At 41.9% G+C, this 1,153,433-nt stretch overlaps 9 protein-coding genes, 1 long non-coding RNA gene, 1 other non-coding gene and 6 pseudogenes across 24 annotated transcripts; 8 read left to right on the top strand and 9 right to left on the bottom strand.

The window, feature by feature from the left end:
• Positions 1-21,060: 21,060 nt before the first annotated feature.
• KBTBD12 (kelch repeat and BTB domain containing 12) lies at positions 21,061-133,589 on the top strand. Of its 6 annotated transcripts, none has more exons than XM_053670274.1 (7): positions 21,061-21,147; positions 38,866-40,039; positions 43,695-43,965; positions 46,058-46,208; positions 86,665-86,862; positions 123,330-123,512; positions 131,822-133,589. In XM_053670274.1, exons 2-6 carry the CDS (start codon positions 38,970-38,972, stop codon positions 123,509-123,511), a joined length of 1,872 nt encoding a protein of 623 aa, XP_053526249.1. In that variant the 5' UTR covers positions 21,061-21,147; positions 38,866-38,969; the 3' UTR covers position 123,512; positions 131,822-133,589. The 6 variants fall into 6 exon arrangements, with proteins under 6 accessions (XP_053526249.1, XP_053526248.1, XP_036986689.1 ...); XM_053670273.1 differs by having other exon boundaries at positions 130,080-133,589; XM_037130794.2 differs by lacking the exon at positions 131,822-133,589 and adding an exon at positions 124,882-125,432.
• A 3,036-nt stretch (positions 133,590-136,625) lies between these two features.
• LOC119038338 (zinc finger protein 134-like) lies at positions 136,626-138,154 on the bottom strand. Its single transcript, XM_037130802.2, has one exon. It carries the CDS (start codon positions 138,152-138,154, stop codon positions 136,955-136,957), a length of 1,200 nt encoding a protein of 399 aa, XP_036986697.2. The 3' UTR covers positions 136,626-136,954.
• Positions 138,155-183,572: 45,418 nt separating this feature from the next.
• Positions 183,573-200,853, top strand: SEC61A1 (SEC61 translocon subunit alpha 1). The gene is made up of 12 exons (XM_037139646.2): positions 183,573-183,746; positions 183,989-184,056; positions 187,023-187,088; positions 187,181-187,259; positions 188,428-188,559; positions 191,770-191,879; positions 192,168-192,321; positions 195,342-195,502; positions 196,992-197,189; positions 197,457-197,648; positions 198,027-198,103; positions 198,759-200,853. Exons 1-12 carry the CDS (start codon positions 183,740-183,742, stop codon positions 198,943-198,945), a joined length of 1,431 nt encoding a protein of 476 aa, XP_036995541.1. The 5' UTR covers positions 183,573-183,739; the 3' UTR covers positions 198,946-200,853.
• LOC119045034 (chromobox protein homolog 1-like) lies at positions 188,575-189,892 on the top strand (annotated as a pseudogene).
• Positions 200,854-224,275: 23,422 nt separating the features above from the next.
• On the bottom strand, positions 224,276-228,251 carry LOC119045032 (probable ATP-dependent RNA helicase DDX47; annotated as a pseudogene).
• A 5,165-nt stretch (positions 228,252-233,416) lies between these two features.
• On the bottom strand, positions 233,417-327,630 carry RUVBL1 (RuvB like AAA ATPase 1). Of its 3 annotated transcripts, XM_037139651.2 has the most exons (12): positions 327,399-327,630; positions 302,881-303,045; positions 298,663-298,749; positions 281,381-281,513; positions 266,340-266,491; positions 257,983-258,072; positions 257,082-257,231; positions 254,615-254,678; positions 252,598-252,796; positions 239,176-239,278; positions 234,833-234,924; positions 233,417-233,793 (listed from the first exon to the last, which is right to left on the bottom strand). In XM_037139651.2, exons 2-12 carry the CDS (start codon positions 303,019-303,021, stop codon positions 233,634-233,636), a joined length of 1,371 nt encoding a protein of 456 aa, XP_036995546.1. In that variant the 5' UTR covers positions 303,022-303,045; positions 327,399-327,630; the 3' UTR covers positions 233,417-233,633. The 3 variants fall into 3 exon arrangements, with proteins under 3 accessions (XP_036995546.1, XP_036995545.1, XP_053526277.1); XM_037139650.2 differs by lacking the exon at positions 327,399-327,630 and having other exon boundaries at positions 302,881-303,145; XM_053670302.1 differs by lacking the exons at positions 298,663-298,749; positions 327,399-327,630 and having other exon boundaries at positions 302,881-303,146.
• Positions 303,304-310,443, top strand: LOC128628168 (uncharacterized). The gene is made up of 3 exons (XR_008392495.1): positions 303,304-303,368; positions 304,326-304,492; positions 309,371-310,443. It is a non-coding gene; the product is annotated as an uncharacterized LOC128628168 (long non-coding RNA).
• A 68-nt stretch (positions 327,631-327,698) lies between the features above and the next one.
• EEFSEC (eukaryotic elongation factor, selenocysteine-tRNA specific) lies at positions 327,699-798,647 on the top strand. 4 transcript variants are annotated; one of them, XM_053670299.1, is made up of 8 exons: positions 327,699-328,065; positions 478,691-478,898; positions 526,958-527,075; positions 528,921-529,085; positions 641,421-642,077; positions 658,956-659,112; positions 793,692-793,782; positions 796,214-798,647. In XM_053670299.1, the coding sequence occupies exons 1-7, from the start codon at positions 327,750-327,752 to the stop codon at positions 793,733-793,735; spliced, it is 1,665 nt and encodes a 554-aa protein (XP_053526274.1). In that variant the 5' UTR covers positions 327,699-327,749; the 3' UTR covers positions 793,736-793,782; positions 796,214-798,647. The 4 variants fall into 4 exon arrangements, with proteins under 4 accessions (XP_053526274.1, XP_036995543.2, XP_036995542.2 ...); XM_037139648.2 differs by lacking the exons at positions 793,692-793,782; positions 796,214-798,647 and adding an exon at positions 706,809-707,335 and having other exon boundaries at positions 526,958-527,054; XM_037139647.2 differs by lacking the exons at positions 793,692-793,782; positions 796,214-798,647 and adding an exon at positions 706,809-707,335.
• Positions 341,982-342,392, bottom strand: LOC119045039 (histone H3.3A-like; annotated as a pseudogene).
• LOC119045037 (farnesyl pyrophosphate synthase-like) lies at positions 370,272-375,182 on the top strand (annotated as a pseudogene).
• LOC119045031 (40S ribosomal protein S4, X isoform-like) lies at positions 393,070-393,817 on the bottom strand. Its single transcript, XM_053670278.1, is given in 2 exon segments — positions 393,070-393,165; positions 393,167-393,817. Coding segments are annotated over 2 exon segments (747 nt in total).
• Positions 784,840-785,541, bottom strand: DNAJB8 (DnaJ heat shock protein family (Hsp40) member B8). Its single transcript, XM_037139653.2, has one exon. It carries the CDS (start codon positions 785,539-785,541, stop codon positions 784,840-784,842), a length of 702 nt encoding a protein of 233 aa, XP_036995548.2.
• A 3,000-nt stretch (positions 798,648-801,647) lies between the features above and the next one.
• Positions 801,648-815,429, bottom strand: GATA2 (GATA binding protein 2). 3 transcript variants are annotated; one of them, XM_037139656.2, is made up of 6 exons: positions 815,162-815,429; positions 809,198-809,471; positions 808,158-808,799; positions 805,987-806,132; positions 803,944-804,069; positions 801,648-803,507 (listed from the first exon to the last, which is right to left on the bottom strand). In XM_037139656.2, the coding sequence occupies exons 2-6, from the start codon at positions 809,424-809,426 to the stop codon at positions 803,208-803,210; spliced, it is 1,443 nt and encodes a 480-aa protein (XP_036995551.1). In that variant the 5' UTR covers positions 809,427-809,471; positions 815,162-815,429; the 3' UTR covers positions 801,648-803,207. The 3 variants fall into 3 exon arrangements, with proteins under 3 accessions (XP_036995551.1, XP_036995552.1, XP_036995549.1); XM_037139657.2 differs by lacking the exon at positions 815,162-815,429 and adding an exon at positions 814,306-814,387; XM_037139654.2 differs by lacking the exon at positions 815,162-815,429 and adding an exon at positions 810,115-810,473.
• A 116,014-nt stretch (positions 815,430-931,443) lies between these two features.
• LOC119056587 (nucleoporin NUP35-like) lies at positions 931,444-932,376 on the bottom strand (annotated as a pseudogene).
• A 21,850-nt stretch (positions 932,377-954,226) lies between these two features.
• LOC119034593 (keratin, type I cytoskeletal 19-like) lies at positions 954,227-955,425 on the top strand (annotated as a pseudogene).
• A 146,565-nt stretch (positions 955,426-1,101,990) lies between these two features.
• RPN1 (ribophorin I) lies at positions 1,101,991-1,148,065 on the bottom strand. 2 transcript variants are annotated; one of them, XM_037131660.2, is made up of 10 exons: positions 1,147,749-1,148,064; positions 1,139,413-1,139,477; positions 1,131,098-1,131,404; positions 1,117,918-1,118,127; positions 1,114,869-1,115,061; positions 1,108,730-1,108,829; positions 1,107,291-1,107,429; positions 1,106,928-1,107,047; positions 1,104,004-1,104,249; positions 1,101,993-1,102,417 (listed from the first exon to the last, which is right to left on the bottom strand). In XM_037131660.2, the coding sequence occupies exons 1-10, from the start codon at positions 1,148,007-1,148,009 to the stop codon at positions 1,102,235-1,102,237; spliced, it is 1,824 nt and encodes a 607-aa protein (XP_036987555.2). In that variant the 5' UTR covers positions 1,148,010-1,148,064; the 3' UTR covers positions 1,101,993-1,102,234. The 2 variants fall into 2 exon arrangements, with proteins under 2 accessions (XP_053526261.1, XP_036987555.2); XM_053670286.1 differs by lacking the exon at positions 1,117,918-1,118,127 and having other exon boundaries at positions 1,101,991-1,102,417; positions 1,147,749-1,148,065.
• LOC119039039 (U6 spliceosomal RNA) lies at positions 1,117,177-1,117,283 on the top strand. The gene has a single exon (XR_005080531.2). It is a non-coding gene; the product is annotated as a U6 spliceosomal RNA (small nuclear RNA).
• Positions 1,148,066-1,153,433: the final 5,368 nt, after the last annotated feature.

The raw sequence follows: 1,153,433 nt of genomic DNA, 5'->3' as shown, positions 1-1,153,433 counted from the left end.
ATACCATATGATCTCCCCTTTAACAGGAACCTGAACAACAAAACAAGCAAACAAGGAAAATGTTACCAAAAACACTGAAATAGAGAAAAGGCTGACCAGAGGAGATAGGGGAGGAAATTTTAGGGGAAAGGGGGAAGGGTTTATGGAAACAAGTATAAGGGACACATGGACAAAAACTAGGGGTATTGGAAATGGGAGGGAGGTGGGAGGATTGGGAGGTGGGCTGGGATGAAAGTAAAAGATAGAAAACTTTAACTGAATAACAATTAAAATTTAAAGAAAAGCCAGGGTAGCAGTGCTTATATCAGACAAAATATATGTGAAAAGAAGAGCCATAAAAAGTAATCCAGAAGGGTCACTTTGGAAGATCTTCCAAACAAAATATCAACAAAAACACTGCATTGAACATTGCTCTAGATCAAATGGACTTAATGATATATACAGAGCCTTTCTTCCCAAAGAAGCTAAATACACATTCTTTTCAAATGTACATGGAATATTTTCAAAGATAGACCACAGACAGGACACAAATCAAACCTCAACAAACTCAAGAAAATTGAAATCATATCAAGCATTTTCTCCAACCACAAGGAAAAAATCTCAAAACACTCAAAACCATGGAGATTGAATATCATGCTATTAAAAAATGACTTGGTCAAGAATAAAATTAGGGAAGTAATCAAATGTTTCTGGAAAAAAATGAAAATCAACTCACAACAACCCAAAACTTATGGGACACAATGAAGGCCGTCCTGAGGGGGAAGTTCATAGCAATAGATGCCTACCTAAAAAAGATAAAAACATTTCAATAAACAACTTAACCCTACTCCTACAAGAACTTAAGAAACAACAACAAAAACAGCCCAGAGCAAGTAGAAGGAAGGAAATAACCACAATTAGAGCAGAATTGAACAGCATAGAGATTAAAAGCACAATTCCAAGGATCAATAAATCCAGGAACTGTTTCTTTGAAAAATTAAACAAAATAAACCAGGCATTAGGCAGACATATCAAGGAAAAAAAGAGACAGGACCCAAATAAAAGCAACAGGAATGAAAGAGAAGAGATTACAACTGATACCACAGAAATACAAAGGAATGTAAGAAATTACTATGAAGAACTATATGCCAAGAAATTTAAAAACCTAGGTGAAATGGACAAATTTCTGGAAAAATATGATCTTCCAAAATTTAATGGAGATGCAGCAGAAACCCAGAACAGACCAATAACAGCACATGAAATTTAAGCAGTAATCAAAAAGCTTCCAACCCACAAAAGCGCTGGACTGGAAGGTTTCAAGGGAGAATTTTATAAAACATTTCATGAAGAGCTAATCCCTATCATTCACAGCCTATTCTAAAAAATCCTGGAAGACAAAAGACTCCCAAACTCTTTTTATGAAGCCAGCATCATCCTAATCCCAAAACCAGATAAAGACAACAAAGAAAGAAAACTTCAGGCCAATATCACTGATGAACATAGATGCCAAAATCCTCAACAAAATATTGCCAACTGCATCTAGCAATGATATAGGGTGCGGCCAGGGGGGCCCCTAAAAAAGATTTGGAATGGTGTCCAGAATTCAAAGTGTATAGGAATATTGGAGAGACATATAAGATGTCCTCACCGCCCCCCCCAGGGGGGAGGGACAATGGAGCAAGGCCACTGAGAACTGTTTTGTATAGGAATAGTTTTGCAGCTAACCTCTGGAATGATTATTTAACATATCTATAACCTTTAACTGGTTTCATAGATATGTTAAATAGTAGTGGCCAAGTTTGGAGCTGGGAAGAAGGGAGTAGCTAGGACTCAGGATGTGATGAGGGGCTGCGCTCATGAGTGAGAAGGCCTGTGTGAGAGCTTGGAAAAGACTGGCTCCGGGACATGAGGCAATAACTGCCCAGGTGAAAGGCAAAAACCACGCAGCTTTGCCAGAATGGAGATCCCTGCAGCCAGGTGAAGAAGAAAGCCACATGCTTTTGGTAGAGTGAGAAACCCCTGTAGCTTTGGTAGAAGAGGCCCACACAGCTTTGGGGTGCCCCCTTTGGCCACATGGCCTGGAAAGCAAGAGAGACTTTGACTGGAACTGGGTACAAAGAACTCTTGCCAGTGGACCATGAGAAGGTGCCACATGACTGGATTAACTCAAGAGATCCTGCCTACATGGTGATACAGCTGACGGTGCCAGCAGCCTGAAACACAGACATGTGTTCCTTTCCTGATTTACGGTACCTGGAGTTGGGACAGTGGGAGAAGGGAGCGCTGTGTGGGTATAGGTGTATACCGTAAAGGACTTTGATATTTTAGTGGAGGCGTTAGGCCTGAATAGCATTAAATAAACCTTTTGTTTCCTTTTCACAAATCTCTGGCATTGAGAGATGTCTTTCCAATTGGCGGCGGACAGAAGAGCCCAGTAGGTATTAGTACTCTGTCCTTGGGAGGGGCCCCTGTTGTGTAGCAATATTTGGCATCCCTAGGTGGGCCAAATATTGTAATGCCCATCCCTCGGACCTCTTGTTCGGTAACAGCAATACGTTTAAAAAATCATACACCATGACCAAGTGGGATTCATCCTAGGGATGCAAGGAAGGTACAATATTCACAAATCAATAAATGTAATAAATCACATAAACAAAAGCAAAAAAGTACATGATCATATCAATAGGTACATAAAAGCATTTGATAAGGTACAGCACCCATTTATGATAAATCACTAAGCAAAATAGGAATAGAGGAAGCATTCCTTAACATAATAAAGATTATATATGAGAGACCTACAGCAAACACCACACCTTTGATCAATGGACAAAAACTAAAATCTTTTCCACTAACATCAGGAACAAGACAAGGTTGTCTACTTTCACCACTTCTATTCAACATAGTATTGGAAGTTTTAGCTACACACAGTGGTCAGACAAGAAAAGGAAATAAAAGGCATCCACATCTGAAAGGAGGAAGCAATACTGTCATGGTTTGCAGATGACATGATAATGTACATAGAAAATCCTACAGACTCCACTAAAAAAACAGCTCAACATAATAAGTGAATTTAGAAAAACAGTGGGATACAAAGTCAATATTCAGAAATCAAAGGCATTGTTGTACACCAACAATGAAATATGAAACAGAGAAATCGGGGGGGGGGGGAATTCCATTTGACATAGCAACAAGAAAAATAAAATACCTAGGAATAAACCTAACTAAAGAGGTAAAAAGACCTGTATTAAGAAATGGAGTAAAAATACCCTCTTCAACAAATGGTGTTGGGAGAACTGGACACACACATGCAAAAAACTGAAACTTGAGCACCAAATTACACTATACACACAAAAAAAATTCAAGGTCAATAAAAGATTTAAATATAAGTCATTACTCCATTAAATTCCTAAAGCAGCAGATAGGCAGGAAAATTTCAAGTATTTCAAGTAGGAGACAGATTTAATGCGAATTATTTCCCCCGGCTCATGTGAGAGACCAGTAAGTAGCAAGCATTATGGGATCTATAGCAGTCCTAAATAAAAACAAGGGGGGAGATGTAGGAAACTGTTCTGCATGGTGTGAGCCCAGCTCCCACTTGGAGATGCACAGGACCCATGCCCACGAATAGGTCTTGCTTTCGCTAAAAACTCTCTCACCCAAATTTGTGGCAAACATATACTGCAAAATAACTTCCTAAAATCCATGCTAAATCTTCCCAGGACCAGTGTAACCAGCCCAGCCACTTTTCTCTTTTCATTTGCAAATATCCCTCTTCTGTGATGTGATTAGTGGCACTGGCTCCTTTGTTTTATCTAAAAGGTAACCACCTAAAGCAACCTGTGCATAGTAAATGAGGACCATCATGTAATATGTGGAGAAACCCAATAAAGGCTGGTCATGGCAAGGGCCCAGGCTTTTGCTCCCCTTGAGAGAAAAGCCATGCTGTCCCTTTTCCTCTACCAGTCAGCAGTCCATGTGAATATCTCATTTCATCCATAATGATGTGGACACTGCGGGCCAGAGTCCGCATCAATTTCACAAAGCAACATTTTCACTGATATGTTCCCCACAGCAAGGAATATAAAGAAAAGAATAAACAAATGGGATCTCATCAAAATAAAACGCTTCTGCATGGCTATAGAAAACAGTATTAAAAATGAAAGAGTAAGAGGACAGAGTATTCCGCCAAGATGGAGGCATAGATGGATGTGCCCTGCCTTCTCACACAACAAGTTTAGAGACTACTAAATATTAGCAACAGAAAATACAGCCAGAACACAGAAAATTGAACTTTTCAGAAGTCTGTTAACAACAAATTCTTCAGCCTGACCGGTAAGGGGCAAAACCAGTGGCTGGTGAAGCGGGGTTGCACAGGAGGACTCGGTCAGATGGACTCAGGCGCGCGGAATCCAGACATGCGGAATCCAGGCGCGCGGAATCCAGGCGCAGGGTTGGACCTAGTGAGCAACCGAGCGAGCGACCAGGCGAGCAACCACGGGGGAGACAGCAGGGGAGCAGGGCTGCGTGTTGACTGTGGTCGCACATTGGTGAGCTGATAGACAAGCGAGGGAGTGGGCGATTGGACCGGGACCCAGCGGGTCCCCACAGCAAGCGGCAGGGAGGGCGCTGCCATTTCCCTGCTCTGACCCCACCTCCACATACAGCGTCATAACCCAGCTACTCTGAGTGGCCCGGCCCAGGTGAACCACCTAAGCCTCTGCTCCTCACCCAGCTGTGAGAAACAGCAGAGGGGGTCGCCATTTCCCTGCTCTGACCCCGCCCCCACATACAGCGTCACAACCCAAAGACCTGGGAGTCCAAGGCACTGCTTCTCATACTTAAAGGGCACGAACAGACCAAAAATGGCCCAGGAAGATCTCAAAGCCCCAGAGCCTATAGATCTAAGCGATAAAGAAATAGCAAAACTCTCAGATGCACAGTTTAAAACACTGGTCATCAGGATCCTCACAGAACTGGTTGATTATAGCCACAAATTAGACAAATATATGAAGGCGAAACTAATTGAAATTAATGGAATTGCACAGGAAACCAATAGCAATGAAAAGGAAACTGGGACTCAAATCAATGGAGTGGACCAGAAGAAAGCAAATAATGGCCAAACAGAAAAGAGTGAAGAAGCAAGAATTCAAAGAAATGAGGAGAGTCTTAGGAACCTCCAGGACATCTTTAAACGCTCCAACATCCGAATTATAAGGGTCCAGAAGGGGGAAAGGCATGGGTACCAGAACGGGGAAAGGCACAGCCACCAGTGGAAAACTTATTTGAACAAATAATAAAGGAGAATTTCCCCAATCTGGCAAAGGAAATAGACTTCCAGGAAATCCAGGAAGCTCAGAGAGTCCCAAAGAAGTTGGACCCAAGAAGGAACACACCAAGGCACATCATCATTACATTAGCCAAGATTAAAATGAAGGAGAGAATCCTAGAAGCAGCAAGAGCTACGGGGACAGTCACCTACAAAGGAGTCCCATCAGACTGTCAGCAGATTTCTCAAAAGAGATCTTACAGGCAAGAAGGGGCTGGAAAGAGGTATTCCAAGTCATGAAATCCAAAGACCTACAACCAAGATTGCTCTATCCAGCCAAACTTTCATTTAGAATGGAAGGACAGATAAAGTGCTTCTCAAATAAGATCAAATTCAAGGAGTTCATCATCACCAAGCCCTTATTATATGAAATGTTAAAGGGACTTATCTAAGAAAAAGAAGTTAAAGAAACATGAACAGTGAAAGGACAACAAACTCACAGTTATTAACAACCACACCTAAAACAAAAGCAAACTAAAAGGACAGCTAGATCAGGAGTGGAAACATAGAAATGAAGATCTCAAGGAGGGTTAGCAACAGGGGAGTGGGAGGAGGAGAAGGGGGGGAGAAGGTACAGAAAATAAGTAGCATAGACAGTAGATAGAAAATAGATGGTGGGGGCAAGAATAGCATGGGAAATATAGAATCTAAAGGACTTGAAACACATGGTCATAAACTAAAGGGGGGGTACTGGGGGGTAGGGTGGAGGGGAATGAAGGGGGGAATAGAACAACTGTAACAGCATAATCAATAAAAAAATTTTAAAAAAAAGAAAGAGTAACTAACTGTATGAGAAAATATATATGCCAATAATACATCACACAAGGGTTTAATCTTTTAAATACATAAAGAACTCACATGACCACAATCAGAGAAGACAAGCAACCCAATTAAAAAATGGGGGAAGGACTTTAACAGACATTTCTCAAAGGAGGACATACACAAGGTCCAGAGACACGTGAAAAGATGCTCAGTATTGCTAGCTATCAGAGAGATACAAATTAAAACGGCAATGAGATATGACCTCACACCAGTCAGAATGGCCATCATAAACAAAGCAAAAAACAAGTATTGGAGAGGTTGTGGAGAAAAGGGGACCCTAGTTCGCTGTTGGTGGGATTGCAAACTGTTACAACCACTATGGAACAAAATGGGATTTTCTCAGAAAACTAAAAATGGATCTGCCTTTTGACCCAGCAGTTCCACTGCTAGGATTATATCCTAAGAACCCTGAAACACCAATCCAAAAGAACCAATGCACCCCAATGTTCATAGCAGCACAATTTAAAATAGCCAAGTGCTGGAAGTAACCTAAGTGCCCATCAGTAAGTGAGTGAATTCAAAAACTATGCAATATTTACACAGTGTAATTCTATGCAGTAGAAAGAAAGAAGAAGCTCCTGCCCTTTGTGACAGCATTATGCTAAGGGAAACGAGCCAGGTGTTGAAAGACAAACATCATACAATCTCACCTTTAACAGGAACCTAATCAAACAAATGAGCAAAATATAACCAAAGACACTGAAATTGAGAACTGGCTGACAGTGATGAGAAGGGATATGGGAGGGAATTTCAGGTGAAAAAGGTGATGGGTTTGCAGGAACAATTAAAAAGAACACATGGACAATAATGGGGGTCATGGAACCAGAGGAGGCAGGTGGGGTGAGCTAGGGCGTTGGGCTGGTGTTGGAGGAAAAAGCAGAAAACTGTACTTGAACAGCAATAAAAAAATATTATTAACAGAAATCAGGAAAAACATTTCATTTCCTGTAGCAACAAGAAAAATAACGTATGTAGTAATAAACTTAATCAAGGAAGTAAAAAACCTGTACTCACAAAACTATACAACACTGAAGAAAGAAACCAAGGAAGACACAAACAAATGGAAGCATGTACCATGTTCATGGATTGGAAGAGTTAACATCATCAAAATGGGCATACTACCCATAGCAATTTATATATTCAACACAATCCTTATTAAAGTACCAATGACATATTTTACAGATATAGAATAAACACTTCAAAAAATGTGTGGAGCCATAAATGACCTAGAATAGCTGCAACAATTTTGAGAAAGAAGAGCAAAGTAGGAAGAATTACAATACCTAATATCAAACTATATTACAAGGCCACTGTAATCAAAACAACCTGGTATTGGCATAAGAACAAACACATAGACCAATGAAACAGAACAGAGAGCCCAGAAATAAACCCAAGTCTATATGGTAAATTAATGTTTGAGAAGGGGGAAGAAGCATGAAATGGAGTAAAAATAGCCTGCCCCTTCAACAAATGGTGATAGGTGACCTACACATCTACATGCAAAAAAAAATGAAACTCAATGATCAACTTACACCATACACAAAAATAAATTCAAGGTTGATAAAAGACTTAAATATAAGTCATGACAGCATAAAAATCCTATAAGAAAACACAGGCAGGAAAATCTCAGACATTCCACACAGCAACATCTTCACTTATATATCTCCTAAAGCAAGGGACATAAAGGAAAGAATAAACAAATAGCACCTCATCAAATTGAAAACCTTCTGCATGGCTAAAGAAAACAGAATTAAAGTGAAAAGAGAACCAACCATATGGGAAAACATATTTGCCAATGATACCTCAGACAAGGGTTTAATCTCCAAAATATATAAAGAATTTCCACTCTAAGAAGACAAGCAACCCAATTAAAAAATGGGCAAAGGACTTGAACAGACACTTCTCCAAGGAGGACATACAGAGGATCCAGAGACACATGAAAGATGTTCAGTATCACTAGCTATCAGAGAGATTTAAATTAAAACCACAGTGAGATACTACTGCACATTGGTCAGAATGGCCATCATAACAAAGCAACAAACAAGTGTTGGAGAGGTTGTAGAGAAAAAAGAACCCTAGTGCACTGTTGGTGGCATTGGAGACTGGTACAACCACTATGGAAAACAGTATGGAATTGTCTAACAAAATTAAAATTACATCTGCCTTTTGATCCAGCAATTTCTCTGCTGTAGGGGACCAGTTTGTTTTAGTCTGGCAAATGTGACTCAGCTCTGTATGGAAAACCTATAGAAGTGAAGTGGTGGGCAGGAGCCAGACCTTCAAACTGAGTTTTCCCATGGGAATCAAGCCTAGAAAATGCATACAGACTGTTATGGCTTTTTCTTGCTAAAACTCCATCACCCTGGTCTAAAACAACATATGTGTAATGTCTATCTTCAAGGTAATATCCAAAGCTTATGTGAGTTTGCCCAAGGACAGAGCCAATAAACTTGCTACCATTCCCCTTTGCATGTTATTTTCATTTCCTTGATTGTACCTAAAATGGAGACAATAATATTCTATGTAATAGGTAATAAATCTTTCTCTGATGTAAGACCTGAGGAAAACAATAAAAGCTTGTCTAGGCAAGGATCGAGGCACTCTCCTCTTGAGGGAGTGGCCAAGGCATCCACAGACACTCTCCCCTTGACAGAGTAGCCATGCTGTTCCCTTTTTCTCCACAGAATTGTTGTCACCTGTGCATTTATTCTCATCATCAGCCACAATAGTGGACTCTGCTGGCTGGAGTCCACCACACACTGCTAGGGTTATATCCTAAGAACACTGAAACACCAATCCAATAGAACCTATGCACCCCAATGTTCATAGCAGCACAATTTACAATAGCCAACTGCTGGAAGCAACCTAGGTGCCCATCAGTAAATGAATGGATCAAAAAACTATGGTACATTTACAAAATGGAATTCTATGCAGCAGAAAGAAAGAAGGAGCTCCTATCCTTTGCAACAGCATGGATGGAACTGGCAAGCATTATGCTAAGGGAAATAAGCTAGGTGGCAAAAGAAAAATACCATGTGATCTCACCTGTAACAGGAACCTGAACAACAAAACAAGCAAACAAGGAAAATAGTACCAAATACACTGAAAGAGAGAACAGGCTGACCAGTGGGGAGGGAGAGGGAATTTCAGGGGAAAAGAGGAAGGGTTTACAGGAACCAGTATAAAGGACACATGGACAAAAGTTAAGTGGGGTGGAAATGGGAGGGAAGTGAGGAGGGATAGGGGAGGTTGGCTGGGATGGGAGTAAAAGACAGAAAACTGTACTCGAACAATTAAATAAAAAGTAAAAAATAAATAAATGAGAATGAATTAAATGCTCCAATCAAAAGGTATATGGATAACAAATCAAGACCCTTACATATGCCATCTACAAGAGACTTACTGAAAGAATACACACAAACTGAGAGTACAGAGGTGGAAAATAATATTTCATGAAAATGAAAAGGAAAAAAAGTCTAGGGTAGCAATACTTATACAAGACAGGTATCTCATTGTGGTTTTAACTGGCACCTCTCTGATGGCTAGTTATGATGAGCATCCTTTCATATGTCTCTGCTCCCTCTGTATGTCTTCCTTGGAAAAGAGTCTGTTCAAGTCCTATATCCGTTTCTTCATTCAGTTGTTTGACTTCCTGGACTGGAGTCATGTGAGTTCTTTATATTTTTGGAGATCAAACCCTTGTCTGAGGTACCATTTGCAAATATATTTTCCCATATGGTTCATTCTCTTTTCATTGTGATGATGTTTTCTTTAGCCATGTGGAACCTTTTTAATTTGATGTAGGCCCATTTACTTAAACTTTGCTTTATATCCCTTGCTCTAGGGGACATACCAGTGAAAATATTAGTGCATAAAGTATCAGATATGTTTCTTTCTGTTTTCTTATAGGACTTTCAGGCTGCCTTTTAAACTTTTATATTTAAGTGTTATATCCATCTTGAGTTTATTTTACATATGATGTAAGTTAGTAGTCAAATTTCATTTTTGTGTATACACTGTCCTAATCTCCCAACATTATTAATTTAAAAGGCTACTCTTACTTCATTTTATGTTTTTGCTCCCTTTGTAAAATATCAATTGACCATAGAGAACGGGGTTTATTTCTGAGCTCTCTATTTTCTTCCATTAATCTTTGTGTCTATTCTTATGCCAATACCAGACCGTTTTGATTATAGTGGCCTTGTAAGATAGTTTGATATCAGGTATTTTGATCCCTCATACTTTGTTCTTCCTCAAAATGACAGAGGCTTTTCAGGATTGTTTATGGTTCCACATAAATTTTTGAAATGTTTGTTATATATCTGTGAAATATGTCACTGGTATTTTGATAGAGATTGCATTAAATCTATAAATTCATTTGAGTAGTATGGACATTTTGATGATATTAATTCTTCCAGTCCATTAACATGGCATATTCTTCTATTTACTTTTGTCTTCCTTAATTTTGTTTTGTGTTTTGTAGTTTTCTGAGTAAATATCTTTTATTTCCTTGGTTAGGGTTATTCCTAGGTACTTTATTGCTCTTGTTGCTATCATAAACAAGATTTTCCCCCCAATTTCTGTTTCACTGTTGGGATATGAAAATGCATTCAATTTCTGAATATTGACTTTGTATACTGCCATTTTGCCAAATTCATTTGTTAGGTCAAGTAGTTTTTAGGTGAAGTCTGCAGGATTTTTTATATACACTATCATGTTATTGCCAGACAGTGACAGTTTTACTTCCTCCTTTCCAATTGGGATGCTTTTTATTTCTTTTTCTTGTCTCACTGCTGTGGCTAGAACTTCCAATACTATGTTGAATAGAGGTAGTGAAAGTGGACATCCTTGTATTGTTCCTCGTGTATTGGGAAAGCTTTTAATTTTTGCCTGTTGAATATGATATTAACTGTAGGTTTCTCATATATGGCCTTTATCATGTTGAGATATGCTACCTAGACTCCCACTTTGCTGAGTGTTTTTATCACAGATGGGTGCTGTACCTTATCAAATTCTTTTCCACATCTACTGATATGATCGTGTAATTTTTGCCTATTATATTTAGTGATTGTGAATATTGTACCATCCTTGTATGGCCCTGGGATGAATCCCACTTGATCAAGGTATATGATCTTTTTCATATATTGCTGGATGTCATTTGCCAATATTTTGTTGAGGACATTAGTGTCTGTGTTTCTCAGTGATATTGGCTTGTAGTTTTATTTCTTTGTTGTGTTTTGTCTAGTTTTGGGATTAGGATGATTCTAGCTTCATAAAAGGAGTCTGGGAGTCTTCTCTCTTCTTGGATTTTTTGGAACAGTCTGTGAAGCCTAGAGATTAACTCTTCCTTAATTAGTTTTGTAACATTGTCCTCTGTGAAGCATAGATGTTAACTCTCCCATAAGTTTTTTACTTGATTTCCAACAATTATAAGACAAAAAAACCTGGAGATATGAGAAGACCAAACACAGATCTAGAAAAAAATCAAAAGGCTAACACCAACAGCTGAGACAAATTTCACTTTGCCATCCTGCAGAACTTGCATTTTATTTTTATATTTTGGGGGCCTTTATTTTTTTTTATTTCCCTTCTTTCTATTTTGCTAATTTTTTTTTGGTTTTGTTTGTTAGACTTCTTTGTGTGATTGATTCCCTTTACTCTTTTCATATAGCATTTTAATTTTTCTTCTTTCCCTTTACTCATATTCCACACTACTCTTAACCTTTTACATTTTTCATCCTTTTATTCAGATTATATATTTCTATACATATTATTGTCATTCCAAATCCCACACAACATTCTACCCTGTTCTGAATTCATTTCACCATCTTCCTGAGCTTTATTACTGTTGTGTTTAACTTTATTCTCTTATACACTGTGCCAAGTGTTCATTCCCTGCTCTCATTATATCTCACCATTCAACTTGCATAAGCACTCTACTTTCTAAAGTCAGCTCACATTCTTTCTCCCTTCTAATTAGAGTCTTATCTATTTTTTATCTTTTATAAAAAGTGACTTATTGGGTAAAATATTACATTAATTGCTGTACTTCTCCAAAGGACCTCCTGTTTTCTATTTATAAGTACTTTATTTTTAAAATATATTTTATTTATTATGCCATTAAAGTTGTTCTATTTCCCCCTTTCATTCCCCTCCACCCTGCACACCCCCTCCCCCACCATTCCCCCCCTTTAGTTTATAACCACATGTCTCAAGTTCTTTAGATTCTATATTTCCCATACTATTCTTGCTCTCCCCCCTATCTATTTTCTACCTACCATCTATGCCACTTATTTTCTGTACCTTCTCCCCCCTTCTCCTTCTCCCACTCCCCTGTTGCTAACCCTCCATGTGATCTTCATTTCTATGGTTCTGCTCCTGATCTAGCTGTCCTCTTAGTCTGCTTTTGTTTTAGGTGTGGTTGTTAATAACTGTGAATTTGCTGTCCTTTCACTGTTCATCTTTTTTATCTTCTTTTTCTTAGGTAAGTCCCTTTAACATTTCATACAATAAGGGCTTGGTGATGATGAACTTTTTGAATTTGATCTTATCTGAGAAGCACTTTATCTGTCCTTTCATTCTAAATGAAAGCTTTTCTGGATAGAGCAATTTTGGTTGTAGGTCTTTGGATTTCATGACTTGGAATACTTCTTTCCAGCCCCTTCTTGCCTGTAGGGTCTCTTTTGAGAAATCCGCTGACAGTCTCATGGGAAACTGCTTTGTAGGTGACTGTCCCCTTATCTCTTGCTGTTTCTAGAATTCTCTCCTTCATTTTAATCTTGGCTAATATAATTATGATGTGCCTTGGTGTGTTCCTTCTTGGGTCCAACTTCTTTGGGACTCTCTGAGCTTCCTGGATTTCTATTTCCTTTGCCAGACTGGGGAAATTCCCCTTTATTATTTGTTCAAACAAGTTTTCCACTGGTGGCTGTTCCTCCTCCCCTTCTGATACCCCTATAATTCAGATGTTGGAATGTTTAAAGGTGTCCTGAAGGTTCCTAAGACTCTCCTCATTTGTTTGAATTCTTGTTTCTTCATAGTTTTCTGTTTGGTCATTGTTTTCTTTCTTCTGGTCCACTCACTTGATTTGAATCCCAGTTTTTTTTCCATCCCTATTGGTTTCCTGTGCATTTGCATTCATTTCAATTAGTTTAGCTTTCATATGTTCCTCTAATTTGTGACTAAAATCAACCAGTTCTGTGAGCATCCTGATCACCAGTGTTTTGAACTGTGCATCTGAAAGTTTGGCTATTTCTTCATCACTTGGATTTATTGGCTCTGGGGCTCTGAGTTGTTCTTGAGCCATGTTTTGATCTGTTCGTGCTCATTAATTAGGAGGAGCGGAGCCTTAGTTGTTCACCAGGGTGGGGCCACCCAGGTCGCTTGTTTGTGATAGTGTATGTGGGGGCAGGGTCAGAGAGGGACAATGGTGGCCGCCTCTGCTGCTTCACGCCACTGCCGCTGGGGTCTGCAGCTTCCTGTCACTGCCACTGGGGCCTGCACAGTCTGTCTCACCACTCGCTCCTTCACCAGTTTATCTGCGTGCGAATGTGTGACTATGGTAAGCCCTCAGTGAGTCCACTGCCTTGCGCCCTCAGTGGGTCCGCCAGCTACTCCACACCTGGGATCCGCCCACAGCTGCCAGCGTGCCTGGGTTGCATGCCCTGGTTGGTCCGGTGGATCTTTTCTGCCAGACCCCGCTCTGCTGCTGACTCTGCCCCTCTTACCAGTTTGGCTGAAGGGTTCGGTGTTGTCAGGCTTCCGTATAGTTCAATTTTCTGTGGTTTGGCTGCGTTTTTGTTGATACAACTTTGTTGTTTTTAAACTTGGTTGTGTGAGAAGGTACAGTGCTTCCACCTATGCCTCCATCTTGGCAGAAGTCTATTTATAAGTACTTTAAATCCTATAGAATACTCTCCCTTGTCTTATCCATTTCACCTGCCCTTGATTACATACAAGGCAAGGCAGGAGTTGTGAGTACCAGTAAACCTGCTAGAGGGGAGAACCCATCAACAAAGGGGCCACTAACAGATACACAGCAAGTACCAAAAGAGAACACACAAAAATTCAACAAAGGGTAACCCTAGTACATCCAGATAAAACAAAACAGAATGCACCACTGAGTCCCACAGAATTCCTACCATAGAAGTTCACCTTACAATGACAGCTAGTGAAGCAGAGCATCGGGAATCACAGAAACAAACAAAAAGAGTCACCTAAAATGGGGAGAAAAAGAAAGAACCTGCAACAGAAAGGAATAAAAGACTCCCTAGTAAGAAGCTAAATTAAATGGAGGCAAGCAAACAATCAGATGTAGAATTTAAAATAATGGTAATAAGGATGCTCAAGAAACTCACAATCAACTACAAGGAACTGAGTGGGAACTGCAATAGCATAAAAAGAAAATAGAAACTACAAAAAAGAACCAGGAGGAAATGAAGAATACAATTTCAGAAATAAAAATATATACACTAGAAGGAATCACAAGCAGGCTGGATGAAGCAAACAACCAAATTTGTGAGCTGGAAGACAAGGTAGAAAGAAATACCTAGGTTACACAGCCTCATGGAAAAAGACTAAAAAAATATGACAATAGCTTAAGGGAACTGGAAGACAATATGAAACACACCTTTCAAATCATAGGAATACCTTCAGGGGAAGAAAAGCAGTAAGGGATACAAATTCTGTTTGAAAAAATAATGACAGAAAACTTCCTTAGCTTGGAGAGAGGAAAAGCCATGTAAATTCAGGAAGCACAAAGTGTCCTAAACAAGAAGAACCCAAAGAGACCAACTCCAAGTCACAACATAATTAAAATGCCAAATTTTAAAGAAAAGAGAATATAAAAAAACAGCAAGGAGAAACAATAAGTAACATATAAGGGAACTCTGATAAGGCAGCACCTGATTTCTCAACAGAAACACTACAAGCAAGAAGGGAATGGCAATAAATATTTCAAATAATGAAAAGCAAAGGCCTGCAACCAAGAATACTCTACCCAGCAAGACTCTCAATTAAAATGGAAGGGAAAATAAGGAGTTTCCCAGACAAAAGTAGACTCAAAGAATACATCTCCATGAATCCACCACTGCAAGATATGCTAAAGGGACTGTTTAAGAAGAGTAACAAAAAGAGTAAGAGAGAGAGAAAGAGAGAGAGAGCAACACAGGTACAAGGGAGGGGGAGGAAATGAATAGGTACCCATCAGTAATAACCTTCAATGTTAATGGGTTACAATACTTCAATCAAAAGACATAGGGTAGTTTATGGGTAATAAAATATGACTGGCACAAATGCTGCCTATAAGAGACCCACCCCAGAACAAAAAAACTTACACAGACTGAAAGTAAATGTTTAGAAAAAATATTCCAAGCAAAGAGGTAGAAAGAAAAGCTGGGGTAGCAATACTTATATCACACAAAATACATTTCAAAACAAAGGCCATAAAAAGAGACCCAGGAGGACATTTCACAACACTCAAGAATTTACTAAGAATATATAAACATTCTCACATATATATACACAAAATAGGAGCAACCAAATAAGTAAGGAAAGTAGTAGGGCTTCAAGAAAGATATTGACAGCAACACAATTATAGTAGGGGATTTTAACACCCCACTATCAAAAATGGACAGATCTTCCAAACAGAATATCAAACAGGATACTACAGCACTGAACAATGCCCTAAATCAAAAGGACTTAACTGATACGTATATATTATAATCTTTCATCCCAAAGAAGCAAAATAAAAATGGAACATTTTTAGATAGACCATATAATAGGACACAAAAAAGCCTCAACAAATCCAAGCAAATTGAAAGAATCAAGCATTTTCTCTGAGCACAAGGGACTGAAACTAGAAACCAACATCAAGGAAAAAAATAAAAAACACTCAAACTCATGAAGATTGAATAACATGCTATTAAATAGTGAATTGGTCAAGATTAAGATCAAAGAAGAAATCAAAAAGTATCTGGAAACAAATGAAAATGAACACACAACAGTTCAACACTTATGGGACACGGCAAAGGCAGTCCTGAGAAGGAAGTTCATAGTGATACAGCCCTACCTTAAAAAAATAGAAACATTTGAAATATGAAACCTAATTCTACATCTACAAAAACTGGAGGAACAGCAAAAAATCCCAGAGTGATTAGAAGGAAGGAAATAACAAAGATTACACCATAATTAAATGACATACATACTAAAAGCACAATCCCAAGGATCAATAAATCCAGGAGCTGACTCTTCCAAAAGAAACAAATTTGACAAGCCTTTAAGCAGACTCATCAAGAAAGCAAGAGAAAGGACTCAAATAAACACAACCAGAAATGCAAGAGGAGAGCTCACAACTGATACCATATGGATACAAATGATTGTAAGAAATTACTACAAACAGACTTCTGGACAAGATGGAGGCGTAGGTGGAAACATTGTGCCTCCTCTCAAAACCAAGTTTAAAGACAACAAAGTTTTAGTAACAAAAAACGCAACTAAAACACAGAAAATTGAACTGTACAGAAGTCTGACAACAAAGAACCATTCAGCCTGACTGGCAAGAGGGGCAGAGTCAGCAGCTGGCGGAGTAGGTCAGGTAAAAGCCGCAGGACTGACCCAGGAGTGCAGGCGGTGGTTGGCGGATCCCAGGCATGGGGTGGCAACAGGCAGACGCAGTGAGGGCGTAAGGTGGCTGGCTGACCGCGGTCACACATTTGTGAGCAGATAAACCAGGCAGAAGAATGATCATGCAGTGAGACAGACCATGCAGGCTAGCTCCCCAGTGACAAGAATTCAAGCCTAAAAGTACCTATTGGAAAACTCTCGGGGTCTAGGTGCCAGAAGAAGCTCCCAGGCTCACAGAGAGTTTGTTGGAGAGACCCACAGAGTCCTGGTGGGTGCACAGGCCCACACACCTGGGAGCCGGTACCATGAGGCCCAATTTGCTTGTAGGAAGCAGCAGAGGGGTCCAAGGTCCGAGAGAGAGCAGAACAAAAGCCATTGCCCCTCTCTGACCCCACCCCCACATTCAGCATCACAACCCAGGGACTGGGTTATCCCACCCTGTTGAACATATAAGGCTCTGCCCCTCATATGTAACAGACATGAAGAGACCAAAACATTTTGGCTCAAGAAGAACACCTTAAAGCCCCAGAGCCTATACTTCTAAGTGACCAAGAGATAGCTAACCTATCAGATGCACAGTTCAAAACACTGGAAGCCCTGGCTGGTGTAGCTCAGTGGATTGAGCACGGGCCTGCAAACCACATGATCGAGGTTCAATTCCCAGTCAGGGCACATGCCTGAGTTGCAGGCCAGTTCCCAGCAGGGGACTCACGTGAGGCAACCATATATTGATATTTCTCTCCTTCTCTCCTTCACTTCCTCTCTAAAAATAAATAAATAAAATCTTTAAAAAAAAACTGGTGATCAGGAAGCTCACAGAACTAGTTGATATTGGTCACAAATTAGAGGAACAAATCAAGGCTAAAAGAAATTAAAGAAAATGCACAGGGAACCAATAGTGATGGAAAGGAAACTGGGACTCAAATCAAAGGAGTGGACCAGAAAGAGAAAAAAATGACCAAACAGAAAAGTATGAAGAAACAAGAATTCAAAAAAAATGAGGAGAGGCTTAGGAACATCAAGGACATCTTTAAATGTTCCAACATCTGAATTATAGAGGTACCAGAAGGGGAAGAGAAAGAGCAACAAGTGGAAAATTTTTCTGAACAAATAATAAAGGAGAACTTCCCCAGTCTGGCAAAGGAAATAGACTTCCAGGAAGTCCAGGAACCTTAGAGAGTCCCAAAGAAGATGAACCCAAGAAAGAACACACCAAAGCACATCATAATTGTATTACCCAAGATAAAAATGAAGGAGAGAATCCTAGAAGCAGCAAGAGATAAGGGAACAGTCACCTACAAAGGAGTTCCCATTAGACTGTCAGCTGATTTCTCAAAAGAGACCCTACAGGCAAGAAGGGGCTGGAAAGAGGTATTCCAAGTCATGAAATCCAAAGACCTACATCCAAAATTTCTCTATCCAGCAAAGCTTTCATTCAGAATGGAAGGGCAGATAAAGTGCTTCTCAGATAAGATCAAATTCAAGGAGTTCATCATCACCAAGCCCTTATTATATGAAATGTTAAAGGGACTTACCTAAGAAAAAGAAGATAAAAAAAGATGAACAGTGAAAGGACAGCAAACTCAGTTATTAACAACCACACCTAAAACAAAAGCAGACTAAGAGGACAGCTATATCAGGAGCAGAACCATAGAAATGAAGATCACATGGAGGGTTATCAACAGGGGAATGGGAGGAGGAGAAGGAGGGAGAAGGTACAGAGAATAAGTAGAATAGATGGTAGGTAGAAAATAGATGGGGGGGCAAGAATAGTGTGGGAAATATAGAACCTAAAGAACTTGTGACACATGGACATAAACTAAAGTGGGGGGAATAGTGGGGGAGGGAGTGTGCAGGGTGGAGGGGAATGAAGAGGGGAAATGGGACAACTTTAGTGGCATAATCAATAAAATATATTTTAAAAAAGAAATTACTACAAACAACTATATGCCAAGAAATTTGAAAACCTGGGTGCAATGGACAAATTTTAGAAAAAATATATCCTCTCACAACTGAAAGAAGAAGCAGCAGAAAGCCTGAACAGACAAGTAGCAGATGATAAAATCAAAGCACTATTCAAAAAACTCCCAGCACACAATGGCATTGGATGAGATGATTTAAGAAATCAAGAAAAAAATCCCATTTGATATAGCAACAAGAAAAATAAAATACCTAGGAATAAACCCAATCAAGGAGGTAAAAAACCTGTATTCAGAAAACTACACAACACTGAAGGAAGAAATCAAGGACAACACAAACAAATGAAAACATACAGTGTTCATGGATTGGAAGAATTAACATCATCAAAATGTCCATGCTACCCAAAGCAATTTGCAGATTGAATGCAATCCCTATTAAAGTACCAATGGCATATTTCACAGACATAGAACACATACTTCAAAAATTTATATGGAACCATAAGTGACCCCAAATAGGTGCTGCAATTTAAAAAAAAAAGTACGAAGTAGGAAGGATCACAATACCTGATACCAGACTGTATTACAAGGCCACTATGATCAAAACAGCCTGGTACTGGCATAAAAACAGGCACATGGACCAGTGGAACAGAACAGTGAGCCCAGAAATAAACCCAAGTCTCTATGGTCAATTAAAATATTAAAAAATGTGACAGCAACATGAAACGGAGTAAAAATAGCCTCTTCAACAAACAGTGTTGGGAGAGCTGGACACACACATGCAAAAAAATGAAACTTGACCACCAACTTACACCATACACCAAAATAAATTCAAGGTGGAGAAAAGATTTAAATATAAGCTGTGACACCATTAAAATCCTAGAGAAGAACATTGGCAGGAAAATCTCAGATATTTCACGCAGCAACATTTTCTAGGGGACTGATATGACCCCTAGAGCAAGAGTCATAGGAAAGAATAAACAAATGGGATCTCATCAAAATAAAAACCTTCTGCACAGCTAAAGAAAACAGAATTAAAATAAAAAGAGAGCCAACAGTATGGGAAAACATATTTGCCAGTGATACCTCAGACAAGGGCTTAATCTCCAAAATATATAAAGAACTTACACGACTCCACTCTAAGAAGACAAGCTACCCAATTAAAAAGTGGGCTAAGGACTTGAACAGACACTTCTCCAAGGAAGACATACAGAGGATCCAGAGACACATGAAAAGATGCTCAGTATCACTAACTATCAGAGAGATGCAAATTAAACCCACAATGAGGCACCCCTTCACACCAGTCAGAATCATAAATAAAGCAACAAATTAGTGTTGGAGAAGTTGTGGAGAAAAGGGAACACTAGTGCACTGTTGGTGGGATTGCAGACAGGTAAAGCCACTATGGAAAACAGTATGGAATTTTCTCAGAAAACTAAAAATGCAACTGCCATTAGATCCAGCAATTCCACTGCTAGGATTATATCATAAGAACCCTGGAATATCAATCCAAAAGAACCTATGCACCCCAATGTTCATAGCAGCACAATTTACAATAGCCAACTGCTGGAAGCAACCTAGGTGCCCATCAGTAAATGAATGGATCAAAAAACAATAGTACATTTACACAATGAAATTCTATGCAGCAGAAAGAAAGAAGGAGCTCCTACCCTTTGCAACAGTGTGGATGGAACTAGAAAGCATTATGCTGAGTGAAATAAGCCAGACCATGAAAGACAAATACCATGTGATTTCACCTGTAACAGGAACCTGAACAACAAAACAAGCAAACAAGAAAAATAGTACCAAAGACATTGTAATAGAGAACAGGCTGACCAGAGGGGAGAAGGGAGGGAATTTCAGGGGAAAAGGGCAAGGGTTTACAGGAACAAGTATAAAGGACACATGGACAAAAACTAGGCGGTTTGGAAATGGGAGGGAGGTGGGGAAAACTGGGGAGGTGGGCTGGGATGGGAGTAAAAAACAGAAAACTGTACTTGAACTACAATTAAAATAAAATTTCATTTAAAAAAAAGAAGATTAAATGGATAGGATTTGTCATTTAACAAAATGCGCCCCCCCCCCATCTTCAGTCGTCCTGGCACGCTGTCAACTGGCGCAGGTGCAGAGTGTCTTTTGGAGCTGGTGAGTCTGTCTGGCACCAGCCGGGAAGGCGTTGGTCGGCGCAGACAGGTTCCCAGTGCTTGGAGGGCGTGGCTTCTCGCTGCCCGGGCTGTGAGGGCCAGTAGATGTCACCTCAGAGGACCTTCCAGCACCCTCCCTCCTCCTCTACCCTCTGCGGGGCACGGACCTTGCCCATATTAGGCAGTGCGGGTCAATCAGGCCCCTTGCCAGCCAGCCAGCCGACAGCTGCCTGCTCGCCCCACGCCCTCTGGACTCCAGAATGTCCTTGACAGCCACCAGGCCTGGCGGTCCCTCTCAACAGAAAGGCGCCCTATCTCAAGCCGGGACAGCACTCCTGTAAGTACAGAGTGGCCGGGAAATGTGGGGTGTCCAAAGTCTTGTCTTCATGTAGTGCTTCCCTTGAGTCACCCTGGGGTCAGCTCTTGCCAGCAGGGCTCAGCTTACAGTTGTCTCCTGATAGAGACCATCTCTACCCAGCTAAGACTCTCTGCCTCTCACTCTGTGACATTATTCAGTTTAGTAACCATCATGGTGCTCTTATTCTCAGAACGACTTGATCATTTGCCTCCCTACTAGAATGTAAGCTCCAGAAAGGTAGAAGTATGCCATTTCTCTGTTTTGAGTTGTCTTCCTAGAACCTTGCATAGTTCCTAGCACTTTAAATTTATTTTTTAAGATTTCATTTATTTATCTTTAGATGGGAATGGAAGGAGAGAGGGAGAGAAATATCAATATATGGTTGCTTCTTGTGTGTCCCCTGCCGGGAAGTGGCCTACAACCCAGGCACGTACCAATCCTTTGGTTTGCAGGCCCGTGCCCAATCCACTGAGCTACACCAGCCAGGGTGCCTAGCACTTTAAAAAGCTTGAATAAACATGGAATGTATCCCCAGGCAACTCTCTTAACTTTATTTTTTAATTTCATTTATTTATTTTTAGAGAGAGAGGGAGGGACGGAGAAGGAAAGGGAGAGAAACATGGATGAGAGAGAGAAATATCAATTGGTTATAAGCACCCCCACTGGGGACCTGGATGCCCAACCAACTGAGTGAGCCACAAGTGTCAGGGCAACTCTTTTAAATTTAAAGCCAGGAATGTAATTGCCCTGAATATTCCTCCCCCTCCACAAAACTAATAACCTACAATGCATCTTAAAGCTCTTTGCAAAGTGTAAATCATGGTGAAGCGCAAAACACTGTGAACTCAAAGGAAAGAAAAAAGAAGCATGTCTTATTAGCTTCATCATCTATATACCTGGCCATTATTGTCTAGTGTGAGGGATGATTATAGTTTAATAGTTTAAACTATTTAATAGTTTAAATGAATCAGGCATCTGTCCATACTAATGGGAGACTCAAAGTACATTTTAGGATGGTGCCTGTGTTCTGAGCCATTTTCTACCGGTGTCTGCACAAGATGGTAATGCTGAAACAAATTAGGGTATGGGGATGCAATGGTAAAAACCAGGTTTCACAAACTTAAATGACTATAGGATAATTAAAGAAGCAGTGGTGAGAAATGCAACAGCATAGGGAAAATTATAAATGATAACTGTGGGCTGGGGAATATGAGAATAGATGTGCCATCTGAGAGGTGGCATCTGGCTACTCAAGTCCTGCACATTGTTGTCACCGTGGGAATTAAGGGCTCACTGTTACCATATTGTTCATTAGTTTCAATAGATGCTGGAATATATTAACTTTGCTTGTTGACAACTATTAATAACTTACAAAAATAGAAAAAGAAGTCTGTGAGTAGCCAATTTGTGATCTCTGGCTTCAGTTATTCTCTAAGAATGGTAACCAAATTCCTAAAAGCACATGGTGACTGGGAATTAATTTTAAGAGTAGGAGTGAGAAGTGGGTACCACAATGCATCAAGCTATAGGCAAGGAAATCAAGTTAATGATTCTGGGTGATTTATAACTTTTATATGTAGGAAAAAATCTCCAAGAGAGTGGTTTATTAACATCTACAAAATGTAAAAGAAAAAAGTTATTATAAACTTGTAATTTAGGACTAAGCAAAGCATTCATTTAATTGCAGAAACCATATTGAACAATGTTAATGTGCCAAGCATCATTACAGACAGGTATTAAGAATACAGAGATGATTAAGACATGAGCATCCTACACTCAGAAATGGGGGGGGGGCAGGCATATGCATAAATAAATTGTAGCAACAACAGTACAATCATTATGGCCAAGGTGCAGCAAGGAAAGGCAGAGAAGTATTCAGTGAGGAAGTGATATGTGAGCTGAATATTGAAGAGTCAGTTACATTTTTGGGGGTGTAAAGGCATGCATGCATCATTAGTGGTTCACGACTACTAAGAGATTAAAAAAGGAAGAAAGGAAGGAAGGAAGGAAAGGAGGGAGGAAGGGAAGGAGGGGCAGGAAAGGTCAGGAGGTGCCAGATTGTGAAGGGCTTCATAATTTCTGAATGTGGTGTAGTGTTCATGAAAATAGGCTCAGGATAATTTTTTAAAATAAGGGGTAGTGATTTTATACTTAAAAGTGGCAACCGATGTCCGTCAATGCCAATAGGAATCCCTAATTTAGTGCAAAAGAGCTCAACTGTGATAAGCACAGCTCTGAGGCAGCCCTGAGGGCAGGCCCCTCTTTAGCCAGAGAGCTAGACAGCTCTGTACCTCAATCGTCTGCTCTCCTCTGCTTCTTTTTTTAAAATTTTATTTAGTTATTTTTCAAGTACAGTTTTTTGTCTATTTCTCCCATCCCAGCCCCCCCTGCCCCGTCTCCCCACTTCCCTCCCATCCCCACCCCCCCAGTCCTCATCCCTGTGTCTTTCATTCTTGTTCATCAAAATCCCTCCCCATTTTTCCCCTTGAATTCCCTTCCCTCTCCCCTCTGGTCACTGCCCACTTGTTCTCTATTTCAGTGTCTTTGTTTTTATTCTGTTTGCTTGTTTGTTTCGTTGTTTAGCTTCCTGTTAAAGGTGAGATCAATTCCACTGCTAGGATTATATCCCAAGAATCCTAAAATATCAATTTCAAAGAACCTATGCACCACAATGTTCATAGCAGCACAATTTACAATAGCCAAGAGTTGGAAGCAACCTAGGTGGCCGTCAGTAAATGAATGGATCAAAAAATTGTGGTACATATACACAATGGAATTCTATGCAGCAGAGAGAAAGAAGGATCTACTACCCTTTGCAACAACATGGATGGAACTGGAAAGCATTATGCTGAGTGAAATAGGCCAGGCATTGAAAGACAAATACCATATGATCTCCTCTGCTTCTTGATGATCTACTTTTCACTGCTGCTGGTCTGCTCCATTCTGTGCCAGTCTGCTCTGGCCTGTGCTGTTCTGCTTCACTCTACTGCTGCAAGAGGTCTTCAGTGTTTCAGCTTAGCCAAGGAAATGAAATGTTCAGTCTGTAGTGGAAAAGGAAAGTGAACTCTCAGAGCCATGTGGGAGCGGGTTTATAAGGACAAAAGACACCCATCCCTCCCACCCATCCCAGATTAGTCTGTCCTAACACAAATAATTTTCAGTTTGATTGGTCCAAAATACACTGTCCTGATTGGTTAGAATAGAGCTGTTCTGGTTGGTCAGAGCTGTGCAGCTCCAATTGGATGGGGAAAGCTTCAGTCCTATTGGTTGAAATAAGATTCCAGGAACTCCTGTGTAAGGGCTCGTTCAGATAGTGGACACAGTACAGACAGACAATTCAGTTTAGAGGCAGGCAGTTCAATGCAGGCCTCTCTGTGAAGTGGGGTTTGCATGAGAGGCCCCTGTGTAAAAAGGGCTGCTATGCTCCAGTTTTGTTTTGTTTTGTTTGCCCAGTTAACCACCAGGAGGCCTTCTTAGCAGGTATCTTCTTTCTCAGGGTTTACAATAGTCACTAACTTACAGAAGGATTTTGTTTAAACATTGGAACTGGGACATGATTTTCTGATATGTCGACCTTCCTCAGATTGCCAACCAAAGTCTGTGGAAGGGAGTTTTAGACAGATTAGAATTTATGACCCTGTACAGGTCATTTCTCAGGTCCTCAATTTTCTCATTGATAAAATTCAAAGCTTTATTGTTGATAAACTATCATTTCATATTATAACCTATCACCACACGGAACATTTTGATGAGGAAATTAACACACTAATTCAGGAATCCAGTAACTTCTTTTACCACCAAAGCAGGAGCAGGAAGGAATTATTTCTGCTTCTCCCCTAAAACAGTTCTCATTCAGACTAGGTAAGTAGGTTGTAAGCTTTTGTGTTTTCCAAACACATACATTGAACTACATACACCTTTACAACTTAAAAGGAAAGTTTATTATGTAGCCCTCTGTGTGTATGTGTGTGTGTATACGTACATGTACATACACATAGTCATGGTTACAATGTGGGTTAGGTTTTCAAAAAATATAAGGTACCCTGATGTTAATAATTTTTTTGTTTTAAACTCAGTTTACACAATATTTAAGACATGCAAAATGGCATAAAGAATAATTATGTATTGTGTACCCACCATACAACTGGTGAAGTTAAAATTGAGTATGCAGTTAAAATTCCTTGTCACCCTTCTGCAATTGCACCCCCCTCCTTCCTTGCCTCTTGATAGGCAACCACTATCTTTAATTTTCATTTCTTTACCCTTCATTTTCTTATATTCCACTACAGTTGTGTGTATCTTTAAATCTATACTTTTTTGTGTGTAATCTATACTTTTTTGACTTTTTATTATGATATAATTTCAAGTTCACAAAAAAGTTCTAAGAATCATATAAAAAATTCCCATATACTCTTGGCCAGATTTACCAATTGTGTCTATTTACTTTGTCAGGATTTATCATCTACATTAGAATATATAATATTGTTTCACATATTTAAAACATGGTATCAATGGTATGCAGCAACTATCCCTCTACATTTTTTCACACATTATTATGTTTGTGAAATTCACCCATGTTGATACATGTAGCAGTGGCTAATTAATTTTTATGCTGAGTAGTATTCTTTTGAGTAAATACACTATAGTCTGTCTGTTCTATTAATGGCTATTTAGGTTATTTCCAAATTTTTGCTTTTGCAAGCAGTCCTGCTATGAATTTAAACTACTTTTGATTTTAGCAAAACATGGAGGCATGGTCATATATCAATTGTTTTTTAGAAAAAGTAGTAATTTTAAAGATAATGTAAAGATTATAAAATTAAACATTGTAAAGGCAAAACATTGGCAGTTTAAGTAAATGCCACATTAAAATTTATAGCAGTGCATTTCTCAAAACTAACTATACTGGACACAAGCATAACTGCATTTTGGATTTGCAAAGTAATTAGGCCCTATTCTTGTGATTCATATTGGTCTTTGCTACTCATTTTTCTCTACTATTATGGGTAGTATTACTATAAATGTACCAGTTCAGTCCTTTATAAAGTGGAACAGAAAATAACTACCCATTGATACCATTGAAAACATTTACACAATTTGTTTTGCTGATGAAAGGAGAATGCCCTCTATGCCCCCATTAAAGAAAAAGTTACTGTCAGTTCTCTTCTATTTATAAGCTGTCTCTACCCATAAGCAATTTGTATATGGACCCAAACATTATTATTATTTGAAAATTATTTGTATAGGTATCCTGCCTCAACTTTATCAAGCAAATTTTACCAAGCAAGTTACATATTGTGTACATGCATGGCCAGCTTTAATTCTCTCAATTATTCTTATATAATTAATAAAACTAATCTTAGGTGAGAAAAACTGAAGAGACTAAGACACTTGGACATGTTACCAGATAGTAGAGAAAGGATTCAAATTCAGGCCTCAGTAACCCAAGCAAAAGCCTATGTATCTTTTAAAAAATATTTTATTTATTTATTTTTAGAGAGAGGGGAAGAGAAGGAGAAAGAGAGGGAGAGAAACATCAGTGTATGGTTGCTTCTCACATCCTCCCTACTGGGGACCTGGTGGCAATCCAGTCATGTGATCTGACTGGGAATCAAAATGGCCACCCTTTGGATTGCAGGCCTAGGCTCAATCCACTGAGCCACACCAGCCAGGGCCAAAGCCTATGTTTCTAATTTCTGTTCTACACTATTCTATACCATTGTAAACTTACAATAATTTCTGTTGGACACTCAATCTAACTAGTTTAGTTATATATATTATCCCTCTTTTACAGATGATGAAACCAAGTTTTGGAAAGGTTAAGTAATTTTAAGATTACAGCAAGTAAGTGCCTAAACTGAGATTCAAACCCAGAACTATCTCACATCCAAGCCACCATCTGCAATACCAATATCTTTTTTGTACCTTATTTATATAAACAACAATGCTGAAAATGTTTTTTAAGTATGGTGGCTAATTTAATTGCCCAAATAATTTTCAGGATTTTCATGAGTAAATTCATTTGGTCTATAAGTCCATTTCAATTAGGGTGGCTTTCAGGAGTTGTATAAAAGGCAATTGGAGGAAAGGGATAATTAAAATAGCTATACACATATCTTTAAAAATTCATAAATATTTCCTCAGAATGTTTGAAACACTTATTTCTTTTTTAAGTATTTTTGTTGTTGAAGCCAATGTTGGGGTCATAGAAGCTACATTCAAATAAAGTATTTAAGAAATTGATTATTTGGGAAATTTGGAGACAACCAGATGATCTTTTTTTTGAAATATGCCTTAGTATATTTTTTTATTTTTTTAATTGATTATGCTGTTACATTTGTTCTATTCCCCCCTTCATTCCCCTCCACCCTACCCCTCTTCCCCACCATTACCCCCCCTTTAGTTTATGACCATGTGTCTCAAGTCCTTTAGATTCTATATTTCCCATACTATTCTTGCCCCCCCATCTATTTTCTATCTACTGTCTATGCTACTTATTTTCTGTACCTTCTTCCCCCTTCTCCTCCTCCCACTCCCCCATTGCTAACCCTCCTTGAGATCTTCATTTCTATGTTTCCACTCCTGATCTAGCTGTCCTTTTAGTTTGCTTTTGTTTTAGGTGTGGTTCTTAATAACTGTGAGTTTGTTGTCCTTTCACTGTTCATGTTTTTTTAACTTCTTTTTCTTAGATAAGTCCCTTTAACATTTCATATAATAAGGGCCTGGTGATGATGAACTCCTTGAATTTGATCTTATCTGAGAAGCACTTTATCTGTCCTTCCATTATAAATGAAAGTTTTGCTGGATAGAGCAATCTTGGTTGTAGGTCTTTGGTTTTCATGACTTGGAATCTTCTTCCCAGGCCCTTCTTGCCTGTAAGGTCTCTTTTGAGAAATCAGCTGACAGTCTGATGGGAACTCCTTTGTAGGTGACTGTCCCCTTATCTCTTGCTGCTTTTAGAATTCTCTCCTTTATTTTAATCTTGGGTAATGTAATTGTGATATGCCTTGGTGTGTTCCTCCTTGGGCCCAACTTCTTTGGGACTCTCTGAGCTTCCGGGACTTCCTGGAAGTCTATTTCCTTTGCCAGACTGGGGAAATTCTCCTTTATTATTTGTTCAAATAAGTTTTCCACTGGTGGCTGTGCCTTTCCTCCTTCTGGTACCCCTATAATTCGGATGTTGGAGCGTTTAAAGATGTCCTGGAGGTTCCTAAGACTCTCCTCATTTCTTTGAATTCTTGCTTCTTCACTCTTTTCTGTTTGGCCATTATTTGCTTTCTTCTGGTCCACTCCATTGATTTGAGTCCCAGTTTCCTTTTCATTGCTATTGGTTTCCTGTGCAATTCCATTAATTTCAATTAGTTTCGCCTTCATATATTTGTCTAATTTGTAGCTATAATCAACCAGTTCTGTGAGGATCCTGATCACCAGTGTTTTAAACTGTGCGTCTGAGAGTTTTGCTATTTCTTCATCGCTTAGATTTATAGGCTCTGGGGCTTTGAGACCTTCTTGAGCCATTTTTGGTCTGTTCGTGCCCTTTAAGTGTGAGAAGCGGCGCCTTGGACTCCCAGGTCTCTGGGTTGTGACTCTGTATGTGGAGGCGTGGTCAGAGCGGGGAAATGGCGGCCCCCTCTGCTGTTTCTCACAGCTGGATGAAGAGCAGAGCCTTAGGTTGTTCACCGGGGTAGGGCCACTTAGGTCGCTGGATTATGATGCTGTATGTGGAGGCGGGGTTAGAGCGGAGAAATGGCGGCGCCCTCCACCGCAACTTGCCACTGGGGCTGCTGGCTCTCATCCAATCGCCCACTCCCTTGCTTGTCTATCCACACACGAATGCACGACTACAGTCAACCCGCAGCCCTGCTCCCTTGCTGTTTCCCCACAATTGCTTGCTGAGTTGCCCACCAGATCCAACCCTGCGCCTGGATTCCACGCACCTGAGTCTGTCTGATCGAGTTTTCCTGTGCTACCCCGCTTTGCCAGCTGCTAGTTTCTCCCCTCTTACCGATCAGGCTGAAGAATTTGTTGTTATCAGACTTCCGAAAAGTTCAACTTTCTGTGTTCTGGCTGTGTTTTCTGTTGCTATTTTTAGTTGTCTCTAAACTTGGTTGTGTGAGGAAGCACGGCGTCTCCACATATGCCTCCATCTTGGCGGAAGTCTCCAGATGATCTTTTTAAAATAGAAATCCAGCCATTCTTCTTCTTGAAACTCTTAAGCTGTATTGAAGCAGATAAGTGGTGATTAGGCACCCAGAGAGGATACTCATAATCTAGAAAACGGATTTATTTATAATAGTAGAACAGAAATAGTTGACCTGCTGCTTGCTTTTATATATAGTCCATGAATTATGAATGAAATTTATAATTTTCAATGACTTTTTTAAATGAAAGAATAATATTTCATAAAACCAAAATATATAACATTAAAGTTTCAATATCCATAAAACATTAAATTGACATACAGCCATGCTCTTTTGTTTATTTACTGTCTATGGCTACTTTTGCAATGTAATTAAGAAGTTGAGTTGTTACTATAGAATCTGTATGGCCTACAAAGCTCTAGTTTCTTGACACTTTCACTAGAGAAAATAGTTAATAAGAGTACAGACTTTGGAGTTGGACAGAACTTGGTTAAAGACTCAGTTCTTGCATCTGTATAATGTGGCTATTTGATGAGAAAAAGTGAACTCAAAAGTGTACCTTAGTGAATGTTGCCTTTTGCCAAGAAGAAATGAGGATAAATAGAGGTTTCTATGGCTCTTTTACTTGACAGTATAATAATAGAAAATATAAGAATATAACAAAAGTGCAATTTTATAAAATATATAGTTGCAATTACCATGGGCAACTTTTTCTCAATATATTTTACATATGCTACATTTACTCATAAGGACTCTCAAGTACCAATAACAACAACCTCAATTAAAACTAGTTTAAACAATAAAAGGAATGGTTCGTCCTTCAAAACTAAAAAATACAAATAAAAGGCATGTTTCAAACTCCATTGCTCTGGATTCCCTGCTTGTTCTTTATATTGCTCTCATACTGTCTTATGGACACATTGCTGCAGCAGTTCCAGACTCCTCATCTATATAACACATGGACAACCCCAACCATTGAACCAGAAACCTGAGCTTCACTCTAATTAGGGTAATATCAGGTCTCACACCTATCCCTGAACCCGTCACAGTAGTGAGGGGGATGAGACTCAGTCCCATCCAAATTTCACCAAATGAAGGTGGGTTGGAAACCCAACATTGTCTACTATAAAGTGCTTTATAAGATTTTGCATATGATGTTTTTATAAGAAAACAAACAAAATATACTAGTTATGATTCAGTTTTAACCTCTCTTTGAAACTAATGTCACCTGAATATTTTTAAACTTGACACTCCAAAATTCTAGCATTTTTGTCATGACATTCGAGTCCTCAGCATCTCATATCTTTCCTAGCAACATCAAGATCAGTGTTTTAGAAACTAATGAGTCTGAACTACCTGCATTGTGTTAGATCTAGTGATTGTATCTGAAAGCTGCACTTGGCCTTCCAGCATTATTAGTACTGATTTCCTTTGAGGAATTCTTGTATATCAGTGTAATACTAAAATTTAAAAAATTTTTATTGCATAAGTATTTCTTATAAAAGAAAGTTTTTATGCTTTTCTACTTAAAGTAACAATTGTCATCTGTAAAGTTGATTGAGGTGTTTTTATGTAAAATATAACCTACATAATATGATTTGGGCTAGTCACAAGGTATTGTAGGAAAATTCAGAAATATAATGATCTCTTAGCCCATAATTAAATTCTCTTTGTGAAAATCTTTTTTAAAAAAGCAAAGGTTCACTTTTAACCTGTAAATCCTTACAAAGAAAGCTTTAGGCTTTCATAGAAATAAAACTGAGCTATTAATGCCAGAAAATCTGGCAAGGAGGGTTTTATTCCTAGTGTAACTTTACATATTCTCAAAATCACATGATCATATCAATAGATGCAGAAAAAGCATTTGATAAGGTACAGCACCCACTTATGATAAAAACACTCAGCAAAGTTAGAATAGAGGGAGCATTCCTCAACATAATAAATGCCATATATGAGAGACTTACAGCCAACATCATACTCAACGGGCAAGAACTAAAAACTTTCCCACTAAGATCGGGAACAAGACAAGGTTGTCCACTTTCACCACTTTTATTCAACGTAGTTTTGGAAGTCCTAGCCACAGCAAAGAGACAAGAAAAAGAAATAAAAGGCATCCAAATTGGAAAAGAGGAAACAAAACTGTCATTATTTGCAGATAACACGATACTGTACATAGACAACCCTATAGAATCCATCAAAAAATTGCTCAACCTAATAAATGAATATGGCGAAACAGAAGGATACAAAGTCAATATCCAGAAATCAAAGGCATTTTTTGTATACCAACAATGAAATACCAGAAACAGAAATCAGGAAAAAAATCCCACTTGATATAGCAATAAGAAAAATAAAATACCTAGGAATAAACCTAATTAAGGATGTAAAAGACCTGTATGCAGAAAACTACACAACACTGAAGGAAGAAATCAAGGACGACACAAACAAATGGAAACATACACAGTGTTCATGGATTGGAAGAATTAACATCATCAAAATGTCCATACTACTCAAAGCAAATTGCAGATTCAATGCAATACCTATTAAAGTACCAATGGCATATTTCACAGATATAGAACAAACACTTCAGAAATTTATATGGAACCATAAGCAACCCCAAATAGGTACTGAAATTTCGAGAAAGAAGAGCAGTATAGGAGGAATCACAGTACCTGATATCAAACTGTATTACAAGGTCACTATAATCAAAACAGCCTGGTACTGGCATAAGAACAGAAACATGGACCACTGGAACAGAATAGAGAGCCCATAAATAAACCCAAGTCTATATGGTCAATTAATATTTAACAAAGGGGGCAGCAGCATAAAATGGAGCAATAATAGCCTCTTGAACAAATGGTGTTGGGAGAGCTGGACACCTACATGCAAAACAATGAGACTTGAGCACCAGCTTACACATACACCAAAATAAATTCAAGGTGGGTAAAAGATTGAAATATAAGTCATGACACCATTAAAGTCCTAGAGGAGAGCATAGGCAGGGAAATCTCAGATAATCCATGCAGCAATATTTTCTAGGGGACTGATATGTCTCCTAGAGCAAGGGACATAAAGGAAAGAATAAACAAGTGGGATCTCATCCAAATAAAAACCTTCTGCACAGCTAAAAAAAAACAACAACATTAAAATAAAAAGGGAACCAACCGCATGGGAAAACGTACTTGTCAATGATACCTCAGACAAGGGTTTGATCTCCAAAATATATAAAGAACTCACATGACTCCACTCTAAGAAGACAAGCAACCCAATTAAAAAGTGGGCAAAGGACTTGAACAGATACTTCTCCCAGAACATACAGAGGGTCCAGGGACATATGAAAGGCTGCTCAGCATCACTAGCCATCAGAGAGGTGTAAATTAAAACCACAATGAGATACCACTTCACGCTGGTCAGGATGGCCATCATAAACAAAGCAACCAACAACAAGAAAAGGGAACTCTAGTGCACTGTTGGTGGGATTGCAGACTGGTGCAACCACTATGGAAAACAGTATGGAATTTTCTCAGAAAACTAAAAATGGAACTGCCTTTTGACCCAGCAATTCCACTGCTAGGATTATAACCTAAGAACACTGAAATAACACTCCAAAAGAACCTATGCACCCCAATGTTTATAGCAGCACAATTTATAATAGCCAAGTGCTGGAAGCAACCTAACTGCCCATCAGTAAATGAGCAGATCCATAACCAGTGGTACATTTACACAATGGAATTTGATGCAGCAGAGAAAACGAGGGACCTCCTACCCTTTGCAACAGCATGGAGGGAACTGGAGAGCATTATATTAAATGAAATAAGACAGGCAATGAAAGACAAATACCATATGATCTCACCTTTAACAGGAACCTAATCAACAAAATGAACAAGCAAGCAAAGTATAGCCAAAGACATTGAAATTGAGAACAGGCTGACAGTGATCAGAAGAAAGAGGGGAGGGAAGAATGTGGGGAAAGGGTGAAGAGTTTACAGGAACAATTATAAAGGACATATGGAGGACTTCCGCCAAGATGGAGGCATAGGTGGAGATGCCGTGCTTTCTCCCACAACCAAGTTTAGAGACAACAAAATATTAGCAACAGAAAACACAGCCAGAACACAGAAAATTGAACTTTTCCAAAGTCTGATAACAACAAATTCTTCAGGCTGACCAATAAGAGGGGCGAAGCCAGCAGCTGGCGGAGCGGGGTTGCACAGGAAAATTCGGTCAGACGGACTCAGGCGGGCAGATCCCAGGTGTGGGGTTGCAATGGGTGGGCCCAGTGAGCGACCCAGGGAGCGACACACTGAACGACCAGTGTACCCAGTGAGGGTGCAGGGCAGCGGGTTGACTGTGATCTCGCATTTGTGCACAGATAGACCAGCAAGAAAGTGGGTGGTAAGACGGACAGAACAGGCCCCAGCAACAAGAGGCAGCAGAGGGGGTCAACATTTGCCTGCTCTGACCCCGCCCCCACATACAGCATCACAACCCAGTGACCTGGGTGGCCCCACCCTGGTAAACACCTAAGGCTCCGTTCCTCCTAATTAATGAGCACGAACAGACGAAAAATGGATCAAGAAGATCTCAAAGCCCCAGAGCCCATAAATCTAAGCGATGAAGAAAGAGCAAAATTTTCAGATGCACAGTTCAAAACACTGGTGATCAGGATCCTCACAGAACTGGTTGATTTTAGTCATAAATTAGAGGAACATATGAAGGCTAAACTAATTGAAATGAAGGGAATTGCACAGGAAACCAATAGTGAAGAAGAGGAAACTGGGACTCAAATCAAGGGAGCAGGCCAGAAGGAAGAAAATAATGGTCAAACAGGAAAATATGAAGGAACAAGAATTCTAAAAAATGAGAAGAGATGTAGGAACCTCCAGGACATCTTTAAACATTCCAACATCCAAATTATACGGGTACCAGAGGGGGAAAGGAATAGCCACCAGTGGAAAACTTATTTGAACAAATAATAAAGGAGAATTTCCCCAATCTGGCAAAGGCAATAGACTTCCAGGAACTCCAGGAAGCTCAGAGAGTACCAAAGAAGTTGGACCCAAGAAGGAACACACCAAGGCACATCATCATTACATTACCCAAGATTAAAATGAAGGAGAGAATCCTAGAAGCAGCAAGAGATAAGGGGACTGTCACCTACAAAGCAGCTCCCATCAGACTGTCAGTGGATTTCTCAAAAGAGACCTTACAGGCAAGAAGGGGCTGGAAAGAGGTATACCAAGTCATGAAATCCAAAGACCTACAACCAAGATTACTCTATCCAGCAAAACTTTCATTTATAATGGAAGGACAGATAAAGTGCTTCTCAGATAAGATCAAATTCAAGGAGTTCATCATCACCAAGCCCTTATTGTATGAAATGTTAAAGGGACTTATCTAAGAAAAAAAAGATAAAAAATATGAACAATGAAAGGACAGCAAACTCAGTTATTAAGAACCACACCCAAAACAAAAGCAAACTAAAAGGACAGCTAGATCAGGAGCGGAAACAGAAATGAATATCTCATGGAGGGTTAGCAATAAGGGAGTGGGAGGAGAAGAAGGGGGGAGAAGGTACAGAAAATAAGTAGCATAGATAGTAGACAGAAAATAGGGGGGAGGGTAAGAATAGTATGGGAAATATAGAATCTAAAGAACTCGAGACATGTAGTCATTAACTAAAGGGGGAGGGAATGGTTAGGGAGGGGTGTGCAGGGTGAAAGGGAATGAAGGGGGAATAGAACAACTGTAATGGCATAATCAATAAATTTTTTTTAAAAAAGGACATATGAACAATAACAAGGGGGATGGAAATGGGTGAGGGAGGTGGGGAGGGCTGGGATGGTGTGAAGGGGTGGGGAAAAGGAAGAAAGCTGTACTCAAACAACAATAAATTCTTTTAAGTAAACGTATTCTCTGATTGGCTAGTCTCACTGCCTAAGCCAGACAGTGATAGAAAAATACCATATGATCTCACCTTTAACAGGAAGCTAAACAAAACAAACAAGCAAGCAGAATAAAAACAAAGACAATGAAATAGAGAACAAGGGGACAGTGACCAGAGGGGAGAGGGAAGGGAATTTAAGGGGAAAGAAAGGGGAGGGATTTAGAGGAACAAGTATGAAGAACACAGGGACAAGAACTAAGGGGGGTGGAAATGGGAGGGAGGTGGGGAGCATGGGGCGGGGTGGGCTGGTATGGGAGAAATAGACAGAAAACTGTACTTGAAAAATAACTAAATAAAATTTTTTTAAAAGAGGAACCTCTTGAACAAAACCATCAAATGAGCAAAACAGAACCAGAGGCATGGAACAAGGAACAGACTGACAGCTATCAGAGGGAAGGAGGAAGGAGGTTAAGAGGGGAAAGAAAGGAAGAGGGTCTAATCAACAGACAGGTATAAATGACACATGGACATTGACAACAGGGTGGGGATTGACTGTGGGAGGAGGGTGGGGCAAGGAAGAGCAACAGTAATAGAACAAGAATTTAAAAAAAAGAAATTATATAATCTTTACAGCTGACAAATTTTGTTTTTACATTTTTGAAATTACACCTCTCCTTCTTTCTTAACCTCCTAGTACTGACTTTTCTACTATCAATATTTATCCTTACTGCATGCAACTTATAGCCAAGTAGAAAGAGTGGCAGAGGCTTGAAATCTCCTCCTCACATTAAGGTTTCTAACTCTAGGAATGTCTTTCATTAAATCAAAACAACTAATTAACTTCCTTGAAACAGCCTGTTTCCATTACTCTAGGGAAGGTGAAGATGAGATATCTAGCTTAAAGAGACTTTTAACTAGACTAGTGCTTTTTAAGTCAAGAAGCCATACAGTCGGACTTCCGCCAAGATGGAGGCATAGGTGGAAACACTTTGCTTCCTCGCACAACCAAATCTAAAAACAACAAAGTTTAACAATAATAAGTGCAACCAAACCACACAGAAAATTGAACAATACGGAGTCCGAAAATAACAAACCGCTCAGCTAAACCAGTGAGAGGGGCAAAGCCAGCAGCCAAGTGGGTCGGGCAAAAATGATCCCCCAACCTGGGCGGTGTGCAAGCAGCCAAGGGCATGGATCCCAGATGCAGGGTAGCTACAGGCGGACCCAGGGAAGACGTGGCGTGGCTGGCTGTCTGCAGTCAGATAAACCAGTGAAGAGACGAGTATTGAGACAGACCGCGCAGGCCCCAGCACAGGGCAGCAGGCTCACACATTTGTGCTCAGATAAACAGGCAGGAGCCAGCAGTGAGGCAGAGCAGGGGAGCTGAGAGGACCGCCATTGCTCCCTCTCTGACCCCACCCCCACATACACTATCACAAACAAGCGACCTGGGTAGCCCCGCCCTAGTGAACAACTAAGGCGCCTCTCCTCATATGTAACAGGCACAAACAGATAAAAACACGGCTCAAGAACAACTCAGGGCCCCAGAGCCGATAAATCTAAGTGATCAACTAATAGCCAAACTTTCAGATGTACAGTTCAAAACACTGGTGATCAGGATGCTCACAGAATTGGTTGATTTTAGTCACAAATTAGAGGAACATATGAAGGCTAAACTAATTGAAATTAAGGGAATTGCACAGGAAACCAATACTGATGGAAAGGAAACTGGGACTCAAATCAAGGGAGCAGACCAGAAGGAAGAAAAAAATGACCAAAAAGAAAAATATGAAGAAACAAGAATTCAAAAAAATGAGGAGAGGCTTAGGAACCTCCAGGACATCTTTAAACGCTCCAACATCCGAATTATAGGAGTACCAGAAGGAGAAGAGGAACAGTCACCAGTGGAAACCTTATTTGAACAAATAATAAAAGAGAACTTCCCCATTCTGGCAAAGAAAATAGACTTCCAGGAAATCCAGGAAGCTCAGAGAGTCCCAAAGAAGTTGGACCCAAGAAGGAACACACCAAGGCACATCATCATTATATTAGCCAATATTAAAATGAAGGAGAGAATCCTAGAAGCAGCAAGAGATAAGGGGACAGTCACCTACAAAGCAGTTCACATCAGACTGTCAGTGGATTTCTCAAAAGAAACATTACAGGCAAGAGGGGGCTGGAAAGAAGTATTCCAACTCATGAAATCCAAAGACCTACAACCAAGATTGCTCTATCCAGAAAAGCTTTCATTTAGAATGAAAGGACAGATAAAGTGCTTCTCAGATAAGATCAAATTCAAGGAGTTCATCATCACCAAGCCCTTATTATATGAAATGTGAAAGGGACTTACCTGAAATAAAGAAGCTAAAAAAGATGAACAGTGAAAGGACAGCAAACTCACAGTTCTCAACAACCACACCTAAAACAAAAGCAAACTAAGAGGACAGCTAGATCAGGAGTGAACCATAGAAATGGAGATCACATGGAGGGTTAGCAACAGGGGAGTGGGAGAAGGAGTAGGGGGGAGAAGTTACAGAAAATAAGTAGCATAGACAGTAGATAGAAAATAGATAGGGGGAGGGTAAGAATAGTATGGGAAATATAGAATCTAAAGAACTTGAGACACATGGTCATGAACTAAAGGGGAGGAAAGGTGGGGGAGGAGTGTGCAGGGTGGAGGGGAATTAAGGGGGGAAATAGAACAAAGGTAATGGCATAATCAATAAAATAAAAAATATATTAAAAAAAAGAAAAAAGTACCTGAACATGAGGGAGAGGATTCAGAAAAACTGAAAAATATCAATGTTTCATGCATTGTTCTTTCTGCAAATCTGGCCTGGTGCTCTAAAGATTAATATAGCAAAAAGCTAGCAGAAACTTTTCTTTATCACTATGCAAATATTCAATTTATAAAAAAAAGTTATATTGTCTGCCTGCATATTAAGAATAAAAATCACCAGTTTTTTTTAAAAAAAAAGAAGCCATACAGTCTCTGACACTATGAAATAGGGAAAAAGAGAAGCTGATTAAGGAAGGAGGAGAGTGAAACCAAATGACTTTTGTGTATTTTCTAAGTTTAGGCTGATTTAATTGGAAGTTCCAAATATCGTGAAGCCCCAGGTCAGCAGACATTGGGTTGTGCTTTACAGAGCATCGGTTTTGAATTATTTGCCCCAGAGCAAAGTTTGAGAAAAATTTTAAGGCATTTTTCACACATACTACATGGCCCATGGTTGTGATTTTGTGAATTGGCCATTTTAACATTTGGGTGCATTTTGGGGGAGGTGACCATAGCCTTTTATGTTATGTTGCATCTCTTCAGAGGAAATGTTACCTAATTCCTACGTACCCTCTATCTGCAGGACAGCTGTATTTGATAACAAGAAGTGGAATTACAAAATATGTTCATCTTATCACTTCTGTTTCATTCACTGTTGGAGGGAGGACTTTCCAGCGCCCTAGAAAGACCTCTGCAGCTGATTAAGAAAATAACAATTTAGTATTTATACAATTGATGTTATTTTAAAATATGAAAAAGTAGTTACCTTGAAGTTAAACTATTCTGTTTGGAATGAATAATATTTTATAAATACTTCATAGAACTAATGCTGCATTTTAAATGTTATAGAGAAATTTTTCTTAGAGAAAAACTGCTTCTTTTCTTTCCCTCAGGATTGTTATATCTCTTGTTGTTTTGTGAGTAATCTAATATGCAAATAGTCCTTGAAGAATCAAGCTAAATTTGAAGACAACTTAGAAAGATTGAAGAGTCTATCATGGAGTACAAAATTGATGGGAAAGAAAAATACCAACATAGCTTGAATTTACTGAATAAAATTAAGAACATGAAAGAATTGGCAGAGATGATTGATGTAGTAGTCATAGTAGAAGGAGAGAAATTTCCTTGCCACAGACTGATCCTGTCTGCTTTTAGTCCTTATTTCAAAGCCATGTTCACCTGTGGACTACTTGAATGTACTCAAAGAGAAGTCATACTTTATGACATCACAGCAGAAAGTGTGTCAGTTTTATTAAATTACATGTACAGTGCAGTTTTGGAGATCAACAATGCCAATGTACAGACTGTAGCTATGGCTGCCTATTTTATGCAGATGGAAGAAGTCTTCCGTGTGTGTCAAAAATATATGATGGACCATATGGATGCCTTCAACTGTGTGGGTATCTATTATTTTGCAAAGCAGATTGGAGCTGAAGATTTATCTGATCAGTCGAAGAAATATTTATATCAGCACTTTGCTGAGGTGAGCTTACATGAAGAAATACTAGAAACTGAAGTGCACCAGTTTCTGACACTTATTAAATCAGATGACCTTAACATATCCAGAGAGGAGAGCATTTTGGACTTAGTTCTGAGATGGGTAAATCATAACCAGGAATTGCGCAAAGAGCATCTTGTTGAGCTTTTGAAGCAAGTAAGATTGGAACTTATAAGTCCTTCTTTTTTAAGACAAGTCCTGAAAAAAAACACAATGCTTCTATGTGATGCAAATTGCATTGACATAATTCAAAACACTTTCAAAACCTTCAAGAAACCACAACAGCATCCTCTAAATCTTCGTTATGGCATGGAGACTACTAGTCTTTTGCTTTGCATTGGCAATAATTCTTCAGGAATCAGGTCAAGACATAGGAATTATGGGGATGCCAGTTTTTGTTATGATCCTGCATCACGGAAGACCTACTTTATCTCATCTCCCAAGTATGGGGAGGGTTTAGGATCTGTGTGTACTGGTGTTGTCATGGAAAACAATGCTATAATTGTGGCTGGAGAAGCAAGTGCCTCGAAACTCTCTAGACAAAAGAACAAGAATGTTGAAATATATAGGTTTGTATCTAGCATGGTATTTATGTTTGTTTTAATTACCTTGCTTTGACATTAGCAACAGTAGAAAAAATACTACTGAAAGAGTGATCACATCTTAAATTATATGTAGTCAATCCTGTAATATGTAAAATTCATAATTAAATCACCCATACTTAAAAACCTTTCTTTCCCTTTGTTAAGGACATATCATTGAATTTACATAAGCTAAATATATGTGTGTTTTGTTTCCATTGTGTATCTTTTCATTCTTTCCTTATCAATATACTTTGTTTTTGAAAAGCTTGATATAACTTTTAACTGGAAGAAAAATGTATTACCACTGACTCATTTGAACTTATTTATTTTAGTTCCTACTCCAAAGTAGTAATTTTTTCTCAAATAAAAATTACTAATTATCTGTCACATTTCATTCTGTATCCTTAATGTGTGCATCTTCCCTAAACCTCCAATAGTATAAAATGTTTGTAGCCTAGTAAGAGTGCTTCACTCCTGGAAATGTAAGAGAAAAAAGAGTGTCTGCTAAGAAGTAGCTTATCACCTAGGTCTTGTATGTGAGGACGCATACATTTGTTTACTATTTATTCAGCAAGTATTCAGCTCTTAGATCTACCTGGCTAAATAATAAATATATACATGAAATACATAATAAATAGTAAAGCTCTCCTTCAATATCTTTCTCCCCTCAGTTCCCTCTTACCAGAGTTCATTATGAATTTTCAGTCAAAAAGCAATTTTTGTGAACAGTGATGTTAGGTTAAAGAAATAATTAAGAGATCTACTGTCTTTCTGTCATCTCCTAGTATCCCATTATCTGTTTCAAGCTATAGGCCTGTCCCTTTTTCACATTCATCCTTTGGATACATGCTTCATCTTCCCTAGTAGAGAGAAGGGAGGGAATGTAGAGCCCTAGATAAGTGACCTGGACCTATGCCCATTGTGGCAGAGCATGTCACTGAGTAGAAGGAGCAATCTTCTTCAGAATTACCATGATTTCAATTTTTTTTCTTTTGGGTTATCAAATCTTAAAGGAAGAGGAAGCTTTGGCTTCCCCAGCATTGTTCTTATAGGTCCATGCCACTTGTTTATTTGGTCCCGGGCTTTTTGGCCCTTCTTTCCATTTGAGAACCTCTTGTTACAAGTACCCTAGGTTCTTTAAATAGTTCTTTTTCTTTCTGATCAAATATAGTCTACAAAACTGCCACCAGAATTTATTTTTAATAAATGTCCAATCCTGTCAAAATTTGTTTCTATTTTGATCCCCAAACATTTTAAAACTTTTTTGAAAGTCTGCATCCCTTTCTTACAGCATATGTCTGACTGCATACCCTGATTTATCTTGAGTCAACCAGGTTCCCATCACCAACCAGCTCCTCCACATTGGTCAGAATTAGGGTAAAAGTATCAGTTTCCCTCCTCATTTTCTCTAATAATGAAATTGTCAGCAAGGCAAATAATGAAATAATCAGAAGCATTGCTTTGGGGTTAAATGAGACTTCCAAAAGATATCTGGAGAGTTAAAAATCTTATGTCAAGCACTACTGAAGATCACTTTAGTGCCAATTTTGTGGTATGTGTGAGAAATCATCATTATCTTGTGGTATATTCCTACTATATTACTTTTGTTTCTAAACCCTTTTGTTTTTACCTAGACACTCTTCAGTTTCCTTCTATTCTGTAGCTAATATATTTTCATGCAGATACATTTCTTTTTGACTTAAAAAAGGGACTTTAGTCCCTTTTAAGATACATTAGTTTGACTTAAACTAATACTCTAGTTGGTCATTTTTTTTCTAAAATGTAGACCTATCTCCTTTACTTATCTCCCATACTTTGATATGCAAATGGCCGAGGATATGTGTTGTTTTTAAATTATCAGCCTCTGAGAACATTGAATGATTTTGTCACTATTATTTTCTTTTTTATGACATACCCATTTTTCTTAATAAATTTTAGTTTTTTTTAAATTATGAGTTTACTTGAGCCAAAACAAGTAAAAATTGCCAGTTTTAGAAGCAAGATCTCAAATGCTCCCAAGTTTTATCTGGGCATTTTTTTCTCCATGTTTTCAGTTCAAACTGTTAAAACAAAAATCAGATTATCAAGTTGCCCAGTGAACATGTACATCCCAACCTTCATGGGATGCATTTCATTCTTGGCCTGTTTTCTTGAATCATGTCTCAGTAAATCAAACCATTTTTTTAGTTATTTGTATATATTCATTCATTGGCTTTACTTTAGTAGCTCTTACCTATATTTAGATACCTAATCCTCCTTTCTCTTCTGAAATTCAGTACTATTAAACATAGTGGTAGAAATATCACCTGTGATTCTAGAGACTCTGATTTCCTACCTAAAATTACCTAGAAGACACCTATCATAAGGTTTCATAAATTTCTGCATTCAATGTGTGACAAGCCAGGCATGCCCTATACAAAAGAAGCATAATCTTCTAACTTACCTGTCAAGAATGGGAAAGAATGAAAGAGTTAACCTAAAACATTTAAGAAAAACTCCTATAAATGTGATCAACTGTCAATGTTTGATGCAAAATAAGTAGTCTGTACTTTAAAATTATACTCGGTAGGGAACACACATATATAATTTCTACATTTGTTTCCAAACAGAACAATTTTTTTACTTCCCTGGCTTTTTTGTTCTGTTTTGTTTTGTTTTAGTTTTGAGTTCCATACACATTCTGGATTTTCTAGGAGAAATCTAATATTATATTTTGTACCACTGTCCCCATAAGTACTTTTGTCCTTCTCAGACTATGTCCCAAGTCATGACTGACTTAACCACTATCAAGAAGCAAGACAAAGGATAGCCACAAACTCATGTATTTAGTGACTATATAATGCTATGCATGCACAGATAATCAGTTATGTATGTATTGGACTTCTGGAGGTATTAAGAGATCTTATATCCTAGTGTCTCTGTCTCCTGGGATTCTTCTCAGACTGACATAATTACTCATGGAAGAAATTACTAAAATTACCATATCTATGGGATTAAAATAAATGTTAAATGCCTGACAAACATCTGCAGGTAGATTTTTATAACACCCACAAGTGCTCTTGATGTTGACCTAAGCCAATTAGAACTAAAAGAACAATTCTTAAAAGGCTACCCATATATCATCCCATTAGAAGTCTCTGAATTGAGATATTTTTAAATTCTCTGCTCTAAAATTTACTTCTTTAATTAGTATTAAGGTGAAACTTCTAGTCCACAGAATTAGACTTTTTAAATTTTTTTTTGTTTTCACTTATTATTCTCTCATGGTAAAATTACAAATGATTTGCTAAAAGAAAATCTGTTCTATCTTTGATATTTGTTCTTGATTTTCCTCCCCAGAATTAGGAAATGAAGGCTAGTCCTGGATAATCTGTACTTTTTCAATATACTATTTTTCCAAAAATTCTGCAAGTAGGTGTGGATAATAGCTTTTATATGCATTATATTTTTTCATCAGGCCTTTCAAAAAATAAAAAAATCTTGAAAACCTGTATCAGTGTCTTATAGTGATGTTTACTTCCTCTCAAGTTAGAAGAACTAAATTGTATTGTTTTTAGTTGGAAAAAAAGCTTAAGTGTGTTTCTTGGGTAAATTGTTTTCATGTTAACTCTAATCCTGAATTCTTTCTGCTATTTTACAGGTATCATGGTAGAGGAAACCAGTTTTGGGAAAAGTTATGCAGTGCTGAATTTAGAGAGCTCTATGCTTTGGGCAGTGTTCATGATGACCTCTATGTTATAGGAGGACAGATGAAAATTAAAAACCAGTATCTCATTACAAACTGTGTTGATAAGTACTCTGTAGAACAGGATAATTGGAAAACAGTGTCTCCCCTTCCACTACAATTGGCATGTCATGCTGTAGTGACAGTAAATAATAAACTCTATGTGATTGGAGGATGGACCCCTCAGGTTAAGAAATTTCCTATATACCTAACTGGCATGGCTATGCTGAGTCTCGCTGCTATGTTGAAAATGTTGTAGTTGTTCAATACTAAAAGAGTATGACTTGCATTTTGATTTTAAAATTATTTTATAAAATATTAAACTTAAATGTTAAAGTGTGAAATCAGTTTAGGAGAATAAAATTGTAAATTGTGTCATTCATAGCATGACTTCATTCAGTATTCAACTGTATTATTCATAATCCTTCCCATTTTACTAATTGTGAAAGATGCATATGCTGGTGGATTATCTGTAGGGAACATCTAAGGAGGAGGCAGAGAAGCTGGGTCTTCATCCCAGAACTGTCTGCATAACAGCTGTATGAGGTGAGGCAACTAACTCTTAGGTCCTTTCCACATTTAAAATTCTTACTCTAGGAAACCAAATAATACTCATCCTGTGTTGGCACAATTATTTCCACAACAGCGTATTGTGATTTTAAACACTTTATGTTTTTGCTGGGCATCCACACACAGAGAAACCAGAATACTGTTTGTACTGAAGCCCCATGAAATGTTGGAAAGTCAAAATTGAAAACTTAATAGAGTGTGACCACAGTGGTCCTTCCTCTTCTCGTGGGTGTTCCTCTCAGCATCTTGGAGTTCTCACAGTAGTATCTCCATGTGTCTTTTGCCCTGGCCATGTAGTCTTCCTAAGAGAAATTAATCTTACTAGCTCCTTGTCAACCCATATGACATAAAGTAAATTTATTTTTGCCTATATAATTTCTTGACTTTCCATATTTACTTCATGATACAATTGATGCGTTTGCATTTACTTCATAAGCTTGCACTTTGCCATCTATATAGCATACCACACCGGTTTTAAAAACTTAAACTTCACATTTAATACATTTTAAATTTGTGCTATGTATCAAAAAGTATAGATTTAATCCCAGCTAGTAGCTGATACCTGACAAATTATTTGTAATTAAGTTTTTTCATAATTATTCATTACATAGTTAATTTTGTATGAATAAGCTCTAAAGACAGCTTAGAAGCTTTTCTTTACTTTTTTTCAGTACATTGGAGATTAAATACTTACATTAGAAGAAAATATATTAGGAGGAAAATTGAAACAATAAAGATAATATTTATTAATTTATATTGTCTTTGAACTGATGACACGTGAACATTTACTGCATAAGAAAAGCTTTAGCTAGTCTTTGTCTAATGCTATGCATTAAATTGTAAAGTAACATGGGGTTGTGATTGCAATCATAGTGATAACTCTTAATGCATTTAAAATAATTAACTAAAATTAATTACACACAACTTTTGGAACTATGGTATTTATTTCTGTGTTGAACATCTGCATCCAAAACCAAAATGAAAACACACTTAAGCATCCTTAACCTGAAGTCATAAAAGTACCTGACGCATTGTAAAAAAGAGTTGCTTCACCTGAAGTTTATGAATAGGAGAAGCCAAATACATCTGTGTAAGAATACACAATAATTCAATTTGTACTATATCTAGTCATTTAAATATATATATAAGTAAAATAAATACATAAAATAACTGAATAATTTATATTAATTCATATATTTTGAAAATTGAATTCATACAATTCTTATAATTATGGGGTAAAAATAATTACTAGAACACTATAATATTTGTAATTTTGTTTTATTTGTGTTAGAAAATTACTATAAATATAAATGCCTTATAAATTTCTTCTACAAATATTAGAATCCACCACTATAATATTTGACAAAATAAAATTATACTTTAAATACTATTCTGTTATAGAAAGCATGGTTTCATTTTTAGGGCATTGCACCTGCTTCATTTTTTAAAAGATGCTGTGTTGTCTTACTGCTAAGATCACAGATTATCTGCTGTAACCCAACACCTTAGCCTCATTATTACAGAATATAAATTTCTCTGATATGAACAGTGGATTTATAACCCCGAATTATGGGATTTGTGGGTTTGTGAGTTCAAGTCACTATAGTTAACCTCTATTTGCTTGGCTACATGCTTTGGCTAATTGCATTTATGTATCCACAGAGGTTTTAAATGATGTATTATTATATTGGTTGTCATATTTCATGCAGATGGATCTTCCTGCTGAAGAACCTGATCGATTAAGCAACAAACTGTTGCAGTATGACCCTAGACAAGACCAATGGATAGAGCGGGCACCCATGAAGTATTCTAAGTACCGATTCAGTACTGCTGTAGTCAACAGTGAGATTTATGTTTTGGGTAAGAAGAAGCAAATTGCTAAAAGAGTATAACTACTTTTATTTTTCTCAGAAGTTTGCCTCAGTAAAAATGAAATATTCTTCCTCTTGCATTCTAGTTCAAATATATACATAATTAGCCATTTTTTTACTTGTATTTCTTGTTCTCTGGAGCACAGTAATAATATTAAATAAAAGTCCATTAACTTATTAAAAACAAAATTATCCTTATGGAATTTCCAAGTCCCTTTGAATATGAGAACAGTAGTGTTACATCCTAATATATGCTATCAAGAAAATTTTTCAAATGGGAATAAGAATTTGTTTACTTTTAATCAATGAAATGTGGGCTTTTGCAACAAAATATGATTATCTGTGCTAATAGAAGAGAAAGGCACCATAGGAGAGACAAAGCCACAGATCATGCCAATCCTCTTCATTATGCCTCTCCCACCTAATTTCTTTAGAGATGTTAACAAATAACTTTTATCTGAATGCATTTTTTTCTTATCAGTTAAATATGTGTGGTCTTATACTAGCCTGTAGGGGTTGGTGAAAGATTGCTTCATTCCCATAAAAAACCCTAGAACATCAATATACAGGGTCCAGCACAAATAACACTTCTGTTTACTACAAAATCATAAGTATGTAATTCTGTAACAACAATATCACACTCAAGCACAGCATATGGCATTTTAGATGAAATATTCAAATTAAAAATAAACATTATTACACTCATTACCCTACCAACCACATTGAAGCAGGCCATATTTTCCCTATTCTTTCTCTCTGTTTTTGCCTTTTATTATTAAGCCCTTTGCTCTTCTAAGCACATTCCATTTCCCTAACATCATCTTCTCTTTTTCTTAGTTTTTTCATTGCTTTTATTTTTTAAAATAAATATTTTATTGTTGTTCTATTGCAAGTATCCCGATTTTTCCCCTTAGCTCTCCTTCACCCATCCCACCCCCCACTCCCACAGACAATCCCCACCCTGTTATCCATGTCCATAGATTATCCATATATGTTACTTGACTAGTCCCTTCCCCTTTATTCCACCCTGATCCCACTTCCCCCTATCCTCTGGTGGCTGTCAATCTGTTCCTTGCTTCCATGCCTCTGCTTCTATTTTGCTCATTTGTTTTATTCATTGGGTTCCTTTATAAAATATATTTTATTGATTATGCTATTACAGTTGTCCTATTTTCCCCCTTTATTCCCTTCCATCCTTTACCCCTCTCCCAATAGCATTCCTCCCCCCTTATTCATGTCCATGGGGCATACACATAAGTTCCTTGGTTTCTTCACTTATCCCACACTATTCTTAACCTTCCCCTGTCTATTTTGTACCTATCATTTATACTTCTTATTTGCTGTACCTTTAACCCCATTTCCCACCCTCCCATACTCCACTGATAAGCTTCTATGTGATTTCCATTTTTGTAAATCTGTTCTTGTTCTAGTTGTTTGCTCAGTTCATGGTTGTTTCTGGTTTTTTGTTTGTTTGGGGTTTTTTTAGGTTCTGTTGTTGATAGTTGTGAGATTGTTGTCATTTTACACTTCATATTTTTTATTTTCTTCTTTTTCTTAAATAAATACCTTTAACATTCCATATAATAAGGGCTTGATGTTGATGAACTCCATTAACTTGACCTTATCTGAGAAGCTCTTTATCTGCCTTTCCATTCTAAATGAAAGCTTTACTGAATAATCTTGGATGTAGGTCTTTGCCTTTCATGACTTGGAATATTTCTTTCCATCCCCTTCTTGCCTGCAGGGTTTCTTTTGAGAAATCAGTTGATAGTCTTATGGGAACTTCTTTGTAGGTAACAGTCTCCTTTTCTCTTGTTGCTTTTAAGATTCTCTCATTGTCTTTAATCTTGAATAATGTAATTATGATGTGCTTTGGTGTGTGCTTCCTTGGATCCAACTTGTTTGGGACTCTCTGAGCTTCCTGGACTTCCTGGAAGTCTATATTCTTTGCCAGATTGGGTAAGTTCTCCTTCTTTATTTTTTCAAATAAGTTTTCAGTTTCTTACTTTTTCTCTTCTTCTGGTGAACCTATGATTTGGATGTTGGAATGTTTAAAGTTATCCCAAAGGTTCCTAAGCCTTTTGTCTTCTTGAATTCATCTTTCTTCATTGTGTCACGGTTGAATGTTTATTTCTTCTTTTTGTGCCAAATCATTGATTTGAGTTTTAGTTTTCTTCTTGTCACTTTTGGTTCTCTGTACATTTTCTTTTATTTCACTTTGCATAGCCTTCACTTTTTCATCTACTTTACAAACATACTCAACTATTTCTGCATGTGATAGGTTGGCTATCTCTTCATTGCTTAATTCTGTTTTTGGAGTTTTGATCTGTTCTTTCATTTGGGTCATATTTTTTTTTGTCAACACACCTGTTACATTGTAAGGGGTGGAGCCTTAGTTATTCACCAGGGTGGGGCAACCCACATAGCTGAGTTGAGGCCCTGTATGTGGGGAAAGGGACAGAGAGAGAACTATGTTGCTTGCTCAGCTCTCAACCGGCTTTCAGTCACTTCCCTTGCTACCCACAGGCAAACCAGTCCCTTCTGGTGCTGATTTTCTGATGTGTGGGTTTGTGTATGTCATGGTGGGCCATTCCAAAGAACTTTCCTGTGAGATTGGAGTTTCTCCCACCACCATAACCCCCACAAGTTTTTGCAGCCAGAGGTTTTTAGGCTTTCTTTTCCTGCACTAGAACCCTGGGTTGTTCGGTCTGTCTCCATCCCCAGTTGTTCCTCCAAGTTTATCCACATGCAAATATGGTACTGCCCAGTCTGCAAGTTGCTACCTCACCCTCCTGGTCTTCCAAACATGTGTCCTGCCTTGCCACACATCCTCTCTGCCCCAGCTACCCAACTCCACCCATCCTACCAGTCTGAATGAATGTTTCTTCTTTAACTCCTCAAATGTCAGACTTCTACACAGTTTGATTTTCTAGCAGTTCTGGGGTTTTTTTTAATTTTTTTATTTTCTTTCTTTTGGTTGTAGAAGAAGGTATAGTATATCTACCTACACCTCCATCTTACCTGAAAGTCTAAATGGCAGTGTTTCAATCAAGAAAAAAATAGGTGAGCCCTGGATGTTGTAGCTCAGTGGATTGAGCATGGGCCTGTGAACCAAAAGATCGAGGTTTGATTCCCCATCAGGGCACATGCCTGGGTTGCAGGCCAGCTCCCAGCAGGGGCCAGTTCCCAGGAGGGAATGCACTAGAAGCAACCATACATTGATGTTTCTCTCCTTCTCTCCTTCCCTTCCCTTCTAAAGATAAATAAATAAATTTTTTTAAAAATAGGTGAAACAGAAATGTAAGTGAATAAACCAAGTAGAAAGCCTTTTTCAGTAGTGTAGAATTTAATTTATGGATATTGAGAACTGAGGAAGCAAATAAATTTTACCATGTTTTAAGATTCTATCCAAAAAAAGTTAACTTCCCCAACATTTTATATGCAATTTTCAAATGTATTTATAAGCTTTGAAATTGAATGAAGTTCATTTTTTAGGTATTTTTGTGGTAGTCTTAGTTCAGATTTAGTGTTCATTGAATGTATAATTTGGGTAATTGGAACTTGGGCAAATATCACATAGAAACCTAGAAACTTATCAGTACCCTTTCAATGGTACCTTACAGTCACTTGTTAATTGTCTTAGCAAAAGCTCTGTCTGCTTTTGGGAATCTATGTGAGCCTCATTGTGACTGGGATCACTGTCAGTTAGTATAATAAGTGCTCTCCCTAATACCTATAATGGACTTAATTTCTTACTAACTGCTAGGTTGTCTACAGGCTACCCCAAAAGAGCAGCCACTGAAATCTTCACAATATAATCAGTACGGTAAAGTGAGGAAGATACTGTTACCAAACAAAAAACAGAAGTTCAACTGCCTTCTGCCACAAAAGCCAAATTCATAAGGCAGGTGCTGATGAAAAAGGAAAGATGTTTATTCAGGTGTCACACAACCTGGAACAATGATGGACTCCTAGCTCAAAGACCATCTCATCTTCCTGTTCAAGCTCACAGTTCTATATAGGGATAGGGAGGGGAAGGATTTTTTTCAGAACTCAATTATCTTTCTAGCTTTGGGGGTATTTGGGACCCTAATTATTTATCTTTCTACTTTTCTATGTGCTCTCAAGCCCTATCCATTCATATTTCTAGCTTTTGGAGTATTTGGTGTAAGAAGCTTCCCCTGCCACCATCTTGGCCAATGGATGGAGTCTCCCCTGGCACTCTGGATGACTGTTTTATGGTAACAATTCCCTCTTCAAAATTCTGGACCCTTATAATCTTACAGCTTAAATAGTTGAAGGTCTTATTCTTCTGTAGCTACTTTCTGCTAACAAAGAGCATAGTCTTACCTATCTCTGGGTCCAGAAATTCTTACCATATAACAAAGGAAGAGGGAGGGTATCAGGAATGGAAAGAAGCTTTTAAGTGAAGGAGAAGGATTGCTGTCTTTGACAGCACTACATGCATTGTTTAGAAGATGGCATAGCTGAACAAGTGAAGCTGGTGGACTGCTTCATGTTTCAAGAGACAATGTTGCAGATGGATTTTTAAAGTGACACCTACTGCACAGACAATCAGTCGAGAGTTTAGTGAAGTGTCATAAACTGGAGAGACTAAAAGATCCCATGATTTTACCCTGAGCAGGGTTTGGGTGGCATACCCAATGGCAGAATAAATTTCCAGGGAGCCACTGTCTGGGAAATGCAGAATAAAATAAAAAATAACATTGCCACTTAGCTTTGGAACATGCTATGCCTCTCCAAAAGGGGAATTTTAAATCTCTTTAAAGGAGAGCAAGTCCAGGGTTCCCTTTCAGTATGAATAGCAGCAACAAGATCTGAGTCCTCCTCAGGTGGTGCCCACTTTATTTATGTGTGGTGGATCCAAGGCTTGATTCCCATGAGCTTTATGAACAGGTCTGTTGTCAGAAGGATGTCATAGAGACTGATCCATTGCTCAGCCAACTGCTGTTCAGCACCTTGAGTCTTCCTGGTCTTTAGTAAGACTGGGTCTTCCAGCTGGAACAGGTGTAAGGGCTGGTCAGATGGGTAGATAAACCTGCAATGAACAAACTTATGCAAACTTGTGCCCTAAATGTTGTACATATTGTTTGATTTTTTTATTCATATTCTAAGCCTAAACAGGGTATTTCTGAAATAAAAACTTGGAATGGTGTCCCATAAACTATTTCAAAAGGGCTTAATTTAATCCCACTTCCGAGCACTACTCTAATCTGGAGCAAGACAATAAGGGAGTACCTGGTCCTATTTCAAATGTGTTTTCTGACATATTTTCAGCAGGATATTCTTTATTGTGTGCTTGTTTTTTCTCACTCATTTCTATTAGATTGAGGTCTTCAGGATGGACATAGTTTCTATTGAATCTGTAGTTCCTGTCCTGTCTTCTGGGAGATTTCTGAAGTGAATGATGGTCCATTGTCACTTTGAATGCTGTGAGGAAGCTCAAACCTAGGGATTATTTATTGAGTAGAAGTGTTGCTACCTCAGCTGCTTTTTCTCTTTTTTTAAGTATTTTCTATTAATTATACTATTACAGTTTTTCCAATTTTTCCCCTTATATCTCCACTCCACCCTGCTCCACCAACCCTCTGGCATTTCCCCACTTTAGTTCATATCTATGGGTTGTACATATAAGTTTTTCGGTCCTGTTTCCCATACCATTTTTATCTCTTCCCATCTATTTTATGTCTACTAATTATGCTTCTTCTTCCCTGTACATCTCCCCCCCTATTTATCACTTCACCCTTTCCACTGAAATCCCTCTGTGTGATGTCCATTTTGCTGATTTTGTTCCTGTTCTGGTTGTTTGCTTAGTTTTGGTTTTCATTGTTTTTCTTTTCTTTTAGGTTCATTTATTGATAGTTGTAAGTTTATTGTCATTTTACACTTCATATTTTTGATCTTCTTTTTCTTGGATAAGTCCCTTTAACATTTCATATAATAAGGGCTTAGTGATGATGAACTTCTTCAACTTGACCTTACCTGAGAAGCATTTTATCTGCCCTTCCATTCTAAACAAAAGCTTTGAGAGCAATCTTGGATGTAGGTCCTTGTCTTTCATGAGTTGGAATACTTCTTTCCAGCCCCTTCTTGCCTGTAAGGTCTTTTTTGAGAAATCAGCTGACAGTCTGATGGGAAGTCCTTTGTAGGTGACTGTCCCCTTAGCTCTTGCTGCTTCTAGGATTCTCTCCTTCATTTTAATTTTGGCTAATGCAATGATGATGTGCCTTGGTGTGTTCCTTCTTGGGTCCAACTTCTTTGGTACTCTCTGAGCTTCCTGGATTTCCTGGAAGTCTATTTCCTTTGCCAGATTGGGGAAATTCTCCTTTATTATTTGTTCAAATAAGTTTTCCACTGGTGGCTGTGCCTTTCCCCCTTCTGGTACCCCTATAATTTGGATGTTGGAGCATTTAAAGATGTCCTGGAGGTTCCTAAGACTCTCCTCATTTCTTTGAATTCTTGCTTCTTGACTCTTTTCTGTTTGGCCATTATTTGCTTTCTTCTGGTCCACTCCATTGATTTGAGTCCCAGTTTCCTTTTCGTTGCTATTGGTTTCCTGTGCAATTCCATTCATTTCAATTAGTTTCACCTTCATATATTTGTCTAATTTGTGGCTATAATCAACCAGTTCTGTGAGGATCCTGATGACCAGTGTTTTAAACTGTGCATCTGAGAGTTTTGCTATTTCTTCATCGCTTAGATCTATAGGTTCTGGGGCTTTGAGATCTTCCTGCACCATTTTTGGTCTGTTCGTGCCCTTTAAATGTGAGAAGCGGCGCCTTGGACTCCCAGGTCTCTGGGTTGTGACTCTGTATGTGGAGGCGTGGTCAGAGCGGGGAAATGGCGACCCCCTCTGCTGTTTCTCACAGCTGGGTGAGGAGCAGAGGCTTAGGTGGTTCACCTGGGCCAGGCCACTCAGAGTAGCTGGGTTATGACGCTGTATGTGGAGGTGGAGTCAGACCAGGGAAATGGCGGCGCCCTCCACTGCCGCTTGCCTCCGGGACCCACCAGGCCCAGGTCCAACCGCCCACTCCCTCGCCTGTCCACCGGCACACAAATGCGCGACCACAGTCAAAACGCAGCCCCGCTCCCCCACTGTCTCCCCCACGGTCGCTCGCCTGGTCGCTCGCTCGGTTGCTCACTAGGTCCAACCCTGCGCCTGGATTCCGCATGTCTGGATTCCGTGCGCCTGAGTCCATCTGACCGAGTCCTCCTGTGCAACCCCGCTTCACCAGCCGCAGGTTTTGCCCCTTACCGGTCAAGCTGAAGAATTTGTTGTTAACAGACTTCCGAAAAGTTCAATTTTCTGTGTTCTGGCTGTGTTTTCTGTTGCTAATATTTAGTTATCTCTAAACCTGGTTGTGTGAGAAGGCACGGCACATCCACCTATGCCTCCATCTTGGCGGAAGTCCCATTTTTTTGAATTCTTGTTTCTTTCTTTTCTTCTTGATGGATGTTTCTTTCTTTCTTTTGTTCCAAATCATTGCTTTGAATCTGGTTTCCTGCCTGTCACTGTTAGTTCCGTTTTGCTTTATTTCACTTTTGGTATCCTTCATTTGTTTTTTTCATTTTTCCACCAAGCTCAATAAGATCTGTTAGCATTTTGATCACCAGGACTTTAAATTCTTCATTAGGTAGGTTGGCAATCTCCTCCTCACTTCTCTTTGTGAGGTTTTGCTCTCTCCTTTCTTTTTTTTTTTTTCAATTTTATTTTATTTTAATTGTAGTTCAAGTACAGTTTCCTGCCTTTTACTCCCATTCTAACCCACCCCCTCAGGGCTCCCCACCTCCCTCCCATTTCCACCCCCCTTAGTTTTTGTCCATATGTCCTTTATACTTGTTCCTATAAACCCTTCCCCTTTTTCCCTGAAATTCCCTCTCCTCCTCCCTCTGGCTACTGTCAGCCTGTTCTCTATTTCAGTGTTTTTTGGTTATATTGTGCTTGTTAATTTGTTTTGTTGGTTAGGTTCCTGTTAAAAGTGAGATCACATGGTATTTGTCTTATTTCGCTTAACATAATGCTTTCCAGTTCCATCCATGCAGAAATCAAAGGCATTTTTGTATACCAACAATGAAAAATCAGAAGCAGAAATCAAGAAAAAAATCCCACTTGATATAGCAAAAAGAAAAATAAAATACCTAGGAATAAACCTAACCAAGGAAGTAAAAGACCTGTATGCAGAAAACTACACAACAATGAAGAAAGAAATCAAGGAAGACACAGACAAATAGAAACATATATGGTGCTCTGTTCTTTCATTTGGGCCATATTTCTTTGTCTTGGCACAACTGATAGGTAGTAAGGGGGAGGGGCCTTAGGTATTCACCTGGGCAGGGCAACCCTCTTTGCTGCACTGTGGTGCTGCCTGTTGGGGAGAGGCCAGAAAGAGAACAGTGCAGCTCACCTGTTCATCTCTGGCACACTTTTCAATGAACTCTCTCATGTGAGACTGGAAGTATCTCTCACCACAGCAACTCCAGCCTTAGCCCACAGTCAGCTCTGAGTCTCAGTTTTCTCCTCAAGTCAGGTCCTCCCGCACAGCCTGCAGGAGATAGGCAGCCAGCCCCACCCGCAAGGCTGCTGCATCACAACAGTTTTTCTAAGTTGGCCCACAGGGTCCATTGCCTTACCAATTTGGTTGTTCTGGTTGATTATTTTCTTTAATTCCTTGGTTTTCAGAGTTCCATGTGATTAGATTTTCTGGTGCTTTTGGTTATTTATTAATTTTTTATTGTTTGTTATCCTCCTTTTGGTTGTGTGAGGAAGTGAAGGGTTTCTACCTACTTCATCTGGGCCAGAACCTCATCTGCTTTCTCAGTTCTCGTGGGGTATGCCTCTACCCATCTAGAAAAAGTGTCTACAAAAACTAATAAAAATTTAGTTTCCTATGATTTTATACATCTATGTAAGTCAACTTGCCAGTCCTCAAATGGATCTCTTTATATTCAATCTCCTTTCCTGTTAAAGAACATTCTGTCTTTGGATTGTTTTGGGTGCATGTCCAACAGGCTTGGAATATCTTCTGAATGAAGACCCTTCAAATATGGTCTAATGAGGTCCATTATAGCATACCTTCCAGAATGGGTCTCTTCATGTAGGTATATGAAAGTGGAACACACTGGAGCTTTAGAGAGTCAGATCATATCATGATCATATTGGTCTTCCATATAGAATTAGGATCAGTGTTAGAGAATCCCTATTCATGGGTCCATTCCTCATCTTATTCTGTGTAATGGGCTTTAAATTTTGGCAAGTCAAGGTAAAAAATTAAAGCCCCAGGTTGTGCGGCCGTTGGGGGGTTTGGGGAGTTTGTTTTGCTGTGTTATCAGCAGTCTGGTTTCCTGGCTTGTTTGGGTACTATCCTTATGGTGTCCTGGAAAGTACATTGTGGCAATCTGTGTCAGTAGATTCAACTACCTCTAGGAACTATAAAATTTCTTGTGTATGTTTGATGTCCTTATTCCCTGAGGTTAAGAACCCTTTTTCTTTCCATATTGACACATGGGCATGGACTAACATGAAAGCATATTTAGAGTCAATGTAGGTATTAACATTCTTACCCTGGGAAAATTCTAAAGTCTTAGTGAGGGCTATCAGTTTAACCTTTTATGCAGAGGTTCCTATAGTAAGGGCTGAGGGTTCTATTGATACTGCATACCTAACTCATCATTGACTGTTCTTATTGAAGCTGCTCCTATCTGTATATAATTCCCTGTTAGGTTCTGTCAATGTCTGGTCCAATAAATCCAGCCTGTTAAAATAAACTTTGTGAATGATTTTTAAGCAATCATGTTGGTGATCTGAACTTCCTTCTGAGTTTTGGGTTAGGGTGGCCAGGTTTAAGGTAGTAGAGGTTTGTAAGGTAACATTTAGGCTGTCTAATAAAATGGCTGATATTTTCCCATGTGCTCTGTCATTACGAATACCCTTCTTTCTATTCTAATAGGGTTAGGACCTGGTGTGGCACAAATACCATAGTAGATTGCCTCAGAGTAAATTTCTCTACTTCCTGTAAGATATCACAGGTAGCTGCTATTACCTGGAGCCATTCTTTTGTTGTGTGATCTAATTTCTTTGAAAGATAGGCTATGGTTTGAGGTATTTCTCAGTGTCTTGGTTAATACCACAAGTTCAAATCCTTTCCTTTTATGAATGTATAATTTGAAAGTTTTCTGTAAATCAGGAAATCTTAGTGCAGGGTTTTGTAACTAGTTTTTCCTTCAAGGTGTCAAATGCCACCAGATAGTCTCTGTATATTCATGGAGTGTGGAGTCTAGTTCTTCCAAAATATTATACACTGGTTTCACTATAAGGCCAAAGTTCAGCATCCAAATTTGGCAAAGCTGTATAATCCCTAAGAATCCATGAAGCTACCTCTGGTTGTCTGGGATTTTATTATATCAGTAGCTTGCTTTTTATTGGTATTTACTTTCCTAGTGTCCTGTTTCATTTGGAGTCCCAGGTATGCCATCTCCTATTTGCAAATTAGGACCTTGTGAGGTGAATTTATACCATCTTTTTGCCAAATTATTTAGGACTGTGATGGTGTTGAGCAAACAGTCTTCATAACTATTGCTAGCTATTAGTAAGTCATCTATGTATTGTAAAATAATTCCTGGTTTCAGTTGAATATCTCTTAAATTTTTTGCTAATATTTCCCAAAATATGGTTGGAAAAATCTTAAATCCTTGTGGCAACACGTTCCAACAGTATCAAAGCATAGCTTTAGATTCTGAGTCCTGTCATTCAAAGGCAAATAATAGTTGAGACTGTTCATCTATTAAAATGCAGAAACCAGCATCCTTCAAGTTGAGGACTGAAAACAATTTGCTATCCCCAGGCACAGCAGTCCTCAAAGCATGAGGGTTGGGCACCATAGGATAAATGTCTTAGATAATGTCATTTATGGCCCTAAGGTATTGTACAAATTAATATTCATCAGAGTGAGGCTTTTTCACTGGCAAAATGAGGGTGTTTTAGGGAGACCAGAATGGCCAAATTAATCCTGATTTTAAGAATTTCCATACTATGGGTTGAATTCCCTCTAAAGCCTCATTTTAAAGGAGGTATTTTTTTTCATATGATCTGTGTCCCTTCTTCTAAATTAATTTATGTAGCTTGGATATTAACAGATCTTACCTGGGGTTCTGTCAGCACAAATGGCTTGATCAATTCTCAGGTGGGAAGAGTTCAACTCTGGGTTTTTCTAGGCAAATTTGGAGCACCTAAAACTGAAGAATATTTTCACACATGACTCCTAACCATAATTTCTGCTCAGAGAAAAACATTTATGTATGCAATTCTCAAAGTAAATCTTGGCCCAACTGTGGAATGAGGCAGTCTGGTATGTAGAGAAAACTATGTATAAGTTTTAGATTCATAAGCTTGCATTCTAGAGGTTGAAGAAAAGCATGTTTTGTAATTGTCTGGTCATTCTACAACTGAAATTTTCTTGGTTAGTTTTGTATTTAGCACTGAGTATATAGCTCATGAAACTCTGAGAAAGTCTATTAACTTTTTTTCTCACCATCGTTGTACCTGGAGCTCCTGTAGGGAAATAGTAATAGGTCAGGAGGTGTCTAGATGAGCCACCTGGGCCTCTTCATTTATCATCAGAGTCATCATTTCTTTTAACATTTCTTGAAGAGGATGAATTTATCTATCTATCTACCTATTTATTTATTCTAGGAAGACTTTCTGCAATGGCAAATCATTATGTTGTACACCTGAAACTAATCTAAAATGTCAATTATGCCTCAATAAAAAATAAATTTAAAATAAAAAATTTAAAGACTCTTACTCTTTAGAGACTGAAGCAAGTGAGGTCTCTGCTTCTTTTTCTTTTTCTTTTTTTATTGTTACTTCAAATTCTTATTATTTCTTTTTTCAAATTTCATTTTTAAGTATATTTTATTGATTATGCTATTAGAGTTTTCTCATTTCCCTCCTTCACTCCCCTCTACCCTGCACACCCCTCCCACCCACATTCCCTGCCTTTAGTTCATGTCCATGGGTCATACATATAAGTTCTTTGGCTTCTATATTTCCCATACTATTCTTACCTTCCCCCTGTCTATTTTCTATCTACCATCTATACTACTTATTCTCTGTACCATTTTTCCCCTCTCTCCTCCTTCCACTCCCCTGTTGCTAAGCCTCCACCTGATCTCCATTTCTGTGGTTCTGATCCTGTTTTACTTGTTTGCTTAGTTTGTTTTGTTTTAGGTGAGGTTGTTAGTAATTGTGAATTTGCTGTCATTTTACTATACATGTTTTTTATGTTCTTTTTCTTAGCTAGGTCCCTTTAACATTTAATATAATACGACGGGCTTGGTGATGATGAACTTCTTTAACTTGTCCTTATTGGGAAGCACATTATCTGCCCTTCCATTCTAAATGAAAGCTTTGGTGGATAGAACAATCCTGGATGTAGGTCCTTGCATTTCATGACTTGGAATACTTCTTTCCAGCCCCTTCTTGCCTGGAAGGTCTCTTTTGAGAAATCCACTGACAGTCTGATGGGAACTCCTTTGTAGGTGACTGTCCCCTTATCTCTTGCTGCTTCTAGAATTCTCTCCTTCATTTTAATCTTGGGTAATGTAATTATGATGTGCCTTAGTCTGTTCTTGCTTGGGTCCAACCTCTTTGGGACTCTCTGAGCTTCCTGGACTTCCTGGAAGTCTATTTCCTTTGCCAGGTTGGGGAAGTTCTCCTTTATTATTTGTTCAAATCACTTTTTCACTTGTTGCCCTTCCTCTTCCCCTTCTGGTACCCCTATAATTAGGATGTTGAAACATTTAAAGTCATCCTGGAGGTTCCTAAGCCTCTCCTCATTTTTTTTTTGAATTCTTGTTTCTTCATTCTTTTCTAATTGGATGTTTTTTTCTTCCATTTGGTCCACTCCATTGATTTGAGTCCCAGTTTCCTTCCCATCACTATTGGTTCCCTGTACATTTTCCTTTATTTCACTTAGCATAGCCTTCATTTTTCATCTAATTTGCAATTAAATTCAACAAATTCCGTGAGCATCCTAATTACCAGCGTTTTGAACTGTACATCTGGTGGATTGGTTATCTCTTCATTGCTTAGTTGTATTTTTTCTGGAGTTTTGATATGTTCTTTGTTTGGGCCTTTTTTTTTTTTTTTGGTATCAACATGTCTCTTATGTAGTGAGGGGTGGAGCTTTAGGTATTCACCAGGGTGGGGTAACCCTTGTTGCTGTGTTGTGACCCTGTATGTGGGGCAGGAATCTGAGAGGGAGCAATGGTGTTTGCTCCACTCTCTGCCAGATTTCAATCACTCCCCCCACTTCCCTCCAGCAAAGTGGGCCCTTCTGGTGCTGATTCCTGTTGTGGGTGACTTTGTGTACATTCTAGGACCATGTGGATCTCTCCAGCAAGCTCTCTTGTGAGGCTGAGAGTTCTCCCAGCACCTCAAGCACCACAGCTATTTTCAGTTGATGGGTTTTTTTTTGTAAACAGATTGGCTTTATTGTTCCATTTATAGAGCACAGACAGAGTAGATTTATCATAACTCACTTTTTCATTTTTCTAATTTTGTTTGTCAATTAAAATTCACATTCAGAATTATTTTGTATTAGTTTCAGTTGTATGGCATAGTGGTTAGACAAATACTTCACAAGGTGTTTGCTCTGATATTTCAAGTACCTACCTGGCACTAGACATAGTTATTATAATATTTTTGTTATTATTATTTGTATTTTCTTCTTTTCAATTATAGTTTATTTATAATTTTATATTAGTTTCAAGTGGGTTGAAACCACTATGCTATCCTGTGGTTAGACAATCATATACTTTACAAAGTGTTCCCCTAGATATTTCCACTACCCACTTGGCACTATACACAGCTATCACAATATTATTGACTATGATATTCCCTATACTGTACTTTACATCTCTGGGACTGTTTTGTAACTGCCAATTTTTTTAAATTTATTTTTTTATTGATTATGCCATTACAGTTGTTCTATTCCCCCCTTCATTCCCCTCCACCCTACCCCCAATCCACACCATTACCCCCCCTTTAGTTTATGACCATGTGTCTCAAGTTCTTTAGATTCTATATTTCCCGTGCTATTCTTGCCCCCCCATCTATTTTCTATCTACTGTCTATGCTACTTATTTTCTGTACCTTCTCCCCCCTTCTCCTCCTCCCACTCCCCTGTTGCTAACCCTCCATGTGATCTTCATTTCTAGGGTTTACTCCTAATCTAGCTGTCCTCTTAATTTGCTTTTGTTTTAGGTGTGGTTGTTGATAACTGTGAGTTTGCTGTCCTTTCACTGTTCATCTTTTTTAGCTTCTTTTTTTCAGGTAAGTCCCTTTCACATTTCATATAATAAGGGCTTGGTGATGATGAACTCCTTGAATTTGATCTTATCTGAGAAGCACTTTATCTGTCCTTCCATTCTAAATGAAAGTTTTGCTGGATAGAGCAATCTTGGTTGTAGGTCTTTGGTTTTCATGACTTGGAATACCTCTTTCCAGCCCCTTCTTGCCTGTGAGATCTCCTTTGAGAAATCAGCTGACAGTCTGACAGGAACTCCTTTGTAGGTGACTGTCCCCTTATCTCTTGCTGCTTCTAGGATTCTCTCCTTCATTTTAATCTTGGCTAATGTAATTATGATGTGTCTTGGTGTGTTCCTTCTTGGGTCCAACTTATTTGGGACTCTCTGAGCTTCCTGGATTTCCTGGAAGTCTATTGCCTTTGTCAGAATGGAGAAGTTCTCTTTTATTATTTGTTTAAATAAGGTTTCCACTGGTGACTGTTCCTCTTCCCCTTCTGGTACCCCTATAATTCAAATGTTGGAACGTTTAAAGATGTCATGGAGGTTCCTAAGCCTTTCCTCATTTTTTTTGAATTCTTATTTCTTCATTCTTTTCTGTTTGATCATTTTTTCCTTCCTTCTGCTCTACTTCCTTGATCTGAGTCCCAATCTCCTTTCCATTGCTATTGGTTTCCTGTGCATTACCATTCATTTCAATTAATTTAGCCTTCATATGTTCCTGTAATTTGTGACTAAAATCAACCAGTTCTGAGGATCCTGATCACCAGTGTTTTGAACTGTGCATCTGAAAGTTTGGCTATTTCTTCATCGCTTAGATTTATTGGCTCTGGGGCTTTGCGTTTTTCTTGAGCCATGTTTTTAACTGTGCCTGTCATGTATGAGGAGCGGAGCCTTAGTTGTTTACCAGGGCAGGGCCACCCAGGTCGCTGGTTTGTGATAGTGTATGTGGGGGTGGGATCAGAGAGGGAGCAATGGTGGTGCTCTCTGCTAGCCCAGTCCATCCCACCACTCACCCCGCCTGTGTATCTGAGTGGAAATGTGGGAGCCCACCACCCTGCGCTCTGTGGTCTCAATGCTCACCTCTTCACTGGTTTATCTTCATGCAAATGCTCTACTGACCTCAGACAGCCAGCTGTGCCTCTTCCCTGTGTCTGTCCATAGCTAGCTCAAACCTGGGATTTGCAATTTCGGCTGCCTGTGCACTACCCCGGTCGGGGATCTTTTTGGCCAACCCACTCCGCTGCTGGCTTCGCCCCTCTTACCAGTTTAGCTGAGCATTTCATTGTTTTCAGACTCCATATTTTCAATTTTCTGTGTGGTTTCCTTATGTTTATTATTGTTAAAACTTTATTATTTTTAGATGTGGTTGTGTGTGGACACAAGGTGTTTCCACCTACACCCCCATCTTGGCGGAAGTCTCAGTTGATGTTTTGCAGTTTTATTTCCTCGAGCTTGGACCCAGGGTTGTGCCATCTGTCCCACTACCCAGTTTTGCCTGGTTTATTTGTGCTCGAATGTGGGAACTCCCAGTCCACCAGCTGCCTTGCACACTGCACTTCATTCTACAATCTGCCACCTTGCAGGGTCCACCCACTGCCTCCTTGTGTTCCCAAGGTCCCCCAGCTGCTGCCTTGCACACCCAGACTTCGCCAGCCACTGCTTTTTTGAGACCCCTCTCTGCTTGGCCACCCAATTCCGCTCCTCATACTGGTCTGGATGAATGTGTCTACTGTAATTCCTTGGTTGTCAGACTTCCATACAGTTCAATTTTCTGTCTGTACTGATTGGTTTTTTTTTGTTTCTAAATTGTTGTCCTTACTGCAGTTCTGTGAGGAGACACAGTGTGTCTACCTACACCTCCAATCTTGGCTGGAAGTCCTCTTAATTTGCATCTCTTTGATGGCTAGTGATGCTAAGTATCCTTTTGTATGTCTCTGAAAACAGGCAAAATTTAACTAACATTGATATCAGATAGATTAATAATTTCCATTGGAGAGATCATTTAATTTATTAACATACTGTCATTTAATTCAGCAAATTCTTTTTGTAGCATTGTTATGCCAGAACCCAGTCTGGATGCCCAAGACCCAGAGAAGGAAGACACACTCTATACTCAGAAGAAACTCAGTGACTAGGACAGGACATAGGCAGATCAAGTTTGCATACAGTTAAGTGCACACCGATGAGGACATAGTGAAGGATCAACTAACTCACCTTACAGGCAGGACTTAGTCAAATGAAGAGAAAGGAAATGGATATACATGGCACCAGGAACAGTGTAAGTCAAAGCATGGTAGAGAAAAATTAGGTAAAGTAAATTGAGTTACTTTAATATCTCTGTGAGTAAATATTAATTTAGTCTGTCTCAATTAAATGCTAATTTTTAATTGTTGTTAAAGGATCACACCAGCACTCAGTATCTAAAATCAAAAGGCTGAATTTACTGCTACTTAAGTGCCAGAATGATTTGCTGGTCAGAGATGTTCTGATTGAGCAAAGCTGACTGGCAATCTTATATAGAATTTTCAGGAGAAGTTTATTTTGGATTAGAATTGTTACACAGGTGGGAGTGTATTACTGTCAACCTTAGAAGTGTGGTATTACTGTCAAACTTAGAAGTGTGGTTTAATTTCATTACAGAGGCAGGGGTAGATCAGTTTTCACAGAGGATCAATGGGGTTAGTCAGCCACTGGTTGGCTGCTTTTCAGAGTATGAGGTTCCATCTGACTTGTGGGTTCCAGAGGCATGTTTGCTTAAGCAAGTTTGCTTAAGAGGCATGGATTGATTAATCAGGTTGAAAGCCAGTTCTCATACTGACTTGTTACCATGACTATAGAATAGTTAGCCTTTTCCTAGAGGTATGGAATTTTTATATATTCTCACTCTTCTATTTTAGTTTTCTATCAGCCAAAGCAATGGGGTTTCAGGGGTGTCCAGGTGTTCTACATAGTTGATTCTTCTTGAAGACAAGGTTTATCCCTAGCTCTCATTTTCAGTGTGCATATTAATCAGCATGAATTCATTCTATTTTTGTCTTTAAATAATTTTTTTGAAAATCTTGTTAGGACAGCGGCTATGTAGATTTAAGACTCTGGATAAATGAATCAAACTGTGTAATATACAACAAAGCATTACAAGAAGGGTTTGAAGGGCACTCTAATGATATGATCTGAATTTTTCCAGGTCTAACCATGAAAACAAGTTCCCACAATTCCCTAAGTCTTCCTTAATAGTCAGTTTGCCTTTTATTTTTGCATAAATAGAAAATGTTCTACATCCTCTGTGGTACTAAATGAAGGTACTAAATGAAGTTTAGTAGAAACTAAATGTTCTACACAGAAAATATTCTACATCCTCTGTGGTACTAAATCAAGGTACTAAATGAAGTTTTAGCAATGAATGGCATACTGTCTCCAGTTAGCAATGGAAAATCCAAAGCCATGCTAATTTCCATAACTATTTGGGAAAAGACATTTTAATTGGTTGGTTTACTATTTTCTGTATCAGCCAATGTGAGGGACAAATTTTTGAGGATCATTTGAGTTGAATAGCACCTATGATAAAACTGTTATCCATAGGAATCTGTCCCACTATACCACTGTCACTTATATCACTCAGGAAGGGTTTAATCCCTCAGACCCTTTATAAGAAGACATATTGCCCTCTGAGAGTACTAGAGAGTTATATACTTGAAAGATCTGACTAAGCACGTTATAGAACAATCAGCCTTGGTCCTGAATCACAAAGAATCTGAATTCAGGAGCTGAATTAGATATGTGATCAGCTTCAGTGGAGCTCTATGTATATTGTCTTTGGATTCATAATAACCAGCCACTATTAAATCTTGAGAAAAATTTTATCCCCCTCTCTCAGTGCAAAGACTTTTTTTTTTCATTTTTTTTAACTGAGTGTGGCAGGCATTTTATTAAAAATGAAAAGAAGGAGGCCTGGCTGGTATGGCTCAGTGGTTGAGTGCTGGCCTGCGAATCAAAGGGTCTCTGGTCATTCGTAGTCTGGGGCACATATCTGCGTTTTAGGCCAGGTCCCTAGTGGAGGGGCATGCGAGAAACAACCACGCATTGATGTTTTTCTTCCTCTTTTTCCCCATCCCTTGCCCTCTTTTAAAAATAAATAAATGAAAATGAAAAGAAGGAGAATAGCTAGAAATGTGCACTTAGGATCCTTGAATTTCATTCTCAACAAACTAGAAAAAGATAGTTAGCCATGGCTGGTGTAGCTCAGTGGATTGAACGCAGGCCTGCAAACCAAAAGGTCATGGTTCAGTTCCCAGTCAGAGCACATGCCTGGGTTGCAGGCCAGTTCCCAGCAGGGGATTCACGAGAGGCAACCATACATTGATATTTCTCTCCCTCTCTCCTTCCCTTCCCCTCTAAAGATAAATAAATAAAATATTTTTTAAAAAAGATAGCTAAACTATTACCAACAAGGAAGTATAGAGCACAGATCTCAAAGAATCCGTTGATCTTCTTGGGAAAAATAAAGGGTAAATGTTGTATTGATCAAACATAAAAATAGTTCATTTTTGTATTATTGGTAATGTTAGTATAACATAGTTTTTATACCATAATTCAAATTTGCTGCTCAACCAATAGTTTGAAAGAGCCAAATTATAAAGTTAAGATGGTCATCATGCTTTAGTAAACCAGTAAAGAGAACAAATATGATGAAAGGAATAAAGAATAAAAATACACAAAGAGTATGACAATTGTTTCAGCAGAATCTGTTTGCATGGCCTTAGGTAGAAACGTTTTAGGCAGTAGTGTCCTTAGTCCAAAGATTGTCTATTAACCAAAATTTCTGGGAATTATCTGGAGAATGTGAATTTAAGATCCGTAATGAGTGTGTGTCCAATTCTGTTTACTTTCTAAAGCTCTTTGAAAATGTTCAATCTATGTTCAATCCATATTATCTAAATCAGGGGTATCAAACTCATTTTCACCAGGGGCCACATCAGACTCACAGTTGCCTTTAAAGGGCCAAAATAATTTTATAATTGTATAAATGTAACTACTCCTTAACTGTTAAAGGAGTTGAAATTACATTCGGCCCTTCGAAGGCAACCTCAAGGCTGATGTGGTTCCCAGTGAAAATGAGTTTGACACCTCTGGTCTAAATCAACAATTTTCTATTTTGATTTATTTTTTCTGAGACTTCTATTTCAGGTTTGAGTATATTTACAAAAAAATAACACAAGGCTTACTTTAACTTAGCTATTGGGTGTACTCCAGAAAATTGCTTGAAACTCTCCTAAAGTCTATTTTTTCCTTATTGATTCTATTTTATTGTGTTTACAATTTTGAATCTTTGTGTAACCATTACTTAGTCAGCACTATTTAGATAATTACACAGAAAAGGCCCCTGTCCACAAAAAGCTTATCTTACTTATGGGGTAAAACATATCTTTAAGTAGATAATCCATCTTGATAGTCTGAATTCTGAATTTAAAAAAAAAAAAACTGTTCTCCTGGCATTGGAAAATGAAAGCTTCTGTATAGGTACATTTAACAAGTAAATTGATGCCAGCACCTTTAAGTGCCGAAATTGGATAATATTTTTAAGTAGGAAAAAATATTTTAAGTTGTTACAGTCTTTTCTGCCTCATGAAAAGGAAAGTAGTATTTATCAAGAACTACTCAATGCTAGGTGTTTTACATGTATTATCTTAATTCTTAAAATATACTATAAAGATAGGCTCTTTTTTTATTTTATAACCAAATAGTGTGATTATATCCAGGATTAAATCCCAAATCTATCCCATTTCAAAGTTAAAATAACTTCTAAAAAAATCATTGCAAGCATCAAAAACTGTGCTTCTCTTATGTGAGTGCTGTACACTTGCTATTGAATTATGTAGGACCACTTTCTACTTAAGCTTCTAGTTAGCCATGGGAAGAAAGGAGTTCCTACCCTTTGCAACAGCATAGATGGAACTGGAGAGCATTATGCTAAGTGAAATAAGCCAAGTGGTGAAAGAGAAATACTATATGATCTCACCTTTAAGTGGAACTTAATCAACAAAATAAACAAGCAAGCAAAATATAACCAGAGACATTGAAATAAAGAACAAACTGACAGTAACCAGAGGGGAGAGAGGAGATGGATAATGGAGGAAGATAGGGGTAGGGCCATCAAGGAACATGTATAACAAATATGTGGACAAAGCCAAAGGGGGGGTAGGTTTGGGTGTGGGAGGTGGGTATGGCTGGGGAGAGGGAGTGGTGGGGGAAAATAAAGACAACTGTACTTGAACAATAATAAAAAATTATTAAAATAAAATAAAATATATGAAAAAAGAAAGCAAATTTTAAGCATGCTTGTTTTCATGCAGGCTAATGTATAGAACCATCTATATATCTATGACATATTCTGAGAACAAATCATGTTATTCCTGAATCCTTAATAAAATGTTAAATTATATTTGGTATCTAAGGCAGAAAATAATGTAATATATTTTAAAATATTAAAAAGTTGAAACAAATGTTGATGCCTTAAAGAATATCAAAGATCACAAACTCATTTTTAATAAAATGTATTATTTTTTATTAGTTTATCTAATTCATGTTATCATTTTTTAATTATGGTCTTCCTCCACCAGTTACTATGCACACATGGAAATGAGCACAAATTATCACTCTCTATAAATCATCTTATTTACATACAAGATAATTATTCCAAAAACTTATTATAATCTTTTTAATAGTTATTAAGCAAATATTATCAACATTTTTTTTAGAAAAAACATATTATGCTTGGTACCTTGGAAAATATAATGACTCATGCCTTGCCTTTAAAGACATATATATCTTGTATGCCTGTATTTTTAAACTGTGAAATTTATTTGATTAATAGTTTTCTCAGGGTCACTTCAGAGAAGTATTAATAGAAACTTGTCTTGTATCCTATTAGGTAGCCCAGGTTAAGAGAAGTTAATGATCACTTCTTGGACTTCTGGCTAAGATCAAATGAAGGGAAGTTAATGATGCTTTAGACAGGCAGACATGGGGGAAAACTACTGACCAGCCTAATAATATCTCTCCTGTGTCTTGCAGAACAGGTAACTAAATCATCTTGTTATTACCTGATAGGTGGTTGCCAGGTTTAAATGCTACAGATAAATCACCTTCTTTAAGGCCAACCTGCCCCACTTTTTCTTGGACTATGGAACTTCTATCTACCACATTGAAAGGGGATCCATGAACAGCAGATTTTTGCAGTTAACCAAAGTGAGCATGTCCACTCCTTAGAAGCACTGATGCTCAAACGTGGCACTACAAGGGCCTAAATTATTTACCTAGCCAGATAAGAGAGAAAGTAGCTAAAAGCTGCCTGAGTTTACAACCTCAGTTGTGGAGGGGCTCTGCCCTCAGGACGCTCCCCACCCTGGCCGCCATGGATGAGAATAAGTCTACCAAGACCTAATCTGCTTGGGGAGGAAAGGTGGCCCATCTCTCAAAGGAAAGGGGCCAGGAGCCTTTTCCTCAATGGGCTTTTATTTGGTTTGTTTTACACAAGAATACAAGTAAAGCTCATTAGTCATTATCAGGCAGTAAGGATCAAACAATAGATAACATACGAAGAACTATGAGGGCCTATTTTGAGACAGGGTCAGATAGCTAAAGAGCCAGAAAACTTTGAGGAACCAACTCACTTCTTGCTTGGACCCTTATCATTTAATTGAGAGCATTCTAAACAAAGCAGATTTCACAGGATTTTTTTTTATTCTTTTTTTTATAATTAATTCTATTTAGTTATTTTTCAAGTACAGTTTTTTGTCTATTTTTCCCATCCCAGCCTCCCCCGCCCTTGCTCCCCACCTCCCTCCCATTTCCACCCCCCTTAGTTCTCGTCCCTTTGTCCTTCCTATTTGTTCCTCCAAATCCCTCCCCCTTTTTCCCCTTGACTTCCCTTCCTTCTCCCCTCTGGTCACTATCACCTTGTTCTCTATTTCAGTGTCTTTGTTTTTTTTTTTCTGCTTGCTTGTTTGTTTTGTTGTTTAGCTTCCTGTTAAAGGTGAGATCATATGGTATTTGTCTTTCAGCACCTGGCCTATTTCACTCAGCATAATGCTTTCCAGTTTCATCCATGTTGTTGCAAAAGGTAGTAGCTCCTTTTTTCTCTCTGCAGCATAGAATTCCATTGTGTTTATGTACCAGAATTTTTGGATCCATTCATTTACTGATGGACACCTAGGTTGCTTCCAGCTCTTGGCTACTGTAAATTGTGCTACTATGAACATTGTGGTGCACAGGTTCTTTGATGTTGATGTTTTAGGATTCTTAGGATCTAATCCCAGCAGTGGAATTGCTGGGTCAAAAGGCAGGTCGATTTTTATTTTTCTGAGAAAATTCCATACTGTTTTCCATAATGGTTGTACCAGGCTGCAATCCCACAGACAGTGAACTGAGGACCGCTTTTCCCCACAACCTCTCCAACATTGGTTGTTTGTTGCTTTGTTTATGATAGCCATCCTGACTGGTGTAAAGTGGTATCTCATTGTGGTTTTAATTTGCATCTCTCTGATAGCTAATGATATTGAGCATCTCTTCATGTGTCTCTGAATGTTCTGTATGTCCTCCTTGGAGAGGTGTTTGTTCAAGTCCTTTTCCCATTTTTTAATTGGGTTGGGTGTCTTCTTAGAGTGGAGTCATGTAAGTTCTTTGTATATTTTGGAGATTAAACCTTTGTCTGAGGTATCATTGGCAAATATGTTTTCCAATACAGTTGGTTGTCTTGCTAATTTAATACTGTTTTCTTTAGCTGTGCAGAAGCTTTTTGTTTTGATGAGATTCCCATTTGTTTATTCTTTCCTTTACATTCCTTGCTCTAGGGGACATATCAGTAAAGAAGTTGCTGCGTGAAATATCTGAGATTTTCTTGCCAATGTTTTCCTCTAGGACTTTAATGGTATCACGACTTACATTTAAGTCTTTTATCCACCTTGAATTTATTTTGGTGTATGGTGTAAGTCTGTGCTCAAGTTTCATTTTTTTGCACGTAGCTGTCCAGTTCTCCCAACACCATTTGTTGAAGAGGCTATCTTTACTCCATTTTATGTTACTGCCCCCTTTCTCGAATATTAATTGACTGTAAAGAGTTGGGTTGATTCTTGGGCTCTCCGTTGTGTTCCACTGGTCTATGTGCCTGTGTTTATGCCAGTACCAGGCTGTTTTGATTACAGTGGCCTTGTAATACAGTTTGACATCAGGTATTGTGATCCCCCCCTACTTTGTTCTTCTTTCTCAAAAGTGCAGCTGCTATTCGGGCTCGTTTATGGTTCCATATAAATTTTTGAAGTGTTTGTTCTATGTCTGTGAAATATGCCATTGGTACTTTAATAGGTATTGCACTGAATGTGTATATTGCTTTGGGTAGTATGGACATTTTGATGATGTTAATTCTTCCAATCCATGAACAAGGTATATGTTTCCATTTGTTTGTGTCTTCCTTGATTTCTTTCTTCAGGGCTGTGTAGTTTTCTGCATACAGGTGTTTTACCTCCTTAGTTAGATTTATTCCCAGATATTTTATTTTTCTTTTTGCTATATCGAATGGGATTTTTTCCTTCATTTCTGCTTCTGCTGATTCACTGTTGGTATACAAAAATGCCTTTGATTTCTGGATATTGACTTTGTAACCAGCTGTTTTGCCAAACTCATTAATTAGTTCCAGCAGTTTTGGGGTAGAGTCTATAGGATTTTCCATGTACACTATCATGTCATCTGCAAACGGTGGCAGTTTTGCTTCCTCCTGTCCTGTTTGGATGCCTTTTATTTCCTTTCCTTGCCCGATTGCTGTAGCTAAAACTTCCAATACTATATTGAATAGAAGTGGTGAAAGTGGACATCCTTGTCTTGTTCCTGAACTTAGTGGAAAAGCTTTTAGTTTTTGCCCATTGAGTATGATGTTTGCTGTAGGTCTCTCATATATGGCCTTTATTATATTGAGGAATTCTTCCTCTATTCCCACTTTGCTGAGTTTTTATCACAAATGGGTGTTGTACCTCATCAAAGGCTTTTTCCGTGTCTATTGGTAGGATCATGTGGTTTTTGTCTTTGCTTTTGTTTATGTGATGTATTACATTTACTGATTTGCGAATATTGAACCATCCTTGCATCCCTGGGATGAATCCCACTTGGTCATGGTGTATGATCTTTTTAATATATTGTTGGATGCGATTTGCCAATATTTTGTTGAGGATTTTAGCCTCTATGTTCATCAGCAATATTGGCCTGAAGTTTTCTTTCTTTGTTGTATCTCTATCTGGTTTTGGAATTAGCATGATCCTGGCTTCATAAAAAGAATTTGGGAGTTTTCTATCCTTCTGGATTTTTTGGAATAGAGTGTGGAGAATAGGGGTTAGCTCTTCCTTAAATGCTTTGTAGAATTCTCCTGTGAACCCATCTGGTCCAGGGCTTTTGTGTGATGGGAGTTTTTTGATTACCGCTTCAATTTCTTTTGCTGTTATTGGTGTATTGAGATTTTCTGCTTCTTTTTCACTGAGTTTTGGAAGATTGTATTTTGCTAGAAATGTGTCCATTTCCCCTAAGTTTTCAAATTTCTTGGCATACAGTTCTTCATAGTAATTTCTTACAATCCCTTCTATCTGTGTGGTATCAGTTGTAATCTCTCCTCTTTCATTTCTGATTGTGTTTATTTGTGTCCTCTCTCTTCTTTTCTTGATGAGCCTACTTAAAGGCTTGTCTATTTTGTTTATCTTCTCAAAGAACCAACTCCTGGATTCACTGATCCTTAAAACTGTGCTTTTAGTTTCTATGTCATTTAATTCTGCTCTAATCTTGGTTATTTCCTTCCTCTGCTTGCTCTGGCTGTCTTTGTTGTTGTTCCTCGAGTTCTTGCAGGCATAGGGTTAGGTTGTTTGTTTGAAATGTTTCTATCTTCTTTAGGTAGGCCTGTATTGCTATAAACTTCCCTCTCAGGACTGACTTCGCTGTGTCCCATAAGTTTTGGGTTGTTGTGAGATCATTTTCATTTGTTTCCAGAAACTTTCTGATTTCTTCCCTAATTTCATTCTTGACCCATTCATTGTTTAATAGCATACCATTCAGTCTCCATCATTTTGGGTGCTTTGGGTTTTTTTCTTTGGGGTTGGTTTCTAATTTCAATCCCTTGTGGTCAGAGAAGATGCTTGGTATGATTTCAGTTTTCTTGAATTTTCTGAGGCTGGTTTTGTGTCCTATCATGTGGTCTATCTTTGAAAATGTTCCATGTGCATTTGAAAAGAATGTGTATTTAGCTTTCTGGGGATGAAGGGCTCTATATATATCAGTTAAGTCCATTTCATCTAAGGTGTTGTATAATGCCACAATATCTTTGTTGATAATTTGTTTGGAAGATCTGTCCATTTTTGATAGTGGGGTGTTCAAATCCCCTACTATAATTGTGTTGCTGTCAATATCTTTCTTGAAGTCCTCTAAGATTTTCTTGATATATTTGGGTGCCCCTATGTTTGGTGCATATATGTTTATGATGTTTATGTCTTCTTGGTGGATTCTTCCCTTGAGTATAATGAAGTGACCTTCTGGGTCTCTCTTTATGGCCTTTTTGTTGAAGTCTATTTTGTCTGATATGAGAATTGCTACCCCAGCTTTTTTTTCTTGTCCGTTTGCTTGGAAAACTTGTTTCCAGCCTTTCACTTTTAGTCTGTGATGGTCTTTTGCCCTGAGGTATGTCTCTTGTAGGCAGCATATGTGTGGGTCATGCTTCCTTATCCATTGAGCTATTCTGTGTCTTTTGATTGGAGCATTTAATCCATTTACGTTTAAGGTTATTATTGAAAGGTACTTATTCATTGCCATTTTTGTACCTGTGTTCCTCTCTGTCTCCCTCTTTTCCTTCCTTTCCTTAAAGCACTCCTTTTAGTATTTCTTGTAGAGCTGGTTTGGTGGAGGCGTATTCTTTTAGACTTCATTTGTCTTGGAGGCTCTTTATTTGACTTTCTATCTTGATTGAGAGCCTTGCTGGGTAAAGTAGCCTTGGTTGTAGGCCTCTGGTTCTCATTACTTGGAACATTTCTTGCCATTCTCTTCTTGCTTGGAGTGTTTCCATTGAGAAGTCAGTAGCTAACATTATTGAGGCTCCCTTGTATGTTACTTCTTTTTTCTCCCTTGCTGCCTTTAAGATTCTCCCTTTGTCTTAGAATTTTGCCATTTTGATGATGATGTGTCTTGAAGTGGGCCTCCTTGGGTTCCTCTTGATTGGGACTCTCTGTGATTCCTGGATCTGTGAGACTTTTTCTCTCATGAAATTAGGGAAATTTTCTCTCATTACTCATTCAAATACGTTTTCTATCCCTTCTTCTTCTTCTCCTTCTGGTATTCCTATTATTCGGATATTATTACGTTTCATATTGTCTTGCATTTCTCTTAATCCCTCTTCCTTCTTTCTGAGCCTCTTTTCATTTTCTTGCTCTTTCTGTGAGATGCTTTCTACCTTGTCCTCCAACTCACTAATCCTATCCTCCGCTTCATCTATCCTACTTTGGAAACTTTCTACTGTGTTCTTCAATTCAGAAATTGTATTCTTCATTTCCTCTTGTCTCTTACTGATAGTTTCCATTTTCTTTTTGATGTTGCTGTAGTTTGCAGAGAGATCATTATAATTTCCCTGTAGTTTCTGGTAGCTCACTGTGAGCTCTTTGAGCTCTTTGAACTTCGTAATAACCAGTGCTTTGAATTCACTGTCTGATAGTTGATCAGCGTCTATTTCATCTAACATTCTTTCTGAAGTTTCTGCTTTTTCTTTCATTTGGGGATTGTTTCTTTGTCTTCCCATTGTTTGAGACTCTTCTTGTTAGTCTCTGCTTCCAAAATTGATCTGTTCTGAAACACTGGTTTTATGGTGTAAACTTCTGTGGTATGTTCCTTGTGAAGTTCAGTGGTACAGACTCCTTGAAGTTTCTTGATGTTCTTCGTCTCCACCTACACTCACGCTGGTCCTCGCACTGGTCCCTGCGTTTGTCGCCTACCACTGCTGAATGTCCCGGCTCTAGTAGCCGCCTCCTCAAGCACCCAGGCCCGTTACTAGGGCAGTGGCACAGAGGCTGGGAATGTCCTGGCTCCCGTATCTGGCTCTCTCTGCCGCCCAGGGCCATCTCAGGGGTTTGGAGTGTCCTGGTTTCCGTACCTGACTCCCCGCGTCTAGTCCTGTCTCTATGGCAGTGGCACAGAGGCTTAGAATGTCCCAACTCCCGTACCTGATTCCCCAGTGTCCAGTCCCGTCGCTATGTCAGCGGCACAGGGTCTGAGAACGTCCTGGTTCCTGTAGCGGGCTCCTCTGCCACCCAGGGCCATCACAGGGATTTGGAGTGTCCCAGCTCCCATACCTGACTCCCCGGCGTCCAGCCCAGTCGCTATGGCAGTGGCACAGGGGCTGAGGACATCCTGGCTCCTGTAGCTGCCTCCTCAGGGCCCAGGCCTGTCTCTATGGTGGTGGCACAGGGGTCTTTGGTGTCCCAGCTCCTGCAACTGTCCCTTCCATTGCCCAGGCCGGTAGCTATGGCATCGGCACAAGGGCCGAGAATGTCCCCACTCCGGTTCCTGACTCCTCTGTCTCCCAGGACCATCACAGGGGCTTGGAGTGTCCAGCTTCCGTACCTGACTCCCCGGCTCCCAGGCCTGTTGCTCTGGTGGCAGCACAGGGGCTGCGTGAGACCCAGGTCCAGTAGCTCACTCTGCTGCCGTCTGGTGTGTCAGCGTCGGTCACAACCTCTGGTCTTTTAATTTCATAAATGCTGGGTAACTGATGGTTTATTGTGCTGTTTCTCTATAGATCTGCCAGGATTTTCACCCATGAGTACAGGAGCTAGCATCAGCTCCATCTTACTCCGTCGCCATCTTCCCAGCATCCTTTCACAGGATTTTATATATTCTTTCTTAGAATGATCTCCCCCGGAAACCCGCCCTTTCCAGCACAGGGCAACACCCACTACCAGCATTCCTTCTGGCTTAAGGCATTGTTTCAGGCTTAAGTCAAGTAGGGGAAGCAAAGCAGCCAAGAGATTAGGAGACTTCTTGCAGACAGAATGAGGACTCAGGCTATGTCAAAGCCAAGGTGTGAGGGTCCATCACCCCCCTTTTGCTATAGCTCCCCAAGTCCTTCCTTGGGGCCTCCCTATGATCATGTCTGCCTTAGGTTGTTCCCCTCTTGGGAGATATTACCTGTCATTGGCTAACTGATCAAGCATTGGGGCCCAGTTATGAATGAAGTAAAAGAAGCAGAAGCAGTGCCCCTGCCAGGGAGATAAGCTTTGTCTCCTTATTGGCTTATGGTCTGAAGGTCACTCACTCAGCTTTAGCCATGGGGGGTTGGGGGCGTTACAGCTCCTGAAACCAGGCAAGGCAGTTCCCAACACTCAGTCCCTAGATTAATGCAAGAAACAGGCCAGGATCCTTCAGCAAAGGAAAAAAAAAAAGCCTTCCTCTAAAGTCCTCTTCCATCACCTCTTACACCTGGCATATGTCCCAACCATGTTTAAAAATGAGCTGTTCCCATCAGTCTTGGGTTCATTGAGTACTGTGTGTCAGGCATTCTGAAATAAATTTAAAATATGTAAAAAGTGGCCTTTGCCCTGAATAAGGTTATAATACATCCACTTGAACAAACTCAGAAAGCATAGGAAAACTTAAATATCTCATTCACTCATTCCAGACACACATGTCAAGTACTATACTAGTTACTGAGCATGCAGTTCTGAAGGTTGAAAAACAGATGATAATGCAAAGAACCATCTGACTGGTGCAATGGTAGGCAAAAGATGTTAAATAACAGTGATGTTCAGTAAATGTCATGAGATCAGAGAAGTTATTAGTTTTGGTTGTGATATTGCTATAAACAATACAGCCAAGCACCAATCAATACTCCACAAATGCAATGACTCTTCTACTGCCCACTCTACAGTAAAGAGAGTTGGTTTACCTGAGACTAGCACTTTAAAATCCTTTTGATTGATTGTACAGATCAGGGTTATCAGGTTGGGTGTGAATGAAATAAGGTCACTGATGAGGAGTGTCTGAAAGTACAAGAGTCTCTCTCCTTCAGTTGAATTCACCTTAGTCTCAGTAGCCATATTTCAGGTTAGGAGATATGGCCCTGATATTAAAAACATTCATTGTGGTACTTTGTAAGAGAGAACAAAAAACATCACTTAAAAACCTTGTGTTTATTATTATAGTCAATTGGAAGTTCTTACTCAATTACTTTTCTTTTCAACAGTTGTACTTAAAGTCATAATATATAAAAGATATTTCTATTACTTGTTACAGTCTCTGGATTTCTGGGTCTAATTTGTATCTCTTTTAAGGTACTGTCATAATCTCCTTCACTTATTTGCATACGTGGTTCTTTCTATCCCTTAACTTCTTTTTTTAAAAATTCTTTATTTTGATTGTTGTTCAAGTACAGTTCTCTGTCTTTTACTCCCATTCCATCCCACCCCACTCCCCCAGGGCTCCCCACCTCCCTTCCATTTCCACCCCCCTTAGTTTTTATCGGTTTGTCCTTTATAACTGTTCCTAATTACCCTTCAACCTTTCCCCCATATTATTCCCTCCCCTCTTCCCTCTGGTCACTGTCAAACTGTCCTCTATTTCAGTGTCTTTGGTTATAGTTTGCTTGCTTGTTTGTTTTGTTGTTTAGGTTCCTGTTAAAGGGGAGATCATATGGTATTTGTCCTTCACCACCTGGCTTATTTCACTCAGCATAATGCTTTCCATTTCCATCCATGCTGTTGTGAAGGGTAGGAGCTCCTTCCTTCTTTCTGCTGCATAGAATTCCATTGTGTAAATGTAACATTGTTTTTTGGATCCACTCATTTACTGATGGGCACCTAAGTTGCTTCCAACACTTGGCTATTGTAAATGGTGCTGCTATGAACATTGGGGTGCATAGGTTCTTTTGGATTCGATTTTCAGGATTCTTAGGATATAATCATAGCAGTGGAATTGCTGGATAAAAAGCAGATCCATTTTTAGTTTTCTTAGAAAATTCCATACTGTTTTCCACAGTGGTTGTACCAGTTTGCAATCCCACCAACAGTGAACTAAGGACCCGTTTTCTCCACAACCTCTCCTACACTTGTTCTTTGTTGCTTTGCTTATGATGGCCATTCTGATGGGTATAAAGTGGTATCTCACTGTGGTTTTAATTTGCATCTCTCTGATAGCTAGCAATATCGTGCATCTTTTCATGTGCTCTGGATACTCTGTATGTCCTCCTTGGAGAAATATCTGTTCAAGTCCTTTGCCCACTTTTTAATTGGGTTGCTTGTCTTCTTAGAGTGGAGTCATGTGAGTTCTATGTATATTTTGGACATTAAGTGTTTATCTGAGATATCATTGACAATATGTTTTCCCATACAGTTGGTTCTCTTTTTATTTTAATACTCTTTTCTTTAGCCGAGCCTTTTATTTTGATGAGATCCCATTCGTTTATTCTTTTCTTTATATCCCTTGCCCTAGGGGACATAACAGTAAAAATGTTGCTGCTTGAAATAAATGAGATTTTCCTGCCAAACTTCTCCTCTAGGATTTTAATGGTGTCACAGCTTATACTTAAGTCTTTTATCAACCTTGACTTTACCTTGGTGTATGCCATAAGTCTGTGCTAAAGTTTCATTTTGTGCATATATGCTGTTCAGTTCTCCCAACACCATTTGTTGAAGAGGCTATTTTTACTTCATGTTGCTGCTTTCTTTGTCAAATATTAATTCACTATAGATATTTGAGTTTATTTCTGGGCTCTCTGTTCTGTTCCATTGGTCTGTGTGCCTGTTTTTAAGCCAGTACCAGGATGCTTTGATTACAGTGGCCTTGTAATACAGTTTGGTATCAGGTATTGTGATCCCTCCTACTTTGTTCTTCTTTCTCAAAATTGCAGCTGCTACTTGTGGTCATTTATGATTCCATATAAATTTTTGAAATATTTGTCCTATGTCTGTGAAATATGCTATTGGTACTTTAATAGATATTGCATTGAATCTGTACATTGCTTTGGGTAGTACAGACATTTTCTTTTTTTAAAATTTTTTTATTATTTTTTTATTAATTATGCCATTACAGTTGTTCTATTCTCCCCTTCATTCCCCTCCACCGTACCCCCCCATCCACACCATTACCCCCCTTTAGTTTATGACCATGTGTCTCAAGTTCTTTAGTTTCTATATTTCCCATGCTATTCTTGCCCCCCATCCATTTTCTATCTACTGTCTATGCTACTTATTTTCTGTACCTTCTCCCCCCATCTCCTCCTCCCACTCCCCTGTTGCTAACCCTCCTTGAGATCTTCATTTCTGTTTCCACTCCTGATCTAGCTGTCCTTTTAGTTTGCTTTTGTTTTAAGTGTGGTTGTTAATAACTGTGAGTCTGCTGTCCTTTCACTGTTCATCTTTTTTATCTTCTTTTTCTTAGGTAAGCCCCTTTAACATTTCATATAATAAGGGCTTGGTGATGATGAACTCCTTGAATTTGATCTTATCTGAGAAGCACCTTATCTGTCCTTCCATTATAAATGAAAGTTTTGCTGGATAGAGCAATCTTGGTTGTAGGTCTTTGGATTTCATGACTTGGAATACCTCTTTCCAGCCCCTTCTTGCCTGGAAGGTCTCTTTTGAGAAATCAGCTGACAGTCTGATGGAAACTCCTTTGTAGATGACTGTCCCCTTATCTCTTGCTGCTTCTAGGATTCTCTCCTTCATTTCAATCTTGGCTAATGTAATGATCATGTGCCTTGGTGTGTTTCTTCTTGGGTCCAACTTCTTTGGGACTCTCTGAGCTTCCTGGATTTCCTGGAAGTCTATTTCCTTTGCCAGATTGGGGAAATTCTCCTTTATTATTTGTTCAAATAATTTTTCCACTGGCGGCTTTTCCTTTCCCCCTTCTGGTACCCCTATAATTTGGATGTTGGAGCATTTAAAGATGTCCTGGAGGTTCCTAAGACTCTCATTTCTTGGAATTCTTGCTTCTTGACTCTTTTCTGTTTGGCCATTATTTGCTTTCTTCTAGTCCACTCCATTGATTTGAGTCCCAGTTTCCTTTTCATTGCTATTGGTTTCCTGTGCAATACCATTCATTTCCATTAGTTTTGCCTTCATATGTTTCTCTAATTTGTGGCTATAATCAACCAGTTCTGTGAGGATCCTGATCACCAGTGTTTTAAACTGTGCGTCTGAGAGTTTTGCTATTTCTTCATCGCTTAGATTTATAGGTTCTGAGGCTTTGAGATCTTCTTGCCCCATTTTTGGTCTGTTTGCGCCCATTAAGTATGAGGAGCAGAGCCTTGGACTCCCAGGTCTCTGGGTTGTGATGCTGTATGTGGGGGTGTGGTCAGAGCGGGGAAATGGCAGCTCCCTCTGCTGTTTTGCACAGCTGGGTGAGGAGCAGAGCCTTAGATGGTTCACCAGGGCAGGACCACTTAGGTCACGGGGTTATGATGCTGTATGTGGACGCGGGGTCAGAGCAGGGAAATGGCGGAGCCCTCTGCTGCCGCCTGCCACTGTGGCCTACTGGCTCCCATCCAGTAGCCCACTCCCTCGCTTGTCTATCTACGCACAAATGGGCGACCACAGTCAACATGCAGCTGTGCTCCCTCGCTGTTTCCCCAGGTCACTCACTGGGTCGCTCACTAAGTCACTCACTAGGTCCAACCCTGTGCCTGGATTCACACACCTGAGTCCGTCTGACCAAGTATTCCTGTGCAACCCCGCTCTGCCAGCTGCTGATTTCACCTCTCTTACCAGTCAGGGTGAAGAATTTGTTGTTCTCAGACTTCCAAAAAGTTCAATTTTCTGTGTTCTGACTATGTTTTCTGTTGCTAATATTTAGTTGTCTCTAAACTTGGTTGTGTGAGAAAGCACGGTGTCTCCACCTATGCCTTCATCTTGGCGGAAGTCAAAGGTAACTCCCGGACATTTTCATGATGTTAATTCTTCCAATCCATGAACAAGGTATGTTTCCATTTGTTTGTGTCTTCCTTGATTTCTTTCTTCAGTGTTGTGTAGTTTTCTGTATACAGGTGTTTTACCTCCTTGGATAGGTTTGTTCCTAGGTATTTTATTTTTCTTGTTACTATATCCAATGGGATTTTTTTTTCTTGATTTCTGCTTCCACTGTTTCATTGTTGGTATACAAAAATTCCTTTGATTTCTGGATATTGACTTTGTATCCCACTGTTTTGCCAAATTTATTTGTTAGGTTGAGCAGTTTTGGGGTACAGTCTATAGAATTTTTCATGTACACTATCGTGTCATCTGCAAACAGTGACAGTTTTCTTTTGTTCTTTCTGATTTTGATGCCTTTTATTTCCTTTTCTTGTCTAATCGCTGTGGCTAAAAAATCCAATAATATATTGAATAGAAGTTGTGAAAGTGGACAACCTTGTCGTCTTCCTGATCTTAGTGGGAAAGATTTTTGTTTTTGACCATTGAGTATGATGTTGGCTGCAGGTCTGTCATATACGGTCTTTATTATGTTGAGGAATGCTCCCTCTATTCCCACTTTGCTGAGTGTTTTTATCATAAATGGGTGCTGTACCTTATCAAATGCTTTTTCCGCAGTATCTATTGATATAATCATGTGTTTTTTGTCTCTCCTTTTGCTTATATGATGTACTACATTTATTGATTTGCGAATATTGAACCATCCTTGCATCCCTGGGATGAATCCCACTTGGTCATGGTATATGATCTTTTTAATGTATTGATGGATGTGGCTTACCAATATTTTGTTGAGGATCTTAGCGTCTATATTCATCAGCAATATTGGCCTGAAGTTTTCTTTCATTGTTGTGTCTTTATCTGGTTTTGGTATACTGCTGGCTTCATAAAAAGAGTCTGGGAGTCTTCCATCATTTTGGATTTTTTGGAATAGTCTGTGAGGGATAGAGGTTAGCTCTTCCTTAAATGCTTTGTAGAATTCTCCTGTGATACCATCTGGTCCAGGGCTTTTGTTTCTTGACAGTTTTTTGAATTACTGCTTCAATTTCATCTGCTGTTGTTGGTCTATTCAGGCATTCTGCTTCTTCTTCATTGATTTTTGGAAGATTATATTTTCCTAGAAATTTGTCCATTTCACCTAGGTTTTCAATTTTTTTTTTTGGCATAGAGTTCTTTATAGTAATTTTTCACAATCCTTTGTATATCTGTGGTATCAGTTGTAATCTCTCCTGTTTCACTTCTCACTGTCTTTATTTGGGTCCTCTCTCTTTTTTTAATGATGAGCCTGCTTAAAGGCTTGTCAATTTGTTTATCTTTTCAAAGAACCAACTTCTGGATTCATTGACCCTTAGAATTGTGCTTTTCATCTCAATGTCATTTAATTCTGCGATGATCTTGGATATTCTTCTTTGTACCTGCTCTGGGCTGTCTTTGTTGTTGTTCCTCAAGTTCTTGTAGGTGTAGGGTTACACTGTTTGCTTGAAATGTTTCCTATCTTTTTTAGGTAGGCCTGTATTGCTATGAACTTCCCTCTCAGGACTGCCTTCACTGTGTCATAAGTTTCGGGTTGTCATGAGTTCATTTTGTTTCCAGAAACTTTTGATTTCTTCCCTAATTTCATTCCTGACCCATGTTTTAAAATATTTTTTACATATTTTTTCTTTTAGATTTAATTTATTTATCTTTAAAGGGGAAGGGAGGGAGAGAAATATCAATGTATGGTTGCCTCTCATGAGTTTCCTTCTTGGAACTGGCCTGCAACCCAAGTACGTGCCCTGACTGGGTATCGAACCACAATCATTTGGTTCTCAGGCTGGTGCTCAATCCACTGAGCTACACCAGCCAGGGCCCATTTGTTTTTTAATAACATACTATTCGATCTCCATGACTTTGAGTGTTTTGGGTTTTTTTATTTGGGGTTGGATTCCTCTTTCAGTCCCTTGTGGTTGGAGAAAATGCTTGATATGATTTCAATTTTTTTAAAGATTTTATTTATTTATCTTTAGAGGGGAAGGGAAGGAGAGGGAGAGAAAAATATCTGTCTACAGTTGCCCCTCATGGGTCCCCCACTGGGAACTGGCCTGCAACCCAGGCATGTGCCCTGACTGGGAATCAAACCATGATCCTGTGGTTCACAGGCCCATGCTCAATCCACTGAGCTACACCACCCAGGGCTGATTTCAATTTTCTTGAATTTGTTGAGGCTTGTTTTGTGTCCTATCATGTGCTCTATCTTTGAAAATGTGCTGTGTGCATTTGAAAAGAATGTGTATTTAGCTTCTTTGAGGTGGAGGGCTCTATATATATCAGTTAAGTACATTTCATCTAGGGCATTGTTCAATGCCACAATATCTTTGTTGATATTTTGTTTAGAAAATTTGTCTATTTTTTACAGTGGGGTGTTAAAATCCCCTACTATAATTGTGTTGCTGTCACTATCTTTCTTGAAATCCTCTAATATTTTCTTTATGTATTTGGGTGCTCCTATGTTGGGTGCATGTATGTTTACAATGTTTATGTCTTCTTGGTGGATTCTTCCATTGAGTATTATGAAGTGACCCTCTGGGTCTCTTTTTATGGCCCTTTTATTGAAGTCTATTTTGTCTGATATTGCTACCCCAGCTTTTATTCCCTGTCTGTTTCCTTGGAAAAATTGTTTCCAGCCCTTCACTTTTAGTCTGTGTAGGTCTTCTGTCCTGAGGTGGGTCTCTTGTAGGCAGCATATGTGTGGGTCATGCTTTCTTATCTATTCAGCTATTCTATGTCTTTTGATTGGAGCATTTAATCTATTTACTTTTAAGGTTAGTATTGATAGGTACTTATTCATTGCCATTTTTGTACTTGTGTTCCTCCCTCTCTCTCTCTCTCTCTCTCTCTCTTTTCCTTCCTTTTCTCAGAGCAGTCCCTTTAGCATGTCTTGAAGAGCTGGTTTGGTGGAGGTGTATTCTTTTGGACTTCTTTTGTCTTGGAGACTGTATTTGGCCTTCTATCTTGATTGAGAGCCTTTCTAGTTAAAGTAGCCTTGGTTGCAGGCCTCTGGTTCTCATTACTTGGAATATTTCTTGCCATTCTCTTCTTGCTTGGAGCATTTCCATTGAGAAGTCAGCTCCTAACCTTATTGGGACTCCCTTGTATGTTACTTCCTGTTTCTCCCATGCTGCCTTTAAAATTCTCTCTTTGTCAGAAGTTTGCCATTTCAATGATGGTGTGTCTTGAAATGGGCCCCTTTGGGTTCCTCTTGATTGGGACTCTCTGTGATTCCTGGATTTGTGTGACTTTTTCTCTCACCAGATTAGGGAAGTTATCCATTATTACTTTTTCCAATAGGTTTTCTGTTCATTTTTCTTGTTCTTCACCTTCTGGTATCCCTATTATTCGAATATTACTATGTTTCATATTGTCTCGCATTTCTCTTAATCCCTCTTCATCCTTTCTGAGTCTCTTTTCCTTTTCTTGCTCTTTCTGGGTGTTTTTTTCTCCTTTGTCCTCCAACTCACTGATCTGATCTTCTGCTTCATCAGTCCTGCTGTTGATTTCTTGCACTGTGTTCTTCGATTCAGAAATTGTATACTTTATTTCCTCTTGGCCCTTGTTGATTTTCTTTTATTTTCTTTTTCATGTTGATATAGTTTACAGTGAGTTTGTTGTAGTTCCCTGTAGTTTCTGGTAGCTCATTGTGAGCTTGTTAAACTTCTTGATAACCAGTGCTTTGAATTCAATATCTGATAGCTGACTTGCCTCTATTTCACCTAGCATTCTTCCTGAGACTTCCTTCTTTCCTTTAATCTGTGGATTGGTTCTTCATATTTTCATTTTTTGTGAGACTCTTCTTCTCAGCTTCAGCTTCTTAAATTGATTTGTTCTGTCTCCCTGGGTTTTTGCTGTGAGCCTCTGTGGTATAATACCTGTGAGAGTCAGTGGTGGAGTCTCCTTGATCTCCCAAGCTCACAGGTCTTGGGCTGTCCTTTAAGTTGGCTCTGTGTTTGTCTTTGGGTTTTGATTGCTGTTGGGTCTTTCTTTAGTGGGTCCTTCCCACCAGCTGGTTAACTGATGGTTCCTCTATCCACCCCCTTTTTTAATTTGTTGTACTGGTGAGGGCAGTTTGTGGTGAATCTAGTTCTTCTGTGTGTACAAGGTTTTGATGATTCTCTTTTGCTTTTGTTCAGTTGTTTGTACTGGGTAGTTCCTCCACTATTTAGCTGTATTTCCAGATAGGTCTTGGATTGAGGTTTGTGTGGTTTCCACTCCCTCCTTCATCTTCTTCTGTTCTTATCTGTTGGTGGTTCCTTTGTTGTTGGGTTTCCTCTTCCAGTGGGTATCCTGCTGTTCACCACTTCCATCTACTCTTTTTTGTGATCAGTTGGAGGGGAAGGCAAAATGGTTTATGACAGCAGGAGTGTATTCTATGATATTTAAAGTACCATCCAGTAGAGAAGATACAGGAGACCCTTTGGCTATGTATAGTGTTAACTGTAATCTTCAGCCCAACTAGCCACTTCTAAGAAAAAATGGAAAGAACATAAGACTCTTGTTGGGGAGGAAAGGCTCGTGAGTTGGATCTAGAAAGCAGTGAGGTTGTTGGAGGTCAGATTCTGAGATAAAGTGAGAGTAAAGAATAGTAAATAGGTGTGTGTGAGAGAATAGAGTTAACCACTACAGTAATAGAGTTCAGGAAACTGTCAAGTGGGCTAAGATCCGGGAGGGGTGTTGTGAAGTATTTACAATTGTATGGAACAGCTATTATTTACAATAATATTAGAGCAACAATGATATGACAGAGTCTATGTGATCTGGATAACAAGAATGGGGGTATAGAACTTTGAGTAGTTTGCTAAAGGAACACAAGTGATGTGAAGGACAGTAAATTAGCAATACACTGTGGAAGAGAGAACAGGGGAAACCTGTCAAATGATACAATACAACCAGCCAAGCAAAGACTATACAGAAAGAAGAGGAATACAAAAATACATTAAAATAATAGCTGTAAGTATAATGACACATAACAGTAGTACAAATATGCAGTAACTTGTTGTTTCTCTGCAATAGCGAAGTGAGATTTGTCTCTCTGTCTCTGCTGTTGGGATTCCCTCTCTTTGGTCCTTTCACAGTTCCAAGTTTTTTGTCTCACTTGTGGGTTAAAAAAACGGCAGGAGAAGGGAGGAAGAAGAGATAAGATTGGAAAGAAAGGAAGAAGGAATAAAACAAGAAAAGAAGGAAAGAGAGGGAAAAGGTATTGAAAGATAAAACAATAATAAAGTTTTAAAAATAAAAGATTACTTAAAAACAAAACAAAAACAATCCTCTCTTTGGTTTCAAACTGGCCAAACCAGTTTTTCTGGTCTTGCTGGCTGCAACAGGCTGAGGGGCAATTGGTGTGGCCTTTCTTCCTTCCCAATGTGTACTCAGCCAGTCTTGCAAGCACTTTCCCAAGAGCTAGTCTGGTACCTCTCTCTAGCAGCCCAAACCAGGGATTCAGCTCCTCTTCATAGCACTTTTTCCCCAGGGGTCATTGCCATGGGCTATGGTGCAGGGGCAGGTGCCAGGCCAGGCTGCCTTGGTCTCTGGGTTTGTGTGCGAACCCTTCCCAGTGGTATGGGAAAATGCAGGGCCTTTTGCCTAGCTGTGTGTGTGTGTGGGGGGGGAGTAGGCAGAGCGGCTCTCACAGGAAAATCCCTCAAACAGTTTTACTTTTTGAGAAATTTCTCCTACTCAAGCCTGCCGTTCAGTACAGCCCAATTCTCCAGCCAGACCGTTGACTACTGGGGTCAGAATTTCACACTGCAAGACTCTCAACTCTCCCAAGCCAGTGACCACAGATTCTGAGGGTGATCACAGCCCTTGTGTGTTTGCCTCTTTGTCCTTATTTCCCTCTCTGCAACTTCAAGCAACCAGGTCTCTCCTAGTTCTGCTCAAACCATGCTTGCCTGGGGGGGAGGGAGCAGTTGACCCAGCTCTCTCCCAAGGACTCTGTGGCAGGCCTGCCACTCCCAAGGAGTCTGTGGTAGACCCAGCACCAGGCACAGAGCTGAGGCTGCCACTGCTGCCCCTGTCCCTGCCCTGGTCTCTGGGACCTTATTGTCCTGCAGCCATCTTCTTACCATCTAGTTTTTCAGTGTCTGTTATAATTTTTGTTCTCTTATTTTCAAATATGCTGGGGTACTGTTGGCTGTTTGCTCTGTTCCTCTGTAGTTTGGCCAGGTTTTTCTCCCATGTGTAGGGGGGAGTGGAATCTACTCCATCGCCATCTTCCCAATCTAATCTACCCCTTAACTTCTTTTTTAATTTCATTTAATTTTTTATTTTTCGAGAGAGGGGAAGGGAAGGAGAAAGAGTGGGAGAGAAACATCAATGTGTGGTTGCCTCTCGTGAGTCCCCTGCTGGGAACTGGCCTGCAACCCAGGCATGTGCCCTGACTGGGAATCGAACCTCGATACTCTGGTTCGCAGGCCCGCGCTCAATCCACTGAGCTACACCAGCCAGGGCTACCCCTTAACTTCTTAATGGCTAGAAATATGCCTTATCCATCTTTCTAAATTCCCTTTATCACTTAGCACATTGCCTTGCATATATTAGGTAATCAATGACTATTTATTGAATTAACTGTATCATCCAAACATGGAAGATGCACTAGACATTTAGATTTGAGGGCCTTCCTTTGACCCTCAAACCTTAAATTTACCAAAGAACTGTCCTTCCCTAATGGGGAAAATTTATGCAAAACAAGAAGAGAGAAAAAGACAGGCTTTCAATGATGAGGAATGGAGAGAACACATCTCTAGCTAGCAAGATCAGTGAAATCATTGTGAATTATCAACAGGAAGGCAGATGTCAGAGTCAAGTTACTCTCATATTCAAAGCTGGAGTGCTTATTCTAAAGGGAGTACTCATTGTGTCAACCAGTGTTGGATATTATATAGAATATAAAGCCTGCAGTGGAATCAGCATCACGCATAAGAACAAGCAGATGGAACACTGTGAGTTGAAGTGACATTAAATTAGATTATGAAGTATCTAGTAGACATCACTATTGCTTAGAAGTAGCACCCGGCAACAAAGAGAAAGGTCAGAAGGCCTAGAAACATCTGATAAAAACCATAGCAGTAAAGGGGCTATCTACAATGAAGTGTCTGTTCTTATCATTCTCTGTAGGTGGAATTGGCTGCATAGGTCGAGACAAGGGCCAGATTAGAAAGTGCCTGGATGTGGTAGAGATCTATAACCCTGATGGAGACTTCTGGAGAGAGGGCCCACCTATGCCAAGTTCCCTGCTCTCTCTTCGAACCAATTCTACCAATGCAGGAGCAGTGGATGGGAAGCTGTATGTGTGTGGAGGATTCCATGGAGCAGGTATTGATCCATTTAAAAATGTTTTATACCTTTGGTGTTGATTTGACTTCCCTTAACTAACCCAGTACAAAAAAATAAGCCTGAGAACAGCATGAGGACTGGCAAAAGCATGAATTTTAGTGTTCAGTGATCTTGAGCAACTCACCAAACCTTTGAACTTGAGTTACCACATCCACAAAATGGAACTACTACCTCCAAAGGATACCATAAGAATAAAATGAGATCTACTTTATAATGTGAATATGAGGAGACAACAGAGAGGGAAGGCCTGATTGTAGGACTGAATAATAAATATTTTTTATTTTTAATTAGACATTTAATATTCTTTTATATTAGTTTAAAATATACAACATAATGGTTAGACATTTATATAATTTATGAAGTGATCCCCCAATAAGTCTAATACCCACCTGGAACCATATATAATTATTACAATATTGACTATAATCCCTGTGCTGTACTTTTCACCCTCATGACTATTTTGTAACTACCAATTTGTACTTAATCCCTTCACATTTTTGACCCAGCTCCTCCAAAGCCTTCTAATCTAGCAACCCTCAATTTGTCCTCTGCATGTTTTAGTTGGTATGTTTTTGTTCATTTTTGTTCTTTAGAATCTACATGTAAGTGAAATCATATGGTACTTGCCTTTCTCTGTCTGACTTACAGCACTTAGCAGAACACCCTACGGAGCCATCTGTTTTCTTGTAAATGTTAACATTACATTCTTTATTATGGCCAGTCCATTGTATATATGCTCCACTTCTATTTATGGGCAGTTTAGATGGCTTCCATATCTTGACTATTGTAAATAATGCTGAATTAAATGTAGGAGTATACATGCCTTTTCTAATTAGTGTTTTGCATTTCTTTGGATAAATACCCAGAAGTGGAATTGCTGTGTCATATGCTACTACTATTTTTCACTTTTTGAGGAAACATCATACTGTTTTCCATAATGGCTACACCAATTTGCAATCCCACCAACAATGCATGAGGATTCTCTTTTCTCTGTATCCTTGTTAATACTTGTTGTTTGCTGATTAATTGATGATAGCCATCCTGACAGGCATGAAGTTATATCTAATTATGATTTTAATTTGCATTTTGCTGATATTAGTGAACTTGAGCATCTTTTATTATGTCTATTGGCCATCTTCTTTTTTTTTCTCTTTGGAAAAATGTCTGTTCAGGACCTCTGACCATTTCTTAATTAGATTGTTTGCTTCAGGAGGTTTAAGTTGTATAACTTAATAAATTTTGGATATTAATCCCTTATCAGATGTATCATTGGCAAATACCTTGTCCTATTCAATAGGCTGTCCTTTTGTTTGATTAATGGCTTCCTTTTCTGTGCAAAAACTCTTTAGTTTGATGTAGTCTCATTTACTTATTTTTTTCTTTTATTTCCTTGCTCAAGGAGACATATCCGCAAAAAATATTACTAAGAGCAAGATTGGAGAGTTTACTACCTATGTTTTCTTTCAGGAGTTTTATGGTCTCATGTCTTACATTTAAGTCATTAATCCATTTTGAGTTTATTCTTGGTATTGTACAAAGAGGAGTCTAGTTTAATTTTTATGTATCTGTCCAATTTTCCCAATACCATTTATTGAATAAACTCTATTGTATCTTTGACCATATATTAATTGACTATATAGATGTGGGTTTATTTCTGGGCTCTTTGTTATGTTTCACTGATCTATGTGTCTGTTTTCATGCCTGTATCATGATGTTTTGATGACTATAGCCTCATAGTAAAGTTTGATATCAGGTAGCATGATACCTCCAACTTTGTGCTTTCTGGGTCATTTTTAGTTCTTAAATTTTAGGATTATTTGTTCTAGCTCTGTGAAATGTGCCATGGTATTTTCATAGGTATGGCATTGAATGAATATATATAAATAAATATTCATGTCTTGGGGAGTATGGACATTTTAACAATATTAATTCTTCCTAACCATGAGCATGATATACTCTTCCATTTATTTGTATCTTCTTCAACTTATTACTTCAATGTCTTATAATATTCAGAGTATAGGTCTTTTACCTATTGGGTAAAATTTATTTCTATGTATTTTTTAAACCTCACTCAGACATGTTTCCATTGATTTTGAAAGAAAGAGGAAGGGAGAGAAAAAAGAGAGAGAGAGAGATGTGAGAAAGTAGCATTGATCTGTTGCTTCTCATATGTACCCCAACCAGGGATTGAACCCACAAACTAGGCATGTGTGTCCTGACCACGAATTGAACTGGCAACCTTTCAGTGCTTGGAATGATACTTCAACCCACTGAACCACATGGCCAGAGCCCTAGGTATTTTTTTCCATTTTTTAAATTTTATTGTCATTCAGGTACAATTGTCTGCCTTTTCCCTCCATCTCCCCCCACAACCCCAGCCGTCCCCATCTCCCTGCCCTGATTCCATTTCCCCTTGGTTTTGTCTATGTTTCCCTTACAGTTGTTCCTGAAAACCCTTCACCATTTCCCCCCATTATCCCTTCCCATCTACCTTCTGGTTACTGTTCATTTGTTCTTAATTTCAATGTCTCTGGTAAAAATTTGTTTCCTTCTTTGTTTTATTGCTTAGGTTTATGTTAAAGGTGAGATCATATGGTATCTGTCTTTCACAGTCTGGCTTCTTTCACTTAACATAATGCTCTCCAGTTCCATCCATGCTATTGCAAAATGTAGGAGCTCCTTCTTTCTTTCTGCTGTGTACTATTCCATTGTGTAAATGTACCATAGTTGTTTGATCCATTCATTTACTGATGGGCACTTAGGTTGCTTCCAACACTTGGCTATTGTAAATTGTGCTGCTATGAACATTGGGGTACATAGGTTCTTTTGGATTGGTGTTTCAAAGTTCTCAGGACATAACCTATCTGTGGAATTGGTGGTAAAAAGGAAACTCCATATTTAATTTTCTGAGGGAATTTCATATTGTTTTCCACAATGGCTGCACCAGTCTGCAATCCCAATCACTAAAGTCCCCTTATCTCCACATCCTCTCCAACATTTACTGTTTGTTGCTTTGTTTATGATGGCCATTCTGACTGGTGTGAAATGGTATATCATTGTGCTTTTAATAAGCATCTCTCTGATGGCTAGTGATGACGAACATCTTTTCATATGTCTGTGGAACTTTTGTATGTCCTCCTTGGTCTAGTGTCTGTTCAAGTCCTTTGCCCATTTTTTAATTGTTTTTTTTTTGTTTGTTTTCCTAGAATGGAGTTGTGTGCATTCTTTATATATTTTGGAGATCAAACCCTTGCCTGAGGTATCATTGGCAAATATGTTTTCCCACACAGTTGTTCTTTTTTCACTTTAATGTTCTTTTCTTTAGCTGCGAAGAAGCTTTTTATTTTGATGAGATCCCACTTATTTATTCTTTCTGTCATGTTCCTTGATTTAGAAGACATATCAGTGAAAATATTGCTGCATGGAATATCTGAGATTTTCCTGCCTATGTTCTCCAGAAGGACTTTTGTGCTGTCACAACTTATATTTAAGTCTTTTATCCATCTTAATATTATTTCAGTGTATGGTGTAAGTTGGTGGGCAAGTTTCATTTTTTTTTGCTTGTAGCTGTCCAGATATCCCAACACCATTTGTTGAAGAGGCTATTTGTACTCCATTTTATGCTTCTTCCCCCTTTGTCAAATATTAATTGACCATAGAGACTTGGGTTTATTTCTGGGCTCTCTGTTCTGTTCCATTAGTCTATGTGTCTGTTCTTACACCAGTACCAAGCTGTTTTGATTACAGTGGCCTTGTAATATAGTTTGGTATCAAGTTCTGTGATCCCTCTTACTTTGTTCTTCTTTCTCAAAATTTCTGTAGCTATTCACTGCCATTCATGATTCCATATAAATTTTTGAAGTGTTTGCTCTATATCTGTGAAGTATGCCATTGGTAATTTAATAGGTATTGCATTGAATCTATAAATTGCTTTGGGTAGTATGGACATTTTGATGATGTTAATTCTTCTGATCTATGAACACGGTATATGTTTCCACTTGTTTGTGTTTTCCTTAATTTCCTTCTTCAGTGTTGTATACTTTTCTGCATACAGGTCTTTTACCTCCTTGATTGGGTTTATTCCTAGGTATTTTATTTTTCTTGTTGCTATAAGATGATATTTTTTCCTCTGATTTCTGTTTCTGATGTTTCATTGCTGGTATACAGAAATGCCCTTGATTTCTGAATATTGACTTTGTATCCAGTGTTTTGCCCAATTCATTTATTAGGTCAAGCTGTATTTTGGTGTAGTCTATAGGATTTTCCATGTACACTATTATGCCATCTACAAACAATGACAGTTTTGTTTCCTCTTTTCCAATTTGGATGCCTTTCATTTCCTTTTCTTGTCTGATTGCTGTGGCTAAAACTTCCTACACCATGTTGAATAGAAGTGGTGAAAGTGGACAATTTTGTCTTTTCCTGATCTTAGTGGGAAAGTTTTTACTTTTTGCCCATTGTGTATGATGATGCCTGTATGTCTCTCATATATGCTCTTTATTATGTTGAGGAATGGTCCCTCTATTCCCGCTTTGCTGAGTGTTTCTATCATAAATGGGTGCTGTACCTTATCAAATGCTTTTTCCTCATCTACTCATATGCTCATGTGATTTTTGTCTTCACTTTTTATTATGTGATGTATTACATTTATTGATTTGTGAATACTGTACATTCCTTGCATCATTGGGATGAATCCCACTTGGTCGTCATGTGTGATCTTTTTAATGTAGTGCTGGATGCAGTTTGCCAATATTTTGTTGAGGATTTTAGCATCTATGTTCATCAGTGATATTGGCCTGAAGTTTTCTTTCTTGGTTGTGTCTTTATCTGGTTTGGGGATTAGGGTGATGCTGGCTTCATAAAACAAGTTTGGGAGTTTTCCAGCTTCTAGGACTTTTTAGAATAGTCTGTGAAAGATAGGGGTTAGCTCTTCTTAAATGCTTTGTAAAATTCTCCTGTGAAACTCACTGTCCAGGGCTTTTTGTGTTAGAAGTTTTTTTATTACTGCTTCAATTTTGTCAGCTGTTACTGTTCTGTTCAGGGTTCGTGCTGCTTCTTCATTAAGTTTGGACAATTATATATTTTTTGAAATTTGTCTATTTCACCTAGGTCTTCAAATTTCTTGGCATACTGTTCTTTTTTTGGCTTAAATATGTATCTTTATTTTTTTAATTTTATTTAGTTATTTTTCAAGCACAGTTTCTTGTCTATTTCTCCCATCCCAGCCCCCCCTGCCCCATCTCCCCACCTCCGTCCCATTTCCTCCCCCCTAGTCCTCATCCCTGTGTCTTTCATACTTGTTCCTCAAAATCCCTCCCCTTTTTCCCCCTTAAATTCCCTTCCCTATCCCCACTGGTCACTGCCCACTTGTTCTCTATTTCAATGTCTGTTTTTATTCTGCTTGCTTGTTTGTTTTGTTGTTTAGCTTCCTGTTAAAGGTGAGATCATATGGTATTTGTCTTTCAATGCCTGGCCTATTTCACTCAGCATAATGCTGAGTGTTCCATCAGTTCCATTCATGTTGTTGCAAAGGGTAGTAGCTTCTTCTTTCTCTCTGCTGCATAGAATTCCATTGTGTATATGTACCACAATTTTTTGATCCATTCTTCACAGTAATTTCTTACAACCCTTTGTATTCCTCTGGTATCAGTTGTAATCTCTCCTCTTTCATTCCTGTTGTTTTTATTTGGGTTCTCTCTCTCTCTCTCTCTCTCTCTCTCTCTCTCTCTCTCTCTTTTGATGAGTCTGCTTCTAAAGGTCTGTCAATTTTTTTTCTCTTTTCAAAGAAACAGCTCCTAGATTTATTGATCCTTCGAATTGTGCTTTTAGTCTCTATGTCCTTTAATTCTGCTCTGATCTTCGTAATTTTCTTCCTTCTACTTGCTCTGTGCTGTCTTTGTTGTTTTTCTTCAAGTTCTTGTAGGCATAGGGTTAGGTTGTTTTTATGAAATGTTTATATCTTTTTTAGGTAGATCTCTTATCACTATAAACTTCCCTCTAGGACTGCCTTCGCTGTGTCCAATGAGTTTTGGATTGTTGTGAGTTCATTTTCATTTGTTTCCGGAAACTTTTTGATTTCTTCCTTGATCTCATTTTTGACCCATTTATGGTTCAATATCATGCTATTCAATCTCCATGCCTTTTGCATTCTTGAGTTTTTTCCTTGAGGTTGGTTTCTAGTTTCAGTCCCTTGTGGTCAGATAAAATGCTTGCTATTCAATTTTCTTCAATTTGTTGCAGCTTGTTTTGTGTCCTATCCTGTGATCTATCTTTGAAAATGTTCCATGCTCATTTGAAAGGAATGTGTATTTTGTGTCTTTGGTATGAAAGATTTGAGATATATATATTCCCTTTGATCGAGAGCGTCATTCAGTGCCATGATATTCTTGTTGATACCTTATTTGAAAGAACTATCCATTGTTGATAAATGGGTGTTAAAATTCCCTACTATAATTTTGTTGCTGTCAATATTTTTCTCAAAGTCCTACAAGATTTTCTGTATATATTTGGCTGTTCCCATGTTGGGTGCATATATGTTTATGTTTATATCTTCTTGATGGATTCTTCCCTTGAGTATTATGAAGTGTCCTTTTGGGCCCCTTTTTATGGGCTTGTTTTGAAGTCTATTTTGTCTGATATGAGTATTGCTACCCCAGCTTTTCTTTCCTGTCCATTTACTTACAACATTTTTTTTCCAACTTTTAACTTTCAGTCTGTGCAGGTCTTTTTTTTTGGGGGGGGTAGGTCTTTTGTAAGCAGCATATGTGTGGGTCATGCTTTCTTATCCATTCAGCTAATCTATGTCTTTTGATTGGAGCATTTAATCCACTTACATTTAAGGTTATTATTGATAGGTACTTATTTATTACCATTTTACTTCCTTCTTAGCTGTGTTCCTCTCTCTTCCTTTTCTTAATGCAATCTATTTAGTATATCTTCTAGTACTAGTGTGTTGGAGGTGTATTTTTTGAGCCTTCTTTTGTCTGAAAAATTCCTTATTTCACCTTCTATTTTACAAGAGAGCCTTGCTGGGTAGAGTACTCTTGGTTGTAGACCTTTGCCTTTCATCACTTGGAATATTTCTTTCCATTCCCTTCTGGCTTATGGTATTTCCATTGATAAGTCAGCTGCTAACCCTATAAGGGCTCCCTTCTATGATACTTCCTGTTTCTCCCTTGCTGCCTTTAAGATTCTCTCTTTGTCTTGGAATTTTGCCACTTTGATTATGATGTGCCTTGGAGTGAGCCTCTTTGGATTTCTCTTGATGGGACCTTCTGTGCTTCCTGGATTTGTGTGACTTTTTCTCTCATCAATTTGGAGAAGTTTCCCATCATTACTTTTTCAAAGAGTTTTTCCATCCCTTGTTCTTCTTCTTCCTCTTCTGGTATCCCTATTATACAGATATTATTACATTTCATGTTGTCCTGAAGTTCCCTTAACACTTCTTCATTCTTTCTGAGTCACTTTTCCTTTTCTTGCTCTTTCAGAGTGTTTTTCTCTACCTTGTCCTTCAGCTCACTAATCCAATCCTCTGCTTCATTTAGCCTGATTTTCATTCTTCATACTGTGTTCTTCAATTCAGAAATTTATCCTCATTTCCTCTCAGCCCTTGGTGATACTTTCTATTTCCTTTTTCATGTTGTTTTAGTTTGCAGAGAGTTCATCATAGTTTCCCTATAGTTTTTGATACTTCTCAGTGAGATCATTGAACTTCCTTGTAACCACTGCTTTGAACTCAATATCTAAAAGTTGACTTGCTTGTTTCATTTATCCTTCTTTCTGAAGTTTCCTCCTTTCCTTTAATTTGGTGTTTATTTTTTAATATATTATATTGATTATACTATTATAGTTGTCCTGTTCCCCCCCTTCACTCCTCTCCACCCTGCACACCCTCTCCCACCCACATATCCCCACTTTAGTTTATGTCCATGTGTCATACATATAAGTTCTTTGGCTTCCACATTTCCCATACTATTCTTACCCTCACCCCATCTATTTTCTACCTATCATCTATGCTACTTATTCTCTGTCCCTTATTCCCCCCTCTCCTCCTCTCACTCCCCTGTTGCTAATCATCCATTAGCAACAGGTAATCATCCATTCCTCTGCTTCCTCTGATCACTTGGTAATCATCCATTACCAAGTGATCTCCATTTTTGTGGTTCTATTCCTGTTCTACTTGTTTGCTCAGTTTGCTTTTTGTTTTACGTGTGATTGTTAATAATTGTGAGTTTGTTGTCATTTTACTATACATGTTTTTTTATCTTCTTTTTCTTAGATAAGTCCATTTAAGATATAAGGGCTTAGTGATGATGAACTCCTTTAAATTGCCCTTATCTGGGAAGCACTTTATCTGCCCTTCCATTCTAAATGAAAGCTTTACTGGATAGAGCAATCTTGGATGTAGGTCCTTGCCTTTCATGACTTGGAATACTTCTTTCCAGCCCCTTCTTGCCTGTAAGGTCTCTTTTGAGAAATCAGCTGACAGTCTGGTGGGCACTCCTTTGTAAGTAACTGCCTCCTTATCTCTTGCTGCTTCTAGAATTTTCTCCTTAATTTTAATCTTGGGTAATATAATTATGATGCGCCTTAGTATATTCCTGCTTGGGTCCAACCTCTTTGGGAGTCTATGAGCTTCCTGGACTTCCTGAAAGTCTATTTCCTTCGCCAGATTGAGGAAGTTCTCCTTTATCATTTGTTCAAATAACTTTTCCACTTGTTGCTCTTCCTCTTCCCTTTCTGGTACCCCTATAATTAAGATGTTGGAACATGTAAAGATGCCCAGGAGGTTCCTATGCCTTTCCTCATGTTTTTGAATTCTTGTTTCTTCATTCTTTTCTGATTGAATGTTTCTTTCTTCCTTCTGGTCCATTCCATTGATCTGATTCCCAATTTCCTTCCCATCACTATTGGTTTTATGTACATTTTCCTTTACTTCACTTAGCATAGCCTTCATTTTTTTATCTAGTTTGTGACCAAATTCAACCAATTCTGTGAGCATCCTGATCACCAGTGCTTTGAACTGTGCATCTGATAGGTTAGCTATCTCTTTGTCACTTAGTTTTATTTGCTCTGGAGATTTTTTCTTTTTTTATTGATTATGCCATTACATTTGTTCTATTCCACACCCGTTCCCCTCCACCCAAAACACGCCTCCCGCACCATTCCCCCACTTTAGTTCATAAACACGTGTCTCAAGTTCTTTAGATTCTGTATTTCCTCTACTATTCTTACCCTCCCCCCTGTCTATTTTCTATCTACTGTCTATGCTACTTATTTTCTGTACCTTCTTCCCCCTTCTCCTTCTCCTACTCCCCTGTTGCTAATCCTCCATGTGATCTTCATTTCTATGATTCACTCCTGATCTAGCTGTCCTCTTAATTTGCATTTGTTTTAGGCATGGTTGTTAATAACTGTGAGTTTGCTGTCCTTTCACTGTTCATCTTTTTTAGCTTCTTTTTTTTAGGTAAGTTCCTTTAACATTTCATATAATAAGGGCTTGGTGATGATGAACTCCTTGAACTTGATCTTATCTGAGAAGCACTTTATCTGCCCTTCCATTCTAAATGAAAGCTTTTCTGGATAGAGCAATCTTGGTTGTAGGTCTTTGGATTTCATGACTTGGAATACTTCTTTCCAGCCCCTTCTTGCCTGTAAGGTCTCTTTTGAGAAATCCGCTGACAGTCTGATGGGAACTCCTTTGTAGGTGACTGTCCCCTTATCTCTTGCTGCTTCTAGGATTCTCTCCTTCATTTTAATCTTGGCTAATGTAATTATGATGTGTGTTGGTGTGTTCCTTCTTGGGTCCAACTTCTTTGGAACTCTCTGAGCTTCCTGGATTTCCTGGAAGTCTATTTCCTTTGCCAGATTGGGGAAATTCTCCTTTATTATTTGTTCAAATAAGGGTTCCACTCGTCACTGTTCCTCTTCCCTTTCTGGTACTCCTATAATTCGAATGTTGGAGCATTTAAATATGTCCTGGAAGTTCCTAAGCCTCTCCTTTTTTTTTTTTTTTGGAATTCTTGTTTCTTTATTCTTTTCTGTTTGATCATTTTTTCTTTCCTTCTACTCCCTTGATTTGAATCCCAGTTTCCTTTCCATTACTATTGGTTTCCTGTGCATTTCCCTTCATTTCAATTAGTTTAGCCTTTGTATGTTCCTCTAATTTGTGACTAAAATCAACCAGTTCTGTGAGCAACCTGATCACCAGTGTTTTGAACTGTGCATCTGAAAGTTTTGCTATTTTTTGGTCACTTAGATTTATCGCTTCTGGGGCTCTGAGTTGTTCTTGAGCCATGTTTTTATCTGTTTGTGCCTATTATGTATGGGGAGCGGAGCCTTAGTTATTTACCAGGGTGGGGCCACTCAGTTCGCTGGTTTGTGATAGTGTATATGGGGGCTGGGTCAGAGAGGGAGCAATGGTGGTCCTCTCTGCTCGCCCAGTCCAACCCACCGCTTGCCCCTGCCTGTTCATCCCAGCAGAAATGTGCGAGCCTGCCGCCCTGTGCTGTGCGGTCTCAATGCTCAGCTCTTCACTGGTTTATCTGCACGCAAATGCTCAACCAACCGCAGACAGCCAGCTGTGCCTCTTCCCTGTGTCCACCTGTAGCTAGCCCGCACCTCGGATCCATGCCTTCGGCTGCTTGCGCACCACCCCAGTCGGGGATCTTTTTGGCCAACCCACTCCTCTGCTGGCTTTGCCCCTCTTACCGGTTTAGCTGAGCATTTTGTTGTTTTTGGACTCTGTATTGTAGATTTTCTGTTTGGTTTGGTTGCATTTATTGTTGTTAAAACTTTATTGTTTTTAGATTTGGTTGTGCGTGAATGCAAGGTGTTTCCACCTACACCTCCATCTTGACGGAAGTCTCCTGCTCTGGAGTTTTTATCTGTTCTTTTGTTTGGGCCATTTTTTGTCTTGACACACCTGTTATATAGTGAGATTTAGAACCTTAGGTGTTCGCCCAGGTAGGTTAACCCAGTAGCTGTGCTGTGATACTGTGTGGCAGGGAGGGATCTGAGAGGAAACAATGGCCCTTGCTCCTCTCTCTGCCAGATTTCTGTCTCTTCTTCCACTTCCCCCAAGCAAACTGGGCCTTCTGGTGGTAATTCCCATGTAGGTGGGCTTGTGTACATTCTAGCATCCTGTGGGTCTCTCCAACAAACTCTCCTGTGATGCTGGGTTGTTTCTCCCGCACCTCAACCCTTACAGGTGTTTTCGGTTGGTGTTTTGAGCCTTTATTTCCCTGCACTGTGACCCAGGGTAGTGCATTCTGTCTTGTTCCCCAGTTTTGCCTGGTTTATCTGTGCATAAATGTGGGACCACATGGTTTGCCAGCTGCCTTGCACCTGCAACCCTCACAATCCCCAAGGTTTCTGGGTCCACCTGTTGCCATCTTGCACACCTGGGGTCTGCCATCCTCTGCCTTGCCATGAGCCCTCTCTGTCCTGGCTGCCCAACTTCACCCATCCTAGTTGTTTGGATTAATTTGTCTATTTTAACACCTTGGTTGTCAGACTTTCATAAAGTTACATGTTCTGTCAATACTTGTTTTTTTGTTTGTAAATTGTCCTTATTTTGGTTCTGCAAGTAGGCACAGTGTGTCTTCCTATGCCTCTGAGGTTTGTTTCTTTGTCTTCCCAATGTTTATAAGACACTACTTGTTAGGCTCTGCTTCTTAAAATAATCTGTTCTCACTCCCTGAGTTTGTGGTATGAACTTCTATGGTAGGAGACCCTTGAGATTCAGTGGTGCAGTCTCCTTGATCTCCTGAACTCGCTGCTCTTGGGATGCCATTTGTGTTGGCTCTCTGGATGTATTTTGGTTTTGGTTGTTTTTGGATCATTCTTTGGTGGGTCCTTCCCTCCAGATGGTTTACTGAGGGTCACTCTCCACTCCACATCTTGCATGCTGTTGTGCAGGTGCTGCCAGAAGAAACCTACAAAATCCAGGGAACAAACCCACATCCACAAAAATATTTCCCACCACAATCTCATTATCAACAACAAATGAACCAGTATTAATAATGGTATAAAGAGACTAAGACTTTTATAAGAAAGGAGAGAGATAAACTATAATATAAATTCTAGTGACTTAATCCGCACAAACTTGCTAGACAAGAAATGAATGTTAAAAAGCTATGCAGGAAAGAAAATATCACTAATCATGGAGAAGACTACAGTGGATTTTGTCTTGGTAGCCTCTAGTATTTACCAGTGTTTTTTTTTTCTTTCTGGATCTGCTTCTGTTGGTGTCAGACACTGACCCCATCTGACCTTAAGCAGCCCGCTCTGAGACTGCCAGACCGTTGGTGTCTCCAGCTGTCTCCTTCAGTTGTTAATTAGTCACTTTGCACTGAGTATTCTTAAGCCCCATAGGGTGGGACAGAAATCTTCCTGGGGTTGGGGCTATTATTTCCCCTCAGGTTGCTGCTGCCCAGAGGGGAGTGATGTGCCTGAGCAGATTGGCTGCTGCAGTATGGGAGATGACTCAGCACTGGGGGCCCAGCAGCCACCCTCTTGGTTCTCACCCCTAAACCTCCATCTCCAGACTCCCCTCAAGTGTCTAATCCACTCTGCCTTGCCTTTGCCAGAGATTTACGTCTGTGGATGTCTCCTTTAGTTATTAATCTAGTCTCTTTGTGTTCAGCAGTCAGGCTTAAGCACCACAGAGCCAGGGCAGAGTCTTTCTTGGGGCTGGGGCTGTTGTTTCTCCTCAGGCTGCTGCTGCTTGGAGGGGAATGGTCTGCCTGTGCATGAAAGCTGCCACTGTTTGGGGGATGACTCAGCACTGGGTTCCCTGTGGCTACCGTCTCTGCGCTCTCCCCAAAACTTCCATCCCCAGCCTCTCCTGAGGTGTCTCCAGCCCATTCTGCTCCTGCCTTTGCTGGAACCCCAAGTAAGTGATAGCAAATTAATATTAGTGTGTTGGCCCTTTAAATAGCTCTTTGCATCTCCAGCCATCCATCTCTGGCAGAGAGCAACCCTGCCACTTTTCACCACTGGTTGTTAACTGTGTACTTTTGGGACTCTTGTGTTATAGTCTGGGGTCCCAGTTTAGGATTTAGGCACCATTCTTCTCAGGGAAGTCTAACCTGTAGCTTAATTATTTCTCCAGTGCTGCTACCTGTGGTCACCCATCCAGCACTCTCGAGTCTCCACTATACTCCTTACCAAACAGGTTGTGCTAAAACTGGTTATTCTGTCTGTATGAGGTTATAAGGCTTCTCTCTCACTTGCCTCGGCCCGCGAGGCAGTCAACGGGGTCCGCCGATATACCTGTAATGGATGAAGGGGGATGGGACAGGAGGCGCGAAGAATGGCAGCAAGACAAAGGATTCTGATCAAGCTGCAAATTTATTTCAAAATGGAGGGAGTTATATAGAGGAGGGCAGTGGAGGAAGCGCAGTGGATAGGTGGCTTCAAGGCGTGCTCTAGCCTGCGATTGGCCGGGGGATGCATGGCGGGCGTGTGATCAAGGCACTGATTGGTGTGCCACCCGCATGTCCAGGAGGGGGAGTTTCTATGGCTCCTGACTGCAACATCCTGTTATTCAGGCGCAACCTTCAGGTCGGATTGTATCAGCCTGTTTCAGGCTTATCCCAGCCCCCAACACTCACTATTGTTCAGTTGTTAACAAACAGTTTAGTTAACAACTAAACTAGGTGATTTTTCCAGTTTAGTTGTAATTCCAGATTGGTCCCAGGAGGAGGTTAGTGTGGCTTCCACTCACTACTCTGCCATCTTGCCACTTCCAAATCCACCACTTATTACTGGAGAAAATGTAACTATTAACTTTGGCAATAGCTTGAAAGCAATATCATGAGTAAATCTTGTTCTCGTCCCACAAACTTGCAGCAATGCAGCAGTTGTGATTGTGTCTCCTTTCTAACAAATCCTAAAGGGCAGCCATCTTGCTTCCTTCTCCCTCTCCTTCTATTTGTGACATGTTTCTCCTCATTTCAGCTCTCTCTCTCTGTTTGTTTCTATGCATTAGGTAGATCTGCTATGACTCCCAAACCTGTCAGGCTGGGCTTATGTAGTTAAGTGTTTTTAGGTACCCAAAGCCCATAAATGGGCTTCATGATCACCTGAGCTGGGTGCTCCATCAGTGTCCCTTGTGTTGGTTGTATGTACCCTTCTGTTGCTGGTTGTGTTTACCCTCCTGTTGTAGTTGAGCACTGATTATTCTTGACATATCAGTGTGTGAGACTGACACTTAGACTGACTAAGTGAGGATTGGCCATGACCACAGGATACAAACTGCTGTGTGGGTGAACACCACACAAAACAGGATTTTCCCATGTGGGCTCTGGTGTCTGCCAAGACCACCCTTTGGATATGCACCTTGTGGAACTAATCAGGTAGTGTTCTTTTGTCATCTCAAGCCAGCCATTTGGTGTTTTGTCCAGTGCAGGCCAATGTTGGCTACTACCTGTGACTGGCTCTGAAGATTTACAGAGCAATCTTCATTTGGTTAGCTCCATATGATGGACCTGGAGGCATATGGGAAAGACCACACTGGTACTGGCAGTTACCAGTACCTGGCCTGGTACAGTCATTGAAAGGTGCAGGTCACCTGCTGGCTGCTCATGAGGAGCCTCAGGTAGTATAAGATTGGGATGAAGCAGGATCCCAGGGAATCACCAGTGTGGGGCAAGTGGTGTTCACCTGGTTAATGCAGATTCAGATTTAGCACCATTACTGTGCCTGTGGCCACTGAGCAAAAGGCAAAGGGTACAACAAGGCCAGCCACCAGCCACCTGGGACCACGGACCTTTGAGAATGTTTCAACAAATACTGCAACACAAAGCTAAGGCCAGCTCCCTGTTGCTGAAAGACCCTGTAGGATTACATGGTTTGGGCAGGGCCCCATGGAGTCATCAGGGTGGAGTTAGTGGCATTCATAGGGCCAATTAATGCAGATTTATATTTGGTTGTGCCAGTGGGGGCTCAACACAGGAAAGATTGTGCTTACCTGCCAGTTTTGTTGGCAAAGGGCTCAACACAGGAACAATGGCAACTGTTTCTCCAGCACTTGCCCTGAAGCCATACAATTCAGTTTTTTATTGTATGTCCCTAGTAACTCCCAAGTAACTTGGGCTTCACTGAAGCCCAAGATGAGTGCATGCGAGTGAGCATATCTATGTGAAGGCCCCTTAATAGGACACCGGGATTTCCAGCAGCCTTCCCTATCTCCTGGACAGATAGTATCTCCACTGGTTTTCATAGCCATATGTCATGGGGGCTACTCTTCCCAGCACTGTGCTCTGAGCTGGGGACCCCAGTGTGGGACTGGGGCCTCTCATTCCTCAGGGGAAACTCTGCAGCTGAGATACCACTCCTGCCTGATTTTTAACTATCAAACCTGGGTGTGACACCAGGCTATTTCATGCCTATCAGGCTCAACTTTGCTTCTTCTTTACATCCTTTTGTCCAGCTAGTCTTCAGATGGTCCTCCAGGTTGATTGTTCAACAATGTAGTTTCATTTTGATGTGGTCATGGGAGATGGCAAGCACAGCTTTTACCTACTCCACCTTTTTTATCAGAGCTCTAAAGGAGAAATTTCAAAATGTACAAACTGGTAGAAATAGAATATCCAAAAGCCTTAGGTTTTATCTCTGTCTTTATTGGTCAAGTGAACTTGCTCCCAGAAAACCCTCTTATCCCTTCTCCACTACTACTACTTAAAATAAATTACCTGAAGGAATTTCTAAAATAATACCTAATGTATATATTTATTACTAAACCTAGTTTCCACATAGCTAATCATAGCATCATTGCAATCTATACTGTGGATTTATAATTTTTATTTTAACTGGTACATTTTATGCACAAACCTAATATGCAACTCTATCCATAGTCTGATAGTTGTATCAGTAAACAGGGCAGAATGCAGTTATATTCAAAATGACTATTTAATTCTAACCTCAATAATAGAAGCATTAGGCTAATACATAATCAATGTATAATATGCCTCAAGAGCACTTAAAATTTTGGAAGTCTGCCAGATTAAAATAAAGCTAATGAAACTGCAGGAAAGTAAAACCTTTTATAAAACTACCTTCATTTTTAAAGCACATAAGTTAAAACACACACAAAAAAAGTTTTTCACTGCAAAATAAAGGAGACTTAGGAAATATGTGAACCAAATGCAAACAATGAGCCCTATTTGACTCTTGATTCAAACAAATTTTTTGTAAAAAGGTATTTTTCTGGGAAATTTGAATATAGACTCAAGTGTTAAATGATCATGAGAAATTGTTCATTTCATTAGGTTATGATAATATTGGCATTGTAGTTTTAAATGAAAGAAAAGAAAAAAATATTCTTTTTTTTTAGAATCCATGTCTTTTTTTAAAAATTATTTATTTATTTATTTATCTGTAGAGGAAAAGGGAAAGAGGGAGAGAAATATCAATGTATGGTTGCCTCTCATGCATCCCCCATCAGAAACTGGCCTGCAACCCAGGCATGTGCCCTGACTGGGAATTGAACCATGATCCTCTGGTTCGCAGGCCTGTGCTCAACCCACTGAGCTACACCACTCAGGGCCCATGTCTTTTTTTTTTAATTTAATTATCATTCAAGTACAGTTTTCTGTCTTTCACTCCCATAAAATATTTTTAACAGTTAGAACTTATCTAGAAACATTTGTGAATGAAATGATATGATATCTGAAATCTGCTTTACTCCAGCAAATGTTTTTTTAAGTGAATGGGGTAGGAGTAACCTCAAAAAATTAAAATAGATCTGCCTTTCACCCAGCAGTCTCACTTCTGGGAATATATCCAAAGGAACCCAAAACACTAATTTGGAAGAAAAGAAGCACCCCTGTGTTCACTGCAGCATTATTTACAATTGCCAAGACATAGAAAGAGCCTAAATATCCATCAATAGATGATTGTCTAAAAAAGCTATGAGACATTTACACAATGGATTCCCTCACTTTTTTTTAAGATTCTATTTATTTATCTTTAGAGGGGAAGGGAAGGAGAGAGGGAGAGAAACGTCGATGTAGGGTTGCCTTTTGTGCATCCCCTGCTGGGAACTGGCCTGCAGGGAATCGGCCTGCAACCCAGGCATGTGCCCTGACTGGGAATCGAACCGCAATTGTCTGGTTCGCAGGCCCGCGCTCAATCCACTGAGCTACACCAGCCAGGGCTGAGACATTTACACAATGGAATACTTCTCAGCCATAAAAAAGAAAATTTTATCCTTTGCAACAGTATGGGTGAGCCTGAAGAACATTATGCTAAGTGAAATAAAGCAGTCAGAGAAAGAAAAATCCCATATTATTTTACTCATATGTGGAATATAATCAACAAACTGAACTAATAAGCAAAACAGAAATAAGTTCATAGATGGAGAGCAGATGACAGCTACTGGGGGAGTGGAGCTTAGTGGTAAAGGGATCAAGTAAAAAGGAAAAAGTATTCATGGACATGGACAACAGTGTGATGATTGCTGGGGGGAGGTTAGTATAAGGGAGCTAAATAGTAATGGAAAAAAACAATAAAGATTAAATCAAAAAATAAAATAAAGTGAACAGGGTAGGAGGTCTGAGAATAGATTTTCCAACATAGGCAAATGTTGAAAATTATTAAAGCTGGACAATGAGTACATGGGGATGTGTACGAGGTCCAGCAGAAGTAACACCTACTTGATGTGATATGTAGCATATTACTATGAATGTAATAATTTATTTGAACAATTTACCTAAAATGACATATGGTATGCCTGAATATGATATTGTTGTTACAGAATTACATGCTTATGATTTGTAATAAAAGATTTTCTAATAAAAAATGGGTGTTTTGCTTACTGTCAACAATAGATAGATCTTCCAAAAAAAATATCAACAAGGATATTGTGGAATTGAATGATGAACTATATCAAATGGACTTAACTGCTATATATGGAAACATTCATCCCAAAGAAGCAAAATACACATTTTTTCCTAATGCACATGGAACATTTTCAAAGATAGACCACATGATGGTACACAAAACGAGCCTTAACAAATTCAAGAGAATTGAAAGCATATCAAGCTTTTTCTTGGGTCACAATGGCTTGAAACTAGAAACTAACTTCAATGAAAAAAATCAAACACATTCAAGTGCATGGAAACTGAATACTATGCTATTAAACAATGATAAGATAGTAATGAAATCAAGGAAGAAATCAAAAAGGTTCTGGAAATGAGACCAATGGAACAGAACAGAGAGCCCAGAAATCAACCCAACTCTCTACAGTCAATTAATATTTGACAAAGGGGGCAGTAACATAAAATGGAGTAAAGATAGCCTCTTCAGCAAATGGTGTTGGGAGAACTGGACAGCTATGTGCAAAAAAATGAAACTTGAGCACCAACTTACACCATACACCAAAATAAATTCAAGGTGGATAAAAGAGTTAAATATAAGGTGTGACACCATTAAAGTCCTAGAGGAGAACATTGGCAACAAAATATCAGATATTCCATGCAGCCACATTTTTACTGATATGTCCCCTACAGCAAGGAATATAAAGGAAAGAATAAACATATGGGACCTCATCAAAATAAAAAGCTTCTGCATGGCTAAACAAAACAGTATTAAATTAAAAAGACAACCAACTGTATGGGAAAACATATTTGCCAATGATACCTCAGACAAAGGTTTAATCTCCAAAATATACAAAGAACTTACACGACTCCACTCTAGGAAGACATCGAACCCAATTAAAAAATGGGAAAAGGACTTGAACAGACACTTCTCTAAAGAGGACATACAGAATATCCAGAGACACATGAAGAGATGCTCAATATCGTTAGCTATCAGAGAGATGCAAATTAAAACCACAATGAGATACCACTTTACACCAGTCAGGATGGCTATAATAAACAAAGCAACAAACAACAAATGTTGGAGAGGTTGTGGGGAAAAGGGGACCTTAGTTCACTGTTGGTGGGATTGCAGACTGGTACAACCATTATGGAAAACAGTATGGAATTTTCTCAGAAAAATAAAAATCGACCTGCCTTTTGACCCAGCAATTCCCCTGCTAGGATTATATCCCAAGAATCCTAAAACATCAATTCCAAAGAACCTATGCACCTCAATGTTCATAGCAGCACAATTTACAATAGCCAAGAGATGGAAGCAACCTAGGTGCCCATCAGTAAACGAATGGATCAAAAAATTGTGGTACATATACACAATGGAATTCTATGCAGCAGAGAGAAAGAAGGAGCTCCTACCCTTTGCAACAACATGGATGAAACTGGAAAGCATTATGCTGAGTGAAATAGGCCAGGCATTGAAGGACAAATACAATATGATGTCACCTTTGACAGGAAGCTAAACAACAAAACAAACAAGCAAGCAGAATAAAAACAGACACTGAAATAGAGAACAAGTGCACAGCGACCAGAGGGGAGAGGGAAGGGAATTTAAGGGGGAAAATGGGGAGGGATTTTGAGGAACAAGTATGAAAGACACAGGGATGAGGACTGGGGGGGGGAATGGGAGGGAGGGGGGAGATGGGGCAGGGGGGTGGGATGGGAGAAGTAGATAAAAAAATGTACTTGAAAAATAACTAAATAAAATTTATTTTTAAAAAAGTTTCTGGAAAAATGAAAATGAACACAAAGAACCCAAAGCCTATGGGACACAGCAAAGGCAGTTCTAAGAAGCAACTTCATACCAACACAGGCCTACATAATAAATATAGAAATATTTCAAATACACAATCTAACCCTACAAAAACTGTAGGAACAACAACAAATAAAGCCCAACACTAGTAGAAGGAGGGAAATAATCAGGATCACAGCAGAACTGAATGACATAAAGACTAAAAGAATTGTTCAAAGGATCAATGAATCCAGGGTCCGATTCTTTGAAAAGATGAAAACAAAACTGACAAACACTTAACCAGACTCATCAAGAGGAAAAGAGAGAAACCAAAATAAATAAAATCAGGGGAAAAACACAACTGAACCAAAGAAATACAAAGGGTTGTAAGAAATTAATACAAACAATTATATTCCAAGAAATTAAAAAACCTGGGTGAAATGGAAAAATTTCTAGAAAACTATAATCTTCCAAAACTGAATGAAGAGGAAGCAGAAAGCCTGAACAGGCTGATAACTTCTAGTAAAATTTAAGCAGTAATCAAAAACTTCCATCACACAACAGCCCTGGACAGGATGGGTTCACAGGAGAATTCTCAGACTATTCTAAAAAATCCAAGAAGGGGGAAGACTCCCAAACCCTTTTTTGAGGCCAGTATCATCCTAGTCTCCAAACCAAATAAAGACACAACAAAGAAAACTACAGACCAATATCACACATGAACATAGATGTTAAAATCCTCAACAAAATATTGCCAAATCTCATCCAGCAATACATTAAAAACATCATACACCACAATAAAGTAGGATTCATCCCAGGGATGCAAGGATGGTATGATATTTGCAAATCAATAAACGTAATACATTACATAAACAAGAATGAAGACAAAAATCACATGATATATTAATATGCAGAAAAAGGATTTCATTAGATACATCATCCATTTATGATAAAAATATTCAGCAAAGTGGGACTAGAGAGAGCATACCTCAACATAATAAAGGCCACATATGAAAATCTACAGCCAGCATCATACTGAACAGGCAAAAACTAAAAGCTTTCCCACTAAGATCAAGAACAAGACAAGGGTGTCTGCTTTCACCAGTTCTATTCAACATAGTATAAAAAGTTCTAGCCACACCAAACAAACAAGAAAAAGAAAAAAAGCATCCACATTAGAAAGGAGGAATTAAAACTGTCATTGTTTATGGATGACATCATAGTGTACATAGAAAACCCTATAAACACCACCAAAACACTACTCAACCTAAATAGTAAATTAGACGAAACAGCAGGATATGAAGTTAATATTTAGAAATTAAAAGTATTTTTATACATCAACAATGAAGTATCAGAGTAAGAGATCAGGGGGAAAATCCCATTTCCTATAGCAACAAGAAAAATAAAGTACTTAGGAATAAACCTAACCAAGGAGGTAAAAGACCAGTACTCAGAAAACTAGACAATGCTGAAAAAAGAAATTAAGGAAGATGCAAACAAATGGAAGCATATACTGTGTTCATAGATTGGAATAATTAACATCATTAAAATGTTCATATTACCCAAAGCCATTTATAGATTCAATGCAATACCTATTAAAGTGCCAATGACATATTTCACAGATATAGAACGAACACTTCAAAAATTTATATGGAACCATAAACTACCCCAAATCGCCTCAGCCATTTGGAAGAAGCAAAACAAAGTAGGAGGGATACAACATCTGATTCATATATCATTGTAACTTTGTTACAAGGCCACTGTAATCAAAACAGTCTGGTACTAGCATAAGAACAGACACATAGACCAGTGGAACAGAATAGAGAGCCCAGAAATAAACCCATGCCAATGTGGTCAGTTAATATTTGACAAAGGGGGCAGAAGCATAAAATGGAGCAAAAATAACCCCTTCAACAAATAATGTTGGAAAATCTGGACAGCTACATTCAAAAAAATGAAATTGACCACCAACTTATATCATACACAAAAATAAACTCAGGATGGATAAAAGGCAAATATAAGTCATGACACCATGAAAGTCTTAGAGAATAACAAAGGCAGGAAAATTTCAGGTGTTCCATGCACCAATATTTTTACCGATATGTCTCCTAGAGCAAGGTACTTAAAGGAAAGAATAAACAAATGGGATTTCATCAAAATAAAAAGCTTCTGCAGGCCTAAAGAAAACTTAAGCAAAATTGAAAGAGATCCAGCCTTATGGGAAAATATATTTGTTGATGATATCTCAGACAAAGTTGTGATCTCCAAAATATATAAGGAACTCACATGAGTCCAATCCAGGAAGACAAACAATCCAATTAAAAAATGTGCAAAGAATCTGAAATGGACACTTCTCCAAGGAGGACATAGAGAGGGCTCAGAAACATATGAAAGGATGCTCAGCATCACTACCATCAGAGAGATGCAAATTAAAACCACAATAAGATACCACTTCACACCAGTCAGAATGGCCATCATAAACAAATCAACAAACAGTAAGTGCTGGTGAGGTTGTGGAGAAAAGGGAACCCTAATACATTGTTAGTGGGAATGAAGACTGACACAACTGCTGTGGGGAACTCTATGAAATTTCCTTGAAAAACTAAAAATAGAATTGCCTTTTGGCATAGCAATTCTATTGCAGGAATTACATCCCTGTGTATTTCTCATCATTTCACTTTGTATAGCCTTGACTTCTTCTTTTATTTGCAGTCCTATGCAATCATTTCTCTGAGCACCCTGATCATCAGGGCCTTGAACTCTGCATCTGATATGTTGGCTATCTCTATATCACTTAGCTCTTTTCCTGGAGTTTTGTTCTGTCCCTTCATTTGGGCCTTATCTCCCTGTCTCTTCATTCTGGCAGCCTTCCTATGTTTCTGGGTATTAGGTAGAGCTACTTTTTAAGTATATTTTATTGATTATGCTATTACAGTTGTCCCAATTTTCTTCTCTCCTTTATCCACCTCCTCCCTGCACCTGCCCATCCTCCTGCACCATCCCCTTAGTTCATGTCCATGGGTGGAACATACAAAGTCTTTGGCTTCTCTATTTCCTATGCTATTCTTCACTCTCCCCCTGTCTATTTTGTACCTACCATTTATGGTTCTCATTCCTTGTACTTTTTCCCCATTCTCCTCTCTCCCCCTCCATGCTGATAATGCTCCATGTGATCTCCATTTCTGTGGTTCTGTTCCTGTCCTAGTTATTTACTTAGCTTGCTTTTGTTTTTATTTTTGCTTTTGTTTTCAGTTTCAGTTGTCGATAGTTATGAGTTTGTTGTCATTTTACTGTTCATATTTTTTATCGTCTTCCTTTTCTTAGATAAATTTTTTTAACATTCATAATAAGGGCTCAGTGATGATGAACTTCTTTAGCTTTACCTTATCTGGAAAGCACTTTATCTACTCTTCCATTGTAAATGAAAGCTTTGCTGGATAGAGTACTCTTTAATGTAGGTCCTTGCTTTAAATGACTTCAAAAACGTATTTCCAACCACTTCTTGCCTATGTTTTCTTTTGAGAAATCAGCTGATAGTCTTATGGGCACTCCTCTGTAACTGTCTCCTTTTCTCTTGCTGCTTTTAAGATTCTCTCCTTATATTTAACCTTGGGTTATCATGTGTGTTGGTGTGTTTCTTCTTGGATTTAATTTTTTTGGAACTCTCTGAGCTTCCTAGACTTCCCATAACTCTATTTCCTTCACCAGATTGGGGCAGTTTTCCTTCATTATTTGTTCAGATAAGTTTTCCATTTCTTGCTCTTCCTCTTCTCTTTATGGCACTCCTATGATTTAGATGTTTGAATGTTTAAAGTTGTCCCAGAGGTTCCTCAGCCTCTCTCTCTTTTTTTTTTAAAGATTTTATTTATCTTTACAGGGGAGGGGAAGGAGAGAGGGATAGAAATATCAATGTATGGTTACCTCTTGTGTGTCCCCTGCTGGGAACTGGCCTGCAACCCAGGCATGTGCCCTGACTGGAAATCGAACTGTGGTTGCTTGGTTCCCAGGCCTGCGCTCAATCCACTGAGCTGCACCAGCCAGGGCCTTCTTTTTTTCTTTTTCTTTTTTAATTCTTGTTTCTTCATTCTGTTCCTGTTGGATGTTTATCTCTTCTTTTTGTTCTAAATCATTGGTTTGAGTGCCTGTTCCCTTCCCTCCACTGTTGGTTCCCTATATATTTTACCCTAGTTCACTTTGTATAGCCTTCATTTTGTTTCTGAATCAAACAATTCTGTGACCATCCTGATTACCGGTGTTTTGAACTCTGCATCTGATAGGTTGGCAACCTCATTGCTTAGTCCTTCTTCTGAAGTTTTGATACTTTTTTTTAATTTGGGCCACATTTCTTTGTCTTGGCACATGTTGTGTTATAAAGGGTGAAAATTTAGGTATTTGACAGGGCAGGGAAATGCCCTTTGCTGTGTTGTGGCGCTGTCTGTGGAGGAGGGGTCAGAAAGGGTACAATAGTTCTTGCTCAGTTCTTGCCCCACATTTCATCACTTCCTTCACTTCCTACAAGTGGACCCTGCCCTTTCAGGTGCTGATTCCCAGGTAGGCGGGTTTGTGTATGTTCTAGAACCTCGTGGGCCTCTCAAGACACTCTCCTGTGAGACTGAGAGTTTCTCCTGCTAACACAACCCCACAGGTTTTTACAGCCAGAGGTTTTGGAGTTTTATTCTCCCATTAATGGAACCCTGGGCTGTGTAGTCAGGCCTTGGGCTGGGATCACTCTCCCCAGTTGTCCCTGCCAGTTTTTATCCACCATACATTAATATGAGACCACTCATTCTGCAGGCTGCCATCACAGGTGCCTTGCCACCACTGCCACCTGCCACCGCCTCACTACATCACACCACATCCTCTCTGCCCCTCCTATCCATCTGAATCAAAGTTTCTTCTTTATATCCTTGGTTGTTGGACTTCCATACAGTTCAATTTTCTGGCCGTTCTGGTGATTTTTGGATTGGTTGTTATCCTTCTTATGGTTGTGTGAGGAGGCAAAGTGAGTCTACCTACACCTCCGTCTTGGCCAGCCATTTTTATAATATGTTCTTTTTTTTTTTTTTGTCTCTCTTCTTCGTAAAGAAGTCTGTTACATTTTTTTAATACTAGTTAGGTAGAAATTAACTCCTTTTGCTTTTTCTTTCCAGGAATTTTTTTTAGTTCTCCTTTGATTTTAAATAATAGATTTGCCTGGTAGAATAGTTTTTGTTGTAGGTCCTTGCTTTTCATCACTTTGAATATTTTCTGACAATCCTGGCTTAAAATGTTTTTGTTGAGATATCAGCTGACAGTCTTACAGGAGCTCACTTGTAGGTAACTGTCTTTCTCTTGCTGCTTTTAAGATACTTTTATTGTCTTTAACTCTCGCCTTTAATTATGTTGTGTCTTGGTGTTGGCCTCTTTGGGTTTGTCCTGTTTGAGATTCTCTGTACTTCCTGGTCTATTCCCCTCACCAAGTAAGGAAAGTTTTCCATCACTAATTTTTCAAATAAGTTTTGAAAGCTTTGCTCTCTTTCTTCTCTGGTACCCCTGTAATGCAAATGTTGTTATTCTTCATGTTGTCCCAGAGATCTCTTAAACTATCCTCATTTTATATATATGCTCTGATTGCATGTTTTCTGCTACTTTGTCTTCTAAATGGCTGATTTTGTCCTCTGCTTTTTATTTACTCTCCTGTTGATTTCATTAGTGTATTCTTTATTTCAGATATGGCATTCTTTATTTCTGACTGGATCTTTTTATTGTTTCTATGTCCTTTTTTATGCTTGCTATCTGTTTGTTAAAGTTTTCACTGTTTCTTGAATATACCTATAACCATTGTATTGAAGATCTAGATCTGGTATATTGCTTGCACGATTTCATTTAGTTTGTTTTCTGCAGATTTCTCCAGTTTTTTATATGTAATGTGCTTCTTTGTCTCATCATTTTGGCTGCCTCTCTGTATTTGTTATCTGTATTGTGTTATAAAGGGTGAAAATTTAGGTATTTGACAGGGCAGGGCAATGCCCTTTGCTGTGTTGTGGCGCTGTCTGTGGAGGAGGGGTCAGAAAGGGTACAATAGTTCTTGCTCAGTTCTTGCCCCACATTTCATCACTTCCTTCACTTCCTACAAGTGGACTCTGCCCTTTCAGGTACTGATTCCCAGGTAGGCGGGTTTATTAGGTATACACAGCCTTCCTGTGTATTAGGAAGATCTGCTGTCTCCCAGTCTTGGTGGGTTGGCCTATATGAGGCCAAGACATTTACTATATAAGTAGACGTCTTGTGGGGTTCAGTGGTTCATTCTCCCTTATCACTGGAGCTAGGTGCTCCAGGAATGCTCCTTGTGTAGCTTATGTGAGTTCTCCTGTTGTACTTAAGTCTTGACTGCTGTTGGTGCATTTGTGGTTGATGTTGATCCTATAGCTATTTGATTATATGGATGCCCCTGACCACAGTGTATGAGCTGCTGTACTAGGGCTGACCTCATAAAGCAGAATTTACCTCAGCAGCACCTGGTGTCTACTGATATCTCCCTTTGGTTATGCTGCTTGTGGATCTACTTGAGTCATGTTCTAGTGTAGTCTGAAGCCTGCCACCAGATATATTTGTTCTGGGGCCTCTTGGGAGCATCTCTGGTGCAGGTTAATGACAGATACTGCCTTTAATGGGTCCTGAAATACCTTTTTGGAGCTACAAAGCAATCCATAGTTTGTAGCTGCCTCTACAGGGCCTGAGTGTGCATTGGAGAGGCCAAGCTGTGCACTAAGGCTGGCTTCTACCCACAGTGAGCCAGGGAAGGTCAACTAAATACCCAAGATTTCCCAAATCTGCCAGCCGCCTATTAGGCTCAATCACTAAAAGAGCCTCTAGAGGTACACAAGTTGCATGAGGTAGGTCCTCAGTTAGTAACCAGGTAGTGGCAAAGTGGTGTTCATCAGGCTGATATAGATTTAAAGTATGTGACACTTCTGAGTCTGAGGCCACTCCGCCAAAGTTCCACGGTACACCAATGCTAGGCACCACCTGCCAGGTGCCTGGTTACCTTTGTACTGGGGTAGGGTCTTAAGGAATCATCAGGATGAGGCCAGCAGTTTGTCAGGCTTTAACGGACCCAGATTTGGCTATGTGAAAGGAGCGCTCTGCACAAGAACTATGGTACCAGTTTGGCATGTGAGGAAAAAAATGGCCCCCTCCCTAAAGCCATACAACTCAGTCTCTCCCCAGTTCTGCTTGGCTGTCCTAAATAACCTTTCTAGAAAGTCCACCCTGTGGGTCTAGGGTGGCCACAGCCAGCTGTTGGTGTTGGGAAGGTGGGGCTAGTACATTTCCTTAGTTTGATGCCTATGAATAGGAGTGTGCTACCCAGGAAATGTGGTACCTGTTGGCAGTGTGGGAGAGGGAATTAGCACAGGAGCCCTGGTGGCTGTCCCTTTGGCTTTCTTTCCAGAGCCACAATATACCCCATCTCTCTTCCCATAATTCCAGTCCAGTCTGAGCCACACTCCCTCAGTTAGAACTTAGGGTAAGTAGCTGTGAATGAGACTTTGTGTGCTAGCCCTTTAAAAGGGCACCTGGTTTTCCAATAGACTCTAGTCTTTCTCTGATGGACAGACTCCCTGCTGATTTTCATAGCCAAATGTTACATTTATTCCTCTTCCTGGCTCTTGTGTTCCTGACTTAAGAGCCTGGTGTAGGCTGAGAAGGGACCTTTGCAGCTGAGATATCTCTCTTGATTTTCAACCACCATACCTGTTTGTGGTGCAAGCCCTTTTTGTTTCTCCACTCTTCCTATCAGTCTCAATGTAACTTCTTGTATAAATCCTGGGTTATGAGACTTCTGTTCAGCTAGTCTTCTTTAATTGGTTATTCAGATCAATTGTCCTATAATTTAGTTATAATTACAGTTTTGTACTTGGAAGAGGTGCATGTAACTTCTACCTACTCTGCCACCATCTTGGATCCCTGATAAGTTTATAAATGATAAAATTTATATTTACCTAATAACAGACTCAAAACTGTACACTAAAACTTGACAGAACTAAAAGGAGAAAAAGACAAATTCATAATCTCAGTGGAAAATTTTAACATAGCTCTCTCAGTAACTAACAGACAGAACTAGCCCACAAAAATAGGTGAATATGTAGAAGAGTTGAATAACATGACCTAATTAACATTTATGTAATACTGAACCCAACAATTACAAAATGTATATCCTTTATAAGCACACATAAGCCATTTTCTTTTTTTATTTTAAAAGTTTTATTTATTTATTTTTAGAGAGAAGAGAAGGGAAGGAGAAAGGGAAAGAAGCATCATTGTTGTGGTTGCTTCTCATGCACCCCCTACTGGGGACCTGGCCTGCAACCCAGGCATGTGCCCTGACTGGGAATTGAACTGGTGACCCTTTGGTTCCCAGCCTGTGTTCAATCCACTGAGCTACACCAGCCAGGGCACCATTTTCTAATATTAAATTTTATATGTCAGTATTAGGCAATTTTTCATAATCTTCCCTAATCATAACACAATTGTGAAAAAAAACAGCTGGCCTAGGAATCTTTCATTTGCTCCTTCAGAATCACCCTGTCCCTTCTCTCATGCTCCATGTCCTACAAACCTAACTTGTATGGGTTGCCTTCATGGCTCCTTTCCTCTCTGGCTTCTGATTAGGTTCAGCCAACTGGAGGCAAGAGCATAAATTGTTGAGTGAGAGGAGGGTAGAGGTAGTTTGTTTATTCTCTCTACCCTCTCTCTGAAGGATTGCTGAGGATGGCTGCATCTATCCTCCCTACCAACGTCTGCTTCTGCCAGGCAGGACTCACCAGACAGCTGCCCTCTGCAAGTTCTAGTACCCATTCTTTCCCTGCTGCTTTTCAGGTGCTAAAGACCCTTGCTATTATTAGTCCTGGGGTACTGTGCCATCCATTGTGGGTCTTCCCAAACCCTGCCCACACTCTTTCAACAGTCCCTTTGTAAACTCTTCAAATCATCCAGATAGAGTGTCCCACATTTCTTCCTACAAGGACCCTGGCTGTGTATTAGCATCTCTGTCTTCATTTAAGAAAACATAAGCTCAGGGATATCAGCAACTCTCACAGGTCATATGACTCTGGCTATGCTTCCTTTCACCAGTGTAGAAAGTAGACAGTTTCACCTCTTGCCCACATTATTAATAAATCATTAACATAACACTGGAACATCCTTTCAACTTTACACAATAGTGTGCCCTGTAAATAGGTATGTCTTAAATTTTGAATGTGAGTTGTAACATGGCCTTTCTTAGTTTTCTAAATGTCAGGAACACTTTGTCTTCAATTTAAAGTAACTTGACGGGACTGGACACCAGGGAGTCAGGTACAGGAGCCGGGACACTGGAGGCCCCTGTGCTGCTGCCATACAGATGGGCCTGGGCGCCAGGGAGGCGGCTATGTGAGCCAGACACCCCAATCCCCTGAGACAGACCTGGGCACCAGAGGAGTCAGTTACGGGAGCTGGGACACTCTCGGCCCCTGTGCCGCTGCCATTGTAACAGGACTGGGTGCTGGAGGAGTTGGCTACTGGAGCCGGGACACTCAGCAGTGGTAGGCAACCAGCACAGGGACCAGCATGAAAGTAGGTGGAGACGGAGAACATCAAGATACCTAAAGGAATCTGCACCACTGAACTTCACAGGTATTATACCACACAACTTCACACCATAAACCCAGGGTGTCAGAACCGATCAATTTTAGAAGCTGAGACTAACAAGAATAGTCTCAAACAGTGGGAAGATAAAGAAACAATCCCCAAATGAAAGAAAAACCAGAAACTTCAAAAAGAATGTTAGATGAAATAGAGGCTAATCAACTATCAGATAGTGAATTCAAAGCACTGGTTATTACGAAGTTCAAAGAGCTCACAATGAGCTATCAAAAACTACAGGGGAACTACAATGATCTCTCTGCAAACTACATCAACATGAAAAAGAAAACAGAAAATATCAGCAAGGGACAAAAGGAAATGAAGAATACAATTTCCAAATTGAAGAACACAGTAGAAAGTTTCAAAAGCAGGATCGATGAGGTGGAGGATAGGATTAGTGAGTTGGAGGACAAAGTAGAAAGCATCTCACAGAAAGAGCAAGAAAATGAAAAAAGAGGCTCAGAAAGAATTAAGAGGGATTAAGAGAAATGCAAGACAATATGAAATGTAATAATATACGAATAATAGGAATACCAGAAGGAGAAGAAGAAGAACAAGGGATAGAAAACATATTTGAAAGAGTAGTGAGAGAAAATTTCCCTAATTTGATGAGAGAAAAAGACACACAAATCCAGGAATCACAGAGAGTCCCAATCAAGAGGAACCAAAGGAGGTCCACTTCAAGACACACCATCATCAAAATGGCAAAAATTCCAAGACAAAGAGAGAATCTTAAAGGCAGCAAGGGAGAAAAAAGAAGTAACATACAAGGGAGCCGCAATAAGGTTAGCTACTGACTTCTCAATGGAAACACTCCAAGCAAGAAGAGAATGGCAAGAAATATTCCAAGTAATGAGAACCAGAGGCCTACAACCAAGGCTACTTTACCCAGCAAGGCTCTCAATCAAGATAGAAGGACAAATAATGAGCTTCCAAGACAAAAGAAGTCTAAAATAATACACCTTCACCAAACCAGCTCTACAAGAAATACTAGACTTCCGCCAAGATGGAGGCATAGGTGGATGTACCGTGCCTTCTCACAACCAAGTTTAGAGACAACTAAATATTAGCAATAGAAAGCACAGCCAGAACACGGACAATTGAACTTTCCGGAACCGTTAACAACAAATTCATCAGCCTGACCGGTAAGGGGCAAAACCAGCGGCTGGTGAAGCGTGATTGCACAGGAGGTCTCGGTCAGCCTGACTCAGGCACGGAATCCAGACCCTCGGAATCCAGATGCTCGGATTCCAGGCGCAGGGTTGGACCTAGTGAGCGACTCAGCGAGCCACCAGGCGAGCAACCGCGGGGGAGACAGCGGGGGAGTGGTGCTGCATGTTGACTGTAGTCGCACATTGGTGCGCGGGCAGACAGGCAAGGGAGTGGGAGGTTGGACCCGGGCCCGGCGGGTCCCAGCGAGCGGCAGTGGAGGACGCTGCCATTTCCCTGCTCTGACCCCACCTCCACATACAGCATCATAACCAAGCGACTTTGAGTGGCCGGCCCAGGTGAACCACCTAAGACGCTAATCCTCACCCAGCTGTGAGAAACAGTAGAGGGGGTCGCCATTTCCCTGCTCTGACCGCGCCCCCACATTCAGGGTCACAACCCAGCAACCTGGGAGTCCAAGGCACCGCCTCTCACACTTAAAGGGCCAGAAAAGACCAAAAATGTCGGAAGATCTCAAAGTCCCAGAGCCCATACATCTAAGCGATGAAGAAATAGCAAAACTCTCAGACGCACAGTTTGAAACACTGGTCATCAGGATCCTCACAGAACTGGTTCATTATAGCCACAAATTAGACAAATATATGAAGGCGAAACTAATTGAAATGAATGGAATTGCACAGGACACCAATAGCAATGAAAAGGAACCTGGGACTCAAATCAATGGAGTGGACCAGAAGAAAGCAAATAATGGCCAAACAGAAAAGAGTCAAGAAGCAAGAATTCAAAGAAATGAGAAGAGTCTTAGGAACCTCCAGGACATCTTCAAACGCTCCAACATCCGAATTATAGGGGTACCAGAAGGGGGAAAGGCACAGCCACCAGTGGAAAACTAATTTGAACAAATAATAAAGGAGAATTTCCCCAATCTGGCAAAGGAAATAGACTTCCAAGAAATCCAGGAAGCTCAGAGGTCTCAAAGAAGTTGGACCCAAGAAGGAACACACCAAGGCACATCATCATTACATTAGCCAAAATTAAAATGAAGGAGAGAATCCTAGAAGCAGCAAGAGCTAAGGGGACAGTCACCTACAAAGGAGTCCCCATCAGACTGTCAGCTGATTTCTCAAAAGAGACCTTACAGGCAAGAAGGGGCTGGAAAGAGGTATTCCAAGTCATGAAATCCAAAGACCTACAACCAAGATTGCTCTATCCAGCAAAACTTTCATTTATAATGGAAGGACAGATAAAGTGCTTCTCAGATAAGATCAAATTCAAGGAGTTCATCATCACCAAGCCCTTATTATATTAAATGTTAAAGGGACTTATGTAAGAAAAAGAAGTTAAAGAAACATGAACAATGAAAGGACAACAAACTCACAGTTATTAACAACCACACTTAAAACAAAAGCAAACTAAAAGGACAGCTAGATCAGGAGTGGAAACATAGAAATGAAGATCTCAAGGAGGGTTAGCAACAGGGGCGTGAGAGGAGGAGAAGGGGGGAGAAGGTACAGAAAATAAGTAGCATAGACAGTAGATAGAAAATAGATGGGGGGGCAAGAATAGCATGGGAAATATAGAATCTAAAGGACTTGAGACACATGGTTATAAATTGAAGGGGGGGTAATGGTGGGGATGGGGGGTAGGGTGGAGGGGAATGAAGCGGGGAATAGAACAACTGTAACAGCATAATCAATAAAAATATTTAAAAAAAAGAAATACTAAAAGGACTGCTTTAAGGAAAGGAAGAAAAAGAGGGAAACAGACAGGAATACAGGTACAAAAATGGCAATGAATAAGTACCTATCAATAATAACCTTAAACATAAATGGATTAAATGCTCCAATCAAACGACACAGAGTAGCTCAATGGATAAGAAAGCATGACCCACACATATGCTGCCTACAAGAGACCCACCTCAGGACAAAAGACCATCACCTACTAAAAGTGAAAGGCTGAAAACAAGTTTTCCAAGCAAACGGACAAGAAACAAAAGCTGGGGTAGCAATTCTCATATCAGACAAAATAAACTTCAAGAAAAGGGTCATAAAGAAAGATGCAGAAGGTCACTTCATTATACTTAAGGGAAGAATCCGCCAAGAAGACATAAACATCATAAACATATATGCACCAAACATAGGGGCACCCAAATATATCAAGAAAATCTTAGAGGACTTCAAGAAAGATATTGACAGCAACACAATTATAGTAGGGGATTTGAACACCCCACTATCAAAAATGGCCAGATCTTCCAAACAAAATATCAACAAAGATATTATGGCATTAAACAACACCCTAGAAAAAATGGACTTAGCTGATACATATAGAGCCCTTCATCCCAAAGAAGCTAAATACACATTCTTTTCAAATGCACATAGAACATTTTCAAAGATAGACCACATGATAGGACACAAAATGAGACTCAACAAATTCAAGAATATTGCAATCATACCAAGTATTTTCTCTGACCACAAGGGACTGAAACTGGAAACCAACCCCAAAGGAAAAAACCCAAAAGACCCAAAATCATGGAGACTGAATGGTATGCTATTAAACAATGAATGGGTCAAGAATGAAATTAGGGAAGAAATCAAAACATTCCCGGAAGCAAATGAAAATGATCTCACAACAACCCAAAACTTATGGGACACAGAGAAGGCAGTCCTGAGAAGGCAGTTTATAGCAATACAGGCCTACCTAAAGAAGATAGAAACATTTCAAATAAACAACCGAACCCTATTCCTGCAAGAATTTGAGGAAAAACAACAAAGACAGCCCAGAGCAAGCAGAAGGAAGGAAATAACCAAGATTAGAGCAGAATTAAATGACATAGAAACTAAAAGCACAATTATAAGCATCAATGAATCCAGGAGTTGGTTCTTTGAGAAGATAAACAAAATACACAAGCCTTTAAGTAGGCTCATCAAGAAAAGAAGAGAGAGGACACAAATAAACATAATCAGAAATGAAAGAGGAGAGATTACAACTGATACCACAGAAATAGAAGGGATTGTAAGAAATTACTATGAAGAACTGTATGCCAAGAAATTTGAAAACCTAGGGGAAATGGACACATTTCTAGCAAAATACCATCTTCCAAAACTCAATGAAAAAGAAGCAGAAAATCTCAATACACCAATAACAGCAAAAGAAATTGAAGCAGTAATCAAAAAACTCCCATCACACAAAAGCCCTGGACCAGATGGTTCACAGGAGAATTCTACAAAGCATTTAAGGAAGAGCTAACCCCTATTTTCCACAGACTATTCCAAAAAATCCAGAAGGATGGAAAACTCCCAAATTCTTTATGAAGCCAGCATCATCCTAATTCCAAAACCAGATAGAGATACAACAAAGAAAGAAAACTTCAGGCCAATATCACTGATGAACATAGATGCTAAAATCCTCAACAAAATATTGGCAAATCACATCCAACAATATAACAAAAAGATCATACACCATGACCAAGTGGGATTCATCCCAGGAATGAAAGGATGGTTCAATATTCGCAAATCAGTAAATGTAATACATCACATAAATAAAAGCAAAGACAAAAAATACATGATCATATCAATAGATATGGAAAAAGCTTTTGATAAGGTACAATACCCATTTATAATAAAAACACTCAGCAAAGTGGAAATAGAGGGAGCATTCCTCAATATAATAAAGGCCATATATGAGAGACCTAGAGCCAACATCATACTCAATGGGCAAAAACTAAAAACTTTTCCACTATGATCAGGAACAAGACAAGGATGTCCACTTTCACCACTTGTATTCAATATACTATTGGAAGTTTTAGCCACAGCAATCAGGCAAGAAAAGGAAATAAAAGGCATCCAAATTGGAAATGAGGAAGAAAAACTGTCACTGTTTGCAGATGACATGATAGTGTACATGGAAAATTCTATAGACTCCACCCAAAAACTGCTCGAACTGGTTAATAAATTTGGCAAAACAGCGGGCTACAAAGTCAATATCCAGAAATCAAAGGCATTTTTGTATACCAACAATGAATCAGCAGATGCAGAAATCAAGGAAAAAATCTCATTCCATATAGCAAAAAGAAAAATAAAATATCTGGGAATAAACCTAACTAAAAAGGTAAAAAACCTGTGTGCAGAAAACTACACAGCCCGGAAGAAAGAAATCAAGGAAGACACAAACAAATGAAAACATATGCCTTTTTCATGGATTGGAAGAATTAACATCATCAAAATGCCCATACTACCCAAAGCAGTTTACAGATTCAATGCAATACCTATTAAAGTAACAATGGCATATTTCACAGACATAGAATAAACACTTCAAAAATTTTTATGGAACCATAAATGACCCAGAATAGCAGCTGCACTTTTGAGAAAGAAGAACAAAGTAGGAGGGATCACAATACCTGATATCAAACTGTGTTACAAGGCCACTGTAATCAAAACAGCCTGGTACTGGCATAAAAACAGGCACATAGACCAATGGATTAGAATGGAGAGCCCAGAAATCAACCCAACTCTCTACAGTCAATTAATATTCGACAAAGGGGGCAGTAACATAAAATGGAGTAAAGATAGCCTCTTCAACAAATGGTGTTGGGAGAACTGGACAGCTATGTGCAAAAAAATGAAACTTGAGCACCAACTTACACCATATAGCAAAATAAATTCAAGGTGGATAAAAGAGTTAAATATAAGGTGTGACACCATTAAAGTCCTAGAGGAGAACATTGGCAAGAAAATCTCAGATATTTCACGCAGCTACATTTTACTGATATGTCCCCTAGAGCAAGGAATATAAAGGAAAGAATAAACAAATGGGATCTCATCAAAATATAAAGCTTCTACATGGCTAAACAAAACAGTATTAAATTAAAAAGACAACCAACTGTATGGGAAAACATATTTGCCAATGATACCTCAGACAAAGGTTTAATCTCCAAAATATACAAAGAACTTACACGACTCCACTCTAAGAAGACAAGCAACACATTAGAAAGTGGGCAAAGGACTTGAACAGACATTTTTCCAAGGACATACAGAAGATCCAGTGACACATGAAAACACACTCAATATCACTAGCTAATTAAAACCACAAATTGAAACCACAATGAAATACCACTTTACACCGGTCAGGATGGCTATAATAAACAAAGCAACAAACAACAAATGTTGGAGAGGGTGTGGGGAAAAAGGGACCTTAGTTCACTGTTGGTGGGATTGCAGACTGGTACAACCATTATGGAAAACAGTATGGAATTTTCTCAGAAAAATAAAAATCGACCTGCCTTTTGACCCAGCAATTCCGCTGCTAGGATTATATCCCAAGAATCCTAAAACATCAATTCCAAAGAACCTATGCACCTCAATGTTCATAGCAGCACAATTTACAATAGCCAAGAGTTGGAAGCAACCTAGGTGCCCATCAGTAAATGAATGGATCAAAAAATTGTGGTACATATACACAATGGAATTCTATGCAGCAGAGAGAAAGAAGGAGCTCCTACCCTTTGCAACAACATGGATGGAACTGAAAAGCATTATGCTGAGTGAAATAGGCCAGGTGCTGAAAGACAAATACCATATGATCTCATCTTTAACAGGAAGCTAAACAACAAAACAAACAAGCAAGCAGAATAAAAGCAAAGACCCTGAAATAGAGAACAAGGAGACAGTGACCAGAGGGGAGAGGGAAGGGAATTTAAGGGGAAAAGGGGGGAGGGATTTGGAAGAACAAATAGGAAGAACACAGGGATGAGAACTAAGGGGGTTTGGAAATGGGAGGGAGGTGGGGGACGCGGGGCAGGGGAGGCTGAGATGGGAGAAATAGACAAAAAACTGTACTTGAAAAATAACTAAATAAAATTTTTAAAAGGTAAATAAATAAAGTAACTTGATTTGTTTTTTTGTTAGTTTTTGGTCTCTTGGAGAAAGTTATTCAATACTGTGATTATGACCTCTGAGTTTAATACCCCTGTGATGTTTTTGTCTTCCTTTTTTGCTGTTTTCCAGATCGCCAAGAGGTTATCTCCAAAAAAATATTGGAGTTGGACCCATGGGAAAATCAGTGGAATGTTATAGCTATCGATGTCCTCATGCATGACAGCTATGATGTCTGCTTGGTTGCCAGGATGAATCCTCGAGATCTCATCCCCCCACCTTCAGATTTGGTGGAAGAAGGCAAGGAGCACTGAGGTCAGAATTGCTACAGAACCTCCTGTTGTGTCTGCAAAGGAGGAATTAGAAATGGAGAGAGATCTTGGGCATCCATACATGTGCTTTGAATGTGTACTAGCCCATGTGCAGAGCAGCAAGGACTGGTCACTACAAGGGGTGTGTACAGAGCCCACCCTCAGGAACCTCCACTTGCTTAGGGTGGACAAGGAACAACCAGGCAGAATGTAGTGATGGCACAGGAGGAATACAGGGTGAATTTCACACTGCTGTGGACTTAAGAATATCATTGCCAAGAAGCAGGCCTTCTATTAGGGCCTCAGAGGATGAAAGGAAAGCAGACCCATGTGTGCAATTGATAGTGAGATCGTGGATTTCCATGATCTGAATAGCTGAATGAAGGCCAGAGGTGGACCAGTTGGCCTGGGCCAATGCCTTTGGTATAAAAGCTAGAAAAGTAGGTTATAGCTACATGACCAACATTTGGAAGACCAAGGACTTTGGAACTAGTCTCTGAGAAAGGTCATGATCTCAAAATTGTAGTGTAAAGGAAGACTTTGTGCTCTCTTCAAGCTTCAGTCTTATAAAGACCATCTATTCTCATGCAGAATACTCTTCTGCTGCAACAATATTATTCAAAACAGTGCTAGCAGTGGGCTACAAGTTCATAACATCCCTGCCACTCAAGCCCAACCACAGTGAGCAGAGAGATTCTGCCCTTGGCTGGGACTGTGTCAGCAAAGGAGATGCAGGGTTCTGTAGCCATGGTCCTCTCTTGGGTTGTTACAGAGGGTCCTGGATTGAACTTACACAGGCTGCCCTTGACTAGCTCTGAAACACACATGGACTTTTACAGGCTGGTCCTGGATGAACACAACTTAACTACACCACTCAACCCAGACACAGCCAGGCTCTGTAGTAAATAAGAGAGAAAGCATGCCACTTTGGTGGCCAGCCACCCTCTTATATAATCTTTGTAATATCTTTCTCAAGGTTGAAGAAGAAGAATGTAAATTCCTTCTTCAGCCCACAGTTGAACATAATCAGAAAACAGCCACTCCCAAAATATATTTTAGAAATTACACCTGGGAACCCTGGCCAGGTGGTTTGGTTTATTGGAGCATTGTCCCATACACCAAAAGGTTATGGGTTCAATTCTCAGTTGGGGCATATACCTAGGTTGCATGTTCAATCACCAATTGGGGTGTGTATGTGAGCAACTTGTCAATGTTTCTCTTTAATATCAATGCCTCTCTCCCTCTCCCTCCCTCTCTCCCTTCTCTCTATTCTCTCACCTCTCTCCTCTTCTCTCCCTCTCTCCCTTCTCTCCTCTCTCCCCCCCTCTCTCTCCCTCTTTCTCTCCCTTTCTCATCAATAAATATAACCTTAGGTGAGGATAAAAAATCACCTGGGAAATTCATCTGTTTTACTTACCATCGATACCTCTGGAAGCACAGTGAATTCGAAGAATGCATTTTGATAGATGATATTCAACAATTTCTCAAGACTTTCACCATACACAAGTCTCTGTTTTAAGCAGGAGTGGTTGGTAAATCCCCTAGAACTTTACCAGAAGGAGACATTCCTGGATCAAGACAGCTTTTCCTTGGTATACAGTTGTGTGACTGTGGTGACCACTACTCCATATCTCCAGGTTCTAGCTGCTAACCCAGGCTGGAGAGACATGTCCATGGAAACAAGCCAGTTGTAAATCTGCTTCTGCCACCATGAAGGGGGTCTAGTTAGACCCAAGGTAATTTGTCCCCTAGTAGGCTAGACATGGTAGGAGTCATGTCTATCTCTCTGCAGTTATACCAACCTGCCTTCTGCAATTCCTGGCATGTATGAGTCTTTGAATGGCCAGTACAGGGTAGCATTTCTTAATCTGAGTTCTTGGTTTCTGAGCATGCCAGGAATCTCAATTAAAATAAGTTAACTCTTCTCCCTGGTGAAGGGTCCTAATCTGTGGGTTCTTTTTCTTGCTGCAAAAGCAGAGTAGTTCCTTTCAGCAGATGTATTAGCTGGTGGTGTCCATGTTGAGGGGAACCACCACAGGTCTCTGTTTGACTGACCTCCTTTTAATGGAACCCCTACATCTGCTCCACCTATCTGAATATAAAAGCTGTCACATTTCCCTGGATTAGAGAGGCATTGCTAGCATGTCAGGACACTTTTCTGGATGCATTAGATTTCAGATCTTGGCTTTAGTCCCAGGTCTGCTACTTAGCTGTGTGATCTTGGGCAAAATAACCTTTCTAAAGCCTTATTTTGTTGATATACAGAATGGGAAGAAAAATTCTTTATAAGTTTGGTGTGAGGGTTGAATGAGAAAATGGTAGCAGAGTGCCTGTATGGCACTAAAACAGTAAATATTTATTAGCTGCTAGTAGTAGTAGTAGTAGTACACTCAGCATTTCTCAAAGCATAGTGCCCAGAATAACCCAGTGCTTGAGTGCAATCTCTTGAAATTCTAGGGAGAAACATACATATAGTTTGAGATAGTTCTTTTTTTAGTAAACTCTTTTTCTTTTTAACTTTTCTTTATGTATGGTTTGAGAAAGAGAGATTTGTTGTTCCATTTATTTATGCATTCATTGGTTTGTACTTCTATGTGCTCTGACTGGGGATCAAACTCACAACCTTGGCATATTGGGACAATGTTCTAACCAACTGAGCTACATGGCCAGGACTGAGGTAGCTCTTAATTTTCCAGACCCAGCCTCTTGGCTCCTCTAGTTGGTGTGTTTAGACAAGCAATGGTTTGATTTAGTGTTTTTTTTTAAGCCCTTGTGCTTCTTTTCTGACTTTCATACTTGCAGCTCAAAACTAGGCACTTCTGCCCTCCTGTTGTTAGTGTTAGAGATTCAGCTTTGAGATGGCATTTTTCTTTCAATCCATTTTTCACTTTAATATTGCAATGGAGGACTCTTATAAACCTTTGGCTATTTGTTAGCTCTCTTTGTGAAGCAGGATGGTTTGACACTGAACAATAGAACACAAAAGAAAAGTGATTTGGATGCTGGGGCTAATAGAAGAATACAGCTGTCAAATATACCTAGGTTCAGTTTGTGTTCTTCAAGAAAGCATTATTGTTCTCACTGGTTGATTATAATGAGCAAATACTTTGAATTTGAACTTATTAAATTTTACTAATGAAAGATCACTTTTGTTTTGTTTTCCATATTGCAATTCAGTGTCAGTTTCATTTGAAGAAGGGGTTCCTATGCCCAGGAAGTGCTGAGTGCCACCAGTGGGGTTGGGGCTGGGGGGCATGACCAGCCATAAGATTATCAGGAGTAAGGCTCAGAGGTCAGAATGTATCAGGCAGGTGAGGAACAGGAGGTGGACCCATTTGCAGGGTGGTTGAAGCACAGGAGGATGCAGGAAAAGGAGATGAGGCCAATCGCAGAAGCCCTCAGATAACACACCAAGGAATTGGTCTTCATGCCCCATCAACATGGCTTAAGGCAAGGAAGCCCTTTAAGAACACCTTTCCACAGCCCTGTGTAGATCACTAGAGTGAGAGTAGGCATACGTAGATGAGCAGGAGGCCTTATAGGAACCCAGGTCACAAAAGCTGACAACCTAGTAACAGGGAACAATGAGAGTCCAGTGCAGCTAAAAATGGAGGGTGTCAACAGTTTGCTTGCCAATTCAGAGCCAGGGAGATGCCAGGAGTTTAACCACAAGGGAATCAAATTTTTCAATCAAAACCAGAAACCAAAAAAATTTTCAAGGGTTCCTACCCCCTTCATCTTAAAGTGTTTCTTAATCTTGTTACTGTCCAGATGGATGCAGCTGTTCTTCCTGAGCCTGGGATCACCAAGAGAGATGTATCAGGGTATAGAATCAAGTCACCCCATTTATTTGCCAACTCTAGCATACCCAGCTGGATGTTCCCCATAGGCATCTCCCTATTCTTCTTGTATACAGCAACCAGACCCCAACCCAGCTTACTGGTAAATCCTGCTTTGAATGAACTAGTTGTAGCAATATCATTTCCTTCCCCACAGTTAGTTTAACTCAGCCATGTGGCACAATCCTGGCCAAGAAGACATACAGAAATATCTACAAAGGGGCTTTGGGAAAGGTTTTCTCTTTTAAAAAGCTGTAGAGAAAAAGATGGGCTCTTTCTCTGCTGAGTCTTTTCAAGTCTGCATGCCCCCCTAGAACTTCAGTAACTGTCTTGCAGTGATGACAGATTGGGACGAGACTGCTGAGGTTGATCCACAGGGGAAAAGACCCAGGTCCTAGACCCATGGGTTCTGTGGATTGGTATATGATACTAAATGAATCAGCCCTGGACTTTTTGCTAGATGCTAATTGTTGCAACAAATGTCCCTTCTTGTTCAGGTTCCCTTCAGTTACTTGCAGCCCAAGACTTCCTAATTGATGCTCTAAACTTCCTCCACCAAAGCCCCTTTCTCTTGAGATCAAATTGATAGCTCTGCTACAGGAAAGGACTCAAATATTTCTGGACCTTGGAATATCTAAGTATTCTAAGTGAGAAAGGATTTAGTTCATTGCAGTGAGGGAAGTTTTACATGTCTGGCAAGTGACTATGGTTTACAATCCCAAGTTACTCCTTAATTATTTCCTGCATATTTTTCTCTACAAGCTTCAACATTTTTGTTTACTACAAACTCCACCCACCAAATGTTTTTGTAAATAGTGTTTTATTGACACACAGTCACAATCATCACTTATAGATTGCCTGTGATACTTTCACACAGTAACAGCAGAGCTGAGGGGCAAAAGAGATCTTTAGTCCACAGAGTCTAGAATATTTACTAGCCAGCCATTCACAGGAATCATTTGCCAACTTCTGGTATATTCCATCAAGTTTTCTTTCTTTTTTTTAAATTTTATTTTAAATTGATTATGCCATTACATTTGTTCTATTTCCCCTCCTCCATTCCCCTCCACCCTGCACAACCCTCCCCCACCATTCTCCCCCCTTTAGTTCATAAACACGTGTCTCAGGTTCTTTAGATTCTATATTTCCCATACTGTTCTTGCCCTCCCCCCTATCTATTTTCTACCTACCATTGATGCTACTTATTTTCTGGACCTTCTCCCCCCCCCCCACCGTTGCAAACCCTCCATGTGATCTTCATTTCTATGGTTTACTCATGATCTAGCTGTCCTCTTAATTTGCTTTTGTTTTAGGTGTGGTTGTTAATAACTGTGAGTTTGCTGTCCTTTCACTGTTCATCTTTTTTATCTTCTTTTTCTTGGGTAAGTCCCTTTAATATTTCATATAATAAGGGCTTGGTAAGAATGAACTCCTTGAATCTGATCTTATCTGAGAAGCACTTTATCTGTCCTTCTATTCTAAATGAAAACTTTGCTGGATAGAGTAATCTTGGTTGTAGGTCTTTGGTTTTCATGACTTGGAATACTTCTTTCCAACCCCTTCTTGCCTGTAAGGTCTCTTTTGAGAAATCCACTGACAGTCTGATGGGAATTCCTTTGTAAGTGACTGTCCCCTTATCTCTTGCTGCTTCTAGAATTCTCTCCTTCATTTTAATCTTGGCTAATGTAATGATGATGTGCCTTGGTGTGTTCTTTCTTGGGTCGAACTTCTTTGGGACTCTCTCAGCTTCCTGGATTTCCTGGAAGTCTATTTCCTTTGCCAGATTGGGGAAGTTCTCCTTTATTATTTGTTCAAATAAGTGTTCCACTTGTGGGTGTTCCTCTTCCCCTCTGGTACCCCTATAATTTGGATGTTGGAGCATTTAAAGATGTCCTGGAGGTTCCTAAGCCTCTCCTCATTTTTTTGAATTCTTGTTTCTTCATCCTTTTCTGTTTGGTCATTTTTTTCCTCTTTCTGGTCCACTGCTTTGATGTGAGTCCCAGTTTCCTTTCCATTGCTATTGGTTTCCTGTACATTTCCATTCATTTCAACTAGTTTAACCTTCATATGTTGCTCTAAATTGTGACTAATATCTACCAGTTCTGTGAGGATCCTGATCACCAGTGTTTTGAACTGTGCATCTGAAAGTTTTGCTATTTCTTGGTCGCTTAGATTTATTGGCTCTGGGGCTCTGAGTTGTTCTTGAGCCATGTTTTTATCTGTTTGTGCCTGTTACATAGGAGGAGAGGCGCCTTGGTGTTTATAGGGATGGGGCCACCCAGGTCGCAGGTTTGTGACACTGTATGTGGGGGCAGGGTCAGAGAGCGAGCAATGGCGGTCCTCTCCACTTGCCCAGTCTGCCTCACTGCTCGCCCCCACCTGCTTATCTGAGTGCAAATGTGCGAGTCTGCCACCCTGCGCCAGTCACTGGGGCCTGAGAGATCTGTTTCAACACTCACCTCTTCACTGGTTTATCTGCGTTCAAATGCAGGACCGACTGCAGACAGCCAGCAGTGCCTCTTCCCTGGGTTCCGCCTGTAGCTAGGCCGCACCTGGGATCTGTGCCCCTGGCTGCCTGTGCACCACCCGGATCTTTTTTGCCCGACTGGCACCGCTGCTGGTTTCGCTCCTCTCACTGGTTTAGCTGAGTGGTCCATTGTTTCTGGACTCCGTATTTGATTTTTTGTGTGGTTTGGTTATGTTTATTATTGTTAAAACTTTATTATTTTTAGATTTGGTTGTGCGAGGACAAAAAGTGTTCCCACCTACACCTCCATCTTGGCAGAAGTCCCACCAAGTTTTCTTGAAGAAAAATACTGAGCAAAGTGAATATATAAAGATATGTATTTGCATATTCTTTTTTTACATATATAACTCGACTTTAATCCATTCTTCTTTTATTCAACAATATATCTAAAACAGAAGTGTAGTATTTCATCATATATGTAGCATAATTTCTTAAACAAATCACCAAAAAATGGACATTTTGGTTGGTTACTCCAGCATTTTTCAAAGGGGAGGGATTTGACTTTCCACTCTACTGATCTGGGATCTGGCACCTGGGTGGTGATTGTTTAGAATATGGGCTTTGCCTTGCACTGAAAGTCTCTGTGAGAGGTTGGGAGCATTAGATGCAGATGCAGAAGCCTGCCTACTTGTGGTGGACATTGCCCCAAGCTACTTAGAGGCATTTGGGCTTATTGAGAGACATTGTGGATAACAGCCAAGTTAGGAAACAGATTTGTCTCATGCAAAGATTTGCCTGGGCTGAGCAGAGGACCTCTGTGAGATAGCAGTCAGCTGTCATTGAAAGGACAGCTGGACAATGCAGGCATAGTCTCCGCATCCTGTGGGAGGTCATGCCCATCCTGCAGCATTGAGAATCTCAACAGTAGATGATCTCCACTGGCATGGAGCACAGGAAAAATACATGGGTCAGGAAGAATAGCTGAATCTTCAGGTTCCAGAGAAACACAAGGCTTTTCACCAGCAAAAACACTTCCTTCAGATCAGAGTCATGACTTAAGGCCCAGAAGCCCTGCTGAAACTTATTTCTCTACCTTCCCAATACTGTGAATTTTTGGAGCAATATTATCACAGGGAAGTGTGCCAGTATTGGATCTTCTTCATCTGAGGGGGCATGCCATGAGAGGGTGGACCTGGAACAGTGCAGAGGTGGAAAGTGTTCCCTGTGGCACAGATATGAGAGCCCCTGGCTCCAGACAAAACCCACTCTCTCCCCCTTTCTCTATTTCTACTCAACACATATGGCTGCTCAGCCCTCAACTGGGCACTACCAAAATATCTAGAATAAAGCTAGAGAATACTTTGCCATTCCTCAGAGACAAGACACACTCAAAGAAAATCACATGTTTTGAGCACTTTTTTTGAGCCAAGCACTGTTATGGGAAAAGAAACACAATGCAACTCCAAGTTCTAAACAAGTTCGCATTCTGGAGGAGAGAAGAGATGTGCAAATACAGTGACATGATCTCTTCTGAGAGGTTAGAGTCTAAATCCACACCAGGTGAAAATGCAGTATAATTATCCCTACATTCATTTCCAATTGCAGCTGAAAAAAATCAGTATACATTTACTGGCTTAAGTTGCAGTATGAATTTATTATATTATACTTCTATAATTCAGAAATCTAAAACAGATCTCTGTGAGCTAAAATTGGAGTGTCTTCAGGGCTATAGTCCTTTTGAGGCTCTGGGGAACAATCCATGTCCTTGCCTTCTTCAGCCTTGGGGGGCTGCTGGCACTTCTCGGTTTGTAGATTCTTCCTTTGTCTTCAAAGTCAACACTTATATTGCCCTGCCTTGCTCCTATTGTCACACCTCCCTCTCTGACTCCCTCTCCCACTTTTTATGAGCCTGTGATTACACTGAGCCCACCAAAATATTCAGGATATTTTTCCAATCTTAAAGTAGGCTGATTAGCAACCTAATTCCCCTATGCCATTAAATTTTAGATCGCTGTCCCTTGGTATCTATGGTGACTGGATCCAGGACCTAACCAATTCCCAAGTATGCTGATGCTCAAGTCCTCTTATATAAAATGGCATAGTATCTGCCTATAACCTATGAACACCTCTCATTTACTTTGAAATCAACTCCAGATTATTTACAATACCTAGTATAATGTAAACACTATGAAAATAGTTGTGAGACTTCCCCCAAGATGGAGGCATAGGTGGAAGCACTGCGCCTTCTCCCACAACTAAGTTTAAAAACAACAAAGTTTTAGCAACAAAAACGCAGCCAAACTACAGAAAATTGAACTACATGGAAGTCCGACAACAACGAACCCTTCGGCCAAACCAGTAAGAGGAGAAGAGCCAGCAGCAGATCGGGGTTGGGCAGGAAATCCACTGGACCAACCCGGGCACCCAACCCGGGTGCACCAGCAGCCATGGGCAGATCCCAGGTGTGAAGAATCAGGCAGACTCACTGAGGGCACAAGGCAGTGAACCCACTGAGGGCTGATCGAGGTTACACATGCACGCTCAGATAAACTGGTGAAGGAGCTAGCAGTGAGATGGACCACGCAGGCCCCAGTGGCAGGAAGCAGCAGAGGGAACTGCCATTGTCCCTCTCTGACCCCACCCCCACATACAGTATCACAAACCAGCGACTTGGGTGACCCCACCCTGGTAAACAACTAATGCTCCGCTCCTCATACATAACAGGCACAAACAGATAAAACACGGCTCAAGAACAACTCAGAGCCCCAGAGCCAATAAATCTAAGTGATCAAGAAATAGCCAAACTTTCAGATGCACAGTTCAAAACACTGGTGATCAGGATGCTCACAGAACTGGTTGATTTTAGTCACAAATTAGAGGAACATACAAAGGCTAAACTAATTGAAATGAATGGAAATACACAGGAAACCAATAGTAATGGAAAGGAAACTGGGACTCAAATCAATGGAGTGGACCAGAAGGAGGAAAAAAATGACCAAACAGGAAAATATGAAGAAACAAGAATTCAAAAAATGAGGAGAGGCTTAGGAACCTCCAGGACATCTTTAAATGCTCCAACATCTGAATTATAGGGGTACCAGAAGGGGAAAAGGAACAGCCATGAGTGGAAAGCTTATTTCAACAAATAATAAAACAGAACTTCCCCAATCTGGCAAAGGCAATAGACTTCCAGAAAATTCAGGAAGCTCAGAGAGTCCCAAAGAAGTTGGACCCAAGAAGGAACACACCAAGACACATCATAATTACATTAGCCAAGATTAAAATGAAGGAGAGAATTCTAGAAGCAGCAAGAGATAAGGGGACAGTCACCTACAAAGGAGTTCCCATCAGACTGTCAGCGGACTTCTCAAAAGAGGCCTTACAGGCAAGAAGGGGTTGGAAAGAAGTATTCCAAGTCATGAAATCCAAATACCTACATCCAATATTGATCTATCCAGCAAAGCTTTAATTTAGAATGGAAGGGCAGAGAAAGTGCTTCTCCGACAAGATCAGATTCAAGGAGTTCATCATCACCAAGCCCTTATTATATGAAATATTACAGGGACTTATATAAGAAAAAGAAGATTAAAAAGATGAACAGTGAAAGGACAGCAAACTCACAGTTATTAACAACTGCACCTAAAACAAAAGCAAACTAAGAGAACAGCTGGGTCAGGAGGCGAACCATAGAAATGAAGATCTCATGGATGGACAGCAACAGGGGAGTGGGATAAGGAGAAGGGGGGAGAAGGTACAGAAAATAAGTAGCATAGACAGTAGGTAGAAAATAGATAGGGGGAGGGCAAGAATAGTATGGGAAATTAGAATCTAAAGAACTTGAGACATGTGGTCATAAACTAAAGGGGGAATGGTGGGGGAGGGGGTGTGCAGGGTGGAGGGAAATGAAGGGGGGAATAGAACAACCATAATGGCATAATTAATAAAATATATTTAAAAAATAATTGTTATACTGTACTGTTTAGGGGATAATGACAATATAAATATTTGTACCTGTTCAGTACAGACACAACCATCATATTCCTAATTACATAGTACATATCAGTAAAAACAAAACATTTTTTCCTGAATATTAATCTATAGTTGGTTGAATCCATGGATGCAGAACCTATAAATATGGAAAACCAACTGTGTATTACAGGTTCCATGGATATGGATATACAGTTTGGGGAAACCATTATCTTGCCTACCACATCATCTAATGCCTAAGACTGCCCGTGAAGTTCATCTGTACACAGCCTGTGTAGGACTTCATGTGAACACCAAAGTTTGGGCACTACCACAGAAAACAATGGCAAGTGTAAATGTAGGTTCATAATCAGTAACAGCTGAAGTTCCAGAGACCTCTGTGGTATCCCTGAGGGGAAGAGTGAGGAGGAAAGGCTCCTAGCTGTGGGATTACTTCCATCTTCCTTTAACATGAAGACTTTCACACATCTCACAGGAGTCAAAGAAGTGTAGTAACAGCTAAACACAAATTATCACATAAGTTAAATGGCTCTCTGGTACAAACAAAATGACCCAAACAGGTGAAGGGCATGGAAGGGACACCATAGCTTTAAGTAGTCCTGGGAGGGAGACTCCTCTCACAAACAGGTGACTAGGGTCTTGGGTGTGTTAGATAGACAAGAAAGAGTAAGGGCATTCCAGGAGCAGGGGCAGCCTGTACAAAGGCCCTACCATAGAAAAGGCTCAATTGTGCAGGTATGGACAGAAACTTTGTACAGGCAGTACAAGGGCAGGTGGCTGGAATGGCAGACTGAGCCAGGTGGAATTGGCCCTGGGTGTGAACTCTCAGAAGCCAGCATGGAATTTTATGAAAATCACATTGGTGGCCACACCTTGGTGTGAACAGGAACAGGCAACCTGAGAGGAAGCTGTTGGCAGAGCCCAGCTAAGTATGGTGGAGGCCATTTAAGTTTGTGAGAGGAACAAAGAGAATGAACTATACTCCAGGCCAGTGTTGGAGTGGAGTGGAATGGATGGGACTTAGGACTCCAACTCCCTGCTGCCTACCTGTGTGGATTGGACAGGTTGTTTTACTACTGCATCTACATTTGTTCACCTGTACCATCTCCCTGCAGTAGGAAGATGAGGTGAGATCATCTACTGGAGCTCCTAGACAGCATCAGGCACAAAGAAGTGCTCCGAAGCATTACATGCTGTGGCTATTAGGCACAAGGTGAGGGGAATCATCATGGCCCCAGTCTTCTGTCTGATAGCTTCCCACTGTGTCCTGAGAGCTTTTCGCATACCCTAGATGATGAAGGTGAGCCCCCTGAGGTCCCATAATTGTCCCTTTGTTTCCCAGGGTCACTACATTAGAAATTTCTTTCTTTTGAAAGATAGGGGTTGAGGACCAGACTGAATTTTATTTCTCACTTTGTAAAAGAAAAACTATCAGGGGAAAAAAAACAGAAATCTCTTCGCTTTTGCTTATAAGCAAAAGTGGAGGGAGAAGATGGCAGCCAAGTAGGTGGAAGCTGAGTCCACTTGCTCTTGCTACCAGCTCGGATTCTTGGCTGATCTTCCAACAAATATCCTAAACAGTCAATGGAATCATAGCTGATATGAACTTTGGAAGCAAAGGAATACAGAAGACACTTCACAATAGCCAGTAAGGAGATTTTATAGTATGAAGGAGAAATAACCCATGCAAGGGGCCTGCAATCTCAGAAAGTCTAGACAGAAATCACACATTTGTGGCTCCCTCCCAGGGCAGGGAACCCCCAGACCCAGGCCAGGGGTAACTTGGGGGGATATACAAAGTCAGGGAAATCTAGGCTACACACACACAGTGGGCAGCACACCCATAGCTACAGCACCAAATACCAACTAGGAGAGTGCCAGAGAGGGAGAGACTCTATCTGCCCCTGGGTCAGACAGCTAGTTCATCAGAAACTATATATTATTGGAAATAAGCTAGAACAGACCAATACAGGTGGCACAGGGGCAAGGGAACATAACCCACAGATTTCCCAGAAGACTGAACAGTTCCTCGTAGGGGAGACCCAGTCATCCCACCTTCTGAATTTCAATGAAAGCCCCATCTAGAGGCAGGCGAATGTTATATATGCTGTGCTGCCAGAAGATGGAGGACCCATACGTGGGCTTTGAGCTAATAAAAAGCCAGAGGTGCTTGGGTGGTGTATCTCAGTGGATTGAGCATGGGCCTGTAAACCAAAGGGTCACCAGTTCAATTCCCAGTCAGGGCACATACCTGTGTTGCAGGCCAGGTTCCCAGTAGGGAATGCACAAGAGGCAACCACACATCGATCTTTTTCTCCCTCCCTTTCCTTCTCTCTATAAAAATCTTAAAAAAAAAAAAAAAGAAGAAGAAGGCCAGAGGTGGATCCAGAAGGAGAAGACAGAAGGCAAACACCAAAGTCTTCTGAGATAAGTTCCACCTCATTTTTCTTCAGAATTTGTGTTATTTTTTTCTCTCACAGAATCTTTTAATATTTCTTCTTTTTCTTCAATTGTATTACAACTAATTCATTATTTTTGTCTTTTATTTTTATTCTTTTTGTTTATAGTTTGTTTGTTTGTTTGTTTGTTTGGCTCAAATAATATCTTTATTATCACACAAATCAGAGCAACATGAGGCAAGTAGTTCTTCAGGCTGAGTAGCTTGGAAGTCTGGAAAAATCCATCAACACTATCATGAGACAAACAATGTCCATGAGGGAAATAAACCCTTTCATGCTACCAGAACATAACTCAGGTCCTCTTAGCTAAACACAGGTCATTTCCACACCTTTACTAGTCAGCAAGGAGAAAATGAGTCCCCCCCCCTCACTTAACTCAGGTTTATTCTAATTCCCCCAGAGATTGGAGACAGTAACAAAGTTCTGCCTTCTCTGAGGATATCAGGACAACTTAGTTGATAGAGCTGAAATGTTTTCCACCAGACACTGACACTCAGAAATCTGGCAAGGAGCCTGAGCGGGTCTGAAAGTGCAATATAGCCTCTGAAAACTTTCCTTGTACCCATCAGTTATATAGTATCTCCCCAATGTTAATGTTCAGATATATGAAGATCAACATCTGACTAAAGTCTTCCTCTCAAAGAGAAATCACAGAGCCCCTTTCCAAATGAGTGCTGTTCTGTTGACAGCATTCCTAAAGCCTTCCTGCAGTGTGAACTTTCTGGTGCTGAATGAGGTGGGAGCTTAAGCTATAAGATTTCCCACATTCATTGCACTCATATGACCTTTCTCCAGTATGAACATTTTGGTGCCAAACAAGATGGGAGGTTCTTATGAAATCTTTCCCGCATTTGCTGCACACAAAAGGCCTTTCACCAGTGTGCACTCTCTGGTGTGAAATAAAGTCAGAGCTTCGACTAAAAAATTTCCCACATTCAATGCACTCAAACGGCCTTGTCTCAGTGTGAATTCTCTGGTGTTTAATGAGGGTGTACTTGTGGCCAAAGGATTTTCCACAATCACTGCAAACATACAGATTTTCTCCAGTATGGATGCTCTCATGCTGAACAAGTGTAGATTTGTGTCTGAAGACTTTCCCACAATCATTGCACTTATAAGGCCTTGCTCCATTGTGAACTCTCTGGTGCACAATCAGATTGGAACGATGGCTAAAATATTTTCCACATTCACCACACTTATAAGGCATTTCCCCAGTGTGAATTCTTTTGTGCTCTGTAAGGTTGTCTTTGCGGCTAAAGGATTTCCCACACTCACTACACTTGTAAGGCTTTTCTCCAGTGTGGATTCTCTGGTGCTGAACAAGTGTGTCTTTACAGCTGAAGGCTTTCCCACATTCGCTGCAGCTATAAGGCATCTGTCCAATGTGAAAGGCCTCCCCACCCTCATTGCCACTTGTCTTCCTCTTGCTGTGGGTTGCCTTTTGCTGGTGACTTCCCAAACAGGCCTGGAAGTTTTTCTGTTCTTCCTCACATGTATATGATTTCTCTGACAGATGAGGTTCTTCACAAACTCTGCAGTTCTTTACAAATGAGGTCTTGCCTTTGTCTCTCCTTAAGGATCTCTCTACATTGTACTGCTTCTGGTGCTGAAGGAAGTTTGTACCAAATGAGAACCATCTCCCGCATGCCTCACATGTGTAAGGTTTCAGTCCATAGTGTGTTTCCTGGTGTTCATGCAGGCACAAAACATCTTTCAAGATAGGGCCACATATATTACAAGGATGAGCCATCTGGACTGATGAACCTGCCTTGGAAGTATTATGAAGATGTGACACTTCCACAGACTTGCTCTGCTCTGATGCTGCCTCCTCATCCTTCACTCCAAGCCAACAACCAGGGCCCATCCAAGCCCCCTCTGCTGTGGCTAGAGTCATGACCTCTCAGTCGGGTACTCAAGAGTTCTTTCCCTGGCTACTATTCAGCAACCACAGATGATCTAGGCTGGGCCCATCCACTGCAGCTGCCACCATCACGGCCTAGACAGCGCAGAGCCATGAGGATTCTGAGTCCTGACACAGATCTCCGTGGTCCCTGCCACCTCAGAGCCTCTTCCTAGCGACAACAGGGTCTTTCCCCGCTTTCGTCAACCGAACTGTAGCTTGCTGACCATGCCATCCTAGAGCCAAAAGATGTCCCTTTTTGTTTATTGTTTTATATTTTTATTTCAAATCTCACAGTGAAGGTTAGAAGCCCTGCTGAAGGGTTATTACCCTTCCTTTGTCTTCATTTTTCTTCTTTCTGCTTTTCCTTATTTTCATTTAAAATTTTTTTTTAAAGTATGTTTTTTTGGTTTTTTTTTTTTAAAGATTTTATTTCTTTATCTTTAGGGGGGAAGGGAAGGAGAGAGGGAAAGAAACATCAATGTATGGTTGCCTTTCTTGCGTCCCCTGCTGGTAATTGGCCTGCAAGGAACCGGCCTGCAACCCCAGTATGTGCCCTGACTGGGAATTGAACCGTGATTGTCTGGTTCGCAGGCCCGCGCTCAATCCACTGAGCTATGCCAGCCAGGGCTCATTTTAAATTTTATTTTCCCCTTTATGTCTTGTTCTTATTCTTTACTCTATTTCTCCTCCCTCTACCTTCTCAAAATCATATTTATTTTCTTATTCAGCTCACATTCTTTTTCCCTTCTTTACATATCACATTATTTTTCCCTTCTTTATAGTATTCTTATTTTCTCCCTATTTTTAAGATCATTGCTTGTTTGGCATGGATGCCGTGCCGTGGTTATGGCTGTTTTTCTTCAACTATTCCTATTCACTATTTTTTATTTCAAACCTCATAGGTTACTCTACCCCTATCTTACCACATTTTTCCTTCCTCCTACCCCTGTATATTTGAGTTTGGATTTTTTTTCCCCTCTCTTAGCTTGGATTCCTATAGTCTTTTTAGTCTTATTATTGCTTTTTTCCTCTATCCACTCAAAATCATTTTTTTAATGCAGACAACTGTAATTAAAGAACAATAAAGTAAAAAAAAACACATTAAAGCCTTTTGATTCACTATAGCTATTATCTTTATTATGCTGAAAATGTCCCATATATAAAAGTTTTAACCCTTTGTGATAAAAGTTGCAAATATTTTCTGTTTGTCATATATCCTTACTTTCTTAAGATAAAGTTTTCAGTGCAAAATAAAATATACTTTTGTGAAATAAAAAAATCATTTTTCTTTACTGTAGAAATCTCATATTCTCCTTTTTCTTTCTTATAATATTCTTATTCTCTTTCTAACATTAGGAATATTTACTTACCATTCATTGTTATTGACCCTATTGTGGTTTTTTAATTTCATTCATATTGGTTAACTATTTTTTATTTTATTTTTAAATTTTATTTGATTTTATTGATTATGCCATTGCAGTTGTTCTATTCCCCCTTTGTTCCCCTCCACCCTGAACACCCCACCCCCACGATCCCCCCTTTAGTTTATGACCACGTGTCTCAAGTTCTTTAGATTCTATATTTCCCATACTATTCCTACCCTCTCCCTATCTATTTTCTACCTACCGTCTATGCTACTTATTTTCTGTACCTTTTCCCCCTTCTTCTCCCACTCCCCTGTTGCTAACCCTCCATGAGATCTTTATTTCTATGGTTCTGTTCCTGATCAAGCTGTCCTCTTAGTTTGCTTTTGTTTTAAGTGTGGTTGTTAATAACTGTGAGTTTGCTGTCCTTTCACTGTTCATCTTTTTTAGCTTCTTTTTCTTAGATAAGTCCCTGTGATATTTCATATAATAAGGGCTTGGTGATGATGAACTCCTTGAATCTGATCTTATCTGAGAAGCACTTTATCTGCCCTTCCATTCTAAATGAAAGCTTTGTGGATAGAGCAATCTTGGTTGTAAGTCTTTGGATTTCATGACTTGGAATATCTCTTTCCATCCCCTTCTTGCCTGTAAGGTCTCTTTTGAGAAATCCACTGACAGTCTGATGGGAACTCCTTTGTAGGTGACTGTCCCATTATCTCTTGCTGCTTCTAGAATTCTCTCCTTCATTTTAATCTTGGCTAATGTAATTATGATGTGTCTTGGTGTGTTCCTTCTTGGGTCTGCCTTCTTTGGGACTCTCTGAGCTTCCTTGATTTCCTGGAAGTCTATTTCCTTTGCCAGATTGGGGAAATTCTCCTTTATTATTTGTTCAAATAAGTTTTCCACTGGTGGCTCTTCCTCTTCCCCTTCTGGTACCCCTATAATTCGGATGTTGGAGTGTTTAAAGATGTCCTGGAGGTTCATAAGCCGCTCCTCATTTTTTTGAATTCTTGTTTCTTAATATTTTTCTGTTTGGTCATTTTTTTTCCTTCTGGTCCACTCCATTGATTTGAATCCCAGTTTCCTTTACATCACTATTGGTTTCCAGTACATTTCCCTTCATTTCAATTAGTTTAGCCTTTGTATGTTCCTCTAATTTGTGACTAAAATCAACCAGTTCTGTGAGCATCCTGATCACCAGTGTTTTGAATTGTGCATCTGAAAGTTTTGCTATTTCTTCATCGCTTAGAGTTATTGGCTCTGGGACTTTAAGTTCTTCTTGAACCATGTTTTCGTGTGTTTCTGCCTGTTATGCATGAGGAGCGGAGCCTTTGGTGTTCACCAGGGCAGGGCCACCCAGGTAACTGGGTTGTGATACTGTATGTGGGGGTGGGGTCAGAGCAGGGCAATAGTGGTCCCCTCTGCTGCTTCCCCTGCTGGGGCCTGTGAGGTCTGTCTCACTGCTCATTTCTTCACTGGTTTATCTGCAGGCAAATGTGTGACCGAGGTCAGCCTGCTGCCTTTTCGCCCTCATTGGGTCTGCCCATTGCAACCCCACACCTGGGATCTGCCAACTGCTCCCTGTCCATGTGCCTGAGTCTGTCTGTGCACCTGAGTTCCTCTGACCGAGTTTTCCTGTGCAACCCTGCTCTTCCAGCTGCTGGTTTCACCCCTCTTACCGGTTTGGTTGAAGAATTTGTTGTTATCAGGCTTCCGAAAAGTTCAATTTTCTGTGTTTTGGCTGTGTTTTCTGTTGCTAAAATTTTGTTTTCTTTAAACTTGGTTGTGTGAGAAGGCACAGTGCTTCCACCTATGCCTCCATCTTGGCAGAAGTCTACTACTATTTTTTATTTTTTTACACCTCACATTATAGCCTTCCCTTCTCTTACTCTATTTTGCCACCACCCTTCTCAGTTTTACTTACATTTTACATGTAATTTTCTCCCCTTCTTTGCTTTGTTTCTATTTCCTACTCTTATTTTTTCTCTTTCTTCCCTCCCAAAAGCATTTTACTCTTTTTCAGTTATCTCATATTCTTTTTTCCTCCCTTATAATATTTTTATCTCTTCCCAACTTATTAATCTTTCCTCAGTTTCTGTTGATATTGCTGATGTGGGAGGGGACATTTTTTTGTCACATAAGTTGGGTTTTCTGGATAGTTCTGCTTTGTTTTGCCAGCACATGTACAACAGCATACAAGGTATTGTGAAGTTTGTGATTCTCAGCCAGCCAGAGAGGAGAACCCATCATCAAATGAGCCATCAATAATCAAAGCCCAAATACAACAAGAGAGCTCACATAAACTAAATAAAGGGCATCACTAGAGCATCAAGGTCAAGAGATCAAAGGAACTTTGTCACTGAGTCTCACAGAACTCCTACCACATAAGGCTAACTAACCCACAGAGACAGGCAGTCAAAGCAGAGAAATCTGAGATGCAGAAACAAACAAACAAACAAAAGTCTCCTAAGATGGGGACACAAAGAAATAAATGCCAATAGAAAGAAAAGGAATCCCCAGGAAAAAAAAAGGATAAATTAATTTGAGGCAAGCAATCTATCAGACATAGAGTTCAAAATAGTAATTATAAGGATGTCAAAGAAATTCAGTGAGAACTATAAGGGACTTTATAAGAGCTACAAGAAACTTAGTGAGAACTTCAACAGCATGAAAAGGACATATTCACTATGTTGATAACTTGGAGAAAATTAAGAATACAATATTGGAAATGAAGAACACACTAGAAGGAATGAAAAGCAGGCAAATTGAAGCAGAGGACTGAATCAGTGAGCTGAAGTGCAAGGTATAAATAAAACACAGAGAAACAAAATGAAAAAAGATTCCAAAACAGTGAGTATAATTTAAGGGGCTTCAGGACAACATGACACATACCAACATTTGCATCATAGGATTATTAGAAGGGGAAGAAAAGGAGCCATGGATAGAAAACCTGTTTGAAAAAATAATGACAAACAACTTCCCTAACTTGGTGAGGGAAAAAGTCATGCAAGTTCAGGAAGCACAGAGAGTCCCAATCAAGATGAATCCAAAGAGGCACACACCAAGATAAATCATAAATAAAATGGCAAAATTTAAAGTCAAAGGGATAATATTTAAGGAAGCAAGAGGGAAACAGCTAGCAACATACAAGGGAGCTCTGATAGGGCTACCAACTGTTTTCTCAACAGAAATGTTACAAGCCAGTGGGAACTGGCACAAAATATTCCAAGTAATAAAAAGCAAGGAACTATAATCAAGACTACTCTATCCAGCAAGGCTCTCATGGAAGACAAAATAAAGAGCTTCCCAGACAAAAGAAAGCTAAAAGAGTATATCTCCACCAAACAAGCACTTCAAGAGGTGCTAAAAGGAACTGCTTTAAGATGAAGAAAGAAAGGGAGGAAGAATAACGGTATAATGGAAAAAATAGTAATGAACAATTATTTATCATTAATAACCTTAAATATAAATGGCTTAAGTGCTACGATCAAAAGGCATTATGTGGCTGAAAGGATAAGAAAACATAATCCTTCAATGCTGCCTACAAGAGTCCTACCTCAGAACAAAAGATATATACAGGCTGAAATTGAAGGGATGGAAAAAATATTTGAAGCAAACAGACATGAAAAAATGCCGAGGTATCAACACTTATGTCAAAGAAAATAGACTTCAAAACAAAGGCCATAACAAGAGACAAAGAAGATCACTACATAATACTTAGGAAGTAGTCAAACAAGAGGATATAATCCTTGCAAACAAATATGTACCCATTATAGGAGCACATAAACATAAGGATAATCTTGAAGGACTTTAAGAAGGACATTGTCAGCAATACAGTCATTGTAGGGGATTTTAACACCCACAGTCAACAATAAATAAATATTCCAAACAAAAAATCAACAATATTTTGAAAATGAATGACACTCTAGATCAAATAGAATGACACTCTAGATCAAATAATTGATGTACACATAACATTTCACCACAAAAAGGCAAAGTATACATTCTATTCAAACACACATGGATCATTTTCAAAGACCGACAACATGGTAGGATGTAAAACAAGCCTTAACACACTCAGAATAATTGAAATAATATCAAACATCTCAGATCACAATGCCTTGAAATAAAAAATCAACCAAAGGGAAAAACTCAAAAACATTCAAATACATGGAGACTGAATAACATATTATTAAATAATAAATGTGTTGACAATGAGGTAAAAAATGAAATCAGCCCTGGCTGGTGTGGCTCAGTGGACTGAGCACAGGCTGTGAAAAAAAAGGTCACTGGCTTGATACCCAGTCAGGGCACATGCCAGGGCTGTGGGTCAGGTCTCTGGTGTGGGGCATGTGAAAGACAACCATACATTGATGTTCCTCTCCCTCTCTTTCTCCCTCCCTTCCCCTCTCTCTAAAAATAAATAAATAAAACCTTTAAAAGAGAAATCAAATAGTATATGGAAACAAATGAAAATCAACACACAAGAACCCAAAACCTATGAAACACAATTAATGCAGTTCTGAGAGAGAAGTTCATAGCAATGTAGGCCTACATAAGAAGATAGGGGAAAAGAGCTCAAATAAACAACCTGCTCCTACATCTAAAAAAACTAGAGGAAAAACAAACAAAGCCCAGAGTGAGTAGAAAAAGGAAATAAACAAGATCAGAGAAGATTTAAATAACATAGAGACTAAAAAACAATTCAAAGAATCAATGAATCCAGAAGCTTCTTTGAATCCAGTTTCTTTGAAAAGATAAACAAAATTGACAAGTATTTAAGGAGACTCATCAAAAAGAAAACAGAGCCCTGGCTGGTGTACCTCAGTGGATTAAGCACAGGCCTGTGAACCAGAGAATCGCAGTTTGATTCCCAGTCAGGGTACATTCCTGGGTTGCAGGCCAGTTCCCAGAAGGGAATGCATGAGAGGCAACCATACACTGATATTTCTCTCCCTCTCTCCTTCCCTTCCCCACTAAAGATAAATAAAATCTAAAAAAAAATAAGCTTCTCTTTTTTTCTTTAAAAAAAAAGAAGAAGAAAAGAGAAAGGACCCCCAAAAATAAAATCAGAAATGAAAGAGTAGAGATTGCAACTGATACCACAGAAATACAATAATCATACAAAGGATTGTCAGAAATTACTGCGAACAACTATATGCCAAGGAACTAGACAACTAGGCAAAATGCTAAAATTTCTGGAAACACAAAATCTCCCACAATTGATTGAAGAAGAAGAAGAAAGCCTGAACAAACTGATAATTTGCAAGATTGTAGCAGTAATTTTTTTTTTAAAAAACTGGCATAGAAAACCCCCTGGACCAGATGGCTTCACAGGAGAATTTTACCAAATATTCAAAGAACTAACACCTATCCTCAAACTATTCCAAAATATCACAAAGAGGAAAGAACCCTAAACTCTTTGAATGAGTCAAGTATTATCCTAATCCAAAACCAGGTAAAGACACAAGAAAGAAAGAAAGAAAAATACAGGACAATATCTATGATAAACATAGAGGCTAAAATCCTCAACAAAATATTGGCAATCCAAATCCAGTGATACAGCGACCTGGGTGGCCCGCCCTGGTGAATACCTAAGGTGCCTCTCCTCAAATGTAACAGTCCTAACAGATCAAAACATGGCTCAATAAGAACTCAGAGCCCCAGAGCCAATAAATCTAAGTGATCAAGAAATTGCCAACCTATCAGAGGCACAATTCAAAACACTGGTGATCAAGATGTTCACAGAACTGGTTGATTTTAGTCACAAATTAGAGGAACATATGAAGGCTAAACTAATTAAAATGAAGGCAAATGCACAGGAAACCAATAGGGATGGAAAGGAAACTGGGAACCAAATCAAGGGAGCAGACCACAAGGAAGGAAAAAATAACCAAACAGAAAAGAATGAAGAAAAAAGAATTCAAAAAAATGAGGAGAGGCTAAGGAACCTCCAGAACATCTTTAAATGCTCCAACATCCAAATTATAGGGGTACCAGAAGGGGAAGAGCAACAGTCATGAGCAGAAACCTTATTTGAACAAATAATAAAGGAGAACTTCCCCAATCTGGCAAAGGAAATAGACTTCCAGGAAATCCAGGAAGCTCAGAGAGTCCCAAAGAAGTTGGACCCAACAAGGAACACACCAAGGTACATCATCATTACATTACCCAAGATTTAAATGAAGGAGAGAATCCTAGAAGCAGCAAGAGCTAAGGGGAGAGTCACCTACAAAGGAATTCCCATCAGACTGTCAGTGGATTTCTCAAAGGAGACCTTATAGGCAAGAAGGGCCTGGGAAGAAGATTCCAAGTCATGAAAACCAAAGACCTACAACCAAGATTGCTCTATCCAGCAAAGCTTTCATTTAGAATGGAAGGACAGATAAAGTGCTTCTCAGATAAGATCAAATTCAAGGAGTTCATCATCACCAAGCCCTTATTAAATGAAATGTTAAAGGGACTTATCTAAGAAAAAAAAGATAAAAATATGAACAGTAAAATGACAGCAAACTCACAGTTATTAACAACCACACCTAAAACAAAAGCAAACTAAGAGGACAGCTAGATCAGGAGTGAACCATAGAAATGAAGATCACATGGAGATGGGTTAGCAACAGGGGAGTGGGAGAAGGGGGGAGAAGGTACAGAAAAAATAAGTAGCATAGAAAATAGATAGGGGAGAGGGTAAGAATAGTAGGGGAAAGACTTCCGCCAAGATGGAGGTATAGGTGGATGTGCCGTGCCTTCTCACACAACCAAGTTTAGGGACAACTAAATATTAGCATCAGAAAACACAACCAGAACACGGAAAATTGAACTTTCCGGAAGTCCGTTAACAACAAACTCTTCAGCCCGACCGGTAAGGGGCGAAACCGGCGTCTGGTGAGGGGTTGCACAGGAGGACTCGGTCGGACGGACCCAGGTGCGGAATCCAGACGCGCGAATCCAGACACACGGGTTCCAAACCCAGGATTGGACCTAGTGAGCGACCAAGCAACCCACAGGGTGAGAGACTGCTGAGGAGACAGTGGGGAGGCGGTGCTGCGTGTTGACTGCGGTTGCCTACCTGCGGGCGAGCGGACAGGCGAGGGAGTGGGCGGTTGGACCAGGGCCCGGCGGTCCCCGTGGCATGCGGCAGTAGAGGGCGCCACCATTTCCCCGCTCTGACCACGCCCCCACATACAGCATCACAACCCAGCGACCTGGGAGTCCAAGGCGCTGCTTCTCACATTTAAAGGGCCAGAACAGACCAAAAATGTCGCAGGAAGACCTCAAAGCCCCAGAGATAAATCTAAGCGACGAAGATATAGCAAAACTCTCAGACGCACAGTTTAAAACACTGGTCATCAGCTTCCTCACAGATCTGGTTGATTATAGCCACAAATTAGAGAAACATATGAAGGCTAAATTAAGGGAAATGAATGGAATTCCACAGGAAAACCATAGAGATGAAAAGGAAACTGGGACTCAAATCAATGGAGTGGACCAGAAGAAAGCAAATAATGGCCAAACAGAAAAGAGTCAAGAAGCAAGAATTCGAAGAAATGAGGAGAGTCTTAGGAACCTCCAGGACATCTTTAAATGCTCCAATATCCGAATTATAGGGGTACCAGAAGGGGGAAAGACACAACCACCAGTGGAAAAATTATTTGAACAAATAATAAAAGAAAATTTCCCCAATCTGGCAAAGGAAATAGACTTCCAAGAAATCCAAGAAGCCCAGAGAGTACCAAAAAAGTTGGACTCAAGAAGAAACACACCAAGGCATATCATAATTACATTAGCCAAAATTAAAATGAAGGAGAGAATCCTAGAAGCAGCAAGAGCTAAGGGGACAGTCACCTACAAAGGAGTCCCCATCAGACTGTCAGCAGATTTCTCAAAAGAGACCTTACAGGCAAGAAGGGGCTGGAAAGAAATATTCCAAGTCATGAAATCTAAAGACCTACAACCAAGATTGCTCTATCCAGCAAAACTTTCATTTAGAATGGAAGGACAGATAAGGTGCTTCTCAGATAAGATCAAATTCAAGGAGTTCATCATCACGAAGCCCTTATTATATGAAATGTTAAAGGGACTTATCTAAGAAAAAGAAGTTAAAGAAACATGAACAGTGAAAGAACAACAAGCTCACAGTTATTAACAACCACACCTAAAACGAAAGCAAACTAAAAGAACAGCTAGCTCAGGAGTGGAAATATAGAAATTAAGATCTCAAGGAGGGTTAGCAACAGGGGAGTGGGAGGAGGGGATGGGGGGAGAAGGTACAGAAAATAAGTAGCATAGACAGTAGATAGAAAATAGATGGGGGGGCAAGAATAGCATGGGAAATATAGAACCTAAAGGACTTGAGACACATGGACATAAACTAAAGGGGGGTAATGGTGGGGATGGGGGGGGCAGGATGGAGGGGAATGAAGGGGGGAATAGAACAACTGTAACAGCATAATCAATTAAAAAAATAAATTAAAAAAATAAAAAAAAGAATAGTAGGGGAAATATAGAATCTAAAGAACTTGAGACACGTGTTCATGAACTAAAGGGGAGGATAGTGGGGTAGGGGTGTGCAGGGTGGAGGGGAATGAAGGGGGGCAATAGAACAAATGTAATGGCATAATCAATAAAATAAAAAATATGTTAAAAAAACAAATCCAGTGACACATTAAAAAGATCATATACCACAGATGCAAGGGTAGCATAACATCCATAAATCAATAAATTCAACATATCATATAAACAAAATTAAAGACAAAAATCACATGATCCAATCAAAAGATGCTGAAAAAGCATTTTATAAAATCCATCATCCATTATGATTTTTAAAAACCAGTAATATCTACATTATATGGGTACCAGAAGGAAAAGAGAGCTATCAAGAAATTAAAAACATGTTTGAAGAAATAATGGCAGAAAGCTTTCCTCACCCGGTGAAGGAAAAAGTCACACAAGTTCAGGAAGCACAGATAACCCAAGTCAAGATGAACCCAAAGAGACCCACATCAAGACACATCATAATAAAAAGGACAAAGGATAAAGATGATGAGGGAAAGTTAAAGGCAGCAAGAGAGAGACAGTTGGTTACCTGCAAGGGAGTTCCCATAAGACTATCAGCTGATGTCTCAACAGAAAAACATCAGGCCAAAAGGAGTTGGCATAATGTATTTAAACTGATGAAAAATAGAAGGCCACTGGGCCCAGATGGTTCTTGAAAGCACTCAAGGATAAGTTGTCCAGTGATATCTCTGCTGTATCACTACCCTGGGCCAATGAAATCATGCTCCTTAAATAAGAAAAAGCTCAGTCAATGGAGGGCATCTGCAATGTTTCACCACAGCATCCTGTTCTTCCCTGATCTATGATTTCACTTGAGTGAATGAATCTCTGACAAGATTATTTATTCCAGAGAGAAAACCAGAGACAGATCCAGAAAGAAGTCAGAAAGCAAACAGTAACAGGTGAGACAAATTTCACCTGGCTCCTCATCAGAACTTCAAATAAGACAAGGCAGGAGTTGTGACTACAAGTAAGCTCACTGGAAGGGAGAACCCACCAACAAAGAAATTACCAACAAGTAGAGCCTAAGTACAACAACAAACCCACACGAATGAAAAAAAGGGCAACCCTACAGCATCCACACAAGGAGATAAAATATACTGCACCAGTGAGTCAAACAGAATTCCTACTACAGAAGTCCACTCCACAAAAATGGCTTGCAAAGCAAGCATCTTGACATTAAGAAACAAACAAAAAGAGTTTCCTAAAATGGAGAAACAAAGAAAAAACCCCAATCAAAAGGAATGGAGGAATCCCCACTAAAATAGCTAAAGTTAATGGAGGTAAGCAAACAATCAGACACAGAATTCAAAAGAATGGTTATAAGGATGCTCAAGAAACTCAGTGACAACTATAAGAAAGTGAGTGGGAACTACAACAGAATGAAAAAGGAAATAGAAACTATAAACAACAGGAAGAAACAGGAAGATATGAAGAATACAATATCTTAAATAAAAATACAACAGAAGGAATTACATGCAGGCTAGATGAAGCAAAGGACAAAATTAGTGACCAGGAAGACAAGGTATACAGAAATATCTAGGTAGAGCAGCAACACAAAAAAAAGATTTAAAAAAATATGAGGATAGCTTAAGGGAACTGTAGGATAACATGAAATGCAACAACATTTGAATCATAGGAATACCAGAAGGAGAAGAAAAGAGCAAGGGATAGAAAACCTGTTTGAAAAAAATAATGACAGCAAACTTTCTTAGCTTGGAGAGGGGAATAGCCATGCAAGTTTAGGAAGCACAGAAGGTCCCAATCAAGATGAACCAAAGAGACTACTCCAAGACACATCATAATTAAAATGCCAAATTTTAAAGACAAAGAGTGAATTTTAAAGGCAGGATGGGAGAAATAGGAAGTACCATACAAGAGAGACCTGATAAGGCCAGCAGCTGACTTCTTAACAGAAATAAGACAAGCCAAAAGGGAACGGCAAGAAATAAATTCCAAGTAATTTATTCCAAGTAATAAAAAAGCAAAGGCCTGCAGCCAAGACTACTCTACCCAGCAAGGCTCTCTTTTAAAATGAAAAATGAAATAAGGAGTTTCCCAGACAAAAGAAGGCTAAAAGAATATACCCCCCACCAAACCAGCATTGCAAGATATGCTAAAGGCACTGCTTTAAGAAGATGGAGAAACAAAATTAGAGAGAGTAAAACAGATACAAAGAAGTAAAATGGCAATGAGTAAGTACCTATCTATAAAAACCTTAAATGGATTAAATGCTCTAATCAAAACTCATAGGATAGCTGAATGGATAAGAAAATATGCCCCACACATATGTTGCCTACAAGAGACCCGCCTCAGAACAAAAGATCTACACAGACTGAAAGTGAAGGGTTGGAAAATATTCCAAGCAAATGGACAGGGGGAAAAAAGCTGCAGTAGCAATACTTATATCAGACAAAATAGACTTCAAAACAAATCCCATAAAAATAGACACAGAAGGACAATTCATAATACTCAAGGGAAGAATCCATCAAGAAGACATAGATATTGTAAACAAACATGCACCCAACAAAGGAGCACCCAAATATATTTCAAAATCTTGGAGGACTTCAAGAAAGATGTAGATAGCAACACAATTATAGTAGGAGATTTGAACACCTCAAGTCAAAAATGGAAAGATCTTACAAACAAAATATCAACAAGGATATTGTAGCACTGAGGGATGCACTAGATCAAATGGACTTAACTAATATGTATATAAAACCTTTTATCCCAAAGAAGCAAAGTACACATTCTTTTCAAATGCACATGGAATATTTTCAAAGATAGACCACATGATAGGTCACAAACTAAGCATCAACAAATTCAAGAAAATTGAAATTATATCAAACATTTTCTTTGTCCACAGGGGCTTGACTAAAAACAACGTCAAGGAAAAAACTCAAAAACTTTCAAATTAATTGACAACGAATAGCATGTTATTAAACAATGAGTGGCTTAATAATGAGATCGAGGAAGAAATTAAAAAAGCTTCTGGACACAAATGCAAATGAGCACACAACAGTCCAAAAAATATGGGACACAGGGGAGGCAGTTCTGAGAGGAAAGTCCATAGAAATACTGGCCTACCCAAAAGAAGATAAAAACATTTTCAAATAAACAACCTAACCCCACATCTACAGGAACTGGAGGAAAACAATAAACAAAGCCCAGAGCAAGTGAAAGAAAGGAAATAACCAAGATCAGAGCAAAACTAAATGACAGAGACAATTCAAAGGATCAATAAATCCAGGAGCTGGATCTTTGAAAAGATAAAATTGAAAAGGCTTTAACCAGACACATCAAGAAAAAAAGAGAGAGGACCAAATTAAATAAAATCAGAAATGAAAGAGGAGAGATTATAAGTAATACCGCAGAAATACAAAGAATTGTAAGAAATTACTATGAAGAACTACACGCCAAGAAATTTGAAAACCTGGATGAAATGGACACATTTCTAGAAACATACAATATTCCAACACTGAATCAAGAAAAAGCATATGAAAGGGTGCTCAGCATCACTAGCCATCAGAGAGATGCAAATTAAAAGCACAATGAAAAAAATTAAAATAAATGAAAAAAAGCACAATGAGATACTACTTCACATTAGTAAGAATGGCCATCATAAACAATTCAACAAACAACAAGTCCTGGAGAGGTTGTGGAGAAAAGGGGACCCTAATATACTGTTGGTGAGAATGCAGACTGTGTAGACACTGTGGAAAACATTGTGGAATTTCCTCAAAAACCTAAAAATAGAACCGCTTTTTCACACAGCAATAACACTGCTGGGTTATTGCATCCTGAAATACCAATTCAAAAGAACCTATGCATCCCAATGTTCACAGCAGCACAATTCACAATAGCCAAGTGTTGCAGCCTAAGTGCCCATTAGTAAATGACTGGATCAAAAAACTATGGTACATTTACACAATGGAATACTATGCAGCAGAAAGAAAGAAGGAGCTCCTACCCTTCAGGACAATGAAGAGAGCATTATGGAACTGGAGAGCATTATGCTAAGTGAAATAAGCCAGGCAGTGAAATACAAATACTATATGATCTCACCTATAAGTGGAACCTAATAAACAAGATAAACAAGCAAGCAAAATAGAACCAGAGACATTGGAATACAGAACAAACTGACAGTGACTAGAGAAAAGGAGGGAGAGAGATAATGAGGGAGAATAGGAGACAGTCCATCAAGGAACATGTATAAAGGACACATGGACAAAGACAAAGGGGGTAGATCTGAGGGTGGGAGGAAGGAATGGTTGGGGTGGAGGCCATGATGGGTGAAAATAGAGACAACCGTACTTGAACAATGATAAAAAACAATGGAAGCCCTCAAGAAAACATAAATTAAGTATTTAACATATCATAATACTCAATAAATATGTTTGAATGAAAAAAGCAGTAGAAAGCCTGAATAGACTAAAGACAACTAGTGAAACTGAATCAGTAATAAAAAAAACCTCCCAGCACACAAAAGCTTTGGACTGGACAGTTTCACAGCTGAATTTCATAAAACATTTTAAAGAAGAACTAACTCCTATCATTCTCAAACTATTCCAAAAAATTCAAAAAGAGGGAAGATTCCCAAACACTTTTTATGAGTCCAGTATCATCCTAATCCCAAAACTAAGTAAAGATACAACAAAGAAAGAACACTACAGGCCTATATCTCTAATGAATATAGCTGTAAAAATCTCAACAAAATATTGGCAATCCAGATCCAGAAATATGTTAAAAAGATCATATACCACGATCAATTGGGATTCATCACAGGGATGTAAGGATGGTACAATATTGACAAATCAATAAACTTAATATACCACATAAAAAAGAAGAACAAAAATCACATGATTATATCAATAGATGTTGAAAAAGCATTTGGTAAAGTCTAGCATATATTTGATAAAAACACTCAGCAAGTGTGAATAGAGGGGACATGCCTTAACATAATAAACACCATATATCAGAAACACACAGCCAACATTATACTCAATGTGCTAAAATTAATAGCTTTCCCCTTAAGATCAGGCACAAGACAAGGGTGTCTGTTTTCACCACTCTTATTCAACATAGTACTGGAAGTTCTAGCCACAGCAATCAGACAAGAAAAAGAAATAAAAGGCATGCAAAGAGGAAAAGAGGAAGTAAAATTGGCATTATTAACAGGTGACATGATAATAGCCATAGAAAGCCCTATAGTCACTACCAAATAACTACTCAACCTAATAACTGAATTGGAGGGGGAAAAAGCAGGACACTATGCCAATATGCAGAAATCAATGGCATTTTAGTCCACCAATAATGAAATATCAAAAAAATAAATTAGGGTTAAAAAATCCCATTTACTGTAGCAATAAGAAAAATAAGGAACACAGAATTAAATTTAACCAAAGTGGTAAAAGACCTGGACTTGGAAAACTATAGAACACTGAAGAAGGAAAGTAAGGATGATACAAATAAATGGAAGCTTATACCATGCTCATGGATAGAGAAAACTATGGGATAATTAAAATATCCATACTACAAAAAGCAATCTATATAGTCAACACAATTCCTAGTAAAGTACCAATGGAACATTTATGGAACTATATCAAATATTTCAAAAATTTATATATAAGAAACAAACAAAAAAAAAGACCCCAAATAGCCTCAGCAATCTTGAGGAAAAAAAAAAACAAAGTAGGAGGGATCATAAGACCTGTTATCAATCTATACTACAAGGCCATTGTAATCAAAACTGTCTTGTACTGACATAAAAACAGACACATAGTTCAATGGAACACAATATAAAGCCCAGGAATAAAACCATGTCTCTATGGTCAATTAATATTTGACAAAAGAGGTGTACAATGGAGTAAAAATAATAATTGGTGTTTGGAGAACTAGACAGCTACGTGCAAAAAAAAAAAAAATGAAACTAGACCTCCAAACACCAAAGTACCAGAATACTTATACCATACACCAGAATAAACTCAAAATGGATAAAACAATTAAATATAAATTGTGACACCATAACAGTTCTAGAGGAGAACATGGGCAGGAAAATTTCATATAACCCACATAGCAATAGCTTTGCAGTGTATCTCCTAGGGCATAGAAAATATAGGGAAAAATAAAGAAATGGGACTACAACCAATTAAAAAGCTTCTGCACTGGACTTCCGCCAAGATGGAGGCATAGGTGGATGTGCTGTGCCTTCTCACACAACCAAGTTTAGAGACAACAGAAAACACAGCCAGAACATGGAAAATTGAACTTTTCGGAAGTCCGTTAACAACAAATTCTTCAGCCTGACTGGTAAGGGGTGAAACCAGTGGCTGGTGAAGTGGGATTTCACAGGAGGACTCGGTCAGACGGACTCAGGCGCGGAATCCAGATGCCTGGAATCCAGGGGCGGAATCCAGGCGCAGGGTTGGACCTAGTGAGCGACCCAGCGAGCAACTAGGCGAGCGACTGCGGGGGAGACAGCGGGGCAGCGGGGCTGCGTGTTGACTGTGGTCGCGCATTTGTGCACTGGTGGACAGGCGAGGAAGTGGGCGGTTGGACCCGGGCCCGGCGGGTCCCCGCGGCAAGCAACAGTGGAGGGCGCCGCCATTTCCCTGCTCTGACCCCACCTCCACATACAGTGTCATAACCGAGCAACTTTGAGTGGCCCAGCCCAGGTTAACCACCTAAGGCGCTGCTCCTCACTCAGCTGTGAGAAACAGCAGAGGGTGCTGCCATTTCCCTGCTCTGACCACGCCCCCACATACAGTGTCACAACCCAGTGACCTGGGAGTCCAAGGCGCCACTTCTCACACTTAAAGGGCCAGAACAGACCAAAAATGGGGCAAGAAGATCTCAAAGCCCCAGAGCCTATAGATCTAAGCGATGAAGAAATAGCAAAACTCTCAGATGCACAGTTTAAAACATTGGTGATCAGGATCCTCACAGAACTGGTTCATTATAGCCACAAATTAGACAAATATATGAAGGCAAAACTAATTGAAATGAATGGAATTGCACAGGACACCAATAGCAATGAAAAGGAAACTGGGACTCAAATCAATGGAGTGGACCAGAAGAAAGCAAATAATGGCCAAACAGAAAAGAGTCAAGAAGCAAGAATTCAAAGAAATGAGGAGGGTCTTAGGAACCTCCAGGACATCTTTAAATGCTTCAACATCCGAATTATAGGGGTACCAGAAGGGGAAGAGGAACAGTCATGACTAGAAACCTTATTCCAACAAATAATAAAGGAGAATTTCCCCAATCTGGCAAAGGAAATAGACTTCCAGGAAATCCAGGAAGTTCAGAGAGTCCCAAAGAAGTTGGACCCAAGAAGAAACACACCAAGGCACATCATCATTACATTAGCCAAAATTAAAATGAAGGAGAGAATCCTAGAAGCAGCAAGAGCTAAGGGGACAGTCACCTACAAAGGAGTCCCCATCGGACTGTCAGCAGATTTCTCAAAAGAGACCTTACAGGCAAGAAGGGGCTGGAAAGAGGTATTCCAAGTCATGAAATCTAAAGACCTACAACCAAGATTGCTCTATCCAGCAAAACTTTCATTTAGAATGGAAGGACAGATAAGGTGCTTCTCAGATAAGATCAAATTCAAGGAATTCATCATCACCAAGCCCTTATTATGTGAAATGTTAAAGGGACTTATCTAAGAAAAAGAAGTTAAAGAAACATGAACAATGAAAGGACAACAAACTCACAGTTATTAACAACCACACTTAAAACAAAAGCAAACTAAAAGGACAGCTAGATCAGGAGTGGAAACATAGAAATGAAGATCTCAAGGAGGGTTAGCAATGGGGGAGTGGGAGGAGGAGAAGGGGGAAGAAGGTACAGAAAATAAGTAGCATAGACAGTAGATTGAAAATAGATGGGGGGGCAAGAATAGCATGGGAAATATAGAATCTAAAGAACTTGAGACACATGGTCATAAACTAAAGGGGGGGGTAATGGTAGGGATAGGGGGGTAGGGTGGAGGGGAATGAAAGGGGGAATAGAACAACTGTAACAGCATAATCAATAAAAATTTTTTTTTAAAATTTTTAAAAAAAGCTTCTGCCCTGCTAAAAAAAAATCAGCAAAATGAAAAAGAAACCAACCATATAGGAAAACATATTTGCCAATGATACCTCAGACAAGGGTTTGATCTCTGAAATATATAAAGTACTCATATGATTCAACACCAGAAAGACAAAAAATCTAATTAAAAAATGGGCAAAGGACCTGAACAGACACTTCTCCAAGGAGGACATACAAATAGCCCATAGATATATGAAAAAATGCTGAACATCACTGGCCATCATAGATATGCAAATTAAAACCACAATGAGCTATCACCTTACACTGGTCACAGTGGCCCTCATTAATAAATCAACCAACAAGTGCTGGTAAGGATGCAGATAAAAGGTAACTCTAGCATACTATTGGTGGAAATGCAGGCTTGTGCAGCCACTATGGAAAACAGTATGGAGACAACTCAGAAAATAAAAATAGAACTGCCTTTTGATTCAGCAATTCCACTGCTGAGAATATACCCTCATAATCTCAAAATACCAAATCAAAAGAACTTATACACCCCTATGTTCATAGCAGCACTATTTAGAATGGCCAAGTGCTGGAAATAGCCCAAGTGCCCATCAGTAGATGAGTGGGTCAAAAAACTATGGTACATTTACACAATGGAATACTATGCAGCAGAAAGAAGGAACTTTTATCTTTTGCTAAATCATGAATGGAATTGGAGAATATTATGCTAAGTGAAAAGAGACAGTTAGTGAAAGACAAGTGCCATATGATCTCACCTATAAGAGGAATCTAATGAATAAAATAAACAACAAACAAAATAGAACCACAGATATGGAAACAGGGAACAGGCTTACAGTGACCAGAGGGGAAGTGGAAGAGGGATAATGTTTGAAAAATGGGGAAATTACTAGTCGAAGAACATGTATGAGTGACCCATGGACATGGATGACAGTGTTGGAATTGCCTGTGGGAGCAGAGGTGGCGTCCTGGGCTGGGTGGAGAAGGGCAAAAGGGAAAATATTGGGACACCTGTAATAGAATAACAATTAAAAAATAATAATAGGACTTCCGCCAAGATGGAGGCATAGGTGGAAACACTGTGTCTCTTCGCACAACCAAGTTTAAAGACAACAAAGTTTTAGTAACAAAAATGCAACCAAAACACAGAAAATTGAACTATACGGAAGTCCAACAATAACAAACCATTCAGCCAGACTGGTAAGAGGGGTGGAACCAGCAGCAGAGCAGGTTGGGCAAGAAATCCCCTGACCCAGGCACGCAGGCAGCTGTGGGTGGATCCCAGGTATGGGGAGGCAAAGGGCAGACCCAGTGAGGGCGCAAGGCAGCAGGCTGACTGCAGCCACACATTTGTGCACAGATAAACCAGGCAAAGGAGCAAGCAGTAACATGAACCAGGCAGGCCCCAGCAGCAAAAAGCAGCAGAGGGGACCACTATTGCCCCTCTTTGACCCCGCCCCCACATACAGTATCACAAACCAGTAACTGAGTTGCCCCACCCTGCTGAACACCTTGGGCTCCCCTCCACATACCTAATAGGCGCAAACAGACCAAAACATGGCTCAAGAAGAACTCAAAGCCCCAGAGCCGATAACTCTAAGCGATGAAGAAATAGCAAAACTTTCAGATGCACAGTTCAAAACACTGGTGATCAGGATGCTCACAGAACTGGTTGATTTTAGTCACAAATTAGAGGAACATATGAAGGCTAAACTAATTGAAACGAAGGGAAATGCACAAGAAACCAATAGTGATGGAAAGGAAACTGGAACTCAAATCAATGGAGAGGACCAGAGGAATAAAAAAATGACCAAACAGAAAAATATGAAAAAACAAGAATTCAAAAAAATGAGGAGAGGCTTAGAAACCTCCAGGACATCTTTAAATGTCTTGCTCATACTCAAGTAGCCTGTGTTTGCCAGCTCCTCTGCTGTATGGCTGTGCCCACACGATCTTCTGCAGGCACTAACGTGTCACTGACTACCCAACCCTCTAACCTTTGGCATTACCCACCACTCTAATATTTGTCAGAGGATGATTGTAAAATGATGCTTCCCTGTTATTTTTTATTTTCATTTTGCTAATATCTAATCAGTTTCAGCTGAGCTACATTTAAAAGAATTTTTCCAACCTAAATGAGCATCAAAAATAGATTAGCTAAATAAATTATGTTGCAACTCTTAATGAAGTAGTATAGAGCAGTTCAAAAAAAAAGGAGAAAAAGAATGAAGTCCATGTGCAAAGCCAACTAAGAGAAATCATTAAGTGGGTAAATCAAGGTACAGAACAGAACAAACACAGAGGTACCCTGACCCAGGAGTAAAGAGACAACTGCGCATGTGCAGAATGTCCCTGGCTGCTAGAGTTACCATACTGCAGGAGTTATATTATAGGGCATTTTGCACTTACTAGTCCTATGCCTGAGTGGTTTCCATTCATTATGTGCACAGCTTTTAAATCAGAATAAAGAAATTATGACATAGCACATACACTCTGTAATTACCAGTGCTCCACTAAAAAAAAAAAAGTTTTCTGTCTCAAAAACAGGCCCACCCTAGTACCACCTCCTGCCCAATCTCACTCTGGCCCCCCAGTTCAGTAAACTGGCTCACACAGAGGGGCCTGAGGACTTCTAGTAGCCATTCTCCCTGCCTGAGGCTGGAATTGCAACCCAGCAGGGAGCTCTGCTCTGAGGCAGAGGCAAATCAGGCAGGTCTGAGTGAGCAGGGTCTTTGGGTCACCAGTTCCCATCCCAGACCCCCAGACCCCAGCTGTGTAGCCTTGGGCACTTCTCCTCCCCTCTCCCAGTCTTGGAGTCCTTAGCTGGACAGTGACTAATAATTTCTACTTCATTTGCAAGGATATTAGAAAATTGAATGAGAGAATTGAACATGGACCTCCCCTTGGGGGATAGCATTCCCCAACATGCTGGAGTGAACCTGAGGGCTGATCCCATTAGCAGCAGGGGCTCTTTCTGCCCACAACCCTCTGGGGCCACATCCAGTACCACCTCCACTCTGCCAGTAACTCACTATGAGACTCAAAACTTCTCTGTGCTTCAATTTCCCCATCTGCAAAAAAGGGATTAGAATAATATCTTTTTCATAGGATTTTTGTGAAGATCAAATGTGTTTAGAGCTATGAAGAGATCAGAACACCACCTAGCATATTTTATTACTCTGATTTCTCTAGCTCTCCATTCACAACACCAAGATTTTTTTATTCTTGCAACATATACTTTTTCAGTATTTATCAGTGCAGGCACTACCCTCTTTAGTCATTTCAGAACATGGGAAGCTAAGCAAAATGAAAATATAAAAATGAGAAGAAGAAAAAGAGGAGGAAGAAATTATTAACTGCAGAGAAAATAAACTTAATAAGAGAGAAAAAATAACAATAGGTTACTACATGGCTCAGCTATAACTGGTGTTTGCATCAGTTTACAATAATATGAACCCTGAGCCAGAATTAATAACCTAAAAGAGAGGATGAAAGAGGGGAGGACAAAGACATGAGTGAGGATAACAAAAACATACATATGCCCTCCATATGTCATAACACTGAAGGAGATTCAGGGTGGGACCCAGGTTCCCAGGAGCTAATGGGAAGGCATATCTGGGGACACCTAAACCAGCAAACCTTAAAGATAGCTTTGACATACCACAAGCCCAACTCCCTCAACCACCAGAAGGGGCAACCCAGGCCAGAGAGGAGCTCACTCCAAGAGCTAGTGGCCAAACCAGACACAATGGTCCAGTGTTCTTTCCTTTGGCCTTCCTCACTCATTCCCCTGGATGAGGCTGATTAAATGTCATGGTAAACACACAGAGTGGAAAACCTTGGCTTGCTCCCTATAGACAATAAAGCAGCACTAGTTGTGTGGCTTTGGGCTTCTTGGGCCCCTGTTGCTCCATCTGTAAAACTGGGATATAGTAGTACAGCAATCCCTCACCTACCACAGGAGTTACGTTCCAGAGAACCTCGTGATAGGTGAAAATCTGCAAAGTAGCAGCATTATATTTGTTATTATTTATATATATTTTCAGGCTTTATAAACCCTTCCCACACTCCTGTAAACCTTTCCCACTCTCTTATTAACCTTTCCCACACTCTTATAAGGACTTCATATGCTCTTAAACACTTTCTACACTCAAACCTACGTAATTTTAACAACATATAAAATTCTATATGGGTACTCACCAATGAAGTATACAGTTGTCCCTTGCTATATCTTGGTTCACTTATTACGGCTTCACTGTATCTCAGGTTTTAAAAACTCGTGAGAGACTACTGTACATATCTCTTAGGACTGTACATACCTCTTAGGGATAAGAATGTGAGGATTAAATACATTAATATGGATAAATTGCTTAGGTGAGTAGTGGCCCACAAAATGTTAGGGGTCTGCATTACCATTATCTTCCCCTCTACTGAAGAGAGACAACCTACGTAGTATGTCAAATGAAAAAGGCAAGATACAGAATTAAGTACATAAAAGGTTCTATTTGTGGAATGTAGACAAGATTATCAAATCCCCCTCAACACACACTATGTACATATATGTATATACTCATACACATGTATGTCCATGAATGTATGTATGTAAGAGAGTATATGACTATATGTGTAAATATATAGATGTATATAGGTGCATGTATGTATATATGAATGTGTGTATAGGTATGTTTCTATGTATTTGAATGTATATAAGTATGTGTATGTGGTGTTCATGTGTGTGTGTGCACATTGTAATGTGTGTTATACAAACCTATTTTTTTAAGTTCAGGTTTATTTTGTATAAGCATCAAAATATCTGTATAAGACAGGTTCTTGTTCTTTTTATTTTTTTTATTTAATTGTTGTTCAAGTACAGTTTTTTGTCTTTTACTCCCATCCCATACAAATCTAGTTTTAAAAATGGAAAATTCTTTGGTGCAAAAATAATAATAATACCTTCTTTCCATTTTAGTATTTCCTTTTGAAAAATTGAAATTTGAAATGCTATCTCTGTTTCATTGAGTTGTATATAAATCATTTTTAAAAGCTAACTGAGCTTCTTGACAGTTTTGGATCCCAAGACTGGCTTCTTCAGAGGCCAAGGACCCTTCTCTAAAACATCAACATCCAAAAGAGTAACACCCATCTTCTGTCTTCTCAGGGGTTTAAAGCCCAGGTCCCAAGATGCCACTTCCTGCTTGTCAATACAAGTTTCATTTTTCCTTGGAATAACAACAACTAGCATGTGTGAAGTAGATTGTGTCTGCCAGGCCATATAAAAGGATAAGCTTTCTTGTTTTTCTTTTTTTTAATATATTTTATTAATTATGCCATTAAAGTTGTTCCATTCCCCCTTTCATTCCCCTCCACCCTGCACACTCCCTTCCCCACCATTCCCCCCTTTAGTTTATGACCATGTGTCTCAAGTTCTTTAGATTCTATATTTCCCCTACTATTCTTGCCCTCCCCCCTATCTATTTTCTACCTACCATCTATGCTACTTATTTTCTGTACCTTCTCCTTATCCCACTCCCCTGTTGCTAACCCTCCATGTGGTCTTTATTTCTATGGTTCTGCTCCTGATCTAGCTGTCCTCTTAGTTTGCTTTTGTTTTAGGTGTGGTTGTTAATAACTGTTAGTTTGCTGTCCTTTCACTGTTCATCTTTTTTATCTTCTTTTTCTTAGGTAAATCACTTTAATATTTCATATAATAAGGGCTTGGTGATGATGAACTCTTGTTTTTCTTTACAATCTTGTTAGCTTATTGCTTGTGATGCTCACTGTAGTCTGGTTAAATGTTTATTTAATCACAAAACTTTTTTCTCTTGTACCTTTATGAAGAGGTTTTCTGGGTTGGCAGGAGGTTTTAATTTTTTAACAATATACGTGTATATGTGTATATGAGTGTCTGCATATACGTAAGTATGTATATGTGTGGGTGTGTTGGGGTGGAGGGAAGGTGGCAAGATTCCTAAAAAGCTAATACAGTGCAACCCTCCTTGACTTTTGGAACTAGGAGATCATTTTTTTTTCTGTATACTCTGTGTAGTGAGTGAACTAAGTATATATATTGTCTTAAAGAAAAATACATAATTCAGGTGACTTTGTTCTATTTTTTGGAGGTTTTTCTCTATGTGATGAATAATTACCACATTTCCAGACCACCCGTGGCTGGCTCCCAGTAGATCTACAGCTCTCCACCCAATGCCTTAGCTCTCTCTGTTCAGAGCCACCAAACCAGACTTTCCATGCCTAGGGTTTCAAGCAACCCGGCTCCCCAGATTTGGGCCCAGCTGAGTACACCAGCAGTAGCTGCAGCTTAGACAGGAATCAGCAGCCAGTAGGATGTGAAATTTACTGAAGTAAGGACTCCAGAGCTAAGAACATCCCTCCCCTGGGGAGGGAGGTCATGATGCCAGGATTACTCTTTCACTCATTTAAAATCAGGAAGAATAAAGAATGACAGTGTATTGAGCAGGAAAGCCTAAGAGCTTCAGTGAAGAAGCTCCTCCCCCTCATGGCTGGACCTGGCAGCAAATCTTGCAGTGAAGTGGTGGCCCAGCCCTGACACCAAGGGCCTTTTGCCATCTTAACAATATTAAGTCAGTTTGAGGATGTTAATTCTCCCAATCCATGAACACAGTATATGTTTCCATTTGTTTGTGTCTTCCTTGATTTCTTTCTTCAGTGTTGTGTAGTTTTCTGCATACAGGTCTTTTACCTCCTTGGTTAGGATTATTCCTAGGTATTTTATTTTTCATGTTACTATATCCAATGGGATTTTTTTTCTTGATTTCTGCTTCTGCTGTTTCATTGGTATACAAAAACACCTTTGAGTTCTAGATATTGACTTTGTACCCCACTGTTTTCCCAAATTCATTTCTAGGTCGAGCAGTTTTTCGGCAGAGTCTATATGATTTTCCATGTACACTTTCATGTCATCTAGGAAAGAATAAAAAAATGGGATCTCATTTAAATAAAATGCTTCTCCATGGCTGAAGAAAACAGTATTAAAATAAAAAGAGAACCAACCATATAGAAAAACATATTTGCCAATGATACCTCAGATAAGGGTTTAATCTCCAAAATATACAAAGAACTTACACTACTCCACTCTAAGAAGACAAGAAACACAATTAAAAAGTGGGCAAAGGACTTGAACAGACATTTCTCAAAGGAGGACATACAGAAGATCCAGAGACACAAGAAAAGATGCTCAGTATCGCTAGCTATCAGAGAGATGCAAATTAAAACTACAATGAGATATCACTTCACACCAGTCAGAATGGCCATCATAAACAAAGCAAAAAACAAGTGTTGGAGAGGTTATGGAGAAAAGGGGATCCTAATCCATTGTTGGTAGGATTGCAGACTGGTACAACCACTATGGAAAACAGTATGGAATTTTCTCAGAAACCTAAAAATGGATCTGCCTTTTGACCCAGCAATTCCACTGCTAGGATTACATCCTAAGAATCCTGAAACACCAATCCAAAAGAACCTATGCACCAATGTTCACAGCAGCACAATTTACAATAGCCAAGTCTGAAAACAACCTTGGTACCCATCAGTAAATGAATGGATCCCAAAACTATGGTACATATACACAATGGAATTCTATGCAGCAAAAAGAAGGAGATCCTACCTTTCGCAACAGCATGGGTGGAAATGGAAAGCATTATGCTGAGTGAAATAAGCCAGGCAGTGAAAGACAAATACCATATGATCTCACCTTTAACAGGAACCTAAACAACAAAACAAATAAGCAAGCAAAATATAACCAAAGACACTGAAATAGAGAACAGACTGACAGGGACCAGAGGGAAGAAGGGAGGGAATTCCAGGGGAAAAGGGTAAGTAAGGGTTTACAGGGACAAGTATAAAGGACACATGGACAAAAACTAAGGGGAGTGGAAATGGGAGGGAATGGGGGAGCAGTGGGGGGATAGGTTGGGATGGGAGTCAGAAAGACAGAAAACTGTACTTGAACAACAATTAAAATAAATAAAACTTTTTTAAAAAGTAGAAAAGACAACCCTCTAGTGAGAAAATATTTATAAATTATATGTTTGTTAAGGAACTTGTATTCAGAATATGTTTTTAAAAAAACTCTCGCATTCAACAATAAAAAGATCATTCAAAATGGGCAAAGAATTTGCCCTGGCTGCTGTGTCTCAGTGGACTAAGCGCTGGCCTGTGAACCCAAAGGTCTTTTCCATCAGCACCCACGCCTGAGTTGCAGTCCTGGTAGTGTGAGAGGCAACCAACCATGTTTCTCTCCCGTGCTGATATTTCTCTCCTTCTCTTTCTCCCTCCCCTCACCTCTAATAAATAAATAAATAAATAAATAAATAAGGGCAAATAATTTGAATAGACAAGGACTTCCACCAAGATGGAGGCATAGGTGGAAGCACTGTACCTTCTCACACAACCAAGTTAAAAAACAACAAAGTTTTAGCAACAAAAATGCAGCCAAACCACAGAAAATTGAACTATACGAAAGTCTGACAACAACGAATCCTTCACCAAACTAGTAAAAGGGGCAGAGCCAGCAGCAGATCGGGGTCAGGCAGGAAAGATCCACTGGACCGACCCGGGCACGTGACCCAATTGTACCAGCAGCCATGGGCGGATCCCAGGTGTGGAGTAGCGGGTAGATCCACTGAAGGCGCAAGGTGGTAGACTCACTGAGGGCTTACCACGGTGACACATTCGCATGCAGATAAACAGGCGAAGGAGCGAGCGGTGAGACACACCGCACAGGTCCCAGTGGCAGTGGTGTGAAGCAGCAGAGGGGACTGCTATTGTCCCTCTCTGACCCCGCCCCCACACACAGCATCCCAAAACAGCTACCTGGTGGCTCCATCCTGGTGAACACCTAAGGCTCCGCTCCTCATACATAACAGGCACAAACAGATAAAAACATGGCTCAAGAACAACTCAGAGCCCCAGAGCCAATAAATCTAAGTGATGAAGAAATAGCAACACTCTCAGATGCATAGTTCAAAACACTGGTGATCAGGATGCTCACAGAACTGGTTGATTTTAGTCACAAATTAGAGGAACATATGAAGGCTAAACTAATTGGAATGAATGGAAATGCACAGGAAACCAATAGTAATGGAAAGGAAATGAACTCAAATCAAAGGAGTGGACCAGAGAGGAAAAAAATGACCAAACAGAAAAATACGAAAAAACAAGAATTCAAAAAAATGAGGAGAGGCTTAGGAACCTCCAGGATATCTTTAAATGTTCCAACATCCAAATTATATGGATACCAGAAGGGGAAGAGGAACAGCCACGAGTGGAAAACTTATTTGGACAAATAACAAAGAAGAACGTCCCCAATCTGGCAAAGGAAACAGACTTCCAGGAAATACAGGAAGCTCAGAGAGTCCCAAAGAAGTGGGACCCAAGAAGGAACACACCAAGGCACATCATAATTATATTAGTCAAGATTAAAGTGAAGGAGAGAATCCTAGAAGCAGCAAGAGATAAGGGGACAGTCACCTACAAAGGAGTTCCCACCATACTGTCAGTGGATTTCTCAAAAGAGACCTTACAGGCAAGAAGGGGCTAGAAAGAATTATTCCAAGTCATGAAATCTGAAGACCTACATCCAAGATTGATCTGTCCAGCAAAGCTTTCATTTAGAATGGAAGGGCAGATTAAGTGCTTCTCAGATAAGATCAAATTCAAGGAGTTCATCATCACTAAACCCTTATTATATGAAATGTTAAAGGGACTTACCTAAAAAAAAGAAGGTTAAAAAGATGAACAGTGAAAGGACAGCAAACTCACAGTTATCAACAACCACGCCTAAAACAAAAGCAAACTAAGAGGACAGCTAGATCAGGAGCAAAACCGTAGAAATGAAGATCACATGGAGGATTAGCAACAGGGGAGTGGGAGTAGGAGAAGGGGGGAGAAGGTACAGAAAATAAGTAGCATTGACCATAGATAGAAAATCTAGAATAGTAGGGGAGGGCAAGAATAGTAGGGGAAATATAGAATCTAAAGAACTTGAGAAGATGGCGATGGAGTAAGATGGAGCTGATGCTAGCTCCTATACTCATGGGTGAAAATCCTGGCAGATCTATAGAGAAACAGCACAATAAACCATCAGTTACCCAGCATTTATGAAATTAAAAGACCAGAGACCGTGACCGACACTGAAACACCAGACGGCGGCAGAGTCAGCTACTGGACCTAGGTCTCATGCGGCCCCTGTGCTGCCGCCAGAGCAATAGGCCTGGGAGCCGGGGAGTCAGGTACAGGAGTGGGACACTCCAAGCCCCTGTGAGGGTCCTGGGAGACAGAGAAGTCAAGAACCGGAGCTGGGACACTCTCGGCCCCTGTGCTGATGCCATAGCTACCGGCCTGGGCAACAAAAGGGTCAGTTGTAGGAACTGGGACACCAGAGGCCCCTGTGATGCCGCCATAGAGATGGGCCTGGGCACCGGGGAGCCAAACACAGGAGCAGGGAGGTTCTCAGCCCCTGTGCTACTGCCATAGTGACTGGACTGGACGTCGGGGAGTCAGGAATGGGACACTCCAAACCCCTAAGACGGCCTTGGGTGGCAGAGGAGCCAGCTACGTGAGCCAGGACCTTCTCAGCCCCTGTGCCGCTGCCATAGCGACGGGACTGGACACTGGGGAGTCAGGTACGGGAGTTAGGACATTCTAAGCCTCTGTGCCACTACCACAGAGACAGGACTAGAAGCCTGGGAATCAGGTACAGGAGCCGGGACATTCCCAGCCCCTGTGCCGCTGCCGTAGTAATGGGCCTGAGTGCTTGAGGCGGCTACTAGAGCCGGGACATTCAGCAGTGGTAGGCGACCAACGCAGAAACCAGTGCGAGGACCAGTGTGAGAGTAGGTGGAGACGAAGAACATCAAGAAACTTCAAGGAGTCTACACCACTGAACTTCACAAGGATCATACCACAGCAGTTCACACCATAAAACCAGGGTTTCAGAACAGATCAATTTTAGAAGCAGAGACTAACAAGAAGAGTCTCAAACAATGGAAAGACAAAGAAACAATCCCCAAATGAAAGAAAAACCAGAAACTTCAGAAAGAATGTTAGATGAAATAAAGGCTGATCAACTATCAGATAGTGAATTCAAAGCACTGGTTATTACGAAGTTCAAAGAGCTCACAGTGAACTACCAGAAACTACAGGGGAACTACAATGATCTCTCTGCAAACTACAGCAACATTAAAAAGGAAATGGAAACTATCAGCAAGGGACAAGAGGAAATGAAGAATACAATTTCCGAATTGAAGAACACAGTAGAAAGTTTCAAAAGTAGGATAGATGAAGCGGGAGATAGGATTAGTGAGTTGGAGGACAAGGTAGAAAGCATCTCACAGAAAGAGCAAGAAAATGAAAAGAGGCTCAGAAAGAATGAAGAGGGATTAAGAGAAATGCAAGACAATATGAAATGTAATAATATCCGAATAATAGGAATACCAGAAGGAGAAGAAGAAGAACAAGGGATAGAAAACGTATTTGAACGAGTAATGAGAGAAAATTTCCCTAATTTCATGAGAGAAAAAGTCTCACAGATCCAGGAATCACAGAGAGTCCCAATCAAGAGGAACCCAAGGAGGCCCACTTCAAGACACATCATCATCAAAATGCCAAAATTCCAAGACAAGGAGAGAATCTTAAAGGCAGCAAGGGAGAAAAAAATAACATACAAGGGAGCCCCAATAAGGTTAGCCACTGACTTCTCAATTAAAACACTCCAAGCAAGAAGAGAATGGCAAGAAACATAGACCGATGGAACAGAACAGAGAGCCCAGAAATCAACCCAACTCTCTACAGTCAATTAATATTCGAGAAAGGGGGCAGTAACATAAAATGGAGTAAAGATAGCCTCTTCAACAAATGGTGTTGGGAGAACTGGACAGCTATGTGCAAAAAAATGAAACGTGAGCACAGCCTTACACCATACACCAAAATAAATTCAAGGTGGATAAAAGACTTAAATGTAAGCCGTGACACCATTAAAGTCCTAGAGGAGAACACTGGCAAGAAAATCTCATATATTTCATGCAGCAACATTTTTACTGATATGTCCCCTAGAGCAAGGAATGTAAAGGAAAGAATAAACAAATGGGATCTCATCAAAATAAAAAGCTTCTGCATGGCTAAAGAAAACAGTATTAAATTAAAAGACAACCAACTGTATGGGAAAACATATTTGCCAATGATACCTCAGACAAAGGTTTAATCTCCAAAATATACAAAGAACTTACATGACTCCACTCTAAGAAGACACCCAACCCAATTAAAAAATGGGAAAAGGACTTGAACAGACACTTCTCCAAGGAGGATATACAGAATATCCAGAGACACATGAAGAGATGCTCAATATCATTAGCTATCAGAGAGATGCAAATTAAAACCACAATGAGATACCACTTTACACCAGTCAGGATGGCTATCATAAACAAAGCAACAAACAACAAATGTTGGAGAGGTTGTGGGGAAAAGGGGTCCTTAGTCCACTGTTGGTGGGAGTGCAGACTGGTACAGCCATTATGGAAAACAGTATGGAATTTTCTCAGAAAAATAAAAATCGACCTGCCTTTTTACCCAGCAATTCCACTGCTGGGATTAGATCCTAAGAATCCTAAAACATCAATATCAAAGAACCTATGTACCACAATGTTCATAGCAGCACAATTTACAATAGCCAAGAGTTGGAAGCAACCTAGGTGCCCATCAGTAAATGAATGGATCAAAAAATGGTGGTACATATACACAATGGAATTCTATGCCACAGAGAGAAAGAAGGAGCTACTACCTTTTGCAACAACATGGATGGAACTGGAAAGCATTATGCTGAGTGAAATAGGCCAGGTGCTGAAAGACAAATACCATATGCTCTCACCTTTAACAGGAAGCTAAACAACAAAACAAACAAGCAAGCAGAAAAAAAAAAACAAAGACACTGAAATAGAGAACAAGGGGATAGTGAACAGAGGGGAGAAGGAAGGGAAGTTAAGGGGAAAAAGGGGGAGGGATTTGGAGGAACAAATAGGAAGGACAAAGGGACGAGAACTAAGGGGGGTGGAAATGGGAGGGAGGTGGGGAGCAAGGGGCGGGGGAGGCTGGGATGGGAAAAATAGACAAAAAACTGTACTTGAAAAATAGCTAAATAAAATTAATTAAAAATTAAAAAAAGAAAAGAAAATATTAAACATTATAGTTTAAAAAAATAAAAAATCAAAGTCAATGAACATAAAAAAAAGAACTTGAGACACGTGGTCATAAACTAAAGGGGGGAATGGTGGGGGAGGGGGTGAGCGGGTATGCAGGGTGGAGGGCAATGAAGGGGGGAAGTAGAACAACTGTAATGGCATAATCAATAAAATATATTTAAAAAGACAAAAAAATAAACTCACACAAAAAGAAAATTCTCAAAATCATTAAAGGTACTTAATCAGCAGCCATCAGAGAAATAGACATCAAAACCAAGTGACATACTAGTTTGTACCCACTAAAATGATTATAATAAAAAAACAGACAATAACAAGTACTAGTTATTGGAGAAATTAGATGTGGAGAAATTGAAACTAATGTACATTGTTGCTAGGAATGTTAAATGGTACAGATGATTTGGAACACAACTTGGCAGTTCCTCAAATGTTAAACATAGAGACACCATGTGACTTAGCAATGCCACACTGACGTATATATATCCAAGAAAACTAAAAACAAATATTCACACAGAATCTATACATGAATATTCATAGTCATGACAAAGTACAAGCAACCTAATGTCCACCAACTCACAAAAAGGTGAGTAAAACACTGCTAAACATTTCATACAATGGAATAAGATTCAGCCATAAAAAGAAAGGAAATTCTGACACATGCTACTCCATGGATGAACCTTGAAGACACTATGCTAAGTGAAATAAGCCAGTAACAAAAGACCAGATATTATATAATTCCATTTATATGAAATAACCAGAATATGCAAAGCTATAAAGACAGAATTAATGGTTGCCAGTAGCTGGAAGTTGGTCAGGGGTGAGGGTAGATTGACAGCTAATGATATGGGGTTTCTGTTTGGGATGAAGAAAATGTTCTAAAGTTAGATAGTCATAATGTTTTGACAGACATGTAAATATACTAAAAGCCTCTGAATTGTACAGTTAAGTTGGTGAATTTTATGGTATTTGAATTCAGAAATCTCACAAAACAAGCAACATATACACACGACTGTACATCTATAAAAGCAAGTGTGTTCTGAAATTATTCTTTTTTAAAAAAGATTTTATTTATTTATCTTTAGAGGGGAAGGGAAGGAGAGAGGGAGAGAAACATCAATGTATGGTTGCCTTTGGTGTATCCCCTGCTGGGGACTGGCCTGCAGGGAACTGGCCTGCAACCCAGGAATGTGCCCTGACTGGGAATTGAACCGCGATTGTCTTGTTTGCAGGCCCGCGCTCAATCCACTGAGCTACACCAGCCAGGGCTTGAAATTATTCTTTAATAGTTAACACTAGGGCAGTTATCATGTCAACCTTGTGGTCTCCTGTGACTTACTAACCTCAGCTGTACTCTTGATAGCTGCAGTTGTCACTAAGTGAGTTGAACAAGTGAGGAGTCACAGTGAATATTTTGTAAGAATAATGAGTATCACACACAGCCTGCTGGCCTGAATCTGACATAGTGACAGTGGATTCTTTTCTAAATCTCAGTGTTGAAGACCACAGATAGCTACTGCAAATTTGGGCAAAATCTGTCATGAAAGCCTATCAAATAGAAAAGTTGGTTTATTTGTGAATTATAAAATATTTTCTTTAAAGTATCTGAAATTCATTATTTTGAAGTAAACAACTTTGTTAGGACTCTTGTGGCCTTTAGAGAGGTATTGCAACATAATCAAAATATCCTACAGCAAAAGAAAGAAGACAACTAACTCAATGTGAGGCCAAGGTAGTTGGAGTAGAAGTTCTTGAATTTCCTTCCAGAAGTATGTTTATTTTCACATGAAAAATCCAGGAAACTGCCCCCATCTGACCTTGACAGGACCCAGAAGAACCTTCTGCTACCACATTCAGACTTTATCTATCAAGTAAAGAAATAAATCACATCAATAAATATAACAAGATTTTCCAATCTTTGGAAATCTGATGTTATATTTGCTTCAAATTATTTGGAAGAGGTAGAAGATACCCCAGACTGCTTATGTTTTTGTCTCTTTCCTAGATGCTAAGGATAGTAAATGAGACAGCTGACAGTATTCTTAGCTCCAGGATTCTATGCCCCCATCCCCACAGGAAGGCTATAGTAATTCTGTATCTTGAGATCAGTTACTTTTATTTTTATTTTGTTTGAGGAATGGATATATTTTTTAAATATTTTATTTATTTATTTTTAGAAGGGAAGGGAAGGAGAAGAGAGAAACATCAATGTGTGGTTGCCTCTTGTGCTCCCCCTGCTGGGGACCCAGCTTGCAACCCAGGGATGTGCCCTAGACTGGGAATCAAACCATGACCCTTTGGTTCACAGGTCCGTGCTCAATCCACTGTGCTACACTAGCCAGGGGAAGATCAGTGATTTTGAAACACACCACAGTTAAGTGTCCCTGATGTGTGTGGCTTTGATTTGTTCATCATTTGATGCTTAAATAACCTTGGGAAAATTCCTTAACCTAAGTTACAAAGTTCTTTGTTAAATGGGATTAATAGTACTTTCATCATAGTGTCCATGTGAGGACTGAATTAGTACATGTCAAACAGGACTGCTGCACTGCTACCCCTAGGTGGCAACATCCTCATTATATTCTGTGTGATTCCCTTAGAGTGGAGCTGTGCAGCAGCACAGTCTGAATAGCTAGCCGTACCAGACAGTCCTACTTAACAACACATATGGCACACAGCAAACACTCAATAAATGGAAGCTAGTGTAGTAATAATTATTATTATGGTAACTTTTTCTTAAAAGAAAGGCAAATTTGCCTTTGGATGTTTCAAAAAGGCTTGGTTTAATAACAAAAAGGAAATTATCAAATATTACACTTTCCAAAACAGAAATTTTTCTAGGTGTTTTCATCTGCATTATTTCACTTAATCTTCACCACAATGCCATATTATCACCTCTCCTTGACTGATTAAGAAATGAAGACTCAGAGATTTTTAAAAATAGATTTTATGGATTATGCTGTTACAATTGTCCAAATTTTTTCCCTTTGCCCCGCCCGACAGGCACACCCCCCTCCAGCAATCTCCCCACTTTAGTTCATGTCCATGGATTATGCATCTAAATTCTTTTGGTTTATCTACCTCTTATATTATTTTTAACACCCCCCTGTCTATTTTGTAACTACCAATTATACTTCTTAATCCCTGCACCTTTTCCCCCATTCTCTCCCTTCCCCTTCCCCTCTGGTAACCCTCCAAAATCTATTCCAGACTAATAGATTACTCCCCATCTACAATTCTGTTCCTGTTATGGTGGTTTGCTTAATTTGTTTTTTTTTTATTCAGTTGTTAATAGTTGTGAATTTGTTCCCATTTTAATGTTCATAGTTTTGATCTTTTTCTTAAGTAAGTCCCTTTAATATTTTATAAAATAAAGGCTTGGTAATGATGAACTCCTTTAACTTGACCTTATCAGGGAAGCACTTTATCTGCCCTTCCATTCTGAATAATAGCTTTACTGGATAGAGTAATCTTGGATGTAGGTCCTTTCTTTTCATCTCTTTGAATACTTCTTTCCAGTCCCTTATTGCCTATAGGTTTCTTTTGAGAAATCAGCTGACACTCTTATGGGAACTCCTTTGTAGGTAACTCTCTGCTTTTCTCTTGCTGCTTTTAAGATTCTCTGCCTTGAACTTCGACATCTTGATTATTATGTGTCTTCATATGGGCCTCTTCGAGTTCAACTTGTTTGGGACTCTGTGTTTCCTGGACTTGTATGTCTATTTCAACACCAAATTAGGGAAGTGTTATTTTATTATTTTGTCAAATAAGTTTTCAATTTCTTGCTCTTCCTCTTCTCCTTCTGGCACCCCTATAATTTGGATGTTGGTACGTTTAGAGATATTCTAGAAGTTCTTTATACTATCCTCGTTTTTTTTTAATATTTTTCTTCTTGTTCTAGTTGAATGCTTATTTCTTCCTTATATTCCAAATCGTTGATTTGAATCTCAGCTTCATCCACTCCATTATTGGTTCCCTGTAGATTTTTCTTTATTTCACTTAATGTAATCTTCATTTCTTCCTTGATGTTTTTTATGTTGTTGCTATATTCAGTAAGTTCTTTGAGCATCCAAATAACCAGTGTTTTGAACTCTGCATATGATAGGTTGGTCATCTCCATTTCATTTAGTTCTTTTTCTGGGGTTTTGTTCTGCTCTTTCATTTGGGCCATATTTCTTTGTTTCCTCAATTTGGCACCCTCCCTGTTTGTTTCTGTGTATTAGGTAGAGATGATTTGAGTCCCTGTCTTAGTAGTGTGGCCTACTGTAAAAAAAAAAAAGGCACCTGTAAACTATTTGGGGTGGAACCTCAGGTAATCACCAGGACCAGGCAATCTGCTTCACCATTTTGTGGCTCTGTGTTGGGGGAGGGCACAGAGAGGACAATGCCACTGCCTAGCTTCCAAAGGTTTGCCCAGCACTTGCCCTGTTTTTAGTCACTTCACTTAACATATTTTGCCATGTATAATGCACAGGGCGGGGGTTGCCAAAATTTTTTAGGGAAAAATAAAGATGCACGTTATCCCTAGGTATAATTCCATACCATGGGTACAATAATGGGTATAATGATCCCATGTATAATATGCACAAAAATATGAGTGCACATTGTGCATAGGAGTGTATTAAACATGGCAAAATATAGTACTTCCTGTATGTGTCTGGTGCCCTTCCAGCTGTTGCCCTGGCGCTGAATCCTAGAGTAGGTAGGTCTGCATAAGTTCTAAGTCCCTGCAGGCCCTTTAAGCAGAGTCTCCTGCAAATCTGGCAGTTTCTTCTCCTGCCCCAACCCCCACTGGTTTTTATAGCCAGAAGTTATGGGGATTTATCTTCCTGGCTCTGGAACCCTGGGCTGTGTGGTCTGGCCTGGAGTTAAGATTCCTCACCTATAAGGTATCCCTCCCAATTGTTATCCAGCGCACATGAATGTGGGACCAGATGTTCCAATGCCTATCCATGCCACACCATGTCTCCATGCCTCTCCGCCCATCTCCATATCTCTGACCCTCCTACCCATTTAGACAAAATGTGGCTTCTTTAAACCCTTGGTTGTCAGACTTCTATCCAGCTCAGTTTTCTAATGGGTCTGGGTGTTGTTGCAAGATCTAGTTGTAAATTTTCCTGTAGTTGTGCAAGGAGATGAAGCATGTTTACATTCACCTCATTCTTTACTGGAAGTTCTCAAACTCAGGAATTTTTACATAAATTACATGACCATTAAATATTTGAGCTAGAATGGAAACAGAATGGAGAATGTCAATCTGTTGGACTCTATTTCCAATGCTCTTTCCACAGTGGCAAGCAGCAGAAAGGTGGCAGCAGTGAGTGAGATGGAGGGAAGATGGTGCATTGTATTTTGCCCACCCAGCATTTACTCTTCCTTCTTCTGGCAATAGCACCAATTTTCCATGATAGATAGAACTTTCCCTCTGACATTCTCAATCAATGTGATTTGGATAACACTAATGGCCAGTCAGTTTATTCTGTATTATATGGTCAGTGATGGTTCAGGGAACATTTGGTCCAAGTCAGTTTGATTAAACTCAATCCCAGGATTTTTGTAAGGACTGTGGGAAGGATTTTTATAAGGACTGTGGGAATCTCTCCTGCTAGATTTTAAACTATGAAGACTGGGACTTTAGAGGGTCACTCTGAGGAGGGGTGCTATATTCAAAAGACAGCAGAAAATAGATGAAGAGAATTTGGGTCTGACATATTCTAAGCCTTTAGATCAATCTCTGTTTAGATCTACGTGAGCTAAATAATTCCAGTATTTTTTCTCAAACCTATTCAAACTGTTGTGTTGTTTTGTTGTCATTGTTTTGGGTTATTTTTTATTTTTGTCATGTACAATGAGAGAATCCTGATGGATTGAGAGAAGTGAAAAAATTAATACAGGGAGTTTTTTTTTCTTTTTTAATTTTTTATTGATTATGCTGTTACAGTTGTTCTATTCCCCCTCTTCATTCCTCTCCACCCTACCCCCATCCCTACCATTACTCCCCCTTTAGTTTATGTCCATGTGTCTCAAGTTCTTTAGATTCTATATTTCCCATGCTATTCTTGCCCCCCCATCTATTTTCTATCTACTGTCTATGCTACTTATTTTCTGTACCTTCTCCCCCCTTCTCCTCCTCCCACTCCCCTGTTGCTAACCCTCCTTGAGATCTTCATTTCTGTTTCCACTCCTGATCTAGCTGTCCTTTTAGTTTGCTTTTGTTTTAAGTGTGGTTGTTAATAACTGTGAGTTTGTTGTCCTTTCACTGTTCATGTTTCTTTAACTTCTTTTTCTTAGATAAGTCCCTTTAACATTTCATATAATAAGAGCTTGGTGATGATGAACTCCTTGAATTTGATCTTATCTGAGAAGCACTTTATCTGTCCTTCCATTCTAAATGAAAGCTTTGCTGGATAGAGCAATCTTGGTTGTAGGTCTTTGGATTTCATGACTTGGAATACCTCTTTCCAGCCCCTTTTGCCTGTAAGGTCTCTTTTGAGAAATCTGCTGACAGTCTGATGGGGACTCCTTTGTAGGTGACTGTCCCCTTAGCTCTTGCTGCTTCTAGGATTCTCTCCTTCATTTTAATTTTGGCTAATGCAATGATGATGTGCCTTGGTGTGTTCCTTTTTGGGTCCAACTTCTTTGGTACTCTCTGAGCTTCCTGGATTTCCTGAAAGTCTATTTCCTTTGCCAGATTGGGGAAATTCTCCTTTATTATTTGTTCAAATAAGTTTTCCACTGGTGTCTGTGCCTTTCCCCCTTCTGGTACCCCTATAATTCGGATGTTGGAGCATTTAAAGATGTCCTGGAGGTTCCTAAGACCCTCCTCATTTCTTTTGAATTTTTGCTTCTTGACTCTTTTCTGTTTGGCCATTATTTGCTTTCTTCTGGTCCACTCCATTGATTTGAGTCCCAGTTTCCTTTTCATTGCTATTGGTGTCCTGTGCAATTCCATTCATTTCAATTAGTTTTGCCTTCATATATTTGTCTAATTTGTGGCTATAATCAACCAGTTCTGTGAGGATCCTGATCACCCGTGTTTTAAACTGTGCGTCTGAGAGTTTTGCTATTTCTTCATCGCTTAGATTTATAGGCTCTGGGGCTTTGAGATCTTCTTGAGCCATTTTTGTTCTGTTCACACAGTTAAATATGAGGAGCGGAGCCTTTGACTCCCAGGTCACTGGGTTGTGACACTGTATGTGGGGGCTTGGTCAGAGCGGGGAAATGGTGGCTCCCTCTGCTGTTTCCCACCGCTGGGTGAGGACCAGAGGCTTAGGTGGTTCACCTGGGCGGGGTCACTCAGAGTCGCTGAGTTATGAGGCTGTATGTGGAGGTGGGGTCAGAGCAGGAAAATGGCGGTGCCCTCCACTGTTGCTTGCTGCGGGGACCCGCCGGCCCAGGTCCAATCACCCACTCCCTTGCTTGTCTATCCGTGCACCAACGTGCGACCACAGTCAACCCACAGCCCTGCTCCCTCGCTATTTCCCTGCAGTTGCTGGCTTCGTCGCTCGCTCACTCAGTCGCTCACTAGGTCCAACCCTGCGCCTGGATTCTGCGCACCTGAGTCCATCTGACCGAGTTTTCCTGTGCAACCCGGCTCCACCAGCTGCTGGTTTGGCCCCTTACCGGTCAGGCTGAAGAATTTGTTGTTAACAGACTTCCAAAAAGTTCAATTTTCTGTGTTCTGACTGTGTTTTCTGTTGCTAATATTTAGTTGTCTCTAAACTTGGTTGTGTGAGAAGGCAGGGCATATCCACCTATGCCTCCATCTTAGCGGAAGTCCTCACAGGGAGTTCTTAATACATTTAGGCACCTTGTCTCTAAGAGATCTGTTAACAATGTTACTGCTGGGTAGTAAGAATAAAGATTTTGTTCTTATAATCTTTATGTGCTTTTTTATTTAACTTGACTAATAGATCAGAAGAGGTAAGAAAATTTCATTAAAATATTTTTTAAATAAAAAGAACAAGTTCTCACACAGAAAAAGAATGGAAATTTTAAAATATATTTTTATTGAATATGCTATTACAGTTGTCCTATTTTCCTCCCCTGTATTCCCCTCCATCCTGTACACCACCTACCAGCATCTCCCCCCACCCCCCATGCCTTAGTTCGTGTGTATGGGGCATAAATATGTTATTTGGCTTCTCCATTTCCTGTACTATTCTTAACTTCCCCCTGTCTATTTTGTACCTATCATTTATGCTTCTTATTCTCTGTACCTTTTCCCATTCTCCTCCTTCCCCCTCCACGCCGATAAGCCTCCATGTGGTCTCCATTTCTGTGATTTTATTCCCGATCTAGTTATTTGCTTAGTTTGTTTTTGTTTGTTTTAGGTTCAGTTGTAGATAACTGTTGTCATTTTACTGCTCTTGGTGCTGAAGTTCTGATCTTCTTCTTTTTCTTAGATAAGCCCCTTAAACATTGTACATAATACAGGCTTGATGATCATGAACTCCTTTAACTTGATTTTATGTGGGAAGCACTTTATCTGCCCTTCCTTTCTAAATAACAGCTTTGCTTGATAGAGTAATCTTGGATGCTGGTCCTTGCCTTTCATAACTTTGAATACTTCTTTCCAGCTCCTTCTTACCTGTTTCTTTTGTGAAATCAGCTGATAGTCTAATGGGAACTCCTTTGTGGTAACTGCCTTCTTTTCTCTTTCTGCTTTTAAGATTCTCTCCTTGTCTTTAACCTTGGGTAATATAATTATGATGTGCCTTGGTGTGTGTTTCCACGGATTCAACTTCTTTGGGACTCTCTCAGCTTTCTGGACTTCCTTTAAGTCTATTAGAATGAAAATTTTTTTGGTCCCTCTGCAATCCAGAACCTAATTTCTAGATTTGTATCTGGTGGTAATTCCCATGTTAACATCCTATGCCCAGGCTTTTGAATTTGGACTAAGCAGTGTAATGGTGAGTTTTATGTGTCAATCAGGTTTAGCCAGAGTACTCAAGTTATTCAATCAAACACTCGTCTAGGTGTTGCTGTGAAGGTATTTTGTAGATGTAATTAACATCTACAAGCAGTTACTTTAATTAAAAAAGATTATCCTCAATAATGTAAGTGGGCCTCATTTAATCAGTTGAAGGCCCTAAGAGGAAAACCAATATTTCCCTGTGGGAGTATAAACAGTTTTTGTGGGTTGCCTCCTTGCTCCTGCCCAAGAGTTTCTGGCCTGCTTGACTACCTTATAGAATTCACATTTGCACAGCCAGACTCCACAATCATATAAACTAATTCCTTGAAATGATATTTGTGTGTATGTGTGTGTCTCTCTCTCAATAGTTAGATGATAGATGGATGGACAGATAGACAGACAGATATCCCACTGGTTCTGCTAGAACCCTGGCTACTCTGAGCAGTCATGGTTTGGGTGTCTCTTGTGTACTCTCTGATTTCTCCCAAAGAGATCAAAGTTGGAGAATCACTTTGGGGATCAGAGATCAAAGGAGGATCTCCTCCTCCTGTGTGCCTTCCTTTTCCTAACTTCCTTCCCTTCCTTCTGAAGAGCTTCTGCCTCAAAAACACAGAATGTCTATATCTGCTGAGAGAACCACTTTAAAATGGAGCCACAGCTGCCATGCCAGAGGAACTGACTTATGTATCTCATACATCAAATCATTGGAATGTTTTTAACAGAGGGTCAAAATAACCTTTGGATTGGACCTAAACAACCTGGTGTCTTGCAAAAAAAAAAATCTGTTTACAAAGATAACAGAAAAGAAAATATTACAACTACCAGACTAATACTACTGGACTGAAAATTTAAAACATTTAGAATGAATATTACTGTTAATTTATTTGCACCAATAGAAATGCCTTCCTTCTGTTGATGTAATTGTTCCCCTTTCCTTTCTCATAAATATCCAATGCCTTTGTCTTTTAATCACACTATTTGGGCTTCTGCCTGAATCACTGTACTCGAATAGTTACTCTTATTGATCTAAATAAATGCTGTTTTCCTCTCACTTTGAAAGAGCTTTTATTTTTAGGTTAACAATATTAACAACCATGATGAAGCCTGGTTTCTTCAATTACAGCTCCACTCCTAGCCTTACTCTTCATCTGTGCCCAATTTCAGAAGTTTACCATATTTCCTCTTCTTCCTTCTCACAGCCGCATTTCTCTTCATCAGCTGTCTCCCAATATCCCTTCTTTTCTTCCAATGGCAATTTTTATTTTTAACCAACATGTTACTTTCCAGGATCAAACTACATTTCTCAGCCTCCTTTTCAAATGTGTAGACATAGACAAGGTTATGGCCAATGAATAGTATGTCAACAGAATGGTATGTTCAACTTACAGGTTCTGCATTAAAAGGAAAGGCATGACAAAATGTAGAAAGGTGATGAGCCATACTGAATTTTGTGGACCACAGCACCACCACTAGGGGAGCGGAGCAATAAAATATATTGTCACTTGGACTTCATCTGGTTTATACTAATTTCTGGAATCTCTACAGCAAAGTATAAATTTTCAACCTAGCCAGTATACCCCAAAGTTCACCAAAAGAATAACCCACTTCACTCAACCATCTCTTTTTTGAACCAGAGTGTCCTGACTGCTTCTCTTCCTTTCTGCACTTAAACATGGGTGCCTCCCTCACTCTTAGGGTCTTTCCTTATATTTTCTCCCTTGGAAATCACATCCATCCTTATAGAAGATGACTTCACACTCCTCTAAACCTAACTCATCTCTAAGCACCAGTTCTGCTTATGTGACCTCTCTTGTCTGATCAATTGCTAGCACATCAAACTCTGTATATTTAAAATCAAACTCACAATTATGCCTCTGCCTCTCTCTACCTTTCTCTCATGCATACACACACACACACACACACACACACACACCATAGGGGTCAGAGTAGACCACCTACTCTCATCCTGATTTCCCTGGTTTAGTAAATGGAATAAATGACACAACCATCCTGCCAGGAGTCCACCATGTTCAAAACTCTAAGGCAGGGGCCACAATCAAAATGCTTATAGAAACTAGGCACCATGTGAAGGCACAAGAAGACAGTAATCTGCAACCCGTAAGGTTCTCACCATAACCAAACCCTGCTGGCTTTCAGTCTCCAGAACTGTTAGAAATAAATTTGTTTATAAATCACCCACTCTGTGGCATTGTTATAAGCACCTAAAGAAACTACAACAGTTTACATATGTTCAATCATTTTATAGTGCATCGAAATAATGAGCTCTAATAAACATTTTTTGCAAACCCTAAAATAAGTATTGACATTTCCATTAAAACATCATTTATAAAGGATAAAACTCTTGAAAACATTTTTCAAAATGGCTAACCATTCCATTTCTGTTTCTATTAAGTGGAACATATAGAACTTACTGATTCTCAAACTGCTTGTGCAGCTCTGGCACTTCAAGCTGTCCATCAAGGTTCACTTTTTATTACATAATTTGCAGTTCTTCTATGTATAATAGCAAATAGTTTATTGAGGAAAATATGAATTACTTGACTTAGGTCTTATATTGCTTTATCCAAAATTAATTAAATTTGATAAGTTAGTGCCAAATTCAGACATCCAAATTTTCTTCTAAACTTTTGGCTTTAACTCAAGACTCTCTAGAATTAACACTGGCACTTTTTGTATAAAATCCAATGTCTTTTTTTAAATTGTTGTAAAATATCCCAATGACATTTTTATGGAAATATTTTTCAATTATAGTTTTGGCCCACCAACAAAAGTTCAATACATTATATTAAATGTGGTTTTAAGTGCCATAAGATCAACAAAAACTCTTATCTTCAAAATCTTGAAATTTGTACTTTAAGCAAATGACTTTTTATTTAATATTTTTATTTTTTCAATTATAGTCTATGTTCCATATTACTTTGTATTAGTTTCAGATGCACAGTATATTAGGCAATCATCCATTTTACAAAGCGCTTTCCCCGCTATTTCCAGTACTGACCTGGTACCATACAGTTATTACAATAGCATTGACTATGTATACCCTATGCTGTACTTTACATCCACATGACTATTTCGTATTACCAATTTGTACTAAAGGTGAAGGGTTAATCCCTTCATCTTTTCACCCATAGTCCCCAAACCCCCTCCGCTCTGGCAACTGTCAGTCTGTACTCTGTACCTGAGTCTGTTTCTATTTTATTTGTTCAATTTTGTTCTTTAGACTTCACATATAAGTGAAATCATATGGTTCAATATTTGTCTTTCTGACTTACTTCACTTACCATAATACCCTCTAGGTTCATCCATGCTGTTGCAAATGGTAAGATTAAGCAAAATACTAAAACTTTTTTTCTTCAAAGACTTAATTTATTTACTCATAGAGACAGGGGAAGGAAGGGAGAAAGAGGGAGAAACATTGATGTGAGAGAAACATCAGTCAGTTGCCTCCTGCACATTTCCCAACCGGGAACCAAACCCACAACCCAGGCATGTGCCCTGACTGGAAATTGAACCAGCAACCCTCCACCTTCCAGAACATCACACCCATCAGGGTGAAAACACTTTTATGTGAAATAAATGAAGCATCTTTGAGGTTGATTTAAAATGTATTGCCTTGATTATGTTTTCCAAAAAGTTTTCTCATTGAGGTGCATTTGTTCTGTGACAAGTAGGACCATAGTACCCATGTCCATAATTAATCCTTTAGAAGTTCTAGTGAGTATTTTTGTGGAAATACTTACTTATACTTATTTATATATCCCAATAATACCCTTTTTATTGCTTTATTCTCACTTTAATAACATTTTGGGGAGTTTTAAGTTTTCAAATACTTATATGAAATTGTTTTAAATTTCTTCCAATTTACTAAAATATTGTAATAATTTATTTTCCTAAAGCAATTAGTGTTATTTAACACATGCAACTTAGCCAGAGTCCCTAAAGTGACACACACCAAACTATGGCATGTTTCTCAAATGTCACTACAACAGGAGGCCCATTTTCTGTGGTACTATATCCTAAAACTGTCAGTACAAACCAGTGAGTTTATATTAAAATTTAATTTTAAAGAGAAAAGAAGGGGAAAAAAAGATCTTTTTAACCTTAAAAAGAGAGAGGGAGGCTTCTTGCCCTACCAAAATCCTGAAAAGGGATTTACAAATCTTGGCTACCTACTAGAAATGGAAGTTAAAGAAAGTAGAAAAAGCAATCCCCAAATTATTATTGCAAAAAAGCATCTTGACACATCTGCATCTCCAACTTCTACCGGTCCAGGGCAGGATTTAGCTCCATAAAATCTTCCCTAATCCCCAGTTCGTAGAGCCCCACCACCTCCTCCTCCTCCTCTAATGTTCACAGCATTAAGTTCCTTTCTTTTAAATATATTATTTACATATTACTCTGGATTATAGGTACATCAAAAATAAATCCAAACTGTCCATCCATCTAGCATCCCTTGACTCTTATCCACTGTTCCGCCAACACTAAATCTTACTGTTCTTTTTTACATAACTTTTGCCTCAAACAGGCCTTCTTTATCCATAGTCCTTAAGATGTCATACCACCATATCGCCCTCACTACGGTTTCCTTAACCTACAGCACCACCCTTCCTCATTTCTTCTCCCCGGAATCAGTCTGGGTTTGGGACAAAAGTAACCGAACTACTCCAGAAAGCCTTCCGGGATTGCCTAACGGCCCGACCATTTCCTTAGCTGATCCGGCTCTTCTCTCCGTGCACTCATCCCATTGGTCCTCAGTGGGCAGGGGCTCGGCAGGAGTTATTTCCGGGACCCAGGACAGGCTGAATAACTCGACTCACGCTTGTGTAGGCCGTATCAGCCAAGCGCCTAATAGGTACGGCTACCGTGGTAGACGCTGGAACAAAGCCTGCTCAAAGGAGCTTACAGTCTATGCAATATTGTAAGTGCAGTAAAAGGAATGAAAGTGACCCGGGACTCTGCCTCGCTCGCAGAGCGAAAAGCGCAGGCATCGTCTACCATTTGTGTCCTTTTTTCCACCAGCCAGCACTGCTTCCACCTCCTGAGATGCAAAAAGCCCCTAGCGCTCTTGCGTTACCTAGTTGGCTCAGCCACACACATTCCCAGTCGCAGCTACACCGCCCTATCCGCTGAGGTCCTTCTTAAGGAGAGGCCGTGGGAGGCCCTCTGCATGCCGGGAGTTGTGGTCTCTACGGCGGCAGTGTGGCACTAAGCTAGCTTTCAGCGCGTGGCAGGAAGCGGAAGCGGCCTACGGCGTGCCCCAGTCAGGCTTCCGCCGCGCCCCGCCCCGCTCACCTCACCCCAGCGCTGTTACTGACGTGTCTCTCTGTGGAGGTGCTGCGCCCCTTTGCAAGCTGGGCCAAGGCCATCGTCGCCTCACGCGGAGTGCAGTGGAGCAGAAGCAGGACCCGGAGCCCAATCAGCCACCGCCATGGCGAGTGAGTTCCTCGGTGCAGTCCCTGCTCCACCGGAGTGGATCACATTCCCCTTTCCCCTCACCGGGCCGGGCAGGTGTTCGCTCGCCAGGCCTGCTTGGGTCCCAGACCCTCCTCGGGATCCCCAAGCGTACTCTGTCTGCTCCCCTGCCCCTTGCCCTATTACAATCTGGGCGGAAGGGCTTGCCTGGGTAGAGCGAAAGGTTCTCCCATCTCTAATTCTCCTTTTGTTTCTCCCATCAAAGTCAAATTTCTGGAAGTCATCAAGCCCTTCTGTGTCATCCTGCCTGAAATTCAGAAGCCGGAAAGAAAGGTGAGTTCCCCAAATGGCCCATAAAGGAGGCTTTGTGAAACTGTGGGCGCTCGATGTTTACAATACAATTAAAAATGGCTTCAACACTCCAATGGAAACTCTTCCTTCTTTTAACCCTAGAGTGCAGTTGTGTGTACTCCTGAGCTTTGTAGAAAGGTGACCTTCTTGTGTGGGAATTTCCACCTAAATCATCTTGCTGTACTCAGAGCATCTTTTGTGGATTGTTCACCCAGTGAACAAAGCCTTGAGTTTGCCTTGTCCCCTAAAATTTATTATGGCAGTGAATGAGTAAGGCCTCAAAAGCCTCAGGATACTCAATTGAGTTACCAGTCCATTTTCACCTTCACCAGGAACAAATCATGAGTTGGATTTTTATAGAAGATGCTCTTTGTATCACCAGGAACAAATCATGAGTTGGATTTTTATAGAAGATGCTCTTTGTAGCCAGCTGCTAAAAGGAGCAAAAGGCACTTTATTCTGTACAAATGAGCTCATTCTATAAATGAGCTTTGTGTAGGCTGCCAAATTAGCTGAGAGTAAAGGCATTTTGTGAACCCTGCTTTTTACAGCAGGCACATTAAAACACGGAAAAATAGAAATGTAAACTTACATTGAATCTTTGTCACAATTTCTGCTGCTATGTAGCTACAGGCCAAGATAGTGAGTGATGCCAAAATAACTAAAGCTGTCAGACAATGAAGAAAAGTCTCACTAGGTTCTTTTATTTTTAAGATTTTGTTTATTTATTTTTTAGAGAGGGGAAGGGAGGGAGAAAGAAAGGCAGAGAAACATCAGTGTGTGGCTGCCTCTGGCATGCCCCCAACTGGGGACCTGGCCTGCAACCCAGGTATGTGCCCTAGAGGTGACCCTTTGATTCCCAGGAGGGCACTCAACCACTGAGCCACACCAGCCAGGGCTCACTGGGTTCTTAAAGAATAGTAATATATTTTGATTTCACATTCTTCTCAGAGTATTGTTTATGCATTCATATATATGTACTTGACATCAACATGGACACTTGGGTTCTTGGAGCATTCTTTTCTTTTTTTGGATGTAAAACTTTTATATTGTATAAATAACCCACATATGTACTGCCTTTGATGGGCTAATATGCAAAGCTCTTCCCCCTGCAGAAAGAGCATGTATGGCTCTGGAGGCTGACAAACCGGGGACCTACCCTTTACTCAGCCTTTTACTAGCTGTGACATTGGCCTTGTAACTTAAGTGAGATAGATGGAGCAGTGAAAATATGTGCAGAGTATAGCAGTGGTTTCAGAAGGGATTAACTTTGGAAGATGTGATGTCTGATGATGGTTTTGAAGGAAGAATAGAAATTTCCTTGAAGTAAGGGAAAGGAACTCCAGGCATAAGGAATATATAATGTGCAAAGCCACTGAAGACAAGCAGACCGGAGATGTTAGGTATAGTTCAGAATTGAGAAGAACATAAAGAATAGGTAGAGAACAATTAGCTAAACATATTAGAAAAATTGCTTTGGAATTAGGATAGAGGATTGGAATGGTTTAGAGGCTTTTGCATTAGAGGGTGAACTATGGGAGTGGGCTAGGAGATAAGGATGGATTTAAGGGATCGTTAAAAGGCAGAGTTAGAAAAGACTTAGATACAACTTTTGATGTTTTGCTGTTGAATTTGGCCTTATACAGGAGAATTTGGCCTTATAGGTTATTAACAAATGAGTCTTATAAAAATTGTCCACTCTTTTTTCCTATGAAGAATTATTTCAGTACAAGCCTGTTATGTTACTGGTTAGTCTTCCCTTGGTCTACTAATTCCTTGCTGTGATGTGATGGCAGGTGAAAAGGGGAGCATTCTCAAGAGGAGGAAAAGTTCTGTGAATTCACTGAACTTCACATGGAGTATCTGGATATGGAATTAACATCACTTTTGTATGGTTGTATTATCATGGCCTAAAGTGGTAGACAGAGACTAGAACTTCTATTCTGACCAGAGAGCCAGGACTCTGACTTGGTGCTTGCTTAGACTTCTCTTCCCCTCATATTAAAAAGTATTTTAAGAACACAATTTTGTTCACTTAATACTGCCACTCTAAAGGCATTTCCACATAAAAATCTTTAGTCTTCACAATTTAAAGGGTGTTTATTAAGCCCTTTAAAGCTATTCTTGCAGTGTAGGTAGCAAGTACTAATGGAGATGCTGAGTTTTAGAGGCAGGAGAATTCCCACTCTACTGCTTGGTACCAGAGGAGATTTGAACAGGGCATCTACACTTCTAATAATTCTTATTAGTCATCTGTAAAATGATTCTGAAGTGTAACCTATCCTATTTACATACCTGAAAAGATGTGAAAAGTCTTAGACAGATGCTATTAGTGAGTAGATTAAATTTGCAACTCTCCCTGCCCTCCCACCCCACATTGTTTATTATTGTACATTGTTTTACCCTTAATTCATAGAAAATATATTACATATTAAGCAATCACAAATTCCAAATTAGTTGGGTCCAGATTAAGATTTTGTCAGTTACAAAATCCTTTCAAATGAATGGTGATAACTCATATGTTGTAAGGATTTATCTGGTTTAAGAATCCCTTTCTAGCACAATATTCTGTGATCTTGGATCTGATCCTAAACTGTTAATGCTAGTGGTTAAGAGCACACACTTTGGACTCAAATTCACTTCATCTGTGGGATTTGGGACAAATTACTTGTCTCTTCTAAGGTTCAGACGAATTACTTGTCTCATTATAAAATAAAAATAATAATGCTATGTTGTGCAAGGATCAAATGAGATGATGTATTTCAGGGTCTTTGCATATGTGCCTTATACATAGAAAGCCTGCAGTGAATGTTCTTTTATTTTGGTACTTATATTTTGAAGTGTTCAAGACTTTTCTGGTGATCAGGCAAAGGGTCTGATCTGAGTCCGTTTCTATTAATTTGCTTATGAAAATAACTTGTTAACTTAATCCATTCTTTTCTACATAGATTCAGTTTAAGGAGAAAGTGCTGTGGACTGCTATCACTCTCTTTATTTTCTTGGTATGCTGCCAGGTAAGCCCAGGTTTCCTATTCTCATGTGAAAGTGGGGGTCAGAAAGGGCTGAAGAAAGTGTGCTGATTTCTTTTCTCTCTGCTTTTTTCCAGATCCCCCTGTTTGGTATCATGTCTTCAGATTCTGCGGACCCTTTCTATTGGATAAGAGTGATTCTAGCCTCTAACAGAGGTATAACTCTGGCTTTCTGCACCTCTTTCTGTACAATGTGGGCTTGACTCACCTCCTTTAGTTACTTTACAGGCTTTGGCTTTATGTGGAATTCAGAGAGTGTTCAGGAAGAATGTTAGTGTGCTGTACTGAATAGCCTTAGTAAATGCTAAATTCAGCACCAAGGCATAGAATATTCAGAATTGCATGTGAAAGCAGTACAAAGCCTGTAATAACAAGATTACCGTAAGTCTACGTCATAGAGAATAAAAAACCAGAAAAACTAGAATACTTTCTTAAACAATGAAATCATAATATTTCTACCTATCTTTTATTGTGCTTTGATAACCTTTAGAATATGTAATTTGTTTCTCAGCTGCATTTTTTTAATATTTCTAGGTTACCCATATGTGTCAAAAATATATAACAGAATGTTTCATATGCTCTAATTACCTTGGGGAGGATTTTGAATGTTTGTATCAGTACTGCTTTTGATTAACTTATGTTTTAAATACAATTCGAGTTAAGTTTCAAATCAGTTGGAAGTATGTTAGCATAATGAAAGTAGTTTATTCAAAACTAGATATAATTATACAGGCTTCTTTTTCAAACTCTGGAAAATATTTGAATGTTAGCCTTTTTATTAACTGATGAAGAGACTAACTTTTCTTATTTCTATAAAACCAGAATGAATCTGTTTATGGTGAATTTAAATGCAGCTATCTGTTTAAAAGCCATATAATATCCAAAACAATTAAAATGTGGCCTGGCAGACTGAACAGAATGAAATAAATTATATTGTAATCACTGATATTTTGGGATTAGTCTCTAAATTAAATGCTGCTAACAAACTGGAGCACACTGGATTTATATAAGAAGTACACAGTCAGCCCTGGCTGGTGTGGTCCAGTGAATTGAGTGCCAGCCTGTGAACCAAAGGATAGCCAGTTCGATTCCCAGTCAGGACATGCCTGGGTTGTGGACCAAGTCCTCAGTGTGTATGGTGTGCAAGAGGCAACCACACATTGATGTTTCTCTCCCTCTCTTTCTCCCTCCCTTCCCATCTGTCTAAAAATGAATAAATAAAATCTTAAAAAAATACACAGTCAGATTTTGTTCATTTATTTTCTTAATAATGTGTTGCTTTTCCAAGATAATATGGGCTATATTTTGCCTCCCCTGTCCTCAGGCACATTGATGGAACTGGGTATCTCTCCCATTGTCACCTCTGGCCTCATCATGCAGCTCTTAGCTGGTGCCAAAATAATTGAAGTTGGTGACACCCCAAAAGACCGAGCCCTCTTCAATGGAGCCCAAAAGTGTAAGTGAGATTTTGAATGATGTTTGAATTTCTGTAGTTGAAAAATTTGAATTCACTGTAAAGTTTGGAGATTCAGAACAGTTTTTTCTTTGTACAGTGTAACTCCTTTGGCCCATCAATCCTGCAGGTGCTCCTAGGCCTATGTTAGCAACAGAGTACTTCTCAGGGGGAGGGCTCTAAGGGCCTGTGGTATACCATTTCAGTGAGGGGCTTGACTGTGGTCACATGGCCTATTGTTTTTCTGGGAGCCACTCTTCCATCCTACCTATGAAACATGCCAGTAGCATGGCAGCAATTCCTCTCATGCTCTTGGACACTGCTCTGAGTAGCACCCTCTTTTTATGCCAGAAGACTGGTGGGAACTATGGAGGAAAAAAAACAAGAAGGAAGTGGAGTAGTTGCTAAAAAATAAAGGAGAGGAATATGTGGTGGGAAAAGTTCTCAACCATGGAGTGGTAAAGAGCAAAGTGGAGTAATTCCTAAAGTGGAAGGTGTTCTCAGATGAGAACAACATATGGGAACCAGAAGATAACCTGGATTATCCTGACCTTATTGCTGAGTTTCTACAGTCACAAAAAATAGCACATAAGATTGATAAATCAGAGGGAGGCAAGTGCAAAGCTGAAGATAGGAAGAGGAGAGCAAACGAAAGAAAAAGTCAGAACAGCCATGAGGCTTTGCCCAGAGTTTGGAGCTGGGATGGATTATTGGAGGTACAGAATCCAGTGGAGAATTCGTGTTCCTGATGAAATGGAAAAACTTTGATGAGGCTGACCTGGTCCCTGACAAGGAAGCCAGCATTAAATGCTCCCATGTTTTCATATCCTTATGTGAGGAATGGCTCACATGGCATTGCTACCCTCAGAAGATGATAAAAAAGATGACATGGATTAACTCTTCTGGTACCAGCCCCTGTCTCATCTGACTGTGGGTTTCAGGTGGGGAGGGGAAGGAGTTCTACTTGTCTGGACACAATAGACGTAGCTTGAGAAAGGTGTCCTTTGAAGAACCAGTATAGTTTCTGTGCCCTAAAACAGTCCAAATGCTTTAAAGCTCTTCCATGTAGTATAGTTTACACACCCATCCCAATGGAGGAGAGGGAGGATAAGTGTCTCAAGCAACTCATTCTCTGGGGGCCTCCTAAGGGTTGTAGGAGAGCAAAAAGATATTGTAGAGCATCTCCACAACCCACAGCCTTCTTCCCAATAATATTAACTGCCTTTTAACAGCATAGCATGGATGCATGTTTTGGGTTCTTACTATATTATTTCAGGGTGGGAGGGATGAGGTGGCAAGGGAGATGGGTGGGATTGGTTGTTTTTTTTTTTTATAATTTGGACCTTGGTTGGGGAAATGGTGAAATAATGGAAAGAACAAAAGTAATGATTTGGTTCTGTGCCCAGATTATTTTATCTTTACCAAAAACATTACTAGCAATTTAAATGAGCACTGTGAGAGACTGTTTAAAAGTTATGAACGCTGGAAACTTACAAGCCAAGGTGTTCCCTGCCTGAGCTTAATGCTGTTCCCAGCAAAGAATTAAGCCAGCTGATTAAGTTACCAAAGCTGCTGTTTTGGATGTCAGAACTGGTTGAGAAGGGAAAGTCTATTATTGGAGCATATACATAGGTAGATTATTCTGTTTTAGAGGTGCTAATTCTTGAAATTAAAAAGCCGTTTTCCCAATTATGAATTTATAAATACTAGAAAGAGAGAGAAAACTTTTGGAAGAGCCTTGGTACTTGGATAGGCTGGACAAGGCAGCAGGGAGTATGTCCCTTGTTCCAAAGGCTCCATGATCACATGGAAGGAGCAGGTCTTGGAGGTCTTCCACCACCAGCCACATGCCCTTAACTGATTAGGAGGAAATGGTGTGTACTTCAGAGGTGTTATAAGAATTCAGTGGAATCACATTTGTAAAGAATCTGTCAGTCCTGGCACATAATAGGGATTGGGCAGGTAATGTTTTTCTTCTGGGAGTTTAAAAAGATTCAACTTTGGGGAAAGGTGATTCTCTCAACCCAGCTTTAGTATTTACTAGCTTTGTGACTCTGGACAATTTAGATGACAGCTCTTACATCTCAGTTTCTTCATTTTTAAAAGTGGGAATAATAATATTTGCCTCATAGCAAATAACTGTCACTAGTAACAGTGACCAGCCATCAAAATGATTCATGTTCAGCCTCTGACTGAACTAAAATATATTAATTAGGATGTGATTGAGTTTTCTACCCAGCATGTGGAAGAAATCTATTTAAGTTAGTAGGTTGAATAATTGAGCAAAAAAATTAATTTAAACTTGTAAGTTTCAGATATAAATCAGGGTTTTAAAATATATACATGAATTATTTTTCAAAAGCACAAATTGCCTGGGATTTTTTTCTATTCTTGACAGCTTTTTTAATTTCTTCTGCTTTGAGAATTCAATGTCATTGAGCAGTTTTTTTCAAAGTCAGATAGGGACAACATTTCATGGGCACTCTGGAGTAAATTTCTATTTTTCTAATCAGGTTTGACAAACTAAACAGAAAAGCCAGTCATGAAGCCCAAGCTCATACTTAGAAATTCACTAGTATTGTGGAACTAGTAAAAATGTGTCAGTTCCATTGTGCCTAACAATGAAGTACTGAATATAATGATATAAAAAACAAAAAGTCTACAAAAAGAAAAGCTTCTGAAAATGGGACAAGTGACTATATTTGATGCCATCTTGAATTTTTTTTTTTTCCTTAAAAGAATATTACATATGAACTGAGAAGAGATCCCTTTCCTCCAGAGTTAAACATTTGTGTTCTGGACTTAGCCTGTAGAGGTGGCCCAAGACTGTAGTTAAAACTCAGGAGCTCTCCAGAATCCAAGCAACTTGATCTGAGTTTGTCTTCAGTAGATATTGGTCCATGACTTGTTTTCCATAAAAACTAATTTGTCATATTCCAACTCTTTTCCTCTTTCCATCACTGAAAGGAAAGTACATTTAGGAGTGAAATTAAGGAGTTCACCTTGTGTTAACAGGCATTTGAGTTATTGTGTACTTTGACTATTGGGTGTTTCTTGGACCAAGTTCCTTGGAGGCACTATTAGTATTCTTCATTTTTATTCTTCTTGGTGCCTTGCACAGAGTAGTTGTTCAGTAACTGTTTCCTCCATGACTGTGTAATGTCCCACTTTGAGAACATAGTTTTTTTTGTTGTTGTTTTTTCTGATTTCTAGTATTTGGCATGATCATTACCATTGGCCAGTCTATTGTGTATGTGATGACAGGAATGTACGGGGACCCTTCTGAAATGGGTGCTGGAATCTGCCTGTTAATCACCATTCAGGTAATTGTTATGCTTACATTTACCCCTTCTGAATAGCTCCTCATACTCACTTAGACTCTCCAAATAACAAACCTGAACCGTGCATAAAAGAAACTTTTACTTAGAAGGAGCTAAACCACCTGTGTTGGCTCCTCTAAACTCACCAGAAGAGGGCATTACTGTGTGTTGTCCACTCAGTCTTTAGCATTTATATCAGAGAAGCCCCTTACTAACAAAGGGATGAGTCGTGCCTGTAGGGAGAGGGAATAAAGTCTACTTGGGTTTCTTTTATTTTTTTAATTTTTACAGCTCTTTGTTGCTGGCTTAATTGTCCTACTCTTGGATGAACTTCTGCAGAAAGGATACGGCCTGGGCTCTGGTATCTCCCTTTTTATTGCCACTAACATCTGTGAGACCATTGTGTGGAAAGCATTCAGCCCCACCACTGTCAACACTGGTCGAGGTAAGGGCCCTGGGCTTTCCTGGGGACAGGAGATGAAAAAAGTACTGACATATGCAAAGCAGAAAATGAAGGTTCCCCCATCCGAGGAAAACTCTCCATTTTAGGTACATTACTTCTGTTGTTTCTGTGTGCATCAGCAAAATTTTCTTAAACACAGGTAGGCTTCTGCTCATATTAACTTACATATTCCATGTCAGAGTATTTCACAGATATTTGCCGTGCCAGAATACAGAATCCTGCCTCATTTTTCCTAGTATGGTATGGACGTTATGGCAAGGATTAAGTATTTATTTAATAAGTCTTATGATGTACTTGTAGGACATTTCTAGTTTCAGTTGTTACTACAAAACAGTGAACAGCCTCATACATTCATGATTATGTATTTTGGCAGTAGCTCTCAGTGAATATGTTTCTAAAAATGAAATCACTGAACCAATGTCCTTGGTCGTGCAAGGGGCAACTATGTGAGAGATGCCTGAACTTGGGAGTTCACCTCCTGGCTGTTTCTATTAGTAGTATATATATGGCTTTGGGCAAATCTCTCTACTGCTGAGCCTCATTTGCTAGATGCAATGAGAAATAATGTGAAGTGACATGACACTAGGCCTATAGTAGATACCTATAAAATGTTAGCATTCTATGCTATACCCACAAAAAGTACCAAGGACATCTTGTTTCAGAGATGTTTTTAATAATTTCTAAACATACAGAGAAGTATGACTTCTTAGGAAAGGCAGTCAGCATTCTTCATTAAATATGTTATTTACTTGTAAGAATCCTTTGAGCAATAAATATTAATACACGTTTGAGTGGTCACAGTACTTGGCTCCAGAGACCATATAATCTCAGACTCAAACTAGGTCCCTGGGCACATCCAAGACCACAAGTGCCAAACAGATTACAAAGAAAAGAGGGAATGTCAGAGAAGCGTGGGCAAGATGAGATTTGATTCCTCCCTGGGCACTTCCTGGAATTGTAGGAAATCCAAGGCAAATGGGGAGACTAGAGGCCAGAAAGCAGGGCTTTTATGGAATGAGTGGAAAGGCAGGAGGATAAAGGGTAGGAGTTCAGGTATATGGCAAGATCATACTACAACTGGTGTGGGGACATCCTGAATTAGGAGGAAGTGATGCCAGGATGGAGCCAAGCAGCCACTTCTGTTTAGGAGGAGGTTAGTGAAGCAGGGGAACTGGAGTCTGGATGGAAGAATTCGGCCCAGATTGGACTGGAAGATAGAGAATGCAGTGTTACGATGTGAACTGGCAATGTTTGAGAACTGCCTGGAGAGAAGGTACCACCAGGAAGGGTGATCCTACAGCCATATGAAGTAAAACTAACACTTAGAAGCCCTGTATTATTGTCAGAGATTCTGCAAATAGTGAATTTCAAGAAATTTTGTTAAAATGAGGAAAACCAGAGCCTAAACCTGGCGTTGCCTTTCATTCAGCAAATATTTATCAGGTGCCTGTTAAGGGCCAGGCACTGGAAATACAAGGTGAATGAGCCATGTGTTATGTGTGAGTCGAGTGTTATTGCAGGTACCAAGGAGAACAAAGCAGAGGAAGAAGATAGGAATACCAAAAGTGTTGTACAGACCTAGTCTGGGTAATTGAAATCCTGAAGAGGGAAGGGAGCCCTATTACTGGGAGAAGAATGTTTCATTTGGGGGAACCAGCAGGTATAAGGCCCTGAAGTAGGAATATACCTGGTGTGTTCAAGGTCAGTGTATGTGGCTGTGACAGAATGAATGAGCAGTCAGCTGAGATCACAGGTAATATGGGAATGTTGAGAATTGGCAGAGCATGAACAAGTTCCTCTTCCTTTCCGGGAAACCCAGGTGTCATCCTCAATGAAATAAGGCTTTATCCTGGCTTCAGCTTTAAGATACCTGAGTTCTGTCCATTGGTTATAAACAGGCCAGTGCTGTCACCTGATGAAAAGGAAGAGAGGATGGGAATTGAGGAAGTGCTGGTAATTAGGAAAGAGTGCTTCCTCATGCCAGAGACTTCAAAAGAAATCAGCACTGATGCCAGTATCTCCAAATGGTCCAGTAACAGCCCAGGGGAGAAGCACCAGGTAGTTCCACTGTCATGTGTTAGAAACTTGAGGAAAGTGCCCTCACAGGGCAGTAGTACATAGGTGCATTTTACAGTACTGATACCAAGACGTCGCACCTGCCCACAGAACATAGCTCTGGACATAGCACTGGTTCCCTGTATGTGCCCAAACTTTTGTTGTGGGATAGTTACACTGTACTGGAAGGACATGAAGTAATACAGTGCTCCTGTTTCTTACTTGAGCTAAGGCTTGGGGGATAATTTTTTTAACTTCAATAAATTTGTTGAAAATTTATAAGACTTCTAGGCTTTATGAATGCCATGTGCTCCCAGCTTCTTCTCATTTGCTCTCTACCGCCTAATCCTCAGGTCTGGCACCCACTCTTGTTCTTGATTCCTTCAGTCCCTCAGTAAGCTGCTCTGCTTCCTGGCCATGTTTTCCTGGCTGTGTTCAGGACTGTTTCATAGGGGTGTGGATCAGGCCTTGTGGTGGGCATGCATGTTATCCTTTCTCCTTGATCATCAGTGAAAGAAGCAGAGAGGTCAGGCCCTGTCTTGTCAGAGGCAGCCTGCACATCAGAGCTGGGATGCTCTACTGCCCGGGGGTTTTCCGGGAAAATGAATGGAACAGCTCCAAGCCTGCTCTTCAGTGTATGACTCCTTCAGCTGGAGTTAAGCAGATCCTGCTTTTATGATTTTATAATTGATGATCATTCTACCTATCTGATGGCCATTGACATACATGCCAGCAAAATGAGATAACTCAAAAAGCTAGAACCTGTTTCTGCAGGTTGAAATCTCTACAGGAGAAATAGAAATGAAGGATGAGAAAATACCACTGTACCCCTGTGGTTATAGGAGTAGACACTGTGAATCTTAAAAATAATTCTGTTTTTCACTCTCCCTGGCCACTAAGAAGCTGTTTGTCTCTTTACCACATATGTCCCCCTCCTTCACCAACAGGGATGGAATTTGAAGGTGCCATCATTGCACTGTTTCATCTGCTGGCCACACGTACTGACAAGGTTCGAGCCCTTCGAGAGGCTTTCTACCGCCAGAACCTACCCAACCTCATGAATCTGATTGCCACGATCTTTGTCTTTGCCGTGGTCATCTATTTCCAGGTGCGTCCAGACCCACCATGGTGAGCTCTGATGATCCACATTTAATTTTTAGAATGCCTTGGTGTGTACACCCCCACCCACACCCCAGGGGTGGTGTACATCATCATATAGTAATGAAGTGGTGGGATGGCATTTGAAAGGAGCAAGTTTCCATGGGAACTGGATAAGTGTGTTCCGTTGAGTCATGGGGACCTGCCTAAACTAAACAAAACTAAGGCAGATACGTTTCTGAAATTATGCTCCTTTGGGTTGGGCCTAGCAGCAGATAAAGAAGATTCATCTTTAAGTTCTTCGTTCAAGAGAAGTGAAAACTCTCTGCCCCAGCTGATGTGGCTCAGTGGATTGAGTGCCAGCCAATGAACCAAAGGGTTGCTGGTTTGATTCCTCGTCAGGGAACATTCTCAGGTTACAGACCAGGTCCCCAGTAGGGAGTGCACAAGAGACAACCACACATTGATGTTTCTCTCCTCTTTTGCCCTCCCTCCCCCTCTCTCTAAAAATAAGTAAAATCTTTAATAAAAGAGAAAAGTGAAAATCTTAAGCTTTAAAGCCTCATCACCATCTTACCCAAAATTTACAGAGTCTTTATAGGTAGTGCCTTCTTAAAAAAGGCTCTTCCTCTTCAGAGCTCTTACCTTTCAAATTTATTAGTTTGTGTCTCTTCTGAATAAGAGATCTGACCTGTCAGTTGCTTTTCTGTAGTTGCATTAGTCTTTGTATTTTTTTCATCAGCCACTTTTTATTCTGATATTTATCAAAAAGAAGGAATAGAAGTGAAGACAGTTTAGTGCTGTGGAAAGGTACTGTATAACAGCCAAATGCTTTTTTAAAGGCAAGACAGGTCTGTTTCTTCAGCTGAAACTTTTAGTCAGATGCCTAATTAATAAACTTTAGTGCCACAATAAGCTTGGTGGGTATTTGTGGTTAGATCATCAAAAATTTATTTTAAATCCTCTATATTCTGGGTCCTGTTCTAGGCACTGCAAGTTTGTAAAAATAAAAGAAAACCTTTCTATTCTCCAAAGATTTCAGAGGGAGAGGCTGTATTCATACAAAAGCTTAGCTTCTCTGTTTATGATTTAACACATTGTAAAGAGCTCTTCTGGGGTGTGAGGTAGAGACATGGTGTCCTTGTCTGGGGGCCACTGTAAAAGTATAGGAGAGGAACTACCAAAGAGAACCACTGTTAAGACTTACTTGGGCATGTGTCCTTCAGGCTTTTGGATATTCCACATTGATGCATATTTAATGTGGTGGACTTTGTTTGATAAAAACGGGATTATTTCAATATGCAGGGCTTTGGTGCATTTTTTTAAGCCTGTCTTTATTGGGAACCCTTTGTTAAAGTGACCCCAAGCACAGTGATGGGTCAGGAAGGGGCATAAGAGCTGTGGAATCAATGTAGGCCTGGCTGTCCCCAGCTGGGTTGTTGTCTGTGCAGACACTGCAATAAAGTACTAAGGGAGCCCTGCTCTGTTTGGCTTCTCAGGGCTTCAGAGTGGACCTGCCTATCAAGTCAGCTCGTTACCGAGGCCAGTACAACACCTACCCTATTAAGCTCTTCTACACCTCCAACATTCCCATCATTCTGCAGTCTGCCTTGGTGTCCAACCTGTATGTCATCTCTCAGATGTTGTCAGCCCGCTTCAGTGGCAACCTGCTGGTCAGCCTACTGGGCACTTGGTCTGTAAGTATGGCTGCTTGAAGAAATCAGTTTTGATTCTGTGGCTGGTTGCAGTGGTGTGTTTCCATATGTCTTGCTTGTGACCAAACATTTTACTTTTTAATCATGTCTTTTACAAATTCAGCACATTAAATATTCTTTTCAGTAAAAAACTGTACTACAGATAGTTGAGTAAAATTGTATTTCTTTTCATCCTCTCAGAACTACTTTTGTCCTTATGCTAAGGTATAATGAAACAGCATTCACAGGCTTTCTGTGTATTCTTCCCAGGATACGTCTTCTGGGGGTCCAGCACGTGCTTATCCAGTTGGTGGCCTTTGCTATTACCTGTCCCCTCCAGAATCTTTTGGCTCCGTGTTAGAAGACCCTGTCCATGCTGTTGTGTACATAGTATTCATGCTGGGCTCATGTGCCTTCTTCTCCAAAACATGGATAGAGGTCTCAGGCTCCTCTGCCAAAGATGTAAGTATAAATTACAATTTAATTAAACCAGGAAACAGTAGTTCTCACCTGTCACTGGTGTAAGGAGTCTCCACTTTTCACCGCTTCCTAAAAAAGTGGTCTGTGAACACACACAGCTGTTTCCTTCTCATTGGGCCAAAGTGTGTATGTCCATAAATGGAGTCTAACAGTAATTAGTGTTTGCCTTGGGAGCTGGAGCCAAACTAAAACTAGACTTTGTCATGTGATTTCTTTGCAGCAGTTTTTAAGTTATCTATATAAATATTGTTAGTATGCTAAAAAAAAGAGAACCTGTGAGTGTTTAGTGCCACCATAAAATGTCTACCTGGCTTTCAGTTTCCAACTTAAAATTGAGCATTGTCATCTCCTCTGGCACAGGTTGCAAAGCAGCTGAAGGAGCAGCAGATGGTGATGAGGGGCCACCGAGAGACTTCCATGGTCCATGAACTCAACCGGTGAGTGCTGGCCCTAGGTCCCACTGATTTTCTTGTGTTTATGGTTTTCTTACACTTTAAGCATCTTGATAGGGCTTACAGGTTTCTGGTTAATAAATGTTATCCTTGGTTACAAGATAGAAAAGATTCCTGTATCCATAAGAAAATCAGCATTGTAAATTTCAGGTTGTTTTTCCTATCCCTAGCAGGGGCATGAGGCAATTTTGATCATTCTTCTGAGGATTTGCTGAAGCCTCTAGATTCAGGAGAAATAAAATGCAAACCACATATGAAATCCTAAATTTTCAAATAGTCACATTAAAAAAGTAAACATTTGTAATTAATATAAGAAAGACCATGAGATATTTTATGTTCTTGTCTTCAGAATCTCATGTGGCATCTTTAATATCTCATCTTGGACTAGGAACATTTCACCAGCCACATGTGGCTTGTATGGCCACTTAATGGACAGTAGCCCTAGTCTGGACCATTAAGGTGTGTGAGTAGGTGGAGTTTCAAGGAGATAGTGGAGTGACCTCTACAGGAGTTAGGTTCCTAAATCAGTGGTAAGCATGTCAGAGTACCCAGTCCTACAGACAGGTGGCCTAAGTGAAGGGGGGCCATGCTGGAGGTATCGGCATGGTGGCACCTTACTGACCACTCTTCCACTCCCCAGGTACATCCCTACTGCCGCTGCCTTCGGGGGGCTATGTATTGGGGCCCTCTCCGTCCTGGCTGACTTCCTGGGTGCCATCGGGTCTGGAACTGGGATCCTGCTAGCAGTCACAATCATCTACCAGTACTTTGAAATCTTTGTAAAAGAACAGAGTGAGGTCGGCAGCATGGGGGCCCTTCTGTTCTGAGCCATGTCTCTCCTGGACCACAAAGAGCCATGCTCTGGAATTGCCAAGGAAGGAGGAATAACATCCATCATGGGGTGCTGCTGTGGCATGTGGACCTTTATTTTTTTTAATTTCATATTATTTCATTCCACTTTGTAAAGTGCTAGAAATTTCCAGTTTGAAATTTTCCTTTTTATTCTGGCATTGGCAATCTAACCGTAGAAGTGAAGTTTTATTCAGCTGATGGTCAGGGGTAAGAAGGATAAATGACTGTTCTCATGTGTCCATGTAACATTTGTTTTAACCTTTGCTTCTTCTCAGTGCCATAGGTGGCTGTAGTGATCCCACCTGTTCCCCAACAAGGGAGTGTCTTATTGGTTAGAAGCACAAACGTTGAAAGGACTAGGTTTCATTGTACTGGCAGGGTGTGAGGCTGGGAGTAGACCACATGTTTTCTGGTAGATGTGGGTGACTCACTAGCATGTCGCCTCATGGTCAGGGGTAGGAACAACTGTTTATAATTTGTTCTCTGGAAGATACAATTGTCTTACCTTTTTAAAGTAGTTTTTTAGGACAGAGCTACTTTTAAAAGAGAGGGATGAATTTCCTCACAGACAGACACTCATGGTCTGTCTGCTCCTTTTCTGCTGGTGAGGTTGGGATTCTTCAGCTTTATAAAATTATGCCTGGCCAAACTAGGCAAACATGTGGAAGACCCCTGAAGTGATGTCTATCTGTCCAGTTATCAGTAGACCTGGTCCTATGTAGTTCCTTGACTCCTCACTCAGCCCTAGCAAAAGGAGGCACTGTGGCAGGTGCTCAGACGTGAAAAGACAGTGACTTACTTGGTATGCACAGGCCACCACTACCCTCTAGACTGAAAACATCCCACTTGCATTTTTTTAGAAGAGATAGCAGAATGACCTCTACAGGAGTTATTTTTATTGTGCTTAGGTCTAAATGCAAGTATGGTAAAAGACAAGATGCCACTGATCTCATCTCAACTTCCCCAGAAGAGAAGGGTGCAGGCCCTAGAGCTGTGATGCAGTCAGAACCAGAGAGCTTGTGTTTTTCTTAAGCTGTTCTAATGTTTGATATAAAAAGACTCACAATTATGTGTAAAATAAGTTCTGTTTGAAAGAACAGGTGGTGTAGATCTGAGGAATTAGAATCTTAGTTCTAAGGCCTTTGGGAGGTCCCTTTTAGGGGACAGGAACCTGGTAGTGCTTGGCAGCAGGGGCAGCAGATTTGAGCACTGCGAACCTGAAGAATTCTTGGTAGAGGGTGCCCCAGTGCTAAGAAGGGAGCACCGTGGATGAGTGCAGCCCTGTTGGAGAGAGATGTCCCACCAATAGCAGGTACACAGTGGCCTCCAAAGTGCAGAGACATGGTCATAATTTGGTAGAAGTGGCAAGCTTGACACCTGGTCAGGAGGGCTCCCAGGAGTCCTCATTGGTAGTGTTACAGAAAGCAGACTGACCAAGGAACAAGAAGCAACTTATTTAAAACCACTCAATAAATCAGCTACATAACCAGGATGGGCCTGGCTGGTCTGTCCACCCCAAGTCCAGAGTGTACAACCATATCACACGTGGCCTTGTCAGACCCAGTCCTGAGCCGAGACCTGATGCCGCCTCTGTACTTAATCTGCTCAGCTCTACCCATGGGAATGCTGCAGCTTCTGGCAGGCAGGACAGCAGTCCCCAGGCTTATGGGCTGTGATCTGGAGAGCGCTAGGCCTCATCAGGACCCCCAGAGCCCTGCCTGCAACCTGTGGGGCCTGTGAGGCTCGTGCTCATGCTCTGTGGTTAATGACCACAGTGGATGGGGACTGACTGTAGCTTCCAGGGACTATCACTGTGGACGCCAAAATGGCATAACTGAGATAAGGTGAAAATGTAACAAATAAAGCCAACTTTTTACAAGCCATTTGCACATGTTCTTTTGGTTTTTCATTCCCAAGAAGGCCATTAAGAGAAGACACTGAGGCTTGATTTAGTACTGATTTTGTACAAGATCCTAAGGTCTCCCTAGGTGCAAGTTCCTCCTCAGAAATACATTTTGCCTGAAAAACATCCTTCTGGTGGTAGTTAACTACACACTCAGGCTTTTGGTAATTTGAAACACAAGTGTTTGAGCAGAAGCCCTGGTACTGGGCTGGTGTGCAGGCTGCTTGAATCCCTCCTAGGACCTTGGGTGTGGACCAGTGTGTCCTATGAGGTGCAGAATCTTCCCAACAGAAGCCTATAGCCCTATGCCTCACAGCCCTTTAAGTCCAAGCTAAAGGATCTTGTTGCCCCTGGCTATGACAATAGGGCATTAGTACCCTTCCAGTCACTGATCATGAGGCTGGCTTGGCCAGAATTGTAGGTAAACCAGGAAAGTCTCCACTGCACCCTAGAACACAGCATCATATGGACAGCAGTGGCAGGCATGGTGGCTGCTTTCCTGAATGTGCCATACAGGAAAGTCTTCTAACAGCTTTTACTCGGAGCCAAATTAAAGAGTATGTATCTAGGGTAAAGTAAGGGAAAAAAAACTTCCTACTCACCCAGATTTCAAAGCTGACATGCTTGTCCTAAACAAAGCCTTACCCCAAGCCCTCCATCCCTACTCCCTACCTGGTGCTCAGTGACCCATAATGGAGACACAGATAGGAGCCTAGCTAAGGGGGAAGGTCCTGCGCACCTGTCATTATGGCTCACTGAGATAGTGTTGGCTAGGGTAGAATGTCCCTCTGGGGCCACATGAGGGACCATGTTGAGGCATGACCCTACCGAAGCCATACATCAGCAATGTGCTCTGAGATTGCACCATGACAAGATGAGCAGCCAGTCTGTCCTATAGTCCCTTTACACTTGCCAGCCAAAGGGATGGGCTCGGAGATGCAGAACAGGAACCAGCAAGCAAGCTCTGCAAAATGTGGAGACAGGCAGGGTGCTCTGGTCCTCCAAAAAACTCAGAAAACCTGTACTAAGGAGCACTAGACCTTCTCTTGTTGCCTCTGCCTACGGCCAGACCAACCTCATCTGGGAGTAAAGCCAAAGGAGCCCACATTTGAGGTGACATATGGTTTGGGTGTGAGGCCCAGCCTTGGCTCATTGTGAGGCCAGGCTGATCCCTCTGCACCTCACTTCCCAATGTGCATTAGAAGTTGAGCAGTGCCTCCCACTCATAATGGGAGTAACACTCTTTTTCTTGTGGGGGCAGACACTATGGTAGCCACCTACACATGATCTCATCTACCACCCCCTAGCTACTAGAGGGCATGGGAAGAAACTGACCTCATTTTAGAGGTGCAGAAATATAGTGTGGCCAGAAGTCACACAGCCTCTAGGAGCAGAGCCAGGACAAAATGCTCAAGGTCCTCTTCCTACTTCAAGATCCTGTTTGACTGCTGGGCCTGTCTGCAGGCATCTCTGATGGAGGCCTAGTTGGGAAAGGAATGAGGGGCTCAGGGAAACCACTTACGCCAAACAGCCTCACCATATTACCTGTTGCTGGGTCCCTATGCCATTCCCCATCCTGCTCATGCTGAAAGCCCTAAATGGCCTGCAGTTCACTGGGAAGAAGTCCTCCTCAGGAAGCTCATGTGCAGTGGGGGAAATGGTTGAGCCTCCCACCTATGCCCAGAGAAGAGTGTGTCTTTTTGACATGAGGGCCAGGGTAGGTAGGTATGTGACAACACCTGAGGGTCAGCAACAGTCCCAGTGCAAAAAAAAACTTCAATACCCACCACTGTCTGGTTCTGGAGAGTCATAGTGATACCCCCTTAGTGGCAGTGCCCAACTAATTCCCTGGCCTCAAACCCTCTGGGATACCGCATTACTCTGCCCCAGAGCCTTTTGGCAGCACACTCACACAATCACCAACTCCTTTCCATTCAATACATATTATGGAGCTACTGGGAGTAAATGGGTCAGGAGATAACTGCTGCTCTCAGAAACCTATGTCCCTGCAACGGGGGTTCTGCAGGATCCACCAAGAATCTGGACCTTCCCAGTTTCCCTACTGTGTCCTGCAAAGCTCAGCTCAGTGAGGCTAGGAACATAAATCTCCACCAGAAGAAAGCTGGCTAAATTACAGCACCTCCCTACTTTGGAAAGGAACTAGTAGGACATTCTTTATATGCTGAGTTAGCAGAATCTCCAAAATGTGATGTTGAGGAAAAATTTAAAAGGCAAGAAGCAGAAGGGCATATACTACTATTTGTGTTTTAAAATAGACTGCAGTAGAGATTAAAAAAAAAAAAGACTGCATTAGGAAAAGATTTAACAATTTCTCATGAAACTAAACATACCCACCCTAGAGAAATTTTTAAATGTTCATTGCAGCTTATTCATAATAGTTGAGAAGTGGGAAAAACATGTGAATGGATGATTAAAGTGGTGGTCACCCATACAATCACCTCATAGCTAATTTCAAAAAGAACAAGCAAGATACACACCAGCATGCGTGATCTTGAGAGCATGAATCTCACTGTCCAAAGTGGATTGAAAGAAATCACAACAAAGTACATACACACCACATGATTTAATTTAATGACATTCTAGAGCAGGCACAGCTAATGTATAGTGAGAAAAACCAGAATACTGTTCCATCTAGTGTGGTAAAGATTGGAAAGAGGCATGAGGAAACTTTCTGGGGTGACAGTTACATCCTTGAAAGGTTTGGGATTCACCGGTCAAAACTCACTTAAGATTAGTGGACTTGACTGTGTATAATTTTAACATTAAAAAACAAACAAACAAAAAAAACCAAGTCTTGGTTGGTGTGGCTCAGTGAATTAAGTGCCAGCCTGTGAAACTAAGGGTTGCCAGTTCAAGTCGGAGTCTAGGGTACATGCCTGTGATTCGGGCCAGTCCCTAGTAGGTGGCGCACGAGAGGCAACCACACATTGATGTTTCTCTCCGCTTCTTTCTCCCCCTCTCTAAAAATAAATAAATAAAGTTTAAAAAAATTAAAAACGAAAAAAACCATACAGGCTCTCCCATGTGCATCCAGGCCCAGCACCTGTAGCTATCAAACCCAGATTGCTTTGTAACACCTAACAGATAGCCCCAGGCCAGTAACAGGCAGCATCTGACATTGACCCACACTGGAGTTCATTCCAAGAGGCCTCAAAACCAATATACCAGGTGGGTGACTTCAGACCATAACAAAGCACCACCAAATTTTCTCCACAAGTTGACCATGCAAAGAGAGGTCTTGGCAGATACCAGTCCCCAGTGGAAGAATCCCACTGTGTGGGGTTAGTCCCAGCAAAGCTTATACACTGTGGTCATGGCCAACCCTCACAGCCAGTCAGCCTAAAGTCAATCCCACCCACTGATGTGCCAATAGCAACCAAGGCTCAGCTACAACAGGAGGGCACACACAACCCACACAGGGACACTCTTGGAGCACCTGGCTGAGGTAACCAGGTATACTATGCCACAGAGTATCACAGGACATCTACTACATAAGGCCATGCTGCCAAGACTGGGAGACATAGCAGATCTACCTCGCATGGAAACAAAGAGAAAAGTGGCCAAAATGAAGAGAGGAACATGCCCCAAATTAAAGAACAGGAGAAATCTCCAGAAAAAAATAAATGAAGGCAAGCAATCCACCAAATACAGTGTGGATTGCTTGAGGAACTTCAAAACACCAGTTACCACAATGCTTGAGGAACTTAAGGGAAAAATAGATAACGAAGTAAGAATTTGAACAAAAAGATAGTAAACCTGAAAAAAAGGACATAGGACCCATAAAAAAGAATTATTCAGAAATGAAGAGTACACTAGGACTTCCGCCAAGATGGAGGTGTAAGTGGAACACTGCCTTCTCGCACAACCAAGTTTAAAGATAACAAAGATTTAGTAACCAAAAACACAGCCAAAACACAGAAAATTGAACTATACGGAAGTCCGACAACAACAAACCATTCAGCCAGACTGGTAAGAGGGACAGAGCCAGCAGCAGAGTGGGGTTGGGCAGGAAAGATCCCCTGGTCCAACCCAGGCGCCCAGGCAGCCATTGGTGGATCCCAGGTGTGGGGAGTGGCAACAAACGGACCCAGTGAGGGCACGAGGTGGCAGGCTGACCATGGTCACACATTGGTGTGCACAGATAAACCAGCGAAGGAGTGAGCAGTAACACGAACCAAGAAGGCCCCAATAGCAAGAAGCAGCAGAGGGGACCACTATTGCCCCTCTTTGACCCTGCCCCCACATACAGCATCACAACCCAGCTACCTGAATGGCCCTGCCCTGGTGAACACCGAAAGGCTCCGCTCCTCATACATAACAGGCACGAACAGACCAAAACATGGCTCAAGAAGAACTCAAAGCCCCAGAGCCCATAACTCTAAGCGACCAAGAGATAGACAAACTTTAGATGCACAATTCAAAACACTGGTGATCAGGATGCTGACAGAACTGGTTGATTATAGTCACAAATTAGAGGAACAAATGAAAGCTAAACTAATTGAAATGAAGGGAAATGTACTGGAAACCAATAATGATGTACAGGAAACTGGGACTCAAATCAAGGGAGTGGACCAGAAGGAAGAAAAAAAAGACCAAACAGAAAAATATGAAGAAACAAGAATTCAAAAAAATTACCTGGCTGGTGTAGCTCAGTGGATTGAGCGTGGGCATGCGAACCAGAGGATCAAGGTTCAATTCCCAGTCAGGGCACATGCCTGGGTTGCAGGCCAGTTCCCAGCAGGGACCCACAAGAGGAAACCATACATTGATATTCTCTCCCTGTCTCCTTCCCTTCCCCCTCCTAAAGATAAACTTTTTTTAATCTTAAAAAAAAAAAATGAGGAGAGGCTTAGGAACCTCCAGGACATCTTTAAATGCTCCAACATTCGAATTATAGGGGTACCAGAGGGGGAGCAACAAGTGGAAAACTTATTTGAACAAATAAGAAAGAAGCACTTTCCCAGTCTGGCAAAGGAAATAGACTTCCAGGAAATCCAAGAAGCTCAGAGAGTCCCAAAGAAGTTGGACCCAAGAAGAAACATACCAAGGCACACCATAATTACATTACCCAAGATTAAAATGAAGGACGGAATTCTAGAAGCAGCAAGAGATAAGGACACAGTCACCTACAAAGGAGTTCCCATCAAACTGTCAGCTGATTTCTCAAAAGAGACCTTACAGGCAAGAAGGGGCTGGAAAGAATTATTCCAAGTCATGAAATCCAAAGACCTACAATCAATATTGCTCTATCCAGCAAAACTTTCATTTAGAATGGAAGGACAGATAAAGTGCTTCTCAGATAAGATCAAATTCAAGGAGGTCATCATCACCAAGTCCTTATTATATGAAACATTAAAGGGACTTATCTAAGAAAAAGAAGATAAAAATAGGAACAGTGAAAGGACAGCAAAGTCACAGTTATTAAGAACCACACCTAAAAAAAAGCAAACTAAGAGGACAACTAGATCAGGAGTGAACCATCGAAATGAAGATCACATGGAGGGTTAGCAACAGGGGAGTGGTAGGAGGAGAAGGGGGAAGAAGGTACAGAAAATAAGTAGCATAGATGGTAGGTAGAAAATAGATAGGGGGGAGGGCAAGAATAGTATGGGAAATATAGAATGTAAAGAACTTGAGACACGTGGTCATAAACTAAATGGGGGGAATGGTGGGGGAGGAAGTGTGCAGGGTGGAGGGGAATGAAGGGGGAAATGGAACAACTGTAATGGTATAATCAATAAAATATATTTTTAAAAAAAGAAATGAAGAGTACACTAGAAAGAATCAACAGCAGATTAGATGGAGCAGAGGACTGAATCAGTGATTTGGAAGACAAGGTAAAAGAGCCAATTAGAATAGCAAAAAGAAAAAAGAATTTTAAAAAATAAAGATTTTTAAGGGACTTCCAGGATATCAACAGTAGTAACATTTACCTCACAAGAGTATGAGAAGAAGAGAGCAAGGGATCAAGAACCTATTTGAAAAAATAATGACTAAAAAAATTTCTTAATAGGGTAAAGGAAAAAGAAATAAAGTCCAGGAAGGGCAGAGAGTTTCAAAAAAGATGAAGCCAAAAAAGCCCACATCAAGACATATCGTAGTCAAAATAAGAAAGGTTAACCACAAAGAATCTTAAAAGCTGTAAGAGAAAGACAATTAGTTGCCTACAGGGAGCTCCCATAGATTGCCAACTTATTTCACAACAAAAACTTATCAGGACAGAAGGGATTCCATCCTGATATATTCAACGTGATTAAAAACAAAATATTCAATGTGATGAAAAACAAGGAACTTCAATCAAGGTTACTCTACCCAGCACGGCTACCATTAAAATTGAACGAGAAATAAAGAGCTTCCCAGACAAGAGAGAACTGAAGGAATCCATCAACACCAAACCAGTACTACAAGAAATGTTAAAGAATCTTTAACAAGAAGGGGAAAAACCATAAATATGAAAAATAAAATGGCAATAACTAGCTAAAAATAATCATTTTATATAAATGAATTAAATGCTCCAATCAAAGCAAAGGGTAGCCTTAACCAGGTAGCACACTTGGTTGGAGCATTAATCCATACACTGAAAAGTTGCGGGTTTGATCCCTGATCAGGGCACATACGTAGGTTGCAGGTTCAACCCCTGGTCAGTGCACATACCTAGGTTGTGGGTTTGATCCCAGGATGGGGCATGTATAGGACACAACCAGGCAATGTTTTAATGTTTTTTTACTCTCATCAATGTTTCTCTCTCTCTCTTCTTCTTCTCCTTCTTCCTCTCTCTGTCTCTCTTTCTCCACCCTCTGTTGAAAATTAATAAACATATCCTTAGGTGAGGATTAAATTAAAAAGACAGGTGAATGGATAAGAAAATAAGACCCATACATATGGCTATAAAAGATCCTATTCAGATCAAGAGAAAACAAAAACTATAAGTAAATGGATGGAAGAAGATATTTCATTCAAACGGAAATGAAAAAGAAAAGCTGAAATACTTACGTTAGACGAATAGACTTTAAAGTCTATAATAAAAGACAAGGATATTACATACTGATAAGAAGTCAATTCAACAAAAGGCTATGACCTTTGTAAACATTTATGCACCCAACATAGGAGCACCTAAATATGTAAGGCAGATATTCATGGATATAAAGGGAGAGATCAACAGTAATACAGTAGTAGCAAAAAAAGCTTTAACATTCCATTGACATCAATGGGTAGATCCTCCAGACAGAAAATCAGTGGAAACAGCAGTCTTAAATGACACATCAGGCCAGATGGATTTAACCGATATTTTTATATACCACATTTTGTTTATTCATCAGTCAGAACTTGATGTTTACTTGAATTGTTTCCACCTCTTAGATATTGTGAACAACAGGATTCAGAACAGGTCTTCTCAAGATGTGCCAATTTTTGTTTAAGATTTGTTTTTAGAAAGTGAGGAGGGAAAAGAGAAAGATATCCATGTTCCAGAGAAACATTTGTCGGTTGCCTCTTGCACACCCCGAACTGGGGACTTGGCCTGCAACCCGCACATGTGCCCCAACCAGGAATTGAAGTAACCTTTCAGTTACCAGGCGGGAGCTCACTCCATTGAGCCACAACATCCAGGGCAATCGATATTTTTAGAGCATTGCACTCCAAAGCAGCAAAATATACTCTACTTTCAAGTTCACATGAAACATTTTCCAGGATAGACAACATATTAGACCAAAAACTCAAGTCACAATAAAGTTAAGAAGATTGAAATCATATCCAGTATCTTATTTGACCATAACAGTATGAAACCAGAAATAAATTAGAAGAAAACTGAAAAAACACAAACACATGGAGACTAATAGTATATTACTAAACAATGGATGGGTTAACAATTAAATAAAGGAGAAAATCAGAATATACCTTCCGTATAGCTTAGTTGGCTGAGCATTGTCCCATGAACCCAAAGGTCATGGTATCAAGTCCTAGTCAGGGCACATGCCTGGGTTGCATGGTTGGTTCTGGTCGGGGTGTGTACAGAGGCAACAATATTCTTCTCCTTTCTCTCCCTCCCTTACCCTCTCAGAAATGAAAAAAAAATTTTTTTAAGAGATACCTTCAGAAAAATTACAATGAAAACACAACAACCCAAATCTATTGGATATAATGAAAGCAGTCCTTACAGAGAAGTTCAGAGCAATACAGGCATAGAAAAAAAATCTAACCTTAAACCTAAAGGAATTTAAAAAGAACAACAGCCTTGGCTGGTGTGACTCAGGAGATTGAGTGCTGGCCTGTGAACCAAAGCATTGATACTTCAATTCCCAGTCAGGGCACATGCCTGTGTTGCAGCCAGGTCTTCAGTAGGGGGCACTTGAGAGGCAACCACACATTCATGTTTCTCACTCTCTTTCTTCCTTCCTTCCTTGCTCAAAAAATAAATAAATAAAATATTTTAAGAAAAGAAAAGTTAGTCTTAAAAAAGTGAGAATAAGGAAATAATAAATATCAGAGCAAAATTAAATCGAATAGTCTTTACAAATATAAAAGATCAATGAAAACAAGAGCTGGTTTTTCAAAAAATAAAAAATAAACAAGACTGATTAAGTTTCTAACCAGTCCTATCATGAAAAGAACATTAAGGACCCAAATAAATAAAATCAGATATAATAGAGAAGAAGTAATAATTGATACCACATTAATACCAAGGATTGTAAGAAAATATTATAAAGAATTTATATGCAAACCAATTGGACAACCTGGAAGAAATGGATAAATACCTAGAAACATACACTATTCCAAGACTGAGTAAAGAAGAAAGAGAAAATCTGAAAAGAATGATTACTAACAACAGAATTGAATCAATAATAAAAAAACTTACCCCAAAATTCCTGGACCAGAGGACTTCACAAGTGAATTTTACCAAACATTAAAAGAAGAATTAACACCAATCCTTCTTGAGCTAGATCAAAAACTTCAAAAGAAGGGAAGATTCTCAAGCTCAATATATGAGGCCACCATTATCCACTTTTCTTTTTTTAATATAGTTTATTGATTATGCTATTACACTTGTCTCATTCCCCCTCCCTTTATTCCCCTCTGCCTTGCACACCCCTCCCAACCACATTCCCCTTTTACAGTTCATGTCCATGGGTCATACATATAAGTTCTTTGGCTTCTACATTTCCTATACTATTCTTAACTGTCCCCTGTCTATTTTCTACCTACCAAATATGCTACTTATTCTCTGTACCTTTTCACCCTCTCTCCTCCTCCCACTCCCCTGTTGCTAACCCTCCATGAGATCACCATTTCTGTGGTTTTGTTCCTGTTCTAGTTCTTTGCTTTGTTTCTGTTTTTATTTTGGTGTTGTTGTTAATAGCTGTGAGTTTGCTATCATTTTAATGTACATGCTTTTATCTTCTTTTTCTTAGATAAGTCCCTTTAACGTTTCATATAATAAGCACTTGGTGATGATGAACTCCTTTAACTTGACCTTATGTGACAAGCACTTTATCTGCCCTTCAATTCTAAATGAAAGCTTTGCTGGGTAGAGCAATCTTGGATGTAGGCCCTTGCCTTTCATGACTTGGAATACTTCTTTCCAGCCCCTTCTTGCCTGTAAGGTCTCTTGTGGGAAATCAGCTGACAGTCTGATGGGAACGCCTTTGTAGGTGACTGTCTCCTTATCTCTTGCTGCTTCTAGAATTCCGTCCTTCATTTTAATCTTGGCTAATGTAATTATGATGTGCCTTGGTGTGTTCCTTCTTGGGTCCACCTTCTTTGGGACTCTCTGAGCTTCCTGGACTTCCTGGAAGTCTACTTCCTTTGCCAGATTTGGAAAGTTCATCTTTCTTATTTGTTTAAATAAATTTTCCACTTGTTGCTCTTCCTCTTCTTCTGGCACCCCTACGATTCAGATGCTGGAATGTTTAAAGATGTCTTGGAGGTACCTATGCCTCTCCTCACTTTTTTCAGTTCTTGTTTCTTCATTCTTCTCTGGTTGAATGTTTCTTTCTTACATCTCGTTCACAGTTGAGCAGAGGCCCAGTTTCCTTCCCATCACTGTTGGTTCCCTGTACATTTTCCTTTATTTCACTTAGTGTAGCCTTCATTTTTTCATCTAATTTGCAACTAAATTTAACTAATCCTCTGAGCATTCTGATTGCCAATGTTTTAAACTGTGCGCTCATAGGTGGACTATCTCTTCATCACTTAGTTATATTTTTTCTGGAGCTTTGATCTGTTCTTCCATTTGGGAAATTTTTTTGTCTCAATGTGCCTGCTACTTATAATGGGCAGAGCCTTAGGTGTTCACCAGGGTGGGGCAATCCACGTGGCTGCTTTGTGCTGTTGTATACAGGGAAGGGGTTGAGGGGGAACTATGGTGCTTGCTTCGCTCTCTGCCAGATTTCAGTCACTTCCCCTGCTACCAACAAGCAAAGTGGGTCCTTCTGGTGCTGATTCCTGGGTGGGTGGGGTTGTGTACATTCTAGGACCCTGTGGGTCTCTCAAAGGACCTCTCGTGTGAGGCTGGGAGTTTCTCCCAGCAACTCAACCCCCACAGGTGTTTTTAGTTGATGTTTTGAGGCTTTATTTCCCCTCATTGGACCCCCGGGTTGTGTGGTCGGTCTTGCTCCCCAGGTGTTCCTCCTAGTTTATCCACACATGAATGTGGGACCACTGACACCTTGCTGGTCCACCAGCTGCTGTCTTGCAGCCAGCTGCAGCCTTGCCCACCCTGCTCCACAATCCACTGCTTTGCTGGGTCCACAAGCCACCACCTTGCTTGCACTGGTCCTCCACTGCCACTTTGACAAGAGTCCTCTCTGCCCGGGTGCCTGTCTCCACCCCTCCTACTGGTCTGGATGTATTTTTCTCTTTTAACTCCTTGGTTGTTGGACTTCCATACAGTTCGATTTTTCTGACAGTTGTTTGTTTTTTAAATTGTTGTTGTCCTTCTTTTAGTTGTGTGAGGAGGCAGAGTGTGTCTACCTATGCCTCCATCATAGAAGGGATGTTCCATTATCCATCTTTTTGTGATGTCTCCCTAACCCAAAACCATATGAAGATATCACAACAAAATTGCATGCCATTATCCATGATGAACATAGATGCAATAATCCTCAATAAAATATTACCAAACTAAATTCAGCAATATGTTAAGAGGATTAACTGGGACTTATTTATTCCTATGATTCAAGGTTGTTCAACATCTGCAAAACAATTAATGTGATACACCATGTAAATAAAATGAAGGATAAAAATCATATGATCATTCAATAGGTACAGAAGAAGCATTCATTTATGATAAAATGGCCCCAGGTGGGAATAGAGGGAGCACACCTCAACATAATAAAGGCCACATATGTGACAGCTAACATCATACTCAATGGAGGAAAGCTAAAACCATTTTATTTATTATTTTACTTTGTATTTTTATTAAGTATATTTTATTGATTATGTTATACAGTTGTTCCATTTTCCTCCCTTCTGCCGAGTACCCCTATTCCCTCCAGCAATGTGCTCCTGTAGTTCATGTCCATGGGACGTACATACGACTTCTCCAGTTCCTATACTATTCTTAACATTTCTCCATCTATTTTGTACCTATTGATTATCCTTCTTATTACCTGTACCTTTCCCCCAATTCTCTCCTTCCTCCTCCTGCCTGATAACCCTCCATGTGATCTCCATTTCTATGATTCTGCTCCTGTTCTAGTAGTTTGCTGTTTGTTTTATTGTTTTAGATTCTGTTGATAGTTGTGAGTTCATTGTCATTTTACTGTTCATAGTTTTCATCGCCCTCTTTTTCTTAGATCTAAGTCCCTTTAACATTCCAAATAATAAAGGTTTGGTGATGATGAACTCCTTTAGCTTTACCTGTTCTGGAAAGCACTTTATCTACCCTTCCATTCTAAATAATAGGTTTGCCGGATAGAGCAATCTTGGATGTAGGTTCTTTCTTTTCATCTCTTTGAATACTTCCTTCCATCCCCTTCTTGCCTGCAAGATTTCTTTTGAAAAATCAGCCAACAGTCTTATGGGAACTCCTTTGTAGCTAACTCTCTTCTTTTCTCTTGCTGCTTTTAAGATTCTCTCTTTATCTTTAACCTTTGGCATTTTAATTATGATGTGTCTTGGTGTGTTCCTCTTTGCATCAACTTCGTTGGGACTCCCTGAGCTTCCAGGAATTGTATATCTATTTCCTTCTTTCATTATTTTTTCAAATAAGCTTTGAATTTCTTGCTCTTCCTCTTTTCCTTACAGCATCCCTATGATTCAGATGTTGGTACGTTTAGTGTTTTCCAAGAGATTCCTAATCCTCTCCTTGTTTTTTATTTTTTTATTCTTGTTTCTTCTTTATGTTCTGGTTGGCTGTATATTTCTTCCTTTTGTTCCATGTCATTGATTTGAATCCTGGCTATCTTCCCTTCATTGTTGGTTCCCTGTATATTTTGATTTCATTTTGAATAGCCTTCCCTTCTCCCTTTATTTTGTGGCCATATTCAATCATTTATCTGAGCATCCCCATCACCAGTTTTGAACTCAGAATCTGATAGGTTGGTAAGCTCCATGTCACTTAGTTCTTTTTCTGGAGTTTTGGACTGTTCCTTCATTGGGCCATATTTCTTTGCGTCCTCAATTTGGCAGCCTCCCCATGTTTCTGTGTATTAGGTAGAGCTACTTTGAATCCCCATGTCCGTGCACCTGTTACATTGTAAGGGGGAGAGACTTAAGTATTCACCACTGCAGTACAACCCACTTTGCCATTTGTAGGCACTGTATGTGGGATATGGGTGGGGGAGGGAACAATGCCTCTTCCTTGGCTCTTGCCCCATTTCCAGTCACTTCCCCCTCTTTCTGTAAGTGACTGGCAACCTTCTAGCTGCTAACCTGGTTCTGATCCCAAGAATGGTGGGTTTGTGTATGTTCTAGGACCGTGGGCCCTTTAAATAAACTGTCCAGAGAGACCAACAGTTTATTCTAACATCCCACCCCCTACTCGTCTTTATAGCCACACTTTATGACTCTTAATTTTCCCAGCACTGGAACTCTGGGCTACGCAGTTTTGCATGGAGCTCGGATCACTCACTCCCCAAATGTCTTTTCCCAGTTTTTATTTATTGTATATGAATGTTGGCCTACCCATCCAGTTGGATGCCCATGCCTCTCCATCACTGCCTGGCTCCTGCCTTGCTGTGCCACACTACATCCTCTCCACCTCTACTACCCATCTGGATGAAGGTTTCCTCTTTAAATACTTGGTTGTTGGACATCCATACATTTTCATATTCTGGCAGTCTGGTTGTATTTTGTTTTTAGATTGGTTGTTATCCTTCTTATGGTTGTGCAAGGAGGAAAAGCAAGTCTACCTACACCTTCCCCTTTGGCTGGAGGTTAAAAACATTTTCTTTAAGATCAGGAATCAGAGTTGTTCACCTAATTACTTTTATTATGCATAGTATAGGAAGTCCTAACTATGGCAATCAGACAGGAAAAAGAAAAAGCATCCAAATTGGAAAGAAAAAAGTGAAACTGTGATTACTTGCACATGACATAATACTATGTAAACAGAATCCTAAATATTCCATTAAAAATTTTTTAGAACTAACAAATGACTCCAGTAAAGTAGCAGAAAACAAAATGAATATCCAGAAATTGCTTGCATTTTTATATATCAGAAATGAACTATGAAAAAAGAAATAAAATAATCTCATTTACAATTGTATCAAAAACTACCGGAAATAAATTGAACCAAGGAAGTAAAACACCTGTTCTCTGGAAATGTTGACTCTGAAGAAAGAGAGGATGCTGGGAAGATGGGGACAGAGTAGGACAGAGCAGATTCTAGCTCCCGTACTTGTGGCTGAAAATCCTGGCAGATCTATAGAGAAACAGCACAATAAACCATCGGTTACCCAGCATTTATGAAATTAAAAGACCACAGATGGTGACCGACGCTGAAACACCAGACAGTGGCCGAGAAAGCTACGGGAGCTGGGATATACGTGGCCTGTGTGCTGCCACCATACCAACAGGCCTGGGAGCCGGGGAGTCAGGTACAGGAGCCAGGACATTGTTGGCCCCTGTGCCACTGCTACAGCTATGGGCCTGGGAGCCAGAGGAGTCAGCTACAGCAGCTGGGACACTGGAGGACACTGTGCTGCTGACAGAGATGGGCCTGGGAGCCAGGGAGTCAGATACAGGAGCTGGGACACTCTTGGGCCCTGTGCCAATGCCATAGCGATGGACTGGGCACTGGAGGAGTCAGCTACTGGAGCCGGGACACTCAGCAATGGTAGGCGACCAGCATGGGGAACAGCATGAGGACCAGCATGAGGACCAGCGTGAGAGTAGGTTGAGACAGAGAACATCAAGATATTTCAAGAAGTCTGAACCAATAAACTTCACAGGTATCATACCACAGAAACCAAGGGTGTCAGAACCAATCAATTTTAGAAGCTGAGATTAACAAGAAGAGTCTCAAACAATGGGAAGACAAAGAAACAATCCCCAAATGAAAGAAAAACCAGAAACTTCAGAAAGAATGTTAGATGAAAAAGAGGCTAATCAACTATCAGATAGTGAATTCAAAGCACTGGTTATTACGAAGTTCAAAGAGCTCACAGTGAACTACAAGAAACTACAGGGGAACTACAATGATCTCTCTGCAAACTACAGCAACATCAAAAAGGAAATGGAAACTATCAGCAAGAGACAAGAGGAAATGAAGAATACAATTTCCGAATTGAAGAACAAAGTAGAAAGTTTCAAAAGTAGCATAGATGAAGCGGAGGATAGGATTAGTGAGTTGGAGGACAAGGTGGAAAGCATCTCACAGAAAGAGCAAGAAAATGAAAAGAGGCTCAGAAAGAATGAAGAGGGATTAAGAGAAATGCAAGACAACATGAAACGTAATAATATCCGAATAATAGGAATAACAGAAGGAGAAGAAGAACATGAGATAGAAAACGTATTTGAAAAAGTAATGAGAGAAAATTTACCTAATTTAATAAGAGAAATAGTCACATAAATCCAGGAATCAAAGAGAGTCCCAATCAAGAGGAACCCAAGGAGGCCCACTTCAAGACACATCATCATCAAAATGCCAAAATTCCAAGACAAAGAGAGAATCTTAAAGGCAGCAAGGGAGAAAAAAGAAATAACATACAAGGGAGCCCCAATAAGGTTAGCTACTGACTTCTCACTGGAAACACTCCAAGCAAGAAGAGAATGGCAAGAAATGTTCCAAGTAATGAGAAACAGAGGCCTACAACCAAGGTTACTTTAACCAGCAAGGCTCTCAATCAAGATAGATGACCAAATAAAGAGCTTCCAAGACAAAAGAAGTCTAAAAGAATATGCCTCCACCAAACCAGCTCTACAAGAAATACTAAAAGGACTGCTTTAAGGAAAGGAAGAAAAAGAGGGAAACAGACAGGAACACAGGTACAAAAATGGCAATGAATAAGTACCTATCAATAATAACCTTAAACGTAAATGGATTAAATGCTCCAATCAAAAGACACAGAATAGCTCAATGGATAAGAAAGCATGACCCACACATATGCTGCCTACAAGAAACCCATCTCAGGACAAAACACCATCACACACTAAAAGTGAAAGGTTGGAAACAAGTTTTCCAAGCAAATGGACAAGAAAAAAAAGCTGGGGTAGCAATTCTCATATTGGACAAAATAGACTTCAAAAATAGGGCCATAAAGAGAGACCAAGAAGGCGACTTCATTATACTCAAGGGAAGAATTCACCAAGAAGACATTAACATTGTAACCATATATGCATAAAATATAGGGGCACCCAAATATATCAAGAAAATCTTAGAGGACTTCAAGAAAGATATTGACAGCAACACAATTATAGTAGGGGATTTTAACACCACACAATCATAAATGGACAAATCTTCCAAACAAATTACCAACAAAGACATTGTGGCATTAAACAACACCCTAGATGAAATGGACTTAACTGATATATATATATATATATGGCCTTTCACTCCAAAGAAGTTAAATACACATTGTTTTCAAACACACATGGAACATTTTCAAAGATAGACCACATGATAGGACACAAAACAAGCCTCAAAAAATTCAAGAAAATTGAAATCATACCAAACATCTTCTCTGACCACACGAGACTGAAATTGGAAACCAACACCAAAGAAAAATAACCAAAGCACCCAAAATCATGGAGACTGAATGGTATGCTATTAAACAATGAATGGGTCAAGAATGAAATTAGGGAAGAAATCTAAACATTTCTAGAAACAAATGAAAATGATCTCATGGCAAACAAAAACTTATGGGACACAGCCAAGGCAGTCCTGAGAGGGAAGTTCATAGCAATACAGGCCTACCTAAAGAAGATAGAAACATTTCAAACAAACAACCTTACTATACGCCGGCAAGAACTCGAGGAACAAGAACAAAGACAGCCCAGAGCAAGCAGAAGGAAGGAAATAAGCAAGATTAGAGCAGAATTAAATGACATAGAAACTAAAAGCACAATTTTAAGGATCAATGAATCCAGGAGTTGGTTCTTTGAGAAGATAAACAAAATAGACAAGCCTTTAACTAGGCTCATCAAGAAAAGAAGAGAGAGGACACAAATAAACACAATCAGAAATGAGACAGGAGATATTACAACTGATACCACACAGATAGAAGGGATTGTAAGAAATTACTATGAAGAACTGTATGCCAAGAAATTTGAAAACCTAGGGGAAATGGACACATTTCTAGCAAAATACCATCTTCCAAAACTCAATGAAAAAGAAGCATAAAATCTAAATACACCAATAAAAGAAATTGAAGCAGTAATCAAAAAACTCCCATCACACAAAAGCCCTGGACCAGATGGTTTCACAGGAGAATTCTACAAAGCATTTAAGGAAGAGCTAACCCCTATTCTCCACAGACTATTCCAAAAAGTCCAGAAGGATGGAAAACTCCCAAATTCTTTCTATGAAGCCGGCATCACCTTAATACCAAAACCAGATAGAGACACAACAAAGAAAGAAAACTTCAGGCCAATATCACTGATGAACATAGATGCTAAAATCCTCAACAAGATGGTATAGTCGGACTTCCGCCAAGATGGAGGTTTAAGGTGGATGTGCCTGCCTTCTCACACAACCAAGTTTAGGGACAACTAAATATTAGCATCAGAAAACACAACCAGAACACGGAAAACTGAACTTTTCGGAAGTCCGCTAACAACAAATTCTTCGGCCCGACCGGTAAGGGGCGAAACCGGCGTCCGGTGAGGAGTTACAAAGGAGTCGACCCGGGCGCGGAATCCAGACGCGCGAATCCAGTCGCACGGGTTCCAAACCCAGGATTGGACCTAGTGAGCAACCGAGCGGCCCACCGGGTGAGCGACTACGGAGGAGTCAGTGGGGAGGCGGTGGCAGCGAGTTGACTGAGGTTGCATGGTTGCACGCGGGTGAGGGAGTGAGCGCTTGGACCGGCGGCGGCGGGGGCGCCATTTCCCCGCTCTGACCACGCCCCCACATACAGTGTCACAACCCAGCGACCTGGGAATCCAAGGCGCCGCTCCTCCCACTTAAAGGGCCAGAACAGACCAAAAATGTCGCAGGAAGACCTCAAAGCCCCACAGATAAATCTAAGTGACGAAGAAATAGCAAATCTCTCAGACGCACATTTTAAAACACTGGTCATCAGCTTCCTCACAGATCTGGTAGACTATAGCCACAAATTAGAGAAACATATGAAGGCTAAATTAAGGGAAATGAATGGAATTCCACAGGAAAACCATAGAGATGAAAAAAAAACTGGGACTCAAATCAATGGAGTGGACCAGAAGGAAGAAGAAAAAAATCATCAAACAGAAAGGAATGAAGAAATAAGAATTCAGAAAAATGAGGAGAAGCTTAGGAACCTCCAGGACATCTATAAATGCTCCAATATCCGAATTATAGGGGTACCAGAAGGGGGAAAGACACAACCACCAGTGGAAAAACTATTTGAACAAATAATAAAAGAAAATTTCCCCCAATCTGGCAAAGGAAATAGACTTCCAAGAAATCCAAGAAGCTCAGAGAGTACCAAAAAAGTTGGACTCAAGAAGAAACACACCAAGGCATATCATAATTACATTAGCCAAAATTAAAATGAAAGAAAGAATCCTGGAAGCAGCAAGAGGTAAGGGGACAATCACCTACAAAGGAGTCCCCATCAGGTTGTCAGCAGATTTCTCAAAAGAGACCTTACAGGCAAGAAGGGGCTGGAAAGAAGTATCCCAAGTCATGAAAGCTGAGGACCTACAACCAAGATTGCTCTACCCAGCAAAACTTTCATTTAGAATGGAAGGACAGATAAGGTGCTTCTCAGATAAGACCAAATTCAAGGAGTTCATCATCACCAAGCCCTTATTATATGAAATGTTAAAGGGACTTATCTAAGAAAAAGAAGTTAAAGAAACATGAACAGTGAAAGGACAACAAACTCACAGTTATTAACAACCACACCTAAAACGAAAGCAAACTAAAAGGACAGCTAGATCAGGAGTGGAAACATAGAAATGAAGATCTCAAGGAGGGTTAGCAACAGGGGAGTGGGAGGAGGAGACAGGGGGAGAAGGTACAGAAAACAAGTAGCATAGACAGTAGATAGAAAATAGATGGGGGGGGCAAGAATAGTATGGGAAATATAGAACCTAAAGGACTTGAGACACATGGACATAAACTAAAGGGGGTAATGGTGGGGTTGGGGGGCAGGGGTGGAGGGGAATGAAGGGGGGAATAGAACAACTGTAACAGCATAATTAATTCAAAAAAAATAAATAAATTTATTTAAAAAAAAAGAAAAAAAAATCCTCAACAAAATATTGGCAAATCACATCCAACAAAATATCAAAAAGATCATACACTAAGACCAAGTGGGATTCATCCTAGGTATGCAAGGATGATTCAATATGCGCAAATCAGTAAATGTAATACATCACATAAACAAAAGCAAAGACAAAAACCACATGATCATATCAATAGATGCAGAAAAAGCTTTTGATAAGGTACAACACCCATTTATAATAAAAACAGTCAGCAAAGTGGGAATACAGGGAGCATTTCTCAAAATAATAAAGGCCATATATGAGAGACCTACAGTCAATATCATACTCAATGTGAAAAAAACTAAAAGCTTTTCCACTAAGATCAGGAACAAGACAAGGGTGTCCACTTTCACCACTTCTACTCAATGTAGTATTGGAAGTTTTAGCCACAGCGATCAGGCAAGAAAAGGAAACAAAAGGCATCCAAATAGGAAAGGAGGAAGCAAAACTGTCACTGTTTGCAGATGACATGGTAGTGTACATGGAAAATCCTATAGACTCCACCCAAAAACTGCTCGAACTAATTAATGAATTTGGCAAAACAGCTGGTACAAAGTCAATATGCAGAAATCAAAGGCATTTTTTGTATACTAACAGTGACTCAGCAGAAGCAGAAATCAAGGAAAAAATCCCATTTGATATAGCAAAAAGAAAAATAAAATATCTGGGAATAAACCTAACTAAGGAAGTAAAAAACTTGTACGCAGAAAACTACAAAGCCCTGAAGAAAGAAATCAAGGAAGACACAAACAAATGGAAACATATACTGTGTTCATGGATTGGAAGAATTAACATCATCAAAATGTCCATACTACCCAAAGCAATATACAGATTCAATGCAATACCTATTAAAGTACCAATGGCATATTTCACAGACATGGAACAAACACTCTAAAAATTTATATGGAATCATAAATGACCACAAGTAGCAGCTGCAATTTTGAGAAAGAAGAACAAAGTAGGAGGGATCACAATTCCTGATATCAATCTGTATTACAAGGCCACTGTAATCAAAACAGCCTGGTACTGGCATAAAAACAGGCACATAGACCAATGGAACAGAACAGAGAGCCCAGAAATCAAACCAACTCTCTACAGCCAATTAATATTTTGACAACCAACTGTATGGAAAGCATGTTTGCCTATGGTACCTCAGACATGGGTTTAATCTCCAAAATATATAAAGAACTTACATGACTCCACTCTAAGAAGACACCCAACCCAATTAAAAAGTGGGTAAAGGACTTGAACAGACATTTCTCAAAGAAGGACATACAGAACATCCAGAGACACTTGAAGAGATGCTCAATATCGTTAGCTATCAGAGAGATGCAAATTAAAACCACAATGAGATGCCACTTTACACCAGTCAGAATGGCTATCATAAACAAAGCAACAAACAACAAATTTTGGAGAGGTTGTGGGGAAAAGGGGTCCTTAGTTCACTGTTGGTGGGATTGCAGACTGGTACAACCATTATTGAAAACTGTATGGAATTTTCTCAGAAAAATAAATATCGACCTGCCTTTTGACCCAGCAATTCCACTGCTAGGATTATATCCTAAGAATCCTAAAACATCAATTTCAAAGAACCTATGCACCACAATGTTCATAGCAGCACACTTTACAATAGCCAAGAGTTGGAAGCAACCTAGGTGCCCATCAGTAAACGAATGGATCAAAAAATTTTGGTACATATACACAATGGAATTCTATGCAGCAGAGAAAGAAGGAGCTCCTACCCTTTGCAACAATATGGATGGAACTGGAAAGCATTATGCTGAGTGAAATAGGCCAGGTGTTGAAAGACCAATACCATAAGATCTCGCCTTTAACAGGAAGCTAAACAATGAAACAAACAAGTAAGCAAAATAAAAACAAAGACACTGAAATAGAGAGCAGGGGGACAGTGACCAGAGGGGAAAGGGAAGGGAATTTCAGGGGGAAAATAGGAAGGATTTACAGGAAGTAGTATAAAGGATACATGGACAACAACTAAGGTGGGTGAAAATGAGAAGGAGGTGGGGAGCACTGGGGGGTGGGGTGGGCCGGGATGGGATTAAAAACCAGAAAACTGTACTTGAACAAAAATTTTTTAAAAAGTAAAAAAAAAAAATGTTATTGATTATGCTATTACAGTTGCCCCATTTCACCCCCTTCACTCCCCTCCATACTGCACACCCCCTCTCTCCCATATTCCCCCTTACTAGTTTCTGTTCATGTGCTATATTTACAATTTCTTTAGTTTCTACATTTCCCATACTGTTTACCCTCCCCGTCTATACTTTATCTACCATGTATGCTAATTATTCTCCGTACCTTTTTCCCCTGCTCTATTCCTCCCACTCCCCTGTTGCTAACCCTCCATGTGATCTCCACTTCTGTTCCTGTTCTACCTGTTTGTTTAGTTTGCTTTAGATTAAATTTTAGGTGTACTTGTTAATAATTGTGTTTGCTGTCATTTTAATATATGTTTTTTTACCTTCTTTTTCTTAGACAAGTCCCTTTAAGATTTCATATAATAAGGGCTTAGTGATGATGAACTTCTTGAACTTGACTTTACCTGAGAAGCACTTTATCTGCCTTTCCATTCTAAATGAAAACTTTGCTGGATAGAACAATCTTGGATGTAGGCCCTTGCCTTTCATGACTTGGAATACTTCTTTCCAGCCCCTTCTTGCCTGAAAGGTGTCTTTTGAGAAATCAGGTGACAGTCTGATGGAAACTTCTTTGTAGGTTACTGTCTCCTTTTCTCTCGCTGCTTCTAGAATTCTTTCCCTCATTTTAATCTTGGCTAATGTAATGATGATGTGCCTTGGTGTGTTCCTTCTTGGGTCCACCTTCTTTTGGAGTTTCTGAGCTTCCTAGACTTCCTGAAAATCTATTTCCTTTGTCAGTTTGGGGAAGTTGTCCGTTATTATTTGTTCAAAGAACTTTTCCACTTGTTGCTCTTCCCCTTCCCCATCTGGTACCCCTATGATCCAGATGTTGGAACATTTTAAAATGTCCCGGATGTTTCTAAGCCTCTCCTCACATTTTTTAAATTCTTGTTTCTTCATTATTTTCTGGTTGGATGTTTCTTTCTTCCTTCTGGTCTAGTTCATTGATTTGAGTCAGTTTCCTTCCTATCACTATTGGTTCCCTGTACTTTTTCCTTTATTTCACTTAGTGTAGCCTTCACTTTTTCATCTAATTTGTGATCAAATTCAACCAATTCTGTGAGCATCCTGACTACCAGTATTTTGAACTGTGCATTTAATGGGCTGGCTATCTCTTCATCACTTACTTGTATTTTTTCTGGAGCTTTGATCTGTTCTTTCATGTTGTCCATTTTTTTTTTATCTTGACATGCCTGTTATGTAATGTGGAGTGGAGCCTTAGTTGTTCACTCGGGTGGGTCAACCCAGTCACTGAGTGGTATGTGGGGCAGGGGCATGAGAGGGTACCATGGTGCTTGCTCCACTCCCTGCTAGATTTCAGTCACTTCCCTTCCTTCCCACAAACAAATTGGGAGCTTCTGGTGCTGATTCCCAGGTGGGAAGTTTTGTGTACGTCCTAGGATTCTGTGGGTGTCTCCAATGAACTCTCCTATGAGGCTGGGAGTTTCTCTCAGCATGTGAAGCCCCACAGGTGTTTTCAATTGGTGTTTTGAGGCTTTATTTCTTCATGCTGGGATCCTGGGTTAAAAGCTCTGTCCGGCTCCCCAGTTTCGCCTGGATTATCTACATGCAAATGTAGAACCGCCTCGTCTGCCAGCTGCCTTGTGTGCAGCACCCCACCACAATCCGCTGCCTCACTGGGTCCGCCTGCTACCACTTTGTGTTGAGCCCTCTATGCCCAGCTGCCCTATTCTACCCCTCATACTGGTCTGGATGAATATGTCTACTTTAACTCCTTGGTTGTTGGACTTCCATACAGTTCAATTTTCTGTCAGTACTGGTTGTTTTTTGCTTCTAAATTGTTGTTGTCCTTATTTTGATTGTGCGAGGAGGTAGTGTGTCTACCTATGCCTCCATCTTGGCCGGAGTCCCAATGGCATTTTTCACAAGAACAAATAATCCAAACATTTATATAGAACCACAAAAGCCTCCAAACAGTCATAAGCAATGGTGAGAAAAAAAACAAATTTGGAGGTATTATGCCACCTTATGTTAATCTATACTACAAGGCTATAGTAATCAAGAAAGCATGGTACTGGTGTGAAAAGAGACACAGAGATCAATGGAACAAAATAGAGAGTCCAGGAATAAAACCGTGTCATAACTCAATTAATATTTGACAAAGAAGGCAAGAAGATAGAATTGAGTAAAGATAAGGTCTTCAGTAAATGGCGTTGGGAAAATTGGACAGATACATGCAAAAAAAAGAAACTAGATCACCTTCTTATACTGTACACAAGAATAAACTAAAAATGGTTTGAAGACTTCAATGTAAGACTTGAAATCATAAAATTCCTAGAAGAAAACATAGGCAGTAAACTGTTTGACATTGCTCTTAATAATATTTTTTTGTGATATAGCTCCTAGGGAAAGGGAAACAAAAGAAAAAATAAACAAATGAGACTACATCAAACTAAAAAGGTTTTGTATGGCAAAGGAAACCATCAACGAAACAAAAATACAACCTACTCAGAAGGAAAAGCATATTCACCAATGATACATCTGATGAAGGGTTAATATCCAAAATTTATAAAGAACTCATACAATTGAACACCAAAGAAATGAACAATCCTATTTTTAAAATAGAGGACCTGAATAGTGCAAGATGCAATTTTTTATTTTAAAAATAATACTTTCTATTTCACATTAGGTGTAACAAAGGACAAGCTGAAATTGCTTAAGTATCACCATTTTATAAACGTAGGGCTTCTTTACAATTACAGGTCAAGTGCTTCATCAACTTGGTCCTTGACTTGAAACTGAAAAAAGCAAAAGGTGTGTGAAGTGACAGAATATATCCTCCTCACATCACAAGCAAGAACCAAAGCTGAAAAACAGTAGTAACCTGCTATCAGCACTGTGAACAACATTCTGCAGTACTGCCACTCCAACATGTAGAAAGGGAAATAACTACTGAATTAGCTGAACAGATTCAGATATAATTCTGACAAATTTCAGTGTGAAGAACTCTGCTGGAGGCTTCTTTCTGTTCTTCAATCCCTTTTTACAAAATGGACCAGAAATGAAGTCTTTATAAAAGAGATTAATGGCCTTTCCGTTTCTTCATTCTTCCTCCAACCACCTTGTTCCTGACACCAATGGTACCTCCGTATCATCATTGTCCCCAGCATCCTCCTGTGTATGTTTCTTCTTTTCTCCATGCTCCCTTAGCTCCATTCTGTCAAATCTTTGGGCTTCAGTCACACATTCTGTCAGCATCATAACCTCGTCATCCGTGTTGGAAAGACAGGCAGTTTCTTCCCAATTAGGCATTCTATGCGCTGTAAGAGCTCTGCATCATATTGGGTGACAAAGGTAATAGCCCTTCCAGAGCGCCCAGTCTCAAGCTGTTCGACCTATTTGATGGATGTAATTTTTGGAATGGGTAGGAATGTTAAAGTTGACCATTATTACATCCACAAGAGGTATGTCCAAACCTTGGCTTGCAACATCAGTGGCTAGAAGAATGGAACAAGCCTTTGCCTTAAACTTGTTGAGGGATCTGAGATGTTTGCTCTGACTCATCTGTCTGTGGAGGGGGATGGCAGTAAATCCAAGATTTCAGAGTAGCAAGGCTGTTCTCTGAGTATTGTTACAGGTGCTGCAGATATAATAAAGGAGTTTCCAGCCAATTCATTTAGAATATAAACCAGGTAGGTATCCTTGAATTTAGAAGGAATAAAAATATAATATTGCTGTAATTTCTCAACTGTCTGGTATGTAGAGGAAACAACACATTTCACAGGATTCTTCAGTGCTACTTGCTGAAGTTTTTGCACCTTCTTGGTCATGGTAGCAGAAAAAAGAAATGTTTTCCAATCTTGAGGAATCACTTTGAGAATCTTGTCGACCTCCATCTCAAAATCCATATTCAGCCCTGGCTGGTGTGGCTCAGTGGATTGAGCGCGGGCCTGGGAACCAAGCAACCACGGTTCGATTCCCAGTCAGGGCACATGCCTGGGTTGCAGGCCAGTTCTCTCCCTCTCTCCTTCCTTTCCCCTCTAAAGATAAATAAATAAAATCTTTAAAAAAAAATCCATATTCAATAATCTGTCTGCTTCATCCATGACCAAGTATTTGAGAGCTCTTAAGTTGAAACCTTTTGTATTTTCCAAGTGGTCAATTAGTCAACTAGGAGTTGCTATGATTATATGTAGCATTTTTTTTGTGTTTTTTTGCCAGGGCCAGAGATTGGGACATTAAATCAATTCCACCTACAATCACAGCACTCTGCACTCCAATAGAAGACCCCGGGGCTTCAAACTGCTCAGAAATCTGAAAGGCCAGTTCTCGGGTGGGAGTGAGAACTAAAGCAAATAAACACTGAATAGGCATTTCTCTAAAGAGGCCATATAGATGGCCATTAGAAATATGAAAATATGTTCAAGGTCACTAATTGTTAGAGAAATGCAAATTAAAACCACCTCACACCTGTGAGAATGGCTATCAAATATAAATCAACAAACAAGTGTTGGCAAGGATGTAGAGAACTGGGAACACTTGTGCACTACTGGTGGAATTCCAAATTGGTGCAGCCATTGTAAAAAATAGAATGGAGGTTCCTCAATAAATTAAAAGTAGAACTACCTTATGACCCAGCAATTCCACTTCTGGGTATATATCTGAAGAAATCCAAAAGATGGTTGAGATATTTGGACTCCTATTGTCATTGAAGTACTATATTTTGGGTTGGCCAAAAACTTTGTTTTCGTCCATACAATGGCTCTAGTAGCGTTTAGTTGTCTATAAATTCATTCAAAACAATTTTGTTACATTGCACAGTGACAGTCATCATCATATCAGCATATATATTTTTAAAACTTACCAAATTAGTGAATATTTGTGCAGCCATTTTAATATCAAAGATGGAAAAAAATGTGCAACATTTTTGGCATATTATGCTTTCCTATTTCAAGAAAGGTTAAAATGCAACTGAAATGCAAAAAAAGATTTGTACAATGTATAGAGAAGGTGCTGTGACTGATTGAAGGTGTCAAAAGTGGTTTGCAAAGTTTCGTGTTGGAAATTTCTCGCTGGACAATGCTCCATGATCAGGTAGATAAGTTGTAGTTGATCGTGATCAAATGGAGACACTGAGAACAATTCAAAATTATACCATGCAGGTGATAGCCAACATACTTAAAATATCCAGATCAATAAAGTTATTGGTGAAAATGAAAAATGTGTCATTTATTTTACAGAAAAAACTAAATGGACTTTTTGGCCAGCCCAATACAATATCCAAGATATGGAAACAACCCAAGTGCCCATCGAAAGACAATTGGATAAGGAGTGGTACAAATATATTCAACAGAATATTACTCAGCCATAAAAAACGTGAACTCTCACATTTGCGACAACATGGATGGACCTAGACAGTATTATGTTAAGTGAAATAAGTCAAAGACAAATAACCTATGATTTCACTTATATGTAGAATTTAAAGAGCAAAACAAAAACAGAAAACCTCATAGGTATAGAGAACAATCTGAGCATTCCCAGATGAGAGGAGGGTTGAGGTCTTGGGTGAAAAAAGTGAAGGGATTGAGAAGTACTAATTACAAAATAGTTATGGGGATATAAAGTCAATATACTATAGGTAACATAGTCAATAATATTGTAATAACTATGTATGGTGCCAGGTGGGTGTTAGAATTTGGGAGGGGATCAGTGTAAATTATGTAACTGTCTAACCATTATGATGTACAACTGAAACTAATATAAAATTATATTTGTAATCAAACAATATTTTTAAAAGATTTTATTTATTTATCTTTAGAGGGGAAGGAAAGCAGAGAAATATCAATGTATGGTTGCCTCTCGTGTGTCCCCTGCTGGGAACTGGCCCAAAACCCAGGCACGTGCCCTGATTGGGAATCGAACCATGATCCTCTGGTTTGCAGGCCCATGCTCAATCCACTGAGCTACGCCAGCTAAGGCTGTAATAAAACAATATTTTTAAATGCCACAAATAGTGAGCTCTAGATAATTGTATATATGCTAAAATATTTAGAGATGTAGTGTATTATCATCTGCAACTCTGAAATGAAAAAAGACAGTTGTATAAAAATAGATGGAAAGGAAGGATGGATAGTTCTGGGTAATAGGTATACAGATTGTTCCTGTGCAATTCCTGTAACTTCTGTTACTTTTGAAAATTTTCATAAATCTTGGGAATGTTTGTGTATTGGCATGCATATTCACAGGACATCCCTGGAGAGGTACACCTGCAGTATAATGCAGCTTGCTTCTGGAGAGGGGAACGAGATGAAGATGAGGGAGTCTTCACTGTACTTTTATGTTTTGAACCATGATGTAATTTATTCACAACATATATTTTTTTAAGTTTTAAATTAAAACCCCAGCACAGGAAGCATTCCCAGACTGTTTTCCTACAGTCACTTTGGGGCACGTTGGCTCCCTCCCTACCCTAGGTGGCCTCAGCATTGATCCACAGCTGTGGCAAGGTCAAGGATTGCACTCCAGGTTTGGCCATGCCCCCAGGGCAGGAAGGTGTGGCTGGGTGGGTCCAAGGACCCCTGGTAGGGCTCCAACTGAGCGCCTCTTTCAGCATGGGGAGGCTGTGGTCTCGCAATCACCCCAGCTGCTGGGCTAGCAGTAGGGACAAGGGGGAGGGCAGCGGGGGATCAGTAAAGAGAGAGGCTGCCAGAGACCTCCCAATTGGAACAGTAGGAGTGGCACAGGAGTGGGCCCGGCTCCTGCAGAGCATCTTCTTTGATACCAATGGCCCACTGCTTAGGCCTAGCCTTGCTCCTCACCCCTCCCTCCATCTGCACTGTGACCCATCAACCGGTCCTGCAACAGCTGGCCATCTCTGGGATCCTCTAACCTACTCTGGCAAGTTTTCTTGGGCCTCTCCTTTATCACCTGGCGCAGGTCTTCAGTGGTAGGGCTGGAGGCTGGCTCTTTTTCCAAGGAGAGGCCTGGGAGAGCGGGTCACTTCAGTGGGCGTTTGTGTGCTTTACACCCATCATCTCTTCTTCGCAGTGCCTGGTCTGGTGTGGCATGAACCAGGTAGGCATGTAAGTGTGAGAGCCTGGGTGACTGGGACTGTGAAACACACCCCTTAGAGCCTTGCTATCTGTCCACTGAGCCGTAGGATCCTAGGAAAGGGATTTGGGTAGGGGCCTGAGTCAGATGGAGGTTCTGCAAAGATGGCTGGGACTGTGGGGAGAGGGCCTGCAACTGGCGAGCATAAGCCAGGGCTTCTGGGGTCAGAGTAGGGAGATCACATTAGCTGTTCCCCCACCCTAGCGGCTGACTGTTCACAGTCAGTCGAAGTCAGACTCTTGGTGACTGCGCACTAACGCCCGACACACCTTAGTGACACTTCTGTACATGCTGTTCAATCCCATGACCCAGCCCCTGCGCCTAAGTCCTGGATACTGCGATGGCTCCGTGCAGAAGCACTGTAAGCGTGTGCCCCAGACCTGCACTGGCCACCCTGTGTTCCTTGTGCCTAGCAGACTTACATCTGCTGCAGGCCAGTACGCACTTTACAGTGCTGGACCCTCCCCATCCCTCCGGTGTGGGGTCTGCGTGCCTGAGCCCTCCCACTGTTTGCCTGCGACCCCATTAATCACGCGGAGTAGACAGCGCCGATCTGCACCTTGGCGGACTGTCGGTGATGGCAGGTGACGGAGCGGGCAATCAGCGGGCATGCATCCGCCCACCTTATCACGCTGGCCCAGCTGCTGCCTGCTGTGTGCTGCTCATTGATCGCATCGGACATGGGCCGAGGGTCACCATGGGCTGGGCCAGCCTGACAAGCCACATTCATTGCTGCCTAGACATGTGCTGATGGCGGAACAGGCAGAGGCCCGGCCATTAATTACAGCACTTGCCTGCCGAATGACAGGGAGGGGCAACAAGGTCAGTTAGCTGCCAGCTTACAGTCAGCACCGGTGGTTGACCCATTCCTCCCCCACTCATGGGTCCAGTGAGGCTCTCTGGACCCCTCACCACCAGAGGCTCAGTCACCCTGACCAGGCCTACCCCTTGTCCCCAGGAATAAATGGAAGAGGGAGTAGCTCCGTACTGTAGGAGAGAAGGGTGGGGAATAGAAGGATAATCAGCGGGTGGCCTGAGGGGGACAGTTTTGCCTCTCAGTAGCCCTCTTTTCCAAAGATCAAAAGCTTGGCTGGGAGGAAGCACCAGCCCATGCCTTTGCAAGTTTCTCTCCTCTTTGCTCCTGAGCCTGTGTGTCCCCAAGCCTGCCTGTCCCTTGGCCTAACAGGGAATGGTCCAGCTAATGGCCTTTTCTAAACCTTTGCAAGGGCCGACTGTCTGGGATGAGGAAGGATGGAGCCAGCCAGTTTCTGTCTTCTGTTGGACAAATAGTGACCTCTTCTCCCCAGAGGGATAGGGATTGGGAATTCTTCATTGGATTTCAGTATCTTGAGTACCCAATACAGCCACATGTCACCTCACCATGTCCTCCATGGATCTATGGGATATGACTGCGTTCATCTTATGGATGAGGAAAGGAAGGCTCAGGACCAGAAGGGACTAGGCTCAGGACCAAGGACCAGTCAAAATCACATCACTAACTGCCATGTCCCTGGAACCTGGTTTCTCCCCTTTCCCACCTGTACCTTCTGCCTAGGACCCCCACAAGATCAAGAACTGTTCAGGTCCCTCCAGGCTGGCCCTGGTAGGGAATGAGGGATGCCGGATGATGCACATCTGCTTTCCTGGCAGTAAAAAGCCTTTTGGCCCTGGGGTCTGAGACAAGGAGGCCAACAGAGAGTGTGACTTCCACAATTGTGCAGCTCTGTTTTCATTAGAAAAATGGTTGAGAAAGTTTTACTAATCAAGAAGTCACTAGAATTCTGGTTATGACACCATCATCTGTTTAGTTCTAAAAAACAAAATATCCTATGAACCCATACAGAGGGTATAACAAAGGAGGGGTGGCAGTGAGAAGGTATTTGGGCTGAGAAAATAAAGGGAGGATAAGGTGGATTCTCAGCAAGGGCCAGGGACAGTCTTTCAAAAACCTTCCTGCTCTCATGGTGAGGCCATTAGCACAGGAACAGGGAGCTGGGATTTACATGCAAATACTCTGTTCTCCAGGCCATTCAATCAGTTTGTGGATAGGCAATGGAGAACATGCGCCCAGAGCTTGGAATATCAGCCATTTCCCATGACCGACTTTCACCCTGCCTCGCTTTCATATTATAGCAATTTTTCACACCAGAGCTGAAATAGTACAAAAAATGGGCCTGCTATAATTGTTGGTAGATTGTGTGTCAGCTAGATAAGATGTAACAAATATTTTCCTCCCTTCAGGGTCTGTTTCCCTTTTGGTAATGGATGGAAAAACTTCTCATAGTCAGTGAGGGGACTGGTTGTAAAAACTTCATCTAGAAGATTAATGTTATAATTACAGGACTTGCTGGAAAAAATAGGAAAATTAAAATAACCTTACCTTCCCAGAACCATCTTTTTCACTTACGTGAGACAAATGAGGTGGGTCATATCCCTGAACACGAAGGAGCAGAACTCCTGAAGACCAGGGGGCTGTGACCACACTCACTGCCCTCCTCACCAGAACTCCTCTAGACATCAGGGGTCCCTGAGCAGCTGCAAAAGTCTCTGTCCCAAACTGTACTGAGAGGTTTGCCATCACCACTGCTTCTCTACTGCTCCTCAAACACTCTGAAAGGTTTGGGGGCTGGAAGAGGTCCAGGTGAGCAGAGTCTGGTTCTCCTCTGGGATATCACCTTAGCGAACTCACTTTCCTCATACCTGCCCTTGCTTGCCTCACCTGCCTGGAATGGAGGTCAGATCTTGAAGTTCTCCCCTGGCCCCCAACAACTCAGCACCCTGAGGAAGGTATTATACAAACAGATTCCAACCACTCTGATTCCAAATCTTCTGGTTCCATCTCTTACCAGCTGCACAAGAGACCTAACTGGCACCAATATCATAGGGGTGCTGTGTTAATGTGAAAGGAAATATGAAGCATTAACACAGGCTCTCGCCCACAATCAGCTCTTGCTACATTGGTATCAGAGGTACCACTATTCTGTTTTTCTAATGTTGCTTATGTTGGGAGGCCAGAGACACAGGATATGAGTAGCCAGGACAAACCAGAGCTCAGCCCTGACTTTAGGAAGTGTCCCACCCCCATGCTGAGACTTCCTTCAGGTGCCAGGCCAGAAGAATATCCATTCTGGCATCAGGGACTAGCTGGGCCCTCCTCAGGGCCTGAGGACTCTGAGAAGGCTGAATGGACTCCCACAGCATTATCTCAGCCTTCCTGTCCTGCAGTCTCCTGGACACGCTCAGATGATCATCACTAATGAGAGAACAGTTGTACTTGCCCCCCAAGGACCTCATGGTTAACTTGGATTAGAACAACTACTGGATGAAAATGGCTGTCTTGGTCAGTCCCTTTTTTTGCACAAATAAAAAGAGTATGGAGATCCTGCCCATGAGGGCAAAGAACCAAAACAACCAGCTTGTACCAAGGTACTACTTTTGTGGCTAAGCCCTGCCTCAGGCAGCACAGAGCTAGCAGACAGGAGACAGCCTGATAGAAAGAACATGGTGTTCATCCTACCAGGTGAGAATGTTTCAGTATGGCATCTGTCAGACACTGTCATTTCTTTTTCCTCTCAAATGGCTGAAAGCCCCACTTCATTGAACTCACAAAGAAATGTAGTACCAGTGATGGAGTCATGTTGAGGTACACAGAAACCAACTGAAAGAACCCTCAATGGTCAAAGCTGGACAAATTTGAGCAGCAAAATAATGTGTCACTGGATTATAACCCAAAGTATATTATAAATATCCTTGAGTCCATACAGAGATAAATGAATAAACAAATGGCAAGAAAAGACAATCTCCTGTGTAGATAAATTCCAAATAATTAATGTAGATGCTCAGCCCTTAAGGAGGCAGAGAAAAACTCCCCACCTCTTAAGTGTGGACTATGCTCAGTGACTTCTTCCAAAGAGGACAGTATGAGAAGAGGGAAAAGAGTAACTTTACAGTGGAGAAACCTGACAAACACCTCAGCCAGGTCATTAAGGTCAACTTTAATAGTGATGAGTCATGTTGATATGTGATAAAAATTGCACTTTACCTGTATGGACTTACTCCCAATAACCCACGATCCTGGTTTAATCATGAGAAAAACAGCTAATATACCCCACTGAGGAATATTAGACAGAACACCTGACCAGTGTTCCTCAGAACTTGAAGGTCATCAAAAACAACAGCCACAAGGAGTTGAAAGAGAAATGACAACTAAAGGTAATGTAGGAACCTGGGACAGAAAATATGAAGTATAATAATGTATCACTGTTGGTTCATCAACTGTGACAAATGTACTACATACTACTAATAAGATATTAACAACAGAGAAGCTGGGTGTGAGGTATGTGGGAATGCCCTGTACAATCTTCACAACATCTAAAACTGTTCTAAAACACAAAGTTTATTTGTTTTAATTAAAAGAAGAAAGAGAAAGAGATGCCACCAAAATATCCTATAATGATTTATTAGAAAACATGCCAGGTGAGGCAGGGCTCCTTCAAAGGAACCACAGGAGAAATTATGATAATTTAAAACACTTAGCACACTGAACTTGCTGCTAACCATGCCCAAGTTGGAACAGAATCTGAAGGCCAGGAGTTAACCTTGTATCTGCAGGCTGTATCCAGGCCCAGACATGCCAGGGAGTCCCTCTTTGCAGAAAGACTCACTTCATGTACTTATCCTGATGGTCAGCCAGGATTTTGGCTGATGACTTGGCATCATAGAAGAGCTCACTGATCTCTTCAACATGCTCTTTCTCGATGCTGTCCTTCCCGTTGATCTTAGCAAGCAAGCTGGCCGGGGTCAGCAGTTGCACTGAGTACCTAAAGGGAACAGGGGCCAGGGCAGGAGTGAAACAGTGGCCACAGATAGGAGCCCCATCCCAGACCAGCAGGAGCACTGACACCTGGGGCTAAGCCCAATGCTGGGCTTGCGCTAGATGTTGTGGACACAGCAAACGAGAAGATATGAGAATTGTCCTTACTCAGAGAGTTGCAGTCATGACCTCATTGGAGAGGTCAGAAGTCCTGAACATAGCCAAGTCCTACTCCCCAAATCTTTGTCACAATCTAAAAATTCTCTGACAGGAGGTAATTCCACTGCTGCTTGAAAGGAACTACAAATTTTGTCACAGGCAATGCCAAGGTTCAGATCAGGACATTGAACATGGCAGGGAAATGAACAGACAGCCTGAAAGCACATGCTCCAACCAAAGGCGTGAAGATCCAGTTTTTAAAAGCACCACTCCACCCAAACAAAAAAGCTTACAATTCTGCTTCAACTTCAGGAGTGAGGGAATTAGTGACAAGGAAGTAATGATTTCACAAGAAGCCAGAACACTGAGGACAGACATCCCGAATAGGCAACAGCTTCAAGCCATTATCAGGAAAGCAGTCTATGTCTGCAATAGTTCCTCACATTCACCTACACCCACCATTCCTATCTAAGACACACCAGAAGAACAGAGCCAGCATGGGTGAGGGGGTAAGGTGGCAAGGCAGGGCCCACCTAATGAACTCCTTGCTCTGGACCCTGGTCTCCGGTTCTGTCCATTTCCTCTACCAAGGGGAATGGCCCGGGGTCAGAGCCAGCTCTCTATCACAGGAGTGCATCTACTACAGGACAAGGGAACTTAACCTGTTAATCTAACTTTTAGAACACAATCAATCTAAATATTCTGCACTCTAAATCAGTGTCCTTGGATAAGACCCATACCACTAATAGCAGACATAGTCCTATGCCCTGAGAAGGGGGCCTTTACGTTCTAACAGAACTTTACGTCCCCACAGACTTTGCTGAGAAGGCACCATGGGGTCTGGAGCAGCACCAGGCAGACACTGGTCCAGGGGACAACTGGCTCACCTCAAAGTGCTCTTGGTACCGATCTCTCCCAGGTGGTTCAGTGCCTCCTCACTGATGTTGATTCCCTCTGTCTGGGCACGGATTTTAATAATCTTTTGGAGGAGAAAAACCATGATTAACAGTGACCAATCTTAAGTATCTCATTTATAAAGTGCTTTAAAAACAATCTTGTTCAGTGTTTCTAGTCCCCATCATTACAGCAGCAGAGGCCCAATCTTGGGCTGGTGAGGCAAAGAGCTGACCCCTACCCAGGACTGCACACACATACCCATCGGGTGTCAGCTGCACTGTGAATAGCTTTAAAGCCAGAGTATTCCATTCATACTGACTAGAAAGCAGCTGGTATCCCTGGAGGTGTGTACCAGGATGGCTCAGCTCCTGCCTCCCAGCCCAGGCCACTCAATTTCCAGAGCAAGAAAACTGAAGCTCCTCCAAAATCTGCCCAGGCTCCCACACAGCCTCTAACCTTCCTCTCCAGTACAGACACCACCACCTTTAAGACTCAGACAAGAACAAAGATTCTTTATTTGCTTAATAAATAAAATAGTTAAGTAAATTTTTTAAAAGTTACTTTTACAGATTTACCAGCCCTCATAACATCACCCAAAGATAGCTAATCTATCAAGAAGAAGCCAATGTTTGTTAGTTTGCAGATCCTAGTAAAGATGGATGGAAAACAAGCTGGCAGTGTGGATGCAGTAACCCAAGTGGCACCAGGATCCTGCAGGCACGCCAGCACTGAGTGATAAGGGGCAGCTGGGATAATGATGTTGTGTATTGTGAAACTGAGATAACGTGAAGACTTTGAGCCTCAAATAATATAGGAATTTTTCACTTTGGCAGCTTCATAAACATATCAAGAAGCCCTTGTTTAAATTAAAGTCATAAAAACACACCCAGGTAGAGGCTTAGGAAGTGGGAAAGACTAAGCCCCCCAGCTAAAGCTTTACAAGGGAAAGAGAGAGACCAGAGTTTTAGGACATACGCACTTTAAAGCTGGCCTTTCAGCTCTCAGAAAGAGACCATGAGAGCAGGAGCTGTAGAGTGAGGGAGTTTAGTGTCTAGTGACTTTCATAAGGGGCCAGCCTGCTATGAATCAGAAAGGTCTTCCTCAGTAAGAAAGACAGGCTCAGGATCAGGGCCAGGGCTGGAAGGCCAGATACTAGCAAGAAAGTCTTTTATTCTGTCAAAAAGACTCGGAACTCAGATTTTGTATGAAATGTCCTGATTTCTAAATGTCAATTTGCTGAAATATTTCACACTGCACCAGCCACATAAAACATTATCTGTTTAGCCAGTGCTGCTAAGGTATGACCTCTGTACAAAGTATCTTAGCTTGTACATGAGGGGTTCCCTGGGGTCCCAAATCACCATAAATGCAGCTGAGCACAGAAGGTCCTTAGTGGACATGAGGAAGACAGAAATGGAACAGGAAGGAAGATCCCCGCTCCCAGCTCCCTCCACAGGACTCCCCACCGACCATAACAGTCAGAGCCATACAGGTTTTGCTCAATATAAAAAGGAATTCTCCACTGCTAGCTGGGGACAAAGGAAACCTCCAGGTCCTGTCAAGAAAAATGTCACCTAGGACGTTCAGAAACTTTACGAGATGCAAATATTTAATCCTTGAGCCTGGTTAAGGGCAAAGTTTCAGCCCTGAGCATTTCATCTTTAGCGAGCTGCACTGAATTGGAAGTTGGGCTTCAGAAATGTCAGGGACACTCCTCTCACTCTCTCTAAAGCAAGTCAGAGCAATCCCAAGAGCTCCTGTTTCAGACTGTTTGGAAATGGATAGTTCATAAATTAGATCTTTAATCATTTAATAACCTGCAGGGATAGTTTATGAGAGTGTCGGCACTGATGGCAGAATACATGTTACATTTACTCTGTTTTTTAAAGACCTGTGCCAGGCTCCAGTAAAAATGCCGAGGTTATTCCTTGAACCCATCAGAACAAAAAACAGTGTGCATAATGGCAGTCTGTCCTCTGCTAACCCAAGAGGAGGCCTGGCTAAGCAAATGTAACCAGGCCAGGAGCTGGCCGGTAGTCACTGCTCTGGAAGGCACAGTTGTAGAACATTCCAGGGGAGAACATATCACGTGGTCCAGGGTCAAATGGAGTAAACATGTGAACTGGCTCTGAGTACAGTCCTAGCTCTGCAGCTTATTCTCTGTGACCATGGGGCCCTTGTTTTTTTCAAGTCGCAAACCCTGGTTATTGAAAGCTGTTGTGAGGATCCCAGTGGATATCTACAACTGCAAGCTGTTAATATCAGTAATAACTGCAGTAGGAAGGGACAGCTGATCCTATCCATTTACTGTCATTATCTCACTTAGTCCTCATGACAACCTTGAGAGAAGGGAACAGATCTTGCAGTGAATCAGGAAGGCTCACAGAGACACAAGAAGTGATCTGAGTGTGTAGGGCTGCCTTTCCCAGTAGGCTCTAGTCTCAAAGCTAAGGATGGGAAAGGGACCAATTTATCCTTTGCTTTTGCTTCCACTTTCTATTCAATGAATGCTTTGACTTCAACCTAGCATTCATCCAAGAGCAAAAGACCATTAGCTGGTGATAAGGCCCCCAGACATGGACATTATCTCCTAATAATGCACAGTTGCTGCCATGAACTACAATTATTTCAATATTCTATCAATGCTGGTTATGAAGGGAGACCTCCAACTCCATGCTCACCCCAGCACTCCTGGGTAGTGGTCAACAAGAAACGTTGACAGGACCAGGCAGATAGGCTACACATGAGTAAGGGGACAGCCAAGAAAATCCTAGGAGAGGCCTTCAGAGCTCCAAAAGGAAAGGCCTTGCCAACAAATTGCCAGAGCGACTCCACCTGAACTTGTTATTTCTAGCAGGTAGGAGGCTGGTACCATAGCACTTAGGAACATGGGCTTCAGGATCAGATAGCCTGGATTCCTGTTAGCCCTATCACATACTTGCCACTGACCAGCTTTATGAACTTAGACATTTAGTTAGCCTAAGTCTTTGTGTCCTCATCTTTAAGAATCACGACAATAACAGTTTTCCCTGTCTCGTGGTTACTGGAAATCAAATGGAATCATGCTGGCTACGCACGTCCATAAATTTAGCGCAATGTCCAACAAACAGTGCCTGTGCCCTGGTGAGGGGAGAGGGTCCAGGCAGAGCCTATTAAGATGTCAGTGAAGCCCTGGTCCACTCCACGTCCCCGGCCTTGGCCATATGTGGACCTCAAAGTGAAAGACCTACATCCTGGAAGTGAGACCATCATCTGAAGCATGGGTGGACAGAGCAGGGAAAAGAACACAGCCTGTACTGCTCCAATGGGTCAGCAACCTAGAGCACAATCTACCACTGAGCAGATGGCCTGGGCTCTGTATGGAACTGTCTGGCTTTGCATCCTGGACTTGCCACTCTGCAACTCAGCCATCAAAAAGAAAAGAGATTATGACTGTAACAACTACCAAAGTACCCTAGTACCAATTAGGGAACTAGAAATTCTAAGTGTGCAGTGCCTAGGCATTATTTAGCACACAACTGGTGTTCCAGCTCCAGATCAAGCAAGAGGCAATTCCTGCAAGAACTGGGGCTGTACCCCTTGGGATAGGGCCCAATCTCATAGGGCCCTGTCACCTCCACCCTAAATTCAGCTAACATGGAATTCTGGCATGCACTCTACGCAGCAATTGAGCTAGATGCTTCCATGTACATCTCCTTCAAGCCTCTCATTGTAAGGTTAGTTTCATGACCTCCATTCCAGGTGCCTCTCTGAGATGTGTGACCCTGTTTACTATCATCTCTATAACCAAGGCAGCAGCCCCAGGCACAGCCTCCAAAGTCCCTGAGAAACCCATTGGTCATGATGTATACAGCTCTGCTAGGACTCGAGTGCTCACCCCCTATAGCTTCTGCATCCTGCTAAAGCGAGCCTGCTGTGGGTTCTATTGGGACAGAGTACCTGGCTTTGCCCACTGAGCAAAAAAATCCTCAAACAGGGTCTGGCGTAGGCACCAAGAGGCTATTGCTAAATCATTTCATGCCCTTTTCCTAGAACTTCCTTTTTCAGTGACCCCCCTAATGGCTGTCATCAAGTCAATATTTTTCACCATCTCTTTCCTAAAGTTTATCAGGAGGGATGTAGGCAACTAAGGTTTTGTGACACTTTAGGCAGTATCTAATTGGCCCATCCATCCCTCAGATGGGAAGACTGAGGCTCAGAGTATTGTGACTTATACAAGGATGCAGCATAGTGATGGGACAGTGGTGGGAGCCAGTCGTTCCTACATGGCATCAAGGAACACTAGCAGCAATTAAGAAGGGAACAGAGAGAGGAAGGGAGAGGGTAGGCTCACCTGTTTCATTTCCTGCGGAGTATATAACATGGTCCGGATGATCATCACTCGGTCCAGAAGGTCGAGAGGGATACCATGAGGAGAGGTGATATCCTCAGTGCCCCTGCAAGACCCAGAATGACCATATCACCCTGGGCAATTTGAGACCAGACTCTGGACATTAAAAACATGACTGAGAAACTCACAATAACAAAACAGTTAGTACATGTCCTGAGAGTCAGAGGCAGTGTAAACAGACTACCATTCAGGTGTCACCAAAAACAATTTCATTATTTTAGCAAATATCAGTACCATAGAAAATTTGGGAAAGGGACAAATAGGCCACCAAAAACCGTATCTGCCAAATTTTCATGTAAACATTTTTAAACTAAATTAACTATGTAGATTTTTTTCTTTGCTTTTGTCCATGTTGCTTTATTCTTAACTCATCAGGTATTTTATAAAACCCAAATTGCTGGGCATTTAGGTAGTTTCCAATTGTTGCTATTTTTATTAATGATACTTTAATAAAGAATTTTATGCATATAAAATGAACATTTATTTCCTCAGCAACTGTAGTAGTGTCTGACACAATCCTGACTATCTACTCAAATGGATGACTGAATATCCTAATTTACACAGGTACACAAGTGATCTGATCTCACTGCATTATAGCCAGCACTGGGCATTCTAATCTTCAAATATTTTGTTGCTTCGATGGTTTAGAAAATGAATGGGTAACACCTTGTTTGAATTTGCATTTCCTTGACTCATTTGAATGCTTTCCCTTGTGTGCACTAGTTATTTTATTTCTTTTGGAAAACTGTCCAGTTATGTCTTTTCCTATTTTTCTCTTGGGCTCTTAGCCAAGCCAAGGGAAGAACAGCTCAGGGGAGGAGCCCTGTTAAATCCACCAGGCCCTGAAGTACCAGTTGCCTGCCTGACAGGATGTGTGTTGCACAGACCTGGAAGCCCCCAGGGCCAGGCTTCAACTACAGCATCTAGAAGCCTCAGCCTTTGAGAGTCACAGCAGCAGAAGGTCTACATCAGCACCGTTTCTGGTGACAGATTAAGAGTCTATGGTCATAACTTATCACTATAATAAAGAACAAGGACAGGACATTTGGATTTAATTGTTAGTATAAAAATATTTGGTTTCCAATCATTGCAGAAATAAAACTTCAGTTAGAAAAAAAATCATTCTGGCCCTGTCTGGTATGGCTCAGTGGCTTGAATGCCAGCCTGCGAGCCAGAGGGTCGCCAGTATGATTCCCAGTCAGGGCACATGCCTGGGTTGAGGGCTGGGTCCCCAGTAGGGGGCACGTGAGAGGCGGCCACACACTGATGTTTCTCTCCCTCCCTTCTCCTCTCTCTAAAAATAAATAAAAATAAAATCTTAAAAAAATTTATTCTGCTGAAACTGTATCCAGTCAGTTGAAGTGTAAATGTATATTTATTATTGCGAGAATAAAATGTTCTGATACAGGCTACAACAGGATGGACCTTGAAAATCTTATGCTAAGTGAAAGAAGCCAGTTACAGCCCTCACTGGTGGGTGTGGATCAGTTAGTTGGGCATCATACAGTAAAGCAAAAGTTTGATTCCTGCTCAGGGCACATGCCTGTGTTATGAACTCGGTCCCCTCTCTCTAAAAACAAACAAACAAACAAACAATTTTTTTTAAAGAAAGAAGCCACTTATAAAACAGCAAATATCGTATGATTCTACTTATAGAAAAGGCAAATTGGTAAAGACAGAACAGAAGAGAGGATACCAGGTAGAGGGAGAAGGGGAAAATGACACTTACTGCTTAAGGGGTAGACTTTCTCTGTGGGGTGATAGTAAAGCTTTGGAGGTAGATAATGGTGATAGTTATAAACCACTGTGAATGTAATTAATACCACTAAACTGTACAGCTAAATGGCAAATTCTGTGTTACATATGTTTTACCACAATAAAAACAATTCAAAAAATAAAATGCTACATTAATGAACTGTTAAATATAAAAAGTTAAGACCTTTCGAAACAAATGGGGAAATACAACAGAAAATATAAACATTAATATAACTATAGAGAAAATAAATCTCTTTTAGAAACAAATAATTCTAAAAACACTTACAAGGAAAAATTGTCAAAATTAAATTCTGTCAGGCCCTGGCTGGTGTGGCTCAGTGGTTGACTTCCAGCCTGTGAATCAGAGGGTAGCTTATTTGATTTCCAGTTAGGGCACATGCCTGGGTTGCAGGCCAGGTCCCCAGTGAGGGGTGCGAGAGAGGCACCCACACACTGATGTTTCTCTCCCTCTCTTTCTCTCTCTCTTGCCCTCTCTAAAAAATAAAATAAATAAAATCTTTAAAAGAAAATGTTTATAAATGGGGGGCGTGGAAACAGGAGGAAAGCGGGAGGGCTTGGGGTGGGTTGGGGTGGAGGGAAAGGCAGAAAACTGTACTTGAACAATTAAAATCAAATAAAAATGTTTATGAAAAATAAATAAATTCGACCATAATTTAAATATTGGTGTTTGGTTTGCCTAAAATCTTCACATTAAACAAAATAACTTTTAATAACTACATTTAATTTCAGTCATTAAATTATATCTAAGCCATACGTTTAAGGTTTCTCTCTTTTTTAATGATTTTATTTATTTATTTACTTATTTTTAGAGAAAGGGAGGGAGAAAAACATCAATGTGTGGTTGCCTCTCACATGCCCCTAACTGAGGACCCAGCCTGCAACCCAGACATGTGCCTAGGGAATCAAACCGGTGACCCTTTGGTTCATAGGCTGGTGCTCAATCCACTGACCCACACCAGCCAGGGCAAGTTTAAGATTTCTTAAGTCCCACTTCGGAATCCTCTTGAAAATTTTTTTTTCTTTAAAGATTTTATTTATTTATTTTTAGAGAAAGTGGAAGGGAGGGATAAAAAGAGAGAGAGAAACTTTAATGTGAGAGAAACATTGATCAATAGTTGCCTCTTGCATGTACCCCAACAGGGACCAAACCTGAAACCCAGGCATGAACCCTGACCAGAAATCGAACCTGTGACCCTTCACCTTGCGAGATAGCACCCAGTTAACTGAGCCACACTCATCAGGGCTCTCTTGAGAATTCTTGAAAAAAATTTAAAAGATCTCATCTTTACCCTGTTAAAATATCCCAAATTCTGTAGCACTCATGATAAATTATCTTCAATTCTGACATAATAACAAGTATAATTTTAAAGAAGAAATGGTTAAAGGAAAATGAAGTACTTCCTAATCAAATTTCAAAATAATAGAATTTACAAGCATGCATTAAGAAAACTTCTGACTTCCGCCAAAATGGAGGCATAGGTGGATAAGCCGTGCCTTCTCACACAACCAAGTTTAGAGACAACTAAATATTAGCAACAGAAAACACAGCCAGAACAAAGAAAATTGAACTTTTCGGAAGTCTGTTAACAACAAATTCTTCAGCCTGACCCGTAAGGGGCCAAACCAGCAGCTGGTGGAGCGGGGTTGCTCAGGAAAACTCCGTCAGCGCGGAATCCAGGCGCAAGGTTGGACCTAGTGAGCGACCAAGCGAGCGACCAAGCAAGCGAACTCAGGGAAACAGTGAGGGAGCAGGGCTGCAGGTTGACTGTCGTTGCGCATTTGTGCGCAGATAGACAAGCGAGGGAGTGGGCGATTGGACCGGGACCCAGTGGGTCCCGTGGCAAGCGGCAGCGGAAGGCATCGCCATTTCCCCGCTCTGACCCCACCTCCACATACAGCGTCATAACCCAGCGACTCTGGAGGACTTCCGCCAAGATGGAGACGTAGGTGGAGGAACCACCTTGCCTCTGTGCACAACCAAATCTAAGAACAACTATTTTTAACAGCAGTCACAACCAAGCCACACGGAAAATCAACAATACGGAGTCCAAAGGACAACTAGATACTCAGCTGGACCGGTACGAGGAGCGAAGCCAGCAGCGGAGCAGGTTAGCAAGAAAAAATTCCCAGGTGGTGCGCGGTGCCCGCGCAAGCAGCCAAAGGCGCTGATCGCGAGCGAGCTAGCAAAGGGAGTGCACAAGGAAGAGGCGCGGCAGGTCGGTCCCGCATTTACGTGCAGAGAAACCAGTGAGAAGGGAAGCCTGCGCGGGGCAGCAGCCTCGCACAATTCCGATCGGATAAACAAGCCCGAGGCCTGTGGTGTGACTGGACGGGCTGGGCTAGCAGAGAGGACCGCCTTTGCTCCCTCTCTGACCACGCCCCCATACACAGCGTCACAAACCAGCAACCTGGGTCTCCCCGTCCTGGTAAACAACTAAGGCTTCGCTCCGCTTACTTAACAGCACGAATAGACCAAAAATGGCTCTAGGACAACTCAGAGCCCCAGAACCAATAGATCTAAGCAATGAAGAAATAGCTGGTCTTTCAGATGCACAGTTGAAAACACTGGTTATCAGGATCCTTACAGAACTGGTTGATTTTAGTCACAAATTAGAGAAACATATGGAAGCTAAACTAATTGAAATGAATGGTAATACAAAGGAAACCAATAGTAATGGAAAGAAAATTGGGACTCAAATCAAGGGAGTGGACTACAAGGAAGAAAAAAATGATCAAACAGAAAAGAATGAAGAAATAAGAATTCAGAAAAATGAGGAGAGTCTTAGGAACCTCCAGGACATCTTTAAATGTTCCAACATCCAAATTATAGGGGTACCAGAAGGGGGAAAGGCACAGCCACCAGTGGAAAAATTATTTGAACAAATAATAAAGGAGAATTTCCCCAATCTGGCAAAGGAAATAGACTTCCAAGAAATCCAGGAAGCTCAGAGAGTCCCAAAGAAGTTGGACCCAAGAAGGAACATACCAAGGCACATCATCATTACATTAGCCAAGATTAAAATGAAGGAGAGAATCCTAGAAGCAGCAAGAGCTAAGGGGACAGTCACCTACAAAGGAGTTCCCATCAGACTGTCAGCTGATTTCTCAAAAGAGACCTTACAGGCAAGAAGGGGCTGGAAAGAGGTATTCCAAGTCATGAAAACCAAAGATCTACAACCAAGATTGCTCTACCCAGCAAAGTTTTCATTTAGAATGGAAGGACAGATAAAGTGCTTCTCAGATAAGATCAAATTCAAGGAGTTCATCATCGCCAAGCCCTTATTATATGAAATGTTAAAGGGACTTACCTAAGAAAAAGAAGATAAAAAAGATGACCAGTGAAAGGACAGCAAACTCACAGTTATTAAGAACCACACCTAAAACAAAAGCAAATTAAGAGGACAGCTAGATCAGGAGTGAACCATAGAAATGAAGATCACGTGGAGGGTTAGCAACAGGGGAGTGGGAGGAGGGGAAGGGGGGAGAAGGTACAGAAAATAAGTAGCATAGACAATAGATAGAAAATAGATAGGGGGGAGGGTAAGAATAGTAGGGGAAATACAGAACCTAAAGAATCTGAGACACGTGTTCATGAACTAAAAGGGGGAAATGGTGGGGGAGGGGTATGCAGGGTGGAGGGGAATGGAGGGGGGGAATAGAGCAAATGTAATGGCATAATCAATAAAAAAAGTAAAAAAAAAAAGAAACAACCAATGAATGCAAAAATAAGTGGGATAACAAGTTGATGTGTTATGACTCTGTTTCCCTTCCTCCCTCTCTCTGAAAAAAAATTAAATCAATAAAAAATGAAAAAAAAAAATAAATAACCCAGCGACTCTGAGTGGCCCGGCCCAGGTGAACCACCTAAGGCTTTGCTACTCACCCAGCGGCATGAAACAGCAGAGGTTACATTTCCCCGCTCTGACCAAGCCCCCACATAAACGTCACAACCCAGTGACCTGGGAGTCCAAGGCTCTGCTCCTCACACTTAAAGGGCGCAAACAGACCAAAAATGGCTCAAGAAGATCTCAAAGCCCCAGAGCCTATAAATCTAAGCAATGAAGAAATAGCAAAACTCTCAGATGCACAGTTTAAAACACTGATGATCAGGATCCTCACAGAACTGGTTCATTATAGCCACAAATTAGACAAATATATGAAGGTGAAACTAACTGAAATGAATGGAATTGCACAGGAAACCAATAGCAATGAAAAGGAAACTGGGACTCAAATCAATGGAGTGGACCAGAAGAAAGCAAATAATGGCCAAACAGAAAAGAGTCAAGAAGCAAGAATTCGAAGAAATGAGGAGAGTCTTAGGAACCTCCAGGACATCTTTAAACGCTCCAACATCCGAATTATAGGGGTACCAGAAGGGGGGAAAGGCACAGCCACCAGTGGAAAAATTATTTGAACAAATAATAAAGGAGAATTTCCCCAATCTGGCAAAGGAAATAGACTTCCAAGAAATCCAGGAAGCTCAGAGAGTCCCAAAGAAGTTGGACCCAAGAAGGAACACACCAAGGTACATCATAATTATAATAGCCAAAATTAAAATGAAGGAGAGAATCCTAGAAGCAGCAAGAGCTAAGGGGACAGTCACCTACAAAGGAGTCCCCATCAGACTGTAAGCTGATTTCTCAAAAGAGACCTTGCAGGCAAGAAGGGGCTGGAAAGAAGTATTCCAACTCATGAAATCCAAAGACCTATATCCAAGATTGCTCTATTCAGCAAAACTTTCATTTAGAATGGAAGGGCAGATAAAGTGCTTCTCAAATAAGATGAAATTCAAGGAATTCATCATCACCAAGCCCTTATTATATGAAATGTTAAAGGGACTTACCTAAGAAAAAGAAGATAAAAAAGATGAATAGTGAAAGGACAGCAAACTCACAGTTATTAAGAACCACACCTAAAACAAAAGCAAACTAAGAGGACAGCTAGATCAGGAGCAGAACCATAGAAATGGAGATCACATGGAGAGTTAGCAACAGGGGAGTGGGAGGAGAAGGGGGGAGAAGGTATAGAAAATAAGTAGCATAGACAGTAGATAGAAAATAGATGGGGGGCAAGAATAGTATGGGAAATATAGAATCCAAAAAACTTGAGACACATGGTCATAAACTAAAGGGGGGTAATGGTGGGGATGGGGAGGTAGGGTGGAAGGGAATGAAGGGGGGAATAGAACAACTGTAATGGCATAATCAATAAAAAAATAAATTTAAAAAAAAGAAAACTTCTTATAGTTTTGAGTTCCTAAAATTAAAAATTTAAACCAAAGAACTGCTTAAAGACTACTACACATTTTTCTGCAATTAAAGACAAAACATTTTAAAATTTATGCAAGCTATGAACCTTAAGAGCAGTTTCTTTTAGAAAACATATTAGTGAAAAATGGTGTCTGGAATTCTATTCTGCGAGGCACAAAAAGCCCTATTTACCAGTACTCCTGCACAGAGCAGTAACTCTAGGAGAGAACTCTCAATGTGGAGCAGTCATTGTTTGACAACGCAGCCATAAAAGCATATTACATTATACAACTGCTAACAATAAACTGCAATGATTGCATTTTGGCTAAAACTGCAGATTTATTCTTGTACCTGAAAGTTTATTTCTGACTTTGGCTTCCGCCTAATATTGATTTCATTATTATGGCATTTGACAACTCCTTAAACTATGTTAATTGTGTGCTTCTTCCAGATGTACAGTTTTGGGTTGTAAGACCACATGTGGGATTCTTCTAGGATTCCACTATGGTACAATGTATCTGGAGGAACACAGTAGTAGCTGGAATTTAGAAATTTATCCTATAGATAGACCTATATGTTTGCAAATTTTTTAATGTAGGGTTCCTCCACTGTGGCATGTTAATATTTTGAGCCACATAATTTTTCTGTAGAAGACTATCCTTTGCATGTAGGATGTTCAGCAGCATCCCTGGCCTTTACCCACAAAATGCCAGTAGTACCTCAAGACATGACAAAAATTTCCCTGGCCCAGAATCACCGCCTGATATTCTTTATATAATCCTGTAACTATAGTGACACAGATAACACAAAGCTTAAAGCTTCTATGAGGACAGGAGGTACAGTAAAGAACACTTCATTGGGTAACAGGAAGGAGAACTCTCATAAATCCACTAAGCTGTAAGAAGAAAGCCATTTGATTTTTTGATGAGGCTGCCATGACAATTCAATAAAGTAACAATAGTCTTTTCAACAAATGGTCCTGGAACAATTGCGTATCCATATGCAAAGGGATGAAGTTGGATGACCTATTCCTTATGCCATACAAAAAAATTAAATCTAAGTGATAAGAAACCCAAATGTCAGAGCTACAACTAGAAAACTCTTAAAAGAAATCATAGGCGTAATTCTTTGTTTCCTTAGATTATGCAGTAACTTTTCTTAAAATTTTACTTACTTTTAGAGAGAGGAGTAGAGAGGGGGAGAGAGGGGGAGAGAGGGGGAGAGAGGGGGAGAGAAATATCCATGCGCTAGAGATACATCGATCAGTTGCCCCTCACATGCCAATCCAGATGAGGACCTTGCCTGCAACCCAGGTATGTGCCCTGACCAGGAATCAAACCAGCAACCTTTTGGTTTGCAGGCAAGTGAACAATCCACTGAGCCATACCAACCAGAGCAAATTCTTTTTCTTACATATGAAACCCAAAACACAGGCAAACAAGAGAAAAACAAATAAACTGGACTTTATCAAAATTTAAAACTTGTATGTCAAAGAGACAATCAAGACACTGACAACCTACAGAATATGAGAAAAATATCTGCAAATAATCCATCTATGGGAGTCTGGTATCCCTAGAATACATAAAGAATTTCTACAACCTAACAATAAAAAGACAAATAACCTGTAGAAAATGGGCAAAGTATCATAAACAGATAACTCTCCTAAGAAGATAGACAAATGACCAACAGGCACATGAGAAGATGCTTAGCATCATTAGCCATCAGGAAAATGCAAATCAACAGCACAATGAGATACCACTTCATACCCATTAGGATGGCTAAAATCAAAAAGACAGATGATACCAAGAGTTGTTGAGGATGTGGAGAAATTGGAATCCTCACACACTGTTAGTGAGAGTGGTGCAGCCACTGTGGAAAAAATGTCTGGCAGAATCCTAAAAGGTGAAGCACAGCTACCATTTGACCCAGCAATTCTACTCCTTAGGTATTCCAATGTCCATCGAATGATGAATGGGAAAACTTGCTATTAAATATTCCATACTTTGATATACTATTTAGCCTTAAAAACAAGTACTGATGTGTGCTATATAACATGAGTGAACACTGACATTACATTAAGCAAAAGAAGGCAGACAAGAAAACCACCACAGATTGTATGGTGTCATTTGTATGAAATGTCCAGAAAAGGCATTAAATACGTAAAGGTAGAAAGTAGGTGAATGGTTACCAGGGTCTGCAGAGAGGAACTATGGAAAAAAATAGGGGTGTGAGGGGGCGGGGTACATGTGCAGATGGCAGGGTACCTGTTGACAGGTATAGAATTTCTTTCAGGGGTGATGAAAATGTTCTAACACACACTGTGGAGATGATTACACAACTTGGTGAATATGTTTTTAAAAAACCTGAATTTTTACACTTTAGCTGGGTGAATTGTATAAGGTGTGAATTTTATCTCTATAAAGCACTTGGGGTATTCTGCCACAGGGTTACAGGGAATTGAAACCACACTGTTTCTTAAGTCTCCATGCTTTAGTGCAACAGTGACTTATGGAGAAAAACTGCTACAAAGACCCCTTAATTCAGGGAGCTAATCTCCACAGGAAAAGAAGACCTTCCAAAATGTTTATAGCTGGGATCAGAGCCAGGCTCTCCTTTCACATCTGAGGTTCCTGCTGTGTGAAACGAAAAGGACTTCTCCAGGTAACAAGTATAGACATAGTCAGTGCAGCTTCACCTCTTACTGTAGCCATGAACACTGTTAATTTCCACAGGAGAGTAAAGCACCCATGGAAGAAACATAGGGCCAAGTGCTCTTCCAGTAATGGTTCCCTCATCCCCCAATGCACAAGGGCAGGTGGACTAGAGCTAGAGGACTTGGGGGCTGTCTGCTTTTTCAGAGGCACTTAACACTATTAGTCACAGTGGCTCTCCACACAACCACCATCAACTCAAAACTCAATCCCCATTCACTGACCAGGCAATTCCAGAAAGCAGTGCAGGACAGCAGGAATGACATGAGTCAGATGTCAAGCTTGAGGCCTACGGTGGTCACCTCACGGGTGAAATCTGGAGATAACATCACCTGCCTAGAAGGTAGTTAGGGTGCCTTGAGATTACATGCGATGACCCATAGTACTTTGGACAGTGTCTGGCACAGAGGAAGTCCTCAGTGGCTGCGAGTTTCCTTCCTCTCCCCTTTCCTTTCAAGCTCTGGAGGTCAGATATGGGTCTGAAGTGAGGAAGGAAGCTAAATAGCTCCTAAATATAGGAGTAGAATCTGATGGGCAGCAAGTCAGATGTGGACAAAACTATGTATATGTTCTAGAAATTCCATCATTTCACATTTAAGCCAAATTTTATACACAGCATGAGCTGTGAAGTTCAGTGCTCTGGTCAAATCCCAGTCTTGCCTCTGAGCTGTGTGACCTTGGCCAAGTGTCCACTCCTGGTGCAGCCTCAGTGTCCTCATTTGAACAATGAGAACAGCCGTCCCTCACACTAAGTTAAGGTGAGAGCAACAATGTGCCTGGTACACAGAAAGAGCTCCTTAATACGTGCTGGCTATTATTTTTAACACTGATATTTTGACATTATTATCACTACTCAACAAATTTCCTTCTAGGTCTTGGCACCAAAATCCTCCTGAAGAGCACACACCCCAATTTTGGTTACTTAATTGGGCCTACACAAGATCCACACATTGAACATCTTACCTTTATTTGGGTGACTGCAGTCTGACAGCCATGAGCAGTCACAGCCTCAAGGAGCCCTGAACAAGTCAGTCAGAAAGAGGCTGGGTCATGTCTCCCTGATTGCAGGCTGACCAGAGCTCTGTCCCCTTTGGGCAATTCTGAGATCAAAGCCACCTTCCTATGTACCTTTTTCCTGGAAGGAATGGGACTGAAAGAAAATACTCAGAGGCCTAAGATATCTTGTTCCTGCCATCTTCCTGTACTGGCATCTGCTGGGCTGAGTTATCCACTGTGAGAGAAGGGAACCTGGTAGCAGAGCTCTACAGCAGGGCTGCCACCTGTCCAGGCTGAGCCCTTTCATTAGCAGCCCAAATGAAGCCAGGTCTAACCAAAGAAAAAGCAAGCACGGCAAATCTATGCAACAGAGACACCAGGGTCACTGGGTACCAAGCCATATATCTGATTTCCAGAAGCTGCCTAGGGAGCCAGGATCCTCTCGCCAAAGGTTGTCCTGGACCTGGTACAAGCTGCCTTCTCTCAAATATTGAAGGAAAAAACATGTAGCAATATTATCAGCACAGCATTACAAAGATTCAAGGAGTGACTACAAGATTCTGCTACATAAATTTGAATCATGACTACAAGTCCTAATTCCTAGTTAACTGAGAGGAAATCTGAGGAGTTTACTCCCCAGCACCAACAGAACAGCTTCTAGATAACTATAACTATAATGGACATACTGCCACCCCCACCACCCCCAGAAAATGGGGAGGGTTTGAGTTGCACATCTGTGACTAGAGACTTTGCCCCATTACTAAACTTGGCAGCTAGAAGAGGGAAAAACCCAAATAAGGCCAACACTGGCCCTCATTGGTTGGAAAGCTGGACACTCCCACTGGCTTTTGGCACACATGGGATTCTGGGAAAGGACTTCTGAAATGGATTGTGCCAAAAAGCAAAAAGTCAGTTAGTTTTTTTCCCCTCCCCCAATGGGGGGGGGCGGGGCGGCTTGCCAGTAGTCGCCTATGGGCCTGCTAACAGTGGCCTGTGCAGGCCTGGGGACACAGACTCCAAAAGATGCCTGAAGCTGGAGAGCAACTGGAAACCAGCTAAGCCACCTATGTTTATGATACTTTTGGGCGGGAGAAGAGGTTCCTGGTGCAACCATGAACTGATCTGACAGAGAGTGACGGTGATTTTTCTCTGGGCGTCTTAGAGGGAACAGGCTTTGAAGCAGAAACTTGCCATTATTTCCAAAGATCTTTGTGATAAGTCAGCACTGTGAAGAGATTTTTGTTCTTGCATTATTTTCAGTTCTTGAACCTATGTAGTAGTTGTAATGACAAATATTTAAGTAGCTATTTTTGATGTCATACTCTTGACTTTTCTTTTCCCCTTACTTTTGTTACCAGATATTTTGGACATAAACTTGCCATTAAATAAAAGATTCTTTTCCATTGAACTTCATCAATCTTTGGAGATCTGCCTGGCAGGTGGCGAGCAGTAGGACCCCCCATATCCACAACTGGTTGGGTTCAGTAACATAACCTCAGTGGAGACAAAACTACTTCATGGAGCCAGTTAAACTACTCATTGAGTAACTTAACTCATTAAATTACTCAAAGAGTAATGCATATTATTCATTGTCATTCAAGAGGCAAGTGCAGGTGGGTCAGAAATCCAAATTCCTAATTCAGTGTGGCTCTGGCTCTGTGTTAATATTCACGGGCCCTGGGGTCTCTTTCTGGATTCCTAGCACCCTTCTGCCAAGAGCATGCAGTCTCCAGAGCTCTGTTGCCCTCACTACTTTGTTGCAGACTTAAAAGGGCTTCTTACCATTCCCCTTCATTCCACTAGCAATGCTAGAATGTGGCCCCAATTTTCAAACAGGAGCATAAAAAAAACAAAAGGCAAAAAAAGTACCAAGTATGAGGTGCTGACACTCAGGCTTATAAGCTGGGAAGATGATGTGTTCTCTGTGGCTCACAGGCCTACAGAATACTTAGGAGAAAAAAAAAATCTCAGCCAGTCCCCTGTCCCAGCTCTGAGCCCATCCTGGCAGGGTGAGCATTATATAGCACTTGACTTCCAGATGTCAACACCTCCCTCTCCAAAAGCACACCTAAGGGAGTAGGGGTAGTGGAGGTACTGTGTGGCTCTAAGGAACAGACAGACATTTCTGGGTTTGTTACTGGATTCACTATTAGAAAGACCTGGATTCTCACTCTACCTTTGTGACTAGGAGAAAGATATGCTGCCACTCTGTTTCCTCATCTGAAAAATGAAACCAAAAATATTTACCTCCTAGAGCTAGTATAATCAAAGATGTTAACATATATAATGTCACCCAGATGAGCCTATCCAATCTTAACCTTTGCCCACTCCAACTGAATGGCCAAATCATACCGTAAACCCAGGAGTCCCTCATATTCAGTAATAGGATGGGAGTTGCCTTTGGTGACCATGATGGATTAAGGCTGACACATGAACTACCTTTGAAAGCAAGCCACTTTGGCAAGTTTCTCTCAAAATGAATATGACTTCCTTTCTTTCCCATCCTTACTCATGACATAATAATGAGTTTAATCCTAACTCGTGACATAATAAGGGTTTAAAGTGATCCTGGAGAACAAATGAACCCAGATGGAAGGTGGAAAATCCTCATGGTTGGCAGACAGCCACCCTACCTGATGACACAGTTGCCTCGGTTAGATGCAAAGATGACAATGGGGGCGATAGAAGATTCCAGGGCCCGGTGAAGGTAGGTGAAGCACTCAATGTCCAGCATGTGGACCTCATCAACAAATAACACGCCTGGAACCAGCTCAGCAATGCCCTGATCAATGTACTTGTTCACCACCTTGTTAATCTCCCCTCGAAGTTTGTCTAGGAGACAGCAAGAGTAGACATGCAAGGTCAGCACTAGATGGAGAAAACTGTCACCTTTTCTCTTCTCTCCCCATCTGAATTCAACCCAAACCCAAGTTTGGAGCCTGGTTTTACTGACAGCTATGTGACCTCAGGTAAATTGTTCACATGTCCCTACTCCAGACTCCAGTTTCATCATCTGAAAGTAGGAATGATTACACTAGAAATCACAAAACTGGCAGCTTCCCCTGAAGATGTCTTTTTAAAGTCACACTCTCCACCAGGCATTATTACTCATACCCACCCAAACTCAGCTCCCTGCCTGATCCCAAAGACACTGAGTTTGGGGCCTCTGGATTAAATGAGTTTCCATAAGCAAATTTGTTCTGCACTGGTAAATAACCCTATCTTTGGCCCTGTATCTCAAAACTTAGGTTAATTAACTTTCTGTTGAGTTCCTGGACAAAGGAATGAATAAAAGGCATGTATAGAATCCTATCTGGAAGAAAACATGTGAGGAATGAAAGGTTCTGAGAAGAGGTCCAATCTCAGAGTTCTAAGAGGGTAAGTCTCTCAAAAGTTAAAAAACCCACCCTGGCTGATACAGCTCATTGGTTTGAGCAATGGCCTAGACACCAAAAGGTTGCTGGTTCAATTCCTTGTCAGGACACACGCCTGGGTGGCAGGCCAGGTTCCCAGTTAAAGGCGTGCAAGAGGCAACCAGTCTGTTTCTCTTCCTCTTTCTCCCTCCCTCCCCTCTAAAAATAAGTAAGTAAAATCTAAAAAAAAAAAAAAAAAAAAAGTTAAAGAACCCATTTAAGGTCACAGTTCTTATTTTCCCAGGCGGCTCCTATGCTATCAAGAAGGAGTGACTCACAAACACAGAACATGAAGATTTGATACAGCATCTCCCACCAAAGCCATGAGGCAGGGATGGTCAAAAGAGGATGCATGGTCAAAAGAGGATGCATGGTTAAAATCATGTTAAAATATAGAAACTGTTCATGTCGAGTATAATAGGAAGACCTCAAATCACTCCACTGGCTTAAACTTTAAAAAACAAACAACAACAAAAAAACACACCCTTTTTTTTTTGCAAGGGTGTCCAACCTGCAGCTCACGGGCTGCATATTATGGTCCAAGATGGCTATGAATGTGCCCTACACAAAACTATAAATTTACCTAAAATCTTTTTTGCTCATCAGTTTTTATTAGTGTATCTGTATTTAATGTGTGGCCCAGAGATGCCTAAAGGTTGAACACCCCTGCAAATGTTTACCATTTTAAGGTGATAAAGCTGTAAGTAGTAAATAGTAAAAGAGGGACATGTCTGGAAGAAAAGCAGAGTATACTAAAGGTCTACAAGGAAGCAGAAACATTCCTGCCAACGTGGGAAGTGCCAGGAAGCTGAGCAGGGTGGAATGGAAACTCCTGGCAGGGGAGAGGAATCTAGTACCAGGCAGCGAAGCTCAGTGCTTATGTGTGCTCTGGCAGGAGCTACCCTGCAGAGCTGGGCAAACACAATCCACATTTCTAGGATCTCAAGGGGACCAGAGACTGTGAAGGCTTCAATTTACAAAGATGAGTGTAAGGATATTGAATTCAGTTAAGAGGATGTGCTAATACACAGTGCCAAAGTGCACTGGGTGTGCTTTTGGCTGTTTAAATCAGCCATAGACTATTAGCATAGAGTCAAGGCTCTGAAAAAAAGAGGAAGAAAGAACCTGTCCTGAGGCACTTTCTCATTTTAGGGAGGAATCATTCATAGAGCCTCACACACGAATCCAGGGCCCTCCAGTTCTGCTTCTGGTTCACCAATTTTGCTATTTCTCTTACCTGTGATTTCTGTCTTCTTTGGCTTCATTAACTGGCCCATCATAGACAGAATGTCTTGTCCTCCCTGTGTAAGAGAAGACTTGTCAGTCAGTCCTGCTTTCTAAGGCAGGTGCAAAAGCCTCACTCCCCTCCCCATCCCACAGGTTCCCAGTGTCAACTTGACAGGATCCTGAGGTGGACAGACCCTGTAGGGTAAGTGGAGGCAGTCTGGCTTCCTCACCCAGGTGTCTGGGTAACTAAGGGGCACAGTGTTCCCATAGCCTTGGAGGAGCATGATAACCGGTGTTCTCACAGCCTTGAAACCGGGTCTGGTAAACTGTTACCAGAACATGAAGTGGGCTTGCATGCACAGAATTATGTTACATTATGTAATGTTCTGGCAGTTTTCTGGCTTTGTTCCCCTCTATATTTAAACAGGTAGGGACTCCCTCCTGGGGGAGATGATGATGAGACATGCAAGGGGACAGATAGATATGCACCTTGCAGCATGCATGGCTCTCCCACCCATGAATAAAGGCATGCCAGACATCCCAATGGCTCTGTATTTTTCTTTCTGCACGAATACCATGAACCTGTGTGGGCTTGAAGGGTGGCAATGCAGACCCTATTAGCTCAACTGGAAAATTGAAGGAGCTTCTAAACACAGGAGTTCATAAGAGGTTCCCCCTGACTCATAAGATTCAAATTCAATCCTTTCATGAAAAGTATAAGATCTGTGGAATCGGCCTCAGCCTCCAACTCCAGTAACCTTTTTCCAATTCCACATTGCTTGATCAGCCACACAGGACTCCTAACTGTCCCCTGAACACTCAAGCTCTTTTATGACTCAGTGCTTTTGCATATTCTAGTCTATCTGCTAGGAACTGCATTCCTTTTCCCAGGCAGCTCCCAGTCATCCATTAAAGTTCAGGTCAAGGGTCCTATGTGGGGCATCTGAGTCCCTATCTCTTCTAATGCTCCAACTCCACTGGGGACAAATGGACTGTCAAAGTAGGAATAAAGAAGTACACCTAATTATGTTCCAATTATGTTCACATGTTTCCTCCCACTAAACGTAGCTATACAGTCACATTAACCTAGTCCTGACCCAGAGCTGCTCAGTGTCTCCTGTTAGCCCATCCCTGCTGACTCCTAATAGGCTTGCTCCCTGCCTGCACTCTCTCCACTAGCTCCTCAGAGCTCAGTCAACAAGAAAAAGCTGTTGTTTTGTCATTTACCCAGCAATCTGTGATCACCTGTTGGTTCCAGACCCTGGAGCACAGGTGTGCTCACTAAATGTTCAACAGTAAAAAGTAGCAAATGTTTCCTGAGTACTTACAACATCTTATCCTCAAAACAGCCCTGCAGACAGGAACTATTATATCCTTTGCACAGAAGAAGAAACTCAAAATCAGAGAGCCTTAAGTCACAGAAAACCTAGAGACCCAAATTGACTAATTAGCTGAGCTCTTTAGTGTCACAGAAACACAACCCCTGAATTCCAATTCTCAGCCTAGCAATCTCTCCAAGTCGAAGGCTCCCAGGAGGATGGTTTGGGGACAGCCATTCCACAAGAAAAGGGGACCTACTGGTTCAAGATGATTGATTCTTCAGCAATCTCTTGGCCAAGGCTCCAAGGGCTAAAACACCCAAGAATCCAATTTCAGATAAGAAAGCCTATTCCTTGCTAGTGAAAAGGTGGCCTCTCTTAGGATGAAGACAAAACCAAACTGAAAGACTACCAGGAGGGAAGAGTTAGGTTTTTAAAATCACACATTTCACCCTGGCTAGTGTGGTTCAGTTGGTTGGAACATCATTCTATATACCAAAAGGTTGGAGGTTCAATTCTCAGTCAGGGTACACACCTAGGTTACAGGTTCTATCCCCGGTTGGGGTGCGTATGGGAGGCAACCAATTAGTGTATCTTACATCAATGTTTCTCTCTCTGCCCCCCCCAAAACCAATAAACACATTTATAAAATAAAAATAAAAAAATTAACTCATACATTACCATAAAGTCATACTGTATTTTCCCATAAAGTATCCATTTTCTACTTAGCATGAGGAGCAGATACAGTTCCCACTAAGGCTACAAAACTGGATTTTGCTAAGCAGAAAGAAAGACACAACTTTGTCAGGCTTTCTGAATACCTGCAAAAGGCTTCAAGAACACTCCTGTCCTTCTGCCATTAACACTTAGAGAATCCCAGGTGTGAGCCCACTGCTGGAGAGAAGCCACAGTCAGGGCCGGAGGTGTGGCTGGGATAAGGAACAATACATGTGAAATCATCTGTGACTTCACCATTTGAGATGGAACAACTCAAATAGTTGTAGTAGCTCATGCCGCTGTTAATCGCTAAATACTACAAACAGAAAAGAACCTGCTGCCCTAAGAAAGGGCAGTAAGCCTCTGACAATTCACTCCCAGAGCTTCCTCAAACATGTGAAAGGGCTCATGTGCCAGGTCATGCCTAGGTGAAGACATTACCTGGGGCCGGGCATTGGCTACATCCAAGTCATGCAAGGTCACATCCTGGATGATTTCTTTCTTCTTGTGCACATCCCCCTTTGGCAAGGGGACATACTCTTCAGCTTCAAGGTCGAATTCTGTGGCATAGGTATCACACCTGCCTTGCCTCTGGCAAAAGGAGAGAAACATGAGTGCCTGGTGAGTTTTCACTGCCAAATCCCCAAAAGGCACATTGCTAAGTGAGATGAAGTCTCGGTTGCCAAGTGTGGGCTTGACAGTTTACTTGACTAACTCCAAATATAACCCACTCCCCTGGCTGCCAAGAGAAGGAAACTATCTGCTTATCACTAGGCTTCAAAAACTCAGTTGAAAAACACCCAATATTTTCTCAAACAATATTTTTCCTCCTCTCTTTTAACTATATGCAATTCCTGATAAAGGGCAAATCCAGTAGATTAACTTGAGCCAGAGGGAGCTGTTCAGACTCTTGTAGGTGGGTGATTTATTGTATGATATGAAGTATTATGCTCATCCATTAAACAGTGAGGAACACTGTACAGGACAATGAAAATCAGATATAAAAAGAACGCCAACTAATTCAGCATTCCTTTCCACATGCATATATCTTGAGAAGAAAATACCAAACAGATAAAAGATTAAATACGCTGTACATTTCAATTTGCAAAAATGACTATAGTCTTGCTTTCTCACCCTGTACTCCCCCTCTAAACAGGTTTAGGTATTTTTCTAACTGACTTTTTAGAATGAACATAAAGGGAAAGCAAACTTTATTAAACATAAAGGGGCAACTGCCTACCTTTCATCAACACTGTAGAAGACACCCCATACCCCCACCCCCGTATATAAAGCAACTTCCTGGTCATCTAAGTGTCCCCATGGCAAACAAATCACACATTACCTTCACAGCTCCACTGTTGGCTTCAATGTAAATCACATCTCCAGCCTCTACTCGTTCTTTCTGCAAACTTTCAAAAATGCTGGGGTCCAGCTTAAAATTTTTAAAAAATATGTGAATCAAAGAACTATAATACATATATTTACTTCTGACATATTGTAAAGTATCTTTCCATAACAGATTTAAGATAGTTAATGAGTGGAGACAATATCTGTGTGTGCACATGCATGTGTGCATGTGTATGTATAAGGATGTGTGAGGCTGGCTTTGAGGGATTGAGTGTCCTAAAGAGAAAGCAGGAGAGTGAGCATACCTGTATGCCAGACAGAGAGGATCATAAGGAGAAACCTAGTCTCTTTTTCCCCTTTACTCCTAAGACTTAAACTGACAAATATGGCTCTGACTGCTTTTAGGTAACCCGAACTGTCCTTGGGACCATAGGTACCAACACCTCTTAAAAAATTGCTGTCCCTACGTCAATCCTTTGCTTTCCTCACCACAGGTACTAATAGAACTTTCCACAGCTGAAGCCACATAGTGCTTACTCTTTGTGGCTAGCATGTTATGGGCCCATGCTTTGAATCAAAGCTATCAGTTTCCTCTCATCTATAAAACAGCACCCAGATGTGATCACAGATGTGTAAAATTGAAAGGGAAACATAACCCAGGATACTTCTCAAGCCTTCTGACTCAAATTCCAGGGTCTGCTCCCTATTTGCCTACTTATTTATATAAATCTCCAGGCAGTAGCACATTCTAGGAACTCTTGCTTTTTTCCAGGTCATCCACATTCAGGCTATCCTCAGTGATCAAAACTCTAGGACATCTTTTATAAGGAGGTAATATTTAGAAATAAATTTCTCTCAGCTAAACTTCATTTTATAATGTGAAAAAAACTTGGGCTTTGTCTCATACAAAATTAAAGAGCAAAAACCCAGGATTTAGTGAAAGAAGCCAGACATGAAAGAACATGTAATGTATGATTCCATTTGTATGAAATGTTCAGAAAAGGTAAATAGTATGTAGAAACAGAAAATAGATTAGTGGCTGCAAGGGGCTATGGGTGAGAATGGGAAGGTATTGTAACCAGCCATGAGGTTTCTTTTGGGGTGATAAAAATGTTCTAAAACTGTGATGGTTGTACAACTCTGTAAATAGATGGCTGCACAACTCAAATTCCTTAAGCTGTACACTTAAAATGGGTGGGTTTTATTAAAATTATATCTCAATAAAGTTGTTGCAAAATAGTTACCACAAAAACAAAGCTCTGCCTCTCTGGCTGGGTGGGGCCTAATGTCCTGCTGGAACATTGTTATGGGTAGGAGGGACAGTGGTTGATAAGCCTCTGACACAGCATAGGGTAAGGGAGGGAACTGATACTGATTTGAAGTATGGTTTTCTCCTTCACACTTAAATAACCAGTGGGTATTTATGCTCCATCTATCCAATTACTATATTTTGCCATGTATAATGTGCACCCATGTTTTTGTGCCCATTAAACATGGGATTAGCCCTGGCTGGTATAGCTCAGTGGATTGAGCATAGGCCTGAGAACAGAAGAGTCAACGGTTTGATTTCTAGTCAGTGCACAAGTCTGGGTTGTGAGCCAGGTCCCCAAGTAGGAGACACACAAGAGGCAACCACACGTTGATGTTTCTCTCCCTCTTGTTCTCCCTCTCCCTTCCCTGCTCTCTAAAAATACATTTTAAAAATCTTAAAAACAAAAAACCATGGGATTATTATACCCACGTATAATGTACATCTTTATTTTTCCCTAAAAAATTTTGATAAAAAAGTGCACATTATACGTGGCAAAATACAGGTATACTGTACATATGTTCAAAGTACCTAGTAGAACTCATTTTAGAAGAAATAATTAACCTCTCCCTTATATTATTTTCTTTTTTTAAGATTTATTTATTTTTAAAGAGGGGAAAGGAGGGAGAAAGAGAGGGAGAGAAATATCAATGTATGGTTGCCTCTAGCAAATCCCATACTGGGGATATGGTCTGCAACCCAGGCATGTGTGCTGACTGGGAATCAAACCAGCAATATTTTGGTTCGCGGGCCTGTGCTCAATCCACTGAGACACATCAGCCAGGGCCACCTACATTATTTTCTTAAACTGTCCAAAGCAGCCTTATGGATAGGTAAAATCTAAACTGCATGCCTTACTTTAGCTATCATATATTGGAAAGTATATACTTTTTTTTTTGCTTCAAGCATATTTATATTGGCTTATATAATTTCCCAAATGAACCAACTAAAGACATAATTACTGGAAATATATGATATCCTGATAAGAAATCCAAATAATACAGAATGGGAGAGATGAGAGGCAGATTTAGAAGAGATATTTGCAGAGGCATGCTCCTAAGATGGAAAACCTTTCAGGAAAAAGAAAAATGGCCCTTTGAAGAAGAGATATTTTCATGATCTCCATAAAGCAATGACCAAAAATCCACCTCACAGAATCAGAGAACCAAATGACAACAGGGAGCAAAGATGGAGAAATTATACTGCAAATTCTAATAAATCTACCACAGTTTACAGATGGGAAAATGGAGGCCCAGGGAGCTCAACTGACTTCAGAAGGTCACATAGCAAGTTGGAGACTGCTCTACCACTGAACTGGTTATATGATCCAAAGATAACTGCTTAATCTCTTCATCAGCCCCAACTCTTTTATCTGTGGGAAATTGCCCACACTTATAAATGATAATAAATATTTCTTGAACCACTTAGCTCAGGGCCTGGCACATAAAATAAGTAAGAGCTATGATAAAAAATGTTTTAGGCCCTGGCTGGTGTAGCTCAGTGGATTGAGCATGGGCCTGGGAACCAAGCACGGTTCGATTCCCAGTCAGGGCACATGCCTGGGTTGCAGGCCAGTTCCCATCAGGGTACTAACAAGGGACAAATATAAAATATACATTGATATTTCTCTCCCTCTCTCCTTCCCTTCCCCCCTAAAGATAAATAAATTAAAAATCTTTAAAAAAATGTTTTATTATTAGTAGTAATAAAGCAAAGCCTATCATCTAGATTGCTCCATTTCTCTAACTGAAGGCTCTGAATAATATCAAAAGTTACCACTTCTAGACTTCTGACCAAGATGGAGGCATAGGTAGACACACTGTGCCTCCTCACACAACCAAAAGAAAGACAACAATTTAAAAACAAAAAACAATCACAACTGACAGAAAATCAAACTGTATGGAAGTCCGACAACCAAGGAGTTAAAGAACACACTCATCCAGACCAGTAGGAGGGGTGGAGACAGGTGCCTGGAGAGGATGTGAGGCAAAGCAGACACGAGGCAAAGCGACAGAGGAGGACCAGGACAGGTAAGGCTGTGGCTGGCAAGGTGGCAGCACTGCCTGGTGGAGTGGGTAGTCCCACATTTCGGCACGGATAAACCCGGAGGAACAATTGGGGAGTGAGACAGACCTTGCAACCCAGAGCTCCAGTGCAGGGAAATAAAGCCTCAAACCTCTGATTGAAAACACCAGTAGGAGTTGAGGCAGCAGGAGAAATTCTCAGACTCACAGGAGAATTCCTTGGAGAGACTCACAAGGTCCTAGAATGTACACGAGTCCACCCACCCCGGAACCAGCACTAGAAAGGTCCAATTTGCTTGGGTGAAGTGGCATAAGTGACTGAAAGCAGAGAGCAGAGCAAGCATCAGTGTTCCCTCTCGGACCCCTCCCCCACATACAGTTGCCACACAGCACCCAAGTGAATACCTAAGGCTCCGCCCTGCCCTGGTGATACCTAAGGCTCTGCCCTTCACCATGTAACAAGACAAAAAAAATATGGCCCAAACAAAAGAAGAGATCAAAGCTCCAGAAAAAATACAATTAAGTGATGAACAGATAGCCAACCTATCAGATGTACAATTCAAAGTACTGGTGGTGATCAGGATACTCACAGAACTGGTTGAATTTGGTCACAAATTAGATGGAAAAGAAAACAGAAAACAAAAACGAACTTCCGCCAAGATGGAGGCGCAGGTAGAAACACTCTGCCTCCTCACACAACTAAATCTAAAAACAACAAAGTTTTAACAACAATAAACGCAGCCAAGCCACATAAAAATCGAAAAATACGGGGTCGGAAAACAATGAACCGCTCAGCTAAACCGGTGAGAGGGGCAGAGCCACCAAAGGAGTGGGTGGGGCAAAAAAGATCCCCGACCCAGGCAGCGCACAGACAGCCGAGGGTGAGGATCCCAGGTGCAGTGTAGATATGGGCAGACCCAGGGAAGGCGCAGGGCAGCTGGATGACTGCGGTCATGCATGTGCACACAGATAAACAGGTGGGGGGCAACCCATGAGGTGGACAGGACAGGAGAGAGCGGAGAGCACCACCATTCTTCCCTCTCTGACCACGCCCCCACATTCAGGGTCACAAAACAGCGACCTGGGTGGTCCTGCCCTGGTGAACACTTAAGGCTCCTCTCCTCATACATAACAAGCGCGAACAGATCAAAACATGGCTCAAGAAGAACTCAGAGCTCCACAGCCGATAAATCTAAGCGATCAAGAAATTGCCAACCTATCAGAGGCACAATTCAAAACACTGGTGATGTGGATGCTCACAGAACTGGTTGATTTTAGTCACAAATTAGAGGAACATATGAAGGCTAAACTAATTGAAATGAAGGCAAATGCACAGGAAACCAATAGTAATGGAAAGGAGACTGGCACTCAAATCAAGGAAGTGGACCAGAAGGAAGGAAAAAATGACCAAACAGAAAAATATGAAGAAACAAGAATTCAAAAAAATGAGGAGGGAATAAGGAACCTCCAGGACATCTTTTTTTCCCTCTTTTTATTTATTTATTTAACATTTTTTATTGATTATGCCATTACATTTGTTCTATTCCCTCCTCCATTCCCCTCCACCCTGCACACCCTTCCCCCACCATTCCCCCCCTTTAGTTCATGAACACATGCCTCAAGTTCTTTAGATTCTGTATTTCCCCTACTATTCTTACTCTCCCCCATCTACTTTCTATCTACTATCTATGCTTTCTGTACCTTCTCCCCCCTTCTCTTTCTCCCACTCCCCTGTTGCTAACCTTCCACGTGATCTTCATTTCTATGGTTCACTCCTGATCTAGCTGTCCTCTTAGTTTGCTTTTGTTTTAGGTGTGCTTGTTGAGAACTGTGAGTTTGCTGTCCTTTCACTGTTCCTCTTATTTTATCTTCTTTTTCTTAGGTAAGTCCCTTTAACATTTCATATAATAAGGGCTTGGTGATGATGAACTCCTTGAATTTGATCTTATCTGAGAAGCACTTTATCTGCCCTTCCATTCTAAATGAAAGCTTTGCTGGATAGAGCAATCTTGGTTGTAGGTCTTTGGATTTCATGACTTGGAATACCTCTTTCCAGCCCCTTCTTGCCTGTAAGGTCTCTTTTGAGAAATCCGCTGACAATCTGATGGGAACTCCTTTGTAGGTAACTGTCTCCTTATCTCTTGCTGCTTCTAGGATTCTCTCCTTCATTTTAATCTTGGCTAATGTAATGATGTGCCTTGGTGTGTTCCTTCTTGGGTCCAACTTCTTTGGGACTCTCTGAGCTTCCTGGAGTTCCTGGAAGTCTATTTCCTTTGCCAGAATGGGGAAGTTCTCTTTCATTATTTGTTCAAATAAGGTTTCCAGTCATGACTGTTCCTCTTCCCCTTCTGGTACCCCTATAATTCGAAGGTTGGAACGTTTAAAGATCTCCTGGAGGTTCCTAAGCCTCTCCTCATTTTTCTGAATTCCTGTTTCTTCATATTTTTCTGTTTGGTCATTTTTTCCTTCCTTCTGGTCTACTCCCTTGATTTGAGTCTCAGTCTCCTTTCCATTACTATTGGTTTCCTGTGCATTAAATTACCATTCATTTCAATTAGTTTAGCCTTCATATAATCCTCTAATTTGTGACTAAAATCAACCAGTTCCGTGAGCATCCTGATCACCAGTGTTTTAAACTGTGCGTCTGAGAGTTTTGCTATTTCTTCATCGCTTAGATTTATCGGCTCTGGAGCTCTGAATTGTTCTTGAGCCATGTTTTTATCTGTTTGTGCCTGTTATGTATGAGGAGCAGAGCCTTAGTTGTTTACCAGGGTGGGGCCACCCAGGTCGCTGGTTTGTGATAGTGTATGTGGGGGCAAGGTCAGAGAGGGAGCAATGGTGATCCTCTTCGCCCGCCTACTCCGTCCCACCACTTGCCCTGGCCTGTTTATCTGAGCGGAAATGTGCGAGCCCGCCACCCTGCGCTGTGCGGTCTCAATGCTCGCCTCTTCACTGGTTTATCTGCACGCACATGCTTGACCAACCGCAGACAGCCAGCCACACCTCTTCCCTGTGTCCACCCGAAGCTAGCCCACGCCTGGGATCCCCACCTTCAGCTGCTTGCACACCACCCCAGTCTGGGATCTTTGTGGCCAACCCGCTCCTCTGCTGGCTTCACCCATCTTACCGGTTTAGCTGAGCATTTCGTTGTTTTCGGACTCCGTATTGTCGATTTTCTGTGTGGTTTGGTTGCATTTATTTGTTAAAACTTTGTTGTTTTTAGATTTGGTTGTGAGCAGATGCAAGGTGTTTCCACCTACGCCTCCATCTTGGCGGAAGTCGTCCAGGACATCTTTAAGTGTTCCAACATCCGAATTATATAGGGGTACCAGAAGGGGAAGAGGAACAGTCACCAGTGGAAAACTTATTTGAACAAATAATAAAGGAAAACTTCCCCAATCTGGCATAGGAAATAGACTTCCAGGAAATCCAGGAAGCTCAGAGAGTCCCAAAGAAGCTGGACCCAAGAAGGAACACACCAAGGCACATCATTATTACATTAGCCAAGATTAAAATGAAGGAGAGAATCCTAGAAGCAGCAAGAGATAAGGAGACAGTTACCTAGAATGGAGTTCCTATTAGATTGTCAGCTGATTTCTCAAAAGAGACCTTACAGGCAAGAAGGGACCTACAAGTGAAAGAACTATTCCAAGTCATGAAAGGCAAGGACCCACATCCAAGATAGCTCTATTCAGCAAAGCTTTCATTTAGAATGGAAGGGCAGATAAAGTGCTTCTCACATAAGGTCAAGTTAAAGGAGTTCATCATCACTAAGCCCTTATTATATGAAATGTTAAAGGGACTTGAAGATAAAAAACATGTTCAGTAAAATGACAGCAAACTCACAATTATTCACAACCACACCTAAAATAAAAGCAAAAGGAAACTAAGCAAACAAGTAGAACAGGAACAGAACCACAGAAATGGAGATCATATGGAGGGTTAGCAACAGGGGAGTAGGAGGGGGAGAGAGGGGGAAAAGTTACAGAGAATAAGTAGCATAGATGGTAGGTAGAAAATAGACAGGGGGAGGGTAAGAATAGTATGGGAAATGTAGAAGCTAAAGAACTTATATGTATGAGACATGGACATGAACTAAAGGAGAGTAATGTGGGTCAGAGGGATGTGCATGGTGGAGGGGAATGAAGGGGGGAAATGGGACAACTGTAACAGCATAATCAATAAAATATATATTAAAGAAAAAGTTACCACTTCTTAGGTAACTACAATAGGTGCCACATCCAAAGCCACAACTTTGACCCTTAAAAGAGCTCTGTGAGATAGACAATTTTTTTCCCAATTAACAGATAAAGTCATTTCCCAAAGGCCACACTGCTATCAATAGCAGAGTCAGGATTCCCTTACAAGCTCCAAAATCCATGCTCTTCTCCCCAAGTGCCCCTGTTGCCAGCATTTTCAATGTCTATAGGACAGGGGTCTGAAGAGGGTCTTCTAGGGCTTTCCACAGTGCCAGCACTATGCCTTTGCAGGGGCAAAGCCCTGCTCTAAGCAGAACCAATCACTAAAATTACTCCAGGTTTCTAGGTTCTGACACATACAAGGCGCTGAGTCAGGAGGTGTACTTGGTCTCTCTTAAACCAATCTCATCCATTCTACAGCTCTTACCAGATTACTTAATGGCATTGATTTCTGTAAGCCTGAGCATCATAACTGAAAAACTGACACCCAGGTTCAGAGAGAGAGAGGCCTAAGGCCTCTGAGAAATGGTCCTAACATGGGATATGGGATGACAGAAAGTATACTCAACTAAACACACAGCTCATGTTTTAACTAACAAACATAATTTCCAGGGGTAAAAATAAAGCTACCTTTTTTGAGCCCTTCTGTGTATTGGCTCTATACCTGTTACTCCTTTATACATATAACATCTTCAAATGGCCCTGGGACCATCACCCACAGGGCATATACAAGGAAACCAGGACACGGGTTATACAACTTATCCAAGGCCACCCAGTACTGATTATGAGACAAGAGAAAAGAGTCCACAGACATACTCACTTTCAATTGTTTGGTTCCTTTGGCTGTTTTAAGTCCTATGATGACATGGCTAATGGTTTTACCATACCCCCCCATAGGGTTCTCTGTCTCACACGGAGTTAGCTCTGTGACTTCGCCTTCATAAACCTCCTTGGTTTCCTTTATCCGCAGCCCTGGAAGAGAAGGCGGATGAGTCCTGATCAGAAATACAATTTTATTTCTTCTTTAAAAAAAAATTCTTACCTGAGGATGTTTATTGATTTTACAAAGACAGGGGAGAGATGGATTGCGGGAGAAATAGAAAGAGAGAGAAACCACCATGTGAAAGAGAAACATCAATCAGTTGCTTTCTATATGTGCCTCAACTGGGGATTGAACCGAGAACCCAGGTATGTGCCCTGACTAAGAATTGAACCCACAACCTTCTGGTGTATGGGCCTATCAACACTCCAACCAACTGAGCCACTCGGCCAGGGAAGGAATAAGTAAAATTTTCTTATTGGTTGACAACTTTTTTTTGCCACAAAACTTCCATGTCACAAGAACTGACAAGTCAGCCTTACTGATGTACATTCAAGAGTGTCATCCTGGGTAGAAAAGTACTACAAACACAAATATAATTAAAGGAGCTATTCAGAATGCAGAAAAACAATTTTATTTCAGCTTTTCAAAGGGACTTCCTAGATTTAAATCTAGAACTAGACAGACAAACTATAATTCTCAAAATTGTTTCAGATATCTGCTATTAGCTTTATCTGATCTGCCTTTGAACCCAAACCACCTACCCCACAACAGCAGCAATTACATGTGCCTCGCTATACCCCTTCTGACACTATCAGGCCTGAGTAAGGTAACTATGTTAATCAGAGCTCCATGCCAACAGCAGATGATACCTCACCCTGCCAGGTGTCCTGGGCCTCCAGCTAACCCTCACCGCACACCCCAAGAAATACCCAGTATCATTCACTATTTCAAGTTTTCTAAGGCCACAACAATTCCTGAAGCAACTCCCAATAGTAAAGCATTTACAGTTTTTAGAATATCGTAAATGAAGCTCTCTCCTTGTTTTAAATATCATCCACATTAGCTGTTCAATAAATGTTAGTTGTCAAACAACTAAGAATTGTTGCCAAACAAATTTTTAGAACATGACCTCAGTGCCTTTTTATACAATATTTTTGCTTCCTAAAGCAACCTTCCCTGCTTTTTGGCCCTGCCAACTCCTTGCAGACTCTCAGACCTGACACACCTTTCTTCCTCATCCTCCGGGTCACTCCACAGTCACCTGCACTCCCATTAGGCACCCACATACATGGGACAAGGGCTTGAAGACATGACTACACCCCTGTTGAATTGTCAACACTTCAGCAAAGGGCTTAGCACATTGCAGAAACAGAGGAATGGATAAGGAAAGAAGTCACTTAAGGTTGAGGGGGTGTCATCAGGTAGACAATCCAATCAATAGCCAAGAAATTTGCCTGCAGATACTTCAGCACATTCTATGTAAAGCCCAAGATTTCTAATAAAGTTGCCACATGATGCAATAGCACAAATCACCATAATACCCCCAACCTCAGCACTAAAACCAAGGTTTAGCCTATATCAAACCTATGTTCCTCCAAAATAAATATGGGCATGTCTCTGTCCCCTGGTTCAGTAGAAGACAGAAGAGTAACTAGAGGAAGCATAAGGAGCTTCTGAAGCTCTAACAAGGTCTGTTTCTTGTTGGGGGCGGGGTGTGGTGGTAACATGAGTGTGTTGACTTTACAAAAACTCACTTCGGTATATACTTATAATTATGTTTCTGTGTGTGTGTGTGTTGTGTATCTATCTATCTATCTATCTATCTATCATCTATCTATCTAATGCCTCAATAACATTTATACCAAAAAAACTCAATTTTTCTAACAAAGCAATGACAATCATTAGTAAATGGTTTTCTTAAAATGGGAAAACAAATACACATCACTAAACACAGCTTCTCTCAAAACACAAACAGACATATACACGTGTGTGCACACACACATACACAAACTCTCTCTCTTTCCAATTTCCTAAGTCTGGGTTAAGGGATACAGATGACTTTCTCTGAAACCACAGCATGGCTCAGGTAAGTTAACAGTTAAATCCTTTTTCAGAAGATTCTAAAAACAACAAAAAAGCCATTCTAACTTGTTGTGCCTGCCATCAACTCAAAGGCAAGGAGGGAAACATCCTTGGGCAAAACTAGTTGAAGATACGTACAGAAGGGGTCCTTAAATTGAGGTAAAAGCTGCCAAACCACACCAATAGGAATAAACTACAAATCTATGACTCACATATAGAGCAGCCTTCCCAGTCAATCTATTCCTTACATGTTACTACCTCATTTGATCCTGCCCTCTAATAACAGACAATAGGAAGTGCCATCAGATCTCATTCAACCTAACCCTGTGAAAAAGCCAAGGTAAGTACTCTTTCTCTTCATTTTATTGATGGAATGTCAGCTCCAAGAGGTGAAGCCAACAGAATTTGCCTCCTTATGGTAGACCTAGGACTGGAGTCCAAGTTTTCAGGTTCTGGGACCAGTTTCTTACTACCATACATAGCACAGGATCAAAACTTACTGACAGCCAAATTTTCTACAATACTTGCTCTGTCCTTTCTCCCTCATAGTTAACATGTGCCATTGACCTCATCCTTCCCTTTCTGCCTGCCCTTGGGTATAATGCTAGTCTCCATCTAATTTATATTTTGCCCAAAGGAAAAAATAGAAATGTAAGTAAAACCCATAGATGAAAAAGATACTGGGCTGGCCAAAAAGTTTTAGTTTTTTTCTGTACAATGGCTCTAGTAGTGCTTAGCTGTCTTTAACTTCATTCAAAGCAATTTTGTTAGATTGTGTTGTGACAGCTGTCATATCAGCACGCACTTAAAAAAACCTATCAAAATTGGTAAATTTTTGTGCAGCCATTTTAATATTGAAGATGGAAAAAGACAACATTTTCAGCATATTATGCTTTATTATTTCAAGAAAGTAAAAATGCAAACACAAAGAAACAATCTGCGCAGAAGGTGCTATGACTGATTGAACATTGTCAAAAGTGGTTTGCAAAGTTTCTTGGTACTACTGACATTTTGGCCAAGTAGTTCTTTGCTGTGGGGCTGTCTCATGCATTAGAAGATGTTCAGCAGCAGCTCTGGCCTCTACCCACTAGAAGCCAACAGCAAGAGTTAGCTGACATCAAAATATCCAAATCAATACAGTTATTGGTGACAATGAAAACTGTATCTTTTACTTTCTAGAAAAACTAAATGGACTTTTTGGCCAACCCAATATTAAGAAACATATAGTGCCATTCCTGCAGCTAGAGGGGGTAGCACTAACTAAATACTCATGGAGGACTATTGCGCCCATCCGGAGGCCGATTAAGGGAGTCCCAGGAGGCAGTGGGCATCGGTACTTTTTAAAAGCTCCCCGGGTGATAGTAGAGTACCTCCCGTTGGAGAAGAACCCAGGTGAACCAAAGTGACCTGCCCAGAGACAAGCTTATGTGGGTGTGGACAGCGTTGGAGAACTGAGCCCCCGTGGCCCTTTGTAGAGGTCGCTGCGAAGGGTCCAGCCTAGTTGGGAATTTAAAAATGTGATTCTGCGCCGGGGACGGGCCGGACTCTCACGGGTTTCAGAAAAACTGCCTGGTAATGAATAAGTTCTTGAAAGAAAGAATGTGGGCAACTATAAGGAGAATCAGTCAGATATCCCTCTAGAAGTCCCTAGTGTTTCCTTCCCTGTACATGGATCATCATGGAAGATGGTTGTATTAATGAGGAGACCTCACACAGACCTCTAAACTGGAAGAGCCCTGGAGCCAGGTTATCCACTACTGCTGCTCCTAGTCTTTCCCACATGGAATTGCTACACAGAAGCTAGCTCTTTGCTTCAGGCCTCCGCCTAGTCCACCCTGCTGCTGATTCCCAGGCCACTGTGCAGACTGGCTTGGTCCTTCAAGGTGCCACGTCGACCCTCCTTCCTAGATCCACTCAGTCCCCCATGTGCTGGATTTCCCAGCTTGCTGCTCTTAGTACTTCTGTCTTTTTGTCTTAAACAGATATGTTCTAAAGTGCCACATGTTCCAGGTTTGCTGGATCAAGACAAAATGGTGGTTTTAAAATATGCCACAAATTCTTTGATACCCCTTCCTTCAAGAGATGAATTACATCTCTTCCCCCTGAACCTGGTCAGATCTTTGTGATGGAAGGCTAAATGGCTTCCAGGACTAGGTTTAGAAAGGCTGTGCAGGTTCTGTAGGTTCTCCTGAGGCACTTGTCAGGTGCTATGTAAGAAATCAGGCGTCTCCAAGTAACCATGTTGAGAGCCCTTGTGGAGAGCCCATGCAGAGAAAGGTCTGAAGAGTCCCAGCCGAGTCCTCCCAACCCAGCAACCAGACCCATGAGTAAAGAAGCCTTAGAGATGACCCTTGCCCCAGCCCTGTCTGACAGCGACTGCATGAGAGATTGGAAGTATTCTCCAGCTATGCTCCGTCCTCCCCGAAATACAGAAGCAAAATAATAAACCATTGTTATTGAAATGACAAAAAAAAAAGAAACATATAAACCAATCTATCATTGAGACCAATTTATATCCTGATTCAAACAATAATACTATTTAAAAAACATGTTATGACACTTGAGAGACATATAGAAATCTGAACATTAGATATTTGATGGTATTAAGGAATTGTTCATTTTGTTTAGTTATGATAACGGCATTATGATTTTTTTAAACGATTTTATTTATTTATCTTTAGAGGGAAAGGGAAGGAGCGAGGAGAGAAATATCAATGTTTGGTTGCCTCTCATGTGTCCCCTGCTGGGAACTGGCCTGCAACCCAGGCACGTGCCCTGATTAGGAATCGAATTGTGATCCTTTGGTTCATAGGCCCACGCTCAATCCACTGAGCTACACCAGCCGGGGCTTATGGTTTTTTTTTTTAAGTCCTTATTTTTCAGAGATACATACTAAAATACTTATGAATTTAAAAAGATCTACAATTAACTTCAAAATAATCTGGGAGGGAATAATAGGGGCTACAAGTGAATCAAGATTAACTATGAGTTGAAGTCTGGTAATAGGACATTAGGAGAGGACCATCATACCACTTGACTACTGTTTGCACTTTGTAAAATTTCCAAAAGTTTTTCTTTTTTTAAAGGAAAAAGTAATAACAATGAAATACTACTCTACAACTTCCAGAATCACTAAAATTAAAGATTGATAATACCAAGGATTTGTGAGGATGCAGAACAGGAAGGTTACACTGCTGGTGGGAATATAAACTGGTATAAATACTTTAAGAATATGGTATACATGAATATCCTATGGATTCTCCAGCTCAACTCCTAAGTGTAAACCAAGGGACACAGCCAGTAATAGCTTTATATAAGTACTGTTCTTAATTGCCAAACACCAAGAAAACTCCACTGTCAACAGCAAAAGGGGCAACTGAATTGTGGTTTATTCATACAAAAGAATAGCAGTGCAATGAAAAATGATTATGACAGATTCAACAATATGAATGAATCTCACAAATTTGTGGGATAGAAGCCAAACACTGCAGAATATATACATAAAATTACACTTATTTGAGGTTCAAAAACAGGTACAACTACACTATAAAGTTAGAATAAAGACAGTCATTAATTTGGCAAAGGAATGAAGGATGGAGAGTGGCTAAACACAAAATACTTTAGGTTACTGATAATATGTTTTCTAGACTGGGTGCTGGTTTCATGGGTTTTGAATTTATGATGGTCCACTGAGCTACATATTTATAATCCATGTACTTTTCTGTATATATGCACAAAATCACCAAGTCACCTTAAAAAGAGATATTTAAATAAATACTAGTGGGACCTAAAAAGAACACTAATGGCTTTAGTGAACACTGCTCTAAACCTTAGCTAAAGTATAAAGTCACCATTCTTACTTTTTTATCCCCCCTCACTCAAGGACACGCTCACTTATTTCAGAGAGAGAGGAAGAGAGGAAGAGAAAAAGAGAGAGGGGGAGAGAAACATCAAAGAAACATCAATCGGTTACCTCACCCATGCGCCCAACTGGGGACCAACCCATGTCCTAGGCAGGCACCCTAACCAGGAATTAAACCTCCGACCTTTCAGCTTGCGGGAGGATGAGCCAACCAACTGAGACACACAGGCCACAGCCCTTTTTAAAATGAAATAGATAGATAGGAAAGGAAAGGAAAGGAAAAAAGGAAGAAAGAAAGAAAGAAAGAACTCTTTGAGGAGGCTTTTTTTTTTTTTTTTTAAGAGAGAAACATCCATCGATTGCATCCCACACACACTCTGACCAGGGTTCAAACCACAACCCAGGCTGGAAAATCGAACCTGCAGCCTTCTAGTGTATGAGACAATGCTCCAACAAACTAAGCCACCAGGCCAGGGTCATGGTCCTTACCTTTTAGAATCACCTGATGCTTCTACAATTCCTCATGTCTTGCCCACTTACCTATGAATCTCAGGGATTGGGAGCCTGCCATCATTATTAGTCTAAAGCTCCCCAGATAATCACAATGTATAGACACAGCTGAGAACCACTCATCTAAAGAATAATGAACTCCGTTCATCTCACAATGTGAAGACATAAACTACTGACAGCAGGAAGCCCAGAGATGATTTTGGTGTCCTCATGATCAAGCCACCTCTGTTCTGATACTGGAAATACCCCAATGGCAATAAGAAACACTGCCAATAGTGTCGATCACTTTCCACTTTTAAATGTAGTCATTATCATTGAGTCGGTTCATTTCTTTCCCCAGAAACCCAATTTGGACAAAGACTATCTCAGATATTAAAGTTAAGGAAAGTTTTGTTCTACCTTCACTCAATCTGATAGTTTACAAATGGAAGTTTTGGAATGACCCCAAAACAGAGGTTACATTTCATTTTTGCCCTACAAATCCTTAGTTCCTGAAAATCAAGGCAAAAATTTTCAAAACAGATGTATCAGATTTTTGACAAACTTAGAAAATTCTGTACTTTTCAAATAAACTGATTATTAAATCAAAACTTTTATATCCCAGAGATACATTTCTTCAAATGGAATGTTTCCCTGTATTTGCTGTTAGACAGCTATGACATGAATTCCTCAACTGGGTAGAAAAAGGCATTCCTATCTCTCACTAGTCCATTTTTGTTTAGAAGTTGTTTTGTAGTGACACGCAAGTAGAGGATGTAGTTGACAGACAATGAATGAAATAGGCTGTTAGCCAGGAAAGAGGCTGACCTGGCTCTATTTCTGGCAAGGACAATGCAAATGACACAGGTTTCATCTGCTGGCTCAGGTTTCTAAATCCCTGACAGGGACTTTCATCATATCAAGGAAACAGCACAGACTCCTTCCTATTTCTGACTCCTTGCTTTTTATTTCTGGTCAGCTTACCCATTTCTACCCTCCCCCACCAACTTCAAAGGAATTCAAAGGCAGAGAAAGATTTGTACAGTTCCTTTTTAAGATTGTCAGTGACCTCCCTTTTTATTCTATAGCAGGGTCAAGAAATTTCTCTTTGCATGGCTATGATCAAAAGAACTGCACTACTCCCTCTAGCAAAAAAGAAACAAATAGCAAATTACAAAATTTATGCCTAGAAAATTTACCTCTCTTTTTTCAAATGTTAAAATATTTAAGGTACCTTTAAGCAACCTTAACACATGCACTCATGTAAAGGTCAGTTTTGTCAGATTTTATCAATGTCAAAAATTTTTTTAAAATAAATAAGAATGCCTTTTAAGAAATACCCATAACTCTAAGCAACGAAGAAATAGCCAAACTTTCAGATGCACAGTTCAAAACACTGGTGATCAGGATGCTCACAGAACTGGTTGATTTTAGTCACAAATTAGAGGAACATATGAAAGCTAAACTAATTGAAATGAATGCAAATGCACAGGAAACCAATAGGGATGGAAAAAAAAACTGGGATTCAAATCAAGTGAGTGGACCAGAAGAAAGAAAACAATGACCAAACAGAAAACTATGAAGAAACAAGAATTCACAAATATGACAAGAGGCTTGGGAACCTTCAGGAAATCTTTAAACGCTCCAACATCTGAATTATAGGGGTACCAGAAGGGGAAGAGGAAGAGCATGTGGAAAACATATGAACAAATAATGAAGGAGAACTTCTCCAATCTGGCAAAGGAAATAGATTTCCAGTAAATCCAGGAAGCTCAGAGAGTCCCAAAGAAGTTGGACCCAAGAAGAAACACATCAAGGCACATCATCATTACATTAGCCAAGATTAAAATGAAGGAGAGAACCCTAGAAGCAGCAAGAGATAAGGGGACAGTCAACTACAAAGGAGTTCTCATCAGACTGTCAGGGGATCTCTCAAAAGAGACCTTACAGGCAAGAAGGGGCTGGAAAGAAGTATTCCAAGTCATGAAATCCGAAGACATACAACCAAGATTGCTCTATCCAGCAAAGCTTTCATTTAGAATGGAAGGACAGATAAAGGGCTTCTCAGATAAGATCAAATTCAAGGAGTTCATCACCACCAAGTCCTTATTATATTAAATGTTAAATAGACTTATCTAAGAAAAAAAAGATAAAAATATGAACAGTGAAAGGACCACAAACTCGCAGTTATTAATAACCACACCTAAAACAAAAGAAAACTAAGAGGACAGCTAGATCAGGAGCAGAACCATAGAAATCAAGATCACATTGAGAGTTAGCAACAGGGGAGTGAGAGGAGAAGGTACAGAAAATAAGTAGCATAGATGGTAGGTAGAAAGTAGATAGGAGGGAGGGTAAGAATAGTAGGGGAAATATAGAATCTAAAGAACTTGAGACACGTGGTCATAAACTAAAGGGGGAAAATGGTGGGGGAAGGGGTGTGCAGGGTGCAGGGGAATGAAGGGGGGAATAGAACAACTGTAATGGCATAATCAATAAAATATAATAAAAGATGAGGGCACCCTACTTTTAAGGAACTTGCATGCTAATGACAGCAAATGGACAATAAACCATGAGCAGATTTAAAAAAGTAAAATAAATATAAAAAAATAAAATTAAAATTAAAAATACTTTAAAGATAATGAAGGAAAACTCCCCCAATCTGATGAAGGAACTAGACATGCCAAGCTCAAGATGCTGGGAAGGTCCCAAAGTAGTTGGATCCAAGAAGAAACACAGCAAGACACATCATAATTAAGTTCCCTAAGATTAAAGATAAGAAGAGAATCCTAGAAGCAACAAGAGAAAAGGAGAGAGTGACCTACAAAGGAGTTCCCATAAGACTGTCAGCTGATTTCTCAAAAGACCTCTTACAGGCAAGAAGGGACTGGAAAGAAGTTTTGGAAGTCATGAAAGGCAAGGACCTATATCCAAGATTACTCTATCCAGGAAAGCTGTCATTTAGAATAGAAGGACAGATAAAGTGCTTCCCAGATAAGGCCAAGTTAAAGGAGTTCATCATCACTAAGCCCTTACCATATGAAATGTTAAAGGGACTTATCTAAGAAAAAGATGATCAAAACTATGAGCAGTAAAATGACAACAAACTCACAACTATCAGTAACTGAACCTAAAAAACAAAAACTAAGCAAACAACTAGAACAGGGACAGAATCAGAGAAATGAGTTTCATATGGGGGGATTATCAGTGGGGAGGGGGAGAATGGGGGAAGAGGTACAGGGAATAAGAAGGGTAATTGGTAGACACAAAATAGATGGTGGGGGTGGGGGTGTGAAGAATAGTAGGAAATGGAGAAACCAAGGAACTTATATGTACAACCCTTGGACATGAACCAAAAGGCAGGGGAATGCTGAAGGGAGGGGTGGTGCAGGGCAGAGGGGGATAAAGGAGAGGAAAAAAATGGGACAACTGTAATAGCATAATGAGTAAAATATACTTAAGAAAAGATTTTAATTTTTTCTTCCTAGCTGGTGTTGCTCAGTGAATTGAGTGCAGGCCTGAAAATCAAAGGGTTGCCAGTTTGATTGCCAGCCTAGGGCACATGCCTTGTTTTAAGCGAGGTCCCCAGTAGGTGGCACAAGAGAGGAAACCACACATTGATGTTTCTCTCCCTCTTTCTCTTCCTCCCTCCCCCTCTCTAAAAAATAAATCTTTAAAAAAGATTTTAATTTTTTATTTACTGGTCTTAGAGAGAAACAGACAGAAAGAGAAACATCAATCTGTTGTTCTACCCATCCATGCATTCATTGGTTGATTCCTGTATGTGCCCTGACTAGGGATCAAACCTGCAACCTAGGTGTATCAGGATGACATTCCAAGAAACTAAACTACCTGGCCAGGGCTAAAAATGCATTTTAGAAGTACACATATTTGAACCAGTTGTAACATATTACAAAGTACCTCATTAATTAATGAATTATATTAAATATATGGCACATGTTCACTGAATTCTTTAAAAGTTCTCAGAAGATGTAAAACCCTGAAGAGGATTTCCTGTGAGCCATTTCCACTGTGTTTCTAGATAATGATGTAAAATCCAAAGAAAATACTTCACGCAATAACACAAGCTGAACCTTACAAATCCAAATGTTGCTAACAAAGTAAGACACACCTAGAGTAGGTTCCATTTAAAGTTTAAAGGGGTAAAATTCAACCACACTGCCTAGGGATACACACAAGGATATACAGGGTTATGATGACCACAGAAGCCACTGCCATACAACTGTGGCACTCTGCAGGTACACATGGGAGTTGTGAGGGGCTATGACCAGAGGATATGAGTGACATCTGCAGTGCTGGCTGTGCTCTATGTCATGAGATGAGTGCTGATTCCATAAGCATTTACTTCATAATTAATTGTTAAATTGCAGGTATGTCTTACATACTTTTCTATATGTATATTATATTTCAGTTTAAAATAAGCACCAAAACTCCAATGTTTCATGGTAAAAAAAATTTTTCCAGCATGAAATGATTTGCAGTTTAAAAAGTCATTATTCTAAGTAACACAAAACTGCCTACAGACACAGTTCAGTGTCTCTGGTCTAAAGCAAGAGTCCCAAACCCCAGTGCTTACCAGATCCTAGCAAGGAATATCAAAAAGCAGAGCAAGTCTCACAGATTAGGGCAAGCAAAAGTACAAGCCTGCTCTGAAAAAGGATAGCACTCATTTAGTGTAGACAGACAGCAGCAACTGGTATGTGTGGAAATGGAAGCTTCTTTCAAGAAGACAGAAAGAATGGCTTTTCCCCTTTTTAAGTATATTTTATTGATTACGCTACTACAATTCTCCCATTTTTTCTCCCCTCCATCCTGCACACCCCTCCCTCCAGCATTCCCCCCCTTAGTTCATGGCCGTGGGTTGCACATATAATTTCTTTGGCTTCTCCATTTCCTATACTTTCCTTTTTTCTTTAAGATTTACTTTTAGACAGAACGGAGAAAGAGAGACAGAAAAACATCAATGTGAGAGAGAAATATCAATGAGGTGCCTCTCAGCCTACAATCTAGGCATGTGCCCTAACTTGGGAATCAAACCAGCAACCCTTTGGTTCACAGGCCAGTGCTCAATCCACTCAGCCACACCAGCCAGGGCTCATATATATACTTTTCTTAACTCACCTCCCCATCTATGTTGGGCCTACTAATTATGCTTATTCCCTGTACTTTTTCCCCCCATCCTCCCCCTCCCCACTGATAATCCCCCCATATGAAACTCATTTCTCTGATTCTGTCCCTGTTCTAGTTGTTTGCTTAGTTTTTGTTTTTTAGGTTCAGTTACTGATAGTTGTGAGTTTGTTGTCATTTTACTGCTCATAGTTTTGATCATCTTTTTCTTAGATAAGTCCCTTTAACATTTCGTATGGTAAGGGCTTAGTGATGATGAACTCCTTTAACTTGGCCTTATCTGGGAAGCACTTTATCTGTCCTTCTATTCTAAATGACAGCTTTCCTGGATAGAGTAATCTTGGATATAGGTCCTTGCCTTTCATGATTTCCAAAACTTCTTTCCAGTCCCTTCTTGCCTGTAAGAGGTCTTTTGAGAAATCAGCTGACAGTCTTATGGGAACTCCTTTGTAGGTCACTCTCTCCTTTTCTCTTGTTGCTTCTAGGATTCTCTTCTTATCTTTAATCTTAGGGAACTTAATTATGATGTGTCTTGCTGTGTTTCTTCTTGGATCCAACTACTTTGGGACCCTCCCAGCATCTTGAGCTTGGCATGTCTAGTTCCTTCATCAGATTGGGGAAGTTTTCCTTCATTATTTGTTCAAGTATTTCTTGCCCTTCTTCTTCACCTTCTGGCATCCCTATGATTCTGATGCTGGAACACTTAAAGTTGTCTCAGAGGTTCCTTAGTCTCTCCTCATTTTTTGGAATTCTTTTTTCTTCATTCTGTTCCAGCTGGATGTTTATTTCTTCCTTTTGTTCCAAATCATTGATTTGAGTCCTGGTTTCCTTCCCTTCACTGTTGATTACCTGTGTATTTTCCTTTATTTTTCTTTGTATAGCCTTCATTTCTTCCTTTATTTTTCAACCATACCCAACCATTTCTGTGAGCATCCCGATTACCAATGTTTTGAACTGTGTACCTGATAGGTTGTCTATCTCCTTGTCACTTAGTTATTTTTCTAGAATTTTGATCTGTTCTTTCACTTCAACTGTATTTCTTTGTCCCAGCATACCTGTTACACTGTAAGAGGCGGAGCCTTAGATATTCACCAGGGCCAGGCAACCCACTTCGCTGCATCATGGCACATGTTGGGGAGGGGTCTGAGAGAGAACAATTCCTCTTGTTCAGCTCTGGACCCACTTTCTGTCACTTCCCTTACTTCCTACAAGTGGATTGAGCCCTTGCAGGTGCTGATTCCCAGGTGAATGCATTTGTATACATTCTAGGATCCCATGGGCCTCTCCAATGGACTCTCCGTGGGACTGGGAGTTTCTCCCACCTCTGCAACCCCCACAGAGTTTTACAGCCAGAAGTTTTGAGCTTTAGTTCCCCACACTAGAACCCTGGGTTGCATGGTTTGTTTCACTCCCCAGTTGTTTCTCCGAGCTTATCTGCACACAAATGTGACAATGCCCAGTCCCCAGCGGCTGCCTCGTCACACATCCTCTCTGTCTGGGTTCCCATTCTGCCCTTCCTACCAGTCTAGATAAATGTTTCTTCTTTAACTCCTTGGTTGTTGGACTTACATAGTTTGATTTTCTGACAGTTCTGGTTGTTTTTGTTTTTAAATTGGTTGTTATCCTTCTTTTGGTTATGTCAGGAAGAAAAGAGTATCTACCTATGCTTCCATCTTGGCTGGTCCAGAAGGAATGGCTTTTATATGACATCTCCTAAACTCTAATCACTGGCAACTATATAATTCAAATTTTATTTTAAAAAACACTGTGTAAATCAAACAAAATATGTCCACTGCCAGAAAAAGACCAAGGGCTATCTTACTATACCTAAAGGCTTCTGTTTCTTCTTTGCTTTGAAGTCCATGCCTTAAAGTCCACCCCCTTCTCTCATTCAGAAAAACTTCACTGAGCACCTATTATGTGCCAGCAACTAGGGCAACGAAGATAAAAACTGCCCCCTATATCCACTGTACACTTTTAATGAATATCCAATCTGCTCCTTCCTATACCTTCCCATCTCCCCAAAATGACAAAACCTGGGAGAGTAGGCTAATATATTTGTTTCTTCTCTTTCTTTCAACCCCCATATCTAATCCTTTAGAAAATTCCGTCAGCTCTGTCATCCAACTATATCCAGAATCCAACCATTTATCAACTCTACCACACCACCCTGGGCAAAGCTATCGCTTTCTCTTACTCAGACACTCCTCATAATCTCCCTACTTGTACCCTCGCCCTCCTTACTGTCCACTCTCCATACCCTCACCAGAGAGATTCTTATAAAACCAAAACTATTCTCCAATTACCACTCCTTTTCACTCAATGAAAAAGGCAAAGCTCTAACCATAGCCTAAGGCCCTATAGTATCTAACCTCTCAACTAGACTTTAGCTGTCCTGAGACAAGGATCTGTGCTAAACAAATCTATTATTTGTTAAACTTTAATAATTTCCTTGAAGTTTTTTAGTAAAATTCCTTCTTCAGAATATCTATCTTTGACAATCAAAGGGACTAGTAAATGGTTCAGGTACTGACAAGAGTTCATAACCCCTGACTCAGCAACTATATTCTAGAGATAAACTAGCACATGTGCAGAGACACAAACATTTCTTAACAGCTAAAGAGGAATAAATTATTTCTACACCTAGATGTGAGGAAAGCTGAGATTTTTTCCAAAGCTAGGCCAGCAGAAATGAAGCCAGAAGTCTGCCCCACAAGTCCTTGCTCACAGGAGGGAAATGCTCAAGAGAGAGACCATTTTCTCTTCACAGCAGACCTTCAATGCATGGGCTCTAAAATCTGAAAATTAGGTAAAATTACACTATTACTTACTGGATGGGTCACTGCAGGCAAATTATTAAACTTTTTGAGTCTGTTTTATAAGATGTTAAATGAGACTTGAGAGCATCCCCTTAGTGGATGGAAAGGCTATAATTAATGCAAGGGCCTAGCACATAATAAACACTCAATGTGGTAGTTCCAAGGTATATGAGGCTGGCACCACTAGCCTCAAAGCTCTGCCTGTGACCAAAGAGTATCCCCACTCTCTGACAAGCCATAGTTCTTCTGGCTCAACATTCAGAACCAGAGGCACTCTGGCAGCATGACACATAATGCTTTTGGCTTAAGACCAAAACCTTTTCAATGGACAGTCATGTCTAAAAGCATAAAAAGGCTGTCAGGACAATCTGACTTGTTTTTTAAAAATCACTTTATAGACACTTGTAATTTGTTAGGTTAAGAACACCAGTCCCATAGCTGGAGCCTACATTTGGTGATTGTTAAAGCACCTGAATTAGCAAAGCTGGGTTTTTGTTCTGTTTGCAAAGTTAACGCTAACGGTGCCAAAAGAAAAAGAGCAGTGCAACAAATACAAATCATCAAGCCATTTTCACAACCATGAGGCTTCAGTATACCATTCAAATGAGAAGCCTTCCTCCCACAAACACGATACTCACCAATGGCCCTGCGGAAGTTCTCCATCAGCACTTCGGTCTTCTTGATCTCCGTCGAGTAAACTTCACTCCCCACCATGGGACAGAAAGGCACCTTACTACCCAGCTCCTGAGCAATAGCCAGAGCTAGAGCTGTCTACAGAAAACAAAGAAAATGAACTTGTTTTACATTCTTGAAAATATGATCACTCAGAGATATATGCTTCCAAAAAAAAAAGATTAATCCGGAACAACTGAAAATCTAGTCCTTTTAGTTTAAATATCATTTGGCACGTTTTACACAATAAACATTTGATGACTCTTATAGATCTATAACTTAAATGGCATTTTTAACCACCCTTGTAATTAGAAGTTATTTACTGAGACATAGTACAGACCTAACTCTAAATGCTTCACATGAGCTGCCCACTCACCCTATGAATTAGATACTACTAATACTCTCACCTCTTTATAAATGATGAAACTGAGACACAGAAAGATTAAATAACACATTCTAGGTGCAACACTAAAAAAGTTATAGAGATCATATTCCTATCATAATTAGTACAGGTTTCCAAAACTATTCCCTCTGTATCAAAACAGGATCCTTAACCTAATTACTCAGAACACCACTATTGGATCTTTGTGATAATTGCTTTCTGTTTATACAGGTACAAGAAGATAACCCACTGGAAATCAGTAAGTAATGTGCAGTTCACTTTATATAAAGCGACCTACACATAATGAATACATGAGATAGAATTCTGAAGCTATGTACTAGTCTTCACTTGAACATGCAAGTATAGTCAAACTACAAGTTGATTTTTAGTAAAATAACTATAGATGTCAGATACTAAAGAGAACCCCATATAATATATGCATGGTCAAATAACAGGTATGAAAGCCAGTCCTTCAAAGCTGGTACAAGAGTAAAAAATGCCATTTCCCATGCCATTTTAATGCCATTAAATGCCATTGGCTCCCCTGGAGAAAGAAAGAAGCCGTGCTGTCCCTTTTCCTCTCCTGGACTCGGTAGTCTATGTGAATGTCTCATTTTATGCATAATGACTTGGACACTGCGGGCCAGTGTCCACATCAGGTGTTTACCTCATTCAGGATGAAACATCCTCAAAGAAAAATATTTTGCCAGTGTGGAAGAAATGAAATAAAAAACTACAGAAGCACAAAAAGGCATCAAAATAGATGAGTTCAAACACTGTTTTGAGCAACAGAAAAAATGACTCAATAGGTGTATTGCATCCCATGGAGAGTACTTTGAAGGTTACTGAAGTTTAAACATAACAGTGCCTACATGTAGAAGGCTCTCAGTAAGTATTGGTTGAATAAATAAATGAATAAAGACTTCCTGCCATAGAAAATAGAAGTATGAGAGGATGCTGGGAAGATGGTGACGGAGTACAACAGAGCGGATTCTAGCTGCCGTACTCGTGGGTAAAAATCATGGCAGATCTAAACAGAGGGAATAGTTTTGGAAGCCTGTACTATACAGAAACAGCACAATAAACCATTGGTTACCCAGCATTAATGAAATTAAAAGACCAGAGATTGTGACCGACGCTGAAACACCAGACAACAACAGAGGCAGCCACGGGAGCCAGACAAAGGCGGACCCTGTGCCGCTGCCACAGCACAGGACTGGGCGCCAGGGAATAAGGTACGGGAGGTGGGATACTCGAGGCCCCTATGCTGCTGCCATAGTGACGGGCCTGGGTGCCGGGGAGTCAGCTACGGGAGCCAGACACTCGTGTCCCTGTGATGGGCCTGGGCACCAGAGGAGTCAGCTATGGGAGCCAGGACACTTGAGGCCCCTGTGCCGCTGCCATAGAGAGGGGCCTGGTCACCAGGGAGTCAGCTACAGGAGAGGAGACACTCGCGGCACCTGTGCTGCTGCCGTAGCAATGGGCCTGGGCGCCAGAGAAGTTGGCTATGGGAGCCAGGACACTCAGCAGTGGTAGGCGACCAGTGTGGGGACCAGCGAGAGAGTAGTTGGAGACAGAGAACATCAAGATACCTGAAGGAATCTCCACCACTGAAATTCACAGGTATTATACCACAGAAGTTCACACCATAAACCCAGGGAGTCAGAACAGATCACTTTTAGAAGCAGAGACTAACAAGAAGAGTCTCAAACAATGGGAAGAAGAGCACGGGGTGGTATAGCTCAGTGGATTGAGCGCAGGCCTGCAAAACAGAGTATTGCGGTTCAATTCCCAGTCAGGGCACATGCCTGAGTTGCAGGTCAGTTCCCGATAGGGGAAGCATGAGAAGCAACCATACATTGATATTTCTCTCCCTCTCTCCTTCCCTTCCCCTCTAAAGATAAATAAATAAATTCTTAAAAAAAAAAAAAAAAACCAATGGGAAGAAGAAACAATCCACAAATTAAAGAAAAAGCAGAAACATCAGTAAGAATGTTAGATGAAATAGAGGCTAATAAACTATCAGATAGTGAATTCAAAGCACTGGTTATTACGAAGTTCAAAGAGCTCACAATGAGCTATCAGAAACTATAGGGGAACTATAATTATCTGTCCGCAAACTACATCAAAATGAAAAAAGGAAATAGAAACCAAAAGCAAAGCATAAGAAGAAAGGAAGAATACAATTTCTGAATTGAAGAACACAGTAGAAAGTTGCAAAAGTAGGATCGATGAGGCAGAGGATAGGATTAGCGAGTTGGAGGACAGAGTAGAAAGCATCTCACAGAAAGAGCAAGAAAATGAAAAAAGAGGCTCAGAAAGAATGAAGAGAGATTAAGAGAAATGCAAGACAATATGAAACATAATAATATCTGAATAATAGGAATACCAGAAGGAGAAGAAGAACAAGGGATAGAAAACATATTCGAAGGAAGTATTGAGAGAAAATTACCTTAATTTGATGAGAGAAAAAGTCACAAAAATCCAGGAATCACATAGAGTCCCAATCAAGAGGAACCCAAGGAGGCCCAATTCAAGACACACCATCATCAAAATGGCAAAATTCCAAGACAGAGAGAGAATCTTAAAGTCAGCAAGGGAGAAAAAAGAAATAACATACAAGAGAGCCCCAATAAGGTTAGCTACTGACTTCTCAATGGAAACACTTCAAGCAAGAAGAGAATGGCAAGAAATATTCCAAGTAATGAGAACCAGAGGCCTACAACCAAGGCTACTTTACCCAGCAAGGCTCTCAATCAAGATAGAAGGCCAAATAAAGAGCTTCCGAGACAAACGAAGTCTACAAGAATACACCTCCACGAAACCAGCTATACAAGAAATATTAAAGGACTTCTTTAAGGAAAGGAAATGAAAGAAAAGAGGGAGACAGAGAGGAACACAGGTACAAAAGTGGCAATGAATAAGTACCTATCAATAATAACCTTAAACGTAAATGGATTACATGTTCCAATCAAAAGACACAGAATAGCTCAATGGATAAGAAAGCATGACCCACACATATGCTGCCTACAACAGACCCACCTCAGGACAAAGGACCATAACAGACTAAAGTGAAAGGCTGGAAACAGGTTTTCCAAGCAAACAGACAAGAAAAAAAAGCTGGGGTAGCAATTCTCATATTGGACAAAATAGACTTCAAAAAAAGGTCCATAAAGAGACACCCAGAAGGTCACTTCATAATATTCCAGGGAAGAATCCACCAAGAAGACATTAATATCATAAATATATATGCACCAAATGTAGGGGCACCCAAATATATCAAGAAAATCTTAGAGGACCTCAAAAAAGATATTGTCAGCAACACAATTATAGTAGGGGATTTTAACACCCCACTGTCAAAAATGGACAGATCTTCCAAACAAATTATCAACAAAGATATTGCAACATTAAACAACACCCTAGATGAAATGGACTTAACTGATATATATAGAGCCATTCATCCCAAAGAAGCTAAATACACATTCGTTTCAAATGTACATGGAACATTTTCAAAGATAGACCACATGATAGGACACAAAACCAGCCTCAACAAATTCAAGAAAATTGAAATCATACCAAGCATCTTCTCTGACCACAAGGGACTGAAATTGGAAACCAACCCCAAAGGAAAAAACCCAAAGCACCCAAAATCACGGAGACTGAAAGCTATGCTATTAAACAACGAATGGGTCAAGAATGAAATCTCAGGGAAGAAAGCAAAACATTTCTGGAAACAAATGAAAACAATCTCACGACGACCCAAAACTTATGGGACACTGCAAAGGCAGTCCTGAGAGGGAAGTTTATAGCAATATAGGCCTATCTAAAAAAGACAGAAACATTTCAAACAAACAACCTAACCCTATGCCTGCAAGAACTCGAGGAACGACAACAAAGACAGCTCAGAGAAAGCAGAAGGAAGAAAATAACCAAGATTAGAGCAGAATTAAATGACATAGAAACTAAAAGCACAATTCTAAGCATCAATGAATCCAGGAGTTGGTTCCTCGAGAAGATAAACAAAATAGACAAGCCTTTAAGTACGCTCATCAAGAAAAGAACAGAGAGGACACAAACACAATCAGAAATGAAACAGGAGATATTACAACTGATACCACAGAAATAGAAAGGATTGTAAGAAATTACTATGAAGAAGTGTATGCTAAGAAATTTGAGAACCTAGGGGAAATGGACACATTTCTAGAAACATACCATCTTCCAAAACTCAATGAAAAAGAAGCAGAAAATCTGAGGACACCAATAACAGCAAAAGAAATTGAAGCAGTAATCAAAAAACTCCCATCACACAAAAGCCCTGGACCAGATAGTTTCACAGGAGAATTCTACAAAGCATTTAAGGAACAGCTAACCCCTATCCTCCCCAGACTATTCCAAAAAATCCAGGATAGAAAACTCCCAAATTCTTTTTATGAAGCCAGGATCATCCTAATTCCAAAACCAGATAGAGACACAACAAAGAAAGAAAACTTCAGGCCAATATTGCTGATGAACATAGATGCTAAAATCCTCAACAAAATATTGGCAAATCACATCCAACAATATATCAAAAAGATCATACACCATGACCAAGTGGGATTCATCCCAGGGATGCAAGGATGGTTCAATATTCGCAAATCAGTAAATGTAATACATCACATAAACAAAAGCAAAGACAAAAACCACGTGATCATATCAAGAGACACGGAAAAAGCTTTTGATAAGGTACAACAACCATTTATGATAAAAACACTCAGCAAAGTGGGAATAGAGGGAGCATTCCTTAACATAATAAAGGCCATATATGAGAGACCTACAGCCAACATCATACTCAATGGGAAAAAACTAAAAGCTTTTCCACTAAGTTCAGGAACAAGACAAAGATGTCCACTTTCAGCACTTCTATTCAATATAGTATTGGAAGTTTTAGCCACAGCGATCAGGCAAGAAAAGGAAATAAAAGGCATCCAAATATGAATGGAGAAAGCAAAACTGTCACTGTTTGCAGATGACATGATAGTGTACATGGAAAATCCTATAGACTCTACCAAAAAACTGCTCGAACTAAGTAATGAATTTGGCAAAGCAGCTGGTTACAAAGTCAATATCCAGAAATCAAAGGCATTGTTGTATACCAACAATGAATCACCCCAAGCAGAAATCAAGGAAAAAGTCCCATTTGATATAGCAAAAAGAAAAATAAAATATCTGGGAATAAACCTAACCAAAGAGGTAAAAGACCTGTATGCAGAAAATTACACAGCACTGAAGAAAGAAATCAAGGAAGACACAAACAAATGGAAACATATACCTTGTTCATGGATTGGAAGAATTAACATCATCAAAATGTCCATACTACCCAAAGCAATATACAGATTCAATGCAATACCTATTGAAGTACCAACGGCATATTTCACAAACATAGAAACACTTCAAAAATTTGTATGGAACCATAAAGGAGCCTGACTAGCATCTGCTATTTTGAGAAAGAAGAACAAAGTAGGAGGTATCACAATACCTGATATCAAACTGTATTACAAGGCCACTGTAATCAAAACAGTCTGGTACTGGCATAAAAACAGGAACATAGACCAATGGAATAGAACAGAGAACCCAGAAATAAACCCCACTCCCTACAGTCAATTAATATTCAACAAAGGGGGCAATAACATAAAATGGAGTAAAGATAGCCTCTTCAACAAATGGTGTTAGAACTGGACAGCTACGTGCAAAAAATTGAAACTTGAGCACCAACTTACACCATACACCAAAATAAATTCAAGGTGGATAAAAGACTTAAATATAAGCCTTGAAACCATTAAAGTCCTAGAGGAGAACACTGGCAGGAAAATCTCGAGATATTTCACGCAGCAACATTTTTACTTATATGTCCCCTAGAGCAAGGAAGATAAAGGAAAGAATAAACAAATGGGATCTCAACAAAATAAAAAGCTTCTGCATAGCTAAAGAAAACAGTATTAAATTTAAAAGACAACGAACTGTATGGGAAAACATATTTGCCAATGATACCTCAGACAAAGGTTTAATCTCCAAAATATACAAAGAACTTACACGAATCCACTCTAAGAAGACAACCGACCCAATTAAAAAATGGGAAAAGGACTTGAACAGACACTTCCCCAAGGAGGACATACAGAAGATCCAGAGACACATGAAGAAATAGATGCTCAATATCGCTAGCTATCAGAGAGATGCATATTAAAACCACAATAAGATTAACACTTTACACTGGTCAGGATGGCTATCATAAACAAAGCAACAAACAACAAATGTTGGAGAGGTTATGGGGAAAAGGGGACCTTATTCCATTATTCCCTGTTCACTGTTGGTGGGATTGCAGACTGGTACAACCATTATGGAAAACAGTATGGAATTTTCTCAGAAAAATAAAAATCGACCTGCCTTTTGATCCAGCAATTCCACTGCTAGGATTATATCCTAAGAACCCCAAAAGGTCAATTTCAAAGAATCTATGTACCACAATGTTCATAGCAGCAGAATTTATAATAGCCAAGAGATGGAAGTAACCTAAGTGCCCGTCAGTGAATGAATGGATCAAAAAATTGTGGGACATATACACAATGGAATTCTATGCAGCAGAGAGAAAGAAGGAGCTCCTACCCTTTGCAACAACATGGATGGAACTGGAAAGCATTATGCTGAGTGAAATAGGCCAGGAGTTGAAAGACAAATACCATACAATCTCACCTTTAACAGGAAGCTAAACAACAAAGCAGACAAGGAAGCAAACTAAAAACAAATACACTGAAATAGAGAACAGGGGTACAACGACCAGAGGGGAGAGGGGAGGGAATTTAAGGGGAAAAAATGGGAGGGATTTAGAGGAACAAGTATAAAGGACACAGGGATAATAACTAAGGTAGGTAGAAATAGGAGGGAGGTGGGGTGCATGGGGGCAGGGTGGGCTGGCATGGGAGAAATAAACGTAAAACTGTACTTGAAAAATAAGTAAATTAAACAAATAAATAAATAATTTTTTTTAAAAAATGCCATTTTCATATTTCTTTAACAAGAGTCTGAGTAAGGTCAGTTCCCAAGGTATATGGGCTAAGGAAGAAAACAAGCTTGCTACTGAAGAACACCACAGTGGCCCTCTGACAGTGTTTATTTTATTTTCATTAAAAATAATAATAAATCCAGCCCTGGCTGGTATAGCTCAATGTATTGAGCGCAGGCCTGTGAAGCAAAGGGTCATTGGTTCCATTCCCAGTCAGCGCACATGCCTGGGTTGCAGGCCAGGTCCCCAGTGGGGGACACATGAGAGGCAACCACTCACTGATGTTTTTCTCCTACTCTTTCTCCTTCCCTTTCCCCTCTAAAAATAAATAAATAAAATATTAAAAAAAATAAACCCTGTTTATTTCATCTGTTAAACCTTGATTAAATTTTAAAGACTAAATACAATTTTAAAATATCATTTTATTTATTGATTTGAGAGAGAGAGATCAAGGGGTGAGGTGGGAGAAAGTGAGAGAAGGGGAAAGAGAGGAGGAGAGAGAGACACACGCTTATTTGTTGTTCTACTTATTTTTGTATTCTTTGGTTGATTCTTGCATGTACTCTGACTGGGGATTGAGCCAGAAACTTGGGGTATTGAGATGATGCTATAACCAACTGAGCTACCAGGCCAAGGCTGAGACTATTTTAAGATTGGCCCAGTAAAGGTTCTGCTTAGAATTTCTTTTCAATGCTTCTTTGATGACAGTTTTTGAGACATAAAATCCTCTAGAAATCAGCATACAGCATAGCACAAAAAGCACTGGCTCAAAAGGCAGAAACTGGGCCTTTATCCTGGTTCTGCCCCTAATTTTCAGTGTGACCCTGGACACAGCACAAATCTCTGGTGCCCAATTTCCTCATCTGGCAAATGAAAATCCACTTTTAGATTACAAACTGCTTATGTTTTGCCTGGAACAGTCTCATGTTTTTTTTTTTGTTGTTTTGTTTTGTTTTGCTTTTTATTTATTTATTTTTAGAGACAGGGGACAGGAAGAAGAAAGAATGGGAGAGAAACATCAATGTGTGGTTGCCTCTCATGCGTTCCCTACTGGGGAACTGGCCTGCAACCCAGGCATGTGCCCTGACTAGGAATCAAACCGGCAACCCTTTGCTTCACAGGCCTGCCGCTCAATCCACTGAGCTACACCAGCCAGGGCTCATGTGTGTTTTTAAACTCAATTTGTAGCTACCTTTTGAATGGTGGAATCTTTCGAATAAAAATCCAGCTTTTAGCAGGCATACCTCAGAAATATTGCAAGTGCTATTCCAGACCACTGCAATAAAGTGAATATTACAATAAAGTTGTAATTTTTTTTGCTGGTGGAGGGTTTTGCCTTCAGTTTGTAAAAACACAGTATCCTTAAAGGACAATAAAACAAATTATGCCTAGTCACAGTCTTCTGAGAAACTTAGGTCTGGCTACAATCAGTCCTCATTGCCATGTGGCAGAACCTGGCGTGAACCCCAAGAGCAGCTGCCTCCTTTAGATAGAGACTGCTGTTCTGGCCCATCATAGCTGCACTGCTTCCTGGAGCTTGCTTGCACCCAAGTGCTTTACACATCCCCACTGCTTGCCTAAGTAGACATCTCAATTTGTGATCTCGAGGCTGATACCTCTAAAACTGTTATGTTCTAGTATTCTAACACTGAAGAAAAAAATTTCTGGAGCAAGAAAAAGCATAGTGAGAGAAGTGGCACTCTAACATCAGGCCTCCCAATGGGATCCACAGGCTGGCCACATGCACCTTACATCTAAATCTTGCCACCTTCTCATGCATTCCTTTATTATCCAGGTGTCTCTGCAGGCTCCATTCCCTACCCACAGCCACAAATCTAAAAGATAGTGATTGTATCTGATTCTGTGGCATCCCCCCATCGCTACTTAATACAAAAAAGATGATCAATATACTTCCAATGAAGTGTGATAAATGCATGATTAAGAAATGCTTCAGCCCTGGATTGAGCGCGGGCCTGTGAACCAGAGTATCGCGGTTCGATTCCCAGTCAGGGCACATGCCTGGGTTACAGGGTCAGTTCCCAGCAGGGGACACATGAGAGGCAACCATACACTGATATTTCTCTCCCTCTCTCCTTCCCTTCCTCTCTAAAGATAAAGAAATAAAATCTTTAAAAAATGCTTCAGGTGTGTCTAGCTTCCACCAGTTAAAGGCTCCCAGCCCTGGCTGGGCTGGCTCAGTGGACTGAGCACTGGCCTGTGAACCAAAAGGTCACCATTTAAATTCCCAGTCAGGGCACATGCTTCGGTTGTGGGCCAGGTTCCAGTTTGAGGCATTCAAGAGGCAACCAATCAATATGTCTCTTACGCATTGATGTTTCTCTCTCTTTCTCCCTCTCTACAAAAATAAATCAATAAAATCTTTAAAAAAAATAAAGGCTCCCAGAGGCAGGTACATGATATGGCTACATTACCATAGCTACATCTTCTATAGATAGTGCTAGGTCAGTTGCATGAGAGATCTCATTGAATCCTCACAACTAGCTGAACTTAATAATCTAGCTGACTTTTTATAATTTTAGAAACTGAAACTTAAAAGTTACTAACTCACCCAAGTCTAAACAGTTAGCAGGCAGCAGAGCCAAGATGCAAACCCCAATACCCAAACACATTATTTCTTTTTGTATTTCCTAACTTTTATTTTACTTTTTTAAACATATTTTTTATTTTATTGATTATGCCATTACATTTGTTCTATTCCCCCCCCTCCATTCTCCTCCACCCTGCACACCCCTCCCGATCATTCCCCCCCTTTAGTTCATGAACGCATGTCTCAAGTTCTTTAGATTCTATATTTCCCCTACTATTCTTACCCTCCCCCCTATCTATTTTCTATCTACTGTCTATGCTACTTATTTTCTGTACCTTCTCCCCCCTTCTCCTCCCACTCCCCTGTTGCTAACCCTCCATGTGATCTTCATTTCTATGATTCTGCTCCTGATCTAGCCGTCCTCTTAATTTGTTTTTGTTTTAGGTGTGGTTGTTGATAACTGTGAGTTTGCTGTCCTTTCACTGTTCATCTTTTTATCTTCTCTTTCTTAGGTAAGTCCCTTTAACATTTCATATAATAAAGGCTTGGTGATGAGGAACTCCTTGAATTTGACCTTATCTGAGAAGCACTTTATCTGCCCTTCCATTCTAAATGAAAGTTTTGCTGAATAGAGCAATCTTGGTTGTAGGTCTTTGGTTTTCATGACTTGGAATACTTCTTTCCAGCCCCTTCTTGCCTGTAAGGTCTCTTGTGAGAAATCATCTGACAATGTGATGGGAACTCCTTTGTAGTTGACTGTCCCCTTATCTCTTGCTGCTTCTAGAATTCTCTCCTTCATTTTAATCTTAGGTAATGTAATGATGGTGTGCCTTGGTGTGTTTCTTCTTGGGTTCAACTTCTTTGGGACTCTCTGAGCTTCCTGGATTTCCTGGAGGTCTATTGCCTTTGCCAGAATGGGGAAGTTCTCTTTCATTATTTGTTCAAATAAGGTTTCCACTCATGACTGTTCCTCTTCCCCTTCTGGTACCCCTATAATTCGGATGTTGGAACACTTAAAGATGTCCTGGAGGTTCCTTAGCCTCTCATTTTTTTGAATTCTTATTCCTTCATATTTTTGTTTGGTCGTTTTTTCCTTCCTTCTGGTCTACTCCCTTGATTTGAGTCCCAGTTTCCTTTCCATCCCTATTGGTTTCCTGTGCATTTGCCTTCATTTCCATTAGTTTAGCCTTCATATGTTCCTCTAATTTGTGACTAAAATCAACCAGTTCTGTGAGCAACCTGATCACCAGTTTTTTGAACTGTACATCTGAAAGTTTGGCTATTTCTTCATTGCTTAGATTTATTGGCTCTGGGGCTCTGAGTTGTTCTTGAGCCATGTTTTTATCTGTTTGTGCCTGTTATGTATGAGGAGAGGCGTCATAGGTATTCACCAGGGCGGGGCCACCCAGGCCACTGGTTTGTGATGCTGTATGTGGGGGTGGGGTCAGAGAGGGAGCAATGGTGGTCCTCTCCGCTTGCCCAGTCCGTCACACTGCTGGCCCTGCCTGTATGTCTGAGTGCAAATGTGTGCAGACAGCCAGCTGCACCTCTTTCCTGTGTCCACCCATCGCTAGCTCACACCTGGGATCTGTGCCCTCGGCTGTGTGCGCACCTCCCGGGTCGGGGGATCTTTTTTGCCCAACCCGCTCTGCTGCTGGCTTTGCCCCTCTCACTGGTTTAGCTGAGTGGTTCGTTATATTCAGACTCCGTATTGTCGATTTTCTGTGTGGTTTGGTTGTGTTTATTGTTGTTAAAACTTTGTTGTTTTTAGATTTGGTTGTGCGAGGACCACCTAGCACCCATCTTGTTTCCACCTACGCCCCCATCTTGGCAGAAGTCCCAAACACATTATTTCTTTGTGCTTACCTCCACCCCTCACCCATGCAAATGGCATACAAAAAAGAGATGGTTGCCAAAAGAAGATTAATCTATTTTATTTTCAACCTCATCTGAATACCTTTTTCTAAAATCCAAACACACTGCCCTGTTATTAAAGTTTTGAGATCCTCAAAAAGGGAACATCTATATGAAACATTTATTTTCATTTCTAAATAAGCACTATATTCTCCTGCCTGTCACTCAGTTAAGTTGCCTAAATTTGGGGGCCCATCAGAATACTAAAAGTGTTACCACATGCCTTCCTAAACATTAAAAGGAACTGGGTAAACCTGTAAGTGCTAAGAAGTTCTCACATTTTCTAGGAGAAAAATAGTATATTACAAGAGAAACAAAGAACTTATGCTTCCAGCAATATGGCACACTAGAGCCATTAAAAATCCTTCCTGTTACAAAATACCTAAAAATAAATAAATAATAACAACAAACCCAAAGTAATAAACCTACATTACCTCAAAAGTCTGAAGGGTGATTGACAGATACCAGAACCCCAGCAAGGTGTAGTGTTAAGGCAGAAACCCTTCAATAAAAAGGACCCTTAAAGGGCCATGAAGGTAGACAATAAAAAAAAACCTCCTTGAGGTACAAGGTATAAACTTGTCAGTCTTGTCTTTGCTCTGGGTGAGGAGAGAAAGTCTCCCCAGCATTCTCTCAAACAGATTTAGTTTTGGTCTTTACACTACCTGATGGCCAGAAAATGCAAGACAAAAACTTCACACTAAGTGCCCAGGATCTGTACATAGCAAGGCTATCACACATCCTCTAAGAAAGCACTCAGTCCTAACTTTATATTAGAGAAGCTTCACAGATTTGGTATGATTGAACTGTGATTTGTAATCACAATTGAACATGCTTTCAAAAGCAGATACGGAATACAAAAAATTGTTTCATGAACGAGAAACAAGAGACTATCAAAAATAGCTAAATTTTGAAGGAAAGAAAAGTAATATAACTTTGGGGGGTGCTTCATCTTTACAAAAACAAATGAACAAAAAAGCAAGCTAAAATATGTAGAAAAAAACATTTTGAAAATCACTGTTTTCTACTATCAGTAAGACAAGAAATAACAAGTGTTGAAGAAGATGTGGAGAAAAGGGAACTCTCGTACAAACTGGTAGTAATATAAATTGGTGCAACCACTATGAAAAACAAAATGGAGGTTCCTCAAAAAATTACCAAGAGCCCTGGCTGGTGTGGATTAGTGGTTTGAACACTGGCCTGCAAACCAAAGGGTCGCCAGTTCGATTCCCAGTCAGAGTACACTCCTGGGTTGCAGGCCAGGTCCCCAGTTGGTGGCACATGAGAGGCAACCACATATTGACATTTCTATCCCTCTCTTTCTCCCTCCCTTCCCCTCTCTAAAAATAAAAAAATAAAATATTTTAAAAAATAAAAAGAATTTTAAAAAATCTTTAAAAATTTTAAGAATAGAGCTACCATATGACCCAGCAATCCCTTTTCTGGGTATCTACTTGAAAAATTTGAAAACACTTATTTATAAAGTTATAGATGTATACCTATGTTCACTGCAGCATTATTCACAATAGCCAAGACATAGAAATGAATGACTGGATAAAGACATGATATACATATAAAAAATGAAATACTACTCAGCCATAAAAAAGATGAAATAATGCCATTTGCAACCACATAGGTGGCTCTTGAGAGCATGATGCTTAAATTAAATAAGTCAGATAGAAACAAAACAAGAACCATACGAATTCACTCATATGTGGGATATAAAACAAAAATCAACAAACATACAAAATAAATAAATTTAGAAAACCAAACTAATACATACAGACAACAGAATCGTGGTTACCAGAGAAGGGGAATAAGAGGAGGATAAAGAGGGTAGAGGGGATCAAATACATAGTGACGGAAGGAGACTAGACATCAGGTAGTGGCCAAACAATAGCGTATACAGAAGTCATATTATGTAAGTTGTACACCTGAAAAGTATATAATAAATATTATTAAACAATGTCATCCAATAAATTTAACAATAAAAACAACTTCATTTTTGCAACCATCAATGTGATGACTGATAAGCAATGACTGTCAATGAATGCTACACCCACAGGAGGAAAGAATATTCAAAATATCTCAACATGTCACTTCACAGATTATAAAGGAAACCAGTACCTTCACAGAATTCGGCATCAGCCTTCTGTTGTAAAGCAACGGAAGGACACAACATCACCTGTGCAACATTGTGCCAGTGTTTAATATTTAACAAAATCACTGTAGAATAGCTGTAGGATATTCTACAAAACAACTGTCCCGGACTCTTCAAAAATGTCAATGTCATAAAAGAAAATAAAACAATTTCTGGGGAGGGTAATTGTTCTAGATAAAGACAAACTAGAGACATAACAATGAATGCAATGTGAGATCTTTGTTATCTTTGAAATTTAAAAATATTAAAAAATGAAACAAACACTGGAACAATTCACAGAAATTTTACCATAAATTAGACATCTACTAACAGTGTTAACAACATTAAATTTCTTGGGTGTAATGACAGTATCCTGGTAATGTAGGAAAATGTCCTTGTATTTACTTTCAAATGGTTTAGAATTAAGTAGACAAAAAGCAAATGCCACAAAATATTTACAATTAGTCATTCATTTATGTGTAGGGAATACAGAGGATCATCATACTGTTCTTTCTATTCCTTTGTAGGTTTCAAAATATTCAAAATGAAAAATAAAAAATATTCAATGAATTGGATTAAATAGCAGTTTAGTGATAGCTTACCAGACAATTAAATTGGAACCAAGGTCTAAAGAAACTACAGCAAAATAAAATGCGATAAAGTAAAAAAGATAAGAAATATGAAAAAGAGGTCGAAAGACAAGACAAAATGAAAAGTTCTAGCCCAGGGTTTCCCAATCTGGCCACTACTAACATTCTGAGCCAAATAATTCCGTGTTGTAGGGACTACCGTGTGCATATTGTAGGATATTTAGCAGTACCCATGGTCTCCACCTATGAGATGCCTATAGCACCGCCCATATGACAAAGTTGTGACAACCAAAACTGTCTCTAGACACTGTCTCTACACAAATGTCCCTTGGCAGGCAGGTTTAAAGGGGTGGGGTAGGGTGGTGGCAAAACAACCCCAGGTTGAAAACCTTTGCAGTAAAACTTAGCAACACACTGAATTTCTAGGAGGGAAGAATTAAGAGAACAGGGCAAGGCAATTTCTGAAGAAATAAAGGCTAACAATTTCCCAAGATTCATTAGAGACATAATAGTCAGACTCAAAAAGAACAATTAATATTAAGCCCAATAAATTCACTGTTCAACGTGTCACAGTCAAACCCTGAAACCAAAAATATCTTAAAACATTCAAGAAAGAAAAAACAAAAACCCTCAAAATTAAGCTTCTCAAAAGCAAAAATAGAAGGCAACAGGTAGCAGATACCATTGAGAGAAGAAGTACCGAGGAAAAATTAGCTGTCAACTGAACTATTATTCCAACATAACTAACTTTCAAAACAAGGGGAACTTAACAAATACAACCCTTACTTTGTCACTAGTAAACTTTTAGAAGAAACTTCTAAATGTTATACTTTAGGAACAAGAAACGTGGAGTGTTAGGGTCTAAGACATAAGAATAGAAAGCAAATAAATGGTAAATTCATTAGACAAGCTAATATTACTTGCAGAGATAATGAAAGTTCATTTATATGGCACCTTAAAATTTAAAAAAACTTTTCCACAAACACAGCACTTCTTTATAAGACACCAATATAAGAGACACCATCGACTCAATTTATGATTTCAAATAATAATTAAAGTCTTTACCTCACGACTGACCAGTTTATATCTGCCTGAAATAGGGCATGTACCACTATATCAGAAAGGGTAAGGGACCTTTCTCAGGTTTCCTGGAAAGTCAGCAACAGTGCTGGAATTTAAAGCCTATTTCTTTATACCAAGTCTCTTTGGTAAAAGTCCAACCATTGTTAATATGAGAATGGTTTGAGAGACATCGATGTAACCTTATAGCTAAGGCAAGTGGGCTAGAATGTGCATGCATGAACAATGATGATTTGACTTTACTAGTCAGTGGGGGCAGTAGAAACCATTGAGTGAGCATGTGTATTGTGTTGCTGTTGCATTCAAAATAACTGAGTGAGTGGAGCAAGAATCTGCATCAAATTTTGCATTAAGTTTGAATATTCCTCCACGGAAGCTATTCGGATGATTCAGAAGACCGCAGCTATAGGCAACTGGTAATTGGCAGCTTCATCACGACAATGTGCCCGCTCATGCATCATGTTTGGAGCAGAGTTTTTTGACAAGACATCAAATCACCCAGGTGACTCATCCCCCTTACAGCCCACATATGGCATCCTGGGACTTCTGGCTTTTCCCCAAACTAAAACCACCTTTGAAAGGGAAGAGATTTCAGACCATCAGTGAGATTCAGGAAAATATGATGGAGCAGCTGATGGTGACTGGGAGGATTGTGTGAGGTCCCCAGGTGCCTATTTTGAAGGGGTCTGAAGTGTCACTGTCATGCATATACTGTTTTTTCTAATGTCTTTTATTTTTCATATTACATGGCTAGATACCTTCTGAACAAACCTCATAAACATAATCCCAAGCTGCAACTCTCTCCTGTACCATGTGGCCCTTTTGAAAAAGAAGCAGGGCTCAGACTGGGGACTTAGGCCATTTCAAGTATCCAGCCACTCCGCTAATGAATCCCTCGTGCAAGGCCCTTTTCTTCCCTGCAAAGCCAACTCTTCTCCCTATTCTGCAGGACAAATGTCAAGAATCAACCTGTCCAGCTTTGCCAATGCTTAGTGTGCCTCCTGCTCTATTTCCAACTGCATTTAGGATCAGTGTTCAACTAAAGCATTTTTGGGCTGTCAAAGTTTCCTCTTTCTGTCCTGAAAGCCCCTTGAAGATAAAAACCATATCTGCAATTCCTTCCATCTTCCTTTTTTTCTCCATTTCTCACACAGTCAGAATAGTGCTGGATAAAGTTAGCATTCAGAAAAATGCTTGCTGATTGGTTTTCTTCCCCACTCCAGATGTCACTCTGAAGATTTTATGCAGCCCTAGACAAACAGAAATGTATTTCCAGAGCAAACCAGACTTGAAAGAGATATAAGTCAAATTCTAAAGACAATGAGATCACTCCAAGGACTTCATTCTCTCTTCTCAGGAGGTCGTCATCCAGGATAATCTGGATTTCAGAAGCATTGGATTTTAGATACTCAGTTGTGTTATTGCACATTAGCTTTAAAAACGTAAATATAACCAATTTAGATAAACAAAGACTAGTTAAGACACAAATTTAATGTGGCTTAGACATGAAGATCATTCTTTTGGGTAGATTAAAAAAAAAAGAAGAGAAAATTAGTACCTTGCCAGTTCCAGGAGGCCCAGCCAACAAGACAGCTCTTCCAGCCATTTTCTTGCTTTTGATTAATTCTACTATCACACCACATGCCTAGACACCACAATGGAAATAATAAATTAGTATTAAAGTGTTTCACAAGGGGAAAAGGTCCAGTCTCTGGTCCAAACAATTCACATAGTGATTCAACTAATATTGCACTGCCAATATACTGCAGGCACTGTTCTAGGTGCCGGAGGCAGTGGAGGGCAAGACAGAAAAGGCTTGTGCTTACAGAGCACCTATCCCTGTGGAGGAGACAATCACAAAGATATTGTACAAGATCACTACCATAAAGAACAAAGGGTAATGATATAGTGAATGCTTGGGGCAGAGGTTACTCTAGAAAGAGTGATCTGGGAAGACCTCTCTGATGACAATATATTTGATATGCAAAGCTCTGAGCAAGGCAGAGTTAGAATTGCATTCAACGGAAAGAGCAAATTCAAAATACAGAAATGAGCTTAGTGTGTGTAAGGGACAGAAAGACTATATACAGTGACCAAGGTACAGTGAACAAAGAGAATGGAAAGATGATGTTGAAAGACAGGCAGAGGACAGAACTCAGAACAGAATGTTAAGAGTCCACATTAAAGTTTGGATTTTATTATACATGTGATGGGAAGCTAATAAAAGGTATTAGGGTATGTGTCATGTTACGATGATTTGTTTCTAAAAGATCTTGTCCTGGCTGGTGTGGTTGATGGACTGAGTGCCAGCCTGCGAACCAAAAGGTTATAGGTTCAGTTCCCAGTCAGGGCACACGCCTAGGTTGCAGGCCAGACCCCTAGTTGGGGATGTGAGAGCAACCCATCATTTCTCTCACACATTGATGTTTCTGTCCCTCTTTTTCCGTCCCTTCCCCTCTCTCTAAAAATAAATAAAATCTTTTTAAAAAGATCTTGATGGCTACTGTGTAGACAGTAGAAATACAAATGAGGGCAGTGACTTTTAGTCTGGGGACCAGATATAGACTATAGGAGGCCACATACTTCCTAAAAATGGAAATTAAATTGGAAGCAAAAGCACATGCATAAGCACATGCATATGTTTACATGTGCATTTTTTGATTCACAGCTTTTATCAGATTCCCAAATTAACTTATTAAGGTTTAAGAATCAGTGACATACAATACTAGTTGACCATCAGTTAAGTGTCCCAGAATGCTGCACATGAGGTTAAACTTGTGGCACAAGATTCACTGAATGCCTTTCAAATATTCAAGATCAATTTCTTGCCTTAGCTCTTCTCTCTGGGCAGTTGTGACATTGTACCCTATTGGCAGGGTGTTGTGAATACACCTTATCTCCTCTATTACCACTATTGGTATCACACATAAGACAGCCTCTCAAAAACTGTGGGATCAAGGAACGCATGTAGACGTGCTCTATTCCATTTCTGGCTCAGCTGGAAAAGCACAGTGCCCTTCATAGAGCCTATAAGCTATTCTTCAGATGCTGCATGCCTAAAAAGATGGAGCCACCATGGTCTTTTCATTGAACCCCAGGATATCATAATCCTCAGCACTAAAAGTCTTTGGGAAACTCAAAGGAGGTGCAAGAGATTTTCTAAACCTTGGATATGTACTCTTATTCACACACTAGAACCTCTTCCATTTAATCTTCCTCAGTTTAAGCTCCAACTTCTCTCCAATGAGCTATGTTCAGTGAATACTAAAATGCAGAAAGTAAAAACTGGAAAGGTCTTTCAAAGATCACTTAGTCCAACTCGTTTTTCAGATGAAGATATTAAACACCAGTAAGACAGCTAATATGACCAGTCGCACATTACACATGACTAGATCATACAAGGATCTGGTAGCTGAGCTGGGATGCCTATTAATTCAATAAATACTGAGCCCCTATAATGAGTTAGATTCTGGGTGTTTAATATTATCTTGTTTCTATCCTCATAGTCAAACAAAGGCATACAGCATCACAGTTCAGAGCATGGATTCTAGATTCAATAGACCAGGGTTTAAATCCTGGCTCTACCATTACCACCTGAGCAACCTTGGACCTACCTACTTAACCTCTGTGAGCTACAGTTTCATTATCTGACAACTGAATTTATGACAGTGGCATACACGTTAAGGTTTAAGGGTAAAATGTACTACTGTTTGCAACTTAATTTAAAATGTGAAAATGGATTTAATTTGGTAGATTGATAAATGAACAGATAGATATATGATAGAGCAACAGAGTAATATGTTAATTGTAGAATTTAGGCACACAAGTTTTCACTACACAAGCCTTACAAGTTTTCACTACACAAGCCTTACAACTTTTCTGTATGCCTGAAATGTGTCATAATAAAATGGGATAGACACCTATTAGAGGTGAAAACAAGACATACAGGAGATAAAGCTGCTTAGTACAGTGCTTGGCACATAACAAGCATTCAACTAATGTTAGCTATCTGCAGTAATAGGTCCTTGGTAAGCAGAAGCTATATAAAGAGAAATGTGAAAGCCACCATGACTATGTCAATATTGCCTTTTTGAAAAGATGATGGTCTAAATGGAAGCCAGAGGCTTTTTTTTGGGGGGGGGCCCTTTCTATTAGCACATGCCATGGGGCCACATTTACCCAGACTTACTATGGCAGCCAGATAAAGCTAGAAGAATACAAGAATGTTGGCAGGTGTAACCAACTGTGGGAGGAGTTGGAAATGGGGCTGCAGAGGAAGACTGGTGCTGGGATTTAAACCCAGGCATGGCAGCCATGCCAGGGCAGGACTACATGGCTTTTGAAGGGAAAACCCCATGCTTTGGGGTGCTCCCTTTTGCCACGTGGCTTAGGAAGCAGGAGAGACTTTGCCTAGAAGAAAAGGGGTGAAAGGGTTCTTGCTGGTGGGCCAAGAGAAGGTGCCATATGGCTTTGGATTAACTAGGGATTGTGGCAGTGACCCAGTTGATGGTGCCAGGAGCCCGAACCACCATCTCTTTCTTTTCCTGAAATATGGTACCCCAGACTAGGGCACAGGAAGAAGGAAGGACTTTGTGTGTCTATGGACTTAAGTCTAAAGGGCTTAAGTATTTTAATGGAGATGTTAAGTTACTACCTAGATGTTTAAGTCTAGGAGTAAACAGTCTTAATTCACATTAAGGTTTCTGTAGTTGCTAAAGCACACACAACAAGGTCTCCCTAGCTGGTGTGGTTCCATGGATTGAGAACCAGCCTGCAAACAAAAAGGCTGTAAGTCTGATTCCCACTCAGGGCTCATGCCTGAGTTGTATAGGCCAGGTCCCCAGCTAGGGGTCCTGAAGAAACCACGGTAAGGCCAAGAGGCATAAATCTGACCTGAGAACACAGCAACTGACAGGTGGCTCTGAGATCATAGAGAGCACTAAACTGGGAGTCAGAATTACACCTGCATACAAATCCCAGCATTACCATTACTAAACTGAGTGGGAAGTGGGTAGGTGAAGTGACATCTCCCACCCTCAAATTTTTAATATGCAAGAAATAATACCACAAAAAAGCTCAAATAGTTTTGTCATTATAATGTAGATGAAAAAAAACTTGGCACTATTACCACCTAACAAGAGTGGGTAGAATTGGAATTGTCAAAAGGATGCTGAAAGTATGGATAGACTGTTCCTCCCTGTAACTCACTTCCTTTTTTGTTCCCAGGCTCGGAATCACAGTGAACTTTTTAAGGCTGATCACTGCCATACTTTAAAACTCCCAGTCTCCCACACCACTGACAAAAAATCCAAATTCCTTATCTTAGCCATTAAAGCCCCGCAGGAAGTGGCCCCCAGCAACAAATAATTATTGTCCTTACAGGTTTAAAAATTTACCGTCTGCCTTTCACCATACTAGAATGTAAGCCCCATTAGGAGCAGGGACCTAACTAATCTTGTTCTCTGCTGGAACTCAGCCTCGCGAACAGAGCACTAGAAGGAGTTGGGCGGGAGGACTCACTCAAGATATACTGTCAATGAGATGAAGCAAGCAGTCACGACTCCCGTTGGGTCGTCACCTGCTCTTCCGGAACGGCCTCACTCCCAGTCCCAGTGAGGCGCCTCCTCGCCTCACAGGCAATTTTCACTGACCTGAAAAAACTTAAGCGGGACACTCTAGCGCATACCCGGCTCTGAACCCGCACCTTAGCGGCTCTTTGCAGCAGCAGCCCTGCTCAACCGCCCAATCCCCAAACCCACCAGCGAGGCAGCCCTACCTCTCGCGCGTTCTCCTGGCCCACCAGCCCGGAGGCTGCCTGCTTGGCCAAGCCGCTCTCGTCCAGCCCCAGCCCCTTCACGTGGCTGTGGGAGGCAATGCGCTGAGTCTTCGTGGTGCTCTTCACCTCCTCTATCTTCATCTTCTGGACGTCAGGAACCAAGATCTGCGAGGAAAACCAGGAGTGAGTAATTCACAAACAGTAGCACCGTTACCATGAGGCCCTAACTAGAGCAGTTTATCAGGAACCACCTTGGCCCCCCTATTGGCGGAAAAAGAAACACCTCACTCCCCATTGGCTAATGGCTGCGCCCTTCGCGGTGTTAGTGGAGGCTCCGCCTACCCACATCCGGTGCGTCTACCGGTAATATCCCCCACTGGGCCCCACCCCCACCCTCCCAGCCTAAGTCGGCTTTTCTTCCGAGAGGTGGAGGGCTGTGGCAACAAAGGAGTGCTTGTGGTAACATAGGAGCAGCTGGCCAAGCCCAGGTTTAATTTAGGGCTGGCTGCTGCCAGGAAGGGGGGTGGGGGTGGGGGTGGGGGGGTGTTTATTTTTTTAAATTAATTTATTTTTTAAATTAATTAATTTTTTAAATAGTTTATTTATTTATTTTTAGAGAGAGGTAAAGGGAAGGAGAAAGAGTGGGAGAGAAACATCGATGTATGGTTGCCTGTCACCTGTCTCCCACTGGGGACCTGGCCTGTAACCCAGGCATGTGCCCTGACTGGCAATCAAACCTCGATCGTGTGGTTCGCAGGCCCGCGCTCAATCCACTGAGCTACACCAGCCAGGGCATATTTTTTTTAATTTATTGATTATGCTATTATAGTTGTCCCATGTTTTCCTCCCCTTTATTCCCCTCCATCCTGTACCCACCCTTCCACCATCATTCCCACACCTTAGTTCATGTCCATGGGTCATACATGTACATTCCTTGGCTTTTCCATTTCTCCTACTATTCTAAACCTCCCACTGTTTTGTACTTACTATTTATGCTTTTTATTCCCTGTATCCTTTACCCCATTCTCTCCCTCCCACTCCCCTGTTGCTAACCCTCCATGTGATCTCCATTTCTGTGAATCTGTTCCTGTTCTAGTTGTTTGCTTAGTTTTTGTTTTTGTTTTTTGGGGGTTAGTTGTTGATAGTTGTGAGGTTATTGTCATTTTACAGTTCATAGGTTTTGATCTTCTTTTTCTTAGATAAGTGTAACAGGATGGAGCCAAGAGGGGGGCCTCAAATAGGGATTTGTAATGGGATCCAGAACTCAAGGTGTCCAGGAAATATTAGAAATATATATATAGAATGTTCCCACTCCCACAAGTCTGAGCTGAGGGATGGGACACATGGAGCAGGGCCATTCAGAGCTGTGTTATATAGCAATAGCTTTGCATTTAACCTCTGGCATGGTCATTTAACATATCTATAACCTTTAACTGGTTTTATAGATATGTTAAACAGCTGTAGCCCTTTGAGCTAAGGGGATGGAAGTGACTTCCACCTTAGATGTCTCTGGGAGGCAACTCCCCCTGGTTACAAAGCCTGCATGACAGCTTGGAGAAGATTGGCTCCATGCCATGGGACCACACTTGCCCAGACTTACTATGGCAGCCAGGTAAAGCTAGAAGAATACAGGAATGTTGGCAGGTGTAACCAACTGTGGGAGGAGTTGGAAATGGGGCTGCAGAGGAAGACGTGCTGGGATTTAAACCCAGGCATGGCAGCCATGCCAGGGCAGGACTACATGGCTTTTGAAGGGAAAACCCCATGCTTTGGGGTGCTCCCTTTTGTCACGTGGCTTAGGAAGCAGGAGAGACTTTGCCTAGAAGAAAAGGGGTGAATGGGTTCTTGCTGGTGGGCCAAGATAAGGTGCTATATGGCTTTGGATTAACTAGGGATTGTGGCAGTGACCCAGTTGATGGTGCCAGGAGCCCGAACCACCATCTCTTTCTTTTCCTGAAATATGGTACCCCAGACTAGGGCATAGGGAGAAGGAAGGACTTTGTGTGTCTATGGGTATTCTAAAGGACTTAAGTATTTTAATAGAGATGTTAAGTTACTACTTTAAGTCTGTATAGCTTTTAAATAAATTATTTTCACAAATCTCTGGCATTGAGAGACGTCTTTCCTCTGGCAGCAGGCATAGCAAATCTAGTGGGGGTGGGACCCCTGGAGGAAAAAAAAGGTGGGGGGGTCTTTTCAATAATAGTATATCATATACCCCCCTCGGGGCTGTCCTGTAACATAAGTACCTTTAATGTTTCATATAATAAGGGCTTGATGATGATGAACTCCTTTACTTGATTTTATCTGGTAAGCACTTATCTGCCCTACATTCTAAATGATAGCTTTGCTGGATAGAGCAATCTTGGATGTAGGTCTTTGCCTTTCATGTCTTCCAATACTTCTTTCCAGCCCCTTCTTGCCTGTAAGGTCTCTTTGAAAAATCAGCTGACAGTCTTATGGGAAGTCTTTTGTAGCTAACTGTCTCCTTTTCTCTTGTTGCTTTTAAGATTCTCTCCTTATTTTTAATCTTGGGTAATATAATTATAATGTGCTTTAGTGTGTGCTTCCTTGAGTCCAACTTTTTTCAGACTCTCTTTGAGCTTCCAGGACTTCTGGAGGTCTATTCCTTTGCCAGATTAGGGAAGCTCTCCATTATTTGTTCAAATAAGTTTACAATTTCTTGGTCTTCCTCTTTTTCTGGCACTCCTATGATTCGGATGTTGGAATGTTTAAAGTTGTCCCAGAGGTCCCTGAGCCTCTCACCTGATATTTCTGGAATTTTTGTTTCTTCATTCTGTTCTGGTTGAATGTTTACTTTTTCCTTCTGCTCCAAATTGTTGATTTGAGACCTGGTTTCCTTCCCTTCACTGTTGGTTCCTTGTACATTTTCCTTTGTTTCACTTTTCATAGCCTGCACTTTTGCTTCTATTTTGTTACCATTCTCAACCATTTCTGTGTGCATCCTGATTACCAGTGTTTTGAACTCTGCATCTGATAGGTTTGCTATGTCTTAATTGCTTGTATTTTTTCTGGAGATTTGCTCTGTTCTTTCATTTGGGCCATAGTTTTTGTCTCAGAACACGTATTACTTGTAAAGGGCAGAACCTTAGGTATTTACCAGGGCAGGGCAACCCACTTGGCTGCTCTCTGGCACTGTATGTGGGGGAGGGGGTCTGAGAGGGAACAATGCTGCTTGCTCAGTTCTTTGAGGGCTTTCAGTCACCTCCTCTGCTACCCATAAGCAAATTGGGCCCTTATGGTGCTGATTTCTAGGTGGGTGGTTTTGTGTATGTTCTAGGACCCTGTGAGTTTCTCCAACGAATTCTCCTGTGAAGCTGGGAGTTTGTCCTGCCACCTCAACCCTCCACAGATTTTTTCATTCAGAGGTTTTGCAGCTTTATTTCCCTGCACTGGAACCCTGGGTTGCGCAGTTTGTCTTGCTCCTCTGTTATTCCTCCCAGTTTATCCTCACGCAAACATGCAACTGCCTGCTCTACAAGCTGCTGCCTCACCTGATCTGCCAGCTGCCACCCTGCCCGCCCTGGTCCTCCAGCCACTACTTTATCACAAGTCCTCTCCTCCCCAGCTGCCCATCTCCGCTCCTCCTACCAGTCTGGATGAATGTTTCTTTAACTCCTTGGTTGTCACACTTCCATGCAGTTTGATTTTTCAGGCAGTTCTGGTTATTTTTTGTTTTTAAATATGTTGCCCTTCTTTTGGTTGTTCAAGGAGGCAAAGTGTATCTACCTACTCTTCCATCTTGGCTGGAAGTCCCCAGATGTGGGTTTTCTTGTGCCATCCTATACATCTTGCACTGGAGCATCTTATTCTTCAGCAAAGTTCAAGTTATCACCTCCATTTTGGAGATGGAGAGACAGAGTTAGAGCTTAAGCCTGGACTTTTGCTTACTCAGTTTTCTGACTCCTAAGCCTTGTTTCTCCTTGGGGAGGCCCAGCTCATCCAGCCAATCACTGCTGCAGGGAACTGCCTTCCTCTGGTTCTCCTCCCCTCCACCTGCTCCTTTGCTTAAATTAAGTTGACTGTAAATAACATTTTTTGTTTCCCAAACTCTACAACCCTGTAAGGTAGTATAATTCCTAATACAAATAAATACAGAGGCTAAAAGTGGTTCAATAACCTACCCAAAAATGCACAGTAAATAATCAGAACTGGAACATCAGCTGAGCACTTAATGGCTTCACAGCCTATATGATTCTCACCCAATCTTATGACCTCAGATGAGACAATTAGCCAGCAAACGTGTTATGTCAGGTTTCATAATGATATTAACACTCCATATTCCACAGTGTACTCTCCCTATCCATCCAGTCATTCAGCAAATATTTGTTAGCACCTGCTATGAGCCAGATACTATAATGCACTAGGAACACAGAGATAAAATACAAACTCCAGCCTTGAGAGCTTAGCCTTTAATTGGGAAATTTGCAACATGAAATGTGCAGGAACAGGTACATCCACTTGTACCTGTAAGCTCAGAGCAAGGCCATCTGGAATAGCCTAGAATGCCAAGGAATGCATCATGAGGTGAAAATGCCTAGGTCAAATCTTGATAAGTGGGTAAGAGTTCCTCAGAAGCACATGTTATGTCACCATGTTACAGATGAGTTAACTGAGGTGCAGATAAAGGGAAGGACTTGCCCAGAGCTTAGGACAACCTGCATTAGGGTTAAGACAGATCTTCCTGACTTCGAATCTAGCTAGTAGTTCCTGACTCGCATCTCCTTGTACTTCTCCATCATAACTTTTGAATCTAAGTTTCTAATTATTTGCAAGATTATTGGGTCAATGTTTGTCACTCCCACTAAACTACAGGCATTATGAGAGTGTAGATCAATTTGTGTTTTTCATAATTTTATAAACATTTATTAAAAATTTTATTTGATTTTAGAGAGAAAGGGAAACATTGATATTTGTTGTCCCACTTATGCATTCATTGGTTGATCCTGACCTGGGATTGAACTTGCAACCTTGGGGTATCAGGACAATGCTCTGACCAACTGAGCTACCCTGCTAGGTTTGTTTGTCATTTTAACCCAAGTACCTGGCACACGGCATGGCTCACAAGGCATCTTATGAATTCAAATAATTTTCTAGAACCCCACATGCACATTTGAAATCATGCAGTTTTGCTGCATATATTTTACACACTGGGTTTTTGTGACTTGGTAATGGTTTCTGTCTGTGAATGGAAACTTTTGGCATTTTATGAGCTTGAAAAAGAAGCAAGGCATTAGAAAACTATGGTTGTTACTTGTGGCCTATTATCCATCAATCCTATGGTTATAACTTTTGAGTCACTCCAGAGGATTGCATCTCTTTGACTTATTGCTGGTCATACCCATAGGTGAGGAGCAATTCCTTTCACCCTGTGGATGAGGGAGCCTTTCTTCCAACTAATAGTCAAAGCGAGGCACTCTATGGAACTACTTTGTGTATTAGTTTGGAGAGAAAACCACTTTTACATTCCTTATTTTAAGCCCCCAAACATTGGAACAAAGTAGAGAGAGATTTCCTTCCATCCTAATATGGAGGTGGGAAGATAAAGACAGTCTCAGAGGAATCCCTTGGAGGACTTGGTCCAGTGGTTTTCAAACTACATTCCCTGGAGTTGTAGAATTAATTCATTCATTGCTAGTATGAGTGGGGAAGGGGAGGGCTGAGAATACAGGATATCAGTTCCATTCCCTACATCCCCTTCCACCAAAGCTGTTCTTTTTTTTTTTTAATCCTCACAGGAAAAAACATTTTTTATCACTTTTAGAGGAAGAGGAAGAAAGAGAGAAACATTGATGTGAGGGAGAAGCATTGCCTGGACCAGGGATAAAACCCGCAAATGTAGTTATGTGCCCTGACTAGGTATTGAACCTGCAACCTTTACAAGAGCATTCCAAACAACTGAGTCACATCAGCCAGAGTAAAGCTGTTCCATTATTTTACAGCTAAAGAACAATTCAAAAATCACTAATCTGGCTTAGCATTCTCATTTTACATGTAAGGAAATTGGGGCCCTAAAGAGGATAGAATTTGTCCAGTGTGACAAATTGATCAATTGAGTGACAGAGTCCCAGACCCCAGATCTGGTGTGCAAAGAAGCTGGACCTGGTTACAGAACCAGACAATACTTTTTATTTAGACAGAAGTCTATATGGTTGGCCAGTGTCTGAAATACACAGGTGGATGAAGGGCAGGTGAGGCCCACAGTAGCAGATGTGTGTTATTTTGCCTACCCAGAATCCAACCAACTTCCTCTGGCTCTCATCACTCTAATTTTCTTTAGAGAACCACCATTCCCCCACTTTGAGTCCAGGTGGTTTGAATGGGTTGATCCCACCCCAGCATTGTTTCAGGTATGGATCAAGAACCTGGCCTAGCCTATCAAAGTATCCCATCCTCCTGGACATGGAGATTGGTTTGGGAATGTGAGTGGAGAGTCCAAGAACAGTCCTGGTACTTTTATATTTTCCAGGTCATCTTTGCCTACTTCATGGGAAGACTCTGCCTGAGAATGAAGCCAATACAGCAGAGAAAAGCTGACAGAAATTCCTGATAAAATCTTTTACATTCCCTGATCCAGCCCTGCCCTACTAGCAATGTAATATGGCACTGACATTGGGACTTAAAATGGTTTGATTTAGGTTTTTATCTGTGGGTTATGAAAATCCTTATCAATATAATGATACAAATGCAGGTAATTGTGTGGACTGCTACATTTCACAATCATGCTGTGTGAAAACCCCAGGACTGCGAACTCTTTCATTCTCTCACTCCTATGACCCTGGCTCTTTCACCTCTAGTCCATTCCCTCTTTTCTCCAGTACAAGTAAGCTCATCTCAGTCACTTGATTTCCAACCATTTGCTCCCTCCTGGACTTGACTTCTTTCATACCTGACCTTTGAACCCACAAGCCCAGGTCAAGCCTACCTCTGCCTTCTACACTGGCTAATGAAGGCTGCTATATATGTTAGCAGATAATTATTCAGTGGTTCCATGGAACTATTTCATGGTTATGGTTTTCAGCTTCAGCTGAGCACTCAGAGCTGCCCAACTATTATTTTATTAGTTAGGATATTAACTTGGCTGCAGCCACAGAGAGATACAAAGTAATAGTTAACAAATAGGATAGAAGTTACTTTTTCTCACATAAGGTCCAAGCAGGTATTCTACCTGGTGAGTGTTGAGATCTGGGAAATTGAGAACATAGCCTGACCACAGCAAAACAGGAAGAAGGAACAGCATGCAAACAAAGGCTGAGCAGACATCCTGCAGTATGTAAGTGTTCCACTCAGAGCAAAACAGGCTGATTGTAATCTGCTTAGCTTTGAATTTTGAAACCCCACCCTGTTCCCATGCGAGGTCTCTGTCAGCAAACAGCTAACTGCCACGTCTGCTTCTGTTCAACGCTTGCTTGCTCGCCCCTATATAAGGACTTAGCTGTAAGTGCTCGGCGCGACTCCCATCTGCAGCCCTCTGGGCACCGTGTCTCAGGACACTCCGAGAGTTCGCCCCTGCGCAGGTTAAGCTTGGCCAATAAAATAAGATCAAAACCCTGAAAGGTCTTCGAAAGTTATTCTTGCATCTGGTGGATATAACAGTGAGCTCTATAATTATTAAAGATCTCTCTTCCTCTGTCTTGTTACTGTGCCATTCTCACACACACCTTATATCCCATTGTCCAAGATGGTTGCTCAAGCTCCCCCTAAAAGGTGTGTTTGAAGCAGCAAGAAGAAAAGGGAGGGTATGCTCCTTTCCTTGAACCTTGACCTCAAGTTGCACCACCATTTCTATTCATGTCCCAATGGTCAGACTTGATCAAATACCTGCAAGGGATGCTGGGAAATGTGGTCTTTTTTTTTTTTTAATTTTTTAAAAATATTTTATTATTTATCTTTAGAGGGGAAGGGGGGGAAGGAGAGAGGGAGAGAAACATCAATGTATGGTTGCCTTTTGTGCATCCCCTGCTGGGAACTGGCCTGCAGGGAACCGGCCTGCAACCCAGGCACGTGCCCTGACTGGGAATTGAACCGTGATCGTGTGGTTCGCAGGCCCCGCGCTCAATCCACTGAGCTACACCAGCCAGAGCGGAAATGTGGTCTTGAACTGGAAAGATATGTGCCTCACTAAAAATTCTATTCCTGTGTGAAAAGGGGGAGTAGATACATTGGGAAACAACTCTTACTCCTTGTTTTGAGCTTCTGTCTGCCAACCACTGCTGGCTTATCCTTGTTTCCTGACTCAAAAGCAGACATGAAATTCCCCCTAGTTAAACTAACCCTACTAAGTGGGTTTCAGATAACAATCTGGGGTCTATTCCATCTCAGAGACCTCATTCTACCCATTATCCTACTTTTCCTGAATTTCCATCTATTCTCCTTGATCATTTTCCATATTTCTATTCTCCCTGATAATTCCCCATATGATATAAACATACTCAATCTTTTCTGTGGGGGCGACTTCCTCACGAGTCCCCCCGAGTGCCACGGATAAGAATGAATATGGCCGAGACATGATGTGATCTGCCTGGGGAGGAGAAGTGAGCAGTGGCCAGTTTCTCGGGGAAAAAGGCCAGCTGCGGCCAGTTTCTCTGAGGAGAAAAAAGGCCACAAGCACCCTCCTCCAGAGCCTTTTATTAGGTTCTAATACAGAGGAATACAGGGTGGCAAGGATTAAACAGTAGATAACATTTCAAAGAAATCTGAGGGCTTAGTATGAGTCAGAGTCTGTTAGAAACAATTTTAGGGTTTCCTGCTCAAACCCTTAACATATGAATGAAAGCACTCTTAGCAGAGCAGATTTCATGGGTTTATCAGGAAGTCTTTGTGATGCCAGATTTTCCCCCAGGACACACTCAATCAAGGCAAGGAGCTGCACCTCTCCCCAACAGGTATTCAGGCTTAAGGGAATTAGAGCCAAGAAGCACTTCTCCCAGAGGATGTGGGGACTCAGGCTATGTCAAAGCCAGGGGGCAAGAGTCCATTGCTCTTTGTTGCAGTCCCCCAAACTCCTTCCATGATGGCCTCCCAAGTGGTCAAGTCTGGCTTAGGTTGCCCCCCCCCCCGTGAGGGGTCTTACCTGTCATTGACTTCTGACCAAGCTTTGGGGGCAGGGAGAGGAAACTGAGACAGCGTTTGCTACTAGAGACAAGCTTTATCTCCTGCAGCTGGCACTCCCAAAGGTCGTCCCTTGCCCTTAGCCACAAAGTGTCCAGACACAATTCCTAGAACCATGGCAGAGCGGTCTACAACACTTTTTCATATTAAAACACATTATATTTAATGATGAAAGACTGAAATTTTTTACCCTAAAATCAGGAACAAGATAAGGGTGCCTGTTTTTGGCACTTCTATTCAACATAGTACTGGAAGTTCTATCCAGAACAATTAGGCAAGAAAAATAAATAAAAGACACCCAAAATGAAAAGGAATAAAGGCTAGCTCTATTCTTAGATAACCTACTTCAATATATAGAAAACCCTAAAGAATACACACACACACAAACTGTTAGGGCCAAGTTGTTGAGTACAAAATTAACACAAAAACCAGGATATAAATAAATACAATCTTTCCCATTTTAAAATGTACACTGCTGGTGTTGGCAGAAATGGACAAACCCATCCTAAAATTCATATGAAATATCAAAAGACACCAAAAAGCCAAACAATCTTGTAAAAGAAAAACAAAGTTGGCAGCCTCCTACTTCATGATTTCAAAACTTACTATAAATCTACAGTAATCAAAACAGTGTAGTACTAACATAAGGATAGGGATACAGGTCAAAAGAATGGAATACACAGCCCAGAAATTAACTCTCACATACTTTCAAGGGTGTCAAGACCCTTGAAATGGCGAGAGGACAGTGTCTTCAACAAATAGTCTTGGAAAACTGAATATTCTTACGCAAAAGGAAGAAGTTAGACCTTTATTTTGTACAACATACAAAATTAGATGGATCAAAAACCTGCTTTTGAGCCCTTAACCTATAAAAACCTTAAGAGAAAACATAGGGGTAAATCATTATAACCTTGGGTTTGGCAATAGTTTCTTAAATATGACACCAAAAGCACTGACAACAAGAAAAAAATAGGTAAGTTGGACTTCGTCAAAATTAAAAACTTTTGTGCATCAAAGGACAGTATCTCTCAAGAGATTGTAAGGATAATCCACAGAATGAGAGAAAATATTTGCAAATTATACATCTGATGAGGCTTTGATATATAGAATATATAAAGAATTGCTACATTTAAACAAAAAAGAACAACCCAGTTTACAAATGAGCACAGGACTTGTTAGACATTTCTCTAAAGAAGATATGCAAATAGCCAATAAGTACATGAAGAGATGCTCAACATCATTGACCTTAAAGAAATGCAAATCAAGCCCTGGCTAGTGTAGCTCAATGGATTGAGCGCAGGCCTGCAAACCACACCATGGCTGTTCAATTCCCAGTCAGGGCACATGCCTGGATTGCAGGCCAGTTCCCAGTGGGGGACTCACGAGAGGCAACCATACATTGATGTTTCTCTCCTTCCCTTCCTCTCTAAAGATAAATAAATAAAACCTTTTAAAAAACTATTAAAAAAAACTTCAATGTATAATATATGTAATTGCTTTGAAGACTGTGGACTCAGGAGGCAGACTGGCTTTAAAAAAAAAAAAGAAAGAAATGCAAATCAAAACTACAATGAGCCCTGACCAGTGTATCTCAGTTTGTGGGCCTCTTCCTGAAAACGGAAGAGTCATGGGTGTGATTCCTGGCCAGGGCACATGCCTATGTTGCAGGTTTGGTTCCCCACTGGGGTGCATATGCAAGGCGGCCAATCGGTGTTTCTCACATCAAGGTTTCTCTCCTCTTTCTCTTTCCCTTTCCCCCTCTCTGAAATCAGTCAGCATAGCCTCAGGTGAGGATAAAGAAGAATGACATATATTTCATACTTATTCATATGGTTATAATTTAAAAAAGAAAAGAAATACTGAGAAGGATATGGAGATATTGGACCCCTGAGTATTGCTGGTAGGAATGTAAAGGAGTGCAGCTACTGTGGAAAATAGTTTCTTCGATCCTCAGTAAGTTAAACACAGATTTACCATATAACCCAGCAATTTCAAATCTAGATATACTCCAAAGAACTAAAACCAGGGACTCAGATATTTGTATACCAATGTTCCTAGCAGCATTATTCACAGTAGCTATGATATTATAATTTATAATAAGAAATATGTATGTGTTTTTTGTCTCTGTTTCTGGCTCCTAAAACCTACTTGGAATTTTCTAAGTGATGAGATCTGTAAAGGTATTTCTTATTATATTAATGTTGTCGCTTTTAGATCAATACATAAGGATGGATCTAGTTGCCCAGATAAACCACCATGTAATTAAAGGGTTGGAACTTTCAGTCCCCATCTGCACCTGGGACTTCCAGGGAAGGGAGAGAGGTTGGAGGTTGGGTTATTAATTACCAGTGGTCAATCATTTAATCAATCAAGCCTGTGTAATGAAGCCTTCATAAATACCCAAAAGGATGGGGTTCAGAGAGCTTTATACATTGGTAACACATGGAGATTTGGGGAGAGTAGCATGCTCAGAGAACATGAAAGCTCCAGAATCTTTCTTCTTTTGTTGACCTATGTATCTCTTCATCTGGATGTTGGTTCATATCTTTTAATATCCTTTGTAATGTTAAACAAAATTCAAGTAAATTTTAAAGATCTTACTGGCTTTATTCAATGATTCATGAATTAAGCAACATCCAATTAGCAGATAGAAAGGAGCTGTATAAAATAAAAGACTTTTATACAAAGAAGGAAGAAGGAACCAGGAAGTTATACTGAGCAAAAAAGCAAATTGGTTATTGCAAGGTCACTTTCTTTTAGGAGATTGCAAGGGGTGTATCAAGCCAATTACCTAATTAGTGCTTATCAGTCGATTTCTGATTGACTGGTTTATGGTTCCATTTTTGGAAAAACCAAAAACTGTAATTAGGTTAAGTCTTGCCCTGACTGGTGTGGCGTAGTTGGTTGAAGGTTGTCCCCCAAAGTGAAAGGTCCCCAGTTCAATGCCTGGTCATGCCACATGCCTAGGTCCGAGGTCCTAGGTTGGGGTGCTTTAGGGAGGTAATTGATCAATGTTTCTCTCTCACATGAATGTTTCTCTCCCTCTCTTTCTTCCCCCCTTCCCCTCTCTCTAAAATAAGTTAATTATTTAAAAAATTTTTAAAGTTAAGTCTCTGGTGACTTGGGGCTTAGTGTAAGTGACTCACTTTTGGAAGTGTTGTCTTATTTTTCATAATTGTCCCTCCTCATCTGCCTTTAAATCAGACTCTCAGCCTGAGAGATGTGATCAAAATTTAAGGCACTAGCATTACTTCCAGCTATCGCTTTGAAGTTTTCACAGTTTTTTTGCTGAATCCCCATGTGGTATTTACAGGTCATGGTAACATTTTGCTGAATCTCTGGTATTCACAAGTCAGGACATTGGGGTCACATTTTTTGAGTTGGTCTTTGTCTTTGTTCCTTTTCTGATGTTCTAGCCTTAGGAAGATCATTTGCTTGGTGGTTGCTGGATGCAAATATGTATTTCAAACTTTCGAGAGAATACAGGGCACCAGGGATACTACTGTGATTATTATAACAGGATAATTCCCAATGTCTGGAGTGCACTTCAGAACAATGGTCCCCAAGATGCAAACAAATCAGAATCAAATAAGCCAAAGAAAGATTTCTTTTAAAGGAGTCACTTTTTAAAGCTAACTGGCTTATTCAGTGACCTTGTGTTCCCATATCCTCACTGTCAGGATGGGTGGGGTAGGACAAAATGCAGCTGAACTACAACCCTGAAAATATGGCTGACATCAGACCAGAGGGCCGAAGGGCGGGCTTTGCCAAAGCGGATATCTGCATAGCAACCTGAGCCACCAATGATATATTGCCGCTTTGTTCAATGGGGACAATCCCCATTTCCCACAAAGAGAACCAACCAAAATAAAACCCCGCCATATTCCCTGCTTGGGGGCAACTTCCCCGGCCCCACTCTGTGGACCAGAGAACCTTGCCCAGGTGTGCAAACCCCAGTAAAGCTCTATACTGCCTAACTTTGTGGCTGATTGGTATTTTCTTCCAAGGCAGAGCCTAAGAAAACCTTTCACTCACCAGCTCTGATTATCCACCTCTCTGGTTATTGCCAACCAAACTGTCATGCTTGTTACATTAACCCTAGGCTGATTTCTGAGAACAGATGATTTTGCTGGCACCTTAGAGTTGGCACAAAGACATAAAATTGAATAACATTGATCCACATAGAACATTACTGCCTTTTTACTTCTCTTTCAGAAACTATTAGGGGGTGGAGTACAACTTTACTCCCTTTCTAACACTTGCTAATCTTCTTTTTGGGGGGGTAACCTTCTTTATTAAAGACTCTAAAATTGAGGTTATTGTGGTTTCTGGCTGCTTATGGCGTGATAATGTTTTTCTACATATTAGGTAAATATTTTGAGTCAAAAAGCTGGTCAATTTAAAGAAAAATAGTAAGTCATAGGTGATACCTGGATAGTACATAAATTGTAAAGATGGTTTATCATTGGGTTTGAGAAAACCTAACATAAAACAAGGATCAGCTGGCAGGGAATGAATGGGCCCTGTGCTTCAGGCAGCATGGAAGTCTCCTATTTCTGCACAGACTACATGAATTCAAATGTGACCTTTTCTGAGCAGTTATCTCTGCAGGTTCATATCCTTCTGCTATAAAACAGCAGTCACAACAACCACTTATGGGATTATTAAGAGAATTAAATGAGACCCTTTACAAGGAGCTCTAGCACTGGGAGGGCCACAGAAAATGGTATTAGAGCTTTGGGGTATAAAGATATGAACTTCCTCCCTTAATACTTGCCCTCTGTGTATATATCCTGGCATTAGGGGTTAATTTTGTCATGGCTTTTAAACGGAAACAGGGCACTTCCAGGAACTCCAAAGAAGGCTCTAGGGGAGAATCCATTGTTTTTCCTTTTTTAGGTTCAACAGGTACATTCCTGGGTTCATGACCTTTCATCTTCAAAGAGAGTAATGGGTGGTAGAGTCTTTCTCTTTGCTTCTGACCCTTCTGCCTCCCTCTAATAAAAATACTTGTGATTATATCTGGCCTACAGGATTGTCCAGGATAATCTCCCTATCTTAAGAGCCTTCACTAAATCATACCTGCAAAGTCCCTCTTACCATTGTAGGGTAACATGCTCACAGGTTCCAGGACATGGACATCTTCGAAGGGCCATTATTCTGACATGGACAGGCTCCCTTTTTGGGTTCCCATCACAGCCCAAACGGATTTACCAGATCCAGTATCAGAGGGCACATTTTTGTATTGTTTGTCCTGGACAAAATTCCAGGTTTTTCTCTGATTGTGCTAACTTGGATCACATGCTCACTAACAAACAAATTTCAAAGGCAAGGGTGAACCTGAGACTTAAATCTCAGGTTCATCCCTGGAGCTAGAGTGGAGTCAACACCCAAAGCGACCAATAGGAAAGGAAGTGAGATGGACTTGGAGATGGGCAATTCTCCAAGGAGAATTGAGGAGTCTTACAGAAGAAGAGGGAATGGATACTGACCATTATAGACCATAACGATCTTGTACAATATCTACATTCAGATGGAAGAAATGGTGAGTCACACAGTCACCATGAAGTAGGGCCATGATTTGAACTTTCATGGGATCAGTTCTTGCCAGGACATCATCTTTCTCATCCTGTGGCTAAGATGGCACGAGTAGATCTGTTTAATGCTGGAAATGCCATGAAGCATGGCTGGTGGCCTGGGTGACAATCCTATCCGAGGTTAGTATGGGACATATGGAGGAAGGTACATGGTTAACAATCACTGGCAAGGTAGATATCCTCAGAGAAAAGAGAAATTTCCATTTCACACCTAAAAGGATCTTTAGAGCCAAAACTCAAATCAAAGAGCAAAGTATAATAACTACCTCTGGGCAAATTTATAATTAATCCTAGATTAATTGGCTTTAATGAAGTTGAATTAATTACTAGCTATTTGTAAAGGACTTTGAACTACATGAAAATGGCATTAAAGAAATAGAAAGGAACCAGCATCCCATTAAGAACAAATCCCAAATAATCACACTTCTGCAGACAGTTTCCTGTCAATCATTTTTCAGGGACCATGCACAACCTGTGGGATTATGGGACCCAGGAGTCTGCTGCAGAGGAGCTATTTGTGGGCTGGAGGTTTGGGGGTGAGTTCACTTAAAAAAAAGTTATGGAGTATTTGCATGTTCTAGTCCCCAGGCAATCAAAGATGTATAAGGCATTCTTAACCTAGGCTAGGAGAAAGCACCAGAGCACTAGCCTGGTATAAAGCAAATTTAACTCAGTGTGATACATGCCGGGGTAGAGACAAAAGATACAATGGAGGGGAGTCATGTGACCTGGATTTTGCTGGCAACAGTACTCTAGTTTCTATAGGGAGTCCCTCCCCTCCCTCGTACTTTCCTTCTGGCACTCAGAGTGAGTTTATGACTTATTCCTGGCTAGGAAGAGCATGTAGTGTATTTCTTTGCTTGGTTGGGTGGGGGGGAGGGCACACAACTTCATCAAAGACAATGACTTAAAGTGGGGATTATGTACAGTTGCTGAGGTTGTAAACTTGGAGGTGCTGGTATCTCTCATCACCATGAGGAGAGAGCCTGCCTGGGAATGAAAGCAACCTAGAGGAAGGAGGAACATAGATATGAAGAGAAACAAAGTTGGTGCCAAAGTTGTGTCATCATCTGAGCCCTGGATGAGGCTCTGAGAGTAATTATCTCTTCTCCTGGACTTTTTAGTTAGGTTTATTTATTTAAGTTAACAAACACTGATATAGCACTTTCCGTACACCAGGTATCGTTCTAAGTGTTACACAAAGATCAGTTCATTTAATACTTGCAACCATGTGTGTTAGGAACTATGATGTTTTTCTACTCTACAAATGAAACTGAAGCACAAAAGGTTTTTACAACTTGCTCAAAATTATATAGTTTTCAGATGGTGGAGGCAGGATTTAAGCACAAGCAGTCTGCTGCCAGAGTCTGTGCTTTTAACTGTATCATGGGCCAGTGTGTTTCCTTTTTTGCTTAGTCAGTATAATGTTGGATTTCTGTCATTTACCCTAAAAAAATTGTGACTAATGTAGGATATGACATGAAAGAATCTTCTAGGAGGCATGCCAGGCAAAGGGGGAGCTAGTGGGCAAGTATAAGGCAGGGTAGATCAGCACTATCTACTTGCAGGGTTACACTGGTTCAGGGTGGCTCAAGAAGAGAGTGATGGTGTGGACTGCAGTGAGAAATCTATTCACAGGCAACAGCAAGAAAAGAATTTATGATTTTCCCACCAGGGCTTAAAAACTAATGGATCTTAGTCCCACTAATGCCTTTAGGACATTTTTTAAATGCAAAAATACCAATGTGTTTCAAGTAAAATGTCTTCTTCTCTCCCTTCAGCCTACTAGTTCCCCTCATGGAGATATTTATTTAGTGCCACCTATGTGCACTGTATGAGACAGTAGACTGACAGTGGTCTTAGGGTACTTCAGTATCCCAAGTTTAAACACCTGGAGGGGAGACAGTAAGTAATGAGCATAAGAAGGGACTAAATGATAAAGTATGTTAAAGGCTGATATGTGCAAAGGAAAAAATGAGCAGATAAGGGAGATGGAGAATACTCCAGGCTGTGTTGGTCCATACTTGATGGTTTTCAGTAACAGCAAGGAGAACAGTGGAGCTGGAGTCAGGAGAAAGTAGGAGATAGTTCAGAGAGAGAATATGGTGGGTGAGGACTGCAAGGCCCTGTAAATGCTATGACTGCTGTGACCACAGTGAGGACTTTGGCTCTTACTCTGGTTGACATTGTTACCAGACAGGGACAGGCCAGAGTGGGTCTGCTTTAGGCCAGCCTACACTGTGTGGGTTCTTGACTTGATGCAGGAGAAACTTCAAAATACTAGTCCATATGATTTTGAGAGTATGTTTATTAAAGTTTGGGATTGTAAAATGAAGGACCTAGGGTAGAAGAAGTAACAGGAGAGAGCCTAGGCAGTGCTCTGTTTTGGCTCTCTAGAAACATTATAGAAAGAAGTGAGCCTGGGCAGGGCTTCTGTCAGCTCACTGTGAAGTCTGAGAAAAAGGAGGCCTTGGAGACAGGAACAGGGGTTAAGCTAGGACAAGCTGCCACTGCCCACTGCTCCCCTGGTTGCAAGTCTCACAGGGGCCCTTAGAGCTTAGGAGAAAATAAAAAGTTCATGCCCAAGAAGGGTCATGGGCATGCTCTAGGGAGCCCACATCTGGTCTCTGTCTTGGGGGTTTTATCTCTCTTCTGTGGGTGAGAATCTTGGGGGAGGGTTTCAACAGAATAGTCATCAGCTTTCCAGGTACATTTTTAATATACTGATACATTAGAATAAGCATATATGGAATTTGGGATTATTCTTTGGTCTGCTTTACTGTTTTAATTATATCTTGGGTCTGTCTGGCTGAATTAGGTCTTTGTTATTTGTTCCCCTGACTTTAACTGTCCTTGGGTTTAGCTGGCACAAATAGCATTAATTTGGTCTCTGTTCTGTATCTCCCTGACCAAGGTGATTTAAGCTCATATTCTCTGGCTAAAGAGAAGAGGTATGTACTCTTAAGTGTCCATGGTAAGGGAAGATAAGGTCTTTCGATTCACTAGCTGGCTATAAGTTGTTCAAATTGCTTGGCCTTGTTTAACTATCTTGCCTCAGTTTTCCCATTCCACTTGCCTAGAAATTTTCCTAGCTTCTCCTGCCTCAAGATAGGGAGATAGTGGAGGGTTTTGAGAAGCATAACATGGTATAATGTATGTGTGAAAAGCACTGCTCTGGTTTTTATGTGGAGAACAGGCTGCAGGAAAGCAAGAACGGATGTAGAAAACTGATTTCAGTAAATCAAAATATCACTGAGCTACCACTACACACCTATTAGAAAGGTTAAAGTTAAAACAAAACAACACTCAAATATTGCTGGGAAATGGAAAATGGAACAGGCATTCTGAAAAACAGTTTAGTGGCTTCTTATAAAGTTAAAATATACTTATCATATGACCCAGCAATCCTACTCCTAGGTATTGACCCAAGTAATATGAAGACATGTTCACAGAGAAACCAATATTTAAGTGTTTAGAGCAGCTTTATCTGTGATAGCCAAAAAACTGGAAACAACCCAAATGTCCTTCAGCAGGTGAAGGCATAAAGCAATGATGATCTATCCATACAACAGACCAATAAACAGTGGTAAAAAGGAGCATGCACTGTAGTTATATGCAACGGTATGGATGAATCTCAAATGCATTATACTAAGTGAAAGAAGATGGACCCTCCCTGGCTGGTGTGGCTCAGTGGACTGAGTGCCCGCCTGTGAACCAAATTGTCAGCAGTTCAATTTCTGGTAGAGGTACATGCCTGGGTGGTAGGCCAGGTCCCCAGTGGGGAGCACTCAAGAGAGAACCACACATTGATGGTTCTCTCCCTTTTTCTCCCTCCCTTCCCCTCTCTAAAAATAAAATAAATAAAATAAATAAAAAAGAAGATGGACTTAAAAGGCTATCCACTATGTGCTTCCATTTACATGATGTTCTAGGGAAGGGTTGTGGAACTGTTTTGTGTCTTGATTATAGTGGTGGTTACATGACTCTGTGGATTTTCCAAAGTTCATAGAACCATACACCATAAAGAATGAATTCTATTGTAGTCATCCAGGTAAGAGATGATAGCTTGGAGCAAGTACTAACAGTGTAGGTAGTGAGATTTGGTTGCATTCTAAGGGTGAAACCAATGGGATTTGTTGAAGAATTAAATGTGGGATGTAAAAGGAAGAGGGGACTCATGGATCGAATCAGGTTTACTGACTGAGGAACTGGGAGAATGTAGTTTTCATCAACTGTGATGGGGGAAGTTGGTGGAGTGAGGACATTAAGTTTGAGATGTCTGTTTGTGGGGGTGACTTTTCCCACAAGTACCCTCCATCTGCCACAGATAAAAGTAAACACTACCAAGACATGATCTGCTTGGGGAGGAGAGGTGGCCAGTTTCTCGGAGGAAAAAAAGGCCAGGAGCAGTGGCCAGTTTCTTAGAGGAAAAAGGCCTCAAGCCTCTTCCTTCAGGGGCCTTTATTGGGTTGTAATACACAGGAATACAGGGTGGCAAGGATTAAACAGTAGATAACATTTCAAAGAAATCTGAGGGCTTAGTCTGAGTCAGTGTCTGTCAAGAAGGGGGTTTTGCAGAAACTTTAGGGTTTCCTGCGTGGACCCTTAACATATGAATAAAAGCACTCTTAGAGCAGGTTTCACAGGTTTTTTAGGAATTCTTTGTGATGCCAGATTTTTCCCCAGGGAGCTGCACTCCTCCCCATTAGGTATACAGACTTAAGTGGATTAGAGCCAGGAAAGGCTTCTCCCAGAGGACATGGGGACTTGGGCTATGTCACATAGCCAGGGGGCAAGGGTCCATTGCTCGCTCTTTTTTGCAGCCCCCCGATTCCTTCCATGATCACCTCCCAAGTGATCGTGTCTAGCTTAGGTTGCTCCTGGCTATGAGGAGACTTACCTGTAATCAACACAGACCATGCTTTGGGGGCAGGGAGAGGAAACTGAGGCAGCGTTTGCTACCAGAGACAAGCCTTGTCTCCTGTGCTCACATTCTGGAGATCGTTCATTCATCCTTAGCCATGGGGGGGTAGTTACAATTCCTGAAACCAGGCAGAGCGGTCCACAACATCTGTTAGACATCCAAGTTGTATGTGTGAGCCTGCAGTTAGGAGAGGTTTGGGTAGAGACCTATATTTGAAAGTTGATGGCTCTTAAAACCATGAGACAGGAAAGACCACCAGGGAGTGAGTGTAAAGAGAAGAAGTAAGAACACTGAGCCCTGAGTCCTTCCTGGGTTCACTGTTACGCTTCTGTGTGTATTCTGTGCTGTTTAAGCATATAGATATAAGGGGAGTGCGTTTTTTTAAAAATATTTTATTTATTTTTAGAGAGATGGGGAAGGCAGGGAGAAAGAGAGGGAGCGGAACATCAATGTATGGTTGCCTCTATCATACCCCATACTAGGGATATGGCCTGCAATGCAGGCATGTGCCAAGTGTTGGAAGCAACCTAAGTGCCCACCAGTAAAGGAGTGGATCAGAAACTATGGTACATTTACATGATGGAGTATTATGTAGTAGAAAGAAAGAAGGAGCTCCTACACTTTATGACAGCATGGATGGACCTGGAGGGCATGGTAGAGGGAAAATGGAGACAACCGTACTTGAAAAAAACCCCCCAAACAAAGGGGAACCCCCCCAAAGTTTCGAGTTTCATTAACATGACAAAAGACATCTTTACTGCTTTTCTCACATGAAACTCCAAGGGTTTTTGGAACTCTGTGCCAGGAACAGGGATGAAGACTATATATATATGGTTTTTTTTATAAAGTACGACATCACGGCCTCTGACAGGTCCTTCAGAGCTTCTGTCTTTGGTGGTCTAGAACACAGGTGGCAAACACAAGTCCCTCAGGCTGAATCTGGCCCACCACTTTGTTTTATCTGGCCTGGCACCTTGTTTCTGCCTGGTGGCAGGGAGAACTCCTTGCCCCTAGTTAAGGATTAGTTATGTTTATACAGTCCTAAAATTACATTCGGCCCTTTGAAAGCAATCACGAGGCTGATGTAACTACCTGGTGAAAATGAGTTTGACACCCCTGGTCTAGAAGGCTACATTGTCAGGCTAAAATCATACCAGGAAAGACATTTTCAGAGTAAGGTTTTCCTGCAGTTTCTCTTCCCATCTCACCACCATGCCATGTGGCCCAGTTTTTTGCTGCTTGGGGTCTCTCCACCATTCCCTCTCTCCTGCACATTCTTTCCTCCGTTTCCATCGGTTCTGTGCCTGGCTAGCCCTTCTCATTATGTCATTGTCAGCTCAAATGCCTCTTTGTTGATGAGTGTGCTCCCTTCCACCAGTCATTTCCAACCACTTTATTTCTTTGTCTTAGTCACTGTTGTACCCCGGCAAGAAGCATACCTGCCACAGAGCATTAATATTGGTTGGCTGATTGAGTAAATGAAGGAATAAATGTCTAAAGGTGTAAACTGGGGGATAATTCCTTCCCTCATTGCACCTCCAACTCATCACCAAGTGTAGTCAGTGGGAAATATTCTTCAAAGGTACACAGTTCCTCCTATTACCTATCCACTAAGCCTCCCTCAAAAGAGGTCTGTCCCTGATAGGGTGACTCAGTTGGTTGGAGCCATCATTTCTTACTCCAAAAGGTTGTGGGTTCGATTTTTGGTCATGGCACTTACCTAGCTGTGGGTTCCATCCCTGATTGGGCTGTGTATAGGAGGTAACCAATCAATGTTTCTCACATCAACATCTCTCCCTCTCTCATCCTACATCAACAAACATATCCCCAGGTGAAGATTAAAAAAGAAGAGGTCTACTGCTTTTACCACTAAATTTTTAAAAGTGGAAGACATATTTTTATCGTTTCCTATTTGCAAGATGGGGAAATGGAGACACGTGGGTCGGGGGAGGCTGCCCATAGCACAGAAACCTCAGCATCTTCCAGTCCTGTCCAATTTCTTACTGCTACTCAGTTGACCCCAGGGATATAGTCTGAATCTGGTTGACTTTCAGACAACCCCAGAGCTTCCATCTCCTTGACCCTTTAAATACAGGGTTGGACTCCCTATGGGGCTCATGCTCCAAGCTGCTGGTGGTGTAGGACCTGTCTTGGAGCCATTCTGGAGGGAAGGTCATTAAAGCTGAAGACATAAAGACATAGGTTAATTCTAGTCCCTCCACTGGAAAGCTCTTAGGTATAACAGGCCATGTTAACTGCTAGTGTACCCAAATAAAATGGAGGTTTGGCTGCTAGCCACCACAAAAGCCAAACTTGTGAGGCAGGTACTGGTGCAAAGGGAAAGAGATTTCATTCAGGTGCTGCATAATCTGGGGGAATGGTGGACTCTTGTCTGAAAGACCATCTCATCTTTCTACTATGGCAACTCTATCAATGTCCTCAGCAAGGCCAAGACAAAAGCCAGTGTCCAGAGTTCCTGCTCCATTTTAAAGTACAGTTCTTTGGAGCCTCCAGTCAGCTGCTGAGCAGCCTTAGTCCTGATCCAGGTAGCTTACTTGTTCCTGGTTGTTGTTCATTTCAGGCTCCCTCCTGGAGCCTGAGTGTGGAGCCCACACCACCATGGGCCATACAATCACATGGCTAGGGCCATATGATCACATGCTCCTAGAGGAGAGAACACATGAACTCACAGGCAAGTGCAACAGCAGGTGGGCAGGAGAGCGTCTTTATTGCCATGATATTATAATAGCTTGAGCTTGGGATGGACTGGAGGCTCCCTCAAAATGACCAATTAACTTCCCAATCTTCTACATGCTTTAGGTGCGTCCACCACTCAACCAATCCCTTCTTCCCCCAGGCTAGACTAATAGGCCTCTTTGGTCTAATACCTCCTCCTGTGTCATTTTGACTTCTATGGCACATGTGCCTGCTTTCCCCTGGTCACACCCCCAATCTCGTACCAGAGTAGGGGGCCTTTTTTCTATTCAATTATTTTGCTAGCTTTTGGCATTCTTGGGGCCCTATCCCTTGATATTTCTAACTTTCTGCACTCAGTGTAAGAGCCCCCCACTGCTGACATCTTGGCTGATGGGAGACAGTCCTCCATTCTCCAACTAACTGTTTTATGGTAATGCTACATACAACCTACAGCCCCAGGTATTAGTGGCTTAAAGAAAAAATTTATTTGTCACCCCACCACAGACTTATGCAGGTTGGCAGGTTGGATATGGGACAAAACTGTATGTCCCTCTGCTTCACAACTTTATGGGGATCCAGATTCCCTCCATCCAGAGATTCTGCCCTTCACTGACCTTTGGAGTTTTCACCATTAAGCCAGCAGATGGGCAAAGAGTGTGGAAGATTGCCTAACAAATGCCTGGAGGTAATAAATATCATTTCCGCCCAGTTTCCATGGGCTAGAATGCAGTCAATGGCCTTGCTAACTGCAAGAGAGTCTGAGACATGCGGTCTAGCTGAATTCCCAGGTGAAAAAGGAAAATGGCTTAGTAAACACTAGCCAGATTCTGTCCTTCCCTCGCTCAGGACTTAACTTACAAATTTCTTCCTCTGAGAGGTGTCCCTTGACACATCCTCACCACCAAGTCTGGGCTATTTTCTTCCTATTGGCTTCCTTTATGTGATGATGTTGACTTGTTTGTTCCTTCCTTTAGACAAGGAGAACAGAGAATATATCTGGCTTTTTGATGTGCAGTGCTTCTAGTGCAATGCCTAGCACAGAGCTACTCAATATATATTGATTTAATGACTTTCTCTGGGACAGTTTCCTCTTCTATGATGGGAATACCAGCCAGATAGGACTGTTGTTAGGATGGGTATTGTGTATATATGCACCTAGCAGCAACTTTTTCATCAGCGAGTGCCATGTGCCTAAAAAACATAAGTTTCCCTTTCCCAAATCCCTCCCTTAAGTCTTCATCTTATGCTGTGCAAGCCTCTTGTCAAGTGGCACCACATGGCTCATACCTATCCCAGCATGTGCCCTCCTCGTTCCTGTGCTGAAGGATGGACTGGATTGTGTTTGCTTGTCTCTGGGACCCTTCTCCTAATGCAAGGCTTGGACCACAGTAGGCATCAGGGAGCACTTACTGCAGGCTTGACTACATCAGAACATTGCCTGGCTTGTCACAGAGGGCAAACTGGCTGCCAGGCAAAATTAAACAAATTTTGTGCTTGGCCACAATCATGTGTAAATTAAAAGCTAAATTAGTTGCTGACATGCAAAAGTCAGATTTCATATAGAAACACTCTCTTCTCCTGAAAAAATGGTAAGATCAGCAATGTTAGGCTATTAGTCCTGGCTGGTATCAATTGACTGAAACTGAGCAATGGCTTCCCCCTTTAGACCCAACATGCTCTCCACTTCTTCACAGTCTCTACTACCCTCTGACACCTCAAACACTGTTAATTTCTCTCCTTTGAGTTATCTGCCTGGCCAGTGTAGACACTTAAATCTGTTGATGACAACCCTTTTAGTGGTTCTAGACACTTTGAGAATCTAGTAAGATTTAGGGAATCTCTCTCTAGCACATGCACATAAACAATATTCTACATAAAATATGGAGCTTTGTAGCCTGTCCTAAGGCAGGCTATAGACTCCGAGGGTGAGAATTCCTGAGTCATTCTCTCCTGTGTTCTAGCACTCTTTCCTAGATTTCCCATGGCTGGTTCCTTCTCAACCTTGGAGCCTCAGGTTAAACAGCAACTCTGACAAGCCTATATATTGATTGTAAAGTAGCTGCCCTCCCTTCCCCTGGTGTTCCAGTCCTTTTAAATCTCTGCTTTTATTTTTCCTAGAGGGCTTCTCACTCTCTGAACCGGTCTGGTTCAGTCATTAGTTCACTTACCTATTTGTGTGTGACCTTTACGACTCCCAACGCAATGAATAGTGCCTGGTACCTTGTTGAAGTGAATAGCAGGATGGATGGATGAGACTCCCCAACCTCCTCCAAGCTTCAGATAGGAGGAACCAGGTAATAGCACCCCTGTAGTCGGTGCCCTCTGCCGAGTCCGGTCCCTGGGGCACCCACCCCCTGAGCAGTGTCTGGTGGTTCCCTCAGATGCCTGGAAAGCGGAAACTTCAGTGCCGGAACGGGTGTGCCCGGAGCGCGGGTGGCGGAGGGGGGTAGTTTAATGAGTCGGACCGCAGCGACGGCCGCAGGAGTGGCGAAACGGCGAGTGTTCTGGGTGGCGGTGGCATGGCGGGGCGGCGGGTGAATGTGAATGTGGGAGTGCTGGGTCACATCGACAGCGGCAAGACGGCGCTGGCGCGGGCGTTGAGCACCACGGCCTCCACCGCCGCTTTCGACAAGCAGCCGCAGAGCCGCGAGCGTGGCATCACGCTCGACTTGGGTTTCTCGTGCTTCTCGGTACCGCTACCAGCGCGAATGCGGTTGGCGACTCCCGCGCCCTACCCGGCGCTAGAGGCCAGTCCGGATCTCGGAGAGTCGGAGCTTCAGGTCACGCTGGTCGATTGCCCAGGGCACGCCTCCCTCATCCGGACCATCATTGGCGGTGAGCGCGGGTTGGGGCGGGAGCCGAGCTTGTGGGTTCTGGGCGAAGCGGCCCGGCCCCTCTGTCGGGGAAGGGAGATCACCTCACTTAATAGATAGGGCCAACTGGGCCCCTGAAAGCTGACATGAATCTTCCAGGTTCTGGCAGCAACAGAACGGAGGCTTTGGGACTCAAACTCAAAGGCCTGTTGACTTTGAAGCTTTTCCCTCACAGCACAACCAAGCAGAAAGGTACTTTCCTTAAAAAAGAAGTTATTTTATTTTTTAAAAATGAAGACGTGTTTGCAATGCATGAACAAAGTGAGAAAACTGAAAGACTACAAAAAGGGTATAGTAAAGTGTCACAAAAAGATCTCCAGTCACCTGTCTGTCCGCCAGTCACCTGTCTGTCCGCCACTCCCCTTGTTCCCATTGGAGTCAACCACTGTTCCCAGTTTCTTGTGTATCATTTCAGAAAAACTCACATAAAGACAAGCATATCTTTATATGCTTGTATAGCTATACCCTCCTCATTATTTTTCTTCTCGCTCTTTTTTTTTAACAAAATGGTAGCAACATATACAATATTTTATTGAACTCTAAGGGAACTCTGTCTGTACATATAAAGCCACATCATTCTTTTTAAAAGTTCTCATAAAAGTCCATTGTACACTTGTACCAACATTATCTTAACTGTAGCTTAATGTTATACATTTATGTCATTTCTAGTTTTTGCTGATGGTACTTAAGTGAATTTTCGAGGAAAGAAATCTTTAGTGGGTGTGCTATTATATCCATAGGTTAAACTCCTAGAACTGAACTGGTGGGGGCAGAGAGCATGTTTATTTTTAGTCATGTATATTGCCAAAATGCCCTCTTAAGCTGTACCACTTACTTTATTTTTAATTATAGAAGTAGTACACGAATATGTTTTACTTATGAAGAATAACAACATTCCAAATCAGACAAAAGTTCCTTAATTACCCCTCCTGTCTCCAGAGAAAGCCACTTTAACCATCGTGGATTACTTTTCCAAACCCATTTTACTACACTTAAGTCTATGAACAGGGCTTTAAAATTTGTGTTGTTTTTAGAGAAAAATGATAAAATAATACAAGCAAATGACACAAAAGGGCATATTGCTAAAAGAAGTCTCCTCACTGCTGACCCAAGTACCTGGTTAAATTCTGTTTCCATTTCCTTGTGTTTTCTTTCAGTGATAGTCTCTACACCTACAAGGACATACGGGAATATATGTTGGGTAGATGATTCTTTTTTTTATTGAAGATGTTTACTCCTCAGTTTTACAATAGCAGTATCTTCAAAGATAAATTAAAAGGATAAATTAAACAGTGATTTGAAATAAAGAATTTTTTGAAAGGTTCCAGGTGGGGAGGAGAATGAGCAGGGGGAGCTGGAGGTGGAGCCAGTGCAGGTTTCCAGCTGTCACCAGTTGCATCATCAGGCATCTTGAAAACCTTATAGAGCATGTCCTTCTCCTGAGTCCCTCTCAGCCAGCAGGCAGCTGTTTTGCTGGTGCTATAGAGCAGGCAGATACAGGTTGAAGGGAGTTTGTAGAGGTATTTTCTCAGGAGGACTGATTGGACCAGGTGCATATCCCAACTTGTTTTCTGTGTGGACTCTGATCTGAACCCCTGATATCGTCCATTATGAATTGATGATTTTATTGGCCTGGTGACAAATAGCCTATTTAGTCCCTGAGCACGCCAAGTCTGATAATACAGTGATGAGAGTATTAAGTTCTTTGATCATTATTACCACTTAACTGTTCCAAGCTGTAGGCAGTTTGAGATAATTTCCCCATTTTACAGTGGAGGAAATTGAGGCTCAGAGAAGAGAGGGGATCAGCCCAAGGACATGGTGCCTAAAGTCTCCTACTAGAGCCATATTTCAGTCATCAGATGATTATTAAGGGATATGTGATCTTTACCCTTTCGCCCTCCCCTTGTAACAGAATTCTTTTTGGTCATATCCAAGTACATTTTTAAAATTTATTTATTTAATTTTTTTAAATTTAGTTTTTTATTGATTATGCCATTACAGTTGTTCTATTCCCCCCTTCATTCCCCTCCACCCTACCCCCCCATTCCCACTATTACCCCCCCTTTAGTTTATGACCATGTGTCTCAAGTCCTTCAGATTCTGTATTTCCCACACTATTCTTGCCCCTCAATCTATTTTCTATCTACTGTCTATGCTACTTATTTTCTGTACCTTCTCCCCTCTTCTCCTCCTCCCACTCCCCTGTTGCTAACCCTCCACGTGATCTTCATTTCTATGGTTCCACTCCTGGTCTAGCTGTCCTTTTAGTTTGCTTTTGTTTTAGGTGTGGTTGTTAATAACTGTGAGTTTGCTGTCCTTTCACTGTTCATCTTTTTTTAACTTCTTTTTCTTAGATGAGTCCCTTTAACGTTTCATATAATAAGGGCTTGGTGATGATGAACTCCTTGAATTTGATCTTATCTGGGAAGCACTTTATCTGTCCTTCCATTCTAAATGAAAGTTTTACTGGATAGAGCAATCTTGGTTGTAGATCTTTGGATTTCATTACTTGGAATACTTCTTTCCAGCCCCTTCTTGCCTGTAAGGTCTCTCTCTTTTTTTTGTTGTAAGATTTTATTTATTTATCTTTAGAGTGTAAGGTCTCTTTGGAGAAATCCGCTGACAGTCTGATGGGAACTCCTTTGTAGGTGACTGTCCCCTTATCTCTTGCTGCTTCTAGGATTCTCTCCTTCATTTTAATCTTGGCTAATGTAATTATGATGTGTCTTAGTCTGTTTCTTCTTGGGTCCAACTTCTTCGGGACTCTCTGAGCTTCCTGGATTTCCTGGAAGTCTATTTCCTTTGCCAGATTGGGGAAATTCTCCTTTATTATTTGTTCAAATAAGTTTTCCACGGGCGGCTGTGCCTTTCCCCCTTCTGGTACCCCTATAATTCGGATGTTGGAGCGTCTAAAGATGTCCTGGAGGTTCCTAAGACTCTCCTCATTTTTTTTGAATTCTTGCTTCTTCACTCTTTTCTGTTTGGCCATTATTTGCTTTCTTCTGGTCCACTCCATTGATTTGAGTCCCAGTTTCCTTTTCATTGCTATTGGTTTCCTGTGCAGTTCCATTCATTTCAATTAGTTTCGCCTTCATATGTTTCTCTAATTTGTGGCTATAATCAACCAGTTCTGTGAGGATCCTGATCACCAGTGTTTTAAACTGTGCATCTGAGAGTTTTGCTATTTCTTCATCGCTTAGATTTATAGGCTCTGGGGCTTTGAGATCTTGAGCCATTTTTGGTCTGTTTGCGCCTGTTAGTATGAGGAGCGGAGCCTTGGACTCCCAGGTCTCTGGGTTGTGATGCTGTATGTGGGGGCGTGGTCAGAGTGGGGAAATGGCGGCCCCCTCTGCTGTTTTGTGCCGCTGGGTAAGGAGCAGAGCCTTAGGTGGTTCACCTGGGTCGGGCCACTCAGAGTCGCTGGGTTATGACGCTGCATGTGGAGGCGGGGTCAGAGCGGGGAAATGGTGACGCCCTTCGCAGCCGCTAGCGTCGAGGACCCGCTGGGTCCCGCTCAATCGCCCACTCCCTCGCTTGTCTATCCCACGCATGAATGCGCGACCACAGTCAACCTGCAGCCCTGCTCTCTCGCTGTTTCCCTGAGGTCGCTCGCTGGGTCTGTCACTAGGTCCAACCCTGCGCCTGGATTCCTAGTGCCTGAGTCCGTCGGACAGAGTTTTCCTGTGCTACCCTGCTCCGCCAGCTGCTGGTTTGGCCCCTTACCGGTCAGGCTGAAGAATTTGTTGTTAACAGACTTCTGAAAAGTTCAATTTTTTGTGTTCTGGCTGTGTTTTCTGTTGCTAATATTTAGTTGTCTCTAAACTTGGTTGTGTGAGAAAGCACGGTGTCTCCACCTATGCCTCCATCTTGGCGGAAGTCCCCAAATACATTTTAAGACATGTACTCTGACCCATTCTAGGTTGGAGGTGGAAGAGACAGGTTAAAAAAAATGAGAATGCAAATTCTTGGTGTTTTTTACTAAATAGCATAGACAAGTGGTGAATGATGTACTTTGGGGTCAGAACTGGGCTTGGGGCCAGGCTTTTACCTTTACTAACTGTTTGACCTGTGAACCTAATTGTGGACCTTCCAAACATTGGCTGAGAGTAGTAACTATTGGGTTGGCCAAAAAGTCTGTTTAGTTGTTTTCTGTAAAATAAAAGAAACATTTTTCATTTTCACCAATATCTTTATTGATTTGGATATTTTGGGTATTGGCCATCTCCTCCTGTTGGTTTCTAATGGATAGAGGCCAGAGGTACTGTTAAACATCTTCCAATGCATAAGACAGCCCCACAGCAAAGAATTATTTGGCCAAAATGTTGGTAGTACCATGAGATTTAGCAAACCACTTTTGACATGTGTGATCAGTCACAACACCTTCTGCACAAATTGTTTTTGTTACAGTTGCGTTTTTACTTTCTTGAAATAATAAAGCACACTATGCTGAAAATGTGTGTCTTTTTCCATCCTCAGTATTAAAATGGCCGCACAAAAATTTATCAGTTTTGATCAGTTTTTTTAAATGCAGGCTAATATGACAATTGTCACAACACAATCTAACAAAATTGTTTTGAATGAAGTTAAAAACAACTAAGCACTTCTAGAGCCATCGTACAGAAAAAACTAAACAATTTTTTTTGACCAGCCCAATACAAAGCTCTATATTGGCATTGCTTTTCTGGCATGTTTGTCACTTCTTGGACAAACCCTACAAGAAGTGTGGTGGTTACTATTTAACAGTTGAGGAAATTGGAATTTAGGGGGCTGCTAGTGAGTAGCACAGCCCAGATCTGTTTCACTACAGAGGTAGAGATTTTTCCCCCATGCTTCTCCAGGCCACTTTAGACTGCCACTTTACAGAGAAGCTCTTCACAGGACAAAAGGTTTCAAGCAATAGCCTGATCCTATACACCCAGTGCCACCAAGAATTTGTCAAGTCCTAGTCTAGAGTATAAAATTGTAGAAAGAGGAGCTTTCTAAAATTGTAGGAGAGGAACTTTTCTGTTATAGGTATGTTGTGGCTTTTTTTGACTTTTCTCTCATCTCCTGAGTAAGACTTTCCTTTTTACACCCATTAAAATATGAGCCAAGCAGATTGGAATTTGAGACCATGGCTGCTACTATTTTTCCTTAATAGGTCAGATTCCCACCCTCCTTTTTAGGGAAACGAGAAAATAGATATTTTTTCTTTTGAGGGGAAGGATATTTGCATTTTAGACCCTGTTCTGGTCCAGACCTGTTGCTAAGAATTTGATTCTATGCAACAACTCAGAGTGGTGGGCATGTGGTGGGAGTGTTAGCCCTATTTGTCAGATGAGGATACTGAAGCTTGGAAAGTAAAATACACTTGGCTGGTGTTGGAACCTAACTCTGCTGCCTTTAACTTGGATCTGGTTGATACCTTTAGTTATCCTCATGACCCATAGATATCTTTATCTTCTTCAAATCTCTCTTGAGGCCAACTCCTGGCTTGTGGCAGTTGGACTCTTACAATTCTGAATTTTGTTCTTCCTCTCCTGGCCACTTTTACTCCCCTCTAATTCAATCCCCACACAGTAGGCAGTGTACTCCTCTTACAAATGTTCATCAGATCATGTCAACCCTCAGCTTCAAGACTTTCCACTGACTTCTCATTGTGCTTATAGTAAAACACAGCTTCCTTTAAAGCCACAGGAAGAAAGACCTTCTTTATGGTCTGGCCTTTGTCTTCCTCTAAGCCTCATCCCTTCCTCCCCTGACCTTCAGCTACACTGGTCTCAATTCTACTTATTGAATGTGCTGGTCTTGGCACCTGCTGTTTTCTCTGTTTAGTACATCTGCTCCCCACTGTTTATGTCTCAGTTTAAATGTCACCTCCTCAGAGATGCCTCCTCTGATCTACCTATCTAGTGTCCCTACCTCTCTCATACTTTCTCATGTCTGTGTTTTATTTCTGTATAGCCCTTTTCACTATCTGATACATTTTGTATTTGCTTGTTGATTGTCTCTGTTCTTTATGAGCAGAGCAGGAACCATGTATGTCCTGTTCAACAGCATAGTCTAACTTCTTAGGCCAGAGCGTGGGGTGTAGTAGGCATTTGGTAAGTTCTGAATGAATGAAGCTCTGTACCAACTCCTGGGCTAGCTTATTAATAGTGAGCAGAAAGCAATCAGTATGGGGCCTGGCTTGCAGTAGGTACATAATGCATGTTGATTCTTTTCCCTCCCTCTATGATCTGACAGCAGAACTGGTGAGAGGGCACTGTTCCACGTTAGAGCTATTTTAGCTTAGAGCTAAAGCCTATTAGAGCTTTTTGCACATAGGACAAAAGCAGGAGTAACTTACTTTGTTGAGGAGAGGATAGGGTATGATAGGGGAAGAAGAACTTTCTTAGTAGAGAAAGTACCTGGGCAAAAGGCTCTGAGGTTTAACCTGCTGTCTTTTCTGTTTAGAATCAGAGATAACTGCTAGCAGTTAGGTGCACCTGGAAATCAGCATGATGTGTAGGAAGGTGTGCTGAAGATGAAGACAAAGCGTTTGTGGGCTAGATCCCATAAAGTGATAAGTGTTGGTCTTAGAGTAGGCCCTTAGTTTAGATTTCTTCTAAGGGTAGTGGGAGGCTTTTAAAGCGGGTTTGTGACATTATCAGGCCCAAGATTTAAAAAGATGCAAGATCACTGGGAAGCAAGGCAGGAGACACCACACTGTACCTGGGATAATTTTGACCACTTGCTGAATACATTATTCTCAGTAGAAGAAAATTAGAACTATTGTCTGAGTTCCTTGATGATATCTCTGAAATTTAATATATCTTAAGGTCAGCTGTCTTTAATTCTATTGCTCCCCCCAAATACTTTCATGTACAAAAAAGAATTCATTCTTAACTTAGAGAAAAATGGGTTTTATTTCCTTGATTCACATGGCCATAGCTAAAACTCCTAAGTGGTGCTGTGGGTAATAGTGACAGCAGTACTTAGCATTTATTTCATTCTACCTTCCCTCGTGCTTATTTTTTTTCATTCAACCCTCACAGCAATTCTGTGAGGTAAGACATGATATTCCCATTTTACAGATGGAAAAGCAGAGGCTGAGAAAGGTCAGGAAATAGTTGTAAGTGTTAGAGTTCTGTTTGATCTGACTACACAGCCCTACTCAGTCATTCAGTCTCAATATGAATTAAAAAATGTACCTATCCCCTCCAGTCTCCTATAGTGGTGTTTCAGGGCAGTATTTTTCTCTAATCCATTTTAGGGGATAAATCTTTCAGGGTTAAGACTGCCAAAAGATTCAGTAATGTATGTTTTAAAGACTTGGATGGGGATAAGGGACTTGGACCCATCCTTAATCTAACTCTGGAAGAAAAGAGGAGAGTTGAAAAATGCTGGTATATTGGTTAGGCAATTTATATCCTCTGGTGGCTGGTAGGATTAACAGTCTATTGTCTCCTAGTCTTTTGTTCTGGTGGTTAATGAATAGCAGCCCTTCTGCCACCACTTGTCCCCCTGATCTCTTGCCTCCTGTGCCTACCATATAAGTGGTGCTTCCTGTGTGGCTTGGACCCTCTTAGATTCCCCTGGCCACAGCTGATGAGAGCTGCCTAAGCCCTGTAAGCAACTCATGGTTGCTCCTTTGGAGGGAGAACGGTCATCAGCCCCTGGGGACTTTTGTCTCTGTAGTCCAGGAGAGAACATTCTTTGTTGAACAAGCTACTTTGCTTTCTCTGTTTTATCAGCTTTCTGAGCTCTTGGTGCTAATGTGGAGAAAGTGCTTGTCCCTTTGTCCTGTCTTATCAAGGGGTGTGCCTGCAGTCTGTCTGAAATACTCTCTTTGTACCCATGAAAAACAGGGTTTTTGTGTGTGTTAACAAATATGTGTTTTTAACCAGATTTTAAAAAAATTGATTTTTAGAGAGAAAATGGGAGAGAGAGAAGTAGAAACATCAATTTGTTGTTCCACTTATTTATTTATGCATTCATTGATTGACTCTTGTATGTGCTCTGACTGGGGATCAAACCTGAAACTTTGGTATATTGGGATGATGCTTTAACCAACTGAACTACCTGGTCAGGGCCTCAACTAGATTTTTTATACTAACCTTTAGGCATGTGTACACAATGCCCAGAAAGCTGCACAGCACAAACAGCATAACAAACTGGGAACCTGACCACTCAAGGAATTTGGATGTTATTCTAATGCAAAACAAACCAGCCAACCTTGTGGTGGCTCTGGTGTGCAGAGGCCCTCCGCTGCCATGGATGAGAATAAGTCTACCAAGACCTGATCTGCTTGGGGAGAAAGATGGCCAATCTCTCAAAGGAGAAGGGCCAGGATCCTGTTCCTCAATGGGCTTTTATTGGGTTTGTTTTTTGAAAGAATACAAGTAAAGCTCATTAGTCATTATCAGGCAGTAAGGATCAAACAATAGATAACATACGGAGAACTATGAGGGCTTATTCTGAGTCAGGATCAGATAGCTAAAGGACCCTAAAACTTTGGGGAAACAAACTCATTTTATGCTTAAGTCAGGCAGGGGAAGTAAGGCAGCCAAGAGATTAGGAGACTTGTTGCAGACAGAATGAGGACTCAGACTATGTCAAAGCCCAGGGGCGAGGGCCCATCACCCTTTTTTTCTGTAGTCCCCCAAGGCTTTCCCTGAGGGCCCCTTCGTGACCATGCTTGTCTTAGGTCATCCCTCCCTTGAGGAATTTCTGTCATTGACTAACCAGTCATCCACCCAGGGCCAAGCAGGATGAAGTAAAAAGGAGCAGAGGCTGGCACTCCTACCCAGAATATAAATTTTACCTCCTTAGTGGCTTATGGTCCCAAGGTCTCTTACTCAGCCTTAGCCGTGGAGGATTACAGCTTCTGAAACCAGGGGAGCGGTTCCCAACACCACCTGGTTTTCTTTGTCCCTAGTCTTTTCATGAATCTGCATAGAAATATGTCATGTTACATTATGGTATTCATATATATTTGTCTTAAAATATTGAATCATTTAATATTGAATATTTAAAGGAGTAGATATAAATGGAAATGCATTTTTAACTTCAGCTTCTTTAGCTCCTACAATTTGCCAGACCTAGGTTCCTTGAGCCTTTGTGTTCACCCAGGAAAAGCTGCCTTTTATTTTTTCTTCTTTGTTGAAAGATGTGCACCATAAACGAAGATCCTGCTCTCCAGTGCTACTATTTCAATGTTCTCTACTGCCAAGGGAAGCTGAGGCAAATACTGGTGTCTCTTGTGTTAACTTGTTTAAAACCTCTTTATGTCCAGTAAAAAGTTGGCCTCTCTCAGTGCCGAGTGTACTTCTATTCAAATACAACTTTTCCTGTATTGTCTGCTACTTTATCAGTCTCTGACTCCACCTGATCTCCTTCTATGTTGAAGTGCCTTTAGCTATCTCTAGGAGACTCAAGTTGAGCTGGGTCTGCGACACTTTTTCCTGGAGTTGAACAGCAGGGGACTTTATTTCAGTTTGGGTGACAGTGTGGGAGTAGCACATCAGAGATGCAGCTTTGAATTTAAATTAATGCAGAATATTTGAGCAGGAAGCAACGGGAAAGAAAAATGGCAACAGGTAGTCATATTTCATTCTGTTGGAGTACATTTTTCTTCTCATGGGGCTTGCCCTTGAGAACAAAATATATCAAATGTTAAATCAAAGAATATTTTAGTAGTCATGCTAGGAATGCAAAGACTTTGCCTTCTTGAGGCAGATATTTTTGCTGGAAGGTTAAAATCAAAGTCAGAAGGAAATCATAGCCATAGCTTTTGGTAAATCTGTAATCATTTAAAATTAATTGTTTTTAAACTTCTAACTTAGCATCTCCTTCATTTTCTCTCAGCATTCTTCTTGGGTTTTTCCTTCAAATCATCTCATTCAGGTTGAAATGAGATTTGAGTAGGCATCTCAGGAAGCAACTCATAAATTAAGCCCTGGGACATATCCTCTCCCCCTCCCCATCTGCTCTGTCATTCTTTGCTGGCTGGAGCCTTCTTATGACTTGGAGGCTGTGCTGAATGAAGATAACAGTATATGCAGCTCTGGTGCTTTGGGTAATCCAGAGGCTTCAGTCCTGGTGAGGGTAGAGCCTTGCATTTCTGAGGTGGCCTCAGGGTGGAGTGGGGTGGGGAGCAGAATGAGCCTTTATGGGCTGGGCTCCAGTTTCACCTCATGCCTCCTCCACTCCTCTGCTGCAAGCTGGCTTCCACCTGTTTTGTTTTTTTTTAATTGTTGTTCAATTACAGTTGTCTCCATTTTCACCTCACCATGCCACCCCCACCCCCCGCCCTACCCATTCCTGCCTCCAGCTTCGAATTTACCCCCTTTGGTTTTTTCTATGTGTCCTTTATACATGTTCCTTGATGGACATCCCCCTATTTTCCCCTATCATCCCTCTCCCCTTTCTCTCTGGTTACTGTCAGTTTGTTCTTTATTTCAGTGTCTCTGGTTATATTTTGCATGTTTGTTTGTTTCGTTGATTAGATTCCACTTATAGATGAAATCATATGGTATTTCTCTTTTACTGCCTGGCTTATTTCACTGAGCATAATGCTCTCTAATCCCATCTATGCTGTTGTGAAGGGTAGGAGCTTCTTCTTTCTTTCTCCTGCATAGTATTCCATCATGTAAATGTGCCATAGTTTTTTGATCCTTTCACTTAGGTTGCTTCCAGCACTTGGCTATTGTGAATTGTGCTGCTGTGAACGCTGAGGTGCATAGGTTCTTTTGTGTTGGTGTTTCAAAATTCTTGGGGTATAATGCCAGCAATGGTATTGCCAGGTCAAAAGGCAGTTCCATTTTTAGTTTTCTAAGGAAATTCCATACTGTTTTTCACAGTGGCTGTGCCAGTCTGCATTCCCACCAAGAGTGCACTAGGGTTCCTTTTTCTCCACAACTTCTCCAGCACTTGTTTGTTGATTTGTTTATGATGGCCATTTTAACCAGTGTGAAGTGGTATCTCATTGTGGTTTTAATTTGTACCTCTCTGATGGCTAGTGATGCTGAGCATCCTTTTATATGTCTCTAGGCTCTCTGTATGCCCTCCTTAGAGAAATGTGTGTTCTGGTCCTTTGCCCATTTTTTATTTTATATTTATTTTTTATTGTATTATTATTATTTTTTCGTTGCCATCAGTAAGAAATTTGTTTTAGGGGGACTTCTGGTCAAGAGGGAGGTGTAAGTAGACACACTGTGCAGTCCTTGCACAACCAAAATAAGGTCAACAGCAATCTAGAAACAAAATAATCAGAACTGACAGAAAATTGAACTCTATGGAAGTCGGACAACCAAGGATGTAAAATAGACACATCATCCAGACTGATAGGCAGGGTGGAGTCAGGCAGCCAGATGGAGAAGGGTCATGGCACAAAAAGTGGTGGCACCAGGTGTGCAAGGCACCTTGGGCGTGCAAGACGGCAGCAGGCGGACCCCAGGCATGCAGGTGGTGGCTGGCAGACCCTGGGCACAGGGTGGCAACAGCAAACCCAGTGAGGTGGTGATTGTGAAGTGAGGAACTGCACGCAAGGTGGCTGGAAAACAAAGTCTCAAAACACCGATTGAAAACACCTGTGAGGGTTGAGGTGCTGGGAGAGACTCCCAGCCTCACAGGAGAGTTCATTGGAGAGACCCACGGATCCTAAAACAAACACAAGCCCACTCACCAGAAAGGCCCAGTTCACTTGGAGGAAGCGGCAGAAGGGACTGAAATCCAACCCAGAGCCGAGCAAGAGCCATTGTTCCCTCTCGAATCCCTCCCCACATACAGCATCACAGCACAGCAGCTGGGTTGCCTTGCCCTGGTGAACACTCAAGGCTCTGCCCCTCATATGGCTCAAATGGAAGAACAGATCAAAGCTCACAGCAAATACAAGTAAGCAAGGAAGAGATAGCCAAGCTATCAGATGCACAATTCAAAGCACAGGTGATCAGGATGCTCGCAGAATTGGTTGACTCTGGTTGCAAATTAGATGAAGAAATGAAGGCTATGCTAAGCAAAATGAATGAAAATGCACAGGGATCCAATAGTGATGGGAAGAAAACTGGGACTCAAATCAATGGAGTGGACCAGAAGAAAGAAAGAAACAACCGAACAGAAAAGAATAAAGAAGCAAGAATTCAAAAAAACGAGGAGTGGCTTAGGAACCTCCAGGACATCTGTAAACATTCCAACATCCGAATTATAGGGGTACCAGAGGAGAAGAGGAAGAGCAACAAGTGGAAAACTTATTTGAACAAATAATAAAGAAAACTTCCTCAATCTGGCAAAGGAAACAGACTTCCAGGAAGTCCAGGAAGCTCAGAGAGTCCCAAAGAAGTTGGACCAAAAGAGAAACACACCAAGGCACATCATAATTACATTAGCCAAGAGAAAAATGGAGGAGAGAACCCTAAGAGCAGCAAGAGATAAGGGGACAGTCACCTACAAAGGAGTTCCCATCAGACTGTAAGCTGATTTCTCAAAAAAGACCTCACAGGCAAGAAGGGGCTGGAAAGAAGTATTCTAAGACATGAAAGGCAAGGACCTGTATCCAAGATTGCTCTGTCCAGCAAAGTTTTCATTTAGAATGGAAGGGCAGATAAAGTGCTTCTCAGATAAGGTCAGATTAAAGGAGTTCATCATCACCAAGCCCTTATTATTATATGAAATATTAAAGGGACTTATCTAAGAAAAAGAAGATTAAAAATGTGTATAGTAAAATGACAGCAAACGCACAGTTATTAACAACCACACCTAAAATGAAAGAAAATCAAACTAAGCAAACAAGTAGAACAGGAACAGAACCACAGAAATGGAGATCACATGGAGGGTTAGCAACAGAGGAGTGAGAGGAGAAGAGAGGGGGAAGAGGTACAGAGAATAAGTAGCATAGATGCTAGGTAGAAAATAGGCAGGGGGAGGGCAAGAATAGTATGGGAAATGTGGAAGCTAAAGAGCTTATGACACATGGACATGAACTGAAGGGGGGGATGTGGGTGGGAGAGGGTGTGCAGGGCAGAGAGGAATGAAGCAGGGGAATTGGGACAACTATAATAGCATAATCAATAAAAATTATTTAAAAAATAAGACATTTACTTGTTTTAAAAAAATCCAAATGCTGGCATTGTCCACAAAAATTTAACAGGCTTATTTATATTGTTATAAAGTTGAACTTCTTGAAACTTGTTCACTGAAACACCTTGACTTGCATTAATGCCTTATGTCCCCACATTTATATTAAAAAAATTCACACACAAATGAAAATGGAAATACAGCCAATACCTGATTTCTGTTTCCTGTTTTCCACTTGCAAACATATACTTAGGTACCTTTTTGACCCCATGAGAAAAATATATCTAATGTTCAGAACTACCAACAATAGGATGAAGATTATGTTCCAGTTAAAGGTGAGATCATATGGTATTTGTCCCTCATCGCCTGGCTTATTTCATTTAGCATAATGCTCTCCAGTTCCATCCATGCTGTCGCAAAGGGTATAAGCTCCTTCTTTCTCTCTGCTGCATAGAATTCCATTGTGTAAATGTACCAATAGTTTCTTGATCCACTCATTTGCTGATGGGCACTTAGGTTGCTTCCAACACTTGGCAATTGTAAATATAACCAGAGTCGTTGAAATTAAGAACAATCTAACAATATCCAGAGGGGAGAGGGGAGGGAACAGTGGGGAGAAGGGTTTTCAGGAACTGATATAAGGGACACATGGACAAAACCAAGGGGGAAGGTGGAAAGGAGGGAAGGAGGTGGGTTTGGATGGGGTGGAGGGGAGGGGTGGGAGAAAATGCAGACAGCTGTAGTTGAACAACAGTAAAATAATTTTAAAAAATTAAAAAAAATAACAGGGTGAAGAGAATTTTTTTTAAAGAATGAAATATTGCCAGTCATAGTGGATTCTTATGCACGTTTTCCACGTGTGTGGCATGCTAGCTGGATGTCTTTTGGCGTAATTGTTTCACATTTGGTATGGGTAGCACACAGGTTGGTGTCTTCAGAAAGGCCAACAAGATAGGCTTCATTTGCCTCCTGCAAAGCACCAATAGCTGTGTTCTGGAAGTACAGATTTGCTTTGAACTCCCGAGCAATTTCTTGCACCAGTCACTGGAAAGGAAGTTTGCAAATGGGAAGTTAAGTTGACTTCTGATAACATCTAATTTCATGAAGTGCAACAGTACCAGGCCTGTAATGATGAGGTTTTTTTACCACTCCAGTAGAGAGCACACTCTTGTGAGCAGCTTTGGTAGCCAGTTGCTTCCTTGGTGCTTTACCACCAGTCGATTTGTGGGCAGTCTGCTTTGTATGAGTCATGGTATAGGGATCTCTTTTCTTACCCCCTTCTCCTTTAGCAGGAGCTAGGTGAGCTGGAGGAGATGCTGGCATTAGAGAACAATGGGGGCTGTGAACACCTGCCCATTTTTAAATTGGGTTCTTTATGTGTTTTGGAGATCAAACCCTTGTCTGAGATGTCATTTGCAAATAAACTTTCCCATACAGATGGTTCCCTTTTCATTCTGCTAATGTTTTCTTTAGCCATGCAGAAGCTTTTTATTTTGATGATGTCCCATTTGTTTATTCTTTCCTTTATGTTCCTTGCTGTAGGGGATATATTACTGAAAATATGGCTGCGGGGAATATTGCTGAGGTTTTCCTTCCTTGTTTAGGAGTCCTCTAGGACTTTTATGGTGTCACAACTTATGTGTAAGTCTTTTATCCATCTTGAATTTATTTTTGTGTGTGGTATAAGTTGGTGATTGAGCTTCATATTCTTGCATGCAGCTGTCCAGATATCACAAATCATTTGTTGAAGAGGTTATTTTTGCTCCATTTTATGCTTCTTCCCCCTTTGTCAAATATTAATCAACCATAGAGACTTGGGTTTATTTCTGGGCTCTCTGTTCTGTTCCACTGCTCTATGCGTCTGTTCTTATGCCAGTACCAGGTTGTTTTGATTATAGTGGCCTTGTAATATAGTTTGATATCAGGTATTGTGATTCTTCCTACTTTGTTCTTCTTTCTCAAAATTGCTGTTGCTATTTAGGGTTGTTTGTGGTTCCATGTAAATTTTTGAAATGTTTGTTCTGTATCTGTGAAATGCATCATTGGTATTTTAATAGGGATTATGTTAAATCTGTAAATGGCTTTGGATAATATGGACATTTAAATGAGGTTAATTCTTCTGATCCATGAACATGATATATGCTTTTATTTATTTGTGTCTTCCTTAATTTCTTTCTTCAGTGTTGTGTAGTTTTCTGAGTACACGTCTTTGACCTCTTTCTGAGAATAGGTCTTTTACCTCCTTGGTTAGTTTTATTCCTAGGTACTTTAGTTTTCTTGTTGCTATAGCTAGTGGAATTTTTTTCCTGATTTCTGTTTCTGATATTTCATTGTTGGTTTACAAAAATGACTTTGATTTTTTAAAATATATTTTTAATTTTATTGATTATGCCATTACATTTGTTCTATTTCCCCCCTCATTCCCCTTCACCCTGCACACCCCTCCCCCACATCCCCCCTTCAGTTCATGTCCATGTGTCATAAGCTCTTTAGCTTCTACATTTCCCCTACGATTCTTACCCTCCCCCCTATTTTCTATCTACCATCTATGCTACTTATTATCTGTACCTTCTCCCCCCTTCTCCTTCTCCTACTCTCTTGTTGCTAACCCTCCATGTGATCTTCATTTCTATGGTTCACTCCTGATCTAGCTGTCCTCTAAGTTTGCTTTTGTTTTAGGTGTGGTTGTTAATAACTGTGAGTTTGCTGTCCTTTCACTGTTCATCTTTTTTAACTTCTTTTTCTTAGATAAGTCCCTTTAACATTTCATATAATAAGGGCTTGGTGATGATGAACTCCTTTAATCTGACCTTATCTGAGAAGCACTTTATCTGCCCTTCCATTCTAAATGAAAACTTTGCTGGATAGAGCAATCTTGGATGTAGGTCCTTGCCTTTCATGTCTTAGAATACTTCTTTCCAGCCCCTTCTTGCCTGTGAGGTCTTTTTTGAGAAATCAGCTTACAGTCTGATGGGAACTCCTTTGTAGGTGACTGTCCCCTTATCTCTTGCTGCTCTTAGGGTTCTCTCCTCCATTTTTCTCTTGGCTAATGTAATTATGATGTGCCTTGGTGTGTTCCTCTTTTGGTCCAACTTTTTTGGGACTCTCTGAGCTTCCTGGATTTCCTGGAAGTCTATTTCCTTTGCCAGGTTGGGGAAGCTCTTCTTTATTATTTGTTCAAAAAGTTTCCCACTTGTTGCTCTTCCTCTTCTCCTTCTGGTACCCCTATAATTCGGATGTCGGAACGTTTAAAGATGTCCTGGAGGTTCCTAAGCCTCTCCTCCTTTTTTTGAATTCTTGTTTCTTCATCCTTTTCTGTTTGGTAATTTTTTTCTTCCTTCTGGTCCACTTCCTTGATTTGATTCTCAGTTTCCTTTCCATCCCTATTGGATCCCTGTGCATTTGCCTTCCTTTCAATTAGTTTAGCCTTCATATTGTTCCTCTAATTTGTGACTAAAATCAACCAGTTCTGTGAGCATCCTGATCACCAGTGTTTTGAATTGTGCCTCTGATAGGTTGGCAATTTCTTGATCGCTTAGATTTATTGGCTCTGGGGCTCTGAGTTCTTCTTGAGCCATTTTTTGATCTGTTCAGACTGTTATGTTTGAGTAGGAAGTTCACCAGGGCGGGGCCACCCAGGTCGCCTGTTTGTGACGCTGTATGTGGGGGCTGGGTCAGAGAGGGAGCAAGGACTGTTCTCACCACTCACCACCACCCCCACCCCCCCCACCCCCGCCGCCTGTTTATCTGCACGCAAATGTGCTACTTTGGTCAGCCTGCCTCCCTGTGCTGAGTCCTGCAAGGTCTGTCTCAATGCTCTTCTCTTCGCTGGTTTATCTGCCTGCAAATGCATGACCGCAGTCAGCCAGCCACCCCGCGCCTTCCCTGGGTCTGCTCGTAGCTACCCCACACCTGGGATCTGCACCCTCGGGTGCCTGCGCGCTGCCCGGGTTGGGGGATCTTTTTTGCCTGTCCCACTCCTCTGCTGGCTTCGCCCCTCTCACCAGTTTAGCTGAGCGTTTCATTGTTTTCTGAGTCCGTATTGTTTGATTTTTCTGTGGCTTGGCTGCGTTTATTGTTGTTAAAACTTTGTTGTTTTTAGATTTTGGTTGTGCGAGGAGGCAGAGTGTTTCCACCCACCCCTCCATCTTGGCAGAAGTCCCTTGATTTCTGAATATTGACTTTGAGTCCTGCTGTTTTGCCAAATTCACTTATTAGATTCAGCTGTTTTTTGGAGTAGTCTGTAGGATTTTCCATGTATACTATCATATCATCTGTACACAGTGACAGTTGTACTTTCTCCTTTCCAATTTGGATACCTTTTTTTCCTTTTTCTTGTCTGATTGCTGTGTCAAGAACTTCCAGTACTATGTTGAACTGAAGTGGCGAAAGCAGACATTCTTGTCTTGTTCCTGATCTTAGTGGGAAAGCTTTTACTTTTTGCCCACTGAACATGATGTTGGCTGTAGGTCTTTCATATATGGCCTTTATTATGTTGAGAAATGCTCCCTCTAGTCCCAACAGATAAAAACACTGTTGCTAAGTGTTTTTATCATAAATTTGTGCTGTACCTTATCAAATGCTTTTTCTGTATCTATTGATATGATCATGTGATTTTTGTCTTTGCTTTTGTTTATGTGATGTATTACATTTACTGACATGTGAATATCGAACCATCCTTGCATCCCTGGGATGAATCCCACTTGGTCATGGTGTATGATCTTTTTAATGTATTGTTGGATGTGGTTTGTCAATATTTTGTTGAGGATTTTAGTGTCTATTTTCATCAGTGATATTGGCCTGTAGTTTTCTTTCTTTGTTGTGTCTTTATCTGGTTTTGGGATTACTATGATACTGTGCTCATAAAAAGAGTTTGGGAGTCTGCTGTCTTGGATTTTTTGAAATAGACTGAGAAGAATAGGAATTAGGTCTTCCTTAAGTGTTTTGTAAAATTCTCTTGTGAAACCATCTGGTCCAGGGCTTTTGTGTGTCAGGAGTTTTTTGGTTACTGCTTTGATTTCATCAGCAGTTATTGGTCTGTTCAGGCTTTCTGTTCCTTCTTTGTGTAGTTTTGGGAGATTATATTTTTCTAGAAATTATTCCATTTCACCCTGATTTTCAAATTTCTTGGCATATAGTTGTTCATAATAATTTCTTATAATTCATTGTATTTCTGTGGTATCAGTTGTAATCTCTCCTCTTTGATTTCTAATTTTGTTTATTTAGGCCCTCTCTTTTTCTTGATGAGTCTGCGTAAAGGCTTGTCAATTTTCTTTTCAAAGAACCAGCTGCTGGATTTATTGATTCTTGGAGTGTTCTTACTTACTTACTTACTTATTTATTTATTTATCTTTAGAACGGAAAGGAAGGAGAGAGGGAGAGAAATATCAATGTATGGTTGCTTCTTGTGCATCCCCTGCTGGGAACTGGCCCCTGCCGGGAACTGGCCTGCAACCCAGGCATGTGCCCTGACTGGGAATCAAGCCTCGATCTTTTGGTTCGCAGGCCCATACTCAATCCACTGAGCTACACCAGCCAGGGCTTGGGGTGTTCTTTTCATCTCTCTGTTGTTTAATTCTGCTCTGGCCTTTATTATTTCCTTTCTTCTACTTGCTCTTGGCTTTGTTGTTCCTCCAGTTCTTGTAGGTATAGGGTTAGGCTGTTTATTTGAAATGTTTCTATCTATTTTAGGTAAGCCTGTATCACTATAAACTTCCCTTTCAGGACTGCCATTACGTGTCCCATAAGTGTTGGACTGTTGTGTGTTCGTTTTCATTTGTTTCTAGAAGGTTTTTGACTTCTTCCTTGAGCTCATCCTTAACCCATTCATTGTTTAGTAGCGTGCTATTCACTATCCATGAATTTGAGTGTTTTTGAGTTTTTTCATTGAGGTTGGTTTATAGTTTTAGGCTCTTGTTGTCTGACTGAATGCTTGATATGATTTTAATTTTCTTGAATTTGTTGATGCTTGTTTTGTGTCCTATCATGTGGTCTGTCTTTGAAAATGTTTTATATGTGTTTGAAAAGAATGTGTGTTTTGCTTCTTTGGGATGAAAGGTTCTATATATATATATCAGTTAAATCCATTTGGTCTAGGTCATTGTTCAGTGCTATAATATCTTTGTTAATATTTTGTTTGGAAGATCTGTTTTTGATAGCAGGGTGTTAAAAATCTTGTACTATAAGTGTGCTGCTTTCTATGTCTTTCTTGAAGTCCTCCAAGATTTTCCTTATATATTTGGGTGCTCCTACATGGGGTGTATATGTGTTTACAATATTTATGTCTTTTTGATGGATTCTTCCCCTATTATGAAGTGCCCTTCATTGTCTCTTTTTATGGCTTTTGTTTTGAAGTCTATTTTGTCTGATATAAGTATTGCTATCCCAGCTTTTCTTTCCTGTTAATTTGTTTAAAATATTTATTTACAACCCCTCACTTTCAGTCTGTGTAGATAATTTGTTCTGAGGTGGGTATCTGGTAGGCAGCATATGTGCGGATTGTGTTTCCTTATCCATTCAGCTACCTTATGCCTTTTGATTGGAGCATTTAATCCATTAACATTTAAGGTTATTATTGATAAGTACTAATTAATTTTTTCCACCTTGTATCTGTGTTCCTGTCTCTCTTTCTCTCAGCCTTTTCCTTCCTTTTTTTAAAGCAGTTCCTTTAGCATATCTTGCAGTGCTGGTTTGGTTGCAGTATATTCTTTCAATTCTCTTTTGCCTTGGAATGCCATTATTTTGCATTCCATTATAATTGAGACCCTTGCTTGGTAGAGTAGTCTTGGTTGCAGGCTTCGCTTTTAATTATTTGGAATATTTCTTGTTATTCCCTCCTGGCTTGTAGTATTTCTGTTGAGAAATTGGCTGCTGGTCTATTGGAGCTCCTTTATATGTTACTTCTTGTTTCTCCCTTGCTGTTTTTAAGATTCTCTCTGTGTCTTTAAAACTTGACATTTTAATTATGCTGTGTCTTGGAGTGAGCCTCTTTGGGTTCATCTTGATTCTGACCCTCTGTGCTTCCTAACCTTGTGTGGTTTTTTTCTCTCTCCAAGCTAGGAAAGTTTTCTGTCATTATTTTTTTAAACAGGGTTTCTATTTCTTATTCCTTTTCTTCTCCTTCTGATATTCCTGTCATTTGAATGTTGTTGAAGTTCATGTTGTCTTGCAGTTCACTTAAGCTGTCTTAGTATTTTTTTAGGGTTTTTTTTTTTTTTTTTTTTTTTTTAATGTAGCTGCTTTACCTGGGCATTTCTGTCTACTTTGTTTTCCAGCTTACTAATTCAGTCCTCTGCTTCATCTAATCTGCTTGCAATTCCTTCTAGTGTGTTTTTTTTTAATTTCAGAAATTGTATTCTTTATTTCTTCCTGGTTCTTGTTTATAATTTCTGTGTCCTTTTTCATACTGTTATAGTTCTCACTCAGTTTCTTGTGGATATCTGTTTGTTCCTTAAGCATCCTTATAAGCATTCTTTTGAATTCTGTATCTGATAGTTTGTTTGCCTCAATTTCATTTAGCCCTTTTTCTGGGGATTCTTCCATTCCTTTTGATTGCACGTTCTTTCTTTGTCTCCCCATTTTAGGTGAGTCTTTTTTTTTCCCTGCAATTCCCGATGCTCTGCTTTGCTAGCTGTCTTTATAAGGTGAACTTCTGTGGTAGGAGTTCTGTGGGACTCAGTGGTTTGGTCTCTTTGATGTGCTTGTGTGGATGCTCTAGGGCTGCTCTTTTTTCTGTTTGTGTGGTCTCTTTTGTTGTACTTGGGTTTTATCTGTTGGTGGTTCCTTTGTAGGTGAGTTCTTTCCTCCAGCGGGTTTACTGGTATTCACAGCTCCCACCTTAGGTTGTATGTGATCAGGGGCATGTGCTTTTAAACATCCTCTGCAACGTTTGGTTTCCAAATGTCATATAAGCTGGGATTCTGTTGACTGTTCACTCTGTTCTTCAGAAGATCGGCTAGGTGTCCCAGTTGGGTGCACAAGTCAGTGGGTTCAGGTCCCACCTACCTCTGTGCCATCTCTTGCCTATCTGGCTCCCACTTGTTGTTCCCATTAGCCTCACAGGGGGCATTACAGGGACAGAGACATGTGAATCACTCTGTGGGCCAGACACATAGTAGATATTCAATAATGTTTTTAAACATTTTTATCGAGATATAATTCCCATTCCATAAATTCACCTATTTCAAGTGTACACTTCAGTGGTTTTCAGTACAGGGATGAGGAAAAGTGGTTTTACAGTTGTTTGTTAAATTACCAGCCATCATTACCTAAAAGATAAATCATAAGGATATAAAACAACAACAACAACAACAAGCTTAATAATACAAATATATAGTGCAATAATTAAATAGTAATAAAAAAATAAACTCTGTTTCATGTACTCACAACTGTAAATTTACTTATGCCTTCCCCTGTATATTTAGAGTTGTGTAGCTATTGTACAATATGAGAATATTTTCATCACTAAAAAAAGAAACCCCATACCCATTAGCAGTCACTTTCCATTCTCCTCTCCCCTAGACCTAAGGAACACTAATCTACTTCATGTTTTCATAAATTTGCCTTTTCTGGACATTTTATATATTGTAAATTGAATTGTATAATATGTGGTCTTTTGTGTCTGGCTTCTTACTGTAATACTTTTAAGGTTCATCCATGTTGTAGCATGAACTATATTTCGTTCCTGTTTTCAAAGTCTATTTTTATATTTAATTGTGGTAAAGAACACATTACATTACATTTACCATCTTAATTAACTATTTTTATATTTATAGTTCAGTGATATCCATCTCCAGAAATCTTTTCATCTTACAAAACTGAAACTCTATACCCAGTAAACAGTAGCTCCCCATCTCCCTTCCCTCAGCTGAACTTTATTTCTTTTTAGGGCTGAATAGTATTCCATTGTATGTATAGACCACTTTTTTGTTTTTTAATTCATTCATCAGTTGAAGGACATCTGGATTATTTTCATGCTTTGGCATTATAAATAATCCTGCCATAAACATTGGTGTACAGGTCTCTATGTGGACCTGTGCTTTCATTCTCTAGGGTGTAGACCTAGGAGTGTAATTGCTGACTCATAGGGTAACTTTATTTCTACTTCTTGAGAAACTGCCAGGCTGTTTTCCACAGCAGCTGCACCATTTTATTGTACTTTCTTACCAGCAATGCATTAGCATTCTAATTTTTCAACATCCTTACCAACACTTGTTATCAGTTTGTCTTTTGGATTATAGCCATCATAGTGAATGTGAGTTAGTATCTCAGTGCATTTTCATTTCTTTTCCCTGGTGGCTAGTGATACTTAACATGTTTTCATGTGCTTGTTGCCATTTGTATATCTTTAAAGAACTATCTGTTTAGATTCTTTACCCTATTTCAATTGGGTTATTTGGCCTTTTATTAATGAATTGTAAGAATTCTTTGTGTGCTCTGAAAATCATCCCTTATTTGGTATATGATTTGCAAATATTTTCTCTCATTTTCTCATCTTTACTCAATAATATTTGAGTTAAACAAATAATTGAGTTGAGTTGAATTAAATAAATGAATATATGTTGAGAGGATTAAGTGTGCCTAACACATTATCTGGGGTGTGGTAGGTTTGTAGCAAGTGTTGTTTGCTTGTTTCTGGAAGGCCTGTTCGGGTCCCTTCTGTCCTCTTCCTGGATCTGCTCATTCTGTCCTTAGAGCCTGGCAGGAGATGGGTCATCTTACTGTTCTTTTCTTGGTAGGATCTCATCCCACATTAGGGTCTTGCCCAGGGTCTGGCCTGCAGATATGTTTTAATGGCCCATACAACAGTTTTAAAGAGTTAAAAAAAACTCATCACCAGCATTTTAAAAAATCAGGAGATCCCACTGACTCCTGATTTGTCTGGAAAACCGAGATTCCTGGCTTGTCTGGAAACATGGGGACTCTCCTGCCCATGGAGCCATGTTTTAGTATGGCCTGAGGCTAAATAGAAGGGGTATGTGCTCTTCAGAGTGCCTCTTCTTTCTGTTACCTCTCTGGGTCCTAGAGATACTTGGGCTTGTATTTACCACTTATTCAGAGTTTCTGGAAACCTATATTGTGTATTTTTCTTTTTTGCAAGTGAGGGCACATGGGCATGTGCCTGTGTTCAAGGAGCCTCCTAGTCCCAAGGCGAGGGAAGAATGGGCAGCACCAACAGCCAGCTAAGATAAGATGCTGAGTTTTAAGGGGTTTATGAAAAGGAACATAAAATGTGCATGCCCTAGAAGGGTGAACCAGAGGTTTCCTGGAAGAAAAAAAGAAAGGGCAGGGTAGACCCAAGGCACAACCTGAGTGGTCAGCCATATGAGAGTATAGCTGGCCAAAGAAAAGGAACACTCAGTAGCTGCCACTTTCAAGTGTGGGGGAAGTTGGAGGTGGTGAAGCTGGGGTATCAGTCATGAGGTAAGTGAGAAGGAGGGGTCGTCTTATTGACTTTGAAAGATGATTGAGATTTTGCTAGTGGAGAAGATAGGATGCTTTCCAGCCAGAGGACTTGGAGTAGACAAAACAGAGATAAAGGAGGAGTTGGAATGTGAAGTTCACAGAAGAACCATCAGTGTGTGAGTGAGCTGCAGAGGCAGGTATGGCCCAGAGCTCAGGAGTTTGGAGAGTGTCTTGTGTGTGTGGTGGGTGGTTTTTAAGCTGAGAGATCTTTTCTGGTAGCTTTTGAAGAGCCTGAGAAGAGGGCATGTGACAAGTGTTCTGAAGGCTGGACATCCCTTTCTACATTGCTACTATAGCTTTCAGATCTGCTGGAAGAGGGAGAAGGAGAGGGAAAGTGACACTACTGGCAGAGGGGCACCATCAGGATGGAAAGTGTGCCTCTGGGGTGTGGTTGTGGGAGGCCAAGCAAAGGCTGAAGAGCCATTTGCTACTAAGGAGGTATGAGGGGGAATCGATGTTTTGGGAACCACTACTGTCTACTGGACACTCTTCTAGACCCTACACCCTCCAAGCCAGGTCCTGAGGGTGGTGTTTCTCTTCTATATTGCGTAACTCGTAAAAATGGGACTCCAAAGTCCAGTAATGGAGCAGGTGTTTAACCTAGTCTGATTTCTGAGGACCTGATTTGCCCAGGAGCCAGTCTCCATCCAACCTTGGCCCCAAGCTCATTGAGGAACAGTTTATGGATGAGTCAATTTGTCAAGGGAATAGGTTTGAGGGTGAGAGGTGGAGATGGGTCAGGCAGGAGGCATGGTGGGGTGAAAATGGAGACAACTGTACTTGAACAGCGATTAAAAAAATAGATGTTTCTGCTTCCATTCTCCCCTGGATTATTTGAGGTTTTTTTTTTAATTGGTTCTTTTATTTTCTTGTGCTGTGTGATTAGGCTCCTGCTGCTTTAAAGTGGCCTTGGTTGGATGGGGAGGGAGTGGGAAGGACATAGTTAACACAGTTATCCTCTCTTGGCAGGAGAAGAAACAAGTTTTGCTGTTGAGAGAGAAGTTGACTTTCCCTCATTCTATGTCTCTCTTATTATGATGATGCTTCTCTTGTCTTGGGGGAAGACTAAAATAATTTCCTTTGTCTCTAACCTGCTTCCTGAGGATATTTATTTGCACAGGTGCTACTGAAAGATAAACCTAACTCTAAAAAAAAATTAATTAGTGCTTGGAATTATTAGCATTAATGTGCTTGGCCTCAGAAACCTGCCCTGCCTGGCCTTGTGGCTTCATCCTTTACCATAGATTTATTTTGGTTGCTTAAAGCTCTGGCACGATCAATGGCTTGTCTTTGGTCATCTGACACTAAGACTAGAGCTCTGCCTCCCCAGTGTGGCACTTTTTAAAAAGTACCTCTGTTCATGGTCATTTGCAGGTGAATTTCAGGCCTATGCCATAAGCACCAAAGACCCTTGTGTGTGTGTGCATAAGTACTCAGTGTTCTCTATTCTCTAAAATGATCCAGGGCACATTCAGAGATCGTCCTCAGAACTTACACTCTAGATAAAAAAAAGACGTTGCATAAGGAGGATTCCATTTTTTGAGCACTTGTTATTTGATGCCCACAGAGAAGTTGACCAAGAAAAGATTGGGAAGGAAAGCTGGTTTTTGCCAACACATTGTTTACCATTAGCTTTCCCCATGGCCAAAAGAGGGCTGATAGTGTTTTTAAAAAATCTCTTCAGGAGCTCGATCAGCACTTTCCAACAGATTTTTCTGTGATGATGGGAATGTTATATGGTGGCATATTCCAACACGGCAGCTGTTAGCCATTGGGGCTGTCAAGCACTTGCTCTCTGACTAGTGCAACTAAGGAACTGAAATTTTAATTTAATTTAAGAATGAATAGATGGTTCTAGACCTTAGTATTTAATTGCTTATTGGGCTGGGGTCCCTACCAGGGAACACCATAGGCCCTCAGACTCCCTATCTATAAGACCACCCTCTTTACTTCCTCACCTTCCCAGTGAAATGATATCTTCATTCTTCCAAGGCACAACCTTTGATATGATCCTTAGCATAGCATGCGCTCCTTCTTTGCTTTCATATGAATCAGTACCAGGCTTTGTCCCTTCAGCATGTCCTCTAACCTGTTCAGTGTCTCCATAACTATATCTGTGTCATTAGGGTGGGTCTCCTTTAGCTCCTGACTGGATGCATAAGACAACTTCACAGTGTCTGATTCCAGCCCCCTCTTAAAAACTACCTTCTCCTATATAGCTAGGAACTCTTTCTAAATTGTGAATATAATTATTTTTCTTTCCTGTTTAAAAATTTTCAGTTGTTCTCCATTGGCACGAATGCCAAACTCCTCAGTATGGTTGACAAAGGCCTTCTGGATGTGTCTGTGTTTCTCTGTCTCTATCTCTCTGTTTCTCTGTCTTCAGACTCCAAGCTTAATGAACTACTTGCAGATCTCTGGACAGATGCTTCTGACTACATGGACTTTTGTGGGAAGCCTCACTGCTGGCCCTCCACAGCCTGGATTAAGTAACCCTCATTTTAGGGCCTATAACATCTTCTGCATACCCTAGGCTCTCATTTTCTCCCCATCTGTTGTCATTTTCTGTATACTGGATTTGTTTTCCACTGAACTTGATCTGCTTGAGGGCAGAGGCCTATTATCATTCAATTCCATCTTTAAGGGCCCAGGACAGGGTGGGGCATAGAGTAAATGTTTGGTACATGCATATGTGGGTGAATGAATGAATGAATGAATGGAGAGGTCATTTCCCACTGCCTCCAGCAATTACCCACCCTCCTGTGGTACTTTAAACCACTGGCCACACAGAGTTCACAGTGGAGGAAGTCTGCCTTGAGGTTAGATGAGTTAATCTTTCAGTGGAAATTCAATCCTCATATTTCATTTTCAGGCCACTTTGTGTAGCAAAGTAGTTTAACTCAGAGCAGATTTCTGTTGTGCTGATGGTTAATTTCATGGCCCACAGAGGGTCAGCACAGCAATGCCTGGAACAGGCAACCTCAGCCCAACTCACCTCACACACTGAGGGCCTGGAAGCTCTTGTAGAGAAGCAGTTTTCAAACATCCTTCAACAGACTGATTTTGAATTAAGAGGGGTGACTTTCTCAAGAACATTTTAAAAAGCTGTAACATAGATCCCTCCCAGACAGTATATTTTTCTTTTTCTATGTAGTTCAAAGGGATTGAGTTTTCTCATAGGTTTTTTCAGGCAATCCTCAGCTTGACCCTGGTTGTTTAAATCTGCTGAAGGAAATTTGAACAAACTTGTTCTTTGGTAATTCTTCTGCCTCTGTGAACCTTTAACCTTAAGGTTTCTTTCAGAGTCAGGGGCTGCATTGTCATCAGCCTTCCCTGCTGGGGCTTTCAAAGGGCATTGTCTAGTATGTCTGTTTTCACTTTGCTACTAGAGTTCTTTTGAGGAAGGGTATTAATTCAGACCTGATTTTGAGACAGGACGAAGACTTTTAAACTTGCCCCAGAGCTTGGGGTCAGGGAAATGAGCATAATGCAAGCCTGTGACTGGTGCCAGTGGTTGTTCTACAAATAGTCTATGAAGGTAAAGGAAGTGGAGGCCCTCCAGAGATAGATTGGTCATATTTGCTGTCCAGTGGGTGACTCCTTGCTTTGTGTAGGTCTTGTTTGACAACATGACAAAAAGAGGTTCCTTTCTCTGATGGTCAAGCTTTGGGTCTAGAGTCTCTTCCAAAAGTAAACTTTCTGGAACACCATGTTCTAATGAACTTGGGAGGCCAGACTTGAACTTGGGATTTGTTTACCATTACACAAATAAACCTGCTGGTGAAAGAGAGGAAGCTTCCAGAGGCAAGAGGTTGGAGATTGGATACTGTTCCTATTGCTTTGCTCTTAGGTTCTGATTCACATCCATCAGCTAGCTAGTTGCACCATTTAGTTCTTCATTTGTTATCTCAAAGAAAAGCCCAAAGACACCTCAAAAATGTATAACATCACAGTTATAAGCCTCTGTGGGCTTTGGGGTTGATGTCTAGGGTCCCTGACTCCTCCAATCGTTCTCTAGGCAGTTCCTTGTTTGTTTTGTTACTCTTTGCAGTAGGTGGGGGGCTGTTTGAGCACCTGGCCTGGCTCCTTGGCTTTCTTTCATTTCTTCTCCCCAGATTCTTTTTTTAAAAATATATTTTATTAATTATGCCATTACAGTTGTTCTATTTCCCCCCTTCATTCCCCTCCATCCTGCACACCCCCTCCCCCACCGTTCCCCCCTTTAGTTTATGACCACATGTCTCAAGTTCTTTAGATTCTATATTTCCCATACTATTCTTGCCCTCCCCCCTATCTATTTTCTACCTACCATTTCTACCTAGCATTTCTATGCTACTTATTTTCTGTACCTTCTCCTTCCTTCTCCTCCTCCCACTCCCCTGTTACTACCCCTCCATGTGATCTTCATTTCTATGGTTCTGCTCCTGATCTAGCTGTCCACTTAGTTTGCTTTTGTTTTAGGTGTGGTTGTTAATAACTGTGAGTTTGCTGTCCTTTCACTGTTCATCTTTTTTATCTTCTTTTTCTTAGGTAAGTCCCTTTAACATTTCATATAATAAGGGCTTGGTGATGATGAACTTCTTGAATTTGATCTTATCTGAGAAGCACTTTATCTGTCCTTCCATTCTTCTCCCCAGATTCTTAGTGTTCTGAAGATTTGGCTAGGTGACCTTTCGCCTTAAGATCAGACATTGTAAAAGTAAAGGAGTTTCATTACATTAATTCAATCAAGAAATTCCAAGCAACCTACTATATGCTAGGAGTTGGGTTTACATTGGTGAACAGGGCAGCAGTGGTTCCTGCTTTTATGTACCTGACTTCTAGTAGTGTGGGGGCAGACATTATAGGAATAAACAGAAATTGCAGAATTATAGATTGTGATAGTGCTATGAGAAGAACAATACAGGATGTGCAGAGAGGGATGAATAGATGTGGAGAATATAGTTTGGAGGCCAGGGAAGGCCTTTTTGAAGAAATAAAGTCTATGTTAAAATCCGAAGGAGAAACAGAGGCTGGTCACTGAAGTGTTGGGAGGGGGTAGCACATGTGAGAGTTTTGAGGTAAGAGACAGATTAGGTTGTTCTACAACTAAGAGGGTCAATCTGGCTGAATGTATCAGAGATGGTTTTACAAAGAGACCTGGTATGGGGCTGTTATATTTGGATCCTACATCACTTGATTTTGCTGGAGGATAAAGCAATTGCATTCCTTTTCATTCTGATATGAGGACAGAGAACAAGAGGGAGGAAGACACGCAACCTTTGGAGGTGTCTGGTCTCATCATGGCCATCCTGTTGGTTGTCTTCCACCCATAGTATTGTAGGCTTCTGGTACTGAACCCCTCATTTCTTTTTCATAGTTAGGGGAAGGGCTGAAGTGGAAGAAAGGGCTGGCAGGTAATCTTGGCATACAGTGAACCATAGTTTTCACTGCTCTGTGGTTGTGTTTGGTCATTTAATATTAGCACATTGACTGCTTATGATTCTCAGTCAGTCAGAGGTTCAGATTATATTCCTGAATCACTGTACCAAGTCCTAGACATCAGAAATGGTAAGTTAAGTAGCTGAAGTCATTGGCACCCAACCTACCTCTGACTACTGATCAAAGTCCATGGAGCACACTCTCCTAACTTTTTCTTCATTCCTCTTACTTCTGGGTTCCCACTGGGTTGAAGGCATTGGGGAGGGGGGCAGAATTTGCCTTTATTCTTCCCCAGAAGTGAGTTTGGCATGACATTGTGATCCACCCTGGATTGTGCCCAGAAGGGTAGAGGAGTAGGTGCAACATTTGGATGGTTTGTAGTTCAGAACTTGAGCTAGAGACCTAGTGAAGACCAAGGCCTTACCCTGGAGGTTCTTTCCAAGCATGCCAGGCCTGGCCTGGCCTAGCCTCAGACTTGAGTGAATATTTTTATGCCTTTGAATTTCTCCAATTCTTTAATAAGCTTATATTCTTTAAGGCTCTTGTGAGATACCATTTTGGTCTATTGGGGACTAAGCCCTGTCCCTAGGTTAGAGGATAGAATGTTTGCAGGTAATCCTACCAGCTAGGGGCTCTTCAGGAAGAAGAGGGATGTATTTACTGAGCTTTAGGGGATTCCTTTGAGAAAGAGCAAACTGGGTTTCCTGTCTTTTTTTTCTTCACTCTAGAAACAAATGGAATCTCTTTTCTTAGTAAATAATTTCAAGATAAAAATAAGTACTATGCACTTGTTTTTATAGATTCGTTAGTTGTTTCTAAAAGTTTTTAAAAGTTCATAATAAGAAACCTTCCATGCTAACCAATAAAGTTTCTTTTCTCGGAATGAATATTTTCTAGGCAAGATAAGAGTCAGTTATTTTTGGTTTTGATTTCTTCTGCTGAATCTTCCCCTGTTCCTCTTATTTCAAAATCTGTTCTAGAAGGCAACCTGGGGACATTTTAACAAGCACCCTGGTGACAGATGTGTGTCATCCTTTCCCTGATACATTTCTAGGCCCCAGAGAGGTAGCTGTACAGTTGCAAGCCATCTATGGGGAGTGGATGGAAACCATCTCCATGCTGACATCTGGACTGTTTGATGCACAAGAGGGCAGTGTTTGCTTATAGTCCTAGGTGGAGATGATCAGGTCAGCATAGTTAGAATGACCTCAGATTCTTTCAAGACAAAATAAACTGTAAGCCACAGTCACAATGACTTCCCTATATGCCTTTAAACACCTGACTCCTCTGCTTGCTGTCTGTTTTCCTTAAACAGAAAAAATTGTTTCTTTCAACATTTTATTTTTAAATTAATGAAATTATGGTTTGCAGTATTATACCTAAAATGGCAGAGGTTAAAAAATGTTCTAAAGCAGAACAACTACTTTCTAATTAAAAACCACATGGGAAGGGTTTTGTTTGAAGCATGGGCCAATGTATACTCTCCCCCTTTTGTATCAGTGTAAAGATGATCTGACTTTACTTTTCAAGCATTTGAAGATGTGGACTTCAGTCATCAGCCCTTCTTATCCTCTTTTCTTTTTCTGCAAGTTTATGGTATTGACCAAAGCAAAGAATTTCCAGGAGAAAAAAGGTGATCTCCTTGCCTTCTGGAGTGTAATGTGCTATGTAAAATAGACCATGTCTACTTTTGTATATGATTTGCCTATTTTCAACTCTCCTGTGGGGTTTTTTTTTTTTGGTTTGTTTTTTGTTTGTTTGTTTTGGTAGAAGCTTTCAGGCCAGAAAGGCATATTGGTGTACAATTCTGTCCTACTAGTTTCCAGACTGTTCCAGAATTGGGGTCTCACATCTTTTTTGGTCCCCACCCCACCCAGAACTACTGATTTCAGGTGCCTCCAGAATGTTAAAACCCAAGAGAGCTTAATGTACAGCAATGGCAGTAGGGAGGTCCAGCGCCCTCAGGAGACACTGGAGATGGTGGTGAGATTAAAGGAGCTGTGCCTCAGTTATGGCCTGGACCTGGCTTTTGGCACTTCAGTGGCAATGACACTTCATTTTGGCTCTCTGGGCTTGTATGTGCACCTCAAATGCAGGTGATTATTTTTCTTGGGATCGTTGTTTAGAGAAAATGTCTATAAAGCCTGTGGTGTACAGTAGGGAGTTTTTGTGATGTTGGGTTGGACCAACACATGGGTTGCTCCCTGCCAGAAGGACATGGGTGGGGCGTTGTAGAGACACAGATAGGGTGGTAGTTCTTTTATTGATTGAGCACGTCTGTTGTTCAGCCCCCTGGGGCATCTGCAGCAAGGCAAATGTAATCTAGGTGGGGTTGCATGTTGCCAGATTCTCTGATATCCCTTCAGGAGAATAGCTGGGTTCTCAGGCTTATTAGACCTATATGAAGGGCTTCTACTTTTTTCTAATCGCTTGATCCTTGGCATTTAATACATAATTTGAATATGACAGCACTGAGTGAGGAGATCCATGGCTGGCCTTCTCATTTGCTTCCCCATGAAGCTTTTGTCCTGGCTTTTATTAAAAGGGTCTGGGTAAGAAAGGAAGATTTTTGAGTTGCAGGCTTTCAAAAAAGGCTCATACTATGTTTTTCCAGGAACATAATTTCTAAAAAATGCTGGAGCTCTCAATTTCCAAAGGAGCCTAGTTTGTAAGAGGAATGTAAAGTTGTTTTTGCATGTGGCTTTGGGATTGTTCTCCATCTTCACTCTTTAAGGCATGGTTGGTAAATGGGTAAGGAGACAGATGTTTCTTGGTAGCAATTTCCAGTCAGATTATTGAATGCCTTGTATACTCTGAGTCATGATCAGCTCATAATGGAGCAAAATTGAGTGAGAATTTCTGCAATGAAAGACATGAATGGCACACTGGAGAGATATGATGGTGGAGATAAGAGTGCATTCTATGAGAAAATATTTCCCATGCTATCTGTAAAATTCAGGTTGAATAACCATTCTGAAGTGCTCCCTTTAAAAGAGTTTCCTTCCACAAGCATTGCAGCTGAGTAAATACCAATACTTTTTATTTCCCTTCTCCTTATCGGTCCCTCCATTGAAACATTTCTGCATAGCCTATCTGGTTTTTAAGTGAACATCAAATTGGAATTATGATTCTCATTTCATAACACAAACTGCTTCTTTGCTTTAGCATTTGGAGGTAATTATCAATATTTACCAATTCTGAGGAAGAACTAGAAAAAGAAATGCTGCTGAAAATGGTGTCCCCAAATGAAGATAGCAGGGAGGGGTTGTATGTGTTGTGTGTATGGTATGTGTCATATGTGTATGGTAGGAGGGCTTGATGGGCCTGGCTTGGCACTGGGTAGCCTATCTATTTGGCTTCAGCCTCATTGCAGTCTCTCACAGATGGAAGAGCAAGACTGTGTGGACCCAATTGTATAGCCATCTTTTAGGGATAGGAACTATGAAGAGGCTGGGAAAACTATTCCTGACACCTGTGTGAAATGCTTGATCTGGCTTCTGCCCTCTCAGAAGCCTTCCCCTCTCTGTTTTCTCAGGGTCTGCCATGGACCTGGTAGGAGTATCCCTTTGGTTAGAAGGGCAAGAGAAACTGAGGGCTGCTCTTAGACCTTTGTGGGCCTGAGGTCTCACATCCACAGTCTGGAATGCAGAAGAACGTGAATAAAATGTGCTGACATCCCACATAAAATACACTTTAAACATACTTATATCTGTCTTGAATCCAAAATTGCTAGGTGACATTCTCTTATATCTTCTTAGTGCACATTTAACACAACTAAGTAATTTCAGTTTTTGCAGTTTTCTTTCTGTATTTTGGAGCCAGTAAAATTTTTTAAGTTTACTAACACTGTAAATTTTGATACTTTGCTTGTCATTGCTAATTACTGGCCGCCTTTGGGAAATCCAGAGGAGGTTTCAGACTTTGCATATAGAACTTCCCAGAGAGTTAAGAAGGTGCAGTGCAATAGGTGTGGGCTCTGGGTTCAGAAAGATTTAAATTGGAATTTTGCCTCTTCTGATTGCTTATGGTGTGACTGTGGACATTTTGTATTTCTTAGTTTCTTCACCTGTTTGAAAAAAGGAATAATACTTACATTTGGGTTTTGCTGCTAGGATTAGCAGTAATAACTGTGATATGGTTAGCGTGGTTCTGGGTACAAGGCAGAAGAAGTTCAGTAAATGGAAGTAGCCTTCATTGTCACTGTCGCCTGTAGACCAACACTCCAAAGTCTGACACAGGAATGTCTCCACTTCATAGGTCATTGGGGAGTTAGACACCCCTTTCCCTCAGCATTGTGGACAGCTAGAAGGAGCATTGAGATTATGCAAGAGCTGTGTTTCAAAGAAAAATTAAATTCTTGAACTTTTTTAAGGCAAAGAAGGGGAGAAAAAAACAGATTCATTGTTTTAGTTGGCTGTTCAACAGGATGCAAGACAAAGCTGGCCTCTCTTCTCTAATGTCATCATTGACATTTTTTTTCTTTTTCTTTTTTTCTTCTCTTCCTCCTCCTCCTTCCTCCCTGTTCCTCCGCCCTCTCTTCTTCCTTTTCCTTCTTTTACTACAACAGAATCCCCCTTTGCTTCAAGTTATTCTCAGTTTCTGAGTCTGGGATTAAATCTCATGCTTTAAAGATAGATCCTCTACTGCTAGGAAGTATTTACTCTTTTGCAGTCTTTGGTCTCTTTTTCAGTATTTCCTGTTGCTTTCAAAGAGAGGTGCCACGTGCTGACCCAAAGCTAGTTTTGAGGCATGTAAGAGTGCCTAAAGAGGGGCTGTGATATGCCAGAGCTCTTGGACATGCTCTCACAGTTCCAGGGCAGTGGGGGTGGTGACAGTGCAACACTGGAGTGAGCAAAGTTTGGAGGAAGATGGGTATGGATGGAAAATTGGACTGACTTCTGGACAAAGGTTTCTTGGGGTATCAGGCCAGGTGGAGACTGGCAGATGCTGGGGGAAGTTCTCTGGGAGGGCTGAGAAAATTCAACATCACGTCACCATTTTTTTAAAACATCACCTCACCATTTAACGAGTATCAGCAAAGTGGGCCTTGATAGTCCAATACAGTGCAGGCTTTGAAAAGCCCAAACGAAAAAAATAGGGTCCCTGCTTTTGGGAAACTCAATGCTGGGAGGAGCCAGTTGGGTTTCTCTTTCAGGAATCAGGAGAACATGGGTTCAGTTGTAAGTCACCTAATTAGGCACCTAGTTAGTTATTCTGGTGATGTGCTTGGCCCAAAAGGCCTGTATTTGCATCTTACGTTTCTTTCCTTAATAGTGGCTTGTGACACCTATAGCTATGCTTATTCATAAGAAGTAGTGGAAAGAGCTGGGCTGGGCATGCTGGCTCAGGTTTAAGCCCCAACTCTGGGTTAGCTTGTGATGATGCACTGCTCTGAACCTCAGTTTTCTCAACTTCAAAATGGGGAGAATCACCTTACAGGTTTCCTAAAGTTATGTATAGCATTTATCTCAGTGTCCGAAACCTATAACGTACTCAATGACATATTAGCTCTTGTGACAACTAAATATGATTTAATTTTTAATCTTTAAAAAACTTTATATAAAAAAAATCATTTGTCAGAAATCTTTTTTTTTTTTTTAGAAATCTTATATTTGGTTGGGAATGCAGGCTAGATGGATGGTGTCTGATAGCATGTGTAGTATATGATTTTCACTTCAGCTTTTAAATTGGTGATAATATAGTTGAAAGAAATTCAGTGAACATACTTGAAGTAACCAGAGTGTAAGTACTTCATTGTATTGATCTGGCTGTAAAATTGTGAGTGCAGTTGGAATTGAAGAGAGGAAGGCCCACGATGGGGAAAGACAGTGGAAATCAGAAGAGAAATATGGATGGTTTATTAGAAAGCAGCCTGTTTTGTCTTCTCCTAGGAGCTATCAGTTTGCAGGAAGCCTTGGCTTGTTTTGTGTTTGAAGCTCATAGGTGCTAATCACTGCTGAATGCAGATGTACCCAAAGATATTTAACGGAAGCTGAACTTTTCTTTAAACAATTTTTGCATCAGTATTAAAGAAAAAAAGCATAAAACAGTATAAATGCAAACATAGTATAATTTTAAAAGCTTGAAGTTTAGACTCCAAGAAACTGAATTTAAATCCTGGCTTCAACATTTGTTAGCTGTATGATCTTGGTCAGACAGATAGCTTAACTTCTCTGGCCCTCTACTTCTGGGTCTGCAAAATAGGAAAGAACTATTTCAAGGATTAGAAGAAATACATATCTGGTATATGATAAGCTTTTAGTAAACATGGTTATTGTTATCACTGTTACTTTTTCTCCTGATAATAAAGGTTCCCAGTCTCTTGTGATTCTACAATACTTTGCCAGCTATAAATGTGGGCTTGCCTGAAATACTATAATTTTTCTATAGTATGTATAACTGTATGTACTGGAGCATTGATTCAGTGCTGTGGAGAGGTTTATAAATGAATTTATGACTAAGTTTTGGAAAGCTCTTCTTTGTTAACTCCTTATTTTAAAGCCAAAACAGAAAAAAACTCTTAGTAGTTTATTATCTTTACAGCCTGAATGAGGCCTATGTGTATCCCTGGGGACAAATTCAGAAAACTTTAGTTTTTTAAAAGCCATGTGCATGGTGGGCGCGGGGGCGGTACCCTCATTTAAATCGGGGAAACATTTTTCTCCATGAATTTACTATTTATTTTTGAGCATGCACATTTCCAAATATATCAGATATAAATAAATGAATTTAAGGTTTTAGATTAACAATAAAACGTGAGAAGAGACCTTTACCGGGGATTGAAAAGGTCTTGCTGACTTTCAGTTTCTTCCACATTTGTACTACTCTGCAATTTCTGGATGCTTTCCATCTCTAGCTGAGCCAGAACATACCTCTGTTTCAAAAGTGTAAAGAACTCCATATCTAGTCAAATCTTATTATATTAGACTTTAAAGAACCTCCCACATTATTTTGTTTTGCATTTTGTTATAGCACATATTGCTTAAACTAAGTGGGAAATAGGCTGTGGATTTTTAAAAATATAGAGAATACTAATTTTTGTGTAATTTATCTTAGAGGAGTGGGCTCAAGTTCGTTTTTATAAATAGGAATATTGATTTGCAAAGAAATGAATGAAGGGTAGCAGTCAGGAGAGGATATGCGGCACACTTACAATTTGGAGAAATCACAACCGTAAAATATGGCTAGACATTTCTTATATAAGTGGATAGGCGGTCTGGTTCACACACAAAAAAATGCTCCTTAACACAAACATGCTGGACTTTGAGGTGAATTTCAGATGATTGGATTAGTTTATATATACCTTGGTACCTGGGTGGAAACTCATGGCAAAATAGTATAGAACAGTAAATGCATGTAAGCAGATAAAACAGAGCTTGGAGTTATGAGTTATATAGTAAAAATGAGCAGACTAAGTAGTTTTCAGTGAAGTTTTTATTATTTTGGAAGTAGGTCTTTTTAATTGTCTTAAAGGAATGTCTCTCTTGGGCAAATTTGAAATATAAAAACTATCTTATTTTCCTATAAAAGAAACATTTAAATACCTCCCACACCCATAAAGTGTTTCAGCATATAAAGTGAAACTGGAAGTAGTTTTGATAAGTAACATATTTTGTCGGCTGAGGAGAAGCACTAGAAAATTCAGTTTCTGAAGCCCATTTTTTTATGAGAAGTCAGCAGTATCCACACAAATTATCAAGTGAATTTTTTCTCTAAATTTTGCTTCTGTTGTATTCACACTCAAAGTTATTTAAAAGTGAAATTTCTAAATAAAACTTTCTAAAGATTAGTCCATTTTGGGGAATGCAAATTGGTAGAAGCAGTGCATAAAATCCAAGGACAAAATGACATGTTTTTTCCCATTAAACTCATTTAATGTTTGATGTTTCAAAACTCATATTGAATCTTACAATGGAACATTTGTGATTAATGATTAACACTTTTGATTAATGGTGATTAATAGGTGGGAGAAGCTAGCTGAGTATGAAACTATACAGGGATTTGATATATATTTCTAGGGCATTTTCACTGTGATACCGGGGATTGAAATTTTTGTTTTTTACAGGAAAGAAAGTTTGCTGTGAACTTTACTACTTGGGAATCACAGGTTTAATTCTGCCTTGTTCTAGTAAAACGAAAATTAGCCCTTGATACTCTTTTAATCTCTTGAATGAATAGGAACTAATTCTGAATCTGATTTTACTGAAGCAGTCTCTCTGTTTCCATTTCCCAAAGTGGAAAAAACATGTTCTGTGTAGAGAAATGTGAGATGCTGGCTGCATGGGGGACGAAAGGGGTTAGGGAAGCTATTTGCAAAACTATTTAAAATAAATTTGTGGGGTCAAACATGAAACACAGTTGCCAAAGAGGAAGGAAAAAAATGCCTTAGGTCGATCAGCTAAAAAAATAGCATAGGCATTCATATTGGCTAGAGGATTGTGTATTTCTTGCTAATCAGTGTAGATAATATTTGAGTATCTTCGTCTAGATCTCATTGCCTTTATATCAGGGAAATTAACTTAAAGGGGCATGTCTTACTTAAAGGGTTGATTTTAAAGGGAACAAATACCAGTTGGAAGAGAGATGTTAGCTGTTTAACTCATTGTCCAAAGACTGCTCAGACTTGAGTCTCGCTCTCTAACTTGCAGTTTGTCCATCAGACGAAGCTGGGGCAGATAGGCTTGCGTTAGCACTTCGTTTAAAAGCCATGAGTACTTTTAAATTTAAACGCGAGAAGTTATCTTGGTGAAGCTCTGAATGGGAGGTTGCTGGATCATGGAATTTGGCCCACAGTTTAGCAAGTTCAGCAGGGATTTTGGAGTCCGAAGCAATTAATATGCAAGTACATTTGAGTCAGCAAGGTAGGAGATTACTGTCTTATCAGGATAAGAAAAATTTCTTTCCCCAAGATCCATACTTTTTAGTAGATAGATAAAACCCATTGTTTGAGGTTCATGTTTGAGAGTGACCACATCAAATTGCCAGATTTTAACCACTAAAATGAGAGGGAATAATTATATAAAAGCAAAACTTTCATACTATTATTTTGTATTTTGCATTGTGCTTATTTTAGAGGAGATTCCAGTTTCCAGTTTCATTTATCACTTTTTTTCCTTATTTGCTCTTGTGGGTTGGGAGAAAACTTAATTTTCTTTGTTGAAAAAAATCATTCATTGAACTGATTGAGGCACAGAAGTTGTTTTTGTCTTGTCAATTGAGTACTTAAAAAGACAAAACTAAAAAGGATTTCAATATGTAGCTAAAACTGCAAGTGTCCTATAAATCCAAACGTGCTCCAAAGCCGTGTGATCTCTTGACCAAATGACCTGGCTTGGAGTAACAGTTATTTCTTTGATAAATTCCTTCCCCTTGTTCAGAGCCAAAATCCTTATGCCTATATTTTTCTTTTTATTTTCACATCGGAGGCAGCTTTTCACACATGCTTATGCACTTTTGGGGTGGGGTATGCTTAATACTATTTCCTTGTCTTTATTTTATTTTTTAAAATATATTTTATCAATTGTGCTATTATAGTTGTTCCATTTTTTTCTCCGCATATTCCCCTCTGCCCTGCACACCTCTGCCACCAGCATTCCTCCCACCCACTTAGTTCATGTCCATGGGTCATATAAGTTCTTTGGTTTCTCCATGTCCTATATTGTTCTTAACCTCCCCAGTCTATTTTGTACCTACCAATTGTGCTTCTTATTCCCTGTACCTTTCCCTCCTTTCTCCTTCCTCCTCCTCCCTGTCGATAACTCTCCATGTGATCTCCATTTCTGTGATTCTGTTCCCGTTCTCATTGTTTCCTTAGCTTTTTTTTTTGGTTCAATGGTTGATAATTGTGAGTTTCTTGTCATTTTACTGTTCATAGCTTTTAAAACAACAATAAAAACTTGTATTTATTTTTTCCTTAATATATTTTATTGATTATGCTATTATAGTTGTCCCATTTTCCCCCTTCCCTCCCCTTCATACCACACACCCCCTCCTACCCATATTCACCCCCTTTAGTTCATGTTCATGTGTCATACTTATGTTCTTTAGCTCCTACATTTCCATTCTTACCCTCCCCCTGTCTATTTTCTACCTACCATCTATGCTACTTATTCTCTGTACCTTCTCCCCACTTCTCCTCCTCCCACTCCCCTGTTGCTAACCCTCCATGTGATCTCCATTTCTGTGGTTCTGTTCCTGTTCTGCTTGTTTGTTTCTGTTTTTGTTTTAGGTGTGGTGGTTAGCAATTGTGAGTTTGCTGTCATTTTACTGTACTTGTTTTTTACCTTCTTTTTCTTAGATAAGTCCCTTTAACATTTCATATAATAAGGGCTTGGTGATGATGAACTCCTTGAATTTGATCTTATCTGAGAAGCACTTTATCTGCCCTTTCATTCTAAATGAAAGCTTTGCTGAATAGAGCCATCTTGGATGTAGGTCCTTGCCCTTCATGACTTTGAATACTTCCTTCCAGCCCCTTTTTGCCTCTAAGGTCTCTTTTGAGAAATCAGTTTACAGTCTGATGGGCACTCCTTTGTAGGTCACTCTCTCCTTTTGTCTTGCTGCTTCTAGGATTCTCTTCTTAATTTTTATCTTGGGTAATATAATTATGATGTGCCTTGGTATGTTTCTCCTTGGGTCCACCTTCTTTGGGACTACTCAGCTTCCTGGATTTCCTGGAATTCTATTTCCTTTGCCAGATTGGGGAAGTTATTCTCCTTTATTATTTATTCAAAGAACTTTTGCACTTGTTGCTCTTCTCTTCCCCTTCTGGTACCCCTATAATTCAGATGTTGGAACGTTTAAAGATGTCCTGGAGGTTCCTATGCCTCTCCTCATTTTTCTGAATTCTTATTTCTTCATTCTTTTCTGTTTGGTTGTTTCCTTCTTCCTTCTGGTCCACTCCATTGATTTGAGGCCCAGTTTCCTTCCCATCACTATTGGTTCCCTGTGCATTTTCCTTTATTTCACTTGGTGTTGCCTTCATTTTTTTTGTCTGATTTGTGACCAAATTCTACCAATTCTGTGAGCATGTTGATTACCAGTGTTTTAAACTCTGCGTCTGATAGGTTGGCTATCTCTTTGTCACTTCGTTGTATTTTTTCTGGAGCTTTAATCTGTTCTTCCCTTTGGGCTTTTTTTTTTTTTTTGTCTTGACATGTCTGTTATGTAGTTAGGGCAGAGCCTTAGGTGTTCACCAGGCCAGGGCAACCCACGTCGCTGTGTTGTGACCCTGTATGTGAGTCAGGGGTTTGAGAGGGAACAATGGCACTTGCTCAGCTGTCTGCCAGATTTCATTAACTTCCCCCACTTCACCTAAGTAAATTGGGCCCTTTTGGTGCTGATTCCTGTGTGGGTGGGTTTGTGTACATTCTAGGACCCTGTGGGTCTCTCCAGCAAACTCTTCTGTGAGGCTGGGAGTCTGTCCTGCTGCTGCCTCAGCCCCCACCGGTGTTTTCAATCGGTGTTTTGAGGGTTTATTTCCCTGTGCTGGGTCCCTGGGTTGTGCGGTCTGTCTTGCTCCCCAGTTTCACCTGGCGTATCTGCCCATGAATGTGGGACCACCTGGTCTGCCAGCCGCCTTGTGGGCCATGCACCTCCACAGTCGCCACCTGGCTGGGTCTGCCAGACACACTGCTTTGCTGTGACCCGTCTCTGCCGGACTCTGGCCCTCCTACCGGTCTGGATGAATGTATCTACTAACTCCTTGGTTGTCAGACTTCCATACAGTTCAATTTTTTGTTAGTACTGGTGGTTTTTTGTTCCTAAATTGTTGTTGTCCTTTTTTTGGTTGTGGGAGGAAGTACAGTGTGTCTACCTACGCCTCCATCTCGGTGGGAAGTCCTGTTCTCATAGTTTTTAACATCTTCTTTTTCTTAAATAAGTCCCTTTAACATTTCATATAATAACGGCTTGGTAATGATAAACTCCTTTAACTTGACCTTATCTGGGAAGTACTTTATCTGCCCTTCCATTCTAAATGATAGTTTTCCTGGATAAAGTAATCTTGGATATAGGTCTTTGCCTTTTATGACTTCAAATACTTCTTTCCAGTCCCTTCTTGCCTATGAGGTTTCTTTTGAGAAATCAGTTGATAATCTTATGGGAACTCCTTTGTAGGTAACTGTCTCTTTTTCTCTTGCTGCTTTTCCATTTCTTTCCTTATCTTTAATCTTTGGTAGTGTAATTGTGATGTGTCTTGGTGTGTGCTTTTTTGGGTCCAACTTCTTTGGGGCTCTCTGAGCTTCCTGGACTTCCTGGAAATCTATTTCCATTGTCAGAATGAGGAAGTTCTCCTTCATTACTGTTTCAAATAAGTTTTCAATTTCTTGTTTTTCTTTCTCTTCTGGTACCCCTATAATTCAGATGTTGGAATGTTTAAAGATATCCTGGAGGTTCCTAAGCCTCTCCTCATTTGTTTTGAATTCTTATTTCTTTATCCTGTTCTGTTTGGATGTTTATTTGTTCCTTTTGTTCTACATCATTGGTTTGAGTCCCAGTTTCCTTCCCTTCCCTGTTGGTTCCCTGTATATTTTCCTTTATTTCACTTTGCATAGCCATCACTTCTTCCTGTATTTTGTGACCATTATCAGCCACTTCTGTGAGCATCCTGCTTACCAGTATTTTGAACTTCACATCTGGAAGGTTGGCTATCACTTCATTACTTAGTTCTGTTTTTGGAGCTTTGATTTGTTCTTTCATTTTTGCCATTTTTTTTTTTTTGTCTCAGCACACCTGTTACATTGTAAGGGGTGGGGTCATAGGTATTTTTCAGGGTGGAACAACCTACTTTGCTTTGTTGTTGTGCTCTATGTGGGGGAGGTGTCTGAAAGGGAAAGATGTCACTTGCTTGGGTCTCTGTTGGCTTTCAGTCACTTCCTTTGCTACCCACAGGCAAATTGGGCCCTTCTGATGCTGATTCCTGTGTCTGTCGGCCTGTGTACATTCCAGGACTCTGTGGCTCTCTCCAGTGAACTCTCCTGTGAGGCTGGGACTTTCTTCTGCCACTGCAATTTCCACAAGTTTTTACAGCCAGAGGTTTTGAGGCATTATTTCTCCGTGCTGGAACTCTTGGTTATGCAGTCTGTATCACTTCCCAATTTTTCTCCCGGTTTATTCAAAGGCAAATGTGGGATAGCCCAGTATGCCAGCAGCTTCCTTGCTGTGTGTCCTCTCTGCCCCCAATGCCCATCTCCTCCTCCTACCAGTCTGAATGAATGTTTCTTCTTTAACTCCTTGGATATCAGACTTCCGTACAGTTTTATTTTATGGCAGCTCTGGTTGCTTTTTTTATTTTAAATTTTTTGTTGTCCTTTTGGTTGTGCAAGGAGGCAAAGTGTGTCTACCTGTTCCTCCATCTTGGCTGGAAGTCTATATCCTTGTCTTTAATGAGGAGAGTAAGACCTAAAGAATTATGAGGATGGCTTTGAAATAACATGTATGAGATGCTGATGTAGTGATAGGCAACACTATCAGATGTGGAGATGCATCTTTCTCTCCTCCTACACTTAGTGGGAGACAGGTAGTCCTGCATTCAGGGAATGTGGGAGGGCTCTGAGAGAAGGAAGATCACTGGGTCCAGGGACTGGGAGGAACTAGGAGCTACCAGGTAATTGAGGCTTGGAAATTGTTGCTTTACTCAAGAAAAGGGTCACAACAGTAAAATTTAGTCTTTGAAAATCACGTGTGACTTAAAAATAGAACATGAAAACAGTGGTTCATGGAGACCTTTTACTTTTGGGAGTTTTGATTTGACTGTCTGCCTAACTTCAGGAGTTTAGGGATGTCAGTAACTTGGGAGAAGACCGTTGCTCCTGGGTAGCAAGATGCCCTTTTTATAGGGCCTGAGCCTGCCCTTTTGCTAGGGCCTTAAAAATGTGTAGCCTTGGCTGCTTGAGGGTCCTTCAGGACATGAGTTTGGAATGCCTAGCCAACTGAGCATATTCTTTGGACAGGTAACACAGGGACCCAGGCTGGAGGTGAGTGGTTGTGTGACCTGGCTGCCTGATAGAGGGCCTCCAGGGTTTCCTGTGGGGCATTGCCTTTCCTTCCAACCTTTCTATTTCAGATGAAAGGTAAAATACTTTGGAGAATAATTTTCATTGTTTCTATTCTCAAATCTTTTTCTTGTGTGTAGAGCATTCTGTTTGTTTACTATCTTTTCATCAAACCCTTAGCCTGAAAAAGAACCTGCATCCAGCAACAGAGTACTTCACTCCTCCCTCAGAATGAATGGAGACCAGAAATTGGATATTTATGATTAAAAAAAAAAAGCAGAGTTTCATCCAACATTTCTCCGAGATTGTCAGAGTGCTGGCTCAGGATGACATGGGGCACCCAGAAAAGTAGGAGATGCTATTGCCCTTCTCAAGGAGGTCCTAGAGTACAATGTCATTGGAGGCAGGTACCAGCAGGGTATGACTGTGCTGATAACATTCCAGGATCTGGTGGAACCAAGAAAGCTGGATGCTGACAGTCTTCAGCAGGCCATGACTATGGGCTGGTGTGTGGAACTGCTCCATGCTTTCTTCCTAGTGTCAGATGACATTATGGATTCATCACTCACCTGATGGGGGCAGATCTGCTGGTATCAGAAGCCAGGCATTGATGGCATTGGATGCCATCAATGATGTAATTCTTCTGGAAGCATGTACCTACTGACTGCTCTATAGCCGGGAACAGCCCTATTACCTGAACCTGATTAAGTTTTTCCTGCAGCATTTTTATCAGACTGAGATTGGACAGATTCTGGACCTCATCACAGCCCCTCAAGGCAGCATGGATCTTGGCAGATTCACTGAAAAGAGGTACAAATCTGTTGTCAAGTGTAACACAGCTTTGTACTCCTTCCTGTAGTTGCTGCCATGTATGTGGTGGGCATTGATGGGGAGAAGGAATATGCCAATACCAAGGAGATCCTGCTGGAGATGGAGAGTTTCTTTCAAATTCAGGTGATTACCTTGATCTCTTTGGGGACTGCAGTGTGACAGGCAAGATTGGCACTGACATCTAGGACAGTAAATGCAGCGGGCTGGTGGTTCAGTGTCTGCCACAGGCCTTTCCGGAACAGCACCAAGTCTTGCAGGAGAATTATGGACAGAAGGATGCAGAGAAGGTGGCCTGGGTGTACGAGGAGCTGAATCTGCAGGCTGTGTTCATGCAGTGTGAAGAAGACAGTTACAGCCACCTTGTGGGTCTCATTGAGCAGCACTCACTGCCACTGCCCCCAGCCATCTTTGTGAGGCCGGCACACAAGATCCGCAAGCAGATAAAATGACCTAGAGACTACCAGGGCAGGGAGGGGAGATTCTCAATAAATTATAATAAATCAAACAAAACAAAACAAGTCAAAACAATCCTTAGTTTGTGCCTACATTATTCTGAGTAGATCCCATGTGCTTGGCAAATGGATGGGCCACCTGAGCACTTTTTTTTTGGTGTTTTCAGTCATGGTCCTTAAGTCTCAAGGGATATTGCCATTCTCCATTGTTATTCCAGAATTAGGGGGTGGGGAGAAAGATACCAAACCAAACAAAAAAGAAGCCTTGATATGAAATGGAAGTAGAACTTGGCAGTGGCTAGTGGAGATGTGATAAGAAGTTTAAAGTATCTCTCCTTTGGAAAGTCTTTTGGAGAAGAACTTGTCTCCCAGCATGTCAGTTCCTGGAAGACACCACAACTGGGCTAACTGGGGGTGGGCTCCTCCTCATTGCTCTGAGGATGTGTTTCTTTTACTTGAGAAGTGTCTTCAATAATAAGTGATACATGAGCAATGCAAGTTAAATTCTTATTTACTTATTATTTAGTCGGAGAAAATGCCCAGATGAAGTTTATGGACAGCAGCTAACGATAATAAAGCTGCATGTTTGAGTATCTCAGTACATCTTAATCCATATAGCTCATTTAGTCCTTCAAAGAGTTCTTGGAGGAAAGTGGGGTTTTTTGTTTATTTTTTTACATAAATGAAGAAGAGGTTGAGTAACTACTCAAAATTATATAGCAGGAAAGTGACTGATCCAGGATTTAAAAAACAGTATTATGTTTTTAAATTTTTGATTAGGTAATAATACATGCACAGGGTAGAAAATTAAAACAATACTAAAAGATATACAGTGAAAGGTATTTCTTCCTCTGGTCTCTGTGCCTAGTTTCCTAATTCACCTTCTTCCCCACATATCAATTTTTATTTATGAATGTATTTTGGAGACGAGTCCATATTAGTATGTAATAGCTTCATCTTACTCTTTTAAAAAAATTTTATTGTTGTTCAAGTACAATTTTCTGCCTTTTCCTCCCACTTTCCCCCCAACCTCAGCTATCCCACCTCTCTCTTCTGATTCTAACTCCCTTGGTTTTGTCCATGTGTCATTTATAGTTGTTCCTGAAAACCCTTCATCTTTTTCCCCCCATTATCCAATCCCATCTCCCCTCTCGTTACTGTCCATTTGTTCTTTATTTGAATGCCTCTGGTTATATTTTGCTTGCTTGCTTGTTTTGTTGATTAGGTTCCACTTAAAGGTGAGATCATGGCCAAGATGAAGGTGTAGGTAGACACACTGTGCCTCCTTGCACAACCAAAAGAATTACAACAACAAATTTAAAAACATAAACCAACCAGGATTGACAGAAAATTGAACTGTATGGAATTCCAACAACCAGGAGTTAAAGAAGAAACATTCATTCAGATTAGCTGGAGGGGTGGAGATAGGCAGCCGGGTAGAGAGGAACCCCGGCAAGGCGGCGGCTGGTGGACCAGACAAGGTGGCCACTGGAGGACCAGGTAGTCCTACATTCATGTGCAGATAAACCAGGAGGAACAACTGGGGAGCAAGACAAACCAAACAACGCAGGGTTCCAGTGTGGGGAAATAAAGCCTCAAAACCTCTGATGGAAAACTCCTGTGAGGGTTGAGGCAGCAGTGGGAGAGACTCCCAGTCTTACAGGAGAGGTTGTGGGAGAGACCCACAGGGTCCTAGAACATACACAAACCCACCCATCTGGGAAGCAGCACCAGAAGGGCCCAATTTGATTGTGGGTAGCCAGGGAAGTGACTGAAAACTGGCAGAGAGCTTAGCAAGTCCATTGTTGCCTCTCAGACCCACCCTCCCAAATACAGCGTCACAAGACAGCAATGTGGGTTGCCCGGCCCTGGTGAACACTTAAGGCTCCGCCGTTTGCTACGTAACAGGCACACCCAGACAAAAAAAATGGCCCAAATGAAAGAACACATCAAAGCTCCAGAAAAAATACAACGAAGTGACAAAGAGATAGCCAACCTATCAGATGCAGTTCAAAACATTGGTAGTCAGGATGCTTCAGGAACTCACTGGGTACTTCAACAGCATAAAAAAGACCCAGGCAGCAATGAAGGTTGCATTATGTAAAAATAAAGAAAAATCTACAGGGAACCAACAGTGACAGAAAGAAAACCAGGACTCAAATCAACAGTTTGGACCAGAAGGAAACAACCAAACAGAAAAGAATGAAGAAATAAGAATTCAGAAAAATGAGGAGAGGCTTAGGAACCTCCAGGACATCTTTAAATGTTCCAACATCCGAATTATGGGGGTACCAGAAGGGGAAGAGGAACAGCAAGAAGTGGAAAACTTATTTGAACAAATAATAAAGGAGAACTTCCCCAATCTGGCAAAGGAAATAGAATTCCAGGAATTCCAGGAAGCTGAGAGTCCCAAAGAAGGTGGACTTAAGGAGGAACATACCAAGGCACATAATAATTACATTACCCAAGATAAAAATGAAGGAGAGAATCCTAGAAGCAGCAAGACAAAAGGAGAGAGTGACCTACAAAGGAGTGCCCATCAGACTGTAAGCTGATTTCTCAAAAGAGACCTTACAGGCAAGAAGGGGCTGGAAAGAAGTATTCTAAGACATGAAAGGCAAGGACCTACAACCAAGATAGCTCTATTCAGCAAAGCTTTCATTTAGAATGGAAGGACAGATAAAATGCTTCTCACATAAGGTCAGGTTAAAAGAGTTCATCATCACCAAGCCCTTATTATATGAAATGTTAAAGGGACTTATCTAAGAAAAAGAAAATTAAAAACATGTAAAATGACAGCAAACTCAGAATTATTAACAACCACACCTAAAACAGAAACAAACTAAGCAAACAAGTAGAACAGGAACAGAACCACAGAAATGGAGATCACATGGAGGGTTAGCAACGGGAGTGGGAGGGGGATAGAGGGGAAAAAGGTACAGAGAATAAGTAGCATAGATGGTAGGTAGAAAATAGACAGGGGAAGGGTAAGAATAGTATGGGAAATGTAGGAGCTAAAGATTGTATGTGTATGACCCATGGACATGAACTAAAGGGAGGGAATGTGGGTGGGAGAGGGTGTGTAGTGTAGAGGGGAATGAAGGGGGTGAAATGGGACAACTATAATAGCATAATCAATAAAGTATATTAAACAAATAAACAAAACAAAAAACAACCTTTAAAAAACAACAAAAACAAACCTAGCAAACAACTAGAACAGGAACAGAATCATAGAAATGGAGATCACATGGAGGGTTATCATGGGGGAGGGGGAAAAGGCGGGAAAATATACAGAGAATAAGCATAAATGCTAGTTAGAAAATAGATGGGAGGATAAGAATAATATAGGAAATGTAGAAGCCAAAGATTGTATGTGTATGACCCATGGATGTGAACTAAAGGGGGGGAATGTGGGTGGGAAGGGGCATTCAGGGCAGAGGGAAATAAAGTGGGGGAAATGGGACAACTGTGTTAGCATAATCAATAAGATATATTAAAAAATGGTGAGATCATATGGTATTTGTCCCTCACCACCTAGCTTATTTCACTTAGCATAATGCTTTCCAGTTCTATCCATGCTGTTGCAAAGGGTAGGAGCTCCTTCTTTCTTTCTGCTGCATAGAATTCCATTGTGTAAATGTACCATAGTTTTTCGATCCACTCATTTACTGATGGGCACTTAGGTTGCTTCCAGCCCTTGGCTACTGTAAATTGTGCTGCTGTGAACATTGGGGTGCATAGGTTCACTTGGATTGGTGTTTCAGGGTTCTTAGGATATAATCCCAGCAGTGGAATTGCTGGGTCAAAAGGCAATTTCATTTTTAGTTTTCTGAGGAAATTCCATACTCTTTTCCATAATGGTGGTGCCAGTCTGCAATCCCACCAACAGTGCACTAGGGTTCTCTTTTCTCCACATCCTTTCCAACACTTGTTGTTTATTGCTTTGTTTATCATGGCCATTCTGACTGGTGTGAAGTGATTCTCATTGTGGTTTTAATTTTCATTTCTCTAATGGCTAGCGATGTTGAGCATTCTTTCATATGTCTCTGGACCCTGTGTATGTCCTCCTTGTAGATTTGTCTGTTTAAGTCCTTTGGCCATTTTTTAATTGGGTTTTTTGACTTCCTAGAGTGGAGTTGTGTGTGTTCTTTATATATTTTGGAGATCAATCCCTTGTCTGAGGTATCACTGGCAAATATATTTTCACATACAGTTGTTTTCTTTTCATTTTAATGGTGTTTTCTTTAGTGTGTAGAAGCTTTTTATTTTGATGAGGTCTCATTTGTTCATTCTTTCCTTTAGTCTTTCCTTGCTCTAGGGGACATGTCAGTGAAGATATTGCTGCATGGAATATCTGAGATTTTACTGTCTGTGTTCTCCTGAAGGATTTTTATGGTGTTATAACTTATATTTCAATCTTTTATCCACTTTGAATTTATTTTTGTTCATGGTGTAAGTTGGTGATCAAGTTTCATTGTTTTGCATGTAGCTGTCCAGCTTTCCCAACATGATTTGTTGAGGAGGCTATTTTTTCTCAATTTTATGCTTCTTCTGCCTTTGTCAAATATTAATTGACCCTAGAGACTTGGTTACATCTTATTCTTTTTAATGGAAGTCATCTCCCCCATCTCCTAAGGATGACTCTGTTATTTCAAACAACACTGAATGGACTTGGTTATTTTGTCTTTTATATTTGTGTTCATATTATAAGATAGGTTCCTACAGACATAACTTTGCCTGGATATGTGGCATTCTTAGTTGTAGGCCTGTGTACACACCATTGATCACTCTCTTCTCAGTTGGGTTTAATGCTGTTGTCCTTGCCTAGATTGGCCAGGTGCTCCCACCAGCCCTTTTGCCCATAGAGACCTGGCGACAGCTCCTGCTTTGCTCTTGGCCTACCTTCTGCTAGCTACTGAGAGCCTGTGATTTGAGTAGGTGCCCTTGCTGGAGGGAAGGTGCAGTGAGAGGCCTTTCCATTTTTCCTGTTTTGTTTTCTGTCATTTTGTCCTCTGCAATCCCATTGGCACAGGCTTGAATTCTAGTTCTACTGTTTTATTTAGTTGAGTGACCTCAGGCAACTTATTTAATCTCCCTGAGCTTCAGGTTTATGAGTAAAATTGGTGCTTATAATACCTACTTGTGAGATTAGCTATGAAAAAATAGAATAATGCTCCTTCTAGTAGGAGCTCCTTCTAATAATGCTAACTACCAGTAGTTAGCATTATTGAGCTTTGACTGTGTCAGGCACTGTTGTAAATCCCTTAACTTGTGTTATCATATCTCTTATCCATTATACCCATTATCATATCTTATCCCAGAGATGATTATTTCTTCCCAAGGAAGACTGTTGAAGTTTTGCTTCTTACCATGCATATTAGCAATGTGATCTGGAACAAGATACATCATCTTTATGTACCTTTGTTTCCATGTCTATACCACAGGGATAGTAACACTTTATCTTCTCATGTCATCGTGAGGACTGATATATGCAGAGCACCCTCCCCAGTACCTGGCACATAGTAGGTCCTCATTTAATGTGTTGGTTCTTTTTCTTCTTCCTTTTGCTGATTCATAGACTACTAGAGGGAATTTGAGGGTTCCTCAAATGTGTTTATATAATGAGTTGCTGTAAAGTCGCTTTCTGTGCACTGTCCCTGTAAGAAAGGATTGTATATACGGTAATATTTAATTGGGGAAGCGGAGTGGGCACTTCATATTTTGAAGTTTAAGTCTGACTACTTTCTGTATTGTCTAAGAAGATACCATACACTGCCCCCAGGAGCAGCATTGCAGATTGGGGCTTCTTTTGTCATCACTCTTTTATTGTTTCCCAGAGAGGCAGTACGAATAAATGGAGAGACATCACAGCAAAAATATAGGTGCATTTAATTGGTCTGGCCTTCCAAATATCCACAAATCCCAAAAACTACTTTAATGTTTTTTGATATTTCCTTCAAGTTTTTTTTAATGGTGATAAAATCTACCTAGTGTAAAATTTACTTTTAAACCATTTTAAATATATTTGATTGAATATGTTATTACTGTTGTTTCAAATTCTCCCCTTTTATCCTCGTCCACCTGGTATCCCCCATTCCCTCCAGCAGTCCCACCCTGTTAATGTCCATGGGTCATGCATATAAGTTCTTTGGTAATTCCATTTCATATTCTGTTCTTAACATCCCCCTGTCTTTTTTGTACCTACCAATTTGTACTTATTCCCTGCACGTTTTCCCCCATTCTCCCACTTCCCCCACCCAACTGTTAAACTGTCAAATGATCTTCATATTTATAATTCTGTTTCTGTTCTGCTTGTTTGATTAGTTCATTTTTTAGATTCAGTGATTGATAGCTGTGAATTGATTGCCATTTATATGTTCATAGCTCTGATCTTTTTTTTTTCCCTAAAATTAGTCAGTTTCTGTCACTTGTGAGGAAAATATTATTCATTTGTATCTTAGTGAATGGACCTATGCAGTGAAGGGTGCATGTCATTTTTTTTTTGTATAAATGTGCATTTTGTACTTACCAGGAACGGGGCATGCTGAATGCTTAGGCACTGAAAACACCCTGGCAGGTAAAGGATGGCCCTGCCTGGTAGGACTCACTGTGTTGGAGTATAGGGAATAGCAAATGTGCAAGAACCAAGAGAGCGCTGTAAGGATTCTGAGGCTCTAGGATAATCAGGGAAGGCTTTCAGAGGAGGTGAAGTTGCAGCGTGGAGTCTCTCTGGAGATACATGAGAGATTGTGAGTTTCAGGAGAAGGGTACCGTGTATACAGGGGCTCAGGAGCCTGAAGGATTCTGGTTATGAGAGATGGGGGATTGACCACCTCAGAGATTTGTGTGGTTTTAAGCAGGGAAATGGAGATCTGAGGTTTACAAAGCTAACCCTGGTGAGAGTAGAGGGATGAGAGGCTGGGAGACCATTTTGGAGGTGGGGCTGCAGATTAGGTGGTAAGGTGGGGATGGAAAGGGAGGAGGAACCCCAAGTTAGGATTGGTAGACTGTTCAAACTGTGGGACTGGTTCCCTTTTGGAGATAGCACAGTTTAAAGAAGGGGAAGGAAGGAGAGAGGGTGGTTAGAATAGAATAGGTGAGAGGTGTGGGTGTGGGACAGGGTCAGAACTCTACTGCAATGAGGCCTGGAAGTCAGGCAGGGCTGGGGCAGGCCTGGGGGTGGCAGCTTCCGGGCACCTCTTTGGGGTAAATGAAGAGCTCCATTTGACTTTGTTTTATGCCAGTCAGGTGCAGGTTTTGGATTCTTGGCTAGTTGCCATGTTGCCTCCAGCAAAGGTTTGGCGGCCTCAATATTATTGACCCTTTTTGCTGGATGGTGAACATATCTGCCTTGCAGACCTGGCTCTGGAATCAGGTATTTGGAATGCATAGCTAATGTGTTCCACTCAGACTTTGGTATTATTATTATTCCACAGTATCACATCTAATTGACTATTTCCAAACATTCCTCTACATTTTGACTATACAAGCAAGGTGGGTTGCCAGCAGCCCCTCTTCATTCAGGCTATCTCATCTGTGAAGTGCACTGGCAACCCCTTTACCCAAGCACCTGGCTCCTCTAGGCCCTGGTTTATCTCCCAACTTCATCCGCCTGGCCTGGCCCTCCTCACTTTGGAGTTGGATGATGGGCTATGGTGTACAAAGGCCAGTTTTAGCTCTGTGACTTCCATTCCCTCCATATGTGTTTGTTGATCTGTGTGTAGCTGAATGGGCAGGGTTGCTGAGGTACCCAGTACCTGGCATAGGGGGAGGCCTGAGGAGCAGTGTTTCCAAGTTGTGTTGCTCCCACAATAGTGAGATCAGCAATGGTGTTAGGGGCTACTCAGATCAGGTGACATTGAATCGTCTGGTTAGTGAGTCCTTGCCTTCTCAGTCTTCCAAAGAGAGAGGACCATAGTCTCTCTATACACTGCTGATTTTCCTTCCTGACCAGGAGCAAGTGGCTCACAGAAGGCAAAAGCACAGCAACATCATTTAATTTTTATATTTTTATGGTATTTTTTACCTTCTAATTTTGGCATGTCATTGTTTTTCATTTCTGTCAGCCATAAAAGGTTTCCTTTAGGGGTATTTTTTTAAATTGTGGTAAAATATACATAGCAAAATTTACCATTTTAACTATTTGTAAGTGTATATTTCATTACATAAGTATATCCACAATGTTGTAGAGTCATACCATTATCTATTTCCAAAATTTTCCATTATGTCAAACTAAAAATTCATACCATTAAACAATAACTTCCTATTTATTTCTTCTCCAGCCCCTGGCAACTGCCATTCTACCTTCTGTCTCTACAAATTTGTCTCTTTTAGGAGCTTCAAATTAGTAGAATCATAAAGTTCTTTTGTGTCTGGCTTATTTCACTAAGTATTAAGTTTTTAAGATTTATGTATGTTATAGCACGTAGCATGTAGAATTTTCCTTCTTTTTAAGGCTGAATAATATTCTATTGTATGGATATACCATATTTTGGTTTTCCTTCATCAGTCGATGGACATGAGTTTTTTCTGCCTTTTGTCTATTGTGAACAGTGCTGCTGTGAATGTTGGCATACAAGTATCTGTTCAATTCATTTGGGGATATACCTAAGAGTAGAATTGTTGGATAAAGTGATAAACTTTTCATTAAGAAAAAATGTGTTTTTTTAAAGGCAAAATTAATTATTTAGAGAAAAATATTGAATAACAGTGTGGGTGTCATTGTGATATAGTGGAAAAGTTGGAGCTGGACAGCAGTGACAGCTTATGTAGAAATGCAATGTCTAACCACCCTGGACAGAGCTCAGTCTGCTCCAGCTATCATCTCTGTTGCTTTGGGCCATTACTTTACCTCCAAGCCTCAGCTTGTCCATCTGTAAAGTGGTGGGATACTTCATTTCCCCTCATGTTGCTGTGTGGTTCTGATGTGGTCAGATATGAGAAACCTAGAGGTTCTCATTGCTGGTACCTCTTATTGCATTCCTCTCCACATGCTCAGACACCATGGTGCTGCAGCAGGAACTGGATCTGCTCTTCTGCAAGCTCCTTAAAGGGTGTGCATGTGGTATTCTGACCTGGAGTCTTGTTTCCCTAAATACATACTTCCCATTCCTGCCTACTGCTCCAACCCCTAGAATAGAGCCCAAATGGTCAGGGAGCTCCCTGAACTTTACAAATATGTGTTTTAACTTTATTTTTATTGTTTACCCTATTAGAGTTGTCCCCATTTTTTCCTCTTTGCCCACCTTCACCATGCTCTCACCTCTACTTCTCGGAGGATGTCACACTATTTTCTTTTTTTTTTAAAAAGATGTTATTTATTTATTTATTTTTAGAAAGGGGAAGGGAGGGAGAAAGAGAGGGAGAGAAAGATAAATGTGCAGTTGCCTCTCATACTCCCTCTTCTGCACAGCTAAAGAAACCATCAACCAAATGAAAAGGGAACCAACCCACTGTATAGCAGAACATATTTGCCAGTCATACATCTGATAAAGGTTTAATTCCCAAAATATATAAAGAATTTATACAACTCAACCCCAGGAAGACAAGCAATCCCATTAAAAAATGGGCAAAGAACCTGAACGGACACTTTTCCAAAGAGAACACATAGATGGCCAATAGACATGAAAAAAATGCTCAGAGTCACTAATCATCAGAGAGATGTAAATAATTAAAACCACAATGGGTAACACCTCATACTTGCAAATGTAGTTTTTAAAAATATATTTTATTGATTATGCCATTACAGTTGTTCTATTCTCCCCTTCATTCCCCTCCACCCTACACACCCCCTCCCCCACCATTCCCCCCCTTTAGTTTATGACCATGTGTCTCAAGTTCTTTAGATTCTATATTTCCCCTACTATTCTTGCCCTCCCCCCATCTATTTTCTACCTACTATCTGTGCTACTTATTTTCTGTACCTTCTCCCCCCTTCTCCTCCTTCTCCTCCTCCCCCTTCTCCCACTTCCCTGTTGCTAACCCTTCCATGTGATCTTCATTTCTGTGGTTCACTCCTGATCTAGCTGTCCTTTTAGTTTGCTTTTGTTTTAGGTGTGGTTCTTAATAACTGTGAGTTTGCTGTCCTTTCACTGTTCATATTTTTTACCTTCTTTTTCTTAGGTAAGTCCCTTTAACATTTCATATAATAAGGGCTTGGTGATGATGAACTCCTTGAATTTGATCTTATCTGAGAAGCACTTTATCTGTCCTTCCATTCTAAATGAAAGCTTTGCTGGATAGAGCAATCTTGGATGTAGGTCGTTGCCTTTCATGACTTGGAATACCTCTTTCCAGCCCCTTCTTGCCTGTAAGGTCTCTTTTGAGAAATCCGCTGACAGTCTGATGGGAACTCCTTTGTAGGTGACTGTATCCTTAGCTCTTGCTGCTTCTAGGATTCTCTCCTTCATTTTAATCTTGGCTAATGTAATTATGATGTGCCTTGGTGTGTTCCTTCTTGGGTCCAAGTTCTTTGGTACTCTCTGAGCTTCCTGGATTTCCTGGAAGTCTATTTCCTTTGCCAGATTGGGGAAGTTCTCCTTTATTATTTGTTCAGATAAGTTTTCCACTGGTGGCTGTTCCTTTCCTCCTTCTGGTACCCCTATAATTCGAATGTTGGAACGTTTAAAGATGTCCTGAAGGTTCCTAAGCCTCTCCTCCTTTTTTTGAATTCTTGTTTCTTCATCCTTTTCTGTTTGGTCATTTTTTTCTTCCTTCTGGTCTACTCCTTTGATTTGAGTCCCAGTTTCCTTTTCATCGCTATTGGTTTCCTGTGTATTTCCATTAATTTCAATTAGTTTAGCCTTCATATGTTCCTCTATTTTGTGACTAAAATCAACCAGTTCTGTGAGGATCCTGATCACCAGTGTTTTGAACTGTGCATCTGAAAGTTTTGCTATTTCTTTGTCGCTCAGATTTATTGGCTCTGGGGCTCTGAGTTGTTCTTGAGCCATGTTTTTATCTGTTTGTGCCTCTTATGTATGAGGAGTAGAGCCTTAGGTGTTCACTGGGGTGGGGCCGCCCAGGTCACTGGTTTGTGACGCTGTATGTGGGGGGCGGGGTCAGAGAGGAACAGTGGCAGTTTCCTCTGCCACTTCCTGCTGCTGGGGCCTGCGTGGTCTGTCTAACTGCTCCTCCTTCACTGGCAGTTTACAGTTTATCTGCGCGCGAATGTGTGACCTCGGTCAGCCCTCAGTGGGTCCGCTCGCTACTCCACACATGGGATCTGCCCATGACTGCCAGCACACCTGGGTTGTGAGCTCCAGTGGGTCAGGTGGGTCTTTCCTGACTGACCCCGCTCTGCTGTTGGCTCTGCCCCTCTTACTGGTTTGGCTGAAGGATTCGTTGTTGTCAGACTTCCGTATAGTTCAATTTTCTGTGGTTTGGCTGCGTTTTTGTTGCCAAAACTTTGTTGTTTTTAAACTTGGTTGTGCAAGAAGCAAAGTGTTTCCACCTAGGCCTCCATCTTGGTGGAAGTTACAAATGTATTTTTTTAGTGCTTACACCCTTGTGCCAGTTTTGTAGCTTGTTTTTTCTTGTCTCACCTTCTTAATTCCTTGTCTTTTGACTCCTTTAATTTATTTAACACTTTCCATAATATTTATTGATCACCTGTGATATCAGAAAAGGAGAATGTGAAATAAGAGCTTCAACACAAGAAATACTAGACAGTACAGCCTGTGGTGGCCTGGTTTCATGTGTTGTTTTAGGTTGGATTTTTCTTCTACCCTCAAGCCCTAGAAGGCATCAAAGTCTCCCTTCCCCACAAAGAGCAGCTACACTACTCAGTAGTCACTGCCCAGGCTTGCTTAGATAAACATAGTATTTCTTTTCCCCTTTGCCCTCCCATTCCAGAGGATAAACCCATCTGCTGACACCAGATATATTCTTCCTTTGGAAAAATGGCTTAAAATGTTCAGAGGTGGAAGCCATCCTTCATCTCTCTCCCAGTACTCTTAGGCTACTTGGATAGGAAAGAAATGAATTGTTGAAATTATCAACAGGTGGTAGTAATGTTTAATGAGCTCTAATAGACATTTTCCTTCTGCAGGCTGTGTCTCTCACCTATTCAAATTCTTGAGTAGGAGGTGCTTGCTTGTTTAAATGAAGGACTTCATGAAATTGTAGAAAAGATTGTGGGCCCTGACTGGTGTGGCTCAGTAGAACTAAAGGGTTGTGGGTTTGATTCCCAGTTAGGGCACATGCTTGGGTTGTGGGCTAGGCCCCACTAAGGGGCATGTGAGAGGCAACTACACATTAATGTTTCTCTTCCTCTCTTTCCCTTTCTCTAAAAATAAATAAATAAAACCTTTTTAAAAAAAGAATATGGGTCTCAGAGTCTTAGTGCGAATTTCAGCACCACCGCTTACCAGCTGCCATGATCATACATGGCAAGGGTGCCACTTGCCTCTTAGGGCTGTGGTGAGGGTTACACTGTGTGGTGCACATGAAGTGCCCAGTGGGGTGGTCACACTCAGGAGGCCCTTGCTGATGGTGAGTTTCTGTGGTTTCCTCCCCAACACCTCACTCTGTTGTCTTTCTGTGTCATTGAAGTTCTGGTAGATCATGGGCAGATTAAAGGACTCTGTAATACTAGTGTACCCCCATCCCCACCGAAGGTCAGGTAGTCCCTCTCCACATCAACCTCTGAAAGAGAAACTGGAAGAGGCCAGTGATACCGCTACCTTTGCTAGCAGGACCCATCCAGCAGATTTTGTGGGAGTTCCCAGAGCTAATCTGCTGGTACTGCAGGAAGGACCTGCTGTCTCTGCCCCCGAGCCTGGGTGTTGGCAAGGTGCGATTGTTCTCCATTTCTTAATTAATTCAGCTATTTATTTTTTTGCATTTGGATGATCATTCACTTGGTCATTTGGGTGATAATAATGATTTAAAGATATTATTTTTAAAATGAGAGGACTTCCGCCAAGATGGAGGCATAGGTGGAGACACCGTGCTTTCTCACACAACCAAGTTTAGAGACAACAAAATTTTAGCAACAGAAAACACAGCCAGAACACAGAAAATTGAACTTTTCGGAAGTCTGATAACAACGAATTCTTCAGCCTGACCGGTAAGAGGGGCGAAGCCAGCAGCTGGCGGAGCAGGGTTGCACAGGAAAACTCGGTCAGACGGACTCAGGTACACGGATCCCAGGCATGGGGTTGCAATGGGCGGACCCAGTGAGCGACCCAGTGTGCGACCAGCAGACCCAGCGAGGGTGCAGGGCGGCGGGTTGACGTGGTTGCACATTCGTGTGCACATAGACCAGCGAAGGAGTGGGCAGTGAGATGACAGGACCCAGCAGGCCCCAGCGGCTGGAGGCAGCAGAGGATGCCACTGTTTCCCCTTTCTGACCCCGCCCCCACATACAGCATCACAACCCAGCAACCTGAGCAGTCCTGCCCTGGTAAACACCTAAGGCTCCGCTCCTCATACTTAGAGTGTGCAAACAGACCAAAAATGGCTCAAGAAGATCTCAAAGCCCCAGATCCCATAACTCTAAGCAACCAAGAGATAGCCAAACTTTCAGATGCACAGTTCAAAACACTGGTGATCAGGATGCTCACAGAACTGGTTGATTATAGCCACAAATTAGAGGAACATATGAAGGCTAAATGAATTGAAATGAAGGGAATTGCACAGGAAACCAATAGTGATGAAAAGGAAACTGGGACTCAAATCAAGGGAGTGAACCAGAAGGAAGAAAAAAAAAATGACCAAACAGAAAAATATGGAGAAACAAGAATTCAAAAAAATGAGGACAGGCTTAGGAACCTGCAGGACATCTTTAAACGCTCCAATATCTGGACTTCCGCCAAGATGGAGGCATAGGTGGAGATGCTGTGCTTTCTCACACAACCAAGTTTAGAGACAACTAAATAATAGCAACAGAAAACACAGCCAGAACACAGAAAATTGAACTTTTTGAAAGTCTGATAACAACAAATTCTTCAGCCTGATCGGTAAGAGGGGCGAAACCAGCAGCTGGTAGAGCGGGGTAGCACAGGAAAACTCGGTCAGACGGACTCAAGCGCGCGGAATCCAGGCGCAGGGTTGGACCTGGTGGACAACTCAGCAAGCAATCGCGGGGAAACAGCGAGGGAGCAGGGCTGCGGGTTGACTGTGGTCTCGTGTTCGCGCATTCGTGTGTGGATAGACAAGCGAGGGAGTGGGCGATTGGACGAGAGCCAGCAGCCCCAACGGCAAGCGGTGGCAGAGCGAGCCACCATTTCCCCGCTCTAACCCCACCTCCACATACAGGGTCATAATCCAGCGACCTTAGTGGCTCTGCCCCGGTGAACAACCTAAGGCTCTGCTCTTCACCCAGCGGGGCGAATCAGCGGAGGGGGCCGCCATTTCCGCACTCTGACCCCGCCTCCACATACAGCGTCACAACCCAGCGACCTGGGAGTCCAAGGCTCCACTCCTCACAGTTAACAGGCGCAAACAGACCAAAAATGGCTCAAGAAGATCTCAAAGCCCCAGAGCTTATAAATCTAAGCGATGAAGAAATAGCAAAACTCTCAGACGCACAGTTTAAAACACTGGTGATCAGGATCCTCACAGAACTGGTTGATTATAGGCACAAATTAGACAAACATATGAAGGTGAAACTAATTGAAATGAATGGAACTGCACAGGAAACCAAGAGCGATGAAAAGGAAACTGGGACTCAAATCAATGGAGTGGACCAGAAGAAAGCAAATAATGGCCAAACAGAAAAGAGTGAAGAAGCAAGAATTCAAAGAAATGAGAAGAGTCTTAGGAACCTCCAGGACATCTTTAAATGCTCCAACATCCGAATTATAGGGGTACCAGAAGGGGGAAAGGAACAGCCACCAGTGGAAAACTTATTTGAACAAATAATAAAGGAGAATTTCCCCAATCTGGCAAAGGAAATAGACTTCCAGGAAATCCAGGAAGCTCAGAGAGTCCCAAAGAATTTGGATCCAAGAAGGAACACACCAAGGCACATCATAATTACATTAGCCAAGATTAAAATGAAGGAGAGAATCCTAGAAGCAGCAAGAGCTAAGGATACAGTCACCTACAAAGGAGTTCCCATCAGACTGTCAGCGGATTTCTCAAAAGAGACCTTACAGGCAAGAAGGGGCTGGAAAGAGGTATTCCAAGTCATGAAAGGCAACGACCTACATCCAAGATTGCTCTATCTAGCAAAGCTTTCATTTAGAATGGAAGGACAGATAAATTGCTTCTCAGATAAGATCAAATTTAAGGAGTTCATCATCACCAGGCCTTTATTATATTAAATGTTAAAGGGGCTTATCTAAGAAAAAGAAGATAAAAAATATGAACAGTGAAAGGACAGCAGACTCACAGTTATTAAGAACCACATCTAAAACAAAAGCAAACTAAAAGGACAGCTAGATCAGGAGCGGAAACATAGAAATGGAGATCTCATGGAGGGTTAGCAACGGGAGTGGGAGGAGGAGAAAGGGGGAGAAGGTACAGAAAATAAGTAGCATAGACGGTAGGTAGAAAATAGATAAGGGGAGGGCAAGAATAGTAAGGGAAATATAGAATCTAAAGAACTTGAGACACATGGTCATAAACTAAAGGGGGTGAATGGTACGGGTGGGGGCGGTGCAGGGTGGAGGGGAATGAAGGGGGGAATAGAGCAACTATAATGGCATTATCAATAAAATTTTAAAAAAAGAAAGAAAATGAGTGAACTTTTTTGCTTTGTCCCAGCCACCATACCTATGTGTTTTACACATGTCCCCTTATACCATCCTCACAATATTCCCTGTAACTCAGTCACCGCAAGGGAAAGTCACTTGCCTACTAAAGACCCACACAAATTGACAGGCCAGGATTTGAACATAGGTTGTTTGACTCCTAAGTTATTTCTCCAAAAGAAGAAGAGATCTGGTGTAAGCAGATTTATCCCTGGAATAGGAGGGTAGAGGGGAAGGGATATAGTGCATTTATCTAAGTGAGCCTGGACCATGAATACTGAGTAGTGTAGTAGCTGTTTGGGATGGGGTTGTGGGGAGGCCTTGATGCCTTCCAGGGCTTGAGTGAAAATAAAAAACCCAACCCAAAACAACACATAAAACCAGGTCACCACAGGCTGCCCTTTTTAGTATTCCTGGTGTTGGAGCTCATGTTTTACATACCCTTTTCCTATCATCCTTTTTGGAACATGAATTTTTTTTTCATTTCATGACACACACAGGGTACTTGCATGGTATATTTAATAAGAACAGCAAGACCAGGGATTGACTGAGTTTTTGGGACTTCCTCCTACCTAGTTCAGCACCTGCCCTTGCTGTGACTGTTATTCTCTCCCCAGGGAGAACAGAGATGGCCTCTCATGGAGGCATCTATAGTTCATATGCCTTTGGAGCAGCAAGGACAAGTAGAAGCTGGGTGGGAGTACCATGTATGTTTTAACAACAGGTTAATGGAAAGCTTTGGCTTGGCCCAGGCTCTGGGAACTAATTGGGGAAAATCTGTCTAGGGCCTTAAGTAAATTCTTTGTGATTTCTTAATTTAACTTCTAGGAAATAATCTGAAATGAGCCAGAGCTTTATGTACAAAGATGTTTCATATAGTATTAGTTATAGTAGCACTAAATTGGAAACCACACCAATGAAGCAAATTAATTTGTGCTGCCATTTCAATAAAATACTTATAAAGAAAATTTAAAAACATAATCACATTAAATATAATGTTAAGTGAAAAAGTAGGAAAGATACCAAGAATACAGAAATCAAATGTTAATTAGTGGCTAACTTTAGGGGATGGGAATATAGGTCACTTTTAGTTTCCTTTTTTAAAAAGTATTTTATCCTAAGGTTTTTTTTCTAATATTATTTTTCAAAGTTGATGTAATGAACACTATTAGTTTAATAGTCTCTCCTTCCCCAGTTACATAAAAAGCAAAACACAGCTCTGGTTAGGAAGTTCTCATTCCTCTTTCAGAGCTGCATAGCTGAGGTGAAAGAATATGGTCAGTTGAAGCTGTTTGTTCACCCAACTCCTTTTCTGAGAACTGGGCGCTGGTTCCCAGGAGCATCTTTATAATTAATATTTCACACAATCTTTGTTGAAAGTCTATTGGTAGTTTAGTATACTTTAAACTCATTTCAAAGTTTAGGGGTCAAGGTATTATTCTGTGGCTTTTGGAGTTGAGGAAACATGAAAGAAATATGCCTTTCTTCTATTTGTTTAACTGTTAAATCATTTAAAATATTTTTTCCCTTCTTTTAGATAACCAAAGTACAGGTGATTCTCCACTGCTGTTCAGTTCTGGAAGCCAGCTCCTAGTGAGGGCTGTTAACTCCATGCTAATTCAGAAGACACATTTTAAAGAAATTATTAAATAGCTCTTGGGAAGTTGTTATTCTTTTGTCTCATAATAGAAAACCAAGCCTGTGTCTTGTTGCTGAACACAGTATTTTGCGGCTAACAGAATAAGAGTCACACTTACAGCATACCATCTACAAGGTCTGTTTTATCTGGTAGGGTGTGTGGAGCCTAACAGACACAGGTGTATCCTGACCATGTGATCCTCTTCCGAGCCTCAGTCTCCTTATCTTCATGTGCATAAGAGTGCCTCCCCTTCGCATGTCCATTTTCAAAGTTGGCTAAATCTTCTGTGTGTCCCTAGATAGTAGGCTGGGGTTTGGGCATGGGTTTAGATGGTAAAGCCAAGAGAATAGCCATGAAATCTTGCTGTGAAGTCTGGGACTGTCATGTATAGATTAGTGGCTAGATAGCCCTTTGAGAAACAGGGGAGAGCGCTAGCCCTTCTCCCCAGCAAAATGCACGTAACTATGCCAGGAGGTATTTGCATGCTGGGCCTTCAAGAAGCAGTTGTTGCCTGGCTAGACTTGGGTGATGGTATGCCCTTGTTGACTTCCTGGAGGGCCTGGAATGTGGGCCTAATATTTACGTGGGTGAGTCTGTTCTTTTGCCAGGAAGAAGTCCTAGGAAAGTTGGTCTATGCCTCTTTGCTTATTTGTATGAGAATCTATATCCCAAGAGAAAAATGTGGATTCCAAACTCTTACAATAATTGTCTTCTGACATGTGTAACCCCAAGTGACTTAAAAGATAAAGTTCTAAGCAGAATGAAATTGTTCATTTATGATTCACAAAATGATGGACATAAACATAACATTTTCTTCAGCTCAGGTCTCAGCATGTATATTTTCTGATTCTACTACATATGTAGAATTTTTATATAAAACAAAAATGAGTTACTGTGTATATGTATGGGATGTGTGCTATAAAATGAAAACACAGTGGCCCTTTCTGTAGTTTTTAAATACAGTCATTTTTTTCTGACTGTAAAACTAATACAGACCTATTTTGGAAAATTTAGATAATAGACAAAACTTAAAGAAGAAAATGATCATGTGGTTTACATGATTGGAATTATACATTTCATGTAATTTTCCACTGCTTTTTAAAATTTAACATTATTTTATAAGTATTTTCCCCATACCATTAATCACTTTCTTCAAACATCAGTTTTTCATGCCTGCAGGAGTCCATTGTATGAATATACAGCTTCTTTAAGCGTGTGTGTTGTGGAAAGCATATAAGCTTTGACTTAGAGAAAACCTGTGCTCAAAACCAGTGCTGTCATTTCCTGGCTCTGAGTGACCTCTGGAGCCTAGGTTTCCTATCTATAAAATGGGGACAGAGTAAGTCCCTTGTTGGGCTGCGGAGAAGACTCAGTGAGAATGGGCACTCAGCAGTGATAGCTCCTATAACTTGGTGGTGGTGGTGGCTGTGTGGGCCCTCAGTGTGTGAATTAAGAAACAGCAGCACAGCTCTGACCTCATTTTTTAAACAAATCCTTTTTTCTGTTGCTGCAATTTGTTCACTTGCATTTCCCTCTTTGTTCTGTGTATTTGTTTAAGTTGCTTACATCCTTTTAGTAAGGAGACAGAAATAAACACAACTCTTCCCCTATAGCATTGGATGTTTAGGTTGTTTCTAATTTCTTGTAATTGTAAATAATGCTGCACAGAATATCTTTGTTCATACAGATTTGTCCTGGGTTGGATTATTTCTTGGAGCTAGAATCCTAGACATGGAATTACAAGGCAAAAATGCATATACATTTTTACCCCTTTGATCCAAAATGCTAAGTTTCTTCTTAGAAGGTTGTACTAGTCTATACTCACAAGAGCAGCTGTGTGAGAGAAGTCCGTGTGCCAGTTATCTTTTTTTTTCCAGACCCTCTTTAGTTCTCCCGTGATCTAATGATCTCCAGGTGAACAGTGATCTAATGCTCACCTGACTACTGTCCTCTGTGCCATCATTAGTAAATGGAGCTCTGGGTTGAGGTCTGCTCCAGTCTTACTAGCCCCCTCTTCCCCACCCTGCCCTTTTGGTAAATCTTATTTTTGATGGGAAGGCAGTCCTGTCGCCAGCCAGTCCTGCCTACATAGACTGCCCCCTCTGCTAAACAATGAGCACATTCAGACCCAACTCGTGTTTTCAGTTATTAAAAAACGGAGCCGTCTGTCTCTGCCTGTGACTTTAATCTTTAAGCCTTTATTCCTTCTACCCCTTCCCCCTTCCTCTAACCCTTTGTTTGTGCAGTTCCAATCTCCAGGATATGTGGGTCCAAGAGTTTCTGAATGTATTGTGCTTTCCCCTGGCAGCTACAGATGGTCGTAGCCCCAAGCAATGTTATTTCAGGGTAGTCAGGAGGAGGGAGGACTACAGATGAGAGGAAAGGAGAAAACAAGGGAGAGAACAGTTCTCTTTGCCTCTAGCAGTCATTGGACTTGCAAAAAGTATTTTTATATAGCTCTGGAGTGAGTGCTACAGTTCCATTCTCTTCCCATTTTCAAATTTGGTAGAGACCAGTTCTATCTAGGAGTTGCTTGGTCTCTTAGCAATTCTTTCTAAGCAATAGTCCTTTTAATTGAATTCTGTATGTGCATATTTAAAAAAACATAAAAATCCCAGGAAAGGATCTTTAGTAATAACCCCAAATTGCCTAAGATGTAACCAAAAAGTATAGAACAGAAAAATATCTTCAGTTTCAGAAAGGGAACTCTTCTGGCCACAGTTTGGGTCTGTAGTGTCTTCTTACTCAGGGTGGGCCAGAAAGTTGGATGTTAAAACCCGAGACAGGACCATGAGCTGACCTGTGGAGAGCTTTGGATGTCATCTCTCTTAGGGGAACACTGGAGCATAAGACAACATGGGGGAAGCTGGGTTGTGGGCAAAAGGAATGCTCTTTCCTACAATATAGCACTTTTCTTTCTCTGACAGCTGCTTGTACCTTCTTCTGATGAGCCCCACCAAAGGTGTCAGTGAGCTAGCTTAGAACCTGAGCGTGGAGGTATAGGTCTGAAGGTGAGGCCCAGAGGAAGAAGACATTTTTTGAAGTCTTTTTTTTGGTATGCATTTTTACATGGGAATACTCCCTGTTTGTTTTCAAACTCTATTCTGAGTACAAAGTTTCCATAACATTCCAGCATTTCAGAAATGCTTTCAGAGAAAGTACGAACCTCCCCACCCCTTTCAGATGTTAATGAATCTGGGTTTTCTCAATCAGATTTATATTTATACTTATATGAATGTATTAGTGTCATTTTAAAATTTATTTTTAAATTTCACACTGGGGCTACAGTACACCTGCTCTTTTGTGCTTTGCTTCCCCCTACTCAACAATGTCTTGGGTATCTACCCACCCCTTTATTTCATGCTGTATTTTCTTTAAGTACAAAGACTTTTCAAGTCATGTCACCTAGAGCTCAGTTCACTCACTATTCTATTTGACCACCATTCTTTCTTCAGCAATGGTGAGGCAGATACCCTTTCCACAGGGAAGGGAAATCCTTGGTTTGTTTCCTTTGACAATAACAAAAAATGTTGGAGAGCTGGGTGACAAAGCTGTTTCCATTGGCATCTTTCACATGAACTGTGTCAAAAGAACTAGAGTGACATTCTCTTTTTGTTATCATGCCAGTTCTTCTCATACACAGGTTACCAGTGTCAAACTTGATGAAACCAGTAATTTTGCCAGTCTCCAAATCAATCTGAATGGTGTCATTTACCTTGATGAAGGGATCAGGGTAGTGGATGGTGCAAACATCATGGGTTTCCAGATGAGGGATTTCTTTTGTGCCCACAAAGATCTTCCTCACTTGGTACAACTTGTACTTGGCCTCCTCAGGTGTAATGTGATGAACAGCAAAGTAACCCTTGGTGTTACAGATCAGATGGAAATTCTCACCGGTCTTGTCCATGCTGATCACATTCATAAAACCAGCAGGATATGTTATATCAGTTTGGACCTTGCCATTAATCTTAATAAACCTCTGCATGCAGATCATTTTTACTTCATTTTCTGTTAGGGCAGCCTTAAGTCTGTTCCTTAAACTGATGAGAGGGAGAGATTCTCTCAGCTTTTGGGGACTGGTAAGTGGCCAAGGAGCAAACGCATTGGTTGGTGTGTACAACATCCATTGCTTTGGAGCTGCTGCACACTTCAGATGCTTCTTGGGAAACTGAGCCATTGCTGCACTAGGCATAGAAAGCGTATAGGATGCCCCCTTGTGTGCGTGAAGCATTTAGACAGTTTTTTAATAGTGTCCATTAAGGGTGTCTGTCTTTTGTAGGTGAACATACCATTTTGCACCCTTGTGGAAGTTTTTCTGTGGTTTTCTGTCTTAGAAGTGGAAACTGCTGGAGCACACAGAACCCTGACCACACATAACAAAGGTTATTCTGTTAAAATTTTAATAGATATTGCCGGATCTGTCTCAACCACCTTCCAAATTGTATTCATTATGTTTTGTCTAAAAATAATATGTTAAGTGTGTTACCACCAGGGAAAATGAAGGCTTTGTCTAAAAATCTCAAGATGACATTTTTTTCCCTTAAAAATTTTTGTCTTTAGATGACATTTATTCCTGTGTGCCCTGATACGCCATCATATACACCTGAGTTTGCAAACTTGAGTTTGAAAAGTTCAGCCTCCAAGATTAGTCACCTTTCATTTATTCATTATCTACTTATTATGTGCCTGCTGTGTGCCAGACTTCCAATTTTATGATGATAAATGCAAAAATAGATTCTCTCTCTGAGTGCTATCATGAATCTCTCTTTGTGGCCATGTTTTTATAGCTGTGCCTTGGATAGAGTATGGGAGAATTAAGTTTGCTGGCATACATTTGTGCAAAATGAATAGGAGGCAGGTTTCCTGCTCCACCCTCGCACCCCCTCAAAAACAACATCAACCATGAAGCTATTGGAGAATAACTTTCGTTTTGTGTAGTGAGGGTTCTGGGTGCCCCATTAGGTTGTCTGTGCTCACTGTGCAGTTGAGGGACCCGGAAGAGAGAAGTTCAGTTTTCTCATAGCCCTGGGATGGGACAATATACTATTGATTATTTTGTCGAATTCTGGTGATCCATGGTTCTAGTCGTTCATAATCGAACCTTGCAATTTTCATCTTATCTACAAACCACTTTTATTGCTATTTTTTAATTTAAAATTGACTCATTTATTTAAATTTCTAATTAATATCATCCCTGAAATATGGGTTTAAATGCTAATTACATTTTCCTTTAGTGCATATTAAAGTAAATACATAACTATTACATTAAAAACTATAGGTCTGTGGTCCATCTTGAATTAATTTTTGAATATAGTTTTTTCTGTATGGCTTTCCTGTTGTTCCTGTGTATCATTTATTGAAAGTTTTTCTCCATTGGACTGTTTTGTTGCCTTTATTGAAAATCATAATCATTTAAGTTCACTTCTGGACTGTTATATTTATTGATATGTTTGTCTTTCTTTACACCAATGTTACACTGTCTTTATTAAGTAGCTTTATAAAGTAAGTTTCGAAGTCAAGTAGTGGAAGTCTTCCAATTTTGTTGTTCTTTTTTTATTCTCACCTGAGGACATGCTTATTAATTTTAGAGATAGGGAAAGGGACAGAGAGCAACACATAAATGTAAGAGGAAAAAATTGATTGATTGCTTCTTATAGGCACCCTGGCCAGGGACCAGACCCACAACCCAGGCATGTGCCGTCACTGGGAATCAAACCCGAAACCCTTTGGTTTACCGTATGATGCTCCAACCAACTGAGTGCTACTGGCAAGGACCTTGCTGAATTCTTTTAGTCCTAGTGGTTGTTTTGTATACCAAAGGTCCCCAACCTCTGGGCCAGCAACCAGTATTGGTCCATGGCCTATTAGGAACTGGGCCACACAGTGGAGGTGAGTGGCGGGCAAGCAAGTGAAGTTTCATCCGTATTTACAGCAGCTCCCCATCACTTGCATAACCACCTGAGCTCTGCCTCCTGTCATATCAGCAGTGGCATTAGATTGTCATGGGAGCATGAACCCTACTGTGAACTGCACATGGGAGGGATCTAGGTTGTGGACTCGTTATGAGAATCTAATGCCTGATGATCTCAACAGTGGAGCTGAGGCAGCGATGCTAGCAGTAGGGAGCAGCTGCAAATACTGATTATCATTGGCAGAGAGGTTTAACTGCACAGAGACCATAATAAATCAATTGCTTGTAGACTCATAGCAGAACCCTATCAATGAGTGGAAAGTGACAATTAAGCTGCATCCGGTAGCAGGATTTAAGTCAAAATCTGACACTTATTTTAGTCCATGTGTGGCCCACACATTATTTTATTTACCGCCTCCATCTGTGCCTCTTTCCCCCATAACACAATAGTCTCAGTAAGTTTTGTTAAGCCCACATGCTAACCCTAGCTAAAATGAGTAAAAAACAAACATTGCTGGAATGCTTCTTTGAAAAGGGGGAAAGACCCAATGATGAGACAGCAGGAGACTCTAAGACTGCCAGCAAAAAGAAAGCTGCATTTAAAAGAAAATACCAAGAGTCCTACTGAAATTACAGGTTCATTGCAACAGGTGATTCACATTTTCCAAGCCTGCATTGTATAATATTTGGTGACCAGCTATCTAACAAAGCCATGTAACCTTTAAAACTGCTTCACCACATGGAGACTAAGCACCCCACATTAAAAGATAAGCCTTTGGAGTTTTTCAAAAGAAGAAAAGGTAAACATGAAGAACAGAAGCAGTTACTGAAGGCCACCACTTTATTAAATGTGTCTGCATACAGAGCATCATTCTTAGTGGCTAACTGCATTGCTAAAGCTAAGAAACCTTTTACCATTGGTGAAGACTTGATCCTGCCTGCTGCTAAGGCCATTTGTCATGAACTTTTAGGAGAAGCTGCAGTTGAAAAGGTGGCTTGTGTTTCTCTTTTGACTAGCACCATAACTAGATGAACTGCTGAAACAGCAGAGAATATTGAGGCGTAATTGTTAGAGGGGGTTAAAGACTCACCATGGTACGCGCAATCCAGGTTGATGAGTCTACCAATGTTGACAAGGCAAAAATGCTTGTTTTTGTGTGATATATTTTTCAGGAGGATATGCATGAGGATATCTTATGTGCACTTTTGTTGCCAACCGACACTACAGCTGCAGAACTATTCAAATCTTTTAATGGTTAACTATCAGGAAAACAGAATTGTACCGTTTGTGTTGGTAAATGCATGGATTGAGCGACTGCCATGACTGGATGGCTTTCTGGTTGCATTACTAAGGTCAAAGAGGTTGCTTCTGAATGTGAGTCGATGTACTGTGTCATCCATAGAGAAATACTGGCTAGCTAAAAAATGTCACTGAAGCTTAACAATTTTTATTGGATGCAATTAAAATTATCAACCACATTAAAGTACATGCCCTTAACTCACATCTGTTTGTGAAGCTCTGTGAGGAGATAGATGCAGAGTACACATGTTTTCTCTTACACATAGAAGTGAGATGGCTTTCTAAAGGAAGATCACTGACCAGAGTTTTTGAGTTACAAGAGCTGCTCCAGAAATTTCTTGTAGAAAAAGTCACCAGTGGCAGCACATTTCAGTGACAGAATGGGTCACAAAACCTGGTTACTTTTGTGACATATTCAGCCTGCTTAACGAACTCAGTCTATCACTTCAGGGAAAAACGACAGCTGTGTTCAAGTCAGCAGATAAAATGGTTGCATTCAAAGCCAAACAAATTATGGGGGCAATGAATGAACATTGGCATTTTTGACATGTTTCAAACTTTAGCAGAGATTTTGTAAGGGACTGAGCCAGGGTCTTCTTTCTCCCAGCTCGAATGTGATCACCTATCTAAGCTTTCAAAAGAGTTTGAGCATTACTTGCAACCATGAAAGACCCCTGAAGTGGGAAGAAATGGATCCACAACCTATTTATATATAAGTCAAGTGAGTCAACTTTGCACATGCTAGAAGAGGATCAACTACTTGAGATTGCAAATGACAGTGGCCTTGAGAGTATGTTTGAGACAACTTCAAATCTCCAAATGTTCTAAATTAAAGTGAAGGCAGAATATCCTGAGATTGCCACAGAAGCACTGAAAAGCTTGCTTCCATTTCCAACATCTTATCTTTGTGAAGCAGGGTTTTCTGCTGTGACAGTAACCAAAATGAGATTACAGAGTAGACTGTACCTAAGCAACGCACTTTAGGGGTTACTGCCTCCCATTACCCACAGATAGGACCAGTTAGTTGCAGGAATATAAACTCAGGGCTCCTACTGATTCTGCATTATGGTGAGTTGTATAATTATTTCATTATATATTACAGTGTAATGATAATAGAAATATAGTACACAATAAATGTAATGCTCTTGAATCATCCTGAAGCCACCCTCTTAACCTCAGCCTGTGGAAAAATTGTCTTCTATAAAACCAGTGCTAAAAAGGTTGGGGACTGCTGTTGTAGATGTCTAGGATTTTCTGCATGAATAATCAACCAGGTTGCCTGTGAATATAGTTTTACTTATTCCTTTCTAATCTTTATGCCTTTTAGTTCTTTTTCTTGTCTTACTGAATTGGCAAAAACTTTCTGTAAATGTTGAGTAGAAGTGATAAGAGTAGACTTCTTGGTTTTGTTTTGATCACGGAGGGGAAATTCTCAGTATTTCTCCATTAAATATGGTGTTAGCTATGGATTTTTCATAATATCCTTTATTGTGTTGAAGAAGTTTCTTTTTATTTCAAGTGTGCTGAGTATCTTTATCATGAGTACTGTTGAATTTTGTTGCAAGTGTTCTTTCTGCATTTGCAAGTGTTCTTTCTGCATCTTTTGAAATGATCAGTTTTTCTTCTGTTACTATGATAAATTATGCTGATTTATTTTTGAATATTAAATATAAAAAGCTATGAATTTCTTTTGAAGTACTGCTTTACAACATGGTTTTAATGGGTTAGTATAGATTTCTTTCCAGGACTGTATTATTTTATCCATGGATCAGATAATAGGCAGAATATAGATTGTAGCAGGAAAGAATAAATGGTTATGCCCAGAAGGTGGAAATTTGAGATAGGGAAACAGCAGAAGTGACAGGGCCTTTGTTCCATCTCTAACATTCTAGTAGAATTTGTTGGGGGAAGTATGATTTGATTTTTAGCCCTTTAGTAATGTTTATATTATGAAGAAGGATGTATCATTTACATTTCTCTTTTGGTACGCCCTAATTCATGGTTTTGAGTCACAAGTAAACTGTCTTCTTAAAATTATTCACTGTTTCCCCTTGGGTAGAGAAAGAAGAGTGTTAGCAGATAGCATAGGAAGGGGGTGGATGTAAGTCCTGGGACTGAAGGAAATAGAGGTCAACCAGCATTATCACTACCACTTCTTTTGTGCCAGAAACTGACTAGATGCTTTGCACATGCTAACTCATTTAATCTTCTTGGAGGCCCATGAGTCCATTATAGCTAAGGAATGGCAGGCCTGTAGGAATTAGATTATTGGTTTGAGGTGACGTACTGATAGAAAAGGGTCTGGAGCCCGTATCTCTATACTTCAATGCATTTAGACTTTTCCCAGGTAACATCTACTTTTTTATATTGTGAAATATAAGATTATCTGAATTTTGGAGTGAATCTTTAAGCTTTTTAAAAAAATATTTTATTGATTATGCTATTACAGTTGTCCCATTTCTCCCCTGTATTCCCCTCCACCCTGCACATCTTCTCCCACCCACATTCCCCCCTTTAGTTCATGTATATGTGTCATAAGTTCTTTAGCTCCTACATTTCCCATACTGTTCTTGCCCTCCCCCTGTCTATTTTCTACCTACCATCTATGCTACTTATTCTCTGTACCTTCTCCCCACTTCTCCTCCTCCCACTCCCCTGTTGCTAACCCTCCATGTGATCTCCATTTCTGTGGTTCTGTTCCTGTTCTACTTGTTTGTTTAGTTTGTTTTTGTTTTTGTCTTAGGTGTGGTTGTTAGTAATTGTGAGTTTGCTGTCATTTTACGATACATGTTTTTAATTTTCTTTTTCTTGGATAAGTCTCTAACATTTCATATAATAAGGGCTTAGTGATGATGAACTCCTTTAACTTGACCTTATGTGAGAAGCACTTCATCTGCCTTTCCATTCTAAATGAAAACTTTGCTGGATAGAGAAATCTTGGATGTAGGTCTTTGGGTCCTTGCCTTTCATGACTTAGAATACTTCTTTCCAGCCCCTTCTTGCTTGTAAGGTCTCTTTTGAGAAATCAGCTGACAGTCTGACGGGCACTCCTTTGTAGGTGACTGTCCCCTTATCTCTTGCTGCTTCTAGGATTCGCTCCTTCATTTTAATCTTGGCTAATGTAATGATGATGTGCCTTGGTGTGTTCCTTCTTGGGTCCAAGTTCTTTGGTACTCTCTGAGCTTCCTGGATTTCCTGGAAGTCTATTGCCTTTGCTAGATTGGGGAAGTTCTCCTTTATTATTTGTTCAAAGAACTTTTGCACTTGTTACTCTTCTTCTTCCCATTCTGGTACCCTTATAATTTGGATGTTGGAACGTTTAAAGATGTCCTGAAGGTTTGTTCCTAAGCCTCTCCTCATGTTTTTGAATTCTTGTTTCTTCAGTATTTTCCGATTGGATGTTTCTTTCTTCCTTCTGGTCCACTCCATTGATTTGAGTCCCAGTTTCCTTCCCATCACTATTTTCTCCATGTACATTTTTCTTTACTTCACTTAGTGTATCATTCATTTTTTCATCTAATTTGTGACCAAATTAAACCAATTCTGTGAGCATCCTTATCACCAGTGTTTTGAACTGTGCATCTGATAGGTTAGCTATCTGTTAATTGCCTAGCTGTATTTGCTGTGGAGCTTTCATCTGTTCTTTCATTTGGGCTATCTTTTTGTCTTGTTGCACCTGTTATGTATGAGGAGCGGAGCCTTAGGTGTTCACCAGGGTGGGACAATCCAGTTGCTGGTTTGTGATGCTGTATGTGGGGGCAGGGTCCGCGAGGGAACAATGGCGCCTGCTCTGCTCTTGGTCGGATTTCGGTCAGTTTCACCACTTCACCCAAGCAAACTGGGCCCTTCTGGTGCTGATTCTTGTGTGGGTGGGCCTGTGTACATTCTAGAACCCTGTGGTTCTCTTCAACAAACTCTCCTGTGAGGCTGGGAGTCTCTCCCAGCACCTCAACCCTCTCAGTTGTTTTCAATGGGTATTTTGAGGCTTTATTTCACTGTGCTGGGACCCCGGGTTGTGTGGTCTATCTTGCTCCCCAGTTTCACCTGGTTTATCTATGTGCTAATGTGGGACCACCTGGTCTGCCAGCTGCCTTGTGCATTGTACCCTGCTTCACAATTGCTGCCTCACTGGATCTGCCTGTTGCCACCCCACGCCCCAGTGTCTGCCAACTGCTGCCTGCATGCCCAGGGTCCACCCACTGCTGTCTTGTGCACCTGAGGTTTGTCAGCTGCTGCCTCGTGCGCCTGGTGCCACCGTTTTTTTTTTTTGCTATGACCCTTCTCCATCCAACTGCTCATCTGACTCTGCCCCTCCTACCAGTCTGGATGAATGTGTCTATTTTAACCCCTTGGTTGTCAGACTTCCGTACAGTTTAATTTTCTGTCAGTTCTGATTGTTATTTTGTTTCTAAATTGTTGTTGTCCTTATTTTGGTTGCGTGAGGAGGCATAGTGTGTTGACCTATGCCTCCATCTTGGCCGGAGGTCTGAATCTTTAAGCTTTAAGGATAAAGTAACAGAATTCCCAGGGTAAATTATTAGTTGATACCACCTACTTTGTTGATTGAGCCATTGTTATACTCGGCCTGTTGCATGCCAAGCTTGGTGCTCCATAAAATAGGAAATCCTAGTTTTTAGAATGTGTCAGTAATCTCAGGAATCCATGGCATGAAACATGGTTGCCAAATGTAAATGAAACCCTGAATTATTAATTTGTGGGAATTAATTATTGCATTAGAGATTTGGTTCTATAACAGGCTACAGAACAGATCTGTAAGATGTGTCCTATTTTCTCAGTGACTTCCATATTATAAAATCAGATGATGTATTTCCCAAGGATCAAATTCTTTGTAGACTGGTTAATTTTGATACGGAAAGAATGTGGAAAATTCTGGGCTATGTAGTTGAATAGGAGTGTTAAGAGGACAGACTCCATACAGTACATCCTCCCTGGGTCTGCACCATCACTTGTTTACTCTGTGATCTTGGCCTGGTGACTTAACTACTTTGTACCTTAGTTTCTCATCTATAATTAGGGATAATAATAGCATACCTACTTACAGTACTCATATTTTAGATTATTAATATGTAAAATGCTTAAAACAAAGCCTGGTATGTAACCAACTCTCAATATATATATTCACTATTATTACTGTTTTGCTTACTACTATTTGTAGTAGTATAATTGTGATACATTTCTTAATCTGTGGCAGGACTTCTTTGCCTGTTTTAGCTTGTTAAGCCTAATCAAGAATTGCCATAATCTGTATTCCCCTACTTCTCCTTGTGTGAGGCAGGGCAGGACACTCTCAGGTGTTTTTTTTTTTTCTATTTGTGACAGTGCTTAACAGAGCTATGCTCAGGTGGTCTTGTGAATTCGCTCTGGAGCATCAGTATCTGTTGTTAAAGAATATGAGGTCTATCTGGAAAAAGTCCAGCCATTGTTAATGTAACAAGAATGGTTTACATGGCATCGATGTAATCTGGCAGCCAAGGATAGTGGATTGGAATGCACGTGCTTGAACAATGAAGATTTCACTGTTCTAGTCAGTGGAGGCAGTAGACACCTTTGAGTGAGTGAGCATTGTATATTCAAAATGACTGAGCAAGTAAAACAATGAATGTGCCTTGAATTTTATGCTAAGCTTGAGCATTCCTCTTGGAAAACTGTTTGAATGATTCAGAAGGCCACAGCTATGGGCAACTGCTGATTGGGAGCTTCATCATGACAGTGCACCTGCTCATGCATCATGTCTTGTGCAGAGTGTTTTAGCAAAATATCAAATCATCCAGGTAACTTAGCTCCCCTCCAGCCCAGATTTGGTGCCCTGTGACTTTTGGCTTTTCCCAAAACTAAAATCACCTTTGAAAGGGAAGAGATCTCAGACTGTTGATGGGACTCAGGAAATACTACGGGGCAGCTGATGGTGATTAGAAGAACTGTGTGAGATCCCAAGATAGTCATCATTGTTCTGTGTACAATGTTTCTTGTGTCTTGTACCTTCTTCAATAAATGTCTCTATTTTTCATATTGTGTGGCTGGATACTTTTTGGACAGACTTCGGTAAATTATTCTCTGCTACTCCTCCCTAGGAGCATCTCCACTGCCATGTACATGTTGGAAGCAGCCTTGCACAAAAAAGAAGTGTGTAGCTGATCCAACTCTAAGGTGTCCCTGCCCTCCAGGTGCATTTTAAGTATGCCAAGCATTCTGTGCATGAAGAAGACACTCGTGAGCTCAGTTAGAAATCCAAGCCCTGGCTCATGTAGCTCAGTGGATTGAGCACAGGCCTGTGAACTAGAGGATCGCAATTTGATTCCCAGGCAGGGCACATGTCTGGGTTGCAGGCAAGTTCCCAACAAGGGTAGCACAAAAGGCAACCATACATTGATGTTTCTCTCCCTCTCTCCTTCCCCTGTAAAAGATAAATAAATAGTCTTTAAAAAAATAACTAAGTATGAAGAATTCTTTTTTAAAAAATATATTTTATTAATTATGCCATTACAGTTGTTCTATTTCCCCCCTTCATTTCCCTCCACCCTCTACACCCCCTCCCCCACCTCCCCCCTTTAGTTTATGACCACATGTCTCAAGTTCTTTAGATTCTATATTTCCCATACTATTCTTGCCCTCCCCCATCTATTTTCTACCTACCGTCTATGCTACTTATTTTCCGTACCTTCTCCCCCCTTCTCCTTCTCCCACTCCCCTGTTGCTAATCCTCCATGAGACCTTTATTTCTATGGTTCTGCTCCTGATCTAGCTGTCCTCTTAGTTTGCTTTTGTTTTAGGTGTGGTTCTTAATAACTGTGAGTTTGATGTCCTATCACTGTTCACCTTTTTTATCTTTTTTTTCTTAGGTAAGTCCCTTTAACATTTCATATAATAAGGGCTTGGTGATGATGAACTCCTTGAATTGGATCTTATCTGAGAAGCACTTTATCTGTCCTTCCATTCTAAATGAAAACTTTGCTGGATAGATCAATCTTTGATATAGGTCTTTAGATTTCATGACTTAGAATACTTCTTTCCAGCCCCTTCTTGCCTGTGAGGTCTTTTTTGAGAAATCAGCTGACAGTCTGATGGGAACTCCTTTGTAGGTGACTGTCCCCTTAGCTCTTGCTGCTTCTAGGATTCTCTCTTTCATTTTAATCTTGGCTGTTGTAATTATGATATGCCTTGGTGTGTTCCTTCTTGGTTCCAACTTCTTTGGGACTCTCTGAGCTTCCTGGATTTCCTAGAAGTCCATTTCCTTTGCCAGATTGGGGAAGTTCTCCTTTATTATTTGTCCAAATAAGTTTTACAGTTCTTGCTGTTCCTCTTCCCCTTCTGGTACCCCTATAATTCGAATGTTGGAACGTTTAAAGATGTCCTGAAGGTTCCTAAGCCTCTCCTCTTTTTTTTTTGAATTCTTGTTTCTTCATCCTTTTCTGTTTGGTCATTGTTTTCCTCTTTCTGGTCCACTCTTTTGATTTGAGTCCCAGTTTCCTTTCCATTCCTATTGGTTTCCTGTGTATTTCCATTAATTTCAATTAGTTTAGCCTTCATATGTTCCTCTAATTTGTGACTATAATCAACCAGTTCTATGAGCATCCTGATCACCAGTGTTTTAAACTGTGCATCTGAAAGTTTGGCTGTTTCTTCATCACTTAGATTTATTGGCTCTGGGGCTCTGAGTTGTTCTTGAGCCATGTTTTGATCTGTTCATGCCTGTTACTTATAAAGAGAGGCGCCTTAGTTGTTCACCAGGGCAGGGCCACCCAAGTCACTGGTTTGTGATGCTGTATGTGGGGTCGGGGTCAGAGAGGGACAATGGCGGTCCCCTCTGCTGCTTCCCGCCAGTTTGGCCTGCACGGTCTGTCTCACCACTTGCTCCTTAACTAGTTTATCTGCGCGTGAATGTGTGATTGTGGTCAGCCCTCAGTGGGTCCAATGCCTTGTGCCCTCAGTGGGTCCACCTTCTTCTCCACACCCTGGGATCTGCCCATGGCTGCTGGCGCACCTGGGTTGCATGCCCGGGTTGGTCCGGTGGATCTTTCCTGCCCGACCTTGCTCTGCTGCTACCTCTGCCCCTCTTAGTGGTTTTGCTGAAGGGTTCGTTGTTGTCAGACTTACGTATAGTTCAATTTTCTGTGGTTTGGCTGCGTTTTTGTTGGTAAAACTTTGTTGTTTTAAACTTAGTTGTATGAGAAGGCACAGTGCTTTCACCTATGCCTCCATCTTGGAGGAAGTCCTGAAGAATTCTTAAAAAAAAAGAAAAAAAAAAGGAAATCCATTCACTGGATTTTTCCTGACCAGGTAACAGAGGAAAACTGAGTTGTGAAAGGTGTATTTATTTGGAGAATGATGAAAAGAAAGGAACCACAGTTGTTGCACTTCTGTTGTCATTAGGTAACCTCTATCTGCTTTATTATTGGCTTCCCGTGGAAGATTTTTTCAATTTGAAGTTGTAGGCTGGGAGACAGATGGGTTGTTTCCTAATTCTGTATAATTTAATATAAGGTAGGTGCTCAAAAAATGTTAGTTGAAGGAATGAATTAAAAATAAGATGAGGGATAGCAACCCTTCCTCCCTTCATTTATTCATCCCTTTGGTCATTTATTGATTTGTTCATTGGTTTGTGCACTCATCTGTTTATCCAGACTTTATTGAGTCCCTGCCTCTTCTGGGCCAGAGCTCAGGGTCTCAGATGAATCTGGCCATCCTCCTTGCCTGTGGGGAGACAGCTACAGAAGCAGTGCTCAGTGCTGCTTACTGGCCTGTCAATGCAGGAAGGGAACAGAGCCAGCTGAGCCAGTGATGGGACAGAGGGGACAAGCAGAGGCCTAACTCTTGCTGATTGTGGTGAGGAGGTAAGGGTGCCATCCAGCAGCACAGTTAATGCCATCAGGGTCAAATCTGCCTTAAAAAAGTGTCCCCAGACCCCAGCAGATGGTCTCCTGATCTCATTTGTTTGTGAGGATTCTTTGCTTGTAAACATTTTATTAGACCATTAAGTTGCCTTTAGTCTCTTCCACATTTACTAATGCTAAAGGAGGCTAAGCATGCGCTTCTGTTTTTAGGAAACTCTTGCTTTTCTAGAGGCTTATTTTTTGACCTGATTCTGAATCCTTATCCCTTAGACCTGACTTAATTTACATGACTGGGATAACTGCCTTGCAAGGGAGGGTTTTCCTGGAGTTGGGAGATGGGTTAGATAAGTTCAAGAGGGTCTGCCTGCTAAGGAATTTGGTGGTTCATTACAGTTATATGCCTTTTATTTACAAGAATAGTTATGTCTATTCTTGTAAAATATTACTGACAGTAGAACATTTTGGGAGTGGGGTGCCCCAAGTATACCAACCCATTTGGATCATGTCTTTCTGCTGGTTTTCAAATTAATATAATAACTCTTAGTACTTTACAGTGCAGTGTAATACTGATTTTTGGAACCTATTTTAACAGTGTGGGGATAAAGGCAGATCATAAATCACTCTGGTATTTAGTTTTGTATCTTGTGTTCTAAGGAATATGAAACTATGAATGATGGAGCTGGATTGCGTGAGGCATTCTGGAACACCTTTCTGGTACAGGACTGCTGGAAAGCTTAGGTTTATTGATTTTAGGTAGCATCTTTTTTTTTTTTTTTTTTTGCTTTCTGGTAATATTGTAAACTCTGGAGGAGGCAGAAGTTTCCTCATTGTGGTTGGTTTGCTTGGAGGCATTTGACCTACCATTAACCTTGAAAAATATCTGTCTTTACGAGTCATGTTTTGAATGCTGCTTTAAAGGAAGGGATGATGGGAAATGTTTCATCTGTGCTGTGGGAATCCACTTGACTTGGATCACACTAATCACTTCTGTCTACATAAGCACAAAACAAAGCTGCACATACCTGAAAAAAGATGACAAGGACATGACATAGAAAAAGTTGTGTAACATGGAATAGCTGTTTGAGTTTCTCTTAGGAGAGAGGAGGGACAGAGATAAAATTGGTTCCTCAGCATATGTTGTTTCTGATCCTCATCATGTAAGGCTCGTGGTATTTTTTTTTTAAGATTTTTTTTTATTTATCTTTAGAGGGGAAGGGAAGGAGAGAGGGAGAGAAATATCAATGTATGGTTGCCTCTCATGCATCCCCTGCTGGGAACTGGCCTGCAACCCAGGCATGTGCCCTGACTGGGAATCAAACCACAATCCTTTGGTTCTCAGGCCCGCGCTCAATTCACTGAGCTACACCAGCTAGGGCAAGGCTGGTGGTATTGTTAGCAGACCAAAGTTCATGTGCCAAATCCTTCAAAAGGCCAAAAGTCAAAATGTCAGAGTTTGGAATAAGGAGAGAGGTTTATTGATTAAGAACATGCCAACTGGGATGATGGGGTCCTAGTGGTACTTCAAATCTATTTTAAGAAAGAAAATACAGGGTCAGGCTTGTTACATGTCAAGAGAAGGGAAAATGGGAGGTGCGAGAGGTGATGGATGACCATAAACATCTGGGAACCAGTTGGGGTCCAAGGAAGATTGTGAAACTTATTTGTTTTTGGTCTGTTGACTCTAGTTGATATGACTCCAGTCATGAGGCTCCTACAAATTTTTGATAAATAATCATTATTTTTGTACATATTTTCCTTATCTCCTCAGGAGAGGCAGTTCTGGTAAGGGGCTGTTTTTATAAAATTCAACATTCGAATCAGAGGAAGCAGAGTTCCTCTAATGTTTAACATGTCTATATACAGGAATCTTAGCCAGAAAGTTATGGGAATAAAACAGGTTGAACAAGATGGAATCAGAGAGGCCAGGTAGTTCACTGTTACAGTATTGTCTTGTGTAATAGTCGAGAAAACGGAGTCACAGAAGTGCAGAACTGGGACTGGAACACCATATTACTTTCCACTGCACTGTTCTTGACTGGTCAGGAGACAGATGGAATAAGATATACAGAAACATTTTTGTCAGAAGCCCACCTGTAGGAGGAAGCAGCTGAGGTCTTAGAATTGTGGGCGGGCAGCAAGGACTCTGCATCTAACATAGGCACAGCTTTCTACACTTAGGCTGTCACACATCTGAAAGGTACCAAGAGCTCTAGTTCAAGAAAATTGCATCTTCGAGTATCAGAACAAGAAGAGTACCTTTACTACCATAACTCAGGGTTTCTAGCTTAATTTTAAAATACCAAACTTGTTTGACTTGAGTAAGAACCTTATAAAACAGTATTTAAAAATGGCAGGTCCTTCTTCTCTCTTTCTGTCTCTCTCTTTTCTTTTCTCCCCCTGTCTATATTTCTTTCTCCAACTTTCTTCCTTCTTTCTTTCAATTTAGACATCAGTTGTCTTTTGATCTCAGTTTCCCCTAAAATGGGTGGGGGATTCAGGAGGTTCCTTTAGAAGCAAGTCCCTAGAGTATGTTGACTCTTGTCTTTTTATCCCCAGGGAGGTTTATTTTAACTGAGAACTATGGAGAGGCTCACCCTTGTTTGATTTTAACATCAAATGAACACAAATTTCCAGGAAGGCTGGGACTCGAGGTTGCTAGAGGAGTTGAAGATTTTGGGATCTGAAATATTGGGTCAAAATCTCATGGCATCCTTTCCTAAACCTCCTCTCCTACAAACACATCCATTGTGTGGGTGCACACACACACCCAGGTTTAAGCAAAATAAGGATAAAGTTAATTGGGCCTTTGAGTCAGTATGTCGTGTGGCTGCATTGAGTGCCACATTGCCATTTGAAGTTAGAATGCAGGGTGGTAGCTCAGAAAGCTTTTTTTATTTGTTGTTAAGAATTTACATTTGGCATTTACTCAGTTATAACTGATAGCATATGGACAGCTCAGTAAAATTGCAGATTAGATGTTCCCTGTTAATCATTAACACCCCTCTGTCCTCCCAGTATTTCTGAAGTGTGCTAAAGAGAGTTTTGATGTTCATGTGGCTGAGGAATGAACTTACGGTCTGACTTCAGGGCTCATCATCTCTGGAACCCTCAGGTTTTAGTTCTAATAAAGATACTAGGCTGGTGGTAACATCTGATCGCCTGGAAAATTTGCCTGCCTGTTCATCTCATTCTTTCTTTTGATAAATGATAGATTTTTTTTTTGTCCCTAATGTTAGGAGATGTTTTTGCCCCAGGAGCCTGGATTGGCACCATTGAGGAAATTCCAGACAATTGGATTTGGGCTCAATATGAGGAAGTTATTTCAAACAAGACCTCCAGGAGAGCCTGCAACTCCCTCATTATTTTGCTGTCACTGAGTTGTCCCAACAAAGATGAGCTTCACTTTGGGAGGTGCAGCCATTGGGTAGATGAATGGACATGCAACTTTCTTGTCTCTTTAGCACCCTCAGAGTCTGTCCTTACAGATTTCAGTCTAATAGAAACCAAAGTTACTTCACTTTTCCCATCCTCATTTTTCCCTGTCTTCCTTTCCCCTTCCACCTTTTGTCTATCTTCTCAGGTTATTGATTGCCCCTGTAAATCAGAAGCAGAAGGGATGGCTAAGATGCCATTCCTGCTTTCAAGGGGACTCACAGTCTAGAGGAAAAGAGACTTGCAGTGAAACAGGTTGTCTGCTGAGTGCTGTGGGGAGTCACACCTTTAACCTGAGGTGCATCAGGTCTCATATTGTGGCCAAGGCAGTGTGTTGTCTGAATTACTCTTGAAAATTACTTGAGAGGGGGCTGTGTTGAAGGTAAGTGTTTTGTTTTGTTTTTTTTTCTCAGTTCAATGTGGGGCCACTTTCTCCTCTGGCATGAATGGATCGCTCCGTTGAACACAAAGTAGTTAGCTAATGTTTAGGAGTTGTGTTGTATGAAAAATATCTTTTAAATGTTAGAATCACAGCTAACCCAGAAGGGTTAGAGAAGGTCTATGAGAATTGAGACAACTCTCCTTTTAAAAGGGAAGGATATAGTATTTGGTGTTTCTCAAACTTATCTTGGAGACTGGTTTAGGCAGGGTATAAAGCACATGCGGAGACATGTAGGTTTGAAAGAGCATGACTAATCCAGAAAATTGTAGGTTTGTATGGGAAAATTGTGAGTAGACAGAGTATGGGAGGGAAAGATAGTGAAGAGATTTGGGGACTTAGAAAGGGCCAGCTTCTGGAGAACCGTTTTGGGTGCTGGGTCAGGGTAGGAAGGCAATCTTTCTCAAAGTACAGTACTTTTAGAACCATTTTCACAATCTTTGTCATGGACTCAGTGCCATATATGTTTTTATTTAATGTTTTTCTTTGAATCAACTCAATTAAAAAACTTTAAATAATCACATGGAAATTTTGTATTCCTAAAGCAAGTAGAAACCAGTATCCCTTTCGATAAATAGAATAAATATACACGTGTGCATGCACATACACACACTGAGTGAGTATTAGACAGTTGTTAGATTCAAGTCTGCTGCAGACCATAGCTTGAGCCATGATTTGATTTTGTTAAAAGGGGGATTAGGGTATTTTAGAGAGGTGTTAAGTAGATTACACCCTTAATAAGATTGGCTCATCCTTCAATTAGAAAGATCAAATGAGAACTAACAAATTAATAATTTGCCCTGGCTGACATGGCTCACTGTATTGAGTGCCAGCCTGCAAACTAAAGGATTGCCAGTTTGATTCTCAGTCTAGGGCACATGCCTGGGTTGAGGGCCAGGTTCCCAGTAAGGGGTGTGGGAGAGGAAACCACACATCAATGTTTCTCCCCCTCTCTTTCTTCCTCCCTTTCCCTCTCTAAAAATAAATAAATAAAATCTTTTTTAAAAAGTAAGAAAATTAAAAACAAAAAAATTAATAATTTTCTTATACTATAATTCCAGATTATTATGTCACCCAAAATATTTCCCATTTTGAGAAATACTGCTCTGGGTAAAGGGCAACCACTAATGGTTTGCAAGTGGTATCTGTTCTTGCTTTAGAAAGCTACTTTGTTCAGTTCTGTGGGTGATGATTGGAATGGGCAGCACTGGAGGCAGGAAGGCCGTAGTTTAAGAAAAAAAAAGAAGCCCAGGAGAGTAATGCAGAGGTGTGGTCTTTGGGACTATGGCTACTGCAGGGGAGGAGGAACTGTTGCATGATTTAGCAGAGAGAGTAGACAGGTCTTAGGGACAAACAATAAGAAAGGAGGTCTCCTGCGTCAACCATAGTGGCCCTAACTATGATGATGAGTGAATGGAGAGTCAGGTTTGGGGTTCGAGAAGGCATGTTGACTTTGAGGCTTCTTCAGGAAGTCTTTATGGAGAAAGTCAAGTGCAATACATGTATATTTATTTGTAGGTACAGCTCGAGATCTCTGGTGGTGGGAAAAAGGACATATTTTAAAGCTAGATAAGTCTGTTTGACTCCTGGCTCCACTTCTCCCTTCTTGAGACCTTGGTTTTCTCTTTTGACTGTGAAATTGCAAACCTGAACCTTAAGTTTTACTAGGAGGGTTGTTGGTGTGCCTGGGTTAGTATGTGGTACAGAACACATGCCCACAAATCAGTAATGACTACTTAAGGTCTTTCTACTTTCACAGCCATACCTCTCCTATTTTGGAGAAATATAACTTCAAAATCACAGATTGCCACATGTTTCCCCTGGGATGAAAGAAGCATTCATTTCATATGTGTAATGACACTGGGTATTCCTGTAGTTGTGGGGTTTTGATGTAGAAAGAGCACATCACTGACCTTCATTTTCTGCGGGGAAGTTTATTGCTGCTGCCAGCATTCAGAGGCTCAAGCCAGTTGAGCATCCTTGAATATTTCTTTGTCCATTTCTGTCTGTTTTTTATATTAGAGTAAAAGAGCCCTGTCCATCTGCTTGACTGGCTTTGCCTACTGCCCAGTGGCTTAGAAAGAAGTAATAGGGAGGCTGAAGCTTTGTAGTTAGACAGCCTCCCCTTATTGACTTTATGGTAGAGTTTCAACTTGGGGGTGAAGTTTCAACTCTGTTGTGAGCCTGGGCGAGGGCATTGCCTTAAGTCTCTGTTTTCATTTGCAAAACAGGATTAATAATACCACTTTGCTGAGTAATTGGGAGGATTAGAGATGGTATACCTAGAGAACCATTTTAGCTCTTTTAGGTGTGTAGTGTATACTTTACATACTATGTTGTTGTTCTTAGTTGTCATCTGTGAAACTCCTTGTAATAGACAACTTGTCACCTCTATAGGGCATGTGGAAGCAGTTATTAATATGAAAGCCTTCACCCAGAGATAACCCTCTGTTACTCAATAATACATATAAAGATCTAGATTGACCAAGAAGAGAGATATGTATGTACACTTCTTCCCAGTCTGAGAATATTTGTGTGGAATGTGATTGTGAATGATACCTCTCATTTTCTTTTGAGGCAGTGGAAGGGCTGTATGTCAGGAGCTGTCCCAGCTTATGTCTGAATAGGGGCTGACCCTTACTTCATCACAGGTGTTCCTGTACTGACCTTCAGTGCTGAAGTTATTTAGTTTTTAGTGTTGATCCTCCTGCTTGTTCATGGGCTGGTCAGAGACTGGCTCCCATGCTTGCTCTGAACCTTGTGAGCCTTCTGGATGTCTGCCTTACAGGAAGGATCCCACCAAGTTCTTGTTGCACTTAAAGCCCTGCTCACAGATATATAGTGCGAAAAGTAATGAAGTGAGTGCCACCCAAGAGGAGGATATGAAGCTGGTGGAGGATCACATCCTAAGAGCAATGGTTAAAAGCTCTGTGTCACCTTGGGAAGATCTGGTTTACACAGGCTTTGACTTTCTGCTGTGGAGTGTTTTTAGAGAGGCTTGTTAAAAAAACAACAACAACAACTTCAGGGGACAGTTTCAACTCTGTTGGAGATAGCAGAATGAAGATTCAGATGATTTCTGTGGGATTGGACACTGAACCAAAGCCAACGTGGTTGGCTCAATAAAACAGGATTGAGTGGAAGGGGTGTTGGGAATTCTAGCTGGCTACCAACTTCCCTGAGCAATAATGGGCTGGCTCTGCCATGTCAGCCAGCTCCCTCCAGACTGCTTTCCCATGATCATAGGATCCATAGCTTGAGAAGCGATGTGCAGTCAGCACACATCTGGAGCACTGGCTTCTATTCTTATAAACATGGAGCTCATATTTGAGAGGAACTCTGACAAACTGTAGTTGACCCCTAGAATGGCTTTGGCTACCATACCGCACTTATGTACTATTCCGTAGAAGACCCTGAGGGAAGGCCTTGGCTAGGCAGGGTGACTGGGAGACTAAGGGTGCTGGAATCAGAGACCAGGTTGTGTGGTCTGGACCATAAGAATCATCCTCCTGATTCTTGGTGATACTCCTGATGAAGGGTCTGGAGATCTTTAGTCAGGGGAAGAGGAAAGTACTTGTCATGTCCAAGCAGGTAGGTGGTATAGTGGAAAGTGCTTTTGTAGTCTAGCAGATTTGGGGCAAACATTGTAATCTCTGTGACTCTGTTTTCTCATCTGTACATGAGGAGCATGGTTCTTACTTCAGAGTAGACATACGGCCCAGTGCCGCTGAGGACTTGGTAGAAGTCACAGGCAGGAGGTCTTGACTCCTCCTGAGGAAGGAAAAGCTCTGGAGTTGTGACCAAGCTGCCTTATGCAGTGCCTAAAGCCATTGAGGTGGAGAGGTTAGGCTTAGCCAGTGGAGGAGTTAGGCTGAGCCTTGTTAGGTACCAGATTAGACTGAAGTGGTTTCTCATACATTGTATACAGGATAATTTAAAAGGAGTACCATCAAACAGACACTTTTAGTTATAAAGTTACAAACTTATTTTAATGTATGTTAGGGAAAATCCCCCAAAACTAGTCTATCAAGCCTATAATTTTAACAAGCTGTCGCTTTCCTTTGGCTTCATTTTTTTTTTGGATAAAAAAGTACATTAATTTAAAGAAAAATGAAGTAAATAATAAACCAGGGAAGACTCTTCAAGAATGTTAAGATCAGGACTTCTGGCCAAGATGGAGGCATAGGTAGATACATTTTGTCTCCTTGCACAACCTAAAGAAGGACAACAGCAAATTTAAAAACAAAGAATAACCAGAACTGCCATAAAATTGAGCTGTATGGAAGTGAGACAACCAAGGAGTTAAAGAAGAAACATTCATACAGACTGGTAGGAGGGGCTGAGACAGGCAGCTGGGGTTGTGAGGACACTAAGCAAGGTGGTGGCTGGAGGACCAGGGGGACAAGGTAGCAGCTGGCAGACCAAGCAATCCACATTTGCTTGTGGATAAAGCAGGAGGAACAACTTGGGAGCAAGACAGACCACGCAACCCAGGGTTCCAGCATGAGGAAATAAAGACTCAAAACCTGTGGCTGAAAAAATCTGTGGGGGTTGTAGAGGCGGGAGAAACTACCAGACTCACAGGAGTTCACTGGAGAGATCCACAGGATCCTAACATATACACAAACCCACCTAGAAATCAGCACCAGAAGGGCCCAATTTGCCTATGGGGAAGTGACTGAAAGCCAGCAGAGAACCAAGCAAGTGGTATTATACCCTTCTAGACACCTCCCCCATATACAGCACCAAAAAACAGCAAAGTGGGTTGCCCCACCCTAGAGAATACCTAAGGCTCTGCCTCTTACAGTGTAACAGGTGTGCTGAAACAAACAAGCAAACAAAAAAATGGCCTGAATGAAAGAATAGACCAAAGCTTCAAAAATAGAACTAAGCTATGAACAGATAGCCAACCTTTCAGATGTGAAGTTCAAAATACTGGTAACCAGGATGCTCACAGAAGTGGTTGAGATTGGTCACAAAATAGAGGAAGATGTGAAGGCTATGCAAAGTGAAATAAAGGAAAATATACAGGGGACCAACAGTGAAGGGAAAGAAACTGGGACTCAAATCAATGATTTGGAACAAAAGGAAGAAATATTCAACCAGCACAGAATGAAGAAACAAGAATTAAAAAAAAAAATGCAGAGGCGCTTAGGAACCTCTGGGACAACTTTAAATGTTCCAACATCTGAATCATAGGGGTGCCAGAAGGAGAAGAGGAAGAGGGAGAAATAGGAAACTTATTTGAAAAAATAAGGAAAATTTATTTGAACAGATGAAGGAAAATTTCCCCAATCTGGCGAAGGAATAAAACTTCCAGGAAGTCCAGGAAGCTCAGAGAGCCTCGAAGAAGCTGGACCCAAGAAGGAACACACCAAGGCACATCATAATTACATTAACCAAGATTAAAATGAAGGAGAGAATCCTAGAAGCAGCAAGAGATAAGGGGATAGTCACCTACAAAGGAGTTCCCATCAGACTGTCAGCTAATTTTTCAAAAGAGACTTTGCAGGCAAGAAGGGGCTAGAAAGAAATAAAAGCAAGGACCTACATCTAAGATTACTCTGTCCAGCAAAGCTATCATTTAGAATGGAAGGGCAGATAAAGTGCTTCCCAGATAAGGTCAAGTTAAAGGAGTTCATCAACACCAAACCATTATTATATAAAATGTTAAAGGGACTTATTTAAGGAAAAGAAGTAGATCAAAACTATGAACAGTAAAATGGCAATAAATATACACCTATCAACAATTCAATGTGGAAAACAAACTAAGCAAGTAAGAAGAGGGACAGAGTCATGGATACAGAGAGTGTTTTGATGGTTGCCAGATGGAAGGGGGTGTGGAGGAATGGGTGAAGAGGTGAGGGGATTAAGAAGTACAAATAGGTAGTTACAGAATAGCCGTGGGGTTGTAAAGTACAATATAGGAAATAAAGGAGCCAAAGAACATATACACATGACCCATGGGCATGAACAATGGTGTGGGGAATGCCTGAGGGAGCTGGGGGGATTGCTGGGTGGAGGGGGGAAAGAGAAAAATTTGGACAACTGTAATAGCATAATTAATAAAATATAATTAAAAAAAAGAATGTTAAGGTCATAAAAGATGCTTTCTCATCCCCCCGCCAAAAATAAATGGACCAGTGACTCTTCTAGATTAGATGAAACTAAAGAGACCAGATATGCAAAAAATAAAGAACAGTTCTGAAAGACGTTATAGGGAATGAAAGAGAATTGGAGAAAATTTGAATATGCCAGTAGAGAAGTAATATGGTCTCAGTGTTAAATTTCTTGGGTAGGACAATGTCCTGATTCATAGAAGACAGATGTTAAGGCTTTAAGTATCATTGTATCTGAGCCTACTTTAAAATGGTTAGGGAAACATTTATGTATAGTATTATCTACGTTATATACATGTATTATATATTTACATAACATACGTATATGTACACAGAAAGGTAGGGAACACAAGTGTAGAAACTGTTAACAGTTGGTGGCATGACTAGGTGAGGGATATACTGTGTTTATATTCTGTTCTTTTAGCTTGTCTATAGGTTTGAAATTTTTCAAAATGCAAAGTTGGGGAATTAATGAACTAAAAGCAGCGCTAAGCATATTCTTCCTGAGGAAACCCTCTGTGGTTTGGCATGGTCCTCTGAGACAAGCTGAGCCCCTGTGATACCTGAATTGTCACCCTCCTCTCTCCTTCAGCTACACGAGCCATGGTTATTTGAATGCTGTGGCCTTTGTGCTGTTCCTTGGCTCAAATTATCCTGTTTGTTTTGTCATTTTGATCTCAGCTCCAACATAACCCTTTGAGTAAGAGGTCCCCAAACTGCCTTTCTTTTTCTTTCTTAATAGTATTTATTTATTTTTTATTTGTTTATTTATTTATGTTTTTATTTAGTTATTTTTAGAGAAGGGGGAACGGAGAGAGGAAGAGAAACATCAATGCACAGTTGCCTCTTGCACGCGCCCTACTGGGCCTGCAACCCAGGTATGTGCTCTGACTGGGAATTGAAATGGCAACATTCTGGCACTCAATCCCCTAAGCCACACCAGTCAGGACCAAACCTGTCTTTCTAATGCTGCCAGTCCTCAAGTTACTGTCACAACATCAAATTTTAATTTCTTCACTGCATTGTCACCATTTGAAGTAATGATTATAGTTAATTATATGGTATTATCTGTCCTCTCACTAGAATATAAGCTTCATAAGCAAAGAATCCTAAGAAGAAAACAAAACCAGGAAATAGCAGTGGATAGAGCAAAATTTGTCATGGTGGTACAGCAATGAGTAATATTTCAGAACCACTGTGTTGTGGGACCCTCATTCAAGTCCTTTAGGAGTTCCTGCTGAGTTTTCATTTCTGGAACATAGCTTTAATATTATATTATGATTTGACAAGAAAAAATTTTGACCTAAGAAAAATCATTCAGTGACATATCACTAATATAATGTAAGTTGGTTAGAAAATATGATATGAACTTGAAAAATATCTATAAAATGAGATGGTTAAATTAAAAAATTTGTTTTGGCCAATAAGGTAGAATTTATTCAGTAACTATTTACAACCACTAGTTGAGATCCTTACTCAACAACAACAACAAAAAAATGACCTGGTATAGACCCAGAGGACATCAGCTGACACCAGAATATTAATGATATAATGTAACATTATAGAATTACCTGAGGTTCTTTATTTCTAGGAGTGAAACTAGAAATTATTGTGCTGTGTGTTACCTAAAACCTATAATTCAGATGCTTTTGAAGAAAGTTGGTGGGCAGCAGTTAATGGCCATGATCACTGTTACTCTTAGTATATAGTTATAAGGGAATGCTTTTGCATTCTGGAGGAGGGCAACAGCAAAATCACATAAAAGGGGAAACCTTGGGTGAAGATGTGTCTGGGGGAATTCAGGTATTCTGTGAAGAATTGAATTAGAAGATGCAGTGTTTCATTATTGAGGCTGTAATTCTGTTGATGAGATTATATAGCAACATCCAACCCCGAGATACAGCTTCTTTGCCATCTTATCTTCCTGCCATGTGACCAATACCTGGCCCACACATTTGGACTCAATTATATTATGGCTTTTAACATCCCAAATTGGTTCATGATTTTAGGTCTAGTTTCAAGGTGATTGCAAGGCTTTGGATGTTAGGGATTTGGCATATGCTCCTTTTTTGTCTGCCTGCATCTAGAATAGGATTGCGTGCACAGGCAGTAGGGCCTTCACTGGGTGGGGGAAGGAACACAGGTTTTGGATTCAGAGGGCCTGGGTCTGGATCTTGGCTTGACTACCCAATATCTTTGTGGCTTTGGATAAAATGATGATGATTGTGACCTTTTTTTTTTTTAAGATTTTTAAAATTTATTTTTAGAGGGAGGGTAAGGGAGTGAGAGAGGGAAAGAAACATCAGTGTGTGGTTGCCTCTTGTGGGCCCTGGTTCCCCACACTGGGGAACTTGCCTCTCAACCCAGACATGTGCCCTTACTGGGAATTGAACCAGAGACCTTTTGGATCGCAGGCCGGTGCTCAATCCACTGAGCCACACCAGGGCTGACTGTGACCTTGATGGTAGAAGTTAATGGATTCATTGGGCCTTATCTGTGAAATAAGAATGACCATAATGTGTGGGTGGGTCAAGTGAGATACTGTGTATAAATATTGTGTTTAGTGGCATGGAAGGTACTATGAAGGTTTTAAACTCATGAGGTGAATTGAACTGTTAAAGCATGAGCTAATACATTGCATTAGTGTGTATTGCAATGTATTAGAGCTAATACATTGCACAACCTTTGGTTGTGGTTGTAAAAGACATAAATTCGACCCAAACTGCTTCTTAAAACCAGCAAGGTAGTGAGGATAGGCTTTAAAGCACAGCTGGATCCAGGGCCTCAGATGATATGATCAGGACCCTGCCTCCATTTCCCTCAGGTGGACTTATTTCTCAGGCCTTTGTCTCCCATGAGATTGCAGAGCTGCCCATGGCTCTTTGATTCAGCTTTTTTTCTGCCAAGCAGAGAAAGATCTCCCCTAGCAGAAAGAGATCTTTCCTTGAGTCCTGTCATCTATGCAGTAGGAATTGAGACAGAGAAAGAGGTATTCCCAACAGAAAAGAGAGAGGCTCTGTGACCAGTTGAAGGTATGCTGATCTCCTTCACCACAGGAGAGGCATGGTTCTTGCATAGGGTTCCAAGTCTCTCACAGCCTAGCAGATTTACCAAGCCTTCATTACAAACCAAACATTCTGCTGTTTTTCTTGCTCTGAAATTGTTGATAAAACCTTTCCTGTTTAGTTGAAACATTGTGAAAGTTACACAGGAAAAACAAACAAGACTCTGGCCAGTTGTGAAATGGAGAATATCAAGGTTTGGCCAGTCACCAAGCTCAGCTTCCACTGGGGTGGCTTCATGTCTATGAACAGGTCTAAAACATGGGGTTTTAGTTTGTTTGGTTGGTTACAGAACAAGAAACTAGCTCATAATGGCTCTAGTGAAGGGATGGGTTTGAGAGAGGCAGAGGATGTGCTTGGACTGGGCATGTTGAAGCAGGTGATTGTCCATACCATACAGCCACAGCAGTGTCACTGCTTGGCCTTCCATTTGCCCCAGGGTATCTGTCCCCATCTGCTCCTTCATCCCTCCAGTGGCCCACTCAGTCTTGTACCTGGCTTCTGACAGCTGCCTGTACGTGAAAGCGATCTTACACCCTTCACCTTGGTGTACACACCTTATAGCCTCATTTCTCAGTGAATCACACAAGATCCTTAGGGAAATCTGTTAGCTCAGCTTGCTGTAGTCATAGGTCACTGACCAGTTTCTGGCTATGCCACTCTTGGGACAGGGTAGTATAGTCCTATTCATTGTGACAGATTTAGGGCAATGGCAACTATAGGTAGGTTGGAATCCTTCGGCAAAAGAGGCAGGCAGGGTCAGTTTTTGTCCTGTTGCTTTTGGCGGTGGTCTTTTTTCTTTCTAATTATATTTTATTGATTATGCTATTAAAGTTGTCGCAGTTTTGTTCCCTTGACCACCCTCCACCCAGCAGTCCCTATCCCTTAGGCAATCCCCATACACCTCTGTTCGTGTCCATTTGTCATGCATAAAAAAGTTCTTTGGCCACTACATTTCCTATACTGTACTTTACATCCTCATGGCTACTTTTTTTTTTAAGCAAAATACTTTATTTATTTTTTAATTATTGTTCAAGTACAGTTTTGTGTCTTTTACTACCATTCAAGCCCACCCACCCCTCCTGCCCCCCTCCCTCCCATTTCCACCCCCCTCCTACTTTTTGTCCATGTGTCCTTTATACTTGTTCCTGTAAACCCTTCCCCTTTTCCCCTGAAATTCCCTCCCCTCTCCCTTCTGGACACCATCAGCCTGTTCTCTATTTCAATGTCCTTGGTTGTATTTTGCTTTTTTGATTATTTTGTTGTTTAGGTTCCTATTAATGGTGAGATTATGTGGTATTTGTCTTTCACCACCTTGCTTATTTCGCTTAGCATAATGCTTTCCAGTTCCATCCATGCTGTTGCCTAGGGTAGGAGCTCCGTCTTTCTTTCTGCTGCATAGAATTCCATTGTGTGAATGCACCATAGTATTTGGATCCATTCATTTACTGATGTGCACCTTGGTTGCTTCCAGCTATTGGCTATTGTAAATTGTGCTGCTATAAATATTGGGGTGCATAGGTTCTTTTGGATTGGTGTTTCAGGGTTCTTAGAATGTAATCCTAGCAGTGGAATTGCCAAGTCCAAAGGCAGTTCCATTTTTAGGTTTCTGAGAAAATTCCAATCTGTTTTCCATAGTGGTTGTACCAGTCTGAAGTCCCACCAACAGTACACTAGAGTTCCCTTTTCTCCACAACTTTTCCAACACTTGTTGTTTGTTGCTTTGTTTATGATGGCCATTCTGACCATTGTGAAGTGGTATCTGATTGTGGTTTTAATTTGCATCTTTCTCATAGCTAGCGATATTGAACATCGTTTCACGTGACTCTGGATCCTCTGTATGTCCTCCTTGGAGAAATGTCTGTTCAAGTACTTTGTCCATTTTTTAATTGGGTTGCTTGTCTTCTTAGAGTAGAGTCATGTAAGTTCTTTATATATTTTGGAGATTAACATCGTGTCTGAGGTATCAGTGGTGAATATGTTTTTGGTTGGTTCTCTTTTTATTTTAATACTGCTTTCTTTAACTGTGCAGAAGGTTTTTATTTTGATGAGATCCCATTTGTTTATCCTTTCCTTTATGTCCCTTGCTCTAGGGGACATATGAATAAAAATGTTGCTGCATGAAATATATGATATTTTCTGCCTATGTTCTCCTCTAGGACTTTAATGGTGTTACGGCTTATATTTAAGTCTTTTATCCACCTTGAATTTATTTTTCTGTATGGTGTATGTTGGTGCTTGAGAGTCCTTTTTTTGCACATAGCTGTCCAATTCTCCCAACACCATTTGTTGAAGAGGCTATCTTTACTCCATTTTATGTCGCTGCCCCTTTTCTCCAATATTAATTGACCGTAGAGACTTGGGTTTATTTCTGGGCTCCCTGTTCTGTTCCACTGGTCCACATGTCTTTTTTTATGCCAGTTCCAGGATGTTTTGATTATACTGCCCTCGTAATACAGTTTGGTATCCGGTATTATGACCCCTCCTACTATGCTCTTCTTGCTGAAAATTGCAGCAGCTATTTGGGGTCATTTATGGTTCCATGTAAATTTTTGAAGTGTTTGTTCTATTTCTGTGAAATATGCCGTTGGTACTTTAATAGGTATTGCATTGAATCTGTATATTGCTTTGGGTAGTATGGACATTTTGATGATGTTAATTCTTCCAATCCATGAACACAGTATATGATTCCATTTGTTTGTGTCTTCCTTGATTTCTTCCTTCAGTGTTGTGTAGCGTTCTGCATACAGGTTTTTTACCTCTTTTGTTAGGTTTATTACTAGGTATTTTCTTTTTGCTATATCGAATGGGATTTTTTCCTTGATTTCTGCTTCTGCTGATTCACTGTTGGTATACAAAAATGCCTTTGATTTCTGGATATTGACTTTGTAACCAGCTGTTTTGCCAAATTCATTAATTAGTTCGAGCAGTTTTTGGGGTAGAGTCTATAGGATTTTCCGTGTACACTATCATGTCATCTGCAAACAGTGACAGTTTAGCTTCCTCCTTTCCTATTTGGATGCCTTTTATTTCCTTTTCTTTCCTGATCACTGTGGCTAAAACTTCCAATACTATATTGAATAGAAGTGGTGAAAGTGGACATCCTTGTCTTGTTCCTGATCTTAGTGGAAAAGCTTTTAGTTTTTTCCCATTGAGTATGATATTGGCTGTAGGTCTCTCATATATGGCCTTTATTATTTTGAGAAATGCTTCCTGTATTCCCACTTTGCTGAGTGTTTTTATCATAAATGGGTGTCGTACCTTATCGAAAGCTTTTTCCGCATCTATTGATATGATTATGTGACTTTTGTCTTTGCTTTTGTTTATGTGATGTATTACATTTACTGATTTGCGAATATTGAACCATCCTTGCATCCCTGGGATGAATCCCACTTGGTCATGGTGTATGATCTTTTTGATATATTGTTGGATGTGATTTGCCAATATTTTGTTGAGGATTTTAGCATCTATGTTGATCAGTGATATTGGCCTGAAGTTTTCTTTCTTTGTTGTATCTCTATCTGGTTTTGGAATTAAGATGATGCTGGTTTCATAAAAAGAATTTGAGAGTTTTCCATCCTTCTGGACTTTTTGGAATAGTCTGTGGAGAATAGGGATTAGCTCTTCCTTAAATGCTTTGTAGAATTCTCCTGTGAAACCATCTGGTCCAGGGCTTTTGTGTGATGAGAGTTTTTTGATTACTGCTTCAATTTCTTTTGCTGTTATTGGTGTATTTAGATTTTCTGCTTCTTTTTCACTGAGTTTTGGTACATTGTATTTTTCTAGAAATGTGTCCATTTCCCCTAGGTTTTCAAATTTCTTGGCATACAGTTCTTCATAGTAATTTCTTACAATCCCTTCTATTTCTGTGGTATCGGTTGTAATCTCTCCTCTTTCATTTCTGATTGTGTTTATTTGTGTCCTCTCTCTTCTTTTCTTGATGAGCCTACTTAAAGGCTTGTGCATTTTGTTTATCTTCTCAAAGAACCAACTCCTGGATTCATTGATCCTTAAAATTGTGCTTTTAGTTTCTATGTCATTTAATTCTGCTCTAATCTTGGTTATTTCCTTCCTTCTGCTTGCTCTGGGCTGTCTTTGTTGTTGTTCCTGGAGTTCTTGCAGGCATAGGGTTAGGTTGTTTGTTTGGAATGTTTCTATCTTCTTTAGGTAGGCCTGTATTGCTATGAACTTCCCTCTCAGGACTGCCTTGGCTGTGTCCCATAAGTTTTGGGTTGTTGTGAGATTGTTTTCATTTGTTTCCAGAAACGTTTTGATTTCTTCCCTAATTTCATTCTTGACCCATTTGTGTTTAATAGCATACCATTCAGTCTTCATGTTTTTGGGTGCTTTGGGTTTTTTTCTTTGGGGTTGGTTTCCAATTTCAGTCCCTTGTGGTCAGAGAAGATGCTTGGTATGATTTCAATTTTCTTGAATTTGTTGAGGCTGGTTTTGTGTCCTATCATGTGGTCTATCTTTGAAAATGTTCCATGTGCATTTGAAAAGAATGTGTATTTAGCTTCTTTGGGATGAAGGGCTCTATATATATCAGTTAAGTCCATTTCATCTAGGGTGTTGTTTAATGCCGCAATGTGTTTGTTGATAATTTGTTTGGAAGATCTGTCCATTTTTTACAGTGGGGTGTTCAAATCCCCTACTATAATTGTGTTGCTGTCAATATCTTTCTTGAAGTCCTCTAAGATTTTCTTGATATATTTGGGTGCCCCTATGTTTGGTGCATATATGTTTACAAAGTTAATATCTTCTTGGTGGATTCTTCCCTTGAGTATAATGAAGTGACCTTCTGGGTCTCTCTTTATGGCCTTTTTTTTGAAGTCTATTTTGTCCGATATGAAAATTGCTACCCCAGCTTTTTTTTCTTGTCCGTTTGCTTGAAAAACTTGTTTCCGGCCTTTCACTGTTAGTCTGTGATGGTCTTTTGTCCTGAGGTGGGTCTCTTGTAGGCAGCATATGTGTGGGTCATGCTTTCTTATCCATTGAGCTATTCTGTGTCTTTTGATTGGAGCATTTAATCCATTTACATTTAAGGTTATTATTGATAGGTACTTAATCATTGTCATTTTTGTACCTGTGTTCCTCTCTGTCTCCCTCTTTCCTTTCCTTTCCTTAAAGCAGTCCTTTAATATTTCTTGTATAGCTGGTTTCGTGAAGGTGTATTTTGGTAGACTTCTTTGTCTTGGAAGCTCTTTATTTGGCCATCTATCTTGATTGAGAGCCTTGCTGGGTTAAAGTAGCCTTGGTTGTAGGCCTCTGGTTCTCATTACTTGGAATATTTCTTGCCATTCTCTTCTTGCTTGGAGTGTTTCCATTGAGAAGTCAGTAGCTATCCTTGTTGGGGATCCCATGTAAGTTACTTTCTGTTCCTCCCTTGCTGCCTTTGAGATTCTCTCTTTGTCTTGGAATTTTGGCATTTTAATGATGATGTGTCTTTAAGTGGACCTCTTTGTGTTACTCTTGATTGGGACTCTGTGTTTAGTGGATTTGTGTGACTTTTTCTCTCATCAAATTAGGGAAGTGTTGCATCATTTTTGAGGTAGATTTTTTTATCCCTTTCTTTTCTTCTTCTTGTATCCCTATTATTCAGATATTATTATGTTTTATATTGTCTTATATTTCTCTTAATCCCTCTTCATTCTTTCCGAGCCTCTTTTCCTCTTCTTACTCTTTCTGGGTGTTTTTTTCTATTTACCCTGCAGCTTGCTGATTCGATCTTCTCCTTCATCTGTCCTGCTTTTGATTCCTTCTACTGTTTTTTTTTTCAGTTCAAATAATGTATTCTTCATTTCCTCTTGACCCTTGCTTATAGTTTCTATTTTCTTTTTCATGTTGATGTAGTTTGCAGAGACATCGTCGTAGTTCCCCTGTAGTTTCTGATACGTCGTTGTGAGCTCTTTGAACTTCATAATAACCAGTGCTTTGAATTTACTCTCTGGTAGTTGATTAGCCTCTATTTCATCCAACATTCTTTCTGAAGTTACTGCTTTTTCTTTCATTTGGGAATTGTTTCTTTGTCTTCCCACTGTTTGAGACTCTTCTTGTTAGTCTCAGCTTCTAAAATTGATCTGTTCTGACTCCCTGGGTTTATGGTGTGAAGTTGTGTGGTATGATACCTGTGAAGTTCAGTGGTCCAGACTCCTTCAGGTATCTTGATGTTCTCTGTCTCCACCTACTCTCACGCTGGTCCTTGCACTGGTCCCCACGCTGGTCGCCTACCACTGCTTAGTGTCCCGGCTCCTATAGTCGCCTCCTCAAGCGCCCAGGCCCATTGCTACAGCAGCGGCACAGGGGCTGTGCATGTCCCAGCTCCTGTAGCTGACCCTGCCGCTGTCTGGTGTTTCAGCGTTGGTCACAATCTCTGGTCTTTTAATTTCATATATGCTGGTAACCAATGGTTTATTGTGCTGTTTCTCTATAGATCCGCCAGGATTTTCACCCACGAGTATGGGAGCTAGAATCCACTCTGTCCTACTCTGTTGCCATCTTACCAGCATCCTCTCATTTGTGGGTATTTTTTAAAAAAAGCAGTCTAAGGAAGGTCAGAGAGATAAAATGGGGAAGAAAGGAAGAAGGAATAAAATAAAGAAGGAAAGAGAAGCAAAAGGAATTGAGAGATAAAAATAGTAAAAATTAAAAAATAAAAAAACTACTTTTTTATTTTTTATTTGTTTAATGTTTTATTGAGTATGCCATTACAGTCTTTCTATTCCTCCCTTCATATCTCTTCATCCTGCCCACCTCTGCCCACCATTTTCCCCCTTTAGTTTATGACCACATATCTCAAGTTCTTTAGATTCTCTATTTCCCATACTATTCTTACCCTCCCCCCTATTTTCTGCGTACCGTCCATGCTATTTATTTTCTGTACCTTCTCCCCCCTTCTCCTCCTCCCACTCCCCTGTTGCTAACTCTCCATGTGATCTCCGTTTCTATGGTTCTGCTCCTGATCTAGCTGTCCTCTTAGTTTGCTTTTGTTTTAGGTGTGATTCTTAATAACTGTGAGTTTGCTCTCCTTTCACTGTTCATCTGTTTTTATCTTGTTTTTCTTAGATAAGTCCCTTTAACATTTCCCTTAACATAATAAGGGCTTGGTGATGATAAACTCCTTGAACTTCACCTCATCTGAGAAGCACTGTATCTGCTCTTCCATTTTAAATGAAAGCTTTGCTGGATAGAGAAATCTTGGATGTAAATCTTTGGATTTCATGACTTGGAATACTTCTTTCCAGCCCCTTCTTGCCTGTAAGGTCTCTTTTGAGAAATCCACTGACAGTATGATGGGAACTCCTTTGTAGGTGACTGTCCCCTCATCTCTTGCTGTTTCTAGGATTCTGTCCTTCATTTTAATCTTGGCTAATGTAATTATGATGTGTCTTGGTGTGTTCTTCCTTGGGTCCACCTTCTTTGGGACTCTCTGAGCTTCCTGGATTTCCTGGAAGTATATTGCCTTTGCCAGGTTGGGGAAGCTCTCCTTTATTATTTGTTCAAATAAGTTTTCCACTGGTGAGTGTTTCTTTCCCCCTTCTGGTACCCCTATAATTCGGATGTTGGAGCGTTTAATGATGTCCTGAAGGTTCCTAAGCTTCTCTTCATTTTTTTTTTGAATTCTTGTTTCTTCATTCTTTTCTGTTTGTTCATTTTTTTCTTCCTTCTGGTCCACTCCCTTGATCTGAGTCCCAGTTTCCTTTCCATCACTATTGGTTTCCAGTACATTTTCCTTCATTTCAATTAGTTTAGCCTTCATATGTTCCTCTAATTTGTGACTAAAATCAACCAGTTTTGTGAGCATCCTGATCACCAGTGTTTTGAACTGTGCATCTGAAAGGTTTTCTATCTCTTGGTCACTTAGAGTTATAGGCTCTGGGGCTTTGAATTCTTCTTGAGCCATAATGTTTTGCTCTGTTTGCACCTGTTACATATGAGGAGTGGAGCCTTAGGTGTTCATCCAGGCCAGGGCACCCAGGTTGCTGGGTTGTGACACTGTAAGTGGGGGCAAGGTCAATGAGAGGTAATAGCAGTCCCCTCTGCTGCTTCCCACCACTGGGGTCTGCGAGGTCCATCTCACTGTGTGCTCCTTTGGTGGTTTATCTGCACACAAATGTGTGACCAAGGTCAGCCTTCCACCTTGCATCCTCACTGGGTCCGCCAGCTACTACTCCACACCTGGCATCCACCCTCAGCTGCCTGCGTGCCTGGGTTGTTGGCCTGGGTTGGTTCGGTGGATCTTTTCTGCCTGACCCCGCTGCCATGCTGGCTTCGCCCCTCTTACTGGTCTGGCTAAAAGGTTCATTGTTGTCAGACTTCCGTATAGGTCAATTTTTTGTGGTTTGGCTGTGTTTTTGTTGCTAAAACTTTGTTGTTTTTAAACTTGTTTGTGGGAGAAGGCAGAGTGTTTCCACCTACGCCTCCATCTTGGCAGAAGATCTCAAAAATTACTTTTAAAAAATCCAACAAAAAGAAAACCTTTTTGCAGGTTTCAAACTGGCCAAATTGTTTTTTTATTTGTTTATTTGTTTGCTTTTTTATTCTTGCTGTCTACAGCATGGTGAGGGGCAGGTTTTATAGATGTGGGCTCCCGGTTTCCTGAGGCATGCACACTCTCTCCGGGTCCTCAGGTGTGGTCCCCGGGTGTTCCACAAAGCTCTCTCTTCTTGTTAGCGGGTACGTGTGCCCAGTCAGGCCACCTCCAGTCACATGGGCTCAGGCACACACTTCTCCCAGGGCTATGTGTTGGTGCTTACAGCTCCCGTGTGTTTGCCACTCAGTCCTTATTCCCTGCTCTGTGACTTCAAGCAGCCAGATCTCTCCCAGTGGTGCTCAAACTCTGCTTGGCTGGGGAGTGAGCATTGACCCAGCTTTCTCCCAAGAGCCTTGTGGCTGGCCCAGCAAGCCCAAGCTTGGGGCTGCAGCCTCCGTGGTCTCTGCGGTGACCCCTGGGCCCTTATTGTTCTGAAGCACTCTCCTTACCGTCTGGTTTTTCCATGTCTGCTATAATTTTTGGTCTCGTATTTTCATATATTTTATGGTACCATTGGCTGTCTGCTGTGTTCCTCAGTAGACCGGCCAGGATTCTCTCTTTTGTGTAGGGGGAAGTGAAATCTTCTCCCTCTTCTCTAGCCTCCATCTTCTGTGCCTCTCCTGGCAGTGGTCTTGAAAACTGTTTTCAGATGAGATCGGGTGAGTTCAAGGTACCCTGAAACACCAATCCAAAAAACTTAGTCACCCCAATGTTCACAGCAGCACAATTTATAATAACCAAGGGCTGGAAGCAACTTAAGTGCCCATCAGTAAGTGAATGGATCAAAAAACTACAGTACATTTACACAATGGAATATACTATGCAGCAGAAGGATGGAGCTCCTACCCTTTGCAAAACCATGGATGGAACTGGAAAGCATTATGCTAAGTGAATAAGCCAGGTGGTGAGGGACAAATACCATATGATCTCACCTTTAACTGGAACATACAAGCAAGCAAAATATAGCCAGATACATTGAAATTAAGAACAAATGGACAGTAAGCAGAGGGGAGGTAAGCAGGGATAATGGGGGTAGAGAGGGGAAGGATATTCAGGAAGAAGTATAAAGGACACTTGGACAAAACCAAGGGAGGGTGTGGAAGCAAGGGAGGGAGGTGCAGGGGTGGTAAATGCAGACAACTGTAATTGAACAACAATAAAATAATTTCAAAAAATAAGAAAACTTTTTTCAGATACTTGACCCCTGGTCCCTGGGATGGACTCTTGTATGGGTAACTCAATTATTTTTACTGCAATATCGTAATAGGTAATAAGGTAACAATTTCTATTATAAAGTATTTATATTTACTGTGAAACAAATTTTTTCCCAATTTTGAAAAAGAAAATATAGGAAGAATGTAAAAACTACCCATAACCCTACCACCATAGATGTTAATAATGATAGCAGTTAACATCTTCATAGCTTTAGCATTGTGCCAGTTATGATTATATGTATTTACTCAATTCTTACAGCAACAATATAAGATAGAATGGAGATACTGTTATCTTCATTCCTGGTTCAGAAGTCAGGTCTGTGTGTGTGTTGGGTGCATGTTGACAAGGATGTGGGGGTGTTGATATAAAGCCCTGGTTCAAGTGCTAACCAGATTTGACCAAGTGCTAACCAGTGGCTCGTGTGGGTTTCATCGCAGGTGGAGTGAGTTTGGACTAGAAGTAGTGCCCTATCTAGGAGCTGCCACAGCATAGTCAAAGACAGGGTCTTACCTCCCTTGTCTCCCAGCAGGAGGTGCTTAAGGATCACTAAGTGAGATAATAGATATGTGAGGTCTGTCCAGAAAAAGTCCAACCATTGTTGATACGGTGAGAATGGTTTGTGTGACATTGATGTAACCTGGAAGCCAAGGAGAGTGGACTGGAATGCACATGCAAGAACAATGACCACTTCACTGTGTTAGTCAGTGGGGGCGGTAGACACCATTTAGTGAGCATGTGTGCTTTGTGGCCATCGCATTCAAAATGACTGAATGAGTAGAACAACCAATGTGCATCAGATTTTGCTGTAAACTTGAACATCTCTCTATGGAAACTATTTGGATGATTCAGGAGGCCACAGCTGTAGGCAACTGATGATTGGCAGCTTCATCACGACGATGGGCCTGCTCAGTGCATCTCATCTCTTAGAGAGATTTTTAGTGAAATGTCAAGTCACCCAAGTAACTCAGGCCCTCTGCCTCCCTGATTTGGCATCCTGGGACTTCTGGCTTTTCCCAAAACTAAAATCACCTTCAAAAAGGATGAGATTTTAGATTGTCAGTGAGATTCAGGAAAATACAACAGGGTGGCTGATGGTGATTGGGAGAACTGTGTGAGGTCCCCAGGTGCCTACTTTGAAGGGGACTAAAGCATCAGTATCCTATGTACAGTGTTTCTTGTATCTTGTATCGTCTTCAATAAGTGCCTCTTATTTTTCATATTACATGTCTGGATGTTTTCTGGACACACTTTGTATACCTTGACACTCCAGTTTGGTTCTTAGCGTCCTGGGTCTAGACCCTCTGGACCTCCTCACCTGCCCTAAGAACCTGCCTGGATGTGTTTGCATTAAACAAATACATGAGAGTCTCAGAGTTAGTGGCACAGTACCAACTCCCTTTTTCTTACCTCCTATGTTCATAACTTGTCTCAGCTGCATTCTTTTCTACTCTTGCTATGACTGTTGTCCTGGAGATAAGACCTCATGGGAAACCTCCGCATTTTAGGGAGAGGGGTGGTGTGAGTGATGAGACAGTATTAATATTTGACAATGAGTCAAATATTAATTGTTATCCCATTTATTGAGCACTGTCTCTATTTCACGCTCTGTGCTTGGCACTATGAAAATATTTCTACTTTGCTACACAACTCAGGTTTTATAAAAAGAGGAAAGTCAGGGCTGGGGGTAGGGGTGAAGAGTTTTGCTCAGGACCACACAGCAGACCATTGGAGAGCTGGTGTTGGAATCTAGATAGAAGTAAGGGGGCAGAGACCAAGAATCAAGAACACAGTGTATGTATGTTTCTTTTAATCCAAGTCCTTTTTAGCAGGCCTTTGGCAAATAGCACTGTAGTACCGAAAGATGTTCTCCAAGATGTACTTCACATGATTCAGGAACCAAAATGCAAGAGGGGAAAAAAATGAAAGAAAAAAAAAAGACCAAAAACAAATTTTTTTCTTTTTTTTTCTTCTTTATTTTTTAAATTTTATTTAGTTATTTTTCAAGTACAGTTTCTTGTCTATTTCTCCCATCCTGGCCTCCCCTGCCTCGTGCTCCCCAACTCCCTCCCATTTCAAACCCCCTTAGTTCTCGTCCCTGTGTCCTTCCTATTTGTTCCTCCAATCCCTCCCCATTTTTCCCCTTAAATTCCCTTCCCTCTCCCCTCTGGTCACTGTCCCCTTGTTCTCTATTTCAGTGTCTTTGTTTTTTTTTTCTGCTTGCTTGTTTGTTTTGTTGTTTAGCTTCCTGTTAAAGGTGAGATCATATAGTATTTGTCTTTCAACACCTGGCCTATTTTACTCAGCATAATGCTTTCTACTTCCATCCATGTTGTTGCAAAGGGTAGTAGTTCCTTCTTTCTCTCTGCTGCATAGAATTCCATTGTGTATATGTACCACAATTTTTTGATCCATTCATTTACTGATGGGCACCTAGGTTGCTTCCAACTCTTGGCTATTGTAAATTGTGTTGCTATGAACATTGTGGTGCATAGGTTCTTTGAAATTGATGTTTTAGGGTTCTTAGGATATAATCCTAGCAGTGGAATTGCTGGGTCAAAAGGCAGGTTGATTTTGATTTTTCTGACAAAATTCCATACTGTTTTTCATAATGGTTGTACCAATCTGCAATCCCACCAACAGTGAACTAAGGACCCCTTTTCCCCACAACCTCTCCAACATTTGTTGTTTGTTGCTTTGTTTATGATAGCCATCCTGGCTGGTATAAAGTGGTATCTCATTGTGGTTTTAATTTGCATCTCTCTAATAGCTAATGGTATTGAGAATCTCTTCATGTGTCTCTGGATGTTCTGTATGTCCTCCTTAGAGAAGTGTCTATTCAAGTCCTTTTTTCATTTTTTTAATTGGGTTGGTTGTCTTCTTAGAGTGGATTCGTGTAAGTTCTTTGTATATTTTGGAGATTAAACCTTTGTCTGAGGTATCATTGGCAAATATGTTTTCCCATACAGTTGGTTGAAAGACTGAAATTAACAAGCTTCATTGGTACACCTCTTCAGTTGCCTCTGGCCCTGACACAGACATGGACTATAAGAACCACTCTGAAAATAGCTGTTAACAGGACACTCTACATTTAGCCTTTCCTTTTTCATTGTTGCTGGAAAAATAATTGGCTTTATATCTTAAGTGCTTGATAAAGTGGCCCAGACACCAGCTGTAACTTAAAACAGTTTTCATTTTAGTTGCTTTTAACAAACAGATGTGGCTGGCTTTCTGGGCTAAGCACAGTTACCCCTGTCTTACAGAAGGCTACTTAAACTACTCCATTGTCTTGATTTGTGTTTCATTCTTTAAATGTGTCCATTCAATCATTATTTTGGTATGTTTCCAGAGGCTTGGGTTGGGGGTCTAAAAGAGTGATTCTGGACTGGGTATTCATTATGACAGCATTTATTTAATGTGCCCTATGTGCCAGGCACTGTGCTAGTACAGTTGGTGGACAGGATGGGGTCCCGGCCCTTCTAGATTATATAGTCTAATAGAGAAGCCAGATGAATAAGAACAGGGCCTCTACCTACCCAAAGGCAACTTGAACTCTTTTTTGTTGATTTTTAAAACAATTCTTAGTGTCTATTATGCTACTTTTTGTTTTTCTCATACATTACATTACAGTTTCATACATTATCTGTAGCCTCCTTACTAAGGAAGACAAAAATTCTTCCCCTTTCTCATCTAGTCTTTTCGGTTGTAGATGGGTATTCTTTCATATCTCCAGAAACTTTAGGGACACTGTGCTATGGGAACACTGTGCAGCTAAATAAAACTCAGTGCTTTCTGTTAGGAATCTTACAGACCAGTAGGGAGATAGGCTTTTGAGCAGGCAATGTAAGGATTAGTCATTCTGTTTAGATTTGAAAGAGGTGTAGGTCTGAATTTCCCTCCTGTCAGCTTCCCTGTGGCTTGTGCAGATAGTCATACTTCTCTTACTAGGGCCTTACCACCTTCTGTTTTCTCTGCTGAAAACAATCTTTATATTTATCTTTCAAGGGAACCTTTCTGACTACTCTTTAGAATATCACCCCACTACTTTAATACCACAACCCTGTTTTATTTTCTACATAGCTTTTACCGCTGTCTAACACTTTGGTTGGAGTGTTGTCCTAATAAGCCAATATTGTGGGTTCAATCCCCAGTCAGGGCACATACAAGAATCAACCAATGAATCCATAAATGAGTGGAACAACAAATTGATGTTTCTCTTTCTTTTCTTTCCCTTACTTTCTCTCTTTCCATTCTTCTCACCAAAAATCAATAAATAAAAGCTTGGATAACAATAAATAAATAAGTAAAAGTATTTGTGTCTCCCACTAGAATATAAACTCTATAAGGAAAGGAACTCTTTTGTGAAACTGCTGCATTCCCCTTAGAGTAGTGTTTGGGGCATGGTAACACACTAAACAAAAATGTACTGATGAAATGAATCTTGTTGTTTTTTTAGATTTTTATTTATTTATTTTAGATGGAGGAGAAGAGAGGGGGAAAGAGAAGGAGAGGCATCAATTTGTGGTTGCTTCTCGTGTGCCCCCCTATTGGGGACCTGGCCCACAAACCAGGCTTGTGACCTGATTGGGAATCGAAACGGTAACCCCTTGGTTCACAGGCGGGTGCTCAATCCACTAGACCACACCAGCCAGTGCTGATGGAATGAATCTTGAAGGAGTGCTCTTCCAGTGTGTCCCTAGGACCTACCACTACCCTGCTGTCTGAGGTCATTATTGAAAACATTGCCCTAGTTATAGTTGTATCCGGGAATAAAGTATTGTTCCTAAGTAGAATTTTGGAGCAAAAAGAATGCCTAATTGGAATAATAATACCAAACCCTTAACATAACATTTAGTGCATGTCAAGCAGTTAGTATTAAGTGTAGTTTATTAGAGTAGCATGTATTTTCCATTCTCTATGGGATAGGTACAGTTTCCTCACCTCCATCTTCCAGGTGAGGAAACTGAGGACAGATAATGTAACTTGACAAAGTCCATAGCTTTATAAGCAGTGGAATTGAGATTTGAATCCAGACATTCTGGCTCCTGAGTCTGTGCTTTCATTCAAATGTGCCTAAGTTCCATCTAGGGAATATCTCTGGAGTTACATGAATTATACACACTTTATCTCTAGAGGTGGAAATGGTAATAAAAGGTATTATTTTCACTCACTGATCACTCTGTTTTCATGGTTCTGTGGTTGTTGCAGTGTGGCCAGTGATGGTACATGAGTGCCTGCAGACATAGAGGACAAAAATATCTTTAATGTCAGATGATAGGAGCCTTTTCAGAGACCATTACAGGAAGCAGGAGACAACAGAACATGTTCTCAGCCAGGTTCTCCAAAGTACCCATGGGCATGTACAGCTATGGCTATTACTAGCTACACAGTTTGAGGGTTTCTCTAGGTTCAAGAAGCTTCCTTTTCTGTTCTTACAAGGATTTTTATGCCCTCCTGGTCTCTGCTTCTAATTCACTGTTCTGAAGTTCTGACTCTGTAGCTGCCTAAAGTAACTGATACAAACAATTCCAGACTGTCTTGAATATGTACTGTGAGACCAGGCCAAGCAGAGATCAACTTGCTGGGAATATTCTACAGGAGACTGAGCTTCAAGCCTATATCTTTCTGCTGCAGTGCTTTATGTATGTGATTGCCGGTTTTCACAATATGCCTCCTTGTGGCTGGGTGGTAGGATAGATCAGCGGCCCCAGATTGCCAAGTTGGCATAACCAGGGTTCAGGTTCAGGTCTGTCTGATTTGGAGATGACAATACAATTCTGGTTATAGTTCTCTCTTCCCCAAAGTGACTTCCAGTTATTCCCAGTACATTTAGTTTTCATCAGTGTTTTTGAGTGGATGCCTTGTGTCCCAAACACAGTGACATGCTGGAGCCAGGGAGGAACATCTTCAAGAGATGGACATGAAAAAGGAAGTCAGATTCACAGCAAATAGGACTGGAAGTTAATTGGTCACAGGGGTATCTAGACTGGAGAAGTGAAAGTTCACCTCATAAATTAAGAAAAGGAACTACGAAAGTTTTCCTTCAGCAGATAGAGATGAATTGCTCACCTTGGGTGGGCTTAGAAAGAGTTCCTTTCCCCCAGGAAAGGACAGAATTCCTGACATCAGGGCTCATATCGGCATTAAAAGTGCTTATGGAAATCCTGAGGAAAAAAATTAATGTAAATACTGGTGATGCCATTTGGCACTGGCTGCTTTATCCCATCATCACTGCATGGGTGCACTCTTAAGTCACACACATGTATAGCCTCCCCCAGGAAACAATCCTTGCTGAGGATGAATTTATAAACAAAACCATAAGGAATACAAGAAAAATTACTACTATGAAAAAGACGTTCTATACACAAAACAAAAATTCATATCCTAGCAACTAGAAATCATAAAACAAATCTGAAAGGGGCTTTAAAATAAAAATGTTTGGACTCTGACTGGTGTACTTCAGTGGGTTGGACATCATCCTGCAAACCAAAAGGCTGTCAGTTTGATTCCTGGTTTGGGCATATCCTTGGGTTGTGGGTCAGGTCCCTGGTTGGGGGTGAATGAGAGGCAACCAATCTATGTTTCTCTTTCTCTCTCCCTTCCCCTCTCTCTAAAAATAAATAAATAAATAAAATCTTTAAAAAATATAGTGCTTGACATGTAGAAACATGTAGAAGTGAAGAAATAAAATTCATAACAAGATTAGGACATTATGGAAAAAGTATAGATTAGATTTGAAAAAGAATCCCCAAAATTCTAGATATTGAAAATGCAATCATTGCCATGCACTTTCAGATTAATTGGCTTATTAATGCTTCATAGAGTTAGTGTATGTATGTGGTTTTATTCCTCATGTATTATTTTTTAAAGCCTCCCCCCCCGAATATGTGAGCAGTTTATATATATTCAAAATCTGGGAAATAGCCAAGAGTATAAGGAAGAAATTACAATCTAATTATGTAGGATAACTCCTGTTAATATTTTGACATACTCTTTTTTTTAGTGGGGACCTCACTAAATATGTTTCACACCCTGACTTACAAGTGTTTTGAACCATGAGCTTTGTTCTATATTATTAAATATCCCTTGAAAACATCTTTAATGGCTCCCTAGTATCTTACTGCCTTGCTCTGCAATTCTGTGTATTTCATCTCTTCTTTTTTAAAAAATAATTATTTTATCATTGTTCAATTTCAGTTGTCTGCATTTCCCCCATCACTCCTCTCCACCCCAGCTAAACTTTTCCTCCCTTGCTTCCACCCTCCCTCTTGGTTTTGTCCATGTGTCCTTTATAGTAGTTCCTGAAAGCCCTTCCCCCCATTGGTCCCTCCCTGCTCCCTTCTGGATATTGTTAGATTGTTCATAATTTCAGTCTCTCTGGTTATATTTTATTTGCTTTTTTCTTTTGTTGATTATGTTCCAGTTAAAGGTGAGATCATATTGTATTTCTCTGTCACCACCTGCTTATTTCACTTAGCATAATGCTTTCCAGTTCCATCCATGCTGTCCTAAAGGGTAGGAGCTCCTTCTTTCTTTCTGCTGCATAGTATTCCATTGTGTAAATATACCATAGGTTTCTGATCCATTCATTTATTGATGGGCACTTAAGTTGCTTCTAGCCCTTGGTTATTGTAAATTGTGCTGCTGGGGACATTGGAGTGCATAGGTTCTATCAGACTGGTATTTCAGGGCTCTTAGGATACAATCCCAGCAGTGGAATTGCTGGGTCAAAAGACAGTTCCATTTCTAGTTTTCTGAGGAAATTCCATACTGTTTTTAACAATGGCTGCACCAGTCTGCATTCCCACCAAGAGTGCACTAGGTTCCCTTTTCTCCACATCCTCTCCAACACTTGTTTGTTGCTTTGTTTATGATGGCCATTCTGACCAGTGTGAAGTAGTATCTCACTGTGGTTTTAATGTGCATCTCTCTGATGGCTAGTGATGCTGAGCATCCTTTCATATGTCTCTGGGCCCTCTGTATGTCCTCTTTGTAAAATTGTCTGCTCAGGGCCTTCACTCATTTTTTAATTTGGTTGCTTGTCTTCATAGACTAGAGTTGTGTGAGTTTTTTATGTATTTTGGAGATTAAACCCTTGTCTGAGGTATCATTGCCAAATATGTTTTCCAATTTAGTTGGTTCTGTTTTCATGTTAGTGCTGTTTTCTTTAGCTATGCAGAAGCTTTTTAATTTGATGAGGTCCCATTTGTTTATTCTTTCCTTTATGTCCTTTGCTTTAGGGGACATATCAGTGAAGATGTTGCTGTGAGGAATGTCTGAGATTTTCTTCCCTATGTTTTCCTCTAGGACTTTTGTAGTGTTATGGCTTATAATTAAGTCTCTTATCCACTTTGAATTTATTTTTGTATATGGTATAAGTTGGTGATCAAGTTTCATTTTTTTACATGTGGCTGTCCAGTTCTCCCAACGCCATTTGTTAAAGAGGCTATTTTTACTCCATTTTATGCTTCTTCCCCCTTTGTCAAATATTAATTGACCATAGAGACTTAGGTTTATTTCTGGGCTTATGTTTTGTTCCATTGCTCTCTTTGTCTGTCCTTATACCAGTACCAGGCTGTTTTGATTACAGTGGCCTTATAATACACTTGGATATCAAGTATTGTGATCCCTCCTACTTTGTTCTCGTTTCTCAAAATTGCTGCAGCTATTTGGGGTCATTTATGGCTCCATATAAATTTCTGAAATGTTTGTTCTGTATCTATGAAATATGCCATTGGTGTTTTAATAGGTATTGCATTGACTTCCGGCCAAGATGGAGGCATAGGTGGAAACACTGTGCCTCCTTATACAACCAACTTTAAAGACAACAAAGTTTTAGTAAAAAAAATGCAACCAAAGCACAGAAAATTGAACTATATGGAAGACTGACAACAACGAACATTCAGTCAGACCGATAATAGGGGCAGAGCCAGTGGCTTGCGGAGTGGGGTTGCCCAGGAACACTTGGCCAGACTGACCCAGGTGCCTGGGCACCAGTTGGCAGATCCCAGGTGTGGGGTTGAGACGGGGAAACTCAGTGAGGGCGCCAGGCGAATGCCTGACTGCAGTCACACATTCACGTGCAGATAGGCAAAGGAGCAAGCAGTGAGATGGACCTCGCAGACCCCAGTGGCAGGAAGCAGCAGAGGGGACTGCTATTGCCCCTCATTGACCTTGCCCCCACTTACAGTGTCACAACCCAGCAACCTGGGTGCCCTGACCGGATGAACACCTAAGGCTCCACTCCTCATATGTAACAGGTGCAAACAGAGCAAAACATTATGGCTCAAGAAGAATTCAAAGCCCCAGAGCCTATAACTCTAAGTGACCAAGAGATAGAAAACCTTTCAGATGCACAGTTCAAAACACTGGTGATCAGGATGCTCACAAAACTGGTTGATTTTAGTCACAAATTAGAGGAACATATGAAGGCTAAACTAATTGAAATGAAGGAAAATGTACTGGAAACCAATAGTGATGGAAAGGAAACTGGGACTCAGATCAAGGGAGTGGACCAGAAGGAAGAAAAAAATGAACAAACAGAAAAGAATGAAGAAACAAGAATTCAAAAAAAAAAATGAAGAGAAGCTTAGGAACCTTCAGGACATCATTAAACGCTCCAACATCCGAATTATAGGGGTACCAGAAGGGGGAAAGAAACACTCACCAGTGGAAAACTTATTTGAACAAATAATAAAGGAGAGCTTCCCCAACCTGGCAAAGGCAATATACTTCCAGGAAATCCAGGAAGCTCAGAGAGTCCCAAAGAAGGTGGACCCAAGGAAGAACACACCAAGACACATCATAATTACATTAGCCAAGATTAAAATGAAGGACAGAATCCTAGAAACAGCAAGAGATGAGGGGACAGTCACCTACAAAGGAGTTCCCATCATACTGTCAGTGGATTTCTCAAAAGAGACCTTACAGGCAAGAAGGGGCTGGAAAGAGGTATTCCAAGTCATGAAATCCAAAGACCTACAACCAAAATTGCTCTATCCAGCAAAGCTTTCATTTAGAATGGAAGGGCAGATAAAGTGCTTCTCAGATAAGATCAAATTCAAGGAGTTCATTATCACCAAGCCTTTATTATATTAAATGTTAAAGGGACTTATCTAAGAAAAAGAAGATAAAAAAGATGAACAGTGAAAGGACAGCAAACTCACAGTTATTAAGAACCACACCTAAAACAAAAGCAAACTAAGAGGACAGCTAGATCAGGGGCAGAACCATAGAAATGGAGATCACATGGAGAGTTAGCAACAGGGGAGTGGGAGGAGGAGAAGGGGGGAGAAGGTACAGAAAATAAATAGCATAGACGGTAGGTAGAAAATAGACAGGGGGGAGGGTAAGAATAGTATGGGAAATATAGAATCTAAAGAACTTGAGATATGTGGTCATAAACTAAAGGGGGAAATCGTGGGAGAGAGGTATGCAGGGTGGAGGGGAATGAAAGGGGGGAATAGGACAACTGTAATGGCATAATTAATAATATATTTTTTTAATTGAAAAAATAGGTATTGCATTGAATCCATAAATTGCTTTGGGTAGTATAGACATTTTGATGATGTTAATTCTTCCAATCCATGAGCATGGTACATGCTTCCATTTGTTTGTGTCTTTCTTAATTTCTTTCTTCAGTGTTGTATAGTTTTCTGAGTACAGGTCTTTTGCCTCCTGGGTTATGTTTATTCCTAGGTACTTTAGTTTTCTTCTTGCTATATCAAATGGGATTTTTTCCCCTGATTTCTGTTTCTGATATTTCATTGGTGTATAAAAATGCCTTTGACTTCTGAATATTGGCTTTGTATCCCACTGTTTTGTCAAATTCACTTATTAGGTTGAGCTGTTTTTTGGTGGAGTCTATAGAATTTTCTGTTTACACTATCATGTTATCTGCAAACAATGACAGTTTTGCTGCTTTTCCAATTTGGATTCCTTTTGTTTCTTTTTCATGTTTGATCACTGTGACTAGGACCTCCATTGCTATGCTGAATAGCAGTGGTGAAAGCAGGCATCCTTGTCTTGTTCCTGATCTAAGTGGAAAAGCTTTTAGTTTTTGCCCATTCATTATGATGTTGGCTGTAGGTCTCTCATATATGGCCTTTATTATGTTGAGGAATGCTCCCTCTATTCTCACTTTGCTGAGTGTTTTTGTCATAAATGGTGCTGTGCCTTATCCAATGCGTTTTCTGTATCTATTGATATGATTATGTGGTTTTTGTCTTTCATTTTGTTTATGTGGTGTATATGTTTATTGATTTGCTAATATTGTACCATCCTTGCATTCCTGGGATAAAGCTCATTTGATCATAGTGTATGATCCTTTTAAAGTATTGCTGGATAAAGTTTGCCAATATTTTGTTGAGGATTTTAGCATCTGTGTTCATCAGTGATACTGATCAGAAGTTTTCTTTCTTTGTTATGTCTTTATCTGGTTTTGGGATTAGGATGATGTTGGCTTCATAAAGAGAGTTTGGGAGTCTTCCATCTTCTTGAATTTTTTGGAATAATCTGTGAAGGATGGGGGTTAGCTCATCCTTAAATGCTTTGTAACATTCTATGGAAGTGTCTGGTCTGGGGCTTTTGTGTGTCATAAGCTTTTGGATTACTCCTTCAATTTCATCAGCTGTTATTGGTCTATTCACCTTCACTGAATTTTAGAAGATTGCGTTTTTGTACAAATTTGACCATTTCACCTAGGTTTTCAAATTTCCTGGCATATATTTCTTCGTAGTAATTTCTTACAGTCCTTTGTATTTCTGTGGCATCAGTTGTAATCTCTCCTCTTTCATTTCTGACTATGTTATTTGGGTCCTGTCTCTCTTTTTCTTGATAAGTCTCCTTAAAGGCTTATCAGTTTTGTTTATCTTTTGAAGAACCACCTACTGGACTAATTGATCTTTAGAATTGTGCTTTTAGTCTCTGTCATTTAATTCTGCTCTGGTCTTGGTTATTTCCTTCCTTCTACTTGCTCTGGGTGTTGGTTGTGTTCTTGTAGGTATAGGATTAGGGTGTTTATTTGAAATGTTTTTATCTTTTTAGGTTGGCCTGTATTGCTATGAACTTCCCTCTCAGGACTGCCTTCGCTGTTTCCCATAAGTTTTAGATTGTCGTGAGTTCATTTTCATGTGTTTCCAGAAACTTTTAAATTTCTTCCTTGATCTCGTTCTTGACCCAGTCGTTGTTTAATAGCATGCTATTCAATCTCCATGTGTTTGACTGTTTTCTGTTTTCTTCCTTGAGGTTGGTTTCCAGCTTCAGTCCCTTGTGTTTGGGGAAAATACTTGATACCATTTCAGCGTTCTTGAGTTTGTTGAGCCTTCTTTTGTTTCTTATTATGTGGTCTATATTTGAAAATGTTCCATGTTCATTTGAAAAGAGTGTGTGTTTTGCTTCTTTGGGATGAAAGGCTCTATATATATCAGTAAAGTCCATCCAGTCTAGGGCATTGTTTATTGCCACAATACCTTTGTTGATATTTTGTTTGGAGGATCTGTCCATTTTTGACAGTGTGGTGCTAAGATCTCATACTCTAATTGTTTTGCTGTCAATATCTTTCTTGAAGACCTCCAAGATTTTCTTTATGGATTTGGGTGCTCCTATTTTGGGTGCATACATATTTACAATGTTTATGTCTTCTTGGTGGATTCTTCCTTTGAGTATTATGAAGTGACCTTCTGGGTCTCTTTTTATGATTCCTTTTTTGAAGTATATTTTGTCTGATATGAGTATTGCAACCCTGGCTTCTTTTTCCTGTCAATGTGCTTGGAAAATTTGTTTCCAGCCCTTCACTTTCAGTCTGTGTATGTCTTTTGTTCTGGGGTGGGTCTCTTGTAGGCAGCATTTGTCTGTGTTATGCTTTCTTATCCATTGAGCTGTTCTGTGTCTTTTGATTGGAGCATTTAATCCATTTATGTTTAAGGTTATTATTGATAGGTACTTATTCATTGCCATTTTTGTACCTGTGTTCCTCTCTGTCTCCCTCCTTTCCTTCCTTTCCTTAAAGCAGCCCCTTTAGCATCTCTTGCAGAGTTGGTTCTTTGAGATTTCTTTTGTTCATGAAGCTTCTTATTTGGCCTTCCTTTTTAATGAAGAGCCTTGCTGGGTAGAGTACTCTTGGTTGCAGGCCTCTGGTTTTCATTATTTGGAAACATTTTCTCTTCTGCCTTGGAGTGTTTCCATTGAGAATTGAGATGCTAACCTTGTCAGGGCTCCCTTGTATGATATTTCCTGTTTCTCCATTGCTGCCTTTAAGATTCTCCCTATGTATTAGAATTTTGCCATTTGAATAATGATGTGTCTCGAAGTGGGCCTTTTTGTGTTCCTCTTGATTGGGACTCTCTCTGTTTCCTGGATTTATGTGTCTTTTTCACTTATCAAATTAGAGAAGTTTTCCATCATTACTTTTTCAGGTAGGTTTTCTATCCTTTCTCTTCTTCTCCTTCTGGTATCCTTATTGTATGGATATTATTACATGTCCTGTTGTCCTGCATTTCCCTTAACTCTCTTTTTTTTTCTCCTGAGCCTCTTTTTCTTTTCTTTCTTTTTAAAAAAATTTTATTTTATTGATTATGCCATTACAGTTGTTCTGTTCCCCCCCACCCTGCACCCCGCACCGCTACCATTCCACCCCTTTAGTTTATGACCATGTGCCTCAAGTTCTTTGGATTCTATATTTCCCATACTATTCTTCCCCTCCCCCTAACTATTTTCTACCTACTGTCTATGCTACTTATTTTCTGTACCTTCTCCCCCCTTCTCCTCCCACTTCCCTGTTGCTAACCCTCCATGAGATGTTCATTTCTATGATTCTGCTCCTGATCTAGCTGTCCTTTTAGTTTGCTTTTGTTTTAGATGTGATTGTTAATAACTGTGAGTTTGCTGTCCTTTCACTGTTCATCTTTTTTATCTTCTTTTTCTTAGATAAACCCCCTTAATATTTTATATAATAAGGGTTTGGTGATGATGAACTCCTTGAATTTGATCTTATCTGAGAAGCACTTTATCTGTCCTTCCATTCTAAATGGAAACTTTTCTGGATAGAGCAATTTTGGTTGTAGGTCTTTGGATTTCATGACTTGGAATACTTCTTTCCAGCCCCTTCTTGCCTGTAAGGTCTCTTTAGAGAAATCTGCTGACAGTCTGATGGAAACACCTTTGTAGGTGACTGTCCCTTTATCTCTTGCTGCTTCTAGGATTCTGTCCTTCATTTTAATCTTGGCTAATGTAATTATGATGTGTCTTGGTGTGTTCCTTCTTGGGTCCACCTTCTTTGGGACTCTCTGAGCTTCCTGGATTTCCTGGAAGTTTACTGCCTTTGCCAGCTTGGGGAAATTCTCCTTTATTATTTGTTCAAATAAGTTTTCCACTGGTGAGTGTTTCTTTCCCCCTTCTGGTACCCCTATAATTCGGATGTTGGAGCGTTTAGAGATGTCCTGAAGGTTCCTAAGCCTCTCCTCATTTTTTCGAATTCTTGTTTCTTCATATTTTTCTGTTTGGTCATTTCTTCCTTCCTTCTTGTCCACTCCCTGGATTTGAGTCCCAGTTTCCTTTTCATCGCTATTGGTTTCCTGTGCAATTCCCTTCATTTCAATTAGTTTAGCCTTCATATGTTCCTCTAATTTGTGACTAAATGCAACCAGTTTTGTGAGCATCCTGATCACCAGTGTTTTGAACTGTGCATCTGAAAGTTTGTCCATCTCTTGGTCGCTTAGAGTTATGGGCTCTGGGGCTTTGAGATCTTTTTGAGCCATTTTTGGTCTGTTCGCGCCCATTAAGTATGAGGAGCAGAGCCTTAGGAGCAGAGCCTTAGGGGGTGGGCGGGGCCTCCAGGGCGGGGTCCCTGGGTTGTGAGGCTGTAAGTGGGGGTGGGTCAGAGTGGGGAAATGTTGTTCCCTTCTCCCGCTTCCTGCTGCTGGGTGAGGAGTGGAGCCTTATTTGTTCACCAGGTTAGGGTTGCTCAGGTCACTGGGTTGTGACGCTGTATGTGGGGGCGGGGTCAGAGCCGGGAAATGGTGGCCCTCTCTGCTGTCTCCCGTTTCCATCTCACTGCCCACTCCCTTGCTGGTCTATCTGCGCAGGAATGCGCCGCTCCTGTCAACCTTCCTCCCTGCTCCCTGGCCGGATCCCTCACTGGATCCGCAGGTCGTTCACTGGGTAGCTCTCACTAGCTCGCTCACTGGGTCCGCCCTTTGCAACCCCACACCTGGGATCCACGCACCCGAGTCTGTCTGACCCAGTTTCCTGTGCAATCCTGCTCTGCCAGCTGCTGGTTTCGCCCCTCCTACCGGTCAGGCTGAAGCATTCATTGTTATCAGACCTCCGAAAAGTTCAATTTTCTGTGTTCTGGCTGTGTTTTCTGTTGCTAATATTATGTTGTCTCTAAACTTGATTGTGTGAGAAAGCACGGAGTCTCCACCTTTGCCTCCATCTTGGCAGAAGTCTCTTTTCTTTCTCATTCTGGGTATTGTTTTTTTTCCTAAACCTCCAGCTTGGTGATCTGATCTTCTGCTTCATCAATCCTGCGTTTGATTCCTTCTCCTGTGTTCTTCATTGTGTTCATAAATTGTATTCTTCATTTCCTCTTGGCCATTGTTATTAGTTTCTATTTTCTTTTTCATGTCGCTATAGTTTGCAATGAGTCCATTATTGTTGCGCTGTAGTTTTTGGTAATTCTCTGTGAGCTCTCTGAGCCTCCTTATAACCATTGTTTTGAACATCATATTTGATAGTTGAGTTTCCTCTATTTCATTTAGCATTCTTTCTGAGGTTTCCTCCTTTCCTTTTATTTGGAGATTGTTTCTTTGTCTTCCAATTGTTTGTGAACCTCTTCTTGTTAGCCTCAGCTTCTTAAGTTGATCTGTTCTGGCTCCCTGGGTTTCTGGTTGAAGTTCTATGGTAGAATACCTGTGAGATTCAGTAGTGTAGTCTCCTTAATCTCCTGAGCAGGCTGGTTTTGGGGTGTCATTTATGTTGGCTCTCTGTATGTCTTTGGGTTTTGATTGTTTTTGGGTCATTCTTCACTGGGTTCTTCCCTCCAGCTGATTAACTGAGGGTCACTTCATTCACCATGTCTTATATTGTGTTGCGCAGGTATGGACATGTTGTGTTGAAGTTGGTTCTTTTGTCTGTATGAGGGTTTGAGGCTTCTCTCTCACTTCTGTTGAGTTGTTTGTTCTGGGTAGTTTCTCCACCATTTATTTGTATTTCCAGATCGGTCCTGAGTTTAGTTAGCGTGCCTTTCACTCCCTCCTTCATCTACTTCCTTTGTTATCTGTTGGTTGTTCTTTTGTTGGTGGCTTTCCTCTTCCAGCAGGTATGCTGGTGTTCACAGCTCCCACATACTATTTTTTGTGATCAGTTGGAGGGGGAAGGACAAAAGGTTTAAGACAGCTGGAGTGTATTCTATGGCGTTTAAAGTACCAAGCCATAGAGAAGAAATAGGAGATCCTTTGTATATGTATAGTGTTAACTGTGATATTTTACCCAAGTATGCACATTTTAGAAATGGTGCAAAAAAGGTAAGACTCTTGTCAGGGGCTGGGAAGGATTGTGAATCGGATCTAGAAAGCAGTGAGCTTATGGGAGGTCAGATTATGAGGTAAAGTGAGAGTAAAGGTTAGAGAATAGGTGTAGTGTTGGAGAGAATAGAGTGAACCGTAACAGTAATAAAGTTCCAGAAAGAGCGAAATGAGCTAAGATCTGGGAGGGGTCCTATGTAGTGTTTACAGTTGTATGGAACAACAATTATTTACAGTAACATAATCTATGTGATCTGAGTAACAAAAATAGGAGGTACCGGACCTAGAGTAGTGTACTAACGAAACACAAGTGAAGTGAAAGATCGAAAATTAAAAATACACTATGAAGGAGAGAACAAGGGAAACGAGTCAAACAGTTCAATTTAATGCACCAAGTGAAGAAGACTAAACAGAAAGAAGAGAAATACAATAATAATAATAAAATAAAAGGTGTAAGCATAATGAAAAAGTAATCATAATACAAATATCCAATAACTTGCAAGTTCTCTAGAGGAGCAAAGTGAAATTTGTCTCATTGTGTCAGTTGTTGGGATGACCCCTCTTTGGGTGTAACTCTGGTGCTTTCACAGGTCCAGGTTTTATTGTCCCACCTGTGGGAATTAAAAAAAAAAAGGAAGGAAGAAGGAATGAAAAAAGATGGGAAGAAAATAAGAAGGAATGAAAAAAGAGAAGAAGTCTCCTGCTGGCTTTATGTTTGTTTGTTTTTGTGCATGATTTGTTTATTGTGTGGACATTTATTTTTATTTTTTTAATTTAAATTATATTATTCTTCAATTACAGTTGTCCATATTTTCTCCCTCCCCCTCCCCCCACACCCTCCAAGCCATCTCCCTCCCTTGCTTCCGCCCTACCCCTTGGTTTTGTCCATGTGTCCTTTATAGTAGTTTCTGTGACTTTTACCAGTCAAGCCAATTCTGCTTGTCCTTCTGTTTCCAGCAGGCTGAGGGGATATTGGCTATGCTTTTCTCCCTTCCTGAGCCATGCTCTTAGCAGCTGCCCAGCCACCAGCCTAGTTTCTCAGTTTGCTGTGGGCCCCCAGTGACATTTTGCGCCCAGCCTATGCCTTCAGTCCACCAGTTGCGCTGTCCTTGAGGTGTACCAATTAGGGGCAACTCACATGTCATCTTTTCACTCTTTGCTGTCCTAGATTCTAGGGGCTCTTCAGGGTAGTTCAGCCTGTCACTGAGTTAAGTCTTCCTGGGGATTGCTGATTCCCTGAGCTTTGCATCTTCCCTCTGTGAGGAGAGTTTCCACCTTCCTCTTAGAGAGCCAGTTGGCCCTGCAGGGCAGGGGGTCCTGCATTGGCTCGTGCTGTGGATACAGGCACATACCTCTTCTGCTGCCTCACCCAGGGTACGGGGTTTGGACACGAGGTGCCTCTGGGTGGCGGGGTCAGGCGCCCTCCGTCTCTGGGGCTGCAGGCAGGTATGAGTGCTTGGCCTCAGCAACTGGGGTGGGATAGGCAGCTGCTGTAGGTGGGTAGGGGTTAGTTAGGGGTGTAGGAGATGAGAGGGGCTGCTGTGGGAGAATTCTGTAAACAGCTGCTGAGTGCCTTTTATTTTTCTTTTTATTTTTGAAAAATTCTTTCTATTCAAGCCTGCAGCTCCAACAAGTGTCTGGCCTCTCACATAGCCCAACTCTCCAACCAGACTGGGGACTATCTGGGTCAGGGTCCATCACTGGATGGACCAACTCTTCCCAGCCATCCAGTCTCAGTCAGTACACACCACCCCTGTGGCTCACTTCTTCCTTATTCCCCTATTGGGACTTCAAGCATCCAGGCCCCTCCTGGTACTGCTCAAACCTTGTGGCATGGGAGGTAGCCATTGACCTGGCTTTCTTCCAAAATCCTGCAGCAGACCTGGCGGGTGCTAGGCTTGGGGCTGCAGCTGCTCTGGTCCTTGTGCTGGTCCCAGGGACCTCACTGTCCTGAAGCACTCTCCTTACTCTCTGACATTCAATATCATCTACAATTTTTGGCCTCTAATCTTTATATATGCTGGGATACCACTGGCTGTTCACTCTGTTCCTCAGAAGATCAGCTAGGTGTTTCACCTGTGCACATGGGGAAGTGAACTCTGCTCCCACCTATCTCACCGCCATCTTTACCCCTTTGCTCCCATCTCTTCTTGATTAATATATGCACTGTGTATAATATGCCCTACTCTGATAACACTATGATGAGCATTTGTTTGCATTTTAAATTGTTGTTTAGTGTAGATCACCAGAAATGAGATGGTTCTATCCATAGGTGGGGACTTTTTTTGCAGTAGGGTAGGAAGGAGTAATGGAAGTCAGTGATATGTAAACATATTTTAGCATTATTGTCATTTAATAAAGAATTTGGTCTTTGTCTTGGGTTCCTGAGATGGAGCTTCTAAAATCCTTGGAATTTGCCCAGTGTTAGGAGTGTCCTTGTTGTTCATGGTGGGCATTTGGACCACACTGAGTTTATGCTAAAGGGAAGACTCAGGATCGGCTGGCGTATCTGAAATACCACCCATGGGATTAGAAGGTTGGGGCTTTGAGCCATAAATACCAGTTTGACTTCTCGACCTCTGGGGGAGGGAGAAGGGCTGGAAATGCAGTTCCATCTCATAGTTACTGATTCTATCAATCATGCCTGTGTGATGAAACCCTAACCAAAACTCTGGACACTAAGGCTCAGTAGGGCTTTCTGTTTAATGGAGAAATTGATGTGCCAAGGGTGATATGCCCTAATTCCATGGGGAGAGGGTATGCATTTAGTACCTTCCCAGACTTTGTCTCCTATGTGTCTCTTTATTTGGTTTGTCCAGATTTGTATCCTTTATAATAAAACTGTAATCGTAATTATAATGCTTTCCTTACATCTATGAGTTGTAGTGAAATAGTAACCTGGGGGGTGTTGTGAGAACTACATGTTCCCCATATTTGCAACCAGTTGGTTAAAAGTGCATTTGACTTTGAGACCCCTGAGTGCTCATCTGGCTGAAGTGAGGATAGTCTTGTTGGAAATCTTGCTCTGACTTTCTGGAATCTGACCTAACTCACCACTTACTTTCTAAACTTTACATATAGAGGTATGATTTTATTAGCTGTGTTTCAATATTCCCATCTATAAAATGGAAGCTTAGTGACAACATAGGGTTGTTGTATGATAATCTTTGTATAGTGTTTAGAACAGTGCCTGGCCCATTGACCATGTGCAAGTGCATCTGCATGTATACATGTGCCTTGTGGGGTAATTAGAAAATGCAGCTAAAGAAAAAAGAGAAAGAGGAAGTCATTTCAAAGGCTACCACACAACCAAAAACATCAAAATAGGATTACATTTTAAAACTTCATCCTTTTAATAGGTTTAGTTTATCCCTTTTACAATTATTATACATTTGGTTTTTTGCAATCATGTTCTATTTCTTATTGTTGTCTATGCTTCCTTGCTTTCTTCTTCTGTTATTTGTGATTTTCTCTAAGTCTTTAAAATTTTTTTGTGTTTATTGATTTTAGAGAGGGAGTAAGGGAGAGACAGACAGACAGACAGACATTAATGTGAGAGAGAAACATCAATTGGTTGCCTTCCATTCGTTCCCCAACTGGGGCCTGAACCTATAGCCTAGGTGTGTGCCCTGACTGGGAATCTAACCCCCAGCCTTTTGGTGTATGGGAGGATGCTTCAACCAACTGAGCCACACCAGCCAGGGCTGTCTCACTTTTTTAATTTGCATAGACCTAGACCTTTCCATAGACCTAAAACAGCTTATTTTATTTTAGAGCTAGTAATGGTTCTACCACCAGTTACTTTCAAGTTTCTAATACACATGTTGAAGCCTGGATTTCCCCAGCTACTTACTGCAGAAATGAATCCCTACTCTGTTGTCCTCCTATAACTTCATTTGTAGTATGTACCTGTGCTTTCAAGGATTTTAAGAAATGCAATTGGTATGTAGTAGGCACATAACTTTATGAAAGAATAAACATCACCGTTCTTTAACTTGATTTTATGTTTACATGATGTCCCTAGTCCCCTCAGCCCTGTCATGCATGATGTCTCATTCTCAGGTTCTCATTTGGACTCATGTCTTTGTTGCTAGACTCTCTCTCCAAGGAAGTTTTTGTTTATTGGTTTTACTGAAAAATTTCAAACATACCCAAGATAGTGAGAATGAACTCATATATACCCATCATGCAGATTTAACAGCTACTAAGATTTTGTCATGCATGTTTCAACTGTCCCCCCTTTTTTCTGATGTATTTTAGACGAGATCAGACACATTCAGGGTGGTATGAATGTAGACTCTGATGTATTTTAAAACAAGTTCATTAAGATCTCAAGTTGTTTTGCCCCTAATACTTATGTATACATCTATTAAAAATATAATTTCTTGCATAACTCAGTGTCATTATGACAACTAACAATTTTATATTATCTAATACTCCATTCACATTCAGAATTTTGCCAGTTTTCCCCAAAAATATTGTTTAAGTATGGTTCTTCTTTTTTCCCCCATTCCCCTATCCTCTGCCAAAAAAAAAAAAGGGGGTATAGGTATCCCCAGGTAGTTGATAATGGTGAGGAGCCTAAGGTTCTGAGATGAGAATCTGCTTCATTGGGACTTAAGTTTCTGCCTCTTTATGCGTTTTGTGTTTTATACCCTATGCTTGGCTTCCTAGAATTTTTACTTCAAGTAGGATGAATTATCTAATCTCAGCCTAAAGCTTTGGCCCACAAATGTAGGGGCTACAACTGGGAGGAGCAGACTCAAAGATAAGTGCTGCCCCAGGAAGCACCTAAATGCATAAAGTGGTTTTTCTCTAGAAAATGGGGCTGTTTGTCATGGCGAGTCAAAACCATCCACAGACCTGAGCCAGTGTAGTTTCTTCTTTGGTTTTGTGTCTATTTGTAAGGACCTTCTTCTGGTGGAAAGACTCTCTAAAATGAGGACACCTGGCTACAGGGAGCTCTGCAGGATAATGGATGAACATGGCCTTTGGGATGTTGGCTCTTCCACTCACTCACTGTGTGTTTGGGCCTGGGAATTGACCCCTTGGACTGAGCTTCTGCCTTTGGAAAATGGAATTACAGTGCCTACCTTATAGAGTTGTTATGAAGATTATGTGAATATAGGTGGAAGTGTCCCCAGGCTGGTGCCGGACACAGAGTGGTTGTTTATAAATGGGGGCTTAATGCCATTTCTCTCTGCCCAGGAGGAGGGCGGGGCACTGAGTCAGCACCACCCACTGCCCCCTCTCCCCTCCCCAGCCCAAGGAAGACTTCATACATCCTTTTCCTCTCTCCTCAGCTATTGTAGAAGGCTGTCTGGTGGCCAGGCATCCAGCCATTACAGGGTTTTGGAAAGAAGAGAAGGACAGTGCCTTCTCCCTGTGTCCTATCACACCTTCACCAGGTCTAGCGTGATGTCACATTACTGACTGGCTGCTGAGCACAGAGTGGGGTGTGCCTCATTTTCTTTTCAGCATGTTAAGGGTTATTTCTCATGTTAAATTGAGAGATCCAGTTCACTGATATAAGAGGTTGGCAGAGATTGTTTTGACTCTTGCAATATGCAGGGTTCAGGACCCTGCTTAGAACTGGGGCAAGAGCTCAGGGGCCATGGAAATGTGCTATGCCAGCAAGTATGCTAGGAACACAAAGCAAACTTTTGTGGTCCTTTTAGAGTGATTAGAGTTAACATTTGTTTCACCTTGGAGGAAACAGGGCCCAAGGAGCTGGATCAATTGAGACAGCCTGTGTAGTGAGCCACATAAAGGAGGGCATCAGAGCTCATTTGGTTAGAGAGGGCCTAATAAATTGTGTCCCTCCCAAGGGACGGTATTTTCTGTTCCTTGGGTGGGCCACATGTGCTATGCTATTGAAAAGATTGGGAACAGCTGTCCTGAATTGTTGCAGTTGAGTCATATCTGGTCCATGGCTAGCAGTTGGTGCCTCTGGTCATTTCATCCCTTTTCACAAAGCTCAAGGTGGCTTGGCCCTCTCCCCAAAGATCCAGGGGAACTGCATGCTCAGCATCCTTCATGAGGAGCCAGCAGCCGGGGCTTCCATGGCCTTTCTCTGTGTCCTCTACTCTGAACAGCCTCTTTCCTCTGCTTTCTGGCTGCCTCCCTCCCTCCAATTGCTAAATTCCCCTCTTGTGTGTTTGTTTACCAAAAGCTTCTCATCTGACTTTGATGTGTTTCAGTGTGTTGATATTGCAGGTTTTGTGTCTCCTCAACAGATTGTGAGCTCCTTGAGGGCAGGGACTAGGTCAGATTCAACTCTGAAGTGTGGGACCCAGCCTAGGGGCAGCATATAAATGTGTGGAGTGGAATAGAACCAAACTTTTATTTCAGTGCCTGGATAGCTGCTTTGCAAGTACTCTATGAGGTACCTCAAAAAATTAATAGAGGGGAGGAAAAGCCCCAAGGTGAGCATTCTTGCCTGGGATGGTGGCCTGGCCTGCCCTCTGTGCTGTCCCTGTGGCCATTTGCTTAGGGCATGCATGGTGGGCTCCATAGGGAAATGGGTTCCTGCTGTTCTTTCTGAAATGTGACCTGCCATGCCTTCTTCAGTCCCTTCTGTCTCCATCCAGAAAAATGTCTAATTCTATCTTGAACTCATTTACATTGCTCGCTTCAATGGCCTCACTTGGCAGCTGAGGCCATATGCTAATTCCACCCTTTTCATGAAAGAATTCTGCTGATTTTACTTACTTTTTATGGTAGATTTCCCCCATACGCCCTTTTTTCCCTGCTTCCCCAGTAAACAGTTTCCTAATTCATTCTCTTAGGCTCTGCAACTCTGGCCTTGCCCATTTAGCACCTCAGCCGGGATTAGTCAAGAATGCCCAAACTTGCTTTCTCTGCTTCACAGGAGGGGCTCTTTGTGCACTAGGGACCCATTTCTAGAAGGTGTCTGAGGCCACAGCAACAACCATTATTTCTCATAAACAACCATAGTGTGAGAGCTGGTGAGAGTGGCCCTGGTTTTCCTGCCTCAAACACCTTGTGAGGGATGGACCTCACTTCCATGATGGTGGAAAGAGTCTGGGGCTAGGGGCTGTTCAGATCTGTGTCTGAGTCCCAGCGCTGCTCTTGCTGGCAGTGCAGCCTTGGGTGGGTTTAGTAGTCTCAGTTTCAGTTTCTTCATGTATAAAATAGAAATGTTGGACCAACCTTCCCCCTCATGGGTGATTTGTTTGGGGTCTTCTTCAAGTGGACGCAGCCCCTGGGTCCTCTCTTCAAGACCTGAGCTACCTGATCTTCATGGCAGCTTTCTAAATGTATAACTTTTTGGAGTGTATTAGGACATCCTAGTTTTCTTTATTCACTTCCTAAATACTTGTTGAGCACCTACCCTTTGCTGGTAGATGTGAGGGATCTATGGGGAAAATCCCAGGTCCCTGTCTCAGTACATGAGGTTCCAGGGAAACCAGTGAATCACAGAAAAGGCGTGTCCTAGGGACAAAAGGCTTTTATGTTTAGAAATACTGCTCCTTTCTGTTTCCATTTTAGGATGGGCCTTTGTTCAGTGCTAGAATTTGTGAGAATGGGAACTCAGATCCAATATATAGACTGTGGGAGCCTGAGGGAGGGCTGCCTTGTTTAAACCAAGGAGAGTAGGGGAACTACCTGGAAAATGATATCTGAGCTGAAATTTGAAGGCTGAGGTGCCAGGAGAAGGATCAGGATTGGAAGAGTGATTCAACACATGTCTATGTGCCAAAGTTCTGGGGTTGTAGAGAGTGTGGCTGATTGAGGAGATGAGACAAGTCAGCTGTTTGGAAGCATGGAGTATGACAAGTGGTGAGTGGTAGATGAGGCTAGAGAGAGAAGGTGGTAGAGGTGGGGGCTGAACCCTTCTCTCTGTCTCTGGGTGGGAGCCCTGATCTTTCCACCCTCTTCTCCACACAGGGTAACATAGTGCTTTCAGAAACCAGGGCTCTGGGCTAAGAGTGCCTGCAGTTCAATCCTGTCCTGCCACTGACCAGCTCTTTGCTCTTGGGCAGATGATTTAACCTCTCTGCCTTAATGTGTTCCTCTGCAAAATAGGGGCATTGATAATAGTACTTACCTCCTAGATATATGAGCTGATGCATACATATAAAGCACTTAAAATGGTGCTTAGCTCATAGAAAACACCCATTAAGTGTTAGCTATGAAGATAATGTTTATTTCTTGTGGAAAGGGCTTATACTAAGGATTCAGTGAGGACAGATAACTTTTGTTCTAGAGATAATTCCAGCCTGGTGTCACTGAGGTTTTCCTGTTTCATTCTTTCAGAAAAATCAGTGACTTAGGTTATTATTGGACTTCCTAGCTATTAGAAGTATTTTGAGATTCAATATGGAAGTCTGTGCCTGAAACTATAGGAAAAAACCCCACCAGAGAGAAAATAACATATCAAACACTGTTTGGAACTTTCATAATGCATTAATTCCTTCAATTCACATAACAGTGCTATGAAATAGGCACTTTTTGTCACCCCAGTTTGTCATTGAATTGCTACCATTGCTGCTATATTAGGTAAGCATCTCAGTCCAGAATGTTGGGGTGTGGGGAAGCCAGCACTGCCTCTTCATTTGCCTGGAAGAGGCCAAGGCCAGGGAGGGAGAGAGTAGCCCAGAGTGGGGCCAGGTCTGAGCTGGGGTTTGTCTGACCCCTAAGCCTGTTCTCACCTGCTCTAGCACTCTGGGGCCTGGTTACACTAGAGAGCACACTGCCCTTTTCCTGCAGGCTGAACTCTTCCCAGCATCCACCTTCTCAACCCCTATCAAGGCCAAAATGTGGGTCATAGGGACAAGAAGGATTGGGACTGCTAAACTGCTGGAACTCAGCGAACTAACTGGTCCTTAGTGCTTTTCTGATTCAAACAGCTACTGGCCAAAGAAGCTAGATGTTTATTATGTTGCCTACAACTTTCTAGAGGAAACCCTCTCCAGAGACCTCACACTGGCTAGTTTTGGCCCACAGACATGTTTTGTTTGGGCCATACAATTTAAACATATTTTTGAATTGGTTATCAACATTTAAAAATTGGCAAATTTTACATAATCCAGATTTTTAGCTTCTCAAAAAGTTGAAAGATCTGATGACTTTAGGCCCACATTCCTGTCTGGCCGTGTGGGCTGGAGCTGAGGAGAGACTGTCCCCTATAGCCTGGCAGAGGAGTTTCTGTTCCCTCTAGTTTCATATCTCATCTTATGTGTAGCCTACCTCACTCAGTTCAGGTGTTCACCAGGCCCTGCAAGTTTTTATGTTTGGAAATACTGCTCCTTTCTGTTTCCATTTTAGGATGGGCCTTTGTTCAGTGCTAGAATTTGTGAGAATGGGCACTCAGGTCCAAGAACAATTATTGCTTCCACTATTAAGCACCTGCTGTGTACTAGGTGCTGGGTTATGAGGTTTGCATGTATGGTCTATGAGCCCCACACTGCCCTGTGAATAACATGACCCTTGTCTTGCAGATGGAGACATTAGGGCTCAAGTAGGTAGAGCTCTAGGACGAGGTGTCCCTAGGCATGCAGGTAGGAAAGCAGAAGTAAGATCCAGTGTGTTCCCTGCAAAGACATATGGGTTTCCCCTGTTACATATCCGGCCCTTGTCCTCTTGGTGGCCTGTACATCTGTAGGTCTTTCTCCTCACACCTCTCCATTGGAAGGGAAGATGCATGTGGCCAAAAACCCAGGGGCTGCCTCAGCATAGAGATGGAAAGACTCCGGATGAAATTTCCTTCAGAGTTTCCTTCTGGGATAACGGAATACTATTTTCAAAAGAAATCCTCTTTGGTGCTACTTCAGGAGGAGGCCTAGCTGAACAGAAATGGGCCTCAGATCACACAAACCCAGCTTTGGATCCTGGTTCCCACCGTGTTCTAGTTGTGGGAGTTGTGCTGTCTTGTGTTGCACTGTCCCCTCTCTTCTCTTCCCTTCTTCCCTCCTCTCTCCCCATTTCCGCCTTCTTCCCCTTCCTACTCTTACTCCTTTCTTCTCTCCCCTTCTTCTTATCCTCTTCCCCCTCACTTCATGAGCACTCAGTGTGCATTGAACACTGTTTCTAATTCTTCTGAGCCTCACATTTCTCATATGTAGATGGGCTGTTGTGTGGCACAGTTGACAGCAAAGTTTAGATCCTTGATAATTAATTAGTAGCACTGTTATGAATAGATGAAACGTTCTAGTTCATTTTCATGATGGAAATCACATTGACAGAGACCTGGAGTTACAGAGTTTTAATGAAAAAATATTGACTTAAAAAGTAGCATTTTCCCCAAGGCACTTTGATAAAAGCACCGAGAAGCCCTGGGATTACTCTGAATTGTACATGTCTTTATATAAGGCCTGGCATTCCTGTTTCTATGGATTAGGTATATTTTTTTGTTCCAAGCACTGTGTTAGGTGCATCACATAACTTCCTAAAAGGTTAGTAGTGGTTTTGACTAACCTCCACATCCATTTTGTATATAACAGCCCCATAGAGTTCAGGCATTTCATGAAAGGCACAACACCTGCTAAGTGAAGCAGAGATTCAGACTCGAATTGACCCTCCCAAAAGCTTGTGCTCTTTACCCCCCACTGTGGGGCCTGGCTATGACCTCTGCCGAGGAATCCAAGTGGACCCAGAGTGTCCACTGGCCACTTAAAAAAGATTCAGGATTCTTTGCATCCCCCTGCATTCCCCTCCACCCCAACCCTGCCAAAGTCCTATTGTTCTGGGTTGGTCAGCAAGCCCTACTGTTTATTGGATACTGCTGGGGAGAGCTCCCAGGTATCACTCTGAGATTCTGAGCTGTCCTCATCTGTCCACCCTAGCTGGGAGAATTGTAAGGGACTGGGTAGCCTATGTCTAGGGTCTGTTTCTTAGGTGAGTTGTGTTTGGGACTCTCAGACATCACTTACTGTGAAGTTTGCTTAGGTTGTCCTAGGATGAATTTCTTCATAGTTTACATTCCCATGTCCACCTCTTATAGTTTTGTCCAGAAGAAGTTCTCGAATCCATATTTGGTGATTTCTTATTCCCTTCCCCATCCCTTAGGTGTCTGCCAAAATCCTGTATGATTTGTATCATTTCCCAAGCTGTTACAGAATATGAGAGCCCAGGTAATTTAGTTACTTTTGAAAAAAGATTCTTAGCAAATGTAAAAAGAAAGGGGAAGTTTTTAAACTCACTGCAGGAGATAGACAATATTTCCTGAAACAGGAGATACGAACCTCAAAGAATTTAAAATAAAACATTCATTTATTATTTTTTAAAGAAGGTAAAGGAGGAAAAAAGTAGAAGAGTCAGTCTTTTTTATCCTAAGTACAGATGAAATTGATTAAACTTTAAATACTGGCCTCCACACACCCGGTTTATTAATTGAAGAATTTCCTCTTACCCAGAATGGGAAGTTCACAGTAAAATCAAGCTTGCCCCTGAGTGGCAGTGACACTTGAGAACTGAACATTTTCCACAATCCTATTTTCTCTTCTGTGCTAGAGGAAATCCTAAAATGGTTAAAAGGTAGGGGATGGGGGGTGGGTAGGCAGGGGAGGAGACTGAGGGGGGAGAGCAGAAACTGTACATTTTAAGGAAGACTTCTTTCATTTCCTTGTAAAGCATGAAATCAAATTATAGCTCATGGCCCACATTTACTTTATTTCTACATTTCAAATTGTATTTTCTGCTCCTTTTCACTGTTCTTGAACAGAAGTTATATTGTTGTGCAAAGTCAGCTACAAAGATTACCCCAGTTAGCCTATGACACAGTAGCTTAAAGAAGCAAAAGGCAAACAACCGGGTGAGGTTGGCAGCCCATAGCCCATGGAGCCTGCATCTGCCTCTACTTGGACAGGAGACAGCAGCAGCGACCACCCCCTTGATCTGAGGAGGCATGGTCACCTCTGCTTTTCCTGTGATGTCTGAGTCTGCCTCTGCTTCTCTCCAAGGGGGGGCTTTGGTAGTAGTTCACTCTAGTGCTTCCTAAAGGTGGGCCACATGCCTATGGTGAGGGATGGTGTGAGGCGGTGCCTGGTGTGATTAATACTCCTGTTTGACAGGGTTGGAAGGTCATGCCTCTTGCAATTCTCATCCAGTCTCTCCCATTTTGTTGAAGAGAAAGACTTGATTTAGTGCTAGCATGTGTTTTATAGGCTCTTGTCCCTTTGTAACAGAGCATGCCTCATGCTCAGAGCTTCAGCAGGCAGCATATCTAGTTAGCATTTAGTAACATTGCATCACATTATTTTTTCCTTTTTGTTTTATCTTTATAATTAACTTTGTAGGGGAAGTTTAATACATTTATTTTGGTATAAAGTTCTTTTTAATATAAATGTATTTGGTTTCACAAAATGACTGGATTTAAATGTATATGAGTAAATACTTGTAAAGGTAGTTTTTATGGTTTAGATACACCCAGATTTAGGAATTGCTCTCTAGCAAGTCTAACCATGGCTGACTGTGGTGTGAGGAGAAGTCTGTAGTCCCACATTGGTCTTACAGAAGGATAAAACAGAATATCTTTATGGCCTTTAAACAGACATTATTGGATGTCTACCTTCATCTCTCTTCTTCCTCCACAGTTGGATTGTAGGGTCAAATCCAACTTCTACAGAGTTTCCTAACAGGAGAGATGCACACCAAGAATGGTGCCTTTTCTTCCTCAAGGTTCTTTAAATTTTCAAATTCTGTTAAGGAGTTCTCTGTAGCCTCTAGCTCCGGTGTCTGACTAGAATTTTTAGTAGCTGTGTTTTATTTTTCTTGTACTTAAAAAAAATTCTTTTACTTATGGTAAATAATATTATTTTTTAAGTGATACAAAGCTTTACTTTTAAAAAAAGTTTTTTAGGCCCTGGCTGGTGTAGCTCAGTGGATTGAGCAGGAGCCTGTGAACCAAAGGATTGTGGTTCGATTCCCAGTCAGAGCACATGCCTGGGTTGCAGGCCAGTTCCCGGCAGGGGATGCATGAGAGGCAACCATATATTGATATTTCTCTTCCTCTCTCCTTACTCTCTCTCCGTGAATTAGGTGTATTATGTGTATTACCCTCTAAAGGTAAATAAATAAAAATCTAAAAAAAAGTTCTTAAGTCAGTAATATATGTACATGGTTTAAAACTTAAAAGGTAGAGAAGTGTAGACAGTAAGTGGATGGATCTTCTTTACATTCTGGTCCCTACTTACTGAGTTGACTTCCCCAGAGTCAAACTGCTGTGACCAGTTTCTTCTAAAAATTCCAAGGAGAGTGATTTCAAGCATATACTTTCTCATCTACAATTTGTAGACATGGTGGTGTACTGTGCACACACTTTTGGTAAGAGAACCACTCAGGAAATATAGAGCCACTGTGCATTTCAGTAGCTGTGTAATATTTTGTTATGTGGATAGACAGAAATATAGGTAACTGTATTGTTACCTCCTTAGATGCAGTCAGGCTGACCCCGTTGCGATTGCCCTTACAGACACAGAGCAGTGATATCCTTGTGTGTGCCTCATTTGCATGTGGGATGTGGGTGGGTAACAGGGTGTATGCTTTTGCACCTTTGATGGCTATAGCCAAGATGATCTTCAAAGAGATTTTGCCAGCATATAGGCCAGATGGACAGGATTGTCTCTCTCCCCCACACCCGTAGCATCAGTGGTTACCAAATGTTTTGAGGGATGAGGGATGGCATGGCCTCTGGAGCTGCATAGCTTTGACTTTGAATTTTAGCCCCTCATCCCAGTCCTTTGACCTCATCTCAACATGGGTCTCATCTGCAGGGCTGTCTGGAGGGCTTTCAGGAGTCAGGTACTGGCAGTGCCTGGCAGGGCAAGGACTTACTTACTGCTCCTCAGCGTGTTTCATTATGGTCACAATTATTTTGTGACCATTATTTCACTAGGTGAAAACTAGAATCTCCGTGCAGGTTGAATTTGCATTTTTCTTATTGTTGGAGAGGTAGGGCATCTTATCTTATTATATATCTGAGCTCTGTATTTCTTTTCTTTGGCCTTGCTTCCTTTCTAACTTCCCTTCAGCTACCCATGATTGTCTGACACCCCGACATCCCATGGGGTCTTTGCACCAGACCTTCCCTCTGCCTGGAATGCTCTTCTTTTGTTTAATTGCCAGCCCCCTCTTTGAGTCCTGGCTCAGACATCTCTCCTTCTCAGTGAGGCCTGTTCTGACAGCCCAATTTAAAATTGCAGCCTGCCTGCCTTTCATACATTCCTGAGCCTTCTTTTGTTTTTCCTCAAGACACTTACCATCTTCTCCCCTTCCATGAGATTCGTGAATTAGGTGTATTATGTGCTTTTGGCCTTACCCCATGAGTGGTGAGCCCCACTTGTCAGGGTAGGGGTAGTTCTCATCAGTGGGGTCCTGGCAAGGAGGAGTTCAATGAATGTGTTGTTACCTGTTTGTTGATATTGCTTCTAGTTTTGAATGAATTGTTGCTCTTTATATTATCAGTTTGAAAAAGTGTTTTACTATTAAAGAAAGTAGTCCTTTGCTGGTAGTGTGCATTTGAAGCTTCTTTCCCCCATCATCTTCGGCCTTTAACATTTTTCCCTATGCAGAAATGTTTGATTTTTATGTTAGATTTGTCGATATTCCTTTTTAAAAGAAATATGTGTTTCTGGGCTTTTTTGTCTTACCTAGGTGTTACTTTTGAAAGTATAAAAAATTCTGTCATAGTTTTTCTTCCAGTACTTTTCCAGTTTTATGTTTTCACATTTAAAGCTTTGAACCATTTAGAATTTATTTTGGTACAATATGCAAGGTAGAGATTTGATTTTAGTTTTATCTAGACAGCTACCCACTGACCCACTGTCACTATTGTGTGCTTTTCCCAATTTACAGATGTGGACAGTGAGGCTCAGAGAAGGAAGGTTACTTAGCCAGGATTTTGCAACCAGCGAACCTCATTGCCCTCTCTCATCCTGTAGGTAGGGAAACAGGCTGTTTGGCCATAAGTCTCCAGTGTTGTACTTTGGCTTTTCTTCCTTTTGGCAGGGGTCCAGTACCTCTGTCAGCTGTCCTATCTGAAGCTGTTTATTTTTTCCATTGGTCTCTTACATAAGCTCTCTTGTTTTCCCTGTTTCTGTACCACTAACATTGCTGCCATTGTTCTCCTGAGTTTCTTTTCTAAAAAAGTTAAATGTATTGGGGTGACACTGGTTAATAATATATGAGTTTCAAGTGTGAAGTACTATAATACATCATCTGTATATTGCATTGTGTGCTCATCTCTCAAAGTTTAGTCTCCTGTCACCATATATTTAACTTCCTTTACCTTCTCTAACCTGTCCCTATCCTTTTCTCCTCTGGTAACAACCGTGCTGCTGTCTGTGTTAATGAGACTTTTGCTTGCTTGTTTGTTTGTTTTGCTTGTTAATTTGTTGCTTTCAGTTTTATATCACACGTATGAGTGAAATAATTTTGTTCATGATCGTTTCTGTCTGACTTACTTGGCTTAGCATGATACGCTCAAGATCCATCCATGTGTCACAAATGGCAGAATTTAATCTTTTTTCATGATGGAGTAATATTCCATTGTAGTCACATACCGTATCTTCTTTACCTAATCATCCATCAAAGGATACTTGGGTTGTTTCCATGTCTTGGCTACCATGAATAATGCTACAACAAACATAGAGGTATGTACACCCAGAAGAAGGATTGCTGAGTCACGTGGTAGTTTTTTAATAATATATTTTATTGATTATGCTAATACAGTTGTCACATTCCCCCCTTTATTCCCCTGCACACCCCCTCTCACCCACATTCTCCCCCTTTAGTTCATGTCCATGGGTCATAGATATAAGTCCTTTGGCTTCTATATTTCCCATATTATTCTTAACCTCCCCCTGTCTGTTTTCTACCTACCATCTATGCTACTTATTCTCTGTACCTTTCCCCCCTCTCCCCCTCCAACTCCCCTGTTGCTAACCCTCCATGTGATCTCCATTTCTGTGGTTCTGATCCTGTTCTAGTCGTTTGCTTTTGTTTTTGTTTTAGGTGTGATTGTTAATAATTGTGAGTTTGCTGTCCTTTCACTGTTTATCTTTTTTATCTTCTTTTTCTTGGATAAGTCCCTTTAACATTTCATATAATAAGGGCTTGGTGATGATGAACTCCTTTAACTTGCCCTTATCTAAGAAGCACTTTGTCTGCCCTTCCATTCTAAATGAAAGCTTTGCTGGATAGAGCAATCTTGGATATAGGTCTTTGTCTTTCATGTCTTGGAATACTTCTTTTTAGCCTCTTCTTGCCTGTAAGGTCTCTTTTGAGAAATCGGCTGACAGTCTGATGGGAACACCTTTGTAGGTGACTGTCCCCTTATCTCTTGCTGCTTCTAGGATTCTGTCCTTCATTTTAACCTTGGCTAATGTAATTATGATGTGCCTTGGTGTGTTCTTCTTTTGGTCCAACTTCTTTGGAACTCTCTGAGCTTCCTGGAGTTCCTGGAAATCTGTTTCCTTTGCCAGATTGGGGAAGTGCTCCTTTATTATTTGTTCAGATAATTTTTCCACTTGTTGCTCTTCCTCTTCTCCTTTTGGTACCCCTATAATTCGAATGTTGGAACGTTTAAAGATGTCCTGGATGTTCCTAAGCCTCTCCTCACTTTTTTGAATTCTTGTTTCTTTCTTCTTTTCTGGTTAGATGTTTCTTTTTTCCTTCTTGTCCATTCCATTGATTTGAGTCCTAGTTTCCTTCCCATCACTGTAGGTTCCTTGTACATTTTCCTTTATTTTGTTTAGCATAGCCTTCATTTTTTTCATCTAATTTGTGACCAAATTCAACCATTTCTGTGATCATCCTGATTACCAGTGTTTTGAACTGTGCATCTGATAGGTTACCTATTTCTCCATTGCTTAGTTGTATTTTTTCTGGAGCTTTGATCTGTTCTTTTGTTTGGGCAATTTTTGATTTGTCTTGATGTGCCTGTTAAGTGGTGAGGGGTGGAGCCTTAGGTGTTCACCAGGGCGGGGCAGCTCACTTGCTGTTTTGTGATGCTGTTTGAGGGGAAGGGGTCGAGAGGGAACAATGACGCCAGCTGGGCCAGATTTCAGTCACTTCTCCCGCTTTCCCCAAGGAAATTCGGCCCTTCTGGTGCTGATTCCCTGTGGGTAGGTTTGTGTATGTTCTAGGACCCTGTGGGACTCTCCAACGAACTCTCCTGTGAGGCTGGGGTTTCTCCTGCTTCTGCCTCAACCCCCACAGGTGATTTCAATCAGTAATTTGAGGCTTTATTTCCCCTCACTGGGGCCCTGGGTTGTGCAGTCCATCCCGCTCCCCAGTTGTTTTTCCCAGTTTATCTGCCCACGAATGTAGAACCACCAGCCACCTTGTTGCTCCAAGTCCTCTCCGCCTAGGCTGCCCAACTGTGCCCCTCCTACCTGTGTGGAAGAATGTGTTTTCTTTAACTCCTTGGTTGTTGGACTTCCATACAGTTCTATTTTCTGTCAGTACTGGTTGTTTTTTGTTTTTAAATTGTCATTGTTTTTCATTTCATTGTGCAAGGAGGCACAGTGTGTCTACCTATGCCTCCATCTTGGCCAGAAGTCCCATATGGTAGTTTTATTTTTAGTTTTTTGAGGAAACTCCATACTGTTTTCTGTAGTGGCTGTAACAATATAAATTTTTCCACAACTTCTCCAACACTTGTTATTTCTTGTTTTGTTGATACTAGCCGTTTAACGTGTAAGGTGGTACCTTATTGTGGTTTTTATTTGCATTTCCCTTATAGCTAGTGAAGTTGAGCACTATTTCATGTATCTGTTGGCCATTTGTATATTTTCTTGGGAGAAAGAGTCTGTTCAGGTCCTATGCCCATTTTTAATATTTTTAGTTGGTGAGTTATATAAATTCTTCATATATTTGGGATATTACCCCTTTATTGGAGGTACTATTTATTTGCAAATGTCTTCTCCTGTTCAGTTGGTTGGTTGCCTCTTCTTTTTGTTGATTTTTTTTCTGTGCAGAAGCTTTTTATTTGATAATAATTTCATTCATTTATTTTTGCCTTTACTTCCCTTGCCTTTGGGGTCTAATTCATAACTCTAAGACCTTGGTCCAAAAATTTAGTACCTATGTTTTCTTCTGTGTATTTAACTTTGAGGTCTTTTATCTATTTTGAGTTACTTTTTGTGTATGGTGTCAAAAATAGCAGTCTAGTTACATTCTTCTGTATGTAGCTTTCCAGTTTTCCTTCAGGGTTTCTTAGGTGGATAAATGTCCATTTCACTTCCTCCTACAGGATATAGTACCTCTGGTTTGGGATGTCTTAGAGAACACTGGCAGTTTACCTTTATAGCTTGTCTGCTCTTCTTCTTCCCATCTTTAAGGCCTTTTCATCTGTTCTTCAGATATGCTAGCAACAGAAAAAGCAGAAATTTTGAAGTCAGGTGGTTCCAGGTTCTAGCCCTGCCTCTGACCAGACCTCAGATTTCTCTTTGTTAAAATGAGAGCATCTCCTCTGCATGGTGTTGTGGTGAGGGTGAGAGCGAAGGCACGCTAAACAGAAGTAAGAAGTTCCTATGCCATCAAGAGCCAGTCTGGTAGTATAAATGCTGGGTATTAAGTCATAGGGAGTAGTGTGGACCAGAGCAATATTGGGGATGTATTGGTATTCTCAAGGGACAGCAGCTTCTTAGCCATTTCAGATGCAGGCCCTGTGCTGTTACATCTTCTGACTCATGAAGATTTTTGTGTACTCTCTCTTGAATTGTAAATGTTGGCAGTATGTTCATATTCTCAGTGGCACCATACAAGCTAAATAACACTCTTTTCCAATCCTGCATATCTTGTCAGTTTGCAACCAGTGATGTGAAGTCCCAAGCATATGGCTTGGTGCCAGGCCAGCTCCCAGTCTATGGTGGCTGTTGTTTGGAGTGTGGCCACATCTTTTGGGTTTCTCTTTGGACAAGCAACATGCTGGTTACATTGGATGCTAGGTATGCTCCACTACTGCATGTTACCTGTGGTATTTGGAATGACTGAAATGTGTTCTTTTGGTCCATTTGCTGGTGTGGCATGTCATTTATCTAGAGAACAGGAAGCTGAGGTTTCATTGTTAATATGTCCTGGGATGTTGTCCAGTCTTGCCTGCCCAGGTTCTCCTACTTGTGTCTCCTGGCTGGTCTGGAGGAATTCAGCAGGATCTTTGTGGAGGATCCCACCTTTGCAGACTGGGTTAAAACAATAAGGATTTCCTACCCATTGGTGGATACAGTGCTCCGGGCTGTTGTCTTGCACTCACCAAAGACCCCTGTGAGATGCTCATGGATACCACTGGATTTGGGCAAGAAATTGTTTGTTTAGTGGAACAAAATAGTATTTGTTCCACATTGCTGTTAATATTCTTCCTTCTCCTTCTGTCAAGAATATGGGGGCCTTTGTATATATAAGAATCATAGGGAAGGAGATGGCCATTTTTAGAGCTCTTACTATGCTGGGCATTGTGATACAAATACTTATTCTGATAGTGTTCTTAGTATATGCCAAATGCTGTGCTAGCACCCTTCTTGCTCCTTCAAGTGTTGTCTCTGGCACCAGTGTTCTCCAGAGGAAGAATCCAGACTCCAAGAGATGAACAAGCACATTTGCCTTAGGCTGCACAGCTGGCAGGGATGGAACTGTGCTTCCACTGGGGGCCTGGCCAGGTCTGCTGGGCCCCAGGCTGTTGCTTCCCTTGTCTCCCTGTGTGTCTGCTAGGGTATTGGAGGTAGATTTTCCTAGCTGCTGTCACATTCTTTCTGCTAAAGGGCAGCACCCTTCTCCATGGTGTTAACTTATTCACATGTCTCAGAGCAGAATTTACCATCCTTCTAGGCTGACTCCTATCTTTGTATCTGAGATTACAGTGGGATCAGTAGAAATCAAATTGGACTTGTCATCCCTGTTTTACAGATGAGAAATTGGAGCTTAGAGAGGGTAAATAGTATTATGAAACTGTCCTTCCTCTGAAGCCATTCGTGAAAATTACTGTTTGATAAGAACAAGTGTCAAGATCCCACTGTTAGCCTCCTCCAGTTACCTGGACCTCCCCTGGCCTCCTGGCACCTCAGTTGAGGGGGGTTTGGGCTTGGCCAGGGCCTCTGGATTGCTGAAGTCATCTCACATCTCACAGTACATGATGTGACCCTGGTGATTGTGTAATAGGGTAAGACAGAGTGAATGTTTGACATCAGGTGAGGGAGGAGCAGGGATGAGGAGAAGGGCTATCAGGCATTGTTTGCAAGTCAGACACACTGCCTATGGCAGGAAGGGTCCCGGAGCTTCCCCATTCCCTTGCTGTTCCTCCTCCACTACCCCTCAGTCTGTCAGTAGCCTTAGTTTTTTATTTATATGTTTTTGCTTAGGGGGCCATATGGGTTAGTGGGAACAGCTGGACCCTGAATGCTGAGGCTGAGCCAGAGCTGAGAGCTTGGCTTGGCACCAACAGCCATCAATGCAGCTCCTACTTGCTAAGGGCTCAGCAGGCCCTGCCCCTTGATTCTCCCTAAAACTTTTGCAGTGAGCACCTTCATTTAGACTCTGGTTTAGAAAAGAGGAAATCCAACCTCTAGTAGGGCTATGATTTGGATGCCCAGCCAGAGCCCCCAAACTGTAATCTTCCTCTTCTTCCCACCTGGCCCTTGGGTCCCTGACTAGAAGAAAATGACTCTTTGCCAGATCCTTTTATTCTGTGTTGAGGAGGGTAGGACAGACATCCCTGGTGCACTGGTACACCTTCTCCTAAACCATTCGATAGGGAAACTCCAAGGTCACCCTACTTTGAGAAAAGTATCAGAGGGAGGATAGCTAAAATGCATAAAATTGATACACACCTGAATGGATTCTCCTTAAGGGAACAGAATGGCCCCAGTGTGATGGAAGTCTTGATATCTCCTAGCAAAGAGTCAGGTCTGGGATCACTGATCCTGTTGGAATCTGACCAATACTGGGTTCTCACCAAAGCTGGATGGCTCGGGGCAAATTATTTAATCTGCTTGAGCCTTAGTTTTCTTGCCCATAAAATGAGGAGATAAGCAATACATTGAATAAATGAATAGAGGTAGCAGCAGTAATGAGCACCTGGGATTATAAAGCTGCAGTACTTCCTTCTACTGAGCTCTGAGGAGCTGCACTCTGAAGAGGACCCCTGACACCTGCTCTGTTGTTCTGCAGCATGCACTGGGGCTGGCATACATGCCCCTGTCCATGTACACAGCAAGTTTTTCATTCTGGACACAAGATGCAAGGTGCTATGGTAGAAACAAGGTGTCCTAGGTTCACATCCCTCTGACTGAGTTCTTGTTTCTTGACCTCGACTTGGTTACTTCACCTCTCCAAGACTTTGTTTTTTTGTCTGTGGTATTCACGTTGCAGAGTTGAGACGCAGTTTAAATGAGGTGAAAGTGCATAGAATACCACTGTGCACACCACAGTAGTAGTTGTAGAAGGAAAAACAATGATATTAGCTAATGTTGTTGAGGATTTCCTGTGTCCTAGGTGCTGTTTTAAACTTCTTCATGTGTTATCTCATTTAATCTTCACAGCAGTCCAGTGACTTGGCCTATCACTGTCCTCCTTATATAGATGAGGAAGGTGAGACACATGGAGATTTGTTGCATACAGCAAGCGGTTGTAATATGATATAAATTGCCACTGCAGTTTTTTGTTATTGATAACAATGCATTTACATAATTTATTGAATATTTAAAGTCATCAGTTGATATGCATTTTTTCTTATTTTAAATTTAATATGATTTTTTGGTTTTCAGATACTTTTGCTTAAAAATCAAATTTTGATTAACTTTCTGATTTTGCAGTTGCTAAAATATGTTTAAAATTTATATTCTACTTCTCTAGCCAAACATTTTTTTCTGAACACTTTTTGTTTCTTTCAGTCCCAGAAGTAAAATTACATCTCACAGAAAACTTGTATTTTGTTCAATGCTGACCTTTGTAAGTTTTTCTTTATTTTTATGTTTGACATTAAAATATATAATTTATGTAATTGGAAATTTTTAGAGACTGAGAAACTTTAACCCTGTTATAATTATTCTGCAAAATTTTAAAGCAGTGATTTTCAACCAGTGTGCCACAAGAATTTTGAAAATATCCACTATCTGACTATTTAGTCAGGAGCACTGGCCTCTTTTCCCTTAGATTGTCCAATAAAGAGTAAAATAACAATAGCCAACACAATAGCTATCCAATGTGAATGAATCAAAATTATACTTCTTTTTGTCATCAGCAGAAAATACATTTTTAGTGTGCTGCAGAATTTTAGTAATTAGTTTATGTGTGCCATGAGATGAAAAAGGTTGAAAACTGCTGCTTTAAAGGATTCTGTAGTCAGTATAACCAGATGAAAAGCTCTCATAGATTGAGAAATATAGAGGGTCATTTGTACACTGTAAGTTTTTTTTTAAATTTTTATTTAGTTATTTTTCAAGTACAGTTTTTTGTCTATTTTTCCCATCCCAGCCCCCCCGCCCCGTCTCCCCACCTCCCTCTCACCCCCACCCCCCAGGCCTCATCCCTGTGTCCTTCATACTTGTTCCTCAAAATCCCTCCCCATTTTTCCCCTTAAATTCCCTTCCCTCTCCTCTCTGGTCACTGCCCACTTGTTCTCTATTTCAGTGTCTTTGTTTTTATTCTGTTTGCTTGTTTGTTTTGTTGTTTAGCTTCCTGTTAAAGGTGAGATCATATGGTATTTGTCTTTCAATGCCTGGCCTATTTTACTCAGCATAATGCTTTCCAGTTCCATCCATGTTGTTGCAAAGGATAGTAGCTCCTTCTTTCTCTCTGCGGCATAGAATTCCATTGTGTATATATACCACAATTTTTGGATCCATTCATTTACTGATGGGCACCTAGGTTGCTTCCAACTCTTGGCTATTGTAAATTGTGCTGCTATGAACATTGTGGTGCATAGGTTCTTTGAAATTGATGTTTTAGGATTCTTAGGATCTAATCCCAGCAGTGGAATTGCTGGGTCAAAAGGCAGGTCGATTTTTATTTTTCTGAGAAAATTCCACACTGTTTTCCATAATGGTTGTACCAGTCTGCAATCCCACCAACAGTGAACTAAGGACCCCTTTTCCCCACAACCTCTCCAACATTTGTTGTTTGTTGCTTTGTTTATGATAGCCATCCTGACTGGTGTAAAGTGGTATCTCATTGTGGTTTTAATTTGCATCTCTCTGATAGCTAACGATATTGAGCATCTCTTCATGTGTCTCTGGATATTCTGTATGTCCTCTTTGGAGAAGTGTCTGTTCAAGTCCTTTTCCCATTTTTTAATTGGGTTAGATGTCTTCTTAGAGTGGAGTCATGTAAGTTCTTTGTATATTTTGGAGATTAAACCTTTGTCTGAGGTATCATTGGCAAATAAGTTTTCCCATACAGTTGGTTGTCTTTTTAATTTAATACTGTTTTCTTTAGCCATGCAGAAGTTTTTTATTTTGGTGAGGTCCCATTTGTTTATTCTTTCCTTTATATTCCTTGCTCTAGGAATCATTTTAACATATCATTAAAAATGTTGCTGTGTGGAATATCTGAGATTTTCTTGCCAATGTTCTCCTCTAGGACTTTAATGGTGTCACAGCTTATATTTAAGTCTTTTATCCACCTTGAATTTATTTTTGTGTATGGTGTAAGTTGGTGCTCAAGTTTCATTTTTTTGCACGTAGCTGTCCAGTTCTCCCAACACCATTTGTTGAAGAGGCTATGTTTACTCCATTTTATGTTACTGCCCCCTTTGTCAAATATTAATTGACTGTAGAGAGTTGGGTTGATTTCTGGGCTCTCTGTTCCATTGGTCTATGTGCCTGTGTTTATGCCAGTACCAGGCTGTTTTGATTACAGTGGCTTTGTAATACAGTTTGATATCAGGTATTGTGATCCCTCCTACTTTGTTCTTCTTTCTCAAAAGAGCAGCTGCTGTTTGGGCTCGTTTATGATTCCATATAAATTTTTGTCCTGAGGTGGGTCTCTTGTCTGTGAAATATGCCATTGGTACTTTAATAGGTATTGCATTGAATCTATATATTGCTTTGGGTAGTATGGACATTTTGATGATGTTAATTCTTCCAATCCATGAACAAGGTATATGTTTCCATTTGTTTGTGTCTTCCCTGATTTCTTTCTTCAGTGCTGTGTAGTTTTCTGCATACAGGTCTTTCACCTCCTTGGTTAAGTTTAGTTCCAGATATTTTATTTTTCTTCTTGCTATATCGAATGGGATTTTTTCCTTGATTTCTGCTTCTGCTGATTTATTGTTAGTATACAACAATGCCTTTGATTTCTGGATATTGACTTTGTATCCTGCTGTTTTGCCAAATTCATTAATTAGTTTGAGCAGTTTTTTGGTAGAGTCAATACGATTTTCCATGTACACTATCATGTCATCTGCAAACAGTGACAGTTTTGCTTCCTCCTTTCCTATTTGGATGCCTTTTATTTCCTTTTCCTGCCTGATTGCTGTCGCCAAAACTTCTAATACTATATTGAATAGAAGTGGTGAAAGTGGACATCCTTGTCTTGTTCCTGATCTTAGTGGAAAAGCTTTTAGTTTTTGCCCATTGAGTATGATATTGGCTGCAGGTCTCTCATAAATGGCCTTTATTATTTTGAGGAATGCTCCCTCTATTTCCACTTTGCTGAGTATTTTTATCATAAATGGGTGTTGTACCTTATTGAAAGCTTTTTCTGTGTCTATTGATATGATCATGTGGTTTTTGTCTTTGCTTTTGTTTATGTGATGAATTACATTTACTGATTTGTGAATGTTGAACCATCCTTGCATCCTTGGGATGAATCCCAATTGGTCATGGTGTATGATCTTTTTGATATATTGTTGGATGCGATTTGCCAATATTTTGTTGAGGATTTTAAGCATCTATGTTGATCAGTGATATTGGCCTGAAGTTTTCTTTCTTTGTTGTATCTCTATCTGGTTTTGGAATTAGGATGATGCTGGCTTCATAAAAGGAGTTTGGGAGTTTTCCATCCTTTGGATTTTTTGGAATAGTCTGTGAAGAATGGGGGTTAGCTCTTCCTTAAATACTTTATAGAATTCTCCTGTGAAACCATCTGGTCCGGGGCTTTTGTGTGATGGGAGTTTTTGATTACTGCCTCAATTTCTTTTGCTGTTATTGGTCTATTCGGGTTTTCTACTTCTTTTTCATTGAGTTTTGGGAGATTATATTTTCTAGAAATGTGTCCATTTCCCCTAGGTTCTCAAATTTCTTGGCATACGGTTCTTCATAGTAATTTCTTACAATCCTTTCTATTTCTGTGGTATCAGTTGTAATCTCTCCTCTTTCATTTCTGATTGTGTTTATTTGTGTTCATTCTCTTCTTTTCTTGATGAGCCCACTTAAAGGCTTGTCTATTTTGTTTATCTTCTCAAAGAACCAACTCCTGGATTCATTGATCCTTAGAATTGTGCTTTTAGCCTCTATGTCATTTAGTTCTGCTCTGATCTAGGTTATTTCCTTCCTTCTGCTTGCTTTGGGCTGTTTTTGTTGTTGTTCCTCGAGTTCTTGCAGGCATAGAATAAGGTTGTTTGTTTGAAATGTTTCTATCTTCTTTAGGTAGGCCTGTATTGCTATAAACTTCCCTCTCAGGACTGCCTTGGCTGTGTCCCATAAGTTTTGGGTTGTTGTGAGATTGTTTTCATTTGTTTCCAGAAACTTTTTGATTTCTTCCCTAATTTCATTCTTGACCCATTCTTTGTTTAATAGCTTACCATTCAGTCTCCATCATTTTGGTTGCTTTGGGTTTTTTCCTTTGGGGTTGGTTTCCAGTTTCAGTCCCTTGTGGTCAGAGAAAATGTGTGGTATGATTTTATATTCCTGAATTTGTTGAGGCTTGTTTTGTGTCCTATCATGTGGTCTATCTTTGAGAATGTTCCATGTGCATTTGAAAAGGATGTGTATTTAGCTTCTTTGGGGTGAAGAGCTCTGTATATATCACTTAGATCCATTTCATCTAGGGTGTTGTTTAATGCCGCAATGTGTTTGTTGATAATTTGTTTGGAAGATCTGTCCATTTTTGATAGTGGGGTGTTCAAATCCCCTACTATAATTGTGTTGCTGTCAATATCTTTCTTGAAGTCCTCTAAGATTTTCTTGATATATTTGGGTGCCCCTATGTTTGGTGCATATATGTTTACAATGTTAATATCTTCTTGGTGGATTCTTCCCTTGAGTATAATGAAGTGATCGTCTGGGTCTCTCTTTATAGCCTTTTTTTTGAAGTCTATTTCGTCTGATATGAGAATTGCTACCCCAGCTTTTTTTTTCTTGTTCATTTGCTTGGAAAACTTGTTTCCAGCCTTTCACTTTTAGTCTGTGATGGTCTTTTGTCCTGAGGTGGGTCTCTTGTAGGCAGCATAGGTGTGGGTCATGCTTTCTTACCCATGCAGCTATTCTGTGTCTTTTGATTGGAGCATTTAATCCATTTACATTTAAGGTTATTGATAGGTACTTATTCATTGCCATTTTTGTACCTGTGTTCCTCTCTGTCCGTCTCTTTTCCTTTCTTTCCTTAAAGCAGACCTTTTAGTATTTCTTGTAGAGCTGCCTTGGTGGCAGCAAATTCTTTTAGACTTCTTTTGTCTTGGAAGCTCTTTATTTGGCCTTCTATCTTGATTGAGAGCCTTGCTGGGTAAAGTGGCCTTGGTTGTAGGCCTCTGTTTCCCATTACTTGGAATATTTCTTGCCACTCTCTTCTTGCTTGGAGTGTTTTTATTGAGAAGTCAGTGACTAACCTTATTGGGGCTCCCTTGTATGTTACTTCTTTTTTCTCTCTTGCTGCCTTTAAGATTCTCTCTTTGTCTTGGAATTTTGCCATTTTGATGATGATGTGTCTTGAAGTGGGCCTCCTTGGGTTCCTCTTGGGTGGGACTCTGTGTGATTCCTGGATTTGTGTGACTTTTTCTTTTATCAGATTAGGGAAATTTTCTCTCATTACTCTTTCAAATATGTTTTCTATCCCTTGTTCTCCCTCTGGTATTCCTAATATTCGGATATTATTACGTTTCATATTGTCTTGCATTTCTCTTAATCCCTCTTCATTTTTTCTGAGCCTCTTTTCCCTTTTCTGTTCTTTCTGTAAGATGCTTTCTACTTTGTCCTCCAATTCACTAATCTGATCTTCTGTTTCATCTACCCTATTTTTAATGCTTTCTACTGTGTTTTTTAATTCAGAAATTGTATTCTTCATTTCCTCTTGGCCCTTGCTAATAATTTCCATTTCCTTTTTCCTGTTGATATAGTTCGAGGTGAGATCATTATAGCTCCCCTGTAGTTTCTGGGAGCTGATTGTGAGCTCTTTGAACTTCCTGATAACCAGTGCTTTGAATTCACTATCTGATAGTTGACTTGCCTCTATTTCATCTAATATTCTTTCTGAGGGTTCCTCCTTTCCTTTCATGTGGGGATTGTTTCTTTGTCTTCCCATTGTTTGTGAAACTCTTCTTGTTAGCCTCAGCTTCTTAGATTCATCTGTTTTGACACCCTGGGTTTATGGTGTGTACTTTTTTGGTGGAATCCCTGTGAATTTCAGTGGTGCAGTCTCTTTTGGTTATCCTGTCATTCTTTGCCTCCACCTACTCAAATATTCAGCAACTTTTCGCTTCTCTCCTACAGCAATGTGCAATTTGTCTCTCTGACTCTACTATTGGGAGGCCTCTTCTATGGGTCCAGCTGTGGTCTTTTCATATTTCCATGTTGATTATGACTCATGTGGGTAAAAGAAAGAAATGAAAAGGAAAGAAATAAAAGGAAGAAAGAAAAAATGGTATGGGAATGGAAGAAAGAGCAATTAGTTTAGAAAGAAAAGAAAAAGAAATAAGACAGAAAATCCGGGAAAAGAGGACAAAAGTATGGAAAGATGAAACAGTAATAAAATTTAAAAGAAGTAACAGATTACTTTAAAAAGCAAAAAGATAAAGAAAAGGAATGGAGAAGGAAGAAAAGTAAAAAAAAAAAAAAGAAAGAAAGAATAAAAATAAAATAAGGTAAAAAAAACAAGAAACAAAAAACACACAAACAAAAATAATCCCCCAAATACAACATCAGAAAAGGAAATGTCACTTGTTGGCTTCAAACTAGCTGAACTGGTTTTTCTGGTTGCAGTTGGCTGAGGGTCGATTGTTGTTATTTTTTTCAGCCAGCCCCTCTCAGGATCCAGACACTTGGCTTCTCCCCAGCTCCCTACAATGGGGAACTAGGACTTCCTCACAGCGCTCCCCTCCTAGGGGTTACCGCCCTGGGCTGGTTTGCTGTGTTTGCGGGCACCTGCACCGGCCTAGTTGCCTGGTTCCCTCAAGATTGAGCACAGACCTGCCCCCGTTCTGTTGGGAAGCTCCAGGCCCTCTGCCCAATCTTGGGTTCGCTGCCAAGCTGGGTGTGAAGCAGACCAGGCTGTTGTGTCTATTGGATTCAGAGCCCCAGGCTGTACCTCTCAGTTCTCCTGGGCTGGCAACCACAGAGTCCTTGGTTGGGGCCCTTTGTCCTCCGCACCCTCTCCGCAAACTCTATCAAACAAGTCTCTCCTTGCACCCCACCTTGCTTGGCCAGAAAGGGAGGGGGTTGAGGTCTCAGCTCTTTTTCCAGGACCCCTCAATGCCAGGGGCTTCCCGATAGTCTGAAGGGGGCTGGACTGGAAGCCGGGAGCCGATCTGAGGACTGGGCGCCGACCTAGAAACTCTGTGTGCATGTCATAGCACGCTGCGTGGTGTGTATCCCTTCTGCTCCTGTGTTTGTCTGGGTCCCCTGGCCAACCTCTGCCAAAAAAACCTAGTGATGGAGCAGCACCACGCAGGGCGCTGTACCCAGAACTGTGTGCAGGCTGAAATCTCCTCTGCTCCCCTCTGTTTGGGTCTCTTGGGAGGTCCAGGCCCAAAAATCCTAGGGAGGGAACTTTCCGGGTGCTGAATGTTGGCCTAGGCACCCTCAGGCACTTGCCCAGATACACTGCGTGTCAGTCCCCAAATTGTACGCAGGCTGAAATTTCTTCCACACCTCTTTGCCTGGGCCACTTGGCCTGCCTGGCGGAAAAATCCCAGGGAGGGAGCCGTCTGGGCGCTGAAAGCTGTCCCAGGCACTGTTAGGCACTCTCCCAGACACAGTTCCCACCAGGTACAGGACCTCCGAACTATGCACAGGCTGAAATCACCTCTGCTCCCCTCTGGTTGGGCCACTTGGCAGGTCCCTGGCCCAGAAATCCTAGGGAGGGAGCCGTCTGGGTGCTGAAGGCTGTCCCATGCGCCGTTGGGCTCTCGCCACTGGGCGCTGGTTCCCCTACCTTGCACTGGCTGTTTCTCTTTGCTCCGTCCCAGAGACTACTGTACTGCTGCTGTCTCCCTACCGTCTTGTTCCTCCGTGATCGATGAGGTTTCTGGTCTCTTATTTTCATATATGCTTGGCAACTGCTGGCTTGCTGGTTTCACCTTCTCCGATCAGACAGGTTTCTCTCCCTTTTGTACTAGGAACTGGTATCCACTGCGTCCTAGTCCATCGCCATCTTGAAAGCCTCTCTAAGCAGTCTGTAAGTTTTTGACTAGTGTTTCCCATCTACTCTCTAACTCTGTCTCTCTGGTCTCAGAACCATTTCTTACTCCTGGTTCATGGGAATTGGGAAGAACACTGATTCATTGCAGCAATACTAGGGATTTTGACCTCTCGGCCATGCTACCTACATTTAATACTAGGGATTTTGAAAAAGACAAGGTGGGACAGTTATGTTACTCCCTGTCATCTGATCAAAAGTTTGATGAAGAAATGGAGTAACTGAGAGTTACTTCTAGGCAGTAGGCAGTTGCCTGATGCTGACCTCAGTTTCCAGTGGTACCCTGGTTCTCAGAAAGGTCAGTCAACTCACTATGACCTCTGATCTCCTTGGAAATCTCTGATATTGGCTGCACTGCTAAAGTCTACTCCAGAGGCTGGCCTTTTGGATCACAGCTGTGTTCTCCCTGCAACAAAGGCGGCTTGTAGATGTTAGAATGAGGCCGAAGAGGATATCCCCATGGACTTTGGAGGGTTTGGGTCTTGTATGTACTTATCTTTCTGGGTTTGTCAGTTCACGTTCATTTCCCATCCTCAGGATCCCAGCAGGCATCAGATGGGAGATGGACTAAATACTTGGAATATATTATCCTTCCCTTCTAGCCACTGGGCCAAGACAGGGCACTCCTTGATAGTTTTACACACCAATAAGAAATTGAATCTCAGAGAGAAGGAGCAGATTTTCTGTAAAGAAAGTGGAAGACATAAGGGGGAACTGTCGTTTGCTGAATTAGTCCAACAAAGATTGATTAAGCTGTACCCAAGCCATGTCTTATACTCGTTGCTGGAAATACAGATTGAAACCCTGGGCTTTGGTCTGTGAGTTCTTGGTATGGAGTGGGTGGGGTCGGGATGGAGAGGGGAGGAGAGGAAGGATCAGGGCAAGTGAGGTATGGGCAGAAACGAGCAGGAGCAAAAAGCAAGGCAGGGAAGAGGTGTAAATTAGCATGGGTTGTGTCTTGATTCTCAGTATAACATGGAGGCTGGAAAGGGGCTGGTCCCCATTAGCAAGGATAAGTAGTATATGGCATGTGAGTAAGAGGATGAACAAGAGTTCAGATCTTTTCTCTCCCCGCTATTTGCTGAAGAACCTAGGGCAGTCACCTAACTTCTCTAAGCCCAAATTTCTCACCTGTAAAGTGGGTCAGTAATAATTTGAGTGAGGTAAGGGATAGCATTTAGGTTTCTGAGGAAGCCCAGTAGTTGGAATTACTCTTGAAACAATGTTCTTAAGTCACACATGGGATAGAATAGGTAGTCTTGGCTCTGGGAGTGCAGCTTTGCCCATCAGAGTTGGGGGCCACTGGGCCAGGCTTTGGGGCCATTCTTCTGTGAAATCTTTGCTGCCAATGGCACACAGGCTGAGAATCCAGGGAGCTCCTTCTCACTATTCACCAAAACCTGCTGATTCAAAGTCTGCTGTCTTAAAACCTCTTACCGCCTCAAAACCTGGCCACATAGCCCTGTGACTGGTGGTGACAGGTTTGCTTGTGGCTGGCAAACCTGTGGAGAGGCTTGTGGTGGGAGGGGTTCGGGCCAGTGTGTGTGTCTATGTGTGGAAACACTCCAGGGCAGAGCAAGGAGCACAGAGAAGGGCTCTCTGAGGTACATTGTTATGCTCAACACAGGGGAGCATTCCAGGACTGTGAAGTAAAAGGGGACTCCCAAAGCCACACCACAGAGATTGTTTTTAATCATAGGACAGTGGGAGCTCTTAGCCACAGAATAACACAGATCAATGTTTTATTTGACTATTTACTTATATACTTAACATAATTTTGTAGATTTCTGAATGGATAGTATACACTCCTGTTTTAAATGAAAAGATACATAAGTATCTACAGTCAGGATTTTCTTTCTGCCCCATCCACTGTCTGTCACCTAACTTTCTCCCCAGTAGACAACCAAAAGTTAATTGTTTCATTTGCATTCCTTCAGAGATATTTTATGCATATAGAAGCAAATAACACACACACACCCTTTTCCTCCTTTTAATATAACATTGTTCTGCTCCTTTTCTTCACTCTGGATATCATCCCAGAGTACTATACAAAGTGATTCTTCATCGTTATTAATGGATGTATAGTATTCAGTCTCATGGGTGTAGCATTATTTTAATCCTGTCCTCTGCTGATGGACATTCCATGGTTTTCAACTTTAGCTACAACAAGCATGCTACAGGGACATTTCACATGTATGCAGGCTTGATTGTGTCAAAGATTACATACCTTTGATAGTTGTTTCCAAATTGACCTTCCTTAAACAGAGGTTGTTCTAACTTAACCCTTCCCTACCCTTCCAATAGTATACAAATTAATTATGCATATTTGGAAAGTTCCTTTTGGGAGGTTGTTTGGAGAATGGGTTTCAGAGGGACAAGTTGAGGCAAAGGGACCCATTTGGGACCCATGTCAGCTGACCTGGGTCTGACATGGGCCATGGGGACTAGAGCTGGAACAGAAATGGTTTCCAGGGCTGAGTTGGTGATTCAGTAGAAATATGAGAGAATCTTTCAGATGAGGTTTTATAGGCCTAAATTGTTTAAAAAGGTGAGTCTGTTGTACACAGTTTGTCCATTCATGGTAGATAATAGAACCAATGTCCTCCTCTGTTTGGCTGTAGTAGAGACCTGGGCCCTACTACCTGGTGACTTGACAAGGGAGATGCCAAGGCAGGCTGCTCTGAGCACCTGGCCTGTCCCTCCAGGTCCCTTTGTATTACACTTCTACTTGTGTTCCCAGCTGATATGGTAAGGTAGGAAAGGGAGCTGTGGAGGACGGAGTTTAGGGGAGGGAGAAGTGTTGGGATACTTAGAGTCAGAGACACATTGTTTTTCCTGGGGGCAACCAGAGGAGTTGTGCAGGCCAGTGGTGGCCAGGAAAGAATACATCCTCAGTGGAGTCAGGCACTTTGGTTTCTGGTGGCCTTTGGTTTCAGTTGGCTGAGTAATCTAGAGCAAATGACACCATGACTCTGAGTCTCACTTTCAACTCAAATACTAGGCTTTAGAAAAAACTGTGTGGCTGACTAGTGTGCCAGTAAGTGTGCCAACAAAAAACACTGCCCTTCCTCTTTGCCTTCCCTTTCCCAGCAGTAGGGTTCTATCATAAAGCCACCCACAGAAGAATCTTCCTTTGCCTCACCATGACAGTAATTTGGTCCTGAAAACCCCTAATGGGGCAAAGAGAAAATGTTTGCATATTCTTGCATCCACAAAATAATACCTTTTTTATTGAAGCTATTCCTAGTCCCATTTAAAAGAACACAGTTACTTCACTGGCTAATGTTAGTTTTCCTTACGTAGAACTTAACGGCAGTTTCCCTTCATTGACTTCTCTGTAATTTGTCCATCCACTGCTGTTCAGCTCAGGTGTGGTTGTGTATTCAGGCCATGTTTACAGTCTGGCATGCATGTGCACACACACATGCATGCACACACATACATGCACATACATGTAGGATGCTCTGTTAATATAGCTGAACTTTGTGTGCTCCTACTCTGCTCTCCCTAGGAAGAACAGAAACCTCCCCACCCCAGCTAGAACAGAAAGGACAGAAAAATGAAGAAGTGAGCAGATATAGTCTAGCCAAGCATGAGATGATCACAATGAAACCCCAAGCACTGTGAGGAAAAGATGCAGGAGCCATTGAGAATATATCCCCTGCTGCTCCAACTCCTCCTTCACTTTTTTAGTCCTTCTTTTCTCTGTCTTGGCAAGGGCAAGTCCATAAGCATTTGTCTTCTAACACTGAGATTTTTTTTTTTGCTGGTTTTTGCCTGTGTAGGATGGAATAAAATGGTAAGATTGTGCAATAGAAAGGCATAGATTTTGGAGTCACCCAGCCCTGCTGCAGGCTGGCTGTGTGGCCTGGGCAAGTTCTCTTTTGTAGGCCTCAGTTTTCTCATCTCTAAATGGTATAATATGCCTGCCTTCTATGGTGGTTATGAGGATTCAGTCAAATCATGTAGGTCAAAGCATGTCACCTGTGGCCTGGTGCTAGAAGGTAATTGCTCATTTCCCACTCTGACCCCTTTTAATACTTTCATTGGGCTGATTTTGCCTGACCCAGGGCATCAGGCAGCTTTTTGAGCTAACCTCTCCCTTTTCCATTTTTAACCTTGTTTTCTCTTCTTCCAGGGGCCCAAATCATTGATCTAATGATGCTGGTCATTGATGTGACCAAGGGGATGCAGACCCAGTCAGCAGAATGCCTTGTGATTGGGCAGATCACCTGCCAGAAGCTGATCGTGGTGCTGAACAAGGTGGACCTCTTGGCTGAAGGGAAGAGACAGGCAGCAATAGATAAAATGACCAAGAAAATGCAGAAGACCCTAGAGAACACCAAGTAGGTTTGCCAATGAGTGGAAGGTTTACATACACAAGCAGGCTTCAGAGTACACAGTTGGGCAGGCAGTTGCCCTAGTACGTAGGATCATACCTGGCCCTTGCTTGCATGAAGGGTAAAGGTTAAGGTGTTGTTGGAAGAGACCAAACAGTCTAGAGGCATAAAGAAGCAAGAAGCTGATTTTATAGGTAATTTCCTAATGAGAGCAGTGGGTGGTTCTGCTCTGCACAGTGTTCAGAAACCCAGGTTATCTCCATCTTGCTGGCCCTCCACTGTGGGGTGCATCCTTGTTTGTGCAAAGTGGGCACAGGCACAGGCACTGCTGTCTTCATGTTTACAGGAAGGTCCAGTGTGTAGGGCCTGGTCCTGGAAGGGGTATACCCTACCCCTGAGATTCTGTTGGTGAGGGCTGTGTTTTACCTGCTTAATTAAGCTAGGGAATGTGTCCCTTCACTGTTTTTCTACAGTTGGGTCATCAAAAGGAGATATGAGTTCTGGTGGGTAGCTGGATGTTTCTGTTATAGAGACTTATAAAGTTGGATGGATAGACAGATGAATGGACCGATGGACATTACTACTGAGGAGAGACTATGAGAGGTCAGATTACAAAAGGACCTTTGTAGTATTCCATGCTAAGGAATTTACACTTTCATCTTGTAGAAATTGAGTTAAAGAATTTTGTTCATGTGACTGACTGAAAGAGGTTTCCTTCCCATCTAGAGATGACTGGCTGCAGGTGGGAGGATGGCATGGCAAGGAGGATATGGAGGCAGTAGGGAGACAGATAGGAAGAGGTTATGGTGGTTTTTCCAGGAAGAGAAGTTTGGCTCAGAGTTCAGGTAGTAGAAGGAGAGAAGGGTGATCTAGGGAGATTCAGAAGGCCTTGTCAGGCTATTGGCTTTGCCCACAATTATTACATTCTGATAGGAGAAGTCCTTGGGAGCAGGAAGGTGACAGTGCTACTAGGTAGGGTGGGGATGAGAGAGATGTGGGGACTAAGGGACAGAAGGCACCTGGTTGCTTAGGTGGCCAAGGGAATGACTAATACTGATGTGGTTGAGAAAATGAGAAAATGTCCTTGTTAAGTACACAGTGTTGACAGATCTCATTGTTTTACCAGTTCCTGTCTTCCATTCTGGGCCAGTGCTTTTTGATCAATATTAAGTAGTGGTCACCAGGAGACAGCAATGCTTCCACTGGGCTATGCAGCCTGAAACAATATCCTGCTACTCCACCTCTCCTTCTCCTGCCTGTGGAGGGCAAGCAAGTAGGGAGTGTTTTTGTTTCCCCATCATAAAGATTAATATTCCTTCCCATTTATGACTTATTTTTTAGATCCAACACCTGCAGTTCTCCCTCAGAAGTCTCAAGTTGATTAAATTAAAGCTCCATTCCTATGAATGAGCCAAATATGTCATAAAAGAGATTTTCTAGCGCTGCCTTTTGTTAGTGAAATTCATCAATCTGATAAAATCGACACATTTAGATAAGTGTTGCATAAGAATTCAGAGTTTGTTATTCCCAGTGGAAGTGGATATGAGACTGTAAAAAGGAAGGTAAAAATTACGTCTTTTTTTTAGTGAGTTATTTGATTCCCCACTGTTTTATTTATTTGTCATAAAGGGAGAAAGGTCCTTTGGATTCTTGCATAAAAACCCAGCACAATGTCAGTATCTTTGGCCATATAAACAGGACCTTCTGGGAAGGGCTTAGGGTACTTTTAAGGGTGAATCAATATTAATTATTTCAATTAGTTAAATTTAAGGAAAATCCTCACTTGCATGTTTAAATTACCATTGTATTTTAATTTATTGGTTGAATGTCAAGTTGTCCGAGGAGACTTGAAACCTCTCTCCTTAATCAGTGCCTAGAGGACTGGAGAGAAACTCAGATAAAGGAGGGAATTGCTGCCCTTGATGGTTATAGTTAGTGGGCCCACTGGGCCTGTGGCCAGGGTAAGGTGGACCCCCTCATAAGAAAACATTAATTCTTACCTCTCTGCAGCAATGAACTTCTTTAAATCATTTTAAGTGACTATTTCCTTTTCTTATGGTCCATTGTTAAGTAAATTCTTTGTAAATTCTGGTTCTAATGTGAAGAAACTTTCTGGAAGAGAAAAATTTGGGCTGGTGAACAATGTATATATTAAAACCTAAAAAAGTGTTAAGACATAACAGGTTTATTTTCCTATCCAAAGAGTAACTGAAAGAAAATTTGGAAAATAGAGAACGTGACTGAAAGAAAGAGGAGACCACCCAAAGATTTTTCTCAAAATAGTCGCTGCTGACATTTTGGTTTATTTCATTCCTATCTTTTCATTATGTATAGTATTGGCTCCACTTTTTAAATTTTAGTAAAATATATGTAGCATAACATTTATTCTTCTGTTTGTAAATGTACAATTCAATGGCATCAAATACATTTACAAAGCTGTGTATCCATCACTATAGTCTGTTCTGAAATTTTTTTCAGGATTCCCAACATAAACTTTACGCATTAAAAAATAACTGCACTTCTCTCCTTTCTCCCCCACCCTCTGATAACCTTTATTCTGTTTTCTGTATATAAAAAAATTGCCTATTCTAGGTTCCTTATATAATTGGAATAATATAATATTTGGCCTAATGTTTATGGTTTATGTCACTTAATATGATGATTTCAAGGTCCATTCAGTTGTTGCATGTGTCAGAATTTCTTTTTTAAAAAATATATTTTATTGATTATGCCATTACAGTTGTCCCATTTCCCCCCTTCATTCCCCTCCACCCTGCACCCCCCCGCATTCTTCCCCTTTAGTTAATGTCCATGTGTCACAAGTTCTTTAGCTTCTACATTTTCCATACTATTCTTGCCCTCCCCGCTATTTTCTACCTACCATCTATGCTACTTATTCTCCATACCTTCTCCCCTCTTCTTCTCCTCCCACTCCCCTTTTGTTACCCTCCATGTGATCTCCATTTCTATGGCTCTCTAGCTGTCCTCTTAGTTTGCTTTTGTTTTAGGTGTGGTTCTTAATAACTGTGAGTTTGCTGTTCTTTTACTGTTCATATTTTTATCTTCTTTTCCTTAGATGAGTCCCTTTAACATTTCATATAATAAGGACTTGGTGATGATGAACTCCTCGAATTTGACCTTATCTGAGAAGCACTTTATGTGCCCTTCCATTCTAAATGAAAGCTTTGCTGGATAGAGCAATGTTGGATGTAGGTCGTTGCCTTTCATGACTTGGAATACTTCTTTCCAGCCCCTTCTTGCCTGTAAGGTCTTTGAGAAATCCACTGACAGTCTGATGGGAACTCCTTTGTAGGTGACTGTCCCCTCATCTCTTGCTGCTTCTAGGATTTTGTCCTTCATTTTAATCTTGGCTAATATAATTATGATGTGTCTTGGTGTGTTCCTCCTTGGGTCCACCTTCTTTGGGACTCTGAGCTTCCTGGATTTCCTGGAAGTCTATTTCCTTTGCCAGATAGGGGAAGTTCTTTATTATTTGTTCAAAGAACTTTTTCACTTGTTGCTGTTCCTCTTCCCCTTCTGGTACCCCTATAATTAAGATGTTGGAACATTTAAAGATGTCCTAGATGTTCCTAAGCCTCTCCTCATTTTTTGAATTCTTGTTTCTTCATTATTTTCTGGTTGGATGTTTCTTTCTTCCTTCTGGTCCACTTCATTGATTTGAGTCCCAGTTTCCTTTCTTTCACTATTGGTTCCCTGTGTGTTTTGCTTCATTTCACTTAGTGTAGCCTTCATTTGTTCATCTAATTTGTGACCAACCAGTTCTGTGAGCATCCTGATCACCAGTGTTTTGAACTATGCATCTGATAGGTTGGCTATCTCTTGGTTGCTTAGAAATATTGGCTCTGTGGCTTTGATTTGTTCTTCTGTTTGAGCCATAATGTTTTGGTCAGGTCATGCCTATTGGGTATGAGGGGCAGAGCCTAGGTGTTCACCAGGGTGGGGCAACCCACATTGCTGGGTTGTAATGTTGTATGTGGGGGTGGGATCCGAGAGGGAGCAGTGGTGCTTGTTCTGCTCTGTCTTGGATTTTGGTCCCCTCTGCTGCTTCCCCCAAGCAAATTGGGCCTTTCTGGTGCTGGTTCTCGGGTGGGTGGGCTTGTGTATGTTCTATGACCCTGTGGGTCTCTCCATCGAACTTTCCTGTGAGACTGGGAGCCTCTTCCAGCATCTCAACCCCCAAAAGTTGTTTCAGTCGGTGCCTTCAGGCTTTATTTCCCTGTGCTGTGGCCCTGGGTTGCGTGGTCTGTCTTACTGCCTTTTTTTTTTGCCTGGTTTGTCCATACACGAATGTATGTCTGTGGTCAGCCAACCGCCTTGCACACCTCAATGGATTTGCTCATTTCCTCCCTGCATCCAGTTCTGCTAACCACTGTCACTTCCTGTCGGGACCCCCCTCTGCCAGCCACTCATTCTGCCCCTCTTACCGTTATGGATGAATGGTTTGTTGTTGTCGGACTTCAGTACAGTTAAATTTTCTGTTTGTTCTGGTTGTGTTTTTTTCCTAAATCTTTATTGTTCTTAAGTTTGGTTGTGTGAGGAGATACAGTGTTTTCACCTACACCTCCATCTTCGCCAGAAGTCTTTAATATAAGTTTTTTGATTACCGATTGAATTGTATTGATAGTATTTGGTCTATCTAGAGTTTGTCTTTCTTCTTGACTCATTCTTAGAAGATTGTATGTTTTAAAAAATTATCCATTTTTTCCAGATGGTCCATTTGTTGGCATATAAGTTGTTCACAATATTTTCTTATAATCTTTTTTATTTCTGTGGTGTTGATTGTTTCTTTTTTGTTTGTTTGTTTCTACTTATTTGGGTCATCAAGAAAAAAAGTCTGGTGATGAGTCTGGTTAAAGGTTTAACAATCTCGTTTATCTTTTTTAAAAAACAACCTCTTGGTTTTATTGAACTTTGTTTTTTTTCTTTAATCCTCACCTGAGAACATTATATTACATATCTTTGAGAGAGAGAGAGGGTCAGACAGACATTGATGTGAGAGAATGAAACATTGATCAGTTGCCTTCTCATGTATGTCCTGTCTGGGGATCGAACCCACAGCCTAGGTATGTGCCCTGAACAAGAATTGAACTTGTGACCTTTCTGTCTTTGGGATGATGTTCCAACCAACTGAGCCATACCAACCAGGGTGGTATTTTTTTTAGAGTCCATTTTATTTCTGCCCTGCTCTTTATTATTTTCTTTCTTCTGCTCACTTTGGGCATTGTTTGCTTCTTTCTAGTTCCTTTAGGTGTAAGTTTAGATTGTCTGTTTGAGATTTCCCTTGTTTCTTCAGGTAGGCCTGAATTGCTCTGAATTTCTCTCTTAGGACTGCTTTTGCTTTGTCAAACACATTTTTGGTTGTTTTGTGTTTGCATTTTTATTTGTCTCAAATTATCTTTTGATTTTTCCTTGCTCTTTTGATTTTTCATTGTTAACCTATTTATTGTTTATTAACATGTTATTTAACCTCTATGTGTTTGTGTGTGTCTTTACTTTTATTGTCATTTAAAGCTACTTTTTCCTTGTTTATATTCTGTTTGGAAGATCTATTCATTAATGTCAATAGAGTATTAAAATTCCCTATTATGACTGCAGTACTGTTGCTATCTCCCTTTTTGTCCACCAGTATTTGCTTTATATATTTAGGTACTTCTATGTTGGATGCATAAATATTAACAAGCGTTTTATCTTTTTGTTGGATTATTCTATTTATCATTAGGTAATGTCCTTTTTTGTCTATTATTATAGCCATTACTTTATGGTATATTTTCTCTCATAAAAATTGCTTCCCTAACTTTTTTTCCCTCACATTATTTTTATTTTTGTTCAAGTACAGTTGTTTCTATTTTTCCCCTACACTACTCCTCCCACCCTTAAGGTTCTTTGGATCTATATACATAAAATATATATTTCCATCCTTTACTTAGAGTCTGTGTGTGTCTTTTGTTATGGGGTGAGTGTCTCGCAGAAAGGATATACATGTGTCTTGTTTTTCTTATTTATTCAGCTACCAGTGTTTTTTTATTTGAGCATTTAATCTATTTACATTTAAAGTTATTATTGATAGGTATGTTTTTATTACCATTTTTTTACAATTATGTTCCTTTTTTTTTCTTTCTTCTACTTAAATTTAAGTCCCTTCAACATTTATTGTAATGTTGGCCTGGTAGTAATCAACTCCTTTAGGGGTTTTTTGTTGTTTTGGGGAAGCTTTTTATTTCTGCTTCGTTTTATTTCTTCTTCATTTATTTCTTCTTCTTTTATCTTTCTACATAGAAAGACAGCCTTTCTATGTAGACTTATGTTGGTTTTAGATCTTTGCTTTTCATCACTTTGAGTATTTCATGCCAACCCTTCTCTCTTGAGATGCTTCTGTTGTTAACCCTTCTAGGTAACTAACAGCTTTTCTCTTGTTGCTTTTAAGATTGGCTCTTGGTCTTTAACATTTGCCATTTAATTTTGATGTGTCTTGATGTGGGCCTCTTTGGATTCCAATTGTCTGGGACCCTTTGTGCTTTCTGGACTTGTGTGTCTTTTCCTTCACCAGGTAGGAAAGTTTTCAGTTATTATTTTTTCAAGTAGATTTTTTAATCTTTACCTTCTTTCTTCTGCTTCTGGTAACCCTATGATGAAGATTTTATTACTCTTCATGGTGTCACTAAGGTCCTATAAACTATCCTCATTTAAAAATTTTGTTTTTCTGCTCTGGTTAGGTGTTTTCTACCTTGTTTTTGAAATCATTAATTGGATCCTCTGTGTCATCTAATGTGCTGTTAATTTTTTCCTAGTTATTCTTCATGTCAGATATTGTATTATTAATTTCTGGCAGGTTGTTTTTTGTTGTTGGTTTCCATATCCTTTTTAATGCTTGCTTTTTTTTTGTTGAAGTTGTCACTTAGTTTTTTTTACTGTTTTGAACTCTGTTTCTGGTAGATTGCTTGCCTCCGTTTCATTTAGTTTTTTTCTCGGGATTTTACCTGTTCTTTTTTTTTATTAAACATTTTATTTATTTATTTTTAGAGATAGGAGAAATGGAAAGAGAGAGAGAAACATCCATGTGTGGTTGCCTCTCGTGCAGCCCACAATGGGGATGTGGCCTGCAACCTAGGCATGTGCCCTGACTGAGAATCAGATTGGCAACTCTTTGGTTTGCAGGCCAACCTTCAATACACTGAGCCACGCCAGCCAGGGCACCTGTTCTTTTGTTGTTGTTGTTGTTATTGCATGTTCTGTTTTGTACTCCTTTGGACTGCCTCTCTGTATTTGTTTTTGTGTGTTAGGTAGATCTGCTGTGTCTCCCAGTCTTGGTAGAGGGGCCTTATGTAGTGGATGTCTTGGGGGGTTCAGTGACTCAGTCTCCCTCATCACCTGACCCACGTGTTCCAGGAATGTTCCTCATGTGGGTTATGTAATCCCCTCTTTTCTAATTGAGTCATGATTGCTTTTGTCCTATATATGGGAGAGATTGACCCTCAGACTGGCTGACTATAAATATCAAGCAGACCACAGTGTTACAAGCTAATGTGCTGGGGCTGACCTTACAAAGTGGAATTTGCCCCAACTGTATTAGGTCCTTGCCAAGATCTTCCTTTTGGTGTGCTGCTTTGTGGAGCTTGGGTTGTGCTATCATGTGGTCTGAAGCCTGCCACAAGGTTTGTTCATGCTGGAGCTTCTTGGGAGGACTCTGGTGGAGGCCAATGTCTGGTGCTGCCTCTGTCTGGCCCTGGATTACATGTTTGGTGTCACAAAGTGATTTACAGTTTGTTGCTGCCTCTGCTAGGTCTGGGTGTGCATGGGAGTGGCCAAGCTGCCCATCAGGGTAGGCTTCCACCAGTGCCAAGCCTGGGGGCAGTTCAGCAAGTCTCATAGCACCCTGAGATTCTCCTCTTTCTTCTGGCTTCCTATTAGGCTCAGTTACCAAAAGAGTATCTGGCAATTCATGGGTTGTGTGAGGTAGGTTCTCAGTGAGTCACCAGGTACTGGCAAATGGTGTTTACCAGACTGATACAGATTTATACTCAGTGCCAGTGCCATGTCTGAAGCCACTCAGCAAAAGTCCCAGAGTACACCAAGGTCAGCTGCCACCTTTGGGTGCCTGTGAACCTTTGTGGTGAGGCAGAGGCTCAGGCAGTCATCAGTGTGAGGCAGTGTTTATCATCCTTAAACAGACCAAAATTTGGCCATGTAAAAGGTGACATTGATTGGATGTATGAAAGAAAAATGGTCCTTGTCCCAGAGCTACATATATTAGTCTCTCTGATTCTGCCTGGACTTCCCAGAGAGCTTCCCCAAGAAAGTGTGCACCTCAGGTCAGCTCGGAAGGACATGGCCACTGGGAGTTGAAAGTATCTCTCATGGGGAAAATGCTCCACTTCAGGCATGTTGAACTATGGCTCTAGGCAGGAGAACAGTCCCCACCCAGAGCCATACAACTCAGTGAGTCTGCCTGGGCCTTCAGGAAAGTCTGTGTCATGGGTACAGGCAGCTGATTTCTGCACAGAGCATGAGCTCTGCAGGGTGGTGTGACAGGGAGTTAGGAGCTTGATGGTAGTACATTCCCCTAGGCTGATATTGTATGGAGAGGAGTGCCTGACCCAGGAAAGATTGCATCTGTGGGCGGTGTGGGAGAGGGACCCAGGACAGGGACCTTGGCAGCTGTCTGCTCAGCTGTCTCCCCAGAGCCTTTTCTTTTTTTGGAGCCCAGCATGAATGTCCATGAATAAGATTTTGTGCTCGGCCCTTTAAGAGGACACCTTTATTTCTAGCCTACTCCAATCTCTGGTGGGCACATTAGCAAATTTTCACAGCCAGATGTTATGTGAGCTTCTCTTCTGGACTCTTGTGCTCCTGGCTTGGGAGCCTGTCATGGAGCTCAGGAGAGATCTTGGTAGCTAAAATATCCCTCTGGATTGTCAACCATCACACGTGTGCAGGGCCAGCCCTTTTTGTGTTTCCACCCTTCCAACCAGTGTCAGTCTGTAAATCTTTGGTTATAAGACTTTTGTTTAGCCATGGATGGTATGGGTCACTAAGTTGAGCTCTGGACTGTGAACAAAGGGTCACCAGTTCAATTCCCAGTCGGGGTACATGCCTGGATTGCAGGCCAGGTGCCTAGTAGAGGCACATGAGAGGCAACCACTCACTGAAGTTTCTGTCCCTGTCTTTCCTCTCTCTTCCCCTCTCTAAAAATAAATAAATAAACAAAATCTTAAAAAAGAAAAAAATGACGTCTGTTCAGCTAGTCTGCAGTTGGTTGTTCAGGTTAAATGTTCTACAATTTAGTTGTAATTCCAGTTTGGTCCTGCAAGGTGGTGAGTGTAACTTCCAACTACTCTTCTGCCATCTTGCATCCCTCCTTAATGCTTTCTTTTTTATTTTCAGGAGTTTTTACTATTAATAAAGGTATTTTTAATTAACCCTTTGTCTACCATTTTTGCTACAAATGTCTTTATTATTATCTGTGTCTTTCCATTTTAGTGTAGAAATTGACATGCAGAAATTTCTAATTTTTTATGTAGTCAATCTCTGATTGTTTTTCTGTGTGATTTGTTGATCTCTGAAAGCATTACTCTTAAAATCTCTTAAAATTACTCTTGCATAAGCATTTATGAATGTTAAAAGAAATCAAAATAGGAGATCTTCTATTCCACCCACAGTCTTCTCAATGCATTAAATCAAAGTGTTTTCCTCAAGGACTCTTTTCAGTCTTTTCCACATGTCCATAGTTTGAGGTAGTTATTATTACTTTGATACTGTTCTGTGTTCTAGGCTTTAAACATTTTTTTAAATATATTTTATTGATTATGCTATTAAAGTTGACCCATTTTTTCTTTCCTCTTTATTCCCCTCCACCCTGTAACCCCCTCCCACCATCATTCCCCCACCTTAGTTCATGTCCATGGGTCATACATAAAACTTCTTTGGCTTCTCCATTTCCCATACTATTCATAACATCCTCTTGTCTATTTTGTACTTATCATTTATGCTTCTTTTTTTTATTAATTTTATTTAGTTATTTTTCAAGTACAGTTTTTTGTCTATTTTTCCCACCCCAGCCTCCCCTGCCCCTTGCTCCCCACCTCCCTCCCATTTCCACCTCCCTTAGTTCTCGTCCCTGTGTCCTTCCTATTTGTTCCTCCAAATCCCTCCCCCTTTTTCCCCTTAACTTCCCTTCCTTCTCCCCTCTGGTCACTATCCCCTTGTTCTCTATTTCAGTGTCTTTGTTTTTTGTTTTTTTTTTCCTGCTTACTTGTTTGTTTTGTTGTTTAGCTTCCTTGTAAAGGTGAGATCATATGGTATTTGTCTTTCAGCACCTGGCCTATTTCACTCAGCATAATGCTTTCCAGTTCCATCCATGTTGTTGCAAAAGGTAGTAGCTCCTTCTTTCTCTCTGCGGCATAGGATTCCATTGTGTTTATGTACCACAATTTTTGGATCCATTCATTTACTGATGGGCACCTAGGTTGCTTCCAACTCTTGGCTATTGTAAATTGTGCTGCTATGAACATTGTGGTGCATAGGTTCTTTGAAATTGATGTTTTAGGATTCTTAGGATCTAATCCCAGCAGTGGAATTGCTGGGTCAAAAGGCAGGTCGATTTTTATTTTTCTGAGAAAATTCCACACTGTTTTCCATAATGGTTGTACCAGTCTGCAATCCCACCAACAGTGAACTAAGGACCCCTTTTCCCCACAACCTCTCCAACATTTGTTGTTTGTTGCTTTGTTTATGATAGCCATCCTGACTGGTGTAAAGTGGTATCTCATTGTGGTTTTAATTTGCATCTCTCTGATAGCTAACGATATTGAGCATCTCTTCATGTGTCTCTGAATGTTCTGTATGTCCTCCTTGGAGAGGTGTTTGTTCAAGTCCTTTTCCCATTTTTTAATTGGGTTAGATGTCTTCTTAGAGTGGAGTCATGTAAGTTCTTTGTATATTTTGGAGATTAAACCTTTGTCTGAGGTATCATTGGCAAATATGTTTTCCCATACAGTTGGTTGTCTTGCTAATTTAATACTGTTTTCTTTAGCCATGCAGAAGCTTTTTATTTTGATGAGATCCCATTTGTTTATTCTTTCCTTTACATTCCTTGCTCTATGGGACATATCAGTAAAGAAGTTGCTGCGTGAAATATCTGAGATTTTTCTTGCCAATGTTCTCCTCTAGGACTTTAATCGTGTCACGACTCACATTTAAGTCTTTTATCCACCTTGAATTTATTTTGGTGTATGGTGTAAGTTGGTGCTCAAGTTTCATTTTTTTGCACGTAGCTGTCCACTTCTCCCAACACCATTGCCCCCTTTGTCGAATATTAATTGACTGTAGAGAGTTGGGTTGATTTCTGGGCTCTCTGTTCTCTTCCATTGGTCTATGTGCCTGTTTTTATGCCAGTACCAGGCTGTTTTGATTACAGTGGTTTTGTAATACAGTTTGATATCAGGTATTGTGATCCCCCCTACTTTGTTCTTCTTTCTCAAAAGAGCAGCTGCTATTAGGGCTTGTTTATGGTTCCATATAAATTTTCGAACTGTTTGTTCTATGTCTGTGAAATATGCCATTGGTACTTTAATAGGTATTGCATTGAATCTGTATATTGCTTTGGGTAGTATGGACATTTCGATGATGTTAATTCTTCCATTCCATGAACAAGGTATATGTATCCATTTGTTTTTTGTCTTCCTTGATTTCGTTCTTCAGGGCTGTGCAGTTTTCTGCATACAGGTTTTTTACCTCCTTAGTTAGGTTTATTCCCAGATATTTTATTTTTCTTTTTGCTATATCAAATGGGATTTTTTTCTTTATTTCTGCTTCTGCTGATTCACTGTTGGTATACAAAAATGCCTTTGATTTCTGGATGTTGACTTTGTAACCAGCTGTTTTACCAAACTCATTAATTAGTTTGAGCAGTTTTTGGGTAGAGTCTATAGGATTTTCTATGTACACTATCATGTCATCTGCAAACAGTGACAGTTTTGCTTCCTCCTTTCCTATTTGGATGCCTTTTATTTCCTTTTCTTGCCTGATCACTGTGGCTAAAACTTCCAATACTACATTGAGTAGAAGTGGTGAAAGTGGACATCCTTGTCTTCCTCCTGATCTTAGTGGAAAAGCTTTTAGTTTTTTCCCATTGAGTATGATGTTGGCTGTAGGTCTCTCATATATGGCCTTTATTATTTTGAGAGATGCTCCCTGTATTCCCACTTTGCTGAGTGTTTTTATCATAGATGGATGTTGTACCTTATTGAAAGCTTTTTGTGTGTCTATTGATATGATCATGTGATTTTTGTCTTTGCTTTTGTTTATGTGATGTATTACATTTACTGATTTGCGAATATTGAACCATCCTTGCATCCTTGGGATGAATCCCACTTGCTCATGGTGTATGATCTTTTTAATATATTGTTGGATGCAATTTGCCAATATTTTGTTGAGGATTTTAGCACCTATGTTCATCAGCAACATTGGCCTGAAGTTTTCTTTCTTTGTTGTATCTCTATCTGGTTTTGGAATTAGGATGATGCTGGTTTCATAAAAGAGTTTGGGAGTTTTCCATCCTTCTGGATTTTTTGGAATAGTCTGTGGAGAATAGGGGTTAGCTCTTCCTTAAATGCTTTGTAGAATTCTCCTGTGAAACCATCTGGTCCGGGGCTTTTGAGTGATGGGAGTTTTTTGATTACTGCTTCAATTTCTTTTGTTGTTATTGGTGTATTGAGATTTTCTGCTTCTTTTTCACTGAGTTTTGGAAGATGGTATGTTTCTAGAAATGTGTCCATTTCCCCATGGTTTTCAAATTTCTTGGCATACAGTTCTTCATTGTAATTTCTTACAATACCTTCTATTTCTGTGGTATCAGTTGTAATCTCTCCTGTTTCATTTCTGATTGTGTTTATTTGTGTCCTCTCTCTTCTTTTCTTGATGAGCCTACTTAAAGGCTTGTCTATTCTGTTTATCTTCTCAAAGAACCAACTCCTGGATTCATTGATCCTTAAAATTGTGCTTTTAGTCTGTATGTGTTTTAGTTCTTCTCTAATCTTGGTTATTTCCTTCCTTCTGCTTGCTCTGGGCTGTTTTTGTTGTTGTTCCTCAAGTTCTTGCAGGGGTAGGCTTAGGTTGTTTGTTTGAAATGTTTCTATTTTCTTTAGGTAGGCCTGTATTGCTATAAACTTTCCTCTCAGGACTGCCTTGGCTGTGTCCCATAAGTTTTGGGTTGTTGTGAGATCATTTTCATTTGTTTCCAGAAATGTTTTGATTTCTTCCCTAATTTCATTCTTGACCCATTTGTGTTTAATAGCATACCATTCAGTCTCCATGATTTTGGGTGCTTTGGGTTTTTTCTTTGGGGTCGGTTTCTAATTTCAGTCCCTTGTGGTCAGAGAAGATGCTTGGTATGATTTCAATTTTCTTGAATTTGTTGAGGCTGGTTTTGTGTCCTATCATGTGGTCTATCTTTGAAAATGTTCCATGTGCATTTGAAAAGAATGTGTATTTAGCTTCTTTGGGATGAAGGGCTCTATATATATCAGTTAAGTCCATTTCATATAGGGTGTTGTTTAATGCCACAATATCTTTGTTGATAATTTGTTTGGAAGATCTGTCCATTTTTGATAGTGGGGTGTTCAAATCCCCTACTATAATTGTGTTGCTGTCAATATCTTTCTTGAAGTCCTCTAAGATTTTCTTGATATATTTGGGTGCCCCTATGTTTGGTGCATATATGTTTACAAAGTTAATGTCTTCTTGGTGGATTCTTCCCTTGAGTATAATGAAGTGACCTTCTGGGTCTCTCTTTATAGCCTTTTTTTTTGAAGTCTATTTCGTCTGATATGAGAATTGCTACCCCAGCTTTTTTTTCTTGTTCGTTTGCTTGGAAAACTTGTTTCCAGCTTTTCACTTTTAGTCTGTGATGGTGTTTTGTCCTGAGGTGGGTCTCTTGTAGGCAGCATAGGTGTGGATCATGCTTTCTTATCCATTGAGCTACTCTGTGTCTTTTGATTGGAGCATTTAATCCATTTACATTTAAGGTTATTATTGATAGGTACTTATTCATTGCCATTTTTGTACCTGTGTTCCTCTCTGTCTCCCTCTTATCCTTCCTTCCCTTAAAACAGACCTTTTAGTATTTCTTGTAGAGCCTGTTTGGTGGAGGCATATTCTTTTAGACTTCTTTTGTCTTGGAAGCTCTTTATTTGGCCATCTATCTTGATTGAGAGCCTTGCTGGGTAAAGTAGCCTTGCTTGTAGGCCTCTGGTTCTCATTACTTGGAATATTTCTTGCCATTCTCTTCTTGCTTGAAGCGTTTCCAATGAGAAGTCAGTAGCTAACCTTATTGGGGCTCCCTTGTATGTTATTTCTTTTTTCTCCCTTGCTGCCTTTAAGATTCTCTCTTTGTCTTGGAATTTTGCCATTTTGATGATGATGTGTCTTGCAGTGGGCCTCCTTGGGTTCCTCTTGGTTGGGACTCTCTGTGATTCCTGGATTTGTGAGACTTTTTCTCTTATCAAATTAGGGAAATTTTCTCTCATTACTCGATCAAATACGTTTTCTATCCCTTGTTCTTCTTCTTCTCCTTCTGGTATTCCTATTATTCGGATATTATTACGTTTCATATTGTCTTGCATTTCTCTTAATCCCTCTTCATTCTTTCTGAGCCTCTTTTCATTTTCTTGCTCTTTCTGTGAGATGCTTTCTACCTTGTCCTCCAACTCACTAATCCTATCCTCTGCTTCATCTATCCTACTTTGGAAACTTTCTACTGTGTACTTCAATTCGGAAATTGTATTCTTCATTTCCTCTTGTCTCTTGCTGATAGTTTCCATTTCCTTTTTGATGTTGCTGTAGTTTGCAGAGAGATCATTATAGTTCCCCTGTAGTTTCTGGTAGTTCACTGTGAGCTCTTTGAACTTCGTAATAACCAGTGCTTTGAATTCACTGTCTGATAGTTGATCAGCGTCTATTTCATCTAACATTCTTTCTGAAGTTTCTGGTTTTTCTTTTATTTGGGGATTGTTTCTTTGTCTTCCCATTGTTTGAGACTCTTCTTGTTAGTCTCTGCTTCCAAAATTGATCTGTTCTGAAACACTGGTTTTATGGTGTAAACTTCTGTGGTATGATCCTTGTGAAGTTCAGTGGTGCAGACTCCTTGGAGTTTCTTGATGTTCTTAGTCTCCACCTACACTCACGCTGGTCCTCGCGCTGGTCCCTGCGTTGGTCCCCTACCACTGCTGAATGTCCAGGCTCTAGTAGCCGCCTCCTCAAGCACCCAGGCCCATTACTACGGCAGTGGCACAGAGGCTGGGAATGTCCCGGCTCCCGTATCTGGCTCTCTCTGCCGCCCAGGGCCGTCACAGGGGTTTGGAGTATCCCGGTTTCCGTACCTGACTCCCAGTAGTCTTGTCCTGTCTCTATGGCAGTGGCACAGAGGCTTAGAATGTTCCAACTCCCGTACCTGATTCCCCAGTGTCCAGTCCCGTCTCTATGGTAGCAGCACAGGGGCTGAGAACGTCCCAGTTCCCGTAGAGGGCTCCTCTGCCACCTAGGGCTGTCTTAGTGGTTTGGAGTGTCCCGGCTTCTGTACCTGACTCCCGGCGTCCAGTCCCGTCGCTACAGCAGCGGCACAGGATCTGTGAACGTCCCGGCTCCCGTAGCTGGCTCCTCAGGGCCCAGGCCTGTCTCTATGGCAGTGTCACAGGGGCCTTTGGTGTCCCAGCCCCTGCAACTGACCCTTCCGTTACCCAGGCCGGTAGCTATGGCATCGGCACAAGGACCGAGATTGTCCCCGCTCCGGTTCCTGACTCCTCTGTCTCCCAGGACCGTCACAGGGGCTTGGAGTGTCCGACTTCTGTAACCGACTCCCCGGCTCCCAGGCCCGTTGCTCTGGTGGCAGCACAGGGGCCGCATGAGACCCAGGTCCAGTAGCTGACTTCGCCGCCGTCTGGTGTTTCAGCGTCGGTCACAATCTCTGGTCTTTTAATTTCATAAATGGTGGTTAACCGATGGTTTATTGTGCTGTTTCTCTATAGATCTGCCACGATTTTCACCCATGAGTACAGGAGCTAGTATCAGCTCCATCTTCCTCCGTCGCCATTTTCCCAGCATCCTCTCATTTATGCTTCTTATTCCCTGTACCTTTACCCCCATTCTACCCGTACCCCCTCCCAGCTAATAACCCTCCATGTGATCTCTATTTCTGTGAATTCATTCCTGTTTTGGTTGTTTGCTCACTTTTTTTTGTTTTTGTTTTTAGATTCAGTTGTTGATAGTTGTGAGTTTGTTGTCATTTTACTGTTCGTATTTTTGATCGTCTTCTTTTCCTTAAATAAGTCCCTTTAACATTTCATATAATAAGGGTTTGGTGATGACAAACTCTTGGAACTTGACCCTATCAAGGAAGCTCTTTAATCTGCCCTTCCATTCTAAATTATAGCTTTGCTGGATAGAGTAATCTTGGATGTACGTCCTCCTCTCATGACTTCCAATACTTCTTTCCAGCCCCTTCTTGCCTTCTTGCCAAGGTTTCTTTTGAGAAGTCAGCTCAAAATCTTATGGGAACTGCTTTGTAGTTAACTGTCTCTTTTTATCTTGCTGCTTTTGAGATTCTCTCCTTACGTTTAATTATGGGTAATGTAATTATGATGTGCCTTGGCGTGTGCTTCCTTGGGTCCAACATTTTTGGCACTCACTGAGCTTCCAGGACTTCCTAGAAGTCTCTTTCCTCTGCCAAATTAGGGAAGATCTCCTTCGTTATTTTTTCAGATAAGTTTTCAATTTCTTGCTCTTCCTTTTCTCCTTCTGGCACCCTATGATTTGGATGTTGGAACCTTTAAAGTTGTCCCAGAGGTTGCTGAGCCTCTCCCTTTTTTTTAATTGTTGTTTCTTCATTCTGTTATGGTTGAATGTTTATTTCCTCCTTCTGTTTCAAACCTTAGATGTGAGTACGTTTCCTTTCCTTCTCTGTTGGTTCCCTGTACAGTTTCCTTTTTTTTCACTTCTCATAGCCTTCACTTTTTCCTCTATTTTGTGACCATACTCAACTATTTTTTGTGAGCATCCTGATCACCGGTGCTTTGAACTGTGCTTTGGCTGTCTCTTCACTTCTTGTATTTTTTCTGCAGCTTTGATCTGTTTTTTTCATTTGGGCTACATTTTCTTTCCTGAGTGCCTGATTTGTAGTAAGGAGTGGAGCCTTAGGTATTCGCCAGGTTAGGGCAATTCACATCACTGTGTTTTGGTGCTGTATGTGTGGGAGTGTTCAGAGAGGGAACAATGCCACTTGCCAGGCTCTTGGTTTGACTTTCAGTCACTTCTTCTGCTACCCACAAGCAAATTAGGCCTTTCTGGGGCTGATTCCCAGGTGGGTGGCTTTGTGTATGTTCTAGGACCCTGTGAATCTCTCCAATGAACTCTCCTGTGGTACCAGGAGTTTTTCCTGCTGCCTTGACCCCCACAGATTTTTTTCAGCCAGAGGTTTTGAGGCTTAATTTCTCCTGGTTGGAACCCTGTGTTGTGTGGTCAGTCTCACTTCCCAGTTGTTCCTCCTGGTTTATCCACACACAATGTGAGACTCTCCCTGCTCCACCAGCCACCCCCTCACCTGATCCGGCCTTCCAATGGCAGCCTTGCCACTAGTCCTCTCCACCCTGGCTGCTCATCTCCACCCGTCGTACCCATCTGGATGAATATTTCTTCTTTAATTCCTTGGTTGTCAGACTTCCAAAAAGTTTGATTCTCTGGCAGTTCTGGTTATTTTTTATTTTTAAATGTGTATTCCCTCTTTTGGTTGTGTGAGGAGGCAGTGTATCAACCTACGCCTCTATCTTGCCTGGAAGTCTAGGGCCTTAAAAGTTATTTTCCACTAAATGTTATTCTTGATGCTTCTTTCTTCCAGACTCTCTCTGTGTTTCTCTTGCCTTTTATTTTATTTTTAATATATTTTTATTTTATTGATTATGCCATTACATTTGTTCTATTTCCCCCCTCCATTCCCCTCCACCCTGCACACCCCTCCCCGACCATTCCCCCCCTTTAGTTCATGAACATGTGTCTCACCTTCTTTAGATTCTATATTTCCCCTACTATTCTTACCCTCCCCCCTATCTATTTTCTATCTACTGTCTATGCTACTTATTTTCTGTACCTTCTCCCCCCTTCTCCTCCTCCCACTCCCCTGTTGCTAACCCTCCATGTGATCTTCATTTCTGTGGTTCACTCCTGATCTAGCTGTCCTCTTAATTTGCTTTTGTTTTAGGTGTGGTTGTTGATAACTGTGAGTTTGCTGTCCTTTCACTGTTCATCTTTTTTAGCTTCTTTTTTTTAGGTAAGTCCCTTTAACATTTCATAAAATAAGGGCTTGGTGATGATGAACTCCTTGAATTTGATCTTATCTGAGAAGCACTTTATCTGTCCTTCCATTCTAAATGAAAGCTTTGCTGGATAGAGCAATCTTGGTTGTAGGTCTTTGGTTTTCATGACTTGGAATCTTCTTCCCAGGCCCTTCTTGCCTATAAGGTCTCCTTTGAGAAATCCACTGACAGTCTGATGGGGACTCCTTTGTAGGTGACTGTCCCCTTAGCTCTTGCTGCTTCTAGGATTCTCTCCTTCATTTTAATCTTGGCTAATGTAATTATGATGTGCCTTGGTGTGTTCCTTCTTGGGTCTACCTTCTTTGGGACTCTCTGAGCTTCCTGGATTTCCTGGAAGTCTATTTCCTTTGCCAGAATGGGGAAGTTCTTTATTATTTGTTCAAATAAGTTTTCCACTGGTGGCTGTTCCTTTCCCCCTTCTGGTACCCCTATAATTCGGATGTTGGAGCATTTAAAGATGTCCTGGAGGTTCCTAAGCCTCTCCTCATTTTTTTAAATTCTTGTTTCTTCATCCTCTTCTGTTTGGTCATTTTTTTCCTCCTTCTGGTCCACTCCTTTGATTTGAGTCCCAGTTTCTTTTCCATTACTATTGGTTTCCTGTGCATTTCCATTCATCTCAATTAGTTTAGATTCCATACGTTCCTCTAATTTGTGACTAAAATCAACCAGTTGTGTGAGCATCCTGATCACCAGTGTTTTGAACTGTGCATCTGAAAGTTTGGCTATTTTTTGTCCCTTAGGTTTATCGGCTCTGGGGCTCTGAGTTGTTCTTGAGCCATTTTTGGTCTGTTCGTGCCCGTTAATTCTGAGGAGCGGAGCCTTAGGTGTTCACCAGGGCAGGGCCTCCCAGGTTGCTGGTTTGTGATGCTGTATGTGGGGATAGGGTCGGAGAGGGACAATGGCGGTTCTCTCTGTTGCTTTCTGCCACTGGAGCTTGTGCAGTTCATCTCACCACTGCTAGCTCCTTCACTGGTTTATCTGCGCGTGAATGTGTGACCACGGTCCGCCCTCAGTGCGTCTACCGCCTTGTGCCCTCAGTGGGTCCACCTGCTTCTCCACACCTGGGATCCGCCCACAGCTGCTGGCGTACCTGGGTCCCACGCCTGAGTCGGTCCAGTGGATCTTTCCTGCCCAACGCCCCTCTGCTGCTGGCTCTGCCCCTCTTACTGGTTTGGCTGAAGGTTTCGTTGTCAGACTTCCATGTAGTTCAGCTTTCTGTGGTTTGGCTGCATTTTTGTTGCTAAAACTTTGTTGTTTTTAAACTTGGTTATGTGAGAAGGTGAAGTGCTTCCACCTACACTTCCACCTTGGTGGAAGTCCCCCTCCTTTTTCCTTTTAAATACTCTATACTTCCCTATTTCTGTTTTAGCTGAAGTCATCTGCTTACAACCCACTGGGCCTCTTTTGACCCTGCCTCCCTGCTTGGAATTGGGTGATGTGCCAAATGTCATATAATTTGGCTGATGCTGAGAAGATTCTTATAATGTGTGCATTCCTTATTAGCTGTTTATCTGACTAGCTGTGTGGTCTTGGACAACTCAGTTTATCTCTTTGAGTTGATATTTCTGCTGTAAAATGGGAGCTGATAATTACCTCACACCATTTGCCTCACATTATTTGTTGTTAAGAGGGAATTTGACATGAAGCCTAGCATATACTAGGTGCTTAGTAATAATAGCTGTAACATGTGGAACAACTACTGTGTGTTTGGCAATGTACTAAGAATTTCCATAGACAATTAGTCAGATCCAGGAATAGGTTTTGTGTGTGGCTTGACAAGTGAGAAAAATAAGGCATAACAAATATTGGCTTTTTTGAATTTTGCTATTTCGAACCTAAAACTTTTTCTGTTTGTTTATATCTTTTATATGAGTTATATACATCATATATGTACACACACACACACATTTTTCTTTACTCATCAGAGATCGTTTCTGTGAATTGACAAAGATTAACCTAAATGCATATTCAATATGTCCTGGCCCACCTCACCCCATTACATGCCACAACTGTGAGGGCAGTCTGGAGGACATGGTGGGATGCCGGAAACAGGAGAAGCAGTTAAATTGCTTCAGGTCTGTTCCTGCCTGTAGTCTTTGAGCTGTGCTTCTGGTCTTTGGGCTTTTCTTCAGATCTTGGGTGAGAGCTCCTTGTGTTTCTAGAACCTAGACACCAGTCCAGATCTGAAACTCAAGGCAGGAGGAGCCTCTTGTACCTCGGGGTACTGAACTCTCTTTCTGCTGCCAAAAGTCATGGTGCCTCAGAATGTAGCATATTCAGGAAATATGCAAGACTGACTTTCACTTGAGCCTGGGAAAGGGCCAGGTACCCTGACACACCTCTATGTTTTGTTACAGTACATTGCCCAGGAAGGTTCGGATAAAAATAATTTAATTTTCTGAAAGCTCTATGGTTAATTTCTGAAATTCTCAGTGCATGTTTTTATCCTTTTCTGTCCCTCTGAGCCTGCGTTCATGGAAGGTGAGCAGAGATCATGCACATTATGAACCCTGGCTTGTGGCTTGGTCCTGATTTGCTAATATTTGGAACTGGAGCCCTTGTTTTGAACAGAGAATGGACTCTCTTCCTCCATGGGAGAGGCCTGAACTCTGGACTCCTACGGACCAGCCACTTACCACCATGCTCCCCGGGAGACCCAAGCAAATCACTTAGCTTTTCTAACAGTAGGGGTCAGAGTCCCTGCTCATGGGGTGTTGAGAGCACATAGAGAGCAGGAAGCACAGTGTTAGTGCCAAGCAGGCACTGAGTTGGCAACTTATTTTCTCTTGTGATTCTTTTCTGTCTCTCTTGTTCAGTGTTTTTATGTCTTCCTTTCTCCTCAAGGTTCTTTTTCTTTTTCATTTTTTTCCCCTCATTCCTTCCCTCTCCAAACTCTTTTCTTCCTCTGGGTATTGACCTCCCCAAGGCAGATATCTAAGCCCTGACATTTCTCCAGGGGCAGCATGGCCTGTCTGAGTTGCTTTGGACTTGATTGGTGAGTGAATCTTGGGCCCTGTCTGGAATTTCCCTGTGAACTTGCATCATTTTGTCACACTGACCTTTGGGCAGCCAGTTTAATTTGGGTGAGAGATTGTTTTATTTGCTCTTTAGGGAATTTCAATTTTCTTAGAGTTACTTCCTCTCATCTTATAATAGTAATCTGATTTTCTCTAAGTACTCACTCCCAGGCAGGTCAGGAGCAGTGAGGTGTGGAATGAAAGATAAGTGAACCAACCCCTACTCCACAAAATGACTGTAGTGTACACTTGGGCAGAAAGACCAACTGGTAGAATAACAGTGGCAGAAGATTTGCCTTGAAGTTAAAGACTAGAGCTGAAATGGCTTATTCATAGCAGCATGGGGACTCCTGAGGAAGGAAAACTTGCTTCTGGCCCAAGGAGTCAGGAATTTGAATTCGTTTTAGAAGGGCAAGTGAGCAGGTGTGAGTTTCAAGATATGTGATGGAGGTTGGGGTAGTGACCTATCAGAAGGGAAGCAGGTGGATGGCAGATGCCCTGGTTCTAAGGACAGTGTCTAAGCTCCCCATAGTGTATGGGAAGTGGAGTAACAAGTCAGATGTGTATTGAAAATTAGTCTTGGGTTTCTTGCTCCAAGTCCCATTCTCTGTGCCTTGCCTCAAATTTCCTGACAACTAGGTTAGGTTTGGATAGGCAGAAGAGGAGAAGGAGCTGAGGACAGCAGGGGAGTAGAGTTTTGCAATGGGCAAGTACTTGAGTTTTTACCTGTGTTTCCAGGGGGTCAGGTGAGGTGAGTCAGTGTGGGGAGGCTGGTGCAGACCATAGAGGACCTTGTGGACTAACGTGGATGCCAGGCTTCATCCTGGGGCAGTCACAGAGTCTATGAAATTGTGGAGGGAAGAAGGCTGATGCCTCAAGGTGGTGCTGCTGGATGGTTATCACAGTTGCAGTCAGTCTGGTTCAGGACCATGAACAGGCTTTGGAGAGCAATTGGATGGCCTGGGGTGACAAGGGCCTAAACCAGAGTGGAACTTGTTGAGAATGGAAATCAGGAGATGGATTGGAGCCAGATCTGAAAAATCACTGCCCAAATGCAGTGATTGTTTAAGACATTAGTGAACATGCAGCCAGCAATTACTTTGGAGACCAGGGGAATATTGTCCCATGATCAGAAAGCAGGAAGCTAGGGGTAGGAAGCTGCTTGCTGACAGATAATGGGATAGGACTACAGTGCTGGTAATGGGCCTTGGCTGATGATATAGATTTGGGACTGTCTACTGAGGAGCCTTGGCACAGATCATTAGACTGTGGGGAGCTTCTAGAGGATGGAAGTTTAGGGAGGGAAGAGCTGGACATTCAGCGAGCTCTTGGGCAAGACCTACAGTGCATAGGAAGGAAGAAGGGCCTATCCAGGAGGCAAAGTGTAATTCAGGGACATGGGAGTAAAGGTTTGGGTTTTGGGAAAGGAGGATGGGAGCCAGCTGTCTGATTGTCATCTGAGTCAGATGTCAAAGACGGGTAGAGAGTCCTTAGGAGGAAAATTGACTTGGCCACTGGAGAGTTGGTATTGACCATTAGGAACTTAATTCTCTTCTTTGTTGTCTTGCCCTCTTCTCTTTTTTTCTCCTAGTTCTTTTAAATTTCTGTTGACATTATTACAGATGTCCCCATTCCCCCCCCCCTTTACCTGCCTGTACCTGGTCCCTGCCCTTCTTCCTGCTGGCATCATCATACTGTTGTCTATATCTATGAGTTATGTATGTAAGGTATTTTTGGACTATAAGATGTACCCCCCCGCCCCCGCAAATTTGAGAGGAATAATGGTTGTTAGTGCTGCTATTGAGTTCTCTTTACATTTACATTGGTGAAATATTAAGTTATTTATGTTATTAAATATTTTACCACATTTTTTGCTTCAAAAAATTTTTCCCTATTTTCTTCCTCTAAAACCTAGGTGTGTGTTATGGTCCAAAAAATACGGTATATTCTTTGGCTAATCCTTTCACCTTCTTTCATCCAGTCCCCCTCTTACTGCCCCTCCGCCACCCCGTTCTCTTACTGTTTGACGTGTCCAAACCTGTCTTTCTATTTTGTTCACCAGTTTATTTTATTCTTTAGGTTTCATGTATAAGTAAGGTCATATGGTATTTGTCTTCCCCTGGCTTATTTCACTTAGCATAATAATCACCAGGTCCATTCATGATGTCACAAAAGGTAAGAATTCCTTCTTTTTTACAGCCATGTAGTATTTCATTGGCTAACTATACCACAGACCTGGTTGGTGTGGCTCAGTGGATTGAGTACCGGCCCATGAACCAAAGGGTCACTGGTACAATTCTCAGTCACAGCACCTGCCTGGGTTGTGGGCCAGGTCCCCAGTTGGGGGTGTGCGAGAGGCAAGCGCACATTGATGTTTCTCTCCCTTTCTCCCTTCCTTCCCCTCTCTCCAAAAATAAATAAATAAAATATTTTAATAAGTAAATGTACCACAGCTTTTTTAATCTATTCATCTATTGATGGACACTTGGGCTATTTTTAGATCTTGGCTATTATTAATAATACTTCAGTGAACATAGGAGTGCATATTTTTTCTGATTAGTGTTTTGGGATTTTTAGTATATATTCTCAGAAGTGAGATTGCTGAGTTAAAAGGCAGTTTCATTTTTAACTTTCTGAGGAAATGCCACACTGTTTTCCACAGTGGCTGCACTAGTCTGCATTCCCACTAACAGTGTACTAGGGGTCCTGTTTCTTTATATCCTTGCCAATATTTGTTGTTGGCTACCATATTGATGGTAGCCATTGTGGCAGGTGTCTCACCCACTTCTCTTAGTGTCACACAGAGATGGTTCCCCAAGTCAGTGCCTCAGATCCTCATGTCTCATGGATCTGAGAGTTCTTGATTGTTAATTGTATAAGCTCCATGGAGCCTAGCACAGAGGAGAGGCTTGAAATGGTAAATGGAAGTGATATTGTAAGAAATCAGGTATAATAAGCTCCTGGTGAGTAAACAGATTACTATTTATTTTGAAATGTGAGCGGGAAAAGAATTTGAGTATTGATGAAAACTGGCAGGGGGGTGTCAAACAAAAGGGTTTTTCCCCCAGGGAAGACAAATTTGGGGATGTAGAAAGGCAACAGGCAAGTCCAGAGATGAGACTATAGAGGCTGGTGAAGGGAGGCTTGGGGACGGGGGTTAGGGGTTTCTGGTCAGATGAGAAGCTTCCTTTAAACATGGAGACCAGGTAACAGTATATTCTTTTCTTAGATTCCTCCTTTCTATTTTCTTGAACTAGGTCCTTTGTCCTGCTTCCCATTGGGATCCACAGTGGGGAAATAGGGAATGGCTGAAAGTGTTGAGGAAGATGAGAAAGGTAATATTACTTAGAGTAAGGGACTTACACTGTATGTCAGACAAGTCTAGATCTGTACTTGGGTGTGACCAAAATGCATGGAAAGGATCCTTGGAAGGTGGCAGAATGGGAAGCACCAGGAATCTGTGTCTCTACCTAGACAACAGGTGCACTGCCAGAGTCTGTCTGATATAATCACTTTGGAACTCTGAAGTCTATTGAAGGCTTGCAACTTCCAGGACAAGGCTTAGTCAGTAAATTGCAGTTAATTTAAATCAATTTCAGTTCTCACCAAAGTATCAGTAACCTATTCCCCATCCCCAATCCCTTAGCTTTGTGGTGGGTACTGGGCAGGTGTTCCCGGAGCAACTTGCATATAGTTCATAGGAGCTAGACTGGGCAGAAATGACCCTGTCCTCAAAATATTAGAGATCTGTGGTCTGGTCATTGATTACTGTTTCTGATCACGGAGGTGCAGACAAAGAGGCAGACAGCCATTGTTTTTGCACCTCCCTACAGTGTTTCAAGCCCCTCCCCCTTGGCAGAAGTTATTTCTGTAGGACTTAAAGGACCAGCACCCTTTTTTGTCTCCCACTTCATTGTCATTTTACTCTTTCAAGAGTCAGACATAAAGACTAGGTCATTCAGAAACTGCATATATGGGTAAAATTACCAAGTGACCACATATGTCCAGGAAAGTGCTCAGATAAGATCTGAGAAAAACCGTAAGTTTACACTTCAGACAGATGCTCAGCACAGAGACAGCCTACAACAAATCAAAAAAGAAAAACAAGTAAAAATGTAACAACAACAACAAGAAACAGGAAACCCTGGGTAAAGGGAATAATCTGATCTTCTGAGTTACCTTATTATTAGACACAAGTGTCCAGTTTTCACAAAAAAAAAATCGTAAGGTATATAAGGAAGAAGGGAAGTATGGCCCAATCGGTGGAAAAAAATAAATCAGTAGAACCTGTCTCTGAGAAATACCTGATGGCAGATATACTAGAGAAATACTTTAAACACCTATCTTAAACATAGTCCAAGAACTAAAAGAAAATGTTGAGAAAGTCAAGAAAACTATGTATGAACAAAAAGGAAGTGCCTTTAAAGAAATAGAAAGACTTAAAAAGAAAAAAGGAAACTCTGAAGCTGAAAAGCATAAGTGAAATAAAAAATTCTCTAGAGGAGGACTTCTGGCCAAGATAGAGGTGTAGGTGGACACACTGTGCCCCCTCACACAACAAGGACAACAAATTTAAAAACAAAAAACCGGAACTGACAGAAAATTGAACTGTATGGAAGTCTAACAACCAAGGAGTTAAAGAAGAAACATTCATCCAGACTGGTAGAAGGGGCAGAGACAGCAGAGGGAATGTGGCAAGGTAGCAGCTGGAGGATCAGTCAAGGTGGTGACTTGTGGACTATGTGGTCCCACATTTGTGTGTAGGTAAACCTGGACAACTGGAGAGCGAGACAGACCATGGAACCCAGAATTTCAGTACAGGGAAATAAAACCTCAAAACCGCTGATTGAAAACATCTGTGGAGGTTGGGACAAAAGCAGGTGAAACTCCCAGCCTCGTAGGAGAGTTCATTGGAGAGACCCACAAGGTCCTAGAAGGTACACAAACACACCCACCTGGGAATCAGCACCAGAGGGGCCCAATTTGATTGTGGGTAGCGGGGAAAGTGACTGAAAACCAGCAGACAGTGGAGCAAGGGGCATTGTTCCCTCTCGGCCTCCATCCCCACATACAGCAGCACAATGTAGTGATGTGGGTTGCCCTGCTCTGGTGAACACCTAAGGCTTTCCTCCTTACTACATAACAGGCCTACCAAGACAAAACAAACATGGTCCAAATGAAAGAAAAGATCAAAGCTCCAGAAAAAATACAAGTGACAAACAGATAGCCAACCTATCTCTTTTGAACAGATGCACAGTTCAAAACAGTGCTAATCAGGATGCTCACAGAATTGGTGGAATATGGTCACAAATTAAATGAAAAAATGAAGGCTATGCTAAGTAAAATAAAGGAAAATGTGCAGGGAACCAACAGTGACAGGAAGGAAACTGGGACTCAAACCAATGGTGTGGACGAGAAGGAAGAAAGAAACATTCAACCAGAACATAATAAAGAAACAAGAATTCAAAAAAATGAGGAAAGGCTTAGGAACCTCGAGGGACAACTTTAAATGTTTCAACATCTGATTTATAGGAGTACCAGAAGGAGAAGAGGAAGAGCAAAAAGTGGAAAACTTACATGAACAAATAATAAAGGAGAACTTCCCCATTCTGGCAAAGGAAATAGACTTCCAGGAACTCCAGGAAACTCAGAGAGTCCCAAAGAAGGTGGATCCAAGGAGGAACACACCAAGGCACATCATAATTATATTAGCCAAGATTAAAATGAAGGAGAGAGTCCTAGAAGCAGCAAGAGATAAGGGGACAGTGACCTACAGAGGAGTGCGCATAAGACTGATTTCTCAAAAGAGACCTTACAGGCAAGAAGGGTCTGGAAAGAAGTATGCAAGTTATGAAAAGCAAGGACCTACATCCAAGATACTCTATCCAGCAAAGCTTTCATTTAGAATGGAAGGGCAGATGAAGCGCTTTCTAGGTCAGGTCAAGTTAAAGGGGCTCATCACCACCAATCCCTTATTATATAAAATGTTAAAGGGACTTACCTAAGAAGATAAAAAATATGAACAGTAAAATGACAACAGACTCACAGTTATCAACAACCACACCTAAAATATAAACAAAAGAAACTAAGCAAAGAACTAGAACAGGAACAGAACCACAGAAATGGAGACCATGTGGAGGGTTTGTCAGTGGGGTGTGGAAGAAGCAGAGAGGGGGAATATGTACAGAGAATAAGTAGCATAAATAGTAAGTAGAAAATAAACAGGGGGAAGTTAAGGAAATGTAGAAGCCAAAGAACTTATATGAACTTAAATGTAGTATAGGAAATGTAGAAGCCAAAGAACTTATATGTATGACCCATGAACATGAACTAATAGGGGGGAATGTTGCGGGGAGGGGGTGTGGAGAGGAGTGAAGGGGGAAAAATCAGACAACTGTAATGGCATAATAAAATGTGTTTAAAAATAATGAAAAAGTAAAAATTCAAAAAAACTCACAACTTTTTAGTTTAATGTGGTCCCGTTTGTTTAATTTTTCTTTTGTTTCCCTTGCCTGGGGAAATATATCCAATAAAAATTTTTACAGAAAAAAAATTTTCACTAGAGGAATTCAAAGGAAAAATTGAGCAGGTGGAAGAAAGAATTGGCAAGCTTGAATAGGAAAATGGAAATTATTAACTGAGGAACAGAAAAAAAATTAAAGAAAATGGAGGGACCTATGTGATAGTATCAAGTAGACCAACATTGTGGGTGTCTCAGGAAGAGAGAAATAAAGGGGCAAAGGGGATATTTGAAGAAAAAAATGGGCAAAACCTTTCTAAATTTGATGAAAGATATTAATATAAACATCCAAGAAATCATTGATCTTTAAATAAAATGAACTCAAACAGACCTACACTGAGACACATTTAATGAATGTTTTAAAAGTCAAAGGACAGGAAGGAATTCTTGAAAATAATGAGAAGCAACTTGTCATATACAAGGGAGCCTCAATAAGATATTTAGCAAATTTCTCATCAGAAACCATGGAGTCCAGAAAGCAGTGAACCCATATAATCAAAATTCCAAAAAAGAAAGAAAGGAATTGTCAACCCAGTATCCTATATCCAGCAAAGTTATCTTTGAAAAGCGAAGGAGAAATTAAGACATTCTCAAAGAAGTGAAAGCTGAGGGAGTTTAGTATCACTAGAACTTTCCTGCAAAGAAAGTGAACTGCCTTGCTCAAAAGAACCCTGCAGAGCGAAATGAAGAAAACCTAGATGGTAACTTCAAACTCTGTGATGATATAAAGATCTCAATAAAGGTAAATATGTGGGCAATTATAAAAGCTATTATTATTATAATAACAGATTATAATTATTTTTTATTAGTTTGGAAATTTATAATTTTAAAATTTATTTTAATTGTGTGTTTTTCATTACCATTTATTCCCCTTGTACCCACTTCCCCCTTCAAGCATTACACTGTTGTCCATGTCCATGAGTCCTTTTTTCTTTTTGCTTGATCCCTCCACCCTCTAACCAAGGCCCCCCAACCACTGAGAGCCTGGGCCTGCTCTCTATCTATGAGTCTGTCTCGATTTTGCTTGTTAGATCAGTTTGTTCACTAGATGCCACATATAAGTGAAATTATGTGGTAGTTTTCTTCCTCTGACTGGCTTATTTTACTTAGCATAATGTTCTCCAGATCCATCTGTGTATTTTTTTTCTACATAATTTAGGAAGACTAACATATATAAAATCAACTCTACTTTTTGAGGTATCACCATGCTGCATTCCACAGTGACTACATCAATCTTCATTACCATCAATAGTGCAGAAGGGTTCTACTTTCTTCACATGCTCACCAGCACTTGTTGTTTGTTGACTTACTGATGATAATCATCCTGACAGGTGTGAGATAGTATCTCATTGTGGTTTTAATTTGCATTTCTCTGATAACTAGTGACAATGAGCATCTTTTCATATGTCTATTGGCCATCTGTATGTCCTCTTTGAAGAAGTGCCTATTCGGATCCTTTGCCCATTTTTAATTGGTTATTTGTTTTTTTGGTGTTGAGTTTTTTAAGTACTTTATATATTTTGGATATCAATCCCTTGTAAGATGTATTGGTGAATATGTTGTCCCATTCTGTGGGTTGTTTTTTTTACTTCGTTGATGTTTTCTTTTTGCTGTGCAAAAGTTTTTAGTTTGATATAGTCCCATTTGTTTATTTCTTGTTTGTTGCCCTTGCCTTGATATATATCTGATAAAAAATTGCTATAAGCTATGTACGACATTTTACTGCCTTTGTTTTCTTGTATGATTTTTATGTTTTCTGGTCTAACATTTAAGTCTTTGTTCATTTTGAATTTATTTTTATGTGTGGTATAAGAAGATGGTCTAGTTTCATTTTTCTACATGTATCTATCCAATTTTTCCAACACCATTTATTGAATAGACTATCTTTAGAGCATGTATGTACTTGCTTCCTGTGTTGAATATTAATTGGCTATAAAGATGTGGGCTTATTTCTAGGCTCAGTATTCTATTCCATTAACCCGTGTGTCTGATTTATGCCAGTATCATGCAGTTTTGATTACTGTGGCTTTATGGTATAGTTTGATGTAAGGTAGGGTGATTCCTCCAAGTTTGTTCTTCTTTCTCAGAGTCACTGGTGCTATGTGGGGCCTTTTGTGGGTCCATATAAATTTTCAAAATGCTCTACTTCTGTGAAGTATGTTATTGGAATATTGATAGAAACTGCATTGAATCTGTAGATTGCTTTGTGTAGTATGGACATTTTAATGATGTTAATGCTTCCTATCCATGAACATGGTGTATATTTTCACTCATTTGTATCTTCATTTTCTTTCCTCAGTGTCTTCTAATTTTCTGAGTACAGGTCTTTTACAATCTTGGGTAGATTTATTCCTAGGTATTTTATTCTTTTTAAAAAAAGATTTTATTTATTTATATTTAGACAGAGGGGAAGGGAGGGAGAAAAACATCAGTGTGTGGTTGCCTGCCATGTTCTCCCTACTGAGGACTTAGCCTGCAACCCAGGCATGTGCCCTGACTGAAAATTGAACCTGTGATCCTTTGGTTCATAGTCCAGTACTCAGTCCACTGACCCATACCAACCAGGGTGGCATTTTATTCGTTTTGAAGCAACTCTAAATGGGATTTTTTAAAAAATTATGTTTCTGTTAGTTCGTTATTGGTTATAAAGATGCAACTGATTTCTGTACATTAATTTTGTATACTGCTACTTTGCTGAATTGATTCTTCAGTCCTAGTAGTTTCATGGTGGACTCTTGGGGATTCTGTATGTACAGTATCATGTAATCTGTAAATAAAGACAGTTTTACTTTTCCAATTTGAATGCTTTTTATTACTTCTTGTCTTATTGCTGAGGCTAGGGGTCCAGGATTATGTTGAATAAGAGAGGTGAAAGGGGACATTGCTGTCTTGTTCCCAATGTTAGGAGAATGCTTGTAGTTTTTGCCTACTGATTTTAATATCAGCAGTGGATTTTTCATATATGACCTTTATTATGCTTAGGTGTGTTCCTTCTATTTCCATTTGCTAAGTGTTTTTATCATAAATGGGTGCTGGGTCTTATCAAATGCTTTTTCTGCATCTATTGATATGATCATGTGATATTTATCCTTCATTTTTATGATGAGTCACATTTATTGATTTGTGAATATTGTACCAATGTTGCATTCCCAGAATAAATCCCATTTGATCATGGTGTATGATCTTTTTATGGATTGCTGTATTCAGTTTTCTAATATTTACCAACTATGTTTATCAGGGATATTAGCCTATAATTTTCTTTTTTTCTAGTGTCTTTATGTGGTTTTGGAATTAGGATAATGCTGGCCTTGTAAAATGAGTTTCAGAGCCTTCCCTCCTCTTGAAAGTAGTATGGGGATACCTAAAAAAATTAAAAATGGATCTGCCTTTTGACCCAGCAATCCCACTTATGGTAATATATCTGAAGAAAACCAAAACATTAATTTGAAAGAACATAAGTATCCCTGTGTTCATTGCAGCATTATTTTACAATTGCCAAGATACGGAAGCAGCCCAAGATATGGTTCATCTGTAGAAGAGTGTATGAAAAAGCTGTGGTACATTTACACAATGCAACACTACTCATATGTTTAAAAAAAGGAAATTTTACCCTTTGGAACAGCATGGACAGACCTGGAGAGACTTATGCTACATGAAAAAAGAAAGTCAGATATTATATGACTGCACTCATATGTGTAATCTAGTGAACAAATTGAACTAACAAGCAAAATACAGACAGACTCATAGATAGCAGGATGACAGCTAATGCTGGAGGGTTAGAGGGTAGAGGAATTGAGCAAAAAGGAAAAAGGACTCATGGACATGGACAACAATTTGGTGATTGCTGGGGGCAAGGGGTATAAGGAGACTAAATAGTAATGAAAAGTACAATTAAAAAAACAAAAAATAAAAGCTATTATTTGTCTAAAACCTAGTACTATTGTAACTTTATTTTGTAACTCCATATTTTGTTTTTTACATAATTTAAGAGACTAATGCATTTCAAAGAATTGTCTTATGTCTTGAGGTATATACAACATATAAAGATGTAATTTTGTGGCATTAACAACACCAAGGGCATGGGTCAGAGACTTATAGTAGAGTATTTGTATGTTGTTAAAATTAAGGTCATATAAATTCAAATTAGAATGCTACAACTTCTAAAGTTGCTAAACTTTATAATCTCTCTGCTAGCTGCAAAAAATAGTTATAGAATGTACACAAAAGGAAATGAGAAAGCAATTTAAATATTTCACTACAAAAATGAAGTAAACACAGAAGACAGTAGTAAAGGAAATGAGAGATAAAAAAGCTGTAAGGCATGTAGAAAACAAATAGCACAATGACAGAATAAGTCTCTTATTAGTAATTTCTTTACATGTATATTGATGAAGTTCTTTTATTAAAGTACAGAGATTGGCAGATTGGACAAAAACACATGACCCAGTCAAATGCTATCTACTACAGGCTCAGTTCAGATCCAAAGAAACAAAAGATTCAAAGTAAAAAGGTGGAAAAAGGTAACTCATGCAAATAATAACCAAAAGAGAGGAAATAATAACTAAAAGGTAGCTATGCTAAGACAAAATAGATTTTAAATTAAAAAGGTTACAAGAGATTAAAAAGTATACTATATATATATTTTAAAAAGGTTCAATGTACCAAGATTTAATAAAAGTTATAAAAATTTACTCAGTGACAGACCATCAAGATATATGATGCAAAACTGACATAATTGAAGGTACAAAGAGTTATACAACAAATAGTTGGAGATTTTAATACTGCACTCATAGTAATGGAAAGAATAACCAGACAAAAGATAAGTAAGGAAATAGATGGCCTAAACAAATTAGATCTAACAGACATACATAAATCAGTCCAACCAACAACAGTAGTATACATATTCTCAATTGCTGTGGGACATTTTTCAGAGTTGACCATATGGTAGGCTACATATTAAGTCTCAATAGATTTAAAAAGATATTATGTAATGTGTCTTTTCTGATCATAAGAGAATGAAGTTAGAAATCAATTACAGAAGTAAAATTGGAAAATTCACAAATTTGCAGCAATTAACAATCAATGGGTCAAAGAAGAAATCACAAGAGAAATTAGAAAACACTTAGAGATTAATGGTAACAGAAACATAACATACCAAATTTGTGGGATGCAGTGCTATGGGGGAGATTTATAGCTGTAACCTATCTCTTACATTAAAAGAACAAGAAAGATCTGAAATCAACAACCCAATTTTACAACTTAAGGTGCTAGAGAAAGAGCAAACTAAACCCAAAGGTAGCAGAAGGAAGTTAATAATAAAGATTCAGGCAGAGATGCATAAAAGAGAGAATAGAAAAACAATAGAGAAAGTCAATGCAACCAAAAGTTGGTTCTTTCAATTTTATTGAAGATCAATAAAATTGACAATCCACTAGCCATATGGATTAAGATTAAAAGAGAAGAGACTTCAATAACTAAAAATCAGAAATGAAAATTGGAACGTAACTACCAGTTCTACAGAAATAAAAAGAATTATGAGGGAGTTCTGTGAACAATTGTACATCAACAGATAGATGACCTGCATGATATGGACAAAATCCTATGAATACCAAACCTACCTAGACTAAATCACAAAGAGATACACAATCTAAATAGACTTATAACTATTAAGGAGATTCAATGTTGAAAGCCAGAAAGTTTTTCCTCTAAGATGAGGAACAAGACAAAGATGCTCATTTTTGCAATTTTTATTCAACATACTACTGGAGGTTTAGTCAAGAAAGGAAATAAAGTCAGCTAAACTGGAAAAGAAGTAAAATGATCTCTTTTTGCAGATGATATATTAGTAACATATAATAAATTCGCGTATCAGTTTGAGTAGTTTTTGGTGAAGTCTATAGGGTTTTCTGTGTACACTGTCGTGTCATCTGCAAACAATAGCAGTATTACTTCCTCCTTTCCAATTTGGATGCATTTTATTTCTTTTTCTTGTCTAATCACTGTGGCTAGAACTTCTGATAATATGTTGAACAGAAGTGGTAAAAGCAGACATCTCATCTTGTCTTAATTCATGGTATTAGGGGGAAGGCTTTTAGTTTTCACCCATTGAGCATGATGTTGACTGTAGGTTTCTCATATATGGTCTTTATTATAATGAGGAATGCTCCCTTGTACTTCCACTTTGCTGAGTGTTTTTGTCATAAAAGGGTGTTGTACTTTATCAAATGCTTTTTCTGCATGAATTGATATGATCATGTGATTTTTGTCTTTCCTTTTGTTTATGTGAATTATTACATTTATTGATTTGTGCATATTGTACTATCCTTGCATCCCTGGTATGAATCCCACTTGATTGTGCTTTGTGACCTTTTTAATGTATTGCTGGATCTGATTTGTTAATATTTTGTTGAGGATCTTCACATCTATGTGCATCAGCAACATTGGCCTGTAGTTTTCTTTCTTTGTTGTGTCTTTATTTGGTTTTGGAATTAGGATGATGCTGGCTTCATAAAAAGAGCTTTGGAGGCTTCCTTCTTGGATTTTTTAAAAAAATATATTTCCCTGGCTGGTGTAGCTCAGTGGATTGAGCACAGGTCTGCGAACCAGAGGATCGCGGTTCAATTCCCAGTTAGGGCACATGCCTGGGTTGCAAACCAGTTCCCTGCAGGCCAGTCCCAGCAGGGGACACACTAGAGGCAACCATACATTGATGTTTCTCTCCCCCTCTCCTTCCCCTCTAAAGATAGATAAATAAATATATATATATATATATATATATATTTTATTAGCGTGGGCCTGCGAACCAGACAATCATGGTTCGATTCCCAGTCAGGCACATGCCTGGGTTGCAGACCAGTTCCCTGCAGGCCAGTTCCCAGCAGGGGACGCACGAAAGGCAACCATACATTGATGTTTCTCTCCCTCTCTCCTTCCCTTCCCCTCTAAAGATAAATAAATTAATATATATATATATTTTTTATTGATTATGCCATTACAGCTGTCCTATTCTCCCCTTTCATTCCCCTCCACCCTGCACACCTCTTCCCCACCATTCCCCCCTTTTGTTTATGTACATGTGTCACAAGTTCTTTAGATTCTATATTTCCCATACTATTCTTGTCCTCCCCCCTGTCTATTTTCTACCTAACATCTATGCTACTTATTCTCTGTACTTTCTCCCCCTTTCTCCTTCTCCCACTCCCCTGTTGCTAACCCTCCATGTGACCTCCATTTCTATGGTTCTGCTCCTGATCTAGCTGTCTTCTTAGTTTGTTTTTGTTTTAGGTGTGGTTGTTAATAACTGTGAGTTTGCTGTCCTTTCACTGTTCATATTTTTTATCTTCTTTTTCTTAGATAAGTCCCTTTAACATTTCATATAATAAGGGCTTGGTGATGATGAACTCCTTGAATTTGACCTTGTCTGAGAAGCACTTTATCTGCCCTTCCATTCTAAATGAAAGCTTTGCTGGATAGAGCAATCTTGGATGTAGGTCCTTGTCTTTCATGACTTGCAATAATTCTTTCCAGCCCCTTCTTGCCTTCAAGGTCTCTTTTGAGAAATCCGCTGACAGTCTGATGGGAACTCCTTTGTAGGTGACTGTCCCCTTATCTCTTGCTGCTTCTAGGATTCTGTCCTTCATTTTAATCTTGTCTGATGTAATTCTGATGTGCCTTGGTGTGTTCCTCCTTGGGTCCACCTTCTTTGGGACTCTCTGAGCTTCCTGAATTTCCCGGAAGTCTATTTCCTTTGCCAGAATGGGGAAGTTCTCCTTTATTATTTGTTCACATAAGTTTTCCACTTCTTGCTATTCCTCTTCCCCTTCTGGTACCCCTATAATTCGGATTTTGGAATGTTTAAAGATCTCCTGGAGGTTCCTAAGCCTCTCCTCAGTTTTTTGAATTCTTATTTCTTCATTCTTTTCTGTTTGGTTGTTTCTTTCTTCTTTCTGGTCCATTCCATTGATTTGAGTCCCAGTTTCCTTTCCATCACTATTGGTTCCCTGTGCATTGTGCTTCATTTCACTTAATGTAACCTTTATTTCTTCCTCTAATTTATGACTAAAGTCAACCAGTTCTGTGAGCATCCTGATTACCAGTGTTTTAAACTGTGCATCTGATAGGTTGGCTATCTTTTGGTGATTTAGAAGTAATGGCTCTGGGGCTTTGAGCTGTTCTTCTCAAGCCATAATATTTTGGTCTGTTCCCACTTGTTACATATGAGAGGTGGAGCCTGAGGTGTTGACCAGGGCAGGGTGACCCAGTCACTGGATTGTGATGCTGTATGTGGGGGCAGGGCCAGAGAGGGGCAATGGCGCTTGTTCCAGGGTCTCTCTTGGATTTTGGTCCCCTCTGCTGCTTCCTGCAAGCAAACCTGGCCCCCCTGGTGCTGGCTCCCGGGTGTGTGAGCCTGTGCACCCTCAAGGACCCTGTGGGTCTCTCCAACACACTCTCTGTGAGCCTGGAAGCCTCTCCTGGCACCTCAATCCCGAAAGTCTTTCCAATTGGTGCTTTCAGGCTCTAATTCCCGTGGCTGGGGCCCTAGCCTTCACGGTCTGTCTCACTGCTCTCTCCTTTGCCTGGTTTATCTGCATGCAAATGTGTGCACAGTCAGCCAGCTGCCTTGCACCTTCACTGGGTCTGCCCATTGCCACCTCACACCTGGGATCTGTCAAGTGCCACCTGTGCTCCTGGGTTGGTCTGGCTGATCTTTCCTGCCTGACCCTGCTGCGCCAGCCGCTGACTCTGCCCCTCTTACCGGTCTGGCTGAATGAATGGTTGGTTGTTGTTGGACTTCTGTACAGTTCAATTTTCTGTGTTTTGGCTGCATTTTTGTTACTAAAATTTTGTTGTCTTTAAACTTAGTTGTGCGAGGAGGGACAGTTTTTCCACCTACGCCTCCATCTTGGCCAGAAGTGCCCCTTCTTGGATTTCTTAGAATAGTTTGAGCAGTATAGGGGTTAGGTGTTTCCTAAGTGTTCTGTAAAATTCTCTTGTGAAGCCATTTTGTCGAGGGCTTTTGTGTGGTAGTAGGTTATTGATTAGTGCTTCAATTTCATTAGGTGTTAACAGTCTACTCAGGCTTTCTGCTTCTTCCTGATTCACTTTTGGAAGAATATAGGTTCTAGAAACTTGTCCATTTTCCCCAGATTTTCAAATTTCTTGGCATATAGTTGTTCGTAGTCATTTCTTACAATCCTTTGTATTTCTGTGGTATCAGTTGTAATTTTCCCTCTTTCATTTCTTTTATTCATTTCGGTCTTCTCTCTTTTTTCTTGATGAGTCTGGTTAACAGCTTATTAATTTTGTTTATGTTTTCAAAGAACCAGCTCCTGGATTTATTGATCCTTTGGATTGTTCTTCTGGTCTCTGTATCATTAAATTCAGCTTTGATCTTGATTATTTCCTTCCTTCTATTTGCTCTGGGTTTTGTTTGTTGTTTTTCCTCCAGTTCTTGTAGATGTAGCGTTAGGTTGTGTATCTGAAATGTTTTTATCTTTTTTAGGTAGACCTGTATTGCCATAAAATTCCCTCTCAGTACTACTGCCTTTGCTGTGTCTCATAGGTTCTATACTATTGTGTGCTCATTTTCGATGGTTTCCAGCAATTTTTAAAATTTCTTCCTAAATTTCATTGTTATTTCATTCATTGTTTAATAACATGTTATTCAGTCTCAAGAATTTCACTGTTTTTGAGTCTTTTGCTTGTGATTGGTTTCTAGTTTCCATCTATTGTGATCCTAGAAAATGCTTCATATGACTTCAATTTTCTTGAATTTTTTGAGGTTTGTTTTATGTCCTGTCTTGTGAACTATTTTTGAGAATGTTTCATGTGCATTTGAAAAGAATGTATATTTTGCTTTTTGGGGGTGATAGGTTTTGTATATATCAGTTAAGTCCATTTGATCTAATACAACATTCAGTGCCACGATATCCTTGTTAATACTTTGTTTGGAAGATCTGTCCATTGTTGACAGTGGGGTGTTAAAATTTCCTTGTATAATTGTGTTGCTATGTACATCTTTCTTGAAGTCCTTTAAGATTTTCCTTATATATTTGGGTGTTCCTATGTTGGTTGCATATATGTTTATGTTGTTTATGTCTCCTTGATGAATTTTTTCCTTCAGTATTATGAAATAACCTTCTCTGTCTCTTTTTATGGCCTGTGTTTTGAAATCTATTTTGTCTGATACAAGTATTGATACCCAAGCTTTTTTTTCAGGTCAGTTTGCTTGGAATTTGTTTTCCTTCCTTTCACTCACAGTGTGTGTAGATCTTTTGTTGTGAGGTGGTCTTTCATAGACAGCACATATGCAGGTCATCTTTTCTTATCCATTCAGCTACCCTATGTCTTTTGATTGGGACATTTAATCCATATACATTTAAGGTTATTATTGACAGGTACTTATTCATTGCCATTTTTCCCTTTTGTACCTGTGTTCCTCTCTCTCTTTTTCTTCATCTGAAAGCCATTCTTTTCGCATATCTTGCAGTGCTGGTTTGGTGGAGGTATATTTTTTTCAGCCTTCTTTTGTCTGGCATACTCCTCATTTCACCTTCCATTTTAATTGAGAGCCTTGCTGGATAGAGTAGTCTTGGTTGCAGGCCTTTGCTTTACATTAATTGTAATATTTCTTGCCATTCCTTTCTGGCTTGTAGTGTTACTGTTGAGAAATTAGGTGCTAGCCTTATCAGAGCTCCCTTGTATGTTACTATCTATTTCTCCCTTATTACCTTCAATATTCTCTCTTTATGTTTGAATTTTGCCATTTTAATTATGATATGTCTTGGAGTCAGCCTCTTTGGATTCATCTTCATTTGGACCCTCTGTGCTTCCTGGACTTGCATGACTTTTTCTATCATCAAGTTCGGGAAGTTTTCCATCATTTTTTTCAAACACATTTTCTATGCCTCACTCCTCTTCTTCACCTTTGGTAGTCCCATGATACAGATATTACTATGTTTCATGTTGTCATGCAGCTCCCTTAAACCCTCTTTATTTCTTTTGAGTCTTTTGTTTTGTTGCTCTGTCTTTGAATTTTTTCTACCTTGTCCTCCATCTCACTGATTGATCTCCTGCTTCATTTACTCTACTTTTATTTTTATTTGTGGTCTTCAATTCAGAAATTGCATTCTACATTTCCAGCATGCTCTTATTGATAGTTTTTACGTCTTTTTGCATGCTGATGTAGATCACAGTTAGTTGCTTGTGGCTTCTCATTGAGTTCTCAATGAGTTCAGGGTAGTTGTCACTGAGCTCATTAAGCCTCCTTGTAGCCATTAGTTTGAACCAGTTGTGTGATAGTTTGCCTGTATTTCATTTAGCTTTATCCTAGGAATTCCTCCTTTCTTTTCAATTGAGGATTGTTTTTTTCTCCCCATTTTGGGGGAGACTTTTCTTGTTTGTGTTTGCTTTTTAAGTTGATTGGTTTTGACACCTTCTTTTTCTGGTGTGAACTTCTATGGTAGAAGACCTGTGTCATTCAGTGGTGCAGTTTTCTTGATCTCCTGAACTGGATGCTCTTGGGATGCCCTTCATGCCGTTTATGTTGCTCTCTGGTTGTATTTGGGTTTCGATAGTTGTTTGATCATTCTTTGGTGGATTCTTCCCTCCAGCTGGCTGACTGAGTCACTCTGCCCACCATGTCATGTATGCTATTATGTGGGTCTGCCAGAATAAAACCACACAGCCCAGAAAAAAAATCCACACCTGCAAAAATAATCCCCCACTCATCATCACACTATCAACAGCAAATGAGCCAGTATTAATAACAGTGTGAAGCAATTAAGATATTTGAGATATTTCAAATCTCAAATTTTACTGTTCCCCTTTCCTACTCTAATTGGCCTTCCTCCTGCCTTTACCTTTTCTTCTTTTAAACATTAATTTTTTTTCTGTCTGAATCAGGTTTCTATCTCACACTCTTCGTGTTCCTTCTTCCTCTATCCTCTCAAAATGACTTCTCAAATAAGTGAATTTGGCAAAATAGCAGCATACAAAGTCAATATTCAGAGAGCGAAGGTATTTTTGTACACCAACAATGAAATATCAGAAACAGAAATTAGGAGAAATACCCCGTTTGCTATAGCAACAAGAAAAATAAAGTACCTATGAATACACTTAACCTGTGAGGCAAAAGACCTGCCTATACCCAGAAAATTATGGAACAGTAACTGAAGAAATTAAGGAACACATGAATAAATGGAAGCATTTACCATGAACTGGAAAAATTAACATCATTAAAATGTCCATACTACCCAAAGCAATTTATAGATTCAGCAGAATCCCTATTAAAATACCAATTACAGTTTTCACAGATAGAGAACAAATATTTCAAATGTATATATGGAACCATAAATGACCCCAAATAGCCTCAGCAATTTTGAGAAAGAAGAACAAAGTAGGAAGGATCACAATACCTGATAATCAAACTATACAACAAGGTCACTATAATCAAACAGTCTGGTGCTGGCATAAGAACAGACACATACATCAATGGAACAGAATAGAGAGGTCAGAAATAAGCCCAGGTTTTTATGGTGAATTAATATTTGATAAAGGGGACAGGAGCACAAAATGGAGTAAAAATAGCCTCTTCAACAAATGGGAGATCTAGACAAGTGCATGCAAAAATAAAATGAAACTGGATCACCAACTTACACCATATACCAGAATAAACTCAAAATGGATAAAAAGACTTAAATGTAATCCACAACACCATAAAAGTCCTAGAAGAAAACATAGGCAGTAATATTTCAGATATTCCATGCAGCAATATTTTCGCCAATGCATCCTTTAGCAAGGGTGTCAAACTCATTTTCATTAGGGGCCACACTAGCCTTGTGGTTGCTTTCAAAAGGCCAAAATAATTTTAGGATTGTATAAAGGTAACTACTCCATAATTGTTAAGGTGTTGAAATTATTTTCAGCCCTTGAAAGGCAACTGCGAGGCTGATGTGGCCCCCAGTGAAAATGAGTTTGACACCCTTGTTCTATCATCAAAATGAAAAGGGAGCCAACCGTATGAGAAAACATATTTGCCAACAATACCTCAGATAAGGATTTGATATCCAAAATATATAAAGAACTCGTATGACTTAATATTGGGAAGACAAACAATCCAATTAAAAAATGGATAAATGTCTTCAACAGTCACTTCTCCAAGGACATACAGAGGGCCCATAGGCATATGAAAGGATGCTCAACATTACTAGCCATCAGATACATGCAAACTAAAATCACACTGAGATACCACCTCACACTAGTCAGAATGGCCATCATTAATAAATCAATAAGCAAGTGCTGGCAAGGATGTGGAGAAAAAGGGAACCCTATGCACTCTTGGTGGGAATGCAGGCTGGTGCAGCCACTGTAGAAAACAGCATGGAATTTTCTCAAAAAACACTGCAGGGATTATACCCTAAGAATCCTGAAACACCAATTCAGAAGACCTATGCACCACTAAGTTTATAGCAGCACAGTTTACAACAGCCAAGTGATGAAAACAGCCTAAGTGCCCATTAGTAAATGAGTGGATCAAAAAACTATGGTACATTTACACGATGAAATACTGTGCAGCAGAAAGAAAGAAGGAACTCCTACCCTTTGCAATAGTATGGATGGAACTGGAGAGTATTATGCTAAGTGAAATGAGCAATTCAGTGAAAGACAAATACCATATGATCTTACTTATAATAGGATTCTAATCAACAAAACAATCAAGTGAGCAATTAATGAAAACAGAGACATGGAAATAAAGAAAAAACTGAGAGAGACCAGAGAGGAGGTGGGAAGGAGCTAAATGAAGGAAAGAAAGGGAACATGTACAAAGGATCCATGGACAAGGACAGTGAGGAGGGGATTGTCTTTGGGAGCAAGGGTTGAATGGTGCAGGGAAGAGCAATGGGGGTAAATGGGGACAACTTTAAGTGAACAACAATAAAAAAATGAAAGAAAAATGAGTTTGAGATGGTAGACTAAGGAGCAAAAATAAGAGTAGGGAATCAAGGCCAGGGAAAGAGAGAAAGTAAAATTTACATCATAAATGAAAAAGGGAATGAAGAAGCCAGAATGGAGTAAGAGAAGGGAAGCATACAGTATTAGGTTGAAACAAATGTTTTTAAAAATATATAGTGAGAGAGAAAGAAAAAGGAAAAAATATATAAATAAGTAAAAAAAAAAAAAGGAACCAACTTTGAGAAAAAGATCTGCCACAACACTATCTATAACAAATGAACTAACAGTAATGTAGATGGGATGGGAAAAAGTGAGGGAAAAGGAAAGAAAGAATAGCCTAAGAGATGTCTAGAGGAAAGGGAAGTGATTTTGAGATGATAGAAGGAAAAGAAATATTAAGAATGAGGAATGAAAACCAGGGTAAGATAGGGAAAAGTTAAAATGTGAGACCAAAAAAAAAAAGAAAGAAAAGAATGGGCAGGAGGATGATAGAATGGAGTAGGAGTGGGGAATGGTAAAATTTTAGATTTGAAATACCAAAATAGTGAAGATCTAGAGATAAAATTGAAGAAATGCAATAAAAACTACCCTTCCACAGCCTTCAAGCAAAGATTGATAAAGGTAGAAAGAGAAGAAGGGTATTTTAAGAAAATGAAAAAGAATGTGAGATGACCAGTGACAAGAGATATGGTTTTGAGAGGCTGGAGTGGGGAGAAATAGGAAGAGTGTGGAATTGAAACAAGTCATTTCAACAGAGAAAATAAAATTGATAAAAAAAAATAAGAGGAAAGAAGGTAAAATGGGTAAGAGAAGAGCAAAATATGAGATTTGAAATAAAATCTAGTAACTTAATATGCACAGGCTTGAAGGACAAGAGATGAATGTTAAAAAGCTATGCAAGAGGGAAAATATCTTAAATTATGAAGAAGACCACAGTGGAATTCATCTCTGAATCATCTAGTATTTAGTACTTTTTTCTTTCTGGATCTGCCTCTGGTGATGTCAGATAATGTCCCAGTCTGGCCTTAGGAGCCTGTTCGAGATTATCAGGGATTCTCATTTTATGGCTGACTCCTTCAGTTGTTAATCTAGTCACTTTGTAATCAGCAGCCCAATTTAAGCACCACAGGTTGGGGCAGAGTAATTCCTGAGGGTGAGGTTATTGCTTCCCCTCAAACTGATGCTGCTTGGAGAGCAGTGCTCTGCCTGAGCAAGATGGCTCCTGCAGTATGGGGAATGACTCAGCACAGGGATCCTGGAAGCTGCTCTCTCAGTTCTCTCCCCAAAGCCACTGTCCCCAGTCTTTGCTCAAGTGTCTAGTCCATTCTGCCTCGCCTTTGCTAAAGCCCAGGGGTAAGCCGCTACAAATGAAGTTTTATATATTGGTCCTTTAAATGGCTCTCTATGACTCTAGCTCTCTGTCGCTGGCACAGTGAAACCCTGCTGCTTTTCACAGCTGGATGTTGCCTTGGTTCTTTTGGAGTTCTGGTGCTGTAGGCTGGAGAACTCAGGTTAGGGTTCAGACCCCCCACTTATCAGGGAGCACCCCCTGGCTGCTGCAGTATTCCTCCAACACTTCAGCTGCCACCTATGGGAGCCCAGCCAGCCCTCCCGTGTTTCCTCTGCATTCCCTATCAGTCATGTAGTGTTGAAGGTTTTGTCTGTGGTTGTAATGCTTCTCTCTCACTATTGTTCACTTGTTTATTCTGGATAATGTCTTTGCAATTTAGTTGTAATTCCAGACTGGTCCTGGGAGGGGGTTCATGTAGCTTCTACTTACTTCTCCTCCACCTTGGATCTCATAGTCAAATTTGGAAAGTTTTCGAAGTTTATTCAGATATTCTTTCTGCCCCTATTTCTCATTTCTTTCTGAAATTCTCATATGGTTATGTTATTTGATGATGTCTCAAATATCTTTGTGGCTGTGTTCACATTTCTTCTTTCTTTTTTCTTTTTCTTTGTTTTCCTCAGATTGGATCATCTCAATTGATCTACCTTTCAGTTTGTTGATTCTTTTACCTGCTCAAAGCTGCTATTGAGCTCCTCTAGTGGATTTTCAAAACTTAGTTATTATATTTTTCAAGTCCAAAATTTCTATTTGGTTCATTTTTATATAATTTCTAAATTTTTGAACCAAAAATTTCTATTTGGTTCAAATTTATATAATTTCTAATTTCTTTTTTGGTATTCTCTATTTGGTGAGATATTACCTTTATTCTTTCCTTTATTTCTTTAGACATACTTTCCTTTATTTCTTTGAACATCCTTAAAACCGCTGACTTGAATAAAAGAAAAAATAAACAACTGAGGCATCAAACAGAAACATTTTTGCACAGCAAAAGGAACCAAGAAAATGAAAAGGCAACCCACTTAATGGAAGAACATATTCTCCAATGATACATCTGATAAGAGGTTGATATGTAAAATGTATAAAGATCTTATGGGGGGACCCCCCAAAACCCCAGAATTTATTTATTAAAAAATTGTGTATTTATTCTTACACATTTAAACTTCAATCACCTTCAAAGTATTCTCCATTTGATGTGATATACTTATTGAGACTTTTTATCCACTGCTCAAGGTAATTTTTGAATTCATTGATTTTGATGCCTTTTAGTGCTTCTGCTGTTTTTTTGGTCCCCTTCTTCTATATCTGCAAAATGTTTCTCTTTACGAACATTTTTCTTCTGGGAAAACAAAAGTCACTTGGGGTGAGATCAGGTGAATAGGGAGGGTGGGACAAGGGGGTCATGCTGTTTCTATCAAAAACTGCTGAACACTTAGTACAGTGTGGACAGTTGCACACCTAAATCACCCATCATGAAATGGGCAAACATATTGAAAGAGTCTTCAAAAAAATTCACTGAAGCCAAACACAGCCTCTCACAACACTACCAGCTTGTGTACACTGATACAGATGAATTCCTACAATACTCCACCAGTAGTGGAAACCTATACTACCAGGGGCCCTCCCTCCAGAAGATAATACCATTTTTCAGGGGCAGTCCCCAACCTTGTATACAACTCAACACCAAACAAACAAAATCCAGTTAAAAATGGGCAACAGACCTGAATAGGCACTTGTCCAAAGAGGACATACAGATGGCCAATAGACATGTGAAAAGTTACTCAACATCACTAATCATCAGAGAAATACAAATTAAAACCACAATGAGATATCATTTCATGCCTGTCAGAATGGCTATCAAATCAATAACTCAACAAACAGGAAGCATTGGTGAGGATATGGAGGAAAGGGAACCCTAGTGCACTGTTCATGGGAGTGCATATTGGTGCAGCTACTGTGGAAAGCGGTATGGACATACCTCAAAAATTAGAAATGCAACTGTCTTATGACCCAGTAATTCCACTTATGGGAATATATCCAAAGAAACCTGAAACACTAATTTGAAAGAATATATGTACCCCTATGTTCATTACAGGATTATTTACAATGGCTAAGATTTAGAAGCAGCCCCTGTACCCATCAGTAGATGAGTGAATTAAAAAAGCTGTGGTACATTAACACAAGGATTACTACTACTCAGCTGTATAAAAGAAGGAAACCTTACCTTTTACAACAGCATGGATGAACCTGGATAGTGTTGTACTAAGTGAAATAAGCCTGTTGGAGAAAGACAAAACCAAATAATTTCACTTATATGTGGAATCTACTGAACAAAATAAACAACATAATAGAAACAGACTCATAGATACAGAGAACAGGCTGACAGCTGTCAGATGGGAGGAGGGTTGGAGTTTGGTTGGAGTTTGGAAGTATTAAGCAAAAAGATTACTAGAGTAATGGTTGGGGGGTGGGGGAAGATAGAAGAGGGTAAAAGCAGATAGGTGGTAACAGAAGAAGACTAGACTTTGGGTGGTAAACCCACAATACAATATACAAATAATCTATTATAAAATTGTTTACTTAAAACCCATACAATTTTATTAACCAATTCACCCCAATAAAATTAAAAAATTTTTTTTTACTGAAAAAGGTATAAAGTTTTTGTCTAGTAGGGCTTCCTCAGGAACAGTTTAACTCTATTTCTTGACTATGGGTCATAATCTTGTCTTCTTGCATATACTGTGAACTTTGTTGAAAACTTGACACTTAAAATAATATAATATGGCAATACTGGAAATAAGATTCTCCCCTCCTCCCATATTTCTCCCATAGTTTGCTATTATTTTCTTAGTAACTTTTATAAACTAATTCTGTAAAGTCATGTGTGACCACTGAAACCTCTGTCCAGTTACCTTAGTTTGTCAACTAATAGTTAGAAATTTTCTTAAATGTCTGGAACCATTATGTCTCCCAATCTTTACTAAGGGTCTCTATGTGCATGTTGGGACATGCTTTTAATGCTCAGGCAGGCAGTTAACATGCTGCCTTTACTTTCACTTCTTGTTTGCATAGAATATCAAGGTGAACAGAGCTGAGGGCCTTCTCGGGTATTTTTTGATTATGCACAGTGCCTTGGGCATGCCCTCAGCCCTATGGGTGCAAGTATCCTAGAGTCCCAGAATTCTAAGCTTTATGGTCAGCCTGTTGTTTGCCAAACTGTTATATTTGCCTCAGGCAAATGTTAAACAATTGCCTCTGATTATTTGCAACAAAATAATCAGAGGCAGTTGTCCACCCTCCCCCCAAAAGCTGTTTGCCTGGAAAGCAAGTCAGATAAGGATAGCCTGGCAAGTGGGGTCTTCCAGCAAACTGCCAGATAGGCAAAATAATGACTGTCCTCTGGGAGAGGGGCTTTAATGGAATTCAAACCCATTATGCATTCTTTAATGACCTTCAGCCTACTGGTTTTCACTTTGCAGATGGTGGTTGGGCAGGGGTAAATGGGAATAAGGCAAAGTAAAATGCTATAAAATTTATTCTTACTGAGATTCAGATTTTTCTTGAGTAAACATTCCACAGATTGCCATAAGCCTTTGGTTAATTTCTAGAGTTATGAAAAAGTTTATTCTGATAACTTTGCGACTGTTCTGATTGCTTTTCTGGAGGAGAGGCTTTCTGGATGTCTTTACCATTTTGCGTTTTGCTGATTTTTTAACGTATGTTGAGTCTTAGACTTATACCCCATGAATTTATCCCGAAGAAAAGCAAAAAAAAAAAAAGTGTCAGTCATGTCTACCGTGTTTATCATTGGGTTATTTTTTATAATAGTGAAATACTTGAAATGTTCTAAATGAGTAACAGTAAGGAAAACATGTAAATTATGGATCACACTATTATGCAGCTGTTAAAATTGAAAGAGGAAGCCTTGGAAGGAGGGAGGGTAACATAGAAACTATGATCCTTGGTTCTAGGATCAGATGGGCTAGACTGGAGTTTGACTTTGAGATTTATAGCCAGTGACTTGGACTAAATTAATTTGGCTCTCTAATCCTTGGTTTCTCATCTATAAAATGGTGACAATTTCATAGTGGTGATGTAAGGTTTCAGTGAAGGTGTCCATGGTATACACTTGGCTCAGCCAAATTAGTTATTGTTGCAGTTGCTGCCATTTAACAGAAAATTCTTTATGATATAATGACAAATAAACTAGGATATGAAATTGTGTGCATACTATAACAGAATGTTAAAAATATAATTTTTTGGCAATGTGTTGAAAAACCAAGGTTGGTTCCCATCACATCACAGTGATGGGAAAATGGGTTGTATATTTTCCCTTTTTCGTTTTTTTCCAATAGAAAAGATAAGTCTCTTCTTAAAGAAAAAGAGGCTCTCGCAAAGTCTCAGGAGGAATGGCCTCCATTAGACTGGGGTGGTACAGATGCTTTCCCTGGTGCATCGTCAGGGGCTTTTTGGTAGCCATTATGACCTGAGTCTCTGCAGGAGGCTAGAAGGTATGTATTGGTCTTTTTTAAGGGGTTGTTAATTTAGAGGCCTGGGGGCCTGGGTTTACTGCTGCCTCCTCAGGGAGGGTTCTGAAAGTGGAGGTTAAAACCCAGGAGCATCCTTTTAAAATCTGTTGTTTAATATAAGACATTTCCCTTTGGGGCCTCCATTTCCTCATCTGCCAAGTACAATGCAGTGGCACTCTCTGTTTAGGTGCTTCTGAAAGGAGGAAAGGAGAGAACACCCAGAGTACTCAACTAGTCTTCCAGGTGATTCACAGATGTTCTGTGTTCTATGTTCATGCTGATGATCTAACTATGTTGGGTCTTGTTTTGCTGTTCCAGGTTCCAAGGTGCACCAGTTATAGCTGTGGCAGCTAAGCCTGGGGGCCCAGAGGCCCCTGAAACAGAAGCTCCACAGGGCATCTCAGAGCTCATTGAGGTACTGTCAACTTGGATCCAGGTTGGTCTCTGGCCCCAACTCTGCTCAGGCAGGTTCCTCTCTGTCCTGCTCAGCCTGAGAGAGAAAGAGACAGCCTCAGCAAGGGGACTTTGAGGTGTTCCTTTAAACCACCTCCATGGTCTATAATGCATTCTCCCTAAAAGTTAATCCCAAACAGAACTGAAGGCTTGCACCCTTCTAAGCCTTTCTTTTTCCTTTCTCTTGTCAAACACCTCCACACAGACAAAGCAGATCCTGTCAGTCTGGAATAATGGGTCGATGTCATCTGTTTCGGTACTTCAGATTGTTCCAGCCCCTCCAGTGTGTCCCACCTGGGTGGGGGCCCATGAGGCAGGTGTGGGAGATGGGCCTAGTAGCAGTGGCAGTGCAGCTTAGGTCCTGTGGCTTTTACCAATGCAGTGGAGGCTTCATCTTCTGAAGCCATGGGCCAGAGGTGTTCCTCCAGGTTAGGTAGTGGTAGACAGAGGGAGTGCAGCCTTTCACAGGGTACGCAGGGTAGCCAGCAGGCGTGGTACAGGTGGGGAGGCGGTGGTGATGCTTCAGTAGAAATGGCAATGAGACTGGGATCTGAAGTGCCTCTGCTGAGCACTTGAGGCAACTCAGAAGGCTGGAGTGGTGAGGTGCATTGACTCTTGGGCAGCTTGCCATGCTGGCCCTACCTCCTGCTCTGTCTGTGACCTTAGGCACATGACCTGTTCTCCCTTGCCTCAGTTCCCTTACTTAGAAATCAGGGAAGATAATATCACCACTTTTCTTGTGGCGTTGGCATGAGGGTTAAATGAGTTAATGTGTATAATGTGATTGGAACAGTGCTATTCAGTTTACTATGATGGTGAGGAATGATTATCATATACTAGGAACTGCACTAAGTTCTTTACATACAAGATCATTAAAATTCAGTGACCCTGGGAGGCTGAAATTATTCATCCCCATTTTATGTAGGAAGAATCTAAGATTCAGAGAAGTTAATTAACTTGCCCAAGGTCTCACGGCAACTATGTGGTAGAGATAGGATTCAAGCCCAGTTCGACTTTTTGTGGACTCAGGTCCGCCTGGATCCACAGAGCCATGATCAGGTGTGACTGTGTGCTACCACTATTTCTGTAATTACGCGGGGGTGCTCATCTTGCTGTCTTAATAAAACCAATATTTTCTGGGTAATGCTTTTGTTACTTTTTCACCAACTCCGGAGATCACTGGTCTGGGAGCTTGGTACAAGTGTGTTAAAGTAAAATCCACAATTATATTGCTATAACAGGTGTTTGTGTATTCCTTTTGTAAAAAGATTTTGTTTGTTTACTTTTAGAGAGGGGAAGGGAAGGAGAAAAAGGGAGAGAGAAACATTCATGTGTGGCTGCCTCATGTGTGGCCCCCACCAGGGGCCTGGCCTGCAACCTAGGCATGTGCCTTAGACTGGGAATTGAACTGGTGACCCTTTGGTTCTCAGGCCAGCTCTAAGTCCACTGAACTACAGCAGCCAGGGCTATATATTCCTTTAAGAAGCCTCTCCACAAATCTCAGGCCTAGCCTGCTTTGAATTTCTGGTCTTTTTCTGAAAGAATTGTTATCACAAGATTAAGACTTGGGAACATTTATAACCAAACAACTTTTTGACAGAAAGTAGCAAACTACAAGGAATAATAAGGTCTTCATTTAATTTTTTTGATGGTAATCCCTAAGCACATAGATGGCATGAGGAAAATAGGCAGGTTAAGGTTGAAGCATGTGGAGTCAGCAAAAAAGAAAAAGCAGATTGCCTGGGCACTGTCATATCCTCTGCCTTCCTCTGCCCTGCCGTATCCAGTCTTCTTCCGACAGAATGTGACAGCAGCATCTCTTTTCTAGCTCCTGACGTCCCAGATATCCATTCCAACGAGAGATCCCTCGGGACCATTCCTCATGTCTGTGGACCACTGTTTCTCCATCAAAGGCCAGGGCACTGTGATGACAGGGACCATCCTCTCAGGCTCCATCAGCCTCGGTGACAGTGTGGAGATTCCTGCCCTCAAGGTCAGTTTTACATTATTCTTTCTTTTGCCTTTTCTCTCTAGTGGAAAGAGAGAGGGACGACCTCTTTGTCGGTAACTGCTGAGCCTACTAGGTCTGCTTCCTGAGGCTAGCCAGCTGGTTCTGCTCTGCTCCATCTCCTCATGCCTTGACTGGATTCTAGAACTACCACTCCCCTAATTTGTAATAACAGCACCCACTTTTGGAGGCCTATGATGTGTTATGATGAGCCTCCCAAGTCAGTGTCCTTTATAGATAACAAATCTGAGACCCCAGAAGGTGCATTGGGCTCAGCACTATGTGATCAACAAGTGAGGTGCTAGATGCAAATCCCCTTTTTATGAGCTCCCTGTGTCAGAGTGGCAAGTACATGTTGGACTGATTCCTGGGTACCTTCCTCTTAATCACAAAAATTTCAAATTAAACAGAATTTTGTATTCAGTTATACAAACTGGAAGACATATAGATGAATTTCACACTCCTAGTGACAGCTGGCAGATGGCATATCATCTCTTTGGAGACCTGTGAGAAGGATGTACAGCTGGATATCTCCCCATCTCCCCAAACTTCTGGCAACTTCTGGCTCCAATTTAAAAGATGTCCAGTGGCCTGATACTTACCTTCTTCATTGGGTTTTTCTTATGGCTTTAGTTTACAGGAGAAGAAAAACTTACAGCCTTCCTAACTGCCCATTTATTCCCCCTTTACTCAGGGGGAATAAAGGTAGAGAACAAGGCTAGTTAGAAGTAGGAAGACCCTACTAAGAATTTGGTGTCCAGGGCAGTTCTCTAGTTCTGAGGAACCCAGAGTACAGGGAAGTGGTAGCATATCCTTGCTCTGTGTATACAACCAGGATGCTTGGCCCTGTATATACAACCAGGATGTATTCGCAGCCCTTGGTTAATGAGCTTAGTTTGCATGATAATGGGAATTCTCCTTGGAGGGCTATGTTGATAACAGCTCTACAGCTCGCTAGCTCTATTAGTCAGGGTCCACCAGGGAAACAGAACCAAAAGTGTGTGTGTGTGTGTGTGTGTGTGTGTGTGTGTGTGTGTGTGTGTACAGAGAGAGAGAATATGTATTTTAAAGAATTGGCTCACATGATTGTGAGGCTTGGCAAATCCAAAATCCATAGAGTGGACCAGCAAGATGGAGACCCAGGGAAAAGTTGAAATTTGAGTCTCAAGGCTGGCAGAATTTCCTCTTCTTCTGGAGAGGTCAGTGTTTTTTTTATTCAGGCCTTCAGCTGGATTATATTTACATTCACAGTGGAAATACATCTGCTTTACTCAGTCTATTCATTTAAAGGTTAGTCTCAACTCAAAAGACCTCACAGAAATATCCAGGATAATGCTTGACCAAATATCTGGGTACAGTGGCACAACCAAGTTGACACACAAAATTAACCATCACATTGGGGCAAGGAGGGCCATGATTGCAGTATCTTCCCTGAGCAAGGGAGGCCAAAGGAGTACCTGTGCCTTGTGTTGGCTATTCCTGGTCTAGGGCATCCAGAGAGGATCTAGGAAAGGGTGTTTTAAGGGTAAGAGGAATGGAATGGCCAGGACTTTCCCTAGATAAAGGAAATCTCAGGTTTCACTCTTCCCCCTCCACTTATTTTATGGCCGTATAACTATTATTTCCTCATCCAAGACTAGGGGTAACAGGGAAGAGTCTCCTGACCAGGGAGGACCAACCAAAGAAAAGCTTCTTTTGTACCCCTGAGACTGGCCAGGTTTCAGGGCTCCCTGGTGTGGCAGCAGGAGTTAGAGGGTGAGGCCCTGCCCTTTCATGTCCTAGGGCCTTCATTGACACTGTGGGTCATCATTCCCTCTTCAACTGGCTGTTGTGTACCCTCCTCTGAAGACCATTAGTCCTGGATTAAATCAGATCTATGTTGTATAAGAACTAAAAGTATAAACATTAAAAAATAGCACAAAATTATGAAAATAAACCTAACACATTTAACAAATTAAGATTAAAATAGTGATTGTGTATTAATTCTTAGCTGGAACAGAGAATGGATGAAATACTAAATTCCTTTCTATTTCTTGTGCTCTCTTAGGCAGACCCCTTAGGGCCACCCTAATCTAGTATCCCTCTGCCCTGAGAAAAGACATGTCTGCACCCTGGGAGAGCAACTAGTAGTAGGAAGTGTCAGAAGATGGCTCTGTGGGAGACAAACTTTGAATTGGTAGTACCTGAGGCTCTAGACTCTAGAGTCTAGAGGGAGGAAAAGATATGTGATGACAGGATCAGTGACTGCAATGCCAGGACCAAGAGTATGGGGGAGGGCTGAGGCAGTGATAGTCAGCCTTATTAAGTAGACAGTGATGTTTGAGAGGGAATGTATTCTGAGGTCTTTTGCTATTCTTGTCCTTATAAAGATATAACTTGGCTGTTGGATCTTACATATTTATATGTACTTCGATATGTGGAAGGAGTGTGGCAAACAGAAATTTAATGCTCCTCTTGCTTTTGTGTATCTGTTTTCCCCCAGCCTACTTTTCAACCCTTTTAGTGTCAATGGCTCTATGATTTTCTGATTTACTAGTCAAGGAAGCAAAACTTGTAAGCAATGAACTTAGATATTTGGCTAAGGAGTCTTCCAAGCAAAGTATAGAAGGTGTACCCTTGTTTTCCTTTGCTGCCTGTAGTATATGTGAGAGGAAGGGAATGGATTGAAGCAGGAACTCTTAGCACAAGGAACCAGCACTTGGTGATTTGGGAGAGTCTCGGCCTTTCCAGATTCCAAAGAGTGCCACAAGTAGGAAATTCTCCATGAGAAAACATGCTCTGGTAAAAGACCAAAGGCAAGGCTGGACAGCCTTTGCAGAAGAGTTTCTTTTGGGAAATCAGCTAACAGTCTTATGGGAACTTTTTTGTAGGTAATTATGTGCTATTCTGTTGTTGCTTTTCAGATTCTCTTTAACCTTTGGTATTTTAATTATGATACATCTTGGTCTGGTCCTGCTTGTGTCCATTTTGTTGGAACTCTCTGTGCTTCCTGGACTTGTATATCTATTTTCTTCACCAAATTAGGGAAGTTTTCTTTTATTATTTTTTTCAAATAGGTTTCTAATTTCTTGCTTTTTCTCTCTATACTCCCCTACGATGTGAATGTTGAAACATTTGCAGTTGTTCTAGAGGTTCCTTATCCTATCATTGATTTTTTTTTTCTTCTTGCTGTACTGATTGGTTGTCTTTTTCTTCCTTATGTTCCAAATCATTGATTTGATTCTTGGCCTCATCCACTCTGCTGTTGATTCCCTGTAAATAGTTCTTTATTTCAATTAATGTCTCCTTCATTTCTGATTGGGTCACTTTTATGCTGTTGAATTACCTATTGGGTTCATTGAGCATCCTCATAACCTGTGTTCTGAACTCTGCATCTGAGAAATTGCTTATCTCCATTTCATTTATTTCTTTTTCTGGAATTTTGTTCTGTTCTTTCATTTGGCCCATATTTCTTTGTCTTCTCATTTTGAAAGTCTCCCTGTGTTTGTTTCTATGTATTTGGTAGAGCTGCTTTGATTCTGTGTCTTGGTGGCATGGCCTAATGTAGTATGTGTCCTGTAGGGCCCAGTGGCACAGCCTCCCTTATTTTCCAAGCTGGGTACTCAAGGTGTGCCCTCCACGTGGGCTGAGTTCTCCCTCCTCTTGTAGATGAATCTTGATTGCTGTCAGAAGGTCAATGGGAGGGATTTACCCATTCCAGACAGCTGGTAGAACTGCCTATGACCCCTGGTTGGCAATTACCTCCCTCCATGGCTTGTGGAAGTGGTTTGGGTAGTACTCTGACATGGTCTGTAACTGTCCACTGCAGGCATAGACTCTGAGGTTTCCAGGGTGGTACAGGCCAAGGTCAGCCTCCACCTGTGTTTTGTTTGGGGTCCCTTGATGTAAGCTATAAAGTGATCCGCAGATGGCTGCTGCTAGTGCTGAGCTTGGGGCCACTCAGTGAGAGGTGTGGGGGCTGGGTTCAGCAGTTGCTTGCTTGAGCAGATTTAGGAAGGTCTGAAGCTTGTGCCTAGCCTAGCCTTTCATATGGAAAAGCCACTGTTATCAGCCTGGCCTATAAGTTGGATGGGGCAGACTTTTACGTAATTGTCAGGACAGGGTTTACTGTGAGAGCCAAGTTGATAGAGATTCAAATATGGTGCCACCACACTGTGGCTCTGTGTACATAAGGGCTCAGAAAAGGTACAATGGCTGCTGTCTTCAGTTATGTCTGGGAGGAAGCTGTCCCTCAGCTCTTGCCCTGATGCCAGACACTTTAGTTCCCCATATGTCACTGGTGCCCTTCAAAGTGCTTCCCCAGTGCTAGAGCCCAGAGGTAATGAATCTGAGTAAGTCTATGTGCGGTATGAGGCCCTTTAAGAGAAGAGGTCTGAGAATCCCACAGTTTCTTCTGCCAACCCAATCCTTACTGGTTTGTTACAGCCAGAAGTTATGGGGACTTATTTTCCTGACACTAGAAAGCTGGCTGGGTGGTCTGGGTGGGGCTGGAATACCTCACTCCTGAGATATCCCATAATTTTATAGTCACGACACATGGGTTTGTGACCAGCCTGTTCTGCATCTTTGCCCCTTCCTCTTACCTGTGTAGCTAAATGTGGTTTCTTTAATTCCTTAGTTGTTAGACTTCTATACAGTTCAATTATCTGACCATTCTGAGTGATATTTGTTCTGTAGATTAGCTGTAATGTTGGGAGGTTGTATGAGGAGTTGAGCTGTGTTTACTTATGCCTCCAGGTTGACTGGAAATCCTTGGATATTAATTTTGTATCCTGTAACTTTGCTGAATATTTTTATCAGTTCTAGAAGTTTCTTGGTGAAATTTTTAAGGTTCTCTATATATAGTATGATGGCACCTGCAAATAATGACAGTTTTACTTTTTCCTTTACAATTTGAATGCCTTTTATTTTTTCTTGTCTGATTGCTGTGGCTAGGACTTCCTGTAGTTCGTTGAATAAGAGCAGTGAAGACAGACATCCCTGTCTTCTTGTTCTTAGTCTTAAGGGAAACACCTCTAGATTTTGCCCATTGAGTGGGATGTTCAGTGGTTTTGTCATTTATGTCCTTTATTAAGTTGAGATATGTTCCCTCTGTTCCCACTTTGCTGAGTGTTTCTATCATAAATGGGTATTGGATTTTATTAAATGTTTTTTCTATGCCTATTGATATCATTTTTATCTTTCATCTTGTTTATGGGGTATATCATGTTTATAGATTTGCAGATATCATACCAACCTTGCTTCCCTGGATAAATCTCATTTGATCATGGCATATGACTTTTGTGATTAATTGCCCTATTCCATTTGCTAATATTTTGTTGAGCATTTTAGTATCTATGTTCATCAAGGATATTAGCATATTATTTTCTTTCTTTGTAGTGTTTTTATCTGGTTTTAGAATTACGATCATGCTGGCCTCGTAATATGAACTTCGGAATCTTCCTTCCCATTGAATTTTTTGGAATAGTTTGAGAAGGAGGAATGTTAGTTCTTCTTATAACATTTGGTAAAATTCACTGCTCCAGGTCTTTTGTTTGTTAGGAGGTTTTTTTAAATTACTGCTTCAATTTCACTATGTGTAATCTGTCTATTGAGATTCTCTGATTCTCCCTGATTTAGTTTTGGAAGATTGTATGTTTCTAGGAATTTATCAATTTCATCCAGATTATCTAATTTGTTGGCATAGAGTTATTTGTAATATTTTCTTATAATCCTTTGTCTTTTTTGGTGTCATTTGTTACCTCTCCTCTCTCATTTCTCATTTAGTTTATTTGGGTCTTCTCTCTTTTTCTTGATGAGTCTGGTTAAAGGTTTGTCAATCTTGTTTATCTTTTCAAAGAACCAGCTTTTGGATTCATTGATCTTTTGTATCGTTTTTAAATTTTAATTCTTTATTTTTTTATTTTACTTTTAAAATATATATTTTACATAAAAATATATTTTTATGTAAAATATATTATATTTAAAATATAAAAATATATTTTATGCTCTTATAGTTGTCCCATTTTTTCCTTCCTTTATTCCCTTCCACACTGTACTCCCTCCCACCATCATTCCCCCAATTTAGTTCATGTCCATGAGTTGTACATATTATAAGTTCTTTGTCGTCTCCATTTCCCATACTATTCTTAACCTCTCCCTGTCTATTTTGTACTTACCATTTATGTTTCTTATTCCCTGTACCTTTTCCCCAATTTTTCCCCTGCCTCCTCCCCACTGATAACCTTCCATGTGATCTCTATTTCTGTGAATCTGTTACTATTCTATTTGTTTGCTTGGTTTGGTTTTTGTTTGTTTGTTTTTTCAGATTTCATTGTTGATAGTCATGAGTTTGTTTTCAATTTACTGTTTGTACTTTTTATCTTCTTTTTCTTAGATAAGTCCCTTTAACATTTCATATAATAAGGACTTGGTGATGATGAACTCCTTCAACTTGACTTTATCTGGAAAGCACTTTATCTGCCCTTCCATTCTAAATAAAAGCTTTGCTGGATAGAGTAATCTTGGATGTAAGTCCTTGCCTTTTTATGACTTGGAATACTTCTTTCCTGCCCCTTCTTGCTTGCAAGGTTTCTTTTGAGAAAACAGATGATAGTCTTATGGGAACTCCTTTGTAGGTGACTGTCTCCTTTTCTCTTGCTACTTTTCAGATTCTCTCTTTATCTTTAATCTTGGGTAATGTAATTATGATGTGCCTTGTTGTGTGCTTCCTTGGGTCCAACTTCTTTGGGACTCTGAGCTTCCTGGACTTCCTGGAAGTCTATTTCCTTTGCCAGATTAGAGACATTCTCCTTTCTTATGTTTTCAAATAAGCTTTCAATTTCTTGCTCGTCTTCTTTTCCTTCTGGCACCCTTATGATTCTGATGTTGGAACATTTAAAGTTGTCTCAGAGGTTCCTAAGCCTTTCCTCATTTTTTTGAATTCTTGTTTCTTCATTCTGTTCTGTTTGAATGTTTCTTTCTTCTTTCTGCTCCAGAACGTTTATTTGAGTTCCAGTTTCCTTTCCTTCACTGTTGGTTCCCTTTAATTCACTTTTCATAGTCTTCATTTTTTCCTCTATTTTTTGACCATACTCAACCAATTCTGTGAGCATCCTGATTACCAATGCTTTGAACTTGGCCTTTATTAGATTGGCTGTCTTTTCATTGTTTGGTTGTATTTTTTTGGAGCTCTGATCTATTCTCTCATTTGGGCCATATTTGTTAGTCTCAGCAGGCCTATTATATAGTAAGGGGAGGAGCTTTAGGTATTTGCCAGGGCAGAGCCACCCATGACCTTGCGTTGTGGTGCTTTATGTGGGAGAGGGGTCTGAGAGGGAACAATGCCTCTTGCTCAGATCTTGGTGGCTTTCAGTCACTTCCTCTGCTACCCACAAGCAAATTGGGCCCTTCTGGTGTTGGTTCCTGGGTGGGTGGTTTTGTGTACATTGTAGGACCCTGTGGGTCTCTCCAACGAACTCTCCTGTGACGCTGGGAGTTCCTCCTGCCACCTCAACCCCCACAAGTTTTTATAGTCAGATGGTTTTAGGCTTTATTTTTCGGTGCTGGAACCCTGGGTTGTACAGTCTGTCTTGCTCTCCAGTTGTTTCTCCTGGTTTATCTGCAGACAAATGTGGGATCTCCTGCTCTGCCAGCCACCAACTCATCTGCTCTGGTCCCCCAGCATCCGACTTGCTGTGAGTCCTCTCCACCCCAGCTCCCCCTCCTACCAGTCTGGATGAACATTTCTTCTTTAACTCCTTGGTTATGGGACTTCCATGAAGTTTGATTTTTATGGCAGTTCTGGTTATTGTTTTAAAATTTGTTGTTGTCCTTATTTTGGTTGTACGAGGAGACAAAGTGTGTCTACCTATGCCTCCATCTTAGCTGAAAGTCCTGTATCATTTTTTTTAGACTCTATTTTATTTATTTCTGCTCTGATCGTTATTATTTCCTTCCTTCTACTGACTTTGGGCTTCATTTGTTGTTCTTTTCTAAATTTCTTTAAATGTAAAGTTAGATTGTTTATTTGAGCTTTTTCTTGTTTCTCGAGGTAGGACTGTATTGCTATGGGTTTCCCTCTTTGGACTGCTTTCCCTTTGTCCATCTGTTTTTGGGTTGTTGTGTTCTCGTGTTCATTTGTCCCAAGTTATCTTTTGATTTCTTCCTTAATCTCATGGTTAACCCATTCATTGTTTATTAGCATGTTATTCAGCTTCCATGTCTTTGTGTGTTATTCAGTGTTTTTCTTGTGATTATTTTTTTGGCTCATAACATTGTAGTCAGAGAAGATATTTGATATGATTTCAATTTTCTTAAATTTATTGAGACTTGTTTTGTAGCCTATCATGTGGTCTATCCTAGAAGACATTCCATGTACACTTGAAAAGTATATATATTCTGTTGCTTTGTGGTGAATGCTTTAAAGATATCAGTTAAATCCATTTGATCTAGTGTGTTTTTTTAGGCTGCTGTCTCCATGTTGATTTTCTGTCTGGAAGATCTATCCATTGAAATCAATGGGGTGTTAAAATCCCTTACTATGTCTCTGTTTCCATCCATCTCTCCTTGCATCCATCAAGATTTGCTTATATGTTTAGGTGTTTCTATGTTTGTTGCATAGATGTTTACTGGGGTTATAGCCTCTTTTTGGATTGTTTCCATTATAAATATGTAGTGTCTTTATTTTTCTCTTACTATAACTTTGGTTTTAAAGCCTAATTTGTCAGATATAACTATTGCTACCTCAGCTTATTTTATTTCTATTTAAAATATAATATTTTAAATGTAAATATTTATGTAATAAAATAATATTTTATTACATAAAATATCATTTTTCTATTCCTCTACTTCTAGTCTTTGTGTATCTTTCATTCTGAGATAGTTCTCTTTTTTTTTTTTAAATTTTTTAAAAATTAATTTATTTTTTAAAATTGATTATGCTGTTACAGTTGTTCTATTCCCCCCTTCATTCCCCTTCACCCTGCCCCCCCAACCCCACCATTACCCCCCTTTAGTTTATGTCCATGTGTCTCAAGTCCTTTATGTTCTATATTTCCCATGCTATTCTTGCCCCCCCATCTATTTTTTATCTACTGTCTATGCTACTTATTTTCTGTACCTTCTCCCCCCATCTCCTCCTCCCACTCCCCTGTTGCTAACCCTCCTTGAGATCTTCATTTCTATATTTCCACTCCTGATCTAGCTGTCCTTTTAGTTTGCTTTCGTTTTAGGTGTGGTTGTTAATAACTGTGAGCTTGTTGTTCTTTCACTGTTCATGTTTCTTTAACTTCATTTTCTTAGATAAGTCCCTTTAACATTTCATATAATAAGGGCTTGGTGATGATGAACTCCTTGAATTTGGTCTTATCTGAGAAGCACCTTATCTGTCCTTCCATTCTAAATGAAAGTTTTGCTGGATAGAGCAATCTTGGTTGTAGGTCTTTAGATTTCATGATTTGGAATATTTCTTTCCAGCCCCTTCTTGCCTGTAAGGTCTCTTTTGAGAAATCTGCTGACAGTCTGATGGGGACTCCTTTGTAGGTGATTGTCCCCTTAGCTCTTGCTGCTTCTAGGATTCTCTCCTTCATTTTAATTTTGGCTAATGTAATTATGATATGCCTTGGTGTGTTTCTTCTTGAGTCCAACTTTTTTGGTACTCTCTGGGCTTCTTGGATTTCTTGGAAGTCTATTTCCTTTGCCAGATTGGGGAAATTTTCTTTTATTATTTGTTCAAATAGTTTTTCCACTGGTGGTTGTGTCTTTCCCCCTTCTGGTACCCCTATAATTCGGATATTGGAGCGTTTAAAGATGTCCTGGAGGTTCCTAAGACTCTCCTCATTTCTTTGAATTCTTGCTCCTTGACTCTTTTCTGTTTGGCCATTATTTGCTTTCTTCTGGTCCACTCCATTGATTTGAGTCCCAGTTTCCTTTTCATCTCTATGGGTTTCCTGTGGAATTCCATTCATTTCCCTTAATTTAGCCTTCATATGTTTCTCTAATTTGTGGCTATAATCAACCAGATCTGTGAGGAAGCTGATGACCAGTGTTTTAAACTGTGCGTCTGAGAGTTTTGCTATTTCTTCGTCGCTTAGATTTATCTCTGGGGCTTTGAGGTCTCCCTGCGACATTTTTGGTCTGTTCTGGCCCTTTAAATGTGAGAAACTGCGCCTTGGACTCCCAGGTCGCTGGGTTGTGACGCTGTATGTGGGGGCGTGGTCAGAGCGGGGAAATGGCAGTGCCCTCTATCGCCGCCGCTGCCGGTCCAACCGCCCACTCCCTCGCTCGCGCGCAATTAGGCAACCGCAGTCAACTCGCTTCACCGCCTCCCCACTGTCTCCTCTGCAGTCGCTCACCCGGTGGGTTGCTGGGTCACTCACTAGGTCCAATCCTGGGTTTGGAACCCGTGCGTCTGGATTCGCGCGTCTGGATTCCGCGCCCGGGTCCCACCGAGCCCTCCCTTGCAGCTCCTCACCAGACGCCGGTTTCGCCCCTTACCGGTCGGGCTGAAGAATTTGTTGTTGGCAGACTTCCGAAAAGTTCAGTTTTCCGTGTTCTGGTTGTGTTTTCTGATGCTAATATTTAGTTGTCCCTAAACTTGGTTGTGTGAGGAGGCACGGCACATCCACCTAAACCTCCATCTTGGCGGAAGTCGATAGTTCTCTTAAAGATAGCAAATATATGGGTCTTGTTTTCTTATTCACTCAGCTACCTTATGTCTTTTCGGTGGAGTATTTAAACTATATTTAAGGTCATTATTGATTGGTACACATTTATTGCCATTTTATTTTTTTAAACTATTTTCCTCTTTTTTTTTTCTTAATGCAAGCCCTTTAATATTTGTTGCAGTACTGGTTTGGGGTTGATAAACTTTTTTTAGCTTGTTGTGCTTATCTGGGAAGCTTATTTCTCCTTCAATTTTAAATGATAGCTTTGCTGGGTAAAGAAGCTGTGGTTGTAGGTCCTTGATTTTTCATTACTTTGAATATTTCATGCCAATCGCTTCTGGCTTGAAATGTTCTTTTGAGAAATCAGGTGACAGTCTTATGGGAGGTCCCTCATAGGTAACTAATTGCCTTTCTCTTGTGGCTTTTAAGATTCTCTTCTTGTCTTTGAGCTTTACCATTTTAAGTACTAAATATGATATGTCTTGGTGTGGGTCTCTTTGGGTCCACTTTGTTTGGAATCTCTGCTGCTTTGATTTATGTGTCTTTTTCTTTCAGCAAGTTAGGGAAGTTTTCAGTCATTGTTTCTTCAAATATGTTCTTAATCTCCTCTGGTACCCCTACAATGTGGATATTGTTATGCTTCACTGTTGTCTCAAAGGTATGTTAAACTATCTTCATATTTATTGATTGATTGATTGATTTATTGATCTTTTGTTTGGGTGTTTTCTTCTACCTTGTCTTCCGAATTGCTGATTTGATCCTCTGCTTCATCTAAGCTACTGTCTATTACTTCCAGTATATGTTTTACTTCAGAAATTGCAATCTATATTTCTTCCTGGTTCTTTTTTGTGTTTTCATGTCTTTTTTTTTCATGCTGTTGAGCATCCTTATATTCATAACTTGGAATTTTATATTTGATAAATTGCTTGCCTCTATTTCATTTAGCTTTTTTTTTTTTTGAGAATTCTCTTGCTCTTTTACTATGGGTCTGTTTCTTTGTCTTTTTCCATTTGGCTGCCTTGATGTGTTAGTTCTATGTATTAGGTAGATTTGCAAAGACTGTGGTGCAGCCCTGTGTCAGACGCTGCATGCAACTGGCCCTGGGCAACCTATCAGGAACTAGCAGCAATCCATAGCTTTTGGCTCCCTCTGCTGGGCCTGTGTGTGTGCTGAGAGGAGGAGACTGCACACCAAGGCCTTAATTTACCAGCACCTGGCCCAGGGAATGGTCAACTAACCTCTCAAAGCACCAGAGATCTGCCTCCACTTATAGGCTGCCTGTTAGACTTAGTCAGTGAAAGAGCCTCTGGCTGTACTCAGTATGGCTTAAGCTCCACAGTGTGGGTGGAGAGGGATTCCTGTGGGTGGGGCTATTGCTTCCCTACCCAGGCAGATGCCAGATGGAGGGGATTGCAGTCACTGAGAAAGATGGCTTCTGCATAATGAGGAATGACTGAGCACAGGGATCCTGGTGGCTAACCCTTTAGTTCTTCCTTCAGAACTACAAACCCAGATTCTCCTCACTTGGCTGTAGTCTGCTGTGCCCTCCCTTTGCTGGAGCCCAGGGTAAGTGGCTACAAATGCAATTTTGTTCATTGGCCCTTTAAGAGGGTGGCTGCCTCTCAAGCTGTATCTTTCTGGTGAACAGAAACCCTGCTACTTTTCACAGCTTATGTTATATGGTGCCTTTTGGCTCTGGTGCTCTAGGCTAAGAAGCTTGCCTTTCAGTTTAGATCTCATACTTCTCAAAGGGAACCCCCTGGCCTAAGAAATATCTCCAAGAACTTCAGCTGCTGCCCATGGGAGCTCAGCCAACCCTCTTGTGCCTCTGTATGTACTTCCTACCTGTCTCAGTGTAGCAATGTGGTTTCTTCTGTAAGTCTTTGGTTATAAGGCTTCTCTCCAGCTGGTCTTCACTTTGGTTATTCTGGATAATTTTTCTGTAATTTAGTTGCAATTCCAGTTTGATCCTGGGAGGAAGTTAGTATATCTTCCACCTGTTCTGCCACCATTTGGATCCTTGTGCCAGTATTTTAAAAGCAAATAATTTGTTTCCTAGTTTCACAGGTCTATATATGTAGAGGCGTAATGCACTGGGATGAATCACACCAGTATCACTCATGCCTAACTAGGTGACTTAGAGTATATTTTGGAGCTAATAATATTTGGATGAGATTTTGGATTTAGTTAATGCTATAATGGGATGAAAATTTAGGGCTATTGGGATTGGGCAAAAGTATTTTGCACGTGGGTGGATGTTAAGTTTTGGGGACCAGAGGGTGGACTATAGAGGGTTGAATTGTGGCCCACAGAAGAAATGTCCACTGAGAACCTCAGAATATGCCCTAGTTGGAATAAGACTCTTTGCAGATGTAATTAATGTAAGGATCTCAAATTATCTTAATTAGCGTGGGCTCTTTATCTAACAACGAGTGTCCAGTGGCCCAGAGATTCATAGAGAGGAAATTGTATGAAGCTGGAGATTGATATTACAGTTATATATCCCCATGCCAAGGAACATCAGTAGTTGCCACAGCCTCCAGATGCTAGGAGAGAGGTATGAAAGGGATTCTATCTCAGAGACTGCAGAAGGCATCAACCCTATTGACACATTGTACACATCAGCCCCTAAAAGTTCAAGAGAATAAATTTCCATTGCTTTAAGCTACCAAGTTTCTGGTAATTTTTATGATATCCCTAGGAACCTAATATAGATTTTGAATGGAAAGTGCTGATGTAAAAAAAATTTAAAAATCTCTTAAATCCTTTATGAGCAGGTTCCTGAACTTCTCTGAGCTTTGACTTTCTGGTGAGGAATTATAATATCCCAGCCCATCCTCTAGGTTTGCTGAGGGTGACGTGAGCTGACTGCACATTAGCATTAGAAGTCTTCACAAGTTAATGGTAGAGTCAGAACTGTTGCATATGAATGGCCAGCTCTGCCCATATCTTCCTTTCTTGTGATTCACATCTGACAGAATACCTAGGCTCAAGGGGATTAAGAAACAAGACAGCAGAGCCAGCATTTGAAGTCATTTGTCCAACTCCAAAGGCCAGGTTCTGTCCACTTTACCCACTGCTCCTACAGCCCTCAAGGAACCCTAAGGCTAGTGGTGTTTTGTATTCTCCAGACAAGGACTGTCCAACATCTCCAGCAGCTTTGTAAGTAAGCCTGTGTGCCCTGCTGAGGCCTCTCCTTGCTAATGGAGCTCCTGAGCTTCCAAGCTTTTGACTACCTGTCACCTGCTCTCTAGTGACCAAATTGGTGACCAGTGCATGTTGTGCACTGGGGACATTGCAGGGTAGGACTTTAAACTAGAAGGCCCTCCACATAAATCCAGTGACATCCCAGTCATATTTCATTAATTGACTTAGACACATGTGACCACTTGAACTCCCTTAGAGGCAGGACACAGCCATTTTAAATAAATGGTTGTGTTCCCTTCCTGGCCAGGGTTGTCCCACCTAGGCTTGTCAGACCCTGGCCCCTATTTCTGCTGTCCATGTTTGTTCCCAGCTGGGACCCATTAGCTGATTGAGGGAATGCTGGGGAACAGGGAATGAAGGAGAAAAACCAAATATGATTTAAATAAACCCCAGAATGTTGCAAACATCAGACATCTTGAGGTTCAGTACCCTCTCCTCAGGCTTTTTGACTCTCTGATCCTCAGCCTGGGAAATCCCTCTGGTAAGATTTGATCTCGGGACTTTTGGTCTAGTGATGTTTCCAGTGATAAACTGACTATCAGGGTTGTAATATCTGAACCTATCAAAGCCACCACAGACCATGGAGAAAGAGAGAGCAGGGAGAAAGTGAGAGAGGTCTGGGAGTTCAGATGGACCATAGGCAAGTAAAAACTCAGATTTCTGTGTTTTACTAATTCCTCACAAACTTAGATACCCTGTGTGTTGACCAGTGTCCAGGATCTATAGAAGAGATCTATGGCCCACAGGATTCAGTGACTGAGGTATTGTGTTGCCTTGGGGTAATGAATGGCAAGTTCCTACCACATAGGAAGCCAATACTGTTGTTTTCTTAATTTTTGCCATTCAATATGACTTTCATGTAGAATTTCTGTTTGGGGTTCCAGATGTGGAAAATGGCAGGTTTTTTCCCCTGGTTTTAAGGAAATGGTTAATGAGGATTCCATAATGAATTATTGAAATGGGAACATGTTTCTCATAGTCCCTCATGGGAGCATATAGTCCCTCATGGTCCACTGTGACTGCACCTGTTTTTCCTTAGCCTACTCTTCAAACCTGTTGATGTTTTTCTGATTTACTAGTCAGGGGAAGCAGAACTTATAAGCAAGTAAGGATATTTGGCCAAGGAGGGGCTTTCCATTAGGCTCTTTCCCTCCTACCTGGGAGCACTGCTTGTGTCCAACCTCCACTGGCTCCCAGAGGGACCACTGCCAGATCCTGTTCCCTTCTCTGCCTTGGGCACCAGCCTTTTAAAACCCAGTCTCAATTTGCTGGTGTGTCCCCCTCACCTCCAGAATAATATCTGAAGTGATTTGCATGACCTAGAAGGTAAGAGCATGATCTTACTTTTGTCACCTCTCTGGCCAGTTTCTTATTCCAGAGCTACACATGATCCCTCTGTATTAGGGCAGGACTCTGGTCTCAAGTGACAGAAGCCCACCTTAGACTGGCTTACTATGGTAGTGGTTGTCTTGGCTCAGTTACTGAGAAGCCGAGGTTGGGAAGGCTCTAGTGCCTTTCTTAAGATGTGTTTTGTGCATGCCACTCTTTGTGGCCTAGTCCCCACAGCCCTGGCTTACCATTTTTTCCCCTTCAAGTCTAGGGTATACTGGGCTATATCCTTGTGATTAGCTACCAAGAGGATGGACCCAATCAGTGGGGTTGCCTCTCCCCTGCCAATGGCTGGCTACCCAGTTTTTGCCAGTGATAATGTGAAGTGTCTTGGGAACTTGGGAGAGGTGTTCTTACTTCTAGGAAATTAACCCAGGAAAAGACAAGCTTTTTCCTGTAACTGGACACTAAAGTGAAGAGGGGCATGAGGCCTGGACTTAAAGATGTAAGCCACCTTCTTGTTACCACCCTAAGGGGGAACTGAGCAAAAACAGGCCTGAGGAAAGGAAAATGGTCTGAAAGCAGTGCCTTAGCCCTGATATATTTGCTATTGGGACAGAAATTGTGTTTCCTTACTGTTCATCCAGGCTTATCTGCTCCTTGGGATAGAGGGAAGAAAGCTTCCTTTCCCAGAGGTTATCAACACAGTTATGAAATGGGATGTTGTAGCCTGGCTGGACAAGGAGATTACCCCCATGGCCAGGGCAAGTGCCACACTCTGACTGGACAAACTGATTATATGTCTGATCCTGGAACTGGGGCAGGGTTTGGAAAGAATGGTTCCCAGAGGAAGTTGGGGTACTATCTCTAGAAAGTAAGTGTTGACAGCAAAACTGAAGCATCTATGTACTTTGTGGTTGTGTGTGTCCATGTCTCAGTAGCCTGGACCCTGGTCACAGGAGCTGAACTTAAGTACCTCTCCATCACTTACTTGCTGGGGCAGTTGCTTCATCCCCCATAGCCTGGTTTTTGGTGAGCTACTCATGAAGATTCAAGGACATTGACATAATGTACTTGCAATGGTATTTGCATGTGGACACTGCTGTCTTTATCATTTTTATTGCCTTATGCCACTCTGAGTCTTGTCTTTTCCCCATTAATTGTGCCTTTTTATTTGGCCCACAGGATTCAGTGACTGAGGGGTGTGGTGGCCTGAGCCCAGCATATCCTGTACTCCCTAGCACCAGGGCTCCATGAAACTGTTGCCTCTGCCTTGCCTTTTCTGCTGGTTTGGGGATTTGAATCACCTCAGCAGCCAAGTTGTGATATCTCACTTAACAATGTCTAGCAAAGGAAGGACAGGTGATAGACAAGGACAGAGATTGATCTCAGAGCAGGCAGGGAAGACAGGATGATGTCTCTGTGCTGGTGCTGTTGTCAAAGACATTTGTTCAGCATCCTGAAGATGCAGTACGCTACAGCAGGCTACCTTTATGCAGGCCTTTTCTTGTGGAATTCCTTTGACTTGTTCTAAGCTCTCAATCCCAAATGAGTACTGTGGTCCTTGACAGTAGTCCCCAAAGAATCTACTGCAGTTTCCACTTCTAGAAGACCTGTTTCTTTCATTCTTTTTGTGTGTGTTTGTGTCTCCCTTTATTTCTGAGAATGGTTTTTCATGCTGATGTGCCCATCCACTGAGATGGTGTTGATATGCTGATACCCATAGTCCAGACTGAGTGCTGGTGGTTGGGTGAAGTAAGCTCCATGTTCAGCCTAGGTAGGGCCCAGCATTCTCTTAGTTTAGTGTTAGACAGCTCTTAGAAGTGTGAGCTTGGAAATGTAAAGGGGTATTGACATAGCACAGGGAAGGAGCCCAGAGTGGACAGCAAATGTGGGATGACTTGTTGGGTATCTGCCAAGTTATGTTGCGTGCTGGGCTCTGGTCTTAGATCACCTCAGGTTCTCATCTTTTGCTTTCAAAAACTCTGTGGAGGCTGTACTGTCCCATATATTATAAGACATAGAACTGACACAAGAACATAAAAATTTTCTAACTAATCAGCAGAGGACTCTAGGTTCAAATTCTGGCAGCCAGAATCAGAGATGAGTGGCCTTGAGCCCACTCTGAGCTCCCTGGGTAAGGAAGCCACAGAGCCTCTTGGCCCTGCCTCATTACACATCAAATGAGTCTTTGTGGAGGTGATCCAGGGACCCTTGGGCAAGAAGAAGTCCATGGAGCTGACTTCAGAAGTACTGCTTCAATCTGCCTTATTCTTCTTCATGGCTCATTCAAAGAGATGGAAGTCCTGGGCCCTCATGAGCGCATTTGTCCCAGCAGAGGTCAGAGCCAGCTTCTTGTGCCAAGAAGGGCCTGGACCCAGGATGGTAGGTCTGTCTCCAACCAGGAGGGGCCTCAACATTTCACACAGTCCTCTGCAGAGATGACCCTGGCTCTGCTGCATTAAGGTTGAATCAAGAGAGGAGTGGCTGCTACAACCTAAAAGGTGTTTTCTGAAGAGAGGGTGACAATAGGAGCAGCTGTGGCCCTACTGCTGAGGAGAGCCATCTTATAAGGCTACAACTCATTTGGTTGTGTGTGTTGGGTATGTGTTTTAAGCCTTGTCCTGAGAGTTCCATTTAGGTCCAGTTTGATTTGCAGCACTTCCAGCCATTATGGGACTATAGTGCCCAACACCACAAATAAACCCTGCCCCAGCCTGACCAGGCACTTTCCCTGAGGGCAGAACCATCTTAGGGATCTAGTCTCTCCCTTGTCCATCCTGAAATCTGAGTGCAGGCCTCCCTCCATTGTCTAGATGTACCCTGCCATTTATAGCTGAGGGGCAATATAGCAGGGAGGTGAAGAACAGGGCTTTGAAAGTCACTCGGCCTAGTGTTTCGTGACACATACCAGCTCTGTGACCTAAAACAAGTTACTTAACCTCTCTGTATTTCAGCTTCCTCATCTGTAAAGTGAGGATATTAATACTGCCTTCATCACAGAGTTAGTGTAAAGAGTAAAAGGGTTAAGCATCTTACAGTAGTGCCTGGGTCAGAGTTAGTGCTCAGTAATCATTGCTGTTCTTACAACAGTATGAAGCCTAGTGCCCCTGGTGCCCTTGTCAGCTGCCCTCTAGGTGAAGCCTGGGGGACCAGGAGGTAAGCAGTCATGGAGTGGCAAATGTGGGATAGGAGGGGAGTGTGGCTACATCTCCTGAGGAAAGTGTGGGACCCACAGAGCAGCTGTAGTACCCTGCTGTCACCTGCTAGTCCTCAGGTGGAAACCTCTCTAACCTATAAGTTTCTGAGTGAAATTAAATCAGCACATGTAGAGTGCTATGGCATGCTTTGTGACTGTAAGATGACTGCCTGTCCACCTTTGTAGAGAAGTAAGAATAGTCCTCACATGGCACTTTTCCTGAGAATTTTAGACAGTTGCCATTAATCACACAGCAGTCACGTAAGTGTCATGGGAAGCTCTCATTCAGCCCCAGTGTAATTGGTACAAATTGTGGAGCAGTGGGCTGCGTTGAGTATGGGCTTACCGAGACTTCTGAGGGTGCTATAGTTTTCTTCATTGTGAGCTACAGCCAGCATGAAAAGCATGTCACTGAGGGGACTGGAAAAGCCAGGCTGAGAACTATAAGTACCTAGAACACTGGTGGGGTAGGAAGGTGACATGTCTTTCAGAAAGTGGGAGACCAGCCAGGGTCAAAGCCCCAGCTGAAGCAGCCTTCCTGCAGAAAATCAGAATATGCTCAGTTAGCAGTTGACTGCTGCTGGGCTGTGCCTAAGGAAGCACAGGTGTCTCTTGGCCCACAGAGGCATGTTTGATCTTGGCCTGTCTGAGGTTCATTGCCTTCTTTCTGCTTGGAAGAAAGTTCTGGTTTCAATACAAAGGGTAGTGTGCAGACCCTGTGCGACCATGCGGACTGCACACCCACAAAGCCAACCTTGCCTACAGGCTCCCCAGAGTGATGTGGTATATCTTGTGTTGCAGACAGGCCACTGAAAGAGATGAGAGTCTGGCTGTCTATGAGCCTTCTATGGGGGTGGGTGGTACAGGGGCACTGGACAGGCAGCAGCAGTCCCTTTGTTTGGGGAGAATGGCATCTAGAGTGCCCCAGACAGGGGTACAAAAGCTAAGTTTCAGGATGGCAGAGGGCTTCACTAGGGCAGGTCAAGCAGAAGGAATAGCATGTGGTGAAGCCTAGAGGAAAAAGACTGCCTTGTGCATGTGAGGGAAACATGAAGTTCATTGCTCTGGGGTCTGGGCAGAGGAGTGGTCAGATTACCAAGAGGGCTGGGCTTTGGGCAGTAGGAAAGTTTTCTGAAGGCCGTGTCTAGAAGAGTCTCCAGCTGGAGTCACATCCGTGGTCACATCCGGTGTGGCTTGAGAGCACTCCTGTCCTATTAGGGAGGCACTGCTACACACAGGAATTAGGCTGAAGAGAGTTCTTCCAAGGGTCACCATACACCTTCACTCCTTGCCAAGCCAGCTGTGGGTCCTGGTGCCCTGCTCTGCCCTGTACTCTGACTTATCCCATATCCCTTCCTGGGCTCTGTCCCCAGGCTTGGTTCCTGCTTCTCACTCAGCGGTTGGAGTAAATCCCTCATGCAGCCTTTGCTCCTAGCCCCCCTCCCCTTGACAGGGGTAAGAGTAGGGGGATGCTCATTACAAATTCTTGGTCCCAGCCCAGGTCCCTAAATCCTAGTCAGCAGGAGCCAGGGAATTACTGTTTGTGTCATTCATTCAAAGGGTTTCTTATCAGGCAATTTGAGGAAACCTTGAGCTGGGGTTTGGGCTCTAAAGTTGGGTAGGCCTGGTTCACATCCCTGAGTTGCCATGTGCTCCATGGCCCTGATATTTTCTTCCTGAGCCTCAACTCCTCACCTGCTGAGTGAAAAGGTGTGACACACAGAGTCTGCTTTACAGGGGAGTAGGAGAAGAGAAAGACTTCTCATAAAGTAGCCAGCATATTCATTCAGCCAGGAGGTAGGTCAGGTCACAGGTTAAAGGTCAAATTTCTGTCCTCACAGAATTTACCTTATGACAATAGGGATATTAGCAAACAAATTATCTAATTTCCCCACAGCGAAGTGATTAAGAAAAACAGGAGCTTGGGGCTCTTTAGGTCAAGAAAAAGGTTTTTGAGGAGTGTTACTCCATGGACAAAAATGATCCATTCTGCCAGAGCTATGGGTAAGATTATTGGAATGTGCTGGGCATGTATAGCTATGAGACACAGGAGAGTGAAAGGATAGGCAAGAGTTTGGAATGTCCAGGGGCTTGGAGCCACAGCCAGTATCTGGGTTTGACATGAACACAGTCAGAACTCAGCTTCTGTGAGCTTCCTTTTCCCTCGCCTAAAGGAAGCAGGGTGAAGCTGACTGGGGTACCTCTTGCAGCTCCTACCAGCTCCTCTTACTTGGCACCTCAGGGAGAGACAGGCCAACCTGCAGCCCATGGTGAGCATCTGTGGCCCTTATATCTTTCTGGAGTTCTGCTGTGACCTTTTTGTTTTTATTTTTCATGTTAAAGGAAAACTGAATGTTTCCTGAATTTGCATAAAGCCAATGCACCACTTAAACTGAACATTTATAATTCTTTTAGGAATTAAAACAATAATAAAAATACCATAAACATTGTTTTAATTGTTCACAGGCTTCAACTTGTAATAATCATGGGGAAAGGGCAAGTGTGGTGTCTTTTAAAATAAAGGCACTTGCCTACTTTTGTTTGAAGTTTTGCTAAAATGCCTTACATTATATTATAACATGTTCTTGTTTAGAAATAAATTTCAGCCATTCAAAGTTGTTGTTGTTCTTTGTATTTTCCAAAGTATTTAAATGAGATGATTCTAGGCAGGGGTAATTCAGAGACTGAGCCAGCATCTATGGTATGGAGCTGTCTGTGACACAGCTGTAGGCTCTGCCCCCATTAGCCTGTACAGCCACCTCTTTGACTTGCTCTTAGTGACCAGTGTTTGAAGACATAAGTGAAGTTTAGAGAGGATGAGTCCCTAGTCTACATAATTGCATCAGCCTGCCTACCAGTCTCATTGCCTGGCTTCCTCCTTCCCTGTACACTTGAATATGCGGGGTTAAGGCCTTTTCAGGTCAGGGCAGATTTCTCTGAGAGCAGATAACCAAGGACATGACTTAGGCTGAGGGTCAGAGCAAGCTTCTGGGGTCTAAAGGAGAAGGAGGACTTATCTAGGAGATGAGTTGATGTAAGTATAAAACATGTTTCAGGCAGAGGGAACAGCAGGTCCTGTGGTGAGAGACAACCTGGTGAATTTGAAGACCTAAAAGAAAGGCATTTTGGCTGGGGACCAGAGCTGGGGTGAAAGGTACTGTAGAGGTAGGTGGGAGCACACCACATAAAGCCTAAGGATTTTAATCCATTTTAATAATGCATGTGGTTTGAAGGGTGGTATGGAATGGTGTGTGTGGTATGTTTGGGCATATGTATTTTCTTTGTATGTTGGAGAGGCAGATGGTATGGGGAGTGCACTTGAGAGTGGGCTAACTATCTGGGGTCCAGTTAGAAGGCTGTTTGCAGTAGTCTTGGTAGTTGAGGTAACAATGCAGTGGGACTTGGGGGTCTTTAAGAGGTTGGGTTAACAAGGCTTGATGTTGGTGTCAACCTGAGGAAGATGCAGGGGGGAGGCATGTCCAACACAACTCCCAGATCTCTGGCTGGAGTAGCAGACTGGTGGTGGGATCAATACTGTGCGGGGGATCCCTGAAAGGTCTGGGTGTGAATGTGGAGGCTGAGTGGGGAGCATGGGTTGGATTTTAATAAGGTAGAGATTTGGGGGTATTGAGTTGAAGAGGAGCTCTAGGTGGCAAACTGGTATTAGGGTCTGAAGCTACAAAGTTTGGGGGAAGACATGAATTTATGAGCTGTTCATATAGCTAGTCCTTGCAATTGGGGCCTCTGGTGAAGACAGATAAGAGAACTTAAAAAGCAAACTTCAGCTATTTCATCTAAGGTTTAGTTTTGATGCTTAAAGACTCCCAACCCGCCTCTTGTTCTTGGCTTGGGAGCCTTCCAGTTCTGAAAGGTGAGGGTCTGAGTAGCTCAGACTCTGGCATTTTAGGAAAAGGGAAGTATTTGGGGGGACATTTGTGTTTTTTAAGATCACAGACTCCCGGCCTGGCTTTGAGAGAAGCTGCCCTGCCTGATGCTGGCCTGCTTGCCCGCACCAGCGCTGGTCTGCAAAGCCTCTCTGAAGCTGTCACTGCTGGGATGCAAATGAGTGACTGGGCGGAAGGTCAGGAGTTTAAGAACTTATTTTATTCAAGACAGGGGTAAGAGACAGTAGGGGAGTGAGTGGATTTTATATGTGGATCCTGGTATTTTCCTTTGAGTTGGGGCGAAGAGTAGTTGGGGCAGGGAGGAAAAGCAGCTTGCCAGAGGGAATGTTGCCAAGCAGAGCTCTGCTAATGCAAACCAGACTAACCACACACGGGTAGGGGGTGGGGGACCATCTCCTGGCTGCTTAATGCAGTCCTTGCAGGCTAGGCAGCTTAACTGTTTGCATGCTGGGCATCAGCAGGCCTTTCCTCAGCACATTGACATTTGGGCCCAATGATTCTCTGTCCTGTGCACTGTAAAAGATTTAGTAGCATATTTGGCCTCCACCCACTAGATGAAGAAGCACAGTCCTCCAGTTGTGATGACCAAACCTTTTCCAGACATTCTAAATGTCCCTGGTTGAGAACCAGGTGGCCTCACTCAGCTTCCTGGCCTCATCCTGGGCTCTGCCTGGCCTGCACCCTTCAGGGGCCTTTGCTGGACATACTACTTCCTTCCATGGGGCACTAGCCAGGGGTGAGTGTGTGGGAGACATTTTCTCAGGAAGAAGGTGGCCACAGGGTCAGAGGGAGGTATGGGATATAAATTCGAGTTTCCAGTTTCAGAACTCATTGTGTACAACATTTCTTCCTACACTTTCCAGAACCACTATGCTGGGGGACAGGGTACCCTCTGCCATGCCAACATCAGTTTCTGGTTGCTAGTGGGGTTTGTTGAAGCCGGTGTCTTCCTTACTTCATAGAAGGATTGATTATGGAGTCTGTTTCCTCTGCCTGTTCCAAGTGCAGCAGCCCTGTTCTCCATCATCAGGTATCTTAGCAGGTTTTTTCCTGTTTCTTCTTCATGACCTCATGAAAGATATACTTCCCCATTTAACAGGTAAGGAAACCAAGACCCAGAGAAGTTAAGTCCTTTGTCCAGGCTCACATATTTTGGATGTAGATCTAGCTCCAAAATGTGTACACTCTCCACCTGGCCTGTGTGCTTTTCTACGGGCATGTTAACAGTGTATAACATCCTTGGAGCCATCCCCAGATTTGAACCTTCCCATGTCCCAGCTTTCTGTGCTGCTGTGGGATTCCCTGGGAATTATTCTTTTCCTGCCAGCAGTGTTTGGTCTCTGTAGACCTCCTAGATCAGTTGGTGTAAGCTGAACCTATGAGACCTTGAGAGAAGGAAGAAGAGCTTGGTGTATGTGGACTGGGTTCTGTGGCCAATTCCAGCCCAGTTCTGGTAAGAATCATGTACCAGAAATGTACCTAATGGACAGATATGAGCTGTGTGTCTGTTGGGTTAAGGAAGGAAGTGAAACAGTGAAAAGAACAGCCTCTTTGGAGGTTTCTGAACTTCAGGAAGCCATGCACATGGGGACTTGGACCTGATAGCAGGAAGCTGTCAGAGGGTTTCCACTGTCAAGATACATAGATAGAGATGCGGGGTCAGGCGTGGGTCTATGTCTTCTTGAAGGGACCAGGAAGGGCAGAGCTGGTGGCTCAGTCTGGAACTAAAATGTCCCCTTCTGGGAGCTCCCTTCTGATGAATGATGGGTCCCCGCCCCTGGAGCTCCCATTGACCTGGCTTGTGAAACTGTTTAGGGACAAGTAAGTAGCCTCTACAACAGGTGATTAGGTATTCTCCTATGGTATCAGTGCTGGGACTTTGTGCCTTATCACTTGCTGTGGAGCCCTGGGCTACAACTTTGGCTCTATGACCTTCAGCACTCTGTAGTTTACGGTGGGTGGGAAGCAGGCAAATTCTGTTGAATTAGTAGTGGCAGTGGGTCTAAAGCAGGCAGTTGCAGATCTGGTTCTGTCTGGGCCCTTGGGCTTTACTGAATCTCTGACAGAAGATGCTTTGGGAACTTGGTCATTTCATTGAAGAGAGACTCTGAGACTCTCCCAAGACACAGAGCCCCACGCTTCCCACTTGTCCTCACTGTCACCTGCCCAGCAGAGCCCATTGAAGGGGACTATCTGGAGCAAGAATCCCTAGCTGGAGGAGAGGGAAGGGACCCTCCCTTCTCTAGCTATGAGTAGTTCTGGCTTCCTGGCCCTGACTGGTGGTTTGGTCCTATGACTTGAATGAAATGCCAGTGACTAATGGTGGGAAGTGAGTGGCCTGTCGCCTTTCAGGCCAGGAGTGCATCAGCTTCAAACTCCTCCTTGGCTGCTGGCCTCAGTTCATAGGGAGCATTCTGAGGGGCTTTTGATGTACATAATGGATGTTTGGCTGGACCAAGTTTGTTTGCTTAAGCATTACTCTTGCCAGTTCATTCAGACCTTCTCTTTCTTTTAAAAATATGCTGCTTGCCAAAGGTTATTTTGGATCTTTTTTTGTTTATCAGGTAGGATTGTTCCACCACAATTGAAAGCAGACCCACATGTTGACATGTGCTTGAGCTGCTTGCCAGGGCACGAGCACAAATGCACACGCAGAATCTACAGAGAATAGTCCAGAGTCCTAGGAAGTACATAGTTTATGACTGGGATCTAGGGAAGCCCCCTGTTTCACTGGGGATTTGTAGCTTGAAGATTTTCATCTTCTAAGTGTTAGCAATGGTAGGATTTTAGGTGGGGAGAAATTAGGGGTTGTAACCTCTTAGGAGAGGCCTTAATGGGTTTGATGTAGCTTTGGAATTAGGCTGGCTGGAGTGGGATCTTGGCGACAAGGCTTCCTATCCCAAGAACAGTTCACCCCACCTCACAGGCCACTGTAAGGATTCCCTGCCTGAGGTGAGTGATGATGGCTCTGGGAAGCAAGCAATGCTGTCTGTTGTTAGCACAGGACAAGGGAATAGAATGTGGGGCTCTATGTCTTGGTTCCTGTCTGAATGAGTGGCCCTTTCTTGTGGAGACAGATGGATACTTCCTGCCAGAAAGCCTGCAGTGAGTTTATTCTGAAAACATCTTTTTCTTCACCTGCTGCATGCACAGAGGGCTGTTCAGAAAGCCCCTTCTGGAACTGACTTTCGGAACTTTGCCTTGATCCCTGGGCCCATTGTACCTGAGAAGCACACAGAGGGACAGTGGTTAAGGTTACTCTTTTCTATCCCAGACTGGCAGCTTGGGGGTACTGGTCTAGCTCAGTATCTCCTGAAAGAGGGCACTATGCCCAGAGGGATAGGTATGTTGGCTCATTGATTTTTGACCAACTTAGGTGAACATATGTAACAAAAGGGATTTTATTTGCTTATATAAATACCAAATCAGGGTCCCCCTGCTTTCAGTGTTACTGTCTCTAGTGCCTGAAAGCTGTCAGAGCTCAGTCTCTTAATTTCTTAGCTTGGCTCTGTTGCAAGTTACTTCACCCTCAGACAAGTCTTTCTTTTTGTGGGAGCTATGGGCTGTTCTAGGTTACTATTCTTTGATCTTATGTCCAGTCTCTCTTTCCTGGCAATGCTATACAAATGTTGGCATCCCCAGGACTCAAGTGCCACTGTCAGAGACCTGTCCTCAGGGGCAAGCTGGGATTTGTTTCCTGCAGGCACTCTGTACCTTAGCCGAACTGTGTACTCTAGGCTGATGACATGTATGTGATGCTGCTGTCGCTTCTGGCCTGCTGGAACCTCCATTTTATTTCTAGCCCTAAACCAATGGTGTCCATATTAGGGGATTTGGAGAAAGTGTTAGTCCTCCCTAGATGGGAGTGGGGAAACTCATATTTTAATATTTTTTCAGGTTATAAAAATGCTTATCATTAAAAATTCAATACTACTGAAAAAGATGTAAAAATGACCTTCAGCCCCATCTCCTGGAGAGCAGCACTGATATCCTTTGTCACACACCCCACAGAGAGCTTCAGTAAATACAGAGACATACATGCAGTGTGACTAGTGGAATTGTACTGTGTATGCTGCTGTTTCCTCCACCACCTCCACTCTTATACATCCTAGACATTGTTCCTTTTCAATACATAGAAATCATATAGTCAGGAAGCTGACTGTAAAGCACAGGACTATGTTTTATCTGAGTTCAGAAATTGTTCTAAAATGTATATTATACTCCTTCGAACTACACAATTCTTCCTAGAGTACTGCATATAATTTCATCTTTTTTTGATGACTCAGCTCATTTTGATGAACTATTTGATATGACAGGATTGGAGTTCTGTGAATATATGGTTTGCTTGCCAGCAGACCCTAGCAGGCTGTGATAGCCTGTCCAGTGGGAGGATGTTCTGGCATTGTGTAGGCCACCAGGGTTCCTTCCCTAGCTACAGGAGCCTCACAGAGGCCAGGATATGAGCAAAGGGTCCAAGTGGGCTTCTGGGCACCCTTAGGGTTGCTTAATGAATGCAAACCCTCTTCCCATTTGCCTTTACTCCCAGAACAAAGGGAAGCACTGAAAAGTTTTTAAAACAAGGGAGGAGGGTACAACAGAAAGTAGGGGAGTGACTACCCTGGCTTGGTAGAGGTTTGATTTAGGGGGGGGCAGAGTGGGTACAGGGGAGCTCCACTTGGTCCAGGAAAGGGATGATCATGGTTCAGTGTAGGATGGTATTGAGAGAGAACAGCCCAGGTTTGAAATATACCTAGTATGCTGTAAGACTTTATCATGCATGGACTTGAGGGCTTTATGATGCATGGACTTGGGAAAAAAGAAGGAGTTAGGGGTGAGAGGGACTCCTAGATTTTGTGTTTGCTTGACGGAAGGGTGGTGGTGCAGAGTGTTTGAAGACCAGGGTGTGGGGAGAAGAAGGTGCACATGGTATGGGGGCTGTGATTCCCATGAGACATCTGGGCTGGGTGGAAAACAGTGCTCAGCAGACAATGTTCAGAGCAGAAGTCGTCCTTGATTACTGGTCAATGAAATTATGGGGTGGGATGATAACTGGCGAATTTCAAAAGTGGAGAAGGCCTTGCTTTTAGAAGAACTGTGACATGTAATGGCTGGGCGGAGGGGTAAAAGAGAAGGACTGGCCAGAGAGGAAAGAGGGGAATGGGAGACCAAGGTCTTGGATACTGGTTATCATGTCCCTTTCCTTCTCTTCCTCCTCCTCACTGCCCACATCACGTCTGCTTCCTCTGTCCCGCTCTCTTCCAACCCTGTGCACATACCTATTCCTTTTCAGTCTGCGGCCCATTCTAAGAATAAGCCATGATTTCCTCCCTGTACAAGCATATGGACACCAGACCAGCTACCCCAGCATGCATGCGCATACACACACACACACACACACACACACACACACACACACACACACCCAGCTCTGGTCTGGCCTCAGGGCCAGGTCACATTGTCCTGGAGAGTACCCTACTTTTGGCCATTCACCCACTTTCATAACCCTTTTCATAACCCTTCCCAAATTTCTGTAGTATCTCTCTATATCACCTGTACAGTCCTGAATATCATGTTACTTTATTAAAACACTTTAAAATATTTAAAATTTATTTTAAAAGGGGAATTTAAAAATTTTTTTATTTATTTATCTTTAGAAGGGAAGGAGAAAGGGAAAGAAATATCAGTATATGGTTGCCTCTCGTGCGTCCCCTGCTGGGAACTGGCCTGCAACCCAGGCATGTGCCCTGACTGGGAATCAAACCACGATCCTCTGGTTCACAGGCCCTCACTCAGTCTACTGAGCTACACCAGCCAGGGCAAGGGGAATTTGATAATTTCCATAAACTTATGAGTTTCCTCTGCAAGTTGTTTTTTTTCTATCTGGAATTTGATATAAAATATATCTCCCATATATGCTTATATTCACAAATAATATATTCCATTGTATCGTATGTTTGAAAGTTGCATGTAAGTGGTAACATCCTCTGCACATCCTACTAGTTACTCTTTTTATTCAATATTGTGACGTGAGGTTTATCTTTGCTGACATGGACAGTTTTCATTCATGAATTCTTTCTACTGTGTGGTATCCAATAAGACGTGATTACAGTGCATTTATCCTTTTTCCTTGATGGACAGTCCTGTAGCATTTTTATACTCCTGTACACACTAGCTGTCTCCTTTGGGGCAAACAAAAGGGGAGTGAGTGAGCTGTACGTTCTTGAGGGAGGAGTAGCTATACAAATTATTTGCAATTCTTTACTGGAGATTTGTCTCTTTTCCCTGTTGATGTATTCACTCACTTATTTTTATAAGTGTGGACCATGGATATGTATTTTTTTAAGTGTGTGCCAAAAGTTATTTTGCAGTTTCCTTCTTTTTTTAAATATATTTTATTGATTATGCTATTACAGTTTTCCCATTTTTTCTCCCTTTTATCCCCTGCCACCTGGTACCCCCATTCCCTCCAGCATTTCCACCCCCCATTTGTTCATGTCCATGGGTCATACAGATAAGTTCTTTGACTTCTGCATTTCCTATACCATTCTTAACCTCTCCCTCTTTATTTTGTACCTACCATTTATGCTTCTTATTCCCTGTACCTTTCCCCCATTGTTGCTGTCTCCCCTCACTGCTGATAACCCTCCAAATGATCTCCATTTATGTGATTCCATTCCTGTTCTAATTGTTTGCTTAGTTTGTTTTTGTTTTGGGAGGGTTCAGTTGTTGATAGTTGTGAATTTGTGTCATTTTACTGTTCATAGTTTTGAACATCTTCTTTTTCTTAGATAAGTCCCTTTAACATTTCATATAATGAGGGGTTGGTGATGATGAACTCCTTTAGCTTGACCTTATCTGGGAAGCACTTTATCTGCCTTCCATTCTAAATTATAGCTTTGCTGGATACAGCAATCTTGGATGTAGGTCCTTGCCTTTTATGACTTTGAACACTTCTTTCTAACCCCTTCTTGCCAAGGTTTCTTTTGAGAAATCAGCTCACAATCTTATGGGAACTGCTTTGTAGCTAACTGTCTCCTTTTCTCTTGCTACTTTTCAGATTCTCTCTTTATCTTTGATCTTGGGTAATGTAACTATGATGTGCCTTGTTGTGTGCTTTCTTGGGTCCAGCTTCTTTGGGGCTCTCTGAGCCTCTTGGACTTCCTGGAAATCTATTTCCATTATCAGATTGGGGAAGTTCTTCATTATTTTTTCAAATAAGCTTTCGATTTCTTACTCTTCCTCTTCTCTTTCTGGCGCCCCTATGATTCTGATGTTGGAACATTTAAAGTTGTCCCAGAGGTTCCTAAGCCTCTCCTCATTTTTTTGAATTGTTTTTTCATTGTGTTCTAGTTGAATGTTTATTTCTTCCTTTTGTTCCACATTGCTGATTGAAGTCCTGGTTTCCTTCCCTTTGTTGTTGGTTCCCTGTATATTTTAATTTCACTTTGTGTAGCCTTCACTTCTTTATTTTGCAGCTGTACACAATCATTTCTGTGAGCATCTGATTACTAGTGTTTTGAACTCTGCATCTGATAGGGTGGCTATTTCCTCAATGCTTAACTTAGTTCTTTTTCTGGAGTTTTTATCTGGTTTTTCATTACGACCCTATTTTTTAGTCTTAGTTCACCTTTTACATTGTAAGGGGCAGAGCCTTAGGTATTCACCAGGACTGGGCAACCCACTTTGCTGCATTGTGGCTCTGTATGTGAGAGAGGTGTCAGAGAAGGAACAATGCCAATTGCTTCCCTCTCTCCCCACTTTCAGTGACTTCCCCACTTCCTGCAAGCAACGGATGCCCTTCCAGTTGCTGCCCTGGTACTGATTCCATGAGTGGGTGGGCTTGAGTATGTTCTAGGACCCCGTGGGCCCCTCAAATGGACTGTCCTGAGAGAGTGGCAGTTTCTTCTTCTAGTGCAGCCACCACAAGTTTTACAAACAGAGGTTCTGAGGCTTTATTTTCTGGCACTGGAACCCTGGATCACACGGTCTCTCTCACTCTCTAGTTGTTCCTCCCAGTTTATCCACATGCAAGTGTGGGATTGCTTACTCCACCAGCTGCCCCCTCACCCACTCGGTTGGCTAGCCACTGCCTTCCCACACATCCTCTCTACCCTAGCTGCCTATCTCCTCCCCTTCTACCAGTCTGAATGAATGTTTCTTCTTTAACTCCTTGCTGATAGGACTTCCATAGAGTTCAATTTTCTGGCAGTTCTTGTTGTTTTTGTTTTTAAATTGGTTGTTATTCTTCTTTTGGTTGTGCAAGGAGGCAAAGTATATCCACATTCACCTCCTTCTTGGCTAGAAGCCTGTATTTTGTGCTTTGGGTTATAATCTAGTACTACTAATATTTTGTGACTCAGAGTATTCCAGTCTTAGCCACTAGGAGCTTTTTCAGCCTGTCTTCTGTGTCCCTTTGATGTGCCCCCATGCTTCTGCCTTTTGAGCTCTTTCTTACTTTATGGTGCTACAGATGTTCTAGGGTTTTTTTTTTTTATTGTGGTTGCCCATAAGTTTCTGAGCTCCTGATTTCTGGCAGCAGGAAGGTTATTGTTCAGGCAGACATTTTAAGCAGTAAACCTTAAGGGCTAATATAGCAGATAAAACAGTGAAATGGTGTCCTTTCTTGCTGGCTGGCTGAGGAGGTAAGGTCAGAAGGAAGAATTCATAGAGATACAAATGAAAAGGGACAGGTGGGCTTTTGATGCCAGTGGAATGGTTGCCCAGAAGCCATCTACAGGGTAGGGAAGGAGTAAGATAAGGAATGGAGCCAGGAAGTCTTGGTCCCCACATGCAAATTATAATAATTGGGAGAGATGAGGAGGCTCGGGAGGGGGTGGACACCATTTAGCAGCTGCACTTTTCTTCCTACTAGCTTTGGCTTTCTTCGGGCCTCATTATGCACTAGAGTTACTGCTGTGGAAAGTATGGTTAGTTGTAGACAAAAGGAGAAAGAGATAACGTGGAGTGATGTAGTTGGCAGGCTCTCCTTGGGTCAGACTCTAAGAGTTGCTCTCTGAGAAAGTTAGCTGATAGGCCAGAGGGATCCAGTGGGGATTCCGTAACCATAGCATTTAACTTAATTTTTAATTGTTAAAGAAAAATAGGGGTGACATTCTCATGGTCAGAAAGAAATCCAAGTTATATAAAAGATGTCATGTTTTCCACAGTTATACATTTGTAGTGTCTTTCCAGAAATAGTTTGTTCACATTCATCCATTCATGTATACTGCCTACCCTCTATTTTTACTATTATTGATACCATATTATAATACTGTTTTATACCTCACTTTCCCCCATAATCATTCTCTGTCTTCTATATGAAAACAGATAAGATCTGCCCTTTTGAACCCTAATGCACTGTTGGTGGGAATGCAGACTGGTGCAACCACTATGGAAAACAGTATGGAATTTCCTCAGAAAACTAAAAATGGAACTGCCTTTGGACCTGACAATTCCACTGCTGGGATTATATATCCTAAGAACCCTGAAACACCAATCCAAAAGAAACTTTGGACCCTAATGTTTATAACAGCACAATTTACAATAGCCAAGTGCTGAAAGCAACCTAAGTGCCCATCAGCAAATGAATGGATCAAACAACCATGGTACATTTAAATGATGGAATATTACTTAGCAGAAAGAAAGAAGGAGCTCCTACCCTTTAGGACAGCATGAATGGAACTGGAGAGCATTATGTTAAGTGAAGTAAGCCAAACGGTGAAAGACAAATACCATATGATCTCACCTTTAACAGTAACCTAATCAACAAAATGAACAAGCAAGCAAAATATAACCAAAGACACTGAAATTGAGAACAGGCTGACAGTGCCCAGAGGGGAGGGGATTATAGGGGGAAAGGGTGAAGGTTTTGCAGGAACAAGTATAAAGGACACATGAACGATAACAAGGCGGGGGTAGAAGCAGGGGAGGGAGGACTAGGGTGGTGGGGAGGGGTGGGGGAAAAGGCAGAAAACTGTACTTGAACAACAATAAAAAAAATAAAAATGGAGCAAAAAAAAAGATCTGCCCTTTTTCCTTTTTATTGCCACCATAGTGACAGTAGAGATGCACCTTCATTCATTTTACAAGTCTTCTAATCAGAGGCATTTCCGTTGCTTCTGTCTTTTGCTTGATTTTTCTATTTTTTGTCTCAAAGTGTAAATTTATGGCATGGTGTTTTTTCAGTTACTTGAGGTAAGTGGATTTTAGTTTGTTAAACATTTTCACAGAATCCCTGGATAGTAGCTTTGGCAGATAATTCAAAGATTAAAATCAAGGCTCTGATGAATGATATTTTGTTGGGGAGCTTTGCCTGCAGAGCCCCCTGTCTGCCACGGATGAGAATAAGTCTACCAACACATGATCTGTATGGGGAGGAAAGGTGGCCGATCTCTCAAAGGGAAGGGCCAAGAGCCTTTTCCTCAATGGGCTTTTATTAGATTCATTTTGCACAGGAATACAGGTAGAGCTCATTAATCATTGTCAGGCAGCAAGGATCAAATAATAGATAACATGTACTGAGATAAGCCTCAAAGTACTATGAGGCTTATTCTGAGTCAGGGTCTGTTAGCTAAGGGGCAACAAAACTTTGGGAAACAAACTCATTTCCTGCTCCAATCCTTATCATTTAATTGAGAGCATTCTTTTCTTTTTAATATATTTTATTGATTATGCCATTATATTTGTCCCATTTTCCCCCTTTCATTCCCCTCTACCCTGCACGCCCACTCCCTCCCATGCCCCCCCCTTAGTTCATGTCCATGTGTAGCAAGTTCTTTAGCTTCTATATTTCCCATACTATTCTTGCCCTCCCCCTGTCTATTTTTACCTACCATCTATGCTACTTATTCTCTGTACTTTTTCCCTGCTTCTCCTCCTCCCACTCCCCTGTTGCTAACCCTCCATGTGATCTCCATTTCTATGGTTCTGCTTCTGATCTAGTTGTCCTCTTAGTTTGCTTTTGTTTTAGGTGTGGTTGTTAATAAGTGTGAGTTTGCAGTCCTTTCATTGTTCATATTTTTTAAAAGATTTTATTTATTTATCTTAGAGGAGAAGGGAAGGAGAGAGGGAGAGAAATATCAATGTACAGTTGCCTCTCATGGGTATCCTGCTAGGAACTGGCCTGCAGCCCAGGCATGTGCCCTGACTGGGAATCGAACCATGATCCCTTGGTTCCCAGGCCTGTGCTCAATCCACTGAGCTATACCAGCCAGGGCTCACTGTTCATATTTTTTATCTTCCTTTTCTTAAATAAGTTCCTTTAACATTTCATATAATATGGGCTTGGTAATGATGAACTCCTTGAACTTGACCTTATCTGAGAAGCACTTTATCTGCCCTTCCATTCTAAATGAAAGCTTTGCTGGATAGAGCAATCTTGGTTGTAGGTCTTTGGTTTTCATGACTTGGAATACCTCTTTCCACCCCCTTCTTGCCTGTAAGGTCTCTTTTGAAAAATCTGCTGACAGTCTGATGGGAACTCCTTTGTAGGTGACTGTCCCCTTAGCTCTTGCTGCTTCTAGGATTCTCTCCTTCATTTTAATCTTGGCTAATGTAATGATGATGTGCCTTGGTGTGTTCTTCCTTGGGTCCACCTTCTTTGGTACTCTCTGAGTTTCCTGAAGTTCCTGGAAGTCTATTTCCTTTGCCAGATTGGGGAAGTTCTCCTTTATTATTTGTTCATGTAAATTTTCCACTTTTTGCTCTTCCTCTTCTCCTTCTGGTACCCCTATAATTCAGATGTTGGAGCATTTAAAGATGTCCTGGAGGTTCCTAAGCCTCTCCTCATTTTGTTGAATTCTTATTTCTTCATTCTGTTCTGGTTGAATGTTTCTTTCTTCCTCTGGCCCACTCCATTGATTTGAGTCCCCGTTTTTTTCCCCATCACTATTGGTTCCCTGTGCATTTTCCTTCATTTCACTTAGTATAGCCTTCATTTGTTCATCTAATTTGTGACTAAAATCAACCAGTTCTGTGAGCATCCTGATTAGCACTGTTTTGAACTGTGCATCTGATAGGTTGGCTTAGAAGTATTGGCTCTGGGGCTTTGAACTGTTCCTCTGCTTAAGCCATAATGTTTTGGTTTGTTTGTGCCTGTTACTTATGAGGGGCAGTGGCTTAGGTGTTCACTGGGGTGGGTCAGTTCAGTTGCTGAGTTGTGACTGGGGGTGGGGTTAGAGAAAGAGAAATGGCATTTGTTCCACTCTGTCTCGGATTTTTGGTCCCCTCTGATGCTTCCCACAAGTAAATTAGGCCCTTCTGGTGCTGGTTCCCTGGTGGATGGGCTTGTGTACATTCTAGGATGCTGTGGGTCTCTCCAACAAACTCTTCTGTGAGGCTGGGAGCCTTTCCTGTGCTGGGGCCCTGTGTTGCACAGTCTGCCTCACTGTCCATTTTTTCATCTGGTTTATGTGCCTGTAAATGTGTGACTGCGGTCAGCCAGCTGCCTTGTGCCCTCACTGGGTCTGCCCTTTGCCACCCCACACCTGGGATCTGCCAACCGTGGCTGCGTGCTTGGGTTGTTCTGGCAGCCACCGCCTTTCCCTGCCGTGACCCCTCTCTTCTGGCTGCAGACTGCACCCTTCTTACCCGTCTGGATGAATTGTTTGTTGTTGTTGGACTTCCATACAGTTCAATTTTCTGTCTGTTTTGGTTGTGTCTTTGTTTCTAAATCTTCGTTGTCCTTAAATTCAGTTGTGTGAGGAGGTACAGTGTTTCCGCCTACGCCTCCATCTTGGCCGGAAGTCTAATTGAGAGCATTTTTAACAAGACAGGTTTCACAGGATTTTATGTATTCTTTCTTAGGCCTGATCACCTGGGGGACCTGCCCTTTCCAGCACAGGGATACACCACCCTCTGTCATTGTTTCAGGTTTAAGTCAGGCAGGGGAGGTAAGGCAGCCAAGAGATTAGAAGACTTCTCGCAGACAGAATGAGGATTCAGGCTATGTCAAAGCTAAGGGGCAAGGGTCCATCACCCCCTTTTGCTGTAGCCCCCCAAGTTCTTCCCTGGGGCCTCCCTGTGATCATGTCTGTCTTAGGTCATTCCCCCCTTGGGGAATCTTACCCGTCATTGGCTAGCCAATCAAGCATTGGGAGCCAGTTATGGATATAGTAAAAGGAGCAGAAGCAGTGCTCCTGCCAGGGAGATAAGCTTTGTCTCCTTGTTGGCTTATGGTCAGAAGGTCCCTCACTCAGCCTTAGCTATGGCGGGGGTTACAGGTTCTGAAACCAGGCAGGGTGGATCCCAGCAATGTTTTGCTTAAAATCATAGAGCTGTTAAACATGAAATTGAATCTGGGTCTCCTGACTCCACACCAGTGTTCTTTTCATTGTTTTCTAGACCTGACAGATATAAGTCATATAGATCAGAACAAAAGACTGAGTTACTGCCTTTATTTAACAATGATGTGCAATTCACTGGATGGTTTGTCCTCGAGGTAACTCACCTCTGGGAGCACAGAATGCGGTCAGGCCTAGAGCAGTATTAGGAACCCCTTATTGAGCAAAGTACACCCCTGTGTCCAAGAATCTCGGGTACACTGTGACCACTGGCTTCAGGAAGCGCTCATAGGATATGACAGTCTGTTGGTGCATTGGAGTTAGAGTGGAAGTCCTTTATGTTAAAGTTCTCAAGTGCAGGTGTTTATTTCATCACTAGAAGTCTCTAAATGGAAGTAGTCTGCCTCATCATAAGAAGGGTTTCTGTGAGAAGAACAGCATAGTTGCCAGATTCTACAGTCATTGCTTTTGGACTAGGCTATTGCAGACATCCCAGGCATTTTTCAGAGGTTTAATGAGTTATTTGCAGTCAACAAATTTCCTATTTGAAACCTTTGCAGTTCTTCTTGGGTCCATTTGTGACCGAGTGCATGGGCTATTCAGGGAAGGTGACATGATTGCCCTTGAAATGGTGGCATGTTCAACTGTAGTAGTGACCTACTAAGGTTAGAGGTCAGAGTGTGATAGTGGGAATGGGTGGTGGAGGTGTGGGCAGCTTCCTTGCAAATGCAAGTAAAGCTCATTAATTCATGTCTGCTCATTTTCCCTCCTGAGGCAGTGGTGCTGTAGCCAAGTTGAGCCCTCTGGCTGCCATTTTCTCTTGGAAACACCAGTCAGCCTCTGGAATTTTTCCTGAGTGGCCCAAATGCTGTCTCCTGGACAGTTCCTAGTGTGCGTGTTTTCCCTGTATAAGAGCTATTTCACAAAGACCTCGAGGCTGCCATCACAGCTCACACTTTTCTTTCTGCATTCTGCACATTCTCAGTGCCTTCCAGAGTCTTTCTGAGTTATAGGTTCTAGAGTTGGATCACAAACTCAGATGCTTTTTGAAGGGAATTACACTTCTGTGCCCTGTGTAACTTAGCAGAGACCTAGGTGTACCAGAGAACCACTACGCTCACTTCAGCTATACATGGAGACGAAGAACTAGCGGTCAGGTCTTGTGATTTTTACCTTTTTCTTCTTGCATTAATTCACTGCTAGACATTCCAGTACAATGATCAGTAGAAGTGGAACGAACAGATATCCTTAATTGTCTTGTTCCTGATGTTACTGGAATAGTGTTTACTATTCCATCATTAAGTATTATCTTTGGTCCTGGCTGGGTGTTAGTTGATTGGAGCATCGTCCCATACACCAAAAGATGGTGGAGTCAATTTCCCAACCAGGGTACATACCTAGATTATGGATTTGATCCCTCTCTCTTTTTCTCTGTCCCTCCCTCTCTCTCTTAAATCAGTAAACATCCTCCATGAGAGTTAAAAAATTATCTTAGTTGTGGGGTATTTTTGCATGTATATTGTCTTTCAGATTCAGGAAATTCATTTATATTCCAATTTTGCTGACAGTTTTTAACACAAACGAGTATTGAATTTGCTAAAATGCTTTTTTCTGCTTTTATTGAGATGATCATATGCTTTTTTCCTTTCTTGTGTTAAGGTGGTGAATTACATTTATTGATCTTTGAATGTCAGATCCACGTTGGATTCCTATAATTAATCCTGTTTGATTATGAATACCGTCCTTTTTATACATTGCTGGGTTTGATTTGCTGACATTTTATCTAGCATTTTTGTATCTGTGTTCATTAGACATGTTGTTCCATATTGTCCTTTCTTACAATATCCTGTCATATTTTAGTATTAACATTATTCTGGCCTCATAAAAATTATTGAGAATTCTACTCTTTTTATTCTCTGGAAGAATTTACATAAAGTTGCTATTATATTTTGCTTCAAAGTTTGGAAAAATTCACCAGTGGCTTGTAGGGTTTTTTTTGTGAGAAGGCTTTTAATTATCAGTTTAATTACATATATATATATATGTGACTATCTACATTTCTCTTTTTTGTGTGTCTGTTATGTTTTTTACATGGAATTAACTTTTTTCTATTTATTGAAATAAAATAATAGGACTTCCGCCAAGATGGAAGCATAGGTGGATATGCCGTGCCTTCTCACACAACCAAGTTTAGAGACAACTAAATATTAGCAACAGAAAACACAGCCAGAACACAGAAAATTGAACTTTTCGGAAGTCTGTTAACAACAGATTCTTCAGCCTGACCGGTAAGGGGTGAAACCAGCAGCTGGTGGAGCGGGGTTGCACAGGAAAACTCGGTCAGACAAAATGAGGCGCACGGAATCCAGGCGCAGGGTTGGACCTAGTGAGCGACCGAGGAAGCGACCAAGCGAGCGACCCCAGGTAAACAACGAGGGAGCAGGGCTGTGGGTTGACTGTGGTCGCGCATTTGTGCGCAGATAGACAAGCGAGGGAGTGGGCGATTGGACCGGGACCCAGCGGGTCCCCACAGCAAGCGGCAGGGAGGGCGCTGCCATTTCCCTGCTCTGACCCCACCTCCACATACAGCATCATAACCCAGCGACTCTGAGTGGCCCGGCTTTGGTCAACCACCTAAGGCTCTGCTCCTCACTGAGGGGTGCAAAACAGCAGAGGGTGCCGCCATTTCCCCGCTCTGACCACGCCCCACCATACAGCATCACAACCCAGAGACCTGGGAGTCCAAGGCTCCGCTCCTCACACTTAAAGGTCGCAAACAGACCAAAAATGGCTCAAGAAGATCTCAAAGCCCCAGAGAGCCTATAAATCTAAGCAATGAAGAAATAGCAAAACTCTCAGACACACAGTTTAAAACACTGGTGATCAGGATCCTCACAGAACTGGTTCATTATAGCCACAAATTAGACAAATATATGAAGGCGAAACTAATTGAAATGAATGGAATTGCACAGGAAACCAATAGCAACGAAAAGGAAACTGGGACTCAAATCAATGGAGTGGACCAGAAGAAAGCAAATAATGGCCAAACAGAAAAGAGTCAAGAAGCAAGAATTCAAAGAAATGAGGAGAGTCTTAGGAACCTCCAGGACATCTTTAAATGCTCCAACATCCAAATTATAGGGGTACCAGAAGGGGGAAAAGCACAGCCACCAGTGGAAAACTTATTTGAACAAATAATAAAGGAGAATTTCCCCAATCTGGCAAAGGAAATAGACTTCCAGGAAATCCAGGAAGCTCAGAGAGTCCCAAAGAAGTTGGACCCAAGAAGAAACACACCAAGGCACATCATAATTATATTAGCCAATATTAAAATGAAGGAGAGAATCCTAGAAGCAGCAAGAGCTAAGGGGACAGTCACCTACAAAGGAGTTCCCATCAGACTGTCAGCAGATTTCTCAAAAGAGACCTTACAGGCAAGAAGGGGCTGGAAAGAGGTATTCCAAGTCATGAAAACCAAAGACCTACAACCAAGATTGCTCTATCCAGCAAAGCTTTCATTTAGAATGGAAGGGCAGATAAAGTGCTTCTCAGATAAGATCAAATTCAAGGAGTTTATCATTACCAAGCCCTTATTATATGAAATGTTAAAGGGGCTTACCTAAGAAAAAGAAGCTAAAAAAGATGAACAGTGAAAGGACAGCAAACTCACAGTTATTAACAACCACACCTAAAACAAAAGCAAACTAAAAGGACAGCTAGATCAGGAGTGGAAGCATAGAAATGAAGATCTCAAGGAGGGTTAGCAACAGGGGAGTGGGAGGAGGAGAAGGGGGGAGAAGGTACAGAAAATAAGTAGCATAGACAGTAGATAGAAAATAGATGGGGGGGGCAAGAATAGCATGGGAAATATAGAATCTAAAGAACTTAAGACACATGGACATAAACTAAAGGGGGGGTAATGGTGGGGACGGGGGGGGGTAGGGTGGAGGGGAATGAAGGAGGGGAAATAGAACAACTGTAACAGCATAATCAATAAAAAAATTAAAAATAAAAAAAGAAATAAAAATATCATATTATCTCTTGATTTTTTGTGATCTGTAGTGATGTCCATTTTATTTCTTATATTGATAATTTGTAGTTTTCTCTCTAGATCAGTTTTGCTAAGTGTTTATCAGTTTTTATTGATATTTAAAAATAAGTGCCTTGATTGATTTTCTTTGTTGTTTCTCTTTATTATCCTTTTTACAAATTCTACTTTTTTGAGTTTACTCTGCTGTTCTTTACTTCTTGAGATGAAAGCTTAGATCCTTAATTATCAACCAAGTTTCTTTTTCTAATATATAATTTAGAACTATAAATTTTCCTCTATGTACTGCTTTAGCTTATCTATTGTAATTGATGTGTCATTTTTAAATTATAATTTGATTTAAACTGTTTCAAAAAGTTTATTGTAGTTTCATTGAATTATTTATAAATGTATAGCTTAATTTTTAAACACTGGAGGATTTTCTAGTTAAGTTTTTGTTATTGATTTATGCTTTCATTCTGGCGTGGTCAGAGAACAAACTTTTTATGGTTCAGTCCTCTGAAATTTGTTGAGAATCACTTTGTGACCTATACAGTGACTCTGGGAAGGTAGAGAGGCAAGCTATGGTGGCAGGTGTTGGTGGCCTAAGAGAAGGGAGTAGTGGGTGTGTAGCAGACCAGCTTAGAGTAGAGAAGGTTCCTTGAGGACATCCTCTCCTTCCTTCTGTGTCTGTCTGCTTCTAGTAGGCATCTGTATTTGCTGCAGCCTTTTCAAACCTCCCTTGAATCACAGGGTCAGAGTCAGGCCTCAGAGTCAGAAAGTGCTGCTTTAGAATGCCACCTCTGTTACTTCCTGGCTTGATGACCATGGACAAGTGATCTCAGTTTTTTGACTCTCAGTTAACTTTTCTAAAACAATGAGAATACCTTGTGAAATGCCTTTCTTCACAGTTCTTGGCTTTATAAATGGTAGATATTTTTATTTGTAGCAGCACTCAGAGAATTTAGGAAAGCTTACATGCACAGGTAGCTGCTTCTTCCATTTGGGCTATAGTCAGAGTGATTGTTTTGCTACTGGTGAGAAGGCTGCTCCCTGCCTGTGGCTTTGCCCTTGGCCTTGGGATCCAGAGGAGACAGCACAGAGCTAGGGCTCCTATAGACTGGCTGTGCCAGTGCTCACAGGAGGTCCTGGGAATGGAGAACAATCAGTGATCCCATTTGGGGTACCTTAGCAGGATGCCTGGTAAATAGACAGTCCTCCTTCCAAGAGGGTCCCCCCAATTCTAGGCAGGAGGACATTCTCTCCTTTTTGCCACTGAAGATTGTCAGGAATAGTTTACTGATTCCACTGGGGCCTGGCATTTGAAGTCCATAAAGGAAGGTGTACATCTTCCTGAAAGTTTGTTCTAGGAAGGTGAACTTAGAGGGTAAAAGTGAATTCAGCCCAGTCATATCTGAACATTAAAAAAGTGAAATTTTGTGCCTCTAGAAATGACAAGTCAGTTCTCCTTGAGGCTCAGAGGATAAGTCTCTAGTGGTTGTGCTGAGTATTTTCCCTGAGCTGAGTGGCAGAAACCCAGACCTAGTTACACCAGCTCTTTCATTGGAGCACAGGACCTGTGAAAGAGAGAACATCCAGGAATAATAGCACCTGAATGTTGGGAGCATACCCAGGAAAGAAAGGGATTAGGAGGAAAGGACTAGATGGCTTTCTTGGAGATGTGGAGGGCTCTGAGAGGAAAGGAACATATGACCTGCCCCTAAAAGACAAACCACAGTTTACTAGGTGGAAAAATGAGGGAAGGGCATTCCCATCAGAGGAAACAGCATGTGCAAAGACCCAGAAGAGAATAGCAAAGACTAGTCTGGTTTAGTTGACTTTTTGTTTGAATCATAATTGTTATAAATAAAAGCAAAAACAAACAATCCTTCCATTGCACATTGCTGCCATTTTGATCAAGGAATTGCCTCTCATGTGTACCTCTAGGCCTGTTTTGTGCCATCACGGAGGGGTTCCTGTGATGCCTGTGAGGGTATCTATGGTCATGCCAGCAGAGGCCAGTGCAGGGTATTTATTTGCTGGCTAGAGCCAGTGTGCATGGTTGTTCAGCACTGAAATGTGCTCAGCTGGGTGAATTTGTTTCATTTGATTATCCAAAATCAAGTGACACAAAAGGGGGCTGATTCAAAAAGCTGCAACTGATTCCAGGCACCCAAGATGTTTTTTGCTTGGCATGGGCAGCAATGAGCAGCCCCTTGGTGCCACCTGTGGTAATGGCAAAGCACTTGCCAACTACAGGAGCTGGAGGGCGCCCAGGCTGTCTCTGGGGGTCTGGGCAGCAAAGGAAGCTAATTTGAATCCGTCACCTGTTTGTAGTTTTCATAATTTTTGATTTGGCATTTTGATCAATCTGTTTTTGGTCAAGGAAATGCATCCGTATCTTATAACAGGAAACCCCTTTTGTAATCTTTACTTCAAGGCATTTTTTTCTTCTCTCTACTTCCTCCTACCTTTTTTTCTTTTTTGGCAAAAATGTAGAGTTCATATGATGTGCATCTTATTAAAAGTTCAACATAGATTATTGCCATTGATTTATTTACAAAGTAAATAATTCCAAATTTCTTAACATGGCCTTTCTAAAGTCATGATCATTTTTTAAAAAATCTTCCTTGGGGCTCAAGTTGGGCTAGGAAAGTGAAGTCACACGATCCCAGGCTGCTTTCCGTTAGAGTCCCGGTGTTAACTAGTAGAGTTGAGACAGCAATTCAGCGGTCATCCTAGGATGCAGCAGGAACAACTCTGCAGTGGGGCCTGGCTTCTCCATTGGTGTGCAGTCTCAGTGGGGTGATGGGAACCCAGGAAGTTCTCAGATCTTTTCTAGCCCTGCCATCCTCATGCCTACACAGTCTCTAGAGGAAGTGTGAGAGTGAGGAACAGGAGGAAAGCGAGCCAAAATTAGGCTGCAGCACTTGCTTCTCAGATCTTACATGTGCGTTGGCCTGTGGGGCAGACTTTGCCTTTCCTCCCTAATGTAGCACACACTGTCAGCCAGAAGAGGAAGAAAGACAGACAGAGGTAAAGTTGGTCCTGGTCCCTAGAGCTAATCTATCCTGACTGCCTCTGGGGGACAGGATCCTGGCAGGGCATGAGACATCTATGTTTTCTCTGAGGGGTAGGTCACTGGTCACTCTGAGCTCAGGCCTTGTGGGCACACTGGGATTTCCTAGCTTTGGAAACCTCCAAAGCCCCACCCCTGGAAAGTGTAGTCTACACAGGATCTTGAAATATAACTAGCTGGATGAAACATCCCTTCCCTCCATAAGGAGAAAGTTAGGGTAGAGGCAAGGGGAGAGAGGGAATCTGAACTGACCATTTCTTGTGGTCAGCACTATAGAATGCCCCTCTGACCTTGTCCTGGGCATCCAGAGACCCTCCTTGCCTTCTCTATATGTCACCCCAAAGTCTAGCAGCATTCAAGACCATCCTGAAATGCCCTGCCTTCCTCCACTGCTACAGCAAAACTGAGTTTTCCTGTTTCTTCAGACACCTTGCCTCCTGATGGCTGGCCATACATGACCTGTGGGAACTGAGCTCCCTTTTCTGTCAGGAACATCTGTGCAGGCACTTCAGCAAGCATTTCCTTCCTTTGTCTTTGCCCCTCTGCCCACACACATCCACTCCTCTATTCCTCTGCCTTCTAACAACTAACCGACACCTGTTACCTTACTGTGGTGATCTATTGGTCTTTGTACTCCTGAAAGGTCTGAGAGACAGGCTTCTCTTGCAGAAAACACCCTGGAAGTATACATTGGCTAAAAGGCCCCTTCAGTGCCTCTGGTCACAAAAACTTCACCTCATGTTTTGTATTGCCTAGGTGAGGGGGTCTCTCAGGACCCCAGAGATCTGGCAAAGCTTCTGCAGTCTTTTCTGTAAAAGAAATAAAGCAAGCATGCTACCCAGGTGATGGTGACACCCCTGCTGAGGTAGCAGCATGGTGCTGGCCTCTGTGCTCCAACCTCTGTGAGCTTGATTCTCCTGGGAGACCAGAGGTGTGCACCAGGGAGGAGCGACACAGAAGAATAAGGACATGCCAGCATAGGCCTTACCATTGGGTCCAGGGTCTGGGAGGAGTGGTCAGGGATTGTGAGGGGGAGACACGCAGTGAAGGCACTTGGTCACCCACTGACACACATGCCCTAATGTGACACACACTGAGCAGGCTTGGAGAAGGGCATTTGGAGGGCTCACTGAGATAAATTGAAAGTCTAGCACATAGTAGCTGCTTAGGTTATATGCTTTCCCTTCTTATGGGTTTGATGACAACTTTCTGGAGAATTATTTGAGGGAGGGATGGGTGGGGAACTCTTCCTGGAGCTAATTTCTGGAGACTTTTCCAATACCTCCATCTTTGCTTTTGCATTAAGGTCTCTGCTCTGGTTTCATTAATGGGAGAAGAGGTTAAAGAGCCTGCCAAACTTCAGGTGGATGGAAGCTGCCTCAGGGAGGAAAGTAGCTCATATTGGGAAGCTTGGCATGATAGTTGCTATAACCTACAAGGTAATCTTGAGTTCTCAGTTACTCAGTCTATCCCAGAGCTTCCTGCCTCATTTTGATTCTTCCCATGGCCTCAGAGGAGAACTTTATACCTGTGACTACTCTATTTTCTGGGCTTAGGTTGCAAGCTTTATTCTCTGTGACTTGTTAATGCTGTAAAATAATGTATTTTTGAAGAATTGAAAGTGCAAACCTATAAACATGTAACATATAAACATAATATATAAAGTTATAAAATTAGGTTCTTTCTCATCAGCTCTTTGAAGCTAGTCCCATCACATTCCCAGATTTTGGGTTTATATCAGGTTCTTATTTCAATTTAGCTGAAAACCCTAGACCACTACGTCCTGACCAACCCTATTGATGTCTTCAAGCACTTGGTAGATGCTTGGGACACCCAGTAGCTGGAATGGTCAGGAGGACTTGGAGCAGAAGGGAAGTTGTGTCCTATGAGCTCTCATGCAGGGAGTGGGGATCCTCCAGTTTAGGGCAATGTTTGGCCAGATGTGCTAATGCAAGGTTCTAGAAGTCACCTTCTACACTTGGGAGAGAAGGGGCATTTTTCTGGTACATTGTGCTCAGGAACCATTTGTTGAGTGCTACAGTGACACACTGAGCAAGCTTGGAGAAGGGCATTGGGAACCCAAGAACATTAGACCTGATTCAAATCTAGGCCTGGTTGCTGTTTGCTGTGTGGTAATGGTCCTTTCACTTCTATGAGCTTTACTTTCCTCATCTCTCAGATGGAGCTGATAATGCCTGCTTCACAGAGATAACCTGTCCTTTTTTTCATTTTATATAGTTATTGTGAGGATTAAGTCAGAAAAGACAAAAATATGGGGGTGCTCTGTGGACTCTGGAGATGTGATCTGAGCACCCTGTGGTTCCTGTGGGGGTAGGCTGGACCGTGGTTTCGTGCCTTTTCCTGCCACACACATTCTGTCCATGGCTTTCTGTGGCTTCAGGGATTGTCTTCCCAGGTGATACTCACTGGTAGGGTTGGGGATGGCTCCTCAGAAGAGTAGACCCAGCTCTTAATTTGTTGCCCTGAGTCTGTATGTGCTAGAGCTGGTCTAGAGATCCCTGGGATAGCTGTTCTGGCCATTTCCCAGCTTCCTTTCTTTCTGTGTCAGAATTTTCCTTATCTTAACCTTTTCTTTCTTTTTTTTAAATTTCCTATTTGTAACTCCAATACTATATGCAGGAATATAGCCTTTTATCCCATTACTAGATCTTGATAAGCTAGAATAATATAAGAAGTTAATGGAATCAACTATATTATTTTGGCAATTATATTAATTTTTTATTCCTGTTCCTATTTCTGGTATAGCAGATTGCTACTGAATTTGTGGTACCACTGTTTTAGTAGTTTAAAACAACACACATTCTCTCACAGTTCTGGAAGTCAGAACTCTGAAATGGACCTCACTGGGCTAAAGGTGTCCCAAGGTTACATTCCTTCTGGAGGCTCTGAGGGACAGTCCCTTTTTTTTTTTTTTTGCCTTTTCCAGCTTCTAAAGGCTGCCTGCATTCCTTGACAGGTGGCCCCTTCCTCCATCTTCAAAGCCACTTGTGGCTGATCAAGTCTTTTTCACGAGGCCCCCTCTGGTTCTAATTCTTCTACTACCTCTTTCCTATATTAAGGACCCTTGTGGTTACATTGGGCCCACCTAGGATACTCTCCATTTTGTTTTTTGCTCAGCTGATTAGCAACTTGAATGCCGTCTGCAACCTTAATGCCTCCTTGTGTATCATAACATAACCACAGGTTCCAGAGGTGAATACCAGTACCCCTCTCAAAGGCCGTTACTCTACCTGCCACAGCAATAATATTTACAGTCACAGAAACAGCTGTCATTTATGGAGTGCCTGCTATGTGCTAAGCAATGTACATAAATTCACAGGAATCTACACAGCTGCACTGTAGGGAATGGACAGTACCCTTTTTGATGGGAAGGGAAATAGAGGGGTCACTGTGCTGGCCTGGAGCTTTCACTAATAGATGGTTGTGGCTGGGATTCAAAGCTGTGTGTGCCTTAGAGCAGTACACACATGTGTGTATGTATATACTTGTACTGTGTATATCGAAGAAATAATCCTAGTGCTATATGGAAAGTAACAGCTCATTCAGTACCTTTTTCCAAGAAATTTGATAGTTGGAAATTTTGGATAAGTAATGTTTTTTAAACAAATAGGACTATACTGTATTGTTCAATGCTTAGGCATTTTTCCACATTAATGATATCCCTTCTTCTTCCTAAAAGCAGTGAAGTATTGCATGTACTATAAATTATTTTCTCTTCTATGGTATTTAAGCTGATTCCAGGATTTTGCATTTGAGTGTTATAGTTAAACAGGGGTAAATGCAAAATTCTGTACTTGCTTGTCCCAAGACAGCTCCATGAATAGAGAGACACAACTTTCCAGCAGCACAGGTGATGATGTGATTGTATGCCCCAAAGGAAGGGTTACAGCACATGTGTCAGAGTCTACCTGCTTGCTCCTAGGTTAGATCATGCCATGTGTGTGGTGATCCATACTGGAGCCACACTTTAAAAGGGACTCTGCAGAGTTGGAGAAGCCAGAGGAAGCTTTGGAGACTTGGTAGCAATGGTGAAAGTGCCCTGGCTTCCAGCTGTGCCCACACATAGACAGACTTTAGATACACACACTTGTCTCAGCTCCCTCCTCTGCCTGATGAGCTCCCATGACTCTGCGAGGCTTCACTTACATCACAGGTCCTCACAAGCTCTCCTATGCTTAGTGCTCAGCACATAGGCAGTACATGGGGTTGTCTGCAGAACTAAAATGTAAGGTGCTAGATTGGTTGGACTTTACAGTACAAGGAAGTCTGCTCTGGCCCTTGGGAGGTGGTTCCCAGGAGTTTGTCAGAATATAAGGGGGACACGTGTTGGATTCCAGACCTGTGAACTCAAATTTCCTGCTCTTCTCCCTCCTGTTTTACCCTGCTTGTCCAGTGTCTTCTGTGAGCTTCTTTTCCTTCCTCCCTGTCCATTCCCTCATAGAAACTTGTTTCTTTTCTTCAGTTGTAATATCACTCCCGACAGGCTGAAGGGAAAGGAGCTCCATGGAGTGGGGGTAAGGCAGGAGGAGGGCCTGGTGCCCAGAGGGACTTACAAATGCCCAGTCATTTCATGAGATGCTGTGAGCAGACATACTACATGGTCCTGGGAGAAAGGCCCAGGGGTGGTCAAAGGGCATGAGGTTTAGCAGAGGACCCCATTGGGAAGGTGGGCCTATAGGCCTGTGTGGAATGGGTGTTAACAAATCTGGGTAGCTGCTAACATTTATGTTAGTAGGGTAAAAATGAATTTTTCTCATCAATGTAGAAAAACAGCCTGATTTTTATCAGGGCAATTTGGTTAGAGTGTCAGTTCATTCATTTGTCAAAGCTCATTTAGTTGTCAAAATTAAATCATTCTCCTCCATTTCCTGATAGATTGGTTATACTGATAACTTTTATGGCACAGCATTTATCATCCTGGTCCAAAAGGGATAGAGGAAGGAGGAATGTATACACAGATTGATATGCTCTGTTTCTTTTGTGGTAGAAAAGTGCTATTTCAATAAATTTTAATTTGTGTTCTCACATTATGACTATTCATTTAGCTGTAAGACTGTGCCTGGTTTCAAAACAGAACAATACCAGTGGTCATATTCTCATAGGAGGGAGATGAGATGAGGTGCCTATTATCCCACCTGGCAGTACTGACAAGAGGAGAGGCTAACCCTACAGATAGACTAATTCAGTGCCCTCATTTCCAGCAATGAAATTTTTAAAAATTCTAAATAATTACTAAAAATGTTTGGCTTATACAGAAAGTATCTAAGAACATTCATTTATTTTTAATGCAGAAAAGAAAGAAAATGATTCAATATCTGATTTTTCAGAAAATCCTTGGTTTTTCTTTTACATACATGGTTAGAAACTTTAAACAGCATAAACATTACAAGATGAAGGGTGAAAACCTCTGTACTCCACCCCAGGCCTACTACTTTAACCAGTGTTAACAATTTTTCTAATTTTTCTAATTTTTTTAATTTTTTAATTTTTAATTAAAAAATTTTTTAATTTTTTTTTTTTTAATTTTTTTTAATTTTAATTTAAAAATTAAATTTTTAATTTAATTTTTTTTTTAATTTTAAAAATTTTTCTAATTTTTTCCCAGAAAAAGGTTTTCATATATATATAAAATTCTTTTTAAGAATTATACTCAGAAGAAATGTAATCTTAGAGATATTTATCAGCATGATAGTCCTTCTGTCTCACTTTTAAATATTTCATATGTGTTCTAAGAATGTACCATCTTTTATTTAACCAATATTTAACCAGTCCTGTCGATGGACAGTTGTGTTTTTAAAAAATTACAGTTGATGGCTGCATAAACATAGTTTTGATAATTTTTTCTAATTTCCCCTCAGGAAGGTGGTATCAAGTTACATTCCTATAGCAATGCATGAGATCACCTGTGTCTCCAGACTTCTGCCCTAATGAATTATTGTCAATCATTTTAATTTTTACCTGACTTGTCAAGGTAATATTCCTTTGCTACTCCATTTGTGTTTCTTTCATTTATGAATGAGGTTATCCTTAAATATGTTTAGTGGCCATTTGTATTTCAGTGTCAATAAATAACCTGCTTATATCTTTTGTTCATTTTTATGCAGGGTTGTCTTTTTTAATGAAAAATAGAGACATTTATTGATGAAGATACAAGATAGAAGAAACATTGTATGCAGGACAATAATGCCTCAGTCCCCTTCAAAGTAGGCACCGTGGGACCTCACACAATTCTCTCATTCGCCATCAGCTGCCCTGTCTTATTCTTTTTAATATATTTTATTGATTATGCTATTATAGTTGTCCCATTTCCCCCCTCATTCCTCTCCACCCTACACATCCTCTCCCACCCACATTCCCACGCTTTAGTTCATGTCCATGTGTCATAAGTTCTTTAGCTTCTACATTTCCATACTATTCTTGCCCTCCCCTATCTATTTTCTACCTACCATCTATGCTACTTATTCTCTGTACCTTTTCCCCCTCTCTCCTCCTCCCACCTTCTGTTGCTAATCCTCCAGGTGATCTCCATTTCTGTGTTTCTGTTCCTGTCCTAGTCGTTTGCTTAGTTTGCTTTTCTTTTTGTTTTAGGTGTGGTTGTTAATAATTGAGTTTGCTGTCATTTTATTGTTCATATTTTTATCTTCTTTTTCTTAGATAAGTCCCTTTAACATTTCATATAATAAGGGCTTGGTGATGATGAACTCCTTGAACTTGACCTTATCTGAGAAGCACTTTATCTGTCCTTCCATTCTAAATGAAAGCTTTGCTAGATAGAGCAATCTGGGATGTAGGTCGTTGCCTTTCATGACTTGGAATACTTCTTTCCAGCCCCTTCTTGTCTGTAAGGTCTCTTTTGAGAAATGAGCTGACAGTCTGATGGGAACTCCTTTGTAGGTGACTGTCCCCTTATCTCTTGCTGCTTCTAGAATAATGTAATTATGATGTGTCTTGGTGTGTTTCCTTCTTGGGTCCAACTTCTTTGGGACTCTCTGAGCTTCCTGAATTTTCTGGAAGTCTATTGCCTTTGCCAGATTGGGGAAGTTCTCTTTTATTATTTGTTGAAATAAGCTTTCCACTCACGGCTGTTCTTTTCCCCTTCTGGTATCCCTATAATTCAGATGTTGGAGCATTTAAAGATGTCCTGGAGGTTCCTAAGCCTCTCCTCATTTTTTGGAATTCTTGTTTCTTCGTATTTTTCTGTTTGGTCATTTTTTTTCCTCCTTCTGGTCCACTCCATTGATTTGAGTCCCAGTTTCCTTTCCATTACTATTGGTTTCCTGTGTATTTCCATTCATTTCAATTAGTTTAGCCTTCATATGTTCCTCTAATTTGTGATTAAAATCAACCAGTTCTGTGAGCATCCTGATCACCAGTGTTTTTGAATGTGCATCTGAAAGTTTGGCTATTTCTTGGTCGCTTAGAGTTATCAGCTCTGGGGCTTTGAGTTCTTGAGCCGTGTTTGGTCTGTTTGTGCCCATTAGGTACGAGGAGCGGAGCCTTAGGTGTTCACCAGGATAGGGCTGCCCAGGTCGCTGGGTGGTGATGCTGTATGTGGGGGCAGGGTCAGAGAGGGGCAATGGCAGTCCCCTCTGTTGCTTCCTGCCACTAGGTCCTGTGAGGTCTGCCTCACTGCTTGCTCTTTCACTGGTTTATCTGTGCGCGAATGTGTGACCAGGCAATTTATCTGCTGCCTTGAGCCCTCACTGGGTCTGCCTGTTGCAACCCCATGCCTGGGATCTGCCAACAGCCAACTGCCACCCATGCGCCTGGGTCAGTCTGGCTGAGTTTTCCTGCGCAACCCCGTTTCACTAGTCTCTGGCTCTGCTCCTCTTACCCGTCTGGCTGAAGGTTCGTTGTTGTCGGACTTCTGTATAGTTCAATTTTCTGTGTTTCGGCTGTGTTTTTTGTTACTAAAACTTTGTTGCCTTTAAACTTGGTTGTGCGAGAAGGCACAGTGTTTCCACCTATGCCTCCATCTTGGCGGAAGTAGTACTTTTAGCTTTTGTGAGTCATTTTATGTTAGATGTGATTCTTATTAACAATACATAGTAGATTTTTAAAATCAAAAGGACTTTTTAAGTCCCACAAACCTCTTTGAACTTCACTTTTTTCATCTGTAAAATGGGTAGCTTTTAAACTACAAAATGTTTGAATAAGACAAGGTTTGTGTTGTTCACTCTACATACATTATCTCACTTAATTTACATGATGCTATCCTTTCCAGATATTTTTTGTTTCCTTTGATGAGGAGAAAAATGAATGCCCAGGAAGGTGACTTTTCCAAGGTTGCACAATTATCAGTTTTGGGGATTGAGCTGTGATTCATCCCCAATCCAGGGTTTTCTAATTTTAAAATCTGAATTCTTTCTACTCACTTCATATAGCCATTGTAGCACCACCAGGTCACCCTGCGTGGAATGACTTCTGGATTTTCAGATGAGTTGTGGCAAGTAGGGTAACCTAGTAACTAGTAACTAGACTAATTTTTGTCCTTAATTAAAACCAGACTGCAGTGGGCTCAAGGGTCAAGCAAACAGTTCCTTGTTACCCTGCTCCATCCTCTGAGGATGAGGGCAGCTTTGCTGCTGGGTATGGGAGGTCTGGCCACACACAGGGCCTTTCTTGCCCCTGCCCCAGTTCTCCCCAAGCCTTTTGGAGGCTTACAGTTATTCTCTACACTGTTTCTATTCTCAGCTCCTGGTGACATATAGAGACAGCAGATGGAGCCAGAGGCTTAGAGAAAAAAGACAGACAGTTCAGAGGGCCAAGGCCACAGTGCCAAATGTTAAGGAAAGGGCTTGGTTCATTGGTGATGAATGGAGATTTTCCTAGATCCTCTCCTTGTGATTTATGTCTCAGGCTATCAATGAAGAGAGGAACTCGGGGGGCCTGGCTACCACAAGCCCATTTGGGGCCTGAAAATTCTTTACAGAGTGTCATAAGGCATATTCCACATTTGCTTTTGTCCATCTAGGGCCTGATTACATTCAGCTTTCAGTTAATGTTGGCTAGATGAACTAGGCAAGGAACTGAGTAAGCTGCTTTATTTGCAAGACAGACAGTAAGGTATATTTAGGCAAAACCATGGAGCATCTAGCACTCAGCTCCACCCCCACTGCCTCCAGATACATGTGAACATAGCCATCACTGAGTTTCTTACAGCCTTCTCTGTAAAGTAGAGATGATGCTGTTTGCAGAGTGGGGCACGTATCTTGTTCCATTTTGGGGAATGATGAAGAAGGTGTCAGTTGTGTTCTCCACATAACAAGGAAAATAGCTATTTGTTGGCACTTTGTGATACCAGCATTTCTCTTCAGTTTCTATATTGTGACACCCAGCCAGTGTGTAGTTCTGGTGGTACCTGGAGCTCACCAGTAGTCTGTCTTGTCAGTTGAGTTGTGTAGCTAACGATGAATGGGCCAAGAAGTTTGAACTTACAGCAATTTGCAAATATGTTCTTCACGCACAGATAAGTACAGTTGGAAAAGTGGAGCTTTCAAGAAGAAGCATAAGTTTCTGCCATGCAAGCCCTGGAACTAGTCTCAGGAGAAGGGGACTCAATGCCAACTTCAGTCTTGGCTGTGCCTTGGAAGAACTAGGCCACCTGAGCATCTGTATGAGAAGAGGACAGGGCTCTTAACTTCAGTCCTTCACAGACCACATTCACTTTGGGCTTAGTGTTGGAGGTGAAGGAACATGAATTGGGAGAAGACATAGCTTTTATTGAGTTTCTGCTGTGTGCTATGTGTTGAACTAGGCTTTCTACATACTGATCCTTGAAGAATCTTACAAACCTGGTATTCTTATCCCCTTGTTGCAGGCTTAAAAAATATAAAGCCAGTGCCACTAAATTGCACAGCAGTTGGGTGTCAGGGCCTGTAGAACCAGTCTTCTCAAAACCCAAGCTTTGCCCCTCATGTCACTTCTGTTTTTTTGAGCCAGAAAGCTCCCTGTTTCAACCAGCAATGGTTGAGGACAAGTAGGTAGGTATTCCAGAGAACCAACTAGATGCTTGCACACATTATCTTATTTGGATGGACTGCCATTATCTGTGAGCAAGAGTATGAAAGTGAACATTTATATGTTCACTTATTAATTTCTCCACAAACATTCTCTGAGGATTGAGCCTGGATTGGTCATGGAGGATAGTGGAGCTTATTGTTGGATGGTTCTGGCAAAAGGCTTAGAGAGACCTGAATTCTGGGATGGAGGGGGCGGTGCAGGAATGCCCAGAATGAGCCATTAGAACCCAGGGAACACTGAGCAGGGATGAAGAGGGAGTAGGAGAGAGCTGAAGAAAGGTCACAGGTGGAGTTTTAAGGAACCATCATCATTAATGGAAAAGGCCAGGACATTTGAGGGAAGATGAATGTGTTAGGTTGGGGATGAGTTTTTTTCAGGGATCAGGGTCCATCCAGGTGCAGGTGAATGGTGGATGCAAAAAAGGTGAGAAATATCCCAGAGATATAGATTTACACAGAGTCACCATGGTGTGGTGGGGTGTTGGCAACACTGAGCTGTGAGTCCTTGTAGGAAAATGGCTCAGGGGACTAACCATGGGGACATGAATGAGGGAACCCTCCTAAGACTAGTCAGTTAAAGGTAGGATGGGGAGCAGGGTGATTAGAATGCCTCAAAGCAGGAAGTTAAGGGCCTTCCTGGAGGAGCAGGGTTAATACCCCAGCTGTCATTTGCTGAGTATTGGCTAGGTTCACACAAATGACAAACATGCCCCCTGAGCAACCAACCCCTTGGCAGTTCTGGCATAGAGGCACCTTGTCCATTTTTCAGATGGGGAAACTGAAGTTTAAAGAGAATATTTGCCCAGGATCATGTAACTAGTAAGTGGCAAAACCAGAATTCAAATCTGGATTTTTAGCTGCCAAAAGACCATTGTTTCTGGCTATAAACTGTGACTTTAGATGTGAAGATTTATATCACATATTTGAGGATCCCAGACAGAAGTTGGAAAAAAATAGAGAAAAGGCCAATTGCTTGAGTGAAGTGTAAATCAGAATCACTTGAGAGTGCTGTTCCTAGCCAGACAGCATCACCTGCTCCTCCAGGTGTGGAGCTTCTGGAGTCCTCTCTTCCCATCAATGAGAGCAGAAATGCTTCTAGGGGGTTGGCAAGTGTCACTTGGCACATCCTGTGGGGTCTCATTCACCTGTCTGACTCTCCTGGCCTACCCTGGCTTGGCCTGCCAAGATGCTGGACACCACACTGTGAGATCTTATTCAAATACCATATTTTTGTAGTGTTAACATCATCAACCTATTTAAAATAGACACATTCATAGAAGAAAACTGAAAAGCAACACAAAGGAGCACTTGTTTTCCAAGCACATATACCTTGTGCAGCTTAATGAAGTCATAACAAAACCAAAGGCAGTGCAGTATCTGTGCTGCTCAGGAGGAGAAGCAGGCGTCACCATTATCATCTGAGTGCCCTTCAGCCACAGCACGTTTAGACCATCTGAGACACAGTTGAAAATGTTCCTATGATGTGTTGTACAATGAGCCTTTAGGCAAGGTTAGGAAATTAGGGCTCTCTATAGTTGTGTATTTAATTAAAGCCAGGAGAAAGTTGCAGGATTTCCTATGTTTTTTCTTCTTTTCTTTGTAAGGAAGGGGCCATGGGAAACCATTTCCTGCCTTCTCTAGCTGAAGCCCTGCCTGTGCTTGGAGGTGTAAGGCTGAACTGAAGGCCCACCAGGGGTTCTGCTGCCACTCCCCCTGACTCCTTTGGTCTTGTGGCTCTTGCCTCAACCTTATAGTTAGACTTCTTGAGAATTTCTAACATTGTACAGAGTCAGACTTGGTAGACTTTCTCTCAACATGTTACCTCTGCCCCCTGTTCCCCTACCACATGTGTGCAATCAGGACTGGAGCCTAGGGGCCAAGGGACACTCCTGTTTTTGTTGTAAGCACACATTAGCGCTGTCTTTTCACACCTGTTTTTCCTTGTAGTCCACAGTAAAGACTGATTTTTACATCATGACCCTGTACACATGTAAACAGAAAAAACAGTAGTTTTTATGAAGTAACAAACATACTTCTGGTTCCTTTTGCATTACACTTTACTCCATTTTGTTCTCTTCCTTTTCAATGAAAACAAGAACAATGTGTTTAGACCACCCTGAATTGTCAACTCAACATTTGAAAACAGTCAGTATGCTGCCTTCACATATCCACATGGGGCCTTGATCTGCTCCTGGCTTCAGAAGAGCCCTTTGACCTTGGCTGTCCATGTGTCTTATCATGGTATTGACAGGGAGGCCTTCTATTAAATCAGTACTCTGTGGGAAAAAGCCCACTTAGTAAAACCATTTTACTTTTTTAAAGGAGTCTAGGTAAGGAAACATATAACTGGAAACTAATTTGACAAAGATTAATTATAATGCAGGATATAGCTAAGAAAATTAAAAAAATTAAAATTTGGATTTCACCAAGTCTCATGAAAGGATGGTAATGTTTTAGAAAAGTATTAATCATGAGGGATTTCCGGCCAAGATGGAGGCGTAAGTAGACACACTGTGCCAGTTCACACAACCGAAATAAGGACAACAACAATTTAGAAACAAAATAACAATCAGAACTGACAGAAAATTGAACTGTATGGAAGTCCAACAACCAAGGAGTTAAAAGACACATTCATCCAGACTGGTAGGAGGGGCGGGGTTGGCCAGCCGGGCAGAGAGGGGTCGTGGCAAAAAAAGTAGTGGCACCTACCACACAAGGCAGCAGCTGACAAACCCTGGGCACACAACACGGCAGTGGGAGGACCCTGGACACAAAGGCAGTGTCTGGCAGCCCCAGACTTAGGGTGGCAACAGGCAGACCCAGCAAGGCAGTGATTGTGAAGCTGGGCACTGCGCGCAAGGCAGCTGGCTGACCTGGCAGGCCAACATTCTCATGTAGATAAACAAGGTGAAACTAGGGATTGAGAAAGACCTCGCAACCCAGGGTCCCAGCACCGGGAAACACCGACTGAAAACACCTGTGGGGTTGAGGTGCCAGGAGAGACTCCCAGCCTCACAGGAAAATTCACTGGAGAGACCCACGGGGTCCTAGAATGTACACAAGTCCACCCACCTGGGAATCAGCACTAGAAGGGCCCAATTTGCTTGTGGGAAGCAGCGGAAGGGACTGAAATCTAACAGAGAACAGAGCATGCCCATTGCTCCCTCTCTGACCCCGCCGCCACATAGTGTGTCACAACCCAGCAACTGGGTTGCCCTACCCTGGTGAACACCAAAGGCTCTGTCCCCTCAAACCTAACAGGCACTACAAGACAAAAAAAAAAAATGGCCCAAATGGAATAACAGATCAAAGCTCCAGAAAAAATACAACTAAGCGACCAGGAGATAGCCAGCCTATCAGATGCACAGTTCAAAGCATTGGTGATCAGAATGCTCATAGAACTGGTTGAATTTGGTAGCAAATTAGATGGAAAAATGAAGGCTACACTAAGTGAAATGAAGGAAAATGCACAGGGAACCAATAGTGATGGGAAGGAAACTGGGACTCAAATTAATGAAGTGGAACAGAAGGAAGAAAGAAACAACCAAACTGAAAAGAATGAAGAAAGAAGAATTCAACAAAATGAGGAGAGGCTTAGGAACCTCCAGGACATCTGTAAACATCCCAAAATCCAAATTATAGTGGTACCAGAAGGGGAAGAGGAAGAGCAACAAGTGCAAAAGTTATATGAACAAATAATAAAGGAGAACTTCCCCAATCTGGCAAAGGAAAAAGACTTCCGGGAACTCCAGGAAGCTCAGAGTGTCCCGAAGAAGTTGGACCCAAGAAGGAACATCATAATTACATTAGCCAAGATTAAAATGAAGGACAGAATTCTAGAAGCAGCAAGAGATAAGGGGACAGTCACCTACAAAGGAGTTCCCATCAGACTGTCAGCTGATTTCTAAAAAGAGACCTTACAGGCAAGAAGTATTCCAAGTCATGAAAGGCAACGACCTACATCCAAGATTGCTCTATCCAGCAAAGCTTTCATTTAGAATGGAAGGACAGATAAAGTGCTTCTCAGATAAGGTCAAGTTCAAGTGCATCACCAAGCCCTTATTATATGAAATGTTAAAGGGACTTATCTAAGAAAAAGAAGATAAAAATATGAACAATAAAATGACAGCAAACTCACAATTATTAACAACCACACCTAAAACAAAAACAAAAGCAAACTAAGCAAACGACTAGAACAGGAACAGAAACACAGAAATGGAGATCACCTGGAGGATTAGCAACAGAAGGTGGGAGGAGGAGAGAGGGGGAAAAGGTACAGAGAATAAGTAGCATAGATGGTAGGTAGAAAATAGACAGGGGAGGGCAAGAATAGTATGGAAATGTAGAAGCTAAAGAACTTATGACACATGGACATGAACTAAAGCGGGGGAACATGAGTGGGAGACAGTGTGCAATGTGGAGGGGAATGAAAGGGGGAAAATGGGAGAACTGTTGTAGCATAATCAATAAAATATATTTAAAAAGAAAAGGATTCCTCGTGAGATTTTTAATTGCTTAGCCCCTTCATTCACTGAAAATGTAGTTCCTGTTATAGAAATTTGATCTTTCTGCAGTTTTCAAAAGTGGACCCATGGGGCAATGTTTAGTATGTAGGAAATATAAGGAGTTCTCCTTCCATGGCATCTGTGCATTCAAGGTCACCTTTTTGGTAATGCTGAGCCTAATTCTGGGTCTGCCATTTTACTGCAAAGTGGAGAATCTCTAAAATAGTCAGAAGAGGAGTGAGAAATGTTAAAGCATGGGAAACCAGGCTCCTGTAAAGAAGGAGGGAAACCGCCAGCGAATGCAGCTAACCCATAGTGGTCCTGTGACCTTCAGGACACAAACTGAAAACTCAGGAGACACAGTTGGCAGCCCTGTTCTCCTGCATGTCCCCCCCCCCGCCCCATCTAAAGTTTCAAGTCCACAGAGCTAGTTTGGTTCCTGGGTCCAGCAGCTCCCTATTCCCCTAGGCTTTGATAGTACTTCCTTTTGTGAGTATGGGCCAAAGTGGTCCTGAGAAGGTACTGGTCATATGATATACTGAGAGGAGGCATTCAGAATGTTACTTGTCATTGTCGTTTTGCATGTTTTGCATAGGCTGCCATTTCCAACCCTGACCATCTGAAACGCTCTTAGAAATCCTTCAAAGTTCAGTTGGAACACAGGAACATCCCCTCCTCCTTGTGCTATGTTTGCACTAAAGCAAAAGCTCAGTCCAGGTCCTCATCATAGCACCCTCTCTCTTCTGCTTGACTCTGCTTTGTAAGTAAAGGCTCCTAATCTCTCCATCTTGGAACTGCCAGCACCAAGCATAGTACTTGTCCCCACTGAGGGCTTATCAATGTCATTCTGCCCTCAGGGAATTCATAACAGGCCTCAGGAAGGCTTCATCCCACTTGCATCTCTGATGGATTGGTTGTGGTGGTCAACAGACCTGTGTTGGGAAAGATTCTGAGACAGAACTTTAATAAAAGGGAAAGAACCCCACTACATGACAGATAAGGAGATAAGTAATTTCTTCATGGTCTTTCTTTCTGACTTAATCCTAGATAACCCTGTGAAATAACGTAGGTGTTATTCTAATCCTTTTCACTCTGAGATAAAGGAAACAAAGTGCAAAGGAGTGAACCCTAATGCCTGAGTTACATGGCATCTTGAGCTTAGAGAGGCAGGGTCCTCCCAGATATGCCTTGGTGTGCCTGGACCTGTGCCAGTTCCTGGGTTTGGAGCTTCTTCTTGGGCCAGGCTCTTTGGAGCTCTGGCCCTGTGCCTTTGTGTCACCAGACTGTGAATGAAGAGAGGAGCCTTTGTTTGCTATGTATATCCACCAGGAAAAATACCAGTGTTTAGAGGAGGATCCACCCTTGCCCTCTTCTAAGGAAGGACAGAGGTGTCCTTGGTTATTGAAAAAGTGAAATGTTCCAGCTAATGAGGAATGGTTGAGCCATAGGGGGGCCACCATCCTTGTGGCAGGCCTTTCCTCGGATCCCAACCTCCTTCTTGAGGTGCAGACAATGGCAGAGCTGCATCTAATAACACCGTCTGGTTGCATGACATGGCAAGCAAGGGTTCTGGGCTGACAGGAATAGACAGGCCTTCTTAAATTTCTTTCTTCCCATCCCTCCCCTCCTCTCCTAACCAATTAGTTAAATCTTTTTTGCAAAAGAATAGCCAGAAAACAATTTTCCTGCACTACCATTTATCAGTAGAGAATTCTAATTTATCAGAGAGAATTCTCTTGTAGAGAGAGCTTCTGGGAAGATGGCCTGGTTTGGGGTGAACATTAGCTTGACTTGTGTAGCTATAGATTGACATTTCAGGGTTACTATATCTTGGCTGTGTGGGTTTCATCAAGTCACAGAGGTCCTATTGTTCTTCACCTCTTGTCTATACATAACACCTCATCATGACATTGCTATGAGGATGACCACATTCAGTACCTAGCACAATGTGGATTCTGGATAAAATGCTGCCACTTCCTAGCTGTGCAACTTGGAGTAAGACGCCTCCCTCTTCTGAGACTCATTTTTCTCAGCTATAAAATGGGCATAATAGTAACTACCTCATTAGCATGAGGATTAATGCATTTGTGCCTGTAGCACACTTACTAGCACAGTGCCAAGTATGTAATACATCTTTGTGCCTGTCAGATATATCATGGCTATTATCTACACAAAAATAAAATGACTGCTTTGCCTTCCTGAGGATGTGCCAGGATCTTTGAACCGATAGTTGCAGTTAGATTCACCTATAGTCATGGGTAATAGGGATCTTCATCCCATTTACATTCAGGAAATGAAGACTCTTGCTCCATTTCAGGGTCACAGGGCTGGTAAGTCATAGGGAGCAGGGCCAGGGCCAGGCTGCTGTGTTGCAGCCGTCTGCCTTCATTTATCCAGAAGGCATGCCTTGGCTCGGGAGGAGGGAAGAGAGCCAGAGTCTGCTGTTGGTACCGTGTGTTGTAGCCAATTAATCATTTGGCAGAAGTCCTTCTTGGCCCAAGGTCTCTCCAGTGTTGGTGGTATGGAGAATGAGGCCCCATTACCAGAAGCCTGCACACTTGCCAGGAGCCTGCTGGGTCACTCTGAACCAGCCAGCATCCCTAGTTTCAGGTCCTCGCTCTCTCCTCCATTGCCAGTGCAGCTGGGATTATGGACCCTGATGTGAAAATAATTTTTCAGAGTCTTTTCTTTTTCTTAGTGGTGACATCTTTTTTTTTTCTGATTATAATGGCATTGCACACAACATGGGGAAAATATAGGAAAGTGTAGGGGAAAACTGACCATAAATCTAGTGGTCACTTTTATATGAATTTCCTTCAATTCACTTGCCTACGATTATATGGTAAATCTTTGCATAGTGAAAATCACTATATTTAATTTCTACTTAATATCATATCATTGTTTCTGATGCATTTTACCACCAATATTTCACAAAGACATCTGCATAGCTTTGAAAATTCTTGCTTAGTTTTCATTTTTTCTTATAAATTGTTGTATTTTTTCTTTCAACTTTGTTGAGATATAATTGACATATAGCACTGTATACATTTAAGGTATACAGCATATGCATATTATTTTTATCTTTTTTTAAAATTAATTTTATTTAGTTGTTTTTCAAGTACAATTTTTTGTCTGTTTCTCCCATCCCAGCCTCCCCTGCCCCTTGCTCCCCACCTCCCTCCCATTTCCACCCCCCTTAGTTCTCGCCCCTGTGTCCTTCCTATTTGTTCCTCCAAATCCCTCCCCCTTTTTCCCCTTAACTTCCCTTCCCTCTCCCCTCTGGTCACTGTCCCCTTGTTCTCTATTTCAGTGTCTTTGTTCTTTTTTTTTTTTCTGCTTGCTTGTTTGTTTTGTTGTTTAGCTTCCTGTTAAAGGTGAGATCATATGATATTTGTCTTTCAGCACCTGGCCTATTTCACTCAGCATAATGCTTTCCAGTTCCATCCATGTTGTTGCAAAAGGTAGTAGCTCCTTCTTTCTCTCTGTGGCATAATATTCCATGGTGTATATGTACCACAATTTTTTGATCCATTCATTTACTGATGGGCACCTAGGTTGCTTCTAACTCTTGGCTATTGTAAATTGTGCTGCTATGAACATTGTGGTGCATAGGTTCTTTGATATTGATGTTTTAGGATTCTTAGGATATAATCCTAGCAGTGGAATTCCTGGGTCAAAAGGCAGGTTGATTTTTATTTCTCTGAGAAAATTCCATACTGTTTTCCATAATGGTTGTACCAGTCTGCAATCCCACCAACAGTGAACTAAGGACCCCTTTTCCCCACAACCTCTCCAACATTTGTTGTTCGTTGCTTTGTTTATGATAGCCATCCTGACTGGTGTAAAGTGGTATCTCATTGTGGTTTTAATTTGCATCTCTCCGACAGCTAACGATATTGAGCATCTCTTCATGTGTCTCTGGATCTTCTGTATGTCCTCCTTGGAGAAGTATCTGTTCAAGTCCTTTTCTCATTTTTTAATTGGGTTGGTTGTCTTCTTAGAGTGGAGTCGTGTAAGTTCTTTGTATATTTTGGAGATTAAACCTTTGTCTGATTAAACCTTTGTATCATTGGCAAATATGTTTTCCCATACAGTTGGTTGTCTTGCTAATTTAATACTGTTTTCTTTAGCCACACAGTAGCTTTTTATTTGGTGAGATCCCATTTGTTTATTCTTTCCTTTATATTCCTTGCTGTAGGGGACATATCACTAAAAAAGTTGCTGTGTGAAATATCTGAGATTTTCTTGCCAATGTTCTCCTCTAAGACCTTAATGGTGTCACGGCTTATATTTAAGTCTTTTATCCATCTTGAATTTATTTTGGTATATGGTGTAAGTTGGTGCTCAAGTTTCATTTTTTTGCACGTAGCTGTCCAGTTCTCCCAGCACCATTTGTTGAAGAGGCTATCTTTACACCATTTTATGTTACTGCCCCCTTTGTCAAATATTAATTGACTGTAGAGAGTTGGGTTGATTTCTGGGCTCTCTGTTCTGTTCCATTGGTCTATGTGCCTGTGTTTATGCCAGTACCAGGCTGCTTTGATTACAGTGGCTTTGTAATACAGTTTGATATCAGGTATTGTGATCCCTCCTACTTTGTTCTTCTTTCTCAAAAGAGCAGCTGCTATCGGGGTCATTTATGGTTCCACATAAATTTTTGAAGTGTTTGTTCTATGTCTGTGAAATATGCCATTGGTACTTTAATAGGTATTGCATTGAATCTGTATATTGCTTTGAGTAGTATGGATATTTTAATGATGTTAATTCTTCCAATCCATGAACAAGGTATATGTTTCCATTTGTTTGTGTCTTCCTTGATTTCCTTCTTTAGTGCTGTGTAGTTTTCTGCATACAGGTTCTTTACCTCCTTAGTTAGGTATATTCCCAGATATTTTATTTTTCTTTTTGCTATATCAAATGGGATTTTTTTCCTTGATTTCTGCTTCTGCTGATTCATTGTTGGTATACAAAAATGCCTTTGATTTCTGGATATTGACTTTGTAACCAGATTTTTTGCCAAATTCATTAATCAGTTCGAGCAGTTTTTGGGTAGAGTCTATAGGATTTTCCATGTACACTATCATGTCATCTGCAAACAGTGACAGTTTTGTTTCCTCCTTTCCTATTTGGATGCCTTTTGTTTCCTTTTCTTGCCTGATCGCTGTGGCTAAAACTTCCAATACTATATTGAATAGAAGTGGTGAAAGTGGACATCCTTGTCTTGTTCCTGATCGTAGTGGAAAAGCGTTTAGTTTTTGCCCATTGAGTATGATGTTGGCTGTAGGTCTCTCATATATGGCCTTTATTATATTGAGAAATGCTCCCTCTATTCCCACTTTGCTGAGTGTTTTTATCATAGATGGATGTTGTACCATATCAAAAGCTTTTTCTGCATCTATTGATATGATCATGTGATTTTTGTCTTTGCTTTTGTTTATGTGATGTATTAGATTTACTGATTTGTGAATATTGAACCATCCTTGCATACCTGGGATGAATCCCACTTGATCATGGTGTATGATCTTTTTGATATATTGTTGGATGCGATTTGCCAATATTTTGTTGAGGATTTTAGCATCTATGTTCATCAGCGATATTGGCCTGAAGTTCTCTTTCTTTGTTGTGTCTCTATCTGGTTTTGGAATTAAAATGTGGCTGGCTTCATAAAAAGAATTTGGGAGTTTTCCATCCTTCTGGATTTTTTTGGAATAGTCTGTGTAGAATAGGGGTTAGCTCTTCCTTAAATGCTTTGTAGAATTCTCCTGTGAAACCATCTGGTCCGGGGCTTTTGAGTGATGGGAGTTTTTTGATTACTGCTTCAATTTCTTTTGCTGTTATTGGTGTATTGAGATTTTCTGCTTCTTTTTCACTGAGTTTTGGAAGATTGTATTTTGCTAGAAATGTGTCCATTTCCCCTAGGTTTTCAAATTTCTTGGCATACAGTTCTTCATAGTAATTTCTTACAATCCCTTCTATTTCTGTGGTATCAGTTGTAATCTCTTTCATTTCTGATTGTGTTCATTTGTGTCCTCTCTCTTCTTTTCTTGATGAGCCTACTTAAAGGCTTGTCTATTCTGTTTATCTTCTCAAAGAACCAACTCCTGGACTCATCGATCCTTAGAATTGTGCTTTTAGTTTCTATGTCATTTAATTCTGCTCTAATCTTGGTTATTTCCTTCCTTCTGCTTGCTCTGGGCTGTCTTTGTTGTCGTTCCTGGAGTTCTTGCAAGGCGTAGGGTTAGGTTGTTTGTTTGAAATGTTTCTATTTTCTTTAGGTAGGCCTGTATTGCTATAAACTTCCCTCTCAGGACTGCCTTGGCTGTGTCCCATAAGTTTTGGGTTGTTGTGAGATCATTTTCATTTTTTTCCAGAAATGTTTTGATTTCTTCCCTAATTTCATTCTTGACCCATTCATTGTTTAATAGCATACCATTCCGTTTCCATGATTCTGGCTGCTTTGGGTTTTTTTCTTTGGGGTTGGTTTCCAATTTCAATCCCTTGTGGTCAGAGAAGATACTTGGTATGATTTCAATTTTCTTGAATTTTTTTGAGTCTGATTTTGTGTCCTATCATGTGGTCTATCTTTGAAAATGTCCCACGTGCATTTGAAAAGAATGTGTATTTAGCTTCTTTGGGATGAAAGGCTCTATATATATCAGTTAAGTCCATTTCATCTAGGGTGTTGTTTAGTGCCACAATATCTTTGTTGATAATTTGTTTGGAAGATCTGTCCATTTTTGATAGTGGGGTGTTAAAACCCCCTACTATAATTGTGTTGCTGTCAATATCTTTCTTGAAGTTCTCTAAGATTTTCTTGATATATTTGGGTGCCCCTATGTTTGGTGCATATATGTTTACAAAGTTAATGTCTTCTTGGTGGATTCTTCCCTTGAGTATAATGAAGTGACCTTCTGGGTCTCTCTTTATGGCCTTTTTTTGAAGTCTATTTTGTCCGATATGAGAATTGCTACTCCAGCTTTTTTCTCTTGTCCATTTGCTTGGTAAATTTCTTTCTGGCCTTTCACTTTTAGTCTGTGATGGTCTTTTGTCCTGAGGTGGGTCTCTTGTAGGCAGCATATGTGTGGGTCATGCTTTCTTATCCATTGAGCTATTCTGTGTCTTTTGATTGGAGCATTTAATCCATTTACGTTTAAGGTTATTATTGATAGGTACTTATTCATTGCCATTTTTGTACCTGTGTTCCTCTCTGTCTCCCTCTTTTCCTTCCTTTTCTTAAAGCAGTCCTTTTAGTATTTTTTGTAGAGCTGGTTTGGTGGAGGCGTATTCTTTTTGGCTTCTTTTGTCTTGGAAGCTCTTTATTTGGCCTTCTATCTTGATTGAGAGCCTTGCTGGGTAAAGTAGCCTTGGTTGTAGGCCTCTGGTTCTCATTACTTGGAATATTTCTTGCCACTCTCTTCTTGCTTGGAGTGTTTCCATTGAGAAATCAGTAGCTAACCTTATTGGGGCTCCCTTGTATGTTATTTCTTTTTTCTCCCTTGCTTCCTTTAAGATTCTCTCTTTGTCTTGGAATTTTGGCATTTTGATGATGATGTGTCTTGAAGTGGGCCTCCTTGGATTCCTCTTGATTGGGACTCTGTGATTCCTGGATTTGTGTGACTTTTTCTCTTATCAAATTAGGGAAATTTTCTCCCATTACTCGTTCAAATATGTTTTCTATCCCTTGTTCTTCTTCTTCTCCTTCTGGTATTCCTATTATTCGGATATTATTACGTTTCATATTGTCTTGCATTTCTGTTAATCCCTCTTCATTCTTTCTGAGCCTCTTTTCATTTTCTTGCTCTTTCTGTGAGATGCTTTCTACCTTGTCCTCCAACTCACTAATGCTATCCTCCACTTCATCTATCCTACTTTTGAAACTTTCTACTGTGTTCTTCAATTCGGAAATTCTATTCTTTATTTCCTGTTGTCCCTTGCTCATAGTTTCCATTTCCTTTTTCATGTTGATGTAGTTTGCAGAGAGATCATTGTAGTTCCCCTGTAGTTTCTGGTAGTTCACTGTGAGCTCTTTGAACTTCGTAATAACCAGTGCTTTGAATTCACTATCTGATAGTTGATTAGCCTCTATTTCATCTAACATTCTTTCCGAAGTTCCTGGTTTTTCTTTCATTTGGGGATTGTTTCTTTGTCTTCCCATTGTTTGAGACTCTTCTTGTTAGTCTCTGCTTCTAAAATTGATCTGTTCTGAAACCCTGATTTTATGGTGTGAACTTCTGTGGTATGATCCGTGTGAAGTTCAGTGGTGCAGACTCCTTGAAGTTTCTTGATGTTCTCTGTCTCCACCTACTCTCACGCTGGTCCTTTTGCTGGTCCCTGCGTTGGTCACCTACCACTGCTGAATGTTCCGGGTCTAGTAGCTGCCTCCTCGAGGCCCAGGCCCATTACTACAGCAGCGGCACAGGGGCCAAGAATGTCCCGGCTCCCGTAGCTGACTCCTCTGCCGCCGCCCAAGACCATCACAGGGGTTTGGAGTGTCCCGGCCCCTGTACCTGACTCCCCGGCATCCAGTCCCGTCGCTATGGCAGTGGCACAGGAGCTGGAATGCCCTGCCTCCCGTAGCTGGCTCCTCTGTTGCCCAGGGTTGTCACAGGCGTTTAGAGTGTCCCGGCTCCTTTACCTGACTCCCTGGAGTCCAGTCCCGTTGCTATGGCAGTGGCACAGGGGGTGAGAATGTCCTGCTCCTGTAGCTTGCTCGTCTGCCACCCAGGGCCGTCACAGGGGTTTGGAGTGTCCCGGCTCCCGTAGATGGCTCCCCGGTGCCCAGGTCCATCTCTATGGAGGCGTCACAGGGGCCTCCGGTGTCCCAGCTCCTGCAACTCACTCTTCTGTTGCCCAGACTGGTAGCTATGGCATTGGCACAGGGGCCGAGAATGTCCCAGCTCCGGTTCCTGACTCCTCTGTCGCCCAGGACCGTCACAGGTGCTTGGAGTGTCCGGCTCCCGTGCCTGACTCCCCGGCTCCCAGGCCTGTTGCTCTGGCGGCAGCACAAGGGCCGTGTGTGTTGCAGCTCCAGTAGCTGACTCTGCCGCTGTCTGGTGTTTCAGCGTCGGTCACAATCTCTGGTCTTTTAATTTCATAAATGCTGGGTAACCGATGGTTTATTGTGCTATTTCTCTATCTATCTGCCAGGATTTTCACCCATGAGTACAGGAGCTAGCATCAGCTCCGTCCTACTCCGTCACCATCTTCCCAGCATCCCCCCTATTTTTATCTTAAATGTTTTCTTAAATGCTTCTAAATTAATCTTAGTTATGTAAATAATGCACAAAATGCATTTTTAAAAAGATTTTAATTATTTCTTTTTAGAGAGGGGGCAAGGGTGGGAAAAAGAAAGGCAGAGAAACATAAATGTGTGGTTGCCTCTCATGTGGCCCCTACTGGGGACCTGGCCTGACCCAAGCATGTGCCATGACAGGGAACAGAACCGGCAACCCTTTGGTTTTCAGCCCGCACTCAATCTACTGAGCTTCACTAGCCAGGGCATAAAGTGCATTTTTATTGTGACTTCATGCATGCTAGAAGAGTTCTTTTTGATCACCCTCTTAGCTCTTTTCTCTGGCATAGGGGTACTGCTGCTTTTTTGTATATTTATTTCTTAAAGAATTATATTAATTTTATTGCTTCAATTATTATAGAAATACATGCTTGCTGTGAAAAATTAATACACTGTCACCTAAAGTTGAAGGTTAAGGTTCCTAAAATTCTTCTTTCCAGAAAGGACCAATGTTAAAAGCATGCTACATGTCTTTTCAGACTTTTATTGTTTAATTTAATAATTATCATAATTTTATTGATTATGATATTAGAGTTGTCTCAATTTTCCCCCTTTGCCTCCTTCTGCCTAGTTACCCCCCCTTCCCTCTAGCAATTCCCACTCTTTAGTTCATATCCATGGGTTGTGCACATAGGTGCTCCATGTCCTATTCTGTGCTTAACCATCCCCCTGTCTATTTTGCATTTACCAATTATACTTCTTAATCCCTGTACCTTTTCCCCAATTTTCTCCTTGCCCCCTCCCTCTAATAACCCTCCAAATGATCTCCATATTCATGATTCTGTTCCTGTTTTAGTTTGCTTTTGTTTTTGTGTTTTACATTCAGTTGTTGATGTAAGAGTGTTGTCATTTTACTGTGCATAGTTTTGATCTTCTTCTTTTTCTTAAATAAGTCCCTTTAACATTTTGTATAATAAGGGCTTGTTGGTGATGGACTCCTTTACCTTGTCTGGGAAGCACTTTATCTGACCTTCCATTCTAAATGATAGCTTTGCTGATTAGATTAATCTTGGTTGTAGGTCCTTGTTTTTCATCACTTTGAATATTTCTTGCCAGTCCCTTCTAGTCTGCAAAGTTTCTTTTGAGAAATCAGCCAGTAGTCTTATGGGAACTCCTTTGTAAGTACTCTCCACTTTTCTCGTGCTGCTTTTAAGAATCTTTATGTTTAACCTTTGGCATTTTAATTACTGTGTCCTGGTGTGTTCTTCTTTTAATCCAACTTGTTCAGGACTCTCTGTGCTTTCTGTATTTGTATGTCTATTTCTTCTGCCAAATTAGGAAAGTTTTCTTTCATTATTATTATTTTTTTAATTATTATTATTATTTTTTAATTTATCTTAGAGGGGAAGGGAAGAAGAGAGGGAGAGAAACATCAATGTATGGTTGCCTTTCATGCATCCCCTGCTGGGAACTGGCCTGCAGGTAACCGGGCTTGCAACCCTGTATGTGCCCTGACTGGGAATCGAACCACGATTGTCTGGTACGCAGGCCCGCGCTCAATCCACTGAGCTACACCAGTCAAGGCTTCTTTCATTATTTTTTTCAAATAAGTTTTCAATTTCTTGCTCTTCCTTTTCTCCTTCTGGCACCCCCTATGATTTGAATGTTGACACTTTTGGATATGTCCCAGAATCTTCTCTCCTCATTTTTTTGGAATTCTTGTTTCTTCATTCTGTTCTGGTTGACTATTATTTCTACCTTACGTTCCAAATTGTTGATTTTAACACTTGCTTTCTTCCATGTACTGTTGGTTCCCTATAGATTTGTCTTTATTTGATGTAGTATAGCCTTCATTTCTTCCCTATACTCACTTTTGACATACTCACTGAGTCCTCAGAGCATCCTTATAAGCAGTGTTTTGAACTCTGCATCTGATAGGTTGGCCATGTCTGTTTTGTTTTACTTCTTTTTCTGGGGTTTCGCTGTATTCTTTCATTTGGGCCATATTACTTTGTCTCCTCAATTTGACAGCCTTCCTGTGTTTATTTCTGTGTATTAGGTATAACTGCTTTGACTCCCTGTCTTAGTGCACCTGTTAAGTTATATGAGGTAGAACTGTAGGTATTTGCCAAGGTGGGGCAACAGGCTTCACCACTGTGTGGCTCTGTATGTAGGGGAGGTGTCACAGAGGGGACAGTGCTGCTTCCTGGCTGCTGGAGGCTTCCTTGCCCTTGCCTTGCTTCCAGTCACTTCACCCACTTCCCATATGAGACTGGCACCCCTCTAACAGTTGCCCTGGTGTTGATTCCCAGAGTAGGTGGGTTTGTGTAAGTTCTAGGACTATGCCAGTCATTTAAAGAGACTCTCCTGAGAGACCTGCACTTTCTTCTGGTGCCCCAACCCACACTGGTTTTTTTATAGCCGGAAGTTATGAGTCTTTATTTTCTCAGCCCTGGAACCCTGGGCTGTGCATTTTGGCCTGCAGCCGAGGTGGCTTGCTCCCCAGGTATCCTTTCCCAATTTTTATCCACCACATGTTAATGTGGGATTGCCCATTCCACTGGCCACCACTGCTGCCTTGCCACTACCACACTGTATCCTCTCCACCCGGCTGCCCATCTCCACCCCTCCTACCTGCTTGGATGAATATGGCTTTTTAAATCCTTGGTTGTTGGACATTTATATAGTTCAATTTTCTGGCACTTCTGGGTGTTTTTTGTTTTGAGGTTACTTGTGATCCTTCTTATGTGTGTACAAAGAGATGAAATATGTCTACCTGTGCCTCCATCTTGACTGAAAGTCCTTTTTTTAGACTGTACTATCTGCAGCATACACACACACACACATATATATATATATACACACACACACACACACTCATATCCATACTTAAAAATCAAAACAGGCTTCTCTAATATAACTGCTGGTTATGTTAGTTTTTTTTTCATTTAATGTGTAGTGGAATCTTCATACATCACTCATCTTCATATATTTTGTTCTGATCCACAGAAGGGAGGTACTGCAGTATTTCTTCATCCCTCATGATTAATATGAGGATTGTTCCTTGTGTTTCTGGTTGTGGGGAAGGGTACCGCACAGCATCTCTGTGTGTGCAGCATTGTTAGGCTACTTCTTTTTTTTTTTTTCAGTAATAGAAATGTTTTATTTTTTGTTTTTTGTTTTTTTAATATATTTTATTAATTATGCCATTACAGTTGTTCTATTTCCCCCTTCATTTCCCTCCACCCTGCACACCCCTCCCCCAGCATTCCCCCCTTTAGTTTATGACCACATGTCTCAAGTTCTTTAGATTCTATATTTCCCATACTATTCTTGCCCTCCCCCTATCTATTTTCTACCTACCGTCTATGCTACTTATTTTCTGTACCTTCTCCTTCTCCCACTCCCCTGTTGCTAACCCTCCATGTGATTTTCATTTCTATGGTTTTGCTCCTGATCTAGCTGTCCTCTTAGTTTGCTTTTGTTTTAGGTGTGGTTCTTAATAACTGTGAGTTTGCTGTCCTTTCACTGTTCATCTTTTTATCTTTTTCTTAGGTAAGTCCCTTTAACATTTCATATAATAAGAGCTTGGTGATGATGAACTTCTTGAATTTGATCTTATCTGAGAAGCATTTAATCTGCCCTTCCATTCTAAATGAAAGCTTTGCTGGATAGAGCAATCTTGGTTGTAAGTCTTTGGATTTCATGACTTGGAATACCTCTTTCCAGCCCCTTCTTGCCTGTACGGTCTTTTTTGAGAAATCAGCTGACAGTCTTATGGGAACTCCTTTGTAGGTAACTGTTCCCTTATCTCTTGCTGCTTCTAGGATTCTCTCCTTCATTTTAATCTTGGCTAATGTAATTATGATGTGCCTTGGTGTGTTCCTTCTTGGGTCTACCTTCTTTGGGCCTCTCTGAGCTTCCTGGATTTCCTGGAAGTCTATTTCCTTTACCAGATTGGGGAAGTTCTCCTTTATTATTTGTTCAAATAAGTTTTCCACTGGTGGCTGTTCCTTTCCCCCTTCTGGTACCCCTATAATTCGGATGTTGGAGCGTTTAAAGATGTCCTGGAGGTTCCTAAGTCTCTTCTCATTTTTTTGAATTCTTGTTTCTTCATATTTTCCTGTTTGGCCATTATTTTCTTCCTTCTGGTTCACTCCCTTGATTTGAGTCCCAGTTTCCTCTTCATCACTATTGGTTTCCTGTGCAATTCCCTTCATTTCAATTAGTTTAGCCTTCATATGTTCCTCTAATTTGTGACTAAAATCAACCAGTTCTGTGAGCATCCTGATCACCAGTGTTTTGAACTGTGCATCTGAAAGTTTGGCTATTTCTTTGTTGCTTAGGTTTATGGGCTCTGAGGCTTTAAGATCTTCTTGAGCCATTTTTGATCTGTTTGCACACTTTAAGTATGAGGAGCAGAGCCTTAGGTGTTACCAGGGTAGGACCACTCAGGTTGCTGGTTTGTGACGCTGTATGTGGGGGTGGGGTCAGAGCGGGAAAGTGGCGGCCCCCTCTGCTGCCTCTCGTTGCTGGGTCCTGCTGGGGCCTGCTGGGTCCCATTGTCTCACTGCCCACTCCCTCGCTGGTCTATCTGTGCACAAATGGGGGACCACAGTCAACCCGCTGCCCTGCACCCTTGCTGGGTCCGCCGGTTGCTCACTGGGTCGCTCACTGGGTCCGCCCGTTGCAACACCATGCCTGGGATCCACACCACGGAGTCCATCTGACCGAGTTTTCCTGTGCTACCCTGCTCTGCCAGCTGCTGCTTCGCCCCTCTTACCGGTCAGACTAAAGAATTTGTTGTTACCAGACTTCTGAAAAGTTCAATTTTCTGTGTTCTGGCTGTGTTTTCTGTTGCTAATGTTTTGTTATCTCTCAACTTGGTTGTGTGAGAAAGCAGGGCATCTCCACCTATGCCTCCATCTTGGCAGAAGTCCCTGTTAGGCTACTTCTAACTTTTCTTTCTGGATGGCTCTCAGCTTGGCTGGGTTTGCCTGTGTGCAGTGGCATGTGGACCTAGAACTAGAGGTCTGAGAGGACACAGGAGATGAGGAGCAAGCCTTGAGCATGACTGGAGCTTGGGTGCAGAAGAACCAGGGCTGAGAGCCAGAAAGCTGGGGCCCCCTGCCCTCCACCTACCTCCTGGTTCAATGTAGCCAGCATCCATGAACCAGGGCACAACCCTCCTTCAGTGCTGCTAAGTGCCATCATTTTCCCCTTCCATGACGTACAACAGCAGGGAGTTGAGTGGTTTCTTTCATCTCTTAAGAAAAAGTTAAATTTATAATCCCAGCCCCGACCTTCCTTGTAACTCATGTGCTCATCCTGTTAACCAGTTTAATATATGGCACCACTATTTCATTAAACAACATACAGGAATAATTAGTTCAGCAACGATGGCTCAGAACAAAAGCCCTTGATTTAGTTTAACTTTCTAAGTTGCTCTCTTTTGATGTGCAAGAACACATCTGGGGTCTTAAAGAAAGCAGAAAGAAAAATAGAAGACATTTAGTCAGGCTGGGGGTTAAGGTTTTCTGAGTACAGCAAGTAACCCTTTGGTCTCAGGGCTCACCAGTACAGTGTGATCCCTGCAGATATGATTTGTGCTGCTGGCTTAGGCAACAAGGACCAGGCCAGCAGTTGTTTCCAGCTGCCTGTTGCCAGTCCCAAGAAGCAGTACTTTGTCCTCATCCAGACATGCTGTTATCCAAGTGTTATCAAGTTCCCCCGACTGTCCTCCTTACATTTTCTCATCCAAGCTTTTCTGAGTTCAGACTCTCATTCTGTTCTTTTGTTCACTCAACAAACATTTGTTTGGTGCCTATTGTGTGCCAGGCATATCACAGGCACTCTGATTGTCATCATGAACAAGACAAAGGCCTAGTCTCTGGAGCTGGCATCCCATCTTCCTGTTCCAGCTTCTCTTCTCTGCTTTGCTTGACCTCAGTCCTTTTCCCCATCAGCCTTTTTCTCACATGGCCTACCATAGTGGGGAGTCTTTTTACTTTTACCTTTCCTCACCCTTCACCTATGTACCACAGTGTCTTGTGGCATTCCCCTGCCAGGAGAAAGAAGGTGCAGCTCCTTGGCCAGACTTGGGCATTGAGAACAGCCAGCTCCAACCTCACCTGCAGCCATTCATGCTCACATTCTGTGCTCTCACTATCTCCTGACCTGGGTACATCCTTTCTGTGTCCTTTCTAGTCATGTGGGCCTTTACTCCTTTTCTGCCTGAGCTGCCTTCTCATCCTCAACGCCCAGCACAAATGTCACCACCCCTCTGGATTGCTGTCCCAGCTATCCTGCCAAGTTGTAACTAGGTCCCTTCCTCAAGCCTCCCCTGCCTTCCTTGCCACCCTGGGCCAGCCATTGCCACATGGTGCATAGGAGCAATTTGGCAGGTGGCTAGAAGCTCCCGGTGGTTGGAGAAGTTATGTCCAATTCATCATTGTCTCCTTAGACCTGGCATATAGTCCAGGGCATGCACCAAGGTCCATGCACAGGAGGCTCCCTGACCAGGTATGCCCATCTTGGCCTCAGCACTTTGTGGTTCTGTGACGAGCTGCATGAGTCTGGGAGCCTCAGGCTCCTGAGCTGTGAAGTCTGTCTGAGAATCCTTTCCCACAGATTGTTGCAGGTCCAGAGCATTTTTAGAATGGGCCTCATCTGATAACCTGCAACATCATAGGTGCTCATAAAGTTATAGTGCTATTCTTGCAAAGGTTCATCGAACTAAATTTCTCACATTGTTTCCCTTCGTTTTTTAGAGCCCTGAGGTTAGCTGAGGCAGATTAAGTGATTCTGTGTATCTCTGGCTTCTGGTTTCCAGGGAACCAGGTCTTGTGGTGGGCAGGCAGATGCTCTGAGTTTGCAGGTCAACAGTTTTTTTTAGCTGCCTCTCATAACACTTCCATCCCTGCTCTGCCACTTGATTTTCTTTTCTCCTTGCCCCTCTCACCCAGGAGAGCAAAGTGCACAGGATGCTATGTTTTTGCTCCCTTCTATAAGCAAGACCCAGTTAGAAATATTGGAATCTTTCTCAGCCTCACACCAGGCATTTAGTAAGTCCACTTAAAGTGCTACCAGGCAGCTGGTTGGATACCATGCCAGGATTTCCCTGTGTAAAGGCTGCTCTCAATCCATAAGTCAACCTTCCTCATTGGCTAGCATCATGTCCCTTCTGGGACATTCTGCCATTCTCATCCATGACCAAATTCCATGTCTCTTCCTGCATAATACATGTGCCAATATTCAAATGTGTGAGAGATGATGAATGTGTTGCCACAGTAACTAAGTGTTCTGGGACAGTCACCTGGTATATATAACATCTCCTTGATTCTCGTAACAGCCGTATTTATCCCCTGTTTACAGATGAAGCTGAGACCCAGAGAGGTGAAATGGCATGCCCCAGGTTCAAGGCCTGGAGAGGCTTTGAATCCAGGTATGTCTGGTTTAAAGTACCCACTTTTTTGGCTATTTGGGAATTCTTCCCAGACATGTGGGAGAGAAAAATCTTGGATATTTTCACAGTTTTCCCACTTCTAACATGTTTCCATTTTAATGCCATTTTATTTCCACTCTGTGAGCTTTTCAAAGTCCTGACCCCTCACCCTCTTTCTGCATTCTGTTTTCTGCTGCTTCTGAAGAGGCAGCAGTATTAGGCGGGGGGAAGGAACCAGCTTACCCTAGCTGGCTCCCTGACTGGGGACAACAGGTTTCAGGAGGCTCTTCGGTAATCTCTCTCTCCGCATAGCCCTTATTTTAATTTGCAAAATTGAATTGAGATCGAAACCAGTAAAGCCAGAGCATGGTAAATATTCATGCCTCTGTGAGGGTGGATGGCTTTATTACTGCTATGAGATTGGGAGAATTATCTTGGGGATTATGGATATTCATGGTCTGATTATTATTTGTGATATAACATGACTCACGTTGGCCTGTAAGTTACCCATTCTACCCCAAATAGACTTTGCACAAAGCTTATGCTCTTAAGTTTCTGAAAGTTGTTTCAAGAGGATTGGCTTGTCCTTCTGCTTCCTAGGAGACAAGTGAGAATAACAATCACTCCAGCCCCTAACAGGCTTCTGAGCATTGTTCTCGTCTGCTTTACCACCTGTGGTGTTATCCTATGTCCAGGTTACAGATGAGGAGTCTGAACCGAATGTCCTCATCATGTCCATTTCCAGTGCTGCCTCCCCTCATGGGCTATTGGCCCCTCAGCTGCAGGGACTGTGCCTTATTCTGCCTGTTGTGCCCAGAACAGAGCAGGTGCTCAGAAAGACTTCTGAGTGAAAACTCCCAAGTGGGTCTGCACTTTCAGTGCTCTGCCCATTGATCTGGCTAGGTGTGTCTGGCTGTTATATCACAGGGTTGCTATTTCTGTTCTGAGTGGTTCAGCTCAGTGGCCCAATCCCTAGTGCATGGCAGGAGGCAGCACATGGCAGCCAGCAGCCTATTCCTATAAATAGAACTTTCTATTCTGTGGCTGGCTGTGCTTCATTGGCCAAGTTGAGAAGTTGAAACAGAGACTCTATGGCCCGCAGAGCCTAAAATCTTTATCACCTGGCCTTTTATGGAAAAGTTTACAACTCTTGTCTATGGGCTTCAAGGAAGCTAGCAAAAGGTCCTTTTTTATACTATTGTGCCAGGCTTTGGCTGGACATCTCACATTTCTTAAAGTCATTGTCACAGTAATCCACATAAAGTTGGGATGCTCATCACCATTCTACTGATGATGAAATAGTAATAGCAAATGTGTTCATCAGTAATCTTTATTGAAGAATTTCTATTTTTTACAATGTCACACTAATATTTTACATGGATTATGTCACTATAACCCTCAAACTGCCTAGGGAGGTAGGTACATTGTCCATTTAATGGAGCATAGAGGTGAAATCCCTTGCCTAAGGCCACATAGGTAATATATAGGATTTGAACCCAGAGAGTCTAAATCCCAAACTTGCTTGTAACTGCTGTGTTGTGCAATAGTTCTTTTGCTTGCCCTGAATCACAGGTTCATGCAGCAGTTATTTGCACCATCAGTGTACTGTGCCTCCTTTTGGGGTAGAGGACACGAAAAATCGATGGGACCATTTGCTCAGGAGGACTCTATGGGCTGTGCAAGCAGGGCAGCATCAGGGCAGCATCAACTATTGCGTACCTGTTAGGGATATCTTCCAGAGCAGGGTCTGCAGCCAGGCCTCCAGGGATTGTACCCTGATCCTACCACTGTTGGGCCCAGTGGCCTTGGGCCCCAGTTCAATCCCCTATACAGTGTGGGTCACAATAGGACCTACCTTTTAGGGGTTTGTGAAGACTAAGTAGGTGGATACATGTGTGCTTGCTAGAACACTGCCAGGAATATAGCAAATGCTCACTTCATATTAGCAGTGGTGGGGATGAGAGCAGGGATGGGAACCAGTGAGGACAATGACAGGAATTGGTGCAGGAGGCCTGGGAACTGCAAATAGTCTTGGAGGGCTGCCTAGAGGCAATGGAGTCTCAGCCAAAACTGAGGAACCAGGCAGAGGAAGGTGGAAGATCCTAAAGACACTAAGAGGAGGGATACTCATCAGCTTCATATGGCAGGTCACCAGTCACCTAAATGACTAATCTTGGCCATTGGTCCATTGATTCACATGTTACCAGAATGTTTGCAGATCATGAGCCATTCAAACAGAGAGACCTGTAGCTGAGTTGACAGGGTAGAGACTTGATGTGGAACTTAACAGTTGTCGCCTCATCCAGGCCTTTGAGGTAGGCAGTTTAGAGTCAGGGAGGGAAATGCTGGACTGGGGAGGTAGCAGGAGTGGTGGGGAAGCTCATGTCCTAAGCTGGCCTAATAGGGATGGTCTGCCTGTCCCCCGCCTTTGCCTGTGCTGTTCCTCTTGTCCTACTTTGTTTTGCTGACACAGAGCTGTTACCTCAATGGGAAGCTTCCTCTGACTCTCCTCTGACCAGGGTGGTAGTGTGGAGCTTTTCTACCCTACCCTGTGGCAGCTTATTTCCTTGATATTTTGCCATGGAAACACTTCCCATTTACATGTTTAAAATGTCAACCAATGATCACTGGTGCCAATTCAATGCCAATAGGAATTCCTAATTTGGGATGGTGAAGAAGGAAACTACTCAGTGCAAAATAGCTCAACTGTGATACAGCATGGCTGCATGGCTGTTGGGGTCAGGTAGCCCTGGGGCCAGTTCCCTCTCCAGCTAGACAGCTCTGCCCCTTGCTGAGGTTATTTGCCCTGCATTGGTCTCCTTTCCACTCTGCTCTGATCTGTTCCATTCTATGCCAGTTGGCTCTGGCCTGTGCTAGTTTGCTCTGCTCCAGTGACACAGCTTCAGTGTTTCAGCTCCAGCCAGCTCCAGCATAGTTTAGTGGAAAGGAAAAATGTGATGTCAGAGCCAGGCAGGAGCTGACTTATAGAAATAGACGTCCCTGCCCCTAGCCCCTGATTGATGGACCATGCAAATGAGGTCTTCAGATCCTTACAGTTTGATTGGTCCAGAAGGCACTGTCCTGATTGGTCAGAATGGAGCCACTTTGGTCAGGAAAAAACTGGTTTGGATATAGCTAGAAGCTGGTTTGGATATAGCAATTGGATAGGGAATGGCTCAATTCTATTGTTTGAAATAGGATTCCAGGGAACTCCTTAATAAAGGCTGGCTCAGATGGAAGAAATACAGTGCCAGCATGCAGGAGGCAGGCAGCTAGCTTAGTGCAGGTTCTCCTTCAGGTACAGTTTTCATGAGAAGCCCCTCATATAGAAATGGCTACTGGGCTCTGTTTGGGGGGGGTTGTTTGTTTGTTTTGGGGTTTCTTTGTTTTGTTTTCTTTTTTAATTTTTGAGCTTTGTTAGCCACAATGAGCCCTTTTTAGTAATTATCTTCTTTAAATAGTTATCAGGGTCTACAAAAGTAATTTTTATTGACCTTTACTAAACTCCTAAATTATTCAGATAATATTTAATATTGATATCCCATCTACATTTAGTAGTAGTTCACATTAGAGAAATCTCTCCAGATGTTTAGGAAAATTTTGTCAGCCCAAGCTTTACCTTTACCTTTAGAGAGAGCTCTTCTTACGGAAACTGAAACTGAGTCCATCTGGTCACCCAGGTTTCAGAGATCTCTACTCCATGTGGCTTCATAAGGGCCAGACACAGCAGAGGGGAAGGGGGCTTTTCTGTGCTTCCACTGAGTCACATTTTGTTGGCTGTGGCCTCAGTCATTTATACAATGTAAGATGGTAACTTTGAGATTTTAAGTGCTTGGCTTGGGTGTCAGAAGCCTGAGGTGTCAGGACCTTTGACTTTTGTTATTCTAAGTGCTAGCAAGAGTGCACCTTCTGGATGCAGTTTTTTACTGGAACTCCCTCCTTCCCCCCACCCCCACACAGCTTTATAATTTCACTCTTTCGATTATGACAATTACTCTTTCCTAAGTGATCAGTACTGTGCTTGGCCTTTACTTACATTGTCTTAATTCTCACCACAGTTCTGCAGGTATTATAATCTCCATTTTACAAACAAGAAAGTTGAGACTTGAGGGAAAAGAACACCCCAAAGTTAACCAGCTGGAAAGTGGTAGAAGTGGCTAATATGTTTAACTCCAAAGCTAAATGAGTCCAGAGCTGGACCTGCATCTGGATGTGGGACTACTTTCTGAAGCCAGCCCTAGGGCAAGCACAAAAAATGAACCTTTCTTCAAAAACCCCTCAGGCAGTTATCCTGTTGGACACCAGGCCATGCCTCTGTTGGCTCAGTGTTAGCTCAGTGTTTTTATAGCCAAATATTGGGATAGCTCAGTATTTTTACATCCGAATAGAAGGTGAAGTCTGGATGGCAGGTGTGTATCTTCATATAGAAGCCTCCCTCAGAGTGGTAGGTAGGTACTTAAATAGCAGAGACTTGCTGCCGAAACCATGTGCTAAAGGGGCAACAGGCTCCCCACTGTGCCTTGATGTGCTCTGGGCTGGAGTAAGTAAGTGAATGTGAGGGGAACTTGTGGCTGTGTACACAGCCTGCCTGAGCCTCTTTTCCCAAGCCTGTGAGTGTTCGCATCCCTTCAATTGAACACACCTCTACCTTTGGATCTCTTTGCTCTGGGTTCAGGGGTTGGGGTAAATGCCACCATGCGCTGGGGACTGGATGCCCAGGGCCAGTGCGTCAGTTCCCTGTAGTGTCAGTTTTTGCAGGGCAGTTAATTCCAAACTTTATTTTTATATTAAAACAAACAAATATACCATGAATCTTAACATCTAAAACATCTCAGAACTCTGGGCATCTCTGTACACTGGGCCCTTAGTATGAGGCCCTGAGTAGTACACAGTGTGTCCTGGATGGCTCTGGGTCCAGTGAATGCAGGTTTCCTGTGAATGAGTGAGCAACTCCTTACTCTATTATGGAACTCAAAGCTTTCCCTGAGAGACCTTGGGGAGGAAAAAAGAGGGACCCAGAGAGAGAAGTTGTACTTTTCTTTGCTCATCTTCTGACTCTTCCATCCTACCTGCCCCTGTGAGCTCCCTGCTGAAGTGAAGTGCATCATCAGGTACATGGCTATAAGCCCAGCTCCTTCAACAGCCTGACACATAGTAGGCCCTCTGTGGTTATTGGTGGAATTAATTTCAGGTGATGTATTTGAGATTAAAATTGAGACATTTGATGTTTGCTTTCAACTTCTTTAAAAAATTCTAACACTAAAGGCTAAAGATAAACTTGGAAAAATACAGCATAATATACAGAAAAATAAAAAAGGAGGAGAGAAAAATCCTGGGTGCAGGGTATTCTTTCTGTTACTGTTTCAAGATTTCCAAACACGAAGCTGCCTCTCCCTTCTGGACAGACCTTACTTAGATTTTTCTTGTCTAATTAGAAATCAGCTTCCTGAAAGACAAAGGCCATTCAAAGGCAGATTTACTTACCACAGGCAGAGCTGAGCCCCTAGACGCTCCTCTGTAGCCCTGCTCTCTGCTAAAGGGAGTGGTTCTTCAGTTCCTCCTGATGTACCTGGGTCCCATGGCTGCTATTGGCCCATACCCTATGGTTTCTGCACTTTCATTCCTAGGAAAGAAAGGAGACACCTCCTTTTTTCTCTCTGGGTGCAGAAGTGGTAAGCCTTGATGACAACATTCAAGTCATTTTTGTGATCACTTCCTCACTTTGGCCAAATTTAGGGCCACACCTCTGTGCCAGTCATAGCCCTTGCTGCTGACTGTTGAGCTCACACTTCACAGCCAGACATTGCTGGGTTTGTGTCCAGCTTCACTGTTTACCAGCTGAGTGACCTTAGGCAGGTTGCTGACTCTTTCCTCATCTGTCAATTGGTAATGGCAGTACCTACCTCAGGCTGGAGGATGATTGGAAGTATCAGAGAGAATGACATGGAGAGCCTAGCAGAATGCCCACCTGACAGACCATGTATGCAAAGGCACTTAGTTGGAGAGAGAATCTATCTGATGGTCTTTCTTTAGGGATAAGACATCACAGTGATCTGGTGGAATGGTCTTCCTTTTATTTTTAATTTAGGGTTTTTTTTTAAGCTTTTCTCCATTAGTCAAGACAATAAATGATTACTTTAGAAATTTTATTAACTCTGAAGAAACTAGGGGAAAAAAGAACTCACCAAGAAGCTCATCACCCAAAGGCAACCTTGGTTATTTATTCAATATTATAGAAAAAGCCTGTTTCCAAGCTGCTAAAATTGATTCATTTATTTGATTACTTATGTGGCATTTCACCTGCTGTTTATTTACTCATTCCTCTACTGCTAAGTGGCTAGGTCGTTGCTATATTTTAGTTATTATAATGAAGAATGAGAGAATATTTGAGTGACTTATTTTGCCTTTGGGACACTTTCTTAAAGGTGGTATTCTTGGACATAAAATGTATTTAGAAGCAATTAGTCCTTTCATAAAGGCTGGACCTGAAGCTCTCAAGTGGCAGTGGGAATATGGTGGTTGTGGGGAGCTTGTCTTTGTCTCCAGGTGACTACATGAGGAATAGGCCATTGCCTTTGGGCACTGAGGTAGAGTTGATATGGATCTGCTCAAGTTTGGGACAGAATACTTTGGTGTCTTCAAAGCACCTGACTATTTGGACCTGGTCTGGGGCTGTCCCTCCTGCTAGCCAGCTGCTATGCTAGGCACTACTGGGAATGTTCAGAACAGCTGGGACTGTTCTGAGTATTGCACCTCACATTTTGCTACTTTTTCCTTTTATTTCATAATGCTCAGAGACTTGTGTCTTCTCTTTTGTCCTCACCCTGGCAAGTGGAATGGCTGATTTCCATAGGTTTCAGGAGGAGCAAGGGTTTCCCATCCTGTGCTATCTGCTTCACCCAGAGATGCCTCTACTTCCCACTATGGAGACTATAGGTTGGACCAGACTTTAGTTACAGAGCCTCTGTGTCCTTGTCCTGTGTCCACAGGTCCTGTGTCCTTCAGGGTATTGCTGGTCACAGAGGATCATGTCTGTGGCTAAGACACTGAGCTGATAGACTAAGATGTCTCCAGCTGTCCCACCTGCCCAGCCCATCTCCATGTTCCACTTCTCTTGGCCCAGAGTTTGGCTTAGAGTAGTAGGCTGTCAGAGTTTATTGAATGAATTGATTGGAACCTTTTATTATTACATTTAACTGACTAGAAGATCTGGGTTTTTTAATTTTTTTAAATTATATAACCAGTTCATGACCTTTTCGTAACAAAAGTGAAACTTTTCAGTTAAGGAAAAGGGGTTTGTTGCATCATACTTCATCCTGCTGCCTCTGCATAGGAGGCCCCTGTTCATTCTTTTGAGTGTATCATTTTAAACCCTCATATATATCTTTATCTCCCTAAACACAAATGATGCCATTTTATAAATGTTTGACATCTTATCATGTTTTTTACACTTTTTCTGTTTTGCCCAGTATTGGTCTTAGAGATCTCACCTTATCCCTACATACAAAGCTGCTACACCACCTGGCCACTAAATGTGTTTATTAGTGTGGACATTTCATACTGCACATCTTCTGTCCCGCTGATGAGCCCTCACACTGCTGTTTAGTCTCTGTGGTTATTACCTATGCTACAGTGATTGTCTTATCTGGCACAGAGGTGTGTGTGTTTCTCCCTGGTAAGTACCAAGAAGTGAAAATCCTGTCCTTATTTTTCCTGGCATTCAGTTTCATAAGCTATGCCTGAGTCCCTTCTCTATTGGTAGGCCCTGCCTCATTAAGACAAGATGTAGAGATAGACAAGATGGGGTTCCTGCCCCCTCAGAATCCTGCCCCAGCATTAGCTTCTTCTTGCTCTGAGCCCCACCCCATAGATCTCTGCCCACACTTGCCTGGCACCTTCTTGCACTCCTCCACTCCACCCCTGTGTTGTCCCTTCTCTCTTGATCTCATTTATATGACATCATTCTTCCAAACCCAATTCAGTGGTTCATCTTTCCTGGCTCCCTGAACCCCTCTTTCATGGCACTCACATGCCATGTTCTTTCAGTAGCATTATATATCTGTTCCCACACGCAGTGAGCAAGTGGAGGGTAAGGGCCATGGCTTCCCATTTCCCCAGTGCTGAGCATGGGGCCTGCCTCATAGCAGGTGCTACCCAAATGTTTTTTTTTAAATAATTTTATTTAGTTATTTTTCAAGTACAGTTTCTTGTCTATTTCTCCCATCCCACCCCCCCCCGCCCTCTGCTCCCCACTTCCCTCCCATTTCCACCCCCCCTTAGTACTCGTCCCTGTGTCGTTCCTATTTGTTCCTCCAAATCCCTCCCCATTTTTCCCCCTTAAATTCCTTTCCCTCTCCCCTCTGGTCACTGTCCCCTGGTTCTCTATTTCAGTGTCTTTGTTTTTATTCTGCTTGCTTGTTTGTTTTGCTGTTTAGGTTCCTGTTAAAGGTGAGATCATGTGGTATTTGTCTTTCACCACCTGGCTTATTTCACTCAGCATAATGCTTTCCAGTTCCATCCATGCTGTTGCAAAGGGTAGGAGCTCTTTCTTTCTTTCTGCTGCATAGAATTCCATTGTGTATATGTACCACAATTTTTTGATCCATTCATTTACTGATGGGCACCTAGGTTGCTTCCAACTCTTGGCTATTGTAAATTGTGCTGCTGTGAACATTGTGGTGCATAGGTTCTTTGATATTGATGTTTTCAGAGTCTTAGGATATAATCCTAGCAGTGGAATTGCTGGATCAAAAGGCAGGTCGACTTGAAAAATAACTAAATAAAATTAAAAAAATAAAATAAAATAAAATCCTGGACATTTCCCAGATGAAAAAATAAATAAATAAATAAATAAATAAATAAATAAATAAATAGAAAAAAAAAAGGCAGGTCGATTTTTATTTTTCTGAGAAAATTCCATACTGTTTTCCATAATGGTTGTACCAGTCTGCAAACCCACCAACAGTGAACTAAGGACCTCCTTTCCCCACACCCTCTCCAACATTTGTTGTTTGTTGCTTGGTTTATAAAAGCCATCCTGACCGGAATAAAGTGGTATCTTATTGTGGTTTTAATTTGCCTCTCTCTGATAGCTAATGATATTGAGCATCTCTTCATGTGTCTCTGGATAGTCTTTATGTCCTCCTTGGAGAGGTATCTGTTCAGGTCCTTTTCCCATTTTTTAATTGGTTTGGTTGTCTTCTTAGAGTGGAGTCGTGTAAGTTCTTTGTATATTTTGGAGATTAAACCTTTGTCTGAGGTATTATTGGCAAATATGTTTTCCCATACAGTTGGTTGTCTTGCTAATTTAATACTGTTTTCTTTAGCCACACAGAAACTTTTAATTTTGATGAGATCCCATTTGTTTATTCTTTCCTTTATATTCCTTGCTCTAGGGGACATATCAGTAAAAATGTTGCTGTGTGAAATATCTGAGATTTTCTTGCCAATGTTCTCCTCTAGAACCTTAATGGTGTCACGGCTTATATTTAAGTCTTTTATCCACCTTGAATTTATTTTGGTGTATGGTGTAAGTTGGTGCTCAAGTTTCATTTTTTTGCACGTATCTGTCCCGTTCTCCCAACACCATTTGTTGAAGAGGCTATCTTTACACCATTTTATGTTACTGCCCCCTTTGTCAAATATTAATTGACTGTAGAGAGTTGGGTTGATTTCTGGGCTCTCTGTTCTGTTCCATTGGTCTATGTGCCTGTGTTTATGCCAGTACCAGGCTGTTTTGATTACAGTGGCCTTGTAATACAGTTTGACATCAGGTATTGTGACCCCTCCTACTTTGTTCTTCTTTCTCAAAAGAGCAGCTGCTATTCGGGCTCGTTTATGGTTCCATATAAATTTTTGAAGTGTTTGTTCTATGTCTGTGAAATATGCCATGGGTACTTTAATAGGTATTGCATTGAATCTATATTGCTTTGGGCAGTATGTACATTTTGATGATGTTAATTCTTCCAATCCATGAACACCATATATGTTTCCATTTGTTTGTGTCTTCCCTGATTTCTTTCTTCAGTGCTGTGTAGTTTTCTGCATACAGGTCTTTTACTTCCTTGGTTAGGTTTATTCCCAGATATTTTATTTTTCTTTTTGCTATATCGAATGGGATTTTTTTTCTTGATTTCTCTTTCTACTGATTCATTGTTAGTCTCTTTCTACTGATTCATTCGTACAAAAATGCCTTTGATTTCTGGATATTGACTTTGTATCCTGCTGTTTTGCCAAATTCATTAATTAGTTTGAGCAGTTTTTTGGTAGAGTCAATAGGATTTTCCATGTACACTATCATGTCGTCTGCAAACAGTGACAGTTTTGTTTCCTCCTTTCCTATTTGGATGCCTTTTGTTTCCTTTTCTTGCCTGATCCCTGTGGCCAAAACTTCCCAAACCATATTGAATAGAAGTGGTGAAAGTGGACATCCTTGTCTTGTTCCTGATTTTAGTGGCAAAGCTCTTAATTTTTGCCCATTGAGTATGATGTTGGCTGTAGGTCTCTCATATATGGCCTTTATTATATTGAGGAATGCTCCCTCTATTCCCAGTTTGCTGAGTGTTTTTATCATAAATGGGTGTTGTACCTTATCGAAAGCTTTTTCCGCATCTATTGTTATGATCATGTGATTTTTGTCTTTGCTTTTGTTTATGTGATGAATTACATTTACTGATTTGCGAATGTTGAACCATCCTTGCATTCCTGGGATGAATCCCACTTGATCATGGTGTATGATCTTTTTGATATATTGTTGGATGCGATTTGCCAATATTTTGTTGAGGATTTTAGCATCTATATTCATCAGCGATATTGCCCTGAAGTTCTCTTTCTTTGTTGTGTCTCTATCTGGTTTTGAAATTAGGATGATGCTGGCTTCATAAAAAGAATTTGGGAGTTTTCCATCCTTCTGGATTTTTTGGAATAGTCTGTGGAGAATAGGAGTTAGCTCTTCCTTAAATGCTTTGTAGAATTCTCCTGTGAACCCATCTGGTCCAGGACTTTTGTGTGATGGGAGTTTTTTTTATTACTGCTTCAATTTTTTTTGCTGTTATTGGTGTGTTCAGATTTTCTGTTTCTTTTTCATTAAGTTTTGGAAGATTATATTTTTCTAGAAATGTGTCCATTTCCCCTAGGCTTTCATATTTCTTGGCGTACAGTTCTTCATAGTAATTTCTTACAATCCCTTCTATTTCTGTGGTATCAGTTGTAATCTGTCCTCTTCCATTTCTGATTGTGTTTATTTGAGTCCACTCTCTTCTTTTCTTGATGAGCCTACTTAAAGGCTTGTCTATTCTGTTTATCTTCTCAAAGAACCAACTCCTGGATTCATTGATCTTTAGGATTTTGCTTTTAGTCTGTATGTCATTTAGTTCTGCTCTAATCTTGGTTATTTCCTTCCTTCTGCTTGCTCTGGGCTGTCTTTGTTGTTGTTCCTGGAGTTCTTGCAGGCGTAGAGTAAGGTTGTTTGTTTGAAATGTTTCTATCTCCTTTAGGTAGGCCTGTATTACTATAAACTTCCCTCTCAGGACTGCCTTGGCTGTGTCCCATAAGTTTTGGGTTGTTGTGAGATTGTTTTCATTTTTTTCCAGAAACGTTTTGATTTCTTCCCTAATTTCATTCTTGACCCATTCATTGTTTAATAGCATACCATTCAGTCTCCATGATTTTGGGTGCTTGGGTTTTTTCCTTTAGGGTTGGTTTCCAATTTCAATCCCTTGTGGTCAGAGAAGATGCTTGGTATGATTTCAGTTTTCTTTAATTTGTTGAGGCTGGTTTTGTGTCCTATCATGTGGTCTATCTTTGAAAATTTTCCATGTGCATTTGAAAAGAATGTGTAGTTAGCTTCTTTGGGATGAAAGGCTCTATATATACCAGTTAAGTCCATTTCCTCTAAGGTGTTGTTTAATGTTGTTTAATATCAACAATATCTTTGTTGATAATTTGTTTGGAAGATCTGTCCATTTTTGATAGTGGGGTGTTAAAACCCCCTACTATAATTGTGTTGCTGTCAATATCTTTCTTGAAGTCCTCTAAGATTTTCTTGATATATTTGGGTGCCCCTATGTTTGGTGCATATATGTTTACAATGTTAATGTCTTCTTGATGGATTCTTCCCTTGAGTATTGTGAACTGACCTTCTGGGTCTCTCTTTATGGCCCTTTTTTTGAAGTCTTTTTTGTCTGATATGAGAATTGCTACCCCAGCTTGTTTTTCTTGTCCGTTTGCTTGGTAAATTTCTTTCTGGCCTTTCACTTTTAGTCTGTGATGGTCTTTTGTCCTGAGGTGGGTCTCTTGTAGGCAGCATATGTGAGGGTCATGCTTTCTTATTCATTCAGCTATTCTTTGTCTTTTGATTGGAGCATTTAATCCATTTACGTTTAAGGTTATTATTGATAGGTACTTATTCATTGCCATTTTTGTACCTGTGTTCCTCTCTGTCTCCCTCTTTTCCTTCCTTTTCTTAAAGCAGTCCTTTTAGTATTTCTTGTAGAGTTGGTTTGGTGGAGGCATATTCTTTTAGACTTCTTTTGTCTTGGAAGCTCTTTATTTGGCCTTCTATCTTGATTGAGAGCCTTGCTGGGTAAAGTAACCTTGGTTGTAGGCCTCTGGTTCTCATTACTTGGAATATTTCTTGCCATTCTCTTCTTGCTTGGAGTGTTTCCATTGAGAAGTCAGTAGCTAACCTTATTGGGGCTCTCTTGTATGTTATTTCTTTTTTCTCCCTTGCTGCCTTTAAGATTCTCTCTTTGTCTTGGAATTTTGCCATTTTGATGATGATGTGTCTTGAAGTGGGCCTCTTTGGGTTCCTCTTGATTGAGACTGTCTGTGACTCTTGGATTCGTGTGACTTTTTCCTCTCATGAAATTAGGGAAATTTTCTCTCATTACTCTTTCAAATATGTTTTCTATCCCTTCTTCTTCTTCTCCTCTGGTATCCGTATTATTCAAATATTATTACGTTTCATATTGTCTTGTATTTCTTTTAATCTCTCTTCATTCTTTCTGAGTTTCTTTTCATTTTCTTGCTTTTTCTGTGACATGCTTTCTACTTTGTCCTCCAGCTCGATAATCCTATCCTCTGCCTTATGTATTCTACTTTTGAAACTTTCTACTGTGTTCTTCAATTTGGAAATTGTATTCTTCATTTCCTCTTGTCCCTTGCTGATAGTTTCTATTTCCTTTTTCATGTTGATATAATTTGCGGTGAGATCATTGTAGCTCCCCTGTAGTTTCTGGTAGCTCATTGTGAGCTCTTTGAACTTCATGATAACCAGTGCCTTGAATTCACTATCTGATAGTTGATTAGCCTCTATTTCATCTAACATTCTTTCTGAAATTTCTGCTTTTTCTTTCATTTGCAGATTGTTTCTTTGTCTTCCCATTGTTTGTGAGACTCTTCTGTTAGCCTCAGCTTCTAAAATCGATCTATTCTGACTCCCTTGATTTATGTTGTGAACCTCTGTGGTATAGTACCTGTGAATTTCAGTGTTGCAGACTCCTTTAGGTATCTTGATGTTCTCCGTTTCCACCTACTCCTTTTATTGTGTATGTGTAATCAGTTGTAGGAGGAGGCAAAATGGTTTATGACAGCAGAACAGTTTTTTAATGATACTTACAGTCACAGCCGGTAGAGAGGAGATAGGCGATCTTTAGGCTATATATAGTGTTACCCGTATTCTTCAGCCCAACTTGCCACTTTTACGAGAAGATGGACAAAAGATAAGCCTCTTGTTGGGGAGGGAAGGCTCCTTAGTAGGAACTAGAAAGCAGTGAGGTTTCAGACGGTCAGATTTTGAGGTAAGGTGAGTGTAAGGAACAGTAAATAGGTGTAGTGTGTGAGGAAATAGAGTTAGTCACTACAGTGATAGAATTCAGGGACCTGTACAATGGGCTAAGATCTGTGAGATGTTTTGTGAAATATTTACTGTTGTATAGATCAGCTATTATTTACACTAATATTAGAGCAGCACTCATATAACAAACTCTTTGTGATCTGTCTGAGTAGGGAGTATAGAGCTTTAGGTAGTGTGCTAACCAAAAACAAGTGCAGTGGAGTTTAGAGGATTAGTGAAAGATTGTGGAGGAAAGGACAGGGGGAGCCTGTCTAATAATACAATATAACTACTCAAGACTGAGAAGCCTATACAGAAAGAGAAGAAATACAGAGATATTATTTAAATGTAAAAGAAGTGAGAATAATGAAGAAAAATATGTAACACCTCGTGGCTTCTCTGCTAGAGAAAGGTGAAATTGTCTGTCTGTCTTTACTGTTGAGATGCCCCCATTTGGGTCCCATTCTGGTCCTTTCACAGTTCCTAGTTGTTTTGTGTCTCTTGTGGGTAAAAGAAAATAAAGCAACAAATAAAGAATCAAACAAAAAAGCAGCAGAAGGGAGACAAAAGCGATGAGTTTAAGAGGAAAGGAAGAAGGACTAAAACAGGGAAAAAGGAGAGGAACAAAGTATAGAAAGATAAAGCAGTGATAAAATTAAAAATATATAAGATTACTAAACAAACGCACAAAAAAGTTACTAAAAAAGGGAGGAACCCAAAAATCAAGCAAACAAACAAGCAACAACAAAAATAATAATAACAACAACAGAGAAACCCTTCCGTTGTTGGTTTCAAACTGTCCAGAGTGGTTTTTGTGGTTGCAGCAGGATCTCTCTGTGGGGTGGGAAATTGGCACAAGTGCATGCACCAGACAGGCTACCAGATTGGGGTGTGGGCGCCCGCACACTCACCAAGCTGCTAGGGACCCACGGGTTCTGGTAGTGTCCTTCCCAGTCCTGTGGCGGGACTGAACCGCTTCTGCACCTGTGCATACTGGCCAGTTGAAACCGGCGGGCACTTCCCAGTCCTGTGTGGGAGACTCAGAGTCTTCTGTGCCTGTGTGCACCCGCCAAGCTGTCTGGGATCCGAGAAACCAGCAAGGTGCCTCCCAGCCCTGTGGTGGCAACCCCCGAAGTCTCCGCACCCACACGCGTCCGCCGCCAGTCCGGGACCCGAGAAACCGGCAGGGCACTTCCCAGTCTTACGGCTGCGACCCCTAAGTCTCCACACCCTCTCGCGCCTGCCCACCGGGCTGTCCAGGACCCGGGAAACTGGCAGGGCGCTTCCCAGTCCTGTGGCTAGTCCCCAAATGCCTCCACTTTCCCCCTGGCTCGCTGCAAGGCCAGGTGGGAAGCAAGCCAAGCTGTCCTGGCAGGAGAACACCTCAGTCCACTTTCAAAAAAACCCAAAACTCTCCAGACAGCCTGCCTCTCAGTCCAGCCCAGTTCCCAGCGAGACCAGTGAGGCCAGTGCATCTCTCAGTTCTCCCAGGCTTGCGACCACAGAGTCTGCAGTTGAACTGGGCCCTGTGTCTTTGTAACCCTCCCTGATAATGCAAGTAGGCAAGCAGACAGGTCTCTGCCCAGTGTTGTCCAGTTTTGCTTATACAGGGAGCGGGGGAGCTGCTGGCCCACGCTGGTGGCCACTGTGGCCGCTGAGTGCCCAGGCTCCTGTGGCAGACACCTCTGGTGTTTGTCTCAAATCGATGGCTCTGGTCCCTGGCCGTAGAGGCAGCACCAGGGCCACCTGGCTGGGGGCGCCGGCCTCTGCCGCCGCTTTGTCTTTACTCCGGTCCCCAAGACCCCACTGACCTGCCGCTTTCTGGTGTTTCAGCATCCGTCACAATCTCTGTTCTTTTAATTTCACAAATGCTGAATAACCTATGGATTAGTGTGCTGCTTCTCTATAGATCGGCCAGGATTTTCACCCACGAGTACAGGATCTAGAATCCGCTCTGTCCTACTCCGTCGCCATCTTCCCCCTATTTCGCCAAATGTTTTGATTTAGACCCATTTGAGGGAATTCTGGTGATGACAGTTGAGATGAGCCTTGAAGAATGCCCACTGTGGGACTTCCGCCAAGATGGAGGCATAGGTGGAGACATCTTGCTTTCTCACACAACCAAGTTTAGAGACAACAAAATATTAGCAACAGAAAACACAGCCAGAACACAGAAAATTGAACTTTTCAGAAGTCCGATAACAACGAATTCTTCAGTCTGACCTGTAAGAGGGGCGAAATCAGCAGCTGGCAAAGCGGGTTGCACAGGAAAACTCGGTCAGAAGGACTCAGGCGCACGGATCCCAGGCATGCTGATCCCAGGCGTGGGGTTTCAAAGAACCGACCCAGTAAGCGACCTAGTGAGCGTGACCCAGTGAGCAACCGGTGGATCTGGCGAGGGCTCTGGGCGGCGGGTTAACTGTGCTGGCACATTCCTGCTCAGATAGACAGGCGAGGGAGTGGGCAGTGAGACGGACCGAAAGGATCCCAGAGAAGGGAGGCAGCAGAGACTGCGCCATTTCCCAGCTCTGACCCCGCCCCTACATACAGCATCACAACCCGGTGACCCCGCCCTGGAGGCCCCGCCCCACTCCTAAGGCTCCGCTCCTCATACTTAATGGGCTCGAACAGACCAAAAATGGCTCAAGAAGATCTCAAAGCCCCAGAGCCCATAAATCTTAAGGGACAAAGAAATAGCAAAACTTTCAGATGCACAGTTCAAAACACTGGTGATCAGTATCCTCACAGGACTGGTTGATTTTAGTCACAAATTAGAGGAACATATGAAGGCTAAACTAATTGAAATGAATGGTAATGTACAGGAAACCAATAGTAATGGAAAGGAAACTGGGACTCAAATCAAAGGAGTAGACCAGAAGGAGGATAAAAATGACCAAGCAGAAAGGAATAAAGAAACAAGAATTCCAAAAAATGAGGAGAGACTTAGGAACCTCCAGGACATCTTTCAATGCTCCAACATCCAACTTATAGGAGTACCAGAAGGGGGAAAGGAACAGCCACCAGTGGAAAACTTATTTGAACAAATAATAAAGGAGAATTTTCCCAATCTGGCAAAGGAAATAGACCTCCAGATAGTCCAGGAAACTCAGAGAGTCCCAAAGAAGTTGGACCCAAGAAGGAACACACCAAGGCACAGCATAATTACATTAGCCAAGATTAAAATGAAGGAGAGAATCCTAGAAGCAGCAAGAGATAAGGGGACAGTCACCTGCCAAGGAGTTCCCATCAGACTGTCAGCAGATTTCTCAAAAGAGACCTTACAGGCAAGAAGGGGCTGGAAAGAGGTATTCCAAGTCATGAAATCCAAAGACCTACAACCAAGATTGCTCTATCCAGCAAAACTTTCATTTAGAATAGAAGGGCAGATAAAGTGCTTCTCAGATAAGGTCTAATTCAAGGAGTTCATCATCACCACGCCCTTATTTTATGAAATGTTAAAGGGACTTATCTAAGAAAAAGAAGATAAAAAAGATGAACAGTGAAAAGACCGCAAACACACAGTTATTAACAACCGCATCTAAAACAAAAGCAAGCTAAAATGACAGCTAGATCAGGAGCAGAATGATAGAAATGAAGATCTTATGGAGGGTTAGCAACAGGGGAGTGGGAGAAGGAGAAGGGGGGAGAAGGTACAGAGAATAAGTAGCATAGATGGTAGGTAGAAAATAGAGGGAGGGCAAGAATAGTATGGAAAATATAGAATCCAAAAAACTTGAGACACATGGTCATAAACTAAAGTGGGGAAATGGTAGGGGTGGGGGGTGTGCAGGGTGGAGGGGAATGAAGGGGGGGAATAGAACAACTGTAATGGCATAATCAATGAAATAAGAATTTTTAAAAAAAATTTAAAAAAAGAATTCCCACTGTGAAAGGTGAGCAGGAAGGCACTCAGTGTGAGTAAGCGAGTGGGACCAGGGACAAATATTGTGCTTCGGGCCCAGCTGAAAGCTCCAGAGAGCCCTGCACAGATGCAGAAGGCAGTCAGACTACAGAGGAAGTCTGGTTGAGTGCTAGGGGGAGTGAGCACCAAGGGCCTTGCATAACCTGGTCTCTGTACTAGGCCGATGGCCTGGAAGAAATGTGGGGAAGGGGTGGGTGTTGTAGGAGTCTTAGCGAGAAATGAGGTCCATTGAATGGGAAGAAACTGGGTGTGAGTCAGGTCAACCCCAAGATTTGCCAGCTTATGTGCTATGGGAACTTGAAGGATGAGGAAGAAGACAGAGATTGCAATGTGGATGGGAGTGAGGGCTGGGGCCACCACATTCACTGAGGGTCTAGCCCTCACCAAATCCTCTGTTAAGTACTAGACATATGCCTCCTTGTTATATCTTTACAGAATTCACGTGGCCTAGAATGTATGAGCCCCATTTTCCTGGTAAAAAAACAGGCTTGGAAACATTAGAAACCCTTTCAAAGTTCAGAGCTAGAGTGAAGATCCCAGTGTGCCCATCAGGGAGCAGGAACCATGGGGAAGGGTATGCTCATAGAGGGGGCAACATGGCTTTGATAAACCCTATTGAGGAAAAGGGGAGCCTCAGAGCTGAGGGCCCTTCTGTCCATCTGGACCTGTCCCTTTGAGATCCAGTCTCAGTTGGGTTCTCTGCTCAGACTCAGGGTTCCCAGGTGTGTTGTAGTTGTGCTCACTGCTCCACAGTGACAGTTTTTCTGGGCCTAGCCCTAAAGACAGTACTGGTTCCTTTGGTTTGCCTCCCAAGGATTCCTTACCACCTAAAAAGCCCAGGGATATCATTAAAACCAAAGCGCCAGTCTTATGGAAAAAAGAAGTATCAAACATTGGTGTAACTCAATTTAAAGTTTTATGTGATGACAAATGTGTAGAGGGTGGCTGGGAGGAGGAGCATAAAGCTTTCTGGCAGGCAGGCCCCTTGTCATTTTTATGGTTCTTTGTTACAGTGACTGGGAGGTTAATCACCACAGTTTGTTTGTGAGGTTGCCATGGATAAGCAGGGGCCTTCAGCAGGCCATGTGGTTAGAAACCAAATCCATTCCTTTCCTCCTTGAGTGCCCACAATGTGGCAGGCACTATGCAGAGACCGTCGGTGAGCAAAATAAACCCAGCCTTCCCACAGTGGTTATTCATCCACCTGGAGTGGGAGCTCCACAGAAAACAACTGAACACATAAGCACCTATTGGAAATTATGATAAAGTGCTGTGAGTGCTATGAGGAACATTGTAGGGGGTACTCCAAGACTCTGAGCACATGATATGAGCTGGCCTGGAGCTGAGGGGCTTAGGGAGGGTAGGAAAAGTGTGCAAGTGGGGAATATGCTTGTGGGTCCTGTGCATCAGTGACCACCCTGGGTCCAGAAGCCTGGCCCGGTTGCTTAGTGTAGGAAGGAGGGACCAGAGCAGACAGACATATAGACAGGCAAAGCTCTGTCTCATCTCTGAGCCTGGAATTGGGTCTTTGGGTGTCTGTGGGACTCCAGTCTTCTGAAGATCATCTTTCTTTTCCTAGGGGGCATTTCTCATTGCTAAGCAGGGATTCCTAAGAGAAAGTCTCCTCAGTTCCTTCTTCTCTCTTCCAGGTAACAATTGGTCTTTTGTTGAGGCTGCAGTGGAATTTTTGCATAGAACAGATTCCACCTCTGGTCAGCCTGCACAGTTCCCTGGAGATAAGGCCAGGTGGGAGAAAAAGTATCTCAAATTCTGCCAGGACCACATTTCTACCAGTGCTCTGAGGGCTGTGAGCTCAGGAGGCGAACTGGCAGCAGGAAGATGCCTGTGCTGATTTCCACCTCATCACTTCCCTTCTCCACCCCACGTGTATCACTCCTTCCACCAAGTGCTTAGTGGGGCCTAACAGGGTTGCATTAGGTGGAAAGCTTTACCACTTTGTTTCTTGAGTCAGTTTTGTAGAGCCCTTTCCTAATAATTGAGGGAACACAGCAATGGAAAACCATACCTAATCTGTCAGCCTCACAACAATTGAAAAGCCTGCAAAACCAAATGCTAGTGAGGGTCTGAGAAGAGGTATTTTCCTGCACCACTGGTCGGGGTATAAGCCAATCACTTCATAGAACAATTGGTAAGATCTAATGAAACATAAAATTTGTTTCCACATCAGTTTTCCATCCAGATACCTACACTAAAACCACTCTGTGCATGTGTACAAGTTGATGCGTACAGGAACGGTCATTGCAGCTTCATTTATATTAGTGAAAAATAGCAACCAAGGTGGCTCTTTTTTTTTTTTTAAAGATTTTATTTATTTATCTTTAGAGGGGAAGGGAAGGAGAGAGGGAGAGAAACATCAATGTATGGTTGCCTTTCGTGCGTCCCCTGCTGGGAACTGGCCTGCAGGGAACCTGCCTACAACCCTGGCATGTGCCCTGACTGGGAATCGAACCGCCAAGGTGGCTCTTAATAAGGACATGGATAAATAAAAGGTGGTGTCACAGAAAAGAATACTATACAGCAGTCAAAAAGAATGACCTACATAGAGTGATAGAGGTATATCTAGGTCTATATAAACATGTAAATAGATCTATAAATCTGTATATCTCTCAATATGAATAGATATCAAAAACAATACAGAAGGAAGGAGGCAAGTAGTAGAGCTAAGCAAAAATGTGGTACCATTTCTATAAATTAACAAACATATATACTATTTAGGGAAACGTACCTGAGTGTAATTGTATAAAATAGAAGAGCACAAGAATTCATGAAGGTAATTGCTACAGGGGATTTGAGAGAGAGGAATAGGACTAGGGAGTCTTCATTCTCAACATCAAGACTTGATGTATAAACCCTGACTGGTATGGCTCAGTGAGTTGGATGAAATCCTGCAAACTGAAAGGTTGCTGGTTTGATTCCCAGTCAGAACACATGCCTTGGTTGTGGGCCAGATCCCCAGCTGGGAGTGTGCAAAAGGCAAATGATTGATGTTTTTCTTGCACATCAATGTTTTTCTCCCTCATTTTCTTCCTCCTTACCCCTCTCGCTAAAAATAAGTAAATAAATAAATGTATGTTTTTCAGTATATTTTTATTGATTATGCTATTACAGTTGTCACATTTTTTTTGCTCCCCTTTATTCCCCTCTGCCCTGCACCACCCTCCCAGCAGCATTCTCCCCTCAAGTTCATGTCCGTGGGTCCTACATATAAGTTCTTTGGCTTCTCCATTTCCTGTACTATTCTTAACCTCTCCCTGTCTATTTTGTACCTAACATTTATGCTTCTTATTCCCTCTACCTTTCCCCCCATTCTCCACCCACCCCCTCCCTGCTGATAACCTACCATGCGATCTCCATTTCTGTAATTATGTTCCTGTTCTACTTGTTTGCTTAGTTTGTGTTCGTTTTTGTTCTCTTTTTAGGTTCGGTTGTTGATAGTTATGAGTTTGTTGTCATTTTACTATTCATATTTTTATCTTCTTTTCCTTAGATAAGTCCCTTTAACATTTCATATAAGGGCTCAGTGATGATGAACTCCTTTAACTTGACCTTATTTAGGAAGTACTCTATCTACCCTTCTATTCTAAATGATAGCTTTACTGGATAGAGTAATCCTGGATGTAGTTCTTTGCCTTTCATGACTTGGAATACTTCTTTCCAGCCCATTCTTTGTCTGCAAGGTTTCTCTTGAGACATCAGCTGATAGTCTTACGGGAACTAACTGCTTTTCTCTTTCTGCTTTTAAGATTCTCTCCTTATCTTTAACCTTGTGTAATGTAAGTATGATGTGACTTGGTGTGTGCTTTCTTGGATCCAACTTCTTTGGGGCTCTCTGAGCTTCCTGGATTTCCTGGAAAGTCTATTTCCTTTGTCAGATTGGGGAAGTTTTCCTACATTATTTGTGGAAATAAGTTTTCAATTTCTTGCTCTTCTTTTTTGCTTTTTGGCACCCCTGTGATTCAGATGTTGGAATGTTTAAAGTCATCCCAGAGGTTTCCCAGCCTCTCCTCATTTTTTTGGAATTCTTTTTTCTTCATTCAGTCGCAGTTAAATGCTTGTTTCTTCCTTTTGTTCCAAATCGTTTATTTGAGTCCTGGTTTCTTTCCCCTGATTGTTGGTTTCCTGTATATTTTTCTTTATTTCACTTTGCATATCCTTCACTTCTTCCTCTATTTTGTGACCATACTCAACCATTTCTGTGAGCATCCTGATTACCAGTGTTTTGAACTCTGTATCTGGTAGGTTGGCTATCTTCTCGTTCAGGTTTTTTTTTTGGAGTTTTTATCTCTTTTTTCATTTGGGCCACATTTCTTTATGTTGGCACATGTGTTACATTATAAGGGGTGGAACCTTAGGTCACTTAGGGGTGGAACCCACATCACTGTGTTGTGGTGTTCTATATCGGAGAGGGGTCAGAGAGGGAACAATACTGCTTACTCGGCTCTTACTTGCTTACAGTCACTTCCCATGCTTCCCACAAGCAAATCAGGCCCTTCTGGTGATGATTCCTGGGTGAGTGGTTTTGTGTACATTCTAGGATCCTCGTGGGTCTCTCCAACAAACTCTTCTGTGAAGCCGGGAGTTTTTTCTGCTGCCACAACCCCCACAGGATTTTACCTCCAGAGGCTTTGAGGCTTTAGTTTCCCATGCTGGAACCCTGGGTTGCGTGGTCTGTCTTGCTCCCCAGTTGTTCTTCCTGGCTTATCCCCATGCGAATGTGGGACCACCAGGTGTACCAGCCTCTAGTTCCCCATCCTGGCCTGCCACCTTGCCACCCCTCCTCTTTGCCCAGGCTGCCTGTCTCCACCCCTCCTACCAGTCTGAATGAATGTTTCTTCTTTAACTCCTTGGCTGTTGGACTCTCATACAGTTTGATTTTCTGGCACTTCTGGTTGTTTTTTGTTTTTAAATTGTTGTTTTCCTTCTTTTCATTATGCATGGAAGTAAAGTGTATCTACCTATACCTTGATCTTGGCTAGAATTAAATGAATAAATACAATCTTAGGAAAAAAAGACAAAGTATGAGTGATAAAATCTTTGTGGTCAATTCCAGGTGATGGGAACAAAGGTAGTTATTGTATCATTTGATTTTCTGTACCTTTCTGACTGGCTTTTATTCATCTAAAAAATAATAAGTGGGTGAAAATTGAGTCTCCAAGGCCCATCTGATGTTCCACTCTTGCATCCTCAGAGGCATTGTCAGGGAACTTGGGGCATAAAGCAGTAGGGGAATCACTGGCATCCCCCAAGGGGTCCACACTGCTCTCTCCTTGAGGCTTTTTTGTGTGAGATGCAATTAATGCATTATGTGGGAGAAGTCTTAACTGTATGTAGCTTGAAGAAGAAGGAGAAATAAGAGAAGCCAAATTGAAACCTTATTAGGTTTGATGAAACCAAACCTAGACTGATCTTTAAAAACTTACTTCATTTTCTCTACTCAGTCTGAACCTCTTTGAATTAAAGTAACTGATTCTGCTGTGAGGTTATTAGTGTTAAATCTTATGTATTTCTTTTCATCTTCAATTTGCATTTTATTAGTAAGATGAAGTTGCAAGGCCCTGCCCCTTGCCTTTGGCACAGCCAGGAGCTGTCAGGCTCATTAATGGAATGATAATGGATAGTAGAGATCCAATCTTATTACAGCCAATGCCATCATTACAAAAATTTCTGCACATCAGAGACTGCTAAGCATTGGGTTTTTCTCACTTCTTTCAAGCATCTGTTGATTCTCTTTAATAGGGGTGTCCCACCTGTGGCCCGAAGGCCACTTGCAACGTAGTATGGTTGTGAATGCAACCCAACACAAAATCATAGATTTACTTATAACATTATGAGATTTTTTGTGATTGTATTACAATATATTTAATGTGTAGCTCAAGATAACTCTTCTTTTTCCAATGTGACTTAAAGACACCAAAAGGCTGCACACCCCTGCAAATGTCAGGAGGACCCCAAACACTGCTGCCTGTTAGTTTTTGTGATGGTGTTGGGCCTGTCAATTTTTAAAATTTTTTTTAAATCTTCACCTGAGGATATGTTTATTAACTTGAGAGAGAGAAACATTAATGTGAGAGAGAAACATCAATATATCATTAATCAGTTGCCTCCTAGATACATCCTGACCAGGCATTGAACTTGCAACCTAGGTATGTGTCCTGACTAGAAATCAAACCCGCAACTTTTTGGTGTACAAGATAATGCTCCAACCAACCAAGCCACCTATTCAGGGCAGCACCTGTCCATTTCTTATTCTACAGAAGAAATACTACCAAAGACCTCCCTATCAGTGAGTGAAATTTGCAGAGGAGACTGTGTATTACTTGGGGTTTTACGTTGGAGTAGACATTTATTTATGATGTAATAGAGTAATAAAGTATGGGCTCTCAGGACAGGCATATCTGGATGCCGAAGATACATGTCCTAACCTCTGAGGCCTCAGTTTTCTTGTCTCTAAACTGAGATCATGGCTAGCAACCTCAAAGATTGTTAAGAGAATTATATGGACCTAGGTCAATGAAGCTTCCTCACAGGGTAGGTATCTAACAGATGTGAAGTGTGTTATCTTCTTTATCTCTGTGTGGATCATTGTGGTGACATGATGAAGCCCATTGGAACATTACTTGTGTGTTCTTACTATTCCATGGAATGTGTTGAGGAGAGTAGAGATGAACTCTTGATGATTCCCACCTCAAATCGCTTCTACTTGAGGTTTTTGGTAGCCTCAGAGAGGCCAGGTCCTTCTGGGTACAGTCTCCTGCAGAATCCTCAGAATGCTGGAAAACTTAAGTTGTAGTTACTCAGAAGACCAGAGAAAGTATCTGACTCCATCAGGCCTGGGAGCAGACAAAAGTAGTTCATTTTCTCTCTCATTTGCTCAGTCAGCAAACATTTATTGAGTATCTGTCCTGTGCCGGGGGTACTGTGCTACCCAAAGATAGATACCAGGGAAGTCAGGTCTAAAACCATTCACTAGGCTGAGCCATCAGGAAGCTGTTGCTGACCTGAGCAGCTGCAGTGGCTGATAACAGAAAGAGAAAGGGCTGGACTGCCCCTGCCTCTTCCACCCAGGGTCTCATAGCAGGCCTGACTTTACTGGCTTTATTCCATGCCTGAGAAGGGCTCCTCTCACAATGGCTAGTGAGGGATCTTCCCTTTGCTCCTTCTCCAGAGCCATCTTTCTGGGTTTATGCCTTAAGGTCACCTACATTATCCTTCACCCAAACCCCACAGCCCTGGCAGGGCAGAACTGCCCAGCTCCAGCTAGCCCGTGACACAGTTTCTGCTCAGCTGGTCAGGAGACAGGGCCATGGCATGTCAGGCCTCCCTTTTGTCCCACAGTTTATTGTTCCAAGTCTCAGCTTATTTGTTTTGTGACCTTGGAGACATCAAAACCTGTTTCTTCATCCATAAAATTGAATGTAAAAATATTGACCTGTCCCATAGGGTTTTTTATGAAGAATAACTGACCCAGATGATGGTAAAACTTCTTCATTGATCAGAAAGGATCAAACTGCTTAGCAAGCACAAATTGCTTGCTTGATGTGTTCCTTCCTCCTTCCCTCCCTGGGTCTATTGCTCCCTTCCCCAGAAGTATTTGGTAACAGACATGGCAAGGACAGGAAGAAGAGACACCCATGCCCTGTAGAGAGCCAGACTCAGGGACTGGGCCTACCTGGTGGTCCCTTCCTGTTTCACTCAGACAGGTTCCAGCAGCAGTGAGCCTTCGACTCTACCACCCATCTTTCTCTGCCGTCATTCTAACTGCACCCTGCCATGGGAACTTGGGGCCCTGGTGAACCTCAGCCTTGCTTCTCCTCTGCTTGGAAGGCTCTTTACCCTGTGGGTTGAGTGGAAACTCTAACTGCCCAGTCAATTTTAGAGCCCGTCCTGCTCCCACAGTGTGGGTATGTATGTCAATGGACCTTTGTGGTTGTATAGATCCCAGACTTGGACTGGAATTCTCTAAGGGCAGGGACAATGTTGTACCTGTCCATGGCTCTGTTAATTTTTCACAGATAGGTGTTGAGGTCTCCTGTTTGTCAGGCAGTGTACTGGACACTAAAGATAAAAATAAAAAATAAAAACAAAGCCCACATTTTTTAAAAGATTTTATTTATTTATCTTTAGAGGGGAAGGAGAGAGGGAGAGAAACATCAATGTATGGTTGCCTCTAGTGCTTCCCCTGCTGGGAAATAGCCTGCAGGGAACTGGCCTGCAACCCAGGCATGTGCCCTGACTGGGAATTGAACCACGATCCTCTGGTTCACAGGCCTGTGCTCAATCCACTGAGCTACACCAGCCAAGGCCAAAGCCCACATTTTTATAGAGGTTACATTGCAATATGGAGAGCCAGTCAGTAAACAAATATATGTCAGGTGATGGTGAGTGCTCTGAAGTAAAATAAAAGAAGGAAAAGAAGATAGAAGGGAATGGGGGTGTTATGGTCTTGTCTCTTACTGGGAGGTCAAGATGAACTCTAATAAAGATACAAAGGAGTAGAAGACAGAGAAAAAGGAATATCTGGGGGAAGAGCAACCCAGTTGAAGGCAGATGCAAATGCCCTAATGTAGAAGTATGCTTGGCATGTTTAAGGAGCCAAAAGCAAGAAGGCTCATGTTACTGAAGTGAGATGAATAGAGGTGGGGGCCAGAGGAATCACAGCAAACAAAGTTAAAGAAATAACAGGCTGCCCTGGATGGCATAGCTCAGTGGATTGAGTGCGGGCCTTCAAACCAGAGTATCGAGGTTCAATTCCCAGTCAGGGCACATGCCTGGGTTGCAGGCTAGTTCCCAGCAGGGGATGCATGAGAGGCAACCATGCATTGATATTTCTGTCCCACTCTTTCTCCTTCCCTTCCCCTCTCTCGAAAAATAAATAAATAAAATATTTTTTTAAAAAAGAAATAACAGATTATAGGGCCTTCTGGTAATAGTAAGGACATTAGATTTTTCAGAGTGAGGTGAGAAAAGAGAGGAGAGTTTGGAGACAAAACTCCAGCGTCATGTCATTTTATGCTTAAGCTGTGCTGTGTAGAATGGACTGCAGGGGGTAGGAATGATAATCAAAGTCAAGTGGATCCAAGACCAGGGTGGGCAGTGGATGCAGTAGGAAGATCTGGAGTCTGTTTTGAAGTTCAAGCCCACTAGATCACCTGATGACTGTGTTTGTGTACAAGAGAGCCAAGTAGAGCCAACATGGAACCATTGTTTCTCCCCTAAGCATCTGGAAATGTGGAGCTGCCATTTCTGAAAAGGACAGGACTGAAGGAGATAGGTCTTAGACATAATAAGCTGGAGATGCCACTAGGTATCTAGATGGAAATGCCAGGAGACATTTAAGTGTGTGAGTCTTCTTCCAACACCCAAATTTCACCTCTTCTGGAACTCTAGCTGCCAGGCACCTTTTCTCACGCTGTCTCTTGGACATCTGTTCACAGAACTCTCAGCTGCCCCTCCTGAAATCTCATCCTTATTCTTTCCCACTTAATGTGAGGTGGTTCCTTAGACTAGAAGTCTGGGAGTACTATTGTATGTGCCAGTCTCTCATTCCATGTAGTCTGTCACCCTGTCCCATCATTCTACTGCAGAAAGAACCCTCTGAGTCTCTTCCTTGCTAGTTTCTCTCTTTCTTATTTCTCCACATCCCCAATCTACTCATATTCTCCACACTGTGTAGTCAAAGTGATCTTTTAAAAGTGCACATTAAAAGATGTCATGTTCCGCCAAGATGGAGGCATAGGTGGAGACGCCGTGCTTCCTCACACAGCCAAGTTTAGAGACAACTAACAGCCAGAACACAGAAAATTGAACTTTTCGGAAGTATAATAACAACAAATTCTTCAGCCTGACCAATAAGAGGGGCAAAGCCAGCAGCTGGCAGAGCGGGGTAGCACAGGAAAACTCGGTCAGACAGACTCAGGTGCTCGGAATCCAGGCGCAGGGTTGGACCTGGTGGCCAACTCAGCAAGCAATCGCGGGGAAACAGCGAGGGAGCAGGGCTGCAGGTAGACTGGTCGTGCATTCGTGTGTGGATAGACAAGCAAGGGAGTGGGCAATTGGACGAGACCCAGCAGCCCCAGCGGCAAGCGGCGGAGGGCGCCGCCATTTCCCCGCTCTAACCCCGCCTCCACATACAGCGTCATGATCCAGCGACCTAAGTGGCCCTGCCCCGGTGAACAACCTAAGGCTCTGCTCTTCATCCAGCTGCGAGAAACAGCAGAGGGGGCTGCCATTTCCCCGCTCTGACCCCGCCTCCACATACATTATCACAAACCAGCAACCTGGGAGTCCAAGGCTCCGCTCCTCATACTTAACGGGCACAAACAGACCAAAAATGGCTCAAGAAGATCTCAAAGCCCCAGAGCCTATAAAACTAAGCAATGAAGAAATAGCAAAACTCTCAGACGCACAGTTTAAAACACTGGTGATCAGGATCCTCACAGAACTAGTTGATTATAGCCACAAATTAGACAAACATATGAAGGTGAAACTAATTGAAATGAAGGGAATTGCACAGGAAACCAATAACGATGAAAAGGAAACTGGGACTCAAATCAATGGAGTGGACCAGAAGAAAGCAAATAATGGCCAAACAGAAAAGAGTCAAGAAGCAAGAATTCAAAGAAATGAGGAGAGTCTTAGGAACCTCCAGGACATCTTTAAATGCTCCAACATCCAAATTATAGGGGTACCAGATGGGGGAAAGGAACAGCCACCAGTGGAAAACTTATTTGAACAAATAATAAAGGAGAATTTCCCCAATCTGGCAAAGGAAATAGACTTCCAGATAGTTCAGGAAGCTCAGAGAGTCCCAAAGAAGGTGGACCCAAGGAGGAACACACCAAGGCACATCATCATTACATTAGCCAAAATTAAAATGAAGGAGAGAATCCTAGAAGCAGCAAGAGCTAAGGGGACAGTCACCTACAAAGGAGTCCCTATCAGACTGTCAGTGGATTTCTCACAAGAGACCTTCCAGGCAAGAAGGGGCTGGAAAGAAGTATTCCAAGTCATGAAATCCAATGACCTACAACCAAGATTGCTCTATCCAGCAAAACTTTCATTTAGAATGGAAGACAGATAAAGTGCTTCTCAGATAAGATCAAATTCAAGGAGTTCATCATCACCAAGCCCTTATTTTATGAAATGTTAAAGGGGCTTATCTAAGAAAAAGAAGTTAAAAAAGATGAACAGTGAAAGGACAGCAAACTCACAGTTATTAAGAACCAAACCTAAAACAAAAGCGAACTAAAAGGACAGCTAGATCAGGAGTGGAAACATAGAAATGAAGATCTCAAGGAGGGTTAGCAACAGGGGAGTGGTAGGAGGAGAAGGGGGAAGAAGGTACAGAAAATAAGTAGCATAGACAGTAGATAGAAAATAGATGGGGGGGGCAAGAATAGTATGGGAAATATAGAATCTAAAGAACTTGAGACACATGGTCATAAACTAAAGGGGGGGTAATGGTGGGAACAGGGGGATAGGGTGGAGGGGAATGAAGGGGGGATTATGCTGTTCAGACAGCATAATCAATAAAAAAAATAAATTAAAAAAAAAGATGTCATTCAAGACATGGCTTGCATCTTTGCACAAGCACATAAAAGTTACAAATAAAATATAGAACAACCATCATTCAGAATCAGCAGAAGTCAAGTTGAATGGAAGTGTGACAACTACAGAATTAAAGAAATCACGTGCACCAAGACCGGTAGGAAGGGTGCATAAACAGAATGGGCTGGTCCCACACCCAGGTGTGGTGGATAAAAATTCAGATGGGATATCTCGGGAGCAAGGAGTTCCAGTCCCACACCAGGCACCCCCCAGCCCACAGGTGTGTGGGGGTTCCAGTGTCAGGAAGATAAGTTCCCACAACTTCTTGTTACAAAACCCAGCAGAGATTGAGTTGCTGGAAGGAACTGCTGGAGCCCCAAGCCGTTCCTCTTAAAGAACCCACACACAGACTCACCTAATCAGACTCATTCCCTCTGAGCTTTAGCATCAGGGCACCAGGGGTATAATGGAAAAAACTGAAGTCTGGCATCAAGGTAAGCAGACACCATAGTCCCTTTTCTAAACCCTCCCACAACAGAGCCAGCAAGCTGGCGCCATATCTGAGTCTCTATCAACCTGGACAACACTGTCCCACCCTGAATATCTCCAGAGATTCCACACCAGGCAACTTAAGGGACCACCCAAGCTGCTTTTTCATATGAATGGCTGGTCTTGGCTCATTCCTCTCAACTTCCTATTCTATCAAACAAGCAACAGCTAACCTCAGTGAGCCTCAGGCCCAGCCCAGAGTCACAGCCTGGTTTTACCTGGGAAGCTCCAAATCCAGCACAAGTAGCAGCCATCTCAGATTGCTTTATAACTCAGGCGTGGTGGCTGAGGATAAAACAAAGGAGGAGGCTGACCTTGCCCTGTACCACACAGGAAACCCCAGAGCCTGTGAATGCAGCTATAGACCACCTCAGAGCATTCTCCAATCCTGCCCTCTACAGAGGGTAGAGGATGGAGGTCAGTGGCCACTGCCAGTTTTTGCAGCTGACTGGGCTGGGTAAATGCTTCCCACTGACTTGCCAACAGCAATCAAGACTCAACTACAAGAGGAGGATGTACTCAGCCAACACAAAGGATATGTCTTGAGTACCCAGCTTGCTTGATAAGGGAGGCTGTGCCACTGGACCCTACAGGATATCTACTACTTTAGACCACACTACCAAGACACAGAGTCAAAGCAGCTCGACCTAATACATAGAGACTAAAGCAGGGTGGCTGCCAAAACAAGGAGACCAAGAAACATGGCCCAAATGAAAGAACAGATCAAAACTGCAGAAACGGAGCTAAACAAAATGGAGATAAGCAATCTATTAGATTAAGAATTCAAAACAATGGTTATAAAGGATGCTCAGGGAACTTAGTGAACACCTAAGCAGCATAAAAAAAATCCAGTTAGAAATGAACAATTCATTAACTGAAACGAAGAACAATTTACAGGGACACAACAGTAGAGTGGATGAAGCTGAGAATCCAATCAATGATTTGGAACATAAGGAAGCAAAAATAACCAATCAGAACAACAAGAAGAAAAAAGAATCCAAAAAACATGAGGATAGTGTAAGCAGCCTCTGTGACAACTTTGAGAGGTCCAACACTCTAGGGATGCCAGAAGAAGAGAGAGCAAAAAATTGGAAATGTATTTGAAAAAATAATAACAGAAAATTTCCCTAATTTGGTGAAGGAAATAGACATGCAATTCCAGGAAGCACAGAGTCCAAAATAAGGTGGATGTAAAAAGGCCCACTCCTAGACACATCATAATTAAAATGCCAAATGATAAAGATAGAGAATCTTACAAGCAGCATGAGAAAAGATGTTATTTACCTATAGGGGATTTCCCATAAGACTGTGAGCTGATTTCTCAAAAGAAACTTTGCAGGCTAAAAGGGGTTGGCAAGAAATGTTCAAAGTCATGGAAAGCAGGCACCTACTTTCCATGTTAGCAAAAGTAACATTGAGAATTGAAGGACAGATGAAGAGCTTCCCAGACAAGAAAAAACTGAAGGAGTGCATCATTACCAAAACATTATTATATGAAAGGCTAAAGGGATTTATTAAGAAAAGTAAGATCAAACCTATGAACAGTAAAATGGTCAAAAATACAAATCTATCAACAATCAAATCTAAAAAACAACCTAAAGCAAACAAGAATAACAGAGACCAAATCATGCATAAAGAGAGCATTTTGATGGTTGCCAGATGGGAGGGGTGTCAGGAGGAATGGGTGAAGAGGTAAGGGGGTTAAGAGGTAGAAATAGGTAGTTACAGAATAGCCATGGGGATATAAAGTATAGGAAATGGAGTAACCAAAGAACTTACACCCATGGGGGATGGCCTGAGAGAGTAGTGGGTGCTGGGTAGAGGGTGCAAAAGGGGAAAGATCAGGACATCTGTAATAACATAATCAATAAAATATAATTAAAAAAATTAAAATTGTTGGCCCTGGCTGGTGTGGCTCAGTGGATTGAGCACGGGCCTGTGAACCAAAAGATCACGGTTAAATTCCCCGTTAAGGCACATGCCTGGGTTGCAGGCCAGTTCTTAGCAGGGGCCAGCTCCCAGCAGGGGATGCACCAGAAGCAACCATACATTGATATTTCTCTCTTTCTCTCCTTCCCTTCCCTTCTAAAGACAAATAAATAAAGTTTAAAAAAATAAAAAATAAAAATTGTAAAGCTTGGAAAAAAATAAAATATTAGGTGTTATTCCTCTGCTCAAGCTTCTGCCATGGGTAGCTTTCTGTTATCCTTTATAAGGTGAAGGTGGCTGGCCTGGATGGCCAACCTGAATCCACTCTCCTCAGCCAGCCTCATTGTCTTGCAGTCTTAAACAGGCTATATTCTTTTCCACCTCAAACGCATCTGCCCATTCTGCTCTTTCTTCTGCCTGGAGCTCCCATGGGCATTTCCTTCTTATTCAGTTGGTCAGCTTCAGTGCCACTTTCTCAGGGAAGCCCTCCCTGACCACCCAGGAAGAAGTACCATATTTTGCAATGTACAGTGTGCTCCTGTTGTATACTGCGCACCCACATTTTTGGCCCAAACTTTCAGGGAAAAATCTTTTAGTTTTAATATTTTAGTTTATTTATTTATATTTAGAAACAAAACTATCATATTCCAGGGTATTTTTTGCATATAAATGTTATTACTTTATAGAGTTACACTTTTAATGCATAAGCATAAATAAATGAAAAATACATAGATACGAGATTAGTACGACCCATGTATAATGCACATCCTTATTTTTCCCTCAAAAATTTGGTCAGAAAGTGCACATCATACATAGCAAAATACATAGCAAAAAATAACTGGTAAATCCTCCAGTTATTTTTTCTTATAGCATCTTCCCATGTTTTTTAAATTCTGAATTTGTTAGTTGATGACTTAATTAATGCCTGCTTCCCCCTCTGCCCAAGCAAAGGATCCAAATTGTATCTTTTCTATTCACCCTTGTATCATTCCAGGGCCTGGTACATGAGAGAAATTTAGTAAGTCTGTATTGAGTGAATGCATATACAGTGTCTCAGCCACTTGACACAGATATTAGTAAATACAGGGACGGGAAAAAGTAGGTTTACAGTTTTGAGAATACAAGGCATAGTTTATTCTTTTATTATTTATTAATATTGTATTGTTTATATTATAACTATAAACCTACTTTTGCTCTCTCCTGTATTTGGTGAGTAAAGTAGTGAAGAGATGGGTAGAAAATAAATGACTGAAAGGAAAGTGTGTTTTCTTCATTCTTAAGTTGGTAAAACTATGTACTTTTCTATATTTTTGAGAACCTGGATGGAATTTTATATTCTTGAAATGTATCTTGGCAGATCGAGGGCTTGCCAATAACCGCATGTGGTAATGCTGTCTGTATGTACCCTGTGAGAGCCCACAGTAGTGTCACACCACCCTATCCCCATCTTTATCTGTTTCACAATATTCTGTCTAGCTGTTCAGATCTTGATTTGCACAGTTATTTGTCTTTCTGCTCTGCACAGTGCCCTCTTAAGGCATTCTTTATTATTTCAGCTGTAAGAACACAAGCCCTGTTGAAAAGAGAACATGCTTTAAATAAAGCCTGCTTGGTGGTCAACTTGATGGGTGGCAGTGAGGCTGTCAGTCTCTGGCAGTCTTCTAACAGGGTCTCTCAGGCCCCAGCAGGTCTGCAATCTCAGCTTAGTAGTCTGCCAGGTATATTTTTGCCATGAGGAATTTCTCCTCCAGAATGAGGTATAGTCATTCTCTTCAGAGGTACTGGATTTTTCAGCAGCCTCCTGTGCTTAGCACTAAGGATGCAACAGTAGGTATATCATGGCCTCTGTCTTAAGGGTTTAAAAGGGGAGATGATACAAATTTGATAGGCAAAAATTAAGAAACCAGACACTGTCAAATGTTGGAGAAGATGTGTGTTCATCATGTGTCTCTGGCCCTGCTGGTAGAATGTATGCTGGCACTTTATCTAGCAGAGGTGGGCACTCATTCCGCCTGGCACCCAGCAGTTTACTCCATGACCTGTGTCCTCCAGAACCTCTTCTTGTACTGTGTGCCAGGCAGAATTCTTGTGTGAGAAGGAATCCATTATAGCATTTTCTAGTAAAAAAAACTGGGAATGGCCCAAGCGAGCATCTGTAGGAGACTGGATCGTGGTCTGTGCATACCATGTGATATACCATATTAGCAGTGAGGGAGCCACAGGTGCTGCCAACACATGCACCAAGTCGAAGTTCAACAATTCACAAACAAAGCAAATTATTGGTTAGGTGTATGTCCTATATATGTAGTCAGCCTCTATACAACCATATACATGTGTGTAAAATGAAAGTGAATGCAACACACCAAATGCTAGGGCCTGGTTATCTCCAGCTGGAGCAAGCGGGAGAGCTAGGAGGGGTGAGAGCACATGGGGATATAGAGTTCTTGGTAATGTTGAGTCTTAGGTGGACCATGGGTTGTAGATGTTTATTATATTGTCATTTAAATTAGTAAGTACATGGAGGTAGAGCTGACAGGGTCATCAACCAGCAATGACAAGTCAGGCTCAGAGTCACAAAGGATAGTAAGCAGCTCTGTCCAGAGGAGGCAGGAAAGCCTTCCAAGTAGATGACTTGTGAGCTGGGGTTTTAGCGATGAACAAGAATTTGCCAGGTGGAAGAAGTCCCAGGGAGAAGGAGCCTTATGGACCCAGGGCAGAGATATACAGAACCATGGTGTGTACAATGAAGCACTCAAGCTCTCATTGTCTATGGTTAAAGGGTTGGGAGAAGATGGGGCAGGAAGAGCTATAAGGTGGACCTGGTGGTGGAAGGTTTCAGAGAAAGCAGAGGAGCCTGGCAAGCAAAGAGGATCCCGGGGGCTGTGGCAGCCCCCACCCACCCTGAGCAGCATCACTTAGTGGGAATGATAGTTTCCCCATAGAAGTTCAGTCAACCAAAGCATTTTCTGTTCACAACAGCTACACCCAAAAGGTTCAAAAGTCACTATGTAGAAGATAGGAGCCCTTGTATATGTTGGTGCCAAAGGATTGCATCATCTGACCTGTGTTTTAGAAAGCTAGCCCAGAGGAGAGAGGGCAGTGTTCTGGGCCAGAGGACAGCTCAATGGGCTGTTGCGAGTCTTGGGGGAAGAAGTTGTAATTCAGATCCTACCTCACTGAACAGACACTTAGTGTGAGATAATATTCAATATTCTCCAGTTACTCTGAGATGCATTCCTAAAAATCTAACTTTCTGCCTTTACAGACCATTTCAGAGATGTTTTATGTTTCTCTTTGATCTTGGCTGTGGCTTTTGACACTGTGCCTCTCATTTTCTCTGCCCCCTGACCTTTTGGCTAGGCAGTTGATGATCTTTAAACAAATGCTTGAGTATTATGGCTCTCCAGAAAGGGATCTGGGTCTGATGTCATTATAGCATTCTCCCTTTATCCAGGGAGAAAATGAGTGTGACATACACCCCACTTTGTAGACAAAGATGTTTGTGACCTCAAGGTCAAAATTGTCTTTAGGTTAACAATTTTTGATGGCAGGTTTTCTGAAATATATTATACATTTCTCTGCTGTTCTAAGCAGAAATCCATGAACGTGATTTCATCTCACCTCTGAGACAATGAATCTTAGTAGAAACATTTCATTTCATGAACATTTGTCAGGGCCTATTCCATGTCTGTTCCTGATTTACAAATCGTGGGTACAGAAATCTGCCTGGTGTAGAGTTGGTGTAATGATTTAGAAGCAGAGATAAAAAATCAAGCTTGCCTAAACTCCTGGGTGGCTTCCTATCCACCTGCCCTCCCCTCCCATACTCCATGCTGAAGCCCTCCCACATCTTTCTTTATTTCTCAAATTCACCAAGCCTCTTTCAGGCCTTTGCACTTATTGGTTCCCCTGTTTAAAACTTCCTCTGGGACTTCCGCCAAAATGGAGGTGTAGGTGGGAATACTTTTCGTCCTCGAACAACCAAATCTAAAAACAATAAAGTTTTAACAACAATAAACACAACCAAACCACACAGAAAATCGAATACGGAGTCCGGAAACAACAGACCACTCAGCTAAACCAGTGAGAGGGGCGAAACCAGCAGTGGAGCCAGTCGGGCAAAAAGATCCAGGCGGTGCACAGGCAGCCGGGGGCACGGATCCCAGGTGCGGGCTAGCTATGGGCGGAACCCATAGCTAGGGAAGAGGCACTGCTGGCTGTCTGCAGTCGGTTGCGCATTTGCATGCAGATAAACCAGTGAAAAGGCAAGCGTTGAGACAGATCTCGCAGGCCCCAGCGACTGGTGCAGGGTGGCAGACTGGCACATTTGTGCTTGGATAAGCAGGTGGGGGCGAGCAGTGAGGCGAACTGGGTAAGCAGAGAGGACTGCCATTGCTCCCTCTCTGACCCCGCCCCCATACAGCATCACAAACCAGCTACCTGGGTGGCCCCGCCCCGGTAAACACCAAGGCACCTCTCCTCCTATGTAATGGGCACAAACAGATCAAAACATGGCTCAAGAAGAACTCAGAGCCCCAGAGCTGATAAATCTAAGCGATGAAGAAATAGCCAAACTTTCAGATGCACAGTTCAAAACACTGGTGATCAGGATGCACACAGAACTGGTTGATTATAGTCACAAATTAGAGGAATATATGAAGGCTAAACTAATTGAAATGAATGGAAATGTACAGGAAACCAATAGTAATGGAAAGGAAACTGGGACTCAAATCAAAGGAGTGGACCAGAAAGAGGAAAAAAATGACCAAACAGAAAAGGATGAAGAAATAAGAATTCAAAAAAATGAGGAGAGGCTTAGGAATCTCCAGGACATCTTTAAACATTCCAATATCCAAATTATAGGGGTACCAGAAGGGGAAGAGGAACAGCCACCAGTGGAAACCTTATTTGAACAAATAATAAAGGAGATCTTTCCCAATCTGGCAAAGGAAATAGACTTCCAGATAGTCCAGGAAGCTCAGAGAGTCCCAAAGAAGTTAGACCCAAGGAGGAACACACCAAGGCACATCATCATTACATTAGCGGAGATTAAAATGAAGGAGAAAATCCTAGAAGCAGCAAGAGATAAGGGGACAGTCACCTGCCAAGGAGTTCCCATCAGACTGTCAGCAGATTTCTCAAAAGAGACCTTACAGGCAAGAAGGGACTGGAAAGAAATATTCCAAGTCATGAAATCCAAAGACCTACAACCAAGATTGCTCTGTCTAGCAAAGTTTTCATTTAGAATAGAAGGACAGATAAAGTGCTTCTCAGATAAGATCAAATTCAAGGAGTTCATCATCACCAAGCCCTTATTATATGAAATGTTAAAGGGACTTATCTAAGAAAAAGAAGATAAAAAAGTTGAACAGTGAAAGGACAGCAAACTCACAGTTACTAAGAACCACACCTAAAACAAAAGCAAACTAAGAGGACAGCTAGATCAGGAGTGAACCATAGAAATGAAGATCACATGGAGGGTTAGCAACAGGGGAGTGGGAGAAGGAGAAGAGGGGAGAAGGTACAGAAAATAAGTAACATAGACAGTAGATAGAAAATAGATGGGGGGAGGGTAAGAATAGTAAGGTAAATATAGAATCTAAAGAACTTGAGACACACGTTCATGAACTAAAGGGGGGAGAATGGTGGGGGAGGGGTGTGCAGGGTGGAGGGGAATGGAGGAGGGGAAATAGAACAAATGTAATGGCATAATCAATTAAAAAAAAGTTAAAAAAAAAAAACTTCTTCTGGACCTTCACACAGCTTCTTCCTATGATCAGGCATTGCATCTATAGAGGTCTTTCCTAACAACCGACCTAAAAAGTCAGACTCTCCCCCAACCCCAGGCCTTCTGTATAGCATGTTATATATAATATGCATGTAGAAATAGATATTCTATATATTTTAAAAATTTGTATTTTATTTGTGTTAATATAAATTCAGTTGACATATTAATATGTTTATAATTTTGTTGTTTTTTTCTGGGTATTAAGCTCTTTGGAAACAGACTTCACTCTATTCCTACCCTTAGAAGAATGCCTGGCAAACAGCTAGGATATATGCATTGATGAATGAAGAGTGGCCCTGGCCTGGAGAAGCCCACAGGCTAGCAGGCAGATGGATACAGATTAAGCAGTGATAGCACAGCAGGCTGAGTATGATTGAGAGCAGCTGAGGTGGGACAATGAAGAAAGACAGATCCTACCCACTGGAGTCTGCACAGACTTCCCAGAGTAGTGGTGTTTGGCCTGGGCTTTCAAGGACAAATGGGCATAGGTTGGCAGGCTGAGGAACTGGGGGGGGGCCTTCTGCATGGGGTGGCAAGCCTATAAAGAGAGCTCAAGGCAAAGATGTATGGGAATGGAGCTTAGGGTGAATGTTGGAGTCCAACATTATAGGTAGTTCATGTTTTGGCTGCTGTGACCACTGCCCACATCCTGGACTAGGGTGCCATGTGGACTTGGGCCTTGTATTTGCAAGGTGGAGTCTGCTCTAAGAGGAGTCTGGCCCCAGAGCTCCCTACAGCTGGCACATGGTAGCATGAGACAGGGATTTCTTTACCCAGAACCCTCAACCTCAGAGCCTGTGGGTTTTATGACCTTTGTCTTTTGCTTTTGACCAGGTTGTGAGGAAGGTCAAGTCCATGCAGATGTTCCACATGCCTGTCACCTCAGCCATGCAGGGAGACCGGCTAGGCATCTGTGTCACTCAGTTTGATCCCAAGCTGCTGGAACGTGGCCTGGTGTGTGCCCCTGAGTCCCTGCACACTATCCATGCAGCCCTCATCTCTGTGGAGAAGATCCCATATTTTCGGGCACCCCTGCAGACCAAGGCCAAGTTCCACATCACAGTGGGCCATGAGACAGTCATGGGCCGGTTGATGTTCTTCAGCTCTTCTCCTGACAGCTTTGACCACGAGCCTGTGCTGGACACCTTCGACTTCTCCAAAGAATACCTGTTCCAGGAACAGTACCTCTGCAATGATCTGGTGCCAGGGGCAGTAAGCAGTGATCAGGCCAATGAGAAGGTGGGCCAGGGCACAGAAGGCCAGTATCCTCGGCAGCAGTGGGCCCTCATAGAGTTTGAGAAGCCTGTCACCTGCCCTCGGCTGTGCCTGGTGATTGGTTCCAGGCTAGATGCGGACATTCACGCCAACATGTGCCGTCTGGCCTTCCACGGCATCTTACTGCATGGGCTGGAGGACAGAAACTATGCTGAGAGCCTCTTGCCCAGGCTGAGAGTATACAAGTTGAAGCACAAGCATGGCCTTGTGGAGCGGGTAAGCAGCTCCTTCCTGCCCATTGCTCTTCTGTCTGGCTCTGGTGGCTGGGGTGTACACAGTTTGACATCTGTTATGAGAGCCAGGAAGGCTTCAGAGACTTTTTGATTACAACTGCTGTACTTTTTAGACAAGGAGACTGAGGCCTTCAGTGGTCAAGTGGCTCAGGTTCTCTTAGCCCATTAATCATTGTGCCTGGGTCTAAACCCAGGTGAGGGAGCCCAGTGTACCCCTTGCAGTTCAGCTTCTCTGGCTCCCCTCTTCCTTAGGTAGTAGAGGTACCCACATAGGGCAGAGCAGGCCTGGTTGGCACACAAACCAGTTTCAGACAGCAGTACTTCACCTAGGCCAGCAATCAGCAGTGTCATTGGCCTTCCTGAGCTTTGGATGAGAGGCTGGGCCCTGCACCATCACCTGATGCCAGGCCCTGGCTCTCAGTTGGGGGCTGAGTCTCATCAGGCAGGGTGGCTTCCATGTCTGCCCTAAGCCAGTCATGTCAAAGGAGGAATCATGGCTGGTCATGCAGGCCAGACTGGGCTAAGTCTGTCCTTAGCTTGTGGGGTGGGGTGTGGTGGGGTGGGGAATAGGAGTTAATGATAGTGGGTGGGGGGGTGGAGAACAAGAGGTAGGAAGGTACAGGAAGATGACAGAGAGGAAGGGCCCATGCTGGTGGTTTTCTGGGGTACCTGATATCACTGGAGGCAGGTCTTAAGTGCATGAGCAAGCCAGTCTAGTTTATAGGCTTATCATTAGGGGTGATAGCTATGGTTGGCCTGAGAGAGCCTACACAGGGTCCCAAAACCCTAGAACCTCCTCCTCCCATTGGGTGGATGTGCACACCCCCAACATCCATCCTTACAGGTCTGAGTGGGTCTGCCTTGGTGTGGGTCTGCATAGGTAAAGGATGGCTGTGTGTTTAGCTGACTGAGCTTGGCAGTGCTGAGACCCCAGTGTTGGGAAGCTCAGGGTCCTAGTGGAAAATGCCCTTGTAACCAAACAAGTGGGCTCGGCCGCCTGCCATAATGAAAACCAAACTTACGGGACACATGCTGATGCAAAAGGAAAAAGGGTTTTATTCAGATGCTGTGACCTGGGAGAATGGTGACTCACATCTCAAAGACCATCTCATTTTCCTGCTCAAGCCTGCAGTTCTTATAGGGATAGAGAGGGGAGGGCTTTTTTTCCTATCCAATTATTTTACTAGATTTTTGCATGCTTGGGTCCTATCCATTCATCTTTCGAGACCATGGCTCACTCAGTGTAAGTACCTTCCCCTGCACCATCTTAGCCAGTGGGGAGACTCCCTGGTGCTCCCTGACTATCTACAGTATCAGAGTCAGTTGAGAAGGAAGGCTGCAGAACCTGCCATCAGGAAACTTGGAGGTGCCATAGCCCTCAGCCCACCTCCCCTATACTTGACTTGGACCTGCACATCCGGGAGAGCTGGTTGGAGTTGGCAGGGCAGCCCTAGGTCCAAACACACCTGCATGCAGCTCCATTGCCCCCCTCCCCTTTCCCATTTGGCCTGCCCTTCTGACTGACTGCCTATGGTAACACCCTGAGGTTCTTAGCAGGCCCTACAGTTCTGTTCCTCAGATAGCAGGATCAGGTCACCCCTGTGGTCTAGCCCTACTTGCATCTGCACAAGCTCCAGCTCAGTGCCATTCCCATACTGAGCAGATGCGCAGGAGAGGGTGCCCAGGACCTTGGGCATTAGAAAGTGTTAGAGTTACCATTGTCTACCACCCTCTCATCTCACTTATTTCTTTCAGATCCCCAGGTTTTCTCCTCTGGAGCTCTGTCTTTGCAGAACCCTTCCCCTCCCCTCCTCATTTCAGAATGCTTCCTAGGAACTCAGGCCTGTCCCTCTTTTTCTCCTTACACCTAATATGCCCTCTGATGGAAAAATGAGAAGCAGCCCCTTCCTTACCTGTTCACAGGTCCAAAACTTGGGATTCCCAGCCCCATGAGCATAGCCCTCCAGCTCAGCCAAGCAGTTTGCTCACCCTGTGTGTGGATCCTGGAGCTGGGTCTACATCCTGTTTCTTCTGCTCTTCTCTGGGCAGGCATTGGTCCTCTGTGAACATTGATTCCTTTCATCTGCAGAGTGCTGATATGCCTAAGTTCCTGGCGTCACTAGGAAGTGTTGAAGGCTGACCATCAGCCCTAGGCCAGCCCCAAGATGCTCATTTAAGATGAAGGTGATAAAGCACTCATCACTCATTTGTCTAACTTGATTTATTAGCAGCATTATGGAGTATAATTATTTTGTGGTGAAATATCTACCATGGAGTAATGCCCCACTTGGTCTGTTCATGTATCTAATTGTCCCCTACACCAGCCTGTCAGTGGTGCTGGCAGTCACCCCCTATAAGGACAGAAGCATGGCTTTGTGAGCAGACAAGTAAACACACTGTTGAAATGACTCAAGCTAGAATGTCCTTGGTGGGAGACTTGCCTTCCTGGTAAGGTTGGTAAGGCATTGAACTTGGGGATGAGATTAATAGGGCTCAAACCCTGACTGTGCCGTGCAACACTGCATACCTCAGATTGCTGTTTTATTTCAGCATCCTCATTCATTCAGGGCAAACTGTTGACCTCATAGGATTGTTTCAAAGGAGCCACCATAGCACAGGGTATCACATGTAAGAGTCAACTCTAGTGTAAGTGTAGCCAGAAGGCTGGGCTATTTGTGAGGAGTAGGCCTGTTTGCTTTAAGCAGGACCCAGAGTGCCCAGAGATTTTCAAATTGCTTGGTTGGCCATGGTGTGGGCTGTATATCAGAATGGTTAGATGTGCAGACCTAGGGCCTGGCAGGCCTGGGCTTCAGTTTCACCCTCATACCTCCTACTGTGGAAATGGGGCAGTTATGAGACTTCCCTATACCTGAGGGACATCACAGTGCTGCCCTGTGGGGTCAGATGGAGGTGAGATGGAGAAGTGCATGTGAGGGCCTGAGTGCTTGGCTCCTAAGTCTGTGTTTGTTGTTTCATATATATTAATTTTCAAGCTCTTAGAGTTAAAATAATAAATCCTGGAGGCTGGAGCCAGAATGGTATTTCACTCCTTACCCAGGGCATTATTATCCCTCTTTGAAGCACAGGGACCAGTTCCCCAACACCTTCAGGAATCACCCAGGGCTTGTGGAAGTGGCATGTTTGGTAAGGGAGTTAAGAGTCAGTCTGGCCTATAGGAGTGGTTGTCCAAGGCAAGGAGAGCCCATGCTGATCTTTTCCCTGCCATGCTCGGCTACCTCCAGAATTTCCTAGACACATCACAGATACCCCCTAGTGTCCTGGGCATGTCTCCAAGAGGCCAAGTCATCTTGAAAGGGTTAAATTCAATCACCTAAAACAGATCACCACAATTTAAATTGGTTGCCAACTCCCAGTCTTTGCTTCATGATTCTGGGCCAGCTCCTTGTGTCTGTTCTGCAGACACAGTCAGCTTTCTGGGAGCTCAGCTTGTTCCTCCCATGTGGCCTCCCTTCATAGAAAAGGAAGGCCCAGTCCTCCATAGATATGTGTTGAATGGATGCTTTCCATCTGGGAGGACTTAGGTAGACAGGCTTTCTGAGCCCATTGCCTAAAAGATATTCATTCACATGTTCAGATGTTTAGCAAGCTCCCATGTATGTCAAGAACTGGGGATACAACAAAATGGACAAAGTTCTTGTCCTCACAAGGGAAACTAGCAAGGAACAGTAAATTAGACACTTTCAGATAGTAGTAAGTGCTAGAAAGAAAGTAACTAAGGAAGGTAACTAGGAAATGCTGAGGATCATGCATGGCACATTGCAAAGGCCAGCTCTCAGCCCTTCCCAGCCTTTCCTCTTCCCAAGCTTGGCTTGACTCCCTCGCACTGGACCACGTCAGACTCCCTCACACATGTGGCTTAACTCATTGATGTCACTTAGAGTGACTACGGCCCATGGGCCACATTCCAGCAACTGGTCTTGCCCTACTTCTAATCATTTTCTAAGCTAGTTTTTTCTGGATTCTCTTTCTGAGCTGCTGCAATCAAATACAACCTAATTAACTCACCACTGGAAGTGTTTTTCCTTGTTCAGCAACGAATGAATCACTTGGGAACTGACTTTGGTTGCAAGCTCATTCTTATTTTTTATTTTTGTGAACAAATTCTGCTGTCATGAAATACACTGTTTGAAATTTTCTCACTTTTCTAACCATTATTTTCCTGTGAGCTTGGAATGTATATGATGCCAGTGTATACTGTATTCTGTCAGTAGAACCAATAACAAGCACAACACTTTACCATGTAATCCATTTAAAGAATATCCATACCCCACTAAGCCTTAGAAGTGTAACATTTGAAGTCTGTTTTTTCTGTATTGAATGTGGATGTGTACTATTGGTGGATGTACATCGTAATATGAGTAAATAACTAAAACATGTGGTTGGGTGAGATGTTGTGAAACTCTCCCTGTATTACTGTGATTTGTTGTGCACCTGGCGCTTCCTAGATCTCTATTGCAACTGCTCAGCTCTATTGCTATAGGCAAGATGGAAATGAGTCAGTATGGCTAAATGCCAGTAAATTTTACTTATGGACACTGAAATTTGAATTACTTTATAGTTTTCATCCATCAAGAAATAGTCTTCTTTTGATGTTTTTCAACCCACTGGAAAATGTAAAAACCACTGCTAGCTAAAAGCCATACAGAAACAGTGGACAGAATTTGGCCCTTTAGCTATAGTTTTTTGATACCTGATCTAAATGGTAAATAGGAATCTTGAAATAGAGACTACATATCCTGCTAGGAAAAGTCTTATGTCATCTACAGCTACAAGTACTCTCTCTGCATTCCCTAGGAGTTAGGTTCTCAGGTGAGGCTTGGGTTAATAGAGTATGTGCAGAGCACTCACCCCAAGGGGAGAGAAGGAAGGTAAAAGGGTTCTAAAGGACTGTCTTTCTGGGAAAAGCATTTGGTGAAGGGAATTAGTGTATGGTGATGAAGGAAATCATTAGTATCCCAGTTTTAAGTAAAAACACAGAAATATGTATAGGATTATGAACACAGACAAAGGAAAAGAAACTATGAATGGAATAGAAAACTATAATAGAATGTCTACATTAACTAAGGAGAAACTGGAATGAATTTGATTAAACCAACAAAATTAAGAAACAGGAACACTTCATAAATAATAAAACAGAAGGAACAAGATTAAATGGTAGTCACACTAAATGTGAATGGAAGAGTTCTATTTAAATACAGAGATGGATAGATTGGATTAAACACACAAAAACTGGTTATATGGTATTTATAAGAAACACACTTAAAGTAATAAAGGTTAAGAAAAGAAAGATGTCAGGTGACTATAAACAAAAAGAAGACATAAGTAATAATATTAATTTCAGACAATGTAGAATTAGGACTAAGAATACTAACCAAGATAAAGAAGGATGTCATGTGATGATAAAAAGCACAATTACAAACTTGTGTACACAAAACATAAAAACAACATCTATTAGAAATCCAAGGAGAAGTTGATTTTAAAAAATGGAATGATAATTGCAGTGGGGCACATTACAGTACATATTTCAGAATCAGGCCCACTAGACAGTAGATAAAAGACAAGGAGGACTGGGGGGGGGGAATGGGAGGGAGGGGGGAGACCGGGCGGGGGGGGGGGGGGGGAAGAGAAAAAAAATGTACTAGAAAAGTAACTAAATAAAATTTAAAAAATAAAAAAAAATTTAAAAAAAAAGACAAGGAAACATAATACCATCACTATGCTTGACAGGTAGGTAGAAATTCTTACATCCCATGCATAGAGAATGTATACTTTTTCCTACGTATATGCCACATTTACAAAACTTGAGCATTCAGCAGTAGCCGTTCAAAAAATATTTGTAGAACACTCACTATGCCATTTTCAGGGCTGGAGATATAACAATGACTAATAGCAAATTCCTTCTCTCATGGAATTTAGATTCTAGTTGTATATGTGGCCATAGAGAAAGCCCTAGGGGATTTTTTAAAATAGAAATCATGACCCATTGAAATTAGAAATGAAGAATTTATATGTAGATATGGATATAAATATATATATTGTGTGTGTTCATTCATTCGTTCTTTCATATATTTTCTGTTTGGAAATTAACAAACAGTAAATGCTGTCCGTTTGGTTAAGGCCATTTCTCATACTATGTATTATATAATGTTGAACCTCTTAGTAATAAGCTTTTTCTCCTTTATAGTTTTCTTGTAGTCTTTTGATGACATTGAAGAGAGCCTTAGATTTCCTCAGAGGTGACTTTAACACAGGGACAAATTTAGACTCTTGGATAGCAGCAGTATATAACTAGGATTCGGTGTATTTTCTTCATTGTATTTGCAAGCCACTCTAGTTTTCTCTTTATGGTACCATGTGAAGTTTCCCTTTTAAGCATATGTATTTAAAGAAAACTATTAGGTAAATGATAGTGTAGGTATGCAAAGATTGGATGAAAATGATGAGTGGTGAAGGGTATGTCACAGCAAGGATGGGAGATGCTGGGCCATGTTCCCAGATGTCTACATACCTTAGCCAGTGGCTCCTTTCTTATAAGCCCAGGGCAGTCTCACAGGAAATGGGGTCTTCCTAGTTCAAGACAGACTCATCTCTATCCCAGAGGGATATCCAGAGGGCTACAGGGGCCAGGAGCGAAGGAAAGAATTCTGCTGAGGTGGAAGGAAGTGGTCTGGTCAGGGAAAGCACAAAGAGCTGATGAGATGACCCTTGAGCTATGCCTCATCACTGTTCAGATGCTGGGGGCACAGAGGGAGGGTTTGGGGGAAGGACGTGAAAGAAAGGCTTCCCAGATCCAGGCATTATTTCTGCAGGGCATAGAGCTTCCATGCCTGGCCCTGGCCATTTGGGAAAAGACCCTCAGCCCAGGGTGCCCAGCAACTAGAGGGCAGGTGACAAGAGCTCTAAGAGACAGGCAAGTCCAACTACTCAAGCCAGACTTTTTAACCCCAACCAGGAGATACACTACACACTGCAGGTGAAAGGAGGCTGGGCCCTTCTATTCAACTTGTGCTAGAGAAATACTCTGAGCAGGGCCAGCAGAGCAGCCTACAGGGAGGCTGTCCACTCAAGGTCCCCAGTCTCACCCCTCTCACCTAGCCTTCTAGTCTCACCCTGAGCTCTAGCGCCTTGATTTGACTTGAGTCATCTGACCATCATTAAATTCACTCTGTGGGGCCCTGTTTTCTCACTTGTAACAATTATGTGAAAAGAAGTGGGGCACATGAGCGCTCAGTGCCAAGGTCTGTGAGTGTTCTGCATCCCTGCCTGCTCCATTTCACACCTCCTACTATTGCCACACCCTAGGCAATCAATCACCTCCCCATCACTCTTCCTTACTCCCTGCCCTGGCAGCTTGCACAGGTTCACCCAAATCACTTTTTACAAAACAGAGGTATTCCTGCCAGCTCTTACTAAAAAATCTCTTTTGGCCTACCTCACCACCAGGACAAAGACAATGGTCACACCTTAGCATATCATGGCTGGCTGGCCATGTGAAATTAGTGACAGGACAGCTTTGGGTGCTAGGGTGTGGCAGTCCAGGAAGGCAGGCAGGTAGGGCCAAGTGAATGCTTCCTTGAAGCCAGGATTGGAGGAAAGCAGAGAGCCAAGCATGGTGGTGTCTGCAGGTCAAGGCTATAGGGAGCTCAGGCACCAGCCAGCCAGTCTGCCAGAGTCCCAGGGCCTGCTGAGTGGACCTCCTACGAGTGTAGGACTTTGGGCAATTCTCTTTCCCTCGGTTTCCCTACCAGAGGAATGGGGGCTATAGCCTCTTATTTCATGGGGTAGTATAAGGAAGGGAGATCAATCCATGCAAGATGCTGAGAGCTGCAGTTGGCACAGGATAGGGTCTTGCTGAGCAGTAGTAGGTATTCTCATTGCTGTTTACTCGGGCTTTCCTCATGGAGGCCTGGGTTCCCAGGTGGGGTGATGACAAGAAGGTGACACCCTATTCCCCCTTTTGTGAGATTGGGCCAGGAGTGCTGGCCATCCTGGGTTTGGCACCCACTGGCACCAGATAGCCTTAGGTCTGGGTCAGAGGAGTCTGTGGCATCCAGCCAACCAAATGTAAATAGGCAGACACCACCAGCACTGGCTGGCTTTGCAATGGGAATCAACACTGCCTTTCGGATCTTGGCTTGCCCGCAGTACTGCTCATGGCTTTTTAAATGCACATAAAATACCAGGAGCTTGCTGGCTGGGAATCAGGCTGCTCTGTGACTGCCCCAAGGAGGAGCTATACTTCCTGAGCAGGGACCATCTGGCAGACTTAATGGCCGCAGATGGACAACTTCACCCCATTCCCTAGAAGAAGCAGCACTTGGCCCACTTGGCTCCCCTTGCTTCCCCAATGCTGTGTCAGCTCCTAGGCCACTTGAGGAGACAGGTGCCCCTGGAGCAGAGCCTGAAAAGATGTTCTCCTTAAGGATAAGATCAGATGGCTGTCCTAGTGTTCTGGCCCCAGCCCAAAACCTAAGCCTCTTTCCTTTCTTACAGATGTCGTCATCAATAGCTAAGAGTCTTGTTTGGCTACTGAAGGTCCTGTTAACCTACCTTTGGAAATTGCTTTTTTGTTGTTGTTTAATAGACACAGGGTCAAGGCAGATTGATGTGGTGGAAAGAGCTGGCTCTGGAGACCAATGCAATTAGCAGGCACTGGTTTGCCTGACCATGGACATATCTCTCCCTCTCCACTCTATCCTCTGCTCCCAGAACCTGTTTCTTCTTTAAAGGAACTGTAGAAGGGGGTTGATGAGACCACATGTGCAAAGGGCCAAGCATGGGGCCTGGTAACATATGAGTCAATGCTCAGCAAAATGTTCATTTCTGTTTTTCTATATGAAAAACCAGCTGCCTTTGGAAGCCATGCTTTGGTACTTTGTGATCAGCCACTAATGAGCTTTACTTGCATGGATGCCTGGGTGATGGAAAACAGAAACACAGAGGGATTCAGTATGGATAGGAGGCAATAAGTGTGGAGGGAGCTGGGAGGCAGGGCTTGTTACCAATGGGGAGAGCACCTGCTCAGGTCTGAGAAACACAGCCCTAGCTAGTCTGAGAGCTGGTTGTGAGGAGTGGCAGGCAGATTCCTCCCAGGGTAGGTGCCCTCTGTGTTGCTCAGACCCTGGCCCACCCTAGGTCTCCTTACCATGGGCCTCAGGATCTCAATTGACAAAATCAGATTCAGAGGCTAATTTCTTTGTCTGGGCTTACCCTAAGGGATTGCAATAAAATGATCCTTGCTGAAAGCATAGTTTCATGTCCAAAATCTCATTTCCTCCTCACAACAACCTTGAAGATAGATGCATTTGTTCTGTTTCACAAGACAGTACACTGAGGCTCAGAGGAGTGCCTTGGCTTGCCATGACCCTACACTGGGAGGAGGGAAAGGCTCATCTTGGTAAAATGTTTCCTATGCCAAATAAGAATGAATGCTACTAGAACATCATCATTATGTTGGGAATTCTTGGGGAAGTTATCAAGCCTGGTGGCCTTCATGTGCCCTGGAAGAGTCAATACCCCATTTGAAGGGGGTCTGGGAGAGGACTTTGATTGAGGGTTGAGAGCTCAGGAATGAGGGGAAACCTGAGGGCAGATACTGGCAGGTAGTCTGTGCTGAGTATGTGTTAGCATCCTTGCTCTTCTTCAACAGGTTTGATAAGTCTCTTTATCTTGTGCTTTCAGGGTATGTTAGAAGATTCTCTGTCCCAAATGGTGCTTCATTTTAGCTTCTCCCGGTTTGACATTGTGCCAGTCGTTTCGCTGGGTGGTTATTCTGCTACCAAGTCTTAGGCGTTCTTGTCAACATCAACACCTCTAATCCTAACAACAGCCTTTTCCAGAGGAAGAAAATGAGGTTCAGAGAAATCCCTTGCCCAATCTCTTGTCATAGAGCTGGAAGAGGCAGAGTCAGGACTCAGACCTTCCCAACCCCTTTTCTCATTTTAGTCCTTCCCACAGCAGACCTGGCTTAAGGCTCCATTTCACAGCCTACCGACCCTCTTTCCTTAGTGCCACTTCTCTAATTTTAATTAGAATAGTTGCTTTAGAACTTGGCATTTCCCAAGCCTTATCATGGGAGCCAGGCTCTGAGAGAGACACACACATGTAATGACATAATTATGTGCAAAGGCAGCCAAGTCCCCACTCAAAAGCTGGGGACAGTGGGGACTCACTTGGCATGTGAGTGAGGATCTGGCTTCCATGAGCAGCCAGTGACTGCTCCAATGACTAAAGGCTAATAAATGAAGCAAATTATTCATTCAAACAGTGAAAGTCTTTTCTTAGAGTTACTGTTTTAATTGTGCTGGCCCTATTTCAGCATTGTTCCCCAGGAGCAAGGCTGACAGAGCAAATCCTGCATGCACTGCCTTTGGTTTGACATTACAATGATTGATTTCAAGATGAAAAACTTCCAGCTGGTCTCTGAGGGGTTTTGCATGTTGGATGTGCTGGTGTCTGATCCCTAAGGTCTCTCCTTTAGTGCGAAGAGTCTGTAATTTGGAGAGGAGCCTAACTACTGTACATGAGCATGCACACACATATTCTAGAAATGGATAGGACTGAGGAAAGCTATTTCCCCAGTCTCCTTCCTTAAACATCCAGGACAGATGATAACCCCTAGTCTTCCTGAAGCTCTCCAGAGATGTAGGCTTCACTGCCTACAGCAGTAAGTGCTGCTGTCTGCCTCCCAACCAGGCTTTAAATTCAATGAGGTTTCATGCAGCAGACATTTGATGAGTCCCCCCTTAGCACTCACCCCACCCCCAGTAATTTTTGGAAAGTGTTCTGGGATACAGAAATGTGCTTAGGCCAGCTCCTGCCTTTCAAAACACTCCCACACCCTACTTCCAATTGGGCCACTGGTACAGGCAAGCTGCAGCTGTGCTGGGAGACCTGCACACAGGCTTCATCCGGGTTGCTCCCACCGCAGCCTCTGACTAGGGATTGTGTGATTGACAGGGTGCTGTGGAAGAGCACTGTGTCACCCCGCAAGGTCTGCTCACATCTGTGGGATAGTAGCAACTGGGGTAGGGTACGCAGAACCCTACCTACTGCCCTGTGGTCCTACATGATGCAGCTGGGAGAACCCTGTGGGAGTGTGGGGCAGCTGAGACTCCATGTGAACTCGTAGCAACTCTCTTTCCCCACATTATAGATGGGAGCTGAGGCTCACACAAGTTAAGACAGAGGTCAGAGTCCTCAATGTCACCAGAGGAATGGGTCTTTGAGCCCTAGTTCTGACCTGCTACTCAAGCAAGAACTCACCATGGCATCTGGAATCCACCTGTCTGCTGTGAAACCTTAAAGTCTGGATGGATAACAGCACTCCAATCTGCTTTTAGCTCCTTTCATCTTTCCTCACACCTGGCCCCATTCTCATAACCTTTTACCCTGTGTTCTCTTGTCTCTAGTATACCACATCTTCCCAAATGTAGAGGACTATACTGGAACTGGTTACTCAGACCACAGATGGGCGAAGCTCACCCTTCAGCCCCATTTCTTGGGTGAGGAAACTGGAGGCCCAAGGAATCATTTGCCTTTCATGTTTTTTGTGTATAGCCTACAGTGCATATCACAGCAGTGTGTCTGGGCTGGCATATGTTCCTTTGACAGTGAGGTCCTTGGACCCACCACAGTTCCTACATCTTGTGGTCATGTTCCATCTATCCTCCTTCTCTGTCGACAGCCTGTGGGAACTGGGTCCCTGTACTTGGGGATCAGCTCCTCCAGGAACTTGGGGTTTCAGGAGCTGGGACTGAGCAGATAGTTCCTGAGCCAGACTTGCAAGCTAGCTTGGGTCTAGCCAGTCACAGCCTGGCTCAGGGGAGTGCAAGGGGATGGAGAATGCCATGGCTGGGTTTATTCACTGCTGCCAAACCTCTGCCTCCCCTTGGCTATTGTTCTCTTGGGATACCAATAAGTAAGAAAATGGAATGTGTGACTTTGGGCAAATCCTTTAACCTTGCTGAGTCCCTGCAGGGCTTTTTGGAGAGAAGCCATGGAGGCATGTCTCCTAGAATATGGCTGAAAACACCTGTGGCTTTCATGTGCTACAGGCCAGGTGGGAGAGCAGAGCCAAGGGCTTGGAGTCTGAGGAAGGAGGCATCTGCTGCTGGCTCTGAGAAGGGTCCACCTGGCTGCTGGAATGCAACAGTGTGACTGTCAGTGGGCAGGGTACCCCAGAGTTCCTGAGACCAGGTTCCCAGTGGTGTGCTGAAGGCCAGCCTCTCTCCCTTACTGTCTGACCCAAAAATGGAATCAAAGACACAGAAGGTAGCAGGAGCACCCAATCAGCACTGTTGTGTCTTGCCAAATCATAAGACAAGAACAGGAATGACAGAGATGCTCCCTTTGAACCTTTCTGAACTGCCACTCTAGCACCAGTGAGATACTATGAGGCCAGCAGCAAGAGGAGCCCCTTGGGCCATCCTCAGGTCATGAAAAGCCCATTCAGTCCTTACCTTATCCTGGTGCTTACAAAAATACTGTGGTAGTGTAGGTCAGTGAACTGAATGGCATCACAGGTTTACAGGCCCCTAGTCTGACAGCCCACCCACTGGTCTTGGTCAAATGAGAATGTAAACAAGAAGTGCTGAGACCCCTCTACTTCCTGGCCCTAGGCCTGTGTTTATGTGGCACTTAAGCCAACTTTGGGTTCTTCACTGTCTGCTGTGAAAGCCCTGAAGCTTTTTGAAGTTGCCCTGCAGTTAATAAAATTAGTCGGCCCTCATTGTACCACCTTGGCTTGGGGAAAGATGGATCCTCTGCTGTCTCTGAGGCACTTAGCTTTTTAAATTAATATTATAACCTAAAGAAAGGAGGGTGCAGGGAGGAGATGCAGTAAAACGTCTTGTGAAAGGCCTTTTTGGTAATAGTTAGCACACCTGCCACCTCAGGGCTCTGGTTACCAGGAAACCCAGTGCCAGACCATGGGAAGGCCAACCAATAGGCAGTGTGTGTTTCAGCCTGAGACCAGCATTGGGTGTGTGAGACAGCTAGACCCAGGGTGGGTGGGCTGGCTCACTCTTTGCTGAGCACATCTGCCAATGACATGTCCACCTAAATGATGTACTTTTATCCCCAAAAAGCCAAGAGCCACCTTCTCTTGTCCATCTCTCCCTCCTTACTGCCATAGCATGTGTATATTTCCTGGGAACTTCCATGGCTCAGCATGAATACTATTTGGACAGAACCCCCAATCAGTCTGGTGAGGGAGACTGACAAGCCAGCTGTCAGTGATGAGCTAGAACTGCCATGATGAGACAGAACTACCAGACTCTTGGGGCGGGAGGGTCCTGTCATGGGGAAAACTGCCTGAAGGAAGGCCTGCCCAAGCTGAGCTGGAAAGAGGATGTGAAGGTCTGAGGGGTGGAGGGAAATGTGATAAAGGGACATGAGGAAATTTGGAATGTGGTAGATATGTTCAGTAGCTTGATTGTGGTGATAGTTTCATGAGTATGAACTTACCAAATTATATACTTTAAATATGTACATGCCATTGTATGTCAGTTGTGCCTTAATGAAGCTATTAAAAAAGGAAAGACCCCAGACAAGAGCAAGCATGACACATGTCCCAGCAACCATGTGAGGTGTGCATTTGGAATTTACTTCTGCATTCAGGGAGCATCCAGTAAGGGAACACACTGTGGATCAGAGAATCATGTTTCTGCCTTCATGGACGTTGTATCCTGGTTGGGAGCAATGAAGAGTAACACATAAAAATATGACATATGTCAAGCAATGCTTCACACTCTGAAGACAGAGACAGGCTAAAGAGTTGCAGAGGAATGGGGTGGGCTAAGTGACCCATAGCCTCTGGGGACACTGCAGGCATGAAGTCCTTAACTAGGACCCTTGCTGGACACTAGGAGCTGGCACAGAGATGGGGCACCCTGTCTCTGCCATGCATGGTTCACAGGCAGTGGGACAGAGGGGGCTGTAAACATCACCTTTCCTTAGGGCATGCATGAATCCCTTGAGGCAGAACCTTTGATTTGTTCTCAGCTACATTCCATGTACATGGCAGGCTCTCAGTGGAAGAAAGGCAGAATAGTACTGTGAATGTTCTCTGAGGTAACACCTGCCTCTGTTGCTTGTTTGATCCCACTAGTGCCTTTAGAAGGCAGTTTTCTGAGTAGGGTGGAAGCTCCTTGTGCAAACAGTGTTCTTTTTCATTTCTCAGCCAGCTGCAGTGCCAGGGAAGGTCTTATGTCTCAGTTAGCTTCCACTTCTCCAGCTTGGCATGAGTCAGCTGTGGTCTTGCTCTACTTTGCAAAGGCCCGGCAGACTTGAGTTTGCATTTCTGCTGTGCTTCTGACTTGGGTGGCTGCAGCCCATTTAGGTCTTGTTTCTGAGCTCAGCTCCACCCTCTCTGAAGTGGGAATGGAAACCCTTGTAGACAAAGGTGCTCTATGGGTCAGTGAGACCCCTAATGCCTTGGTGAGCATAGGCTGAGGGACTCTTAATATTGAGGGACTGAGGGGCTCTGAGGATTGGGGGCTGAGGGGCTCTGAGGATTAAGGGGTTCTGAAGGACTGATGGTCTGAGGGGCTCTGAGGATTGGGACTGAGGGACACTGAGGGTTGAGGGGCTGAAGGGCTTTGAAGGGTGCTTTGAAGGTTTAGGGCTGAGGGGCTCTGAGGATTGAGGGGTTGAGGGGCTATGAAGGGCCAAGGGGCACTAAGGATTGAGGGACTGTGAAGGACTGAAGGGCTCCTAGAGGCTAAAGGACTCTGGGGGATGAGGGGCTGAGAGGCTCTTTCTCTTCAACAGCAGAGGATGAGCTGAGGACAGGAAAGGGCAATGAGTGCCTTCACTCATGGGGAATGTGGACTGAGCCATTGGGTCTTGGACACCTATTGTACCTTTCTGGACTGCTGAATGTGAGTGGGTAGGCCCTGCCTCCCAGGGTGCTGGGGTCCTGGGATTTGGGAAAACTGGGAAAGCATTTGGGGCTGGTGATATCTGTTCTGACTCTGCTGTCCTTCAGGTCTAAGGAACCATCTGCATTCAGTTCACCCAGCAGCTGCAGTGGGAGCAGCAGTGATGACAAACAAGTCAGGGCTGGGAGGAAGGGCAGAGCCCACATTGGCCCCAGCCTGCAAGGGTTGCTCTGCTGGAGCCATGTCCAGAAGGATGAGGAGGAGTTCAGGTGTGGGAATGAAATTGGTGAATTATGAAGGGCTGTGCAAGTAGAAATGATTATTCTTATCATTATTTGCATCCAGTTCATCCATCACCTGGGAAAGGAGAAATGCGAGTACCTTTTATCTGGCTCTACAAATCAAATAGAATAGGATATGTTTTTCAAAAAGGTTTTTAGGGTAAATGGGATAACTTCTCCTTTTCATAATAATTCATCTGAGGCCCTTAGATGAATCTTGGGCAGAAGCAAGGTGTTTCTGAAGCTGAGCACAGCCCAGGTCACAGGGGTTCCCAGGATTTTCCAGAGGGAGCCCTATGGAGGCAGCAGATCCCACTATTGACAACACCTGTGGCCTCCATGCTATCGCCTGTGCCAGCACCTGCTTGAACCAGACCCCTTCTCCAGAAAGACCCCAAGCCTGTGCATGGGGCCTGGAGAACATTTCCTCATGTGGTCCTCATGTAGGACCCAGTGTGACAAAGGCCAGGTGAAGCATAGGCCCTGGTCCAAAGAGCAGCAAATTGCAGAAAGAAATTTTGTCAGCCCTGCTAAGGTCATCTAGGGACAGGTCTGGTCTTTAAAATGCATACATCTACACACACACACATCTCTTTTTTTTTACATAGAGGCTAAGCCATCTCTTTTTTTTTTACACAGAGGCTAAGCAGCTTTCTGGTGTGGGCCCTGGAAAGGAGCTGAGCAGGACAGGGAGGCCACCTGGTTGGGGTCTTCTTGCTATACCTCCTTCCCTGAAGGGAGTATGTGAGCTTTGAGTGGACTTAGCAGGGGGAAAGTAACACTTCAACTTTCCCACATTCAGTCCCTTGGGGAGAAGGTCCAATCAGCTCATGATGAAATTAGGGCTGTTCGTAGCTGACTTTTTCATACACAAGTATGTTCCTCCTCTCATTGCGGGCCTCCACCAAGAGACAAGGGGGTGTGACCTCTGCAGCAGAAGGCCTAGCATAAACACTTGGGAGCTGAGGGAGAGGGGACTTCAGCTGAGGTAGAGACAGGAGGGCATCACAGAGGAGGGGCAATGGGATTGTGGGATAAATGTAGGCCAGGCCATGAAGGGAGCCTCTCGGTAAAAATATGGTACATGTAGTAGGGAGGCTCTAGAGATCTGCTTTAAGAGGCTCTTCATGGGAGAGGAAATGAGAAAGAGGGTAAGGAGGGTTCTGGTAAGCCTGGATGCAGACTCAGGAGTAGGGAGGCTCTCAGCCTACAGTGTTCAGTAAAACTTTCATGAGGAGGGTGCCACTAGCTGTCATTAGGCTGGGGGGCAGGCAGGGTATGGTAGCCACACAGAGGTAAATGTAGTCAGGGTGGCTTTGGATTCTCAGCTACCTCTGCCCTATGAGCTCTATGACCTTGGACAGATAGCCTAACTCTGCTGAGCCTAGTTCCACATCTGTAAAATGGGGAAAGTGCCTCCCTCATGTTACTGCCATGGGGCTAAGTGTATTAATCCACATGAAGCATTCACAGCTACCTGACATACAGCCTGTCCTCTGTAGGTGTTGGTGGTGGTGGGTGGTGATGATCACAATGGGCCAGCCATCATGATGGTTTCAGTGCCTTCCATTATCCATAAGATGCACTGATCACCTGGGAGGGTGTGGTGGACCTTGGCTTTAGCCTTTATTGGTGCATACTGATTCTTTCTCTCTGGGGCTGGGTGTGTGGGAACAGGTAATAGACAACTACAGTGTGATCGGCCGCTCCCTATTCAAAAAGGAGACCAACATCCAGCAATTTGTGGGGCTCAAGGTGCAACTGTCCACTGGGGAGCTGGGGATCATTGACAGCTCCTTCGGCCAAAGTGGCAAGTTTAAGATCCACATCCCTGGTGAGTATGGTTATTTTCTCTTGCTCTCAGGTACTGGCAGGCCATGGACAAATGGCAGAGACAGTCCTCTGACAGTACCCCTTCGCTCAGGGTTCTAGGCCTATCTGTGCTGATGTGTAGAGCTCTATCCACTGTAGCCTCTGGTCCCACTAGTTTGTGGCTGGAAAACCAGTTTGCAATCTGGAGGAGGCCAGTGAGTCAGCATCTGGTTTGAGCCAGGGTCAAGGTCTGAATATGAGTTCTTATTTCACTGTGACAATGTGGGGTGACATTGGATATGTCACATGACTTCTCTGTGAAGTAGGGATAATAATACTGATCTGACAGGTGGTTTGGAGGGAGAGAATTGGTGATTGAGACCACTGCCTTGGTAAGCCAGTAGGATTTCCCAAAATGTGAGTTGCTTCCTTTTAAGACCAGCAGCCTCTGCTGAGCCTCTACTTGGTCTGAGTTGGGCCTTGTCCATGGTGGGGTTAAGGGTGTGTGTTTGCTACTGGAAATAGAGCTGTTGGATTTCTTTAACTCTGCCAGCCCTTCCGTCACTCTCTCACTTTTTCCACACCCATTTTCCTGACATCCTACTGTGTGCCAGACATAGTGCTGTGGTTATGGGAGGGAATAGGTATGGACACACAGGATAGACTGGAGAATCCTCAGGATAGACTGAGGAAAAATAAATTAGGGAGGGAATTGCTGAGTGTGCTGTCTGGATAGGGCAGTCAGAGAAGACCTCTCTGAAGAGGTCGCAGTGGAGTGGAGGCCTGACTGAAGGAAGAAGCCACATAAATACCTAAGGAAGAACATGCTACAGAGAGGGAAGGAGACAAGTGAGAAGACCATGAGGTAAGAATGAGCTTGGTGTGTGAGGACAGGACATTAAGCAGGAGTGGCATGAGTGTGGAGATGTGTGGGTAGTTTTTTGAGTAAACTCCCCAGATAGTGTGGTACTCTGACCTCAGCTAGGAAGTAGGATTCCTTGATCCCTAGCAATCACCAGGCAAAGCCAGCACCTCTACTCTCCCTAAAGCCTGGCTGGAGCCTTGCCTCTCAAATCCTTCCTAAAGCTTCTGGTCACCAGAGGCCTGCTTCTCTGCATACTTAGCTTTGCTGTTTGACTGTGCCCTGAGGCCTTGTCAAGGTGGGACTGAGCTTTATCACACTGTGGAGAGAATCCTTCTACACACCCTTGTGAGCCTATAGCCCTGACACTGAGTTTCAAGCACCTGTCCTACCCAATCCAGTGCTTAGCTGATCCAGTATTCATCTCAGCCAAACTGAGGCCCCCAGCATTCTGCTTTGGGCTCCAGGGCATCACACATAGGGAATGAGCCAAGCACTATCCAGGCCTCAGTGCCCAGGGCCCTGGGCCAGCACCTTTAGGAGCTCTCTGGGAAGGAAGGCAAGAGCAGAGCTGCCTGAAGGGAGGGGCTGCACCTCAGAGCACTTGCCTCTTCCCCAGGTTACTTGGGGCTCTGCTGATACAAACAGAGGGGAGGGCATATCTGTTTGATTCTTTTGAGGTAGATGAATCATGCTGACCTTTCCCTTAGCTCCCTTTCTTCTGGCACAAGGCAAACTCAGAGTTGGGGTATTCCTGGAACAGGACAAAACACAGAAGGGAGCTTGTTTGGGAGCCCTGGGTGCTGGGAGGGAGAAGAGGGAGGGGAGACATGGTGACACTGCTTCAGTCAACTCAAGTTTACATTCCTTTGTTAGGTCAATGTTGTCTATTTAATAGGTCTGCTTCCTGTTTGTGGCTTTTAAGCTTTTTATTAAATATAACTAACTGGTCAGATTCCTTCATCCCACCCACCCCCACTGCACACCCCCACCTCCTTCTTGTCTTTTCCTGCTGATTCCTCCCATAAAGAATTATTTTTGTCCTTTTTGAAGTGCCTTAATTGTGAAGGACTCCTCAGTAAACCCAAGCCATCCAGTGCCAGGTGGAGGAGGACAGACCATTGTGTCTGCAAGTTTGGAGTGCTGAGGTAGAAAAGCCTAGGGTTGTGCTGCTACACAGTTTAAGGTTCCCTGGAGAAGGGAGTGGTTCAGGGGGCCTGTCCCAGCCCTTGGCTCCTAGATGCAGCTGGATTCAAACACAGCTTACTGGCCTCCCTGCTGGCTCTTCAGGGTGACCCAGCTGGAGAAGGCAGACTGGAGAGCCCTCTGGGTATCCTTCCATTCACTCCCTGACCTCCAGGCTCAGAAGCTCTCTCCATCCTCTACCTCCATGTCAAGACCTTGGTGTCAAGACCAGGTGCTGGCAGGTCCAAGCAGGTGTTTAAGAGGCCAGGTGGTAGGTGATAGTGAGTGGTTAGGACTGGTCCAGCCAACACTTGCTATATGGGAATATAGGCCCAGGGATCAAATATTATCTGATTGAACTTCTATAAAAAACTTTCTGATTAAAAACTAATTTTTCTGAACCAAATAAAACATGCCTTTGCCTGGGTTTGACCCATAATGACTCCTGCCTGAATTTCAGGAAGGACACTTGGGCCTTGGATTCAGGAGTGGAAGCTGAAATGTAATATGCAAATAGCGTTTTATCTGCATATTACATTTCAGGAGCTGTACACACAGGCCTGAGAGACAAGAGTCCTGATACTTGCTTCCTGGCCCATTGCTTCCCCAGAAGATACTCTTGGAAATTAGAGTAGCTTGAAGGATAGTTCATTCTGACACCCAAGGAGGCTTCCCAGAAAGTCTTAGGGGACCTCAAGGTTGAAAAGCACCACATTTTATATAATTGTTCTCTTCAATGAAGTTGCCTCCATGAGGCTGGAAGGCTCTTTGAGATGACTTAGGACACTCTGGGTAACAGTGCTGGTAGAAAGTAGCTGGAGGACTTTGCCAGGCAGATAAAGTTTCTCCAAACAAACCTTACTCCTGCACATGTCATCATATCACTGTGCTTCCCGAATGCTGCTTCAGTGCTAGGTGCTTTATGTCAGAGCTGGGTCTTGTTATCTGTACCTCAAGGTGGGATCTAGGAAGCAGAGGAGTGGGTTCCTTGCTCACAATCTTTCTGGGTATGCAGCACCTGCCCTCCCCAGTCAGCCTCTAGAAAGCCATCAGGGCTTCAGAAAGCTCAGCACTGTACCAGGGGGCACACACATAGTTGGACACCCCCTTGCTGAGAAGCTGATAAGGCACAGTGACCTAGCCTGGGCTATATGGCTTATCCTGTCCAGCACTCCCACCCTCCATTCTGTGTCAGTGCCCTAGGCACTAGCTTCTACTATGAGAGGAGTAGGGGTGCCTGGATGGTGGGCTGGGACAATAGCTCCTGCCAACCCTGCACATCCCACTTGGAGAGGAAACAACCTCTTTCATAACATTCACCCAGAGAAGGGTCAAATGAGGATGAATGGAATTGTTGCTTTTGATAGCTATGAGTCACTGCTTATTGACTCTAGGTGTGATGGTGAAGATATGCACATAATATCATCTTCTGAAACACTGTCTATAACCCTAAAATGACCAGTAGGTTGTTATGTGTGTCTCGATAGAATGCAGCAAGCTTTTCAAGTGGCCCCAATTCATGGCAAGTGGTCCATCTCCCACAAGGTGCTCCAGGACCAGCCAATTGGGGGGGGGGGTCTCTGTATGGTCTGCATTAACACTCCAGTTAGGATGGCACAGTGCATACAGGGCTTGCAGCCTTGTCGCTGAAAAATTCTAGGCCCCAAGTACTATTGATGTGATAGGCATCACTGCCCCTCATTGGTGACTATGGCACAGAGCTGTGGGGTGACACTCACTTCAGAAAAGCCAGAGCAGCAGTGATTGAGACCCACAGCCACTGGGAGCCATAGCCATGGCCTCATCATATTCATGGGTCCTCCTGCTCCACCTGCTGAGAATTCACCTATGTGCCAGGAACTTGTGTGGTGTGGCTATATTCTTAATAGAAACCTGACAATGGATCCTGCTAATTTTCATTAAGGGTCATCAAATTTTCATGATCTTTAATAAGATTTTAATAATTACTAATCACAATTTAATGGACTCTAGACAGATGAGGAAAATAATCTGTAGAATTGCACTTCCATTTAAATCATGATACATTTAAAAATTTGTAATTCAATAAAGTTTCTTATTATTAAATAAAAGGAATTGTACTTCCAGTAATAACCCAGAAGGAACTTCTATATACTGCTTTTCAGGAACCAACACTCAAGAGCCATGACGGCAGTCAGAGAAGGGCCCTAGGAAGCTCTCAGAAAGGTTGGCTGTTACTTATAGCCCCAGCACTTGGAATATCCCCAGTTCACAGATGAGGAAACCATGGCTTGGAGGATAAACAGTGTAACTTGCTCATGTCCATATATAAGCATCAGAGATAGAATTTGAGTCCAAAACACTTGTCTGAGTCTCTCCCTCAGCCTTGGTTTCCCATGCACAGGATTGGTTATCTGGTTTGAAAGTACAGCTCTGTCACTTGGGCTGTTTGGGAGAAGGGAATTGTGTGGTCATTCTACTTGGCAGGCCCTTGAGCAGAGGGCCTGTGAGGTCACTGTTGATGGAACAGGGAAGCTGCCATGTGGTCCCTGGGAGAGTGGCTGGACATCAAGAGAGCCACCACCTACTCACCTCCAAAAAGGTGTTCTGAGGAGAGTCCCTAGGCCTCCTTGCTTCAGCTTCTGCCCCTTAAGCCCACGAACAAGGGGTTCAAGGCTCAGTTTACCATCCTGGTCATAGTCTGTCAAGACAATGAGAGTGGCTTTCCATGGAATCAGAAATGTTGCTTACACAAATGAGTAAGCGAAGTGGAACATCTTCAGTGGAACAGACTGGAATGAACAAATGGATGAACCCAGGCCTATGAGGGGCAAGAAGCCTGGTGCTTGGTATGCTGTGGGCCTTCCCAGAAATTCTTCTAACTCAGGCAGGCACCAGTGTCATTAGACTTATTTATCACAGCTCTCTCCTGATAACTGGCTTTGGGGGCTCTAGTTCTTTAAAGACAACTTTAAAGGAGAGGGCACCAGTCCATCTAACTAAGCAAACTCCAGTGCAGGACTAGGGATGCCAAAATCATTCTGATAGAGTCCTGCCCCAAGGTACCTCCCTTTAGGATACATGAAGGCACAGAGCATGGCAGGTTTCCATAGGGGCACATGGCCAGGAACAGGATAGGGAAAGTGGCCATCTTGAGGAAGAGTCTGGGCAAAATTCCCAAAGGATATGCTGTCCAAGCAGGGATTGGGAGAGAAGGGGAGAAGGACACATGTGGAGAAGGCTGGAATCAGATATGTGATGTTCTCTAGAACTCTATGGCCAGTGGGAAAGGCCATGGGATGAGGAGTGCAGGTCCAGCCCCAGCTGCCTGCACTGAGCTCCATTTTTTGTGCCTATACCATGGATGTGGGAATTCTCACTTTGTCCTCTCCTAGGGCCTCATTACTCTCACCCTTACCATTCTTTAGGCCCAGTCCAGATGCTCTCCTCCGTGGAGGTGCCTGGTGGCTCTCTCTGGCCCTGCAGCACTGCCTAGAGCAGTGCTGTGTGGGAAAGAGGCCTGGGCTGGGAAAGCAGGGAACACCTCTGTTTAATCCGCTTTGTCCAATTCTGCAGGAATAGAAATCGAGACCCTTGCTCACAGCTACACAACTAGTAAGAACCCAGCGTCTCTGTCTGCCTCTTCAGTCCCCAGGAGTATGGTGCAGCGGCCACCAGAAGCAAGGGACACAGGGGTGTTACCATCTAGTTCTACTGTCAGAGTCTTTTCAGCCCTCTTTCATAGGACTCAGATTGAGACAGTCCACTTCAGAGTCCTTGCAAAACAGTGGGTATACAGCATCACTTTTGTGTGCCAGGAGTCACAGAGGTGTCTCAAGACTCCATTTATCTGTCTTTCATCAGCTGTTTATTGGACCCTTATGGTGCCAGGGGAAATGGAGCCTCAGCCAGGGGAGAGAGCTTCTGAACCTTGGCTGTGGAAAGAGCACCCTGGGCCCTGCGTTGGCTTGAGCACTCAGCAGGGCAGCACCACCCCTTCTGCATCACTGTGCCTGGCATTGGTTTTGGAGGGTTGGCAGGCCAGGCCAGGGCTGACCTAGTTCCTTGGAGGGTCACCCAGCTCAACACAGGGATTGGCCTCCAGAGTCAAGCAGCCCATGCCCCTCACTCTGCAACAGCCCTTTTTGAGCTCAGCAGGTCATTTCCCACTCAGAGCTGTAGCCCCTCTGTGCTAACATGGGATGAGTAATTCTCATTTTCAGGGAGGGAGTTAGGCTTAGATCACATAATCATAAACCCCACCCACCATATCTTTCCTGGGGTAGGGGGTCTATAAATGGAGGCTAGGGTTGTGCATTGTTTTCACCCACCAGACACACATCCTCACCTGGCTTAGCATGTGTCCACTGAGGTTTATCCTGAGGTATCTCTCCTTGGTTTGTAGATGGTTGTCTTCTCCTTGTGTACTCACGTGGTCCTACCTGTTTGTGTGTACATGTGTATGTCTTAATCTCCTCTTCTTATAAGGACACTAATCCTACTGGATTAGGCTCACTCTAGTGATCTCATTTCACCTAATTACCTCTTGAAAGGTCCTGTCTTTCAAGACCAAGATTGACCGGGTCCAAATACAGTCACATCTGAGGTATAAGAGGTTAGGATTTCAACATAGGGATTTGAGAAGGGACATAATTCAGCCCCTAGCAGTTGAGAAGATGGATGGTCAGCAGACCATCTCTCAAGATTTATATTTTGGCAACGACATCAAGCCGTGCAGGGAATGTGTGAAGTGCCAGGAGAGTTTATAGTACAACCCTGACTGAGTCAGGGGAAAGAGAGGCTTCCCCAGGCATCAGTCTTGCACCCAGCCTTAGAGAATGAGTAGGAGCCCTGCAGGCAAAGGAGCAGTCTGAGCAGAGCTCTGAGGCAGAAAAGATCAACACCCATCAGGGACAGCTGGGCCCAGGGAGCCAGCAGATAATGGGGCCTCGGACTGACAGGAGCCACAACATGGGGTCTAGTAAGCTGAAGGAAGGTGTTTGTCCCTATCCCAAATGCAGAGAGGAGCTGTTGGAGAGCCTGTAACAGGCTTGTATACAAAGATGACTTGATCTACTTGATGTGTGCTGGTTCCTAGAAGCACAGCCCTTCCAGACAGGCAACTGGCTCAGACCACCCCATTCCAGTGGACAGCCACCATTCACTTCCAGGTGGATGTTGTTTGGGGCAGCAACATGGCCAGAGTGTGATCACATCTCCAGTTTTTCAAGAGAGACTGGGGAACTATTTTTACATGAAACCTTCCAGTTCTCAAATGTGGATTACTGGGCTTGGCCTGCTAATACCAGGTCCTTGACAGGCAGTCTCCTGCTCCTGCTATATCTTTGCACTTTCCTGAAAGGCACACTGAGGCTCTGAGGAGCTAGATGACTGGCCCAGTGGACCACAAAGGCCCAGGAGGAACTGAGCCTCTCTTGTGGACATCATTCAGCTGAGAGGCTTCTGGAAAATCCATCAAAGAGAATTAAAACTCATCGTGTTGTCAAAGGGAGGGCCCACAGGAGCCCTGAGATTGTGGGTGTTGGATTCCCATAAATAGGCCCTGGGACAAGGGCTCTTAGGCTACATGTTCTCTGTGGGGTTTGAAATGAAATTTGTTTTCTTTTCTTTAAAAATTTATTCTCTTGCACCCGCCCACCCATCCAGTTGTAACTGTATACTCAGTTTGAGCAACCTGTCCTTGGGATTTTATCTGAGTTCTTAGCTGGCTGCCAGGACCATATTGACTTTTATTGAAAGATGTTGGCAGGGCTGGGGGTGTACCCACTCAGCATTTTCTGCCTGCTGTGGGAGGTTGGAAACAGGGTATTTTCAAATAACTTGAGCTTCAGAGTCTGCCAGACATGAGGTGGAATCCTGGAAATTTTTTTAATCCTTACCCGAGGACATGTGTATTGATTTTAGATAGAGGAAATGAGGGGAGAGGGGAGAGAGAAACATCGATGTGAGAGAGGACCATTGATGGTTGCCTCCCATACACACCATGACTAGGGATTTTTTAAAGTATATTTTATTGATTATGCTATTACAGTTTTCCCAATTTTTCCCCTTCACCCCCCTCCACCCTGCACCCCCCAACCCTCCAGCATGCCCCTGCCTTAGTTCATGTCCATGGATTGTACCTATGAGTTCTTCGAGTCCTCTGTTTCCTATACCATTTTTATCTCTCACTGTCTATTTGATGCCTGCCAATTATGCTTCCTCTTCCCTGTACCTTTTTGTCCCTATTCCTGCCTGCCCCCTCCCCACTGAAATTCCTCCATGTGATGTTCATTTCTGTGATTCTGTTCCTGTTCTAGGTGTTTGCTTAGTTTTTGTTTTCATTGTTTTTCTTAAGGTTCATTTGTTGATAGTTGTGAGTTTGTTGTCATTTTACTGTTCATAGTTTTTGATCTTCTTCAATTTCTTAGATAAGTCCCTTTAACATTTCATATAACAAGGGCTTGGTGATGATGAACTCCTTTAACTTGACCTTATCTGGGAAGCACTTTATCTGCTCTTCCATTCTAAATGATAGCTTTGCTGGATAGAGTAATCTTGGATGCAGGTCCTTGCCTTTCGTGACTTGGAATACTTCTTCCCAGCCCCTTCTTGCCTGCAAGGTTTCTCTTGAGAAATCAGCTGACAGTCTTATGGGAGCTCTTTCCTTTCCTCTTGCTGCTTTTAAGATTCTCTCTTTCTTTAATCTTGGGTAACTTAATGATGATGTGTCTTGATGTGTTCCTCTTTTGGTCCAACTTCTTTGGGACTCTCTGAGCTTCCTAGACTTTCTGGAAGTCTATTTCCTTTACCAGATTGGGGAAGTTTTCCTTCATTTTTTGTGGAAATAAGTTTTCAATTTCTTGCTGTTGTTCTTCTCCTTCTGGCAGTCCTATAATTTAGATATTGGAATGTTTCAAGTTGTCCCAGAGGTTCCTAAGCTTCTCTTCATTTTTTTGAATTCTTGTATCTTCATTCTGTCCCAGTTGGATGTTTATTTCTTCCTTTTGTTCCAAATTGTTGATTTGAGTCCTGGTTTCTTTCATGTCACTGTTGGTTCCCTGAATATTTTGCTTTATTTCACTTTGAGTTTCCTTCATTTGTTCTTTCATTTTGAAATGAAAAATGAATTCAATCGACCAAGCTCAATCAGTTCTGTGAGCATTTTGATTACCAGGGCTTTGAACTCTCCATCAGATAGGTTGGCTGTCTCCTCATCGCTTAGTTCTCTTTCAGGAGTTCTGATCTGTTCTTCATTTGGGCCATATTTCTTTGTCTTGGTGCACCTGTTAAGTTGTAAGGGGGCGGGGCCTTTTATTCACCAGGGCAGCTGACCAAGGATTGTAACCACCATCTTTTGGTGTATGGGACAGTACTCCACCCAACTGAGCCACCCTCCAGGGCCTGGATAGAACATTAACCTTTGTGAGCCTTGGTTTTCCCATCTGTAAAATGGGTTGTTTTGAGGGTTTTTCCTCCCAACTTTTTTCTCTTTTTAACATTTTTTATTTTTTATATCCTTACATACAGAAAAGAAAAAAGTCTATTGAACCTTAGATTTCACAATTGTTAATACCTTGTCACATTTACTTAATCTGTCTATGCTAAACTATTGAAATGTTAGCTGTACAACTCAGTTATGCCTGCATGCTTCAACGTGTGCCCCCTAAAATCTAGGTCATTCTCCTCTTTGACCACCATACAATTATCACTTGAGGAATTTAACATCAACATGATATGGCCTAAGATACAGTCCATTTTCTGATTTCCCCAATTGTCCCAATAATGTCTTTTAAAACTTGTTTTCCTGGTGGAGGATTCATTGAAAAATCACACACCCTGCATTTGATTGTCACGTCTCCTCGTTTCATGATGTTGACATTTTTTTGGGTTCTACATGGGTTGTTTTCCAAACGTGCTCTTGGAATCTTTCTGGTGTTTCTCTATGACTAGGTTCTGTTGTACATGTGTAGAAGGAACCCCACCGGGGTGATCTTGTGTCCTTAGTCCATCACTTAGGATACATATGATGTCCATTTGCCCATTGTGGGTGATGTAGATTTGATCATTGGTTAAGGTGGTGGTTGGGAGGGTCAATAAGGAGATGGAGACAGCCCATGGGCCAAAGATAGCAGGTATGAAGGGAGTTCGGGGTATTAGTGCCTATATGTGAGGCCTCTGTGGCCTGTGCAGAGGAGGGCACTATGAGGTCCCTTTGGAAGTCATGGTTAAGACCCTGGTCTGGCAGCAGTGAGGTAGAGCTGGCTCTGTGGGGCCCTATTCAGGGCTGTCCATCCTCTCCCCAAAGTTCCATGGGGCTAAGTTAAGGCCTGTGGAGGAAGAAGCTACTGCTTCCCAAAGCCTTCAGTGTTCTCCCCACCCCAACTTTGCTCCAGTCAGGCCTAAACACAGAGAGAATTGGTTTCTGCCCCTGCTCAGGGAAACACCAGTCAGTTAGAGATAACTACAGAAGGTAACAAACGCTGTTAGCCCCCTATAGGCCATCTGGACAGGGAGGACGGAGTGATCATTCCCTTCCAGAGTAGAGTAGAACACAATAAGGCTTTAACTGGCCTTGAAGGTGAGAGGGTTTTCTCAGATAGAGAGAAAGGGGAGGAAAGGCATTCAGGACAGGGGAAACAATATTGTAACACTCAGAGGCTAGAAAGACTATGGCATATTTATTGCTTATTATAACATGTAAGACATTGTTCTAAATGATTTTTAAGTTACTAACCCATTTAGTTTTGTGTGTTTAAAATGGTGATTTTGGAACTGTTTCAAAGCAATGGAACTTTTTTCTAAACAAAGTCTTACATGAATCAACCATAGTTGAGCACCTGGGGAATCCTCCTCCTAATGTTCCTCTTCAATTCCAGTCCTCAGACCTGAGGCCCTGAACCCCATGATTGGTGTCTGGCTGACATTTTTCAGGTCAGAGTTTTTCAGCCTCTCCATAACTGACATTTGGGGCTGGCTTATTTGTTGTGGTGGGGGCTGTCCTGTGCATTGAAGGCTGGTTAGCAGCATGTCCAATCTCCTGCTCATTGGATGCCAGTAACAACCACCCTCCATACACCCTCTCCAATTGTGACAACAGAAGACTTCTCTAGACATTTTTCTGGAGGTCAAAATGGCCCCAGTTGAGAACCACCATTCTAAGTAGAGGCCGGAAGCTGTGATAGGTGGTATGAAGGGAGGGGAATAGTCAGAAAGCTCTTCCTTGAATGCCCAGAGACTGGGGTAGTAGACAGATGGAGAGCAGGTCAGGGGTTGGGTGGGTGGGCTGCAGTGACTCAGTGCCTATTGGGTAGAGCATAAGGAAGGGTGAGGAGGGGGCATCTCAGATAGCCTTCACCCCAGGTCTTCTCTTGCTGCCTCCTGACCAGCAGGGCAGGTCCCCAGGAGGCATCAGTTACAGCCCACTCAGTCTGAACTCCAGAACTGCTTTAGCATGGGGGTGCATGACACTGTGCCTAAAAACTTCATCCCTGAGGGCTTGTTTTCTGGGGTGTTCTCTGGGTACTGGGATGGCAGAAGGCCTCTGAGCTCTGAACCCAGAAGCCTTAAGGGGTAGGAGAGGCTTTTTTTCAGCTTGGTATATGCTGGGAATGCAGAACCATTATCTGGATTCATACAAGTTAAGTGGAACTTCTTTGGGAAATACCGTACCTCTCTTTGTGTAGAAATCTCTAAAACTTTCCATATTTTTACCAGTTTGTGATTTTAGGGAAAATTTGTATATTTCATATAATTTATGCTGCCTAAATAAAGTCACCAGAGTAAACTATCTGTTTTAACATTTCAGGAAGTAGTAAGTGAAATTTTTGAGATTGACTAAGTACTGTCTCTCCAGAAAGCCTTCAAGTATAGCAACTGACCAGCAGTCTTAAATATCTGAAGGAAAATCCTGAAAACCAGAAGCCACCCCACATCTTCTCACAGAACAATGTAGGTTTGGGCAGTTCTGCCAGCTCTTGTGTCTTAATAAAGATACCTGGTGCTCTGGACTGCGGGGGTCATGTGCCCCAAAACCCCAAAGCCTTCAAAGACACATACAAGGAACAAGAACCTCATGTGCATCAGCTCTCCCACACTTTGAATTCACCTCATTAACAGAAACATTTTACATGTGTTCATACAGCCTTGGTAGTTATAGTTATTAACAATGGGGCAAGTGGGCAGGATGCATATGGCTGGCCAAGGAAAATCTCTCCCTAGCCAAATGCTGGAGCTCAGGAGAGCCTGAGACAAGAAGGCAAGATTATGCACAGACTGGTTCAGCCATTGCTTCTTGCCAGACTCTGTCCTTGATGCCTTCCCTAAATTAAGTTATGTACTTCTTGCACTAGCCCTCTGAGTTGGGAACTATCTGTATATTAAATCACCTGCCCAGATCTTACCCTCTGACTCTGGGTCACACTGCACAGCAGCCCTCCTTGAAAGAGACTGTGGTTGGGATGAAAAAAGCTATGCATGCAGGCACCTAGAATTGTGCCTGGTGATATCAGGGCTCACCCAGGGTTTGCTGCTGCTGCTGCTCTAGTTTCTGCTCAATCCAGCCTCTGCGTTGTGCTCCTTCTGATCTGTCACACCTGCAGAGAAGGAGGTGAGGCAGTGATTATAACAATAATACTGGTCACTACACCAATAGGAGCCGTTATAGAACCAACCCAAGGTAGAGGATTTTGTAAATAGCACTTCATGTGGTCTCCACTGTACAGACGTCTCAGGCTCTGCACAGGTCACACAGCTGTGCAGTGGAGGAGAATATGAGTTTGGACTGCACTTTGTCTGAATGTAAAACCCCAGTGGAGTATAGAAGTCCAAGATACCTAGACTCAGGCAAGACAGGATGGTAGAGAGAACCTGGCACTCTGACATGTGGGTTCTAGGCTCATCTTGCTCTTGCCCTCATCCTACCTGGGGGCCTTTGCACCAGGCCACAGACCCAGCTAAGGTTAGGTGGCACTTAGAGAGCTTCAGGTGGCTACTGTCTTGCTTAGACAGCTCCTGTCTGTGGCTCACATGGGTTCCCAGCCCTTCACCAAGTGTGCTGCTGCTGCCTGCTAGTAAGTTGGGGATCATGGCTTCTAGCTGGCCCAGTGTTCATTTATTTAGGGCTCAACAGTCAGGGTCACTGCCTATACATCCCCAGGGAGCTCTTCTGGTAGAGCAGTCTGTCTGACTACTGACTGTCCATTCAGCTGGGTGAGGAGTAACCAGAAATATGCAGTTGTCGTGTGTTTATCTTAAACCACTGTCACTCATTATAAAAGTTGCATGGTTACATTAGAGAGAAAGCTTAGAAATCTGGGGGGGAAATGCCACAGTCTCCCCAATGCTGTGACATTGCAGAGGACTTTTGATCACACCTCCTTCTAGGACTTTTTGAGATGTCACTTCGTAGGTGCAAAAAGAGATCAGGGTCAGGAGAGAGAGTTTAAATCTGCCTCCTTCATTAATAGCTATGATTCTTGGAGCAGCCACTCTGCCTCTCTTGGCTTCAGTCTGGTCTGTAGGAGAGACCAATGCTTGCTCTTCAAAAGGTGGTTGAGAGAACAGCCTGAAGCCATGTGTGAAAGTGCCTGGATCAGAGTCTGATGCAGAGAATACATTTAGTCAGTGACAACATTGTTTTAGTCTTAAAGACATGGCATACTATCCAGCCAGCTCATGCTGTATCTTCCCTTGAAAAGGTGTCCAACATTTTGGTGTGCCTGGGCCACACTGGAAGAAGAGTTTTTTGTGTGCCACACATTAAATACACAAACACTAATGAAAACTGATGAGCCAAAAAAAAAAAGGCTTTAAGTAAATTTAAGATTTTGTGTTAGGCCACATTCATAGCCATCCTGGGTCACAGATTGGCAACCCTGCTAGAGTGACCTGACTCACACTGGGTCCTACTTATGGTCACACAGCTCACAAAATCATCTTTGAACTTTCATGTGTCTTTCTCATGCATCAGGCTTTGAATCTGAGCCATTCCATCTACTGATAGATGATACTTCCTCACCCTCACATAGATTCATATAGGAACTTGGGGAGACCCTACCACAGTGCCTGGTGGTATTAGGGGCTCAATAAATACACATTAATAAAGGTATGACAAACATTGGTCAAACAGTGTGAATTTCTTCAGTATTTGTGACCCAATGATCAGAGTTAGAAATAAAAAAATATTAATATAGGAAAAACAATTACAATTGTTTTTCATATATTCATAACTATAGTTATATAGTTATTATGTGCCATGCACTATTCTATATTTTACATATATCATTTAATTTTCACAACAAACCTGACAGAAGATGCTATCATAATTGCAGTTATTGACATTGCCATTTTACAACGGAGGAAACAAGCACAGAGAGGTAAAGGAACATGCCCAAAGTCACACAACTGTTGAACTCCAGTGCTGAGATTTGAACCCAAGCCATCTGGCTGCAGAGTCCTTGCTCTACTGCTCTGCTCCCCACCTCTACAGTTTATACTCTTGTCCATCTGCTCTGTATGTCCTGAGTTCAGGGCCCAACACAAATTCCAGAAGTTCCATTTTCAGCTTAACCCCACTACTGGGGTGGTTACAGGAATGCCCTGCCCTGGACCTCAGTTTTCCAGTATGAAAAAGGGGAGCATTCCTTTCCTTCATGGTTAAGATGAGTAAGAAAATGTTTATAAAGTGTCTGGCTTCTTATAAATGTTCAGTAAGTATGAGTTTCTTTTCTTTTCTGTGCATGGAAGCTGTAGGCTGTCATTTGAAAATGAAGCACAGGGTATGACATGAAGTTTATGTCTATGTGTCTCTGGGGACTGATATATGTCCAGACTCTCAGATTACCTTTGCCAGCATCTGATTGTTGGGTAAGCATATACTTCTTCCAGTCTTCAAAGCTCCTGATTTACTAGTCCCTGGCCTATAATCCCCTCACTGTGGGCACAGACCCACTCATCATGGGGTCTGCCATGACCGTTCCCTCTAGTCTGGAGCAGAGTTCAGGCTCATTATCATAATATTTAGCTCCTTCCCACTCAGCCATCTACCTGCCTGGTCTGCAGCTCCTGCCCTCTCTGGCCCTCTGGCCCACATACTGCCCTTCAGCCCTGCATGGGTCTGCAGCAGCTGCTCTTCCATCTGCTGCCTGTGATGGATCCTCTGGGTTCTGCTCAGATGCCACCTCCAGTCCTCTGTCCCCACTTGCCTCCTGCAGGGCCATATGTGTGAGCATGTCCCTATGATGCTCTGGACCATCACCCTGCACTAAACCAGGTGGGATTGAGGAATAGACTACTGAAGCCTTAATTCTTTCAACCCATGTAACTGAAGAAGTCCATTAGTGATGCTGTGTTCAGGCATAGCCTAACTCTTAGAGTGGAGGACTTTAGCCAGTGTACTCCAGTTTCAGCCCTTTCTCCAGTGTCTGCCCCTACCCAGACTCCATCATGGATGCTCTTCCTAGCTGCAAACCTAGGTGAGAAGGAATCTGTCTCCCAGTAGTCCCAGTAGCCAGTGACCCATGCCCATCTCCAGACCAAGGCTTGGGGCACACACAGGGCAGCCCGGCTCGTGGCTGCTCCTAGATCCAAAGGTGACCCCTGCTTCATCCTCTGTTGCCCAAGGAAAGCCAGGGGCTATTGCAAGAAGTAGCAGAAATACAGATGCTTGCTGCTAGCAGATGTGCCCAGTGATTATGCCAGGCTTTTCTCACTGCTGGAGTGGTCTTCCCTTCACCCCTGACTTTGCTCAGCCTCAAGAGAGTGGGAGGTACCTTCTGCAGGGCCCCTTAGCATCATGGGCCAACCTCTTTTCCTGAAACCACGATTGCTGTGGTCTCTAACCTATCTCCCTGGGAGTCTCCCTCTGTCCTCAGGGCCCCTCACAGGAGGCCCCATGGTGTACACATGGTGAGCTAGGAAAGACCCCTGTCCCTTTAGCTGTTACAAACCTTCCCTTTCCCCAGTCATGGTGATTGATCTGATGGCAAGGATAAAGTCATTCATTTTCATCAGCCCTGGCCCACTAACATGTGAAATCAAAAGCATTAATTAAGGATGTCAGAATTTGCCTATGGCCTGTCTAGGTCTCAGAAGTTTTAGCAGAGTAGGCAATAGTCATGATTCTGGGGAAATTTGAGAGAATCCCCCTTAGAAGCTGTAGCAAGAACAGGTTATTGTTCTGTTCCCAAGCATTTGGTGGGACCCTGACCCTGCAGGCTAATAGTTGTTCACTGTCACTTGGGGAAAGAAGGCTTCTACCTGTCTCAGTAGGACCACCTTCCTGCACAGGGGTCAAGGCCTGACACCAGGCAACTGCTTCCAAATGGATGTTTGACATGGTTTGAAAAAAATCACAAACTTTCTTAATAACCTAAAGTAATATAATCTCATTCAATGAAATTTGCATGTTAAAGAAAAATAAAAAGGGAAAAATGTTTTCTATAGTCCAATCATTAATATTTTCACTTCTATCTTTTCTCTGCAAAGTCTTTTTATGTAGCCTAGAGGTTATAATGTATACAATTTTATGTTTGATTCTTTCCAATTACTGTAATTGTACAATTTTGTCCTTCTTTTTTGTTTTATGCTGTAATCTTCAGGTGCAGTGTTAAGAGCTTGGGCTCTGGCCTCAGACAGAGCTACATTCAAACCTCAGCCCCACAACTTACCAGATCTGTAACCCTGGGTGAATGACTAGATCCTTCCAGGCCCTAGTTCCTCATCTTTAGGATGAGGATAAGGGTGTGCCCTTCACGGGGGCTGTGAGATCTAAATATGGAGTGAGATATAAAAGTACCTACCCACTAGCACAGTACCCACCATAGAGCTGGTGCCCATGAACCTGAGCTGTGTTGTAGTCATCCCCCTAGGCTGTACCATGGACATCCGTTGCACATTTAGGTGTTTTGACTTCTCTCTATCATAGATAACATTGCTGGGAACATTTTTGTGCATATAATTCTATCTAAATATTATCAAAAGTTGAATTGTCCTTTTTTCTTAATTGTATTTTTTATTACCATCTATCCTCACCCCTTCACAATCACCACACTGTTGTCCATGTCAATGAGTCCTTTTTCCTTTTTGCTTGATCTCTCCTTCTCCCTAACCCCCACCCCACTAGTTGTCAACCTGCTCATATTTATGGGTCTGTCTCTATTTCATTGGAAGTTTTTGGTCAATTTTTCTTCAGATAGGTTCTCGATCCCTTACTTGCTTGTTTCTCCTTCTGGTATTCCCATGATGTGGATGTTGTTATGCTTCATATTGCCCCAAAGGTTTCTTAAACTATCCTCATTTTTTAAAATTCTTTTTTTTTGTGCTGCTCTGCTTGTTTGTTTTTTTTTTCTACCTCGTCTTCCAATTAGCTGATTTGATCTTCTACTTCATCTAAGCTACTGTATCTTACTTACAGTATATTATTATTATTTCAGATATTGCATTCTTTATTTCTGACTGGTCCTTTTCTGTGGTATCTATGTCTTTCTTCATGCTGTTGAGTATCCTTATAATCATTACTCTAAACTCTATATCTGATCAACTGTTTGCCTCCAATTTCATTTAGTTCTTCTTCTGGAGAATTCTCTTGTTCTTTTATTTGGGGACTGTTTCTTTGTCTTCCTATTTTGGCTGCCTCTTTGTGTTTGTTTCTATGTATTAAGTAGATCTTCAAAGACTCTGAGGCAGCCCTATGTCACAAGCTGCCTGTGATTGGCCCTGAGCAACCTATTTGGAGCTATCAGTGATCCACAGTTTGTCTCCCTCTGCTGGGCCTAGATGTATGCAGAAAGAACCAGGCTGTGCACCAAGGCTGACTTCTATCAACACTGGGCCTAGGGAAGGTCAGCTGAAGTCTCAGAGCTCCCAGAGATCTGCCTTTGCCTGCAGCCTTTCTGTTAAACTAAACACTGAAATTGCCTTTATCTGTACTCCTCTGCAGCCCAGCTTAAGCTCTGCAGAGTGGGGCCAGAGGGATTCCTGTAGGTGAGAGTATTGCTTCCTCTTAGGCTGATGGCATCTGCAGGGGAGTGCTCTGCCCAAGAAAGATGGCTTCTACAGATGGGGAATGACTCAGCACAGGGATCCTGTCTGCTGACCTTTCAGCTCTCTTCCCAAAGCCACCAATCCCAGACTATCTCGCAGCTCTAGTGCACTCTGCCCTCCCTTTTCTGGAGCCCAGGGTAAGTGGCTGCAAATGAAATTCTGTGGGTTGGCTCTTTAAGAGGCTCTCTGTGTCTCTAGCTGTCTCTCCCTGACAGACAGAAACCCTGCTGCTTTTCACAGCCAGATGTTATTTGGGTTCCTTTCTCAATTCTGTTGCTCTAGGCTGGGGAGCCCAGCTTGGGGTTTGGATCCCACATTACTCAGGGGGAACCCCCCCAGATGCTGAAATATCACTCTGGAACATCAGCTGCCACCCATGGGAGCCCTGTCAGCCCTCTTGCACCTCCACTCTTCCTACCAGTCTCATTGTGGTGATGTGGTTTCTTCCATAAGTTCTTGGTTATAAGGCTTCTCTCCAGCTAGTGTTCAGTTTCTTATTCAGGATGATTTTTCTATAATTTAGTTGTGATTTCAGTTTAGTCCTGAGACTCTGCCACCATCTTGGATCTCTTCAAATTGTTCTCACTTTTAAAAGAAAATGCTATAAACATTTTAAAAGTTCTACAAAACTCCTGAGAAAATGATTTCTAAAAGTATCACATTATTTGATACTCCCATCAGTACTGCTGAAAGCATCTATTTTGCTACCATGTCACTAGCATGGGCTGGGCCTCTGTTATTTGTCCTAGCTAAGTTGATATATGAAAAATGGCAACTTGACATTTTTACTTGCATTTCTTTGGTAATTAATGAGGTCAACCATTTTGCATCATCCAAGTTTCTTTAAAGAGAATTAGAAGAAACAAGTATGTGGAGAAGAGGGTCTGGCATGTTTATATGTGCCTGCCAGAATTCCCCACCTCAAGCTCCCACCCTGCAGTCTGAGTATCTCTTGGATCCTGATCTTTGGATCCCCAAGGTGTAAATTTTGTCTCCCTAAGCCCTTTGCAAATGGGAGGCACTGCTATCAAGGTGGCCCTTTTTCCACTGCAATGTCCACAGCTCTGGTCCAGGTCCAGAGGCATCAGGACACTCTCTTTTTCACCCAATCCAAATCCCTCTGCACCTGGGCCCATGCTAAGTCCTGAACCCAGAGACCAGACTCAGGGCCTGTCCTTGACCACTTAGTCCCCAGGCTCTATGGCTGTGTCACAAGTAGGCAGCTCCATCACCCACCTCTAGTCAGGACTGTGGAAGAGGTCCATCTGAGACACTGCAAGAGAAGGCCAAGGATTAGGGGACTTCTTAGAGCCTGAAGGATGAGTCATCTCTGCTAGACTCTAGGACCATCTGTGAGCCATCTGAAGACAGGGACAGTGCTAGACTCAAGGACAACCTGTGAGTTCTCTGAGGACAGGGGGTTCACAGGTCTGTGTACCCCTACATCCTGATGGCCTGTCACCATCCAAGGAAGGCAGGCAGGCTGGCATATCTAGCCACCTGGGAAGCACAGAGTAAGGCAAGGAGACTTGGTGCAAGGCTGGGAGGTAGACTGGCAAGGTCTCACTTCCAGGCACTAGAGAACTACTTGAGGGTATATGGGCAGAGGAAGTCAGGATCTAAGTTGTGTTTGAGGAGGATGATGGTACTGGTGATCCAGAGGGGCTGCCAAACTGCCCATGGGAGTCCCTGATAATACACAGTGAGCATAGGAAATCAAGTACAGGGGCAGGAGAATCAGGTAACCCTCTCTTTTCCCCAAACACCAGGCCAGCTATGGCCCAATTGCAGGCTGGTCCTACTCCAATAGCCAACTTCTCCAATAGCTAACCTTCCCCGGACAGAGAAAACCAAAGCTGGCTTCATCAGGAGCAACTATGGACAGTCCCCAATAACCCTGAGGTGAGGGTGGACTCTCCCCACACCATCATGGGCATTTCTGTCTCACACAGCACACCAGCTGGCCACCAGGGAGACTCTAGTAAACAGAGTTGGGAGAAAAGAGTTGAAAAGAGGTGAGGGGTGAAAGTTGAGATTTCAGAAAAACCTCAATAAAAATTATTACAAGCCATCCATCTTTCTCACTGGCATCTTACTCTGACAATGGCCTTTGTGAATTTTGTGTCAATATCTATGGGAAAGGCACTCTGAAACCTAATCCAGCCGCCAGCTCGCTACTGCCAAACCCCTACCCTGCAAGGCTGCCCCAGCTCTCTGGGAGGGAATCACCCTTGACAGGGCCTCCCCTGGAAGCCATCCTGACAGGGGAGGACCTTTTACCAAGAGCAGAGAGCACTTTGGGGTACCTTTTTTTCCCCAAATGACTGAACTCCTTCCTCTTTGGCCATTGAAGCATTTCAAAGCAATTGTAAAAATTATATGAACCCCATTGAAGAACTGTTACAACAATGTTTATACCCAGTGTTTGAAACAAAGACAATGATATAAATAATTGCAGATGATGAAGCTAGGCAAGAAAAAATAACATCATCAAAAGAATTTTACAAGACTGACCGTTCACAAAGATAGATGGAGTAACACAATATGTTAAAAATATCTGCAATTAACGTGAATACAGTGCAATGGATAGAAACCATCTGCCTGCCATCCTCACCCTGGGATGGTTCCATGTCATCCACATAGGTTGGTGCCAGGGGCTTCTCATTGTGACCACAGTGAGAATGGGGCCCCCAGGAAGAGGCTGTCTGGAGGTAGGTGCCCTGGAAGCCAAAATAGGCCATGGCCTGAGACCTATTTAAAAGTCAGTTCATGAACAAAAGGGAAAATGAGGACTAAGGAAGTATCTTTTCGGGGGTCACAGCTTCCTTCAGGAACCTTTACCTGACTCTAAATGAGGTTGAGCCCCATCAATTGTCCCCATGGTATACCCACTGCTCTTCTATCACAGCACTTTGATTCTGCATTGTTTCCCTTGATATCCCATGAGTGAGTCTGTGGTTTTTCTGCACTTCTCAGGCTAGTGTTTATAAGGAGCAAGGGGGATAACTGGCCTCATGTGGTAGTAGGCTTGACCAGTTGGGTTCTCAGTCACAGATATTTCAGGTGTTGGGCTCACATAAGCACAACCAGCTCTCATGACAGCTGTCTGGGACTGGTGTCATTATCCCCAGTGAACAGATAAAGAAACTAAGGCTCTGAGCATGCATGTGCTTAGGCAGGGACTGCCCAGAGCACAGCTGGTGGCCTACATCTTGTATCCCTTACACTTATATCTCCTTTTAATTAGTACTTGATTTAATTAATTAAATAATTAAAATAAAATAAAAATTGTTTTTGGCCATATAGAACAAAATAGACAATTCTAGTACCAGCAAGATCAAACACATATGTCATGCTTCAAATCTTTCATACCCTTTCTCTCTCTTCTTTCTGTCTTTAAGAAAAAGAATTTTTAATAAAGGGAACCCTGCTCCCTATTTCCCTGGAGATAACATCCACTCCCCTAAGTTGGGGGCTTCATGCCCATACATGCTTTTGTGCCCTACATAACAGTATTAATGGCTTTTATATGTTTTAAGTGTTTACATACTTGGTCTCGCATGAATCAAGTATTTTTGGAACACTTGCTGTTTTTGTTTTAGAACTTGATGTTCTAGTCAACAGTTTTAGTTGACTCGTTTGACTGCTATATGTTATCCCTTGTTCTGCATGCACCAGTTTGTGCACCTGTTACCTGACTGAGGACAGGTGGGTGGTTTCCGCTTTCTCCTCTGCAGAGCAGTATCAGAATATTTCTCTAGGTAAGCACTGGGAGTGTGATTGTCTGGCCCTAGAGTGTGAGCATCTATGGACAGAATGAGGACTGGCCAGGTAGCAGTGCCCGTTTATACATCTGCCAGCTTCTCCTCTGCCCTCACCCCACAAACACCTGCCTTTCCCCACCTACCATTTCTTACCAACTGAGGCATGCTGTTGTTGGATTTTTTAGAAGCTTGTGCTCCACCTGGTTTCTTGGAGGACTAGGGTTAGCCCTAAATATCCACACTTTGTAAGAATCTTTTCAGCCTCTCAAGCAAAGTAAAGCTGGAGGTTCTTATTGACTCTTGTTGAGAGCGAAGAGAAACTTGGGCATTTAATCAGAAATTGGGCTTCTGGTTTGTTCTGTTCAATTTCTGCTAGAGGCCACTTCTATTTGAAACTTAGAGTCTGACAGCTGTAGGTTCTAATGGACCCCCTCCCCCACCCCCAACATGGACATTTCACAAATCTGGAGTGGGGACATGGGAGCACCTGGTGAGTCCCTAGTGTGTAGTTTGTCCTCTGCCTAAATGCTGGTTCTTATTGTTGTTAGAAAAGTGATTGCTTATTGCTGGAAACTGGCCTCTGGGGCTGAGTCTCATCCCAGGTAATGCAAGAGTTGATCTCCAAGGCTAGGGTGAAGTTCTGATCAGGCAAGCCCCAGTGATAGTGGCCTAAGCAATGTCAGCCTTTACCTTTAGAAACCAGCCCATGACCAGTTCAGACTTTGGAGAAGTCACCCACACCTCCAAGCTCTGGAGCCTGATGCTTGCTTATTCACCTGTTATTTACCTACCCTTGATTTAGGCTGGGGACTCAGTGACAAGAGAAATTGCTTAGTGTCTGCCCTCCTGGAGCTCTACAAAAGGGATAGTCAGTCCCACAATAGCATATGCTTCCAGACAGATGAGTGCCACAGAAGAGAAGAGCAGGTGTCATAGAGAGAGGGGAGCTTCATGGAGCCTGGATGGAACCTAGAGCACTTTTTAGGAAGTAACATTGCAGCAAGTTCACTTGGGTGGACAGGAGAAGTCTGTGTAAAGGCCCTGTGGCTGGGCCCAGGGGTAGGGGTGAGCGGTGGGAGAGCTCAGTGAGGTTAACTTGCATCTGGGCCTGCTGTGGGACTTGGTTCACAATCTTTCCAGGAGAGGAGAAGCCACCAGAGACAGGCCTGAGCATGTGTTTCTGTGAGACCACTTCCTGGGTGACCTTAGCTAAGGGCCTGGAGTCTCAATTTCTTCCTCTCTGAAATGGGAGTTCCAACACTCTCCTAGGTTGTTACAAAGAATAAAGACCCTGGCAGGCTGGCCTCATGGGCTGCTGGAGGAGAGGAATCCAAGGCCTCAAGTCAGAAACCCTCCTTCAAACTCCAAGACCTTGAGATGATTCTCCTGGGACTGGGGTGCCGGCTGGCCCACTGTGAACACAGACAACAGCATGACCTGAGGCTTTGCACCTGCCAAAGGTAGACTGTACCCAAGAGCCAGAACACATGGCAAAGGAGGAGAAAGTGTGCCCAGAGCTGAGATGCTGACACTCTTAGCCAGGCCATGGATGCAGATCCCTGCAGATTTGTACAAGCTCAAAGAGAGTCAGTACTGCCCTCCACCTCCTCTCCTAGCAGCCCCATGCTCACCTGAGAGACATGGTACCAGAGGAGCTTGTGTGAGCACGTTTATGTCTGAGTCTGTATATGTGCACATGTGTGTGTATGTGCCATAACTGTGGATCTGTGCCACTGAGTGTATCTGGGTCAATGAATGTGTGTGTCTGGGCCAGTGACTGTATATGTTTGTGTATTTTTTTTTCACAGGAGGGAGGTGAGTGAGAGGCCAGCTTCCTGACAGGGCATTTGTAAAACATTCATAAAACTTTTATTGGACTTACCACCCTTCCACATAAATATTTTTTCAATTTTATGAGCTTCTTTTAGGGCCCTGAGCTTAATCATGGCTTTGTAGCTGCCTTTTTAAAAAATTGAATATTGTTTTGGCAAAAGGAGTACTCTTTCCCTCACCCTCACCAAAAGTATACTGCACTCTGAGCTCATAAATTCCTGCCACTCTCAACTCTTGCCCTTTCTTCGTCCATATCCTCACAACCATACTAGGATGAACATGAAAAAAGAGAAAATACGGAGAGAGAAAAGAAAAGATAATACATATATCTCCCTCTCATTTGCCCACTGCCCACCCCAGCCTTGTGCTGGAGGCACATTGGATTCAGCTCCTAGTTGCCTACAAAGGAAGCTAGTGGAGGGTATATTGAGGCTCCATCTGCTGCCTTCCTGAAAGACAGATCACTTTGGCTTGCCAAGACGATATTTGCACAGCCTCACCTGCCCAACACTTTCCCCCACCACACCAGCCTCCTTCCTGCCTTGCAGAGGTCCTGAGTGAAGCTCCCTCTTGTTCTTCTCCCTCAGATATTTTCACACAGCTCCTTCTTCTCTTTGAGGCCTCAGACTGGCCTCCCTGACCACCCCATCCAAAATAGCATCCCCAAGCCTTCAGCTCAGTGCCATCACTCTCTGTTTTCTGTTGTACTTCCTTCATAGCACTAATCATGCTTGGACACTTTCTCCTTTGTTTATTTATTAGTTGTAAATCTGTCCCCCTTACAAAATTAACCCATATACTGCTATATCCCCCACACCAGGCACAGGGTCTGAAGTATTGTAAATACTCAGTCGCTATATGTGAGATATGCTGAATGAGTAGATACCCACAGGTGATTATAATGGAGCATAATAATAAAAATGATTACTATATTTGCAGACCTTGCTTTGTGCTGGACTCTGTTCTAAGTGCTTTCCATTGTATTAACTTACTCAGGCCTTTCAAATACCATGTAAAGTGCTATGGCCATTTGCATTTTTCATATGAGGAGACTGAGGCAGAGTCAGCTATGCCTCACTGCTGACCAGAGCCCTAGCCAGGGTTTGGATCCTGGCGGCCTGTGTGCTCAGCTCAAACTCTTGGCTATTACACTTGATTCCCTGGGAAGAAGAACACTGAAATACCATGTGCCCTTTCAGGCTGCCATAGCCTGGACTGAACTCTGCTCAACTGATATCAGCCAGCACTTGGCTGGCGCCCATCCATCCTGGCCTTTTGCCAGGCTCTGGGGCTGTAGGACATGGGGAAGGGACTCAAGCTCAGATGCTTATACTGCCCGATTGCCAACTCAGGTGGTTTCATGGTTGGGCAGGGGACCTGAAACAGGGGAGCCAGTCTCAGGTAAAAGAAGCAGTGTATGGCAGTGATAGAAAGCAGCTGGTGGCTCCAGGCACAGCACAGGCCATGAAGGGCAGTGCAGCCTGTTCTACCTCACTGATGCAGGGTAGGAATAGGATAGCTTTTTTGAGACAAACTGGAATTGCAAAGTTGTATATCTAATGTCCTGAGTTTGAAGGTTAGTGAGTCGTTCAAATATTTCAGAAATGCAGGGAAGCTGTTGTCAGCTCCCAGGCCAGGATTTTTCTTTTTTGTCTCTGATGAGAATGGCAGGTCCCAGAAAGGAGGGTGAGGGACCTCTCAGCACAGAGAGAAGCAGCAGCTGGGCCTTCTCGGAAGAGGTGGCATTGAGCTCAGACTTGGAGGGTATGAGAAACCACCTGGGGGAAGATGTTCCAGGCAGGAGGGTCTTGGCATTGCTTGAGAGAGAGGGCTTTCCCACTGCTCAGAGTGGTCAGGCTTTGGGGGAGCCAGGGTACCTTGACTTCTGAAGAGATTAGGGTTCCCTCTAGGGAATGGCATGTCTGTGAAGAGTCTTTTGGTAGGAGCCTAGGGAGCCTTCAAAAGACCCTATGGGCCTCTTTATGGGACACAGGGTCAAGGTGATTGGGAGTTCAGGCTCTAAAGGCAGAGAGAAATAAGAAGACCAGACGCAGTGACTGCGTGGATGCTGAGGACCCAGACAAGCTGAGGTGGCTTTGCTAACTCACATAGGCCTCACAGCAACCCTGTTAAGGAGGCATGCTTATTCGCGCCATCTCCCTCTGGCATGCACAGACATGTACATACCCGCATGCGTGCATACACACTTGTACACGTGCACCAGTTGCTGGGGAGGGTGTAGAATCTGAGGTAGATGTATTGTCACTCATATGCATGAATGCAGCGAAGGCTGGAGAGGGGCCATGTGTAGTAGAGCTTCCTCTTCCCCTTCAGTGGTGTTTCTGAGTCCCTGCTGGACCACGTACACTAGGGATTTTCTTATTTCTCCTTCCATGGTCTGGTGAGGAGTGGTCTGATGAAGGTAGTGTTGCTATCCTCTTTTACAGAGGATACAAATAAAGATACGGGGCTTGCCCAGGACTGCCTTCACAGTAATAGCAGCAGCAAAGCAGGGTCCCACGCCACCCTGAGGTTTTATGTGAATGTGGAGAGGAGCAGTACCAAATGCCTTCCTACCACTGTGACTTCTCCAAACCCTATAGTGCTCAGAAATCAGAGAAAGAGCACCTGGTGGCAGAGCACAGTTCCTAGGCTCCTCTGTCCCACCCTTGCTTCCTCCTCCTTGGGCATCTCCCTGGGCCACCCCAAGGTGTAGCAGGCACTCTGGATTCTTCTAGGCTCACCAGACACCAACCAGGGTCCGCCAATCAATGGCTTCCATAGCTCAGACATATAACATGATAGCTCTATAGCTTTTAGCTGGACCCAGCAAACTAGAATGCTACCAGGGCCAAGTTGGCAATATAGGTGAGTTGACTTAGCTAAGGGGAACTACAGTGGGAGCACTGACAGCAGTTCCTGGGGACCAAGCCCTGTCTGAAGGAATGGCCCATGCTTGCCTTAGGCCACATGTCCCAGGAATGCAGGCTCACATTTTTAGATGATGGCAACTGATCTGCTGTTTTTAAAGGATCTTTAGGGGCCTAACCTGAATCGTAGACAGCCAGATTATGACTGCAGCTATAGAGTTTATAGAGTATCCTCCCACAAACTCAGTGAGCCCCGCCATCGATCAAGAATAGTAATGTTTACTGTGAGCCATTCGTGCACTGGCTGTTTCACATGTACTGCCTCATTGACTCTAAGTCCCTTTTCACCAAAGTCATTGACCAAGCAGGAGAGCCTTGTGCAAGGCCACAGGTAGACTCTGAGGCTGACATTGAACCCAGCATGCCCAACTCTGTCCTGTGGCCTGGGAAATGTCACTCAACAGGCAGGCTGGTCTGAGAACTTGCTAGGGAAGGAATGCCCAGGAGACAATTTTGGCAGCACACTACTGAGATCCTCCTGGGAGCATCCAAGAAGATTCAAGGTGGTACATAAACAAGCTTACACATAATGTTCCTACTTACATGTCTGTTTTTAATATGCATTTTGTGGGCAACAAGGTATCCTGAGTGTCAGCTTATGGTATTATATAATGTTTTCTAGTTGAACTAAGGAGTTAGTTTAAAGAAATATTTAGTAAGTAATCAAGGTGGTGGCAATGGGAATTGTAAAAAAAATAGTGATGCTGAGAAGAGATTTAGGAAGTTCTGGGTGGGTCATCTAAGAGTTTTGATGGGTAAAGAGTGATTCTAGCCAGGTGAAATTTTAGATCAGGGAGAGAAGGGATAGCATATGAGCCAGATTTCTAGTTCTCATGAAACACAGGATGTTCCGTTCATTCTGAGCACATCTCCCCAAATGAGTGAGCTGTCAGTCACTGCCATTCAGTCCCCTGCAGTCCCCAAATGCACTTCTCTTCCCCTAGCCATGTGGGCAGCTGCATTTAGGACCTGGTATCAGCTGAGATAGGCAAGAGGAGCTGTGTGATGACAAGTGACACAACTAATTTAATGAAGGAAGGGAGGTTTATGGGAGACTTTGGGCAGTGAGCCCTGGCAGGCAGACCCAGGTGAGGCTGTGTGTGGTCCTTGGCCCACTGGATGCTCATTTCTGCAGCCATCAGCTGGGCTTCCTCCAAGATCTGGCATCTACCCTCTCCAGTGTCTGAGGCCTATGCTTCCCAGTACTCGGTGTGTCTATGAACTATCACAGGTCTCAGGCAAGCGAATCTGGCATTGAGGGGACAGGTGCTTGGCCCTGAGATCATAGGTGGCTCTGCCACTGTCCTAGGTGTATTTATTTTCTCTGACACTTGACCTTGCCATGGAGCCATGGGCACTGGGAGTGATTTGGTTCAGGATCCAGTTAGCTTAGGAAAGAGGCAGCACCTCTTACCCTTTGCCCCACGCACACAAGTTTTCCTTGGGTAAAAATGTCCATGTGTCCTGGCAGTTCTCACTGTTGTGACTATTTTTTAAGGACAAAAAAGTAAAAGTCTTCTTTAAAGTGACTGAAATAAAGATGCTGTGTGGCAAGACATGTTGACCATATGTATCTCCCAGCTGAGGAAACCAAATGCCAGCCTGGAATTTGAGACGTTTAGTGGTTTCTTCTTGTTTCACCTCCATAATGGGAGAGGAGGACTGCCTGAGTCACTTCTGCTTGACACCAGACGCAGACCACAGTCCAGGCCAGACAGGGCCATTCCAGCACCATCAAAAACCCTCTCTGCTGAGCAAGGCTGAGGGGACAGCTCCTGCTTGGTGCTCCCATCCCACTTACCCTTTCCTGCCCACATGGCAGGCACCATTCATTGTCCTCATTCTGAGGATATGGCTGTGGAGGCTCTGAGAGTCAGGAAACCTTCCTCCCTGAGACCTCCAACCAGTAAAAGGCAGTTCAGTGTTGATCCATGCAAGGGAAGCCCAGGCAGCACCTACCTATCCAGTGGGCTTCTCTGGCAGTCCGTTTTCACTTGTGGGCTCATCTAGTCAGCACAGATGACTCCCTGGAAGAATTAGTCTTGGCTGGACTTTTCTAGTTGCAGGATTGGGAGAAGCACTTGGATAGTCATCTGGGCATGGGGAAGGTCACAAGCAGAGACTTGGAGGCTCAAATGGGTGCATGGGATCAGGGACTGGGGAGGTAGTAGGAATAAGGCAGATGTGGAGCAGGAGGCTCTGGATCAACATAGCCCATGCAGATAGAGGCCCACCCAGACTATTTCCCCAGGACCTGGGCTCCACCAAAACTGCATAGAGGTAATTGGGATTTGGATGGAGACTCTTAGGTTTTTTCTTCCTTGTTATTCTCAGTACCAACCCATAGACCACATTCGGGGCAATAGGCAATGCCCTTGACCTTTATCAAGGCAGAATTCCTCTACACTTTCCCTTCTCACCCCATACTCCTACACTCTCTGGAATACCCCCAAGGCCTCAGTGGATCCCAGTACTCAGCCTCTGCACTGTGTCCAACAGCTTGACCCAGCCCAGTCTAACCTCAGCTACTAGGCAGGTCAGCATCTCAGATGGCTTCCTGTCAAGCCCTTGCCAGACCTTGAGGTTGCCAGCTGTCCCAGCTTCTGCTGCCAGTGCTTAGGCCTGGCCTCCCTCAGGGACTCAGCCATAGTCCACCTACCCACTCACTATGGTAGTTACTAGACTCCCTGGAGCAGGTGGTACTTCTCAGGTTGCCTTTGATGATGGTAGCCAGAGGTGGTTTGAAGTGACCAGTGTGTTTCAGGGGCATTGATCCCAAGAAGGAATCTAGGAGATGATATTGTTGACCTTTATTTCCACAGCTCTCTCCTCTAACTTTCTAGAATGCATTTATTCACTCATTCATTTAGAGAACACTGAGGTCCACATTGTCCCCTGGTAGCTTCTCATGGCTTGCAGCCTCCAGGCTGAGCAGTGGTCCCCCTGCTCAGGTTCCTCACTCTCCCCCAATATACAAGCTTTAGTTGACTTCCTCAGAAGCTCCAACTTTTTCCCTTTTCAGGACCTTTGCATGCACCATTCCCTCTGCCCACAACACCATCCCCTTTTCCCATAGCTTCCTTTGAATACATCCTTCAGGTTTTGGCTTTAAACTTCATCCAGGTACCTTCGTTTGGTCACCCTGTCTCACTAAGTAGCTCACTTGTCTTCTCACTCATAGCATCTGCTCTTTCTTTCATTGCACATGAGAGGTACTTTGCCCAAATGAATCAGGATTCTAGCTCCACCATTTACTTAGTTGTGTGTTCTTGGGTAAATGGTTTCGCCTCTCTGGACCTCAGTTTTTTTTCCTAAATTGAAAGAAATAATAGAAGTTACTCATAGTAGGTTGTTGTTGTGTTAATGGATTAATATAAGAGCACATTGAGAACATGTACTTATTAGCTTCTGATGACATTGGCTACTTTTCTGTTTACCCACAGATTACTGGGTGCATCTACTGTAACCCCCATGAGGTTAGAGACAAAATCAACATGCTCACTAAACATTTATTGAGTAAAAGCATGTGCCAAACCCTGCTTGGGCCTGGGGCTAAGAAATAAGTACCTTGCAATTTCACCCTTCAAGGAACTCACAGCCCAGAGAAGACGCTCCATAAGGGCAAGCAGGCAAATGCAGACTGAGAAGGACCATGGGACTTTCTAGAAAGTGTCTGGAGGAACAGCCTTCATGTCGTCTGGAGAAGCCAGGGGGATAGTATGGAGCATATCAGGTGGGCACCAGCAGCATGTCTAAAGCTAAGAATAAGCCCACTGGGGCCCTGGGGGTGCTGTCAGGCCCATTCTGGAGCCTGAAACTAATCCACAGGTAAGAGGGGCAGGTTTGGCCTAGGTGTCTGCACCTAGGATATTTTTGGGGGGTGGTGGGTTGAGGTATAGTAGCAGGGACCCAGGACAAAGATGCTGAGGGATCAACCAAGCACCTATCAAGGCCCATTCTGCTTCCAGGTTGTGCTGCCCAGAGCCTGTCACAACTCTGTGTCTCCACCAAGTGTCCATTTTAAATTAGCCATTACTTTGGCATTGGAGTCCTTTCAAGACCACATCTCAGAACCACAACCTAAGGAAGGAAGTCCTTTTTCTGAGCTCCATTTTTCTTCCCACTATTTCCAGTCAGAGCTTCTTTCTCTTTCTTTGGGAGAGCTACAGAAAGGTCTGGGCCTCCACCAGAGTTGTTCGTACACATGTCTGCACTTATTGGTTTATAGCCCCTGACTTCATCCAGCCCTCTGCATGCCCCATCACTCTTTGAGATGCTTTTTCTGACACCCCTCCTCTGGGATCCTCTCAATCTGTCCTTGCCTGGGAGCTTTCACAGGTCAATGCTCTGAAATTGTCCTTTATAGATTGTTGTGGTCTGACTGTCTGCCCAGACTAGCCAGCTGCCTTCCTGCTCCAACACCCATCCACAAACTCACTGTTCAGTAAGGGGTCAGCCTAGCCCAGGCCTCCCTGAATTTAATGGCACCACTGTTAAGCAAGGGCCCCATCTCCTCAGTGTAGTCTCTCAACAGCACTGCAGCACCTTCACTCTGGCTTCTCGGGCCATCTCCTCATTGACCATGTAAAATTTACACATGGTGCAGCCAATATGTCTAGCAGAGAGTGGGCCAGCCCTACTATTTCTAGGTGCCTGTGCCCTGGGAAGGTACTCTGTGAAAGTCTAGGAGACATTAAGTGGAGGAGGGACCCTCCTGCTTTTCTGATTAAAGCAGAGGAAACTCAAGCCATGGGCCTGCTACACAAGTTTCAGGCCTTTCCTTAGTTGACCTGACTTCTCTCTGTCTTCCTGGGTGTTGAGCTGGAGGGACTGCCTACAGTCCTCCCTTCCTCATGTTGTACAGGGTCAAGGAGCCTCAGGAGCCCATGGGCCTGTCACACACAGTGGGACAAACTATCCCAGGACAGAGAGATCAGCTTGAGCTGATTTACCTACCCAGCTGACTTGCCATTTAAAGGACAAGTCAGCTGGGTAGAGAAACTATATAAGGCCTTCTGGGCAAGGAGAGCCAGCCAGAGCCAGGGGCTGAGGCCACTCGCTGAATCCATTGACTGTAGTTGTGGGGATAGCCACTGAGGAAGAATCTGGGGCTAGGATCTACAGAGGGACCACAGGGATTGGGCAGTAAAAGGACTTAGCACCACCCTAACACTTGCCCAAGGACCTTACCATCCAGGAGAGATGGGGAAATGAATCTGTCCTCTACTCTGGCAGGTATTTTGTGGGAGATGGACAGGCAGCATTTCCCATCTGGTCCTGCCCAGCACCCTCCCAGCCACCTGGGACACAAATATTCTGTTCAGTCTCTGTTTGCAGATAAGGAGCCATCCCAGAAAGCTCACATGGCTATCCTGAACCTCATGGTGGTCAGTGGCAAAGCCATGCACCTGGAGAAGGCCTGCCGGGAACTTGGGAACTGACCCCACACTGCTACAAAGGGTTGGCCACCTGGCTGCAGGAGGCCCAGCTCATAAACATGGTCCATTACAGGAAAATAGGGAGGGGTTTTGGGTGTTGATTTAACACACTGATTTCAGGGACCCACCCTGACAGGGAACATGGCATGCTTGGCCTCAGGAGAGGGGAGCACTGGCTTAGCCCTGACAGCCCCATCTTCTGGCTGAACTGTCTGATATGGTCTGAGCTGAGCTCGGGCCTGGGGCTTGTGTGGGCTAAGTCACCTGGGGTAGCCAACACTGAGCCCATAGGCACCACCCACACAATGAGCTGGCAGGGCAGCCAGGAGCACCACATAGAGCACCTGAAGTAATAGCCACCAACCCAAGCAATGATGATGACCACTGACATTTGGGGAAAGCTCCCCATATGCCAGGCAGGTTCTGGGTCAACACTTCACATGTAGCATCTTGTTGCTGCAGTGAGCTTTATCAGTTTCCTGAATCCAGAACCCTTGGAGAAGGCCTATTAGTCACTTGGGAACAGACCCAAGTGTCAATGGGAAATGACAACTCTTACCAGGCATTTCTCAGAGCTACCACTTTTGTCATCAGGGCCACCAGGAAAGAAGGTCAGGTATTTGTAGAGCTTCTCTTACACACTATGCCACTTGTCTGGAATGGATCTTCATATTGACCGACTGTGATAGAGATTATACCCATTCCAGAGATGACAGAAAGAGATGAACTGTCTGTCTAGAGAGCACACAGCAAGCCCCTACTGGGGCTACACCATGGATCCAGTCCCATCCTTTTTTCCACATTGGCAGGCAGACTGCTGCTCAAATGGACAAAGCTTGGAGTTACATGGGTAATATGGCTGAGTTGCCTTACAAGCAAGGTGCTGTCAAATTGCAGTTTGGTTTTAGAGGCAGGGAAGCCAGGTACAATAGGTATACTGCCTCCCAGATAACTTAATAATAGAAGGCATTGATCCTGAATTTTTTGTATCATTATAGTTGTCCATGTCTTAGGAAAGTGTTTTCCCTCATGAAAATGTAGTGGGGGCTTTCCTGCCTCCTCAGAGAATTCCAAATATAATTTATAGTATCTTGACAATTGAAGACCATGATGAAGACAAGATTGCGAGATTTAGAGCAGTTGCTCCATGTAAGGTCCTGAACTGATGCCCAATAAATTAGTGGGGTGGACCGTTCTAGATCAAACGTATGGCTCTCTACAGTGGCATAGAGGCTTCTAACATTTTTCTATTCGTTCACTTATTTATTCAGAAAACATTTATTCTGCAGAGGAGGTGGCATTTGCACAAGCATTGTAGGAGAAATAGGTGTGAGATAGGGAAGGAGCAGGAAGAGGGAGAGACTGGGCTGAGGATGAAGCAAAGTAGAGCCTATTGTATGTGTGCATGTAGGGAAAACTGCAGCCAGGCTTGGGCTGAGATAAGGGGAGCATCCTCTCTGTACCTGATTGCTCTTAACTTGACCCTGTGGTCTAGAATGTGGATGGGAGAGGCAGGATTGGAACAGTGGTACAAAGCCTTCCTTGTCACTCATCTCAGATACAGAAAGGCCTCTGGGACCTTTGGTTCCCTTGTCTCTATTTTAGAAGTAGAGGAGTTAGAGCTTTGACCACCAGAGAAGAAGCAGCATGTGGAGAACTTCTGTCAAATTGAGAAACCTAGCCAGAATATAAGTTCGCTCAGGCTCAGCACCTCTGGAAAGGTGGCACACTGGAGCAGGCTAAAAGCCTAGCTTTACCCTCCACCCACGCTCTGTGTCTGCCCTGTACCCATGCCCACCACAGCCTCCCCTGCCATCCTTGATCCCTTCAGCACCCAGGGGGCCCTGCCAACAGGCACCAGATCCACCCCTCCTCTAAATCTTCTATACCACACAGGAATGCATGTGTACACTCATGGACACATGCATGCTCTTTCCTGGGGTTCCCCCACACTTCTCTAAGCATCTGTTTAGATGCTATCTTAGCAGCATGGCCTTCCCTGGCCACCGACTGAAGAATCAAAGCTTCCTGAGGCCCTGCCAAGTGCTGCCAACACTGACATTGACACTCTGACTTGGTTAAGTGGCCTGTCCCTCACTGGCATGGAAGCTTTACCAGGCAGGCTTCATGGCCCCAGCACCTGGTGCAGAGCTGTACACAAAGTAGAAGCTCAGTCAATAGTATCAAGTAAGTGAGTGAACTGACTGCACAGCTTTGGGCAAGCAGCTGAAGTCTTGATCTCTGAAGACAGTGACTGCTGGTATGCTTACTCTTTCCAAAAGTCCAGAAATGAAATCATCTCCAAACCCAAACTGTGGAGATCTCCTTGCAGCACCAGCTTCCCATCTTCCCAAGAAGTGGAAGAGCCTCTGACCCTTCTGGGTTAGGATGGCTTCCCCAGCTAAACCCCAAAGATGCCTCTAACCTTGAGATGCTAGGCCAACTGCCTACCATCCTGCAGCCCTCACCCACCCCCATGCCCCCAAACAGTACAGCCATGGACTTTGTGCAGAGATGGGCAGGGTAGTGAAGACTCTCTACATTCCCAGGGGATGCTATTCATCAATCACCACCCCCACCACACACACGCAACTACACTGTTGACTACTCCTGTGCCCACCTAACAGGTCTTTCTAGGGCAATAGAGGTGACTGCCTGACACACAAGATACTCTGAGGGTTTGCCCCAGTCTCACTGTCTGCAAAGCTCCATGTGAGCCAGCCTGGTTTTGCGGGAGTTGGGTGTGCCATCATCAGAGAAGGGTCTGGTGGGTGTAGCCCCTCTCCCTGGGGCTCTGCCAGTGTTTACTGTCTCTTGGTCCCTCAGGATTCTTTTGGCCTGTCAAGGTCAGAAGAGGATTGGCTAAAAGTCCATTCAGAGGATGAGGGCTTTTTCTGAGACTAGCTTTGGCCTTCCCCAGCCCCTCCTCTGACACCCACAAAGGACCACACATGTACAGACACTCTTCTGTGTGCATAGGGCAATCTGTAGCAGCTTACTCCTTAGTACCAGTAGTGCAGACACCTGACATTAAGGCCACCACAAACTTAAATTGCAAAAGAGGAAAGGACAAACATATTGTTTCCAGGGCTGGGAAAGACAGAGACCTCAGTTCTCCAGAGTCTCAGTTCTCTGCAGGAGTCTGATGTATATTCACTGACTGCCTCTCTGAAGGGCTGTTCCCCACTTCCTGCCAGAGCAGGGGGGTCGTTTGGCCCATTTCAGATATAGAAACTAAGGTTCAGGGGTCCATCCAAGTACCCAGCAGCACTGGGAGCTCATGACCCTGTGATCTTTACATTGTTGGCTGTAGTGCAAGGCCGGGCCTAGAAAATGGGCCTGGCACAGAGACACCATAGACAGCTCAGCACTATTCTTCATACATACCCCACCCTGGATCAGTTATCCCCTGCCCAGTGGAGCCCAGGCTGCTAAGGGCAGACAGATACCTGGTTGGAAGTACTCCCAGCTGAGGACTGCACACTCCCCCAGATGCTAGGGCAGCCCTCCCTGATGTACTGGGTTGGTAAAAAGTTCATTTAGCTTTTCTGTAAAATAGAAGACAGATTTTTTTATTTCACCAATAACTTTATTGATTTGGATATTTTGAGTAGATTGGCTGTCTTCCACATGGTATAACATTGATTGTTCTCAATTAATGTCCCAATTTGATCACTATCAACTTTAACTGGTCTACCCAACTATGGAGCTATGTCCAATGAGAAATCTCCAGCACAAGACTTCACAAACCACTTTTGACATGTTCTATCAGTCACAGCACCTTCTCTATATACTGCACAAATCTTTTTTTGCATTTCTGTTGTGTTTTTATCTTTCTTGAAATAGTAAAGCATAATTGGTTGAAAATTTTGCATATTTTCTTCCATCTTCAATATTAAAATGGCTGCACAAAAGTTCAATCCTGATAATCCTGCATCTAGGTGAACACAGCTTTTTTTTAAAAAAAAAAAAAAGATTTTATTTATTTTTAGAGAGAGGGAAAGGGAGAGAGAGAGGGAGAGAAACATCAGTGTTTGGTTGCCTCTCACATGCCCCCCCTACTGGGGACCTGGCCCACAACCCACACATGTGCCCTAACTGGGAATAGAACCAGTGCACTTTGGTTTGCAGGCCGGCATGCAATCCACTGAGCCACACCAGCCAGGGCTTGATAAGTTGTTTGTTGTTTGTTGTTTGTTTTTTGTTTTTTGTTTTTAATGCACGCTGATATGACAGCTGTCACAATACAATCCAATAAAGTTGTTTTGAATGAAGTTAAAAAACAGCTAAGTGCTACTTAAGCTATCTTATAAACAAAATCAAACCAACTTTTTGGCCAACCCAATAAAATAGTACCACCAAGCCACAGTAAAAAAATCTTAGTCTGTGGCCACAAAGATTTTAAATTCTGCCTAGGAAAGAGCCACAGACAGTGTTTTGGAAGAAGGAGGACACACACACCAGTGAGCAAGGGTCCATGCCAGCCCATCAGCATCTCATGAAATAGCACTGGGCCTGGGGAAAGCACTCCATCTCCATTGTGCCTATAGAGAGCCCCAAGGCTAGTGGCAGTCAGTGGATGATGAGCCAAGAGGCAATTAAAATGCAAAGTGCTGGGAAAGAAGCACCAGGATGTACGGAGGAGACAGCAGTGTTACCCTATGCCAGGCTCTGTGCTGGGTACTTGGGACCTACACGGTAACATGAGCATGAAGGCTAAGGAGCAGAGAGCCAGCCCAGGCCTGAGGCCCATTGGACACATAACAGAAAGCTGTCAATTGGACCCTATATGTGTACAATAACAGTACAGCAGGTTTCAGAGGGCATGCTGGGTGTTGATGGGGAGAGGGGGCCAGCATGCCAGGTGAGTGGCTCAACCTCTTGCACATACCAGTCTCCCTGGACCCAAGCCTGGGATCTTACTCTGAGGGGCTGTACATGTGCACATGGCCTAGGTGCCTGTGCAGAGGGGTGGGCAGCCTGTGCTCACCCCAACCATAGCCAGGGAGGAGGTATAAGCTCCCAGCCATGGGAGCTTATAGCTGTCAAAAGCGTGGATGGGGACCACTGAAGCTTGCCACCTGCCCTTCCCTGTCAGCTAGAAAGGTCAGCCGGCCTCTGCCCTGTCCATTGCTTTCCCCCACTCTAGAAACAGGGCTGGTATAGTACTCAGGATACCCCACATGGATCCTGGAAGATGATTGCTTCCAGGCCTTTGTTCACCTTCATTATTCTGAATGAGGATTTTCCCCAATTATGAAAGTGACATTTTTAATATGTGAAATTTTTTTAAGAAAAGCAATTTGAAAAAGATTTTTATAAAGTCAGTAAGCTCTAGCTTTTAAACCATTTATCTGTAGGTATTTTAGTTGAAGATTAACTCCTCTTTAAGAGTGTACACACTTTAAGGAGTGTCTGGAGTATTAAAATTCTGCTTCCTTGGTGGTGGGGACAGTCTCCATGGAGGCCACCAAGAGTCATGCCCTCCTTCGCAGCCTGCCCTGGGGGCTATCCATGGAGGGGTGGAGAACCTGCAGGAGAGGAGAGCCCAGGGACAGCAGCTGCCTTCTGGAAGGAGAGCCTGCTACATATCTTACTCCCATGATCCCTCATTTTGACCAAGAAGGAAAGCAGATCTTAGATCTGGACAATAAGGCTACCGTGTCACATGGCCTGACATTTAAACAAGACAATGGACCCAGATCTCCACCAGTACCACATCACCAATCCCTTGCCTATCTCCTGCCCGCACAGCTCTCACTGAGACCTGGTTCCTCTCCTGTAGTAATTAAGACTGACTCAGTTGCCACTGTGTTCCAGGAGCTGAACAGAGCCTACTGAATGCATGGCCTCTGCCCTATAGGAGATATCTTGTTGAAGAGACTTGTGTGCACATATGCATATTTGAAGACATGCTCATGCATGTGTGTACATGCACATGCTCTATGTGCTTCAGTGTATATGAATGTGCATGGGTATGTGTGCATATTTGTGCTTCACTAGCAGAGTTGGGCTAACCAGCAATCGGGCACAAAGGTAGCACTGTGTGGTGCTGTTTGAAAGGAGAGATGGCTCCTTTCCTCTAGCTGCCTGGAAAAGAACTTGGGTTCTTCCATGTAGTAATGAGGAAAGGTGATTACTTCTCTGCCAGTAACTCTGTGACCTTGGGAGAGTCATTTCGTATCTCTAGGCTTTAGTTTCCATCTCTAATGATGGAGTAGATAGTGTGCCCTCTTCATGTGAGTTGAGGAAAAAGTACTTTTTCAGTCCTTCCTGGGCGAGGTCTTATGCTAGACTCTGGGATCTAGTCTCTGCCCTTAGAGAACCACAGTCAGTTAGAGAAGTGAACTTATCTACACTTGTGACAGTGGTCATGTGGGGTCAGAACCAGCACCTGAGGTTGCCAGGCTGTCGTGGAGCAGAGGGGAGTCCATCTGTGAAGCCAATGAGTTTTCACTCTGCCTGCCATGTCATTCCTGTATGCCTCAGTGTCCTTGTGTATAAGTAGTCCCCCCAGGGAGTGGTTGTGGACTTGAGGAGGTCTTTTAGGGGCTCTATTAGAAGCTTATGAACAGAGTCTGGCAGATGGTGAAGGTATCGTAAATGTTAGCTGGGGTTACTGCTGGTCCTCTTTTTGTGATTACTGAGAACTGGCTGATGCCAGTGTGGATCAGGCCTACTTCATGCAAGACAGTTTTCCCACTTCAGACCTCCTCTCTGATTTGGCCACTTGCGGCATCTATCTATGCTGGGTGGGTTCACCCACCCGCCCACCATTGGGACCCAGAGCATACCAGTGCCCACCCCACACTGCCAGAATTGGGGTGGTCCCCAGCCATGCCACACCCATGCCTTTTGTTATCTTCTCCTCACTCAAAGGCAACTTCAGCCCCAGGCCCCATTCCCACAGCATTGCTCCCAGAGAGGAACAGCAGGGCCCTGCAGTGGCCAGGCCCATAGACAAACTTCCAGGCCTACAGCAGGTAGATGGCTTCATAAAGCCCCAGACCTGAATTTGAATCACTGCCCACTGGTTACTACCTGTGTCACCTGCTGGTCACCTCCCTTGCTTAGAGACTGACTTACAAGATATACACTGATTGTGCTGCCTACCTCACCCTAGCTCTCTCCCTCCTTCAGAACACAGCAGGGATCCAGTCAGGCCCAGGCCCTACATTCCAGCCTGTCCTCCCCACCCAGAGACTTTGTCAAACCTCAGCCCAAGGCTCAGCCCGAAGGAGTCCCCAGGAACACTTCTGACTGGGCTCACTTTTTGGAAACTCTGCCATGCAGAGGCAGCTCAGCTCTATCCACAGGTTGCAGAGCCCCTGCCCCTGCCCCTGCCCAGTATACCCACCTCTCATGGAACACTTGACTTATTCCCCCTGAACAGTCAGGTACCCTACTAATCCTGATAGGGAGCATGAGCTGAGTGGAAGGGACTAGGGTTTAGGTCCCCTGTGTGCTGAGGAGAGGCCTCCAGATCTGTTCGGACTTAGAATGTGGGACAAAAGGGCTAGTACACTCCTGCCTTCTTCCCTAGCCCTACCTCCTATGATGTCCTACTCCCCAAGCCTCCTATAAATTGACAGGGTCTGACTCACCTATCCAGCTGTGGGAGGGTTATTAGGAGCCAGGCTGGCAGATGGGTGAGTTCTGACTCCCTTGGAGGGGGTGGTTGCCCTTGGGAAAGAGCCAGCTCTGAGGACCCAGTCCACTGGCAGATGAGAGAGAGTACAGGTGGGCTGAGGTTGGCATTAGTGCCCTTTACTGGAGCTGCTGGCCACTGCTGCAGACTGTATCTTGTCTCCTAGGGACACAAGGTCTGGCTGTGGAGCAGAGTATGTAGAGTATTGGTCTTAATGGAGGAGGGAGGCCAGGAAAACATCAGAGAGGGCTGAAGCAAGATGCTAAGCCTATTGCTGAGAACCAAAGCAGAAGTAGGTTTTGCCAGGCAGATAGCATCACATGACACCCCAGGCTGAAAGAGCACCTATATAGAGCCAGAGCAGGGATGGGTGCTAGGGACCCTGTACAGGGCTGCGTGTTGGGGCTCTGTGCAGGGTGAATGGTTTGATTCTCTGCAGGTCTAAGTGGTGGGACCTTGTGCAGGAGTGAATGGTGCTAGCGAGGAAATGCTGGGTCTGCAGCAAACAATTGATAAGGGATTGCTTAGAGGAACTTGGATACCCATTGAGGAATTGCTGAAGATTTCTAAGCTGGGAGGGATGATCAGGTTTTGTTCTGGAGGGATCTCTTTGGCAACACATCCAAGTGCAGATCAGAAGAGGGAGCTATTGGGACAGAAGCCTAATGGCTCATGACAGGAGGCCAGAGCCTGTGGCCCTGGTGCTAAGAACCTGCTCCTGCAGGGTTTGCCAGGGTGCTGAGAGAAAGGACCCTCGAGGAGTCCAAGGTAAGTCACCACAAGTGCCAGGTAAGCTCCCCTCTCACAGCTGTGTGGTTTCAGGCAAGGGTTTGAATCCTGCCCGAGTTTCCACACTGCAGACCAGCAGTAATCACAAGCCACTTCAGGGGGATTTGGCCCCAGCCCAGGTGAGTTTCATGCCTGCCCTGGGTCTCTGCCTAGAGCAGAGATATCAAACTCATTTTCACTGGGGGCCACATCAGCCTCACAGTTGCCTTCAAAGGGCCGAAATAATTTTAGGACTGTATAAATGTAACTATTCCTTAACAGTTAAGGAGTTGAAATTACATTCGGCCCTTTGAAGGCAACTGCAAGGCTGATGTGATCCCCAGTAAAAATGAGTTTGACACCCCTGAGCTGGAGGGGTAGATGGGAGCCAGTGTTGGATGGTGTTGAGTAGTTCAGATCCACCACCAGCCCCATACCGACTGTGGCTGTCCCTCACTCCCCATCCCCTCCCAGTATGTGAAAACAGATTTTCCTTTGCTTCAGCTGCTCCCCTAATAATTGAGCCCCTGTCCAATTCATGAGACCAAGTCATTTCCTATTTCAGAATGGTTTTGTTTTTGCCTTAAAACAAAGTCACTCCTTCCACATAATGCACTGTTTTTCCTTCCCCATGGACCCCAATCTCCAAAGCCTTGACTACATTATAATTTCAATGTACACAGTGTGGGAGAGATTTCTGCAAAGGGTCCTTTTTTTGTTTTAGAAGAATTCATCATTGCTGCTAAGAAGTTTAATATAAATTAAAGGAGGAATTATGCAACATTAAGACATCAAAATTGGGGTACAGGTGTCCACCACCTCACCTTTCCCCAAGGAAAGGGGCCATGTGGAGCCTGTAGAGCTTGTGCTCAAAAACTTCAGAAAGCACTATTTTAATAAAGGGCCTGTTCTGTCTTCTACCTTCCCATAATTCCCTTTGTTGCAGAATCAGCAAAATATACCTTTGATAAAAACTTAATCACCTTATCTTTGTAAAGCAACTTGCATCTTTGTTTATATACAGAATCCATAGTAAGAAGAGAAAGAAGGAAAACCAGGCAGTACTCCACATCAGCCAGGGACTTGAGGGCTTCAGTTTCCAAGTATAAATTTAGAAAAACAGGTCCGACCAAGAGATAGTGGAGTTCAGGGACACCAGGAATTCAGGGATTTAGTAGGAAGTGAGCAGGTTTTTTCTGTCCAAGTGACACTCATACTTGTCCTGTTACTGACCCAGCTCTCCCTAACTACTGGACAGTCCCAGCACTGTGCTGGCATCTTCCTCCATGCTGCCTCTGTCAGAGCTAAGCTTTTTTTCTTTAATCCTCACCCAAAGACATGCTTATTGATTTTAGAGAGAGAGGAATGGGGTTGGGGGGAGAGAGAAACATCAATACAGAGAAACTGATTAGTTGCCTCTCATACTCACCCACAACCTTAGTATGTACTCTGGGGATTGAACCCACAACCTTTTGGTGTACAGGATGACACTTCAACCAACTGAGCCACCCAACCAGGATCAGAACTAAGCTTTTACAGGGCCCACACTACCCTGGCCTGCTGGCAGGCAGAGGGACCTGGGTTCAAACTTCAGTTCCACCACTGACCACTGTGGGCCATGGCAAGTCCTTGCACCTTGATGTGCCTCAGCTGGTCACCTGAAAGATGGGGCAGCAATAGCAGCCCTGTGCATATTGCACATGATGGGTCCCGCCCTGTGTCAGGGTACTTACACCCTGACCCATTTCTGCCCTCTAAGTTTCCTCCCAGCCAGGCCCACCTCTGGTCTCACCCCCAGCAGCACATCCTGAACAGTTTGCCACATTAGTGACATGGGAGATCTTGTCAGGCCCTGTGCTCCTACCCTTCTGTGATCACCTGTGACCTCTTCTGGATGGCTTCATAACTGGGAACAGGTGGGCAGAGATTCCTCTCTTTGAGTTAAGTGTGACACTAGACCTCAATGGATGGGAGTTACAGCCACCTTGTTTGAGGCACCTCAGCCTTAGCGCTCACGGCTACCTCATTGAGGGAGGTCCCCTCCTTTGAGCAGTGCCCCCTGTTCATAGGCCAAGCATCCAGTCCTGAATCAAGGTCTGGCTGAATTCAAGGCCCTCCATGGCCACCCTGCTCTGGCTACCCCATATGTCAGTCCAGCCCAGCTGCCAAGCTTGTCCCTTTGAGCTCCGCAGCTCATTCTATCATCACCATAATGCTAATCCCAAAAAGGGCCCTGCCCCTTGCCCTGGCTCTCTTTCTGCCCTGTCATTTTAACTTGTTTTTTCCAGGAAGGGGAAGTGCTGGAGTGGCTAGAGTTAGCTACAGCCCCATCAGGCCACCAAGGGGGCCAGTGACCCCAAGCTGCTTGCAAGGGTTCAGTTCCCACTGGGAGGATGCAAGCCACCCACCAGCACTGAGGCCCCTTTTCTAGTCTGGCCCCCAACATGAAAGTGACACCAGCAATTGGAGGCAATTTGCAGGCCTTTGATGGCTTTGTCAGGGCGGCACCCTCAGCCAGGGCTTGGGAAACAGTTGTACTTCCCACATTCTTCCCTGATTACCCCCAGCCTCCGCCAAGACCCAGCAGCCTCCAGTCCATTGTGCCTTTGTATATAGCTGGCACTTGGTGAGAAAGGCCAGACAGGCCCTGGGAGAGTGTCCCCAAGAAAAGCCACAGGCAGTAACATCACCCTCAGGGTCATACCAGCCCTCCCCCATCCACTGCCTCCTCCATCTTGGTTCATTGGAGTAGAACAGGGCCACTGGGCTCCAAGAAACCTCAGTTTTGGTAAGAACAGGGTATGTCTGCTGAGGCCCTGTGGAATGATGGCCACAGTGTGAGCTTCACACATACAGTGTCTTTCCCCTTGTGCCCACCCTGCATTGTGGGGAGCCAGGCTCCAGGTCACATGGGGTGGGGGTGTCCACTCTCAGCCTGGGCTTCTCCCTGGACCACTGGCTTGCAGACTGATACTCCCTAGTTCTGGAAGCATAGGCTCTGTTGGAGCACTTTTCTTCCCTTCATTGCCCTACACTCCTGAGTGAGTCTTTGCTCATTCCCTTTGTTTTTATCCAGCAAACCCACCCTGAGTCCTTTGCCTTCCCATGCAGACAATGGCTGAGCTGGAGTTGGCCATACAGAAAGGGTGAGAAGAGTGTTTGAGATGAAGGAAATGTGACTTAGGAGGGCCTGCTTGATTTCTTTTGGTTAGAGCTAAGAACATGGTTGAAGATAGGGGTGGGGAGTGAGCAGGGGTGAGGCACAGAGGGAGGCACATGGTGGATGATGCATGCAGGCCCTGGCTGCCAAATAAGAGGACTCTACTGCTGGTAGTGGAACCAAGCCCAGATGGTTCATCTGTGCCATAGAAGAGCCTCTCTACTGTGGCGGGGGGGAGGGGGGAGGGGGACCAAAGAGGACCAAAGATGGAGGACAGGGGATTGGCTTTCCAGGAGTTGTGGAGGGTGAATTCCTAAGCTTATGCCTCTCAGTTACTGCTCTTGGTGCATCAGCAATGTAAGAAACATGGACCTCTAAGGCTTGGAAGTAGCTGTGAGCATCACCTACCCCCAAGGTTCTGCTCAGCCCCATCTTTCACCAGGCAGAGCCAAATAGCTGCAAAGACCATACCATGGCCTAGAGATGACAGTGGGCTTCCTGGCCCAGGCAGCTGATTCATTCAGCTGATCCAGTACTGATTCATTGAGCAGTATTCTTTGAGTATGTACTATAGGTGATTATTCTAGGTACTGGGCTTATAACATGGATAGAAAAAAATCTCTGCTGAGGTAGGATTTAAATTTTAGCAGTGGCAGACAACCAACATCAAATGAGGAAATAATAACGTATGTTAGATAGTAGCTATGGAAAATAGTGTGGGGCAGGAGGGGTCATGACATGCAGGGGCATGGGGTGAAAGTGATTGGGAAGGCCTGACCAGGAGGTGACATTTACACAGTGATTTCAAACAGGTAAGCCTGAGAGCCATTGGAGCTCCTGGGGGAGGAATCTTCAAATGCATAGGCCCAGGTGGCAATGTTTCTTGTGTATTGTAGCAAGGGGACAGTTTAAGGTGTAGTGTGGGCCAGGTCACATGGGAAGAGGGAGATGCAGAGGCCAGGAGCCACCCTTAGAGGGACCACACACTGCTGCTCAGCCCATGTAGACTCCCGGAGGAAACCTATGAGAGAATGGAAACTCCATAAGAGTAGGAAGGTCCTGATTGCCTCTGTATCCCAAACGCCTACATGAAATGCTTAGGAACCACTGGTGGACAATGGAAGGATGGAAAGTTGGCACTCAGCCACCACCTGCACCACTCTGATCCCCAAATTGGTGCATGACTCCTGCAGATCTTAAGGACCCTCCCTGTTTTGGGTTCCTCTGCAGCAGGACACATCAGACGCCTTATGGATGTAGTTTGCTGCAGACCCTCGCCTGAGATCGCCATGTGACTCGCCCCATGACATCTGCCCTCCGTTCCCTGGGACACAGTGGTTTTGTTTCCTTGTTGTCTGGATTATCTGGATTATCTTGTTCACTTGATTACTGTCTGTTTCTTCTCAGATTAGTAAAATCCATGGAGCCTGGGCTCTGATCTGCACGTTCATCACTAGTGTTTCCCAGTCCTGGAGTGTCCTCATATATTTTTGAGTGAAAGGCCAGGGGCAGGTTAGGAGAACCTAGCATGGCTCAGGCCCGAGTGCCACTGAGTCTGCTAGGTGTGGGCAGCAGCTCCAACCACCCAACTCTCTGGCCTTTCCTTTACTTCCCTTCATTTGCCACTGGCTAAGGGGGAAAAAAAGCCACTATGAACAAAGCAGTTCCCAGTGACATTTGCCACGAATCCAAACAGCCCAGTAGCCTTGGCTGACAGGTCTGTATCAGTCAGGCTTTCTAGGCATTGTGGAATTGAGCAGTGGTAAACAAGCCTGACCATCTCAGAAGAGCAATTAAATGTCTACATCTTCACCAATGCCAGATAGATTTTCCAGCTCTGCTTACTTTGGGCTGTGGGTGCTGTGCACTGCATGTAACAAGAGCCATCTCAGGCAAGGTGGGCCATGATTGGGCCACACCTGTCTCTGAGCCAGATGCAGACACTAAGGAGCACCCTTTGTCTTCAGCCATCAGACCTGGCACCAGAGGGAGACAAGCCACCGATGCCATTTGTCAGTGTCTGATGCCAGTCACCTCTGTTTATAGAAGGAAGGCCAGGGCTCGTATTCAGAGAGTCAGATACCTGCAGGCTTGGCATTTGTAGGGGCTAGCCTGGTGCTATTCCCATGCTTCCCACCCCAATCCAGAGGAATGCAGACCAACAGGGTGTGGAGCCTGTGATTAGACACCCTGCTCCCTGGCAGGAGGGTACCTCCCCTTGGAACAAACCCCCAAGGTCCATAGCATCCTGGAGCCCCTTTAACATCAGCTGTGTGCCCCATCCTTCCCAGGCTTTGCAATAGCTGGCAGTCTCACCTCTGCCTGTGGAGAGGAAGACAGAGTCCCTCCTGCAGTAGACAGGGCTGGTGCTTACCAACTCTACAGGTGTCCCTTGAACCAGTCTCCTGCCCACCTTTTTAAATGTCCAGGAGCTGCAGGGCCAGTATAAGATACTCTTACAGCTCACCTTCAGAACCATTTTTCGGAATCTGCTTAAGGTAGACTCCTCCTGGAGCGATGATGGGGTGGAAGGTGGTAGTCTGCATTTGCCATCAGATTCAAGCCCAGGGATTAAATCCTGGCTCTTCCTGGCTCAGTGTGGGGCCTTGGGTGAATCACTGCCCTCCTTGAAGCTCTGATTTCTCACCTGAAAATTGAAGGGGCTGCTGAAATTTTCAACAAACATTCATGGAGTACCCAGTTTAAGCCACAGCTAGCCTGCCTGCCCCTGCCACCCACCATTCCTTGTCTGGTTGAGGCACACCAGACCAAGGTCTTCTTGGCATTGAAGCTTGATGCCTGAGCTGCACAGCTTTCTTCTCTTCATAGCTAGCACCCAGGCAAGTCTGGGTCCTGGAAGGAACCCTATCAGGTGCCAGCAGACACAAAGTAGCACATGCAAGGCAAGGGGCCCTCTTCCTTGTGCTTATCTCCAACTTCCTGCCAGTTCTAGACACAGCTTCTTAAACCATGGACAGATGTAGCGCCTCTCAGCAAATCAGTAGTGCCCTCTCTGGGGGGATTCAGAGGTCTACCAGAACCCCTCATTTGGCAAGCAGGGTGTGGGCTGGGCTCCACCCCACTTGCTTCTCACCAGATTATGAAGGCTTCATACCCAGCTTCCCCAGTAGAAGTCCCAGGCACTGTCACCCACTAGGCATCCCTGCCCTATGCCCATCTCATGCCCCGTCAGCTCAGCCTTGCCATAGCCCTGCCAGCTTTCTCTTACCAGGACCCCCTAGTAGGGCTGTGGTGCTCACAGAAGGTAAGCAGTTCATTCTAAGGTGCTCCATTGATGTAGAGCTGAGGTGGGGCCTGGCGTCTGTGCTCAGGGCCAGCCAAGAGACCTTGGCCAGGCCAGTAGCCCACAAGGAGGCTGTACCGTACTGCCATCAAGCAGATTCCTCAGATTCCTTATAAAAATAAGCCCCCAAGGAAGTATAAGTACTGTAGCCTCCTATTTCAGGATTATTGGGGCAGGAAATAAAGGGAGTTTAAGAAAAAGGGAACAGCACATGCAGAAGCTCAAGTGTGACAGGAGCCCAGGAACAGTTCTGGGTTCCTCAAGGCTACAGGGAAAGCACCAAAATAATGGTGGCAGGGCCGGAAGAGTTGGTCAGTGGGGTGTCAACAAGAAACATGTTTCTGCTCAGTAGTTTGACTGGAGGGAGAAAACAGAGGGTCTGTACCAAGGCATGGGCAGGCAAAGGAGCAGGTAAGACATGGTGGGAAGGCGAGAGTCCTAAAGGCAGGGGAACAGCATTTTCCAGTGCCCAGGGAGAAGGACCCCCAATAGAAGTTCTGGCCAAGGGAATGGGGTCAACATCCTACCTGCTCTCTCCTCACACCTTCTGATCTGCTAATGTTCCCATTGGCTAAACCCACCTAGAGGCCAGAGGGCACGAGAATTTACAATGTTGGCAGAGGTCAGCCTCCCAGGCCACAGAGGGGTAGAGAGTGGAGAACACCTAGGCCAGCAGACCTCAGTTTCATGGGGTGTGGGTCTCAGCATGCATTTGCTGGAAAGGAACAGAACCATTTAGAGCAAAGGAAGGACATGGCCACTGGGTATGGCAGAGTGACAGGCTTTCCCTCTGTGCCTTGCAGGTGGCCTCAGCCCCGAGTCCAAGAAGATCCTAACACCTTCTCTCAAAAAGCGGAGCCGGGCCAGTGGAGGGGAAGTGGCCAAGCAAGAGGAGGTTGTGGAGCGCCTGGAGACCACACAGCATGTAACACTCAACCTGTCTTTTAAGCGTTACATCTTTGACACCCACAAGCGTATGGTCCAGTCTCCCTGAGTGACCCCAGGACCACCTTGCCTGGGCCCAAGCTGGGCCCAGTGCCAGATGCCCAGCTAGATGTGCCTCAACCTCTTACAGTCTCTCCCCATAGCTCTATAGGCAGCAAGCCCCTAGGCCCAGCATTCAGTCCCAGTGGGAAGGCAAAGAGCAAACAGGAGGCAGGGTCCTGTGAGAGGACAAGCACCCAAGGAGGAATGGGACTCAGCTAGAGAGCAGGCTGCCAGTATCACCCAGGCTGCCCAGCTAATAGCAATTGAGGGCCACTCCCTACCCTGTCCCCTTCAGTAGCTGGGTACTTGCCAGCTTCAAATAAATGTCTCATGGTACCCCCTACTGCTGGTCTCTGTGATTTCACATAAGGGTTCCTCTTATCCTTTGTCACCCAGGAATGTTGGGAACCATCAGGGCTCCTGCCAAGGGTTCTGGGGGAGAGACCCAATTCAGAGCCCAGTGGGCTGAGAAGTCCACAAGGTGTTAGGCCCCTAGACTAGGCTGAATGGCCCCCAGGGTCTCCTGGGCCTTCAGGGGGCCCAGAGGTTCTGTGGGCATCTAAGTCCAGAAAAGACATTCAAGGGTTGTCAGGGAGTAGTGGGGTGCTGGGCTGGAGGGGTTGCTTATTCATCTGGACTATAAGAGTCCCTATGTCTCTGTCCTCGAGTTTGGGGCACCTAGTCTCCCCAGAGTGTGGAGATGAGGGCCAGTGACAGCCTTGCACAGATCATACTACAGGCCAAGGCATGTGAGCATTGCCCTTGCTCCTCTGCCCCCCAAACCCACAGTCCACCTTGATACAGGTTGCAGCCAAGAGGGAGGCCCCAAAAAGGGATTTGGAATGGGGTCCAGAACTCAAGGTGTCTAGGAAATATTGGAGAGACATATAAGATGTCCTCACCCCTTCCCCCACAGGTGTAAGTTGGGGGAAGGGATACATGGAGCAGGAATATGTAGAGCTGTTTTGTACAGCCACAGCCTTGCAGCTAATCCATGGCATGGTCATTTAACATATCTATAGCCTTTGGTGAGTCACTTGGATATGTTAAATAGCTGTGGCTGGGCTTGAAGCCAGGGGTATGGAAGTCACTTCCCCCCAAGATGGAACTGGGGGGCAGGTTCCCCGAGTTACAACACCTGTGTGGGAGCTTGGAAATGATTGGCTCCAGGACATGGGGCCATACCTGCCCAGACTCACAATGGCAGCCCACTAAACTTGGAATAATACAGAAATGCTGGCAGGTGTAACTGATTGTGAGAGGAGTTGGAAATGGGGGTATAGAGTAAGATTGGCACGTAGATTTAAACCCAGACATGGCAGCCACTGGGGGAGAGCCACACGCTTTTGGCAGAGTGAAGACCCTCTCTTGGCTGTGGTGGAAAAAGGGAGAACCACAAGGTTTGGCCAGAGTGCAGACCCCTTCACCTTTGGTAGAAGAGGCCCACGCAGCTTTGGGGTGCTCCCTTTGGCCATGTGGCCTGGGAAATAGGGGAGAGTCTGCCTGGAAAATGGGTATAAAGAACTCTTTGCCAGTAGACCATGAGAAGGTGCCACATGGCTTTGGATAATTAGAGATCCTGCCTGGACGACACAGCTGATGATGCCAGCAGCCTGGAAATACTGACCTGTGCTTCTTTTCCTGAATTAGGGCAGTGGGAGAAGGGAGTGCTATGTGTATTTGTGGATATCCTAAAGGACTTTGATATTTTAATGAGACGTTAGGTCACTATTTTAAGTCTGTATAGCCTTAAACATTTCCTTTCCTTTTCACAAATCTCTGGCATTGAGAGACGTCTTTCCGATTGGCAGCAGACAACTGAGCCCAGTAGGTGATCGGGACAGTATTAGTATACCATCCTCCAGAGGGGGGGGGGGGCCGAGGGGGGGTGTGCTGTGTGTCTGTTCTGTAACAATCCAACCTTGAGGCCCAGGCTGTTGATATGCAGAAAAGGGTGAAATGGCAGAACTGAGGGGAAATCAAAGCTTTTCAAGACATCCATAGGATGGACAGATGTTCCAACATTATTTGGCCTCCAGATGGACTCAGAAGCTACCCTTTTATCCTGGTAATCGGTGCATTATGCTTTAATTTGCAAAAATGACATTAAAAGTAAGAACAGGAAGAGGTTTTAATCAAATGATTTGGTGGTGTTAAGCCCTAGAGCTCTGACAGAAAGGATTAAGGGAGTGGTGCTACAAAGCACATTGGCCCTGTGTGTGGTGGCCAACAGCAGGCAGTCCTCAGTACACACACCAGTGGCAGAGCAGGGCCCTTTGTAAAAGGGTGCAGGTGAAGGTTGCTGGCCGGTGACCCTCACTGGTCCTGTGAGGGACCCGTCAGGCAGGGAGCAGCAGTCAAGGGCAACAGCTGAGGGCTGGGTGGACAGGGTGTGCCCAGGCCTGGCCCCCTTTTCTGCCTGTGCTGGAATGAACCAGGAGAGTGAAGCAGTGCCCTGACCACAGCTCCTGAAGCTGCTATGGGGGACTCCCCAGGGATTTGACTGTCAGATCCTGGGAGCTCCACTGCCACCACCTGAGAAGACACCTCCAAGTACCGCAGTAGGGCCCTGATGGGTGTGGCTCAAGTGAAAGGTCTCCAATTTGATTTCTGGTCAGGGGCACTTAAAAGAGGCAACTGATTGATGTTTCTCTCACACATCAATGTTTCTCCCCCTTTCTCCCTCCCTTTCCCTCTCTCGGAAAGTAAGTAAATAAAATCTTTTTTAAAAAGAGTAGCGGGCCTATTGTGTGGCCCTACCCTTACCACAGGCAAGGTTCTGGCCCTCCTTGTGTGGCCCTGACCCATGCACTGAAGACCATTTCCTTGGATAGATTGATCTCCTCAGAGAGGCAGTGGGCTACCAGGGAGAACTCCAGGGCACGGTCCTGTAATCCCAGCCCAGCCTATTTCTGCTTCCTGGGGGAGCAGAAAAGGCCTTTGTGAGCACCCGTGGTACCAGGTCTTGGGCTGGCCACCTCCCATGGCCAATCAGCCCTTTAGAATGAACTCAGATGGGTGCAGATGGGGTTTCTCAGGACTTTCCTGTTAGATGAGGAAATCTCCATCCACCATAATCCTTAGCACATGATGGCCTGAGACCAGAGCCGCTAGGATCCCACCCAACCTGGGTCAAGTCCTCCCTGACCAAGGGTGTGAGGTGAACCCCTCCATCCTCTGGGGATCCCTGCAAGTTGGGATAGAGAGTAGCTTTGGCTCAGCTGAAGGTCCCTGCTCTGCATGAGCTATATGATCTTGACCACATCACTGTCCATCTTTTTAAAGGAGGGGCATGTGACTCAGTGGAGCCACCACTCCCAGCAGTCCTAGAGGGGTGCTTAGTAAGCAGGAGCTAGTTCTGGAACAGATTCATGGAGGTTGGGATAAGAGCAGACACAGGATGAACTCAAGCCACTGCTGGGTTAGTCCTGGCCCTTTTGCTTACTAGCCAGGTGACCTTGAGCAAGCCCCTAACTTCTCTCCATGTTATCCCCATGTACAAAGTAAAGAAAGTAAAGAATAAAAGAAGCTGTTTAATGGGGTTGTCTAGTCACCTGGGCACAGTACTGGCCATCATATTACACACGATCTCCTCACTGAGAGATGAGGAGCCTGCAAGCCTCTCAGGAGTAGTACAGGCAACCTCAGAACCAGCACTGCCCATTTTTTTTTATATTAAATTTTATTTAGTTACTTTTCAAGTACATTTTTTTTTTATCTATTTCTCAGGATCCCTGTGCAGGTCCCCATTCCTTTGTCCCCACTTCACACCTCTCCTGAAAGCAGCACTCCTCGAAGCCCAGGGAGGGAGGGAGGGTCTGGTGGAAGAAACTAAGGTACTGAAGGGAAGAGAGAGCAGCCTGTGGCTATGCTGCAGGGAGGGGCCTCCCAGAGTGTACAGTGAGATGGCCTTTGGTTTGGCACACTGCCCTGAGAGGGGTCCCTGTTTGGCCTGGGATCCCTTAGAAGGGAATGTCTGGTGGGGCTGGTAGGCAGGGTTAGAGTCAGGGTCAATGCCCAATGTTCTGAGGAATGTGTCCCTTTCCTCTCAGTATGCTGTGGTAAGCCCCTGCAGCCACCATCATATGCATAAACTCAATGAAACTGCTATAGGGGTGGCCTTTGAAGTGCCACTCCAATTTTTCAGATTAAGGCCAGGGTTGCGGGATTCTTGGCTGTTGCAGTCATTGATTGCCTCAGGTAGAAGTGGGATTTGAACCCAGGTTCTGGATGACTCCAGAGTCACCACCACCCCCTCCCCCGGGTCTAGTGCCTTGGATGTTTGTGCCCTTGCAACAGGGTGCCCTCTGGAGCCCTGCTTTGGTCTGAGAGGTCAGGGTGGAGCGAGGCATGGCGTTGCTGACCCATGCGCTGCTTCACAACCTGTCTGCCCATCTAGAATGAAGTCATGGGCAGGCATCCTGCCACAGGCTGGACAGGAGGGGCCTCTGTGATTGTCAGGCCCCAGACCAGGCAGGCTAGTGCACTAGGAATGAGATAAGGTTTATCTGGAAATGTCCTGGAATTGAGACTCTGATGGAAACAGAATTCTGGGTTAATATATTTTTGATAGATAAAGTCTTGCAAAGGGGAAGTCCTAGGAGCCCAGGCAGAAGCAGGGCCAGCCTCTGTTTTCCTGGCATTGCACATGTAAGTTTTCCTGTCAGTGCACATGTGTTTGTGGGGGGCATGTAGGTTGGTGGTGTAGATGTGGAGGTGTGTAGGGGGTAGTGGGTATATGTGGGTATATATGTGTGTTCCCGTGTTCCATGTACCTGTTTATGTCTGGATGTGTATTTGGATCTTGTCTCCGAGTGAGTATGTGTATTTGTATGCACTCAATAAGTTTGTCAGGCTGTGTGTCTGTGATACATCCATGTGGGAGGAAAGTGAATAAGAGGGGTGTTGGGTCCAGTATGCATAGGGAGGTGGTGTGTGTCCAGGGGCAGTTTGTTCTTTGGGATACAGGCTTGCAGGTTGGTGGGGCCTCTTCCTCAGGGCTTGGTGGGATGGGAGGGGCCTCCTTATCCCCATTCCACAGACCCAGAGCCCCCCTCAAAGTGGTTCTAGACCCTCTCTAGGGTGGTAGGCTCACCCTTGGGTTGATTCAGGTCTCAGGCCTCTCAGCCTTCCCTGCCTTGGCAGCCTCCACATGGGATTTAGCTTTCCAGGGTCCCTTCCAGAGGCCAAGACCAGCCCCACTCATGGCCTCCTAGTTGCTAGTTTACCCGTGTCTGTTATCCATGGTTGTGACTGGAGTGAGGAATGGCTGGCCTCAGGCCCAGGGGCTACCAGGACAAGGTCTTAAAGAGAGAGATAGAGTTTGCTGGGGGGGGGGGGGGAATGATGTTCTGTCAGAGAGAAGAGCAGGAGTGACCGCTCTAGGAAGAGCACTTGGTGGGACCTGCAAGGAGAGAGAGAAATGAGATGTTGGCTTCCAGTCTCCCCCTAGCACCTGCTAGGCCTCCCAGAGCCTCCACACAGGTGGCCCTGGTTAAAAAGGAATAATTACCCCTTGGCTGATAATGGAATCCAGAAAGCCATTAAGTAGCCCAGTTCAGGCAGCACCGGGACGCAGCAGAGGCAGTGCTGGGGGTGCTGGGGGAGAACTGTGTGCTCCCCAGGGGCAGTTGACCCTAGCTCTGAGCTTGCAGGGGTCTACTGTGGGAGCCCAGTGCCTTAACTGATCACCAGCAGTAGAGGCAGCTGTGGAGGCAGGCTCGTTAGGCAGAGGCCTTGAAGGCAGTAACAGTTCTGAGGGTACAGGTGGCAAGACTGTCAGTCAGGATGTCGAAAGACCCAACTCCCCACTAGCTCTGGACACTTAAACACTGACTCTCCAGGGCCCATCAGAGGGGCAGAGACTGTGGGTTGGACAAAGACCCCCAGAATTGGTTAGTGAGGAGGGAGGGGGTAGTTCAGGCTAAGGCCCTGGAGGAGGAAGAAGACATTTGGGAAGGTGAAGAGGACATTTGGGAAGGTTTAGGGGTTCAGCATAGGGGGAGAACATGAGAATTAAGATGGATTAGAGAAGAGGCCCAAAGTTGATTATTCCACATTTACTGAGTGTCACCTGGGTACCAGGCCCTGGGGTCACAGCCAGTGCTCAATGGATGTAGCTCTCCCCGCCCCCCCACACCGCCAAGTCTCACCGGTGGCCTGCAACCCCTGTGCCCAGGCAGCCTTGTCTGTGTAGTGCTGCTATCAGGCAAGAAGGGTCTAAACCTTACCCCTAACTCTACCCAGGCCAGCAAGTCAGAAGTCGTGTGCCTGGAGTCTCCCCATGTGCCCCACTATAAGGTGTTGCTCAATCTCTCCACGCCACCCCCCGCCATATGTTATCACCAGTTCTGGTGGGGAGACAGCACAGCTCAGAAAAACGGCCACTTCCTGCGGCCATAACTGGGGCTCCAGATAAAGGCTAGCCAGAAGCCCAGGCCAACCTGGGGAGGCTAGGATAAGGGGCCAGTTTCAGCCACTCAATTTGCCACTCAAAAGACACCCCCACATTCTCAGCCCTGAGCCTCTAGGCTTCCCACAGTCACCACCTCACCACTGGGCAGGGCCTGGCATCAGGCTGCTAACTGCCACTTCATTCTTATTGGCCGGAGCCTCTTCTCCCCTGACCTGCATGCCCCCCACTCCAACCCCAGGGTGGGCCCTATCAGCTCTCCCACATCCACTGAGCCCCATCTTCAGTTAAGGCAGGTGACCAGTGAGGGTGCCTGTGACCAGGCACCTCTGTCATAGCTGTGCTTACTGGGCTGAACAAGGGGGCTAAGAGAGGCCATCTGGACCCATGGTGAGATCTCTGCACCCTGCCTCCCCAAAACGGGTGTTCCTCCCTCCTTCCATTCCTCTCTCCAGCCTCTGCCTCTGTCTCCACACCTATTTCTCTCTTGTCCTTCATGATGACCTTGGCTCCAACCAACCTCCAGTTTACTTCTCCCACCTGCCACACCCAGAGGCTAGGCCCATCCTTAGGCAGCAAACCATGGTGGAACAGGTTGGATGTCAACCTGAGGATATGAGTTTATGGGCCTGTCACCTTCAGAAGGCACCCATGAAGTCCAGTAAGCTCTCTCCTTGCATTTTCCACCCTGATGCCTTCCTCTCCACCCTCCTGGTTCCATTCTGCAGCCTCTGTCAGGGCCCCTTCTCATCCTGTCTCTTAGGTTCCTTCTAGTGGATAAGAGGGACAGTGAGGCTCTTGGCTGGGTATATAAAATGTAGGGGCAGACCAGGAGGTCTGCAAGAACATACCTTCCCCCAAAGCTCCAGGGAGAAGCCTTGGAAATCCAAATTTCCTAAGGGTTCCTGAGCTGGGGCAAAGACCAGGCCACAGAAGCCAGATTTTCTGACCCATCATCTGCCTGCGCAGTTCAGTACCCAAGCATGACCTCCCAAGCCAGTCCCTTACCCTGTCCCTATACTGTCACCACTATCACCATGGCTAACCTCACCAGCACCCTGAGACTACCACCTCCTCCTTCATCATTATCACCAGGGACTTTATCAAATCCATATGAGAAGCATGAGGCAGTTGGCTAGGATGGAGGTGCCATAACCAAGGCTAGGTGAAGGGGGAGGAAGGAGGTGTGAGCTGAGCCGAAGGTGAAGTGTGAAGAGTGGGTGGAGGAGGCAGGTTGGGAATAATCAGAAGGTAAAATCACTGGCTTTGACACTAATGGGGCAGGTGAGGGAGCAGGAGGGAGGGGGCCAAGGATGCCTGGTAATCCTCTCATGCCCATAGATGGAAGCCCAGCTACAGGACAAAGTTGGGCATGACACCTTGATGACTGCGTTGGACTCCTGAGCCACACTCCAGGGCCTTTGGGGAGAATCTGGCTGGAGACAGAGAAGGGTCATAGTGCATTTGTACAAGACCAAGGGAATGTGTGAGACCAAGAAGGGAGTAGGGAAAAGAGCCCAAGACAAGTTGGGAGGAAAGCCCAAACTGAGACTCAGGCAGCAGCAAGTGAGCCCAGAAGGAAGACAGAGAAAGCGGCCAGAGGAAACCATGGTGTGCTCTGAGGTGCTGGTGAGAGAGGACACACTGGCCAAGGGTGGTAAACATTGCTCGAAAGGCCCAGGCCCAAGTTGGAGACAGCCAGGGAGGGGCCAGGCAGGGTTTGGTAGAAGGGGGTTGCCACTTAAGTGTGGCAGGTGGGTATGGGTGGGCACCTGGCAGGACTGTTGTGTAATGGGTGTGGCATGAGATGAAACAATTTGCTTTCTAATCAGATGTGGAGCTGGATGATTGGGCAAGTGATAACCCTAATCAGCAGCATCTTGCTGGTTCTCACTATTCAACAGGGTGAGAAAATGCTCCTCCATCCAGGCTCAGGGGCTCTCACAGAAGCTCAGCTTCCCCTGAGCTGAGCCCAAGCTAATCAAGGCCCACCACCTTCCCTGCCCCTGAGGGGATCCCACATTCTCTGGTCTTTGCTCTCACTGCTCCTTCTGCCTGATGACCCCAGGTCCAGGGCCCATTCTGTCTACCTTTTTGTGGGATCTCAGGCAAGTGCCATTCTCAGGGCTCCCCTCACAGATGGCTCCTGATGGCCAGAGTGAGAGGAAGACACCAGAAGGATGGTGGTATTCAGACAAGAGGCTGGGGCTCAGAAGGAGGTGTCTTGGCCATGAAGGGGAGCAGACCTGCCCTCTCCCTCCAAGCACTGCTGCCCTTTGCTTATGAATGGGCTGTGAGGCCATTCATAAGGAGCATCTCTGGGGACTTCCTTCATGGAAGAAAAGCTGAAGCAAAAGATAGGGGTTGGTCTTCTGCTCTAGGCACCCCAGCACAAGGAAACCTATGGGTGAAGTGAACTAGGAATCTGGATACATGTGTGGACGTGTTGGCTAGCCAGGGCCACTCACCCCATGGACAGCCAGTGGGCTGCTGATAAGGAGAGACAATTGTCAGAGTCACAGGGTACCACTGATAAAACAGAGAGCATCTCCCAGTGGCCAGAAGACGGCAGGAGGAGGCCCATTTCTGGGAGTGTACACATTTTGAGTGGAAATACTGAGGCTGCTTGTTCTGAACAGGACCCTCCCTCCCCCCAGTGGAAGTCGTCACCAGGGTAGCTGCTGTACAAAATGCTGGAGAGTGAGAGCCAAGCCTGAGGTCACCTTACAGGACCTCCCAAGCTGGAGCCTCCACTCTGCCGCTAGCCTCCTCTCCCCACTCACCAGTCCCACTTCAGCCACAGACAGCTCCATACAGGGCTTCTAGGGCACCCTCAAATTCCAAATTTTTTCCCACCACCACACCTTCTTCATGCTGTGCGCCTGTCTGAGCACCTTTGCCATTAGATCTGTCACCTGCTCATTGTTCCAGGAACAGCTCTCTCCTAAAAGGGTGATTATCCAGCTAAAAAGAGATGATTCTGGGAGATTGAAACTGTTACAGAGTGAGAGTGGGAGGTAGCAGGGACCCTCACATGTGACAGGCCTGACTCAGTGTGCCATATGCTTTCTCTCTCATGAAACCTTGCAAGGTGCAAAATCTTCATCCTCATTTCATCAGTTGACTGAGTCCCAGAGAGGCCAAGCAACATGCCAAGGTCAAACAGTCTGGTGGGAGTTGGCTGGATGCTGGAGGCCAAGGCCTGGAGAGTGTACCAATGTGGGTGAATCCTGCACACTATGTCCATGAAGCTGTGTATGTGGGGTTTTGTGAGTTTCTATGCATATATGTGATGTACATGTGTGAGCTTGGATATGTGGACATGGTGTGTGTGAGGCTGTGCACACATGTATTTGTTACATCCAGTCCTGAGTGCGGCCCAGAGGGCTTCAGAGTCAGGCAGACCTGAGCCCTACCCTGCACAGTCTGACCAACAGTACCTATGTCTTAATCTCCTCTCCTGAAAATGGTGTCCTGCCACACTGCCTTAAGTGGCTACAAGGATTTGAAATAACATGTGTGTATTCACTGAGTTGAAGATTAATTAACTCTCTTTATCATACCCTCACCTTTTCTGTTGCCATTTCTCAGTCTGTCTCTGGTCCTCTGGGGCCCCAGCACCACCTCCCCAAGATCAGGGCACCCTAACAATGCCCCCACATACACACATCCCAGGTAGTCATAATCTTCATCCTCAAACAAATTAAAGAATTCCATTTCACCTTGGTCAAAATGATTATTTTTAATTTAAATTATAAAAATTTTAAAGTTTGAAAACATCAAGTGCTGGTGAAGAGGCTGCATGATGGGAACTCTCCTCATACTATTATCTGTAGACATCCATACAGCTGTTCTGCATAGCAAGCTACTGCATCTAGTAAATTTAAAATGCTAGTGTCCTGTGGTCACAACCACACACTTACATGCATGCAAAGGAGGAAGAACAGGAAAGATGAATACATATAGGAAGAATTATATGTATTCATCAGTATATAGTGAAACACCCAATCACTGAAAGACAGCCATAGGGTGAAATACTCTGCAATGAGTGGAAGAAACGAACTCTGAGTGTCCTGTGGATAGATCCTAAAAACAGGTGAAAATAAGTTACAAAAGGATACATACAAAATGACACCTTTTACAATTTTTTCAATTACAGTTGACATTCAGTAGTATTTTGTATTAGTTTCACGTGTACAGCATAGTGGTCAAGACAATTATATAATTTGTCTGACAAGTCTGTACCTATCTGGCACCATACATAGGTATTACACTATTATTGACTATATTCTTTATGCTATACTTTACATCCCTATGACTATATTGTAACTACCAATTCTACTTCTTAATCCCTTCATCTTTCACCCAGCTGTCAAACTACCTCTCATCCAGCAAACATCAGTTTGTTCTCTATGAGTTTATTTCTGTTCTGTCTGTCCATTTATATCATTCTCTAGATTCCACACACAAGTGAAATCATATGGTATTTGTCTTTCCCTGACTGACATTTTGCTTAGCAAAATACCTTCTTAGTGCATCCATGTTGTCACGAATGGTAGGATTTCATTCTTTCCTATGGCTGAGTAATATTCCATTGTACACATATACCACCACTTTATCTAATCATCTATTGATGGGCACTTGGATTGTCTCCAATCTTGGCTGTAGTAAATAATGCTGCATTGAACACAGGAATGTATATATCTTTTCAAATTAGTATTTTGCATTTCTTTGGTATATATTCAAAAGTGGAGTTGCTGGGTCATGAGGTATATCTATTTTTAATTTTTTGAGGACCCTCCAAACTATTTTCAATAGTAGCTGTACCAATTTGCAATCCTATCAATGGTGCGTGAGGCTTTCCTTTTCTCCTCATCCTCACCATCACTTGTTTGTTGATTTATTGATGATAGCCATTCTGGTAGGTGTGAGGTAATATCTCATTGTGGTTTTAATTTGCATTTCTCTGGGGCTAGTGACATTGAGCATCTTTTCATAATTTTATTGGCCATCTTACATTCTCTTTGTATAAATGTCTTTTCAGGTCATCTGCTGATTTTTTTATTGTATTATTTGGGTTTCTTTGTTGTAGAGTTGTGTGATTTCTTAAAAAATTTTGTATACTAATCTCTTGTCAAATGTATCATTGGAAAATATCTTTTTCCATTCAGTAAGTTGTCTTTTTGTTCTGTTGATGGTTTCCTTTACTGTACAAAAACTCTTTAGTTTGAAGTAGTCCCATTTGTTTCTTTTTTTCTTTTGTTTCCCTTGTCTGAGGAGATATATCAGAAAAAAATATTACTAAGAGTAATATAGAGAATTTAAGTTTTCTTCCAGGAGTTTTATGATTTTGAGTCTTACATTTAAGTCTTTAATTTATCTTGAGTTCATTCTAATATATGGTATAAGAAGATGGTCTAGTTTTATTTTCTGCATATATCTGTTTAGTTTTCCCAACACCATTAATTGAATAGACTGTCTTTAGCCCATTGCATATTCTTGCCTCCTTGGTTACAAATTAATTGACTGTATAGGTGTGGGTTTGTGTCTCAGCTCTCTTTTCTGTTTATTGTTCTATACGTTTGTTTTCAGTCCAGTATATACTGTTTTGATTACCGTTGTTTCATAATATAGGTTGATAACAGGTAGCATGTTACCTCCAATTTTGTTCTTTTTCCTCAAGACTACTGTGGCTATGCAGGGTCTTTTGTGCTTGCATATAAATTTTCAGATTATTTATCCTAATTTTCTGAAAAATGCCATTGGTATTTTGATTGGAGTTGTATTGAATCTATAGATTGCTTTCGGTAGTATGGACATGTTAACAATGTTAATTCTTCCTATCCGGGGACTTCTGCCAAGATGGAGATGTAGGTGGAACCACCTTGCCTCTGTGCACAACCAAATCTATGAACAACTATTTTTAACAACAATAAACACAACCAAGCCACACAGAAAATTGACAGTACGAGTCCGAAGACAACAAAATGCTCAGCTAAACCAGTAAGAGGAGCGAAGCCAGCAGCGGAGCAGGTTGGCAAGAAAAAATCCCCGAACGGGTGGTGCGCGATGCACAAGCAGCCAAAGGCGCAGATTGCAGGCTAGCTACAGGAGCACACACGGAAGAGGCATGGCGGGCTGTCTGCGGTCGGTCCCCAATCTGCATGCAGATAAACCAGTGAGGAGGGAAGCCTGCGCAGGGCAGCAGGCTCGCACAATTCCGATCGGATAAACAGGCCCAGGGCGAGTGGTGTGACTGGACTGACGGGGCTAGTGGAGAGGACCACCATTGCTCCCTCTCTGACCACACCCCCACACACAGCGTCACAAACCAGCGACCTGGGTCACCCCCGTCCTGGTAAACAACTAAGGCTTTGCTCCGCTTACTTAACGGCACGAATAGACCAAAAATGGCTCTAAGACAACTCAGAGCCCCAGAACCGATAGATCTAAGGGATGAAGAAATAGCTAGTCTTTCAGATGCACAGTTCAAAACACTGGTTATCAGGATCCTTACAGAACTGGTTGATTTTAGTCACAAATTAGAGAAACATATGGAAGCTAAACTAATTGAAATGAATGGTAATACAAAGGAAACCAATAGTAATGGAAAGGAGATTGGGACTCAAATCAAGGGAGTGGACCAGAAGGAAGAAAAAAATGATCAAACAGAAAAGAATGAAGAAATAAGAATTCAGAAAAATGAGGAGAAGCTTAGGAACCTCCAGGACATCTTTAAACGTTCCAACATTCGAATTATAGGGGGTACCAGAAGGGGAAGAGTCACGAGTGGAAACCTTATTCGAACAAATAATAAAAGAGAACTTCCCCATTCTGGCAGAGGAAATAGACTTCCAGGAAATCCAGGAAGCTCAGAGAGTCCCAAAGAAGTTGGACCCAAGAAGGAACACACCAAGACACATCATCATTACATTAGCCAAGATTAAAATGAAGGAGAGAATCCTAGAAGCAGCAAGTGATAAGGGGACAGTCACCTACAAAGGAGTTCCCATCAGACTGGCAGCTGATTTCTCAAAAGAGACCTTACAGGCAAGAAGGGGCTGGAAAGAGGTATTCCAAGTCATGAAAACCAAAGACCTACAACCAAGATTGCTCTACCCAGCAAAGTTTTCATTTAGAATGGAAGGACAGATAAAGTGCTTCTCAGATAAGACCAAATTCAAGGAGTTCATCATCACCAAGCCCTTATTATATGGAATGTTAAAGGGACTTACCTAAGAAAAAGAAGATAAAAAAGATGAACAGTGAAAGGACAGCAAACTCACAGTTATTAACAACCACACCTAAAACAAAAGCAAACTAAGAGGACAGCTAGATCAGGAGCGGAACCATAGAAATGAAGATCACATGGAGGGTTAGCAACAGGGGAGTGGGAGGAGGAGAAGGGGGGAGAAGGTACAGAAAATAAGTAGCATAGACAGTAGATAGAAAATAGATAGGGGGGAGGGTAAGAATAGTAGGGGGAAATACAGAATCTAAAGAATTTCAGACACGTGTTCATGAACTAAAGGGGGAAATGGTGGGGGAGGGGTATGCAGGGTGGAGGGGAATGGAGGGGGGGAATAGAACAAATGTAATGGCATAATCAATAAAAAAAGTTTAAAAAAAATAAAGTATAGGATTTTCAAAAAAAAGAAAATTCTTCCTATCCATGGGAACAATACATGATTCCATTTGTTTGTAACTTCTTCAGTTCTTTTTTAATGTGTTATAATTTTTTTTAGTAAAAGTCTTCTACATCCTTGGTTAAATTTATTGCTCGATATTTCATTATCTTTATTGTAAATGGATTATATTCTTAATTTCTCTTTCAGATAGTTCACTATCAGTATATATAATACAACTTATTTCTGAATATTGTTTGTCTTCTGCTATTTTACTAAATTCATTTATTCATTTTGGTGGAATCCTTAAGATTCTCTCTATATAGTATCATCTCATCTGCAAATGACAGTTTTACTTCTTCCTTTCCAATTTGGATGTCTTTTACTTCCTCTTCTTGTCTGATTGCTGTGGCTAGGACTTCCAATACTATGTTGAATAGCAGTGTCAAAAGTGGACCTTCTTTCTTAGTTCTCATCTTAAAGAATATGTTTTTGAGTGTTTTTGTTTGGTTGGTTGGTTCTTTTGCTGAGTATGATGTTAGTTGTGGGTTTGTCATATATGGTCTTTATATTGAGGTATGTTCCCTCTATTCCCACTTTACAGAGGGCCCACAGACATATGAAAGGGTGCTCAGCATTACTAGCCATCAGAGAGATGCAAATCCAAACCACAATGAGCCATCACTTCACACTAGTCAGAATGGCCATTATAAACAAATCAACAAACAACAAGTGTTGGAGAGGTTGTGGAGAAAAGGGAACCTAGTACACTGTTGGTGGGATTACAGACTGGTGCAGCCACTGTAGAAAACAGTACGGAATTTCCTCAAAAAACTAAAAATGGAACTGCCATTTGACCCAGCAATTCCACTGCTGGAACTATACCCTAAGAATCCTGAAACATCAATTCAAAACAACCTGTGCGCCCTAATGTCCATAGCAGCAAAATTTACAATAGCCAACTTCTGGAAACATCCTAAGTGCCCATCAATAAATGAATGATTAAAAAAACTGTGGTACATTTATACAGTGGAGTACTATGCAGCAGAAAAAAGGATTGCCTACCTTTTGTGACAGCATGGATGGAACTGGAGAGCATTGTGCTACATGAAATAAGCCAGGCGGTGAAAGACAAATACCATATGATCTTACCCATAAGTCGAACCTAAACAACAAAACAAACAAGTGAGCAAAATAAAAACAGAGACATGGAAATAAAGAACAAACTAACCAGAGGGGCAGGGGAAGGAAATTGCTGCAGCTATTCAGGGTCATTTATGGTTCCATATAAATTTTTGAAGTGTTTGTTCTATGTCTGTGAAATATGCCATTGGTACTTTCATAGTTATTGTATTGAATGTATAAATTGCTTTGGGTGGTATGAACATTTTGATGATGTTAATTCTTCCAATCCATGAACGCAGTATATGCTTCCATTTGTTTGTGTCTTCCTTAATTTCTTTCTTCACTGTTGTGTAGTTTTCTGAGTATAGGTCTTTTACCTCCTTGGTTAGGTTTATTCCTAGGTACTTTATTTTTCTTGTTGCTATGTCAAATGGGATTTTCCCCCTGATTTGTTTCTGACATTTCATTGCTGGTATACAAAAATGCCTTTGATCTGAATGTTGATTTTTGTATCCTGCTGTTTTGCCAAATTCATTTATTAGAATGAGTAGCTTTTTGGTGGAGTCTATAGGATTTTCTATCTACATCTATCATGTCATCTGCAAACAATGACAGTTTTGTTTCTTCCTTTCCAATTTGGATGCCTTTTATTTCTTTTTCTTGTCTGATTGCTGTGTCTAGGACTTTCAACACTATGTTGAATAGAATTGATAAAAGTGGACAACTTTGTCTTGTTCCTGATCTAAGTGGGAAAGTTTTAGTTTTTGCCCATTGAGTATGATGTTGTCTTTAGGTCTCTTGTAATGGTATTTATTAGGTTGAGGAATGCTTCGTCTATTACCCCTTTGCTGAGTGTTTTTATCATAAATGGGTTCTGTACCTTACCAAATGCTTTTTCCACATCTCTTGATATGATCATGTGATTTTTGTCTTTCCTTTTGTTTTTGTAATGTATTACATTTATTGATTTGTGAATATTGTACCATCCTTGTATCCCTGGGATGAATCCCACTTGATCATGGTGTATGATCTTTTTAATGTATTGCTGGATGCGGTTTGCCAATATTTTGTTGAGGATTTTTTGCATATGTTCATTAGTGATACTGGCCTGAAGTTTTCTTTCTTTGTTGCATTTTTATCTGGTTTTTGGATTACGATGATGCTGGCTTCGTAAAAAGAGTTTGGGCGTCTTTCATCTTCTTGGATTATGTTTTTTGGAATAATCTGGGAAGGATAGGGGTTAGCTCTTCCTTGAATGTTTTGTAGAATTCTCCTGTGAAATAACTGAGCCCAGGGCTTTTGTATGTTGGAAGTTTTTTGATTTACTGCTTTGATTTCATCAACTGTTACTGCTATGTTCAGACTTTTTCTTCTTCTTCATTCAATTTTGGAAGATTGTATTTTTCTAGAAATTTGTCCATTTCACCTAGATTTTCAAATTTCTTGGCTTCTAGTTCTTCATAGTAATTTCTTATAATCCTTTATATTTCTATGTTATTGGTTGTAATCTCACCTCCTTCATTTATGATTGTGTTTAATTGGGTCCTCTTTCTTTTTTTTCTTGATGAGCCTGCTTAAAGGCTTGTTAATTTTGTTTATCTTTTCAAAGAACCAGCTTCTGGATTTATTGATCTTTACAATTGTGCTTTTAGTGTTTATGTCATTTAATTCTGCTCTGATCTTGGTTGTTTACTTTCTTCTACTTGCTCTGGGCTGTCTTTGCTGCTGTTTCTCGAGTTCTTGTAGGCATAGGTTTATGTTGTTTATTTGAAATGTTTCTAACATTTTTAGGTAGGCCTGTATTGCTATTAACTTTCCTCTCAGGACTGCCTTTACTGTATCCCATAAGTTTTGAGTTGTTGTGAGTTCATTTACATGTGTTTCCAGAACTTTTGGATTACTTCCTTAATCTCATTCTTGACCCATTCATTGTTTAATAGCATGCTATTCAATCTCCAGGAAGTTTAATGTTTTTAAAATTTTTTCCTTGAGGTTGGTTTCTAGTTTCTGTCCCTTGTGGTCAAAGAAAATGCTTGATATGATTTCAATTTTCTTAAATTTGTTGAGGCTCAGACTTCCGCCAAGATGGAGGCATAGGTGGATAAGCCATGCCTTCTCACAGAACCAAGTTTAGAGACAACTAAATATTAGCAACAGAAAACATAGCCAGAACACAGAAAATTGAACTTTTTGGAAGTCTGTTAACAACAAATTCTTCAGCCTGACCGGTAAGGGGTGAAACCAGCAGCTGGTGGAGCGGGGTTGCACAGGAAAACTCAGTCAGACGGACTCAGGCACGCGGAATCCAGGCGCAGGGTTGGACCTAGTGAGCGACCGAGCAAGCGACCAAGCGAGCAACCACGGGGAAACAGCGAGGGAGCAGGGCTGTGGGTTGACTATGGTCACGCATTGGTGCACGGATAGACAGGCGAGGGAGTGGGCAATTGGACCAGGACCCAGCCGGGACCCAGCCATCCCCGTGACAAGCGGCAGCGGAGGGTGCCGCCATTTCCCTGCTCTGACCCCACCTCCACATACAGCGTAATAACCCAGTGACCTGGTAGTCCAAGGCTCCGGTCCTCACACTTAAAGGTTGCAAACAGACCAAAAATGGCTCAAGAAGATCTCAAAGCCCCAGAGAGCCTATAAATCTAAGCAATGAATAAATAGCAAAACTCTCAGACGCACAGTTTAAAACACTGGTGATCATGATCCTCACAGAACTGGTTGATTATAGCCACAAATTAGACAAATATATGAAGGCTAAACTAATTGAAATGAATGGAATTGCACAGGAAACCAATAGCAATGAAAAGGAAACTGGGACTCAAATCAATGGAGTGGACCAGAAGAAAGCAAATAATGGCCAAACAGAAAAGAGTCAAGAAGCAAGAATTCAAAGAAATGAGGAGAGTCTTAGGAACCTCCAGGACATCTTTAAATGCTCCAACATCCAAATTATAGGGGTACCAGAAGGGGGAAAGGCACAGCCACCAGTGGAGAACTTATTTGAACAAATAATAAAGGAGAATTTCCCCAATCTGGCAAAGGAAATAGACTTCCAGGAAATCCAAGAAGCTCAGAGAGTCCCAAAGAAGTTGGACCCAAGAAGGAACACACAAAGGCACATCATAATTATATTAGCCAAGATTAAAATGAAGGAGAGAATTCTAGAAGCAGCAAGAGGTAAGGGGACAGTCACCTACAAAGGAGTCCCCATCAGACTGTCAGCAGATTTCTCAAAAGAGACCTTACAGGCAAGAAGGGGCTGGAAAGAGGTATTCCAAGTCATGAAATCTAAAGACCTACATCCAAGATTGCTCTATCCAGCAAAACTTTCATTTAAAATGGAAGGACAGATAAAGTGCTTCTCAGATAAGATCAAATTCAAGGAGTTCATCATCACCAAGCCCTTATTATATGAAATGTTAAAGGGACTTATCTAAGAAAAAGAAGTTAAAGAAACATGAACAGTGAAAGGACAACAAACTCACAGTTATTAAGAACCACACCTAAAACGAAAGCAAACTAAAAGGACAGCTAGATCAGGAGTGGAAACATAGAAATGAAGATCTCAAGGAGGGTTAGCAACAGGGGAGTGGGAGGAAGAGAAGGGGGGAGAAGGTACAGAAAATAAGTAGCATAGAAAATAGAAGTAGATAGAAGATAGATGGGGGGGCAAGAATAGCATGGGAAATATAGAATCTAAAGGAATTGAGACACATGGTCATAAACTAAAGGGGGGGTAATGGTGGGGATGGGGGGTAGGGTGGAGGGGAATGAAGGGGGGAATAGAACAACTGTAACAGCATAATCAATAAAAAATTTTTTTAAAAAGCAAAAAAAAAAAGAAACATAGAAATGAAGATCTCAAGGAGTGTTAGCAACAGGGGAGTGGGAGGAGGAGAAGAGGGGAGAAGGTACAGAAAATAAGTAGCATAGACAGTAGATAGAAAATAGATGGGGGGGCAAGAATAGCATGGAAAATATAGAATCTAAAGAACTTGAGACACATGGACATAAACTAAAGGGGGGGTAATGGTGGGGACGGGGGGTATGGTGGAGGGGAATGAAGGGGGGGAATAGAACAACTGTAACAGCATAATCAATAAAAAAATATAAAAATTTTGTTGAGGCTCATTTTGTGTCCTATAACATGGTCTGTCTTTGAAAATGTTCCATGTGCATTTGAAAACAATGTGTATTTTGCTTCTTTGGGATGAAAGGTTCTATATATACCAGTTAAGTCCATTTGATCTAGAACATACTGCAATATCCCTGTTGATATTTTGTTTTGAAAATCTCCATTTTTGACAATGGGATATTACAATTCCCTACTATAAACAGTGTTGTTGTGTATATCTTTGTTGAAGACCTCTAAGATTTTCCTTATATATGTGGGTGGTCCAGTGTTGAGTGCCTAATGTTTATGTCTTCTTGATGGATTCTTCCCTTGATTATTATGAAGTGTCTTTCTGGGTCTCTTTTTATGGCCCTTGTTTTGAATTCTATTTTTTCTGATATGAGTATAGCTACCCCAGCTTTTCTTTCCTGTCCATTGGCTTACAATATTTTTTCCAACCCTTTACTTGCAGTCTGTGTAGGTCTTTTGTTCTGAGGTTGGTCTCTTGTAGGCAGCATATGTGTGGGTCATGTCTTCTTATCCATTCAGCTACTCTATGTCTTTTGATTTGAGCATGTAATCCAGTAACATTTAAGGTTATTATTGATATTTTTTTTATTTTACCCCCTTGTACATGTGTTCTTCTCTTTTTCAGTCTTTTCCTTTCTCTTCTTATAGTAGTACATTGTAGTAAATCTTATAGTGCTGGTTTGGTGGAGATGTATTCTTTCAGACTTCTTTTCTCTGGGAAAATTCTGATTTTGCCCTCCATTTTAATTGAGAGGCTTGCTGGGTAGAGTAATCTTGGTTGCAGGCCTTTGTTTTTCATTACTTGGAATATCCCTTGTCATTCTCTCCTGGATTGGAGTGTTTCTGTTGAGAAATGAGCTGCTAGCCTTATCAGACCCCTTGGTATGTCATTGTTTCTCCCTTGCTGATTTTAAGATTCTCTCTTTGTCTTTAATCCTTGACATTTTAATTATGATGTCTCTTGAAATTAGCCTCTTTGGGTTCATCTTGACTGGGACATTCTGTGCTTCCTGAACTTGCATGTTTTTTTTTCTCTTGGTTCAGGAAGTTTTCTGTCATTAATTTTTCTTTTTTAAAAAATATATTTTATTGATTATGCTATTACAGTTGTCCCATTTCCCCCCCTTCATTCCCCTCCACCCTGTATACCCCCTCCTGTACCATTCCCTCCCTTGAGTTCATGTCCATGTGCACAAGTTCTTTAGATTCTATATTTCCCATACTGTTCCGGCCCTCCCCTTGTCTAATTTCTACCTACCATCTATGCTACTTATTCTCTGTACCTTCTCCTCCACTCTCCTCCTCCCACTCCCCTGTTGCTAACCCTCCATGTGATCTCCATTTCTATAGTTCTGCTCCTGATCTAGCTTTTGTTTTAGGTATAGTTGTTAATAGCTGTGAGTTTGCTGTCCTTTCACTGTTCATATTTTCTATCTTCTTTTTCTTAGATAAGTCCCTTTAACACTTCATATAATAAGAGTTTGGTACTTCCACCAAGATGGAGGCCTGGGTGGAAGCACTGTGCCTTTTCGCACAACCAAGTTTAAAAACAACAAAGTTGACAGATGCGGCAGCCATGTGAGAGAGCCACGTGGTTTTAGCAGAGTGCTTACCCCCTGCAGCTTCAGTAGAAGAGGCCCACGTGGCTTTGGGGACCGTGTGGCCTGGGAAGCAGGAAAGACTTTGCCTGGAAGAAGGGTGAAAGAATTCTTTGCCAGCAGACCATGAGATGGTGCCACTTGACTTTGGATTAGTTGGAGATTATGTCTGGATGGTGACACAGCTGACAGTGCCAGTGGCCTGAAACAGAGACGTGTGCTTCTTTTCCTGATACGGTACCCTGAATTAGGGCGGGGGGGGGGGAGAGGAAGCTCTGTGGGCATCTCTGGTTATTCTAAAGGACTTTGGTATTTTAATGGGGACATTGGGTCACTACTTTAAGTCTGTATAGCTTTAAATAAACCTTTCCTTTTCACAAAAAAAAAAAAAAAACAAAGTTTTAGCAACAAAAACGCAGCCAAACCACAGAAAATTAAACTACACAGAAGTCTGACAACAACAAACCCTTCAGCCAAACCGGTAAGAGGGGCAGAGCCAGCAGCAGAGCAGGGTTGGGCAGGAAAGATCCACTGGACCAACCCAGGCGTGTGACCCAGGTGTGCCAGTAGCCATGGGCGGACCCACTGAGGGTGCAAGGTGGTGGACCCACTGAGGGCACAAGGCATTGGACCCACTGAGGGCTGATCGCGGTCACACATTCTCATGCAGATAAACCGGTGAAGGAGCAAGCAGTGAGACAGACTGCACAGGCCCCAGTGGCAGGAAGTGGCAGAGGGAACCGCCATTGTCCCTCTCTGACCCTGCCCCCACATACAGCATCACAAACCAGCTACCTGGGTAGCCCAGCCCTAGTGAACAACTAAGGCTCCACTCCTCATACCTAACAGGCATGAACAGATCAAAACATGGCTCAAGAACAACTCAGAGCCCCAGAGTCGATAAATCTAAGCAATGAAGAAATAGCCAAACTTTCAGATGCACAGTTCAAAACACTGGTTATCAGGATCCTTACAGAACTGGTTGATTTAAGTCACAAATTAGAGAAACATATGGAAGCTAAACTAATTGAAATGAATGGTAATGTACAGGAAACCAATAGTAATGGAAAGGAAACTGGGACTCAAATCAAAGGAGTGGACCAGAAAGAGGAAAAAAACGACCAAACAGAAAAGGATGAAGAAACAAGAATTAAAAAAAAGGAGGAGAGTCTCAGCAACCTCCAGGACATCTTTAAACGTTCCAACATTCGAATTATAGGGGTACCAGAAGAGGAAGAGGAACAGCAAGAAGTGGAAACCTTATTTGAACAAATAATAAAGGAGAACTTCCCCAACCTGGCAAAGGAAATAGACTTCCAGATAGTCCAGGAAGCTCAGAGAGTCCCAAAGAAGTTGGACCCAAGGAGGAACACACCAAGACACATCATAATTACATTAGCCAAGATTTAAAATGAAGGAGAGAATCCTAGAAGCAGCAAGAGATAAGGGGACATTCACCTACAAAGGAGTTCCCATCAGACTGGCAGTTGATTTCTCAAAAGAGACCTTACAGGCAAGAAGGGGCTGGAAAGAGGTATTCCAAGTCATGAAATCCAAAGACCTACATCCAAGATTGCTCTATCCATCAAAGTTTTCATTTAGAATGGAAGGGCAGATAAAGTGCTACTCAGATAAGATCAAATTCAAGGAGTTCATCATCACCAAGCCTTTATTATATGGAATGTTAAAGGGACTTACCTAAGAAAAAGAAGATAAAAAAGATGAACAGTGAAAGGACAGCAAACTCACAGTTAGTAACAACCACACCTAAAACAAAAGCAAACTAAGAGGACAGCTAGATCAGGAGTGGACCGTAGAAATGAAGATCACATGGAGGGTTAGGGAGTGGGAGGAGGAGAAGGGGGGAGAAGGTACAGAAAATAAGTAGCATAGACGGTAGGTAGAAAATAAATAGAGGGAGGGCAAGAATAGTAGGGGAAATATATAATCTAAAGAACTTGAGACACATGGTCATAAACTAAAGGGGGGGAATGGCAGAGGAGGGGGTGTGCAGGGTGGAGGGGAATGAGGGGGAAAAATAGAACAACTGTAATGGCATAATTAATAAAATATATTTTAAAAAATAAGGGTTTGGTGATGATGAACTCCTTGAACTTGACCTTATCTGAGAAGCACTTTATCTGCCCCTCCATTCTAAATGAAAGCTTTGCTGGATAGAGCAATCTTGGATGTAGGTCTTTGGATCTCGTGACTTGGAATACCTCCTTCCGGCCCCTTCTTGCCTTCAAGGTCTCTTTTGAGAAATCAACTGACAGTCTGATGGGAACTCCTTTGTAGGTGACTGTCCCCTTATCTCTTGCTGCTTCTAGAATTCTCTTCTTCATTTTAAATCTTGGATTATGTAATGATGATGTGCCTTGGTGTGTTCCTCCGTGGGTCCACCTTCTTTGGGATTCTCTGAGCTTCCTGGACTTCCTGGAAGTCTATTTCCTTTGCCAGGTTGGGGAAGTTCTCCTTTATTATTTGTTCAAATAAGGTTTCCACCTCTTGCTGTTCTTGTTCCTGTTCCTCTTCCTCTTCTGGTACCCCTATAGTTTGGATGTTGGAACGTTTAAAGATGTCCTGGAGGTTCCTAATCCTCTCCTCATTTTTTGTGAATTCTTGTTTCTTCATTCTTTTCTGATAGGATGTTTCTTTCTTCCTTCTGGTGCACTCCATTGATTTTAGTCCCAGTTTTCTTTTCATCACTATTGAAAGGAAATAGTGATGGAATCTTGCATTTTCCTTCATTTTATTTAGTTTAGCCTTCATATGTTGCTCTAATTTGTGACTAAAATCAACCAGTTCTGTGAGCATCTTGATCACCAGTGTTTTGAACTGTGCATCCAATAGGTTGGCTATCTCTCGATTGCTTAGAAGTATTGGCTCTGGGACTTTGAGCTGTTCTTCTTGAGCCATAAAGGTTTGGTCTGTTCACACCTGTTACGTATGAGGGGCAGAGCCTTAGGTGTTCACCAGAGTGGGACCACCCAGTGTGTGGGTTGTGACACTGGATATGGGGGCAGGGTCAGAGAGGGGCAATGGCATTTATTCTGCTTTCTCTTGGATTTTGGTTCCCTCTGCTGCTTCCCACAAGCAAATTTGGCCCTTCTGGTGCTGGTTCCTGGGTGTGTGGGCTTGTGCACCCTCCAGGAACCTGTGGGTCTCTCCAACAAACTCTCTGTGAGCCTGGGAGCTTCTGGCACCTCCACCCCAAAAGTGTTTCCAATTGTTGCTTATAGGCTTTAATTCCTGTTGCTGGGGCCCTGGGTTGTGCGGTCTGTCTCACTCCTCACTCCTCTGCCTGATTTATCTGAGTGCAAATGTGTGACTGTGGTCAGCCAGCCACCCCATGCCCTCACTGGGTCCGCCCGTTTTCACCCCACACGTTAGATCTGCCAACCGCCACCTGCGCACCTGGGTCAGCCTGGCCACCTTTTCCTGTGCAACCCTGCTCCACCAGCCGCTGACTCCGCCCTTCTTACCGGACTGGCTGATAGGTTCATTGTTGTTAGACTTCTGTACAGTTCAATTTTCTGTGTTTTGATTGCATTTTTGTTAGTAAATCTTTGTTGTCTTTAAACTGGGTTGTGCAAGGAGGTACAGTGTTTCCACCTACACCTCCATCTTGGCCAGAAGTCCTGTCATTATTTTTTCAAACAGGGTTTCTATCCTTTGGTCCTTTTCCTCTCCTTCTGGTATTCCTATGATTTGAATGCTGTTGTGTTTTTTCTTTTTTTTTTTTTTAAGGATTTTATTTATTTTTTTAAGGATTTTGTTTATTTTTTTTAAGGAGAGAGGAAGGGAGGGAGAAATAGAGGGAAAGAAACACGAATGTGTGATTGCCTCTCACGTGGCCACGACCAGGGACCTGGCCTGCAACCCAGGCACATGCCCTGACCAGGAATCAAACTAGGAACCTTTTGATTCACAGGCCCATGCTCAATCCACTGAGCTACACCAGCCAGGGCTGAATGTTGTTGTGTTTCATGTTATCTTGGAGTTCCCTTATGCTATCTTCCTATTTTTTTAGTCTTTATTTATGCAGCTGCTCTGCCTGGGTGTTTCTTTCTACCTTGTCTTCCAGCTCACTAATTTGGTCCTCTGCTTCATCCAGTGTGCTTGTAATTTCTTCTGGTGTGTTTTTTAATTCAGAAATTTTATTGCTCATTTCTTCCTAGTTTTTGTTTATAGTTTCTATTTCCTTTTTCATACTGTTGTATTTCTCACTCACTCCCTTGTAGTTGTCTGTGAGTTCCTCAAGCATCCTTATAACCATTATTGTGAATTCTATATCTGATAAATTGCTTACCTCCATATCATTTACCTTTTTTTAGTAGGTACTTTTCCATTCCTTTTGATTGCAGGTTCCTTTTTGTCTCCCCATTTTAGGTGACTCTGTTTGTTTGTTTCTGTGCTTTCTAATGTTTCACTTTGCTAGCTGTCTTTGTAGGGTGAACTTCTATGGTAGGAATTCTGTGGGGTTCAGTTTTGTGATCTCTTTGATCTCCTTGTCTAGATGCTCTAGGTTTGCCCTTTCTTCTGTTTGTGTGGGCTGTCTTGTACTTGAGTTTTTACCTTTTGGTGGTTCCTTTGTTGGTGGGTTGTCTCCCCTAGTAGGTATACTGATATTCACAGCTCCCACCAAATCTTGTATGTGATCAATGGCAGGGTGTAGGCAAAATGGATTAAGACACTGGGAGAGTATTCTATGGGATTTAAAGTACCAACAAGTAGAGAAGAGATAGGAGATCCTTTGTATAAGTATAGTGTTAACTATGAATAACTAGCTGCTTTTTATAAAAGGTGAAAGAGAGATAAGACTTTGTTAAGGGCAGGAGGATTGTGAGCTGAATCCAGAAAACAGAGTGCTTGTGCAAGGTTAGATGATGAGATACAATGAGAGTAAAGGATAGAAAGTAGGCATAGTGTGATTGAGAATAGAGTTAAATGCAACAATAATAAAGCTCAGGAATAAAGTGAGTTTGTCTAAGATCAGGGAGGGGTGCTGTGTAATATTTACAATTGTATGGAACAACAATTATTTACAATAGTACTGGAACAACAATAATATGACAAGAAATATATGATTTGGATAACCAGAATAGAAAGTACATGAGTAAGAGTAGTGTGTTACTGGAACACAAGTAAAGTGAAAGAAGGAAAATTGAAATACATTATGATAGAATAAGGAAAACTAGTTAAACAATTAAACAGAGAAGCAATTAAACAGAGAAATAAAACAATGAAAACTAAACAAAAAAGAAATAAAATACTAATAAAATAAAGAAGTAAAAATAATGAAAAATAATGATACACATAAACTATAAAATGCCAGCTCTATGGGATAGCAAAGTGAAATATGTCTCAATTTTTCAGTTTTTGGGGTTTGCCTTGTGCTCCCTCTTTGGATCTGTCTCTGGACTTTTCACAATTCCAGGTATTATTGTCTCACTCGAAGGAAGAAGAAAAAGAGAGAGGAAAGCAAAAAATAATAAGCCTCCTGCTGACTTTAAACCTGCTGAGCGAGTTCTGCTGGTCTTCCTGGATGCCACAGGAAGTGGGTGACTGGGCTTCGCTTTTCTCCCTTCCTATGGTTTTTGTGGATGGGGGCCAGATCTGGGTTGCAATATTTAAATTTACCCAGCCTCCAGCCCAGGTTCTCTATGAGCTGCTAGGCCCCCACTGTCCATCTGCATCAGGCCTGCGCCTTTAATCCACCAGTTGTGCAAGGTTTGTGCAGTGCACCTCCTCTTTGCTCTTTGTGAGCCCTCCATTGCCGAAGCCCACCACCAGGCAAGTGGTGCCACTCTGGGTGAACAGTTAGAATCAGCTCCTGGGCTAGGCCAGAGTCCAGCACAAGCACCCAGCTCAAATCAGCCTCAAGACCAGTGGTGCTGAAAGCAGCCAGAATCAGCTGCAGGGTGAGCAGCACCAGCCATCCTCTGGGTGGATGAGTGGTGCAACTCAGCTGCCAGTCTAGCAGCCCAAGTCAAAAGCTGGCAAGAGGTTCGAATCAGCCTCAGGGCAAGCTGTGCGAATCAGCTGCCGGGTGAGCAGCCCAAGTCAAGCTTAGGTGAGCTGTGTGAGCCAGCTGCTGCTGGAAAGTTCCTTACAAAGCAGCTGAGAGCCTTTTGTTTTGTTTTGTTTTGTTTTGTTTTTTGAGTAAAAGCCTCTTGTTTAAGCCTACAGTTCTTAACAAGCACCTGGCTTTTCACACAGCCCAACTTTCTAACCAGACTGGAAACTATCCAGGTTGGGGTCTGACATGGCCCAACTCTTCTCCCTTCTCCAGGTGTTGTCTGGCTCCCCAGTTTCTCTGGTAATGACCTAGCCAGGGTCCACAGTCTCAGCAGGTGTACGCCACCTCTGTGTGTCTCCCATTTCGTCTCTATTCTCCCCAGTGACTTCAAGCATCCAGGTCCCTCCTGGTGCCAGGCTGCCCTCTATGCTCTGGTAGGAAAGGGAGCTGGTGATCAAACTCCCCTCCTGCAGCAAGCAGGCACCAGTGGGGGGCCACAGCAGCCCTGGTCCCTGCACAGGTCCCAGGGACATTAGCATCACAACACAGTCTCCTTACCATCTGTTTATCAATGTCCTCTATAATTTTTGGCCTCCAAACTTCATATATGCTGGGATTCCATTGGCTGTTCACTCTGTCCCTCAGAAGATTGGCTAGGTGTTCCAGCTGGGCACAGGGAGAACTGGGCTCTGCTCCCACCTACCTTGCCACCATCTTCTTTCTCCCAGTCATTTTTTCAAATGGGTTTTCAATCCTTTGCTCTTTTTATTCTCCTTCTGGTATCTCTATAGTGTGGACATTGTTATGCTTGATGTCCCAGAGGTATCAAACTATCTTCATTTTTTTAAATTCTTTATTTTTGCTGTTCTGATTAGGTATTTTTCACCACCTTGTCTTCCAAATCACTGATTCAATCATGTTTCATTAATTCTGCTGTTGATTCTATATAATGTAATCTTTATTTCTGACTGATTCTTTTTTATATTTTCTTTTTCACGCTTACTATTCTTTTTTTTAAAACTTTTTTATTGATTATGCCATTACATTTGTTCTATTCCCCCTCCATTCCCCTCCACCCTGCATACCCCTCCCCCACCATTTCCCCCTTTAGTTCATGAACACGTGTCTGAAATTCTTTAGATTCTGTATTTCCCCTACTATTCTTACCCTCCCCCCTATCTATTTTCTATCTACTGTCTATGCTACTTATTTTCTGTACCTTCTCCCCCCTTCTCCTCCTCCCACTCCCCCTGTTGCTAACCCTCCATGTGATCTTCATTTCTATGGTTCCGCTCCTGATCTAGCTGTCCTCTTAGTTTGCTTTTGTTTTAGGTGTGGTTGTTAATAACTGTGAGTTTGCTGTCCTTTCACTGTTCATCTTTTTTATCTTCTTTTTCTTAGGTGAGTCCCTTTAACATTCCATATAATAAGGGCTTGGTGATGATGAACTCCTTGAATTTGGTCTTATCTGAGAAGCACTTTATCTGTCCTTCCATTCTAAATGAAAACTTTGCTGGGTAGAGCAATCTTGGTTGTAGGTCTTTGGTTTTCATGACTTGGAATACCTCTTTCCAGCCCCTTCTTGCCTGTAAGGTCTCTTTTGAGAAATCAGCTGCCAGTCTGATGGGAACTCCTTTGTAGGTGGCTGTCCCCTTATCACTTGCTGCTTCTAGGATTCTCTCCTTCATTTTAATCTTGGCTAATGTAATGATGATGTGTCTTGGTGTGTTCCTTCTTGGGTCCAACTTCTTTGGGACTCTCTGAGCTTCCTGGATTTCCTGGAAGTCTATTTCCTCTGCCAGAATGGGGAAGTTCTCTTTTATTATTTGTTCGAATAAGGTTTCCACTCGTGACTCTTCCCCTTCTGGTACCCCTATAATTCGAATGTTGGAACGTTTAAAGATGTCCTGGAGGTTCCTAAGCTTCTCCTCATTTTTCTGAATTCTTATTTCTTCATTCTTTTCTGTTTGATCATTTTTTTCTTCCTTCTGGTCCACTCCCTTGATTTGAGTCCCAATCTCCTTTCCATTATTATTGGTTTCCTTTGTATTACCATTCATTTCAATTAGTTTAGCTTCCATATGTTTCTCTAATTTGTGACTAAAATCAACCAGTTCTGTAAGGATCCTGATAACCAGTGTTTTGAACTGTGCATCTGAAAGACTAGCTATTTCTTCATCCCTTAGATCTATCGGTTCTGGGGCTCTGAGTTGTCTTAGAGCCATTTTTGGTCTATTCGTGCCGTTAAGTAAGCGGAGCAAAGCCTTAGTTGTTTACCAGGACGGGGTGACCCAGGTCGCTGGTTTGTGACGCTGTGTGTGGGGGTGTGGTCAGAGAGGGAGCAATGGTGGTCCTCTCCACTAGCCCCGTCAGTCCAGTCACACCACTCGCCCTGGGCCTGTTTATCCAATCGGAATTGTGCGAGCCTGCTGCCCTGCGCAGGCTTCCCTCCTCACTGGTTTATCTGCATGCAGATTGGGGACCGACCGCAGACAGCCCGCCATGCCTCTTCCGTGTGTGCTCCTGTAGCTAGCCTGCAATCTGTGCCTTTGGCTGCTTGTGCATCGCGCACCACCCGTTCGGGGATTTTTTCTTGCCAACCTGCTCCGCTGCTGGCTTCGCTCCTCTTACTGGTTTAGCTGAGCATTTTGTTGTCTTCAGACTCGTACTGTCGATTTTCTGTGTGGCTTGGTTGTGTTTATTGTTGTTAAAAATAGTTGTTCATAGATTTGGTTGTGCACAGAGGCAAGGTGGTTCCACCTACACCTCCATCTTGGTGGAAGTAGCTTCATGCTTACTGTTCTTTTGTTGAAGTTTGCAATGAGTTTTTCTGTTCTTCCCCTAAGTTTATTAAGCATCCCTATAAGCATGGATTTGATTTCTGTACCTCATGGGTTGCCTCTGTTTCATTTAGCTTTTTTTTTTTTTGGTAGATTTTTAATGTTCTTTCATTTGGGACATGTTTCTTTGTCTCATTTTGGCAGCTTCTCTGTTTTTGTTTCAGTGTTTTAGGTAGATCTTCCATGTCTCTGTCTTGGCAGAGTGGCCTTATGTAGTTGGTATCCTGTGGGGCCCAGTGGCACAGTCTCCCTGGTCACCTGGGAGCCAAATGCTTCAGGGATGGCTCTTGTTTGGGTTGAGTAGTTGAGTCTTAATTGCTGTTGACATGACAGCGGGTGGAAGTGACCTTCAGGATGACTGACTGTGAAGACTGGCCATGACCACAGTTTACAAGCTGCTATGTAAGAACTGACCCCATGGGCTGGATTCACCCCAGCAGGGTAAGTGCTGCTAAGACCACCCTTTGGGTATGCCACAGGTAGAGCTAATAAGGTGGTGCTTTTTAAAATATTTTATTTATTTGTTTTTAGAAAGAGAGGAAGTGAGAGAAAAAAGAGAGGGAGAGAAACAATTACATGAGAGAGAAACATCAGTCAATTGCCTCTCATATGTCCCCTAACTTGGGACCAAACCTACAACCCAGATATGTGCCCTGACCAGGAATAAAATCAGTAACCTTTCACTTTCTGGGACAATGCCCAACCAAATGATCCACACCAGTCAGGGCAGGTGTGCTGTTTCTGGAGCCTCTTGCAAGAGGCTCCAGTGCAGACCAATATCAGACACTGCCTGTTAAGAGCTACTTGTTAAGAGTTGAAAGTTATCCATGGTTAGTAACAGCCTGTGCTGGACCTGGATGCATGTGGGAGAGGCCATACTGTGAATGAGGCTGGCTGCTACCAGTGCTGTTCCTAGGACAGATGAGCAAAAGAAACAAGTCATTCCAGAGGTCCGAAATGGTGGATGAGTGAGTCGAAGCTGCACTAACCTCTACCTAGGACCAATCTAGAATTAAAGCTAAATTGTGGAGAAATCATCCAGAATAAACAACTGAACAGTAGTGGGAGAGAAGCCTTATAACTACAGACAAGCAGAAGAAACAGTTTCACCACAACGTTACTGGTATGGAGGGCAGGGAAGATGCAAAAGAGCATCCCAGGCTCCCATAGGCAGCAGCTCAAGTGTCGGAGGCATATTCCAGCTGAGGTTTGTTTCCCCCTGAGAAGTGAGAGGCCTGAACCCCAAGCTGGACTCCCTTGGCTATAGCACCAGAGTCCAAGAAGTACCCAGATAACATCCAGCTGCACAAAGCAACTGGGTTTCTCTCTGCCAGAAACAAACAACTGGAGTCATACAGAGCTGTTTAAAGAGCCAACACATAAATTTTCATTTGTAGCCACTTACCCTGGGCTCCAGCAAACGGGGTAGAGTGGACCAGAGATGCTTGAAGAGAGACTGGGGGCAGTGGCTTTGGGGAGAGAACTGAGACAGCAGCCACTAGGATCCCTGTGCTAAGTCATTCCCCATAACTGCAGGAACCATCTTGCTCAGGTAGACTACTCCCCTCCAAGGGCATCAGCCTGAGAGGAATCAATATCCCTACCCCCAGGAGTTACTGTGCCCCACCCTGTGGGGCTTAAGCCTGATTCATTATTACAGAGTGACTAGATTAACAACTGGAGACAGCCAAAGATGGAGGGTCCCTTGTAGTCTGGAACAGGCTGCCTAAGGCCAGACTGGAACACCCTCTGACGTCACCAGAGGTGGATCCAGAAAGAAAAATACAGTGCACCTGCACAACAGGTGTTGTGGATGGAGTGATTTTTAGTCAACCAGTCAGAAGGAAAGACCCAACAAGAATGACCAAACAACAATCAAAATCCAATTAAAACCAGAAAGCCCACATAAAAGGCATAAGGGGCATCCCAGGAGCGACAATTTCAGGAGATCAAGGAGACAGCACCACTGAACCCCACAAGTCTTCACCATAGAAGTTCACACCATGAAGACAGATTAATCTAAGGAGATTAGTCAAAGCAGATTGATCTAAGAAGCAGAAACAAACAAGAAGAGTCTCTCCCATAATGGGGAGACAAAGAAACAACCCCCAATTGAAAGGAAAGGAGGAATCCCCAGAAAGAGTGCTAAATGAAATAGAAGCAAATCAACTGTCAGACACTGAGTTCAAAATAATGGTTATAAGGAAGCTCAATGAGAACTACAAAGAACTACAGGGAAGCTATAAGCAATTAACTGCAAACTATGTCAGCATGAAAAAGGACATAGAACTATCAGCAACAGCCAGGAAGAGATGAAGAATACAATTTATGAATTGAAGAACACAGTAGAAGGAATTAAAAGCAGACTAGATGAAACAGAGGATCAAATGAGTGAGACAGAGGACAAGGTAGAAAAAAATCCCAGAAAGAGCAAAAAAAGGGAAAAAAAGACTCAAAAAGAACAAAGAGGGATTAAGGAAGCTGCAGGAAAATATGAAATGTAATATCTGTAAAATAAGGATAACAGAAGAAGAAGAATAGGATAGAAAATCTGTTTGAAAAAGTAATCGTGGGAAACATTCCTAATTTGATGAGAGAAGTCATGCAAGTCCAGGAAACACAAAGTCCCAATCAAGAGGAACCCAAAGAGTCCCACTGCAAGAAACATGATAGTTAAAATGACAAATTTTATTTTATTTTTTAAAGATTTTATTTATTTTTATTTTAGACGGAGGGAAAGGGAGGGAGAGGGAGAGAAATATCAATGTGAGGCTGCTTCTTCCGCACCCCCCCATCGGGAACCTGGCCTACAACCCAGGCACGTGCCCTGACTAGGAATCAAACCACTGACCCTGTGGTTCACAGGCTGGCAGTCAGACCACCAAGCTACAAAAGTCAGGGCAAAATGCCAAATTTTAAATACAAAGAGAGACTCTTAAAGGCCACAAGGGATAAACAAGAAGTAACATACAAGGGAGTTCCAATAAAGCAGCTCATTTCTCAACAGAAACACTACAAGCCCGAATAGAATGGCGAGAAATATTCCAAGTAATGAAAAGCAAAGGCCTGCAACCGAGACTACTCTACCCAACAAGACTCTCATTTAAAATGGAAGGTAAAATAAGGAGTTTCTGAGAAAAAGAAAGACTAGCCCTGGCTGGTGTAACTCAGTGGATTGAGCACGGGCCTGCGAACCAGGCAGTCTCAGTTCAATTCCCAGTCAGGGCACATGCCTGGGTTGCAGGCCAGTTCCCTGCAGGCCAGTTCCCCGCAGGGGACGCACCAAAGGCAACCATACATTGATGTTTGTCTCCCTCTCTCCTTCCCTTCCCCTCTAAAGATAAATTAAGTACAGAAGATCTACACTGACTGAAAGTGAAGAGATAGAAAAAAATATTCCAAGCAAATGGGCCTGAAAAAAAAGCTGGGGTACCAACACTTATTTCAGACAAAATGGATGTCAAAATAAAGTCCATAAAAGAGACTAAGGGGGACACTATATAATACTTAAGGGAACAATCTATCAAGAAGATATAACCCATGTAAACATATATGCACCCAACATAGGAGCACCCATATATATAAGGAAACTCTTGGAAGACTTCAAGAAAGATATTGACAGCTACATACTCATAGTAGGGGATTTTAATACCTCATCGTCAACAATAGATCTCCCAAGATCTATTCTTGGGAAGACAGATCTCCCAAGCAAAGAATCAACAACAATATTGTGGCATTTAACAACACTTTAGATCAAATGCACTAAATTGATTTTTTACAGAACCTTTCACCCCAAAGAAGCAAAATATACATTCTTTTCAAATGCACATGGAACATTCTGTGACATAGTAGGTCACAAAACAAGCCTGAAAAACTTAAGAAAATTTAAATCATATCAAGCATCTTCTCAGATCACAATGACTTAAGGAAACCAACCACAAGGAAAAGACTCAAAAACATTCAAATTTATGGAGACTGAATAACATGCTATTAAACAATGAATGGGTTAAAAATGAAATCAAGGAAGAAATCAAAAAGGTTTTGGAAACAAATAAAAATGATCACACAACAGCCCAAAACGTATGGGACACAGCAAAAGCAGTCCTGAGAGGGAAGATCATAGCAATACAGTCCTACATTTAAAATATAAAAATTTTAAATAAACAATCTAAACCTACATCTACAAGAACTAGAGGAACAATGGTAAATAAAGCCCAGGCGAGTAGAAGGAAGAAAGTAATCCAGATCAGAGCAGAATTAAATGACATAGAAGCTAAAAGCACAATTCTAAAGATCAATAAATCCAGGAGCTGGTTCTTTGAAAAGATAAACAAAGTCCACATGTCTTTAACCAAACTCGTCAAGAAAAAAGAACAAGGACTCAAATAAATAAAGTCAGAAATGAAGGTGGAGAAATTAAAACTGATACCACAGAAATATAAAGGATTGTAAGAAATTACTATGAACAACTATATGCCAAGAAATTTGACAATCTTGGTAAAATCGACAAATTTCTACAAATATATAATCTTCCAAAACTGAATCAAGAAAGCCAAAACCTGGAATAGACTGATATCAAATAGTGAAATTGAAGCAGTAATTTAAAGAACTCCTGCCACATAAAAACCCTGGACCATGGATTCACAGGTAATTTTGCCAAACATTTAGGGAAGAACTAACTCCTATCCTTCTCAAACTATTTTTTAAAAATTCAAGAAGAAGGAAGACTCTCAAACTCTTCTTATGAGGCCAGTATTATCCTAATTCCAAAACCAGGTAAAGATTCAAGAAAGAAAACTACAGGCCAATATCACTGATGAACATAGATGCTAAAATCTTCAACAAAATATTGGCAAAGCAGCAATACATTAAAAAGTTTATATGCCATGATCAAGTGGGATTCATCCCAGGGATGCAAGGATTGTATAATATTCACAAATCAATAAATGTAATAAACCACATAAACAAAAGGAAAGACAAAAGTCATATGATCATATCAATAGATGCTGAAAAAGCATTTGATGAAGTCCAGCACCCATTTATGATAAAAACACTCAGCAAAGTGGGAGTAGAGGGAACATAATACAGGCCATATATGATAAACCTACAACCAACATCATACTCAATGGGTAAAACCTAAAAGGTTTGCCCCTAAGATCAGGAACAAGACAAGGATGTCCTCTTTCACCACTTTTATCCAATATAGTATTGGAATTTCTAGCCACAGTGATCAAAGAAGAAAAAGAAATAAAAAGCATCCAAATTGCAAAGGTGGAAACAAAACTGTCATTATCTGCAGGTAACATGATAGTGTACACAGAAAACCTTATAGGTTCCACAAAAAAATTACTTGACCTAATAATTGAATTTGACAAAATAGCAGGATACAAAGTCAATATTCAGAAATCGAAGGCATTTTTATACACCAACAATGAAATATCAGAAACAGAAACTAGGAAAAAATTCCATTTACTATAGCAACAGGAAAAATAAAGTACCAAGGAGTAAACTTAACCAAGGAGTCAAAAGATGTATACTTAAAAACTACACAACACTGAAGAAAGAAATTATGGAAGACACAAACAAGTGGAAGCATATACCACACTCATGGATTGGAAGAATCAATGTCATTAATGTGTCCATTCTAAACAAAGTAATCTATAGATTCAACACAATTCCTATAAAAATACCAATGACATATTTCAAAGATTTATAACAAATATTTCAAAAATGTATATGAAACCAAAAATGACTCCGAATAGCTGTGTCAATCTTGAGAAAGAAGAACAAAGTAGGAGGGATCAAAATACCTGATGTTCAACTATACTACAAGGCCGCTGTAATCAAAACTGTCTGGTACTAGCATAAGAAAAGACATAAATCAATGGAACAGATTAGAGAGCCCAGAAATTAATACATTTCTCTATGGTCAATTAAGATTTGAGAAGAGAGCAGAAGAATAAAATGAAGTAAAAGTAGCCTCTTCAGTAAATTGTGTTGGGGGATCCGGACAAGTACATGCAAAAAAAGTGAAACTAGACCACCAACTTACACCATACACCAGAATAAATTCAAAATGGATAAAAGACTTAAACATAAGCTGTGACACCATAAAAGTCCTAGAGGAAAGCATAGGCAGTAAAATTTCAGATATTTCACGCAGCAATATTTTCACTGATACATCCTCTAGGGCAAGAGAAACAAGGAAAAGAATATAGAAATGGGTCTACATCAAATTAAAAAGCTTCTGCTTGGCTGATGCATGCACTGACCTGCAGTGCCCTTGGCATCAGGATGAGATATGAGACAAATTCACATGGACTACCAAGACCTGTGGAGGAAAAGGGACAGCATGACTACTCCCTCAAGGGGGGAGCACCTCAGAATGGCCTGGCCACTCTCTCAAGGGGAGAGCACACTGACCCTTGCCTAGACAGGCTTTCATTGGGTTTAATTTGTGCAGGAATACAGGTACAGCTCATTAATCATTGTCAGGCGGTAAGGATCAAACAGTAGATAGCATACAAAGAACTATTAGGGCTTCTTCTGAGTCAGGGTCTGTTAGCTAAAGGGCTACAAAACTTTGGGAAACAAACTCATTTCCTGCCCTGGCCTTTATTATTTAACTAAGAGCATTCTTAGCAAAGCAGGCTTCACAGGATTTTACATATCCTTTCTCAGGCCTGATCACCAGGGGAGCCCGCTCTTTGCAGTACAGGGCTGCACCGCCCTCTATCATTGTTTCAGGCTTAAGTCAGGCAGAGGAGGCAAGATAGCCAAGGAATTTAGGAGACCTCTCGCAGACAGACTGAGGACTCAGGCTTTGTCAAAGCCAAGGGGCAAGGGTCCATCACCCCCTTTCTCCATAGCCCACCAAGTCCTTCCCTGGGGCCTCCACATGATCATGCCTGTCTTAGGTTGTTCCCCCCTTGGGGAATCTTACCCATCATTAGCTAACTGATCAAGCATTGGAGGCCAGTTATGGATGAAGGAGCAGAAGCAGTCCTCCTGCCAGGGAGATAAGCTTTGTCTCCTTAGTGGCTCACAGTTTGAAGGTCGCTCACTCAGCCTTAGCCATGGGGAAGTTACAGCTCCTGAAACCAGGCAGGGCAGTTCCCAACACAGCTAAAGAAAACATCACAATGAAAAGGGAACCAACCATGTAGGAATATATATTTGCCAACCATACCTTGGACAGTGGTTTGATCTCTGAAATATGTAAAGAACTCATATGACTCAATGCAAGGAAGAGAAAAATTCCAATGAAAAAATGGACGAAGGACCTAAACAGACACTTCTCCAAGGAAGACATACAGAGAGCCCATAGGCATATGAAAGGATGCTCAGCATTACTAGCCATCAGAGAGATGAAAATCAAAACCACAATGAGATCCTACCTCACACCCATCAGAATAGCCATCAACAAACAACAAGTGCTGGCAAGGTTGTGGAGAAAAGGGAACCCTAATGCACTCTTGGTGGGAATGCAGACTGGTATAGCCACTGTGGGAAACAATATGGAATTTCCTTAAAAAATAAGAATCAATGCACCCCAATGTTCATAACAGCACAATTTACAATAGTCAAGTGCTGGAAACAGCCTAAGTGTCCATCAACAAATGAGTGGATCAAAAAACTGGTACATTTACACAATGGAATACTATGCAGCAGAAAGAAAGAGAGAACTCCTACCCTTCACAACGACATGGATGGAACTGGAGAGTATTATGCTAAGTGAGATAAGCCAGGAGGCAAAAGGCAAACACCATATGATCTCACCTATAATAGGAACATAATGAACAAAACAAACAAACCAGCAAAATAGAACGAGCAGCATGGAAACAAAGAACAAACTGAGAGGGACCAGATGGGAAGGGTGAGGGGGATAAGGAAGGAAAGAGGGGGCAGGCCCTAGTTAAAGAACAAATATAAATGACCAATGGATATGGACAACAGGGTGGGGAATGACTGGAGGCAGGGGAGAAAAGCTTGGGAAAATTTGTACAACTATAATAGAACTACAATAAAAGGAGAGAAAGGAAGGGAGGAAGGGGAGAGGGAGAGGAAGGAAGGAAGGAAGGAAGGAAGGAAGGAAGGAAGGAAGGAAGGAAGGAAGGAAGGAAGGAAGGAAGGAAGGGAGGGAGGAAGGGAGGGAGGGAGGGAGGGAGGAGGGAGGGAAGGAAGGAAGGCATTCCAAGATCTGCCACCACCTGCTAGCTGCCTGCGAGGCTCAGCCACTCAGTTTCATGTGGTACATGAGTTGGGTGAGGCAGGAGTCACCAGGGTGGGGCGGGGCAAGTGGTGTTCACCAGATTAATGCAAATTCAGATTTGACACCAATGCTGAGCCTGAGGCCACTCAACAAAAGTTTCAGAGTAATTAAGGGTAACTACCACTCTCTTGAGACCTGGGGACCTTTGTAGTGGGGCAAGATCTCAGGGATTAGTCAGGTGGAACTGATGAAGTTCACCAGGCTAATGCAGATTCATATTTGACTATCTGGAGAGATGGCTCAACACAAGAAAGATGTGTTGAGCCATGCAGTGGGAGAGCTCAACACAAGGACAATGACAGCTGTCCCTCAAGCCCTCACCCTGAATTCACACAACTCAGTGACTCCTTCTACATCTCTGGAACCGCTTGAGCTGCTATTCCTCTACTGGAGCCCAGGGTGAGTGCCTGCAAGTAAGTTTGTGAACAATAGCCTTCTGCCTCACTCAGATAGATGGAATTCCTGAAGATTTTCACAACCAGATGATATGTAGGCTCCTCTTCCTGGCACAAGTGTTCCAGACTGGGGAGCCTGGCATGGGGCTGAGCCCCTCTCTTAGGGGAGACCTCTGCAGCTGAGAGATAACCTTCTGGATTCTCAACCGCCACATATGGGTATAGGGTCAAGCCTATTTCGCATCTCCACCCCTTCTACTAGTCTCAATGTGTCTTCTTTATATCCTTAGTTATAAGACTTATGTTCAGTTAATTTTCAGGTGGTAATCCAGGTAAATTGTTCTATAATTTAGTTGTAATTTTGATGTGGTGATAGGAGGGGATGAGTACAGTGCCTACCCACTCTGCCATCTTGAGCAGCACCTCTAATACCTCTTACACTTAAAAGAAATTCCATACAGCATACTATGTGTGCTCTATGAATACAGGCATATGTATTTAAATGAGTAGAAAAAGCCATGTAAATGTGCACTCCAAACCAATGATTAGTGGCTGCCTTAAGGGGTTAGAAAGGGCAGTAGTGGGCAAAGGGCACTCTAGGCTCATCTTTTATGTTTTGATTTTGTTCAAAGAGACTGTATTGGTATATTAGCCATAAACTAAAGATGAACAAGAGAAAAGTTATGTGAAGTATAGAGGCATAGATGATAATGGGGGTCATGCAGGTACCTTGTTGCTCACAGCCACTCTGACCCTTTTTCCCTGAAGACCAGCTCTTTGATCATTGCCAAGTTGATAGATAAAAGGCTGACCCTGAGGGTGAGACTTTGGCACTCCTCTGTGGCTGCCTTGAATCCCCTTCTATACCCCACCCCCAGCAGTTCCTGCCCTAAAGGCCCAGTTGTCCCCTGGGTTCTAGATTCTTTGGGCCCCACTGCCCCCACCCTATTTAATTACCTTCATGCAAATCCCCAGGAACAGAGTTCAGTGATGACTCTGGCCTGGAAGGGTGGCTTGAGAGATGTCGGTGACTAGGTAAGACCAGAGACAGCAGGCTTTGGGTAAGTATAGGACAGCAAGAGGGTGACTCCCACAGAGACCACAAGGAGATAGGGACAGGCCAATAATTCAACCCAATCTCAGCTCCCACCCTCAAAGCTGCAGCTCCAGGGCTAGAGACAGATTGCAAGAGGAGGCCTGGGGACCACCCAGTCCCCAGGAGGCTTGTTAAACCTAGGGTTCATGCCTGATCCCTGTGCTGGCAGGGGAGGGTGCAGCCAAGACAGAGATTCAGTGAGAAAAGGGAGGAGACATACAGAGGAAAAGAAAAGGTGAAAGAGTCAGACATCAAAACAAAAAGAGACAGAGAGACAAAGATATATAGAAAGTCCCAGGGAGCTAAATGTACCTGGAGGAGAGGGCAACAGAAAAAGAAAGACAGAAACACAGGGAGGAAGGAGAGGCCTGGATGGGATGCCCTGCTCAGACTGGTCAAGGCTGACTGCAATTAAAGCCCATAATTGATTCCCTGGGATGATGGGGATCATTTCAATACACAGAATTAAGGTTTTCTTCCAAGATGGAAATAAAGATTAATTTGCAATTTCCTTTCCCACTGTACAGAAGGGAGCTCAACCCTGGCAGGTGGGCAGGGGGTGGGTGGCCTTTAGGACTGGGCACACAGCCTCAGAAGAAGGATCAGCACAACCCTAGGATGAAAGTGTGCTCTTCTCAGGCTCCTGGCTATTTGGTGGTCCTATAGAGCTTGTAGGGCATTAGCCCACATTTAAGAGCCCCTCCACTCCCTTTCTCCACAGTGGAGACGGGTGAGACTCAGGCTGGGGTTATGACTCACCAGTCCTCTCTCATAGTCTGATATCTGGACAGCCATAGTAAAAGATGAAAGGAGAGTCTCCTAGGAGAGAAATGAGAAGCCCCTAGGCCTTTCCTTTCCCTTTTATGGGTTGTCTTCAGGGCCCCCAGACTTTTTTTTTGCCATCACAGGCAAAACCAAGCCCTGCCTGAAACTAACCCAAGATTTTTCTGACAGGGAAACACATGCCGGAGCCTAGGAAGGTGTTTCTCTCCTCTTCAACCCAGACCCTTGCAGATCCCCTACTCTCTGCCCTTTATTGGAGGTACCCCAAACACAACCACATACGCAGGCTTCAGAAAGTGGTAGCCCACAGGCTTGCCTGGGCCCAGATGCTCAAGGACCACCCCTCAGAAAGGTCTGACTAGTCCTGGGTTGGTCAGAACACCAGCCAGAGCCAGAAGGGGCCCGTGAACTCACCCAGATCTGTTCCTTCAGGAGCCAGTGTGACATCCTCAGGTTTTAACCCTGGCAGGGCATACTTGGGGGCCCTTGTCACTGTTACCTGCCTTTCAGACCCAGACCCTGCTTGGGGCCAGTCACAGGCAGGGGGGTCCAGGTTAAGCTCAGAGTCCTGGCCATAGCCTATCCACAGGTAAGCTCCTAAGGGCTCAGGCTCATCCTACAGCTGGGCAACTCCTAACTCCAGGGACCCATATGAACACTCCCATGGCTAGAAATAGGAAGAAGTCTGTTGTCTGTGCCTGTGGTCTTCTGAAATCTTGTCTTTGCAGTCCTGAGAACTCAGGGGTTATATTCTGTACAACCTCTGGGTGGGGCTTTCAGGATCCCCAAGAATTTGAACTTGGGCTCTGGGCCATGTATGCCTCTGACACTACGGTGGTCACTACTCTGAGAGCCTACTAAGGCCCGGATTCCACACCCTGCCCCACCCTAATTAGGTCAGCTGTGGGCTTACCATAGCTCAATGGTTCCAAATAGCCTGGAGCTAGTCATGGTGCCTCTTATGCCAACTTTTTGGGGGGTGACCTCTGAATGACCTTCCAGCAGACAGGGAGAAGAGCAAGCAGGTTTATGAACAGGGGCATGCACATTCCTCCTGGATGACCTGCAGCCTAAGCCTGTCTCATCATCACCATGGGACTAAGGTCAAGGTGCTCTCCGGGGCCTCAGACCATTCTGCCTGGCCCACCTGCCAATATCACATGTGGTCAGGACTTTGGACTGCATCCCATCTTTGAGCCTGAGTCACCTGCAGCTAGGTTGGGTGCCACCTCTGTCCCATCTCTCCAAGTTCAACTTTCTTTACATATTTTCAGGCACAGGGAGCTCCCTCCACACTATCCAGGCCCATTGACAGCTAAATAAAGTAGCATGCTGGTACATACATGAAGACTAGATGTCCAGGTGCTCAGAGCTGTGGTTGTCTCTTAGAACTGGATTGGTCCCAATTCTTTCCTCTAGACCTGCAGCACTGCTCATTCCTGTATCCCTGGGATAACCAAAGACTTAGGGACAGTGATTGGGTTGTCCTATCAGGCCAGCATCTCAGCTTTCTCCCCTACCCTGCTAACTCAGCAGAACTCTGAACAGCCACACAGAGCAGGACTGACACCTCCAAAGTGGGCCCTTGCTCTCACTCTTGCACCTTGAAATGCCCTAGCTGCCATTCTCATTCACTCATTCATTGATTCATTTGACCAATAATTGCACTGAAGTTTCCTGAACACTAGCCAGGGCCCTTGGGCAGCTTAGAACAACCTTTCTCCTGGGCACACGAGAGGTGCCCAGGAGGGGTAGGAGAGTTGCTACCCTGGCCAGAGGCCCAGATGTCCTTGCCCAGCCTCTACACCACCATGTCTAAGAGCTTCAGGCTTATCTCTAGAAAGAGTGGGTCCAGGACTCACCCAGGTCAGTCAGCCAACATCCAGATCTTTTCTACAGGTTTCTCGTTCTGTGCCTGCCAGACCTGCTTAAGACACTGGGTAATGAGAAAAATCACAGGAACCCATTCATAGGCTACCAGCATCCCAGTCATTATTTGAGTAAGGGCTGTTTCTCAGATCCCACAAAACCACATCAGTCTTCCTTTTAACAGAAGGGGCAGATCTGGGATTCCATGAGGTCTGGGGCAGGTATCTCACCTTCTCTGTGCCACAATGAAATGAAGTAAATATTAGGACCTGTCTCATTTTGTAGTGGTGAGCATGAAAGGGGCATATAGTAGGTGCTTACTAAATGCTCCATGGCAGCCATTTGGGAAAATGGTTTCAGGATATCTAACCCTCAGCCGATGAGCCACATGCAGCCCAGGATGGCATTGAATGTAGCCCAACACAAAATTGTAAATTCACTTAAAACATTATGAGATTTTTTTGTGATTATATATTGCAATATATTTAATGTGTGGCCCAAGACAACTCTTCTTCCAGTGTGGCCCAAAGACGCCAAAATGTTGGACACCCCTGGTAGGTGTTTCTTAAAAATTTAAACATAAGTGGAACCCAAACAGTGGAAGCAACCCAAATGTTTGTGCATCTACAAAATCTGATATACCTATTTACCACATGAAATATTATTCCATGAATAATTAAATTTTAGTCAGCAATAATATAATAAGAAGAAATGAAGCACTGATGCATTCTATATGGATGATCCTTGAAAACATTGTGTTGAGTAGAAGAAGCCAGACACAAAATATCATATATTGTGTGATTCTATTTATATGAACTATCCAGAACAGGCAGACCTGTAGAGGCAGAAAGTAGATTTAGCAGTTTCCTAGAGCTTAGAGATGATGGAAGGAGGAGGAGGATGACTAAGAGGGTTAGGGTTTCTTTTGGGAGTAATAAAAATGTTCTAAAATTGATTGTAGTGATGGATGTATAGTCTGTAAATCTGCTAAAAAGGCTCTAAATTGTACACTTTAAATGAATTGTATGGCATGTAAATTGTATCTCAATAAAGATGTTGAAAAAAACAGTGAAGTTACCATATGAACCAGCAATTCCACTCCTAGGTCTATACTCAAGAAAATTGAATGCATGTGTCCACACAAAAGCTTGGACATGAATGTGCATAGCAACATGATTCAGAACAGTGAAAAAAGTGGAAATGACCCAAATGTCCATTAATTGATAAATGAATAAATAAAAAGTGGCTGATGTATACAATCAAATAACATTCCATTGTATAAAAAATGAGATATTGACACATGCTACAACATGGAAGGACTTTGAAAGCCTTGTGCTCAGTAAAGGAAGATAAACTCAAGGTCACATATTATATAATTCCATTTGTATGAAATGTCCAGAATAGGTAAGTCCATGAATGCAGAAATTAGATTTGTGGTTGTCAGGAGCTGGGGGGCATAAGAAAGATGAGAATGACTCCCCTGAATATGGCACTTTTCTTGGGGGTGGGCAACATGTAAACTTAGATTGTGGTGATGGTTACACAACTCTAACCTAGTAAAACCATTTACAACTCTGACTGTTTTTAAAATTGTTGCTTGTTTGTTACAAGCAATAAAAAAAATCACCCCTTTAAATGTATAGTTCTATGAGTTTTGAAAAACATAGAGTTCTGTAACTCACCAGTCAAAATGAAAAACACTTGCACCCCCTCTCAAACCCTTTATGCCCCTTGTAGCATACCTCTCCTCCACTCCACTTTTGGCAAGCAGTGGTCTGTTTTATGTCCTTACAGTTTTACATCATGCAGAATGTCACATTATGTTTTGCCTTTTGAATGAGGCTTCTTTCACTTAGCAGTATGCCTTAAGGATTCATCTGTGTCTTCTGTGTATTACTGTTGGTTCCTTTTGTTGCTGAATTGTATTACACTGTGTGAATGTTTGTTTATCTGTTCATAAGCTGAGGGATATTTGAATTGTTTTCAGGCTTTGGTGATTATGAATAAAGCTGCTATAAACATGGATAGTTGTATGAACATAAGTTTTTGTTTGGGCTGTATGATAAGTGTATGTTTAACTTTATAAGTAACTGACAAACTCTTTTCCAATGTGGCTGTACCACTTTGAATTTTTATCAGGCACTGTGGTAGGTGAGGGATGAAGGTGGCCAAGATGAGCAAGGTCCTGCCCTCCTGGAACTGACAGTTCAATAGGGGAAGCAGATAAGAAGCAAACCCATGCACATACAGGGTCATGTTGTATGGTGATAAGGGCTCCGAGGATATAAAGCTGGGTGACGTGAAGAAAAGGGATGTTCAGGAAGAGTCTCCCTCAGAAGGTGAGTTTGATGTGAAGGAGCCATCTAATCCAAGATCCAGGGCAAAGAGCTCCAGGCAGGGCACTGAACAGGTGCAAAGGCCCTGAGGTGGACATGCGTATTATGATGCTGTGGCTCTGATGGATTTATTAGATACTTACTGTATGCCAGGAACGTACTGAAAACCTTAAAGACATCTTCCTATTTGATTCGCAGAGCTACCCTAAGCATAGGGATTACTGTCATCCCTTGCTTACAGTCAAGGTTCAGAGAGGTGTCACCTGTCTGAAGCACACAGCCATATGGGACTCAACAGAAGTGTGTTTAAACCTGTGGCCTAACCTCAGCTAGGAGCCCTTCCCACAGTCCTGCTGTGTGCCTTCCCACAAGTAAAACGGAGCTGGTTCTCCCTGCCCTGCAGTGAGAATTTTGGCATGGTGATGCTGGCAATAGGCAGTAGGCTGATAATGATTCTGCAGGGCAGGGACCCACCAAGCGAGGCCCCTGCGGGTGAGTGAGCTCTGCGCTGCCTCAGGGGGCCGACAGAGGGCAGGAGCTGCCTACACCTCTCCGCCAGCTTCGGAGCGCAGGGGCAGTGGCCCTGGCAGGATCTGCGCCCAGCAGTGCCTTGCACTGCTGGCTGGGCTGTGTCCCAATGTGCCGTTGAGGCCTGGACACCCCCCCCCCCATGTATGTAAGACTCTGTCTGGTACGCACTACCTGGGGACAGGGACCCAGTTCAAGAAGTAGGGGCGGGGCACAGCTCTGGGTCATGGGCCCACCCAGGTTTGCGTAACTTCCTCCGCAGCTGAATCCCCGGGAGAGGCATCAGAGCAGGCCACACAGTGTTCCTCAGGAAAGTTGCCTGCAGAGCCCAGGAGAATTGGCCCCGCTTGCAGAGCCTTTCCTGAGTTGAGAGCTGTCGGGTCCATTTCAAATGCGGCCAGTCAGAACAGAGATGTGCTGAGTGTCCCATACATACGAGACTTCAAAGGCTTAGCATGAAAAACAGAATCTAGACTATCACATTAATCATTTTGTGTTGATCACATGCTGAAATGAATAAATTTTAATTTTATTATTTCAAATGTAATGATTTAAAATTTAAAACAACATTCTTGGCTCTCATTTGTGTCTGTGTTCTAGTGTACAGGACAGTGCTTGCCTATGTACATTAGGTCTGCTAGCCCATTTAATCCAAGTATTTTCTCTATGAAAACTGTAACATTATCATCCCCATTTCATAAATGGAGAAACTGAGGCATCAAGCACTGACACAACTTGCTCAGAGCCAATTGTGGGCACACATCCAGCCATGCTGTCCCATGCCCAAGTGCACATGCATATGCAAGCGCACAGGCAAATACCCAAATGTGTGGGATGGATGGACCAGTGTACAAATGCACACTGTCAACATCCCAGTGGGTACGCGTGCCAGTGTTACCTGCTTATGTCCAGTCTGATGGCCTCAAAAGCCACACATATCTATATTCTTGTGCAAGGCCCCCTGCTCACACCCACACACACATAACTGTGTATGTGCTTGGCCTTTGAGGCACAGGAGTGCAGCCAGCATTTCCCTGGAGTTCCCAAGTGCCATCTGGAGGACTTTTGAAGATCCTGCCACTAAGAGGTCCAAGATCAACCTGATGGTCTCCTTTCTCACCCACGACCTAGATGCAGAGATTTGGCTGCAACTCCTCCATCTGTATCCCAAAGAGCCAGACCTGAGGTGAGGAGTGGGCCTTCCTTGGCACCTTTCTCTTTGCTGCAGAGCATTTCCATTTAGCTCCTCAAACCCTCTGATCACATTGCATAGAAGCCCAATGAAAATCTTTGTTGAAATAATATTTAACACATGCTGTACTTTTAATTAACTATATGAATAATCTCAAATTATTGCCAGAGCTTTAAATATAAGTTTTCATTTTCACATTTGGTAACATAATAACAGCCCGCCCAGTCTGTATTCCCCTCCCTTTGATTTAATTAAAAACCCTTTTGTGTGTCTCTTGTCACTTTAGAAATGGACAAAAGCCCAGGGAAGGGGTGGGGGGAAGCTGGGGATGGAGGCAGGCCAGAGCTCCTGGTTTAGGGCTGCTTAGGGTCTCTGTGGCTGGTTCTGGTGTGGCCATCACAAACATTTGCACAAGGTTACACAAACACAGTCACAAATGCCCATAGGTTGCCTCTCATACACCCAGACACACACACCAGAGGCACCCCACTTCCTGATGTGCTTGTCCACAGTTCACATGGCCAGGTGTTGAAGACAGACCAGCCAACACAGACACTTCCTGCACATGTGCACATGCACTCATGCACACAGGGTGGTTTGGCAGTGGAGTTCTAATTTGTATTCTGGGTCTAGATCTGAGAAGACAATAGGCTGCTGGGCCCAGGTACCTGTCTCCAGCTGACTCCTGAGTGATGTATATGTGTGTGTATCTCCCTCCTTGTTTGTCTCTCTGTCTCTGTTCCCCTATCCCAGGCTTGACACTTCCAGAAACAGGGCCAGGCAGGCAGCCCCTGGTGCCAGTTGGCTCCCCTGGCTGATCCTGCTCTTGCTGTGCCAGGGCCCCAGCCCTCCCTCCTAAGTCTATTCGTGGCTCTAGAGGAGCAGACTGGAAACGACAGATTTTACCTTCACCTTGCCCCCAGTGACAATCTAAGTCCTCCTCTGGGCCAGCAATAGGCTGAGGGAGGCCTCTCTCAAGGCAAGTAGCCCACAGAGCAATGTGGGGAAACTGAGTCCCCTATTGAGTCTAAGTTTTCTCTGACAAGTCCAGGCTGGAGGGAACCTTTCTGCTCAGTAGACCTGAGGCCCTTAGGAATTATGCAGACAGGGAGTGCAGGAGACACCCTACTTTTAGAGTCCATGCAGTGTGACAATCATTGGGTGAACTTCAAAAGTCCCATCCACTCACTCTTTCACTTGGGCAGCAAGTTGGGAATGCCATGTGTGAGCTGGGAGCTGCTGCTGTTCTAAGCAGTACTACACACTAGGGATGATGCACAAGTTCTAGAAGTTTTCATAAGCCTCAAGGAAGAGCAGGATTTCCAGGTTATGGAGTGGGAAATGGACTCAAAGAAACTAGCTGAATTGTTCAAGGTCACACAGGGAGAAATGGATGGAACCAAATGTGAACTGGAGCCTGTACACCAGTCAGCCCACCTGCTGTCCCATCTATTCCTGAAAGGCTAACCTGGTGATGCCTATTGGAGAGCAAGGCTAATGGGCAGGTGGGGACAGGGCTGCTTCTGGAACACTAGAAGGAGGACCCTGATGCAATACAACTCAGCTGACCCAGAAGATTCAGAGCCTCGGTTTCGTGATGAGAACCCAGGGGGTTAAGGAGATAGGAATTAGAGTGGGGAGAGGGTTCCACAAGGCTATCAAGGTTGTCACAGAGTCAGAAACCACTGTGGTTTGTTCCCCCAGCAAAGGACCTGTGCATGACCTCACCCAATAGATGCTATGAGCTCTTGCAAAAGGCTGCTGTACACAAATTTGAGAATTCAATACCTGGAAAGTGCTTAGAACAGAGGCTGCTACAAACAAGCCTTTCATTCATTCACTCATTTATTCTGTCAGTCAACAAGTATGCACCCAGTATCTGCATATGCAGGTACTGTCCTAGGTAAATAAGACTGACCTGGGTCCTGCCCTTCTGGAGTCGCCATTCTACTGGAAGACAGACAGTGAGCATACACCAAGGAATTAATGAAATATTTCAGATAATGACCAGTAGCTAGAGTAATCAGGGAGGGCTTCCTTGAGGAGATGACAATTGGGCTGAAACCTGAGTGACACAAAGGAGGCAGCAAGACAAAGAAGTGTAGATAAAAGGATTCCAGGCAGAGGGACCAGGAAAGGCAAAGGCCCAGAGGAGGAATGAAAGCTCACAGGAGGGAGGGCAGAACTGGGTGAGGTTTTGCAGGATCTGGCTGGGAAGCAGCCTGGTAGTGACTGAGGCAAATGGAGCAGACCACACCCTGTGTGAAGGATGACTGCTGCTCAGCACAAGCCCACAGTTGCCTGTGGGATGGAGGACCCAGTGTGGCCAGAGGTTCTGATTTGTAATGGCTGAAGGTCTATGTTTATATGTAACGCCTCCTGACTTTTAAAATAACCTTAATTGATTCAGCTGCTCAAGCCACACAAAACCATCCTGAAGCCCAAGCCCGGCCTATATGCCTCTAGTTTGAGACATCACTAGGAAGTGAGGGCCTGGATTCAAATCCTGCCTCCCAGGCTTTCTGATTGTGTGACCTTGGGCACGTTGCTTGTTCTCTCTGTGTTTTTCTCAGGATGGGCGGGGTAGAACAAAATGGTGACTGAACTACAACCCGGAAAAGACGGCTGACATCAAACCAGGGAGCCGAAAGGCAGGCTTTGCCAAAATGGATATCCATATAGCAACCTGAGCCTGAGGAGAACTGCCAATGATGTATTGCCACTTTGTTCAAAGGGGACCAATCCCCAGCTCCCACAAAGAAAGCCAACCAAAATTAAACCCTGCCACATTCCCTGCTTGGGCGCGACTTCTTCAGCCCCACTTTGTGGACCAGAGAACCTCGCCCAGGTGCACAAACCCCAATAAAGCTCTACACTGCCTAACTTTGTGGTTGATTGGCATTTCTTCCTCGGTTGAGCCTAAGAAAACCTTTCAGTTTTTATCTGTAAAATGGAGATAATAGTGCCTACCTACAGGTTTGCTGTAGAGGAGTAAATGCTTTAATTTATTCATTCAGTAAATATTTATTGAACATCTACTGTATAACAAGGACAGTGCTAGGCTTTGGGTGGGGGCACAACAAACAAGACACAAAACTCTCTGCCCTGGTACATCTTTCAGTTCATAGGAGACAGAACATAGGCAAAATGAGTAAGCACTTGTGTAGAAATGCCGTGTATGTCTACGGCCATACCACACTGAACGCGCCAGATCTTGTCTGAAATGCCCCATAGCAAGAAATGCTAAGGAGAGAAAATAGGGCAGAGAGAGGGAGGCCTGAAGGAAATGGTGTAGTGAGGTTAGGTGATATGTGTTCTAAACAGAGGGGAAGGCCAGTGAAAGGCCCTGAGGTCTGACAGCTCAAGAAACAGCGAGGAGACTGGAGTGACGGGAGTGAAAAGAATCATTTCAAAGAGATGGAAATGTAGGGGATGGAGGAGATTAGGTCACTGTGAGGACTGGGATTTTCCTCCCAGTTGGGTTAGAGCCCTGGGAGGATGTAGAGAAAAGAAGGGGGGAGGTCTGACTTTGGTTTTGATTGCTGCTGGGGCAGAAGCAGGGAGAACAGGAAGGGGGCTACTGCAATAATGTAGGCCAGAGATGTTGGGGACTGGACCAGGGGCAGCAGTGGGGTTGGAAGAAGTTGGTTAGATTCTGGATAGGTTTTGAAGGTAAAGCCAGCAGAGAAAGAAAATACTGGAGGGTGAGGAGGGAGAGAGAGGAAAAGAGAGAGAAAGAGAGGGATTTGGACCCAGCACATAGAAGATGCAAGTACCATTTCCTGGGATGGGGAAGATGGAGAAAGCTGATTTGGGTGGCTGTGGAACTGAGGTGGGCATGCAGGAAAGCAGCTGGAGAGAGGAGGATGGGAGGAAAGGGCCCACCAGGGACAAACACTGGGCATCACCAAGCGTAACCAAGTGTAGGTAGAAGTCAGGACAATTGGCTTCTAACAGTCCATGGCCCCAAGGCAAACTGAGATAGATGAATACCAGTATCATTTGTTACTTCGGATTCCAGAGAAGGGGAGAAGGCCGTGAACGCCAACCTAGGGAGGTGAAGCCAGTGATCCTGGAGCTTCTGACCCCAGGCCAGGTAGCTGGGAACGGTCTCAGAAGGCCTGCAGTTCCTCTCGCCAGCCATCGCCTAGGCCTTCCCCTCCCCCACGTGCTCACTCCCCAAAACGTCTCCCCTTCCCAGCTCGTCACCTGCGGGGTCAATCAGATCTGGGCCTTTGTCCCGAGCCCCAGCCCCGCCGCCCCGCGTGACTCCCCGGGAACAAACACAGCTGAGCGGCAGGGCTCGCGTGCCTCCTCCGCCCCCCAAATCTTTGGGCTGCGGGGTGTAGATTTAGTTGGGCAGCTGCGGGACTGAAGACGGGTGGGGCGGGTTTGACCAGGAGCCCCTCGCCCGCCCCCTTCGGGGTGGCCGCGTTTTTGTAATGTAAATGACCCGCTGGCGGCCCGCACCTTGCACCAACAGCTGAACCGCTGAGGATGGAGGGGGTGCTGGGGCGGAGTGGGGGGTTTGTCTCTGCTCACTGATTGGGCCCTAGCCCACCGCAAAAAACCGTTTTATCCTCCATCCCCGGAACCTTGATCTGTTTTATGCAGGACAACCTGCTCAAGTCGCTGAGTTACTACTCTAGGGCTGCCTATTTTTCTTGCATTTCAGTCAAAGGGACCTAGAGGCTGAAGTTTCCATTGCTGCAGAACACACTGGGAAACAGCCTCCATCCTGCCGGATCAGCAGACCAGCTCCCATTGCCATCCCCAGCCCGTGCTAGAACTGTGCGTCCTTGAGACCTAATCCCTGCCTATGCTGGCCTCAGTCTTCCCATCTGTACTTTGAGGGCTGGGACCAAAAAGCAGGGAGAGCTATTGGGATGATGCTTCTGACCCTACAGGCTGCTCCTAGGCTGATTGACATAAGGCTGTAAACAGCAAGGTGGGTGTGCTTGGTAATGGAGCAGATGTTTACCACCCCAGGGTTTCCTCCTTCCCAGTACCTTCCTTCTCCTCACCATCATGGTCCCTCCCAGGGTACCTAAGGTGGGGTCTTGACTAGGGATGTCCCCACCTTACCCTGAGCCAAAAATTCACCTAAACACAGTGATCAAACTGACAGTCTGCGGTGAGGAGTCAGACCTATGACAAGATCTGAGAGAAAAAACAATCCTGCAGCTGCAATACCTGGAAAATCTGGTATCCCTAGCTAGAGTCAGTATGTCCTCCCTGAGGGCATCTATTCTCCCCATTTTACTGAGGTGCCTGAGGCCAGAGCACAGTGGGACCCATGACCCCCCAGCCCGGTCTTAGCCTGCAAAGAAGGGAAGACTGGAATTCATGCCATAAGATACAGAAGTGACCATCATGCTTAGACAAGATACTTGGAGCCCAGGGTGTGCATATGGAATAACATGATATCATTTCCTACATCTCAGATGCAGAGCAGGAACACTGACACAGATGAGCTGTCAGACAGGAGTCCTCTCCATGGTGATTAAGTACCCTAAGTTTCTGCTGCTAGCACATTGTTTGTCAATATGAATCAGGCTCTAGGTTCTACAGGAGCTTTGGTCCAGTGATTTTTACATCCAGGAATTTATCTTTATCTCTACAAAGAACAAATAGGATTAGTGGGCCATCATGTTTATTTCTGTGAAACCTGTAAGTGTCTTCAATAGCAGGGATTTGCAGGCAGATGGGAGTTCCAGTCCAGGCTTGGACATGTGAGACTTTGGCCTGCATGACCTTGGACAACTGACCTCAGTTTCTTCATCAAGAAGGTGGGAATGGTAACAACATCTACCCCTCTGATGGTAGAGTGCCCACTCAAGGGCACCTTAGGAGCACACAATGCAGATTTACATTAAAGAAAAGCAGTATTCTGAGGTGATAGGTTATGAGCAGTCAACAAATGGAAATGAGAACCTCTCTGGGCCTCAGTCTCCCTTTTGCACAAAGAAAATTTGGTCTTGAAATCTCACTGGATGGCTCCTAGGCTCTCCCCAGTGATGCCAGCTGTGAACCTGCACCCTCCCTAACCTTGGTTCTGAAAGCTGTCCAGCTCAGGCTGGGGTAGAGATGATGGTGAGAAGGACACTAGTCAGTCTGTCTGCTGGACTATGTGTCAGCCTCAGCCCGAATTCAACCTGGCCTGTTACAGGAAAGCCAGGAGAGGGGAGGAAAGACTAGCTTCCCACCACCTCTACCCTTGGGCTCTGGTCTTCTGGCTCTGGCAAATGGGAAAGGCTAATAGAAAATAAGGGTTTATTGCACACACTTCTCTGGGGAAGGGCCTTTAAGGCCAGATCCAATTTCTGGCAGGACTGGTTAGTCCAGATGGCCCTTGATGGATGGCCAAGATAGAGTCTGTACAGATTGGCCCACTGGACAGGAGACCCAAGCTGGGCAAAGACAGGGGGTGGCCCAGGCTCAGCCTGATTCAGAGGTGGGATGGGTCTCCAGCTGTCTTGTCCCAATGACTATCACCAGCTTTTAGGGGCCACTAGGATGCATTCTCTGAACCTCACTTCCCTGTGTGCAGTAGGAGGTGGCTTAGAAAGAAATTATCCTGGGGAGGAGTCACAAAGGCTGGAGGTTGCCCAGGCAGGAGGTGTACCCACTGGTTGTGCTCTAGGATCAGTACCACATATTGTGGACCCAGTACCACATATTGATCTGGGCTCAATGCATGTGCTGCATCCTGGAGGACAAGCCCCAGCCCTCCAGATGTTCTAGGCTGGCACCAGAGCCAAGCTTTTAACAAACCATTTCTTTTAGGCTAGCTGTTTCTAAATGATGTGAACTTGAGTGTGATCAATGAACCTGTGGTTATATTCACATTGTCACCTTCTTTTTTTAATTTTTATTTATTTTTTATTGATTATGCCATTACGGTTGTTCTATTCTCCCCCTTCATTCCCCTCCACCCTACCCCCCCATCCCCACCATTACCCCCCTTTAGTTTATGACCATGTGTCTCAAGTTCTTTAGATTCTATATTTCCCATACTATTCTTGCTCCCCCCATCTATTTTCTATCTACTGCCTATGCTACTTATTTTCTGTACCTTCTCCCTCCTTCTCCTTCTCCCACTCCCCTGTTGCTAACCCTCCTTGAGATCTTCATTTCTATGTTTCCACTCCTGATCTAGCTGTCCTTTTAGTTTGCTTTTGTTTTAGGTGTGGTTCTTAATAACTGTGAGTTTGCTGTCCTTTCACTGTTCATCTTTTTTTAACTTCTTTTTTCTTAGATAAGTCCCTTTAACGTTTCATATAATAAGGGCTTGGTGATGATGAACTCCTTGAATTTGATCTTATCTGAGAAGCACTTTATCTGTCCTTCCATTCTGAATGAAAGTTTTGCTGGATAGAGCAATCTTGGTTGTAGGTCTTTGGATTTCATGATTTGGAATACCTCTTTCCAGCACCTTCTTGCCTGTAAGGTCTCTTTTGAGAAATCTGCTGACAGTCTGATGGGAACTCCTTTGTAGGTGACTGTCCCCTTAGCTCTTGCTGCTTCTAGGATTCTCTCCTTCATTTTAATCTTGGCTAATGTAATGATGATGTGCCTTGGTGTGTTCCTTCTTGGGTCCACCTTCTTTGGGACTCTCTGAGCTTCCTGGATTTCCTGGAAGTTTATTGCCTTTGCCAGATTGAGGAAGTTCTCCTTTATTATTTGTTCAAATAAGTTTTCCACTGGTGGCTGTTCCTTTCCCCCTTCTGGTACCCCTATAATTTGGATGTTGGAGCGTTTAAAGATGTCCTGGAGGTTCCTAAGACTCTCCTCATTTTTTTTGAATTCTTGCTTCTTGACTCTTTTCTGTTTGGCCATTATTTGCTTTCTTCTGGTCCACTCCATTGATTTGAGTCCCAGTTTCCTTTTCATTGCTATTGGTTTTCTGTGCAATTCCATTTGTTTCAATTAGTTTTGCCTTCGTATGTTCCTCTAATTTGTGGCTATAATCAACCAGTTCTGTGAGGATCCTGATGACCAGTGTTTTAAACTGTGCGTCTGAGAGTTTTGCTATTTCTTCATTGCTTAGTTTTATAGGCTCTGGGGCTTTGAGATCTTCTTGAGCCATTTTTGGTCTGTTCGCGCCCATTAAGTATGAGGAGCAGAGCCTTGGACTCCCAGGTCTCTGGGTTGTGACTCTGTATGTGGGGGCATGGTCAGAGCGGGGAAATGGTGGTCCCCTCTGCTGTTTCTCATGGCTCAGTGAGGAGCAGAGCCTTAGGTGGTTCACCAAGACCAGGCCAGTTAGGTCGTTGGGTTATGACGCTGTATGTGGAGGCGGGGTCAGAGCGGGGAGATAGTGGCCCCCTCTGCTGTTTTGCGCTGCTGGGTGAGGAGCAGAGCCTTAGGTGGTTCACCAGGGCTGGGCCACTCAGAGTCGCTGGGTTATGACGTGGTCAGGCTGAAGAATTTGTTGTTATCAGACTTCTGAAAAGTTCAATTTTCTGTGTTCTGGCTGTGTTTTCTCTTGCTAATATTTAGTTATCTCTAAACTTGGTTGTGTGAGAAAGCATGACGTCTCCACCTATCCTCCATCTTGGCGGAAGTACATTGTTACCTTCTTATCTGAAACAGTAAAGTGCAGGACACTAGGGTTTCTAGAGAGAATGAAGCTCTAATAACTTAAGGCACCTTTGTATATAATGAATTAACTTCTCACCTTTGCATCTTAAATGTCACTGATGATGTACCATCCTTGGGTAAATTGAGAAAATAATCACTGAGTCGTTTTCATGTGCTTGTTCAGATGGGAAACTGATTGAGAAGCCACCTACCCGTATTTAAAAACTATGGCCATCAGATCCCTGTAAGCTCCGGATGGTGATGCTGGTGGAGGCGACCCACAGAGGTTAGTTCCAGGAAGAAGTTGCTGGCCTCGCAAGGGTGGAAAGGGTCCAGTATAACCAACCTGCCATTAGATGGCTGGTCAGTCTCCTCAAAAGATAGCCCCATCAGGGACTCTGCACAGGTGTCTGCTGCTAAAACGCAGGTATTTCCCAGCAATAGCACATGGATGCTGTTGACTGCATTAATGGAGTCTACCCCTCACCCATGGCTCTTCTGTTCACAAACCCATCATGCAAACACAGAAGCAGCCACTGGGCAGGTCAGTCTACCCTAGCTGTGGCATCTGCCTTCTGAGATGCATACACACATCTGGAGCTCACGGGGATCTGATGGGCTCAGATCCTGTAACATAATTCTTAGATATCCCTTTCTCCTCTCATCCATTCTTGCTTTTTTCAGGCCATAATCAACAAGCCAAACCATTGCTTGCTGCTCAGGAGTCCATACATACTCTTCCTCTGGCTGTTTCTTCCTCCCTACTATGTCAGTAACTGGGTGTAGAGCTTATGGTACTGCCCCTGGATCATCTCTCTATCCTACTCTACTTCTGGGAGGTTCTCAAGGGGGTTGAAGGGTGGCAGACTTCATATTTGGTTGCAGACCCATCCGTGAGCCCAATCTTTAAATTTTTCCTCCTACATCAGTTGACCTGGGGGGGACCTCCCATGAAATTATAGGCGGGAGAGGAATACGAGAGGTTGAAGTGTGGGTGTATGGGCCACCTCCTTAAAGACCTGTGTTACAGACCTGCTCAGACCCCATCCTGAGTGGACTGACACTGGAGCCAGCTGTCTTGTGATTTGGTGGATTTGATGGTCAGCTCCAGTCACAAGGTTATGTGTTGTCACATCCTGAGATGATCAGGCTCTGCAGGGCCTCTGTGGCATTCTAAAAGCTGCTTCCAAAATGGCAGGTTCTTGCTGCAGGCCTCGGAGCATGGCACTGCAACTCTTACCAGGGCTGGTCAGAGGCTCCAGCTGGGGCTGTATCCACAACCATCAGATAGATCTACAAGTCATTTGACCTGGAGGCAGCTTGAGAGTCTGAGTCTTCTGCAGAGATTTCTTCTGCTCTAGGCCTTTACTCAGAGCTTGCAGTCACCTGATGCTGGGGCAGAATTCCTGAGTGTGATGTTTGTGCCTCCCAAATCCCAAGGCCCACTGAGTGCTGGGCCTCTTTCTTCATGGTCAGAGGTTGGAAGGAAAAGAACTGTTCTTTTTCCCCCAAAGGGATTTCCCAGCATGCCTGAGGGCTTGAAATCCCTAAAATCTTCACTGACCTGGCAAGCTTCATATGCCTCACTAGGATAACAAGGATACTTGCACAACCTGCCCCAGGTCCAAATAGCATGTCCTCAGTTGAGTGGACTTGTGTGGCATTCAGTAGCATGTGGACACTCAGCAGTTCCTTTGGTGGCATGTCAAGCTTTTTCTCTTTGACTAAATTCAAGTAAAATTAAATGTAATCCTTTAACATTGTTAAACTGCCAGTATAATATGATTCATTTCTATACCAGTGATCCAGCTCCCTATTTTCTAGCCTCTCTAGGGGTGTGCATGTGTAGAAGGTATCTGGAATTAAGCTCCCTCCAAGGTTGATGATGATTATCTTGGGTGGTGTGACTTAGGAGTGATTAATTTTGCTTTTTAACCTTTCTGTTGCTTGAACTTTAAAATAAGTATGTTAAAGTTTTCTAAAATAAAATTTAAAAAATTCAGTGAACACTGATGAATGGACCACATGCACCACAATGCACAGTCAGGTGTGTTTAGGTAAAGCAAGCCTAGACTGCAGGGATCAGCACTGAGAGTGAGGTGAGGTGCCCCAGAGGGTTCTGGAGAGTAAACTCAGCTGTGCTTTGAACCTAGGTTCACATAAAAGAGGCATAATCAAGTGGGGAGGGCACTGGGGACAGTCTCAGCCTTCCAGAAGCTGCAATGTAGGGAGCAGCTCCAGGCCTCCAGGGAGGGGCAACATCCAGTCAAGCAGCCTGGAGGTAAGAGGGGCTCCAGTGCCATTAAAGAAGATTCAAAGGGCAGGAGGAATGAAAACAGTCATAATGAATATTTATGTGGCTCTTAGTGTGTGCTATGTTCTAAATACTTCATCTGTATTAGCTCATTTGGTTTTCCAAACAGCCCTGTGAATTAGGGTCTATTGTTATCACCATTTTATAGTTGAGAAAACTGAGACAGGATCATTTATTAACTTGCCTGAAGGAAACTGAACCAGGAATCTGGATCTAGAGATGGAGCCAGGATTAATGCACTCAAGCATTAATATTTGTTTTTAACAAATATTTTCATGGACTCAATTTTATTTCCAGCATTGAGGAACTAGAAGTTAGCAAACACATACCCCTGCCCACCCACATATCCCTGCCCTCAAGGATGTGTGGTGAGAAACACAGTAAACATGTGATCACACAAATATATTATTACAAACAATGATGCTAGCCATGAAGCAAGGGTATACAAGGAACTTGCCTGGCTAAGGGGTCAGGGAAGGGGTCCTGGAACAAAGGGCATATGAGCTGAATGCTAAAGAATACATTAAAGTTAGGGGTTAAAGAACAGCTAGGCAGAGGAAACAGCATGTTCAAGGACTTTGTGGTGAGTACACTACAGAAGGGGAGCAGTAGAGCTAGAGAGCAGTAAGCAAGAGAGTCTGGTATGAGATGGGAATGAAGAGTTGGGTAGGGACTCAACTTTTCAGAACCTTATAGGCCAGAATAGAGTTTAGATTTTGTCCTAAACAACTATGGGACATTTACACAATGGAATATTAGTTGGCTGTAACATTATGCTAAGTGAAAGATAAAGTGATTAAGCCAGTCAGAGAAAGATAAATACCATATGACTTCATTCATATGTGGAATCTAATGAACAAACTGAACTAACAAGCAAAATAGAGATAGACTCATAGATCAGCTATGGTGGGGGGTGGGTTAGGGAGTGGAGGGATCAAACAAAAGGGGAAAAGGATGCATGGACATGGACAACAGTGTGGTGATTGTGGGGAGGAGCTTGTATAAGGGAGATAAATGGTAATGGAAAAAAATACAATAAAATTTTTTTTAATACTTTGGATTTTATCCTACATGACTGGGGAGCTATTGGAAGGTTTTAAACGAGGCAATCACATGGTCTGATTTACCTTATCATGGGATACTTTGGCTACTATATGAAGTCAGGAGGCAAAGGCAGAGTCTGAAAGACCCATTAGAAAGCTTTCATTGTGATGTGGCTAAGGGGGAATGGTTGCCTGCACCATAGTGTTAAAAATGTGGTTGAGGGGCTGCTCCTTCTTTGAAAAGACATCCTGGAAAAGTCCCCTACATTAAGTCCTCTATCCCATTAGCTAAAACTTAGTCCTTTGGTCATGCCTAGTTGCAAAGGAATCTGGGCAATTTGATCTTTGTTCCACATCACCTTGTGCCCACTGAAGAATTGGCATTTTGTGTCTAAAGAAAAAGGGGGAAAGATATTGAGGTAGACATCTAGAAGGTTCTCCCTGTGATTTTAGAATCAATGGTGGTGATAATGCTGGTGGTAATGGTGGATGGAAGTGGAAGTGATGATGTTTGTGAGGGTTATGGTGGCATTCCCTATGGTGGGGGCAACAATGATGGGGAAAGTAGGAGTTTAGGTGGAGGTAGTAATTGTGAGATAAAAGTGGTAAAGGTGATAGAGGTGATATTTAATGGTGTGTTGGAGATAGGGACTGTGGTAGTGTTGATAGTGATTGTATTGGTGTTGTGACAGTTATGGTGGTGGTGGTGATATTCATGTTGGTGGTGAAATTGATGTTTGTGGTAATGGTGAAGATTTTGCAAACACTGATAGTGATGGCTCCAGTGATAATGATAATGTAGTGGCTATGAGGATGGAAATAGTGGTGGTGTGACCATAACTGTGTATGTAGATGATGACTTTTAATTTCTGACTTCCCACTTATCTCAGAGTCAGGAAGTGGAATCAGTCTTCTCCTTGTTCTTCAATTTCCTTTCTGACTAGAACTCTTCTTCCTCATGCCAAAATAGACCCCCAAAGTCCAAACTTCCCTTTGAATGGCAAACTCTCAGGCCTCTTCTGCTCCCATCCTCGATGCTGCATCTCCTCACTTACTGGTAACTCCTCTTCATTCACTGACAAATTTGTAATCTAGCTCACAGACTTCCCCTAGATCCTAAGCTATTTCATCTTCCTGGAGAATTTTAATGTCCACCTGGACAATCTGTTCCATATATGGCCTTTCAGTTTCTTGATCGCCTCATCTTCAAAGACCTCCTCCTGGGGAAAAGAGTGGAAAGACAGAGAACAGACTAGTCAAGGAATGTACATGAATGACACATGAACATGGACAACAGGGTGGAGATTGACTATGTGAACAGGGATCGGGCTGAGTGGAGGAGGGCAAAGGGGAAAAATGGAACAACTAAAATAGAATAACAATAAAATATATATATATTTTTAAAAGCACAAAGAACTCCTTCTGATTGACTCTTTTCCAAGATCACTAATTCAAATACCCCACACCCTGACCATTGTCTCCTCCCTGCCCTACAATCTTTTGGGGTCACAATCATGATTTTAGTTATCTATTTTTGTGTAATAAATTACTGCTAAAGTTAACAGCTTTAAACCACAACAAATGTATTGTTAAAGTTACTGTGGGTTAGGAGCTCAGGAGGTTAGCTGAGTGGTACTGATTCAGGGTCTCAAGGTTGTGATCAAGATGTCGACACTCCTCATCTTAAGGCTTGACGGGGGATGGAAGATCCACTGACAAGATAGCCCACTCATAGCTGCCACTAGTTCCTGATAAGCGGCTTGGTTCCTCACCCTGTGGACCTCTCATGGGGTTATTATCCTCATGACATGGCAGCTGGCTTCCCCCAGAGTGAGTGGCTCATGAGCAGAAAATGAAAACCACGTTATCATTTATAACCTCAAAAGTCACACTCTGTCACTTCTGAAATATCCTATTGGTTTCATGCATGAGCCCATCTAGTGTGGGAGGGGACTACATTGGGGCCTGAATACCAGGAGGCCAACTTGGATGCTGGCTCCCACAACTATCTACCTTCTTCTCATCTGCTCCAGACCAACTGAGTCACACACCAACACAGACTGGTTTCAATGTGGATTTATGATTACCAGCCCCAAAGGCCCTCTACCTTGCCCAGCAGTGTGGCACCTACCATGATTCTTTGGCTAACCCACCCTCCAACTCTCTAAACAGTCATTTCAAAAGTTCACATTTCCCAAACCCCACTTTTCCCCTTGTTCTCCTCTCTCATTTTATTCTGAGAAAATGTCTTCATCTCCATTTTTTACAGAAAAAAATAGAAGTTACAAGAAGTCCCTCATCTTCCCATGACCAAGCACACATGTATCCATCTTTCTTCTTTGCTGTTGTAGTAGAGAAATTATCACTTCCACCCAAGACTCATCTATCCACCTGTACCTTGAACCCAACATATCCCTCATTTCTAAAAACTTTGCATTATCAACCATTTCTCTCTCTCTCTCAGTCACACACACTCCTCCTTTTTCATGCAGCTGTTTTCTTCACACTGAATCTGAAGCATCCTCAGCCATCCATAGCCAAATACTTTGTATTTCTCCTCTATATTTTAGGCCCCCTACAGTTCTCCATTCTTCTGGTCTTTAAACATCATGCCCTACAAAAAGGAGCCAGTGTTCATTGGATATGTGTATGGTTCCAGGTCTGGAGCAGACAATATTCAAGATGATCCTACAATAGCTGATTCAGAATGCGGCAGTGGGAGGTGTGGGTGAGTGCTCAAAATCTGTGGGGTCATGAAATGAGGTCTGACAAGTCAACTTGCCCTGGCTCTCACACTGGCCAGAGATGGGACAATTTGAACATCAGGAAACTCTGCAATAGACTTAAATACAACAAAGATGTTAAAAGTCCACGTGTACTTAAAAGTAGCTAAAAATTTATTGGTCAATATTGGGATTTCTAGGAACCAACTTATTCCAAATTTTCTAAAAAATAAAAGTAAACAGCAGCCACTTATCCTCTATTTCCTATATGAATTATTTCTCTGAATAACTATTTGATGAGGGAATATCACCACTTCGAACAAGGGATGATCATCAGTGGTTGCCAAAATAATTAGTGAAGAGCCAATGGGGCATCTTATATAAAGGACAGATAAGGCTAAGAACTCCTGAACCATTGGTAAATCTTAATTTCACAAAAAGGAAGTGATGAAACATTAAGTGTCTCCTAAATTGATACCATAGGAAGTACACAATGCCATCTCTGCAGTATCCTTGCCCAAATCTCTTGCCTGAATCTGACCAAACTTCTAATACCTATCTCAAGTCTATAGGCCTTCAGGAGAACCCAGGGCTCACAGGAACACATGTTAAATGATACTACAGGAATGCAATTGGAAAATATAAAATGGACAAAACAAACAAACCAGCAAAATATAAGACACTGAAATTGAGTACAGGCTAACAGTGACCAGAGGGGAGAAGGGAGGGAATCTCAGGGGAAAAGGGTGAACAGTTTGCAGTTCAAGGAATATCTTCCTTGCAGGAAGAAGTATAAAGGACACATGGACAATAACAAAGCAGGAGGTGGAAATGGGAGGCAGGTGGGGAGGGCTGGGGGGTGGGCTGGGATGAGGGTAAAAGGCAGAAAACTGTACATGAACAACAATTAAAATAAAAATAAATTAAATAAATAAAAATATATAAAATGGAAAAAAACAGTTTTATCAGCAAATGAATTGGGAAGAAAAACAAAGGGATGGGGAATTTGTAAACTTAAGAGCTTAAAAAGACATATTTAAATGCAATGTACAGGTCTTGTTTGAAAGCTGTTTTGAACAAATAAAAAATAATCAGGGAAATTTGAATAATGTGTAGATGTTTGATGGTGATAAGATTTATTGCTTTTTACATAAATGAAGGTATTGTGATTATGTTTTTAAAGAATTTATTACATATTTATGAATGAAATATGATGTCAGGGGATTGCTTCAAAATAGTCCAAGATTGGGAGAGTGGAGGAGGATATAAATGAAATAAGATTGGTCATATGCTGCTAATTGTTGAAGTTGCATGATAGGTGTAAGGAGGAGCAAGATATCACTCTCTTTGATTTTACAGATGTTTGACAAATTTCATAATAAATATTTCTTTAAAGAAGATAGTTCAGATTCTTTTTCTGTACCATAGCAACTAAGAAGGCAGTTGCTCTAGTTGGTACCACTACAAACTGATGATCCACTGTTGGCCTCCATCCCTATGTAACTATGGATCAGAGGCCCCCAGACCCCCATGGATATGAATGAGGCATGTAGCGCTTATTACATTAAGTCATGAAAATTTGGGATTTGTTACTTCAGCATAATTAAATTCATTCTGACTAGTACAACTGTTTGTTCCAGTCTAGCTTCTCCCACACTTCTCTGCTCCCTCTCACAGCCAGCTAACTTGTGAGATATCAACTGATAGAGTGCTATCTATATGTACATTCACTGTCCCATTCCTTCAATGCCCCCAACCCCATCCCACTCTGACTTCCCCATCTCCATAGTAGTTTTCAATAAGATCAACAATGTCTTCTGTATTGCCAAAGCCATTGAATATTCTCTAGACCTTATTCATCATTCTTGTGGTTAGCATGGTTACCTACTCCCTTTTTCTCCAAATATCTTCCTCTCCTGCTTCTTGTCTCTGGAAGCTCCTGCTCTGTGTTACTCTGAAGGCTTAGAGGCATTAAGAGCGTCTTTGAGGCTTCAGAGCCTCTGGAGGCTCTCCTGCACCTGGCATTAAAGTTGGAGGCTCAGGCCCTGTCATCTTCTCTCTCCCTTCTTCCATTTATTATGATGATCTCAAAAGAGTATTCACAGGTCTAAGTTCCCCCTCTGAGTCCAGATCCATGGATTCAACTGCTCAACTGAAATGTCTCAGGGGTTTCAAAGGCATCTCATACCTATCAAGTCCAAATCTGAACTGGTACTCTTCCCCATTTCAGGGAACAGCCCCACAGTTCATTCTAATACTTAGGCCAAACATCTGAGAATCTGCTCAACAGTCCCTTTTCCTTTAATCAGATATTTGGCCCACCATAAAGTCTTTTGGGATTTCACTTCCCAAACAGCTATTGAATCCATCTTCTCTCCATCTCCACCCCAACCTCCCACCTGGATGACTGAAATATCTTCCTGACTGGTCTCACTGGTATTGTGTTGGCCCCTTGTTTTCCTCTTTCCACAATACAAATCCAATGAGGCATCTTCTTGTTTCAAACTTCCTATGACTTCCCATTGCACTTAAGATCAAGGTGACAACACTCATGGCAGACCCTGCACACTATCCTGTCCCTGCCACCATGCTTTTTATTCTCTTCCTTCAGCCATGATGGCCTTCTCTCAGCCCCTTGTTCTCATACCTCCCTCTTGCCACAGAGATTTTTCACATGTAAATCCCTCTGCCTGATGCAATTTTCCCTCCCCTTATGAATTCACACTTGCCTTTCTGATTTCAGAGTGGTTTTCTCTCATCTTCCTATCTGGGTCAAGTCCCCCTACAGACTCTTCCAGCATCTTATTTGTCTCCTGTGGCACTTCTCTGAGTTGTAGTCTTTCTTTTATGACTATCTGATAAAACTTCTCCCTCACCAGACTTAATCCACTTACAAGTGCAAATGATTGTTCCTCATCATGGTATCAACAAAACCCAGCATTCTTCCTGTCATGTAGCAGACATGCAAAGATTTCTTGAGTAAGTAAATGAAGTAGTGGTGAGTGTCTGGTGATAGTGTTTAGGTGCTGGTGATAACAATGGGGGTGGTCCATTGTTAGTGGTATAGTAATGACAGTGGTAGTGAAAATGACAGTGCCCACTGTTCTCCACAAATGCTTGGCCAATTGACACTGAGTGGACCCACACAACAATGGAACACTGTTGAAGCTGATTGGTTCCAATGGCAGTGGTCCAAAGGGACTGCTCTTTGATCCAGGAGTTGCCTAGCTTCCTAAACTTCCCACAATTTAGGGGGATTTCTTTTTTCCTTTACCTAGGCTGTACCCATTCAAATAGTGCTTCTTCGTCCTTTTAACTTACATTAACAAGGATTGATCTCTGTCCCTTGTAACCAGGTAATTCCTAGTGGGAAAGAAGGGTGAAAAAAAAGCAAGGTGAACTAAGATGGAGACTGCTCCTTCTCTCTCTGGCTTCTGACTTTCCTTGGACCTCTCTCCACCTCTGCTTACTCTCTGGGTGATCTCATTCATTCTCAGGCCTTTAAAAAATCATTGCATATACTTATAGACATCAGTCTACCAGCCTGGTCCTGATCTTCTCACTGAGCCCCAGATCTCAGTGGTTACTGGGCATCTCTTACTTGGCTGTCTATTGTGCCTGTCAAGCTCAAAGTACTTCAAACTGAACTCCCGATTTTCCTCTACAGATGTGCTCTGCCTTGTCCCTCAGCCTTGCAGTTTTTCCCTATTTAATGACTAGTAGCTCCATTTTATCATGCCAGAAAACATGGAGTCACCCTTGACTCGTTTCTCTTGCCCCATATCCAACCCATCAGCAGAGCTTTGCGGTTTGATCTTCCAAGCATTCTACCAATTAATTGCACCACCTCCATTACTATCCCTCTGATCCAAGTCATCATACTCTTACAAGGGAGCTGCCACGGCCTCCTCTCAGTCTCCCTGCTTCCACTTTTACATCCCAACAGTCTCCTCCACAAAAGCAGCCAGAGCAATCCCTTGAAAACATAAGTGAGCCCTTCCTCTGCTCTGAACATTCCAATAGCTTCTCATCTACCCAGCAAATAACACAGCCCTGAGAAAGACCTAGGATCCAGTCCCCCTCCTACATCTTCAACCACTCTTCAGTCCATTGAGCTCAGGGCCTTCTTTGCTTTTTAGAGAAGACTAGTAACTCAGGGCCCTTGCACTTGCTGTGTCCCCTGTGGAAATGCTCTCCCTAGACCTTCACTGGCCTTGCTTCCTCGCTTCCTTCAGGCTTAGACCAGAGTAGTGCAGCAGGCACGGAGAGGAAGATCCTCAGAATGATTCCCAGGTGCCTGGGTGGGCAATTGAATGGATAGAGGGACCGCCCCTGGGCAGGGGTGCAGGTTGGAGGTCAAGTGTGGGGAGGAAGATACCAAGTCCACTTTTGGCATGGGAAGTGAATGGCATGAGTGGGCCATTCAAGGTGAGGCACCAGGATATAGCCCAGCAGATTCATGATCTGGATCCCAAGGTGGAAATAAGACTGAGGTGTTGTGCCTGGACCCCCATGGCTGCCACAGAAAACACCAAAACCCACCAGCCCTGGGGAAGCTAACACTCCTGGGCATCAGGAGTGTTATCACCAAGGTACATCAACAACACCCCTGAGTCTCCTGTGGGGAGAAGAGCCAGACCATTGGCAGCTAAGTCAGCAACTGAACTAGTGTGAACAGAGATGGTGCTGTTGACCCACTTCTGCGAGAAGCCCAGGTGCCGTGGGTACTTCTGCAAGCCAGCCTTTCTCAGTCAGCAACTGGCAGGCAATTAATAAGCGTAATTAATAAATAACTCTTTAATTAAATATCAATTTCATACAAGTGTGGGAATCAGCCTTTTGTAATAAATGCCCTTGCTTTCCTTTCCAAAAGGCATTCTTTCAAAGGCCCGGATTTCAGGAAGGTCACATGGAGCATAGAAGAGTGGGAAAGGCACAAGACCCAGCTCCATGTTCCCCATCTGGTACAACAGGGATCCTTGGGACACCTGTCCTGTCACCTTTAGCTGTGCAGGGAAATACTTTTTCTTCTCAGTAGTTACCTCTGAGCCACTGCTGCTGGTTCTTCTGGTCCTGAAAAGCAGAGCAGAGAATGTCCCTGTCCTCAAGGCACTGGATGCTAGCATGCCAAGTGAAAGATATTCAGAAATATCAAATGGAGAGAGACTGATTTCTGTGGTTTCAAAAGGGAGAAATATGATGGGCCAAAAGAAAGCCAAGTCTTCATTTGGCCTTGATGGAGAAGGGTTGGAAGGACACTGGGGGTAGGAGCTGCATGGCCAGAGGTATGGTGGCAGAGAGGCTATGTAGATATGGTGAAGATTCAAGGGGTGGAGAGCAGCTCAAGCATATGGAGAGAAGATAGCTTGTATGTACCCTTGCTGTCATCCAGAACTCCATGACCCCAGAGGTTTCCTGACTGGCTGCTCCAGTGACCGCAATAACCACGGCACCCGAGGGCTCAAGTGGCTGGTGGTACCAGGTTCCTGCTTTGGGGGTGTGACAGCTCAATGTGGTTGGCGGCCTTAGCCCAGCACTGCTTAGCTCCCGTGCCTCCAGGACCCATGGAGGGGAGGCCAGTTCTGGGGGCCAAACCCCACCAAATCAGGGAGTGTCAGATGCAGAAAACATGGAGCTGGGTAGCCTTGGTGGGGAAAGAGGGAGATGGGGGGCTCAGAGATGTCATCTGAAGTCATGTTCAACCTTGGGTGCACCCCAGACCCCTCTGAGATGCTAATGGATGCTGTAATGAAACTTTTTCTCAAAACAAATCTAAACTGCCCCTGTGGACATCCCACAATCTATGGCATCCTAGGACAACCACCAAGGACAAGCTATGCACTGTGATCCTTAGGCTTTCCAGGGACCTGTGCCAAGACCATTCTTTGGGCTCAGTGGAAGGGAAGACTAATGCCTCTCAATGGACAAGATGTCAGCCTCTGGAGCAGACAACACAGCCTTGGGAAGAGGAGAGGCATTAGTCTTCCCTTCTTGACAGCTGGAGAAGCAAGTCAAAACAGGAAGAGAGACAGGCCTAGGTTCTCCAGCAAGAGGGGCTGAGCACATTCAGGACCCTGACAGCTGCCTCCCCGTGGTTTTAGCCCCACCTTGCAGGCCCTACTTCTTAATCCTAGCTCCCAGCCATGACCTCCTGATTTCTTCTCCTTTGTTCAGATCACCCTCCTTTCACTGGGCTTCCCTTCAGGGAATCAGAGTTGAACCCAGGTCCTGCCCCAGGGATCAAAGTATTCAAGTGCCTTCCAGGCAGGAGGTCATTTGAGAAGTAGGTGGCCATGAGCTGTTACACCAGCCTCTGATCCCCATTCTCTCTAAAAATCCTGTGGTGGGCCCTGACTGGTGTGGCTCAGTGGGTTGGGCATTGCCCTGCAAATCAAAGGGTCATCAGTTCAATTCCCAGTCAGGGCATGTGCCTGGGTTGCATGCTGGGTCCCCATTTGTGGACATTTGAGAGGCAGCCGATTGATAGCTCTCTTACACATAGATATTTCTCTCCCTCTCTCTCTCCCTCCCCCTCCCTGTAAAAATAAATAACATCTTAAAAAAAAAAGAAAAAAGGCCTTGTGGTGGGCTGAATAATGGCCCCCAAAGACATCCACTTCCTAATCCCCAAAACAGGTATGTTACCTTAAATGGCAAAAGGAGCTCTGCAGATATAATTAAGTTAAGGGCATGAGATGGCGAGATCATCCTGAATTATACAGGAAAGCCCAATATAATCACAAAGGTTTTTATAAGAGGAAAGCAGGAGGGTAAGAGTTCGAGACACTGGAGATGTTACACTGCTGGCTCTGAAGATGAAGGATGGAACCACTAGTGAATGACTGCAGGAAGTCTCTAGGGTGCAGAGACAGATTCTCCTCCAGTCTCCAGAAGGAACACAGCTCTGCCAACACCTTGATTCTAGCTCAGTAAGACTCATGTTGTAATTCTGGCTTCCAAGACTGTAAGAGAATAAATGTATGCTGTTTTAAGCCACTAACTTTGTGGTAATTTGTTACAGCAGCAATAAGAAACAAATATAAGCTCCTTCCCCCAAGAAATCCTAAAGAAAGTGAAGGCTCTGAATCATAAAATAAAAGATGGTCTAGAAGTGAGGAGTAGTGTGAGCAAAGGATGGAAGAGTCTGGGAGGGGTGGTCTGTGAAGTAGCAGGGAGCAAGTCTGCTTCCCTCACCCTCATCCCAACCACTTGGACATTGATGGGAGAAAGGGGAAAATGAGCATGGGAGGCATTGCCTACATGCCATTACACATGCTACCATCCCCAGCACTGGTGTGAGGGGCAGAAATGTAGTGGATAGAAATGTGGTATTTGGCATAAAAGGAAATAGGCTCAGAGGGGTAAGGTGACTTGTGCATTGATTAGGCCCCCATTTGTCTGACTCTAAACCTCAACCCTCCTACCAGAACCTGGTATGTATCTCACCTGAGGCTGGAAATCTGTACACCTTGCCCCCCACAACCCTATAACAGGGAGGGGGGATCTCTGCACTATCTACTTGAGTTCTGACAGACTTGGTGACAAAATAGCCCAACAGGAATGAAGCTGAGGCCTCAACTCCCATCAGACCCCCGGGACAGATGGGCATCTGTTTCTAGGAGAAAAGACATGGTTGGAGGCAGCAGGAGGCTGGTTGTCCTGTGACCTGGGATCTGGCCCCACCCATCTACTTCCTGCCTGGTGAGCTCAAATAACTCTTCCCCCAAGCAGCATCATCTTCCCCTTCTATAAGATGGGGTTACATGGACGGCAGCAAATGTCCAAAATATACTGCCATGTGGATAAAGCAAGAGGCATTATGACACATGTGGAATGGTGCTCATTTTGGTTAAAAAGGAATAATATACACATGCAAAGTAAAGTTTACCAAAATGTTAGCTAAGATACTTTGCAAATCTCCACCAGTGAAATATGTACAGAGCCAAGAACTGGGTGTATCTGTGAGGGTATTTTTATTTTATATTTTTCTATACATTTTTAATTTGTTATAATAAGCACAAGCTGAAAAATAAATTTCAAATTCTCACAAACTTGTCAATATAGAATTGCCTTGTACATAAAGGACACTAGAAGTCTCCAAGACTGCTGTCAAATATTGCTTCTCACTCTCTTCCTTTTCTGGGTGGGGTCAACTTTGCCTGCAATCACCCACTATCATGCCCACTGTGGGTGAAAATGCCTGCTCACTTGAGAAAGGACAGGGCAAGTCCAAGCAATAAATAGAAGTCTAACAGAAGGACAGACACTATATAATTCCACTTATATGAGGTTCCTAGAGGAGTCAAATTCATATAAGCAGAAATTAGAATGATGTGGCTGAAGTAGACAGCTTCAGTTTTGTTATTTATGCCTTCAGCGATGTTTCAGGTTTGATTTGTTCTAGGACCCATTTGTTCAACTTTGGAGGTCCAGAGTATCTGTAGAGCTCTCCTCCATATTTGAAATGAATCAATTTTTTCCCATCAGCCTACTTCACTTCCAACTTTTGCAGCCATACATAATAATTAGGAATACAAGGGCGTGGATGATCTTAGCCTTGGTCTCTAATGACACATCTTTGCTCTTGATCTTTCCTAATTCTTCCATTGCTATCCTTTTATGTGTATTTTACATATGTGTTGTTATGTGTATTTTACCATAGTCCACTAATCACCCATTGCAAAATAAAAGAGGGAGGTGGGAGATAGTGAAAGATGAGGCTGAGACCCTGGGTCTTGGTGAGTATTGGGACTTTGTCCTGGGTCTTTGAGAGTAGTTTGGAGGTTTCCACCTGAAGGCATAATAGTCCAATTTGTTTGAATTCAAAAGGGATTTTAATAGTATCCTGTGAGCTGCTTTGGGAAGTTTGGACTTTGTACTGCTAGTAATGCAAATGTAGCAATGAATGACTGTAGAATAAATAACTCTAGAAGGAAAGTATCTCAGTTTTTTTCTAAGGGCTGGAACAGAGAAGTCACAAAGTCAGAGAAGCACTCAAGTTGTCATTAGAGGGCCACTGCAGGCAGGTTGGTGTTGGTAGCCTGGGGCCCAGGGAGGAGAGGAGGCTGTGGCAGAGGTCTACAGTGGGAGCTCCTTGGGTCATTGTGAGATGCCTGACGGAGGCCAAAGGCATCCAGGATACAGTGGGTGTCCAGATCTGAAGTCAGCCTACTGCGGCTGAGGTAAAAGTAGACATGTCAGCATTCCTAAGGCCCCAATGTGCACCACCTTCTGAGCTGGGCACTGGACAGCAGTGTCAGCACACACCACCTTTGACCTGATGCAGAGGTAGGACCAGACAATGGCAGATGGCATAGGAAGGACAATCATGGGGTCCATACAGGTGGCTGACTGGGGAGTTGGGGGTTGTGGTGTGCCATCAGAAGCAGCTGTCTTAAAATTGCTGAATTGGTGCTCCCTTCCCCCATCTGGCTGGGACAGGAGAGCATCTGCAAAGACTTACAGGCCAACTGTGGGATGCACTAGGGCTTCCTCTGTGAGAACAGGACCAGGGCAACTTGAAGATAGGGCTTAGACAAGCCAGGCCCTGAGTTCAGGGAAGGTGGGGCATGGGTGGTGGGGTCTAACAGAACAAAGCCCCTATATGCTGTCCCAGTACCTTTCAAGCCCTGGCACACAAGAGGTGATGGATAAATATTAGTTACAGTAGGGGTTCTTTTTCCAAGTTCCTGTCCTATAAAATGGGGAGGGCTATCTAGAGGCATGGATGATGTTTGGTAGACAAAACACAATGTAGGTGAATGTAGGTGCTCAGCCCCTCCCCTCTCTCTGCAAGAAGAGACCATTGTTGTCTTGGCAAGTTTTAATGATGTGATTGGCCTAAAAGCCAGATCAAGGGAGCTGGCAGTTGTTTGACAAAAACCGTTATTGTTCCCAACTCTGAGTCGAGCTCAGGACCCAGGGAGAAACACTAGGATTTGGGATCCTATTGTGGCAGAAGAGCCAGATGAGGTCTGAATGTTCCTCCAAGATCTGTCCCAGTAGAAACACTGCTGTGAGAAGCCATGGCTTAGCACGGGGTCTGGAGTTAGTGTGGGGGTCTGTGGTCAAGTAAGCAGTGGGCAGGCAAAGCATCCCTGTCACCCCTTGTTGCACACACCGAATTTGCTCTGAGACTGATTGGTATCCATTCCATAGCTATGTACAGGTGTTTTTCTGTTTCTCTGTCCCTTCATTTGGGCACATTTGCCCTGTCTCCCTGGGCCCTCCTTTCCGCGCCCTTATGTCTCTCCTTCCTTGATTTTTTCCTTGCTCCCCCATCGTCCCACCCATCCCCACCCTGTTCATGCAGTCCTCTCCAGCCCCCTCCATGCCCTTATCTGGATTCAGCCCCTGAACAATTGCTGGGAGCCCATCCCCATGACAACAGGGCAGATGGTTTCGAGTAACTGCTCCCCCACCCACCACAGCTCAATCCGTCTTTGAAATTAAATCAGCTGTGATAACATCATAACACTAACTGGCCAGAGGGAGGGAGGGCAGGCAGGAGGATGCCTGAGCCTCACCTATGCTGCCCCAGGCCTTAAATGCAAGGAGAAAGGATGAGGAGGGCAGAACCAGCTTTCACTGTGGCTGTGACCTTAACCAAGTCTCTAACCCTTGGACCCTCAGTTTCTCCATCTATAAAATGAGGGCAAAGAGACATCCCTGTGTTTGGGGGCCAGTGCAAGTCTCTGGGATCGTGTATAAGCAAAGCACCTCATGTGTACTTAGTAAGGCTGAGAAAATTGCCACTGTCCCAGTCCACAAAGAAACCAAACCCTGGCCCTGGCTGGTGTGGCTCAGTGGATTGAGTGCGGGCCTGTGAACCAAAGTATCGCGGTTCGATTCCCAGTCAGGGCACATGCCTGGGTCGCAGGCCAGTTCCCAGCAGGGGACGCACAAGAAGCAACCATACATTGATATTTCTCTCCCTCTCTCCTTCCCTTCCCCTCTAAAAATAAATAAATAAAATCTTTAAAAAAAGAAAAAAAAGAAACCAAACCCTGGTAGAAAACTCCACAATGTGGGTAACACTGCCTGGCTAGGTCTCAGGCCACTCATAGTAGAGAAGTGCAGACATGGCTTCCTACCTCTCTGTAAACTGAGATGGCCCCCCCGCCCCCAAGGCTGTGGTGCCCTCACTTGTAAAATGCCCCAGTATCTTGAATCCTAGTGCCAGAAAAACACATTGGGATGCCATCTTGTCCACTCATCAATGGGTAGATCACTCCCTTCCCTAGGATTTGAGTCCCTTTAGACGTCCAGGGACCCTGTCAGGATGTGGGAATCCAGGAGTGGTGGGTGAAGGAGGTCTGAGGCCTCCCTGGCAAAGTGGCATCTGAGGCAAGATGAGGTTGGTAGGAGTTAGCTGGCTGGAGCTGACAGGGGTAGGTGTTTCAGGCAGTGGGGTCAGTGTGTGCTAAAGTCCTGAAATAAGAAGGAAGTGGGGAGGGGGCTGAAGAGCAGAAAGTGAGGAAGACAGCAGGAAGATGAGCAAAGACCTGAAGGGAGACAGGGGAGGAAGGGGTATGTAAAGATCCTGGGAAGAAGCAGGATATGCCAGGTGTGTGTGCAGGGCAGTGAAGAGGCTGCTGAGGCTAAGGCAGAGTGGACAATGGGGACACTAGGGACGTCATGGGGGTCAGATGACACAGGGCCTTGTGAGGCACTATGAAGACTTTGGCTTTTACTTTGAGTGTCTTGCAAAATATCTTAAGTTTTTATAAGATTCTTCTGGCTGCTAGTATGAAAAACAGGTATAAGAGGAAAAAAACTGTCAGGGAGGTCAGTGATGAGTCTGGTGCAATGACAGAGCCCACTTATGGCAGGATCCATGCTGGGGGTAGGGTGGGGCCACTAGAGGGGCCACAATGTAACCCCCATGCTCAGGGCCTTCCTTTGTTGGAAGCATGACTACACTGGACCTGATCAGTAGGTTCCAAGCCAGGGTGTGAGTGCTGGGTTGTGGGGACCCTATGGAGGGCCACCGGGACTCCTCACTGCTGCAGTCCCAGCACCCTGTACCCAGTCAGGCCCATAAGGGGTTCCTGGTCAAGTTCCTGTGTCCAGAATGGCCAGCTCTGGTGCAGTTTGGTGGGGCTTTCCCATGGAGGTGATATGAAGTCCTCCAAAAATAAATTTAACAGGCCAAAAAGAGATGAGAAAGGTGACCCAGGTGAAGGGAACAGTATTCACAAGATGATGTAGACACGGGAAGGTCCTGGAGCAGGCAGTGCCTGGAAAGGCAATGGAGGCCTTGAATGCTAGGTAGGGCATTGGACTTTTGGTTGTGAAGCAACTACTCCTCAGCCTGTCTAGGCTTCAGTTTCTCCATCTGTCAAATGGGCTAAGTGTTGAGACAAGTATTTAGCCAGGTAGTTGAGGACATTTCGGATGCTTAGCCAGCCAGGTACATCAGCTGCCATGTTTAGTAGTCACAAAAGGAGTTGAAGCAGGGGAATGCTCTGATGATCTGTGCTGGAGAGGGAAGGTCCTAGCTTCAGTTATGAGGCTTGGTGAAAGGAAGGCAGCACAGACCATGAGCCCTGGCCATGAAGACCTTAGGGTGTTCAAGAACACCAGTGCCTTACCAGCACCCAAATCTCTGTTGTGAACCCAACCCCAGAAACATGAAACCACCTGGGCTGCTGAGCTGTAACTGGATTTTCCCAGAAGCTGTCAGAACTAAGCAGACCCACTTGATAAAACCTCAGCTGGCCAGAGGTGAAATTAGCATGTTGACAGGGGCAAAGTTCAGGTGGTTAATGTTGTAGAGGGGGTTTTGATGAAGTTAGTCCCTGCAGGACTGGAAGGTGGGGTTCAGCTGTCTGTGCATCTTGGGGCTCTCCTGCCCCTTGGATAATGTGGTTAGGGAAACTCCAGCTGCCAGTCTGTCCCAGGGGCTCCTGAAGGTGGGACCCAGCCAGAGCCTGGACTGTGGCTCGAAGCGTAGCTGAGCATCCAGGTTATCTACTATATCCTCCTGGACAGGGTACTTGCAGCACCCAAGGGGCTTTGCAACCCCAAAACATTTTGGGGTGATGCCCCTTGGCTTTCTAGAAAAAGCCTTTAACAAGCTCCTCTGGAAGAACTATCTATCACCCAGGCACACCTCTGGGCTTTCAGCCCTCCCACCATGTGTGTTCCTCATCCCAGCTCTACTAGAAATGGGGAGGAATTCCTCCCCAGGTGTGTCTGTGCTCAGGCTCCACCTTCCCCTGTTTCAAGGCCTCCTAGCATCTTCTCCCATCATGAACTCCAGGGGTTATCCTCTGAGCATACTTGCCATTCCCTGGAACAATCTGTTTCCATCTTCTGCCATTTCACATTACTTATTGAATACCTGTCAGGCACTAGGCTAGGAGCTGAGATGCATGACTTAGCAAAATCTGATTAGGTTCCAGCCCAATGGCATTCCTAGCACCTTTTTTGGTCATGCCCATACTCCTCTCTTTCCAGCCTGGGAAACTAATTAGTGACATAGACCCTGTCACTAATCAGCCTTAAACCCTGAAACCTGGAATCACCTCCTTTTCTGACTCCAATCCCCAAGGAACTCCTCTCCAAGCCTGTTTCCTGTTGTGTAACATGGGTCAGTGACCACAGTCTGGGAGAATCGTGAACTTTAAATAAAACTGTATGTATTCACCTCACTGGCCTTTTTTCCTTTTCCTCCCTCAGGGTCTTTGCTCTTGCTGTTCCCTCTCCCCAAACTGCTTTTCCCCCAGATAGATGCATGGTCTATGGTATCACTTTCATTCCAGTTCCTGATAAATGCCACCTCCTCAGAGAGGCCTTCCAGGACCACCTGATTTAAAACTCCCCTGCCAATCATTTGACCCCATCCTCCTCCATCAGGAAGAGGATGTTTACCTGTTTGTATTTCCTCTCTCACATTCATTACTACAGGGGACAGTAGTCTACACACCTGCTTGTTATCTTCTCCCCCAAAAGAGAGTCAGCTCCACAAGATAAGAATCTAACAGCTTTGCCAATTGCTGTATCTCTAGAGCTCAATACATATTTCTTGAATTGCATTCAATTAAAAGTGCCTGACACATCTTTAAGTTTGAGATTGTTTCAACAAAAAATGTATTTAAAATACATATTTTTAAAAGACTGATACTCAGTAGTCCCACAGGTAATCAGAACACAGTTTCCCCTTCTTCAGCACCGGCATCCCTCCCATAAAATTTCATTCCCCCTTAGGGAATCTGCCTTGCTCTGACTTGGAGAAAGCTCTGCTTCCGCAGGGCCTACTCCTTCTGATACCTAGCCCCTCTAGTGAGTTCTAGATCTGATCTCTGTGCTTCAGACTCATCTGGTCTCCTGGTCTAAAATAGCCCTGCAGAGACTTGGGTACAGCAACTGGAGTCCACAAGGCTGCCTTTCTCCATGCTGAGTCTCCCCAGCTCCTGAGAGGATGGAGTCTCCAACCTTTTCCCCACCTTAGCCACCACCTCTAGATCCACCCTATGCTGACCCTACCCCTCTATCAGGACAGCACCTGAAGCTGAGCACAAAGTGGGATCAGAAGTTCTAAAGCCCTTCATTTCTTAAGGTCATGTAAAACTTCCCAGGTACTTTTTCATTAACATCTTCTGGTCACACAAAGGATGGGACCCACCCACTGCTGACCCAGCCAGATCTTTTTCAGCCTAACTTCCTTCTTCTCTTTAAAGCAGAATTATTTACTCCAGTTTTCAGGGTCGGGCATCTTCTTATTTCTAATTGGGCAACTGCTTTCGAATCTGCTCCCTTCTAGCTGAGTATTATCAGAGAATGTGAGGCCTGTGCCTTTTGTAGCTCCTTCAAATCTTAGATACCAGTATTGAGAGTACAGTGCTGAGGACAGAGCCCTGTGGGCCAGGTGTAGAGACTTCACCCCAGCTCATAGAAAGATGTATACAAACATGTCCACACAATACCTTCATATAGCACCCTGAGCTAGATGCTAGGAAATAGCAATGAGTAAAAGAGAGCTCCTGTTTTTGAGAAGTTTATAGTTTCCTGGGGCTGCAGGCCATAATCAAACTGTTTTCTACTCCTCCATGCCACAAATACACAGACAGAAATGTGTGCATAGTGTCCATGCATGTGACACACTACTGCCCACTCACATAGGGTCACTTGGGCATCCTTTGAGAAATCATACAATAGGGTTCCAGTTCTAAGAATACCAGCTAGCAATTCTCACATGTGTCCACCATCTTGTCTGCCCACAGTGGCCCATGTATCAGCAAACTTCCTCTCTCACTGCTCCCAGCCCACAGCCAACAGAACTGTTCAAACGATGCCCACCCCTGCCTTGGCTGACAGTGCCCCCTGCTAGAGTGCCATGTCCAGAACCTGCCCTAACTCTAAAGGCTGACCACCCTCAGGTCCAAGTCAGGAGCACCACAGAGGCAGGCAGGAGCCTCCACCCCAACCTATCTCTGGAACTCACTGAGCAGGACCACCTCCTGTCTCTCATCTCCTGCCCCAGCCTTTATTGGCCTGCTTGGAATCACCACACAACCTCTGACACCCAATACTCACATATATATACCTACACACATCACACACACCGCACCACACACACACACACACACACACACACAACCCCACACACATCACACCCCTTATACATACCACAACACACACCACATCACTCAAATTTCACGACATACATACCACACCTTCCCACACACCACACTGACTCATATCACATTTACACACAGCACACATCCTCATGCCACATTACAAATACCACACACATCACATGTACCACCCCACATACCACACCACACACAACATACACTTGTATACACCACACTCCACTCACACACATCACACATATACCACACCACACATATCACATGCTCCTACACACCATACCCCCACCACCAACACCCAGAAACATTCATTCTTCTAACGAATACAGGCCCTGCTTACTTGTACCAGGCATCACTCTAAATTCCAGACAAGGCTGATGCAGGCCTTGCCCCCTTGGACCTCAGAGTGGTCGAGATGCACACATCCTCCAAACAGTCACACAGATGAAAATGTAAGAACCATGGAAAAACAGGTGAGAGGAGTATAAGAAAGTAGAGCAGAGCAGGCAGGTTGGGGGCTAATTCAGAATAGGGTGTCAGGGAAAAACTCCTTAAAGAAGTGATGTTTGAGCAAAGGCCTGAAGATGAGTGGATGTTCACTTGGGAGAGCAGCATGTGTGAAGGTCCTGAGAATCTCTGGCATTTAGTGCAGTGAAGGAACAGAGGGAAAAACAGTCCTGAGACTCTCAGGCATTTGGTGCACTGAAGGAACAGAGGGAAGGACAGAATGGGAGCAGCTCAGAGAGTGAGAGTTGGTGAGAGGTGAGACCAGAAGTGTGGGCAAGGTCAGGTCACCAGGGCCTCATGATGAGGATGAGTTCTGAGGTCTTTTGCTTAGAGCAGAGAGTGCCAGTGAAGGTTTTACCTTGCAGTAAAGCAAGGTAGGTAATATGATGCAATGTGGACTTTGGCACAACGACCACACAAGAAGAATCGTTGCAGAGATCAGGGGCTGGAAGTTGGACCCAAAGCCCTGTGAGGATAATGAGGCCACACTAGAGTTTATAGTGGGTATGGAGGCACAGGGCTGAACAGAGATGGACTGATGGTCATGGCATTTATCAACCCAGACAATACAGATGAGATATCATAAATCACCTGTAGAAACACTCCTGCACCTTCCCCCAGCACGCCAGATTTGGGAGGTATTACCCACAGGCCTAGAGGCACAGGCTCCTCTGCACATCCACTCGTGCCCATGCCAGCACTGTGCTAGTACACTTAAGACGCCTTTTACCCCTGAAGCTTCACTAGCTGTTTCCATGAACTCACTTGGCATGTTTATTAACCAGAAGCCTGTGGTTGCAGCGAGGTGGCAGGTGCAGGGCCTGGGTGGCCACAGTTACTTGTTGTCCATCCGTTTGAGCTGTTCCTTGCCATTGATGGTCAATGACTTGAGCTGCCCATCCTCCTCCACTTCCACACGCTCTTGCCCATTTTCCATAATGCGCTTGGTGGTGATCTTGTGTCCATTAATCATCTCAGTGGATGACATTACTGACTTGAACCCTGAGCTGCCAGAGCCAGAGCCCCCAAAGGAAGTGGATGAGAAGGTGGTACGGCTAGCACTCCCACCCCAGCCCAGTGTGTCGAAAGCTGAGAAGGCCTCCATGAAAGCTGGGAACTCACCAAAGCCAGCAGACAAGGCACCCCTCAGACCATGGCTCTGATTAGCACGGTCACTGTTGAAGGGGGTAACCCAAAAGTCAAAAGAGAAGGGGTCCAGGCCACCGAAAAACTCGCGGAAGATGTCCTCAGGATTTCGGAAGGTGTAGCCAGTGTCAAAAGGGCTGTTATAAGGGGTACTGGCCCCCCCACCAGCTACCCAGCTGTTACAGCCTGCTCGGTCATAAACAGAGCGCTTCCGGGAGTCAGACAGGACTTCATAGGCCTCAGACACCTGCTTGAACTTCTTCTCAGCTTCTTCCTTGTTGTCAGGGTTCTTGTCAGGGTGCCAGCGCAAGGCCAGCTTGCGGTAGGCCTTCTTGATGTCTTCTGAGGAAGCGCTCGACTGTACCCCCAGCACTTCATAATAGTTAGCCATGCCCAGCCAGGAGTAGAGGCAGTGGAGGAGAAGGTGAAGTGGGCACCAAGGACCAGATGACTGGGGTGGGTGTAGAGGAGGCAGCAGCTGGTGTGGGTTGCTGAGCCCCTGCTCTTGTTGGACTATGCTGTCTCTGGGCGTGACTTTGCCCAGCGAGTTTACCTTTTCATAGTACCAGCTTTCGAGAACACCTCCACTGAAAGAGGTGGGGGGAGGGGAGAGACACTGATGCTGTGGGGCAGGTTCCCCTGCAGAGCTGAGGCCAGGCTCTTTATGACATCACCCCTGGGTGGGGCAAATCCACCCCCAGGTCTGGACTTGGCATCACCCCACATGTCAATCTGCCCCTGTGAGCAAGGCTGGCCACCAAAGTGGACTGAGACTCAGAGCTGGGTAATGACGGGGCTATTGGCTGAGCCCTGGGGTCAGCTATGAGATCCAGGCCCATGTGGGCAATGAGGTCAGTGATGGTGGCCAAAGGGAGTGAGGGCTTCCTGGGATATGTCCAATGGCTGTGTTGTTAGTATGGAGTGAGGGGGCCCTAGGTGGGGGCTCAGGCAGGATGGGGGCAAGAGTCTATTCTTCTTGTGCCCCATTACCTCATCAGATCCACAGAGGTAAACCCTACAAAGGTAGGGATGTTTGTCAGCATCTAGGAGAGCACCTAGCAATCAGTTCAACCTTGAAGTTCAAAGCTTGAACAAATGAAGCTCAGAGACATGTAGCAATGTACTCAAGGTCACACAAGTCGGTGAAAAGAGAGGAAAATGCAAACCCAGGGTTGTCTGAGACTGTAGTGGACAGCAAATTTAAAGGAACTTTTCACTCAATTCTGGAAAGAAAAATATGGATTTAAAATAACTGTAGATTAGTGAGTATAGATTTTGAATAGTGGTCCCCTCCCAAAAAAGATATGCCCCTGTCATAATGTCCAGAGTCTGAATGTGACCTTATTTGCAAAAGGATTTTTGCAGATGTAATTAAATTAAGGATCTCAAGATGTGATCATCCTTGATTATCTGAGTTGGTTCTAAAGTCAATGACAAGTATCCTTATAAAAGATACACAAAGAGACACACTGAGAGACGACAATATGATGATAGAAGCAGAAACTGGAGTGATGCAGTGTAAGGAAAGCCACAGTCACCAGAAGCTGGAAGTAGCAAGGAAGGATCCTCCTTCAAAGACTCTGGAAGGACTGCAGCACTGATGACCCCTTAATTTGGGAATTCTAACCCCCAAAATTGTGAGAGAACAAATTTTTGTTCTTTTAAGCCATCCAGTTTGTGACAATTTGTTGTGGTAGCAACTAATAAGATAAATAAGGTAACCAATTGTTACTATGCATTTATATTTTTAAAATTCTTATTCTGATGTTGGAACATTTTTAGAAATAGTAATTAACACTGCTGATTAGCACCTACTCCTACCTTCATCTCCAGTGAAGATGAACATGCTAAACTGCCAACCACTCCAGTGAGAAACTTAGCTGTTTTGATCACTGAGTCTTAACTGAGATAACATTTCTCTCTCTCCCTTCCTTTGTCCCTCCCTCCTGCCTTCCTTTTTTTCTCTTCTTTCTATCTCTAGTTTAAGATTTTATTTATTTATTTTTAGAGAGAGGGGAAGGGAGGGATAAGGAGAGGGAGAGAAACATCAATGTGAGAGAGAAGAATTGATCAATTGCTTCTCATATGCACCCTGACCAGGGACTGAACCCACAACCTAGGCATATGCCCTGACTGGTAACCTTTCACATTGCCAGACAAGACTCAACCAACTAAGCTACACTGCTTAGGGCTGTTTCTGGTCTTCATCCCTCTTTACTACTACTCTCCGTCATTCTCTTTTCCTTCAGTACTCATTGGTGCTAGGTTCCTGGCACCTATCAGGGGACAGCATGTGCTCACCAATTTTAGCTGCCATGAGAAATGAAAGCAGAATCTGGAAGCACTTTGCAAACCCAACCTAGAGATAAATGCTATCATCCCTGCATACCTTACAAAAGCAGGACTTGCTCTCTGTGCCCCACATCTAACCACCCATACTGGCTAACACACATAACTCATGTCACTTGTTAGAGGAAATGAATGACAGAATAACTCCACTGGGTGTAACTACAGATGAAAATATTTCTGTATTTTTGTAAACTATATTTCTGCCACTGTAGCTAGAACCTGTTCTTGGCAGGCCTGTTCACTAGAGCTGGGGGAAAATACCCACCCTACACAATTCTCTATCACAATAACATTGAGAGTGGTGCTGTTGTTGACTATGGTGACTGGGGACAGTGACAAAGTGGGGAATGCATGGTGACAGATAAAGTATCATTAAGATAGTAGTACTTAGTGTAGCAATATTGATGTGAAGATAGTGGTGATGGCAGGACAGTAATTATGGTAGTGATAATGGAGCTAATAGTGGCAAAAGTGGTGCTAGTGGAGGTGATGGTGACACTAGTGACTGAGGGTGATCGTGGAGACAGTAACTTATGGTGACAGTGGTAGTGTTGGTTTATGGTAACAGTGGAAGGGATGGTAATTGTGAAACCAGTGGTGATAGAGGTTTTGTTGATAACGATGATGGAAATGTGATGGAAGTGGCTACTAGGGGAGCTGTTGGTGAGGTTGTTGGTGGTGATGGTGATCCTGAAGTTGGTAAAGTAGATAATGGTGCTGATGAAGGCAGTGAGGTAGTAGAAGCTGCATGTGATACAGCTTTGCTGCAGTAACAACCCACACATTCAGTGCCTTATATAAGACATTTAGTTCTTTTTTTTAGTGTTTTTTAAAATTTTATTGATTATGCTATTACATTTGTTCTATTTCCCCCCTCCATTCTCCTCCACCCTGCACACCCCTCCTCCACCATCCCCCCATTTAGTTCATGAACACGTGTCTCAAGTTCTTTAGATTCTATATTTCCCCTACTATTCTTACCCTCCCCCTATCTATTTTCTATCTACTGTCTATGCTACTTATTTTCTGTACCTTCTCCTCCCTTCTCCATCTCCCACTCCCCTGTTGCTAACCATCCATGTGATCTTCATTTCTATGGTTCACTCCTGATCTAGCTGTCCTCTTAATTTGCTTTTGTTTTAGGTGTGGTTGTTGATAACTGTGAGTTTGCTGTCCTTTCACTGTTCATCTTTTTTATCTTCTTTTTCTTAGGTAAGTCCCTTTAACATTTCATATAGTAAGGGCTTGGTGATGATGAAATCCTTGAATTTGGTCTTCTCTGAGAAGCACTTTATCTGTCCTTCTATTCTAAATGAAAACTTTGCTAGATAGAGCAATCTTGGTTGTAGGTCTTTGGTTTTCATGACTTGGAATACCTCTTTCCAGCCCCTTCTTGCCTATAAGGTCTCTTTTGAGAAATCTGCTGACAGTCTGATGGGAACTCCTTTGTAGGTGACTGTCCCCTTCTCTCTTGCTGCTTCTAGGATTCTCTTCTTCATTTTAATCTTGGCTAATGTAATGATGATGTGCCTTGGTGTGTTCCTTCTTGGGTCCAACTTCTTTGGGACTCTCTGAGTTTCCTGGATTTCCTGGAAGTCTATTTCCTTTGCCAGAATGGGGAAGTTCTCTTTTATTATTTGTTCAAATAAGGTTTCCACTCGTGACTGTTCCTCTTCCCCTTCTGGTACCCCTATAATTTGGATGTTGGAGCGTTTAAAGATGTCCTGGAGGTTCCTAAGCCTCTCCTCATTTTTTTGAATTCTTGATTCTTCATATTTTTCTGTTTGGTCATTTTTTCCTTTCTTCTGGTCTGCTCCCTTGATTTGAATCCCAGTTTCCTTTCCATTACTATTGGTTTCCTGTGCATTTCCCTTCATTTCAATTAGTTTAGCCTTCATATATTCCTCTAATTTGTGACTAAAATCAACCAGTTGTGTGAGCATCCTGATCACCAGTGTTTTGAACTGTACATCTGATAGGTTGGCAATTTCTTGGTCGCTTAGAGTTATCAGCTCCAGGGGTTTGAGTTCTTCTTGAGCCATGTTTTGGTCTGTTTTCACCTGTTAAGTATGAGGAGGGGAGCCTTAGGTATTCACCAGGGTGGGGCCACCCAGGTAGCTGGTTTGTGATGCTGTATGTGGGGGCGGGGTCAGAGAGGGAGCAAGGCAGTCCTCTCCGCTCATCCACTCTGCCTCGCCGCTCGTGCCGCCTATTTATCTGAGCACAAATGTGCAAGCCCGCCGCCCTGCACCACGCGGTCTCAATGCTCACCTCTTCAGTGGTTTATCTGCATGCAAATGCGAGACCCACTGCAGACAGCCAGCCGCACCTCTTCCCTGTGTCCGCCCATAGCTAGCCCACACCTGGGATCCACGCCCTCAGCTGCTTGTGCACCGCCTGGGTTGGGGATCTTTTTTGCCCAACTTGGTCCACTGCTGGCTTCGCCTCTCTCACTGGTTTAGCTGAGTTCATTGTTTTTGGACTCTGTATTGTCAATTTCCTGTGTGGTTTTGTTGCGTTTATTGTTGTTAAAACTTTGTTGTTTTTACATTTGGCTGTGGTAGGATGCAAAGTGTTTCCACCTACGCCTCCATCTTGGCGGAAGTCCAAGACATTTAGTTCTTATCCACTTTACTTGTTAGCACCCATGGGTCAGCTGCTGGGGCTCCACTCACATGCCTTCTCATTCTGGATCCTGGGCTGAGGAGAAGTGGCTATAATCTGAAACATACTATCCTCATGGCAGAGAGAGTACAAGTAAGAGCTGGTAGAAACTTGGGATGCCTCTTAAAACTTCTTTTGGGATGTGATGTTTGCCACTCTGCTCATGACATATGGTCAAAGCCACTGTCAAAGGAGTAGGGATTGGCACTCCTTTAGGAAGGTTCTGCATATCTCAAGCAACAACTAGAGAGGCACAATACTCTTAGAGAGGAGAGGGATGTTGTCAATATTGCACTATGCTATTGCACTATGCTACAGGTTATAATGGGAATGACATGGGCGGTGGTAATAATGGCCCTGGTATAAATCGTGGTTGTACTGCTGGTTATGGAAGTGTAAGTGCTGAAGTGTGGTAATGGTTTAGGTGGCAGTAACTGTGATATAAATGGAAATATGGTGGGGTTGCTTAAAGTGGTGGGAATGATATACTGGTGGGAATGACTGCTATAGCCATAGTGCTGCTAGTGAGGGTAATGATATTGGAGGTGTGGGTTCTATATTTTCTGTTGCTAACTCAGCACTACCACCATCCTCTTCTATAATCTTCTCTGCATAGTAGAGAACTCTGGAAGATTTTCCAGAATCTTCTTACCCATATTGTTTCAGGTTAGAGCTAGCCAATTGATAAGATTTGGAAAGTGGAAAAGTAAAAGAAATTGCAGGCAGATGACAACCCAGAGTTTCACAGCAGCTTCTGGACAATCTGCTGAGAATCCTCTGCTTCAGAGCTGAGGTTCAAATGTTCAGGGGTAGCTTCCCAGAATATCATGAGATTTCTAGCTTCCTGGTGAGTCGTTGAGGTCTACTCGCCTTAGAGCTGCAGACCGATACCATCAGCAATGATTTGCTTCCCTGATCTTTATTCCTCTGGGTTGTCCAATGGTTGTGGAAACTATTAAATGCCTTCATACCTGTTACATAGTCATAATGGTGATAATGGTAATAATGCAGGTAGTGATAATGATGTGAAGTCAGAGGTGTGTTGGAGGTGTGTTGGAGTGATGACAGTGGTCATGGTAGAGCTAGAGGTAATGATAACTCCAGCTGAGGTAGATATAATAATGGTGGTAGTGGTAAGAGAGATGAAGATGGTAGTAATGAGGAAGGTGGTAGTAATAGCGGTATTGGTTGAGGTGGAAATGGCAGTAATGATAGTAATGTGTGGTAATAGTAATAGTAGTTACTAGTAATAGTAATTGTGGTGATAATGGTATTAATATGATGGTCATATTAATGGTGACAGTGGTTGAGATGAAGATGGTGGTGATGACAGTGAGGTTGTGATGCTGGTGGTAGTAGTGATGACAGTGGTAGTTGAATTGGTGATCAGTGGTAATATGGATACTATTTGAGGTAGACATGGTAATGGTAGTGATAGTAGTGAAGCAGGTAGTAGAAGTGGTGAAAATGATGGTAGACATGGTGGTAATAATGGTGTTCTATCAGAGGTGGGATAGTTGTAGTAGTGATAGAAGTGATAGTGATTATAGTGATGGTGGTAATGCTAGTGATAGTAATGGTAATAATGGTCATAATGATGGTCATAGTAATGGTGATACTTGTTGCAGGTGCTGGAGGTAATGAAGGTGATGTCAGAAGCAGGAGAGGAAGAAGTAATGGGAGTGATAATGTGATAATAGTAATATGAGCAATGTGATGGTGATACCAATTGAGGTCATAGCAATAGTGATGGATATAGTGATTGTGGTGATGATGGTGGTAGAGATGATGGTATGTTTATGGTGATGGTGATGGGGTGATGTGATACTGGTAAGGGGGTTGATGACAATAGCATTGCTACAAGTGAAGCCTGAAGGTACCATAAGAGTATAATTGAGACAGTGTATATGGGAGTGGCTACAGCAATGTTAATGGACAAGGAACCCAGAATGATGAGATGTCCAAGAATCCTTCAGATGCTTCCCCCTGCCCAGGCTCCCCTCTCCTCCTTGCCTGAGACTCTGGTGCTGACCTCCATTGTCCTCCCAAGAAGGAATTTTCTGGCCCCTGATTTTTCAGAGTCCTTCAGCAGGTTCCCTGACCCACTCCATGCCCAAGTTCTACACTCACCCTGAGGCCTCATCCTAGGGAGAAACTGTATGAGGCAGCTGGGATGGAGACAGGTCTGGAGACCCCATCATATCCCCTTGGTCAGAGCTGTCCCAGGGCACAGCTCTTCATTGCTAAAGGTTCCCTGAAAATGGAAAGCCTTCCCAGTTTCCCAGGGGTGGGTGTGGAGCAAGCTCCCCATAAAGAAAGGAATGGAACCTGGTGGCAGGATGTAGAGGGGATTTCCCCTTTCAAAGAGATGGAGGAGTAGGGATGAGCAGATTCCCCAGATTCTTGTCTCATAGGATGAGAGGTCACTTCCCCTCTCTGAGCTTCGAGGTCCTCATTTGCAAATGGGGTGGTAAAACTTTCAGGTTTCCCTCCCCTCTGGGGAGCCAGCCTAGCCTCTCTGGCCTCTGATTTCTGATGTCCCTGAAGCCAGCTTCCTGAGCCAGGACCTGGGAAGAGAGGAGTGACCAGGAAGGTGATCTCAGGCAGAGCCTAACCATGCACAGGGAGGTCCAGAGAAGCCAAGGCACAGCCAAGGCCACACAGCAGTCCCAGGGTAAACTGACAGGAGGCCAATTAGGCAACAAATTGGTATTCTGAGCAGCCAGAGGCTGCTCTCTGTCTCTGTAATTAATGGAGTAGCTTTTTAAAATGATTCTAACCACCACCGATTCCTATCTTCTTATCACTAGCATTCTTAATTAGATGATCCTGGCAGTCACTGGGCTAATTCCCTCCAGTCCCATGCAACCCTGCCCAGCCTGGGGCAGCTCACCCCACCTCCACAGTCCCATTCCCTACCCCCAGCCAGATGGGCAGTTCCGGCCTTCTCTCCTCTCAGGTCCCCTGGTTCTCTAATTGCATTATCTTCAGGATGGATGGGTGACAGCAATGGATAGATGGGGTCACTGGATAGACAGTGATAGGTGAGTGAAGGGACTGAATGAGTGAGGGTGGATGGATGGATGAACAGACAGATCAAGGGATTAAGAGCTCAGCTCAGCTTGTCAGAGAGCTTTGTTATTTATTAGCTGTGTGTTCTTAGTGAAGTCACTTAGGATCTCTGTGCCATTTCCTCATCTCATTTATAAAATGGGGGTAGTAATACTATTTTCCTCATGGGGTTGCTGTGAGGACAGCTTACTTGCTAGCATAATGGTGATAATGTTGACAATGGTGTATGGACAGATGGATAGAAAGAGTCTGACAAATGAGGGAAGCTCTGACCAGCTTTATATGGAAAGCTGGTCAAGTGGTGGGTTACTAAATAGGTGGGATTGACAGGGAATATTCGGTGACAGGCAGGGATATAAAAGTGGAAGGCAACCCTTCTCCTTCTCCAGAGGTGACTAGATAACCTTAACTCAGGTCTCAACACAGACCTGGCTCAGATCTGCTTTCTCTCCCTAGTACCTCCAGGATGCTTCCCGCTCAACCCTCTTAGCCAGCGATGATGGTTACCCACTGAATCTCCAGGATCATTTCCTCAATCTCGATCCAGGTAACATCCTTCTTGGTAGAGATCCATGTGGTCTATGGAAACTCAGATCTAGTTTTAAGTGGGGCTTTACTGCTTGAGCAAAGGCATCATTTGTGGAACTCCCCCATACAACTTCCAAAGTGCACCAACCTATTGGGGAAGCCATTCTCCCCTCCTCACTCACAGCACCCTAGTCCTCAGCCCATCACCCCTGCATGGAGTGACCTTGGGCAGGACTCTGATCCTAGTTCCAACAGCTGGTCCTAAGTCCCTAGAAGGATTCAATTCCAAGAGCTTCCTTACATACCAATGGGTCTATGCAGCTTGTGGGGTATAGGGCTTCCTAGATCTTTCTGGAAAGATTATAGAACAAAGAAACCTGAAGTGTGTTCAGAGTAAAGGCCTGTATGCATACATTCACAACAGTAGACATCCATTCATCCATATACCCAACTAATTTACCCACTCTTTCATCCATTTATCTATCCACCCATTTATCCACCCACCTACCCACTCACCCATCTCTCCATCCCACACATTTCTTGAGCTGCTTTCTACACCTGTGCTGCATGCCAGGCAACCCTCTCAGTATTGCAGATATATATGCCAGTGAACACACTAGAGAGGGCCTTTCCCTCATTGAGCTGACATCTAGTGGGGGAGATATAAGAAACAGATAACTAATGAATGTTTAATATAATATCAGGTAATGATAGGTGCCATGGAGAAAATAAAGCAGAAAAAGGACTTACAGAGTGATGGGGCTTTTCTTTTAGATAAGTTAGTCAAAACACCCCACACCTCCACATGCATTCTCAGTGTATGGTGACACTGATATCACCATACATTTGTGCATACCAGTACAGACAAACACACATGCACAAACACACATACACACATCCTTGCTCTGTTTGAGCAGTGTCTTTAAAGGTACCCCTACTGGCTTCAGCTGGGGAGGTCCAAGACTGTTTCTCTGTCTCCACTACAACTAGGCACTGAAGGATGAGTATAACCCACTGTAACTTGGTATAGCCTCTAGAATGTGACAAAGGCAATGGGATGTTATTCCCAAGTGCAGAACATTATTTAAGACTCCCTCCAAGCTGCCAAGAATCTTATAGCTGCAAGGAAATCTAAGGGAGAGCCCAGCCTTGGTCTGCAAGGGGCTATAGCCTTGTAGGACCCTAAGTGAGGACCCAGATACTGTGGTGTTGTTATATTAGTAGCTATTTATTATGTTTCATGGGCTCCTGACTCACAGAGACTGAAATAATAAATGTGTATGGTTTTAAGCTGTTCAGTTTTTGGCTATTTGTTATGCAGCATAGTACCATGTTGTCTGTTATATTAGTAGGTACATTTTTGGATATCTAAAATGTTTCATAATTGAAATGAAAAGATTAAGAAAGAACCCTGTGATATAACAAAGAAAGCAACAAAAAATAACAAAGCGAACAAACGAACACATACAAAAAAATCATTGACACAAACAATAGTATGGGGATTATCAGAGGGAAAGGAAGGTAGGGGGAGATTAGAGAGGGGGAAAGGGATCAAATATGTGATGACAGAAGGAGACTAAATTTGGGGTAATGAACACACAATGATACAGTGCTTTACTTGAAATGTATATAATCACTTAACCAATGTTACTCCAATAAACTTAATTTTTTTTTATTTTAATTTAAAAAAATCTCTATAGCAGAAGAGACAGGTTGCAGGGCATGAGCCTGAGGCTAGAGGTGAGAGCAGGGAGGAAGATAGTATTATAGAGCAGGTGAAGATGAAGCTGGGTAATGTAAGATGGAGAAGAGGGCATAGTGGATAATGCTGAGAAGGTGGTCAGGTGCTCTAATGTGTGTGTACAAAAGTCCCCTTCATCCCTAAATTCCAAGGAAAGGAGGCCCATTCCAGCATCCCCTCAAAGCTGTGAAAACCTGAATCACAGCCAGACCCGGGGGAGAGGCAGGGAGAAGAAGCAAAAGGGCCCCCTAGAGAACCCCACAGTGTGGGGGTTCTGTGGGAGGGACAAGTGGAACAGTGGAAGGAAGTGTCTGCAAGTGACCCATCCAACTCCAGCCTGAATGCCAGTAGGGAGAGATCCTGTTCTTCTCACTCCCAGGGCCTGAGACCTCCTCATTCCAGCACCCAGTGGTCCTCAATTTCTCCAGCTGGACAGAAGACACCATATGTGGGGTCTCTGCTTTGTTGGGGACAGGGTGGAGGAAATGCTGAAAACACCTACTAAATAGTCAGGTACACCCTGGCTAGTGAGGCTTAGTTGGTTGGGCATCATCATGCAAACTGAAAGGTTTCTGGTTAGATTCCTGGTTAGGGCACATGCCCGGGTTTCACATTTGGTCCCCAATAGGGGCCCAAGAGGCAACTGACTGAAGTTTCTCTCTCACATCAATGTTTTCATCTCTTTCTCCTTCCCTTCCCCTCTCTCTAGGGTCAATAAAAGAAAAAAAAACCAAGCAAGTGTCCTTTCCTTGCTCCTGGAAGTCACCCCTTTCCATTTAATACTATCCCAGCATTCCCACCACAGCCTTCCCTAAGCTCTTTGTCAGAAACAGCCCCTACCCTCCAAGAGTTTCTTGGACGCCAGAGACAGCTGATTCACCAGAGAAGATCTCAGTGTGTTTTATCCTCAACCCAAATGCCTAGAAAAAATAGGGTCAATAAACATTAGTGGGAAAAATAATGAATCTGTTCAACAGACATTTATAAAGCACCTACCACAAAGCCTGAAAAAGCCAATGGGAATACAATAATGACAACACAGACACAGTCCCTGCTGTCTTGGACCTGACACTGCAGAGAGAAGGAATCCACTTCTCTGCTTGTTTCCTGTTGGCTGCTTCTCAGCACCTTTGACAGAGCTTGGAATTGCATGATTCAAAAATTTTGGTTGGCTGAAGGAAGACAGTAAGACTCAGGAATAACAGAAAATCTGGAGAGGCTTCTCTTAGGGCTCACACTGAGCTCTGGATTCTGACCTTTATGTCCTGAGCCATATGCTAGGCACTGGGCTCCATGTGCTTGATACTAAATTCTGAGTTCTGAGCTCCAACCTTTAGGTTGTAGATTTGGGGATCCATACTTAGGGCCCCTGTTCTGGATTCTAAATTCTGAGATCTAGATTCTGAGGTCAAGGTTCTGGGCCCTAGACTCAGTTCTTGTATGGAAATTTTGGATCCTGGACTTCCGTCAAGATGGAGGCGTAGGTGGGAACACTTTTCGTCCTCGCACAACCAAATCTAAAAACAACAAAGTTTTAACGACAATAAACACAACCAAACTACACAGAAAATCGAATACGGAGTCCGGAAATAACAGACCACTCAACTAAACCAGTGAGAGGAGTGAAACCAACAGCGGAGCCAGTCGGGCAAAAAGATCCAGGCGGTGCACAGGCAGCTGGGGCACGGATCCCAGGTGCGGGCTAGCTACGGGCGGAACCCAGGGAAGAGGCACTGCTGGCTGTCTGCAGTGGGTCGCGCATTTGCATGCAGATAAACTAGTGAAGAGGCAAGCATTGAGACAGATCTCGCAGGCCCCAGCGACTGGCACAGGGCAGCAGACTCACACATTTGTGCTTGGATAAGCAGGCAGGGCACCAGTGAGGCGGACTGGGCAAGTGGAGAGGACCGCCATTGTTCCCCCTCTGACCCCGCCCCCACATACAGCATCACAAACCAGCTACCTGGGTGGCCCCGCCCCGATAAACACCAAGGTGCCTCTCCTTGTATGTAACAGGCATGAACAGATCAAAACATGGCTCAAGAACAACTCAGAGCCCCAGAGCCGATAAATCTAAGCGATGAAGAAATAGCCAAACTTTCAGATGCACAGTTCAAAACACTGGTGATCAGGATGTTCACAGAACTGGTTGATTATAGTCACAAATTAGAGGAATATATGAAGGCTAAACTAATTGAAATGAAAGGAAATGCACAGGAAATCAATAGTAATGGAAAGGAAACTGGGACTCAAATCAAAGGAGTGGACCAGAAAGAGGAAAAAAATGACCAAACAGAAAAGGATGAAGAAACAAGAATTCAAAAAAAAAAAAAATGAGGAGAGGCTTAGGAACCTCCGGGACATCTCTAAACGTTCCAACATCAGAATTATAGGGGTACCACAAGGGGAAGAGGAACACCCACGAGTGGAACACTTATTTGAACAAATAATAAAGGAGAATTTCCCCAATCTGGCAAAGGAAATAGACTTCCATGAAATACAGGAAGCTCAGAGAGTCCCAAAGAAGTTGGACCCAAGAAGGAACACACCAAGGCACATCATCATTACATTAGCCAAGATTAAAATGAAAGAGAGAATTCTAGAAGCAGCAAGAGGTAAGGGGACAGTCACCTACAAAGGAGTTCCCATCAGACTGTCAGCAGATTTCTCAAAAGAGACCTTATAGGCAAGAAGGGGCTGGAAAGAGGTATTCCAAGTCATGAAAACCAAAGACCTACAACCAAGATTGCTCTACCCAGCAAAGTTTTCATTTAGAATGGAAGGACAGATAAAGTGCTTCACAGATAAGATCTAATTCAAGGAGTTCATCATCACCAAGCCTTTACTATATGAAATGTTAAAGGGACTTACCTAAGAAAAAGAAGATAAAAAAGATGAACAGTGAAAGGACAGCAAACTCACAGTTATTAACAACCACACCTAAAACAAAAGCAAATTAAGAGGACAGCTAGATCAGGAGTGAACCACAGAAATGAAGATCACATGGAGGGTTAGCAACAGGGGAGTGGGAGAAGAAGAAGGGGGAGAAGGTGCAGAAAATAAGTAGCATAGACAGTAGATAGAAAATAGATAGGGGGAGGGTAAGAATAGTAGGGGAAATATAGAATCTAAAGAACTTGAGACACGTGTTCATGAACTAAAGGGGGGAGAATGGTGGGGGAGGGGTGTGCAGGGTGGAGGGGAGTGGAGGAGGGGAAATAGAACAAATGTAATGGCATAATCAATAAAAAAAGTTTAAAAAAAGTTAAAAAAAATTCTGGATTCTGAGCTCCAAACTCTAATTTTTGGGGTACAAGATTTGTGCTCTGTGTTTTGGGTTGTGGTTTCCAAATTCAGGGATACAAGTTGTAGAGCTTCAGCTCTGGACTCCACATTTTGATTCTGGGCTGCAGATTGTAGGCCAGGCAAGTAGGACAGTTTGCCAGAGGCCAGGTAGAGTTGTTATTGTGCTTCTTGCTTAGAATGTAAGCTCCTCAAGGGCTTTATTTCGTTCACTGGTATAGCTCCCACACCTACAACAGTGCCTCATGTGTAGGAGGTGGTCAATGGGCATGTGTACAGGGCACACTTGACTGCGTGATGATATATACACACAATGCTATAGTTATAAGCTGGACACAGGAGAGCAGGACTGTCCCTGCTCGTACTGCCACTACAGGTGGCAGGAGGGAAGGCCAAAATGCTCTGTACTGGGAAAGGGCTAGAAAGAAATTTTCTAGGAGGCTTGAGAGGGCACAGACATTCAGATGGGCAGGCAAAGTACCCACCCAGATCTACACCCAGATGGGTTCCTGTATGCTTTATGTTTCTCTTCCACAGAGAAAGGATATGGGTGAGGTAGTGGTGGCACACCAGCAGAAGAGGTGTCCTGAGTCTGAGTGCCAGAGATACTCTTTTATCTCTAACCTTCAGGCTGGGGCATCTGGTACTTCACAGAAAGCATGTTGGCCTTCATAGGACCAGTGCCTCTCCAGGCCCAAGCAAGTGTCCTGACAACACTGACAATCTTGGATGGGAAGAATGAAAGGAAAACCTCCCAAACCATTGTACATCAGGGCTGTCAAGGAACAGAAAGGTTGACAATTAGAAATACAAAGTCATCAGCAACCCAAAGGACTGGACCTGAGGATGATTAGGGTCAAAAAGAGTCATTGCCCTGATCAGTGTGACTCAGTTTGTTGGGCATCATCCCACAGAGCAAGGGGTTACCAGTTGTATCCCCAATTAGGACAGGTGCCTGGGTTATAGGTTTGGTACCCAGAAAGGGCACATGTGAGAAACAACTGATCAATTTTTCTCTCTTGCATTAATGTTTCTCTCTCTCCTCTTTTCCCCTCTTTCTAAAAATAAGTAAGTAAAAAATTTTTTAAAAAAGGAGTCACTGATCAGAGATGTATAACTAGAGTGATTTGTAATTAGAGATGGTGGAGTCATGGGAAAATGATGTCATTCAAACAACATGATCAGAGAGGGTAGTGGTCATACATGAAGGATCAAGAGGAAATGCTCAGAGGTCTTGGTAATCAAAATGATGGTTCATTGGTTATGTCAATCATTAATCAAGAACTTGAAGGACAAAGGATGTGGGCAACAGGAGCATTACGATGAAAACATTTGGCGCTCATGTCCTTGATGAGCAAGAGTAGAGGAACTATTGGTGATAAGATTCAATGACTGGAGACATCCAAAGATCTTGGTGGTGTGTGATCTACTGGGTATCAAAAGCATCAATGACTGGATAATTTGGTGATCAGAGACACGGGTTACCAGTGACACCAATGACCAAGGAGGTTGGTGATCGTGGTTATAAGGGACATTGGTCATAAGGGACTTGGAAGATAAAGAGATTCAACAATCACTGATGTCAGACACTAAAGAGCTTGGTGATCATCATTTACCAGTCAAGGGTATTGGTAACCAGAGTCACTACTGACCACAATGATAGCCAGAAAATTTGATAGTAAGAGGATTCCATGATCAGGGACATTGTTGGCTACAGATGTTGGTGATTGAAAACAAATGACAAAATACATCATCAGAGACATTGATGATGAGAAATAGTATGATCAGAGCTGTTGGAGGCACATATGAGTGATCTTAACTATCACTGATTAGAAGAACACTGATCAATGACATTGGTAATCAAATTTCTTGATGGACTAAACCATTAGTGATAGAGTGATCAACATATTCATAATCAGGAACTTTGGTGGTATGACACACTGGTGATCACAGACATGTTGGATAGAAATACTGGGGAAACAGGCAGTGGTCATTAGAGGTAGTGGCAAACAGATACATTGAATAAAAATACTGGTGAACAGATATGCTGATCAGAGACATTGGTAATAAGATATTTATGATCACACATATTACTGGTGAGCAAGGACAGTCACTGGAGACACTGGTGATTCCATTTTGTGGATGTCAGTGATCAGACACAACATCCATCAGAGGCATTGATAAACTATTGGTAGTTAAGTATTGGTGATCAGTTGTTAGTAATCAAATGTCTACAGTCATAAGCTCTGGTGTGATTGTCATTAAATCATAGACATTGTCATTGATCACTGAGTACCAGTAATGGCTATCTCTGGTGACTGACATTATTGATTAGAGAGGACAGGGATCAATGACAACAGTGTTCAAAGACATTAGTGATGAGGTTTGTCAATGAATGGGAATACTGGTGACCAGATAGCTCAACAACAAAAGCTGATCACTTCCTGAGAGGAAGTGGACATGGGGTCAGTCCTTCTTGGATTCTGCAAGAGCCCCAATTGAGACCTAAAAAAATCAGTGTGTGGACCAAAGGCTGGAGAATCCACAGCTTCCTTGAGCCTCTCCAGTATCCACCCAGTCACCAGGACCCCCAGTTAGGTAATAATGTGAAAATTCAGATGGAAGCAATTCAGAAATATCAGGATCCCAGGTCCCAGCCAGACAAGGTCCCATCCCCAATTCCAGGAGTCCTTCCCTCTAAAACACTGGCCTATAGAAGCAGTTCACTTTGACTGCTAATCTCTGCACCTGAGATTCTCTTACCCCAGGAGTCCATAAGATAGGACAGAAGCATTCACAAAAAGTATTTTATTATTAACAGTATTCAGTTTAAAGGAATATAAGGATAGCATACAATTTTTGGACAATATATAAATGTTGTACATAATTAACAATAACTTAGTTCACTAATCCAAAACGAAACAAGCCAACTAAAACAGAAAAACAGAAAATACTGCCAATTCTTCTTATGTGGATGCTAATACAAAATAAGTTACTTCTGGTGGTAGTGCCCCCAGCAGCAATCGCCAGCCCTTATTGCACTTGATCAACTACACATCAGCACAATTCCTTTTTGGGGCACGGCCCTTTCCAGCCACCAAACCCCACCACTAACACACACAGAATCTAAGCTCAGACAAGATTATATACAACTGTACCTTGGGAAGGATCCAGACAGCCACAGCAAAGCAGAGCAGAATCCAGGTCTCCCGGACCCCAGCAGGGTCATGGCCTCTCCTTCAATCCTGTCTCTGACTCACACCCCTTTGCCACCTGCCAGACCAACCCCCAGAAGCCAAGGCCCTGCCTCTGGTCCCCAGTTCCCCATTCTAGGGCTGTGGGATCCAAAAACTTTTTCAAAAATAATCGCAAAGCTACAGCCTTGATTTGTAGGTTTATTCCTTTCCATAACAAAGGCTTCTGTAGCAAAATTTGACTGGACCTGAAAAGAGTTTAAAATTAAAATAACTCATCAATGAGTTAAGCTTATGCAGTTTTTTTAAAAACATTTTTTCTTTTGTTTCATAGTGGGAGGGAAGGGGTTTGAGAGGCTAGCAGAAAAAGTATGTACAGGGGTCCACCCGACAGAGTAGGCAGGCTGTGGCTCTAGTGTTAAAGGGACACAGGTCATACCAATTTCAGCTTCAGAGCCAGGGGAGCATGCTGGGAGACATTTCCCCTCTCAAGAAAATGTTGTTTCCTTCCTGTGACCCAGCCCTGGCCTGGGAATACATGTAGGACCTCCTGTGATTGTCTCTACCCTCCAGGGCCCATCAGCAGGGCACGCACTGGCTCAGCCTCTGGTAGGCTATGACCCCTTCTAGATTGGCTAGGCTCAGTCTGGGGCTCAGCATTTTAGAGAGGGAAACCTGAGGAGAAGGTGCAGGCTTAAGTCCCTCTCAAATCTGTCATTCCTCAGAATTCCTGGCAAGTTTGACAGAAGGCCAAGCTGAGGAAGATGGGGAGAGCCAGGGGTGGCTCAGACCTACCAAGTTCCTCAGTCCTTGTTAGAAAAAAGCAAAAATAAATTATTTTGCCTACTCTCTTTTTTCTAAAACTGGTTTCCTTTGTTTGTCCCCCACCCCCACCTTCTCTCTTCATAAAGTTGTCCTTTCTGCTCTCCAAACAATTGTCCGTGATGGGAACCCCAACTGGGTAGCAGCTTGGCGGTGATGATCTCTCAGTCCCACTGAGAATCTTCATAGTGACTGGTGACTGCTGAGCAGAGCACCCACAAGTGAGGCAGCAAGGGCTCAGGCTCAGGCTGGGCTGATGAAAGGCATCAGTCTTTGCAGAAGGGTAGATAGGTAAGGTTTTGGTCTACCCATCTTGGGAGCATCCAGCCTTGAGTTGCAGGCCACTCTCCTCTGCATCTATCTTTTCATCATGGAGGACTGTCCCTAGCCCATGGCAGTTACCATGCTAGATGGGTGGGGGTGGCCAAAGGAGAGGCTGGAGGAGGGATGGATGGGAGTTGGGGTGGGCAAGATGTGTCCAGAGTGGCTAAAGGGTGGGAGGTGGCCCACAGGCGCCATATGTCCAGCCAGGGCAGCAGCACTAAAGGGGGAGGCCTTCTCCTGCATACACTTGGACAGCTCCTCAAAGCACTCTGCCCCCTTCTTGTTCTTCTTGGACTTGTTGGACATCTTCCGGTTTCGAGTCTGGATCCCTTCCTTCTTCATGGTCAGTGGCCTATTCACCTAGGGACAACCACAAAGCCTTTAGGAAGTCTAGTTCCCTTCCCAAAGCAAAACCCCCAGCCTCTGCTTCAGCTTGGAGCAGACAGAGGTAAGTCAGGGCTGGGGAACCCCACCACCAAATGCCCACTGTAGTGCTGCCACCAGCACAGCCACAGTTTCAAGAAGGGTACTTATCACTGTGCGGGGATTACCTGTACCCTGCAGGGCCCTGCCCCCCATCAACACAACCAAAACACACTCCCCACATTTTTATTTTAAACAGAGGTACTGGTTGGGCCCAGCTGTGGGGAACATACTTCCAGCCAGCCTGCCCTCTCTTATGGGAGCCCTTTCTTAAGCCAAGTCAAGCTGGAGAGCAGCTGAGGCCTCTTGCCTGACAGCACAAAGAGCAGAGGTCCTTGGGGATGGGTGGGGCTAGTAGAGTGGGCAGACTTACATTGTGCAGCTTGTAGTAGAGGCCACAGGCATTGCAGACAGGGTCCCCATTGGCATTTCTGCGCCATAAGGTGGTGGTTGTCGTCTGACAATTTGCACAACAGGTGCCTGCCCTCCTGGCAGCTGACTGGTAGGGGATCAGCAGCATCAGCAGACTTGGCTTCCACTTCCCACCTCTACCAGCTCCCCAGACCCTTGTCCCACCCCCACCCTGCCCCCAACAACTTAGCCAAGGAGTGCAAATCCCTATGGGAAATCCAGACATCTCCAAGCAGTGGACATTTAGAATTCAAGATCGAGACAAACACAGAACTTTAGAATAAAGAACTCTAAGAAGCCTGATGTCACAATCAACAGGGTTGCAAGAGAGGGAAGGAAAAATCAGCCACCTCCCGGATTTGCCAAACAATCTAATTCTATAAATCGGAAACTGAGGCCCTAAGGAGGGCTTTTTAGTTTAGAAGGCTGATTTGGCCCTCCTTGAGCCCCTGGGTCTGGAGATGCTTCTGTCTTCTCGAATAGGACTCCCCTCAAAATCCATATTTCTGGGAGTGTCAGTTTCATGCCTGAGGCCAGGGCAGGGGGATCATATAGCTGCCCAGGGTGGGAATATAAAATATTCAGGGAGTCTTGCTCAAGCTGAGCTGCCCAACACTTAGCTACTACCCACATGTGACTACTTTGATTAAATTTAACAACTATTTCATAAAAGTAGAAATCCTGTTTCTTTAATTCCACTGGCTATATTTCAAGGAGTCAACAGTCATAACATTGGCTGGGTATTACCATAGTGGACCATGCAGACCTAGAACATTTCCATCATTGTAGGTTTATTGGACAATGCTGGTCTATCTATTCAGCCCCCTGTACCCCAAACCTCAGAGTTCTAACTGCCCCCAGCTCCTCAAGGAATGCAGAACAGAGGTGGTCTGGAAATGAGTGTCTGGTTCCTGGAGAAGGGAGTGACCTGCTTTTAAGGGAAGGTAAGAGGGTCTTTATTCCAGAAAGTAGATCTCTTCTCCCAGGACAACCACTGCCAACCCCACAATCACAGAATGAGTTCCCCAAGCACTTACCCGAGAACCACCAGCAGCAAGATGGGTTGTGGAAGATTGAGGCCAGCAGAGGCTAGAACGGCCCCAGGCTGGAAAGCCTGACCACAGAGGGACTGCAGCCTATGGACTGTAGCCTCTGAGCCAGGGAATGGTGAGGGTGAGTAAGCAGCCTGAAGCTGGAATTGTGACTCAGGGGCCAACACCACCTGAATCCTCACCCCACCCTCTCTGCAGGGAAAAAAAGGGGCCCCCCCAAAGTGGCGAGTGATTTAAGCCTCATAAATCACTTCACCCTGAAAAAAATATATTTATTATTCTTAGCATTTTACACATTATTTGCAAAGTGGAGAGTATTAGAAATTTCAAAACAGCCCAGCGAGAGGCAGGACTGAGCCGAGGAGAGACTCTAAAAACTAGCGGAGTCCGGAAACAGATACGCGAAGTTTCCTTATCTTTAGGCTGCAGATGTCCGGATAGGAAACTCCGGCAGGAGATCCGAAAGGGCATTTTTTTTTAATCACTCAAATGAAAATACACATTATAGGTGTCTCCATGGAAAAATAATAAAAGGCAGGTTTTTTTGGTGGTTGGTGTGTTTTATTTAAATAGGCACGAGGAGATTGTGAGAGAGCTGCCCTAAGCCACAAGGAAAATTACTTCATGGCCCTATTTTTTTTTTTTTTAAGTTAAACAGAAGCCAGAGAATGGAAGCTGGGTGCTTGGACACTCAACGTTTGGTATCATTGAGCAGAGTAGGGTAAGGGTCCCTGATGGGCTGCAGAGAAGAAAATCTGGCCTGAAAAAAAATCTGACCTGAAAAAGGGGAGACCCCAATCAACATCCAAGATATTTTAATGTTAAAAGATTTTAAGTGGCAAATCATCTGCATTTGAAGAGTTCTGTTATTTCTTAATCAACTGTCAGCTCCAGCCCAGGTAAGAATACCCCAGTTGTTTCCCACGGGCCTTCTTCCTGCACCCACTGCCTACCAGTCTCCGTTTGGGCTTGATAAGTGGCCGGTTCTGCCCGTTCATCTTGTGGTAAAGCCCGCAGGCATTGCACAGGTAATGGCCAGTGCCATCTCGCCGCCAGAGAGGAGTGGCTGTGGCCCCACAGTTGACACACTCCCGGCCTTCTGAAAGGGGACAGGGATAGACACCAAGACTATTTAGCCAACAAAGTCATGGAAGAGTCAGGTGGGCAAGCAGGCTCTTGATTATTTCTGCCAGACTGCTTCAAGGGAGGTGACTTTTAGCCCCAGCCAGGGCCAGAAGAGAGACCACGAGGATTTCCCCCAACATGAGAAGGGTTCACAGAGTAGTTTGGGGACAAATCTCCCTCTTCAAAGTTCTCTCGAAAGAAAGGGAAACAGGGACAGAGGGAGGAGCTCGGCCAGGGCTCCAGGGTTTCTCCAAAAGAAACCAGGGGAGGGTAATTAAAACACACTTTGCCAATGGGAGGACTGTGACAGGAATCGCCCAGCTTGACCTGCTTGGGCTGGGAACTACTTCAGCCCCCTTGCTAGTTCTCTTTTGTCTCTTTCCTATTCCCCCCCACCCCCCCCACCCCCCCCACCCCGCCCGCAACCACATCCGCCATCTAGCGGGGCTCTGCTCCACGTCTATGCCCTCAGCCTTTGCCCTGTCTTTCTGCTCTCAGCCAAGGGTAACGTCCTTCTTTCTCCCCAAATCCCCTCTTCGGCTGAGCCCCTACATTTCAGCCCAGGACTCAGATCGAAGTTGTTCTTTAAAGTAAAACAAATAATAAGTCCTTTTGTTTTTAGGTTAAGTGATCATTCTTTTTTTTTTTTTTGCTGTTGTTGGCTTTTTGTTTGTTTTATTTTTGTTAAAAGACCATCTGGAATTCAAATAGAATGTAAAACAAACTTGGGAGAAAAAAACTAATTAAAAGCAAGCTAGCTGGTCTGAGCAGAACAGGGATTCTGAGGTGAGACTAATATGGCTAAAAGTAGCAGCTTCAGCAATCAGGGAGGGTAGCAGCTAAAGTCATGTTACCCAGGAAATTTTCCCACATTTAGTTTAAACTAAATTCTCAATATACTGTATTTTGCTGTGTATAATGCACTCCCATGTATAATGCTCCACCCACATTTTTGGCCTAAACTTTCAGAAAAAAATAATCTTTCATTTTAAGTTTTTAATTCAATTATTTATTTATTTATATTTAGATACTCGTTTTTTGTATTACAAAGGAATTTTAGCATTTTTTAACATACTACAGTGCAAGAAATTTCACGTAAAAAATAATTACAAAACACAAGGACAGAGACAGGGTATTTCAGGTACCCTGTATTATGCACATCCTTATTTTTTCCTCAAAAATTTGAGCAAAGAAGTGAGCATTATACATGGCAAAATACTGTATACGAGCAAGAAAAGGTGTGTCCTGGACTCAGGAATAAGTTTAAAATCTTCCTTTCCCCAGCTTAAAAGAACTGAGAAGGAGGCATTGACAGCAGGACCCCCACACTAGCCACAGTGTCTGCTCTCCGATGGCCATCTTGGCCCAAGCCAGCTCCTCTTGCAAAGGTGCAGAGAGGCACCTACAGTTTCATCCCCTCACTCCAGCCTTCAGAGAGGAAAAGTGAAGGACACAGATAGCAAGCATGAATGGGTCCTAGAATTCTGCTTTGGGAAAACCACCCAAGGAGATTGGGAATCATTGAAATCCCAAGGTTGGACTGATTGAGTTGGAGAACCAGATTCCTCAAGGGTCTGGAACCTTTGGAGGATACTCACAGTAAGCACACATGCTTATAACACATGTATACACACTGAAACATGGCCTCTGTTTTTCCCTGCATACTGCATTCTCTCACATGGAATTTTCACTTAAGATTCAGGGAGGAAAACAAGGAATATCCCTCTTGTGGTCTGGTCTAGCAGTGGCTAGTGGTGTAGAATAAGGTAAGGAGTAGGGAAAGAAAGTGAAATTTGGAGGCCATCAGGAACACTTAAGATGTCTGGGGCCTCAGACATCTCTTGGGGTGTCTTAGAAGGGGACATTACTCATCCACAGATCTGGGAGACTGACACTGACCTCTCTCCCATACCACAGCTTATATCTCCCCAACCCAACCACCACCCTGCAAAGCACAAACCACCCCTATTTCCACTAGGTCCCTAGTACCTGCTTTTACCTGAGCAAGAGCGTGCCTTGCTGCGTTGCTTAGGGGTGAAGCTGGAGGCAGGGCCACCTAGGAAGCCTCCAGGATGGAAAAGTCCACTGCTGTAGTCATGGGTGGCAGCCGGCACATACGAAGGGTAGGTGGGAATGGGGTGGTGTGTGGCAGACTGGGTGCCCACAGCAGCCAGGCCTGGGCGCAGGGGGCTGCTGCTTTCTATCTTCATGCTCTCGGCCAGTGAAACTTGGTACTTGACACCATCCTTGTCCTCTCCTCTGGCTGTATTACCCACTGCGGAAGAGGAGGTTGGGGAGGCAGCCCCAGTGGTGCTGGGGTCAGGAGACACTTCCTTGGGTGGTGTAGGTGGGAAGCCAAAAACGTGGGAGCCAGAATGGGCTGCATTGGGAGTGAGGGAGGCCACAGAGCCCCCATTGCCTCCCCCACTCCCACTCCCCGCCCCTGGGTACACAGAGAGGGTGCCTCCAGGGCCTCCAGCAGCTGAGGGGTGCAGTGGTGTCTTGGAGAAGGGGCTCACGGTCCAAGGGTTGTGGTGGTGTGCTGCAGCAGCAGAGAGGGCTGCTTTACTCCCGTCCAGCCAGGGCAACCCAGGGCTATGCAACAAGTGTGGACGGCACATCTGGCCGCTGGTTAAGCGGGCTGAAGGAAAAAGGAGAGGGGTTAGGATACAGAGGGCTGGGCCCAACCAGGACACTATACACGATACACGGGACCAAAACTCACAAAGCCACCAGCAGTAACACTCTCCCCAAAAATTTAACGAGCAGCAAAAATCAGGAATGTCAATCCGGAGCGCAAAGACAAGTGACAAAGATGAAACCCCACTGGACAAAGCCTAGAGACAACCCCTACGAGCCAGCTGGAAATGGGCAAAAACCCTGTGGGACTCAGACGCCCCCACCTTTCCCGCCCCATTTCTTCGCTGTTCCAATTCCTGTGGATCCCATATCCGGGAAGCAGAAAGACGGGCCCTCCTTCCCTTCCACGCCTGGTGCGAGGTAACAGAGCTCCCAGTCACCGCCTGGCCCTGGGCTCACCGTGGGCTGGGCTGTAGGAGACGCGCGTCCGCGCGTGTGCCGGATTTGCGTAGTAGGGGTTGCCCTGTGAATCTAGGTGGTTGAAAAAGACGTCCACTTCGTCGGGAGGCAGCAGCTGCGCAGGTTCCATGTAGTTGTGCGCCAGTCCCGGGTGATGCGAGTCGGGGTGCTGTGCATTCAGCACTGCGGGGTGAGCCATCCAGCGCGGCTGCTCCGGCGTCACCTCCATAGCCAGTGGCGGAGGCTCAGGTTCGGGGAGAAGGCAGCAGCGACCCTGAGAGACAGAAGGGGGCGTGAGGGACGCAGACACAGCCTGACACCCCCAAAGTTCGGTCACGCGGCGGCCCGTGCGCTGCTTACCCCGTTGAGCTCAACCTCGGACCAGCCCCGGATGGGAGGAAAACTTAAAGCTCAAAACGAAAGGAAGGTGGGGGAGAGGATTCAGCTGTGCACACTCACGTGGTGACCTCTGGTCCCAGAGTCACACACCTGTGCACACAGGGGCACACACAAGAACGAGGTCCTATACTAATTACCCCCAAAATGCACGAACAGTCGCACTTTAGTCAGAAACTCACACTGAACTTCCACCATCCTGGTTCGCAAACACAGAAACAGACTAAAAGTTGGAGACAGGTTCCTGGGGAATCCACTAGAGCACATGATCCCAGCAATACCCACACACCTATACTTTGCGCCAGATACACTTACTGACTTTGTCCCCTCCCCCGCACCCAACAGGCACACTCTGAGAGCCAGCTGCCCGAGCACACTCCAAGGCAGCACAATCTGCACCTCTCGTTTAGGCACACCAAAACATTCACCCCCAGCAGCGCCTCGGCCTTGTGCCCCTGCAGAGACATCTCAGAGCTTGGCACGCCCAACACTCCCAGTCAGCCCTCGAACCCCAAACTTACAGACACAGAGCCACGGAGAGACACGGCTTCAGATGGGGGGCAACACCGTAGAAGCCCCCGGAGTGAAGGGGCTAGGGGCAGAGGGCCAGGAGGCTGGCGTGGCTCACTGGGTAGGATTGGGGGACAGCGAACGCCTCGGCCTCAGGCGCGCCCGGCTGAGGGCCCTCTGCATCCTCCGACCGCCCTGGCGCCAGCTTGAGACTCCAGCACAGACATGAAGCTGGAGCCGCGCACGCCTAAGAAGCCCGCGCCAGCCAATCATCTCCGCACGCTGCCCAGCCTCCGCCCACCATTGGCTGTGCCTTCAACTCCCGGCCTGGCCGACTAGCTGACTGACCCGCCGGCGGGCCCCCTCCTTCCTTGGGTGCCCTCCCAGGGCCCTCCCTGAGGCCCCTGCAGCCACCCCCTCCAGCCTCACCTCGAAGGCTGACCCCTGCGCCCCTCATACGGACATTCCTGGGTCCCCCTAATTTCTGGGACCTCCTCCAGTAACTAACCTCTAACTGGGGCCCCCTCCATAGAAGCCCTTGCCATGCACTCTATGGGTGTCCAGGTGACCCCCTCCGCGGGACTCCAGCCCTTCCACTTTCTCGGATCTCACCTCACCTCCTTTACCATCGAACGTGGCTAGTTGAAGCCCAACTACCTACCCAGACCGTTCTCTCCTCTAACTCGCGGCAGGGGTGGGGGGAGGAGCGAGGACAGCTCCCGGACACCAGGAGCGCTGAGGGGCCGAACTGTGGGGTCCCAGTGGGCACCCGGGCCTCAGATACGAAGCCACTTAGAACTGTGCTTGACCCCAGTGGAGGTGGTTCAGCCTAAGGCTCCAGAGAAGGGGAAGGGGTGTCCCCTTCCCGGGCGTGGTCTTCGAAGACCAACAGGCCGAACTGCCAGAGGCGAGGCCTTGGTGACCCAGACTGGCGCCGGCGCCGGCTGAGGCTTGAAGGAGACGCCTCCGGGCAGAAGAAGGCATTTTTTTCCTCCTGGAGTTCCCTGAGGTGGCCCCGGGGAGAGGTAGAACTCTGTCCTCTCAGTCACCTAGGACTGTTCTCCATACACCCCCAGGCCAGAGATCCAGCTCTGTGGGTCAGTTGGGCCCGGTGCACAAATCTCGCTCTCTCGCCATTGTACAGACAGAAGAGAACAAGGCTCGGAGGGAGCCTATGGCCGGGGTGGGGGTAGGGAGGGGTCGGGAACAAAGAAATTTGGGGGGACTTAGGTACAGGGTTTATGGGGGGTAATCAACGTCCTCCAGCCCCTCTCCTCTCGCTGGGTCCACCGCTGTCGGGGTAGATGCCCAGAGGGATCCCAGTCAAGTCTGGGACTGAGGGGAGGGCGGGCCCGGGCCACCCCCGGGAGGGTGGGGGGAGGGGCGGCGGGATTGACAGTCAGTAATTGGGTAACTGGAAGCTGCTTCTTCGGCCGGACAGCCCCGCCACCGCGACGCCGGGCCCCTGACGTCACCCGATTCGCCAGGAAATGAACTTTTTAATAATCCTAGAGGGAAGAAAGCCCTGGGTCCCCTCGGCTCCGGGGGCACCTGGCCCGGCCCAGATTCAAGCGCATGCCTCCGTCTTCCTCTCTCAGTGTGACTCTGGGCAGCTTCACGGGGTCGCGGGCTGGAACCCGGGGCTCCTCCTGCCTCTGCGTCTCGCGGTGACGCAGGTAAAGGCGCTGGGCTGGGGCGCAGAACCCCATCCGTCTGGCGCGTCCCGGCCCTAAGACACCCGTCTGCCCGGACCCGCCGCTGTGCCTTCCGCTCCGCTCCATTGTGGCGCGCGCGGGGCCCCGGCTTCACGGAACTAGAGAAGGAGAGTAGGCCAGCGCCCGCAGGGTAGGACGCTCACGGGTCCGGAGCAGGAGAGTGAGGCTGCGGGCGCTGGACCTCGCAGCCTCGTCAGGCAGGTGAGTGGTCTCCGCGCCTCCTAGTCCGCATCCCCACAATGCGGGAGGTAGGACCCGGACCCGCTGTCTCTCCGTACACGCCTGTCTCACCTCCTAGTCTTTAGCTTACTATTCTTCATCAACGCGTAAAATGCCTCGAACCTGTTTTGTGTCCCCGGAGCGTCACGGAATTTCTCAAAGACAACAAGACCCCAGGGACAATCGCCCTTGTCAGGCAAGGCTGCCCCACTCCATCTCGAATCCCGGGACCCAGCGTGAGAGGCCGCCGGCCCGCCGGCCGGTCGCGGGGCTTTTAACGCCGGAGCGTAACAGAACCTTCCCTCGGGGCGACGATCGGCGCCTCCGTTGGCAGGGAGGTGGCCACTCGGAGTGCTCGGAAAAGTAGGTAATTCGCTCTTCCTCTCGAAGGCGAGGTTCAAATTATCCCTCGGCTGGGTGGGTGTGCCGTTTTATCACCGGGAGCTCGGCTTCAAGCTCCTCCGGAGCGACGTGAAGCCCCTCCGGGCCAGCGTTCTGGTCACCGCAAGAACAGAGGTGGCGGGCCGGACCGGGCCCCCTGCCGGGCCCTTCGCGAGAGCGGCCGCCGGCCAGCCTAGCGCAGAAGGGAGCGCAGGCGGGGATTTAATTACCCTGCTGGGCGGCTCAGAAAATCGCCGCGCAGAGGAGCTGAGCAGGGAAGTTAAGCAATGCTTGAGCAGGGGTCCCAGGAGATCCTCACCAGCCTCTCTTCCCGCATTCCCGGCCTGGGGGGGGGAGGAAAGGGAGCCTCGCCAGGTTTCCTGAGGCCCTGGGATTGCCGTCCTGGAAAAGCAGGCAAGCAGCTGGCTTGGCCGAGGCCTCCACGTTAATTGGAGCATCTGCGTTGGACCCGGGACTGCCGTGTTCTCCCGCAGGAACGAACCCGTCTGGGAGAGAAAAGAGGGGCGCCAGGCAGCAGGGCACCCAGTCGCCCAATAAAAGGGGGTGTTCGTGCGTGTATGTCTATGCCAGGCAGACAGACCGACACTAGCCAGGCGCCTCGCTCACTAGGCAGCGGAGACCATCCTATCCCTTCTGAAAAAAAAAAAAAAAAACCGTCTTGGGAGGGAGAGGGGAAGCCTCCACAATCCACAAAGGTCGTGAGGCCAACCTCTGCCTAAGGAAGGCAGATATATTTCTGTCACAGCCTCGGATTTTGGGGTCTCCCTCTTTCTTTTTTCTTTTTGTTTATTCTCAAGATTTGTTGCAAAGGCAGCTGCTGCCCTCCCATCGCACTCAGATGTTGTGTGGTAGCAAGGTTTCAGAAAGGACTGGGAAAGTGCAAGGACAAAACTGAATTTTCTGACGGCTTTCCACGTGACCCAAGTTGCCCTGGCAGAGTGTGTATGGGTGCAGCCTGAGATACTCCCATCAGGGAGTTGGGGACTCTGGGATCCCAAGCCTGGTTCTATAGCGCCTCACTGGCCTGAGGTTGGCTCTCGGCTACCTAGGTTTTACCAGCCCCACATAGTTCTACCTTCTAAGTCCTTTGTTTAAACTTCCCTTATCAGATGCTGTCCCTCTAGGACCTAAGTTTGCCCTCTTTGTAACCTAATTCTTTTGGCCTTTTCCCATGAGCACCTAATTCCCTGGCAGTGAGAAGGGGTGGGGGTGGGGGGGCAAAGAAATCCGTTTGTTGAGGGACTGCCTTCCATAGGAACATTTAATTTGCAGCACAGAGGCCTCCCAGACCCACACTGGCAATGTGCCTTGAAGGGTACCAAGAAAGGAAGTCAGGCCTCTAAAGAGGGTTCAAGAATCCCCTTTAGGGCAAAGCCTCAGATCTGCTCAGGTCACAGCTATCCTTTCAGATGCGATTCCCCAACAGGGCTCCAACAGCTTCTCCTGTTCTTTGGGTATTACCCGCAGCCCCTCCAAATATGATGATGGTTCCCTCTCTTCTGACCTCCACTCTGGCCCTCCCACCCCACACGTCTTCTGAGCCCCTTTGAATCGTAAGTACAGGGACCCAACGTTCTAGACGCCTGAGCGCCTGGGGTAGAGGCACCTCGGACATCCTGCATCTCCTTACTAGGTTCTAACCCTATAATCAAGCAGGGCAGCTTCCCGCAGAGGTCCTGATGAGATGGCCTCCTCCCGGAACAGCCACAGTTTATTCAGAGGGCCCAGCGGCCCAGCTGCACAACTAGTAAATCAGTTTCGTTAGACCCAATTTGTTTGCAGTTTGTCAACCCGGGTGGGAAACCGCTCCCGACGCCTGTGCAGCCGCACTGTCCCTAACCTGTTTCTGGAGTCCTGCTTACTCACTCATAAACGAATCCCAGCGCGAGGTGCCTGCGTAGACCCAGAGCTCACCGCCAGATGTTCCCAACCCTGGCCAGGAGACGTGGCTTTTTCCAAAACAACGAATTTCCTTCCGTGTTTTCCGGGAAAGGAGCGGCTACCACACCCGGGGGCCCTGAATGCCGGAACTTTCTTCTCGCGGTTGGGCCGACCTGGAGTTCAAGCTTGGCCTCGGCGAAAGGAACCTAAGTACGGGTCGTTCAGTCAAACCCAGACCGCGGTCTACGCCTCCCGACGGCAGATCCCCGAGCCCGCGGTGGCCCCATTCTTACTGGAATCCTACTAAAAGGTTTCTGACACCGGTTTGGAGCAAGGGCGGGAGACCTTAAGACCAGGCACTCTCCCAACCCGAGCCCCGATCACACAGGATAAAGGGCCGCGGAAGGCGGCTCTCGGAGGGCACACGTAGGAGCAAAGCTGGGTTAAGCCGCGCAAAGCCGCTCACGGGACCTGCGGGCAGGTGCAGACTCGGCTCCGCAACCGGGCTCCGTGCCGTTCGCCACCGCGGCCCGGAGGTGGGGGGAGGCCTAGACAAAGGCTCCAGCTCCAGGGCCAGGAGAGCACTTTGTGAGGCTCTAGGAATAACTGGGGCTCGAGGCCTTTGGCTCCGTCTGAGAAATGAAAAGGCGAGAGGCCCGAGGTGGGCTTGCTGTTCCCTCAGGTTTAGACACCTATGACATCCATAGGTAAGGTGGCTGGTAGGGTGAACCTGAAGGACCACCATTTCAGGAGTCACAGGCAAACCGTGCAATTAGGGTGCCGGATGAACCGAACCTGGGGGCTGGAAGGACCTTGATCGAGCTAGGAGGGGGGCACTCACCGAGCGAGGTGCGGCCGGGGGCGGCCCCGGGCGGATAGGGTCGAAGCGGAGCGGGGCGCACGGCCAGATCGTGCTTTTAGGGGCCCACCGGACCAGCACGGCTGGCTGCGTTCACCAGCCGGGCCTGAGCAGCGAGCTGAGCGGCGAGTAAGCGGCAGGCCGCTTTTGTTCGGTTGGTGGCCGACTCAGGCCGGCCGGGGATAAAGGCGTTGGCAGCTTGGAGATAGAGGCTTGAGCCGCAAGCCCTGGTGGCGCTGGCCTCCCTACTTCTCGCTCCAGCTGTCTCTCCCCAGAGCTTCGGCGACCGCTGCTTTTTATTTCGACAGCACTTTGAGGGGGCGGGAGCGCTGCAGGGGAGTAGGAGGGTGCCCAGGATTCTGTTTCCCTTCTCCCTAGTCCAGATACCCACGGTGGACCAAAGGCTAACAGGTACACAAGAGACACACACCCTGATCAGCCATACTCCGCCCTTGCACGGAAACACATACTTGCATTCCTGCTCTCAGGGATGCACGCTCAGAAAGCCTGGACGTCTCCAGAGACTCTCCCCGGGTACCCTCTGGAGCAATCGGCACACACGTACACAGATGGTCTGCTCTGCCTTCCCTAATCCACTTCCAATAGTGTTCGAAAGGGCACATTTGTGCACACAGGTTATCACCGCACACAGCTGTGGCTTCGTGGACAGCCTCAGTCAGGAGATCTAGGTCATACACGCACACGTGCACACACTCAAATGTAGCTTAACACTCTTGCACACCACCTCCTTCACTTCCAGGCTGATTTGGCTAAGTATAGTCACATCCCCTCTCCCTTCCCACCTATACCTCACCTCTCGATCACCCAACTTCAGAGCAGAAAAGAGCCTTTTAGGAGTGCAGTTTGAGGAGTCTACTTCAACAGGAGGGTGGAGGCAGGGAGTAGAGGGCTTGTCCTGGGAAGGTTGAATGTAAGAATTAGCATATGTGGGTCTTCACCTTAAGAAGGCTCCTGAGTTTGTGAGATAGTCCTTCAACTTCCAAAACCCCTACCATGAAATTGAACCTTGAATCCCTCCCTGCTCCCATGCCAGCTGCCCAGGAGAGCGAAAGTGATCTCGGTATCTTGGGCCCAAAGAGAAAGTGTTTTGCCTTGGAAAGACTGAGAAGTCTGTGGTCCTAGGAAACTAGTATACTCAGGTGTGCCTAGAGAAGAGTGTCTCCCGCCCCCCAGCTCTGTGGTCACCTACAATCTGAGGGTCTTTCTTTGAAGCTGGTGGTGACTGTGTTGCATGTGTATGTGCTTTAAGAACGCAGGAGAATGTCTGTCCCGAGTGCCCATGTGTCTGAGCATTTGTGATGTGAGCACATGAGAAGGCTGCAGAACTGAATATATTAGTATGTCCACTTCTTTCCATGGTCCTTGAGGGCTTGTGTATTGTGAGTCCGTGAGAGTTTGTGTGGGGTCTCCGAGAGTTTATGTATTGTGTGTGGCTCTTTCAGAGTGTGTTGCAATATGTGTACATGGAAGAGTGTATCTCTGAGAACTGGTGTAAATGGAACTGGATGTATGTTCCTGTGGCGGTGTATCTCTGAGATCATTGTGTACATGAATCATGTGATAGGAAGTAACTATTTCCAAATATTTGTCGGTAAATTGGTTTGTGTCCTTGCGTGGGTCCATAGCAGTGGGTGTTTAGGTATCCTGTGTCTATGAATCAGGAGTGTGCATGTATCTGTTTTTAATACATAGCTATGGGTGTGTATCACTGTTTTTTTGAACTGATGGTGGAAGGATGGAGAGTATATCCAAGTTGTCTGCATATCTGTGTATAGCTCCATGTATGAACTGATGTGTGTTGGGGTGAGCATGTGTGTCTATGAATATATCTTTAAACTATGTGTTTCTCTACATAGTGTTACCCCGTGTCTATGTCCATGGAGGAGTGTATCCTTGAGTGATTCACAGTATTTGTATCTTCTCAGATCACCACCCTCAGTACCTTTCCTAACCAGCAGGGCAGGCAGCCCGTGGAGCTCCAGGGTTCCATTTGCCAGAGCACTTTCTATATGTCTGTCTGTCTGTCTGTGGGAGGGGCAGATGAATTGATAAGGCTTATCTCCTAACACCAGGGCCATGCTGAATAATTGCTCTAATGAGGTGGACTTGCCAAGACCACTTTCTCCCAAGACCCACACCCACAGTGGGGAAGGGCACAGGGAAGCCAGTCCTGGTGTACAAGTGCAAGCCTCCCCTGCACCCTTAATCTAGCAGGGCCTGAGTATCCACAGAGCCTTTTCTAGTTCTGTCTTGTTTCCTCAGCGAGTGATGGGGATTCCAGGTCTTACATCACCCCACACCACCTACTAGCTCCCTGCTTTCCTGGGCTGGCCAGAGCCCACTGGAGCTTCCCAGCCTCTGATTTTTGATGATGAACATGGCTTTGAGAGGGCAGGAATTCTGAGGCCAGGAGGTGGGGGACCCTCAGGGGTATAGGGAATTGAGAGACACAGAGGCCTGGTGAAGAGGGACAAGACCAGAAGACCCAAGGACATTTTAAAAACTGATAGTGATAGACAGAGACAGTTGTGGGAGGTAGAGAGATGGGGTAGAGACACTCAGGGACAGGTAGAAACAAAAAACTAAAAAGTGGCAAAACAGATCAGAGAGGTAGAAACAAAAGCAGTGAAAGTGTTAACCAGAAAAAGATGTGGACAAAGAGGAGAGAGATACAAACAGGAGACAGAGGGAATCAAGACAATAGGACAATAGGAAGGACCTAGAAAGAAGAAGAAGGAAGGAAGGAGGACATGGGAGATGGTCTGGGCAAGAGAGACAAACTGAAATAGAGAAAGCCAGGGGCTCAGCAGTGCCGATCACCAACAAAAGCACAGGAGACCAAGTGCCAGGTGTGGGGCATAAGTGCAAAGCCGGCAGGCTGGGTGGGGTTGGGGAGGTGAGGAGCGGGGCTTGGGGGGGGCGGGGGTTGCGCTGCTGTCCCGGTAATTTTTCATCTCCACCAGCTAATCTTTGTTCCTGGCGAAGATAATGAATAGCCAATCGTTATCTGCTCGGCTGCCGGAGGCTGCCGGAGAATGGGGTTGTACAGGGCTGGGAATTGTTTCCAAAGTGCTGCAGAATAAATGGTGTTCCTTATCTCTGCCTTCCAGATTATCGGAGCCCTTTCAGAGCGGGCACAACAAATGCACCCGCCATCGAATGCATCATTTACCACCGCAGATCCTCGAGCTGATGGGCAGGCAGATAGCAGTCTGCAGGGGGCACGCCAGGCGCCTGGTGGCAGCGCTGCTTGACTGTCAGAGGCAGTGGGGGGCAGGGCAGGAAGAGGGGGAAGACCCGAGTCTCCCAGTGTGTCCAGTCTGTTTGATTGGACATGTGAGTGTGCCAGTTGGTGGGCACTGAACAAGCAAAGGTGTTGATGTGCATGCAGGTACATCAAACAAGTGTGCTACAAGAAAGTTCACATGTGCAAGCTCGTGCACACATGTGTGGTGGGCATGTGTGCTGTGCCTGAGGACGAGTCTGAGGGTGCACAGAGGAAGGGTTATTGCATGTGAGTGTGTGGGCATGCATGTCACTGGGGGGATACGTGTGTTAAGGAGTGGAGGTGCAAGTGGTATCCACTTCTTTGGGTATCCTCAAAGAAGTTTAGGAGTGCACACAGGATGTGCTGTCACCTTCCAATCAGGCAAGTGTGAATATGTATATTTAGACATAGTCGTGTTACTCTTCTGAATGTTGTGTGCCTGCAGATGTCCCACCCTACTCTGTGTTTTAGGGGTATGCATGCTTGTAAGCATGTACATCCATGCACACTTGTGACTGTGCAAGTGTCAGTGTTCAGCCCAGTGTGTGCCTTGGGGTGTGCACAGATCTGCGTCAGGGTAGTCCTGTCTTTGTGAATCTAGAGAGAGGCAAGTGGTAAGGGTGGTGTTGGGCCCTGAGCCTGTGCTTGCGTGTGTAGGCTTAGGGCTGAGCACAGGAGCTGGGGTACCTCTGGAGCTTGGGAAAGAAAAAGCCGAAGGGAGAGAATAGTGTGTTTGTATTTGATAGACTCCACAATGGAAGGAGTGGGATGTGCCATTTAACATGATTATAACAGGAAATGGGTGTGCAGGTATGTAAGGGAGAGGGGTTTTCAGAGGAGTTTAGGAACATCCAGGGATCCTAACTAGCCTCATAGCCTAAGGGAGCGCCTCCTACCAGTGGTCCCAGAGCCTCCACACCCGGGATCTTGGGTAAGAGGGAACCGAGCTCTGCAGCCCGAGGTACTCTGCTCGGTGAGTGACACCAGCCGTTGACAAATGCAGTATTTTTCCAGGCTCCTGCCCCACCCGTGGTCCTCTTGGCGACACAAACAGCTCAACAGCCATTTTTCCTAGCTCCTGGGAGTCTGTTATATCGCGGGATTAACTATTCTTGAGTCAGGTCAAACCCCAAGTCACACCACCCGAGGCGTGGGCCCCGCCCCTCGATCCGCAGCCTCACCTTGCGAGAGTACAGGGAAGGGACTTCCACGTCCAGCAGCATCCCTTTTGCAGGCGCAGAGCGCCACCTGGCGGCCGCGGGCACAGGGAGGGGTGACGCCAAGGCCTGGTGGCCTGGGCAGAAGAGGTGGGACTGGGGTCTCTTCCTCCAGAAGCAGGAGCTTTGTTTTGTTACTGCTGTCTCGCCAGGGCAGGACTGGCAGGCAGTAGATGCTCACCAAGTATTTGTTGGAAGGAAGGAAGGGAGGCAGGGAGGGCAGAAAATTATGGATGTGACAAAGTGAATGATCACACAGCTTTGTTGTCTAGAAATAATTTCTTGGAAGTATCCACTGAATTTAGAATAAAAGCCAAACTCCTTTGGAACCTATATAATCACTGCTCAGACCTGGTTTCCCCATTTGTGCTCCAGCCACAGTGACATTTTTGTTCTCTGAATAGGGACTTTGTAGCTGCTATCCTCTCTACCTGAGTGTGTTCAGCCTCTGCTCAGGTATCAGCCTTCAGAGAGCAAAGTCAGTCTGCCCTACCTTTTTCAGTTTATACTATATATTTCTTTTTAAGTATATTTTATTGATTATGCTATTACAGTTGTTCCATTTTTTATCCCCTTTATCCCTCTCTGTCCTGTACCCCTCCTCCTTACAGTATTCCCCCCACCCCCCACCCAAGTTCATGTCCATGAGTCATACATAAAAGTTCTTTGGCTTCTCCATTTCCTATACTATTCTTTTTTTTTTTAATTATATTATTATTGTTCAATTACAGTTGTCTGTGCTTACCCTCTACCACTACCCCCACCCCTGCCAAAATCACCTCCTTCCCTTGCTTCTACCCCCCTCGTTGGTTTTGTCCATGTGTCCTTTATAGTTGTTCCTAAAAACCCTGGCCCTGTTGTCCCCTCCCACCTCCCCTCTGGTTAGTGTCAGATTGTTCTTTTTTTTCTCAATAATTTTATTTAGTTATTTTTCAAGTACAGTTTTTTGCCTGTTTCTCCCATCCCAGCCCCCCACCCCATGCTCCCCACCTCCCTGCCATTTCCCCCCCCCCCCCCAATTCTCATCCCTGTGTCCTTCATATTTGCTTCTCCAAATCCCTCCCCTTTTTCCCCCTTAAATTCTTTTCCCTCTCCCCTCCGGTCACTGTCCCCTTGTTCTCTATTTCAGTGTCTTTGTTTTTATTCTGCTTGCTTGTTTGTTTTGTTGTTTAGCTTCCTGTTAAAGGTGAGATCCTATGGTATTTGTCTTTCAACCCCTGGCCTATTTCACTCAGCATAATGCTTTCCAGTTCTATCCATGTTGTTGCAAAGGGTAGGAGCTCCTTCTTTCTCTCTGCTGCATAGAATTCCATTGTGCACCACAATGTTCATAGCAGCACAATTTACAATAGCCAAGAGTTGGAAGCAACCAAGGTGTCTGTCAGTAAATGAATGGATCAAAAAATTGTGGTACATATACAGATCGTTCTTAATTTCAATGTCACTGCTTATATTTTGCTTGCTTTATTCTTTTGTTGATTAGGTTCCAGTTAAAAGTGAGGTCATACGTATACTATATATTTCTTTTATAGTGCTTAGCACCTTTTAAAACCATCTGTCTCACTATGGCCAGGTGGCTTAGTTGGTAGGAGAGTGTACCTTACACCAAAAGGTTGAAGGTTCAATCCTGGGTCAGGGCACACAGGCAATTGATAGATGTCTCTCTCCCACTCTGTCAAATCAATACATATATACTCTGGCAAGAATTTTTTTAAAGATTTTAAAATTTCATCTTTAGAGAGAGGGTGAGGAAGGGAGAAAGAGAGGAAGACATATCAATGTGTGGTTGCCTCTAGTGCGCCCCCTGCCCAGGACCTGGCCCACAACCCAGGCATATGCCCTGACTGGGAATTGAACCTGTGACCTCTTGATTTGCAAGCCAACATTCAATCCACTGAGCCACACCAGCCGGGGCCTCTGGTGAGAATTAAAAAAATAAAACAAAATCATCTTGTTTTTCTCTGTCTTTGCTTGTTGTGGACTTCCCTGGATAGAATGCTAGGCTCCCTGGGCCTAGGCAGAGGGCTGTGTTTTGGGGAGGAGAGGTAATGTAGGCTGGAATGTGACTGACAGTGTATTGGCATCAGTCACAACTTTGGGAACGAGTGAATAAAAAAGAGAGGAGGCTGGAAGCACAAGTGGGCCAGGCCGTGCACATTATTATCACTTCTCTTTATTGTTATTTCATTTCCCATGAGGTGTTTGGCTCCACTGACCTGTCCCAGCCCTCAAGTCCAGAGGAGCCTAGGACTAAGGGAAAGAGAGCCACAGCATGCACCTTCTTTGCTTATTAGGGCAAAGGATAGTTCTCACCCCTCATTCTTAGGTAGTGTAGCCTCTGTAAGAAAACCTGGTCTGCTAGATGAGACATCGTTCATAATACAAGATAATTATGCCAGGGTTGTCATGAGGTGGCCATGATTAATTACTGTGCATGGAGCAAGGGCTGTGAGGTATCTAGAACTGGGAAAATGCCACAGCCTGACTGAACTTTCTGCCCATCTTTGTGCTAGAAGGAGCTAATTAGGCACCAAGCCAAGCCTCACACTACCCCAGCAAGCTTGGGACAAACCCTATGAGACAAACTTGCCCAGGATGTCAAGAATAACCTCTCTATTCCCCCCTGAAAGAGGAGCTGTGGTGTAGCTGAGACTCTCTGCCCACTTCTAACATACACATATACCCACCTGGCTGGGTGTCCTTAGGCAAGTTACTTTCCTACTCTAAGCCTCTGCAAACCTGCCTCCAGGGTTGTTATAAGAGTTACTAATAAACATGTATTTGAAAAGAGTTTTGTAAGCCAGGCTTCATAAATTGACAGCCCAAGTCTCAAGAGCCCATACAATAACTGTTGCCAAGATTTTGAAGTGGGAAATTTCACATAAATATCCTCACTTCCAGCTTCTCTTGAAAAGTTAAAAGATTGGTTACCCTGGGCCCATATTCCTGCATGGTAATGCAATGCTGTGGTTCTGTTTTGCCAGCCCTTATAGATGGACATGTGCTCCCGTACACCAGGGTCCCCATCCACACACTATAGGTCCCTGGGTCAGGGATGTGTCCCTCACAGAAATGCTGGGTGCTATGGCTTTTGGCCTTCCTTCTTCATATCCTCTAGTGGGATTTCCACTACCTTTCTCCCTCCAGGTACTGTAAACCACTTAATAATTAATTAGTTAACTAATAAATTTAATCAAGACTTTAAAAAGTGTGCTGAGACACATTGTTTCAGACCCTGGGTATATGATATTGAACAAAACAATAATGGTACCTGCTCTCAGGGAGCAATAAAACACGATTCACCAAACAAATTGATATACTATCACAAATTCCTCTGAGGGGAAAAGAACATATATTTATAAATATGGAATTCAAGCTTTTTTTGCAGAGACTTACTCTGAGCCAGCCTGTGTGAGAGGTGGGGCATATGGAATAAAACCAGGTATGGTCACTCTGTGCAGGCAATGCACAAGGTGATAAACATACGGGCACATCAAGAGATTCTGTTAATTTCAGCCCAGGAGAATTAGAGGTCCAGTGTACTTGTTAGAGAAGAGACATTTACCCTACTCTGGAAGTATAATATATAAAGAGTACCTACAAATCAATAAGAAAAAATACAATAGGGAAAAGCAAGCTCTTAAATTAATGAAAAGATAACCAATTTCACTCAGAGAAATAAAATTTTAAAACATTGAGATATTTAGGGTGAGTGAAATTGGATTATGATAAACTTGATCTTAACCAAAAGGCTGAGAAGTGATTAGATTATGATAATAGTTGTAACTCGATAATTTACTAAAACTTATTGAAATATAGCACTTAAAACAAATTAAGTTTATGGTCTGTAAATTATACCACAATAAAGCTGTTTGAAAGTAAATTAATTAAAAAACACTTTGAAATATCACTTTATATCAAAATATTTGAGCCCTGGCCAGTGTGGCTCAGCTGGTTGGATGTTTTACAGATCAAAAGCTCATAGGTTCTATTCCCAGTCAGGGCACATGCCTAGGCTGTGGTTTGGTCCCAGTCAGGAGGCAGCTAATTGATGTTTTTCTTTCACATTGATATTTCTCTCCTTCCCTTCTCCTCTCTCTGAAAAAAGAACCTCTTTCCCTTCCTCTCTATCCAAAAGCAATGCAAAAATGTCCTCAGATGAGGATAAAAAATAGATAAATAGATAGATAGATAGATAGATAGATAGATATACTGTTCTTGTTTTTAAAAGATTTAATTAAATATTATGTTCCTAAGCAGGTGGGGGAGAAAAGCTGGTGAGAGTGACAACTCTTGGAGTAGCACTATCAAATTTACAAAATCATGGAGCCTTTGAGCCAAGAATTCCATTTATAGGACTTTATATGATAGATATGCTCTTACTGTTTTGAATTTGTTAAGAATTTCACTGTAGTTTTGTACATTATGGATAGGTTCAGGTGCCTGGAGAAAGGGTTTAGATAGATACTGAAGTAGAGATAAATATGCACAAGCATATATACATGTTTATACATATATATCCTATACATAAAATAAAGATTAAAAACAAAAATGAAAAAAATTATTTAAAAACAAAGATGGAGCCCTGGCTGGTGTAGCTCAGTGGATTGAGCGCAGGCCTGTGAACCAAACAACCATGGTTCAATTCCCAGTCAGGGCACATGCCTGGGATGCAGGCCAGTTTCCAGCAGGGGACACACGAGAGGCAACCACACATTGATATTTCTCTCCCTCTCTCCTCTTCCCCTCTAAAAATAAATAAATAAAATCTTAAAACAAAGATGAAGAAGAACAGAACTTTGCCAAGAAGAGAAGTCAGGGGATAACATTCCCCGGCTGGACAGAACATAGGTAAACAAGGTCTCCTGCCCTATTAACTGGAATATAATTTTTACAAGGATTTTGCAGAGTAATTTTTCTGTATCTAGTAAAGTTGAAAATGCAAATGCCATATGACCTGGCAGTCCTCTTCTAGGCATATAAGAAATCCTCACACATGAGGATATGTGTAAAAGAGATATGGGCAAGGATATTCATGGGGCACTATTTGTAAAATAAAAAAAAAATTTAAAAAGAAACCTTTGACTCAAGCTACTGGCCCATCTCAAGGGTGCTGGATACACAAATGGGACATTCTTTGCATGAAATGTTATGTAGAGTGACATTGTATGGATAGGTGTAAGGCACATAAGATTTTAATCAAAGAAAGGAACTGGCAGAATTTTAAACACAAAATAGTACTGTATTGTTTATGAAAATAAATCATATGATGTAAAGGTATAAAAAATAAATGGGATCAAATGTTCTGGATGATTTAAAACTAAGATCTAGAAAACAGCAAGCCATATCATGTTCTTGTATGGAAAAGATTAATACTATAAAAATATCAAGTCTCATTTTTAAAAATAAATTTCATATAATTCAAATCAGAATACCAACAGAGTAATTTTTTTAAAAAACTGGATTAAATGACCTGAAAGATCATGTGGCAGAATAGATGACCAAGAATAACAAAGGAAAATTGAAAAAAAGAATAATATGAGATTTTCATCTTACTGTCAATAATAAAGACATTATAAAGCCACTATAATCAAATCAGTATAGCATTAGCAGAGGAATAAATAATTGAAAATAATAGAGAACCTAAAAATAGATTCCAGTGTATATATAAGAATATAATACATGATAAAGGTAGTATTTCAATTCAGTGGAAAGGGGGTAGATTGTGGAATAAATGGTGTTGGCACAAGTGGCTACCCACCTGGAAGGAAATAAAATTACACCCTTTCTATATACCTAAATAAATTATTGATGAACTAAAATATGAATGTGAAAATATCTTTTCAAGATATCTTGAAAATCTCTCAGAGGAGTCATGTATGAACAGCATTTTCACAGAGAACAGCATGTGTAAAGGCCTGTGGACGAAAGAGCTCAGCAAATTCTAGAAAAGGCAGAAGCTCCATGTGACTGGGATGAAAGGAGAGGCCAGGTATGCAAGGAGCCTCCCTAGACCCATTACCATCTCTTCACTTTCTGTACTATTTCATTAATATTTTTCTCTAAATCAACTCATGTTGTTATAAATCGAATTGTTTATAAAGTGTAAATTTATACTATTGACAAAATCATTGGTTCAATAGGCTAGTTATATATCTTCTGAATCACATAGAAATAAATGCCTTGACCATTAAGATGGGGAAAATGGCCTGGGAAAAAACAGTCTGGAATTACCTTGATAAGTGGGATAAATTTGTATTTTAGAAGTTTCTCTGATACCTTGTGTACAAGGAGGACTGGAGAATGTAGGATGAGGTTGGAGTAAGTAGGGAGGTAGTTAGAGCAATAATTTCCTAGAAGATAGTGAGGTATAACCCAAAGGTCATGGGGAACACCCTCCTCTCGAACACCCACCTTCCATCAGTTATTCTAAAGTCTGACAATTTCCCAGAATCAACACACCTACCACCCTCATCTAAGCTGCCATTGTCTCACCTGGATTACTCTACTAGCTTTCTCACTGGAAAACTTCCAGCTTCCCCACTGTCTATTTAGAACACAGGAGCCAGAAGATCCTGTGAAAATTTGAATCAGACCCCATCCCTGCTATGCTACACACCTTCGCCTGGCTCCTGACTTACTCAGGATCCACATGATCGGATCCTTCATTTCTTCTTTGATCTTATCTATTACTTGCTTTAACAGTCCAACTGGATTCCTTGCTGTTTTTCAAACATATCTGACACATATTCAGCCCAAGACATTTGCCCTTGCCTTTGCCCATATATCCACATGATTTTTTCACATGCTTAGAGCATCTACTCAAACATTGCCTTCCCTGAGAAACCCAAACTACCTGCTTGTGAGGGCCAAGCCAGTTGTGGGTGACAACCAGGATGCAGATGGGTCCTGGGGGCCCTCCAGGCTCTGAGCAGCATCTGGGCAGAAAGGTGGTCCTGGAGCTTGAGTCAAGGCGAAGACTCCCTGAAACTGCCTAAACCCCTATGGCTAAAGCCAAATATATCCCTGACCTTTTCAGTTATATGAGCCAATAATAAAACCTTCTGACCCTACCCCTTTTTTTCTTTAGTCAGTCTGAGGTGGGTTTTTCCCACCTCATACTACTGAAAGAGTCCTGGTAATCAGAGTTGTGGTATATTAAAGATGGCCAAAAATTATTTGTTACTGAGAGAAATATTTCCTCCCTTTGAGTATGGGTGGTCTGTCTGACAACTTGATCAAGAGGAGGTTATAGAAGTGACACTGCAATTTCCAGGCCCAGGCCTTACAAGATTTGTAGCTTCTACTCCCTGTTTCTTGAAACCCTCTCCATAGGAGTTCCGAGTCGCCATGTGAAAATGCCCAGCTACCCAGGAACCCATAGGTTCCTTATCCATGCTGCAAGGAACCCAAGTTAGCTAGGAATAAAGACTTTGTGTGGAGCAGGAATTGCCCAACCAGTTGTTCTATCCCCTAGCTATTTGAATCATCCCAACTGAAGCTCCAGGTATCACAGAGCAGATATAAGCTTTCTCTGCTGCATCCTGTCCAAATGCATTACCCACAATTATGTGAGATATATAACAGTGAACTATTTTATGCCACTAAGTTTTGGGGTAGTTTTTCTTATGCAGCAATAGATAAATGCAAAATTTTTTATTAGCAAAGAGCTACACATCCTTATTGGATTGAGAAATGAGACAGAGAGGAGGGGCTATTGACATGCATAGGACTGGCTCACACACATCCATATGGGCACAGGATCCATGGGTAGGATGGTGGAGGAGAAGGGTTCTTAAAAGCAGATGGCCTTGATTTTGAATCCCTGCTCTATTATAAAAACAGCTATGAGACCCAAGGGCAAGTTATTTCCCCTCTCTGAGCCTCAACTGTCAAAAACATTAGGGTTGTATTGCTAGGAACAGATGCTGCACATAACAACAAGATAAAAGTTCATTTTTCTGTCATATGAAAATTCAGAAGTAGGTGATCCAGGCCTGTTATGTCACTCCCGGATGTCAGAAACCAAGACATCTTGTTGCTCCTGGTTCAAGGCCTTTGTTGCCACCATCACCTCATGATCCAAGATGGCTACTACCATCATGTCTACATTCCAGGAAACAGTAAGGAAGAAGTGAACAACAACAAAAAAAGACAAAAACTGTGCATCAGCTGTCTCTTAAGGAATTTTACTAAAAATTAAACATTAACTTACATCCCATTGGCTAGAGCAAGGGAGTCAAACTCATTTTCACTGGGGCATATCAGCCTCATGGTTGCCTTCAAAGGCCAAAATAATTTTAGGACTGTATAAATGTAAGTACTCTTTAACTATTAAGAAGTTGAAATTATACTCAGCTCTTTGAAGGCAACCATGAGGCTGATATGGCCCCTGGTGAAAATGAGTTTGACACCCTTGGGCTACAGCATAGTCACATTGACTATATCTATCAGCAAAGAAGGATGGACAATATAGTCTTTGTCTGGGAAGCCATGTGCATAGCCAAAATTCTCCTATGGAGGAAGAAGAATGAATTTTGGAGGATATCTAAAAGACTCTGATACAAATATATGTATCCAGAGTTCTTATAGAGACTATCATTAAATTGTGTGACACATAATTGGTGCTCAATAAATGTTGGCTTTCTTCTTTCTTCTTCCAGTCTGCACACATTACTTCTCTCAACAGCCTTTCTCTGCCACCATACTCCACAGATGAGCTTCACTCTAGAGGACCTTGATTTCTTCATAGCATTTACCATAACTATTTGTTTATTGTCCATATCTCTCCATTCTAATACAAACAACATAAAAAGAGGGATCAGCCCTGGCTAGTGTGGCTCAGTGGATTGAGTGCCAGCCTGCAAATCAAAGGGTCACGAATTCGATTCCCTGTCAGGACACATATGTGGGTTCCAAGCCAGACCCCAGATGGAGGTGTGCAAGAGTTACCATATCTTCAAGGTCCATTCAAGAAAATAGAAACCACTTGGAAAGTTTAAAACTTAATTTAAAACTTTACACATGATTGTGTAAGCAATGAAACTGCTAAGAACAGGGGACAGTGAGGCAAGTCAGAAATAAGTAGTAAGAAGCTGCTTCTTTTAGGGCTGGAAAGACAAAGGGAGGAGGTGATATATTCCAAGTCCAGAGTCTGCTATAACCCAGAGGATGTTCAGCAGGCCTGTCCTGTAAGAGCTGGGGTCACAGAAGGAACATAGCCACAACTAGAGATGCCACTTGACACAGAAGAATAGGGAGAAATACTCTGTCTTTTCCTTTTTCCCTATACCTTTATGCCCTTTCAGAGCCTCCTTTGGCTGAATCTAGTAGGGAACTAGCTGGTAATGGATGCTGGGAAATTTACCCTGCAAGGATAGGCTTCCCACCCCCCATCGCATAATATAGAACAGATAAAGGAAGAACAAGGGCTAGCTTTGAAAGCAAACTAGCCAGAAGTGGCAATGGGACCTTGCCTGTGTTGTTTACCTCTGTATCAGAGCTTTGAAGACATAGCCTGTCACATAGTAGGACCTCATGAAATAGTGAACAAATAGATTTGGTCATTTTATCACAACGACCAAATCTATTAGAGTCCACAAAACAACTTTAGTCCCATGAGGGCATCCTGGGTGACAGGTCCACAGAGGCTGGTGCATCCCAGGTAGGCAGTGTGGCTACAGAGTTCTGCTTAGACAGCATGAGAGGAGCCTCCCAACTTGAGGGTTCAGTTTAACTTGTTTCAAGTTCTGTCCAGTGGGGCCTGTCCTCTTCTCAGCCTCTGTAAGCACCAAGCATCCTTCATGATGAGTGTTTCTCCCCCAGGGTGGGGAAGCACATCCTCATCAGAAAGAGAGACAAAGAAAAAGAAGTAAAGAAGTAAGGACAGAGAGAGACTGAAATACAGAGAGAGAGACAGAAAAAGAGAGATAAAGGGACAGATGGACAGAGAAAGAGACAGAGACAGACACTAAGAGATAGTTAGAGACTCAGAGACTGGGAGAGAGAGAAATAGCCATGTAAATAAGCTGCTTTCTGCCTGCCATTGCCTTGCATACACTAACAATGGGCACAGATGGTCTCAGCCTACAGTAGAACATGCTCAGGCAAGACCTGTGGGAAGCACATGGATGTTATGAGAGTGGCTTCTGATCCTGGCAAAGAATTCATACACTTGCCTAGCACATGAGTGGGCAACTTTATCCATATCCTGTAGAAGAATTGAACGATTGACTGGTAGGCACAAATGTTGGTGGAGAGGCACAGTAACAAGCACTCAATGAGCTATTGGTGGGATTGAATATGTATAACTGCATAGGTATTTGGTGATACTAATAAAGAGATGCATACTTGCCAACTCAGCAGTTCCACTCACAGGTAAAGTTCTCAGCAGCACCAGTTAAAATATTCATAACCACAGTAACAACACTCCTGGAAATAACCCAAAAGTCTCTTCACAGGGGTAAGGATAAATGAATCATGTTATACCCTACAGCAGTAACGCCACTCATCAGCGTGGAGGATTCTCACCAACAACATTGTGTGAGAGAAAAAACAAGTCACAGGACAACACATGTAGATTCCATTTAAATAGTGTTTAAAAACAGGTAAAACATTTGTATATATTCTAGGGTTTTGCCTACATATTTGTGCACAGGCCTGGGAATACAAAACGGGTACACAGCACCTAGAAGGTGACTTAAAGGATCTTCAAGAGTAGTGTTGATGCAGAAGATTTTCACCTCATGGGCAGGTGTTAGAATGTGCATAGGTTTGGAGCTAGTCTGAAACACCATACTATCCAGGTGCTGGGAGGTAGAGAAAATCCCAGTGCCCATCCTGACAGTGAATTTGCACTTGATAAATTATAGTTATTATTTGTCCTCATTTATAGGTGGATGGAAATCCAGGGAGGAAGGCCAATTGCACAGAGACACACAGTCTGTGGGAAACAAAGCTTGGATTTGACCCAGGAGGCCTCCTGGCTATTTCCATCTTTCAAAGCTGCAACTTAATATTCAATATTCAGTACTTGTCAAGACTGACCAGGACTTCTGGCAGTAATTTTTCTTTTGGCAAGAGAGAATTGTCTCTTTCCCTCTGGTTGGGCTGAACTCTATATACCTGATATTCCTTTTTTAAAGTCCTAACCCCCAGTACCTCAGAAGGTGACTGTATTTGGGGATAGGTCTTTTACAGAGGTAAACAAGATGAGATGAGTTCAGATGTGTGGACCCTAATTCAATAGTGTCCTTGTTAAGAACGGAAGTTAGGACACACACAGAGAGGGACAACCAAGTAAAGAAATAGTGTGAAGATGGCTGTCTGCAAGCCTCCATGAAACTAACCAGAGAGACCTCCATGAAATTAACCATGGCAAGACCTTGATCTCAGACATCCAGCCTCCAGAACAGTGAGGAAATAAATGTCTGCTATTTGGGAACCCCAGGCCATGGTACTTGTCATGGCAGCCTGAGGAAATGAATACATGCTTCTTAAACAAATTAGTGCTAGAGCTATGGTATGTGGGTATGCGGAAGCTCACTGGAAAGTTTCCATTTGGGGAAAATTAATGACATGTGAATATGAATTGTGGGGTTAGATAATAGAATTGTGCCAGTGGTAATTGTCCCTATTTTATTTTATTTTATTTATTTATTTTTAGAGAGAGGAGAAGGGAGGGAGAAAAAAAGGGAGAGAAACATCAATGCGTGGTTACCTCTCATACACCCCACATTGGGGACCTGGCCTGCAACCCAGGCATGTGTCCTGATTGGGAATTGAACTGGTGACCCTTTGGTTCATAGGCTGGCACTCAGTCCACTGAGCCACACCAGCCAGGGCTAATTGTCCCTATTTTGATAAATGTGATAAATGTTTATGTCAAGAGAATGTCCTTGTTCTTAGGAAAAACACACTGAAATATGGGCTCATAAGGGGGCATTGTAGGAACATTTAAGACTTCTGGCCAAGATGGAGGCATAGGTAGATACACTGTGCCTCCTCACACAACCAAAAGAAGGACAACAACAAATTTAAAAACAAAAAAACAACCAGAACTGACAGGAAATTGAACTGTATAGAAGTCCAACAACCAAGGAATTAAAGAAACATTCACCCAGACTGGCAGGAGGGGCAGCAACAGGCAGCTGGAGTGGAGAAGACTTGCAGCAAGGCTGGCAGAGCAGGTGAGGTATGACTGGTGGAGTGGGGGTCCCACATTTGCATGCAGATAAACTGGGAGGAACAAATGGGGAGCGAGACAGACCGTGCAACCCATGGTCCAAGAGTGAGAAAAGCCTCAAAATCTCTGGCTGAAAAAATCTGTGAGGGTTGTGGGGTCAGAAGAAACTCCCAGCCTCACAGGAGAGTTTAAAGTTCATTGGAGAGACCCACAGGGTCCCAGAACATACATAAACCCACCCACCTGGGAATCAGCACCAGAAGGGCCCAGTTCACCTGTGGGTAGCAGCAAAGTGACTGAAAGCTGTCAGAGAGCAGAGCAAGTGGCACTGTTACCTCTAGGACCCTCCCCCACTGACAGTGTCACAACAGAGCAACTTCGGTTTCATGGCCCTGGCAAACACTAAGGCTCTGCCCCTTACTACATAACAGGCGTACTGAGACCAAAAAAAAAAAAAAAAAAAAAAAGGCCCAATGAAAGAACAGATTAAAGCCCCAGAAAGAATACAACTAAGTGACGAAAAGATAGCTGCCCTATAAGATGCATAGTTCAAAACACTGGTAATCAGGAAACTCACAGAATGGATTGAGTACGGTTGCAAAAACAGAGGAAAAAATTAAGACTGTGAAAAGTGAAATAAAGGAAAATGTATGGGGAACCAACAGTGACGGGAAGGAAACCGGGACTCAAATCAACAGTTTAGACCACAAGAAAAAGAAACATTCAAGCAGAACAGAATGAAGAAACAAGAATTCAGAAAAATGAGGGGAGGCTGAGGAACCTCCAGGACTACTTTAAGATATGCATATCTTAATGTAGATATTGTACAGAGAATGATGAAGCAAATAAGACAAAATGTAAACCATAGATAAATCTGTGTGAAGAGTATATGAGAACTTATACTGAAGTTAAAAGTTACCCAAAATGGAAAAAATCCCTCTTTTCTTTAAAAAACAACCCCTCCAAACTTTGTCCTTCAGCAGAGCCTCTCCCCACACATAGGACATTTTGTGCCCATGCCTCAGGGTCTTGTTTCTGTAGCCTCACTTAGCATCCAACATTCAAAGACCATGTATTTTCACAGATGTGCATCATCAAGACTAAAGCACACACTTCAGGCATTCAATTGGTTGCATATGTTTAAGCGGGAAAAGAAAGGGAGTTTATTGGCTCACAGAACCAAAACCCCCAGGGTGGACTATTTCAGGCAACTTGAATTGGGGCACATATTACATTCACACATGAACACAGGCTCCTCTCTCACAGGCTCTGTCCTCCTGGTTGCATAATGGCTGCAGCAGTTCCAGCCTCTACTTTTTTTCATGCCCAATATCAGCAGGAACAATGTAAGATCTCTTCCAGAAAATTCTCTTCTGCAAAAATTTTTTTATTTATTTATCTTTAGAAGGGAAGGGAAGGAGAGAGAGAGAGAAATATCAATGTATGGTTGCTTATTGTGCATCCCCTGCTGGGAACTGGCCCCTGCTGGGAACTTGCCTGCAACCAAGGCATGTGCCCTGACTGGGAATCAAAGCACAATCTTTTGGTTCACAGGCCTGTTGTGCTCAATCCACTGAGCTACACCAGCCATACCTCTTCTGCAAATTTTTATCAGATTTAGTTGGGTCATGTGTTCATCTCTGAATCAGCTTCTGTAGCCAGGAGCACACAGTGGCCAGACTGGCCCAGCCTGAATCATGAGCCCACCTTGAGCAACTGACTGGAGGCAGTTACCTCAGAGGAAAATCAGGTTATAGTTTCAGGAAAAAATGGGAATGGATGTTGGGTGACAAAACCCACAGAAACCCACCTCAGCTGGTCAATAAACATAAAAAGCAAGAATACCCTCATTTGTAATAAAATATAAATGAACAATAAAAACGAGATACCATTTTTATTTTCTATTTTTATTTATTTATTTTTTAAATTTTATTTACTTATTTTTCAAGTACAGTTTTCTATTTCTCCCATCCCAGCCTCCCCTGCCCTTTACCATGGCCATGTCTGAGGTGGGCATTGATGTTTTCATTTCTTAAGTAGCTAGTTTCTGATGGTGCAGATTCTAGATGTTAGAGATTGCTCAGGTTTAGAGATAATGTCATATAGTCTTTTGTTTGCTTGTTTTTGCCAGACTTGAATGTGTTTCTGGCAGTGCAACCCCATCAAAAGCTTAGGTTTTATACCCCTTCTATTTCTTTATAAAAACATATTGTGAAATATTTCAGGCACACAAAAGATTAAACAGAATAATGTGAAAACACCTAGCTTAAGCATTAAAACCAATACAATTGTCAGAAATTCAGAAAATTGTACTTGAACAATAATTAAATTAAAAAAAGAAATTCACCACATTCTTGAAGAAAATGTAAAACTTTTTTGTTTGTAACTTTGGGGTAGGAAGGGAATTTCTAAGCATTGCACACAAAGCAGAAGATACAAGGAAAAGGATTAATTAATGGGTGACATTAAAAGTTTCAAGTCCTATATAGTAAGAGATACTATAAACAAATTTAAGTGGCAAACAATTAACTGGGAGAGACTATTTGCAATGCATATAATGAAGTAACAGTCAATATCTGTAATATGCAAAGTCCTTCTAAAATCAATAAGGAAAAGACAAATAATCCAACAGAAAAATAAGCATGTCACCCAAGAATGAAATATAATGGTCAATAAACATAAAAAGCAAGAATACCCTCATTTGTAATAAAATATAAATGAAAAATAAAAACGAGATACCATTTTTATTTTCTATTTTTATTTATTTACTTTTTAATTTTTATTTACTTATTTTTCAAGTACAATTTTCTATTTCTCCCATCCCAGCCTCCCCCACCCTGTGCTCCCCACCTCCCTCTCATTTACACCCCCCTTAGTTCTTGTCCTTGTGTCCTTCATACTTGTTCCTCCAAATCCATCCCCTTTTTTCCCCCTTAAATTCCCTCCCCTCTCCCCTCTGGTCACTGTCCCCCTATTCTCTATTTCTTTTTTTTTTTATTCTGCTTGCTTGTTTGTTTTGTTGTTTAGCTTCCTGTTAAAGAAGAGATCATATGGTATTTGTCTTTCAACACCTGGCTTATTACACTCAGCATAATGCTTTCCAGTTCCATCCATGTTGTTGCAAAGGGTAGCAGCTCCTTCTTTCACTCTGTTGCATAGAATTCCATGGTGTATATGTACCACAATTTTTTGATCCATTCATTTACTGATGGGCACCTAGGTTGCTTCCAACTCTTGGCTATTGTAAATTGTGCTGCTATGAACATTGTGGTGCATAGGTTCTTTGAAATTGATGTTTTAGGATTCTTAGGATATACTCCTAGCAGTGGAATTGCTGGGTCAAAAGGCAGGTCGATTTTTATTTTTCTGAGAAAATTCCGTATTATTTTCCATAATGGTTGCACCAGCCTGCAATCCCACCAACAGTGAACCAGGGTCCCCTTTTCCCCACAACCTCTCCAACATTTGTTGTTTGTTGCTTTGTTTATGATAGCCATCCTGACCGGTGTAAAGTGGGAGATGCCATTTTTAATTTAGCAGATTGGCCACACACAAAAAGTTACACAAGTAACAAGAATAACATCCTTCAATGGCGAGCCAATGGGAAAGAAAACACTTTGTTCCCCCATTGGTGAGACTGTAAATTGATATAACCATTTTGGAAGAGGAATTAACTAGAATCTATCTAAATTTAGAGTGTATACACCTACTATCACATAATTAGTAATACATTATGCAGAAATATTAGCAATGAAAAAATAAATACAAAAACATCATTTGTAATAGCAAGAATATTGAAAACAGCTTTAGTGCCCACAATATGAACTGGTTAAATAGATTTTGATACAAGCATTATTTGACTTGTTATGCAGCTTTCTCAATGGATGAGCTAGACATGTATGTGTTGACAGGAAATGTTGTTCACAATTTATATCAATTGGGAAAAACTAAGTTATAGAATAATAGATATATTATAATCCTACTGCTATTAGAAAACCTGTATGATAATGTGTATATGTATTCCTTAGGGTTGTCTGTGAGTGGCATTGTTTGAAATGTAATAACAAACATATTTATTTTGTTATCCAGAAAACAAAAAGAACTTTTAAAAACCTAATTAGAAATGTGTAATAAGTATGTGATTTTAAATAATAAAAATGAGATCTATTTTATTATTTTTCTTTCATAGATTGTGCCTCTTGCATTCTGTTTAAGAAAATTTTTGCCTAGCCCAATGTCACAAAGATTTTTTCCTATGTTTTCTTCCAGACTTTAAAGAATTTTACCTCTTACATTTAGGCCTACAATTTTTAGACCCATGATTTAAAAAATAATTTTTAGCATGTGCAAAATAAGGATTGGAGTTTCTTTTATTCCATAAACATATTTAATTGTTCAAGAATCATATGTTTAAAAAGCAACAGTTTCCCCCATCGAATTACTTTTGTAACATGGCAAAAAAATCAGCTGATCATATGTGTGGGTCTATTTCTGGAGTCTTTTCTTTTTCATAGATCTATAGATCTATCCTTACACCAAAATCACAATCTTGATTGATATCAATCTTGATTGATGAAGTCTTGAATCAGATTGTGTAAGTCATCTGACACTATTCTTTTTCAAGATTGTATGGGCTCTTGTAGGTCCTTTACCATTCCATATAAATTTTGATATTTTGTTGTAAATTTCTCTTTTTATAAAGACTGGATTTTTACTGGGGTAGAATTGAATGTATAGATCAAAGGTGTTAAATTTTGCCAAATGCTTTATTTACATCATTCAAAATGATGGTGTGATTTCTCCTCTTATTCTATTAATATAGAGGATTATATTAATTGATTTTGGATGTTAAATCAACTTTGCATTCCTGGGATAAACCAAACATGATAATAACATATTACTCTTTTTATATATTACTATATTACGATTCGTAAAAATTTTGTTGAAGACTTTTGCATCTATGTTCATGAGAGATTTTGGTCCATAGTTCTCTTTTCTTGTGACTTTTAAAAATGTAACTATCAGAGAGGAGGGAAGGTGGCGATAGAGTAGGATGGAGCGGATTCCAGCTCCCATACACAAGGGTGAAAATCCTGGCAGATCTACTGAGAAATAGTGCAATCAATCAATGGTTTCCCAGCATTTATGAAATTAAAACACCAGAGATTGTGACGGATGCTGAACGACCAGACAGTGGCAGGTCAGTGGGGTCTTGGGGACCCAGGTAAAGACAAGAGCGGTGGTGGGTGCCAGTGCCCGCGGCCAGTTGGCCCCGTGCTGCCGCCGATGTCGGGGTCCAGAGACATCGGTCTGAGACCAACGCCAGAGGCATCTGCCATTGGAGCTCAGGCACCCAGTGGCCTCAGTAGGCAACCAGCGCCAGTCATCAGCACCAGTCATCAGCTCCCTCCCTTCGAGTCTAACAAGGCTGGGCAACACCAGGCATAGACCTGTCTGCTTGAGTTTACAGAGAGGGCTACAAAGACAAAGGGCCGTGTTCAACTGCGGACTCTGTGGTCGCCAGCCGGGGAGAATTGAGAGGTTCTTTGTCATCACTGGTCTGGCGGGGGATTGGGCTGGGCTGAGAGGCAGGCTTTCTGGAGAAGTTTTTTTTTTGGGGGGGGAAAGTGGACTGAGTTGTTCTCCTGCCACGGCAGCTTGGCTTGCTTCCCACCCACCCTGGCAGTGATCCAGAGGAGAGGAGGAAGTATTTGAGTCCTGCCACAGGACTTGGAAGGACTATGACAGATCTCCTGGGACCCAAGCAGCCTGGCAGGTGCATGGGTGCCTGCACCCCAGCCCATAAAGAGGTCCTGCTGCAACCAGAAAAACCGGTTTGAACAGTTTGAAACCAACAAGGGAAGGGTTTTTGTTGTTGTTGTTGGCTTTTTTCTTTAATAACTTTGTTTTTTAGTACTTATATTTTTTAAATTTTTATTGCTTTATCTTCCGACACTTCGTTCCTCTCCTTTCTTTTTTCCTGTTTTAGTCCTTTCTTTCTTCGCAAACATTGCTTTTTTCTCCCTTCTCCTGACTTTTTTGTTTGTTTGTTTGTTGCTTTATTTTCTTTTACCCACAAGAGACACAAACAACTGGGAACTGCAAAAAGACCAGAGTGGGACCCAAAGAGGGGGCATCTCAACAGTAGAGACAGAGAGACAAATTTCACTTTGCTATAGCAGAGAAGACACAAGTTGCTGTATATATGTATTATTTTTTCATTATTCTCACTTTTATATTATAATAGTATCTTTGTATTCCTCCTCTTTCTGTATAGGCTTCTTAACCTTGGCTGGTTATATTGTATTATTTGACAGGTTTTTCCTGTTCTTTCCTCCACAGTGTACTGCTAATTTTCTATACTTCACGCCACTTGTTTTCCTTTAGCACACTACCCAAAGCTATATACCCTCTATTCAGACATATCACATTTAGTCTGTCACATGATTGTTGCTCTAATATTAATGTAAATAATAGCTGTTCTATACAACTGTAAATACTTCACAACACATCTCCCGGATCTTAGCCCACTGTACAGAATTCTATTACTGTAGTGATTAACTCTATTTACTTACATGCTATACCTATTTACTATTCTTTCTCTCACCTTACCTCAAAATCTGACTGCCCAAAACCTCACTGCTTTCTAGATCCAACTCACAAGCCTTTCCTCCTCAATAAGTAACTTATCTTTTGTCCATACTTTCTTAAAAGTAGCAAGTTGGTTTGAAGGTTACAGTTAACACTATATATAGCCTAAAGATCTTCTATCTCTTCTCTACTGGCTGTGACTGTAAATATCATAAAATACTCTTCTGCTGTCATAAACCAGTTTGCCTCCCCCTCCAAATGATTAGACACACACACACACACACACACACACACACACACGGAGTAGGTGGAAGCAGAGAACACCAAGATATCTGAAGGAGGCTGCACCACTGAAATTCACAGGTATTCTACCAAGGAAGTTCACACCATAAACCCAGGGAGTAATAACAGATCAATTTAAGAAGCTGAGTCTAACAAGAAGAGTCTCACAAACAATGGGAAGATAAAGAAACAATCCCCAAATAAAAGGAAAGGAGGAAGCCTCAGAAAGAATGTTAGATGAAATAGAGGCTAATCAACTATCAGATATTGAATTCAAAGCAATGGTTATCAGGAAGTTCAAAGAGCTCACAATGAGCTACCAGAAACTACAAGGGAGCTACAATGATCTCACCACAAACTATATCAACATGAAAAATTAAATAGAAACTATCAGCAAGGGCCAAGAGGAAATGAAGAATACAATTTCTGAACTGATGAACACAGTAGAAGGAATCAAAAGCAGGATTGATGAAGCAGAAAATCAGATCAGCGAGGGGCAGGACAAAGTAGAAAAAAACTCTCAGAAAGAACAAGAAAAGGAAAAGAGGCTCAGAAAGAATAAAGAGGGATTAAGAGAAATGCAAGACAATATGAAACGTAATAATATCCAAATAATAGGAATACCAGAAGGAGAAGAAGAAGAACAAGGGTTAGAGAACCTATTTCAAAGAGTAATGATGGAAAACTTCCTTAATTTGATGAGAGAAAAAGTCACACAAATCCAGAAATCACAGAGAGTCCCAATCAAGAGGAACCCAGAGGCCCACTTCAAGACACATCATCATTAAAATGGCAAAATTCCAAGACAAAGAGAGAATCTTAAAGGCAGCAAGGAAGAAACAGGAAGTAACATACAAGGGAGCCCCCAAAAGGTTATCAGCTGACTTCTCATGTAAGTGCTCCAAGCAAGAAGAAAATGGCAAGAAATATTCCATGTAATGAGAACCAGAAGCCTTCAACCAAGGCTACTTAATCCAGCATGGCACTCAATCCAGATAGAAGGCCAAATAAGGAGCTTCTCAGACAAAAAAAAAAAAAGTCTAAAAGAATACACCTCCACCAAACCAACTCTGCAAGACATGCTAAAGGGACTGCTTTAAGGAAAGAAAAAGAGAGAGACAGAGAGGAACACAGGTACAAAAATGGCAATGAATAAGTACCTATCAATAATAACCTTAAACGTAAGTGGACTAAATGCTCCAATCAAAAGACACAGAATAGCTCAATGGATAAGAAAGCATGACCCACACATAAGCTGCCTATAAAAGACCCACCTCAGGACAAAAGACCATCACAGACTAAAAGTGCAAGGCCGGAAACAAATTTTCCAAGCAAACAGACAAGAAAAAAAAAAGCTGGGGTAGCAATTCTCATATTGGACAAAATAGACTTCAGAAAAAGGGCCATAAAGAGAGACCCAGAAGGTCACTTCATTATACTCAAGGGAAGAATCCACCAAGAAGACATTAACATCGTAAGTATATATGCACCCAACATACGAGCACCCAAATATATCAAGAAAATCTTAGAGGAATTCAAGAAAGATATTGACAGCAATACAGTTATAGTAGGGGATTTTAACACCCCACTGTCAAAAATGGACAAATCTTCCAAGCAAAATATCAACAAAGATATTGTGGCATTAAACAACACCCTAGATGAAATAGACTCAACTGATATATATAGAGCCCTTCATCCCAAAGAAGCTAAATACACATTCTTTTCAAATGCACATGGAACATTTTCAAAGATAGACCACATGATAGGACACAAATCCACCCTCAAAAAATTCAAGAAAATGAAAATCATACCAAGCATTTTCTCTCACTACAAGAGACTGAAATTGGAAACCAACACCAAAGAAAAAAACCAAAACACCCCAAATCATGGAGACTGAATGGTATGCTATTAAACAATGAATAGGTCAAGAATGAAATTAGGGAAGAAATCAAAAAGTTTCTGGAAACAAATGAAAATGATCTCACAACAATGCAAAACTTATGGGACACAGCCAAGGCAGTCCTGAGAGGGAAGTTCATGGCAATACAGGCTTACCTAAAGAAGATAGAAACATTTCAAACAAACAACCCTATGCCTGCAAGACCACCAGGAACAACAACAAAGACAGCCCAGAGCAAGTACAAGGAAGAAAATAACCAAGATCTGAGCAGAATTAAATGACATAGAGACTAAAAGCACAATTGTAAGGATCGATGAATCCAGGAGCTGGTTTTTTGAAAAGATAAACAAAATAGACAAGCCTTTAAGTGGGCTCATCAAGAAAAGGAGAGGACACAAATAAACACAATCAGAAATGAAAGAGGAGAGATTACAATTGATACCACAGAAATAGAAGGGATTGTAAGAAATTACTATGAAGAACTGTATGCCAAGAAATTTGAAAACCTAGGTGAAATGGACAAATTTCTAGAAAAATATAATCTTCCAAAACTCAATGAAAAAGAAGCAGAAAACCTGAACAAACCAATAACAGCAGATGAAATTAAAGCAGTAATCAAAAAACTCCCATCACACAAAAGCCCTGGACTACTCTGTCTGGCATAGCTCAGTGGATTGAGCGCAGGCCTATGAAGCGAAGGATCATGGCTCGATTCCCAGTCAGGGTATATGCCTAGGTTGCAGGCCAGTTCCCAGGAGAGGACACATGAGAGGCAACCATACATTGGTATATTTCTCTCCCTTTTTCCTTCCCTTCCCCTCTAAAGATAAGTAAAAAAAAAATCTTTTAAAAAAAAGCCCTGAACCAGATGGTTTCACAGGAGAATTCTACGAAGCATTTAAGAAAGAGCTAACCCCTATTCTTCACAGACTATTCCAAAAAATCCAAAAAGATGGAAGACTCCCAAACTCTTTTTATGAAGCCAGCATCATCCTAATTCCAAAACCAGATAGAAACACAACAAAGAAAGAAAACTTCAGGCCAATATCACTGATGAACACAGATGCTAAAATCGTCAACAAAATATTGGCAAATCGCATCCAACAATACATCAAAAAGATCATACACCATGACCAAATGGGATTCATCCCAGGGATGCAAGGATGATTCAATATTCTCAAATCAGTAAATATAATACATCACATAAACAACAGCAAAGATAAAAACCACATGATCATGTGAATAGACATGGAAAAAAGTTTTTGATAAGGCACAACACCCATTTATGACAAAGGCACTCAGCAAAGCGGGAATAGAGGGAGCATTGCTGAATATAATACAGGCCATATATGAGAGACCTACAGCCAACATCATACTCAATGGGCAAAAACTAAAAGCTTTTCCACTAAGATCAGGAAGAGACAAAAATGTCCACTTTCACCACTTCTATTCAATATAGTTTTGGAAGTTTTGGCCACAGCGATCAGGCAGGAAAAGGAAATAAAAGGCATCCAAATAGGCAAGGAGGAAACAAAACTGTCACTGTTTGCAGATGACATGATAGTGTACATGGAAAATCCTATAGACTCTACCAAAAAACTGCTCAAACTAATTAATGAATTTGGCAAAACAGTGGGTTACAAAGTCAATATCTGGAAATCAAAGGCATTTTTGTATACTAACAATGAATCAGCAGAAGCAGAAATCAAGAAAAAAATTCCATTTGATATAGCAGAAAGAAAAATAAAATATCTGGGAATAAACCTAACCAAGGAGGTAAAAGACCTGTATGCAGAAAACTACACAACACTGAAGAAAGAAATCAGGGAAGACACAAACAAATGGAAACATATACCTTGTTCATGGATTGGAAGAATTAACATCATCAAAATGTCCGTACTACCCAAAGCAATTTACAGATTCAATGCAATACCTATGAAAGTATCAATGGCATATTTCACAGACATAGAACAAACACTTCAAAAATATATATGGAACCATAAATGACCCTAAATAGCAGCCACAATTTTGAGAAAGAAGAACAAAGTACGAGGGATCACAATACCTGATATCACTGTATTACAAGGCCACTTTAATCAAAACAGCCTAGTACTGGCATAAAAATGGGCACATAGACGAATGGAACAGAACAGAGAGCCCAGAAATCAACCCAACTCTCTACAGTCAATTAATATTCGACAAAGGGGGCAGTAACATAAAATGGAGTAAAGGTAGCCTCTTCTACAAATGGTGTTCAGAGAACTGGACAGCTATGTGCAAAACAATGAAACTTGAGCACCAACTTACACCATACACCAAAATAAATTCAAGGTAGATAAAAGACTTAAATATAAGCTGTGACACCATTAAAGTCCTAGAGGAGAACATTGGCAAGAAAATCTCAGATATTCCACGCAGTAAGTTTTTTACCACTATGTGCCCTAGAGCAAGGAATATAAAGGAAAGAATAAACAAATGGGATCTCATCAAAATAAAAAGCTTCTGCATGGCTAAAGAAAACAGTATTAAATTTAAAGGACAACCAACTGTATGGGAAAACATATTTGCCAATGATACCTCAGACAAAGGTTTAATCTCCAAAATATACAAAGAACTTACACGACTCCAGCTCTAAGAAGACTTCTAACCCAATTAAAAAATGGAAAAAGGACGTGAACAGACACCTCTCCAAGGAGGACATACAGAACATCCAGAGACACATGAAGAGATGCTCAATATCATTAGCTATCAGAGAGATGCAAATTAAAACCACAATGAGATATCACTTTACACTCGTCAGGATGGCTATCATAAACAAAGCAACAAACAACAAATGTTGAAGAGGTTGTGGGAAAAAGGGGTCCTTAGTTCACTGTTGGTGGGATTACAGACTGGTACAACCATTATGGAAAACAGTACGGAATTTTCTCAGAAAAATAAAAATTGACCTGCCTTTTGACCCAGCAATTCCACTGCTAGGATTATATCCTTAGAATCCTAAAACATCAATTTCAAACCACCTATGCACCACAATGTTCGTAGCAGCACAATTTACAATAGCCAAGAGATGGAAGCAACCTAGGTGCCCATCAGTAAATGAATGAATCAAAAAATTGTGGTACATATACACAATGGAATTCTATGCAGCAGAGAGAAAGAAGGAGCTGCTACCCTTTGCAACAACATGGATGCAACTGGAAAGCATTATCCTGAGTGAAATAGGGCAGGCATTAAAGGACAAATACCATATGATCTCTTCTTTAACAGGAAGCTAAACAACAAAACAAACAAGCAAACAGAATAAAAATAAAGACACTGAAATAGAGAACAAGTGGGCAGCGACCAGAGGGGAGAGGGAAGGGAATTTAAGGGGAAAAATGGGGATGGATTTTGAGGAACAAGTATGAAAGACACAGGGATGAGGACTGGGTGGGGGGGAATGGGAGGGAGGTGGGGAGATGGGGCAGGGGGGGCTGGGATGGGAGAAATAGACAAAAAAAACTGTACTTGAAAAATAACTAAATAAAAAATATGTATTAAAAATAAATAAATAAATAAATAAATAGGTGATGTACCTTAAAAAAGGAAATAAAAGAAAAAATAATTAAATAAAAAAATTTAACTATCATATTCTTAAAAAATATTCACCCATCCCCCACCCCTCTTTCTTTTGGCAACGACTATTACTTTGTTCTCTACATCTCTGGGTCTCTTTCTGTTTTGTTTTGCTTATTGATTTTTTTCTTAGATTCCACATATAAGTGAAATCATATGGTATTTGTCTTTTTCTGACTTATTTCACTTAGCATAATATTCTCTAGGTCCATTCATATTGTAAAAATGGTAAGATTTTTTTTTATTGCTGAGTAACATTCCATTCCATATACAGAGCTGTGCAAAGATAGGTTTACAGTTGTGAGTATGCAGAAACAGGTTATTCTTCTATTATTAGGCATTAATTATTATATTATTTTCCATATGAACAACTGTAAACCTACTTTTGCCTACCCCTGTATATACACTGCATCTCCATTCATTCATCTTTTGATGGACAGTTAGGTTGATTTTTTATCTTGGCTATTTTAAATAATGCATAAATGGTTATATTTTGCTTGTTTGTTTTGTTGATTAGGTTCCCATTAAAGGTGAGATCATATGGCATTTGTCTTTCACTGCCTGGTTTATTTTGCTTAGCATAATGCTTTCCAGTTCCATTCATGCTGTTGCAAAGGGTAGAAGCTCCTTTCTTTCTGCTGCATATAATTCCCTTGTGTAAATGTGCCATAGTTTTTTGATCCATTTGTGAGAGCAGGCTGACAGTGACCAGAGGGGAGAGGGGAGAAAATTTCAGGGGAAAAGGGGAAGGGTTTGCGGGAACAAGTAAAAAGGACACATGGACAAAAACAACGGGGGGTGGAAATGGAAGGGAGGTGGGGATGAATTGCGGGTGGGCTGGGATGGGGGTAAAAAGCAGAAAACTGTACTTGAACAATTAAAATAAAATAATAAATAAATAAACAAAGTGTCAATGAACATAGACCTTTTTGAAATAGCATTTTTATATTTTTGGATACATATCCCAGAGTGGGTTGTATAACAGCTATATTTTTCATTTTTTGAGGAAACTCTATACTGTATTCGATAATGGCTAAACCAATTTACAATTGCAAAACCATGTATGAGAATCATCTTTTCTCCATATTTTCCCCAGTCCTTGTATTTCGTCCTTTTTTTGTGTGTGTGATAGCTATTCCAACAGATGTGAGATGGTATCTCATTGTAGTTTTGATTTGCATTTTCCTGATGATTAGTGATGTTGAGCATCTTCTCATATGTTTATTACCCTTCTGAATGTCCTCTTGGAGACATGCCCACTTTTTAATTAGACTTTTTGGGGGGACAGTCTTTTGATGTTGAATTGTATGCATTCCTTACATAATTTTTATATTAACCCCTTGTTAGATGAATCATTTGTGAATATCAATAGGTTGTCTTTTCATTTTGTTGATAGTTTCCTTCACTTTGAAAAACCTTTTTAGTTTTATGTATCCCCATTTGTTTATTTTTTTGTTGTTGTTTCCTGTGTCCAAGGAGATATGTCAAAAAATGTTGCTAAGAAAAATCTACCACCCTGGCTGGTGTAGCTCAGTGGATTGAGCATGGGCCTGTGAAGCAAAGGGTCGCTGGTTCAATTTCCAGTCAAGGCACATGCCTGGGTTGCGGGCCATGTCCTCTGTGGGGGACAAATGAGAGGCAACCACACATTGATGTTTCTCTCCCACTCTTTTTTTAAATATATTTTATTGATTATTCCATTACAGTTCTATTCCCCCTTCATTCCCCTCCCCCTGCACACCCCTCCCTCACCTTCCCGCCCTTTAGTTTATGACCATGTCTCAAGTTTTTAGATTCTATATTTCCCATACTATTCTTGCCCTCCCCCCTATCTATTTTCTACCTACCGTCTATGCTACTTATTTTCTGTACTTCTCCCCCCTTCTCCTCCCATTCCCCTGTTGCTAAACCTCCATGAGATCTTCATTTCTATGGTTCTGCTCCTGATCTAGCTGTACTTTTAGTTTGCTTTTGTTTTAGGTGTGGTTCTTAGTAAGTGTCCTTTCATTGTTCATCTTTTTTAATCTTTTTCTTAGTTAAGTTTCTTTAACATTTCATATAATAAGGATCTTATCTGAGAGGCACTTTATCTGTCCTTCCATTTTAAATGAAAGCTTTGCTGGATAGATTAATCTTGGATGTAGGTCTTTGGATTTCATGACTTGAATACTTCTTTCCAGCCCCTTCTTGCCTGTAAGGTCTCTTTTGAGAAATCTGCTGACAGTCTGATGGGTTGCATGCCCAGGTCGGTCCGGTAGATCTTTCCTGCCTGACCCTGCTGTGCTGCTGGCTCTGCCTCTCTTACCAGTTTGGCTGAAGGGTTCATTATTGTCAGACTTCCGTGTAGTTCAATTTTCTGTGGTTTGGCTGCATTTTTGTTGCTAAAACTTTGTTGTTTTTAAACTTGGTTGTATGAGAAGGCGCAGTGCTTCCACCTACGCCTCCATCTTGGTGGAAGTCTCTCCCACTCTTTCTCCTTCCCTTCCCCTCTCTCTAAAAATAATAAAATAAAATAAAATAATAAAAATAAAAATAAATAAAATCTACCATAGGTGGTAGATTTCACTACCACCTATGCTTTCTTCTAGGATTTTTATGGTTTTGTGTGTTAGATTTAAGTCTTTAATCCATTTTGAGTTTATTGTATGTAGTGTAAGAAGATGGTCTATTTTCATTTTTTGCATGTATCTGTCCAATTTCCCCATCACCACTTATTTAAAAGATGTTTTTTATCTCATTGCATGTTCTGCCCTCTTTGTCATATATTAATTGATCATATAAGCATGGGTTTATTCTGTGCTCTCTATTCTATTTCATGTATCTATTTTTTTTGTATGCCAGTACCATTCTGTTTTAATTGCTGTGGCTTGTGGTACAGTTTGACATCAGGTAGCTTTATACCTGAAACTTTGTTCTTTTTTTCCAAGATAGCTGTGTCTATTCAGAGTATTTTATGGTTTCATATAAATTTTTGGATTATTTGTCCTAGTTCTGTGAAATATGCCATTGATATTTTCATAGGAATTGTGTTGAATCTATAGTTGCTCTGTGTATCATAGGCATTTTGACAATGTTAGTTCTTTGTATCCATGAGAATGGTTTGTTTCTTCTTTAATTTTTTTAATGTCTTATAATTTTCCAGGTACAGGTATTTTAAGTCCTTGGTTAAATTTATTCATAGATATTTTTAAGCAATTATAAGTGGGATTGTTTTCTTAGTTTCCCTTTCTGAAAGTTCATTATTGGTGTATAAAATGCAACCAATTTCTGAATTGTATTCTGCCAGTTTACTGAATTTATTTATTAGTTCTAGTAATTTTGGAGAGGAATCTTTAGGGTCCTCCAAACACAGTATCATGTCATCTGCAAATGACAGTTTTACCTCTTCCTTTCCAATTAGGATGCAGTTTACTTCTACTTCTTGTCTGATTCCTGTGGCTAGGATTCCCTGTATTGTGTTGAATAAGACAAGTTAAAGTGGATATCCCTGTCTTGTTTCTGAACTTAAGGGAAATGCTTTCTTGTTTTTCTCCATTGAGTATGATGATAGGTATGGGTTTGTTATATGTGGACTTTATTATGTTGATATATGTTCTCTCTATTCCACTTTGCTAAGAGATTTTTTTTGTTTATCATTAATAGATGCTGGATTTTGTTATATGTTTTTCCTGCATCTATTGATATGATCACAGGACTATGTCCTTCTTTTTTTCAATGTACTGTATCATGTTAATTGATTTGAAGATATTACACCATCTTTGCATCCCAGAGATAAATTCCATTTGATCATGGTGCCTGATCTTTTTAATATATTATTGAGTTAGGTTTGCTAATACTTTGTTGAGGATCTTTGCCTCTGTGTCTTTTAGGGATTTTGGCTTATAATTTCTGATCTTTGTAGTGTTTTTATTTGGTTTTGGAATCAGAATAATGGCAGCCTTGTAAAATGAGGTTTTGAGTCTTTACTCCTCTTGAAATTTTTGGAATAGCTTGAGAAGAATAGGTATTAGTTCTTTAAATGTTTGGTAAAATTCACGTATGGAGTCATCAGTCCAGGACTTTTGTTTTTTGGGAGTTTTTTTGTTACAGCTTTGAGTTCATTAGTTGTAATTGGTCTGTTCAGATTTTCTGTTTCTTTCTGATTTTAAGAGATTGCATGTTTCTAAGAATTTACCAATTTCTTTCACATTATCCAATTTGTTGGCACATGGCTGTTCATAATATATTTTTATAATCCTTTTTGTTTCTGTGGTGTCTGTTGTTACTTCTCCTGTTTTGTTTCTGATTGTATTTATTTCAGTCCTCTCTTTTTAATGATGAGTCTGGTTATAGGTTTATCAGCCTTGTTTATCTTTTCAAAGAATCAACCCTGGATTTCATTAATTTTTTTTGTATTTTTAAATTCTATTTTGTTTATTTCTGCTCTGATCTTTATTATCTCCTTCCTTCTACTCACTTTGGGCTGTGCTTGTTCTTTTTCTAGTTCCTTTAGGTATAAAGTTAGATTTTTTATTTGAGATTTTTCTTGTTTCTTGAGGTAAGCTAGAATTGCTATGAATTACTCTCTTAAGACTGCTTTTGCTGTGTCCCACAGATTTTGTATTGTTGTGTTTCCATTTTAATTTATCTCAAGGTATCTATTGCTTTCTTCCTTGATCTTATTGTTAATCCACTTATTGTTCAGTGACATGTTATTTAGCCTCCATGTGTTTGTGTGTTTTTTAGTTTTTTTCTTGTAATTAATTTCTACTTTCATACCATTGTGATTAGAGAAGATGCTTGATCTGATTTCAAACTTTTTAAATTTATTGAGACTTGTTTTGTGTTTTAATATGTGATCTAGCCTGAAAAACATTTCATGCGCACTTAAAATGAATATATATTTTTCTGCTGTGGTGAAACAGTCAGAAAATATCAGTTAAATCCATCTGGTCTGGTATGTCATTGAAGGCTGCTGTTTTCTTACTGATTTTCTGTATGGAAGGTCTTATCCATTCATGTCAATAGGGTGTTGAGGTCCCCAACTATGACTATTTCTATTTTCCATTTATGTACATCAATATTTGCTTTATATATTAAGGTGTTCCTATGTTGGGTGCACAAATGTTTACCAGTGTTATATTCTTTTTTTGGAGTGACTCATTTCATTATGAAATATCCCTATTTGTCTCTTACTATAGTTTATTTTAAAGTCTATATTGTCTGATATAAGCATTGCTGCCCTACTTTTTTGTTGTGGTTATTTCCATCTGCAACAAGTATGTTTTTCCATCCCTTTTCTTTTGGTTTCTATGTGTCATTCAATCTGAAGTGGGTCTCTTGTAGACAGCATTTATACAAGCCTTGTTTTCTAATACATTCAGCTACATTCTTTATTCTGACTGGAGCATTTAATTCATTTACATTTATAGTGATTATTGATAGGTATGCATTTATTGTCATATTATTATTTATATTTAGGTCCTGGACTTTATTTGTTGGGAACTTTATTGTTTTATAGGTTTACTATTTATTTTTTTTATGCTAAGTGAAATAAGCCAAAGGGTGAGAGACAAATACCATATGATCTCACCTATAAGTGGAATCTAATCAACAAGACAAAAAAGCAAGCAAACTATAATGAGAGACATTGAGATTAAGAACAAACTGACAGTAAACCAGAGGGGAGGTGGGAGGGAATAATGGAGGGAAAAAGGGGAAGGGTTTTCAGGAACATGTACAAAGGACACATGGACAAAACCAAAGAGGGATAGGATCAAGGGTGGGGAGTGGGGATGGCTGGGGTAGGGTAGAGTGGTGGGGAGGATATGGGAGACAACTGTACTTGAACAGTAAAAAAAAGATTAAAAAATAGAAAAGTAAACTAAAAAAAGAAATCTAAAAAAAGAAATAAATTCTTGGCTTCTCTAAATATATACATATATTTTTACATATACATGTAAAGTGTATATATTGATATGATATATATATCATATATATATATGATATGATATCATTGATATATATCAATGATATATATATATATCATATCAATTACTTAAATATATAAAATTGATTATGCTATTAGAGCTGTCCCATTTTTCTCCCCATTACCCTCACATGCTCAGTACCCCCATTCCCTCCCACATTCCACCCCCCTTATTCATGCCCATGGGTGTTACATATAAGTTCTTTGGCTTCTCCATATCCTATACCATTCTTAACCTCCTGCTGTCTATTTTGTACCTACCTGTTATGCTTCTTATTCTCTGTACCTTTCCCTGTATTTTTCCCCTTCCCCCACACCACTGATAACCCTCCATGTGAACTCCTTTCCTGTGATTCTGTTCCTGTTCTAGTTGTTTGCTTAGTTTGTCTTTGTTTTTGTTTTTGTTCTTTTTAAGTTAAGTTGTTCAGAGTTGTGAGTTTATTGTCATTTTACTGTTCACAGTTTTGATCTTCTTTTTTTCTTAGATAAATTCCTTAAACATTTCATATAAGGGCTTCATGATGATGAACTCCTTTAACTTGACCTTATCAGGGTAAAGCACTTTAGCTGCCCTTCCATTCTAAATGATATCTCTCTGGAAAGAGTAATCTTCAATGTAGTTCCTTGATTTTCATAACTTTGAATACTTCCTTCCATGTCCTTCTTGCCTGCAAGGTTTCTTTTGAGAAATCAGCTGATAATCTTATAGGAACTTCTTTGTAGGTAACCATCTCCTTTTCTCTTGCTGATTTTAAGATTCTCTCCTTATCTTTAATATTGAATAATGTAATATGATGTGCCTTGGTGTGTTCTTCTTTGGGTCCAGCTTCTTTAGAACTCTCTGAGCTTCCTGGATTTCCTGGAAGTCTATATCTTTGGCTAGATTGGGGGTGTTCTCCTTCATTATGTTTTCAAATAAGTTTTCAATTTTTTGCTCTTCCTCTTCTCCTTCTGGCACCCCTATAATTCAGATGTTGGACATTTAAAGTTGTCTTGGAATTTCCTAAGACTCTCCACTTTTTTTTTTTTTTAATTCTTGTTTCTTCATTCTGTTCTGGTTGAATGTTTATTTCTTTTTTTTTTTTGTATGCAACTTACTTTTATTTTTTAATTTTATTTAGTTATTTTTAAGTACAGTTTTTTTTGTCTATTTCTCCCATCCCAGCCTCTCCCGCTCCGTGCTCCCCACCTCCCTCCCATTTCCACCCCCCTTAGTTCTCGTCCCTGTGTCCTTCCTATTTGTTCCTCCAAATCCCTCCCCGTTTTTCCCCTTAAATTCCCTTCCCTCTTTCCTCTGGTCACTGTCCCCTTGTTCTCTATTTCAGTGTCTTTGTTTTTATTCTGCTTGCTTGTTTGTTTTGTTGTTTAGCTTCCTGTTAAAGATGAGATCATATGGTATTTGTTTTTCAACTCCTGGCCTATTTCACTCAGGATAATGCTTTCCAGTTCCATCCATGTTGTTGCAAAGGGTAGCAGCTCCTTCTTTCTCTCTGCTGCATAGAATTCCGTTGTGTATATGTACCACAATTTTTTTATTCATTCATTTACTGATGGGCACCTAGGTTGCTTCCATCTCTTGGCTATTGTAAACTGTGCTGCTATGAACATTGTGGTGCATAGGTTCTTTGAGATTGATATTTTAGAATTCCTAGGATATAATCCTAGCAGTGGAATTGCTGGGTCAAAAGGCAGGTCAATTTTTATTTTTCTGAGAAAATTCCATACTGTTTCCCCAATGGCTGTACCAGTCTGCAATCCCACCAACAGTGAACTAAGGACCCCTTTTCCCCACAACCTCTCCAACATTTGTTGTCTGTTGCTTTGTTTATGATAGCCATCCTGACGAGTGTAAAGTGATATCTCATTGTGGTTTTAATTTGCATCTCTCTGATAGCTAATGATATTGAGCATCTCTTCATGTGTCTCTAGATGTTCTGTATGTCCTCCTTGGAGAGGTGTCTGTTCACGTCCTTTTTCCATTTTTTAATTGGGTTGGAAATCTTCTTAGAGTGGAGTCGTGTAAGTTCTTTGTATATTTTGGAGATTAAACCTTTGTCTGAGGTATCATTGGCAAATATGTTTTCCCATACAGTTGGTTGTCCTTTAAATTTAATACTGTTTTCTTTAGCCATGCAGAAGCTTCTTATTTTGATGAGGTCCCATTTGTTTATTCTTTCCTTTATATTCCTTGCTCTAGGGGACATAGTGGTAAAAAGGTTGCTGCGTGGAATATCTGAGATTTTCTTGCCAATGTTCTCCTCTAGGACTTTAATGGTGTCACAGCTTATATTTAAGTCTTTTATCCACCTTGAATTTATTTTGGTGTATGGTGTAAGTTTGTGCTCAAGTTTCATTGTTTTGCACGTAGCTGTCCAGTTCTCCCAACACCATTTGTTGAGGAAGCTATCTTTACTCCATTTTATATTACTGACCCTTTGTCGAATATTAATTGACTGTAGAGAGTTGGGTTGATTTCTGGGCTCTCTGTTCTGTTCCATTGGTCTATCTGCCTCTTTTTATGCCAGTACTAGGCTGTTTTGATTACAGTGGCCTTGTAATACAGTTTGATATCAGGTATTGTGATCCCTCGTACTTTGTGTTGCATTGAATCTGTAAATTGCTTTGAGTAGTATGGACATTTTGATGGTGTTAATTCTTCCAATCCAAAACAAGGTATATGTTTCCATTTGTTTGTGTCTTCCCTGATTTCTTTCTTCACTGCTGTGTTGTTCTCTACATACAGGTCTTTTACCTCCTTGGTTAGGTTTATTCCCAGATATTTTATTTTTCTTTTTGCTATATCGAATGGGACTTTTTTTCTTGATTTCTGCTTCTGCTGATTCATTGTTAGTATACAAAAATGCCTTTGATTTCCAGATATTGACTTTTTAACCTGCTGTTTTGCCAAATTCATTAATTAGTTCGAGCAGTTTGGGGTAGCGTCTATAGGATTTTCCATGTACACTATCATGTCATCTGCAAACAATGACAGTTTTGTTTCTCCTTTCCTATTTGGATGCCTTTTATTTCCTTTTCTTTCCTGATCACTGTGGCTAAAACTTCCAATACTATATTGAATAGAAGTGGTGAAAGTGGATATCCTTGTCTTGTTCCTGATCTTAGTGGAAAAGCTTTTAGTTTTTGCCCATTGAGTATGACGTTGGCTGTAGGTCTCTCATAAATGGCCTTTATTATATTGAGGAATGCTCCCTCTAGTCCCACTTTGCTGAGTGTTTTTATCATAAATGGTGTCGTACCTTTTTTTTTAAGATTTTATTTATTTATCTTTAGAGGGGAAGGGAAGGAGAGAGGGAGAGAAACATCAATGTATGTTGCCTTTTGTGTGTCCCCTGCTGGGCACTGGCCTGCAGGGAAACAGCCTGCAACCCAGGCCTGTGCCCTGACTGGGAATCGAACCGCAATTGTCTGGTTCGCAGGCCCACGCTCAATCCACTGAGCTACACCAGCCAGGGCGGTGTCGTACCTTATCAAAAGCTTTTTTTGCGTCTATTAATATGATCATCTGGTTTTTGTCTTTGTTTTTGTTTATGTGATGTATTACATTTACTGATTTGCGAATTTGAACCATCCTTGCATCCCTGGGATGAATCCCATTTGGTCAGGGTGTATGATCTTTTTGATATATTGTTGGATGCCATTTGCCAATATTTTGTTGAGGATTTTAGCATCTATGTTCATCAGCAATATTGGCCTGAAGTTTTCTTTCTTTGTTGTGTTTCTATCTGGTTTTTGAATTAAGATGATGCTAGCTTCATAAAAAGAATTTGGGAGTTTTTCACCCTTCTGGATTTTTTGGAATAGTCTGTGGAGAATAGCAGTTAGCTCTTCCTTAAATGCTTTGTAGAATTCTCCTGTGAAACCATCTGGTTCAGGGCTTTTGTGTGATGGGAGTTTTTTGATTACTGCTTCAATTTCTTTTGCTGTTATTGGTGTGTTTAGATTTTCTGCTTCTTTTTCTTTGTGTTTTGGAAGGTTTTATTTTTCTAGAAATGTGCCCATTTCCCCTAGGTTTTCAAATTTCTTAGCATACAATTCTTCATAGTAATTTCTTACAATCCCTTCTATTTCTGTGGTGTCAGTTGTAATCTCTCCTCTTTCATTTCTGATTGTGTTTGTGTCTGCTCCCTTCTTTTCTTGATGAGCCTACTTAAAGGCTTGTCTATTTTCTTTATCTTCTCAAAGTACCAACTCCTGGATTTACTGATACTTGGAATTGTCCTTTTAGTTTCTATGTCATTTAATTCTGCTCTAGTCTTGGTTATTTCCTTCCTTCTGCTTTCTCTGGGCTGTTTTTGTTGTTGTTCCTCAAGTTCTTGCAGGGGTAGGCTTAGGTTGTTTGTTTGAAATGTTTCTATCTTCTTTAGGTAGGCCTGTATTGCTATAAACTTTCCTCTCAGGACTGCGTTAGCTGTGTCGCATAAATTTTGAGTTGTTGAGAGATCATTTTCATTTTTTTCCAGAAATTTTTTGATTTCTTCCCTAATTTCATTCTTGACCCATTCATTGTTTAATAGCATACCATTCAGTCTCCATGATTTTGGGTGCTTTGGGTTTTTTTCTTTGGGGTTGGTTTCCAATTTCAGTCCCTTGTGGTCAGAGAAGATGCTTGGTATGATTTCAATTTTCTTGAATTTTTTGAGGCTTGTTTTGTGTCCTATCATGTGGTCTATCTTTGAAAATGTTATATATGCATTTGAAAAGTATGCATATTTAGCTTCTTTGGGATGAAGGACTCTGTATATATCAGTTAAGTCCATTTCATCTAGGGTGTTGTTTAATCCGCAATATCTTTGTTGATATTTTGTTTGGAAGATCTGTCCATTTTTGATAGTGAGGTGTTAAAATCCCCTACTATAATTGTGTTGCTGTCAATATCTTTCTTGAAGTCCTCTAAGATTTTCTTGATATATTTGGGTGCCCCTATATTTGGTGCATATATGTTTACCATGTTAATGTCTTCTTGGTGGATTCTTCCCTTGAGTATAATGAAGTGACCTTCTGGGTCTCTCTTTATGGCCCTTTTTTTGAAGTTTATTTCTTCTGATATGACAATTGCTACTCCAGCTTTTTTTTTCTTGTCAGTTTGCTTGGAAAACTTGTTTCCAGCCTTTCACTTTTAGTCTGTGATGGTCTTTTGTCCTGAGGTGGGTCTTTTGTAGGCAGCATATGTGTGGGTCATCCTTTCTTATCCATTCAGCTATTCTGTGTCTTTCGATTGGAACATTTAATCCATTTATGTTTAAGGTTATTATTGATAGGTACTTATTCATTGCCATTTTTGTACCTGTGTTCCTCTCTGTCTCCCTCTTTTCCTTCCTTTTCTTAAAGCAGTCCTTTTAGTATTTCTTGTAGAGTTGGTTTGGTGGAGGCATATTCTTTTAGACTTCTTTTGTCTTGGAAGCTCTTTATTTGGCCTTCTATCTTGATTGAGAGCCTTGATGGATAAAGTAGCCTTGGTTGTAAGCCTCTGGTTCTCATTACTTGAAATATTTCTTGCCATTCTCTTCTGGCTTGGAGTGTTTCCATTGAGAAATCAGTAGCTAACCTTATTGGGGCTTTCTTGTATGTTACTTCTTTTTTCTCCCTTGCTGCCTTTAAGATTCTCTCTTTGTCTTGGAATTTTGCCATTTTGATGATGATGTGTCTTGAAGTGGGCCTCTTTGGTTTCCTCTTGATTGGGACTCTCTGTGATTCCTGGATTTGTGCGACTTTTTCTCTCATCAAATTAGGGAAATTTTTTCTCATTACCCTTTCAAATACATTTTCTATCCCTTGTTCTTCTTCTTCTCCTTCTGGTATTGCTATTATTGATATTGTTGCGTTTCATATTGTCTTGAATTTCTATTAATCCCTCTTCATTCTTTCTGAGCCTCTTTTCATTTTCTTGCTCTTTCTGTGAGATGCTTTCTACCTTGTCCTCCAACTCACTAATCCTATCTCCCGCTTCATCTATCCTACTTTGGAAACTTTCTACTGTGTACTTCAATTCGGAATTGTATTCTTCATTTCCTCTTGTCTCTTGCTGATAGTTTCCATTTCCTTTTTGATGTTGCTGTAGTTTGCAGAGAGATCATTATAGGTCCCCTGTAGTTTCTGGTAGTTCACTGTGAGCTCTTTGAACTTCGTAATAACCAGTGCTTTGAATTCACTATCTGATAGTTGATCAGCCTCTATTTCATCTAACATTCTTTCTGAAGTTTCTGGTTTTTCTTTCATTTGGGGATTGTTTCTTTGTCTTCCCATTGTTTGAGACTCTTCTTCTTAGTCTCAGCTTCTAAAATTGATCTGCTCTGACACCCTGGGTTTATGGTGTGAACTTCTGTGGTATGATACCTGTGAAGTTCAGTGGTGCAGACTCCTTCAAGTATCTTGATGTTCTCCATCTCCTCCTACTCTCACACTGGTCCTCGTGTTGGTCTTGCACTGGTTGCCTACCACTGCCGAGTGTCCCAGCTCCAGTAGCTGACTCCTCCAGGGCCCAGGCCTGTTGCTACAGCAGCAGCACAGGGGTCTCCAGTGTCCCAGCTCCTGTAGCTGACTCTCCCACTGTCTGGTGTTTCAGCGTCGGTCACAATCTCTGGTCATTTAATTTCATAAATGCTGGGTAACCGATGATTTATTGTGCCTTTTCTCTATGGATCTTCCAGGATTTTCACCCACAAGTACAGGAGTTAGAATCTGCTTCGTCCTACTCCGTCACCATCTTCCCAGCATAAAAAAATAATCACGTGATTTTTGTCTTTCTTTTTGTTTATGTGATGTATTACATTTATTGTTTTGCAAATATTATAACATCCTTGCATGCCTGGGATGAATCGCACTTCATCACGGTGTATGGTATTTTTAACATATTTCTAGATGCAGTTTACCAATATTTTTGCTTGAGAATAACAACAAAGACAGCACAGAGCAAGTATAATGAAGGAAGTAACCAAGATCAGAGCAGAATTAAAGAATATAGAGAATAACTCACAATCCTCAGGATCAATAAATCTAGGAGCTGGTTCTCTGAAAAGATAAAAAGTCAACAAGCTTTTAAGCAGATTGATCAAGAAAACAGGAGAGAGGACTCAAATAAACACAATCAGAAATGAAAGAGGAGAGATTATAACTGATACCAGATAAATACAAAGGATTGTAAGCAATTACTATGAAGAATAATATGCCAAGAAATTTGAAAACCCAGGTGAAATGGACAAATATCTATAAAAATATAATCGTCTAAAACTCAATTAAGAAGAAGCAGAAAGCCTTAACAGACCAATAACAGCAGATGAAATTGAAGCAGTAATCAAAAAACTCCTGATAGACAAAAGCCCTGGACCAGATGGTTTCACAGGAGAATTTTACAAAGCATTTAAGGATGAACTAAGCCTTATCTATCCTTCACAGACTATTCCAAAAAAATCCAAGAAGATGGAAGACTCCCAAACTCTTTTTATGAAGCCAGAATCATCCTAATCCCAAAATCAGGTAAAGACACAACAAAGAAAGAAAACTTCAAGCCAATATTGTGGATGACCACAGATGCTAAAATCCTCAATAAAGTTATTTTTAAACTTTACGGTTTTTTCTTTTACAAAACCTAATAAAGACTTTTGTCTTTCTTTTAAAAGATTTTACTTAGGACTTCCAGCCTAGATGGAGGCATAGGTGGAAACACTGTGCTTCCTCACACAACCAAGTTTAAAGACAACAAAGTTTTCGTAACAAAATCACAATCCAAACACAGAAAATTGTACTGCATGAAAGTCCGACAACAACAAACTGTTCAGTCAGACTGGTAAGAGGAGCAGAGTCAGTGGCTGGCAGAATGGGGTCAGGCAGGAAAAATCGACTGGACCCACCCAGGAGTGCAGGTGGCAGTTGGCAGATCCCAGTCATGGGGTGGCAACAGGCAGATCCACTCAGGGTGCAGGGAGGCTGGGTGACTGTGGTCACACATTCGCATGCAGATAAACCAGGCGAAGAAGCAAGCAGTGAGACAGACCGCGCAGGCTAGGGCCCCAGTGATGGGAATTAAAGCCTAAAAGCACCAATAAGAAAAACTTTCAGGGTTGAGGTGCCAGGAGAGGCTCTCAGGTTCACAGAGAGTTTGTTGCAGAGACCCACAGGATCCTGGAGGGTGTACAGGCCCACACACCTTGGAGCTGGCACCGGGGGAACTACATTTGCTTTTGGGAAGCAGCAGGGGGGACCAAAATTCAAAAGAGAGCATGGAACAAGCGCCAAGGCCCCTCTCTAAGACCACCCTCACATACAGCGTCACAACCCAGAGACTGGGTCACCCCGCCCTGGTCAACACCTAAGGCTCCACCCCTCATATCTAACAGGTGGGAACAGACCAAAACATTAAGGCTCAAGAATAGCTCAAAGCCCCAGAGCCAATAATTCTAAGTGACCAAGAGATCACCAACCTATCAGATGCACAGTTCAAAACACTGGTAATCAGGATGCTCACACAACTGGTTGATTTTAGTCACAAATCAGAGGAACAATTGAGGGCTAAACTAATTGAAATGAAGGGAATTGCACAGGAAACCAATAGTGATGGAAAGTAAACTGAAACTCAAATCCAGGGAGTGGACCAGAGGTAAGAAAAAAAATGACCAAACAGAAAAGAATGAAGACACAAGAATTCAAAAAAATGAGGAGAGGTTAGGAACCTCCAGGACATCTTTAAATGCTCCAACACCTGAATCATAGGGATACCAGAAGGGGAGAGGGAGAGTGACAAGTGCAAAACTTATTTGAACAAAGAATAGAGAACTTCCCCAAGCTGGCAAAGGCAATAGAATTCCAGGAAATCCAGGAAGCTCAGAGAGTACCAAAGAAGTAGGACCCAAGGAGGAACACTCCAAGGCACATCATCATTACATTAGACAAGATTAAAATGAAGGAGAGAATCCTAAAAACAGCAAGAGATAAGGGGACAGTCACCTACAAAGGAATTCCCATCAGACTGTCAGCAGATTTCTCAAAAGAGACCTTACAGGCAAGAACGGGCTGGAAAGAGGTATTCCAAATCATGAAATCCAAAGACCTACAACCAAGATTGCTCTATCCAGCAAAGCTTCATTTGGAATGGAAGCATGGATAAAGTGCTTCTCAGATAAGGTCAAGTTCAAGGAGTTCATTATCACCAAGCCCTTATTATATGAAATGTTAAAGGGACTTATCGAAGAAAAAGAAGATAAAAAAAGTATGAACAGTGAAAGGACAGCAAACTCACAGTTATTTACAACCACACCTGAAACAAAAGCAATCTAAAAGGACAGCTAGATCAGAAGTGGAACCATAGAAATGGAGATCACATGGAGGGTTAGCAACAGAGGAGTGGGAGGAGAATGGGGGAGAAGGTACAGAGATTAAGTAGCATAGACAGTAGGTAGAAAATAGACATGGGGGCAAGGCAAGAATAGTATGGGAAATATAGAATCTAAAGAACTTGAGACACATGGACATAAACTAAAGGGGGAATGGTGGGGGAGGGGTGTGCAGGGTGGACGGGAATGAAGGGGGGAAATGGGACAACTCTAATGGCATAATCAATAAAATATATTTTTAAAAAAGATTTTATTTATTTATTTTTTAGAGAGGGAAAGGGAGGGAGAATGAGAGTGAGAGAACTCCAATATGCAAGATAAACTTTGATTGCCTGCCTCTTGCATGCTCCCAGGGACTTGGCTGGCAATGCAGGCATGTGTCCTGACCAAAATTGAGCTGGCATCATATCAATTTGCAGGACAATGCCTAACTCACTGAGCCCTGCCAGTTAGGACAAGAGGTTTCTCTTTTTAAAAATCTTTTTAGATAATCTTAAGTATGTTTTTCTGTACCTTAAGATAAAAAGTTAGTTGACTAGAAAATATAAATATATGCTATTGACTTTCAATTGGTGAATGGATAAAAACATACTGGTATAAGCATACAATAGGGTATTACTCACCTATTGCAGAAGCAGAATACTGGTTCCTGCACAGATGTCTACATTTGAATCCCCAGAATCTGTTATTTTACATGGAAAAATGGGCTTTGTGGTTATAATTAAATCAAGGATCTTGAGATAGGGGATTGTCCTTCATTATCTAGAGGAGCCCGTGGTAATCTCGTGGCTCCTTATTAAAAGGAAGTCAAGAGGTGACTTCCGCCAAGATGGAGGTATAGGTGGATGTGCCGTGCCTTCTCACACAAACAAGTTTAGGGACAACTAAATATTAGCAACAGAAAACGCAACCAGAACACGGAAAATTGAACTTTTCGGAAGTCCGTTAACAACAATTTCTTCAGGCTGACCGGTGAGGGGCGAAACCAGCGGCTGGTGAGGGGTTGCACAGGAGGACTCGGTCAGACAGTCTCAGGCGCGGAATCCAGACGCGTGAATCCAGACGCATGGTTGGACCTAGTGAGCGACCGAGCAAGCCACCAGGTGAGCGACTGCGGAGGAGACAGCAGGGAAGCGGTGCTGCATGTTGACTGTGGTCGCCTCTTTGTGTGCGAGCAGACAGGCGAGGGAGTGGGTGGTTGAACCGGAGCCTGGCGTCCCCGTGGCAAGCGGCAGTAGAGGGCGCCGCCATTTCCACGCTCTGACCACACCCCCACATACACAGTCACAACCCAGAGACCTGGGAGTCCAAGGCACCGCTTCTCACACTTAAAGGGCCAGAACAGACCAAAAATGTCGCAAATTCTCAAAGTCCCTGAGCCCATAGATCTAAGCGATGAAGAAATAGCAAAACTCTCAGACGCACAGTTTAAAACACTGGTCATCAGGATCCTCACAGAACTGGTTGATTATAGCCACAAATTAGAGAAACATATGAAGGCAAAACTAATTGAAATGAATGGAACTGCACAGGAAACCAATAACGATGAAAAGGAAACTGGGACTCAAATCAATGGAGTGGACCAGAAGAAAGCAAATAATGGCCAAACAGAAAAGAGTCAAGAAGCAAGAATTCAAAGAAATGAGGAGAGTCTAAGGAACCTCCAGGACATCTTTAAACGCTCCAATATCCAAATTATAGGGGTACCAGAAGGGGGAAAGGCACAGCCACCAGTGGAAAACTTATTTGCACAAATAATAAAGGAGAATTTCCCCAATCTAGCAAAGGAAATAGACTTCCAGGAAATCCAGGAAGCTCAGAGAGTACCAAAGAAGTTGGACCCAAGAAGGAACACACCAAGGCACATCATAATTACATTAGCCAAAATTAAAATGAAGGAGAGAATCCTAGAAGCAGCAAGAGCTAAGGGGATAGTCACCTACAAAGGAGTCCCCATCAGACTGTCAGCAGATTTCCCAAAAGAGACCTTACAGGCAAGAAGGGGCTGGAAAGAGGTATTCCAGGTCATGAAATCCAAAGACCTACAACCAAGATTGCTCTATCCAGCAAAACTTTCATTTAGAATGGAAGGACAGATAAGGTGCTTCTCAGATAAGATCAAATTCAAGGAGTTCATCATCACCAAGCCCTTATTATACGAAATGTTAAAGGGACTTATCTAAGAAAAAGAAGTTAAAGAAACATGAACAGTGAAAGGACAGCAAACTCACAGTTATTAACAACCACACCTAAAACAAAAGCAAAGTAAAAGGACAGCTAGATCAGGAGTGGAAACATAGCAATGAAGATCTCAAGGAGGGTTAGCAACAGGGGAGTGGGAGGAGGAGATGGGGGAGAAGGTACAGAAAATAAGTAGCATAGACAGTACATAGAAAATAGATGGGGGGCAAGAATAGCATGGGAAATATAGAATCTAAAGGACTTGAGACACATAGGCATAAACTAAATGGGGGTAATGGTGGGGATGGGCGGGTAGGGTGGAGGGGAATGAAGGAGGGAATAGAACAACTGTAACAGCATAATCAATTAAAAAATAAATTAATAAATAAAAATTTAAAAAAAAAGGAAGTCAAGAGAGATCAGAGTCAGATATGGTTATGAGATCTGGAAGCAGTGTTTGGAGTGAAAATGAAGGATGGGTCTATGAGCCAAGAAATATATGTGACTACTAGAAGGTGAAAAAAATATGAGAAATGGATTATCCCTTTAGTCTCTATCAGGAGTGTCCAACCTGCAGCCCATGGGCTGCAAGCAGCCAAGAATGGCTGTGAATATAGCCCAACACAGTCATAATTTTACTTAAAACATTATGAGATTTTTTTTTCTGATTGTGTCACAGTGTTTCTCATGTGTAGTCTAAGACAACCCTTCTTCTTCCAGTGTGGTGCAGAGATGCCACAAGGTTGGACACCTGTGGGGGAGGAACTAGCCTGCCAACACCTGATTTTAGGATTTCAAAATCAAGTTGTGGGAGGTAAGGGTCTGTCTGCTCCTCCTCCCCTTAGCAAAGACACCACCACAGTCTGTGGCCTGGATTCCTCTTCCACCTGCTTGTGCACACTTGGGTAGCATTCCTGATGTACCCATTATACAGTCTCACCTTCTGAGAGCCAGCCTTTCCTACCATAAAACTTCTTCTCTATCTCATGCTTCCTTTATGCTAGAGTCACCTGCTGATCCCAAGAATGTCCATGGGCCTGAGCCAGGCTTCTTTGCCACTCTTTGGCAGACCTCTGTGTAGTGCCAGAAGCCATATGATTCTGGGGACCCAGTACTGCTGAAGGAGCTGCCTCTACTCTCCATGATGGAACAATATTCCAACAGGTTTCTTATGAGCCAAAGGTTTGCAAGGCTGAGAGGCATGTAGTTCTGGGGAGGTCCTGAGCCTGATCCCGCAGCAGCTGGAGGTGGGGTACATAATGTGTTATTGAACCAAAATTTAAGAACTGATATCCAGCCTTGGCTGGTGTGGCTTAGTGAATTGAGCACTGGCCTGTGAACCAAAGGGTCACTGGTTCAAATCCCAGTCAGAGCACATGCCTGGGTTGCGGGCCAGGTGCCCAGTATGGGACACAAGAGAGGCAACCACACATTGATGTTTCTCTCCCTTTCTTTCTCTTTCCTTTCTCCTCTCTCTAAAAAATAAATAGATTTTTAAAAAAAGAACATATTCATTGACTGTTTTCTATTCTGGGTATCTTATCTCTATTATCTTGTTTAATCCCCACAATGCCCTGAGTGAGGTACCCTTTTATGCATATTTTACAGATGAAGAAACGGAGGCACATAGAGGTTAAGAAGCCTTCCCAATAATATCTGACAACTATTAAATGCAGAACCAGGAGGAGTCTGGACCGAACTTCCCCAGAGTTGCCAGCTGTGCCAGGACTTCCGCCAAAATGGAGGCATAGGTGGATACGCCGTACCTTCTCACACAACCAAGTTACGAGACAACAAAATTTTAGCAACAGAAAACACAGCCAAAACACAGAAAATTGAACTTTTCGGAAGTCGGATAACAACTAATTCTTCAGCTGGACTGGTAAGAGGAGGGATGCCAGCAGCTGGAGGAGAGGGGTTGCACAGGAAAACTCAGTCAGATGGACTCAGGCTCCCAAATCCCAGGCATGGGGTTGCAGCCAGCACACCCAGTGAGTGGTGGGCAGACTCAGTGAGGGTGCAGGGAAGCAGGTGGACTGTGGTCACACATTCACGTGCAGATAGACTGGCAAAGGAGTGAGCAGTGAGATGGACCAAGCAGGCCCCAGCAGTGGGAAGCAGCAGAGGGGGCTGCTAGTGCCCTGCTCTGACCCCACCCCCACATACAGCGTCACATCCCACCCACCTGGGTGGCCCCACCCTGGTGAACATCTAAGGGTCCACTCCTCATACTTAACAGGCGTGAACAGACCAAAAATGGCTCAAGAAGATCTCAAAGCCCCAGAGCCCATGACTCTAAGCAATGAAGAAATAGCAAATCTTTCAGATGCACAGTTCAAAACACTGGTGATCAGGATGCTCACACAACTGGTTGATTTTAGTCACAAATTAGAGGAACAAATGAAGGCTAAACTTATTCAAATGAAGGGAAATGCACAACAAACCAATAGTGATGGAAAGGCAACTGGAACTCAAATGCAGGAAGTGGACAAGAAGGAAGAAAAAACTGACCAAACAGAAAAATAAGAAGAAACAAGAATTCAAAAAATGAGGAAAGGCTTAGGAACCTTCAGGACATCTTTAAACAATCCAACATCTGAATTATAGGGGTACCAGAAGGGGAAGAGGAACACCCATGAGTGGAACACTTATTTGGACAAATAATAAAGGAGAATTTACCCAATCTGGCCAAGGCAATAGACTTCCAGGAAATCCAGTATGCTCAGAGAGTCCCAAAGAAGTTGGACCCAAGAAGAGACACACCAAGGCACATCAGAATTACATTAGACAAGATTAAAATGAAGTGGAGAAACCTAGAAGCAGCAAGAGATAAGGGGACAGTCACCTACAAAGGAGTCCCCATCAGACTGTCAGCGGATTTCTCAGAAGAGACCTTACAGGCAAGAAGGGGCTGAAAAGAGGTATTCCAAGTCATGAAATCCAAAGACCAACAACCAAGATTGCTCTATCCAGCAAAGCTTTCATTTAGAATGGAAGGGCAGAGAAAGTGCTTCTCAGATAAGATCAAATTCAAGGAGTTCATCATCACCAAGCGCTTATTATATGAAATGTTAATGGAACTTACCTAAGAAAAAGAAGATAAAAAAGATGAACAGTGAAAGGACAGCAAACTCACAGTTATTAAGAACCACACCTAAAACAAAAGCAAACTGAGACTTCCGCCAAGATGGAGGCATAGGTGGATATGCTGTGCCTTCTCACACAACCAAATTTAGAGACAACTAAATATTAGCAACAGAAAACACAGCCAGAACACAGAAAATTGAACTTTTCAGAAGTCTCTTAACAACAAATTCTTCAGCCTGACCGGTAAGGGGCGAAACCAGCAGCTGGTGGAGTGGGGTTGCACAGGAAAACTCGGTGGGACGGACTCAGGCACGTGGAATCCAGGCACGTGGAATCCAGGCGCAGGGTTGGACCTAGTGAGCAATAGAGCAAGCAATCAAGCAAGCGACCTCGGGGGAAACAGCAAGGAAGCAGGGCTGTGGGTTGACTGTGGTCACGCATTTGTGCAGGGATAGACAAGTGAGGGAGTGGGCGATTGGACCGGAACCCAGCGGGTCCCCACAACAAGCGGCAGGGAGGGCACCACCATTTCCCTCCTCTGACCCCACCTCCACATACAGCATCATAACCCAGCGACTCTGAGTGGCCTGGCCCTGGTGAACCACCTAAGCCTCTGCTCCTCACCCAGCTGCACGAAACAGCAGAGGGTGCCACCATTTCCCTGCTCTGACCACGCCCCCACATACACAGTCACAACCCAGAGACCTGGGAGTCCAAGGCGCCGCTCCTCACACTGAAATGGCACAAACAGACCCAAAATGCCTCAAGAAGATCTCAAAGCCCCAGAGCCTATAAATCTAACCAATGAAGAAATAGCAAAACTCTCAGATGCACAGTTTAAAACACTGGTGATCAGGATCCTCACAGAACTGGTTGATTATAGCCACAAATTAGACAAACATATGAAGGTGAAACTAATGGAAATGAATGGAACTGCACAGGAAACCAATAGCAATGAAAAGGAAACTGGGACTCAAATCAAGGGAGTGGACCAGAAGGAAGAAAAAAATGACCAAACAGAAGAGCGTGAAGAAATAAGAATTCAACAATACATCTTTAAATATTCTAACATCCCAATTATAGGGGTACCAGAAGGGGGAAAGGAACAGCCACCAGTGGAAAACTTATTTGAACAAATAATAAAAGAGAATTTCCCCAATCTGGCAAAGGAAACAGACTTCCAGGAAATCCAGGAAGCTCAGAGAGTACCAAAGAAGTTGGACCCAAGAAGGAACACACCAAGGCACATCAGCATTACATTAGCCAAGATTAAAATGAAGGAGAGAATCCTAGAAGCAGCAAGAGCTAAGGGGACAGTCACCTACAAAGGAGTTCCCATCAGACTGTCAGCAGATTTCTCAAAAGAGACCTTACAGGCAAGAAGGGGCTGGAAAGAGGTATTCCAAATCATGAAATCCAAAGACCTACAACCAAGATTGCTCTATCCAGCAAAACTTTCATTTAGAATGGAAGGACAGATAAAGTGCTCCTCAGATAAGATCAAATTCAAGGAGTTCATCATCACCAAGCCCTTATTATATGAAACGTTAAAGGGACTCATCTAAGAAAAAGAAGTTAAAAAAAGATGAACAGTGAAAGGACAGCAAACTCACAGTTATTAACAACCACACCTAAAACAAAAGCAAAGTAAAAGGACAGCTAGATCAGGAGTGGAAACATAAAAATGAAGATCTCAAGGAGGGTTAGCAACAGGGGAGTGGGAGGAGGAGAAGGGGGGAGAAGGTACAGAAAATAAGTAGCATAGACAGTAGATAGAAAATAGATGGGGGGAAAGAATAGCATGGGAAATATAGAATCTAAAGGACTTGAGACACATGGTCATAAACTAAAGGGGGGGTAATGGTGCGGACGGGGGGGTAGGGTGGAGGGGAATGAAGGGGGGAATAGAACAACTGTAACAGCATAATCAATAAAAAAAATTAAAACAAAAAAACAAAAGCACACTAAGAGGACAGCTAGATCAGGAGTGAACCATTGAAATGAAGATTACATGGAGGGTTAGCAACAGGAGAGTGGTAGGAGGAGAAGTGGGGAGAAGGTACAGAAAATAAGTAGCATAGATGGTAGGTAAAAAATAGGGGGGAGGGCAAGAATAGTATGGGAAATATAGAATCTAAAGAGCTTGATACATGTGGTCATAAACTAAAAGGGGGGAATGGTGGGGGCTGTGTGGTGCAGGGTGGAGCGGAATGAGGGGGGGAATAGAACAACTGTAATGGCATAATCAATAAAATAAAATAAAATTTTTTAAAAGCAGAACCATAGCATGAATCTAAATATTCTTGCTGAAGAACCACTGCTCCTAGCCTTGACACCAGCCACTCCAAGCTTTCATATCTTAACTCTGGCATACATCTGACTCCAATACATGCATCAGTTGCCATGTCATGAAACAGAAGAAGTCATGCAATGGCAGGGTTAACTCCATGACCAGCAACTGGCTAAAATAAACATTTTGAAAGCATGTGGAAGACAAATTCTGGATCTTTTGGATCAAGTCCTGTGCTCCAGCCCGCGGAGCAATCAACTGGGGCTCAACCACCTACCTAGAACAAATGAGTTGGGGGGACAAGAGGCACGAAGAATGGCAGTAAGACAAAAGATTCTGATCAAGCTGCAAACTTTATTTTTCCGAACTGGGTATATATATAGGGGGGGAGGGAGAGGAAGGAGATTAGGTTGCTTGCTATTGGCTAGCTTGAGACAAAGAAGGGCCCGCTTATTGATTACTTGGGTGCAACTGGTACTCGTGGACACCTCATGTGCCTGTAGCCGATTGGCTTGGGGAGCGCATGCACACCTCATGTACCTGTAGCCGATTGGCTTTGTGGAGCGCACAGGTTCCTGTAATCAATGCAATGTTTTTAGCTAGAAGCCAGGTGTAAGGTTCCCAACAGTCCTGTTTCTGTCATTTACTTGGCAAAGTCATTTCATCATCCCATACCTCAGTTTTCCCATCTGTGAGAGTAGTTCTATGTGTCACCTTGCTAAACTAGTTTCAGTTATTCAGTCAAATACAAATGTAGGTGTTGTGAGGTTATTTAATGGATTGGATTAAAGTAGTATGTAGCCCTTGCTGATGTGGCTCAGTGGACTGAGCATAGGCCTGTGAACCAAAATGTTGCTGGTTCAATTCCCAGAGGCACATGCCTGAGTTGCAAGCCAGGTCCCCAGTTGAGGGCATGTAAGAGGCAGCCAACTGATGTTTCTCTCTTTCACTGATGCTTCTCTCCCTCTCTTTCTTCCTTCCCCTCTTTCTGAAAATAAATAAATAAAATCTTTTAAAAAATTAAGTAGTATCTAATTAGTTGACTTCTAAAATAAAAGATTATCCTAGAATTGAGTTAGGCCTCATTAAATCACTTGACAGTCCTTAAGAAAAGAACTGAGGTTTTCTAGAAGTTCTACCTGTGGATAGCAATTTCAGTTCTAGCCTGTCCTGCATGACTACCTGCCCTAAAGATGTTTTGCCACATTGCATAATCCAGTTTCTTGCAGTAAATCAATAACAGTGGGTCTACCACTGGTTCTTTTCCTTTGGTTGAACCCATCTAAAAGTGGTGGACTCTAACTACCTATTTCATGGAGTAGTGGTGAAGATAAAATGAGTTGACATAGTGTTTTAAATTGTGCCTGGTACAAAGTCAACTATAGAAAACTATTTATACTAAAGAGGCTGCAAAACATACAATGAGTATGCTTCCTCCTCAATAAGGAAAGCACACTTGATGCTATTGTGGGTACATTTAGCACACATGGATCCACCATAGGTCCTGCTGACACGTTTTGTTTGTTTTAGGCAACCTTATTAGAACTTTAGGTCTCATAGCACGAACTTTGTGAAGTTGACCTGGGCACACACCACATTTTGGTGCTTTCCCAACCTTCTTATTATAAAGATAAACAACTCTATTACCAGGGGTGTGGAACAGCCTAGTTTTATTAAAGGCTGTATTGTAGGATAGCCTCTGATGGTATGTCAAACTCTAGACCATTATGAATGCCCAAAGACACTGTCTTCAGAGGAAGAAAAAAAAACATAGTTTGCAATGACTTTTGGTGCCTGTGCCAGACCCTGCCTGAGGCCACTTGTAGTCAGAGAGCAAAGCCAGGGCTCTGTCTGTCTCAGAAGAGCCCACAGCAGGCTGGCTACAATGGGGTGCAGAAGAGAGTTCCCTGATTTGAGGGTGACACCTTGAACTAGTCAATACCTACCATCTCCCATTCTGCCAAGTAAGGTGAGCTGATGAGCTGCCAACTTCAAGAGGTTTCCTGCACGCCATTTTTCAGACCAGAGAGGCTGGACAGGGCTCTCTGACTGACCCTGCAGGAAATAGGGGTCTCACTGCTCCCTGATGCTCTTCAATGGAGCTACAGGGGCCATTTATGGAGCACTCATCCTGCATCATATCTAAGCTCAAAAGTAATTGCTTCAGAGAGATGTCTTACCACCTTTCCTGAAGATCACAGTCTCCAGCCAGCAACATTTAGCAAACTCTTTAACTTATCACTGTGAAAAATTTCAAACATACACAAAAGTGGAGATAATAAGATAATGATTCCCTATAGTAGACGGAATAATGCCCTGCCTCTTCCAAAAATGTCTACATCGTCATCTCAGCACCTAGGAATGTTACCTCACATGGCAAAAGGGACTTTGCAAATGTATTTAAAGTTAAGGACTTTTAGATAGGGGATTATCCTGGATTATACAGATGGACACAGTGTAATGACATAGATGCTTAAAACAGAGAACCTTTTCTGGCTATAGTCAGAGAAAGAGATGTGACTATGGAAGAAGTGTCAGAGAAGTGTGACATTACTGGCTTTGAGGGTGAAGAAACCAGATGTGAGCCAAGGACTGCAGGTGACCTATGGAGGCTAGAAATAATTCTTTCCTACAGCCTCCAGAAGGAGCACAGCCCTGGGACACCTTGATTTTAGCCCAGTGAGACTTGTGACAGAATTTTCACCCAAAGAAATACCAGATAAAAAGAAACAACAGTTGTTTTAAGCCAACAGGTTTGTGGTAATTTATTGCAAAAACCATAGGAAACTAATTCTCCTCTGCACCCTTAATCCATCTTCAATAATGGTCAACCCACAGCCATTCAGAACCCCCACCCAAAATCCTCCCCTGGATTATTTTTAAGTATATCCCAGGTATCATTTTATCTTTTTTATTACCATTATGTATTGGTTTCAGGTGCATAGCATAGTGAGGTTGACAACCACATACTTTACATGATATTCCCCTCGATATTTCTAGTACCCCAACTGTTTCATATTACCTTTTCTACAAATATTTCAATATGTATTCACAGAAGACAAGAGCTTTTTAATCTTCATCCAAGAACATGTTCTTATTGATGTTAAAGAGAAAGGAATGGAGAGAGATACAGGGAGAGAGGGGAAGCAGGGTGGGAGAGAGAGACATTGATATGAAAGAGAAACACTGATTGGTTGCCTCCCATATGCACCGACCCAGGGATCAAACTGGCAACCTAGGTATATGCCCTAACTGGGAATCAAAACAGCAACTGTCTGGTTTACAGGGCGATGTTCCAACCAGCTGAGCCACCTGGCTAGGGCCAGAAGATAAGAATTTTTTAAAGTATATTTTATTGATTATGCTACTATAGTTGTCCCATATTTTTTCTCCCCTTTATCCCCCTCTGCTCTCCATCTCATCCCCTCCAGCATCCCTCCCTGCTTAGTTCATGCCCATGGATCATACATTAAAGTTCTTTGATTTCTCCATTTCCTATACTATTAATAACCTCCTCTTGTCTACGTTGTACCTACCAATTATACTTCTTATTCCCTCTACCTTTTCTCACATTCTCCTCTATCCACCTCCCCACTGACAACCCTTCACGTGATCTCCATTTCTGTGAATGTATTCCTGTTCTAGTTGTTTGCTTAGTTTGCATTTGTTTTTTTTATGTGCAGTTGTTAATAGTTGTGAGTATGTTGTTATTTTACTGTTCATAATTTTGACCTTCTTTTTTTCTTAGATATGTACCTTTAACATTTTACATAACAAGGGCTTGGTGATAATGAACTTTTTAACTTTACCTTATCTGGGAAATACTTTTTAAAAAAAATTTTAAATAATTTTATTCAGTTATTTTTCAAGTACAGTTTTTTGTCTATTTCTACCATCCCAGCCCACCCCCGCCCTGTGCTCCCACCTCCCTCCCATTTCCACCCCCCTTAGTTCTCATACTTGTGTCCTTCATATTTGTTCCTCCAAATTCCTCCCCATTTTTCCCCTTAAATTCCCTTCCCTCTTTCCTCTGGTCACTGTCCCCCTGTCCTCTATTTCAGTGTCTTTGTTTTTATTCTGCTTGCTTGTTTGTTTTGTTGTTTAGCTTCCTGTTAAAGGTGAGATCATATGGTATTTGTCTTTCAACTCCTGGCCTATTTCACTCAGCATAATGCTTTCCAGTTCCATCCATGTTGTTGCAAAGGGTAGTAGCTCTTTCTTTCTCTCTGCTGCATAGAATTCCATGGTGTATATGTACCACAATTTTTTGATCCATTCATTTACTGATGGGCACCTAGGTTGCTTCCAACTCTTGGCTATTGTAAATTGTGCTGCTATGAACATCGTGGTGCGTAGGTTTTTTGAAATTGATGTTTTAGGATTCTTGGGGTATAATCCTAGCAGTGGAATTGCTGGGTCAAAAAGCAGGTCGATTTTTATTTTTCTGAGAAAATTCCATACTGTTTTCCATAATGGCTGTACCAGTCTGCAATCCCACCAACAGTGAACTAAGGTCCCCTTTTCCCCACAACCTCTCCAACATTTGTTGTTTGTTGCTTTGTTTATGATAGCCATCCTGACGAGTGTAAAGTGATATCTTATTGTGGTTTTAATTTGCATCTCTCTGATAGCTAATGATATTGAGCATCTCTTCATGTGTCTCTGGATGTTCTGTATGTCCTCCTTGGAGAGGTGTCTGTTCAAGTCCTTTTCCCATTTTTTAATTGGGTTAGATGTCTTCTTAGAGTGGAGTCATGTAAGTTCTTTGTATATTTTGGAGATTAAACCTTTGTCTGAGGTATCATTGGCAAATATGTTTTCCCATACAGTTGGTTGTCTTTTAAATTTAATACTGTTTTCTTTAGCCACGCAGAAGCTTTTTATTTTGATGAGATCCCATTTGTTTATTCTTTCCTTTATATTCCTTGTTCTAGGAGACATAGTGGTAAAAATGTTGCTGTGTGAAATATCTGAGATTTTCTTGCCGATGTTCTCCTCTAGGACTTTAATGGTGTCACGGCTTATATTTAAGTCTTTTATCCACCTTGAATTTATTTTGGTGTATGGTGTAAGTTGGTGGTCAAGTTTCATTTTTGTGCACGTAGCTGTCCAGTTCTCCCAACGCCATTTGTAGAAGAGGCTATCTTTACGCCATTTTATGTTACTGCACCCTTTGTCAAATATTAATTGACTGTAGAGAGTTGGGTTGATTTCTGGGCTCTCTGTTCTGTTCCATTGGTCTATCTGCCTGTTTTTATGCCAGTACCAATCTGTTTTGATTACAGTGGCTTTGTAATACAGTTTGATATCAGGTATTGTGATTCCTCCTACTTTGTTCTTCTTTCTCAAAAGAGCAGCTGCTATTTAAACTGGTTAATGGTTCCATATAAATTTTTGAAGTGTTTATTCTATGTCTGTGAAATATGCCATTGGTACTTTAATAGGTATTGCATTGAATCTGTATATTGCTTTGGGTAGTATGGACATTTTGATGGTGTTAATTCTTCCAATCCATGAACAAGGAATATGTTTCCATTTGTTTGTGTCTTCTCTGATTTCTTTCTTCAGTGCTGTGTAGTTTTCTGCATACAGGTCTTTTACCTCCTTGGTTAGGTTTATTCCCAGATATTTTATTTTTCTTTTTGCTATATTGAATGGGATTTTTTTCTTGATTTCTGCTTCTGCTGATTCATTGTTTGTATACAAAAATGCCTTTGATTTCTTGATATTGACTTTGTATCCTTCTGGGAAACACTTTTTAACTGTCCTTCCATTCTAAATGATAGCTTTGCTAGATAGAGTAATCTTGGATGTAGGCTCTTGTCTTTCATGAATTTGAATACTTCTTTCCAGCCCCTTCTTGCTAGCAAGGTTTCTTTTGAGAAATCAGCTGATAGTCTATTGGGAACTCCTTTGTAGGTAATGGTCTCTTTTTCTCTAGCTGCTTTTAAGATTCTCTTTGTCTTCAACCTTTGGCAATTTAATTATGATGTGTCTTGGTGTGTTCCTCTTTGTGTCCAACTTCTTTAGAGCTCTCTGAGCTTCCTGGACTTGCATGGCTATTTCCTTCACTGATGTAGACCCCAGATTTTGGGGTCTGCAACATTGTGGATGAGATACGACAAATTCACATGGACTATGGAGTCCAGTAGAGGCAAAGGGATAGCACGGCCACTCTCTTAAGGGGAGAGAGAGCACCTTGACCACTCTCTCAAGGGGAGAGTGCCCCAACTCTTGCCTTGACAAGCTTTTATTGCTTTTCTGGGCACATTACATGATGGTCCTCATTTACTATGCAGAAGTTTGTTTTAGGTGGTTACATTTTACAGAAAACAAAGGAGAGGATGCCACTAATCACATCACAGAAGAAGGATATTTGCAAATGTAAAGGGAAAACTGGTTGAACTAATTACACTCATCCTTGGAAGGTTTAGCATGGATTTTAGGAAGTTACTTTAAAGATATGCAGTAAATGTTTGCTGCCTCAATTCAAAGTGAGGGAGTTTTAGCAGAAAAAAATTCTCATAGCAGTCTAGGTACAATGCAGGCCTGATTCCCCATGAGAGAACCTATCTGTGGGCTTGGGTCCTGTCTGGGTCCACACCACCCAAAACAATTCCCTATACTTCACCAAATTGGGGAAGTTTTCTTTCATTAGTTTTCCAAATAAGTTTTCCATTTCTTGCTCTTCCTCCTCTACTTCTGGCACTTCTATGATTTGGATATCGGAACATTCAAAGTTGCACTGGAAGTTCCTAAGCCTCTCTTCATTTTGTTGAATTTTTGTTTCCTCATTCTGTTCTGGTCGAATGTTTATTTTTTCATTTTGTTCCAAATCATTGATTTGAATCCCGGTTTTCTTCTCTTTTCTGTTGGTTCCCTGTACATTTCCCTTTATTTCACTTTGCATAGCCTTCACTTCTTCCTTTATTTTGCATCTGTACTCAATCATTCTGTGAATGTCCTGATTACCATTATTGTGAACTCTGCATCTTATAGATTGGCTATCTCCTCATCTCCTAGTTCTTTTTCTGTAGTTTTGATATGTTCTTTCATTTGGGCCATATTTCTTTGTGTCAGTTCACCTGTTCTGTTGTTAGGGATGGAGCCCTGGGTACCAGGGTGGGGTAACCCACTTTGCTGCATTTTGGTGCTTTATGTGTGGGAAGAATGAGAGAAAGAACAATGCTGCTTGCTCAGCTCTTGTCCCACTTTCAGTCACTTTCCCCACTACCCACAGGTGAATTGGGCCCATGTGATGCTGATTCCTCAGTGGGTGGGCTTATGTATGTTCTAGAACCCTGTGGGACTCTCCTGTGAAACTGGGAGTTTCTCCCTCCATTGCAACTCCCACAGATTTTTACAGCCAAAGGTTTTGATGCTTTATTTCCCCATACTGGAACCCTGGATTATGTGGTCTGTCTCACTCCTCAGTTGTTCCTCTAGGTTTATCCACACATGAATGTGGGACCACCTGGTCCACCAGCTGCTGTCTCACCCATGCAGTTCTCTAGTTGCTGCCTTGCCATTTGTCCTCTCTGCCTTGGCTGCCTGTCTCCACCCCTCCTATCAGTCTGAATGAATATTTATCCTTTAACTCCTTGGTTGTCAAACTTTTATAGAGTTCAATTTTTCTGTAAGTTCTGGTTGTTTTTTGTTTTTAAATTGGTTGTTGCCCTTCTTTTGGTTGTGTGAGTAAGCAAAGCATATCTACCTACACCTTTATCTTGAAGGGAAGTCTGATAAAAACTTTTTAAAAAATTAAACAAGCAAGCAAAATAAAAACAAAGACACTGAAATATAGAACAAGGGGACAACGACAAGAGGGGAGAGGGGAGGGAATTTAAGGGAAAAATGGGAGGGATTTAGAGGAACAAGTATAAAGGACACAGGGACAATAACTAAGGGGGGTGGAAATGGAAGGGAGGTGGGGAGCACAGGGAGGGGTGGGCTGGGATGGGAGAAATAGACAGAAAACTGTACTTGAAAAATAAATAAATAAAAAATATTAAAATTACCACAATAAAGTTATTGCCCTTTTAAAAATTAATAATAATTACTTATAATAGAAAGTATATAGTTAGAACTTGAATATTCCTGATTCACAATTCTCATTTTACATTTTAATGTGTTTGAAGTATTACAGTGGGCTGATAAAGTTCTTGAATGTCTTTTAATCCATGTCACTCCCTTGATATTTCTTGCAATTTACTTGTTGAATTTTACTAATTTGCATCCCTGTGGGTTTAAAAAAAACAACAACCCCAAGTTCCTCTATTTTTCCCTATTTCCTGTTAGGTTCCCATTATATCCAGGTTTGATATTTCAGGGTGGTGGTAAGAGTCATAGGTGATGCTGTCTACTTCCCCCAGAGTCATATAATGTCAGCTTGTCTCTCCTTATGTGATGTTAGCAGCCACTGATGATAGTTGCCTGGATCTACCACTAATGATTGCAGTAATGATTGTGATTACACAGTGATGGTATTCTAATTCTATCATTCATTAGCTAAAATACTTCTATCAAGATATACTTCCAGCCCTGACCAACATGACTTAGTTGGTTGGGCATCATCCTACAAAGCAAAAAGCTGCTGGTTTGATTCCCAGTCAGGGCACATCCTAGGTTGGGGTTCTGTCCCTGGTTGGGGTGCATAGGAGAGACAACTAATTTGTGTTTCACTCTCACATTGATGTTTCTCTCCCTCTCCTTATGTCTCCCTTCCCCTGTCTTGTTCTCTAAAAAATACATTTCCAATCATCAAATATTTTATTGCCTCACAAGTAAAGTTATGTGACAAGGATAGGATAAATGCCTCTTTCCTTTTATTTGCCAGTTTTGAAAATAACAAGGTGGTTCCCTAGTGCTCTCCAATGGTGATGAGTGGGTGGGTGGTAGTGGTTGTTAAATATTAGGACCCTGAGATAGAAGATACCTACTATTAAAGGTTCCTGGTGAGTGATTGACCTCAGATTAAGAAACAGAGCCTAGCAACCATTTATAAACAGGGGACTTTCATGCAAGTGATGCTTTAGGGAGAACCTGCACTAAATTTCCTGCCTGTTATCTGTTCCTGCCACTTGAGCCAGCCCTTATAACAGAGTTCCTGGAACTGCATTTCAACCAATAGAACTTGAGGTCTTTCCCCTGTTCATTGGAACTGCACAGCTATATTCCCATCGGCATCTTTACTGACCAATCAGAGTGGCTCCACCGTGACCAATTTGCAAGAATTTGGAGTTCTCATTTGCATGAGAATGAACCAATCAGGGACCACGGGCAAGAACTTCTCTCCATATATCAAGTCAGCTCCTCTCTGGCTTGAAAAACACATTACACCCTTTCCACAGAAGACTAAGTACTGCATTTTCTTGGTGTGGAGCTGAAAGAGAAGACATCTCCAGGAGTAGAGAAAGTTGGCACAGAGCAGGGTGTATTGGATCAGAGCAGGTGGAACAGACCAGAGCAGAACTGTTTAGTCCTAGAGAGGCATTGTCGCAGGGACTGCCTTGCCCCAGGACCACATCACAGGCACAGCTGTTTCACAGCTGTGCTATATCACAATTTAGCTATTTGCATTAAATAAAGTTTCCTTCTTCATCACACCACCAACTGGGGATTCCTCTTAGTGCTGAATTAGTGCCGATGACCATTGGTTGACAAATATCATTATGAACTCATGGACTTAGATATATTTGATGAGAAAATAAAAGTTTAAAAGTTAAAAAATTATGAAATATGTGACCGAGCTTCCAGAAAAGTATGGAAAGTAATACAGTGAGTATTCCCTGTATACCTACCTCTTAGCTTTGTAATGTCTAAATTTTTTCCCACAGTTGCTTTGAACTTTTTCATCTTGAAAGTAAAATACTAGGTATAAAAAATAAATTAATGAACTAAATGTCAAATAAATTCCATTCCACTGTGTATAAAAAAGCTGGTATATATTTGGTTCTCAAAAAAAAAAAAAAAACCAAAACAGGTTTCTTGTATAACAGGAGTCACACCCAAGCCTACCAGAAAGAAGAACTGTCAACTGGAGTGTGAAGAGCACTGTGGAACCTGGTGCAAGGGATTCCACCAGTGGCAGACAATTCTATCACAAATACCTCTTATGGGCTGGCCAGGCTAGCTGAGCAACCACCATCCACAACATATTCATCTTTTAATTAATGCAGTTATTCATTCATTTATGATTCAAAGGAGAACACTGAAAGTTTGGAGTTGGAGAAACCTGTACTTTTTATCTTTGCTTTGACACAAACCTTCCCAAACTTTAGTTTTCTTACCTGTAAAATAAGAATAAGAATTCCTGCTTCATGGGGTTGTTATCAGAATCAAATAATAAAGGAGTTCCAGACAAGATGGAGCGGTAGGTAGAAACCCTTCACTTCCTTGCACAACCAAAAAGAGAATAATAACCAGTATAAAAATCAATAAACAACCAGAAGTGCCAGAAAATCAAATGGTATGGAGCTCCGATAACCAAGGAATTAAAGAAACAGTCACCCAGAACAGCCAGACCAGTAAGAACCTGTGGCAAGGTGGCAGATCGTGCAGGCAAAGCTAGATGAAACAAACTGTTGTGAGGCAATAGACTATGCAGGGGTGCAGGGGCTGGCTGAATGGGAAACTGAGACTCACAACTGACTGTGGACTATAGCGGTTACCAGAGTGGGAGAAATTCCCAGTCTCACAGGAGAGTTCATTGAAAAGTAGCCTAGTGCCAAGCAGGCAAACTGCATTGTTCTCTCTCTGGCCCCTCCCATGCAGGCAGTGCCACAATGCAGCAAAGAGGGTTGCCCTGCCCAGGTGAATACCTAAGGACTGCCCCCTTACTACTTATCATGTGTGCCATGAAAAATATGTCTCAAATGAAAGAATAGAGCAAAGCCTCAGAAAGAGAGCTAAGTGATGAGGAGGTAGCTAACCTATCTAATGGAGAATTTAAAGCCCTGGTAATCAAAACACTCACAGAGATGATTGAGTTTAGTTGAAAAAATGGAAAAAAAAAGAAAGATATTAAAAATGAAATAAAGCAAAATATTCAGGGAACCAACAGTGACATGAAGGAAACCAGGACTCAAAGCAATGATTTGGAACAAAAGGAAGAAATAAATATCCAACCAGAACAGTATGAAGAAACAAGAACTCAAAAAAATGAAGAGAAACTGAGGAATCTCTGGGACAAGCTGAAACATTCCAATATCTGAATTATAGGGGTGCCAGAAAGAGAACAACAGCAAGAAATTGAAAAATTATTTGAACAAATAATGAAGAAAAACTTCCCCAATCTAGTGAAGGAAATAGACTTTCAGGAAGTGCAGGTAGCTCAGAGAGTCCCAAAGAAGTTGGACCCAAAGAGTAACATACCAAGGCACATACATCATCATTAAGTTACCCAAAATTAAAGATAAAGAGAAAATCCTAAAAGAAGCAAAGGGAAAGGAGAGAGTTACCTACAAACGAGTGGCCATAAGGCTATCAGCTGATTTCTCAGAAGAAACCTTGCAGGCAAGAAAGGGCTGGAAAGAAGGAATCCAAGACATGAAAGGCAAGAAGAACATGTACCCAAAATTATTCTATCCAGCAAAGCTTTCACTTAGAATGGAAAGGCAGATAAAGTGCTTCCCAGATAAAGTCAAGTTAAAGATCATCATCACAAAGCCATTATTATACAAAATGTTAAAGAGACTTACCTAAGAAAAAGAAGATAAAAAATATGAACAGTATAATGACAACAAACTCACAACTATCAACAAATGAACCTAAATAAGAAAAGATAAACAACAAAAACAAAAACTAAGTGAACAACTAGAACAGGAACAAAATTAGAGAAATGGACATCATATGGAGAGATTTCAGTGGGAAGGGGGAAGGGAGGATTGGGAGGAAAGGTACAGGGAAGAAGAAGCATAATTGCTAGGCACTAAGTAGATGGGGAGAGATAAAAATAGTATAGGAAGCAGAAGACTCAAAGAACTTGTTTGTACAACCCATGGACATGAACTAAGGTGGGGAAATGCTGGAGGGCTGGGAGGGCATGCAGGGCAGAGGGGGGATAAAGGGAGAGAAATTGTGGAAACTGTAATAGCATAATCAATAAAATATACTTAAAAAAGAAAATCAAATAATTTTTATTTCACATACACTGAGCATTTGCTTTGTAAAAATGAGTAGGTGCTGTTGCTGTAGCCTAAGACACTCCCACTCTCTTTGGAAAATAAGTCCCAGAGACAAAGAAAGTCAGTGAATGAAGCCAGGCATGTGGATCTGAGGTAATTTCAGGGACTATGGTGGGATGAGCTCCATTCCATTTTATCATTTGGAGATCCAGTTAACAGTCTCAACCCTCTTCCAAGGGGATTTTCCAAGGTTGTCCCAGGGCATCAGTAATGTCCACTTTGACAGAGAGAGTAGAGGAATGGGATGAAGGCTTTTATAGGGTGGGATATATTACTTCTGGCCCTGTTTCCTTGTCTAATACATCTAGCTGCAAGAAAGGCTGGAAAATAGAGTCAATCCAGTGTCCAGGAGGACACACAACTCATGTATACCAGGGTCTCTTTAGTGACTTAGGCTAACAGGCACCCAGTGGAAGGTGGATTTTGGAGTATCTTGGGCCTTTTGCTGTCCTGCCACCAGCCTTAATACTGATAGAAGTCAGTGGTCATATGCAGCTTGGCTTCCCAACTGTGGGGAAGTTGGCTTCCCCACAACTTCCCAGGCCTAACAGAAGCCACAAACTGAATTGCTTTGTAGCTCCAAACAAGTAGCCCAGGCCCAGTCACAGGCAATGTTTTATAGTGACCTGCACTGAACTCTATCCCAAGAAGCAACAGAACCAGCACACCCAATGGTGCGTTGGTCCAACACACACTTCAGATCACATTAGCTCCACAAGTGGCACACCAAAAGGAAGATCTCAGTAGGCACTAACCCTGCTTGGTTGAATTATGCTTCATGGGGTTAACCTCTACATAGTAACTCATACACTGTGATCAAGGTCAATCCCCAGGCTGAGGGCCAACACAACTGAAGATGGGCCAACAATAATCAAGACTCGATAAGAATAAGAGGGCTTACATAACACACAAAGGAATATTCTTGGAACACCTAGCTCAGGTGATCATGGAGACTGTGCCATTGAGCACAACAAGACACCTACTATATAAGGCAACCATACCAAAACTGGAAGACATAGGTCTATATAACACAGAGGAAAAAATAAAGAGAGGCAGCCAAGATTCTGAGGCAAAGAAACACGCACCAAATAAAAGAAACAGAAGAAATCCCAGAAAAAGAGCTAAATAAAACGGAGGCAAGCAATCTATCAGATAGTGTTCAATACTATGGTTATAATGATGCTCAAGAAAGTTAGAGGAAAAATAGATGAACTCTATGAGAACTTAAACAATAAGACAATAAATATTAAAATAGACAGGCACCATAAAAACCATCAGAAAGAAATAATACAATATCTAAAATGAAGAACACACTAGATAAATCATGACACATTAGATGAAGTAGAAAATTGAGTCAGTACATTGAAAGATAAAGTAGCTGAAGACACCCAATCAGAAAACAAAAAGAGAATAGATTTTGAAAAAATGAAAATAGTTTGAGACCTCTAAGAAAACATGAAATATAAAAACATTCAATTATAAGAGTACCAGAAGAAGAAAATGAGAGCATGAGAGCAAGGGATTGATAACCTATTTGAAGAATAATGACTGAAACTTTTCTAAACTGATGAAGAAAAAAGGACACAGCTCCAGAAAGTACAGAGCATAACAACCATGATGAACCCCAAAAGTCCTACACAAGACACATCACAATCAAAACAGCAAAGGTTAAAGACAAAGAGAATCTTAAAAGCAACAAGGAAAAGAGTTACTTTTTTCATTTTTTATTGTTGTTTACGTACAGCTGTCTCCATTTTCACCCCACCACACCCATCCCTGCCTCTCCCCCTCAAACCTACCCCCTTTAGCTTTGTCCATGTGTCTTTTATACATGTTTCTTGATGACCCTTCCCCTTTTCCCCCCATTATCTACTCCCACCTCCCCTCTGGCTTCTGTCAGTTTGTTCTTTATTTCAATGCCTTTAGTTATATTTTGCTTCCTTGTTTGTTTTGTTGACTAGGTTCCACTTATAGGTGAGATCTTATGGTATTTGTCTTTCACCACCTGGCTTATTTCACTTAGCATAATGCTCTCCAGTTCCATCCAAACTGTTGCAAATGGTAGGAGTCCTTCTTTCTTTCTGTTGTGTAATATTCCACTATGTAAATATACCATAGTTTTTTGATCCACTCATTTACTGATGGGCACTTAGGTTGCTTTCAGTACTTCGTTATTGTAAATTCTGCTGCTATGAACATTGGGGCACACAGGTTCTTTTGAATTAGCGTTTCAGGATTCTTAGGGTATAATCCCAGCAATGGAATTGCTGGGTCAAAAGGCAGTTCCATGTTTAGTTTTTTTGAGGAAATTCCATACTGTTTTCTATACTGGCTGCACCAGTTTACATTCCCACCAACAATGCTGAGGGTGCCTTTTCTTCACATCTTCTCCAGCATTATTGTTTGTTGATTTGTTTATACTGGCCATTCTCTCCAGTGTGAAGTGGTATCTCACTGTGGTTTTAATTTGCATCTCTCTGATGGCTAGGGATGCCAAGCATCCTTTCATATGTCTCTTGTCCTCTGTATGTCCTCCTTGGAGAAGTGTCTGTCATATTAATCACTTTAAATATAAATGTAGTAAATACTTCAGTCAAAAGATATAGGTAGATGCATGTATTAGAAAAAAAGACATATACATGTTGTCTACAAAACCCACCTCATAATGAAAGACACACAGAGACTTCAATTACAGGATGGAAAAAGATATTTCATGCAAAAAAAAACTGGGGTAGCAATACCTATATCAGACAAAAATAAACTTTTAAATAAGGCTATAAGAAAAGACAAAGGACATTACATAATGGTAAATAAATACTCCAACAAGAGGATATAACCCTGATAAACATTTATGAACCCAACATATGGGCACCTAAGTATATAAAAGAAATATTGATGGACATTAAGAGTAATACAGTTTTCATAGGTAATTTTAATACCGCATGAAACTCAGGCAAGCACAGCCAGAAACGTGTTTATTTCTGGGGCAATGCACCGACCACAAGGAACATTTACCAGAAAAAGTAAATTGGTGTTCAAGAGCAGGGTTCCTGGCTTTGAATTCAAGATGGTGGAGTAGGAAAATCCTGAACTTTCTTTCTCTCATAGACACCAAAACTACAACTACATATAGAAAAGCTATCTCTGAAAATGACCTGAAGACTAGTAGAACAGATTTTATACAATTACTAAAATAAAGAAAAAGCCACATTGAAATGAATATGAGAGGTCTGAGCTTTAACCTGGGGGACTTCAACCAGGAAGAGGAGCCCACATAACCCCTGGCTTTGAAAACCAGAGGGGCTTACATCCAGAAGAGCCAAAGAGCTGCAGAAAACCCAGGTTGAGCTCTTTGTATATCCTGACACAGAGGCAGCAGTTTGAAAAGCACCTAGTTCATGTGTGAAGGTGATATTTTGACTAATTTTAAAGTGTGTACTGGTGGTACAGAAATATGCTGGAATTTTCTCCTACATCAGAGGTGCTAGGAGTGCCATTTTTTCCATTTATTTAATCTTGTGGGTCTGACCCTGGCAGGTGCCATTTCCAACACTCTCCATTAACCTTACTAACACTGTTTACCAACCTTGATGTTTTGCTGAGGGTCCACCTAGGCTACCACCCTTTCAAAGCATCGCCTGCTCTGCTACATCCAATGGGCAGCTTCAGTCAGCATCACCATGTAGCAGTGTGTCTGCAACACTGTGGCTGGGTCTTGGAACCAGCCACACCAAAGTCCTGCCTCACACACAAGTGACCCTGCAACAGTTGTGGCCAGGCCTCACAGCCAGTAGGTGAGGGACCAGCCTTGCCTGACTGCATATTCATGTAAGCTGTGGCAGAGCCACAACAAAAGGTCACACTAGTCTATCCAGAGGACTTCTGAAGCACTTGGATCTGGTGTAAAGGGAGATCACCCCACTGCCCATACAGGACATTTTCTAAATAATGCCGCTTTTTCAAGACCGGGAGATTTAGCTCACTTACCCAATACACAAAAACAAACAAGCAACATGAGGAGAGAAAAGAATATGTTCTATACAAAAAAAGAAAAAAAAGATAAACCCCCTCAAAACACTAAATGAAAGTGTCTACTAGAAAAAATTAATAGTCATAAACATGCTCATCAAACTCAGCAGACAATTGGATAAACTCAGTGATAACATCAACAAAGAGATAAAAGTTATGTATATTAAAATTGCCCCTGGCCAGTGTGGCTTAGTTGATTGGAGCATGGTCCCATAACCACAAGGTTGTGGGTTCATTTTCTGATTAGGGGCACATTCTAAGTTTCAGATTTGCTCTTCAATCCAGTCACATATGATCCTTGGTCCAAATGTGTACCATACCTGGTCCTGGAACATGTGGGAGGCAACCAATCAATGCTTCTCTGTCACATCAATGTTTCTTCCACTCCTTTCAGCTCTTCCTTCCTTTCTCTCTAAAAATCAATGAAAAAAGAATGAGAATAGCATAAGGGACTTTTGGGACAACATCAAGCATGCTAACATTTGAATAGTAGGAGTCCCAGGAGAAGAGAGAAAGAAAGTGATGGAAAACCTATTTGAAGAAATAATAACTGTAAATTCCCTTAATCTGGTGGAGGAAACAGACATCTAATTCCAGGAAACACAAAGAGTTCCAAACAAGATGAACCCAAAGAGACCCACACCAAGACACATTATAATTAAATTGTTAAAAATTAAAGACAAAGAGAGAATCTTAAAAGCATCAAGGTAAAAACAACTAGTTACATACAGGGGAAATAACCATAAGACTAGCAGCTGACTTTTCAACAGAAACTTTGCTGGCCAGAAGGGAATGGAATGATATATTCAGTATGATGAAAGGGAATACACACACACTGAAATACTACTCAGCCATGAAAGAAATAAAATCTTGTCGTTTTCAACAACATGGATAGACGCAGAAGGCATTTTGCTAAGTGAAATAAGCCAGAGAAATAAAAATACTTATCATTTCACTTATGTGTAAAATAAAAAACTTAAAAAATGAACAACAAAACAAAATGACTCATAGATACAGGAGAACTGATAGTTGCCAGAAAGTTGGGTAGTGGCGGTATGGGCAAAGAGGTAAAGGGGATAATGAGATACAAACTTATAGTTATAAATAAGTCAAAGAGATGTAAAGTATAGCAAGGTGAATAAGTCAATAATATCACAATAATTCTGTAGAGTGACAAATGAATAGGAAGCCTTTTGTGGTGATCACTATGCAAGGTATAGACATGTGAAATTTCACTACATTTTACACCTGAAACCAATAAAATATTGTATGTCAACTACACTTTAATTTTTAAAATGTTTTACATTACAGACTCTGGCTAGTGTGGCTCAGCTGGATAAAAGGTTGCCCTGTACAGCAAAATGTCACAGGTTCAATACTTGGTCAGGAAACATAACTTGGTTGTGGATTCAGTTCCTAGTTTTTCCCTGGTTAGTCTCTGGTGTGTCTGTGGTCTGTCCCTAGTTGGGGCACATCTCACATTGATTATTTTCACTCTCTCCCTTTCTCTCTCTCATATGTATATGTACAGGTACATGTATATGTACATGTACGTGTATGTGTATATATACATATACATGTAAGTGTATGTATTTATATATGTATATAAAGTTCCACACTCAAGAATTTAAAAAATAACACATGGAACTCAATAGTCAATATTCCACACATAAAAATTAACAAGTAAACATCAGCTTTCAATGACAAACTAGACTAGATATATTTAACTAACATTTCTGACCATTAAACCACAAACCAACAGAATACACATTTTTCTCAAGCGCACATGGAATATTTTGCAGGATTGATCACATGTTAGGACACAAAACAAGCCTCAAAAAAAAATTTAAAGGACTTCCGCCAAGATGGAGGCGTAGGTGGAAGCACTGTACCTTCTCACACAACCAAGTTTAAAAACAACAAAGTTTTGATTTCATTTTGGACTTCTGCCAAGATGGAGGCATAGGTAGATAAGCCGTGCCTTCTCACACAACCAAGTTTAGAGACAAATAATATTAGTAACAGAAACACAGCCAGAACACAGAAAATTGAACTTTTCAGAAGTCTCTTAACAACAAATTCTTCAGCCTGACCGGTAAGGGGCAAAACCAGCAGCTGGTGGAGTGGGGGTTGAACAGGAAAACTCGGTGGGATGGACTCAGGCGCGCAGAATCCAGGCACACAGAATCCAGGCGCAGGGTTGGACCTAGTGAGCAATCAAGCAAGCGACCAAGCGAGCAGCCGCGGGGAAACAGCGAGGGAGCAGGGCTGCGGGTTGACTGTGGTCGCGCCTTTGTGCAGGGATAGACAAGTGAGGGAGTGGGCGATTGGACCGGAACCCAGGGGGTCCCCACAGCCAGCGGCAGGGAGGGCACCACCATTTCCCTGCTCTGACCCCACCTCCACATACATCGTCATAACCCAGCGACTCTGAGTGGCCTGGCCCTGGTGAACCACCTAAGCCTCCGCTCCTCACCCAGCTGCATGAAACAGCAGAGGGTGCCGCCATTTCTCTGCTCTGACCACACCCCCACATACACAGTCACAACCCAGAGACCTGGGAGTCCAAGGCTCCGCTCCCCACACTTGAAGGGCGTGAACAGACACAAAATGCCTCAAGAAGATCTCAAAGCCCCAGAGCCTATAAATCTAAGCAATGAAGAAATAGCAAAACTCTCAGATGCACAGTTTAAAACACTGGTCATCAGGATCCTCGCAGAACTGGTTGATTATAGCCACAAATTAGACAAATATATGAAGGTGAAACTAATTGAAATGAATGAAATTGCACAGGACACCAATAGCAATGAAAAGGAAACTGGGACTCAAATCAATGGAGCGGACCAGAAGAAAGCAAATAATGGCCAAACAGAAAAGAGTCAAGAAGCAAGAATTCAAAGAAATGAGGAGAGTCTAAGGAACCTCCAGGACATCTTTAAATGCTCCAACATCCCAATTATAGGGGTACCAGAAGGGGGAAAGGCACAGCCACCAGTGGAAAACTTATTTGAACAAATAATAAAGGAGAATTTCCCCAATCTGGCAAAGGAAATAGGCTTCCAGGAAATCCAAGAAGCTCAGAGAGTCCCAAAGAAGTTGGACCCAAGAAGGAACACACCAAGGCACATCATAATTACATTAGCCAAAATTAAAATGCAAGAGAGAATCCTAGAAGCAGCAAGAGCTAAGGGGATAGTCACCTACGAAAGAGTCACCATCAGACTGTCAGTGGATTTCTCAAAAGAGACCTTACAGGCAAGAAGGGGCTGGAAAGAGGTATTCCAAGTCATGAAATGCAAAGACCTACAACCAAGATTGCTCTATCCAGCAAAACTTTCATTCAGAATGGAAGGGCAGATAAGATCAAATTCAAGGAGTCCATCATCACCAAGCCCTTATTATATGAAATGTTAAAGGGACTTATCTAAGAAAAAGAAGTTAAAGAAACATGAACAGTGAAAGGACAGCAAACTCACAGTTATAAGAACCACACCTAAAACAAAAGCAAACTAAGAGGACAGCTAGATCAGGAGTGGAAACAAAAATGAAGATCTCAAGGAGGGTTAGCAACAGGGGAGTGGGAGGAGGAGAAGGGGGGAGAAGGTACAGAAAATAAGTAGCATAGACAGTAGATAGAAAATAGATGGGGGGGGCAAGAATAGTATGGGAAATATAGAATCTAAAGAACTTGAGACACGTATTCATGAACTAAAGGGGGGGAGAATGGTGGGGGAGGGGTGTGCAGTGTGGAGGGGAATAGAGGAAGGGAAATAGAAAAACTGTAATGCCATAATCAATAAAATATATTTTAAAAAATTTAAAGTTTGACATCTGATCAAGCATCTTTACTGACCACATGGTACAAAACTAGAAATTAATAATAAGAAAAAGAAGAACTAAAACATGAAAACACATGGAGGTCAAATAACATGTTACTGAAAAATAAATGAGTTAACAATGAGGTCAAGGAAGAAGTCAAAAGATACATTGAGACAAATTAAAATGAAAATGTAACAACCAAAACTCTATGGACCACAGCAAGATCAATCCTATAAGAGAAACTCAAAGCAATTTGGACCTACTTCAAGAAACAAGAAACATCTACATTTCAGAAATTTATATGGAACCATAAATGACCCTAAATAGCTCCTGAAATTTTGAGAAAGAAGAACAAAGCAGGAGAAATCACAATACTCGATATCTAACTGTATTACAAGCCCACTCTAATTAAAACAGCCTGGTACTGGCACAAAAACAGGCACATAGAGCAATGGAACAGAACAGAGAGCCCAGAAATAAACCCAAATCTCTATGGCCAATTAATATTGACAAAGGGGAAAAAATAAAATGGAGCAAAAATAGCCTCTTCAACAAATGGTATTGAGAGAACTGGACAGCAATATGCAAAAAATGAAACTTGATCACCAACTTACACCATATACAAAAATAAATTCAAGGTGGCTAAAAGACTTAAATATACGTCATAACACCATACAAGTCCTAGAGGAGAACATTGGCAGTAAAATCTCAGACATTCCATGCAGGAACATCTTCACAGATATGTCCCCTAACACAAGAGACATAAAGAAAAGAATAAACAAAGGGACCTCATCAAATTAAATAACTTCTGCATGGATAAAGAAAACAGTTAAAATGAAAAGAGAGCCAACCTAATGGGAAAACATATTTGCCAATGACACCTCAGACGAGGGCTTAATCTACAAAATATATTAAAAAACTCATATGACTCCACTCCAGGAAGACAAACAATCCAATTTTAAAAATGGGCAAAAGACTTGAACAGACACTTCGTTAAAAAAGACATACAGAGGACTTCCGCCAAGATGGAGGTTTAGCTGGATGTGCCGTGCCTCCTCACACAACCAAGTTTAGGGACAACTAAATATTAGCATCAGAAAACACAACCAGAACACGGAAAACTGAACTTTTCGGAAGTCCGCTAACAACAAATTCTTCAGCCCGACCGGTAAGGGGCGAAACCGGCGTCGGGTGAGGACTTACAAAGGAGGGCTCGGTCGGACCGGGCGCGGAATCCAGACGCGCGAATCCAGTCGCGCGGGTTCCAAACCCAGGATTGGACCTAGTGAGCGACCGAGCAGCCCAACGGGTGAGCGACTACAGAGGACACAGTGGGGAGGCGGTGGCAGCGAGTTGACTGTGGTTGCCTGGTTGCGCGCGAGTGAGGGAGTGAGCGGTTGGACCGGCGCGGCGGCGGCGGCACGCCATTTCCCCGCTCTGACCACGCCCCCACATACAGCGTCACAACCCAGCGACCTGGGACTCGAAGGCGCCGCTTTTCCCACTTAAAGGGCCAGAACAGACCAAAAATGTCGCAGGGAGAACTCAAAGCCCCAGAGATAAATCTAAATGACGAAGAAATAGCAAAACTCTCAGACGCACAGTTTAAAACACTGGTCATCACCTTCCTCACAGATCTGGTGGACTATAGCCACAAATTAGAGAAACATATGAAGGCTAAATTAAGGGAAATGAATGGAATTCCACAGGAAACCCATAGAGATGAAAAGGAAACTGGGACTCAAATCAATGAAGTGGACCAGAAGGAAGAAAAAAATGATCAAACAGAAAGGAATGAAGAAATAAGAATTCAGAAAAATGAGGAGAAGCTTAGGAACCTCCAGGACATCTTTAAACGCTCCAATATCCGAATTATAGGGGTACCAGAAGGGGGAAAGACACAACCACCAGTGGAAAAACTATTTGAACAAATAATAAAAGAAAATTTCCCCAATCTGGCAAAGGAAATAGACTTCCAAGAAATCCAAGAAGCCCAGAGAGTACCAAAAAAGTTGGACTCAAGAAGAAACACACCAAGGCATATCATAATTACATTAGCCAAAATTAAAATGAAGGAAAGAATCCTGGAAGCAGCAAGAGCTAAGGGGACAATCACCTACAAAGGAGTCCCCATCAGGCTGTCAGCAGATTTCTCAAAAGAGACCTTACAGGCAAGAAGGGGCTGGAAAGAAATATTCCAAGTCATGAAATCTAAAGACCTACAACCAAGATTGCTCTACCCAGCAAAACTTTCATTTAGAACGGAAGGACAGATAAGGTGCTTCTCAGATAAGACCAAATTCAAGGAGTTCATCATCACCAAGCCCTTATTATATGAAATGTTAAAGGGACTTATCTAAGAAAAAGAAGTTAAAGAAACATGAACAGTGAAAGGACAACAAACTCACAGTTATTAACAACCACACCTAAAACGAAAGCAAACTAAAAGGACAGCTAGATCAGGAGTGGAAACATAGAAATGAAGATCTCAAGGAGGGTTAGCAACAGGGGAGTGGGAGGAGGAGATGGGGGGAGAAGGTACAGAAAACAAGTAGCATAGACAGTAGATAGAAAATAGATGGGGGGGCGAGAATAGTATGGGAAATATAGAACCTAAAGGACTTGAGACACATGGACATAAACTAAAGGGGGGTAATGGTGGGGTTGGGGGGGCAGGGTGGAGGGGAATGAAGGGGGGAATAGAACAACTGTAACAGCATAATCAATTCAAAAAATAAATAAATTTAAAAAGAAAAAAAAAGAAAAAGAAAAAAAAAGACATACAGAGGGCTCAGAGACACATGAAAAGATGCTCAGCATCACTAGCCATCAGAGAGATGCACATTAAAACCACAATGAGATACCACCTCACATGCATTAGAATGGCCAACATAAACAAATCAACAAACAAGTCTTGGAGAGGATATGTAGAAAAGGAAACCCTAGTGCATTGTTGGTGGGAATGCAGACTGGTGCAGCCATTGTAGAAAACAGTATGGAATTTTCTCAGAAAACTAAAAATAAAACTGCCTTTTGACCCGGCAGTTCCACTGCTAGGATTATACCCTAAGAATCCTGAAACACCAATCCAAAAGAACCTTGCACTCCAATGTTCATAGAAGCACAATTTATAATAGCCAAGTGCTGAAAGCAACCTAAGTGCCCATCAGTAAATGAGTGGATCGAAAAACATTTACACAATGGAATTCTAGGCAGCAGAGAGAAAGAAGGAGCTCCTACCCTTTGTGATAACATGAATGGAACTGGGGAGCATTATGCTAAGTGAAATAAGTCAGGTAGTGAGGGACAAATACCATATAATCTCATCTTTAACTGGAATATAATCAATAAAAGAAAAAAGCAAATGAAATATTATCAGGGTCACTGAAAATAAGAACAATCTAACAATAGCCAGAGGGGAGGGGGAGAGGACAGAGGGGGGAAGGAACCTCAGGAACTACTATAAAGGACACATAGTCAAAACCAAGGGGGAGGGTGGAAGCAAGGGAGGGAGGTGGGTTTGAAGGAGGTGGGGAGAAAATACAGACAACTGTAATTAAACAACAATAAAATAATTTTAAAAAAGAAACAAGAAAAATCTGTTCAGTTAGGATGGAGACATAGATAAACATACTTCACCTCCTTGCACAACTACAGCAAAAATTACAATTAGACTACAAAACAAATATTACCCAGATTCTTCAGAAAATTGAGCTGTATGGAAGTCTGACAATCAAGGATTTAAAGAAGCCACATTCATCCAGACTGGTAGGAGGGGCAGAGACGAGGAAAGGCACAAAGAGGAGAGTTATGGAGAGGTGTGGAGACATGGAGTGGTGTGGAATGGTGGAATGGGTGGTCCCGCATTCACATGAGGTGAATAAAAATTGGGAGGGATACCTTGGAGTGAGCCATCCCAGCCCCAGACCAGACTACCTACACAGGATTCCAGCTCCAGAAAGATAAGTCTTTATAACTTCTGGCTGTAAAAAACCAGTGGGGGTCTGGAGCAGCAGAAGAAACTACAGGATTCTCAGGAGACTCCTCTTAAAAGGCCATAAAGGTCTTAGGACTTATGCAGATGCAACCCCTCTGGGATTTAGCACCATGGTAATAGCCAAAAGGTCACAAGTGGCATATAAGGAGAAAGTGAAGTGACTGGAGACATGGTGAATGCCAGGAGACAGCTTTGTCCCAGGGGAATTACCACAGGGCAGCAGCAGCATTGTCCCCTCTTTGAGTCCTATCCCATACAGAGCCACAAAGTGGTGAAACAGATAGCCCTACCCTGGTGATTACCTAAAATTCCACTCCACATAATTTACAGGCGCCTTTTCTATAGTATGCCATGCTACTGAGTCAGGGAGTCAAAGCAGCACAGAAACACACACAGGGAGTCTGCCAAATTGAGGAGACAAAGAAATATGGTCTAAATGAAAGAACAGGAAAAAAAAAACCTCCAGAAAAAGAACTAACCAAAATGAAGATAAGCAACATATCAGATGCAAACTTTAAAACACTGGTTATCAGGATGCTCGGAGAACTCACTGGGTATTGTAACAGCATAAATAATACCCAGGCAGACATGACTGAGAAGATGGTGGTGAGGTAGGTGGGAGCGGAGCCCAGTTCTACCTGTGCCCAGCTGGAACGTTCAGCCGACCTTCTGAGGAACAAAGTGAACAGCCAGTGGAATCCCAGTTTATATAAAGTTTAGAGGCAAAAAGTTGCAGAGGACACTGAAAAATAGATGGTAAAGAGACTGTGCTGGGATGTTAAGGTCCCTGGGATCTACACTGAGACCAAGGCTGCTGTGGCCCCAAGCCTGGCACCTGCTACAGGATATAAGAGGAGAATTAGATCACCAGCTCCCTCCTTTACCAGAGCAGGGATGGCTGCCCAGCACCAGGAGGGACCTGGATGCTGGAAGTTGCTGGGAGCATAGAGGTGAAGTGGGAGACATACAGAGGTGGTACACATCCACTGGGACTGTGGATGCCGGCACCAGAGAAATTGGGGTGCCAGGCAACACCTGGAGAAGGGAGGAGTTGGGCCTCATCGGACTCTGACTCATAGTTTCTGGACTGGTTGAAAAATGGGGCTGTATGAAAAGCCATGCACTTGTTGGAAACTTTGGGCAGCTGCTTTTTAAGGAATGCTCCAGCAGTGGCTGGCACACCCCGAGGGTGATTTCAGCTGGGTACACTCAAAGTGAGTGGCTAAGCAAGACCATACACCCCACTTGTCTGGCAGTGCATGCCCAGAGACAGTAGCTGAGCAGGACCATGCACTCTGCTTGTCTGGCACTGCATGTCCAGAATGAGGATCTGGGCAGAACCGTGTACTCTGTGTTGGGCTTGGTGCTGGAATTTGACTCACACTGTGAGCAGCTGTGTGGCTGATTTGAGCCTGACAGCTCACAGAAGACCTGGGCTGGAGGCCAGGAAACTGTGAATATCATGACACAGACCTGTGAATATCATGTCCCCATCCTCTCAGAATCAAAAAAAGAAAGAAAAGTGAAGTCCAGTCCCCCCTTTTCCTGTAGCATCTAGGAAGACTTGCTGAACAGATTTAAAGTCAGCAGAAGGCTTTTTTTTTTTTTTTGCTTCTTTTTGGATCCTCTCTGTTTTTTTTCCCTTTTTTTTCTTCTTCCCTCAAATGAGATAATAAGACATGGAGTTACAAAGGGTCCAGAGACAGATTGAAAGTGGGGGAACAAGGCTACCACAAAAAGTGAGAAAATGAGACCAATGTCACTTTGCTATCCCATATGACTGGCATTTTATTGTGTATGTGTATTATTATTATCTTGTCATTATTTTTACCACTTTTATTACTATTTTTTATTTCTCTTCATTATGTTTAGTTTTCCTCATTTTATTTCCCTATTTAATTGCATTGTTTGACTGGATTTCCTTATTCTCTATTGTATTTTAATTTTCCTTCACCTGTGTTCCAATAACACATAACTCTTCATCATGTACTTTCTATTCTGGTTATCCAAATCATATATTTCTTGTTGTATTATTATTGTTCCAGGACTATTTTAAATAATTGTTGTTCCATTCAATTGTACATACAGCATACCAACACTCCCTGATCTTAGCCCAATTTATTCAATCCTGAACACTGTTATTGTGGTGGTTAACTCTATTCTCTCTCACACTACACCTACTTTGTATACTTTAATCTCACTATATCTCATCATCTAACCTTGCACAAGATCTCCATTTTCTGGATTCAGCTCACATTTATCCTCCCCTCTAAAAGAAGTCTTATCCAAATACCATATGATCTCACCTTTAACAGGAAGCTAAACAACAAAACAAACAAGCAAGCAGAATAAAAACAAAGACACTGAAATAGAAAACAAGGGGACAGTGACCAGAGGGGAGAGGGAAGGGAATTTAAGGGGGAAATAGGGGAGGGATTTGGAGAAGCAAATACGAAGGACACAGGGATGAAAACTGGGGGGGGTGGAAATGGGAGGGAGGTGGGGAGCATGGGGTGGGGGGGACTGGGATGGGAGAAACAGGCAAAAAACTGTAGTTGAAAAATAACTAAATAAAATTATTGAGAAAAATAAAATAAAAGAAGTCTTATCTTTCACCCTTTATAAAAAGTGGCTAGCTGGGTGAAATATCAGTTAAAGCTATACTTATCCAAAGAATCTCTTATCACTTCTCTACTTGTTGGTACTTTAAATCCCATAAAATACTCTCCTGCTATCTTAATCCATTTTGCCTACCCCCTGCCACTGATCACATACAAGAAAAGGTGGGAACTGCAAACAGTATACCTGCTGGAGAAAAACCACCAATAAAGGAACCACCAAAAGATAAAAACCCAACTACAACAAGAGAGCCCACACAAACAGAAGAAAGGGCAAATCTAGAGTGTCCAGATAAGGAGACCAGAGACCACACCACTGAACCTCACAAAACTTCTACCATAGATGTTCACCCTACAAAGACAGCTAGCAAAGTGAAACATCGGGAAGCACAGAAAAAAAAAAGAGTCACCTAAAATGGGTGACAAAAAAAGAATATGTAATCAAAAGGGATGGAAGACTCCCCTCTAAATAAGCTAAATGAAATGGAGGTAACCAAACTATCAGATATACAATTCAAATTAATGGTTATTAAGATGCTAAAGGAACTCACAGACAACTATAAGGGAACTGCAAGAAAACATGAAATATAATAATATCTGTATAAAAGGAGAAGAAGGAGAATATCTCAGAAGGAGAAGTAAAAGAGGAAGGGATGGAAAACCTATTTGAAAAAGTAATGATGGAAAACTTCCCTAATTTGATGAGAGAAAAAGTCACACAAATCCAGGAAACACAGAGAGTCCTAATCAAGAGGAACCCAAAGAGGCCCACTTCAAGACATACCATAATTAAAATTGCAAAATTCCAAGACAAAGAGATAATATTAAAGGAGCAAGAAAGAAAAAGGAAGTGTCATACAAGGCAGCCCCAGTAAGGCTAGCAGCTTACTTCTCAGTGGAAATGCTCCAAGACAGAAGAGAATGGCAATAAATATTCCATGTAATGAAAACCAAAGGCCTGCAACCAAGATTACTCTACCAGCAAGGCTCTCAGTTAAAATGGAAGGCCAAATGAGGAGCTTCCCAGACAAAATAAGTCTAAAAGAATACACTTCCACCAAACCAGCTCTGCAAGAGATGCTAAAAGGACTGCTTTAAGAAAAAGAAAAAAAGAGTGAAAGAGACAAGAACACAGGTATGAAGCACATAAAATGGCAACAAAAGGTACCTATCAATAATAACCTTAAACATAAACAGATTAAATGCTTCAATCAAAAGACATAGAGTATCCAAATAGATAAGAATGCATGACCCACACATAAGCTGCCTTCAAGAGACTCACCTCAGAACAAAGCACACACACATACTGAAAATGAAGGGCTGGAAACAAATATTCCAGGCAAATGGACAGGAAAAAAAAAGCTGGGGCAACAATACTCATATCAAACAAAACAGACTTCAAAAAAAAAAAGCCATAAAAAGAGACCCAGAAGGTTACTTCATAATACTAAAGGGAAGAATACATCAAGAAGATATAAACATTATAAACATATATGCATCCAACATAGGAGCACTCAAATATACACACACAAAAAAAATCTTGGCGGACTTCAAGAAAGATACTGACAGAAACACAATTATAGTAGAGATTTCATCACACCACTGTCAAAAATGGACATATCTTCCAAACAAAATATCAACAAAGATATTGCAGCATTGAACAATGTTCTAGATCAAATGAACTTAACTGATATATATAGAGAACCTTTTGTTGGAAACCGCCCTTCCTGGTTTCAGAAGCTGTAACCCCCCAGTGGCTAAGGTTGAGTGAGTGAACTTGGGACCATAAGCCACTAAGGAGACAAAGCTTATCTCCCTGGCAGGGGTGCCACCTCTGCCCCTTTTACTTCACCTCGCCAGTCCCCAATGCAGGATCAGTTGGCCAGTGACAGGTAAGATTCCTCAAAGGAGGGACTGCCTAAGACAGGCACTATCACAGGGGAGCCCCAGGGAAGGACTTGGGAGGCTATAGTAAAAGGGGGTAATGGACACTCAGCCCTTAGCTTTGACATAGCCCAAGTCCTCATTCTGTCTGTGAGAAGTCTCCTAATCTCTTGGTGACCTTACTTCCCCTGCCTGACTTAGGCTTGAAACAATGACAGAGGGTGGTGCAGACCTGTGCTGGAAAGGGTAGGTTCCCCAGGGTGATTAGGCCTAAGAAAAAAATACACAAAATCTTGTGAAACCTGCTTTGCTAAGAATGCTCTCAGTTTTGTGATAAGGGTCCAAACAGGATATGAGTCTGTTTCCCAAAGTTTTAGAGCCCTTTAGCTAACTGACCTGACTCAGAATAAGCCCTTGTAGTTCTTTGTATGTCACCTATTGTTTAATCCTTACTGCCTGACAATGAATAATGAGCTTTACCTGTATTCCTGTCCAAATTGAATCCAATAAAAGCCCATTAAGAAAATGGCTCTTGGCCCTTCTTTTTTGAGACATTGGCCCCCTTTCCTCCCCCAAGAATATCATGTCTTGGTAGACTTATTCCTATCCATGGTGGCCGGGGGGGGGTTGCCCTGTGGGCAGAGTCCCCCCATATCCTTTTATCCCCTAAAAGAAAAGTACACATTCTTTTCAAATGCACATGGAACATTTTCAAAAAAGGACCACATGATAAGTCACAAAACAAGACTCAATAAATTCAAGAAAATTGAAATCATATCAAGCATTTTCTCTAACCACAAGGGACTGAAACTGGAAAACAACCTCAATGAAAAAACTCAAAACACTCGAACTCATGCAGATCGAGTAGCATGTTATTAAAACAATGAATGGGTCAATAATGAAGTTAAGGAGGAAATAAAAAAAGGTTCTGGAAACAAATGAAAATGACCTCAAACAACCCAAAATTTATGGGACACAATGAAGGGAGTCCTGAGAGGGAAGTTTATATCGATACAGGCCAATCTAAAAAAAAAAAAATTCAAATGAACAACCAAACCCTACCCCTACAAGAACTTGAAGAACAACAACAAAGACAGCTAAGAGCAACTAGAAGGAAGTAAGTAACCAAGATCAGAGCAAAGTTAAATGACAAAGAGACTAAAAGCACAATCCTAAGGATCAATAAATCCAGGAGCTGGTTCTTTGAAAAGATAAACAAAATTGACAAGCCTTTAAGCAGACTCACAATAAACACAATCAGAAATGAAAGAGGAGAGATTACAACTGATACAACAGAAATACAAAGGATTGTAAGAAATTACGATGAAGAACAATATGCCAAGAAATTTGAAAGCCTAGGTGAAGTGGATAAATTTCTAGAAAAATATAATCTTCCAAAACTGAATGAAGAAGAAGCAGAGTGCCTGAACAGACCAAAAACAGCTGATTAAATTAAAGCAGTAATCAAAAAGCTTCTGACACACAAAAACTCTGGACCAGATGGTTTCACAGGAGAATTCTACAAAGCATTTAAGGAAGAGCTAACCCATATCCTTCACAGGGTATTCCAAAAAATCCAAAATGATAGAAGACTCCCAAATTCTTTTTTATGAAGGCTGTATCATCCTAATCCCAAAACCAGATAAAGAAACAACAACAACAAAAAAAAATTGCAGGCCAATGTTGCTGATGAACATAAATGCTAAAATCCTAACAAAATATTGGCAAACCACATTCACCAACACATTAAAAAGATTATACACCATGACCAAGTGGGATGTTTCCCAGGGATGCAAGGGTGGTACAATATTTGCAAATCAATAAACATAATACATCACATAAATAAAAGCAAAGACAAAATCACATTATCATAGCAATAGTTGTAGGAAAAGCATTTGATAAAGTGCAGTACTCACTTATGATAAAAACACTTGTCAAAGTGGTTATAGAGGGAGCATTCCTCAACATGATAAAGGCCATATATGAAAGACCTACAGCCAACATCATAATCAATGGGCAAAAACTAAAATCTTTCCAACTAAGGTCAAAAACAAGACAAGGATGTCCACTTTTTCCACTTCTATTTAATGTAGTATTGGAAGTCCTAGCCACAGCAATCAGACAAGAAAAGGAAATAAAAGGCATTCAAATTGAAAAGGAGGAAACAAAACTGTGATTGCTTGCAGATGACATGACAGTGTACATAGAAAATCCTATAGACTTCACCAAAAAACTGCTTGACCTAAAAAATGATTTGGCAAAATAGCAGGATGTAAAGTTAATATTCAGAAATCAAAGGCATTTTTGTATACCAACAATTAATCATGAGATACTGAAATCAGGGGAAAAATCTCATTTGATACAGCAACAAGAAAAATAAAATAACTGCGAATAAACCTAACAAGGATGTAAAAGACCTGTACACAAAAAACTTCACTACACTGAAGAACCAAAAAACACACAAACAAATGGAAATGTGTACCGTGTTAATGGATTGAAAGAATTAACATCATCAAAATGTCCATACTACCCAAAGCAATTTACATATTCAATGCAATACCTATTAAAGTACCAATGAAATAATTCACAGACATAACAAACACTTCAAAAATTTATATGGAACCATAAATGACCCCAAATACCAGCTGCAATTTTCAGAAAGAAGAACAAAGTAGGAGGGATCACAATACCTGATACCAAACTGTATTACAAGGCCACTGTAATCAAAACAGCCTAATACTGGCATAGAAACAGGCACATAGACCAATGGAACAGAACAGAAAGCTCAGAAATAAATGGTCAATTAATATTTGACAAAGAAAGTTGCTACCTTCTTTGCATAAAATGGAGTAAAGGTAGCCTTTTCAACAAATGGTGTTGGGAAAGTTAAACAGCTACAGGCAAAAAAAAAAAAAAAAGAAAGAAAGAAAAGAAACTTGACCACCAACTTACACCATACACAAAAATAAATTCAAGGTGGGGAAATATTTAAATATAAGCTTTGACACCATTATAGTCCTAAAGGAGAACATAGGCAGGAGAATCTCAGATATTACATGCAGCAATATTTTCACTAATATGTCCCTTAGAGCAAGGGACATAAAGGAAAGAATAAACAAATGGCATCTCATCAAAATAAAAAGTTTCTGCACCAGTAAAGAAAACAGCATTAAAATGAAGAGAACCAACTGTATGCCCCAACATATTTGCCAACGATACCTCAGACAAGGGTTTGACCTCCAAAATATATAAAGAACTCACAAAATTCTACTCCAGGAAGATAAACAACCCAATTAAAAATGTGCACAGGACTTGAATAGACACTTCTCCAAGGAGGATATACAGAGGGACCAGAGACATATGAAAAGATGTTCAGCATGACTAGCCATCAGAGAGATGGTGATTAAAACCACAATGAGATACTTCACACTTGTCAAAATGTCCATCATAAACAAAGTAACAAACAATAAGTGTTGGAGAGTTTGTGGAGAAAAGGGAACCCTACTACCCTGTTGGTGGGATTGTGGACTGGTGCAGCCACTGTGGAAAATCATACATAATTTCCTCAAAAACACTAACAATGGATCTGCCTTTGACCTGGCAGTTTCACTGCTAGGATTATATCCTAAGGACCCTGAAACACCAATCCTAAAGAATTTATGTACCCCAATATTCATAGCAGCATAATTTACAATAGCCAAGTGCTGAAAGTAACCTAAGTGCCCATCAGTAAATGAGTATCAAAAACTATGGTATATTTACATAATGAAATTCTACGCAGCAGAGAGAAAGAAGGAGCTCTTGCTCTTTGCAACAATGTGGATGGAACTGGAGAGCATTATGCTAAGCAAAATAAACCAGGCAGTGGAAGACAAATACCACATGATCTCATCATTAACAGGAACCTAATGAACAAAATGAAGATGCAAGCAAAGTATAGCCAAAGACACTGAAATTGAGAATAGGCTGACAGTGACCACAGGAGAGAGGGGAGGGGATAATGGGAGGAAATAGTGAAGGGTTTGCAAGAACATTTATAAAGGACATATGGACAACAACCAGAGGGGGTGGAATCAGGGGAGGGAGGTAGGAAGGGCTGGTGTGGAGGAGGGTTTGGGGGGAAGACAAAAACTGTATTTGAACAACAATAAAAATGTTTAAAAATAAAGAAAACAAACAAACGATATACCCAGGCATAAATGAAGGTTGCATTAAATGAAATAAAGAAAAATCCACAAGGAACCATCAGTGCAAGGGATGCAGCCAAAAATCAAATCAATGATTTAGAACATAAGAAAGAAAAAACCATTCAATCAGAACAGCAAGAAGAAAAAAGAATTAAAAAGAAAATAAGTATAGGCCAAGGAGCCTTTGGGACATCTCCAAACATACCATCATCTGAAACTTAGGGGTGCCAGAAGGAGAAGAGGTAGAGTGAGAAATTAAAACTTATTTTAAAAAATAATGAAAGAAAACTTCCCAAATTTTATGAGGAAGTGGACATACAAGTCCAGGAAGTACAGAGAGTCTCAAAGAAGTTGGATGCAAAGACTGTCAGCTGATTTCCCAAAAGAAACTGCAGGATAGAAGGGACAGGAAAGCAATATTCAAAATGATGTAAAGCAATGACCTACAAGCTACCATACTTTGCCATGTATGTTGTGCACTTTTTGCCCAAATTTTTGAGAAAAAAATAAGAATGGACATGATATGTGGGTAGTACTAATTCTGTATCTACACAAATATATTATTGCATTTATTTATGTTTATGTGTCAAAAGAACAACTTTAGAAAGCAATAACAATACCTGTATGCAAAATAATACTCTGAAATATGATCATTTGTTTTTGTGTAGCAAATTTTTTATACCTTGCATCTGTTCTTATGTTTTCTAATTATTTGTTACATAAAATTTCTGGTATCATAAATGATAAAATTCCTTTTTAATAATGTATTTTATTGTTTATGCCATTACAATTGTCCCATTTCTCCCCTTACTCCCCTACATCCTACAGACCCCCTCTCCTTTTTAGTTCATGTCCATGTATCATAAGTTCTTTAGCTTCTACATTTCCCACATGACTCTTGCCCTCCCCATGTCTATTTTCTTCCCACCATCTATGCTACTTATTCCCTCTACCTTTTCCCCCCTTCTCCTCCTCCCACTCCCCTGTTGCTAACCCTCCATGTGATCTCCATTTCTGTGGCTCCACTCCTAATCTAGCTGTCCACTTAGTTTGCTTTTGTTTTAGGTGTGGTTGTTAATAACTGAGTTTGCTGTCCTTTCACTGTTCATATTTTTCATCTTTTTCTTAGATAAGTCCCCTTAATATTTCATATAATAAGGGCTTGGTGATGATGAACTCCTTGAACTTGACCTTATCTGAGAAGCACTTTCTCTGCTCTTCCATTCTAAATGAAAGCTTTGCTGAATAGAGCAATATTGGTTGTAGGCCCTTGTATTTCATGACTTGAAATACTTCTTTCCAGCCTCTTTTGCCTGTCAGGTCTCCTTTGAGAAATCAGCTGACAGTCTGATGGGCACTTCTTTGTAGGTGACTGTCCTCTTATCTCTTGATGCTTCTAGAATTCTCTCCTTTATTTTAATCTTGAGTAATGTAATTATGATGTACCTTGGTGTGTTCCTCCTTGGGTCCAACTTCTTTGGGACTCTCTGAGCTTCTTGGACTTCCTGGAAGTCTATTTCCTTTGCCAGATTGGGGAAGTTCTTCTTTATTATTTGTTCAAATAAGTTTTCCACTTGTTGCTGTTCCTCTCTCCCTTCTGGTACCCCTATAATTTGGATGTTGGAATATTTAAAGATGTCCTGGAGGTTCCTAAGCCTCTCCTCATTTTTGTTGAATTCTTATTTCTTCACTCTCTTCTGTTTGGTCATTTTTTTCTTCCTTCTGGTCCACTCCCTTGATTTGAGTCCCAGTTTACTTTCCATCACTATTGGTTCCCTGTACATTTTCCTTCATTTCACTTAGAGTAGCCTTCATTTTTTTTAATGTAATTTGTGACCAAAATCAACCAGTTGTGTGAGCATCCTGATCACCAGTGTTTTGAACTGTGCATCTGATAGGTTGGCTGTCTCTTGGTCACTTAAAAGTATTGTCTCTGGGGCTTTGATTTGTTCTTCCATTTCAGCCATAATTTTTTGGTCAGGTTGTACCTTTTAGGTATGAGGGGCAGACCCTTAGATGTTCACCAGGGCAGGGCAATCCAGTTGCTGTGTTGTGGCACTGTATGTGGGGGCTTGTTCCTCTCTCTCTCAGATTTCAGTCCCCTCTGCTTCTCACCAGCAAATTGGGCTCTTCTGATGCTGGTTCATGGGTGGGTGGGCTTATGTACATTCTAGGACCCTGTGGGTCTCTCCAACGAACTCTCCTGTGAGGCTGGGAGTCTCTCCCAGCACCTCAACCCCCACAAGTGTTTTCAATTGGTGTTTTGAGGCTTTATTTCCCTGTGCTGGAGCTCTGGGTTGTGCGGTCTTTCTTGCTGCCTGTTTTTGCTTAGTTTATGTACATGCAAATGTGTTACCATGGTCAGCTCCATGCCGCCTGTGCTCCCAGGTCTGGCAACCACTGCCATTTCCTGCCTGGACACCTCTCTGCTGACCGCCAAGTCCACCCCTCTTACCGGTCTGGTTGAATGGTTGTCAGACTTCCGTACAGTTGAATTTTATGTCTGTTCTGGTTGTGTTTTTGTTTCTAAATCTTTCTTGTCATTAATTTTGGTTGTGCAAGGAGGCACAGTATTTCCACCTATACCTCTATCTTTGCCAGAAGTCTTGCCAATAAAATCTCTTTATTATACAAAAAATAAGTACCTAAATGTTAATTAATTAGAAATTAAAATCATTTAAAATATATATTATCTATTTATTTATAGACAGAGGAGAAGGAAAGGAGAAAGAGAGGGAGAGAAACATCAATGTGTGGTTGCCTCTTGCATGCCATCTACTGGGTACTGGGGTACCCCAGCATGTGCCCTGACTGGAATCAAATAAAACTTTGGTTTGTAGACTGGCACTCAATCCACTGAGCCATACCAGCCAAGGCAAAAATTATTATTATATAAAATGTGAAATCTTTCTTTAGAAGAAAAGAAGATTAAAACTATGAGCAATAAAATACCAAAAAATACATATCTATCAACAACTGAATCTAAAATACAAGCTAAGCAAACAAAAGAACAGAGACGGATTATGGCTATGGAGAACATTTTGATGGTTGCCAGATGGAAAGGGTGTATGAGAGACTGAGTGGAGAGGTGAGGGCATTAAGAAGTACAAACAGGTAGTCATTGAATAGCCACAGGGATGTAAAGAACAGTATAGGAAATGGAATAGCCAAAGAACTTAAACGCATGATCCATGGACATGAACTATGGTGGGGAGATTGCCTGAAGGAGTACAGGGTGCTTAGTGGAGGGTGACAAAAGAGGCAAAATCAGGAAAATTATTGTAGCATAATCAATAAAATATAAATAAAAATAAAGCAAAAATGCAATTACATAAAAAATAAAATACAAAATTAAAATTAAAGGGTTTTTTTTTACCTGAAGGTTGAGACCAAAAATGTGGTAAGCATTATACACATCAAAACACAGTAGATTACTCTGTCCAGCAAAGCTGTCATTTAGAATGGAAGGGCAGATAAAGTGCTTTCCAGACAAGGTAAAACTAAAGAAGTTCATCATCACCAAGCCATTATTATATGAAATGTTAAAGGGACTTATCTAAGAAAAAGATCAAAACTATGAACATTAAAATGTCAACAAATTCACAACTATGAACAACTGAATCTAAAAACAAACTAAACAAACAAGCCAGACAGGAACAGAATCATACATATAGAAATCATTTGGAGGGTTATCAACTGGGAGGGCAAAAGGGAAGAATGGGGGAAAGGTGCAAGGATTAAGAAGTACAGAAATAGAGAACAAGGGGACAGTGACCAGAGGGGAGAGGGAAAGGAATTTAAGGGGAAAAAGGGGGAGGGATTTGGAGGAACAAATATGAAGGACACAGGGACAAGAACTAAGAGGGTGGAAATGGGAGGGAGGTGTGGAGCACGGGGCGGGGGGGCGCTGGGATGGGAGAAATAGACAAAAAACTGTACTTGTAAAATAACTAAATAAATTATTTCAATAAAAAGAAGTACAAATTGGTAGGTACAAAATATACAGGGTAATGTTAAGAACACTATAGGAAATTGAGTAGTCAACTTATATGCATGACCCATGGACACAAACTAAGGTGGGGGAAGCAGATTGCTAGAGGGAATGTGGATACAGGGTAGAGGAGGGCAAAGGGATAAAATTGTTATAAATGTAATAGCATAATTAGTAAAATATATTTTAAAAATAATAAAGAAAAATCTAAAATAAATATTTTAAACTTTACACACAAATGACTAGGAAAAGAAAACAAGGACAGCTCAAAGTGAATAGAAGCAAGAAAATAATAAAGATCAGAACGGAAACAAAATAGTCTAAAATAATAAACAACTAATCAATAAACCAAAAACTGATGTTTTGAAAAGATAAAGAAGATTGATTAACCTTTACTCAGATACTTCAAGAAAAAGAGAGGATCTAAGTAAATAGAATTAGATATGAAAGAGGAGAAGTGACAACTGACACAATAGAAATACAAAGGATTATAAGAAAAATATTACAAAAAACTATATGCCAACAAACTGGACAATCTGGAAGAAATGACTACATTTCTAAAAACATAACATGCAATCTTCCAGCACTAAATTCTTTAAAAGAAGCAGCACAATGGAATACTATGCAGAAGAAAGAAAGGAGCTCTTACCCTCTGTGACGGCATGGATAAAACTGGAAAGTATTATGCTGACTGAAACAAGCCAGGCTGTAAAAGACAAATACCATATCATCTCACCTTTAGTGGAACATAATCAACAACAACAACAAAAAAACCCAAGAAAATATAACCAGAAACATTGAAATTAAGAACAAACTGACAGAGGGGAGGTAAGAGGGGGTAATGAGGGAAAGAGGAGTAGGATTTTTAGGAACAACTATAAAAAACACATGTGTAAAACCAAGGGGTGGTGGAATCAGGGGAGGGAGATGAGGGTGGCTTGGGTGGGGGGATTGTTGGGGATTAAATGCAGACAACTATACTTGAATAACAATAAAATAATTTTTTAAAAAAAGAAACAGAAAATCTGAACAGGCTAATTACAACCAATGAACTTGAAGTAGTAATAAAAAAAAAACCCTAACAAACAAATGTTGTGGGCTAAATGGCTTCACAGTTAAATTTTACTGAGCATAAAAAAAAAGAACTAACATGTATCCTTTACAGACTATTTGAAAATGAAGAAAAGGAAAGACTCCCAAGCTTATTTATGAGGCTAGCATTATTTTAATTTCAAAACCAAATAAAGACACTTCAAAGGAAGAAAATTATAGGCCAATATCCCTGATAAACATAGATGCAAAAATCTTCAACAACATACTAGCAAAGTGAATTCAACATTACAATAAAAAGATCATACACTGCCCTGACTGGTATTGTTCAGTAGGTTGGTTGTCGTTTCTAGAAATCCAAAGGTCACTAGTCCGATTCTTGGTCAGGGCAAATGCCTGGTTTGTGACTCAGTCCCCAATAACGTGCATGTGAGAAGCAGTCAATAGATTTTTCTCTTGCACATCAAAGTTTCTCTCCTTCTTTCTTCCTCTCTTCCCCTCTCTCTAAAAATAAATAAATAAATAAATTAATTAAATAAAATATTTAAAGAAATTATACACCATGATCAAATTGGATTTATTTTTGGAATGCAGAAATAGTTTATATCCACAAATCAATTAACATGATCCACTACATTAAAAAATAAATGATAAAAATTATATTATCATATCAATAGGTGCAGAAAAAGCACTTGACCAAATCCAGCATCAATTTATGGCTTTAAAAACTCTTAGTGAAGCCCTGGCTGGTGTAGCTCATTGGATTGAGTGCGGGCCTGTGAACCAGAGTATCGCAGTTTGATTCCCAGTCAGGGCACATGCCTGGGTTGCAGGCCAGTTCCCAGCAGGGACACATGAGAGGCAACCATACATTGATATTTCCTCTCTCTCTCCTTCCCTTCCCCTCTAAAGATAAATAAATAAATAAATCTTTAAAAAAAACTCTTAGTAAAAACAGATAAAAGGAAACATACCTCAACATAATAAAGGCTATATATGACAAACCCACAACTATCATTGTACTTGGTGAAGAACAACAAAAAGTGTTTCCATTAAGGTCTGAGACAAAACAGGGATGTCCACTTTGACCACTTTTATTTAACATAGTAATAAAAGTCCTAGCTACAGCAATCAGACAAGAAGAAGTAAAAAGCACCCAAACTAAAAGGAAGAAGTAAAATTTTCATTATTTATACATGAAATTATATTATATAAATAGATCACAAAAAAATCCATCAGAAAACTACTGAAACTGATAAAGTAGCAGAATACAAAATACAGTCATACCTTAGTACTCACTAGCTTCAGAAATTGTCAAACACTGTGTTCATGACATTTTAATGAGACAAAAATGTTTCAGACACTTGGTACTTGCTTGGGACTTGTCACACTTGCTAAAACTTGTGAGTCACAACACCACCCTGCCAGAGAAACTACTTCCTCATTCAGTACTCATGGGCTTTGGCACTTGTTACAAGTTCTGAAACAAATTAACAATAAGTACCGAGGTACCACTGTACATTTCAGAAATTCATTATATTTTTATTCACCAATAATAAGTTTTCAGAAAAAGAAACTAAGAAAACAGAAATTTGAACTCTGGTCAAGATGGAAGTATAGATAGATAAACTTCACTGCCTTGCACAACCAAATAAAGATTAACAACCAATTTAAATACAAAAAAACAACCAGAACTGCCAGAAAACTGAACTCTATAGTAGTCTCACAACCAAGGAGTTAAAGAAGAAACATTCATGTGCTTGTAGGAAAGGCAGAAATGGGCAGCTGGGGTAGAGAGGACATGCAGCAGTATGGCAGCTGGCAGAATGGGCAGGCAAGTGGTGGTTGGTGTACTAGGTGGTCCCACATTCATATGCTGATTAACTAGGAGGAACAACTGGGGAGTGAGACAGACCACATAACCCAGGGTCCCAGTGTGGGAAAATAAAGCATCCAAAACACTGGATGTAAAAACCTGTAGGGGTTGTGGCAGAGCAAGAAACTCCCAACCTCACAGGTGAGGCTGTTGGAGTGGCTCACAGAATCGTAGAATATGAACAAGCCCACCCACCCAACAATAAGCACCTGAACAGGCACAATTCACTTGTGGGAAGAAATGGAAGTGACTGAAAGTGGTGTGAGAGCCAAGCAAGCTGCATTGTTCTGTCTCTAACTCCTCCCCCACATACAGCATCACAACAAAGCAAAGTGGGTTGCCCCACTCTGGTGAATACCTAAATCTCCTCCACTTATAACATATCAGGTGCTCTGAGACAAAGAAGTATGGCCTTAATGAAAGAACAGATAAAAACTCCAGAAAAAGAACTAAATAATGAGGAGATAGCCAACTTATCAGATGCAGAGTTCAAAACACTGGTAATGAGGATGCTCACAGAAATGGCTGAGTATGGCCACAAAATAGAGGGAAAAGTGAAGGCTGTGCAAACTGAAATAAAGAAAAATATACAGGGAATCAACAGTGAAGGGAAGGAAACTTGGATTCAAATAAACAATTTGGAGCAGAAGGAAGAAAGACACAGACATTCATCCAAACAGAATGAAGAAACAAGAATTCAAAAAAATGAGGAGAGACTTAGGACCTCCATGACAACTTTACATGTTCCAACATCTGAATCATAGGGGAGCCAGAAGGAGAAGAGGAGCAAGAAATGGAACACTTAGAAAAACAATAAGAAAGAACTTCACCAGCATGGCAAAGAAAATAGACTCCCAGGAAGTCCAGGAAACTGAAAGAGTCTCAAAGAAGTTGGACCCAAGAAAACACACACCAAGGCACATCATAATTACATTACCCTAGATTAAAAATAAGAAATCTTTTTTTAAATTACTTTATTGTTGTTCAGCTAGTTGTCTGCATTTTCTCCCCACCACCACCTTTCACCCCAGACAACCCCACCTCCCTCCTTTGCTTCCACCCTCCTCCTTGGTTTTATTCATGTGTCATTTATAGTAGTTCCTGAAGACCCTTCTCCCCTTTGTTCCCTTCCCCCTCCTCTCTGGCCATTGTTAGATTATTCTTAATTTCAATGTATTTAGTTATATTTTATTTGCATTTTTCTTTTGTTGATTATGTTCTAGTTAAAGATGAGATCCTGTGATATTTGTCCCTCATCACTTGGTTTATTTCACTTAGCATACTGCTCTCCAGTTCCATCCATGCTGTTGCAAAGGTTAGGAGCTCCCAGAGATATATGAAAAGATGCTCCTGGAGAATCTTCAAAGCAGGAAATGAAAAGGAGACCATTACCTACAAAGGAATTCCCATAAGACCATCAGCTGATTCTCAAAAGAAACCTTGCAGGCAAGAAGGGGCTGGAAAGACGTATTCAAAGTCATGAAAGGCAAGAACCTACATCCAAAATTACTCTATCCAGCAAAGCTATTATTTTTTATTGTTGTTCAATTACAATTGTCCCCATTTTCCCCATTACTCTCCTCTGCCTTGCCCCCCTCCCACCTTCAATCTTCTACCCTGTTGTCCTTATCCATGGGTCATTTATACATGTTCCTTGACTTGACCTTTCCCTTTCTTTCCTGTGTTATACTCTTACCCACATGCCCTGTGGTTTCTGTCAGTTTGTTCTTTATTTCCATAGCTCTGGTTCTATTTTGCTTTCTTGTTTCATCATTCAGAATGGAAGGTAAAGCACTTCCATTGGAAGCACTTTTTACCTTCCATGAAAGGTAAAGTGCTTCAGATAAAGTGCTTCCCAGATGAGGTAAAGTTAAAAAGTTCATCATCACCAAGCCCTTATATATAAAATATTAAAGGGACCTATCTAAGGGAAAAGGAAGGCCAAAACTATGAACAGTAAAATGACAACATACTCACAACTATCAACAACTGAAAATAAATAAAAAAAAACCAGAAACAAAAAAACAAAACAAACTACTAGAACAGGAACAGAATTACAGAAATGGAGATAACATGGAGGTGGTGTGTGGGAGGGGAGAGAATGAGGAAAAAGTTACAGGGAATAAGAAGCATAAATGGTAGATACAAAATAGACAGTGGGAGGCTAGGAATAGTATAGAAAATGGAGAACCCAAAGAACATATATGTATGACCCAAGGACATGAACTAAGGCAGGAAAAAATGCTGTAGGGAGGGGGGTGCAGTGTGGAGGGCGATAAAGGGGAGAAAAAAATGGAATAGCTGTCATAGTATAATCAATGAAATATACTTTAAAAAGAAAACAATCCCACTGACAAAGCCAAAGAGAATAGGTTCAAGGGTGAGAGGCAGGGATATGTGTGTCAGTGGATATGGTAGGGTGAAAATGAAGACAACTGTACTTGGACAATAATAAAAAATAAATAAAATGTCATGTTACAGAAAAAAATAAAATAAAGCACCTAGGATTAATTATTTTAGTCCTCTCCTGAAGAAATTTTTTTTTCATTGCCTTTTAGAGAGAGAGGAAGGGAGAAAGAGATATCTTTTTTAAAAATACTTTTAAAATTTATTTTTAGAGAGAAGGGAAGGGAAGAGAAGGAGAGAGGTAGAGAAACATCAATGTGTAGTTGTGTCTCATGTGCCCTTCACTGGGGCCCACAACCCAGGCATATATACCCTGACTTGGAATCGAACCAGCAACCCTTTGGTTTGCAGGCCCAATCCACTCAATTGTTAAATTCACTGAGCCACACCAGTCAGGGTGAGAAAGAGAAATCTTGATGCAAGAGAGAAGCATTGTTTGGTTGCCTCCTGTATGCACCCAAATCAGGAATCAAACCTGTAACCTTTTGGTTATAAGACAATGTTCCAACCAATTGAGCCACATCAACCAGAGACCTAGGATTACATTTAACCAAGGAGGTAAAGACATAATCTGAAAACTATAAGAAACTGAAAAAAATAGAAGGAGATACAAATAAAGGGAATAATGTACTGTGCTCTCAGATGGAAAGAATTAACATTGTTAAAATATCGATACTACCAAAGCAATTTATAGATTCAAAGCAATTTCTATCAATATACCAGTGGCCCCAACTGGTGTGGCTCAGTGAATCACCTGCTGGCCTGCGAACCAAAGGGTCACTGCTTCAATTACCAGTTGGGGCACATGCCTGGGTTGCTGGCCAGGCACATTGGGGGCACTGAGAGGCAACCATACATTGATATTTCTCTTCTTCTCATTCTCCTTCCCTTCCCCTCTCTCTAAAAATAAAAAAGTGGTATATTTCACAGAACTAGAAAATATTATCCAAAAATGTATGCCCTGACTAGTGTAGCTCAGTTGGTTGGAGTGTTGCCCCATAGCCAAATGGTTGCTGGTTTGATTCCTGGTCCAAATACGTGGTCAGGGTGTGTGCCTGGGTTTCAGATTTGGCCACCAGCCGGATGTGTGCAATCCTTGGTCCATGTGTATTCAATTTGGTTTGAGTGCATACAGAAGGCAGTTAATGTTACTCACGGTGATGTTTCTCTATCTCCTTTCCCCTCTTACTTTCTCTCTTCTAAAAGCAATTATAAAATGTCCTCAGGTGAGAATAAAAAAAAATTTATGGAATTACATAATAGCCTAAATAGCCAAGCAATCTTAAGAAAGAACAAAGTTGGAGGTGTCATGCTACCTGATACTGAACTACACTAAAAGTAATTAAAACAGCATAGTACTGGCATAAAAGTAGACACATCAATCAATGAAACAGAATAGCAAGTCAAGAAATAAAACAATGTTTGTATGGTAATTAATATTTTACAAAGGAGGCAAGAATATACAATGGGGTGAAGACATTCTACTTAATAATTGGTGTTAGAAAATTTGGACAGATAGATACCTGCAAAAAAAGAAAAAGAAACTAGACCACCTCCCTACACCATACACAAGAATAAATTCAAGACGGATTAAATACTTAAATGTAAGTCGTGAAACCATAAAAATCCTAGAACAAAACATAGGCAGTAAACCCTGACTTTCTCATAGCAATATTCTTTGTGATATGTTCCCACTGGCAAAGGAAATAAAAGAAAATAATAAACAAATGGGACTACATCAAACCAAAATGTGGTTGCACAGCAAAGGAAACTGTCAACAAACAACAAAATAACCTACTGAGTGGAAAAAGATACCTGCCAATAATAATTCCAGTGTGAAATTAATATCCAAAACTTATAAAGAACTGAGACAACTACACACCAAAAATACAAATAATTTATTTAAAGTATGGGCAGAGAACTTAAATAACTAAATCTTCAAAAAGGACATACAAATAGCCAACGGATGATGTGGACACCAGCTCACAGTGTCCATGTCATTATGGATGAAATGAGACATTCACACAGACAACCGAGTCTGGCGGAAGAAAAGGGACAGCATGGCCTTTTCTATCAAGGGGAACAAAAGCCACAAACCTTGCCATCTCAGGCCTTTATTGGGTCCTCATTTACTATGCACAGGTTACTTTAGGTGTTTACCTTTTACAGAAAACAAAGAAGCCAATGCTGCTAATTACATCACAGAAGAGGAATATTTGCAAATGAAAAGGCAAAAGTGGTTGAACCAGTTACACTTGTCCTTGGAAGGTTTAGCATGGATTTTGGGAAGTTATTTTGCAGTAAATGTTTGCCACTGGGGACTAGGCCCATGCCACACAGAATGGTCTACAAACAGACATATGAAAAGACACTCAATGTACAAATAATCAGAGACATGCATATTAAACCACAAAAGAGATACCATCTCTGAGCCCTCAGAATGGCTGTCATCAGTATATTAACAATCTTACAAGTACTGGAAAGGTAGTGCAGAAAAGGGAACCTTCATGCACTGTTGATGGGAATGCAGATTGTCCAGCCACTATGGAAAACATGAAGATTCTCAAGAAATTAAAATGAAACTTCCTTATGACCCAGCATTTCAACATCTAAGTATATGGGAGCAATACATATGCCCATCAATAGATGGCTAGATAAAAAAGTTTTGGTACATATATAAAATGAATTATTTATCAGCTATAATTAGTATGAAATCTTACCATTTGTGACAGCATGAATGGACCTTGGGGGTATAATACTAAATAAAATATGTCAGTCAAAGAAAGAAAAAATGCCATATAATTTCACTTGTATGTGGAGTCTAAAGAACAAAATAAATAAGCAAACAAAATTAAAATCAATTCATAGAAAAAGAGAAGAGACTGATGGTTGCCACAAGGGACTTTGCATGGAGGGGGGCCAGGTAAAAAGGTGAAGGCATTAGAAATTACTAACTAGGGAGAGGATTAAAGGTGGCAGTGGAGTAGATGGAAGCTACATAACCTCCTCCCAGAACCAAACTAGAATTGTTACAGAAAACAACTCAGCCGCTTTCGGGTGTAGGACTGGAAGTTTATTTTCATGCACGCGGACCCAGAGGAGTCAGTCTCCAAATTCGGAGCCCCAAACAAAGGGTTCTTGGGGTTTATATAGTCTGCAGGATCTTCCTGTCTACATGGCAAAGCGGGATACAAAAGCAGAAGTTAGTTCTGGCTACAGGGCTCCCTATGCCTACATCCCAGTAGTAGAGTACAAAGGCCAAATGAGGAAGTTAGTTCTTTTTTTTTTTTTGGAACTGACAATGTTACCGAACAAGAGGAGGTCCGAGGGAGGGGCAATACAATATTTGGCCCACCTAGGGATGCCCAAAACTGCTATACAACAGGGGCCCCTCACGAAAATAAAATACTAAAATCTACTGGGCCCTTCTGTCCGCCACCAATTGGAAAGACATCTCTTAATGCCAGAGATTTGTGAAAAGGAAACAAAATGTTTATTTAATGCTATTCAGGCCTAATGCCACCACTAAAATATCAAAGTCCTTTAGGGTATACACCTACACCCACACAGCACTCCCTTCTCCCACTGTCCCAACTCCGGGTACCGTAAATCAGGAAAAGAGCACACGTCCCTTTTCAGGCCACTGGTGCCATCAGCTGTGTCACTGTGCAGGATCTCGAGTTAATCCAAAGTACCGTGGTACCCTCTCATGGTCCACTGGCAAGAGTCCTTTGTACCCAGTTCCAGTCAAAGTCTCTCTACCTTTTCAGGCCACGCGGCCAAATGGGGCACCCCAAAGCCACGTGGGGCTCTTCTACCAAAGCTGCAGGTGTCCGCACTCCACCAAAAGCATGTGGCTGTCTTCTTCACCTGGCTGCAGGGATCTCCATTCTGGCAAAGCTGTGTGGTTTTTCCCTTTCACCTGGGAAAGAGGGGGTCCGCACCCTGCCAAAACCACGTGGCTCCCTCTTTCACCTCACCAAGAGGGGGTCCTCACTCTGCTGAAACCGCGTGGCTCTCCCTTCATCTAGCCAAGCGGGGGCCCTTCATGTCTTGGAGCCAGTCTTTTCCAAGCTCTCACACAGGCACTTCTCACTCAGGAGCGCAGCCCCTAGTTACATCCTCCTGAGTCCCAGTCTTTCTCACTCAGGAGAGCAGCCCCTAGTTCCCATCTTGAGTCCCCTAGTTCCATCCTCCGTCCCCGATAGTTCCATCTTGAGTTCCCAAACTACTCCCTTCTTCCTCGGCCCCAAACCTGGCCACTGCTATTTAACATATCTATGAAACTAGTTAAAGGTTATACATATGTTAAATAACCATTCCAGAGGTTAGCTCCAAAACTGTTGCTATGCAAAACAGCTCTCAATGGCCTGGCTCCATTCATCCCTTCCCCCTGGGGGGGGGCGGTGAGGACATCTTATATGTCTCTCCAATATTCCTATACACTTTGAATTCTGGACACTATTCCAAATCTTTTGGGGGGCCCCCCTGGCTGCACCCTGTATCAACAGCTCATATTAAGAGAGCTTCTTTATTATTATTGTTCTGTGCAAATTAATGCATTACTTTATAGAACAGATAAGTGAAACAAAAAAATTAATTTAAAAAAGAGGTTAAATTTTCAAAGGATTTTTTAACATTCTTTGGAGGTTTTTCTTCTTCTTAATCACTTTGTTTTTATTTACTTATTTCTCAAGTACAGTTTTTTGTCTATCTCTCCCATCCCAGCACCCCCCCTCCCCCGTCCCATGCTCCCCACCTCCCTCCCATTTCCACCTCCCTTAGTTCTTGTCCCTGTGTCTTCCTATTGATACAGGGTGCAGCCAAGGGGGGCCCCCCAAAAAAGATTTGGAATGGTGTCCAGAATTCAAAGTGTATAGGAATATTGGAGAGACATATAAGATGTCCTCACCGGCCCCCCCCCCCCAGGGGGAAGGGATGAATGGAGCCAGGCCATTGAGACCTATTTTGCATAGCAACAGTTTTGGAGCTAACCTCTGGAGGAATGGTTATTTAACATATCTATAACCTTTAACTGGTTTCATAGATATGTTAAATAGCACTTGTTACCGAACAAAAGGAGGTCCGAGGGAGGGGCAATACAATATTTGGCCACCTAGGGATGCCCCAAACTGCTCTACAACAGGGGCCCCTCCCAAAAACAAAATACTAAAATCTATTGGGCCCTTCTGTCCGCCGCCAATTGGAAAGACATCTCTTAAAGCCAGAGATTTGTGAAAAGGAAACAAAATGTTTATTTAATGCTATTCAGGCCTAATGCCACCACTAAAATATCAAAGTCCTTTAGGGTATACACCTACACCCACACAGCACTCCCTTCTCCCACTGTCCCAACTCCGGGTACCGTAAATCAGGAAAAGAGCACACGTCTGTGTCGCAGGCCGCTGGCATCGTCAGCTGTGTCACCGTGCAGGCAGGATCTCAAGTTAATCCAAAGTACTGTGGTACCCTCTCGTGGTCCACTGGCAAGAGTCCTTTGTACCCAGTTCCAGTCAAAGTCTCTCTTGCTTTTTCAGGCCCCGCAGCCAAAGGGGGCACCCCAAAGCCGCGTGGGCCTCTTCTACCAAAGCTGCAGGAGTCCGCACTCCACCAAAAGCATGTGGCTGTCTTCTTCACCTGGCTGCAGGGATCTCCATTCTGGCAAAGCTGTGTGGTTTTTCCCTTTCACCTGGGAAAGAGGGGGTCTGCACCCTGCCAAAACCGCGTGGGTCCCTCTTTCACCTCACCAACAGGGGGTCCTCACTCTGCTGAAACCGCGTGGCTCTCTCTTCATCTGGCCAAGCGGGGGCCCTTCATGTCTTGGAGCCAGTCTTTTCCAAGCTCCCACACAGGCCTTCTCACTCCGGAGCCCAGACCCTAGTTTCCATCTTGAGTCCTCCTAGTTCCTTCCTCAGTCCCTTCTGCTTCCTTCTTGAGTCCCCAAGCTGCTCTCTCCTTCCTGGCTCCAAACTTGGCCACTGCTATTTAAAATATCTGTGAAACCAGTTAAAGGTTATAGATATGTTAAATAACCATTCCTCCAGAGGTTAGCTCCAAAACTGTTGCTATGCAAAATAGCTCTCAATGGCCCTGGCTCCATTCATCCCTTCCCCCTGGGGGGGGGGCGGTGAGGACATCTTATATGTCTCTCCAATATTTCTATACACTTTGAATTCTGGACACCCTTCCAAATCCTTTTTTGGGGGGCCCCCCTGGCTGCACCCTGTATCACAGTGGCCAAGTTTGGGGAAGAAGGGAGTAGCAGGGACTGAGAAAGGAACTAGGGGACTCAAGATGGAACTAGCAGGGTCTGAGGATGGAACTAGGAGGTCCCAGGATGGGAACTAAGGTCTGCTCTCCGGAGTGAGAAGGGCTTGGACTCAGAATGGAACTAGGGGCTGCACTCCTGAGTGAGAAGTTTGTGGCAGGGACTGAAGATGGGAACTAAGGTCTGCACTCCTGAGTGAGAAGGCCTGGGAGAGAGAGCCACGCGGTTTCAGCAGAGTGAGGACCCCCTCTTGGTGAGGTGAAAGAGGGAGCCACGTGGTTTTGGCAGGGTGTGGACCCCCTCTTTCCCAGGTGAAAGGGAAAAACCACACAGCTTTGCCAGAATGGAGATCCCTGCAGCTAGGTGAAGAAGACAGCCACATGCTTTTGGTGGAGTGAGGACTCCTGCAGCTTTGGTAGAAGAGCCCCACGCGGCTTTGGGGTGCCCCCTTTGGCCGTGTGGCCTGGAAAGCAAGAGAGACTTTGACTGGAACTGGGTACAAAGAACTCTTGCCAGTGGACCATGAGAGGGTACCACGGTACTTTGGATTAACTGGAGATCCTGCACAGTGACACGGCTGATGGTGCCAGTGGCCTGCAACACAGACGTGTGCTCTTTTCCTGATTTATGGTACCCGGAGTTGGGACAGTGGGAGAAGGGAGTGCTGTGTGGGTGTAGGTGTATACATAAAGGACTTTGCTATTTTAGTGGTGGCATTAGGCCTGAATAGCATTAAATAAACATTTTGTTTCCTTTTCACAAATCTCTGGCATTAAGAGATGTCTTTCCAATTGGCGGCGGACAGAAGGGCCCAGTAGATTTTAGTATTTTGTTTTTGGGAGAGGCCCCTGTTGTATAGCAGTTTTGGGCATCCCTAGGTAGGCCAAATATTGTATTGCCCCTCCCTCGGACCTCTTGTTGTTCGGTAACACTATTTGTTCCTCCAAATCCCTCCCCTTTTTGCCCCTTAAATTCCCTTCCCTCTCCCCTCTGGTCACTGTCCCCTTGTTCTCTATTTCAGTATCTTTGTTTTTATTCTGCTTGCTTGTTTGTTTTGTTGTTTAGCTTCCTGTTAAAGGTGAGATCCTATGGTATTTGTCTTTCAACACCAGGCCTCTTTCACTCAGCATAATGCTTTCCAGTTCCATCCATGTTGTTGCAGAGGGTAATAGCTCCTTCTTTCTCTCTGCTGCATAGAATTCCATTGTGTACATGTACCACAATTTTTTGATCCATTCATTTACAAATGGGCACCTAGGTTGCTTCCAACTCTTGGCTATTGTAAATTGTGCTGCTATGAACATCGTGGTGGGTAGGTTTTTTGAAATTGATGTTTTAGGATTCTTAGGATATAATCCTAGCAGTGGAATTGCTGGGTCAAAAGGCAGGTCGATTTTTATTTTTCTGAGAAAATTCCATACTGTTTTCCATAATGGCTGTACCAGTCTGCAATCCCACCAACAGTGAACTAAGGTCCCCTTTTCCCCACAACCTCTCCAACGTTTGTTGTTTGTTGCTTTGTTTATGATAGCCATCATGACCAGTGTAAAATGGTATCTCATTGTGGTTTTAATTTGCCTCTCTCTGATAGCTAATGATATTGAGCATCTCTTCATATGTCTCTGGATCTTCTGTATGTCCTCCTTGGAGAGGTGTCTGTTCACGTCCTTTTCCCATTTTTTAATTGGGTTCGATGTCTTCCTAGAGTGGAGTCGTGTAAGTTCTTTGTATATTTTGGAGATTAAACCTTTGTCTGAGGTATCATTGGCAAATATGTTTTCCCATACAGTTGGTTGTCTTTTTAACTTAATACTGTTTTCTTTAGCCACGCAGAAGCTTTTTATTTTGATGAGATCCCATTTGTTTATTCTTTCCTTTATATTTCTTGATCTAGGGGACATATCAGTAAAGAAGTTGCTGCGTGGAATATCTGAGATTTTCTTGCCGATGTTCTCCTCTAGGACTTTAATGGTGTCCTTGCTTATATTTAAGTCTTTTATCCACCTAGAATTTATTTTGATGTATGGTGTAAGTTTGTGCTCAAGTTTCATTTTTTTGCACGTAACTGTTCACTTCTCCCAACACCATTTGTTGAAGAGGCTATCTTTACTCCATTTTATGTTACTGCCCCCTTTGTCGAATATTAATTGACTGAAGAGACTTGGGTTTATTTCTGGGCTCTCTGTTCTGTTCCATTGGTCTGTGTGCCTGTTTTTATGCCAGTACCAGGCTGTTTTGATTACAGTGGCTTTGTAATACAGTTTGATATCAGGTATAGTGATCCCTCCTACTTTGTTCTTCTTTCTCAAAAGAGCAGCTGCTATCGGGGTCATTTATGGTTCCATATAAATTTTCAAAGTGTTTGTTCAATGTCTGTGAAATACGCCATTGGTACTTTAATAGGTATTGCATTGAATCTGTATATTGCTTTGGGTAGTATGGATATTTTGATGATGTTAATTCTTCCAATTTATGAACACGGTATATGTTTCCATTTGCTTCTGTCTTCCTTGATTTCTTTCTTCAATGTTGTGTAGTTTTCTACATATAGGTCTTTTACCTCTTTGTTTAGGTTTATTCCCAGATATTTAATTTTTGTTTTTGCTATATCAAATGGGATTTTTAAAAAATTTCTGCTTCTTCTGTTTCATTGTTCATATACAAAAATGCCTTTGATTTCTGGATATTGACTTTGTAACCTGCTGTTTTGCCAAATTCATTAATTAGTTCGAGCAGTTTTGGGGTAGAGTCTATAGGATTTTCCATGTACACTATCATGTCATCTGCAAACAGTGACAGTTTTGCTTTCTCCTTTCCTATTTGGATGCCTTTTATTTCTTTTCCTTGCCTGATCACTGTGGCTAAGTCTTCCAATACTATATTGAATAGAAGTGGTGAAAGTGGACATCCTTGTCTTGTTCCTGATCTTAGTGGAAAAGCTTTTAGTTTTTGCCCATTGAGTATGATGTTGGCTGTAGGTCTCTCATATATGGCCTGTATTATATTGAGGAATGCTCCCTCTATTCCCACTTCGCTGAGTGTTTTTTATAATAAATGGGTATTGTACCTTATCAAATGCTTTTTCTGAATCTATTGATATGATCATGTGGTTTTTGTCTTTGCTTTTGTTTATGTGATGAATTACATTTACTGACTTGCGAATACTGAATCATCCTTGCATCCCTGGGATGAATCCCACTTGATCATGGTGTATGATCTTTTTGATATATTGTTGGATGCGATTTGCCAATATTTTATTGAGGATTTTAGCATCTATGTTCATCAGCAATATTGGCCTGAAGTTTTCTTTCTTTATTGTGTCTCTATCTGGGTTTGGAATTAGGATGATGCTGGCTTCATAAAAAAAATTTGGAAGTTTTCCATCCTTCTGGATTTTTTGGAATAGTCTGTGGAGAATAGGGGTTAGCTCTTCCTTAAATGCTTTGTAGAATTCTCCTGTGAAACCATCTGGTTCAGGGCTTTTGTGTGATGGGAGCTTTTTGATTACTGCTTCAATTTCTTTTGCTGTTATTGGTGTGTTTAGATTTTCTGCCTCTTTTTCATTGAGTTTTGGAAGATTGTGTTTTTCTAGAAATGTGTTCATTTCCCCTAGGTTTTCAAATTTCTTGGCATACAGTTCTTCATAGTAATTTCTTACAATCCTTTGTATTTCTGTGGTGTCAGTTCCAATCTCTCCTCTTTCATTTCTGATTGTGTTTTTGGGGGGGGGTCCTCTCTCTTTTTTTCTCAATGAGCTTGCTTAAAGACTTGTCAATTTTGTTTATTTTTTTAACTAATCAGGTTTTGGATTCGTTGATTTTTAAAATTGTGCTTTTAGTCTCTATGTCCTTTAATTCTCTGATCTTGGTTATTTCCTTCCTTATACTTGTTCTGGGCTGTCTTTGTTGTTGTTCCTCGAGTTCTTGTACAGTACCTGTATTTCTCTCTGTCTCTCATCTTTTCCTTAAAGCAGTCCTTTAGCATGTATTGCAGAGTTGGTTTGGTGGAGGTGTATTCTGTTAGACTTTTTTTGTCTGAGAAGCTCCTTATTTGGCCTTCTATGTTGATTGAGTGCCATGCTGGATAAAGTAGCCTTGGTTGCAGGCCTGTGGTTCTCATTACTTGGAATATTTCTTGCCATTCTCTTCTTGCTTGGAGTGTTTCCATTGAGAAGTCAGTACCTAACCTTATTGGGGCTCCCTTTTATGTTATTTCCTTTTTTCCCTTGCTGCTTTTAAGATTCTCTCTTTGTCTCAGAATTTTGCCATTTTAATTATGTGTCTTGAAGTCAGCCTTTTTGGGTTCCTCTTGATTGGGATTCTCTGTGTTTCTTGGGTTTGTGTGACTTTTTCTCTCATTGAATTAGGGATGTTTTCCCTCACTACTTTTTCAAATAGGTTTTCTATCCCTTGCTCTTCTTCTCCTTCTGGTATCCCTATGTACAGATATTGTTATGTTTCATATTGTCTTGCACTTTTCTTAATCCCTCTTCATTTTTTCTGAGCCTCTTCCTTTTCTTGCTGTTTCTGGGTGTTTTTTTCTACTTTGTCCTTTAGCTCGCTGATCCAATCTTCTGCTTCATTGATCCTGCTTTTGATTCCTTCCACTGTGTTCTTCAGTTCAGAAGTTGTATTCTTCATTTCTTCTTGGCCCTTGTTGATAGTTTTTATTTACTTTTTCATGTTGATATAGTTTTCAGTGAGTTCATTGTAGCTCCCCTGTAGTTTCAGATAGCTCATTGTGAGCTCATTGAACTTTCTGATAACCAGTGCTTTGAATTCAATATCTAATAGCTGACTTGCCTCTATTTCATCTAGCATTCTTTCTGAGGCTTCCTCCTTTCTTTTCATTTGGGAATTGGTTCTCTGTCTTCCCATTGTTTGTGAGACTCTTCTTGTTAGCTTCAGCTTTTTAAATTGATCTGTTCTGGCTCCTTGGGTTTATGGTGTGAACTTCTGTGGTAGAATACTGGTGAGATTAAGTGGTACAGTCTCCTTGATCTCCCAGGCTCACTGATCTTTGGTTGTCCTTTAAGTTGGCTCTGTGTTTGTCTTTGGGTTTTGATTGCTGTTGGGTCTTTCTTTGGTGGGTCCTTCCCACCAGTTGGTTAACTGATCATCACTCTCTCCACCCCCTCTTGTATTTTGTTGTGCTGGTGAGGGCAGGTTGTGTTGAAGCTGCAGCCACCCTGGTCCCCACACCTGCCCCTGGGACCTTATTGTCCTGAAGCACATTCCTTACTGTCTGGTTTTTCAGAGTCCACTACAATTTTTGATCTCTAATTTTCATATATGCTGAGGTACTGTTGGCTGTTTGCTCTTTTACTCCATAGATCGGCTATGATTTTCTCCCATGTGTAGGGGGAAGTGGAACCTGGTCCCTCCTACCCTGATGCCATCTTCCTCTCCTGTGTCAGTTGCCTTTAATCTTTTTTTTTTAAATATTTTTATTTATTTATCTTCGGAAGGAGAGAGGGAGAGGAACATCAATGTATGGTTGCCTTTCATATGTCCCCTGCTGGGAACTGGCCTGCAGGGAACTGGTCTGCAACCCAGGCATGTGCCCTGACTGGGAATTGAACCGCGATTGTCTGGTTCGCAGGCCCGTGCTCAATCTGCTGAGCTACACCAGCCAGGGCTGCCTTTAATCTTAAAAAAATGAAGACAACACACAGAATGGGAGAACATATTCACTAATAATATCCAACATTTATAACTTATGTCATCATAATAAAGAGCTTCTGCACAGCTAAAGAAAACAGCATTAAAATGAAAAGAGAAACAACTGTATGGGAAAACATATTTGCTAATGATACCTCAGGCAAGGGTTTGATCTTCAAAATATATAAACAACTCACGTGACTATACTTCAGAAAGACAACCCAATTAAAAAATGGGCAAATGCCCTAAACAGACACTTCTCCAAGGAGGACATACAAAGTGCCCACAAACATATGAAAGCACACTCATAATCACTAGCTATCAGGGAAATACAAATTAAAACCACAATGAGATACTGCTTCATACCTATCAGAATGGCCATCATAAAAAAATCAACTCACAAGTGCTGCAAGGGTGTAGAGAAAAGGGAACTCTGGTGTTGTGTTGTTGGGAATGAAGATTGATCCAGCCACTGTGGAAAACGGTATGGAATTTCCTTAGAAAACTAAAAATGAAGCTGTCTTTTGACCCAATAATTCCATTGCTGGAATTATATCTTAATAGTGAGGCACCAACTTAAAGAACCTATGCACCCCAATATTTATAGCAACACAATTTACAATAGCCAAGTACTGGAAGCACATAGGTAAGTGCCCACCAGTAAATGAGTGGATCAACAAATGGGTACATTTAGCCCTGGTTGGTGTAGCTCAATGGATTGATCATGGGCCTGCAAACAAAAGGATCATGGTTTGATTTCCAGTCAGGGAACATGCCTGGGTTGCAGGCCAGTTCCCAGCAGGAGACGCATGAGAGGCAACCATACATTGATATTTCTCTCTCTCGCTCTCCCTCCTTTCCCCTCTAAAGATAAATAAATAAAATCTTTTTAAAAACTGGTACACTTACATGATGGAATACTACACAGAAGAAAAAAAAGAGCTCCTACATTTTGCCCCAGTTTGGATGGATCTGGGGAGCATTATGCTAAGTGAAATAAACTAGGCAATAAAAGACAAATACCATATGATCTTACCTTTATCTGGAACCTAGTCAACAAAACAAACAAGCTAGCAAAATATAACCAGAGACATTGAAATTAAGAGTAATCTGAAATTAACCAGAGGGGAGGTGGAAGAGGATAATGGGTTTGGGAATTGGGAAGGGTGGTCAAGGAACATGTATAAAAGACAAATGGACAAAGCCAAAGTAGAGTAGAATGGAGGGTGGGAGGTGGAGATGGCTGGGGTTGGGGGAAGTGGTGGAAAGAAAATGGAGACAACTGTACTTGAAGAACAATAAAAAAAATAAAATTAAAACACATTTTATTTTATTATTATTTTTTATTTTTATTTTTTTATATTAAATTTTATTTAGTTACTTTTCAAGTACATTTTTTTAATCTATTTCTCCCATCCCACCCTACCCCCCCGCCCGGTCTCCCCCCTCCCTCCCATTTCCCCCCCCCCCAGTCCTCATCTCTGTGTCTTTCATACTTGTTCCTCAAAATCCCTCCCCCTTTTTCCCCTTAAGTTCCCTTCCCTCTCCCCTCTGGTCGCTGCCCACTTGTTCTCTATTTCAGCGTGTTTGTTTTTATTCTGTTTGCTTGTTTGTTTTATTCTTTAGCTTCCTGTCAAAGGTGAGATCATATGGTATTTGTCCTTCAATGCCTGGCCTATTTCACTCAGCATAATGCTTTCCAGTTCCATCCATGTTGTTGCAAAAGGTAGTAGCTCCTTCTTTCTCTCTGCTGCATAGAATTCCATGGTGTATATGTACCACAATTTTTGGATCCATTCATTTACTGATGGGCACCTAGGTTGCTTCCAACTCTTGGCTATTGTAAATTGTGCTGCTATGAACATTGTGGTGCATAGGTTCTTTGAAATTGATGTTTTAGGATTCTTGGGGTATAATCCTAGCAGTGAAATTGCTGGGTCAAAAGGCAGGTCAATTTTTATTTTTCTGAGAAAATTCCATACTGTTTTCCATAATGGTTGTACCAGTCTGCAATCCCACCAACAGTGAACTAAGGTCCCCTTTTCCCCACACCCTCTCCAACATTTGTTGTTTGTTGCTTTGTCTATTATAGCCATCCTGACTGGTGTAAAGTGGTATCTCATTGTGGTTTTAATTTGCATCTCTCTGATAGCTAACGATATTGAGCATCTCTTCATGTGTCTCTGGATATTCTGTATGTCCTCTTTAGAGAAGTGTCTGTTCAAGTCCTTTTCCCATTTTTTAATTGGGTTTGTGTCTTCCTAGGTGGAGTCTGTAAGTTCTTTGTTTGGAGTTTGTGGGTAAGGTTCATCAGTTGGTTGTCTTTTTATGATACTGTTTTCTTTAGCCATGCAGAAGCTTTTTATTTTGATGAGATCCCATTTGTTTATTCTTTCCTTTATATTCCTTGCTCTAGGGGACATATCCGTAAAAATGTTGCTGCGTGGAATATCTGAGATTTTCTTGCCAATGTTCTCCTCTAGGACTTTAATGGTGTCCTTGCTTATATTTAACTCTTTTATCCACCTTGAATTTATTTTGGTGTATGGTGTAAGTTGGTGCTCAAGTTTCATTTTTTTGCACGTAGCTGTCCAGTTCTCCCAACACCATTTGCTGAAGAGGCTATCTTTACTCCATTTTATGTTACTGCCCCCTTTGTCTAATATTAATTGACTGTAGAGGGTTGGGTTGATTTCTGGGCTCTCTGTTCTGTTCCATTGGTCTATGTGCCTGTTTTTATGCCAGTACCAGGCTGTTTTGATTACAGTGGCTTTGTAATACAGTTTGATATCAGGTATTGTGATCCCTCCTACTTTGTTCTTCTTTCTCAAAAGAGCAGCTGCTATTCAGGCTCGTTTATGATTCCATATAAATTTTTGAAGTGCTTGTTCTATGTGTGTGAAATACGCCATTGGTACTTTAATAGGTATTGCATTGAATCTGTATATTGCTTTGGGTAGTATGGACATTTTGATGATGTTAATTCTTCCAATCCATGAACACGGTATATGTTTCCATTTGTTTGTGTCTTCCCTGATTTCTTTCTTCAGTGCTGTGTAGTTTTCTGCATACAGGTCTTTTACCTCTTTGGTTAGGTTTATTCCCAGATATTTTATTTTTCTTTTTGCTATATCGAATGGGATTTTTTTCCTTGATTTCTGCTTCTGCTGATTCATTGTTTGTATACAAAAATGCCTTTGATTTCTGGATATTGACTTTGTATCCTGCTGTTTTGCCAAATTCATTAATTAGTTTGAGCAGTTTTGGGGTAGAGTCTATAGGATTTTCCATGTACACTATCATGTCATCTGCAAACAGTGACAATTTTGTTTCCTCCTTTCCTATTTGGATGCCTTTTATTTCCTTTTCCTGCCTGATCGCTGTGGCCAAAACTTCCAGTACTATATTGAATAGAAGTGGTGAAAGTGGACATCCTTGTCTTGTTCCTGATCTTAGTGGAAAAGCTTTTAGGTTTTTGTCCATTGAGTATGATATTGGCTGTAGGTCTCTCATAAATGGCCTTTATTATATTGAGGAATGTTCCCTCTATTCCCATTTTGCTGAGTGTTTTTATCATAAATGGGTGTTGCACCTTATCGAAAGCTTTTTCTGCATCTATTGATATGATCATGTGGTTTTTGTCTTTGCTTTTGTTTATGTGATGAATTACATTTACTGTTTTGCGAATGTTGAACCATCCTTGCATCCCTGGGATGAATCCCATTTGGTCAGGGTGTATAATCTTTTTGATATATTGTTGGATGCGATTTGCTAATATTTTGTTGAGGATTTTAGCGTCTATGTTCATCAGCGATATTGGCCTGTAGTTTTCTTTCTTTGTTGTATCTCTATCTGGTTTTGGAATTAGGATGATGCTGGCTTCATAAAAGGAGTTAGGGAGTTTTCCATCCTTTTGTATTTTTTGGAATAGTCTGTGAAGAATGGGGGTTAGCTCTTCCTTAAATGCTTTGTAGAATTCTCCTGTGAATCCATCTGGTCCAGGGCTTTTGTGTGATGGGAGTTTTTTGATTACTGCTTCAATTTCTTTTGCTGTTATTGGTCTATTCAGGTGTTCTACTTCTTTTTCATTGAGTTTTGGGAGATTATATTTTTCTAGAAATGTGTCCATTTCCCCTAGGTTCTCAAATTTCTTGGCATACAGTTCTTCATAGTAATTTCTTACAATCCTCTCTATTTCTGTGGTATCAGTTGTAATCTCTCCTCTTTCATTTCTGATTGTGTTTATTTGTGTCCGTTCCCTTCTTTTCTTGATGAGCCTACTTAAAGGCTTGTCTATTTTGTTTATTTTTTCAAAGAACCAACTCCTGGATTCATTGATCTTTAGAATTGTACTTTTAGTCTCTATGTCATTTAGTTCTGCTCTGATCTTAGTTATTTCCTTCCTTCTACTTGCTTTGGGCTGTTTTTGTTGTTGTTCCTGAGTGGTCTTGCAGGCGTAGAGAGTCGTTTGTTTGAAATGTTTCTATTTTCTTTAGGTAGGCCTGTATTGCTATGAACTTCCCTCTCAGGACTGCCTTGGCTGTATCCCATAAGTTTTGGGTTGTTGTGAGATCATTTTCATTTGTTTCCAGAAACTTTTTGATTTCTTCCCTAATTTTATTCTTGACCCATTCATTGTTTAATAGCATACCGTTCAGTCTCCATGATTTTGGGTGTTTTGGGTTTTTTCCTTTGGGGTTGGTTTCCAGTTTCAGTCCCTTATGGTCAGAGAAAATGCTTGGTATGATTTCAATATTCTTGAATTTGTTGAGGCTTGTTTTGTGCCCTATCATGTGGTCTATCTTTGAGAATGTTCCATGTGCATTTGAAAAGAATGTGTATTTAGCTTCTTTGGGGTGAAGAGCTCTGTATATATCAGTTAGGTCCATTTCATCAAGGGTGTTGTTTAATGCCGCAATGTCTTTGTTGATATTTTGTTTGGAACATCTGTCCATTTTTGATAGTGGGGTGTTAAAATCCCCCACTATAATTGTGTTGCTGTCTATATCTTTCTTGAATTCCTCTAAGATTTTCCTTATATATTTTGGTGCTCCTATGTTGGGTGCATATATATTTATGATGTTAATGTCTTCTTGGTGGATTCTTCCCTTGAGTATAATGAAGTGACCTTCTGGGTCACTCTTTATGGCTCTTTTTTTGAAGTCTATTTTGTCTGATATGAGAATTGCTACCCCACCTTTTTTTTCTTGTCCATTTGCTTGGAAAATTTGTTTCCAGCCTTTGATTTTTAGTCTGTGATGGTCTTTTGTCCTGAGGTGGGTCTCTTGTAGGCCGCATATGTGTGGGTCATACTTTCTTATCCATGATGCTATTCTGTGTCTTTTGATTGGAGCATTTAATCCATTTACGTTTAAGGTTATTATTGATAGGTACTTATTCATTGCCATTAAAACACATTTTAAAAGAAGTATAAAGAGTCATAGAATAGCCATGGGGATGTAAAGTACAGTACAGAAAATAGAATAGACAAAGAACTTACATGCATGACCTATGGACATGAGTAATGGTGGGGAGATGGCCTGAGGGAGTGGCAAGTGCTTGTTGGAGGGGGGAAAAGGGGATAAATCAGAGCAACAGTAATAGCATAACAAATAAATATAGTTTTTAAAAACCACAGACATTTTAAAAAAGAACTTACGTTATACACCCATACTTTTTAAATTGATCTGTTCTGGCTCCTTGGGTTTATGGTCAAGCACTACTTGAAAGAGCCAAGGGCAGAAAACAGTCTGAATGCCCATCACTAGTTGAGTGGATTAAAAAACTGTGGTACAGACCTGGCCAAGATGAAGGTATAGATGAAAATACTGTACCTCCTCACACAACCAAATTTATGAACAATAAAGATTTAGAAACAAAAACACAACCAAAACAGACAGAAAATTGAACTGTACCAAAGTCTGACAACAACAAACCATTCATCCAGACCAGTAAGAGGGATGGAGTCAGTGGCCACCAGAGAGGGGTCCTGCCAGAAAAAAAGCAGTGGCTGCCGAACTAACCCAGATGCGCAGGCGGTGGTTGGCAGATCTCAGGTGTGAGGTGGCAATGGGAAAACCCAGTCAGGGAGCAAGGCGGCTGGCTTACCTTGGTCACACATTCACATGCAGATAAACCAGGTAAAATAATGGACAGTGAGACAGACCACACAACCCAGGCCCCAGCAATGGGAATTAAACCCTAAAAGCACCTATTGGAAAAACTTTCAGGAGTTTAGGTGTTAGGAGAGGCTCCCAGCCTCACAGGAGAGTTCACTGGAGATACCCATAGGGTCCTAGAATGTACACAAGCCCACTCACTGGGAACCAGCATCAGAAGGGCCCAATTTGCTTGTGGGAAGCAGCAGATGGGACTGAAATCCAAGAGAGTGAGAAACAAGCACCATTGTTCTCTCTCTGACCCTACCCCCACATACAGTGTCACAACCCAGCAACTGGGTTGCCCCACTCTGGTGAACACCTAAGGCTTTGCCCCTCATACCTAACAGGTGCAACCTGACCAACAATGGCTCAATCAGAAGCACAAATCAAACCCCCAGAGCCAATACTTTTAAGTGACCAAGAGATAGCCAACCTATCAGATGCACAGTTCAAAACTCTGATGATCAGGATGCTCATAGAACTGGTTGATTTTGGTCACAAATTAGATTTTAAAAAATGAAGGCTACTCTAAATGAAATGAAGGAAAATGCACAGGGAACCAATAGTGATGGAAAGTAAACTGGGACTCAAATCAAGGGAGTGGACCAGAAGGAAGAAAAAAATGACCAAACAGAAGAGAATGAAGAAATAAGAATTCAACAAAATGAGGAGAGGCTTAGGAACCTCCAGGACATCTTTAAATGTTCCAACATCCAAATTATAGGGGCACCAGAAGGGGAAGAGGAACAGCAACAAGTGGAAAACTTATTTGAACAAATAATAAAGAAGAACTTCCCCAATCTGGCAAAGGAAATAGACTTCCAGGAAGTCCAGGAAACTCAGAGAGTCCCAAAGAAGGTGGACCCAAGGAGGAACACACCAAGGCACATCAGCATTACATTAGCCAAGATTAAAATGAAGGAGAGAATCCTAGAAGCAGCAAGAGATAAGGGGATGGTCACCTACAAAGGAGTTCCCATTAGACTGTCAGCTGATTTCTCAAAAGAGACCTTACAGGCAAGAAGGGGCTGGAGAGAGGTATTCCAAGTCATGAAATCCAAAGACCTACATCCAAGATTGCTCTATCCAGCAAAGATTTCATTTAGAATGGAAGGGCAGAGAAAGTGCTTCTCAGATAAGATCAAATTCAAAGAGTTCATCATCACCAAGCCCTTATTATATGAAATATTAAGGGGACTTATCTAAGAAAAAGAAGGTGAAAAATATGAACAGTGAAAGGACAGCAAACTCAGTTATTAACAACCACACCTAAAACAAAAGCAAACTAAGTGGACAGCTAGATTAGGAGTGGAGCCACAGAAATGGAGATCACATGGAGCAATAACAACAGGGAAGTTGGAAGAGGAGAAGAGGGGAGAAGGTACAGAGAATAAGTAGCATAGATGGTGGGGAGAAAATAGACGTGGGGAGAAAATAGACATGGGGAGGGCAAGAGTCATGTGGGAAATGTAGAAGCTAAAGAACTTATGATACATGGACATGAACTAAAGGGGGGAAATGCAGGGGGAAGGGGGTGGAGGATAAAGGGGAATGAAAGGGGAAATGGGACAATTGTAATGGCATAATCAATAAAATATATTTAAATATATATAAATAAATAAAAATGTGCTTTGGAGATTCCCCCCTCTTGAATTTTTTGAAATAGTTTGAGAAAGAGAGGTGTTATTCTTTCTGAAATGTTTAGTAAAATTCACCTGTGAAGACATCTGGTCCGGGGCTTTTGTTTGTTGGCAGTTTTTTGATCACTGCTTCAATTTCACTGGGTGTAATCTGTCTATTGAGATGTTGTGATTCTTCCTGATTTGGTTTTGGAACATTCAGTTTCAATAAGTTTATCCAGTTTGATCAGGTATACAACTTGTTGGCATGCAGTTGTTTGTACTATTTACTTATAATCCTTTGTATTTTTTTTAATGTCAATTGTTACTTCTGTCATTTCTGACTTTATTTATTTGGGTCTTGTATTTTTTCTCTTGATGAGTCTGTTTAAAAGTTTGTCAATCCTGTTTATCTTTTCAATGAACCAGCTGTTAGATTCATTGATCTTTTGTATCACTTTTAGACTGTTTTTTACTTATTTCTGCTACAAACTTTATTGTTCCTCTCATTTTATTCACTTTAGAATTTGTTTGTTGTTATTTTTCAAGTTCTTTTATGTGTAAAGTTAAATTGTTTATTTATGTTTTATCTTTTTATTTGAAATAGCCCTGTAATGCTATGAATCTCCCACTTAGGGTTGCTTTACCTGTGTTCCACAGATTTTTTTTAAAGAGATTTTTTAAAAGATTTAATTTATTTATCTTTAGAGGGGAAAGGAAGGAGAGAGGGAGAGAAATATCAATGTATGGTTACCTCTCATGCATCTCCTGCTGGGAACAAGCCCACAACCCAGGCATGTTCCCTGACTGGGAATTGAACCATGATCGTGTGGTTCACAGGTCTGAGCTTAATCCACTGAGCTACACCAGCCAGGGACTTCACAGACTTTTTATTGTTATATTCTCATTTTTATTTGTTTCAAGGTATCTTTTGATTTCTTCTTTGATGTCATTGTGGACCTATTGATTGTTTAATAATATGTTATTTAGCTTCCATGTCTTTGTTTATTTTTCAGTGTTCTTCTGATTAATTTCTAGTTTCATAGTATTGTGATCAGAAGAGATGCATGATAAGATTTCAATTTTCTTATATTTAATGAGACTTGTCCTAACATGTGGTCTATCCTAGAAAATATTTCATGTGTACTTGAAAAGTATGTATCTCCTGCTGCTTTGGGGTGAAATGCTCTGAAGATATCAATTAAACCCATTTGATCTAGTGTGTCATTTAAGGCTGTTGTCTCCTGCTGATTTTCTGTCTGGAAGATCTATCCATTGACGTCAGTGTAGTGTTAAAATCGCCTACTGTGACTGTTGATCTCTCTCTTTTTTTTAACTTTTTATTTATCTTTATATTTAGAGAGAGGGGTAGGGAAGGAGAGAAATATCAATGTGTGGTTGCCTCTTGTGTGCCCCCAAGTGGGGACTTAGCCTGCAACAGGCATGTGCCCTGATGGAATAGAACCAGTGACACTTTGGTTCGCAGCCCAGGCTCAGTCTACTGATCTATGTCAGCCAGGGCTTGATCTCTCCTTTTATGTCCCTCATGATTTGCTTTATATATTTAGATGCTCCTGTTTTGGGTACATAAATGTTTACTAGGGTTATATCCTCTTGATAAATTTTTTCCTTTATCATTATGTAGTGTCCTTCTGTGTCATTTACTAAAGCCTGTTTTTAAAAAATAATTGGCGAAGAGCCCTGGCTGGTGTAGCTCAGTGGATTGAGCTCAGGCCTGTGAACCACATGATCATGGTTCGATTCCCAGTCAGGACACATGCCTGGGTTGCAGGCCAGTTCCCAGCAGGGGACTCACAAGAGGCAACCATACATCGATATTTCTCTCCTCTCTCCTTCCCTTCCTCTCTAAAGATAAATAAATAAAATCTTAAAAAAAAACCCACATGAGATCTACAAATTTAAAAAAATAATTGGCAAAGTTTATTATCAAGAAAGTTAGTTGTTTTTTTTTAAAGACTGTTTCGGTTTTAAGTATACTGAAAGATGATACTTAAAGATAATCCATGATAAGACATACACAAACAAGGATAATTACAATATTAAATACTATCTAAATTAAAAGGCCACAATTCAAATTGTTAACTATAATCTTTTGTCTTGTTAGAAGTAGCTGAACAATCACCCTTCATGAAATTCACCCCTTCAACTCATGAACATTAAAAAACCTTACTGCAAACTCAATTATGTAATGTACAGTTATCAATGCTGAGTTTTTTATGCTTAAGCATGCATTACCATAGAAAGCACAAAATCCTAAAGGGATATTTTGTTTCTTTAAAACATCTCAGTACCTTATTTAAAGTGCAAGGATAGGAGTAAAAGGCAGAAAACTGTACTTTAACAATTAAAATTAATAAAATAAAGTGTGAGCTACAAATATACTGTGTCCTTAGAGAAAAAAGTCTTCTAAAAGTATGAGATAGCTATCCAATATGGCCAAGAGCAGTTATATGACTAACCGAAGGACTCCTGGCAGTGCTCTGCTGTTTTAGTATAGCAGCTTTCTCCTTTGTTGTTGACTGAGTTCTTAGCTCTTACTGTACTACCAGCCAAACATGTACTCCATTGCTTTGAATGCAAGACTTTCACCTTTTTTTGGCATGTGTCTGTCAGAAATGACATGATAGTCATTAGTATAAGCCTTGTATGCTGTAGCAAGAGGTCTCATGGTAGAAATCCTAAGAATACTTTCAGGTTGGGTTGATGCACCTAAAGTTTTGATTGGTTGCGTAAAGGCTAGAGATGAAGATGATAAACCACACCTGTTTTCTTAGAAATGAAAAGTCACTGTTTTCAATAACACTTTTATCTATACGTGGTTTTACACCAATCATGATGGACTCTCGAAAAATTCTCCCATCTTTGCTTAAGGCTTTCTGGGCCTGCAGTTTAGATTGATAATGAATATGCATCCAATTTCCTGTGTTAGACATCATATGTTTTAAGGTATTCCCATATTATGCAAATTGTACTAATATATAGGAAGCAGATGCTTGAGGAAACCTGAACACAGTTACTTTGGGGTCATCAAGGTGATCATCGGAAGTCAGAGAATCTTGAGTATACAAAGTATCCAAACAGGCAGGAGATAATGTTGTCTTTCATGGCTGACCAATGTTTGCTGGACTAAACATACTTAACCCTGTTCCAGGAGTTTTCATAACTCCAACTAGAGGACACTGCATTACTGCCATGTTTGGCTGTCTTCTTGAAGTTAAAGGTGTTGATCCAAGTCCTGGGCTGGAAATGTCATTATATATACTTCTAATTGGTGGAGCTCCACTTTTATCTTTATGAGCTGGTACGACTAGTTGTGCTGGTGACCCACCTGAAAGTAAAGGTGATTTCATGTCTATTACTCCTATTGAAGGGCCACTAATTGATTGAGGCTGTAGAGTCACTGGAGCTGGCAAATCCTCCATTAAAAATCAGCTAAGAACTGGGCATTAAGCCTTGGTTTTGGAGATGTGGAAGAACATTATGGTTCAGATTCCAACAAGGGCATCTGGGCTTCATGGTTCAGCATCATGGTTCAGATTCCAACGAGGGCACCTGGGCTTCCACAGCAAAGGTGGCAATTATCGAGGTGGCAATTGTACTTAGCTCTGGACCCTCCCAATATTCAAGAACAGCAGAAAAAAATACCTAGCTTTGGCTTTAAAGTCTATTTTGTCAGATATGAGTATTGCTACCTCAGCTTTTTTCCATTTGCATAAAATATTTATTTTCATCCCTTTACTTTCATTTGTTTGTAATTTTCACATATTCTTGTTTTATTTGTGTTTCCTTTGTTACTATAATTTAGTAGTTCTTTTTAAAAATTATATCTTATTGATTATGCTATTATAGTTGTCCTGACTTTTCCCCCTTCAGCCCCCTCCACCCAGCACCCCCTGCTCCCTCAGGCAATCCCCCCACCATTATTCATGTCTATAGGTCATGCATATAAATTCTTTGGCTACTCCATTTCCTATACTTTGCATCCCCATGGCTATTCTATAACTACCTATTGGTACTTCTTAATCCCCTCACCTCTTCATCCACCTCCCATCTGGTAACCTTCTGGTAACTAACTTTTTTCTTTTTCTTTTAAGAGTCTCTCTTTCTCTTTAATCTTTGGCCTTTTAATAATGTGTCTTGTACTCAGCCTGTTTGCATCCATCATAATTGGGACTCTCTGTGTTCCCTGGACTTGCATGTCTATTTCCTTAATCAAGCTAGGGAAATTTTCTTTCATAATTTTTTGAAATATATTTCCAATATCTTGCTCTTTCGCTTGTCCTTCTGGCACCTCTATGAAGTGAATGTTGAACCTCTTCAAGTTGTCTCAGAAGCTATTTATTACTATCCTCATTTTTTTTAATTCCTTTTTCTTCTTGTTCTGATTGGTTGTTTTTTGCTTCCTTATGTTCCAAATCATTTATTGGATTCTCTACATCATCAATTCTACTGTTGTTTCCCTATAAATTGTTCTTTATTTCAATTAGTGTATCCTTCATTTCTGACTGGGTCTTTTTTATGCTGCTGAGGTCATCACTAAGTTCCTTGAGCATCCTTACAACCATTTTTTTTTAACTCTGCATCTGATAGATTGCTTGTCTCCATTTTGTTTAGCTCTTTTTCAAGAATTTTGATCTGTTCTTTCATTTGGGCCATGTTTCTTTGTCTCCTCATTTTGGCCACCTCCTGCATTTGTTTCTATGTATTAGGTAGAGCTGCTTTGACTATATGTCTTGTTAGTGTGACCTAATGTAGTAGGTGTGTAGGGTCCAGTAACACAGCCTCCCCTATCACCCAAGCTGGGTATTCTAGGCGTGCCCTTTCTGTGGGCTGAGTACACCTTCCTCTTGTAGTTGAGACTTGATTGCTATTGGCAGATTGATGGGAGGGATTTACCCAGGCCAGTCATCTGTAAGGACTGGCTATGACCACTGACCTCCATCCTCTGCCCTCTGTGGATAATCAACTGTGCATGGGCAGGGTGGTAATTCTCAGATATGGTCTATAGCTATCCAGTGTGTGAGTTGGCCCTGATGTTTCCTGTGTGGTGCAGGGCAAGGTCAGCCACCTCCTGTGTTTTGCCTGGGTCACTCTGCCCGAGCTGTAAAGCAATCTAAGATGGCTGCTACTTGTGCTGGGCTTGGAGATTTCCAAGTGAAGCCAAACTGTGATTCTAATTTAGCTGCTGCTAAGACTCACTGAAACCAGATGTTGCTTGTTTGATAGGACCAGCCATTCTTATAGAAAATCAGCTTGGGTGGGCCCATAAGTTGGGTGGAGTAGAGCTTCTGTTAATCTCCAAGGTAGGTCACATGATGTTAGCTAGGTTAATGGAGGTTCAGATATAACAACAGCCTACCAGCTCGGGGGGTGGGAAGGGATTAACAAAGGAACAATAGTCTCGGTTCATCCCAGTGCCAACCACTTCAGTCTCTTCCTGTATACCACTGGCAGCCTTCAAATTGCCATTCTGGTGCTGGAGCTCAGATGGAGTGAGTCTGAGTAGGTGTATCTACTGCTTAGGGCTTGAGAAGCCTCCTTAGGGCTTGAGGAAGTCAAGAGGAACTGCTTAGGGCTTGAGCAGCCTCCTCCACAAACTCAATTCCTACTGGCTTTTGCATACAAAAGCTGTGGGAACTTATTTCCTGGCACTGGAATCCTGAGCTGGTGGACCTGGTGTGAGTCTGGGAACTCCTAACTCTCAAGATATCCCTCCTGAATTTTTTGTCCACATGGGTGTGGAGCCAGCCTGTGCCCTCCTACCAGTCTGGGTGAATGTGGGGTTTTTTATTCCATAGTTGTCAGACTTTCATTCAACACAATTTCTGATGATACTGAGTGATGGTTGTTCTATATTTTATTTGTTTTTCATCTCTTTACTGTTTGTGTGTATCTTTTGACCTGAGGTGCATCTCTTGGATACAGCATATATATGAGTCTTATTTTCTTATCCATTCAGCTACCATATTTTTTTGTAGCACTTGAGCTATTTACATTTAAGGTGATGATTGATAAATACATATTTATCTCAATTTCCTTTTAAACTAATCCTCTTTATTTTCTTTTTCTTCTTTCTAAAGCAAGCTGTTGAACATTTTGTTGCAGTAATGGTTTAGTATTAATAGACTTTTAGCTTTTTCTTGTCTGGGAAGCTTTTTATTTCTCCTTCAATTTTAAGAACTTTATTGGGTAAAGTACCTTTGGTCATAGATCTTTGCTCTTCATCACCTTGAATATTTCATGCCAATATCTTCTGGCCTGAAATGTTTCTGTTGACAAAGCAGACGACAATCTGATTGGAGATCCCTTATAGGTAACTACCTGCTTTACTCTTGTAGCTTTCAGGATCTCATCTTATATTTAAGCTTTGCCAATTTTATTATGATGTGTCTTGGTGTGGCCTTTTTGGGTTCATCTTTTTTGGGATTCTCTGTTCTTCCTGGACTTGCATGTCATTTTCTTTCACCAGAGTAAAGAAGTTTTCAGTCATTATTTCTTCAAATAGGCTGTCAATCCTTTGCTAACTCTTTTCTCTTTCTGTTATTCCCATGATACGGAGCAGATGTTGTTACATTTCATACTTCCCAAAGGTTTCTTAAGCTCTCCTCATTCTTTTTAATTCTTTTCTTTTTTTTTTATTTCTGTTCTTCTTGGGTGTTTTATCCTACCTTGTCTTCCAAATCACTGATTTGATCCTTTGCTTCATATAATCTACTGTTTATTATTTCCAGTAGATTATTTATTTCAGGTATCAGATTGTTTATTTCTGACTGGTCCTTTTTTATGTTTTCTATGTCTTTTTTCCATGTTGTTGAGTACCCTTGAAATCATTACTCTAAACTCTATATCTGATAAATTGCTTGCCTTTCTTTCATTTCATTCTTATTCTGGAGGATTCTCTTATTCTTTCATTTGTCTATATCTTTCTCTTTTCAGTCTGGCTGCCTCTCTCTGTTTATTCTATGTACTGGGTAGATCTGCAAAATCTCTAGTTCAGACCTATGTCAGACACTGCCTGTGACTGTCTGGGAAACCTGTTTGGAGCTATCAATGATCCACAGCTTTTGGATCCTTCTGCTGGGCCTGATTGTATGCAGAAAAAAACCAAATTGCTCACCAAGTCTGGCTTTACAAGCACCAGGCCCAGGGGACTGTCAGCTAAAGTCTCAGAGCTCCCAGAGATCTACCTTAGTTGTTAAACTTAATCACTGAGATAAACCCCAGCTGTACTCCTCAGCGGCCCAGTTTAATCTCCACAGGTGTGGCAGAGCAATTTCTGGATACAATTCCTATTTTTTCTGTCAGGCTGGTGCCACTTGGAGGGGAGTGTTCTGCCTGAGAAACAGTTTCTGTGGTATGAGGACTGACTTAGCACAGGGAACCTGATAGCTTTTTCTTCATTCCTGTCCCCAGAGCCACCTGCCTCAGAATCTCATGTGTCTCTAGTCCACACTGCACTCCTCTCCTCCAGAGCCCAGGGTAAGTGACTGTAAATGGAATTTTGTGCATTGTGCCTTTAAGAAGCTCTCTGCATCTAGCCATCTCTTCCTGTAGACAGACATCCTGCTGCTTTTCACAGCTGGGTATTATCTGGGTTCCTTTTCCAGCTCTGGTGCTGCAGGCTGGGGAGCTCAGCTTGGGATTTGGACCCCACATTCTCTGGGGAAACCCCTGGATGTTGAAATATTCTTCTGGAACTTCAGCTCCCACTAGTGGTTCCCAGCCAGCCTTCTCACACCTCCCCTGCATTTTTTACCAGTCTCATTGTGGTGAAATAGTTTCTTCTGTTGGTCCTTAGTTATAAGGCTTCTCTTTAGCTAATATTCAGTTGGTTATTGAGGGTGATTTCTCTACAATTTAGTTGTAATTCCAATTTGGTCCTGGGAAGAACTTTGTCCAGCTTCCGCTTACTCCTCCACCATCTTGGATCCCTGGTCAAATGTAGTGACTTTTTTATCCTTCTTAGACATTAGAACAAGATTGCCCAACCACTCTTGGCTTTCTCACCAGAACACAGTTTTCTGACAGTGAATCTCCTAATTTTAGCATATTTTAAAATCTGCATAAGCTAAAAATTTCCTCAATCTTCAAGTCTTGATTCTTTTTTGCTTCATAGTTCTCTCAATTTGTCTATTTTCTCTCACATTTTGCTATAAGCAGCAAAAAGAAATGTTGCCACATTTTCAATACTTTGCTTGGCAGTCTCTACTAAATATTTTACTTTGCTTACTTACAAGTTCAGTTTTACACATAATTGTAGGATACAATTCAGCTAAACTTTCTAACATTATATAAAAATGATCCCTTTTCTCCTAGTCTCCAACAACATGTTCCTCAATTTCTTCTGGGCCATCACCAGTAGCATCTTTAATGTCTGTGTTTTAACTAACAGGGTGCTCAAGGAAATCTAGACTTTGTCTATTATGCTCCTTAAAATTCTACTAGCCTCTATTAATTACCCAGTCCCAAAGCTGCTTTCACATTTTAAGTTATTTTTTATAGTAGCATCCCAATTCTAGTACCAAAGTCTGTATTATCTATTGCTGTTGTAACAAATTACCACAAACTTAGTGGCTTAAAACAATGCAAATTTATCCTCTTACATTTTTGGAGATCAGAAGCCCAAAATCTGTTTCATTGGGCTAAAGTCAAGGTGTTTATAGGACAATTCCCTCTGAATGCTCTGAGGGGAGAATCTTGATTTTTTTCTGCTTCTAGTGGCCACCTATAATTCTTGGCTTGTGGCTTCTTGCTCACTCTCTCTCTCTCTCTGTTTCCCACTCTCCCACTTCCCCTCCCTCTCTTTCTTTTATTGATTTTAGAGAGAGAGGAAAGGAGGGAGAGAGAGAGAAACATCAATGTGAGAACCATCAATTGGTTGCCTCCTGTATACTCCCTGACCAGTAATTGGACCAACGACCCAGGTATGAGTCCTGACCAGGGGTCAGACCCACAACCTTTTTTGGTGTATGGGATAATCCTTCAAACAATTGAACCACCTGTCCAGGGCCCTTTCTTCCATCTTTAAATTTTATCCTCCAATCTCTGCTTCTGTCATCATATTGCCTTCACCTCTGATACTCACCCTTCTGTGTCCATCTTATAAGGACCATGTCATTACATCAGGTTCTGTGATTACATCAAGCCTATCTGGATAGTTCAGGACAATCTCCACATCTCAAGATCCTTAACTCTATTACATCTATAGAATTCCATTTGTTGTATCAGTTAATAGTCATGGATTTGGGGGATTAGGAAATGGACATATTTGGGATGCCATTATTCTGCCTATAACACCTATCAACCATCATTCTCCTCCATCTACTTTTCTGACCAAATCCCAATTTTGCCTATGTATTTGTCAGCCATGTGTTTAAGAAGGGTTGGTCTTCTTTCTAGTCCCAGAGTGTGAATCCTAATCAGTCTAGCCTGTAACAGTCTTTATGATAATTCCATTATGGAAAACTAGGTCTTGGATCCTGGAAGATGGCGATAAAGTAAGAGGGAGCAGATTCCATTCCCCCCTACACACGGGATAAATACCTGGCCGATCTATGGAGGAACAGAGCAAACAGGCAACAGTATCCCAGCATATATGAAAATAAATGGCCAAAAATTGTAGTGGATACTGAAAAATCAGATGGTAAGGAGACTACTGCAGGACAATAAGGTCCCAGGGACAATCATGGGGACAGGGGCAGCTGTGGCCTCAGCCTGGCGCCCAGTGCAGGGTCTGCCAGACTTCTTAGGAACGGTGGTCCTGCAAAGAGTCCTTGGGAGAGAGCTGGGTCAACTGCTCCCTCCCTCCCAGGCCAAGCAGTGTTTGAGCAGCACCAGGAGAGACCAGGTTGCTTGAAGCTGCAGAGAGGGGAATAAAGACAAAGAGGCAAACACGCAAGGGCCATGATCACCCCAAGTCTGTGGTCACTGGCTTGAAAGAGTTGAGAGCCCTGAAGCGACACACACTGACCCGGATAGTCACTGGTCTGGCTGGATAATTGGGCTGTACTGAGCTGCAGGCTTGAGTAGGAGGAATTTCTCCAAAAAAAAAAACAAAACCAAAAACCTGTTTGGGGAATTTTCCTGTGACAGCCACTCGGCCTACTCACCACCCAGCCAGGGGGCAGTGATCCCGAGGTTAGGTGGAAGTCCCTGAGTCTCCCCATAGCACTGGGAAGGGATGGCACCCAAAGCCTCTGGACCGAGGCAGTCTGGCCAGGCATGTGTGCCCAGCCCATGATGATGACCCCCTGGAAAAGAGTGCTCTAAAGCAGACATGGATCCCCCGCCTGGGGTGTTTTGCAGATGCACCAGACTAGTTCTTGGGAAAGTGCCGGCAAGACTGGCTGAGTAATATCAAGAAGGGAGAAAAGCCACACAATTGCCCCTCAGCCTGCTGCAGCCAGAAAAACCAGAATAACCAGTTTGTCCAGTCTGAAACCAACAAGAGATGTTTTTTGTTGTTGTTGTTTTCTTTTATTTTTTAAGTAATTTAAAAATTTTTATTGTTTTATCTTTCAATACCTTTTTCCTCTCTTGCCTTCTTTCTTGTTTTATTCCTTCTTCCTTTCTCTCTAATCTTATCTCTTCTTCCTCCCTTCTCCTGCCTTTTTTTTATGTCCACAAGTAAGACAAAAGACTTGGAACTGTGAAAGCACCAGAGTTGGATGCAAAGAGGGGGCATCCCAACAGTTGAGGCAGTGAGACAAATTTCACTTTGCTATTGCAGAGAAACTACAAGTTAATGCATATTTGTATTTTTCATTATTCATACATTTTTAATTTTAATAGTATTTTTTTATTCCTCTTCTTTCTGTATACTCGTCTTTGCTTGGCTGGTGTATCATTTGACAGGTTTCCCCTGTTCTCTCTTCCACAGTGTATTGCTAATTTACTATCCTTCGCATCACTTGTGTTCCTTTAGCACACTACTCAAAGTTCTATACCCCTTATTCATGTTATCCAGATCACATAGATTCTGTCATGATTGTTGCTCTAATATTATTATAAATAGTAGCTGTTCCATACAATTGTAAATACTTCACAACACCCCTCCCAGATCTTAGACCACTTCACAGTTTCCTGAATTCTATTAATGTTGTGGTTAACTCTATTCTCTCATGCACTACACCTAGTTACTATCCTTTACTCGAACCTTACCTCAGGATCTGACCTCCCACAACTTCACTGTTTTCTAGATCCAACTCACAATCCTGCCCTCCCAAATAGGAGTCTTATCTTCTTTCCATCCTTTCTTAAAAGTGGCTAGTTGGGTGGAAGATCATGGTTAACACTATACATAGCCAAAGGACCTACTATCTCTTCTCTACCAGCTGCTACTGTAGATATCATAGAATACTCTCTTGCTGTCTTAAACCGTTTTTCCTTTTACCTCCAACTGATCACAAAAAAGAGTAGGTGGAAGCTGTGAACACCAGGATACTCAATGCATAAGGAAACCCAACAACAAAGGAACCACCAACAGATATCAACAGAAGAAGGTGTAGGAGGGAGTGGAAACCACACAAACCTCAATCCAGGACGAACCTGGAAATACAACTAAATAGTGGAGAAACTACCCAGTACAAACAACTAAACAAGGGCAGGAGAGAATCCTCAAAACCATGTACACATGGAAGAACCAGCTTTAACACAACCTGCCCTCACCAGCACAACAAAATACAAGAGGGGGTGGAGAGAGTGATGATCAGTTAACCAACTGGTGGGAAGGACCCACCAAAGAAAGACCCAACAGCAATCAAAACCCAAAGACAAACACAGAGCCAACTTAAAGGACAACCAAAGACCAGTGAGCCTGGGAGATCAAGGAGACTGTACCACTTAATCTCACCAGTATTCTACCACAGAAGTTCACACCATAAACCCAAGGAGCCAGAACAGATCAATTTAAAAAGCTGAAGCTAACAAGAAGAGTCTCACAAACAATGGGAAGACAGAGAACCAATTCCCAAATGAAAAGAAAGGAGGAAGCCTCAGAAAGAATGCTAGATGAAATAGAGGCAAGTCAGCTATTAGATATTGAATTCAAAGCACTGGTTATCAGAAAGTTCAATGAGCTCACAATGAGCTATCTGAAACTACAGGGGAGCTACAATGAACTCACTGAAAACTATATCAACATGAAAAAGTAAATAAAAACTATCAACAAGGGCCAAGAAGAAATGAAGAATACAACTTCTGAACTGAAGAACACAGTGGAAGGAATCAAAAGCAGGATCAATGAAGCAGAAGATTGGATCAGCGAGCTAAAGGACAAAGTAGAAAAAAACACCCAGAAACAGCAAGAAAAGGAAGAGGCTCAGAAAAAATGAAGAGGGATTAAGAAAAGTGCAAGACAATATGAAACATAACAATATCTGTACATAGGGATACCAGAAGGAGAAGAAGAGCAAGGGATAGAAAACCTATTTGAAAAAGTAGTGAGGGAAAACATCCCTAATTCAATGAGAGAAAAAGTCACACAAACCCAAGAAACACAGAGAATCCCAATCAAGAGGAACCCAAAAAGGCTGACTTCAAGACACATAATTAAAATGGCAAAATTCTGAGACAAAGAGAGAATCTTAAAAGCAGCAAGGGAAAAAAGGAAATAACATAAAAGGGAGCCCCAATAAGGTTAGGTACTGACTTCTCAATGGAAACACTCCAAGCAAGAAGAGAATGGCAAGAAATATTCCAAGTAATGAGAACCACAGGCCTGCAACCAAGACTACTTTACCCAGCAAGGCTCTCAATCAAGATAGAAAGCCAAAAAAAAAAAAAGAGTTTCCCAGACAAAAAAAAATAAGTCTAAAAGAATACACTTCCACCTAACCAGCTCTACAAGAGATGCTAAAAAGACTGCTTTAAGGAAAGGAAGGAAAAGAGAGAGACAGCGGAACACAGGTACAAAAATGGCAATGAATAAGTACCTATCAATAATCACCTTAAACATAAATGCATTGAATGCTCCAATCAAAACACATAAAATAGCTGAATGGATAAGAAAGCATTTCCCACACTTATACTGCCTACAACAGACCCACCTCAGGACAAAAGACCATCACAGACTAAAAGTGAAGGGCTGGAAACAAATTTCCCAAGAAAACAAACAGGAAACAAAAAGCCAGACTAGCAATACTCATATCAGACAAAATAAACTTCAAAAAAAAAAGGGCCCAAAGAGAGACCCAGAAGGTCACTTCATAATATTCAAGGAAAGCATTCACCAAGAAGACATAAACATTATAAAGATATATGCACCCAACATAGTAGCACCCAAATATATAAAGAAAATCTTAGAGGACTTCAAGAAAGATATTGACAGCAACACAATTATAGTAGTGGATTTTAACTAGCTACTGCCAACAATGGACAGATCTTCCAAACAAAATATCAACAAAGATATTGTGACATTGAACAACACCCTAGATGAAATGTACTTAACTGATATATATATAGAGCCCTTCATCTCAAATAAGCTAAATACACATTCTTTTCAAATGCACATGGAACATTTTCAAAAATAGACCACATTATAGGACACAAAATGAGCCTCAACTAATTCAAGAAAATTGAAATTATACCAATCATTTTCTGACCACAAAGGACTGAAACTAGAAACCAACCCCAATGGAAAAAACTCCAAACACTCTAACTCATGGAGATCGAATAGCATGCTATTAAACAACAAATGGGTCAAGAATGAAATTAGGGAAGAAATCAAAAAGTTTCTGAAAACAAATGAAAATGAACTCACGACAACCTAAAACTTATGGGACACAGTGAAAGCAGTCCTGAGAGGGAAGTTCATAGCAAAACAGACCTACCTAAAATATAGAGAAACATTTCAAAAAAACAACCTAACCCTATGCCTACAAGAACTCGAGGAACAGCAATAAAGACAGCCCAGAGCAAGTAGAAGGAGGGAAATAACCAAGATCAGAGAATTAAAGGACATAGAGACTAAAAGCACAATTTAAGGATCAATGAATCCGGGAGCTGATAAGTTAAAAAGATTAAAAAAACTGACCAGCCTTTAAGCAGTTCATCGAGAAAAAAGAAAGAAGACCCCCAAAACCATAATCAGCAGTGAAAGAGGAGAGATTGGAACTGACACCACAGAAATACAAAGGATTGTGAGAAATTACTATGAAGAACTGGATGCCAAGAAATTTGAAAACCTAGGTGAAATGGACACATTTCTAGGAAAATATAATCTTTCAAAACTCAGTGAAGAAGCAGTATGCCTGAACAGATCAATAATAGCAGATGAAATAGAAGCAGTAATCAAAAAACTCCCAACACACAAAAGCCCTGGACCAGATGGTTTCACAGGAGAATTCTACAAAGCATTTAAGAAAGAGAACTGCTAGCCCTGGCTGGAGTAGCTCAGTGGATTGAGTGTGGGCCTGCGAACTAAACAACGCGGTTCAATTCCCAGTCAGAACACATGCCTGGGTTGCAGACCAGTTCCCAGAAGAAAGAGAACCCCTATCCAAAAAGATGGAAGACTCCCAAACTCTTTTTATGAAGCCAGCATCATCCTAATCCCAAAACCAGATAAGCACACAACAAAGAAAGAAAACTTCAGGCCAATATCGCTGATGAGCATAGATGCTAAAATCCTCAACAAAATATTGGCATATTGCATCCAACAATATATTAAAAAGACCAAGTGGGATTGACCATGACCAAGTGGGATTCATCCCAGGGATGCAAGGATGGTTCACTATTCACAAATCAGTAAATGTAATACATCACATAAACAAAAACAAAGACAAAAATCACGTAATCATATCTATAGATTCAGAAAAAGCATTTGATAAGGTACAATACCCATTTATTATAAAAAACACTCAGTGAAGTGGGAATAGAGGGAGCATTCCTCAATATCATAAAGACCATATATGAGAGACTTACAGTCAACGTCATACTCAATGGGCAAAAACTAAAAGCTTTTCCACTAAGATCAGGAACAAGACAAGGATATCCACTTTCACCACTTCTATTCAATATAGTATTGGAAGACTTAGCCACAGTGATCAGGCAAGGAAAAGAAATAAAAGGCATCCAAATAGGAAAGGAGGAGGCAAAACTGTCACTGTTTGCAGATGACATGATAGTGTACATGGAAAATCCTATAGACTCTACCCTAAACTGCTTGAACTAATTAATGAATTTGGCAAAACAGCGGGTTACAAAGTCAATATCCAGAAATCAAAGGCATTTTTGTATACGAACAATGAAACAGAAGCAGAAATTTTTTAAAAATCCCATTTGATATAGCAATAAGAAAAACACAATGCCTAGGAATAAGCCTAACCAAGAAGGTAAAAGACCTATATGCAGAAAACTACACAACATTGAAGAAAGAAATCAAGGAAGACACAAACAAATGGAAACATATACCGTGTTCATAAATTGGAGGAATTAACATCATCAAAATGCCCATACTACCCAAAGCAATTTACAGATTCAATGCAATCAATACCTATTAGAGTACCAATGGCATATTTCACAGACATAGAACAAACACTTCAAAAATTTACATGGAACCATAGACAACCCTGAATAGCAGCTGCAATTTTGAGAAAGAAGAATAAAGTAGGAGGGATCACAATACCTGATGTCAAACTGTATTACAAGGCCACTGTAATCAAAACAGCCTGGTACTGGCATAAAAACAGGCACATAGACCAATGGAACAGAACACAGAGCCCAGAAATAAACCCAAGTCTCTTCAGTCAATTAATATTCGACAAAGGGGGAAGCAACATGAAATGAAGTAACAACAGCCTCTTCAACAAATGGTGTTGGGAGAACTGGACAGCTACATGCAAAAAAAAAAAAAATGAAACTCGAGCATGAACTCACACCATACACAAAAATAAATTCAAGGTGGATAAAAGATTTAACTATAAGCCGTGACACCATTAAAGTACTAGAGGAGAACATAGGCAGGGATATCTCAAATATATCACACAGCAACATTTTTACTGATATGGCCCCTAGAGCAAGGGACATAAAAGAAAAAATAAACAAATGGGATCTCATCAAAATAGAAAGCTTCTGCATTGCTAAAGAAGACAGTATTAAAATAAAAAGGGAACCAACTATATGGGAAAACATATTCACCAATGATATCTCAGACACGGTTTTAATCTCCAAAATTATAGGGAACTTACACAACTCTACTCTAAGAAGACAAGCAACTTAATTCAAAAAATGGGCAAAGGACTTGAACAGACATTTCTCCAAGGAGGACATACAGAGGATCCACAGACACATGAAAAGGTGTTCAGTATTGCTAGCTATCAAAGAGATGCAAATTAAAACCACAATGAGATACCACTTTACACAGGTCATAATGGCTATCATAAAGAAAGCAACAAACAAATGTTGGAGAGTTTGTGTAGAAAATGGGACCCTAGTTCAGTGTTGGTGCCATTGTAGACTGGTACAACCACTATGGAAAACTGTATGGAATTTTGTCAGAAAACTAAAAATGAATCTGTCTTTTGACCCAGCAATTCCATTGCTAGGATTATATCCTAAGAACCCTGAAACACCAATCCAAAAGAACCTATGCACCCCAATGTTCATAGCAGCACCATTTACAATAGCCAAGTGCTGGAAGCAACCTAGGTGCCCATCAGTAAATGAATGTATCAAAAAAACTATGGTACATTTACACAATGGAATTCTATGCAGCAGAAAAAAAGAAGGAGCTCCTGCCCTTTGCAACAGCACGGATGGAACTGGAAAGCATTATGCTGAGTGAAATAAGCCAGGTGCTGAAAGACAAATACCATATGATCTCCCCTTTAACAGGAGGTAAACAACACAACAAACAAGCAAACAGAATATAACCAAAGACATTGAAATAGAGAACAGGCTGACAGTGACCAGACGGGAGAAAGGAGGAAATTTCAGGGGAAAAGGGGAAGTAGGTTTTACAGGAACAAGTATAAAGGACACATGGACAAATAACTAAGGGGGGTGGAAATGAGAGGAAGGTGGGGAACACTGAAGGGGGTGAGCTGTGATGGGAGTAAAAGACAGAAAACTGCACTTGAACAACAATTAAGATAAATAAATTTTAAAAGTAAATAATAAATAAAAATTTAAGAAAAGAAGTAGCTGTATCTGACAGTGGCAGATGACCATGTGAAGATGACAAATGATGAGTTTATTTAAAACATCCACTTAGTTGTCAATTTCCTGGTGTCACTGCTCAAAAAAACTGATAGAATGTCCAAGTTTTGTACATCAAGAGCACCATGAGCAAGCCCCAGCACCTGTACTTATACAGCTTAATAAAGTACACTGCTACCATTAAAAACAAGACACTTCCTTTGATGAACCCTCTCCTCACAAAGTTGGCAAGCTAGTGCCATATCTGAGACTCCATCAACCTGACTCACACTGTTTGCCCCTCTGTGGTGATTCCCTGAGGCCATGCCCCCACCCAACATTTTTGGCCACTCAAGCTGTTTTAAATTGCTTTCCCATATGAATGGCCTGTATTGGCTCATGCTTCTAATTTTTCTGAAATCTCTCAAATTAGCAGCATCTGGCTTCAGTGAGCCCCATAACTCTCACTAAGTGACCCCAGGCTCAGCATTAGCAGAAGCTAAGCTTGGTTCACAGCTTGGCCTTGCTGGATCATCTCCAAGCCCAGCACAAATCACATCCATCTGCAAATTGATTTATAGCTAATTCTGGGTGGCCTTGAGTAGAACAAAAATAGTGGTTGATCTTGGCTTGCACCTCCCTGGAGGTTCTCAAGCCAGTGCATTCAGGGGAGAGCTTGAGACCATATCAAAGCACAACAACCTCCACAAGCAACATAATAAAGGAGTACACACAGCAGGCACCAGACCCCTGCTGAAGTAAGTCCTGCTCTGTGGGGTAGGTCCCTAAACAGGTGATATTCCTCAGTGGTCAGAGGTGAGTGGTCAGTGGTCACAGCCAATCCTTGCAGATGACTAACCAAGGGGTAAATTCCTCCCACTGACAAGTCAATAGCAATCAAAGCTCAACTAAATAAGAAAGTGTACAACCCACAGGGGGGATGCACCTCAAGTGCACAGCTTAGGTAATTGGGAAGGCTGTGTCATGAACCCTATAGAACACCTAGTACATTAAGTCACTCTACCAAGCCTAGGATACATATCAGCTATACCTTACATATAAAAACAAGCTCTCAGAGTCTGCCAAAATGAGGATACAAAGAAACATGTCCGAAATAAAAGAACAGAGCAAAACTCCATGAAAAACATACACAAACAAAATGGAGACAAGAAATTTATTAGATCTAGAATTCAAAACACTGGTTATAAGAATGTTCAATAAACTTAGGGGAAGAGTAGATGAACTTAGTGAGAATTTCAAAAAAAAGATAGAAAACAGAAAAATAGAACTAGAAACCATAAAAAAACAGTCAGAAATGAAGGATACATTAACCGAAATGAAGAACGCAGTATAGGGAACCAACAGTGGGGTAGATGAAGCAGAGAATCAAAAAGTTGAAATATAAAGAAGCAGAAAACACCCAAGAAAAACAGCAAAAAAAAAAATCTTAAAAATGAGAATATCTTATGGGACCTCTGGGATAACTTCAAGTGTACCAACATTTGCATACTGGGAAAGTCAGAAGAAGAGAGCAAGAAATTGAAAGCCTATGTAAAAAATAATAACAAAGGGGAATTGCTGGGTCAAAAGGCAGATCCATTTTTCGTTTTCTGAGAAAACGAAAACCCCAGCCTTCTTCCAAGATTGAGGCGTAGGTGGGAACATTGTACCTCCTCGCACAACCAAGTTTAAACACAACATTTCAGTAACAAAATTGCAGCTAAAACACAGTAAACGGAACTCTACAGAAGTCCGACAACAATGAATCATTCAGCCAGACCAGTAAGAGGGGCAGAGCCAGCAGTGGAGTGGGTTCAGGCAGGAAATATCCCCTGACACAAGAGCACAGGCAGCTGTGGGCGGATCCCAGGTGTGGGATAGCAATGGGCAGACCCAGAGGGTGCAAGGTAGCAGGATGACTGTGGTCACACATTCCCGCAGAGATAAACTGGTGAAGGAGCAAGCAGTGAGACAGACCACTTAGGCCCCAGTGGCGGGAAGCAGTAGAGAGGACCACTATTGCCCCTCTTTGACCCTGCCCCCACATACAGCTTCACAACCCAGCAACCTGGGTGGTCCCACCCAGGTGAACACCTAAGGCTCTGCTCCTCAAACCTAATGGGTACAAACAGACCAAACATGGCTCAAGAAGAATTCAAAGCCCCAGAGCCGATAACTGTAAGCAACCAAGAAATAGCCAACCTATCAGATTCACAGTTCAAAACACTGGTGATCAGGATGCTCACAGAACTGGTTGATTTTAGTCACAAATTAGAGGAACAAAGGAAGGCTAAACTAATTGAAATGAAGGGAAATGCACAACCAACCAATAGTGATGGAAAGGAAACTGGGACTCCAATTAAGGAAGTGAACCAGAAGGAAGAAAAAAATGACCAAACACAAAAGAATGAACAAAAAAAATTTCAAAAAAATGAGGAGAGTCTTAGGAACCTCCAGGACATCTTTAAACGCTCCAACATCCAAATCATAGGGGTACCAGAAGGGGAAGAGGAACAGTCACGAGTGGAAACCTTATTTGAACAAATAATAAAAGAGAACTTTCCCAATCTGGCAAAGGAAATAGACTTCCAGAAAGTCCAAGAAGCTCAGAGAGTCCCAAAGAAGTTGGACTCAAGAAGGAACACACCAAGGCACATCAGCATTACATTAGCCAAGATTAAAATGAAAGAGAGAATCCTAGAAGCAGCAAGAGATAGGGGACAGTCACCTACAAAGGAGTTCCCATCAGACTGTCAGTGGATTTCTCAAAAGAGATCTTACAGGCAAGAAGGGGCTGGAAAGAAGTATTCTAAGTCATGAAAACCAAAGACCTACCATGTCAAAAATCATGACAACCAAGATTGCTCTATCCAGCAAAGTTTTCATTTAGAATGGAAGGACAGATAAAGTGCTTCTCAGATAAGATCAAATTCAAGGAGTTCATCATCACCAAGCCCTTATTATAGAAATGTTAAAGGGACTTACCTACGAAAAAGAAGATAAAAAAGATGAACAGTGAAAGGACAGCAAACTCACAGTTATCAACAACCACACCTAAAACAAAAGCAAATTAAGAGGACAGCTAGATCAGGAGTTAGCCATAGAAATGAAGATCACGTGGAGGGTTAGCAATAGGGGAGTGGGAGAAAGAGAAGGGGGGAGAAGGTACAGAAAATAAGTAGCAAAGATGGTAGGTAGAAAACAGATAGGGGGAGGGCAAGAATAGTAGGGGAAATATAGAATCTAAAGAACTTGAGACAGGTGTTCATGAAGTAAAGGGGGGGAATGATGGGGGCCGTAGGGTTCAGGGTGGAGGGGAATGGAGGGGGGAAATAGATCAAATGTAATGGCATAATCAATCAAATAAAAAGTATATTAAAAAAGAGTAAAAAAAATTTAAAAGAAGCAAAGGATAGAAAATCTGCTTGAAAAAATAATGACTTTCTGGACTTACGGGAAAAACCACACAAATTCAGGAAACACTGAGGGTCTCAATCAGGAGCAACACAAAGAGGCCTGCTCCAAGATATATCATAATTAAAATGACAAGTCTTAAAGACAAAGAGAGAATCTTCAAAGCAGCGAGGAAGCAGTGGCTGGTGTGGCACAGTGAATTGAGTGCCAGACAGTGAATCAAAGTGTCACTGGTTCTATTCCCAATCAGGGTACATGCCTGGGTTGCTGGCCAGGTCATCAGTGGGAGGTGTTCAAGAGGCAACCACACACTGATATTTCTCTCCTAATCTTTCTCCCTCCTTTCCCCGCTCTAAAAATAAATAAATAGAATCTTTTTTTTTTTTTAAGCAGTAAGGGAGAAGCAAGAAGTAACATACAAGGGAGTTCTGATAAGGCTAATCAGTGATTTCTCACCAGAAACTCTACAAGCCAGAAAACTTTCATTGGCAAGAAAAATTCCAAGTGATGAAAATCAAGGGCCTGTAACCCAGACTACTCTACCCAGAGAGACTCTCAATTAAAACAGAAAGCAGTCCTGGCTGGTACAGCTCAGTGGATTGAGCATGGGCCTGTGAAGCAAAGGTCACCGGTTCAATTCCCAGTCAGGGCACATGCCTGGGTTGCAGGCCAGGTCCCCAGTAGGGGACACATGAGAGGCAAGCACATATTGATGTTTCTCTCACACTCTTTCTCCTTTCTGTCCCTTATCTCTAAAAATAAATGAATAAATTAAAAAATTTTTAAGTGGAAAGCAAAATAAGGAGTTTTCCAGACAAAAGAAAGCTGAAAGAATACACCTCCACCAAACCAGCACTGCAAGATATGCTAAGGAGATGGCTATAAAAACAGGAAGAAAAAGAAAGAGAGAGAGAGAGGAACACAGGTACAAAGGGGATAAAATGAATAAGTATCTATCAATAATAACCTTCAATGTTAATGAATTAAGTGCTCCAATTGAAAGACATAGGGTAACTGAATGGATAAAAAAAAAACAACCTGCACATATGCTGATGCTGCCTACAAGAGACCCACCTCAGAACAAAACACCTGCACAAACTAAAAGTGAAGGGTTGGTAAAAAAAACATTACAAGCAAATGGATAGGAAAAAAAGACCTGGAGTAGCAATACTTATATCCCACAAAATAGACTTCAAAACAAAACCCATAAATAGATTATCAGAAGAACACTTCATAATACTGAAGGGAAGAATCTATCAAGAAGACATAAACATTGTAAACATATGCACCCAACACAGGAGCACCCAAATACATAAGAGAAATCTTGGAGGACTTCAAGAAAGATATAATCAGCAACACAGTCATACTAGGGGATTTTAGCACCCCACTGTCAAAAATGGACAAATCTTCCAGACAAAACATCAAAAAGGATATTATGGCATTGAATAATGGCCTAGATCAAATTGACTTAACTGATATATATGGAAACTTTTATCCCAAAAAAGAAAAATTACACTTTCTTTTCAAGTGCACATAGAACATTTTTGAAGATAGAGCACATGACAGGACACAAAACAAGCCTCAACAAACTCAAGAAAATTGAAATCATATCAAGCACTTTTTTGGACCATGAGGACCTGAAACTAGAAAACAACCTCAAAGAAAAAACTCAAACACAGAGATTGAATAGCATACTATTAAAAAAACGAAAGGGTTAGAAATGAGATCAAGGAAGAAATCAAAAACTTTTGGAACAAATGAAAATGAACTCACAACAGTCCAAACTTTATGGGACACGGCAAATAGAGTACTCAGAGGGACATTCATAATGATACAGGCCTCCCTAAAAAAAGATTTCAAATAAACAACCTAACCCTACATCTACAAGAACTGGAGAAACAGCAACAAACAATGCCCAGAGTAAGTAAAAGGCAGGAAATAACCAAGATCAGAGCAGAATTAAATGACATGGAGATTAAAAGCACAACTCTAAGGGTCAATAAATCCAGGAGCTGGTTCTTTGAAAATATTAACAAAATTGACAAGCCTTAACCTATACTCATCAAGAAAAAAAGAGAGAAGACTCTCCAAAATTAAATTATATATGAAAGAGGAGAGATTACAACTGCTGCCACAGAAATGCAAAAGATTATAAGAATTACCCTAAACAACTGTGACAAGAAATGTGAAAACCTAAGTGAAATGGACAAATTCCTAGAAAAATATAATCTTCCAAAACTGAATGAAGAAGAAGCAAAAAGTTTGAACAGACCAATAACAGCTTGTGAAATAGAAGCAGAAATCATAAAACTCCCAGCATACAAAAGCCCTGAACCAGGTGTTTTAACAGGAGAATTTTACAAAACATTTAAGCAAGAGCTAACCCCTATCCTTCACAGACTATTACAAAAAATCCAAGAAGACAGAAGACTCCCAAGCTCATTTTATGAAGCCAGCATCATCCTAATTTCAAAATCAGATAAAGACACAACAAAGAAAGAAAACTACAAGCCAATATCACTGAAGAACATAGACACTAAAATCCTCAACAAAATATTGGCAAACCACATCCAGCAATGTTTTTTAAAAATCATGCACCATGATTAAGTAAGATTCACCCCAGGAATGCAAGGATGGTACAATATTCACAAATCACGTAAACAAAATGAAAGACAAAAATCACATGCTCATACCAATAGTTGTGGGAAAAGCATTTGATAAAGTACAGCACTCATTTGTGATAAAAATACTCAGCAAAGTGGGAATAGAGGGAGCGTTCCTCAACATATTAAAGACTATGTATGAGAAACCTACAGCCGTCATACTCAATGGCCAAAAACTAAAAGCTTTCCCACTAAGATCTGGAACGATACAAGTATGTCTGCTTTCACCACTTCTATTCAACATAGCATTCAAAGTCCTACCACAGCAATCAGACAAGAAAAAGAAATAAAAGGCATCCAAATTGTAAAGAAGAAAGCAAAACTGTCATTGTTTGCAGATGATATGATAGTGTACACAAAAAAACATGTAGGCTCCACTGAAAAACTGCTCGACCTAATAAGTGAATTTAGCAAAATAGCGGGATAGAAAGTCAATATTCAGAAATCAAAGGCATCTTTCTACACCAACAATGAAGTATCATAAACAGAAATTAGGGGGGAAATCCCATTTCATATAACAACAAGAAAAATAAAGTACCTAGAAATAAACCTTACCAAGGACATAAAAGACTTGTACTCAGAAAACTAAACAACACTGAAGAAAGAAATTAAGGAAGACACAAACAAATGGAAGCATATACTGTGTCCATGGATTGGAAAAATTAATATCACCAGAATGTCCATACAACCCAAAGCAATTTATAAATTCAACACAATCTCTATTAAAATACCAATGTTATTTTTGACAGGTATAGAACAAACATTTTGAAAGTTTATATGGAACCATAAATGACTCTCAATAGTTGCAGCAATTTTGAGAAAGAAGAACAAAGTCAGAGGAATCACAACACTTGATATCCAACTACATTGCGAGGCCACAAACAGCCTGGTACTGGCATAAGAACAGACACATAGAACATTGGAACAGAATGGAACCCAGAAGTAAACCCATGTGTCTATGATCAACTAATATTTGACAAAGTGGGCAGAAGCATAAATGGAATAAAAATAGCCTCTTCAACAAATGGTGTTGGGAGATCTGAACAGGTATATGCAAAAAATGAAACTCAACCACCATTTTACACCATACACAAGAAAAACTCAAGATGGAAAACAGGTTTAAATATAAATAATGATACTATAAAAGTCCTAGAGAAGAACATAGGCAGGAAAATCTCAGATATTCTATGCAGTAATACTCTCACTGACACATCCCCTAGAGTATGTGACATTAAGGAAGAAATAAACAAATGGAACTTCATCAAATGATGTGGACCCCAGCTCATGGGGTCCACAGCATTGTGGATGGGGGAGAGATAGTCACACAGACTACCGAATCCTGTGGAGGAAAAGGGCCAGCATGGCTTTTTCTCTCAAGGGAAGCAAAGCCTGGGCTCTTGCCTGTGACTGGCCTTTATTGGGTTTCTCCACACATTACATTATGGTTCTCATTTACTATGCACAGGTTGTTTTAGGTGGTTACCTTTTACAGAAAACAAAGGAACCAATGTTGCTAATCACATCACAGAAGAGGGATATTTGCAAATGAAAAGGAAAAAAAGTGGTTGAACTGGTTACACTTGTCCTTGGAAGGTTTAGCATGGATTTTAGGAAGTTATTTTTCAGTAAATGTTTTTCACAAATCTGGGTGAGGCAGTTTTAGCAAAAGTAAGACTCGAAGTGGCCCAGGCATATTGCAGGCCTGATTCCCCATGGGAGAACCTATCCATGGGTGTGAGTCCTGTGCATCTCCAAGTGGGAGCTGCGCCCACACTACACAGAAAGGTCTCCTACAATCAAAATAAAAAGCTTCAGCACAGATAAAGAAAGCATCAGCAAAATAAAAAAGGTACCAACTATATGGGAAAATATATTTGCAAATGACACCTCTGGCAAGGGTTTGATCTCCAAAACATATAAAGAACTCACACAATTCCACTCAAGGAAGACTAGCAATTCAATTAAAAAATGAGCAAAACATTTGGACACTTCTCCAAGGAAGACATACAAAGGGCCCAGAGACATATGAAAAGATGCTCAGTTTCACTAGCCATCAGAGAGATGCAAATGAAAACCACAGTGAGGACTAGTGTCTCTGCTTCTTCTCTCACCATGACTTCCTACAGCTATCCCCAATGGTGGGCCTTTTTCTCCTTCGGGAGCATGGGTGGCGGCAATAGGCACTTCAGAGGGGGAGTTCTATACCATGCACTCAGCATCCAGGGAGGCTGGATGGCCCATGCCCTGTGGCCTGTCAGTGTCATCTGCTCACTTTGTCTCCTCATCCTCTTCTGGGGGCTAGCAGTGGCAATGTGGGCACCCTGGTCAGGTCCGACAGGCTTCTGGTGGGCAATGAGAAGTTGACCATACAGAACCTTAATGTCTACCTGGCCTCCTACCTGGAGAAGGTGCATGCCCCAGAGGTGGCCATTGGCGACCTGGAGGTAAAGACCTGTGACTGGTACCAGAAGCAGAGGCCCCAGTCTTCCACACTACATCCACTACCAGACCATGAGGGAGCTGCAGGACAAGATTCTTGGTGCCACCATTGAGAACTCCAAGATCGTCCTGAAGATTAACAATGCACATCTGGCTGCAGATGACTTCTGAACCAAGTTTCAGACAGAACAGGCCCTATGCATGAGCATGGAGGCTGACATCAAGGACCTGCATCGGGTGCTGAATGAGCTGACCCTGACTAGAGCTGATCTGGAGATGCAGATTGAAGGCCCGAAGGAAGAGATGGCCTACCTGAAAAAGAACCACAAGAAGATCAGTGTTCTGAGGACCCAGGTGGGTGGCCAAGTTGGTGTAGAGGTGGATCCCACTCCTGGTGTTGACCTAGCCAAGATTCTGAGTGACATGAGAAGCCACGATGAGGTCATGGCTGAGAAGAACTGGAAGGATGCTGAAGCCCAGTTCATCATCCAGACCGAGGAGCTGAACCGGGAAGTCACCAGCCATACAGAGCAACTGCAGACCAGCAAGACAGAGGTCACTGACCTGCACCACACCCTCCAGGGTCTGGATATAGAGCTGCAGTCTCAGCTCAGCAAGAAAGCTGCCCTGGCAGGCATGCCAGAAGAAACAGAGTTTGGTTTTGGAGCCCAGCAGGCACAGATCCAGATGATGATCAGCAGTATCAAAGCCCAGCTGAGTGAAGATTGTGCTGACATGGAGCAGCAGAACCTGGAGTAGCAGAAACTCGTCGACACCAAGACAAAGCTGAGCAGAAGGTTGCTACCAACCATGGCCTGCTGGAGGGCCAGAATGCCTATTACAACAACCTGCCCACTACTCAGACTGCCTGAGTCCAGCAGCCTTCCTGGCTTCCTGCTTGGAGCAAAGGGATGGAAGCTTCTGGGTAGGGAAATGAGAGGGTTGGGACGTTTACCTCTGGCTCCTCCTCTGACCTAACAATAAAATTTTATGACCCATGGGGAGAGATAAATCCACAATGAGATACCACTTCATACCAGTCAGAATGGCTACCATAAACAAGTCAATAAACAAGTGTGGGAGAGGTTGTGGATAAAACAGAACCCCAGTGCACAGTTGGTGGGAATGCAACTGATACAGCCACTGTGAAAAATGTTACAGAATTTCCCCAGAAAACTAAAAATGGATCTGCCTTTTGACCCAGCAATTCCACTGCTGGTATTATAATCCCAAAATCCTGAAACACCAATTCAAAAAGCCTATGCACCCCAATGTTCATAGCAGCACAATTAACAATAGCCAAGTGCTGGGAGAAACCTAAGTGACCATCAGTAAATGAGGGGATCAAAAAATTATGGCACATTTACACAATGGAATATTATACAGCAGAAAGAAAGAAGAAGCTCCTGGCCTTTCCAACAGCACTGATGGAACTGGAAAGCATTATGCTAAGCGAAATAAGCCAGGTGGTGAAAGACAAATATCATATGATCTCACCTTTAACAGGAACCTAAACAACAAAACAAACAAGCAAGCAAAATATAACCAAAGACACTGAAATAGAGAACAGGCTGACAGTGACCAGAGGGGGAAAGGGAGGGAATTTCAGGGGAAAAGGGGAACGGTTTACAGGAACAAGTATAAGGGACACATGGACAAAAACTAAGGAGGATGGAAAGGGGAGGGAGGTGGAGAGTACTGGGGGGGTAGGATGGGATGAAAGTAAAAGACAGAAAACTACTTGAACAACAATTAAAATTAATACATTTTTAAAAATAAAAATATGTTTTAAAATGAGAAGAGGCTTAGGAACCTCTGGGACAATTTTAAATGTTCCAACATACAAATCACAGAGGTGCCAGAAGGTTAAGAGGGAGAGCAAGAAATTGAAAACTTATTTGAACAAATAATGAAGGAGAACTCTCAATCTGGAGAAAGAAATACACTTCCAAGAAGTCCAGGAAACTCAGAGAGTTCCAAAAAAATTGGATCCAAGGAGAGACACACCAAGATACATCATAATTAAATTGCCAAAGTTAAAGATAAGTAGAAAATCTTAAAAGCAGCAAGAAAAAAGAACAAAATTACCAAGAATAAATTTCCCATAAGTCTATCAGCTGATTTCTGAAAAGAAACCTTGCAGGCAAGAAGGGGCTAGAAAGAAATATTTAAAGACATGAAAAGCAGGACTTACAACCTAGATTATTCTGTCCAGCCAAGCTATCATTTAGAATGGAAGTGAAGATAAAGTGCTTCCCAGATAAGTTAAAGTTAAAGGAGTTCATCATCACCAACCCTTATTATATGAAATGTTAAAGGGACTTATCTAAGGAAAAAGGAAGGAACAAGTATAAAGGACACGTGGACAAAAACTAAGGGGGGTAGATATAGGAGGGAGGTAGGGAGCACTGGGGGGGTGAGTTGGGATGGGAGTAAAAGACAGAAAACTGTACTTGAACAACAATTAAAATAAATAAATTTTTAAAACTATGAATAATAAAATGATAACAAACTCATAACTATGACCAACTAAACAACAACAACAACAAAAACTAAGCAAATAAGTAGAACAGGAACAGAATCACAGAAATGGAGACCACATGGAGGGTTATCAACAGGGAGAGGTTGGGGAGAATGGGGCAAAAAGGTACCAAGAATAAGAGGCATAATTGGTAGGCACAAAATAGACAGGGGGAGGTTAAGAATAGTATAGGAAATGGAGAAGTCAAAGAACTTACATGTAGGACCCATGCACATTAATTAAAGAGGTGGGATGGGGGAGGAAGGAGGGTGCAGGAGAGAGGAGAATTAAGGAGAGAAAAAAATGGGACAACTGTAATAGCATAATCAATAAAATATACCTAAAAAAATAAAGAGACAGCAACAACAAAAGGAAGGATTTGCATTTACTTCTAGAGGACATTTTCTAGGACAGATGCTAGGCTAGAAACAGTTACAATCAAGAACATCTCAATCCATCTATGGAGATGTTCAAAACAAAGCATCAATACTGTGAGGTATAGCCTATAACCAGTTCACTTTTGTTTTAATAATAATTCAAATGAGTACTAATTCACATATTCTATAATTTATGTATTCAACGTGTAGAATTTGATAGTTTTTAGAATATTCACAGATGTGGGCAACCATTACTGTTGTCAATTTTAGAAACTTCATATTATTTATCTATCACCTATTTTATGACCTCTCTCTCTCCCCTAGCCATAAGCAACCACTAATCTTCTCTTTGTCTGTATATACTTGCCTATTTGGACATTTTATATAAATGGAATCATATTATATGTGGTCTTTGTGACTGCCTTCTTTCACTTAGCACAGTGTTTTCAAGGTTCATCTGTGTTGCAACATGTATCAGCACTTCCTTTTTATGTCTGACTGATATGTATTGCATTATATGGATTGACCATTTTTTATTTATCTATTTATTACTAATAAATAATTGGGTAGTTTCTACCTTTTGACTATTATGAATACTACTTTTCTAAACATTTGTGTACAAGTTGTATGAGCACCTATTTTTTATTTCTTGAGTAGGGACCTAAGAGTGGTATTGCTGAGTCATATAGTAATTCTGTGATCAATCATTTGAATAATTACTAGACTGTTTTCCAAAGTGACTGCACTATTTTATACTTAAACCAGCAGTGTGTGGGGGTTTCCATTTACCAACATTATTATCTGACTTTTTTTATTATAGCCATGCTTTGGGGGGAAAAGTTGTATCTTGTAGTTTTCATTTGCATTTCCCTGATAACTAATGATAGCAATAATATTTTCATATGTTTATTGGACATTTGTATATACTTTGTAAAAATGCCTATTCAAGCCTTTTGCCCATTTTAAAGGTTATTTTTCTTTTTATTATTAAGTTCTAAGTTTTTAAAATATATTCCATATGCAAGTCCCTTATCAGATACATGGATTTCAAATATTGTCTCCCATTATTTGGGATGTATTTCCCTTTTTGATAATGTCCTTTAAAGCACAAAATTTTAAATTTTGATGAAGTCTACTATATCTGCTTTATTTTCTGATTGTTATTGGTTTATTTGGTGTCACATCTGAGACTCTATTGTTAAGTCCAAGGTTATTAAGATATATCCCTATGATTATTCTAATAGTTTTATAGTTTTAGATCTTATATTTGGGTTATTGATTGATTTTGTGTTAGTTTTTGTGTATGGTGTGATATAGGGTTCAACTTCATTCTTCTGCATATTGCTATCTAGTCGTTTGGTATCATTTGTTGAAAAGACCATTCTTTCCCCATCTTAGAACATTGCCAAAAAGAGGTTAACCACAGACACATGAGTTTTCATATTGAATTTCAATTCTTTTAAAAGTATTTTTATTGACTATGCTATTACAGTTTTCCCAGTTTTCCCCCTCTATCTCCCCTCTGCCCTGCCCCCCTCTACCCTCCAGCATTCCCTCCCCCTAGTTTATGTCAATGGATTGTACAAACAAGTTCTTTGAGTCCTCTGTTTCCTATACCACTTTCTATCTCTCTAGAGAGAAATAATTAGTAGCCATGTTTTTTTATGCCTACTAATTATGCTTCTCCTTCCCTGTACATTTCCCCCCCTATTCCTCCCTTCCCCCTCCCCACTGAAAGCCCTCTATGTGATGTCCATTTCTTTGATTCTGTTCCTGTTCTGGTTGTTTGCTCAATTTTTGTTTTCATTGTTTTTCTTTTCTTTTAGGTTCATTTGTTGATAGTTGTGAGTATGTCGTCATTTTACTGTTCATATTTTTTATCTTCTTTTTCTTAGATAAGTCCTTTTAACATTTCATAAAATAGTGGCTTGGAGATTATGAACTCTTTTAACTTGACTTCACCTGGGAAACACTTTATCTGCCTTCCCATTCTAAATGAAAGCTTTGCTGGATAGAGTAATCTTGGATATAGGTCATTGCCTTTCATGACTTCAAATACTACTTTCCAGCCCCTTGTTGCCTGCAAGGTTTCTTTTGAGAAATCAGCTGATACCCTAATGGGCACCCCTTCATAGGTAACTCTCTCCTTCCCCCTTGCTTCTTTCAGGATTTTCTCTTTGTCTTTAATCTTGGGTGACTTAATTATGATATGCCTTGGTGTGTTCCTCTTTGGGTCCAACTTCTTTGGAACTCTCTGAGCTTTCTGGACTTCCTGGAAGTCTATTTTCTTCACCAGATTGGGGAAGTTTTCCTTTATTATTTGTTCAAATAACCTAAATTTCTTACTGTTGTTCTTCTTTTTCTGGCTCCCCTATAATTTGGATACTAGAACATTTCAGGTTGTGCCAGAGATTCCTCAGCCTCTCTTCACTTTTTTCGATTCTTATTTCTTTATTCTGAACCAGATGGATGTTTATTTCTTCCTTTTGTTCCAAATTGTTGCTTTGAGTCCTGGTTTCCTTTCTGTCACTGTTGGCTCCCTGAATATTTTGCTTTATTTCATTTTGGGTGTCTTTCATTTGTTCTTTCATTTTGTGACAAAGCTCAATCAGTTCTATGAGCATTTTGATTACCAGGGCTTTAAATTCTCCATCAGATAGGTTAGCTATCTCCTCATCACTTAGCTCTCTTTCTGAGGCTTTGCTCTGTTCTTTCATTTGGGCAATATTTCTTTGTCTTAGCACAGCTGATGGGTTTTAAGGGGGTGGGGTCTTAGGTGTTCACTCAGGTAAAGCAATCCTCATTGTGGCATTGCCTGTGAAGGAGGGGCCAGAGAGGGAACAATGCAGCTCGACTGCTTGGCTCTAGGCTACTTTCCAATGAACTCTACTGTGAGACTGGGAGTTTCTTCCACTGCAGCAATTGCCATAATCCACAGTCAACTCTGAGTTTCAGTTCTCCCTTTAAGTCAGCCCCAACTGTGGAACCCGACACCTTGCCTCAGGTTTTCTGAGCTGGCCCTTACAGTCCAACACCTTACAGTCTGGTTGTTCTGAATGGATGACTTTTTTCTTTAATTTCTTGGTCATTAGAATTCCATGCAGTTCGATTTTCTGGTGATTTTTGTTGTTCATGGCCTTTAGATTCGTTGTTATCCCCATTAGATTAGTTGTTATCCTCCTTTTGGTTGTGCAAGAAAGTGAAGGGCTTCTGCCTATGCCTCCCTCTTGGATGGAACCCTAATTTCTGTTTTTGATTTTTTTAAATATATTTTATTGATTATGCCATTACAGTTGTCCCATTCCCCCCTTCATTCCCCTCCACCCTACACACCCCTCCCCCACCATTTCCCCTCTTTAGTCTATGTCCATGTGTCACAGGTTCTATAGATCTATATTTCCCATACCATTCTTGCCCTGCCCCCTGTCTATTTACTACCTACCGTCTATGCTATTTATTCTCTGTACCTTCACCCCACTTCTCCCCCTCCCACTCCTCTGTTGCTAACCCTCCATGTGAACTCCATTTCTATGGTTCTGCTCCTGATCAAGCTGTCCTCTTTGCTTTTGTTTTAGGTGTGGTTGTTAATAACTGTAAGTTTGCTATCCTTTCACTGCTCATACTTTTTATCTTCTTTTTCTTAGATAAGTCCCTTTAACATTTCATATAATAAGGGCTTGGTGATGATGAACTCCTTGAATTTGATCTTATCTGAGAAGCACTTTATCTGCCCTTCCATTCTAAATGAAAGCTTTGCTGGATAGAGCAATCTTGGATGTAGGTCTTTGGATTTCATGACTTGAATACTTCTTTCCAGCCTCTTCTTGCCTGTAAGGTCTCTTTTGAGAAATCTGCTGACAGTCTAATGGGAACTCCTTTGTAGGTGACTGTCCCCTTATCTCTTGCTGCTTCTAGGATTCCCTCCTTCATTTTAATCTTGCCTAATGTAATGATGATGTGCCCTGGTGTGTTCCTTCTTGGGTCCAACTTCTTTGGGACTCTCTGAGCTTCCTGGATTTTCTGAAAGTCTATTTCCTTTGCCAGATTGGGGAAGTTCTCTTTTATTATTTGTTCAAATAAGGTTTCCACTCGTGACTGTTCCTCTTCCCCTCCTGATACCCTACAATTTGGATGTTGGGGCATTTAAAGATGTCCTGAAGATTCCTAAGCCTCTCCTAATTTTTTTTTAATTCTTTTTTGTTCATTCTTTTCTGTTTGGTCATTTTTTTCTTCCTTCTGGTCCACTCCCTTGATTGGAGTCCCAGTTTCCTTTCCATCACTATTGGTTTGCTGTGCATTTCCCTTCATTTCAATCAGTTTAGCCTTCATTTGTTCCTCTAATTTGTGACTAAAATCAACAGTTCTGTGAGCATCCTGATCACCAGTGTTTTGAACTGTGCATCTGATAGGTTGGCTATCTCTTGGTCACTTAGAAGTATTGGCTCTGGGGCTTTGAGCTGTTCTTATTGAGCCATAATTTTTTGGTTAGATCACGCCTGTTAGGTATGAGGAGTGGAGCCTTAGGTGTTCACCTGGGTGGGGCCACCCAGGTCACTGGGTTATGAAGCTGTATGTGAGGGCGGGGGCAGAGAGGGATGATGGTGTTTGTTCTACTTTCTCTCAAATTTTGGTCCCCTCTGCTGCTTCCTGCAAGCAAGCTGGGCCCCCCTGGTGCTGGTTCCCAGGTATGTGGGCCTGTGCACCCTCCAGGACCCTGTTGGTCTCTCCAACAAGGTCTCTGTGAGCCTGGGAGCTTCTCCCAGCACCTGGTCCCCTGAAAATTTTTCTAGTTGGTGCTTTTAGGCTTTACTTCCCATCACTTGGGTCCTAGCCTGCACGGTCTGTCTCACTGCTCCCTCCTTCACCTGGTTTATCTGAGTGTGAATGTGTGACCACAGTCAGCCAGCTGCCTTGTGCCCCCACTGGGTCTTCCCATTGCCACCCAACACCTGGGATCTGCCAACCACCGCCTGTGCGCCTGAGTCAGTCTAGCCACTTTTATCTGTGTGACCCACTCCTCCAGCCACTGACTCTGCCCCTCTTACCAGTCTGGATGAATGGTTTGTTGTCAGACTTCCATACAGTTCAATTTTCTGTGTTTTGGTGGCATTTTTGTTACTAAAACTTTGTTGTCATTAAACCTCATTGTGCGAGGAGGCACAATGTTTCCACCTACGCCTCCATCTTGGCCGGAAGTCTTGTTTTTGATTTCTAACTTTATTCCACTGTAGCCAGATAACTTACTCTAGATTACTTAAATCTTTTTAAATGTATTTAAATTTGTTTGTGACCTAGCATATTCTCTCCCAGAGAATATCCCACGAAAATTTGAGAATGTATATTCTGCTCTAATGGAAGGAATGTTCTATAGATGTCTGTTAGCCCCAGTTGATTTATAGTGTTGTTCAAATCTTCTTGGTTTTTTGTTTATCTTCTGCCTTTTGGTTTTATTGATTATTGATAGTGGGTTATTAAAATTTCTAACCACTTTTGTTGAATTGTTTATATCTTCTTTTATTTCCATTTGTTTCTGCTTCATGTATTGCGATGCTCTGTTTTTAAATGCATATACATTTATAATTGTTATATCCTCCAGATGAATCAACTCTTTTATTATTATAAAACGTTTCTTTCTAACTCTATGAACTTTGTTTGTTTTAAATTCCATTTTGTCAGATATTCATATAACCAGTCCAGATTTCTTGTGGTTATTGTTGCATGATATATCTTTTTTATCATTTTATTTGTGATTTATTTGTATCTTTGGATCTAAATTGTGCTTCCAGTAGCCAGCACATAATTGGAGCTTGTTTTTAATTTATTCTGAGAAATTCTGCCTTTTATTGGATTTATTTATTCATATTTAATGTTACTATTGATATAACTGTATTTACATTTACCACTTTACATTTTGTTTTTCTATGTGTCTTTCATTTTTCTGTTCTTCTATTCTTTTTTTCACTGCTTTTTTAAGTTCAGTATTTTCTAAGGTAGCATTTAAATTGCTGTAGTGATGTTTTCCCATTACCTTTTTGAGGCATTTCCTTAATTGTTGCTCTAGAACTTATCATCAGCTTCAGATTTATACTAATTTAATCTCAGTGAGATATAAAAATGTTACTTTTATATTTTTCTTTTATATAAAAATGTTACTTTTACATATTCTTTTCTTCCTTTTTGGGAGTATTGTTATATATATTATATCCATAACTGTTCTAAACCCAATATTACATGTTATAATGATTACTTTATATAACTTCATATCTCCAAAGGAAACTGAGAAGAAAGAAGAACAGTATATATTTATAGGTTTAGTTGTATTCATCTTCCTATTTATCATTTATGGTTCTCTTTACTTGTTCTTGGGGAATAAAGTTACCATCTAAGGTAACTGCCTTAGTTGAAATACAACCTTGCTTTACCCATCTCTTATTTGTCATTATTTTAAAAAATAAATCCTTATCCAAAAATATGTTCATAGATTTTATTGAATGAGAGAGAGAGAAACATTAATATAAGAGAGAAACATCTATTTTTTCTCCCATACAAACCCTGTCAAGAAATTGAACCTGCAGTCTAGTACATACCGTGACCAAGAATCAAACTGGCAACATTTTGGTGTATGGAACAATGCCCCAACCAACTAAACCACCCAGACAGGGCTGCTTTTTACTGTTACTAATGAATATATTTCAATGTGGTATAGACCATAGAATGCATTATGTACATATTGTTTTATGTAATTGCTCTTTAAATCAGGCAAGAAAAGAAAAAAGAAATGTGCATTTATACTTTAACAATTACATAATTATTTCTCCCAGTTATCTTTGGTTTTTGTGTGAATTTGAAATACTGTGTGGGGTAACTTGCTTTCGGCTTGAACAGCTCCTTTTAGAAGTTCTTGCAAGGTAGGTCTGCTGGCAACAAATTCTCTGCTTTTATTATCTAAAATTTTTTTCCTTCACTTTATTTTCCAAGATAGCTTTGCTAGATATAGAACTCTTCTTTGATAGTTGTTTTTCTTTGATCTTTTTGAATATGTTTAACTGACTTCTGGTATCCATTGTCTTATTGTAACAGGGTGCAGCTGAGCGGGGGGGGGGGTGCAAATAGCGATTTGTAATGGGGTCCAGAAGAGCTTGGAGATGACTGGCTCCACACCACAGGGCCACACCTGCCTGGAATGCTGGCAGCTGTGGCCAATTGTGGGTGGAGCTGGAAATAAGGCTGCAGACGAAGATTGGTGCTGGGATTTAAATCCAGGCATCACAGCCATTTGGAGTTTTTTCAAGGACAACACGCCTTGAGTATCTCATTGGGACCACACAGCTTGGGTGAGAGTCACTGAACTTTTGGAAGTGCTCTCTTTTTGCCACATGGATGGTGCCAGGAGCCTGAATCAGGGACTTCTACTTTTTTCCTGAGATATGGTACCCCAGACTGGGCAGAGGGAGAAGGAAGGACTGTGTGCATTTGTGGATATTCTAAAGAACTTTAGTCTGTATAACTTTTAAGTAAATAATAATTCATTTCCTTTTCACCAATCTTTGGCATTGAGAGATGTCTTTCCTCTGGCAGCAGGCAAAATGAACCTAGTATGGGGAAGGAACCCCAGAGAAAAAGGGGGGATCTTTTATATCACTCAGCCCCCTCCCCAGTCTGTTCTGTAACTTTATGAGAAGTCACATGATAACCTTACTGAGGTGCCATTGTAAGTGATGAGTCATTTTTCTCTTGCTGCTTTCAAGACTGCCTCCTTGTCTTTGACTTTCAACATTTTTATTATAATGTATCTGGTTGTAGGTCTCTTTTAAGTATCATAGTTCAATTTTTTTAGCTTTCTAGATGTGCAGGTTAATACTTTTCCAATAAAAAATGAAGTTTACAACTGTTGCTTCTTCAAATATTTTTTCTCCTTTTTTCTTCTCTTTTTCTGTTACTCATTGTGAGTATGTTGGTGTGCTTGATGGTTCCTCCGAGACTGTTTCTTTTCCTTTATTTTTTTCCTCTTTGTTCATTGGATTGCATAATCTCCTAATTCTTTCTTTTTTTTTGCCATTTCAAATGTATTATTGAGCCCCTCTCATAATTTTTTTCCATTCTAGTTATTGTAATTTTCTATTCTAGAATTTGTCTTTTTTATTTTTTAAATTTGTTTTGTTTATATTTCTCTTTATTTTATTCTTTATTTGATAAAACATTGTCATTATATATTTCTTTACTTCTTGCTAGCTTATTTGGAGGTTCTAGTAGGGGAGTGCAGCTACTTGTATACCCTTGACTGAAGACCAGTCCTTTCCTCTAGTTGAGAAGGTCATCCTCTTTGACCAGGTGTGCAGCTTTAGGAGGGATGCACATGGATTGGTGAGGAAGGAAGGGGACACCTGCCTAGCCAGCCATATTAGCCGAATCAACCCTGGCAATCAATTAGTGAAAGATGTCACAGCCAGATCGCCCTCACATCCCCTTTACTTCTTTAAACATGCTTTTCTTCTGTAAACATATTTATGATGACTCTTTCGAAGGCTTTGTTAAATCTAGCACCTGATACCCTTTTCAGGTAGTTTCTTTTCTTCTCTTTTTTTACTTTTTTTAAAAATATTTTATTTATTTATTTTTCGAGAGAGGGGAAGGGAAGGAGAAAGAGTGGGAGGGAAACATTAATGTGTGGTTGCCTCTCATGAGTCCCCTGCTGGGAACTGGTCTAGCAACCCAGGCATGTGCCCTGACTGGGATTTTTTTACTTTTTTTAAAAAATGTATTTTAATTGTTGTTCAAGTACTGTTTTCTGTCTTTTACTCCCATCCCAGCCCACCCCCACCCCACCCCCAGTTTCTGATTCCTTTCTTTTTCATGGTGTGTGAATCAAACTTTCCTCTTTCTTTGCATGTCTCATAATTTTTGGTTGGAAATTTCTCATTTTAGATAATGTAGCAACTCTGGGTACAGTTGCCCCTACTACCCCAGGCTTGATATTATTTGCCTGTTTACTTTTAGCAACTGGCTAGATTATATTAGTTGAGTCATTTCTCATTGCCACAGATTTTGTTCCTTAGGTGTTGCAACCCTGGGTATGCCCACAGTGGCCAGGAAAAGGAAAGATTTAGGTAGATCACTTTTTTGGTTTGTTTCTTTCCCTGACTCCATCTAGCTTTTATGTTTTTTATAATTAAGGTTGAATGCTCTATTGTTTTCAACAATTTCATTGGGCATAAATTGTTCCATAAATTAATCAAATCAAATTCAGGCTCCTTTGAAGGTGGTAGTGTGTAATAAAGAATTAAACCTTGCCCCAAAACATGTATGGCCTTCACCCTCAACTTCTAGGAGGAAATTTCTAAGTCCCTGGGATGTTATGCCTGATATCTTTGTTTGCCTGGGGGAACTTTGTGCACACTAGATAGTCTAACTGTGATTTAGTGTGGGGGCTTCCTGTGCCTTCGGGCAGAGGCTGGCCATATTCGAAAGATCAACAATGTGATTCAGAGTGGGGGCTTTAGGTCAGCAGTATCAGTTGAACTAGAAACTAGGATCAACCATGTTGGCGCTTGATCAATCATGCCTATGTAGTAGAGAACCTATAAAAACTCTGGATACCAAGGTTCAGGTGAGCTTCCATAGTTGCTATTATTCCATATGTGTCATAACACATCAATGCCAGGAAAGTAACATATCCTGACTCTAAAAGGAGAGAACAATGAACCCCACTTTGGTACATTTCCTAAACTATGTTCTATGCTCCTTTTTCTTTTATTGATCTTAATCTGTATCCTTTCCCTGTAATAAACTATAACTGTTAGTATAACAGGCTTTAGTGAGTTCTGAGAATCTTTCTAGTGAATTATAACTCAGGGTGATTGGGGTATCCTTAAACTTGCAACTGGTGGCAGAAATGAAGCAGTCTTATGTGGACTGTGTTCTCTCTGATTCTATAAATGGCTTTACTTGCACAGATACTTTCCAAGGTCAGTGTTTGAAATTGTTTTTTGACTGCAAAAGGATTCCTCACAGCTGTCTCTTTTCCTGGTTCTCTGCAGCAAATTAGCAAACTTTCAGTTTACTCTATATCTCCAATTAATCTCTTAAGCTTCACCAGTTGACTTTCACTAGAGCATCCACTGTTTTTGAGAGTTCTTTTAGGCTGAATTCCTCCAAATTCTTTTTTAAGTATATTTTATTGATAATGCTATTCCAGTTTTCCCATTTTTTTCTCCTCTTTATTCCCTCTCTGTCCAGTACTCCCCAATCCTCCAGCATTCCCCCCTTAGTTCATGTTCACAGATTGTACATAGAAGTTGTTTGATTTCTGTTTCTTACACCATCCTTACCCTTTCCCCATCTGTTTTATGCATGCCAATTATGCTTCTTAATCCCTGTACCTTTCCCCCTCATTCTTCCCCTTTTCCTCTCCACTGAAAACTCTCCATGTGATCTACATTTCTCTGGTTCTGTTATTGTTCTATTTGTTTGCTTAGTTTTTGTTTTTCTTTTTTAGGTTCAGTTTTTTATACTAATGAGTTCATTGTCATTTTACTGTTCATAGATTTTTTTTTCTTAAAATAAATTTATTTATTTTTTTTGAATTGATTATGCTGTTACAGTTGTTCTATTCCCCCCTTCATTCCCCTCCACCCTGCCCCCCAACCCCACCATTACCCCCCCTTTAGTTTATGTCCATGTGTCTCAAGTCCTTTAGGTTCTATATTTCCCATACTATTCTTGCCCCCCCCCATCTATTTTCTATCTACTGTCTATGCTACTTGTTTTCTGTACCTTCTCCCCCCGTCTCCTCCTCCCACTCCCCTGTTGCTAACCCTCCTTGAGATCTTCATTTCTATGTTTCCACTCCTGATCTAGCTGTCCTTTTAGTTTGCTTTCGTTTTAGGTGTGGTTCTTAATAACTGTGAGTTTGTTGTCCTTTCACTGTTCATGTTTCTTTGACTTCTTTTTCTTAGATAAGTATCTTTAACATTTCATATAATAAGGGCTTGGTGATGATGAACTCCTTGAATTTGATCTTATCTGAGAAGCACCTTATCTGTCCTTCCATTCTAAATGAAAGTTTTGCTGGATAGAGCAATCTTGGTTGTAGGTCTTTAGATTTCATGACTTGGAATATTTCTTTCCAGCCCCTTCTTGCCTGTAAGGTCTCTTTTGAGAAATCTGCTGACAGTCTGATGGGGACTCCTTTGTAGGTGATTGTCCCCTTAGCTCTTGCTGCTTCTAGGATTCTCTCCTTCATTTTAATCTTGGCTAATGTAATTATGATGTGCCTTGGTGTGTTTCTTCTTGAGTCCAACTTTTTTGGTACTCTCTGGGCTTCTTGGATTTCTTGGAAGTCTATTTCCTTTGCCAGATTGGGGAAATTTTCTTTTATTATTTGTTCAAATAAGTTTTCCACTGGTGGTTGTGCCTTTCCCCCTTCTGGTACCCCTATAATTCGGATATTGGAGCGTTTAAAGATGTCCTGGAGGTTCCTAAGACTCTCCTCATTTCTTTGAATTCTTGCTTCTTGACTCTTTTCTGTTTGGCCATTATTTGCTTTCTTCTGGTCCACTCCATTGATTTGAGTCCCAGTTTCCTTTTCATCGCTATGGGTTTCCTGTGGAATTCCATTCATTTCCATTAGTTTAGCCTTCATATGTTTCTCTAATTTGTGGCTATAGTCCACCAGATCTGTGAGGAAGCTGATGACCAGTGTTTTAAACTGTGCGTCTGAGAGATTTGCTATTTCTTCATCACTTAGATTTATCTCTGGGGCTTTGAGGTCTCCCTGCGACATTTTTGGTCTGTTCTGGCCCTTTAAGTGGGAGGAGCGGTGCCTTGGATTCCCAGGTCACTGGGTTGTGACGCTGTATGTGGGGGCGTGGTCAGAGCGGGGAAATGGCGCCGCCGCTGGTCCAAGGGCTCACTCCCTCATCCGCATGCAACCAGGCAACCACAGTCAACTCGCTGCCACCGCCTCCCCACTGACTCCTCCGTAGTCGCTCACCCGGTGGGCCGCTCGGTCGCTCACTAGGTCCAATCCTGGGTTTGGAACCCGTGCGACTGGATTCGTGCGTCTGGATTCCGCGCCCGGGTCGATCGAGCCCTCCTTTGTAACTCCTCACCCGACGCCGGTTTCGCCCCTTACCGGTTGGGCCGAAGAATTTGTTGTTAGCGGACTTCCGAAAAGTTCAGTTTTCCGTGTTCTGGTTGTGTTTTGTGATGCTAATATTTAGTTGTCCCTAAACTTGGTTGTGTGAGGAGGCAGGCACATCCACCTTAAACCTCCATCTTGGCGGAAGTCCTGTTCATAGATTTTTATCTTCTACTTCTTAAATAAATCCCTTTAACATTTCATCTAGTAAGGGCTTGGTAATGATGAACTCCTTTAACTTGGCCTTATCTGGGAAGCATTTTATCTGCTCTCCCATCCTAAATGATAGCTTTTCTGGATAGAGTGATCTTGGATGCAGTTCCTTGCCTTTCACAGGACTTCAAATACTTCTTTTTAGACCTTTCTTGCCTGTATGATTCCTTTTGAGAAATCAGCTGATACTCTTATGGGGAGTCCTTTGTAGGTAACTCCTTCCTTTTGTCTTGCTGCTTTTAAGATTCTTTCTTTATCTTTAATCTTGGGTAACTTAACCATGATGTGCCTTGGTGTGTTCCTCCTTGGGTCAAATTTCATTGGGACTCTCTGGGATTCCTGAATTTCCTGGAAGTCTATTTCCTTTACCAGATTGGGGAAGTTTTCCTTCATTATTTTTTCAAATTAAGTTTTCTATTTCTTGGTCTTTCTCTTATCCTTCTGGCACCCCTATGATTCTGATGTTGGAATGTTTAAAGTTGTCCCAGAGGTTCCTAAGCCTCTCCTCATTTGTTTTGAATTTTTGTTTCTTCATTCTGTTCTGGTTGGATGTTTATTTGTTCCTTTTGTTCCAAATTGTTGAATTGAGCCCCAGTTTCCTTCTCTTCACTGTTGGTTTCTTGTATATTTTTCTTTACTTTAGGTAGCCTTCATTTCTTCCTTCATTTTGGGACCTAGCTCAGTTAGTTCTGTGAGCATCCTGATTACCAGTCTTTTGAACTCTGCATCAGATAGGTTGGCTATCTTCTTGTCACTTAGCAGTTTTTCTGGAGCTTTGATCTCTTCTCTCATTTGGGCCATATTTCTTTGTCCTGGCACACCTGTTATATTGTAAGGGGCATGGCCTTAGGTATCCACTAGGGCCTGGCAACCAATGTTGCTGGGTTGTGGAGCTGTCTGGAAGGGAAGTGTCAGAGAGGGAATAATACCACTCACTTGCTCTGCTCTAGCCTGACTTTCTAATGAACTCTCATGTGAGACTGAAAGTTTCTCTCACCGTGGCCACCCCTGCAGTAGTTTAAAGGTAGCTTTGAATCTTTAGTTTCCCTTTCAGCCAGCCCTGCCTCACCCACATGGTCAGCCACATTGCAGCGAATCCTCTTCACTTAGCAGTCCATCTCCCATCTCTGCCCCTCCAACCAGTCTGGATGAATGTTTCTTTAATTTCTTGGTTGTTGGAGTTTCATGCAGTTTGATTTTTCTGGCACTCCTTGTTGTTTATTGTTTTTGGATTGGTTCTCCTTCTTTTGGTTGTGCAAGGAAGTGAAGCATTTCTACCTAGGTCTCTGTCTTGGCTAGAACCTGAATTTCTCCAAATTCTGTTGCAAATAACATCAGTTCCTTTGGAAACAGATTTGGAGTTTTCTGTTTTATGGTCTGCTTCTTTCTGTGGGCAAAATCTTTAAGCAATGGCTCTAGTGCTTTGGGTAGAGATAATCACATGATTTTCCTTGATGGCACCCCATTTTTAGGTGCTAAGCACTCAGTGCAGGGAAGTAACAGCAACCTCAGGTTTCATTGGATTTCCATTCTAATGTGGATCCCCCATTCCACAAGCTGGTGAAAGGACAATAGGGAGCCCAGTACTCTCAGTGGTGACATACCCTAGACAGAGTGTTTTTACCATAGATGGAAGTTGAGAAGAAGACGGGACTCCTACTTCTTATCTGCATTTGGCCAGAATTTAGCCCGTCAACAGGTATATAAGGGCAAGATAAGAAAATCTGAAGCCCTTTCTGAGAAGAAAGACCTTTAGCTGGGAGCACAGGAGAGGAAGGCCTATAATCTTTGCTATATCAATCTGGTATGTAGTTTCAGTCTCATTGAGTTAGGAAAGAGATGGAGAAAAGGGAGTCTTTTAAAAAACAGACTATTACTGATTTTTGTATGATTTCTTGAATAAACATTATTTTCATGTGCTGCACGCCCTTAGGATCAATTCCAGATGCTTTAAATGGTTGTGTTAAAAATAATTTTCACCACTTTGCTGGGGGTGGGTCTCTGGAGCTCTTCTTCTGTCAGATAAGAAGTGAAACCTTCTACTTTACCGTTAGTTCCAATGTGTAGCCCTTTGATGTCTGAACCTGGGGAGTTTATTAAGGCTCCTTCTCCTCGAATGTATTTGAACTCTAATTTTTATTTCTCCAGGCTAGAAATTTGTTGAGAGATCAGTTTACTTCTTAACTTTTCAGACTTTCAGAATCATTTATTACTTTGAGAGAGAAATGGTGCCAAATGCCAGGTACACCTCTCTGGGTGCTCCCTATCTCCCATATCTTAGCCCTGCCTCCCTCATTGCCATGGTAGTTCTTCAAAGAGATGGTTTTCAAGTATTTAATCCATATTTTCTAGTGATTCTAAGAGGACAGGTTGTCTGTAACAGTATAGTCTGCCATTGATGAAAGTTCAAACTGTAGCAGTTAACAATAAATATGAAGATAAAGATGTGAGTGGACTAATCATTTAGGAAATAAGCTAATCGGACTTCAGGCCAAGATGGCTGCATAGATAAACATGGCTCAGCTCTTCACACAACCACATCAAAATTACAACTAAACTATATTACAACCATCACTCAAGACCATCAGAATCAATTTGAGTAGAAGTCTGACAACTATGGAATTAAAGAAACCACATCTATCCAGACAGGTATGACGGGTGGAGACACAGAATGGGCTGGGCCCACACCCACATGTAGTGGATAAAAATTTGGGAGAGATATCTTGAGAGCCAGGAGTCCCAGCCCCACACGAGGCCTCTCAGCCCAGGGTTCCATATCCAGGAAGACAAGTCCCCATAACTTCTGGCTGAAAAACCAAGCAAAATTGAGTTGGTGGAAGAAAAGTCTGGAGTCCCAAGCAGTTCCTCTTAAAGAACCCACACAAGAACTTAGCCTCACTCCCTCTGAGTTCTATCACAGGGGTAGCAGCTTAAAAGGTACCAGTGGCATACAGAAAGGAACTGAAGTATCTGGCATCAAGGTGGGTGCCGTGGGACAGCTTTCTCTTAGATAGAAAGGTGAGCAGAAGCCAGTCTCCATTTTCAGAGCCCTTTCCTCACAGATCCACGGGGCTGGCAGGCAGGTACCATATCTGAGACTAGAGTCTCAGCTTGGCTAACACTGTTTGCTCCGCCCTGGAGATCTCTGGAGACTCTAACACACCCAACTTACTGGCCCACCCAAGATGATAACTGTGGCTTTTGCATATTAATGGCTGGCCTTGGCTTACGCTAAAAACTTCCTGAATCCTCTAAAACAAACAAAACCTGGCATTAGTGAGTCACCTGCCCATGTACCTCTTGCTAAGTGGCTCCAGGGCTCACTAGCACTGATGAGCCTAGATTTTCAGCTTGGCTTTGCCTGGGAACCTCCAAGCCCACAGGTAGCAGCCAATTCAAATCACTTTATAGCTCATGCAGGGTGGCCATGGGCAGAATACATGTGGGAGCTGACATTGGCCTACACCACCTAGGAAACATCAGAGCCTATGCATCCAGAAGACAGTGACAGACCACATCATAGCACCACCACTCTGCCTCTGCACAGCTGATCCTCCTCAGAGGGCATAGGTTGATGGTAAGTGGTCACAGTCAGTGCTTACAACTGAGTGGCCTGGGTAAATCCCTTCCATTCACCTTCCAACAGCAGTAAAGGCTCAAGAAGAACATGGACAATGGTGTGGAAATTACCTGAAGGAACGGGGGTACTGGGAGGAGTGGGGCAAATGAAGAAAAATTAGGACAACTGTAATAGCATTATCAATAAAATATAATTAAAAAATTAAAAGGTAAAGTAGAAATTATTTGGACAACAAAATGAAAATATGAGGCATTGCAGATCAAGTAAGGCTTACTAGGCTGCCTGTGTATTTTATTTCAGGGACACAATGATAAACTAGTCACCATGGAAGATTTCTGTGAGTGAAGCTACCCTAATTGCTGCTCTGGCCCAGTTGTTGCCCATACTCCCCTGCTATGTTGTATCAGTTAACTTCCCCAAAATTAGTGGCTGAAATACCAAGCTTTCATTTTGCTCAGCTGAGTAATTCTGGTATTTGTAGGCTCACTGAGCCTTTTCATGTACATGTAATCAGCTGGGAGCTCATGGCCTAGCACACTCTCAGTTACATATCTGGCAATTGGCTACCAATTGGACAGAGTAACAGGAAAAATGGTGTCTCAAATTTTTTATAAATATCTTATGTTTTTTAATATATTTTATTGATTATGCCATTACAGTTGTTCTATTCCCCCCTTCATTCCGTTCCCCCTGCACACTCCCTCCCCCACCATTTCCCTCCTTTAGTTTATGACCACGTGTCTCAAGTTCTGTTGATTCTATAGTTCCCATACTATTCTTGCCCTCCCCCTTATCTATTTTCTACCTACCATCTATGCTACTTATTTTCTGTACCTTCTCCCCCCTCTCCTCCTCCCACTCCTTTGTTGCTAACCCTTCATGTGATCTTCATGTCTATGGTTCACTCCTGATCTAGCTGTCCTCTTAGTTTGCTTTTGTTTTAAGTGTGGTTGTTAATAAAGTGTGAGTTTGCTGTCCTTTCACTGTTCATCTTGTTTATCTTCTTTTTCTTAGATAAGTTCCTTTAACATTTCATATAATAAGGGCTTGGTGATGATGAACTCCTTGAATTTGATCTTTTCTGAGAAGCACTTTATCTGCCCTTCCATTCTAAATGAAAGCTTTGCTGGATAGAGCAATCTTGGTTGTAGGTCTTTGGATTTCATGACTTGCAATATTTCTTTCCAGCCCCTTCTTGCCTGTGAGATCTCCTTTGAGAAATCAGCTGACAGTCTGATGGGGACTCCTTTGTAGGTGACTGTCCCCTTAGCTCTTGCTGCTTCTAGGATTCTCTCCTTCATTTTAATCTTGGCTAATGTAATTATGATGTGCCTTGGTGTATTCCTTCTTGGGTCCAACTTCTTTGGGACTCTCTGAGCTTCCTGGATTTCCTGAAAGTCTATTTCCTTTGCCAGATTGGGAAAGTTCTCCTTTATTATTTGTTCAAATAAGTTTTCCACTCCTGGCTGTTTCTCTTCCCCTCCTGGTACCCCTATAATTCAGATGTTGAAATGTTTAAAGATGTCCTGGAGGTTCCTAAGCCTTTCCTAATTTTTTTTGAATTCTTATTTGTTCATTCTTTTCTGTTTGGTCATTTTTTTCTTCCTTCTTGTCCACTCCCTTGATTTGAGTCCCAGTTTCCTTTCCATCACTATTGGTTTCCTGTGCAAGTTCCTTCATTTCAATCAGTTTAGCCTTCATATATTCCTCTAATTTGTGACTAAAATCAACAGTTCTGTGAGCATCCTGATCACCAGTGTTTTGAACTGTGCATCTGATAGGTTGGCTATCTCTTGGTCACTTAGAAGTATTGGCTCTGGGGCTTTGAGCTGTTCTTATTGAGCCATAATTTTTTGGTTAGATCACGCCTGTTAGGTATGAGGAGCGGAGCCTTAGGTGTTCACCAGGGCGGGGCCACCCAGGTCACCGGTTTGTGATGCTGTATGTGGGGGTTGGGTTCAGAGAGGGGCAATAGCAGTCCCCTCTGCTGCATCCTGCTGCTGGGGCCTGCGTGGTCTATCTCACTGCTCACTCCTTCACCTGCTTTATCTGAGCTCGAATATGTGACTGTGGTCAGCCCTCAGTGGTTCTCCCCGCTCCTACTCCACACCTGGGATCCGCCCACAGCTGCCAGTGCACCTGGGTCATGCTCCCAGGTTGGTCCAGTGGATCTTTCTTGCCTGACCCAGCTCTGCTGCTGGCTCTGCCCCTCTTACCTGTTTGGCTGAACAGTTTGTTGTTGTCAGACTTCCATCTAGTTCAATTTTCTGTGGTTTGGCTGTGTTTTTTGTCGCTAAAACTTTGTTGTTTTTAAACTTGGTTGTGCAAGAAGGCAAAGTATTTCCACCTATGCCTCCATCTTGGCGGAAGTTAAATATCTTACGTTTTTGCTATTACAGTTGTCACAGTTTTCCCACACTGCTCCCCTCCACCCAATGCCTCTTAGCTCCCTCAGGCATTCCCAATATTGTTGTCCATGTATCATGCATGTATGTTATTTTCATTCTTTGTCAAATATATGTTATTTGACTAGTCCCTTCACAATCTTTCAACTAGTTCCCACTACTTCTCTCCCCTCTTACAGTTGTCAGTCTCTTTTATGTTTCTGTCTCTGATTCTATTTTGCTCATTAGTTCATTTTGTTCATTACATTCCACATATAAGTGAGATCATGCAGTATTTGTTTCATTGACTACTGGTTTCACATTGCACAATTCTCTAGGTCCATCCATGCTGTCAGAAAAAGTAAGAGTTCCTTCTTTTTCACTGCTACATAGTATTTCATCATGTAAATGTACCACAGCTTTTTTATCCACTACTCTACTGGTGGGCACTTAGGTTGTTTCCAGAACTTGGCTATTGTAAATAATGCTGTTATAAACATAACAGTGTATACATTCTTTTGAGTTGTTGTTTTGGGATTCTTATGATATATTATTTCAAGTAGCATCACTGAGCCAAAGGCAGTTTCATTTTTAATTTCTGAGGAAACTCCACAATGTTTTCCATAGTGGTTACATCAATCTGCATTCCCATCAACAGTGCACTAGGGTTTCCTTGTCTTCACATCCTCACCAGCACTTATTGTTAATTTATTGATGATACCCATTCTGGAAGTGTAAGGTGATATCTCACTGTGGTTTTAATTTGAATCTCTCTGATGATTAGTGATGATGAACATCCTTTCAAATGTCTATTGGCCATCTGTATGTCCTCCTTGGAGAAGTGTTTTTTCAGGTCCTTTGCACATTTTTCAACCAGATTGTTTGCCTTCCTGTTGTTGAGTCATAAAAATTATTTATATATTTAGGAAATTATGCCCTTATCAGATGTATCATTAGCAAATATGTTCTCCCATACAGTGGGCTCCCTTTTCATTTTGATGATGGTTCCATTTGCTATACAGAAGCTTTAAAATTTGATATAGTCCCCATTGTTTATTTTTTCCTTTGACCCCACTGCCCTAGGAGATATATCAGCAGAAATCTTGCTATGTGATATTTCTGAAATTTTACTGTCTAGGTTTTCCCCTAAGATTTTTATAGAAATGCAACTTACAATTAAGTCTTTATCCATTTTGATTTTATTGTGATGTAACCATACACCAGAAGTTGGTGGTGCAGTTTCATGGTTTTGCATGTATCTCTCCAGTTTTCCCAACACCATTTATTGAAGAGACTGTCTTTACTCCATTGTATGCTTTTCTCTCCTTTGTCAAATATAAATTGACCATCAAGGTATGGGTTTATTTGCGAGCCCTGTGTTCTCTTTCCCCTGACCCATAGGACTGTTCTTATGCCAGTACCAGGCTGCTTTGATTATAGTGGCCTTATACTGTAGTGTAATATCAGGTATTGTGATACCTCAGACTTTGTTCTTTCTCAAGATTGCCAAGGCTATTTAGGGTCTTATTTGACTTCATAAAAATTTGTTAAGTGTTTGTTCTAGATCTTTAAAATATGACATTAGTGTTTTAAAAAAATTGCATTAAATCTATAGATTGCTTTGGGTAGTATGGACATTTTAATGATGTTAATTCTAAACAAATAGGACCTAATCAAAATAAAAAAAAAGCTTCTGCATGGTTAAAGAAAATAGCAGTAAAATGAAAAAGTAAACAACCATGTGGGAAAATATATTTGCCAATGATACGTTGGACAAGGGTTTGATCTCCAAAATATATAAAGAACTCACGTGACTCCACTCCAGGAAGAAAAAAAAATTAAAATGGGCAAAGGACTTCAACAGACACTTCCCTACAGAGAACCTAAAGAGGGCTAAGAGATATCTGAAAAGATGTTCAGCATCACTAGCCATCAGAGAGATGCAAATTAAAACCACAATGAGATACCCTTCACACTGGACAGCATGGTCATCAGAAACAAATCGACAAACATCAAGTGTTGGAGAGGATGGGGAGAAAAGTGAACCCTAGTGCACTATTGATGGGAATGCAAGACTGGTGCATCCACTGTGGAAACTGATATGGAATTTCCTCAGAAAACTAAATATGAAACTTTCTTTTGGCCCAGCAACTTCACTGCTGAGATTATACCCTATGAAGAAGCCTGAAACACTAATTCAAAAGAACCTGTGCATCCTAATGTTCATAGCACAATTTACAATAGCCAAGTGTTAGAAGCAACCTAAGTGCCCATCAGTAAATGAATGGATAAAAAAAAACTATGGTACACCTACATGATGGAATACTTCACAGCAGGAAGAAAGAAGGAGCTTCTATCCTATGTGACAGCATGTATGGAACTGGAGAGCATTATGTTAAGTGAAATAAGCCAGGCAGTGAAAGGAAAATACCATATGACCTCACCTTTAAGTGGAACCTAATCAACAGAACAAACAAGTGAGCAAAATATAACCATTGAAATTAAAGAACAAACTGACAGTAACCAGAGGGGATGTGGGAAGGGATTTCAGGAACCAGTGTAAAGGACACGTGGACAAAACCAAGAGGGGTGGAATCAGGGGAGGGAGGTGGGGATGGCTGGGGTGGGGGTGGTAAGAGGAAAATGCAGACAACTGTACTTGAACAACAATTAAATAAATAAATGAATAGTGTTAATTTTTCCAATCCGTGAACACGGTATTTGCTTCCACTCATATCATCCTCGATTTCTTTCTTTAGTGTCCTATAGTTTTCTGAATGCAAGTCTTTTATCTCCGTGGTTAAATTTATTATTAGGTCCTTATTTTTTGTTATTGTTGTGAAGTAAATAAGATTGTTTTCTTAGTTTCTCTTTCTGGTTGTTCATTTTTGGTGTCTAAAAATGAAATTCATTTCTAAGTATTGATTTTGTATCCTGCTACTTTGCTGAATTTATTTATTAGGTAGTAAGCTTTTGTTGAAGTATTTAGGGTATCCCATGTATAGTATCATGTTGTCTATGAATAATGACAGTTTTACTTCCTCACCTCTAATTTGGATGCCTTTCATTTCTTCTTCTTGTCTAATCACTATGGCTAGGTGTTTCAGTACTACAAGTTGAATATGAGGTGAAAGAAGACATCTGGGTCTTGTTCCTGATCTTTAAAGAAATGCTTTTAGTTCTTGCCCATTGAGTATGATGTTGGCTGTAGGCATTTTGTATATAACCTTTATTATGTTGAGGTATGCTACCTCTACTCAGAGTTTTTATCATAAATGAAACTGCCTTTCGACCCAGCAATACCACTGTTGGGATTATACCCTAAGGATCCTGAAACACCAATTCAAAAGAACCTGTGCACCCCAATGTTCATAGCAGCACAATTTACAATAGCCAAGTGCTGGAAGCAACCTAAGTGCCCATCAGTAAATGAATGGATCAAAAAACTACTACATTTACACAATGAAATACTACACAGCAGAAAGGAGCTCCTACCCTTAGTGACAACATATATGGAACTGGAGAACATTATGCTAAGTGAAATAAACCAGGCAGTGAACGACAAATACCATATGATCTCACCTATAAGTGGAACCTAATCAACAAAACAAACAAGCAAGCAAAATACAACCAGAGACATTGAAGTAGAGAACAATGTGACAGTAATCAGAAAGGAGGGAGAGGGATAATAGGGGATAATGGGGTGCAATCAAGGAACATGTATGAAGGACACATGGACAAAGCCAAGAGAAGTAGGTTTGAGGTTGGGAGGTGGGGATGGGTGGGGCGGAAGTCATAATGGGATGAAAATCGAGACAAATGTACTACAACAACTATAAAAAACCAAAATCTTTTTTTAAATTTTCAAAAACTAATATAAATTGGTGCTGAAATTTATCAAACATTTTTTCTGCATCTATTGGTATGATCATGAGATTTTTTTTTCATTTTGTTTATGTGACATATCACATTTACTTATTTGTGAATATTACACAAACCTTGCATCCCTGGAAACGTCCCACTTGATCTTTTTAATGTATGGCTGGATCTGGTTGGCTAATATTTTGTTGAGGAATTTGGCATATATGTTCTTCAAAAATATTGGCCTATAATTTTCTTTCTTTGTTATGTCCTCAATCTGATTTTGGAATTAGGATAACACTGGTCTCATAAAAAGAGGTTGGAGGTCTTCTTTCTTGAATTTATTGAATAGTTTGAGAAGGATAGAAGTTACTTCTTTGAATGATAGGTAAAATTCACCTGCGAAGCCATCCAGTCCAGGATATTTGTTTGCTGAGAGGTTTTTGATTAGTGCTTCAATTTCTTTAGTTGTAATTGATCTGTTCAGATTCTCTGATTCTCCCTGATTCAATTTTAGAAAGTTGTCCTAGAAATTTATCGATTTATTTGAGATTGTCCAATTTCTTGGCATGTAGTTGTTCATAGTATTTTCTTACAATTATTTATATTTCCATGATATCAGTTTTTTATATCTCCTCTTTCATTTATAATTTTATTTATTTGAGTCCTCTCTTTTTCTTTGAAGGAAAACTTTCCCACTTTATTTCAAAGACCTCTTGAGTATTTCAGTTTTGAACAAAGAACATGTATTATTTTATAATAAAATTCATACACGTAAAAAAATTAACATCATACAAGGCTAAGGGCTCTGATTCCATATTGATTAAGAGATCGAGTCAATTCCCTTTGGAAAATGAGCTTCATTATTGTTCATAAGAGTTACTACAGAGAAATCAATGAATCATAGCTACTTGATGTCATTGAAACTTATACAGCTCTGTAGATGATCTACATGCCCTCAAACAAATCAGCACTGGCACTTTGGATCACTTGCCCTCATAACTTTTTGTTTGGGTTCATATTTGACATCCACATTTGCTGTTCCCACCTACAGTCATATGTCTTTTAAAAACATATAACATGTCTCTTTAAGTCCTGAATTTCAGTTGTAGCCTCCCTGGAGAATTATTGCCTCTTTGGTTTCATTGCTACTAAAACCCCCTAAATGAATTTCTGTTATATTTTTATATTCTTTTTTTAAATTTATTTATATTTATTGATTATGCCTTTACAGTTGTTCTATTTTCCCCCTTCATTCCCCTCCACCCTACCCCCCGTCCCCACCATTACCCCCCCTTAGTTTATGACCATGTGTCTCAAGTACTTTAGATTCTATATTTCCCATACTATTCTTGCCCTCTCCCCATTTATATTCTATCTACTGCCTATGCTACTTATTTTCTGTACCTTCTCCCCCTTCTCCCACCCCCCTGTTGCTTACCCTCCATGTGATCTTCATTTCTATATTTCACTCCTGATCAAGCTGTGCTGTTCATTTGCTTTTGTTTTAGGTGTGGTTCTTAATAACTGTGAGTTTGCTGTCCTTTCACTGTTCATCTTTTTTATCTTCTTTTTCTTGGGTAAGTCCCTTTAACATTTCATATAATAAGGGCTTGGCGATGATGAACTCCTTGAATTTGACCTTATCTGAGAAGCACTTTATCTGTCCTTCCATTCTAAATGAAAGTTTTGCTGGATAGAGCAATCTTGGTTGTAGGTCTTTGGATTTCATGAGTTGGAATACTTCTTTCCAGCCCCTTCTTGCCTGTAAGGTCTCTTTTGAGAAATCCACTGACAGTCTGATGGGAATTCCTTTGTAGGTGACTGTCCCCTTATCTCTTGCTGCTTCTAGGATGCTCTCCATTTTAATGAGTCTAGTTAAAGGTTCAGCAATTTTGTTTACCTTTCCAAAGAACCAGTTCCTGGATTCATAATGTTTTGAATTGATATTTCAGTCTCTGTCATTTTCTCCACTCTGATCCTCATTATTTCCTTCCTTCTACTCAATCTAGGCTTAGTTTGTTGTTTGTTGTTGTTGTTGTTAGTTTTTTTAGGTTTAGGATAAGATTGTTTATTTGAGATTTTTGTTGCTTTTTGAGATAGACCTGTAATGCTATGAACTTCCCTCTCAGAACTGTTTGCACTGTAGCCCATAGATTTTGAGTTATTGCCTGTTTATTTTCATTTGTTTTTAGGTAATTTTTTATTTCTTCCTTGATTTCATTGATAACCCATTCATTATTTAATAAGATGATATTTAGCCTCCATGTATTTGAATGTTTTTGAGGTCTTTTATTGAGGTTGATTTCTAGTTTCATGCCATTGTGATCTGAGAATATGCTATATATGATTTAAATCTTGAAATTTTTAAGACTTATTGTGTGTCCTAACATGTGGTCTATCTTTGAGAACTATCCTTGTGCTTGAGAAGGATTTATGTTCTCCTGCTTTGGGATGAAATGTTTTATAAATATTAATTAAATCCATTCAATCTAGTATGTCATTTAAGGTCACCCTTTCCTTAAATGAAATTTAAGGAAATTTGTTGATTTTTTGGTCTGGAATAAAATCTATCAATTTGGGACGATGTGGTGTTAAAATCCCCTAGTATCATTGTATTCCTTTCAATATTTTTCTTAAAGTCCATCAAGATTTTCTTTACATATTTATGTGCTCCTGTATTGTGTCATATATATTTACAAAACTTACAGCCTCTTGTTGAATCAATTCCTTTATTAGGTAGTGACCTTCATTGTTATTATGGCCTTTGTTTTGAAGTCTATTTTGTCAGATATAGGTATTGCTGCCCTGGCTATTTTTTCATCTTCATTTATAGAAAAAATTTTCCCCAGCCCTTCACTTTCACCTTATGTAAATCTTTTGTTCTGAGGTAGGTCTCCTGTAGAAAGTATATATAAAGGTCATGATTTTTATCCATTCAGCTACCCTATGTCTTTGGATTGTAGCATCTGATTCATTTACATTTAAAGTTATTATTAATAAATACTTATTTATTGCCATTTTTTCTTTTTAACTATCCAATCTCTCTCCCTTTGTTTTTAAATAGCAGTCCTTTTAAAATTTCTTGCTGTTCCAATCTGGTGGTAATAAGCTCCTTTACTCCATTAAAAAAATTTTTTTTTGTCTGTGAAGCTCTATATTTCACATTAAAATTTTGAAAAATATATTTTATTGATAATGCTATTAAAGCTGTCTCATTTTTTTTCTCCCCTTTATTCCTCTCCACCTTTCAATGCCCCTCCCACCAGCATTCCACCCCTTAGTTCATGTCCATAGGTCATACATATAAGTTCTTTGGCTTCTACATTTCCTATACTATTCTTAACTTACCCCTGTCTATTTTGTACCTATCATTTATGCTTCTTAATCCCTGTACCTTTTCCACATTCTCTCCTCTACCCCTTCCCACTGATTATCCTCCATGAGACCTCCATTTCTGTGATTCTGTTTTTGTTCCAGTTGTTTACTCCGTTTGTTTTTGGTTTTGGTTTTTTAGGTTCAGTTATTGATAGTTGTGAGTTTGTTGTCACTTTACACTTCATAGCCTTGATCTTCTTTTTCTTAGATAAGCCCCTTTAATGTTTCATATAATAAGGGATTGCGGATGACAAACTCCTATAGCTTTACCTTGTCTGGGAAACACTTCATCAGCCCTTCCATTGTAAAGAATAGCTTTGCTGGATAGTGTAATCTTGGTTGTAGGTCCTTGCTTTTCATCACTTTGAATATTTGTTGTGAGTCCCTTCTAGCCTGCAAAGTTTCTTTTAAGAAATCAGCAGGGACTTCCGCCAAGATGGAAACACAGGTGGAAACACTTTGTGTCCTCGCACAACCAAATCTAAAAACAATAAAGTTTTAACAACAATAAACGCAATCAAACCACACAGAAAATCAACAATACAGAGTCCGAAAATAATGAACCGCTCAGCTAAACTGGTGAGAGGGGTGAAGCCAGCAGCAGAGCAGGTTGGGCAAAAAAGATCCCCAACCAGGGCGGTGCACAGGCAGCCGAAGGCACAGATCCCAGGTGCGGGCTAGCTACTGACGGACACAGGGAAGATGCAGTGCAGCTGGCTGTCTGCAGTCAGTCTCGCGCTTGCATGAAGATAAACCAGTGAAGAGGCGAGCATTGAGACCGCGCCGCAGGGTGGCTGGCTCACACATTTGCTCTCAGATAAACAGGCAGAGGTGAGTGGTGAGGCAGACTGGGTGAGCAGAGAGGACTGCCATTGCTCCCTCTCTGACCCTGCCCCCACATACAGCGTCACAAACCAGCAACCTGGGTGCCCCACCACCAGTAAACAACTAAGGCTCTGCTCCTCATACATAACAGGCACAAACAGATAAAAACATGGCTCAAGAACAACTCAGAGCCCCAAAGCTAATAAATCTAAGCAATGAAGAAACAGCCAAACTTTCAGATGCACAGTTCAAAACACTGGTGATCAGGATGCTCACAGAACTGGTTGATTTTAGTCACAAATTAGAGGAACATATGAAGGCTAAACTAATTAAAATGAATGGTAATGCACAGGAAACCAATAGTAATGGAAAGAAAACTGGGACTCAAATCAAGGGAGTAGACCAGAAGGAAGAAAAAAATGACCAAACAGAAAAATATTAAGAATCAAGAAGAATTCAAAAAAATGAGGAGAGGCTTAGGAACCTCCAGGACATCTTTAAACGTTCCAACATCTGAATTATAGGGGTACCAGAAGGGGAAGAGGAACAGTCACAAGTGGAAACTTTATTTGAACAAATAATAAAGGAGAACTTCCCCAATCTGGCAAAGGAAATAGACTTCCAGGAAATCCAGGAAGCTCAGAGAGTCCCAAAGAAGTTGGACCCAAGGAGGAACACACCAAGGCACATTATAATTATATTAGCCAAGATTAAAATGAAGGAGAGAATCCTAGAAGCAGCAAGAGCTAAGGGGACAGTCACCTACAAAGGAGTCCCCATCAGACTGTCAGTGGATTTCTCAAAGGAGACCTTATAGGCAAGAAGGGCCTGGGAAGAAGATTCCAAGCCATGAAAACCAAAGACCTACAACCAAGATTGCTCTATCCAGCAAAACTTTCATTTAGAATGGAAGGACAGATAAAGTGCTTCTCAGATAAGATCAAATTCAAGGAGTTCATCATCACCAAGCCCTTATTATATGAAATGTTAAAGGAACTTACCTAAGAAAAAGAAGATAAAAAAAGATGAAGAGTGAAAGGACAGCAAACTCAGTTATTAAGAACCACACTTAAAACAAAAGCAAATTAACAGGACAGCTTGATCAGGAGTGAAATATAGAAATGAAGATCACATGGAGGGTTAGCAACAGGAGGGTGGGAGAAGGTACAGAAAATAAGTAGCATAGACAGTAGATAGAAAATAGATAGAGGGAGGGTAAGAATAGTAGGGGAAATATAGAATCTAAAGAACTTGAGACGTGTTCATGAACTAAAGGGGGGAATGGTGGGAGAGAAGTGTGCAGGGGAATGAAGGGGGGAATAGAACAAATGTAATGTCGTAATCAATTAAAAAAAAAGAAAATGTGAAAAAAAAGAAATCAGCAGATAGTCTTATGGGAACTCTCTTGTATGTAACTCTCTTCTTTTCTCTTGCTGCTTTTAAGATACTCTTCTTATCTTTAATCTTTGCCAATTTAAGTATGATGTGTTTTGATGTGGTCCCCTTTGGGTCCAACTTTTTGTAACTCTCTGTACTTCCTGGACTTCTATGTCTTATTTCCTTCATCAAATTAGGGAACTTTTCTTTTGTTATTTTTTCAAATAAGTTTCCAATTTCTTACTCTTTCTCTTCTCCTTCCTTTATCCCTATGGTTTGGATTTTGGCACTTTGGGAGATATCCCACAGTCTTCTTTTTCCTTCCTTACTCTTTAAAATTTTTTTAAATTAATTTTATTTTGTTATTTTTCAAGTACAGTTTTTTGTCGATTTTTCCCTTCCCAGCCTCCCCCGCCCCTTGCTCCCCACCTCCCTCTCATTTCCACCCCCCTTAGTTCTCGTCCCTGTGTCCTTCCTATTTGTTCCTCCAAATCCCTCCCCCCTTTTTTCCCTTAACTTCCCTTCCTTCTCCCCTCTGGTCACTATCCCCTTGTTCTCTATTTCAGTGTCTTTGTTTTTTTTTTTTCTGCTTGCTTGTTTGTTTTGTTGTTTAGCTTCCTGTTAAAGGTGAGATCATATGGTATGTCTTTCACTTCTTCTCTTATGCATTTGCTGCATTCAGTGAGTTCTCTGAACATCCTTATTGGCATGTATTGAAATCTGCATCTAATGAGTTGGTTACTTCATTTTTTCTTAGTTGTTTTTCAGGAGTTTTGATTTTTTCATTTGGGCCATATCTCTTTGTCACCTCAATTTAGCACTTTCCCTGTGTTTGTTTCTGTGTATTAGGTACAGCTGCTTTGTCTCCCTGTATTAGCATATCTTTATGATAAAAAGGGTGGAGACTTAGGTATTCACCAGGGCAGGACAAGCCACTTCACCACTTTGTGATGCTGTATGTGGGATAGGGGTTGAAAAGGAAACAATGCTACTTGCTTGGCACTGGCCCCATGTCCAGTCACTTCACCCACTTCCTGTCTGCAAATGGAGCCCCTCTAGCTGTTGTCCTAATGGTGGTTCCCAGAATGGGTGGGTTTGTGAACTAAATTGGACTTGGAACTGTCTATGCTACTTATTTTCTGTACCTTCTCCCACTCCCCTGTTGCTAACCCTCCATGTGATCTTCATTTCTATAGTTCACTCCTGATCTAGCTGTCCTGTTAATTTGCTTTTGTTCCCCCCCTTTAGATTCTATATTTCCCCTACTATTCTATATTCCCACATTCTAGAATTGGGATAGCCCTTTAAGCACTCTCCTGGGAGACCATCAGTTCCTCCTACTACCCTAATGACCACTGGTTTTTACAGCCAGAAATTACAAGCCTTTATTACCCAGAGCTGGAACCCTGGACTGCCTGGTCTGGCCTGGGGCTGGGATCATTCACTCCCCAGGCGTTCCTCTTGGTTTTCATTCACCACATGTGAATGTGGGACTGCCTGTTCCATCATCCAAGCCTCCACTGCCTTGAAACTGCAACCTCTCCACCACCACATCACTTCCACTCTATCCCAGCTCCCCAGCTCCAACCCTCCTACCCATCTGGATGCGTATTTCTTCTTTAAATCCTCAGTTGTTGGACTTACATATATTTTGATTTTATGGAAGTTCGGGTTGTTGTTTGTTTTTAGGTAGTTGTTATCCTTCTTATGGTTGTGCAAGGAGTCAAAGCATGTCTACCTATGCCTCCACCTTAGTTCTATTTGTAATTCTCTTTCTCAGGGCACTAGAAAGTCTTTATTTTTTAAGTATATTTTGTTGATTATAATGTTACAGAAGTCCCCTTTTTTATCTCTGCTTTATTCCCATCTGCTTGCATACCCCCTCACAACAGAATCCCCCCTCCCCACCTAGTTCATATATAATGGGTCCTACATAAAAGTTCTTTAGCTTCCACATTTCCTATACTATTCTTAAACTCCTCCCATCTATTTTGTACTTACCATTTATGTTTCTTATTCCCTGTACCTTTTCCCCCATCTTTACCCATCCCCCTCCCTGCTGATAACCTTCCATATAATCTCAATATCTGTGATCTATTCTTCTTCTAGTTATTGGCTTAGTTTGGTTTTGTTTCTATTTTCTTTCAACATGTTGAAAGTTGTGAGTTTCTTGACATTTTACTGTTCATGGTTCAGATCATCTTTTTCTTACATAACTCCCTTTGAAATTTCATATAATAAGAGCTTGGTGATGATGAACTCCTTTAACTTGACCTTATCTGGGAAGTACTTTAACTGCTCTTCCATTCTAATGATAGCTCTGCTGGGTAGAGTAATCTTGGATGTAGGTCCTTGCCTTTCATGACTTTGAATACTTCTTTCCAGCCCCTTCTTGCCTGCAAGGTTACTTTTGAAAAATCAGCTGATAGTCTTATGGGAACTCCATTGTAGGTAACTGTCTCCTTTTCTCTTGCTGCTTTTAAGATTCTCTCCTTAATTATCTTTAATTTTGGGAAATGTAATTATGATGTGCCTTGGTGTGTGTTTCCTTGGGTCCAACTTCTTTGGGACTCTCTGAGCTTCCTGGACTTTCTGGAAGTCCATTTCCTCTTCTGGATTGAGAAAGTTCTTCTTCATTATTTGTTCGAATATGTTTTCAATTTCCTGCTCTTTTTCTTCTTCTGGCACCCCTACAATTTGGATGTTGGAGCGTTTAAAGTTGTCCTGCAGGTTTCTCAGCCTCTCCTCATTTTTTTGAATTCTTGTCTCTTCATTTTGTTCTAGTTGAATGTTCATTTTTTCCTTCTGGTCCAAACCGTTGATTTGAGTCCTGATTTCTTTCCCATCGTTGTTGGTCCCCTGTACATTTTCCTTTATTTCACTTTTCATAGCCTTTATTTTTTACTCTATTTTGCCACCATACTTCACCAATTCTGTGAGTAACCTGATTACTAGTATTCGAACTGTGCAACGGATAGGTTGACTATCTCTTCATTACTTAGTTGTATTTTTTTCTGGAGCTTTGACCTGTTCTTTCATTTGGTCCTTTTTTTTTTTCCTTTTTTTTTTTTTTGGCTTGGGACACTTGTTATGTAGTAAGGGGCAGGACTTTTAAGTTATTTGCCAGAGTGGGGCAACCCACATCACTGCATTGTGGTGCTGTATGTGGGGGAGGTGTCCAAGAGGGAACAGTGCTGCTTGTTCATCTCTCTGCCAGGTTTCAGTCACTTCTGCCACTACTCACAAGCAAATTGGGACCTTCTGGTGCTGATTCCCAGGAGGGTGGGTTTGTGTACATTCTAGAACCCTTTGGGGCTCTTCTGTGAGGCTTGGAGTTTCTCCCACCACCGCAATCCCCACATGTTTTTTCAGTCAGAAGTTTTCAGGCCTTCTTTTCCTGCACTGGAACACTGTTGCACAGTCTGTCTGACTCGCCAGTTGTTCCTCCCAGTTTATTCACATGCAAATGTGGAACTGCCAGCCACTGCCTTACCCACCTGGTCCTCCAGCTGCTGCCTTGGTGAGCATCCTCTCCACCTCAGCTGCCCATCTTCACCCCTCCTACAAGCCTGAACGAATGCTGCTTCTTTAACTCCTTGTTTGTCAGAATTCCATACAGTTTAATTTTTTTGCAGTTCTGGTTGTTTTTTTTGTTTTTAAATTTGATATTGTCCTTATTTTAGTTGTGTGAGGAGGCAAAGTGTATCAATATACACCCCCATCTTGCCCAGAATTTATAATTTTCCATCCATTTACTTTTAATCTGTGTGTATCTTTTGTTGTGAAGTAGTTCTCTTGTAGACAACATAAATATGGCTCTTGCTTTCTAACCCATTTAGCTATCCCTATGTCTTTTTTTGGAGCATTTAAATTATTTATATTTAGAATTATTATTGGTAGGTATGTATTTATTGCCATTTTATTCTTTTAACTATGTTCCTTTGGATATTTTTTTCTTTTTTATTCTTCTTTTACTTCTTAAAGCACACCCTTTAACATTTTTCCTAATACTGGCTTAGTGTTAACAAACCCATTTAGCTTTCTCTTTTAACCTTCACAGGGTTAAAAAAAGTTTTCAGTCTTTCTTCAGTGAGGTTCTCAATTTCTTTCTCTCTCTCTTCTTCTGGTACCCCTGTAATGCAGATATTGTTACACTGTATGTTGTCCCAAAGATCCCTTAAACTATCTTCATTCTTTTTCATTCTTTTTTTCTTTTTGCTTCTTATTGGGTGTGTACTTTCTTTTTCAAACAGTGATTTGATCCTCTGCTTCATCCAACCTACTGTTTATTCCTTTGAGTGTGTGACTTTTTGCTTTGCAGTACTATACCTAACCAACTGAGCCACTCCAGCCAGAGCCTTCCAGTGTATTTTTTATGTTATAAATTATATTTTAAATTTCTGGCTGGTGTTTTTCTCATGTTTTCATGCTGTTGTAATTTTCAATATGTTCCTTGAACATCCTTATAACATTATTTGAACTCTATACCTAGTAAATTGCTTGTCTCCATTTCACTTAGCTCCTTTTCTGGAGAACTCTCCTGTTCTTTCATTTAGGCCCTATTTTTTTTGTCTTGCATTTTTGCTTCCTCTTTGTGCCATGTCTATGTATTATATAGATCTGCTATGACTCCCAGTCTTCATGGCATGGCCTTATGTAGTAGGTGTCTTGTGGGACCTTCATGGCATGGCCTTATGTAGTAGGTGTCTTGTGGGACCTGTCTAGTGGCACAGTCTCCTTGATGAGCTGAGCTGGATGCTCTAAGAATGTTCCTTGTGTGGGTATTGTGGGCCATTCTTTTGTAATTGAGTCTTGACTGCTATTGGCCTATTTATATGTGAGTTTGATCCTCATGCTAACTGACTGTGAGGCTCAACCTGACCCACAGTGTGCAAGCTGCTGTACAGGTGCTCACCACATGAAGCAGAATTTGCCTCAGCATAGTTTTGTGACTGCTAAGATGTACCATTAGATATACTGTTTGTGAAGTTTATTGAATCCTGCTCTAATGTTGTCTGAAACTTGTCACTAGATCTGTTGCTTCTGGAACTCTTGGGAGGGACTCTGGTTCAGCCCAATATCAGATGCTGTCTTTGCCTAGCCCTCAGCAACATGTTTGGAGCTACAAGCAATCCACAATTTGTGACTGCCTCTGCTGGGCATAAGTGCATGGGGGAAGGCCCAAGGTGTTTACCAAGGCTGTCTTTTTCCAGCACTGGGTTTAAGGGCAAGTAAGCAAAAGTACTAAGTCACCCCAGTGAGTCTACCTCTGCCTGCCTCCACATGCTGGCTGCCTGTTAGGCTGTCACTGAGAGACTCTGGCAGAGTTGGGGATATGAGGCTAGTGAATCACCTGTGAGGGAAGGTGCCATTCAGGCTTCAAGAAAGGAAGTGTGTGTGGTCTCTGCCCCAGAGCCAAATGACTCAGTCTGTCCCAGATTTTGCCCATACCTCATCAATGCAAACCCACTAAAAGTCAGACAGATGGGACCTCTGAGGCCCAGGGTTTGGGTCTGCCAGAAGCCAGGAGAGTGGCTCTTTCAGATCTCCCATAAAACAGAAGCACCAATCAGGTTAATGGGAAACTGGAGGGAAGAGCCCCTACCCCAAAGCCAAATCACTGTCACCTTTTGAGTTTTCCCAGAACTCTACACCTTGGCCAAGGCAGATGACTTTCTGGCAGGGCCTGAGCTCCATGGGTTGGGGTAAGGGAGAGTCCAGGGGGTGGGGCAATTGCTTCCCCCTAGGCTGATACCAAACATAGGGGAGTGCTTCAAACAAGAAAGATGGCCTCTGCAGTACAGGGATCCTGGTGGCTGTCCTTCCCATTTCCCTCCCCTAGAGCCACAAACATCAGAATCTCCTCAGACAACTCTAGTCCACTTTGCTCTACTTCTGTCAGAGCCCAGGCTGAGTGACTGTCAGTGAAATTTTGTTCATTGGCCCTTCAAGAGGGTGCCTATATCTCTAGGGGTCTCCATCTCACCCTAGCAAATGGTAACCCCACTACTTTTCAAAGCTATATGTTATGTGATTGTCTCTTCCTGGCTCTGGTGCTCTGGGCTGCAGAGCCCTGCTTGGAGTTTAGGCCCTATGCTTCTGAGGGGGAACCTCCTGTAGTTGAGATAACCCTCCAGAACTCAGCTGAATGCCATGGAAGCAGACACAGCTCTTTTTGTATCTCCACACTTTTTACAAGTTAAATGTAGCTTATTCTGTAAATCCATGGCTATAATATTCTGCTTTGGCTATTGATTATTCAGGGTGCACTTTAATTTAGTTGTAATTCCAGTTTAGTCCTGGAAGGAGGTAAGTGTAGTTTCTACCTACTTTGCCACCATCCTGAAATCCCACTTTCTGTGTCTCTTGATCTAAAGTGAGTTTCTTACAGGGCCTTTTCTTGTTATCCATCCAGTCACCATGTCTTTTTATTGGAGCATTTAATCAACTTTCATTTGAAGTAATTGTTGATAAATATGTATTTATTGTCATTTCAGTATTTATATTTTTTACCTCTTTTTTCTCCTTCTTGTTCCTTGTTCCTTCTTTCCTTCTTCCTTTTCTGCTCCTTCTCCTTCTTCTTCTTCAAGACCCTTTAATATTACTGTAATACTGGTCAGTTCGTTACCTGTCCTTGATTCTAAAAAATAGCACTGCTGGGTAGAGTAATGTTGATTATCAGTTCTTGCTTTTCATCACTTTGAATGTTTCATACCAACTACTCTGGTCTGAAATTTTCTGTTGAGAAATCAGCTGACAGTCTTATGAGAGCTCCCTTGAAGATAAAGGCTTTTCTCTTGCTGCTGCTAAAATCCTTTCTTTGTCTTTGACCTTTGCCATTTTAATTATGATGTGTCTTAATGTGGGCCTCTTTGGGTTCATCTTGTCTTGGTCTCTCTGCACCTCCTGGACTTGTGTGTCTATTTCCTTTGTGAGGTAAAGAAACACTTCTATCATTATTTTCTCAAATAGGTTTCAATTTCTTATTTTTTTCTCTTCTCCTTCCAGCACTTCCATGATGTAAATGTTGGTACACATGAAGTTGTTTCAAAGGCTCCTTAAAGTATCCTCATCAGGGTTTTTTTTCCCCAATTTTTTCATTTTGCTGTTTTCACTGTTTTCCACTTCTTTCTCTTCCAAATAACTGATTTGATCCTCAGCTTCATCTGTTCTCTACTATTCATTCCCTGTATTGTATTCTTAACTTTAGTAAGTGTATTCTTTTTTCTAACTTTTTTTTATTGTTGTTCAAGTACAGTTGTCTCCATTTTTTTCCCTACTGCCCCACACCTCAGCCATCCCCTCTTCCCACCCTTGATCCTACCTCTCTTTGGTTTTTTCCATGTGTCTCTTATACATATTCCAGAAAACACTTTGCTCATTCCCCCTCATTATCCCCTCCTACCTCCCATTGGGTTACTGTCAGTTTGTTCTTAATTTTAGTGTCTCTGGTTATAGTTTGTTTCCCTGTTTTTTTCGTTGATCAGGTTACACTTATAGATGAGATTATATGGTATTTGCCTTTCACTGCCTGGCTTGTTTCACTTAGCATAATGCTCTCCAGTTCCAACCGCTCCTTCATTCTTTCTGCTGCATAGCATTCCCCTGTGTAAATGTACCATAGTTTGTTCATCCACTCATTTACTGATGAGCACTTGTGATACTTTCAAAACTTAACTATCCTAAATCATGCTGCTATGAACATTGAGATGCATGGGTTCTTTTGAATTAGTGTTTCAGGCTTCTTCATAGGGTATAATCTCAGCAGTGAAGTTGCTGGGTCAAAAGAAAGTTTCATATTTAGTTTTATGAGGAAATTCCATACCAGTTTACACAGTGGATGCACCAGTCTTGCATTCCCACCAATAGTGCACTAGGTTCACTTTTCTCCACATCCTCTCCAACACATGATGTTCGTTGATTTGTTTCTGATGACCATTCTGTCCAGTGTGAAGTGGTATCTCATTGTGGTTTTAATTTGCATCTCTCTGATGGCTAGTGATGCTGAACATCTTTTCAGATATCTCTTAGCCCTCCTTAGGTTCTCTGTAGGGAAGCGTCTGTTGAACTCCTTTGGCCATTTTAATTTTTTTTCTTCCTGAATTGGAGTCGTGTGAATTCTTTATATATTTTGAAGATCAAACCCTTCTCCAAGGTATCATCGGCAAATATATTTTCCCATATAGTTGGTTCTCTTTTATTTTACTGCTGTTTCTTTAGCTATACAGAACTTTTTAATTTGATGAGATCCCATTTGTTTATTCTTTCATTTATGTTCCTGGCTCTATGAGACACACCAGCGAAAATATTGCTCTGTAGAATATCTGAGATTTTCCTGCCTATGTTCTCCTCTAGGACTCTGATGGTGTCATGACTTATATGTAAGTCTTTTATCTACCTTGAATTTATTTTTGTGTATGGTGTAAGTTGGTGATCGAGTTTCATTTTTTTGCATGTAACTGTCCAGATCTCCCAACACCATTTGTTGAAGAAGCTATTTTACTACATTTTATGCTTCTGCCCCCTTTGTCAAATATTAATTGCTCCTTGGGACTTAGATTTATTTCTGGGCTCTCTATTATGTTCCAATGACCTATGTATCTCTTCTCATACCAGTACAGCAAGCACTGTTTTGGTTACAGTTGCCTTGTAATTATAGTTTCATATCAGGTACTGTGATCCCTCCTACTTTGTACTTCTTTCTCAAAATTGCTGTGGCTATTCATGGTCATTTATGATTCCATATGAATTTTTTAAATGTCTGTTCAATATCTATGAAATATGCCATTGGTATTTTAATAGGGATTGCGTTGAATCTGTAAATTGCTTTAGGTAGTATGGACATATTGATGATGTTGATTCTTCCAATCCATGAACACAGTATGTGCTTCAATTTGTTTGTGTCTTCCTTAATTTCTTTCTTCAGTGATGTATAGTTTTCTGAGTAGAGCTCTTTTGCCTCCTTGGTTAGCTTTGTTCCAAGGTGCTTTATTTTTCTTGTTGCTATAGAAAATGGGATTTTTTTCACTGATTTCAATTTCTGATATTTTATTGTTGGTGTACAAAAATGCCTTGGATTCCTGAATACTGAGATTGTATATTCGCTGTTTTGCCAAAATGACTTATTAGGTTGAGTAGATTTTGGTGGGTTTATAGGATTTTCTATGTACGCTATCCTGGCATCTGCAGACAATAACAGTTTTCCTTCATCCTTTCCAGTTTGGATACATTTTATTTCTTTTTTTTTTTTGTCTAATTGCTGTGGCTAGGACTTCCAATATGATGTTGAGTGAAAGTGGACATCCTTGTCTTGTTCCTGATCTTAGTGGGAAAGATTTTAGTTTTTGAGAATTGAGTACCATGTTGTCTGTACATCTCTCATATATGGCCTGTATCATGTTCAGAAATGCTCCCTCTATTTCCACTTTGATGAGTGTTTTTATCATAAATTCACGATATACCTTATCAAATGCATTTTCTGCATTTATTGATATGACCACGTGATTTATGTCTTTTCTTTTGTTTATGTGCTGTATTATGTTTATTGATTGGTGAATATTATATCATCCTTGCATACCTGACATGAATCCCACTTGGTCATGGTGTATGATTTTTTTTTTTAATATATTTTATTGGGCTGCTGGGAAGATAGCAATGGAGTAGGATGCAGTGGATTCTAGCTCCCGTACTCGTGGGTGAAAATCCAGGCAGATCTATAGAGAAAAAGCACAATAAACAATCAGTTACCCAGCATTTATGAAATTAAAAGACCAGAGATTCTGACCGACGCTGAAACACCAGACAGTGGCAGAGTCGGCTACTGGAGCTGGGACACACGTGGACCCTGTGCCGCTGCCGTAGCAACGGGCCTGGGCTACGGGGAGTCAGGTACAGGAGCTGGTACATTCTCAGCTCCTGTGCCACTGCAATAGCGACGGGACTGGATGCCGGAGAGTCACCTACGGGAGCTGTACACTCCAAGCCACTGTGATGGACATGGGCGCCAGAGGAGTCAGCTACAGGAGATGGGACACTGGAGGTCCCTGTGCCTCTGTCATAGCGATGGGCCTGGTCTCCGGGGAGTCAGCTAGGTGGAGCCGGGAGACACGCAGCCCCTGTGCCCCTGCTGTAGCAATGGGCCTGGGTGTGGGAGGAGTCTGCTACAGGAGCTGGGACACTCAGCAATGGTAGGCGACCAGCACAGGGAACAGCGAGAGGACCAGCGTGATAGGAGGTGAAGACGGAGAACATCAAGAAACTTGAAGGAGTCTGCACCACTGAACTTCACAGGTATCATACCACAGAAGTTCACACCATAAACCCAGGGAGTCAGAAAAGATCAATTTTAGAAGCTGAGACTAACAAGAAGAGTATCAAACAATGGGAATACAAAGAAACAATTCCCAAATGAAAGAAAAAGCAGAAACTTCAGGAAGAATGTTACATGAAATAGAGGCTAATCAACTATCAAATAGTGAATTCAAAGCACTGGTTATTACAAAGTTCAAAGAGCTCACAATGAGCTATCAGAAACTACAGGGGAACTACAATGATCTCTCTGCAAACTACATCAACATGAAAAAAGAAATAGAAAATATCAGCAAGGAACAAGAGGAAATAAAGAATACAATTTCCAAATTGAAGAACACAGTAGAAAGTTTCAAAAGTAGGATAGATGTGGCAGAGGATAGGATTAGCGAGTTGGAGGACAAAGTAGAAAGCATCTCATGGGAAGAGCAAGAAAATGAAGAGGCTCAGAAAGAATGAAGAGGGATTAAGAGAAATGCAAGACAATATGAAACGTAATAATATCTGAATAATAGGAATACCAGAAGAAGTAGAAGAACAAGGAATAGAAAACATATTTGAAAGAGTAATGAGAAAAAATTTCCCTAATTTGATAAAAAAAAAAGTAACATAAAACCAGGAATCACACAGAGTCCCATTCAAGAGGAACCCAAGGAGGTCCACTTCAAGACACATCATCAGTAAAATGGGGAAATACCAAGACAAAGAGAGAATCTTAAAGGCAGCAAGGTAGAAAAAAGAAATAACATACAAGGGAGCCCCAATAAGGTTAGCCACTGACTACTCAATGGAAACAGTCCAAGCAAGAAGAGAATGGCAAGAAATATTCCAAGTAATGAGAACCAGAGGCCTACAACCAAGGCTACTTTATCCATCAAGGCTCTCAATCAAGATAGAAGGCCCTATAAAGAGCTTCCAAGACAAAAGAAGTCTAAAAGAATTTGACGCCACCAAGCCAGCTCTACAAGAAATACTAAAAGGTCTGCTTTAAGGAAAGGAAGGAAAATAGACAGAGAGGAACACAGGTACAAAAATGGCAATGAATAAGTACCTATCAATAAAAACCTTAAACGTAAATGGATTAAATGCTCCAATCAAAAGACACAGAATAGCTCAATGGATAAGAAAGAATGAACCACACATATGCTGCCTACAAAAGACCCACCTCAGGACAAAAGACCATCACAGACTAAAAGTGAAAGGCTGGAAACAAATTTTCCAAGCAAATGGACAAGAAAAAAAAGCTGGGGTAGCAATTCTACTATCAGACAAAATAGACTTCAAAAAAAGAGCCATAAAGAGTGACCCAGAAGGTCACTTCATAATACTCAAGAGAAGAATCCACCAAGAAGACATTAACATCATAAATATATATGCACCCAACAGAGGAGCACCCAAATATATAAAGAAAATCTTAGAGGAATTCAAGAAAGATATAGACAGCAACACAATTATAGTGGGGGATTTTAACACCCCACTATCAAAAATGGACAGATCTTCAAACAAAATAACAAAGACATTGCGGCATTAAACAATACCCTAGATGAAATGGACCTAATTGATATATACAGAGCTCTTCACCACAAACAAGCTAAATACACATTCTTTTCAAATGCACATGGAACATTCTCAAAGATAGACCACATGATAGGACACAAAAAAGCCTCAACGAATTCAAGAATATTGAAATAATACCAAGCATCTTCTCTGACCACAAGGGACTGAAATTGGAAACCAACCCCAAAGGAAAAAAACCCAAAACAATGAAAATCATGGAAACTGAATGGTATGCTATTAAACAACGAATGGGTCAAGAATGAAATTAGGGAAGAAATCAAAAAGGTTCTGGAAACAAATGGAAACGATCTCACACCAACCCAAAACTTATGGGACACAGCCAAGGCAGTACTGAGAGGGAAGTTTATAGCAATACAGGCCTACCTAAAGAAGATAGAAACATTTCAAACAAACAATCTTACTCTACACCTGCGAGAACTCGAGGAACAACAACAAAAAGAGCCCAAAGCAAGTAGAAGGAAGGAAATAACCAAGATAAGAGCAGAACTAAATGGCATAGAGATTAAAAGCACAATTATAAGGATCAATGAATCCAGGAGTTGGTTCTTTGAAAAAATAAACAAGCCTTTAAGTAGGCTCATCAAGAAAAGAAGGGAACAGACACAAATAAACACAATCAGAAATGAAACAGGAGAGATTACAACTGATACCACACAAATAGAAAGGATTGTAAGAAATTACTATGAAGAACTGTATGCCAAGAAATTTGAGAACCTAGGGGAATTGGACACATTTCTAGAAAAATATAATCTTCCAAAACTCAGTGAAACAGAAGTAGAAAACCAGAATAGACCAATGACAGCAAAAGAAATTGAAGAAGTAATAAAAAACTCCCATCACACAAAAGCCCCAGACCAGACAGGTTCACAGGAGAATTCTACAAAGCATTTAAGGAAGAGCTAACCTCCATTCTTCACAGACTATTCCAAAAAATCCAAAAGAATGGAAAACTCCCAAACTCCTTTTATGAAGCCAGCATCATCCTAATTCTGAAACCAGATGGAGATACAACAAAGAAAGAAAACTTCAGGCCAATATCACTGATGAACATAGAAGCTAAAATACTCAACAAAATATTGGAAAATCGCATCCAACAATATATCAAAAAGATCATACACCCTGACCAAATGGGATTCATCTCAGGGATGCAAGGATGGTTCAATATTCACAAATCAGTAAATGTAATATATCACATAAACAAAAGCAAAGACAAAAACCACATGATCATATCAATAGATGCAGAAAAAGCTTTTGATAAGGTACGACACCCATTTATGATAAAAACACTCAGCAAAGTGGGAATAGAGGGAGCATTCCTCAATATAATAAAGGCCATTTATGAGAGACCTACAGCCAATATCATACTCAATGGGCAAAAACTAAAAGCTTTTCCACTAAGATCAGGAACAAGACAAGGATGTCCACTTTCACCACTTCTATTCAATATAGTATTAGAAATTTTGGCCACAGCGATCAGGCAGGAAAAGGAAATAAAAGGCATCCAAATAGGCAAGGAGGAAACAAAACTGTCAGTGTTTGCAGATGACATGATAGTGTACATGGAAAATCCTATAGACTCTACCAAAAAACTGCTCAAACCAATCAATGAATTTGGCAAAACAGCAGGCTACAATATCCAGAAATCCAGAAATCAAAGGCGAAACCCAGAAATCAAAGGCATTTTTGTATACTAACAGTGAATCAGCAGGAGCAGAAATCAAGGAAAAAATCCCATTTGATATAGCAAAAACAAAAATAAAATATCTGGGAATAAACCTAACCGAGAAGGTAAAAGATCTGTATGCAGAAAACTACACAGAACTGAAGAAAGAAATCAGGGAAGACACAAACAAATAGAAAAATATACCATGTTCATGGATTGGAAGAATTAACATCATCAAAATGTCCATACTACCCAAAGCAATATACAGATTCAATGCAATACCTATTAAAGTACCAATGGCATGTTTCAAAGGCATGGAACAAAAACTTCAAAATTTGTATGGAACCATAAACGACACAGAATAGCAGCTGCACTTTTGAGAAAGAAGAAAAAAGTATGAGGGATCACAATACCTGATATCAAACTGTATTACAAAGCCACTGTAATCAAAACAGCCTAGTACTGGCATAAAAACAGGCACCCAGACCAATGGAATGGAACAGAGAGCCCAGAAATCAACCCAACACTCTACAGTCAATTAATATTTGACAAAGGGGGCAGTAACATAAAATGGAGTAATGATAGCTTCTTCAACAAATGGTGTTAGGAGAACTGGACAGCTATGCGCAAAAAAATGAAACTTGATCACCAACATACACCATATACGAAAATAAATTCAAGGTAAATAAAAGACTTCAATATAAGCAAGGACACCATTAAAGTCCTAGAAGAGAACATCAGCAAGAAAATCTCAGATATTCCACGCAGCAACTTTTTTACCACTATGTTCCCTAGAGCAAGGAATATAGAGGAAAGAATAAACAAATGGGATCTCATCAAAACAAAAAGTTTCTGCACGGCTAAAGAAAACACTATTAAATTAGTAAGACAGCCAACTGTATGGGAAAACATATTTGCCAATGATACCTCAGACAAAGGTTTAATCTCCAAAATATACAAAGAACTTACACGACTCCACTCTAGGAAGACATCGAACCCAATTAAAAAATGGGAAAAGGATGTGAACAGACACTTCTCCAAGGAGGACATACAGAACATCCAGAGACACATGAAGAGATGCTCGATATCTTTAGCTATCAGAGAGACACAAATTAAAACCACAATGTGATACCACTTTACACTGGTCAGGATGGCTATCATAAAGAAAGCAACAAACAACAAATGTTGGCGAAGTTGTGGGGAAAAGGGGTCCTTAGTTCACTGTTGGTGGGACTGCAGACTGGTACAACCATTATGGAAAACAGTATGGAATTTTCTCAGAAAAATAAAAATCGACCTGCCTTTTGAGCCAGCAATTTCACTGCTGGGATTATATCCTAAGAATCCTAAAACATCAATCTCAAAGAACCTATGCACCACAATGTTCATAGCAGCACAATTTACAATAGCCAAGAGTTGGAAGCAACCTAGGTGCCCATCAGTAAATGAATGGATCAAAAAACTGTGGTACATATACACAATGGAATTCCATGCTGCAGAGAGAAAGAAAGAGCTACTACCTTTTGCAACAACATGGATGAAACTGGAAAGCATTATGCTGAGTGAAATAGGCCAGGTGCTGAAAGACAAATACCATAGGATCTCACCTTTAACAGGAAGCTAAACAACAAAACAAACAAGCAAGCAGAAAAAAAAAAAAAACAGACACTGAAATAGAGAACAAGGGGACAGTGACCAGAGGGGAGAAGGAAGGGAAGTTAAGGGGAAACGGGGGGAGGGATTTGGAGGAACAAATAGGAAGGATACAGGGACGAGAACTAAGGGGGGGTGGAAATTGGAGGGAGGTGGTGAGCACGGGCGGGGTGGGCTAGGATGGGAGAAATAGACGAAAAACTGTACTTGAAAAATAACTAAATAAAAAATTTAAATAAAATAAAATAAAGAGATGGATAGAATTACAATAAAATTTGTCATTCAAAATAAACAAAATAAAATATATTTTATTAATTATGCCATTACAGTTGTCCTATTCCCCCTTCTTCATACCTCTCCACCCTGCACACCCCCTCCACCACCATTCCCCCCCTTTTCTTTATGTCCATGTGTCACAAGTTATTTAGATGCTATATTTCTCATATTATTCTTGCCCTGCCCCCTATCTATTTACTTCCTACCATCAATGCTACTTATTCTCTATACCTTCTCCCCCCTTCTCCTCCTCCCACTCCCCTGTTGCTAACCCTCCAATGTGATCTTCATTTCTATGGTTCTGCTCCTGATCTAGCTGTCCTCTTAGTTTGCTTTTGTTTTAAGTGTGGTTGTTAATAAGTGTGAGTTTGTTGTCCTTTCACTGTTCATACTTTTTATCTCTTTTTCTTCGATAAGTCCCTTTAACATTTCATATAATAAGGGCTTTGTGATGAAGAACTCCTTGAATTTGACCTTATCTGAGAAGCACTTTCTCTGTCCTTACATTCTAAATGAAAGCTTTGCTGGATAGAGCAATCTTGGATGTAGGTCTTTGGATTTCATGACTTGCAATACTTCTTTCCAGCCCCTTCTTGCCTGTAAGGTCTCTTTTGAGAAATCAGCTGACAGTCTGATGGGAATTCCTTTGTAGTTGTCTATCCCCTTATCTCTTACTGCTTCTAGGATTCTCTCATTCATTTCAATCTTGGCTAATGTAATTCTGATGTGCCTTGGTGTGTTCCTTCTTGGGTCCAACTTCTTTGGGACTCTCTGAGCTTCTTGGACTTCCTGGAAATCTATTTCCTTTGCTAGAGTGGGGAAGTTCTTCTTTATTATTTGTTTAAATAAGTTTTCCACTTGCTTTCCTCTTCCCCTTCTGGTAATTTAGGAAGTTTCCCACTTCCTTTTCCCCTTCCCCTATAATTCAGATGTTGGAACATTTAAAGATGTCCTGGAGGTTCTTAAGCCTCTCCTCATTTTTTTTTATTCTTTTTTTTTCATTGTTTTCTTTTTGGTCATTTTTTTCTTCCTTCTGGTCCACTCCCTTGATTTGAATCACAGTTTCCTTTTTATCACTATTGGTTTGCTGTGCATTTCCCTTTATTTCAGTTAGTTTAGCCTTCATTTTTTCCTCTAATTTGTGACTAAAATCAACCAGTTCTGTGAACGTCCTGATCACCAGTGTTTTGAACTGTGCATCTGAAAGTTTGTCTATCTCTTGGTCACTTAGAAGTATTGGCTCTTGTGCTTGAGTTGTACTTCTTGAGCCATAATGTTTTGGTCTGTTAATGCCTGTGACATATAGGGGTGGAGCCTTGTATGTTCATCAGGGTAGGGTAACACATTCCCTGTGTTGTAAAGGTGTATGTGATATGGGGTCAGAGAGGTGCAGTGGTGTTTGTTTTGTCCTCTCTTAAATTTTGGTCCCCTCTGCTGCTTTGTGCAAGCAAACCTGGCCCTTCTTTGGTGCCAGGTCCTGGGTTTGTGGGCCTATGCTCCCTTCAGGGCGCTGTGGGTCTCTCCATCAAACTCTCTGTGAGCCTGGGAGCTTCTCCCAGCACCTTGACCCTTGAAAGTTCTTCCAGTTGGTTCTTTTAGGCTTTAATTCCCATAGCTGGGGCCCTGGCTTGTGAGGTCTGTCTCACTGCTCCCTCCTTCACCTGATTTATCCACGCGCGAATGTGTGACGACGGTCAGCCAGCCACCTTGAGCCCTCACTGGGTCTGCCTGTTGCCACTCTGCACCTGGGTACTGCCAACTGCCACCTGCACATCTGGGGTGGTCTGGCCATTTTTTCCTGTGCTACCCTGCTCCATCAGCCACTGACTCTGCCCCTCTAACAGGTCTGGCTGGGTGATTCATTGTTGTCGGACTTCGACACAGTTCAATTTTCTGTGTTTTGGCTGCATTTTTAAAAATATTTTATTTATCTTTAGAGGGGAGGGAAGGAGAGAGGGAAAGAAATATCAATGTATGTTGCCTCCCATGTGTCCCCTGCTGGGAACTAGCCTGCAACCCAGGCACATGCCCTGACTGGGAATCTAAACGTGGTTGCTTGGTTCCCAGGCCCGAGCTCAATCCACTGAGCTACGCCAGCCAGGGCTTTGGCTGCATTTTTGTTACTAACACTTTGTTGTCCTTAAACTTGGTTGTGCAAGGAGGCACAGTGTTTCCACCTATGCCTCTATCTTGGCCGGAAGTCCTGATATTTTTAACGTATTACTGAATGAGGCTTGCCAGTATTTTGTGGAGGATTTTAGCATCTATATTTATCAGCAATATTGGCCTGAAGTTTACTTTCTTTGTCATGTATTTATATGATTTGGGGATTTGGATAATGCTGCCTTCATAAAAAGAATTTGTGAATTTTCTGTCATCTTGCACTTCTTGAATGAGTCTTTGAGGGATAGGAGTTAGTTCTTCTAAAATGTTTTGTAAAATTCTCCTGTTAAAACATGTGGTCCAAGGCTTTTGTGTGTCAGGAGCTTTTTCATTACCACTAGATTTCATCCATTGTTATTGGTCTTTTCAGGCTTTCCACTTCATTAAGTTTTGGAAGATTATATTTTTCTAGAAATTTGCCCATTTCACTTAGGTTTTCAAATTTCTTGGTATATAGTTCTTCATAGTAATTTCTTACAATCCTTTTTATTTCTGTGGTATCAGTTGTAATCTCTCCTCTTTCATTTATGATTGTGTTTATTTGGGTCTTCTGTCTTTTTGCTTGATGAGTCTGCTTAAAGGCTTGTTGATTTTGTTTACCTTTTCAAAGAACCACCTCCTGGATTTACTGACACTTAAATTGTTCTTTTAGTCTCTATGTAATTTAGTTCTGCTCTGATCTTGGTTATTTCCCCCTTTATACTTGCTCTGAGCTCTCTTTATTGTTCCTCCAGTATTTGTAAGTATAGGGTTATTTATTTTCAATGTTTCTATCTTTTTTGGTAGACTTGTATTGCTATGAACTTCCCTCTCAGGACTGCATCAGCTGTGTCTCATAAGTTTTAGACTATTGTGAGTTCATTTTTGTTTGTTTCCAGAAACTTTTTTATTTCTTCCTCGACCCCATTCTTCATCCATTCATTGTTAAATAGCATGCTATTCAATCTCCATGAATTTAAGTGTTTTTGTTTTTTCTTTGAGGTTGGTTTCTAGTTTCAGTTCAGAGAAAATGCTTGATATCATTTCAATTTTCTTGAAATTGTTGAGGCTTGTTTAGTGTCCTACCATGTGGTCTATCTTTGAAAACGTTCCCTGTGCATTTGAAAAGAATATGTATTTTGCTTCTGTTATTTGGCATAAAAAGTTTATATATATATAGTTCATTTGATCTAGGGCATTGTTCAATGCTGCAGTATTTTGTTGATATTTTATTTGAAATATCTATCCCTTTTTGACAGTGGGGTGTTAAAATCCCCTACTACAATTGTGTTGCTGTGAATATTTTTCCTTCAGTCCTCCTAAATTTTCCTTATATATTTTGGTGGTCCTATGTTGGATGCATATATATATTTATCTTTATGTCTTCTTGATGGATTCTTCCCTTGAGTATTATGAAATGACTTTCTGGGTCTCTTTGTAGCTCTTGTTTTGAAGTCTATTTTGTCCGATATGAATATTTTTACCCCAGCTTTTTTTCCCTGTACATTTGCTTGGAATATTTTTTCCAGCCCTTCACTTTTATTCTGTACAGGTCTTTATTTTGAGGTTTGTCTCTTGCAGGTAGCATATGTGTGGGTCATGATTTCTTATCCATTCAGCTACTCTAATATTTTTATTGGAGCATTTAATCCATTTATGTTTAAGGTTATTATTGACAGGTACTTATTCACTGCCATTTTATATCCTTCATACCTGTCTTCCTTTCTCTTTTAGTGTTTTTATTTCCTTTCTTAAAGCAGTCCCTTTAGCATATCTTACAGTGCTGGTTTGGTATCTTTGAGCCTTCTTTTGTCTGGGAAGCTCCATATTTGGCCTTCCATTTTAACTGAGAGCCTTGCTGGATAGAATACTCTTGGTTGCAGGCCTTTGGTTTTTATTACTTGGAATATTTCTTGCCATTCCCTTCTGGCTTGTAGCATTTTCATTGAGAAGTCATCTGCTAGCCTTATCAGAACTCCCTTCTATTTTGCTTCATGTTTCTCCCTTGCTGCCTTTAAGATTCTCTCTTTGTCTTGGAATTTTGCCATTTTAATTATGATGTGTGTCTTGGAGTGGGCCACTTTGGGTTCCCCTTGTTGAGGACCCTCTATGCTACCTAGATTTGTGTGAGTTTCTCTCTCATCAAATTAGGGAAGTTTTTCATCATTACTTTTTCAAACAGATTTTCTATCCTTTGCTTTTATTCTTCTCATTCTGGTATCCCTATTATGCAGACGCTATTATATTTCATGTTGCCCTGCAGTTTCTATAACACCCTTCATTCATTGAATCTTTCTTCCTTTTCTTGCTGTTTCTAGGTGTTTTTTTCCTACCTTGTCCTCCAGATCACTGATTCAATCCTCTTCTTCATCTAGCCTGCTTTTGATTCCTTCTTCTGTGTTCTTCAATTCAGAAATTGTATTGTTCATTTACTCTTGCTCTTGTTGATAGTTTCTTCTTCCCTTTTCATGTTGATATAGTTTGCAATGAGTTCGTTGTTGTTTCCCGGTAGTTTTTGGTAGTTTTTGTGGGCTCATTGAGCTTCCTGATAACCATTGCTCTGAACTCAGTATCTCATAGTTAACTTGCCTCTGTTTCATTTAGCATTATTTCAGAGGCTTCCTCCTTTCCTTTCATTTGGGGATTGTTTCTTTGCCTTCCCATTGTGAGACTCTTGTTTTTAGCCTCAGCTTCTTTAATTGATCTCTTTTCACTCCCTAAGTTTGTGGTGTGACTGTCTATGGTAGGAGACTTGTGAGATTCAGTGTTGCAGTCTCCTTGATCTTCTGAACTTGCTGATCTTGGGATGCTGTTTATGTTGGCTCTCTGTACGTCTTTGGGTTTTGATTTTTGGGGGGTCATTCTTTGGTGGGTCCTTCCCTCCAACTGGTTGATTGAGTATCACTCTGCCCACCACATCTTGTATTCTGTGGTGCAGGTGCAGACAGCTTGTGCTAAAGCTTGTTCTTCTGTCTGTCTGAGGTTATAAGGCTTCTCTTGCACTATTGTTCTGTTGTTAAAACATCCCAAGATCTGCAGTTGGCTAGCTAGAGACTCGGAGAGCTCCGTGGTGTAGTTGCAGCCATAGTCCAAAAGCCTGAGAAATGGAAAGGTTGATGGTGCAAATTCCAGTATGCATTTGAAAGCCCAGGAACCAGGAGAGCCAGTGTTCCAAGTTTTAGTCCAAGTCTAGTTCCTTCAAGGTCCAGAAAAGACCCATGTCCAGGTCACACATGGGCAGAGGGAGAGTGAATTCCCAGTTAGTGTATTCTTCATTTCTGATTGATTCCTTTTTATAATTTCTATCTCCACTTTTATGTTTTCCACCTCTTTGCTGAAGTTCTCACTGAGATCATTGAGCATCCTTATAAGCAGTGTTTTAAACTCTGCATCTGGCAGATTACATGTCTCCACTTTGTTTTGTTCTTTTTCTGGAATTTTGTTTTGTTCTTCCATTTAGGACATGTTTCATTGCTTCTCATTTTGGCTGCCTCTCTGTGCTTGTTTCTATCAATAAGGTAGAGCTGCTATGTCTCCCAGTCTTGGTAGAGTGTACTTATATTGTAGGTGTTTTTTTGGGCCTAGTGGTATAGCTTCCCTGTTCACCTGATCTCAAACTCCAGATCAGGTAAAACTCTTGAGGGCTACATGCACACTATTTTTGTAATTGAGCCTTGATTGATGATATCATGTTAACAGGAAATATATATCCCCCAGACCAATAAGCTACAAGGACTGGCTATGAGCACAGTAGAGGAGCTGCTGTGCAGGGTCTGACCGCATGGGGCTCTTGTGCCTGAAGAGTTCATGCCTTGATTGTGTTGCTAATGGAGGTGATTGGTGGTGCTCCCGTGCAATCTGAAGCTGGCCACCAGATGTACTGTTCTTGGGACCTCCTGGGAGGTGCAGGCCAAAATCACCCCAGCCTGGGGCCACCTGGCACAAGCTGCAGAGCAATCTTCAGGTGGCTTATACTTGTGTTGTGTTGGACGTGCCCAGGAGAAACCAAGTTGAGAAACCAGGTCAGCTACCACTAGTGTAGCTGGGAATTTTTCACCAGAGGCTGGTTTCAAAGCAGAAGGAAAGGACAAGCAAGCCCCAATAAGCAAGCATTTTTCAAGCCTTAGTTTGAGATTATGCCATTGTTCCATGTCCAAAGTGGTCACACATTCAAATCTGGAAAGAAGATGTGCAGAAATAAACATCACCTTGGAAGAGCTGCAGAGTGCTGTGGATACAAAGATGGGAAGAATTCATGACTATTTCTACAATATATTCAGGGAGCTCATTTCAATGGGCACATCTCCCACTGTCATCACTGGCCTGAAAAGAATAGTCATGACACAGCCTTTCAAGCTCTGATGTTCCCCTCACCAATGTATTATTTAAAGCCCTTGTCAAGACAATGTCCTCTGTACCCCTCAGCCCAGAGTTTATTGTAAGGGCATAGATGATTATTTAATGCTTAAATCTCAATTACTTCCAGAGCCCTAGCTACAAAGGAATCTGGAAATGTTTACATTTTGCTTTCTAGCTTCTGCTATACAGGAAGGACACTGAAAAGTGATGATAGAGATGCTGAACATCAGACCATCATATCCACTCATGCTGAGATTTCATGAGGAGAGACTTTCAGAGGGTGAGCCCTGCAGCTATGGAAAAAGATATTATAGCAGGAATTTCCCCTGTGTCAGCTCCTACCTCTAGGACATGAACGACAGTCTCTCCCACCTGCTGTCTCAGGCCAAACATAGCTGTTGTCTGAATCATCCCAGCAGGAGCTAGGCAGTCAAAATGTATTAGCCAAATCCCTCCCAATACACATTCCCTAAGCAAAGTGACTATTAGAATCACCTTGGTCAGCAGCTTTACTGTGTGCCTGGAACTGTGTTTTAAACTCTAGACATCTCATCTTGTTTAATCCTCAAACCATCCTGGGTAAAGGAAGCATTGCATTTATTTAAATATATGTTTTATTGATTATGCCATTACAGTTGTTCTATTTCCCCCCTTCATTCCCCTCTACCCTGCACACCCCCTCCCCAACATTCACCCCTTTTAGTTTATGACCACATGTCTCAAGTCCTGTATCTTCTATATTTCCCATACTATTCTTGCCCTCTCCCCATTTATATTCTATCTACTGCCTATGCTACTTATTTTCTGTACCTTTTCCCTCTTTCTCCTCCTCTCACTCCCCTGTTGCTACCCCTCCATATGATCTTCATTTCTATGGTTCACTCCTGATCTAGCTGTCCTCTTAGTTTGCTTTTGTTTTAGGTGTGGTTGTTAATAACTGTGAGTTTGCTGTCCTCTCACTGTTCATCTTTTTTATCTTCTTTTTCTTAGGTAAGTCCCTTTAACATTTCATATAATAAGAGCTTGGTGATGATGAACTCTTTGAATTTGACCTTATCTGAGAAGCACTTTATCTGTCCTTCCATTCTAAATGAAAGCTTTGCTGGATAGAGCAATCTTGGATGTAGGTCCTTGTATTTCATGACTTGCAATACTTCTTTCCAGCCCCTTCTTGCCTAGAAGGTATTTTTTGAGAAATCTGCTGACATTCTGATGGGAACTCCTTTGTAGGTGACTGTCCCCTTATCTCTTGGTGTTTCTAGGATTCTCTCCTTCATTTTAATCTTGGCTAATGTAATTATGATGTGCCTTGGTGTATTCCTTCTTGGGTCCAACATCTTTGGTACTCTCTGAGCTTCCTGGACTTCCTGGAAGTCTATTTCCTTTGCCAGATTCGGGAAGTTCTCCTTTATTATTTGTTCAAATAAGTTTTCCACTGGTGGCTGTTCCTTTCCCCCTTCTGGTACCCCTATAATTCAGATGTTGGAATGTTTAAAGATGTCCTGGAGGTTCTTTAGCCACTCCTCATTTTTTTTGAGTTCTTGTTTCTTCATATTTTTCTGTTTGGTCCTTTTTTTCTTCCTTCTGGTCCACTCCTTTGATTTGAGTCCCTCACTATTTCCTTTCCATCACTATTTCTTTCCTGTGCATTACCATTCATTTTAATTAGTTTAGCCTTCATATGTTCCTCTAATTTGTGACTAAAATCAACCAGTTCTGTGAGCATCCTGATCACCAGTGTTTTGAACTGTGTGCATCTGATAGGTTGGCAGTTTCGTGTTCACTTAGATTTATCGGCTCTGGGGCTTTGAGTTCTTCTTGAGCCATGTTTTGGTCTATTTGTGCCTGTTAGGTATGAGGAGTGGAGCCTTAGATGTTCACCCACGCAGGACCACCCAGGAGGCTGGGTTGTAAAGCTGTATGTGGGGGATGGTCAGAGAGACAATAGCAGTTCCCTCTGCTGCTTCCCGCCACTGCGGCCTGTCTGGTCTGTCTCACTGCTAGCTCCTTTGCCTGGTTTATCTGCACATGAATGTGTGACTGGGATTAGCCTGCCACCTTGCACCCTCAGTGGGTCCGCCCATTGCTACTCTACACCTAAGATCCGCCAACGGCTGCCTGCATGCCTGGGTCATGAGCCTGGGTCAGTCCGGTGGATCTTTCCTGCCCGACCCCTTTCTGCTTCTGGCTCTGCCCCTCTTACCAGTCTTGCTGAAAGGTTCATTGTTGTCAGACTTCAGTATAGTTCAATTTTCTGTGGTTTGGCTGTGTTTTTGTTGCTAAAACTTTGTTGTTTTTAAATTTGGTTTTGCGAGAATGCACGTTTCCACTTATGCCTCCATCTTGGCAGAAGTCCTCAGCATTGCATTTTATATGGGATAAAGCCAAGGCTCAAAGAGGTGAAACCACTTTTTCAAGGTCATCCATAATATAGTGACTGAGCTGGGATTTGAACCCAGAGCTAAGTGATAGAAAAGTCTTCCCACTGGATTACACAGCTATCCTACCTCTCATTTTCCAACTTTTGTGGTCCCTAGCTCCCAGGACCAGGAACCTAAGGAGGGCCACACTGCTCTATTCCTCGGCCACACTGCTCTATTCCTCGGCCACACTGCTCCATTCCTCGGCCACAAGCCATGAATGCCTTCCCAGTTCTTTGCAGAGGCCTTAACAATTCCCCTCTGGTGCCCACAAGTATATTATTGAGTAAGAGGAACACATTTCTTCCTCCACCTTTCTAAGAAATACACAAATATGTAATTGGTGGAATACGTTGTAACAACAAGATATCCCTGAATTCTGCTATGTAAATGTAGAGATGATTGTCTCAGTTCTTTCCCCCTTTCCAGAAGCAGGAGACTGCCTTAGGATATAATAGGGGTTTATATTGCCCTTCACACAGGAAACAAGAGTATATCATGTGATGCATGTCAGGCAAGTCAAAGTCACTGTGATTGGCATACAACCCAGTCTGAGCCAATGGTCAGTTAGCCCTCCCTTCCTGCCCAAAGGCACATCCTCCTTTCCTCAATATTCACGGTCTGGTACTCTGGTCCATTTTACCTCCCTGGAGGGGCAGGTCCCTTCACCCTCACAAAGGAACATGACCTCAGGGTGTGAGGCTGAGCAGAAATAATACCTTTAGGTTTATGGCCACCGAAGTATTGATCAGTCACCTAAAAAGCCTTTTGAGGAATACAGGGACCATTCCTCAACATAGCAAAGGCCATATATGAGAGGCTTACAGCCAACATCATACTCAATAGGCAAAAATTGACAGCTTTTCCATGAAGATCAGGAACAGGACAAGGTTGTCCACTTTCACTACTTCTATTCAACATAGTATTGAAAATTTTAGCCACAGCAATCAGACAAGAAAAGAAAATAAAAGGCATCCAAATTGGAAGGGAGGACACAAAATTGTCAGTGTTTGCAGATGACGTGATAGTGTACATAGAAAATCCAATAGACTCCACAGAAAACTGCTTGATGTAATAAATAAGTTTGGCAAAACAGTGGGCTACAAAGTCAATATCCAGAAATCAAAGGCATTTTTGTATACCAACAATGAAACAGCAGAAGCAGAAATTTTTTTAAAAAATCCCATTTCATATAGCAACGAGAAAAATAAAGCACCTTGGAATAAAGCTAACCAGGGAGGTAAATGACCTGTATGCAGAAAACTACACAACACTGAAGAAAGAAATCAAGGAAGATACAAACAGATGGAAACGTATACCATGTTCATGGATTGGAAGAATTAACATCATCAAAATGTCCATACTACCCAAAGCAATATACAGATTCAATGCAATACCTATTAGTACCAATGGCATATTTCACAGACATAGAACAAACACTTCAAAATTTATATGGAACCATAAACAATCCCAAATAGCAGCCACAATTTTGAGAAAGAAGAACAAAGTAGGAGGGATCACAATACCTGATACCAAACTGTATTACAAGGCTACTGCAATCAAAACAGCCTGATACTGGCATAAAAAGTCACATAGACCAATGGAACAGAACAGAGAACCCAGAAATAAACCCAACTCTCTATGGTCAATTAATATTCAACAAAGGGGGAAGCAACATGAAATGAAGTAACAACAGCCTCCTCAACAAATGGTGTTGGGAGAGCTGGACAGCTACATGCCAAAAAATGAAACTCGAGCACCAACTTACACCATACACAAAAATAAATTCAAGGTGCATAAAAGATTTAAATTTAAGTAATGAGACCATTAAAGTCCTAGAGGAGAACATAGGCAGGAAAATCTCAGATATTCCATGCAGCAATATTTTCACTGATATGTTTCCTAGAGCAAGGGACATAAAGGAAAGAATAAACAAATGGGATCTCATCAAAATAAAAAACTTCTGCATGGCTAAAGAAAACTATTAAAATAAAAAGAGAACCAACCATATGGGAAAACATATTTGCCAATGATAACTCAGACAAGAGTTTAATCTCCAAAATATATAAAGAATTCACCCAACTCCACTCTAAGAAGACAAGCAACCCAATTAAAAAATGGTCAAAAGACTTGAGCAGACACTTCTCCAAGGAGGACATACAGAGTATCTACAGACACATGAAAAGTTGTTCTGTATTGCTAGCTATCAGAGAGATGCAAATGAAAACCACAATGAGGTACCACTTCAGACCAGTCAGAATGACCATCATAACCAAAGAAACAAACAACAAGTGTGGAGATGTTGTGAAGAAAAGGGAACCCTAGTACACTGTTGGTGAGATTGCAGACTGGTACAACCACTATGGAAAACAGTATGGAATTTTCTCAGAAAACTAGAAATGGATCTGTCTTTTGACCCAGCAATTCCACTGCTGGGATTATACACTAAGAACCCCGAAACACCAAACCAAAACAACTTATGCACCCCAATGTTCATAGCCACACAATTTACAATAGCCAAGTGCTGGAAGCAACCTAGGTGCCCATCAGTAAATAAATGGATCAAAAAACAATGGTACATTTACACAATGGAATTCTATGCAGCAGAAAAAAAGAAGGAGCTCCTACCCTTTGCAACAGTATGGATGGAACTGGAAAGCATTATGCTAAGCGAAATAAGCCTGGTGGTAGAAGATAAATACCATATGATCTCACCTTTGACAGGAACCTAATCAACAAAACAAAGAAACAAGCAAAATATAACCAAAGGCACTGAAATTGAGAACAGGCTGACAGTGACCAGAGAGGAGAGTGGAGGGAATTTCAGGGGAAAAGGGGAAGGGTTTGCAGGAACAAGTATAAAGGACACATGGACAATAACAAGGGTGGGTGGAAATGGGAGGGAGGGGGGAGGGCTAAGGAGGTGGGCTGGGGTAGGAGTAAAAGGCAGAAAACTGTACTTGAACAACAATTAAAATAAAATAAAAAATTTTAAAAACCTTTCCAGCAAGCACCCCAATATCCACATATTTATTTTTAACTTACGTGATTTGAAAATCTATTAGCATGTTATGTATTAATAAAGGTTTGTTAATTCCATTTTAGATAAACATTTAAAGAGAAATTTTTGGATTATCTTCCCTCATCTTTCATGCCATCTTTAAATCTCAGGGTCAAGTGGGATTAGGGATGGGAATAAAAGCAGGGCTATGGCCTAAAGAATCCTGCCTGCCCCAAAGTTGGTTTTTAAACTTTCAATGTCATGAGTAAAAGGAGGAGTTCTGGACCTCTAGTCAAGATGGTGGTGTAGGCAGACATGGCATGCCTCTTCACACAACCGCATCAAAATCACAATAAAAATATAGAACAACCATTACTCAGAATTGTGAGATATTGAGTTGAATGGAAGTCTGACAACTGCAGAATTAAAGAAACCACATCCCATGAAGACTAGTAGGTGAGGCACAGAAAAGAAAGGGGCTGGTACTTCACCCATGTATAGTGAATAAAAATTTAGGAGCGATATCTCAGAAGTGAGAAGTACCAGAACAACACCAGACCCCCCAGACCGTGGTTCCAGTGCCAGGAAGATAAGTCCACACAACTTCTGGCTGCAAAAACCAGTGGGGATTGAGTCTGTGGAAGAAAATTCTGGAGACCCAAGAAGTGCCTCTTAAAGAACCCACACATGGATTCATCTACTCAGATTTACTCTTTCTGATCTCTAGTAATAGGGCGGCAGCTTGAGGGGCACCAGAGGCATACTGGGAGAGGCTGAAGTGTCTGGTATCAGGGCAAGCAGAGGCCACTGTCCCTTGTCTGAGCCCACACCCTGCAGGGCCATGGAGCTGGTAGGCTGTTGCCATATTTGATATTCTAACAACCTAGCTAACACTGTTTGACCTGCCTTGGAGACCCCCAGAGACTCCGCCCCAACCAACTTACAGGCCCACCAAAGATGCTTTTCCATATGGATGGATGGTCTTGGCTCATGTGTTAAGTTTACAACTTCCTAAATCCACTCAAACAAGAAACAGCTGGCCTCAGTGAACCCCAGGAGCAGACTAGCAGCAGCCAGCCTAGATTCACAGCTTGGCTTCACCTGGGAATCTCCAAGCCCAACACAAGCAACAGCCTTCTAAGATTGTTTTATAGCTCATGCAGGGTAAAACATAGCCCCAGGGCAAAACATAGGTTGGGCTAACTTTGGTTTGCACCACTCAGAAAACATCAAGACCAGTGCACCAACTGCAGTTACAGAGCACATCAAACCACCATCACTCTGCCCTGGTGCAGCTGATACTCCACAGAGAGCAGAGATTGGTCGTAAGTGGTCACAGCCAATCCTTGCAGCTGACCAGCATGGATAAACCCCTCCCATTGATCTGCCAACAGCAACTGAGTCTCGACTACAATAGGAGGGTGTACTCAGCCCACACAAAGGGTCCACCTAGAATACCCAGCTTGGGAGGCTGTGTCACTGGACCAGACAGGACACCCACTACATTAGGCCACACTACCAATACATGGAGTCAGAGCAGCTCTACCTAATACATAGAAACAAGCACAGGGATACTGTCAAAATGAGGAGACAAAGAAACATGGCCCAGATGAAAGGACAGATCAAAACTTCTGAAAAAGAGCTAAACAAAATGGAGATAAGCAATCTACCAGATGCAGAGTTCAAAACACTGGTTATAAGGATGCTCAAGGAACTTAATGAGGACCTCAACAGCATAAAACAGATCTAGTCAGAACTGAAAAATACACTAGTTGAAATAAAGAACAATTTACAGGGAAACAACAAGAGAGTGGATGAAGCTGAGAATCGAATCAATTATTTGAAATATAAGGAAGCAAAAAAAAAAAAAACCCAATCACAACAACAAAAAAAAAAGAATCCTAAAAAAGGAGGATAATGTAAGCAGCCTCTAGGACAACTTCAAGTAGTCCAACATTCACATCATAGGGGTGCAAGAAAGGGAAAAGAAAAAGCAAAAAATTGAAAATCTATTTCAAAAAATTCTGAAAGAATTTGGTGAAGGAAAATACACATGCAAGTCCAGGAAGCACAAAGAGTCCCAAACAAGAGGGAATCAAAGAGGCCCACTCCAAGACACATCGCAGGTAAAATGCCAAAGATTAAAGGTAAAGAGAGGATCTTATAAGCAGCAAGAGAAAAGATGTTAGTTACCTACAGGGGTATTCCCATAAGACTGTCAGCTGACTTCTCAAAAGAAACTTTACAGGCTAGAAGGGATTGGCAAGAAGTATTCAAAGTAATGAAAATCAGGGAACATCATTCAAGATTGCTTTACACCTCAAAAATACCTTTTGGAATCAAAAAGCTTCCCAGACCAAAAAAAAAAAAAATCTAAGAGTTCATCATCACCAAACCATTACTATGTGAAATGTTGAAGGGACTTATTTTAGAAAAGAAAGACCAAAACTATAAACAATAAAATGGCAAAAAATACAAATCAACAATTGAATCTAAAAACCAAATTATGCAAACAAGAACAGAGACAGAATCATGGATACAGAGAGCATTTTGATGGTTGCCTGATGGGAGAGGGTTGGGGGAGAAATGAATGAAGAGGTGAGGGAATTAAGCAGTACAAGTAGGTAGTTACAGACTAGCCATGAGGATGTAAAGTATAGGAAATGGAGCAGCAAAAGAACTGTACACATGTCTCATGAACAATGAACATGAACAATGGTGGGGGGATTGCCTGAGAGAGTGGAGGTGCTTGGTAGAAGGAGAAAAAGAGTGAAAATCGGGACATTTTAATAGCATAATTGATAAAACATAATTAAAAAATAAAGATAAAGTTAGAGACAAAAAAGGAGCTCCCCTCCGGGAAGGCTGGCTGAATCACTCCTGAATCATGGACATATTGGTACAGTGGGGTGGGGGCAGGGTAGGCCCAGTTTCTAGGAAGTGCTTTGGCAATGTTTCAGGCAGGAATGGGCTGGGAGTTTCTGGAAGGGCAGCCTGGCCTCACCTAGGCCTTCGTCTCTCAGAGATTGGGAATCCTTGGCACTTCCTGGCATGTGGGGTTGAGGTTGGGAGAGCAGGAGAGTTCCTGTGCTAGTAACAGATTGAGGTAGCAAGAAACTCCTTAATGGGCCTCCAGGAGGGTTGGCCTTGGACAGAGAGAAGGTGGGTGAATTTGAAGGGGCACTAACTGGGGGCACTGGGTCTTATTCCAGGCCTAGTTCAACCACCCATACCTTGTGCTTCAGATCCAGAGAGGTAACTGTCCCACTGTATGAGCTGTACTTGAACCCAAGAAAGTGCTTACAGTAGAGGTGGACAGAGGAGAGCCACATGGGCTTTAATTGGTTCAGGGTTGTGAGTAGATTAGAAAAATCCCAGGCACAGAATCCCACTAGTGGGTTCAATAGGAGCTGCTCCCTAAGGGGCCACTCTCAGACTTCTATGGCTCTCCATGACATCTATCCCAAGAGGTTCCTCCTCCCTATTTTAGTTCAATTATAGGACAAAAATTCAAAATAAGAGTAGCATAAACAATACACAAGTTTGTTTTCTCACACTAGTATGGGCATAAGCCTCTTAGGGCTGGTATGTTTCCAGGGTGTCAGACCCCCAGGCTTCCTTTGCCTTGTTCCTCTACCACCTCTACAAAGTCCAAGATGGCCCATCTCCATGACTGCCTTCAGGAAACAGGATGGAGGGAGGACAAAAAAACAGGAGGATGGAGGTTCAGAACTACCGCATGGCCACACCTAACCGAAAGAATGTGGGGATTTAATTTTAGAAAGTAGTTGTGGTCTTTGCTGCAAGGTCTCTGACCATGGAAAGAGGAGAGAAAATATCAAGGGGTAAGGTGGTAGCTAGCAGTCTGTCCCATACTCCTTCAACACTGGAGCTCACACAGAAACAAAACTGTTCCCCTTAGTGTCCCACAAACAAGGGCTTAGCTTAATATAATGGGGAGGCGAGCACAGGATTGTCACAGCAGGACTTGTGCATAGTGCAGAAAAAGCCCAGGGGTCCCAGCTCAGGCCTCTTACCTGAGAGAAGTAACTCCAAGCAGCTCCTTTATGTGCCTGTGACTTCTCTTACCCTAGCCTACAACTCTTACCCAGGTGCCAGCCCCAAATGTAGGATCTTCCCAGTATAGGCATTTGCAATTCATCTCTTCTTAGCATCTGAGGCTGAATGGTTTGTTTGTTCAGTTATTTATTCATTCACTCATCCAACAAGCATTTATCAAGTGGCTCCTAAGCTCTAATTTGCATTCAGGGGTCCTGTCACCTCCAGAGATCCTGTGCTCTTCTTCAAGGTGGAAATGCATCCCAACTAGTCCAAATGGGATAAATATTGGGACATTGGCAGGCAGTGCCATACAAAAATTTGAACTTAGGAGATAGAGGACCCTGGAGTGACTAAGGGCCATTCATATCATGATGGGTAGAATCTTCCTGAGAGTGGCCTTAACAGAAAAGGAAACAGATCCAAGAGTTGTGGAGAGACTGGCTTCTGTGATGTCTGAGCCCCTTGAAGACAGTGCTGCTCCTCCCCATCTCTGTATAGTAATTTCCACATGTGCCAGGTTGATGCTGGTTTTCTGTTCCCTGCAACCCAAAGCATGCTAGCTGGTAGAGACAAGGCCCAGAGGAAAACCAGAACTGAATAAGTGAGAGGAGAGTGAAACAGCAAAATTATGGTGGGGTGGGCTACTGGCTCCAGGCTCTACCACACCCCTGTTCCCTCTCCTTGCAGTAGCCGCTCACCCATATCAGTGAATCTCCAGAGAGAAATAGGCTCTTCTCTACTTCAGGCCAAAATCCAACTACAAGAGCCACCAGGGTGGCCTGGAGTGATCAGAGGCAGGTGAGGGCCATGGCTCTTCTCACTGACCCAAGTAGAAAACATGTGTATGTGTTGGGAGGCATGGGGTGTTGGGGTTCTTTATTCTGAATTTTAACCAGCTAACATCAAGTATTACTTGGGCATAGTTCCCATATCCTGGTCTCATATCCAAAGCCCAGAGTCCAATTATGTCCAGAGTAAAACACAAGTCAAGTTTCTTGTTGCTCTGGCCATTGCCCAGCCCACCTTGGTGGGCACCTGGTGTTTCCTCCTTACATCTTCTTGGAGTTTAAGCCAACCTCTCTTCTCCACTAGATGTCCTTCCTCACAGCTACATGACATTCAGGGCTTTTGTGGGGTTTTAAAATTTTCTTTCTTGAAAATCTGTATAGCTGAAAGGATAAACACTGCAACCTGGTAAGCCTCTGGAGAGACCAGAGGTAAAAGTCAAGTGTGCTTACAAGGGGCTCTGACAGAGAAGGCAGATGCCCCCAAAACAGGAAGCAGTTCAAAATAGCATGTGGGACCTGTCAGAAAAGCCATCCAAGTAGGAAATGCTTCAGGAGTGGGAGGAAAGGCTGTGGAGTTCCTTCAATAATACTGCCTGCTTGAAGCCCTTTCCCTGTTCCAGGCCCACCTTTCATAGGAGGGTAGCATCCCTGCTTCACAGGCAGACAATCTTGTGGAAATATTGCCTTGCCAGTTACAGCACACACTCATCAGTATGAATCAAAGTGTGTGCCCTAAGAAAAAGCACAGGATGCCAAGAGGGTATATGAAAGGGGGATCCAACCCTACACACTGATTCATCAGGAAAGCTTCCCTGAGCTGAAAAATCGAAGTTCAGTTGGTGGCCACAGCTGATGGGGCCCCAGCATCTATTCCCACTTCCTTCTGTGGATCACACTATAAATGCAGATGCTGGCAAACTTATAAACATCACTTCCCAGACACCTTTACAACAAGGTTCAAATTATGTTCCACCAATTTGGTTCACTCACATGTGATTTGGAAGACAAACAGAAGGAAGAGGGAGGCCATCTCCAGGGGCATTTGGGGACTTTCTGCTCATTAGCATAGTTGGAGAGGTTCTGGGTCTCTTTATAATGATATCCTAGTGTCCAAGCTCCAGTTTCTTGAGGTTTCACTGGCAGCTGTAGCAGCTGACATGGCCTCTGATTGCTGGATCACAGATAAAATGCTATGTTCTTGAACTAGCAGTTTCAATAGCAACCTCATAATTCCCTACTCCCTGATGGTAGCAGAGTACAGGTCATTTCTACTGTTTTTCTGAGATCAGTTTAAAGATTCAGTCTAGATCCATTTTACCAGCCCCTGCACAGGAGTTCCCAAGTCCCTGCATTTAATATCCTGCTTGAAACACCTGCAGCGACTTCTGTTGCTGACACCTGAGATACTAGGCAAAGAGGAAATAAAAGAATGTTCCAGATGATGTGACTAACCTGAGTATGATAGCTTAGCTAAAGATGTAGAAAGGAGACATTGATATCATTCTACATCTTTAGCTAAGCCATTATACTCAAGTTAATTGCTTCATCTGGAACATTCTTTTATTTCCTCTTTGCCTGGTATCTCAGTTTGAAATTAAGAACAAACTTACAGTAACCTGAGGGGAGGTAAGAAGGGATATTAGAGGAAAGGGTTGTCAAGGAACATGTATAAAGGACACATGGACAAAGCCAAAGAGGGATAGGATCGAGGGTGGGAGGTGGAGATGGCTGAGGTGGAGAAAAGTGGGGGAGGGGAAAATGGAGACAACTGTACTTGAACAACAATAAAAAATAGATTTAAAAAAAGATGTAGAAGAAAAGGGGAAAGGCAGGGCCTAGGTAGAGGTTACTGCATAATGTAAAGGAACCTGAACTAAAGCAGAGAGAATAGGATGGAGCACAAGGTTTGGGTAGGAGGTGAAGAATAAGCCACTTAGTAACTGATTGCCTGTGGGCATGAAGAATGACCTTGAGGTCTCTAACAGAGGTGGCTGGGACCAATGAGATTCCATTTATCTAAAAAAGCAAATAAGGCAATTCGGCATGTGGGAAGGCATGGGAAAGATAGATAGGACCCCTGACCTTGTACCTTAATTCCAGCAAAAGAGACAAACAAGTGGATAAAATACTTTCCAAAAGTGCCCTGGCTGGCATAGTCCAGTGGACTGAGAGTGGGCCTGTGAACCAAAGAGTCAATGGTTCAATTCCCAGTCAGGGTGCATGCCTGGGTTGCTGGTCAGGTAAGGGGAATGCAAGAGGCAATCACACATTGATATTTCTCTACCTCTCTTTCTCCTTCCCTTCCCCTCTTTCTAAAATAAATTAATAAAATCTTTTTAAAAATACTTTCCAAAAGTGGTAAGTGCTGCCAAAAAGAAGGAGACATTGAAATAAAAAGGGGTAGCCTCTCCTCTGACAATTGAGCTGAGAACTGAAGGATGAGAAGGAGGCATCATGACCTGGCTGGTGTAGCTCAGTGGATTGAGTGCGGGCCCATGAACCAGATAATCGCGGTTTGATTCCCAGCCAGGGCACATGCCTGGGTTGCAGCCCAGTTCCCTGCAGGCCAGTGCCCAGCAGGGGATGCACGAAAGGCAACCATACATTGATGTTTCTCTCCCTCTCTCCTTCCCTTCCCCTCTAAGGATAAACAAATAAAATCTTAAAAAAAAAAAAAAAAAAAAAGAAGGAGGCATCATGAGAAGACAGGAAGGAAGGACAGTCTGACAAATGGAACAGCCAGTACAAAGCTCTTGATACAGGATGGAATCTGACATGCTCAGGGAGCACACATAGCACACAGATGGTTGCTATGGAGTAAGCAAGGAAAGAATAAAGAAGTTAGGTGCTGGAAGAGGTTAGAGAGGGTGTGAAACCCTCCATAAATCAGAATCTGATTAGCAAAACTCCCCCACTCCCTGCTCTCTGTTCACTAAAAAGGCTTCTGTCTTTAATTTGGCAAATGAGTGAATAATGTGTTAAAACTCGCATATCCTAAATTCTGGTTCCTCCAAAGGACAGGAACCATACACAACACCACAGAGGCCAAACAAATAGCATGAAAGACCAGAGGAGTAACAGGGATAGAGATGAAAATCAAATAAAAACAGGAACCATTTGTTGCCAAATGCGAGGCAGAGGGACCTAAACAGAGAAGGATAAGGATGAAGAAAGACAACTTCCAGAGGATTTCAGATCAGATTCTAGGTTAAGCAGGAATTTTCTGGTGATAAGTGTCAGTTATCTAACCTGAATTGGCTTAACTAAAATGAGCATTATTGACATAAATAGCTGAAATAGCCAGATGTGGACCAGGTCCAGATTTAGAGGTTTCTAAACATCATCCCAAGTGCCCAGTTATTTCAGCTTGACTCACCTTCTCTGATGGCTTCATTTTCCTCTTGGATGGAGAGATGGTTGCAGTAGGTCCAGCTCTTACATCAACTTGGCCTCAAGGACATCGGGAAACAGGAATGTCTCTTATTAACTAAATCATGCCCATCTCTAAGCCCATTGCTATGGGCAAGAGAATACAGGGCACTGACTGGCTATGGTTGAGATTACCCACTTCTGACTCAGATGAGGCCAGCCTAAGCAAAACACATGGGCCAAGAGTAGGTGATGGATAGTTCTGAGAGGGGATTGAGTTGAGTTATCAATGAAAGAAGAAATGGTTGCTGGTCCACCAAGGACCTCCAACAAATAGCCATCAGAACTACAATATGACTACTACTAATAATAAGTATCATCCACCAAGTACTTGCTCCATGTCAGAACTAGCTGAGGACTGGACAAGCATTACATGAGTCAGTTCTCATAACAGCCTACTAAGGCAGTTACTCTTCTTTCCCTCATGCCACAGTTGTTTAGAAGCATCTTCTAAGGACCAGGCCTTATTCTTGGTGTTAGAACTCAGCAGTTATCAAAGTTGCAAGCATTACTACCTTCCACCTTTACACTGACATTCCAGCTAAATAAGCAAAGTCCATGGAGTTGTAAAATGCCTGAAAGACAGTGAAGCAGGGAGTTGGGAGAGAGTTTAAAAAGAGAAGTTGACTTTTGAGTAGAACTTCAAAGGACATAAGGAAGCAAATCTATTTTTTAAATATTTTATTTATTTATTTTTTAAAGAGAAAGAGAAGCAGGGAGGAAGAGAGGGAGAGAAACATCAATGTATGGTTGCTTCTCATGCATTTCCTACTGAGGACCTGGCCTACAAGCCAAGCATGTGCCCTGACTGGGAATCAAACCAACAACCCCTTGCTTCACAGGCCGGCACTCAATCCACTGAGCCACACCAGCCAGGGCTAAGGAAATAAATCTTTGCTCATATCTGAGGTAAGTGCCTTTTAGGAAGAGGGAACAGCTGTTGGAAAGACCCTGGGGCACGTATGGGCCTCTGGACGTGAGAAGCAGTGAGGGAGTCACTATAGCTAGAGTAGGGGCAGTGAGGTTGCAGGATAGGGAGAGGACTTCTTTTTTAAAATATTTATCTAACTACTTATTTATTTATTTTTAGAGAGAAGAAGGAAGGGAGAAGGAGAGGGAAAGACACATCAGTGTGTGGTTTCCTCCCATGTACCACCCACTGGGGACCTGGCCCCGACTGGGAATCAAACTTGAGACCCCTTGGTTTGTAGGCCAGTGCTCAATCCACTGAGCCACACAGGCCAAGGCAAGGGAGGACTTCTTTTTGAATGCCAATGGAAGCCTTGGGAAGGTTTTGAGCAAAGAGGAAACTGGTTTGAATGGGATCCTGCTGCTTGTCATATAGAGAAGACGTTATATTGGGACAAAGGGAGTCTAGGCAGGATTTGGGGACTCAAGGTGGGCTAGGACAAAGTGGCCAGATTCTGAATGCTTTGTGAAGGTAAAGCTGGCGGGATTTGTAGACAGATTAGATGAGGAAGTGAGGGGAAAAAAGATTCTCATAGACAGATAAGAAAACTGGGGCACAGGAACTGAAGAAAGTTGCTCTGGACTCAGTCAGCCTTGGCAGGCTGTGGGAGCACCGAGAAGAAACTGACTTTTTCTGTTAGAATTTACTGGTGGCTGCCCTGCTTGTCTCTGAGAGCCAGGGTCCTGCAGCCTGGTATCATTAAGGACAGGTCACCTGCCCACCTGTAACTGCTGACTTTCCCTATGTCCCTGGGGCTGGTTATCCGGGTGGGCTGGGCCCACAGCTGGGGGCTAAGATCTGCTTCTAAGGCTGCCCAAGTTCTCTGAAGAGAAACACAGAGGGACAGAAAGTAGAGGCTGGTGTGTTTTTCAGGAAGGAAATCTTCACTGCTGTGACAGCCTGGGTGTCTCTGCTCAGCCCAGCAGTCAGGCCCAGCCAGGAAACACCCCCACCCATTGCCCTCACTGGGCAGAGGCAAACGCTTTTGAGGACAGGAAGTTGGGAGGTGAGGTGAACATCAAAGCAGTTCTGGAATTTCAGAGGTGGTCTCAGTAAGGGGGTCCTCACCATCTTAAGTGCTGGTGGTGATTTCAAGGCCCCCAAATTGTAAACAATGGTGGGATGAGTTGGTCTGGCAGGTTGCCAGGCTCCACAATGCATCACATTACCCAGCCAGAATTCCTGTAGAATACTTTGTTCCCAGAAGGCAACTGAACGAGGGTGATCAGTCCTGGCAGCAGACCAGAACAAGACTTGAGGAAGCCCCAGCCAGCCATACTTCCTGCCTTCCCTCCTCCTGGCACCCTCCACCTCACCAATGCCAGAGCCCTTCCTGGGCTCCTGTCCTAAAGCCACCTGAAAATTGGGCCAGGTCTAGCTAGATAGGCTCTGTTGAGGCCACCTGAGTTTTCTGTGGTCATACCCACTGTCGACAACAGAGACCACTTGTCCTGCTTCCTCTGACAAAGACCCATCTCCAACTGCCATGGCCCAGCCTCCACACAGCAACCTACTGGGCACTGTGCAGGGGGCATTCCCTGAACAGTTCACAATGGAAACTCTGAAGACCTGCCCCATCTCCAGCAGGCTGTGTGACATCAAGAATGAGACTTAACCTCTCTGTGCTTCAGCTTTCTCTGCTTTACAGAAGGCTTCAGTTTCTGACATAGGTACACCAAAACAAGGACATCCATGAAAGGAGAAACATTAAACTTCAGGGAACTGATTCAGAATTATGCAATCAGAAAAATCATGTTAATATCAGTACTGAATTTGGTGTTATTTTTATTTGTTGCAATTTTAAAAACAAACATATATAGCACTTAACTTCTGCTAAGCACTGTTCTAAGCACTTCTCTGTATGAAGATGCTGGCAGCAGCAGCAGCCTTCTCACTTCTTAGCAAAAGAGAAGACTGAAGCATGGCAGGTGAACAAGCTGCAGAACTAGGATTCAACCCTGGCTCTAGGGTCTTTGCTCATAAACACTGCTCCTTAGGCCATGTTCTTAAGACCACTACTGCCTTAAGCTGAACCTTTCCTGCCAACCTCAAAGAAGTAAGTAGATTGTTCTTCAGAACTATGTAAGAAGTGAAGTGTGTCAGTGTGTGTGTGCAAATGTATGACTTGTAACAATGTCTGTGTGTATATGTGTATATGCATATGGGAGTGTGGTGTGAGGGTGTGAGCGTGCATACATATGAGTATGTGGGAGTGTATGTTTGTATGTGGTATAGGTGTGTGGTGTATGAGTGGATATATGGGTGCAGGTGAAGGTATAGGTGAGTGTGTGTATGTGTAAGTGCTTTGCTTGTGTGTATGGCATATATTTGAGTGTATGATGAGCGTATGTGTGTGCATGTGTATGTGTGTTGTATGTGTGAATGTGTGTAGGAGTAGGGATGGGGTGACTATGTGTATAGGTGAGTGTGTTATTTATGCATGTGTGCCAACCTAGAGAACTCCTGAGAAGGGCTAGAGGGGAAGAGGCAGTGGGGCAGAGGTGAGATTTTAGGATGCGCCTGAAAAAATTAAAAAGTGATTAGTCAAAGTTGAATTGTTTTTCTAAACTCCTAATGCAAACAGCATATGGAGCAGCGCCCAGATGGTGCCTGGGAGCTCCTGACAGGGTCCTCAGGAAACAGGTGCTCTTGGAATGTTTCCTGCCACTGGGTTGTGGCAGGCAAATGAAATCTCCATGTTCTGTATTACTGTCAGGCAGAGCCCAGCTGCAACCCTGTGCAACTGGGTGGAAACCCATGGCCACTGGTTGGTCACAACAATGCAGACCTCAGCTAGGACAGGCCTCACAGCTTCCTTGTGCCTAGCTAGCTTCACCAACCAGTGTGAGGTGTATCTCTGGGCTAGGGTCAAGGTATAGAGGACAAGTGCTCTGCTGACTCCGTGGAATGAATTGTTGGCAAGAAGGTTATGAGCATGATTAACTTGGATAGCTATTACCCATTATTTCCCCAAAGTGCTATACTGATGTATAGCATCATTCTCTGTGAACACTGGGCATTGTTACCCCTCACTGTTTACAAGCATGGAGTATGCTCAGTCTTTTCATTTTACTAGTCTAAATGGTATTTCCCAGGGGGAGGATTTCAAGCAGAAGAGGTTCACAATCATGCTTATGTTTTTATAAATATATTTTATTAATTATGCTATTACAATTGTCCCATTTTCCCCTGCTTATTCCCCTCTACCCTGCACTGCCCCCTCCCACCTTAGTTCACATCTATGAGTTGAACAAATAAGTACTTTGGCTTCTCCATTTCCTATACTATTCTTAATCTCCCCCTGTCTATTTTGTACTTACCATTTATACTACTTATTTTCTGTACATTTCCCCCCTCCCCCCTCCCTGCTAATAACCCTCCATGTGATCTCAATTTCTGTGATCTGTTCCTCTTCTAGTTGTTTGCTTAGTTTTTGTTTTTTTTAGGTTCAGTTGTTGATAGTTATGAGTTTCTTGTCATTTTACTGTTCATAGTTTTGATCATCTTCTTTTTCTTAGATAAGTCCCTTATTTCATATAATAAGGGTTTGGTAAGGATGAATTCCTCCCTTTTCTCAGAGGCACTTGATCTGCCCTTCCATTCTAAATGATAGCTTTTCTGGATAATCTTGGATGTAGGTCCTTTCATGTAGTCATTTCATGACTTTGAATACTTCTTTCCAGCCCCTTCTTTTTTTTAAGATTTTATTTATTTATCTTTAGAGGGGAAGGGAAGGAGAGAGAGAGAGAAATATCAATGTATGGTTGCCTCTCATGCATTCCCTGCTGGGAACTGGCCTGCAACCCAGGCATGTGCCCTGACTGGGAATCAAACCGCAATCCTTTGGTTCGCAGGCCCACACTCAACCCACTGAGCTACACCAACAAGGGCTCCAGCCCCTTCTTGTCTGCAAGGTTTCTTTTGAGAAATCAGCTGAGAGTCTAATGGAAAATCCTTTGTAGGTAACTGTCTCCTTTTCTCTTTATTCTTTTAAGATTCTCTCCTTATGTTTAATCTTGGGTAATGTAATTATAATGTGCCTTGGTGTGTGCTTCCTTGGGTCCAACTTCTTTGGGACTCTCTGAGCTTCCTGAGCAGAGATTGGAATAGACTTTGCTCCAATCTGGCAAAGTCTTATTTCCTTCGCCAGATTGGGGAAATTCTCCATTATTTTTTTTCAAATAAGTTTTCAGTTTCTTGCTCTTTCTCTTCTTTTTCTAGCACCCCTATGATTCAGATATTAGAACATTTAAAATTGTCCTGGAGGTCCCTAAGCCTCTCCTCATTTTTTTGAATTCTTGTTTTTTCATTCTGTTCTGGTTTAATGTTTGTTTATGTCTTCCTTCTGCTCCAAATCATTGCTGTAAGTTCCAGTTTCCTTCCTGTCACTGTTGGTTCCCTGTACATTTCTCTTCATTTCACTTTGCATAGCCTTCACTCTTTCCTCAATTTTGTGACCATACTTAACAATTTCTGTGAACATCCTGATTACCAGTCTTTTGAACTGTGCATCTGATAGGTTGACTATCTCTTCCTCATTTAGTTCTATTTTTGGAGCTTTAGTCTATTTTTTCATTTGGCCCGTATTTTTTTTTTTTGTCTCGGTGAAGCTGTTATGTTGTAAAGGATGGAGCCTTAGGTATTCACTAGGGTGGGGTAACCCACAGCACTGTGTTGTAGTGCTGCATGTGGGAGAGGGGTCTGAGAGGAAACAGTTTTACTTGCTGGGCTCTCTGCTAGCTTTCAGTCACTTCCCCCACTGGGAACTGGCCTCAACCCAGGCATGTGCCCTGACTGGGAATCAAACCGCAATCCTTTGGCTCGCAGGCTTGCACTCAACCCACCGAGCTACACCAGTGAGGGCTCCAGCCCCTTCTTGCTTTGCAGGCAAATTGGGCCCTTCTGGTTCTGATTCCCAGGTGGGTGGGTTTGTGTACATTCTAGGACCCTCTGGGTTTCTGCAACAAACTCCTGTGAGGCTGAGTTTCTCTCACCGTCACTGCAACCCCCATAGATTTTTCCAGTCAGAGGTTTTGAGGCTTTCTTTCCCTGTGCCGGAACCCTGGATTTCACCATCTGTCTCCCTCCCCAGTTATTCTTCCCTGGTTATCAACATGCAAATGTGGGACCTCTTGGTTTGCCAGCTGCCACCTCACCTGTCCAGTCCTCTAGCCATTGCCTTGCCACTGTGCACCCTCTCTGTCCTGGTCGCCCATCTCTTCCTTTCCTAGCAGTCTGAATGAATGTTTCTTCAACTCCTTGGTTGTTGGACTTTCATACAGTTCAATTGTCTGGGAGTTCTGGTTATTTGTTTTGAAATTTGTTTCTGTTCTTCTTTAGGTTGTGTGAGGAAGCAAAGTATATCTACCTACACCTCCATCTTGGCCAGAAGCTAGAATCATATGCTTATGTTTTAAGAAAATCATTATAAGGTAGCTGAGTTTGTGATAGACTGAGGGACAGTTAGAATTGTGTTCAGTCACACACACACACACACACACACACACACACACACACAAAACCCTCAGTTGCTTAAACAAATAGAGATTTATTTTTCTCACATAATAAAAAATCTAAAATGTTGTTCAGTGGTTGAAGCATGCCTTGACTAAAATGTCTGTGATTGATTCTCTTTCCTTGTTGTCCCAGATGGCTACTGTAGTTCCAATCATTAGATTCTCATTCAAGGCAAGGAGAAGGAAGAAAAAGAAAGTGTTGAACCAGTTAAATCCATATCTTTTTATCAGGAAACAAAGAGACTTCCCTCAAAGCCACCTCCTACAGATATCTGCTAATGTATCATAGGCAAAAACTGAGTCACGTGTCACTTCTAGCTATAATGGAGTCTGCAGAAGTATTTGACTTTCCAGCCTCCACAGTGGAGGATCACAAGGGAACAAAGGGTTGAGAATGTATATTAATTTTAGTTAGCTTTCACCACCCCACTTCCTTCCAGTTTTAGTATTTTGATTCCTGCATCACAGAATTCTCAAACACCAGTCATTCCCATACCACCTTCACATTATTTCTTTACTTGTCTAACACCTTTATTATCATTTACTTACTATTTATCCTTTAGATTCACTCATTTTTTTTAAATTAAAGCATTTTAAGAAGAAGCTTTTATGTCACTATTATTTTTAATCTTATGCTAAAACACCTTTAAACAAATATCCTTGTCCATGGGAATACTACCTAAAAACTTCTCTCCCATGCTGTCAGATGTACTTGTCCCACATGCTCAACGTTAAGTAATGTACTTAAACCTCAATTCTTCCTAAACACATTTTAACAGCTCTTGGGGGCTGCCACTTCTCTTTCCAACCATTCTAAAGTGTTTCCCCCTCAGATAACCTATTCTGGTTGACATCAACACCTTCTTCCCAATATCTGTCACCCCACATCCACCTGGAGATCTAAATGGCAATTGCAACTGTAACCTGTCCAAAAGTGTGGAGTCAGCAGTGGGATAAATGAGTCTGGAGTCATGGGATAAATTAGGATCAGAGATAATTCATTTGGAAGTCATCACTGTTTAAAGACCAAGTGAGATCACCAAGGGAATGAAAATATGGAAGACAAGGCCTGAGGATTGAGTGCTGGGGCACTCCAAAGTTTAGCATTTCAGAGAATAATCAGCTCTGGACACTGATTAGGAGCAGCCAATGAAGGTGAGGGGAAGTGGTGTTCTAGTGGTGTGTTAAAACTGGTAAATATGCTTATTGAAGTTAGATAAATGGATAGATAATCAATGATTAGCAGAGGGATGAGTAGATAAACACAAGATGATAGATAAATGATGGATGATAGATAGTTAGATAAAAAAGATACACTGATTTGTATTGTTTTTCTATTTCCATAGTCCATTTCAAGATGACAATGTGATGTCACTGAACAGGCTGTTGGCACACAATCAACCCTCGCAAGCTGATATGAGCTGGCTCCTGCTCACCACTACATGAAAACCAAGTGGAGAAAGAGTTACAAGAAAGAATTAGAAGAATGAACAAGTGATCAACCATATTAAATGCTGTTGACATGTGAGATTAGATGAGGACTGCTGTGCTGATATATATAGCTTTTTGCCACACAAAAATGTTAAACCTGATATAGGCAAGATGAAAAATAGCATGCCCTCATTTACCTGTTTGTAAAGTCAAGCTCTCCAAATGCACCTTAAACCAGAAGGACAGAGAGAAACAACTACTTACTTCATTTATTTTCAACCTTTCCTCTATTCTAACATATGTATTAATACTATAATTTTCCAGACTTCTGGCCAAGATGGAGGAGTAGGTAGACACACTGTGCCTCCTCATGCAACCAAAATAAGGACAAAAATTTAGAAACAAACAAACAAACAAAAAAAAACAGAACTGACAGAAAATTGAACTGTATGGAAATCTGACAACCAAAGAGTTAAAGTAGACACATTCATCCAGACCAGTAAGAGGGGCAGAGTTGGAAAGCTGGGACAGAGAGGGCTTGGTGGCAGGGCAGCAGGCAGACCCTGGGGTGGATGCCAGGTGCATAAAGTAACAGCAGGCAGAACCAGCAAGGTGGCAGATTGTGGAGGGGCACGGCGTGTAAAGCAGCTGGGTGGTCCCACATTTGTGCACAGATAAACCAGGCAAAACTGGGGGGTGATACATACTGTGCAACCCAGGGTCTCAGCATGGGTAAATAAAGCCTCAAAACACTGACTGAAAACACTTGTGGGGATTGAGGTGCTGGGAGAAACTCACAGCCTCATAGGAGAGGTCATTGGAGAGACCCACAGGGTCCCCAGATGTACACAAACCCACCCACCTGGGAATCAGCACAGAAGGGCTCAATTTGCTTGTGGGAAGCAAAAGAAGTAACTGAAATCTGGCAGAGAGCAGAGTAAGTGCTATTGTTCCCTCTTGAACCCCTCCCCCACATACAGCATCACAACCCAGCAACTGGGTTGCCTTGCCCTAGTGAACACCTAAGGCTCCACCCCTTACTATGTAACAGATGCCACAAGAAAAAAAATGGCCCAAAATAAAAAAACAGATCAAAGCTCCACAAAAAATACAACTAAGCGATGAAGAGATAGCCAATCTATTGGATAAACAGTCCAAAACACTGGTAATCAGGATGCTCACAGAATTGGTTGAATTTGATCATAAATTAGATGAAAAAATGAAGGATACACTAAGTAAAGTAAAGAAAAATGTACGTGGAGCCAATAGTGATGGGAAGAAAACTGGGACTCAAATCAATGCAGTGGACCAGAAGGAAGAAAGAAACATCCAATCAGAAAAGGATGGGAACTTCCACCAAGATGGAGGCATAGGTGGAAACACTTTGCATGCTCGCACAACCAAATCTAAAAACAACAAAGTTTTAACAACAATAAACGCAACCAAACCACACAGAAAATCAAACAATACAGAGAACGAAAACAACTAACTGCTCAGCTAAACCAGTGAGAGGGGCTAAGCGAGCAGCGGAGCTGGTCGGGCAAAAAAAAAATCGACCTACCTGGGCGGTGCGAAAGCAGACAAGGATGTGGATCCCAGGTGTGGGCTAGGTAAGGGTGGACTCAGGGAAGAGGGGAGGCTGGCTGTCTGTGGTCGGTCACTCATTTGCGTGCAGATAAACCAGTGAAGAGGCGAGCATTGAGACAGATCACGCAGGCCCTGGCAGTGCAGGGCAGCGGGCTCGAACATTTGCACTCAGACAAACAGGCGGGGGCGAGCGGTGAGGTGGACTGGGTGAGCAGAGAGGACCGCCATTGCTCCCTCTCTGACCCCACACCCACATACAGCGTCACAAACCAGCAACCTCAGTGGCCCCGCCCTGGTGATGACCTAAGGCACCTCTCCTCATACGTAACAGGCGTGAACAGATCAAAACGTGGCTCAAGAAAAACTCAGAGCCCTAGAGCCAATAAATCTAAGCAATGAAGAAATAGCCAAACTTTCAGATACACAGTTCAAAACACTGGTGAACAGGATGCTCACAGAACTGATTGATTTTAGTCACAAATTAGAGGAACATATGAAAGCTAAACTAATTGAAATAATGGTAATGCACAGGAAATCAATAGTAATGGAAAGGAAACTGAGACTCAAATCAAGGGAGCAGACCAGAAGGAAGGAAAAAATGACCAAACAGAAAAATATGAAGAAACAGAAATTCAAAAAAAATGAGGAGAGGCTTAGGAACCTCCAGGACATCTATAAATGTTCCAACATCTGAATTATAGGAGTACCAGAAGGGGAAGAGGAACAGTCACAAGTGGAAACCTTATTTGAACAAATAATAAAACAGAACTTCCCCATTCCGGCAAAGGAAATAGACTTCTAGGAAATCTAGGAAGCTCAGAGAGTGCCAAAGAAGGAACACAAGGAACTCAAGGAGGAACACACCAAGGCACATCATAATTATATTAGCCAAGATGAAAATGAAGGAGAGAATCCTAGAAGCAGCAAGAGGTAAGGGGATAGTCACCTACAAAGGAGTTCCCATCAGACTGTCAGCAGATTTCTCAAAAGAGACCTTACAGGCAAGAAGGGACTGGAAAGAAGTATTCCAACTCATGAAAACCAAAGACCTACAACCAAGATTGCTCTATCCAGCAAAACTTTCATTTAGAATGGAAGGACAGATAAAGTGCTTCTCAGATAAGATCAAATTCAAAGAGTTCATCATCACCAAGCCCTTACTATATGAAATGTTAAAGAAACTTACCTAAGAAAAAGAAGATAAAAATATGAACAGTGAAAGGACAGCAAACTCACAGTTATTAAAAATCACACCTAAAACAAAAGCAAATTAAGAGGACAACTAGATCAGGAGTGAACCATAGACATGAAGATCACGTGGAGGGTTAGCAACAGGGGAATGGGAGAAGGAGAAGGGGGGAGAAGGTACAGAAAATAAGTAGCATAGACAGTAGATAGAAAACAGATAGGGGGAGGGTAAGAATAGTAGGGGAAATATATAATCTAAAGAACTTGAGACACGTGTTCATGAACTAAAGGGGGGGAATGGTGGGGGAGGGGTATGCAGGGTGGAGGGGAACAGAGGGAGGAAATAGAACAAATGTAATGGCATAATCAATAAAATAAAAAATATATTAAAAAAAAGAAAAGGATGAAGAAACAAGAATTCAACAAAATCAGGAGAGGCTTAGGAATCTCTAGGACATCTTTAAATGTTCCAACATTGGAATTATAAGGGTACCAGAAGGGGAAGAGGAACAGCAACAAGTGGAAAACTTATTTGAACAAATAATAAAAGAGAATTTCCCCAAGCTGGCAAAGGAAATAGGCTTCCAGGAAGTCCAGGAAGCTCTGAGAGTCCCAAAGAAAGTGGACACAAGGAGGAAAACACCAAGGCACATCATAATTACATTTAGATTAAAATGAAGGAGAGAATCCTAGAAGCAGCAAGAGCTAAGGGGACAGTCACCTACAAAGGAGTTCCCATCAGACTGTCAGTGGATTTCTCAAAAGAGACCTTACAGGCAAGAAGGGCCTGGAAAGAAGTATTGCAAGTCATGAAAGGCAAGGACCTACATCCAAGATTGCTCTATCCAGCAAAAGCTTTCATTTAGAATGGAAGAGCAGATCAAGTGCTTTTCAGATAAAGTCAAGTTCAAGGAGTTCATCATCACCAAGCCCATATTATATGAAATATTAAAGAGACTTATCTAAGAAAAAAAGGATAAAAAACATGTATAGTAAAATGACATCAAACTCACAATTATTAATAACCATATCTAAAACAAAAAGAAAAACAAACTAAGCAAATAACTAGAACAGGAACAGAACCAAAATAGTGGAGAACACATGGAAGATTATCAACAGGGGAGTGGGAGGAGCAGAGGGGAGGAAAAGGTACAGAGAATAAGTAGCATAGATTGTAGATAGAAAATAGACAGGGTGAGAGTAAGAATAGTATGGGAAATGTAGAAGCCAAGAACTTATAAGTATGACACATGGATATGAACCAAAGGGGGGGGAATGTGGGAGGGAAAGGGTGTGCAGGGTGGAGGGGAATAAAGGGGACAAAATAGGACAATTGTAATAGCATAATCAATAAAATATATTTTTAAAAGACTATAATTTTTCCTCTAAATATCACTTTAACTGCATTCTACTCATTTTTATATGTGGTATTTTAAATATCATTCATTAAAAATATGTTTTAATTGTTACCATTTTTTCTTTGGCTCTTAGGGTTTTCATTTTTGTTTGGTTTTTAGTATTAATATATTTTTTTAATTGAGACTGGGGAAGAAAAAATATTTGAAAGGATGATTCAATCCCAAGCTGATTCATTTTTACCTGATCCCACTTTTTTTCTTCAGTTTCTTTTTGTTTTTAAAGATTTTATTTATTTATTTATTTGTTTGTTTGTTTGTTTGTTTGTTTGTTTATCTTTAGAGGGGAAGAAAAGGAGAGAGGGATAGAACTATCAATGTATGGTTACATCTCATGCATCCCCTGCTGGGAACTGGCCTGCAACCCCGGCATGTGCCCTGACTGGGAATTGAACCTTGATACTCTGGTTCTCAGGCCCATGCTCAATCCACTGAGGTATACCAGCCAGGGCTTTCTTCAGTTTCTTGATTGAGGCACAGACAGAGACAAGATCATATGAATGAAAGCCAGAAGAATCAACAGCAGAAAAGACAAAAACCAATGGTCAAATCCATATATTAATACACTCTTACCTTTCTCAGTAACTTATATAACATGCCTTTTCTTTTTGATGGAATTTCTCCTAGAATCTCATACTTAGTTAACATCTAGAACTTTTGTCAGATCAAAAGTTACACACTCAACCCTGACTGATGTGACTCAGGGTTGGGTGCTGTCCTGCAATCGTAAAGGTTGCTGGTTGGATTCCCAGTTTGTGGGACAGTACCTAGTTGTGGGGCATATGAGAGGCAGCAGATCAATGTTTCTCTAGAAGGTTACACAATCAAGTATTTCTCTAGAAATTTCTCAATTTCTTTAGATTGTTTTGGGATGTACTATTTTAGTATTGCAAAGACTCTAAACTCTACAGTAAACATTAATAAAATTTTAGCAGCCCAAGTGCCCACCAGTGGATGAGTGGATAAAACAACTATGGAACATTTACACAATGGAATACTATTCAGCCATAAAAAAAGAAAATTTAACACTTTGTGACAGGGTTGGTGGACCCAGAGAACATTACGCTAAGTGAAATAAACCAGTCAGAGAAAGGCAAATACTATATGATCTCACTCATATGTGGAATCTAATGAACAAACTGAACTAACAAGCAAAATAGAGATAACCTCATAGACAGCAAGATGAGAGCTAGGGGGGTATAGGGGATAATGGGATTAAGCAAAAAAGAAAAATGATTCATCAACATGGAGAGCGGTGTGGTGACTGCAAAGGGGGAGGTGGGTATAAGTGGACTAAACGGTAATGGGAAAAAATACACTAAATAAATAAATAAATAAATAAAATTTTAATTACATAGGTATCTACATAATACCTGCATAACATTTCAATTTTTTAAAAAGTGTTTTTTAGTTATCTTTTAAGTCATTACTTCTAACTTAATTATATTGTGGTCAGAGAACACATCTATATTATTTCATTTCTCTGAAATTTTATGAGCCTTGCTTCCCAAGTTGATGCAAATCACTTGCAAATCACCTTTACAAAAATCAAAATTCTTACCTTATTTTTTTGTTTGTCTTAATTGTTGTTCAGGTACAGTTTTCTGTCTTTTACTCCCATCCCAGCTCACCCCCCCAGTACTCCCCACCTCCCTCACATTTCCACCCCCCTTAGTTTTTGTCCATGTGTCCTTTATACTTGTTCCTGTAAAGAGAAAAAGCCATGACCTCCTATTCCACAGAAGAAAGATTACTTTATTTTATTTTATTTTTAAAAATTATTTTATTGTCATTTACAGTCATCTGCATTTAAATTCCCCACGCCCCTACCCCAGCCATCCCTACCACCCTCCCCTGCTTCCACCCCCTTTTAGTTTTGTCCATGTGTCCTTTATAGTTGTTACTGAAAACCCTCAACTCCTTCCCCACCATTATCACCTTCCACCTCCTCTCTAGTTACTGTCAGATTGTCCTTAATTTCAATGTCTCTGAGTATATCTTGCCTGCCTGTTTGTTTTGTTGATTAGGTTCCACATAAAGGTGAGATCATATGGTATTTGTCTTTCATCACCTAGCTTATTTCACTTAGCACAATGCTCTCCAGTTCCATCAATGCTGTTGTAAAGGGTAGGAGCTCCTTCTTTCTTTCTGCTGTGTAAATGTACCATCTGTTTTTGATCCATTCATTTACTGTTGGGCACTTAAGTTGCTCCCAATACTTAACTATTGTAAATTGTGCTCCTATAAGCATTGGGGTACATAGGTTCTTTTGGATTGGTGTTTCAGGATTCTTAGGATAAAAATCCCAGCAGTGGAATAGCCACATCAAGACAGTTCCATATTTAGTTTTCTGAGGAAATTCCATACTATTTTCCACAGTGGCTGTACTGGTCTGCAATCCCACCAACAGTGCAGTAGGGTTCTCTTTTCTCTACATCCTCTCCAACACTTGTTGTTTGTTGCTTTGTTTATGATGGCCATTCTGACCAGTGTGAAGTGGTATCTTATTGTGGTTTTAATCTTTCTGATAACTAGTGGTGCTGAGCATCTTTTAATATGTCTCTGGGCCCTCTGTATGTCCCAAAGAGCTGCAGCAATTTTAAGAAAGAAGAACAAAGTAGAAGGAATCACAATACTCAATATCAAACTGTATTACAAGGTCACTGTAATCAAAACAGCCTGGTACTGGCAAAAGAACAGACACATAGACAAATACAACAGAATAGAAAGCCCAGAACTAAACTCAAGTCTTGATGGTCAATTAATATTTGGCAAAGGTGGCAGAACCATAAAATGGAATAAAAATAGCCTCTTAAATAAATGGTGTTGGGAGATCTGGGCAGCTACATGCAAAAAAATGAAACTCGAGCACCAACTTACACCATATACAAAAATAAATTCAAGGTAGATAAAAGACTTAAATACAAGTTGTGACACGAGGAAAGTCCTAGAGGAAAACACAGGCAGAAAAATCTCAGATATTCCATGAAGCAACATTTTCACTGATATGTCCCCTAAAGCAAGGGATATAAAAAAAATAAACAAATGGAATCTCATCAAATTAAAAAGCTTCTGCATGGCCCATCAGTAAATGAATAGATCAAAAACCTATGGTACATTTACACAATAGAATTCTATGCAACAGAAAGAAAGAAGGCACTCCCACCCTTTGCCACAGCATAGATCGAATTGGAAAGCATTATGCTAAGTAAAATACGCTAGGTGGTAAAAGACAAATACCATACGATCTCACCTTTATATAGAACCTAATCAGGAAGACAAACAAGCAAAATATAACCAAAGACACTGAAATAGAGAACAGGCTGACAGTGACCAGAGGGGAGAGGGGAGGGAATTTCAGGGGAAAAGGGGAAGGGTTTGAAGGGACAAGTATAAAGGACACATGGACAATAACAAGTGTGTGGGTGTGGAAAGAGAAGGAAGGTGGGGAGGGCTGGGGGTGGGCTGGGATGGTGGTAAAAGGCAGAAAACTGTACTTGAACAACAATTAAAATAAAATAAAATAAAATTTCAGAAAAGCTTCTGCATGGTTAAAGAAAACAGCATCAAAATGAAAAGAGAACCAACTATATGGGAAAACATATTTGCCAATGATACCTCAGACAAGGGTTTGAGCTCCAAAATATATGAAGAACTCACTCCAGGAAGAACTCACTCATGACTGCACTCCAGGAAGATAAATAAATAAATACACAAAAGATTTGAACAGACACTTCTCTGAGGACATACAGAGAGCCCAGAGACATCTGAAAAGATGCTCAGCATCACTAGCCATCAGAGACATGCAAATTAAAACCACAATGAGATACCACTTCAAACCTGAAAAGAGTCATCATAAATAAATCAACAAATAAGTATTGGAGAGTATGTGGACAAAAGGAAACCCTAGTGTACTGTTGGTGGGAATGCAAACTGATGAAACCACTGTGGAAAACAGTATAGAATTTCCTCATAAATATGGAACTGTCTTTTGACCTAGGATTCCAATATTGGGATTATACCCTAAGAGCCCTGAAACACCAATCCAAAACAACCTATGCACCCCAATATTCATAGCAGCACAATTTACAATAGTCAAGTGCTGGAAGCAACTTAATTGCCCATCTGTAAATGAGTGGATCAAAAAATTATGGTACATTTACACAATGGAATACTACACAGCAGAAAGAAAGAAGGGGCTCCTACCCTCTGGGACAGCATTGATGGAACTGGAGAGCATTGTGCTAAGTGAAATAAACCAGGTGGTGAAAGACAAATACCTTATGATCTCACCCTTAACTGGAACATAATCAACAAAAGAAAATATAAAAAATATATAGCCAGAGACATTTAAATTAAGAACAATCTAACAATAACCATGGGGACATGGGTGGGGACGATGGGGGAAGGGTTTTCAGGAACTACTACAAAGGACAAATGGAAAAATCCAAGCGGGAGGGTGTACAAGGGAGGGACGTGGAATTGGCTGGGGTGGAGAGATTGGTGGGGGGAAATGCAGACAGCTCTAACTGAACAACAATAAAATAATTGCTTTTTTTAAAATTACTGGGTATTCTTTTTTTAAAATATTTTATTATTTATTTATCTTTAGAGGGGAAGGGAGGGAAGGAGAGAGGGAGAGAAACATCAATGTATGGTTGCCTTTTGTGCGTCCCCTGCTGGGAACTGGCCTGCAGGGAACTGGCCTGCAACCCAGGCATGTGCCCTGACTGGGAATCGAACCGCAATCATGTGGTTCGCAGGCCTGCACTCAATCCACTGAGCTACACCAGCCAGGGAAAAATAATTGTTTTTAAAATGGGCAAAAGATTTAAACAGGCACTTCTACAAGAGTACCTTATTTAAATTCCCAAAGAGTTCTCATCCATGCTTTAATATCCCCTTTAATAAGAATTTGAGGGAAGGCAAACAGAATTAAGAACAGAGTTGGTGACTTCTAGCCAAGATGGAGGCATAGGTAGACATACTGTGCCTCCTCACACAATCAGAAGTAGGACAACAAATTTAAAAACAAAAATCAACCAGAACTGACAGAAAACAAGCTGTATGGAACTCCGACAACAAAGGAATTTAAGAAGAAACATGCATCCCAACCAGTAGAAGAGGCAGAGATGGGCAGCTGGGTGGAGAGGACTGGTGGCTAAGCAGCAGCTTGCAGATTGGGTGGTCCCACATTCTCATCTAGATAAACTGGAAATAACTAGGTATTGAGACAGACTGCACAACCCAGGTTTCCAGTGCTGGGAAATAAAGCCTCAAAGCCTCTGACTGAAAACATCTGTAGGGGATGAGGTGGCAGTGGGAGAAACTCCCAGCCTCACAGGAGAGTTCACTGGATAGACCTACAGAGTCCTAGAACATACACAAACCCACCCACATGAGAATCAGCACCAGAAGGGCCCAATTTGATTGTGGGTAGCCAGGTAAGTGACTGAAAACTGGCAGAGAGCAGAGCAAGTGCTACTGTTTCCTCTCAGTCCCCTCCCTCACATACAGCATCACAACCAGGCCATGTGAGTTGCCCCACCCTGGTGAACACCTAGGGCTCTGACCCTTACCACATAGCATGTGTACCAAGACAGGAAAAAAAATGGCCCAAATGAAAGAACAGTTCAAATCTCCAGAAAAAAAATACAACTAAGCAACAAAGAGATAACCAACCTATCAGATACACAGTTCAATGCACAGGTTATCAAGATGCTCCAGGAACTCACTGGGTACTTCCAACAGCATAGAAAAGACCCAGGCATCAATGAAGGTTGCATTATGTGAAATAAAAATCTACAGGAACCAACAGTGACAAGAAGGAAACTAGGACTCAAATCAACGGTTTGGAGCAGAAGGAATAAAGAAACATTCAACCAGAACAAAACAAAGAAACAAGAATTTCAAAAATTGAGGAGAGGCTTAGAAACCTCCAGGACATCTTTAAACGTTTCCAACATCTGAATCGTAAGGGTGCCAGAAGAAGAAGGGGAAAACCAAGACATTGAAAACTTATTTGAAAAAATAATGGAGTACTTCCCTAATCTGTCAAAGGAAATAGACTTCCAGGAAATCCAGGAAGCTCAGAGAGTCCCAAAGAAGGTGGACTCAAGGAGGAACACACCAAGACACATCACAATTACATTACCCAAGATTAAAATGAAGGAGAGAATCCTAGAAACACCAAGAGATAAGGGGACAGTCACCTACAAAGGAGCTCCCATCAGACTGTCAGCTGATTTCTCAAAAGAGAACTTACAGGCAGGAAGAGGCTGGAAAGAAGTATTCCAAGTCATGAAATCCAAAGACCTACATCCAAGATTGCTCTATCCAGCAAAGTTTTCATTTAGAATGGAAGGGCAGATAAAGTGCTTCTCAGATAAGGTCAAATTCAAGGAGTTCATCATCACCAGGCGCTTATTATATGAAATGTTAAAGTGACTTATCTAAGAAAAAGAAGATAAACAATATGAACAGTGAAAGGACAGCAAACTCACAGTTATTAACAACCACACCTAAAACAAAAGCAAACTACGAGGACAGCTAGATCAGGAGCAGAACCATAGAAATGGAGATCACATGGAGGGTTAGCAACAGGGGAGTGGGAGGAGGAGAAAGAGGGAGAAGGTACAGAGAATAAGTAGCATAGATGGTAGGTAGAAAATAGACATGGGGGAGGACAAGGATAGTATGAGAAATATAGAATCTAAAGAACTTGTGACACATGTACATAAACTAAAGGGGGGAAATGGTGAGGGAGGGGTGTGCAGGGTGGAGGGGAATGAAGGGGAGAAATGGGACAACTGTAATGGCATAATCAATATAATATATTAAAAAGAAAATAAATAAAGTCAGGAAAACCTTCAAAAAAAGATTACTCTATCCAGCAAAGCTATCATTTAAAATAGAAGGGCAGATAAAGTGCTTCCCAGATAAGGTCAAGTTAAAGGAGTTCATCATTACCCAGCCGTTATTACATGAAATGTTAAAGTGACTTATCTAAGAAAAAGAAGATCCAAAATATGAAAAGTAAAATGACGACAAACTCACAGCTATTAACAACTGAACCTAAAAAACAAAAATAAGAACAAACTAAGCAAACAACTAGAACAGGAACAGAATCACAGAAATGGAGATCACATGGAGGGTTATCAGTGGGGGAGGGGAAGGGAGAGAGGGGGGAAATGGTACAGAGAATAAGTAGCATAAATGATAGGTAGAAAATAGACAGGGGGAGGTTAAGAATAGTATAGGAAATGTAGAAGCTGAAGAACATTTATGTATGACTCATGGACATGTACTAAAGGGAGGTAATTCGGGTGAGAGGGGTTGTGCAGGGTGAAGGAGAATAAAGGGAGTAAAATGGGACAACTGTAATAGCATAATCAATAAAATATATTAAAAAGAGAAAAGAGAACACAATTGGCAACTACCATGTTCAAGAACACAGTTGGCAACTACTGCAAAATGCTAATGCAGTATTCTCTTTCCACACATACAAATTCTGGCAACCCACAGCTACCATTAAACCCCCTGAGACTGTAGGCCAGAAGAAAATAGCACTGCCACTTGGTGACCCCATATTTTAACAAGAGGCAATGGACCTAAATGGAAAACAAAGGTACAAAATCAAGTCACATGTTACGACAGCATCACTATAGAAGGTTTGTTTGCCAAACTTCTGCCTCAAAAGAAGACAGAGAAGGAATGATAAGAAAACAGATTCTCTAGATCTGCTGAGGAAGAAAGACCCAGCACAGCCCTTGGTCAGCACCTCCTCTTTCTTACACCTAGGCCCAAGCTCAGACCATTTGCCCATTATCTTCATCCCTTAGTTCTCACCAAAGGGAGCAATAAGAACTTCAATTAGAACTCTAGGATCTCAGGAGAAATCTTACTCAATATTTTACCCACTTCCTTATATTCAGTCTCTTCCAAGGTCTCTATTCTTGAGTGTATTGTCCTAAACCACTCTCACCAATATAAATACTATTTCTAGTTCTTTTCCTAACAATCAGAGAAATGATTGTTGGAATTGCTATTGGGAAATCTCTTAGTGACCCTTCATATTAAAAACGGAGGGAGGGGCCCTGGCTGGTGTGGTTCAGTGGATTGAGAACTGGCCTGTGAACCAAAAGGTCACCAGTTCAATTCCCAATCAGGACACATGCCTGGGTTGCAGGCCAGCCCCCAGTTGAGGGTGCGAGAAACAACCACACATTGATGTTTCTTTCCCTCTCTTTCTCCCTTCTTTCCCCTCTAAAAAGAAATAAATAAAATCTTTAAAAACAAAAAAAGGGATGGAGGGTGAATTCAAAGAACTTAACCAACTTGCCCAAAGTCACAGCCATTGGAAGATGGGCCAGGGTAGAACGGCTGTCTCCTGACTTCCTACCACTCTCTAAGTTGCCTCTTGGTCCCACCATTTCACATTAGTCCAGGGCTCTAGTATCCTGAGCTGTATCAAAGCTGGGGAATGAACTTCCCAGGGTCTGCAGAGCCTTAGACAGTGGTGCTGGCAAGAGCAAAGGAGAGGTTTCAAACTCTTCCTGAGCCAGTGAGTGTCTTCCATTCCCAGAGAGACTAAGATCCTGGTTCTACCTGCCAAAGCTGCAAAGGGGATGCAGCTGAAAATCAGGCATCCCGTCAGGCAAGCAACCTGCAAGTCTACAAATTGATTCTCTTGAAAACTTTTGCACTCAAAAGACCAAGATTCAAACCCTGGCTCAGCCATTTAACTAGTTGTATCACTCTGGGCAAGCCACTTCATTTCTCCAAGAGTCTCTTTTCCTCCTCTGTGTTGTAGAGATAATATACTGCCCATCCATAGGGTTGTGGAAAGAATAATATGAGTTATTTTATGTAAGTCACTAGAACTATGCCTGGAACATAGTAAGTACTCAGAAAAAGTTAGCTGTTGTTAGTAAAAAAGGAAAATTGAAGAAAGTTTAATGAAACATGGGAAGGATTTGGCTAAGCCTGGATTAGTCATTTGTCAAGGGCCTACCCTATACCACCTATATCTCATAGTGGCTACCAATGTCACAATGACTGTGACCTTGTGTAGGTATCATCCCCCAATTTCAGAGTTGAAGATACTGACACTCAGAATTTAGAGACTGACACTCAGAGTAACTGTGACTTTCCCAGCCAGTAGGTGATAAAACTGGTGTCAAGTTCCATACTAACAACTCTACATGTTTTATCCCATTTCATCCTCTCAACCACCCCAGCTGATCAGTACTATTAGTTCCATTTGGCAGGCACAGAAAATGCTAAGTATTGGACTTCCAGCCAAGACGGAGGCATAGGTGGAAACATTGTGCCTTCTCACACAACCAAAATTAAGGACAACAAAGATTTAGAAACAAAAACACAAACAGAACAGACAGAAAATTGAACTGTATGGGAGTCTGACAATCATTCGTCCAGACCCGTAAGAGGGGTGGAGTCAGCGGCTGGTGGAGAGCAGTCTGGCAGAAGGTGATGGCTGGCAGATCTGGGTATGGGAAGGAAACAAGCAAACCCAGTGAGGAGTGCAAGGTGGTTGGCTGACTAAGGTCACACATTCGCAGGCAGATAAACAAGGCAAATACAAGCAGAGAGACAGACCGCGCAATCCAGGGCCCCAGCTACAGGAAATAAAGCCTAAAAGCACCAACTGAAAACACTTGGGGTTGAGGTGCTGGGAGAGACTCCCAGCCTTACAGAATTCGTTGGAGAGACCCACAGGGTCCTAGAATGTACACATGCCCACCCACCCAGGAACCAGCATCAGAAGGGCCCCATTTGCTTGTGGGAAGCAGCAGAGGGGACTGAAATCTGAGAGAGAACAGAACAAGAACCATTGTTCCCTCTCTGACCCTGCCCCCACATACAGCTTCACAACCAAGCAGCTGGGTTGCCCCACCCTGGTGAACACCTAAGGCTACGCCCCTCATACCTAACAGGTACAACCTGACCAAAAAATTATGGCTCAAATGGAAGAACAAATCAAAGCCCCAGAGCCAATACTTTTAAGCAACCAAGAGATAGCCAACCTATTAGATGCACAGTTCAAAACACTGGTGATCAGGATGCTCACAGAACTGGTTGATTTTGGTCGCAAATTAGATGAAAAAAAAAATGAAGGCTACACTAAGTGAAATGAAGCAAAATGCCCAGAGAACCAATAATGATGGAAACAAAACTGGAACTAAAATCAATGGAGTGGACCTGAAGGAAGAAACAACCAAACAAACAGAAATGAATGAAGAAACTAGAATTCAAAAACATGAAGAAAGGCTTAGGAACCTCCAGGACATCTTTTTTTTTTTAATTTATTTTTTTAAATTGATTATGCTGTTACAGTTGTTCTATTCCCCCCTTCATTCCCCTCCACCCTGCCCCCCCTCCCCACCATTACCCCCCTTTAGTTTATGTCCATGTGTCTCAATTCCTTTAGGTTCTATATTTCCCATGCTATTCTTGCCCCCCCCATCTATTTTCTATCTACTGTCTATGCTACTTATTTTCTGTACCTTCTCCCCCCATCTCCTCCTCCCACTCCCCTGTTGCTAACCATCCTTGAGATCTTCATTTCTATGTTTCCACTCCTGATCTAGCTGTCCTTTTAGTTTGCTTTCGTTTTAGGTGTGGTTGTTAATAACTGTGAGTTTGTTGTTCTTTCACTGTTCATGTTTCTTTAACTTCTTTTTCTTAGATAAGTATCTTTAACATTTCATATAATAAGGGCTTGGTGATGATGAACTCCTTGAATTTGATCTTATCTGAGAAGCACCTTATCTGTCCTTCCATTCTAAATGAAAGTTTTGCTGGATAGAGCAATCTTGGTTGTAGGTCTTTAGATTTCATGACTTGGAATATTTCTTTCCAGCCCCTTCTTGCCTGTAAGGTCTCTTTTGAGAAATCTGCTGACAGTCTGATGGGGACTCCTTTGTAGGTGATTGTCCCCTTAGCTCTTGCTGCTTCTAGGATTCTCTCCTTCATTTTAATTTTGGCTAATGTAATTATGATGTGCCTTGGTGTGTTTCTTCTTGAGTCCAACTTTTTTGGTACTCTCTGAGCTTCTTGGATTTCTTGGAAGTCTATTTCCTTTGCCAGATTGGGGAAATTTTCTTTTATTATTTGTTCAAATAAGTTTTCCACTGGTGGTTGTGCCTTTCCCCCTTCTGGTACCCCTATAATTCGGATATTGGAGCGTTTAAAGATGTCCTGGAGGTTCCTAAGACTCTCCTCATTTCTTTGAATTCTTGCTTCTTGACTCTTTTCTGTTTGGCCATTATTTGCTTTCTTCTGGTCCACTCCATTGATTTGAGTCCCAGTTTCCTTTTCATCGCTATGGGTTTCCTGTGGAATTCCATTCATTTCCATTAGTTTAGCCTTCATATGTTTCTCTAATTTGTGGCTATAATCAACCAGATCTGTGAGGATCCTGATGACCAGTGTTTTAAACTGTGCGTCTCAGAGTTTTGCTATTTCTTCATCGCTTAGATTTATCTCTGGGGCTTTGAGGTCTTCCTGCGACATTTTTGGTCTGTTCTGGCCCTTTAAGTGGGAGAAGCAGCGCCTTGGACTCCCAGGTCGCTGGGTTGTGACGCTGTATGTGGAGGCGTGGTCAGAGCGGGGAAATGGCGGCGCCCTCTACCCACCGCGGCCGGTCCAACCGCCCACTCCCTCGCCTGTCCGCTCGTGCGCAGATAGGCGACCGCAGTCAACACGCAGCACCACCTCCCCACTGTCTCCTCTGCAGTCGCTCACCTGGTGGGTTGTTCGGTCGCTCACTAGGTCCAATCCTGCGTTTGGAACCCGTGCGTCTGGATTCGCGCGTCTGGATTCCGCGCCTGGGTCCGTCCGACCGGAGTCCTCCTGTGCAACCCCTCACCAGACACCGTTTTCGCCCCTTACCGGTCGGGCTGAAGAATTTGTTGTTAACGGACTTCCGAAAAGTTCAATTTTCCGTGTTGTGGTTGTGTTTTCTGATGCTAATATTTAGTTGTCCCTAAACTTGGTTGTGTGAGAAGGCACGGCACATCCACCTATACCTCCATCTTGGCGGAAGTCCCCTCCAGGACATCTTTAAATGCTCCAGCATTCGAATTACAGGGGTACCAGAAGGGGAAGAGGAAGAGCAACAAGTGGAAAAGTCACTTGAACAAATAACTTGATGACGTGGGTGCCCACAGCATCATGGATGAGATATGAGACAAATTCACACAGACTCCCAAGTCCTGTGGAGGAGAAGAGGCATCATGGCTAATCCCTCAAGGGGGGAGCACCTCAGATCTGCCTGGCCACTCTCTCAAGGGGAGAGCATTCTGACCCTTGCCTAGACAGGTTTTCATTGGGGTTTTTTTGTGTAGGAATACAGGCACAGCTCATTAATCACTGTCAGGCAGTAAGGATCAAACAGTAGATAGCGTACAAAGAACTATTAGGGCTTCTTCTGAGTCAGGGTCTATCAGCTAAAAGGCTACAAAACTTTGGGAAACAAACTCATTTCCTGCTCAGGCCATTATCATTTTAACTAAGAGAATTCTTAGCAAAGCAGGCTTCACAGGATTTTACATATCCTTTCTCAGGCCTGATCACCAGGAGAGCCTACCCTTTCCAGCACAGGGCTGCACTGCCCCCTGTCATTGTTTCAGGCTTAAGTCAAACAGAGGAGGCAAGATAGCCAAGGAATTTTTGGAGACTTCTTACAGACTCAGGGGAGTCAGGCTGCATCAAAGCTGAGAAGTGAGGGTCCATCACCCCCTTTCTCCATAACCCCCCAAGTCGTTCCCTGGGGCCTCCACGTGATCATGCCTGTCTTAGGTCATTCCCCCCTTGGAGAATCATACTCATCATTGGCTAACTGATCAAGCACTGGGAGCCAGTTATGGATGAAGGAGCAGAAGTGGCACTCCTGCTAGAGAGATAAGCTTTGTCTCCTTAGTGGCTCACAGTTTGAAGGTCGCTCACTCAGCCTTAGCCATGGGGGCGGGGGTTACAGCTTCCCTACCTGAAGCTGTAGGGAAGCTGTACCTGAAACCAGGTAGGGAAGTTCCCAACAGCTGCAATTCACTGGTCCCAGTCCTGCCATCCTAGCCACACAGATGATGCCTTTACATGAAATAACAATAACAATAATGATAATTTAACAGGGACTACTGTTTTTAGTGGATTCAATGCACTAATCACTGTGCTACAGGTTTTTTTATGTATTATTATGTCATTCAGTGTTTGAAACTACCTGTTGTGTTCATTCCCTCCACCCTAGCAAAGACAGGAAGTTCCCAATTTATGAACTCACTGTGTTCCTAAAGTTCTTTTGTAAGGCTGTTGTTTGGATGGTGAAACTGCTTTTTCACATAAATAATATTATAAGTGTCTATGGGTGCCCCACCAAAGCTTGGTTTACCCTTCACAACCATATGGACCACCAAACATTTACAATGAAAAAGAATAGATTTAGTCAAATTATACTGGAGTGTCAAACTCATTTTCACTGGGGTTTCAGCCTCGTGGTTGCCTTCAAATGGCTGAAATAATTTTAGGACTGTATAAATGTAACTACTCCTTAACTGTTAAGGAGTTGAAATTACATTCAGGCCTTTGAAGGCAACTGCAAGGCTGATGTGATCCTCGGTGAAAATGAGTTTGACACCCCTGAATTATACTGTAGTTGCAGATATTCTATATTCAGGGGAAAAACTGATGTCAGGAAAAAGATATTTGTTCACCTTTAATGCCAGCTGCTTAAAAAAATGCTGGCCTGGAAGAGTACAGCTGACTTTCCATGCTGGGGCAGGCACATCTGGGAACTGGCTTCAAAGCCACTTCTGTCCTACTGATAGAACCAAACAGCAATGGCCCAAGAATTTTACCCAAAGAATTGCCCCTACTGACAAGGATGGTGTGGAGTCCATGAGGAGTCAGCCAGACCCGGCTTTGCCACTTTCTGTACACGTGGCCCGGAGCAAACTACCTGAAGTCTATGAGGGTTCCATGTGAAAAGTGAGGACACCATGGTCCCTCCTGGAGGGTAGTGATGATTCAAAGAGACAATGTGTATCAAGAACTTGGCCTTAGCCAAGTGGATGCTCACTAAATAGTGGCTTGTATCACTAAAAATAATCAAAGTTCTACATGGTCCATGCATGGGGGAAAAAAAAAACATAGGGGAAAGGAGAGGTCCAAATGCACAGGGCATGGGTGGAACCTATGATCTAAAGAGGTGGGTTTCTCTAATCTCAGATCTCACCCAGCATCTCTGCTCAGCAATTAACTAACAAAAGTAGAGAAGCAAGAACTAAACAGAAGTCTCAGAGAGACTAGGGATTTTAAAATAGGATAGGAGACTGTCTTCAGTCAGCCAGGACAGCCTGGAGGCCTGCTGAGAACCTGGGAGACTAGATAATAACTCAGGCAACACCTAACATCACAGACAAGTAGAAGCAGCCTGAACAAGAGTCTAAATTACTGTTTCTCAAACTGGGGCCCATGAGTGTAGTCTCCAGACTCTGCTAGTTCACCAAGAGCTTTTAACTAGGAAGTCACAATAATTTGTATGGCTCACTTTTAACCAAGGGCAATCACATTACCAACATTCAGGTCTGTCATCACCTGATAGCCATCAGGTACTACTTTAATGGCCATAGGACACTAAGAAAAGAACAAAGGTGGGCATAAGATGTAAAGGATTCTTTTGTGACAGCAGAAGGGCAAACAGCATTTGTGTGTGATATAAAAACTAAGGCTTTGCAATAGTTCAAATAGAGACAAATGTAGGAAAATTGTGTCATCACAGTGGTTAAAGGATGTACCAGATTCCATGAAATCTGCACCAAGACCACCAGCACCCTCTTCCTGTCATAACAAGGTTTCAGTAAAACAGTGCCATCCACTGATGTACACTTATGTTGTTTATTTAAATTTCATTAATCTTATTTTTATTGTATTTAATTTATACACTTGTTTTGGTTCAATTGTTGTGGAAGTAGATAGTACACATGTTTAGTTTTGGGTGTACATAAATTTATATAATGTTAAAATAAGGCTAAAGCAATCCAAGTGTCTATCAAAGCATGAATGAGAAACAAAATGTGATGTATACATACAATGGAATATTGTTAAGCCTTAAAAAGAAAATTCTGAATAACTAAATAAAATTAATTAAAAGAAAGAAAATTCTGATACATGTGATGACATGGATAAAATTTGAAGGCAACATGCCAAGTAATAAGCCAGTAATAATATGACAAATACTTTATGATTCCACTTTTATGAAGTCCCTAGAAGAGTAAAATTCATAGAGACAAAAAGTAGAATGGTAGTTGTCAGGGGCTGGGGCAGCGCATGTTTAGTGGAAACAGGATTTCAGTTTGGGAAGATGAAAAAGTTCTGGAGATAAACAGTGGTGATCATTGCACAACAATGTGAATATACTAAATGCCAATGAACCGAACACCTAAAAATGGTTAAGATGGTAAATTCTATCTATATTATGTATACTTCCCAATGTTAAAATAAATACTATATTTTGCCATGTAAAATGCACACTTTTCCTGCGCAAGTGTTTTAGGGAAAAATAAGGATGTGCATTATACACAGGTAGTATTAATTCCATATCTATATAAATGTTTTTTCACACTTTTTTTATTGTTGTTCAAGTACAGTTATCTCCATTTCCCCCCCACCACTCCCTCCCACCCCAGCCATCCCCACTTCCCACCCTTGATCTTACCCTCCTTTGGTTTTGTCCATGTGTCCTTTATACATGTTCCTGAAAACTCTTCTCCCTTTTCCCCCCATTATCCTCTCCCACCTCCCCTCTGGTTACTGTCAGTTATATTCTGCTGGGGTGTCTGGTTATATTCTGCTTGCTTGTTTGTTTTGTTGATTAGGTTTCACTTACAGGTAAGATCATATGATATTTGTCTATATAAATGTTTTTAATTCTTTTATTTATACTTATGCATTAAAAGTGTAACTCTATAAAGCAATAACAATACCCATATACAAAATAATACCCTGGAATATGATAATCAGTTTTTTATATAAATAAAAAATTGAATTAGAAATGAAAATGAAAGATTTCCTTTTCTGAAAGTTTGGGCCAAACATCTGAGTGTGTATTATACATGGCAAAGTATGTAAATAAAATTAAGCTAAAAGTTGACCACACATAAGATTTTTTGGTTTATCTCAGGGTAAAATAGCCTGGGCCCTCCGACTAACCCTTCTGGATAGGATTTTTGGGATTAGAGAATAGATTGCTTTTCCACTAGCATTATTATCTCAGCCAAACTATGGAAGAAAAGCAACTATCCATGCCTAAGCCAGGAGAGCTGATTAGACAATGAATCATCTACCAGAAGTTTACAAAACTGCCTCTGTGTGGCAATCACCTGGAAAACTATCAAAATGAAGATTCCTAAACCCTGCTCCCTGCCCACTAAATCAGAATCACCAAGAATGAGGCCTGAAATCTGTGTTTTTCCACAAGCTCCCCAAATCCTTCTGAATGTTTGACATATTGAGGTATCAAAGTTGGGCATCTTAGAGGCCCAGGGAAGCCCGGGTTTGCAATCACCAGGTTGTGCAACTTTGAACAGGTCATCCAACCTCTGTTATGTAAGGCTTATTTTGAAAACTGTCCATAACATACACCAGGTACCTTGCATAGGGCCTGGAACATACTAGACATTCAAAATATAGCTGTGGTTAGGATTCAAGAGTCAGGAGAGACCCAAGCAGAAAGGAGAGAGCTGAAAACTGCCAGACAGTGTGACCCTTTCCTGTGGAGCAGCTCCTGAGCAGACGACTCTCTAAATGCACATTTCCTGGAGGGAGAGCACTTTTAACCAGGGATGTGTACATGGCTTGTCATTTTTACTCTAAAAAATGGGCCAGAACTTATCAAGGAGAAATCCTTTCTTACCAGAAATCAGAATGGTGCTGTGGGGAACACCAGTCATTTTTTTTCCCACAGTCCCCATCCCCAGAGCAGCAAACACTCCCAGGAAGAGAAAAACCTGGGGTTCAAAGTGTGCTCTGTGTTTTGACAAAATCACTTACATCTCTGAGCCTGAGAGGAAGATGACAACTATTTATTCATTCAGGAGATCTTTATTGAGTGCTTACTCAATAAGTAAGCCCTCAATTGAGGGCTTACTTAACTAGGTTAAGCCCTCAATTAGGGGCCCAAAAACTGCAGTGACACAATGGATATGGCACTCATCCTCCTCGCTGACAGTCCAGTAGAAGTGTCAGGCTTTAGTTAAACCATTCAAAAATATCTAATTGCAAAATATTTACCTTAGAAAGTTGTGGTCAGGCAGTGGTTCTTCCAATGACGTTTTTAACAGCAAATCCTTTATTCAAATAGTCTTACAAAGAAAGCACTCCTGGAAAATAGATTAGGACCCTGGCCAGGTAGCTCAGTTGGTTAGAGCATTGCCCCCATATGCCAAGGTTACTGGTTTGATCCCCAGTCAGGGCACATACAAGAATCAATCAATGAATGCATAAATAAGTGGAACAACAAATCAATGTTTCACACACTCTCTCTTTCCTTTTCCCTCTCTCTAAAATCAATAAATAAAAATTTTTTAGTTTTTAAAAAAGGAAAATAGATCAAAAGTAAGATGCTCAGAGGTCTCTGGGAATATCTCCAGTGTCCTAGGGCTTCAAAGAGGCTGACTGGAAACTGATACTGAGAGGGAGAGGTGAGAAATGTATGAGGTGGCCAAGCAGAGTCCTGTCCTATTGTGTGGGACAAGGATTCAAAAAAGGACTCTCTCCTTCTCTTTCAGAAATCAGAGTCTGTTCTTAATGGTAGTGGGGGGCAAGGACAGTGGAGGCAGGATCCAAACTCAACCTGGACTGCTGTGTTGCTCAGCTGGCAGAGCCCCTGACTACCCAGAGCCCCTGTCTGTACTGAGTAAGAATGCCTCAGTGGCTACAAGTCAGGGGGTCACTGGGGGTGGGAACACACTGACTTTAGGCATACTCACTCATGTTGGAAACCAGTTCACTGTAGCAGCCAATTATCTGATGGAATGCTTCCTTCATCAGTGCTAATATCCATGTAGTAAAACAATGAAAGTGTTTCCTATCAGTTCCAAATAGGACATGAAAAACTCTCAGTACTAAGAGTAGAGGATGCTGGAACAGGGCAATGGGAAACACCTGAGTCACCAGAGGGCCTCATTGATTCCAACATCCAATCATTGATAAGGAGAGAGAGGGGAGAAAGAGAGAGTGGGGGTCCGGGGGGTGCAGAGAGAGAGGTTGAGGTTTATTATTGGTCACACAAAGGGGACAGGAAGGACTGGCCCTTCAAATGGGGCTTCTCCAGGGGGCTGAGAGTGAGAGAAGATATGAGAGCCAGCTGGATGGATGACACCAGAAAAAAGGAACAGAGCCCACAGCTTTATATGCCTCCATCCAGCCTCAGCATCACCACAAGCCATGCTCAACAGGCAGTCCCATTATCCACAAATAATAGCTTCTTTTGAGGAGGAATTTTCAGGACATATTTGCCTTAGAGCACCTGCTCACTCAGCAGCTGCACAGCTGCAGGGCTGACCCAGGACTGCTCACCCTTGTCTCTGGGCTCCAGGCAGGTCCCTTGGCCTCACCTGCAGCTCAGGTTTTGTGCAGGAAAAATGGGGGAGTCACACATACAGAGAGTTCCTCAGACCCAAATCCAGCCCAAAACCTTTTGGAAAGGATCTCCCGCCTCCCTTCTGGTTGGACACAAGCCATCTCCTTTTCCATTCTCTAAGAATGTAAATAGACAAAATATAAATACACCCCAAGCCAGAAAGAATGACTATTAATTCCTTGGCCAGTGCATGTACTCATGCCCATATTCTCAAAGTTAATTGTCTGTTGCAGTCAAGCCACAGGACTCTGGTTAATCTGCTGTAGGAGTTATAAAGGAGCCTTGTGTTCCCCTAACTGGTAGAACTTTTACTTTACTCAAGAAGCCAGCCTTCACCAAATCTTGCATTGGCCCAAGAAAATTCAGGTCAGTCTTGCTCACATAATGATTATCTCTGGGGTTGAAAGTTATTGTAATTAATAACTTTCCTAATTGTTCTTACTTGGTGGTGATGTAAAACAGTACCCAGGTTTAAGCCTCCCAAGTAAGATGGGGATATTTGAACCTGTCCATGTGCATATCACATGGAGTGCCTGCATCACAGCATATGTATGTGGTACTCTGGTTAAACAGCAGGTTTTGGTGATATGCTGAGAAGTTTACAGGCCCTATGCATAGCAGGGGCTTTATGAATGCAATTAAATGAAACTGAACCAAAGGAGGCTTATTCAATACATGTCATGTAGGGGTCTAATTCCATAGGAAATGTGTGTCTTGGAGGAAGAGTGAAGGATCCTTGGGTTCAATTCCAGAATGAGTTGGAGACTCCTGAGAGAAAAGAGGCCCAGCACAGCTCCAAGTTTAAAACAATGCTGAGTGCTACTCATATAGCAGGTGTGTGTATGCCAGAAAATTCTTCCCTAAGCCTCTGAGGTCAGGAGGTGTAGTCCAGAGAGTGGGCTGCATTTCTTGTCCATTGTCCCAAACTGGACAGGAAGCACTTGCTTGGGTGGATTAATTTACAGTTGGGAGCTCTTAATTGGCATCCAGCGCCTGTTTTCCCCTCTGAGAGGACAGCTTCTGGGCACAGGAGATTTTCAGGAGGGTACACCTTTGCATAGACACTGCCTCCTGCAAAACCCCTCTGGCTGTCCCTCTGCTGTGTTTCCCTGTGGACTGCAACTGAGGCCCTGGCAGCCCAAGAGCCTGCCTGCTTAATACTATACTGCCCTCTGACCCCCCCATGGGAGCAGGAGTCTAGTCTCGTGGGGTACACACCACACCAGTCCCATAACAAACAATGACAACCAAACCTCAGTAACAGCATCTTCCCTTTTGTTACAAACCCACTCTTTGTGCCAGGTGCAAAAGTTAGGTGATGTACATGTGCTCCTTTAGTTTCCTTTGATGGGTATGTAACTCCAACTTTATAGATGAGAAAACTTAGGCTCAAAGAAGCAACACAGGTCATAGAAAGCAGTAGTGGGTCTAACCTAAGACTATAGCTCTCTTAGATGTCTCTGGGGGCCAAGCCAGGCACAAAACTGGACAATGCTGGCCAAGTGTGTAAAGATAAAGAGCAGTGGGAGCTGAGGAGAGCTGAGCATACCTGTGCCACCTCTAGAAGACAGGTACCACTCAACTTCAGCCTGCTGTTACCTTGAAGTAAGGTGTGGCCAGATATGCATGTGTAATCTCCACATTTTTCCATGTTAATAACTTGTACAATAAGTTCTTAAACACTGGGAAGTCTGGTGGAGGATGGAGCTGCTGACCCTATTTCTAGAGGTCATTTCTTTTTCCTACAGTGGCCTTGAGACCATCACCAGGTCCCCCCAACTTCCCTCACTAACCACCAGTTAGTCAGTCTATGATTTTACTTGGTGTGTAGTGCTATCATATTTCCCCAGTATAAGCTTGGTTGCATGATTCTGTTAGCCCAAGATGGCTTGGCAATGCCTGTCTCTCTGCCCAGGTCCCCTGCTCCCTTCCCCAGCAGCCTGTCCTTTGGAGGACTTCAGCTGCTCTGCTAGCCCTGCTTTCTCCTACCTGAGGAGGGGTAGATGGCAGTCCCTCTGAGTGACAGGGCTGCCCTTTGTGGAGGGGGAGATTAAAGGTGGGCTAGAGGCTGCACAGCCCTCTCCTGGATGACAAGAGACATCAGCCTGCACTCTCAACAGACTAGAAGGAGGAAAACCTTGACAGGCTTGGAACGGATCCAAGAGGGAATAGAGGGAGGGGGACACACTTTGCACACACAAAGGCAGAGCCTGTCTTCACACCTGCAGGATGAATGAGCGGGGGACTGGGAGAACAGTGGAGGCTGAAGGGGCATGAATAATTTGCTCTGAAAGAAGCATGTCACAAGGAGATAGCTCATCCAGACACTTCATATAAAAGCAAGCAGCCACGGTGACTGGGGACATTTTTTGTCAGCAATATTCTTCTGAAACCTAAGTGCTGAGATGTCATTAAAGAAAGGCATCTTGAACACTTCCTAGTTATTTTTATGTTTAAAAACATTGAGAGCAAGCAAGAAAGAAAAAGACACAAGCCCAGAAGCAGGTATGAGTCTGTGAACCCTTAAAAAGGCCAGATAATGAGTTCTGGCACCTTAATTGTACCTTTTTTGGGAAGAATGATGCTTCCAAGACACCCTGGGGAGTGTCTGGAGGACCAAGTCCACTCATTCTCCCTGCCTCTGCTATTCCACCTAGGAGCCTTCCCTGCCACTTACTCAACCTTCCAGATTTAGCTCCAAAGACTTCTCCTTCATGTGAGGACCACCCCACCCAATAACCTATTCTAATTCTCTCTTCTCAAACTTATTCATTCAGTGCTCAGCTGTGACCTTGTCTTTTGACATATTGACCCAGCCAAGCCCTCAGAATAAGGATCCTGTCTGGTTCTGGTCCATGTGCCCCCAAACAGCATACTGTCCTGTATACAGTGGCCACCCACTAAATATCAAATGATGAGGACAATGAAAGTGGCTCTTTTTTTCTTGGGAAGAGGCAATGAAGCTAAAAATAACATTAGTTAATCCCCTCAATGTCCATTCATAGAGGAGTAATTAAATAAACTATGATACATCCTACCATGGGACTCCCCTGGAGCTACTTGAAATAATGAGGCTGACCTATGTGTATTCATCTGGATAGAGGTCACAGAATTCAGCTAGAATAGTTTCAGCATAGCCTATAGAGCCCAGGAAAAGGTCATGGGATTTCTACCCAGTCCATTAACTGGGGCTACTGCTGTAGAGTTGGGACTGGAGGAAGAAGGAGGCTAAAGGACTTTCACTTTTTATTATACATACCTGAATATTACCTTAATTTTATATTATCTTAATTTTTATAGTGAATATGTATTACTTTTATAATTAAAAAGTATATTCTTAATCCATGTGGTTTAGAGAGAGCCTTTCCCAAACTGGGACTCCCAGACATGTCTTCACTCAAGGAAGAAAAAAGAAGGTTCAGAAGATGGACACCATAGCTCCAGACTCAAGGGAGGAAGCAGGGGAAGAGTCAACACTGGCTGGGATTGCCATAGCCCTTCCCAAGGGCAATAAAAGCTTTGCCTGAAATCCTCCAAGCAGATAGCTGCTTATGTCTCATTGACCAGACTGGTCACATGGTCATCCTAGCCTCAAGGTAGCCTGGAAAAATGAAGGCAAGACCCATGCAAGACTTAGACCAAGAAAAAATTTCATCTCAGAGAAGCCGTCTTTTAGCCCAAATGCCTTCCACCCACTTACTTTTCCTCTTGCCTCAACTCTACTGCAACTTTTCCTTTTCTCTTGCAACAAGGGATCTATCTCCAAAGGCAAAGGCTCACAGCTAACCCCTGTCCCTGCTTACAGAAACTCCCTCCAGCTACACGCTGCCCACAGGTTTCTCTTGGCATTATTCATCAATATTTCTTTCTTTCTTTTTCTTTTAAATTTCCCACAAACATTTCAAAATTCTGCATTTCAATCTTGTCATCAAGGGCTGGGGATGGGGGGTATGCTTCTGCCTGAGAATACAGCCAACAGCAAAGAAACCAGAAGCCAAGAGCTAGAGAAGTCTGGGGTCCTGTTGTAAGTGAATCACATCACAAATTTCAGGCTTATATGCCTGATTCACTAGTATGCCAAACCCTAGTAAGTCAAGCTTATAAATACAGAAAGGTTTATTCAATTTATCCAAAGCAAGAGGATGGGAGAGCAAGATCTCTCAAATCTGTCTTCCCCCAAAAGCAAAAGCTGGAAGTTTTTATCTAGCTACAGAGTAAGAGATGGCAAATTTCAGAGAATTGAAGGGAAAGTCTGTTTCTTCAGTTACAGATAATATTTTGTATAACGAGACTTCTGGACAGCAGCAGCTAGTCACGACTTTCCTAAAGGAATAAATATTCCTTCTACAAAACAAACTTATAAATTCTCTTTGTGGCCCTGGAGCTATCTCCTCCTGCTGACAAACAGTATATCAGCAACACAAAATTGTGAGAACAAGGGGCATTGGGTTGAAGAATAAAGATTTTGACACATAAAATATCTCATAATTGTGTGTCAGTAACATTATTTTTACAGTAAAAAGCAGAAATTAGACATCTTGTGACTATTGCCATTGTTTAAGCAACAATTTTCAACCAGTGTGCCAGGACAGGAGCACTGACCTTTTTTCCCTTAGATTGTCAATTTTTTTAAATGACAACAAGCACAATAGCCAACTAGTGTGAATGAATCAAAATTATACCTATTTTTGTCAGATTGGCAAAAAATACAATTTTTGGTGTACCACAGAATTTTAGTAATTAGTTTATATGTGCCATGAGATAAAAAAGATTGAAAATCATTGGTTTAAGCTATCATGTTTTGTACTTAACTAGCTATATTTTCCTGTTATCTCAAGCAAAGAATACTTTTAAACATTTCTCCTGGAACTTGCTTTATAGGCAGCCATTCAGAACATGGCTAATATATTTTCTTAATCTTTGATTATAAGCTACTGGACAACCAAAGCAATTGAAACATTTAGTTAAAGCCTGTACATATGCCTCTAGATTCTATGATCTAATACCGAAACATGTTTAGGTATTGGTTTCACTGCTAACCCATGGGCCCCCAAGTCAGTCATGCCTAAAACTACCCCTGGATTTTTAAATGAATGAACCATAAGTCATTCTTCCCCACCTTATATCAGTTTGGGTTAAGTTTCTGTGTCTTAAAACCAAAAAAAGACCTGACTACTAAAGAAATGATTTGAGAGCTGAATTTATTTTAGTCATGTGCTTTAACGTGTGGCTACCTCACCCTGTAGGGTGTGGATGTGGTGGGTCCTACGTATGTTTATATTGCCGCTAGACTCAGAAGCTCAGTAGCATTAGATCACATCACCAATCCTTCATCCTGTGGCCTAATACTCCCCCCAAGATTTCCATAGGTGCCCCAGGATTCTTATTCTCTTGACCATTTGTGACTCCACATTGACTCTGTTCTCACTCATCCCTCTGTGCCCTGTGTCTTCCCTCACCTCCACACTGATTTGGAGATGAAACTTTGACCTTTTCTTTAATCCACTCCCCTGTACATCCAAGACTGCTCACATAAGACACTAGAAACCTGGATTTTTCTGAAGCTTTAGGGCAGTTTAGATGACAGCAATGTAAACCTCAACTGGATAGGAACACCCTAATTAAGAGTAATTAATAAGAATAATTAAAAGGCTTCTGGTCAAGATGGTGGCCTAAGCAAACATGGTTCACCTCTTTGTATAACCACATCAAAATTGCAACTAAAATACAGAATAACCATCACTCAGAACTGTCAGACATCAAACTATCTTAACAACTACTGAATTAAAGAAACCATATCCATGAAGACTGGTAGAAGCAGCACAGATGTGGAGTGGACTGGTCTCTCACCCACATGTGGTGGATAAAAATTCAGGAGGGATATCTCAGGAGTGAGGAGTCCCAGCCTAGAGTTCCAGTGCCAGGAAAATAAGTCCCCATAACTATTGGCTGCAAAAAAAACAGTAGGGATTGAGTCTGTGGAAGAAACTTCTGGGGACCCAAGAAGTTCCTCTTAAAGAACCCACACATGGATTCACCTACTCAGATTCACTCCCTCTGAACTCTGGTATTAGGGTAGCAGCTTGAAGGGCACCAGAGACATACTGGGAGAGGCTGAAGTATCTGGCATCAGGGCAAGCAGAGGCGATTGTCCTTTATTCTGAGCCCACACCCTGCAGGGCCATGGAGCTAGTGGGCTGTCATCATATTTGAAATTCTATCAACCTAGCTAACACTGTTTGACCTACTTTGGAGAGTCTCTGCCGCACCCAATTTATGGGCCCACCGAAGCTGCTTTTGCATATTAAAGGCTGGTGTTAGGGTATGCCTCACAACTTCCTAAATCCTATCAAACAAGCAATAGCTGGCCTCAGTGAGCTTCAGGCCAGGCACTAACAGGAGCCAGATTAGTTTCACAGCTTGGCTTAGCCTGGGAATTTCCAAACCCAACACAAATAGCAGCCTTCTCAGATTGCTTTATACCTCAGGATGGGTGGCCCAGGGCAAAATACAGGTGGGGGCTGATGTTGGCTTGCACCACCCAGGAAACCCCAAGGTCAGAACCCCCAGTGGACAGCTACAGACCACTTCAGACAGGACCACCACCCTGACCCTGCACAACTGATCCTCCACAGAGAGCAGAGGTTTATAAGTGGCCACAGCTAGTCCTTGCAGCTGACTAGCCTGGATAAATCCCTCCCATTCATCTGCCAACAGCAACCAAATCTCAACTACAAGAGAAGGGTGTACTCAGCCCACACAAAGGGTGCATCTCAAATACCCAGCTTGAGTGACAGGGGAGGCTGTGTCACTGGACCCTACAGGACACAGTAACACTATATTAGGCCACACTACCAAGAAACGGAGTCAAAGAAATTCAACCTGATACATAGAAACAAACACAGGAAGACTGCCAAAATGAGGAGACAAAGAAACATGGCCCAGATGAAAGAACAGATCAAAACTCCTAAAAAATAGCTAAACAAAATGGGGATAAGCAATCTATCAGATGCAGAGTTCAAAACAATGGTTATAAGGATGTTCAAGAAACTTAATGAGGACCCCAGAAGTATAAAAAAGATCCAGTCAGAAACAAAGAATTCACTAATTGAAATAAAGAACAATTTACAGGGAAACAACAGTTGAGTGGATGAAGCCAAGAAACAAATCATAAGGAAGAAAAAAACAACCAATCAGAGACACAAGAAGAAAAAAGAATAAAAAAAAGAGGATAGTGTAAGCAGCCTCTAAGACAGCTTCGAGAGGTCCAACATTCACATCATAGGGGCGCCAGAAGGAGAAGAGAAAGAGCTAGAATTGGCAATCTATTTGAAAAAATAATGAAAGAAAACTTCCCAATTTGGCAAAGGAAATATACATACAAGTCCAGGAAGCAGAGAGAGTCCCAATCAAGTTGGACCCAAAGAGAACCACAACAAGACACACCATAATTAAAAATGCCAAGGGTTAAAAATAAAGAGAGAATCTTAAAAGCAGAAAGAGAAAAGGAGACAGTTACCTACAAAGAAGTTTCCATAAGACTATAAGCTGATTTCTCAAGAGAAACTTTGCAGGCAAGAAGGAGCTCAGAAGAAGTATTCAAAATGAGGAAAAACAAGGACCTCCATCCAAGATTTCTCTATCCAGCAAAGCTATCATTTAGAATGGAAGGGCAGATAGAGTACTTCCCAGACAAGGTAAATCTAAAGGAGTTCATCATCACCAAGCCCTTACTTATATGAAATGTTAAAGGGACCTATTTGAGAAAAGGAAGAAGATCAAAACTATGCACATTAAAATGAAAACAAACTCACAATTAACGACAACTGAATCTAAAAAAACACAAAAACAAACTAAGCAAACCACCAGAATAGGAGCAGAATCATAGGTATAGAGATCATTTGAAAGGTTATAAACTGGGAGTGGGGAGAGGAAGAAATGGGGAAATGGTTCAGGGATCAAGAAGCATAATTGGTAGGAATAAAATAGACAGGGGGATGTTAAGATTATAGGAAAGGAAGAAGCCAAAGAACTTAAATGTACAACCCATGGTGATGAACTCAGAGGTGGGTGGGATTGCCGGGGGCACAGAGGTTACTAGGCAGAGGGGGGCAAAGGGAAATAAAAAACTGGGACCACTGTAACAGCATAATCAATAAAATATACTAAAAATGTTTTTTAAAGGAATAATTAAGAGTTCTATGGCAATCCCATCACCAAGAATTTCTTGTTGGCTCCCTTTTCCATGAGACCTAGTCCTCCTGTCTCCTCATCCCTTCCCCTTTTTTCTCAACTCTCCCAAATTTCAGTTCATTTCTTAGCACAACAGTGTAACTTTTTATATTCTCATCTCCTTCCAAACCACAACTCGTCTTCCCAGCACACTTTGGAAACGCATTTTAATGCCTAAAGAGAGCCCCCTCCCCCTAAGAAGAACTCCAATGCTGACTATCTGTAGTTCCTATCTGCTTCCTAGAGTTTGTTTTCCTCTTATAAACACTGGAGTGTGGGTACATGTTTGGGGATGAGTGAAAAGAACATGGCTCCTGAAATCAAATCAATTTGATTTTGCAGAATAAATAAATGCCCATAGATGTCTAATCTGAAAGAAAATATATAACAAACCAAAGCAGATCTGGGCAAAGAATTACCAATTTTATTCTCTCTGGCATTCTTCTACAACACAACCAGGAGACACGAAAGTGGTGGTGACATACCTCATGATCTCACCTTCCTCTTAGTAAGCATTGAGACAGTCAGGACAACTTACAAATATACTCCTCCACTGACAATGATGTGAATGGTGGCAATGAGAATTAAGGCTCCAAGTCTTGAAGAAATAATGTTGGGAGCAAGAGTCATCTTAGTTGAAAGGCAGCTGAACTTCCTTGCCAGCCCCCTCTTCAGTTGACCTGGTCTTGTGCATTCAACAGGTCTAAGGCTAGGAAAGTTGTCTGTAGAGTACAGGAGAACTCTGGGGCCTCTCCCAGAGTCTCCCCACCTCCACATCTCACCCACAATCCCATAGCAGCCCCTCAAGCTCCTGATTCATGACATGCTCTTGTCATTTTCCAGCAAGCCAAGAGTCTCCTAACTTGGTTTTCCTACTCCAGCCTCTATCCCGCCTTCCCTGCACCACACAGCACAGTTTTTCCAAAACCCAAATCCAACCCTGTTTAGAATTCACAAATGAGGCAAAATTTCAGGACTCGCATCCTTCTTGACCCATCCCACTAACTTTTCCTGTCCCTTCTGTCTCAAAATGCCCACCTTTGCAGGTTGCAATGGTCTCTGCATCCCAGCGATTCTTCCCACCTGCTTAAGTCCTGGCACCAAAGTCACTGTGAAAACAAAGCATACTTAAAGAGGTTCCTGTGGGATCTTTTTTGAATCACTTCATTCAAATTTTCCACCCTTTTTTCATCCTCTCCTGATCCTGGGCCCTTCTGTCCGTCCAGCTCCGGCGCTATCATTTTCTCATTTGATATAATCCACAGGAAACTCACCATGTCACTAGCTCCACCATGCTTCCTGATGTCTCATTTCATGTGCTGCAGTCACCTCTCTGTCTTCTGGCCATGATCTCACACACTATAATCACCTGTGAAGCACTTAGAGCCATTCTGGTTAATCAATTAAATTTGTCTGGGGTGGGGTATTCTGGAAACTCTGCAAGGAGATTCATTGTGTGGACAGGGTAAGAGCCCCTGGGATAAACCCACGGTATCAAAAACTGATGTAATCCTTTGGCCACAGCATGCGGTTAGCAGTAAACTCTACAGAACAAAGACCAGCCTGGACCAGTTGTATTTTATAAAAGGAGGGTTTTTTTTTTCATTGGTCTTAAGTAAATGTCAATGGGTATATTCAAGTCAGTAGATTAGGTCAGGGAACCCCTTGCTACTCAAAGTGTGGTCTGTGGACAAGCAGCATCAGCACCACTCAAGAACTCATCAGAAATAGAAGATCTCAGGGACCATCCTAGATCTACTGAATAGATCCTGCATTTTCACAACATCCCCCAGTGACTGAAACACACTAAAGTCTGAGCAGCCCTGTCCCAAACTTCAAATGCTGAAGGACAATCATGTGTATACTCCTACCCCAGGTTGACATCCACATAGTCAGAAAGCATAAATGAGTGAGGTGGGCTGTGGGAGGTGTTAAGGAGCAGTATGGACTGTAGCTAATGAAGGGCACCACAGCTGTGGCCCCCATCCATACTTGCCAGTCAGGATCCAAGCCCAGGGAGGGTTGCCAGAGAGTCCTATTCTTCAAGAGATCCTAAACTCAAGGTTTTCTTTAGATGACATCTGCATGTTGGCCACAGCTGCCCCCTTATGCTGCTCCCCTTTTCAGTGTTTTCATTGCATACGTCCCTAACACTTACTGCAATTTACTTCTTTGCTGTCTTTATTGTTTCTTGTCAGCCCCACTTCTGGAATGAGGGATTTCTGTCTCTTGTGCTCCCTGTTTCCCAGGGACATAGAAATGCAGTTGACAGTAGGTGCAAACAAACAGGTGTGGAAAGAATTTACCATGCCTAATAAGCTAAAGCACATCGATAGCTGACCTACAGCCAACCTCTCTGTAGCTTTGTATGAAGAAAGCTAGGACACAGTCCTCCCATCCTGGGCTGGGAAGCCTTGAGGCCAAGACCCTTGTCCTTAGCAGACTCTAAGAAGCCATCTTTCTTCCTTAGTTTTCTCCTTCCTCCCATCCAGCCCCATGGGATCATAGGTATGGGGGAGGGTTCCTGGGAGAGATGCCTGCCTCCAGGAGGTCCCAAGGATGAGCCTCTGAGGAAAGCTCCTGGGTAAAATCAGCAGGATGGGGGTCTGTGACATGACTCAGAAAAGGTAAGGGCCATTTCATCTAAGCCTTGTTTTCTCGCTTCTGTTTTAAAATATATTTTGATTATGCTGTTACAGTTGTCCCATTTTTTCTCCCCTTTATTCCCCTCTGCCCTGCACCCCCCTCCCACCAGCATTCCCCCGCTTTGTTCATGTCCATGGGTCATACACATAAGTTCTTTGGCTTCTCCATTCCCTACACTATTCCTAACCTCCCCCTGTCTATTTTGTACCTACCATTTGTTTCTTATCCCCTGTACCTGTTCCCCCATTTATCCACCCCCACCCTCTGCTGATAACCCTCCATGTGAATTCCATTTCTGTGATTCTGTTCCTGTTCTAGGTGTTTGCTTACTTTTTGTTTTTGTTAGGTTCAGTTGTTGATAGTTGTGAGTTTGTTGTCATTTTACTGTTCATATTTTTTATCTTCTTTTCCTTTGATAAGCTCCTTTAACAATGCATATAATAAGGGCTTGATGATGATGAACTCCTTTAGCTTTATTGCTGGGACACGCCCTGCCTGGTTTCAGAAATTGTAACCATACCCCATGGCTAAGGCTGAGTAAAAAGACCTTGGGATCATAAGCCACTAAAGAGACAAAGCTTATCTTCCTTATTGAGGCACCACCTCTGTCCCCCTTTCACCTCACCCTGCTTGGCCCCGGGCAGATGACTGGTTGTCCAATGACCAATAAGATTCCTCAAAGGATGGATGACCTAAGACAGGCATGTATGCAGAGGGGCCCTCAGGTAAGGACTTGAGGGGCCATAGATAAAGGGGGTGAGGTACCCTCAGCCCCTGGCTTGGACATAGCCTGAGTCCTCATTCTGTCTGCAAGAAATCTTCTAATCTCTTGGCTGCCTTACTTCCCATGCCTGACGTAAGCCTGAAACAATGCCTTAAGCCCAAAACAATGCCAGAGGTGGATGAGGCCCTGTGGTGGAAAGGGCGGATTCCCTGGGGTGATCAGGCCTAAGAAAGAATGCATAAAATCCTATGAAACCTACTTTGCTAATACCCTCAATTTAAATGATAAGGGTCCAAGCATTAAGTCAGTTTGTTCCACAAAGTTTTATGGGCCTTTAGCTATCTGACCCTGACTCAGAATAAGCCCTCAGAATTCCTTGAGTATTATCTATTGTTTAATAATTTCTGCCTGACAATGATTGATGAGCTTTATGTATACACCCTGTGCAAATTGAACCCAATAAAAGCCTGTCAAGGCAAGGGTCAGGGCACTCTCCTCTTGAGAGAATAACAGAGGTGCTCCAAGGCACTCTCCCCTTGAAAGAGTGGCCATGCCATTCCTTTTTCTCCACAGGACTTGGTAGTCCATGTGAATTTGTCTCATCTCCTCCATAATGCCATGGACAATACAGGCCAGTGTCCATATCACTTTACCTTGTCTGGGAGGCACTTTATCTGCCCTTTCATTCTAAATGAAAGCTTTCCTGGATAGAGTAATCTTAGATGTAGGTCCTTGCCTTTCATGACTTGGAATACTTCTTTCCAACCCCTTCTTGCCTGTAAGGTCACTTTTCAGAGATCAGCTGACAGTCTGATGGGAACTCCTTTGTAGGCAACTACCTCCTTTTCTCTTGCTGCTTGTAGGATTCTCTCCTTCATTTTAATCTTGGGTAATGTAATTATGATGTCCCTTGGCGTGTGCTTCCTTGGGTCTACCTTCTTTGGGACTGTCTGAACTTCCTGGAATTCTATTTCCTTTGCCAGACTGAGGAAGTTCTCCTTCATTATTTTTTCAAATAAGTGTTTCATTTCTTACTCTTCCTCTTCTCCTCTGGTATCCCTATAATTTGTATGTTGACATGTTTAAAGTTGTACTGGAGGTTCCTAAGCCTCTCCTGATTTTGTTGAATTCTTGTTTCTTCATTCTGTTCTGGTTGAATGTTTATTTCTTCCTTCTCCAAATTGTTTATTTGAATCCCAGTTTCCTTCCCTTCACTGTTGGTTCCCTGTATATTTTTCTTTATTTCAGTTTGCACAGCCTTCACTTTTCCCTCTATTTTGTGGCCATACTCAGCCATTTCTGTGAGCATACTACCAGTCTTGAATTCTGCATCTGATAGGTTGGCTATCTCTTCATTGCTTAGTTCTATTTCTGGAGTTTTAATCTGTTCTTTCATTTGGGCCATATTTCTTTTGCCTTGGCATGTCTGTTACATTGTAAAAAGCAGAGCCTTAGGTATTTGCCAGGACAGAACAATTGAATTTGCTGCATTGTGGTGCTATATGTGGGGGAGGGGTCCAAGAGGGAACAATGCTACTTGCTCAGCTCATGGCCAGCTTTCAGTCACTTCCCTTGCTACCCACAAGCAAATTGGGCACTTCCAGTGCTGATTCCTGGGTGGATGAATGGGTACATTCTAGGATCCTTTGGGTGTCGCCAACAAACTCTGCTGTGAGGCTGGGAGTGTCTGCCACAATCCCTTCAGGTTTTTACAGCAAAATGTTTTGAGGATTTATTTCCCCATACTGGGGAACCCTAGGTTGTGCAGTCTGTCTTGCTCCCCAGTTATTCCTCCCAGTTTATCCACACACAAATGTGGGATCACCCGGTTGCCAGCCACTGCCTCTCCCACCCAGTCCCTCAGCCACCACCTTGCTACATGTCCTCTCTGCCCTAACTGCCTATCTCCATCCCTCCTACCAGTCTGAATGAATGTTTCTTCTTTTAACTCCTTGGTTGTCAGATTGCCATAGTTTGATTCTCTGCCAGTTCTGGTTACTTTTTTTAGTTGTTGTTGTCCTTTTGGTTGTGTGAGGAAGCAAAGTGTACCTACCTATGCTTCCATCTGGCCAGAAGTCTGTTTTCACACTTCTTATTTTCTTATAATACTTAATCTCTCTTTCATGAAGGTGTTCATCTGTGGAATTTAAACAACCATAAGAGCCTACAATTCATCAAAATGCTATTCTGCCTTATCTATATTATTTAATATTCTGTAAGGTTGTCTCACTCCTGAGGGAAAGGCCACTCTCTGCTTGTGGATCTCTTTCCCCAGTGAACAGAGCATCCTTTACAGGGGAATATTGGCCTCAATGCCCTGAACCTGAGGCCTGGCTCAGAGCACCTTAGAGAGCTGGGAAAGAAATGACCACAAATAGGACCATGCCAAATTCTTTTCAGATGAAACCCAAGCCAATGTCTCTTCAAAGGCCCCTTGGGTATAGAAGATGGGACCCAGGGAAGTGCCCCACCCCCACCTGAGCTCAGAGCCTGTTGCTGCACTGTGGTTGGGGCATCTCTTCCCTAAACAGCGGCTGCCCCCAAGAGGGCAAAGACTGTAGCCAGGCATTTTCCTGTGCAGGGAAAGCTGACTGAAGGGAAGGTACAATATGGGAGGGAAGTGGAGGAAGTTTCAGGGGCAGAGGGGCTGTGTGCAGTCCACCAGGATGTCTGGGTCCCAGAGGTTCCTGCAGAATTCATGACGGAAGCTCAAGCCAGACTGCCTATAAAAGAGGACTTCTCTAATGAGAGGAGGGCCTGGGGAAGACCCTACATGGGGTGTAAAAATGGGGCCAAGTCAGCTATGTGGGAAGTTTTTCATTCTTGTTGTTATTCATGTTTTTTGTTTTACCTTTATTATCAGAATCTTCAAACTTTTGTTAATTGCAAACAGAATATTTAATGGCCCCTCATATATCTATCCATTACCCAGGCTCAACAATTAACTCAGAGCCAATGTTGCTTCATCTATTGCTGCCATGTATTTATTTACCCCATAATTGATCCATGTGGTTGTATAGCAAACCATATATACACATCACAGAATTTCATCTGCAAATGTTTTAGTATGTTACTCTGAAGGAAAAAGAAACTATGTTTCTTTTTTAAATTATGATTTCTTTAAAAATTATAACACCTTTTTTAAAAAGTAACATTATTTCCTTAATATTATCAAACATCCAGTGTGGTGGTTTGAATTGCATCCCCCCCAGAAAAAGATACAAGGGGGGACCAAAAAATCCAGAATTTATTTAAAATTGTGAATTTATTTATTCTTACATAATTAACCTCAGTCACCTTCAAAATACTCTCTATTTGACTCATACACCTATCAAGACATTTTCCCACTGTTCAAAAACAATTTTTGAACTCATCAATTTTGATGCCTTTTAGTTTTGGGTTTTGGGTTTTGTTTTGTTTTTTTCACTTCTTCCACGTCAGCAAAACATTTCCCTTTGAATACTTTTTCATTTGGGGAAACAAAAAAGTCACTCTGGAAAAGATCCAGTGAATAGGGAGTGTGGATCATGGGGGGTCCCCATGCCATTTTTGGTCAAAAACTGCTGAACACTCAGCACAGTGTGGGCAGGTGTGTTCACAAATCATCCATCATGAAAAGGGCAAATGCATTGAGTCTTCAAAAAACAATTCACTGAAGTTGAATGCAGCCTCTCACAACAATGCCAGCTGGTACAGATATAGATAGGTTTCTAGAACTTTCAGCTAGATGGGGAAGGCTCTATTACAACGGACTCACCCTCTAGAAAATAATTATGGTTTTGGGGGGGGGTTGTCCCTCGTATGTTGAAATCCTAACCCCTAGTACCTCAGAAGGTGACCTTATTTGGCAATAGGGTCACTATAGAGGTGATTAAGCTAAAATGAGGTCATTAGTGTGGGCCCTAAACTGATCTTACTGGTGTCCTAATAAGAAGGAAACTTAGACACCAAGACAGCATACAGAGAAGAAAAATTATGGGAAGAGATACAAGGAAAATGTGATATAAAAATTGGAGTTGTGCTGTCATGAGTCAAGGAATATCTGGGGCTAACAGAGGCAAATAACTATCCTTCCCTGGTGCCTTCAGAGATAGTATAGCCCTGCCAGTACCAGCTTGATTTTGGACTTCTAGCCTTTAGACATATGAGACAATAAATTTCTGTTATTCTAAGTCAAAGTACTATAGTTTACAGTACTTTGTTAAGGCAGCCCTAGGAAATTAATCTTGTCAATGTTCAAATTTCCAATTATCTAATAAATGCCACCATTTGTGTTTTTGGTGTTTTTTTTTAAGTTTGTCTGCTGAAATCAAGATCCAAACAAGGATCACCCATTATGACTGGTTAATATGTCTCTTATGACTCTTTTAATCTCACCTCTGTCTTGAAATTTATTTGTTGGGGAAAAAAATATGTTCTTCATCCTGTAGAGTTCACCATGGTGTAGATTTTGCTGTTTGCATCTCCAGGGAGTCACCTAACCCTCATTGCTCAGAGTGAACATGCTCCAGATGCAGCAGCAGCAGCAGCAGTATCCAGGGCCTTGATGAAAATGCCAACTATCTCAAGCTCACCTCAGACCTGCTGGATCAGAACTTCAATTTCACAAGCTTCCCAGTGATTCATGAACATTCTGGAGCTTGAGAAGCATGGAAGTTACATGTTCTCTGCATTTTCTAAATTGGTAGTTGGAGCTGGAGGCTTGATCAGATTCAGGTTTTATTTCTGGGGGCAAAACTACGTCACAGATGGTGATTGTTCTTTCATCAGGAGGCATGTCATACCTGGTTGTCATAATGCTAGCAGAAGTTGATCATCAATGCCTACACTTATTAGTGTTGCAAAATGGATTAGTCAAATAACATATGCATAACTCATAAACACAGACAACAGTGACCACACTGTGATGGGAAGAGGGAATGGGGAAGGGTCTGGGTGGAAGTGGCAAGAGTTGGGAGGATGGGGAAATCCGTAATAGTGTCAACAATAAAAATAGAGTAAAACAATAAATAAAATATTCTCTATTTAAAAAAATTTTTGACCTTAGGTTTTTCCCTGTAAATATTCAGATAAATCACATTATATTAAAAAGGATGATTGGAGAAACAGACATATTTTCTATTAAGCTGACATAAATAAAGAACTGTTGTTAGTGTAGGTAACTAGATATTAAGGGACAGAAGCAAAGGGAATCAGACATTAAGAAGCCTAATAAACTTGGGAGCTGAATTGGAAAATGAGCCTACTCGCTTCACTAGGAAGCTACAGCTTCATATGCTCCCCAGGGTGGGGAAATAGTGGTATTCTACTTCCATTATGCCTCTCCATTCAATAGTAGGAATATATCTGTAAAGAAAAGTTTCCTCTTGTCTACTATTTGATTACTCAGTGGTACAGCTGATGCAGGAAAGGGATAAATGTTCAGTTCTTTCCCTCTTATGTACCATTTTTTCAAAACAATTAGTAGGTTCCCAATGGTGACAGTGAGTTTGTTTGTAGCACCACATGAACTTGTGGATTTAAGCAGAGTTAATATGTTTACAATCTATTACAGTTCTTATTTTTATTGATGCCCAGGTGATTGTCCCATCTTTGGCCAGTGGGAATTATTTAAGTTGTCTCCTGAGTCTTTTGGACATGACTCTGGTATCTTGCTTTCTCGTATGACCAGGTTCCAAACTCATCTTGTAAATCTCCTGCACCAGACCTGGAATCAGCCATTTCTCCATGAACCACTAGTTTCATTCAGTGAAGAAGGGTGTTTAGAAACCACAATTTTGGTAGAAATGTGCTTACTACTATTGGTTAGCCTTATTTTGTGGTCTTTTATTGAATAAAATACATTTAACATTTTAACATAAAATATGATATCATACTTCCAATCTAATTCAATACTGAGATTCTTAACCTTTAGTTTCACCTGCATATCTCCTTTCTCCCAAGTAACAAATCCAAGCTCATGACAACACCAGGAATTGCAGAATTAGAATACTCTCTATGTCCTCATTTGCCCTCATAAGACTTAGGTATTGTAGAAGCTCCGGCCAGGGTGGCAGCTCGTGTGCTTGAGGAGGAAGCTCTGCAGACTGGGCCTGTGAAAGAGAGAACTAGACCTTACAGGGAGGGACAAAAGAGAGAGGCCTGAAGATGGCAGAGCCTGCAGGAGCTTCCTCCTTCAGGGGGAGATGTGGACATGGATGAAGCATGAAGGGGAGAATCACAGCCCATGAGGACATCATGGGAAAAAGCTAAGTCTGAGGAGTGGAAGGTTTAGATGGTTGGAGAAGCTGAAGAAACACTTGGAGGCAGCCTGGTCATGAGCAGAGAGGCCTGTTGAGAACTGGAGTCTGCTTGAGGCCATTGTGCCAGAGGCTGCAATGACACTGCTGGGATGTCCTCGAATCAAATACATGGGAACTTTTCTTTACCAGATGGGCTGACGCTGGAGCCAGTGGACCTAGATGTGGAGGCAGCATAGCCCCAATGTTGTCACTAGGGGTCCTACTTGAGCTACTACAAACGCTTGTCATGATTCCTCACACTGAGAAGACATGTGATCGCTGACATTTTTTAAAAGGTTTTATTTATTCATTTTTAGATAGAGGGGAAGAGAAAGAGAGAAATATCAATGTGTGGTTGCCTCCCACATACCCCCTACTGGAAACCTGGCCCGCAACCCAGGCATGTGCCCTCATGTGCCCTGACTGGAAATCGAAACTGCAACCCTTTGGTTCACGGGCTGGCACTCAAACCACTGAGCACACCAGCCAGGACAATCCCTGACATTTTTAAGGGTCAGATCCTCAAAGGGCATTAACCAAATGCAAATATCAGGTTTTGCTACATTCACCTATGCCATGCACCCAGGAAAGTCGAGACATTTAAAATCCACAAAGTTCAAAACATTCCTGGGGCCCTGTAAGGGAGAATTCCAGGAAAAACATTCAATGAAATAGTCCCTGACTTAACAAAAAGAGTTTCTTTAAGGGTATGTCCATGAAATTGTTGGTGTTTAATTTCCCTCTTCAAAACCCACACTACCAAAAATAATCAAAAAAGTAAACATGACACCAGGCTGGAGCCTAGGTGGTCTCTCTGAGCCTGAGTTGTTGCCAAGTTCACATAAATTCATCAACTGTCAAAGCAGAACTGAGACTCTCTCACCACCACCCAAGGAAGAACAGAAATTCCTATTGTGTCCCTGATTGTAGGATCTCAAATCAGAAGTCTTAGCCAAATTTTCTCAGCTCCTATTTATCTAGAAATAAACCCAATTAAGGAACCTAAATTCTAACAGTCGTGGTTTGGGATGACCTTCTTGACTCAATACCTGGAGGTCCTCATGGAATCCTAGATTTGATTTTGTTCCCTGGGTGGGATGTTGGAAGGAGAAGCTAGAAAAAGTGAAGGGTAGAAAGGAAGTAAAATAAATATTAAACAGCATTCTGAGTTGCCAACCTGTAAATGTCACTGGTAGAAAATTGCTCACACATGTCCCCATGACAAGTGGATAGAAAGACTCCCTGCTCCTCAGTATATCTGAACTCTGGTGGTCACAAATGCTCACAAGAGTGCTCTGAAACTCCTGCTCACAAATTCTGTTCTTGGTCTGTTCTTGGTTTCAAGGCTTCTCTCCAGCTAATGTTCAGTTGGTTATCAGGATGATTTCTCTACAATTTAGTTGTAATTCCAGATTGGTCCTGGGAAGAGGTGAGTGTAGCTTCCACTTACTCCTCCACCATCTTGGATCCCCTAAATTCTTTTCCTGTGCTTGTCACTGTGCCTGGAATTCTACCACTAAAGATTCTTATCTCCTGTAGTACACACAGAGGAAAACTGGAATTGGCCCAAATGCATGATTCCAATTACTATTGTAAGAAGCAGTTATGGTATATCTATTATAATGGAATACTGCATAGCTATAAAAGAGAGGAAAGAAACTATCAGTCGATCTCCAAGAGACATTGTTCAGGGAGAAAAATCTAAGTGCAGAACCCTGGTATAAGGAGGGGAAGAGGAATATTATTCAGCCTCTAAAAAAAGGAAATCCTGCCCTAACCAGGTGGCTCAGTTGGTTGGAGATCCTCCTGTACATCAAAAGGTTAAGGGTTTGACCCCTGATCAGGGCACATACCAATATTTCTTACATCAATGTTTCTTTCTTCCCCTTCCCCCCTCTAGAAATAAATAAATATTTTAAATATTATTTAAAAAATTAAAACAAACAAAGCTCATAAATACAGAGAACAGAGGTGGGGGTGGGTAAAATAGGTGAAAGGGATCAAAAGGTACAAACTTCCAGTTATAAAATGAATAAGTCATGGGGATATAATATACAGCATAGTAACTATAGATAATAATAGCACTTACTGCATATTTGAGTTGCTAAGAGAGTAGATCTTAAATGTTCTCATCACAAGAAAATAAATTTTATAACTATGTGTGGTGATGAATGTTTACTAGACTTATTGTGGTGATCATTTCACAATATATACAAATATCAAATCATTATGTTGTACACCTAATGCTAATATGTTATGTCAATTATCTCAGTGAAATAAATGAGGGGAGAATTTATATATGTATATACTGGTACATGGGAAAACTGTATGTAGGAGAACTCACAGGAACCAATAATAATGGCTCTCTACAGAGCATAACTGAGGGAGCAGAGGGAGAAGGGATCTCTCACTAGCATAAAAGCATCAATTGAAATAAAGCCTAAAGCACCAATTGAAAACACTTGTGGGGGTTGAGGTGCTGGGAGAGACTCCCAGCCTCACATGAGAGTTCATTGGAGAGACCCACAGAGTCCTAGAATGAACAAAAACCCACCCACACAAGAATCAGCAACAGGAGGGTTTAGTTTGCTTGGGGGAAGCGAGAGGAAGTGACTGAAATCCAGCAGAGAGTGAAGCAAGCACCATGTTCCCTCTCTGATCCCACCCCCACAGACAGCATTACAACCCAGCAACTGGGTTGCCCTGCCCTGGTGAACACCTAAGGCTCCACCTCTCATACCTAATAGGTGCGACCTGACCAAAAAATTATGGCTCAAATGGAAGAACAGATCAAATCCCCAGAGCCAATAATTTTAAGTGACCAAGAGATAGCCAACCTATCAGATGCACAGTTCAAAACATTGGTGATCAGGATGCTCACAGAACTGGCTGATTTTGGTTGCAAATTAGATTTAAAAAAATGAAGGCTAAGTGAAATGAAGGAAAATGCACAGGGATCCAATAGAGATAAGAAGAAAACTGGGACTCAAATCAATGGAGTGGAAGAAAACAACCAAACAACCAAAGGAGTTTTCCAGAGACAGAAAACAACCAAAATATAATTTTAAAATATATTTTAAAAAAAGACTTTCTTCCAGAGGAAGGAAACAACCAAACAACCAAACAGGAATTCAACAAAATCAGGAGAGGCTTAGGAACCTCTAGGACATCTTTAAACGTTCCAACATCTGAATTATAGGGGTACCAGAAGGGGAAGAGAAAGAGCAATAAGTGGAAAACTTATTTAAACAAATAATAAAGGAGAATTTCCCCAGTCTGGCAAAGGAAATAGACTTCCAGAAAGTCCAGGAAGCTCAGAGAGTCCCAAAGAAGGTGGACCCAAGGAGGAACACACCAAGGCACATCATAATTACAGTACAATGAATGAGAAAATTAAAATGAAGGAGAGAATTCTAGAAGCAGCAAGAGATAAGAGGACAGTCACCTACAAAGGAGTTCCCATCAGACTGTCAGCTGATTTCTCAAAAGAGACCTTACAAGCAAGAAGAGGCTGGAGAGAAGTATTCCAAGTCATGAAATCCAAAGACCTACATCCAAGATTGCTCTATCCAGCAAAGCTTTCATTTAGAATGGAAGGACAGATAAAGTGCTTCTCAGATAAGGTCAAATTCAAAGAGTTCATCATCACCAAGCCCTTATTATATGAAATGTTAAAGGGACTTATCTAAGAAAAAGAAGATAAAAATATGAACAGTGAAAGGACAGCAAACTCTCAGTTATTAACAACTACACCTAAAACAAAAGCAACCTAAGCCAACAGCTAGAACAGAAACAGAACCACAGAAATGAAGATCACATGGAGGGTTAGCAACAGCAAGTGGGAGGAGGAGAAGGGGGAAGAAGGTACAGAGAATAAGTAGCATAGATGGTAGGTAGAAAGTAGACAGGGAGAGGACAAGAATAGTATGGAAAATGTAGAAGCTAAAGAACCTGTGACACATAGACATGAACTAAAGGTGGGGAATGTTGGAGGAGGGGTCTGGAAGGTGGAGGGGAATGAAGGGAGGGAAATAGGACAACTGTAATGGCATAATCAATAAAATATATTTTAAAAAAAGACTTGGAAATACATAGAAAATAATTTGAGGAGCATATCAGAAAACAGGTGTTCCCTTTGGGGAAGATGGAAAAACAGAGGTCTTGTACTTTTCATTGTATCCCCTTCTGTCCTTTTCAATTTTTTTAAAACAAACATGTATAACTGTAACAAAATAACAACAACAATAATAATAATGTTAAGGCAATGGGAAAGATCTTTAGATGTTACATGATCCTGGGCCAGTTCTTGTTCCTACCATCCCAGCTGCACCACTGTGGGTAAAGTAACTACAACAGGATGCCTGTGTCAACCCTGCAGGGCTGGAACCTCTCAAATGTGGAGACCAGGGTGGGCAATTCCAGGTCTCCACTCCCTTACTGAAATCCATGTGAAAGGGCCACAGGAGGGAGCCCATGGTGCAGAAACTCTTTTCTATCTTCACTGTAGTGGTGAATATGTGAATCTACACAGGTGGTAAATTGCATAGAACTAAATGCAGCATGCGTGCACACACACACACACACAATATCGTGCACATAAAACAGGGGCCATTAGAACGAGATTAATGGATGACATCAATGTCAATACCCTGATTGTGATGTCACACTATAGTTTTACAAGATGTCACCATTGGGGAAACTGGATAAGGATTCACGGGCTCTCTCAGTGTTCTTTCTTACAATGACAAGAGAATCCACAATCATCTTAATAAAGACTTCCATTTTTAAAAGTTCATGTGCTTCTTTCAGCCTCATTACCTTATTAGCCTCGATTAGAAGAGTTGTTGTGAGCACCAAGAATGCAGCAAAGATGGAATTAAGGAGATAAGCCCCTGAAAGAGAAGAAGGAAGGCTTCATGGGCCTGTGACTTGCCAAGTGCCCGCTGAGGGGGCCACACAGGAACCATCACAGTGCCTTCCCTGCAGCCACACAGGGAGCTGTACTGAGGAGGTGTCAGTCCTAGGAGGCTGAGTCCTGGAGAACAGAGGGCAGAAAGAAACAATGGCTGCCGAGGAATTATTTCTCCACCCCTTGGAGTGTGGAAGTTTTGGGGTCTCCCAGCTGGCCATGCCTTTTGGCAAGTGGCTCCAGCTCTCTGAACCTTAGTCTCCTAGCCTGTCAAAAGGGGTCTGCACTTGGACCTGGCAATTTAGGCCTGACAACATACAAACCTGACAGCATCTGACATGTGGTGGGTGCTCAGGAAATGTGGTTTCCTTCCCCTTAGAGAACTAAAGTCATGGAATAGAATTCTCTAGTCTTCTGAAGGACATCCCTCCCACCTTTGCCTGCAACCCCTTCCCTTTAGGAGAAACACACCCAGAAAGAAAAAGTGGTGTTCACCTGAAATATCATCTGCACATCCCCTCACAAGAAATGATCTCTCGAAGAAGCAACTCTTCCACTCCTCGAGTACACTTTCCAGCCCACACAGCCCACGTCCCAAGCACTGGACTGGAAAACAACAGCAAGTCTAACCTTGGCTACCTCCAATCTGGGTCACCCTGGGCAAAGCACTTAATTAGCCCCTCTGTGCCTCAGTGTACATCTATAATTTAAGGTCAAGATTCCCTGGATGATTGTGAGGATTAAACTGAATGAGATAATATAGATGAAAAGGGCCCTGCAAACTGCAACTGGTATTTGCTATTACTATTATTGATCCATTGGTTAAAGAACATATCTCTCTTCCACTGTTATCTGTGGATGGACAGGAAGTTGTCGCAGGAACACTTACACAGCCAGGCACAGGTTCAAATGCTAAACTTACATTAATTTATCCTTGCAATGAGAATTAGCAGAAGTTTCTACTGTTATCTCCATTTACAGATGAGGGAAATGAGACACACAGAGATTAAGCTACTGTAAAAGCTAAATTTCCCCATAGCCCCAGTCCACTGGAACTGAATAGCAGTCACCCTTTTATGCAGTGCATGTGCTCACTAGTTCACCACAGTCCCCACTACTCCTTATTGTCACTGACACTGAAGGCAAGATGCTGTTTTCATTTCTAAAACACTTACACTGTTGCTCTTCTTATGGTAGAGACATGGTTCTTGGTACCATACCTATCAGAAATGGAAAAATAGAAAGTAAATTAAGGGGCCATGAGTTTTACTTTGAAGGAAGTGAAGAATATTTATATGGAGTCAATCTGCAAACACCTGACCTGTTCACTCATGTGCTTTACCAGCTCAGCTGGAGCTGCCTCATGAGGTTGTCAAGGCTATGCTCTACTCATCTCTAGAGACCCTGTTCAGTCATAGTCTGTGTGAATGGTACCTCCAGTAGTACACAACCTGCACAACCTGACCCAGCAGTGTTCCCTGGAGGCTTGGCATTGTAATCTCAGGTCTCCAAGCCCTCAACCCCTGCCCTTGAGTCATGCATTCAAGGTAGTCCTTCTGTGTGTCCTACACTTGCCTGCTCTCTGTGGTGTGCTTCTATCTCTCAAGAGAATGACCCAAGGCAAGGCTGAGTCTGGGGCTATGTCACTCTCTGACAGACCTTGGCACTTCCTGAAAGTGCTTTAGATAAAACAACCATCAGTGATAATAAGGACTGGATGTTAGCAACTCCCATAAGCCTCCAAGAAGGGATCTAAGATACATCTTCTGATCTGTGAAACCTCCACTGATAGGAATTCCCTTAAGTTTGGGTGTCATACAACAGCTGCCAAGAACCATTTTTTAAAAAACCCTTAAAAATGTATCCTCCTTGCCCCATTCACCTATTTTCAGAAATCTAGCCTTAGAAAATCATAAAAGAAAGCAGGAAGGAGGAAGGGAGGTTAGGAAGGAAGGAGGAAGGGTATGAAGGAGGGAGGGAGGGAGGAAAGAAAAAGTAATATTTATAAAAATATCCACTAGGCAAAAACACATCCAAATGATCATGGTGCGTATGGTAGTTCTGTGGTGAAAGATTGTTCATTTAAATTTTGTTATTTTGAAAAATTTCTACAATGTTATATAAGTTTGATAATTCACACTAAATCAATGCAACCTTAAAATGTGATGTGTGTTAAAGACTCCAGGCTACCCAATGCTCCCTGAGCCATTCAGTTGTTGGTCAAGACCAAAACTCTGGAGCTAGACTGCCTGGGTTCCTTAGAGTAGCTCCTCCATCCATCCCTGCTGAGTGTCTCTGGAAAGCTCCTTGATCTGCCTTTTGCTCAGTTTCCTTATTTTTAAAATGGGCACAATAACAGCATCTAGCTCTTAATAAGTCCTTCTAAGTTACTATTAGTAATGGTAACAGTGGGTTATGCCATCACCTCTGACTCAGCAGCTCATCCAAAGCCCCATCACTCTCCAGTATCACCTTGCCCTTCTTCCCATCCCAAATTCATCCCAAACTCAACTTTTCTGAAATGCCTCCAGCTCCAGGCAACAGGCAGAGGAGAAAAGATTGGGTACCAAAGGGCCACACCTCCCAGACACCCTACACCACATGCTGCCCTCCACTGGACCCTTTAGCCCCTTCCCCAATCCTGAAGACCCCTCCTCAGCCTTAATTCATTCCATTTTTTATGCTGACATATTTCAAAGTAAATCACAGACTTCACATTACCCCTCCTCTGCATTAGGGCATTTTTCTACACAGTCAAAATACACTACAATCACTAATAACATTTTACTAATGCCATATAATAGTTGGTTCATAGGCAAATTCAGAGATACCATTTTAAAATTCATAATTTTTTTCCATCTATCTTTTTGAACTTTGTCAGACAAAATGATGGGGACTGGAGAAGTACAAAATGCACAAAGACACTGTGTAGGTGAAACTGTGGGGCAGTGGCATGTCCTACCCTCCTGGGAGGGTAAATCAGAGGGCAAATCAGAGGGCAGACATGTGCCTTTTGATCCATCAGACCCATTGTATGGGTGTCTATCCTGTTAACCAGAGGCATATATATGAAGGTGTTCAGTAGGAACATCTGAAATGTCCATCACTGGAATAGTTCATTCAATCAGGGTGATGATATGCTCTGAAACCTTTAACAAGTCTAAATGCAGTCCTTGACCCTCTGTGTCTGAAGGGACATTATTGGCTCAATGGGCAGAACAGGATCACAGACAGTAGATTGGAGAAAAGTACTGTGCTGAAGCTAATAACTGTGTTGTGTTTCTGAAAAAAAATTATTATTAGGAAATGCATACTAAAATCTTTAAAGAACTTATTCTCAAATGGTTCAAAAATGTATAATACATTTGCACAATACATGCAATATACTGGGTGCTTACATATACTTACAGACAGACATATACAGAGAGAGTGGAGAGAAGAGAGCAGAAAAAAATGATAAAAATGTAAACAATGGATGGAGATAAATGATATAAATAAAAATTATTCTTATTTGTAACTTTTTGTCAGTTTAAATTTATTCCAAAATAAAAACTTTAAAAATAAAAGAATGAGGCAGATGAATATAGCCAATACTAACAATCTCCAAAAAATTTAAAAGAAGCCAGGTGCTGCAGGTAGTTTGTTAGTACACTCTTGTTGTTTATGGAAGAATACAGTTGCCCAGATCTGAGCCCACAGATGCACAGACCACCTAGTGAAGCACTCAGAATCAGAAGGGCAGCAGTGAGAGATGGGACAGTCATCCTCATTAAAAGAACAAGGTGTGGGGACTGATTTAGTTAACACTTGGGACTTGCCATAAGGACTAAAGTTCTAGGTTTGCTGGGACCATCCTGATTTCAAATAATCCCTCTATCACCCTTATTAGTCACTCCCAGGAGACACAAGGTTGCCCAGGACATGGGGTCTGCTTCCTCATATGCATGGTTGACACCAAGCTTGGCTCAGTGCCTTGCAGCAACCCCAGAGATGCTCCAGCCCAGTGTGGCCAATGCCACTTGGGAGCATCTGACTGAGCAGATAGCCTAGAATCCTGGATCCTTGTAAGAAGCAAATCCTGTGCCAGATAAGCCCAGGCCTCTCTATCACATACTCCCCATCTCCCACCAGCACTGAGGCCTCCTCACCCTGGTTTGAGGAGGGAAGCCTACAGATGAGGAGATGAGATTGGCCCCTCCAATCCCTGCCCTGCTCAGGCATTCTGAGAAGGCAGCTCCCTGGAGGAAGGACCAAGGCCTTTCAAGAATTTTAGGTAACAGGAAGCAGAGTGGGGACCCGTGTCCTGCCAATTTTCACCACTCCCATCACCTAGGGCCAGAATAACAAGGGAGCTTCCTCTCATCTGCCTACTCTGGTCAGTTGATAGTGTTGCCTGGGAACTGTGATGACAAGGATTCTGAGGTACTGACTGAGCTTAAAGGAGAGTGTAATGATGATCTTTTGTCCATGTCTGCATGATGTGGAATGAGACTCACAGTATATAGACCATATGTTTACCATCCCAGAGTTGTAAGTATGACCTCAAGTAGCAGTAATAGTGGTACTACCCTTATTATAGCTAGTAGTTACCGAGTACCTACTATAATTACCCAGGCATGTACAGATGCATCCAGTAACAGTCCTAAAAGTGTTAGGAGAATCAGCAAGTCCTACATCTCTCTGAATGTCTGTTGAACTGAGAGGTATCATAACCCCATTTTACAGCTGAGGCAACTGAGCTTCATGAAATATTTGCCAAGGTCCCACTTACTAGTAGGCTGTGGAGCCAGGGGTAGGCCCCAAACCTGGGGGCTCTCCACCCACTATTCTGCCTGTCCTTCATCCACTCTTTCCATCCCAGGGCCTTGCCCATGGATGTCTCTACTGAAACCTGCCTCTACCCTAACACCCAGTAGATATGGGGGGACATCTGCCTACAAAGCCATGGGTGCCACTGAGAGGGGCAACAAGACTGTCAGGGACTCACCGCCCCCACATGCAGCAGACAGGGGCCTCCCTGTATTCGTTACTTCACCCCAGCCCAGGTTCTTCCCACCACACAGCAGTGATAGATAGTTTGTGAAATACCCCGAGTTTGCGGTTGACCAGAATTCTGAAATAATTCCATTAAGACCGGAATTCATGCAATGTTCTGTATCCTGATGTGGTAAAGGCAGCCGCAGGGTTGGAGGTGGGGGTAGTGGTGGTGAGAGGATATGAAGGCCCAAGAATAGTTAGGCAGCCTCCAGGCCCTGCAGCAAGGGCTCCTGCTGCCACCCCCACCCCCCTCGCCCTGGGGCTCCGGAAGGCCCATCTGACAGGAGTGGAACCCTGATAAGCACCACCTGACCAGGAGGCCCAAAGCAGAGAGATTAATGCACAAATTGTCAACAACCTCCCAATGCCACACCCCCACAGCAGGAGCAGAGGCATATGGGGATACATTGAGAAAAGACAGAGGCTTCAACCAGAGACAAGCAACAGAATGGAGGGCCTGCCCCAACCCCTCAGTCTCAGCCTGGCCCTGGGTACCCTAAGTGGGAAGAAGCTGAAGTGTGAGGCTGAGCAAGCATCATGGCGGCTGGGTTTATTGCTCAGCTGGCCTAGGCCATTGATGTGCAGTCAATAGGTGGGAGTCTTTGGAAGCCCTCTCAGCCTGAAAGCATTCCACATTTGGGTTGTCTCCTGAGCCTCCATGCCCAGGTCTAGAACCTCAAGCCAACTGGGACTCCATCAGACCCAGACAGCCTCTTTAATCAATATGCTGGAAGAGGATTGGGTTCCTTGGCTGGCATCTGCAGGTGCCCCTCCCAACACTGCAGAGCATCCATCTACTGCAACTGGGGCAGGGACTTCAGGCCCAGAAATGACAGGGAAAAGGCAGGCCCAGGGTAGCTCTTCAGAGTCATCATGTTTGGGACCTCCCTTACACACCAGTCTCCTTACCAGAAAACCAGAAACTTCAAGGCAACCCAGTGGTTTTTCTATAGAGCAAAATGCATTCACTGAAGGGGCTTCCTGTACTCTAAGATTATGAGATTCCCAGTGTTTAGGGAAAGGAATAAAATAAAACCTTTTCTCAGAAGAAATGATGGTACTAGCCAATCAGGCACAGTATATTGAAGATCCACTGGTATATATATAGTTAGTGCTACATGGGTAACTGAGTTTCCATCTTTAAATTTTTAAGCCTATTCTTTTAAGTTGTATTTCCAGCTTTATTGGGAAGGCCTGAGCCATATGTGCCATGTACCCCCCCAGCCCCACCTCCCTCACTCACTCCCTGCCCTTGCTCTTTCCTACAGCAAACAACCTGGGTTATGCTTGTTATTTACTGCCCTCAGTGCTAGACTCAGCTGTGCCCCATAAGTGCCCCACACCTTGTATACCTGACTCTGGCCCATGTGTTCCAAGCCAGGGGACCTCAGTTCAAGTCCCATCCATGAACCTGAAACAGCTCCTCCATGTGACTGCACCCAGTGGCCAGGTTTAATGGCATCCACAGCAGGGCAGACACTGCCACAGTTGCACCATCTCTGTGCAGCCAAGGTTTCCACTCACAGAAAAGTGAGAAGCCAGAGCATAAGCCCAGTGCTATCCTAGGTGACATCACCCCTGAGGACTGAGTCTGGGGTCTGCAGATGATACCTGGTTCCTTCTCAATCATTCCACCCCCATTTGGTACTCATTTGGTACAGACCCCAGTCACTCATGATTTCTCTACAAGCCTGTCTTCCTCAGTCAGTGGCCAGTTGTAGCCATACACATAGGGTCTGAAGTCCTGGTTGGGACATACTCCAGCAGGAGGACCAGAGTGGCAGTGGCAGTGGGAGTGCCAGATGCTATCTGGATTGGGCATGGCAGGTTCCATGTGGCCTGATCATCTGAGTTTTTTCAAAGATGTAGAAAATTCAAAATTTTAGGGAATCTCTCCTCACTTTTAATATTGAACATGAAAATTCCAGTCAAAATGATGTCATAGGTAAACATGGTACTCGCCTCCTCCCACAACCACCTCGAAATTACAACTAAACTACAGAACAACCCTCATTCAAAAATGCCTAAACTCCAGCTGAATGGAAGTCCCAGAACTACAAAATTAAGAAGCAACAAGAGAATGGCAGACAGGTAGAGACACACCCATGTGTGGCAGATAAAAATCAGGAGGGATATCTCAGCTACAAAGGTTGTGCCTGAGGAGCACCGCCCAACCACCTCCACAAGTGACGCACTTAAGGGCTGGACTCAGAGAGCACCAGAGCCCAGCTGAAGTAAGTCCTGCTCTGTGGCATGGGCCCCTTAACAGCTGATCTTCCAAGGTGATCGGTGTTCAGAGTCAGTCCTTGAAGCCGATCAGCCTAGAGTAAATTCTTCCCATCAATGTGCCAACAACTATTGAGGCTCACCTACAACAGGAGGCTGTGAACAGCCCACACATGGTGGCAGGGGTTAGTGGGTAAGGTGGACACAACCTTGAGTGGTTTACTTGAGTGACTGGGGAGACTGTGCCACTGAAACCTACAGAACGCCTACTACGTAAGGCCACTCTTCCATGTCCAGGAGATGTAGCAGCTCTACCCAATGTACAAAAACAAACACAAAGAGGCTGACAATATGAGACAAAGAAACATATTGGAAGACATGAAAGAATAGAACAAAATTCCAGAAAAATAACTAAACAAAATGGAGACAAGCAATTTACTAGATGCAGAGTTCAAAACACTGGTTGTAAGGATGCTCAATGACCTTAGTGAAAACTTCAACAGAATAAAAAAGACATGAAAATCATAAAAAATAACTAGAAATCAAGAATAAAATAACTGAAATGAAGAATAATTTACAGGGCCAGCCAAGATGGAGCCATAGGTTGACATACTGTGCCTCCTTGCACAACCAAAAAAAGGACAACAAATTTAAAAACAAAAAACAACCAGAACTGACAGAAAATCGAACTGTATAGAAGTCCAACAACCAAGGAGTTGAAGAAGAAACATTCATCCAGACCAGTAGGAGGGTTGGAGATGGGAAGCCGGAACAGAGAAAACTTTTGGCAAGGTGGCAGCTAGTGGTCCAGGCAGTCCCACATTCATGTGCAGATAAACCGGGAGGAACAAGTTGGAAGAGAGACAGACCACACAACCCAGAGTTCCAACAGGGAAGTAAAGCCTCAAACTCCTGACTGAAAACACCTGTGGGGGATGAGTCGGCAGCCAGAGAAACTCCCAGCCTCACTGGAGAGTTCACTGGAGATACCATCAGGGTCCTAGAACAGACACAAACCCACCCACCTGAGAATCAGCACCAGAAGGGCCCAATTTGATTGTAGGAAAGTGACTGAAAACCAGCAGAGAGCAGAACAAGCGGAATTGTTTTCTCTTGGACCCCTCCCCCACATACAGCGTCACAGTGCTGCCCTGTGGGTTGTCCCACCCTGGTGAACACCTAAGCCTCTGCCCCTTACTACATTACAGGCACGCAGAGACAAAAAAAGGGGGGGGGGGCAAATGAAAGAACAGATCAAAGCTCCAGAAAAAATACTAAGAGACAAAGAGATAACCAACCTATCAGATGCACAATTCAAAACACTATTAATCAGGATGCTCACAGAATTGGTTGAATACGGTCACAAATTAGATGAAAAAATGAAGGCTATGCTAAGTGAAATAATGGAAAATGTATACAGAACTAACAGTGACAGGAAGGAAACCAGGACTCAAATCAACAGTGTGGACCAGAAGGAAGGAAGACACATTCAACCAGAATGGAATGAAGAAACAAGAATTCCAAAAAATGAGGAGAGACTTAGGAACCTCCAGGACATCTTTAAATGTTCCAACATCCGACTCATAAGGGTATCAGAAGAAGAAGAGGAAGACCAAGAAATTGAAAACTTATTTGAACAAGTAATGAAGGAATACCTCTCCAAGCTGGCAAAGGAAATAGACTTGCAGGAAGTCCAGGAAGCTCAGAGTACCAAAAAAGTTGGACTCAAGGAGGAATATACCAAGGCACATCATAATTACATTACCCAAGATTAAAGATGAAAGAATCTTAAAAGCAGCAAGAGATAAGGAGACAGTTACCTACAAAGGAGTACCCATAAGACTGTCAGCTGATTTCTCAAAAGAGACGTTACAGGCAAGAAGGGGCTGGAAAGACATATTCCAAGTCATGAAAGGAAAGGACCTACATCCAAGATTATTCTATCCAGCAAAGCCTTTATTTAGAATGGAAGGGCAGATAAAGTGCTTCCCAGATAAGGTCAAGTTAAAGGAGATCATTGTCACCAAGCCCTTATTATATAAAACGTTAAAGGGACTTATCTAAGAAAAAGAAGATCCAAAATATGAACAGTGAAAGGACAGCAAACTCCCAGTTATTAACAACTACACCTAAAACAAAGATAAAAACAAAAACAAACTAAGCAAACAACTAGAAGAGGAACAGAATCACAGAAATGGAGATCACATGGTGGGTTAGTGGGGGAGTGGGAGGAGGAGAGGGGGGAAAAGATACAGAGAATAAGTAGCATAAATGGTGGGTAGAAAATAGACAGGGTGAATAAAGGGGGGAAATGGGACAACTGTAATACATAATCAATAGAATATATATTTTTTAAAGAAGTAAAAAAAAGAGAAAGATAACTTACAGTAGCACTGGCCACATAGCTTAGTTGGTTAGAGTGCCATCCCAATGTGGGAAGGTTATGGGTTCACTCCATGGTAAGGTCACATACAAGAATCAAAAATCAACCAATGAATGTATATATAAGTGGAAAAACAAATTGATATTTCTCCCTCTCTCTCTTCCTCTCTCTCTCTTTAAAAGCTATAAATATATATTTTTAAAAACCCACCAGAGTATATGAAACCAAGAATCAAATCAGTGATTTGGAATATAAGGAAGCAAAAAAACCCACTCAGAATGGCAAAAAGAATCCAAAAAATGAAGATAGTGTAAGGAGCCTCTGAGACAACCTCAAGCATACCAACATTTGTATTGCCAGGGTGCTGGAAGGAGAAGAAAGAGAGCAAGAAATGGAAAACCTGTTTGAAAAAATGACAGAAAATTTCCCTAACCTGGTGAAGGAAATGGACATACAAGTCAAGGAATAGCAGAGAGTCCCAAACTAGATGAACCCCAAAGAAGCCCACACCAGGACACATCATAATTAAAATGTCAAATATTAAAGACAAAGACAAAATCTTAAAGGCAGCAAGAAAAAAGGCAGCTGTTAGTTGCCTACAAGAGATCTCCCATAAGACTGTCAGCTGATTTCTAAAAAAAAAAAAATTTTATATGACAGAAGGGATTGGCAAAAAATATTCAAAGTGATGAAAAAGCAAGGATCTACAAGCAAGATTACTTTACCCAGCAAAGCTGTCATTTAGAATCAAAGGGCAGATAAAGAGCTTTCCAGACAAGAAAAAGCTAAAGGAGTTCATCATCACCAAACCAGTATCACATAAAATGTTAAAGGGTCTTCTTTAAGAAGAAGAAGATCAACATATGAACAGTAAAATGGTGATAAATACACATCTATCAAAATTAAATCTAAAAAACAAAATAAACAAAGAACAAAAACAGACTCAGAGATGCAGAGAACATTTTGATGGTTGCCAGACAGAAGGGAGGTCGGGAGAATTGGTGAAAAAGGTAAAGGGATTAAAAAGTACAACTTATTTTTTACAGATTAGTCTTGGAAATGTAAAGTGCAGCATGAGAAATGTAGTGAATAATATTCTAATAACTATTAATGGTGTCAGGTGGGTATAAGACTTATCAGGATAATCACTTAGTAAATTGTATAATGTCTAATCACTGGGGTATACACCTGAGACTAATATAATATTGTATGACAACTGTAATTGAAAAACAACAAATGGCACTGGCCAGGTGACTAAGTTGGTTGCAGCATCATCCCATACACCAAAAGGGTTTAATCTCTGGTCAGGGCACATACTGAGGTTGCAGGTTTGATCCCCAGTCAGTGGTGTACAGAATGTAGCTAACCAATGTTTCTCACTCCCTCTCTTCCTCTCTCACTAAAACCAATAAAAACATGCCCTGACCATTGTGGCTCAGTTGGGTGTTGTTCCACAAAGCAAAAGCTCGTTGGTTTGATTCCCCATCAGGCACACACCCGGGTTGCAAGTTTGGTCCCTATTCAGGGCAAGTACAGGAGACAATCAATTGATGTTTCTATCTCACATCAATATTTCTCTCTCTCTCTCTTTTGCCCTCCCTTCCCCTCTCTCTAAAAATAGAGAAATAAAACCCTTTTTAAACAATTAAAATAAAAGCAATAAAAACATATCCTCAAGGATTAAAAAAAGAAAAATAATGATATAACAAACAGTCATGGGGATGTAAAGTACAGCATTAAAGAATATAGTTAATAATATTGTAATAATTATGTATGGTGTCAAATGGGTACTTGACTCATCCAGATGATCATTTTGTAAGTTACTTAGTGATCACTATGTTGTACACCCAAAACTAATATAAATTATGTATGAACTTTAATTGAAAAGTAAAAAGTTATCTTAAAAAATGTAGAACATTAATTCAACTTTTCATAATGATAATAACACTCTGCAGGAAAAGAAAATATATCTACCAGCTCGCTGGTGCAACCTGCACAGTCAGCAGCCAAGCAACTCACTGGATCCTGTATTACATGTGGCCATTCAGGGTTATGGTGCAACACCAGCTTGGCAACATCTTCTGAGCATCTTTTCTGGCCCAGCCCAGGGCTGGCTTGGGGCACCCCACCTAAGTCAGGCTCAGATCCAAGCCCCAGGGAGCTAGGTTTAGAGTGGTGCAGAGCAATCACTGCAGCCCAATGCAACAGTGTGTACAGGCACGGAGAATCTCCAGGGGATTCACAATACTTTGCTAACAAGTTTTCCTCCAGGAGAGGGAATCTGGGACCTGAGGGCTAGTAGAAAAGGAGAGGGGCCCCTACTCTTCTCTTTATACCCTTTTGATCATTAGCATGTATTAATTTTCCAGTTTTTAAAACAGAATACAAATGTAAACCAATGCAGTGGCAATGTTTAGACATTTAACTCTAATGCACAGAAAGCACAGCATGGAGTAACTGTGTCCATCTAGGGGCAAAGAAGAAAGTGGCAGGAAGCCTTCTCAGGAGGTAATGCTGGCAGCTGGGTTTTAGAGAATGAACGGGATTTTCTTCCAGGCAGACAAGAAAGGAAGCTTCCTTGCAGACCAAAGAAATCAGTGGCTGTCAGGGTCACTGGAAAAGGTTTTATGAAGTTTATGGAGGGACATAATTCACCTGACCCTTAAAGGATAGAGAGAATTTGAATGGGATTGGAGGTTTAAAGTAGCAGGCACAGAACATGGAGAGAGAAAGTAACCTGGCACATGTCAAAAACCATGGAATCTAGCTGGGATTCCAGGAAGGCCATCTCCTAGTGACACAGACTGGTCCAGAGCAGAGACTGCAGCCTGAGAATGTCCCAATCCCCACAAGACCTGAACCAGAGCTCCCTCTCGGAGGTGCAGGAGGCCCTCGGTTCATCACTGCAAGACAATGTGGCATGACTCACCTGATTGGGAACTGGTTGAATTAGGTTCAATTACTGGTAGGACTTGTATTCATCTTGGTGCAAACTTTGGCTGTCTTTCTCTAAGCTCCAGTTTCCTTAGTCACCTCCACTTTCGAGGTAATTGTGAGGAACCAATGGTATGAGGATGTCAAGTGATATTATAGGGATTGGCTTAGAACAGGAACTCCATAATAATTGCTGGCACTTATCTGGTATCCATTTGCTTAAGTGCTCTGCAACCATCCACTTGTTTGGCCTTCACAAGAGCCCTATGTGGTAGTTCCAGTGATAAATCTTTGTGACAGATGAGGAAACTGAGGCAGGAAGGACAATACATAGCCAGTAGTGGAAGCCAGAATCTAAACTGCAGCTGGCTGGCTCCAGCACCCAGGCTGTCACCTACCATATCTTTCACGCAGGCGCCACACTTCTTCACCCTTCCAAAGTAAAATTTGGCCCCCCTCAACAGAGCTTCTCCATGCCAAAGCACCAGACACCAACTGGCAAAAGGGACCCACAGCCAGTGAGAAATGCCCAGCCTCTGTGCTGTGGGCACCACCCAGCCTTCCCTAGGGAAGAGGAGTCGATTTCTTGGGCAGGGTTGCCCTCTGGTGGTGATGGGCCCAGAGTTCCCACCAACCTCCGGGTCTTAGGAGCAAGGCAGCAAAGCAAGGTGAGCTCTTACCTGAACCTCACTTACCACTCAGAGGCCGGGGCCCAAATGCCTCACTTTGCAAAGGAGAAACCAAGGCCCTGAAAGCAGAGCAGAAACTTTGTTCAGGACCCCAGAACCTGTCCATGGAAGAACTGGAAGAAGCCAGACTTTCATGCCCACTGGCTGGCCTGTGGAGACAACAAAATTTATTATGTATTACATGCATGGTCTCCCATGACCCCTATTAAAGAAAAAATTATTCATGGCACTTGTTAAAAACAGTAAGAAAGACTTTAGGGGTCTTTCTTGTTAGCTACAAGGGGTCTAAAAACTTGTTAGCTACAACAATGGGGTCTTATAGTGGGGGACAGTGATGGAGCTTAACCCTGAATACAAAAAAGGGAATTTATAGTCACACAGCAGGGTGGAGTCAGTGGGTGGAAAATGACTAAGAAAATAATAGGAGTAAGGGGAAGGGCATATTTTGGCTAAATCAACCTAATACGATTCTTGCTGAAGATAAGCCAGGTGATCAGACATCACCTGGGAAACAGTGTGGGGTAAGAAACCAGGTCAGATTATCATGGGTTGGGGATTCTAGCTAAACTGACTTAACAGAATGTTTGCTCAAATCGGACAATGTAGAGATGAACACAGAAGCCCAAAAGTCAGGGTCTAGTTGAAAAGAGAGTTCAGATGAGCCAACAAGATAGAGTTTGGTCAAGGAGAGAGTCTTTAACCCCTCTCTGGGATTATCTCATTCTATCAATAAGACTCAGAGTCTCAACACCCTGATGATTCCAAAGCCACTCCAAATGCCAGCCTCCCAGCGGGCGACCTCTTAACTGTCCCTGTGTTCTACTGGGTCCAATGGAGACTGGCATAAAACAAAATAATTAATTTCCCCTCTGAAATGGGATCTGAAATAGATCTGTGTTTTGCCAACATTCAAGCAAGTTCCACATTCACATCCTGTGCCATCTTCTCCCATTCCCCGGTCTAATGTTCCCATAGTAACAACAGACCACTGGCCTGGCTGGTGTAGCTCAGTGGATTGAGCACGGGCTGCAAACCAAAGGGTTGCCGGTTAAATTCCCAGACAGGGCACATGCCTGGGTTGCAGGCCAGGTCCCCAATAGAGGCCACATGAGAGGCAACTACACATTGGTGTTTCTCTCCCTCTCTTTCTCCCTCCCTTCCCCTCTCTCGAAAAATAAATTTTTTTAAACTTTAAAAAATTTAAAAAAACAACAGACCCCTACCTAGTGATTTACCATGGGTCAATGCCTTGCCTCTGTTACCTCATTTGAGCACCACACCAACAATGACTCTCTGTTAGAAATTAATATTACCCCCATTTATGATGGGGATATTGAGGCACAGGGCAGTTGAGTATCTTGTTCATGCACAGAGCTCACAAGTGGCAAAGCTAGACAACCAACACAGGAAGCCTGCCCAGAGCCAGTGAGGCTGAGCTCTCTGCTATACCACCTCCCCCTTAATCAGGTCAGTCTTAGGGTCTAATTTAGTTTTAAATAAAACTTTGTATGACTACCATAAGTGGAAAACCAATTGCACTCACCTAAGTAAAAAGTAATTGGGGGAGGAAAAAAGAATGTAAATCAAGTAAAGGGATTCCATTCCCCAAACAGTTGTGTGACTGAAGAGCCTGGAGTTCAGAAACTCTGTCTTCGTAGAGATTGTGTGTAAAATCATATGGTATTTGCCTTTCTATGACCGGCTTATTCATATGTAGAACCTAATGAACAAATTGAACTAATACTCAAAAAAGAGAAGATACATAGATAGAGGGGAGGCTGACAGCTCTGAGGTTAGGGGGGTTAGGAGTGGGATGGATGTAGCAAAAAGGAAAAAGGACTCATGGACATGAACAAGAATGAGGTGACTGCAAGGGGAAGTGGGTAGAGGTGAAAGGGGGTATAAGGGGGATAAATAGTAATGGAAAAAATACTAAATAAATAAATAGAGATTGTGTTACAGGAGTGTTAAACCATAGCTACCCCACCCTGGACTTTCTATCAAGACCTACCCTCTGAGTCAGTTTTTCTCACCTTGACGTGGCACTGCATCTCCCTTATCTCCTTTCCAACAGTGAACGTAGCTGCTCTCTGGGGACACCAACACTTCAGAGCTTTGGCCGAGTGCTCCCATTTTGGACCAGTCTGAGTGCTGTTCAAGCGCTGTAAGGGCTATACCACATAACTATTATTCTGCAAGTCCTTGCCACCAGTCTTGCCCCAGATTTGCCTGATGATTGTATGGCCCCAGAAGAGTCATTTCTCCACTATATTTTCCAGTCCTCACTGTAAATGAAGATGGATTACACCTTCTCTCCAGATCTGCTATAGGGACTAAAAAATACTAAAGGCAAAGTGCACAAAGCAGCATGAACACCATGAAAAGAGACAACTGGTGGCCATCCTGGCAGAGCCTGTGTGGCCCACTAGTCCTCCCACCTGAGCTCTATGCCCAGTCATCCCTGCAGCCTCCTAGGGAATAAAGAAAATATGGAGCCTGTAGGTATCTATCACAGGGGGACAAATCATGGGAAATGAAAGAAGATGGGCCATGTGGGCATCTATCACTAGGGAGTGGGTGCAACATGAGGGATTGGGCTGGCCAAAAAGTTCGCTTGGCTTTTTCCATAAGATGGCTACAGCAGCACCTAGTTGTCTTTAATTTCACTCAAAACAATTTTGTTAAACTGCATTGTGACAACTGTCATATCAGCATGCATTTAAAAAATAATTCTTCAGAATTGGTGAATTTTTTAAAAATATATTTTATTGATTATGCCATTACAGTTGTTCTATTCCCTTCCTTCATTCCCCTCCACCTTGCACACCCCTTCCCCAACCATTCCCCCCTTTTAGTTTATGACCACGTGTCTCAAGTTCTTTAGATTCTATATCTCCCCTACTATTCTTGCCCTACCCCCATCTATTTTCTACCTACCATCTATGCTACTTATTTTCTATAACTTCTCCCCCCTTCTCCTTCTCCCACTCCCCTGTTGCTAACCCTCCATGTGATCTTCATTTCTATGGTTCTACTCCTGATCTAGCTATCCTCTTAGTTTGCTTTTGTTTTAGGTGTGGTTGTTAATAACTGTGAGTTTGCTGTCCTTTCACTGTTCATACTTTTAATCTTTTTCTTAGGTAAGTCCCTTTAACATTTCATATAATAAGGGCTTGGTGATGATGAACTCCTTGAATTTGACCTTATCTGAGAAGCACTTTCTCTGCCTTTCCATTCTAAATGAAAGCTTTGCTGGATAGAGCAATCTTGGATGTAGGTCTTTGGTTTTCATGACCTGGAATACTTCTTTCCAGCCCCTTCTTGCCTGTAAGTTCTCTTTTGAGAAATCAGCTGACAGTCTGATGGGAACTCCTTTGTAGGTGACTGTCCCCTTATCTCTTGCTGCTTCTAGGATTCTCTCCTTTATTTTAATCTTGGTTAATGTAATGATGATGTGCCTTGGTATGTTCCTCCTTGGGTCCAACTTCTTTGGGACTCTCTGAGCTTCCTGGATTTCCTGGAAGTCTATTTCCTTTGCCAGATTAGGGAAATTCTCCTTTATTATTTGTTCAAATAAGTTTTCCACTTGTGGGTGTTCCTCTTCCCCTTCTGGCACCCCTATAATTCGATGTTGGAACGTTTAAAGATGTCCTGGAGGTTCCTAAGCCTCTCCTCATTTTTTTGAATTCTTGTTTCTACATTCTTTTCTGTTTGGTCATTTTTTTCCTTTCTGGTACACTCCTTTGATTTGAGTGCCAGTTTCCTTTCCACTACTATTGGTTTCCTGTGCATTTCCCTTCATTTCAATTAGTTTAGCCTTCATATGTTCCTCTAATTTGTGACTAAAATCAACCAGTTCTGTGAGCATCCTGATCACCAGTGTTTTGAACTGTGCATTTGAAAGTTTGGCTATTTCTTCATCGCTTAGATTTATCGGCTCTGGGGCTCTAAGTTCTTCTTGAGCCATGTTTTGATCTGTGCATGCCTGTTAGGTATGAGGAGAGTAGCCCTAGTTGTTCACCAGGGCAGAGCCACCCAGGTCGCTGGTTTGTGACTCTGTAGGTGGGGGCGGGGTCAGAGAGGGACAATGGTGGTCCCCTCTGCCGCTTCCTGCCACTGGGGCCTGCACGGTCTGTCTCACCACTACTTCCTTCACCAGTTTATCTGCGCGCAAATGTGTGACCGTGGTCAGCCCTCAGTGAGTCCGCCACCTTGCGCCCTCAGTGGGTCCGCCCGCTTCTCCACACCTGGGATCCGCCTACCGCTGCCAGCGCGCCTGGGTTGGGTGCCCCGGTCGGTCCAGTGGATCTTTCCTGCCCAACCCTGCTCTGCTGCTGGCTCTGCCCCTCTTACCGGTTTGGCTGAAGAGTTCATTGTTGTCAGACTTCCGTGAAGTTCAATTTTCTGTGGTTTTGGCTGCGTTTTTGTTGCTAAAACTTTTTTGTTTTTAAACTTGGTTGTGGGAGGAGGTACAGTACTTCCACCTACGCCTCCATCTTGGCGGAAGTTCCAGAATTGGTGAATTTTTGTGTAGCCATTTCACTACTTAAGATAGAAGAAAATAAGTGACATTTTTGGCATATTATGCTTTATTATTTCAAGGAAGGGAAGAACTCAACTGAAACACAAAAAAAGATTTATACAAAGTGTATGCAGAAGGTACCGTCACTGATCAGATGTGTCAAAAGTGGTTCATGAAGTTTCATGCTAGAGATTTCTTGCTGGATTATGCTCCACAGTCAGGTAGACTAGTTGAAGTCAATAGAAGTCAAATTAAGATATTAATTGAGAACAATTGACATTGTATCATGCAGGAAATAGCCAACACACTCAAAATACCCAAATCAATAAAGTTATTGGTGAAAATAAAAATGTGTCTCTTATTTTACGGAAAAAAAACACACAAACCTTCTGGCCAACCCAGGAAAATGGGGCCATGTGGGCATCTATCACTGGAGAATGGGTGAAAGGCAGAGGATATACAGTGAGATACTCTAGGGTAGAAGAATATCTGGAAATACTCACAGCAATATGGATAGACCCCAAAAAATTGAGTCAAGTGAGGCCAGCAAAAAGCAGAGTGTGTTGAAACTTGACTGGTGTGGCTCAGTGGGTTGGGCTTCCGCCCATTAACCAAAAGATCACCAGTTTGATTCCAGGTCTGGGCACACGCCTGGGTTATGGTCCAGGTTCCCGGCATGAGGCACATGAGAGGCAACCACTCAGATCAATGTTTCTCTCACACATTGGAGTTTCTCTCCCTCTCTCCCTCCCTTCTGCTCTCTCTAAATAAAATCTTTTTTAAAAAAGCAGAGTGTGTTGAGTGTGTTGACAGCAAAGTGGGCACCCATGCATAGAAACACACCACAGGTATTACCAGCAGACATACACATCTGAGGATATGCATCCTACATAGTGGGGCTGTTGATGGGCATAGAGGATGTAAGTGGGGGTCAGGATAAATGAAGTTACAGCAGGGACAATGTGTCCCAATCTGAAGAAAAACATAAAAGTAGAAAAAATATATTGATAACAGAATGCCCAGCACAAGGTTGAACCTATTAGATTTAATAACCTGGGCCTCCACACCTATCAGTGGACCCTAGGTAAGGCTATCTTTCTGGGTACCCATATCTGTGTCTGTCAGATGAGACCCCATGTAAGCGGACTATTGTCTATGCCCAGCCCAAAAAGGTAACTCTGGGTCCTAAGTTATGGGTAGGCAATGCCCCTAGAATCACAGGACAGCCACACTGACAATTCACAAGCCTTTACAGGGCTCTGAAATTCTCCTTTCACATAAACACACACACACACACACACACACACATACACACACACACACACACACACACACACACACACAATTGATCACAACCACTATGTATGAAGCACATATACTCTGCCAGCATGTTTACTTATATTTTTCATCCTCATAACAAAGGTATTATTTAGCCCACTTTTGGGGATTGCTCTGCCTGGTTTCAGGAATTGTAACTACTCCCCATGGCTAAGGATGAATGAGAGCCACAGGAGACAAAGCTTGTCTCTGTTAGCAAACGCTGCCTTGGTTTCCTCTCCCTGCCCCCAAAGAATGGTCAGAAGTCAATGACAGGTAAGACTCCTCACAGAGAGAGTGACAACCTAAGGGTGGGGGTGCTGCAACAAAGACCTAGCAACAGACCCTTGCCCCCTGGCTATGTGCAATAGCCGGAGTCCCCATGTCCTCTGGGAGAAGTGCTTCTGGCTCTAATCCACTTAATCCTGAATACCTGATCGGGAGGGGTGCAGCTCCCTGCCTTGCTAGAGTGGATGGGGGGCGGGGGGGGGGGGGATATGGCATAACAAAGAATTCCTAAAAAACCTGTGAAACCTTCTTTGCTGAGAGTGCTTTCATCCATATGTTAAGGGTCCAAGCAGGAAATAAGTATGTCTTCCAAAGTTTCTGCAAACCCCTTCCTGACAGACTCTGTCTCAGACTAAGCCCTCAGATTTCTTTGAAATGTTACCTACTGTTTGATCCTTGCCATCCTGTATTCCTGTGTATTACAACCCAATAAAAGCCCCTGGAGGAAGAAGCTCAAGGCCTTTTTCCTCTGAGAAACTGGCCACCTCTCCTCCCCAAGCAGATCATATCTTGGTAGTGTTTACTTTCATCCATGGTGGACAGGGGAGACTTGAGGGCAAAGTCACCCCCATAGCCCATCGCTTGAGTTGGGAAACAAGTGAAAAGAATGCAGGTGGCTCGAAGAACCAAAATTCAATTCAGGTAGGTCTGATAGCACCCTGGTCCAACTACCTCAGGCTGCCTCCTACCACTACACACACAAACACACAGAAGCATGCACACACATGTACATACACACATCACAGCCCAATGTAACACCATCCTGGAGTTGTCTCTGCCTCTTCTGTGCCCCAGGTGTACATAGATATACCCCAGCCCAAATTGACCCTCCCTAGCCCTGTCAAGTTCAAAAGGGTCTCCTCCTCAGGCTGTATCCACCTCTGAGAATTCTCCCACCATACCACCATGCTACTGGAGTCCCTTGAATGGGTCCACTCACCACAGAGGCCATCTTCTATCTGGTCTCCTCCCTGGCTCCCTCCTGGCTCCAAGCAACACCCCACCCCAGTGACCAGGCCTCACAATGCAGAAAAACCCAAGTTTTCTAGGAAAATTCTGGGTTCCAGCAGGTGAGGCTGTGCCTTCATCTAGTTTTCATCTAATACTCTCTCACTACATGCACGAACCCACCTTCTCCACTCCAGGCCTTGTACTGGGCAGAAAGCCGAGGCTCTGTCCCCGGGCTCCCAGCCTGATGGAGGGAAGTGCCAGGCACTAAGGGGGCGAGGTCAGAGCAACAGGAGCTGAGGCTGAGAAAACAGGTGCTATCCAGAAGAGAAGCCCTCGTGAGCCAGGCAGAACACAGAAGCAGGGGTTGGGAAAGCTGTGTAATGAGATGGTGCATGTGAGAGTACCATGTGGGAGGGTCTGAGCATGCACATAAGTGTTTCTGCAGTGAGGATCCCCCTGGAGCAGCCTGCATGCCCTGCATGCTCAGTGGAGAGACTATGTAGGTGAGTAAAGGTGCTGCAAAATGCCAGGCCTACCTGCTGTGCAAGCTTCCTCCACTGAAAAGTGGGATGATAGTATCTACCAACAGAGTGGCTCTAACCATTAACAGAGTCAGATGCATAAGGTGACCAGGTGGTGACATGAGCTGCATTAAGTGCTCTGAGTATAGGCTGTTATTATGACAGTGTGTCAGTGGACTTCCACGATCCATGAGGGTGGGAACTTTGCCCAATCCCTTGTCTCACAATGCTAAGGACAGCACCCAGCACATGGTGGGCACTCAGCAAACATCGGTCGTATGTGTGTCAGCACAACAGTAGGTACGCACATCCCTGTGACCATCCATGCATGTGTGTCTGTGAGCCTCAGTGAGAACCATGGATGTGGGTGGGGCAGATACACCCAAATACTGGAATGGCTGCCTACCTGTGGCCGTATGCCTTTGCTGCCCCACTTGAAAGTAGTGCCCCCAGTACTCACTATCAGGGCAACAAGAAACCAAGATGAGTCCTGCCTTGCAGAGACCAGGCTCAGCTCTCCCTATTGAGAGCCGAGCCTAGCATTAGGAGAAAGCCAGAATTTGGCAAAACAAACAGAAAAAACCTCAGATATCTGTCATTGTGCAGGAAGACTTCAGGCCTGGAGAAGGAAGGGACTTGCCTAAGATTGCCCAGGAGCTGGCTGCAGAGGTGGACCTGAACCCAGTGTACTGAGACTGCCATCTGCCAACTGAAATGTAACAGACACTTACAAAGGCAGTTTGTAAACAGCTATGCTCTTTTAACACTAGGATTATGCTGATCATTCTGGTATGTGTTAAGGAAAAAGACTCTATTTCTTGAACTAGTACTGTTGGAAGACATGACTTGTATCTGGTTTCTGAATTCCTTCAGGCCTCATGTTGTATGCCCCCAATCTCCAGGCAAGCAGTGTGAGGTTCAAGGTATACAAATAAGCCCTGAGTCTTGAGTGGGTTACATACTCATCAGAAGCCTGGCCTGGATGTGACCAAGCCTTGATATATGGGGCAAGGGGAGGGGCAGTGAGGGAAGCTGGGGGGGCACAGAGCAGCACAACAAAAAGAGGGACTGGAAAAGACAGCAAGTGCCAGGGTGCAGGGCTGGAGAAAGGGAAGCTGGGGCCACCCTGGAGAGAAGATGTATCATGAAACCTGACTTGCAGCCACCAGAGTCTGGATGGAGCATGGCAGGGAAGAGAGCAGAAGGGAAAGAGCAGCATTCACTTATCTGCAGCCAAGACTCTACTATGCTGCCCTTCCTACCTTCCCTCCTCCCAGGCATGACTCCTCAACCCTTCAAACTAAATCGATTGATCACAACTCCCTATTTCCTTCATAGTATTCCTCACTACCTGAAATATTTATCTTCTAATTTTACTTTTTTTAAGTCACACAAGACTTCTGCCCACTTACTATACCCCTGATGCCTTTAGGCATAATACCTGATACAAAGTAAAGATATTTGTTAAATGAATCACGGGCATTGTTATGCTGCCTCCTTAACTCTGCTCAGAGTGAGTTCCCAGTCCAGTGACGTAAGCAGTCCACTGCACTTCAGAGAGCAGTGCCAAAGAGTGTAAGGTAGGGCCCTCCCCAAAAAACAGGGAAGACCACCCAGGAGGCAAAGCTTGTACAGTTCTCTACCAGTTTACTTGTGCTACTAGTGGGAGGCAGGGCCAATTAATTGCTCAGAGACCTCCCTTGAAATCTCTCCCTCCAGCCTTCAATCACATCCCTGGACTCCCTCTCAACTGACCTCTTCTCACCTGGATCTGCAACCTCTCTCCCCCTACGATCTCCTTACTTGCGCCCAACACTTGAATGAGCTCCTGTCTTTCTCATCCTAAAATGAATCTGTCTGTATTCCATCTCCTAGATGAAAAGCAAAAAAGGTGGCCAGAATCAGGGTTCTTCTTTCTCCATCATCACCCACAGGCAAGATACTGTGGTTATTTCTAACTATGCCCCCTATTCTGTCTGCTTTTCCTGATGCCCAATACCATTTTGTTCACTTCTATGTTCCCTGCATTTAGTTCTGGGCCTGTTATAGTAAATATGGAGCCAACTGCTAAGAATTTAAAGGGCTTGGTCGGGGGCACTACGAAGGGCTTGCCCATCATAGGGGAGAGGCTATACTCCACTCTGGTTTCTGCGTAGCCTAGTCTGGAGGTTCTGTCTACCCCTCTGTCATTTGCAGTTGGGGTCTGTGCAGACAGATGTGCAGGCAGATGACAGACCAATCCCTAGATATCAAGCCAGAGACCCAGAGGCCCAGAGTCCAGCAAAGCTTCAAAATGGCGCCAGGCCTGGTCCAAGGCAGCAGGCCTGTGCCAAGGCCATGGGCCCTGGGGTACGTCCGGGGGCGTTTCCTGTTTGAGCCTACGGCCCCCAACCGCTGGCAGGGCGGTTTCCGGCGGGGCTGCGGCCAGGGCCTGCACTATCAGCTCAGTACCAGATGCCCAGTCAGGATACTTGTGGTGAAACTGTGAGGGTGCATTCAGCCCTTTGGGGTTTTCTCCTGTGTCAGCCTCCAAGACAAATGGAGGAGGAAAAGTGACACCCAGCCTTCCTTCTTCGGCTGTGTTTTCCCCTTCTAAACCAGGAGTCAGGTTGCGGGAAGCTGCTGAGGGCCAAGGGCCTGGTACATGACCACCTGCAAGCTATAGGGGCAGTTGAAAGCTGAGGCCATGATGGATGTTGGGGTCAGGCCACTGGAGTTGGTCACTTTGGCCAATGCTGGAGAGATGAGACTCCTGGGGGTCTAAACATTGCCCTGGAAGCCTGGGGAGAGCATTATTCTTCACATACCCACCATGAGAGCCACAGATGGAGTAGACTGGGTTTGAGACCAAATGAGAGGTGCCAGGTGTCTAGGGCACCTCATCTTGCCTAGGGGGGTCCAGGTCTTGGTAAAGTCTTTATACACAAGGCCTCATTTCAACCCTCATCCTATGATTTACAAGGGAGAAAGTGAGGCCATGCCTGCCACAGGCAAATAGAGGACCAGGGAAGTTCAGGCTACCCATGTCCAAGATGCTATGCCCAGAGCTAAGGATGAGGATAGGCTGGGAGCAGGATGCCTCACCCATAGCCCCCAGCCCAGGACACAGGGTGAGCCATGGGCACTATCTGGCCCAACACAGGGAATTTGGAAGCCTAAGTCCCCTTCACCCAACATCTGTACTGCAGCCTAACTCCCACGCTGACCTCAGGCCCACTTCTAGTCCAGATGGGAGGAGCAGTTCCCAGACCTATGCTCCTAAGTGGTGCCACAGCCAAAGCACTAGCTTTGGGAAATGACCAAGCTGCCCTCCCTTTAACATGGATGCAGCCTTCCTCATAAGCTGCACTCAGCCTTATTTTCTGGAATCCCAGGGATGTGTCCACAGGTTTCAGAGACATAAGGACACAAGCACAGCTCCCTGCCCAGGCCTGTGAGAGGCCCACCGGCATGAACCCTTGACAGCTTTTATTTTCCAGGCTGCTGAAGTAACTGGCCAAATGGGCCAAGGTGGCCCAAGGTGCCCAGGGCGACCAGGGCCCAAGCCCTAAAGCACATAGCTATACCTGGGCTTCCTTAGAGAAGCAGAGGCAGTGTTGCAAGGATGCTGGACAAATCAGTTGGGCAATTTTAGGGAAGCAGGGGAAGGTATGCTTGGTCCCACCTGGGGGTACCAGAGACCAGATGTAAGTGGGGACAGGCCCATGAGAACACCATGTGAACACCAGTCCAGTGTAGCCTCCAGTTTCCAACCCCTGAAGATAGGACACCACAAGGATCCAGACTCAACACTATGGCCGGAAACAACACTATGATTGGAGGAATGGAAAGAGATAAATGAAACAAAATAGAACAATCACTAATACTTAACAAGCAGTTGCAACATGCCACTTCCCCTTAATTACATCATGTCATCCTTAAAGCCATCCTACAAAGCAGCTAATATAGCACTGCTTCATTTTACAAATGAGGGAACTGATACCCAAAAGCTCTGCCTAACGTCACAGTGGATGGCAGGATTCAGATTTCCATGGAGGCCCTCTGACCACTGAATCCCACTGTTGAAGACAAGTGTCCTCCCTCCATAACCAAGTCCCAGTCCTTCCACTGTCCTTTGGACCCCATATCTTACCACTGCATCAAATATTTCACATTGTCCACAATCATTTTCTCTTCTCTATATTCAGCCACGGGATCCCTCCCAATAGCATTTGACACACTTGAATCTCTTCCATTTTAAAACTTTCAGCTGTACATCCTCCAATAGCTGCCCCACACTCATCCCTTTCACAGCCTGTCTGTGAAATGCAGTCACTATTCAAAAGAAGCCTCACCTCAGTCCAATCCTCCTTCCCACCACTCCACTAACAGTTTAAGTCACTGAAAAATGACTTCAAAAAATGACCTGCTCCTAAAACCAACAGGCATCTCTCATTCCTTTCCTTTTCCTCTTTCCTTTCCTTCCTCTTCCTTTTCCACTCTCAGTGGCACTCACTGATTTCTCCATTTTTGAAACACATTTCCATTTGGCTTCCATGACACCACATGGTCACTACTACTGTACAGTGGCATGCTCCAAGTGGCCACTTTTATAGTCCTAATGTTCAGTTCCGGTTCTCTTCTTACTCAGCAACCTTCCTAAGCACCTTTACCCACCACATCCTCCATCTCACCATTTATACACACATCTTCATACTGAACAACCCCTACATTTATCATTTCCATGCCAGGCCTCTCCTGAGTTGTAGGCCTGAATATCAAACTGACCATAGACATTCCCACTTAGATGTCCATGTTTGAAACAGAATGTATTATTATCTTCCTCAAACCTGGTCTTACACATCTTCCCATATTAAATGAATGGCACAATCATCTCTCAACCTACCCCACCAATGTTTAAGCTGCTCATTAATTCAGTAAGCCACCTACTATGTATAATACATTGATCTGAACATCTAGCTGATAATGGGAGAGTAAGTACTAAACAAAACCCCTGCACTATCAGAGCCAGACCAGTAATAATACACATTCTAACTGTACAGCAGGATGTGGAGAGCTACGGCTTGAACAAGAGGGCACAATAGTGTTTGATTGAGTATGAGAGGTCCTGGAAGGCTTCCCTGAGACAGAAACCTTAAACTGTTACCTGAAGGATGAACAGGAATGAACTAGGTAAAGATGAGGTATATACCCCAGAAAAGAAAGCAGGAGAAAGCATGGCTCTCATTTAGCACTGTGAATTTCCCAACCTAAATCTGTCAACTCTAACTATGTTGGTATATCATCACCCTTGCCCAAGCCCTCATCTTTTGCCTGGATTACAAGGTTCTCTCCCACACCCTTACAGCCTTTAGCAGTTCTCAAACAAAATACAAATTTAAGCATGTCTCAGGGCATGCTAAGTGTCTTCCCTTCATTTTAGGATAAAGCTAAAAGCCTTGACAGACTTATAAAGCTCTATCTTGCCCTGGACTTTTCCTTTGCAGTATGATGTCATACACTGTCTACCTTACTCTCTGGATCCCCTTCATGTCAATCCCCAACCTATCTCACAGCCTCTGCAAATACTATAGGAATACTCTCTGCCCCACCACCCCTGCCATCTATACATAACTCTTACAGAGCTCAAAAGTCACTTCCTTTAATGAACCATTCCCCAGCTCCCTTGTCAATTAAGTCTAGTATTATCTAATATACACCATCGGAGGACCCTGTGTCCGTTTTCCTCACAAGGTTTTGTCACGATTTGTGATTATAAATGTGTTTGATCATTTGACCATCTGTCCTCCAAAAGAATCATCTCTGGTTTGCTCATCAGTTTCCTCAGTACCTAGTAGAGCATGTGATGAAAAATAGGTAATCAAAAAATGCAAGAACTGAGAACTTACTCTATCACTCTGTTCTGTAACTTTATGAAGTCCACTTCACCTTTGTGGCCTCAGTGTTCTAATATAGAACCAATACTTGCATCACACCTACTCTAAGGAGCAAGTCCATTATTTAGTAGATAAAAAGCACCTGCTAAAAGGACTATACTCAAAGTTAAGAAATAAGTTATGAGCCCTGGCTGGCATAGCTCAGTGGATTGAGTGCGGGCCTGCAAACCAACGGATTGTGGTTCAATTCCCAGTCATGGCACATGCCTGGGTTGCAGGCCAGTTCCCAGCAGGGGACGCATGAGAGGCAACCATACATTGATATTTCTCTCCCTCTCTCCTTCCCTTCCCCTCTAAAGATAAATAAATAAAATCTTAAAAAAAAAAAGAAGTTATGAGAGATTTTCACAGAATAAAACAGATGTTTCCCAGTCCCTGCTTTATTTTCTTTTGGTCACACATGCTTTAGAAAACACACTTATATTGCCCTGGCTGGTGTGGCTCAGTTGGTTGGAGCACTGTCCCATACAGTAGTAAAAGGCTGGGGGTTTGATACCTGGTCAGGGCACATATCTAGGTTGCAGGTTTGATCCCAGGTTGGGGAATGTATAGGAGACAACCAATCAATGTTTCTCTCTCTCCCTATCTCTAAAATCAATAAGCATATCAGAAAGAAAAAAACATACACACACTTACAAAATACCCAAACATCAGGAAGTAGAAGGGCATAAAACAAAGAACTAGGCTTCAGAATTAAAAAAAAAACGATCAAACATTGAAAATTTCTTTGTTGAAAACACAAAGATATTTTATTTTTAATGAATTTAAGGTTTCTTTGTTAAAGGAACAGTTTAGGGACAAAAACTAAGCTTCTTGTGTTGTCTGAGGCAGGGCCTGGCTTCTCTTCCTTGAAGGACTTTTGAAAAATACAGACACCAGCATTCACTGGCCTCAAAGTTTGCAGTCCCCCCAATACACACCCATACACACACCTGCCATCTGTAAGTGCAGCACCCTGGGCCCATCATGGAAACAACTGGCAGGGGCTACAGAGCATCCAGGATGTGGTCGATTTTGGTGACCAGCTCCTGTCGTTTTCCTAAGATAAGCCTCTCGTTCTCGATGTACGTGTCCTTCTTGAGCTTGCCAGCCACCAGCCGCTCAGCTTCCACTGCAGACTTTAGCACCAGCTCCTTGACCTGTGCATCCAGTTTCTGCATTTCGCTCACCTGTCCAAGGAAAGAGCAGGGCAGGGTTTGAGAGCTGTCCTCTCACCCTTACTCAGCAGGGCCCACCAACTTCCATGCCTAGAGATTCTAGAACTCCCAGGCCAGAGGGGCTGGCTGTGAAGGAATACAGGCTTGGTTTCAAATTCCAGCTTTATCCCCTACAAGCTTTGTGGGCATCCCCTGTTCCTTCAAGCTCTGACCCTTATGAACAAGTCCCTTCACCATCCCTGGGCCTTAGATGTAGAAGAGTATTGTTGAAGACTGAATGTGAAAATATATGAAATCACCTAACCTGGTGCCAGGCACACAGTAGGTACTCAAGGAACCTTCATTTTCATCCCTTCAGCTTGCCAAATTGGGTGCAGGAGTTCATACAGACAAAATACCAATGGCAGGGGTGTGCCCACAGGACTGAATGACTTCCATATTATCAATGACTCACTGTCAGACTAAAGATTTTTATAGTCACATTCACTCTATATTCAACAAATATTTAGTGGGCCATAGTGCTAGGGATAATTCTAGCTTTTGGAAAATACACTAAAGATAGATAAGGTATCTGCCCCTCAAGAAGCTGACACATTAGGCCTTGGCTGGTGTAGCTCAGTGGATTGAGTGCGGGCCTGCAAACCAGAGTATCGCGGTTCAATTCCCAGTCAAGGCACATGCCTGGGTTACAGGCCAGTTCCCAGCGGGGGACACACGAGAGGCAATCATACATTGATATTTCTCTCCCTATCTCCTTCCATTCCCCCCTAAAGATAAATAAATAAAATCTTTAAAAAAAAAAAAATATATATATATATATATATATATATATATATATTGCTGGATACTAGTTCTTTAAAAAAAAGAAGACACATTATATATACTTAAGCACATGAATAAACAGTTTCAGAACATGATAGGTGCTATGAAGAAAAGAGTGCAGCGTAAAGAGAGGGAGTGCTGGGGTGTGGCATATAAAGATGGAAGTTGAGAACTCTGAGGGACACCTCTAAGGGGAGGGGAAGTTCCCATCCTCATGTACAGGTCACAAGAACTCACAGCGTGTCTCAGGCAGGGTTCTTAGCACTTTATATGCACTGAACTCATTTCACACTCACAACCACTATGAGATAAGTACTAATTGCATCCCCAGTTTACCTGTGAGGCAACTGACTTAGAAAAGTGAAATAACTTGCCTAGGATTACAAAGTCTCAATCACAGCCTAAATTCAAACCCACTCTTCTAAGTCTAGGTTCTTCTTACCTTGTTCCGTTTGGCTTCCAGGAGAGGAAGCAGCTGCTCTCAATACTGACCATGTGGACAGTATACATTGAAAAAGAATAGAAAGCTAGCAGAGCTTTCGCCAAACCCAGTTCACATCCGAGATACCAAAACTTTTTGTTTCATCACAAAGGTTGACACCATGCAACAAGTCTACAACTGTGTGAGATGTCACCCCACAAGCCAGCAGTGAGCAAGAGCTGTCTGGTTTCTGATCCAGGCACAGTAGCTGTATGATGCTCTAGACAGTTGGGTACAACCCCCTAAATTGGGGTATAGCAGGCAACAAGCCAAGTGACTCAGTGTTAGCACTTACTTTGTCGCACAGGTCAGAGCCCTCTGTCTTCAGCCTGGACTGCAGTAGTGCTATCTCACTGGTCAAGGCCTTATGTTCCATCTCCAGGCTCTTCTTGCCACTGTTGAGGGTGGATACATCCCGGGATTGCTTATACCTATTGACAGTCTCATCAAAGTGACGGTAGAGACCTATTCTCTTATTGACCAGGGTCAAGACCTGCTCTGTGATGCAGGCAACCTTCATCCTGGCTTCTGCAGCGGGATCCTGGAGAAGAGATACCGTGTGTGATGAAACCAGACCTGAGCCCACTTCAATTTTCACCTGTCAAGGATCACCCATCACCAATTGTACAAACAAAAAAAGCCATCTTCTGGCCTGACCAGTATGGCTCACATGGTTGGACCTCATCCCCCCAAGGGAAAGGTCACCAGGTTCAATTACCAGTCAGGGCACATGGCCTAGGTTGCACATTTCCAGTCAGAGTGCATAAGAGAGGCAACTGATAGCCGTTTCTCACACTGATATTTCTCTTCCTTTCTCCTTCCCTTCCCCTCTCTCTAAATTAATTAATTTTTTAAAAAATCTACCTTCTTGGAAAAATCAGAGAATCAAACTCATACTAACACTGAATCTGGACCAGTTTAGCAATGGGCAAGACCAGGACATGAGAATGAAACAAATGTTCACTTCAAAGTCCAGCAGGGTAGGCAGACAGATACGGAAAAGGGTACTAATGCCAGACTGCACCATGGAAGGCACAGAGTACTCAGGAAAGAGAAATCTCAGCTCAGGTCAGAGAAGGCTTCTGGATGTTCATTGTCTCGCTCCTTAAAATTTCAAGGGTTTCCCAGGGCCTAAAGGAGAAACCCAAATTCCTTATCTTACCAATCAAAGCCCATTAGGTGAGGCCTATAGACTTCTACTAAAGACATCAGTGTTAATTCATATTTTAAATAGCATATATATTCATCTCCTAGCTCTGTCTTTTGAAAAGGCTTAAAAGCAGTTATAGTCCAAAAGCAAAGATCACACCTAGCTCACAGATCATGGTCTCAAGGTACCATTCTGCAGTAAAAAGAAGCAGGGCTCCTTGAAGAAAGTACAAGATATGCCTGAAACATGTTACTGTGCCAACAATAAAGAAGTGCTCAAAAAAAAAATGAAGATGTTAAAAAGACTATCAACTCTAGGACAATTAGAGCATCAAATAAATAGTACCAGTGGCCCTGGCCAATGTGGCTCAGTTGGTTGGAGCGTCACCCCGTAACTGAAAAGTTGCGGGTTCAATTCCTGGTCAGGGCACATACCTAGGTTGCGGGTTTGATCCCCAGTCCGGGCACATATGATTCCCGGTCCAGGTGCATACAGGAGGTAACCAATTGATGCTTCTCTCTCACATCGAAGCTTCTCTCTCTCCCTTCCTCTCTATCTGAAAGTAGTGAAAAAATATGTCCTCATGTGAGGATAAATAGTACCAGTGTATAATAATCCCTGGACATTGTAAAAACCCCTGAACCCCGCCCCCCCAAAAAATCAACCAACAAATCAACCAATAAGAAAATCCTTTCTTTACAGAATATCAACTAATAATGTAAAAGGTATCATATTTTTTACCACTATTCTAAAAAACATATTCAGAAAAGAACCAATAATAAATGCTACAACGGGTGAATGTATATGAATATGTTTATCTAGCCTCAAACAAATTATTAGTTATAAAGAAAAAAATAACTTTACAGTGAAGAAACCAGGCAGACAGCAGGCAAATAGAGCATTGCTTTATAGTATTCTTGCCAAAAATACATAATCTGAATTTAATCAGGAAGAATAAGATAAATGTAAACTAAAGGGCAGTCTACAAAACCTGTCTCTAAACTTCAAATACATGAAAGTCATTAAAGATAAAGGCTAAGGAACTATGATAACTAAACAGGCTGCATATATGCTTAAGTATTCAAGGACAAAGGAGCACAAATATCTGCAAACTTCTCAAATGAAAATGAGGTATAGAGACAGGCTGAATATTAACTGATACATCTAGGTGACAAGCATACAAGAGTTATTTTTATCTTTCTTGCAAAATTTATATAAATAAGGCATTTTTTAAAAAATCAGTAAAACAGCCCTGGCTGGTGTAGCTCAGTGGATTGAGCATGGGCCTGCAAACCAAAAGATCGCGGTTCGATTCCCAGTCAGGGCACATGCCTGGGTTGCAGGCCAGTTCCCAGTAGGGGCCAGTTCCCAGTAGGGGTCAGTTCCCAGCAGGGGACACACAAGAAGCAACCATACATTGATACTTCTCTCCCTCTCTCCTTCCCTTCCCTTCTAAAAGATAAATAAGTAAATAAATTTTATAAATTCTTTAAAAAAAATTAGTAAAACAAAAGCAATTTTTATAGCTTAAAAAATAGGGCTATTTCATAATAAAACTCAGATTCAGCCCCTTCTGCATGACAAGGTTTGCCAGCAGCCATCCCAGCTGTACCACCTTAACCCTTGGGCAGCTTTGCTGGTCTATGAAGCCAGCTAAATCAACATCTTTGTTCACATGCATACTACTAACCACAGGCCCCCATGAAGCCCTTCCTGCTATCCCACAAACTGTGCCCCTCTTGCTGAGTGCCCTTCCCTACCTTTTCTGCCTATTACTCCTCAGGATAGCTTTTTCAGGCCCACAGGCCCCACCACCAACAGTATACACTATGCCTGCTGCCCTGTTCCCATAGTACTCACCACCATTAGCAACCTGTGCATGCTCCATGACCAGAGCAACAAGGTATCTTTACATAAAGAATTAGCAGAAGCCTCAGGAGAGTCTTCTGGGCCACAGCATTCTGTCTTAGGCTTAGGATGACCAACACTCAGTAAGGCTTGTGAATGAAACATATTACTGAGGGTGCAAAATGACTGTGACAAGAAAAGGAAGAAAGCCACAAGCATACCTTTGTGATAGAAAAGTCCAGCCTGACATAGATGATGACTGTGAAGAATAAGATGTAGAAAGCAGCCACTACCAGCAGTGGCTCCTGCAGCATGAGCACTTTGTTGAACGTGTAGTGCACCTGGGGCGAGAACCGAGAAGTTGGACTTTGACAGGCCTACAGATTCTCAGAAACCTGGGGACCAAGAGTTTTACCAAGCCAACAATTATCCGGGCTGTCCCACCCCACCTACCCAGCCCTAACCCTAGAGGATGCTATGTTCAAACCACCCCAGCCCAAGGAGGGAAAGATGGGTAAGTCTGGTCTCCAGCACCTATTGTCTGGGAAGGGAGGTGTAGAAGGCAGAACAATGGAGCCACATACCACAACGTCCTGAATGTGCTGTTCTACCATATTTATTTTGTAGGCAACAATCACAGGGCGGCCAAATGTGTCCAAGTAGGTGTAGTGCAGCTCATCTGGGGCACGGCTGATTTCATAGGGACTGTCAACTTGGATGTTCCTAGAGTCATTTGGGAATAAAATACAGCCTCAGACAAATTACACTGACCAAGGTTTATTTGGGGTTGGAAAATTCCAAGTCTCAAGGGGCCTTTCAGGATCACTAAGTTCATATTCCACTCTGCTCTCCTTCTAGCACCAGGGAACCCCTGGCCACTTGAAACAGCTAACCCACTGTTGGAAAACCCTGAGTTTGAGACCATTCTTCAGCTGAGGGAGGCAACGACTGCCAGTCTCCCTGTACCTTGAAAGCACAAGGGCTCATCAATACTGGCCTACCCCCTGGAGTCACACAGCTCATAGAACTTTGTGCATTTTACCTAACAAGAGCCTCTCAGAGACTTGAAGAGATCCATGAAAAGTTACTCCAAATGTTGTCTTCTCAGATGACTGAAAACTTGTTATAGGGTATAACGGACATATCCTGCTTTTGTCTGCACAGACTCATTCTACCTTCTCCTAGTCAACAGCACTCTAGTTTTATTTGGAGGAGCTACCCATTCCCCAATAAATGTCTTCCATAGAAGAATCAAGGTTACTCTCCTTTTGATAACCAGAGTAAACAAGTAACCTAACAGAGGCCAAGTAAAGGTTTCCCTGTAATGTGAATCAAGAGCAAAACAACACGAAGCCTACAAAAAAAAAAGCGCTTGTCACTCACACCAAGGGCAGGTGCCCCTGTGGGTGTCCATCACTTTTAGCCACCTGGGGTCCTGAAGATGGTCTGGCTCTGGCTTTCCAAAGCCTAGTTCCTCAATCTATGCTGTCACTCAATGATATCCCTTACTTTTCCAAACTCATTCCTCTCTGCTTAAATTGGCCAAAGACAGCTCCTATTGCTTATAACCACAGAACTTGAATACACCATCTGAGATTCCACCCTCCACCCACCTTTCTAAATCTAGTCTAAGGAACCCAGGATAAAATGAAGCCACTGCTCTATTACTCTTCTTCATTCTATTAACATAAGGGCTACCTGACTATACTGACTCTGAATTATTCCCCATTGCAAATCATCCCATCAGATTCAGGCCATCACTCTGGCCTGCTAAGGTGACTTTGTATACTGCTCCTGTCACACAAAGGTACTGTGTTTCAGAAATATTTCATAAATAAATCTTGTTCACTCACTTGAATCTAACTTTTCTATTTAAACTCCTGTCGGAAGGTCCCCACAGGCTTCACAGTCACAGCTATGGCCTGAGCACTTACCCTGTGCCCCTTGAACACGGATTTCCCTTGAGGTACCCAGGGCATGACCAGAGAATTGGGGAATAGAGGAAAGGAACAGTCACACTCACCTAGCTCCTTCAGGCAAGATGATCTTTACAGTCAAAGAATCTACCACTTGCTCATCAAACACATGGTCCACGAACCTCATCTTCAGTGCATATTGGTCACCTGGAGGATTAAGCAAACACATGCAATGATGTGAAAAACTGAGAAAATGAGACAGGAGCTAGAGGAAAGTACTGGATATGAACACTCTTATCTTACACAGAGAGGAGTAAAGATGCAACCTAATGTTAATAGGCTAGGAGACTATGGAAGACAGAGGTGGTGATGGCAGCATAGATTCTGGGTCTTCCCCGATTTCCACATAAAGTTGGAGCAACTAGATAACAAAATAAGAAACCAATGGACCATGCTCACAACAAAACTAGGTAACAAGGAAGCTCCACGAACCTCAAAATATGAGGGTGTGGTCCACAAAATACCAAAAGCCACAAGATCTACACATTATTAGTATCTGTGAATAAAAAAGCAAAGGGAGACAACAGGGCAACCACAGACCTGAGAACAGAAGAGCCCCTGACAGACAATAGTGTTCACTAAAACCCAGGACTCCTATACCCTGCACGGTGGGTGAGTAAAATGTGCCCACAAAATGTGCCCCCATTAGAGCAGTCTAGTCCAGAGAACTTTTAAAAGCCTATCTGAACTCCCCTTCCAGGACGGTATCATATACTAAGAAAACAACTGCTGGAGTAGAACTAAAATCAAGCATAATAGGGACAAGAGAGATATGGGAAAATAAAGCCAGAAAAAGCTCAGAAAGTAAGCCAACATATTTTTAATACTACACTAAAACAGAAAATTGGGCAGTTAAAATTATTCCTCCTAAAAGTTCACATTAAAAATGAGCAACAGGCCCTAGCTGGTGTGGATTACTGGACTGAATGCCAGCCACACTGTGAAACAAAGGGTCGCTGGTTCAATTCCCAGTCAGGGCACCTGCCTGGGTTACAGGCCAAGTATCTGGTGGGGAGTGCTCAAGAGGCAACCACACACTGATGTTTCTCTTCCTCTCTTTCTCCTTCCCTTCCCCTTTCTCTAAAAATAAATAAGTAAAACCTTTTTAAAAAGAAAAATGAGTAACAGAAAAGTATAAAACTCTCCTTTTTAGATTAAGTTATATTTAAAAACCTACAATGACAACAACAATTAAAAATAATTTTAAGTTACAAAAAAATAACATCCCCAGAGAAAATAAAAGCACGCCAGAAGACATGCCCACAAAACCAACCAAAACTGTTCTTACTATTTCAAGACAAGCTAAAGGCATTATGAAAATGACACAAGTCATGAAGAGCAATATAAACCAGATTTATAGAAATTCAGAAAAGTGACAGAACACAAGAAAAAAATTAGAAATATAGTCTTTTTTTAATAAAGCATCTTAAGTAACATTTTAATCAGTTGAAGTTTACACTGTGTCTCTTAATAGCATATGAAAAAGATCAGTGATTATTTCACTCTGCTAAGAAATGAAAGCTAAACTAGAAGGAATGTGAATGAATAAACAGATAGTCTTATGATAAAAAGGTGAAAAACAGAAAAACTTAAAATGAAGATTCCAGAGAAAGTGCCAAATACTGAAGACAAAGGTTCAACATTGATATATTAGGAGTCCCCAACTGTAGAAAACTTTCAAAAAAGTTTGATATTCTAAGTTGAAAGACTATAAATAGCAACCACTGCGATGTTCTAGTAAAAGTATTATACTTTAAAACTCTTTTTCTTAAAGATTTTATTTTTATTTATATTGAGAGGGAGAGGGAGGGAAGAAGAGAAATGCTGGGAGCCCCTCTACCTGGTTTCAGGAATTGTAACTACCCCCCCCATGGCTAAGGATGACTGAGTGACCTCCAAAATTCGAGCCACAGGAGACAAAGCTTGTCTCTGGTAGCAAACGCTGCCTTGGTTTCCTCTCCCTGCCCCCAAAGCATGGTCAGAAGTCAATGGCAGGTAAGACCCCTCACAGTGAGAGGGGCGACCTAAGCCAGACTTGATCACTTGGGAGGCCATCATGGAAGGACTTGGGGGGCTGCAACAAAGAGCGAGCAATGGACCCTTGACCTCTGTCTATGTGAAATAGCCCAAGTTCCCCTGTCCTCTGGGAGAAGCGCTTCCTGGCTCTAATCCACTTAAGCCTAAAAACCTGATGGGGAGGGGTGCAGGTCCTTGCCTTGCTAGAGTGGATCATCCGGCGGGGTGGGAGGGATCTGGCATAACAAAGAATTCCTAAAAATCCTGTGAAACCTGCTCTGCTGAGAGTGTTTTCATCCATGTTAAGGGTCCAAGCAGGAAACCCTAAAAGTTCTTCAAATTCCCTTCCTGACAGACTCTGACTCAGACTAAGCCCTCAGATTTCTTTGAAATGTTATCTACTGTTTGATCCTTGCCACCCTGTATTCCTGTGTATTACAACCCAATAAAAGCCCCTGGAGGAAGGAGCTCAAGGCCTTTTTCCTCTGAGAAACTGGCCACCTCTCTTCCCCAAGCAGATCATGTCTTGGTAGTGTTTACTTTCATCCATGGCAGATGGGGGGACTGAGCGCAAAGTCACCCCCACAGAAAAACATCAATGTGTGGTTGCCTCTCGTGTGCCCCCAAGTGAGGACTTGGCCTGCAACCCAGGCATGTGCCCCGACTGGGAATCGAACCAGTGACATTTTGGTTCGCAGCCCGCACTCAATCCACTGAGCTACACCAACCAGGGCAAAAGTATACTTTGAAGAAGAAAAAAATTTTCAGCAACTAGATAAAAAGAGCACATGACTTGTAAGAGGAAAAAAATCAAATTTTTACCAGATCTTTATAGAAATACTTTATGCCAAAAAAAATGAAGTAGTATATTTGAGATATTCAAGGAAAGAAATGAAAGCCAAGGATTTTATATTGAAGAAAAGCACAAAAGGCACAACCTGTTATCAACCTATAAGAACTCATTAAGCCCCTCCTGTGGTATCCACTAGAGGATGAGCTCCAGATCATCAAAATGACTAAAGGTATCAGTCAACATAAAAACTGGTGATGAGTATTAAATGTAGTTATCTGTAGAACTAAGATTCAAGTTAAAAAAGGAGAAAGTATACTATGTAATGGCTATTTTTTCCTGCTGTATATGTAGTATATATACACAGCACACCAAAAAAATGGGGTTCTATGGAGAAAGAAAAGGATATGCAAAAAAAATTAACTGTTTTCAGTAATCGTATTGGAAGAGATAGCATGACTACTTTTATTGACTGCTGTGTATTAAATGTGGGCTAAAACAAATGACTATAAAATATTCTATCAACCAGTGTCCTTCACAAACAGGATTCTCAACATGGAATTAGATATAGATAATATATAAAAGCAAAATCTCTATAGGTCATTGTTATGCAAAGAGCTGAAGTCAGAGAACACCGCAGTGTATTGCTTACTGAATCCAAAGAAATAACCCAGAGGACTGGCTGTGAAAGACATGCATTTGTTCATTAGGACTTACGTGTGCACCAGTGGCAGCTGGCCAGCGAAGTTTTCCATCAAGTTTGACCTGGCTTACAGAGAGACCACACTGGGAGTGGCTAGCCAGTGAAATTACCACAACCCAAATTTTCCCAGTACACAGTTATATAGAGTAAAGAAAACAAAACAAAGAGGGTATGTAGAGTGACCATGTGAAATCAAAATGCAGGCTGTTTCTCTGCAGTTGTTTACAATATGGGCTCACATTCAGAAGCAGTTTCTCCCTTAACCGAGGAACTGGCCAGATTCCCAAGGTCTTACAATCCACTTACAAATGGCCTTCACTACATTTCCACAGGTTGGAGGGGGAGCTTGGAAAGGGGTCCATGTTCCCATATACCATACAGCCATACTATAAGTAACTGCATGAATTCACAAATTTTTAATATATAGTGATAATACATACCTAGCTCTATTAACTGAAAAGACCTAGAAATTAAACAACCTAAGAGCAATAAGTATTCCCAATTCTCAAAGTTTGGTCTTCAGAGACCCTTTTTTTCACTAGAAGAAACTAGAGCATTGAAGAGAAATGGCTGATTTCAGGTCTGGACAGAAAATATACAAATTGAGCAAGAAATGTCTTTTCATAAGACAGCAAGCAAGCTAACAGACTTACTAATGTCATTCAAAACAATTCGGGAACTCAATCTGAAAAGGTATTTAGTGAATAAAGATAGGAGAATCTGAGTACCAATGAGGATAATCACTGCAAAGGAATGAAACCCATAAAATGTTTAAATCTGTAAGTATATAATTTTTTTTAAACTTAATTGGTCATCTAGTACATAAAAGAGAAAAAATCAAGTATTTATCCTTTCCTATATGAACTGCAACACTAGAAAACCTAAGAGTAGATAAGAGAAGGTGTTTCCTTATAAATTCTACCTAATAAATGGAAAAGAAATGCTAGAAATAAAACAATTTGCAGACCCCTGTAAAGTAGCAGGATCTAGACACTGAGCATCACAGAAGGATATACTAGATACTACTCCTGCATGCCTTTCAAAGAAAGAACACATCATCACCTGAGTCTTGCTAAAAGGATCAAATCTAGTCTGATCAAGCCTCCAGAGACAGCTGTCAATTTGTAAAATATACGGAAGACAGAAATATGAATTGGGTGGTTCAGCTGGTTAGACCTACCCAATTCATTCTGAGATGCCAAGGTTGCAGGTCCAATGCTTGTTCAGGGCACATATAAGAAGCAACCAATGAATGAATAGATAAGAGAATGTTTCCGTTTCTGTCTCTGTCTGTCTGTCTCTCTTTCCCCTCCCAAATCAATAAAAAAATTAATTTAAAAAAAAGAAATATGCTGAATTGCACTGAGTAAGCAGTTAGCAAAATCCAGATTGCAGGTTACACAAGTGTGCTCAAGTTCTTCAACAAATAAATTTTAAGAAAAACAGGTGGAATAGGAAACTGGATTAGTAGAGACCGATAAGACAATCAAATTTTTTGAAAAGAGTGAAACTAGAGTATCTCAATATGTACTCTTGGGTGATAAAACTATGAAAAAGTTCAAGAAAGTGGTTACTAAAAGTCCGGAAGATGATTACTATTGTGAGGAAAGAAGAGGTACATGGAGGACCTTTTGAGGGACTGGCAAATTTCAATTTGTTGAACTGAGAGTGTTACGGCACTCCTCTTACAATAATTTACTGACCTATACATTTGCTTTATGTGATGTTTCTATATTTTATTTTGCATTAAAAAGATTTTTTTTAAAAAGACAAAGAAAATATTGATACATTTATAATCATCAGTTCTGGGTGCCTGTATAAAAGTGTTTTTTATTCTCCTTATTTTATTAAATATTTTATTTATTTACTTTTAGAGAGGGGAAGAGAGGGAAAAAGAGGAGGAGAGAAACATCAGTGTGTGAGAGACACATTGATTGGTTGCTGGTTGCCTCTCGCACACCCCGCACTGGGGACCTGGCCTGCAACCTAAGCAGGTACCCAGGCTGGGAATCAAACCAGTGACCTTTCAGTTCATAGACCTGCACTCAATCCACTGAACCACACCAGCCAGGGTTAAAGTTTTATTTTTTAAATATGTCAAGATAAGGGAATTTAAGCAGTTCTCTCCAGTTATAATTGAATTGGAGATAAGGAACTTCGGTTTGAATTGATTACCTTATGCATGGATTACTTTTATAACAGTAATTTGTACCCACCAACGAAAGCTGTTCCTGATATCCTAGCCTTTTTAAGAATGATAAGAGAATATTCTCACTCCCCATATAGGACTGAGAATTGTCAAAATAAATAAATAAACAAACAAATTTAAAAAATGGTATCTCCCTTTTCCACACCCTTACTAATAAGAATGACCCAAATTGTACCAGAAACCTGTATAATTTTATTAACTAGTGTATACCCCAATAAACCAATTTAAAAAAAAACAAAAGACCACCCTGCCTGGCATGGCTCAGTTGGTTGGAGTGTTGTCTCATACATCAAAAAGCTGAGGGTTCAATTCCTGGTCAAAGCACATACTAAAGTTGCAGGTTCAATCCCTGGTAGAGGCATACATGGGAGGCAACCAATTGATGTTTCTCTCTCCCACTCTCTCTCCCCAACTTCCTCTCTCTCTAAAATTAATAAATATATTTTTAGAAATTAAAAAAAGACTTACCCAAATTATACAGGTACTCATAGCTTGGGAGGTTGTAGCCAACAATGTAATGGGTCTTCCACCCTCCAAAAAGAGGAAAACGAGGCCGGATTTCCATCTCTACAGAGTCATCCAAAATAAGGAGGTGGCTGGTAGAAACATTGCCAATCTCATCCCGGTAATAAACATCCTGGGCAGCAGCAGGGAGGATGGTCTATAATATAAAGAGTGAACACAAACCTTTTGCAAAGGAAAAAATCTTTTTTTTTAAATTTTTTATTGATTATGCTGTTACAGTTGTTCTATTCCCCCCTTCATTCCCCTCCACCCTACCCCCCGTCCCCACCATTACCCCCCCTTTAGTTTATGTCCGTGTGTCTCAAGTTCTTTAGATTCTATATTTCCCATGCTATTCTTGCCCCCCCCATCTATTTTCTATCTACTGTCTATGCTACTTATTTTCTGTACCTTCTCCCCCCTTCTCCTCCTCCCACTCCCCTGTTGCTAACCCTGCTTGAGATCTTCATTTCTATGTTTCCACTCCTGATCTAGCTGTCCTTTTAGTTTGCTTTTGTTTTAGGTGTGGTTGTTAATAACTGTGAGTTTGTTGTCCTTTCACTGTTCATGTTTCTTTAACTTCTTTTTCTTAGATAAGTATCTTTAACATTTCATATAATAAGGGCTTGGTGATGATGAACTCCTTGAATTTGATCTTATCTGAGAAGCACTTTATCTGTCCTTCCATTCTAAATGAAAGTTTTGCTGGATAGAGCAATCTTGGTTGTAGGTCTTTGGATTTCATGACTTGGAATACCTCTTTCCAGCCCCTTCTTGCCTGTAAGGTCTCTTTTGGGAAATCTGCTGACAGTCTGATGGGGACTCCTTTGTAGGTGACTGTCCCCTTAGCTCTTGCTGCTTCTAGGATTCTCTCCTTCATTTTAATCTTGGCTAATGTAATGATGATGTGCCTTGGTGTGCTCCTTCTTGGGTCCAACTTCTTTGGTACTCTCTGAGCTTCCTGGATTTCCTGGAAGTCTATTTCCTTTGCCAGATTGGGGAAATTCTCCTTTATTATTTGTTCAAATAAGTTTTCCACTGGTGGCTGTTCCTTTTCCCCTTCTGGTATAATTCGGATGTTGGAGCATTTAAAGATGTCCTGGAGGTTCCTAAGACTCTCCTCATTTCTTTGAATTCTTGCTTCTTGACTCTTTTCTGTTTGGCCATTATTTGCTTTCTTCTGGTCCACTCCATTGATTTGAGTCCCAGTTTCCTTTGCATTGCTATTGGTGTCCTGTGCAATTCCATTCATTTCAATTAGTTTTGCCTTCATATATTTGTCTAATTTGTGGCTATAATCAACCAGTTCTGTGAAGATCCTGATCACCAATGTTTTAAACTGTGCGTCTGAGAGTTTTGCTATTTCTTCATTGCTTAGATTTATAGGCTCTGGGGCTTTGAGATCTTCTTGAGCCATTTTTGGTCTGTTTGCGCCCTTTAAGTGTGAGGAGCGCCTTGGACTCCCAGGTCGCTGGGTTGTGACGCTGTATGTGGAGGCAGGGTCAGAGCAGGGAAATGGCGGTGCCCTCCCTGCCGCTTGCTGTGGGGACCCGCTGGGTTCTGGTCCAATCGCCCACTCCCTCGCTTGTCTATCCGCGCACCAATGCGCGACCACAGTCAACCCACAGCCCTGCTCCTTCGCTGGTTCCCCCCGAGATCGCTCACTAGGTCCAACCCTGCACCTGGATTCCGCGTGCCTGGATTCCGCGCCTGAGTTCGTCTGACCGAGTCCTCCTGTGCAACCCCACTCCACCAGCTGCTGGTTTCGCCCCTTACCAGTCAGGCTGAAGAATTTGTTGTTAACAGACTTCCAAAAAGTTCAATTTTCTGTGTTCTGGCTGTGTTTTCTGTTGCTAATATTTAGTTGTCTCTAAACTTGGTTGTGTGAGAAGGCACGGCATATCCACCTATGCCTCCATCTTTCAAAGGAAAAAAATCTTAAATACAGAAAAGATTTTCTGCACCAAGATCTTCATCATAGTATTATTCAATTAGAATAGTCCCAAAAGTGTAAACAACCTAAAACGTCTAACTTTTCTCCAAGGGTTTCAAAATGTCTAGCTAGATTCTCTAGTTAGATCTACTTCTTAAAAAGGTTAAGAAATATCCAAATTCTTCTACAAGTAAATAATAAAGAGAATCATAAATACCTCGGTGAATACCAAAGATATAACAAAGGTAAAAACAATCTGAAAGTTATTTTACAGAGGAAAACTAAAGATAAATTATATCAAATAACCAGGTAATAGTGAGAGTTACAGAAGAGTTTTCTGTGCTCGCTTCGGCAGCACATATACTAAAATTAGAATGATACAGAGAAGATTAGCATGGCCCCTGAGCAAGGATGACACGCAAATTCATGAAGCGTTCCATATTTTTACAGAACTTCAGACACATGGTCATAAACTAAAGGGGGGGTAATGGTGGGGACGGGGGGGTAGGGTGGAGGGGAATGAAGGGGGGAATAGAACAACTGTAATGGCATAATCAATAAAAAAATAAAATAAAAAGTTAACAAAAAAAATATTAAAAAGGAAAAAAAGAGTTTTCTCCACCTGATATTCTTTATTGTATCCTCCAAACTTGTAAGCATATTTTGATAACCAAGGGGAGAAAATGTAATATCTTTTTCATACCATAAGCCCTTCTATAATATGTTAAGTACATGAAAATACTTATAAGATTTCACTTACAACACACAAATATAAACTGTATATAAAATACAATCAACAGTATAACAAGTATTAAATTATCAGCAATACTAGTGTATTGGGGGTGGTATCCTGTTTTTCCTTTCCCTATTATTTACATTTTCTTTACAAAACATTGCCTACTTATATGAATGGGAGCATTTCTTCGGAGAGTCTTTCTCTTGGTTCTAACTCTGTCACTCAATCACTTGAACAGAATCAATTTTAAACTGTCCATATTTAGCTACTTTCAAAAAGCAAACAAAAGGGCAGATGTGATAAAGTCATAGTTTCTCCCAATGTCCAAGTTGAACACTCCATACCTTAAAAGAACGAATGGAGGATATACCACTATCTGGCTGTCTCTGATAATCATAGCGTGAAAAAGGCCCCTTAAGCACAGCCCCTGTGTGCTTCAAGTCCACGTTTTCTTCTACAGCAATATTACCCCAGTGAGAGACCTCGATGACTCGGGTCATGCTGGTGATAGTAAGGAAAGGGCTGTTGTTCTCATAGTGTACTTTAAAAGTATCCTGCAGAGGAAGGAAACAAATAGTTCAAAGTTCAAATCAAGTTGGAGATTATACATCAGCAGTAGAATGGCTCAATTATAATATATCTAATGTATGCAACATTTAAAAATGATATTTACTATGAATTTTTAATACTATATGGATATAAATATTCATGTTATTTATTAGAAAAATAGGATATACAAAATTCTTTAGGTTCCAACATATCGTTTTAAAAACAAAAACTTCCACTCTACTTATCTTACAGAAACTATGTTACAGAAAAAAGATTCTGAAATGCAATACAGAAGAATCTCAACAGATAGAAAACAAAATTACTTCTGATTACTTCTACTTTCTCCTTATACTTTTAATTTTTTTCATTTTTCAATTACAGTTGACACTCAGTATTATATTAGTTTCAAGTGTACAGCATAGTGTGATAAGACACTTAAATAACATATGAAGAGCTCCCAATGATAAATCTAGTACCCATCTAGCAGAATAAAGTTATGCCAAAATTATTGACTATATTCCCTATGCTGTTCTTTACATCCCAGTGACTATTTTGTAACTGCCAATTTGTACTTACTCTCTTCCGCCTTTTACCCAGCCCTCCAAACTACCTCCTACCTGGCAACTGACAGTTTGTTCTCTGCATCTGAGTTTGTTTTGATTATTCATTTATTTTGCATTTTAGATTTTACGTATCAATAAAATCACATGATATCTGTGTTTCTCTGACTTATTTCACTCAGCATGATACCATCTAGGTCTATCCATGACATTTTGTTGCACATGGTAAGATTTCATTCATTCTTATGGCCAAATAATATTCCATTGCATGTATGTAACACATTTCTTACAAAATTTTATTTTTTTATTTTTAGAGACAGGGCAAGGGAGGGAGAAAGAGGGGTGGGGGAAACATCAATGTGTGGTTGCCTCTCAAGTGCTCCCTACTGGGGATCTGGCCCAAAATACAGGTATGTGCCTTGACTGGGAATCAAACCAGTGATCTTTAGTTCACAGGCCAGCACTCAATCTACTGAACCATGTCAGCCAGAGATGTTTTCATTTTATTTTTGCCACTTTTTAAGTATATTTTACTGATTATGCTATTACAGTTGTCCCAATTCTTTTCTCTCCTTTATTCCCCCTCCAACCTGCACCCCACCACCTTTCAACATCCCCCCACCAGTTCATGTCCATGGGTTGTACATATAAGTTCTTTAGCTTCTTTATTTCCTATACTACTCCTATGCCTACCATTTATGCTTCTTATTTCCTGTACCTCCCCCCATTCTCCCCCTCCCCATTGTTTTTACCTTTTTAAAAAACATATTTTATTGATTATGCCATTACAGTTGTCTCATTTCCCCTCCACCCTACACACCCCCTCCCTCCACATTCCCCCTCTTTAGTTCACATCCATGTGTCACAAGTTCTTTAGCTTCTACATTTTCCATACTATTCTTGCCCCCACCCCGTCTATTTTCTATCTAACGTCTAAGCTATTTATTCTCTGTATCTTCTCCTCCTTCTCCTCCTCCCACTCCCCTTTGCTAACCCTCCATGTGATCTCCATTTCTGTGGTTCTGTTCCTGTTCTAGTCGTTTGCTTAGTTTGCTTTTATTTTGTTTTAGGTACGGTTGTTAATAATTATGAGTTTGCTGTCCTTTCACTGTTTATATTTTTTATCTTCTTTTTCTTAAATAAGTCCCTTTAACATTTCATATAATAAGGGCTTGGTGATAATGAACTCTTTGAACCTGACTTATCTGAGAAGCGCTTTATCTGCCCTTCCATTCTAAATGAAACCTTTGCTGGATAGAACAATTTTGGATGTAGGTGCTTGCATTTCATGACTTGGAATACTTCTTTCCAGCCCCTTTTGCCTGTAAGGTCTCTTTTGAGAAATCAGCTGACAGTCTGATGGGAACTCCTTTGTAGGTGACTGTCCCTTTATCTCTTGCTGCTTCTAGAATTCTCTCCTTCATTTTAATCTTGGGTAATGTAATGATGATATGCCTTGGAGTGTTCCTCCTTGGGTCCAACTTCTTTGGGACTCTCTGAGCTTCCTGGACTTCCTGGAAGTCTATTTCCTCTGCCAGCTTGGGGAAGTTCTCCTTTATTTTTTGTTCAGATAAGTTTTCCACTTGTTGCTCTTCCTCTTCCCCTTCTGGTACCCCTGTAATTTGGATGTTGGAACATTTAAAGATGTCCTGGAGGTTCCTAGGCCTCTCCTCATTGTTTTGAATTCTTGTTTCTTCAATATTTTCTGTTTGGTTGTTTCTTCCTTCTTTCTGGTCCACTCCATTGATTTGAATCCCAATTTCCTTTCCATCACTATTGGTTCCCTGTGCATTTTCCTTCATTTCACTTAATGCAGCCTTTATTTTTTCATCTAATTTGCAACTAAAACCAACCTGGTTTGCATCCTGATCACCAGTGTTTTGAACTGTGCATCTGATAGGTTGGCTATCTCTTGATTGCTTAAAAGTATTGGCTCTGGGGCTTTGAGCTGTTCTTCTGCTTGAGCCGTAATATTTTGGTCTGTTCGCTCCTGTTACATATGAGGGGCAGAGACTTAGGTGTTCACCAGGGCGGGTCTACCCAGTTGGTGGGTTATGACTGGGGGTGGGTTCAGAGAGGGAACAATAGTGTTTGTTGGGCTCTCTCTCAGATTTCGGTCCCCCCTGCCACTTTCCACAAGCAAATTGGGTCCTTCTGGTGCCGGTTCCCAGGTGGGTGGGCTTATGTACATTCTAGGACCCAATGGGTCTCCCCAAGAAACTCTTCTGTGAGGCTGGGTATCTCTCCCAGCACCTCAGCCCCCAAAAGTTTTTCCAATTGTTGCTTTTAGGCTTTATTTCCCATAGCTGGGGCCCTGGGTTACACGGCCTGTCTGTTTTTAAACCTGCCTGGTTTATCTGCACATGAATGTGTGTGCACGGTCAGCCAGCCGCCTTGTGCATCTCACTGGGTCTGCTCGTTCCCTCCCTGTGCCCAGGTCTGCCAACCACCACCTTTTCCTGCTGCAACCCCTCTCCACCGGCCAACGACTCCGCCCCTTACCGAGCTGGATGAATGGTTCGTTGTTGTCTGACTTTGGTACAGTTCAATTTTCTGTCTGTTTTGGTTGTGAGTTTTTAGCTTTTTGAGGAACATCATACTGTTTTTAATACTGGCTGAACCAATTTGCAATTAGGCCAAAAAGCATGAGGGTTTCATTTTCTCCACTTCTTCACCAATACTTACTGTTTGATTTATTAAAGATAGCCATTCTGACAGGTATGAGTTGATACCTCATTGTGATTTTAATTTGCACTTCTCTTATGATTAGTGATGTTGAGCATCTTTTCATGTCTATTGGCCAATTGTATGCCTTTTCTAAAGAAATGTCTATTTGTTTCAGATTGTTTTTGAGTTAAGTTGTATGAAGTTCTTATATATTTTGGATATTAACCCTTACTACATGTATCACTGGCAAATACCTTCTCCAATTCAGTAGGTTCTCTTTCGGGGTTTTGTTTGTTTGTTTTTTTGTTTTTTTAAGATTTTATTTATTTTTAGACAGAGGGGACAGAAACATCAATGTGCAATTGCCTCTCACATGCCCCAACACCAGGATCCTGCCCTGCAACCCAGGCATATGTCCTGACTGGGAGCCCAACCAGTGACTCTTTGGTTCACAGGCCAGTGTTCAATCTACTAAGCCATACTAGTCAGGGCTCTTTTCATTTTGTTGACAGGTTCCTTTGCTGTGCAAAAACTTTCTAGTTTGATGTAGTCCCATTTGCTTGTTTGTTCCCGTTATCCAAGGAGACAAATCCAAATAATAGTACTAAGCAATGTCAGAGTTTACTGCCTATGTTTTCTTCTAGGAGTTCTATGATTTTGAGTCTTACCTTTAAGCCTTTAATACATTTTGAGTTTATTCTTGTATATGGTGTAAGAAAGTGGTCTTGTTTTGATTTTTTGCATAATCTATCCAATTTTCCCAACACCATTTATTAAAGAGACTCTACTGCATTGTACATAGAGTCTCCTCTCTCATAGGTTAATTGACCGTATATACACTTGGGTTTCTTTCTGGGCTTTCTATTATGTTCCATTGATCTAGGTTTTATGCCACTACAATGCTGTTGATTAATATGGTCTTATAGTACAGTTTAATATCAGATAGTATGATACCTCTAACTCTGTTCTTTCTCAAGATTGTTTTGGCTATTAAGGGTCTTCTGTGGTTCTATATACTGTATTCTGCCATGTATAATGTGCACTTTTGGCCCAAATTTTTGAGGGAAAAATAAGGATGTGCATTATAAATGGGTAGTATTAATTCCCTGTCTACATAAATGTTAATTCTTTTATTTACACGTATATGTTAAAAGTGTAACTCTAGAAAGCAATTACAATATGGGTATGCAAAATAATACCCTGGAATATGAAAATCAGTTTTGTTTCTAGGCATAAATAAATATATAATTGAATTTACAAATTCTTAAAAAGATTTTTTTCTAGAATATTTTGGCCAAAAACATGGTTGCACTATTTACGGGAACACATTATACACAGCTAAATACAGTAAATTTTAGGATTCTCTTTTCTAGTTCTGTGAAAAAATGCCATTGGTATTTTGATAGGGATTGCATTGAATCTATGCATTGCTTTAATTAGTATGAATATTTTAATCAAATTAAAACATTTCAACCACATGTACGCTTCCATTTGTATCTTCTTTAATTTCTTTATTCAGTGTTTTAATTTTCCAAATAGAGGACTTTCAATACAGTCATACCTCGGTACTCATCAGCTTCAGAATTTGTCAAACCCTGTACTTAACACATTTTGACAAGAAAAAAAGTTTCAATACTTGGCACCAGCTTGGGACTCATTGCACTTGCTAGAACTTGTGTGAATCATGACACTGCCCCACAAGAGGAAATGCTTTATCACTCATCATACTCATCAGTTGGGCACTCATCATGAAATCCAAAACGTTAATGATGAGTATGCAGGTACCACTGTACTATGTTGCATAAAAGTGGGGAAAGTGGACATCTTTGTCTTTTTCCTCATCTTAAGGAAAATGCTTTTAGCTTCTAGCTTTTAAGTATGATGTAAGATATAGGTTTGTCATATATAGCCTTTATTATATTAAAGTATGTTCCCTCTATTCACACTTTGCTTAAAGTTTTTTTTATCATAAATGGATACCAGATTTTGTAAAATGCTCTCCTGCATCTATTGATATGATTTGCATCATTCATTCTGTTTATGTGGTGTATGTTAATTGGTTTGTGGATATTAAACCAACTTTGTATTCCAGAAATAAATCTCATTTGATCATGGATATGATCTTTGTAATGTACTGCTGAATTGGGTTTGCCAGTCTTGTTGAAGTTTTTTCATCTCTGCTCATCAGCGATATTGGTGTATAATTTTCTTTAATCTGTAAAGTCTTTGTCAGGATATGGAATCAAGGCAATACTGGCCTCATAAAATGTGTGTGGAAGCCTTCCCTTCTCTTGAATTTGTAGAAATAGTGTGAAAAGGATACATGAGACTTCTTTAAACATTTGGTAAAATCCACCTGTGAAGCCATCCAGTCCAGACGTTTTTGTTTGTTGGGAGATTTTTAATTACTGAATCAATTTTGTTAATCTGTTCCGATTTTTGTTTCTTCCTGATTCATTCTTGGAAGGTTATAGAAATATATCCATTCCTTCCAGGTTGTCCAATTTGTTGGCATACAATTGTTCATAATATTTCCTTATAATCCTTTGTATTTCTGTGTGTTAATTGTTACTGCTCTTTCATTTCTGATTTACCTGGGTCCTCTAAGTTTGGGGGATGGGGATGATGATGAATCTGGTTATAGTTTTATTAATTTCATCTATTTAAAGAACCAGCTCTGGCTGGTGTAGCTCTGTGGATTGAGCGCGGGCCTGTGAACCAAAGTATTATAGTTTGATTCCCAGTCAGGGAACATGCCTGGGTTGCAGGCCAGTTCCCAGTAGGCGACACATGAGAGGCAACCACACATTGATATTTCTCTCCCTCTCTCCTTACCTTCCCCACTAAAGATAAAAACAAAACAAAACAAAACAAAAAAAACAGCACTTCTCCTCTTTCATTTCTTATTCTATTTGCCTGGGTCCTCTTTTCTTCTTGATAAATCTGGTTAAAGGTTTCTTTCTTTAGCTTCTTGTTTTAATCTTTCCAAATAGCCAACTCTTTGTTTCACTGCAATTTGTATTTTTTACAGCCTCCTTTATTTGTTTCCACTCTGGTATTTACTATTTCCTTCCTTCAACTCACTTTGGGCTTAATTTGTTCCTCTTTTTCAAGTTCCTGTAGTTGTAGTTAGGCTGTTTGAGATTTTTCCTGTTTCTTGGGGTAGGCCTCTAATACTATGAATTTGTCTCACAGAACTGCTTTGGCTGTGCCCCTTAATTTAAAGTTTGTCATAGTTTTGTTTTCTTCCTGATTTTAGAGAAAAGTGAAGGGAAAAAAACATCTATTTAGTGTTCCACTTATCTATGCATTCACTGATTGATTCTTGCATGTGCCCTTACTGGAATCGAACCTTGGCATATTGGGATGACATTCTAACCAACTTAGCTACCCAGCAAAGGCCTCATCGTGTTTTCATTATCATTTGTCTCAACATATCTTCTGATTTCAATTATCTCCTTGTTAACCCATTCATTGTTTAGTAGCATGTTTGTGTAGCTTCCATGTATTTATGTGTTTTTTTTTGGGGGGGGGGTATTGTGGTTAATAAATTTCCAGTTTCATGCCATTGTGATCAACAAGATGTGTAGCATCATTTCAGTGTTCTTCAATTCACTGAGGCTTGTGTTTATGCCGACATGTGGTCTACCCTGGAAAATGTACACTTCAAAAAATTATGTGCTTGAAAAAGAGTACATTCTGATGCTTTGGAGTAAAATGTTCCCAAAATATCAATTAAATCCATTTGATCTAATGTGTCACTTAAGGTCACCACTTGCTTGTTTTCTGTGTGGAAGACCTATCCTTTTATGTCAATGGGATGTTAAAGTTTCCTACTACAACTGTATTTCTGTCATCTCTTCCCTTATGTCCACCAATATTTGCCTGATATAATTAGGTACTCTTACATTGGGTGCATGATTTATATTCTGTTGTGGAACTGATCCCTTTACCATTATTAAATGTCCTTCTTTGTCTCTTCTTATTCTTTGTTTTAAAGTCTATTTTGTGTGGTATAAAGATTACCCACCCCCCTTTCATTTTCATAAAATATTTTCCTTCTCTTTACTATAAGTCTGTGTCTTCCCACCTGAAGTGCATCTGTTGTAGGCAGCATATGTATGTGTCTTATCCATTAAGATAAGACTATATCCATTTTCTTATCTATTAAGCCACCCTGTCTCTTGACTGAAACATTTAATCCATTTAAGGTAATTAATGACAGGTATGTAGCCATGTTATTATTCAAATTTTTTAATCCCTCCTGTCCCTCTCCCTTCAAGAAGTCCCTTTAACATTTCTTGTAATACTGGTTTAGGGGTAATGAACTCCTTTAGCTTTTTCTTGTCTGAGAGGCTCTTTATCTCACCTTGATTCAAATGATGACTCTGTTGGGTAAAGTAATCTTGGTTGCAGGTCCTTGCTTTTTATCACGTAATTGTTTCATACCAATCCCTCTGGCCTACAAAGTTTCTACTGATAAATATCAGCTGATAGTCTTATGGGAGCGCCCTTCTGTATAACTGAATTGCTCTGCTCCTTTCCATAAGGAGATTCTCTCCTTGTGGAAAAAGAATACAATAAAGTAAAATAGAAAATAAATCATACATTTAAAAATTTTTTAAATAAGATTGTTTTTGCCATTTTAATGTTTGATTTATGATGTGTCCTGATGTGGGCTTCTTTGGGTTGATTCATCTGGGTTGGGACCAACGGCACTTACTGGACTTGTCTATTTCCTTTGCCAGGTCAGTAAACTTTCCATTATCATTTCTTCAAAGAGGTTTTCAATCCCTTGCTCTATTTTCCTTCTGGTATGCCTATTATGCAAATGTAATGCTGATGTTGTCCCAGAGTTCCCCAAATTATCCTCATTTTTAAAATTTATTTTTCTTCTAAATTGTGTTTTCCACTACCTTGTCTCCCAAATCAGACTCAATCCTCTGCTCTGCCTTTTTTGCTTTTGGTTCTATATAACATATTCTTCATTTCTGACTGGTTCTTTTTTATGGTTTCTATCTCCTTGTTTGCACTGAGTACACTTATTCTTCTCTTATGTTCATTGACCATCCTTATAACCACATTTTCAATTCTGTATCTGGTGGATTGCTTGTTTCCATTTCATTGCATTCTTCCTCTAGAGTTTTGTCCTGTTCTTTCATTTTGGGCATATTTCTTTGTTTCCTCATTTTGGCCTCCTCCCTGTATCTGTTTCTATGTATTAAGTACATCTATTACCTCTCCCAGTCTTAGCAGGATGAACTTATGTAGTAGGTGTCCTCCGGAACACAGTGGCACAGTCTCTCTGGTTACCTGAATGAGATGTTCCAGGTACATCCACTGTGTAGGTGGTGTATGCCCTCCTGCTATAGTTGAGCCTTGATTGCTGTTGGCATATATCAGTGAATGGGATTGACCCTCAAGCTGACTGGCTGTAAAGACTGGCCATGACTCCAAAAGACATGGTTTGTGAGGTGCTGACCCCATGGAGTGGATTTTTCTGTGTCAGGGCTCTGGTGCCTGCTGGGTGCACCTTTTGGTTGTGTGAGTTAATTAGGTGGCACTCTGGCGTAGTTTGAAGCCAGCCACTGGGTATACTATTTCTTGGGAAGCGTTCTAGCACAAGCTCAGGTCATTCACTGCCTGTGCCTGGCCCAGGGCCACCTAGTAGGAGCTACAAAGCGATCTGCGGTTGGTAGCTACCTGTCCTGAGCTTGGAGGTGCCTGGGAAAGACAATGCTGCAAACCAAGGCCAGCTGCCCCTAGTGCCAGGCTGTAGGTTGCTTAGTAAGAAGTACAGGGCATGCTAAGGTGAGCCACTTTGTGTTTGGGGTTTATGAACCTTTCAGAGATTTTAGGGAAGTCCACAGCATGTCAGCTGCCTTTGAGTAACAGCCACTAAAAGAGGTTCTAGCCTGTGCACTTGTTGGGTAGGCTGGGTTCTCAGGTAATCACCATGGTGGAGTGAGTTTAATAAAGACTCAGATTTCGCACCTACCTGTGCCTGCCAGCTGAGTGCGAAAAAGGCTCAACAAAGTAACAGTGGCATCTGCTAGCACTTCTGTCCTAGCCAGAGCTGTCCCTCCAACCTTCACCGTGAAGACAGACAATTTAGCTCCTCCCCATATGTCCCTGGCACTTTTTGAGCTGCTGCCCCTGCACTGAAGCTCAGAGTCAGTGAGTCCATCTACCAATAAGCTGTGCATGGGCCCTTCAAGAGGAATGCCTAAGACTCCAGTAGCCCTCTGTTTCACCTGGACAGAATCCCCAAAGATTTTCACAAATAGATGTTGTGGATACTCCTCTTTCCCACACTGGTAGTCATCATGAGATGCCCAGTAAGGGTCTGGGAGCCCTTGCTCCTCAGGAGAGACCTCCATAATTCAGATAATATCCCTCCCAAGTCTTAAACTGCCAAACATGAGTAAGGGTCTGGCCAATTTCACATGTGGCCCCTGTCCTACTACTCTTGACATGGCTTCTTCTTTATATCCTTAGTTGTAGGAATTCTGTTCAGCTAGGCTTCAGGTAGCTCTAAAGGGTGGTTGTTCTATAATTCAATTTTGATTTGGTTGTGGGAGAAGGGAGCATAGCATTTACCTACTCTATCATCTTGTCCAGATATCCCCATTAATTCTCTCCTTATAATTTTTATTTTCCAAATTTCTACAATAAACTTTTTAAATTGCTTTTTAATAAAAAAGTAATTTTTACACTTTTAAAATAAATAAAATCTTAAATTCTAAGAAAAATTCTGATAAGGAACTATATGTAAGATATAATTTTACAAACCTAATGAAAACATAATCTCTAACCAATGAGCCGGCAAATAAACTCAAAATTGAGGGTGATCCATTGCATTACTGGATTTTTCTAACCTGGAAAAGACTTATCTGGAAAAGTTCCAAAAGGAGAGACTTTTTAAGCTAACACTTATGGAGCTAAATATCTATGTGTCAGACACTCTCATATGAGCTCTAAATAAGTGCATTATCTCATTTAATCCTCCAAACAACATAATAAAATAAGTGCTACTTATTCCCATTTTACAAATTAAAAAACCTGAGACCTAGCAGTTTTCACTGACATGTTCAAGGTCATAAATCTAAGTTGCAACAGTAGGTCTTCAAAAGTTCTGGCTCTGCACTTCTACACAGTAAGTACTGCCTCCAAATGAGGTCCAAGAGAATTTAAAAGGATACCTTTGGCAATTCCCTGACTTCTTTGCCAATTTTGACCACTGAAGTTGATTAAAAAAATTTTTCTGATCATTAAGTAACTCAAGTGCCCTTTTATGAATACACACCAAGAACCCTACAGAAATGGAATCTAAAAGGACATGATCTGAAAAAGCAACCTTCTTCCCAAAAAGTCAGTGAAAAAAACAAGAAAAGATATATTCTGATCATTCTTTTAGCTCTTGCTACTCTATTCACTCACTCTGTGACCAGATTTTTTTAAGGTTTATCTTCTCTCATAATCAATGTGATAGCATTTAAAGCCAATACTGGCAGAGTATAGGGAAACTAGCACTTTCATACTTCTGATACTGTTAATAAATTGGCTAAATCTTTTTGAAAACCATCTGGTAATACATAGCAAAACATTTTTTAAATGTTTATATGCTTTGATTTAAAAACTTTCACTTTAGAAAATCTATTCTGAGAATATATAAAAAGTTATATACAAAGAGATGAACATTATCCTGTTAAATAGAAAAAAGGCTAACTTTCCAAACTACAGGAAACTTGGCAAATAAACTATAGGACATCAAATCATGGGACCTTAAATGACTATTAAAATAGTTGACATCAGCCCTGGCTGGTGTGGCTCAGTGGATTGAGTGCAAGCCTATGAACTAGGGGATCATGGTTCGATTCCCAGTTAGGGCCCATGCCTGGGTTGCGAGCCAGTTCCCAACAGGGGATGCATGAGAGGTGTCCATACATTGATATTTCTCTCCCTCTCTCCTTTCCTTCCCTTCTAAAGATAAATGAATAAAATCTTTAAAAAAAAATAGTTGACATCAGTAATATAAAATGTTTAGAGAATATTCTAAGTGGCAAAAAGTATTACTTTATGCATAATAAAATCTCTATACTAAAAAGCCCCTATGCTTAAAGAGTAATAACTCTAATATTAAGGGGAAAAAAAAAGCAAAACAACTTACAGACATAAACAACAGTATGGTGATTACCAAAAGGAAAGAGACATAGGGGGAAGTAGAAGAGTATAATGGTGATAGAAGGATTGACTCGGGATGAACACACAATTTAATGTACAGATGTTGTATTACAGACTTGTACACATGAAACCTCTATAATTTTATTAATCAATATCACCCCAATAAATATAAAAATAAATCACTTCTTGCAGAACAAAAATAAAATGACTAGAGTACTAAAATGTCAAAAATGGACATGAACTGATGTCAAGTTTTTCTCTGTATTTGGCAAACAGTCTGTCACAAGCATTTCATTAACTTAAAATAAAGAAGGAAAGTCCAAAATCTCAAACATGCAAACTATAAAAGCCTATGTAGGAAATAACCAAATCATTATCCCAATATGAACTCAGTTTTAAGTAAGAAAAAGAAAAAATATGCAATTAGAGGCAACATCAGAGAGCAGCCCATCAGCTCCCCAGAGGACATGGCCCCAGGGCTCTGCACCAAATGGTAACTATACCAGAAGACAGAGGGGACATCTTTTGCTGCCCACTAAAGTCATGGTGCCACAGTATATACAGGATGCTACTTTTTGGGAAATGGGGGAATATGAATATATTTACTACAATTCTGCATGTACTTATACAAAGGTTCATCAGAAAGGTAAAACTAATATAAACAGTCACCAAGGAGAACAGATGGGAGGGAGCTGTAGAAGTAAGAATTCTCTGGATATACCTTATTAATTTTGACTATGAAATATTCATTTCTTTATATTAAAAAAATTAAACCTATAAAAAATTCTTAAAAGTTAAAAACAACACAAAATGAACGGCCATAACTATATGTCCAATTGACAGCTGAGAGAGGAAAAACAACAATTAATTTAAGCAACATTAGAACAAACTACTTTGTATATTCTTAGTAACATATGTTCTGGACACAAAGTGGTGCAAAGAAGTATAAATGTCTCAAATATCTATTTTTTTAAGAGATGAAAGGGTGAAATTATATAATTCCTAAGATTTGCTTTAAATTATTATAGCAAAGAAAAAAGGAATAGCTAAGGCAAATGTGCTAATATCTTGATAACCACTGAATCTAAGTTACAACAGGTATATGGGAGTTTGTTATCCTATTCTCTATACTATTACATGTGTTTGAAATTTTTCATTAACAAAATCGTTTTTTAAGCGTTAATTGTTTCCTCTACCATTAAGGGCCAACTCCTAGGCTCAGCAATGCAGTCAGCTTTACTACCCACAGCACCTATACCAGCCATGCTAGACAACATCCACAGGCCCTTACTGTCTCTGCCTAAAATGCCTTGCTTCCTTCTCCCCCAATTCCTACCCCAACTCTCCGAATGTTACTTCCTTTATCTTCCTAAACTGACAGCCTCTACCTGTACTCCCAAAATGAGAATACTGACTCCATGGAGACATTCCACAGCAGGTTAAAAAGTGAGGGGTGACCTTGCATTTCCACCTACCCATACCACCCAACCCTGTCAACTAGTAGTCACTCTAGAAGACATTCTCTGAAGTAGACAGGGATGGACGAGACTCCATATGAGCCTACCTGACTATAGGCAGGAACATCTCTGAAAGGTCCATAATCCAGGAGGTCCTCGGATCGTGTGGGGTTCCCCAACTTGGTGTAGCTTTCCACATTTCGAGAGGCAAGCTTCACACGCATAGTTTGTGTCTTTGTTGGATAGGGAGAGTAGAAATAATGGTTCCCCTCAAATACCACAAACTGTTTCTCTGATTGAGTGATCTGGGTTGGATATGGCTGAAGCACATGTGTATAGACTGTTTCCAAAATGACTGGAATCTTGGTCCCAGGATCGAGAGCAACTGGGAGCTTGACTGTGAAGAATCTCCCACTGCAAGAAGAATGAGGCAACATAATTAAGGAAATTAAAAACAGCGAGGAACTCAAAATTTGTACCCAAAATGAAAACAGTTACCATTAAGAGGTCACCTTTAACTTATTAAAACCTTTTAAGACAAATATCTGAATGCCACTTCAAGGTTGTTTATAATAGTAGAAGAGTGCAAAATAACCTAAATGTCCAACGACAGGATAACAAAAAATTTCCAGCAGAGAGCCACACAATGCAATATTGACAGCCATTAAAAAAGACATATAGATCTATCTATATTAAAGATTTCTATGCACAATGTAAATAACAAATCACTTTATAAAAGACAGTGTATGATTCCTTTAAAAAATATATACATATACAAATGTATGTTAAGAAAAAGTTTTGCCCTGGCTGGTGTAGCTCAGTGGATTGAGCGCAGGCCTGTGAATCAGACAATCTCAGTTCGATTCCCAGTCAGGGCACATGTCTGGGTTGCAGGCCAGTTCCGTGCAGGCCACTTCCCAGCAGGGGATGCACGAAAGGCAGCAACACATTGATGTTTCTCTCCCTCTCTCCTTCCCTTCCCCTCTAAAGATAAATAAATAAAATCTTTAAAAAAAAAAGAAAAAGTTTCAATGAATGTTCTACACAATGTTTAATCGTAACAATCTTAGGGTAGAAAGATAAACTTCATTTTCTTGTGTTTTTCCAACTTGTTTTATAATGAGCTTGTATCATTCCCAAAACTAGAAAGAAATAAACCCACTACCATCTGAAAGAAAAAAACATGGCCTAGAAATTACTAAAATTCTTTATCAGCCACAGAAGGAGAGGAGTATCTGAAATATTAACAAGGAGGGGATTTAGTAGCAACTTATTTAAGGCTAATTCAGATCTGGCATCTGCAGGGTTGGTGAAGATGCCCATTTCACATATTTTGAGACTATAGAAAAATCAAGTAATCACCATGTGTTATAACTTGGCTCCTCAGAACATGTTTCTGTACATGAAATCAAAGCAACTCAAAGAGGATTAGGTTAACGAAAGGAAACCATGAAGACCACATGGAAAACAGGAAATGTTATATGTGGAATTAAAAAGGATTTAAAAAGTAGGATCACACAGTAATTGAAACTATGTAAAATATATCTGCAACTGGACATAGTCCAGAACAAAAATATATAATTTGTCATGCTAGGATTTTGGGACTTGTTAATGTTGCTGATAAGTTTTATATAGAATAATAAATTTAAATATGATCCCATTTATATCCATATATAAAATCATAGATGTATGTACATAAGCATCAAGAACAGAGTTATTGTTAGATTCTTATTTTTTTAAAGATTTTATTTATTTATTTTTAGAGAGAGGGAAAGGAGAAGAAAGAGAGGGAAAGAAACATTTAAATGAGAGAGAAACACCAATCAGTTGCCTCTCGTACACACCCCAACCTGGAACCAAACCTACACTCACGCATGTGCCTTGACAGGGAATTACCAGTGGTCTTTCACTTTGCAGAACAATGCCCAACAAAGCCCCACTGGTCAGGGCATAGCCTCATTATTTTCTTAAAAATTTAAAATAAATGAGAAAAAGATTTTAAAACTCTGCTAAGCAGCAAGACCCAATGTAATATTTGTTGAAACACATGAAGACTAATAGTTGTAAGGCACAATTATTTGCTGATCAAGAACCAATTTTTTGAGACTTCCGCCAAGATGGAGGCATAGGTGGATGTGCCGTGCCTTCTCACACAACCAAGATTAGAGAAAACTAAATATTAGCAACAGAAAACACAGCCAGAACACAGAAAATTGAACTTTTCGGAAGTCCGTTAACAACAAATTCTTCAGCCTGACCGGTAAGGGGTGAAACCAGCGGCTGGCGGAGCGGGGTTGCACAGGAGGACTTGGCCAGACACACTCAGGCCCGCGGAATCCAGGCGCAGGGTCAGACCTAGTGAGCGACCCAGCGAGCAACCAGGCGAGCGACCGCGGGGGAGACAGCTGGGCCCGGGGCTGTGTGTTGACTGAGGTCGCGCATTTGTGCGCGGGTGGACAGGCGAGGGAATGGGCGGTTGGACCGGGCCGGCAGGTCCCCACGGCAAGCGGCAGTGGAGGGCGCCGCCATTTCCCTGCTCTGACCCCACCTCCACATACAGCGTCATAACCCAGTGACTCTGAGTGGCCCGGCCCAGGTGAACCACCTAAGGCACTGCTCCTCCGCACTAAGCTGTGAGAAGCGGCAGAGGGGGTCGCCAATTCCCTGCTCTGGCCACGTCCCCACATACAGCGTCACAACCCAGCGACCTGGGAATCCAAGGCGTCGCTTCTCACACTTAAAGGGCCCGAACAGACCAAGAATGGCGCAGGAGGATCTCAGAGCCCCAGAGCCAATAGATCTAAGCAATGAAGAAATACCAAAATTCACAGACGCACAGTTTAAAACATTGGTGATCAGGATCCTCACAGAACTGGTTGATTATAGCCACAAATTAGACAAATATATGAAGGCGAAACTAATTGAAATGAATGGAATTGCACAGGACACCAATAGCAATGCAAAGGAAACTGGGACTCAAATCAATGGAGTGGACCAGAAGAAAGCACATAATGGCCAAACAAAAAAGAGTCAAGAAGCAAGAATTCAAAGAAATGAGGAGAGTCTTAGGAACCTCCAGGACATCTTTAAATGCTCCAACATCCCAATTATAGGGGTACCAGAAGGGGGAAAGGCACAGCCACCAGTGGAAAACTTATTTGAACAAATAATAAAGGAGAATTTCCCCAATCTGGCAAAGGAAATAGACTTCCAGGAAATCCAGGAAGCTCAGAGAGTACCAAAGAAGTTGGACTCAAGAAGGAATACACCAAGGCACATCGTAATTACATTAGCCAAGATTAAAATGAAGGAGAGAATCCTAGAAGCAGCAAGAGCTAAGGGGACAGTCACCTACAAAGGAGTCCCCATCAGACTGTCAGCAGATTTCTCAAGAGACCTTACAGGCAAGAAGGGGCTGGAAAGAGGTATTCCAAGTCATGAAATCTAAAGACCTACAACCAAGATTGCTCTATCCAGCAAAACTTTCATTTAAAATGGAAGGACAGATAAGGTGCTTCTCAGATAAGATCAAATTCAAGGAGTTCATCATCACCAAGCCCTTATTATATGAAATGTTAAAGATACTTATCTAAGAAAAAGAAGTTAAAGAAACATGAACAGTGAAAGGACAACAAACTCACAGTTATTAACAACCACACCTAAAATGAAAGCAAACTAAAAGGACAGCTAGATCAGGAGTGGAAACATAGAAATGAAGATCTCAAGGAGGGTTAGCAACAGGGGAGTGGGAGGAGGAGAAGGGGGGAGAAGGTACAGAAAATAAGTAGCATAGACAGTAGATAGAAAATAAATGGGGGGGGGCAAGAATAGCATGGGAAATATAGAATCTAAAGGACTTGAGACACATGGTCATAAACTAAAGGGGGGGTAATGGTGGGGATGAGGGGTAGGGTGGAGGGGAATAAAGGGGGAATAGAACAACTGTAACAGCATAATCAATAAAAAAAAAAAGAACCAATTTTTTTTCAAATTATTAAAAAGTACATTATTAAAGCTACAGGGGTTGCCCTGGCTGGTGTGGCTCAGTAGATTGAGCACTGCCCTGGGAACCAAAGGGTTGAGGGTTGAATTCCCAGTCAGAGCACAGGCCTGCGTTGTGAGGCAGGTCCATGGTGGGTGGTACAACAGAGGCAACCACATACTGATATTTCTCTCCCTCTCTTTCTCCCTCCCTTCCCCAATGTCTAAAAATACATGAAATCTTTAAAAAAAAAAAAAAAAAAGACACACACACACAAAGAAAGTTACAGAGGTACAAGTGAGCCAATGGGCTGCCTAGCCTCAGGAAACAAGTTAGGGAAGCAAAAGAAGGGCCCTCAGAGCTTAGCAGAGGGAAACGCAAAGGTGACTCACCTAGAGGGAAGAGGAGGGTGAAGGGAAAGGCACAGGCATGCTCCCCAGAGGGAGAGCACAAGAACCACATTTTACATTTGTTCCTAAGATAAACTATAGCACAAGTGGCAAACACAAAGCCCGCGGGCCTCTTCCATCTTGATTTATCCAGCCTGGGCACCATGCTTCTACCCAGTGGCAGCACCAAGCTCCTTGCCCCTAGTTAAGGAGTAGTTACATTTATACAGTCCTAAAATTACATTCGGCTCTTTGAAGGCAACCGTACAAGGCTGATGTGGCTGGCCCCTGGTGAAAATAAGTTTGACACCCCTAAACTATACAACATATATAACTATACAACAAAAAACCCAGGTTAAAGCAGGGTTTTTTAACCTTAGCACTATTACATTTTGGGATGGATAATTCTTTGTTGGGAAAGAGTACCTGTCCTGAGCATTGTAGGATGTTTACCCCAGTAAGAATCACTGAGCTAAAAACATCTCTTCTCCACAACATTCATTAAACAAATATTTCAGTACCTAAAAATATGCCATGCAAAATACTGATAACTAAAACTGAGTGAAGGGATAAGTAGCAGTTCATTATATAACCCATCCCGATTTTATGTGTATTTGAAAAATATCCTTAATAAGGTGCTTTAATATAAATACCATATTTTTCAAACTATAACATGCATCCCCCCCAAATTTGAGAGGAATAATGGTTGTTAATGCTGCCTTTGAGTTCTGTTGACATTTACACTGGTGAAATATTATGTTATTTATATTATTACATATTTTACCACTTTTCCTTCAACATTTTTTTTCCTATTTTCTTCCTCTAAAACCTATGTGCGTCTTATGGTCTTAAAAATGTCGACTACCAGGCCCCACCCAGGCTGTGTTGAGTTTAAAGCAGAGAACAAGGCAAATCCAACCCCAGGGTTCATAGAACTCAGTCTACATCCTGCACAGAAGCATCATTTTCCATGCCTTGAAGACTTGAAAGTGGAGGGGCAGCTATCTGCCTCTTGGAGACAGGATAGTAGCAGCCATTGATGAGAGAATATCTGTTGAGGCAAACAGCTTGGAGTTCTCACTTGTTCTCCACCTGTTGATTGAGAATCCCTATTCCTACACAGATTAGAGAGACCTGGGATCAAAAGTAACTACTTTCAACCCTGGACAGGTAAGCTCAGTTGGTTAGAGCATCGTGCCAACACACCAGGATTGCAGGTTCAATCCCTGGTCAGAGCATATACATGAATCAACCAATTAATGCACAAATAAGTAGAACAACAAATCAATGTTTTTTTCTCTCTCCCCTTCCTTTTTCTCTAAAATCAATCAATCAATAAATAAATAAAAGGAAAAAATAAAGTAACTACTTTCTTGTTGTAAAACTAACTGCCCACTGTTAAGGAATTCCAATATCAGCAATAGTTATCAGAAAATACATCATAGGGGTACTACCAGCCAAGTCAGAGGCATTTGTCTCCTTGCACAACCAACAACAGCAAATTTAAAAACAAAAAACAACCAGAACTGCCAGAAAATCGACAGTATGGAAGTCCAACAACAAAGAAGTTAAAGAAAAAACATTCATCCAGACAGGTAGGAGGTGCAGAGACAGGCAGCTGGGGCAGAGAGCACACATGGCAAGGTGGTAAAGGACAAGGTGGTCCCACATGAGTGTGCAGATAAACCTGGAGGACCTATGGGGGAACAAGACAGATCATGCAACCCAGGGTTCCAGCACAGGGAAATAAAGCCTCAAAACCTCTGGCTGTAAAAACCTATGGGGTTGCAGCAGGGAGAGAAACTCCCAGCTTCACAGGACAGTTCACTGGAGAGACCCATAGGGTACTAGAACAAACACAAACCCACCTACCAGGGGACTCTGTACCAGGAGAGCTCAATTTGCTTGTGCGTAGCAGGGGAAGTGACTAAAAGCTGGCAGAAAGCCCAGCAAGTGGCACTGTTCCCTCTAGGACCCCTCTCCCCTATACAGCACCACAACACAAGACATGGGTAGCCAAGCCCTGGTGAATACCTAAGGCTCCACCCCTTACAGCTGCACTGAGACAAAAAAATATGGCCCAAATGAAAGAGAAGATCAAAAAAACTCCAAAAACAGAACTAAACAATGAAGAGATAACCAGCCTATCAGATGCAGAGTTCAAAACACTGGTAATCAGGATGCTCACAGGCTGCATGCGGTCACAAAATTGCATGTGGAAAAAATGAAGGCCATACAAAGTAAAATAAAAATATACAGGGAATCAACAGTGAAGGGAAGAAAACTGAGACTCAAATCAATGATTTGGAAAAATAAAAAAAGGGATTCAACCAGAACGCAATGAAGAAACAGAATTTTTTTTTAAATGAGGAGAGGCTTAGGAACCTGAGAGACAACTTTAAACATTCCAGTATCTGAAACATGGGAGTGTCAGAAGAGGAAGAGGAAAATCAAGAAATGGAAAACTTATTTGAAAAAATTATAAAGGAGATTTTCCTCAATCTGGCAAAGGAAATAGACTTCCAGGAAGTTCAGGAAGCTCAGAGAGTCCCAAAGAAGGTGGACCCAAGGAGGAACACACCAAGGCACATCATAAGTACACTACTCAAGACTAAAATGAAGGAGAGAATTCTAGAAGCAGCAAGAGATAAGGAGGCAGTTACCTACAAAGGAGTGTCCATCAGACTGTCAGCTGATTTCTTAAAAGAGACCTTACAGGCAAGAAGGAGCTGGAAACAAGTATTCCAAGTCATGAAAGGCAAGGACCTACATCCAAGATTACTCTATCCAGCAAAGCTTTCATTTAGAATGAAAAGGCAGGTAAAGTGCTTTACCCAGACAAGGTCAAGTTAAAGGAGTTCATCATCACCAAGCCCTTATTATATGAAATGTCAAAGGGACTTATCAAAGAAAAAGATGATAAAAAATACGAACAGTGAAATGACAACAAACTGACAATGATCCACAACTGAACCAAAAAAAAAAAAAAAGAACAAAGTAAGCCAATAACTAGTACAGTAACAGAATCACAGAAATGGGGATCACATGGAGTATTATCAGCTGAGAGGAGGAGCAGGGAGAATGGGGGAAAAGGTACAGGGAATAAAAAGCATAAATGATAGGTACAAAATAGACAGGGGAAGGTTAAGGATAGTATAGGAAATGGAGAAGCCAAAGAACTTATATATATATAACCAGGGACATGAACTAAGGGGGGAATGTGGTTATAGGGTAGTATAGGGTAAAGGAGAATTAATGGGAGAAAAAAGAGGTAAAATTGTAACAGCATAATCAATACAATATACTTAAAAAAGGGAAAAGACATCATATGTGGTCCAGAAAATATTACAGCCTGTTGCTTGCTACATTACAAGGAACCTGAAAATCAAAAAAACCTGAAAATTATCTTCTGGAGGGTGGACCTCTTGAAAACAAGCTTTCTCCACTAGGTGAGTGTTCTAGGAACCCATGGGCATTAGTGTACAGACAGTGTTGTGAGAGGCTGCATTCAGCCTCAGTGAATTTTTTAAAGACTGAACACGTTTTCCCATTTCATGAGGGGTTATTTAGGAGCACACCTGCCCACTTTGTGTTGAGTGAGCAGCAGTTTTTGAACAAAACCGGCATGACCCTTGTGACCCAATCTTGCCCCAGCAACTTTTTTCTTTTTCCACAGATGAAAAAAGTTCTCAAAAAGAAATGTTTTGCTGACGTGGAAGAAGTGAAACAAAAAACAGCAAAAGCACTAAAAGGCATCAAATTTGAAGAGTTCTAAACTGTTTTGAGCAGTGAAAAAAACGTCTCAATAGGTGTATTGAATCAAATGGAGAATACTTTGAAGGTAACTGAAGTTTATACATATTAAGAATACACAATTTTTTACAAGTAAATTCCGTTTTGGGGAGGTCCCCCTTTGCATATCAATTGAAACAGCTTCTAATATACCAAGTACTTCCTAAGTAATTCTCCCACCTTATGATTCTAACCCTGATAGATAACCTATACAAGAGGCACATATACATATAGATATTCTGACTATTCATTAGCTTACCTTTTACCCTTAATTTTGGTTTCTCGTACTTCCAGATTATTCTCTTCCTCATCTTCTCCCTTCACCTAAAAAAGTCACAAAGGTTATTCTTTTTCATGTCTGTTAGCCTCTAAATTTTGAGTCAACAATTAACCAACAACCTCAGACTAACCACATTAAAGTATTCAAGCTACCAGAACTTTTCATAAAGATTTTTCTTATATATTTATTTTTAGAGAGAAAGGAAAGGAGGGAGAGAGGGAGAGAAACGTTGATGTGCGAGAGATACATCAATCAGTTTTCTCTCACATGCCCCCAGCTGGGGACTTGGCCCACCCCAGGCATGTACCCCAACTGGGAATCAAACCAGCGACCTTTTGGTCTATAAGCCAGCACTCAGTCCTCTGTGCCACACCAGCTGGGGCCAAACTACCAGAACATTTTAAAGATTGAATTCTGGTATCAGTAACAATTCTTTTCATCTGAAATACAAGGACACTGTCAAAGACTTACTTCTGCATGAAAAAGCTTTATAATAAGCTCTATAAATAAATAACATTTTCCTGAATGATCGATCAAATACATGCCTACAAATAATTATACTTCCAAATACATCTCACACTTCCAATATACAGGCTTGAAGGCTTCTTTCTGGATGTTTTCTTCTTCATTTACATACAAATATACATAAGCAATAAATATGATTATTTATTGTAGGAGAAGTCTTGTACATGACCAAACCCGTTTTCACTTGCACAAAAGAAGTTAAACAGTGGCCAAGTCTTTGAGGAGAAGGAGCCAATGGCCACTGCTTGGCAATGGCCACTTCCTAATTCTTATCCTTCACTCCAGGATGTATAACCAGAAAAAGGATGTTAACGCCAGCAGGCTGCAGGGTCTTTCTGGGAAAGAGCAGGCATCTCAAACAATGAGACTATATAACAGACTATAAAGAGAAAACTTAGATACACACCGCAAATCTCTTTGCCAACCCAACCTCTACCAAAAGAAAAAAATATTAACACAACCTTTTAGCAATGAAACACTGATTCCTAAAGGATATACTAAGCAATAATGAGGAAGCAATTTTTTTTAACATTTTATTTATTTATTTTTAGAGAGGGGAAGGGAAGGAGAAAGACTGGGAGAGAAACATCAACGTGTGGTTGTGGTTACCTCTCATGTGTCCCCTACTGGGGACCTGGCCTGCAACCCAGGCATGTGCCCTGCCTGAGAATTGAACTAGCAACCCTTTGCTTCACAGGCCCGTGCTCAATCCACTGAGCTACACCAGCCAGCACAGGAATTTATTTTTAATATTTCAAAAAACCTAAAAGTAATAATATACTTATCCTCCATTATGTTGAGCAAGCTAATGACAGTAACAAATTTCATTATGTTCAAATCTATCACAATGGGAACATTCTAGTATACTCGGGAATATCACTGTCTTAATAAATATTTATTACTTGGAGAACTTCCGGCCAAGATGGAGGCATAGGTAGAAACACTATGCCTCCTCCCAAAACCAAATTTAAAGACAACAAAGTTTTAGTAACAAAACGCAACCAAAACACATAAAATAGAACTATGGGGAAGTCCGACAACAACGAACCGTGTAGCCAGACCAGTAAGAGGGGCGGAGCCAGGGGCAGACCAGGTCCGGCAGGAAAGATCCTCTGGATCTACCCAGGCACGCAGGCAGCCGTGGGCAGATCCCAGGTGTGGGTTATCAACGGGTGGGCCCAGTGAGGGCCCAAAGCGGCAGGCTGACCACTGTCACACATTCACGCGCAGATAAACCAGGCAAAGGAACAAGCAGTAGGACAGACCACATAGGCCCCAGCAGTGGGAAGCAGCAGAGGGGACCACCATTGCCCCTCTTTGACCCTGCCCCCACAAACAGCGTCACAACCCAGCCACCTGGGTGGCCCCACCCTAGTGAACACCTAGGGCTCTGCCCCTCCTGCATGATACGTGCAAACAAACCAAAACATTATGGCTCAAGAAGCACTCAAAGCCCCAGAGCCAATAACTCTAAGCGACCAAGAAATACCCAGCATATCAGATACACATTCAAACACTGGTGATCAGGATGCTCACAGAACTAGTTGATTTTAGTCACAAATTAGAGGAACAAATGAAGGCTAAACTAATTTAAATGATGAAAAATGCACAGGAAACCAATAGTGATGGAAAGGAAACTGGGATTCAAATCAAGGGAGTGGACCAGAAGGAAGAAAAAAAAATTACCAAACAGAAAAGAATGAAGAAACAAAAATTCAGAAAAATGAGGAGAGGCTTAAAAACCTTCAGGACATTTTTAAACGTTCCAACATCAGAATTATAGGAATACCAGAGGGAGAAGAGGAAGAGCGGACAAGTGGAAAACTTATTTGAACAAATAATAAATGACTTCCCCAATTTGGCAAAGGAAATGGACTTCCAGGAAGTCCAGGAAGCTCAGAGAGTCCCAAAGAAGTTGCCAAGAAGGAACATGCCAAAGCACATCATAATTACATTAGCCAAAATTAAAATGAAGGAGAGAATCCCAGAAGCAGCAAGAGCTAAGGGGACTGTCACCTACAAAGGAGTGCCCATCAGACTGTCAGCTGATTTCTCAAAAGAGACCTTACAGGCAAGGGGCTGGAAAGAAGTATTCCAAGTCATGAAATCCAAAGACCTACATCCAAGATTGCTCTATCCAGCAAAGCTTTCATTTAGAATAGAAGGGCAGACAAAGTGCTTCTCAGATAAGATCAAGTTCAAGGAGTTCATCATCATCAAGCCCTTATTATGTGAAATGTTAAAGGGATTTATCTGAGAAAAAGAAGGTAAAAAATATGAACAGTGAAAGGACAGCAGACTCAGTTATTAACAACCGCACCTAAAACAAAAGCAAACTAAGAGGACAGCTAGATCAGGAGCAGAACCATAGAAATGAAGATCACATGGAGGGTTAGCAACTGGGGAGTGGGAGGAGAAGGTGGGGAGAAGGTACAGAGAATAAGTAGCATAGATGTTAGGTAGAAAATAGACAGGGTGGGGGCAAGAACAGTATGGGAAATGTAGAAGCTAAAGAACTTGTGACACATGGACATGAACTAAAAAGGGGGAGGGGGTGTGCAGGGTGGAGGGGAATGAAGGGGGGAAATAGAACAACTGTAAAGGCATAATGAATAAAATATACTTAAAAAATATTTATTACTTTATAAAATATCACAGCCCTGGCCAGATGGCTTAGCTGGTTGGAATGTAATCCCATGCACCAAAAGGTTGAAGGATTGATCTCTGGTCAGGTTGCAGTTAGATCCCAGTTGAGGCAAACAATCAATGATTCTCTCTCACATCAATGTTTCTCTCTTTATTCCTCTTTCTCTCTCACTAAACTCAATAGAAACATCCTTGAGTGAGGGTTTGTTTTTTTTTTAAGGAAAAAAGGTAGAGAGACAAAATATTTTAAATATAGCATCTACAAGACAGAATATAAGATGGGTCCTTGGTAATGAGAAACCAAAAACAACCATAAAAGATATTTTTGGGAAAACTGAATTTGCTGGTTATTAGATAAGATTATTATTACTAGACTCCAAGACAAGATGGAGGCGTATGTAGACACACTGTACCTTCTCGCACAACCAAAATAAGGACAACAATTTAAAATTGAACTGTATGGAAGTCCAACAAACAAGGAATTAAAGTAGACACATTCATCCAGACTGGTAGGAGGGGCAGAGTCAGGGAGCTGGGACGCAGAGGGCTCACTGCAGCAGGGCAGGCGGACCATGGGCGCACAAGGCAGCAGAGGGCACATGCAGCAAGGCAGCGGATCGTGGAGGGGCACAGCACACAAGGCTGACAGGCTGAGGGTCCTATAGTCACGTGCAGATAAATCAGGCAAAACTGGGGAGTGAAACAGACTATACAATCCAGGGTCCCAGCATGGGGAGATAAAGCCTCAAAACACCAACTGAAAACACCTGTGGGAGTTGAGGTGCCAGGAGACTCCCATCCTCACAGAAGATGTCACTGGAGAGACCCCCAGGGTCCTAGAACATACACAAACCCAGTCACATGGTAATCAGCACCAGAAGGGTGCAGTTTGCTTGCAGGAAGCAGGGGAAGTGACTGAAATCCAGCAGAGAGTGAAGCAAGCATCACTGTTCCCCCCCACACACCCCTGCCCCACATACAGAGTCACAGCCCAGTGACTGGGTTGCCCCGCCCTGGTGAATACCTAAGGCTCCGCCCCTCACTACAAAACAGGCACATCAAGACAAAAAAAAAATGGCCCAAATAAAAGAACAGATCAAAGCTCCAGAAAAAAATACAACTAAGCAAAGAAGAGGTACCCAACCTATCGGATGTACAGTTCAAAACACTGGTAATCAGGATACTCACAGAATTGGTTGAATTTGTTCGCAAATTAGATTAAAAAAATGAAGGCTATGCTAAGTGACATAAAGGAAAATGTATATGGAACCAATGTACATTTGGAAGGAAGTGAAGGAAGCAGTACTGACCAGAAAAAAGAAAGAAACATCCAATCAGAAAAGAACAAAGAAACAAGAATTCAAAAAAATGAGGAGAGGCTTAGGAACCTCATTTTTAAGGACATCTTTAAATTTTCCAACATACAAATTTTAGGGGTACCAGAAGGGGAAGAGGAAAAGCAACAGATGGAAAAGTGATTTGAACAAATAATAAAGAACTTCCCCAATCTGGCAAAGGAAATAGACTTCCAGAAAGTCCAGGAAGCTGAGACAGTTCCAAAGAAGCTGAACCCAAGGAGGAATACACCAAGGCATATCATAAGTACATTACCCAAGATTAAAATGAAGAAAAGAATTCTAGAAGCAGCAAGAGATAAGGAGGCAGTTACTTACAAAGGAGTGTCCATCAGACTGTCAGCTGATTTCTTAAGAGACCTTACAGGCAAGAAGGGGCTGGAAAGAAGTATCCAAAATCATGAAAGGAAGTACACATACCCAAGATTGCTCTATCCAGCAAAGCTTTCTTTTTTTTTTTTTTTTCTTCTTTTTTTCAGCAAAGCTTTCATTTAGAATGAAAAGGCAGGTAAAGTGCTTTACCCAGACAAGGTCAAGTTCAAGGAGTTCATCATCACCAAGCCCTTATTTTATGGAATGTTAAAGGGATTTATCTAAGAAAAAGATTAAAAATATGTACAGTAAAGTGACAGCAAATCCACCACCCCACACTAAAAACAAAAACTAAGCAAACAACTAGAACAGGAACAGAACCACAGAAATGGAGATCACATGGAGGGTTACCAATAGGGGAGTAGGAGAGGGAGAGAGGGGGAAAATGTACAGAGAATAAGTAGCATAGATGGTAGGTAGACAACAGACAGGGGGAGGGTTAAGAACAATATGGGAAAAGTAGAAGCCAAAGAATTTATATGTATGAGACAGACAGACATGTACTAAAGGAGGGGGGAGAATGTGGGAAGGAGGGGGTGTGCAGGAGGGGGAAAATGGGACAACTGTAATAATATAATCAATAAAATACATTTAAAAAATAAATAAAACAAAATGAAATCCATATTTCAACACATTCATAGAGTTCTGCTTTTCCAGTTGATAAAACTACCAAAGCCTCAAAAATACTTCATAGAAACTTTTTCATCCCACTTGAAATCATTAAAGGAACATTTCTTGTATTTTTTCCTGTTCTAAAAGTTATTCATTTTTTTTAATTTGGCAAATACTGTACACGCCAATAAAACAAATAATACAATCTATAATTATATCTATTAGCTATATTGAGTACCACTGTTAATATTTGTAATACTTCTTTCTAGTGTATTTTTTATTTGTGTCTGTGTATTTCTGTGTGTGTGTGTGTGTGTGTGTGTGTGTATAAAAATAATCAGCATATTGTACTTTACCAGTATGGAGGCTCGTAATCCTTTTAACATGATATTACCCAGCCACCAGAGCTGGAGACTTACACACCACTACTTATATTCAATGTCATCAAATACTATAGATTCTATTGCTTTTAGTCTATTATATCTCATATTTTTCCTTCTCTAGCCACAGTGTTAACACCTGAATCTATATCATCTCTCATGGTAGTTATGGTACTACACATAATTTATATCTCTACTCTTCATTTCACATTTCATCTTTCACAAAAAAAAATGAGTAAAAATATAAATAAACTCTTGTTATTTATAAACCTAAAATAAAAGATGCTGCTGAGGAACCACTGGCTCCCTGTCAATAATCACCAGAGCCCCTTTTACCAGTTCCTAAAATTCTACATGCAGAGTTGAAGGTAATCCACTGAAAAAACTCCTTTGGGGGGAATGAGAACTAAACAAAGGATGCTGAACTTGGCTTTAAAAACTCTCGAGGTACCTCCAAACTCCGTTTCAGTTGGGGTTAAAATCCAAATTCAGAAGAGTCTGAAACCAGTATTTTTCTCCAGTAGTGTGGCTATGAAAAAATTTCTAGCAACCTCAGCAAAACCTCCAAGTCAACTGTTGGAAAACGCACCCTCCATGTTAAGTATATCGTCCAGTTATGTTTCCCATTGGGATAGGGATACAAGGAAGCACACACATCCATGAACTGTTCTGTCTCTTAGACTACACAATTAACAAATAATTTTGAATATATCTGGTAATGCAAATACAGCTCTTATACCCCAACACAACCCTATCTCATAGCCATCTAGGCCAGAAGAGGTGGGTACTGAAGCACACATAAAATGTTTGAACTTAATCTAGCTTAAGCCCTGATTCACTGACCACTCTTAAAATCTCACACAGGGCGTTAAACAACTTAGTGTCCCAGACCAGACTCCTCACCTGTAGTAAAAACCTACACCTCAAAGGGTTATGAGGATTAAATGAGGATGAACTTAAAATACCTATCACAATACCTGACAAGTAGATTCTCAATTAAAAAAATAATAATAATAATAATAATCAAAGCCCTGGCTGGCGTAGCTCAGTGGATTGAGTGCGGGCCTGGGAACCAGAGTATCACGGTTCGATTCCCAATCAGGGCACATGCCTGGGTTGCAGGCCAGTTCCCAGCAGGGGACTCATGAGAGGCAACCATACATCGATATTTCTCTCCCTTTCTCCTTCCCTTCCCCTCTGAAGATAAATAAATAAAATCTTTATTAAAAAATCAGTATGGGGGAAGGGAAAGGGGGAAGGGAAAATCACTATAGTAACCCGGCTTGTAAGCATTCTCCAGCATGATGGCAGGATTAATTGCCTCCTAATTTGATGCTGTTATACTGTGACAACCTCATATCAGGACTAACCTTTATAAAAGAATGAAATTTAATATTCAAAACACTCAAAGTTGGTAGCAGCACAAATTTAAATGAAGCGTTAATCCATCTTTCCACAAACCATTCAGTGTAACTGAGCAAATGCTCATGATAGACAAAATGTGAACAGAAGTCATTTCGAAAGTATAATCTCTATAAACTCTGCTTTATATCTCCAGATTCAGTCAGAAAGTGACGTGTGCTTAGAAGAAATGATACTGTAATGAGTATTCTCTTAATAACTGGGTAATCACTTAATGGATGTTGTATAATGAAAACGGCAAAACACCTTAAGTGTGTTATATTAACGATTTCAAATAATTATGACCAAAAAAACCCCACAAAGTTCTGTATATTTGCTCTACTCCCAAAGACAACAACATTTTCTTTCCCTGAATTATAAAAATGTTCAGTAAAATACCTAGAAGCGCACAAGCAAACTTGTTAGCTGAAATGTGAATGAGAACCAGAAAGAGGAAGGCAGAGATCTGGACTTTACCTTTCTGTACAGCTTAAACAGGCCAGTATGACTTGCATGATTTTTAAAACTAACTTAAAGGATAAAATTTTTAAAAAGCGTTCATTAGCAACCCTAAGAAACGGGTTATATTAACAACGGTTTCAAATTATTGCATACTTAAACACGGAACCTACCACTATGACACCTACAAAGGGTCGGTTGTTAAATCAAAAATACTAAATTTTAACTCACTTATTCGTGCTCCAGTCGGACTACTACATTAAGTCATGAGAAATGAAAATTTGGAGCACATTAGCAGCCTAGTATGCCCTTCGCTGAGACTACTGTTATCTTAGTTTTACTGGGGCGAATTGGTTCGCTCCGCCCAAGGTCACCAGCGCCCGTCTCAAAAGCAGCCCAGGAGTGGCTAGCTCAAAGGAGAGGCACGTTCCGCGCCAGGAGCAAGCTTAGGGTGACGTGTCCAAGCCGAGGGCTGAGACCCCGGGCTCCACGTTTCCTTGGAGGCTGAGAGGGGAGCGGGGTCGAAGAGCAGGCTCTGGAAGCGAAAGAGGCCCACCCCATTCACCTGCACGCGGAGATGTGCCAGCCGGGCCTCGAGCTCCGGCTCCAAGGCCAAGAGGAATGAGGTGGCGCGGTACGTGGAGCTGCCGCCGGGGTGAGCCAGGACCACCTCAACGGTCACCTTGGCCAGGTGGCTGCTCAGGTCCACTGTGCGCTTCACCTCCTCGTTGACCAACAGCGGTGCATCTGGAAAGGTGATGCCTGGCGCCGGGGCCCAGGCCCCGAGCAACAGGAACAGAAGCAGCCAGGAGAAAGATTCCTCCATGACCGGATTAGAGCTGAGCCACTAGAGGAGATCCGCCCCGCCTCTGCGCAGCCGCTCATTGGACCCAGGCTGACACCACGCTTCGGCGGCAACTCCCGCGGAAGGACCCCGTCTCCAGGGCAACGGGCGGGCCATCGCGCCTGATTGCAGGGCCCTTCATTTACCGTATCTAATTTTACTTTTATTGATTTTTTTAAAATAGGAAGTGGGGGAGGAAGACTGAGAGAAATGGGAGGGGGGAGAGGGAGGGAAAGGGAGGGTGACAGAGAGAGAGAGAGAGAGAGACATGGATTTGTTGTTCCACTTATTCATGCATTCATTGATTTATACTTGTAAATGTCCTGACAGCGAATCAAACCTTCCACCTTGGGCTGTCTATCAGGGTGCTCTAACCAACTGAGCTATAGGGCCAGGGGTTCGTTTATCTAACTCTTAAAGGAACTAACCTGCCAGTCTGGCTCTCTTACCATTCTTCCCCTGCAATGACACTGGCCATTCTGCCCCCCTGAAACAGTAAAGTGTAGCTGAAACAAAAAAAGTAAAAGCCTAGGCAAAAGTTTAAGCAGAAAAAGGATAGCTGCACAGTCTCAAGGGTTTCCCCTAAAATATGTAGCAATAACAAAGGGGAAAATAAGAAGTTTACACTGAAGTATCCTGGCAGGCACTCCATTAACTAAGTGATGGAGGTTAACGTTACCAGTTATATGACATAGTGACATCTAGCCCTGCTGGTGTAGCTCAGTGGATTAGGCGCTGGCCTGGGAACCAAAGAACCATGGTTTGATTCCCAGTCAGGGCACATGTCTGGGTTGCAGGCCAGTTCCTAGCAGGGGACACACAAAAGGCAACCATACATTGATATTTCTCTCCCTCTCTCCTTCCCTTCCCCTTTAAAGATAAATAAAGTCTTAAAAAAAAAAAAAGACATAGTGACATCTATAGCTGAGGCAGGAGATACCATAGGAAGAACTCAATACTGTTACTGGCCAGCATCTAGCACCCTGGTTGCTAGGAAATGCCTTTTACCAATTAGGTAGCTTAAATAGTAAACTGAAGCAGGGAGGAGGAAGGAGACAAGTCTCACTTGCTAACTCAGCAATCCTGAGCCTGGTCTGATAACATTGCCAGGTGTCCCAACACCACGAGAAACCCTATGTTAGCAAGAAAGAAAGGAAGTCCTTGAAATTCTATGTAGCATTTCCACTATCTGGGAAAGGAAGTCTTGAAACTGTGCTTTCATCCCAGGGCCTGAATATGGGAGAGGGTCCCTGGTGCCCAAAGAAAGAGCCCATAAAACAACTTTTGTTAACTGCCTACCTCTGGTCACTATCTGTTTTACAAGGGAGTCCCTGATGCTTACAGAAAGAGCCCATAAGTAACTTTGGAAAGTGCCCCAATTTTGACTGCCTCCTGTCACATATTTGTTTTACAAGATGAACAAATGGAGTCTGGAGCAAGGTAAGGATTTGGGCTAACAGACCCCCACACATACCTAAGTTTGGGTAGTCACATTCCCCCAGGAAAGCTGGCACCACATTTACCCATTAATCAATATATAACTTTTTCCTTCTATCCCACCAACTAGATAAGTCCTCAGAACAAAGGACTTGCTCTCTGTCTCTCTCGGGGGCTTGGGGTGCTCTTGGCTCTTGAGGCACTGGGCCTCTGGCACCTGGCCACAGGCTGCCCAGGGTCTTCAGCTGCTCTTGCTTTTGCCACCCTGCTTGGCCCTGAAACTTTGCCTTTCACCACCACCTACACCCTCACTCTACTCAGGCCCATTCTCTTCCATGGGAATGGGTCAGTAATAAACTGATTACATGCTAATAGATTTGCTGATCTGTAATTCTTTACATGCATCAGCAAGAAGAACCAGGTCTCTCTAGTCAACATAGCAATTATGTGATACACCCAGAAGGGCACCTCACCTCTATGGGTATTGCCACAGAATTGCTGAAGATTCGTAACTTCAATGCAACTGTCACAGGTGGGCACAGGTAACCAGGTTCTTGGTGATCACAGACAGAGAATGAACCGAATACACAGGGAGTTTATAGCAGTAAGAGAGAGCCGATTTAGTAAGCGATAGTACACTCTACAGAACGTGGGAAGCGAGCCAACTCCAGGCAGAGATTCATGTCAAGGAGGAGGGAATCTATTTTTATAGGGTGGATATTGGCCTGGCTAGTGTTGGTGGGCTTTTATTGCACATGTACAAGTAGTTACATTATTTTAAAGCTACTGCACATGAGATCTCCCATGATTTTCCTTGATTGGCCATCAGGGAAGGGGATCATACAAGGTTTATTATAACATTATTATAATGAAACAGGGGTCATATAGCATCTCTGCGCAGGTGCTTTCATGATTCACCACGATTCAGCGCTTTTCCAGAAAGTGGGAACCACCTGTCTTAGAACAGGGTCTCTGTCCTGTATTGATGTCATTTGTCTAAGTCCTGGGGCACCTCTGGAGTTTCCTCCTTCCTATCTCCTGCCTCATAACCATAAGTAATATCAGGCAAACCGAAAGCATTCTGATTTTGCCCCAGTTCAGACTCCTGTCCTTTAGAACTATATACACAGTAAATTTGTGTTGTTTTAAGCCACTAAGTTTGTGGTAATTTGTTACATTAATAAGCAAGTAATAGGTAGGCTCTCTGAGGGCACAGAGGACTGTTCATCCCATGATCCCAAGCACACAGGTGGTCAATGAACATTGAGTAAATAAATGAGTTTTTTTAATAAACATCATTACCCCATTTTACAGATGGGCAAACTAGCATATCCAACAAGTGAATGTTAGGTTTGTTGGGAACCTGCACTGACTTCAAAATGGCGTTCTTTCTAGTACACCAGGCAACTGAATAAAATCCCAGGTTTTCAAACACAAGAAGAAGCATTAAGGATCCCAATCTAATCTTTATTTCCCAAATATGAATACAGATCCATTTGTTCTTCATTTCAATGTCTCTGGTTGTATTTTGCTTGCCTGTTTGCTTTGTTGATTAGGTTCAATTTAAAGGTGAGATGTACTGGGCCCTGACTCATGGGGTCCACGGCGTTGTAGCTGAAACAAAAAAAATTCACACGGACTACCGAATTCTGTGCAAAAAAAGGACCAGCAGCTTCTCTCTCAAGGGAAGCAGACCCCTCCAGTGGCCCTTGCTTCCCTGAGCTTTTATTGTCTTTCTGGGCACATTACAAGAAGGTCCTCTTTAACTTTGCACAGGTTCACATTAGGTGGTTACCTTTTGCAGAAAACAAAGGAGAGGATGCTGGTAATCACATCACAGAAGAGGAATATTTGCAAATGAAAAGGCAAAAGTGGTTGCACCAGTTACACTCCACTCCTCTTTGGAAGGTTTAGCATGGATTTTAGGAAGTTATTTTAGAGTTAATGTTTGCTGAAAATCTGGGTAAAGAAGTTTTTAGCAAAAGCAAGACTCAAAGTGGCCTAGGCATATTTCAGGCCTGATTCCCCATGGAAGAACCTATCCATGGGTGTGGATCCTGTGCATCAGACCTTGCTTTTCACTGGGAGTTGGGCCCACGCCATGCAGAATGGTAGCCTACATTTCCCCCCTTGTTTTTAGTTAGGACTGCTATAGATCCCACAAAGCTTACTCCTTGCTGGTCTCTCACACAACCCTGGGAAAATAATTCGCAAATGTGTCAAAGTACAAAGAGCATTATTATAATTAGTAAGCAACCAGCGGTTCCAAAAACCCTCGTTCTCAGATTAAGCCCATCAATCACTGTCAGGGAGTAATGACCAAATAGATAACATTCAAAGAACTCTGAGGGCCTATTTTGAGTCAGGGTCAGACAGTTAAAGGGCCATAAAACTCTGGGGGAACAAACTCATTTCAGGCTTGGGCCCTGTCATTTAAATTGAGAATACTAGCAAAGTAGGTTTCACAGGACTTTGCTTTCTTTGTTAGGCCTGACTGCCCTGGGGAACCTGCACAGGGCCGCACCCACCTCCGGCATTGTTTCAGGCTTAGGTTGAGCAGGGGAAATAAGGCAGCCAAGAGATTAGGAGACGTCTTGCAGACAGAATGAGGACTCAGGCTATGTCATAGCAAAGGGCAAGGGCCCATCACCCCCTTTTTCTATCACCCCCCAAGTCCTCCCCCAAAGGCCTCCCACATGATTGTGCCTGTCTTAGGTTGACCCTCCCTTGAGGAATCTTACCTGTCATTAGCTAACTGACCAAGCATTGGGGGCCAGACAGGGTGAAGTAAAATGGGCAGAGGTGGTGCTCCTGCCAGGCAGACAAGCTTTGTCTCCTCAGTGGCTTATGGTCCCAAGGTCTCTCACTCAACCTTAGCAGTGGGGGGGTTACAGCTTCTGAAGCCAGGCAGAGTGGTTCCCAACATCTGATCTCCCCCCTTTGTCTATTGTAAATGCAATTGTAGCTGTTAAGCCTATGAAACCTACTATTTGCTGTTCCTGAATGCAATCTTAAGAAAATAACCTCTCTATATAGCATAAAGCACAAATAAGGATTAAGACAAAGAGGCATCCAAGGTCTACCATGACCCAACCCCATAAATTCAGTCCATTGAACCAGTTTTTAGGGTTCAACCATTGAACATTATGAGGCACCCACGGGTTGTTGCCCTCTGCAGGAGGCACTTGAGCCTTGGCCCCTGTCTTGGGGCAGGCCCCACCCCCCTCTGTCTGCGGATCCAGGCCTGTGAGTGACAGCATGGGTGTCTGTTTTCCTTCTCTTTGTTAAGGGTCAGCTGGGCCATCTGGTCTCTCAGTTGATTTGTTTTCATGTCCAGATAGCAGAGCTTGATGCCTATCACGAGTGTCAGCTGGTCTATCTGGTCTGTCAGTTAATTGGTTTTTGCCTGCAGATAGCAGAGCTTGATGTCTGTGTCATTCATGACAAGGCTTCACTCTTTTTGCTGGTATCCAGACAGGACCTGTAGGAATAGAAACACATTCATACCCTCTTCCCCAAGTTAAGAGGTCTACAGGGCTCTGCCAAGAGCCATCTCCCAGTAGATCTCTATATAAAACCTGAGGGTAAAATGACTTTGTTTCTTGTGAAAATGTTTCTCAATTGGAGTACAAAGTGATCCATCACAATTTAGAAAATTATATGTAAACATGGCTAACATAATCAAATTTTAGGGGGGAGGACTCGTGGCTCCCCCTTTTTTATTAGTTAAGAAGATTTTTAAAAGTATGATGAGCCTGTTCTACAATTGCCTGACTGGTTGGATTATAAGGTATTCCTGTTTTAGTTGGATATTCCAACGCTGAAAAAAAGCCTGAGTAGAATGGGCAATGTATCCAGGGCCATTATCAGTTTTAATTTGCTGAGGCCATCCTAAATGACTAAAGGCCTCAAGCCAACAGGCTTGTATATTTTTAGCAAATTCCCCCATCAAGGCAGATGCATGTAGGG

This window comes from Artibeus jamaicensis, unplaced genomic scaffold (assembly GCF_021234435.1).
Source record: "Artibeus jamaicensis isolate MK-2021 breed Jamaican fruit bat unplaced genomic scaffold, CSHL_Jam_final contig_558, whole genome shotgun sequence".
Taxonomy (NCBI): Eukaryota; Metazoa; Chordata; class Mammalia; order Chiroptera; family Phyllostomidae; genus Artibeus; species Artibeus jamaicensis.
The sequence above is the reverse complement of the archived record's forward strand: the minus strand, read 5'-3'. Positions and strand labels throughout refer to the sequence as shown.

Excerpts from the sequence above, each read along its gene's own strand:
- SEC61A1 (XM_037139646.2), top strand. Across the intron at positions 187,260-188,427 it reads GATTCTAGCCTCTAACAGAG|GCACATTGATGGAACTGGGT; the intron begins GTATAACTCTGG and ends CCCTGTCCTCAG. Across the intron at positions 197,649-198,026 it reads CAGGCTCCTCTGCCAAAGAT|GTTGCAAAGCAGCTGAAGGA; the intron begins GTAAGTATAAAT and ends CCTCTGGCACAG.
- KBTBD12 (XM_053670274.1), top strand. The coding sequence starts at position 38,970 with ATGGAGTACAAAATTGATGGGAAAGAAAAATACCAACATAGCTTGAAT. Across the intron at positions 43,966-46,057 it reads TTGGAGGATGGACCCCTCAG|ATGGATCTTCCTGCTGAAGA; the intron begins GTTAAGAAATTT and ends TATTTCATGCAG. Across the intron at positions 86,863-123,329 it reads TGGAGGATTCCATGGAGCAG|ATCGCCAAGAGGTTATCTCC; the intron begins GTATTGATCCAT and ends GCTGTTTTCCAG.
- GATA2 (XM_037139656.2), bottom strand. The coding sequence starts at position 809,426 with ATGGAGGTGACGCCGGAGCAGCCGCGCTGGATGGCTCACCCCGCAGTG. Across the intron at positions 808,800-809,197 it reads CTCCTACAGCCCAGCCCACG|CCCGCTTAACCAGCGGCCAG; the intron begins GTGAGCCCAGGG and ends TTTTTCCTTCAG. Across the intron at positions 804,070-805,986 it reads TCAAGCCCAAACGGAGACTG|TCAGCTGCCAGGAGGGCAGG; the intron begins GTAGGCAGTGGG and ends ATCCCCTACCAG.
- RPN1 (XM_037131660.2), bottom strand. The coding sequence starts at position 1,148,009 with ATGGAGGAATCTTTCTCCTGGCTGCTTCTGTTCCTGTTGCTCGGGGCC. Across the intron at positions 1,131,405-1,139,412 it reads ACCAAAATTAAGGGTAAAAG|TGGGAGATTCTTCACAGTCA; the intron begins GTAAGCTAATGA and ends TTCTTCTTGCAG. Across the intron at positions 1,102,418-1,104,003 it reads GCTCTGACCTGTGCGACAAA|GTGAGCGAAATGCAGAAACT; the intron begins GTAAGTGCTAAC and ends TTCCTTGGACAG.
- EEFSEC (XM_037139647.2), top strand. The coding sequence starts at position 327,750 with ATGGCGGGGCGGCGGGTGAATGTGAATGTGGGAGTGCTGGGTCACATC. Across the intron at positions 478,899-526,957 it reads AAGACCCTAGAGAACACCAA|GTTCCAAGGTGCACCAGTTA; the intron begins GTAGGTTTGCCA and ends TTGCTGTTCCAG. Across the intron at positions 527,076-528,920 it reads TACTGTCAACTTGGATCCAG|CTCCTGACGTCCCAGATATC; the intron begins GTTGGTCTCTGG and ends TCTCTTTTCTAG.
- DNAJB8 (XM_037139653.2), bottom strand. The coding sequence starts at position 785,541 with ATGGCTAACTATTATGAAGTGCTGGGGGTACAGTCGAGCGCTTCCTCA.
- RUVBL1 (XM_037139651.2), bottom strand. The coding sequence starts at position 303,021 with ATGAAGATAGAGGAGGTGAAGAGCACCACGAAGACTCAGCGCATTGCC. Across the intron at positions 258,073-266,339 it reads AAGGAACCAAACAATTGAAA|CTGGACCCCAGCATTTTTGA; the intron begins GTGAGTATGTCT and ends AAAAATTTTAAG. Across the intron at positions 254,679-257,081 it reads TAGCCAATGCCCGGCCCCAG|GGAGGACAAGACATTCTGTC; the intron begins GTAATGTCTTCA and ends TCTCTTACACAG.
- LOC119038338 (XM_037130802.2), bottom strand. The coding sequence starts at position 138,154 with ATGACTCTAGCCACAGCAGAGGGGGCTTGGATGGGCCCTGGTTGTTGG.